The sequence below is a fragment of the Rhineura floridana genome, chromosome 14 (genome assembly GCF_030035675.1).
Source record: "Rhineura floridana isolate rRhiFlo1 chromosome 14, rRhiFlo1.hap2, whole genome shotgun sequence".
NCBI classification, from domain to species: domain Eukaryota; kingdom Metazoa; phylum Chordata; class Lepidosauria; order Squamata; family Rhineuridae; genus Rhineura; species Rhineura floridana.
This window is the reverse complement of record NC_084493.1, coordinates 33,290,115-34,387,443: the sequence shown is the minus strand read 5'-3', so window position 1 is coordinate 34,387,443 and position 1,097,329 is coordinate 33,290,115. Positions and strand designations below refer to the sequence as shown.

Here is a 1,097,329-nt window from a genome sequence, read left to right as displayed (position 1 = left end):
TAATGGGGCTTACTTCCAGGTAAATGGGTACAGGATGGCAGCCTAGGCTTTGGTTTAAGGTTGGCGTTGGGGGAAACCAGGGCACTTGTGCCTTTAAAAGCTGTATGGCAGGCAGAAATTCAATATATCAAGCCTTTTTTAGTATGGAAATACAATTATTGGAAAAGCTTCACCATGATTACTCTCTAATTTTGTTATGCCATGCCCTCTGGCTGCCATTTTGTGTTATGCCATGCCTCCATGGCATCCATTTTGTGATTGGTGCCCACAGCATTCTCCAAATTTGAAATGTGCCCTCTGGTCCAAAAAGGTTGGCAATCCCTGTTCTATGCAGTTTTGCAATTTGTAAAGCCAATGTTTAATACAATGCATTTTTGTACCTGATTTTCACTAATGTATGCATTTTTATTCACACTTTACTCTAGTGTATCAATTTTTGTACACCGCTTGGCTGGAGAACTGCATTGCGAATTTAGGAGAAGTGCAAAGTTTGAAGGTTGGCAGTGTTTTGGTTTGCGTATTGTTTCAAAAAGCGTGATTCAGTCAGTTCGCCTTTAAATAAGAACTGAATCAAATGTCTCCCTCATCCATGTAAATGATATGATTTGCATCTAATCCAGGTGTGTAATGGACTGGATGAGGTCCAATAAGCTGAATCCAGACCCGATGGAGACTCTGTTAGTATGTGGTTCTTCAGTCCAGACAAATGGCGTTTATCCAAGTCTGCACACGGTTATGCCTCCCCTAAAAGATCAGGTATGTTGTTTGGGGGGTTTCTTGGGTCCACTATGGTCACTAGAAGCAGAAGTGGCCTCTGTGGCATGGAGTTCCTTCTATCAGCATCAGCTGGTGACCCAGATATGCCTCTATCTGGATATGAATAAGCTGGCTTCAATGGCCTATGTTCTCATAACCTCACTGTTAGATAACTGCACTGTGCTAGACATGGGGCTGCCTTTGAAGACATGCCAGAAACTGCAGCTGGTGTAGAATTCAGAGGCCAGATGGTTAACCGGGACCATAAAATCATAGCACATTAAATCAGTTCTTGCCCAGCTGCACTGGCTGCCAATACATTACTGGGCCCAATACATTACTGGGCCCAACCTAGAATGCCTTACATGGTTTGCAACCCCAGTACCTTGCAGAACACCTTTGCCATATGAGCCTAACGTCATAATCGGAGCAGAAGTGCAAAGGATGGCTACAAGAGACAAGGTCTTCTCTGCAATGGCTCCCCATTTATAGAATGCTTTTCCCAAGGAGGCTCACCTGGTACCAGCACTGACATCATTTTGACACCAGGCAAAACTGCTGCTTTATTCCCAGGCATTCAAATGCTGATATTTTATTGTTGCTTCCTTGAGGGCTGCTCTAATTGTAGTAGATTAATCCTGTGATCATGTTAAGTTGTTAGGAAGAAGAGGTTGTTTTTTTTTAATGTATTATTATTTATTGGTGTGATCACTGAAGTAGACGGTTTTTATTATGTTTTAAATTTTGGATTTTATGTGATTTCTGTACTTTGGTTAGGGATGGAAACATCTGTCAATTTCATTTGTCAGTTCCAGTCTAAACTTCAATTCTCCACATTTCTGCAGCAATTTGTGATTTTCTAAAAAAATCCTCATGAAAATTCATCAGCATTTTAGTGCGAATTTCTCCCAATAAACACATTTTTGTAGGTTGTTTTGACTAATGTACACATTTTTGCAAGCCATTTCTTGCCATATAACGCATATGTGCATGTTATTTTCACTCATATATTCATTGTTATGCACACTTTACCCTATGTATTTGTGTAAACGTTGTTTGATTGGCCAACTGCATTGCAAAATCTGAATATGTGCAAATTTGAAGGATGGCCCAGTTTCAGTTCTCATATTGTTTCGGAAACTGCAAATTTGATCGATTCAGCTTGAAATGCGAACTGAAATGAAAATTCTTGCCCATCCCCAATTGAGGTATACTGCTTTATACTGTACATCACCTTGAGACAGTTTGTATCAGTTGATTAATAAATAAACTAGCACACTAGCAGGCATGGCCTATGGGCTGGATCCAGTCCCTGAAGCAACTTTCTCTAGCCTTGGCCGACTTGAACCCACAGCATAAAGTGGCAACGCATATACTAGAACGATTAAGGCCTTCTGTGCCAGTCTGCCTCCTGAGAGGATCTTTCAGGGAGCCCCAACTCAGTCCTCAGATCCCACCCCACACAATGAATAACTTGTTCCATCTGAGTGCATGATGCGGCCCAATCTAATGAAACCTCTCATTGCCAGATGATGCCAATTTTATTATAGCTCCTGGCTATTCATAAGAGGGGCAAATGGGTCTGACAAAGCATAGAATGCTTATAACAGGGCAGGTTTTAACACTGTCACCCTGGCTAGCTTTGTTAAATGTTTTTGAGGGCCCTAACCAGGACTTACTCTTTAAGGACTTGATCTTATTTTTGGCTGTGGTGGCCCAATTAGAAAGTGCATACAAATTGCATACTCCCTCAATATAGGGTATAGCTGGGCATAGGCTGTTGATCTGGCCAAAAAACTAATGTATGTCAGCTTAGAATACCTCAAGGTTGCCCAGATTTGGACAAATTCTCAGCTGTATGGTTACCTTTTATTCAGTATACCAATGTGACAAATCAGGAGAGAAAACCACTTTGGTCAGATGGACAACTCTGAAAAGATACAATTCAATAACCGACTTGCTGCCTGGCTGTGCTTCGCCTTTGGCATTCTTAATAAAAGACAACACAGAAATTAACTTTAAAACCCTTTTCTGCTTCCTGTTATATTCCTGTGTTGTATTTGATTACTGTATTGTTTTCAACTTTTGAAATAAAATTACAAAAGGTTTTTTTAAAAAACAACAACAACACCCCAACAAGTTGGCCACCAGAGGCTGAAGTGTGTTTGGTGATGGGATTGTGTCTTCAGCTTCATTCTGGGTGGGCTTGTCTCAAGATGCAGCTCCTTGTTATGGAAGCTGTGAAATAATAATAGTGACTGACTGGATTTGAGCTCTGGAACCCTCCTTCTGAGCTCTGTTAAAGTCATTTTAATGCTGTTGATGTTGGCCTTCTGTTCATCTCCCTCCCAAAATCATGCTCATTTATTTTAATATTTTCCCTTCCTTTTGACTGGACAAAAATTGTATATGCCACCAACCGTGCAGAAACATATTTTAATTTGAAATCCCAAGGGAAGATTAAACAGCCAGGTTTGAAACAAGCAAATTGATCCAGCAAGTTTATATATTCATTTATTGGATCAAACTTTTATCCATCTTGGACCAGGATTTGTCAATCTGGCTTTTACTACCTGGTGTGTACAGGAAATTCTTTGTCTGTACATGAAGGCTGCATTACTCTTTTTGTAATGTCAAGTACTTTATATTATTGAGAGTGTTTTTCTTTTCGTATTTATGACCTGCTCCCGAAACCCTCCAGACTGGAAAGAGTACAAACCAACAAGAAGAGTGAATTTATTTGGGTTTAACTGTGAAGGCTGGGGGGATGTTCTTGCCCAGCTGAGCCTCCATCTCTGCCCAAATCACTCCCCCACCCTCCCCCACTTCTCTCTCTGATTTCTTCCTTTCTGTGCTGCCTGGGGCTGATGGGAGTTGTAGTCCAAACATCTGGAAGGCATCAGGTTGGTAAAGGCTGGTGTAAACAATACCAAGCTACAACGGACCAGTGGTCCGACTCAGTATAAAGAAGCTTGCAACGGATAAGCAAAGTGCAGGGAGGCTCTGGGCATGTTCTCATTCAGGTCTAGGAGCTGAAGGCAATTAACATTCCTGTATTTGTTTTTCAGGGTCTTGTGCTCTGGATGTTCTAGAGGATTCACCTGACCCCCACCTTTTTTTTAAACCTTCCAGAGGCTGCACCTTTATGGTTAAGAATCATTGACTCGGAATGAGTGCAGTTTGCGGGCTTCCCCCAGGCACCTGGTTGGCCACTGTGAGAACAGGATGCTGGACTAGATGGGCCACTGGCCTGATCCAGCAGGCTCTTCTTATGTTCTTATGCTGAGTCCAGCAGGTGCCGTCAAATTGCACGTGCTCATTTTGCAGCTGCCGTGAGGGCCCAATGGCCAGCTGAGGAGGAAGCCCTGAATGTTCATCGGGACCCTGACACTAGCCAATAGCCTTCTGAAACAAGGGCACCATTGTTCTTGAGTGGGGTTGCTGCACGTCCAGAGCAATGCTCAGAGATAGACATTTCAACATTATTCCATGCTATACAAATGCTGAACAAAGCCCCTGAAAATAATAAACTAATGTCATGGATGTGTTTGTTTGTTTTCTTTAAAGTTAGACAATTGTGAATATATATATACATATATATCCAGCAAAATTGATGGTCTGTGGGAACAAATTGGATTTCATTCCTAGTTGCAACAGAAGTGCTCACTCTGATTATTTCATTACTGTTACGCAAAGAAAGAGAATTAAGTTGCAGCTACAATGAACTAGCAGATGTACACTATGCTCATTAATGTGAGTTATTTTTTTATGTTGCTTTTTCCCCCCTTAGTAAGCTTGCTTTGCTTTATGTCCTAGCCCGATCAGGCACGAGAGCTTGAGTTATAATAAGGATATTGTATTGATGTCCAGAGATGGAAGTTTTAATCACTTGTCACGGTTCTCATTTGCGTGCCCCACTCACAGCAGGGTTCCATCAGCTCGGACCTTGTGAACATGTTTTATAATTTGGCTGAATCTTGAGAGATCAAAAAACATGCAGCCTCAGCTTTTTAGGGCTGTAGATATTGTGTACATTTCTACTTGCGGTTGCTGCCTGAGGTCACCCTACCCAGATTAGAACCACATAATATTTAATGCTATATGGAAATTTTTTATTGATTATATGTGTGGGGGAAATAAGATAGGGAATCAACACCAGGTATGGTCATCTTACAGCACTCTAACTTGTATGGCTTGGCAACCTCTCTGATGCAGCCCCATGGCAAGCCTGTCTCACACAGGAAGATTCCTTGCTTGATTCCCAAATTATTCTTTGGAAAGGAAGCCCAAGCCCCTGTTAACGGCACTCTGATGACAATATGCTGAGTGACATGGCATGCTATGCAAGGTGGGCAAATGTTCCCTCCCTCAAATGTGATTGACATGCTCCTATATGAACTGTGCTGAGTTTGGCACTGTGTGCTAGGATAATCCTCTTGTCTCTGCTGCCCCCCAGAAGTCCCAAGGAGCCCTCCCCAGCTGCAGGGGAAGGATGATAGCCTAGGCCCATCATGGAGATAGATACCCAGCTGGAAGCCCCTGGAACTCCCTGCCCACGTTCTTGGCAATCAGCACTGGTGTCCCAAACTGGGCATCGTGGTACAAGAACAATGGCTGAGAGCTCCACAAAATAGATTCTTCTGCTGTTATTCAGCCCCAGGCATTGATCTCATGCCAACAAGCTCACTTACTGCTGGTGAAGATGGCTCAATTGCACAGGTTGTGCACATGTGTATAAAACAGTCCTGTGGTTTTTCCATAGTGAAGACATAAACAAAGTACTTTGTTCTGTCTTGTTTTTATCGTTGGCTTTTACTCCACCCACCTCACTCTTCCTCCTGTAGTTTTTGCTTTTCCTTGATGTCTTTGACTGTTTTATTGTTGCATGGTTCCACCACATTTTTAAATGGAGGTATCCTTAAAGACAGAGCCACACACTCAAGCCTTCACCACTGCCACATCTTGTGTTTTGGAGTGAGGGAGTGAATTTTCGGATCCTAATGCCCCCTTTTGTCCTGAATAGGGACAGAAAGATCAGTTTTGGTTTTTCCCAGTTTCTCATTTTTGCAAACTTAAATTCAGTTCCCCACATTTCTGCAGTCATTGCATTTTTTTTGTAAAAAAAAAACCTCATGAAAATTCTCCAGCATTTTAAGGCGGATTTCTCCTAATAAACACATTTTTGTAGGTAGGTTTGACTCATGTACACGTTTCTGCAAGCAATTACTCATCATATAATGCATTCTTGTATGTTATTTTCACTCATATATTCATTTTTATGCACACTTTCCTCTAACTTACGCATTTTTGTAAACATTGTTTGATTGGCGAACTGCATTGCAAAATCTGAATAAATGCAAATTCTGAAGGATGGTTGTGTTTTGGTTCTCATATTGTTTGGAAAGTGTGGATTTGATAGATTCAGCTTGAAATGTGTACTGAATCACATTTCTTCCCCATCCTTAGTCCTGAATGCATCTTGCGGCTTTTGGGAGGAGGGAAGCATTCTTTACTTACCTCATCCATGTGGCCTGATGGCCCTGGTCAGTCTGGGATGTGCACACCAGACTAGGTTTGCCCTCATCTTGAGTACTGCATCCTGTTCTGGACACCGCCCTTTAAGAAGGATGCAGACAAACTGGAACAGGTTCAGAGGAGGGCCACGAGGATGATCAGGGGACTAGAAACAAAGCCCTATTATTTATTTATTTATTATTTTATTTGTACTCCGCCCTTCCTTCCAGCAGGAGCCCAGGGCGGCAAACAGAAACACTAAAAACACTTCAAAACATCATTAAAAGACCTTAAAATACATTAAAATGAAACAACGTTAAAAACATTTTAAAAAACAAACATTAAAAACATCTTTAAAAAAAGGTTAAAGATATTAAAAGACATATTAAAAGCAATTCTAACACAGACGCAGACTGGGATAGGTCTCAACTTAAAAGGCTTGTTGGAAGAAGAAAGTCTTCAAAAGGCGCCGAAAAGATAGCAGAGATGGCGCCTGCCTAATATTTAAGGGAGGGAGTTCCACACGGTAGGTGCCGCCACACTAAAGGACCATTTCCTATACTGTACAGAACGAACCTCCTGATAAGATGGTATCTGCAGGAGGCCCTCACCTGCAGAGCACAGTGATCTGCTGGGTATATAAGGGGTAAGACGGTCTTTCAGGTATCCTCGTCCTGAGCTGTATAGGGCTTTATACACCAAAGCTAGAACCTTGAACTTGGCCCAGTAGCAAATGGGCAGCCGGTGCAGTTCTTTCAGCAGCGGGGTGACATGTTGGCAATACCCTGCCCCAGTGAGCAGTCTCACCACCGCATTTTGCACCAGCTGCAGCTTCCGGACCAACCTCAAGGGCAGCCCCACATACAGCGCATTACAGTAATCCAGCCTAGAGGTTACCAGTACATGGACAACAGTGGTCAGGCTATCCCGGTCCAGAAATGGCCGCAGCTGTCTTATCAGCTGAAGCTGGTAAAAGGCACTCCTAACCACTGAGGTCACCTGGGCCTCTAGCGACAAAGATGGATCCAGGAGCACCCTCAGACTATGGACATGCTCTTTCAGAGGGAGTACAACCCCATCCAAAGCAGGCAACTGACCAATTATCCAAACTCGGGAACCACCAACCCACAGTGCCTCCATCTTGCTAGGATTCAGGCTCAGTTTATTGGCCCTCATCCAGCCCACCACCGAGTCCAAGCACCGGTCCAGGGCTTGCACGGCCTCTCCCGATTCAGATGTTACGGAGAAATAGAGCTGGGTATCATCAGCATACTGTTGACACCTCGCCCCAAATCTCCTGATGACTGTTCCCAAGGGCTTCATATAGATGTTAAACAGCATGGGGGACAAGATGGTACCCTGCGGCACCCCACAGAACAACCGCCAGGGGGCCAAAAGACAGACACCCAATGTTATTCTCTGAGAACGACCTTGGAGATAGCATCGGAACCACTGTAAAACAATTCCTCCAATACCCATCTCACCAAGTCGGCCCAGAAGGATACCATGGTGAATGGTATCAAAAGCTGCTGAGAGATCAAGTAAGAATAACAGGGTCGCACTCCCCCTATCCTTCTCCCAATAAAGGTCATCCATCGGGACAACCAAGGCTGATTCAGTCCCATAACCAGGCCTGAATCCAGACTGGGATGGGTCAAGATAATCTGTTCCATCCAAGAGTACTTGCAGTTGCTGCACCACAACCCTCTCAATCACCTTCCCTAAAAAGGGAGTATTTGCAGCCGGTTGGTAGTTGTCACAAGCCAATGGGTCCAGGGTGGGCTTTTTCAGGAGTGGTCGGATCACCGCCTCCTTCAAGGCACCCGGAACCACTCCCTCCCACGATGCTGCATTGACCACAGTCTGGATCCACTCGGTCAGCCCCCCTTGGCAAGCTTTAATAAGCCAAGAAGGGCAAGGAGGAGAGACTGAAAGAACTGGGCATGTTTAGCCTTGAGAAAAGAAGACTGAGGGGAGATATGATAGCACTATTCAAGTACATGAAAAGTTGTCACACAGAGGAGGGCCAGGATCTCTTCTCGATCATCCCAGAGTGCAGGACACAGAATAATGGGCTCAAGTTGCAGGAAGCCAGATTGCGACTGGACATCAGGGAAAAAACCTCTTAACTGTACGACAATGGAACCAATGACCTTAGGATGTGGTGGGCTCTCCAACACTAGAGGCATTCAAGAAGCAGCTGGACAGGCACCTGTCTTGGATGCTTTCATTTGGATTCCTGTATTGGGCAGGGGGTTGGCCTTGATGCCCTTGCAGGGCCCCCCAACTCTACCATTCTGTGATTCTATGGAAAAGCAGCTTTGGCCTTACCCTTTACTCTTCCCATAGAAACTGCATCAGGGAGGGCTGAAGGAGGATTTTGCACCATCAAAGCCATCCAGCCATCCCTGCGGCAGCTAGCAGTGAAGGAAATGTGGGCAGCTCAGGCCTTCTGCTCAGGGAATGGGTGTCTGGGGACCGCACTGAGTGGGGTGGGACAGGGTGGAAGTCTCTCCCTCTCCCCCCTTCCTCCCTCCTGCATCAAACGTGACTGGCCATTAGTTAGTAAATAAAGAAAAGATGCACTGAAGCAGCTCCATCAGATCATGAATATACAGTTCAATTCACTGGAGAACCAAGCAATAGATGTTAAATATTTCAACAACAACAAAACCATACCCAGACTCAGAAGTAGCTAGCAGGAGCAACCAGAAAACCATAGCACCAGTTCCTTTAATTTCCAGACGTAGTTAGAATGCGAGGAGTGCAACCCTAAGCCAGTGAACTCCTTAATGGCTACTGTGAACTGGGACACAAAGAAGACCCATGGTGGTGCTCATTGCACCCTCCACTCCTCCCCCCTCAACTCCAATCTTGGCCAAACACCCCCACAGCCATCTGCCTAGCCATAAGCTCTGATGCACAAAGTCTCCATTGTACTCCACATGCAAGTCATACCTATGTATATTTCAGCAGACGTAATGTACTGTGGTAAGTCAATGGGGCAATTACAGGCAATGTGCGCGAAGCAGATCAAAGGGGATGCTTGGATTTCTTTCCCCATGTCTGAAAGAACTGGATTTTGCCTATTTAAAACATTTTAGGACACTGCAAAGTTTCACTTCTTATTACTGTTCTCTGTGTTGCATCTGTCAGGGTTTCAAATGTTTGTTTTGTTTTTTCAGTTGGTTTACATGGGAGAAAAACCAGTCTTCTGTTTTGCTTTGATTGTACTTAATTTCATTTTATTTATTTACTTAGATGACTAGCCCACCCCATCCCTAGGCCTTAGGGCTATATAAACAGACACACACACACACACACACCTAAATCTAACCAAGTGAAATTTAAAACATAAGCCAGTTAAAAACTGCAGCCATGAAAAGTAAGCCCAAATAGAAAGACCTGGCAAAGGCTTGGGGTTTTTGGCCCATTTCCAAGCAGGAAAAAGGTGTTCCATGGCCTTCAAGAACACCAGTGCAGCCAGATCATCTATAATGGGTGGGCAGTGCAACCATATTTATGTGCTTCGTTCTACAAAATTACAACATGCCACAGCCCAATGGAGGGCACTTGTCCAAATGATCATGTTTCAGAGTCCGCAAAAGGTACCAGACATCAGGTTAAAGGAACAGAAGCAAGCGGCATAATCCAGGGTGAGGATGGATCACGCTCCAGAGGCAGCAGTCTGAGGTCAAGGGGCCCAGAGGCAGGTAATGTAGTCCAAGACAGGGAAGAAGTCAAGTTCCAGCGCCAGCAACCGTACATCTGATGGTCCAGAGGCAAGCAGCACAATCAAAGGACAAGGAGGCATGGGGCAGGAGGTCAAGGTCCAAAAGGCAGCATTGCAAGGGAAGAGGGCTAGAGCTGACCCAGACAAGGTTTTGGGTGGGACAAATTGTTCACCTTATGAGACTTCATAAGGTCTAGTGGGCAGGGATTGGACTCCAGGCTGGGTGACTGACTGCCAATCAGGTGACATCTGTACTGCGGCTTAGGAGGCATCAGTCTGACAAACCTGTGGATGACACAAGGGCTGATGTTGCAGGCAGTACAGTGGTGGAGCCTGGCTTCTGGAAACCTCTTGACACTCTCTCTCATGTGTGCATATGTGTGTGTGCGCGGGGATACACACACAAGCACACAGAGACACCTTTCCGAATGTGCAAAAACTTCCCAGTTATTATAGATAAAAAGCAACATGACATTTATCAACATAACCAAGTGTGCCATTGTCATGAGCTGTTGTTATTTTGCATATTAGTTTAGATCAGCTGACATGAGAGAGGCAGACTGGCTTGCTGTTCAACTTGCTTCTGGGCAAATAGCTGATTTGCTTGTTATGTGCTAGTGCCAAGCTATTGTCCGGGAGAATTCCCCAGCCAAATAGCCAAACAGTTTGTTATTGCAAATTATCCTGGCTATTGTGAACCTTTCCAATTTTGACAATTGGCTTAATTACACAATGTCATGTACAACAAGTTACCACTTTGTTTTCCATGGAAACCTATTGCTATATTTGAGACCTATATATAGTAACTACACTATTGCGTAAATCAGAACTATAAACGATTTTTGCGAACATGAAAATCATGGATATTCATTGTGTCCCTACACTATGGTAACATAGTGAAACATAAAGAGTAACCATATATGAAACCATACGCTTGTGAAACATTCCTAAAGTAATCTTTAGTACGTCTATTGTACGTCGCCCAGAGTGTCCATTCAGTCGGACAGATGGGCGTCTGCTAAATAAAATTTTATTATTATTATTATTATTATGGTGACACAGGGGAGAAGATGGTATATAAAACCTAAAGGCTGCCAAGCTGTTTTATAAGGTCAAACCCATGTCATTTTTTTAAAAAATATTGGAAGCAACTTCACAGGCTGAAGACATCAAAGTGATGTATAACAAGATAAAAATGAAATAAAATACCCAAAAAAATGTAAATTCTAAAAAATAATAAAACTGCAAAACAATAAAACCATTTCTAGAAACATCCGCGTTGCAGCTCTTCCGCACAAACAAGGCATGGGTTGTCTCTGGTCACTAGGGAGGGGGAATAAAGTGTGAATTTGAGAACCGAAACACAGCCATCCTTCAAAATTCGCACTTATCCAAACCATTCCTATAAAGTCTAAAAAACAATTGCCCATGGGTCTAGGGACAGTTCATAGTCACCAGCCATGCTGAATATATTCTCGTCTGTGTTTGGGGGCCATATTTAATGCTAACACACAAGGCTCACACTCCAGATTTTGTTGGAGCACAACGTCCTGTAGCTGTCACCACACAGCCCCTTTTGTTTCATCCATTTGGGTAGGAAGTATATGTGTGTCTGTGTGGGAGTCTTTCTGTGAATGAACAAAGTTTTGTTTCAGCAGGAGATAGAATAACAAAATGCCAATGGTCACAATGGCATGGTTAGACAATGCATTTCCACCAATTTTTATTTAGTTGATTCAGTAGCTTAGTATACCAATGCCATTGTCTAAGCCCAGCCCCTCTGTGTTTCTTAAGCAGAAAAAGACAGTGAATAGAAGCAATTATTTTAGGTTCTGGCTTTATTCCACCCAGTTAGCAATTCATAAGTCTTCACTTTCCTTTTTGAAATGTACCCTTGGCTGAAATGCAAATGTACAGTACAAGTTACGCTTTCTCATGCACTGTACTTTTTCCACAAACTGGCCTGTAACTCAGGCTCATATGTGCTCTTCTGGACTAACATCAATACATTTTTTGGCAGATGAGATTTCATTGGCATGTTTGCCAGAGACACAAGCAGACACATACTCACAAATGACGCGTCCCTCTCCAAAGTACGTGTGAGCTGTGTCCTGCACACTGGAAACAGCTTTCTACAAGCACACAAGCTAACTAGGCAGTCTGAAGCAATGTTTATAACACCTGTTTGGTCTCTGTGGAGTGTTGCAGGAAAGATATTACAGCTTTCAATTCGAAATACAAACCATTTGTTAATAGCTTCCAGGGCCATGCTAAAGTCAGCAAGAACCAGACTTGAAAATGCTTCCTGCAAGGTGAGAAAAGTCCAAACTCTTCAAAAGGCAGAGCCCAGCTTTTGAAAGGTCGATCTGGCAGAGTGAGTGGCCATCTCACTTGAGCCACCTCAAAGGGGCATAACAAAGGGAGGCTGCTCTCTTGCATCCACACATAGCTTGTAGATTCTAGTAAAGATGAGAAAAGAGGGCAACATCCGAGGAGTCCTCCTGGACTAGACCCAAAGTCTGTGCACGCCAGCGCCCTGCTTCCCTGTCAGAGTCCAGCCCAACTGAGCTGGGGAGGGTGGGCACCTCCTCTAAGGAAAAAGAGTGGGACTCTGCAGAGACCTCCAGCATCACAAGGAACCTTGGAGAGCCTCCTGTCCTAGTTTAGTGGGCTGAGTTATTCTTGCCTAGGGTTGCCATATTGCCCAGTTAGCTGGGTTTTACCCGGATTCTAGCCATGCAACCCGGTGCCTGCTTAGCCCATTAGGTGGCCCGGATTCCAAGCTTTCCTTCTTTCTTTCTTTTTTTTAAAAAAGCAAGTCTCTAGCCCTTGTGGATCCAGAGATACAAGGCAAAATGTTGAGGCAGTTTTCTGCCATTTTGTGAGAAATCAGCCTCTTCCTGACTTCCATTGTTGTTAGCTAATGAAAGACACCACAGCTGTCCTGGGAAAATCAGGAATTTTAGGGTGCCTTCCTGCTGCATATGGAGAATCTAGCAGTTTAGAAAACTGCACATGCTCACTTGATCAACACATGCAGCTCCGCCCCTTACCCACAGACTTTCTGGTTGAGGCAGCAAGGAGAAGCAACTTTCATCTCAATTGCCTCTGTGTCTCAGGGGCAGAGGTTGGAAGTAATTCGTTACAAGTAACGAATTACTTGTAATTAATTACGTTTTTGAGGAACGAGTGGGTAATTCCTTTACCATTTTGATTGTAATAGAACTAGGAGTAATTTGGTTACTTTTATGGAGTAATTGTAAAGTTTCCAGCATTACTTTTGGGCATTACTTGGGGGGGAGCAGGGGAAGTCTTCTGCTCCTCTGATTTGTGGATGAAAATCATGTGCCTCAAACTGGGCTTCTGTGCAGCATCGCTCTTCCCTCATGCTCTGTGGGTGGGTAGGAGGCAACGAGGGAGGAGGTGGAGAGCGAGATGGGGCGGAGTGGAGAAAACAATTGTTTAAAAAAATAGATGGTGGTGGAGAAGAATGGAGTGGAGGGAAAAAGGAGCTGGAGGGCAAGAACATGGAAAAAGGAGGAGAAGGAGGCAGCAGCAGAATGGAGATAAAGAACTGTGGAGGTGAAAGCTGACATGTGTGTGTATATATATGTGTGTGTGAATACTGTGTTTGCACTTGGCACACAAAGTGGCCTCCACCACCCTCTCTGGCTGCATTTGCAGTATTTTAACCTTTTTGTATCTCATGTTCGCTTGGGTGTGTCCCTTAGTCGGTCCCTTATCTTATGGATAAGAAGAATTTTTCTACTACCTCTGTATGTGTATATTTATTTTTAATGTTGTTTTAGGTTCCTTAGATGTGCAGCAGCCAAGGCCAGCACCCTGTAGGCATTTTTTTAAAAAAGTAACTGAAATGTAATTTTAGTGATTACTTTTGAGAAAAAGTAAAGTAATCAGTTACTTTCAGAGCAATTGTAATTGTAACGGTAATTACTACTTTTTGGGGCCATGTAATTGTAACTGTAATTTATTACTTTTTAAAAGTAATCTTCCAAGCTCTGCTCAGGAGTATGTGTCTTAAATGGTGAATGCAATGGGAGGGTCTGCCTGCCATCATGGAGGATGGAATAAAGGGTCTGAATCCACCAAATGCTCCCTCCCCAAACAAATGCAAATATAAAAGCAATCCTCTCTGTAAAAAAGGCTGACGTATTAGCATTTGCATTTTTGATCCTGTCCTCACTCTGATAATTGGTGCTTACTCCAAAGTAAGGTTGCATTGGAATGTAGCCTCGTTCATCCTGTTGCCCAGCAGAGCCTCTGTTCGGCAATTCAGAAAAGGCTAAAAAGTATTTTTTAAATACATTTCCTTGTTCAAAATGACTGGCAGGCATCTCCCCACCAAAGATCACCCTACTTCATTTCCTGCCCAGGGATGGATGGATGTGTGTGTGTATATATACATACACACAGATTCTAAATATATTCAGTGTGCAGTGAGGGATGCAACCTTTCCCCCCTTAAGACCAATAGGAATGGAACAATTCATCCCACACTCACCAGCTTGCTTACTATGTGGTATATTTTGCTCTTGGTGCTACCTATGTGCCCCCTGGCAGTGGCTGAAATCCCTTCTTCCCAATGCCAAATTAATAGAGGCAAGCTTAGAATTCAGTACTGTAGAATGCACTCAGCACAAATTTAGACGATACATTTTCTTTATGTTTCACATATTCAAACCGCAATTCTTGTTTTTGTTTTTTTTAATAATTTTTTTATTCAAATTTTCATAAAACAAACAAAACAAAATCAAAAACATAACACAATAAAAAAAAAATTGACTTCCGACTTGTCACAGATCAGCTATAAATATATAATATATATCAAACCTGTCCCTTAATACATACAAAATCACTTTTCTCCATAGTATCTTAATTAATCGTCAAATCCCATTATCATCATTTCATTTTTATCTTTCAACAAAAAGTCTAAGAGAGGCTTCCATTCCTTAAGAAATGTATCTGTTGATTTTTCTCTAAGTAAACATGTCAATTTATCCATCTCTACTAAGTCCATTAATTTCAATAGCCATTCTTCCGTTGTTGGTGTTGATTCCATTTTCCACTTTTGTGCATATAATAATCTTGCTGCCGTAATCATATATAATATTATTCTTCCATATTTCTTTTCTATTTGTTTATCCATAAAACCCAATAAAAAAATTCTGGTTTTGACTGTATATTTATCTTTAGAATTTTTTGCATCATCCTACCTATCTGTGCCCAAAATAATTTTGCCTGTTTACACAACCACCACATATGATAAAATGATCCTTCCTGTTGTTTACATTTCCAACGAACATTAGAAACATTACTATACATTTTTGACAACTTTTCTGGAGTCATGTACCAACGATACATCATTTTATAGAAATTTTCTTTAAGATTATAGCATAATGTAAATCTCAGGCCTTTTTTCCACATATTTTCCCATTGATCCATTTGTATATTATAACCAAAGTTTTTTGCCCACTTTACCATACACTCTTTTACTTGTTCTTCTTCCATATCCATTTTCAGCAAGAGTTTATACATTTTCGCAATTATATTTTCATCATTTGTACACAAACCTATTTCAAAATCAGATTTACTTATTTCAAACCCATACATTTTCTTGTCCATTTTATATCTTTCTAACAATTGTAAATAGGCAAACCATTGAGAACTATATCCTTCCTTTACCAGTTGTTCTCTCTCTTTCATTATATATTCTCCATGTACATTTTCTCAAAGTTCTTGATAAATTAACCATTTCTCTTTTCCAGCCATTTCTCTTCTATAAAATGCTTCTTGACTTGAGACACATAATGGTATTTTCGAGTAAAACCTTGGTTTATATCTATTCCATATTTTCAACAGAGGACGTCTTATAAAATGATTATTAAAATCCACATTAACTTTTACTTTATCATACCATAGATATCCATGCCATCCCCACTTCAGGTTGTGGCCCTCCAAATCCAATAATCTTTTATTCCTCAATAGAATCCATTCCTTTATCCAGACTAAACAACAGGCAGCAAAATAAAGTCTCAGATTTGGTAATCCCAGTCCTTCTCTTTCTTTGGCGTCTTGTAATAATTTAAATTTAACTCTTGGTTTTTTTCCCTGCCAAACAAATTTAGAAATATATTTTTGCCATTGTTTAAAAGGTAAATCAGAGGATATTACAATTCTTGTTTTTGCAAGGGCTGGAGAGAATTTCCTTTATTTAAAATTTGAAAGGAAAATTATTTATTTATTTATTTATTAAATTTTTATACCGCCCCACTAGCATAGCTCTCTGGGCGGTGAACAACAAGCAATACAAATAAATACAATAAAATCCAATAATACCATACAGCAAAAGTACAGAGAATGAAAGATCTGAAAAACAATTACAACACACTTTACAACTGAATTAAGTTAGATCAAAAGCTCTGGAAAAGAGGAAGGTTTTAACCTGGCGCCGAAAAGACAGCAGCGTCGGCACCAAGCGCACCTCATCAGGGTGTAGCTATCTCCTTTTATGCAGCCAAATTTCAAACGTTATATATTTTGCTATGTAAGCCACTTTGGGTAGTTTTTGTTGAAAAGCAATATATAAATATTTTTACTACCACTGCTGTTTTTGGCAGGACTCTACATACAGTGTATGCTCAAAATACTCTGAAGTTCAGGCAAACCTTGCTGCACTCCAAGGTTCTCTTCTTTCTGGTGGCATATTAAATACTCTAAAAATAGAATACATCATTCCTGTTTACATGCTGATCTTCAATTTACTACTCAGCATAAGCATAAGTTTGGGGTGTCTTCAGGTGCTTCAGACTTATACAGGAGTATAGTCTGGTGTTGGAAATGATTCTCTGACAGCACTGCTTGCTTTGAAGCTAATTAGATAAGATTATTGACTGAACTGATAATATTGAAATCTTGATTTCTATCTGTGTTACAGGATGTAGCATTCATTTCACATTTCCTAATTGTTGCTAAGACAACCTTTTAGTCACAATATTGCTTTTGACTAATTGTGTATTTTTATTCTTTTTGTTAGCTGCCCTAAGGGCAGGATATAAATCCTCTGAATAAACAAATAAATAAATATTCCAAAGGGTTGGAAACTAGAGTCTAGGCATTTAAGGCTGAAAATGTAAATTAAAAAAAGATTGCTCACATCTTCCCCCAGTTTTTGATGGTCATTGCTCAGCACAAAAACAAAACAACTGGACAATGCAACCATTAATATGCTTAATTTGCACAATTAGCAAATAATTTGCATAATATGGAAATTAGCCTGTCCGGATTTGTGGAACTGGAATATGGCAACCCTACTCTTGCCTACCTGCTGATGACCCCATACATCACACCTGAACCCCCATCTCAACTTCAGAATCTTCTCCCTTCCCCCTATCCTCACAGGAATGGAAGTGACATCTGGCCTGGCAAGGAGTCCTGAGGTGGCAGAGAAGCTCTTGCCAGGCAGCTGGAGGGCTTTGCTACTAGGGTCTCCTTGGGAGTGGGAAGTAGCAATGACTGAACCTGTCAATGTTGACTTCTCTCACATTCTTGTTTTCTCAATCTACATTCAGTTCTCCACATTTCCACAGCAATTTGTGGTTGATTGGTTGGTTGGTTTTTTAAATATCCTCATGGAAATTCTTCAGCATTTTAGTGCAAATTTCTCCTAATAAACACATTTTTGTATGCAGTTTTGACTAATGTGCACATTTTTGCAAGCAATTTCTCCTTATCTAATGCATTTTTGTTAGTTTCGCAAATATATTCATTTTTATGCACACTTTCCCCTTATATATGCCTTTTTGTACACAGTGGTTGGTTGGACAACTGCATCACAAAATTTGGAGAACTGCACGTTTCAAAGGATAGCTGTGTTTTGGTTCATACATTGGTTCAAGAAGAGTGTGAATTTCTCCTCCATCCCTGGTGGGTAGAAGCTAAAGAAGGAGCAGGTTGTACATTTGGGCCCAGCAGCTGACTGGAAAGAAGAGGAGCTGCTTCAGAAAATATACACCTTCCAGTGGGGATGGCCTAATCTATCAGTTTCGATTCACCAAGTTTCTCATTTTTCCAATCTTAAATTCAGTTCTCCACATTTCTGCAACTCTGCAATTTTTTTTTTTTTAAATCCTCATGAAAATTCATCGGCATTGTAGTGTGAATTTCTCCTAATAAACATATTGTAGGCAGTTTTGGCTAATATCCCATATTCCAAGTAATTTTCCTTAATGTAATGTATTTTTGTATGTTATTTTCATTAATATGTGCATTCTTATGCACACTTTACTCTAGTATATGCATTCTTGTACATGTTACTTGACTGGAGAATTGTACTGCAAAATTAGAAGTGTGCATTTTGAAGGATGGCTGCTTCGTTTTGTGTGTTGTTTTGGAAAGTGCAAATTTGATGGGAATGCAAACTGTGTTGGATTTCTCCAGCCATCCTTACCTTCCAGACTGTCTAAGGCTTTTGCTAGGATAATATCTCACTTTGTCACTGGGCTAAAAGCACTGCACTGGCTGCTACTGGGTCTAATGCAAGGGGTTAGTACTAGCATTTAAAGCCCTAAATGACTTGGGACCAAAGTACATAAAAGAGCGCCTTCTCCAGCACCAACCATCTTGGATCCTACCATCGGCAGGTGAAGCCTTGTTGGGGCTTCCCAGATGGTACTTCCTGTGACAGAGCCTTTTCAGTGGTGGCTCCCCATTTGTGGAATGCCCTCCCCAATTATGTGCATCTGTCTCCTACATTAATGACTTCTAGGAGAAATCTGAAAATGTTCCTGCTTACCCAGATATTATGGCTGAAGGAGACTGTTCCTAGCAACCCGGATATCACTGGATGGAAGGATGTTTTTCTCTGCTACTGTTTTTAGAATGTTCTAACTGTTTTTAGAATATTTTTCTTTTTCTTGTTCAGTTGTTTTTGTAGATATGTTTGCCTTCCTGGGTTCTTTAGAGCAGGCGGGCAGGGTATAAATTCAATAAAGAAGAATAAATATTAATAGACAGCACCTGCTTATCCAGGATACAGCTCTCTTCTGCTCCCAGGTATGGGGAAGTGGCAACAGACATTCCCACAGCAGCCAACCACAAGTCTTTATTTATTTATAGTTTGATTTATTATTTATTTATTTATTTATTTATTTATTGGATTTATTAGTCACCCATCTGGGAGGATATCCAACCACTCTGGGCGACGTACAATCAGAAGTATAAAATTACAATGAACAATAGACATAAAGACATTAATACATTAAAATTTATATCCCACCCTTCCTCCCAGCAGGAGCCCAGGGCGTCTTTGAAGCCCAAAGCAGGGTACGAAGGCATTAGGCTTCCCCTACTGTCATCCCCCACCAAATGGTATTTGGAGATATACTGCCTCTGAACTTGGAGGTTTCATAGAGCCATCGTGTGTGATGCAAGATGATATATCTCTTTTACCAGCCTGCTTCCAGGCACAGGCTGGCTTTCTCTGGGTGGGTTATAGGCACAGGCAGGATCCAAATTAAGACCAACTGAAGCGCTTCCAAGAGACTTGCACTAGCTTGGCAGAGTTTTGAGTCTCCCCCTCCCCAAATTCAAAAGCAATTTGCACCAAAAGTTGCTTGACTCACCATAGGCTGAAAAGCCAACGGAGGTTGTCTGCAACGTGCTTATGTGGTAGGCCTCTAGCCCCAGTCAGCAGTTTTTAACAGGGGCCAAATGAAAAAGATTTGGAGGGCACGCTGGTGGGATTCATTCACAGGTAAAGAGACATTTAACCATCTCCTCCCCAGTGTGAGCAGCAAGAGAAGCTCTTCCAGGGTTTCCCTTCCTCGAGGGTGGCCATAGCTCATTGGTAAAGCACCCACTTTGCATGCAGGAAGTTCCCGGTTCCATCTCTGGCATCAAAAGGATCCGTTAGCAGATGATGGGAGAGTTCTCCCTGCCCGAGACTCCGAAAAGCTGCTATCCATCAAGCGTATGGCATCCCATGACAGATGAATCAGTGATCTGAGTCTGTGTGTAGTAGCTGGCTGTGTTCCCTGCAGACCCTGCTGCTCCCTCTCACTTCCCTCTGGGTTGGCTCAGGCCCAGGAGGTGCCTGAGGCTCAGGGTGTGCCTGTCCTTGCTTAGCGTGTGGTCTGGACAGACTGGCTGATCAGAAATGCCTTGTGCAGGAGTCTGGCTGATCCATGAGGTGGCTTGACATTTCACTCATATGCACACGAAATGCTGCAATAGAGACAGGGGGGGGCAGAGTTATGGGGAAAAGTCAACAGCTGCAAAAAAAAAAAAGTTTTTTCCATTCTTGTGGTTACGGTACAGGGTTAGGCAATATTTCATTTCCCAGCAGAAGTGCTCAACATCTCTTTTCTCTCGTAAGTGTCAACACCACAAGAGGAGAGCTTATGTCCAGAATCCTGTTGCAAAACCAAGCGGTTACATTTCTTTTCCCCCTTCTTAAGGTTAATTTATTTTAGACTTTCTTGTGGGGGTGGGGGGACACGCGAGGTGGGGACCACATGGCTGCGATTGGTGGCACTTGCTCAGCACTGAAGGGGTCAGCTCTTGTATCCTGGGAAGAAACTCTGCGAAGAAACTCTGCGCCCACCACTCCACTGGAAATAATGGGGGCTCTGCAAGAATGTCGTGGAGCTTGTCAGTGGAGCTGGTGATGTGGAACTCGCCCAGGAAGCTTGTGGTCAGAAACAGAGGTCTTCTTTCCCCTAGAAGCAAGTTTGATGCAGCCACCAAATATAAATAGCTGGTGCTCATTGACAGAGACATTCTGATAATCTTCTAGAACAGCTGGAAAGATATAGCTTGAGACAGTTGCAGTTTTGCCAATTAAAAAAAGCCAAAAAGGCCACCGAAAAGAAATGGATCTAACAGATCTTTTGTTAATGAGCCAAGAAGTCAGAGTGGAGACCTTTACTTTTTAAATTTTGTTATATTTACATCCTGGCTTTCCTCCAAGAAGCTCAAGGGAGCATACATGGTGCTCTCACCACCACCCCATTTTATCCTCACAACATCCCTGCGAGGTAGGTCAAGCTGAGTGGCCCAAGGTTACCCAGTGAGTTTAGTGACTGAGTAGGGATTTGAACCTGGGTCTCCCCTAGGGATGTGCTAGAATTCTGTCCAATTCGGATTGGGTACCAAATTTCCCATTAATCCAATTATTCTCTACCATTGCAGATTGGATTTTTATGTAGCAATTTTCCACGGCTGTTCTTTCACTGTGAGGGAGGAAAGAAGGATTGGTAAAACCAGTGCCTAGAGGACAAAAATGAATGCGAATCGATACTGAATTGCCTTGAGGGCCCACTGGTTCTTCCTGGCCTGCTGTTGGGGTTCAGCCCTGCCCAGACTTCGGACCCGAGGTCTGCTTGGAGCAGGGAGGCAGGACCCACACACACATTATGCATAAACAGAAAGAAGCGCTCTCTCTCTCTCTCTCACACACACACACACACACACACACACACTCTTCCCCGGGGCCCCAAGAGCAGAAGAGACGGCGAACAAGGCAGCAGCTTCAGAGTTGCCACCAAAGTGCCTGGCGCACTACACATGAGGCTGCTTGGGCAGAGGGGGAAGAATATGGAAGCAGCTGCCCCAGTCAGGGCCTGCCTGAGAGCCACAAATGGGTGGAGCCTCCAGCTCCTGTATATAGAGTTTGGTGGCTCCAATGTCAGTAGGGCAGTGAATCCATTCCGGGTTTTAGACTGAACTTCCAGTGTGGTGTAGTGGTTAAGGTGTTGGACTATGACCTGGGAGACCAGGGTTCAATTCCCCACCCAGCCATGAAGCTCCCTGAGCGACCATGGGCCAGTCACTGCCTCTCAGCCTCAGAGGGAGGCAATGGTAAACCCCCTCTGAATACTGCTTACCATGAAAACCCTATTCATAGGGTCGCCCATAAGTCGGAATCGACTTGAAGGCAGTCCATTTCCATTTTCAAGGACCTGTCCAAGGTGCTTTCAGGCTAAAAGTTCAGACTATAACCCGGAGCGGATTCACTGCCCCACTGGCATTGGGGCCACCAATGTCTGCTGCTCATATATGAGCTCCCAGTCTGAGCTGCTTCAGTGCTGAAGCAACCGCTCCAGCCTTCCTGACTGAGGGATTGGGCACCTGGCCTGACTCCAAATGCTTCTGGGCTTGGTCTAGTTTAGGCCTTGCCACCTCCATCCACACACCCACGTTGCTTCCAGCCTGCCTGGTATCTTGGTACATTGGCTTTGTCCTTTGCCAGCAAACAGCTCAGGTTCCCTTCTGGCTGTCATTATTATGCAAGAAGGATTCAAGCACATACCATACAAATGAGAGTTTGTACAACTAAAGTGGATTACAGGAAAGGGCTCTGTAATTCCAGCACAACATATCCACTTTTTAATAGACATTTTGCAGTTAGGAAAGTAACGGGAGAAAGCGCTGAATGAACAAATGATCAGTGGGAAGATGCATACACACACTCCACGAGGTTGCTTTTAACTCTTTTAATGCTGTATTTTAAAATTATTGTAACTCACCCTGAGGCGTTTGGGTGAAGGGTGGGTAGTAGTAATTGTAATCATCATCAGGATGAATGCAGAACCAACGCTCATTTATTTATTTATTTGATTATTTTATTTATATCCTGCCCTTCCTCCCAGCAGGAGCCCATTTGTTGTACAACTGCCCCAGAAACAAATCAGAATGAATGTTCCATAAAGACCAGACATTGCCAAATCCAAGTGGTCCCCCAACATTCCCCCCCACCCCCGGACCACTTGAAAATTGCTGAGGATCTTGGCAGACCACTTAATGACTTTTCTGCCTGTTGTAGCAATTGTAATGCAGTTGTAATGCAGTAGCTCTGGGCTAGGTGCTGTATGTTTTTTAATTGCAGTTTTGCAGACATGCCACGGACTGCTGGTGGTCTAGGGACCACAGTTTGGGTACCCCTGGGTCTAATCTCGATGTAAGCTTTGTGCAAGCAAATCAGAATGAATGCTGAATAAACAGGTGGCTGCGGGGAGCCCTCCTGATCTGTTTACCCAGCCCTTTCTTGAGTTCTCAGGTTCAGTGATTCCTGGTGCCCCCTAGGAGTGCTGGCCCCTCAACACCACAGGCACTCAAGACTGGCTCGGCCTTGCTGTTTTACAGCGTGGTGCTGACACACCCGATGCATAAAATAATCCCACTGCATTTTCCCATCTGCAGGTTTCCTCCACGCAATGGAGGGGCACCCAAGCAAAGGCTCACCGAGCACTGGACGGAAAGCCTGCAGGAGAGTGACCCGCTAGCAGGGTCTTCCTTCACTGTTTGTTCATTCATTCCCGTGAATAAGTTAAGGTTTTTCAGTTATGCACAATCGGTTTTGTATTAGATTCTCTGGGGCTAATTGTCTGTGCTCAAAATTCCACTATCCTCCCACATGCCCTTTTGACGAAGCAATTAATTAACAGGTTAAAGTGCACATGCCCCCACCTTTGCCCGTAAGCGAACTGTGAAATTCCTCTCCATTCTCCCATTATGTAAGTCAATTATTCCTACCTCTTTTCCCATTTAGCCCCGTGCTGACCCATGAAAGGTGAAAGGCACCCCTTCTTATCAGATTTGCATTCCAGAGAGCCATTGGCGAGTGACTTGGCCGAGGCATGTGTCAGCATAATGAGCCACCTTTTGTCCTTGAGGAGTGTAGGCCGTCCTGGATCCCAGTGCAGCAGCTGCCTCCAGCTGGGTGGGGAACCCTTTTCCGCCTAAGGGCCACTTTCCCTTCTAAGCAACCTTCCAGGGGCCACGTGGAGCCATAACCAAAAGTGGATAGAGCAACAAATTACACTTTACCTTTGTACTGCAGGGTAGCTTCTGTAAACATTCACACACCCCTCTCTGCCCAGACTGGCAAAAGGCATTCGCGGAGTTCAGGAACACAGAACAGGTAGGGAAGGAGGGTGACGCAGGGCCAGTGAGGGGTGTGGCCTGAGGAGAGTTCCAAGGGCCAGACAGAGTCCTGGAGGGCCATATTTGACCCCTGGGCCTTAGGTTCCCTATCCGTGATTGACAGTGTACACCTGAGGGACCTAGAGGCAACCCCGTCTCCTTCCTCATCCTCATCCAACCCTCCAATGATTCCCCAGTGGGCAGCCACACAACTATCTCCTTGCCTGTGTTCCAAGAACACTGTGGGACAAAACTATAGGGAAATGTCTCCTGTGTCACTGCTGGGGAAGCATAATTTAGGCCTGATTTTTGTTAAGGTGTACTGAAAGAAAGCAATGAAGAGAACTGATGGACCTGAGCAGGAACCCCACAACTTTGGTCTGGCCTTTTTAGCCAGTCCAATATGTATGGTCTCCAGGACTCTGCCTGTCTTCTTCCTGCCTGGACACTGCACTTCTGAAACCCAGTGCAGGGTCAGGCACAACCTCCTTCCATGAGGACACCTCCAAAGTGAGCTATGGGAAGGAACAACTCTTCTCTTCACTATCAAGCTTGGATCAAGGACTAGGGCAGGGGATCACCCAGACACTGCCCTGAGCTTTTGAGATGGCTGGAGTACCCTAGAAGTCCAGTCCAATGAGGCAATGCATGCTCACTCCAGAACCCTTGCAGTGGCAAGTGGAATTGTGGATTCCCACAGATGACCTTGTAGGTAGCAGGGCAGTAGCGCAGTAGCAAGTTCAGAAGTGCAGGGTCCCTTCATGAAAGTCATGCCACACCCCCTCACAGCCACACCCCCTCCCTTGCTGGCTTGCTCTCCATCATCTCCACATGCCTCAGTCCTTCCCATGCATGCCTTCTCCCACAACAACAGGTGTCTCTAGGAGCCAATCAGTATGAAAGGGGAGTGTGTTAGGTACTGAAAAGAGTCTTCTCAGTAGCTGACTCACTTCCTTTCACTTGGCTCCAATCAGTAGGAAAGGACAAAGAAGCATGTTAGAAAATTCGTCTCAGTGGCTAACACACTCCCCTTTCATGCTGATTGGCTCGTAGGCTGTTGGAGTCATAGGGACCCTGCTGGGACCCACCTCCCAAACAAGTAAGGTGTTTAAGTCCCCCTGAGACCTCAGATGTCTACACCCCTGTAGCAGGGACATAAGACAACATTATAGAGATGCAGAGCCTCAAGTGTAAAAGTTAAGGGCATTTCTGTGCATGCTTTGTGGTGTCTGTGCAGAATCTCCCATCCCCAGTCACCTGACCATGCACACTGCAGGTGTGTGACATCTTATCCAGGGCTGTGGATGGGTGCCAAGGTCCCTATAGAGCAGCCTTTCCCAACCAGTGTGCCTCCAGATGTTGTTGGACCACAACTCCCATCAGCCTCAGCCAGCATTGCCAATGGTCAGGAAAGATGGGAATTGTGGTCCAACAACATCTGGAGGCACACTGGTTGGGAAAGGCTGGTATAGAGGAAGGAGCTATATCTGTGCAAGAAGAAACCTTGATTTGTAAACCCTTCAGTATGTGTACCGAATTATGTCAAAGGTTGTCTTTTTGTAGTCTTTCAGAAGCAGGCATTATATATACTTACCATAGCTAGAATAATGTTTGCCAAATCCTGGGAAAATAAGTAGAGCCCTAGGAAAACTGAGTTCCTGTCAGAAAGATATGGCAATAGTGAGGAATAATTAAATTAACTGAAGTGCTAACATATCAAGAGTACAGGAAATATTAAACAGGTGACTCCAGAGGTACAGTCTATTAAAATAATTGGAAATGGAAGGTTTTCAAATGTAATATATGATGCTGTAGAATTATTATTTAAGGAACAACAGAGAGAAACGGTAATCTATAAATTGAAACATAACATGCACTTACTTATAGAATTCTTTATAGATGGCCCTTTTGGGAACAGTCTCCTCAAGGCCATTTATGCAACATAAAAACATAAGACACACAAGCAAACGAAACCCTCAATAGCAACAGCACTACCAATCATTTCAAAGCACATGCCACTTAAAACAAATAAAATGACAATATACATTTCCTGCAGTTTTCAAACAACTCTCTAGCAATGAAAGGTTTGTTTATAAGAAGGCGACCCAATATTAATGCTGTTTTAAAAAAACAACCACTTCAACGTTTGCAGTATTGGGGCCAAACATGCATTCATAGCATGGGCGTTCCACAGTCTGGGGTCCACCACAGAAAAGTCACTCTCATGCCTGCTATTTGGGTTGATCTTACAGGCTTCTGAGCAGCACCTCTGAATCGGATCGGAGGTGGAGGAGGCCCATCAAACAGCACAATCTCAAACTGTTCAGATTTTTAAAGGTCAGTGCTAGGGATCTGGGAGAAATTCAATTAAGTTTACATGGAAAGCCAAATCTATCAAATTTGCACTTTCCAAAACAGTATGAGAACTGAAAGTCACCCTTCAAAATTCGCATTTATCTGAATTTTGCAATGCAGTTCTCTAACTAAAGAATGTTTACAAAAATGCATACATTAGAGGAAAGTGTGCATAAAAATGAATATATTAGTGAAAATAAGATACAGAATATGCTATATTAGGAGAAATTGCTTGCAAAAAGTCTGCATACAAAAATGTGTTTATTAGGAGAACTACATGCTAAAATGTTGAAGAAGTTTCATGAGGATTTTAAAAAAAGAAAGTTGTAAATTGCTGCAGAAATGCGGAGACCTGAATTTAAGACTTGAAAAACTAGAAATTGAGAGAACTGAAACCGACAGATCTTTCCATCGCTAGACAGCGCAACAGTACTTTGAATTGAAACTGGATATGCACCAGCAACCAGTTCAAATTGGTACAGAATTGGTGTCCGGTGCTCTGAACACCCCTGCAAACAATCAGGTTGCTGCATTCTGCACAACTTGAAGCTTTCAAACCCTCGTCAAAGGCAGCCCCACACAGAGTACATTTTTGTTGCCTAGCATGGATGTGACCAGTGTATGGATTCCTCTGGCAAGGTCCAATCTCTCTAGATAAAGTTGTAGCTGGCATAGCATCCTAAGCTGATAAAAAGGCTCACATCCTAGCTAGGGATGGGTGAGAAATTTGATTCAGTTTGCATTTCAAGCCGAATCTATCAAATTTGCACTTTCCGAAACAATATGAGAACCGAAACCGGGCCATCCTTCAAACTTCAGACTTACCTGAATTTTGCAGTTCTCCAGACAATGTTTCAGGACCCAAACTGACAGATCCTTCCATCCCGAGTCCCAGCCACAGATACCATCTGCACATCCATAGTCAGCACCGAGTCCAGGAGAACTCTCAAGCTGCAAACTTGGTCTTTCATGGTAGAGATTGTGTAGGTAGCTGAGTCTACATTGTACTTTTTGTATATGTTACATATTGTTTATTTTCATATTTATTATTACATTTATAACACACCAAGAAGCTCAATGTGGCATACAAATATGCTTCTTCCCCTCCCAATTTTATCCTTGCAACAACCATGTTAGGTAGGTTAGGCCAAGAGACAGTGCATGGAAAAGATCCCAGCTTCAATCCCTGGCATCGCTAGATAGGACTCAGAATGTCCCCCATCTGAAAACCAGAAGAGCCGCTGCCAGTCAGTGTAGACAATACTGAGCTAGATGGACCAATGGTGTGATTCCTATAGGCAACTTCCTATGTTGACTGGCCCAAGGTCACCCAGTGAGCTTCACGGCTGGGTGAGGATTTGAGCCCTGGCATCCTAGGTCCCAGTCCAACACTTTCACTACAACTATAATAATGATAATGTAAAGAACTGAACCCTTGGCTCACACAGACCTTCTTCTCCTTGGCCTTGGCTCATGCCCTCGCTACATGTGTGCCCCCCCCCAAAATACATAAACCAGGCCTACAGGTTAGAATGGTGCAGAAAGTGACAGGAAATCATTTTTGCCCCAAGCCTTGCTCTTCCTTAAGGCCACCGCCGGGTGCTACGCTGTGCCTTCAGTGCTTTGCGTAGCCCACGGGATTTTGGCAGGTACATCCTGTCATTCTGATGTGGGGGTGAGAAACATGTCCACAAGTTCCCTGTGTTGTGCATGTAATGTGGAGGCCTGTCTGCTGTTGCATCAGGGCACTCTCAGGCCTGTGGAGTCAAACCCAAGGGCAAAACCAGCCATTCGGGTGAGACTTGGGGGCCTACTGCAGTGGTGGTGAATTCAGCAGAGCCATTTGGGGAAAGAGGTTTCAGTTCAAGTCTTCTGGCTGTGGGCCCCACAAGAGTCTCTGAAAGGCCAGAGGCCAGACTCTTAAAGTCTCCAGGTTTGCAATGCAAAACAGCTGCATGTGGGCTGCCCTTGGCTGAGAGACATGAGCCGTGAGTATGTGGCTGGCGTCAGGAGACCATAGCCCTTTTAAGCCCAGAGCTTTTGGCTGCAGCTGCTGCTGTCCTTAGGTAACCCTGCTGCTGAGTAGCTCCTCCAGACTCCGTGGAGCTATTAATACTCACCAGAAGGGGAGGGCTTGCTCACTGCGAAGCACGCAATGGGCGCTCCCCTCCCAGCTCGGAGATGCAAAGAGCTATCCCTGGCCGGAAAAGCCAGACCTAACCCAGCCCTTTCTGCACAAAACTGCACTGTGAAAAAGCGACTGAGAAATAGATGGCCCAGTGAGAATGTCTGTGGCATTTGTTATTGTTTTATTACTGCTGTTGTATTATTTTATTATGAAATTGTTTTTGTAATTGCTGTTTGCTTTTGTTGTAAGCTATTTTTTGGGTAAGTTGCTTTGAGTTCCATTTTGGGGGGAAAGCAACAAATAAATATCATTAATAAATAAATAAGTAAGTAAATAATTGAAACCCTGAAGAACCACTGCCACTGAGTGTGGGCAATACTGAGCTAGGGGGGCCCTGTGGTGTGACTCTGTGCACGGCAGTTTCTCCCTCCTCCCAAGTGGCCTCAAGTGCACCTAGCCGGGCACTTTGGCTCCTGTCTGGCCTGTGGCTCCCCTGCTGTTGTGGCCCAGGGAAGGATGAGAACTGGCCAGGAATCCAGGAAGCATGTGCAGGGACTCCATTCCTAGGGCAGGGATGCCCAGATCCAGCGGCTCCTCAGGATCATTGGCAGTGGAGATCTGTTGGAGGGTCCTGCTCCACTTCCTCCTCCTCCTCTGAGACCCCTGGTTTGAGGTCTGGGCAGGGCTGAACTCAGACTGGGGTAGAGCATCTGGTTTGCATGCAGACATTCCTCAATTCCCTGCAACTCCAGTAAGGAAAAGAATCGAGTCTCAGCAGGTGATGCAGAGGACCATTCTTTGCTGGAGTCTCTCGAGAGCCCCTGCCTTGACAAGGCTGCGCTGGACGGGCAAAACATTTGACCCTGGCTCCATCTGCACTATACCTTTGAAGCAGTGTCAGATCCCTTTAAACAGTCATGGCTTCCCCAAAAGCAGCCTGGGAACTATGGTTGGTTAAGGGTAACTGAGAGTTGCTAGGAGACCCCCATTCCACTCACAGAGCTACAAATCTCAGAGTAGGGTTGCCAGGTCAATCGCCTGAGACTGATCCTGTATCTTTTAAAGATACTTTTAAAGATACAGAAGACCTCTTGGAGGCTGGGCCTGGCAACCAAGAGGTCTTTAAAAGTTGTGCAGGGGGAAGGGAGAATTCCACCTTGTGGTTTTTCTCATTACAGGGTTGCAAGAACACCTGCACTTGGCTGACTTTCTCTTCTCCTAAAGATACAGGATCAGTCTCAGGCCAAGAACCTGGCAACCCTATCTCAGAGTGGTTTAACAAACAACCCCTCTTCCCAGGGAACTCTGGGAACTGTAGTTAATAAACTACAGAGAATTTCCAGAATTCTTTGGAGGGACCCATGACTGTTTCACATGGCATAATAATGCTGCACGGTACAGATGGGGCCCTGGTATGGGGCAGCGTCCTGTGCTCCTAAAAATTGTATTAAACATCTTTAGTGTGTGCGTGTGCATGTGCGTGTGCGTGTTTTAAAAGTGGGAAAGTGCTTTGACTAGATCACCAAGATACCTGCTTCACTTGACAGATTAATACAGAGCAGAGCTTGGAAAAGTTACTTTTTTGAACTACAACTCCCATCAGCCCCAGCCAGCATGGCCACTGGATTGGGCTGATGGGAGTTATCATTCAAAAAAGTAACTTTTCCAAGCTCTGATACAGAGTAAATGAAAAGAGTGTCCAGAACAGTGGTGGTGGTGAGGGGCACTCAGGCTATTAAACAGATGTGGGGAAGCTTTGGCTCTCTAGATGTTGCTGAACTACAACTCCCATCATCCCTGCCCATTGGCCATATTTGCTGGGGCTGATGGGAGCTGTAGTTCAGCAACATGTATTAACCTTAGTTTGTGAGAGAATTGGAGCATTATAAGTCAACAAGAGTGTCAGAAGTTGGAGGGTGTGGGGCAGTTGTTGGGGCACTGGTGGAATGTGCTCCCAGTGGTCTGGCCCATCGCCATTAGGAGGAGGAGGAGAGCGGCCATGTTCCGCACCGGCTGATCACTGCATGTGAGTAACTGGATTTCTTGCAGGTGTGATACTGCTATCATGGATCATCTGTCACAAACCGTTCTTCCTCTCATCACCTCCGCCAGTTATCTAAGCGTGGGAGGCAAGCAAGAGGGTGCGATAAACTTATCCTGAGTATCCCGTCGCTTAAGCTGATTGTGTGAACTCACCTGGAGGCAGTTCAGCCTGGACTTTGCCAAGCCTGTAGAGTTGGCTTCCAGGCTGTATTATTGACAGCCTTCGCAGAAATGCAATCTAAGGCCACTTCATTCTTTGAGCTGGTTTGGTGTTAGAAAACGAAACTCCACTCCAAAAGGGAGCAGCATGGCCACGCCTCTTCATCCCCCTCCTTTTTCAAAATTAGGGTTAGAATAAATCATAAGCAGACACATGAAACATCATGAGAGGCAATGCTTGTCCCGAACAGGTGCTTCGATCATGACTGTTCCATCCTTTGAAGCCCCATTGTTGACACTCTTTGCAACAAAAGCCGCTCTGCCTAATAGTGTGGTGCGGTGTTTGGAAAGTCCACAGGTCATATTTCACTGTTGCCCAGAACTCACTAAGTCCAGGGACAAACAGTCGTTCACAGGAGAGTTGAAAATGGTATGACTGAGGCAGTCATGCATGCATATTTATTTCTGTAAATAGCACCCTTAGCACTTATACGCTTAGTGCGTATATCGCCCTTCAGAGTAGCCAGTGTGCTTCATGGACATTTTCTCACCACAGGAAGGGACCATGGCTCAGTGGTAAAGCACACACAGGGCCTAAGAATGATTCTGTACCTTTAAGAGAAGAGAAAATTCAGCCACATGCAGGTGTTCTTGCAACACTTTAATGGGAAAAACCCTTCCCCCTGCACAACTTTTAAAGATACAGAAGATCTTTTGGTTGCCAGGCCCAGCCTCCAAGAGGTCTTCTGTATCTTTACAAGTTGTGCAGGGGGAAGGGAGAATTCCACCTTGTGGTTTTTCCCATTACAGGGTTGCAAGAACACCTGCACTTGGCTGAATTTTCTCTTCTCTTAAAGGTACAGAATCATTCTTAGGCCCTGAGCCTGGCAAACCTAGTCTCATCACATGTGAAAAATCCCAGGTTCAGTTCCCAGTGGCTCCATTTAAATGGGATCTGGTAGCAGGTAATGGGGCCTTAAAGAGCGGCTGCAAATTAAAGCAGGCAATGCAGGACTAGATGGACAAGTAGTCTGAACTGGTATAAGCAGTGGAGTCTGGTCTACTGGGGCTACTGCAGCATAGCCCTCCCAATAAGAATGCCAAACAACTTTGAAAAAATTGCCCCCAAGAATCTCAAAGTCCCACACTCTTTCTTATTCCACACACATTTTATATTTCTATTTCAACTCAGAGAATCTTTGCAAACATTTCTGTCGATCTACTGTTCTCTGGCCAATCCGATTCTTGTTCTCTGGCCAATCAGCTCTCTGCACCGCTTAGCCAATCCTAATCCAGAAGAGCTACAATGGCAAAGAGATCCCTCCCCTTGGCCTGCCTGCTCCTCAGCCCTAGTAGCCAGGCTCCTACTCCATTGGTTGTTATAAGGCATATCCAACACAGCCACTACAGCAACAGCCCTGTGTGTTGCTCTGTGCGTATTTGTGTGCTTAATTTTGTTTAAAAGCAACACCACAGCAGCAGAGTAACAGCAGATGTTGAAATGCGAGTGTGCCAGCGTGTGCGTGCGTTTACCTAAAAGAGCAGGCTTTTACCCTGCATCAGCATCACTGAGACTTAGTGAAATAAGAAAAGCTACTTTATTTGTAGAAATACATAGTAGACAGAAAAGCAAACCTAGTTCTAACTAACTGACTAAGTTGGAGACATAAAACCAGGTGTAGGGGTTAGCCTCATGGCTTGGAGAGAGAGCAGAGACAAAGGGATGTCTCCTCTCTCCCGGACAGTCGGAGAAAGAAGAAGGAGTGGAAAGGGCAGAAGGAGGAGGGGCAGGTAAGCTTCCCTAAAGACGTCACAGTTTAGCGACAGAAGGAAGTCAGAGCATCACAGGTAAAGGGAAGCAAGCCTATCCATCTGGAGGACCCCAACTCTATCTCCCTTCTGGAGCATAAACAAAAGAACAAAACAGGAGTTGCTCTTGCCCCACTTCCAACAATTGGGGGGAGGTGGTAGATCCTTGTTCCAGCCCAGTCTTTTTCCCCTTGCTGAGGCTGCAATCCTACTCACATTTACCTGGGAGACGTCCCTTTGGACATACTTCTGAGTAATTATGATTAGGGTTACATTACAAGCCGTTGACTTGCCCAACTAAAAACAGTTGTGCTCTCTTCAGATCTCTGTCTGCATCTATAAAGTTTGCAGTCCAATCCTCTATATAAAAATAAGGCTAAAAGTTGGTAACTGGCCCAAGGCAGGAAGTGAGCAAAAACAATGAGTTAAGTGAATTTAAAATATTAAACTGCACATGCTCAGAGTATCTTTTGTAGCCCTTGAAAGCTGATACCATAATAAGATAGCAGAAGGCTTGTGGTGCCTTATTTCCTGTGTTCCTTTCTAGGAGAGGGTGGCCCTATTTTGGAAACAGCACCAGGGCTTGTTTCCTTTTCTCCGTGTTATCCTCACAACAATCCTAGGGGGTAGGTTAGGCTGAGAGACATTGACTAGCCCTAGGTCACACAGTGAGTTTCATAGTTCACTGGTGATTTTAACCCTGGCCTCCCAGGTTCACTTAATTTCCCTGCATTTCATTCCATATTCTGGAAACTCCTTGAAAGTTCAGACTAAAACCTGGAGTGGATTCCACTGCCCTGCTGACATGGATGTTGCCTCATGTCAGAAAGTTGTGCATGTTTCAGATGTACCTGATATTTCAAAAAAATGCTGATTTCTCTTTCTTTAAACAATTTACTTGTGTTGCTTTCCCCCCCAATCTCATTATCTTCCCTCCATTAGGAGTCCAAAGGATTTACCAGCACTGAAGCATCAAAATGGCATTATTTTTTTATTGGGGGATCACCTTTTACATTCATCTCAAGGCAATTTACAAACATGATTAAAAACAGCCAAAATACTTTAAAAACAGTACCAAAAAAACAACACTAAGGTTAGGTTTAAAAACAATGCAAAATTAACACTTGAGGCAATGACCTTTTCATCTAGCTGGAAAAGCTTGTCAAAATGATAATGTCTTCATTTAAGTACAGATAGTGGGTGCCTGTTATATCTCCAGGGATGCTCTTCTACAGAGGCAAATTCTTTGTGTAATAAATCGCTGTCTTGGACATCCCATTCGTTGGCTTGTGTCTTTCCTCATCTGTCGCCTGGATATCTCCATTTATGTAAGCCAATTCTCTGGCTAGGAGCACCCCCCTTGTTGCCTGTTGTCTTGACATCCACTATCTTTCCATGGCTAATTACAACTGACTTCAGTCATTGGGGCCAATCCGACTGCAGAAACAACCCAAGCCAGTGGCCATGTTTTCTGGGGTGCTGGCGAAGTGGCACCAAGACCTGAGATGCATCCTGTGGTGCTTTACAATTTTGCAAGGAATGCTAGGGCACAGCCACTCACCCCAGCATTTAGGATTGTGTCCTGGAGAACTTAGGGGCTCCTCAGAAGCTTATGAGGTCTTCCTGAATGAGACAGCTGGTAACAGCTGACAAGCTTCCATGAAAGAAACGTAGCAAGCTGCCTTGTATAGAGCCAGACCATCAGTCCATCTAACTTGCACAGCCTAGCAACAGCTCCACGGGTTTCAGATCTCCCCCAGCCATACCTGGAGATTAAATGTGGGACCTTGTGCATGCAAACCAGGTATTCTACCTCTAGAAACTGCCTTACACTTAGCCAGACCTCTGGGCTATCTAGCTCAGTATTGTTGACACTGATTGGCAGCATCTCAGGAGATGGTGGGGACTGAACCTGGAATCGTCTACATGCAAAGCATATGCTCTGCTATGCCAGCCCTTCCCCTAAAACAGCTTGGCAGTCTGTTACCCATCTTCCCCTGCAACCTGGAGCTACAGGGTGTTTGGGGCATGCTCTAGGGTGCCATGGTGAGGCCCAACAATCTGTTCTCTGGGAGAAGCCCCAGAATCCTCTGCATCATGAACACCCATGGACCTTTCTCTTTCTTAAGATCTGCATTAGACACTCTTCTCTGGATGCCCCCGCCAGCTGAGATCAGGGGAGTGGCAACCAGTACAATAGGGTGGTCACTTCCAGATTGCTGAAAAAGAGGAAATGCATCACCAAAAAAGGGGGGGGAGGACAAAAGCAGGTGCAGATTTGCATGAAAATGGCAAATGGCAGTTTGAATATATAGATACAAATTTAAAAATAATTATTATAATTTAAACAGAAATGCAATGCATCTCACCATAGTGGAGGAAAACTGAGACCAAGTGGCCCATGCCTGCTTGGTCGGCTGTCCAAGTGCTAACTGTGGATGGACATCTTCAAGACCTTCCCTGCTCTCCTTGGCTAGGGTTCTTTATGTTTAAACCAGATTTGGACCAGACAGACCTTCAAACAGAGGTCTGTGCTGTATGCCTACCCTACAGAAACAAGGCCTTTTCAGTGGTAGTGCCCCAATGTGTAGTGCTCTCCTTGGGCTGCTTGCTGGGTGCCTAGTGTGGGCAGTTTGGGGTTCTAGGCTGAGATCTTGCCCTTTCATTTGATCTGAGAGCTGTTTTTATACTTTAGTTTTCTTGCTGAGTCTGTTTGTATATGTAGTGTGTGTGTGTGTGTGTGTTTCTGAGTTTATCTTGTAGTGTGTGTGTGTTTCTGAGTTAATCTTGTTTGTAAGCTGCTTTGACAGCTTTTTTAATATATCCATTTAAAAACAGAGCAGAAATCCTAAAATAAATTAAATTCAATATGTAGTGGGCCTTTAGGATTCTCTCCGCAGATGAGTCAAGATGGAATGGAGTCCCTGAAGGTAGTCATGCAGTGCAGTCCTTCAAGGCAGAAAAATGTCGTGGTCTGGTTCTGTTAGCAGAATCCTTCACTTGTCCATGACCACCAAGGGCTGATTCCATTTCTGCTTCTGTCTCTTTTCCTTGTGCTCTTCCTGAAGAGTAGGATGGTCGCTTCCCCCCAAACCCCCCCAATGTGTGCCCCATGTCCTCCTTCTCCACAACAGTGTAAGCCCCACTCATGCTTGACACCAGCAGTATCTCAGATCAGCAAGCGCCACAATGGATGACGTTCATTTAAAATAACACCCTTTCCTGCCTTGCCTAAGCCGGCACAGCAGTGTTAATGCAAAAGGAGCATGAATCACTGAGAACTGGGCGTGTTGCATTCATCTTGTAGTTGACTGGGGGGGAGAGAGATGGATAACATTTTTTTAAAAATCAGTGCTGATATAGATAGCAGACCTGGCTTTTGCCCCTATCCACACACCTTCCATTTGTCCTGCATTCTTGGTGTGTAGCAAATCAGTATGTGGTAGCAACAGTAGTTTATATGAACAGGGCAGAAGTAATCTCCTAAGTGCAGCTACGCCCTCGGCCTGCTGAACTCCCAGTGTCAAAGCAGGAACCTCAAGTGTGCATTTGCAATCTGCTGGCCTTTGCTCTTGGCAGAAGTGATTCAGCCTGAAAAGGCTTTATGAATCCCTGGAGACCATGTTATTCATGCCATGTTATTCTTCCAGAGTGTCCACCGGCAAATTCCCCATGTGTTATAAACAAGGGCTTTCTGTCAAGACCTGTTAGGGCATCATGCAAAGAAGGGGGCTGGTCTTGTAAACAGCTTGATCAGCCCCAGGGAAAAGGGAGGGGCCAGCACAGCCCCACGGTGGGAAGTGGGAGGAGGAAATGGAATTCATCATTTAGGGGAGGCATATACCATAGTTTTATGTTCCATAGCTACATGGAGACAGATGAGGAAGCCATTAAGGGGGGGTTGCGGCACACGTGGGCATCCAGAGCATGCAGGGAGTGTGCTTTTAGCCTGCGAGGTAGAATTTACTAACATGTAATAGTTTGTCTTTGAGCATGTTTGACTAGGAGATCTGATCCCTGAGAACTGCATATTTCAGGGAACACTTCTCCTTTCCAACTAAAGTCTTCTAGGTGCACCCTGCTGAGATACTTCCTATATGGAGGGAGGCAAGGGCATTGGTGAGGACAAACGGAACCTTCTTGGTGGTTGCCCCCAGTATCTGGAATGGTTAACCAGAGGGTCCAGTTATCGCCCCTGCCTCTCGGCTTCTTAGCAAGAAATGCAGAGCTCTCAATATATGGGTGACCATTATAAGACCTGCTTCCCCCTTCACGGTCCTGCTCTGAGTCCTCTCCTGCCACTCTGAGTGGACTGCCCGCTGAAGGCAAGGGCAGTGGGCCGCTCTGAGTCCACCAGAGGCACTGTCCACGGTGCAGCAGGTGGGTTTGAGAGATGGAGCTTTCCCAGCCATGATGGGACTGCCCTGCTAAGGGATACCCATTTCACCCCTGCCTCCTTCCGGCTGGATCCTCCTTATTGAAGGTTGAGCTTTTTGTTAATCAAGGCCAGGGCTGGGCTCTTATCTGACAGCTACTCTTCAGGGCCTCTCCCGTTATCTGCTACATGATCCTTTTATTGGCTTTGGCAGGGCTTGAACCTGGGGCCTTCTGCACACAAAACAGGGCCATCTAACTGAGTGATCTAACTCCCAAAGACTGCAGGGGTCTGTAGGCTGCTGGTGGGCACCTCTCTAGTGCTGATCTATCCTCTGATTACATCTGTTATTGGGGCCATTTGCTGTTTGATTATGAGCAATTGGTTTCCCTCCCATTGCCACCTTTTAAGTGTTGTATGCTGCTTTGCGGGCCTTTTAGATGGAAATTAATTAAGGCTTGCTTGCAATTGACACTCTTCTCCCATAACAACAGATATCCCTAGGAACCGGTCAGCATGAAAGGGGAGTGTGTTGGCCACTGAGAAGAGTGATAAATGCCTCCTTGAGTGAGGGAGTAGTCCCTAGTAGCCTCAAGGAGGCAGTAGTAAGACCTCTTTTAAAGAAACCTTCCTTAGACCCAGATAACTTGAACAACTATAGACCAGTGGCGAATGTCCCCTTTTTGGGCAAGGTTCTGGAGCGGGTGGTTGCCGGTCAGCTCCAGGCGCTCTTGGATGAGACCGATTATCTGGATCCGTTTCAATCCGGTTTTAGGCCTGGTTTTGGCACTGAAACAGCCTTGGTCACCCTGTACGATGACCTTTGTCGGGAGAGGGACAGAGGGAGTGTGACTCTGTTGATTCTCCTTGATCTCTCAGCGGCGTTTGACACCATCGACCATGGTATCCTTCTGGGGAGACTCGCGGAGTTGGGAGTTGGAGGCACTGCCTGGCAGTGGTTCCGCTCCTACTTGGCGGATTGTCGCCAGAAGGTAGTACTTGGGGAACATTGCTCGACACCTTGGACTCTCCATTGTGGAGTCCCTCAGGGGTCGGTTTTGTCCCCCATGCTTTTTAACATCTACATGCAGCCTCTGGGTGCCGTCATCAGGAGTTTTGGAGTGCGTTGCCACCAGTATGCTGATGACACGCAGCTCTATTTCTCCTTTTCATCTTCTACAGGTGAGTCTGTGGATGTGCTGAACCATTGCCTGACCGCAATAATGGACTGGATGAGAGCTAATAAACTGAGACTCAATCCAGACAAGACTGAGACACTGATTGTGAGTGCCTTCCCTGTACAGATGGTGGATGTTTACCCTGTTCTAGATGGGGTTACACTCCCCTTGAAGGAACAGGTTCGTAGTCTGGGGGTGCTTCTCGATCCTTCCCTGTCTCTTGAGGCGCAAGTGGCCTCGGTGGCAAGGAATGCGTTCTACCATCTTCGGTTGGTAGCCCAGCTACGCCCCTATCTAGACAGGGATGACCTCGCCTCAGTTGTTCATGCTCTGGTAACTTCTAGGCTGGATTACTGTAATGCGCTCTACGTAGGGCTGCCCTTGAAGACAGTTCGGAAACTTCAGCTAGTGCAAAATGCAGCAGCCAGACTGCTGACGAGGACCAGCCGGTCAGCACATATAACACCTGTTCTGGCTCATTTGCACTGGCTACCTATCTGTTTCCGAGCCAGATTCAAGGTGCTGGTTATGACCTATAAAGCCTTACACGGCGTGGGACCGCAATATCTTGTGGAACGCCTCTCCCGCTATGAACCTACCCGGTCACTTTGCTCAGCAACTAAGGCCCTTCTCCGGGTATCAACTCATCAGGAAGCCCGGAGGACAGTTACTCGATCTAGGGCCTTTTCTGTAGTGGCCCCCAAATTGTGGAATAGCCTCCCTGAAGAAATACGCCTGGCGCCTACGCTTCTATCTTTTCGGCGCCAGGTTAAGACCTGGCTATGCTCCCAGGCATTTTAATGTGTTTAACTTTTATATTTTTGTTTTCCTTGTTTGTATTTATTATGTTTGGTTGATTTTATTATGATATTTTGTATTTTAATCTTTTTGTACACCGCCCAGAGAGCTATTCACTATGGGCGGTTTAAAAATGAAACAAATAAATAAAATAAATAAATCTCAGTAGCTGACTCACCTCCTTACACTCTGATTGGCTCCAATCAGCAGGAAAGGACAAGGAAGCAAGTTAGAAGACTCTTCTCAGTAGCTAACACACTCCCCTTTTATGCTGATTGGATGCTGGAGACCTAGGGACCCAGATGGGGCCTGCTTCCCCAAAAAATAAAGGCTCTCAGAGCCCCCAAGACCCTGAACGACTACACCCCTGGCTGCCACCACCCTTATTTACTCTTCTTGTTTAGACTGGCTGTTAAAATGCAAACATTACAGCATAGAAGAGGGAACAGGAACAGCAGGGAAACTCTTCCAGACATTCCACCCTGAGCTTTGTCAGTCTGGAGCTTTTTCTTCCAACAGGACAACATTCCGCGAAGACAGGGCTGTTTTCTTTTTCCAACTTCTTCTCCTTTCAGAGATTTCTGCTCTGGGCTTGTTCTATATTCCTCCTTGGCAAATGGAGGTTCTCGAGCTGCCAAAGGCCCATTGAAAAAAACAACAACCCTTAGCTCAGACCTCTTCCTGTGTAGTCAAGAATTTAATTCTCACTCTGGGACTCATTACCCATATTTACTCGGCGTACTACAGAAGGTTCCAATTCCTTAAACACTGTCACTCTAAATAAAGATGTGGAACAGAAATCACCTGTTCTAACTGTACCTTTTGGGGGGGTGATTGTGTTTGCTTCCCCCCTTACAAGCTCCCTGCCAATGTTCCTTTGCAATGTTCCTCCCCCACCCTGTTTGCCACACGCCTCTACAGCAGAACAGAGGAGAGGCTATGAGTCATGTCAGCGCTGCCGCCACCGCAGCCCAGCTTAGCAAAATAGGGCCCCACCCACCACAGCAGGAACAAAGATTTCGATCTGTACAGCACCTGTTGTACAGTAGGGGTGTGTTTATTCTGGGGCTCCAGAACTGAATGCAAATAGGGAAAGTAGGTCAGCCCTCAGGATTTGAATGGAAGAAATGTTGTTTTTGGTCTCGGGCCTCCAAACTGAAATCTGCAGAGACAGATTTTGCATGCAGGCATCCGTTCCTTTCAGGATTACAAACCAGAGGCAAAGAGGGAGGGAGGGAGATGGAGAAAGCATTTGAGCCTCTTGCACAGTTGCCCCTGCCAATTCTTTTTTCTTTTTTTAATATCACTGTTGAAGGGAACGTTTGTAGCCCAACAGGCCTGATGAATGCAGATATGTTTAAGTAGAGAGTTTGCCCGGCCTGAAATTTAAGGCACGGCTGGAGAGTCCTGGAGAATAATTTTGATGGGGTTAGAGCTTTGGAATGCTGGCCTTCCTGGGCTCATATGATGCACCTGTTTTGGACTGCAACATTTCAAAATACAGGCAGGCAAATGTAGGGAAGTCCCCACTCCTCACCCCACATGCCTTTCTTACACGTATGGGGATCAGAATCCCCGTGAACAAATCTCAGTTCCCAGCCATATATAGGGTTGCCAGGCTCAGGGCCCAAGACTGATCCTCTATCTTTAGGAGAAGAGACAATTCAGTCAAGTGCAGGTTTTCTTGCAACATTGTAATGGGAAAGACCACAAGGTGGAATTCTCCCTTCCCCCTGCACAACTTTTAAAGATGCAGAAGACCTCTTGGTTGCCAGGCCCAGCCTCCAAGAGGTCTTTTGTATCTTTAAAAGTTGTGCAGGAGGAAGGGAGAATTCCACCTTGTGGTTTTTCCCATTATACGGTTGCAAGAACACCTGCACTTGGCTGACTTTCTCTTCTCCTAAAGATACAGAATCATTCTCAGCCCCTGAGCCTGGCAACCCTAGCCATATCCCTTAGTGTCCTTGAACTGGGGCCATGTCCACACTGTCTTACCCCTCAAGGTACTGAAGATATTGTCTGTCCTGGGCCAAAATGAGTGTCACTGCCCTCACCAGTGGCCTTGAACAATGTGGAGTTGTTATACTTTTTCCCGTATACTTTTTTGGGAAAAACCATCATTCAGTGGTAAAGCATCTGCTTAGCATGTAGAAGGTCCCAGTTCAATCCCCGTCATCTGCAGGTACGGCTGGTAGTTTTCCCTGTCTAAAAGTCTGGAGAGCTGCTGCCAGTCAGTGTTGACCATACTTAGCTAGATGGACACAATGGTCAAACTCAGTATAAGGCAGCTTCCTATGTGCATTTTTTTTTTAAAAAAGTGTGATCTTGACATTTCAGAGCACTCAAATTTTTACATGCAAATTTCAAAGTAATAACAAAACCACCCTCCGGTATGTTGGCTTTGGAATTCGGTTGAGAAAAGGCTGGAAATGCTGGATCCTCAAAACACAGGTGAAAAAATTTCAGTCCTAAAGATCACAATCAGTGACAAAGCTGAAGCTTCCATTCCAAAACTTAGTCTTGAAACATACATTTTAAATTAAAAGAAAACTAGTTTAAAAGAAAATTAAATTATCCTTCTCCTGTTTGCAATGCCTGTCAGTTGCCATATTCCCATATGTGCCTGGTGCCTGTGCAGGTACATTTATGCACACCTGTACGGTGTCATAAGAAAACATGGCCCTTAGGATGGTGCACCCTGCTATCACCATGAGCTCATGCACAAGACAGTTTGTTTGATTTAGCCCTCGTATGTGTGGTGGAGAACTGCTTTCAAAGCAACCTGACAGGGAGGGAACTTGCACCCTTATCGCTACTTCACAGGGTCCAGTTTCTGCTCTTGGCCCAGTAATATGAGAAGTTCACTAAACAGACTCTGTGAAGTAACGAACTGATAATACAGGGAAATCCTTTAATGATAATAATGTCTGTCTCTAAAACTGGAAAACATTTAGAAACGCAATGACTTGTGCTGCACTCCGGCGGCATCCGGTGGCTGGCCAGCGCCACTGGCTGCTGAGAAAAGGCATGCAGTTAGAGGTGTAACTAAATTTGCTGGATTGTCTGACGGACACAAATGGGGCTTGGAGTTGCTACAGCATTTTTGCCTGCAATGAACTCTTGAGGTGAATTTTTGGAGGTCTCAAAGAGACTTTCAATAACATTTGCAAAATTTCTTGATGGGAGGTATCTGCAAAATAGGACATTTTGTCTTAAAACACTAGCAGTGCCTTGGATTCACCCCCTCTGTCTTTCTCTTTGTAAAAGGCAAACAATTTATACAATCTGAAGAGAGATTAGGCCCTTACAATATGTATAATAAATCTAGGATCGAGAGAGTAGTTTCTGTGTGAAATATTCACTGGTCAATGTAACTATTGCCTTCTAATTGCAAATTCGGGGAAAGCAAACATTACTTAAGCACCACACCCCTTTGCATGTTTACTCAGAAGTAAGTCCCACAACCTGGGAGACCAGGGTTCGAATCCCCACACAGCCATGAAGCTTACTGGATGACCTTGGGCCAGTCACTGGCTCTCAGCCTCAGAGGAAGGCAATGGTGAAACCATCTCTGAATATCAGGGGGTTGCCATAAGTCGGGATCGACTTGAAGGCAGTCCATATTTCCTATTTCCTCTTTCCTCTTTCAACAAACATTTTAGGTTGAGACCTATCCCAGTCTGTGTCTGTGTTAGAATTGCTTAATAAGTTTTTTAAATAATGCTTTTAACCCTTTTTAAAAAGTTTTTAAAATGTTTTTAATGCTGTTTTGCTTTAATGTGTTTTAAGATCTGTTTTATTATATTTTAAAGTGTTTTTAGCACTTTGTTTGCCGCCCTGGGCTCCTGCTGGGAGGAAGGGCAGGATACAAATTAAATAATAAATAAAATCCCTGTGCTGCATCGGAACACAGCAAAATCCAAACATTCGATGTTATTTTGTGTGACAAATAGCATGAGACGCATGCCTCACTTTTGTCATCTGCACAGGTGTGACATTGTGCTGCGTGCTGCACACTTAGTGTACAACATGCATGAAGCCATTGCATATCATGATCTGCTGGCATGTTGCATGTTTTTTCCTACTCAGAATTCCTTTCTGTAAAGGAATTTTGGTACATCTCAAGCAGCTTTGAGAACATATTTTTGAAATCTCACATGTATTGCTTGTGAATGCTAGATTTGTGAATGGGGAGAGAGGTGTTAAATCAAATGTACATGCTGGTCAATGTGGCTGCAGCAAATGTAAATACAATTCTTAGAGTCACTTGTGAAAGTATCTTAACCATGTTGGGGGGGGGGACTCCGCTGGCCCAATCCAGCATGGGTATATATATGCATGGAACGAGGCCTCCACTTGTTTTCCTAGCTGGATTATGTGCTCAAAGAGATGCCCCAGGCAGAACCCTTCAGTCCAGTTCATCAGATGTTGCTATTTGTATGTACCTTCAGTCACATATTCCCAGAGCTTGGCAAAGTTACTTTTTTGAACTACAACTCCCATCAGCCCAATCCAGTGGCCATGCTGGCTGGGGCTGATGGGAGTTGTAGTTTAAAAAAGTGACTTTGCCAAGCTTTGCATATTTCACAGTAGCACCAACAAGGTGGATAGAAAGAAGTGTTGGAATATATGTGGTTCAACTCCAACTTGGGTTGAGGCTGCATGGGGTTAAAAAGTGTAGCTAGAGAGGAGACCTCTTGGTTGCTAGGCTATACCTGCCCTTTGATCTACTGCTCTCTCTTCCTTCCTGCTAGACTGATATGCAGAGGATGTTGATCCCAGTTCCTTTCCTCCTTCCCACTCTTCTTCTTTCTCTCAAAAGGGGAGCAGACATTTTTCCTTTGTCTCTCTCCTCTCCTCCAAGCATGAGGGCAAGCACTGGGCTCAGTGTTTGCTGCTCCAACTTAGCTAGTTAGTTAGATATAGGACTCTTTCCTATCAAGTATGTACTTCCAGAATAAAGTAGTTATTTCTTATTTTAAAGCTTAAAGTCACTGACTGACTAATTTGCAGGGAAGGTGGAATCTTTAGCAAGGATTCAAACACACACACATAAGCTCGCTCAGTACTCTCCGTTCCCAGCGCGACTCTCGCACAGTTCTCCGACAAGAAGAGCCTGGGCGCTTAGGTCTGGGGGAAGAGAGTGGTGGTGAAGTGCTGGAGGACAGAGATGTGTGTGCCATGCTGCCTGCCCTGCACCCCCTAAGGTATGCTGCAGCCCTTGGATACAGTGGAGGATGCTGTCCCACCACCACTGTTGAAGAAGATTCAAGTGCCAGTTTGGTTGTCTCCTGTCCATGGAACTGGAGGTGCTGGGGTGCCATCTTGTCCTTTGACAGCAAACTGTCATGGGGTGGCCCTCCCCAAATGAGATTGTGGTATGCATTCAATGAGAAATGTTGCTTTTTCACTAAAGACACTATGGTGGTTCCTGCACAGTTTCCCACCAAGGCCTTAGAGATTCAGACCTGCTAGGCTTCAAGTGCTGACAGACCAGAGTGTCGTGACGGAATGGAAGGACCTGTCAATTTCAATTTCTAATTTTTCCAATCTTAAATTCAGTTCTACACATTTCTGCAGCAATTTGCAGGGTTTTTTTAATCCTCATGTAAATTCTTCATCATTTTAGTGTGAATTTCTCCTAATAAACACATTTTATATGTAGTTTAGACTGGTGTACATGTTTTTGCAATTAATTTCTTCTAACGTAATATATTTTGTTTCATGAATATATTTGCTTTAATGCACACTTTCCCCTAACGTATGCATTTTGTAAACACTGTTCGGTTGGAGAACTGCATCACAAAATTCAGATAAGTGCAAATTTCGAAGGGTGGCTGTGTTTCAGTTCTTATTGTTTCAGAAAATGTGAATTTGATAGATTTGGCTTTAAATGTGAACTGAATTGAATTTCTGTCCCACCATTCCTAGTTGTGACCAAGTTCAAATCTTACATCTCACATAAACTCCCTGATCAGCCTTAGGCAGCAATCTTCTAGTAGTCTCTGTTCTATATTTGCAATGTGGGAATTTAAATACTGACTAGGGATGAAAAGATCTGTTAATTCTGGTTCTCTCAGTTTCTCATTTTTCCAATCTTAAATTAAGTTATCCACAATTTCTGCAGCAATTTGTGATTTTTTTTAAAAAATCCTCATGAAGATTCTATAGCATTTTAGTGCAAATTTCTGCTAATGTACATATTTTTACAAGCAATTACTTGTCATGTAATGCATTTTGTACATCCACATATTCATTTTCGTGCACGCTTTCCCCTAACATATGCATTTTTTAAACATTGGTTGGTTGGCAAACTTCATTGCAAAATTCAGATAAGTACAAATTTTGATGAATGGCTGGATCATGTTGAATTTGATATATTCTGCTTGAAATGTGAAATGAATCAAATTTCTCACCTATCTCTAATATTGATCTACCTTACAGGACATATGTAATTATGAATGAACCACTTTAGAATGCTCAAAGTACTATATGTATTATTGTTGTTGTTGTTGTTGTTGTTGGAATAAGCAGTCAGATATCTTAAAGGGACATAAAGAAATCATGTTGAAAGATTTCTCTTTCTGTCAATTAAAATTAGTCTAGGTGAGCTTTAGGCAGAATTCTCTCTTGGCAATTTCTTTGTCTTGCTTGGATCCCACCAAGATCAAGTCAGGTCTCTGGTCAAAGAGCAATAGGAGGTTATGCAGGTGAAAGTCAAACCTGTTGTCAGGGTGACAGTCAGCAGATCAGTCAGGAGGAAGTGTCAGAACAGCAAGAAACTTACTTAAGCGCCTGGCAAAGCAAACCAAAAACAAAAGCAACAGCACCCACAGATGTGTGCCACCAGGGCAAATGGCAAGAAACAGGTAAGTGATCAGACGCTAGGGTAGGAGGGAGGGTTTTGTGCAGGCACAATGAAGTAGATGGCAAGGTCATACTGGTGGTCTCGGAGGGAAGGATGAACCCTTCCTTGCAATCAGTTTGTATTTGCATAATTCTAAGCTTTGCGTAACATACCTGTTGAGCCAGACCCAGCCAGAAACCCTTTTGTTTGAATTACTGACAAATCTCATGACAAGCCATGAAAAATGGACTGAAAGCCAGTGCAGATTATGAGCGGCTGGCATGATGTGCTCATATCTCCCAGTAACCAAATCCTGCTGCCCTATTTTAACCCAGGTGGAGTTTCCGGACCATTTTCAAAGGCAGCCCCACATCTAATGCATTACAGTAATCCAGCCAGGAAGTTACCGGAACTGCCAGAGGTTACCTTTAACCAGATTGGGTCATAGTTGGCATTTCAGGTGATAAAAGGTGTGTTGTGTGCCAGTGAGGCCACCTGTGCCTCAAATGACAATGCTGGACCTAGGAGCAACCCCAAAGCACAAAGCTGCTCCTTGTAGGGGAATGCAGTATCCTTCCAAACAATTTGATGGCCACTATGGCTCTAGAGTTCCCCACAGAGAGAGAACTGATAATAAGAAATTATATTTAAGTCAGTAGCATAGCTACCCTCTTTTGTTTCCGCCTTGGCTTCCCTGGAAAATCACGTGTTCACCTTTCCTTTACTAGCCGCTGTGCCTTGCACCAAAGCGAGACTGGAAAAACAGAGAGGAAAGTAAGCAAATGTAGTTGAGCATCTGGAGGAAGATCACTTTGCTGCGGCAAGCTTACAATGAAGCCAGGTTCAACCTATGTCACTGGCTAATCTTAGCATGACCCTATTAGAGCAAGGTCCGGGGCAGGGGAGCAGGGAGGTTGAATCACTATATTATTATTATTATTATTATTATTATTATTATTATTATTGCTTTTCTCATCTCAGTTAGTGAATGTATGTATCTGAAGTGTGTGTGCGTCCTGACATTGACCACATTATCATCTGTAAAAAAACGTAGTGAAAGGCTAGTAACCTCCATCAGTTTGGAGGTTGGCAGAGAAGGAGGTTGCAATAATATGAAACATCATGTGTCCTATGGCTTTACAAGAGTTCTACGTGAGTGGGATGAGCTAGCCAAGCTTCAGTCCAGTGGCTAACGGACCTCTGCCAGGGTACTAGATATAGCCCTGATAGTCAGTGGTGATTTGCACTCTCATTGGAAGTACCATTAGGAAGGTGATGGATTAAAGGGAGGAATGGAACAGGCTGAGCTGAGGCGCAAGGTCAAGGCATTACTGGGCATGATTCTTTCATAGCCAGATCCTATTTGGTCAGCAGGAGAGCTGAGAATTCAGGGCAGTCGCGCATTTTCCCATATATGCAAAGGCATGTTCATGCCTGGCAGAAATAATGTAATTATATATAGCACTTGGCTGGGTGACAAATAACAAGGGTGACAATTCTGCATGATATGAAGTAATAAATGGCACAACTGGAATCAGCCCTGCAAATTCGGTACATATGCTTCCATTGCTATGTTATGATTGCTCAATCACATCTTGCATTTGTGGTGGATTTTGCAGGTATAGGAACATATTTGCACCAGGAAAATAGTAACATTTAAATCAGTAATGCCTAGTCTCATCTGTGGTGAGAACATAATAATTAAGCATTTGTTTTACTATTTTACTGGCAGAGGAGGAAAGATGTGAACTCCCGTGTCCCTTTTAATCTGGCACTGACCCTAGATTCTCAATTCTTTGGGAAGACTGTGAATAGGTCAGTAGACTGCTGTGAGTGTTTGTGTACTATCAGCTTTTAATGGGGTTTTTTTTTTATCAAGTCCTTCTTCAAACAGACCATAGATAGTGGTAGTGGTTGGCCATAGCTCCGTAGTAGAGCCCTTGCTTTGCATATTGAAGGTCCCAGATCCAGTCCCCAGCATCTCCAGTTAAAAGGATCTCATGTCATGGAGCATGGCTGGGAAGGGAGCCTACCTGAGACCTTGGACAGCCGCTGCCCTTTAGAGTAGGCAGCACTGGGCTGGATGAATGCAGTATAAGGAACTTCATTTATTAATGGACCACTGGATTTCAGGAACATTTGGCACTAATATTAGCAAGGTAAATATCAGCTATGGGGAAGGGGGTGTTGTCACAACCATGACTAAGCAGAAAGGGTTAAATGTGATGGGGGGTCTGTTCTGTAGCTGCTGTTTAAAGAATAAAAATTGAGACACGAGATGAGAACACACATTCACATAGCATCTAGTTTCATCCTGGGACAATTGTTTTGACCTTCAACAATTTCCAGTCATTTATCAGAGACTGATCCAGTGGGAAAATACACTATAGAGAAGTGTGTGCATATATCATTTGGGGCTTACAATCTAAGTGAATGAACACATGCAGTGACATTTTATCCAAGAAGAACAGTAAAATTTCAAAATATCCTGTAGATGGCACTGATGGTATTGAAAAGTGTCCTCTGATAAACAAGCAGAAAAACACACACACCAAGACTAGCAATTGCCCTTCTTAAAAGCAGAAAAGATGCATGAGCCGAAATAACGATTACTGATTTATTACTGAAATGTATATCCTGCCCCTCTACCCTAAGGTCTGATAAAAACGTATCTTTTTCTTCTGCTGCCATTACCCAAAGGCTCAACAAAACAAATAATTTTTTCAGCAGGCAATCATAAAGTGAGGTGGCCTGCCTGATCTCATGGAGTAGCTCGTCTGAGAGCTGGGGTGCCACCTCTGAGAAAGACCTGTGTCAGAGCTTGGAAAAGTTACTTTTTTTGAACTACAGCTCCCATCAGCCCCAGCCAGCATGGCCACTGGATTAGGCTGATGGGAGCTGTAGTTCAAAAAAGTAACTGTTCCAAGCTCTACCTGTTCTGGCAAGCTGGATCTCTCCTGCTCATGGAACGACCGACAGCCTCCCAGGCCAACCTTAAGTCTTGAACAGGATGGTATTGGGAGAGGCACTCTGCCAGATAGTTGGGCCCCAAACTGATTAGGCCTTCCCAACCTTAGACATACTTCTTAGCAGTGGTGGCTGGTCTATTAGTGCACATGGGGTAGTGTCCCACCAACTTCAGTCTGCCCTTGGCCAGCCCCCACCACCCTGCCTTCTTACAACCAGTCCAGGAGGTGGCACTGGCTGTGAGCTTCCTGCACTCTCGTTTCTCTGTTGAACTCAGCAGGGAAGAAGATGGGGGACACAACTAGAATTAGTTGACTCTGCCTCCGATTGGCTCTGCCTCCACCGTGTGTTGGGCTCCCTGCTCAGAGCCCTCCCATGTGCCCCCCACAGCCCCCCTACCTGTCTAGTCTTTACCATTGCCCTTAATGAAGATGGCGGCCGCAGTTTCCCTAAGGGGAATGAAGCCTCCACCACCATCTTTGTTGATAGCACATATGCATACTATGCGCGCACATCTCTGCCATCAACTAAGATGGCGGCAGCAGCTTCAGTACCTTAGGGAAGCTGTGGCCGCCATCTTCATTAAGGGCAATGCTAAAAAGCCGGCTGACAGGTAAGTGGGGGGCATGGGGGGGCACGGATCACAAAAGGCGAGCAGAGGGCCCCTCAGGGGCCCCTAGGGGCTCCTGTAGCTCCAGGGCCCTCAGGCCGGTGCCCAACCTGGCCGCCCTTTAGAACCGGCCCTGTCCCTGCTTTCCACCCTACTGCTTGTTAGAAGGGATGGAAGGATCTGTTGGCTGTGGTTCTGTCAGTTAATCTTAAATTCAGTTCTCCATATTTCTACAGTATGTGGGGGTTTTTTTTAATCCTCATGAAAACTCTTCAACATTTTAGTGTGTATACAGTTTTAATACATTTTTGCAAGCAATTTCTCCTAATACATTTTTGTATGTTATTTTTCACAATATATTCATTTTATATGCATTTTCTTTTAATATAGACATTTTTGTAAACTTTATTTGGTTGGGGAACTGCATCGCAACATTCAAATAAGTACAGATTTTGAAGGATAGCTGTGTTTTGGTTCTGATATGGTTTTGGCAAGTGTGAATTCGATAGATTCAGCTTTAAATGCAAACTTAATCAAATTTCTCCCCTACCCTTACTTCTTAACATCTGACTTATTGTTTTATCAATGAGGGGAAGAGTTAGGAGATCATCAAAGGGCTACACCTTCACATGTTTGAAATGAAAGTGCCCCCAATTTGGCTTCATTTGAAGGTGCCCTGGTGACTTTTTTCTTTTTAATGCCCGTTGTGAAACTACAGGAAGACAGGCAACTAGAGATTCTAGCTTTACAAATGTGTGGAAGGGGATTATTTAAAGCAGACACTGGTTCCAACAGAGAATTCAGGGGCAAACTGGTGATTTGTTTCTGCTTCAGAATACAAGTATAACAAACAAATATTATTATATACAGAGCTCTTTCATTAGCTGCCTGAGCCATCAGGATTTGCTTGAAGCCTCCAGTTTTCCTCATTTTTTTTTCTTGGCTGGCATGTAACTACAGCCACCCTCCAACTGCTAACTGCGAACATGTTGTTTTTCTTAAAGTTCTAACTAAATGCCGAAATACCAACACCTTTTAACTACAGTATGTCCAGGTATGAGCACAGGAAGATGCTTTATACCAGGGCAGCCCATTGGTCCATCTTGCTCAGTACTGTCTACTCTGATTGGCAGCAGCTCACCAGCATCATTCCCATCATCGCTACTATTTATTTATTTAAAATATTTCTATCCCGCCCTTCTACCCTATAATAGGGCACTCAGGGCGGACTACAAAAATAACATCAAACATGTACATAATAAAACTGTAAACAGTAAAATCACAAAAACATTAAAATAAATTTAAAATATATAAAATACAATTAAAACACATAAATACTATACACACACACACACACACACACACATATATATATACTCTACCTTCAATCCCTCCCAAAGGCTGTCCGGAACAAGATCATTTTCAGAAGTCTCCGGAAAGCCATCAGGGAGAGAGCACAGCGGACTTCTTGGGGTAGGGTGTTCCAAAGCTCAGGGGCCACAGCTGAAAAAGCTCTCTCCCGCGTGCCTGCCAGTCTAACGTCTTTCATTTCAGGCACGCAGAGGAGACCAGAGGCAGCTGATCTTAAATCCTGGGCAGGTACATATGGGCGTAGGGTCCAAGGCCGTTTAGGGCTTTAAAGGTCAGAACCAGCACTTTGAATTGGGCCTGGAAACAAATTGGGAGCCAGTGGAGTCGATAAAGCACAGGGTTGATATGATCCCTGCGCCGTGCTCCAGTTAACATTCTGGTTAACTACCTGGTTCTTTTTAGCTGGAGATGGCAGGGAGTGAACTGGGGGCCTTCTGCATGCAAAGTAGACGTTCTGCCAATAATCTGGCTTCTCCGACAACACAATGGATGGTCCACGCATAATGCTAAACCAAACTATGGGTTAGCATAAATGAGCAAGTGTACAGGTTCCCAGAGAGGCTGGAGCTGCTCTGCTCCACCCCATTCATTTCGCTGCTGTGCTATGCGGAGCTAAGCCATGGTTTGGCTCGGCATGCCATCTGAACCTGGTCTCATGGTTTAGCTCTCTCCAGACAAACCATGAGCTGTAACCAAGGATTGTCCTATGCTTTACACCTCACAGTTTGTCTGGGAGAGCTAAACCACAAGCCCAGGGCTATGCTACTGTAGACGTTTTCAAAATAAATATACAAAATAAGATTCTCTGTTTTCCTTGTTTTGCCACAGCAATTTTAGTGTCCTTTATTTAACTTTCCTCACAGAACCCTGTGAGGTAGTTTGGGAGGGCAACACTTCAAAATAGTGGCCAGTTTCATGACTGGATGCCTTCCCCCCCCCAATGTTAACAACACTCTGCATGTAGAAAATGGGTCCATTAGGGACAGGCCCTCCCTTAGCATGTTCAGGGCCCGGGGCAAAAGCATAGTTGGGGACCCCCACATTCTTTCTCTCTATATATAGAGGCAGCGGCGGAGGCTTTGTATTTCAGCTGCTAGGAGCTTGTGGCTGCGGCTCCCTTTTTTGCAGCCTTCGTTGGCGGCAGCGGTGGCTTTGTATTTTTCGGCTGCGGCTCCCTTTTTTGCAGCCTTTGTTGTAGACTCGCTCAGCGTTTCTCACGGGGAGGTTTTCTCCTTCCCGGCTCGCTACCCCGGCTGTCAGGAGACCGCCGCTGCACCTCTTTCTCCCAGCTCGTTTCTACGCTCCCCTCAGCTCACTACTGCGGCCATGAGGAGGACGTGGCTGCTGCTTTTATATGCAGATCGCCAAGCGTGGCCCCCCCCAAAGCACAGAGCCTGGGGCAACTGCCCCGCTTCCCGGTGCCTAGGGGTGGCTCTGATTAGGGAGATGGCTTCTAAGCCTGAACTCCTCCTCACCATCATGGTGGCTTCTGTGTACAAGACGCTTGTGAACAATAATGTGATTCCTCCCCTCCTGTGTTCTGCAACACAGCTGTGAGATATTGTGGCAATCTTGTATCAAGAGGACAGATCTTCACACCCTCTGTGGACGTGCAGGCCCTCTTGTGCTGAATCTCCTGCTATCAGAAGCTGTTGGTCGCTTATCTGCTTGAAGGTGCAAAGTCATTATGAGATTAGACCAGGCGTGTCCAATTACCATCTGGCCAGCTATAGGAAAAAGAATTGCAACTGTCTCTCAGGCAATTAAAGATCTTGAGGAAAAGATAAGAGCCACTGGAGGAGCAATCAGACATATGGTGGAAGGTTTGCATTTCGCCATTTGTAGATTGGCCTGTGCTAAATAAAGACCCAGAAAAAAGTATAAATGAGTAGGAGCTTTGCCAGCAGCCTCCCAGGCACTTTCAAATCTCTTCTCGATCATCCCAGAGTGCAGGACACGGAATAATGGGCTCAAGTTGCAGGAAGCCAGATTTCGACTGGACATCAGGAAAAATCTCCTAACTGTTAGAGCCATAAGACAATGGAACCGATTACCTAGAGAGGTAGTGGGGTCTCCGACACTGGAGGCATTCAAGAGGCAGCTGGACAGCCATCTGTCGGGAATGCTTTGATTTGGATTCCTGCATTGAGCAGTGGGTTGGACTTGATGGCCTTATAGGCCCCTTCCGACTCTACAGAGGGTCACATCACTCAAAAATGCTTGGAAGTTGTTTAAAAACACTATATTAGAAGCTCAACTGGAGTGCATACCGCAGATCAGAAAAGGTACCGCCAGGGCCAAGAAGATGCCAGCATGGTTAACGAGCAAAGTCAAGGAAGCTCTTAGAGGCAAAAAGTCTTCCTTCAAAAAATGGAAGTCTTGTCCAAATGAAGAAAATAAAAAAGAACACAAACTCTGGCAAAAGAAATGCAAGAAGACAATAAGGGATGCTAAAAAAGAATTTGAGGAGCACATTGCTAAGAACATAAAAACCAACAACAAAAAATTCTATAAATACATTCAAAGCAGGAGACCATCTAGGGAGACAATTGGACCCTTGGATGATAAGGGAGTCAAAGGTGTACTAAAGAACAATAAGGAGATTGCAGAGAAGCTAAATGAATTCTTTGCACCTGTCTTCACAGTGGAAGATATAGGGCAGATCCCTGAACCTGAACTAACATTTGCAGGAAGGGATTCTGAGGAACTGAGACAAATAGTGGTAATGAGAGAGGAAGTTCTAAGCTTAATGGACAATATAAAAACTGACAAATCACCGGGCCCGGATGGCATCCACCCGAGAGTTCTCAAAGAACTCAAAGGTGAAATTGCTGATCTGCTAACTAAAATATGTAACTTGTCCCTCGGGTCCTCCTCCGTGCCTGAGGACTGGAAAGTGGCAAATGTAATGCCAATCTTCAAAAAGGGATCCAGAGGGGATCCCGGAAATTACAGGCCAGTTATCTTAACTTCTGTCCCTGGAAAACTGGTAGAAAGTATGATTAAAGCTAGATTAACTAAGCACATAGAAGAACAAGCCTTGCTGAAGCAGAGCCAGCATGGCTTCTGCAAGGGAAAGTCCTGTCTCAGTAACCTATTAGAATTCTTTGAGAGTGTCAACAAGCATATAGATAGAGGTGATCCAGTGGACATAGTGTACTTAGACTTTCAAAAAGCGTTTGACAAGGTACCTCACCAAAGGCTTCTGAGGAAGTTTAGCAGTCATGGAATAAGAGGAGAGGTCCTCTTGTGGATAAGAAATTGGTTAAGAAGCAGAAAGCAGAGAGTAGGAATAAACAGACAGTTCTCCCAATGGAGGGCTGTAGAAAGTGGAGTCCCTCAAGGATCGGTATTGGGACCTGTACTTTTCAACTTGTTCATTAATGACCTAGAATTAGGAGTGAGCAGTGAAGTGGCCAAGTTTGCTGATGACACTAAATTGTTCAGGGTTGTTAAAACAAAAAGGGATTGCGAAGAGCTCCAAAAAGACCTCTCCAAACTGAGTGAATGGGCGGAAAAATGGCAAATGCAATTCAATATAAACAAGTGTAAAATTATGCATATTGGAGCAAAAAATCTTAATTTCACATATACGCTCATGGGGTCTGAACTGGCGGTGACCGACCAGGAGAGAGACCTTGGGGTTGTAGTGGACAGCATGATGAAAATGTCGACCCAGTGTGCGGCAGCTGTGAAAAAGGCAAATTCCATGCTAGCGATAATTAGGAAAGGTATTGAAAATAAAACAGCCGATATCATAATGCCATTGTATAAATCTATGGTGCGGCCGCATTTGGAATACTGTGTACAGTTCTGGTCGCCTCATCTCAAAAAGGATATTCTAGAGTTGGAAAAGGTTCAGAAGAGGGCAACCAGAATGATCAAGGGGATGGAGCGACTCCCTTACGAGGAAAGGTTGCAGCATTTGGGGCTTTTTAGTTTAGAGAAAAGGCGGGTCAGAGGAGACATGATAGAAGTGTATAAAATTATGCATGGCATTGAGAAAGTGGATAGAGAAAAGTTCTTCTCCCTCTCTCATAATACTAGAACTCGTGGACATTCAAAGAAGCTGAATGTTGGAAGATTCAGGACAGACAAAAGGAAGTACTTCTTTACTCAGCGCATAGTTAAACTATGGAATTTGCTCCCACAAGATGCAGTAATGGCCACCAATGGCTTGGACGGCTTTAAAAGAAGATTAGACAAATTCATGGAGGACAGGGCTATCAATGGCTACTAGCCGTGATGGCTGTGCTCTGCCACCCTAGTCAGAGGCAGCATGCTTCTGAAAACCAGTTGCCGGAAGCCTCAGGAGGGGAGAGTGTTCTTGCACTCGGGTCCTGCTTGCGGGCTTCCCCCAGGCACCTGGTTGGCCACTGTGAGAACAGGATGCTGGACTAGATGGGCCACTGTCCTGATCCAGCAGGCTCTTCTTATGTTCTTATGTTCTTATGTACTATTCTATGATTGTATGAAACCATCCCCTCAGGCAGCTCACTGCCCTCACCAACTCTCCCTTGCAATTCCCCCCAGTGCCTGCAGGCACTAGTGCGCCTCAGCCTTCCTGGGCCCACTCACACTCCTCGCCAACTTGCCTCGCCTGTTCCTACACTGCTGCAGTCTGCTGCCGCTGCCTCACATCACTGCCTCTGACAAATGCCACCGCCAACCCAGCTAGGTTGCTTATGAGCCTCCCACTTGCCCAGCTGCCCAGGTTGACAATGATGCTGACATCCATCTTAAGTTCCTTCCTGGCCTCAACCCCACAGCCTGGAGCAAAGGATGCCTCACGGTAGTAATGCTAAGACCTCCCATGAAGTGGGCCCGCGGGTTGACTAGGCCACCTCTGCCCACACGCTCTCCCGCTATCTGATCAGTCTCAGCCACCTTCCTTCATCCTCCCCTTCATGAGCCCAGTGTGCCTCGGTCATGCTGTGCAGTTTGCAGCGCCACCTGTCTGTGACACTGCAAACTGCACAGTGTGACAGCATGATGCTTACATTTTTATTATATGTATAGAAAGAAATGTGATCTAAGGCAATAGTCCATATTAATTTGTGCTCTGTTGACTTTTTGTCCTAAACATTTTCAGGGTGAACGTGTGCTTTTGAAGGGCCTGGAATCTCCCACCTCTCCTTCCCCCCAACTTTCTTTTCGCTCCTGTTTGCAATCTGATCTGCCGCTACCTTGGTGTCATGACCCCAGATCCTGAGCCCTTAGAGTCAGAATCTCCAAGCAGTAGTAGCTCCACAGAAGAGATGGACCCACTCCTCAGCTCATCTTGAGTAGACCCACTGGAACCAGATTTTACACCTAGCCCTCCAAACATGAAGATGCCTAGGGACTCTGGGGCATGCAGTACTGATTCTGAGTTCAAGAAAGCCCTACAGGGTATCCATGGACCAAGTCTCCACAGTTCAAAGCCTTACCACCTAGAAAGACCCAACAGCTGCACCAAGGGACACCGGCCCTTTAACTAACAAGCTGCAGCAACCTGAAGACATGACTTTAGTCTAGAGTAACACACACACACACACACACACAGCAACATCAACCTTCCTCAAGCTTGCATCTTGCCAGCCAGCATTCAAACCTCAGTCAGCTTTCTCTTGACTAAATTGAGATTTAAACTGTTTCTTTCTTTACTCTCCTGCAATTCAAGGCCCTTCCACACTAATGTTTGATTGTTGGATTCTGCAACATATTTTTGACACAAAACAATGCATTAGTGGTGGATTTATACTGCTTTAGTTTGTTCTGCGATGCGTCCCCAATGCTACTACATTAATGCTGTCCAGAGGCAACCAAAATAGGACTAAAATAAACCAGAACATTTGTGGTATAAAAAGTTATGGAATTTTAGCCAGAAGTTACGGCATATGACATGACCAGAAATGAAGCAGTGCGACCACCCCAAAACATTTGCAAGCACAAATAGTATTGAAAGTTGGATGGTGTGTGACCATCCCAAGGGCACCATCAGTACAAATAATCATGAATATGCAATGAAAGGGACCTTCACACATCCAGGCACTTCTCGGCACTGCACTCTGGCTAGTGTGAGCTGTATTCCTAGCTCGACTCCAGAAATACCAACTAGGTCACATTAGCACAGTACATTTATTCCACTATTATTCCAGTTTAAACAGTCATGGCTTCCCCCAAAGAATCCTGGGAAGTGTAGTTTGTGAAGGGTCCTGAGAGGCCTCTATTCCCCTCAGAGAGCTACAATTCCTTGAGTGGTTTCACAATCAATCCCTCTTCCCAGAGAACTCTGGGAACTTCAGGTCTGCAAGGGGAATTAGGGTCTCCTAGCAACTCTCAGCACCCTTTGCAAACTACACTTCCCAGGTTTCTTTGGGGAAAGCCATGACTGTTTAAAGTGGAATAATAGTGGAATAAATGTACTGTGTTAATGAAGCCCTAGGCATCAATACCCATTGAACAAGTGCATTCCACTGCCACACTATACAAAAAACATCACAAAGTGGCCCTCTTGTTCACAATTATTTGCCCAGTCACAGTGCCATTTTAGTTAGCTGAGAGCATCACGTGAAAAATTTGCAAACACAAAGGAGACATCATTCAAAGCAAAATAATTCCCTGCCTCTTGGAGGAAGAAGATGGTTGGCGTGAGGTTGGGAGGGAATACTTGTCCACTTTGAATGAAAGCTAAGGGCTTTATACAAGAGCATTTTCCCCAGTACAAGAAAGGAAGCCTAACAACTTTCTGGAGGCTTTGTGTACAAAGCACCTCTATAAGTGAGTAATTGTGCGCTGTTTGAATATCTCCCTACTGGAAAATCAAAATGCACAACTTCTAGGTATTGCTGAAATTATTTTTCCTTCTCAGAATTCAAGGCTATGGGTGGTGGTTTTCTTTATATCTGATAAACAAGGGGGAACTGCAGCCAAATTTTGCAGTGTGGAGCAGGGGTGGGGTAGACATTCCATTCAGTTTGCATTTAAAGGTGCACCTAGCTAATTCACACTTCCTGAAACACAGCTATCCTTCAACCTTTGCATTTTTCTGAATTTTGCAATGCTGTTCTCCAGCCAAGTAATGTGTATTAAAACGCATGTACAAAAGTTATCACATAAATGAAAATATTAAATGAAAATAACTTTCAAAAATGCATTATAGTAGGGAAATTGCTTTGCAATAGTCTGCGTATTATGCAAAAAATATGTGTATTCATACTGATATGCTGGTTAATTTTCATGAAGACTTCAACAGCAACAAAAATCTGAAAACTGATATGGAAGCGTGGAGCCAGTGCTTAAAGCTTCAGACTGGAAAAGACTGGAAAAATGAGAAAGGGAGAGAGACCTAAATGGGTGTATTTGCCCATCCCTAATGTGGGGTGTTTCTCTACAGAGTCTCAGCCACTCCATTCCTGCTCCCCCCAGCTTGCCATCCCCAGCCAGGACCCCATGCTCACTGAGCTTGCTCAGCCATCATTGAGCTGTTTTTGAGGGTCTTTATTTATTCATTGGTAGTTCTGTAAACCTTGAGACGGCTTCAGGCTTGCTGGTGCCTCCGTTTGTGGCACTGGTTTGCTACACTCACTGCCTAAACGGAAATAGAGGGAGTGATAATTTGAGTTTGGCAGTACTTATATACATAGATATGAATATACAGAATCAGATAGGATGGCAGGACTTCAAAAACAGAATCCGCAATTTTCAGAAATAACGAGCTACAAATTGAGAGGGAAAAAAGATTACTGGATTCTGGTGAAAGTAACAGCAGAATGAGAGGAGGTGGAGAAATGAAAAATTTATTTATATTTATTTATTAATTAAATTTATTTATTTATTATTATTATTTATTTATTAAAGAGTAGATTACTGAAGAGTAGATTACTGAAATTAATCCTAATTTCCACACACAGAGAGACAGGTATATTTAGCTCATATGCCCTATCGTATTTGCTGCTATATTCATCTTGTTCCTAAACACTGGCTGCATTGTTTGTGGAGCGTTTGCTCAGTCAGTACTATCCACCGTCATGACCATCATCTGTTCAAGCTGCACACACCCCCATCCCCTGAAACAAATGGGTGTAAATGGTGCACGGACATTACATAGGTATAGGGTTGCCAGGCTCAGGGCCTGACTCTGATCCTGTATCTTTAGGAGAAGAGAAAGTCAGCCAAGTGCAGGTGTTCTTGCAACACTGTAATGGGAAAAACCACAAGGTGGAATTCTCCCTTCCCCCTGCACAACTTTTAAAGACCTCTTGGTTGCCAGGCCCAGCCTCTCAGAGGTCTTCTGTATCTTTAAAAGTTGTGCAGGGGGGAGGAAGAATTCCACCTTGTGGTTTTTCCCATTACACTGTTGCAAGAAAACCTGCACTTGGCTGAATTGTCTCTTCTCCTAAAGATACAGAATCATTCTCAGGCCCTGAACCTGGCAACCCTACTTAGGTACTCTGTACCATGCATTTTTTCACACCTCTCTGATGCACAGGAAGAGATGATTCTTGCCCTGCTAACAATGGCCACAACAAGAAAAACTCCACCTCCTAAACCTTCGTTTGGGGGGGAGAGAGAAGAGGATGCATGGATGTAAAAATAGTTTAGACAGGAGAGAAGTGGTGGACAGCGGGGAAGGGGAGAAATTAAATTAAGTTCACATTTAAAGGGGCATCTACCAAATCTGCACTTTCTGAAACAATGCATGAGATGCACACAGCAATCCTCTGGAATCCGCACTTATCCAAATTTCATGATGCAATTCTAGGTCCAATTTATGTTTACAAAAATGCATATATTAAGAGAAAGCGTGCATGAAAATAAATATATTCATGAAAATAACATACAAAAGGGGAACATATTAGGGGAAAATGCTTGTGAAAATGTGACTAAACTGCACTCAAAAATGTGTTTATTAGGAGAAATTCACACTAAAATGCTGATGAATTTTCATGTGGATTTTTTAAAAACAAAAACAAAAAACTGCAAGAATTGCTCAAATTGCTGCAAGAATGTGGAGAACTGAATTTAAGATTGGAAAAATGAGAAACTGAGAGGACCGAAATGGGCAGATCTTTCCAACCCTAGTTGTGAGTAAAAGAGTAGCCTCATGGCCAGTTGTGAGGATGGTGGTGGCTATTTATTATCATCATCATTAGATTTATTAATCACTTGTTTCATAGAGGTCTCCAAGCAACTTTGTTTTTGTTATATGCCTTCAAGTTGATTATGACTTATGGTGACCCTATGAATCTTTTTCGGATATATTCACAGGGTTTTCATGGTAAGAGGTATTCAGAGGTGGTTTATCAATGCCTTCCTCTAAGCCTACGGCACCCAGTATTCCCAGGCGGTCTCTCATCCAAGTACTAATGAGGCCTGATTCTGCTTAGCTTCTGAGATCAGATGAGATCGGGCATGTTCAGGGTAGTATGGCCATAGTCCAAGCAACTTATAACATATTTAAAAAGATAAACATAAATGCATTACAATATTGTACATTCATCCAAAAACACATGCAATTCATCTTAAAAAATCCAAAACCAGGCTAGGAGGGAAGGAGAACGGGAGAGGGAGAATGAATAGCAGAGACAGTGCTATGGTGAACAACAGAGGACGTGAGGAGATTTTCCCATAGCCCATTGATGGAAGAGGTGAAGAGTTAATTCAATTATCAGTAAAATTGCTCTTATCCACCCTGATCACATGAGATAGGTCAGGGTACAAGTAGATTGATATGTTGGCCATTCTGGGCTCCCTTTGGAAAGAAGGGTGGATGATAACAATAACAATAATAATAATAGTAATAATAATGTTGATGATGTCCTGCTTCTTTATTAGAGCCATATACTGAAATTGTTACTTTCAGATGTAAAAAACAAAACAAAACCTTGAGCATGCAAGCCGTTCCAGACACAATGACTCAGAGAGCAACTTGTTGCACACCCATACTCTTAACTGTCTTCAAATTCCTGTTTTGGAGCCTTTCCTCATTGCCTCCCATCGCTAGCCTCCCCCACCAAGCTTCTAGTCTTTTGCAGGCCATCTGCTCTTTTCCTGTGCCTTGCTACTTGGCAGGCCAGATTGATTTCCATCCATCCATTCCATGCTTTATGTGAATAAAAGCCTTTTTGGGTCTGCTGGTTTCTAAAGCAGATTTACCTTCAATCACCATTTATTAAATCTCCATCCATTAGAAACCATCACTTGCAGGAACTGTGTGCATTAAGCCTGATTATAGCGAAGCTGGGGAGGGAGGGGGAGGGGGGAGGGGGAAAATAGCCGTTTGTGCCAGTCCATTTGTCTGTTTCCCTGCTTGTCTAACCTGGGTCACTCTATTTTCTAACAAGGGAGCACTTCAGACTGAGACAGGCACATCCTGGAGCTTTGACTGTGTCAATACACCTTTCCATATTCTTTCTAGTGTGTTTGGGCTGGCCCTGGGCTTCTGTGGACCATAGCTTGGAACATGCATGAATGAAGTTTGGTCTTGCCTTGGTGTCTGAGGGCTAGGTTGCATATGGGGGGCCTGAGTACCAAAAAGGGGCAAGAGGGAAAGTTCAGCGGCTCCCTCCAGAGGATGAGCGGCTCCTTCAAACGCACGTCGCTGAAGGGCTCAGCATGTGGATCACAGAAGGTAAGCCGGCAAATGTTCTGAGTGAGGGAGAGCAAAGGATTGTCACAATGAACTGACTCAAGCTGGTGGACGGACTTGGCAACAGGTACTGCAGGAGAGGCAGACAAAAATAGGACAATGACGTTGTGTTGTATCATGTCCAGGTTATGATTTGGTTCCATCAAGTGGGTTTTGAAGGTGATGGTGCTTTCTTGGGGCCACGTCTTTGTGTTATGAATCTGTCAGATCGGCAGACCTCCCTCCGTATGTGCTCCGTTGGATATGCCAAGGAGTCCTATGCAAGGAGGCTTCACCATTCATCTCAGTGGCAGAGATAACACCATCAATTTTAAAACTCTAACCCAAAGGACTCAAAGGACCACCTTCTCTCCCAATGAGGCTTCCCAAAAGCTAAGATCTGCTTCAGAGGTCCTTTGAGGTGACAATTGTTATGGAATGTCCTTCCCAGGCAGGTTCAGCTGGAACCAACTCTATTCTCTAAAGCTATTAATGAGTGATTGGTAGAGGCTGATTTTCTTACCTCTCTGTGTTTCTATATTTGTTTAGACTGTGTTTTTCAATTGCTGGTTGTTGTTTTTAAAATTATTTTACTGGATTTTTTTATGTCGCAGCTGTTGCAAACTGTTTTGGATCCATTTTAATAAAATATGAGCACACACACACACACATTACAATGCATATACCCCACTGGACCTATAAAGCTATTCAGTTTATTGAATCAAATGGGGCAATCTCTGCAGATGAGGAATTTTGTGCACACTGAAACTCCCACTCCTGCAAGGAATTAGTGGGCTCGGTGCCATACCAAAGCTGATTGCCATTGTCCATGCCTACAGAGTCTTTCGGCTTTTGCCCCGCCCCTTGCAGCTGCCTACATGACTGAGAGACCGCAGTGAGACCATCCCAGGCTGCGCAGTTGACTTCCTATTTCAGCAAAGAGCATTTGTGCAGGAATATAGATCACCTTCCTCAGGGATTAGGGTTGCCAGGTTGAGGGCCTGAGACTGATCCTGTATCTTTAGAAGAAGAGAAAGTCAGCCAAGTGCAGGTGTTCTTGCAACTCTGTAATGGGAAAAACCACAAGGTGGGATTCTCCCTTCCCCCTGCACAACTTTTAAAGAGACAGAGAACCTCTTGGAGGCTGGGCCTGACAATCAAGAGGTCTAAATATATTTAAAACAGTGAAAAACAATTTAAACATTTAAAAACAATTAAAACATCCAAAAGTACTTGAAAGTATCAAGAACATCTAAAAACATATAAAACAGTCACATACCTTCACAGTTAATAATTCAAGGGTTGCCAGGAACAGTATCTTTCAGCCATCAAATGCCTCGGTGAACAGGAATGTTTAAAAATTCTTCCTGAAAGTTTGTAATGAGAGAGAGAGAGATAGCCACACCTCCCTGGGGAGGGGATTCCAGATGGGGAACCACCACCAAGAAGGCCTTATCATGCTAATCACACTGATATAATCTAGCAGATAAAACATTGTTCAACCGGTTCTTCTATCATAGGCCAAACTTTAAAGAACAGCTGTAGTGGTTATAGCAAGCTTGTTAAAAAAAACCCAGAGATGCGTCCCCTTCTCTAGGCCCGCCACCTTTCAGACTACTGACATTCATGACTTCAGAGTTTCTTCTATGCTTTCTCTTGTGTTTATGCAGCCAAGAAGAAAAAATCAGCAGCATCAGTCAACATGAGTTTTTGGTCATTGGACCATGGAGGACAATATAACCAGGCCACTGACTGATGAACTTGGAAAGTGGTCTGTGAGCTCCTTGTCACCCCATGATTATTCATGATTTGTGTGACCCAGGCATGAAGTGTTGTAGGCTAGGGGGCCAAATGTGGCCCTCCAGGCCTCTCTATCTTGCCCTCAGGACTCTCTGTAGGCCATGTGCTCTCCCCAGGCTCCATATCTCAGTTCTCCCCCTGTGCTCTCGTTGAGTGTGTTTGCCTGGCTGGAATGTGGCTTTGACTTGTAATGAAGCCTCTTGCTTGCCTGAAGGAAGTAGGGTTGATAGGCTCAGGGCCTGAGACTGATTCTGTATCTCTAAGAGAAGAGAAAATTCAGCCCAATGCAGGTGTTCTTGCAACACTATAATGGGAAAAACCACAAGGTGGAATTCTCCCTCCCCCCTGCACAACTTTTAAAGATACAGAAGACCTCTTGGTTGCCAGGTCTAGCACTCCAACAGGTCTTCTGTATCTTTAAAAGTTGTGCAGGGGGGAGGGAGAATTCCACCTTGTGGTTTTTCCCATTACAGTGTTGCAAGAACACCTGCACTTGGCTGACTTTCTCTTCTCCTAAAGATACAGGATCAGTCTCAGGCCCTGAGCCTGGCAACCCTAGAAGGGAGAGATGTGTGGACATAGAAACTACTGGCCTTTGCCTAGCTGAATGTAGCCTAATGCACAAAAGTAAAAGTTGTGCACGTTGCCTTCCCTATCACCCTTGGAAGGTTCTCCATAAGGGAACTTCACCCTCAGGATGAAAATGGTTTTCCACCTGTGGGATAACTGGAAGATTTTATTTACTTGGCATCTGGTTGGCCACTGGGAGGATGCTGGACTAGATGGGCCACTGGCCTGATCCAGCAATAGGGCTCTTCTTAGGTTCTTATGATGAAAGGTGTGGTGGGTGGGTGTAGCCTGTTTAGATTTGAGGAACCCATCAAGAAAGAAAAAAACAGGAGAAAAAATGTTGGACACCCCCCCCCAACTGATTTGGTCCATTTAAAATGTTGCTAAGTTAACTGGACAGTAGCTAATTTCTCGGAACATCCCTTTACTCAACAGTTAGGGACATGAGTACATGAATGGGGAAATTGTCCCTCCCAAATTTGAGTCCTTAAATATAGAGGGAAGCAGAAATGGAAATGGGTTGTTTGGCACTGAGTTCTGATCTTTTGTCATTGATTAACGTTCATTTTAGATGTTGTACAAATTGATCCCTCACTAAGTGTAAATATCCATTTCATAACAGGCTCAGTGAAACACTTTTGTCATCTTGCCTACAGTTTAGATGCAAAGGTTTATGTTTGTACATAGCTGCAAATTCAGGTTAGGGCTTTATTAATATGCATTAATGTCTCTAACTTTATAACTGAGTTTTGTAGCAGACAGGTCTTGGTTCAGCTTAATGTGGGGTTCAGACAATGCCTCCCTGAAATCATTGTTTTAATCAAATGACAGGACCATCCCTCAAAAACATTCACCCAAAAAAACTTTAGAAAAATATGTCCCCCAACAGGCGATGGCAGTATTAGGGAGTTGAGACTGAAACAGTTTGCCTTGTTTGCAGCAGTGGCAACTCTTTTTTCTCTTTTTTTTTTGACCATTTTTAATACATTGATAGCAGCCATTAGCATCACATCTTTGCCAACTTGCAAATGAGATCCTTTAACTGAGGATGCCAGGGATCAAACCTGGCTCCTTCTGTATGCTCAGAATTTGCTCTGCAGCCAACCTATTGCCCCTCCCTGTTTAAGCATGACCCACTGCAAGTTTGGGCAGACAGTACTTGGCTATATGGTCCACTTGTCTCAGTATAAGGACAATCAGATCATCTCGCCAAGTAGCGTCTGCTCAAACTTGCAGCGTGGCTGACCAAGATCTTGGAAGGTGGGGCAGAGGCCTTTCCTAGCCTACTGCCTTTAACTGGAGATGCTGTGAACTGAACCTGGGATCATGTGAATGCAAAGAAGGTACCTGACCATTGTGCTAAGGGCCCTCCCTCTTACATGAATCCCTCACAATTTGCCAAGGTTTCTATCACCTTCATCAAAGAAAAGAAGGGCCATGAAACAGCTGTTTTGCATGCTCCCTTGGAAACAGCACAAAAAGGTAGCCTCTCTGTACAAAAGATTAATCTCTGATAATAGCACAGTAAAAGATGTAACAGCTGGTCTGGATTAATATTCTGAAATATCTGCTGCTTTCATGTGATTAATAGCTGTATGGATAAAAAAAACTTCCACCACCAAACAAGGTTACTAAGCTCTGATCAATTTGCCAGTGAGAATGTTTACTTCGTTCCATCTGCCCACCCCTCCAGTTGCAAACACTGAAATTTTAAATTGCTCTCTCAGTTAGTTCAGATAGATAGGTAGGTAGGTAGGTATCTTTTATTTATTTTTAAATTATTAAGCACTCTACATGAAATGTCTAAAAAATTGGAAACAAATTAAAACACAAAGAATGGATTTTCCAAGTTGCTTCTGATCCAATGAATCAACTGAAATTATGCGATTACAGCCAGAATATCATCTACAGAGGGAGGCAGGGTCTGGTTTTAATAGCAAAGGAGACATATGTGAGGTGCAAGTAGGAATAGATGGATCTGTCAATTGTGAGTTCTCTCTGTTTCTCATTTTTCCAGTCTTAAGTTCAGTTCTCCACATTTCCATATCAGTCTGTGATTTTTTTTTAAAAAGTCCTCATGAAAATCTATTAGCTTATTAGCGCAAAATTCTTCTAACATACACATGTTTGTATGTAATCTTGCCCAATATACACATTTTTGCAAAGCAATTTCCCCTAATATAATCCATTTTTGTATGTTTAGTTTTCACTAAAGTGTGCATTTTTATACTCCAGTATATGCATTTTTGTACACATTACTTGGCCGGAGAATTGCAATGCAAAATTCAGAGAAATGCACATTTTGAAGGATGGTTGTGGTTTGGTTATCATAGTGTTTCAGAAAGTGCACAGTAGGTAGGTTCACCTTTAAGTGCCAACTGAATTGAATTTCTCCCCTGTCCCTAGGACAGATGCATCCCTGCAGATTACCTTTCCCTCACTTTTGTCTTGGAGCACTTTTCTCCTCCATCAAACCACAAACATTATCTCAGCTTGGTGAAAAGTGCTTGAGGAGTCCAAACACTGAAATCTACTTACGAATAGTCGCCGCCGGGATCACATCACACCTGTGTTGTTCGATCTACACTGGCTTCCTGTTGTTTTCCGGGCCCAATTCAAGGTGTTGGTATTAACCTTTAAATCCCTATACGGTTTCGGCCCAGTTTATCTAAAGGAGCGCCTTCAACGCCACCAATTATGCCGCCCGACTCGATCAGCCACACAGGGCCTTCTCTCAATCCCGCCAACAAAAACAGCTAGATTGGCGGGAACTAGAGAGAGGGCTTTCTCAGTGGTGGCCCCCACCTTCTGGAACTCCCTCCCACAAGATCTATGGCACACCTCTTCCCTAAATATCTTCCGAAAAGCCTTAAAGACCTGGCTCTTTCAACAGGCCTTCAGGATTTCCGGGGAGGGCTAAATGCTATGATTAAATGCCTCATGCCCTGTATTATTATTGCTTTTGCTGTCGCACTGTTCTATTTTGTATTTTGTATTATTGTATTGTGTTTTAATTTTTCACATGTAAGTCGCCTAGAGTGGCCATTGGTCAGATAGGCGACGCATAAATTAAATTTATTATTATTAGTAGTATTATTGAAAAGTCAAAGCAATATACTATAAAACAACATTAGTAACTATGCATAGAAAAATCAATACAATATTTAACTCATTGAATACAAAGCAAAGAGCAACAGATAAAAGCACCACAGCCTATTCCCTCATTCCCAGCACAAGATACCAGCAGCCCCAGTAATTCCCAGGTTAGAAATGAAGAGTTTTCAGGGCTTGTCTAAAAGAAATCAAGGAAGGAACCAAACACAACTCTTGGGAAAGGGAGTTCTATCAATGATGTTCTTATAGTGTTAAACCAGAGCTCACACCTGCCTGCCTTATGAGTTTATGCTACGGTTAGGGTTGCCAGGTTCATGGCCTGAGACTGATCCTGTATCTTTAGGAGAAGAGAAAGTCAGCCGAGTGCAGGTGTTCTTGCAACCACAAGGTGGAATTCTCCCTTCCCCCTGCACAACTTTTAAAGATACAGAAGACATTTTGGTTGCCAGGCCCAGCCTCCAAGAGGTCTTCTATATCTTTAAAAGTTGTGCAGGGGGGAGGGAGAATTTCACCTTGTGGTTTTTCCCATTACAGGGTTGCAAGAACACCTGCACTTGGCTGACTTTCTCTTCTCCTAAAGATACAGGATCAGTCTCGGGCCATGGACCTGAAGCTTCTGGAACCAGCACGGGGGGGGGGAGCATATATATATGTTAGCATATATATAACATTTCCTAGGTGTGAAAATGCAGTCTCATTCATTTTGAAGCAGACTTTAAAATCTGACATCAACTACATGTGTCAATACTAGGGTTGCCAGGGTCTGAGACTGATCCTGTATCTATAGGAGAAGTGAAAGTCAGTCAAGTGCAGGTGTTCTTGCAACACTCTAATGGGAAAAACCACAAGGTGGAATTCTCCCTTCCCCCTGCACAACTTGTAAAGATACAGAAGACCTCCTAAAGGCTGGGCCTGGCAACCAAGACATCTTCTGTATCTTTAAAAGTTGTGCAGGGGGAAGGGAGAATTCCACCTTGTGGTTTTTCCCATTACAGGGTTGCAAGAACACCTGCACTTGGCTGACTTTCTCTTCTCCTAAAGATACAGGATCAGTCTCGGGCCATGGACCTGGCAACCCTAGCTACGGTACAGTACTCACTTGGTGGCAGAGCAAATGCTGAGCTTTGGAGAAGGTCCCACGTGCAATCCCAGCTAAAAGATCTCAACTGACAAGCTCACAAAGACATCAGCCTGAGATTCTGGAAAGCCCCAAGCAGTCAGAGAAAACTGGTAGTAGCCTAGACTAGTGGTTCTCAACCTTTTTGGTATGGCAGTCCACAAGTCCAAAGTTGCTTGGTATGGTGACCCATCAATTTATTGTCACATGAATTTTGAAGTACTTTGGCAGCCATCAGTTTCATGCATTTTAACTGCCAGTTTGCCTATTTTATAACCATTACTTGAGTCATCCAGGTAAGAATATACTGAATGCCCATATGAATGTGGAATTTGTTGATACGTTTATAGTACTTACAAAGTTTATGGGGATGTAAGAACACCAATAATCTGATTGCACCTTTGGCACCTGAGCATCAGAGGCAAGCTGTAATAGTCACTCAAAACAACTCCCTGTACAAGTACCTTGTGGTCAACTGTCTCTGGATCTGCTGCCACAGAGCCGCTCCCAAGTGTTAACATGTAAGCCTTTCTGACATTTGGTTATAAGTGTCTCCACCACACAGCGTTATAATATGCCAACAAAACAAAAACTTGTAAGAAATATTCATCATACCAGTTAAGGATTAAAAGCGATAATTGGTTGGGTGTACTTATAATGTGTGACACACTTGCACAGGTTCCACAACCCACTTGAGGATCATGGCCCACAAATTGAGACGCACTGGCCTAGACAGACTAGTTAGTCGTATCTAATACAGTATAATGCAGTTTCATAGCTTTATAAAGCACATTTAGGGTTTACATCAGGGGCACAGAAGTTCTCATTGCCCACACACCCAAGAAGACTCGTGACACAAGTTGGAATAATGTTATATTTATTAAATATAACATTCAGCATCAAATGCAAATAAGCCAATTCATCAGATTAAGTTGCTTCGGGCAGGTGAGGCCTCCTACAAATGTGGGTATATTCCCACGCTTTCTAAAGGCAAATAATTCTCTTCAGACCTTAACTCCATAGCCAAGGACATGGGGGAAAACCTCCCTCCTTGCTGCTGAAGTCAGTTGTGGTTCCCACCTCCGCACCATGGCCCTGCCGTACAGGCATTCACCCTGATGCGCAAGCAGGTCCCACAAGGACACTCCTCAGTTCGCCATGAGGCATTAAGCTTTGATGGTTCCCTGGGGAGTGCCCCTTACCTGTATACTTTAACCGCCTCAAAATAACCCAATATACCTCACCTGCCCGAATTCCATGCCACAAGAGGGGATCAGCTCAAGCTTGGTCCCCTCAACCCAATAAAGAAAACAGACTCCTTAAACCCAACCTCAAATCCTCTAAAAACAAATCACATCCTAACTCAGACAAGTGGACACCGTCGCCCCTATACAATTGAGGGGAATAAAACCTTATCCTATTCTGGGCTATGCACGCCCCCCCCAATGGATAAGATCAAATCCCTGACCTTCCTATTCACCCATTTGCGCGACCTATCAATTTTGTTTGGGTGAAGTGCACCCCTCCATACTCGTCTCACGAGCATATCAGACCACACCAAAATTAAATTAGGATAAGAACACCTAAGCCACATGAGATCACGCCTGACCTTAAGCAGCAAGTCCATACCAGGGCGCTGCACAAGGTCATTCTCCCCCAAATGAATTAACAAAATATGCGGCTGTGCCACTGATGCCATGGTGCGGCACACCAATGGCAACAACGCATCCCATAACATGCCCCTCCGCGCCTCCCAGCTAACTGTCGCTGATGCAGAAAGCTGCAGTTGCGTCCCAGAAAACGACGAAGAGGCCCTCCGATGCGCCCAAAACAAGATGGAATGTCCACACAGAATGATCCGCACCGGGACTGGAAGATTCAAAATACCTAAAGGAAAACAAAATTAAATACAACATTAATACCGGACATAAGACTGGAAGGCTGAGGAACGCCACCTGCCAATTGCCTGGATATCACCAACGCTCATGCCCACGAGGGCAGCGGCCGTGGCCGCTCCAATCCAAAATGAATGCAGCCCATAGACTCCAGCATCGCGACCAGTGGCCAACAAGGCCCGCCGAACAACGGCCCAAAATTGGAACTGAGTCAGGGCAGAACCATCCACATGTATAAACAGATAACGCAGGCCCGCTGGCCTTAGAAGCACGAATTGACGCATGGCAACTACAGGGCATAATTCCAAAATCTGGCAGCTGCGTAAAGACACAAGACTGCCACAGCCCTTCTGATCAGTCTTAGAGACTCGCAGGGAGAACCTAACCATATCAGCACCTAACATGCAATTCCCAGAGCATAAGGCCCTGTAAGACACATCGCGCTTAGAGAGGACTAACACTTCACTAGGGCGAAAGGCACCATAGAACATCGTCAGACTTACTGCGGCAAAAAGGTGCGCCTCATACAGGGATGAGCATAAAGAACGAAACAATGCCAGGATCTGGAGGACGACATCGGGTGTGATTGGCCTCCTCCGGTCAGCGGGCCTGGGAGCGGAACGCGACCAACCCTCAAGGACCTTTCTGACCCTAAAATCTACAGAATGTTCCGGCAGTCCCCGTGCCTTAGAGATAAAAGCCAGCGCAGAGAGGTGCCCAGCGATAGTAGAAACAGAACAGCCTTGCCCTTTCAAGTGCGTCATATACTGTAATAATTGATCCATGGGGATAGGCCACGCCATAGATAAAGCAGCACTGATTCGGAAAGCCTGGAACTTCGCAAAGGCATGCTGATACGCTTTCTGAGTACTGGGAGCAAGAGCAGATGCAATAGCGGCCCCAACTTCTAAACGCCAAGGTTCCATAAGAAAGGCGGGACCGGGACAGGGTCCAGAGCCGCTCCAGGTGCAAGCTCCCGAAAGCGCGCCATCTGTAATCGGGAAAGAGCATCAGCAACGCTGTTTTGTAAACCTGGAACATGCCGAGCAACGAAAAGGATATTAAAACGCAAACATTGCAATACAAATGTGCGCACTAGTCTCATAACTTGTGGAGATTTGGAAGTCTGGGCATTAATAACACACACAGTAGACAGATTATCGCACCAAAAGCGTACTGTACGGTTCTTAAATGCCTGCGGCCAAATATGGACCGCCACAACTATCGGGAAAAATTCCAAAAAGGTCATATCTCCAGTGGTCCCAGAGGCCTGCCATGTATTAGGCCACCTATCAGCGCACCACTGCGACCAGAATATAACACCAAAGCCTATACCCCCGGCAGCATCAGAATGTACCTGTAATTCAGCTTCCAAAAGCAATTCATCACGCCAAAAGGAAAGACCATTAAAGTCCTCCAAAAATGTAAGCCACATACATAAATCAGCCCTCATCCCGGCAGAAACACGAATGAAATAGGATCGAGAGCGCACACCTTTTATGGCGTCACAGAGACGCCTGAGAAATGCACGCCCTGGAGAAATGACTTTAGAGGCAAACACTAAGTGTCCCACAAGTTCCTGTAATTGAGCTAATGTAATCTTTTTTAATACAAGTACAGTCCGGAGACGCTGCCGCAAAGCAAGCAATTTGTCCTGTGGCAAACAGGACGACTGGGCAATCGTATCTAATTTGATACCCAAAAAGGTAAGTGAAGAAGAAGGGCCCTCAGTCTTTTCTGGAGCTAAGGGGACACCCAATTCAGCCGTTAAGGCCTCAAAAGAGTGCATCAAATATAGGCAGTGGGAAGACCCTGCCGGCCCAACAAACAAAAAATCATCGAGATAATGAACTGACAGAGAAGAAAAAGTCCTCCTTCTCAGCGCCCATTCTAAAAATGTGCTAAATGCTTCAAAAGCAGCACAAGACATGGAACAACCCATTGGCATGGCCCTATCAATGTAAAACTGGCCTTGAAATTTGAAACCCAGTAAGTCCACATCATTGGGATGCACTGGTAGGAGACGAAACACAGATTTTATGTCGCATTTCGCTAATAAAGCACCTTTACCAGCTCTGCGAACTACTCGCACAGCCTCATCAAAGGATGTATACCTAACTGATGCAAGACTTGGGGAAATGCCATCATTAACAGAAGCACCTTTGGGAAATGACAAATTGTGTATGAGGCGATATTCGCCTGGCTGTTTCTTAGGAACAATACCCAAAGGAGAAATTCTCAAGTTCTCCAAAGGAGGAGAAGTAAAGGAACCTGAAATCCGGTCAGCACTTATCTCCTTCCTGATTTTGGCCAACACTATAGGGGCCATAGACGTGAGAGAGGGCTGATTCTATGACGAAATCGCAACCCTGGGGCCCTGAAAGGGTATACGAAAACCTTTAGTAAAACCTGCCAGCAAAAAACTAGCAGCAGACCTATTAGGGTAACCTGCCAACAGGTGAGTGAGGGGAATTAATTTAACAGGGCTACTGGCCTTGCGACGTACCGTCGCTGTTGCCAGCCCCACGTTTATGCTGCTGGTGTTCCCCTGTACCATGGCGACCCTGCCGGGCATGCTGACAGGAAGAACTGGGGTGGTTGCCACCACACAGTCCGCAGGCGTGTCAAAACCTACATGGACGCCTGAGGCATTGGCCACTGGTGTTAAACGTCCAACAGACCTGCTGGGATTGAACCCACTGTCCGACCTGACCACAGCCAGCAGCGGAAGTCTGGGCTCATGCTAACAGGTGTCCACTATCTGCCCTATCCCCAGAAGTAGGCCTGGCCGCAGTCATGGATCGAAGCCACAAACCGGCATGCTCCACGTCCCAATGGAGGGTGGGATCCAATGCCGCCCTCTGCCTGAAATTTTCATCGTACCGCAACCACGCGGTACCCAAAAATTCTCGAAAGGCCCGATGAATGATATCCTGGTATTTTATCATAGATAGGGCCCTTGATGGATAAGCCTGCGTCATAACTCCCATATAAATCGTGTAAGCGTTCAGCCAGTTAGGCCATACACGATCAACTCTCTTTTTTGTGACCACCTCACGTTCTTTGCCTTCCTGACCCTCTTTAGTTTTAACCTCGTTCTCATGAAAAAGAAGAGTAAATAAATCAATGTACTCTCCCCGCCAGATTCTTTCCTTCGTTGTGACCAATAAATGGTCACCCAAAGGAAGAGAAGTATCACCCTGAGGATAAACACCCTGAGGGAGAGGCAAGGAAGCAGTAGGAAGACCCGAGGCAGCCACTGATGGCTGCCAAGGGGTCACAGCCGCAGCAGGCCAAGGGAGCTGTGGTTGGTGCAGAACTAAAACTCCCCCCATAAACACCACTGGTGGGGAGCCACTCGGCTGCTGAGAACCAGCTGAAGAGGAATCTAAAGGACTAACACCTGCAACGTTATTCTGTGTAACAGGAAGACGTGATGCGAGTGTCTCACCTGCATAAGCAGCCAGAGAAGCAACAAGCGGCGAAGCCACCAAAGCAGAGGGCTCAGACGACCCGGGCAAGACACTGGACTGTGGAGACTGAGCCTGTCCTTGCAACAACCCATCTACAGCGGGACGTGAAAACACGGGACAGGAGGACGCAAGCGGAACCACAGACGAAGCCACTGCAGATGGGAGAACTGCAGGCTCCTGCGCCGGTGCAGCAGCTTCAAGAACGCCAATCCTAGAAACCAAAGAAGCAAGAATTTTTGACTTAGTGCACTTCTCTGCGAGGCGGGCAGACTTCTTACCTGTAGAGGCAGTACTGGGCCCCGCCCCTGCGTCACAAGGCTGCAAACGCTCCCTTTCCAGCGCATCCACTCGCGCCACCAAAGCACGAATGGTGCCCATATCCTCCTCTTCATCAGACGACTGGTGATGCTGAGTTGAGGGGCGCTTAGAAGCCTGCTTCAATACGCGAACGCCTTTCTTCTGTTGCACCTTCCTAGGCGGCATGTTTCTTGCCAGTATCAGAAATATAACAGCAGGAACAACAATTAACGCTTAACAAGTAACCAAAACCATAAGAAAACAGCGATCAACTTAGCAACTGGATTTATTTTTCTTATTTATTTATTTATTTATTTATTTATTTAAAGGGGGGGTCAGAAATAATTATAAAGGGTGGTAAGGATAAAAGGGATAATATATCTACTGTAATAAAATAAATTTAACAATTAATATATTTCCAAGATATATAAATATTAATATATGTAAACTACTTGATATAATTATTAAAGAACAAATAAAAACCAAAACCTATAAAAAGCTCAACAATGAGCACAACAAACAAATGAACTATAAAACAACAATAAATACCAGTAAGCTAGAAATTAATTTCAAACACTAACGGAATTAGGAACAGTAATGTACGAGGAGATAAAATGCAACTCAATTAAATGTGAACTAAAATTTTTAAAAAAAAATTGGGGGGGGGCTGAACAAACGGAACGATTCCTTAAAGACAAGAAAAATTAACAGCCCCAACTAAACGTTCCCCAAACGTTGAATCACAAAGGAAACTACCCAAGTTATTCAAAGCTAGCACAGAAAGGCAGGCTGCGTGGAGAACGATCAGCTGTGAAGCGGTGAAAAGCCGCCTGTGCTTGAGCAGAAGCCCGCAGCCCAGCTGATTGGCGGGAAATTCAAACCAAACTCAATTACAGAATTAAAGCACAGGATGAGAGCACGCAGCAAGGGCAAACAAACGAAAATGCAATAAGGAAACCAAAAAGCCGCGAAGCGGCAGAAAGCCGCTGGGGACGTGGGCGGACGCCCGCAGCCCAGCAAATCGGCGGGAATCCAAGCCGAGTTAAATAAATTAATTAATTACAAAACGGAAGGAAACAGCAGCAACTAACAAACCAGCCAGTTAAGAAATGGAAACGACCACCACAAGATGCAGGCAGAGCCCCTTGCAAACGCTATGCTCAAAGGTGCAGCGAGGCAAAAAAGGCAAACGCTGAGGGAAGGAGCGGCTTTAAATACTCTGCTCAAACCCAGACCTAATTGGTCCCTTGATCTCACGTGGCACACTTGAAATTTCTCTAGAACATTCCCGAGCCTTCTCAGCATTTTGGGTGTAGGCAAAAACGCCCCTATATAGGAACGACATTGTCTATTAGAATGCCTATTGTCACACCTAGTTTGAGCCTTAATCTCAGATCTTAAGAAGTATCTTAAGAATCACATTCTCTCTCCCCCCCCATGAATTTGCCTGACTTTTGAGTTTCTGACTACTGAGGCCTTTTTTACATGTTCCACCACTGTTTGAAGCATAGCCTTTTTGTGGTGGTGCTGAGACAGTGGAACAGCTGCCAAAGGAAGTTGGCTTGGCCCCATGGCAACTTGCATTTTGGTGGACAGCTAAGGCCCATTTTGTCACTGTTATTGTCAGGTGTCATGTTTTTTAAATCAGGTTTTGACTGCTGCTGTTTCTTGTACTGATTCTGGATTTGTGACTGTAACCCTGTTTGCATGTTATTCACATGTAGGATGATTGTGTATTGATTGGTGATTGGGGTCCCCCTGCTAGCCCTGCCTCAACATCACATCTGTTTCCACAACCACCAAATTCCTGCTTGCGTATAGGGGCTCCACGCAACTGAGACACCCAGTTGTGTGTGCTGATTTTTCTTTACAGACAACTTTGTGGAATGTGCATTTATTCTAGGAAGCAGGCATGAAATGGGGAGGGCTAAAAATGTAGCCCTACTCCACTGTTGCCTGATAACATGAGTAATGTGTGGATAGTGCTTCTATTATAGTTTAATTTTGATTTGACCATTTTTAATATATTGCTTTTAACTTTTGAATGTCTGCTTGCCATCTTTAATGCTTTTATAGAAAGGCCAGGATAGAAATGCTGAAAATAAACTGCATAAGTAGTAATGCCTGCCCTGGAGGCAGAGCACAGGCAAGTCCTTCATCAAGGCAGTCTTTCATGGAGGAAAAGTCTAATTAAAACATGGTAATCCTCTTAAGTGTTCTTGTGTTGCTTCTCTGGCTGGCCTGATTTTGTGGCATGAGTGAAGTATCACTTCTTTTTTTCTTCCTTAAAGAGGAGTGCACAGCTGTAGTCCTTCACAAACCCCCTTCCGAAAGTGCCTCTGGCCACTACAGATGGGTCATAACTCAGGGGCACAGCGTGTGTTTTCCACGGAAAAGATGCCAGGTTCAGGCCCAGGCATCATGAGGTGGGTCTGGAAAAGACCTCTGTTTGCACTCAGTGTAGCCAATGCTGAGCTAGGTGGACCAATGGTCTGACTTGGTAAGAGCCAGCTTCCCATGGCATCGTCCTCCAGCACTGTTGGAAGCAAAGCTAAGAGGTGTTATGGGTTATTGAAACGTTGTCATTGATTGTTGCCTTCTTGGGGCAGGGGACAATGCTGTGGACTCCCTCTGGATTTTTAAAAGTGGGTTCCTGAATATGGCTGCATACACACCATATACATTCAAAGTACATTGCTACTCCCCTCATAAAGCTACAATTCTCAGCATCCTTAACAAACTACAGTTCCCAGGATTCTTTGGGGGAAGTCATGTGCTTTCTCTTTCAGGTGACTTTGGAGCTACTGGCATTTGGAAATGTATGAGTTTTCAATTTGGGAAGGTTGTTGTGTATATGGAGGCGGTTTTATGTATTACAATTTTTCAGTTTTGATGTTTTATTGTAAGGCTCTGTAGGGGGTTGTATCAATTGAAGAATAGATAATAATAATCACTTACTGGTCCTCCAAGGAAGGGACGATGGTGGACATGGTTTTCAACTCCCCATTTGTTTCCTCACAACAACCTTGTGAGTGTCCTACCCAGAGTGCGAGTCATGAAATGGAGGCGAGACTGGAATTAATTCCTGTTTTATTAGAGTAACATCAAAGGCAGTGCATTTCATAGACTTAGCTATACTAACTCACTACAGACCCTAACTAAGCTACCTAGGCATACTCTGCAGTGTGTGAAGAAAGCTGACTCAGCAACCGGATCAGGGGGGCACCGCCTTAAGTAGGGAAGGTCTTCGCCCACAATCTCTGACTCCTTCGAAGTCCCACCTTCTCGTGGCGTCTCGCACAGGGCAAAGGGGGGCAAGCCTTCACCGGCTCATCTGACAGTACAGGCTCGATAGGTGCTGGCTCGGCCTCAGGAGACAGGAAAGCATTTGAAGTGCCAGGCAGGGAATCCTGGAGGGGTGGAGTTGGTGCGTGTGCCCAGCCATCCTCCAACATCTCTGGAGAATGGCCAGAAGGTTTGGGGGCAACACCCAGGGTGAGTTCTGCCACCCTGCCCAGCAATTGACACCACAGGCAAGAGCCTTGCTCTGTCTAATGTAAGGCTGGCCCTGCATTGGATAATTAAACAAGCTTGGTTCTTAAGCAACTTTCATTTTTTCCCCCAGGCTTGTTTATGCATTCCAGAGAAGCTCCATTAAAATAAATTGACATTGCGTGTCCACTGTGGTCTGTGGTGGGAACGGGGTGGGAATATCCAAATGCTCAGCAGCTTTGGATTTTTTTATGTAAAGAAATGGGTACCATAACAGGTCAGATAATTTGGTACAAACCAAAATTAGTCCTTCTATCTTTGTTTATGGATGAATGTAAGGATGTAGTGTGTAAAGACTTAAGGGGGTATCCAATGCTAGTCCTACTCTGAATAGACCCATTGGTGTTAAGGGACATGACCATTGATTGGTGGCAAACGGCACTCATGGAAAAATCAATGAAACAGCTAAAAGCAAAGATTCCAATTATTCTGTTGAACAGCGGCACCACTTTTTTCAATATATTTGAAACAGCAAAAGAACGAAGGTCCCACCAGCACAAAAGGGCAATTATGGGTAGATCAGAAGATAAATATAGGATAAGTTATCTCACAGTATGTGAACATCCAGACAAATATGGAATTGATACCTTAACAGGAGTAACAAGAAATCTAGACACTCAAGGAGGGGGGAAGGACTGGGAAGAAGGGTGTCCCACTTTTATTTATTTATTTATATATCCCACCCTTCTACTCTACAATAGGGCACTCAGGGCGGCTACAATAAAATAGCACACATATATAATAAAATACACAATAAAAACACAAACATTACGGTAAATTAAAATGCATAAAATACATAAAATGCATTATGCATACACATACACACACATACAAACATACATACATGTATATATGCGCAAACACATATAAGAGAGTGAGAATAAAAGAACTTCAAAGATAAAAATAAAAGATACAAAACTTTCAACAGTGTCAGGCTGACCTGTTAGTCCCTCCCAAAGGCTCTCCGGAACAAGATGGTTTTCAAAAGTCTCCAGAACACCTTCAGGGAGGGAGCAGAGTGGGCTTCTTGATATAGTTCAGATGGTCACTTTAAATATGTCTGATTTACTTTGCAATTTTAGTGAAGTCTCCCACAGGAAATCATTGTCTTTTGTTTCGATTTCTGTGAATATGTGAAGTACAGCAACAGTTTGCAAAATTTACACTAAAAAAAACTCCAAAAGTAATTGTGGAATACTGGCACTTACTATTCTGCAGAATAGTCTCCAGTGGACATGAGGAGTGTCTCACTTTGCACAAGATAAAACAGTGGGAGGTGAAATATATTCTAGCAACATTCTAGGTGTGCTCTATGTTTTTAATTGACCATGCCCATCTTGCCTTAAATGAATAGGTTTAAACATAGGGCTCATCCAGACAACTGTATAACATGCGATATGATCGCTTTGTGCATTCATTAATTTTCAGTGGTCCATATGACGTCTTCCATTTTTGCGCATTTTCACGTGGTTAAATCCGCAAAAAATGCTATATGCTTTTTAAAATTGGGAATCATCAGCTGTACCATAAGGCGCTCGGATGCAATACCGCAGACTTTAGAGCTGTGGGTGGTCCATGGGCATTTCCCCGTACCCCTTCCCTCGTTCCCAGCCAATCATGTATTTCCACTTTTGCACATGTGCGCGAATGTCCGGGGAAAGCCCGGGAAAACTGAACCAATCAGAGCAATGGTGTGGTGTTAGGGGGGCTGTGCAACTTCTACTGCACAGCTACAGCCATTTATTTTTAGCCAGCCTGCAAACTGGGTGGCCACTCTGGGTGAGATCTGCAATTGTGGCTGTCTGTAAAGCCCCCCTTTTCCTGGCTGGTCTCGTTCAAATGCGTCTGGTTGGTGCAAGGAGCTTGCTTTGCTGGCGCTTTGCAAACGGCCATGGGAAGGAAAGGGAGAAGGAGGGGGGTGAAGGCAACGGAGCATCAAGTTTTGCCCCAAAGTGGTTGGGAAGCTGGTGGGAAGCCTCTCTCGGTGGCTCTTCCCTGATGCTGACGCCGCCACCTACGCGGAGAGCGAGAGGCAGGCAGAGCAACAGCGAGAGAGAGAATGGGAAGGAGCTGGGAGCCGCCACCGAGCACTGCACTCTAGAAAAGCTTGGGGGTCAGGAACCTTGCAGTGGAGCCAGAGGTCCCAGCTGGCATTCTTGCGTGGTATTCGATTTATTAGACATTGGGAGGGGAATGAAAGGTACAAGGACAACTGGAATCAAGAATGCGCCTGGGTAGGTGTGTGCAAATACACAGAGTCACAAAGCTGCCACGCCACCCCAGGAAATGTTTGTTCTGTAAGAAGGGGGTGCTCCCCATTAAACTCTCAGCCAGAGCTTGGAAGATTACTTTTAAAAAGTAATAAATTACAGTTACAATTACTTGGCCCAAAAAAGTAGTAATTACCGTTACAATTACAATTACTCTGAAAGTAACTGATTACTTTACTTTTTCTCAAAAGTAATCACTACAATTACATTTCAGTTACTTTTTTAAAAAAACTCCTACAAGGTGCTGGCCTTGGCTGCTGCACATCTAAGAAGCCTAAAACAATATTAAAAATAAACACACACACACAGGGGGTAGTAGAATAAAAAAATTTATCCTTAAGATTAACATAATGGCATAACAGAATCTCACATCCCCCCAAGCAATGAAGATACCCCAAGTCTTGAAATCAGATTTTACACTTGAAATGCTTTTATAATATGTTTCTGTTATGTCTCAAAAGAACAAGATGCTCAAAGAGCATGTCAGACAAGGAATGTCTTTTTACAGTCATTACGTTGCCACCAGTACTGAACAGGCGTTCTACTGCGGCGCTTGAAGGCATGCCTGTGTTGTGCTGCAAAAAACACCGCAGCACACGTGGAAAGCCATGGAGTGATGACACTTCCCTGCTGGGAGACCTCAGGTACCTCACCAGTTCCTCCTCAGCAGTGTCCACTGCTGACTTCTTGCCCTGGGGCAGAAAGTTAAAGAAGTCATCTTCTAAGTCATCTCCTTCCTGGTCTTTATCTGAAGACTGATCACTGTCCTCATTAAGTACACCCATCTTTATTTCAGCTTTCAACAAGGCTTCCATTGTGTATCTAAGAAAGAGAGAGGATATGTTAACACATATATGTTAGGAAACCATCATCTGCTCTTCATTTCCTGATGCTTATCATGTCCCCTGGTTCAGGGTCCAGCCTGAGCCTGTGGATGATGACATGGAAGGTAGGAAGGTGACCAAGTCACCACACTCATGGGGCAGCACAGCAGACCCTTAAGGATTACCTGCAGCAACCCAAGGTTGTGATGAGGAGCCGCAGGAAGAAAAGGCCCAGCCCCTGCCTACCACCTTAAGCCCTCTGATGCCTCCCTTGAGACAACATTTCCCTTAGAGTAATCCACCCAAAGGGCTTCCCTAATGTTCTTACTTGTTGGTATGGGTGGTGGCCTGACACGATTCCAGCCGATCTAGTTTGAAGCGAGGGTGTACGCAGGCTGCCAGAAGAAGCAGATCCCTGCCAGATCCCCACCTCTCAAGGGTTGTCTGCTGCTGCTTCAGCATTTTGGGAGGAGGGGTGTCATGCATTGGTTCAGGAAGGCCACGTCTCCTTGCCTTTATTGCTTCTTCAATTGCTCTCAGCTTCTCAGGGTGTGCCCTCTGAGGAAGAAGAACAAAGCATGAATCCAAGAAAAAATGGAAGAGGAACTTCACAATTTAAACATAAATAGACAATGGACACTCTTTGAGGACCAGCATGGCAAAGGCTTACCTCAAAATGTTTCTTCACATTGGATGAGGAGGAAACAGCTGATCTCAGATTTTTGATCCTTGGAAGGCAGTAATTGCATCGTACAACAACATTTTTCCCACTCTAGCTCACAAATGTACAAGCTTTCTCAAAGCCAAACCATGGTACTTGCTGTTCTGCAGATGTGGCTGTGGGCAACTGGCACTGCTTCATGCCCTCCTCCTCCTCGTGCACAGGGCCTCCTTTCTGAACCTCACTTTCTAGTTTTGTCTCCTCAGGATCAACAAGCTGTGACTCAAGTGGCCGCACTAACTGACTGCTGCTCTCAGCAGCAAAACCTGCAACAGGCGTCTCTGTAATAAACAAGAGATAATGCTCCTATGTGGGTGAACTTCAGCTGTGATGTGCCCCCATCTCTTCCCCATGCTGCAAGATGCCCCAGTCAGAGTGGAAGTAAGCAGGTCGATAGCACAATTAAAAGAGATCCTATTTGCATCATTTTTGCTCACTAAATAACCCTGCCTGGGCCAGTCTACCCTACTATCTCACAGGGTTGTTGTGAGAACAAAATGAGACTAGGGTTCAAATCCCAACATAGCCATGAAGCTCACTGAGTGACCTTGGGCCAGTCACTGCCTCTCAGCCTCATGAAAACCCTATTCATAGGGTCACCATAAGTTGGAATCAACTTGAAGGCGGTACATATATTTTTTATTTTGAATATGATGATTATGATAATAAATATGCAGCATTTCAAATTAATTCTGTATGAGAAGCATTCCATGCCAAGCTTGGAAAACCAAGGATGAGGTATAAAATGTAGACAAAAATACTTTTGACAAAATGCCGTTTATCTTTTATATATATGAGCCTGGGTAGGGAACATTTAATCTAGCCTACTTGCTTTCAGCAAGAAGGGTTAAGTGCCTTCAGGCTAGGGCAGTCACCAGAAGGCCACAGCAGAGACAAAGGAGCCTAGTGTTGTGGAGATGTTAGATGGGAGCTTTGGGGAGTAAAGATGGAGGCTCCTGAAGGCTGCAATTCTAAACACACTTACTAAGGGATTAAGCCCCATAGAACTCAACAGGACTGACTTCTAAGTAGATATAGTTTGGACTGTGCTGTTGGTAAACCTTGACTAGGGTTCTTCTGCAAAGACATCCATATCCAAGCAGGGTTGGCAACCCCCTGCCTGGAATACCCTGCCCTTATCTTTTAAAGTGGCTGCTCCAAATGTTTTTACAGATTTGACCCTTTACTTCAGAAAGAGGTCTGAAAAATGAGTAAGAGTAAGAAGTATCTTTTAAAATTGTTCTTTTCAATTCACTCTTGAATGAACATCATACCTAGGGCAGATCCACACCATTCCTTTAAAGCACATTCAACACCCATTTGAAGCACATGAATCCCACCACAGAATCATGGGAACTGCAGTTTGTTAAGAGTGGTGAGAACTATAACTGTGAGGGGGAAATGACACTTCCCAGAATTCTTTAGGGGAAGTCATGCGCTTTAAATGCGAGTTGGATGTGCTTTACACATATTGTGTGAATCCGCTTAATAAATTTTGCCTGCATGTAAATTGTTTTAATTAATTTTTCAAAATGAAAATAAGCTATAAAGTGTAATGGGTGACCATGGGCTACTCACCATTTCTCAGCCTATCTGCCCCTCAGGATGAAAACAATGGAGAACCATGACTACCCCAAGGCATACTTAAAATGTAAAGGAAGTATTGTACAACCATAGTATGCAATTGGATACTTATAGGGACACAGCATGACAAAACTGGGTGGAAGTAAAAGTTCTACACTTAGGAAAAAGAAACCAAATGCACAGTTATAAGATGGGGGATACTTGGCTCAGCAGTACGACATGCAAGAAGGATCTTGGAATTGTTGTTGATCACAAGCTGAATATGAGCCAACAGTGTGATGTGGCTGCAAAAAGGGCAAATGCTATATTAGGCTGCATTAACAGAAGTATAGTTTCCAAATCATGTGAAGTATTAGTTCCCCTCTATTCAGCACTGGTTAGGCCTCATCTTGAGTGCTGTGTCCAGTTCTGGTCTCTGCACTTCAAGAAGGATGCAGACAAACTGGAACAGGTTCAAAAGAGGGCAACAAGGATGATCAGGGGACTGGAAACAACACCCTATGAGGAGAGACTGAAGGAACTGGGCATATTTAACCTGGAGAAGAGAAGACTGAGGGGAGATATGATAGCACTCTTCAAGTACTTGAAAGGTTGCCACACAGAGGAGGGCCGGGATCTCTTCTCAATGATCCCAGAGTGCAGGACACAGAATAATGGGCTCAAGTTGCAAGAAGCCAGATTTCAACTGGACATCAGGAAAAGCTTCCTAACTGTTAGAGCCATACAACAATGGAACTAATTACTAGAGAGGTAGTGGGATCTCCGACACTGGAGGCATTCAAGAGGCAGCTGGACAGCCATCTGTCGGGAATGCTTTGATTTGGATTCCTGCATTGAGCAGGGGGTTGGACTTGATGGCCTTATAGGCCCCTTCCAACTCTACTATTCTATGATTCTATGAAAATATTTATATAAGCATGACTATCAAATATGTTTATTTATATAACCTGTAAAGATATTTATAGTGCAATCCTATGTTTGTTTACTCAGAAGCAAGTCCCAATGTATTCAATGGGGCTTACTCAACCAGGGAAAACTGCAGCCTCAAGTGATAAGGAACTTGTTCTTTTAACAAGTCCTTTAAGTTGAGAGCTTATCCCAGTCTGCGTCTGTGTTGCAATTGTTTTTTAATATGTTTTTAAACTTTTTCTTAAAAAAATGTTTTTAAAGCTTTTAAAAATGTTTTTAAAGATGTTTTGTTTTAATATATTTTAAAGTCTGTTTTTATTATTTTTAAAGTGTTTTTAGTGCTTTTGTTTGCTGCCCTGGGCTCCTACTGGGAGGAAGGGTGGGATATAAATAAAATAATAAAAATAAATAAATAAATTTCATTCATTTTTTTAAAAAATGAGTATTAGTTTCCTACATAATAAAAACTGTGATAAACCCTGCCTAATTTCTTTAAAAATAGGGTTGGAGGGAGAGAGATTTACAACACAAACACAAGTCTGCACTTTACTCACAATCATGAAAGGGCGGGGTTGCAGCCAGAGCTTTGAAAAGTTACTTTAAACTACAACTCCCATCAGACCCAGCCAGCATGGCCACAGGATTGGGCTGATGGGAGTTGTAGCTAGAGCATGATCTGTTTAAAAAAAAGTTGTGCAGGGGGCGTTTACATTTTGGTGTATATCTCGGGAATTAGACCACATAGAAACTTAATTTTTTTTTAAATTGAAGCGGAGAGTCCAGAGAGTAAGGGGTGGTAGCCAGAGAGCCGGCGCCCCCCCCCCAAAACCAGAGACTCCAGCCGAAAACACACACACCGGGGCACACACACACACAAATCATCGTCACTCACCTCCACAGCTCTTCACCATTCTGCTGCAGCCTTCTCAGCCGTTGTTGTTCTTGCCCTGGCTTTTTCCTCCGGCGTCTATTTTTTCCTCTCAGAGTCAGACGCTAGCAGGCTCCCCCTGCCTATTCATCTCTTCCGTCGTGCCTCCTAACACAGATCACGAGGGAAGAGACAGTCTGCGCAGAAGTACAATCAGTGTGAGGCACATGTCTTGTGTTAACCAATCACAGCCAGGAGTTGACTTCCCCTTGTTCCCGCCCCCAAGTAACGTCCAACCTAACGTGGAAACGTTAAAGTTGAAGCTGAAAAGTAGGGAAATTACTATTCGTTCCGTTACTTGCCAAATGTAATGGAATTACCCACTCGTTATTTAAAATTGTAACGAATTAAAAGTAACTCGTTAAAAATAACGAGTTACTTCCAAGCTCTGCTCTCAGCTTTCCTGACATTCTTTACAAAAGAAGCAAGCAGTAGCAGCTCTTCAATAGCCCCCCCTTTCCGTTCTGGAGAAATAAGTGGAATTGCCAGCCGTGTGTATCTCCAGAAACTGCAATATGCATAAAGGCAGAAAAGCATACAGTCGGTTTTGCGAAATATCACAAACACAAGCAAACAAAAACACAGGAATTATTGGCATATAAGTGGTTTGCTAGTGCGTCTCGGGCACCCGCAACCATAGAGACTGGTGGTCTACCTTCCTAGACATGACACATCGTTACTTGCTTGCAGTTCCATGAGAGATAAGTGGAATTGCCAGGTGTGTTTACCCCCAGAAAATTTGATATGGAAAAGGGCAAAACCACATACATTCGGTTTAGCGATATATCGCAAATACAAGCAAACAACAATACTGTACTGGAAGTAATATCATATAAGTGGTTTGCTAGAGTGTCTCGGGCGCCCACAACCATAGAGACTGGTGCTCTACTTTCCTAGACATGACACGTCATTACGTCTTTGCATGAGAAATTGCCAGACGTGTTTACCCCCAGAAAATTTAATATGCAAAAAGGCAAAACCACATACATTCGGTTTAGCGATATATCGCAAATGCAAGCAAGCAACAATACAGCAATTATTGTCAGATAAGTGGTTTGCAGTTCTCTTTTATCAGAGGGAACACTTCAAAGCGGAGAAAGGGGAAAGGATGTTTAGCAGCTCTAACCTCATTCCCCCTGCATGCCTTCCTATTACAAATTGTTCCTGGAGAATATGTCCAGCGCATGTGTGTGTGTGCAAAAGGGGGGAAGGGAGGCCCTGGACTCAGCACCACCACCAGCAGCTGCCAAGAATCAAGGGATCCAGCAGCCACAAGGGGTTCCCTAGCTAGGAAAGCCTGCTGGGGGCTGGGCGGGAGGGGGTGCGAGGGGGTGAGATGGAGATCCCCCTCCCCCAAGCCCTCACTTGTGAACAATGTTGCCATAAGGGAGGAAAATGTAGCTGCCACCGCCACCTCCCACCACGCTGAGCTCGCTACATCATGGCGCTTCCTATCCCGAAGCTTCGCCGGTGCAGCTGCTGTGAAGTAGCCTCCTCCACCACCACCCCTGCATGAGCCGAGGAAGCTCAGCATGGTTCCAGCACTGCTGGGGCTCCTGCTGTTCCTGGGCTCCGGGGTGTAACACAACCCTGTCCATGTGCCCGTTGGGCTCTGGCTGCCCTCAACTGCAGAAGGCAGAAATTTAATAGCTGTAAGTGGAGCTGTACAAGAGCCAAAAACTCCATTACAGCCACTACTACCAAACCAACAGGAAATTCAAACTTTTGCGCTCTTACATTCAAGCGCATGCACATTATTGTGCTTTGGTGCAAAGGGGGAGAGAAGCATACATCATATTTTGCGGACCAATTGGCTGATAAGGGGTGGTGTTTCAGGCGGAGCTGCGTAAAAGCGAAAAGAATGTACGGGTCTTCCCACTGCGTGTGCAGGCGCAAATAAAGCGTATTTTTCAGATTGAAAAAGAGCGAATTTCGGGCAAAGTAGGGACTGTCAGATGACAAAGCGAATATGGAAAACGTGGATTATTGGGGTCAGTATGGACAAGCCCATAGACGGCTGAAAACATGCATCCTCTTTTTTCCAACAGCTAGAGTCATTGCTGAAGTTGCAACGTATTGTAATCAGTCTGATTTTACATCAGACTGCAGTTTCAGATTCAACTGTTAATACACCTAAAATAGAAATAGAACATAACCTCCAATTTGAAACACAAAAGGCTGTCTTCACCATCATATGACACTGACCAATAAAAAGGCTTTGAAATTAATAAAAATAAGTTTGACACAGATTTTTAGGATGAATAACGAGGGAAATAAAATTTTCTAGTTTAGATTCTCTGTAGAAACGATAGTAACACAGGAAAGAAGCACAGTAAGAAGAACACCAACAAACATACAAAAATATAATTCTCCATCTTTGGAGATGGCAGGTGTTGCCACCACTCACCATATGCTCAGAGGCACATGTTACCAAATTCTTCCAAGCTACACAGCAAGTGGATTGGACTATGAAAAACCAACCCAAACGGTGTTTGCATTTTGACAAATTTGTAGGGCAACAGAATATCTCAGAGAGGAGGTCAGGTGTCATGCCCCCCCTCTGAGGACTCATCCGAGGAGGAAGAGGAATGGGAGACCACAGACCCAGGAGAGAGGACAAGCAGGGAAACAGCCCAGGACCCTTCACCAGACTAGAGACAAGCTCCTGAGTGACCCTGCCTGCCAGAATCAAGAAGCAACCAGAAGGCTGCTCCTTCCCCAGCAGAGAGAAGACATCAATAGGTGTTGCAGCAACAAAGGCAATCAGCGCAATTAAGCAGCAGGAGAGCTCGCAAGAACACAGGCTGATTGGAAGCACCTGGGCCAGGATGCAGAGTACAAAAAGCTGGAATAAAAGGGAGATTCCTTGCTAAAGTCAGTGTCAAGCCTTGCTGCAGACATGACTCCAGCTCTTCTGTTAAACCCATGCCTTGAACCCTGCCCTGCCTGATTGGATCTCTTGGTTTCTGGACATTTGGACTCCCTTAAGGACTTCTCTGCCTCTCTTTCAGCACTTCCCAAATGATAAAACATGCTGGCTGACCCCTGGTTCCTCCTGTCCAGTAGATTTATAGTCTGGCCTTATCTGTTCATTAGCTGCATGCCTCTGTGAACCCCTGTGTTTGACATCAGGTCTCCTGCTCCCCTGGTGCATTCACTATAGCTGGCCAATTACCCTGCTTTTTAAAGTTTGATAGAAATTATCTGTGGGCTATAGGTACATTCCTAAACCACAAGGTTTTTTGCCTATTAGTAAATGATAATGTACAACCATAGTGTGAAATCAGATACATGTCAAGACATAGTATGAAGAAATATATATGTAAGCCTGAATGTCAAAGATGTTTATTATTTACACAACCTGTGAAGATATTTCTAGTGCAATCCTATGCATGTTTACTCAGAAACAAGTCCCAATGTATTCAGTGGGGCTTACTCAGACAAGGAAGCATGTACAGGACTGCAATTCAGTGATATAAGAAACTTCACTCACCCAATCCAAAATTCAGAATCATGCCACATTAAACTGTTTTGCAACTATTTTATACTTGTTTTATGGTTATTGGATTTTAAATGGCTTTATTTCTTCTTGTGAGCTGCCTTGGTTTCCAACCCTACCTCACAGGCTTGTTAGAAATATTCCATATACACACACACTGGAGATGTAAAAATGCATAAACCTCATGTAATAATTTATTGTCAAAATCAGTTGACCACTGCAGAACATTTTTTTAAAGTATTAGTTTCCTGCCAAATAAAAGCAGTAACACCTAAATAAGTTCTGCCTAACTGCTTAAAAAAAGATTGGAAGGGTAAAGAGGGATTTACAACACAATCCTTTTCTATGTTCACTCAAAAGTTCGGATATTAAGGTGACTTGCCCAGAGACCCGGAAAGGACTCCCAAAAACCAGAATCTCCGGGTGAAAACCAGTCACCTGGTAACCCTATACTGAATGGGTATGGATTCTCAACGAGTCACATCTAAGATGAGCTCCAGTGTGCCTGTTCCATTGAAGGGGTGGTTCCTTTATTCCTGAATCCACTCCCCCTTTGTTCCCTGAGTCCAAGGCCAGCTGATGTCATTGAATGTTCTTACCTGGAAAGCCAGAGGCCTTGGTTCCCTAGTAAAAGGTGGCAGGTCCAAAGTAATCTTAAAAGTTCTCTTTTCCTCAGAGAAGAAAGGCAGACTGTGTAAAGAATGGCTAGGGGAAGTCTATGCTAGCTGGTCGTCTAAGAAGTGCAAGCAGGTAGCTGTACTATTCCATAAGAAGACCCCTTTCTCAGTTCTGCTTGTGGTAGCAGACCAGGATGACCGGTATCTCATTCACACTGCAAAGGTACAGATGGAATTGTGTGGCCTGGTGAACATGTACAGATCCAACGCAGATGTCCTGATGAGCAAAGACACCAAGAACCATCCCTGAAACCTGTGGCTCCATGCTGCCCTTGATCTTGACTTTGTCCAACCATGATTTACTTTGCTGATCCACCCCCCAGCCCACCCTCTCCCCTGAAAACAACAGGACATGAGTTGTACAATTTCAGTTCATTTTTATTATTTCTTTATTTATTTGATTTATATCTCGCCCTTTCTTTCAGTAGGAGCCCAGGGCAGCAATTTTTACATTTATTGTATACATTTTTATTCAGTTTCAAAAAGATACAAAAACTCATAATGTAATAACTTCACAAATACCCACCTTCACCCTCCCCCAGCACTTGATATCACATGTGAACATCTCCCAGAAAAGGCATCACAGTCTCTCTCCATTATTCTGTAGTCACAGTCGCAATTGTGACATCAAGGCCATTGTTCCTTCTGATGCTCCTTTAGTAGTCCCATTCCCAAAGCCTTAGAAAGGCTGGGGATAACTCTAGGTCCAACTGATGCCACTTGATATACTGTAGAAAATTATACCATGTGGCAGAACAATCTGAGGCAGAGCACATCCCTGGTGGTGCTCGGATGTTAACTTCCCAGGGGCAGCTGGTTGGCCACTGTGAGGACACTGGATTAGATCCAGTAGGTTCTTCTGTGCACCCAGGGTGCTTGGATTTGTTGTGCCCTCTACAGATCTTCTATGATGAGTCCTTCTGGATGGAAGGGAAAAGAAGAAAAGTGATACTTCAGGGAAGAGAAACGATTGCAGGCACTACATCACACTGCAAACAAACTGCACCCTGTCCTGTTGGCTACTATAGAATGCATGTTTCAAGCCTAATTTCAGTGGGGGCAGGGGAGAAGGGAGGAGACCATGTGGACACCAGTGGATGCCTCTGTGGGCGCATGTGTGCCTGGGGGGGGCATACTGGCACCTCCTAACCTAAGTACTGCATCACACTGATGCTCAGAGCTAGGCTTTCACTTCCAAAGGATTGAGGGAAAGTGTGTGGTACCTTCTCTGCAGGCTTCCATGCGTGATGTTGTCTTTATAAATAGTTCTTTATGGCCCGTGTCCACTGGTGATGAGTCTATGGGAAAGGTCAGAAGGAAATCAAAATGAGTATCACCCCCTTCTTCAAGCAAGATACCTCCCAAGTCTCCTGGAATCAGAGACCTGCCTCCTCCTTACCCACTTCTCACTGTCCTCCCAATAACTCCCCTTTGCACAAGACATTTCTCCTCACCTGAACTACTGGAGCCATTTGTTTCCATCCCCTGGACCTCGGCCCTCTCAAAGATGACATGTATTTTGTTCTCCTTTTTGGAGGCCAGGGGATGGACTCTGCAGTGCTGACAGCATTTTGGAAACAAGTGGAATATTCTTTTCAACCTAGGGCAGAAAGTGAGAAACTGGGGTTGTTATTGTGTCTTCGTGCACTGAATCTGAATCTGAGGCATCTGACACATCTGAGCCCCTTGTGGAGCAAGGAGTTAGGCCCTCTGAGAGCATCTTGTCAAAAGACCAACACCTGGAGGTGGCCTTCTTGTAATCAAGCCATTTCTCTTCAAGCATTTAAACTGGCTCTGAGCATCATTCTTTGAGAATAGTGCGGCCATGACTGGGGAGGTATAGTCCCAAGTCGTCACTGATGAGGAGAGAACCAGTAAAAAGAACCTACAAAGAAATCCTGCTTACATTTTCACAGATCCGCCTCTACCTCCCATCCTATCGCCTTACTCCCCACAAAGAGTTGAACTTGCCAAAATTCCGACTTCCAGGAAGGATTGCTTCGCTTGTGCCTGCCTCTGAGACGAGCTCTCGTCTCAGAGGAAGCTTTTTCAGTTTTAAAACCAGTCAAAAGGGTTTTTTTGACTGGTAAAAACTTTCTCCCAGGCAAGGGAGAAACGAAGAGATCATCCACAAGCTTCGTTGTGTTTGTTGGGGGACTTGAATTCATTAGGATCGCCTATGAACGAAGGACCAGCCAGCAACGTCGGACGGAGCCAGGGAATTTCAAGCAAGCTCAAACTGATTAAGCGAGACATTTTTCTTTTCTTCAAAGAAAAACAGATTTTAACAGGCAAGCATTCTTCTGTCTATCCTTATGATTTGGCTTAAATTGTTGCAGTAAAAGAGATTTGTTAAAAGAATCAGCAGTAAAGAATCCCTGGGTGAGTTATAACTTTTCTCTTTTATACACGGAATTAAGGCGGAAGGAAATCGAAATAGCTTATCTTTGTTTTTATTGCAAAAAGCTGGCCTGGAATTGAGCATTATAAAGATACAAACGGATGAGAGACATCTAATCTGAGGAGAAAAAATTTGATTTATATGAACTTTTGAGTATTATATGTCTGGGACTATTTTTTCTGGTCTACTTCATTTTGACGAATCTGCTTGTTCTTTATGCCACTAACTATTTGGATGCTGTGAACTAAATTTGTTTTGCATTCTTGGACACATAAGAGATAAGGCAGTTTGTGCTGTCTACATTATGATGTCATCAGGTTTGGAATATTAACTCCTTTGTTGCTGGAAAAAGAAATAAATTGCTCTTTGCTTGGGAATAGTGCTATATTGGAAATTGAAGGGTTTTTTCTTCTTCTTGGTTTTAAAAATGACAATTAAGAAAGTGGCTGAGACCCTGGATGTAAATATGTTTCAGAAAATAATGGATGAGATTGAGATAACGAAACAAGTACTGAGACATGGCAAACAAGAGATGAAAATTGAATTTGGCAAAATGAAGCAGGAGCTGAAAGAAATAGGGGATTTTATGAGACAGGAGGTTGATGAGATCAAAGATGTAACTAGACAAGCAATAGAAGAAGAAAGAAAAATTAAAGGGAAGATGCAAGTCCTGGAGATTGGAACAGATATATCAAATGTGGAACTGGAAAAAGATTTGGAGTTTATGGACCTTAGAGATAAAGATTACTGTTTGGAATTCAGCGTTGTCCCTGAAGAAATTGATGAAGATATCAGAGATAAAGTTATCAATGTTTCGAAAAAATTTCTGGACTGGAATGATGTGATGGAGCTTGAAATAGAGAAAATTTATAGAATTAATTACAGATATGTGACAATGGAAAAACTCTCAAGAGATGTGCTAGTGCATTTCGTAAAAAAGAGGAATAGAGATATGACTTTACAACAACATTTCAGTAACACATTCAGAATTGATGGCAAGGAAATATTTGTGAGGAAGGAAATTCCCATCAGACTCTTATTATATGACTATGACTATGACAGCAAGATTATTATGGATGCAAGGATGGAAGATGGAAGATGGAATTAACACTGATAATGGAACAATGGCTATTGAAATTACTGGACCTAGTAGACTTGATGAGATGGATTAATCAACATGTTTATTTGGAGAAAAATTGATGGATATATTTCTCAAGGAGTGGAAACCTCTCTTTGACTTTTTCCGGAAAGAATAAAGTGATGTTAATGAGATTTGATGATTAATTAAGATAACTACTGGAGGAAAGTGATTTGGTAATATATTAAGAGACAGGTTTGTTATATATTATAGACCTATAACTGATCTGCGACAATCGGAAGTCAACATTTTATTTTATTGTAATAGTTATTAATTTGTTTTTGTTTTGTTTTGTTTTGTTTTTTGAAACTTTGAATAAAAATTAATGATAAAAAAAAGAACTTGCCAAAGTTCCCAGGTAAGGCATCCAGCTGGGGGACATGTCACAATGGGGGATATGTCAACCTTATTTTACCAACCTTGCTCAACAATGGCCATTGTTCCCCTTTATTATACAACCACAAGAGTAAAGGGGGCTCAGAGGAGACTCCTCTTCCCCTGACAGAGCTCCAGTGGCCAGAGTGGTTTAACAGTCAGCCACTCTGATTAAAGCTCTGTGAGGGAAACAGGGCATCTCCTAGGAACTCTCAGCACCCTTTACTAACTACACTTCCCAGGATTCTTTGGGAGAAGCCATTACTGTCTCAAGTGAAATAAAGGTCTGGTGTGGATGTGGCAGGGGACAGCTTTGATTTAAATTTGGGTGGGAGGCTACATGTGCCTGCTGTAGAATCAAAAGGTGGGGGAAAGAGTGAAAAAGAACGATACTGTTCACAATATTTTCCTTTGGGAAAGGAAAGGGGCTTCCCCTCTGCCCAGTGCCCACCCACCCAATCTCCTCCCCTGCCCTCCTTCTCTACTCCCTGCCCCTCCCCCAGGTCAGTTTCACCCATCCTAAACATGATTGCACAGAAATAAATCCCATTGGACTCAAAAAGTATGCAAATGATCAAACCCACCATCCATTCTCCTCCCTCCTATCCCCTCCCCCTCCCCTTCCAATTCCCTCCTTCCCCCTCCTCATCCTTCCCCTCCCCATGGTCAGTTTTACCTTTCTTAAGCATGATTGCATGGGAGTAATACCACTGAACACAATAAACAGGCAAATGATCAAACCTGCCCTCCCCTCCCCCTTCCTTTACCCCTCCCCTTCCAATCCCCTTCTTACCCCTCCACCTCCTTCCACTCCCCTTGCCCTCCCCCTCATCCTCCCCCATGGTCATTTTTATCTATCCTAACAATGATTCCATAGGAGTAAATCCCATTGGAGTAAATCCCATTGAACTCAATAAGCATGCAAATGATCAGACCTGCCTTTCCCCTCCTTCCCCTCTCCTCTCTCTTCCTCCTCCCCTCTTCCTTCTTCCTTCTCCCCTGCCCACTCCAGCCCTTCCTTCCTCCCTGGTCAGTTTTACCTATGCTAAGCATAATTGCACGGGAGTAAATCCCACTGAACTCAATAAACATGCAAATGATCAAACCTGCCCTTCTCCTCTCCTCCCCTTCTGCCTGCTCCCATCCCCCTCCTCCCCTCTCCCTTCCTCTGCTCCCTCTCCCTCCTCTTCCCCACCCCATCCCCTGTGGTCAGTTTCACCTATCCTAAGCATGATTGTAGAGCAGTAAATCCCACTGAAAATAAGCATGTAAAGGATCGATCCATTCTCAGCAAACTTTAAGAGCATACCTATAGCCCACAGATATTTCTATCAAACTTTCAAAAGCAGGGAAATTGGGCGGCTACAGTGAATGCACCAGGGGAGCACGAGACCTGATCTCCTCTCTGAGATATTGGACTGCCCTACAAATTTGTCAAAATGCAAACCCCATTTGGGCTGGTCTTTCACAGTCTAATCCTCTTCCTGTGTAGCTTGGAAGAATTTGGTAACATGTGCCTCTGAGCATATGGTGAGTGGTGGCAACGCAATCTGCCTAAATAATAGAAACAAGACATGTGCTGTGCTGATCTTGCTTTAGCAGAGAGGACGCAACATTATTAAGACAGTTCATATAGTTCAGATAGTCACATTAAATATGTCTTATTTAGTTTGCCATTTTAGTGAAGTTTTCTATAGTAAATCATTGTCTTTTGCTTGTATTTCTGTGAATATGTAAAGTACAGCAACAGTTTGCAAAATTTACACTAAAAAAACACCAAAAATAATTGTGGAATACTGGCACTTACTATTCTGCAGAATAGTCTCCAATGGACATGAGGAGTGTCTCACTTTGCACAAGATAAAACAGTGGGAGGTGAAAAATATTCTAGCAAAAATTGAAGTGTGCTCTATGTTTTTAATTGACTGTGCCCACCTTTCTTTAAGTGGGGTAGTTTAAGCATAGCAGGCTGAAAACATGCATCTTGGGCAGGCCAAGTTTGTTTTTTCCAACAGCTAGAGTCATTGCTGAAGTAGCAACATATTATAATCAGTCCCATTTTACATCAAATTGCATTTCAGATTCAACTGTTAATGCACCTATAATAGAAATAGAACATAACCTCCAGTTTGAAACACAAAAGGCTGTCTTCAGCATCATATACCTGTGGGCTATAAGTATGTTCTTAAACCACAAGGTTTTTTGCATATTAGTGAATATTAGTCTTTATAGTTTTCAATGTAGTCAGTTATTTTAATTTTTTAAAAATCTGTACAACCCTCCATTCAGTGAATTCCATTGCAGTTTCCAGTCATAAGAATGCAATATAAATCCTCTCCCCCTCCAACCATTCACTGCAAATGTTACAAAAATCTGCCACTGACGGATTGCATACTAGTATTATTCATTTATTCATTACATTTCTATCCCACCTTTCCTCTCAGAAGGAGCCCAGGGCAGCAAACAACAAATGATAAAACACCAAAACATCTTTTGAAATAGTAGGGTTGTGCACCGGATTTGGCCAGGGCCTGAGCCAAATTGGCCCTATCTAGAGGGTTTGGGGCCTCGTCCGATTCAGAGAGCCAGGGATCGCCACAGGTCAGATTGGGAGACCCAGAGGACTGGGGCTGTCAGGGGGTGGGGCATGAGGCAGCTATAAGAGGCACCAATCAGAGGGACAATCAGGGAAAAGGCCAAGACCAGGTAGGCCTCCATGCTGCAGCTCTCCTTCCTGCCTGAGCGTTGCCCTGGGAAGGGGGGCTGGAGTTGGCTTGGGAGGAGGAAGAAGGGGGAAGGGAGGGGAGGGGAGGAAGGAGGAGGAGGGGGAAGAAGGGGAGAGGAAGGAGAGGGGGAGGAAAGAGAGGGGGAGGGGAAAGGCAGGTCTGATCATTTGCCTGCTTATTGAGTTTAATGGGATTTACTCCTGTGCAGGCATGCTTAGGATAGGTAAAACTATGGGGCAGGAGGAGAAGAGTGGAGGGGGGAAGGAGTGGGAGTGGATTGGAAGGGGAGGGGAGGGAGGGACGGGTGAAGGAAGGGACAGGGAAGGGGTAAGAGGGAGGGGATAGGAAGGGAGGGCAGGGTTGATTATTTGCATGCTTTTTGAGTTCAGTGGGATTTACTCCTGTACAATCCTGCTTAGGATAGGTGAAACTGACCTGGGGAAGGGGGGAGGGAGGGGAGGAGATTGGGTGGGTGGGCACTGGGTAGTGGGAAAGCCCCTTTCCTTTCCAAAAGGGAAACATTTGATTCTATAGCAGGCACATGTAGCCTCCCACCCAAATTTAAACTAAAACTGTCCCTGGCCACATCTGCAACAGACCTTTATTCCACTTTAGACAGCCATGGCTTCCCCCAAAGAAACCTGGGAAATGTAGTTTGTGAAGGGTGCCGAGAGTTGCTAGGAGACACCCTGTTCTCCTCACAGAGCTGCATTCTCCAGAAAAGGAGCTAACTGTTAAACCCCACTGACCACTGGAGCTCTGTCAGGGGAATAGGAGTCTCCTAACAACTCTCAGCACCCTTCACAAACTACACTTCCCAGGATTATCTGCTGGAAGCCATGACTGTTTCAAGTGGAATCAGTGTCTGGTTTGGGTGGGCCCCCTGATTAGCCAAGCAGCTGTGGGTCTGGCTTTTAGCGCACTGACGGTTCTTACTCAGCATGCCCGCGCTTGTCATTGACTTCAATGTTAAAATTCTTAAATTTTAACAGTGGTCCACAAGCTTCTTTCAGGTGGTCTGTGGCATGTCTGTAGATTAGTGTTTGAAGACGGGAGACGGCACATTCATCACAGTAAATATTCATGTTGGTTTTTAATTGTATTTTAATTGCTTCTCTTATTTCTTATATCACATTACAATTTGAAGTTTATGGAACACAATAAATTACAATATATAAGAAATAAGAGGAGCGATGAAAATACAATTAAAAAATCATACAGCATCTGGGACGGAACATTACAGTTGCTACAAGAGACAGAAAAAAAATCATTAAGTGGTCTGCCAAGACTGTCAGCAATTTTCAAGTGGTCCATAGCGGGAGGGGAGCTTGGGAACCCCTGGAAGAGAACAAACAGAGGGAAGGAAGGAAGGATGGGGAAGAGCAAAAGAGGAAAGGAAGAATGGCAACTGGAAATGAAGGGAGGGGCAGAGAGAGAGAGAATTCTCCAAGCAGCTGCTTTCCAAGAAGTGGAAGAACTTCAGAGAAATGTGAGATGGCAGGGGTTGTTATTTTAAAACCTTTTTAAAAGCAGTGGTGCATACTCCCAACCTTCCACTTGATATACTCTGGGGGTGGGGGCTTGGCAGGATCAGGTGGAAAAAGAAATGTGTGTAAATTAATCAAACCCTTGGATGAAGCCAGGGAACTGAAGCCAAACGTTTCTGTACGGGGTGGTAACAAATCTTCCTGCAGACATTCAGCCGGCATCCCCGCTACTGACTTTCACGCCTCTCTTGCAGACTTTTTATGCCAACAGACCTATGCAGCTGTTTAAATTTCCTTGACTGGCCAGTCATTTTAATGATTATTTTGCACTGTTTTTATGATGTTTTGTGTTTTATTGTGCTTGTGTGTATTGCTGTACACTTCCTTGATACTTTTAATGAGTTGGTGGCATGTAAAAAATAAATAAGGAAAAATATAATAATCAGGGACTATCTGGAGCGGAAGAGGACACCTGATCACCATACCAAGTGGAGCTGGGAGAGACTCTCATCTGACACTGGAGATGCTGCTATGCAGTGTGGGCCATACTGAGCTCAATGGACAGACCAGTTATCTGGCTCCATGTAAGGCAGCTTTCTATGTGCCTGCAGACCCCTAACTTCGAAGTGCTACTTATCAGTGGGGTAAGAGAGCAAATCCTCCAGAGTTTGTATTTGTTGGCTTTTCATCTTGGTGCTTTACAAAAGAGAGGGGAGGAAAGGTCTACTCTACACTCCTTGAGAAGGCTTCACTGCATAATGAGCTGCTTAGCCTAGTTAAATGCTGGCACTTTTCCACCAACGTTTCATTGTGAATCAAAACAGAGAAGCCAGACTAGCTTGGCAATGACCTAGACATGTCATAAGGACATAAAAAAGATGGATCAAACCAAAGGCCTATTCAGTGCTGTCTGGTGGCTCCATGTCGGTGAAGTCAGCTCCTCATTTTAGTCTGAACTTTCAAGCAACTGTCCAAGGTGCACCATGGACAGTTCCTTGAAAGTTCGGACTAAAGCCCCAGGCAGATTCTACTGTCCCACTGACACTGGGCCTATCTAGTCCTGCCTCCTGTTTTCCCACAGTGGCCAGCCCACGGCCTCCAGGAAGCTCACAAGCAGGGCATGAGAGTAATAGCCGACTCCTGCCGTTGTTCCCCAGGAACTGCTTCTGGTCCTGGAGGTAGCATGACACAGCCAGTCATCATGACTAGTAGCCTTATCCACCATGAATTTTTATTTATTTATTATTTGATTTATCCCCCGCCCTTCCTCCCAGCAGGAGCCCAGGGTGGCAGATTTGTCTGATCCCCTTCTAAAGTTAGCTGAGCCGGTGGCAATTGTCATCGCATCTTCTGGTAGTAAATTCTGTTATCTGTGCTCATGGGAAGAAGGGCTTCCTTTGGTCTGTCCTGATGTCGCTGACCATTCAGTTTCATTGGATGACACCCCTACCCAGGCCTAATATTATGCAAGAAAGAGAAAAGCTCTCTGTCTGCTTTTCCCACACCACGCATGCTTTTATGAACTTCTAAACTCCTCTGCATCTTACAGGGCGTGGTGCAAACAAACCGCATCTGCCCCAGATTATTCTCTGAAAACTGCCATCAGCCATGAGGAATGTACCTTGCTGGTGCTTAAACAGTCGCACTGTCTTGTAATCCATTTCCCAGAACAATTTGAGGTGCTGGCAGTGCCGGTAATGACATTTAAAGCCCTGCGCAGCTTCAGACCAGGGTACCCAAAAGACTGGCTGCTTCCACATCAGCCTGTGGAACCTTTGGCTGCTGGCTGGCATGAAGCTGTCTTTGAGAGCATCTTGTTTGATTTGGGGAAACGGACACTTCTTTTAGAAATTAGTTCTGCCTGCCTGGGCGTTCGCCTCCTCCATCTCACCCATCCCAGTTCTATGCTGTGGATTTGGAAGCAGCAGTGTTGCCAACAAGATTTTTTTCTCCACCAGACTCGCACCCCAAATCCACCAAAATCTGACTTTAACCCACTAGATTCCGCGTCTGATAACATTTTTGCGTCATTGTGAAACCCTGTTATGACGAATTGCTTGACAAGGTGGATAATAGAATTTTAAAAGTCCAAAAATGCTCTGTGTGATGTATTTAAGTTTGGACCTTAAGATACATATATGAGAGTCGTATGGCGGTTTTACATTCCTGGTTTTTCTTAGGTTTAAAAAATGCTGTATGTGTCTGTGTGTGTTTGGTCGGCTACTCTGAGAACAGGATGCTGGACTAGGTGGGCCTTTAGCCTGATCCAGCAGGCTGTTCCTGGGATTATTACAAGATGTACTGTTCATACAAAAGGGTACCTGATGTGGAATTATTAAATACAAACTGAGGTTCCTTATTGGTGAGGCAGGTGCGCTCTGTGTATGCTCATGCCATTTATTTCTGAGGCTTATAGTTCCTAATAATCATGTCTCCTGTTCTCAAATCTGTGGGAGCCAGCTGTGGTTTCTGAGGAGCAGTTGGTGGTGCACACTTTGATTGGGTAGAATATTGCCTGCACATTTTCCTTCTCAGTAAGACAATCTGCAAGAACCTCCTTGTCTGTATACTTTTAAAAAATAAGCACACCAGAGGATCTGGAGACTTAACTTAAAACTCCTCCTCTCTGTCACTGGCTCATTTTCTGGTCTTGGGTACATCCCTCTAGTGTCCTTTCAATCAAAGAGGTAGCAAACTAGCCATGGCTTACAGCAGAAATGAAACAACAGTAAAGTAGCACTTTTAGAGACTGTATACAGGAATAGAAATGCAAACAATGAAAAATACAAGAACATGTCCAAAAGAATTTGGCTAGACAGTTTCATGAAATACTCAATAGAGGGAAAAAATAATGAAGTACAGTATTGCACAGTGGGGAGGAGAGCCTGGCTGGGAGTCCAGAGGCTGGGAGTTCAAATCCCCACTCGTGTCTCCTGGGCGTCAAGGGCCAGCTAAAGATCACCCGCACAGTGAGTGGCTCAGGGTTTACGTGCCCTGCCACCTGTGCAGCTGTGGGCAAGCTGCATAGTCCCAAGCAGCCCAGCTGGCAGTTGCGGGCAACGAAGGGGCTGGCTTGTACAACTGTGGCAAGCTGAGCAGGCCCTAGCCAGCTGGGGAGGACTAGCCTCAGAGGGAGGCAATGGTAAACCCCCTCTGAATACCGCTTACCACGAAAACCCTATTCATAGGGTAGCCATAAGTCAGGATCGACTTGAAGGTAGTCCATTTCCATTTGTAAAAACCACCAGATTCTCACCATAAAATGTTTGGCATCCACTAGATTTCCCACTAGCCGCTAGAAAGAAATATTTGCCACTAGACGTGTGCCTAAAAACACTAGATTTAGTGAGATAATCACTAAATTGGCAACAGTGGAAAACAGTGTTCCCAATCCAACTGTTGCTCTGCTTTGCTGTGAGTGACTAGCAGTCCTGACTGAGGATGTGCATCTCCATTAGAAGCATTCATCTAACTCAGTGGTTCCCAACCTGGGGCTATGATCCCCTGGGAGGCCATGAAGTAATCCAGAGGGGCTGCAAACAGTAAAGATACGATTTTTTAAAAAAAAGTCTTCATTCCTTGGACACTGTCTACTCCCCATTGCCACTGCAGATGACACCTCCCCTTGCTCCAAACAAGAGGGGAGGATTTTTGCTGAAGCGCCAGAACACCTTTCAGGCACACTGAAGGCAGGGATCTGCCTATAAAACACGTGGCAGATGCCAAAGGAGGCTGAGGGTGGAACTACCAGACTGAAGAGGGGATTACTATCACCGACTCCTGTCTCCTCGCAATGCCGTTGCTGAGGACACCCTTACTCAGAACGAGAGGAGAGGGCTTTTCGTGAAGCAAAAAGAAGCAAGGCTGCAAGGAAAGGCTGCTTCCCCCCTTCCTTCCTGGCAGCCGGCCTGCCTGCCTTTCTTGGCTCCTGATTCACTGCCATCTCCTTTTAAAAATTGTTCTTATTTGCGAGGCCGTCCAGATCTCGCCTTCGGCCCAGACAGAGCCAAGGAGCAGTGAGGAAGCTCAGGACTTGCTTGCCCCCCATCTCTGAGGCTGTGTGTGTGCCAGTGTCCCCCCTTTCTTCCACCTACACTCTGCCTCCCCCCATCTCTCTCTCCTCTTCAGGCTTCTCTCCTCACAGTGAAACTGACTCTGGAACTCTCTGCCACTGGGGAGCAGTGGGGAGAGTGTGACAGCACCGCCTAGGAAACATGTAGTTCTATATGTAGCCCACATAAAAAAGTATCAAAAGCAAGGCAGAAAGGCTGCAGATCCTGCTTTCCCTCTTCAGAATCAATTAGAGTAGCACTGCCTGTATTATTTAGCTGTGCAGCGAAGCATGTTGAATTATAGCTCCCTTTAATCTGCCCCTTTTAGCCACCCCACATTCCATAACTCTTGTCTCAGCCCAGCATTCCAGCTCTCGGAAAGCTTTGATCGCACTCCCTTTCTTTTTAGGGGCTGCAGCCTTATGACACGGGAATCACACAGCCTGCATCACAGGACCCCAGCGCTGCAACATGTTTGCAGAGCTTCCAAATCTTTTCTTCCGTCCTTTCTTTTTAGCTAAAAAATAAAACGTGTCATTCACATCCAACATTGTTCATACACAGGGCGACAGAGGGAAGATCACTTCTGTTTTAGCAAAACGTACCAGTAATCAGGGAGAGGGGCTTTTTGAAACATGGCACTACATCCCCCTCCGACCTCTTGTGTGTTAAAGGTGTGCCAGTTCTCCCATGGCCAACAGCCAGCAATCTTTCGTTTGTGCTCCCTGCCAATAACCCTGTAAGTAATTAGAGCCCTCACAGCTAAGTCCAACACTGCTGAGACTATCCAGTTTACCCAATGCTTCCCACCTCAAAGGCAAGACAATCTAGCCAGGCTTCTGTGGGAAATTCTGTCTCCATAGTCAGGTTGGCACCTACCTAGAAAAATAGCCCGGTGCCTGCTCTTGTGTCTTTTAACAACCTCCCCATCTGCAGAACTCAGCAAGGGAGCTTTTCACCTGCTACTGGCTGTTGATCAAACTGCTGTTAACGGCACAAGAGCAGGGGCTAGTTGAAAGGTTGGCAACCCTACCCCAAAGCCCCACAAGGGATTGTGTTTTAGTAAATTGAGTTCCAATGCTCCCCTTACATTTCTTTTAACAGCTTTTTACGTTTCTGTGTTCATTCTTAATTAAAAGTCTCCATGTGAATATTCAGTTGAATAAGGAAACATTCACATGCAAAACTGTAGGCAGGGGAACAGAATTCCATTTATAACACTGGGTAGCTTCACAATGACCTTCCTGCCTCCAAAGTAATTAGAGTCTACTTTTTTGACTACCACAGAAGCTATTTTGCTCCCATTTCATCGTCCCTCCAAATTTCTCTCCACGTATATCAGTTTTTCTGCTGTTGCAGTGCACATTAGGGATGCTTTTCCCATCTATGCTTTGCAGGAACAAGAGCATTTTAAAAGGAACACCTCTAGCCAACTCTTGATGTTCTGGAGGACAAAAGCCTATTCCCAGGATTACTTTCGCTTTCTTTGGAAAGGTAGAACTAGCATTGCATATCACAGAAACTTGCTGGGGTACCATAGGCGGATTATGGTGCTTGTTCTAGACAATAACATATGTCACCACAACCCCCATCAACTTTCTCTGCAAAGAAAACACAGTTCTACTTCTCCGAGACAAGAGAAAATAATCCCAGTAACGGCTTCAGTCCTGGGCCAGGCTCAGGAAAGCAGAATTTTACCCAGTACAGTTTTCCCCATTACAACACAGCTGGTGTGGGAGAAGCCCCATCGGGTAAAATCCTAAATTCAGAAAGGAAACATTTTTTCACAATTGCTAAAACAATAAAAATTCCGTGGCACCTTAAAGGATCATAGATTTATTGTAGAATATAAGTCCATAAGCTTTTGTGGTGCAGTTGATAAAATGGCTTCTGCTCCACAGCAACATCTGCCACAATAAAACTATGGACCTTTGAGGAGTCACAGAGCTCTTTACTGCAACAGACCAACCTGGAACACTTTCTGGGATTTCTCTTTTCACAGGATCTCTGGGCAGGGAGAAATTGCAGCTTCCAGGAACACTCCTGGGCAGGGTGGGTTGGTGGGGAGGGAAGGTGGCAACACCAACTTTGGGTCCTCAGAAACATGCCCAGTTTGAATAAGTAATGTACATAACAGGGGGAAGAATTAAAGAACTTCTCAGAAGCAATCATTTGAATAGAGCTTGAGAGTGGAGACGCTGGTCTGGAAAGTAATAAGACTGACATAAAGGGGAGAGGCTGTGGATGGTTGAAGGAAGCATCATTTTGTGGGGAGGGGGGAAGGAGTGCTGAGAGGGAGGTCAGCTTGGGAAATGAATAAATCAAGCACTTTTCTAAAAGCCAGAGAGAGAAAGAGTGATAGTAGGGAAGTAAGTCGTTGTGAAGCAGACAGATTTTCAAGGGGAAACTTCAGGGGCCAAAATTCAGTCCCAAGTCAATCCTCTTCTGTTGGGGGTGCTTGTCATGAGCTCTCAGGAGCTCCTTTTTAATCTTTGAAAGCCATTCCCTGAAGTCTTTAATAGGGAACACACAGAATTTGCTGCTCATCCAGAGAGCCTAGATGGCAGGCCCAGTTCCCAAGCTGCAAGGGAGAATTGTGGAAACTTGTAGTAAATTAGAATAGGAGCAAGATATCAGAAGAGCAATTGCAAATTATACTTTTTTGGGGGAAAGTAATACATCTTTATTAGTACAAAATGTAAAAGATTAGCCAGATTAAATTGTATGAAAAAATCTTACTATCTGCAAAATTAAAAGAGCTTGTTTTAAAAAAACATTATCCAGTATCTGTAAGTACATACTTCCTGACAGGCTGAGATATTTAACATTTGAATCGCAATGATTGCTGGAGATGTGTTATTTTTAAGAACATTTTGAAAACAATTGTGATAAATCATTTTGGAGGCTAGTTTTAGGAAGCACAAAAGAAATGCGTAGCATAAGAATCCCTCCTATGTCTTATTAAGATGTTGAAAGGCTACCATTGACAAACTGAATTTGGATATTAGCAGAGAGATCTGCTAACAGTGGCCAACATCACTACTGGAATAGGGGCCATTCTTAGCCTTTCAGTTTGGTGGAAGGAATATATAGAATATGGACAACTTCAATGATTTTTTTTTTATGCATGACTCTGAGGGGGTCAATTAACTAAAAATCACTTTGTAGCATACTGGTATTTATTAATAGTAGTTCTGGACTTAAACAATAAATAAAGCAATATTATTGATGTATTTTATTAGACCTTATGTCCAGTAGTGTAGTGGCAAATCCAGAAGTGCAGGGTCCCTTCATGATAGTCATGACACACACCCTCAGCCACGCCCCCTCAGCCACACCTCCTCCCTCTCTCACTTGTTTGCTCTCTATCGTTATCTCCATACTCCTCAGTCCTTCTCGCATGTGCCTTCTCTCACAACAACAGATGTCCCTAGGAGCTAATCAGCATGAAAGGGGGCCTGTGTGTTATCACTGAGAAGAGTCTGCCCAATGGCTCACTCACCTAGTTCCACTCTGATTGGCTCCAATCAGCACAAAAAGACAAGGAAGCAAGTTAGAAGAGTCTTCTCAGTGGCTAACACACTCCCTTTCATGCTGATTGACTCATTGGATGCTGAAGACATAGGGACCCTGCTCCCCAAAAAGTAAAGGGTCTAAGATCCCCCAAGACCCTGGACAACTACACCTCTGCTTATGTCTGAGGCCCCCAATGTGGTACCCATGAGCACTATGGTGTCCTCAGACACCCCTGTGACATCCACCAATGCCCCCCGCCCTTCTAATGTTTTTGTTAATAAGGATGTTTGGTTTTTTTGCTTTTTTGTTGTAGCTTGTTTTGGGGGATTGTTGTCTGCTTTTTTGTCCATGATTTTCTAGTTTGGGGGAGGATATAGGAATTTTGCTGGGGGGGCATTCTCAACATCATCAGTTTTTCTTCTGTGAAATGAGTATTTTGTGATGCCCACTACAGTTTCTTAGATTTCCAAATATACCCCCAGGCCCAAAATACTTCCTTATGTATTATTATTATTTATTGAATTTATATCCCATTCTTCCTCCCAAAGCAACCCAGGGCAGCAGTGTAATATTTTCTTTGTTATAGAACATATTAAAAACTGGGAGCTATCTACCAAGAGCATATGTGCCCAGATATATCATTGTGTACAAATCCTTCCATCCTTTTGGATGGAACAACTATCAGGTGGATCCACAGTTGGCTCCAGAATCGTACTCAAAGAGTGCTTATCAATGGTTCTTTCTCAAGCTGGGTAGAAGTCACGAGTGGGGTACCACAGGGCTTGGTCCTGGGCCCAGTGCTCTTCAGCATTTTTATTAATGACTTGGATGAGGAGGTACAGCATGCTTATCACATTTGCAGATGATGCAAAATTGGGGGGCATAGCTAAAACCGTGGAAGACAGAAAATTCAGAGACCTTGATAGGCTGGAGCATTGGGCTGAAAACAACAGAATGAAATTCAATAGGGATAAATGCAAAGTTCTCCACTTAGGAAAAGGAAACCAAATGCACAGTTATAAGATGCGGGATACTTGGCTCAGCAATACAACATGTGAGAAGGATCTTGGAATTGTCGTTGATCACAGGCTGAATATGTGATGTGGCTGCAGAAAAGGCAAATGCTATATTAAGCTGCATTAACAGAAGTATAGTTTCTAAATCATGTGAAATATTAGTTTCCCTTTATTCAGCACTGGTCAGGCCCCATCCTGAGTACTGCGTCCAGTTCTGGTCTCTGCACTTCAAGAAGGATGCAGACAAACTGGAACAGAGGAGAGCAACAAGGATGATCAGGGGACTGGAAACAAAGCCCTGTGAAAAGAGGCTGAAAGAACTGGGCATGTTTAGCCTGGAGAACAGAAGACTGAGGGGAGATATGATAGCACTCTTCAAGTACATGAAAGGTTGCCACACAGAGGAGGGCCGGGATCTCTTCTCGATCGTCGCAGAGTGCAGGACACGGAATAATGGGCTCAAGTTGCAGGAAGCCAGATTTCAGCTGAACATCAGGAAAAACTTCCTAACTGTTAGAGCCATACGACAATGGAACCAATTACCTAGAGAGGTAGTGGGCTCTCCGACACTGGAGGCATTCAAGAGGCAACTGGACAGCCATCTGTCAGGGATGCTTTGAGTTGGATTCCTGCATTGAGCAGGGGGTTGGACCTGATGGCCTTGATGGCCCTTCCAACTCTACTGTTCTATGATTCTATGAAAATGGGATGGAATGGATTTATGGGAAAGCACACATAAAAGTGACAGAGTCCAGAAATGGAGTGATCTGTCCACCTGTACTGTGGGTTCACTAACTTTTTTCCATGAAAAGCTGCCCTGTGCTATCAACCCTTAGTAGCTAGAGGTGGGATAGAATATGGGGAATCCAAGTTTAGATCCCTAGAAGGGATACACGAATTAATTCCCTTCACTTATGGGTCAGGTCACACAACCTACAAACTTAAAACATCTGCTTGGTTTGGCTTTAATCTTGCTGCCTAGTCTACTCAGATTTTCTTCTGTTGCAGGAGGAGTTGCTGGATTACTATTTCATCTTTTGTATTTTATTGTGTATTATTTTGGGTTTCCAGCTGTGGTAAACCACCTTGAGCCTTAGGGAGTCAATGGGAGAATGAGCACCCCTCCCTCCGATATAAGATAATATGTATTTACTATTATTGTTATGTACTTAGCAGGTTTTTGTATGGTGTGCACATTTTGTGGTGGGACATACTACAGCAACAAATGGATTTTGTTTTCGGCAAGTGTAGATACATTCCTAAATATCTTCCCACCCCAAACATACTGATTGTTACAAGTATGTAAAAACTAAGAAGGAACTCACAAACCTTTGTGCAAGGAAGAAATATAACATGCAATGCACATACACCAAATTCCTGTTTGTTCTCTACCCTTTTTGAAGATGATGAGTTGCAGGGGTTGGACATCTGCATGTGCACTCCATGAGAGAGACATTGGATTCAGTTTGCATTTCGAGGCAAACCTACCTAATCTTCACTGAAACACAGCTGTCCTCTGAAATTCACACTTCGAATTTTGCAATGCAGTTGCAATAGGTAATAGGTACAAAAATACACATGCTAGGATCATGTGTGCATTAAAGTGCATACAAATGGCATATGAAAATGCATTATATAAGGGGAAATTGCTTCACAAAAATGACTTTAATCATGAGGACTTTTTGAAATAATAATGATAATAATAATAATAATTTGACATGGAGAACCAAACTTAAGATTGGAGAAAAGAGAAACTGAAATTGATATTACATTGTCCATCTGCTGTCCCCTCATCCGTACATCCTTGTTAGTTTCCAGATTGCGTAAATGGACTGTCATCCATTCCAATCTTGCACCCAGCTCTCCTTTCAAGCGAGGGAAAGAGCACTTACTCTACGGCTGCTGAGCTGTGCGTAGCAGCATTTATCCCCAGCCGTCCCCTTCAACAAACTCCCAGGCCAGGAGCCCTTCCCACAGTCTTAGTGCAGGCATGTATGACAGTTATCTTCTCTATCACAACAGTTTCCCAGGGAGGCTGGCTTCTTTCCCATTTGCCCTCAGCATTCCTTTCCACTAATGTGAGTGTGCATTTCCCTGATACTGCATCCATTGCTTGTAAATCTGAGGCGATAAAAGGGCACAGCCCACCTGGAACATCTCCTGCCCAAACCCCAGTATCAATGCATGGGAGTTGAGCATGAGCACAGACCGGTATGTGAAGCTGCATGGTCCTGAGTTAGGCCATTGGCCCATCAAGCCCAGCACCATCTAATCTGACTGGCAGCATCTTCCCAAGGTTCATGGCAGAGATCATTCCCAACCCTTTTAGGTGGAGGTGTCAGTGCTTGAACTTGGGGGCGTCTGCATGCAACCTGAGTTTGCTTGCTTTTGTCTTCCCTGCCTATCCCTTTTTCCTTTTGTGTCATGCCTTTTAGACCGTAAGCCAGAGGTCTGAGACTGCCCTTTTTAAAAACTGGTCTGTAAGTAGCTTTGTGGTAAACAAGGCTTTAAAGAAATAAACATGATAAATCAATGCAAAGCAATGTACTTCCGTTCTGCTCTGCCCCCCCATATGATATCTCAGGAGTGTCTGAAACTGCCTTATACAGAGTCAGGCCATTGGTCCAGGACTGCCATCATCTCTCCAATTTTCTCATGCAGATTCTTTTCTCAGCTTTTGCCACCAGAGATCCTTTTAGGAAAGCACTAGCTCAGTGGCGAAGTGTGCAGCCTGCGATGCATTTCGGGTGACAGGGCTGGGGAAGGCCTAAGCCCCTAGAGAGCTGTTTCCAGCCAGAATGGTTAGCAATGGACTAGGTGGTCCAAGTAACTGAGTCAGCCTAAGGAAGTTCCATGTGAACTTGTTCAAAGCCAGTTTTTCTGCCACTGAGCTAGGGGTTTCCTACCCAGGGGGATGCTTTCTTTGCAAGTGAAATTCCCTTTGCTAAGCAAGAGTCTGGGATATTGCTGGTGTGATGTTGAGTGGGAGGGATTGGTGTGTTTAAGGGAAGTGTCATGCAAGGTGAGCATTCTGCCAAACAGCGCCCAGCCTTACTCGAACCCTCTGACCTGTCGGATGTCTGAGGACTTGTGGCAACCAGTGGCTGCTGTTGTCAAAGTCCTGGGCAGCAGGCCCCTGCATGATACTGCCCATGCATTACATTTTCATCTCCCCTTTCCTCTCAGGAGCTCAGGACTATGAGCTTGGTCCTCTTATCCCTATTTCATCCTCACGATAACCCTGCAAGGTATATTGAGGAGCAGGGCTTTCGTGTATGATTAGCTGGACAGATCTTCAGTGAATTTTAGGCTCGTGTAGCTCAGTATATGCATAGGGAGCGGCCATGGCTTTGCTTGCAAATAGTCCCAGCTCCAGTTCTTCAGCATTCCCACTTTAAAAGTAGAAGGCCAAGGAATGATTGGCAATTCTGGGCAAGATAGAAGATCAGTGGCCTGACTCAGTTTAGGGCACAACTGAAGCCGGTACTTTTCTTTTTGTGCCATTCGTTGCGTTAGCAGTTTTCTGGAGTAGCGACAACAAATGCTAACCACAATGACTCTGCTTGCCATTAATGGTTCAAAGGTAAGAGAACACACAGCAGCCATATTCACAATAAAGCCAGTTTAGCCATCATCATCAGTGATGATGCTAGGTTTTGTTTTTGGGGAGCGGGGAGTGTGTGATCATTCCCAGATGTATGGCCTCTTGACTGCTTTTAATGTCTACGTCCAGCCTAAGTTCAATTTGCTCTAAAAAGGATTAGACGTAATTAATGCTGTATGACCTCTTTTTCCTGAAGAATGTTGAGCTGTACGTCTAATGAGGACCCCTGAAAGGGGTCTCAATTATGATTATGTCTCAATTATTGAGACATAATTGTCTCAATTATGCAGATAGTACTGAAATTTCAGCAGAACAGAGAGGGTGTGCTTCAGATTAGAAGTTGTGAGCGCCCAAATCCAGCCGGCCCTTTCTGTTGAGCCAGTATTCTGACAAGTTGCTCTAAGCCACTTATTTGGAAAGAGAAAAGGAGATTTAACAAATTGGAGATTTGGGCGCTTTCAAAGTCAGTGTGTTGTGCCTTATTCCACCATGAGCTGGAACCTCCCTCTGGGCAGGGAGAGGATGGGTCATGGGACAGCAAAAGGATTACCTTCAAAGAGAGTCATGAGATTGATTTGAACAAAGAAGCAACTCACATGCTTATCATATGAGACTCTCTTCTTAATAGTGGGGATTCTCACGGGCTTCAGAGAGACTGGGAGCATTAGCCTGAAGAGGAGATTAAAAAACTGAGCAACCTAAGCAATAAAAAGGTGAGACAAAACCCTGAAGGTTAATTCTGATCATCTCTGTTCTGGGTCTACCATCTTTCCATACTTTGCAGTAAAATGTTCTGGGGAATAACAGGTAAGGCACGCTGGCTTATTTCATATGTCCATGTTATTCTGTGATTGTCATTGAAGCTTATTTATGTGAATTTCACTTTTCAAGGTTTTTTTTTTTAAAGGATGCAGGCTGCAGTGATTTACCTTTAAGTCTGTTGGCATCTGTTGAATCTGGCAGCATTACTTGGAAGATGTTGCAGTAGAGGATGTGAGTGACAGAGCAATACTGAAATACAGAAGCAGGCATACTGAAGATGGCTTCATGGACACATGTGAGAATGCTGGAAAGAAACTTTGGTTTTACAACACCTCACCAAAGCAACAACACCTCTCCAAATCCAGCATCTGGGATTTTGATAACCTTTACCTCATAGGGACATGCAGAGACCACCACCATCACCACATATTGAGATATAGCCCAAGTTTTCCAATCTAAATTCATTTTTATTTTAAATTCTTCAGATGTTTCTCCCAAACAGGTACCTCCAAATGTACCTTAATTTTGCTTTTGGCAAATTTTGCTTTTTGGCTTTTGGCAAAAAATGTATCAGTTGAAAGCTCTAGGTCCAGATCTTCTCACTAAATGGAGCATTTCTACATCAACCCAAAATTCCCAGTAGAATAATCAGTGTAGGTGAGGTGCAGACAACATCCACTGAACTAATTTAACAAGATGCATGGATGCTCTCTGTGAGTCACACATGTGCAGGCACATTCAGGACTTTTCAGAAGAGTCATCAACACTCTGCTTGCTTCCTTTGAAATTTTTCTGAACTTTTTCTTCACCAGGAGATATCCAAATGTGCCGGTAAATATTTGCTTTGGGTGAAAAAGGACACATACCCAAACTTTAAACAATAATCAGTGTATTATTGAAACATTGTATGTTTGTAAAGTGGCTTTCAAAGTCAGCTGCAGAAATATTCTGGCTGCACCATACAATCCAGGTGGATTTTGAAAGAAAAATCCATGACTAGGATTGTGGCTTCAGGTACTTCTTTCTGGATAGGAGCACATTTTGGTGCTAAAAAATTTACATGCTTATATCCAGTTTTGTTTCTCCAAGATGTCTCCAGAATCAGCCACGCATGGTAGCCATTTAAAGAGGGCAAGAGCACAGTCAGTGTCTTCCCATCTTTCTTGCACTATCTAGATCTCTAAGTTCTTTCTTTGCTTTTTAAAATATTTCTACCCTGCCTTTCAGTCAGGCTCCAAGGTGACTTAGATGAGGCATAAAAAAGGAGCCCTGACCAATGGCACCTGGCGGGGTCTGGTGATGGACAGGAGGGAATGCTGCTGCTGGGCATTGACTGAAGGGTGGAACCAACCCCCATATCCTTGCTGTCAGGAGGCATGAGGTGGAGGTGGCCGGAGACCCCAAGTGGTAGGCAGATGGTGTCAGCACCATACAGGTTCTTGAATGCTGACTTGTTTCTCATTCTGGAAAGGAAGAGATGATCTCACATGAGTTTGCTCTTCTGGTCTTAGTACACCACTCAAGCAATGAGTTATTGTATTCATTTATGCTCAGATGCATTCTCTGCTTTGTTCATGGTGCTCACCTGAGGGAACTGCCTTGCCTCGTTGTTGGGCCGCCTCGTTGTTGGGCCGCCTCAGTTTTGCATATTAAAAAAAGCTGGCTAGCAAGAAATACCACACAAGGGATTCTAGTTGCATTCTTTTAGGAACTGCCTAATGATAATAATGCTGACACAAAAGGACAGCCCATTGTTAAGCAGTGACCCAGGATGCACGTTTTGGTGGAAAATGTGGAATCATGGATGATAGTGAACTTTCTGGTTCTGTTCCTCTCCTGTGGAGCATGGTAAGACCCTTGTTTTCTCCAGGCAACACTTAACCTGTTGTTTCAAATGCTGGTGAGTTGCAGTCTCAACTGCAGATTACAGATTGCAGGACAATATTTACCAAATCTAGTACATCTTTAATTAGAGATGTGAAGGCCCGGGGGGGGGGGAGGGAAAAATCAGGCCCAGCCTCCAAGAGGTCTTCTGTCTCTTTAAAAGTTGCGCAGAGGGAAGGGAGGTTTCCACCTTGTGGTTTTTCCCATTACAGTGTTGCAAGAACACCTGCACTTGGCTGACTTCCTCTTCTCCTAAAGATACAGGATCAGTCTCAGGCCCTGAACCTGGCAACCCTACTGCCAGCCCAGGTTGGAATGCACCAGGCTGGCAAGGGCTGATTTGTGGGTTTGTTTTGATTCCAACTGTAGATCAAGAGGGACTGTAGCTTAGCAGTGGACCCCCCCCCATGCTTTCCCAGGTTCAATCCCTGCAACCTCCAGTTAAAATGATCAGACAGCAGGCGATGGGGAAAAACCTGCTCTTCCTAAGACTCAGGAGAGGTGCTGACAATCAGAGTAAATAATACTGGCTTAGATAAACAAATCATGTCACTTGGTATAAGGCCATTTCCTGTATTCCTAGTTGGCTGCTATATACCGGCTACATACTTATCATACCTAAAGCACCACCTTCCCCCATATGTATCTGCCTGGACTCTTGATCTCATCATCTGAGGCCCTTCTGTACTTGCCACCTCTGAGGGAGGTCCAGAGAGTGGTGATGAGAAATCAGGCCTTCTCTGTAGTAGCCCTCCGTTTGTGGAATACTTTCCCCAGCAATGCCCACCTGGTGCCAACCTTGTCATCTTTTAGGTGCTAGGCAAAGATGTTTCCAGGGACCCTGTTCACTTTTTTTTAGTGGGAAGCAATGTATAAACTGAATAAACCTAACTTAAACTAACCTACTACCATGTGTCAGGATGATCATCAAATGGGGTAAGTTTCACATACCCGCACGTGCTGTTTGAGATCACTTTTTATCTATCTCTGGTTAACAGGAAGCAGAGAGAAAGCTACTACAACAGATGCTTTTGAAATGTGCTGCTTGTTTGTAATTTAGTCTTGAAATATATCCAAGAGTTTGCTTCCTTTCAGGTATACATCACTATCTGCCATTTGACAAATAGCAAATTATTTCTCTTCCTCTCTTCTGCAGGGTCAAAGAGCTTGGATAGAGAAAACCTTTTCCAAGAGAGAGTGCATCTATATAATTGCCAACAGCAAAGATGCTACCAGGTGAGGATATAAGAAGGCATCCTTTTCTGTCCCGCCCTATATTCGTCGCATGCAGCACCATTTCCATTCCACTGCTGTTTGACTTCCGCTAAAACCTACATTATTCGTCCTGCTGTCCACTGTGGCAAAATTATATAATTTACGTAATTTTGTTGCTATCACTTTATTCTATCCCATTCATTTCAATGCAAAGTGGGGGGGGGGGGTAATCCGTTACAATATATTTTGTGGGTTGAAAGCAACAACAGCAGCAAATACATTGGAATGACTTCCATTCTGGCCATGGAATGAATATGCCAACATTGGCAGTTTCTGCTTCCATTTCTGTTTTCATCAGAATTCTCCAGCATCCCTACTATCAGGTGACCTGTATTTGGTTTGTATTTGTATTTGGTTTTCACACCAAATGAGTAATCTTTGGTTAGTAGTAATAGCAGGAGCAGCACCTTTGCTGCAAGACCCACTGGAAAAGGGAGCTTTCCATCCCCAGCATCTCTTTGGAGCAGTCATTTCTGCTGCTCAGAGACAGGGTGTCAGCCAGGATTATACAGCCACAAGAGTGGCTGTAGACCAGCCTTTCCCAACCAGTGTGCCTCTAGATGTTGTTTGACCACAATTCCCATCTTTCCTGACCATTGGCAATGCTGGCTGAGGCTGATGGGAGTTGTGGTCCAACAACATCTGGAGGCACGCTGGTTGGGAAAGGCTGCTGTATACTATAGCCAGCATGGATTTTTCACATTCTGCAATGTTAAATTGAAAATACCCCCCATTCCATTCTGATGCTTCCCATAAGCTCATTTCAAAATAAAACCTTACAAAACCTACCCTGTGGAATTCCCTCCCTTTGAATATTAGGCAGGTGCCATCTCTGCTACCTTTCGGTGCCTTTTGAAGACTTTTCTCTTTCAACAAGCCTTTTAAGTTGAGACCTATCCCAGTCTGCATCTGTGTCAGAATTGTTTAATTTGTTTTTTTAATAATGTTTTTAAGCCTTTTTAAGGTTGTTTTTTAAAAAGTTTTTAATGCTGTTTTGTTTTAATGTATTTTAAGATCTGTTTTTATTATGTTTTAAAGTGTTTTAGTGCTTTGTTTGCCGCCCTGGGCTCCTACTGGGAGGAAGGGCAGGATACAAATTAAATAAATACATAAATAATAAAACTTATAGTCCTGAACTCAGAAATGCTTGCTTAACAACCAATTAAATTAGAACTGCAGATGGCAAGCACCACCTTTAAAAAGGCATTCTCTCTCTCTCTCTCTCTCTCTCTCTCTCTCTCTCTCTCTCTCTCTCTCTCTCTCTCTCTCTCTCTCTCTCTCTCTCTCTCTCTCAGGAGGAATGCCTCTTGTAAAACGTTGCAAACTACACTGCACCTATGTGCATCACCTCAAAACAGAGGAAACGTCTTTTGCTTCAGAACTATTGCTTTTACTTGTATGAAAATGTATGAACATTTAATCAGTTATGTAATCTACTAAACCTCCCCTGATCAACTCAGTCCCCAACCCCGCTGCCACCAGGTTAGGGTAACAGCCCTAACCTTAATTTTTGCAAATAAAAAGAGGAGACTTTTCTAAGTCAGATGCTGAGCACAGACTCATAGCTGCTGTCCTGGCTTTCTCCCCCAGGTGCTGCTGTGGCCAGCTTATTACTCAACACATCCCAATTCCTCCAAGTATAACCACGAACAAGAATGAAGAAAGAGCAACAAATCAGGTGGATACTCAGCCTGAGAAATGGTCCATCAGCAAATACACCCAAGCGTTCCCGACTGATGCCTATGGAAATCTTGAGTTCCAAGGCGGAGGGCATACAAATAAGTCTATGGTAAGTGACAACATGTTCTTTCACCAATAGAGACAATGCAGCCTACTGGTGGATTTCTGAGGCTGACATCCTCACAAAATTCCATGGGGGCTGGCGAGGGGAAAATATCTACCTGTCGTTCAGCTAAAGGAAAACTGGAAGCGGTTTTTGGAAAGTGGATTCCTCCTCAGGCAAAACACCTGAGAAATACAGAGGAAAGCCAAAGAGTTAAGACTAATGACATTTCTCAGAGGATGGCAGTGGAGACGGATAGCTCCAATGTCAGTGGGGCAGTGAATACGCTCCAGGTTTTAGTCCAGGTGCTTTGGACAGCTCCTTGAAAGTTCAGATTAAAACCTGGAGCAGATTCACTGCCCCACTGACATTGGAACCACCAGCTTCAACTGGAGGGCGAGGAGGTGTTATGTGAAATATGCCATTCAGTCTGCTAGTGGGGAGGGTTCCCAGTCAAGTGAGGGGAGGGAATAACCTACATATAGCGTGAAAGGAATTCTGATTTCATCTTCTCAGGCATATTATCTTTTGATTTGTTTGGTTTGCAGTGATTGTTAAAATATATTGTTTGCAGTGTGTATCATAAAAGCAGCATATTTGTCTGGATATTCTCCTAAGTTTGTGAAAAGAGGCTGTTGTTTGCGGTTAGCATGTTTCCCGAGTCCATTGTCAGGGTAGCACAGTACTAAAAGAGGAACTAACTACAGAATGCTTCTTTGGAGAAGCTACATATGCTGATTATATATTGAGTGAGGGTTTGAAAAATGTTTTTCTTCAGCTGTTTTTGAGTGTCTTGTATCTTATGTCAAAACATGGGTCAGGAAGGCGTAAAAGCCCTTCTTTCTCTGTATGGATGAAAACAGTTTGAGATGCCTAGGCCAAAAGCCTGCCCTCAGGGGAGGATACCAGGGTAGGGATTGGCACAAAGGGGTCATAAGGTGCAATGTATGTATGATGTGTCAATGCTTATAAAAGTTATGTATTCATGTGGATCGGGAGAGTGTGTGGTTCGAAAGGACCCCCCCTCTCCCATTAGCGCCACTGGCATATCTGTATTATTGATCAATAAAACTCTGTCCTTTGGAGCACAATCTTTGGTCTGGAAAGTCTTTCCTTCAACAATAGTAAATTATATCTCAGGGAAAAGGGTAGGTGAAATATAACAAGATTTATATACTGATTAATCAACAAAAGCCTCTAAGCAGTTTACATAACACAATATAAAATATTCATTAAAATACCAATAAAATCAAACTTTAAAAAACATTTATCAAAATATAAGTAAAATCAGCAGTTTTAAAACAAATGTACCTAATAAAATTACATGTCTGAATAGGCTTGTCTAAGCAAAAAAGTCTCTAGCAGGCGCTGAAAACAGTACAGCAAAGGCACCAGCCTGATGTCAGTGGGCAGGGAGTGCTGGAGTGAAGGGGCTGCCACAATGAAAGATCAGTTCCCTACAAATGTGGAACAAACATTATGTGGCACTTGTAAAAGTGCCAGTTATGCAGATCAAAGCAATTTGCATTCAAGTGGGTGACCCTTCAAACTGGTCCCTGTTGCCCTTGGGCACTGTGGTGCCTGCAAAGGACTCCAGCGGAACCCCAGCAGGTAGCCCAGAATCAGAGCTTTCATTTTTTAAAAAAGTATGTCTCTGGCCCTCTTAGTAATAAAGTTATGGAGCAAAATGTGCAGGTACCCTTCTAAAGCAATTGATGTACCTGTCAGTGATTTTAGCTAACAAGTGAAGTTAGACCTCTGATTGATAAATGAGTTGTTTGGAAACCAGGCAACAGAAATCCCTGGAATCCTAAAAAGCTGCTGTTCCCCCCTCCCTTTTAGTGCACTTTCCCTGCTTCTGTCTTTTTTCCAGTCCTTGGAATCTCTATAGTATGCCCTTCCTTTTTCCTCTAGCAACCAGGAAACATCTTTCCTGTGCTAGGTTGGCCTGAGATCAGGTAATGCCTAGAAATTATTTTCTGCAAATACTGCTACACACTAAGTTCGGGTGAATGTTAAAGAATCCCTCTAACACACACACCCCGCAAATGTGAAAACTTTGCAAAGAAGCGTTAGGCATGTCTCCTACTTTGCAGGAGCTGAAGACTAGAGACTCATTAAGAATCAATTATAGTTAACTTACAGTACAATGGTATGCTTGTCTACTCAGAAGTAAGTCTCATTGTGTTTAATGGGGCTTACTTCCAGGTAAGTGGGTACAGGATGGCAGCCTAGGATTTGGTTTAGAGTTGGCATTGGAGGAAAACAGGGTTCTAGTGCCTGTATGGCAGACAGAAATTCAACAGGTTAGGCCTTTTCTAGTTTGGAAATACAATTATAGAGAAAGCTTCACCATGACTACGCCTTAATTTTGTGTTATGCCACGTTCCATGGCAGCCATTTTGTGACTGATGCCTCTGGCCCTCTCTCAAAATTTGAAATGTGCATTCTGGTCTAAAAAAGGCAGGTGACCCCTGTGTTAAGCTCTTTACGCCCATCTATCTTGCAGTACATCAGAGTGTCATATGACACAAAACCAGACTCCCTGCTCCACCTGATGGTGAAAGACTGGCAGCTGGAGCTCCCCAAGCTCTTGATATCAGTCCACGGGGGGCTTCAGAACTTTGAACTGCAACCCAAACTGAAGCAAGTGTTTGGGAAGGGCCTCATCAAAGCCGCCGTGACTACAGGCGCATGGATCTTCACCGGAGGAGTCAGCACAGGTAAGAAACAAACTAGCAGCAGGGGTAGTTCTGTGTGATGAAAACTATCAGCCTGTTTTCAGCATCATGTTTGGTTGGCAAGGGGTGGGAGATGAGCAGCAATTTAATCCAAGGGTCTGTAACTGTGTTGCATTCAGGCAGAATGAATATGCACTGTGCTCTTAAGGACAACCCAGCCCTCAGAGACTGTCCTCCCCTCTCTTCCCTTAGCCTCCCTAGGAGAAACCCCACTGCAATCCTGTGTTAGGAACTGTGCCTGAGAGTTGTATAAACTGTTTTTTTTTTAAATCTGTTACCAACCCCCTGTGTAGAACTTGCATCCGGTAATCAGGGTTCAACAGGCAACATAGTGAGCAATACATTGTTATAACATTTTCACCTTTGCATGGGACATCCCATGTAAAAAAACAAAACAACAATGATGGCATTCTGTGCTTTTTGTAAGTGAACCTTTGAGGATGTGCATGTGGACCTGTGAACGGGATCCTCATTTTGCCAACTTTTGATTTTTATAAAATACTGGCCCTCTCCAAAACAGACTGGGTAAAAAAACAGGGTGTTGCATACAAAGGATGGAAACATTTAGAAAGTCAGGAAGAGGAATTAAGTCAGAACATGCAGGTTATGGGAAGAGCGTGGCCAAATATGGTGGATTGTGTGTGAAGCCTGACAAAAGTCCTGGCTTCCCAGACTACTAGCACGGGTTGCCTGACAGTATATCATTTAATTGTGTGCCTGTATCAGAGAGAGAGAACTTTAATAAGCTATAAATCTGGCATGCCCCTCCATACACACAACTGAAACAGAATATGACTCAGTCCCAAATAACAAGTTCCATTAATTTCAATGGGAAGGAGTCACTAGTACTAACTTTTGCTGGATTGTGCTTCCTTGTATGTTTTTTAAAGGCTTAAAATACTAAATTCTTTCCTAAGTTTTGGTTGAATAAAACCTCTTAACCAACCCTCCTGAAAACTGTGGAGAATGTGGTCCCAGCACAGTAAAGGCCCAGATCTATATGGCCAACTCTCCACCATTAAAGAAGATACACATTGGTAGTCCTCACTAGAGTATATTAATAAATGGGGAAGGAAGGGGGTGGCCTTACTGGAAAAGGCTTTCTCTCTCTTTCTGAGATGTATGCAGATGCCTCCTAGGGAAAACACTGATGGACTTGAATCCTCGTGTAGGTGTCATTCGCCATGTTGGAGATGCTTTGAAAGACCATTCTTCCAAGTCCAGAGGACGCATCTGTGCCATAGGGATTGCCCCATGGGGCATTGTGGAAAACAAGGAGGATCTGATTGGGAAAGATGTAAGTTGGCATGCTTTCTGTGGATTTTTGCCAGATTATCTTTTTCTCATTGCCCGTTGAGGCAAGGATTCCTTGCTTCTAATCAGTAAATCAGAGTGTGGTAGTGCATTAAAGGGGAGTGTGTGCAGTATTATAGAGCATAACATCCAGCTGTAAGGGCAGGAGTTTTGAGGGAAATGAAAGGATGATAGCTGCCAGTTTTGTGTGTGTGTCTTTATCAGCTGTGTTGCAGGCAGAAATCAATTGCTAGAGCTTTTCCCATCATGGAGATGCAATAACAGGATATGCATCACCACATCGATTTCTACCATCTACATAAAAGGAGGGAATCTTCACAGACCTTCAGAGGCCCTTGGCACAGTCTTACTACCAACACAAGGTTGCTTGGTTGGTTGGAAAAAAGAGAGATGGCCTTTATTGTGGCCTAGATTATGACATGGCATCCCCAGAGAGGTGGGGGGGCTGACCCCTCCATTGCTGCTGCTAGACATGCAATAGAGGCTTCTTGTTTCAGCATATATTTTGTTAAATCCTTGAGGGCTGGTTGCTTTATTCATGCTCCTGTCAGTTTTGCATTGTTTTAGTTAACACCTCTTTTATTGTATTGCTTTTATTGCACTGCATTCTCTTTTAATTCATTTTTAAAATCCTCATGAAAATTCTTCAGCATTCTAGTGTGAATATCCCAATAAAAACTTTTTGTAGGCAGTTTTGACTCATGTATACATTTTTGCAAACAATATATTCTAATACAATGCATTTTGTATGTTATTTTCACAAATCTGTTCCTTTTTATGCACACCTTTACCTAATGTATGTATTTATATAAACATTGATTGATTGCAGAACTACATTGCAAAATTCAGATAAGTGCAAATTTTGAAGAATGGCTGCTGTTTGCGGGGTTTTTGTTCCCATATTGTTTGCAGATTTGATACATTTGACTTTAAATGTGAACTGAATCAAAATTCTTCCCCATGCCAGTTGTGGCACAATTCACTGCTCCAAAATATATCAAAATGCAATTTAATTCACTAATAGGCAAAAAAACCCTTGCAGTTTAAGAACGTACCTATAGCCAACAGATATTTCTATCAAACTTTAAAAAGGAGGGAAATTGGGCAGCTATAGTGAATGCACCAAGGGAGTAGGAGACTAACCTCCTTTCTGAGATATTGTACTGCCCTACAAATTTGTCAAAATGCAAACATCATTTGGGTTGGTCTTTCACAGTCCAATCCACTTCCTGTGTAGCTTGGAAGAATTTGGTAACGTGCCTCTGAGCATATGGTGAGTGGTGGCAACACCAGATTTTTTGGGGAAAGCCATGACTGTCTAAAGTGAAATAAAGGTGTGGTGTGGGTGTGACCACCTGATTAGCCAAGCCAAGCAGCTGTGAGTGTGGTGTTTAGAACACTGACAGTTGGTTCTTACTGAGCATGCCCAGGCTTATCATTGACTCCACTGCAAAATTTCTTAAATTAATTAAAAATCAGCCAGGGATTTTTTTAACTTTTAAACTGCAGACGTTGAAGGTCAGAGTATGGGGCAAGGTCAGTAATAGGATTACAGGTACTCTGTGAACATGGCTGATTTTAAATTAATTTCAACAAATTATGAGACCACTGACAGAAAAAAGTCCAACAGGAGTCTGTTTTTTTCTCTCTTTTTACACTTTGAACTCTCTGACTGTCTTGTGTATCACCAAGAAAACTTAGAGGGTTGTTAAGCAAGTGTTTCTGAGTTCAGGACTGTAAGTTTTATTTTGAAATAAGCTTATGGGAAGCATCGGAGTAGCATGGGGGGTATTTTCAATTTAACATTGTGGAATGCGAAAAATCCATGCTAGCTATAGTATACTCTCGTGGGTGTATAATGTGCATATTGTGAGTTTATTTTTTTTTTAGAAATGTGTATTTTGGGAGAAAATGCATTCCAAAATATATATTCATATGCAAATATTCATGTATTCCTTGGGGGGAGATACAGATTAATGCAGAAATGGAATGAAATTGATTTATGCATGAACAAGTGCAAAAAATGGCATGGCCCAGTAGAATGATGTGTCAATCCCATGTTTAAACTAACCACAGTTCCCCTGCATTCTTTGGGCATAACGGGAAATGCTGCTTAGTTAAAAAGTGGAAGCCGGTGCTTTCCATCTCCTCCTTGCAGCTATGCCCAGGGAGTGGAGGAATAGCATACAAGTCTGAGGATGTTTAGTGCTAAACTACATGAGACTGAAAGAACTGGTCATGTCTAGACTTGAGAAGAGAAGACTGAGGGGAGATATGACAGCCCTCTTCAAGTACTTGAAAGGTTGCCACACAGAGAAAAGCCGGGATCTCTTCTCGATCATTCCAGAGTGCAAGATACCGAACAATGGGCTCAAGTTACAGGAAGCCGGATTTTAACTGAGCATCAGGAAAAACTTCCTAACCATTAGAGCAGTACAACGATGGAGCCAATGACCTTTGGAGGTGGTGGGCTCTCCAACATTGGAGGCATTCAAGAGGCAACTGGACAGCCACCTGTTGGGGATGCTTTGAGTTGGATTCCTGCATTGAGCAGGGGGTTGGACTCGATGGCCTTGTAGGCCCCTTCCAACTCCACTATTCTCTGATTCTATGATCTCAGTGCTTGGGCTCCTTTGCCTTGGATAGCTGTGTGGAAGAGGGGGTTTCAACAGCTGAATCTTTCCTTATGCCTGTATGACAAGTTACAGCTGCCAGAATTCTGCCCCCCTCCCAGGTCCGCTTTGCATCTGGTCATGCTGCCCCAGACAGAATACAGAACGGACAGCTGGCTGAGAACTCTTTGCCTAGACCACGGATATTCTCCTTTATTATTTAAAGACAGAAGCCTTTTATGCTCAGTTGTCTTCCACATCCTGAATGTGGTTTTCTCCAGAGGACAGATCTACACCATAAAAGCATCTCAGTTTTATACAAATTTAACTTTAGACCGATAGTAGCTGAGCTGTGAAATCCTTGGCTTCAATTTTACCTCCCAGGTGAATTCACAAGGTGGCCTTAGGCAAGCTGGAACCTTTCAACCCTCCCTCTACAATAACACTGGCCTACTTTGCAAGCCTGTTGTAAGGACCGCTGAGATAATGTATGTGAAATACTTCAAAGCCTCTATAAAAGGCTACATGAGTGTAGCACATTGCAGAACCAGTGATGGAGTGGTTAGTGTGGGGAGAGCCACAGTCCAATCCACAATCCACAATAAAGCTCACTGGGTCACCTCTCTCTTCCTAACCCACTTCACAGATTTGTTGGGCAGATAATAGAAGAATGGGGACTGCCCTGAGAACTTTGCAGGAAATGGGCAGGATAAAAATTAAGTAAATAAATAATTGTCATAGATTTCCTCAATGGATTCTGGGAATTGTAGTTTGGTGGGGTTGCTAAGAGATCCCTAATTATAGTTCCCAACATTTTCTGGGGGAGATGACATTTTTTTTACTGTTAAACCAGTCAAAGCCTGATCCTCCCAGAGTCCAGATACAGCTGCAGATTTGAATCAGTCTTGATTTCTTTGTATTTTGAAATTAAAAATACGCTTTTCTTTTTGACAGGTGACAAGAGTTTATCAGACCATGTCAAACCCACTAAGCAAATTCTCTGTACTCAACAGTTCCCATACGCACTTCATCCTTGCCGACAACGGCACCCTTGGCAGATATGGGGCAGAAGTGAAACTGAGGCGGCAACTAGAGAAACACATCTCACTCCAAAAAATCAACACACGTAAGTGACTGATAGGGCTCTGCCCCTGCATGCTTCACACACCAGTCCCTTCCCCTCCCCATATGGCCAAGGCACCTCTCCTCTCCCCCTGCTCTCCACCTGGTGGTGCCCACTGTACTTCCTTCCTCCTTCCAGCGATGGTGAGGCCTCCCATGAAGTGGCTCCCTGGGGTGCACAGGGCACTGCTCACCTCTCACCTCCCTTGGCCTTTCCCCCCACCCCCGGCCTTGAGCCCAGCATGGCTAGACCACAGTGCGCCACTTGCCTTCCTTGCTCTTTCTTCCTGTCTGCCATCGTTGAGCCCAGCACGCTCACCTTCTTTCTCCATCTTCACACACACACACACACTGGGCTGCATCCCAGCATCACCAGCTCGCCTTCCTACTGCCCTCCTCCAGCCTTGAGCCCACCGCAGCTGGGTCATGTTGAAGTCTGCAGTACCACCTTCTGTGGCACTGTGAATGGCAGTGTGACACAAATATATTATATAGGAAGAAAAGTGCTTTATTCACAAAATGTTTCACTATCAACTGCAGAATAAAGGAACATATCTAAAGGAATTTCAAGTGAACAGTTCCTCTGCAAGTTTGCAGAGAAATCATGGCGTATTAGACTTTATTAGCAATTCAGATCGTTATGGTAGGATGACTTGCACAATATACATTTACTTCCTAGTCACTGTTATTTAGTTCACATAACTATTCTGCATGTGGAAAATATTGTATTTTAAATTGATTTGCTTTTTGTAAACTTCACAAGTCATAGTTTCTAATTAAAATGCATAAATTGGGATTTATTTTTGTCATTACCTATGAAAACTTTTCTCCCCAGAAACCTCTTTTATAGTGATTGATGCCCCAACCCTCCCCCACCCACAATCTTTGTCTCTGCCCACCCAATGAAAATTGTCTCGCTATACTCCTGTGTGTGTGTGATTTTATTGTGGAGGAGGGCCAATGGTTTTATTACAGAGCTAGAAAGTTTCCTTTCCACTATTTTCAGGTTTTTGGCATTTACATTTTTTTTTTAAAAGGACTTGTCTTGTTCAGGCCTTGTTAAGGGGCTGAATTTGCCCTTGTCTGAATTTTGCAGTGTAGATTTCTATCCAAACAATGTTTATAAGCATGCATATATTACGGGAAAGTGTGCATAAAAATGACTATATTAGTGAAAATAACATACAAAAATGCATTATATTAAGAGAAATTGCTTGCCAATATGTGTGCATTAGTCAAAACTGCATACAAAAATGTGTTTAGTAAGAGAAATTCACACTAAAATGCTGATGAATTTTCATGAGGAAAATGCAGAAATGTGGAGAACTGACATTAAATTGGAAAAATGAGAACTAAAACTGACAGATCTTTCCATCCTTAATCCTAAATATTACAAACCTGCATTTATATAAAGCACACAATTAATGGAAGAATCTCTTTTTCTTTCTCTCTCCCTCTTTCTATGCTTGCATGAAAAATGACCTGAACTGCAAGCACTTTCCATGTGCTTAGAGGCACATGGTCCATGTCAGACAAGCACACTGGTCTGAGAGATGAGACAATTAAGTCTTGAGAGACAAGATATACTGCATAAATAATTGGATCCTTTTTCTTTTCTTTTTTCTCTTTTTAGGTTTGGGTTTGTTTTGTCCTTTGTACACTCTGTAGAACCAGTGGTCTGAATCTGAAAATGTATCAAAACTAAAAGGTCTTTTACTGCCAGGCCTGTATTAAAAAAAACTGTACGTGGAGACAAATTGATGCCCTCATGGACAATCCTGGTGGAGAGAGAGAAGAATCTACTGGGTACATTAGAGACTCAGAACCTGCTCTTAAGCCCAGGGCTCAGTCCCAAAATATGGATAGGGAAGCATTTTTCTCCCTTTCCTGTAATTCTAGAATTGTGGCTTACCCAGTGGCAATGAGAGGCAGTAGTTTTGGGATAGACAAAATGAGGCACTTCTTCATACAAAGCATAAATATGGAATTTGCTGTCACAAGTTGCAATGAACTACAACTCCCATCAGCCCCAGCCAGCATGGTGCTGGCTGGGGCTGATGGGAGTTGTAGTTCAAAAAAGTAACTTTTCCAAGCTCTGGGCTTAGTCACCTTTAAAATGGATAAGAGAACTTCATGGAAGAGGGGGAGAGGTCTGACAGTGGCTACTAGTCATGATGGCTGGCTGGAAACTCCATATTCAAAAACAGTATGATGTTGAACACCTGCATGCCCTGCATGATCCTCAGAAGCTGAACTAGATGGACCTTTGGTCTGAACAAACAGGGCTGTTCTTATAATTCTTATGCTGATTAGTAGGAAAAGTGCCTCTGAGACATGTATAGAGTGCCCGTAGGGATTAAATAAGCATAGTTCACATATCTGACCCAACACAGCTACCAGAGGTCCCTGAGAAGAGGGATTGCTTGTTAAATCACCCCTAATCAGGGGTCTCCTAACAACTCTCAGCACCCTTAACAAACCACAGTCCTAGGATGCTTTGGGGGAAGCCATGACTGTTTAAAGTGGTATGATACTGCTTTGAATCTCATTTTTCCAATTTTTAAATGCAGTTTTCAATAGTTCTGCAACAATTAGCAATTTTTTTAAAACAAATATGAAGTTTCTTTTCAACACATAACAACCAAAAATAAAAATTGATAAACAAGAAGAAAAATCATACAAAACAATACAGATTCCTCCACTGAGCAGGGGGTTGGATTCAATGGCCTTATAGGCCACTTCCAATTCTACTATTCCATGTTTCTATGAAATGTGTAGTGCAAATGGGACCTTAGTTAGGGCTGGCCCTGCCATTAGACAGACAGCAGCCCACTGGCTCTTCCTCTGGAGTCCCTCAGCTGTTCCAGTCTATTGGAAGACAGAGCTCTGTATGCCGTGCAGCCTCTCTGGGTCCCCTATAGATACTTATTGCCAGTACCTCCAGGAACCCCAGCCCCATTTCTTAGGATAGAGACAGGTGAATTGGTTAAAGCTTGGGCCCAAAAGGCAGCACTTCTGTATTATAAGAGGGTTTTGGATATGATAGAAACCGCCTTCCTAAGCTTTGCTTGAGAGAGCAACGGGAAAAAGGTTTGGGCCAAGTTATGCCAAGAGTTGCTGATCTCTAAAAACCTCCCACTGGATATTTTATCATTCTGGGAATTAAAAAAAACTGAGAGATTGGATATACAGGATGGATAATAATTAGGATTTAGATTTAATCAAATCCTCAAATTTTTCTCATTGGTATTGCTTGCTGAAAACAAATGAAAGAGCTCAGTATTTCCAAATGCTAACTTTTCCTTCTTTGAGAACCGCATTCACAGAATTACTTTCAGACCGTGCCCTCAGCTTTTTTGGATGGAAGATAGAGGCGTGTTCCAAGAAACCTACGGCTCTGTATTTGCAGTGGGGGAGAGAAATATTTCACACTACCTACTATACTGTCATTTATATCAATTTCCCAGGAAGAGATTCCTGGGTCAGATTTTGACATCCTTACGGGGTGAGACTACCTTTGTGAAAGTATGTTGGTTACTGTCAGATTGTGATCCATATCATGTCACATACAAAACAGCTTTGTTTGCTAAGGCAGCCAAACATATTCAAGCAATTACTTTCAGTGCTATTGCAGTGGACTGTGCAGGGGATTTGCTAAACTGAACTTTCTATGTCATTATTGTAATATATATTTCCTTATTTGGTTTGTAATGGCTATTAGTCAAATACAATAAAATGATGATTGAGATGGGTCCCCTATAGAGGGTGCTGTCTCATTACTAGTGTTGAAGGAAGATTCAGTTGTCACTCCAATTGGCTTGCATGTGTAGAATAAGAAGGAGGCGACATCTTGTCTTTTGCCTCAGCCAGCATCTGCCTCTGGATTTCCGTAAGGTAAGATCAGGTTCTAGCAAGAGGCATCCCCTGATGCAAGGCCTCCCTGTCTTCTCTTTCAACTGATCTCGAATAATTTCCTCTGACATATCCCCAAAATTACATGTAACAACCAATTCCCTTAAAGCAGCAATTTATTGATCTGGGCTCCTACTGGGGGGAAGGGCGGGATATAAATTTAATCAATCAATCAATCAGTCCCTATTTTCTCCATGCTTCTGTCCCCACCGGCAAAATTTATTGTGTTCTGCCACACTATTCACTCTAGGCACAAAGAAGTTCCTTAAAGCAGTCAAAGCTGTCTCATATTTATCATCCACAGCAGGCAAATTATAGAAGACAAACTGGAACGGGTTCAGAGGAGGGCAACAAGGATGATCAGGGGACTGGAAACAAAGCCCTATGAGGAGAGACTGAAAGAACTGGGCATGTTTAGCCTGGAGAAGAGAAGACTGAGGGGAGATATGATAGCACTCTTCAAGGACTTGAAAGGTTGTCACACAGGGGAGGGCCAAGATCTCTTATCGATCATCCCAGAGTGCAGGACACAGAATAATGAGCTCAAGTTACAGGAAGCCAGATTTCAGCTGAACATCAGGAAAAACTCCCTAACCGTTAGAGCTGTACTAATAAGGCATTAACACATATCCATATAGGATTTCTATATAGCCACATAAACATGTTAGGAAAATATTTTAAGAAGTATAGTGAGTAGGAAACTTAAAACAACAGGCCTGTGGTGTTCTGGAACTTTCAGGCACCCAAAAGTGAGCAAAACCAGGCCTGTATATGATTAACATTTGATAAACGGTTATGTTGCTTAAGGCCATAGATGTGTAGAACATGTTTCAATAACTACAGGGGTACCGGGTAGGCTTGGCCAATCAGAAACAATAGAATATGCTATGTGCTGGGTATGCATGGCAGACCAATCATAATATGATGTTGTGCTGGGTAGTAACTGGTTTCAACTGGCCTCAAAGAACATCAGTCAAGGGGACAGCAGAAATAATGGTAGCATTAGTCCAGTAGACAGAATATTGGAATAGGAAATACGCTTGCATATAATGGAAGCATACCTGTACACGTGCTCATGTACCTCAGATATTACCTGATTGGTTTAGAAATACTGTAGGATGGTGTAACCCTTATGACAGGCTTAAAGGAAATTGTACGATTGGTGAAATGATGTCACATACTGTGCTTAGTACTATATAGAAGATCTATGCAGACCGTGCCACATTGCAGTCTTCACTAGATGTTCTAGGGAGGCTGTCCTTGCGTACACTCGCATAGAATAAAGGCCTTCTTTTGCCTGAAGCCTGTATTTGCTAAATTCTCCAAGGACCTCCGGTCCAAGGACCCAAAATTCCCTCTCATTTCTGGTGTCAGAAGTGGGATGCAATCGGGACACCAGGTGAATGCCAAGACCAGATTGGAGCAAGGGAGACCGAACAGCTGAGGCCTCATCAGTTCGGTAACAGATCCGGTTGAAAATATCATTCCCTGTAGTTTGTTTTCTCCCTGGTCCTCTGGGCTCACATTTCAATGGCAGTAAGAGTCCATCCCTTTGTTATTTTAATACAGGCTTGTGGCAAAACTGTTGTGGGGGTATTGCTGTAATTGGTATTCCTGGTATTGCTTGAGCTCTAATGCAGACCTGAGTGTTGTGTGTGTATGTTGCTGAGTGACTGAAATGTGAATGACCTACATCTTGGAGAGGCTAGGGAAAGGTATTAGCTGCTGTTAAAAGCCCCAGTTCAGCCTCGGATAGACTGGGCCTGAACTAAAATTAAAACAGAAAACAAAACAAAACAAAAAATGGGGGAGAGGAAAAAGAAGAAAAAAGAAAGGGAAAAATGTGTACACATGTTTGAAGTATGAAGTATTTTCCCTGGGAAAAGGAATTGAAAGTGGTGTTAGCGAATGGACCCTTGTGAAGTGAGCGAGTGAGCCCTGAGCTCTTGTGTGCCAAGAAGTACATGGAATCACAGGCTCACCTGGGGTTTGAAGGGAAAGGTGGGGTGGAGACAAAGGCAAAAGCTCCATTCCATCTTTGTCACCAAGCTGTATTTTAAGAAATAAAAAAAGTCAGAGACAAATGCTTGAAGCTTCTTTATTCTAGCAACTCACTCAGCACTGAGACGTCAACTAGACCGCACCCTTTTTCAAATCCTCCAACCTCACCCTTTCTGTTCAGTTTCCCCCAGGTCCTTTTCATGTCTATAACTGCAAATCCCAATACGCACAATATCACAATAATGTACATTAACAGGATGAGGATTTTCTTCTGGTTTTTTTGTCCAGCTTTTACTGCATCTTGAAATTAATCTGTTTATAATTTTGCACGCACATGGACACACAAACCACATTTTGGATTTAAGCACCTGCTGCTGAGTGCACATGATGCTGAGTGTCATATATACAACTGCGGAATTTTCTCCTTTTAGTCCTATAACTTAATGACATGTGACCAAGTCTGCACAGCTCACATGACCTGTGGGCTTCCCTTTGTCATCCTATGCCTGGAGATCACAGCAGGGCAGGGACAGCAAAGGGGTGCTCAGCTGTCGTCTCTAACACCGACCGGCCTAACAATAAAGAGCTTCTAGTGGGCTTTAGGAGAGCCTTTGGGTGGGTGTTATTTTGCAAATGGCATATCTGCACAACAAACTTATGTCCATTTGCAGCCGCCTTAACTGTCGTCGCCTGTACTGAAATTTAAGAGCAGGCTCTGCTCTTCTGCTCTTTAAAAGTACTGTACAATCTCACAGGAGCAATCCCTTTTCTCATATCCTGGTACTGGTATAGCATCCTGGTCAATGGAGCAGCTGAAATTTCCACTCTTTCAGAAGATTTATTTGGTATTTAACAGCCTATCTGGTCTGTTCTACAGGGCTGGGACAGGGAGTTCCTGTGGTTGGATTGATAGTCGAAGGTGGTCCCAATGTGATATCGATTGTCTTGGAATGCCTACGTGAAGAGCCGCCACTCCCCGTTGTGATCTGTGACGGCAGTGGAAGAGCGTCAGACATCTTATCGTTTGCACACAAGTACTCAGAAGAAGGAGGGTAAGAGGTTATGGACATGTTAGGATATCATACCAGGCTGTTTTGGGACCAGCATACCTGGAAGATCATCTCACCCCTTATATACCTAGTCAGTCACTGTTTTCCATCTTATCAGGAGGTCTGTTCTGCACAATATAGGCATGGGGCTTCAGGGTTGTAGCATCTGCCCTTTGGAATTCCCTCCCATTAAATATTAGATAGGCACTATATCTATTATCTTTTTGGCACCTACTGAAGACTTTTCCTCTTCCAACAAGCATTTCAAATAGAGACCTTTATTGCAGTCTGCATATTTTTGGAATTGTTTTTAAGAAGTGTTTTTAAGGGAGGAAGGGCAGGATATAAATTGAAATAACTGAAACAGTAGTAGTAGCAGTCATAGTGCCAAGCCATGCTCTAACTACACAAACAAGTTTTGTGCCTGCACATGCCCTGCTCCCATCATGCGTGCCACTCACTCACCTTATTCCCATGTATGGCCTTGCAAGTCTACAGAGAGAGTATGGGAAATGAGGGAAAGTGGAAAGGGGCCGTGGCTTTGAGCAGGCATGGCTGTGACTGTCATGAAGGGACCCTGCACTTCTGAATTTGCCACAGCACTACTGGGCTTGAGGGCTGAACGTGGCCCTCCAAACCTCTCTGTGCTGCCTTCAGGACTCTCCCAGGCCAGACCCCCTCCCCTGACCATATCCATCACTAGCCCAGTTTCATGCCCAGAGTGGTTTGCCTAGCTAGAATGTGTCCTTGAACTGTGGTAATTCCTTGCCTAGATGGAGGAGGGAGAGATTGGGGTGTACAGAAACCTCTGACTTTGCATCACTGGGTAGGGATGCCAGGTTCATGGCCTGGGACTGATCCTGTATCTTTAGGAGAAGAGAAAGTCAGCCAAGTGCAGGTGTTCTTGCAATGCTGTAATGGAAAAAACCACAAGGTGGAATTCTCCCTTCCCCCTGCACTATTTTTAAAGATACAGAAGACCTCTGGGAGGCCAGGCCTGGCAACCCTACCCAGCGATGACTTTCTCTTCTCCTAAAGATACAGGATCAGTCTCAGGCCCTGAACCTGGCAACCCTATTGCTGGAATGTAGCCCGCTGGACAAACATAACAGTCGTGTCTGTTGCTTTGCCCGCTGTTGCCTCTGGTCACGCTCGCCAGTGGCATGTGGCTTCCAGAAGGTTGTCCCCAAGGAAATAAGGCCCTCAGGTGCAAAAGAGTTCCTTGTCCCTGCTTTTTAGGCACTGTTCAGTTTCAGGCCTGCATCTGCAATTTAATAATGATGACAGCCTTAGGGTTATATCCATTGTTAATCCTACTCAGAGTAGACCCATTCAAATTTATGAACAAAGCTAACTTAGATTCATTCATTTCAGTGGGTCCACTCTGGGTAGGACTTAGTTGGATACAGTCCATGTAAGGATTGTGTCATGAGCCCCACAGAAAGGTTCTGGAGTGATGAAGAAGACGACGAAGCATCTGCCTTGGATGCAGAAGGTCCTGGTTCAATCCTTGGCATCCTCATATGGGGCTGAGACAGGCTCCTGCCTGAAACCCTGGAGAGCTGCTGTCAGTCACTGTAAGAAATACTGAGCTAGATAGACCAATGGTCTGACTCAGTGTCTGGCAGCTTCCTATGATAACCAAGATAATGTAGGTGATGAATTTCAAACATCCTAAGGCATTATATAATTAGATCATTAAGATGAATTAGTAAAATTGGGACTTTTTTTCAACTCCAATATGCTCCAGAGCTGCTGTTCCATTTTTTAATATATTACTCGCCAGCTTAATCACCCTGACGACTTCTTTTAGAGAAAACCAAAGTCCTTTTCTCTCCTGAAAGACTCTTCAAAGTCTTCCTGATTTAACTGCAGGACCTTCTCACTGATCAGTCTCTTCACTCTCTCTGCGTGGGATCTCTCGGGCCCGGTCAGGCAAAGCCCAAAAAGGTTCTCAGGCTAAACAGCTTCCTTGATAGCAAGAACCTTTTGGAACCTCTCGTTTGAGAGTATAATTTCCTGATGACCTTGGAACACAACCTTTTCCCAGCCTCAGTAGGTTCATGGCTCTGAATGAATTGCCTGCCAGTCAAACTGAAATGAGAGGAAATTTGCCAAGGTTTGAGGACTCATCATAGTGCACTCAGGGAGAAATTAGATGGCTTTTGAAATCTTTCCTTTTTTACTCTCATCTGATGTATTAGGAGTAGTTATTAAGAACTAGCAAAATACCTGTTGACCATGTGTGTGTGTGTGTGAGGGCCCGTCCCTACGACTGTATAATCTGCAGTGTTATTGCTTTGTGTCCTCATTAATTCACTGTTGTCCATATGAAGTTGCAGACTACTACGGATTTTTGCATTCACAAATCTACATTAGAAATACCACAGAAAAACTGATATGCTTTCCTAAACTGATAATCAGTCTCATTTTCGTCCGTGCACTTAAGACGCATTGCCGTGGACTTTCCTGCAATAGGTGGTCCACGGGCATTCCTCCATCGTATGCCAAGCCCCTTGTCTCCTTCCCACCCAGTAGCACATCCACAAGTGCATGTGTGGGAATTTTTAAAAAAAGATATACGTTTCTGTGCTCTTCCAAAAAAAGCTTGTGAAAAGCAAATGACCATTATGGACCAAACACTGAAAAGGGATGGACTTAGGGGAGTGGCAAATGCTAAAGCAATTTAGACACACACAAAAGCCCACACATATGGATGCTTGATAATTGGGTTTTCACAATAATCTGATGACAAACAGGACATGTATGGATCTCAAGGCCACCAACCAGATATGGAGAATGAGGATTTTGCAGTTAAATATGGATGGGCCATGACTGTATGTGTGTCTTCAAAGTCCTTTACATACAGCAGGTTTGGGGAGCCATTGGCCCTTCGGATGTCGCTGAACTCCAACTCCCATTGCCTCCAGCCAGCATGGGCAATGGCCAGAGCTGATGGGAGTTGTAGTTCAGCAACATCTGAAGGGCCAGGGGTTCCCCACACCAGACATACAGCACGCCTTACAACAACCTTTTAAGACATTGGTGTTTAGTGGGTCAGTACCCACTATCAGGCCACACCCTGATCTAAGGTGGGTCACAACAGGAGCACTACAACCATACAAATGCATGGTTAAAAAATGATCCTCAAATGCCTGTTTAGGTTAAAGGTGGGTCCTGGCTCTGTAAAAGTTGAAGACTGCTGTTCTCAGGCAAGCCAGTACAAGGGAGAGTATTTCTCAGGCAGCATCACTATTTTTTCCCTTCTGTATACAGTATATACAGTTTCATCTCTTGATTTTAGCATCATAAGTGAGTCTCTGAGGGACCAGCTACTCGTCACCATGCAGAAAACCTTTAACTATAGTCGGAATCAAGCTCATCAGCTGTTTGTTATTCTCATGGAATGTATGAAAAAGAAAGAACTGGTAAGTATCTTAATACTTGGCTTGTAAACAGCATAAGGTATCCAGTCCAAACTGCACATTACATTAAGCACACTTCTTAAATAAAAAGCCCTGGCCACCTTCTTTTTCAAGTAAAAGCAGTTACATGGGAGCTGGTGCAGATCAGGTCCACAGTACATGGGAAGAAGAGGCCCCAGTCCCAGTTTAGATCAGGGCCCTGCATGACTGGTTTTGCTTGGAAAAGCAAGTATCCTGCACTGAGCACGTTTTGGTTTGGTTTCAACCATGCCTAGCATTGCATGTAGTTTGCCCTTCGTTCGTACTGGTTTGACATTGAGGTGAATGCCCCACCCGCCTATCAGTGATCCACAGAATGCAGGGCATGTACAGACTTCAGTTACAGTCCTTCGGTCTCTCCAGGGGCACCTGGAAACTATGAGGTAAAACAGGGTGTTGCCATTAAAAGAAAAGAGCAGAGAAGCCAAAGCCCCCTTCCCCAATCCTGATCCAGCTTCCATGTACACATACCCCACACTAGGGATGTGTTAGAATTCCATCCAATTCGGATTTGGCACTGAATTTTTCATTAGTTTGCTTATTCTCAATCGCTGACGATCAGATTTTAATCTAGCAAATTTCCACAGCAATTTTTGAAAATGGCCTTTTAAAAAAATGCCTGTAAAACATTGATTGTAAGAATGATAATTTATTGATATTTCCTTTTAAAATATTGATATTAATGTCTTTTCTGAGAGGAAAAGAACACACGGTTCCATAAAAGCAGTGGCTAGCAGATACAGAACAAACTCAAATCAATGGTAACCTGTTAGGACAGCAGAATGCTTTTGAACCGGCACCAGCCAATGGATCCCATCCGCACCACACACATGCATGCACTAGCATTTCTTTAAAAGAAATCATCTACTCAAGGGCAAACTACGTGACAACCCACATATCTAGTTTGGCCCCAAGTCTAGACACTCTGCTCAGTGACTCTGTCAAGTATTCTTGGACTGACCCCAGAGGGAGTTCTAGGGAATTCCCATCTTTTATACCAAATATAGTCAGTGTGGTGACCTCCAGATCTTGTTGGACTATAAGACCATAATTCCTGACCTCTGGCTATGCAGGCTGGAGCTAATGGTAGTTGGTCTGACATGATTTTCATTAATACTGATTTGTTGCTGAATCATGATTTTTCTATTGGTGTATTTTTTTACATTTTACAAATAAAATTAAAAAATAAAATGCTTTCTATTATTATGGCTGGGAAAGTCCTCTCTTGGCCTGAGACCTTACAGAGCCACCGCTGGTCAGTGTAAGCAAAATTGAGCTAGATTAGGCTTTCCTAACTTGATGCTCTCCAGATGTTTGAACTACAACTCCCATGGAAGTCTGAACTAGATAGACTAGGTATGGGGAACTTTGATCCCTCCAGAAGTTGCTGAACTACAACTCCCACTAGCCCTGGTCACTGCCATACTTGCTAGGGCTGGTGAAAGTTGCAGTTCAACAACATCTGGAGAGCTGAAGTTTCCCCACTCCTGAGACAGACCAATGGAAAGAGTCAATTTCATGTATTTCCTTGGCTCTGTGTTCTTAAGAGAGATCTGGGCTGAGGGTGTTGTTCATTTGCATTCATACTGGATTGATACCGCTAGAGTGAGGATTGACAGCTGCCTGGTAAGGGGAAATGTTTCTTCCACATTAACTGAATTCAGTTCAGTACCTTTCTTTGGTTAATCAGCATCTGAGGGCTTCGGCCTCAGACTTCGGTATGGATAGGGAACTGCCATCATAGATATTTAGCCAGTCACGTGGCCCCACCATCAGGGCTAGGAGGGAATCCCTTCGGGTTATATAATTTCTCCATCCTTCTTCAAAGCCTCCATCATCGAATGACTTTTCACATCTCCCTCATCCCAAAGTGAATAAAGTAAGCAAATCACAGAATGTATATTTTTCAGCAATAGCTATTAGAGGGCTTTCCCCCTTTTTAAAAAATGTATTTATTATTTTTGAAAGGAAGTTAGAAGACCAATTTGATCAGATTAAATATTAATCCTAGTGTTGCAGTTTGGAAATAAATGGCCACTTTCTCTCCTCTGCCAAATTGAATGACACTCTTTATGGCTTTGCAAATGGACCACAACGGTCATTATTTTTACAACCAAACAAGCCAAGGCTACAAATCCAGTGCTGTGACACAGAAGCCTATAGGACAGCCATTGCCTACTTGGCTGTTCTGACTGGGGCTGATGGGAGTCGTAGTCCAGAACATCTGGGTGGCACCAGGTTGGCAAAGGCTGCTAAAGCAGATGTGGGGAACTTTCATCTCTGCAGATGTTGCTGAACTACAATTCCCATTGTCCCTAGCCATTAGATGTACTTATTTATTTATTTATTAAATATATGGGCACGCAGTATAGGGGAACGCATGATGACTTGGCATGCTTCGTCACCACACCTCATCTATGGAGAACCATCTCCAGGGAAGCCTGCCTAATGCAATATTTGCCTGACTTCCTGCACATGACCAAAACGTGACTTCTTAAAACTGCTTTGCAAGATACTGACCTTGGATGTTATGGGCATCACTGATACATACAAGCTGCATGCAAGCTGTAGAGGTACACTGAAGCGTAGAGAGGACGCAGGAGGGTAATGGAGCTGTTGCTTATGCTTTATCTTCATGTTTTGCTGGACTTTTAGATCACTGTGTTCCGCATGGGCTCTGAGGGTCAACAAGATATTGAGATGTCTATCTTAACAGCTCTACTTAAAGGTGAGTTACCTGAGCAGAAAACTGATGGGGAAAAAAATCACCTCTATTTCATATCTGGCTAACAGCCCAACCTGGTCGTGATTCTCTGAATTAGTAATGTACTAAATGTGAAATGTTTAATCGGGCTCCCTTAGAATATAAAGAATCCTGGCATATAGAGTCCAGAGCTTGGAAAAGTTAATTTTTAAAACTACAACTCCTATTAGCCCCAGCCAGCATGGCCACTGGATTGGGATGATGGAAATTGTAGTTCAGAATAGTAACTTTTCCAAGGTCTGATAGAGTCTAAAGGTTGTATTCAACTAAGAGAAGACCCACTGGGATTAATGTACCTAAGTTAGTCATGTCTATTAACTTCGATGGATCTACTGTGAGTAGGACTAGTGTTGAATACAACCCTAGATCTGCAACTGAATTTTCCATTACATTCTTTTCTCCTGACTGTATAATACCCCCTTGGGGTAATATGTGTTAGAAAATATAGTTTTCTTATAATGCCTCACAGTTAATTCCATGGATTAACAAAATGTTTAAAAAGTGATAGGATGAGAAGTACGTTAATGAAGTCTTTTGATGACATAATATGATTCAGGACAAGGGGAAAAGGAGGGACTCTGCAGTGGGTTTAAAATTTCAGTGTGTTAGGCCCGTAGTCAGTGTCCACCTTCTGCAAACTGAATACACAGTAGGCATGGTACCCTGAAGCCAGACACATTGACTTTCCTCCATGCATCATTTGATGTATTATCTATGGCCTGCTCCACACAGCAGCCTTTGAACCAGTCAGCACATGCACAAGGCCTCTAGGTGACTGTAGCAGCAGATATCTGATTTGTCGTGACCAAACAGCGGAACGGTGGTATTTGTTACAGCCTGTGTCTTCATTATTCACCATGCTTCTCATACTGCAAGACAATCATAATAAATTATAGTCTTGCTCTGTGAGAAGTCTTTCGGTGGTTTGTGCAAGAGTTCACAGGATAGCGTTAATACATTTTCTCCTTCGGCTCACAGTACTTTGGATCCAAGTCATTGTTATTGACAGCAGGTACTGCAGGCACCCGGAGGCCTCTGAATGCATGGTGGCCAATTCACAAACTCCTGGGTGAATGAGACCATTAATGTTGCAAACATGTATACCTCCAAATTCATGTCTCCCATCTCTGATGTGCATATCAAGCATACTAGTGGAGCTAAAAGAGATAAACAGTTCTGCATCAATACCACACATCCAGCTCACTCAGTTTGCCAAATATATGAATAAGGCACATATCATTCATGCCTCCCAGTTGCAAGCACTCCTCTCTTGTGTAGCTTTTGAAACCAACTATTTGATATATCCCTTGTGGGAGAAAATACTTTCATCATGAGTAGGACCAGGATCCTGATCTGTTTTTGTTTGTGTAATTGGTAGAAAGTTGAATTTCCCTGCACCAAGCAATAAATGATTGCTTGTTCGCTTAGGTACCAATGCATCTGCACCAGATCAGCTGAGCTTAGCATTGGCCTGGAACCGTGTGGATATTGCGCGCAGTCAAATCTTTGTCTTTGGACATCGCTGGCCGGTAAATAATTGCTTAGAGAAATTATTTAGTAACTTTGTTAAAGCAAAAAAACTGTCACAACGCTCCCAGTTTTCATGGAAGCAACTTGGCCATAATCTCTGTGTTAAGAGCTTCGTAAGGGAAAGATTGGGTGACTGCCAGAAGGTCAGCAAAGGTTTCTTGCTGCTAATAGTTTAACAATAGCAAGTGAAGTTGCAAGTTGGGCAGGGGTGGGCCTTGCTGTTTCGGGCCTTGTGAGCTAATTGCTTCTCTCTCGGCTTCAGAGTTCCTGATCTGTAAAACAGGAGCTGTGGGAACCTAGGAAGCTTTCTTACACTGAGTCAGAACATCTAGCTCAGTATTGCTTACACTGACTGGCAGAGGCTGTCCAGGGTTTCAGACCAGGGACATTCCCAAGCCTACCTGGAGATGCTGGGCCCTGAACCTGGAATCTTCTGCATGTAAAGCAAATTCTCTATCACTGAGCCGCAGCCCTCTTAATCGATTGCCTTTCACCAGGGCTCTGTGCACCTTTGCTAGCCAGTTGTCTGTTAGAATCCCTGATCTGAACTCACTCAGATGTAGATTTGTATATGTATATGCAGGTTGTAGACCTATGGGACATTATGGGGGGGTACATTGGCTCAACCCCCCTCCCCGAGACACCATTTTGTGTACTGTTGACTAGGGATGGAAGGATCTGTCACTTTTGGTTTTTTCAGTTTCCCATTTCTACAGCAATTTGCAAATTTTGTTTTTAAAAGCCCTCATGAAAATAAGTTAACATTTTAGTGCAAATTTCTCCTTATAACATTTTTGTATGTAGTTTTAATTAATGTACACATTTTTGTAAGCAATTCATCCTTATATGGCATTTTGTATGTTATTTTCACTAATATATCATTTTTATGCACACTTTCCCCCTAATCTATGCAGTTTTGTAAACATCATTTTTTGAAGAACTGCACTGCAAATTCGAATAACTGTGAATTTTGAAGGATGGCTGTGTTTTGGTTCTCACGTTGTTTGGGAAAGTGTGAATTTGATAGGCTTGGCTTTAAATGCAAACTGAATTGGATTTCTCCCCTGTCCCTACCGTTAACTGCAGCCATTGGGAAGCCTTGCAGCTACAGACGGGACAGCTCCAGAAAAGGAGAAGAAATCTCCGGCCCCTCAAACGAAAGCAGTGAGAGGGAAAGGGAAAGGCAAAAAGAAGGGCAGGAAACAGAAAGGAGAGCCAGAGGAAGAAAGTGATCCAAGGAAGCTTGAGCTACTGAACTGGGTGAGATTAAAAATGGTGCCCATCGCTCCAAATGCAGATTGTCTCCACTGGCTCATTTGCTCCTTCCTGCTTTTCCAATTTCATGGTCAATTTCAGACATATCTTTCTGTCAGAGTCAGCATGAGGCTTTTTTGGATCTCAGGCAGTTTGTGCCTACTTCAATGCTTTTTCCTCTACATTTGGTATCAAAAATCCCCTGAAGAACAGCTGTGCCTAAATGCATTGTGGCTTTAGCTGCTCTTTTAGCATAATAGTATTTTAGAGCACCTTTTGGTCATCTTCGTGGTACTGGATTTTGGTGGCTTCACCCTCTTTTTGTGGTTCCCCATCACATATAATTGGTGGCTTCTCCCCATAAAATGCTCTCAAAGAAATGCTGGTCCTCTTTGGACTATCCCTCATGTATAACTTCTTGGCATAACCACCCACATGCACCATGCACAAGTGGTAATATTGCACATGCATGTGTACTTGAGATATAGTCTTCTTCAGATGCAAGAACCCATTTCCTGAAGTGACCCCTCCATATCCTTAGATAATGGATTTACTCCATGGTTGATGGGCTGGCTTTTACAACCCAAAGTTTAGTATAATTCACAGCACTTCAGCCATGCACTTGTGGCTATAAAAACAAGTCATGTTTTGGAAAGTATGCATTTTCCTACATACCATAATGTATATGGCAAAAAAATTGCTTTGTTTACGTGGGCTTTTGGTTTATCCCAGGGGTGAGTAACCTGTGGGCCCTCCAGATATTGTTCGACTACAATGCCCATGCTCTCTGGCCATGATGGCTTTATTAGCCTCACCTCTGGGTCCTTGCCACACCCCTAATCTAAGGGTTGGGGCATCTCCCATCTCCCTGTATCCTTGGACAGTGGGGCCTACAAGTGTTCTGCAGGTGGGGCTGATGGGGGAGCACCCTTGTCTCGTTGTGCCCCTTCCCTCACCCTCTTTTTATTAGCACACTTTCCTTTCCACATCTGATGCAGATCAGCTGTAGGAAGGCCATCTAGGTCAGCTTTTAACACCCCAGCCTCCAATAAATCTGCAAACATTTATCTCCAGTTCACTCTTTCCTTCTGGGGCTGGCTATGTTGTGTTTTTTCCTTCTTTTGCTACTCTAGCCTGAGGCTTGTGTTCATTTTCTCTTTCAATGTCTCCTAGGTGTCCAATCAGGACAACCACCTCTCCCACACTGGACTCTTGTGCAGGCCCCAGTAAAGCTAGCAGAGCCCCACACATGTGGGCTGGCGCCCCTTTCATCAGTCGTGCTCTTATGCCAGCAGTAAACAGCTGAGCTTCAGGTCCCTGGAACCCTGACTGATAAATTCCTGCCTGCATGGCATTACCTCTCAGGTGCTCTGTGGCCTCATCAATATTTCACCATGGGGGCTACTGTTCTTCCCAGTCCATCAGGGCTGGGTACCTCGCCTGAACTGAGGCTATGCACCACTCTAAAAGCATACCCATTGTCCCAGGAGTTGCATTTCTAAGGAACTGGTTAATTAGAGTGTCCCAATCTAGATCCCAATCAGTTAACTCTTCCACATTCCTATGAATGCTGCCAGCACCTTGATCCCATAGTATCACCAGCCATTGGCTCAGCCTCTCCCCCTGGTACTGTCTGGCAGATTTAGCTATTTCTGCCAATTCCTGCTGGGTGAAATCCCTCACAGTTCTAGTCGCCTGAGCGTCTAGAGCAGCCTTTCCCAACCAGTGTGCCTCCAGATGTTGTTGGACCACAACTCCCATCAGCCTCAGCTAGCACTGCCAATGGTCAGGAAGATGGGAGTAGTAGTCCAACAACATCTGAAGGCACACTGGTTGGGAAGGGCTGGTCTAGAGGATTTCCAGGTGGCCCCCTGGATTTATTGGTTATTATTGGGCCTTGGTCACTAAGGGCTTTGCTTCTACCACTGGCTCCCTTTCTTCCTTCCAATCTGTGTCATCTGACCCCTCATCAGAGTCCCACATATCCCCATTCCAGGTTTCTGGATCCCACCCCAGGGATGAGATAAGGGCTCGAACTTTACACGGGTCACTTATACACCTGCGCCTTGCCTGTTTCTTATGCTTCAGTTTAGCAAACCAGACAGCCATCACTGCAGCTCTCGCTTCGGCTTCCTCTCCCCTCCCTTAGGCAGCCTCCAAAACTCCCCTCAGGAGAATCTGCTGAGCCTTTAGTGCAGCAACTTCCTCCACTTGCTCCTGAACCCTCTGCTGACTGGCTTCCAAACTTAAGGGCAGTAAGAAGGACTCATCCTATTCGAGCCACTGCCTGTTCCCTGCATGTCTCACCCACACTCAGGGCCTGTAAACACTTCAACATGGCACTGGGGGTAGGCCCCACTTTTTCTGCCAAGTCAGGCTTCCAATCAACAGGTGGAACTAGCCTATTTAGCACTTGAGCCACCGACCCCTAGACACTGGTGCTGGGCCAACCAGGAATTCTGTGGTTAATTTCTTGCTCATTAGCCTTCCCTTTCTTACACCACCAGGACATGACCCTCTGAAATCCCATCTTCGTCGCCATCTGTATTGTCAAATGCCTGGTCAGGGCAGGCAAGAAACAACTTAGTTCAAAGTTTCAGAAGGCAGTGAACACACTGGTGGTGAAGAGGTTAACTGATTTATTAAAATGAAGCTAAACAGTGTTGACTGGCAGGCTGTAATGATGTTTACATTGAGTTGCAGGTAGTAAAGAAATAAAATGGGGATCAAAGCAGTCTAACTAATGAATGTACCCGCTCTAAACTGCCAAACTACTGGACCTCCCCTCTCTTTCCCTTATGTTTGCCCTGCGAGCTGGAAGCCTTTGAACAGCCAGAGATAGGGATTTCTTCTCTGGCAGGAGTTACAGCTCCTTCTCTATTCAAGCTAGTTTCTCTTCTTTGGAGAATCTTGAGGCTTCACGCCGGTATTGAGGCTTATCTTTCTGATCTAGGGGTCTTCTATTTATACCCAAAAGACCCTCTGAGAGGGGGCACCTTATACCCATGAGATCATTATCTTCCCAGCACCCAGGTTGCTGGGTTCTCACACAGGTGACTTTTGTTTATCTCTTCTGTCCCTGAATTTGCTACAATCTGCGCTGGGAATACAGCTGTGACACTCATTCCCAGCTTTTGCCTGTGCCCTCCCTCCATGGGCATAGCTGCTTTATTTAGATTAACAAGAGTCTTTCTCTGACTGTTATTTACATAAGCAGGGTGAGAACATTTGCAACCCAATTAAGCTCACTGTCCCTTCTCAGCTTGGGAAAGCCATAAACAAGCCCACCTGGGCAAGCAGGAGTGTGAGACAAGCTCATCTTTATTGTTTTGGTTAATTGAACAACTTTTCCCAAGCCCTGCTTTTGAACATATAGGCAGAGTGAAAAACTTCTTTCTCAGCTTATTAGAAACAATGTTTGTTTGTTTATATCCCGCCCTTCCTCCCAGCAGGAGCCCAATGTCAGAAAGCCTGTGCTTTGAGCTCTCCAGACTCCAATACTATGCTATGACAGAGTGCAAAAGAAATAAGTACCCCATAAAGAAGGGATTTGGGGCACGAATTATGGGAAAGGGGGAAATGGGCATTCCATACTAAACCTCCTCAGTTGTACATCAAGATGGCTTCTGAAAATTAGCACTACAAATGGCAGTTCAGCAACACCTGGAGGCCCGCAGGTTCTCCAGCCCTAGTTTATCAGATAGAGAATTTGCTTTATCCAGTGCATCCATTTTATCTTCTGGTTCATCTCTGCATTTTATTTTATTTTATGTTTTTAACTATAATATATTTGTGAAGATTGTGGAGAATAACTTGAGGGCTAGCTCATTCAAGAGGGCAGGGGGTGATGGGGAACTGCTGCTGGGCAGCCCTTATCCGGAAGCAGCGCGAGTGAGAATCACTGTCTTCATATGGGGAGTGTCACTCTATGCACATATGCCATGATTTGCATAATCACAGCCAGAGCTTGGCAAAGTTACTGTTTTGAACTACAACTCCCATCAGCTCAATCCAGTGGCCATGCTGGCTGGGGCTGATGGGAGTTGTAGTTCAAAAAAAGTAACTTTGCCAAGCTCTGATCACAGCAGCTGCCACATGCTCCAAAGGTATGGGGAGGGACAGGCCTCAGTGTAAAATAAATGTAATCTTTCATGGAATGGGTCACCAAGGGTAATGGTGAAAGCTTCTATACATCAGCTTTTGGCAAAGCAGGTTATCCAACATGATATCTTCACGGTATTTCTATTTAGTTGGAATTTTAATTCATAATGCATTACATCCTCTCCCTATGTGTAGGTAAATTCCCTTGAGCAATCGATGCTGGATGCTCTGGTACTGGACCGGGTAGACTTCGTGAAGCTCCTGATTGAAAATGGGGTCAGCATGCAGCGTTTCCTCACCATCCCACGACTAGAAGAGCTTTACAACACTGTGAGTGATCTTTGCAGGAGCCCTGCTGGAATGTGATGGCAGCAGATGTCCTCTTAATGCAAATCTATATTTTCAAATGCTAATGGATTGTAATAGAAACTGCTGGCAGTCTTGATCAAGTGATGGTTGCAGAGGTGATGAACAATCAGGAAGGCCTCTGACTGCCATTGGTTGTGCTGCTCTGATCCTAAGAGACACCAGTTGCCATTGGGAGAGTTGCATTGCTCCTGTGAGCCTTTAACTGTCACAGGCCGGACAGTTCTGACATACTGAGGGGCAGATCTTGCAGAGGAGGTGCTAAGAAAGCAGGTGTAGAAGGTGCAGGGGCCTGGGAAACAAAATTTGGAAGGGGACATGGTTCAGACAGATGAAGACCAAGTCAGGAAGAAGAGCTTGGAGAGAAAAAAATCTGGAAAAGAGAATGGGCAGTGATGAGAGGTGAACATGGCTAGGAGTTGCTATGATTCAGACACATGTTGTAAATCTGCCTTTGCCAACCTGGTGCCCTCCAGATATTTGGACTACAGCTCCCATCAACCCCAGCCAGTATGTTGTAGTCCAAAACATCAGGGTACTAGGTTGGCAAAGGCTGGTATGAGCAATAGGATATGACTTATGAAATATTTCCATATTAAATCTCCTGACAGTGCCTGGCTGTGCATGTTATCTTTTTCAGAGACTGGGTCCGCCAAATACCCTGCACCTGCTGGTCAGAGATGTTAAAAAGGTAATGTTAAAATGTTTTAGGGTGGGAATGGAATCTGGGATGAGTGAACAATTTTTCTCATTTAATTCAGAATACGAGAATATGATGTCATGTGATATTTGCTGGGTCATATGTGGTCTCCAAAATGTTTCTTCAAAAATTCCAACTTTTTCTTTCATGATAAAGTGAGCTTCTGGTTGTGCTCTTCAGGATGCTTATTTGGAATTGCTACAGCAAGACCACTGAATGGCTGGAAAGGAGAAACTAAGGGGGGAAGGCTGTTGATTGATGTGGGGGTGGGGGTTTAAAGGGCAGCTTCTAATAAATCTGTATTTTCCTCAGAGTAGTTAGGCAACTCCTGTTTGTCTTTATATGTCAGACCGCTGGTCCATCCAGCCCACTGGACAGTACTTAGGGATGGACAAATCTGTTGGTTTTTTCTCATTTTTTCAATCTATATTCAATTTTCCACATTTCCACAGCAATTTGTGGTGTTTCTTTTTAAAAATCCTTATCAAATTCTCTCAACATTTTGGTGTGAATTTCTCCTAATCAAAACAGATGTTTGCAAGCGGTTTTCCCTAATACGATGCATCTTTGTATGTTATTTTCACCAATATATGCATTTTTATGCTCACGTTCCCCCCACATAGGCATTTTTCTTCTCATTGGTTGGTTGCAGAGTGGCATCACAGAATTCTAAGTGCAAGCTCCAGAGGACAGCTGTATTTCGGTTTGCATATTGGTTGGAGAAATGTGCATCAGGTTGTTTCTTATAAAAAGCAAACAATCAAGGTTTCTCCTTCATCCTTGTGAATACTGTCTAACTTCCGTGGCAAGGACCTCCAATGTCTCGTTGTTTTCCATTACTGCTTACCTGAGATCCGTTTTAGTTGGAGGTGCCATGGATTGAAACTGGGTTCACCTGTTTGGAAAGCAGGTGCTCTGCCACTGCGCATGACCCTCCTCCAACACACGTGTTGATCAACGACACTCAGACTTCTATATGGTTTAAGTAACAAATATAACTCCATGTAGGATTTTTAGGTTGGAAGGAATACCATTTAGCAACGAGCTGCATTTTAGCAGTAGCAATGTTTAACTGTTTTACAAGTAAAGCTCTTCATTTTAAGACTACTTACAGATTTTATTTTTTAATTTTAATTGTGATTATTGACATTGTGTGAAAGTCATTTCATATCTTAATCTTTTTTGTTTAGTTCTGTTCTGCAATGGTCTTTGGACAAAGCAATAAACATAAACATAGCAGTAGTTCTGAAACAAATCTTTCCAGCAAAGTGCCCTTCAGGGCAGTGGTATGGGAACAGCACAGCCTTTGAAGAGAATGAAACCTTTCTCTCTCTGAGAAGGCGGTATGGCACTTGACTCCGCCTGCTGGTGGAGGACTTAATTATAATGTTCGCTCCTTCTGTCATTACCCTTGCAGAACTGGATAGGAAGGACCACTTTTTATTTTAAATATAATAATAATAATAACAATAATAATAAAAAACAGCAGTGCCCTCTCCCACACACACATATACTTTTCTCTGGATAAGAAACTAGCTTTTCAGTCCCATGAGTATAAAATGTGGTATTGCAATTTGGAAAAGGTGCAGGAAAGGACAACCACATTTAAAAAGGCACTGGAGCACTTTCCCTACAAGGGAAGTTTAAACTTTAGCCACTAAAGCCTTTGGGCTTCTTTCATAAGAAAAAAGATGACTGAGGGGATCAGGGCTCACACAATGAATTGTGGAGAAAGCCAATAAAGAGAGTCCCTCCCTCCTTTCTCACAATACTAGAACTTAGGAATTGATTGGCAGTAGATTCAGGAGAGACAACAGAAATAACTTCTTCTAAGGGTGGGGGAGAAATTTGATTTTGTTTGCATTTCAATGAGAAACTATCTAATTCATATTTCTCAAACCAACCAAAATACAATTATTCTTTGAAATTCGCAGCTCTCCAACTTTTGCAATGTACACAATTTGGGGGGAAATTGCTTGCAAAACTGTGTGTATTTGGAGAAAATAACACTGAAATGCTGACAAATTTTCATGATTTTTTTTTAAAAATCACAAAGTGCTGCAAGAATGTGAATGAATTTAAGATCAGAGAAATGAGAAACTGAGAGAAACCCAAACTTGCATTCATTCTTCAGTGTTCTTCACGTAACACATAACTAACTCATCAGATGTGTGGTGGGGGCCACTAACTTATACAGCTTTTAAAGGCAATCAGACAAATGCACTTAGAATGGGAGTCGTAAAAGGTGTGTTAGCAATGGTAGCTGCATGGAAATATTCAGTGGCAATATACCTCTGCTGGGAACAGGCAAGAGGAGGTGATTAAATTCATGCCTTGCTTCTGAGCCCCCAGAGGTACTGGACTGGCCGCTGCTAGAAACAGAAAGTGAGACTACACTAGCTATGGGCTCCATTTCTGCAATCATTGGATTTGCCATGGGATTAATTATTATTTCTAATATTCTCTATCTTTGTGGAGGGAATGTTAAAGTAGCAACTCTATGCACCTGGTTTCCAATTCATTTTTTAAAAATTTGCTTTGAAATCATTGATAGTATGAGTGATACTTTTATCGATCTACTTTCTATGTCAGCTCTTCAAATTTGTATTCCCTTTCACTAATGTCAGTGAGGTGTTGATTGTATCTGACAGACAGAAAGCAGCAGAGGGGAATGAGGTGTTGATTGTAAGCAGCAGGGGGGAAGACACTGACTTGATTATCTGCCTTAATCTGCTCTGCAATGCACTTTAAAAGGAATGTAAACAGGCAATCATTACAGAGTTCAGAATAAAGATTGATACCAGTGGAGACTCGTGAATAAATAGCAATTATAATATTGATAATTCTCTGCAAAGCAATATCTGGGGATCTGGGTCATAGCAGGTCCCATTCATGATGAACTGTATGCATGTTGTGAGCTCATATCTCATGTTTTATGGCTAACATTTTTCAGTGACATTAACCCACTATTATGTTTCTCCACCTCGTCTCTCTCTCTCTCTCTCTCTCTCTCTCTCTCTCTCTCTCTCTCTCTCTCTCTCTCTCTCTCTCTCCCTCTCTCTCTCTCCCCCATGGCTCATTCTCATTCAGCACCAATCTGGGGGATTTGGAGGGTTAACATGGAGGTGAATGACTTGCTCAGAGTGCTTCATTTTCATCTAAGCCATTGTCTCGTGTTGTTGTAGACTAGACTTCATTGCTGTCTCTCCCACATAAAATACAACCAGATTAAACAGTGAAGCACTGTGTTCAGAACAGAGCTCCAGGGTGTGTGCCAGATTTTTCAATGCAGCTGTCCAATCTTCAGTAATATGACAGCAGAGGCTATGCAACTTACTTGTTTACCAAATCTGAACTGCAGATTAATTAAAAGCTTGTTTACCGCTAAGATGCTGTGAATTGTTGTGAACATGAGTTTGCTGAATGGCACCAGCTGGTCAGATTTCTGCCCACTAAATGGTCAGCCTGATATCCTTTGTGTCTCTCTGATTAATAGAATTTGGGAAGGAGAGAGCAGAGAAGGTATCCTCTTCCAAAACTCAGATGGGGAGCTCAATCTTTCTCAAATTGGGAAGAGGCACCCTGTTTCTCACTCCCCTTGGCCATTAAAAAAAACCTCTGGGTCCTAGTCTGAGAATCTTAATTCCACCCTGATAAGCCTCCCAGCAGGTCCATGAAGAAGTGCCTTCCTTGTTCTTCGTTGTAATGAGAGATACAGCACTACAGGAGGTGGAATGGGTGAAGATTAAAAGTGCTGAGATCTGTGTTGCCTGTAGCTCTTGCATGAACCAGTATCATCCAGAGATGGGTTTAGGCATCCAGAGACTTCTGAACATACAGAGCCATTCACAAACTGCTGTGTGAATTGGCACTGGAGCTGGTAGCAGGAGAGGCTGGTGGCAACATTGACCATATTGGCTCTCAATATGGATTTTCAGCCTGTTGTCCCAGCTGCGTCCTAAAACGGTAGCTGGCTATGTCACTCACACATGGGCTCATACAATCAGTCTACCACTGTAAAGGATCAAGGGCATGATCCCAGGAAGATTTTTTACACAGCTTCTGTTCATTTCAAATAGGGCTTGTGAGGGAGAGTTTCCTTGGGGACTGTACCCATAGTGTGTTGATTTCTCTCTCCCCCTTCGCTCCGTCTGAGAGTCTGGTACAATTGGAAGGTCAGCCAAGGGAAGAAGTGGGGGAAGTTTTTCCCTGGTCTTTTATACAAAGAACCTTGTTTTGAACTGCCCTTAAAGTAACAATGAATTTTTGAATGGATAAAAGCTCCAAATATACAAAAGCTGGTCAGATTAGGCTGAAGATGTAAAGCCCATTCAAAATTCAGAAAGCCATTTTTAATGCTTTCCAAAATGCCATTTTAGGGAGATTTATAAAAACAACAACTAAAGAATGATCTGCTACAGGAAAGAACCGCCCAGAAGATCCACAGTCCTACTAACAGGCTTGGGAATGAAATACTTGTGTTATGAGTAACGAATCTCATTTGCAAAGGATTTTGCATCATAAATATGTATGGCACACACACACAATATTTTTTGAATTTTAAATCATTAGGAGATGGAAGTGAATCTGAGAGCCTCCCAGGACCACAGTACACTGATGTAGTTCTCTTTCGGTTTAACAGGGTGATTACAGACAACCATTTACTGTGTCAAGTTACTGTGGTGCATATATATATCCATGGGGGGAGCTGCTTGTCTGCCGCGTGCCCATCCACAGGGTGTGGAAATTTACCACACCCCCTCTCTGAAGGCTGCATCCAGAGCATGGCTGGGGCATTTGATGGAGGCCATAAGACTACCAGAGAAAGCCTGGCAAGGCAGGGTTACAAATCTATTGAAATAACAGTGAAATCTTAATCCTGATTATTCAGATGTAAGTCCTTCCAATTCAGTAGGATTCACTTCTGAACAGGCCCACATAACATTGCATTTTAAATCCCATTGCATTCAGTGGGACTTGCTTCTAGCCGAGTGTGTTTAGGATTGCAGCTTTAATCTACTATGTATTTTGGAAAAGTTGTTTGCTTGTTCACTATGCATTTGGATACCTTCTAAGATATTGTAAGCAAATTTTGTGTGATGGTTCCTGAGATCAAGGAGCAAGTTTTTGTTTAAATGTGGATAAAATTTGATGCTATTTTGAATCAAGATGGTGGACTGAACCTTTCAAAACTGCATTGATTTTAACTACTGATTTCAAAACTGCACTGTTTTTTGCTTTTTTAGAATTTCCAAGTAATGCCAGATACAATGCTGCTAATCTCTAATAAATGTGTGTCGTCTTGCATCCTAAATAGATGACTTCCATGTTTGCATTTTTCTTCAAAACAATGATTTTGGGGTTTTCTAGGGAAATCTGCCACCAGATTACCACATCAGCCTAATTGACATTGGCCTGGTACTCGAATATCTCATGGGAGGGGCATATCGCTGCAACTATACACGGAAGAGTTTCCGAACCCTGTACAACAACTTATTTGGAGCAAAGAGGGTAGGAATCAGTCACAAGAAGTATGTCTTGTTTTCCCATCTCTTTGATCTGTGCATGTACAGCAAATGCTGACTTTGGCTTGATTCCATCTTCAATATTTTCCTATGAAACTAGATCGGATTTATTGGACGTATATGTTCAGTTGCAGATTTTAAAAGAAAGAAAGAAAATGAGCTTGCAGCTGAAAGAAGAAAATGAAATGTGGCACAGGTTGCTGGTTGGATGTAGGCCAAGGGTGGCCTGCCTTGGTCAGAACGCTTTTGAGGAAGAGAAAAAGAAGGGGGCACCATGAGTCCTTGGACTAGATGGACATTTTGTCTGAACCCAACAACATGCTTCATATGTCCTTCAGAGTAAAGGACCCATAGCTCAATAGGAGATCACATTCTTTGCATGCAATTGGTTCCAGCTTCAGTCCCCGGCATCTGCAGATAACAAGGGGTCTAGTAGCAGGTGATGGGAAAGACTCTTCTCTGCCTGAAACCCTGGAGAGCAGGGGTGGGGAATAGGGTTGCCAGGTTCAGGGCCTGAGACTGATCCTGTATCTTTAGGAGAAGAGAAAGTCAGCCAAGTGCAGGTGTTCTTGCAACACTGTAATGGGAAAAACCACAAGGTGGAATTCTCCCTGCCCCCTGCATAATTTTTAAAGATACAAAAGACCTCTTGGTTGCCAGGCCCAGCCTCCAAGAGGTCTTCTGTATCTTTAAAAGTTGTGCAGGGGGAAGGGAGAATTCCACCTTGTGGTTTTCCCATTACAGTGTTGCAAGAACACCTGCACTTGGCTGACTTTCTCTTCTCCTAAAGATACAGGATCGGGCCATGACCTGGCAACCCTATTGGGGAACCTTTTTCAGCCTGAGGGCCACATGCCAGCCTGCTGAGGGCCGTATGCCAGCGGTGAATGGGGTCAGAGGCAAAAGTGAATGGAGCAATGAATATACATTTTCTCTTTTTACAGTAGGCTAGTTTCTACCCGCATTTGCACACCCCTCTCTGTCCAGGCAAGCAAAGACCATTATCAGGGTTAGGGGACACATTCTAGCCCGGCAGAAACTCTCAGGGAGAGTATGAAGCAGGCCTGGGGGAGGGGTGTGGCATGGGGGGCATCCCGAGGGGAGGGTGGGAGGATCCGTCCATTTGGTTCTCTCCGTTTCTCACTTTTCCAATCTTAAATTCAGTTCTCCACATTTCTTCTGCAATGTGCATTTAAAAAAAATCCTCATAAAAATTCTTCAGCATTTTAGTGTGCATTTCTCCTAAAGCATTTTGGATTAACTAACGTACACATTTTTGCAAGAAATTTATTTTCACTCATATATTCATTTTTATGTACACTTTCCCTTGATATATATATTCTTGTAAACGTTGGTTGGTTGGTGAGCTGCACCACACACACAAAAGTGCAGATTTCAAATGATGGCTCTGTTTTGATTCTCATGTGGTTTTGGAAAGTGCAAATTTGATAGATCCGGCTTTAAACATGAACTAAATCAAATTTCTCCCCCATCCCGACCCAAAGGCCAGATGGAGAGGCTTGGAGGGCCTCATTTGACCCCTGGGCCTGAAGTTCTCCACCCCTGCTAGAGAGCCATTGCCAGCCAGAGAAGGGAATATTGGGCATGGAGGACATACAGATCCGGTTCACATGTAATGCTAAGCCAAACCATGGCTTAGCACAAAGGAACAAATGTGTGGGTTCCTGGAGCAAAGGTTGTGACCAGCAGCGTCACTAGGTGGGTGTGGTGGGTGTGAACTGCACCGGGTGTCACCATCAGAGGGGGTGACACCCAGAGCCGCCACCCCTAGGCACCGGGAAGCGGGGCCATTGGCAACTCCACCTCTTCTCCTCGCCTTTCGCCCGGCTGTTCTTTGCTCCTGCCGTGGCTTCTGCCCGATGCCCAGCGAGCTGGCCCAGCAGGGCCCGGTCTTGGAGAGCTGCAGTGCCTTTGCCCCAGCACACCACTGCCGCCGCCACGGGGAACAACGGTCGGGACAAGGCCAGAGGTCTTCGCAAGGGCTGCCACATGGGATGATAGTGGGGGTGACTGGTGCCCGTTCCTCCCCAGCTCATTTCCCGTAGAAAGAAAACGCCCCGCTGCCCCGTTGTTCTCCCTCCTCACCCTTCGGCTGGACTCTGGACTTCTTCAAAGCGTGCTTTGCGACAGAGTCCGAGCAGTGTTTACTGGGAAGCAAGGCCCGTTGTGTCCCGCGGGCTTGCTCCCAGCCAGGTGAAGTGTGCCTTGGCCTGCACCTGAGATGTGGAGGGCCGTTCGGGCCTCCTGTGTGCTGCAAGCCATGACCTTCAGCGTCAGGCCGACGCCTGGGAGAAAGGGAGCGGGCGGTAGATTGGCTGCGCGAGTGTGGTGGGGAACCTTGGCCCAAAGGCGCCCCGTGCGGGGAGCTGGGGCCAGCCTTGCGGGCGAGCTCTGTGGGAAAGCTACGGAAGGGCCCAGGGCAGCGGCAGAGGGTCTGCAGATGGAGCTGGGAAGAGGCCCCTGCCTGAAATCCTGGAGAGATGCTGCCAGTCTGTGTGCAGCTGGACCTGATGCAAGGGAAGTTCCTATGGGCCGTGTTTGACTAAGGCCTACGCAGTGTCGAGCCATTGACATTAATGACCCTAACTGAGTTAGGTCTGTTAACTTCAATGGGTCTACTCTGAGTAGGAGGTGTGCTCCTATACAAGTAAGCCTTCGGCTGCAGAGCTGTTTAATCTGTTTTTTAACTGATCTGTATAGCAGCTTTTAGCCAGAGCTTGGAAAAGTTACTTTTTTAAACTACAGCTCCCATCAGCCCCAGCCAGCATGGCCACTGGATTGGGCTGATGGGAGTTGTAGTTCAAAAAAGGAGGTCCATGGGGGTGACACCATGAGTTACCGCACTGGGTGACACCAACCCTAGTGACGCCACTGGTTGTGACCACTGCACTCCTCTAGTCTTGCTGCTGCTGCTTTTACATTACCTGGGGTGGGCCATTGTTTGGCTTTGCTTTTTCTCTGAACCCGGGCTTGTGGTTTGCCTCCCCCAGACAAACCACGAGTGGTGAACCAGGAAAAACCTTGGTTCAAGCTTATGGTTGGTCTGAAGTGAGACAAGCCCTAAGCCTGGGTGCGGACATAAGGCTAAACCAAACCATGACATAGCCCCAAGTAGCACAGTTTCAGCATTCATAACCCATCTTTCTTCCATGATGGAACACAAGATAGCACCCATGGGGCTCCTAGCTGGCCCCCTATCCAGGCACTAAGCAAACCTGCTTAGATTGAGCAAGGCAGAGGCCTCATGCACCTTTGAGCCATGCCCATGGAAGGCAGTTTTATTCTCTTCAAACACTCTGGCAGGTCCTTTCAGTGTCTGAATCCAAGGGCTGCCTACTTTGGGGCTGGAGGCCCAGCATGCTAAGTTTTAAGCAAGGCAGGGGATATCATTACAGTGGAGAGGGAGGAGGCTAGCATGGCATGGGGGTATCAGCCACTAGCATGAAAAGTGTGCTTTCTTTGAAACATGCAGCAGTATTTGCAATTTAGATGGACAAATGTAATACTATTTCTTCATAAACTAAAAATGTCCTCTCTTTTTTCTGAAAAAAAAAATCATGCAGCCTAAAGCTCTTAAACTTCTAGGGATGGAGGTAAGTTGTCCTTGCAACGTAAGTTTCTTCTCTAAGTTGGTATGTGTGCATGTGTGTAAATTCATCACGTGGGAAGGGCTTCATTAAAAAATACTGAGAAGGACCTGGTATAAGTGATCGCTGAAATATCTCCTTGGGCTGGAATATGCTGGATCTGGCTTTCACCTTTGGACGTGCAGACTGTCCCTGCATCTCAGTCAAAGGAATCAAGGCCAGCAAAGAAAAGTTGCAGCAGGGAGTGCTCCTTTCCAGGGTTCCATCTATTCCATTTGATTCTCCTTCCCCGATGGTGTGGTTCCCTCTCCAACAATCAGTCAACATTCTGTGAGCACTGAGCATGCTCACAGTCCTCACTGAGCAGTTCTGGGGCATCCCTCCCCCCTTTAAACATTTCCTTTCCTTCAAGATTTCTCCCAAGCCTACTGATTGCTCCCTTTCGTGTGGTGCCCTTTTTGCTACATAAATGATTACACTCACAGCCTGCACATTGGAAATGGAGGGGACAATCATCCTGTTGAGATGGGAAAGTGACATATATGTGGTGGCATCTCCACACCATTATGAAGGGTGTGTCTATAAAAAGAGATAACAGAAGAACATTTATTTGGATTGCTAACCTTGAGGTAAGGGTCTCCTGCATCTTAACTGTATACCATTATCTTGATTGTGAGAAAATTCCAGCATCAGATCTAAAAGTTAAATATCACAAAACATGTTCATTATATTTCAGTGCACAAAACTTGAAGTGTTGGAGAAACAGGATATAGCAGAACATCTTATTGTTGGGAAGCCTCAGCTCCCCAGTGTGGCTGTAGCGACCCTGATCCAGAGATGCTCACACATAAAAAAAAAAAAGTCACATGAGAGCCCTAACTACCCCCAAGACATGTTGGCACTGGAGGTGGAAAATCTAGATGGCATCACTCATACCTAGTCATATACTTTTAAGATGGGGCATGTATTTGCCTGTGCACCCCACTGAATTTATTTGTTATCTTATGTTGTCTTATTTTACAGCCTTTATATAAATCACAGTCTGGTATTAATTTATAAAGCTGATTTAATGAGAGCTGTCAAGGGAACTTCTCCTGTTGATGACCACTGTAACTGTGTGCACCCAATGCAGCCTCATTCCGTTAGGATCCTCTTACAGTATACTTCGGTTTTCTGGGGATTTCAGGCCATCCCAAGCTTTCTGGATGCTCCTCGAGCTAATAAGGATAAAGGGGAGAATGTGGTTGTGCACGAAGTGTGTAAGCCTTTATTCTAAATGAGTACATATTGTTATATCACAGTTACAAATCACATGTAAAATGTATAAATACAAAACAAAGCCAGGCGCTCTGAAAGCCGGTAAACAGCTTTGCTCTGTTCAAAGAAAGCATCGACAATGCTTAATCTTCTTTGACATCTCCTTGGCTTTTCTGGTGGCTGCAAACAAAATGTTCAAGACAGGAGGTGGCTGGGGTTAAAAAGCCTAAAATGGGCCACAATGCCCCAAAACTAGAGATATTCCATGTGCAGCTGGTCAGGCGCTGTTGCAGACAGTGCATATATCCTAGTGCCTTTCCTCCCAGGTGGTGGCTGGCGTGATCACTTTTTGGAATCTTCCAATGCCCATTGCCTGTTCTGAGAGGGGTGGAAGACTGAGTCCAAGCCGTGCTCCCTTGATGCAGAAAGAGGGGGCACTAGATTCTGTTACAGAATTCTGGGATTTCCAGTTCTCTTTGTTACCCACTGAAGAATGTGGAAAACGTTCCCTTCCTAGGTTCTCAGGAAAGTAGTTAGAATTCGGTAGAGCCTGGAAAAGTTACTTTTTTGAACTACAATTCCCATCACCCCAATCCAGTGGCCATGCTGGCTGGGGCTGATGGGAGTTGTAGTTCAAAAAAGTAACTTTTCCAAGCTCTGGAGTATTTTTCCAAACAACTCTAATTATGTTTTCCCCACAGCTGTGGCTCTTTTCAGCCTTTAAGATTCCTGGTCCATTTTCCGTAGCTCACTTCCATTGCTTCTTTCCATGTTGCCTCCCATAATAATGCTCCATTCTCCTTCCCCCTTTAGGAAATGGGATAGTTCTCCCTTCAATGAGATAAGATTTTATGGTCAAAGGTGAATGTTACCTTTAGCCTTCTTAAAGACTCTTTCTCTCTCTCTCTCTCACTCTCTCTCTCTCTCTCTCTGTCACCTTCATTTTTGCATGTGATTTGGCTTGTTCTCTGTACAGCATCTGAAAAACACATTTTGATGTGCTTGTTCTTGCTGTTTTAGAGGATTTGGTCCATGGTTCCCAAACTTCTGATTGTTGATGCACTTTTTGTTGCGTGTGCGTGTATAGGTCATACAAGGATGGAATCCAAGAGTCGCATAGAACAGGAATAAGCCAGGCCAGGCAAGTTTCTTGTAAGAGTCTTTACTAGGCAAAGACATTAGACACAGTTCTCTTCACAGACAGCTTTTCCCCCACACTGAGCTTTTCCAAGCATCCCACCTTATCAGGCTTCCCAGCCAGCTACTGACCTTGGCAAACCTGGCGCTCTGTTCTCACAGCTTAACCCTTCTGCTTCAGGTTTCACTCTCTTTGCTAAAAAACCCTGTCTGTGAGTCTCACAGCATGCTTCACTGACCAACAGCCCCCACCTGAGACTCACAGATTACAAAACTTCATTGTTCATCATTACATTTCTACAATATTAACTTTTTTCATTACAATACATATCAGTACATGGTTTGTTTTCTTACAGTTTCTATTTACATTTTCAGTTCAGTTCTTGTTTCTTTATTTCTTTATTCACACAAGTTTCATGATGTTTTGTTCACTTTTATTTGATAATACATTTTTATTTCATTCCTCAACACAAAACTTCCACATGAGATCCATTGTTTCTTTATCTATTGGTCCTTCTTTTTCCCATTCTACTGGATATTTATCTGTTTCATTATTCTGTTGTGTAACATTAAATGTGAATCTCTGAGGTGGTTGACCTTTCGTTTTTCTTTCTGATCTCCTAACATTATCTATTTCCATTTCTTCCTCACTCTCTATTTTACTTGGACCTGCACCTGTTCCTGCACTGGTACTTGGCATTTCTGTATCTTGCATTGCCATGTCTTCACTTCTCAGCCTTTTTACAGTACGTTTGCCACCGTGTATTAGATCAGTCAATGCAGTTCTTAATGGAATTTGCTGCCCAAAAGGAACATCTGCTGCTTCCTGCTTGCTTGCACTATCTAGGATAACTGTTTGACTGTCTCTCCAAGGTTTATCTATCACCTTTATGCTTCTGCTTAACACTACTTGTTGTTTCTCAGGCAACCAAACTCTATAATATGAATTCTGAAATCCCAAAATGCGTCCTGCCTGAGCTCTTGAGCCTACTTTACCATGCCTTTTCTGTTTTGCAACATGTACCCAGCATTTTGCCCCAAAACGCTCTATGTGTTTCACCCTGGGCTTTCTTCCAGTCAGTTTCTCATAGGGAGACATGCCTATTGTTCTGTGCATGAGACGGTTCTGAATATAAACAGTGTACAGAATACATTCACCCCAATAAGTGTTATTCATATTTGCATCTGCTAGCATGGCTCTCATTGAATCCTGCAATGACCGGTTCCTCCTCTCTGCAGTTCCGTTGGAGGATGGGCTGAAGGGAGCAGTGAGACTCTGTATTATTCCCTTCTTTTCCAAATATGTTTTAAATGAATTACTGGTAAATTCCCCACCTTGATCTGATTTGATATTTTTGATAACAGCCCCATATTGTGTCTCTGTCCTCTGTATAAATGCCTTTAATTTCTCTTCTGCTTCACTTTTCTTTTTCAATAAGAATACATGTGTAAATCTGGAGAAGTCATCCACAATCACTAAATAAAACCTTGCTCCACCTTTTGAGCACTGGAAAGGTCCAGCCAAGTCCACATGTATGAGCTGATAGGGTTCAGTGGTTGTGCTTTCACATCTCTTATTGACAGGAGTCACAGTCATTTTTGTTTTATAGCATACCTCACATTCATCCACATGCTCACAATGTGTTAATTTCAAATCTTGACTATGCTTTGGGGTGTTTTGTACCTTTTCGAAATGTGCGTGTGCTAATTTTCTGTGCCATTCATGTAAACAATTATCATGTTTATCTTTATTAACTCCTATCCAAGCACACGTGGGTTTATCAAGATTGCACTCAACCATAAACATTTGGTTCTGTAATTTCCCTTGCATGCATATTTCACCATCTTTTCTCACAAAACATCTATCCCCTTCAAATGTAATTTTACAACCTATTTGAGCCAATTTTCTTACTGATAGAATGTTATATTTTAAACCAGAAACCAATAATACATCTGTCAATATAGTTCCCAAATTACTCAACCTGAGCGTGCCTTTTCCAATCGCGTCCTGAGTCGATCCGTCAGCCAGATAAAGCTTCTCCTGCGCCGGCTTTGAAGTGTAAAATAAACTAGAGTCTGTGATTAGGCAATTAGACGCTCCACTGTCGAGAAGCCACTTAGAGTTAATGAGTTTATTGTCCTCCTTAGTAACAAAGTTCACGCTTGTTCTCTGACTTCCAAAGTCCCTGTTATTTCTCTTCTTTCAACAATGTCTCTGTATATGTCCACGGGACCCACAAAAATAACATATTTTATTCTCTTGCCTGCTTCTTTGATTTTGTTGTTGTTGTACAGCCACAGTCACTTTTAACTCTGTTTTCTTATTCTCTTGTCTTCTATTCCACTCTTGTTGAAGTTTCTGTTCTACAAAGTCCAAATTCAGATGTCCGTCGGGTAAAGTTTCCAGACTTGAGACCGTGACGTCCCACTTTTGATCAAATGAAGATAACAGTATATAGACCATCTGAATGTCACTATGATGCACTCCTCTATCTTGCAGCTCAGCATTTAATCTACGAAATTCAGCCAGATGCTCTGTCATAGTCACTTCATCTGTAAAACGCATCTGATAAAGTTTCCGTGCTAAACACAGCCTGCTCCCAGCAGTTTGCTGCACATGAGCGGCTCTTAGCTTCTCCCACATCTGATTAGCTGTCGGCTCATTACTCACCAGCAACAGTTGAGAATCAGACAGCCCCAGAGTAATAAAAGCCTTCGCTTTCTCGTCTTTCTTCAACCACGCTGCTGAAGGAGCTGCCGGAGGGGGGTTTTCTACGACATCATTCAAATCTTCTTTAATCAGAACTGCTCTCATTCTCCATTTCCAGCTAGAGTAGTTTACAGCATTCAGCCTCTCCATCGGCATCCCGGATAATAGGTTTACAGCCATGTTGCCCACTCTTACTTGCCTCTTTCTTGCACTTTGTTTCTCTCTGCAACAACGTCACGTCAACAGCTCTCGAACCCGCTACCTTGTATGATAAGCTGGGCCCATAACCCCTGTTGCGTGTGCGTGTATAGGTCATACAAGGATGGAATCCAAGAGTCGCATAGAACAGGAATAAGCCAGGCCAGGCAAGTTTCTTGTAAGAGTCTTTACTAGGCAAAGACATTAGACACAGTTCTCTTCACAGACAGTTTTTCCCCCACACTGAGCTTTTCCAAGCATCCCACCTTATCAGGCTTCCCAGCCAGCTACTGACCTTGGCAAACCTGGCGCTCTGTTCTCACAGCTTAACCCTTCTGCTTCAGGTTTCACTCTCTTTGCTAAAAAACCCTGTCTGTGAGTCTCACAGCATGCTTCACTGACCAACACTTTTGTCCTGAATTAAAAATTGGATACACATTGCCCTTTTACATCAGAAACACCATACTATCCGTGTGTAAGAATTCACCCCTTCCCAACAGAAGAGTCTACACACACACATACACATCCCTGTATTTGTGCGTAAGACACTTGCTTTCTCTGAGGGTCATTAACTCCACCATGCCTCTGAAACAGGAATGATTGCATGTTCTAATCCTACCAAGAATAATCCCTAGCACAGTGAGATTGGAAAGAGACCAAATCAGATCCCAGACTTGTTCAGAGACACAACTAGAAGCCTTCTCTTAAGAACATAAGAAGAGCCTGCTGGATCAGGCCAGTGGCCCATCTAGTCCAGCATCCTGTTCTCACAGTGGCCAACCAGGTGCCTGGGGGAAGCCCGCAAGCAGGACCCGAGTGCAAGAACACTCTCCCCTCCTGAGGCTTCCGGCAACTGGTTTTCAGAAGCATGCTGCCTCTGACTAGGGTGGCACAGCACAGCCATCATGGCTAGTAGCCATTGATAGCCCTGTCCTCCATGAATTTGTCTAATCTTCTTTTAAAGCCGTCCAAGCTGGTGGCCATTACTGCATCTTGTGGGAGCAAATTCCATAGTTTAACTATGTGCTGAGTAAAGAAGTACTTCCTTTTGTCTGTCCTGAATCTTCCAACATTCAGCTTCTTTGAATGTCCACGAGTTCTAGTATTATGAGAGAGGGAGAAGAACTTTTCTCTATCCACTTTCTCAATGCCATGCATAATTTTATACACTTGTATCATGTCTCCTCTGACCCGCCTTTTCTCTAAACTAAAAAGCCCCAAATGCTGCAACCTTTCCTCGTAAGGGAGTCGCTCCATCCCCTTGATCATTCTGGTTGCCCTCTTCTGAACCTTTTCCAACTCTATAATATCCTTTTTGAGATGAGGCGACCAGAACTGTACACAGTATTCCAAATGCGGCCGCACCATAGATTTATACAACGGCATTATGATATCGGCTGTTTTATTTTCAATACCTTTCCTAATTATCGCTAGCATGGAATTTGCCTTTTTCACAGCTGCCGCACACTGGGTCGACATTTTCATCGTGCTGTCCACTACAACCCCGAGGTCTCTCTCCTGGTCGGTCACTGCCAGTTCAGACCCCATGAGCGTATATGTGAAATTAAGATTTTTTGCTCCAATATGCATAATTTTACACTTGTTTATATTGAATTGCATTTGCCATTTTTCTGCCCATTCACTCAGTTTGGAGAGGTCTTTTTGGAGCTCTTCGCAATCCCTTTTTGTTTTAACAACCCTGAACAATTTAGTGTCATCAGCAAACTTGGCCACTTCACTGCTCACTCCTAATTCTAGGTCATTAATGAACAAGTTGAAAAGTACAGGTCCCAATACCGATCCTTGAGGGACTCCACTTTCTACAGCCCTCCATTGGGAGAACTGTCCGTTTATTCCTACTCTCTGCTTTCTGCTTCTTAACCAATTTCTTATCCACAAGAGGACCTCTCCTCTTATTCCATGACTGCTAAGCTTCCTCAGAAGCCTTTGGTGAGGTACCTTGTCAAACGCTTTTTGAAAGTCTAAGTACACTATGTCCACTGGATCACCTCTATCTATATGCTTGTTGACACTCTCAAAGAATTCTAATAGGTTACTGAGACAGGACTTTCCCTTGCAGAAGCCATGCTGGCTCTGCTTCAGCAAGGCTTGTTCTTCTATGTGCTTAGTTAATCTAGCTTTAATCATACTTTCTACCAGTTTTCCAGGGACAGAAGTTAAGCTAACTGGCCTGTAATTTCCGGGATCCCCTCTGGATCCCTTTTTGAAGATTGGCGTTACATTTGCCACTTTCCAGTCCTCAGGCACGGAGGAGGACCCGAGGGACGAGTTACATATTTTAGTTAGCAGATCAGCAATTTCACCTTTGAGTTCTTTGAGAACTCTCGGGTGGATGCCATCCGGGCCCGGTGATTTGTCAGTTTTTATATTGTCCATTAAGCTTAGAACTTCCTCTCTCGTTACCACTATTTGTCTCAGTTCCTCAGAATCCCTTCCTGCAAATGTTAGTTCAGGTTCAGGGATCTGCCCTATATCTTCCGCTGTGAAGACAGATGCAAAGAATTCATTTAGCTTCTCTGCAATCTCCTTATCGTTCTTTAGTACACCTTTGACTCCCTTATCATCCAAGGGTCCAATTGTCTCCCTTGATGGTCTCCTGCTTTGAATGTATTTATAGAAATTTTTGTTACTGGTTTTTATGTTCTTAGCAATGTGCTTCTCAAATTCTTTTTTAGCATCCCTTATTGTCTTCTTGCATTTCTTTTGCCAGAGTTTGTGTTCTTTTTTATTTTCTTCATTTGGACAAGACTTCCATTTTTTGAAGGAAGACTTTTTGCCTCTAAGAGCTTCCTTGACTTTGCTCGTTAACCATGCTGGCATCTTCTTGGCCCTGGCGGTACCTTTTCTGATCTGCGGTATGCACTCCAGTTGAGCTTCTAATATAGTGTTTTTAAACAACTTCCAAGCATTTTCGAGTGATGTGACCCTCTGGACTTTGTTTTTCAGCTTTCTTTTTACCAATCCCCTCATTTTTGTGAAGTTTCCTCTTTTGAAGTCAAATGTGACCGTGTTGGATTTCCTTGGCAATTGGCCAGTTACATGTATGTTTAATTTAATAGCACTGTGGTCACTGCTCCCAATCGGTTCAACAACACTTACATCTTGCACCAGGTCCCGGTCCCCACTGAGGATTAAGTCCAGGGTTGCCGTCCCTCTGGTCGGTTCCATGACCAACTGGTCTAGGGAATCGTCATTTAGAATATCTAGAAACTTTGCTTCTTTGTCATGACTGGAACACATATGCAGCCAGTCTATGTCCGGGTAGTTGAAGTCACCCATTACTATCACATTTCCTAGTTTGGATGCTTCCTCAATTTCATATCTCATCTCAAGGTCTCCCTGAGCATTTTGATCAGGGGGACGATAGATCGTTCCCAGTATTAAGTCCCTCCTGGGGCATGGTATCACCACCCACAACGATTCTGTGGAGGAGTCTGCCTCTTTTGGGCTTTCGAGCTTGCTGGATTCAATGCCTTCTTTCACGTATAGAGCGACTCCGCCACCAATACGTCCTTCCCTGTCCTTCCGATATAGTTTATATCCAGGGATAACCGTATCCCACTGGTTTTCTCCATTCCACCAGGTCTCGGTTATGCTCACTATATCAATGCTCTCCTCTAAGACCAAGCACTCCAGTTCTCCCATCTTGGTTCGCAGGCTCCTAGCATTAGCGTACAGGCACTTGTAAGCAGTGTCTCTCTTCAAGTGTCTTTGGCACTTGTGGTTAGGCCTGTGGTAATTTTGCTCTTCTGAATTTATATCCTGTGCCCCTGCTCTCACAATGCCTACTTCTAGGCCTACCCCTTTTAAAATTTCATCATTTCTTTGGTTTTTATCCCAGGGGGGAGGTTTATTCCGAACCGGACCTTTCTCAGCTCCTGTCGGGTTTCCCCTCTCAGTCAGTTTAAAAGCTGCTCTGCCACCTTTTTAATTTTAAGTGCCAGCAGTCTGGTTCCATTCTGGTTCAAGTGGAGCCCGTCCCTTTTGTACAGGCCCGGCTTGTCCCAAAATGTTCCCCAGTGCCTAACAAATCCAAACCCTTCCACCCGACACCATCGTCTCATCCACGCATTGAGTCTGCGAAGCTGGGCCTGTCTGGCTGGTCCTGCGCGTGAAACCGGTAGCATTTCAGAGAAAGCCACCTTGGAGGTCCTGGCTTTCAGCATCCTACCTAGCAACCTAAATTTTGCTTCCAGGACCTCACGGCTGCATTTCCCCATGTCGTTGGTGCCAACGTGCACCACGACCACTGACTCCTTCCCAGCACTGTCTACCAAACTATCTAAACAACGGGCGATATCCGCAACCTTCGCACCAGGCAGGCAAAACACCTTGCGGTCTACACGCCCATCACACACCCCACTGTCTATGTTCCTAATGATCAAATCACCCACTACAAGGATCCCTCCACCCCCTGGAGATATATAATCGGCACGAGAGGATAGCTGCTCATCCCCCAAGGAATGGGTCCCTTCTAAGGGATCATTTCCCTCTTCCTCAGCTGGATGCTCTCCTTCCCCGAGACCATCGTTGTCCATGATAGCAGGAGAGCTATCATCGTTGGAGTGGGACACAGCTATAACGTCCCTGAAGGCCTCCTCCACACACCTCTCTGCCTCTCTCAGCTTTTCCAGGTCCGCCACCTTGGCCTCAAGGAAATGAAGTCGTTCCCGGAGAGCCAGGAGCTCATTGCACCGAGAGCATACCCACGACTTCTGTCCAACAGGCAGATAGTCGTACATGCTGCAGGCGGTGCAAAACACTGGAAAGCCCCCACACCCCTGCTGGCTTCTTACCTGCATAGTTTTGTTTAAGGTTTATTATGTCAATGGGTTGGAGACTGCGGTTTAGTTGAGGTCAGGGAACAGACGGGCAGAGTGGGGGGCCCTGGCCTCCTCGCCCTGCTGCCGAACTCGCTCTGCTGCTTAACTCGCCTTGACGCTTTGTCTTGCGGCAGATCATTTTGCTGCCTCTCTCTGCACCAAAAGTACCTGTATAACTTAATCAGACTTGATGCAGGGATGCAACAGGATTGCTCATGCCTAGCAGAGGCTGATTAGAAGGGCACCAAAGCAGATCAATGAGACACAATGGGGAGCCACCTCTGAAGGCAAATAGTTGTGTTGCATCTCTGCACTGAGACTGCTTGACTGATCCAGCCATGCTTGATGCTGAGAAGCAACAGGATTACCTTTGTCCAAAAGAGGCTGGCTGGAAGGAGGTAGAAATGGGACAAATTATCATGCAGAGATGCAGTGGGGTAGCCTCTTCTGCAGAGGAGCACCTTGGGCTCATAGGAGCCTATATATATTTAATGAATTAATTTTTCAGATCACTCTAGCAGTTTTCTCATGGCACAACAGTGTAGTTTGGGAATTAGTGGATCGTTTGGAAAACTCATATTCAGAAGATTTTACACATCAAAATGGAAAAAATATGGGGTCCCTTTTCCAATGAATTCATTAGTACTCCAATGTCACATCAAATGGTTTTAAAGGTAGGATGATTAACACACTAATCTGTAAGACCTGTAGGTCAATGCATCTGCACTCATGCAGGCGCGACATTATGCTGTGATGCCTGCAGAATAGCATGTGTTGTGACTTTGCAGCGAAGCTTTGCATGGAAGCATTAACAGTTCACACACGCAATGATTTTATATGCTAGTACTTCTAGCTTTTTTCTGTGCATCTTCAGATGAACAGTGCATGTCCTTTTTCCTTAAGCATTTCACTTTAATCATGGGCATAACCTGCAAGTAAGTGTGGGAATGCTGGTAAAATATACTCTACATTTGAGACTGACTCCATTGCTCCTTCCTAGGATGATGAGCCTCCAACCAAAGGAAAGAAGAAGGAGGAGGAGGAAGTTGACATTGATGTGGATGACCGCTTCCAGTATCCCTTCCATGAGCTAATGGTGTGGGCAGTACTGATGAAGCGGCAAAAGATGGCCCTCTTCCTTTGGCAGCGGGGAGAGGAAACCATGGCCAAAGCTTTGGTGGCCTGCAAACTCTACAAAGCCATGGCCCACGAGTCTTCAGAGAGCGAGCTGGTGGATGACGTCTCTCAAGACCTGGACAACAACTCAAAGTTAGTCAAAGTTAACGGGTGTGGCTGGGCTTTATGGTGTAGTGATTAGATTGGGCCTGAGAGACCAGGATTGAAATCCCCACTTGGCCATGAAGCTCATTTGGGCAACTTCAGGCCTGTTGCTGTCTCTCAGTCTAACCCACCTCACACGGTTTTTAGGAGGATAAAATGGGGAGGGGAAGAACCATATATGCCACCTTGAGCTCCTTGGAGGAAGAATGAGATTATTATTGTTGTTGTTAATGATGATGATGATGATGATAATAATAATAATAATATTTAATTAATTCCCACCCTTCCTCCCAAAGGACCCCAGGATGGCAAATAACAAGCAATAACACAATAAAACATATTTAAAACATCCTGAAAACAATTCCAATACAGATGCAGACTGGGATAAAGGTCCCTACTTAAAAGGCTTGTTGGAAGAGGAAGGTCTTCAATAGGCATTGAAAAGTCAACAGAAATGTCATCTGTCTAATAATTGTCTAATATTTAAGGAGAGAGAATCCCAAAGGACAGGCACCACAACACTAAAGGTTTGATTTCTATATTATGCGGAAGGGACCTCTTGATAAGATGGTCCCTGGTAGGAGGCCATTACCTCTGGAGTGCAGTGATTGAGTGGGTATTTAAGGGGTGAGACAATCTTTCTCCGGTGAGTAAATAATAAAATAAATAAAACAGAAAACCAGTTATTAGAAGGAGCAACATGATCCAAATTGTCCTCTGGAAAAATTACGACAATAGATTCATTTTCCTTAGATTTTTTATGCAAGATTGGCAAAGTAAAACTTTGCAGTCCAAAAAAGTAATAGGTGATGAAGGTAGAAGGAAACTAGGAAACACAACAGGACATACCTCATTGAAGAGGTATTTGCCACTGTGAGGCTTTGGAGCTGCCACTGTGGTTCTGTCTCCTGTGTCAATCGCTGAAATTTGCATGGAGTCAGCCAGTGTTTTTTTTGGTTTTAAAAAAATGAGGTGCAAGTTCTCATATCTTGATAAAAGTGCAGAGGATGCCAACACAAAATGGTTGCTAAGGGATTGAACCTGGCTCCTTCTGCTCTACCACCAGGCCACAACCTTTCCTCGGCTCTTGGTTTGGCTCTTGAGTGTATACCTTCTTAGCATTAAACATGAACCTGCCAAACGTTACAATGATCTACTGGTGCACATTTTTAAATCTCTCAGCTCTCTGAAGTCAAGTAGAGGAACCTTCTCACTTGTGCCTCCCGGGCTCTTGAACGCCTTCCTCAGAGAGCCTCACCTGCTACTAAACTTGATGCCTTTCAGTACCAGCTGAGGATTTGACTTGTTCTGGTCTTCCAATACTGGTTTTGATCAGCAATGTCTAATGGATTTCGCTGACTTTACTGCTTTCGTCTCTTTGCATTGTCCCTGTAATTTGTTTTTGTTACTGCTTTTAATTGGTTGGTAGTCACTAGCTAACCTGGCAACTTTATTTCTCCAGGGAGTTTGGCCAGCTTGCTGTGGAGCTTCTGGATCAATCGTATAAGCACGATGAGCAGGTAGCCATGAAACTTTTGACTTACGAGCTGAAAAACTGGAGCAACTCTACTTGCCTGAAACTTGCAGTGGCGGCAAAGCACAGGGACTTCATCGCACATACCTGCAGCCAGATGTTACTGACAGACATGTGGATGGGGAGGTTGCACATACGGAAAAATCCAGGCCTTAAGGTAGGCACAAACTGCTGTGGCCTGCAGACATATGTGTCTACCATGTAGTGCTTGGTTGTGATAATGGACTGGATGAGGGCCAATAAACTGAAGTTTAATCCAGATAAGACTGAGATGCTATGGATAGGTGGTTCCTTTTACTGGCTGAGTGGTGTACAGCCTGCTCTACATGGGGTCACACTCCCTCTGAAGGAGCAAGTTCGTGTTTGAGGGTTCTCCTGGATCCACTGCTGTTGCTTGAGGCACAGGTGGCCTCAGTGGCACGCAGTGCCTTCTATCAGCTTGGGCTAGTGGCCCAGCTGCGACCCTATCTGGACAGGAATAACCTGGCTACAGTAATCTATGCTCTGGTAACCTCATGGTTGGGTTATTGCAATGCACTTTACGTAGGGCTGCCTCTGAAAACTGTTTGGAAGCCTCAATTAGTGCAGAATGCAGCTGCCCAATTGTTGACTGGTTCAAGGCAAACAGAGCATATAACACCTGTCCTATTCCAATTGCACTGGCTGCCTGTACACTTGCAAGCCCAATTCAAAGTGGTTTTGACCTATAAAGCTTTTTACAGCTCAGGACCACAATATCTTCTGTAGTGCCTCTCCTGATATGAACCTATCCAGACCCTTAGATCTTCATCTGAGGCTCTTCAGGTCCCCCCTCTGAGGGAGGCTTGGAGGGTGGTGACAAGGGAGAGGCCCTTTTCAGTTTTGGCTCCCCTTGTGGAATATGCTCCCCAGTGAGGTCCACCTGGCGCCTTCATTGTCACCTTTCGGCCCCAGGTAAAGTTGTTCCTTTTCTCCCAGGCATCTGATAGATTGAGATGATGTTTTTGTTTTAATACACTACCAAACCTTCCTGTAGCTGCATGGGAGTGGTGTTGCAATTGTTTTGTCGTTGTTTATTGTTATGTTTTATAGTGTGTTTTATTTGTTTTTATTTTAACATTGTGTAAGTTGCTTGGGTGAATGCTGATGAATGTTAAAGAGGAAAGCAAAAAAGCAGGACTACAGCTGAATGTCAAAAAGACTAAAGTAATGACAACAGAAGATTTATGTAATTTTAAAGTTGACAATGAGGACATTGAACTTGTCAAGGATTATCAATACCTTGGCACAGTCATTAACCAAACTGGAGACAATAGTCAAGAAATCAGAAGAAGGCTAGGACTGGGGAGGGCAGCTATGAGAGAACTAGGGAAGGTCCTCAAATGCAAAGATGTATCACTGAACACTAAAGTCAGGATCATTCAGACCATGGTATTCCCGATCTCTATGTATGGATGTGAAAGTTGGACCGTGAAAAAAGCGGATAAGAGAAAAATCAACTCATTTGAAATGTGGTGTTGGAGGAGAGCTTTGCAGATACCATGGACCACGAAAAAGATTAATAATTGGGTGTTAGAACAAATTAAACCAGAACTGTCACTAGAAGCTAAAATGATGAAACTGAGGTTATCATACTTTGGACACATAATGAAAAGACATGATTCACTAGAAAAGTCAATAATGCTGGGAAAAACTGAAGGGAGTAGAAAAAGAGGAAGGCCAAACAAGAGATGGATTGTCGTGTCCAGGACTGGACTCAGTAACCAGACCAGGTTGTGAAAGCAGTTCAGTCTTTATTAACGTAATATCCAAACAGAGGCTGCGCCTTCTCATGAAGGAACACAATACACGTGTCCAGCGACATGCAAGAGAGTTGACAGAACAAAGGGATTCCCGCCCCCCCTTGTCCTTATTAAGGGGGCTTTCTGGCGCGAATTCTCTCACTCTGCCTTAGGGGCCCTTCTTCCCCGCCCCTCCTCTCTCTCCCCCTGGCTCGTTTTTGTTTTCTCCGGGTTCGTGGTGAGGGGGGAAGTTCTGCCCCCTCCTCTTCTGAAGATTCTATCTCTGGTATTGGAGAAAGAGGGGGGTGAACGTCATGCCCCTCAGGTGGGCTTTTCTCTGGCTGAGGAGGGAGTTGAACTCCCCCTCCTTCTTGATCTAACTGCTCTGGCTCCATGAGGGGGGGTGAGCGTGGGAAATTCCTGAGAGGTGTCTGTAACTTTGTCTGCTGGAGTTTCAATGCCTCGGCTGCTGCTGCTGGGCAACACTATCTCTGAGAGTTCTCCCTCCCCCTCTTCACCCAACTCTGGGAAAATTATCTCCTCCTCGTCCTCTGAAGTGCTAGGATCCCAATCCTGCATCCTGACATGGATTGATTCCATAAAGGAAGCCACAGACCTGAACTTAGAAGCTCTGAACAGGGTGGTTCATGACATATGCTCTTGGAGGTCACTGATTCATAGGGTCACCATAAGTCGTAATCAACTTGAAGGCACATAACAACAACAAGTTGCTTGGGGACCTTCGGGTATCAAGCTTCTACTACTAACAATAGCAATAGCAATAATCGGAGGGATAGGGAACCTGCAGCTCTCTAGATGTTGATGGATTCCAACTCCCATCATCCCTGACCACTGGCCATGCTCTAGCTGCGGCTGATGGGACTTGGAGTCCAACAACATCTGGAGAGCCACAAGCTCCCCATCTTTGCTGTACATGACAATGCATACTCTGAACAATTTGCATTTGAATCACACATCAGTGTACCCTTCATCTTGACTGCTGAATTAGCAAAACAAGGCACATGTCATCTGATAACATACAATGGAGGAGGTCCTTCTTGTATTGTGCAACCACCTGATGGCTATGAGGAGAAATGCCTTTTTGGTGGTGGCACTCTTTTTGTAGAATCCTCTCCCAACGCAGCCCCTCAGGCCCAGTCTCCCACATGCCCCCGTGGTTTAGCTAGCCTTTACCAGGGGCCGAGCCTTTATCATAGCACACCCTACTCCATGGAACTCTTTGCCAATAGAGATTCGACAGGAGCCTTCCCTGCTCATTTTTAGGCATCTTCTAAAACCTGTATTATTCAGACAGGCCTTTCAGACCTGAGTTGCTCTGCCAACCAGCTCTTACTGATGTGTTTTCAGTCTGTCTGCTGCCTTGTGATATTTTATGTGAAAGTGCAATTTATAAATATTTAAATGAATTTTTTAAATATTCATTTTTAAGAGATTGGTTAATATTTGGCTATTTCAGGTTTTTGTTGAAACTGGCTAAGGTGTTTGCAGTAAACTTCTGTTTTATAACAGCATAAGAGCAACCCTGCTGGATCAGACCAAAAGCCAATATCTAACCAGTTGCTCCTAGGAACCCCACAAACAAGGCATAAGCACAGCATTATTTTATAATTTTATGAGGTATTTAAAATGTTACATTTATGTTATCAAAATGAATTCTTTGTTTGGATTCTTACATTGTGTTTTAATTGTCTGTTATTGTAATGCTATATTGATGCACATTTTTTTCTGTTGTGCTGTAAGCCGCTTTGGGTGCATTTGTATGGGAAAGCGGCATACAAATTGAATGAATGAATAAATAAATAGCTCTCTCCTGTTGTTGCTCCCCATCAATAGGTATTCAGAGGTAGAGTGCCTCTGAACATGCAGGTTCCATTTAGCCATCATAGCTGATAGATTTCTCTTCCTCCATGAATCTAGCCATTTGTAAAGGCATTTAAGCCAATGGCCATCAGCACAGCTCCTTGTGGCAGTGAATTCCATATGTTAATTATATGTTGCATGAAGTAGTACTTTTCTCTGTCCTACAATCTACTGCCAAGTTCATCAGAATTGAGTATTTTTAATGATTTTATCTGTGTTTTGCTATTTTGACTTTAATGTTTTTATGAGAGGATATTAATCTGTTTTGCACATAGCATTTTATCTTGCAAGCTGACAATTAAATAAATTTATACCCCACCTTCTATATGTTACACAAATAATTATTTACTTTTAAAATATCCAACAGCTATTTGAATTTTATTATTGTTTTGTTCCTTAATTCAAGATACAGGAATACCCCGCTATACGGACCTTCACTTTATGGACACTCGCGAGTATGGACGTATTTACAGTAGCACCATTCCCGTTTACGTACGCTCGCTTCGCAAGAACGGACACTTAACGGCATGACGCCACCGCCCGATCAGTTTCCAACTACAAACTTTTTCTTAAAATAAGGCCTACTGTTTTTATTTTAGTTATAAATGCGTTATTTACATCAGTTACGCCCGTATATGATGATTGCAGTGCAGTATATGCATTGATAAGTGAAAAAAGGTAGTGCTTCACTTTAAGTACAGTTTCGGTTTACGTACTCGCTCTGGACCAATTGCGTACGTTAATGTGGGGTATTCCTGTACAGAGTTTTCATTTGCAGTTCTTAGCATAGAGAAATATCTTGCCTGTATCACATATATTTTACTTATATTCATAACTAACTCTTTGTTGCCTGCTTTCAAACACCTTATGGGGCAAATTGAGGAGACGTTCAAGGTACACAATTAGACCCCGTGTCTCTTGAAAAATGTTTTAAATTTTATTTATAATCAGGGCCGGTGCCCGGCATGCCAGGGCCCTTGGGCACCAGTCTGCCCCAGCCCCCAGCCCACATGTGCACAAACAGTCCACCTACCTATCTTTCCCTTAGTGAATGCTGCCCACGCTGTACGTGCATGCCTGCCATCAACCAAGATGGTGGCCGAGGCTTCCCTAAGGTGCTGATGCCTCTTACACATGTGCATCCCTGCCATCAACCAAGATGGTGGCAGGGGCATTAGCCCCTTAAGGAAACCTCGGCTGCCATCTTGGTTGATGGCAGGCTTGCGCCTGCGGGGCAACCAGCATTTATGTCAAGGGAGAGGTAGGTGAGGCATGCAGGTAGGCGTTGTGGGCCTGCGTGGCAGTAGGCGGGTGCCTGGTTGCTCTCTCTCGCAATCTGCAGCAGGGTCGGGAGCCAACGCTGCTGCGGATCGCAAAAGAGAGTGCTACCTACCCACCCTAAGCAGGGCCCCTTTAGGGGCCCTCGGCCACAGCCCAACCTGGCCACCATCTTGCACCTGTCCTGTGTATAATTTATCAGTTGGCCTCATGCAATGAACTTCAAGGCCAAGGGTGGGGAACCTTTTCCAGCCCCAGGGCTGCATTCCTTCATGGGGCTACATCCCAGTGTTAGGCAGCGCCAGGAACAAAAAGGGGATGGAGCAATGGATGTGACTCTTACCTTTGTACAGTAGGCCACATTCCAACTACGCGCACACACACACTCTCACACCTCTACATACAGGCAAGCAAGAGGCATTATCACAGGTCAGGGATGCATTCCAGGCAGGCCAAAGCCCTCGAGGAGAGTTCAGTGCAGGGCCAGTGAGGGGAAGTGGCCTGGGAGGAGGCGTGGCTTAGCTAGAATCCTGAGGGCCAAACAGAGCTGCCTAGAGGGCCTCCTGCGGCCCCCATCCCGATTTAAGCAGTGTACAATGCCATGTAAAACAAGTATTAAAACACAGCAAAAAAAATCATAATAAATCAAATCAAATTTTATTACAGTCAACAGACCACTGAATCATCAGATAAAAACAGATATTATTACATCCTCATTTAAAAAAATATAAATGGAATACATATGAATAAGTGAAATAATACTTTTTTAAAAATTGCAAAGGACCAAATAGCACACAGTTGGTTTGGAGATGATCAAACAATCCTTAATGGTCTAATACGAATAGCCAAGTTCAAGAATTTGGCCACTTGCTCCATAATTGACTTGCTAGTACCTTGAAGTAATATACAGTAATCATCAGAGATTCGCTAGAATGACCAGAAAAAACTGGACATTAGGGTAGATTAAGTGCTTCCTGGTCCCTTGATAGAACCTGCAATAAAAAAGAACATGCAGGATGGACTCAACCTCTGCACTGTTGCAGGGGCAACACCTAGAATTCATGGGAACTTTATTATATCTGCCATCAAGTAATTTAGAAGAGAGACATTAAACTTTGCAAGGGAGAAGCCTTTCTATATTTTGGGATGGTTAACAATTCATAATAAAGCAAGCCAACAACAGCAAAAAAAAATATGTTATGTATAGTAGACAAAGCATAATTTTCTTACAAAATCTACAACAGAAGCTCTGTGTGTGTGAGAGAGGGGGGGGGAGTTGGATTGGCCTGGGATACTGGTAGAGTTTATCTTTAAAGACCTCTTGACCCACCAAAGCTAGAGACCATTTCTATTAAGGAAAATGGTACCAGAGGAAGGATTAACGCCCCCTCTCCAGAGTCACAGTCCTAATAAAATTCCTATTCCCCCACAACACACAACTGCTTAAAAAAAAAGACAGAGACGGAAAGAGAGAGAGAGGAGATCTGATCACTGATTTCTAGTGGTGACTCTCCAGTGCTTCCTCTTGTTTGGCTCTGAGTTGCATTCTTCACAAATGTGTTTCCAAATCAGAATTGACCCTCCTCATCTTGTGCAGGTTATCCTGGGGATCCTCATACCACCCACCATCCTGTTCCTGGAGTTCCGCACCTATGATGACTATTCCTACCAAACATCAATGGAAAAGGAAATCGGCAAAGAAAAAGAGGAGGAAAATGCGGTCAGTGTTGCCCCTTCCCAGAACAGTCTCTATGGGTCTCTCTATGTGACAAACATGTCTCACCTTTAGGGATGGGGGAGCAAGTCAAATCAGTTCACATTTAAAGCCAAATCTATAATCCTTTCTGAAACAATATGAGAACTGAAGCACACCTATCCTTCGAAATTCGCAGTTATCCGAATTTTGCCATGCAGCTCTCGAACCAACCAATCTTTACAAAACTGCATATATTGAGTAAAAGATTGCAAACAATTAATATATTAATGAAAATAACATGCAAAAATGCAATATATTTGGAGAAATTGCTTGGGAAAATGTGCAAATTAGTCAAAACTGCATACAAAAATGTGTTTATTAAGAGAAATTTGCATTAAAATGCTCAATTTTCATGAGGATTTTTTTTAACAAAAGTGATATTTCTGCAGAAATGTGAAGTAATAAATTTAAGATTGGAAAAATGAGAAACTGAGAGAACCAAAATTGGCAGATCCTTCCATCTCTACCTACTTTTACATTGGTTTCCCCCATTGCAAAGAATCCTGGGAATTGTCACTCAGTGAGGGTGCTGAGGATTTTCTGTTTGGGAGTCCTACTCCTCCTCAGTACCTCAGCAGGTTCCAAGTAGGGATGGATGAATCTGTCAATTTTGGTTTCTCTCTGTTTCTCATTTTCCTAATCTTAAAGTTGTGATTTTTTAAAAAGCATCTTAGTGCAAATTTCTCCTAAAAACACACATTTTATGTTGACTAATATACACAGTTTTGTAACCAATTTTTTTCCTAACGTAATCGTTTTTGTATGTTATTTCACAAGTTTATTCATTTTAATGCACATTTTCCCCTTAGGTATGCATGCACGTACACATTGTTTAATTAGAGAACTTGTACAGCAACATTTTGGGGAAGCATTAATTTTAATGAGAAACTCTAAATTTGCATTCATCAAATCAATACACAAATTGAAAGGATAGATGTTTTGATTTGTGTATTGATTTGATGAGTGCAAATTAGGGGTTTCTCATTAAAAAACAAACAAAAATGAATTTCTCTCCCATGTCGAGTTCCACTCCATACCCACGGCTGCCACCCCACCAACATACATTTATTTATTTGTTTATTATTACATTTATATCCCGCCTTTCTTTTCATGCTAGAAACCCAAGGCAGCTTACATATGGTTTCCAGACAGTCTCCCATCCAGGCTCTGACCAGACCTGACTTTATGTGCCTTCAGACCATAGCTTGAATAAACATATTTATTTACATATTTACTTATTTATTACAAATAAACATCTTTATTTATCATAATTTAATCTGAAGATTTATATCCAGCCTTTCAGTCAAATGAATCTCAAGGCAGCTTACAAGAAATTGTAATAATACCGATCTGTTCCTACCAGAACCACCACCCCAAACCCCTCCTCACTTTACATGTCCAACTCAGCAGTTCTTAGTCCTTTGGCTGATGGAGGAGTGTGGAATCCCGGGGGAAGTGGTAGTTGAGTAGCCAGATGTTTCCTTCTTTGGGCTTCTGCAGCTCCTCCTTCTCTGGGCAATGGATGGGGTCAGGTTGGCCGCCTTCTTGCTGTGGTGTTCTGCCTCGGATGCAGAAGGTACAGCCTCCCTATGGCTGTAAAGCTGCCCCTGGTGTGCATGTCCGTTTCTTTGGTCCCACTGTTATTTCTGGTCAAAAAGGTTTTCCAGGTTTTTGAAGCACTGCAAAATCTGTGCAACCTGTTTGGCTAGAGACAAGTCTGCATACCTTAAGCAATGGAAGTTCTGGTGTGCCTCTTACATTTGACAAATGCTTGCCTGTAGAAAGACAAGGAAACATAGCAGTTGTCTATGTTCCCCCTTAACTCTGAATGGATGGGAGCTCTCCAGAGGGAACAATCTGTGATCGTAAGGTGCCTGTCTTTCAGGGTGTGAATGCTGATACAGGTTCCCGAAAAGGAGATGAAGAAGATGGAAACAAAAAGCAAACGAGTCTTCCCATTGGAACAAAGATCTATGAATTCTATAATGCACCAATTGTGAAGTTTTGGTTTTATACAGTGAGCAAAAGCTATTTCTTTGGGAGCAAAACATTTGCATTTTCGCTCCTTGCTGGTGTAACATGTCACTAACAGATGAGATCAAAGGCCTAGTTTTGCTTCAGCACTTGGAAATTCTCCCAGTCACCACACAGTCAGGTCCCGGGGTGGAGGAATCAGCCTTTCCCAATCTTTGGGCCCCAGATGTTGCTGGACTACAACTCCCACCAGCCCCAGCCAGCATGGCCAATGGCCAGGAATGATGGGAATTGTAGTCCAGCAACATCATCAGGAGACCCAGAGGGTGGACTAGGTTATCCAGCTCTTTCTACAAGCTACTTTTTTTTCTGGGGTGGGGGGAGGATGCAGTGACACATACCTGACTGTTTCAGTGAGAGAAGTGAGGCAGTGGCCTATTCACACGTCACATGAAGCCAAACTGTGGCTTAGCACAAATGCACAAATGTGCCGACTCCCAAGGCTTAGCCAAGGCTTGCCCTATGGTTACAGGTTGTGGTTAAGAAGAGAGAGCTTAACCATGATCCTGGTTTTGGGTGACATACTAAGGCAAACCTTGGCTTAGTTCCATCCTGTGCTGGCCCCAAAAGCCCAGGGAGGAGCAAAGTGGGTGCGAGATCCTTGCTGGGAGCCAGGATATTCATGTAGTTTCAGGAAGCCATACTCAGACTCACCATGATGGGCAAACAAGACCACTGCCTTTGCTTCCTCCTCACCACTAGAATTGTCTCCATCCACAGCCTTTCCCCTGGACTTGTTGCTGCTCATGTGCGGAAGTTTTTTTTAGAGCTTCCACACAAAGTCATCCTCATCGAGATGCTGTTCTATATTATATATACAGTATTATCCCCATTTATTCTTGATTTGTCATTTCTGCAGAGGTGGTTTTTATTTTTTTTTACTTCTCAGATTTTCTGCAGAAATGGTAAAACCAGATTAAATGGGGATATATAATGCAGGACAGCATCTTGGTGAGGGTGCGGTCATGTGAACACTGTGCAAAACTTGCATGCATGAAGAGCACTGAGCCCACGATAAACCGCGGCATGGAAGCAACCACTGAGAGCAAAGGAGACTGGTGGCCCCAGTGTCAGTGGGGCAGTGAATCTGCTCTGGGTTTTAGTCCAAACTTTCAAGGAGCTGTCCAAAGTGCTAGCACCTTTTGGCCACATTTGACACCCCAGGCCTGAGGTCCCCCACCCCTACACCAGAATTTTGCAGCTGCCAGCTACCTCTGATCAACATGGACCCTAAAAGGGGGGAAGAGGGCGGAAATCAGATTTCAAACTTTTTAAAAAATGCATTAACTTGGGTATAAATTTACTTTTTTTATAATAATTTTTTATTATTCAAATTTTTATAAAAACAAATACAAATACAACAAAAACAATACAACAAAAAAAATTAAAAGAAAAAGAAAAACTTGACTTCCGATTTGTTACAGATCAGCTATAAGTATATAATATATATCAAACCTGTCTCCTAGAACATACGAAATTCACTTTTCTCCATAGTCTATCTTAATTAATCGTCAAATCCCATTATCATCATTTCATTTTTTTCTTTCAACAAAAAGTCCAAAAGAGGCTTCCATTTCTTAAGAAATGTATCTGTCGTTTTGTCTCTAATAAGACATGTCAATTTGTCCATCTCAACTAAGTCCATTAATTTCAATAGCCATTCTTCCATTGTTGGTATCGATTCCATTTTCCACTTTTGTGCATATAGTAATCTTGCTGCCGTGATCATATATAATATTATTCTTCCATATTTCTTTTCCTTTTGTTTATCCATAAAACCCAATAAAAAAAATTCTGGTTTTGACTGAATATTTATCTTTAAGATTTTTTGCATCATCCTACCTATCTGTGCCCAAAATAATTTTGCCTGTTTACACGACCACCACATATGATAAAAAGATCCTTCTTGTTGTTTACATTTCCAACATAGATTAGAAACATTACTATACATTTTTGACAACTTTTCTGGAGTCATATACCGATACATCATTTTATAAAAATTTTCTTTAAGATTATAGCATAATGTAAATTTCAAACCTTTTTTCCACATATTTTCCCATTGATCCATTTGTATATTATAACCAAAAATTTTTGCCCACTTAACCATACACTCTTTTACTTCTTCTTCCATGTCCATTTTTAATAAAAAAATTATACATTTTTGCAATTATGCATTCATCATTTGTACACAAACCTATTTCAAAATCAGATTTATTTATTTCAAACCCATACATTTTCTTGTCCATTTTAAATCTTTCTAACAATTGTAAATAGGCAAACCATTGAGAACTATATCCTTCCTTTATTAGTTGTTCTCTCTCTTTCATTATATATTCACCATGCACATTTTCTAATAGTTCTTGGTAAGTTAACCATTTCTCTTTTCCAGCCATTTCTCTTCTATAAAATGCTTCTTGACTTGAAACACATAGTGGTATTTTTGAAAAAAAACCTTATTTTGTATTTATTCCATATTTTCAACAAAGGACGTCTTATAAAATGATTATTAAAATCCACATTAACTTTTACTTTATCATACCATAGATATCCATGCCATCCCCACTTCAGGTTGTGACCCTCCAAATCCAATAATCTTTTATTCCTCAATAGAATCCATTCCTTTATCCAGACTAAGCAACAAGCAGCAAAATAAAGTCTCAAATTTGGTAATCCCAGCCCTCCTCTTTCTTTGGCGTCTTGTAATAATTTAAATTTAACTCTTGGTTTTTTCCCCTGCCAAACAAATTTAGAAATATCTTTTTGCCATTGTTTGAAAGGTAGATCAGAGGATATGACAGGTATTGTTTGAAACAGAAACATCATTCTCGGCAATACATTCATTTTTATTACAGATATTCTACCCATTAATGACAACTGTAATTTATCCCATCTTAACAAATCTTTCTTAATCTCTGTCCATAGTTTTTCATAATTATTATGAAACAACTTTGAATTTTTATTTGTCATAATGATACCTAAATATTTCACCTTTTCTTCTATTTTAAAATCTATCTACTCCATTAACTCTTTTTGATCTCTTAAAGATAAATTTTTCACCAACATCTTCGTTTTTTGATTATTGATCTTAAATCCTGCTAATGGTCCAAATTCTTCTAATTTATCCATCAATACTTTGATTCCTTCCAAGGGATTTTCTAATACAATTATCAAGTCATCAGCAAATGCTCTCAATTTATATTCCTCTTTTTTTATCTTTATTCCCGAAATCCTTTTGTCTTGCCTTATGTCTCTAAGCAGCACTTCTAAAACCAGAATAAATAGAAGGGGGGACAATGGACATCTCTGTCTTGTACCCTTTTGTATTTCACATGAGTCCGTTAAATCCCCATTGACAATTATCTGTGCCTTCTGTGATGTATAAATCGATCTGATCCATTTTATAAAATTATCTCCAAAGTCCATTTGCTCTAGAACCTTAAACATAAATTTCCAATTCAAATTATCAAATGCTTTCTCAGCATCCAAGAAAATCAAAGCAGCTTGTATGTCATTTCGTTGTTCTAGATATTCCAACACATTCAAAACATTCCTGACGTTATCACGTAATTGTCTTTTAGGTAAAAACCCCGCTTGATCTTCCTGAATAAATTGTTGCAATATTATTTTCATTCTTTCAGCCAAAATCATTGTAAAAATTTTATAGTCATTATTCAGTAAAGATATTGGCCGATAATTTTTTGTTTTAGTTAAATCCTGCTCCTCTTTAGGTATTAATGTTATATTGGCATTTTTCCAACTATCCGGTATCTTCCCCTCTTGTAAAATAGAATTCATTGTATACTGTAAAGGTAGTAAAAGTTCCTCCTCCGAGCATTTGTAATACATTGCTGATAGTCCATCCGGTCCTGGCGCCTTTCCTAATTTAATTTTACTTATAGCCTCAGATATTTCTCTTGACGTAATAGGACCATTAATAGCTTGTCTCTGAAGATCTGTAATTTTAGGCAAATTCTGTTTGGATATATACTCTTCTATTTTTTCTGAGGAAATTTCCTGACACTTGTACAAAGTTGAATAATATTGATGGAAAACCCTTTGGATTTTTAAATTGTCTGTCAACATCTCATCTCCTTCTTGTATCTTTAAAATAAGCTTTTTTGTCGTTCTTTTCTTAATTTATATGCTAGCAATTTCCCCGGTTTATTTGCAAATTCAAAAGTCCTTTGTTTAGCAAAATTTAATTTCCTTTCAATTTCTCTAACTGTTAACATTGACACTTGTTTCTGTAACATTTTAATTTGATTTACAGTAGAAGTTTTAGTTGGATTCTTTTTCAATTCTTCCTCTTTTTGTTTTATTTCTTCCAAGATCAATTGCATTTTTTGTTGTTTCTTCTTTTTTAATTCAGAATTACATTTAATAAAATATCCCCTCATAAATGCTTTACTTGTATCCCAAACAATATTTTCATCTGTTTCTTTATGTAAATTGTGTTCAAAAAACTCTTTTAATTTCTTCTTACATTCCTGCACTATTTTATCATTCTGTAATAAAGATTCATTTAGTCTCCATCTAAATCCAAGATTTTTTTTTTTTAAGTCAATATCACTGGATTATGATCCGAAAAGGTTTTTGGTAACACATCTATCTTGGAAATATCTTTCACTAAATTTTTAGACATCCAAATCATATCAATCCTCGAAAATGTTTTATGTCTTTCTGAAAAGTAAGTAAATTCCTTTGCATTGTCATTTATATATCTCCAAGCATCCACCAATTCTAAATTTTCCATCAATTTGAAACAGATCTTCGGCAATTTGCCCTGTGTCTCTTTAATATTTTTCTCAGAAAATCTATCCATTTTTGGTGAAATTACCCCATTCCAATCACCCATGACACACCAATGATCATATGCAAACTCTGATAATTTTTCCATAAGTCCAGTATAAAACCTTGTTTTATCTTCATTAGGAGCATAAATGCCCACTATCAAAATTTTTGTACCCTGAATGGTAATTTCAACTCCCACAAATCTGCCACTATCATCCAATAATATCAATTTAGGAGACAATTGTGAATTAATATAAAGAACCACACCATTTTTTTTGAATCCTGCCGAAATAAATTCTTCACCCAAATTTTTACAAATTAAATATTTAGAATCTTTCTTCTTAATATGAGTTTCTTGTAAACAAATTATATCCAATTTTAATTTTTTCAAATAATGAAATACTTTCTTTCTCTTCTGCGACGAATTGGCTCCATTTATATTCCAAGTTAGATATTTGTAATCCATTTTTAAGCATGTATTTTAGAAAAGTCTGTGCCTGTTGCTCCCTTTGATCCATCATCATCCTTTTCTTCCTCTACCTGTTTCTGTTGACTTTGTTTCCCAGGAATTATATCCATATCTTTGAGTTTATCTTCTTCCATGTCTTTTGAAGCTTTTCTCAAGAAATCCCTTGCTTTTTGAGCAGTATTTAATCGATACTTCTGTTGTCTAAATGTCAAAATCTCTCCCTCTGGAACATCCCATCTAAACTGAATTTTACATTGTTTAAGTTTTTCTGTGAAGAAAGCGTAATCTTTTCTCTTACGTAGAAGCCTAACAGGAATTTCCTTCATCACCTGTATTTCTTTACTGTCAATTTTGAAGACATTGTTAAAATGATGTTGCAAAACCATATCTCTGGTCCTCTTTTTTAAAAAATAAACAAGCACATCTCTTGGGATTTTTTTTATTGTTGCATATCTGGAATTAATTCTATAAACTTTGTCTATTTCAAATTCCATCCGATCTTTGTTCCTGTTGAAGGATTTTGCCAAAACATTAACAATTTTCTCTCTGATATCTTCACCTGTTTCCTCAGGAATTGCACGGAATCTCAAGCAATGTTCTTTATCTCTAAGTTCCATAACAGCAATATAGTCCAATTTTTTTTCCAATTCCATATTTGTAATATCTATTCTATTCTCTAAGGTTTGCACCTTATCTTTAACATTTTTTACATCCTGTGTTAATTGCCCAATGTTATTTTTAATCTCACCCACTTCTGTTTTAATATGATATTGTAAATCTTTAAAATCCTTTTTCATATTGCAAAATTCATCTTTAAGTTGTTGTCTGTCCTGTTTCATCTCTTGTTTCAACTCTTGTTTAAAATCACTAAATCCCTCCATAATTTTCTGGAACATGTCCATCCCTTCCTGTGTATCAATTGAAACTCTTCGCTCCAAAACTTTGGCTGTTTTCCTAGTTGTCATTCTTGAAAAAAAAAAAAACACCTTTTCTATTATTAGCCAATGTAGAGGCAAACAGTTTCTTTTCTCCCAGCAACAAAAAAGTTAATATTCCAGGCCTGTTTAACCAACACAGTTCTTATCTCCAGCACATTCAGTAATGTAAGACAAATCCAGTTCTCAGCATCCAGCAGTTAGTAAGATACACGAACAGCAGATTCGTTCAAAAAAAATTTTTAATCCAGAATAAAAAAAATATTCTCAGATATATTTCCTTCAAATAATCAAATCATCTTATCTAATAAGTTGCCTCTTATCTGTTTAATCTTTGTAATTCCAGCTTTAAGCCAGCTTTTTGTCATAAAAAATAAAGCAGGTTCTTTGAATTGCTCCCTTCTTCCTTAGCTTTGTATAATACGAAAAAAGTGTGAGTCACCCAAGTTTCTGAGTTGCCGATTCGTAAACAAGTCTCTTTTACGATAGTAATTTAAGTTAGTTGATAAGATTTAGACAGAAGGAGGCTAGCTCGTTAAAAACGTTTTTAAAAGAGAAAGAAAAAAACGTCTCGCTTACTTTCAGCACAGCCTGTTGGAAATCCAGACTCTGTCTTCCGCTGCTAGAAATGCCTTCTTATCTCAGGGGGATTCCTGATCAAATCTAGCAATCTACAGCTCGACGGAGTTCCGTGGATAATCTCTTCGGTTCCCCTTTTATCTTGGAGAACATTTACGCCAGTCAAAAATTCCTCTTGACTGGCTTTTAACTGAAATAAGCTTCCTCTGAGATAGAGCTCACTCAGAGACAATCACCAGCCAGCACTCCTTCCGGGAAGTCCACTTGGGTATAAATTTACTGACATCAACAGCCGCTTTTATCAACCCTCTCAGATTGTCTTATTTGTCAGTAAGGAAACCAGTCTAAAGCTGGGGTGAAATAGTAATTTTTCACAAAGTTAAAGGTGGCCTTCATTGTTGTGTATGGTGCCTACCTGCCTTACCCAAAGTTTTGGACTACAGTTCCCATCATTCCTGACCACTGGCCGTGTTGGTTTGGCATGATGGTATCTGTAGTCTAAAGTAGCTAGATGGCACAAAGTTGTGATAGGCTGGCTCTCACTTCTCTCCCCACCCCATCAGGTTTTGGAAACCCTACAAAACCTCGCAGACAGGTTTTTTGCAAACTTGCAAACAAGAGACAAAAACTTGCTTTGGATTTCTAAGATGAAGCATTGTCATGATTGTAATCATCATCCTTGTCACCAAATTATATCTGCAAATTAATGAACACTGCCTGAGATGCAGCATGAGGTCTCTTTACTTCTTTTTCCAGATGTCATACATGGGGTACTTAATGCTGTTCAACTATATAATCTTGGTACGGATGGAACCTTGGCCCTCGGTCCAGGAATGGGTCGTCATCTCATACATTGTGACTCTGGCTTTAGAGAAAGTAAGAGAGGTAATTTCAACCATTCTGGTGATTGTTCTTTCGAAATACTCCGCCAGTTCTGATTTGCCAGGAGAAAGGAGGAAAGCAGTGAGTGATGAAAAAGTTTCCCTGCCCTGCATATTCCCACAATCCACATCTTAACTCAGGTATATGAACAGCAGGGAACCAAAGTAGGAGAGAAGACATAGGGCAGAAAGGAGGGGGGCTGGAGGGAGAAGGAATGTTGACTAATTCCCACTGGTGTGCAGTGCAATCCTATGCAGGTTTATTCAGAAGTATGTCCAACTATGTTGAGCGTAATTTACTCCCAGAAAAGCATGCTTGGAGTTGTGCCATAAAGAAAAAGAGAATGCTGGTGCAGAATATGAGTGCACAGAGCCAACGGTGTGATGATGCAGGCATCAGGGTGGACACAGAGTTTTTCTAATTCACAAATAGGCAAAAAAAAAACTTGTGGTATGAGAACATACCGATAGCCAAGAGATATTTCTATCAAACTTTAAAAAGCAAGGAAATTGGGCAATTATAGTGAATGCACCAGGGGAGCAGGAGACCTGAGCCCCTCTCAGATATTGTACCACCCTATGAATTTATAAAACTGCAAACACAATTTGGGTTGGTCTTTCACAATCCAATCCACTTCCTGTGTAGCTTGGAAGAATTTGATATGTGTAGGGCAGTACAATATCTCAGATCAGGTCTGACGGAGGGGAAGGAGAACTGCAGGAGATGAAGATCACAGTATGGGGCAAGGTCAGTATTAGGATTACAGGTACTCTGTGAACTTGGATGATTTTTAATTAATTTCAACAAATTATGAGAACTCTCAGAGAAAAAAGTCCAACAGGGGTCTGGATTTTTCCCCTCTTGTTTTATACTTTGAACTCTCGATTCTCTCTGACTGTTTTGTGTATGGCCATGAAAATATAGGCACAAAATGGCATGGGGGGTATTTTCAGCTATGACTGTTTCAAGTGAAATAAAGGTCTGGCGTGGGTGTGGCCCCCTGATTAGGCAAGCCCAGCAGCTGTGAGTCTGGCTTTCAGAACACTAACACTTACTGAGCATGCCCAACATTATCATTGAGTTCAGTGTAAAAATTCTTAAATTAATTAAAAATCAGCCAGGCATTTTTTTTTACTTTTAAATTGCAGAAGATAAAGGTCAGAATATGGGGCAAAGTCAGTAACAGGATTACAGGTGCTCAGTGAACATGGCTGATTTTTAATTAATTTCAACAAATTATGAGAACTCTGACAGAAAAAGTCCAAAAGGGGTCTGGGTTTTTCCCTCCTCTCTTTTTAGACTTTGAACTCTCGATTCTCTCTGACTGTTTTGTGTATCTCCATGAAAATTTAGAGGGTTGTTAAGCAAGCGTTCCTGATCTCAGGACTCTAAGTTTTATAAGATTTTGTTTTGAAATGAGCTTATGGGAAGCATCAAAATGGCATGGGGGTATTTTCAATTTAACATTGCGGACTGAGAAAAATCCATGCTGGCTGTATAGTATAGCCAGCCAAAGAGGAAAGAACAGCTGGAGTAGAAGTGGGAAGGACATTCTCATCTGGGTAGGTAAGCTGCTTCCCTGACGAGGATGCTCAGAGCTACTCTGGATAGGTGGGAAAACTCTGCTCAGTATAGGGAGTGCAATTGCATCTCAGTCGTCCCCCCTTTGCTCTGGCCATTCCACAGTTGGTTGTGTCACACCTGATTGTAGCCAACAGCAACAGGTCACAACAGGCTCTTGCGGTGCCAAAGCAGGTCCAGTTTTAGTGCAGATCCTGCAATGAACCCCAGCTTGGAACCATCTGTGGGTATATTTCTTAGCAGGTTTTCCATGACAGAACTGCCTGTCAGAAGCTGTTAAGCCTCTTAAGATTCTTTCTCCTGTTACTTTTGGACTTGGCCACACTTAATTTCTCTCTTTCCTTCCCATACCCCCCTCCCCCCTTTGTTTTCAGATTTTGATGTCAGAGCCAGGTAAACTAAGTCAGAAAATAAAAGTGTGGCTACAAGAATATTGGAACATCACTGATATGGTAGCTATTTATGTGTTCATGATTGGGGCCATTCTCCGTTTGCAAAATCAGCCGTATATGGGCTATGGAAGAGTGATCTACTGTGTGGATATCATTTTCTGGTACATCCGAGTACTGGATATCTTTGGTGTAAATAAGTACCTGGGACCTTATGTCATGATGATTGGAAAGATGGTAGGTAACTGTGTTTTGAAACAGAGGGGACAGGTGACATGGCGGGGATGCAAGAGTGGAGGCATTTTGCAGAGCTGTAACTAGTCCTAAATAAAGAAAATCTAAGAAACTGAATGGAGAACTGGAGCCTCGTTGGAGGATGAGGAGCTGGAGAGAATTGCTACCACCACCAGACTGGCTGTATCCCCAGATTAATCAGGGGACATGTCTGCACAATGTTTTATACATGGCTCCTAGCAAACCTGGTCCTGCAATTCAAGATAAACAAATTGGGTTTAAAATTGGTTTGCTGACAAAGCTTGTAGTAGCCAATCATTAAGGTCATGATCCAGCCAAAGTGATGCTCTTTTAAGATCCATTGAAGACAACCAGAGTGTTAATTATTATTTAAAACATTTCTATTCCAACTTTCAGTTTAAAAAACAATGCACAAGTTGACTCCCAATTTAAATAACATAAACAGCATTATAAGCATCAAAAACACATAGCTAAGAGCAGCAGTGAAAAATAATCAACAACCATTAAAAAGTGGCATGCAAATAAAATGATTTCCTCATGAAAATTCTCCACCATTTTAGTTGGAATTCCTCCAAATTTTTGGAGGCAGTTTTGACAAAGGTACACATTCTTGCAAGCCGATTCTAATCATTTCATGCCTTTTTGCATGTTATTTTCACATATATTCATTTTTATGCACACTTTCCCCTAATATATGCATTTTTGTAAATGTTTGCATCCCAGAATTCTAATAAATGTGAATTTCAAAGGATGGCTGTGTTTAGGTTCTCATATTGTTTCAGAAATTGCAAATTTGATAGATTCTGCTTGAAATGTGAACTGAATCGAAATTCTCACCCATCCCTAAATATATATATGCACACACACTAAATTACAAGTCCAATATAGACACCAACTGATGTAACAATCTGGATCTCTGGGTGCAGATGATCGACATGCTGTACTTTGTGGTGATTATGCTGGTGGTCCTGATGAGTTTTGGTGTTGCCCGCCAAGCCATCCTGCATCCTGACGAGGAGCCATCTTGGAGACTGGCCCGCAACATCTTCTACATGCCCTACTGGATGATCTATGGAGAGGTGTTTGCAGACCAGATAGACCATAAGAGCAGAATTCATAGTAAGATTCTGTTTCCTGTTTCTGAGGCAGATGATCAGATCCAAATTAATCAACATTTAATTTGGAATCAGCATTCCTCTTTCTTCTACTGCTACTGTTCCCTCGTCTTTGTGTTTGTGGCAGAAATGATTGTCTCCCCCAAACCATACCATCACCCTCAGCAGATTCCCTTTGTTTTGCAAGTTAGAAAGAAAGAGAGCCGATATATCCCTGTCTTCCATGTTGTAGAAAACCTCTTTTCTGACTGAAATCCTATACATACTCATCAGGGAATAAGCCCCATTGAAGTTTCATTAAGTTCAATGGGAGTTTCATTAAGCATAAATAAGAATGCACTCTCAGTCTTCTAAACATTGGCCACAATCCCTCATTAAAACCTCAGACAACTTCATGGTAATTGTGGTTGAGGAAGATCTGTGTGGCTTCTATACAGTCAGTAGGGCTTCATTAGATCCAATGTATTGTGACCTTCTAATAAGTAGTGGATTTTCACAATCGTGTAAAGCATGAAATGCATGAGGTTGTATTCAGCTAAGACCTTCTCAGGATAGACCCACTGAAATTAATGAACCCAAGTTAGTCCTGTTTATTAACTGCAATGGGTCTACTCTGAGTAGGACTAGCATTGAATACTATCCATGGTTTTTCCACATCAGTACTATCATAGGTTCAAGCCAGGGCAGGGGGCAAGGGGTTGTTAGGATGTGGCACCGGGGAGGGGGGTTATGCTGGACCCAATATCACCTGGCCCTTTTCCCTTTTTAAAACTTTTTAACCATTTCCCCCTATTTATTATATATCTATTTCCACAAAATTGTGTCCAAAGCAGAGCTTGGAAAAGTTACTTTTTAAAACTACAACTCCCATCAGCCCCAGGCAGCATGGCCACTGGATTGGGCTGATGGGAGTTGTAGTTCAAAAAAGTAACTTTTCCAAGCTCTGTAAAGTGACTCACAATATATCAAATGAATGATAAGTATAGCAATTCAAAACATATTAGAAACAATTATAAACATGATATCAATAAATACAAAAAAGATCAATTCATACCACATTGTGTTAAGCAATATAAATAAGCAAACCTAATTAAACAAAGTTATTTAAACATCATTGCATAAAACAATACAAATAAACTAACATAATTAAATAACTGAAACTGAAGAGGAGGGGGAGTATTGCGAGCATGCCATTTCCCAGCAAAGAAGCCCTACGTTGGCCAGGTGGGGAGATGGAGAGACATGTGTATGGCCTACAAGAGTTAAGAAACAATTGCATATTTTTGCACAATAAAAGATGGGTCAAGAAAGTCACCACAATATTCTTTGCTTCCCCTCCTTCCCAAAAAAACTTGTGTCGCTTGCATTGTTCAAAAACCTCTTGTCTCATATTTTGGGGGAAATATGGAAGGACCAGGGGTGTAGTCATCCAAGGTCACAGGGGGTGGCATGGTGTAGAGCATGGTCCGAGTGCATAAGCATGAAAGGAGAACGTGTTAGCCACTGAGAAGAGTCCTTGTCTTTTTATGCTGATTGGAGCCAATATGAGTGAAAGTGGGTGAGTCAGCCACTGAGAAGACTCTTTTCAGTAGCTAACACATAGTCTCCCCTTTCATGCTGATTGGCTCCTAGAGATATCTGTTACAGTGGAGTGTGGAGAGCAAGGGACACGAGGGAAAGTGGGAAAGGCAGTGGGGCTGTGAGGGGGTGTGTTGTGACTATCGTGAAGGGACCCTGCACTTCTGAATTTGCCATTATACTACTGGGCATTACTGAAAGTGCTAGCCTTCTGCTCCATTTTATTTTATTTTTTTAATTGTGTAGATGCAACAGTGTGCATAATTCAACTTCCAGAGAAATTGAGCTTTTTTAAAATAAATGAAAATCAAGTTTCTAGCCCTCGTGGTTTTACTTTACATGGGCAATGCTTGCTGAAATTTTCCATTGACAGCCATCTCTCCCTCAGTTCTGGACCTAGACCCTGTGGAGCCCCTGAACGTTGCTGAGGCCTGATATTCATTATCTATGAGACCTTAGTCTACAGATCCAGCCCCAGGCGTGTGTTTCCATAGTGCAAAAAGTGTTCCCAAGGTGGCCATGCTGTCCATCATGTGCGTTTTCTTTGTGATGTTTTGTGCTTGTGATGAGAGTCGACCCACGTCATCCTTACATAATTGAAATAGCTTTAATATTTACGTGATCATCTGCCAGCTGCCTTTTGTAGTTCCCATTTTATGGCCATGGATATGCTGCCATACAGAGTGTCTTGGAAAGACAAAGAGAAAAGGAAATTGCAGGGCATTCTGGAGTCCTGACAGAGCCATTGTTTTGGAGCATGTATCTTGCCTGTTAAAATATTTCAGGTCCTTATCTTCCTCTGGCAGCCGAAGAGCTACGATATCGACAGCCGTGTGTTTGACTTGCCTTTCCTATTATTCTTTTGTTCTTTTATTCCCTCTTAAAACTGCGCTTCTAACATTTTTATTCTTTGCTTCCGGAACACTGTGTAGTCTATGCCATGGAAATTAATCGTAAGTCTTTGTGGGGAACTGACAAATCCATTAAATGCTTTTTTGTTGGTGAATTTCCCCTCCACCCCCCTGGATAGTGACCCTTTAATTAGGGTTCAATTTAGCTTTCACACAGCTCCTGCCAAAGTCCTATACATCATGGCCAAGTTCCCAGCTTCACTCCCGCTTGATGCCACTCATAACCCCTTTGTCCTGCCAGCTGAACCCTACCGCTGAAAACACTTGGTGGGCACGTTGAGGGCTAGATGATAAGCAAAACCTGCCTGTGGCCTAGTCCTTTCAAGCAGAAGATCACCATGCGGTGATACTGTTCTTGAATTGTGCCACGTCAGGCTGCAGGTGGGCAATAGGGTGGCTGAGTGCTCCTCTACCAGCAGTGCCTCTAGCCCCATCCCCCAGAGGGAAAAGCCTGAAACCTGGGCTACGGGCTACATGCATCCAATGCTCCCTGTCTGCCAGAGCAAGGGCTCTTACGCTAGCAGACGGGTGAGTTTTAATGTTGCGCACCCCAGAAATCCAGTGCAACAGCTGCACTAGTGGAAACTCATTGCACAACAGATTACACATTCTATTGTGCAACAAAATTAACAGTGTCCTGTTTATGGATTCTCTTGTGCAACAACCTTCCACTGGCGCAAAACATTTCGCCAGCAGAACAAGTCTACCGCTAAGTGACTTTAACTTAGTGCCATGTTGATTACAGCCCTATGACATCAACTCCTTGGGAGCTAAAGCCACTGCCATAAACACCTCCATATATCCCTAATTACATTGTTCCTCTTTGTGGATTTTAATTGTAAGCCTTTTTGGGAGCCAATCTGGGCTGAAAAGCAGGAAAATAAATATCATAAATAATAATAAAAGATGTCAGCAGGGCAGAGGTTTCTATCTAGCTGGCATCTTCTCCCTGATATGTTAGTTTCCTAAGGGCAGTGTTGTTTGTTTGTTGAAACACGCAACCCCTCACTTGCAGTTTGAAGTGTTATTAAACATTATTCTCACAACCAGTTCTTTGTTTAAGTCAGACCTCAGTCAAAAGGCTTGCACTCATGCATGTAACGTGAGGACCCTTGCTGACTAATAGAGCAATTCAGAAGGGTCTGCAGCAGTTCCAAGAGCTGGCTGTGGTCCCATTACTTGGTATCACATCTGCATCAGGAATCTGTGTAGTGTTGGTGATCCCACTGACCTCTTCCGGTGAGGCTCACTCAAGCCCCTACTAGAATTTTATCCTACGCTCCAGACAATGGAAATATGACACCATCAGCTCTCACAAGGATGCCTGGGCCCTTTCCTTCCCCATAAGCCCTTACAAAAGACCACCAAAGGGTACTGTAGGACTACAATTCCCAGGATGCAAGGCAACACACCCATGTGTTATAGCATCCAGGACAGGCTGTGCCTTAGGCCCACTGTCAGAAGAGTCTGACAAGACCCTCATCTCCTCCACACACACACACCGCGTTCCCTTCACTATGGCCTGAAGCATCGAGGTACTGGCACAGCTGAATTGTTTCACCAGTCCATGCCAATAGAGGTTTGAGGTGCAGGGCCTGACCTAGCGGAAGCCCAAATTTCACAACAGATCGGTGCAGCATTCCAAGCAAAAACACAAACAAACGGCATGATTTAGGCCTATGCTGTTCCCATAGCAGTGGTCCAAACCCCCCAGAAGAAGCTTTGAAATATTACCAGTTGCCCAGATGTACCTATGGTTGCTTTTTTAAAAAAATCCAGTATGTTTAATAAAGGAAATGCGTCTGGCTGTGTGACAAGATGTGCCTTTAATGGAGCATGCTTTTCTGAGAGAGGTACTCTGTGTGTGTGTGTGTGTGTGTGTGTGTACGCGTACGCATGCATGCATAGAGTTCCCAACTAGTTCTAGTTCCAGCCAATAAAACTAATGTCAGATAACTGAAAACCCAGTGAACGCCAGTTTATCCCACCTGCCCACAAGCTGACAGGCTCTCCCCAGCCCACCACATTCTGCCCTGCCCTGCTAGATTTCTAGCCTGCCCCTTACCAAAGTTTGCCGTGTGGCCTAGATTGGGGTGCAGGCTGCTATTTTTGAAATCAGACGTGTGCGCGCGAGGGAGGGGGGTTGTTTGCATAAATCCACCTGGGTGTGTTCAGAGGCCAGCCTGCCTAGCGTTAAAGGACCATTACTTAAACACGTGTCCTGGCCCCCACAACAACCTTGAGCCATTCTGATGTGTGTCTTCCCCAATTTATAGGGATTGCTCACTGTACTGCACTGTATTGCAGGTGGTAAAATTAACCCGATTTTGTCCTCAGCTCCTTGTGGGGACAACCGTTATGATGAGGACGGCAAGCGTCTCCCCCCCTGTATCCCTGGTGCATGGCTGACTCCTGCAATCATGGCTTGCTACCTCTTGGTAGCCAACATTCTCCTAGTCAACCTGCTGATTGCCGTCTTTAAGTGAGTGTTTTGCTTGTGAGGGAGCGTCTTGCTCTTGTTTCTATCCACACACGCGCACAAAATGTGATTTATTTGGTGTACCCTGACACAGGCAAGTGAAGGGTTAAGCATTGCCCAAGAGAGCAAGTTATACTCCTCTCAACTCAAAGCCAGGGGGTGAGAGTAGAGAGTTACCTGTTTAGATCAGGGACGGAGAATCTGAGGCCCTCCAAATGGGAGGCCCCATCTCCACTATATCATGCCACTCTAAACAGTTATGGCTTCTTCCCCCAAAGAGTCCTGGGAACTGTCCTATGAAGAAAGGTTGCAGCATTTGGGGTTTTTTAGTTTAGAGAGAAGACGAGTCAGAGGTGACGTGATAGAGGTGTATAAAATTATGCACAGCATGGAGAAAATAGATAGAGAAAAGTTTTCTCCCTCTCTCATCACTAAAACGGACCACAAGGAAGCTGAATGTTGGAAGATTCAGGACAGACAAAAGAAAGCACTTCTTCACACAGCGCATGGTACAACTATGGAATTTGCTTCCACAGGAGGCAGTGATGGCCCCCAACTTGGAGGGATTTAAAAGAGGATCAGACAAATTCATGGAGGAGAAGGCTATCCGTGGCTGCTAGTCCTCATGGCTCTGCTCTGCCTCCATTGTCACAGGCAGTGTCTCTCTCAATTCCAGTTGCTGGAAACTGCAGGAGGGGAGAGTGCTCTTTGCACTCAGGTCCTGCTTGCCGGTTTCCCATGTGCAACTGGTTGGCCTCTGTGAGAACAGGATGCTGGACTAGATGGGCCACTGGCCTGGTCCAGCAGGCTCTTCTGGTGCTCTTAACTGTGGTTTGTTCAGGGTGCTGAGAGTTGTTAGGAGACTCCTGTTTTCCTCACAGAACTACCATTCCTGGAGCCCCCTGGAAATAGGGATTGATTATTAAATAACTCTAGGAATGGTAGTTCTGTGAGGAGAACCGGGGTCTCCTAACAACTCTGTTTCCTTAACAAACTGTAGTTCCCAGGATTCTTTGGGGGAAGCCATGGTAATTTAAAGTGATATATATAGTGCAGGTGGGGCAGGAGTTGTAGTCCTGCCCCATATGCACTAGTCCCCTACCCCTGGTTTAGATTACCACCTCCTAGCATTATGTTTCATCTGCCTGCTTGCCTTCACACACACAAATGGGGAGGGGGGAGATGTTAATATTTACTGCTCAATCACACCATTATCTTTTGCTGCCTGTAGTCCAAATCTAGAGAGCTGGTGGGTGTAGATATGTGCCATTGTCCTGGGCACTGTGCCTGGTTTGAGTGCCATACTCTGAAATCAGCCTTGCTCACAAACCATCTTTTATTTTGCTGTCCACAGCAGAATGTTCAATAGCTGAAAAGGTCATGTATATTAAAAGGAGTCACATGCCAGTCACAGAGCTAAACCTTATAAACAAAATAAGAAGACAGAAAGGGAGAGAGAGAAAGCGATTCTCTTGCATGCACAATGGTGGTTATCTGAAAGGACTGAAAACAAAATCAACATTGTAGGAAGTAGGTCATGCAGTTAACTCATCCTTGCTTGCTAGTAGCTGGGATGGGCCCTGCTCTGTTGCAGTGCAAATGCTCCTCTTCTCCTCCCGAAGTCTTGGGGTACTGTCTCGTGGTTCTTCTGTGTGAGACCCACTGAAATGAAGGGGAACTGTGCAAGGACACTGAAGGTGTCTACTGATTAAAACATGGTCAAACACAGATCACATCCACACCATACATTGAAAGCGCATGGCTTCCCCCGAAGAAGCCTGGGAACTGTAGTTCACCCATCACAGAGCTAAAGTTGCCAGCAACATTACTTATTTATGCATTTATTAAATTTATACCCCGTCCTTCCTCCAAGAAGGAACCCAGAGTGGCAAACAAGTGACAAAGCACTAAAAACATATATAAAATCAAAAATCTTGGACTCTGGAGCAGAAGGAACCTGCTGAACTTCTCAAGCCAGTCTCTTTGTTAAGTTAACGGTCCTAGCCAAGTCTTCAGCATCCTATCTGCATGACTAAGGTTGGCCATATTACCATAGGAACAACTAGCTAATGGTGCCTCAAGAAGGAGGAGGAAGGTCCCCCCACTCCTCACCTAGCTGGAGGCCACATCATTGACATCATTTATGGACAGCCATCTGCTGGGTATGCTTTAAGTTGGATTCCTGCATTGAGCAGGGGGTTGGATTTGATGGCCTTATAGGCCCCTTCCAACTCTACTTTTCTGTGATCCTAGGGCCAGGAATTAACCGTGTTTTTACTCTAGTCTTGAGCAGGAAGCTGGAAAGGCAAAGAGGCTAGACTTGTTCTTTGTGCTGAAACCGCAGCTATGGCTTTGGGGACACACAAACCCCAGGATCCTAATGGGGGAGCAAAATCTAGACTGTTTATTAAATTAGACTGTTAATGCTGTGAGCCCTTCCATCTTATGCTCAGTTTGTTTATATGTGTAAATAAAGACCACACATCCTAAAGACTTTTCTTCCAAGGAAACCGAACTCCGCATAAGCTCTGGAACCCCTGGAGTCTCTCACCACCCGGAGACTGGGAAATGCACAACAATATTTTATCTATGATTTAAAGCAGGGGTTTCCAAATTGTGGTCCGCTACCTTCATTCAGGTGGTCCGTGACATATATGGGGAGAAAGTCAGGAGTTGTCACTGCTTGATTGTTCTTAGAACCCAACAGTCCGCCCCAAAGATGAGCAAGATGGACTGGCAGTGATGGTGGGAGAAGGCACTTGAAAGGAGTGGAGAGGGTTAGCAGCGAAGTTAATAAGAGGATAGAACTGAGAGGTTTAATCTTGATTTATGGAAATCTATTTCTTATATTGCATTTTATTGTACTGCTGTTTGAATTCTATGAGATTCAAATTATAATACAATAAAATACAATAAAAGAAGCAATTGATTGCAATGATAAGGCATACATTACCTAATACAGCACATTGCAATAGCTACAACAGGCAGATCATTTAGTCCACCAAGACCCTCAGCAATTTTCAATTGATTTGTGCATCAATTTGTGGATTTTTCTATTCTTTTTTAAAAAACAAAAGGGCACACAAAATATTATGCATTTTTGTGTGTGTTTCTTCTACCTAACTGATGCAGTTGCCAGATGTATACATTTTTGCCTGATATACCCAACCGTCTTGGGTGCCTTGGCAGCAAGGTGGTATATAAATCCAATAAAATAAATGAAAAATGAAATGGACTGCCTTCAAGTCAATCCCGACTTATGGTGACCCTCTGAGTACGGTTTTCATGGTAAGTGGTATTCAGTGGGGGTTTACCATTGCCTTCCTCTGAGGCTGAGAGGTAGTGACTGGCCCAAGGTCACCCAGTGGGCTTCATGGCTGTGTGGGGATATGAACCCTGGTCTCCCAGGTTGTAGTCCAACACTCTAACCACTACATAATACTGGCTGTCAATAAAATAAATAAATACATATATTTTTGCAAGCAGTTGTCCCAAATACAATGTATGTTTTATTTTCACTAATAGATGCATTTTTGTACACGCTTTTGGAGTAGAGAACTGCATCACAAAATTCAGAGAAGTGTGAATTTCGAAGGATAATTGTGTTTCAGTTTGCTTATTGGTTCAGGAAGTGCAAATTAGGTTTCACTGATGTGAACTGAATTAATCCCCACCCCCACCACTGCTGCTCTCATTCCTGATAAACTCAAGGGAAACTGGTCCCAGTTCTGTTTGATCTGTACTTTCCATTCCCAAATGGATGCAATCATTCAGATGGAGGCAAATAGGAGTCACTCCAGAGTAAGCATGGGATCTTTCAGCCAGTGCTGCTTCAAAAGCAATCCATCAACCTGACTGGCTGTATCAATTCGGTATCTAATGCTTTTGAAAGGTATTTTGAAAGGAAATATTGACATTTTGAAAGGAAAGTCTCTTCACCTCCTCCTCCTCCTCCTCTGTGAGTGAGGCTGGTCAGCTTTCATGTTAGCAGAGACCGGCTATTTTCCTTTTGGAAAGAAAGGAGGAAAGCAGCTTTCTGTGTACCCCCTCATACTCAACTATGTTTGCCCATAAGTCCATTCATCCAACTATCAAGCATCTATCTTTCCCTTCTGCCTGTCTATCCCTCCATTCTCCTACCCACCCACCTAGACCACTTCTCCCTCTCCTTCTGCTCCCTCCATTCCTGGCCTGTATGCTGCCTGGGGTGCATGCCACCTCCAGCTGCAATGCAGCCATTTGCTGCTGCAAACCACTTGCTCTGCCTCCTTCCTGTCAAATGCAGCTCACCCACATGTGCACACACATTCACATACATACTCACTCACATACACACATGGCATTGGGGGGGAGGATATTAGCAAGCCAATACAGGCTGATCAGTTTCAGCCAAGTTCTTCCTTCTCCTAGTAAATTTCAGACTAGTCTGGTAGCAAGCAAACCAGGCTGATCAGTTTAACATATTTAATGTGATAAAAATCTGCTGTTGGGAAAAGCAGCAGAAGTTCGCAGAATTGGTCCACAAAGATAGCAGACTTGCTAATGATCAAGAAGTGTGGTGCCAATTCCAGTTTCATCAAAATCCTCACCCATCCCTACTCGCCTATCTGTGTCAGGCCCCCTTTGGCTACTTTCAACTGGCAACATGGGAAGAGAGGACTGAATGCTACTCTAGCCACTTTTCTTAACCATCTTCTTAATAGCAGATTTGCAGCGAGACGGCTCAACAAAGCTGGCACTGTGTCTCTTGCAGCAACACCTTCTTTGAAGTGAAGTCCATCTCCAACCAAGTCTGGAAGTTCCAGCGGTATCAGCTGATCATGACTTTCCATGACAGGCCGGTGCTTCCCCCACCCATGATCATTTTCAGCCACCTTTACATCATTATCATTCGCCTCTGCTGCCACTGCAAGAAGCTAAGAGAAGGGGACCAAGATGAACACGACCGAGGACTGAGTATGGCTGGGGGGGGGGGATGTCTCTGCACTATGAGCCTGGATTGAATGGGTGCCATAGTTGAGGGAAGAGTTTGGAAAAGTTAGTTTTTTGAACTACAACTCCCATCAGCCCAATCCAGTGGCCATGCTGGCTGGTGCTGATGGGAGTTGTAGTTCAAAAAACTAACTTTTCCAAGCTCTGGTTGGGGGGCAGTCTGGGATTTCAAGGTCCCATCCCTAGACCTGCTGCAAGCAGAAAGCCAGCATAGCAAGGTGCAGGTTGGGCAAGAGCAGGGGTGGGAAACCTCAGGCTTGGGGACCAAATGCAGCCCTCTTAGCCACTGTATCTGGCGCTTGGGACATCTCCAGCCACATCTTCCTTTTGGGCAACACCTTTCACTAGCCCTGCTTTACACCCTCTTTGAGTGCTTTTGCCTGGCTGATAATGACTCTTGCTTGCCTGAATGGAGGGTAGAGAGGGTTGTGTGAATGTGTGTAGAAAAAGCAGCCTATCGGACAAACATAAACTGTACGTTAATTCCTCCACCCACTTTTGTCCCTGCCCACCACTGTGGCCCCCAGAAGGCTTCCCAGATGAGAATGCAGCCCTCAGGCTTGTTTTGACTTGCATGGAGGTGTCTGAAAACGGGGCAGAACTCAGAAACAACATCTCCCATTTGTAGCCACTATATCGTCTCATTCTGGTGCACATGGAGACCAGGTTTGGTTGTACTGAATCAAGAGAAGAGAAGAGGAACCTGTAGTTGGACTACAACTCCCATCATCCCCAACCATTGGCCATGCAAACTGGGGCTGATGGGAGCAGGACATGCTGGAAATGGGCATGGAAGAGGTGCACAGAATGAGAGGGGATATTGAATGGATCATCTGTGTTCCTGACTCAGGTGAACTGGCCTTAAGTGTGCAACCCTGAGCACACTTTCCTGGAAGTAAGTCTCATTGAACATAGTGAGGCTTACTTCTCAGAATAAACATGCACAGGATTGGGCTGCATGTCTCAATGAATGGGATGGGCTTGCTTCGGACTAAGCATGATCAGGATCGAACTGTTGGTGTTTTAGGCTACTGTCCAGTAGTTGAAACGGAGTTTTTCCAACACAGGGCTCCAGATTAAATTTGGTGTCACTGGTAGTCACAAAGCTCCAATAACACAAGGAAGCTTTAAATTTTGATTTCAGCAAGAGAAATGTATGCAACAACCATACTGTGGTGTTTAGCTCTCCCCTGCTTGCCAAATTTTTGCCACGTGGCTACAGGCTATAGTATACAGTGCACGCCTCACCATGTTTACTCAAAAGTAAGCTCTAGTGAATTCAGTGGGGCTTACTCCCAGGTAAGCGGGGTTAGGATTACAGCCACAGGGTCTACTATTTATTCCAAGTAACATGCACCTCAAGATGGGTGTTGTCTCTTCAAAGCCAGGGATTTTGATAGGCAGTGTCAAAGATACATATGTTTTTCCTATCCCACCTCCATTTCTTTCAGAGCTGTTTCTAAACGATGAAGAGTTGAAAAAACTGTATGAATTTGAGGAGCAATGCGTTGAGGACTATTTCCGGGGAAAAGAGGATGAAGAACAGTCATCAAATGATGAGCGCATCAGAGTTACTTCAGAAAGGTACCCAATGAAATCATTGACTTTCCTTGCCAGTAGCAGCGGGCAGAGAGGAAGCAGGAACTCTGGGCATAAGTGCCTTTTTGAGATATTGGAGGAAGAGTAAGGTAAACTGCAATTGAATGAGCTTGTGGTTCCTCTTTAAGATTGTCTAATTTAGGTTACTCACAACACGTTCATTTATATATATATGTCTACTCAGGGCCTGAGACTGATCCTGTATCTTTAGGAGAAGAGAAAGTCAGCCAAGTGCAGGTGTTCTTACAACACTATAATGGGAAAAACCACAAGTTGGAATTCTCCCTTCCCCCTGCATAATTTTTAAAGATAGAAAAGACCTCTTGGTTGCCAGGCCCAGCCTCCAAGAGGTCTTCTGTATCTTTAAATGTTGTGCGGGGGGGGGGGGGGAGAGAGAATTCCACCTTGTGGTTTTTCTCATTACAGTGTTGCAAGAACACCTGCACTTGGCTGACTTTCTCTTCTCCTAAAGATACAAGATCAGTCTCAGGCCCTGAACCTGGCAACCCTAGTGTGTATAGTGCTGCATCCTTAGAGAGTAAACTGGGTTGTTTCCTTTCTTTATGCTACCTCTTTGTTTCCCCCCCGATCCCTTAAGAACACAAGAAGAGTCCTGCTGGATCAGGCTAAACGCCCATCTAGTCTGCCATCTTGGTCTCACAGTGGCCAACCAGATGCCCATTATGGGAAGCTCACAAGCAGGACCTGAGGGCAAGAGCACTCTCCCCTCCTGTGGTTTCCAGCAACTGGTGTTCAGAAGCACATTGCCTACACCTATAATCCAGTCATATAAAGGATGAGGGGGAAACAAGCCCTTGAGATTATATTCTCAAATAAATATTGAGATTAGGGATTGGGAAGTTGTCACCATCCAGATGTTCTTGGACTACACCTACTATTACCCCTGACTGCTGGCCATGCTTGCTGAGGCTGATGGGAATTGGAGTCCAATATCCTTTACTAGAGAGCCACAGGTTGCTCATCCCTAATTTAGGACTTGGGGTTTGCCTGTATACTTTTTGACCACTTGAGGATCTTTGCTCTCCATGCCAGACCACACTTTTATGTTACACACTAAGACAAAAGAGAGGTAAGAGGGAAACAGGCTTAACTTGCTCAACAGTAAGGATGGACAAATCTATCAGTTTTGGGTCTCGAAGTTTCTCATTTTTTCCAGTCTTAAATTCATCATCCACATTTCCACAACAATTTGCTTTTTTTTCTTTTTAAAATCTTCATGAAAATTCATCAGCATTTTAGTGTAAATATCTCCTAATAAATGTATTTTAATATGTCGTTTTGACTAATATACACATTTTGCAAGCAATTTTCCATAATATAATGCATTTATGTTTTCAGTACCATATGCATTTTATGCACACTTCTTAGTATAGGCATTTTTGTGACCCATTACTTGGCTGGAGAACTGCATTGCAAAATTCAGAGAAGTGTGACGTTTGAATCATGGCAGTGTGTTGGTTCACATATTATTTTAGGAAATGTGAATTAGATAGCTTTGCCTTTAAGGGTGAGCTCAATCAAATTCCTCACCATCCCTACAGTGGTAACAGAAGAGTTTGCAGGTACTTGCCCCCCTCCCCCGGGAAGGGGGAGAAATTAACCTGTAACTCTTCTTACTCAGGAGTTGGGATGACTTGGAGGGTGGCACCAGACGTAAGCTGGGTTTTCCCAAGCTGCCCATGCCCCCTTCCCCCAGCAGCTGGGCAGTGTGCATAAGTGCCATCTAAAAATCCTAAATATAACAAAAATGCAACTCATGGAAACAGCAACAGAGGAATGTGAGTCGTCCAGCCAAAATGCTGTTATAATCCTCCTAAGTTATTTTAACACTCTGAGTTTTTTCTTTACTTTCCTGGGTTTTCTCATAATTAACTTTGAACAAATGGCTCGAACAAATAAATAATATTCAAATAATCTACCAATGAACTGATTAAAGCTGGAAGCCCTAATAATATGATAAAACAACTACCTTCCTCTTTATATTGTGGTTCCAGACTAATAATTAGATTGTATGAAAAGGCCAAGCAAGCAAAATCTATGCTGCTTAATGAATCTGTTCTCCACCCCCCCTCCCGAATTCTATAGAGTTGAAAACATGTCTATGAGATTAGAAGAAGTGAATGAAAGAGAACATTTCATGAAAGCCTCCCTTCAGACGGTTGACCTTCAACTTTCTCAGTTGGAAGAACTCTCTGGCAGAATGGCAAATGCTCTGGAAAAATTGGCGGGGATCGACAAAGCTGAGCTGACTCACACACGCTCCTGGGCGTCCTCCGAATGTGATTCTGCTTACCTCCTCTGGCAAAACAGTGTGCACAGTTCCGATGGCTACATGTACAGGTACCATGGCGATGAGCTCACCTATGACAATGTGCCCACCTCAATGTCTCCAGCCTTGGCACTGCGTAAAGCAGATTCAAAGATGCAGCTGCCTCCAGAATGCCAAGGAAGTCTCCGCTCTGCCTCGAGTACAAAATCAGTGGCTTCTACAGATCATAGTAAAAATACTTTAGATGTTACACAGAGTGTTTCTAAACCCCGTTCTGACTCAGTAGACAGACAGGAACACTGCAAGAGTGACGAGACAATATCCCAAGCCTTCAGTCAAATGGTTATGTTTGTGAATGGAACCCGGCCACCACTTCAGAACCCTCACTTAGCATTGGAAAGGACCAAATTAGAAGCCACCATCTCCTATCCCTTGGACAAACCTAGAGCAATGAGGTACTATTCTTCTGAAGCAGTCAATGCTTGTCAAGCAACCAGGATGAAATCAAGGAGCTATATATTTGCACAAGGTGGAAAGATGGCTGGAGGAGTTAACAACTGGGCCATTATGGACCAAGAATACAGGACCATCATGGGCCAAGCGTGCCCTTCTACAATTGAACAATGGACTGCTGAATGGCAGCATGAGGTTCAGCAGAAGCTTGTTAATGAGCCCCCTCCTGAATATCCTGGCATTGTGTCCGAGGCAGAGATGCAAGCTGAGCAGAATCAGCTACTGACTGACACTGAAGAGGACAGTGATGCTGGTGAAGTAGTGGATCTCGATGGCTCCCATCCTTCCTCACCTGTCACCAAAAGGATGGACATGGACAATATGCTCTCAGTGAAATCCGACAAGACTTGTGGCTTTCCCTCCGTACGGTCAAAGAGTTTACACAACCATTCTCGAAAAGCCAAGTCCATTAAGGACAGGCTTAACAGACCAGGGCATGCCAGCAGTGTCAACAGCCTAGTGGTGGCCTGCGGTACTGCAATGGAAGAGCAGAAAGCAAAGCAAGAAAATGCTTCCACAGAAACTGAATGCTAAAATGGCATTTTACTCACCAAGCAAGAGATGAGCATCTGGCTTGTGTGGTTAACTCAGGACCCTGCTGAAAAGATACACACAAACACCCATTCTTTAAAGAGCCAGTTTGCATTTGGTGGTTTGCTGCCTTCATGTTTGGCTTCCTCCTGAAAGTGGTTTCTGCTTCTGTGAAGGAAAGGCATGCTCTCTGAGAGTAATGGCTATCCCAGAAGGGCATGGCCAAAAAAGTCTACAGGGATTCTTTAATTTGTTATCAAGGAGTAACTCTGAATGCAATGCCATTCAGTGTGCTGGAGGCTGGATCCTCCTGACCCATACCCATACAAGCTCCATTCTCTAAAACAGACCTTACTGGCTAACAGGCTGACAACAGCACTCCCTGCAGGCTGCAGAGTCAGAGCGATATCACTAAGAAGCCCCCTTTTAACACACATAAAAAGTGGTGCAATCAGCAGCTCTTCTTGCAAAATTTATTGTGTGTGACAAGTGTGGATTCCCATAGCACATGGGACAAATATTTAGCAAGCCATATGCCCATATATCTATTACTGGAGAGATGGCAGATCCTTTGTGTACACCTGCCTGCCAACCTCCCTACTCTAAGGATCCTTTGGAGACAGCAAAAGGGGGGTTTCTGGGCAGCGGTTCCAGGATATGTGTGCAAGAGAACTCTTTGATTTGGATTCCTGCATTGAGCAGGGGGTTGGACTTGATGGCCTTATAGGCCCCTTCCAACTCTACTATTCTATGATTCTATGATTCTATCCTACTAATGCTGTTTTTTCACCATTTTTTTTGTTCTTGCCATCCAGTTTGGACCATTGGCAATCAGTCCAGGGATTGCCACAGTCCCCGTCTGGAATGTGGGTGTCAAACATACAATAATTAAGAGTACCTGATCCTTACAGAAGCCTCCATCTTGGAAACAACCTAATTTTTCTCATGGTTCCTGATTCACACAACCATTTTTATTTAGTTATAATATTTTCAACCTGGCTTTCAGGCACAGCGCACTCACAAAGCTAGTTATAAGATTCTAAAACACACACAAAAGACTACTATAACAACAACACAAGCACAAAAAACACACCGTCAGCAGCTAAAGTTTCTTTTCAAGGCCAACACAATTCAGACAAATGCCGATTTGAATAAATGTGTCTTCAGAGTTGTTTTTCTTAATAATAATAAAAAAGACCAGCAGTGATGAGACCAAACATATTTCCTTGTGGAAGGAGTTCCAAAGGTGTAGGGGCATCACTGAGAAAACCCTCTCCTTAGTACCCACCAGCCTCATGGCTCTTGCAGGAGGATCAGAGCACAGGGCCTCAGAGTTACTGATGTTACTGCTTAGGCAGGCTCATATAAGTGTAGGTTGTCCTCCAGATAATGTGGTCCTAAACCATTTTTGAGGTGGACATGTCACCACAAGGTAATTTTTTTTCACATGATGAGGTGGTATTGTGGAACTGCAGCCACACAGTTAGATGAAATGCTTGGAAACTTAAAAACTTGAACTTGAAAGCTTGCTCACAAGTATGTGACATTTTGATTGGTCCTAATAAAGGTATTACCCTACTGTGGTTTTGGGTTATTTTCCCTAATGGACCAATCCACCAGCTACTAATGATTTTTGTGTGCTTGAGAACTAGTGGCTTCTAAGACATTTTAAATTGTAATTTTACCCTTTGGGGATGCTTTCTTTTACGGTTATTTCCCTACCTCAAATATTATCATATGAACAGTGCTTAATGTCCTCAGTTTAAGTCTCTGTGTGGGGGGGGGGGAGAGAAAGAGAGAGAAACCCAAGCAAAAGGGGAACAAGAATTATGAGGATCAGAACCTTCTATCGCATCTCAGTCAGGGCGAAACTGAATGTTACACTCAGATGCATGTAATGTTACTCTGGTGACCCTTTTTAATGGGAAAGTAATAGCAGGAGGACAAGACCCTTCCCCAACCTCAAATTGCTCCCATTTCAAATTACATTCCAACTCGTACCCATCCCACTCACATGACTTTTCCAAATGCACTCGCAAATGTACATTACGAAATAGGCATGGTGGGAAAAGGGTTAAGTGCCCCCTTCCTCTGCAACCTTGTCCAAAATCCGGGAGCTGCTTTTTCTGCTCTGAGGGGGACATCAGAGCAACCTTACATGCATCTGCAAGTACATCTGGCTTGGCCTTCACTGCCTTGCAATGTCTGTTTGGCATAGTCCACAGTACTTGCACCTTTCTGAAAATTGTTTGTGTATCTTTCCCGCTCTGTGGTGAGGTGAGGCCCAGTGTGGGAGGACAGGAGGCTCGGCAGGATTCAGAATGGGTGCAAGGCAACGTTCAGGCTTGAAATGCAAGGAAGGGCAGGGCTCAGGCTGGGCTCTAGAAATCCAGGTTGCTGAGACTGAGCCCCACATACTAAGCGTATCTGCACCATACATTTAAAGCAGAATCATACTACTTTAACAGTCATGGTTGTTGGGTGTGTGGCAAGAGCAACTTCTGTGTATTCTCTTTGCATACTTGAAGGGAGATAGAGAGAGGGTCCTCCAGCTGGCTAGGCTTGCCTATCTTTTACCTGTGATCTTCTCTAACTTCCTTCCCTGTTACTCTCAGGGAAGCTGACCTCCCTTCTGACCCTCCTTCTTGACTACCTCTTCTCTGACTGTCCAAGGAGCAGGGGTGTCACTAGGGGTGTGTGGTAGGTGCGGGCCGCACCGGGTGACACCACTAGACGGGGGTGACACCCAGAGCCGCCCCACCAGGCACCGCCCAGGCACCAACGAGAGTCTTCGTGTGGCGCGCCGGCTGCCTTCCTCGGCTGTTAGGAGGTAGAAGCGGCGGCAGACAACGAGGCGGTGGTGTGCTCCCGGGCCTTGTTGTTCGGCCACGCACACTCGGCCGCACGCTCCACCGCACGCTCCGCCGAGCACGCAATCGCTCAGAGTCAGAGAAGGCGCTGCAGGCCGCACCGGGTGACACCAACCCTAGTGATGCCACTGCCAAGGAAAAGACATCTTTGTCTTTGTTCTCTCTCCTGAAGAATGAGGGCACTGTCCAACTTTGGGCATTGCCACTCCAACTTAGTTAGTTAGCTAGAACTAGAATACTTTCCTATCTACTATGTATTTTTATGGTAAAATAGCATTTCTCATTTTTACAAAGGCTCAAGTTTCACTGATTTAAAGCCTGCTTCTTCAGGTAAATACGTACTCATAGGCACATGCAGCTCAGAACATCGAAACTCTGCAAAATATACACAACAATGGCTTCCCCCAAAGAATCCTGGAAACTGTAGTTTAAGGGTGCCGTGTATTGCTGGGAAACCCCTATTCCCCTCACAGAGCTGTAATTCCCAGAGTTCCCTGGGAACAGGGACTGATGGTTAAACCACTCTGAGAACTGTAGTTCTGTGAGGGGAGCAGGGGCCTCCTAACAATGCTCAGCACCCTTAATAAATGACAGTTCCCAAGAGTCTATGAGGGAAGCCATGACTGTTTAAAGTGATATGACACTGTTTTAAATGTATGGTGTGGATGTGGCTGCAGTAGCAGCTGCTGCATCTTAATTGTTAGCCCCACCCACACTGGAAGGTGCCCAGCTGGTGCCTCAACACTTGTCTCTTCCTGCAATGAAGCCTCTAGTCTTAGTGGGACTTCTGCAGCGCAGTCCTCCAAGGATGGCAGTGCCACCTTCTCATCTGGTAGCACCACTTCTGGGTCTGGCCCTGTGTGTTCTTCCCCTTCTAATGCCTGGTCCCTAGATAAAGGAGAGGGCCTTCTCAGTGGTGGTCCCCAAATTATGGAATGATTTTTTTGATGAGGTGCGCCTGGCGCCAACACTGTTATCTTTTCGGTGCCAGGTTAGCATGTGTTTTTAAAAACTGTGTTTTTAAATGTGTATATTTGTTTTTAATGTTTTAATTATTGTAAACCGCCCAGAGAGCTTCAGCTATGTGGCAGTATACAAATGTAATAAATAAATAAATAAATAGTTCCTAGTCTCTCCTGGTCCTTAGTTCTTGATTAAATTATGTTAAACAGGGTGATTGCCTTATGTTTGTGGCATTACGTGGATGGAGCTGCCTTCTGGAAGAACTGTTAACAGACATTATATTTTTTGCTAGGAGGAGAATACAGGGATGGTGTTGTGGTATCTTTGCTTACACTGCAGCAAGGGCTGTTCCAGCACCACCCTGGGTAGGTAGTATCTTTAAGGCAGAATATTTGATGTAAGACTGGCTTCAGGGGCATTTGCACTCAGTGACCGCAGAAGGAGGAAATTAAACTTCCTTTTGAATAGAAACAGAAGTGAGTTATAAGACCTGCTCAAGAAAAAGAGAAACATTATGGCCTGATCTACAAGGCAGCTGTCAGAATCTCCCACAGAAATGCTAGGACCTAGCATAAATGCAAACAGAGTGGTGAGTGTTCTTTTTTCCTTCCTCCTGCATCTTGCTCAGATACCTCCAGCCTATTCACACATTTGACAGTGTGGCAAATGTTTATGCGCTGGAACAGCCAAATTGCATATGCCCCACAAACCTGCTTTTGCAAGCCGAAATTTGTACATGCTGGTAACACACAATCCTTAGGGAGGTTCATATGCGTGGCTTGTCCTGCTCCCTGATGACACAAGACGCTGCCTTATACCATGGGCCCATCTAGCTCAGCACAGTAATACCTCGGTTAACAAAGTAGATGTGTTCCTGGCCATTAGTTCATTAACAGAAACTTTGGTACCAGAGGTAGGAATAACATGGAAAGAATAGGGATAGGTTCCCATGGATGGTGGGGACAGCTTCAACAGGGGCTTTAAAGGGTGCCTACCTGGCACACATCCACTCCCCTCCTTCTCTTTTTCTGAACAGTATTGGATCCCTCCCCAGCACTGGGAGAAAGCAAAATATCTCTTTCATGCAAACACACAGGCATGTCAGTTTCACCCTAGCAAAGCAAAGGCAAAGGCTTGTCAGTTTCACCTTTAAAAAAACCATTAAAAGGATTTCTGAAGGATTCCTTAACTGGGGTAATACAGTATTGTTTACACTGACTGGCAGCAGCTCTCCAGCTTTTCAGTCAAGGAGTCTTTCCCAGACCTACCTGGAGATGCTGAGATTGAACCTTAGACCTTCTGCATGCAAAGCAGCTGCCAGGGATTGAACCTGATACCCCTCTCCTGGTTGTCTTTCTGTTTGACTGGTGTGGAAAAGAGCTCTATATGTGCTGATGTATACATAAAGAACTTCTCTGCCTGAGGAGGGACTTAGGTATCACTCCTTTCTGCCACACTCTGCTTTGGCCCAGTCCTACCCTCACAAACTTGCAAACAAAAATGAAATGCCCATGACCAAAGCAAGAACTGATCATTACAGAGCAAAGCAGAGAAGGTGTTTTAATTAGGTCAAAATGAAATGCCTGGTTTTGGCAGGTAGTGCGCAAATATTCATATCTGAGAAATGATCAAACTGGTTCTTATGGTGCTTCCAAATGAGGGCTGAAAAATGCAAACAGGTCATTCAGAGCAATAGGGTTGTTTTAAAAAAAAACACTTAGAACTGGATTTTTTGTGCAAAAGGCAAATCTGGATTAAACGGCCAGAAATGCAGGCTAGCAATTTGATGTCAACATCATCCATGAGGATGTCAGGACAAACTTGCATGCCTGAGTGGCACCGGTCCCACAATAAACACCTGTCTCAAAGCACCTTTAATTTAGATAGAAAAGTCTCCTTTAATGTACAGTATCTACTAGAGGCACTGATTCCATTTACAGATTAACTGCAGGGCTAACACACTTATATCCTGATTGTTTCATATTAAATTCATTATTTTTAATGGAAACAGCATTTACAATTTTTTAAAAAATTAAACACCAAATTTAAACATCCAATTTATGTTTTTTAAAATATTTTCTTTAAAGAAATGATTTATTTTATCTATTCCTTTTCTAAACACAGCCTGCAGGAGGCAGCTATGACAGAACCATATACATGCACCCTGTAGTCTCATATGCGTCTGCAAGGAAAGTTATGCACTGGGGCTGAGTTGCAAGTGCTCATGCATTGGCTACACAGTTATACATGTATACTAAGTGAAAATGATGCTGCTTTTACTTTAAAAATCCTGGCAATTGACTGAGAATTTTTTTAAAAAGTCCTGGACAGCATTTGTGTTATCTATTGATATATCTATTTACCATATTCAGACTCTGTACAAAGCTACTGATAACAAAATAGGCTTATTAAATAGGGCTATATACAGATCCCTGGAAGGGCTCTTAACACAAACCTACAGCAAGATGTCTCCTAGTCCAAGGGAAAATATTTATTTATTTATTTATTTTATTTCAAAAATTTATATACCGCTCTAGTTCCGAAACTCAGAATTCAAAGCGGTGAACATTAAAAAACAGAGATAATACAAAAACAGCATAATAGAATACCTAAAAACAAATAAGTAAATTAATACTAAAAAGTTCGACAACAATCTCACTTCAAACATTAAAAGCTAGTTGAAACAGGTATGTTTTAATCCGCCGACGGAATTCAATGAGAGACGAGGAACGTCGTATCTCAGATGGTAAATTATTCCAAAGAGTAGGGGCTATGACTGAGAAGGCCTTCCTCCTGGTGTTCATTTGGCGGATCATGATAGTTGAGGGAATAATAAGAGTGCTTTCAGAAATCGATCTCATAGGGCGATAGGTTTTGAATTCAACGAGACGGTTTCTCAAATATACCGGCGCCAGTCCGTGAAGAGCCTTAAACGTTAGAACCAGAATCTTAAACTGATGTCTGGAGCTAATAGGGAGCCAGTGAAGATGGTAAAGAAGAGGTGAAGTATGAACCCGAGGACCAGTTTTAGTGATCATCCTCGCGGCCGCTCTTTGTACCTGCTTGAGCGGTCGAAGTGCTCTAGCAGAAAGGCCAACATATAAAGAATTACAATAGTCCAGTCGAGAGGTTACTAAGGCCTGAGTTACTTTCATTAATTCTGATGTTCCTAAAAATGGGCAGAGTTGATGGACCAGTTTTAGTTTTGCAAATGTGGCTCTAGACACGGCTGCAACCTGGGGTTCAAAGGTTAGGGCTGAGTCCAAGATTATACCTAAACTACGGACTTGAGATTTTAAAGGGAGAAAAACTCCGTCAAGTGAAGGCAGATGTCCAGTTCCTTGGGGGAGATTTTTGCCAATGAGAATCACCTCTGTTTTTTCTGGGTTTAGTTTCAATTTGTTTTTATTCATCCAACTTTGCACTGCTAGGAGACATTGATTAAGGCAGTTGACAGTCTCTACAGTGTTCGGTGGAAAGGAACAATACAGTTGTGTATCATCGGCATATTGGTGATAATGAATCCCAAATTTTCGAATGATTTTTCCTAAAGGGCTTACATAAATATTAAATAACATCGGGGATAAAACAGAGCCCTGTGGAACGCCATATTTTAATGGCCAAGGTTTAGAGCAATGATCCCCAAGGGCAACTCTCTGAAGCCTTTTTTCCAAAAAGGAGCGAAGCCATTTTAGTACTGTACCTCTGAGACCCATTTTAAAGAGACGGTCTAACAGAATGCTGTGATCAATTGTGTCGAATGCGGCAGATAAATCCAATAAAACTAGAAGGGACAGATTGCCTTTGTCATGTTCTAGTCGAAGATCGTCGACTAATGCGACTAGAGCCGTTTCAGTCCCATGATTCGGTCTGAAACCAGATTGGAAGAGGTCATAACAGTCGGAGGTGTCTATAAACTTTTGAAGCTGTGAGGCTACCACTCTCTCAATGATTTTACTCAGAAAAGGTAGATTAGATACCGGTCGATAATTATTTAATATTTTAGGGTCGACAGAGGGTTTTTTTAGTAAAGGTGTAACCATTGCTTCTTTTAGGCATTCCGGTAAGTGGCCTTGTTGAAGAGAAGAATTTACGATTATACTAATCCAGTTTGCTAATTTCAAATTTGATGTTTTTATCAACCAGGAAGGACATGGATCAAGTAAACAGGTTGTTGGATTCATTCCATTTAGAAATCGAGGAATGTCATCTGGAAAGATTAACTGAAAGGTGGCAAAAAGCGCAGGGTAGTCATTTTCTGATCTGATGTTCTTTTCCTCTGCCATTTCAGTATGATCTATATTAAAACGAATCTGATCCACCTTAGCTTCAAAAAATGAGGCGAATTCTTGGCAGCGGGCTTGAGAGCAGATTAAATGAGAGTTTGTTTGTGGTGTTTGAAGGAGATTATTCACTATCCGGAACAGTTCTTTTGGATGATTACTCGATGAGGCAATAGAGGTTGAATAAAAAGATTTTCAGGCTGCCATTCTCATCGAGGCATAGGTTTTTGCACATTTGTTGGCTTGAATCTTATCAAATGAGCTAGTTGACTTTTTCCAGCGCCATTCTAGATGCCGGTAGGAACGTTTCATTTTTAATAGGTCTTACGAGAACCATGGAGCTAATTTCGATCTCATCATTTTCAGTGGGCGGAGAGGGGCCATTTCAACCACTATTTCGGTCATTCTATTATTCCAAGAGTTGGTCAAACTTTCGATTGACTCTCCCATATGGGGGTCAGCATACTCTTGTAGCCTAGATGTGAATATATTTGGGTCTAGTAATCTTTTTGGACGATATAATCTAGAGGAAATATTAGTCTCAGTAGAGAAGGACGGAATTAATAATTTGAATTGGATCAAATAATGATCCGACCATAATAATGGCGAAGTAGCCACATTATCAATTTGAAAATTCTTAGCATCTGGATCTGATTGAAAAATACGGTCGAGAGTGTGGCCCGCCATATGAGTTGGAACACCTACTAATTGTTGAAGTCCTAAGGTGGACATCATGGTCAAGAACTCTTGTACCAACTTAATAGAGGGGGATTCCACGTGAATATTAAAATCTCCTAATACTAACAGTTTTTGGGATTCTAGCCATAATCCTGAGTTTAGGTCAAATAGCTCTGATAAGGATTGATTTAAAATATTGGGGGGGCAGTAAATTAACAAAATAACAATAGGGTCTTGTGAATTAAGCTTAAGGCACAGGGATTCAAAGCTAGAGTACTGTTGACACGATAGTCTAGAAAAAGGAAGTGATTCACGATAAATAATTGCTACACCCCCTCCTCGATTAACAAGTCTGGGTTGATGGAAAGCTGAATAACCTGGGGGGCAGAGACTGTTAAGATTCACTCCCCCTGGTTCTTCCAGCCATGTTTCAGTTATACATGCAAAATCAGCCTGTTCATCTTTAATCAGATCATAAATGATTGCCGTTTTGTTATTCACTGATCTTGCATTAAAGAATAAAACTGAATGATCGGTGGATATTTGTTTTTCCGGGGCGGGTTGATCTATGCTTCGAGGAATACGGATAGGTGTTATAATGTCATAAGATGGATGAAAGCTCTTACGATGACTGCAACTAGTTAACTTGCTATATCTCCCTTTTCCTAATACTGTTAGTATGGGTTTGATCATTCTATTACTATCGGTTATGGAACACTGCTGCTCGGTAATTCAACATGGAAGGTGTTCTTGGGATGATGCTAATCTAGTAGTTGGATGTGTAAGATGAGAATGTTCCAAACATGCCTTTTCCACAATCACGGGGGGTGGTTGTGGCATAATAGTATGTCATTTATCATTAGCATCTGGCTCCAAGTGAGCAGAGGGTTGCTTGTTCTGTACAAGAGTCTTTCCAGCAGCAGCATGTTGTAATTGAGGTGTTAAATAAGTAGTCTGAGTGTCTGAGCTTGAGGAAGTATGTTCATGGACAATGGTCAAAAGGTTAGGTTTAGCCAAGGATAGGGTTGACTGAATAAGATTCCGACTAAGAGCTGTGTACTCTGGGATTAAGGAATAAGGACCGGTTGTGTTGATGAAATGTCTATGAAGCCCTATGCCTAGATCACTAAAACGGTGTTTATTCTTTAGAAGTGTGGTTACTACATCACTAGTTTTGAAAGTAAGAAGAACTGACATGCCACATCCTGTGTTTGACAGCATTTCAGCCTTTGTTAAATCACTGAACCTAAACCAGTTTAAGTTTAGAGTCTGCAAAAGATGTTGAATATGTCTCTTGATGTTGAAAAATTTGTGATTGTCATGATGATATGTTGAATGGTGGTAAGGTACTTGCGATAGAATTAAAGTATTGGTACTAAGTTGTAATTTCCAATTTGTATGGACCTCTGACTAGGGATTAGTTAGCCTGGAGGATGGGCTGACTTAAAGCAATATTTATTTCATGGACTGCAACAGCTCCACTGGCTGCCAGTCTGTTTCCGGACACAATTCAAAGTGCTGGTTATGACCTATAAAGCCCTATACGGCTTAGGTCCAGGCTATTTGTCAGACCGTATCTCGCTATATGAACCTGCCTGGGCCCTGAGATCTTCAGGAGAGTCCCTTCTCACGATCCCAATACCTTCACAAGTGCGACTGGTGGGGACAAGAGACAGGGCCTTTTCGGTGGCTGCCCCTAGGTTCTGGAACTCCCTCCCTAGGGAGGCAAGAATGGCCTCCTCTGTGCAGTCCTTCCGCCGACAGCTAAAGACTTTTTTCTTCCGGCAGGCCTTTGGAACTGAAGGCTTTAAGGGTAGTGATTGAAGAGGGTGCTGTATATTATTGTTTTAATTGTATGCTCCTAAATTGGATTGCAGTATTTTAATTGTATATCTGTTTGGTTTTAACATCATAATAGTTTAATCCTGTTTTAATGCTGATTTTATATGTTTATATGTTTTATATGTTCTTAATGATGTGTACTTATTTTTATCTGGAAGCCGCCTTGAGTTCCAGTTTGGAAAAAGGGCGGGGTATAAATAAAGATAATAATAATAATAATATACCCACCCGCCTGGGAGTAAGTCTCAATGAACTCATGCATAGGATTGCCCTGTTAGTGCTTGTATAAAAAACAGGCCATTTTTTCCTCTTTGGTTACTTACCCTAGTACCCCTCCCCAGTGGTCTTTTGGGAGGGACAATCTAGGCAGCAGGCTCCAAAATGGCAGCAGGCTGGTTTTATATGCTTCCATGTGCTTTTCATTTGTCACACTTTGTGTATTTTACTACTGTTACAGAAGTACAGCCCACACTGGCACTTTAAATGTGTATGGAAGGCTATACAATTTCAACTTTTTTGTACCATTCTCTAAAAAATCTGAAACGACTTCAAGTGAATATTCTGTCTTTAAGCCATTAACAGAATGAGAAACCAAGCTGAAATGGAATAGTTGCTAATGACTATTTCTCCATCACTCAGGCCATTCCAACTTGAGTAGAACAAGCCTATATACTCCTATTATGCTGGGAGGGCCCAGAGATACGCCTCTGTTACACTGGTAGAACAGCCACTGTATCCCATGCCTGCTCAGTCAGAAAGGGAGGTGGGAAACACACAGCTAGAAAATACAGAAACAGTGTAAAAATGACAGATGTGCCCCCCAGCACCCCTGGAAACACTGCCTGTGGCAACCAATCAGGGACTGCATTGGCAATAAGTAGGGTTGCCATATTGCCCGGTTAGCCGGGTTTTACCCGGATTCTATGCATGCCACCCGGCGCCCGGCTGGCCCTTTAGGTGGCCCAGATTCTCAGCTTTAATTTAAAAAAAATTAAGTTTCTAGGTGGTCCGGCTCTCGAGATATACATAAAAACGTCAGCCGCCCCCCCGACTGTTAAATCTTTCTTTAAACAGTACTGTATAGCACTTCGTAGCTTTAACCCCTCCCGTTCAGGATTGCAGCCAATCAGGGATTGTGTTTCAGTTTCATTGACCTGAGGCAGTGTCTAGAAAACAAAATGGTGGTTTCACCCTCTGTTTATCTGAAAATCTCATAAATTGGGTAAGTATATACATTTCAGTTTTTTTTTCTCTTGTGTGCAGGAGTCAGATCTTGGGCAGTGTTTTGAAAACTTTCCCAATGCTTGCTTTTTGTAAAAGCAATGCTAATCCCATATGCCCAGAGTAAATCCCATTGAATTCAATAGGACTTACTTTTGAGTAGACATGGTTATGAATGTGCTGAAAATCAATGGGACTTTGGAGTGAATGTAAAAAGAATTGTGTTTGTGCCCTCCAGTCCTATTTTAAAGCAAGTAGGCAGGGCTTACTTAGGTATTACAGTTTTTATTCTGTAGGAAAGTAATACTGATTTTTTAAAAACTAATACTGATTTTTCTGCAATGACCAACTGGTTTGACAATAAACTATTATATGGGCTGTATGTATTTATACATCTGCAGTGTGTGCGTGTGCGTGTATGGAGTCTTTCCAACACCCCTGTGAGGTAGGGTTGGAAACCAAGGCAGCTCACAACAAGAAATAAAGCCATTTAAAATCCAATAACCATAAAAACAAGTATAAACAGTTGCAAAACAGCATAAAGTGGCATGATTCGGAATTTTGGGTTGTGTGAATGAAGTTGCTTATCACTTGAAGTTGCATTTCTGTCCCTGTTTGAGTAAGCCCCACTGAATACGCTGGGACTTGCTTCTGAATAAATAAACCTAGGATTGCACTATAAATATCTTTACAGTTTGTGTAAATAATAAACATATTTGATAGTCATGCTTTTATATAAATATTTCTTCATTTATCATATTTTTGGTTGTGAGATGCTTGGTTTTCTGCCTTACTCATAGGAATCTTGTTGTGGTTGGTATGGTATTACACTTAGGAAAGTGTTACTGCCTTTTGTGTTGTTTTTTTCCTATTTGCATTTCACTTATCTTTAACCTCACTCCGTTACAGCCATAGAAGCAACAGCAGCATATGCAAGATAATTAACTCCCATTAGTGATAAGAACAAGAATTTATAATTATTATTTCAATTAAAACAAGAGGCTTATCAATACTTTGAAGAGGACCAGATATTTATTTTGTTTCTGAGCCCAGGACTGGGTCTTTCATGATGCCCGGGGGGGGGGGAGCAGGAGAGTAGTCCATAAGACAGACATCCTGGCATTGGTAATCTAATTAGCAAGGTAGGTGTGGGGTTGTTGCACACTTCCAGGCCCAGTTTCATTTTGAGTATGGAGGTGGAACCTGTGTAGATGTGGTTGATCAAAGGGAGAAGAAATTTTGATTTAAGCAAAGCTCTGCTTTTATAAAACCTAAGAAACATACAGATACTTTGAATGTCTGAGTGCCTGCACCAGTGGAATACTGGAGGAACTTGTACAGCTTGCTGCAACAGTATTTACAACTGAGCATGTGGTGTGAAAGACTCCTTTTCCTAACATTTGGCTTCTTGTTTTTCTCCACCCACCACATCTTTGAAATATATCGTATATGGTTAACCGTACTGTTGCCCTGACTTACTTTATGTTTGTTGCTATTTTGTGTTTTTATTGTTTTTCTATTGATTGTGTATTTTTATTGTTTTTATTATATTTGTAAGCTGTGCTGAGCTCTGTTTTTAACAGCAAAAGGGCAGGATATAAATTCTCTTAATCAATCAATAAATACTGTGTTGGAAACTAGAGTCTAGGCATTTAAGGCTAAAAATGTTGCTTTTAAAAAAAGATTTCTCACATCTTTCCCCAGTTTTTGGTGGTAATTCCTAGGCACAAAAACAAAACAACTGGACAATCCAAGTATTAATATGCAAATATTTGCATAATATGCAAATTAACCTGCCCAGATTTGTGGAACTGGAATATGGCAACCCTAGCAATAAGGCCACATTCCACCCTCATACGGAGGCAGCACGAGGCCACCGCACTTCCTGCGTCACCAGTTTACCACACACACAACATGCAAGGCACCACAGTACCCCTGCAGTACCTGCTCCACCAGCCCCAGGTGCCTCAGCCAGCGATGCTCCGGCTTTGGGCAGTTCCCAGTTGCCACATCCTATGCTCTGTCACGGTGATGGAGGCAAGGCGGTCACTGAAGCCAGTGGGAGGACAAGGTCTTGTGCCTAGTCTGGGGGTGGTATAAAGTGCTGTTGATTTGGGGGGTATAGGATTTGGTGTCAGCGTGCTTCTCATGTCCCACCCTTAACTCTGCCCCATTTCAGCCATTCCACTGGAATACCTTTGCTGGCTGAATGGTTCTACTGGTGGAGTGGTCTGCCAGCATATCTGACACAGTAGTGTAGTGCAGAGGTCCCTTCATGGGCTCCTGCTGGAAGGGTGGGATATAAATCAAATAATAAAATAAATAAATAAATAAATGATAGTCACACCACACCCCTTCACAGCCATGTCCCCTTTTCCACTTTCCCTCGTCTCCTTTGCTCTCCCTGTTGTCTCATGAGTCCACAATCCACTACAACAGACATCCCTAGGAGCCAATCAGCATCAAAGGGAATGCTGTATGTTAGCTACTAAAAAGAGTCTTCTCAGTGGCTAACTGACCTGATCAGCTCCAATCAGCATGAAAGGACAAGGAGTCTTCTCCGTGGCTAACATGCTCCCCTTTCATGCTGATTGGACCCTGCTCTTGAAAAACCAATGGGTCTACAACCCCACACAACCCCAAACGACAGCCCTCATCTGAGGTGTTATATTGGCATGGTAGCACCATATCTGACATGACACTGGTGTAGTGGAGCTTCCACTAAATCCTGTAACTTGGGTGTGGGGAACCTTTGGCCCGCTAGATGTTGCTGAACCCCAAGTCCCATCAGCCCCGGCAAGTATGTCCAGAGGCCTGGGAGGATGGGATTTGTAGTTCAGCAACATCTGGAGGGCCAAAGGTTCCCCACTCTTGTTATAACTCCCTCAGCCAGTAGATCTTCAGGATAGGATTGCACACTTACACATTCAAAGGTTAACTCTGTAGCATTACAGCTAAATAACATAACAATTGCTTTCATTTTGTGAATAGCATTCTATTCTGAGGAACTGATGTTCTATCTATTCTTTCCGGAAGGTTGCTTTTTTTTTTTTAACCAAACCAACAAGCAAATATATTACCTAAGTAAGAAAGGATTTCAGCTCTCTGGAATGGAAAAGTTAATTTTTCACAGATTACTGGTGAAAGGTTTATCTTTAACTCCTGTTAGTCCTATTATGTACAATAGAATTAAATGTCTTCCAGCTGGATCCTGAGACGTTTCAGACGTCAGATCCCATTGTGTCGGCTCTCCCCTTCCCATGGACCAAGGTCTGGGGTGTCAGCCAGTTTCTGTGTTCACCCTCCACGTAGCATGTTGAAGCTCCCTTTAGGCTTAGGGAGGCAGAAGTTAATCTGCAAGCACTGCTCCCTTCCCCAGCTGTTTCCTGCTGCTTGGGCCCTGCAGAAAAAGCCAACAGTCAAAGAATGGGAACCAAGACAGATTTATTTATTTATTTATTTATTTGTTAAATTTTTATACCGCCCCACTAGCATAGGTCTCTGGGCGGTGTACAACAAGAATACAAATACATACAATAAAATTCCATAATATAATACAACAAAAACATAAATAAAAATAATAAATCTAAAATCAAGGCATCTCTTGGTCACATTATAAAGCAGTCTCAATTTGGTGCCCTCCAGATGTTCTGGACCACAGCGCCCAGCCTCTCTGATGGGAGTTGTAGTGCAAAACATCTGGAGGGCCCAGGTTGGGGAAGGCTGTTATAGAGTGTGATTAAAATGGAATCCAGCAACTGCCTTCTCTCTCTCTTTCACACATGTCAATGATATATTGATGAAAGGGCTTCATTTGAGACTTCTTTTTAATTATCATCTCAGAATTTATTTGCAACAATTTGATTGCAGCCATAACATGGAATGCAATTTGATAGCATTGCCCTTCAAAGTTTACTACTGTACAAGTTTTATGCAATTATGTGACCATTTGTTTTTGTATGTCTGATTATGCTAATTGTTCTAATATGCAAATGCCTTGCATTGTTTGCCTGTACCCTATCAGCAAATAAACCCCAGCTACAACTGAGGCTGTAAACACACTAGTCGCCAGATCAAAGCGTTTCCATTAGCCACACCTGGAGAGAGAAAGGGTTGATCTGCCCATCAGTTGCAAAATGTCTTTGAAGCTGACTTTTTAAAAATCGCACTCAAGTGGCTCCCACCAGGTTTTACAGTAAAAAGGGGAGGGGTTTGACTAACTCCGTGTGCCCCTGTTTTCAGAAGAGAGAGGTGGAGACCGGCAGAATAGTGAGTGTGTCTCTAATCAAGTTCCCCAGCAAACCAAGGGGTGATAACAGTTGCACCCCCAGAACCATAGAACATTGCATCCTGCTCCTTGTGAAATAATTATGAAGTGATGTATAAACTCAGCCTTTTATTTCCAATCCTTTCTTTCTAGAATTTAAATTATTATCACACGTTAATCCATGAATAATGTGGAACTCTCTTAGAATCATAGAATAGTAGAGTTGGAAGGGGCCTATAAGGCCATCAAGTCCAACCTCCTGCTCAATGCAGGAATCCAAAGCAAAGCATTTCCATGGCACCATTTCTTATCTTTATATTGCTTGACTTTTTTGTGTGAAATTGTAAAACAAAAAAAATTAAGTAAGGATTGTACCTTAAAATGTAATGACATATTCATAAATTCACTTTTCATTTTTTAAAATTTGTCATGAAACATCACAGCTCACTGTGCTTTCTTAACTTCAATGTTGAAAGGGAGGAGAGTGATTGCCAAGCTGTTTAAGCAACAGGCCCATGATTTAAGGTGGTTTCTGACTCTGGGACTAAAGAGAATTATCTTACTGCAATCTTATTCATTTATTTATTACCATATTTGTATAACTGCTTTTCAAGCATAATGGTTCTCAAATCAGTCAATGTTAACAAAAGCAGATTTGGGTCTAGAGCATCAGGCTTAGTTGTTGTTGCTAATTCTCAGTCATTCCCTTGAAGAAGCACTTTTGCTTGAAAAGTGCCATTCAATTTTCTAGTAAAAACTGATCAGCACCAGTTTTGATTTTCTTTCAACTAACAGGACCACCACAGTCATAGGGAAGAGAATATGCATCAGTGTTAATCACTTGATAGTGTAAAACCAGCAGGAGATGGTTGTGGCCTTCATGGTGTGATCTTGGGCTTCCTGGATGCATAGGCACTCCTGGAAACAAAATGCTTGGCTAGAAGATAGAATTCTATATCCAGTCCAATCCAGCCATCAGTTTGAGAGCCAATGCAGCCTAGTGGTTAGCCTAGTTGCACTACAGGTGGGGTGGTTGGGCCTGAATCCTTATTGAGAAGTCTTGAGCCCGTCATTCTCTCTCACCCTAGCCTACCTCAAAGGGTTTTAGTGAGGACAAAACAGGGAGAAAGTGATGACGATGAAGTCGGTTCCTAGTTCCCAGTTCCTTATTTGCTTGAAAGTTCAAAACACTAAAAAAGAAGAAAAGTTGACAGCTACAGCAATTTCAAGCCAAAGTTACCATGTCTCTGAACCGCAAAATATATGTTGGGCTACCCCGTATGACATATTACTGTGATCGGGGGACTCTCCCCATCAAGAATAACAATGAATGTATTCAATCAAAATCATCAGGCTTCTGAAATTGTCATAAATGCATAATGCTGTCATAAAATCATAAAAACTAAGTAACTGGGGGTGCCCACCCCACATTTTGCTGTCAGCCAGGACAAATCATACACCCCAGGAAAGGGGAAGGTGTCCTCTAAGAGATGCCAGGACACTCTCCCCTTTTCTCAGGTAAATGATGTTTCATGGCCCACAGCAGATATTGGAATGGTTACCCCAAATTACATATTTTTCTCTACTTACTCTTCATTATTTTAGTTCTGCAGAGATGCCCTTATGAGTACTCTGCACCAAGCAGAAACTATGGGCCAGGTGGGAAGTACTGGCATCTTGTAAAGGATACCCCCCCTTTCCTGGGATGTATGAATTGTCCTGGCCCAGTGCAGATTTTGGAGTGGGCACCCCCAGTTACTTTTTCTGCTGCATATCTATTTTGGTTGTGCAAATATACTATTATTCGTGCCCTGCACCCAGCAGAAGCTCTGGGCCAGACTGGAAGCACTGGTATCTCATAGAGGACACACTCCCCTTTCCAGGGGTGCATGATTTGTGTTGGCCCAGAGCACACGGTGGAATGGGCATGCCCAGTTACTTATTTTTTTCTGCATGCTTTTTTCTATTTTGGTTTTCTGTAGATGCTGTTATCCATGCCCTAAGCCTAGCAGAAGCTCTGGGCCAGGTGGGAAGCACAGGCAACTCGTAGAGGACACCCTCCCCTTTCCTGGGGTGTATGAGTTGTCCTAGCCCAGAAAAAAATGTGGGGTGGGCACCCTCAGTTACTTATTTTTTTCTGCATGTTTTTCTTTCTATTTTGGTTGTGCATAGATGCCCCCATCCATGCCCTGTGCACAGCAGATGCTCTGGGCCAGGTGGAAAACAGTGGCATCTCATAGAGGACACCCTCCCCTTTCCTGGGGTGTAGGATTTGTCCTGGCCTACAGCAGATTGTAGGGTGGGCACCCCAAGTTACTTATTTCTTCTGGATCTTTTTGCCTGTTTTGGTTGTGCGTAGATGCCCTCATCTGTGCCCTGTGCCCAGCAAGATCTCTGGGCCAGGCGGGATGCACTGGCACCTCGTAGAAAACACCCTCCCCTTTACTGGGCTGTATGGTTTGTCCTGGCCCAGAGCAGAATGTGGGGTGGGCACCCCGTTACTTATTTTATTCTCCATGCTGTTATCTATTTTGGTTGTGCGTAGGTGCCCTCATCCGTACCCTGCGCCCAGCAAGATATCTGGGCCAGGCGGTACGCACTGGCATCTCGTAGAGGACACCCTCCCCTTTCCTGGGGTTAGTATAACTTGTCCTGGCTGAGAGCAAATTGTGGAGTGGGCACCCCCACTTACTTATTTTATTCTGCCTCTTTTTGTCCATTTTGGTTGTGTGTAGATACTCTTATCCGTGCCCTGTGCCCAGCAGATGCCCTGGGCATGGTGGGCAAGGAAGGGAGCCATGTATGCCACCCTCAGTTTCTTGGGTTTATAAATATAAGGAATAAAATGTAAAAACTTGCTCGGCACTAAGACCCACAATGGGAGACTTTCCAAAAAAGACCCTATCTCTTCCACAATAAGGAAAATGGCTCACTCCCAGAACCCTTTGCGGCTCCTCTTGATCAGGCTCAGGAGGGGGCCTGAGGCCTAACATTAAAAACAAAACAACCTCCGTTCTAGCGGAGCTGTCACTTTTGTCCCCTTTGCTCTGCCGTCTGAGGCCACCTTTTTACATTAAACAGGCCTCTCAGTCGTGGTTGCTAGGAAACGAGAGAAGGGAGGAGGAAAGCGGCGGCAGCGGTATTCCACTCCGTCCTCTCTCTCTGCCCCCCCCCCCCGTCAACCTCATGACGCGAGAGAAGGGAGTGCTCAGCTCCACTCCGCACTAGCTCGGCCCTGGCTGTAGCTCCTCCCTTCCCTCAAGAGGGGGCTGGGCCTCCGGTGTCACTCACTCCATCGCACCCGTCCCCTCCTCAGAACGTACTGACGGAGGCGGGGCAGGAGGGAAGGGGAGGAGTCACTGCCGCGGAGAGCGCGAGCGATGAGGGGGCGGGGCGAGTGCGCGTGACGCCAAGGGGGCGGGGCTTTGCTGCCCCCCCCCGCCGTGAGGTGGGGCGACGAACCCATCCCGGAGCTCTGAGGGAGAGCAGGGAGAGGGAGGCCGGCCTGGCTCGGGAGTCGCCGCCGCCGCTGCCTTCGCCGTCATGTTTTCCCTCAAGCCCCCCAAGGCCACCTTCAAGTCGTACCTCTTGCCTCAGGTAAAGTGAGGGGGGAGAGGTCCTTCGAAGTGACTTTGGGCTTACTTGCGAGGAAGCCGCTTCCGGAGCTCCGCGGCTGGAGGCTGAGCTGCTTGGGGAGCGGGAGGCGGCAGGGGCGGGGCCGCGATCCTCCTGCACGTTGGGCTTCCCTGGGCGTAGCCGGGCGGGAGCCTTGCGCAGCCTCGGTTCTTACACGTGGATCTGAACGGGTCAACCCCAACCCCCCTCACGCGTGTTTACTCGGAAGCAAGCCTCGCCGGGTCCCGTGGGGCTTGCTCCCCCGTGTTCCCGCGGCTCCAAGGAAGCACGCGCGGGGATCCCTCCGCAGACGTCCCTTACGCGCGAGGCGCTTCTCTAACTTTGGAGCGATAGCCTCGTCTGAAACGCGCCTAGCGGGTCTGACTTCTGCAGAAGCCGCCGTCCTACTAGCCACGATGGCTACGCCTTGCCGCCACGGCCAGAGGCAGTCTGCTTCTGAACGCCAGTTGCTGGCAACCGCGGGAAGTGAGAGCGCTCTTGTGCCCAGGTGCTGCTTGCGGGCTTCCCCTAATGGGCATCTGGTTGGCCACTGTGAGCAGAGGATGGTGGACTAGATGGGCCGCTGGGCGGTTCCAGTAGCACTGTTATGTTCATAGGATTGTAGCCTTTTGCAGCTGTACCCCTTTGCATGCATGCTTCCTTGGAGTGGGGCTGTCTCATTGCACCTAATACATGCTGGAATTACCAGGTGGTAAGGCCTCTTCTCCCCAGTCTCCCAGAATCGGTGGGTCTAGGGAAAAAAGGGTCTAGAAAAGGGTGTCTAGGGAGCCTGTCTGCAGTCAGATTCACACTTACTTCTGGAGCAGACTGTTGCATGAATGCGCTTAAGATTTCACTGAATTTGAAGGAAGCTTCCTGCAGAGTAAACTGCCAGGCCTAGCAGCTTAATCCTAGGTATGCTTGTTTATGCCCACGTAAATAAGGCTGCTATCCTATAAATTCTTTTAATGGGAATAAGCCCCATTGGGGCTTACTTCTGAGTAGATATGCATAGGATGGCAGTGTGGTTGGTTTACTGTTTGCATTTCCTCAGAACCAAGTCTACTGAGTTCAGTGTGTGAAGACTTGCATGTTATTTTTCTTATTAAGGAGACAGACTGTGTGCCTGAAGGATGGAAGCATCACAGGCTCTCTGCCCCATAAAGGGGGTTGTGAGGATTCTAAGAGCAATTGTGCTAATAGGGTGATACACGATGTTTCTGAAATATATACGGAATGTGATGGATGACCCTTGTTTCAAGCACTGCAGTGCTAAAAGCAAGTCTAATTCAAAAGAAAATGGACTTAATAGTTCTGGGATGTCCCCATAAAAGTGGCAGAACAGTACATTCCTTAAAACTGGATTTTTTCTTTTTTGTCAAGCTCCAACTTTCTCCTGTGGTTAGTGAAATGGTGTAGGAACTATCTCGGATTGCTTCTAGCTGCAGTAAGGGAAGCTATAGGCTGGTAAACAAATTATTCAATGGCTTGTATGTTGCAAGGGTACATTCTACCTCTGCTTATTCCTGCATTCATTCATCTTAAATCAGAGTGAGGGGATGCCCCCACAATTGCTGGCACTGTCACAAGTTTGGGATCTGGGGATATGAACAAACCAGCCCCAAGCCATGTGATCTGGTCACTACTTCTTGTGCCTAATGACACTTTGCACACATTCCTCTCCCCATTATTTGGCAATTAGCTTAAAGTGTAGCCTTCTCATATACTTGGCAAAAATGTGTTACTTCATTGTCATTACAAGAAATATCTTTGGTTCCCCTCTCACCAATCCCATTCCCAAAGCTTTTAAATGTCCAGTTCAAAACTTGAGAAAAGGTTAATGTGTTTTTAGGGATTACTTAGGGTTGCCACTTTTTTAATTAGACATTCTGTGCTGTTAATAGCTGCTTGACAAATAGACTTTCAACAGGTGCACAGTTTTATATCATTGCATCTTGAAGCTGGAGAAAAGTTGCTCCTTTGGGGCTGCTGAAGACACATCTTCTAACAAGACAAATTACATTGACCCTGGGTAGCTAATTTGCTTTAATCTTCAGAATTCTTGCAAAAGTGACTTTCCTCTGTGATGGCTACTATAGTGAGATAAGCACTGTGAAACATTGTTAAGGGTTCAACATTTTGAATGCTGCTTGTTGCATGTGTCTCTATTGGATTTCTGAAATTTTAAATATCCCAGCTGTCTGTTGGAATAAACTAACTTCAGTCCAAACGATGACCCAGCGTAAAGGTGTGGGTGTGTTTTACAAAACTACCTTGATTCAGGTTTTGTTACAGTAGTAGCCATATATGAGAGATCTGAGAATACTATTTGGTACACTTAATTGTGATACAACCAGTTTTTAAACAGTGTTTTAGCACAGGATCCTTTTAACAAAGCCAAATACCCTGCTTTCAAAACTGAGTAGCCATTAAACTTAAAGTTGGCTTCCTAAAGCAAACAAAATGGTGTTTGTTAGATACATTAAAGGGATGGTATACATTTTTCTCCACTGAAACAGAATAAATTGATGAGTAAATTAAAGTCTAAACTTGGATTGGGTATTGCAAGTTTTTAAAAAGGGTGGGTCCTGTTTCATACTAACATGCATGGACACAACCAGAAAATGAATGGTGTCACACATGCCTGTCAAAACTTGCTTACCAACTTTTCCCCCCTTGGTTGAAAACTGTGGTTCCCGCTCTTTAGACTAAATCAGGAATGAACAAAAATCATATACAGGGAGGGGATGTCATCTCCCTTGTTGCTATCGTTTAGAGAGATGAGTGGTGGTGAGCCTCATCTGGCTCTGTCATATAAAAAGAGTCTTGTTGGATCAGACCAAAGGCCTGTCTATTTCCACATCAGTCAATCACATGCCTCTGGGAAGCCCTCAAGGAGACATGAAGACTGTTCCCCAGCAACTGGCATTGAGTGGCACGCTGTCTCTGAATTGCATGTTACATATAGCCATCCCATCTCCAGGAACTCGTGATGCCATCTCTTCTGGGGAGATGACGGTCTTGTGGAAAATTGTATCTAATTTTTAACCATGTGACAGCACCACGTAGCTGTGGCAGAGCTTCTGGTGAGCATTTAGCCTTGGGACCTTCCCCTGAAATGACAAGAATTGGCATTCTTCCAATTACCCATCCCTGGACCAAGGATAACCATCATTACTATTTTTGCCTTTTTTTTGCTGTGACCTGTTTCCTGACAGCCTCCTTTCTCTTTAGCATGTTTTCAAGTTGCTAATCAAAATAAAGCAACAGTTTATTTTCTTTGGGGTCATGCAGTATTTAAAATGTATTGACTTAGATTTTTATTCAGTTCTGACGTTAAGCATTGTAAAGAGAGGTAATATCAATTGGCTCTTTCTGTTAAGAAAAAAAGTCCCTAGAACTGTGGAAGACAATGTAAAGAAAAAGAACATAATATTAAAAGTAACACACAAATCGAACGGCAAAAGTGAGGGTTCACACCCTCTAAAAGCGCCTGAAGAAGATTTTAATATTTTCCCCATGGTCTGCCTTATGCTAAGCAAGGTGTACAGGAGGGTTTCTCCCAGTTGCAGTGTCACCACTGAGAAGATCTTGTCCAGAATACTCCAGTCTGATTTCCTGAATGCCAAGATCAATCATACGACCAGCATGAGAGTGAAATACCAGAATGTGCTGCCTACCTTGCATGTCCCAAGTTAATAAGATTTTTCTTTTTTATGTGAGTTTGCTCGCATAGCTGCCAATTGTCCTAAAATACTGAAAAAAGTTGCCAGCCTTATTGAAAGCTTAATGGTTACACAGCAGTGGCCATGCACTGTATTTGACAGTCTCTGCCACAGCAGACTCAAACTGAGGAATAAAGATAGCTTCATATGTTTCTGTTTTTAGATGAACACTGAAAAATGTAATGTGTACATAACAAACGTGTATATTTAACCGCACCTGTGATTGGGATGAATGTGCTGTTGAGCTGGGATTGGATCTGCCTCTGTACTGCAGTGTGCAAAAATGGGATAAACAGTGCTTCTGTACGCAGCTGATTGGAGGATCAGAGTCCTGCAGTCTTGGAGCAGTGTATCCCCCCCCCCAAATTGTGTATTAGTTAAAAATACATATTTCAGGCTAGGATTCTACAAAAACTATGCAGATTATTTTATGTATTATTACATACGTCTTTTATTGCTACTGTGTTTCAGACTGAAGAAAAGATAACACCAGAGCCCAGGCTTAAGAAACTGGAGCCAGTTCTTTTGCCAGGTAATCATTCTATGTATCTGTTGAAGTAGGCTTTGGCCTACATAGGGTTATGCAGGAACATATTTGTTAGCTTTCACGATATCTCAGGACTTGTTATTTCTTAAGGGCTTGCCTTTATTCAGACATCTTCTCTTCTACTTTAAAACTGAAGCTTTCTGTTTTACTTATATTGAGCTTGCACACTATTAACTTCTTAGTTTTGCTTTGCACTCTGTAACTTTTCAGACATTCTGTGCAAATTATTGTGCTTGCTGCCTTCCCTGTGGGGTTCTCTAATTTTCCTGAGTTGCCCGCTCTTAGGGTTTGAGAAATCAGCTCACCATCACTATAGGCAAGTTCTCCTTCCGCTTCTGGTTGGCATCTATGTTTCCTTCCATCAAGAGCCCTGCTTGTGGGAAACTGCTTCTATTTTTCCTCCTTGGTCCTCTAGGGACATAAGGAAATATAGCCCTCCTCCTGCAAGTTGGGCTTTAAACAAACAACCCTAGCAGCATCTTGCTGCTGCTTTCTACAAACTCCTGACAGGAACAGAGAGAAACCATCCCCCCCTTTCTTCCACGTGGAGGAAACAAGGAACAGTCCTTTTCGTTTCCATTTCAGTTTTTACAGGAAGCAGAAGGGAAACATTATTGCTTTCTCAGAAACATACCTCTCTTTTCCTTCCTCAAGAAAGGAAAGAAATGAAAGATAGTTTTGCTCTGAGTTGGGGCTTTTGCAGAGATCACCAGCCATTCCTTACCGTTCCCTTTTGCCAAAACCCCGGATTCCTCCTCTATTCCCTGTCTTCCAGGCACAAAAGAAGTGGTGGTTTCTTTCCCTTTCTCTCCCCCCCCCCCCCGGAAGTCATGGCTGCCACATTTTACAAAAGCGCAGCTCATGGTGGGGATGAAGGCATCTCTTCTTTCCTTGGTGGGGAAGGAAGGAGAGGTGGCATCGATTCCAAAAGATGTACAGTATTTTTGCAGAAAGTGCCAGTTGTGTGTTGTTGCTTGAACTAGAGTGTGGGGTGGATGACCTCTTCTCTCTACTGAGCATTGGGCAGGAAGAGAGGAATGGCCCAAGAGCCACTGTGTTTAAGTAATGAGAGAGGTTAGGTGTTGTACATGCTTACCTTTCTCTTTGGGTTGCCAGATTTATGTTTTGTAACAAGGCTTTTGAAGGCTGAGCTTTGCACTTATGAAAAGTGGCATGGGCACTGATTTGAATTTTATAAATGGGGCCTTTGATAACTATAGCAGAACCTGTTAGTTCACATCTTAGGTCTTTAACAGTTGCATGCTGTACATTTGTTGCATGTACTCACGTGTTTCATGTGAAGTAGATGAATGTTTATTTCCCAGTATGCTCATTCTGAAACGTCACTTCAGGGACCCATACCCCCAATTTTTCTATTCATTCATATAACTTGATGAGAGATTAAGTGACAAACGATTGTCACACTTCTGTGCTGATAAAGCAAGCAACGAAGCTAGGCTTCAAGTATGGATTGCCCTTTTCACTTGGGTTCCATGCATGAAAGGATGTTGCAGTAGGGTGGAAGGAATGCTGGCTCCACCACTGGCATAATGGTCATATTTGGCGTTCATGTACTGTGTGGGAGGGGCCATAACTCAGTGGTAGAACATCAGCTTGTAAAAGGTCCCAAATTCAATCCTTGGCATCTACACAGAGGGTTGAGAATATCCCTGTCTGAAAACCTGGAACGCTGCTGCCAGTCAGTATGGACAATTCAGAGCTAGATGGACCAGTGGTCTGACTCTGTAGAAGGCAGCTTCCTGTGTTATGTGTGCAGCACCATTGACATGCACTCAGGGAAGGAGTACCACTCATTTGTCCAAAATATTGTCTAAAACATTTAACTATTAAATCTATGGAAGAAAACTGGCAAGCACCCATATGTGGGTATAATAATGTAAACAAAGTAACCATAGCCTTTTAATTTGTCTGATTCTATGCCGAACCTTTGTTTTCAGCCACACTGAAGCTCTTTGTCATAATTGATATAGTCACAAGCTACAGAGGGATGCTGACTTCTCCTGCTCATGCCTTGGCTGCATTCTGTCACAAAGCACATTACACGCAGCTGAGTATTTCACACTTTGTGATTTATTGGTATTTGAGATTTCTCCACACTTGGCAACATGCTCATTGCTTCTAACCCACTTGAGAGGTGGGAGCAGTTGCTGAATTGTGTATTGCAGAGGGCTTAAAGGAATGTCATACCGGAGGAGGTATGCTGTCTCCCAGGGAGTTGCTCTCAGATAATATAATCATGCACTACAAACAGATAAGGAAACCCTGCCTCTAAGTTATCTTATAGGGTTAAAAGTGTCTGAGATTTAAGTTAGCAGAATTCAGTGTTCCTGTTTGAAAGAATGGTGCAACTTTGTGTGTTATCACTGAAGCTTTAACCTATGGAATGCATTTGTGAAACCTTCTATAACTGCAAGCAGCAGTGGGAGGTGGTTGCTGTTGTGGACTGAAAAACGAATCACTGTTAGGGCCAGATGGTCCTGCAAAGTATAGTCTAACTAACAGGGGATTAAAATATTTTGACATGTTGGAAAATGGATAATTTAAGGGGAAAGAAAAAGGCTTTAGATAAAAGATGGTCTCTACCTTGTTAGCTGATAGTCATTTAATGGATATTGGTTACTCCTGCTGTCCTGTCCTATACTCAGGATATTTGTGTATAAAGGTGTGTATTACTTCCCTCAACCGCCACCTCTCTCACAACAGATGTAGGACTACTAACCCTTGCTGCTTTCATAATAATAATAATAATAAAAATAAAAATAAAAAATCACCTAATGGGGTACTTACTGTAATTCAATATATAGGTGCTTATTTTGAGGTTCAGTTGCCTGTGTCCCATGGTAAATCAACGCCGGCCTAAACATTTTGCATTCGGCATCTTAATGGAAGGGCACCAAAAGTATAGCAGAGTACTCCTCCTCTGTCAGAGGAGGAAAAAGGGCTACCCCTCTGCTTCATAGTTCCCTATCCAGTAGAATGCAGCTACAATGGGTAGCTTTGGCCCAACAGGGGTCCTAGTTTGGCCTGCCAGGTCCTTCCTTTGCTGGAGCAAAGCATACTCCCTCTGCCCACCAGCTGGCAATAACCCCCCCCTTCAAGACGGTGATTGGCCTGTTCTCCAGACACAGGAACTATCTATCCACAGAGCCTCTGTCTTCCCAGGGTTCAAACTCAATTTATTAGCCCTCACCCAATCTCATTATATTAGCACTTACCCAGTCAATGATGCCATTCAGGCACTGGTCCAGGGCTTGTACAGCCTGTCCTCATTCAGATGTCATGGAGAAACAGAGCTGCATGTCATCAGCGTACTGAGGACATTGTGCTCCAAAACCTCTAATGACCACTCCTGACAACTTCAGGTAGATGTTAAATAGCATTGGGGACAAAATAGTGACCTGTGGAACCCTCTGCCACGTGCTAGGAGGCTGAGGAGTGCTTCCCTGTGCTGTTCTCTCTGGACTTGACCACACAGGTAGGAAATGAAGACACTGAAATAACAGTGCCTCCAATGCCCATCTGGACAACAGGATACATGGTCGTATCAAAAGCTGATGAAAGTTCGAATAAGAGTAACATCAATAATGTCATCCATCAGGGAAAGACTGATGAGGAGAGACTGAAAGAACTGGGCATGCTTAGCCTTGAGAAGAGAACACTGAGGGGAGATAGGATACCACTCTTCAAGTGTTTGAAAGGTTGCCATACAGAGGAGGGCCGGGATTTCTTCTCAATCATCCCAGAGTGCAGGACATGGAATAATGGGCTCAAGTTACAGGAAGCCAGATTTTGACTGAACATCAGGGAAAAAACTCGCTAATTGTTAGAGCAGTACAACAATGGAACCAATGCCCTAGGGATGTGGTGGGCTCTCCAACACTGGAAGCATTCAAGACAGCCACTTGCCGCATATGCTTTAATTTGGATTCCTGCACTGAGCAGGGAGTTGGACTCGATGGCCAACTCTACTATTCTATGTTTCTAGGGTGCCAGGGCTGATTCAGTCCTGACACCAAGCTTGAACCCAGACTGAAGTGGATCCAGGTAATCGGTGTCACCCAGGAACACTTGCAGTAGCTCCACCACAAAGTGGTATTGGCAGTTGACTGGTAACTATTATACACGGTTGGGTCCAGGGTGGATTTTTTAAGTAGATGTACCACCGCCTCTTAGAGTGGCAGGGATCACCTCATCACTCATTTATGCATTCACAACACCCTGGTTCCACCCAGTCACACTACTCTGGCTAGCTTTAAAAAGTTAAACTGGACAGGGAGGGGTCCAGAGGGCATATGGTCAGATGCATCGCTGCAAGTATCATGTCCACATCGTCATCACAGCAACAAGGTTGGGAGCACTCTGTTCTTGTACAACTATTGGAAGTAATTAGGAGGCTAATTGTCTGAACAGATCTTTTGCTAGCTCTGATTCCTCAGCATGTTGGTATGGCTTCTTGGGCCCAGTTCAGATAATGCAGATTAAGTGTGTGATGCAGCCCTCCTTGCAGTCTGTTGTTTCAAAAATGCAGATGTGGAATTGTGTATTTGAATATGTCCCTTCTGTGTCAAACATTCCTGGCAGGTAGAATGCTAGCATGTGGAAGAAAAGGCTTCTAGAGTTAGAAAATGGGGACAGGTTTAGTGTTGGTCTCTAGTAAAATGTGATGTACCTAGCCATTGCTGATAATGTGAGGCCTCCCACATCTCATACACAGATGGGTAAAACTATAGATTAAGTGTTGGACTAGTACAAATTACTGAATTATCTGAGAATGCCTATGCTCATTTTACTTATACTTGATTTAATTCAGTTGATAGGCTTGTGGAAGATAACTTTGAAAGGGGTCTCTGTCTGGTCACTGTGGAAAATAGAGTGCAGAATTTTTAGATGAACTTTGGTCTGATCCAGAAGCCAGATGAGGGATGAGGGGAATTTACAGGAGGAGAAATTGAGAGCTTTGTGGATGCAATGGAAGGGCCTTTGTAGGTGCCAAACTGAGGAATGGTGTTGAAACTTAAGAGTAAGGTTTTGGTTTATGTACTGTTTCTGGCTTCCTGTGTGTTGTGGAAATTGATTGACTTATCTGGGACAGCAGTCAGTGCTAATAAAAAGTAATTTCTGTGAATTTCTGAAAAGTCCCACTGTTTTGCTCATTTTTTTCTTAATCACTGCACCAGAACAGCTTTTCTCTTATTTGTGTGAATGTTAATAGGCATAGATCCTATTGAACAAAGTTAACTGTTACTCATTTTTGCAATGTCCAATTAATTTGTTTTCCATACTTAATCATAAAAGTGCCTCATTTTGAGCATTTTCCCTGTTTAGTTTGCCATCAATGTCAGCATCTTAATTCACATGGAAGAATATTGAATAAAATGTGAACAGGTGGTAACAGTTAACAAAGCAGTATGCAATTACTTCTAGATCTCTTGTAAGGCCACTAACACATTGCAAGAGCTCATGAAAATTCCCTAAAATGATTTTCAGAAAGCACTTCATGAGCTTAGAAGCAGAATCTCATCAGAATGGTGTCTTTTCCCTTTTGAACTTCAAAATAGCTACTGAGCATGCTGAACAGAAGAGTCATTTAGAAGTGGATTAGAGGAAATTTACATTAAAATGCTCAGTGCATGCTAATAAACCCTTTCTATTTTAATATTCAGCTCTTTAGTAAGGACTTATTTGACTGAAAATGCTGGGAGACTGTAATCTGGTCAAAAAGCAAATTTGTTTGATGCTTGTTCAATTTAATATGCTGGTTTGTTTTCTTGGTATCTGTTTTGAACATGTGTAAACAGTTATGTGGTTGAGATCGACATCCCCCTAAATATACTATAAGTGTATTTGCTGTTGCTACTACTCCTCAAATGTGCTGGGGAGGAATTGTGAGATTTTGCCCAGAGAAGTATTGTGTGGTGGGTAAGTCTACGAACGATGTGCTGGAAGCTCCTGGTTCATTCACTGGTTGGCCTTAGTAAACTACTATTTTTGCCCCTCTTCACTCCCCACCCCACACAAAAAAAAATCTGTATTATGTCGGTAATGGTATATGGGATGATTGTTAAAGATTACTGAATAACGCAGTGAAGTACTCTTGGAAAAAATGGCATAAATACGAAGGGTAGTGGGTGGCTGAGTCTCTTGATTTCAGTTGGAGAGATGTAAGCATGTAATTAGCTCTTCTAGTGAAGCTGATAAGACTTCAGATGTGTGTCACTTGGCCAGGTTATGCCCATAGTTATAAACTGATACATTTTCAAGCTAGTGTACCTTGCTTTCATTGTACAGTTATTTGTTGTTCTGGAGAAGTGGTAGATCATGGTACCTGGCAAAGGATGTGTTTGTAGCAATGTGCATTGGGCTTTCAAAGCATGAAGATATCATAGGGCTCACCTCCAGTTCAAAACTACAACTTCTTATTGTGCCAGGTCCTCATGGGTTGTATTCAGCTGAATCCTACTCATCAAAATAAATGAACCTAAGTCAGTTATGTCTTGTATCTTCAGTGGGTCTACCCTGAATAGGGCTCATGTTGAATACCAATCCATACCTTTTTTCCAGATCATATCCTAGAACGTTTTCCCTAGCAGTTGATTGCATGCATTGGTAAGATCCCTAAAACATACTTGAACAAATGTGTGTTCACATCAGAAAGAATCTCACAGTAGAAATATGGAGTAACTTTTTTTCCTAGTCAAAGATTGTGAAGTATTACAGCAAATATAAGCACAGGCTTATAAACACAGATATTGTTCATATGAGAGGTTAATGATCAGAAGCAAGATGTTTCCTTCAATCTAAAACTCAGAGCAATGAAGAAAAATCTTGATCAGGTTTCAAGAAGATATTTTGAGTCATGTTTGGGAAGCACCTATTGAGTTCAACTCCTGCTTAACTTTCTTGATTACATTTCTCTTTGATATTGATATGGCTCTCTGTTATTGTCACATATTACATAGAGTTATTACATCACAGTGCATTTGCTACCAGTTAATTTTGTTGGCAACTTCCTCAACAAAACCTTGAACACAGAACCCTAAAATATCGGAGTACAATGCAACATAGACATAGGGAAAGGAATCTTCAGGCAGTTTCCTGCTATCGATCATCTCGACTCCCCACTACAAAACAGATTAAGTTTTGAAAGGTGCCCCATTCAGTCAGTCATAGTACAGAATTTAATAAAAAATTTAATAAAAAAGAACACAAACTCTGGCAAAAGAAATGCAAGAAGACAATAAGGGATGCTAAAAAAGAATTTGAGGAGCACATTGCTAAGAACATAAAAACCAACCACAAAAAATTCTATAAATACATTCAAAGCAGGAGACCATCTAGGGAGGCGATTGGACCCTTGGATGATAAGGGAGTCAAAGGTGTACTAAAGAACGATAAGGAGATTGCAGGGAAGCTAAATGAATTCTTTGCATCTGTCTTCACAGTGGAAGATATAGGGCAGATCCCTGAACCTGAACTAACATTTGCAGGAAGGGATTCTGAGGAACTGAGACAAATAGTGGTAACGAGAGAGGAAGTTCTAAGCTTAATGGACAATATAAAAACTGACAAATCACCAGGCCCGGATGGCATCCACCCGAGAGTTCTCAAAGAACTCAAAGGTGAAATTGCTGATCTGCTAACTAAAATATGTAACTTGTCCCTCGGGTCCTCCTCCGTGCCTGAGGACTGGAAAGTGGCAAATGTAACACCAATATTCAAAAAGGGATCCAGAGGGGATCCTGGAAATTACAGGCCAGTTAGCTTAAGTTCTGTCCCTGGAAAACTGGTAGAAAGTATTATTAAAGCTAGATTAACTAAGCACATAGAAGAACAAGCCTTGCTGAAGCAGAGCCAGCATGGCTTCTGCAAGGGAAAGTCCTGTCTCAGTAACCTATTAGAATTCTTTGAGAGTGTCAACAAGCATATAGATAGAGGTGATCCAGTGGACATAGTGTACAGGGTTGTTAAAACCAAAAGGGATTGCGAAGAGCTCCAAAAAGACCTCTCCAAACTGAGTGAATGGGCGGAAAAATGGCAAATGCAATTCAATATAAACAAGTGTAAAATTATGCATATTGGAGCAAAAAATCTTAATTTCACATGTACGCTCATGGGGTCTGAACTGGCAGTGACCGACCAGGAGAGAGACCTCGGGGTTGTAGTGGACAGCACGATGAAAATGTCGACCCAGTGTGCGGCAGCTGTGAAAAAGGCAAATTCCATGCTAGCGATAATTAGGAAAGGTATTGAAAATAAAACAGCCGATATTATAATACCGTTGTATAAATCTATGGTGCGGCCGCATTTGGAATACTGTGTACAGTTCTGGTCGCCTCATCTCAGAAAGGATATTATAGAGTTGGAAAAGGTTCAGAGGAGGGCAACCAGAATGATCAGGGGGATGGAGCGACTCCCTTACGAGGAAAGGTTGCAGCATTTGGGGCTTTTTAGTTTAGAGAAAAGGCGGGTCAGAGGAGACATGATAGAAGTGTATAAAATTATGCATGGCATTGAGAAAGTGGATAGAGAAAAGTTCTTCTCCCTCTCTCATAATACTAGAACTCGTGGACATTCAAAGAAGCTGAATGTTGGAAGATTCAGGACAGACAAAAGGAAGTACTTCTTTACTCAGCTAAACTATGGAATTTGCTTCCACAAGATGCAGTAATGGCCACCAGCTTGGATGGCTTTAAAAGAAGATTAGACAAATTCATGGAGGACAGGGCTATCAATGGCTACTAGTCATGATGGCTGTGCTCTGCCACCCTAGTCAGAGGCAGCATGCTTCTGAAAACCAGTTGCCGGAAGCCTCAGGAGGGGAGAGTGTTCTTGCACTCAGGTCCTACTTGCGGGCTTCCCCCAGGCACCTGGTTGGCCACTGTGAGAACAGGATGCTGGACTAGATGGGCCACTGGCCTGATCCAGCAGGCTCTTCTTATGTTCTTAAGGGTTAGGTATCTTGGACCAGCCTGGCAAATAAGGATGGAGGGTGGACATACTTCCCCCATCCAGTTCTTATTGCCATTTTCTGTTTGGGGGGGGGGAGAGAGCAGGGACAAGAGCCATTTTCCTTTAGCGTAGCAGCAAGCATGGCAAAGTACTTTTGACTGCTTCTGCATATTCTGGTGTAGTCATTAGATTATGTCTGTCCCTGTATTTCTAAGCAAATCTACTGATCTGCTCTTTGAAATTGTTGTCTGCAGATCTGGATTAATTATCTGCCTGTAAATGGTGTGACTGGCTAGGGGGAAGGAGTGATCCCAATGTTGAAAGGCTGGATGGAGTGACTTAAGAATGGTTTTGTGCAAGGATAGGGAACTCTTGTCTTTTTTATTAGCTGTTGTAAATTGCCCTTGAAAGGTGGTATAGACATTTAAATAAACTTTGCAGCATGAGAACAATGCAGTCTAAAATATTTGTAGGGCTCTCAGCATAGGGAAGAGGAGAATGGTTTGTTGTAATTTGAGATGTACTGCTTGAAATCCAGATTTCTAGTCATGTGTTACACTAAATCAGGAGTGGGTAACCTTTGGCCCTCCAGGTGTTGCTGGACTCCATCTCCCATCTTCTCTGACCATTGACCATGCTGTCTGGGGCTGATGGGAGCTGGATTCCAACAACATCTGGAAAAGCCAAAGATTCCCCATACCTGCATCAGATTCTTGGGTACCATGAAACTGTTCATTCTCCAAGTAAGAATTACCTGATCTGCTTAGTACTTGCTTCTTTTTATTGTTAAAGAGCTATGACATGTCAAACAATGCATACATTAAGGTAAAACTTAAAGCACTTCACAAAGTATATTCAGTTTTTGTTTTTTAAAAGACTTTGTTTTCTCTAAATCAACCTTTTAAAGCTACAGGCTTATGGGTGAGAATTTTCTCTTGGCAAGCTTCTGTGATTAAGTCATGAGTGAATATTCACTTAATCAGCTTTTTTTCATTTTTAAAGGTGAAATTGTGGTGAATGAAGTGAATTTTGTGAGGAAATGCATTGCAACAGATACAAGCCAATATGATTTGTGGGGGAAGCTGGTTTGCAGCAACTTCAAGATATCCTTCATTACAGATGATCCTATGCCACTTCAGGTTGGTTTCCTTCTATGCCTGTTGAGTACCATGATATGAGTGTAATCGCCCTTAGCAGTGCTAATTCCTACAAGAGGTTAAGACCCATATACCCATTACCTGCTATCTAGATTGCCTACTGTGGCATCACTTTCCTGAGCTGCTCCGGCTTCCCTACCTTGCACCAAGCTTAATGCTCAGCATTACCTGTCTTAGAGGTGTGTGTGTGTGTGTACACAGGGAGGGGGAGCAGCAGAATAACCACACATAGTGAATGCCCCCCCTTCTGCCCTTAAGACCTATCAGGCTCTACTATCCCACCTGATGTTATCAACTGCCAGATGTTCTACAGGATTCTTCAGGTTACTGCATTGCTATTGCTTGCTTCTGACTTTCATGCAGTTGTAGTGTGGTGTTAAGGGTTTGGGTATTGGACTATGACCTGGGAGACCAGGGTTTGAATCCCACCTCAGCCGCAAAGCTTACTGAGTGACCTTGGGCTAGTCACTGTTTCTCTCTGAGCCTAACCTACCTCACAGGGTTGTTATGAGGGTAAAATGGGGAGGGGAGAAGAGAACCAGGTATGGCACCTTGAGCTCTTTGGAGGAAAAGTGGGATATAAATGTGATAAATAAATAATCTTCTATTATTAATAATGTTCCTCCATAATGAAGCGGTGGTGTTTGTTGAGAAATGGGCCACTGCTCCTTCCTGGCCTTGATGAAGCATGCTTCTGCTCTGACACTTTAATAATAATGATTAGTTTGTCTAACATAAGAAGAGCCCTAGTTCAGACCAAAGGCTTCTCTATAGTCCAGGAACTAATCCTTCAAAAAATTATATATGTATTAACGGATTTGGTGAAGTGGCCCTGAGGGAGGCCGTTCTGGGAGGGGAGGAGCTAGAGTGCCAGTGGCCCCAGTTCTTACAATGCACCATGATCTCAGCATGGTAAGACAGGAAAACTGCCCTATATGGAATTGATAGAGCATCATTCTTTTTCCTACCCTCTTGGAATCTGTAACTCATAGCTAAACAAAGTGCCTGGAATGAAAAGAAAGTGGATGCAATTTGCTCTTGAGGAGTCCATTGCCATGCACTCCAGATATAGTGGCTCCAGTTCATCAGCTCTGTGTGTGCTGGGGCTTCCCCAGTCTTTTGTGTGAGTAGGTGAATGGTTGGTGTACATAAGGGAGGGGGGAATCCCCACATGTGCCCAGAACATTTCCTTTTGTGAAAGAGAACAGGAAACCTTGTGTGGTTCATGGCTTTGGTTATGATGTATAACCCTCATTTAGCAAATACAGTTTGCTTGTTTTATTTATAAACTTGTAAGCAAAAACTGGACTGAGAGAAGCAGCATGTGAATGATGCAGGTCCTGCTGCTTTGTTTTTGTATGTTTTCTGATTTTAGAGGGGGAAATACAATTGTGGTAAATCTAGATTGTCATTTTAGTTTATAAGAGAATGAGGGGTTTATGAAATCCCAATGGTTTATTGGCTCAGTGTAGTGTGAATTATTTCTTGTTCAGGGGCACTACAAATAGTGAATATATGTAGCATAATACTGTGAGAACAATTACGCAGTGTAAGGGTAAAACAAACATTAAAATATCAAAAAAGAAAGGGAAAGGACAGCAAATAACTTAGAAAACCTTTAAAACACTTACTGTATATTGAAAATGTACAAATAAGAACTGGACCACGTTTGAAAACTGCCTAATACAGAGGGAGAGAGGGAGAGGGAGGGGGGAGAGGGGGGAGAGAGGGGGGGGAGAGAGAGAGAGACTGATCTTAAAAAGCACACCACTATGTTCTTATAGCGTTGAGTGCTGCCTTCCTTCTAGTTTCTCTAATGTAGTTTACAGTATAATCTTTATAGCGTAATGTTACACTGAGTAGCCATAAAATCTTGAACCCTCAGTCCTCAAGATCTAACTAAACAAAGCATACATCAGACTTTGTCTGCAAAATTGCTAGACCAAAATAAAAAGCAAGTCATGTTATTTGTCATGAACTTATCTCCTGTATTTCAGAAATTCCATTACAGGAACCTTCTCCTGGGCGAACATGATGTTGCTCTAACATGCATTGAGCAAATAGTCACAGGTATGTATTAAGTAGTTGGGTGTGAAAGATAAGAGTTTTTGCTCTTTTGGGGGGTTGCATTTATGTTTAGGAAAGGAAAACAGAACAGTCAGAATTGCCTTTTTGAATGTCTCCTTAGCCTGTGAAATTATACAGCCACAAGAGTGGCTGTATACTATAGTCAGCATGGATTTTTCGCATTTCACAATGTTAAATTGAAAATACCCCCCATGCCATTCTGATACTTCCCATAAGCTCATTTCAAAACAAAATCTTGCAAAACATATAGTCCTGAACTCAGGAATGCTTGCTTAACAACCCTCTAACTTTTCATGGAGATACACAAAACAGTCAGAGAGAATCGAGAGTTCAAAGTCTAAAAAGAGAGGGGGGGAAACCCAGACTTTGGACTTTTTTCTGTCAGAGTTCTCATAATTTGTTGAAATTAATTAAAAATCAGCCATGTTCACTGAGTACCTGTAATCCTGTTACTGACCTTGCCCCATACTCTGACCTTTATCTTCTGCAGTTTAAAAGTAAAAAAAAAATGCCTGGCTGATTATTAATTAATTTAAGAAATTTTACATTGAACTCAATGATAATGTCGGGCATGCTCAGTAAGAACCAACTGTTAGTGTTCCAAAAGCCAGACTCACAGCTGCTTGCCTAGTCAGGGGGCCACACCCACGCCAGACCTTTATTTCACTTGAAATAGTCATGGCTTCCCTGAAAGTATCCTGGGAAGTATAGTTTGTGAAGGATACTGAGAGGAGACTCCTATTCCTCTGACAGAGTTCCAGTGGCCAGAGTGGTTTAACAGTCAGCCACTTGAAGCTCTGTGAGGGGAACAGGGCCTCTCCTAGCAACTCTCAGTACCCTTCACTAACTACACTTCCCAGGATTCTTTGGGAGAAGCCATGACTATCTAAAGGAAAATAAATGTCTGGTGTGGATGTGGCAAGGGACAGCTTTGGTTTAAATGTGGGTAGGAGGCTACATGTGCCTGCTGTAGAATAAAAAGGTAGGGGAAACACTGAAAAGCAGTGATACTGTTCATAATGTTCCTTTTGGAAATGAAAGGGGCTTCTCCTCTGCCCAGTGCCCACCCACCCAATCTCCTCACCTCCTTCTTCTCCCCAGGTCAGTTTCACCTATCCCAAATATGATTGCACAGAAATAAATGCCACTGGACTCAAAAAGTATGCAAATGATCAAACCCACCCTCCCTTCTCCTCCCTCCTATCCCTCCCTCTTGCCGCTTCCCTCTTGCCCCTTCCCTCTCCCTTCCTTTGCCCCTCCTTCCCCTTTCAAATTCCCTCTCCCCTCCTCCTCCCTCTCCCCATGGTCAGTTTTACCTATCTTAAGCATGATTACATGGGAGTAAATACCATTGAACTCAATAAGTGTGCAAATGATCAAACCTCCCCTTTCCTTTGCTCCTCCCCCTCCTTCCCCCTCCTTCCGTTCCCCTCCCCCCTTTCTCCTTCCCTCTCCCCCACCCCCATGGTCAGTTTTACCTATCCTAACCATGATTGCATAGGAGTAAATCCCATTGAACTCAGTAAAGATGCAAATGATCAGACCTGCCTTTCCCCTCCTTCCCCTCTCCCTTCCTCCTCCCTCCCCTCTTCCTTCTTCCTTCCCTGTCCACTCCAGCCCTTCCTTCCTCCCCCCAGTCAGTTTTACCTATCCTAAGCATGATTGTCTTTCCCTTCTCCCTTCCTCCATCCTTCTTCCTCTCCTCCCTCCTTCCTTCTTCCTCCTTCCTTCTTCCTCCTCCCCTGCCCACTCCAGCCCTCCCTCCTTCCCCCCTCCATGGTCAGTGTTACCTATCCTAAGCATGATTGCATGGGACTAAATCCCACTGAACTCAATAAACATGCAAATGATCAAACCTGCCTTTCTCCTCCCCTCTCCCTCCTGCCTGTTCCTCTCCCTCTCTGCCCTTCCTCCCCTCCCCATCCTCTGTAGTTAGTTTCACCTATCCTAAGCGTGATTGCAGGGGAGTAAATCCCACTGAATTCAATAAGCATGCAAATGATCAATCCATTCTCAGCAAACTTGCACAGGATCCCATTTCTTATCTCCCAGATTAAAAAGCAGAGAAATTCACTAATAGGCCAAAAACCTTGTGGTTTAAGAACATACCTATAGCCCACAGATACTTCTCTCACTCACCATATGCTCAGAGGCACATGTTACCAAATTCTTCCAAGCTACACGGGAACTGGATGGTCTGTCAAAGACCAACCCAAATTGTATTTGAATTTTGACAAATTTGTAGGGCAGTACAATATCTCAGAGAATAGGTCAGGTCTCCTGCTCCCCTGGTGCATTCACTATAGCTGCCCAATTTCCCTGCTTTTTAAAGTTTGATAGAAATATCGGTGGGCTATAGGTACATTCTTAAACTGCAAGGTTTTTTGCCTATCAGTGAATATGTCTACCAGTTAACGAGGCATGCAGATCTTTTCTGTAGGGTTTACTCCCAAGTAAGTGTGCATAGAGTTGCAGCATAAGGCTGGAATCCCATGTGCTCTTTCCTGGCAGTGACTGTCATTCAGCTCAGTGGGACTTCCTTCTGTGGAAGCATTCCTAGGATCAAGCTGTAAGAGCATTAATAACACACGTCTTATAAGAGCCTTTCAAAAGGGATTCTTAGACCATACTAGGATCTTTGTAAAATGTTGCTATCTCCTGTCAATGGACTTGCAATGGTATAACTGAGTAATAGAAATGCATTTGTAACCCTAGCCAACAGTGCAAGAAGTATGTGGTCAATAGTTCCAAATTATGGCTTTCACTTTGCATGCTAGCTCAAGCTCAGAGATGGGTTAGATTGAAAATAGTGCTGCAGTTGTTAGTCTTGGACTTCCCAGAATCATAGAATCGTAGATTTAGAAGGGGCCTATAAGGCCATCAAGTCCAAACCCCTGCTCAGTGCAGGAATCCACCTTAAATCATACCCAACAGGTGGCTGTCCAGCTATCTCTTAAATTCCTTCAGTGTTGGGGAGGCCACCATCTCGCTAGGTAATTGGTTCCATTGTTGCACCGTTCTAATAGTTAGGAATTTTTTCCTGATGTTCAGCCAAAATCTGGCTTCCTGTAACTTGAGCCCATTATTCCATGTACTGCACTCTGAGATGATCAAGAAGAGATCCTGGCCCTCCTCCGTGTACCTTTCAGGTGCTGGAAGAGTGTGATCATATCTCTCCTCAGTTTTCTCTCCTTAAGGTTAAACATGCCCAGTTCTTTCAGTCTCTCCTGGAGTGTCCTTTCCGTCCACTTGGATGGAGGAAGCCCAAATCCACATCCCCACTGAGCTGCATTGTCCACTCAGGCTTCAGGCTGAATGGCAAACCACTGTTTCTCAGGCCGATCATCCCAGGGCTATTGTGAAATAGCTCCCGGGGGGGGGAGTAGATGCAAATAGAATGGTATTATATTGACATTAAGCAGCTTCCCTCACTATGTTTGTTCTAGACACCTGCCAAAACCTTTTATGTTTTGGCAAACCTATCCAGATTTTGGCTATGTTTTACCAACAATTTTTATTTGTACATAACTTGAAGAACTTTTTGGTGAAGCAGTTTATTCATTTTCTAAGCAAGTAAATAAAAATAAGTAGTAAAGGGATTAATGAAGTCTTTAAATGACAGCTGCTGTATGCCATTTTGCTTTTATTTCTTCATTGTCACAAAACGTTATTAGGTTTATTTTCAGCATTCATAACATGGTGGCTTGTATGCTTTTTTTTTTAAGTTGACTTTTTTTGTATCTCTCTTGCAGTGAATGACACAAAGAGGAAACAGAAAGTTCTGGGCCCCAACCAAAAGCTTAAATTTAATCCCACAGAGTTAATAATTTACTGCAAAGACTTCCGTATTGTCAGATTTCGTTTTGATGAAGCAGGACCAGAAAGTGCAAAAAAGGTATTAAAATCATGTCTGATTTTTGTTGTGGATGTTGCCTAGAGTTGAAGCACTTAGCTGGGCATTTAGGGGGGGGATGACTGACATGCTAGATTCTTGAAGTTGCTTGAAGTGTCAATGAAAATGTGTTTTTACAAAGGCCTAGTTTGCATTGTGGTGGTAGACTTGTGTCTGGCCTCTGCACATAGGTGTTTATGTAACTAAATGGTCTTGTGTAAAAATTCCCTCCATGCAGCATGACAGGAGAAGTTAGGCTAGAGCCCTTGGAGGGAATTGGTATGGGGGAGAGTTCAATCTTGCCATTCCCTACCTGTAGTCCAAAGGGATAAAACCCAGACCACAGTGAGAACTAAGTCATAAGGTTCTAGTCCCCGTCACTCACATTTATACACATATGGCTTGTAAGATGAGAACAATAACTCTGATCATAGAGCGCTTCAGAGGATAAGAGGTAGCTTTTTCTAGTCACACATCTGCAAAACTATTTCCAAAGGTATCCCAAATGGCTCATGTGGCAAATATCTTGGTCAGGTCTTAAGGCCATGGTGCTTTGTTCACACACTTAATGTAATGTTATGGCTTATGGCCACATATTTACCTACTTACGTTAGATGTAATTTGCATATATCATTTTCACGGATCCTGAAGGAGCTAAGCCAGTTCAGTAAATCGGAGATGGAAAAGCTGTAAGTTTTTATTTTTTTGTAAATATTTTTTATTGGTTTGATTTTACACATGTTAAAGTTACATTTAAATCTGCATATATATGTAGAGAGATGGAACATAGCAAACCAGCAGATTCTGAAATAATTCAAGCCACTCTCCTTACAGCTGAAGGAAACTGTTTAAAAGGAGTACAATAAAGAGTGAAAAACGAACTAACCCATCCCCACCCCCTCCCTTCATGTCAGTAGCAAAAAAGAATATTTCATAAAAAGCTGTAAGTTTTTCCATAGTGCTTTTAACATGGGCAACATTTGGAAGATCATATCTTGGCTTATTAAGCCAAGATATGCATGTTCCTTTTCTCTGAATACACAGTCCTTTCATCCTCCCTTCATGGTGCATAGCAATCAACTAACAATCTGGGCTTGTTCCAAAATTGGTAACTATAAGAAACCAGTAAACTATGGTTAATTAGAGGCTTCCTGGTTTGATTGCTGTGCACTGCAAAGGGGCTCTGAACATGTGCAAAAGGCTTGTGTATCTCTGTTTAATAAGTAAAGATATGCTCTTCCAAACCAGGCCACTGTATTGTTTCTAACCCTTGAGCAATATTTGTCAACATAGTTTCCAGGCTGCAGGCTCTTTCTGCAGTTTCTGCATTTCTTGCAGTTGCAGAAATGTACTCCTTGACTGTATCTGCGGCAACCAGTCTTCTAAGGCATATTAGTTTTTGTTCCTTCAGTGCTAAATACACACCGGGAAAATGGGGATTCTGTTCTTTTTAATACCACAATCTAAATTAATGTGCACTTGGTGACTCTCAAGTTTGGGGTCTAAAATTGCACTCTTTTCTCTGACATCCAGCCTACCATCTGTTTTGGTGCATGTTTCCCAAACTGCTGAGAGCCAAACTAGATGTAACATTGAGTGGTCTGTGATAGGTTGCCCAACATCTTTTGCTTTGGTTAAAATCAACTGTGTGTGTGTGAAGTGGGAGAGATGGGATTTTAACCTCTTCTCCCCATCCATACCCCACACTGTTTTGGGTTTAACCGTCCTTCCCTGTAACCTTGTTTTAAATTGCTCCCACCCTCCTTTCCCAAGCTGCTGTTTAGACACAGAGCGAAACAGGTACGACATGCATACCTACCTTCCCTCCATTCTCTTTGGCTTATAGCAGCTTTGGGGGCTGAGGCAATTTTTAGTTGGGGGAGATGGTGCAGGGGGGGAAAGTTAACCTTCCAGTCCTGCTTGGAAAGAAAGCAGGAGATCCTGATCACAGGTTTCCTACATTTTGTTTGACCTGTGGTTTAGTGTACTGGTCTTCATCTGGTGGGTCAGGACTAGATTTGTAAAACTTCCAGAAATTTTGAAGCCACAAAAAAAAAACCTGTCTTTTTTCCCCAGGAAAAAACAAAAAATTTTGGAGGGGGGGAAGGAAAAATATGCTATACTTATTTGTTTAGCACTCTGTAGTGATCAAAAGTTACTGTGTTACTTAAGGGACATAAAATGTATTATGTATAACTTGGTTTGCCATTAAATCATTGTGTTCAGTATATTAAAAGTAGTTTCTTGGACAATAATTACAGTGGGTTTTTTTAAAATGTTTTAAAAGATGTTTTGTTTTAATATATTTTAAAGTCTGAGGAGCAGAAAAAAAACAATAACAACAGGAGATGCCATCACCATTATAGTAAGAAAAGAAAATAATGTTGTGTTCTGCAAATGATGTCTCCTCCAGTCCTGCAGAGTGTTAGGCAGACATGAAGCACTCCATGGAAAGAGCTAAGAAAAAGAGGGGAGGGGCAATCCAAAGTGAATACTACACAAAATATAATTAGTCTCATTTTCTGACCTATCACGATCAGTTTCTGCTTCTTCGTATTTGTCATCATATTTACCATGGACTTTGAAAAATGAATGGCTTGCCCAGATTGTAACAAGCTTCTGTACTCTTTAACATGTCATAGCCCAAAGGTTTTTCAGTTTGGGGGTAATACTGAGTTGCAGTTTGATCCAAGGAAGGTCACATCAGCAGCACCATACAAATACATGGTAACAATAATTGTTTGGATTAATGGTGGATGTGGGTCTGAAAAGGTTGTAGACTGCTGGTGTAGCACAATATGCAGGAGCAGGTACAAGCCAAAGTGAGCCTTGGTTTTATGTACACCCCCCTCCCTTCTCCTCCTGCATGGCTGGGAGGAGACGGTTGGAAGCTTCCTCCAGTCTTTGGTCAACCACAGCTTGCTATGTCATCAGGAAATTGAACTGGGTGAACATTAATCATGGTTAGCTTAAACAAGCTCCAGAAACTGTAGTTTGAAGCTGGCTTGTTGTAACCGTAGTTAACATTAGCCACAGTTTTCAGTCCAGCCACACAACGAACTGTGGTTGAGCAGGTGTGTTAAAACCTGCTTTCTAACACAAAAGTTCCCTTGACAGGCAATACAGTTGGCTCAGCTGCTGTGGGCCTTTGACCAGAGGAGAAGAACTGTCTGTGTCCAGCTGTAGTTTGCAGACCTTCTACTCAGGGTTTCAAGGAAGGAAAAACAGGAATTCCCCCCTCTCCACCCCCAGAAACTGCTTGCCTTCTAACGATGGTGGATTGTTCCGAGGCCCAGCTCTTGTGACACTTTCTCCTCCCCCCCCCCGAGATTCCAAGGTAATGTGGGGATTGATGAATCAGATGGTTCATTTTCAGTGCCCTGAGACTTCACAGTCAAGATTTTGTTGGTATTAGAAATGGAAATTGTTCATTGGATGCTGACAACAGTTGTCCTTTAAGCCAACGTTACTCGAAGTTTAGAACGTAAACATTCACATGTAGCTCCTGGAAAGTTGAAGTCAGAGTTTTCTCTGGCAGATGCTTAGCATTCAGTACTTATTTTAAAAAATGCTGGATGAATGTTTAGGCTTGGCTAAAAAGGGAACAAGAAGTCCATTCAGTGTGGCATATACCAATATATTTGCTGTTTTGGTTTTAAATTTCTCATACGGCTATATGAAGAATTAAAGGTATTTTTTTTAAAAAAAAATCAGGTGGAAACTAAATCTCTAACATCCTGAAGCTAATTCTATGGACTGAATCAATCTAGTTTTAAACATGCTTTCTTGTTTAGCAAACTAGATTTTTTTTAAAATGGAAATATGAATTGCTTAAAACACTGGAGAATGTTCCTACATGTGGTGACTAAGAGATCTTTGAATATAATGGACCTAATGGCTCACACTGCATACTGTGATAGTATAGTATTAGCGGGATCTGAAATACATGACTTTGGGTCCAAATTTTGTGCATGTGTCATTGAAGGAGCAACATGACATCATGTAGTCAGATGCAACATGCCCTATCTCCTAACCATAATTAGGAGATTGGGAATGTGCCACAGGCTGACAAACTTTCCCCCACTTAGATGTACCAGTCCCATTCTCCAGCTTGCTTTAATTACAGTGTAGCAGCCAGTGTGGAGTAGTGTGGAGGAGCACATGAAGGCAGTGGTGAACTGCCTCTGAATACTGCTTACCATGAAAACCCTCTTCATAGGGCCGCCATAAGTTGGGATTGACTTGAAGGCAGTCCATTTCTATTTTTCATTATGCTGTTTCAGTGCAAATATGACAGTGTTTTCCCAGATTCTGTTGTACCGAAGGGTTGCAAGATCACTTCCAATCCTTGTTTCAAATTCTGGCCACAACAGCAATCCTAGCTAGTGTTAACCAGCATAGTGGAGGATTTGCACAGAAGGGCGGAAGCGATGCATGCCCACAACCTGTTCTGATATCATCATCATGGCTTAGGGTATCAGGAATGTTAACATCTGCACCAACTGAGTCTTTCATGTCTTGGTTCACCTTGTCTTGCCAGAAAGAAAAAAAGAAAAAGAGGTTGTATGGAATCCAGAGGTGGCAGTCAGTTGATGTTACAATCTTCCTTGGTTGGTTTTGATCAGTTTCTCACTTAACAAGCAACTTTGGGTACTAGCTGTTTCTTTGACTGCTGTCTGCACTGCTGCTTTCATGATAGTACTTCTCTCTAAGCATTTGCAGACTTGAGGTTTAAAATCACTTTCCCGTTTCCTCCTGAAAAGGGAAGAAGCCCCTAGGCCATGGGTGGAGAACCTCCAGCCTCGGGGCCAATCATGGCCCGCAAGAGTTTGGCCTATGAGGCCATTTTCCCCCAAACCACGCCCACCCGACAATCATCTGACATCACTAATGGTGTTTGCTGATGGGCAGGAGGACAAGGCTTAATCTTACATTGGCTGTATGATCCTGTTCACAATAGGGAACAAGATCATGCAGCCAAGACAGCAGGATTTAATCTCCGCTCATCAGCTGAGCAGGATTAAAGCTCTGTGCAAAAGCCTTTTTGAAGTAGCTCTCGTGTGCAAGCTACGTCAAAGGGTCTTTTGCAAAGGCTTTAAGACAGCTCCTGTTAGCCCCTGTGTTCCTGTTTGAGGAAACTTAAAGTGGGAGAGGGGAGACTTTGAAGAGGCTTTTGCAAGTCTCCGCCTTTGTCTTGGCCAACTCTGTTGGATTCAGACTCACTGGTGTGTTTTTCTCAGTTAAGTTTAATGTGGAATTTCAGCTTAGAGTATTTCATCAATCAGCTTACAGGTTACACAGGATTCTGTGTCTCTGCACAGCAGTACAGAGCATGACTAAGGCATTATTGTAGCAACAAGACATGCCCCTCAAGACTGTTTAAGAAGGCTCCAGGTTGGGGAAGGTGTCTCTGAACGGGACTACATTTAGCAAGCGGGCACTCCTACGAACAGAGCAAAAAGTTTGTGCTAATTGGGCCTGCCTGCGCATCTGCTGGCACATCCTTGGTGACGGGAGTGGAGGCAGAGCAGGCAGATCTTCCTTGGACACTCTCTGTGGTCCAGCTCCCCATCCAAGAGGATGCGGCAGTGGCAGCTGGGGCGGCAAGAGAGGGAGAAGAGGGGCCAGCTCCTTGTCAGACAGCAGCGTTGGTTCAGTTGGAAGGGAGACTAAGGGGGCTGAGCCGTCACTGTCTCCAGCGCTGAAGCTTTCTCCTGTTTTATCCTCCTGCCTCTGTAACCCACAGGGCCTCTTCCCCGGGTCCCAGATCTCTTCCTCCTTTTCCGGACCACTTTAGGAACGCTTTGCATAGCCCATTACACCCTTTCCCTTTAAGTCACCAATCTTAGAGACTTCATGGAAGCAAAAGGAATTACCTGTCAGATTTGACCCACAAGGCAGATCCTGATAAGGATCTCTCCCATGGAGCCAAAAAAGTTCCCCACCCCTGCCCTAGGCTCTTCTCTCTTGCAGAGGAATTCCTGACAAGTTTTGTAGTTGTCTACATAAGACTTGTATGGAAATCCAAATTTTTGTAGGCATTGCCAATCTTCTTTAGCCTTTTTTCCCTTTCTGCTGAAAGGTTAACCAGCTTGGTAGGAGGTGCATGTTACAGTCTTTGGGGAGACAGAAGACGAATGCTAATGTTCTTTCTTTTCCTCAAATAATTCTTGAGTGTGTTTGCACACTTGATGCAAATCACCAAAAGTACATCTGATCTTCCGTTGTTTTCTTCCAGAGTTGCTCCTCTGGAATGTCACATAGGGAAGAATCGCCAGCAGTAGTTGCCAAGGCAGAGTTAATGTTCCCAGTCAGTTCATGACTGCTGTGTGTGTGTTGTAGCAGACTGCAGCTCCATCATCTTGTGCCCTTAATGTTAAAACTGCAGCACCTCGCAGCATATTATCTGCATGTCTAACAGAACAAGTAACAATGCTGCATCATATTTTTATTGTCTCCCCACAGCCCTTTTTCAATAAACAAGTTAAAACATGCAGATTTAGCAAATTCCCATGCATCATCTGTGCTGTACTTTTTTGGAATAGACGTTGCCCCACAACATAGGGAACTAAAAAGCTTCCAGCTCCAGTGAATGAGACTGGGTGTTTTACGTTTGCCTGACCATCTGCGCTCATGACATGGGCATAGTAATTGATTTAGCTTGAGTTGTGAGGTGGTGACTAAATGAGGGAAACATGAAACTCTTTGTTGTTTAAATTTGTTGTTGAGCTGTTTTTGCTGTCAAGCTAGATCTGAAAATTCTCCAAAGCAAGATATGTAAGGTGGGTGTGGGAGGAAGTGAAGGGAGGGGAAGTGGAGCATAAGTGGAGGCCATGGAAGAAGTAAATCAGCAACTTTGAAGGAAATGATGTATTTTGAAGTTGCAATCAAAAGCAACACTTTCTTCTGAAATTGGGGAGATGGTTATCTCAGCTTGATGTTGCAGCTAGAATTTCTGAACCTTCACAAGGGCTAGTGGTTAATATATTGGATAACTAGTTTTAAGTTGTTTATCACATGCAGTTTTACTTTCCAGGAGCACATGCAGCTGCTTGGGTTATGCAGATTGCTGTTTAAAAAGAAAAAATAAAGATTGTTCAGCAGCTCACTGCAAAAGTTATCACACACGCTACCCGGAAGCTGTAGTTTTCTTGGCAGTGGCATTTCTCTAGCAGCTGCAGTTTGCCTGAGAAAACTGTGCCTGCCTCAAGCAGGGTGCTCTTTAAAACAAGTAAATAGTGATTGTTAGACAGGATGCTCTTGATCTCTCTCCATTCTCTGATGTGAGTACAGTTGAGGCTAGCGTCCACTTTCCAGCTTCTGGAGGAGGAGCAGAGCATCATTGTGCAGGGGAAATCGTTGGAATGGTTGTCCAAATTAAGCAACATCTGTCTTTGCAATGGAGGGCTTTTCTTTTACTTGCCCCCAAACAAATTGTCAATACAAGACATTAAAGGATTGCACTGAAAGTGGTCATACTGAGAAGAGTTATGACTTGCAAATGTTTTGGCTTGGATCCAAAGTGCACAGAAAGTGTGTGTGTGTGTTCAACTCGGCCGCCTGCATTTTAGCACCCAGGCTGCTTTGCACACAATTCTAAAGAGTTCCTCAACCCTCAGGAATGGCTTTTCATGGGGCTGCTGTAGCAGGAAGAAGCATATAATGTAGGATATATTGTGATGTGGATCAGTAAAAGATAACATCTAGTCAAGTCTCTTGTATGTTTAATATTACATGGTGAAGGTACCTGCTTTTGAAGGGAGGAGGGGCTTTTTTTGTACATGAAAGTTGACTTCAGCACTACATTTGCTCCACTGTGAGCTGATTTCAGGAGAGCATAAACAGAAAGTAGGGATTGGCTGCTTTAGCTTGTGCGTTCTAAAAAATATATTTTTTGCACAGTAAGCACTTCGGCAGGGAGGGTGATGAATTAGAGAAATGTTTTCTCATGGTAGACAGAAAAATGTTGAACTTTCTCCTTTTCCCTCACATTCCATATGAGTTCAAGGAATTAAGAAACTGCTTCCATTAAAGCCCTGGACAATGGCATCACTATGTGCAGTTGCTGTTTTAGGCCAAAATTGCAATACAAAACCAGGCTTTTAGTAGGAAAGCAAATCGGAGTTTCCAGGTATTTGTAGCTTCTGTTGTCAAAACTTCCATGTGATTATCATCTTCAACAAAACATTGGCTTCTGTGGACTGTTTCTGTTCCTTTTTTTTCTTTTTAAAGTGCAAGTAAGGATTTATAGGGGAAGAAAATAACAGAAGGCAGCAGTGTTAGGTTATCATCGTCTGCAGGTTGTTTCAGTCTTGAGGTGAGAATGAAGGAATTTCTTGAAGGTTTAGAACTGTTCCTTGGGAGAAGGTTAGGAATGTGAGGTTTAAAAAGAAAAATGGAAAATATTTCCTGATGCCTACAATGGAAAAATGTTTACATTTGAGGAAAATTTCTTATGAAATATTTCTCTTTCAGAATGAGCAGCATACGTTTAAAGTAGCATTTTAAAATAATACTGTTACACAGCTGCAAATCTAAGATTCAAAGGTGCCAATTTGCATTGCCACTGCATCTAAGTAGGTGCCCCAATTCTGAATAGAAAAATTATGCTAGCATTTTCAAAAGGATATTGTTTACTGGGTTGGAGTACAATATAAAACAAATGAATATGAGATCAGGATAGCTAATCTTGTCTACAGTGACTATAAAATGTGCATGGCAATTCTATATACTTCACTGATTTCAGTGAAGTTTGTTGATGTGTGTGCATTGTTGCGTGAAACAGCATACGTTACGTTGGAGTTAAGTTGCTCAAGAAACTTCTCAGATGCATTAGATCAGGTTAAGAGTCTTTTATTAAGACATTATGGCTTAAGGCTTTAAGATCCCCCCCTCTAGGAGAGAAGTTCTCAGTTCAAAGACATTACACAGAAGACTCAGCTCAACACAGATAGAACTCACCCAGTCTATCTTGATGCTGCCATGACAACGGCCTTGGCTATCCGTTCCCAGACTGGGCAAAGACATAACTTCTCTTAGCTACAGATTTCCACACTTTCAGACTTGATGGAAAAACACTCAGTGACAGTATGGTTCAATGGTCAACAATCCCCCCTTTTTCCCATCATGTCTGTAATTCATTACAACAATTACAATAATACATTTCTACAATACATCTTGCAATACAGCTTACATTTCAGTACAGTTCAGAACATCTCTGTACATTTAGCTAAAACTTTATTCAATCAAACTTTGGCTGTACACATGTCAAATACAAAGTGTCAGGATCCATGTCCACCAGTTTATGCATTCCAGGACTGGTAATTACCCCCACAGTATATCTTTCTGGCGGTTTCCCTATGTTTACTCTTGTAGAACGTCTTAATGGCACTAGGGCTTCTGCTCTCTCTGCCCCCCCCCATCTGTGCTTGTGCTTGGCACAGCCTGCGCAGGAGATTCCATTTCCTCAGCCTTACGTTTCTTTGATCTTCGGTTCCCACAAATGAGCTCATTTAACGCATCTCTGAGAGGAATATGTGTGCCCTCCACCTTTATGTCTGGATTTGGCTTAAATGTTTGTGATTGTGTGTCATCTGACCCTGTAAGAATGACTGTTTCCCTTTGATCCCAAGGCTTTTCTGAGACTTTAATGCTTCTGCTCAGAATTAACTGCTGTGTTTCTGGACACCAAACTCTGAAATATGCATTCTGAAATCCCAAAACAAAACCTTGCTGCGCCCTCGGTGCAAGCTTGCCCCTCCTTTTTCCCTGTGGAATGTGGATCCAGCATCTTGCCCCGAATTTTTGAATGTGTTGTATTTTCGGTTTTCTGCCAGTGATTTTCTCATAAGGAGACATTCCAAGAGCACTGTGTAATACCCTATTGTGAATGTAATTCACATAAAGAATTGCTTCTGTCCAGAAAGAATTCCCTAAACTGCAATCCATTAACATGGCTCTCATTGCTTCCTGCAGCACCCTGTTTTTTCTCTCAGCAGTTCCATTGGAAAACGGGCTGTATGGAGCAGTAAAATTCTGTTTTATTCCCTTACTCTCAAGGAAGTCACTCAATGCTTTACTCGTGAATTCCCCTCCCTGGTCTGAGTGTATCGCTTTCACAGTGACGCCATGTTGTTTCAATTCTCTTAATGAACAGCTTCAGCTTTTGCTCAGCTTCACTTTTATGCTTTAACAGAAAAACATGACAAAATCTTGAAAAATCATCCTCCAGTACCATGAAGAATTTCGCACCTCCACGTGAAGCATTTATTGGCCCTGATAAATCAACATGAACTAGCTGGTAGGGAGCTGTTGTGGTTCTTTCAGCCTCCCGGTTAATTGGTGCAATAGTCATTTTAGCTTTATGACAAGAATCACAATCCATTAACTGTCCACAATCTCTTAAACGCATGTCTTCACTATGCGTTGGGGTTTTCTTAATCGTGTCAAGGTTTGCATGCCCCAGCCTTTGATGCCATTCATGGACGCAGCCCTGATGTACCTGTGCCTCAGCATTTAACACAGCACACCCTGCTTGACTGCTCTTTATTACAAACTGTGAATCAATAAGGCTTCCCTGCAAACACACTTGATCTCCCCTCATTACATAACATTTGTCTTTGTGGAACAATACAGAAAAATCACAACTCACCAGTTTTCTGACTGACAAAATGTTATGAGCTAATTCTGGAACAAACAAACATTCTGAAAGTATTCCCAGTTTATCAAATCTCACCAGTCCTCGGGCTTCCACGCTCTTCTGCGATCCATCCGCAAGTAAAACAAAGTCCTGCTCATTTGTAGACGTGTAAAACAAACTCCTGTCTTTAATTAATATATGGCTTGCCCCGCTGTCAACAATCCAGTTAACAGGTGCTAAATCTTGAGACTTCTGTTTACAAACAAAGTTCACATTTCCCTGCTTCAAGCCTCTGTCCCTGGAGTTTCGCTTGACTGCACAGTCTTTCTGGAGATGCCCACGAGCCCCACAGGCATAACAAGCCTTCAGCCGTTGCTGTTCTTGCTTGTTTTCCTGTCTGCAGCTGCTTTCTTCTTTCAGCTTGGCTCTTTGCTTTTCCTCAGCACTTTTCGCCTCTTGTCTCCGCTTCCATTCCTGGGTCAGCTTTTCCTCAATAAACGCAACGTTCAGACCTCCGTCAGGCATGGCTTCGAAAGCCATGACCATATTATTCCAAGTCCCATCGAGTGAAGCCAAGATCAAATAGGTCTTCTGAAGTTCAGAGTGTTCGACGCCTCGGTCCGTCAGCTCAGCAAACAAATGTCTGAATTCCGTGAGATGCTCACTCATTTCGCACTCACCCGTGAAGCGCATCTGGTAAAGCTTCCGTGCCAAACACAATCTAGATCCCGCAGTCTGTTGCACATTAATGCCTTCCAACACGTCCCACATCTGTTTGGTGTTTGTAACATCTCTCACGTGTAGAAGTTGAGAGTCTGATAGAGCCAGAAGTATAAAAGCTTGCGCCTTCTGATCTCTACGCGTCCAGGCCGCGGTCAGTACCGCCGGAGGGGGTCCATCTATAATGTCCCATAAATCCTCTTTTATCAGCAAAGCCCTCATCCTCGGCTTCCAGCTGCCATAATTCTTTTCCGTCAATCTTTCCATTGGCAAGCCTCCCCCAGACAGGTTTACAGCCATGTTGCTCACCTCTGTCTGGTACAATCAATCAAGCTGCCCTCTGGAACTCCGTCTGCCGTTCAGACCAGCAACTTACTCCCGTGTAATGCGCTGTGGATCTGGGCCCATAACCCCTGTTGACGTGTGTGCGTTGTTGCGTGAAACAGCATAACCTGATCTAATGCATCTGAGAAGTTTCTTGAGCAACTTAACTCCAACGTAACGTATGCTGTTCCACGCAACAACGCACACACGTCAACAGGGGTTATGGGCCCAGATCCACAGCGCATTACACGGGAGTAAGTTGCTGGTCTGAACGGCAGACGGAGTTCCAGAGGGCAGCTTGATTGATTGTATCAGACAGAGGTGAGCAACATGGCTGTAAACCTGTCTGGGGGAGGCTTGCCAATGGAAAGATTGACGGAAAAGAATTATGGCAGCTGGAAGCCGAGGATGCGTTGGAGTTAAGTTGCTCAAGAAACTTCTCAGATGCATTACTCCTGGGTAAGTTCATTGAATTGCAGCTTACTGTCTGTGGAGGCATACATTGAAGTGAATAGCCAAATTTATTGCTGCTACTTAATTCTAGGGAGGCGTGTTTTCTGAACTTTTTCTCTGGGGAAAAAATTAAGAGTTTCTTATGGTACGGTATGATACTGTTGAGGCCCACATATAGTTTCTAAGCTCAGATAACAAAGCCTCTCTCTTGTTTGTTCCACTGTTGATAGCTAGGATGTGGGATGAAAATACAGTTTTCCAGCTAGCAGAAACATAAGATACATCACTACTTTAGTGTACAATTACTGGAACATACAGTAGGGCCCCACTCATATGGCGGGTTACATTCCGGACCCCCACTGAAAAGCAAAAACCACTGAAAAGCGGAACTCATTGAATAGAAAGGCATGTGATGCCCGAAAACCACTGTAAAAGCGGAACAAGCGCCGTATGAGTGGGGCTTTAGTCTAATTGCGTCCAATTGAGACCGCGGCATTAGCGAAGCGCTGTAAAGTGAAGCGCCATAAAGCGGGGCCCTACTGGATTTAACATTGGCTACATTTTATTAGTGTGGCATGCACAAGCTGTAGCGAGCCTCAGGCTTACACACACATGCATGCACACACACCCTGACTCATGTGGCTGGGAGAAGGAGTTTGAAAGCTTGCACCTCCACTTTTAATCAACCCCATTAACTATTAACTATAGTTCATATAAACAAGCCAGCGTTAACCACAGTTTCAGTCCCAGCATGCTGGGATTAATCAAAAGTGGAAGCTTCTGAACTCCTGGCTGTGTATAGGAAGGGAGAGATCATGGAAGTGCTGCCCTTTCTGTGGCTCTTTCTTAATCCTAGTAACACAAAATTATGGTTTAGCATTATGTACAAATGTGGCCGTTTTGTATACTGGTTATTAAATAAAACCTAGAGACAAATAAACTTAAATTTCAGAAATGCACTGAAAGGTACAATTTTATATAAATTATATGTGATACATTTCCTGTTGTTAAAGCAGCACAGTAAATTTATATTGGAAGTATTATGTATATTTACATTATTCCCCCAAATTTCTTCTTTATTTTTTTAAGTGGGAGAAAAGTTTTCCTATTTCAAGCCTATCTGCAGTTTTACATCCCAAGATAGGGTGGCAAGATACATAGAGGAATCACTGGATGAAGAACGAGTGAAACCCTCTTCTGAAAAATGTCAAAGCTAAGAATAAGTCATGGTTGATTCTAGCACTGTTTTAGACTCCCCCCCCCACAATATGTCAGAGAACAAAAGAAAGGGAAAGCATAGTCATATGTCTGTTTAATGAGGTTGGAAATTGGATTTTAGCTGCAAATGCTGGGGTCCAAATATCTGTAGGGTTCAGGCTTTTGTTTTCTCAAACAGCAGTTTATTCTTTGGGATGGATGCTAGTATATGGGCTCCTGATGTGCATTGGGCATGCCACAGTCCTTGAGCACACCTAAAGAGCTCCTTAGGTCACGTTACCAACACTACAAGGCAAACTAGGTGGTGGTACTTAATGGCGTGAGGGCTACGTCTTATATCTTGTTAGACAATGTCACGTATTTTAGTTTGCCTGTTGTAGCATATCATACAGTGTGATACTTTCTAGTAATTGGTGGAGGCAACAGTTTAATGTATTTCAGTTTTTTTCGGTTTCTTCTTTTCAGGTGTGTCTTGCAATAGCTCATTATTCCCAGCCAGCAGATCTTCAGCTCCTGTTTGCATTTGAATACGTGGGCAAGAAATACCACAATCCAGGTAATTGAGATATTCGCATTCCCACATAACTTGGAGGCATTTTCAGCATGGGTGCCAACTTGTATAGGTGCTTTCTGAGGCAATCAGAGGTTTGTTTTGGAGGTTTATCAGCATGGTTTACAATGTATTCATGTGCCTCTACTTACATTTTTCTTCATACATTCATGAGGTTTGTTAAAAAAATATGCAAAAAATATTTCAGATCTATTCATGCCAGTTCCAGTTCCTGAAATCACCTCTTCTTTTATCAAGTCATTGAGCACCTAAATAAACCCCTCCCATCAGGTTTGTTCCCCTGTCCTTCACTTGGCAGTAAGTTTCTCGTCTGGTGGTATTGCAGGGGGATTTGTGCCACTGGGAACACCATACCTCCTTTCCCTAGAGGCTTGCTAGCCAGCCCAAGCTCTTCCCACTCAGACCTCTGGCTACTCCTGCTGAGTTGGAGCACTTCTCTCTGCTCAAGGACACTCCCCAACTGAACCTTGTCAGTTAGGTAAGCTTGCAAGATGCCTTTGGGACTTTTCTAGTGTGATGCTGCAAAGCCTCTGGGTGAGGGATATCCCAGTTCTCAGCATACACAATGTTTGACAGGGATGGGGAAACTTATATATATATTGGGCACTGCATTCCTTTTGGAGAAATCTCTGCAGGGGTGGGGCTGCATACAGGGGGGGCTGGAGTTGGAGGTAGGCAGGGGTAGAGCTAGCAGTGGGACACTTATTTCTTTCCTGGTCCTTCCCCTTTTCTTACAGTCTGTCTTCCGGCCCGCCCACAGCAATAAGGCTTAGAAAAAAAGATAACGTTTGTGCAAATGTGAGCTTTTTTTTTGTAATTGCTGCACACAGGGTGTGTGTAAGGACTAGGGAAGAGGAAGGCTGCAGGCTGGATCCAACGGCAGCACAGGGGGCATCTGGCCACACAGGTCCTTGTTCCTGTCTGAAGGCCTTCAGATTTCATGTTCAGCAATATCTCTTGCTTTTATTAGAAATGAGTAATGTAGAGGGGTGTAACGTTTTTATTGTGGTCAACCAGCCATTAAAAGTATATTCAATTGTATAATACATAATCACAAAATCAAAAGAGCAAAGGTCTTACAAGGGTATAAAGCAGAAGTTGTCAGCTAGATTCTATGTGGAGCTTCAATCTGGTTCCCTGGGCTTAAATTTTCTCTAGAAGGAACTGAGTCCCGTATTGGGTATACCCAAATGGGTTGCTAATGCTGCCTTGAATTTGGAAGCTGGACTGAATTCATCAAGTAGCTTAGCATGGACATACTGTGTTCATCATTGGCTTAGAATATGTTCTTCTGCTTCCGCAGTGTCTCTGGTTTATTAGGTGCTACTTTATTCTTTTAGGTCTGTCTGGAAAAGAGAGCTAATCGGTTGAATGAATACTGTTGGCTTGTCCCCTTCTTATCTATTGTCCTTGGAGCCAGCGCAAGCTAAATCCATTGTTAAGTAGAGTTTAAAAGATATTATGGACAGCCAAGAGCTCTATCCATTATCCAGTGGACCATGTTCACCACACTCACTGGGCCAGGCTTGGTCTGCCTCTAACCAGCGTATGCCGTACTTATACTTTTTAACAATACTTAAATATAGAAGAGCTGTTCTGCTGGCACATTTTCAATATTTTACCTTCAAAATTGTCGGAGGGCAGATTTGCTAAAGTTCCTATCAAGGATAGGTGCTATCTGTGTAAACAACTGAAGCTCGAAACAGTTCCCGACGTGTTTTTTTACTGTATATTTTATCAAGGCATCAGGGAACGTATAATCTACCCCCTTATGAGGCAGTTTTCTGGTCAACCCTTAGAGACTCCTCTGAATATTCTCCTTGGGGTCCAAGAAACTCATTACTGAACAGGTAGCAGTATTTCTGAATGTAGTAATGTACATTCAGTGATTGTTAGCTCTTAATTTTCATCTTTGCGTTCTTCATTGTGTGACTAATGTAGAACATGGAAGATGAGTCTTCCCATTCTCAAAATATTTAAATGAACCAGTGCTTTTAGCCCAATACAAAAGCTGATGCTTCTATGCCAGAGTGGTTCTATTCTGAGGTGGCAGCTCTCAGTTTGTGGAGTTTGGCCACAATGTGTGAGATGGGCAGGCTTGACTTTGGGGCACAACCCGCACTGAAATGAGTGGGAGCTGCGCAAGAGCATTTGGGTTTTAGCAAGAGAACTTCCTGGTGGATTAGAACTCCCTGTTAGATAGTATGTGCTGAGTGGCATTTGGCAGTTCCTTCTCAAGCCCCAAAATGTCTTGGACACACCCTGTTTCTTTTAACATGCTTGTGGTACAGGTGGAAATCAAAGACAACCTGGCTTGTGGATCCTAGAAGGCACATGATAATGCTGCAAACTTGCTGATGCTAAACCAGTCTTGGTCAGATCTGTGCCTAGGCATGTCCCCTTTTTACATACATAACTGGCCATTCATAAAATAACAGTAGTATAAAGCCTTTACCAGTTTTTTTTTTTAAAGGCTTGCCTGTCTTGCATTGCCTCAGACAAAAATGAAGATAGAAACTCCTAATGTGAACTACTTTGATTCAAAATTGCTCGTATGGAAAGTTCCAAGGAATGTTTGCTAGCCCCAACCAATCAGAATGTAGCAGCTGCTAGGAAATTTGGGGAACTCAAGCCTAGATGTCACTGGCGTGGGAAAACAATGTATGGCTCGGAACATTACAGGTGGCAGTTGGAGACTCACAGGATTAAATACTACTACATTTTAAACAACAATAACTTCCCTTCACATTGAAGACTAACATATTGTGGAGAAAGGTAGGCTAGAAGGCTTCTCCCTAACATGCTAGCTTTCTGTGTGCAAGGGTGGGAATGGGGTGGGGAAGCTTCTCACTGTTTTCACAATATCATATGCAAGCATACAAAGATGACATGGGAAGGCAGGAATCCTTCAGGCAGGGCTGTAGCTGGCTTTGCCTCCATGGGGAATTTCCCAGGCTCCTGTTTGTACCTATTAAAGTTCTTAGGAAATAAGAAATACAAGCAAACAATTTTGAATCTCACTTTCATTTTATCTGAAAAACCATTTAAATTCTGCTGTTCCCTGTCAGATGTACATATAAGCAGTCCTCCTTCAATGGTGGTGCATGGTTGAGTGCATTTTTATTATCTGGAGCTGTGGAGGCTGAGCTTCCCTCTCTCCTTGCCATGTGCTGGACTTGCCAGAGGAGAAGCAGGCTGTTCTCCATGGAGTTCTGAGAGCTCTTCTTGCAGTTTCAGAGTTCAGGGTTGTTGCACTGCAAAAGGAGAGGCAGCTTGTGCACCGTGTGAGTGTTGGAGTGGTCCCCTCCCTACCTTTGCAATTTCAGGCCTGGCTCTGCAGTTGCAAGAAGACAGGCAATTGATTTGCAACACCAAGCTCTATTAATGAAACTAGAGAGCCTCTTTCACAGTGTTTTTTCTTTCTCAAAGCAATCTGCAGAGGAAAGCATTTGAAGGGTGCTCATTTAAAGACCATCTCAAGAATGGAATGGCTGAGGCAAGGAATGGCAGTTTTCAATGTGGTGGTTGGCTTGTCCCCAAAATATTGGAAGGCTTATCCGAAACCCATTGAAGCCCATGCAAAGTTTGTATTAATACAGTAGGGCTCCGCTTTTCGGCATTCTGCTAATACGGCAGTTTTCAATTAGAGTAAGGCCCCACTCATACGGCACTTGTTCTGCTTTTTTTCAGGCATCGGGCGCCATTTTATTGATGGAGTTCCGCTTTTCAGCGGGGGGTTGGAATGTAACCCGACATATGAGCGGGGCCCTACTGTACAGGCATTCCTTAAGATGGCATAGCATGTTGTCCCAGATGGATAACACACTTCAAACTAAATTGATGTCTGGTAGTGGCAGGCCAGAACTTCCTGTTTGCTTCACCATTCTGTGCAGGTTCATGTTCATTAAGACATGGCCAGACACACAAGGGAAAATAAGCCTGTTGCCTTGATTGATTGATTGATTGATTGATTTGCTTTATTACAGTCAAAGACCAGCAGAACCCAATATACAATATAAAAATTTGGAGGTGCTCTAGCCCCTACAAAGCTGTATTTGCTGGATTACAGAACAGTTTTCTTTAAAGCAGCATTGGAAGTGGATAGCTCTGCATGTTTCCTGTAAAATATTGTACTTTTGTTTATTTGCATGACACCTCTTGAAAAGCGTTTTTTACATTTTTTTAAACTTCCTTCTAGTGAAAAAAGTGAATGGAATAGATCCTGGAGGTGGTGGCAGCAGCAGTGGCCAGCAGACTCCCTTGTTTGAGACCTACTCTGACTGGGATAGGGAGATCAAGAGGACAGGGGCCTCGGAATGGCGTGTGTGCTCAGTGAACGAAGGCTACATGATATCGACTTGGTACGTTTGCCTTTCTGGCCAAGAAACCACGCTGGGGTTGAGGGGCAGAGTTGGGTGTGGAATGTACATAACTCTGTGAGCCACTGGGCTGGCAAACCTCAGGCTTGTTCAGATGGCGATTGAGATCATGCAATTTAGGTTCCATTTTTTAAAATAAACACAGAAAACACAGTTCGGAGTAATTTGTGTTTATCTTCAGGTTTCTGCAGTTGATTTATTTTTTATCTATAGTTTATTAAGATGTTTACATTACTACAATAAAGCAGTACAGTCCTTTCTTCCCTCCCCCCCTTAGCTCCTCTACCTCCCTCTTATCTCATGCCTTTTGTTTTGTTATAGCATTTTCCTTTCTCATGTCCAGTTGTTTGGTGTGTTACAGTGTTCGAGCTCAGATAAGGGTAAGGATAAATGAGGGTCAATGCTCTGCTAGAGACCCAGATTAAAGAAAGCACTGAAGCTTTGACTCTTGGTTTTAGCATTCAGACAAATGCCGCATTTGATTTTTTTTAAAGTACAGAACTATTTTAAAAAGACAATACTTGTATTGCATTTCCCAAGGAATTATTATCTCTCTTGTCCCCAAGTCTTCCAGAATATTTTGTGGTGCCATCATCTTTGGCAGATCAAGATCTCAAGCTCTACTCCTATTCCTTCACCGGACGACGGATGCCAGTAAGTGTGAAGCTGACTTCGTTCCTTACTGTTGTGCCACTGCTGGTAGAACACACTGTCTGATAAGAAGCCAAACTAGGTTGCACCAAAACATTCTCCCTTAGAAAAATGACATGGAAGTTGTAGCCAACTCCGCTATGCAATAGTGCAAGGGGCAGCTTGTTCCAATGCTGCAAACTGTTCCAAACCCTTGAAGGAACAGACAGTAGTTCCAGGAAAGTATAAGAGTAGCCCTGGTGGATCAGAGCAAGGGCCCAGCACCCTGTTTCTCATTGAGAGGCAACAATCCTACCTTATTGATGGTCATTCAGAAGTACATTGCCTCTGAATATGGAGGTTCCATATAACCATCATGGCTATTAGTTTAGATAGACAAGTTCAAGGAGGAGGAAGTTTATCTGCCTTTTAAAGCCATCCAGGCCAGTGACTATCACCCCATCTTGTGAATTTCATCAACTATTTCTTGGGTTAAGAAGTCTTGTCTTCTATCTGTCTGAATCATCTTATCATCAATTTCATTGAGTGATCCTAAGTTCTGTTGTTATGGAAGATGGAGAATCCCACCCCACCCTGCACCTGAATGAAGTGCAACATTGGGAGGGGAGGTGACAGATGAGGGTATCATGTCTTAAAGACACACACTGTGGCGTAAAGCGAATGCTATTGCACTTATGTTTGTGGGCTTTCCGTAGGCATCTGGTTAGCCACTGTGAGAACAAGATGCTGGACTAGATGGGCTGTTGGCCTGTGCGGCTTATAAGACAGTGAAGGGAGGGAAGCAAAGGAAGTTCTTTAGTGTTGGAGGGCAGGTAATAGCTATGGAAAGAGAGGGAGACAGGGGAAATTGTGCAGAATCTTTAAGCCTTGTGAAGGCTGCACTTCACAATGGTAGTGTGTTTCGGGTGCTTGCTAGAAATCTTTTCCCATGTCTTTGCTGTCTACAAACACCAACTTCTTGTATTTTCCCTGGTTTCTGTATGCTTTCTTTGAAGGTGTTGTTGATGACATTTTCATTTTATTATGAACCACTTTGATGTTTTTGTATGAACAGAGGTATAGAAACGTTTTAACTAAATGCTGAAAGATCATTCTGCTTTCTGGAGCTACAAGCAGCAGCCTTTCCCCCTTTTCCCTATAATTACAAAGATAGCAAACATCTTATATACTTCTAAGGATGGGTCTGATTGAGCGATGTTATAAGCCTGTTCAATATATACAGTCCTCTATATGCCTTGCATTTTGCCTTATATTCACAATGTAAAGGATTCACTTTGTTCTAGATGTGGTGCTGGAATCATGCCAATGGGAGCGCGCTGGTGAGAATGGCCAACATTAAGGATCAATTGCAGCAGCGGAAAATTGACCAACGGTAAAGATAGCAGTATTGTTTGATTGGTGGGCAAGTGCAAATTTGCATGCTTCATTTTTTCAAAATATTCATGTTCTTATGTTCTTTGTGTAGTGTGGAAGCAAATAGGAAATGTATGAAGGTGCAAGTGAAGGGGAGCCTGGCTGTTGATTGTGAGAAGTATCAGTAGGTAGGCAGGGGAAGGGACAGAACCTTTTCCACCCAACAGTGGGACCTTTGTCAAATGTTGCCTGTGATTCTTAGACCATCTCCTTTCTCCACACTGCTGTCATGAGCAGGCTTTTGAAAGCAGGGACCTCCAGGGTTTTGCACTAGTGATCAAATTCTGTGCCACTTGCTATATTAATTATGTGAGATTTTGTTGACGTAGGAGATGACTATCCTTAGAGTTGAGTTAGCTAAGCTAGGCACTCCCAGGGTATTGTTAACTCAAGAGTCCTGCTTTGAGGGTTGTGATCAGATCTCTGTTGGCTGATGAAAGCCACGTGGAGTTAAATGAATTATTTGAAGCCTGTGTTCTGCCTCAAACTTATGGAATGTTTGCAGTCAGCAGTATCTATTTTGAACATACAACCCAGCCCATATGCAGCCAGTCAGTGTGCAGGCTCTGCATGACCAGAGACATCAGGTGCAGGGCATGCCTGCTGCTGCTATGCCTGGCCTGCTGTCTCTTCTCACATTTAGCTCTGGCTGGGTGGGCCCTCATTCATGGGATGCAAGCAGCATGGGCAACTTGTACACACTTGTGCTTCCTGGCCCACATATGTAAGGGCAGCATCATGCCCACTATTACGGTCTTTCTTTCATATGTCGTATTGCCGCAGAACAGGGACAGGATACATGTAGTATGTAGATCTTCAGCACACACCCCTGCAAAGGCCTAGTGTCTCACACAAACTGCCTTTGCTTGTGAAAGCAGCCATTTGCCATTGCACAAAACAGTAGCAACAGTGCCAAGGCAGCTGGTGAAAATGGCCTTATCGTTAGTGGGGGGGGGAGTACTCCCAGGACACTTCCACAAACTTCCCCTTCATGACCAACTTTGCTTCAGTACAATTTCTCTTGCTTTTTTTTTCAATACTAGGATTTGCAACGCTGTCACTAGAAGCCATCCACAGAGAAGTGATGTTTACAAATCTGGTTTGGACAAGAGTCTGCCAAATATCCAAGAAATCCAGGCTGCCTTTCTCAAACTCAAACAACTATGTGTGAATGGTATGTTATCCAAACCTAAAAAAGTGTGTAGTTGCCCTTACGCCTTGTATACCCAGTAGGACACTGCATTCTGCAGGAGAGCTTCTCCTGCCAGTTGCAAAAATATCCGAAGCCTGCTCCACAGTAACTTGAAGCAGGGCTTTCAGTGTGGTTGCCCCTATTCTGTGGAATGGTATTCCTGCTGAATATGACTGGTGTCCACTTTATGCACTTTCCAGAAACAATTTAAGACATTTTTGTTTACTGTTTGGATGAATGGGTCTCTGGCATGGGTGTCTGTTTTCTTTTGTTTTAAATATATCTGCTGTTTTTTGTTTTCGGCTGTTGTTATTGTACGTTGGATAATAGAATGGACCAAGGAATTTCAGAAGAAAATCACCCTGTGCTTTATAGATTACAGCAAAGCCTTTGATTGTGTAGATCATGAAAAACTATGGAATGCCTTAAAAGAAATGGGGGTGACACAGCATCTGATTGTCCTGATGCACAACCTATACAGAGGCTACTGTAAGGACAGAATATGGAGAAACCGATTGGTTCCCAATCGGAAAGGGTGTGAGACAGGGGTGTATTTTATCACCCTACTTGTTTAATCTATACGCAGAACATATCATACGGAAAGCGGGACTGGACAAAGATGAAGTAGGTGTGAAAACTGGAGGAATATCAATAATTTAAGATATGCAGACGATACCATACTGCTAGCAGAAACCAGTAATGATTAGAAATGAATGCTGATGAAAGTTAAAGAGGAAAGCACAAAAGCAGGACTACAGCTGAATGTCAAAAAGACTAAAGTAATGGCAACAGAAGATTTATGTAACTTTAAAGTTAAGAATGAGGACATTGAACTTGTCAATTATCAATACCTTGGCACAGTCATTAACCAAAATGGATTCAGTAGTCAAGAAATCAGAAGAAGGCTAGGACTGGGGAGGGCAGCTATGAGAGAACTAGAAAAGGTTCTCAAATGCAAAGATGTATCACAGTCAGGATCATTCAGATCATGGTATTCCCTATCTCTAGGTATGGATGTGAAAGTTGGACAGTGAAAAAGCGGATAAGAGAAAAATTCACTCATTTGAAATGTGGTGTTGGAGGAGAGCTTTGCAGATACCATGGACTGGGAAAAAGACCAATAATTGGGTGTCAGAACAAATTAAAGTTAAATTGAAGTTTAGACTTTCAGTGACCTTTTCCCTCCGCAAGGGTGGGGGACCTATTAAATTGGTCCGCCCCCGGAGACTAATGAATCCTGAAGGTTTTCAAAGGGCTCTGGGGGATTTTCCGGCTGATAGGACTGGCGCTCCTGTCGAAGCCCTGGCTAACCTGTGGAATGCGGAGATGGCCCGGGCTGTCGACACGATCACTCCTGCGCACCCTCTCCTTTGCAGAGCTCATTCAGCTCCTTGGTATACTCCAGAGTTGAGAGCGATGAAGCAAGATAGGAGGCGGCTTGAGCGGAGATGGAGACGAACTCCCGACAAATGCAATTATACGCTGGTTTGTGCTTCCACCAAGCGGTATGTAGAAGCGGTGAGGGCGGCGAAAAGACAACACTTCGCCACCACTATTAAGGCATCTCTCTCCCGCCCAGCGGAGCTTTTTAGAGTCGTCCGAGGGCTACTCCATCTAGGCCTGCAGGACACTGTAGATACATCGGTGGCCCGCTGCAATGAGTTCGCTGAGCACTTCCAGCATAAGATCTCACGCATTCGTCGGGACCTAGACTCCCATTTTATAGCAGTTAACCCTAGTGAGGTGTCTGGAGCACAGTCTTATCATGTTTTGTTGGATGAGTTTCAGTCGGTTCAGTTCGAGGACGTGGACAAGGTGCTTGGACAGGTACGTGCAACCACTTCGGTACTAGATCCTTGCCCCTCTTGGCTAATAAAAACTAGCAAGGAGGGAACAGTTAGCTGGGCCAAGGAAGTGATAAATGCCTCCTTGCGAGAGGGAGTGGTCCCCGGTTGTCTGAAAGAGGCAGCAGTGAGACCACTCCTGAAAAAGCCTTCCCTGGACCCAGAGGATTTCAGCAGCTACAGACCAGTGGCGAACGTTCCATTCCTGGGCAAGATCTTGGAACGAGTGGTTGCTGACCAGCTCCAGGCACTATTGGATGAAACCGATTATCTAGATCCATTTCAATCGAGTTTCAGGCCTGGTTTTGGCACTGAGACGGCCTTGGTCGCCCTGTTTGATGACCTTTGCCGGGAGAGAGACAGAGGGAGTGTAACTCTGTTGATTCTCCTTGATCTCTCAGTGGCTTTTGATACCATCGACCATGGTATCCTTCTGGAGAGGCTTGCGGAGTTGGGAGTTGGAGGCACTGCGTGGCAGTGGTTCTGCTCCTACTTGGCGGGCCGTCTCCAGAAGATAGTGCTTGGGGAACATTGCTCGACACCGTGGGCACTCCAATGTGGGGTCCCGCAGGGTTCAGTTCTGTCTCCCATGCTTTTTAACATCTATATGAAGCTGTTGGGGGCGGTCATCAGGAGTTTTGGAGTGCGTTGCCACCAGTACGCTGATGACACGCAGCTCTACTTCTCCTTTTCATCTTCTGCAGGTGAGGCGGTCAATGTGCTGAACCGTTGCCTGGACGCGACAATGGACTGGATGAGAACTAACAAACTGAGACTCAATCCCAATAAGGCTGAGATGCTGTTGGTGGATGGTTTCTCCAATCAGATGGTGGATACATATCCTGTCCTGGACGGGGTTACACTCCCCCTAAAGGAACAGGTTCGTAGTCTGGGAGTCGTTCTAGACTCTTCCCTGTCACTTGAGGCTCATGTAGCCTCTGTGGCACGGAATGCATTCTACCAACTTCGGTTGGTAGCCCAGCTACGTCCCTACCTGAGTAAGGAGGATCTTACATCAGTAGTACATGCTCTGATAACCACGTTTGGATTACTGTAATGCGCTGTACGTAGGGCTACCTCTGAAGACGGTTCGGAAGCTCCAGCTGGTGCAAAATGCGGCGGCCAGACTGCTAACAAGAACGAAGCGATCTGACCATATAACACCTGTTCTGGCCCGCTTGCACTGGCTTCCAATACGCTTCCGGGCCAGATTCAAAGTGTTGGTACTAACCTATAAAGCCTTATACGGCGCGGGACCACGATATCTGTCGGAACGCCTCTCCCGTTATGAACCGACTCATACACTACGGTCTGCTACGAAGGCCCTCCTCTGGGTCCCGACCCATAGGGAGGCCCGGAGGGCGGTGACAAGATCAAGGGCCTTCTCAGTAGTGGCCCCCGAACTATGGAATAGTCTCCCCGAGGAGGTGCGCTTGGCGCCGATACTATCATCCTTTCGGCGCCAAGTTAAAACCTTTCTTTTCTCCGAGGCATTTTAATTCTTTGTTAATGATTGTAATGTTTGTAATTTGATCTTAGCTTATCCAGTTTTTTAGATTATGAAATTTGATTTTAGATTGTGATGTTTTTGTATTCTATTGTATTTTATTGTATTTATGTTCACCGCCCAGAGAGCTATTGCTAGTCGGGCAGTATATAAGTTTTAAAAATAAATAAATAAATAAATAAATAAATAAAACTATCACTAGAAGCTAAAATGATGAAACTGAGGTTATCATACTTTGGACACATAATGAGAAGACATGATTCATTAGAAAAGACAATAATGCTGGGGAAAACAGAAGGGAGTAGAAAAAGAGGAAGGCCAAACAAGAGATGGATTGATTCCATAAAGGAAGCCACAGACCTGAACTTACAAGATCTGAACAGGGTGGTTCACGAGAGATGCTCTTGGAGGTTCCTGATTCTTAGGGTTGCCATAAGTTGTAATCGACTTGAAGGCACATAACAACAACATTGTACATTGCCTTGAGACAGCTGTAGAAGGCGATTAATAAATTAAGATCATCATATTCTTATGGGAAAGCTTGTACTATCCTCAGGAAGAGCTTGCCCATCCCTCCCAATGTTTTAATCTGCATTAATAGACATGTGGCATCTATATCATTCTTTTTCTACTCTCCAAAGACAGTATACGCAGTTCGACACAAATATGGTAAATATGATTATTTAGTCTTGTTCTCTTCTGATCACAGAACCTTTTGAAGAAACAGAGGAGAAATGGTTGTCCTTGCTGGATAATTCACGCTGGCTAGAGTGTGTGAGGTATGTCCAGAAATGGTAATTAAAGTAAAGATTGATTTGCGTCCTAGATGTACAGAAAAGAAAATAAGGGGTGAGAGCTGACTTTGAAAGCGAAAGACTCAGATGGATTCTCTGCCTACACATTTTGTAGAAAATGTTCCAGAACATACCTGATTCTGGAGAATTAACTGTCACTAGAGATATAAAATTAGTTTATCTCTGCAAATATTGGCCAATATGCAACTAACCACAGGGGTTCATCCCAAAATAAAGATAACAGTGGGCATTGAGTATTGACTAGTTTTTAATAATTTAAGTAAATTAATGAAGGTATTTTTTTGTCATCTTGGTCTAGACTCTTCCTGAAGCATTCTGCAGAGCTTGTGTACATGTTGGACAATAAGCATGTTTCAGTAATTTTACAAGGTAAGCCAGTTGTGTTTTAGTTTTTGAAGCATGTTGATGATGCTGCAGACATGCCAGCATATGTAGCACATATAGCAGTTAGTGCTGACACCATTATTAAATGTATTCATTTAGTTCTTTCCTGTATGCTGACCCCTGAACTATGGCACAAATGGAAGTCTCCCCTTCTTTTTACCAGTTCCCCAGTGCTTGTCTGATGCACCTGCACTTCATGTCCTAGACGTTATGCCAGATTGATTGCTTATATGAATGATATTCTTGTTGCATATATCATGCAACTGCACACAACTCCCTCCCCCTTGCAATTAGGCTTTTTCTGCCATATTGTTCCTAACAGAGTCTCAGAAGCTTCCAGAGGTGGGTGTCTGTTTCACTAACGGGGGAGCTGGGGGCTTAACTCTTATGCTTTTTGGAAGCTTTACTGTTCAGAGATGGTGTAAAAATGGTAGCCCTTCCCAACTGGCTATCAAGAGGTGGTGTAATTTAGGGGACCCAATACTGACTGATCCCCTCTCTTTGAAACAAGAAACGTTCATGCTGAATCACATCTAAACAAATACAATTCCATTTTATTGTAACATTTTTAATCAATGTTCATTGTTGTGATAACCTCTTGTAAACTTTTTTTTGAGTTCCACCTGAAAAGTGGTATAAACATAAACAAAATACAGGTGCCTACACTGTTTATTTAAATTGCTTATCTTCCTCCCTTCCCCGTTTCTTTTTTTACTTTCCCAGAGGAAGAAGGACGGGACCTGAGCTGCTGTGTGGCTTCCCTTGTTCAAGTGATGCTGGATCCCTATTTTCGGACCATCGCTGGTTTTCAGAGCCTGATTCAGAAGGAGTGGGTCATGGCAGGATACCCGTTTCTAGATAGGTGTAACCACCTGAAGAAGTCTGACAAAGAGGTAATTGAGCTTAAGAATGTACAGTTTGTACTTTCCGAATGGCCTTTCCCAAGGAAATTATAGGATTTGCGGACCTTTGTCAGAGGGCAGGAGGCAAAAAAGTGGTGCATTGGGGGATGTGCTGGGATACACACTTTTCCTTCAGGGCTGTAATCCAGCAAGACTGGGAGCTACCCCACTTCTCTGGACAGCTCCACTGGGGAAGAGGGAGGCAGGGGGAGAACTGGCCTGCTTTTCATCGCATCATGTCAAAAGAACACATAGTAGTGGCTCAGTAAAACAATATTTCCCGAGAGCTTTGAAAACATTTTTAGTTGTATTCAGTAGTACAGAAATAGTCAGTGTGTTGGTGGAAATATATGTGCTATTCCTCATAGAGGGACCAACAACATTTTCTCCTATTTCTTATTATTGAATGCACCAACTTCCTCCCTATATTAAATGTTTAACTCAAGAAGCCAGGAGATGGGGAGAATGCTATCATCCTGTTTATCTTCCTAGCTTGTCTGACGGTGCTTAAAATATCCTTATATACTGGCCCACCCTTGCTTGGAATTTCTGTGGCTTCCCGTATGTGAACCTGAAAGAAAGGGTGAAGCCAAATATGTACTGTGTTTCACAAGCTCCCCATTGTGGTCCATGAATAGGCAGATGCTTTCATGGTGCTATTTTGCTGTTTGTAAAAGAAATTGGCAAGCATTTGGCAAAGTTCTCATAGAAAACCAAGGAGTCCTTGTCTGTGAGCTGGGTACAAAGAGAGGTGGCTTGAACAAGCATTGCTAGTTTGAGATGTGATATACACAATCAGAATTCAGCGGTTCTTACCTTCAGGTTTATATTCTTTCATTTTTATCCAAGATATCCCCTGTTCACACAAACAGATAATTGCAGGAAGTTCTTCTGTTTCTGGCTATCCTGAGTCATGCATAGGCAACTGTGTTTCTCTATGTGACTGCGAACTGCACCCTATGATGGTTGACTTGCTCATTAATCTCAAGATGTCTTATCTTACAGGAGTTGTCAGCTTTTTTTAGCTTACTCCTACATTCCATGAAATTATACACAAATCTGTTTCAGAAGTGGCCATGCACAGATTGTGCAAACAAGTCCTATCAAGAATCAAAATCTCTGAAGGTTTCAGAACTACAAGAGGGATTAGAAGTGTCACTGGGCTAAAAGCATCAAAGGAACAAAGTGGAAGTGGTAGCTAGTTGTAATCTTAGTTGTAGGTAGTCTTAGAACAGCGTGATATTGAGAATAACAAAACAGAATCTAAAGAAAAATGTTGATTGGAACAGTGGTTTAGTATAGGTTGGAAATAAAAACAGACATCGCAGCTAGTTGAAGTCAGAGGAAAGAGTGATTTGAAATAAAGTCTCCTGGAGTCTGACATTGCTCATAGTCTGGACTTCAAAAAGTACTATTATCATCTTTAAAAAAAACCTGTAATCATGACAGACAGAATTTTAATTTTAAGTAATACTGAGGTCCTCAAGAAACTGAATGAAGGTTTGCCTGCCAGGCAGAAAACCACATTCATGATTCCCTACACAGCATACAACTAAGTGATAAACTCCTGTCTCTACTCAGAGGTTCAGCATGTAAGGTAGTTATTTCCATACGTGTTGCTAAATTTCTCCATTTTGTACACTTGCCTGCACCATAATGCCTTTATTATAACATTCTTTGTTCTCAGCATTGATTTAATGGTGTGTAATGTCTCTCCATAATTTCCCCTCATCGCAGTCTCCCTTATTCTTGATGTTCCTGGACTGTGTTTGGCAACTGCTAGAGCAATGCCCTTCAGCCTTTGAATTTTCCGAAGCTTACTTGACGATACTATATGACAGCACACGGATCTCACTGTTTGGCACCTTCCTCTTCAACTCTCCTCATCAGAGAGTAAAGCAAAGCACGGTGGGTGTAAAACATGGTCTGACCTCCGAGTCCCAGCTACAGCACTCAGTTGGGAAGGTGGCAAACCTCCTGTTGTGCTCAAGTTGGAAGCATCTAATCATTGTGCAAACAGGAGTGTTGCTCACACAACTATGAAAAGGAGCAGTCTGTGTGTTGAACACCAAAAGTGGGACATTGCCAATTTCTAATTAGCGTAATTAGTTTTAATTAATAGTGGCAATATTTGATCATCAGCACAGTTGATGGCACATACAGAGGACATACTGCATTTTGGTCCTATGATTTTCTTGCCCTAGAATATTAATCTTCAACTTTAGATAAATCTTCAGCAAAACCATCTGGGGAAAAAACAATTAGATATTTGTTTTTGCAAAAAAAATTAGATTCATGGTCTTAATCATTAGGTTTTTATATAGATAGCAGATCTAGTTGACTTCGTTCCTCACCATTGGTCTGTAAGTCCTCAAGCACAAGTACAAAAACACCTTTTTTTAAAAGGGGGGGGGAGTAGTTTGCGGCAAAAATGTTTTGCCTCCAGTTGGGCTCTGGGGTCTTACGCAGTGGCATCAATATGTCCACAGGGGCCTGCAAGGCGCTCCCTCCCTCATGTTGTCCAGGAGGGTGGGAAATGCAATGGTAGCTGTGCCATTGGGCTGGGGGGAGGTTGGTTGAGGGGCAGGCTGTGACGCTCTTTGGGAAAGACAAGAGAGCAGGAGGAGCATTCCTCACCCGAGAGACGGTTTCTTTGACAACATACCGGGCTGGCTCTGGAGGGAGCCATAGCCTGCTTGTTGGCCTGCCTGCCATTGATTTGAAGGAAGACAAGGTGATAATGGCGAGCTGTTGCTGGTCCCCTCCCTTCTCCTTCCTGGCAGTTACTACCACCACCTCTCCCTTACTGTTGGCAGGTGAGCCTGGTGGTGGCTTGGGCTCACTTGTGGAGGGAATCTAAGGTAAGAGGCACCTGCTTTGCCGTTGTGTAGCAACACTGGGGACTTTGCAGTGTGTTGTGAGGTAGAGCTGTGCAGCGTCCAGGGGCCATGGAGGCTTGCTGTGAGAGACCGGGCTTTGACGAGCAGAGCAGAGGTTCCCAAACTGGCCTGTGGACCCCCAGTCACCCGTGAGCGTCACCCAGGCGGCCCACAACATGTCCTCATTAAATATTTGTACTGATTTCAAACTTTATTGCTTCTATTACTACAATTTGCATTCTGTGGAATGCAAATGGTAATACAATGTAAGAAATAAAAGAAGAAAAAACAAAATTGAAACTCAGTCAGCATCTAGCACAGCACATTGCAATTGCTACAACAGGCAGAAAAACCATTACTTGCTGTGCCAAGACCCTCAGCAGTTTTCAAGTGGCCTGTGAGGAAAAAGAAGTTTGGGAATCACTTGACTAGACTCTCTGAGCTGGGGGAGGGGGTGTGACGGAAGGGGGGCTTTGCCGTGTGTTTGGAGAGCATGCACACCTCCGTCCATTCTCTCCTGGCTTTGCTGCTGGTGTCTCGCAGCATGAGCCTTACTTTCTATTCTCCCCCCGGTTTCTTTCCTGAGGCTAAATGGAATGGAGCAGGGAGTAGCAGAGGGAAAGGGGCTGTTGTGTGACAGGCACAGTCTGCACGGTGGGAGGAGGGGGCGAGATGAAGGAAGGGAAGGGAGATTGATTCCACAGTGATGTGGATGACTGGAACAGACTTCCCAGTTTGGTCTGAAAAGCGTTTTTGCTACTTCTGATAGCTGCATCATATTGATGAGAGCAGAATTAATTGCTGTTGCCCTCTCGTCCTGACAACGTAGCAGTCAGAGATGGGCACCCTCTTCGGGTTCACTGCTAGTAGGCCTTCCCAGATGATGTTCCCTTGCTTGCTTGTTTCCTTCCTTCTGCCACTTTTCCCCCTTCCTCCTCCCTTCCCTTCTTTAATTTCCTTCCCCTTTTCTTTGCAGTCCCTGCCCTGCTATACCCCCAAAGCAGGTATAGCCAGGGTAGTGGGAGTGCAAGAGGTCATGGATACTCTGTGCATGCATGTGGGGTATGAGTGGGATGGACAGAACCAATCCTAGATAGGTCTCCTCAGAGGTATGTCCTGCTGAGTTCAGTGTATATGTATGGCCCATTTGGCCCTTGTTGGAATTAAGCTGGGTTCCCTTGAATTTGCAAGGCTTTTACCAGGGATCCCCTCCCCGAAATGGTCATGTCTGTCTTCATGGACTGACCCACAAGATTCACACTTCCACAGCTATCCTATTCCACCATTATGCAAAAGCATGGATGTCCGAGGTTTTTAAAAGGATGCCACTGTGACAGGTCACCTCTGTGTGCACAGACACCTTCTGTGATTTGATGGTGGTATAGTTGGCATCCTGTTTACAATCGAACAACACTATGTTTTTACAACAGAACCCCATGTTTTTGTGCTGTGATAGTGCTGGCAAGTGCCAAATCTGTGATGTTTACTGGTGTAGTCTTTAATTTGAAAATGGTTGGGGGGAGGATCCTATGTAATAAAAATATTTTTTTCAAATCCATCATGATCCACTTTTTATTTACTATATCTTGCCATTTTGTGACTAGCATGGCAAAATTTTGTGGGGTCTGGTCAAATCCATAAAGCATGCGATTTCTAGTATAGTTCTAAGCCAATTTGTTCAGAGCAGAGATGACAGCAAAGACCCATCACACACTGCTGCTCACATAGTCCACCCTTGAATTAGTTGTGGTAGGGAGGGATGGTCATTTTAATTAATCATAATTAATGCAATTAAGTACAGCTGTAGATATCTGAGACATATTGAGTTGTTGCTGGACTTCTTTTTAAACCAAAATGAAAAATTCAGCTGAGGGTAATACCATAAATTGGAAAGAACATAAGATATTTCAGAGTTGGAGGTGTTCTGTGTGCATTAACCTATTTCAAGAAAACAACAGAAATCAGAAGAATGCAGTTTAATTGCCGCTTTAGTTGTGGTATATACTCTTTGATTCACTTGCCTAGGCTTGCTTAAGTTCTAGAAAAACACTGGGTGGTGGCAGGGGCTACTGCAGAGATTCCACTTGGAAAAAGTCCTAGTCCAGTAATGTCTTCTGATATCTCCCCCTCAGAAACCACATGGGTGGAGATGGATGCTACAGCATTTTGTAGCATCCAACTCTATGTTCTACAACACCATAAAGAGACTTTTTGGGGGGAGGGGTAAATGGGGAGGGTGACATTTTTTTGTTTATTTATTGGTCGGGTTTGTGTGAATTTGCCTGAACTTTATTTCTTTCAGGAATTTGCCATAAGCAAAAACATCCAGCTAGGTGGTGAGAAAGGTCTCAGATTTCCTTCTGTTTGGGATTGGTCTCTTCAGCACACTGTGAGGGATCGCATGCTGTTCCACAACCCCTTGTACATTGGGAAGACTGCACCATGCGCTCACAATGGGGCTGTCAAATTCTTTAAGCGAACAAAGGTAAGAGTCGGCCAGGGATGCAGTCCAGCTGGGGTCATGGTGGTACAGTTTATCTGCAAATATAGTATCTCCTTGCTGTAAGAATTGAACCCTCTTTCAGCACACTGGCCAGCCCAGCAGTGGCCTTATACAGATCCCCTGCTGCTAGTTTGGCTTCAGGAGCATGTAACTGAAGGCAGATTAGCACACTGTTAATGACAGGAGACATCAAAGAAATGAAGGGAGAGCTGTAGACTATCCATTCCAACCCCCTGCCCAGCACAGGAAATCCTGAGCATTTGGCTGTCCAACCTCTGCTTGAAGATATAGCAAGGGAGAGCCTGTCCTCTACATGATCAGTACAAACCAGGGGTGAGGAGCCTGTAGCCCTCCAGATATTGCTGAACTACAACTCCCATCAGCCCCCAGCAAGCATGGCCAATGGCCAGAGATTATGGGAGTTGCAGTTCAGCAACATCCAGGAAGGCCCAGGTTCCCCACCCCTGCTTCAAACTGTCAAGACATTTCTCCTAATGTTCTCTTGTAACGGAAAGTCATTGGCTCCCATCCTGCCTCCTGGGGTAGCAGAGAACAAACCAGTCTTTGCCCTCTTTGGGGTGAGAGCAGCCACAGCATCTTCAGGTAGTCAAGCGGTGCTGCCTGCATTTCTCACTTCCTGCATTTTTCATGTGAACTCTGTGTCAACCCTCCGAGCAAAAAAATTTACTAGTGTGTGGTTTCCCTTTCCCAAACACTGTTCATGGTTTTGAACTGACTACCAAGGAAAGAGAAACGTGTGACTTCCAGTCTCCCCATGAGGGATTATTCAGAATGAATGAATGAAGATCTGTGTGCTAGGTGAGTTAGGGGAACCTGTGCTAAGAGAAAGAACTACATTGGGAAAGGAGACTGAGTGATAGATGGCTTCCCAAAGCATATTGTGCCATTGGTGGGTTGTCTGAAGACATACAGGAGCCTGTGAGCTGAGCAGAGCTGTCTGCTTCCTAGGAACATTTCAGTGATCTTCTAAGGACAGCCTTGCATTTTATGCACTAGTCCAATAGCCACAGGTGCACCAGGCGGGTAACTGTTGTGGTCTTATTTTCAAGGCTGTCTCCGTGTGTGCCAGTATTGAGTGCTACTCCCATTTGTTGCCCAGCTTTTTCTCAAGTCATGGGACAATAGAAAAATAAGGAAGATAAGTTTTAGACAGACTGCTTCGTCAAGTTAACACAAGTCTTCTACAGACATAATAGGACAGCTATTTTTTAGCTTATGTTTTTTTAAAATTCCATTTTTACACAAACTGTGCACAGCACTTCACACTGACCTGTAGGAGGTTACATACTAGTGCAATGACCTTTTAGAACCCCTTACTAGACAAGAGTGTGTGTTGGGTATTGGGGAACAAATAGCACATCCAGTGAAAGTAACTAAAATACCAGCACGGCCTTCCTCTCTGTTTAACTGGGAATTATCCACTCTTTCATTCTGCCTAATCAAACTCTTACTGTAGATGAAGGCTTTCATATGCCATCACTGACAGAAAATTGCCCATTTAAACATGTTGCATTATCTGTCTCATTACCATTCTGGTCCCAGGAAGTACTTCATTATTATCTGGAATTCATTGGCTGCAAATTGTGCTGATTAGTCAAAAGGGGATTTGAAAAATTCATGGAGGGGTAAAAGTGCTTCAGTGGCTGTTAGCTAAATGGCACCTCCATGTTAGGAAACAGCCTACCTCTGATTAGCAGAGCTATTGACTATGTTCTGCTATAAATAACCTAGAAGCAGTCACTGGGGCAGTTCCAGTTCGCCTTTAGTATATCAACTAGATAACCTTTGGCTTTGTCTAACTGGACTTTTCTGTTTGACTGTATTAATAATATCTGGAAGTATTGATTCACCCAGAGGTGGGGGGAGCAGGAGACCTACATAAATGTAACCGGAGCTCCATAGAGACAAAGTTAAACTAAACATATTTTACTAACTTTCACCTTCCCAGAAGAACTACAGCTCAACACTCAGAGGCTTCCCACCATCCATGAAGAATGGGATCATCAGCGAGCAAGACTTTCTTCCAAGAAGAAATTCCCTAATACTAAAACTGACTCCAGATTTCCTTCACCACACGGACAACAACTCCAATGGCAAGGAGCAATATTTCAGAGAGTGGTTTTCCAAGCCAGTTGACCTGCACGGTGTAATCTTACCCTGTCTCTCCGGAACACAAATCAAACTCTGGAAACTCTGCTACTTCCGCTGGGTCCCTGAGGCCCAGATCAACTGTGGTGGCTTCATTACTGCCTTTCATAAAATCTCTTTGTTGGCAGATGAAGTCGATGTGCTGAACCGGAGTCTGCGACAATACAACAGCAGCCCACCTTTGCTAGCTAACACTTCAGAACTGGATCACAGCCGTATGTACTTTAGAGCAAATGGGCTCAATGATTCTTCTGCAACCCCAGAATTCCTCTCTTCTTCTTTCCCATTTTCTCCTGTAGGGAATCTTTGCCGGCGGAGTATTTTGGGAACACCACTGAGCAAATTCTTAAGTGGTGCCAAAATCTGGTTGTCTACAGAGACACTTGCCAATGAAGACTAAAGCCTCCCAGCCGAGAAAGGCGTAAGGGAGGAGAGGCTAACGTGGCGTCTTTATGCAACACTGCTGCTACCTGCAGCACCGGAAACTGTCAGAACTTTATATACAAAAGTTCCCTATGTCTTTGCACAAATAGTTTAAAAGCAAGTGTCATGCTTTCAGATTGCACAACTGTTTTTGGTTTTGGTTTCCTTCAGCGGCCCAGTAGCTAAAGCAGATGCCGTTTGAGGTTGAGTTTCCCCACCCCCACTCCAAGGTCTGTCACGGTGAGTAATTGTGTGTTGGTTATCTCGAAGCTCCTCTCCCCTGTTGCTGGTTGAAGTACATCTCTTGTCAGTGTGGATTAATTAATAGATGAAAACAGACATCATAGGGGAAAAATAGAAGTTGCTGTGTGGGATTTGATTGCTGTTACTGGTGCAAATACGAGAGCAATTATATTTTGTCATGTTTCAAATTCATGCTGAGGGTAGGCACTTTAAAATCCTGTTTGTTTCAATTATACTTTATAAAAGCATCTCTCCCACTGAAATAAATTGGATTTAAAAGTGTTTTATCTTGATTAGCCTAGCTTATGAAACCATGGCATGATCTGGTTTAGTCCCCAAGCCTGTTTTTTTCTCCTCACTTTTAGTTTACAAAATTTGCCTACAGGACAGTGTGTGCTGATGGAACTGCCCCAGTCTCTTAACTGGGCTTTGAAATCCAAGAGCAAGCTACAAGAGGTTACATTCTCTCATGCTTTTACTTATGGTGTTAAGGTGTACATTGGCACCAATGTTAACTTGGTCTAAAGGATTCCCCTTCACCCAGGATCCACAGATCTGGTTTCAAAATAGATTTTGAAATAGGTCAAAAGGAGTCCTAGCTAGCATTAACCATGGAAGGGAGATTTAACTGCCAAGGCTGCCTCCAGCTGTCATTACCATAGATTGGTGCCATTGCAGCTGCACAAGCCCAAAATGCTAACGATAGTTGATTATAGCCTTACAAGTGCCTTTTCTTGCTTTCTGAGTGAGATTTCGCTCTCTCCATCACGGAATTCTATTACTGTAATTTGGTAAGCTAATGGGCTGCCCATTAGTATAACCCATTTTCAAAGTCTCATTCATTCCACAATTTATGGAAAAGTCCAAAAGCCATTATCCTTTGACCATGTGATCAGGAAAAGAAATCTTAATGACAGTACTCTGAAGTATATATGTAATTGGATGGCACAGAATATTAGGTGAAAATCTTAGGCCAAAATTAAGATTGCTCTAAAAGAAAATGTTCATACAGCTATTTAACTTTTTTTTTTAAGTTCAATGGATGCTAATTCTTTGATGGCCAAAACAAAACATTATGCAGGATCTGTGGGATAATGGTGCAGGAAATTTTTAACTAGAAGACCTTGATACAATATTGCTGCTGCTGTTTTATTCCCGTGCCAGGAACACCCAGTGTTACATGAGTACCACACTGCTTCACGTCACACATGTGGTCACGGCAGATGTATAAAGATGGACTAAGATGCACATTCAGAAGTGGGCAGCTAGTTTCTTCAGTATAAGACAGCAGTCAGTTTTTTGTGGCATGTACCAACATCCAGAAGATGACTTGCTTACATGCAAAATCAGCTCCACCAGTAGAGCATAATATCCCTTCTCCATCTCTCTTTCTCCTGCCCTCCGAAAAAAAATATTTTTAAATGTTTTGCATTATGCACATAACAGTCTGGTTAAAAAGCTGCAGTTCCACTGATCAGCTGTTTGACAAGGTTTAGTGATTTGATTATAGTCAGACTGACTCACTCCCTGCTGATCAGAAGGCTTTTGCCCTTATCAAGTGCTGTGTGCGAGAGAGAGACCAACAAGCTTGGGTTGGGCTAGGAAGCTGTGCACACAGTACCATCTGCAGTGTACCCAGTTCCTGATTTAGCACCTGTAGCCCCTAGTTGGGTTGGGGTATCTGCTGAATGCTGTCCCCCCTCTGCACATTTGACCCCCAAGCTTCTAGCCTGTGATGTGGAAGTCGGGCTGGCTGGCTGGCTTCATTGGAAAACTGTCTTGAGGTATGAGCAATTGTGGCCATTAATCACCTGTCTAAGGTGTCTCTTCAGTTTAGTGTCTTGTCAGAATGGACAAGACTTCCTTCCCTTATCTCATCACATGTCCAATTTGTGGCCTGACTCTTTGTACCAGATCACAAGACTTTATCAAGGTGACTTTTTTATTGATCTTTACCTATGTCTAATAGTCAACTACATTCCAGATGTACCAAATTTTGCTAATTAACTGAAAGTTGGATAAATATATTTTGCAACAGTTACTAGGGAAGATGTTTAACTTTTGAGACGTATTATATCTGAACAAAGGCCCTCTCCTTACAGATGTTTTTTTAATTGTGCGTTTTTGTAGCTTTTGGTCCTTTTGATGTTACAGAACTTTGCCTTTACAAGTAGCTACCTATAAAGTGTCCATACCAAATGGAATAGAATGAATGGCTTTAAGACTATAGTAGGTTATGTCATAAGGTTAATTCTAGGCTAACAGTGCCTGGATGACTACCCCGTTAGTACCATAAATGAAAGAGACTGGGTAGGAAAGAAGCACCATTGTACTTAATGGAACTTGACTCTTAAGTAAGCGTGTTTAGCAGGATAGCCTGAATTTTGGGGTGCCGAGTCTGTGGTATTTTTAATTGGGCAAAATGCTGTGAGTGCTATAGTCAGAAATCGGAGGGAAATGTGGAAGGGGATATGTAAGCAATGCACTGTCTTTGATCTCATAGTTATGGTGGAGTTGTAGTCATGAGGTTCATTGAGAAGTCCGTTGTGTGGAGGAAGAAGGGAGTGGCTCCCCGTGTTCCTTGATGCCGCGGTGCAACACGGCAACATGGAAGAGGCAACTGCCAACTTGGTGTGGTCTGGTAGTAGGCAGGGAACAGGCATTAAAACCTTCACAAAACCCCAAGAGATAAATTGCAGGTTCTCCCTTGACATGACACTAAGACCATGATTCCAGAAATCCAGGCTCAGCGGTTGCTTTAAAGGGCTATGAATGGCCTTGCTGCCAGTTTTCAGGCCAACCCCCATATCACCTTCTCCACTCAGTTGAAAAGGGGGCATGCAGGAGATGGGCACAGCCTAATGGGGCTGTGCTTTATAAACACAGGTACCTTTTTAAGGAGGTTTTTTTTAAGTGTAGGAAATGATAGATGCTTATTTTTGTATAGTTTTTCTCCATAGCAACAGGCAAAATGCATTGCTAAGGGGTCTGCAGTTATTAAACAATTTTTTTGTTTTAGAAAAAGTTGATGTATGGAATTGATAACGGTCCAGGTAGAAATCAATGCCTTTTAGCTACTGCAGAGTGGAAGTTGACTATTACGTAACTTATCATGGAAGTGCAATTATATATAACCCTTTGTGCAGGTCATGAACCAAAGAGATGCCACTGAAAAGTGTGTGTTTCGCAATGGTATTTCAATACAGCTTGTTGTTGTGGGTTCTCGCCTTAGTTTTGGCTGTCAGATCTCCAAAGAAAAAGGTGTATATTAAAGCCAAATAGGTCTAACCTCTTTATTTAAAGAAAGGATGAAACTGTTAATCGGAAAAGAGAGGTTAATGACTACTGCAGCAGGCGGAACCCCTCTGGAACTCGGAAGGGGGAAATAACCCCCTTTTCTCTTTTGGAATGGAATCTAAAGCCTTGATGCCTAATGCAATGCCTTACTTGAGTAAAGTAGAGCTGACAGGAATGCATACCAGAAACCCTGTCAGTGGTGTGAATGTGAAGTAAATCAAGCTTCATTAAAAAAAACCCAACCTTTTGGTGTGGAACTTGTCACTTTCTAACTGGTCGGTGTGTGTGTTGATTTGTTATAATACTGTTAACCATCCATATGCACCACATCCACCAAAGCAAGGGGGCACATTTGAATTTTGCTTTCCTGTAGATAAGTACACCACCAGCTTTTAAGAAAATTTCTGCAATGGATTTGTGAAGTGTCACATCAGCTTAACATTCACCACCAGCCTGTTGTTTGCGGAGGTCCCGTTTGCCAGAGGAGCAAGGCCAATAGCCTTTCCTCTCCCCCCAGGGAGGGAATACTGGCAGCCAAAGCTTGACTTCAACAGGGGGAAGAACTGTAACAGCTCTGTTGTGCAACGGCAGTGTGTGCTACTTTGGGGGTTTTTTGGGGGGGGGAGAGAAAGAGAAGAGGGGGGGGGCACTTAGCTCTGCTGCTTGCTGTCTTCTCTGCCTGAACAGAAAAGACATCTTAAGTACCAGCACAGGGGAAGAACAAGCTCGCTCTCTTACACCGTTTAAAATGGTAAGGAAAAACTTAAGGGCTATTTTCAGTCACCTCCTAGAGTTGGATGGAGGCAGGGCTGGCAACCCAGAGGGGCTCCTGAAGGCACCCTCCTTAAGGTGGGAGGGTGGCACTCCCGTGATCCGCAGCAGCGTCACATCCTGCAACCTGGTCCTGCTGCAGAATGCGGAGAGGGAGCTCCCTGACATCCCCCCCCATACAGACAGCATGGGCTTCAATAACCCCACCTGCATGTGCCACCTACCTTTCCTGTCAGTGTGAATCCCATGCATGCTATGCACACATGCCTGAACTACCCCAGATGGCGGTGGGGGCTTCCGTAAGAGGCTGACTCCCCCACTGCCATCTTGATTGACGGCAAGCATGCACATTATCCATGCATGTCATTCACATGAGAAGTAGTTGGGGTGCACAGGTGGGCTTATTAGCTTCACACTGAGGGCCTGGTTATGCCTGGCGCCGGCCCTGGATGGAGGACAAACTTAAGAAAAAGGGATTGTCCAGCACTGCTACCTTTCCCACTTCAGAATTCACCTTCTACACCAAGGCTTCCCAAACTGGTCTGTGGACCACCAGTGGCCCATGGCATGCCCACATTTAATATTCATGCCAGTTTTTAACTGAGTGCAATGAAATCCAATATAAGAAAGAAAAGAAGCAATGACAATACATCTAAAAATCGTAAGTGGCCCACCAAGACCCTGAGCAATTTTCAAGTGGTCCATGGGGGGAAAAAAGTTTGGGCTGCTGCTGCTCCACAGCATAGAGAGCTAACCCATCTTTCCTGAACCTGGTTTTAAAATACCCAAAACACGCCATGCATCTGCTCAAACCAAACCAAACACTACAACGGCAAAAGCAGGATCACTTCAAAGTCCCTTCATGACAAGCTTTTTTTAAAAAAAGTCTGTGTTCTGTTCTTTATAATCTAAATTAAGCAACAGCAAAGGAGAGTTTCTGACCAAGTCATGCTACAATTAGTGACCTTAAACCATGGCTATTAATGTTAATTTCTCTACTCTGTCTTACATAGTGGTTAGGCAGATGCTACCCGAAGTCAGACTGAGAAAAATAATACAGTAATTAACTACCCCCTCAAAGACACACGAGAAAAAGTGGGTTCGACCTGTACTTAAGAAAACATTGCAAAGAAGGTGGTTAAACACATCGACAGAGGCGGTTTCATTTTGCTGGGGCAACTGCAAGAGAGGCCAAAGCACAGTGCAGGCTTTTTCCCTGAGAGGACCCAAGCTCATGGACCAGCACTTTGAATTGAGCTTGGCTGCTCTGTAGCAGCAGTGAAGCTGTTTCCAGACAGGCAACAGAAGCCTGCTGCATTTTCTGCCCCATTTTCAAGAGCAGCTCAGCCTGCTGGGCATCCTGGAAGTCAAAACAACCTGAGACAGAGCAGGCAGTTGGCGCTGTTTAGCTGTGGCAAGAGTTAACATGCCTAATTGTTAGAGGGCTGCTGAAACAAGAAGCATCGGCTAGTATTGCCTCTGACGTCTGTGTAGCAAATGAAACAAGTTAACTTAGCTTGGAGGATTCCCATTAAAATGAGAAATCGCTGTTTCTCAAAACGATCTGAAAATGCTTATTTTTAACAGGTACATGCATGGCAAAGGGTGGAAGGGTAGTAAGTCTTTTTAAAAAAACAACAAAGGGAACCCTGTTAAATGTGTCAAAATTTTATTTTGCACCCCCCCCCGCCATGAGCCCAGCCACCACAATAGACTCGCTTAGCTCAGGCGTTGACTTTTAGATCCAATTGCAGTCACATGGCAAACTTCAACTGCTGCACCCAGCTTCTGCAACTCAGCGAGCCATAGCATCTGCTTGTGAGAAAGGCGATCATTGGGGCCTTTGACTTCCACCAGCTGGAATGTTGATGTAGTAGAGAAAGAAAAGGAAAGTCACTGAAGTTTCTAAACAGGTCACAAAGAACCACCTTCTTAACTATGAAGGTTCTGCATCCTTTGAGCCCTACACCCCATGTCCTGCAGCCTCACCTGCCAAATCCCACACGTGAATCCTGCTGTGTCCATCTCTAGGTCCTAGGCCCAACTCTTTTTAGTTAATTTCCATCCTAAACCGAGGCTGCAAGGTGCAAAAGATTTTTGCAGCCAGTGCCAAATCAAACTAGAGCCAGGCTGGGAAACTTGTGTTCCAGGCTGATGGTTTTCTGGCCTACTGAGGAGTTTGTCATTAGGTCAGCAAAACCCCTTTCTTGGACTTTGTTCGTCATGAAAGGCTGCAGGCTTCTGCCCCAGTTTCCACCTCCTTTGACTTTGTTGGCAGCAAAGCCGTTGCAGCCACCAAAGGAACAGAAACACCTCCCACAAAAGCTTTTAATAGAAAACTTCCCTTTAGAACGATGGTTCTGATGTAATTTTTTTTAGGCATTATCTTTCGGGAGAAATGATGGGAAGATTTCCTTGTCCATGATTTCTGCCACAACTCCGGCAGTGCAGAGAAAAAGCAAGGGGTAGACACAGTCCACTTTTGTTTTTGTTTTTCAAAGAGCAAGTTGCTCACCCCTATGGGTGATATCCAGCAGTTCTACTCAGATCTGCTTTATGAATCAATGGAGTTAAAACATAACAGCTGCCTGATGACGTCAGACTCAGGGAACGTGTCTTGAGTAGCTCTTGTCCTTACCTCAAGATTAGAAAAGAGCAGGAAATTGCACAAAACAAGTGAGCACATTTCTAAATCTGTATATGCTTTGCGGTCTAGAAAAGACTTTTGGGGGAGTGCAGAATTTTTGGGGGGGGATTCTTGGGACTTTTACTTTGTCCAACAGAAATGCCAGTGTAAGAAAAAACAGGATGCAAAATCATTATCCTGCTTATCTTTTATTAGGGCTATGCACATCTGACTTGGGGCCTGATCTGGCACTTCAGAGGCCTTTCAAAGTCATGCAGTCTGGAAGTGGGGGAGGAGACATGCATTCTCCTCCCTCCACTGGTGAATTCAGGTTTAAAACTATGATTTAACATGCAGTCAGGTGGGGCGGATGGAGAAGGAGTTATATACAGGCTGCCTGCCCCTCTTCTTCTGCCCCCACCCTCTTGCCAGCCCTTGATCATTCCAGGTATCCAGTCCAATCTGGGGCTGCCTCAACCCAAACCGGACAAATCCTGGGTTGAGCCGAAGCAACATAAACTCATAGAATCAATAAAAATGTATAAATAAAACCATTCTTTTAAAAAAACTTTTTATAAAAAGCCAGCAGGGAATTGCACCGTGGAGCAGATTAATTCCACAACATTGAGGCAGCCACTGAAGATATTTTGCTACATCCTAGCACTGCTCTTCCTGCCCCCCAGATCTCACATTTGGAAAGACACCACTTGCTCCCAGGCAGCTTAATCACAATCCTAAACAAAGCACAGCCTGGCTCCAGCACCACTTTATTTATTTATTACATTTCTTTTCATGATTGAAACCCAAGGTGGCTTACATACGGCCCCCAGGCAGTCTCCCATCCAGGCACTGACCAGACCTGACCCTGCTTAGCTTCAGCAGGGTGTCGGCCTCATGTGCCCTCAGTCCATAGCCTGGGAATCCACTTCCTGGATTCTGCCTTCCAGCTAACCTGGGGAAGTTGATTTCCACAGCTCTACCAGCCTCATTTCCCGGTATTAAATTACTGAGATGCCATTTACACAGAGGGCTGCAGATGAGGATTTGGGGGCTATGGAACTATTCCTGTTTCATGCATCGCATTGCTGACCTGTAAATGCTGCAGCCTCCACAACAGAGTGGGAGCCATACCTTAAACTGGCAATCTTTGGCTCTCCATACAACGAGATCGGGGAAGCCGCCCCTGCAGTGGCGCAGGTCTCTGCATAGCCGCTGACAAACTCCACTCAGGAAAGGACCCCCAAAGCAACACACCAGGCTCTGCAAGAAAATAAGAAGAGCCCATTTTCAAGCATGGTAAATAAAATTGCGCCTGCAGGGACAGAATGAGTAGGGAACTCCAGCCCACAACCTCCCTTCTCGGCCCCTCTGTACAATGATTAGGATTTTTAAAAGCCTTAATGAACGCTTTTAAAAAAAATGAATTTCCATGCAAGGGGATGCAGCTGGGGATGTAAGGGTTATCCTGTTTCTCCCCATGCGCTATCACAGAATAGTAAGAGTTGGAAGGGGCCTGTAAGGCCATCGAGTCCAACCCCCTGCTCACTGCATACCTGACAGGTGGCTGTCCAGCTGCCTTGTGAATGCCTCCAGTGTTGGAGAGCCCTGCCCCCCTTACGACCCTCCATACCCCTCTCCCCCAAAACCTGCCCCATCCACTGCATACAGCAATTGGGCTTAAAAAAAAAGCTGCTGTGGGGAGAGGAGAGGTGAGGAATGAGCAAGTGGGGGGGGGTCATCACGTGGAGCAGTATATATTACTTTTTTAATCATAGGCAAATCCATGCAGATTTTAAAGAGTTTTAATTATCATGCAGCAGCCGTAGCTGTGACAATGCGTAAGTTGATTTGCATATGCTTAGATGTGAACACTGATTAGACTTCTATACATCCATACTGTCATGTTATTATGTTGCTTGCCAAATTCCACTAAACTCTGCCCCCGTTCCCCAGCGATTCCAGCAGTTCAGAGACTCTCTTCTGCTATAACTCATGCGAGGGCTAAATTTGACAATAAACTCAACGCCTTAAATTCAGCCAAAACGTCCTAAGATGGCCACGTCTCCTTTGCCCACCACAAGGGAGCTGACCCTAAAGGACCCACGGCAGTTCAGAGGGCTCTGGCACTTACCTGGGCCTGCTGGAGAGAAGAGAACCGGTCCCAGTTGACCAGTGCCGCCGCTTTGCCCTCCTGGGCCTTCCACACATCCCCAAGCCGTTCCCTCAGGGTTTCAGGGGAAGCTTCGTGAAGCCACTGAAGCCTGGATTCAATGGCCTCCCTTCGGTTCTCATAGAAGCTGTCAGTGTACAAATCCAGGGGGCCAGCCTGTGGGGAAAAGACCAGCAGGATGGCACATTCCCTGGCCTGGCACTCCCCATGCAAACAAGAGCTTGCCATCTCAAGTTGGCAGGTTGCATTATGCATTACAATTATCGTGACCCTTTGCGCAAGCCACAGGGCAGTTTACAACAACACCAAATTAAGGTAAAAGGAACACATACAATCCATAAAGTAACATAGCACTTAAAAGATACAACAGGACTAATTACGCACTGTATAGCCATTTTCCATTAATAGCACCTAACCCATTCAATCTGCTCAAATCTCTCCTCTTTCAAATGCCTGCAGAAAAAGTTGCCTCTTAACCAGCTGCCTAAAACTATAGAGATGCAGGCTAAGCTCACTTCAGTTAGGGAGGAAGTTCTACATGCAAAGAGCCGCCACTGAAAAGGCCCTTCCTTGGGGGTCCCACATCACATCCTTCATCCAAAATACCCGCTCTGCCTTCTGTTGGCTAAAACACAGTTGACTGGAGAACCTCAAGACTTCCACTTTGTTTTCTCAGCGACTCCTGTCTCAGCTGCAACGACCATGCAACTGAGTGACTGGATACCGTCAACCCAACACCAGGCCAGGTGTAAGTTTTGCACTCAGGAGCCACAACAGTAATTCACACTCCAGGAGCAATTACTGTTGTGGCTCCTGAGAGCAAAACTCAGTTGGCAGTTACAAGAATACCCCGCTATACGGACCTTCACTTTACGGACACTCGCGAGTATGGACATATTTACAGTAGCACCATTCCCGTTTACGTACGCTCGCTTCGCAAGAACGGACACTTAACGGCATGACGCCACCGCCCGATCAGTTTCCAACTACAAACTTTTTCTTAAAATAAGGCCTACTGTGTTTATTTTAGTTATAAATGCGTTATTTACATCAGTTACGCCCGTATATGATGATTGCAGTGCAGTATTTGCATCAATAAGTGAAAAAAGGTAGTGCTTCATTTTAAGTACGTTTTCGGTTTACGTCCTCGCTCTGGACCCATTGCGTACGTTAATGCGGGGTATTCCTGTGTTCTGGTGTGGTGATAAGGAAACCCCAAGTTCAGTGTTTGACTCCACTATGCAAACCACAATGTGTGGGAGCGGGGTGCTTAAGAACATAGGAGGACCAGAGGTCTGTCTGATCCAGCACCCTTTTCCCACAGTGGCCAGCCAGAAGCCCATCCTGGGAAGCCCACAAGCAGGGCGCGAAGTCACTAGCCCACTTGTGCTGGCCCTTCCCAGCTCTTGACTAGCAGCCACTGATTGCTTCATCCTCCATGAATATGAGGATTAAAAGGCATCTAAGTTAGTGGCACCACATCTTGTGGCAGCAGGTTAACTGCACATTTGGAAAAGACATTCTTCCTTTTTGCCCTGAATCTCCCAGCTTCATTAGATGAACCCAAGATCCAGTGGTACGAGAGATGGAGAAACACTTTTCTGTCCCACTTTCTCCACACCCTGCATAACCCTACACACTTCTATCGTGTCCTCCTCTTACTCACCGCCTTTCTTTTTTTAAAAAAAATAAATCTTATGCCACCACGGAACACCATGGAACTCCTTCAAGACAGAGAGGGGGAAGGAAGGATAAAAACAACACACTTTGGGGCAATCTGAGCTGTGCAAAGTAGCCAGCACAACGCCATTGCGTCTGCCCCTACCAACACCTTTCCATAATTGCTCCTCAGAGTTATTTCAACAAGAAAAACAAAAAGACAACTCAAGGCCATCATTCCTAGCCCCAAAGCAACTAGCAAATGCCAGCCCATTGTGCATTGTAGCAAGAGCTACGTGTTCTGCAACAAAATGCCCAAAGTTATTTTTGAAGAGCTTTTCTGGGAAAATTCTGTAACTTTAAAATAAGCTGTTTTGAATGTCCTTTTGTAGCATCACTCCCAAAATGAAAATGCACATCAAAAAAGAAGAGGAAAGCAGCATACCTGGTAAGGACTCCTGAAGACATCAGCAATGCCATCCATGAAAATAATATCCCACATCAGGAGGCCGTGGAGAGTGCTGAATGTAGATCCTTCGCCATGAATCCCTGAGGAACGATTGTAGAGTCACGATTGTGCAAGCCACTGCAGAATTTGTAAGACGCTAGCAAGAAATGACTATGCTACCCAGTTTATCACTAATGCAAAGCAGCACACAGTACCAGCTTAAGATGATCTGAAAATGAGTTAATGATTTTTCAGACTTCTTGGTGATCACATTCTGTGTGAACTGTGTTGGCCACCCTGGGCTCCTTCTGGGAGGAAGGGTGGGATATCAATTTAACAAAAAAATTAATTAATTAAAAACCATCATCTGTTTTCTGGCTCTTATATTCCTTCCTTCTTATTAAAAAACCACAAAGGCCTATCATGACAAAGGATGGGTGGGGAAGCTTTTGAGGAGGGGAACTCTGCAACTCTGGTAAAACAGTTTCAGCAGTTTCTGGACTTGGATAACCTGAGCTCAATTGTTCAGGCTTTGCTAACCTTAAGGTTTGATTACTGCTAACACACTCATTGTGGGGCTGCCCTTAGGCTTGGTCCAGGAGCTGCAGCTCTTGCAAAATGTGGCATGGAGTGGAGCAACCATTGCCAGCCCCCGTGCAGCAGGATCAGCACTGGCTGCCAGACACTAACTGGACCAGGTTTAAGGCTTGATTAGCTACCAAGGTCTGAACAACTTGGGACCAAGTACTTGAGAGATCATCTTACTGCCCACCAGTCACTGGAGTGGTGTGTCTTGTACTGCTGCAGGCCCATGAGGTCTGCTCTGGGGGCGACACACAGCACAGCTTTTGTGAAGCAGCCTCAGGGTCACAGAACTGCCTTCTGGTGGCTATCTAAGCGGCACTGACCTTGCAGGGATTTCAGCACCTATTTATTCCACCAGTCTTTCTCCGAAGGATAGTCCTGGCCCGGTCACCGATAATTTTGGAGCAGTAAAATGTTATTTTAAATTGTTTTTTAACTGATTATTAACATATTGTATCAATTTCTGTTTTGTACAGCACTTTGAGGTTCTTTTGAAGGATTAAACTGATTTAAGCAGCAGCAGATTTAGGACAGACAAAAGAAAATGCTTCTTAATGCAAGGTATAAATGTAAGTTATGGAAGTACAATATTAGGGGGGGGGCGGTTTACTTTTCACTATGGGGCTGAATCCAAGTCCTTCCCTTATAAAAGGTGGAAAGCAAAAAGGGTGGACGTGGGGTCAGCATTGGGGCAAACCTCCTCTTGCCCTCAGGCGAGGTCATCCATATTGCCCAGAGGCCTCCCCAGGCCACACCTGACTGGTCCTGCCCCATACCCAGAGTGCCAAATTTCGACTGGACATCAGGAACAACTTCCTGTTAGAGCCATACGACAATGGAACCAATTACCTAGAGAGGTAGTGGGCTCTCCGACACTGGAGGCATTCAAGAGGCAGCTGGACAGCCATCTGTCGGGAATGCTTTGATTTGGATTCCTGCATTGAGTAGGGGTTGGGTTGGACTTGAAATATGCCATATTCTGAGCATACCTGTCATTGTGGTTTAAACCTGGTTGAAGACCTTGTACATATTATATATTGTCCTTTATATAATGTATTAAGAGAATAATACTTGGTACATTTTTTAAAAGAGGGCGGGATCTCTTCTCAGTCGTCCCAGAGTGCAGGACACAGAATAATGGGCTCAAGTTGCAGGAAGCCAGATTTCGACTGGACATCAGGAAAGGCTTCCTAACTGTTAGAGCCATACGACAATGGAACCAATGACCTAGAGAGGTAGTGGGCTCTCCGACACTGGAGGCATTCAAGAGGCAGCTGGACAGCCACCTGCCGGGAATGCTTTGATTTGGATTCCTGCATTGAGCAGGGGGTTGGACTTGATGGCCTTATAGGCCCCTTCCAACTCTACTATTCTATGATTCTATGATTTTGCTTGGTGGAGTATGCCTCTTGCTTGCTTGGATGATGATACAGAGGTGGGGGTGTAGAAACTAGCCTACTGTACCTTGGCATGCCCCCCCCGAAGGGTACACAGCCCTTGGGCTCACAAAGGTTTCCCAGCCCTTGTATGAACCTCCACCCCTTTGCTGGCCCAGCTTCAACTGTATTGGGGGGGGGTCTCTTTCTTGGTCACATCACAGTGTGATGAAGCACCGGGAGGGTGGGGAAGATCACCGGCTTTTAGCTATAGCAGCGAGCAACAGTTACCTTGGTCGAAGCCATGCTGCTTGTAGTAGGCTAATGCCAGCTCCTCAACAGAACACATGACAGTTGCTGGCTCAAGGTCCTCTCCTGTGTCTTCCACACTGAGGTCTTCCACGATAAACACAGACTTCCCCATGCCAGCTTGCGGGCACAGCTTTCCTTTGATGACAACCTAAGCAGATCAAAGCACCTGGCTGACTAAACAAGACATCAACTGGCAACAGTTCAGATGTGCATCTTTTTATATTTATGGCAGGGACAGGCAGAGTTCATGAGTCTGATTCTACTGGAAGACCTCTAGGTAATTTGTAGTAGACAGGCAATAGTTTCCTACTCCCTTTTTGGGGGATTGAAATGAAGAAGGTTTGAGGGGAAACCAGGAGTAGATTTGTGTGTGGGAGGACTGGAAGCTCTGTCCTGGTACTGAAAACAAATTCCTGGGCAGCTCAGTGTGTGCTCAGAAGCACCCAACTCCTTTACAGGTTGTAGCTGCCCCTGAGCCACTCTTTTGCACCTGGCTCCAGCTGGTCAAACACTGGGTTCTACCAAAAAAAAATGTAGTCAGGGAAGGGGGCACACAAGGGATACACAATCAAACAGCAAATGGTCCATTTGCTACCAGGCCAGGCTCAAGGTTCTTGTGTTAATTCACAAAGCTCTCAACAAAGTGGACTTAAAGTACCGCCGAACTCAATCCTCTGATGGGGCACTTCTGGTAGTTGGCCTTCACCAGGCACGGAGCCTTTAGTGTGGCAGGCCCGGCCCCATGGAACTCATTGCCAACAGAAGTTTGGCAGGACTAATTCCTGCTTTCTTTCAGACATCTTTTAAAAACATGCATTGTTCACACAGGCCTTCGGAGCATGATTTTTTTTAACAAACAACTTTACTGAAACGTGATTGATGTTTTTCCTGTCATCGCTCTAGCACTGTTTTTACGTTGTATGCCACCCCATTTTATTTTCTGTGTAAGTAAATAAATAAATAAATATAAGATAAAAGGGGCAGTAGAAGGGCAATGGGGCAAGAGGGAAATGGTGAAAACTTTACACAGGCCCCAGAGACTGGAAAGACCAGAAGGGGGATGAGGGGGCAAGGAAGAAGAGGGAGAAAGCAAAAATAGATCCCACTCGCGGTATAATGGCTGTAAGGGCCATTGGGGAGAAAGCAGCTTGGAGGGGAGGGAAGACAGGTGGGGAGAGTTGGATATGCCCAGTCAATCACTGTGCTCTGCAGGCGAAGGCCTCCTGCAGGTATCATCCCATCATTCTGCACAGCAAGCCTTTACTGTGGTAGCACCTACCATTTGCAATTCCCTCCCCTTAAATATTAGATAGGTGCCATCTTGGCTGACCCTTCAGCACCAACTGAAGACCTTCTTCCCACAAGCCTTTTCAGTTGAACATCAGGAAAAAACTTCCTAACTGTTAGACAATAATGGAACCAATGCCCTAGGCAGGTGGTTAGAGGCCTTCAAAAGGCAGCTGGGCAGGCACCTGTCAGGTATGCTTTAACTTGGGTTTCCTGCATTGAGCAGGGGGTTGGACTCGATGGCCTTAAAGTCCCCTTCCAACTCTACCATTCTATAAGTAAAGACTTTATCCCAGTCTGCATCTGTATTGGAATTCTTTTTAAGATGTGCATTTTAGTTGCTTTTATTTTTGTATTGCTTGTTGCTTGGTGCCCCAGGCTCCTTTATGGATGAAGGGTGGGATATACATTTAATAAAACAGTAAGTCAAAATGCAGGAAACTGTTATCTGATGTTATTATTATTATATGCCAATAGCAAACTCAGTTCTCCAAGTGTTAGTCCTTATGTGGCAAAACCAGCACCCTCCATCCATAAGGGGAGGGGGGTACCAGCAGGCTTGCGGCAGGGTGGGGGGAGGATCCAAGGTTCACAGAAGGACAAAAAACTTTAGGGAAAAGAAAAGCTTACAGGGAGGTAACAAACACTCAGAAGCAGCCCAATCAGTACTGAGCATGCTCTATAGAACGCTGCGTGACTGGGGTAGGGGAAAGGAATGGAAAACTGGAGGGGGGATGGAATGGAATATCCTGGAAAAGAGTATGGTTGGCTGGCACCATGAACAAGACCACTGCACGCTGCAATGGTTTGATTCAGGTCTCATCTGCAGAACCCTAAATTATTTATTCATTTATTTTATATCCTACCCTTCCTCCCAGCAGGAGCCCAGGGCGGCAAACAAAAGCACTAAAACACTCTAAAACATCATACAAACAGACTTTAAAATATATTGCATCCTTAAAAACATATTAAAACATCTTTAAAAACATTTTTTTAAAAGCTTTAAAAACATTTTAAAAAAAGCTTTAAAAACATTAAAAGCAATTCTAACACACACGCACAGGCCTAATTTATAATGCAATGAGAAAGAGAAAGAGAGAGAGAGAGAGAGACTCCAACGTGAATGGAGTTAACACCAGTTAAGAGGCAAGCTAAAAAATAAAGACACCCAAGCGTTACAGTGCCATCTCCTTGTCAGCAATTTGACTCAATTTGGGGCAGACAAATGGAGCTGCTGTCTGGACTGGAAATTTGTTCTGACCCCACGCATCTCACTGCACATGTAGGAAGGAAGCTCTGTGCTGCTGCAACAGCTCTCGGACGGGGGCGGAGAAGGCGGGAAACAGACTGGAAGGGGTAAGATGCCTCTGAGGCATCTTACGTCAGACGTGGCAAGAGGCAAGCAGAGGCTGGTGTCCAGATGGCAGCTCTTGGAGACAAAGATATGCAGTCGGGCAAAATCTCTTCAGGAAAACAGCAATTCAAGTATCACTTTGCAAAGTATTAGGACTGGGGGAGGAAAAGAGGAGCACAGCAAAAAGGAATTTCAAAGTGGTGTTTTTAAAAAAATAAAATGCACATACCGGTAAAATCTTCAAAAATGTATCACAATTATTATCATAAATAGACAAGCATGCAAATACTAACACACACACACACCCTAAGACCACACAGGTTATATGCAAAACAGTACAATAATTTCCCAGGCTGAAAGCGTAATACTGTGATCAAAGTACGCACAATGTCTGAACAGTCACATGAACATCTGAAGCTGCCTTGATGCTAAGTCAGATAGTTTTGGCTACCTACTTCCTTGATTTTAGCTGAATCACCACAAGGCACTGACTTATACCTTTCCAGTGCTTGCTGCAGCTCAGACACATAGCTCCCATTGTGCCTCGCAGCCAAGAAGTCCAGCTTCCCAACAAATGAGTCTACCTGTCTGCAAATGCTTTGGCCTGGCTAGCTGATGAGCAGCCACAGACCTACATCCATCAGCAACAGAGGCTCCCCCAAGATCTCAGGCAGAGAAAGGTATTTCCCATCACTGGCTACCCAAGATCATCTTAACCGGAAATGTCAAGTACTGAACCTGGGACCTTCTGCATGCAAAGCAGGCGCTCTGCAACTGAGCGATGGCCCCTGATTAATAAAACTGAACATATCAGCTGCTTTATAGACTATCTGTACTGTCTTGTCCGGCCAGCAGTGGCTCTCCAGGGCCCTTTCCTAGCCCACCTGCCCAAACTTCTTTTAACTGCCTATATCAGGGATTATATCGGGAACTTTCTGGATGCTGTACCATCAAGTTATCTGAACTGGGCAATATTGAACATACAAAAGTTCTTCCTCTGAATATGTGTTGATTTATGTCACAAAATTACTACCATCCTTCATTATAGGTATTATGGCAATACAAGCTGAGGAACAGTCAACAAAGAACACTAACCCTGGTTTGTTCAAACAATGGCTTCTTCATCTAGCCACAGTTTGTTTCTCCAAAGCTTGGTTTGTTTTTGTCTCGCGCCTCTATAGCTTGGTGAGTGTCATGGGGTGGCCAAGCAAACCATAGTTAAGCAAGGTTGCTGGGTTTGGACATAATGCCCAGCCATGGTTAAAACAAGGCATGGTTCATAAGCCACCAACAAACCATGCCTTGACACTGTCATTCATTGTCAGAAAACAAACCATGGTTAGTCTGCTGGGCTGGTCCGATATTCTAACAAACCATGCTTTGGCTAAGCAAACCATGGCTTAACGTTATATGTGAACAGGCCAATATATTAAAAGCCAAGACAGAAGAGAAAGGAAACAGCTTGGCATCCTCCCACCTTCCCAAGTTCATAAATATACCCTAAACCGAGAAAGAGGGGCTTCTCCAGATGGGGCATCCAACAGCTACTCACATGGGGAACATCCTCCACAGGAAGGAGAGGCAGATCTTGAAGGAGATGCCTCAGCTTCTTGCAGGCTGAGGACTCTTTCATCCTCTGGGCTCGCTGGGACAGGGAGAGCCGATGGCCTGTGCGAACCAATGGATCCAGGAGACCTTTCCTGATGCATCCGACGGCCTAACAGAAATGCAGCCGATGCAGCGAGATGACCCAATGGACCACTCGGCAAACCAAGGGGGCCCCACTGCTGCAGCCACTTCCCCAGCCACAAGATAAACGTCAGGCGGGAGACCCACCCAAGGCGGAAAACCCAGACAGAAGGTGCTTGTGGGAGAACGGGCAGCTCAGGAGAGGAAAGGAAGGAAGAGACCCCCCCCCCAAAACAGCACCTGACCAAGGGGCAGGGAGGATGGGGGGCGCTTACCATCTCCGTGTCTTTCAAGTGCTGGTGCAAGTTAAGCGCCAGGCGGTCCCACCACCGTCCTCGCCTGTCAGCGCAATAACCCTCCTGGGCCAAAAGGTCCTGCAGCTGCTCTACAGCCTCCTGGAAGAGACACAAGGCCACCATTCGACAGAAGAAGGTCCTCACCGCCTGACAATGTGTTGCCCGGTGGCTAAGAGGCTCAGCTAGGGTACCCAACCTGGCCCATGATGAGGGAAGGTGATGGGAGCTGCAGTCCACCAACATCTGGAGGGCACCACCTTGGCTGTCCCGGGACTTTGCTATGAGTTGGGAGGCTCCTATCTCAACTCCTCGCTTTTGTCAGGAACTCACTAGGTGGCCTCGAGAAAGCTGCATTATGGACATGATCAAACAATACAGGTCTACCTTATAGTAACAGGAAGCACTCTGAAGATTTTAAACTGCAGTACAGAACAGCTAAGCAAAACAGGGGACCTGCAAAAAAAGTGTTGCAGGGTGGGGTGCTTCTCTTCAGGATCCCAGCCCCTCCATTGCTTCCTCCGTTTTCTGTTTGTCCCTGCCCCGCATAGCTTGCTCTGTCCTCACTGAGCTGTCTTTCTAGAACGTGTCCCTGAGGTTTAAGGGGCTTCTTAAATACCTTTTGCAACCCTCAGGCTTCCCCCAAGCCTGTTGATACCTTTCCTGTTGTGTAGAGATGTAAAGGTGTTCCCCCCCAAAAAAAATCTTTCAGTTTGTCTTGGTGGGTCTTCACATCGTTATTCTTGTGCATTGATAAGGCTGCATTGGCTACATAGAAGCAATGACTCACAGAGAGGCTCGGAGGATGGTTACAAGAACCGGGGCCTTCTCAGTGGTGGCCCCCGAATTGTGGAATAGTCTTCCCGTTGAGGTGCGCTTGGCACCGACATTGGTATCTTTTCGGCGCCAAGTTAAAACCTTTCTCTTTGCTCAGGCATTTTAGCTTAATGTGTTCAAATTGGTTTTAGATTTGTGGATTTTTATATATATGTTTTTGTACCGATTTATGTGATTTTATTGTATATACTTTCTGTTGTACACCGCCCAGAGAGCTATGCTAGTGGGGCGGTATAAAAATTTAACAAGTAAATAAATAAATAAATAATGACACTCAAGCCCTCAATGTTAGAAATAGAGGGAATGAATGACTGATTATTTTTATTAATTAATTAAATGTATACCCCGTCTTTCCCTCCAAGGAGCTCAAGGTGGCGTACATGGTTCTTCCCCTCCCCATTTTATGCTCACAACAATCTTGTGAGGTAGGTTAGGCTGAGAGAGAGTGACTGGCCCAAGGCCATAGTCCAACACCCTAACCATTTATTTCACTTTATGCAGACACCATTTCTGGCAAGGCTCAGCTGAACTCAGATGTGCTTCCAGTGGGCTTTACAACTTTCCTACAGAAGTACTAGCTGTCTGGAGTCCCTCACCACCATCTCTCTCTCTCTCTCTCTCTCTCTCACACACACACACACACGCACACACACACAGACACATTAATACCTTGTACATGTGAAGCCTCTGCAATATCTCAACGCCCCACGAGAGGATTCGTGTGTACACCCACCCGACTGTGAAACGCCTCAGGTACTCTGGGAGGGCCGCGTGGTGCCTGTAAGAGGAAAAAAAACCAAAAAGTCTTTGCCATGGAAAGACCCACTTCACGCAGGCTGGAGACAGACCATTGTCTGAGAGTGGTGAAGGCGGTAAGACAGTCGCCAGATTTCCTGCAGTGCTAATGTGATTTTCCTGCTCTTTCTCTGGGAAGGGCTGTAAGCTCAATGGCACAGCGCCTGCTCTGCTTGCCAAAGGTTGCAGGTTCAATCCCTCCATCTGAGACCCTGGAGAGCAACTGCCAGTCAGTAATTAGACCGGGAGCTCCCATGCTCCCCGCCCCCCAACGAACCATTTGAAAATTGCTGATCTTGGTGGGCCACTTACCGATTTTTTCCACCCGTTGTAGCAGTTTTAATGCACTGTGCTAGATGCTGTTTGGTTTTAATTGTATTTTTACAGATGCTCCGTGGACCACCTAAATGATGCTCACGGACCACCTGACAGGGAATTTGGGGGTCCAATGGACCAGGGGTCCTGAAGAAATTGAGAGCACAGGCTTGCAGCAAAAAGGAAACATACAGGTGGTGCTCTCCCACATGGCACTGATGTTCACAATTTTATACCCTCCGTGACAAAGAAATTAGCATCTTCCAATCCAAAAGTTACACATAAGTATTACCTAGACATTATGCTGCTTACATTTAAATCTAGCCAACCAGATAATAGTCAGAATCTCTAATACCAGCCCATCACTTCTCTGACCCAATACATTCTAAAGCTGACCCTTCCTGACCCTTTGGAGACCCTGAGGCTGCTTTAACAAGGTCTTACCCCCTTTCTCTAATTTCCAGGGTCTTCCTGTCCTAGCAAACTGAACATTCCAAGAAGGGACCTTGGAAGGGACCTCAAAGAAACAGAATCAGCAGAGAAGAAGAGGTTTTCAACTTTGATTTACCTATTAACATATTATAACTTCATTATTCCTAAAGAATATATAGTTTATTATGGACCACAGTTTGGAAAGAGCCCCTGGTGTGGCCAGTACGGACTACATGGGCCAGTGGTTTGGCTCAGTACAAAACAGCTTCCCGTGTTTCTACGAAGGGGGCAGAGCTCGGTGGCAGAGCACGCAGAAGACCCCCAGTTCACTCCCCTATGGCATCTCCAGGTAGGCCTGGGAATGTCCCATCTGAAACCTGGGAGAGCAGCCTCCAGTTCGTGTACACAAAACTGAGCATGACGGAGCAGTGGTCTGGCCTGGGCTAAGGCGGGTCAAACAGGGAGTGCAAATTCTTGAAGCACTATAAAAACCAGCAAGGAAAATAAAATACTGGAGAGAGACAATGGCAAGATGAGGGTGTATTCCATAAGCAATTATATTTTTTCTGCACTGCCATAAGAACATAAAAAGATCCCTGCCGGTTCAAGCCACGGGCCCATCTAACCCAGCACTGTTTTCCCAGTGGCCAATCAGATGCCCTGTTGAGCCCCAACTCCCCCAGCAAGAGCAGGGAGAGGAGTCGGTCGAGCCCCAGCTTCCCCAGAGAGATCAGGGAGAGGAGCGAGAAGTGGATGAAGTTTTCGAGGGCACTGAGGGAGGGGGTTTCCTGCCGTTTGCCTCAGAACTATAAGACAAATCCCTTTATTATTCTCTTGTATTTCTGGCACACAGCAGTCGCACACCAAGCTATTCAAGAGTTTTACTGTTGACTATAAATTCTCCTGCAAGCTTTTTTTTCCTGCAGGGAAAAATGAAAACCCACTTCCAATTTTACCTCTGCAGAGCTAGAAAACAAAAACAGAGAACAAATAAACCTCAATGCTTCCTAGAACATCAAAGCTGCAAACAGGCTCTGGTTTATTTATAGCAGAGACTATGAGCCACCTGTCAAAGGCAGGCTGCAGCAGAAACGAGATCACATTCTAGTTCAGCCTTTGCCAACCTGGTACCTCCCAGAGGTTTCGGATGGCAACTCTCATCAGCCCCAGCCAGCACAGTGGTGGTGGGAGTTGCAATCCAAAGCCTCTGGAAGACACCTGGTTAGAAAAGGCTGAACTAGTTAGTTGCAAATCATTGGTCTACCCTCATCCTGTTCCACTCGTCCTTCATACCTCAGAGAAAAGTGGTTTTTGAAGTCCTGCCAGCTCTCTTTGGCCATCTCGTAGAGTCTGTGCGCCTCCTTCCAGTTTCCATTAGCCATAGCCACAGATATGTCATTTGACAAGTGGGCAACACTGGCATATCTAATCAGAAATTAAAAGACAACAATAATAATATAAGATGAAGACCACCATCTGAATCACAGGTCAGATGATGCTATAGTATTTAGTTATTGTTGAACAGATTTATATCCCAGCTTTTAGGGGGGGAAATATTTCAAAGTGGCTCATAACATATTAAGCAAATGTGTAACAATCAAAAACAATCACAACAGAAAAATTAATGCACAGCAGCAACCAGCAATAAAATTAGAACAGTGTTCAGCCTATTAAATCCAGAAAATTACAAAAGAAGTAACACCATGGTAACAGCAGCTTAAGAGCCTTAAAATCAACCTTCCCCCAAGCCTGATGCCCTCCAGGTATTTGGAACTGCAGCTTCCACCAGCCCCAGCTAGCATGGGCTGATCTGCATCTGGGGGGTACCAGTTTGTGGAAGGCAGCTTAAAATTACGGGAAAGCAAAATGGTAAACTGGTACGTTTCTACTGCCCGCTGAAAGGCTTGTAGTGATATAGCTTGTCGCATCCCAGTTGAAACAGAACTCTGTAAATGTGGGCGTTTCCTCCCTCAAGAATCACAATCCAGGATTAATTTGGATCATGCCATAACCCCAAAACCTGTGAGCTGATCCCCCAAACCCATTGTCAGAGGGCCACAGGTTACTCACCTGTGTTAGTGTTTACATTTATATCAGAAGAGGTGTGTGGGTTAAGGGGAGGTGAACACTCCACGCTCCTTTCCTTCCCTACATACCATGACTCCAAATGCTCTTTTGAGCAGCCTGGGTCTCTTCTGCATCAGAGCCAAGGTGAGAGAAGAGAAGCCAATGCCAAAGCAATAAAGGGTGCAAAGGGCCAAGGAGCAGGGAGAGGGTTCAGCTCTCCTCGCCCGCACTCCCCTTTCAACGCAATTATTAGACAAGCACACAAACCAGCCTCTCACTGTACATATTTATTTTATTTATTACATTTCTACCCCGCCTTTCTTCTCATGATAGAAACGCAAGGCGGCTTACATATGGTTCCCAGGCAGACTTCCATCCAGGCACTGACCAGACCTGACGCTGCTTAGCTTCAGCAGGGAGCTGGCCTCATGTGCCTTCAGACCAGAGCCTGGGATGTGATGTTTTACAGTGTCTTTAGCTTTTGTTTGCTGCCCTGGGCTCCTACTGGGAGGAAAGGCGGGATATAAATTTAATACTAATAAAGAATGGAGTGCAGAAACATGGCTGTCCCCGTCACGTCAAGTGAACCCTCAATGGTTTCTTTCCTTCTCTCCTTTTTACGCTGCTTGGGGGAAAGCTCAACGAGAGAGAGGGAGAGGCAGGCAGACGGCCCCTCAGTCCCTGGTGCATCCGCGCTGTGGCCGGCCTGCCTCCCTGTCACCTCACCTTCTCCCTCAGGGAGGCGGGGGGAGGGGAGGTAGGAGGAAGCGGGCAAGAAAGGCCACCACCGGGTGTGGCGAGTGAGGGGAGCTGGTCTCCTCTCACTTGCGAGCTTCTACCTTCAAAACCGAAGACCGTAAGCGCAGCCTTGCTACAGATTAGGCCGAAGGCCCATCTAGTCCACCGCCCTGTGCCACATTCACACCATACGTTTATTCCACTATTATTCCACTTTAAACAGTCATGGCTTCCTTGAAAAAATCCTGGGAAGTGTAGTTTGTGAAGGATGCTGAGAGTTGTTAGGAGGCCTCTATTGCCCCAGATAGTTAAATTCCTTGAGTGGTTTAACAAACAATCCCTCTTTCCAGGGAACTCCGGGAACTGCAGGTCTGTGAGGGGAATTGGGGTCTCTTAACAACTCTCAGCACCCTTCACAAACTACACTTCCAAGGATTCTTTGGGGAAAGCCGTGACTGTTTAAAGTGGAGTAACAGTGGAATAAATGTACAGTGTGAATGCAGCCACTGGCCAAGCAGGCGCTTCTGCGAAGCCTGCAAGCCGGACCTGAGCACAAGAACCCTCTCCTCGCTCGTGATCCACAGCAACTGGCATTCCGAGTATCCTGCCTCCGACAGTGGAAGGAATACAATCCCCTTTTCAAACTGCCCAGGTTGGCGGCCATCACTTGCAGGAGCAAATCCCAGAGATTGAACTCTGTGCCATGCGAAGAAGTCCTTCCTCTTCTCTTCCCTGAATCCAACATTTGGCTTCATTGGATGACCCCAACGAGAGGGGGAGAAAAATTCCTCTCTGCCCACTTTGTCCCACTGAGCTGCCTCAAACAGCAGAGAAGCAGGGCAGCTTTTAGGCAGGTGTTAGATGGCCTCTAGCCTTTGGCACGGCTCCCATTGTGCAGCATTATGAGGCTACGACTCCAATCCTCCCTGGCCGTCGGCCATGCTAGCTTGGGCTGATGGGAGTCTCAAGGAAGGACTGCGTCTCAATGGCAGAGCAGCTGTTTTGCATGCAGAAGGTCCCAAGTTCAGTCCCTAGCAGCTCTGGGGGGGGGGGAAGAGAACCTCTCTCTGAAACCTTGGAGAGCCGCTGACAGTCAGTGTAGGCAATACTGGGCTTGACAAACCATAAGAACAGCGCTTCTGGATCAGGCCATTTGGCCCATCTAGTCCAGCATCCTGTTCTCACAGTGGCCAACCGGATGCCAGTTATGGGAAGCCCACAAGCAGGATCTGAGCACAAGGACACTTTTGTCCCTTCCTGCGGTTTCCAGCAAGTGGGATTCAGAAGCAGACTGTCTCCAGCCCTGGACCAATGGCCTGACTCAGTGTACAGCAGCCTCTTAGGGGTCCCAAAACATCTTCAAGGTCCCAGCACCCTAACATACAGTCTTTCCCCGTTCCCCCTGCCTCTTTCCCCTTCACCTCGTGTCCCCGTGGCCAACTGCAACTGGACCTGTCCTCTTGTACTCTGGAAAGCACCACGATGCAGAGCCAAGGGGTGCAGAGCGGCCTTCCCCCACCTGCAAGCCTCCAGATGTTGTCGGACTCCAAATCCCATCAGCCCCAGCCAGCCCAGCCAATGGGCAGAGATGATGGGAGTTTGGGCCCAACAATATCTAGGGTGGCACAGATACACCATCCCTATCCCACAGAAACTTTGGACAATTTCATGGAGGATAATCGCAACTAGCCGCCACAATGGCTGTGTGTTACCTCCAGTATTTGAGACAGTGTGTCTTTGAATGCCAGTTGCCTGGGAACACAAGTGGAGAGAGGGCTGTTGTGCTCAAGTTCTGCTTGAGGGCTTCCCGTAGCCATCTGGTTGACCACTGTGAGGATGCTGGACTAGCCGGGCAGGGTTCTTCTTGTGTTTTTAAATGGAAAGATGATAGCAATCAGGACAAAACAATTTCCAGGGTTCTCAGCATGCTTTCCTGTTGTTGTTATGCGCCTTCAAGTCGATTACGACTTATGGCGACCCTATGAATCAGCGCCCTCCAATAGCATCTGTTATAAACTACCCTGTTCAGATCTTGTAAGTTCAGGTCTGTGGCTTCCTTTATGGAATCAATCCATCTCTTGTTCTGCTCCCTTCTGTTTTTCCCAGCATCATTGTCTTTTCTAGTGAATCATGTCTTCTCATCGTGTGTCCAAAGTAGGATAACCTCAGTTTCATCATTTTAGCTTCTAGTGATAGTTCTGGTTTAATTTGTTCTAACACCCAATTATTTGTCTTTTTCGCAGTCCATGGTATCTGCAAAGAGCTCCTCCAACAATACATGTCAAATTATTTTTCTCTTACCCACTTTTTCACTGTCCAACTTTCACATCCACACATAGAGATCGGGAAAACCATGGTCTGAATGATCCTGACTTTAGTGTTCAGTGATACATCTTTACATTTGAGGACCTTTTCTAGTTCTCCGATAGCTGCCCTCCCCAATCCTAGCCTTCTTCTGATTTCTTGCCTTCCTACCTAATGAAATCATCTCGATCCTGAAATATCGGGGTTTTCCTGTTGACTGTGTAAGTGGGGAAGGCCAAGCGCCCCATGTTCACCATGAGGACTGTGGAAAGCTGTCCTTGGCCGCCACTTCCTGCGTCTTCATCCTCCACTGGGTCAGTCAGAGAAAAGAGCAGCAGCACGCGAGAGAAGACAGCCCGGGGACCTCTACAAACCCGGATGGATTTGCCAGCCAGATCTTTCGCTCTGGGGACCAAGACAAAAGGAAAAGGAAAAGGAAAAAGTCAACAGCACCATTTTACAGTCTCTGCAACACCAACAGCACAATCGGATGCAGGCATGCTTGGCATGAACTGTGTAGAATGGCGCTTACTCTTTAGGAAGGGTGGATCTTGTGTTTTGTTTTAAAAAAGGATCTCAGCCCCCATCCTATGCTGTGTCTAGCACTGGGAATACCAGTTTAGCTGCAGCTGCTTCTCAAGCAGGTTACCACGCTGCTGGGGCTACTCAAGAGCGCTTTGGCCAGGAGTTGTCAACCTTTCTGAGCTCACAGGCACATTTGCAAATAGGAGAAACTGTCACGGGCACCACACACAAAGCAACCCATTCATTTGGCTGCCCCAGAATGCTTCTCTCAAGCCTAATTTCAGCCAGGGGAGGGCAGGGGAAGAGGAGCCTGTGAGCACACAGGTGCCTGCGGGCGCCATGTTGGCAAACACCAGCTTAGGTGGCGCTTCCTAGCATTTTATTTATTTCACTTCATTTGTAAGTCACTTCCCATAAAACATCCTGAAGCAATTAATAATAAAAACACTGATATTGGTGAGCTGTTCGCTGCAATGCAGGACTGGGGAACACCCAACTCCCATCAGCCCCAGCCAGCAAGCCAAGGATGCTGGAGGCTGGAGTCCAGCAACACCGGCAGGGCCAGCAGATCTTCTGAAACGGGAAACTGCGTGGGCTTAATGTTAGAATTAGAGATCCAACACGCTTCCATGGATAGAGAAACACAGGAAGCTGCATTATACCACATCAGACCCTTTGTCCATCTACCTCAGTATTGACCACACTGACTGGCAGATGCTGTCCAGGCTTTCAGACAGGGCGTCTCTCTCAGTCCTGCCTGGAGATGCTTGGGATTGAACCTAGAGATGGGAAGGCCTGGGGGGAAAAAACAGAAAAAATGGGGGGGGGACGACAGTTTTTCCTGGGTTTTTAATTTATTTTTCAGGGTGGAAACTGAAAAATTTGGGGGGGGAGGCAGTTTTTTCTGAACATGGGACTTCCGCATGCAAAGCAGATGCTCAACTGCTCAGCTATGGGCCTTCCCCCAAAACCATAGTTTGCACTTGGGGGGTGAGAGAGATGCAGAGGAAGATCCCTACTCAATTCCCTCCCTCACCCTGACAGCTCCCCAAAGCCTTGACCTCGCCCTGCCTTTCTGCTAGTGCCACCAAATGTTTCATGGGAACTCTGTGTCCACCCAACCCAGTATTGCCCACTCAGATTGGCAGCATCTCTCCAATTGGCTAATTGACGGGGATGGAGAACCTGTCGGCTTTCAGAGGTTGTGGAACTCTCCCACTTTCATCAGCCCCATCAGGCACCACAGTTGTAGTCCAGCAAGGGGTCCCCACAGAGAAGAATCTCTTGTAGCGCCTGCCGTCTGATCTTTTGTATGGGAGATGCCAGGCACATCGAACCCGGCTCCCTCTGCCGCTGAGATATGATCTCTTTCCAGTCCATAATGCCCTCTGTTAAATGGTAAGCTCTCCTCCAATGGCCAAATTCTCCTGCCCTTAATTGGCTCTTCCTTCCCCCCCCCCCAATTAGCCTTCCAAAACCTGGTGCCCTTCAGATGGTTTGCACTACAGTTGCCATCTGCCCGAGCCAGCAGGACAGCAGGCTGATGGGAGCTGTAGTCCAAATCATCTGGAGGGACCAGGCTGGGGAATGCTGAGCCACCTTCTTCCTCTCCCTTCAACTCCCTGCTCCTCCTCCTCTTCTACAGAGTCTTCATCTTGACCCCTTAAGCCTCCCCCTTGATGAAAGCTGAGCCAAGTCACTACATATTTTTCACGACACCATCCTTTCCCTCGTCTCTTTCTGCTGTTCTCCCTTTCCGCACTGTTGGAATTGAGATCGTATGCCCCTTGCAACCAGGTTCTCTTGGAATGGAAGCGGGCCATTTTTCCAAGGCAAACAGCTTTGGCAACTTTACTCAACCACAACAGAAATCTCAGGAACTGATTTCCCCCTCGCCTTGTGCCTTTGCATTCTCCTTTCACCCCCAAAATGCAATGAAGGTGAAGTGCTCAGATGCTCCTCCAAAACTGCACATACATCACCCAAGATAATTCCTCTGATTAAAAATTTGCATGTAGTTCAAGTGCAAATTACAAAAAGGAGTGTCTCTTGGGAGGTGCCTGCTGTCGTACAGCCGCTCTCAAAAACTGGGTTAGACTGAAGGGGAAAGCACAGCATTTCCTGAAGCAGAAAAAGAGAGGCTGTTAATCAAGACGAACCTGAGCAGCCAAAGAGTTGAAACTTCTGCAAAAAGCAAGCGCCTTTTGGCCTTTGCCCTTCTGCAGGCTTAAAAAGTGTAGGAATATATCACGGTGACATGTAACAGCTGCATGTTCTGCCAAACCTGAGCTGAAATCTCACTTCTTCCTTTTTTTGAAAGCATGTCCCAACCCTACATTTGCAAAGATATGCTGGAAACATCTGGGTACCAAATGGAAACAGACTGCCTTCAAGTCGATCCCAACTTATGGCTACCCTATGAATAGGGTGGTCATGGTAAGCGGTATTCAGAGGGGGTTTCCCATGGCCTCCCTCTGAGGCTAGTCCTCCCCAGCTGGCTAGGGCCTGCTCAGCCTGCCACAGCTGCACAAGCCAGCCCCTTCCTTGTCCGCAACTGCCAGCTGGGGGGCAACTGGACTCCTTGGGACTATGCAGCTTGTCCACGGCTGCACAGGTGGCAGGGCACGTAACCCCTGAGCCACTCCCTGCAGGGGTGATCTTTAGCTGACCCTTGACACCCAGGAGACACGAGTGGGGATTTGAACTCACAGCCTCTGGATTCCCAGCCAGGCTCTCCTCCCCACTGTGCTATACCAGCACATACACCACTGAAATCTCAGAAGCCAGAGCAGCTGTTGAATGAGGATCTCTGCTGCAGTGCTCTATAGCCAGGATCAGATCCTAGTTTGATGCCCTGACTTGTTTACCACCTCTCCCAAGTCTCCCAATTTCAGGCAAAACAGAAAAAAAATGTGGTTTACAACTAATCTTCCTCTTGTGCATGAAGGGGACTACACAAACCCAAAGTTTGTGCCTGTAGCGACAAACCATGGTTTCTTATTATGTGTGAACTGGGCCTACAAAAAGAAGAATAAATCAAACAATGTAGTAAACACTTGCAGAATCAATAATGCACTGAGCAGGGGTTGGACTTGATAGCCTTTTGGCCCTTTCCAACTCTACTCTTCTGTGATTCTATGAAAAGCAATGAGGCAAATGTAGTTAAATTGCATGCTTTACTCAGGTTGCAGAATCTAGTTTTTTCCGAGTGGCTCTGATACAGAATTCTGATTGTTGTCATTCATTTTAGCAGGGAAGCCAATCAAAAGCATGTTACCTTTTCAGAATCACACTTCCAATGCTAGCTGGGTTCCTGCTGAAGACTGAGCGCTGCTTTGCCAGCTGGAGGAAATCTTGCAGGAGTTGCTGTTTCTGAGCATTTGGGTTTGGGAGGTGGAAGGCTTTTCCTAAGGTTTTCAGCTCGGGGGCAGAAAGTAAGTCAAGCACCTCGGACAGGTCTTTTAATTCTGCCTCTGAAAGAGCATAGGGAAAAACAAGAACAATGCCAGTAACTCCCATATATTCTCAAGTCTTTTGCTACATAAAATTACCAAGAATGCCAGTCACTGTGTGAACTGCAATACAGGAGCCGCAAAGCAGAATCCTGTGCTTAAACCCTGAGGTTTTGGTGCCTTTTCAATTAGACATCCTCCCTCCTCCCCATATCACAAACCGTGCTTTGAATACCACCAATTTAAAAAGCAATTTGAAGCCCATGTAGGCAGAGACAGACTCATTTATGAAGAAGAAATCAACCAACAAGTTAGCCTTGACAGATTTTCTTTTGAAAAAGCTACTACATTTATATCCCATCTCGCCGCCATCATGGAACTCAAGGCGGTCTACATTTGGGGGTCAGGAAGGGTCCCAGGTGGTCTCTTATTCAGGCACTGACAACCCCCAGACCGGCTTAGTTTCAGCGACGTTGCTGCATCCTGTGCCCTCAATCCACACCCAAGGGCCTCTGTCCCAAAGCACAGCAGTGTCCACCACCAAGGGGAGGGTGACAGCCCAAGCAAGATGGAGACCAGGAGGCTTGGGGTTCTAGAACAGCCAGGAATGTAAGCAAGGCTAGGACAGGACCTTTTACAAGGGCCAAGGTGATGATTCAGGACCATGGTTAGCGGTCCTGCCATCGAGGCACAAAAATAAGATGTCCCAGCACTGTGCTAAAGCTAATAGCAGAGCTTTATGATCAGGATTAGGGAGTCAATATGATAGATACACACACCCCCGAATGCTGCATCGGGCTGGTTAAAGGGCTACTGCCTTTTCCCATCACTGTTGGCTTCTGCTAGGCGGCAGGGCTTCAAGCTGCAGGAACTGCTTTGGAGGAAACTCTTCAGGTCTTTCCTGAACCTGTGAGGAATCTGTGGTCCAGTCATTGGAGTCTGGTGGCACCTTCTCAGGATTCAGGGCATGAGATGCGGCCTCTGGTGTCAGAAGATCCCAAGTGGAGAGGACAAGGCAGCAGACCCATCTCCACCTCGGGTTTATTGCTACAGAAGGACTGAAGCCAAGAAGGACCCCTTCCCATTCCCAGTTACCTGATCCTTTGACTGGGGGTGCCAGGGGTTGAACCGGAAATGCTCTACATGCATAGTCTGCGCTCTACAACAGTCCCTTCCCCATAATTTAAGCCGCAAACTGGGCATTCTAAATATGTCCATGTCTTTCCCCCCTTGAAGATTTGGAGCAGGTAATAAGACACCAAAGGATGGTGAGGAGAGAAAAGAACACAAAACTGAAGGCTCTTCACATCCCAGGTCTACCACTATCTCTAGTGGAGAGCATGAGGGGTGGGGAAGGCCTGTCAGGAGTTTCTGGACTGTACCACTCCAGAAGATATGCAGGGAGGTTGCCTGTTTGAATGTTGCCCATACTTTACTTTCTTGCAGAAAAATTATGCTCTATCTCTCCCTGAGATACTATTTATTTATATACAAAGATGCTTTGTTTTTCCCTTTTTCATATGGGGCTGCTTTTATATATATATAAAATATATATTTTATATAATCCTGTTAGATCGCCTGGAAGGATTGGGAATAGGAGGCACTGTTTTACAGTGGTTCCGTTCCTTTCTCTCTGACAGGCATCAACAGGTAGAATTGGGGGATGAGGTTTCAGACCCTTGGCCCCTCACTTGTGGAGTGCCACAGGGTTCCATCCTCTCTCCCATGCTATTTAACATCTATATAAAACCGCTGGGAGCTATCATCAGGAGTTTTGGGCTGCGGTGTCACCAATATGCTGATGACACGCAGCTCTATCTCTCATTTAAGTTCTCACCGGAGTTGGCTGTGGAGACCTTGTCCAAGTGCCTGGAATCCGTGAGTGGGTGGATGGGAAGGAACAGGCTGAAGCTCAATCCTGATAAGACCGAGGTGCTACTTGTGGGTGACAGGGGGAGGTTGGGTGTTGTTGACCTGAAGCTTAATGGGGTGAGTTTACCCCTGAAGGATCAGGTCCGCAGCCTCGGGGTTGTTCTTGATTCCAAGCTGTCCATGGAGGCTCAGATTTCGGCAGTGAGCTGGGCAGCTTGGTATCAACTACACCTCATACAGAGGCTGCAACCCTACCTCCCTATTCATCAGCTCCCACTGGTAGTACATGCCCTGGTCACCTCTCGATTAGACTACTGCAATGCGCTCTACGTGGGGTTACCCTTGAAATGTTGATGTGTGAGCGTTGTTGCGTGAACAGCATACGTTACGTTGGAGTTAAGTTGAGCAAGAAACTTCACAGAGGCTTGAGAAAGGTTTAAGAGTCTTTACTAAGACATTACGGCCAAAGGCTTAAGAGAATAGATACAAGTAGAATTCTCCCCCCCCTTCAAGGTTAGAACTGCTTGCTTCAAAAGACACACACAGAAGAAGGAAGAACTAACAGCAGTTACAACTTTCCCAGCTGTTATCTCCCGTTACCATGACAACTACTGTCTGGCCTTGAATGAGCGCTCCCAGGCCAGCACAGCAGATAAGGCTGCTTTCCCATACATCTTGAAACATTTCAGACCTGATGAAAAAAACACATTGGTAGTAAGGCCTAGTAAGCCAACATGAAAACGGTCTGGAAACTACAACTGGTGCAGAATGCGGCAGCTCGGTTGCTTACAAACAGCCGCCGCCGCGATCACATCACACCAGTGTTATTTCATCTACATTGGCTTCCAGTTGTTTTCCGGGCCCAATTCAAGGTGTTGGTGTTAACCTTTAAATTCCTATATGGTCTCGGCCCAGTTTACCTGAAGGAGCACCTCCAGTACCACCAATTAGGCCGCCCGACTAGATCAGCCACACAGGGCCTTCTCTCAGTCCCACCAACGAAAACAGCTAGGTTGGTGGGGACTAGAGAGAGGGCATTTTCAGTGGCGGCCCCCACTCTCTGGAACTCCCTCCCGTTTGATCTCCGCCATGCCCCTTCCCTGGATACATTTCGCCGAGCCTTAAAAACTTAGCTCTTTGGGCAGGCCTTTGGGATCTCCGGGGTGGGCTAATTTTTCTGTGATTGTTTATTGTTTCTGTGATAATTGTTTACTGATTGCCCACATAGTTTTACGGCTGCATTAGTGTTGACTGCATTGTATTTTATTCTGTATTTTATTGAATTTTAATATGTACGTCGCCTAGAGTGGCTTCAGCCAGATACGCGACACAAAAATTAAATTTATTATTATTATTATATGAACATAATTGTGATTAACCAAACAGAGGTTTTTATTATATTAACAAAACGTTTCAGCTTCTGCCTTCATCAGCTGCCAACATACAAATGCTGTTCCCAAGGTGGCAGTTATAGAGCTTTGAGGATGGAATGCTCAGAGGGGCTTCATTTGCAGAAGCTAAGTAGTGGTGGTACTGTCCTCCAGGTTCAGCCCATGTGGTGCCAATGTGTTGAGAGTAAATCCAAAAGTTATAGCATTTCGCCAACTTCCTAATTTGCGCAGACTGTTGGTGAGAGCTGTGCTTAAGCCACCTATCACCAATCCAGGGCCTCATCCTTGTCACTCCAAACGCTGTATCACCTGTGTGTACCTCAGGGAGACAGCCACTTTTACAAGCACTAGGACAGGCAGGACATATTACATCAAACAGAACATCACCTGCAGGTCCTGCAATATAGTTTACATCATCGAGTGCAAAAGACCAGGATGTCATATCCAATACGTAGGAAAGACCACAACTGACCTACGCACGTGCTTCAGGAACCACAAGTAGGCAATTTTGACAAAAATAGTGGAGCAACCAGTTGCAAAGCATTTTAACATCGAGGGTCACAGCCTGTTGGACTTTTCCATTACAGCGATAGAGATGCCAGCAGATCCGGCAGCATTGACCAAAAGGGAGAACTTTTGGATATACTCTCTGGACACATTGGCACCACATGGCCTGAACCTGGAGGACAGTACCACCACTACTTAGCTTCTGCAAATGAAGCCCCTCTGAGCATTCCATCCTCAAAGCTCTATAACTGCCACCTTGGTAACAGCATTTGTATGTTAGCAGCTGATGAAGGCGGAAGCTGAAAAGTTTTGTTAATATAATAAAAACCTCTGTTTGGTTAATCACAATTACGTTTATATATATTTTAGGTGATTAACGGTTCCTTATAGGGATCCAGAGCAAGCCTGAGTGAAGTTCTGTTTGTTGCTTTAAAAACTGTCTTATATAGAGAGAGGGAGAGATATGCTAGGAGATGCCCTATTTCCCTCACAGAGCTACAAGCACCAGAAGAGGGGCTGACTGTTAAACCACTCCAGCCACTGGAGCACTGTCAGGGGAATAGGAGTCTCCTAATAATTTTCAGCACCTGTCAGAAACTACACTTCCCAGTACTCTTTGGGAGAAGCTGTGTCTGTCTAAAGTGAAATAAAGGTCTGGTGTGGGTGTGGCCCTGATTAGCCAAGCCATAAAGCTGTGAGTTTGGGTTTTAGAACACTGATGATTCTTACTGAGCACGCCCAACACTATAATAGACTTCAATGTTAACTTTCTTAAATTAATTAAAAATCAGCCAGGCATTTTTTTTAACTTTTAAACTGCAGAAGATGAAGGTCAAAGTATGGGGCAAGGTCAATAATAGGATCACGAGTACTCTGTGAACATGGCTGATTTTTAATTAATTTCAACACATTACGAGAACTCTGACAGAAAGAAGTCCAAAAGAGGTCTGGGTTTTTTCCTCTTTTTACACTTTGAACTCTCAATTCTCGCTGACTGTTTTTTGTATTGGCATGAAAATTTAGAGTGTTGTTAAGCAAGCATTTATGAGTACAGGACTGTAAGTTTTGTCACGTTTTGTTTTGAAATGAGTTTATGGGAAGCATCAGAATGGCATGTGGGATAATTTTCAATTTAACATTGCAGAATGCAAAAAATCCATGCTGGCTATATAATACCTGAAGTGGTGCAGTCCAGAAAGGAAACAACAACCTTATTTGTTGCCATGCAACCTTTAGTGGACCAACCTGAATGCAGGAATCCTACTCCAACAAGCTCTTTGATGACTGGCGAGAGATCCCCGGCGATCTCCACATATTCTATTTTGCTCATTTTTATCCAGTTCAGTTTGCGTTGGAAAAGCCTGACATATAACTTCTGACCGCTGGCTGCAGTTGGGCGATATACGGGGGGTGGGGGGTAGAAAGAATTCTCAACGTGCTTTCAAAGACCTGGATTGCATGGATGACTGTAACTTGCAAAATAACTGGAGACACATAGAAGCTTCTCTGTTAAACACACATTCAACCGGACATGATTAAAGCCCAAGTAAAATTCAACACATTTAACATATGATAAAACAAGGAAACTGCTCTGCAGGGGCTGAAAACCCTCCTGTGCTTGGGATTTCCAAAAAGTGGGGTTGCGTCACCACCAATCAGCTGATTGACTGCAAAGCCTGATTTCAGCAGGGCTTGGATTTCTGATCTTGAACTTCCAAGAGGAAGCAGAGCTCGCATGTGGCACTGAATTTAAAAGGCACCAATACAAACCCCACTTGCAAAGGAACAATAGAGAAGACACTTTAAGGCTTCAGCCCGGGTTGCAAAGGAAGGAAAACACAGACTGGAGATCCTGATTCTTTCCTCTGAAGTTCAGTCATCTGACACCATAGCAATGACAGTAATTGATAAGTGGGAGGCTCCGCCCACCTGTCAAACTGACTCGCAGAGGGTTGGGGAGCTCAGGATCCAGCCTGCCGGTCAGATCCTGTCCCCCCCCCCCAGTGACTAATATTTAGGCTGTTTTATTCACTGCCACCGGGGGTTTGTTACATCCTCCCATTCTCATATATCTGCTCTTTGGTTTTATATCTGATTGCAAATTTGCAATTTGTTTTTAAAACTGACATTCTATTGCTGCTTCAAAAAAAAATTTCAACTGGGAAGCAGGATAGAAATCTTTGAAATCAGTAAATGATGTGTAGTATTTATTTTGTTTGCACTGCTTGATAGATGCAATTTTTTTTAGGTCAGAGAAAGGCCATTGACCTACTCCCCTCCTGGCTGTATGACTTCCTTCTCTTTTCCTCTCAGGAGTCACAACAAAGAGAATTTCAAGAATCCTCCTATCTACCGGGAGAATAGAGGCCAGGTTGTCACTTCCCCAATAGGGCTGTGGAGCCTTTGAAGTTCTCCCTTTGATGCTTCCCAAGGCAAAACACCAGAAATCATGCTGATTTGACAGATTGTCATCCCTCTCCCTTCCCTTCAGTGATGGTGGATGAATTGGGGGTCGGGGAGAGAGACTATGCATTACTATCCCATTATTTCCTGATATTTTTGCTTGAGCATCACATTCTGCCATAAAAAATTGCTTAATTTTTACCTTGCTGATGTCGACACAGTCTTGCAAGTAAACACACAAAATCCAACAGCAACCCCACTTTTAACAGCCTACAAAACCCACACATAAGAGAGTGCATTAATAAGGGAAAATGTTATTTTCCAGTTTACAAAAGCACCCTGCTGGAGGAGATTCCTACTCATCATAGGAGACCAGATAACTCAGGTTGCCATCAGCGTACACCTTTGCCTGAGAGGAAGACCTACTGCACACGCATAGGACGGCAGCTTGAGCTACAAATCGAGATGCTGCCACTTCATAAGAGCCACCCTGCTGGATCAAACCAAAACTCCATCTAGCCCCACGGCTTGCTTCCCAAAGGGGTCATCCAGATGCCTCTTGGAAGCCTGCTTGAGGAAACTGCCTTATACAGAGACACACCATTGGTCCACCAAGCTCAGCAATATCTACACTATCAGTGGCTCTCCACTACCTAGAGATGCCGGGATTGAACCTTGGACCTCCTGCATGCCAGTCTTGCCTTGGGGTATGATGGCCTTCGATGACCCCCTCCCCCTCCAACTCAGTCCTCCTAATCGATAATGTGGAGAAAATAGTATCTGCATCCCTAATAGTAGTATTGCAAGGATACCGGCTGCTTGGTGAGGCTAGCACAGAAACCTCTCTGCTTAGCAAAGGCTAGGGCTGAAGAGGAAGAAAGGGCTCCTTGAAAAAATAAGTGGAAGCCTATTTACCCAGAATCAATCTCACTCTTTCTCTCTCCTACAGCCAAAAGAGGTCCCTGCGGATCACATAGAAGTCCAGCTTCCCAGCAGCCGAGACTTGCAAAATGGAAATTATTGCTCAAGTGGAGCGATAATGCCCTAGTGCAGCCTCTTTGCCAGGTGCTAATCAACAGCCCAACATCAAAGGTTCAGAGTTGGAAAAATAATATCAGCATCTCAGCAGCAGCCAACCAATTAGGGAGCACATACTTTAGGAAAGAGTTCAGCTACAGGTATTACATGTCTTCTGCATACAGCAAGCAAACAGCAGCAAATTCCTATTTTCTGCTTACTGCCTAAATCCAAACTCCACTAGATGTGCAGGGAACCAAGAGCCCGTGAGAGCCTGCCCATCCTCCCTCCCAGGAAAAACCATTACGGAAAGGGGAGACTAACCCAGCTCCATCCATCAGCCAAGAGCGGAGCAGCTATTCTAATGCTGGCTGGCCTTTTCCCTTTTGTATCGTGCCTATTGGATTGTAAACCTGCAGGAAAGAACTGTCTTGCTTTTTAATATACGTACAGTGCTTAGAAAATTTTAGGTGCTTTTTAAAAATGTGTTAAATAATGTTTATTAATCTACGGCACATATCCAATCCCCCTGCCCAACACTGACTTCAGGATAGTTGCTACCTGTTCCCTCGTTTATGCCAGAGGTTAGCGGCCGTAACCTCCAGCTACCCAAAGGTGGCACGTAGGCCAGATCCAGGAGGCAAGGCCCAATAGTGGCATGCTTAGGACCATCTTATGAGTTTATGGCAGAGGTGATATTTGAACTAGGAACTTCCTGGGGAATTAAATCTCTTAAGAGTCTAAAGACACAGCCTGTTGGCCAGCAGTGGGGAAGCTATTTTGGCCAAGCTGTGCCCCCCTGCCCTAGACCTAACTTCAGATATGACACCAGGTGTGGGGCTGGACTGAAAGGGGGCCTGCACTGGCACAGCCCTGGGCAGCTGATTGGCAGTGCTTGCAAAGCACCATGCCTTTGCCTGCACCGTCTGATTTCAAATTGTAATGTAATGTTAAATTTATTTATACCCCGCCTTTCGGCCAAAGGCCCTCAAGGCGGCTTATGAAGAGAAATAAACACAGATATAAAATACATCAATAAAGGCAAAACAATTTACAAAAATACCATATAATTTACAAAAATTAAAGTAAATAACAGATAACATTAATTAAGAAAAAATAACCAGGAAAGGCTTTGCATGAGCAAAATTGTTCACTGGACATCGTTGTGACATCAAGTGATTGACAGGTGGGCACTTGCCCACCCATCAAATTTGGCTCACAGAGTGCAGGGAAAATAAGGATCTGGACTACCAGCCAGATACAGCTTCTCCACCCCCTTCCCTATGCATACTAGTTCTCAGCTCTGAGAATAAAAGGATAGACAGGGCTGGTCTCTGCCCTGGCAGCTGATCGTCTGTGTCTGACAGCCACATCATGTGCCAGCAAGCATCTCTTATAAGGGGAGTTTTTTGCTCACATTCAGTTTGGCACCATAGTTGCCTTTCCCAGCCTGGTGGCTTCCAGATGCTGCTGGAGTGCAGCTCCCATCATCCTTGGCCATGTTGGCTGGGGTTAATGACAGACGCAGTCCAAAATATCTGGAGGGCACCAGGTTGGCAAAGGTGCTCTACAAAAACAGTGCCCATCGCATTCCTTTTCCCTGTTAGGTGCTCAGACCAACACAAAAGCAACACACCTCTGATCTGCAGATGTCAGAAGTGAAGTCCAAACAGCCACTCAGGCAACCCATAAAAGCCACATAAAACGGGGGATGAACCACTCTTGTGAGCTTTAATTGGCTCTCCAAGGTTTCAGGCAGGAGTCTCTCCCAGCCCTGCCTGGAGTCGCTGAAGACGGAACCTGGCACCACCTGCATGCGAGGCAGGTCCTCTGCCACTGAGCTACAGTCGAGATGACATCACGGAAATTAGTCTCAATGTAAGCATTCTGCTGCGGCCAACAGAACAGGCTGCAGCGTGTGCTTGGCTGCCTTGCGTGTGGGATCCCCAAAAGTTCATCCAGTTCCAATATGCCCACAGGCCCCAAAAGGTTGATGACGCCCCCATGTATAGGGTACCCCCTTCCCCACTTCCTTCAAGCTCCTCTGCAAAGCCCACATTTTCTGCAGGGTCCCCTCTTCCCAACTGCAACCAGGCTTTCGGTTTGTGTAACTGAGCCTGAGCACATTCCTCCCACTCTCTCTTCCGCGGCTACCTCTTTCACTTTCCCTATTGTCTACTTTAGATGGTAAGCTCCTTGCATGCAGGGACCTATTTTGTCCTACGTAACTGCGTTAGATGCCAAGTGCGATGGCATGATACAACAGCAACAGACTATTGCCAGCACATAACTCCAGTGCTCAAAAGCTTGCACTGGCTGCCCATACACTACCAGGCCAGGTTCAAGGTTCTGGTATCCATTTACAAGGCCTGTAACAACTTGGGTCCAGAATACCGCAAGGATTGCCTCATCCCTTATATCCCTGCCTGCTCACTATGGTCTTTAGGGGGAGTCACTATTAGTGCCCCCCATGGCTCAGATGCACAGCTCGTACTGTGCATTCAGTATTGCGGGCCCAGTTTTATGGAACCCCCTCCCAGATGAGGTCAGACAGGTCACCTCCCTGTTAAACTTCCAGCACATACTGAAGACTTTTTTTTTTATTCCAGCGGCATTTTAACTGAAGTCCGATTCTATAGTTTTAGCCAATTTATATTTGCCCTGTAGTGTATTCCTTGTACACTTTAGAGACTATTGTCGTTATATAAATTGTCAAAGCAACCCAGTGGGGTTCTGCAACCAAATGTTGCAGCGTGGAGTGCTTCTGTTCAGGGATTCAGTCACTTCATTTCATCCACCTGGTTTTCTGCGGTCTCCCCATCCCTCTCCCCCAGTGCCCTCTAAGCATATTCAACCCTCATTGAGTTTTTAGAGGGGTAGGGGTCAAAACACTGGCACCCAAACCCAGCTACATTAAAATATTGGATTTCTAGGGGTCTCTCACATCCATCCCTGGGGACATTTAAAAATAGCTTCTCAATGTGAACCAGGAAATGATGTATCCAGACAATGCGGTGATTCCCTCTAGCTTCTTTAATATCTGTGTGGCTCTTTTTCCACCCCCAAGTTACTCCCCAAAACCACCCTTTTGGTTTTCAGGGTCCATTCCCCGCCCCCCGCCCCCATCAAGAATCAGTCAGCATTCTTCAGGCACTGAGCATGCTCAGTCCTCAATGGGCTGTTTGGTGAGGGCCCTCCCAAGTGTTTTTTCCCCCTAAAGGTTTTTTGTACCCCTGCAAACCTTGCTGTTACCTCAGGTCTGCCAAGCCCTCTTACTTGTGCTGTGTGGTGTGGTTTTGACAAACCAAGCAGAAACAGTTGAGGGCTTGACTGAGATCAGTATTCATGTACACAATATGATATTAGGAAATAAGCTACCTGAGAGCTGGTAGAACTTAGCAATGGCTTCCAAATCGTGCTCATCAAACAGCCTCCGATCATCCTCATTCTCCAGCACAGCCTGCAGGACCATCAGAAAATTCCGGAGATAATATGGTTGCCCTTCCGAGTCCATCTCAGGGCTGGGTCCATTGAGGACCGTTTCTAAATTGCTGCTGCTGCTTGGACTCTGAAAACTTACGTCTTCTAAAGGTCCCAAACAAATACCAATCACTTCATTTTTTAACTGTCTATGAACTTCCATGGGAAGTACGTCCTTGTCACCTCCCACAGAAGAGACATTTTGCATTTGATTGCAGGACGTCTCTTCTGCATTAGACAATGGAACCTGCTCACCACAGAACAGATCTCTGGTTTTCAAATCAGCGGCTGAACATACTACAAGCTTGCAGAGGTCGGAAACTGGGTCCTCCTTAGGAGTATTTTGCTCTTTGCTGCCTGCTGTTAGCGGCTCAAGTTCACTCCAAGCACAATGACTGAATGGAAATGACCCTGGAGTAGAACCATCAATTCCAACAGAGAGTGTTCCTGTGTCACATCCCCGCATGAGGCTCAGAGTTTCTTGTTTGCTTGTTACACCTTCTTTTGAACTCTGTTGCTCCTGAAACCTTGAAAAAGGCAAGCAGTTCTCTTTCTGGGAGCCATCCTCAGAAGTGGGGCCTTCTGGGTGCTTCTCTATGGAGCTCACAGGCACATCTTGAGTTGGGCTGGTCACAGCATCCTGAGACAGTAAGTTGTCACCCTCAGCACGGCGTCTCCTGGACAATTTGGTTGACAGACTTCCCAGGGAGATATTCCTAACTACATGAAGCCTCAGCTTGCCATCAGCCAGCGCTGGACCACTGCCCTTCTTAAAATAAGGGCTTGCCTCTCCCCCTACTTCCAGTTTTGTTGCAAAGTTGCCACCTCCTGGCTTCTTCTCTGGAGTGGAAGCATTCTTTGCAAAGTACAGACTGGAACTACCGGGAATGTTTTCAACTGATGGGCCTGCATCCACATCAGCTGCCGAATCATCCAGAATCACATCATCATCGCGGCTCTTTTGACACACTTCATCAATATGCTGATTGATGCCATACCTTGGTACCATCTGCCCACACAAAGGGCAGGCAATTCTGGCAGGGGGAGCATTATTAAAAAATGAAACAATTGAGGAACGGGTGGGAGGCAAAGGCAATGCCTTTACTGCAGCTATTCCAGGCTTCCTACTTGCAGATTTTCTCTTGCTCTTATTGAGGGCTGAGCTTTTCCGAGGCCTTTTATGTCCTGGGAACTCATCTTCTGCCATTGCAGGAACCCAAGGCACGGTGAACAGAAGAGTCACTCATTTATGCAAACAAAAAACCTCTTTGTTTCAGCTTGTCAATCATTTTCCTCTCCCTTGCCTGTAAAAAAGAGTAAGTGACAAGAGAGATGTTTTCCATTTTGCTGTAACAATAAGAAAATTTTCACAGGTGTAGACTTATAAGCTAAAGTGTTTTGCTATCTTATTTATCACATTATTATCCCACCTTTTTTCCTAGGAGCTCAAGGTTACTTGTATTTCTCTCAATTTATCATCACAACATCCCTGTGAGGTAAGTTAGGCTGAGAGCTGGCAGCTGGCCGCAGGTCACCCAGTAAACTTCATGGCTGAGTGGGTATTTGAACCCAGGCCTCCCTAGTCCAACACTCTAAACACCACACTGGCTCTAATGAAGGACATTTAAAATCCAACTAAGTCATACCCAGAGTCCATTGATTTCAACGTGACTTAATATCGGTATCACCTACAATCAATAGAGCCACTGATATTATCATTACGGTACATTAAAGGATTCAGTAATGATGCAAAATTTAAGCTTGGTTGTTAATTTTTCCAGATTTTCATCCAAACTGGACTTAATGTAGAAAATGATCAAGTTAGTAAAATTAAGTAAATTTAGTTAGGTGATACACTGGGACCAATAATTTTAGGTGAGATTATCTTTGTTTGCTAGAGTCAGTTTCCTGTTTTTGTTTCAACCCCTTTGTTCTTTTCTCTTGTTGATACCAAACCAAAAAACACGCAATGTATTCTTACATATTCTTCTACAGCTGCCCTTGGCTTTTTTTCCGATTCGACTCTGCAAACTTTTAGATTCTAAGTACCTCAAGACATGGAATCATATTTTGCTTAGGTTTTGTAAAATGGGATGGGTTGGAGAGAAAACTTCAGACTTGATTGATCTATTTTGCTTTGCAAGAAGACTCTTGAGTTCCATCAACCAGGGCCAGATGCAAAATGGTGGCTCATCCTCAGGCAGACATTTAGAATTCAGGACTCAGGTGCCTCTGAGCACATGCTCAAGCCAAGAATCTGTTTTAGGAGGGATTTTACTGTCCTTTCATGCACAAATCCACTCTAGGCTTTCTCCCAAAGCTTTCTTCCATTTCAGCAACCTAATTAAAGCATCTTTGTTGTTGCTTTTGTTAAACCGCTGGGAGGGAAGATGCACTGACTGACATAATTTTTCAAAAAACAATCCTGATGTCATCAGAGAGGTGAATCCAGTCAGCACTGAGCTTGGCCAGCAAAGACCTTGGTTCAACTGGCTTAACCATGAACCACACTGGATAGCACTAGACAGGGCACCAGGTTCAGCCTAAACTACCTCACAGGGCTCTAGTTGCAAGGATAAAACAGAAGGACAGCTTACAGCCCCCAAATACTTGGAATAGTAAACACTCCAGTTTACAGAGAGAGCAGCTGCTGAGCTGGGCTGGTTCAGGCTCTCCAGTGCATTCAGACAGCAGGCTAAAAATCACAATCAAAATAAATACAAACCTTTGGCACGCATGACGTTTTCCCAACTCTATTAGCATACCTTTTTTTTTTTTTACTTGTAAAATCTGGAAATGGCTGCTACCCAGACCTGAGCCTCACGGTGGATTATGAAAAGCATAACCGCAGGCTGAACAAGAAAGGAAAGCAATCCGCGAAGCCAGAGACGTGGCAAGGGCAGTTTGCAAGAAGAAGCTTGCCTAAGACGCCTGGGCAGGTAAGAGAAGGGACCTGGGCACTTGTCGTCCCCACTTTCTTAAAAAGGGAGCATCAAGGGCCCCAGAGCAGCAACACCCCAATGAGAGCATCCTGACTGCATTGCGCAAAAATTAATCAATAAATAAAGGAGAAAGTGATAGCAGCAGATAGGAGCCTCCGGGGCGGTGCAATAATGCAATTAGTGCAATGCAATAATCTAAATAAAGTGAAAAGGAAAAGGCTGAGAGGCTTAAAGATTTCTTCCCCCCTCCCCTGCACCCGCTCTCCCAAAATGCATTCAAAAATGAGTCTGAGCAAGAGACGCGCAAGCGCAGAAAACCCCAGCGAAGCCCAGGAAGCGCTCGCGCGCGCTTTCTCACACCTGGCCCCCGATTTTTCTCCCGCGCATGCGCTCTCACCCCCCCACGGCCAGGCAGTTGCGATCCGCCCCACTTCAGGCATGTGCGGCCAATATCAGAGCGATCGATCGATGGATTTCCCTCAACTTTGGGATTCCATTCAAGCAAGGATTATCATGTTACGGGGCAGAGACTGAGATCAGCCCTGAAGAAGGCCGTCCTTTTCCACAGAAAAAGATCAGGGGGGAAAAGCTCCCCCTCCCCATTTTCTGTGATGTTGTTGACGTTGTTTTCAACTGTTTTAATTATGTGTTTTAAAATAGTTGTAGCCTGCCCTTGGACCTGTGGGTGAAAGGCAAGTGGTAATAATAATAATAATCCCCCCCCAAAAAATAAAGGCGGTTTTATTCTGAATTTTTTGGGTGTTTTCTGAGGCCTCACATCGCTGAATACATGCCAATAACCTGTTTGAGGTGTATATTTTCACAGAGATGACAGTAAAGGAACAGAGAGGCTGCAGAGTGATGGTTATAGAATAGGCAAGGTGACATAAATAAACTCAGCCTTGCATGAGTTACTTTGGTTTTGTGTTTATTTTGCTAGAATCCCGTTCCAGGTGCAAAACGGGGGAGGGTGCACACAGAATTAAGGCCCATGGTGTCTCTCAGGCAGTAGCACAGTGGCAAATTCAGAAGTGCAGGGTCCCTTCAGGTTAGTCACAGCCACGCCTGCTCCCTCCTTTTGTTTGCTGCTGGGTTGAGAATAAGATCCTTGTTAATGCCTTCTCCAGCAACAGATGAAACCTGTTTGTGGTCAAAATCTGTTTTAATAATAAAATGGGGATTTTCGCGTGACAGAATTATAGGGAAATTTTACTTTGCTTGACGTAATGGGAGTGTTTTGAAGATATTCTGCTTAATTAATATTTACATAATAAATATTGGTATGGGGCAATGTAGAATTAAGTAATAAGAAATCTAAATAGGGATGGGACTTCATTGAGGCGTTCTTCGGATAAGATTGTAAACCCTGCCTCTGGCCAATCAGGAGGCAGGGGAGGGAATCATAGCGTCGGGCTAGGGGATAAAAGTCTGTATCAATGTCATGTTGGGTGTGTCTGCCTTCTGGTAGGACACCCGTCCTTGCAAGTACGAAATAAAAGCTTTTAAAATTGATTCACACTTGTCTCTGTCGTGGGTCTTCCAGAGGAGACCATTTTTGGGGTCTCATAGGGGGTTTTTCCCTTAAGGAAAACCACGTTAAAACTACGTTTCTTACACATGCGAGTCAAGGGTCCCAACCATTACACACATTGTTTAGTTGGGTTTACAATCCTGCCCTGTTACAGACAGAATCATGAATGCTGATGCTTCAGCAGATCAAACCAGGGCTGCAGCTGTAGCAAGACCCTTAGCGCAGCCATTTTCAGACTGTGTAAACTGTGACCTAGGAGTGCCTGCAGTCCCCCGCCTGATTTCAACAGTCTTCAGCAAGGAGGGGTGGAAGAGGGGAAGAGAGAAGCAGAGAAAGGGTTGTTGGGGGGAGAGTGCCCCACCCACTTTCATTTGGGAACATAGAAATCAGCCTTATCCCAAGTCAGACCATTGTCCATCTAGTTCAGCATTGTCAACACTGCAGCAACAGCGAGGGGCTAGGGCCTCCAGGGATTGACCGTAGAGTTGGGGAAGAATTGTTTTGGATGTGGGTGCAGATTCTGCTGCAATTCGATCATTCACACTGTGAGGATCGGATGTCAATATTGTGGCTGCTTGCGGCTTCTGCTGATACCAGTTTTTTAAAAAAAAAAAATCCCAGTGACCTTTATGATATCAACGAACTGAGGCCATTTATAAAGATAGCTTTATTCCACTAACATTAACTTCTGTTTTGCTAATCCAAGCAATGAAATGGATTACACATCTGCTTAATAATCAAAGCTGTTTAGGAGTCTTTAGAAGAGCTTTGATTGTTAAGCAAACCAAGTGAAAAGTCTGAGGACGCTGAGGTGAGGTATGGAAGGGACAGGGGAATGGAAGCAAATAAGTAAAAGAAATGCATCCAGCATTACCACTTTTGGTTCATGAATTTTTTAGAAAAAGAATTACTTGCTTTACTTGAGGAAAAACACACACCCTGTCCTGTCCGTCCATCACTACATTTCATTTTGTCATCATATCATAGAAAAATATAACAAAATTCTGTTCAGTTTTACTTCAATCCCCCTGTGACGAACCCAGGGGTTCCCTAAGGACCTGTACCCTGGCACTCCCTGGCAGTCACTAAGGAGATCAATTTACCTGGGCATCTAAATGCCCCACCTCATAATGGTGTTAAGCCCACAATGGAATAGCCCGAATGGAGAGTGAGCTGTCACCATGTACTGAATGAACATAGAGCAGTAGGACTCTGCTGTGTCTTGGCTAAAAGGACCTAGGCAAGGATGTGGGATGAGGTAATTTAGGTTGTACACAAACTGCATTTAAACAAAACAGTTTAGTTTATTAACAAAATATACAGATCATGGAATTGCAGTAAAATGAGCAATAAAAGCTTGCTTCTAACCTCTAAACTTGCCCTCCTTACTAATATAGGCAGGTAGCATCTTGTCCTGCAGGCCTGGATCAGCCTAAAATCAGTCTATTCAGTAGGTAGTGGCAACTATTACATTGTGGACTTAATATAAGTTTCAAAGGTGGGACATTTAGATGCCCAGGTAAATTGATCTAGTTAACATAGTTTGGATAAATACTGGGACAGTAATAATTTTTAAAATAACATTTTATTTATTTAAAGGTTGCTTTAAACAGGTACAAAAACCTCGTAATATAATGACATCCCAAATATCCAGTTCTCAAATATCCAACACTTAATGCTACATGTGAACATCTTCAAGAAAAGGCTCTGCTATGAGCTCAGTCTCTGCTGTCCAGTATGCATAGTCACAGTCCCAACGGTAAGGCCCAGCTCATTGCTCGCTCTACGGCTTCTGCCCACAAGTTCAGCCGCATGGAAAATGTGGTTTCCTTCTCAGTCCCATTCCCAAAGTCTCAGGAAGGCCAGGGACGATTCAAAGTCCAACTGGGGCCGGTTGGTGTAGAGCAAAAAGCTAGACCACATGGCATAAAAATCCAAGGCAGAGCCCATCCCATGTTGACTGTTCCTCACTGGGGAACTGCATCCATCAGATCCTCTCCAGGCATCTATAAATCTTTTATGAGATCATCTGGATGGAAAAGAAGAAAAGTGATACTTCATTATTTGTATTTATTTATTATTACATTTATATCCCTGCTTTTTTCCAAGGAGCCCAAGGTGGCATACATGCTTCTCCCCACAATGTTATCCTCATCACAACCCTGTGGGGTAGGTTAGGTTAAAAGATAGTAACTGCCCAAGGTCACCCACTCAGGTTTAATAGATGAGTGGGGATTTGAACCCTTGTCTCCCAGGTCCTAGTGCAGTTCCCTGATTCAGGGGCCACCAATCTTTTTGGGCCTGTGGCCACATTAGAAAAAACAGTGAAACTGTCACAGGCTCTACATCACACTGCAACCACATACAAATTGAAATCTATTCTGTTGGCTACAATAGAATGCTTGTTTCTAGGCCAATTTCAGTGTGGTGGTGGGAGGGCACCCTGAGAGCATTAGAGGAGGCCTCTGTGGGGATCTGTTTGCTAACAAGTGGCACCTTGGCACCCTCTAGCCTAACTAATGTAGCTCACTGACTCTCAGGAAGGAAGGTAGTGGTGGTACCTTCTTGCCAGGCTTTACGATGCTGCAAAACTTTCGGAGGTAATTTTCGTTCTTATCTCTTTCATGGGTATATAATTGAGAGAGGCCTGGCCCTGTTCACATGTTAACAGTCAACGAGTGTACAGTCTGTGTACCTGGGTACACAAGTAGTTGGGCTGTACACTCGTACAGTTATTCACATGTAACATTCAAAGAGTGTACAGCTTTCAAAACTGTCTTTATATATATATATATATATATATATATATATAACACAATAAAAACCTCTGTTTGGTTAATCACAATTACGTTATATATTATATATATGACAGTTTTGAAAGTAACAAACAGAACTTCACTCAAGCTTGCTCTGGATCTCTATAAGGATTCCGTTAATCACCTAAAATATATATGAACGTAATTGTAATTAACCAAACAGAGGTTTTTATTATATTAACAAAACGTTTCAGCTTCCGCCTTCATCAGCTGCTAACATTCAAATGCTGTTCCCAAGGTGGCAGTTATAGAGCTTTGAGGATGGAATGCTCAGAGGGGCTTCATTTGCAGAAGCTAAGTAGTGGTGGTACTGTCCTCCAGGTTCAGGCCATGTGGTGCCAATGTGTCCAGAGAGTATATCCAAAAGTTCTCCCTTTCGGTCAATGCTGCTGGATCTGGTGGCATCTCTATCGCTGTAATGGAAAAGTCCAACAGGTTGTGACCCTCGGTGTTATACACACACACACACACATAATTTCTGAGCAATGCGTTACCTAGCCATTAAGTTATTTTATTATTGCTGTTGTGATAGCAGCTATTATTCATTACCTGCACAGGGGGCTTGGAGCAAGTTTTGGAATCTATTTGTGGCACTCTCCTGAAAAGTAGGTGTACTACTCGTAACAAGCAACAATAAGAGTCACATGATGACACATTGAACACTTAACAGACATTATAAATTTTATAATATTTATCGATAAATCACCTAGTATTTAAAGGAAAGGATTGAATTTAGAAGTTAAAGGCTGTAATTCTATATTCCCGTTCACTTCAGGAGTAAGCCCCATTAAACTCAGTGGAACTTACTTCTGAATAAACATGGCTGGGACTGCACTGTAACGTCAGATTCCTAAGTCTTTCTCCCCATCCCGTTAACTAGATTACTGGTACATCCTCCCACCTTCTCTCAAGATAGCAATTTTCACTTGTCTGAGCCCACAGGGGTCACACAAGTTCTGCTTCAGAGTCTTAGGGGGCCCCCACAAGTCTTTTCTCTCTTCATTACCTCTCTGTTGTTCTTTCACCTCTTCCTACGTTCTCAAAGTAATGCTGCAATCCTATCCCAACCCCACTTACTGGGAGTAAGTTCCACTGAGCTCAGTGGGACTCACCTCTGAGTAAACATGGCTAGGACTGGACTGGACTGTGAGCAGACACAGAGGCAAACTCCCCTCCCTTTCTCTGCCCCCCCCCGTTTCTTCTAAGGGGCTGGAATCCTAATCCTTCTTACCTGGGAGTAAGTCCCACCAAAATGAATGGAATTTGCTTTAAAGTAGGCATGGGGTTAAGATCGTACTAGGAATGTAATCAAACTAATTTTGTGAAAATTAACAATGTAAACAGTCCTTGCCTAGCTCTTGCTTCTCTGACAGAACACTTGCTTTTTTAAGGCAATCCTAACTCCACTTACCTGTGAGTAAGCCCCATTGAACTAAGTGAGACTTACTTCTGAGTAGATGTTTTTAGAATTATATTGCGAGCCCGAATCTTTCCCCCTTCTCTCTCTTCACTAACTTTTTGATTACTCCTTCCTTCTGCCCCTCTCAAGATAGCAGTTTTCACTTGTCTGAGCCCACAAGAGGCTTAAACTCCATTTAAGTTTGTAAAACAAACTCTTTTTTAAACCTAGCTCTAGCTTTCTGACAAGTCTCTCTCACATTTTTAGTCACTCCACTTACCTGGGAGTAAGCCCCACTGAACTCAGTGGGATTTACTTCTGAGCAGACATTTTAAAATTCAAATGTGAATTCTCCAAACGTTTCTCCAAATGCTGCATCACCTGTGTGTACCTCAGGGAGACAGCTACTTTTACAAGCACAAGGACAGGCAGGAACTATTACATCAATATACAGCAATATAATTTATGTCATCGAATGCAAAAGACCAGGATGTCATATCCAATACGTAGGTAAAACCACAACTGACCTACGCACACGCTTCAGAAACCACAAATCGGCATTTTTTTTAAAAAAAGTGGAGCAACCAGTTGCAAAACATTTCAACATCGAGGGTCACAGCCTGTTGGACTTTTCCATTACAGCGATAGAGATGCCAGCAGATCCAGCAGCGTTGACCAAAAGGGAGAACTTTTGGATATATTCTCTGGACACATTGGCACCACATGGCCTGAACCTGGAGGACCACCACTACTTAGCTTCTGCCAATGAAGCCCCTCTGAGCATTCCATCCTCAAAGCTCTATAACTGCCACCTTGGTAACAGCATTTGTATGTTGGCAGCTGATGAAGGTGGAAGCTGAAACGTTTTGTTAATACAATAAAAACCTCTGTTTTGTTATGTTATATATAAATGTAATTCTGATTAACAAAACAGATTTTTATTCTATTAACAAAACGTTTCAGCTTCCGCCTTCATCAGCTGCCAACATACAAATGCTGTTACCAAGGTGGCAGTTATAGAGCTTTGAGGATGGATATGTGTGCGTGTGTATGTATCAGGAGAGTCCACATCCCATTGCCCACCAAGCATTTTAGTTCAACCCCCCAGCTGGATTCCTTTGTACATCCCACAAATGTATTTAAAAAATAAAAAAATGGATACCCTATTCCACTTGTTCGTCTGGGGAACAGCCCTCTCCCCCCGAGGATGCCCCTTAGGAAAATGCAGCTACTGGTGTCGGAGAGTGGTTTTGCCTTCCCTAACCTGGAGCTGTATCATCATCATCATCATCATCATCATCATGCCTTCCTCCTAGCTAGCGCTCCCAGAGGTGGTAGTATCCAGTGCCAATGGATGCTGCACCTTGGGTAGCCTTGGAATAATTTTTGTTTGCTCTGTCAGGTGGGGCGGGGCTGGAGTGCTCTTGGCTCCCAATGTATCAGAGGAGGTATTGACCCATCTGCCATATTGGCAGTATGGCAGACTTGGGAGAGGCTGGCAAGGAAACACAGAAGTGGCCCTTATACCCATGAGAGGCACACCATTTGGTGTAACTCTCACCTGAAGATTGCGGGCAGGACTTTCTTGTGGAAGTGTCGGACGGAAGAAAACATGTGCATGCTAGACCAGTTGGTTGGACAGGATGGAGAATTTCTCTTCTTCCTGAGCTTGCAGGAGAGATATGCGCTTCCTAGGCCAGTACATTCAACTGAAATGCCTTATTTGGCCTTGCAGCCCTCAGTATCTCTAGAGTTAAGGGAGGACCTGATCGCCTCACCTGAGCATTACAAGCTGGGCATATACATGCATTGATCACTTCTGGATAAAGGTAAATTTGATTGGCAAGTTCTTAGGGAGTAGAACAGGAATCTAGAAAGGCCCGCAGGCCTGGTGCTAGTGGGAAGCCAGACTGGGCTCTGGCCAAGAGTGCACACGCTCACAAGGGCCCCTCACCAGCCTGAGCCCAACCCTGCCATGCTGGCTGCCATACACCACCACTCACACAGCTGCTTTCTTCCCTGCCAGCTCATCCTTTCCTTCAAGCTCAGCTCTCTTTGTCTCTCCTTGAGGAAATCTGCTGGGCTATGGGTGGGAAGGGCAAAAGACAGGGTCCATCCAGGGCCCATGCCTAGAAGCCGAGTGGCCAAGGTGGAGGAAAGAGCAGCTTCAGGACTGTTAGTTCCCCCCATCCATCTCCTTCACGATATCTTTTCCCTTTGTCTTCCTGTCCAAACATTCCCACACTTCCACTCTTCGTTTTTTCTTTGTCCTCCACGGGCTTTGCCCTTCTGGTCTGAAGGGGTGTGGATGGCTTTTTTCCCTTCCCCCTTGCCCAGTGTGAGCTGCAGCCCCTTCTCCAGGGCAAGAGAGGCAGAAGCGTCAGTGGCCCCTGAAGGGATAGACTGCACACCTCCCCTCAGCCCTCATCCACCTTGCTACAAGATGCTCCCTGGTCACCTGTGCAACCTGCCATGCAGAATCGGCTGGGGAAAAGCAGTATCCATTTGTGCACTTCTGGGAATGTGGAGTTGCTACTCTTCCTCTTAGGGAAGCCCAAGACAACTGTCAAAGAGCAGCAGCAACAGTAGCCTTTCTTCGCTCAAGGTGGGTTTATCCCAGGAGAGAAAAAGGAAACAGCTTTATCTTCAGGTTTCCAGCAAGTGAGGTATATCCTTCTGATTTTGGTTATTGTAGAGTTGGTCTTACTTTAAAAAAAAAGTTGACCTACAAACAATATTAATTTGATTACATGTGAAATATTATGTAATCAAGGAAGAAAAACACACACACCAACTACCTCTGGAAATCAGGTTAACCAGTTTATATCAAACTCTGCTCTCTGTATTAGTGCTGTGTTAATAAAAAGAAAGAAACCCTAACTCTTTCACATGCCAGATGAAATTTGTTATATTAACATTGTCATCATTCCAAGAAGACAATGGTCAAATGCTATTAGCCAAATGGGGTGTTGAAAAGAAGGGAGACTCGTTAAAAATCTGAGGGATCTCATTCCCTCAACACTCCCCCCCTCCCCACAAGTGTCACAACCTTGCTTGGGCAGCAATGGGACTGGGGTGAAGCAGCCTTCCCCACCACCACATCAGGAACCTGCTGCACTCCCCCTCCGCTCAGCTGATCGAAGAAAAAGAAATAATCCCAACAAATGGCATGTCTATTCAAAAGTAAGCCCCACTGAGTTCAATGGGACACACTCCCAGGTAACTGAGAATAAAATTACAGAGCAGGCTATACCTACAAATTATATTGTTCACAAAAAAAGTTAAAAAGGCACCCAGTGAAATTCAAAAGCTTGTATTTTAATTTGTCAAAAGGGGATTTCTGTATTGGTAAAGATTTGTTTTACTTAAAAGGGCTGGAGCCAAGAGGGAGGAGGAGTGTGATTTGAAGGGGAAAGGAATAAAGGGCCCCCAGACTGCTGGAACCAGCCCCGGCAGCTGGTAAGTGAACAACAGTGGAAGGCAGTGCAAGTAATCTCCCAGGACCTCAAATTGCACTTAATCCAACAGAAAACCCTATTCAGAGCATATTGGACCTCCCTGTGACTTTACCAGAAGCAGATTTCAAGTGCAGACAAATGCTGGTGCTGCAGCACATCTCCAACATCTTTAGTACATGTGATAGGGTCCTGCCCAGTGACAACCCCGTTCTGGTCACATAGCAAAATCTTTGACATTCACAGATGCTAACAAAATGTTGAACTATATTCCAGTGTTATGGGACCTCACTGTGGGGCAACAGAACTAGCGCCGATGGTGGTGAAGCAGCTGATGCTACAGTAATGGAAAGAGCATCTCTCACCCCGTATTGTGTAACGGTCAGAGGATTTGTTCACACTGGTAATTTCTCTGACATTTGGTCTGCATACATGGGGTTATTTGCATGCAGTGGAGTTGAGCACAGTTGAGTTGAGTTGCATGAAGTTGAGTTGATGCCTGAACTTTGCCATCGAAGGTGATTTGTCAGATTTGGGGACTAGAGACAAAAACATTCCAGATCTCCACCCTCAGTGTATGCTTTTATGGCTTGTCTAAAAACTATGAACACTGCGTTTCAGGTACTAGCACTGGGTGTGTTTATATTGCTTTGCAATGATATAAGACATTGTTACCTAGTTAGTATCCACGTGAGGACATAGTTTGATTTGATACGTATATTTTATTTAGATACCTGTATGATGTTATCAGGACAAAAGAACTATCACCTGAGGTGCAAGGGAAATATTTTAGTTAGTATACCTTTTAATATTATTTTAAAGTTATAAGTTTTCTTTTTATTTGCTGCTTTAAAGATATGGTCAATTCAGCAACAGTGTATACTTATGAAGAGCATGGTTGTGCTAATTAAGTAGTTATTTTTCTCAGAAAAGTCATGTGTAAGTTTGAACAAGAACTTAAATAAAAAGTTTTGGGGGGAAAGGATTTGGGGGCTAGAGCAACCTTTGCCTTCCCTTTCTCTCTGGTTTATGGATGGATGGTGTATATGAATGTACATCTTTTGGTTGTGATGCATTGGCTCTTTCTTTGTTACATAAAAGTGTTGTTCAATGCTGAATAAAAATTATAAATAAAATAGCAAGCTGGAGTGACTACCTAAAAGTAAATGTACTCATAAGGGCAGGATGGGGGACTTACTTCTAAACAACATGCTTGAGTCTCATAAGCTTTATGTAAAAAGTCCCAATAGCAGGACAAAATAGATAGGGATGAGACAATTCAAAATAAAACAGCAAGGAATGAAATGCAACAAGGAGGCAGGGAAGACGGAACTTGCCAGATTTGTGAGGAACCAGATTTTACTAAGAGGGAATTTAATTGTTGGCTAGGGGTTAGAGTAGCAGCAACAGCAAGGCTAGAAGTCTAATCAAAATAAAAAGATTAGGTATGCAGGGTCACTCAAAGGCATATGGGACGCAACGTGGATGGGCAAGGTTTTAGCAATCAGGAGCTATTTATTTTGTGATGTTTTATTATTTTTATTGCTGTAAGCTACCTTGAATACGATGAAGACAGGCAGAGTACAAATCAATTAATAAAAAGTTAAAGTAAAGCACGTCAGTGCCACTAGGAAAAGGGAAGGCACTGGCATCCTCAACTGAACGGAGTAATCAGTGCCCAACATCTGGAAAGTCAACCGCGCCAGACTTGCCCTGGGATTGCAAAATGCAGACCAGAAAATCTGAAAAGGAGGACTTGATTGCGCAAGATTCCTGACTTCATGGAGCATGTACAACTGAATGGGGGTAGGGACCTTACTGAACCTGCCTCTCTATTATTATTATTATTGACAGATTTATTTGTCATGCCACCCAAAGGTCTCCAAGCAACTCACAACAATGTTAAAAACAAATATATCATACTATAAAAACAAAACAATTAAAACAACACCTTGGGTTCTGTGCTGGATGGGATGATGGTGATCTTGGTGTGGAGGAACTCTCTGTAGTTCCGTTGTCATGGACAGATCACTACCTGGTTGGGTTTAGACTCACTGGGACTCAAAACCTCCGCAGGGGTGGGGGACCGATTAGGATGGTCCGCCCCAGGAGGCTGATGGATCTGGATGGTTTCCTGAGAGCTCTTGGGGGTTTTCCTGTCACCGCGGCAGGTGATTCTGTTGAAGCTCTGGCTGACCTCTGGAATGGGGAAATGGCCAGGGCGGTGGACATGATCGCTCCTGATTACTCCTCTCATGGAATGGAGCCAAACCAGCCCACTGGTTTACCAGGGAGCTGATGGTGATGAAACAAATGAGATGGAGACTAGAGCGACATTGGCAGAAGACTCGGAGCGAGTCTGACCGAACACAGGCTAGAGCCTATCTGAAGGCCTACTCCGTGGCAGTACGGGCAGCAAAGAAATTATTCTTTTCAGCCACCATTGTGTCTGTGGGGAGCTGACCAGCAGAGCTGTTTCGAGTGGTCCGGGGTCTCCTACATTCTGGCCCCCGAGAGAGTAATATAGACCACTCATCAGCCTGCTGTCAAGAATTTGCACGGCACTTCGCAGACAAAATCATTCAGATTCGTTCCGACTTGGATGCTATAGTTGATACAGGCTCAGTGGATGTAACTTTGGCTCCTGCTTGTCCAATAATAATGGATTCTTTTCAACTTGTACAACCCGAGGATGTGGACAGGATCCTTGGAGAGGTGAGGCCCACCACATGTCTGTTAGACCCTTGCCCTGCCTGGCTTATTAAAAGTGCCAGAGGGGGCCTGGCCAAGTGGGTGAAGGAAGTGGTCAATGCCTCCCTACAACAAGGCAGAGTTCCAATGTGCCTAAAGGAGGCAGTTGTAAGGCCTTTTTGCTGAAAAAGAGCTCCCTGGACCCCTCTATTATGGATAATTATCGGCCAGTGTCTAATATCCCATTTCTGGCCAAGGTAATAGAGCATGTGGTGGCCTCCCAACTACAGGGATTCCTGGATGGAACGGATTATCTAGATCCATTTCAGTATGGTTTCAGACCTGGTTATGGGACGGAGACAGCTTTGGTCGCCTTGGTAGATGACTTACGCAGAGAACTGGACAGAGGGAGTGTGTCCCTGTTGGACCTCTCAGCGGCTTTCGATACCATCGACCATGGTATCCTTCTGGGTCGCCTTACCGGGATGGGACTTGGGGGCACCGTCTTACGATGGCTCCGTTCCTTCCTGGAGGGGCGAACCCAGAAGGTGGTGCTGGGGGATTCATGTTCGACTCCTTGGCCATTGGCCTGTGGGGTCCCTCAGGGTTCAGTTTTGTCCCCCAAGCTATTTAATATCTACATGAAACCGCTGGGAGAGGTTGTCCGGAGGTTTGGGGTTTGGTGCCATCAGTATGCAGATGACACCCAACTCTACTTCTCCTTTCCACCTAATTCCAAGGAAACTGTCTCGGTTCTAAACCAGTGTCTGATAGCAGTGGACTGGATGAGGGTGAACAAGCTGAGGCTTAATCCAGACAAGACAGAGGTGCTCTTAGTCAGTTGAAAGGCGGATCAGGGAATAGGGGTTCAGCCTGTGCTGGATGGGGTTACACTCCCCCTGAAGACCCAGGTTTGCAGTTTGGGTGTGCTCTTGGACTCAGCCTTAAACCTGGAGGCCCAGGTTTCTGCGGTGGCCAGGAATGCTTTTCCACAGTTAAGATAAGTGCGCCAACTGCGCCTGTTCCTGGAGTCATCTGATTTGGCTATGGTGACACATGCCTTAGTTACATCCCACTTAGACTACTGTAATGCGCTCTACGTGGGGCTGCCTTTGAAGACTGTTCAGAAACTTCAGTTGGTGCAACGAGCTGCAGCCAGAATGTTAACTGGGCTGGTTACAGGGACCACACAACTCCCCTGCTGCAACAGCTCCACTGGCTGCCAGTCTGTTTCCAGCCACAATTCAAAGTGCTGGTTATGACCTATAAAGCCCTATACGGCTTAGGTCCAGGCTATTTGTCAGACCGTATCTCCTTATATGAACCTGCCCGGGCCCTGAGATCTTCAGGAGAGACCCTTCTCACGATCCCAACACCTTTGCAAGTGCAACTGGTGGGGACACGAGATAGGGCCTTTTCGGTGGCTGCCCCTAGGCTCTGGAACTCCCTCCGTAGGGAGGCAAGAATGGCCTCGTCTGTGCAGTCCTTCCGCCGACAGCTAAAGACTTTTTTCTTCTGGCAGGCCTTTGGAACTGAAGGCTTTAAGGGTAGTGACTGATGAGGATGCTGTATGTTATTGTTTTACTTGTATGCTCCTAAACTGGGTTGCAGTATATATCTGCAGTACTGCAGATACTGGGTTGCAGTATATATAAGTGTATATCTAATTGGTTTTTAACATCTTAATAGTTTAATCCTGTTTTAATGCTGATTTTATATGTTTATGTGTTTTATATTTTTATAGGTTCTTAATGATATGTACTTATTTTTATCTGGAAGCCGCCTTGAGTTCCAGTTTGGAAAAAGGACGGGGTATAAATAAAGATAATAATAATAATAATAACACCCCTACGCAGCCACAGGAAGCTTTGGCAGCATTCTAATAACAAACAGGCTACATTCAAAGACTGGAGGTGGAGCCAGAGGGACACATGATGTCAGGTGTGTAGCCTTCCTCTCCATGTTAAATTAGTTTGCAATTCTATGTAGGAAGGAAAATGCAAACTATAGCTTACCATTTCAAATATAAGAACAAACTATGGTTTGTTAACTGGGACAGAATTATAAAAACGTTAACCCCATTGCTTGTTTGTGTAACGCTAAACCATGGTTTGGAGTTGCATGTTAATAAGACCAGTATCCCCATTAAAAAACTGGTGGACATTTAAAAAGATGCCCACCAGTGGACATGAGCAAAAACAATGATTACCTGTAAGGTTCCGATGCCAGTGCAACCACGGAGCCAACCCTCTGACAACTACCAATGTGTCTGTGCAACTCATGTCCAATTGGCTCTTTTAATTAGGCTTGCTTTGCATGTAGCAGTTCTTTTCAATGTAATTTGCCTTTTAAAACAGCACTGTGCAAAGCAAAGAATAAAAACACAAGCTTAAATTAGAAAAACACAACCCCAACTTTAATTTATACAAAATAGTACATGCATAATATATTACAGCTTCAGCTTCTGGGCAGAGAGTTCTCGTTTCTTTGGTTTCTTCTGGCTTTTCTTTGCATCTTTAATTTGCATTTTCACTTGATCTTGCAACTGTGAAAAGAAGGCTCGGGAGGACTTCAAAGCCTTGTCTTTGCCGTCATCCTGAAACACAGCAACATTTGTTTCATAACAAATGGAAACATACACACACAAAGTAAAAAAAACAAAACAGACCACTATACAGTAGTTCCAGCAGAATAGATGAGAGAAAGACCCCATTTGTATTTCAACTGATAACTAAATGGCAAACAGCAGCTGCTGTGTCATGCAATAGTCTGTCTTCCGGCAGCATAATAAATCCCAAAAGCCAAAGAGACGCTTGGCGCTATCTACACTCTCATGCTTAACGCATGCTAACGAGAGATAAGCATGCAGCACTAGCAGCAGATCTCTTTATAGGCGAGGACTAAGAGCAACAGAGCCCCAGTGGAGTTTTAAAAATTCTTCCTTAAAATCATACAAAGCGTAAGTCCTATGTCCTTAAAAAATGTATAAGATTTCACCAACAAGGCATACCAAAAGGCAGGAAACGCTGCTGGTGGTTTTTTTAATTTCTTTAAAAAACCACCTTTACGTGTGGCAGTGTTTAAGTTGCTTTACAGTCCCCACAGGGCTGAAGATACAGAGAATTATCAGGTCCCTGTCTCTGGACACCATATTCAGAAGATCTAGTTGTGCTAGGAACAGAAACAAAGAAGCCTCCAAAAGGTGAAGGCCATGCCTTCTCTTGCATGGTCTCTACCTGCCTGTTAAGGTCCTGCTCTACCCCCTGCCCAGACCTGAGTTGGCAGGAAAGGGTCTCAGCACTGGAACTGCCCTCCTCAAAAGGCTCCTTTAAGTAAGTTAATTAAAATTGTTTGGTTCAGATGTGCTTTTGATGCTTTCTGATCCCCAGAGTTTACCTATGATGCTGTTTTAAAGTAAGTTAGTCACTTGTGTTTAAATTGATTTCATTGTAAACCGCCCAGAGAGCTTTGGCTACGGGGTGGAATATAAATACAATAAATAAATAAATAAATCATTGTTTTACTGTATTTGTGAGCTGCTCTGGGGGTCCCATACAGCTTCCCCCCCCCAAAAGCATATAAATATTCAGTTAAATAAATATATTTAGCCTCCTCAATCACAGAGAAAGCTGTGGAACATTGCACTGTTTGGAAAAGGCTAATAAGGTAGTGCTCAAGTTGCTGGGAGGTGGTGGGGAGGGGGAACCACAGCCCCCTTGGTTACTCTTTTAGAAGGCCATGGGGGTGGCAGTGGTTTGTCTTTTCTGCACCTGTTCCATGTTAGTGACCTATTGCTGGCAAGAAAACTCAACACAGACCATGGGTGGGGACAAGGTAGATGAGGATCTACTGATAGATGTCCAAATTACTTGGAGATCTGACAGCAAGGATTCCCACTCCCAACAACAGCTACAACAAAAAGTCTTTGAAAAACACCTTCAAACTTAGGCTGCTGAGATGAAGGGAGGAAACCAACCGTGAATTTGACAGAACTGCAAGTTAGTTCTGGTACTGAAAACAAATTCCTGATCTGAGCTGAACGTCTGCTCAGAGGAAATCCTGTTCCTTAATTCTATGTTCTTCTCCCACCCCTCAGCCACTGTTTTATGCTTGGCTCATCGTACAGCTGTGCTGGCTGAGGATGATGGAAGTTGCGGTCAAAAACATCTGGGGGGCACCACACTGGCTTAGGCAAACACCTCACAAGTTCAGGTCCAGAACACATTGAAGCCACATTCACACCACACTTTGTTCCGCTATTATTCCACTTCAAATAGTCCTGGCCTCCCCCCAAAGAATCGTGGGAAGGGTAGTTTGTGGAGGGTGCTGAGAGTTGTTAGGAGACCCCTGCTCCCATCACAGAGCTTCAATTCCCAGAGTGGTTTATCAATCAATCCCTCTTCCCAGGGAACTAGGGGTCTTCTAACAACTCTCAGCACTTTCCACAAACTACACTTCCCAGGATTCTTGAGGGGAAACCAGGGTGGTTTAAAGTGGAATAATAAATGTGTGGTGTGAATGTGGGCTAAGTGAAGCTTCTGCTTTTATACAGAGTTATTTCTCAAGTTGTCCAGTGCTTCTTCAGTGACCTTACCTTGAGCAAAGAGGTTCTGCCTTCCCTGGTTAGCTTTTTTAGCTGCACAGCCGAAGCCTTTTTGCTTAATCGGGTGCTCTGCTCTGAATTTTTCTCCAGGAGTTTTTGCCGTTTCTCCTTCTCCTTCAGCTTCATACGCTTCACAAGCTTCTTTTTCCTCCGCTCCCTTTTCTTGTCTGTGGGGGTCTTTTCGGCATCTGTTTTCACATCCCCGGCTTTGTTCTTCTCCTAAAAACAAGAATAGGCAAAGTGTGGGACCCAAAAGCAAGCAACGAGGGTGGTAAGCATCCAAGATAAAACAGGAGAAAACAGAGGGGGTAGACCCCAAGATGCTGAAAAAAGGGGATTCTTGAAATGAAAATCCAAGTAAGGTTTATTAAAAAGAAAGCCCAACGTGTTTTGGCCACTCAGTGACTTGGCCTTCGTCATGAGATGAGCAGGTCTAAAAAGTGTATCTTCAGACACAATTGTTGGAAGATATACTTTTTAGACCTGCTCATCCCCTGACAAAGCCCAAGTCACTGAGTGACTTGTTCGATAGTTTAATAAAACTTATTTGGATTTTCATTTCAAGAATCCCTTTTTCAGCATCTTGGGGTCTCCCCCCTTTTTTTCTCCTGGGACCCCAAAGCAACCCCCCTCTCCCTCTCCTTTCCTCTCCCTCTCACACAAAATCAAAGTACCAACTTTCAGGCAGGGTATACTGCAGTCTTCACCAACCTCGTGCCCTCCAGATGTTTTGGGGCATGACTGCCATCAGCCCCAGCCAGAACGGCTAGGGCTAACGGGAGCTGGAGTTCAGAACATCTGAAGGGCACCAGGTTGGAGAAGACAACTTCACCGCATGCTAAACTCAGTATTCTGAAACAGGAAAAACTGAACTGGCATAAAAAAAAGTAAACAAATTTGCACATATGCTGAGTTAATTTTGGTTCTGTCAGTCACGAGGAGGGGCACGGGAATCTAAAGAGCACTGAAGTCCCTACCTGGAACCACTGAACATCCCACCAACCCCACCCCACCCATCTTCAGAAATGTCAGCTGGCACTGCCCGTAAAATGTGCTCGACTCACTAAAAACAACGGGAAACACACAGGAGTCCTACTATGCTTTCTCCACAGCTCTTACTCATTCCAATGGGGCAGGTGCAAGATAACTTTCCAGTACTGGATACCGTCCTTAACTAGCTAATCATACAACCTGCACTGGGGACCATGGGGCCCCCCAGATGTGGCTAGACTCCAACTCCCATCAGCCCCGGTCACCAAGGCCAATAGTCCAGGATGCGAGGAGTTGGAGTCTAGCAATATCTAAAGGGTGGCTGGTTCCCCATCCCAGTCTTAGGTCCTCAGCAGTGACTCTGCTCAGCATCTCCCTCCTCCAGCCTTTGAAGATTAGGCGGGCGAGTACACAATCAGGGCTTTTTTCACCATCATGCCCAAACTTTGGAAAAAAACAAACCGTATGTTTCCCTGGCCCCTTGCAAATGGTTTATACATCAGACTAAAAGCCCAGGCAGCAGGAGCAGGGAAGGCACCAGCAGCCCGATCGCCATCAGCTGCATCACCACCATGCACAGACTCTCAAGGAATGGGATGGAAGGGGGACCCAGGCAGGCAGCCCTCATGTGGGCAGCCCACACCAGCAGTTCCTTCTCACCAGTGTGTGATTCTTTGTTGCTTATAGCTACCAGGAAAATGCTTAAATACAAGGCTAGCCTTGTTTTCCAGAGGGCCTTGGGGGGTGGGGGGTTGTTTTATTATGTTCCAGGCTCATTTATTTTGTGATCTGTCACCAATGATCTGGATACTGTTATGATTATTTTTATTGCATTTGGTTAAAAACGCTATTTTTTGTCAGCACTCTGGCTGATAGGGGTTGAGGAGAAAAGCAGGTCATAAATAATTAACACTAAGATTTCATTGAAAAACTGGACAGGGGAAGCACAATAATTTGAGCAAAATCAGCATAAGCCAAATCAACATCATTTGCTTCCTCTGCGACTTCACAGGCCCTGAAAGGGAAAGGAATTCCCAAGGATGCAATATGTTCTCCGTCCAGGAAGTAACTTGCCAAGTAGAAAAATCCTGGGAACGTTCAACCAACATCTTACCTTGACCTCCTCTGGAGCAAGGAGAGCAGCATCGCTCACGCTCACTGGTGCAACTTCTTCCATGGTTATTGCTGGGAGATTGGAGACTATCTTAACCTCTGGTACAGGCTGGGGGAAAGGGAAAAGGCTATACATATTAGAAAATAGCATTAAATGACTAGCACTGCAATCCTATGCACGCTAACCTATGAGTACGCCCCATTATCTGAGCATAGGATTGGACTGAGGGCAAGCTCCTGTCCACACTTACTTGGGGCTTGCTTCTAAGAAAACACACCAAAGGGATTGTGCTCTAAAAGGCTGATCCACAGCTGTCAACCCTGGGATCAGGAACTCCCTCCAGATGGACTACAGTTCCCAACATTCTTGACAACTGGCCATGCCGACTGGGGCTAAGTCCTACAACAGCTGGAGGGCCAGAAGTTCCCCATCCTGGAGTGAAGCATGTCAGTCCTGTTTAGGTCAACAGATCTGACAAGGTTCCCTAGTCTTCACAGTGGTGTAGGGGTTAAGAATATTGGACCAAGGCCTGGGAGATCTAGGTTCAAATCCCCACTCAGTCATGAAACATGAAACTCACAGGGTGACTTGGGGCTGGGTTAAGGACCGGGATTAAACAGGGAAGTGGAGATCCATGTACACCATCTTTAGCTCCTTGCAGGAAAGGGAAGCTATAAATGTAGTAACAGCAGCAGCAGCAACAAGCACCTGGAGCATCCGGCACGCACAAAAACACTCAGAGGATATTTTGTTTTCAACCCTTTCCTATGCAGACATTTTCTTCTTATACACAATCATGCAAACCACGTTACATGACCATACTTACTGGCTTGGGTGTAAAGTGGAAATTGGACAGGGCATCCAGTTTGAGGAAGAGAGAATCCATCATTTTCTGTATTTCTGCATGCTCAGGTTTTTCCTCCTCTTCCATTTTTTTCTGGATTAACAGCAACGGGGGATTAACAAGAGCAATGTACAAACAACCATTTTCACTCAATAGCTTTAAATATTAACCTTGCAAAAGGAAGCAGATGCTGCCTGCAGCCTTTTACAGAAGGCCAGGAAAAAGTGGGTGGTGCTGGTGGAGAGAATTACCAGGCTCATTCACCCTTGGCCAAGCTCAGGTACCGTGCGAGTATTTCACAAAATAATATGTATTTTTTTAAGTCTTGCCCCCCCAAAACTTCCTAATAGCCATATGGTAAGTATTACATGTTCTGGTTCACATTTCACAAATGGATATTACAATAATAATTTCATCAATATAATTTGACTGCAAAGGAAGCCAGAGGCTGGTTCAGCTGGTATCAGCATGGGAAGGGCAGGAAGAAAGTATGAACTGAAATTGCTCTCCTCTGCTTATTCTCATGTCCAAAGTAGTTCTCAGGTGACCTTGCCCATGAGCTAAATGATGCCGTAGGATCTTTCATCAGTGGGATTACCATGGAATATGAATTACAGAAAATGATTTTGTTTTTTTTTTCAATTCCAATTTTTAAAAGCAATTCTTTTAGAAGGGATTGGAAGATGAGAGTTGCGTTGTGCCTTTAGAAGCCGAGAAGGAAGCCATATGCAAATTTATTCTAAAACACTCCCATCACCCCTGACCACTGGCCGCAATGACTAGGGCTGACGGGAGTTGGGAGCCCAAGAACACCTGGAAGTCACCAGGTTCCCCATTCCCTAAAAGCTTCTGCTCCTTTCAGGATTAAGAGAAAATTGGGGCGGAAGCTTTCAAGCACCACAAACTGCAAAAGATGCCAAAGCTCATCACTTTTAGATCTGCTCATTGCCACTGATCAAGTTGGACCATCAGGCATCCTTAACCCTTCAGCACAAGAGCTACTTAGATTTAAGGCACAGCCAAAACAAGCACCTTCAAAACACACCTGGTTAAGTTTCAGATATTCTTGCTCATAAATTTCAGCAAGACTCAGCTTGCTTTTCTCATGATCCAGAGTCAACCGCTTTTTATATTCATAGGGATCTTCTTTTGGTTTTTCTTTACGGATGACATCATCCCAAGCCTAAAACAGAAGATGTAAAAAGAAATACAGCCATATTAAAAATGGCCGGTTTTTTTTAAAAAAATGTCTTGACTGTTTGAAGGAGCCCCTGGCAAAGGCTAGGTTCTTTGGGGAGGGAATTTCATACAACTGAAGGCTTTGCACCTCAATAGGTGAGAGGGGGCCTTCTCTGTGGTAGCCCCTAAGTTGTGGAATTCCTTCCCCACAGAGGTGCCTCTGGCAGCCTAGCTTTCATCATATGGTGAAGACATACCACTTTACCCTGGGTACTGACAATAGAAATATAGGCTTTTAGGACCCCTCCCTATTCTTCTGAAGTTTTAACTAATTTTAATATTGTATTTTTACATTGTTGCAACTTGTCCTGGGACCTTATGGTGAAAGGTGGGTAAGAAATCTAATTAATAACAACATCAACATAATATACATTACTGATGACTCTTCACTTTGAAGAATCAGGTGATCTCCCCAGCAGTGACTTCATATAGATATTCAACATCAAGAGTTACAGCAAGGAACTTCCAGCATATCGCAGGCTAATTCCCACAAGGCAGAAAAGCAGTGTCCTCCGGCCTTTGTCTTAACACTACCCCAAAAGGAATGGTACCACTTTAAGTTGCTTTTCCTCCTTCCCCTCTACCAGTCAAAATTCTGCTCACGATTTAACGGTATAGTGGGGTCAACGATACAAGACGTTTGCCTATTCAGATGTAATGCCAAACCACAGTTCACAAACCAGATCCAATCCATGATTTCAAATTTGGCATCTGCTCATTAACCATGGTTTTTCTGATGTTTAGGCCATCAGTCATGTTAGTTCATACACTTGACTGAAATCTTTAGAGAGCCTTTCTGAAATATTCAAAAATATCAGCCTCTTAAATGAAATGGAGGATACAGAAGGGACACCAAAACAGCACTGTTAAGCAGCATTAATTGCATTTTTCTTCTTTTCCAATCTAAATATTTAATGCAAACTTAAAATCCTGCTGGATTTACCTCCCCATCCTCCCTCATATAGCAATGATGACATGAAAACAGGCCTATTAACCTGATCTTTTATCCTTCTCTTGATGATCTCTTCAAGCTCCAGCGTTGTTTCTTCTGTGATCACAGGAGCTAAGAATACAAAAACAGCAAGTTCAGGATTTTATGTAATGAAATGCATTAGTAATCTTCTCCTGGCCCTGAGCTCATCAGCATCCTCAGCATACTTCCCAGGCCCTTGTATCAGGGGTCACCTGCTGGTGCGAGCCCCACCCTCTTGGAACATTTAAGTAGAAGAACTTCCATAAGTAAAAGGCTTACCCATTTTGACCGCATGGTCAAAGAGAACCATTTCCTCCAGAAGGCTGTTTTCTGGCCTTTTTTGCCCTGTCACTTCACCTCTTAGCTGCCAGGGCTTCTCCATCAGCAGCTCCTCTTCGAGCAATTTAATGTTTTCACTCATCTGCAAGACAACAATCTCTCCTTGATTAATTGTCAGGATACTTTCTTTTCCATGGCTTAGATCCCAAAGTAAGTTTATGTAAGGACATTCACAGAAGGTAAGTTTGCCATCTCCTTCTCCACAGCAGCCAACCCTTAAAAGCCTCTCTAGAGGGTCAGAGGGTGCTCCTAAACAATGTAGGAAGGGCAGGCTGCTAGGAGAAGGAAGGGATGGGAAACTTCTCTTCTGTGAACTTCCTTAAGTTAACTTATCTTAGGATCCAAGACTGATTTTGGGCAACTCCCCAGCTTTCTCCCAACAGCCTCCTGCACCCTTGTCCCACAAGGTTTAGGAGCCCCAATCCTCTAAAGAAGCATTTTAGGAGCATGGGGTCTGCCAGAGACAAGAGGGAACATGAAGCTTTCCTTATGTAAATCTCCTTAAGATAACTTACCTTAGGATCCCCACACATATCTCTTTCTTTTTCTAGATTTTGCAAGTCTGGAGTTCTCATTATTTACTTTAAACAGGCTAGTTGCAAATATCAAGAGACAAATGCATTTGGGTTGTGAGCTGGCACACAACCAAAGATTTACCTTTTCCTGCCGTTTCTCAAAAGATGATTTCATTTCAGGGGAACTGTTTGTCTTTCCCTGGAACATATCTGTGTCTTCCTCCTCTGTGTCACTGTTGCTTGGCAAGGTGAAAGTCACTCTTTTAGAAAGTTCTTTCCTTTTTTCATTCCCTCTTGTCTGTTTGATTTCATCCATTTCCGCAGCTCTGCAGATAAACAACATGACATGAAAAAGGGATCTCGTTCTGATCTTTAGAAGGCTCTCACTAGGTTTCATTCAAAAATACCCATGAGCCCAGCATGCTGGGACATCAGCCAGAGTGCCCTGGTGAAACTATACATTAGGAGTCACAAACCTTTATGGGCACATTTGGAAACCACAGACACTGTCATGGGCACCACACACACACCACAGCCTATTCTATTAGCTACAACAGAAGGCTTCTTTCAAGCCTAATTTCAGTGGGGGTATGAGTGAGAGAAGGGGACCCTTGCGGGCACCAGGGAAGGCATCTGTGGGCACCATGTTGATGAGCGTCTACTATACACGTACAACCTACATTATTATTATTATTATTATTATTGATTTTTATACCGATATGCCAAAATAGCTTCTAAGCCATTTATATCGTATCGCTCTCTGGATGGTGGAGATGCTATTGTACTGACAACACAGCAATATTTCTTTCTTCATTGAAGAAAATTAATCTCTACCCCAAAAAAAGAAGCTTGGGATGCAGTTCTGTGCACACTGACCACATTAAGTACAATGGGACATATTTCTAAGTAAACATGCACTGGTCATTTCCATTTTGCTATCCACTTAGCATTTCCCCAAAATATCAGCCACATACTCATCAACCATGCCATCTTCTTCTTCGTTTTCATTTTCTGTTCCCTCACTCTGGTCATCTTCACCATCTTTGTGTTCACTTGTGAAATCTTCGAGATCATCCACAGGATCAAAGTAGTCCTGATATTTAAGATCACGAGCACTTTTGATCTGCTGGGGGTGAAAGAAAAAACAACAAGAAGCTATGAAAAGACAGCTGAAGTTTCAAATGTAACACTGGGAACAAGGTAAATGAGTACAAGGGCTGTATTAAATAACTTGGCTCATAAAATAAACTGCAGAATTTACAGAATGTCCCTGAAGAAAAGAAGAACAGGTTTGCAAATACGTTGACAACAGTCAGTTCTGTCTTCAAGACCAGCAACCCTGGATGTGGCCAAAGCAATCAATTTTGACTTAATGTTAAAAAGTTATTTCAAAACATTCTGCATAGTAGGGACATGCTCTCATGCATCATTGTTCTTCTTCCTGTTCTGCCTTTAGATTCCCCAGGGAATCAGACACGCCTTCCCAGGGGTGACTGCAGCAGCTGAAGAATAGACTGCCACACTAAAACAAATTGCTGCAGCTGTATCCATCAAGAGTTCAGCTGGCATGTGGCTGTTCTCCATTTAGCACATTCTCAATGGCAGTCAGAACAAACTGTGAATGCTTTTCCTATGTGTAAGCACAGCCCAAAGAGTTAGCCCAACATGAACCACCCTAGGCAATGTGTTTGGAAAATGACTCACAGAAAGGCAGAACCAAAACACACATAGGCAGCATATCTCCCCTTTAAATGGCATCACTGACGGCATTTGCCCCTCAGCTTATGCTGACAATACAGCCTCTGTTGCCAGCTTCAGCTGACACACACTCAGTGTTTTCTTCCCGGTCCTACTTGTGCATCAGGACTCAAGAAATGGATGCTTGAGGTAACTCTGTTTGGAACAGGCACCCCACACCCTATACAGGAAGGGAAGTCCTCCTCTCCCATTTGCTTAAGTCTCTGTTGTGTGTAAAGATGGGATGGGGAAGCCATACATGTTTGTATACATTAGCCTGTTATTTTTTTAAAAGTTACATTATGTAGCCATTCTTAAACCCTTTGAGAGCATGTCAAGGGTTTAAGCTTATGAACATAAGATATTCTACTCAACTGTTTCTTGACTCAGTTACCTTCATTTGGGCTTCTCCAAATTCCACTTCGTCGTCCTCCTCCTCATCTTCAGAAAGAATGTCCTCAAAATAATCTATTCCTTCCTCTTCATCGTGGTCTCTTGCTCTGAATTCTTCTTTCTCTGCTGCATCCAAAACAGCCTCCATCTCGGCCAGTTTGAAAAATCTGTCATCCACTATGGACTTTTCTCCTGTTTTTTTCACGGTGCTCTTTGACATTCGGGTTTGCTGCTCTAACTTATCAATGTCAAAGTCCATATCAGAATCCTCATCACTATATGCACGATCTTCCACTGCTCTGAGCGGATCTCTCTTCTCTTCAAACTCACTTTCTTCTTCAAGATCATCACTGTTGAGATCTGGCTCTTCTTCTATCTGGTCCTCATTACCTGTCTGCTCCTCACTGTCTTCTGTGACAGACTCATCCTCCTGTAAAGCTGGAAGTAGACACAGATCCTCCTCTCCCTCCACATTTCTAGCAACAGCTGTCTTGAAGTAGCCTAGAACTACATTATTCTGCAGTTCCAGTTGTTGCCAAATCTGTTCTTCATCAAAGTTATCTACCACCAGTTCCTTTAAAGGACTTCCAGAAATAATATCAGCTCCAAGCGCTTTGTGGAAATCGTATAATGCTTTTGTTAGAGAGATGAAGTCATCAGCGAGTCCATCCTGAACACTGGAGTCAAAACAAGTTGTAAAACATTATGCATTTTAACAGTCACAATGTTTGCTTCTTTGCAAGAACTGCTCCAGCAGAGAGAAACAACAAAGCAGGGAAAGCATGTGAATATACCATTACTGCTGGAGCAGAATGCAGCTGCCCAAGCGCGAGTGGCATCTCTAACTGGGATCATATTAACATCAATTCTGCATGAACCGCACAGGTTGCCAATACACTACTGGACCCAATTAAAGGTTTTAATGTTAACACAGAAAGGCCTGAACAATATGGGTCCCAATATCTGCCATCTTCTGCTTTGAGATCTGCTGGGGAGGCCCTTCTCATGGTCCAACCAATGGACGTTCTTTGTTGTGAAGTGTCACAGGGCAGGAGCTTCTTGGTGGCAGCACCCTATCTGTGGAACTCCCTCCCTTCCAGAGATACAGCTGTCATACTCATTACTGAATTTTCAACAGCTTTTGATGATGCACCTTTTCACCAGTGATGTGGGTTGAACTGGAAAATTTTCCAATGCCCTAGAGCAGTGGTTCCTCAACTTGCTCTCCCATGGGCCACTTGAAAATTGCTAATGATCTCAGCAGAACACTTAATGATTTGTCTGCCTGTTGTAGCAACTATAAAGCACAGCACTAGGCGCTGTATAATTTTAATTATATTTTATTGCTTCTTTTAGTCCTTATATTGTATTTTACTGTTTATAATTTGCATTCCATAGAATTCAAATTGTAATACAATGCAAAATGAGAAAAAAGCAATATAAATAAAATAAGCAATACATATGCAATTAAATCCATAAGTACATCTAATGCGATTTGCCATGGGTCACCTGAATGAAGCTTGCAGACCACTGGTGGTCCATGGACTAGTTTGGGAACCCCTGCCCTACAGAGTTATATAGTTTAGCATGTCTATTTCACTTAGTAATTGGCATCCATCCATTACTGCTACTGAAACAAAAACCTTTCTACAGAAAATTAAAGCACTGTAAAGATTTCCATCCCACATCATTGCTTTTCATTTAGGTCTTTCAGGTAGCTTGAGATGGTCCAATCCATCTAGTAATGTTATCTGCTGCTGTATCAACTGGAATTTATGAGACAGCATAGTGTTTTTAGTGAAAGATTTTTAAATGTGCTATTATTGAATTTGTAATGTTTTTATGATATTGTAAAGTGCCCAGTTCTCAAATGATGGTCAGGTTAAAAAGCAAAATAATTATTTAAAAAGCTAACTAATTAATTAAGCCTGCTCCTGTTTTAACCCCGTGATAGAGAAGCAGCATAACTGGAACAATTTGTATTAACATCTCTCTTTTATTTTTGTTGTTATATGCCTTCAAGTCGATTACAATTTATGGCGACCCTATGAATCTTTTTTGGATATATCGATAAGGTTTTCATGGTAAGGGGTATTCAGAGGTGGTTTACCATTGCTTTCCTCTAAGCCTACAGCACCCAGTATTCCCAGGCGGTCTCCCATCGAGGTACTAACCAGGCCTGACCCTGCTTAGCTTTCGAGATCAGATGAGATTGGGCATGTTCATAGTATGGCCGTAGTCTCTTTTGTTAGTCGCTGTGATAAATACATGGTTTTTCATAATTAACACCATCCTTCCAAGATCCAAAGCTCCTATTAGCAGTGCCAAGGGTCAGGGATGGTGGGAGTTGTAGTAACGGATGACCACAGCTTCCCCATCCCTGAAAAATTTATTATTATTATTATACCACAGACACACCCAGGGCGATATCCAGGGTTAGTCATGTTCAGAGTAAACCCACTGAAATCAATGGGCTTAACTCCACTGGCTTCAGTGGGTCTACTCTGAGGGTGCCAAACACTGGGAATCACTCAGAGTGTAGATTTCATTTGCGAGTGTGGAGGAGGAGAGGATAACACTCATTTAAAAAAGTAATAGGTACGTGTAGACAGACACACACACGCCCGCTTTACCTGAGGAACCGCTCGGGCTGGGCCCTAGCGGTGCCCAACGTCTCCAAGCAGGCGCCCAGCCTGCCTCCCGAAGGCAGCGCGAATGCCGCGTGGTCCGCCATGCCGCCGCTTCTTCTTCGCTTCGCGTGCTCGCGGAGGCGGCCCGGCCGCCCTCGTCCCACATCCAACCTGCTCCGTCCGGCAAAACGGGCTCCGTAGCGAAAGGTTCCGCCTCATCCTGGACAACAAAAAGGTTCCGCGGGAGATGGATCGTATGAGTGGGAGGCTGCGGCTTAGATGTAGGACTTCCCTGGGTTTCCTTTTAAGTAGAGACCTTATCCCAGTCTGCATCTGTGTTGGAATGGCTTTTAATATGTTTTTAAGTATGCTTTTAAAGATTCCTAACTTTTTAAAAAAGATGTTTTGTTTTTCTTATTTTTAAAAGACGTTTTGCTGGGAGGGAGAGGGATATAAATTTAATAAACAATAATAATCAGAGGTAGACTGACTTTTTAGATGGAGGTTCATTCATAAGCCTATTCTCCACATGAAAAAAGCACCTGAGTAGGGCCTAAGGCTCAGAAGCCGGAGCGGCTTCCATTGGCCAGGGAGAGCCCACCTTGCAGTAAGGTTTGATTCTTTATGCTTCTTGTTTTTTAAAAAAAGACCAGATACTGGCGACGCACTGGGGAGGGATGTTGTTTTCAGGCCTTGCTTGAGAGCTTCTGACAGAACCTGAATCTTTCTTCTCCCTCCCCGCTTTTAAGTCAAATAGGCATATTTTGGAATAGACATAAGAGAAAAGTCTCGCGCTAGGACCGAGCGGAGGTCCCTTCCTGCTGCTCTCCAGGCAAACAACGAGGAAAGCTGTCTGTCGCGTTTTTTTTGCAATCGCTGCTTCGCTTTTCTTGTTTGGGCCTGCTGAGTTGCTGTTGCCAGTGCTCTCCTCGCCTCACTCTTGCTTCAAGGAAGCGGACCCTGCATAGAGTTGCTCGTCTGGCAGTGCCAGGTTTAAAGATGGCGGCCCCCATACGGACGCTGGCCTCAGGTATGTGTTCCCAAGTTCGGTGGGGGAGCTCGACTGCGGCCAAGTGGCGGCGCTCAGAGGTTGACAGCCCCTTTGCACGCCTTGATGGGGCAGAGGAGGGGGCCAGTGAAGACACCTGAAGAGACGCTTTGCATTGCATGTCTTGATTTGTCCCTTTCCCCCTGGTGGAGAACACAAGATGTGTCCCGTGGGGTCAGGCCAAGAGTCCACCTGGTCCCACATCCCGTTTCCAGTATGGCCGCGGCAGAAGCGATGCAGCGAGGACGTGTTTGCTTCCCCTTGTCCCTCATTTTAGCATTCAGAGGTAGACTGCCCCTATACATGGAGGCTCCATTTAACTATCTATGGCTAACTGTGACAGGTAGATTATGGTTTACTCCTACAGATAATGTGGCATACTAGGTTAGAGTGACGGACTAGGACCCGGGAAACCAGGGTTCAAATCTTCACTCTCCATGATGCTTACTGGGTGACTTTGGGCTAGTCACAGTCACTTGGCATAGCATACCTCACAGGGTTGTTATGAGGATAAAATGGAAAGGGAGTGAACTATGTATGCCACCTTGAGTTCCTTGGAGGAAAGGTAGAATATAGATGTAATATAATAATAAAAATTCAGGGCAAACAAACAAAAGGAAAGAACTTCTCACAGTGCATAGTTAACTTATGGAATTTGCTGTCACAAGATGTAGTGATGGCTTCTATCTTAAATGCTTTGAATAGGGGATCAGACCAAATCAAAGAATCTCAGAATCATAGAATAGTGGAGTTGGAAGCAGCCTATGAGGCCATCAAGTCCAACCCCCTGCTCATTGCAAGAATGCAAATTAAAGCATCCCCGACAGATGGCTGTCCAGCTGCCTCTTGAAGGCCTCCAGTGTTGGAGAGCCCACCACCTCCCTAGGTCATTAGTTCCATTGTCATACTGCTCTTACAGTTAGGAAGTTTTTCCTGATGTTCATTTGAAATCTTGCTTCCTGTAACTTGAGGCTATTATTCCATGTCCTGAACTCTGGGATGATCAAGAAGAGAACTGCCAGTTTGTTTCCGGTCACAATTCAAAGTGCTGGTTTTGACCTATAAAGCTCTATATGGCCTAGGTCCAGACTATTTGTCAGACCGTATCTCCCCATATGAGCCTGCCCGGGTGTTGAGATCCTCAGGAGAGGCCCTTCTCTCAGTCCCAACACCTTCGCAAGCGCGATTGGTGGGGACGTGAGATAGGGCCTTCTCGGTGGCTGCCCCCAGGTTCTGGAACTCTCTTCCTAGGGAAGCACGAATGGCCCCTTCCTTGCTATCCTTCTGTCGGCAGGCAAAGACTTTTTTATTCTGACAGGCTTTTGGTCTAGAAGATGTTTTAAGATAGGGCCTCATAAGGTCTGTTGTATTGTTCTATGGTCCTATTCTTAATGTTTTAAATTGTCTTAGTATGTTAAGTGTATGTTTCATGATTTTAATGTCACAAATAATTTAATTCTATTTTAATTGTATATTTTTGTATTTTTTTTACCTATGTGTAGTTTTTATTTGTAAGCTGCCCTGAGTTCCAGTTTTGGAAAAAGGGCGGGGTAAAAATAAAGATTCATTCGGATTCATTCAGATCCCGGCCCTCCTCTGTGTGAGAACCTTTCAAGTACTTGAAGAGGGCTATCATATCTCCCCTCACTGTTCTCTTCTCAAGGCTAAACATGCCCAGTTATTTCAGTCTCTCCTCATAGGGCTTTGTTTCCAGTCCCCTGATCATCCTTGTTGCCCTCCTCTTAACCCGTTCCTGTTTGTCTGCATCCTTCCTGAAGTGTGTTGTCCAGAACTGGACACAGTACACAAGATGAGGCCTAGCCAGTGCTAAATAGAGGGGAACTAGTACTTCACCTGATTTGGAAACAATACTTCTGTTAATGCAGCCTAATATAGCATTTGCCTTTTTTGCAGCCACATCAGACTGTTGGGTCATATTCAAACTTGTGATCAACAACAATTCCAAGATTTAAAGCAGGAGGTGCCAACGTGGTGCCCTCCAAATGTTGCTGGACTAAAACTCCCATTTGCACCAGTCCAGCAGCACTTGGAGGATACCTTATTCACTAACCCTGCCATAAAGACATTTATTATGGCATGAGTTGTGGACTCAAGCCTACTACATGAAGTGAAATTTTAGTTGGTAGGTATACAAAGGAGAAAATTGTAAGGTGGGAGTTAAATGGGAATGAAAGGTGAAAATTACAGCCAGTGATAATTAGAGCTTAGGAGCCCCTCCAGACATGCTTCTCATTGTGCATTCATCATTATTTGTGCTTATGAAGGTATTGGGGTGGTTCAACTTTCAATACTGCTTGTACTCTGTTTCAGAGCAGACATACTGCTTTGTTTCCAATCAGTGCACGTCTCATATCTTCCTACTGGAATCCTGTAGCTTTTTATACCACAAATGTTCTGGGGGTTTTTTTGTATCACTTTTGTTGTGCTGTAGTTCAAGAGTGCCCCTTTGGACGGCAATAATGCAATAACATCTGCGAAGCATTGCAGAAGACTGGATAAAGGGGAAGGATGTGCGGACAGCCTAGTAACAATCCATCACAAATGCATTATTGTTGCAGCAATTACATGTTGCAGCCTATACCCACAAAAAAACCCAAAGACACAAACAAACAAAAAACAACCCAGTCTGGGCAGGGTCCTAACCATATGCTAAATAGCCACACTTTTGCATTTGTTAGTCTTTAAGGTGTCACAAGATTCTTTGATAGTTTTTGCTGCCAGAGACGAATACAGCTGGCTCTCTGGGATTAGGCAAGCTCATGAAGGGGGAGAAATCAGTCAGTGGCTACAAATCATGATAGCTAAATGGAAATTGCTGGGGAGCAGCGGCCAGGATGGGAGCTATTGTCTTCACAGCCTGCCTGGGGCGTCCTGGAGGCATCAGGTTGGCCACTGCAGGGGACAGGATGCTGGGCTGGATGTGTTGTTGTTATGTGCCTTCAAGTCGACTACGACTTGTGGCGACCCTATGAATCAGCAACCTCCAAGAGCATCTGTCACGAACCACCCTGTTCAGAGCTTGTAAGTTCAGGTGACGTCTGTGGCTTCCTTTATGGAATCAATCCATCTCTTGTTTGGCCTTCCTCTTTTTCTACTCCCTTCTGTTTTTCCCAGCATTATTGTTTTTGCTAGTGAATCATGTCTTCTCATCGTGTGTCCAAAGTATGATAACCTTAGTTTCATCATTTTAGCTTCTAGTGATAGTTCTGGTTTAATTTGTTCTAACACCCAATTATTTGTCTTTTTTGCAGTCCATGGTATGTGCAAAGCTCTCCTCCAACACCACATTTCAAATGAGTTGATTTTTCCCTTACCCACTTTTTTCGCTGTCTAACTTTCACATCCATACATAGAGATCAGGAATACCATGGTCTGAATGATCCTGACTTTAGTGTTCAGTGATACATCTTTGCATTTGAGGACCTTTTCTAGTTCTCTCACAGCTGCCTTCCCCAGTCCTAGCCTTCTTCTGATTTCTTGACTATTGTCTCTATTTTGGTTAATGACTGTGCCAAGGTATTGATAATCCTTGACAAGTTCAATGTCCTCATTGTCAACTTTAAAGTTACATAAATCTTCTGTTGTCTGAATGATCCTGACTTTAGTGTTCAATGATACATCTTTGCATTTGAGGACCTTTTCTAGTTCTCTCATAGCTGCCCTCGCCTTAGGCCTGGATGTACCTTAAATCTAATCTGGCAGAATTCTTCTCACCTCTTCCCTTTTCAAGCCCAAAGTTGAGGCCCTTTATACTTTACAGCAGGGATGGGGGAACCTGTGACCCTCCAAATGTTGCTGGACTACAGCTCCCATCATCCCTCACCATTGGTCATGCTGACTGGAACTAATGGGAGTTCATGTAGAACAACCGCTGGAGGGCCACAGTGTCCCCATCCCTGCCTGCTGGACTGCCTTCTCCCAAATCCCCTGCATGGAATTTGATAAAATGCAACATATAAGAGAACTAAGAAACTATAAAAATGCAATTAAAAAATCATACAGCATCTAGCACAGGGTATCTAGCACGGATGAAGATGGGTGACAGAACATCCATTGTATTAGAGTCATAGAATAGTAGAGTAGGAAGAGGCCTATAAGGCCATCAAGTCCAACCCCCTGTTCAATGCAGGAATCCAGCTTAAAGCATCCCTGACAGATGGCTGTCCAGCTGCCTCTTGAATGCCTCCAGTCTCAGAGAGCCCACTGCCTCTCTAGGTAATTGGTTCCATTGTCATATGGCTCTAACAGTTAGGAAGTTTTTCCTGATGTTCAGTCAAAATCTGGCTTCCTGCAACTTGAGCCCATTATTCCATGTCCTGCGCTCTGGGATGATTGAGAAGAGATCCCAGCCCTCCTCTAAGTGACAACCTTTCATGTACTTGAAGAGTGCTATCATATCTCCCCCCAGTCTTCTCTTTTCCAGGCTAAACATGCCCAGTTCTTTCAGTCTCTCCTCACAGGGCTTGGTTTCCACTCCCCTGATCATCCTCATTGCCTTCCTCTGAACCTGTTCCAGTTTGTCTGCATTTAAATGTTCATATTGATTTTTAACTGCATTTTTATTGCTTATTTTCTGTCTTATATTAAACATAGGAAGCTACTTTACACTGAGTCAGACCATTGGCTCATCCAGCTCAATATTGTCTGCACTGACTGGCAGTGGCTCTCCAGGGTTTCAGAGAAGGGGTTTTCCCAGCCCTACCAGGAGATGCTGGCCATTGAACCAGGCCCTTTCTTCATGCCAAGCAGATGCTCTACTACTGAGCTATGGTCTTCCCTGGATTACACGCTGAATTCTATGGAATACAATAAAATGCAACATATAAGAGAAATAAGCTATACAAATGCAATAAAAATCATACACCAGCCAGCACAGGGTATTTTATTTGCTACAACAGGCAAAAAATAATCAAGTGGTCTGCCAAGACCCTCATCAGTTTTCAAGTGGGTGCCCACTGCTCTAGGAGAGATCTGTGAAACTTTTCCCAGTGGTGGCCTCAACTCCATGAACTTGGTTGAGTCCGGTTTAGTTTCATTGCGTGTGTATGTTTGTAAGTGTGTTGCCAGCAGATAGGAAATATTTTTATTTAGGAAGACTTTGCATGTTGATGGCTCGGAGTTCTTGTTTTAATTTTCCTGCTATAAATGGGCCAGACACCGTTTGTCCTGGAATAACTGTTCAAGGTCTTGCAGAGATCCTCTCTTACTTATGAACTAGAACTGTTTTATGTGATTAAAGACATCTCAATCAATTAATCACACAAATTGTAGACTGTTAGTTAACTCATTAGACTTGCATAAGTTTGCATGCAGGGGTGTATTTGTCCCAGGTCTCAGGAGGTCTTAGACCCCTAACTTTTGGGGGAGCAGGGTCCCAGCACCTCCAGCATCCTATGAGCCAAGCAGCATGAAAGGAGAGTGTGTTAGTCACTAAGAAGAGTCTGCTAACATGCTTCCTTGTCCTTTTTTACTGATTGGACCCTCTATTCAGCACTGGTTAGGGCTCATCTTGAGTACTGTGTTCAGTTCTGGTCTCTGCACTTCAAGAAGGATGCAGACAGACTGGAACAGATTCAGAGGAGGGCAATGCGGATGATCAGGGGACTGGAAACAAAGCCCTATGAGGAGAGACTGAAAGAACTGGGCATGTTTAGCCTGGGGAAGAGAAGACTGAGGGGAGATATGATAGCACTCTTCAAGTACATGAAAGGTTGTCACATAGAGGAGGGTGGGATCTCTTCTCGATCGTCGTAGAGTGCAGGACACGGAATAATGGGCTCAAGTTGCAGGAAGCCAGATTTTGACTGGACATCAGGGAAAACTTCCTAACTGTTAAAGCAGTATGACAGTGGAGCCAATGACCTAGAGAGGTAGTGGGCTCTCCGACACTGGAGGCATTCAAGAGGCAGCTGGACAGCCGTCTGTCGGGAATGCTTTGATTTGGATTCCTGCATTTCGCAGGGGGTTGGACTTGATGGCCTTATAGGCCCCTTCCAACTCTACTATTCTATGAGGTGAGGCAGCCACTGAGAAGACTCTCTTCAATAGCTAACACTTTCTCCTTTCATGCTTATTAGCTCCTAGGGATGTCTGTTGCTGTGGCAGAAGGCATTAACAAGGATCTTATTCTCAACCCAGCAGCAGAAAAAGGGGAGAGGAGGGAGGGTTATGGTTGTGACTATCATGAAGGGACCCATCACTTCAGAATTTGCCACTACACTGCTGTTTGCATCTGAGTGATAACAATAGTTCTGAAACAGAAGACGAAGGACAGATGGGACTGTAGAGCTTCTCCAGCAGGTTCCTCCCTCAGCTGTCATCTAGCAGCAGCCGTTCTAGCAGAGGGAAAGAAGGCAAGCAGGCCCATTCCCTCAGCTGTGCTGAGAAACCAGCTGCATTTGACTCCTGCTGTGCTTGACCTTTCCTCCTTTCCCTTGTTCTGCCCTGTGCTGACAGCTCCTGACCCTGCTGGTACCACAGTCTCAGGTGCCACCTGTGCTGAGTAGTGTAGTCTCCTGTACTTTAAGACGGGTCGCCAAACTTTTTTGTGTGCCCATGGGCACATTTGGAGTTTTGAGAAAGTGCTGTGGGCCCCAGTCACAAATGGCTGCTGTGGGGTGTGGCTTATCACAAAAATGATGGCCACATCTAAAAGAAGAGAAAAGAGACAGGACCACAAAATGGTGTGGGCATGCCAACCGATCAGTGGGGAAAAGGGCAGCTCCACCATACCTTCTCACGGAGGATGGGCATCCAATGAAATGTGGGTGTGTTTAAGGGGGGTGCTCCATGTAGGAGAGAGTGAGCCAGAACAAACAGGAACTGAGCAGGAAAAGCAAACATATATCATATATTGTGGGTTTTTGAGGGGATACTTGCTGAGACGTATCATGGGCTCCATAGGAGGTAGGTGATCCCTGTTTCAAGAGTTGCATAGAAGAGAGAATTCCACCAGGTAATCGTTTCCCACCAATGCAATGCTACCCTACTAAAGCTGCGTCTGATGGAATTCTCCCTTCTATATAAGTTCTAATGTTCAGGAACCCTCCTGAGATCATGATAGATCATCTCTTCTTGACCTCTAGAAACCTTGCCCGGATTTTCCTCTAGTTTAATTTCACACAAAAATGCACACAAACACTCAGGCTTTTCTTTACGACCTCATGAGGCTCAATCCAGACAAGACTGAGATGCTGCTAGTGGGTGGTTCTTCTGACCAGATGGTGGATGCCCAACCTGTACTGGATGGGGTTGCATTCCCCCTGAAGGAGCAGGTTCGTAGCTTGGGGGTTCTCCTAGAATCATCTCTGTCACTTGAGGCTCAGGTAGCCTCTGTGGCATGGAGTGCCTTCTACCAACTTCGGTTGGTGGCCCAACTACGTCCCTATCTGGACAGGGATAACCTGGCTTCAGTTGTCCATGCTCTGGTAACCTCCAAATTAGATTACTGCAATGCACTCTATGTGGGGCTGCCTTTGAAGACCGTTCGGAAACTGCAGCTTGTGCAAAATGCAGCAGCCAGATTGGTAACGGACCACACGGTCCGAACATATAAAACCGATTGTGGCCCGCTTGCATTGGCTGCCTGTATGTTTCCGAGCTCAATTCAAGGTGCTGGTTTTGACCTATAAAGCCTTACACGGCTTGGGACCACAATACCTGATGGAACGCCTCTCCCGATACGAACCCACCCGTACACTACGTTCAAGATCAAAGGCCCTCCTCTGGGTTCCTACTCCAAGGGAAGCTCGGAGGGTGGCAACAAGGGAGAGGGCCGCCTCAGTGGTGGCCCCCAAATTATGGAATGATATATTTGACGAGGTGCGCCTGGCGCCAACACTGTTATCTCTTCAGCGCCAGGTCAAGACTTTCCTCTTCTCCCAGGCATTTTAGCATGTGTTTTAAATTGTTTTTATATTGTTTTAAATTTTAAAATTGTGTTTTAAATTGTTTTTAAAATATGTGTTTTAAATTGTATATTTGTTTTAATGTTTTTGATTGCTGTAAACCACCCAGAGAGCTTTGGCTATGGGGCAGTATAGCAGTGCAATCAATCAATCAATCAATCAATCCATAAATGTGCACTAGATATTTGCTGCTGTTTTTATTGCCTTTTTAAAGTTTTGAATTACTTGTTTTAACTGTTTTTATTAATAATTTTAATGTCTCTTGTAAACCGTTTAGTATATAAATTTTGTTGTTAGTAAGTATGTAAGTAAAAAAAATTGCCTCATATTTATAATCAAAGTGATTTTCAGCAAATTTTGTGTTGACTTTTGCACATCATGGCATAAATCATGGGGCCACGAAGTTTTCCAAATTGTCTGAATGTATCCTATTGTCCACCCCTTGGATGTAGCTTTTTCCATATTGCTTAACAGCATGATCCTGTGTATCTTCACTTGGAAATAAGTCTCAATGTGTACAATGGGGCTTACTCACATGTAAGTGTTTTTAGGATTGCAGCCAAAGTAACATCTGTTGCACCACACACACACATGCATTTGAACAGCAGGTGCAACAGTTCTTTCATGCCTGGAGCATAGGTATCTGGTTGCTGGGTTTTGGGGAGATGTTCTTTTTAAAAACCTTTACATTCTGCAGAAGAAATTGAAATGTTATAACACTGCAGAGTTTTCTCAGAAGCCAGGATTTTGGAGCAGGAGTAATAAATAGAGGATTGTTCAAAGTCTCCTCTTTTGGCAGATTTCACACCCAGTATCTATTCCAATGTAATGTTTGGTGATTAATCATCTACAGTTGTTATCTACACAGCTGGTGAATTTTTGGAAGGACGCCAGATCGCTGTGGAAAAGTTGTTTTGGCCCAAATAAGATTTCTAAATATTCTTTCGTGTGTGTGTGTGTGAGTGTGTGTGAGTGCGCATTTGTGCAGTGCACTTAGCCTTTTTGAATTAAATGCATTGTGTTCATCCTTAATCCGTAAATTTAAGCTTTCAAAAACACGATGAGAAGGGACAGAATTATACTGAGCCCAGCAGCGTGATGTGCTGGTTAGGACCTCGGAGCCAGTCCACAGTGAAGTGAGGTGTTTAGATGGCATCCATCTACGTTGGTGGATCTGGTGCATGCCACCATTGTTATGCTGTATAAATATTTTGTAATGCTTTGAAGGTAAACATGCTCAGTTCCTTCACGCCATTGTTGCAGGATCTGCCTTCTACATCCTTTCTCAACTATGTAGATCTCTGAATCCTTTCAGATCTCTGAGACTCTTTTCTTGAACTGTGGTGCACCAAACCTCAGTCTTTGTAGCTTCACACCACCATTCCTTGCAGAAGTAACAGGTATGTAAGGATTCAGACCGGATCAAACCAAGGCCCATCTTAGACCAGCTTTCTGTTGCCAAATAATGGCTAGACAGAAGCCTTGGGGAAGCTCATAACTGTGGTCTATTTCCCCTGTTGCTTGTTCTCTGCATCTGGCATTCAAAGGTATATTGTCTCTATATATGGAGGCTCCATTCTGCAATTATAGGTCTCTTCTCATTGAAAATGTTGCATCCTTTTTAAAGAGCTTTGCGGATACCATGGACTGCAAAAAAGACAAATAATTGGGTGTTAGAACAAATTAAACCACAGCTATCACTAGAAGCTAAAATGATGAAACTGAGGTTATCATACTTTGGACACATCATGAGAAGACCTGATTCACTGGAAAAGGCAATAATGCTGGGAAAAACAGAAGGGAGTTGAAAAAGAGGAAGGCCAAAGAAGAGATGGATTGACTCCATAAAGGAAGCCACAGACCTGAACTTACAAGATCTGAACAGGGTGGCTCATGAGAGATGCTCTTGGAGGTCGCTGATTCATAGGGTCGCCATAAGTCGTAATTGACTTGAAGGCACATAACAACAACAAAAGCTAATGACCATGGCCAAATGTTGCGGCAGAGAGTTCTGTAACTCAGTTGTGCCAAGTTTTGTTGTTGTTATTATCTCCTTTCACATAAGTTTCAAGGCAATTAACAATCATACAATAAAAACAACTTTAACAATAGGATTAAAAATAATACAAAAAACAGCTGAAGGTAGATCAAACAGCACAAATAAACACCGAAGGTAGAAACCTAAAAACCAAAAACCATCCAGCTGGAAACGTTGTTTAACAGTGGGTAGCACCCATAATGCTAAGATCAATTTATAAAAGAATATATAATACAATTATTTACTGATAATACTAATTTATAGTTAATACAATAGTAAGCGTGAAACATGAAATATAATTTATGATATAGTCATTCACTGATAAATACTAAATTATAGTTAATTTATAAAACATGATTTTAAAATACAATGTAGGCTATAATATAGTTTATAATGTTGTATATTATTCACTCCCTGGCCGCAGGTGACGCTGCCCATTTCCTTGCCTGTCCTCCTGGGCCCAAGAGTGGCCATTGGCCAGATAGGCGACACATAAATTAAATTTATTATTTCATTATAATTATTCTCTCTCCCACCGAGAGAGCACAAGCTTGCCAAAGTTCCCATTCTGTCTCTTTGCTTCACTCAAGCAAGGAGGACCAGGGGCCTCCTGAGATCGGCAGGGGGGCCCCAGCGGAGAGTGGGCCTCAGTTGCTGCCTGTTGTGCCAACACCTGGGGCTGGCTCTGCTTACCTGGCTTGAATCCACTGCTGAATTGCCTCAAGTTCCGTTCTTAAAAAAAATGGAGAGAGGGAAGTTTGACTCTCCACACCAATGTATAAACCTCTGACATGTCCCTTTGCTGTCTCTGCATGCTTCCCAATCTCAGAACTCTGGTCTCTATGTCTTTCCTGTTGATCATTTAAATTGTGGTGTTGCAAAAGAGCTCTTACCGCTCTATCACATCCCTGTTAGAAGTGGGGAACCAGACCTGTGCATAGGAATTTATGCTTCGTAAATGTGCCTGTACTATAGACATGCAGAGGAACACTGAAGGGCTTGCCATTTTATATTCTTTTATTTTATTTTACTTATTTATTATCGCCCAGGATGGCAAACAGCAATGCAGCAAACCAATACAATTAAAATAAAATACTGTATGTGTGTAAGCAAATAAGCAGCACACTATTACCTTATTGCTAAGCTAGGTCTTTGGACCAGATTGCATACATGACTCATCTTTTAATGACATTTTTTTCTTCAGTGCTAGCCTCATTGGCCAGGTCAGCACCTGATTATGAAAATCAGAGAGCATAGGCCAGCCACTGAGAAAGGCCCCTTTAAATGGCACATTTTTACAGAAAATTAGTAGACTGTATCAGTACTCTAATATGAAAATTATGTGCCAGTTCGATAATCTATTGAGAGCCAGTGTGGTGTAGTGGTTAGAGTGTTGGACTACAACCTGAGAGACCAGGGTTCGAATCCTCACACAGCCATGAAGCTCCCTGGGTGACCTTGGGCCAGTCACCGCCTCTCAGCTTCAGAGGAAGGCAATGGTAAACCACCTCTGAATACCGCTTACCATAAAAAAACTATTCTTAGGGTCACCATAAGTCGGAATCGACTTGAAGGCAGTCCATTTCCATTTTTTTATAATCTGTTAGATAATCCAGCCCTGGTCAAAACAGCATCAATTTCCACCATTAGTAAAAATAAATCAGGTGCAGGGCTATATATATACACCCTTGACCATTCTGCTACCTTTCCTTGGACCATCTGAATGGAGCTTGCAGACCACTGGTGGTCCATGGACCACAGTCTGAGAACCTCTGAAGCATCTGCACCAAAGGCCCAATACTGCTTTCCTGTTTAGTCTCAACCAGTTCTGACATTATCACTGTATATATGAAGTAGTTTTAAAAAGAAAAAAACAGACCTGCCGGGTTAGATTGTTTGTCTATCTAGCCTAGCATTGGCTACCTGACAGCAGCTCTTCCAAGCCTCTAGCAGAGCTCTTTCACATCACCTGCTGCTTGATCCTTTTTTAACTGGAAATGCTTCAGGGGATTGAAACTGTGATCTTCTGCGTGCAAAGCAAACGCTCCACCATTGAGCTGTGGTCCCTCTCTTTTTTGCCATAAGGTGTGGTCCCTCTCTATTTTGATGTAAGATGCATCACTGCAGTTAAAACTGAATGGCTACTAGTCATGATGGCTGTGTTCTACTTCCACTGTCAGAGGCACTAAGCGTCTGAACACCAGTCGCTGAGAATTGCAAATGGCAAGAGTGCTGTTGCACTCACGTCCTGCTTCTGGGCTTCCCATATGCGTTTGTCTGGTCAAAAGTCAGTCATATTGATTTCAGAGGAGCTTACTCCCAGGTAGGTGGGCATAGAATTGCAGCCTCATTTAGAAAAAGTTGTACAAAGTATATTTTCAGATGTCAGCCACATTCACACCATACATTGAAAGCACTATTATGCAACTTTAAACAATCATGGCTTCCTCCAAAGAATCCTGGGAACTGTAGTTCATGAAGGATGCTAGAAAGCCCCTCAGAGCTGCAGTTCCCAGAGTTCCCTGGAAAGAGGGATTGATTGTTAAACCACTCTGGAACTGTAGCTCTGTGAGGGCAACTGGGCTCTCCTAAAACCTGGTCTCAGGACCTGGACAAACTACAGTTCCCAGGATTCTTTGGGGGAAGCCATGTGTAGAGTGGTATGATACTGCTTCAAATGTATGGTGTGAATGCAGCCCTCATCTGAAAAGGGGAAGAGGGGGTTGGCAGATGCTATTCTTACACTGCAGGCCAAGTTAGGCCTTTCCAATGGATAGCCAACTCTACTCTGCCATTAGGGCAAGATTTCCACTTGTGTGTGTGCGTGCATGTTCTTCACAATTGCACCATCTGTTCCAATGTGCTCCTGCACCCTGTTGCGTCCTGTGTTCTGCCCAGCTTCCTGGATATAAGGAGGGGAATTATTTCGCCTTACATTTCTAATCACAATGGCTGGGAGTGTGTGTGCTGTGTGTGTGTGTGTGGGGAACTAATTGTGTGTGACTACCCTTGGGGAAACTAATGAGTACTGCATCTTCCAGCATTAATTGAGAAAGCTTTCAGCATGCTTTGAGAATGGGACGCAGGGGAACTCATGGGGAAGAAACTCAGCGAAAAACAAAGAATAAACTGCATGCCAACACATTCTAGGTACAGTAGTTGATGCTAGCCCTCTTTCTTTTTGAAGTTTTAATTCCAAATACTTATTTGGAGTAGACAGTTTGCCTGTTTTGTACTATTTTGTACCAGATCACCAATCTCCACATCCCAGCGTACCTTTTCCTCTCTCAGATCTTTTTCTCCTCTTTGATGAGCTTTACTTAAGATCTGGGGCAAGAGGGACCATTGTGCTAAGTAAGTTAAGGAGCCAGAGTCTGCTTCATTTGGGGTGCCTAGGACAAGGATTCAGTGCTGGAATGGGTGGAGTCCTAATTATTTGTTATTATACGAGCTGGTATTAAGGGTCAGGGAATGCCTGGGTACTGATGAAAGCACCCCATAGTTTGTGCTTGCCTGATCTCCAGTTCATAGAATCACAGAATCATAGAGTTGAAAGGGGCTTATAAGGCCATTCAGTCCAAACCTCTGCTCAATGCAGGAATCCAAATTAAAGCATACCTGACAGGTACCTGTCCAGCTTGCCTAGTCTTGAATGCCTCCAGTGTTGGAGAGCCCACTACCTCTCTAGTAATTGGTTCCATTGTCGTATGGCTCTAACAGTTAGGAAGTTTTTCCTGGTGTCCAGTCGAAATCTGGCTTCCTGCAACATGAGCCTATTATTCTGTGTCCTGCACTCTGCGACGATCGAGAAGAGATCCTGGCCGTCCTCTATGTGGCAACCTTTCAAGTACTTGAAGAGTGCTATCATATCTCCCCTCAGTCTTCTCTTCTCAAGGCTAAACATGCCCAGTTCTTTTCGTCTCTCCTCATAGGGCTTTGTTTTCAATTGTGGCCCCCACCCTATGGAACTCCCTTCCAAATTATCTCCGCCAGGCCCTCTCTACAACGAGTTTCCGCCAGGCCGTGAAAACCTGGCTCTTCAGGCAGGCCTTTGGGGTGGGCTAGATTTTATCATTATCGCTTTTAGATTTTAATGTTATTGTATTGGTGTGTCATTCTGTGTCATTTTGTTCATATTGTATGTCACCCAGAGTGGCTGGATGGCCAGCCAGATGGGCGACTAAGAAATCCAATAAATTAAATTAAATTAAATTCTTGTTGCCCTCGTCTGAACCTGTTCCAGTTTGTCTAGTTTATCTCTTAAAGTGATAACAGGAAAGAGAACTTCACCAATATGGAGAATATTCCCATCCTGACTGTCATTTCCAAACAATGAGGTGCAGAAACTGGATTTTTGACCAGGGTATTGCTGCCATCATAGTGTCTCCTCCATGAACCGGTTCAATTCCTTTGCAGAGGCAGTGGCCGTGAATTAACTCATGTAGCTGTGGGTTCCATAAATTTAATTTTTGTTGTTTGAAGAAGTCGTTGCCTATCCTTGAATCTCTTGCCTTTTCTGCCGTGTGGAGGCTTGAGGCTCACAGTGGATGCAGTCAGGTCAGATGGAGACTCCAAGTTGGATCAAGGCAGGAAAAATCAGATCAAGTATCTCAAACAGAGTTCAGGGAATACAGAACAGTGGACAGTGCCTGCTAGCTGGAGCCTTACTACTGCGGCTACGGAAGGATGTTGCCTCAGCTGAGAGAGGTGACCACCTCACGCCTTATGCAGGCTGAGAAGTCCTGATTTTTGGTTGGTCCTGCCTTGCAGGAGGAGCTGACTGTGTGAACTGGAGGTGCTGTTGTGGGCTCGTCTGCTGAGCGCAAGGATGATGGAGGAGGCCACTTCCTTCATCAGGGAGGGAGAAAAGGTACCAAAGGCTCTCCCTTGGGTGGAGCAGCCCTGTCTTGTCCTCTTCTGAATCTTCCTCAGGTGTTGCAGGACTCTGCAGCTGGGGGCTATGGTATCACCCATTTGTTTCACTGGATGACCTTGAGTTGTAGTCTTATGAGAGAGGGAGAAGGATATCTCTTTCTGCATTTTAAAACATTGTAAACTTCATATCCTCTGCATTAGTCACCTCCCTCCGCATCCCGCCAAACTGAAAACATTATAATAATATTTATATAGTGGGAAACTACAGAGATAGAAGTGTTTACGCACTACATGTACATTTTCTCAGTAGTCTTCACAATGACTCTGTAAGCAGGAAGCCACTTATAAGATTTGTTCTTTGTTACTGAGCTCAAAACTGTGTGTATGGTGAAGGTGAACACCCCAAAAACGAGTGGAATGAAAGAAAAACTCTGGTCAAGAGACTCTTGCTTATGACTGAAAGAGGCCTGGATGTTTGTCTTGAGGGTGGAAATATCTTTCTGTCTGGAGTGTGAGAAGCAGAAATGCTGACAAGGCTTTAGTCAAGCTAAGGCGATGCACCGGTGTGAAGAAGAAAACAAGATTTTTTACTCCATGCAGCTAGCAGCACTGGGTTGACCTTTGTCGGTCTTCCTGTATCCTTATAAGGCTTGGGATGACATCAAAAAAATGGAAAACTGTTTCTGCAGGTGTTTGTCACATGACTTGTCCTTTACAAATAGAGAACTGAAGTTTGGTGAGAAAAAGTGGGATGAGAGAGAAAGGCAAATTGAAATGCAGAAAATTTGGGGTATAAGTGAAGGATCAAGAAGCGCCAGAGCTCACTTCTCCTTGGCTTCGTTTTATGTTTATTTAGCTTCACGTTTTACAAATAGATATTTTGCTTGTTCTGTGGCCTCTGGAGCCCAGTTTGACTTTTCCCCTTCAGAGAAGAAGGGATTTCTGGTGTTGAACTTTTCTCTTCTTCAGTTTTGGAGCTGTTTATTTACTGTATTTATTTATTATTTGATTTATATCCCACTCTTCCTCCCAGCAGGAGCCCATTTGTGGCCATTCTTCTCTAAATTTGCAGCTGAAGATTTGGCTCATAAACAATTTAGTAATTTTGCAACTACAACAATTCTGTAGTTTTTATATATATTTTCTTGTTATTTGGTTTTTTGGCTTATTCCAAGGTGAAGTTTATGCTTCACTATTTTATTTTTTCCAACTCTCACTTCATCTGGATTCTTCTGGATCCTACAAAGAAAGAGAAAAAAATACCAAAATGCTGAATCTCTTTTCTTTATGTTTGGACCAGGGAAATTGGGCACATGTTACCAAATCCTTCCAAGCTACACAGGAAATGTGAAAGACCAACCCAAATTGTGTTTGCATTTTGACAAATTTGTAGGGCAGTCCATCTCAGAGAGGAGGTCAGGTATCCTGCTCTCCTTGTGCATTCACTATAGCTGCCCAATTTCCCTGCTTTTTAAAGTTTGATAGCAATATCTGTTGGCTATAGGTACGTTCTTAAACCGCAAGGTTTTTTGCCTGTTAGTGAATAATAGTTAAGTTGCATATTGTTCTTCTGCATGGAGTTTCATTTTAAAGCTAAGTTGCATATTCATATTTTTTTTGTTTTCTATTGCTTTCATATACTGTTCCTTATATTCATCCCTTCTCTGAGACTAATGTTCAGTTGATTTCTCTTTGGTATTATTATGCTCAGATCATTTCTAAACTGAAGTGTATTCTCTGGTCTTCTGCTGTGATGTATTTAAAATATTTTCCTCCAAAACACATTATGTTGCTGTTGTTGTTATGTGCCTTCAAGTCGATTACGACTTATGGCGACCCTATGAATCAGTGACCTCCAAGAGCATCTGTCATGAACCACCCTGTTCAGATCTTGTAAGTTCAGGTCTGTGGCTTCCTTTATGGGATCAATCCATCTCTTGTTTGGCCTTCCTCTTTTTCTACTCCCTTCTGTTTTTCCAGCATTATGGTCTTTTCTAGTGAATCATGTCTTCTCATTATGAAAACACATTATAGCCTCTCATTAAGAACCTCATTTTCATTCCTGTCCAGTTCGCATTGACAGCTTGCAGAGTTACCTGTGCTGTTTCTTTCCACATCACTTCAGGTCCATTTGGGTACAGGAAGCCTGTGGGTGGGACCTGTTGTCCACGTGGACCTTGCCACGTGGTTGTCACCCAGTCTGAAGGCAGAGTGACACTTGGCTGAATTCATTCTAAGCAGAGCCTGGAAAAGTTACTTTTTTGAACTGCAACTCCCATCAGCCCAATCCAGTGGCCATGCTAGCTGGGGCTGATGGGAGTTGTAGTTCAAAAAAAGTAACTTTTCCCAGCTCAGGTTTTAAGATCACAACAATCCTGTAAGTTTTTTGGAGAAGCTGAGGAACAGCTCTGACCTTTGACGTTTCCCCATAGCTCAACATGAATCAGGGAAGGCGCTGCGGCTTCATTTCTGGCAATAAGAAGATTTAGGAAGTGGCATAAGAGTGCAGTGTCATACGTAATTTGGAGATGGAAAAATGCAGAAGCCTATTCATGTTCACAGTCTAACACATTGGGAAACGTGAAAACATCAGAGGTTTTGCAGCATGCTTCACAGCTGGGGAAATAAATGCCAAGGGTTTTCTCCTGTAAAGGGTTAGGCTGGTGTACGACCCTTGGGAATCTCCGACTTTGGTACATGGAGTCTCCAAAGATCTGACGGAATTCTCTTCAAGCTTGCCTAATGTCACATTCATGCAGGCAGTTCCTTCAGTTTAACAAACTGAAAAAACCTTAATAAATATCTTTCCATTATATATTAATAATAATGATAAATATATTTCCTGTATATCATCATAATAGTATTTAACATTTAATACTTTTAACATTCAAAGCACTTCACATGCATTATTTGCTGGATTACAGCTTCCATCATCCCTAACCATTGGCCATGCTAGCTGGAGCTGATGGAAGTTGGAGTCCAAGAATCTCTGGAGGGCCACAGGTTCCCTGTCACTGCTGTATGTAATACATTTGATGTGGCTCACAAGAAATAATGCCTAATAAAACCTACATAAAAGCAATTATGCAACAGAATAAAGACAACTTCATGGAAGGAATTGTCTTAATAATACCAAAGGGCCTGTGCCCCCCGTGAACACCTCTGACACCAAGGGGATTTGAACAAAAATCATCAAAGGCCTGGTTCAAACTAGCACCTTGAATTGAGCACGGAAACAAAGTAGTAGCCAGTGAACCTGATATAAGCAAAATATGGTCTGAGGCTGCCTAAAATTCTCCCAGGCATTTTAGCATATTTTTTTTATTTTTTTTAAAGTGTTTTTAAATTTGTATATTTGTTTTTAATGTTTTTAATTGTTGTAAACCGCCCAGAGAGCTTCAGCTATGGGGCGGTGTACAAATGTAATAACCATAACAAACAACAACAATAATAATAAAACCTGGGGGGCTGAATTCTGGGCCATTTGAAGCTTCTTGACTGTCTTCAAGGGCAGCCCCACGGTCAAGCAGGTTTCACGGCTGTGCACAGGGATTTGATCCCAAGGGAAGTGGGGTTGAAAGACTCCTGGACTGATGCCAGGGAGACACTTCAGGCTCTGCTGGTATTTTATTTCCATGTCTGTGTGTGGCACACAACTGCAATACAGCAGGGGTGGGGAACTTCGGGTCCAGGGACCAAATGTGGCCCTCCAAGCCTCTATCTGGCCCTCGTTGGAACTCTCTCCAGGCCATACCCCCTCCCCCTTGGCCACACTCCTCACTGGCCCTGCTTGACACCCCTAGTGTGAAATGTGCCTTGTGCGTGTCTTGATGGAAGATGGGTCTGAGCAAGTGTGTAGTAGAGACTAGCCTACTGTACAAACTTTACATTCATCGCTCTGCATGCTTTTTTGTCCCACCACTGGCATGTGGCCCTCGGAATGTTGCCCAGAAGGAAATGTGGCCCTTGGGGTGAAAAAGGTTCCCTGCCTCTGCAATGTAGGAACCTTATTCCATCTTCCCGACATTTCTTAATGTTGATATTTGTGTTTTATGTGATTGATCTTTCACATGATGTAAAATCAACTTCGGGAAATCTAGCGGAATCTGGCGGAAGTTTAGCACTCGTTTTTGTGCTAATTGTTTGCAGATCCTGGAAACCTGGAATATTGCGGGAGTTTTACATTGTAGGTTTCATGCAGTTTTCATGGATGACACCCCCACTGCTCGCATAATGAAATTTTGGGTGATATTTTGGCATAGGGTGCTGTGAAACATGGCGGAACAGAAGCGCACATGTGCAGAAAGGGTAGCAACATGTCTGAAGACATCCGTTGTTGTGTCACACCATACCCACTGGTGGGAATGATTGAAATTTAATGTGATGTAGTGGTATATTGATCAAAAAGCCACAGTTCCATACTGTAGTCTAAAATGAACGTTAGAAATTGGGACAGTAGAAATTAACCAGTAAAATTAATGCAATAAACCCCATGTCTGAATGCAGCCATAATCTCTTAATTGTATAAGGTGGGGGAATGCCATTGAAAAGGGGGAAAGACGTGAGTTTGTTGCTTAATGTGAAGGGGTTTTTAATCAGTTCCCCCCCCCTTTCTCAGGACTTCTCTGTGTGTTGCAAAACACAGCTGCTGTTCCAGTGCGAACTTTGTCCAGGTCTGCTTCCTTGGTCCAGAAGACTCCCCGGTCTTTGTGGAAACTCGGTCGGCTCAACCACGTGGCGATTGCGGTGCCCAGTTTGGAAGAAGCCACATCTTTGTACAGGGACGTGTTAGGTGCTCAAGTGAGTGAAATGGTTCCCCTTCCTGAGCATGGGGTCTGCACAGTCTTTGTGGACCTGGGCAACACAAAGCTGGAGCTTCTGCACCCACTGGGGGAGAAAAGCCCAATCGCTGGTTTTCTGCAGAAAAACAAGGCAGGAGGAATGCACCATATCTGCATCGAGGTATTTCCACCCTGGTTTCTTTTTAATTTGGAAGCTTTTTTTTTTTAATCATGTTGAAAAACCGCATGCTTTACATCATAGTAAGACAATGCATTTGACATCCTGAGAATCCCTAGGTTTTCATTCTGATTTCTTAACTTTCCTTTAAGTGGTCAAGTTCCTAGCCTTCATTAAGGTAAGTTTTGAAAAGCTCATAAAAACAATAACTACTTTTTCGAGGTTATAAATCTGACTGCGCTGCTGTAGCCTTACAAAATTATTAAAGAAATGGAACCAATTATGGCATATATTAAAAGGGAGGGAGGCATAAAGGATTTAGGGTTAAACTATCTGCTGCTATAAATTATAAATTATGTGTATAATATATTAATTATTATAAGAATTCAGCTTATTAATTCAATAAAATAATAATTGAAATGTAGTTATAATATGGAATTATATATTTATTTAGGATAATTATAGACTTATGTAAAATGATGAATTAAACAATATCAAAGCATACCAATTAATGACCACATGTATTTTTGAATGATGTAGAAATTTGTTTAATAAATAAATTTATATCTATCTATCTGTCTATCTATCTATCTATCTATCTATCTATCTATCTATCTATCTATCTATCTATCTATCTATCTATCTATCTATCTATCTATATTGGCTGGCGATCACTCGTGACCAAGTAAGATTGTCTTCCAAGATAATTTGGTTGGAAGAGGCCTGTGCGTGAATTTGTTTTATGTGGGGAGATGGGCGCACAATGATCAACACGCAATCTTGACAGAAAAAGGCTTTGATCCAATGGCATGGGTACCATGATGATTGGAAGTCCTTTATCTGCTGCAGCCTTCATCCACCTTCACAGCCGTTGTAACGTACACATTGTTATCCTCCGCCTGTTCTGCTGTTGAGGACTTTCTTGGCTCGTTCTTTGTCTGGATCCTCTCCCTTGACCTTACCGCCATGGGTGACCCTGCTGGGAGCACATGACTCCCGACGGCATACACACACACACACACACACAATTTTTTGTGCATGTGAAATAAAAGGGCAAACAAAATGATTAGGGGGCTGGAGCAACTCTCCTATGTGGAAAGGTTACAAATCAGAAAAAAAGTGAGTAAAGGAGTGACATAATAGAAGCGTATAAAACAGAGGGAGAAAAACATCACTATCCTCTTTCTCCTTTCCTCATAAGACTAGAAGCCACAGGGGTGATCCAACAAATCTGAATGATGGGAGATTTAGGTCAGACAAAAGGAAGTACTTCTCAACTCAGCATATAGTTAAACAATGGAATTCACTGATGGGCAGCAACTTGGATGGCTTTAAAATGGGATTATAGACAAATTCATGGAGGATAATAAAGCTGTCAATGGCTACTTGTTATGATGGCTATCTGCTATGGGTAGAGACACGCTTATTGTTGGGCTGGTTCCAGTGTGCCTCCACCTCTCTTTGACACATGACCGTAGTCAAACTCCTCCCCTTTTTACTCTGAAACCCTGGTTGGAAAATCTTGAGTGCATTTTTTAAAAATTTAGCTTCAAGCAGATTTTGCAACTGATTGGTAGATCAACCACTTGCCCTCCAGGTGCGGCCAATGGAAACATTTTGCAGCAGGCTCAGGCAGAGATAGCAGTTGGCCTAATACTTTGCTGTGGGTTGTCCTGAAAGGCCTGAAGTCAGCAGTGGGGAAGGGAGGTCCAGCTGAGGGCAGAATTGCTTCAGAATGCAGCCAGAAAAACCATTCAGGCTGCTTTTGAAGGGACTAGTGTGGCCATAGCCTAATTCTGCTTCTCTGAGCACCAGTTGCTGGGGATCTCAGGTGAGAGATGCTGTTGCTCTCATGCCTGCTTCCTAGTTTGCAACTGTGGGAGACAGCAGGGTGGACTAAACAGGTCTGATGCAGCAGGGCTATTTGTGTGCTCCTATTTTTTAAAGCACAAAGTGTTTTTCAACCCTTGGATCTTTTGTGTTCATCCAATTTGGTTTTGATGTTCACCATCAGTCTTGTTTCTTCCATATCGTGAAAAATGCTCCAATGAACCTCTTCAGATGCACTTTTCTCCTTTTTAAGGTGGACAGTATTGAAGACGCCATTGCCGAACTGAAGAAGAAGAAGGTTCGTGTATTGAGCGAAAAGCCCCAAATAGGTGCCCATGGGAAGCTGGTGGTTTTTCTCCATCCTAAGGACTGCAACGGAGTCCTGGTGGAACTTGAGCAAGCTTAAGCTGTGAACTTAATGGTGGGAACAATAAATTAATGCCCATACTTATGGGGGTGGGGTGGGGAGCATTTTCTGTGTTCAAAAATTACATCATCTGATTTACTTGTTGGAAGTTTTTTTTTTTAAATGAGGAGCATTAACGATGATGTCATTTCCCATAAGAAGGAAAATGTAAATCTTGAATTACCATTAATTATATATATATTTGTCTAGATCTGGGAAGGTGCATTTTGGTCATTTGAACTTCACTAAAATAAATTTTGCTTTTGGCTGGCTTAGAATTCCTTTGCACAGTAAGCTGGGTGCATATAAAGGTATTTTTTCCCATTGCCTCACAGCTCCTGGGCATAATTTTGCATCCATTTAGTAGATTTCTAGGTCATCCCCCATCACTCCATCTGTGAGCGAGAAATGATGCCAAGGAGAGGAGTATGGTTTTTTTTAGTAATCACTCCAGTATTCCCTTAAGAAAATAGCCAGCAAGGAATCATCTTGTTTTCTGTATTCATCATTCTAAGGACTCTCTGAGAATCCCTTTGATTGGTTCACTCAATAATAAGATGCTTGTGGTCTTGTACAGGTCCCCATTATTGCTAAGCAACTCTTCCTCCCCCTTCCCTCTATAACAATTGTCAATAAGCCCTTTATCTACAACCTGCCATTTTGTTGGTCTTAAAAAATATACATATGTGTAAAAGAGGAATTTGGACATCTTTTGATTACCAATATTTAATGTCACTTGATTGTCAGTACCACCTGCATAATGTATAGTAGTTTATATGCTTTTACATTATTACTGATAAGTAATTAAAAAAATGTTGATTTTGTTTGTTTCATCTGCCTAGTTCCTTCAAGCACATTTTAAAACCAAAATGAGCTATTATTTTTTTCTGCTGTCATTGGCTTATCTACTCAGATGTAAGTCCTGTTGTTTTCAATGAGGCTCTGTGGGTATAAGGTTGCAGCCTTAGTTTACTGAAACAATGGGGACAATCTGAAAGGCTGGACATGGAGTTTGTCACTAAGGAGGAGAGGGCAAATATGTGGGTAGGACTGGAGTGGTAGGTGACAGCCAGGTGCCCGTTGATGAAGAGTTATGACAGGCGTGGGGGACTTTTAGCCCTTGAGGCCATTTCCCCCAAACAATGCCCACCTATCCCGTCCGTGCTTGACATCAGGTACTGGTGTGGCTACGAAGGAACAACCAGGTGCTTAAAGTGAGCTCCTTGGCTGGAGCAAGGTGCACTCACACCACCCATCAGCTGATGGGCAAGGAAAATGTGTGTTGCTTCAATAGCACCAAGCATTTCCGTTGAAACTACTGCTAAAATGGAGGGTTGTAATGGCAAGGCCAGGGGTGGCTATCGACAAGAGAAAAGTAGGTTTTGAGGCTGGAGCAAGGAGAGAAAAGAGGTGTAAACAAAATACAAATCTTTATAGGGTGTATCTTCACCAGGTATAGGCAGATTTTAGGCTGGCAGGATAGACTTTGTTGGCTAACCCAGAGAACTGCCCAGAGCCACCTGGCATATTGCTGCCTGAGGCAAAGGATGAGGTGATTTCCCCTCACAGTTCCATGTACGGACGTTGAGTGGGCTGGTGGTGGAATCTTCTTTACATTTATTTCCCACCTTCCTTCCATCATGGAGCTCAAGGCAACGTATGTGTGGCTCCCAGATGGTCACTCAACCAGGCCCTGACCGGACCGGCTTAGCATCAGTAAAGGGGTGGCGTGGTCTAGGAATTCCGATGAAAACAGAAATGGGAGTGGAAATTGCCAATGTCTGCCTGTTTGTCCAGAATGGAAATCAATCCAGTGAATGCGATTGGTATTCACTGCTGTTGTTGATTTCAGCCTGTAATTGATTCTGGGGGTTTTTCCTCTCTATTTGTATTGTGTTTCCTTTGCATTGCAATGAATGGGATGGAATAACATAATGACAACATAACTTAAGTAATGTACATAATTAATTATGTACATTACATAAGTTATATAATTCTGCCACAGCTGACAGCGAGACAAATAGTTTTTGGCATAAGACAAACTGCATCAAACAGGAAACAGTGCTGCATGAAACCAACAGAGAGCGGAATAGAAAACAATGAAGCATCCTACCTGGGACCAAAAACATACTTCAACACTGGTGATAGCAGAGCATCCTCCCCCACACCTGAGGACAGCAGGCTAGGTTAGGGAGTCCAGGGTGGGCTATGTGGCACACACAGCTCCAGCAGAGGGACTGGGGGGGGGCTTATAAGGAAGAACTGGAGTGATTGCTACTGATGCTACCCACCCACCCCCATCTGTGCAGCCGCCGTGTAAAGTGGCTGCCTCACTTTGCCTAATGGTAGGGCCAGCCCATCCACAAACCAGAGCCAGGTGCAAAACGGTGTGTCTGGAAGCAGTGGAGCCAGATGCAAACTCATGGCTCAGAGGTGGAGCCATCCGTACCTGCATTAATCTACTGTACCCCATGAGCTGCAGCAACCTTCATATATGAGTACAAATCTATGGGTTGTATCCATTGTTAATCCTACTAATTAAGATGAATGAACATGGATAATTTAGGTCCATTAATTTCAGCAGGTCTAACAGAATCCCTGATCAGTCATAACACAAAAGAGCCTTTTTTGCTACTGTTAATTAAGGAAGAGTCAGAAGCTCTTGCTGATCTACTGAAAATCTGCCTTCTGGTCGTCTGCTGATCTACCTCCTCCCTGCCCTGAACCTGCGCTATAGACATGCAATACAGTCCTAATAAGTGCATTTGTCATTTTATCTTCCCCAGAAATCCTGGCTCTAATTCATTGAAAGGGTGGGGTACGGAAAAGTCACTGCTTAAAGTTTGATATTTGTCTTTACCTTAAGCAAGGGGGAAGTGGTTTGAGAACCCACATCCATTGCTTTGAAAACGGATTTCCTGGAACTCAGGAAATGTGTTCTCACACCACATTTTAAACACTGCAGCTGTCTTTAACACAGCTTTCCCCAACCTAGCGCCCTCCAGCTGTTTTGGACTACAGCTCTAGGCCAAGACATCTGTCTGGGTCTGGTGGGAGTTAGTCCAAAACAGCTAGAAGATACCAGTTTGGGGAAGGCTGCCCTGACAGTTCATTTTTAACACCTTGACATTCCTACAGTTCCTATGATATTTTTGGAGAAGCCATAACAAACCAGTCTAAACTGATACAAGTTTTTAGGGTGTCTTCTAGATCAGGGGTTCCCAAACTTCCTCCCCCCATGGACCACTTTGAAACTGTTGAGGGACTTGGCAGACCACTTCATGATTTTTCTGCCTGTTGTAGCAATAGTAATGTGCTGTGCTGGCTGCTGTATGATTTTAATTGGATTTTTATTGCATCTTTTCTTTGTTAGAGCCAGTCCCCCACCGGCCGCTCCGCTTGCCAGCCAGGGTCTCCCAAACACACACATACCCAGGCAACTACCCAAAAGACCCCCCACCCCAAAGCAACTCCCCAAACAGCCCCCCAGGCACTCATTGCCCTGTTTCGGCAGCTTACAGGCCTGCCGCCTGCTCAGGCTGCTGCCACTGCCGCTGCCACTCTACCAATACCACTTGCCTGCCTCCTGCGTTGTGGCTGCTGTCCCTCCCACACCCTTGCCTGCTCACCCCCTGCTCACCCCCACTTGCCCATCTGCTTGCTCACCTGCCCCTGCCTGCCATTGCCCCCACCTGCCACCCTTGCTTCCCCGACTCCCTGGCCTGCCACCCCGCCGCCACACCCTGCCCCCATGCATGACGGCTTACAAAAATATTATATGGTTAGATAAATTAGATAGAAATTGTATAGAATTCAAATGGTAATACAGTAAAATAAATATAACAATTAAAAGAAGCAGTAAAAATATAATTAAAAATCAAGATGGATATTTAATATAGACATGGCACCTGAATGTCCCTCGTGGACCACTGGTGGTCCATGGACAAGTTTGAGAACCACTGAACTAGGAGGACTGGCAACAAAGGTTGCACTGCAGAGTGCTCCTGTTTAGGGTTCCAGCCAGTTGCCCATGCCCTATTCAAAGAAACTCTATTCCATCTGTTTCCTTCCCCTGGCTTCTTTCTCAGCATTCCTTGGCCACTGAGCGTGTTCCGGCCTCATTGGATTGTTTAATGTGGAGGTCCCCCCCCGACATTTCCCACCTAAAAGCTTTCTTTTTTTGTAGTTCCAAAAATTGTGGAATGTCTCCAACCGTCCTGCCACCTCTTCTCTTGCGTGTGCATGGTGCAGTTTCTGCTACATGTGCAGCAACACAACCTGAACATTGGAAATAGACGGAAACAATATCCCTAGAATCTCAGGACATGATCTGGTGGGAAAATCTTATGGGCAAACCACATTGAACAGAACGGGAGCAGCTCCCATTTCTTGCAATGGAGCTTGCGCAGGAGAACTTCCCAATGGATTGTGCCCTTCGTCTTCAAGTATTTGTTTTAAGATGGAGCATGTGTTTGAATTCTGGACACATGGCACACCACATGTAGCATATTTAAAGCCCTTCTTTTGCCTCTGGGAACTCTTTGCTCACTTACTAATAGCATCCAATTGTATGGAATGGAAATTTAAGTAGGTTTTATGGTGTGCTTTCTGTTTGTAAAACATGGCATCTTACTGAGCTGTGAGTCAGATATAATCAGCCCTTTGAAAGCTTGTGTTCCATTCAGGAAACTGGACCTTTATTTTACATCAATTCATCTACACTTCAAGGTGATGATTTCTTGCCCTAATATGAGGATTATTTTTCTTATCATATGCATTTTGAAAAATGAATATTAAAGTCTGCAGATTTGTTCAAGGGCAATATGTTGATTAACTTGGACAAAGAAAAAGTGCAGGGCTAAATAAATTGATGATAAAAAGCCTACCGGTTAAGCATTTGATGGCATGGGATTATGTTGTTTTGTAGTTCACCTGTAAAACATTTTAAGAAAGCCTGCTGGCATGTTCACAGCTTAGTATTAAATGTTTCTTTGGAGAGAACTGGGCAAGTTTGAGAGGATGAGTCATGCAGGTTCCCAAATTGCAATGTATTTTACATCTTTCCCCTTGCAGCTGAGTGCCAGGCTTGAGTTGGTACATGCACATGAAATGCAGAATTATGCTCTGAATATACATACCAAATGCAATCTCCAAAATTGTGGATACCCACATTCTACCCTGTTTTTTCTTCTGCTGTCCACCTCACAAGGGATCTGTCTGTTTCTCTTAGTGCTAAAGACAAATCTCAGTAACTTTTAGATTTTACATTTTCAAAAATAAAGAGGGGCAACCATCATTGTTTCTCTGTCCTAGCATTCCCCAGAGCTAAGTTAAATTAGTTTTGCACCTAGAAGGATCTAATCCCCAGCAAGGTCCACCTGGCACTTTCGTTGACATCTTTTCAGCTCCAGATAAAGACTTACCTTCCCCCAGGCATCTGATAGACTGAGATGATCTTTTGTTATTAGTGTGCTGACAAGGCTTCCTGTGGCTGTTATGGAGGTCATTTGTTCTGTTTTTATGGTATTATGTATTTATGTTTTAATGTGTTGTAATTGTAAGTCACTTGGACACTTTTGGGTAACAAGCAACTAACAAGTAGTAGTAGTAGTAGTAGTAGTAGTAGTAGTAACAACTACTACTACTACTACAGTCTGTCTCGCACTTCAAGCAATTCTGCCATGAGAACTTTACAAACTGCATTTTGGGGCTCCAATATCATGCCCGACTTTCTCTCTCTCCCAGCCAGTGGAGACTGGTGGCCCCAGTGTCAGTGGGGCAGTGGAATCCGCTCTGGAATTTAGTCCAAACTTTCAAGGAGCTGTTCAAGATGCTTCAGAATTCAAAAGTTTGCTTTCTATCTAATGACATTTTGTTGGTCCTAACTTTGGCTTCTGCATTTCCACGATCTCAGGGTCCATTTGAGGCAATGTGTTGCACAACACAAACATATTTATCTCATACCTCTTTTTTTAAACCAGCCCAGCATCTGCCGCAGCACAGGCAGCCCCCCCTCCCAGGGGATAGTCCCCTGCATATATTGCCTGTTCTGGAGTATCTGTACCAGTTGCCAGATTGTTTCTGAGTCCAGGTGCAGGTTCTTGCCTTGGCTACCTGGCAATGTCTCCTCTGTGCCATTATAGACCTTCTGATAAGGCCCTGCTGTGGATTCCACTCAATCCATCCTAAGAAATTTTGCTACCTGAGGCAAGAACAAGATGGTGCCCTCCCCTTCAATTTTGTGGACTAAAGTAAGCTGGACTTGTAGTTGACCCTTACTTCAGCCCTTGTGATTGGTCAACATCATTCACCACACTTGAGGGCAGCAGACTTAGGAGGTGGAGGGCATGCCCTGTAGTACTAGGCATGTAGAAATCTGCAATATTTGGTTCACTCAGTTTCCAGTCTTAAATTCCACATTTCTGCAGCAATTTGAGAATTGTTTTTTTTTAAATCTTCATGAAAATTCACCAGCATTTTAGTGTGAATTTCTCATAATACACATTTTTGTATGCGGTTTTGACAAATATACACATTTTTACAAGTACTTTCCCCTAATATAATGCATTTTATGTTCCTTTCACTAATACTAGGGGTTCCACCCCTGCTTGTGTTGCTCACCAACCCCACCCCTAATCCCTCACCCATCTCTGCACTCTTAGACATCACCAAATCCCCTGACGAACTCATTAAACCAGGGGTGGGGAACCTTTTTTGTTCCCACCTATGGGCCAACTTTAACAAGTGGATGGGGCAACATCAATCACATAGCTAATGACACATGATTGACACCTGTCAAAGTTGGCCCACATGGTGGGAGCAAAAAAAGTTCCCCCCTGCTGGTCTAATGAGTTGTCATCTGGGGTTTAGACCTGACTAAGCCTCCCCCCACTTTCCCTTCCCCTTTAGAGCTGGCTAAGCCTCCCCCCAGAATGTTCCTCTACAGCAGCCTTTTTCAACCAGTGTGCCTCCAGATGTTGTTGGACCACAACTCCCATCAGCTTCAGCCAGCATTGCCAATGGTCAGGAAAGATGGGAGTTGTGGTCCAACAACATCTGGAGGCACACTGGTTGGGAAAGGCTGCGTCTAGAGCTTGCCTGAGCTGCTCCCTGCTGTCTCCTTCCTCTTCCACTGCTGTGATACAGGTCACAGTGCCATCTGTCTGTTGGGCTGCATAATGCAGCAGGACAGATTAAGGACTTACATTTTTATTTCACTAATATATGCATTTATGTGTATACATTATAACATATGCATTTTTGTATATATTACTTGGGTGGAGAACTGCATTGCAAAATTTGAGAAATGCAAATTTTGAAAGAGGCTGTGTTTTAGTTTGTGCATTGTTTTGGAAAGTGTAAATTAGGTAGATTTGCCTTTAAATGCATTGAATTTGTCACCCATCCCTATGGAGAACACACAGTTCTGGTATCTACCTAATGGTAGGGCTGGCCCTAATTCCACCCAGTAGGATGGCATCGCAGCCCTAATGCTATGGAACTCCCTTCCAAGAGAGGTTTGTACCACACCTCCCTGCTGGCTTCTGCAGACAGCTGAAAATCTATATGAGTTGGCTTTTAAGAACAAAAGTTGACTGCTGTGCCTTATCTTCTATTTTGCTATGTCCGCTTACTCTCTCCCCCCACCCCCTTTAGAAGGGTCATGTTTCTGGTTTTAATGAATGATTTTAAATTATCTATTTATTTATTACCCACCCTTCACCCAGAGGTCCCAGGGTGGGTTACAACAACTCTAAACACAGGATTAAAACTGTCAAAAAAACCCTAAACAACATCACAGAAAATAGGGTGGGTCCTGAAAATATACCTCTCAAGTGTCGAAGGCCAGCGTAAGGGGCTGCGTCTTCAGCATTCACCGAAAATGGTACAATGAAGTTGCCAGACACACCTTGGTGGGGAGAGAGTTCCACGGCTTAGGGGGTCGCCACAGAATGCCTTCTCCTGGGCCACCCCCCTGAGCTTCCAGGGATGGTGGAACTACCAAAAGGGCCCCCTTTGCTGATCTCAACACCCGAGAGAGTCAGTAGGGAAGGAGGCGGTCTTTCAGATATTTGAGACCTAAGTCATTTAGGGCTTGTCCAATCACAGTGTAATTAAAAAGCCCCCTAAATTTCCATTCAACCCATATGCCCCCTAGTGGCTGAGTATGGCATTTCCCTATGTTCCAATACATTCTAGCCCCTTACCTGCATTTTAATAGAGTATCAGGTTTATCATAAATTATTCCAGTTCTTTCTCTGCTTTTATGCTTTTGCTTAAGGGGAGCATAAAACACCTCCTTAATAGCACCCCTAATTAAGAACACATTAAGTTCACACATTTTGCATAGCACTTTCCTGAGTAGACAGAGAAAAAAAAGTAAACTTTGATTTCTGCTATAAATTTACCTTCAGACAAAACTGAATAATTCACCACACACAATGTCTAATGTGCGTATGGAACGGGTAATACCTCCAAGTTATAAGATGCTTAATTAAGGCCTGGTTTTGTAAACAGGCAACGTGATCTGAGCAGACCTGCGGAGGATTGCACTGTCAAGTCTGAGAGATGCTGGAGAAGGTCTATCTATTTGAACCCTGAAGAATGACAAGTCTACCCGCTCTCACTATAACAACATCTTATAAATGTTGGGGCCAGAGTTGTTGGGAATATGTCTGGCATTGAAAGAATGCTGCTACCTTCCAGCACATTCCTGAGCTCACTTCAAGGTGCAGCCGCATGGATGAGGGCCCAGGGACATAAAGGGAGTCCTGCTCTCTCACATCAACCTGCTCATGTGTTGCTGTTGCAGGCACCTCCCACTGTTCTCTGTTGGGTGCCCCTGCTGTTGAAGGTGAGATGGGGGGTAGCCGACCAGGAAGGGAGCGTTTTCAACTCTTCTCGCCCCCATCAGTGGGGTCTGTCCAGGGCTGGCCCTAGGATAAATAGTGTTGCTGTATGTGTGTGTGCTAAATTTAGTTTAAAGCACCACAGCAGCAGAGTAACAGCGGTTAGAAATGCGAGTGTGCCAGCATGTGTGTGCGTTTACCTAAGAAAGCAGGCTTTTACCCTGAGACTTCAGACTTAGTAAAATAAGAAAAGCTACTTTATTATAGAAATACATTGTAGCTAGAAAGGCATACCTAGTTCTAGCTAACTAAGTTGGAGGTGCACTGCCCAGGTGTGGGAGTTGACCTCATGGCTAGGAGAGAGAGAGCAGAGACAAAGGAGTCTCCTTCCCCCGGACAGTGGGAGAAGAAAGGAAAGGGCAGAAGGAGGAGGGGCAGGTAAGCTTCCCTAATGACGTAACATTCTGGTAGTCAGAAGGAAGTCAGTCAGAGCATCACAGGTAAAAGTTAAACAAAGCCTATCCATCTGGAGGACCCTAACTCTATCTCCCTTCTGGAACACAAACAAAAGAACAAAACAAGAGTTGTTCTTGCCCCACTTCCAACAAATAGTGCCCTGGGTGAGGAGTGCCTTCAACGGCCCCACTCCCATGGTCACCTTTGCAGGGCCACCCAGAGGGTTTATGGGGTCCAGTGAAGGTGTGATATTGGAGATCCTGCTGCTGCTGCCCCCTACAAGGACCCATGCATGTACAAAGCTGGGGGCTACATGTGAGAATAATTGCATACTGTATGCAATTATTCTCACATGTAGCCTCCAGCTTTGTACATGCATGAGTCCTTGTAGGGGGCGGCAGCAGGACTCTTCCTGGCGCTGGGATCAAGCAGAATGATACTGCAGATGTGCTTCGTTTTTTCCTACATGGGGATAACAGATTAGAACAGGTGGTAGAGCACAGTGGGGAGGAGAGCCTGGGTGGGAGTCCAGAGTTTGTGAATTCAAATCCCCACTCATGTTTCCTGGGTGTTAAGGGCCAGCTAAAGATCACCCCTACAGGAAGTGGCTCAGGGGTTACGTGCCCTGCCACCTGTGCAGCCGTGGGCAAGCTGCACAGTCCCAAAGAGCCCAGTTGCCCCCCAGCTGGCAGTTGCGGACAAGGAAGGGGCTGGCTTGTGCAGCTGTGGCAAGCTGAACAGGCCCTAGCCAGCTGGGGAGGACTAGCCTCAGAGGGAGGCCATGGGAAACCCCCTCTGAATACCGCTTGCCATGACCACCCTATTCATAGGGTCTCCATAAGTCGGGATCGACTTGAAGGCAGTCCATTTCCATTTTCAACAGAACAGAGATCAGATTGTGCTTCTCCTGAGTACCTCCTCCAAAGCCCCTTCAGGCAGAGCTTTTTGCTTCTCGGGGCTCAGTCTCACAGGTCTTCTGGTTCTGGGCTGCTGCTGGCCTTCTCCATTACTCACTCAGGAAGGATTCCTCCCTTAAGGCCTGGCCTCTCACTATTCCTTTCCCTTTCCCTTGATAATTCCCATAGAAGATACTCTTCAGTGGCATCTTGCCTGGACATCTTAGGAGGCATTCACTCACTCACTCACTCACTCCTTGAACTCTTTTCCAGGAGGGTCTGGAGTTCTTTCTGTGACAAGAACAGCTTGTTTGCTCTATGACAGAATCTCTTCTTAAAGCCTTCTCTGTTTCTTCTCTTCTTACCACAAACTCTGTGACTGAGGCTATTTGGCCTGGGCCAATCATAAGCCTGCCTGACTAGTCTTATTTCTAAGAAAGATTTTACCTTACCATGATTGGTTTAGACTTCCTTACAATTGGGCTGCAGACCTAGCTAATAAGCAGGTTCCTCCCTTCTAGCCTCCCAAGGGCACATTTTACAGCTAGCTTAAGCCTCAAATTAGCATATATTCTGTTTCCTCCACAACTATGTAAAATATTTACTTCATCATGGCCAGGGAGAGGCCCCATCATGTCACAAGTACATGTTATTGAGAGTCAGTACATTCTGTTCATGGTGTATAGCAGGTGTTAGAAACCTTCTTTCAGCCCGAGGGCCACACACCCCAATGGACAACCTTCCAAGGGCTGTGTGCCAGTGGCGGGTGTGGCCAGAGCAAAAGTGGGGGGAGCAACAGATGCAATGTACAGTAGACATTATAATAGGCTCTATTCCAGCCTGGGGAGAGTCCTAAGGGCCAGTTAGAGAGCGACAGAGGGCCTCATCTGGCCCCTGAGGGTTGTCATCCTTCGTATATAGGAACAATTGCAGCACATGCAACATAGAGACATGGTCTAATCCAGCCTGAAACCATGTGCTGGGGCAGGAGGCTTCTCCTGCAGAAGAATTCCTAAACTGGATGGGAGCTTCCCCTTTACGCTTGTGGGTGTTACACACACCATTTTCCAGCATGGTCCAAGAACTGAAGAGGCTGTGCAGGCAGAGCCTTTCAAAGTAGATAAACAATTCCTAAGACCTGAGCACCAGCTACTTGAATGTGGATCAGGGTCTGGATTCGCTCCCCTGGTCCTCCCCATTTTCACATGCCCAGTCAAAGAATTGCATGCACATTGATCCAGTCCCACTTGTTTGTAAAAAATGCTGTACAGCCAGGATGGCCAGCCGGCAGCTGGCAGGTTGAATGTGGCCCTCAAGGCAACTTGAGCTGGCCCCTATTCAATTTTAACCAAAGTATGCTCAAAGGTTGGTCCTTAGTCTCATCATTCACATTAAAATAAATGAATGTCAAACCATACAAAAAACTAGAGTATCACTTATCTCTTTTTCCTTGACCATAGACAAAGCCAATCTTTTAGTGTGAGAGAAAGAAGGGATCTCAAGCAAACACTTTGAACGAAGCGTGATTCACAATAGTTCATAGATAATGGGAGAGACCATAGTCCATGAAAGAGTGGACCGTAGCTCAGTGGCAGAGTACCTGCTTTGCTGCAGAAGGACCCAGGTTAGATTCCAGGGATCTCCCATTTACAAAGATCAAGTAGCAGGACACAGGAAAGCTCTCCTTGCCAGAGACCTGCTGCCTTTCAGAGGAGACAATGCCAGGCTAGACAGACAAATGGTCTGACCTAGAAGACAGCAGTGTCCTATGCTCTGGACATAGGGGTCCTGGGTTTAAATCTCCATCCAGCCATAACAGATACTATTGGTGCCTTTTAGCCTCAGTTTTTCCATCTGGAAAAAAGATGGACCCTTTATGCTTCACCTTGATTACTGACATTTGCTGATGAAGCACTTCTAGTGAGGTTTGGTTGGCTTTCACTAGTGACTGGGCCTTTAGTGTGGCAGGCCCTGCCCTATGGAACTCTCTGCCACTAAAGGTTCATCAGAAACCGTTGCTGCCGTCCTTCAGACATCTAATGAAAGATGTAATTCTTTAAACGGGCCTTTGCAATATAAATTCCTCTTTCTAACCAATCGTATTTACTGATGTTTTCTTGATGTTTTAAACTTTTTAAATTATGGATGCTTTTATTGATTTTGTTATATTTTGTATGTTGTATACTGCCTTGATATACTTTCATAAAGGGCGGGTTATAAATATTTCAATAAATAAATAAATGTTATCTCATAGGATTGCGGGAATGCATTGGATAGTGATTGTAATTATTTTGCATAGGCATTTCCAGATAAGTTAGAATGAAAAACAATAGTTGGTTCTGATCTCCTGACAGCCTCAAATTTTAAGTTTTAAGTTACATGGAATTTGTATTTATCTATGTATTGCATTCATATCCCACTTTTCCTCCAAGGAGATCAAGGTGGCATACAAACATGGTTCTCTCCTTCCTGATTTTATCCTCCTAACAACCCTGTGAGGTAGGTTATGCTAACAGACAGCAAGTGGCCTAAGGTTACCCAGTGAACTTCATGCCCGAGTGGGGACTTGAACCCTGGTCTCCCAAGTCCCACTCCAACCGTTACTTGTCATGAAACTGAATTCTTGCACTGTCAAGATCAAGATGGCTAGATCCAGCAAGGGAGATGCATGTGTGGAAGCAGGAAACCCGTTCAAATTTGTATCCCATTCTGGACACCGCACTTTAAGTAGGATGCAGACAAACTGGGACAGGTTCAGAGGAGGGCAACAAGGATGATCAGGGGACTGGAAACAAAGCCTGATGAGGAGAGACTGAAAGAACTGGGCATGTTTAGCCTGGAGAAAAGAAGACTGCGGGGAGATATGATAGCACTCTTCAACTACATGAAAGGACACACAGAGGAGGCCCTGGATCTCTTCTCGATCATCCCAGAGTTCAGGACATGGAATAATGGGCTCAAGTTGCAGGAAGCCAAATTTTGGCTGGACATCAGGAAAAACTTCTTGTTAGAGTGGTACGACAATGGAACCAATGAGCTTAGGAGGTGGTGGGCTCTCCAATACTGGGCAACTGGATTGTCACCTGTCGGGTATGCTTTAATTTGGATTCCTGCGTTGAGCAGGGGGTTGGACTTGATGGCCTTATAGGACCCTTCCACTATTCTATGATTCTATTAAAGTGCTCTTGCATCCCCCCCCCTAATTCTCGAACTTGGTCACCCAAAATAGGGCCATCGTTATTTTTTTTAAAACGCCTTCCTGTATTTTTTTTTATGGAAGTCTGATGTACAAATATCTAAATAAAGAGTAAAAAGAAAACCTCAATCCCCAAGAAGCAGATAACGCAAGGAGTACTTGAGAGGAATCTCACTGGGCAGAGGCAGTCTACCCTCGAATCCCGGCTAGAAGCCAGCTTCCAGAAACCGCGCCCCCGGCTCGGGCGTGTTGGACAGCAGGGATGCAAGGCGACTCCCGCCCTCGCCCGGGTCTCCTGCCCTGCTCCGCTCCGCGAGGCAGCTTCATGCAGGTTCCCGGGCTGGCCGGGCGCTCGATTCGCTCACTCAGCTTCCCGGGTTAATTAGTAGTCTCAGCGTGCGGCGGGGAGCAGGAGAAGCCGCTGCTGGTGCCGCCGCCGCCGCACAAAAGAGCGGGTGCAGCTGCTGCTCGCCTCCTCCCCCCCCCCTCCTCCAGGCACCCCCCCCGCCGCCGCCCGGTCTGCTTCTCCAGGCCGTCTGCAAGGAGGCAGGTTCCTTCCTCGGGGGAGGACGAAGCACCCCAGCGTTGCCAGGTAAGGGATAGGAGGGGTGAGTTGGTGGGAAGGATGTGCGCGCCAGAAAGAGACAAAGCCCTTCAGGGAGGCGGGTAAGTGGTGGGGAGCAATTGCGCCCAGCCGGCCAAGGTCTCCTGGGCATCCTTGGGGGTGCGTTTTGCTTGTGCCTGGATGCAATCCGCTCCTGGGGTCTCCTTCATCTGCCCCTCCCCCTCCGCCTTTTCGAAGTAATGCGAGAGAGCGCCATGGGTGGGTGCAGATAAAATCTTCGCGGTGGAGGCTGCACCCTTGGGATTCTTGGATGCATTGGGAGGAGGGATGCAGGCAGCCAGCTCCCCCCCCCCGGCCTCTTTTTGCATGGGGCTGGTGAGGTCCGGAGACCCAAGGAATAATGCCCCCCTTCGTCCTCTTCTCTGCACGCAAGGGTTGCTGCTGCTTTTGGGAGACACACTGCAAGGAAGTCCCGCACCTTCCTTCTCTGTTCACACCCCCGCCCCCGCTCAACTTTTGCAGGGCAGTGCAGGTGGCTGCTTTCCTTGGGCGCTGCATCCCAATTTACCATCCATCCTTCCTTGCACCCCCTCTTCTCCCCATCACCACATTCCCCCCCCCAAAATAAATCCTCCTCCCACCACTCCAGTTCCCGTCCCTAGTTTGGGGCGGAAATCTGTGCATGTGTGTAGACGAAGTCTTGGCATGAACTCACCAGGTTCCCTTTTTTTAATAAAAGGGGGGGGAGTGATTTGCGGGCAGAAAATGCTCAGTGCATGAGAAACTGGGCATAGATGTCCGGTGGGCGTTTTGGAGATGTGGGAGGGCTCAGATATTATTCACTTTCCATCCCTGCCCCCCCCCCCGTGAAAAGCACAAATTTATGTTGGGGGGAGCAAAGTATAAACCTTGGAGGGAAAGCACGGTGTTTGTGATGCCTTTGAGTGTTTGCTTCGAGTGGTTTAAAAAAAATAGTTTCATGCCAAGCTCTGGATGGTGAGGGCAAGGAAGTTTTTTTTAAAAAAAGCAAGCTTGGCCAATCCGTTGCTATGGTTTGGAGCCAGGAGGGATGAACTCTGTGTGTGTGTGTGTGGAGTGGGATGTTGGGGAGGTTTGGGTCGTGTATGTGTGGTTTGCAGGGAGGCATGGAGACCAAGCTGGGAGATTTTCTCTGCCTGGCACAACAGTAGTGGCATCTTTTTCTTCTCTGCTATTGTGGCCATTGTAGGGAGGGAGGGAGGGATTTGTTAGTCCTTTCCCTGCTGGCTGATCTCGCTCATATTGGGAGCACAGGATAGGGAGTACCCTCTCCATCTGGAAAAGAGGTGATGACAGCAGAACCTTCCTTGAAATCTGCAAGCCTCTTTGCTTTGTTCTGGTTTGACCTGTCTTGGCTGTCATTCCTTGCTGCGATGCACCTTCCATCATATATTTTACTGCACCAATTTTTAAAAATTAACATCTGCTCTGTGATTTAATCCTTGCGACAAAAGTCCTGTGTCACCTGAAAGATTAGCGGACTGATCACAGCCTGAGCTCAAAGACATGTGGTTTCTCCCTGAAGCAGGCAAACCCATCTGCCCTTCTAGGATTTGTGTCTCCAACCCCAATACATGGGTTCTGCAGGTGTAAAATAGAAGAATTTGCTTGTGCAGTGGGGCTATCAGGGCAGGAGGCCAAGGACCCCAGCTGCAGAATGGTGGTGGCAGTAAAACCGTTGAGTCCAGACTCCAAAATTGCCTAACTGGGCACATGAAATGGAGTTCTCCAAATCCTATTCCAACCATATTTGATCTTCTATATGTCTAGCTAGCAAATGTGTGCTTTGACCTTGGTCTTGCTCCCAGGTAGGTGATGCTGGTGGATTGGGAGGGGATTTATTTTAATCAATTGGGAAAATGGGAGACAAAAAGCAGGGAAATTCAGCATCTCATCTTTTTGTCTTCCTCCCTCTTCCTCTCTCTCTCTGAGCTTTGCATATTTTTTTGATTATGCCTCTGGTGTAGCAACTGAATTGAAGCTTTTGATCGAGTTATTTCCTCCCCTCCATAATGAGGTCTGGAGGGAGAAGCTACTCAATTAAAAATTCTCTGCTTCATTTTTCTTGGGGTAAACAGCGTGACAAATTATAACCTGGTTTTCTTCTCTCTCACCCCCCCCTTTATTCTGTCTGGATGATTCTCTCAAATGTTTCCACTGGGAGGGATGGCGGAGAGTGGGTTCCCCACCCTCATCTAGCTCTTAAACGTTAAAATTGAAACAGCCACAGGAATACTTGAGTTGCTGGCAAACTGTGCTGTGCATTGATGAAAATATCATGCTCCTTACTCTCTGGTGGCATTTTGTAGCATGGAAATGGGTCCCTTTGTGTTTCTGTGTCAAGGGAAGGAGGGGGATGCTCTTGTGTGCCCCCAGTGGAAAAAAAGTGTGTCCCTTTAAAAAAAAATTCACTGTTTGCACAGATTGTAGCAATGCTGAATCCTGCGCATGCAGATATGTGCTCAGGAAACCAACTCTCCGTGGGCTGGTTGGCTGCCATGTTCAAGTGTTCAGCCCCGGATCCTGTGGCTGCCACGTGCCCGGTGTGTGTGTGGAGAGGCTCAGGACCCTTTGAGCATGGCGCTTGTGGAAGGCTGAAATGTCTCAGAATTGGATTGCAGAGGGTCAGTGGGGGCTGCTTTTGGCAGTTGTCCAGAGTTGGAATCTGCTTTTGGTCCAGAATGCAACAGTGATTGCTGCTCATGGGCACCAGTGAGGAAGATGGAAGAACTCTTAGGAACAAAGGAGGCCATTGGTCCAGTGAGCTCCATACTGTCTACACTGACTGGCAGCAGCTCTCCCAAGTTTCAGACGGGAGTCTCTCCCAGCCTTACTGAAGATGCCGCCATGGGGAATTAAACTGGGACCTTCTGCCTGCGAGGCAGATGCTCTGCCCCTGAGCTATGGCACTTTCTGTTGGACAGCACTCCTATGCACACTTACCTAGGAGTAAGCCCCCCGGAATATAGTGGGACTTACCTCTGAGTAAGCATGTGTAGGCGTGTGCTGTTCTGTGCAAAGCACACTGGTTATCAGTAAGCACCTCTAAATCAATGTCTTCCTCTTTCCTGTTGTGCTGTGTAGGATTATCTGCCCTGTGTCATGATGTTAGCACAATGTATGCTTTTCCTGCTCTTTCCCCACCCTCCAGCCTCCTTACGTGCCCTCTTAGTGGGAGGAGGTCTGGTGTGTGGACCAATCACTCTTTCATGCCGTCATGCCTCAGAAAGGACGAGGGTCCCGGCTGTTGGGTTATGGAACCCCTGGAGCTGAGTGTCCCACTTAGGCCCAAACTGGGTATTTGGTTCCAAACAGGCAGAGGACAAGTCCCAGAGCAGCAACCAAGGAGAGGGAGCCCTCCCTCAAGTGGCTGAAAATGAAGAGGCCACAGCTTTATAGGGCAATGATTGGCTGACTGATGGATTATTCAAGCAGGTTGGTGCTGCCAGAGTTCACCAGAGGTAAGGCAAAGCTTGACATCTGATTGTTAGGTGCTCAACTTTGCAGACATACACTTCAGTATACTTGGCTGAGGCATGCTAAAAGTGTGTGCCCATATGAAGAAAGGCTGATCCCCCCCACTGCCATAATGGGTGAGGTGGCCGTGATGCTCTTGGTACAGACCAATAGGCCCTTGTTCCCGATGCTGTACCGGCTCACGTGCTTGTGGGAAGGACACCCTAGCACCTTACACAGGAAGCAGCCTTATACTGTCAGACCACTGGCCCATTGAGCTCAGTATTGTCTACGCTGACTGGCAGTGGCTTTCCGGGGTTTCAGGCAGGGGTCTCTCCCAACCCTATCTGGAGACACCGGGGATTCAGCCTGGGAACTTCTGCATGCAAGGCAGATGCTGTGCCACTGAGCTATGGCTTTGGAGTCTTCCGGGTGCAGTGTGCAAAGGACTGCGATGACGGTGGGCCACTTGCCAGTTTTGGGGATCCTGTGAAAATGTGCAGCCTTTGTTGCCTGGACTCGAACCTCTGCTCAGTCAACTTGGAACAGAAGAGAGTCTGGTTGTCCATAAAAGCTGGTAGTCCATACTAAATTTTACCTAGCTGATCTGCCTGCACACATTACACTAGTCATTTAGTTCCTTTACAGGAAAATGATGAAAATATTATTAAACTCCTGGCTTGGTCCCTTGGAGGCAATTCTTACCATAGCCATGCAGGCAAGTGGCTATTTACAAGCCTGTTCTAATGGCCAGTTGTTTAGAGACTGAGCTGTTATCCAAACTTTTGAGGAAAGAATGGAGCAAAGTTTGCCATCCCCAAGATCAAGTGTTTCAGGGATGCTTCATTAATTCTATGTGTAATGTGTACCTGTATCCTTAATCTCAAGTATTTAAAATAGGCTTGCATGCCACAGGGAATGCTTGCTTGGCTGAAGCATACTAAAAATGTGTACCCATATGAAGAAAGGCTGATCCCCCCACCCCCAAGATGGTTGAAGTGGCCGTGATGCTCCTGGCACAGGTCAATAGACCCTGCTTTCCTCTTTATTTAAAGGAGCAGCATGATCGAGCAATGTGTGATTGAGACTTATTCTTTCCTGTTTCCCCTTTTTCCTTCCCTCTTGAACTTTGATGCATTGATTGGTTTCCCTTTGCATCCAAACTGGCAAACTCTCCCTCCAAGTCAGGATTACAAACCTGCTCTGATCCCTGGTTTGCAATCCTAACCTGGAGGGCAGGTGCAAATGTGCCTGCTGTTAGGGCCACCTAGTTATACATTGCTTGTACAAGACGTGGAATAGGGACTTCCTGGTTCCCCATGTTGTACTGGCTCAAATGCTTGTGGGAAGGGCCATGGATAAGACTCTTCTCTGCCGGAGAACTGGACAGTGCTGCCATTCAGAGAAGGCAATACTGGGCTAGGTGGGGAAACTGTTTGACCTGGTATAAGGCAGCTTCCTAAGATTCAAATCTTAAGTCTTCTAATTATGATCATGAACTGCTTGATAAAACAAGTAAAAATAGTTTTTGACAGCATTGATATATTGGCATAGTTATACTTCCTGTAGCATTCCTCTCTGCGATGAGTATTTACATTTTCCAATATATGTTCACCACTTGACAAAACAATTCCCCCTGAAAAACTAGAAGCTGTCTTACCAGCAGTGTAAAGTAATGCGGAATTATCTTAATTTGGCTTGTATTTCTGGAGTGCACTGTACAATCCATTCTCTGGTTTCTTAATGGGAAGTTGATACGTTGATAAGTTGATAAGTGTGCGTGCGCGTGCGCTTGAAATGCTTAGCGCAGTTAAGGGACTTTAGTTGAACCTATTGATTAATTACTTAGCTTGTTTGTGTAGGTCCTTGTTTTAAAGACTTTTGGTCTTGTATCTCTGAAGATAAGAATGCAAGGAGTCAGAACAATGAGGATGGTTGGTGAAAGTAACAAATGGTGCGTCTGATACAGGAACATTGCTAGGTACTTGAAAGGTTTGGTGCATTGGATTATGGTACTGACCATCTTTAAATGCAGCAGGAACACAGGTTGGAAAAAATATGCTAAAGTTGGGTCAAAGGTGGGATACTGCCCCAAGACATCTTTCACACATGTTTCATAATGCTTCTGCTCATTGTTGGAGTGGACGTGCGATCACTGGAATGTATTTTCACTTGTGGTGGGAATGTGGTGGCCTTTTGGGAGCAGGCAGAAGAAGAAATACAGCCAGTAACGAAGCAATCTATACAAAGTTCTTCTCAACTGGCGCAACTTGCTTTGTCTGTCGATGAGCCACAAGACTTAAAGAGTAAATCTTTGATCAGGCACTTGTTAATGGCAGCACACTTAGCCATTGCATGGCACTGGAGGGATTTGTTGGGGCAACAATTAATTACTGATATCAGAAGGTTTAAAAAAAATAACACAAAAGTTAAGGTTATTGAGGGGAGAAAAAAAGCAATGACTTTATTGGGGAATGGTTTGACTTTATTATGTATACCAATATAAGAGAGCACAATTGGACTCCCCCCCCCCCCCCAGTTACGTTCAACTATGGAATATTCCAGCTATGGAATAGAAGGACTGTTGCGTCTTCTGCAAACAGAAGCTAATGTGGTGTTGGCCTTTTTTAACATGTCTATCTTGTCTGGACTGGGATCTTACTAGATTTGAATGTCTTGTTTTGGACTGGAGGTGTTTCAGCGAAAAGACAAAGAAAAAGGAGTAACGTAAAACTCAGTAAATTTATTGAGGGTCTTTACAGTAGCTGGCCTATAGTGTTTAGCTGTTGTTTTCAGTTTATTTTGTACAAAATGTATTTTGATATGGTTGCATCTGGTATTATGTTAATGTGCATACATAAAATGCATATATACATCCCCCACTATTATTTATTAGATTTATTAGTTGCTTGATACCTGAAGGTTCCCAGGCGATATACACAGTGTTAAAATGAAAAAAAAATATAACACACCTTAAAAACATAAAAATAAACAACAACAAAACAATAGCGATACCACGAACCCAGCCGCAGAAAAGTTTGGCAGCATATTAAAAACACTCCTTCTTGGCCCCCATTGCTGAAACAACACTGCTTGTGGGACATCTATGCACTGGAGCGTTCTGTAGTTGTACCAGGGGCCTCTGATGGTGTAAGTGCCCTTGTACTTTCTGGTTTCCCTTTCCACTGGCCTCTTAGGCAAATTAGGATTGCACTCTTAATCTAATTGCCATTTCCCCCTATTAATCTTTCATATTTTCATAATAGACCAAAACACCTTATTCTAAAGAAGACTCTCCACTCACATTTCTTCTTATAACATCCTATCTAGGATTGTTCCTATTAAGCCACCCTCAAATAGTTAACATCAACCACAATGGGAAGGACCATAAGAGCACTTCCTTTGCTTGCAAAAAGGCCCCACATTCTGTCTTGGGTATCTCCAGGAAGGCTGGAAAAGACTCAAAGTCTAAAACCACAGAGAGCCATTGCCAGTGAGTTTAGACCGATGGTAGCCAACATGGTGCCCTCCAGATGTTGGACTGCAACTCTCATCTCTGGCTATTGGCCATGGTAGCTGGGACTGATGGGAGCTGGAGTCTAACAACATCTGGAGGGCATCATGTTGGCTACCCCTGGTGTAAACAATGCTGAGTTTGCTGGACCGATGATCTGGCACTGTATAAGGTAGTGTTTTTTTCAAGATAGCTATTGCTTCCACAGTATTCTATATATTTATTAACACAGCAATGGGAGACTGTGGCCTTCTCAGATGCTGCTGGACTGCAAGGCCCTTCATCCTTGACCCTTTGCTGCGCTGGCTTGGACTGATGGGAGTTGGAATCCAACAACAGCTGGAGGGCCACCGATTCCCCCCATTCCTAACCTAACAGAACCATGTTCTCTACACTGTCACTCTATACAAGACATGGCACTTGTCTGTTAAAGGCTGCCAGCATTTCCTTCCTTCTTTCTCCCAGTTTCTATTCAAATTAAATGAACAACAGATCCTGGACTCGTGCACTTTCTGCCCTTTCTTCTTACCACATGGCGAAGTCAGCTTCTGAATGGAAAGATCTTGCAGTGATCCCTTGACCTTGGATTTTGAGATCATTTCCATTCTCACCATGCAGAGCATTTGGAGAGTTTTGTGTGTGTGTGTAAATTCAAAACAGTCCCTTAGCCTCTATGCATTTATTGACATTTAAGGTTAACTGACTGAGGAGAAAGTTGCATTGTAGAATCTCTCTCTCTCTCTCTCTCTCTCTCGTGTCAGTCAGTCAGTCAATTCAATTTATTGTACTAGCCAAAGGCCATGACAAATTCTCTGTATGAATTCATTCTGCAGGATTTACCTTACTTTTTGCATTCACTACAAAGCGGCAAGCCCAAGGAACTCAGTTGCTTGAAGGTCACCGTCTAGCAATGGTGATGTCACCTTGTTTCATGCATGCTGATTTTTTTGGTGGTTTGTCCCATGTTGGGACTAGTTGCCATGTGGGAAACTCACAGTAGAAATTGTGTCACTGACTCAGTTTCCCATCCCAAAGAAAAAACTAGTGCATAAAATCCACTGGTTGAATAAAAAATCTTCCAGTTCATTGTAGGATTCCACAGTTTAAGTTTTGGGGCAAAATTGCACCATTGGGTGATGCCATGTTTGCTCTTCAGATTTTCCACCTTGGACACAAAATGTTTTGGACTGGCCTTGATCCTAGACTGCAATGATAGATTCTCTTCCCTGTGGAAATAGTTCCAGAAGCACTTCTGTGGAAAGTGCATTTTATACTGGAGATGGATCCTTATCTACAAGAAAGAGCAGTTCCTGAATGCAGATATCAATCTGACTCAGGCATAAATTCAATTTATATTCAGCTTAGATCTTTCCTGGGAAGTCTGCGGCTGTGTACATGCTTACCCATTTGTAGTGCAAAGAATTTATCAATACAGAATTGTGCATACTTTTAATTTTATGTCAACCCTGTGCCGTAACCTACTCTGTCTCTGATTTAAGGGGTGTACAATCTGTGTATCTGTGTTCACAACAGCTGAGGTGTACCCTCGTGCAGTTATTCCCATAACGAGTGTAGAGCCTGGGTACCCAGGACTTGAGCTGCACAAATCAACAAGTGTACACTCTTTCACATCAACACTTGCACACATATAGAGACAGCTTGTACCTGTGTTCGGTTTAATGTGTGAACAAGTAGAAACTGAATATGTTTAGGAAATGTGTCAGTCTGTATGTGAAGAGGAGCATAATCCAAGAAAGCATTTTGTAAGTAGGTAAGTTGTACTTTTGCCCGTTTCCTTAAAAAGCAAAGCTCTGGGTGTCAGCACCCCACCCTCAATTTGATGCGAAGGAGGATGGCATGGTTGTAATGACCTAGCACTGAATGAGGATTACCCAAGCAGGTAGTTTCCTGGCTGATTAAGAAATTGGCATGTTCTGTACCCCCCTTGAATATGGGCATTGGAGGGAAAGGCTGGTGAGGGAGCAGAGATGTGTTGACTGTGCAGAGGGCCATGGTTGACCTATATAGTTGGGCCCCACTCATACGGCAGGTTAGGTTTCAGACCCCTGCTGGAAAGCGAAAACCGCCAAAAAGTGGATCAGCTGTAGCGCGGGGATCTGGAACCTAACTTGCTGATCGCACCAGAGGAGGAGAAGATCAGATGTTCCCCTCCTCGGGCATGATCAGCTCGAGCGGGAGTCTGATCGTGCCAGAAGATATCAGCTGTAGCATGCTACAGCTGAACTTCCCCTCCTCTGGCCCGATCAGCTGGAGTGCGGGGAGCTCCAGACCCCCCTTCAACTGATCACCCCGCTGGCGCCGTATTAGCGGAATGCCGAAAAGCGGGGCACGGAGAAGTGGGGCCCTGCTGTAATGGACTCAGGTAGTGGCGGCTGGTGGCTCCATGTTAGTGGGGCAGTGCAATCCACTCCAGGTTATAGTGGTGCTTTAGCAGACTAAAATCCAGAGTGGATTCCACTGCCCCACTGACATGGAGCCACCAGCCGCCACTGGACTCAGGACATGGTTTAAGGGCACATGATGGAGCATCCTTGTTGCTGGGGGATACTCGCAATACTACATGCGAGAAGGATCTTGGGACTTGTTGATCACAAGCTGAGTATGAACGAACAGTGTGATGTGGCTGCAAAAAAGGCAAATGCTATTTTAGGCTGCTTTAACAAAACTATAGTTTCCAAATCACATGAAGTATTGGTTCCCCTCTATTCAGCACTGGTTAGGCCTCATCTTGAGTATTGCGTCCAGTTCTGGACACCACACTTTAAGAAGGATGCAGACAAACTGGAACGGGTTCAGAGGAGGGCAACAAGGATGATCAGGGGACTAGAAACGAAGCCCTATGAGGAGAGACTGAAAGAACTGGGCATGTTTAGCCTGGAGAAGAGAAGACTGAGGGGAGATATGATAACATTCTTCAAGTACTTGAAACGTCATCACACAGAGGAGGGCCAGGATCTCTTCTCGATCATCCCAGAGTGCAGAACATGGAATAATGGGCTCAAGTTGCAGGAAGCCAGATTTCGACTGAACATCAGGAAAAACTTCCTAACTGTTGGAGCATTATGACAGTGGAACCAATGACCTAGGGAGGTGGTGGGCTCTCCAACACTGGAGGCATTCAAGACTAGGCAGCTGGGCAGGCACCTGTCAGGGATGCTTTAATATGGATTCCTGCGTTGAGCAAGGGGCCTTATAGTCGATGGCCTCATAGGCCCATTCCAGCTCTATGATTCTGTGAAGTGAAGTAGGTCTGGGTCCAGTCAGTGCCTGATTAGAGGCCATCTGGAAACTCGCATCTATGTCTCCTTGAATTCCATGATGCAAGAAAGGTGGAATATAAATGTCTCATTTGATATATGCCTTTGCCAGGTCAGGAACATATACCATCGTGGGTACATCCCTGTCTTGGATCATGAAATGGAACATAGGAAGCTACTGTGTAGCAGGTTTATCTGTCCCAGTATTGTCTACTCTGACTGGCAGCAGCTCTCCAGAGTCTCAGGCAAAGGGAAGCCCTTCCCATCAGCTGCTTTAATAGCAGATGCCAGCAATTGAACCTGGGATCTTCTGCGTGCAACACTGAGTTGTGGCCCTTTCCTGAAGCGGATTCCTGGTTGAATCTTCTGACACCTTGGCGTGTATGAGGGGAGCCCTCCTCAACCACACTGTAATGGCGCAGCTAGGGCTGGAGTGTGGAGCCAACGGCTTGGACCCCACAGCCCAGAGTGCCTCCCCTACAACCTAGAGAGCAGCAGACGATGGGGCCCCCGACGAACAGGCTCCGGGACACAGTGAGGTTGCTGCTGGTTGCCACCACGCCCTTTTTTTTAAAAAACTTGGAAAAAACTGTATAATCCAGGGACAGTAGAGGTTAGTCCATTTGGACCAGTGGGCTAGTCCATTTGGGCCAGCCCCCACCTGCCCGCCTCCTTTCTTACAACCAGCCTGGTGGGTGACAGTGGCTCCCAGCCACCTCCTTTGTCTCAGTGTTGCCTTTGTAGTACTCAGGAGGGAGAAGGAGGAGGAGAACAGCAGAATTAGTTGGCTCTGCCTCTTGTTGCTTTTGCTCTGCCTCCTCTTGGCCTCCTTGCCTCTGCCTCACCAGTCCCAGCCCCCCTCTCTGGGGTGTGTAGCCGGGCATGTACGCGCTTACAGATGCTCATTTTTTTTATTTTCATGTTTCAGATATACAATCCTTTTCTATAGCAAAATGGTGGTTATTCCAAAGTAAATGAGCTTAGCATCAGGGCAGCAGAAAAAAACTCCTTTATGCCAGTAGTGATGATGGTGCTCTGGTTTTCAGTGTGCACATGCCCAGAGTATTTTGGGTTGTTTTTTTGCAGAGTTGGAAAACTTTTTTTCCCTGCTGTCGCTCTGAGCAACAGCCTTTTCCAACTTGACAAACGTGAAACATCAGAACCAGTTGCCTCTGAGCAGCAACGCAGAGGAGGTGATAATATTAAATTAATATTAATTTGATATGAATATTAGGGAAGTATTAAAGATTAATAGAGCAATATGTTAATAGAGAATTACTATGGCAATTTCAACGGAGTAAATTTAAAGTGGCATGATAAAGGATGCTGTACTGTAGACTTGCAGCAGAGCTAGAAACAGGCTCGCTAACTGCCAGTCCTCTGAGCCTATGACAGCCTTCCCCAAGCTGGTGCCTACCAGCAGTTCTGGACTGCAAGTCCCATCAGCTGGAGAGCACCAGCTTCTGCTTCATTCAACCAGCAAATGAAGTGACAACCTATGTCTGGCTCAGAGTACAGGTGTCAGACTGCAGGTGGCGGCTGACTGAATGGTTCTCCAGACAAGAAAAGAATCCCTTCTCATAGAAAATGGGGTGGTCAGGGAGAAAGCTGGAGTAGAACTTTTTGCCTTGATATGCTGCTTTTCTATGGGTAGGGAAATTTAAAGTTTTATTTATAGAGGAACATCTAGTGCCGTCCTGCAGTGATACAGTTGAGGCATAGGCTTAGAGTTGCAGAATACATAGTAAACATTTTTAAAGGCAGCAGTGGCCAAGGAAGGCTCTTTTGGGGCAGTGATGTGAAAAGTTCACTTTCTAGGCCTTGGAACAAAGGGTGCTGACTGTTTTTTTGACCTGAGGACCACATTCACCCTTAGTGAATCTTCTGGGGGCCGCATGCCAGTGGTGGGCATGGCTAAAAAATGGGTATGGCCATCCACACTCTCTCACACACTCTCGTGTGGGTACACGGAGGCACCCAGTGCTCCTCCTTAGCTGATTCCTGCAGGCAGTGGAGGCTGGGGGCTCCGATGTCAGTGGGGCAGTGAATCCACTCTGGGCTTTAGTCTGGACTTTCAAGAAGCTGCCGGAGGTGCTTTCAGACAGCTTGTCCAGAGAGCTAAAAGGTCTGTAGATCACACTTCCCCAGCCTGGTACTCACCAGACAGTGTTGGACTACAATTCCCATCATTCCTGATTGTTGGTCTTCTTGTTGCTACTAATTAAATTTATTATGCCAACATCTCCCAGAAAATTATATTTAAAAACTTAAACATAAATCCATTACACTATTAAAATTAATATTGAACATTTTTCTTGTACAATTCATATTTATACACATGCATGCACCATCAGCCCCCTGACAACTGGGAGTGATGCGAGTTGTAGTCCAGCAACATCTGAAAGGTACCACATTCTGGAAAGTGGTTGTAGATCCTAGCTCTTGAGTGGTGCAGCTAAATAATTTTAGACTCTGGTCTTGGTGTTCTTAAGCACTTGCAAAGGCACAAAGGCTTTGCATGTGCTGAGATTTAGCTGACTGTCAGTGCTTCCAAAGTGCTGTCCTTTTGCCTGCATGGTTTGAGTTCAAATTGTGCGGGCAAAGAAAAATGGATCACCTTATGCTGTTGTGACATCAAGTGATTGACAGATGGCCTTGCCCACCTGTGAAAGTTGGCTTGAGGAGGGGAAGGGAAGTAAGGACCTGGCTGGCCAGCTGGATCCAGTTCCTCTCCCTGGTATAGACAATACTGAGCTAAATGGTCCTATGCTCCTTTGTTTTACAGACTGCAGGCTACTCTGTCTCAAAATCAGAGGTAGTATTTTGGCTTGGCTAATGGAGGTGGATGATAGCAGGTGTGTAGTTTCTCCCCGCCCCCCCAAAAAGCATTTCTTTTCCCCTTCAGGGAGACACAAACTAAGTGCATACACACATGTATGTCATTCAAGATTTCCTCACTCAAATGGCACAAATGGCACTCTTGGAAAAGTAGGGCCTTCTCTGTCATGGCACCCCAGTTGTGGAACTCATTTTCATTAGAAATCCAGTTGGCCCCCCTCATTATAAAACAGTTTGTTGTCTAGTTCTCCAGGCACTTGAAGAGGGATGAGTTGAGATCTTTTTGAGAAATATTTGAGAAGAAAACTCTGTGTGTGGCTAGTTTCACACATGTGAGTTAGCACTGCATGTTGTTCTTGCCTAGTCTGCACATGTGAACTTGCCCTATATTCAGTTTCAGAGGAAGGACAAGTGTTTATTTATTTGAAACAGTGACTGGCCCAAGGACTGGCTGAGTGGGGAGTTGAACCCAGGTGTCCTAGATCATACTCCAGTGCCCTAACCATTACTCCACATTGGCTCTCCTGAACAAGTCTGAATCTTTTCTAGAAGCTGCCTGTGCCTCCATAGGGAAATATCCTTTTTCAAGAACCTGATTAGGATATAATGCTTTCCTCCCCTTTTTTCTTGGCGAAATAAGATTCCGTTATATTTTATGGGGTGATAGAAGCACCACCTGGTGGTCAAAATATATATCTGTCAATCTGTGTTGAATTGCTTGTGACAAAGTCTCATGTTGATTGGTTGAACTGGGAGGAAATGTTTAGGAACATTCTAGCTTCTTAGGAAGCACAAGATATCGGAGAGTTTGCAGCCTATTTTCAGTTAGGGAAAAGACAGTTGTCTGTTTGGCTGGAACTAGGCACAGTTGTAGCTTTGTGGGATAAGCTGAGTTGGAAGGTTAGGGGGTAGGTACAAAAAACAGGTAAAAATGTGGACAGGGCTCCTGCATCTAATGGCTGTGAAGAAGAGGGGATTTCAGGTGCTGTTTCAAGCTGCCCCTGTTGGAATCCCCTCTTCTACACAACAGTCCTTTTCTTCTTTTTTTCTTGCATCTGGCCACTCTGTATTTCAGAAGCAAGACAGAGGAAAGGGAACAATCCAGAGCAGACTGAGAGAGAGGATCCTGAACTGAAGGTAAATGGAGGGAAAAGAGGCTTAACGGAAAGGGCAAATGAGACACGGAATTGAAGAAAGGAGAAAATCACGAACCGGCAAGTAAGCAGGCAACAAGGGACGCTTAGGAGGGCTTGCCACCAGGGAGGAGCGGTCATAGTCTGGGTAGAGTTAGATAGATAGATAGATAGTTTATTTTTATTTTTTTATTTAATTTAATTTATATACCGCCCTAAGCCCAAGGGCTCTCTGGGCAGTGTACATAACAATAAAACAATCAGAAAATATATAAATACAATAATACAATGGAATCAAACCAAACAGACGTAAACAAAAATCAAAACAGCAGCAAAATACATCAATAAATATTAATAGTACACATTAAAATGCCTGGGAATATAAAAAGGTTTTCACCTGGCGCCGAAAAGATAGCAGTGTTGGCGCCAGGCGCACCTCATTGGGGAGACCATTCCACAGTTCGGGGGCCACAACCGAAAAGGCCCTATTTCTAGTCACCACCCTCTGAGCTTCTCGATGGGATGGTACTCGGAGGAGGGCCTTATTTTGCGATCATTGACCCGTCTTATTGTAAGCATAAAATACAAGGGATAAGATAAAACAGCAGTAAAATAAAAATATAAAGATATATAACCTAGGAACTCTTAAGGCGGATTCGTTGTGCTGCATATATAAAATGAGCGACTTTCAATGTAATTCCTCTATTGTTTCCTGTAACAAGGAAACGTACCTTGTTATCAGAGGTCATCAGAGCAATACTTTGTAGTATGTTCGCTAAAAACTTGGAACGTATAAAATCATACATGGGGCAAATTAAGATAACATGAGCAAGTGTTTCAATAGTGTCTTCCCCACATGGGCACAAGCGGTGGTCATAAGGGATCCCCTGGTATCTTCCCATGAGTATTGCTGAATGGAGTAAATTAAATCTGGCCCTAGTGAAAGCTGAGCGAAGAATTGGAACTTCGAGGAAGTCCGAATAGGAAGCATACTTGAAAGGTTCAAATTCCAACTGGAAATGTATGGGTGAACAGAATTTTGTAGCCTCTGTAATGGCTGATTGGGAACTAATATCCTTAAGCCTCGTGCGAATGTGGGTAGAGTTAAGTCTGATGTACCTCGGGTACATTTAGCTCCATATTGTCTGATTCAGATGCGCTCCCTGATGTGGCATGCAGCCACCCCATGGAGAAGCAGCGCCATTATTCTACAAGTGAAGCAAAGCATGGGGATGTGGGGTGGGAACACCGAGACCAGAAGGAGGCCCCTTCTTTAATTAATCCCTATGGAATTAAAGCTGGGATGGGGAATGTGTGGCCCTCCCTCTTTCCTGGCTGCTGGCCGTGCTGGTTGGCCGGCAGCTGGTCCAGCAGCATCTGCAGGGCCCCACAGTCCCCATCCCTGATTCAAAGGACTGATTGCACTATTGCTTTGATGTGAGTCTGGTGGTGACGCGTTTTCTTTTCTGCATTATATGCCATATTTCTTTCTATTGATTGTTCCTATAATGTGTCAGAGAGCCAGTGTGGTGTAGTGGTTTGAGTGTTGGACTACGACCTGGGAGACCAGGGTTTGAATCCCCACATAGCCATGAAGCTCACTGGGTGACCTTGGGCCAGTCACTGCCTCTCAGCCTCATGAAAACCCTCTTCATAGGGTCGCCATAAGTCGGAATCGACTTGAAGGCAGTACATGTACATTTTTTTTATAAATTGCGTCAATTGAATTGCTTCCAGTTAACTATTTATTTTTCCCTTGCATTTTTATCCCGCCTGTCTTCTGCCATGGAACACAAGGTGGCGTATACGTGGTTCCCAAGCGGTCTCTCATCCGGGCACTGACTAGACTCAGACCTGCTTAGCTTCAGCAAGGTGGTGGTTTCATGTGATGTCAGGCTGTACTCTGGAAGTAGGGGTGTTCGGTCAGGTTCAGTCACTGGCATCTCCAGGTAGGGCTGGCAGAGAACCCCATCTGGAACCCTGAACAGCCACTGCCAGTCAGTGCAGACCAGTGCTCTTAAGCCTCAGGTCCCCAGACATTGTTCGACTACAGCTTCCACCATCCCTGACCATTTACTAAGCTAGCCGGGTTGATGGGCATTGTCCTCCAACAACATCTGGGAGCCCAGGTTGAGGAGCATCTGGTGTAGGCGATACCGAACTAGATGGACCAAAGGTCTGTTGGCATTAGGCAGCGTTCTGTGCTCCTACCTACTTTCTTCCAGACTAGTGAATGGATGCCATATTTAGATGGGGGAGAGGTTAGAGTGCTGTGGTTGGAGTCTGTTTTATGAAGAGGTCAAAATGTGTCCCCACCGGTGGTCTGGTCCTCCTTGGCAGGGGTCCTTGCGTGTGTGCTTTGTAAGCAGAATGCACGGAGATGGTCTGTCCCCCCCTCCCCAAGGAGCCTTTGCAATATACAAGCCTTCCCTTCTTGCCGCAACTTCCCGTCACAATGACAGGCAATTTGCTTGTTTTTAAATGGCACCTGATAACTAGTGGCAGACATTTTATTACAGCAACCTTAAGGTCGGATGCAGAAAGTGAATGGAATTCAAATACTCCTCAGCATTGATCTCCATTTATTCCCTGCTTTAATCACAGGGTTGTGTCCATTAATTCACTTAACTGTTCCAAGCAGGAGTTTTCTGTTCGAAACAGCAAGGCTGGCTTGAGAGGATGTTTTGCCCCCACAGGCAGGGAAGGCAGGACTCCTTGATGCTGCAAAACGATTATCTGGCCATCCAGGCCACAGAACTGGGACAAGAACCAAGACTTGTGTGCTGTTTCCTGGCATGGAAAGTGGGCTGAGAATTGTCTCGCTCTGCCCTGCCCCCTGATTAAGCTCTGAGGAGGGCTTTGGCGGTGGTTGCCCTGTTAGGTATAAGACAGCCTGTGCAGTGTGCCAATGAGTGTGAGACTAGGACTGGGTTCAGAACTCCACTCAGCCATGAGACTCACTGGATGACTTTGCATCCGTCACCATCTCTCACCCTAGACTGCCTTGCAGGGTCGTTGAGGGGATAAACTGGGAGAAAAACCCACGCGATAAACAAATGCATCCCTGGAGGATGGGCAGATGAGTGAAACTGTAACAGTTGAGCCGATGGTTTTCTGTATTTTTATTCATGTATTGGTTCAGGGAGTGCAAATTAGGTGCCAAATGAATTTCTCTTCTGTCCCTAAGTGGAAGACACATTTTGATTATAGATATGGTAAGGCTTAAAAATAATATTTCCCCAATGCTGCTGCATGACAGTTAAGTTAGGAACATGGCTTTAATTATGTAGAACAACTTGATGTATTAGGGTCCAAGGGAATAGAACTATGGTATATTAGATGGTAAACAGAATGGGAAGGGATTCTGTTTACGCTGCTGACTGTAAATTCTCCAGTCACTGAAAAGATTTATGGATGGATCAATAAAGCAAAGCTAAATAAATAATTCATTTGTTTTGTTTAGATAAATACTTGAAAGATTCCACGTTTAAATGCTTAACCATCCTGTCTCACAGTGTTAGGTTAGCTTAAACCAATTACACGTTGAAAATCAAACAAATGTAAAACAACAGGACATATACCAAAATACAAAATGTGTTCATAATCCGTCAATGAGAGGCCTTGCCTCCCTCTGAAAGGGTCTTCATGAAAAATGCTGAGTCTTGGACTTTTTGTCTCGGGCAGCTCATGGACAAACAAACCATACATAAAATAAACAATCAACAACAATAAAATCATCATAAAACCAAACAATACCTTAAATATTTATTTAAAATATTTGTGTCTGTATTAATAAACATAGCTGATGAAGTTCACTTTGCCCTTGGAGGCCATTTCCTGGGATAACAACCAGGGATTCTTGGGCAAAGTGTGGAAGAGAGAAACCACAGGGTCCATGGCTTGCCTAGAAGTCTACAGTATAATAAACCATGGTTTGGAATCTAAACTCTGGTTTGCAAACCCATATCTTGTGTGTGAATGAACTTGCTGTGGTGACTTGCACATTGGGTTCTGGCAACTCTCCAGAGAGCTAAAGTGCATAGACAACTTGTAGATCTGAGCATAGATCTGGTGCACAGCTGGGGCTGATGGGAACTGTAGTCCAAAACATCTGGAGGGCACCATGTTGAGGAAGGCTTGCGCAGTTTGTCTCAGAGGCATTCTGAGGAAATACGCATGGCAGGTGAGTTCTGATGTGCCATTTATTAAGCCATAAATGCTGTAACACAGCCTTCCCCAATCTGGTACTGTCCAGATGTTGTAAACGACAACTTCCATCATCCCAAGCCAGCATGGCCTGTGGTCAGGAATGATGGGAATTGTAGTCCACAACATCTGGAGGGTGCCAGGTTGGTGAAGCCAGCTGTAAGAACTTTCGTTAAAATGCAGACTTTATTTTAAACCTGTATCTTTTTTTTTAAAAAAAAAGCTTGATAAAGCTTAAAGTTATAAAAACAAGTCTGTTTATAAATAAAGATCGAAATAAAAATGTGAATTAAGCTGAGAGACATTGATTTTTTAAAAATTCATTTAGCATCCAATGGCTTCCTTGAAGCCTCTTCTGTTATATTTGCTTACAAGGTGGGATGCTTTGGGGGATGGTTTTTAGGTCTTTGGGATTACAGTAAATCTCCATTTAGGATCTATCTTGCACACATGTATTTCAGTTGGTGTTTGTCCCCTGTTTGCTATAACTGGAACCATCTGCTCACAGATGATCTAATTAGAAATAATAATTTCAACCCCAAAAAGCTATTAAGATGATTTGACCCCTGGGAAGAATAACATTGCTTGAGCTGCATTTTGGCATAGAAGGCAGAACTGTGTGTATTTAATTTGTATAGAGGGAGGTCCACCAGAGTGGATGAGGCACTCCTTGCGTGAAAGGGAGGAGAGCATTTTCCTGCCACTACTTCAGAGCTTAGCATGGCAGGATCCTCTTGTAGCCAGACTACTTGTTACGACTGGAGGCTCCACCTCCCAGCTTGCCTTTATGAAGCCTGGTGGGGCTGGCTGGGTCCTTGTGGGGGTCAGGTGACTGATTGATCAGTCAGGTGACAGAGGCTGCTCAGGTGATGCTTCAGAGCGGCGCTTCTAAACCTGCTAGGGTTGTGGCAGGAGCCTGGCCGTGGTGGGTGCAGAAGGGTTAAGGTGGCAGAGCTGGCTGTGGGGAGTCATGGGCTGAGACACTCCAGGACACCTAGTGCTTTTTTATTTATTTATTGAGAAATATCTCTGGAGTGTTATTTTATTTTTTAAAATGGAAATAACAGTAATAAACCCTGCTAAAATTGTGCAATATAGGCAAGCAAACAAAAAACAAACAGGAAAACAGCAACAGCAAAAAACAATATCAAATGAGGTTAAAAACAACAACCCTATCATAGAATAGTAGAGTTGGAAGGGGCCTTTAAGGCCATCAAGTCCAGCCCCCTGCTCAGTGCAGGAATCCAAATCAAAGCATTCCCGACAGATGGCTGTCCAGCTGCCTCTTGAAGGTCTCCAGTGTTGGAGAGCCCACCACCTCCTAAGCTCATTGGTTCCATTGTCCTACCACTCTAACAGTTACGAAGTTTTTCCTGATGTCCAGTTGAAATCTGGCTTCCTGCAACTTGAGCCCATTATTCTGTGTCCTGCACTGTGGGATGATTGAGATGATTGAGATAAATAAAACAGAATTTTCAAAGGTCAATTGAAGCAACCTTAAAAAACAACAACTCCTGACTTCGAAAAGCCAGCGCAGAGGAGGTTGTACAAACTTTTCTTGGACGAGAATTCCACAGCATTGGGGCTGTGACAGAGAAGGCCTCACTCCTGGTGGGAGCTAAGCCACCCTCCCCACAAGATGGAGTCTTGAGCAAAGCCTCCTTGGAAGATCTTGTGTCTCATGGGCGGGGGGGAGAGATGTTCCCTGAGACCCTTAGGACTGAGATGTGGAAGGCTTTAAAAGGTAACTTGTACCCAGTGGCAGTTAATGCCCACTGGACTTGGTGGGGGCTGCTAGGAGGTCATGGGGGTGTGGCCAGTTCTGGTTTCCTCCCCATCTTCCTCCTTCGTAAAGATACTGTGGAGACTTAAGCATTACAGTTTTGCCAACAGCATCTAACTGCAGTTAAAAGTGTCTTTCTTTGGTTCAGAAGGGATTCCTGCTGTCACAGTTGCTTCTCTGCTGGAGAAAGTTTGTGTAGCCCCCACCTGTTCTGGTTCTCTTATCCTCCTCCTTTGCAAAGAAATAGTTGGCACCTAAGTGTCTTACCTTGTACTTGCATCTTGCCATTAGTTTATGAAGAACTGAACCGCATGATCGCTCTCAGCATGTGTAATTGTGGTCAATAAATTTGTGGCCCAGAGCCAAGGCACATTAGGCACAGAGAGCGAGAGAGCATGTGATGGCTTTAGCAGATCCTGAGCTCAGTAAAGACAGGACTTTTGCACATCAGCTACCAGTGCAGGGCTGGCCCAGCCCTATCATTAGACATAAGTGCAGGGCCAGCTTGGCCCTACCATTAGGCAGACTGAGACAGTTACCTGTGGCGGCAGATGCCAGTGGATGTCAGGAACCTGCTGATCATTTCCTCCTGAGTCCCCTAAATTACGCTGATCTGTACCTCTTAAGCTACACTGCTAGCCCTCAAGTGTGACGGAGGAAGTTGTTGTCCCACGGCCTGTGTGGAAATAAAATTTAGTTGTCAGTCCAGCCAGATTCTGTATGTGGAATGGAAGTGCCATCTTGTCCTTTGCCACAGGCAGCAAAATGTCTTGAACTGGCCGTGTGCACGTGGCCAACAGCTTTTGGCTGTGGCTGTGTGCTAAACCCTGATCCATGTTGAGCTCTGTTGGCAACAATTGTACAACCATCTCTGTGTGCATGGTCAGACCTGTGACTCTGCATGTGCTGTGCGTTATTCGCCTCCCAGCATCAGCCACCTGCTGAGAGTGTGCTTGTACGTGTGTCTCATGTGACTCTGCCCTCCATCAAAATGTCTCAAATAGAGCATTGAAGATGGATACATTGTGCCTTCACTGTTGGATTTCAGAGGCTCGGGTTTAGGGAGATTATCTAGACTGCAGAATTTAGTGTCTGCCAGTGCTCTGTTTGCTTGATATCACCAGGGACCAGTTCCATAAATCCTCATCATCAGATGATAAGCTTTCTTTCTTTTTTGGCAGAGAGCTGAATAATAATAATGTCCTCCCAGCCACCTGCAGTTAAAGTTCTTAATGTCATGGATTTTTAATCTAAAATGGTCTGGGGAAGCAAAAGCACATCCATTATACGGTGCATTTAAATGAGACTTTAATTTTTCCTTTTTTCTTCCTCTGCTGAAATGTTAGAAGGGGTCTAGTGGCTTGGCCAGGAGTGACTCTTGGGAATGGCTTCTGCTTCTGATGCTTTGGCAAAAGCAAAATAAAGAAAAATGCAGATTATGGTGGTGTGTTCGTGCAGTGCATTTCTCCTAATATTTTGAAGGCACAGGGGAACTCTTGCCTGCTCACTTCGGTGTTGATGGGGGGGGGGATAATCTGGAAGGGGTTAACCAAAGTTGCTTCTTCTAGTCTCATGTCTTCTAAACCATCCTTCCCCAACGTGGTGCCCTTCAAGGTTCTTGAGACTACGACTCCCATCAGCCCCAGTCAGCATGGCCAGTGATCTGAGATAATGATGGGGATTGTAGACTGCAACATCTGGAGGGCACCACTCCTGTGCTAAACAATGGTTTATCATGACATCATCTCCAATCATTGCCTGTGCCTGGCTGGAGCTGATGGGATTTGTAGTGCCAACAACCTCTGAAAGGCATTTCAAAATTATACAATACATACATATGACATCAACATTTTCAGTCATTCAAATATTCAGTCCACCTCTCCTCCTCCCCCCCCCCCTTTATGGGATTGACAGTACACTGAAAAACTAATCCAGTTTTGATCTCGCCCTAACTCTCTTTCTATCAAAATTCAGCTCAGGTAAATAAAACTAAGCAATAACTTACCTGTTTTCATCTCATTCTAACCTCATTTTTCTTCCAGATGTTTCAGGCAGCACCAGGAGAAGACTAAGATGCTCCTCAAACATACCACATATGTACATAAGCACTTAGGGGTGAATGCTGATTTTCGTCATTGTTAGCAAAATTGATAAAGGGCATCCAAACTCTTATAAAAGTGTCTTCCTTCTTCTGTCTTCTCGCCACCCTCAGATTTTGCGTAGGCTTAATGGGGGAAGGCTGTTCTGTACAGCTGTGTCTGCACCGGAAGTAGCTTCCTGCCGTTACCTTTTTATTAATGTGTGAGTTGCTTTTGTGTTGCAACTGATTTCCAACTGAATGTGCCTCTTAGCGTTAGACATGGCAGTGTTCTCTCGAGCTTGGAACTGAACTTTGGAAGCTCGTAAAAGCCCACCTTCAGTAAGAGTTCCCTAATTTTTCTCTTGCTTTGATAAAAGTCTGTACTGGAGAAGAATTTCCAGCTTCCCTCATACCTGTCTCCATCATCCTCCCAGTCTCTTAAAGCCAGGGAAAGGTACGTCAGAAACGGCCTTATAACAAGTCAGACCATTGGCCTATCTAGCTCAGTAATGTCTGTACTGACTGGCGGTGGCTCTCCAGGAATGCAGGTGGCATTTTCTCCCAGCCCTACCTGGAGACACCAGGAGCTGAACCGGGGACCTTCTGCATGTAGAGCAGATGCCCTACCACTGAGCCACAGAATAGGTATTTTTTCTGAGCTCTCAGTTGGGCTGGAGTTCTTGTTTTAAACAAGCTGTAGTTAAGATTAACCGCAGTTGAGTGGTTTTGCACAACATGACAAGCTGCAGTTATTTTTTTTTCAGCATAGGCAAAATGCCTTTGAGTCTTCAGCTCAGTTCTATTATTATTTATTTATTTATTCAACTTTTATACTGCCCGACTAGCAATAGCTCTCTGGGCGGTGAACACAAGTACAATAAAATCACAAGTACAATAAAATCACACAGTACAATACAACAGAGCATATAAAAACAACACAAACTAAAATCAATTACAACATATTTAAAAGTGAATTAACTTAAATTGAAATTAACTTAAATTGAGATTAAAATGCCTCGGAGAAGAGGAAGGTTTTAACTTGGCGCCGAAAGGATAATAGTGTCTGCGCCAAGCGCACCTCCTCGGGGAGACTATTCCACAGTTCGGGGGCCACCACTGAGAAGGCCCTAGATCTTGTCACCACCCTCCGGGCCTCCTTATAAGTCGGGACCCGGAGGAGGGCCTTCGTATAAGACCGTAGTGTACGGGCCGGTTTGTACCGGGAGAGGCGTTCCGACAGGTATCGTGGTCCCGCACCGTATAGGGCTAGTAGTCATTACCCCTTTACTTCCTCTCTCCCCCCACCTTCTGTTAAATGTTGCTGGCCAGGGTTGTGCACACTGTATTGTTGCTTTCTAATTTTCTTTTAGGTGTCTTGGGTATGTGATGCCTGAGATGAGAATAGTTCATGAAGCATCTTGCATGACACAGAAGCACACTTACCCTGAAGGCATTGTGTTAATTAATATTCCATCCATCGTTGTAGCTACAAACTCGTTTATCATCTTGCCATGCGAAACAAGAGGCTAGGTTATTAATTTAATTATCATGATGCAGGGTGTCCTTGCATGGGTAGTAAACTGATGGGCTTGCAATAACACTGGCAACTTCTTGCAGATGAAGTGGCAGGGAATGGGTTTAGTCTTTTATAGCATGTTAAAAATGCACTAGGGTAGCTGTGTCGATCTATAAGGAAACATATCTCCAAAGTCCACAGTTGGATAATATCTTTATTAGGACCTCCCAAAAAGTAGTTCTCCAGAATTCCTAAGAATGTAGGAAGCTGCTTTATATAGAGTCGGGCCATTGATGCATCTAGGTCAGTATTGTCTACATCAGTGAATCTTGAACTTTTTTCGCCATGGATCACTTGAAAACTGCTTGGTGGGCCACATAATGATTTTTCTGCCTCTTACAGTGATTGTAATGTACTATGATAGATACTGTATGATTTTTCATTGTGTTTTATTGCTTCTTTTATTTCTTGTATATTGTATTTTATTGTATTACAATATAAGAAAAATGCAATTAAAATAAATGCAAATAAAATGCAAATAAATTGCAATTAAATACAAACTACAATATAAGAAAAATGTAATTAAAATAAAAATCCAAATAAAATGCAAATAAATTGTAATTAAATACAAAATACAATATGAGAAAAATGCAATTAAAATAAAAATCCAAATAAAAATGCAATGAAAAATCCATGTGAACATACAACGCAATTCGATGTGCTTTCTCCTGACTCCAACCACAAATCCACAGACATGTCGCAGACTAGGTGAACGAAGCTCTCAGACCACTGGTGATCCAAGGACCACAGTTTGAGTCTGGTCTCTGCTGACTGGCGGTGGCTCTCTTGTCATTTCAGGTAGGAGGACATCTCCAGCTGTACCTGGAGGTGCTGGGGATTGAACACAGGACCTTCATGCAAGCAATTGCTGAGCTACGGGCCTTCCTTAACTTTTTATCAGGCAAGATAGGGAGGGGGGTTTGGGGTAAGAGAAAGTAATGAATTGAAAGCAGGAAAAGTAAGGCTGGATGTTTATAGTCAAGAGGCCAGTTTACTGACTAAGGCTGGGTCTACACTCCTGTTTTCTCTGCATCTAGTGTGCGCCCACCGCTGGTTTGGGAAGTGGTGTACATAGGGTTACCATATTCGAGTCCCACAAATCTTGGCAGGCTAATTTGCATGTTATGCAGATTATTTGCAAATTATGCAAAGTAAGCACATTAATGGTTGCATTATCCAATTACTTTTGTGCCTAGTATAAGGCATCTGCCTATGTTCCTATACTACTCTCACCCCACATTTAGGGGCCTGGGATGCACTCATGTGGACATACCTCTTTACAATTATGAAAAGTGATTCTTAATAATATGTTATCTGCTCTAAGTCTCCAGGCACAAGGTTACATAGGTGTTTATGGACATGACCATAAAGTATTTTGTGAAGTGCACGATCAATATGACATTATTTGGCGCCCTGGGCGCCTGCTGGGAGGAAGGGTGGAATATAAATCAAATAGTAAATAAATAATAAAGATAAAATATTTAGTAAATGTACTTAGGATTGCATTGATGGCATTCCCAAATATGTACTTTCACACAGACTTTGGTTTTCAATAACACAATATTTGTTGAAGCTTCCACACTTGGAGGGGGGCATTATTTGCACCTCCCTTCTATAAGCACATCAAGGTTGGATACAGACCTTGACCAAGACACAGCCAACAGGGCACTCAAAACAAAAAGGTAATTGCAGTAATTACAGTGGTTATACTGACTGGGCAGCCACTGTCCTTCATATTTTACAAAATACTTTTTCCTATAGGGAAAAATGTTTTTCCTATACAAAGATTAAATTTCTATGTATGAAAAAGTAATATCTGAAGTGATCTCAAGTGTGAGAAAAGTAAACAAATGAATGGTGATCCAAATGTTTTTCATGCTCACATGTTATGAAGCTAGCTGCCAGAAGGTGTATCACCTTCCCTGCTCATGCACTTTAGACTGAAAAAACATCACCCAAGCTGCCATTTATATTTATGTGTTCTTTTCAACATGCATCTATGGGTTTCAAAAAGTAATGTGTTACATCGTCCTCAAACACCTTATAATATGCCTCAAACATGGTCCCTTGTTCTACCAGCATGCCTTCACACCATTACTTTGCCAAAACATAAGGATAGGTAAATTGCTTTTAGGGAGGTTCACAATTACAACTATTTAGTATTTATTTAATCTAATTTTTTTTAAAATACATGCAAACAGCCAGGGGAAGATATTAGGGAAATACAAAATAAATACAAATAAAGTGTTGTAGGGGAGAGACCTTAAATGTGTAACAACAACAAAAAGCAAACCAGGAATATTTGGATGATACTTAATTTTAAGCTATACAGTAGTCACTGCCAGGAGTGAGCCAATGTCCAACGAACACAATAGGAAATAGGCAGCGAATAGATTTCATACAGAAAGTGAAAAGCACAGGGCAAAGCTGAACAGAGTTTCCCCCTTTAGCTCACTCTGAGCAGTATAAAGGTCTGGGACATTTTGAACACGAATGCTGCATGCAGCCTCCCAAGCTCTGGCAAGAAGAGGCGGCTACGTCTGCAGGGGCTGGTAGTGTCCAGGCTGGCCAGCAGGCAGGCAAACAGGCAGGTGGGTGAGCGAGTGGGTGGCACTCACCCTCCTCTGTCTTCTTCAGTGCCTCTGTGCATTGCACTCATGCAGTGGCTGCGCATCACCAGGCCGCTGGCTCCAGGGAACAACTGGTTGCTCTTGCCACCGTTTGCCTTTCCTGGGCCTGGAGGAGAGAGGGGACTGCTGTGCTGCCAAGAAGGGAAGGAGCCATGCATGGGCCCACGCCTCTTACCATCCACCCGCCTGCACATCTGCCTGCCTGCTTGGGCACCGCCAGCAACAGTGTGTACACAAAGGTGTGCATAGTGACAGACACGTGCACACTGGTGTGTGCAATCAGGACTGAGGAGGAGGTGAGAAAGAGTGGCCAGCAGGTTGTTTGCAACATGGGGCAGAGATAAGGTGGCTAGAGACTTGCTTTTTAAAAAACCCCAGGAATCTGGGCCACCTAATGAGCTATGTGGGCACCGGATAGCATGGCTAGAATCTGGGCAAAACTTGGCTAACCAGGCAATGTGGCAACCCTAGGTGTACACCCAAAGTTAGCCACAATGCATATCCTGTTGTTTTTTTATGAAATACTGTGTTTTGATGTGGTTTTTCCCCAAATCAGCTTCATTCCAAATTGAGAAAAAGACTGACCTAGCTGTGTTTTAAGCTTGTAATGTGTACAGAGCCTGAGTCTTAAGATGGAAATTGCAGGCTGAGTCCCTCCTAGGTGCTGAGATAATCAGGTTACACATTTGGGGTTCTGTGATGAAAACACACACAATTGCTCCTCCCATTCCTTTGAGAAAACAAAGCCTTGCTTGTAAACCTGTTCTGTCCTGCACCTTAAAGCCCAGGTTCCTGACCATGTAGATAGCAGAAGTAAAGGGTCTTTCTTGGCAAAGCCAGGGTTTAATTTTAGAAGATGCACTAGGTTAAAAAAGTAAATTTAACTTGTAGAATGTAGTATTCTGGAGTGGTTGGAGGGCAATGTAATTCTCCACCTGTGAAGTCCATCTTCAGGTGGACTGAGGTTCTCAAATTGGTCCATGGAAGTTCCATTCAAGTGGTCCAAGGAAAGGTTGCAGAATGGTCAAGTGTGTGTGTGTGTACATAACCCTGCACCTGATTTATTTTTACTAATGCTGGAAACTGAGGTTGTTATGACCAGGGCTGGATTATCTAATAGATTATTGAACTGGCTCATGAATTTCATATTACAGCATTGGTACATTCTACTAGTTTTCTGTAAAAAATGTGCTATTTAAAGGGGCCTTTCTCCGTGGTCTGGCCTGTGCCCTGTTGTTTTCATAATCAGGTGCTGATTTGGATGCTAACACTGAACAATGCTAGTGTTGAAGAGAAAAAATGTCATTAAAAGATGAGTTATGTATGCAATCTGTTCCAAAGACATGGTTTAGCAGTAAGGTTACTTGTGTACTGCTTATTTGCTTACACACATATATCTCCCTCTATCCTGGCTTGTCTTGCCTTATACTAGAGGAAGCCAGTGTGGTTCTCTGCAGATGTTTCTAGACTCCAACTGCCATCAACCCCAACCATTAGCCACGCTTGCTGGGACTGATGAGAGTTACAGTCCAAAATACATTGAAGGCACCAAGTTGGTTGCCCCTGCCTTAAGAACATAAGAAGAGCCTGCTGGATCAGGCCAGTGGCCCATCTAGTCCAGCATCCTGTTCTCACAGTGGCCAACCAGGTGCCTGGGGGAAGCCCGCAAGCAGGACCCGAGTGCAAGAACACTCTCCCCTCCTGAGGCTTCCGGTAACTGGTTTTCAGAAGCATGCCTCTGCCTCTGACTAGGGTGGCTAGTAGCCATTGATAGCCCTGTCCTCCATGAATTTGTCTAATCTTCTTTTAAAGCCATCCAAGCTGGTGGCCATTACTGCATCTTGTGGGAGCAAATTCCATAGTTTAACTATGCGCTGAGTAAAGAAGTACTTCCTTTTGTCTGTCCTGAATCTTCCAACATTCAGCTTCTTTGAATGTCCACGAATTCTAGTATTATGAGAGGGGGAGAAAAACTTTTCTCTATCCACTTTCTCAATGCCATGCATAATTTTATACACTTCTATCATGTCTCCTCTGACCCGCCTTTTCTCTAAACTAAAAAGCCCCAAATACTGCAACCTTTCCTCGTAAGGGAGTCGCTCCATCCCCTTGATCATTCTGGTTGCCCTCTTCTGAACCTTTTCCAACTCTATAATATCCTTTTTGAGATGAGGTGACCAGAACTGTACACAGTATTCCAAATGTGGCTGCACCATAGATTTATACAATGACATTATGATATCGGCTGTTTTATTTTCAATACCTTTCCTAATTATTGCTAGCATGGAATTTGCGTTTTTCACAGCTGCCGCACACTGGGTCGACATTTTCATTGTGCTGTCCACTACAACCCCGAGGTCTCTCTCCTGGTCGGTCACCGCCAGTTCAGACCCCATGAGCGTATATGTGAAATTAAGATTTTTTGCTCCAATATGCATACTTTTACACTTGTTTATATTGAATTGCATTTGCCATTTTTTTGCCCATTCACTCAGTTTGGAGAGGTCTTTTTGGAGCTCTTCGCAATCCCTTTCTGAACAATTTAGTGTCATCAGCAAACTTGGCCACTTCACTGCTCACTCCTAATTCTAGGTCATTAATGAACAAGTTGAAAAGTACAGGTCCCAATACTGATCCTTGAGGGACTCCACTTTCTACAGCCCTCCATTGGGAGAACTGTCCATTTATTCCTACTCTCTGCTTTCTGCTTCTTAACCAATTTCTTATCCAACAAGAGGACCTCTCCTCTTATTCCATGACTAAGCTTCCGCAGAAGTCTTTGGTGAGGTACCTTGTCAAACACTTTTTGAAAGTCTAAGTACACTATGTCCACTGGATCACCTCTATCTATATGCTTGTTGACACTCTCAAAGAATTCTAATAGGTTACTGAGACAGGACTTTCCCTTGCAGAAGCCATGCTGGCTCTGCTTCAGCAAGGCTTGTTCTTCTATGTGCTTAGTTAATGATGCCTTACATCATGTAGTCAAGATGGACACATTGAACTTTCACGTCCAGAGAAGGCATGCCCTTGAATGCCACATGCTGGGGCTGGAACAGCCAAAAAAGAAAAAAGCTGAAGGCTGTTTATCTGTTTTTGGGTTTCCTAGAGGCATCTAGTCATCTGGCTGCTGTGGAAGATGAGATGCTTGACTAGATGGACTTTTGTCCTATCCATCACAGGCCATCCTACATTCTTAGCAGCATTGGATGATTGTTGCAGGCACATGTATTGGGTCTGAATACTGATAGTTGAATTGAGAAGCATTTCTTTTCTAGCTAAAGCTGTGGCTCTCCAGATGTTGCTGAACTACAATTCCCAGCCCCAGTCTATACCACCAGTGGTCTGGCCATTGGTGAAGCTGGTAGGGGCTGATGAGACTTGAATGTCAGCAGTATCTGGAGGGCCACAGCATAGCCACCCTTGATTTCAGTGGACAACTTTTATATGTATATACTTTTTATTGCATTTCAAGAATAAAAGGTGCTTACAGTATAAGGCCTACCAGCCTACAATAGCTTCAGCAATAACACAAAAATTGCAGAAACGCAACAGAAACGTACAACTTAAAATAAACCAACTCCCCAACAATTTAGTCTGGTGGCAAATTTAAGAATGACATAAGGCATATCTTTCAGTGGAGCCTCTCTTAAAAGTGAAAAGTAAAAGAAGGACTGCGTGGAATCGCAAAAGAATGAAAAAAGAAGAAAGTGGTTATTTCAGCCATTCCAAATCCTGGCATAGTCTGGGGAAAGACTTTGGTTATTTTCTGAGTAGTTAACATACACAGTAAAGAGGTACCAAACTGAAAGGAATTTCTCTGTCTTGGAAATGCCATATAACACTCTTTGTTTATGGGTCACTTTCTCCATTAGGGCAATATACCATACCTTCTGGTACCAGTACCGCATCACAGCCCCTTTCAGGTCTCTCCAATGTGAAGTGAAAATCTTTGATAGTCACCTTTAAATGTTATAAACAAAATAGGTCAATGGAATCATTGAAATCCTACTGTGAAGTAAGAAGCCAGTATAAACTCCTAATCAATAAGAAAAAGAAATTAGCGACCCAAGACCTATGGCAGCGCCTTATTTATGCTTCTAAAGAAAAAAATCCTAATCTGTTCTGGAAAATAATAACTAATAATTGGCCAAAATTTTATAATAATTTAGATTGCCAAATTTCCCCTCAGGTATGGGAAAATCATTTCTTAAATTTATATAGAGATGATTTGAATCAGCACTTAAAGCCTGTGGACAAACATCAGAATATTCCGGAATGGGAACCCGTAACAACAGAGGAAGTTCTAGAATTAATAACTAACTTGAAAGCTAATAAGGCCCCGGGTCCAGATAATACCCCAGCAGAAATTTTTAAAGTAAATGCGCCATGGTGGGCACCAGTTCTTGCAATTCTGTTCTTGCATATCGATCATACAGTGAGAGTACCAACTGACTGGGGAAGGGCTATAATTGTCCCAATACATAAAAAAGGCTCAATGTTAAATCCAACTAATTTTAGACCAATAAGCCTATTAAATATTATTGGGAAATTATATGCTGCCCATTTACAAAGTAAATTAAGTTTATGGGTAGAATCAGAAAAAAATTTGGCGCAAGAACAGGCAGGTTTCCGGGTAGGACGCTCGATTTACGATCAGGCCTTGGTACTACACCATTTGTGTGAAAAATATTCAACAAAATCTGGTGGTTCCTTGTATTCGGCATTTATAGATCTAAAAAATGCTTTTGATTCAATATCTAGAAATAAACTTTGGGAAAAACTGCACAATTCTAATATTGATGGTCGCTTGCTGGCCTTAATACGAGGACTTCATGAAAATACACACTTGCAGGTTAGATGTAATAATAAAGGACATTTGACTAAACCTATACCAACCTTTAAGGGTGTAAAGCAAGGATGCATACTAGCACCAATATTGTTTAATATTTATATAAATGAAGTTGCTACAACTTTAGCTTCAGTTTCTTCTCACCCCCCAAGATTAATGGATACCCCAAGATCTATCCTTATGTACGCAGATGACCTGGTACTATTTTCAAGAACCCCTATAGGCCTAAAGCGATTATTGGCTAATTTGGCGATAATATGTACAAAGGAACAACTCATAATAAATAATGAGAAATCAAAAATTATGATTTTTAGATCTAAGAGGAAAAGGTCAAGTCATCTCTGGCGACTCAATGGGCAGTTTATAGAACAAGTTCATGTGTTTAAATATTTGGGGATAACTTTTCAGTCTAATAAATCATGGCAGTCACATACGAAAATGCTAATAACGAACGCAAAGAGAACATCGAAAGCGATATTATCCTTTTTTTATAATAAAGGAGGCCAGCTCATACCAGCAGCTATTAAATTATTTGTAGCTAAAGTTATACCGCAGTTAATATTCGGTACTCAAATTAGCACATGTACAAATTTCACAGCGCTTGAGGTGGTTCAAAACACCTTTATAAGATCGATCTTAGCTGTCCCGTCTTGTGTACCAAACTGCATAATTAGACTAGAAACGGGATTGCCATCCATAGAATCTCGGATCTGGAGCTTAAGAATCTCATATTGGCTAAAGCTAGTTTTCAACCCGGTTGGATTAGCACCCCACACCTTAAAGGATAATTTTGAGTCACCGTGGAAAAAACTAATCATAGAAAAAAATTTAACAATAGGGTTTTCACCAACAACAATATTAGCTATGGGATATGAAAAGGCTAAACAGAGTATTCTTCAGAGAATTAGAGATATTGATTATCAGCATCAATTAATGCTAGTGAAAAAGACAAGATATAATAGTAAACCATTGACATCTATGGCTTATTTATCGAATCTCACCCAACCAAAAAGGCGAAGAGCTTTTACTCTAGCAAGATTTAATGTCCTGCCATCGGCTTCACTTGCTGGCAAATTCAATAAAGTCCCATATCAGGACAGAAAATGCCCATGTGATAAGGAGGAGGTCGAAACAGTTATACATGTTTTATTATATTGCCCATTTTACTCTGATCTTAGACAGCAGATAATTGTTCCCATTATAGATCAAATACCAGGTAGAAAGGATATTTTTTATGCAGAATTTTTACTGGATGATCACTCTCCTGATGTAACCGAAAAAGTTGCGAAATACTGCGATCTAGCCATGTCGCAGGAAACAATGTGTCGACAAAAGGGGTACTCAACCAGTAATTTTAACTTAAAAGAATCTTTTAAAAGTATTTGATGTTGGATTTTGTTAAATATATGTTGTAATACTGTATGTTTTTTATTGGTCAATGACCGCAATAAATTATCTATCTATCTATCTAATGTGAAGTGGACAACTTTTAAACAACCTCTGTTCTTCTTGCTGTCACCTGTTCCTGTGGCATATTCTTTTTCCTTTAATCAAGGTTCCATTAAACCCCTATGAGGAAAGGTTACAACATCTGGGACTTTCTAATTTGTAGAAAAGGGGACATGATAGAGATTTATGCATTTATGCATGGTGTGGAGAAAGTGCGCAGAGATGAATGAATGAATGAGTCTTTATTTTTACGCCACCCTTTTTCCAAAACTGGAACTCAGGGCAGCTTACAAATAAAAACTACTCATAGGTAAAAAACATACAAAAATATACAATTAAAATAGAATTAAACTATTCGTAACATTAAAATCATGAAACATACACTTAAGATACTAAAACAATTTAAAACATTAAGAATAGGACCATAGAACAATACAACAGACCTTATGAGGCCCTCTTAAAACATCTTCTAGACCAAAAGCCTGTCAGAATAAAAAAGTCTTTGCCTGCCGACGGAAGGATAGCAAGGAAGGGGCCATTCGTGCTTCCCTAGGAAGAGAGTTCCAGAACCTGGGGGCAGCCACCGAGAAGGCCCTATCTCGTGTCCCCACCAATCGCGCTTGCGAAGGTGTTAGGACTGAGAGAAGGGCCTCTCCTGAAGATCTCAGGGCCCGGGCAGGCTCATATGGGGAGATACGGTCTGACAAAGAGATGTTTTTCTCTGTCACTAGAACTCGGGGACATCCTGTGAAGCTGGATTTTGGAAGATTCATGGCAGATAAAAGAAAGTACTTCACACAGCACATAGCAATGATATAATTTGCTCCCACAAGAGGCAGTAATAGCCAGCAACTTGGGTGGCTTGATAAGATGATTAGACAAATTTGTGGAGGTTAAGGCTATCCTAATGGCTACTAGTCATGATGGCTTTATTGCCACCAGTGTTGGAGGCTATATGTCTCTGAATGCCAGTTGCTGGGCGCTGCAGGTGAGGAATCATAGAATAGTAGAGTTGGAAGGGGCCTATAAGGCCATCAAGTCCAACCCCCTGCGCAATGCAGGAATCCAAATCAAAGCATTCCCAACAGGTGGCTGTCCAGCTGCCTCTTGAATGCCTCCAGTGTCGGAGAGCCCACTACCTCTCTAGGTAATTGATTCCATTGTCATATGGCTCTAACAGTTAGGAAGTTTTTCCTGATGTCCAGCCGAAATCTGGCTTCCTGCAACTTGAGCCCATTATTCCATGTCCTGCACCCTGGGATGATCGAGAAGAGATCCTGGCCCTCCTCTATGTGACAACCTTTCATCTACTTGAAGAGTGCTAACATATCTCCCCTCAGTCTTCTCCAGGCTAAACATGCCCAGTTCTTTCAGTCTTTCCTCGTAGGGCTTTGTTTCCAGTCCCCTGATCAAGAGAGTGCTCTTGTTCTCTGGTCCTGTTATGAGATTTCCACAGGCATTTAGTAGACCACTATGAGAACAGGATGCTGGACTAGATGGGCCACTGGCCTGATCCAGTGGAGGTCTCATCATCTTATGGAGTTGGAACATGTTCCGTCTGTGTTCTGTTAGAAAGCAGATGTGTGCATTCTGCCTTGTTTTTCTCCATCCTGCCTTGTTTTTCAAATTCATGTGTGAAATTATCACTGCTGTTTGATTTTTAACATGCCTATTCACTTGCATATGTGACAGTACCTCTTTTTAAGAACCTGAAGAGCAGGGGTTGAGTGGGCATGAGAACCAGCCACCCCACCTCTGAGCTGAGAATTGTTATGTTCATCTTCAAATATGGAGAACCACCTTGGAAAGGTATTGTCTCCAGGGTGCTGGTTCAAATAGGTGAATGTTCAGACCATGCTGTGTACAAATGTCTGGTAATCTTGAGAATCCTTCACATCCATCATGCAGTGCAATTAAAATCTGATGCACACTTGTCTCCCTGCACAACTGTGATAAGGCAGCTCAGCTTATTTGCGAGCTGTCCGGGATTCACAAGGACTTAGAATTAGTATGCTTATGATGTAGCTGAACTGTCTGGCAAATTTGGCACCACTGAAATAAGATTTGCTTCGTGCAAAGCGGTGATGATGTTTTTCTTTTGTTTTATTTATATCCAACATGATAAATGTTTGGGAACGGTGGCAATGCGTTCTTTTTAGCACATCACGTTTGTCCTCTCTCTGAACAAGTGACGCTGCCTTGTGCTTTGTCGGATCATCTGCTGTGGCTGATACAGGCTCTGCAATGTCCCACAGCCCGGGGGTGGGAGTGTGTGTCAGGGGAGTCTTGTCCCGGCCCTCCTACCTGAGTTCTTCTTAAACTGGAGATGCCAGGGAGTGAATCTGGGGCTTTTTATATGCAAAGTCTGAGCTATGATGCCTGTCCTAAAAAAGGCTGTGCTAATAAAAGGAACAGGTCCTTCTCTACAAGCTCAACAATCTAAAGTCATGCCGCCCTGGGCTCCTGCTGGGAGGAAGGGTGGAATATAAATCAAATAATAAATAAATAAGATGGAATTTGAGGAGAAGAGAGGGGAAAACTAGCTGGCTGAGACTAAAAGTGTGCCTGCTGGATCAGACCAGAGTTCCATCTACTGTTGAGTTAATGGGTCTTCCATCCATCCGTCTGTCCGTCTCTCTCTCTCTCTCTCTCTCTGACACGCATGTTGCTGTAACTTGGTGATACAGCACCTTTTCTTTGCATGCAGAACATCCCAGGTTGAATTCCCAGATAGGGCTGGGAGAGACCTTTACCTGCAACCGTCAAGAGCCACGGTCAGTCAGCATAGATACAACCTGGTAAATATTTGCACTGAAGTGTGGCATTGGAATAAAGCAATTTTTTTGTGTTAGCCAAGATGGCTGAACAAGAAAAAATATATGAGGAACAATAAACGGAGAAGTTTGTCTGTTTTAGGTCAGGCCTACACAAGGGAAACAACTCCTTCCAGACTATTTTCTCTCCAACTCCATCAGCTGTCAAATCTCAGCAGTCTTTCTCACTGACAGCTGACTCCCAAGTAGGGAGGGAAGGATTGTTCCTTTCGGTCTTTTCAGTTTCTCATTTTTCCAATCTAAAATTCAATTCTCCACATTTCTGCAGTAATATCCATTTTTTATCCTCATGAAAATTCTTTAGTGTGACCTTATCCTAACACACACATTTGTTTGCAGTTTTGACTAATGCATGCAATCTTGTGAGCAATTTCTCCTAATATAATGCGTTTTTGTATGTTATTTTCAGTAACGTATTCATTGTTATGCACTTTCCCATAATATATGCATTTTTGTAAACATGGTTTGATTGGCAAACTGCATCACAAAGTTTGGATAAGTGCTAATTTGGAAGGACGGCTGTGTTTCAGTTCTAGTGTTTCGGAAAGTGCGAATTTGATCGATTCGGCTTTAAATGCAAACTGAACTGAATTTCTCTCCCACCCCTGCTCCCAATCCGTCTTCTGTCAGCCAGGCTAATAACAGAATTAGCCCCTTAAGACACACACTGAATGATCCCTGCTGTTGTACTTCCAACAGTTTAAAGCTTCTTTTCTTAAGAAATCCAGCCTTCTGGCATTGTGTCAGATGTTGCATTCTAGGGTTTTTTTCTAGATTGTTTTGATTTCCAGTTTGTGTGTATATTTAACAGCTTGGGTTGCCTGTTCCAAATGCTTTGGGTAGCCTAGGTAGCTCTTCAGCAGAATAGCTCAGATCTCCCTTCAGACCCCAGTGTTTCCCTCCCTCTCCATCACTCTTTTCCACAGCTTGGAAAAGTTACTTTTTTGAACTACAACTCCCATCAGCCTCAGCCAGCATGGCCACTGGATTGGGCTGATGGGAGTTGTAGTTCAAAAAAGCAACTTTTCCTAGTTTTGCTCTTTTCATAAGCATGTCTAACACTTCTTTCATTCTGTTCAGCAAAAAAAAGGAAAGAAGCCAGCCCTGACTCATCTGAGAATGTGTGTGGCTGCTTGGGGGCATACCCATGACTCACATAGTTGTTCTGGATTTACAGGACTAGGTATTTTGAGGTAAGAGCCCTGGTACTCTGGTACTCCTAAATTTTATATATATGTTTGTTTATTTATTAGACTTCTCACCCGCCCTTTACCATGGGCATCCCAGGGCAGGCTACAACAATAAAATACGCAATTATACAACAAAATAGATACAGCCATAAAACATGAAAAGGGTAAAAACAGTTTCATATATGTAAGAGTGAGAAACAATTCCATATTTAAAAGCCAATGCAAACATTTTAAAACTGTTCCATTTTATAAAAATGGTTAAAAATACTTCCAAAACAGATGCAGGCCAGGGTAAATATCTCTACTTAAAAAGCTTGTTGAAAGAGGAAGGTTTTCAGTAGGTGCCAAAAAGGCAATGGAGACAGCACAGCTTTATTACAGTGGCTATCTTGGGGCCTCTCCATTTTATTTAATCGTGCATTCATAATGATTTGTGCTCATGGTGGTATTGGTGCAGTTAGATGCAACCCTGCTTTTGATTTCTTTTGCACCTCCAAAGGTTTGTGGGCAGTCATGCTGTGTCATTTCCAATTGGTGCAAGTCCTCTGGCTTCCTGTTGAAATCCTGTAGTTCCCCCCCCCCCTTTTTGCACAAATTTAACATTTATCAAATCTTTTGTCATATTCCAGATAGGCCCTTCATCAATGTTACACGAGCAAGGACTGAAATTGGAATATTACTAATGTTATCAGAGACGGAAACAATACATGAAATTGAGCAGCCGTTACAGTGAAGACAGCGCTGTATAAAGAAATATTTGTTAGAAAAAGTTTTGCATCACATTCTTCTTTTGAACCAGCAAATCGTGTTGTTTTATACAATGCTAGTTTCTTCCCCTGTAGAAATGGCACTGTTTGGGCGATATTCTTTGATGGTTGGAGAGGACTGTTTTTAGCTGTGTTGTAGAATGTTTTTGACTGTTTTTCTTCTTTTTGTTAAATGTTTTGCTTCATTTGCTGCCCTGGGTAACAATTAATGTTACATTAATATTTATTAGTATAATAGTTACTTCCTAAGAAGCATCACAAAATAGGTTGGAGAAACTTTTGTGTATCCAGGGGGCAAATGTACTGACAGTCTTTTGATTAGATAAAGGTTGCCTCAGCCAAAAATGGGGTAGAAGGGCAGAGACAGAAGTACAAGACAAAAGCGAATGAGACTTTCACAAATTTTAGCAACATTTTGATGGAAATCAGATGTAAATGCAGTCCACTCTGCCTTTATATAGAGGCTTTGATTCAGCAATCAAATCTTGATTTCTTTATGCAGGCGGTGTACACACCATACATTTAGAGCACATGACTTTCCACAAAGAATCCTGGGAACTGTAGTTTAACGGTGCCAGGAATTGTAGTTTTGTGAGGGGTAAGCCACAATTCCCAGGATTCTTTGAAGGAAGCAATGTGCTTTAAATGTATAATGTGTATGCAGCTGCAGCCTCCGATAAAATACTCTGAAGATGTCTTCTTAAATAACAAACCTATTTTTAGTGATGGAGCTGCTCATAGAAGCAGTGTCAGCACAGGACTGATAACCAATCACTGTCTTTGGAGGACATCCTAACCTTTCCTTGTACATTCTCCTTTTATGTGTAACAGCGTCCCTGTTTTCACATTCTGTAGGCCTTATTGGGTCCCTTTGGCTCTAACATTTTCAACTGTTCCATGCAGATCATTACTGTAACCAGTGGTGCCTGGTGGCTCTATGTCAGTGGGGCAGTGGAATCCACTCTGTGTTTTAGTCCAAACTTGCAAGGAGCTGGATGAAAACCCAGAGCGGATTTCACTGCCCCACTGACATGCAGCCACTAGCTGTATACTCATCAAAGGACTCTCCAGTAAGGCACAGCAATGCTTCTACCCAGAAGCAATCAAAGTCACTTCATTGCTGCGGTTGGTTTATTATTAAATTTATATCCTGCCCTGCTGTTGTGCTCAAGTCCTGCTTGCGGGCATCCCATAATGGGCATCTGGTTGGCCACTGTGAGAACAGGATGCCAGACTACATGGGCCGCTGGCTTGACCCAGAAGCCAGGCTCTTTGTATGTTCTTAGAGTTTTATTGGCATTTGGTAATATTTACAAATATACAGTTAAACATAGATGGAGGCACTTGGCTTAAACTCCAACAGACAGCCACAGTCTACATCTCTTACATCAATTCTAGTAGGATGGGCAGGTGTACTACTTTATAGAGGATATGCGTTTATTTGAAAGCATTCTTTATTTGGAAGGCCATTTGGTTCAAGTCTGGTTTAAAGATGAAAAAAATACCCTAAGAATGGAGAGCAGGTGCTGTGAAGTTGTCCATCAATACTTAACAAAATCTGGATAGCAGACTCACAAGGCACATAGGTCACCTTGTCACAGCCTTTCCTGCTATGGTGAAATGTATTGTATTTCTATTTATGGTATAATAATTATTTCTAAATTTGCATTTTTACATGGTACATGGACATTTAATGCATTTTTTCGGCAATGTGTACGTGGCCACCTTATCTTCTAGAGCAGGGGCGTAGCCTACTTGGTTCCTTCCAAATGTTGCTGAACTACAACTCCCATAATCCCTTTCAACAGGCTGTGCTGGCTGGAGGCTATAGGAGTTATAGTCCAACAACATTTGGAGAGCACCATGTTCTAGAGAGACAGCTATCATCCCAAGATGTTCACAGAGCCCAAATTCAGCTGTTTTTTTCCACTGTGGCCAGTTGCTTGTTTGACATACACCTGGATCACACCATCTCTGTCAGAAGTGGGAAGGGTTGGTGGGAAGACACTCTTTTGGCTAGAGTCTCTGGCTGTCTTCTAGTCATTGCTCTCAATAGCTGGCCTCAACAATCAGCTGCTTTCCCTAACAAAAGAAACTTACTGGGCAACTTTGCCAGGACTGTTAAGGCAGCCAGGCAGCCAGCAGCACACCTGACTCCATTAACCCCCTCTTGTACAAATCCCAGTCTTACAACAATATTTTGAATTGAGCCAGGGTTAGAGGGCCAGCATTACCTTTGCCCACTGGCCCACTCCCACATGTCCTGACTTGCAGCAAGGGCCCCTCCAACTGCTTCCTCCACAGTGTGTACTGGCTTTGGCAGAGTTTCTGCCCTCCTCCTTGGTCCCCAGGGCTATTTATTGCCATTGTTTCTCAGTGTTTTAGCTTGCTTATTGGAGGGGGGGTCAGCAGCAGAAGTCAGGCCCTCTCAGAGGGCAGGAGAACCCCAGGCTGCTTCCAGGTTTTGAGGCTCCTAGCCATAGTACAAAAATGGCAACTCGCAAACCATGGGCTCCTTCAGGAGGAAGGGCAGGATTTCAATTTAGTACAGGCGGGCCCCGCTTATACAGCAGGTTCCGTTCCGGACTGCGGCTGGAAAGCGGAAACCGCCCCAAAGCAGAACCCATTGAAAATAATGGTGCGCGTTGCGCAAAAATGACACAAAAATGGCGCGCGATGAAAAAACCGCTGTAAAAGCAGAACAAGCGCCTTAAAGCAGGGACTTTCCGGAATTGAAAGCCGCCATATTAGCGCAACGCCGAAAGGCGAAACGCCATAAAGCGGGGCCCGCCTGTGAAGTGTACACACAAAAAGAGTGAGACGTATTAGTTAACAAAAAAAGTCTTTTGTCAAAACTCATTGCATATTTGCCAAAATTTGCACCTCTAAGCTGAGTATGTGCCTCACATTTTAGTCTGCTGTACGTAAAAACAAGTTGCAAAACTTATCAAATGCCAAGAAATTAACCAGTGTCTAAATCAGAGCCCCTCTTTGCGCTTGAGACCTGGGCCAAACAAAGCCCCTGTGATTGACCCTGGGCAAGGTGCACGAGAGATGGACTCTTAAAAAGGATCTGTTGCTGTTTTCTGCTGGAGAGGAAGGCGGTTTGAGAGCCATTTGGCTGATGTGTCTCTTGCACTGGGAGAGTTCATAATAAAGAAATGGAGGAGAATAAATAGCTTTTGTCATTGTGATTCTGCCCCTCCCCCAAATGATGAAGTATTTAAATATTCAGTTAGTCAAGTCATTTGCATGAGAGGCAAATTGAAACAGTCTCTTCTCCCTGTCCCCTCCCCCCCTCCCCCAAAAAAGATTTAAAGGAACATCACCTGGTAATCCTATCAGGCTATCATAATATAATTGATTATGTATTCAGAGCTGCTGAGAAAAGAGAATTGCATTATTTTATTTTATATATTTGCTTGCACAGTTTCATTTCTGTTCTAATCTTAAGTTGATGGGACTGAGAGCTGTATTTACTGGTAATAAAGTGCAGAATTGCTAGCGGTGCTGGAAGGGACAGGAAAGTGAAGTCTAAGGGCAGTTTTGCCACTGTAAACCTATACAGTAATAGTTAAGGGATCCTCCTGGAACAAAGCTCTGTTTAAGAAAGGCTTTTTTAAAGGTGAACTGACCAGCCTTGATTTACTATGGATAAACTTGCAAGCCTGTGCCTTTGTTTTAAGGTGAAACTGACCAGCCTGTGTCTTAGCTTTGCCACAAGCCTATGTCTTTGCTTGAAGGTGAAACTGACCAGCCTGTGTGTTTTCTTTGCATTAAAGAGATTTACACCAGCCTGTACAAGAGGTTGTGGTATCACTGCCTCTCACTCCCACGCCGCTGTCTCTGCCCCTTACTATTTAATTGTTTTGCTGCTGGTTTAGTGGGAGCAACGCTAGTAATTTCTCCCTCCCCCTTTCTTCCTTGCTCTGTGGAAGGCCCAAAGGGGTCATTCTTAGAATGAGATTTTGGATGAGGAGGCGCAGCAACATGAATGTGCTGCTGCTTTGCTGTGGTGGTTAGAAATTACATTTAAAAGACTGAAGTTACTTGAGAGTAAACTTTTAAACTAAAGTTACTTAAAGTACTTTGATCTTCGTTTTATTAAATAAGTTTTCTAGCCACCACAGCAAGCCAGCAGCATAGAGGTTCTCCTGGGCCACCTCACCCAGAATGCTTTACTCAAGGAAGGGCCAAGGGGGTCTCTGAGGCAGAGAGGAAGGAGGTGGGGAGCCAGATAGCCCATAGGAGCCTCTTTGGGTTGGTGGCCATGGAAGCAGACAGTAAGGCCAGCAAAAGGTCCAGTAAGGTGCCAATCTGTGATATGAGCCAGTTGCCCCATCTTGCTGTTGGCAATTGCCGGCCAGAGTTTATGTCTATTCTTCCTAAACGACAGTGAGGGGTTAATTGTGTGCAGCTTGCAGCAGGCAGCAGCTATCAGCCGGTGATTAACAGCTCAAGGCCATATAAACCAGGAGCAAGGAACGGCTCAGTGTGGGGGAATGTTACGTTACTGAAGAGAGAAAAGAGGTGTTGACTTGTACTCCATATGCTTGTCTTATGAAGCAATAACGAGCAATTATACCAGTCTGGCAATTGTGGTTATCTGGTTATCTGGGACAAAGCGACTCGTTCACACGCTACGCAACAAGGGTTATGGGCCCAGAGTGCCCAGACTGCCCTGCTTGGCCAGATTGCTGGGCTACCAGGATAGCAAGCAGAACAGCCGTGGTGTGGAGTCGAGGAGAAAACAGGCTGAGGATGGCGGTTTTGCTTTCGGCAGGAATGCCGCTGGAACGCCTGACAGACACAAATTACTCCAGTTGGCGCTTGAGAATGCAGGCTTTTCTAACGAAGGAGGATTTATGGCAGGTGGTGGTAAATGACCCCCCATCTGACCCACTGCCGGCTCCGTGGATTCGATTGGAAGAAAGAGCAAGGTCTTTTCCCATTCTGGCTGTAGACGATGCCCAGTTATTGCACATACAGAATAAGCCGACAGCGAGGCTTATATGGACCACTCTCAATGAGGTGCACGTAAGAAAGACGGCCAGCAGTAAAATCCATATAGCACGTAAGCTTTACCAAATGAGGCTGACTGGTGACGTAACAATGGCAGAATATTTGCTAACCATTAAAAAACACCTCGCAGAGCTGCAAGAACGGGACGTGATTCACACGCAGTTGCAACAAGTCTATATTATTCTGTCTTCACTGAGCGCTTCCTGGGATCCGGTGATCAGTTCGTTGGAAGCCATGCCGGATGACAACCTCACGGTCGAGTATGTATCGGGAAAGCTGCTGCAGGAGTGGGAGAGACGGAAGGAAGCAGAAGAAAGAGAGCATGCAACAGAAACAATAGGAAGAAGAGAAAGAAGATATGAAAAGACTGAGACAAGCACAAGGGTCTTTGGACTGAAGGCCTGTTATATTTGTGGTTCACGACAGCACCTACAAAGGGACTGTGTGAAGAAGAAACAAGGGAGTAAACAGTCGCACGTGCAAGTGGTGCGAGCTGACGAAGGCATAATAGACACAGATCGCACTAGTTTTGTAGTTGACTCAGGTGCAACTCATTGCATGGTGAACAGTAAACATTTGTTCCAAACTGTGCTTCCCACAACAGAGGAGGTGGTGCTAGCTGATGGCACACACAGGAAGGTAATGGGAAGGGGAACGATGGAAATATGTGAGTTAAACACTGTTATAACGAATGTACTATTTGTTCCACAATTGGGAAGTAATATTTTATCTGTAGCTCGGATGAATGCCATGGGATACACTGTAACGTTTGACAAAGGAAAATGCATGATAAGCAAAGGGAACAAGGAATACATTGAGGGGGTGTTAAGGAACTCTTGGTATTATGTGGTGATAGGACCCACCAAGCATGCTAAGATGATAGGCAATCAAAAGCCCCATGATGGGTGTATACATTTATGGCACAGGAAACTAGGACATGCCGGTTTCAGCTCACTAATGAAAACACCCGGTAATAGCAAAGATCTCATATTTAAAGAATGCGCTAAGTACATAGACTGTGAGATCTGTAAAGAAACCAAGGCCACTGTGGCTCCTGAATGTAAGGAAGCGGAGAGCCATACCACTAGGCCATATCAAACAATACATGTGGATCTCGCAGGCCCATTCCAAAGGTCCCAGGGTGGAGCCCGCTATGTCTTGGTCATAGTAGATGAACATACTCGGTTTTGCACCGTGTATTTACTGAAAGCCAAGAATGAAGCAGAAGGAAAGCTGAAGCAATTCATAAACAGGGTTGAAAGACAACACGGTACACGTATAAGACAAATTCATTCTGATCAAGTGGGAGAGTTCACTAGCCAGTCATTTGAGCAGTACTTAAGCACAGTAGGGATAGAACATGCACTAACGGCCCCATTTTCTCCTCACCAAAACGGTTTTGCAGAAAGGAAAAATAGAGCATTGCAGGATGGTACCAGGGCTATGCTGAAAGATGCAAACTTGCCACACTCTTTTTGGGGCAAATGCATGATGTATGCAACATACATACAAAATAGATTATACCATAGGGCCATACAAATGTCACCTTATGAAAAATTGCATGGTGAGAAGCCCAGGCTACAGCACATTCTCAGGTTTGGTGCTCAGTGTTGGGTGCATGTACCAAAGGGAAAACGAACAGGAAAGTTGGTTCCCAGGGCACAAAAGGGAGTCATGCTCGGGTTCCAACATGCATTTTATTGCGTCTGGCTACCAAGTCAAAGAAAAGTGAGGTTAAGCAGGAGTGTGCAAGCCCAGGAACAAGATTGGCAGACCAGTGTACAGGTGGAACTAGGAAACTCACACGATGCAAATATAACAATACCCAAATTAGACGCAAACACTGGTGTAGGGATAGAGGGGATAGGAGGACAGACCCCAGAAATCAAACAAGAGGAAGAGGAGCATAGTGTGCAACCCATAGACGAATCAGAAAAAGAAAAGCCCCAAGGAACAGTCAGAAGGTCTGAAAGGGTAAACAAGGGCAGACCTCCTGAAAGATTCAAAGTATGTAATAACGTGAAGGTACAAGACAACACATGGAGGCCAAACGCCTTTTCTGTTCGGTCCCAAATGAGAGAGGGTGAGACAGTGCAAGACAATGAAGGGGAAACGTTAATCACATGTGTGTAATAACCAAACTCGCTTACGACTGGCTGATGTCATGACCAAACCGAATAGTCGCCATAAATGATATTCCTATGTATAGTCTGTACCGTAATGTATGAAAAACGAAAAGTCTTATAGGAAGAGGTGGGGGCTGTTGGCAATTGCCGGCCAGAGTTTATGTCTATTCTTCCTAAATGACAGTGAGGGGTTAATTGTGTGCAGCTTGCAGCAGGCAGCAGCTGCTGGCTATCAGCCGGTGATTAACAGCTCAAGGCCATATAAACCAGGAGCAAGGAACGGCTCAGTGTGGGGGAATGTTACGTTACTGAAGAGAGAAAAGAGGTGTTGACTTGTACTCCGTATGCTTGTCTTATGAAGCAATAAAGAGCAATTATACCAGTCTGGCAGTTGTGGTTATCTGGTTATCTGGGACAAAGCGACACATTCACACGCTACGCAACACTTGCCTCATAGACATGCTTGTCCTGACAACAGATGATTGTCTAGACTCTGTTTGAACACCTCTAGCATGGGAGAAGCCCATCCACCCTCCTTGGACAATGGGTTCCATTGCCAAACTGCTCTTACCGACAGAAAGTTTCTTGCTACTGTTCAGCCAAAATCTACTGTAACTTAAACCCACTGGATCTAGTCCTGCCCTCTGGATCAGCAACAGAGGGCTTTGCCCTCATCTGTGGGACATTCCTTTAGGCACTTTAGGCACTGTTGTAACCTCCCTCAGTCTTCATAGAATAGTAGAGTTGGAAGGGGCCTATAAGGCCATCAAGTCCAACCCCTGCTCAATGTAGGAATCCAAATCAAAGCATTCCCAACAGATGGCTGTCCAGCTGCCTCTTGAATGTCTCCAGTGTCGGAGAGCCCACTACCTCTCTAGGTAATTGGTTCCATTGTCGTATGGCTCTAACAGTTGGGAAGTTTTTCCTGATGTCCAGTCGAAATCCGGCTTCTTGCAACTGAGCCCATTATTCTGTGTCCTGCACTGTGGGATGATCGAGAAGAGATCCTGTTCCTACTCTGTATGACAACCTTTCATGTACTTGAAGAGTGCTATCATATCTCCTCTCAGTCTTCTCTTCTCAGGGCTAAACATGCCCAGTTCTTTCAGTCTCTCCTCATAGGACTTTGTTTCCAGTCCCCTGATCATCCTTGTCTTCTCTATTGCTGGCTAAACAGGCACAGTTCCATCAGCCTTTCCTCATTCCATTACCTCCCTCTGAAACGATTCCAGTTTGTTATTCAAACCTTCTCCCTCGCCAACAAGTAACTCCTGGAGAGTGGTGTGAGTGGTACTACCCTACTGAGTGGGCCCCTTCACACAGGTGCACCAGGAATTCCTGATTGCATGGAACACGCACAGCTGTAGGGCCTGTTTTCAAACCTCCCTGCCTACACATACGAAAAGGGCTTCTTTGCAGAAGGACCGTAGCTCAGTCACAGAGCATCTTGCATGTAGAAGGTCTCAGGTTCAATCTCCGGCAGAGCTGGGAGAGACTCTTGCCTGAATCCTTGGAGAGCCGTGGTCAGAGCGCGGACTGTGCTGAGCTAGCTGGGCCAATGGTCTGACTCAGTACAAGGGTGCTCCCTATGTTTCCAAAGGTTGGGAGCGGAGCCAGGGTGGTACATCTGGAAAAGTGGGTCAGTGACAGTCTCCCCCACCCTCAGGGTCTCCATGTGCTGTGTGCATGAATAAATTCTGAAAGGATGTTTCCTGGTTCACAATAATATTTTAAAAATAAATAAAAGGAAGGAAGTGAAACGTTTGGAAACCTCCTTGGGCCAGCGCTCACCAGTGCCAGAAAAGGATAGGAAACTCACCTGCTCATTTCTGTGCCAAAAACTCTAAAGTCCTGTTTTTTACACCTTGCCTTTTAGGATATATTTTTAAAACTCCTTGACTTTGGAGATTAGCTGTAAAGTCAAAAGTATAAAATACTTTTATTTTGTAAAATACTCCGCATGGATCTCTCTGTGTAGCAACTGATAAATTCTGGGATGAGTTGAGATTGGCCGTGGGCCTCCTTAAAGTGTACACCAGCTGAAATCTCAAGTTTTCACTGTTCATATAGACTGCTTCTGTGTTCAGAAGCTTTTGTGCCAGAAGAAGGAGTCTCCTAAATCCCTGCTAGCTGATGCTGACTGCTCAGTCAGTTGTAACCAATTGTCAATTCTAATTCCTCCCCTGTCCATGTAGATTTTGCTAGGGATGGTGCTGCCATTGCCTGTCCCTGCACCTGCACTACTGAGACGTTGGAAAGGCCTTTCTGTCCTTCTTCATGCATAATAAACTGAGGCTCAATCCTGACAATACTGAGACGCTGTTGGTGAGTGCCTTCTCTGCCCAGATGGTGGATGTTCAACCTGTTCTAGATGGGGTTACACTCCCCCTGAAGGAACAGGTTCGTAGCTTGGGGGTTCTTTTCGATCCATTCCTATCTCTCGAGGCTCAGGTGGCCTCAGTGGCACGGAATGCGTTCTATCACCTTCGGTTGGTAGCCCAGCTACGTCCCTATCTGGAAAGCGACGACCTCGCCTCAGTTGTGCATGCTCTGGTAACCTCTAGATTGGATTACTGCAATGTGCTCTACGTGGGGCTGCCTTTGAAGACAGTTCGGAAACTACAGCTAGTGCAAAACGCAGCAGCTAGACTGTTGACAAGGACCAGGCGGTCCGCACATATAACACCTGTTCTGGCTCGTTTGCACTGGCTACCTATTTGTTTCCGGGCTAAATTCAAAGTGCTAGTTTTGACTTATAAAGCCTTACACGGCGCGGGACCACAATACCTAGCGGAACGCCTCTCCTGATATGAACCTACCCGGTCATTACGTTCAACATCTAAGGCCCTCCTCCGAGTTCCAACCCACAGAGAAGCTCAGACGGTCGTTACAAGATCTAGGGCCTTTTCAGTGGCTGCCCCCGAATTATGGAACAGTCTTCCTGATGAGGTGCGCCTGGCGCCTACACTTCTATCCTTTCGGCACCAGGTTAAAACCTTTTTATTCTCCCAGGCATTTTAATCTATTATTTTAATCTATTTTTAGCTCTTATTGTATACCAGGTTGTTTAATTGTTTAATATGTATGTTTTTACTGTTTCTTGTGATTCTATTGTATTTTATTCCCTGTTGTGCACCGCCCTGAGAGCCTTTTGGCTGTGGGCGGTATAGAAATCGAATAAAATAATAATAGAGTTAATGGGTGGAGAAATAGAAAGGTATCAAAAATTAAAGCTATAATATGTAGCTTATATATATTATAAGAGAGCCAGTGTGGTGTAGTGGTTAAGGTGCTGGACTACGACCTGGGAGACCAGGGTTCGAATCCCCACACAGCCATGAAGCCCACTGGGTGACCTTGGGCCAGTCACTGCCTCTCAGCCTCAGAGGAAGGCAATGGTAAACCCCTCTGAATACCACCATGAAAACCCTAGTCATAGGGTCGCCATAAGTCCGGTCGACTTGAAGGCAGTCAATTTCATTTCTTATAAATGCAAATCTATGGTGGGACTGCACTCAGAGTGCCATATCCAGTTCTGATTGCCACATATCAAAAAGGATGTTGTAGAGCTGGAAAAGGTTCAGAAAAGGGCAACCAGAATGATCAAGGGGATTGAGGAAAGGTTTATGAGGCTTTGTAGCTTAAACACTAGAACTCGGGGACATCCAATCAAACCAAAAATGGGAAGCTTCACGTCAGACAAAAGGAAGGACTGCTTCACACAGTATGTAGTTTAACTATGGAATTCACTCCCACAACAGCTAAGTGATGGCCACCAACTTGGATGGCTTTAAAAGAGAATTAGACAAATTCATGGAGGATAAGGCTATCAATGGCTACTAGCCTTTGTGCTGGGAATCACAAGTGGGGAGAGGGCTATTGCCCTCATGTCCCACTTGCCGGCTTCCTAAAGGCATCTGCTTGGCCACTGATCCAGCAGCCAGGCTCTTCTCATGTTCCTGTAATTGTGAGTGGTGAAGTTCAGGCACAGACATAGCACCTCAATGGAAATTGGGGCCTCTTGTTGCCAGAGTAACCAGCTGTTTTACTTCATTTTAAAATGAGAAATCTGTTTGGAAATTTCCAATGAGAATGAAGTTAGTAGCTGGCCATGCAGTGATATTTGTGGGAACTTATTACTTTAACAGCATGCTGCCTAAGCACTAGGACATTAAGATGGTCCTAAGGTTCATTGCTTTTATTGATTGTATGCTGCAAATTAGACTTTCCTTTCTGCTAAGCTGCAGAAACGACTTCCTCATGCTGCCACACCAAATTCAGCACAAGGATTTGTGTAAATGTGTTGATGGGCAATAATACATTAATTCATTAATTAATTACCTCTATCCTGCCTTACTAACAATTAAGTATCCAGGGCATCTTGCTATATATTTTTTTAAAAAGACAAAAAATCAATATAGGCTATGGGAAGATATATAACCCCCACTTCCAGCTATGGGTGTCAGTGTTCTGTGGAGTTACTGAAGCTTTCTGTTGCGTATAATGTTTTAATAATGGATATAGCATTTTTATTATGACGGGTGTGTGTGTGTCTGTTGTAAACACCATTGGGTCTTGACAGATGAAGGCCAGAGTAAGAATAAAGCAAATAAATAATACAAAATGTAGCACGAACCTGGAGCAGCATCTTGTCTGGGACTTCCTAGGAGGGTTTGGCAATAATTTAAGCAAGAGACCAGCGAAAGAGCAATAGCAGCATGACATTTGACAGGACAGATAATGGCAAGTGAGGGCAGGATGGAGCCATGGATGGCTACAGATATGGCACCTAGCCAATTATGACAAAGGACCAGGTCCTCTATGTTGTGTGGGTTGAACTTCCTATAAGTAAGAATGGTTCATCAGTGAAACAGACGGCTTTAAGGTGGTGGAGGAGGCATTTAAGGCATTTCCTGGGGGGATTTAAGCAGAGGCTGGCTATCTTTCAGGGATATTGTGGTTGCATCCTGCATTCTAGATCCTCTACTGAGCAGGGGATTGTGCTGGATGACCTCCAAGGTCCTTTCCTCCTCTACGGTTCTGTGATAGTAAATAGCAGCTGGAAGGATTTGGCAAAGCTGAGGAAGAATTCTCCGGGGCTCCTAGAGGGTGCCCAAGCAGAGTGGATTGGGAAGAGGGTGAAGGGTGATAGACCTTCCTTCCGTCCCAAGCTGAGGCCTTAGGTTGCAAGACTGAGCTGGCCAGGCAAAGTGAATACAGATAAAGGCTCTGCATGTCCTGGATCAGGGCTTAGGCACAGTAAAGGACTGCATGACAGTGAATAAATAAAGAGTTGATCCAGACACGAGAGGTTCTTGTTAGTGAGTGGTTTGTCCACCCGAATGAATGGCGTTCAGCCCATCCGGGATGGGGTTGCACTTCCCCTAAAGCATGGATGGGAAACCTGTGGCTCTCCAGATGTTGTTTGATTGCAGCTCCTATCATCCCTGACCATTGGCCATGTTGGCTGGGCCTGATGGGAGTCCTGCAACATCTCTGCCCTGAAGCATCAGGTCCACAGTTCAAGCGGTGCTTATTGATCCAGCACTCTCATGAGAGGCTCAAGGGACCTCTGTGGCTCAAAGCAACTCGTTGTCAGCTTTGGTTGAGAGGCTACTTGCAACCACACTCGGATAGAGACGGTTCGGCCACAATTACCGATTTTACAATTCTGAAAACAGTTGGTCCAAAGCAGGGCCGTAAGATTAACTGAGATTGGGCAGTCTGATTGCATGAGGCCTGACCTTTATCAACTGCTCAGGGTTTCGGTCCATTCCCAGTCACAATTTCAAGAGCTGGTTTCAACCTTTGAAGCCCTTAACAGCTGGAGACCAGGTTACCCAAAAGGCTGCCTTCTCCCATCTATAGCTATCCAATCTTTAAGATCCTAAGCTGAGATCCTGTTTCAAGTGCCTCCACCAACTAAAGTGGGGCAGGTGGCTATTAGGGTGGCTCCCTGGTTGTGGAATAGCCTCCCCAGAGAGGATTGGCCAAAGCCATCTTCAGAATCTTTCAGTGCCTGGTTAAAGGACCTTTTTATTCACTGGACCTTTGAAACAACTTGTTTCTCATCTGGTATTCATCCAGACAGCATATATTACTGAGCAGTCATACAAGTACAGGCTTATATTCAAGTAAGAGCAGACCCATTGAAACTAAGTTAAAAAAATTAAGTGGAGGACATTTTGCTGAAGCTTTGCTTTCTAATCACTCCTCTTATCAGAGGGCACTTTTGGTGTACATCCCACCACCAGGTCGTCAAAGCAGTTAAACGGTCAAATTACCCACAGGTGCAAATCTATTTTAAATTCTAGTGTTTGTTACTCGCCCTTCTTCCATCATAAAACTTAAGCTGATGTCTATAGAATCCTCAGGCAGACTCCCATCTAGACGCTGACCTCCTTGGCTTCAGCAGGGAGGCTGTAGAGGGTGCCTTCGGACCATAGATCTATGACCACCCCTGCAGTTTCACAAAGGGCCTGATTTTAAAATAAGATTGTCTACATCTGGTGTCACAATGACAGCAGTGTCTGTGCCAGCCAAACCTCACTTGGAGGGGCATCCCACAGATATGAAGGTGGAGAGACATGTCAACAATGCAGTGGAGCCAGCTATGTTCATATTCTTTTGTAGGTATTGCAAATGCAGTACATGTACATACATGATTGGCTGGGGGCAGGGAACGTAACATCCATTTTTATTTTATTTATTTATTAAAGCATTTTATTTATTTATTTATTGCACTTGTATACCTCCCCATAGCCGAAGCTCTCTGGGCGTTTTACAGCAATCAAAAACATTAAAACAAATATACAATTTAAAACACATATTTTAAAAACAATTTAAAATACAAGCTTTGCTTTCTAATCACTCGTCTTATCAGAGGGCACTTTTGGTGTACGACCACCAGGTCGTCAAAGCAGTTAAACGGTCAAATTACCCACAGATGCAAATCTATTTTAAATTGAAAAGTTTTAGATTTGCAAGTGACTTGTGCATCCAGTCTGACATTATTTTTTGCCTTACTGCAGAATTATGACTTAAGCACAGCCACAGCTATAGATCAGCTCACTTTCTTAATCAATCAATATGTTTAATCTAAGATGGTGGCTTAAGACAAGCTATGAAGGGATACATTTTTAAATTGTTTTAAATTTTTAAATTGTGTTTTAAATTGTTTTTTAAATATGTGTTTTAAATTGTATATTTGTTTTAATGTTTTTGGTTGCTGTAAACTGCCCAGAGAGCTTCGGCTATGGGGCGGTATACAAGTGCAATAAATAAATAAATACATGTCCTTGCCCTGCAGAGATAATGAACCTGTGGCTCTCAGTGTTGTTGGACTATAACCATTGGCAGATGGTGGCTCCATGTCAGTGGGGTAAGCACCTTGGACAGCTCCTTGAAAGATGGACTAAATCTCAGAGCGGATTCCACTGCCCCAGTGGCATGGGGCCACCAGCCACCACTGACTACAACTCCCATCATCTCTGGAGGGCCACAGGTTCCTCATCTCTGCTGTCAGTTTTGTGGTTTGGGACAAGATCAACACATTACTAAAGTTTTTTTGCTTTTATATTGTGAAAATCTCAACAACTACTGTGCGATCTAAATGGCAAAAGCTGAAATGTTAGCAAAATGATAGACTAATTATTTGCTGTGAAACTTGGAAATCTAGACTAAGAGAGTCTCCACCAAGAGGCATAAAGCCCCAAGCCATGTTTGTTTATGCTATTTATTACCTACTCTGCAACCAAAGCTCTTGGAATGGCTTGCAAAATATTAAAAACTCAGCAAAATACCATTAAAAACAAATAAAAAGAGATCCCAGAAGGGCAGAATAAAAAGAAACTACCAACATGAAACCTCTTCTACAGCTGAAAGGCCTGTGCTAAACAAGGCTTTTACCTGGTGCTGAAAAGGAAACAAGGATGGTGCCAGGCAAACCTCACTGAGTAAGGAATTTCAAAAAAGGGTGTCAAGATAGAAAATGCCTTGTCTCTTGTCATTACTGTCTGTCTCCCAAAAGTGATTGGACATGGGGCAGAGCCTCGAAGGTCACTCTTAACAAGCGGGCAGGTTCATATGGAAATAGACATTTTAGAATGGGTGGACAGTTATTTTGTTCTTGCAGGTTTTGTACTAAAGTGTGTAAATGGAAAGGAGACTGCTCTTTAAGTTGCATTTGTGAATTTTAAAGGCATCCTTTGACACAGTGGACTGGGGTTTGTTGCAAAATAGACTTTTCAGAACCGCACAGGATAAACAAGCTATATTTAGGTACCACCTTAGGTTAAGAACCAGTCCTGCAGGACTGCTAGCAAATAGCCATCTCTGTAGGTTTGGGGTTGTGGTGAGTGAAGCAAGGTTAGATCTTGACTCTTTTCTTCTTCTTCTGCCTCTCCCCCACCCCAAAGTCATAACCAAACCCTGTGACAAAGAAAAAGTACTTTTTTTTCTTTTTTCCAAGGATGCCATCCTTTGGTCTTTTAATTGGACGATGCTGGAAACATTGTTCACAACTCCTGGAATTTTCTGTAGTAGAAATTAACTGTCTATAATAACTTCTCATAAGAAGTTTAGTGGTTGGCTTTGGACATATAATATTGCCTCTCATATGGCAGGGGTGTGAAACCTGCTCCCCCCCCGCAAAGTTTGTTGGACTCCATCTCCCATCAGCTTCAGTCAGTGTGGGCAATGGTCAGGAATGATGGCAATTATAGTCCAGCAAATATCCAGTGGTATAGGTTAGCCAATCCTGGCATATGGTGTAAGACACCTACAAAGTCAAGCAAGTTGCATTCTATCTGTACTCATGGGGCGTTGCTGTCTAGTTCAGTTACCACTTCATACCAAAGGAGCAGTGAATGGCAAGGGCCTCGGAGGCTTCATGATTATCAGCTGAAGACCTCAAGACAGCTGGAAAAAAATCATTTGGATCTCCTTGGCTGAGAATGGAACAATTGGTTTCTAGTGTACTGAAATTCCCAAGGATTAATAGTCAAAAGCCATTTTAAAAACAAACAACTTAAAATCTAAGCCAGCTTCCACAACGTAGTATCTTCCAGACGTTTTGGATTACAACTCTAATCAGCCAGCATGGCCAATGGTCAGGGAAGATAGAAGTTATAGTCCCAGTAACATCTGGAGGGCACCAGGTTGGGGGAGGCTGATCAAAATCATGGCCCAGTTCAGATGCAATGGGAAAGCATGATTGCCCATTGTATGAACATTGGGTTCCCATGCTTCCTCTTGTGCAGTAATGAGGAGGAGACTGGAAGGTTCCACTTTTAAATTAACTACAGTGTCCAGTGGCATTTTGAACTTGGGGAAACTGTAGCTTATTTAACCTCTAAATGATAATGGTGGCATCCAGCTTGGTCATCATCTGAGCAGGCTCATTGAAATCATGGACTTAAGTCCATTAATTTCAATGGGTTTGCTCTGAGTATGACTAACACTGGAAATCACCCAAACCTCTTTGCTGATTTGTCTACCTCCACCCCCAAAAATACAAAATGATCTTCAAATTTTGTTGCTTATGAATGGGGCATTGGAGGGGGGGATTTTGTTGCAGCCTTAATCAGAATAAATTCATATTAAGAGCATTGTGTTTAGACACTAGCCAGATAATCAAAAAAGGTGTTCAAAAGCCACAGTGTTCCGCTTCTGTTGAGCACCTGGGATCTTGCAGCTTAGAATGTGAAAAAATGAAATCATCATTAGATGCGTATAAATTAAGCTTTTTTGATATCCAGAGTTATTCAACAATTTCTTTTGGGGAAAAATCAAAGAGAACTTGATGATGAATCACTTGCTGATGAAGACAAGAAGCAGCTTTAAGGTCCTTGAATATATGTGATGAGACCGAAGACAAGAAGGGGTGTGTGTGAGTGTGTAAATCTGGCTTTGTAGAGATTTTTAATTAAAAATCTCAAATATGCCCCAAAGCATAATTAGTGTGGTGCTAAGCTGACAAAATATCACCCACCCACCTCTCGTTCTCTCATGACTGCTGCAGTTTATGCTAATTAGCATAATTTTTCATAGCTTACGAACATGCATCTTATTTATTTAGCAAATACTGCAAGGCATGGTGTTTAACTTAGGCACAGGGATAGTTTTTAAAGGAGAGGGTGAAGGGATCCTGAAGTGCTCAGAATCTCATCCATTGCCCTATGGAAAAGATTTTTAACTGTACGTCTGTGGTGGGAGACCCATGTGTTCCCCCTCAAGATGTTGGACTCCCAACTCACATCGGCCACGGCCTGAATGGCCAGTGATCAAGAAAGGGTGGAAACTCTAGTCCAGTGCCATCTGGAGGGCCACAGGCTTGTTTCCAGCTGAGTTCTACTCACGGAAATTAATGAACTTCAGTTAGTCATGCCTGTTAACATCAGTGGGTCTACTCTGAGTAGGACTAGTGTTGGATTCAACCCATACATTCCTAGTGTACATGGAGACGTTTCTCGCACCCATTTTCTAGTGCTAGCTTGGAATAATACTGGTATGGTCTGAATGTTATACTTGGAAATATTTTATATGATGTATCCAGGCTGTTAGGCCTAGAGGAGACGGATGTGGAGCGTTGGTTAGCAGGTTGCCAGGGAGGTCAGACCTCCAAGTGGTCTTGTTTCAGGGTGTGCGGAAGGGGAGCATTTAATCGGAGAGGCGAGCCTACTCTGTGTTGGAGATGTTGCTTGGCAACATGCCTTCTGTGTCTCCCTCCTGCATCCATATTCACTTGTGGGCTGATGTGGTGGTGGCAGCAATTTAACGGAATGGCAATTTACACTTTCCACAATGACATAGCATCATGCTGGGGCATTGTGGGAAATCAAGATAGTGCCCACCCATTGGAAGAAATGCTGAGTCATGAGTATCATGGGAAATTTAAAATGGCGGCTCCCTGGCAGGTACCGCCCACCAATCGTATGAGAGTGTCAGTCGAAGGCAAGCCCAGGGCAGGGGTCAGGAGGGGGCCTTCCTAGGGCTCAGACCCCAGCGGAGGATGCCCTGTCCTGATGCTGGCCTTACTGAGAGGCCAAATGGTGAGTAGCACAGTCCTGGGCAGGCACAGGGCAAGTTCCATCAGTGGTAGTCGAAAGACATAATCCAAATCAATCATGCCAGTGGTTTGGTTTCAGAAGAAAGTTGGACAGAGGAAGGGAGTGGGAGTGAGGTGAGGTTGGAGGAAATCGCTGGTGTGATCTACAGCACCAGCTCTGATAATGGGTGGGAGGTGGCACTGCAGTTGGTCAGCCCAAATGGATCAGGGAATCTGGGGCTTCAAGGAGGGTCCTGCTGGTCTGACGGAACTTGCTCCTGTTCCCTTCCTCTATGCCAGGGGTTGGCAAACTGTGGCCCTCACCCTGATTTCATGTGGCCCTCAGCCTAATTTCACATGGGTGCAAAGGAGGGAAAGAGGTGGCAAAGGAGGGGATTTGGCCCTTCACAGAAAAAAGGTTGCACCCCGACCCCTATTATAGTCTCCTTTTGAACCTGATCACTTGCCTTCCTGAACTGGACCAAGCCACCTGTCTCTGTACCTTATTTGAAGAGTTGGTTACCGTCTTGGGAAGGTGACTTCCTGCGCATCTTGGGCTACCCTGTCTGCCTCTCCCCCTTTGCTGGTTTGGGAACTTGACCCCTCCTGTTTGCCTCCGTACCTCCAGGCTGGGAACCAGCACACCTGCAACATCCCTGAATCCAGCTTTGGCAGTGGGGGCTGGCTGCTGAGCCCGGAGAGATGGTCCCCAGAGCCTTACTTTGATGCTCCTGTTTTTTCAAACACCCAGAGGACAGAACTGCCCTGCTGTTGCGTCTTGGGCAGGCTGATCACAGCCTTCCTGAGCTGCACTGTTGTCAGAAGAGCACTTCTTTCCCTTGGAATCCCAAGCAGGGCAACCCTCAGCCTTTCTGGTGTTTTGTTTTATTGTGGTGAGAAAGCAAATCGGGACTCTTCATTCACAGTCTCTGTCCTTGACCCCCTCAGGCACTTTTTGCTGGAGGTTGGCTTGCTTAGGTTGTTCACTGGTGCAGGCATGTCGGGCTTGTGTGCTGGCATTGTGGTACGCCTTGGGACAAAAGCTGCTTGTTCATTCGGAAAGTGTATCTGACTCTTTAGAGTTCAGGTCCCAGAAACTGCTGCAGTATGACAAAGCAGGATGTCAGCTCGTTGCCGTAACTGGCATTTAGCCCTCGGTTTGACTCTCTTCCTCTGCGAGCAGTTTTCTTCCCAGGACTCTTAAAGCCTTTTGTAAGAGACCCTTGGCCTGCTATTCAGCCCTGTTAGAGGAACAGCTCATAAAAAGTGAAGTAGGCCTTGGCAGGGAAGTCCAGGCATTTGCCAAAGGAAGTGTGAGTGACCCTTTCTGACCCCTCCCACTGAGTATGTGAGCATTGATGCTCTCTCTCTCCCCCCCTCCTCCTAGTACAATCTAGGATAGCCACATGTCTGCCTTTACAGAGGACAGTTCTCTACTCAAGGAGTGGTCAGAAGACATTTGCCCTATTTGCAAGCACCCTCCATCTATATACCCAACCGATCACTTGGCTCTGCAGGAAAAGGCCTCCTGCCGCTACCAACTTAACCAGTGGCGCCTGGTGTCTCCATATCAGTGGGGCAGTGGAATCTGCTCTGGGTTTTAGTCCAAACTAAAGGAGCTGTCCTTGAAAATTCCGACTGAAACCTGGAGCGAATTTCACTGCCCCACTGACATGGAGCCACAAACTGGCACTGATCTTAACACAAGGTCTGTTCTGTGTAATGCAGGAATCAGGCCTTTAGTGTGGTGGCACCTACCCCTGGGAACTCCTTCCTAGTACATATCAGGCAAGCACCATCTCTATTGTCTTTTTGGCACCTAATGAAGACCTTCGTTTTTCATCAAGCCTTGTAAGTGGAGATCTTTTATCTGAACCCATATATGAACTTTTAAATTCCACATAAGTGGAATTTTTAAAAATTATTTTTATTGGTGATGTTTTTATTGTAAAATTTCTTTGAGATATTTTATGGGAAGAGATTCACAAATGGATTCAAATAAATAACTAAATAAATATTTGAAGGGTCTATCAGAGGGGAGTCCTCCATTTGAAGGGCTGATCAGTCCAAGTCTGGCTGAAAGATCAAGAACACCAAGAAAGGAGAGAAGCGGGATTGGGCTTTTTGTGTGGAGAGGTGCTTGAAGTTGCCCATCAAGAGTTAGTGCCACCTGGACAGCAGACTGAGCAGGCACCCATAGGCCAGCTGCTGACATGTCTTTCCCCACTATGGTGAGATGTGTTGTATTTCACATCCAGGCAACACATCACATCCTCCCTTCTCGCAAAAATTACACATCTACATAACTTAAGACAGCCCCAGCTCCTGAAGACACTCCTTTTGCCTCCCTTCCTGCTACTTGCCAGGCAGCAGTAGATCACTCCCTCCCTCCTTTTTTCTTCTTCTAAAACCCCAAAGATCCTGAGTTGGTGCCAGCTGCAAAATAGTGGCTGGAGGAACCCCAGAACATGATGGCCCGGGCAGGGGTGAAGTCGTCCAGGCTCCCAGGGGGTCTTAGACCCCTTACTTTTTTGGGAGCAGGGTCCCCGCAGGGTCCCTATTTCTTCAGTGTCCTTTCCTGCTGATTGGAGCCAATCAGAGTGAAAGGAGGTGAGTCAGCCATGGAGAAGACTCTTCTCAGTAGCTTACACACTCCCCTGTGGCTGCGAGGGGGCATGGTGTGACCATCATGAAGGGACCCTGGATATTTTTTAGTCTGGTGTGCAGCTGGGAGCTGGAAGGACACCGAGAGGCTTACTCTCTGTGCTGAACCCAAAGCTCTGGCTTTGGGGTGCCTCCCTGGAAGCCAAATGGGGAAGCACGATCTGTTGGAGTGTTAATGCTGAGAATCCCTCTGTCTTATGCTCAGGTTGTATATATGTGTAAATAAACCATATGCCATAACGACACCACAGTCTCTAGTTACCTTCACTCCAAGGAAACTAAATCCTGGGTGAGTATTGGAACCCTGAAAGTCTCTCACCGCTCGGAGATTGGGGTGCGCACGACACTGAGAGAGTGCATTTACATGCAAGAGGACTGTACTTGTGGCTGGGCTGGCCGTGGATGTGGATTGCTGTGGTTTCCTCTTCCTCCTTTTCTTTTTTACCCCTTAACTGGCTGCTGTTACGAGACTTGTGTAGTTAATAAGAACTGGGAGGCTTGTGACTCTGAAACACTTCCCTTGTTCGTTTAAGGCTTGGCTGATTTGATTTATTTACACTGATGGAAAGGTGAAAGGGGATGGCTCCTGGTTCAGAGAGGGCTGTTTGAAACTGGCAGTGTGCGCCTGACGTCTGCTAAGCACTGTCCTTAATGTATTGATTGCGCTTTAGAAAACCGAAGAATACAATTAGGGGAAAGCAAAAGCCAGCATTTAAAGCCTGGGAACAAGACGTGGGTTCTTCCAGAGCTTGTAGGTCCCTACTTATTAATATTTGCTCCCTACTCCCTTACACTTCTTAATTTGTATTGACCAACCATCCCCAACCTGGTGCCCTCCAGTTGTTTTGATGTGCAGCTTGCATCATTGTCCATGCTGGCTGGGGCTGATGGGAGTTATAGTCCAACAACATCTAGAGGGCACCAGGTTTTATTTATTATACATTTTTATAACATCCCTTTCTTCATTTTATGGTCCCAGAGTGGGGTCCAGACAAGATCAGTATAACAAATATGGCTAATAATGAAGGATAGGTAGAGCTCCCCCCACCCAACTGGGTATAATTCAGACATACAAGACCAGTCTTTCCCAACCTTTGGGTCCCTAGATGTTGCTGGACTACAATTCCCATCAGCCACAGCATGGCTAGTAGTCAGGAATGATGGGAACTGCAGTCCAGCAACATCAGGGGAGGCAAAGGTTGGGAAAGGCTGTTTACCTAGCCACCTTGAGTAAGTCATTTGGGGGGGGGGTTTGGCAGACGGACTCTCCCTTTGAAATTAACTGAAACTTCAGCTGATTGTTGGTGGGCAATTTGCATTTGTCAGTTTGCAAGTTGAGGACATGATATGTTTATTAGGATATTTTGTCTCTGGTGTGCTTCTGTAATCAGGAATGGGGGTATTCATTATGGTTTTTATTTCTAACAATGAACAATAGTGTTTGGATACTAATGTAAGATAGTTTGCCTTATCCCTTTTATACCCAGGAGGTCACTGCTTTCTGCAGCAGACTTTCTTCTGCAAGCGCCAAAGATATCAGAAGCCTGCGCCGCAGTAACTCGGAGCAGTGCCTTCAGTGTGGCTGCCCCTGTTCTGTGGGACAGCATGACTATCTGGAGACAACAGGCGCCCGCTATCTGCACTCTCCAGAAATGACTGCAGCTTTTCCATCTGAATGAATAGGTCTCTGCCATGGCTGTCCATTTTGTATTGTTTTTAAGCTCACCGTTTGTTGTTTTTGTGCTGTTTTGAAACAGTTTTCAGCTGTTTATTTGTTGTACATCGCCTTGGGACACGTGTGGAAGGTGAGTAATAAATCATAATAACACTACAGAGCAGACAGGCACCGTCTGGATCAGCCTGTGCCCACCTGCTGCCATTCAGACGTTTTGGACTCCGACTCCCATCTGTGCAGGCTGGGGTTGGTGGGAGCTGTAGTCCAAAATATCTGGAAGGCAGCAGGTTGACAAAAGCAGGTTTGGAAGGGTGCCCAGGTTAAACAGGAAGAAAATACACAGTTCCAGGATGATGAGCTGTAGAAAATCATATATGCTAAGGCAACTGCAGATGTTGTTCCTCTTCAGTTTTATGTTGTTGGTTGTTGTGTTCATGGGTTACCAGAAAACACAAACACATCATATTTGAAAAGCACTTTACGCTTTTGGGAATATGAAAATAGATTTGATCAGCTAGAAGAGAGATGATTAATCAGCTAAAATACCTTTAATGGGTTGACAGGCGTAAAAATTGCACATTGTCCTGCGCTTGTGATGGTGAAGGCATGCCGTGAATACTGCGTGTGTCAGCTTAGAAGGAGGGGGGGGAGATAGAGAGATGGGGGGGCACTGGCAGCAAGAGAAGGAGTTGACAGAATGAGGGAGAGGTGGGCAATACTAGAGTGTCCCCCAAAGACGGATGGTGCACACAAGACAATGATAGTGGGTGGAAAAGGAGAAGGGTGAGGGCAGGGGAGGGATGAATGAAGAATTTTCTCTCATTCTGTTGATTAGTTGGTGTGGGTTCGAGTTGTATGTATTGGAACCTGGTGTCAAAGACGCTATTTTATTTATGCAAATAAACAGTTAAGCCATGTTGGCCCTTAAAATAAACCCCCCAACTCCACTTTAGGGCGGCCTAGGGCTGCTGACGAGAAAGGAGGCACAACAATCAATCATTTTCAGAGATACACATTCCAGCCGTTACCCAGGCCTTTCCTTGCGTAAGAGCTGGTTTTTAGTTATCTAGAAATGGGGAATCAATCACAGTCTGCTCCATCTTCCCAGCAGTCCTACGTGCTGCCTGAAACCTGCATAGCCCTGAACAGAGCCTGCTGTTTCATCTCGTGTGCCATCTTTAGACTGTGACCAGATGCAGACCCTGTGGCTTCATCGGCCAGCTTTTCCCCTCCCCGGTCTTGCTCAGTTTACTGCCTAGCCCAAGGACAGGCAACATGGTGCCCTCCAGATGTTGTGGTCTACAGCTCTGATCATCTGTGACCACTGACCCTGCTGGCTTGGGCTGATAGGACTTGTCCAAAATGTCTGGATGGTACCTCATTGACTACCCTTGATCTAGCCTGATGAGAAGTGCTGGAGCACTCGAAAGCTTGCACACCATTTTGTGACATGTTGGTTGCCTAATAAAGGTTTTGGCCTAGTAACGTTTGTGGATTTTTAATTTATTTACTACATTTTATATCCTAGGGATCTCGAGAGAGTGTACGAGATCAACAATTCTGTGATAAAAGTTAGACTGATAGAGAGTGATTGGCCCAAGGTCAACCACCATGGCTGACTGGGGATTTTAACCTGACTTGCCCCACTCTAACCACTGTACCACACTGCCTCACAATCAGACTCACTTAGTAGTGGTAGTTTCATTGCAAGAGGAGGGGGCAGGTGAGATCTCTCTTGTGATTGCATGTATTTTGTTGTTGGGTTGTTTTTTTAATCTAAAACCTTTTGTTCTGCCTTATAGTCCAGAAAGGAGCTGTCAAGACTGTGTATAATCTGTAGCCAGTAAGAACACCAGAATAACCCTGCTGGAATTACCAAGAATAACCAAGCCAGAATCCCACGTAGTCCTGCATCCCCAATGGCCGACCAGATGCCCATGGGAAGCTTGCAAGCATGACCGGAGTACTAAAGTACTCTCCTCACTTGTGATTTCCAGCAACTGGTAAACAGAGAGATACTGCCTCCAGTGGTGGAGGGCGAACAAAGCCAGCATGCCTAGGAGCCAGGGATATCCTTATCTTTCATCCTAATTTATCTAATCATCTTTTAAAGCCATCCATGCCAGTGGCCATTGCTACACCTTGTGCGAGTGAGTCCCATAGTTTTAACTATGAACTAATGTGTGAAGCAATTCACGGTGCAAGTTTTCCAAGTTCTGGTCAGGGATGGCTGTTGCCTTTCTGAAACCCCCATTTTTCTCCTATGCTAGTCTTGGGGCTGGATGGGAGCAGTCCTATGCCTTTCTGCCAACACAGATGAGACAGCTATCCAAGACAATGTCAGACGTACACAGTCTCTCACCCTGCTGTTTTTCCCTTAGCAGTGAAACTTATAAGGCTGCTAAGTTGGTCCTGGGCCTCCAGCCATCATTATGGCATCATCAGGAGCCAATGTGGTGTGATGGTTAGAGTGTTGGGACTTGGGAGACCAGGGTTCAAATCCCCACTTAGTTATGAAGCTCACTTGGTGACCTTGGGCCAATTGTCTTCTCTCAGCCTAACCTACCTCAGAGGGTTGTTGTTAGGATATCATGGAAGATCCATATACACCACCTTGAGCTCCTTGTAAATGTAACACTGAAACGAATAATGCTTGTTAATATGAGTAATTTTCTTATTTATGAAAAGCACCTGGCCAGCATATCTCGCTCAGTCTTGTCTCCTCAGACTGGCAGTGATTCTTTAGGCTGTGATCTCAAGCAGGAGATGTCCTTTTTAACTAGAGATACTAGGGATTAAAGCTGCACACAAGCATGTTGTCCTCTGCCACATGAGATGTGGTCCCTGGCATTGCGCAGAAATGAAATGGACAAGTTCTTGCCTGCAGGCTCACAATCTAAAAACATTAGACGAGAACAGAGGGGACTTGCAAAGGATGAAAGGGGGAAACTAGCTGAGGAAGACTACAAGAAAGCCAGAAAAGAGTTGAGAACATAAGAAGAGTCCTCCTGGCTCAGATGAAAAGGCTGTCAAATCCAGCATTTTCATTGGTCAAGCTCCCAGGAAGGCCACAAACATGGCTTGAAGGCAATAGCCCTTCCATGTGGTTGTTCCTCAGCAAAAGGTATTCAGAGATACACTACCTCTGAAACTGGAGGTTCCATTTAGCTCCCATAGCTCTATCGACAGCTATAACCCTTCCTGTTTCTATGAAAGTGTCTAATTTCATTTTTTATTTAATTTTTATTCATTTTATAAAACCACTCATTTACTAAGAAAAGTAACAGGTAAAAAAATCGAGAAATTGAATGCATTCCTTTCATAATTTGGCAGTCATGGCATGTGATGTAGGGCTTCACTGTTGTGCCACCCTCTTGGCTTTGGCAGTGCTGCCACTTACTGGGTCCAGAATGGGGGGGCAGGGCAGTGCTGAGCAGCATCTGCATGTGCCACTGCCAACCTCGTGCTCACCCTGCCTACCTTGCTGCATCCCGGGCAATGGCAGGTGGGGGCTCCATGTCAGGGGCAGTGGAACCTGCTCCAGTCTTTAGTCTGAACTTTCAAGGAGCTCTCCAAGGTGCTCCATTGATTGTTGAGATCACACAATCTCTCTCTGTCTCACACATACATACATTGTGAAGAACTCCAAAAGGAACTCTCCAAAATGAGTGAATGGGCAGTAAAATGACAAATGCAATTTAATGTGAGCAAGTGTAAAGTGATGTATGTTGGGGCAAAAACATCTTAATTTCACATATACGCTCCTGGGGTCTGAACTGGCAATGACTGACCAGGAATGAGACCTTGGGGTCATCGTGGATAGCTCGATGAAGATGTTGACCCAGTGTGCGGCAGCTGTGAAAAAGGCAAATGTCATGCTGTGGATCACTAGGAAAGGTACTGAGAATAAAACAGCCGATATCATAATGCCATTATATAAATCTATAGTGTGACCGCATTTGGAATACTGTGTACAGTTCTGGTTGCCTCACCTCAAAAAGGATATTGTAGAGCTGGAAAAGTTTCAAAAAATGCCAAGAATGAGAAGAATGGCATATGTATGTTTGCCTCATATCTCAGGATCTAAAAATGCTAGAAACGTCCCCTTTTTTAAAAAAAGGAAACTGAGAAGCTGGGCGCACCCAAGAAGGCCTTCACGGGTGCCATGGCAGGCACTGCCTGTGCTAGAGCAAATCCTACCCACCTGTTAACCCAGGGATGGGGGGGGAGCCTATGGGCACTCCAGATAGTCATCATTCCTGACTGTTGGCCTTGCTGGCTTGAGCTGATGGGAGTTTGGGAGTCCAACAGTCTGGAAGACCACAGATTTTCCCACCGCTGTCTAAACCCATGAGTAGGAAAAGTATTCAAGTCACCGAAAACATCAAGAAGGAAATATCTGAGAGAAAGGAAATGAGTGTTTAATAATTTTAAGGGCTGTAGCCGAGTGGTGGAGCATCCGTTTTGCATGCAGAACCTCCACATCTACATTCCACAGGTGGAACGGGGGAATATCCTGCTCTGAAATCCTGGAGACCCACCACCACCACTCACTGTAGAGTCTACTGAGCTAGCTATTCCGATGGGCTCTCAGCATAAGGCAGCTTCTTCTGCGGTGGAACAAACAGCAGGCGAATCTTTCATCTTGAAAAGGAAGAGTCTCTGCCGTAAAGGGTTGTTAGAGAGGGAGAAACAACTCAAGGGACTGGTGTATTAGTTAGAAGGTTAGGGTTTGATGAACAGAGGGACCGAGGAGGAGATGAGAAAGAAAATAGTAAAGGTTGCCAAGAATGGGTGATAAGACTTAAAGGTACGAAGATGTTGAATGTCAGCTATCCCCGGTCTAGGTCATTGTGAGACACCTGCAGTGCTTCATGTGACAAAGAAGATGTTTGTTGTTGGCGAAACCCACCCATTTCCTTAGCAAACTGGACTGCGAGGATAATGCAGGGGACTGTCTAAATTGCCCATGTGAGGCAGTAATTAATTCCCCTTTAAAATTCTGACAGGCTAAAGGTTGCTGAGTGAAGCTGCGCCGTGTCTTTGGCAGGCGGTTGAAAGATTCATCCGTCTTCTTCCCGTGACATTTTACGTGAAGGAGCAAAGGGGAGAAACTGTGCTCGTTTTTCATGGGGCTGAGATGTCCGAGTTTCTAAACGCAGGTCAGCAGCTTGTGAGAGAGGGCAGTAAGTAATTAAACGTAAACCTGTCCTGGTTGAGTTTTGGCAGCTGTTAGGCCGTAAAGTTCCTCCAGCTTGTGTTGATCTGTAATCGTCCACAGGTTTTAAAATTTCAGGACTTGGCTTGTAAGGGTTACAGTATATGAAATCTAGGCCACTTGCTCCAGACTTTTTGCTTGCCCTAAGCAAAAATTAATTCCCCTCCCTGTCCAGAGCTTGGAGGCAGTTGTGTTCTGGCTTGAAAAGTTTCCCTGAGTTTTGGAGAGAGACTTTATCCCTTTTATATGGAATGAGGGAAATGGAGTTGAATTAGCTGAGTCAATGGGATTCTAACACTATAGGCAGCTGCCTAACCTGTTTGATGGATTGGGCTGACCTTGGCTAGGCTTGGACTGTCATGTCTGTCCCATTTGAGGGCTTGGGATCTAACGGCAAGACCTGTAAGGCTGTGACACTTGGCTGCAGCAGAGCCATTGTTTGGGAGAACCTCCATGGCTTCATTGTCTGGTTCCCCCGACTGCTTATTTCTACAACACACAGCAGGAATGAAGAACCTGCAATCTTACAGGAGTTTGACTCCTGTCAGTTCCAGCCTGCACAGCCAGTTGACAGGGATGATGGGAGCTGTAGCCCAGCAACGTAGAGGAGGGCCGGGATCTCTTCTCGATCGTCCCAGAATGCAGGACATGGAATAATGGGCTCAAGTTGCAGGAAGCCAGATTTTGACTGGACATCAGAAAAAACTTCCTAACTGTTAGAGCCATACGACAATGGAACCAATGACCTAGAGAGGTAGTGGGCTCTCCGACACTGGAGGCATTCAAGAGGCAGCTGAACAGCCATCTGTCGGGAATGCTTTGACTCAGATTCCTGCATTGAGCAGGGGGTTGGACTTGATGGGCTTATGGGCCCCTTCCAACTCCACTATTCTATGATTCTAACATCTGGAGGGCCACAAGTTCCATATCCCTGCCTTGGAGAATGCCTTGGTGGAAAAGGAAGCTGGCAGAAGCACAAATCTGCAACTGACATGTTTGAGATAGTGACATGCTGTTGTCTTTTGCCATCTCTGGCCCCAGTGCCAAGATAGTGATTTGTAGCAGGGATGGCCAATTTGAAGGTCCTCTGTGTTCTCCAAACAGTGGTCCAGGGACCAGAAGTGTGTTTGCTGTTTAACCCAATCTCACCAGAGATCAGGCTGCATAATAAAGTTGGCTCCCTCTAGCACTAAGGACTGCCTGATCTATGGAACGGAACACCACATATAATGCTAAACATTTGTATAGCACTTTCAAAGCATGTCACATGCATAGCCTAGTTGTAAACTTTTCAATAACACTGTGAGTCACTATTATTTTCCCACATGTTGTAGACGGGATTGTAGTTGAGAGAGTGGCTTTCCCATGGTAGCCACCAAGCAACTTCATTGCAGGGACTAGATGTGAACTGGGGACTTGCTGATTCATAGCTCAGTCTCTTAGCTACTGTGCAACAGCAGCTCTCTGTACAAAGATGCACTTCTACATAATTGCATCCAGAGTAAACATGAAATTAAAAAGAAACTCCACACTGTAATGATTGCAATGGTTTTCTCAACATTTTCCTTTACAAACCATAATCTTTAGCAAGGAAACTTACCAGTAGCTGAGAATGGAACTGTTGCTGAGCATCTTCAAGAGATAGGAGAATGGAACACTTTACAAATGTTGGTTGCAAGCTTAACCATGTTTATTCAGGAGTAAGTCGCACTGAATTTAATTAGGCTTACTCCCAGGCAAGTGGGGCCAGGATTGCAGCCATTGCCTGTTATATCTTTGCCATATAGTCATGTACAGTGGAGAATGAAAGAAAGGTTATGGTAATACCCACCTAGAATAGATGGCAGTATGTTTTGTATTCCAAGGGTGGTAAAGTGGGTTTCCTCCTCCAAAGGAAATTTGGGAAGATTTGATCTAATTAGGTTAACAACAGAGAGCCATTCCTGATTGGACCAAGTTCTGATCCTGTTTCCACACAATGCAAACTAGATGCTTTTGGGAAGCCCGTGTGCAGAGGAGGAAGGCAATAGCTCCCCTTTCCTTCATAGGGTATTGTTGCAATCACAGTGTGTTAGTGGTGGATTTATACTGGACCATCTACACATCGTTCTGCTTTATTAGTTCTTCTGCAGTGCTTCCCCAATGTTTCCATATTATTACTCTCTGGTGGGGCATTCTTGTACTATTACAGAGCAACAAAAGTAGGACACCCCCACCAATCATAATTTGTGGTATAAAAGTTACAGGGTTTCAACAGGAAGTTACGGGACATGCACTGATTGGAAACAAAGCAGTAAGTATGCACCAAAACTTTTGCAGGTGCAACAGTATTGAAAGCGGGATTGTGTATAGCTGCCCCAATACCACCATGAGCACAAAGGATGTCTGGAGGGACCCATAGCAACTTCTGAAGTTCCACATAGCTATCGTGGTTCATAGACTCAAGTGCCTTGAATTTTTATTTGAATTAAATTGAATGCTGACAGACCCATGACAACCATCCTGAAATTAGATACTAGTGAAAATAATAATAATAATAACAACAACAATAATAACAACAATAACAATAACAACAATAATAATAATAATTTATTACCCACACTTCACGAGCAGGTCCCAGAGCTGGTTACAACAACTTAAAATTCCATATTAAAAACAGCCAAAACAAATTACAGTCACAGGAATAAGGTAGGTCCTGAAAGCACACATCTCAGGTGTCAAAAGGCCAGAATAAAGAAGTTTGCCTTTGGCATTCACCACAACTGTATAGTGAAGATCTCTGTGTGGGGGGAACTCCACAACTTCCACAAATCACCAATGCTTACTTGGGCGGGGGGTGATTAGCCATTTAGAAATCTCGGCTAGGAGGGCTAGTGTGAACCCTATACATGCTTTCAGGTCAACTCATCTGTGTTCTTTGTTGTTGTGTATCTCTGTGCCAAATCGCTCTGTACACATCATAGTGTGTACTTCATTGTGCCTGGGTTTTTTCCTTCATATTGGTCAATATAGCATAAAATGGAAGCATTGATGCAAATTGGAATAGTGGCAGAGCTAACATTTCCAGCCAGACTGCTTTAATCATGGTTTTAGGTGCATTTATGTAAAGCACTGTTTATCCTTACAAACAGTGTCTAGAAGATCCCTTAAAGAGAATGCTGCTTCTTAACTGTGAAATTGCATCTTTTGGGAGTTGTGTCATCTTGAGCTCCTTACGCTAGTCTTTAATACTGCTAGTCTTTAACACGTGGTGTGCGTTAGACAGTGCATTCTTTTGATTTGTCACTCTGATCTGCAAATACCGCTGTAATTGTTTTCATGTTTAAACCATTTACACACTCAGCCTGCTGTACTGTTGTTACTGGCCTATTGGCTCCCCTAAAGATATTGCCACTCTCATTGAGTTGCTTGACCAGTTTTTCTGCCCCCAGAAATCGGAGCCCATTGTTTAAACAGCAATGGCCGGGTTTCCTTCAGAGGAGTCAGCACTGTGCCTGGGCTATCTTCATCTTTGCACGCATGAAACCTTTTCACTGGTTCTGCAAGATACTGCCTGGGAAAGGGCAGTGTCTCAGTGGTAGAGCGTGCGTGGCAGGGCACACGCTTTGCATGCAGAAGGCCTCAAGTTCAACCCCCAGCATCTCTAGGTAGGGCTGGGAGAGACCCCTGTCCCAAACTCTGGAGAGCTGCTGCCCGCTGGAGCAAACAGTCCTGAGCTAGATGGACCAGCGATCTGAGCTCGCTATAAGGCAGCTTCCTGTAGTTATGATGTGGTGTAGATTGGAAAGCCTGATGTACTCTTCCGCACTTGACATGTTGCAAGACATGCCCCAGATTGGGGATGGGGAACCTCCGGCACACGGACCAAACTTGGATGGCCAGGCCTCCTTTTGGGGGAAGCCACACCCTGCACCTGGTGTCATACATGATATCAGGAGTGCAGCAGGTCTCCAAAGGGACAATTGGGAGGTTAAGGTGGGCTCGTGATTGTTCCTTTGCTGGAGCGTGCCTTGCTCAAGGCAGGGGGAACACTTTTCATTCAATGGAAACTGCTCTGCCGTCCCAGTGCTGCTCTTTGAAGCCGCCACACATGGCTACTTTCCACCTTTGTGAGTGCAAAGGAGAAGGTTGGGGCTTTGCCTTCCTCTCCATGCTTCTCCTTCACACCTCTAACAGTGCAGGTGCGGAGGAGAAGTGCAGGGAGGATCACAAAATCCTTTCTCTGTGCATCCCCTCTGATGTCAGGATTTTGACAGGTGGGCAGGGCAACTGACCTGCCAATCATCTGACATAATTATGTCATGAGATTGACAGGTGGGTTGTCCCAACCACCTGTCCAAGTGGGCCTGTGGGGTGAGGCTACTGGGGCCAAAAAGATTCCCCACTGAGATATAACATTTTCTTACTATTTCGGGGTTGCCCTCTAGTACTTGGTTTCTGTTTCATCTTGCAAAAGACATTAAAATGGAAAACGGTGTGCCAGTATGAATGCCGAAAGCAAATGTTCCGCAATCATCGCGTAATACTTGCTGGGGATTGTGGAGTTATAGACCAAAGATGGTGTCTTCCATGTGACCGTGTTTCACTGTCTGTTGAACTGGTGGTTCTAGAATGGGGAACCTTTTTCATTCTGTGCTCAGTCACCTCTTGCGGACAAGCTACACAGCTCTGCAGATTGAAAGGCTTCCAGACTCCAGGATTTTCTTACAGTGACATCATCCACCCAGGTAGCATGTTCATCTCCACTGACCTGGTGGGTCTGTAAAAGCTTTTGATCAAGCTTGGGCCTTGTCTGTCTTCTCCCACCTTCTGGATTCCTTACAGATCCGAGTCCCAGGAATGAGTTGACTGTTTGGGCTGCTTATAACCAAGCATCCCATCGACAAGGAACCTAGTGCATGACACTATAGCTGTTTGGTAGTGCATCTGCAGAGCATGGACAGGTCCCAGGATCAATCCCTGGTGTCTCCAGGTAGGGCTGGGAATGTCCCCTGCCTGAAACCCTGGAGAGGTACTGCCAGTCAGTGTAGACACTACTGAGCTACATGAGTCAGTGCCATAGGAAAGCAGCTTCCTATGTTTCTACACAGAATTCAACACAAGGAGAGAACCATGTCGCCTGCAGCAGCTGGTGGCTCCATGTCAGTGGGGCAGTGGAATCCACTCCGGGGTTTAGTCTGAACTCTCAAGGAGCTGTCCAAAGTGCTTCAGCACCTTGGAAGTTTGTCCTATGACCCAGAGCAGATTCCATTACCCCACTGACATGGAGTCACCACCTGCCATTGCCTGTTACTAGCTCTTATGATTATGGAGAATGTTTTAAAACTGTGTTTGGGTTTCAAGAAGAGTTTGTATTTGTCAGAGGGTCACTGAATGGTACCCTGCACAGATAACCCTTCAATATCCACCCTCTGTGGATATTGATGGCTCTTGGCATACCCTTTCTGGCCAATCCACCTCAATTTTCATGCTTTCTTTTCCCCATTAACTTGGAGCTTTCATCTTCTCTGAAGCTGCAAGCATAAGTTAGTTATTGCGGAAAGTATGATGGCATTAGAAAAGCAGAGGTAGACAAATCCAGTGTACATCTTTGGGATTGAATATTAAAAGGATTTTAGAACTATGAAAGAGAAGAAGGTTGTGCCTTAAGACGTTTCACTCTTTTCTGGATGATGCTTCTCAGAGGGAGGTTGTAGTCAGAGAAAAAGGTGCAGGCGCAGCTGTTTGGTTTTTTTAAACCCTAAAGTCAGAATTGCATATTTTGAGCAGCACGTCTGTGTCCCAAATAAAGCAGCGAGTGTGAACCAGCTGCCGTGGGTTTGTGGGGAAAGAAGTGAACATGTTATGGCCCAGGAACGATCTTGAGTGGTTAAGCCTAGGATTAGGCTACAGCTCAGTGGTAGAGCATGCAGAAAGTCCCAAATTCAACCCCCAGGATCTCCAGGTAGGAATGAGAAAGGCTTCTGCCTGAAGCCCTGGAGAGCTGCTGCCAGTCAGTGTTGACAATACTGAGCTAGATGGACCCATGTTCTGGCTCTGTATAAGTGATGTTCCTATATTCCTATAATGAGAGTGTGGTCTTTTGAGGAACAACCAGACACAATGTGCAACAATAAGTTGGGCACCCCTTTCAGGTAGGGCTCTGCATTTGTTTTGCAAGGAATGAAACATGGAAACAAAGGGGAACCAGTTTGCAGTCTGTTAAAGGAACAGACAGCATAGACAGGAGTAAGTTCCAGCTGACACGTATTCATTCATTTTCATGTGTTTATCCCAGCAGATCAGCTTGAGGGTACTGGTGAGGGTTTTGGGCCAGGATTTCCCCCCCACATGGAACGTGTGCCCACCTGTTGCAATCATCTTACAAAACTTTGCTCTGCCTCCCATTGCCTTCTGAGGTCCAGTTGGCTGGGACACCAGGCAGGGCTTTTTTTGATGTGGCACCCGGATTATGGAACTCCCTCCCTAGAGAGAGAGAGGCCTGCTTGGTCCCTTCTTTGTTGACCTCTTTATGCAAATGGTGAAGAAGTTTTGAGTTTTACTTCCACTGGTTTTTATCTAGTCAAGCCTTGTGGTTTTCATTTAATACTATTAGTATTGTGACTTTAGATTAGACTAAATCTATATTAAATATATTTAATTAGACATGATAATTAGATATATGTGTTTATAGGAGCATCCATCCATATCATATGCATGTACATATATATCTATATATGACTAATAATCTGTTCTTGTAAACCACCTTATTTATTTATTTATTGTATTTATATACCGCCCCATAGCCGAAGCTCTCTGGGTGGTTTACAGTAACTAAAAACATTAAAAACAAATATACAAATTTAAAACACATCTTTTAAAAACAATTTAAAACACAACTTAAAAATTTAAAACAATTTAAAACACATGCTAAAATGCCTGGGAGAAGAGGAAAGTCTTGACCTGGTGTCGGAGGGATAACAGTGTTGGCGCCAGGCTCACCCTGTCAGACAGATCATTCCATAATTTCGGGGCCACCACTGAGAAGGCCCTCTCCCTTGTTGCCAGACTCCCAGCTTCCCTCCGAGTAGGCACCCGGAGGAGGGCCTTTGATGTTGAGTGTAGTGTACGGGTGGGTTTGTATTGGGAGAGGCATTCCATCAGGTATTGTGGTCCTAAGCCATGTAAGGCTTTATAGGTTAAAACCAGCACCTTGAATCGAGGTCAAAAACATACAGGCAGCCAATGCAAGCAGACCAGAATCTGTTTTATAAGTTCGGACTGTCTGGTTCCTGTTACCAATCTGGCCGCTGCATTTTGCACAAGCTGCATTTTCCGAACTGTCTTCAAAGGCAGCCCCATGTACACTGCAGTAATCTAACTTGGAGGTTACCAGAGCATGGACAACTGAAGCCAGGTTATCCCTGTACAGATTAGGGGTGCAGCTGGGCCAACAACCAAAGTTGGTAGAAGGCACTCCGTGCCACTGAGGCTACCTGAGCCTCAAGTGACAGAGGTGATTCTAGGAGAACCCCCAAGCTACGAACCTGCACCTTCAGGGGGAGTGCAACCCCATCCAGGACAGGTTGGACATCCACCATCTGTTCAGAAGAACCACCCACTAGCAGCATCTCAGTTTTGTCTGGATTGAGCCTCAGTTTATTAGCCCTCATCCAGTCCATTGTCGCAGCCAGGCACTGGTTCAGCACATTGACAGCTTCACCTGAAGAAGATGAAAAGGAGAAATAGAGCTGTGTGTCATCAGCATACTGATGGCAACGCACTCCAAAGCTCTGGATGACTGCACCCAGTGGTTTCATGTAGATGTTGAACAGCATGGGGGACAGAACTGACCCCTGCGGAACCCCATACTGGAGAGTCCAGGGTGCCGAGCAATGTTCCCCAAGCACCACCTTCTGGAGCCAACCCACCAAGTAGGAGCAGAACCACCGCCATACAGTCCCTCCCACTCCCAACTCAGCCAGTCTTCCCTGAAGGATACCATGGTCGATGGTACTGAAAGCCACTGAGAGATCAAGAAGAATCAACAGAGTGACACTCCCCCTGTCTCTCCCCGACAAAGGTCATCATACAGGGCGACCAAGGCTGTTTCCGTGCCAAAACCAGGCCTGAAACCTGAAATGGATCCAGATAATCGGTCCCATCCAAGAGTGTCTGGAGCTGGCCCGCAACCTTGAGAGGGATAAAAGGCAGGATGTAAGTGTTCTGAATAAATTATAAAATAGTAAAGAATAGAAAGAACAAGGAAATGATAGTTTACAGTTTCCATATTCCACTCCAACACATTTTAGCAAAAGGGTCCAGCATTTTGATAGGTCATCTGTCCACACAGAACCCCCCCAATAACAGTTGCAAGGGGATGGGTGGGAAGGCCTGTTCTTTGCCTTATGAGAGTCCCTGGAGACTGAGCATTTGCAGGTTCTCCTGTCCTGTTCTTCACCTTCGTACAAAAATGGTTCCCAATCATCTTCCCAATCATCTTGGAGCGATAATAAAATGCACACAAACTTCATATCAGTTGGATGGAACACACAGAAGTTACAGGCAGCAGAAGAGCAGCTGTGTCTTCCATAGAGAATGACAGGAAACTAAAATGTATGTGATTTTAAATAAATTAATTATGAAATTTATCATGTTAATTATGAACATTAATGAAATGATTCCCCCGCCTTACACATCCCTACTTTTAAATGGGAGTGATACATCTTTTATGTTAACCAATAATTTGAAAAAGGTCTAACTGTTGTGAGAATCACATACCCCCTGTGGCATACCTGCAATGCCGATGTTTTGGCAGTCAGAAAGATCTGTGAGTGTAGAAGTTGGGAAGTTTTTGAACATCCCTAACCAGGGACCTTGCAAAAGCAATCTGCTAACAAGCAAGCTCTTCCTGTTAAGCTCTGAAGCCTGGCTTGTGCCATCTGGAACCGGTGCAAGAACAGCACAGGAAATGCAAGGGCTATTTGGTGCTTTTGAAACGCTTTTTCGATTTTTATTGGAGAGGCTTCCCAGCTGCTGGGTATTTTGCTGCTGTTATTTTCTGCTTATTGTAGCCTACTTGGCTGGAAGGGATCCTGGAGGATGCCCAGAGGCTTTCATGAAGGTAGCAGACCACTGAGTGTATCCTGGACTGTCAGGACCAACTGATTAGAAAATGGAGCTTCTGGTGGATGAAGCTGTGATTGTGAATCATTCAAACTCCATGTGGAGAGCCTGATGGTTTATAGCAGAGCTTGGAAAAGTTACTTTTTTGAACTACAACTCCCAGCAGCCCCAGCCAGCATGGCCACTGGATTGGGCTGATGGGAGTTGTAGTTCAAAAAAGTAACTTTTCCAAGCTCTGGTTTATAGTAAACCTGTTTGTGGAAGAGTTTATTCAAAACCTTAAGGAGCTACAGCAATTGTTCACCTTTGTGTATCTTTGTTTTTAAACAAACACACACCTTTTCAGTATACAAAATTTCTGTTACTTATTTCACTTCTTCCTCTAGGAAGCTGAGAGTGAGTGTTCAGATGTCATAAGACGTTTCTGGCTTCTTGTGGTTCATTGAGCAGCAGTGCCGCCACCAGAGCTTGGCATCATTGGGCACCTGTCAAGGCTCATGCTCCTCCAGGGGGCCCACTGGAACCTTTGCCCAGCTGTCCCTTCCTACTCACCTACCTTCTCTGAGCATGCAAGCTGTGAGGAGATACATCAGCATCCTTCAGTTGCCTTGTGCTGCCTCCCTCTGTGGTTGTACAGGTTGGCCTCAGAGGGACAGGACAAGTGAACAGGCAGGAGACAGGGAAGTAGGATCTACTTAGCAAGTGGACCCACAGGGGCCCATGGAGACTCCCAAACCTGGGGCTGGCACTAACAAGCAGTGTGCTAGCTGCCCAATCGCTCACACCAAGCAGACCCAAACACAGAAGATGCAGTTAAGCTTGGCTTCTGACTACGTCTGGCTTTTAGGTTATTCCACCCTAGTAAACCAGGCTTGATAAGCCAACAACAGGATCCATTCAAACCTGACTAGCGTGATCCTGGTTGTTAGGGAAAAGCAAACCATGATCCTAGTTTCAGACTTCATGGGAAGCCATGCTCTTAATTTCAGCGTCCTGGTTTGTTTCTCCCACTCGTGGTGGGGGAGGGGCATACACTAGAATGTTGTTCATGCCCCACCCCCGTGGTGAGAAGCCAGAAACCTTGGCTTACCATGACATCTGAATGCAATCGTGGTTTTCATTTATACTTAAAATGCTTATTAGCTGTTGTTTGGTAGCTCTTTGGAATCAAACAATACAAGTACCTGTGAAACTGTTTCTTGCATAATGTGGTTGTCTTCTGTTTTAGAGGCTGCTTCAGCCAGGAAGTTCAAAGGCTTAGCCCAGGAGATGGAAACTTAAGATGGGGCAGGGAAGAGGCAGAAATAGGTTTAATTTCTAGAGATAGTAGGCCTGAGGTTCCCCACAAAACCTAAATGTCTTGTTCATCTAAAAACCTTCATCCAGTACCACCTCAAGCCCAATTCCCTGACCATCCTACTCTTTATGGGGAGTTGGTTGGGACAGTAACAAAATTAGAGAAAATCAAGGGCTGCTTTAGCTGAGGCAAACAGGAACACTAAAGGCATTCACTTGGGAGTGGGGAGTGATGAGGACCCAAGATAGGCTAAGGTACTTTGCTGAGCCTGTGTTCTCCCAGAGCCAAATCTTAAAAAACACATTAAAAAAGAGCAATAGCATTCTAGGGTGAGGTTGCCAACATGGGCACATTTGGATTTTTGAGCCAGTGCCATGTACCTCCCTCCCATCATTCCTTTCCCTACTCCCCCAGATCATTCCCCCATCCCCAAGACAGGCAAAAGGAGAAAAAAGTGTGTGCACACACTCTTAGTCTTTCCAAGGGGTCTGGTTAAAAGATGGATCCAGTAAAATTACTCTGAGCCTTGAAAACACATAGGGTTGTAGTCAACTAAGTCCTACTCAGAGTAGACCCATTAGAATACATGAACCTAAGTTAGCCGTGTCTAATGGGCCTGTCCTGAGTTAAACTAGCATTGAGTACTGTAATATTTGCAGGATTTGAAATGAACCACAAATGCTGGTTAGAAGGAACAAACTTTACTTCACAGTGTGTTGCTGCATAACCAAAACTCTACTTTCATTTTCCTACTGGTCCCACCCCCAACTGATTCCCCCATACAATTACTTCTAATTCACTTGAGTTCCTACTCACATTACATCTCCCTTTTTTTTAAAAAAAGAAAAAGATAGAAACTACTGTCTATATGGAATTGGTTTTCTGATCACTCTGCCTCTTGATGTAGTAACAGGTAACTCAGAGTCCAAAATCTTTTCTGGTACTTTGTGCTACAGCTGTTCCACTTTTGTTTTCTTGAGACTCTGATAGGTCTACCTCTGATGGAGGTGCAGTTGTAGTCTCATCCATTTTTGGTTCACAACTTGGAGTGCTTTGAAGATCTCTTCTGTTCCGTCTGTAGACAGCTAAATCATCAGTCTGAACCATATATGATCTTGGAGTCATGTTTTGGCCAGACACTCTCGCTGGTTTCCACACTCCATCTTGCCGAACATTAACAGAATCACCAACCTGCAAAGGTGGTAAAGGCTTTGAACCTTTGTCAAAGTAAAGCTTCTGTTTTTCTTGTCTTCTCTTCAGATGTGTCTGTATGTCACATTTTACCTGCTGAGGTAGTAACAATGGTGCTGATGTAGGCAACCTGGTTCTTAAATGTCTCCCCATTAAAAGTTGTGCAGGTGAGGCTGTATCTACTGTAGGCGTATTTCTGTAATCCAATAAACTAAGATAAGGATCTGTGTTATTCAGACTAGATTTCTTAAGAATCCTCTTTACTGTTTGGATCGCTCTTTCTGCCATTGCATTTGATTGAGGAAATAGTGGACTGGATGTTATGTGAACAAAGTCCCAATCTTTGGCAAACATTTTAAAGTCTCTAGAGCAAAACTGAGGGCCATTATCACTGACAACCTCTTCAGGTATACCATGTCTTGCAAATATAGATTTGCAGTGTAAAATTACTGATCTACTTGTAGTGTCTTCAAGCAAACATATTTCCACATATTTTGAATAATAATCAACCAAAAATAGATAGTCCTTTCTTTCAAATTCAAACAAGTCCATTCCTAGCTTCTGCCAAGGTCTTCTTGGAATTTCATGAGGTAACATTGGTTCTTTTTGGTTTTTATTTCTGAAGGTGTGACATGTGGTACATGACAGTACCAATTCTTCAATTTGGGCACACATACCTGGCCAATATACAGCTTCTCGTGCCCGCTTTTTACATAATTCAACACCCAGATGACTCTCATGTATAATATTCAATATCTCTTTCCTCAGATCTTGTGGTACTACGATTCTGTCACTTTTAAAAATGAGTCCATCATGAACACTTAATTCCTCTCTGTAATTCCAATAAACAAGTATACACTCTGGAACTTCTACTCTTCTATCTGGCCACCCCTGCAAAATGGCATTTTTCAGGATTTCCAAAATGCTATCATCTTCAGTAGCCACCTGAAATTCTTTCCATTTTGATTCGGAGATTGGTAAATAAGATAACATGAGGTTAACAGCAACCTCAGCTTCTTCAGAACTTATTCCTTCACCCTGTTCAAGATATGCCCTGGAAAGGGTATCAGCAATTATTAATTCTTTGCCTGGTCTATAGTGCACTTGTAATTGATATTTCTGCAGTGTTAACTGCCATCTTTGGATTCTTGGAGGTGCATTATGCAAAGGTTTTCTGAAAATTGCTTCCAATGGTTTGTGGTCCGTTTCCACAGTTACTTTTTTGCCATAAAGAAATTGATGGAATCTTGTGCATCCAAACACTATTGCCAACATTTCCTTTTCTATTTGAGCATAGTTCTGTTGGGCCGCAGTCATTGCTTTAGAAGCATATGCAACAGGTGCACCTCTTTGCAACAGTACAGCACCTAAGCCTGTAGAACTAGCGTCCACTGACAGAGTTACAGGTTCTTTCACATTATAATATTTCAAAACAGGAGTTTTTGTTAATAGTTCTTTCAACTGTGTGAATGCTGTTTCATGAACTGACATCCAGCAAAATTCAACATCTTGGGCCAACAGCTGTCTTAAAGGGGGTTGTTACTGTTGACAAATTTGGGATAAACTTTGCTAGGTAAGTCACCATTCCTAGAAATCTTTGAAGATCAGCTTTGTTACTTGGACTGGGCATATCAGTGATGGCCTCTATTTTAGATGAATCAGGTTTTAGTCCTTCTTTGGTTAAGATGTGTCCTAGATATTTTATTTCAGTCATGGCAAATTTGCATTTCACTTTGTTCAGTTTCAGATTCCTCTCTCGGCACCTGCCCAGAACTCTCTTCAGTCTCTCATCATGTTCCTGTTTGGTCTTCCCTCAAACCAGGATATCATCTATGTAGCATGTGACCCCATCAATACCCTCAAATGTCTGTTGGATCATCCTCTGATAGACCTCAGGAGCTGAAGAGATACCAAATGGCATTCTTGTAAATTGGTACCTGCCAAAAGGTGTATTAAATGTGCATAGACATCTAGCTGAATTTGCCAGAATCCACTACTGGCATCAAGAGCCGTAAACAATTCTGCTTCTGCTAGCTTACTGGTAATTTCTTCTACAGTAGGCAATTGAAAATGTTCTCTTAAAATTGCTCTGTTCATATCTCTTGGATCTAAACATATTATATCTAGTCCCGGCCAGGCTTGTCTACAACCACAATTGAATTCACCCACTCTGTAGGTTCTTTTACCTTAACTATGACTTTTAATTGCTTCATACGAGTCAGTTCCTTTTGGACTTTATTCCTTAGTGCCACTGGAATCTTCCGAGGTGCATGAATTACAGGTGGAAACTGTGGGTTGATTCTGATGGCGTATTTCTCTGGTAAGCAACCTAAGCCTTCAAATACATCTTTGTATTCAACTGCAACATCCCATTGATCTACTGGAGCTCTTTTCATTAAATTAACTCTTTGCACCAAATTTAAATTAGTCACAGCCCGGAGACCGAGTACAGCTTGGCATCAAAGTCTACTATGTGAAATTCCAACTCAGCTCTTTGATCTTTATATTTGCAATCCAGGTTACATTTACCAGACACATGTAGTCTTTCTCCAGAGTAGGTTATTAATCTGGTATTTGAATGCTGAAGTGGTTCAGCTTGCAAGGCTGTGTATGTTTTAAAGACATTGCATTAGCCTGTGCTCCTGTGTCAATCTTAAAGGTCACATACTTGTGATCATTTATGAGAAGATCCACACACCATTCATCTTCTAGAGCTGTAGAATTCAATGTGCCAATGAAGAAATCATGAGCATTTTTAGCTGTATCTGCTACTGAGAACATTTGTCTGCGTCGAAGTTTTCTATCTCTAGTTTTACACATTTTAGCAAAATGATTAAGTTTGCCTCATCTGCTGCATTCCTTCCCATTTGCAGGACAAGCATTTATGTCATGATGACTGATACCACACTTGTAGCAGGCCTTTGCTGCTTCTACAGGCCTCTGTGGCATTTCCTTTTCTTGGGGCCTGGTAGTAGTGCCAAAGCTCCATTTGCTCTGAGGCTGGCTTACTTTTGGCTTTTCAAAGGTCCTTTTGCCCTGTAAGGCATCCATTTGTTTTTCTGTTGCCCCAAAATCTTTCGTCTGTTTTGCAGCCACTTCTGCCCTGCATATATTCACTGCACACTCAAGGTTAAATACATAGGCAAAGATGCAGTGAAAGGCCTGCGTGGTAATGTATGGAGGGGTAGGGGCGGGAAAGTGGCAAGGAGGGATTAGCTGAGATGATGTCTGGTGTGTAACAGGACTGTAGAATGTGTTGGTAGGCTAGCTCCCATTGTCTCCTCTTGAAGTTTGAGGTGAGGTTGTGCAACCTGTGGTTGATGCAAGTAGTCCAGCAGCCCTGGAAGGCAACCTGAAGAGATTGGGTGTACATCAGAATGGGGAGACCAGGGTTCAGAATTTGAGTGGTAGATTTGATATGAAAGGTTGTTTAATTTATATAATAAATCTTCTTAGTCATCTCCAACATATTTAGAGGCCTCTTACAATGTTAGGCACTAAGCCACGGCTTCTTTGGCTTGTTCCTAAATCCAGCACTGATTTGGGGGCACCAGAGGAAGATCTCAAGGGCACCATTACACCCATGGGTGCCACATTGGCACCCCCTGTTCTAGTGTAATATAAAACTTGGCAAATAGAAAAAACCCACATTGGTTTTCAACTGGTGCCAAAAAGAAAATAAAGAGGGTGCCAAGTGAACCTCCAATGAAAGGGGGATTGGAAAGGCCCAGTCTCCAAATACCTTACTGACCCCACATCTTATCTTCACAGCAACCCTGTAAGGTGGTGTTAAGCACCAGCAGGCTCAGACCAGGGAGTCTCACAGCAAGAAAAAAAAATCCTTCTGGATTCCTTCTGGCATGTACAAGAACTAACAGAACAATTAAAATGAATTTTTTAGACTACCGAGACATCGGCAAAGTGTTTTTTTTTCTTTTTAATGGAAGTTTTAAGCTTCCACCATCTGTTCTGCCCATAATTATGAGGACTAAATGAACACATTTTATAGCTATTTCCATCAGCGTAAAGGCATTAGAGATGCACTCCTATGCTGCATTTACACTGATGCTTCTCGAGAGTTCTCACTCTACCCACACATTCCAGAAAGCAACTGGTTCATATCAGATACTGTTTTTCTCTTCATGACCCTGCCCCAGCTAGCTGGTACATAGTTTCAATTGCAAGTAGTGTTGCCAATCTACCTGTATTATGGAGAGCAATCAGTACATTCAAATGTGCTCAGTCAGATAACTAGCATTCCACATAGCCAGGGATTCCGCAGTCGCCCACCCACAAATCACGGATTCTGTCCTGACTATCTCAAATAAGGTTATCACAGAGCTGGAAAAAGGGCAGAAAAGGACAATCAATATCCTGCTTAGCAAACATACCATCCAGATGTTGTGGCCTCCCAACCCCCATTATCCCCAGCTAGCATGGCCACTGGCCAGGGATGATGGGAGTTGTTATCATTCCACATGTGAAAGGCACCATATTGGCTACCCCTTGCCAAAATGATCACGGTCATCACTGGAGACAGTATGCCCCTGAAGGCCAGTTGCTGGGAATCATGAGGAGGGTGGTCCTGCTAGTGGGCTTCTCATAGATGTGTGGTTGGCCAATATGGGCACAGGATGCTGGACTAGATAGGCCTTTGTCCTTATCTAGTAGACTCTTCTTATGTTTTCCAGGGTTTGGGATGCTGTCCCTATTAAGAAAAGAAAAGAAAAGCTAACAGCCTTTCTCAACCTGGACCTGTTTTGGACTACAACTCTCATCAGCCCCAGCCAGCATGGGAGTTGTAGTGCAAAACAGCTGGAGGGTACTCCTGAGTTGGCAAATATTGCGCTAACACTTTTGAGGGTTGGCAGTTCAGAAAAAAATGGGGACACTCATAATAATCAGCATTTTGACTTGGGTTTGGAAACAATTTGATAAGCCCCTGTCATGGGGGGTAAGGGATGGGCAAAATACTCTTCTGTATTTGTGTATATAAGAATATGACACCGAGGTCTAATGAAGCACAGCAGAGGCACCTTGAGGTCATGGCCCCTTTGGTCATCCCAATGTGTATGTTTTCCCTGAACAGGTTTGCGTCACTTCCTGCTTCCTGTTGAGCTCCCATGTGGTTCCTTGATTCTATTTTAATTAAAGCCCTTTTGTTTCAGTGTGTCTATTAGGCTCTCCTATATTTTTTCTGTCTGTGGGTTGTTTTTTTCAAAAAATTGTTCAAAAGCAGCTTGTTCTTTCCGTCTCGCTGTGTGATTTCATATCGGTAGCTGGGAGCATTCAGCTTGTTAGGAAAAGTAAGAATTAAGTGAGTCATTGGGAGGCAAAAAAAGAAAGCCGTTTTATGCTTGATAATGAATAGGTTGACTTCTCTGTGGGTGTAACGTTGACACACTTCTCTTGAAATCAAGGGCAGTGTGCTGACTGCCAATGGAGAGGCAAAATCCTTGTCAACCACCGAGGGATATGAGACAATTGTCTTGCTCAGCAGTGGCAGTGTGTGTGTGTGTGTGTGTGTGTGTGTGTGTGTGTGTTACATATAGGGATAGAAGATTATGTCAGTTTCAATTCTCTCAGTTTCTCATTTTTCCAATCTCAGATTCGTTCTGCACCTTTCTGCAGCAATTTGCAATGTTTTAAATATAAAAAAATCCACATTAAAATTATCAGATTTTGGTGCACATTTCTCCCAATACACACATTTTTGTGTGCAGTTTTGACTAATGTACAATTTTGCAAGTATTTTCCCTGATATAATGAATTTTTGTATGTTATTTTCACTGTTATATGCATTTATGCGCACACTTTCTCCTAATGCATTAGGGCCCTGCTTTTCGGCAGCCTGCTTTTCGGCGTTCTGCGAATGTGGCAGCTTTCAATTAAAGGCCCCACTCATACGGTGCTTGTTCCACTTTTACGGCGTTTTTCAGGCATCGGGTGCCATTTTATTGACGGAGTTCCGCTTTTCGGCGGGTTTCGCTTTTAGGTGGAGGTCTGGAATGTAACCTGCTGCATGAGTGGGGCCCTATTGTATATGCATTTTTGTAAACATTGGTTGGAGAACTGCATCATAAAATTTAGATAAGTGTGAATTTCAAAAGATGGTTCTGAAATTGCTTCGCCTTTAAATACAAACTGAATCAAATTTCTCTGCCATCCCTAGTTATGTGTGAGACAGAGTGAAAAGGAACCCAAGAGTAGCAACATTTAATGCCATCAAGAGTCTAGATTTCTAGGACTGGGGAGGGCAGCTATGAGAGAACTAGAAAAGGTCCTCAAATACAAAGATGTATCACTGAACACCAAAGTCAGGATCATTCAGGCCATTTATTCCTGATCTGTATGTATGGATGTGAAAGCTGGACAGAGGAAAAAGTGGATAAGAGAAAAATAATTTGAAATGTGGTGTTGAAGGAGAACTTTGCAGATACCATGGACTGCGAAAAAGACAAATAATTGGGTGTTAGAACAAATTAAACCAGAACTATCACTAGAAGCTAAAATGATGAAACTGAGGTTATCATACTTTGGACACATCATGGGAAGACATGATTCACTAGAAAAGACAATAATCCTGGAAAAAACAGAAGAGAGCAGAAAAAGATGAAGGCCAAAGAAGAGATGGACTGATTCCATAAAGGAAGCCACAGACCTGAACTTACAAGATCTGAAAAGGGTGGTTTATAACAAATGCTATTGGAGGTCACTGATTCATAGTGTCGCCATAAGTCGTAATCGACTTGAGGGCACATAACACACACATACCAACCTGGAGATGCCATCCTACATAAAAAGAGCCCGGCTGGTCCAAGGTACCTTAGGGGTCTCCTGAACCGTTATATCTAAGCTCCATCACTAAGATCATCTTTCGAAGCTTTGTTGGTTGTCCTCTGAGTTGGTGAGGCTCATTTGACATAAGACACAATTCAGTTGTCTTCAATGGGGAATAGAGTCTTCAATGGGAAATGCTCTTCCCATAGAGATTCAGCAGGTGCCTTCTGTATTTAACTTTCATACATTTGCTGAAAAATTTTCTTTCGTCGGGCTTATGCAGGTAATTAAGAAAAGCATTTTCTGTTATAGTCCGCTGGTTATCTGTTTGTATTGTATTTTAATTGTTGTAAACCACTTTGATTTTTTTTAAAATGAAATGATATGAAGTGATATTATGCCCCTTTAAATAGCCGTGGCCTCCCCCAAAGAATCCTAGGGTGCTGAGAGTTGTTCTTGTTATGTGCCTTCAAGTCAATTACGACTTATGTCGACCCTAAGCAACCTCCAAGAGCATCTGTCATGAACCACCCGGTTCAGTTCTTGTAAGTTCAGGTCTGTGGCTTCCTTTATGGAATCAATCCATCTCTTGTTTGGTCTTCTTCTTTTTCTACTCCCTTTTGTTTTCCCCAGCATTATTGTCTTTTCTAATGAATCATGTCTTCTCATTATGTGTCCAAAATATGATAACCTCAGTTTCATCATTTTAGCTTCTAGTGATAGTTCTGGTTTAATTTGTTCTAACACCCACTTATTTGTCTTTTTCACAGTCCATGATATGCGTAAAGTTCTCTAGGCAACATCATCACCATCCTTGACATTTTATATAAACTGTGTATGCAGGAGGCAATGGGGTACGGTTGGGGTTTACCTCAATATCTACTAAAAAAGGATTGACAAGCTTATTTAATCTTCTAACTAGCTGTAATAATTGGAGAAAAGTCTATTGGTGCATTATATTATGGCTTCTGGAGATACTCTGAAAAAATCTTTTAAATCTTGTTTTTCATGTGTAGAGATTATGCACTGAGGAACGGGGCACCTGGTACACAATCTGCTGAAGGCTACGGATATTTATAAAGAAATTGTTCTTCACAAAACACAGCGACATGGTTCATTGCTAGCAAAACCCAAAAACGATAACAAAAACAAGCGCTCTTATTGTCTTGAAACACTTACCAGCAAATAAATACATTGTGAAATGCATTTGTTTAAACCATGCTGTTTTACGGATGGTGATTAGGAAAGAACACAAGGAAAATTTTAGGCCTTGCAATTGGGAATAAAATGGTAGGTTGTGATGCTTGTACCATAGCACATTTTCTTTCAAAGATTTATTATTTGAGATGTGTTTTGCAGAAAGCTGCCATAATTTAAAGTGTGTGTGTGTGTGTATCTGGGGGAAAATGTTTTATAATCCTCTCATGTTAATTGGCTGGACTTTCATGATGGATTTTCCTTGATTTGATAGAATTTGGAAGTTTGGGGCATTAAAAAATTTCCTTGTTAATGATCCTGGGGAGGCACCTACTGTCCTAGCTCCCTTTCACCCCTCACAGGAAACAACTGTTGGGGTTTATGGGATAAAACAATTATGTGGATCTATCCCTAGCAGAGTGAAATGACAAAAATGGAATGAGCAATAACCAGTCCTTGTCTCCACCCTTGGTCCTGACTCACACAGTCTAGCAGAATAAAGCAATCATGCTTTCTCCAGTAAAGTATATAAAAACAGTTTGCTCATGAACACTTCACAAGGAGGTTGGACTCGATGGCTTTATGGGCCTCTTCCAATGCTACTATTCTATGTATACAGTGATACAGGCACAGTTTAGGAAATTAGGAATGGAGGTTACTCTCAGTCCATAGTTTTCAGCTTCTGGCAAGCAGTGGCATGACTGCTAGCTCCAAGCAATCATAACATGGCAGCATTAAAACACAACAATCTGGACCAGATAAACTACAATATTAATATAGGTATTAAGAAGACAGAAGCTTGAACTCTAAAAAATAAGTCATAGGAATAAAACAGTTTAAAAGACAGCTGAGTAATTTAAAAGGGCAGTAACAAACCTTAAGAAAAGGACACGCTAAACAAATGATGCTGGACATTTTGGGGGCAAAAGCTGATCTTTTTACTGAGCCAATCTGATTTTGAGCCCAAGTAACTGCCTTATACTGGGTCAGGCCATTGGTCCATCTAGCTTAGTCCTATCCACAGCAGCCTTCCGCAGCCTGTTGTCCTCTGCATGTTCTGGACTACAACTCCCATCAGCCCCAGCCAGCATGGCTGATTGGAGTTGTTATCCAAATCATCTGGAGGGCCCCATGGTGGTGAAAGTTGGTCTACTCTGACTGGCAGTAGCTCTCCAGGACTGCAGATGGGGTTCTTTGTCAGTACTACCTGGAGATGCCAGGGATTGGACATGGGGCCTTGTGCATGGAGAGCAAGGGTCCATTGAGCCACACTCCTTCCCCCAAATCACCCACTCCCATCCTGGTCCCCAAACTTTCTCCTTTCGCTTTTTAAACCATGATTACCAGGCAGGATGGCAACAGTGATTGTCCTCAAAGGACACCAAGAGAAGACTAAGGAGGGTGACTGTATCTACAGTAGGGCCCCGCTTATATGGCGGATTAGGGACCAGGCCCCCGCTGTAAAGCGGAAATCGCCATAAAGTGAAACCCATTGACTACAATGGGCCGCGTTGCGCGAAAATGCCACAAAATGCCGAAAAACTGCAAAATCGGCTTTAAAACGGGGAATTTACCCTAATTGAAAGCCGCCACATCAGCGGAACGCCGGAAAGCAGGACCCTACTGTATTCCTTCTTTTCCTCTCTGGAGCTTTAGGAAGAAAGGCTCCAGTGGCCCTTGGGAATTGGAGTTTTCCAAAGGGCTACTGCAGTGGAATTTTAATCTGTGTTGCAGTTTTGTGAGCCTTGACAATATCCAAGCCAAAATTCAGTGAGCTCCACTGGCACCTATGTTGTTCCTGGACATTCCATTAAAACCTTAATCAAGCCTGAATATTAATGTCTGCTCTTTGCAGGCATAACCTGACTGTTTATAATCGTTGCGACTTTGTTCTGAAATTATGTGTAAAATGCTAAGCAAGTGCACTAGGAAATATGAATTGGCTGTGCAGCATGTTCCTTCTAATTACCTCTATTTACAAATGCAGCCTTTTCCTCACCACGCATAAAATAAACAATAATTTAACAGCATATAATAAGGTGATGATAATAATGAGGTGATAATAACTTTCCATGATTATCTCCGTGTTTACTATATTTCACCAAGGTAAAGCAGTATGCAAACCAAAGTGTCGTGTGTAATAAACTGTGCAAAACTGTGGATTAATCTTTTTGTTTAAAATGAATGCTTTGGTAGCACAGGAGGTGACAAAACAGAACCACTTTCTCCACCAATCAGTGGTGATGGATGAGCCTGTTTGCATATTGGAAATCTGCAGATATGAAAGCTATCATTTGCATAAACAGTAAGGAAACCTAAATTTGAGAATAAAATGTGCCATATCTTATTAACTTGCAGGTGCTGACTTGCACACATGAAATCCTTTCATATAGGTTCAGCCTAACTAGAAGGAAAAGCATTAAATTTATAGATATGGTTTAAATATTTGTAGCCAGCATTGCTACAGAAGGACGAGTGAAATGGAAGTGATGCCATTAAAGTGGTCAGTGATGGGAGGGATATAGTTTAGATAGTGTTTGAATAATTTTAAGTTAGTTATTAAGATTTGTTGTATCAAAGATACGTAAAATCTCAAAATCTAATAAAAAGCATATAAAATGAAGTGGTAAGTGATAACGTATGTTCTTGTGGGGGACAGTTCCTCTTAAATGGCAGATCTGAAGCAAGGCAAAGGCAATCTTTGGCTCCATTTGCACTACACACATCAAGCAGTATCATTCCACTTTAAACAGCTATGGCTTCCCCCAAAGAATGTTGGGAACTCTGGGTTGTTAAGGGTGCTGGGAGTTGTTGGAAGAGCCCTATTCCCCCTAGAGAGCTACAGTTCTCAGTGTTCCCTGGGAAGAGGGATTGGCTGTTAAACCACTCTGGGAATTGGAGCTCTGTGAGGGGAATGGAGGATCTCCTAACAACTCTCAGCACCCTTAACAAACTGCAGTTCCCAGGATGCTTTGGGGGAAGCCATGACTGTTGAAACTGGTATGATACTGCTTTAAATGCATAGTGCAGGTGGGACCTATATGACAGAGAGTGAATGTCAGTAATAACACTGCTTGAGCTGGCCTTGGTATTACTCAACTCCAATTACTCTGTTGTAATTTGCTTTTTGTGGAGTTACCTTCGAAGTCAGTTTGGAAACAACTTGCTCCAGAATACAGCTGGCAGGGTTTTGTTTAGGGCCCTGTGCCTCTATGAACTGCGAAGAGGTCTTCTGTATCTTTAAAAGTTGTGCAGGGGGAAAGGAGAATTCCACCTTGTGGTTTTTCCCATTACAGGGTTGCCAGAACACCTGCACTTGGCTGACTTTCTCTTCTCCTAAAGATACAGGATCAGCCTCAGGCCATGAACCTGGCAACCCTAGTTGGAGCCCATCAACATTTTGAGGGCCACAGGGTTCCCATTCCTGGGCTGGAGCACCTGCTTCTCCCATTCCCCCTGCTTCAGATAACTTTCTGAACAGCAGACCTTGTCTCACCCAGAACTTAATATATTTTGATTTGTAGTCAATCATTCTCTAATAAAAAGATTTATCTTAAAAGCACTATACAAATGGCAGTTGTTTCTAATGCTTTCCCTGTAGCAATTCAAATACTTTAAAAAATAATAATTGTGATAATTCGTCATCATGGCAAGGAAACAGTTTGTTTTGACTAAGACCTGCTCTTCACAAACCTTAAAAAAAGAAGCAGCTATGTAGAATCTAGCATGTTGGGGGATCCACACGTTTATAGCTAGGCTTCAAAGCCAACCATTATTTTCTACCTGGGAAGTCCAATCACACTACAAGACAAACAAGGCCTCCTTCCTAATTTGCAAAGTCATACCACTCCATGCACAAAATTTCTACAACTCTTTTCTGTGATCCCCTAACCCCCCTTTATTTATAGGAAATGTATGAGCAACACCAAGCAATCCAGAGAGGATATTACACTTTAAGAACAATTTTGCTCTTCCTTTAAACAGGAAGAACTTAATCTTTAATTGTATAATGCAAGTTATATATGTTAGTTACTATAATGCAAATTAGGTATAAAGAAAGGCAATAATGAATATGGTTAAAGTGAAGACAGATGTGATGAAGATGTAGTTAGTATTGGATAATTATGAAATTGCTCTGGGGAAAATTTGTTTCTCACTAGTTGGAAAGTGTAATCAATGTGATATTTTGATACTCCATTGTGAAAGAAACAAAAAGAACATTAATGAAATTATCTTGTAAGAATTTTTTTTTTGATGGATCAAGTTGTGATTTGTGGAGTTTGCTGAATATTGACTTCTTAAATGCAGGTGGGAAATAACAACTGGAGTTGTAAGATGACAGCAGAATCCTTAATAGTAAATATCTGTTGATCTGTTGAGACTGAGGTAATAAAGTTTAGATGTACATGTTAGATTTTGAAGAAGTTACTGTCCTGAACAGTAGGTGATTGAATAGTTTGGTGAAAGTTGGATAAATTTATATTCTGTGTGAAAATGGAAATGGACTGCCTTCAAGTCGATTCTGACTTATGGTGACCCTAGCAATAGGGTTTTCATGGTAAGCAGTATTCAGAGGGGGTTTACCATTGCCTCCTTCTGAGGCTGAGAGGCAGCGACTGGCCCAAGGTCACCCATTGAGCTTTATGGCTGGGTGGGGATTTGAACCCTGGTCTCCCCGTTCATAGTCCTAGGCTAGGTAAAACTGACCATGGGGGAGGAGGAGGGGGAGGGGAGAGTAAAGGGAAGGAAGAAGGGGAGAGAGGGGAACAGAAGGAGTGGGAAGGGGAAGGGGGGAATTGAAAGGGGAGGGGGAGGGGTGAAGGAAGGGGGAGGGAAGGGGCAAAAGGGAGGTGATGGGAGGGAGGAGGAGGGAAGGGCGGGATTGATAATTTACATGCTTATTGAGTTCAGTGCGATTTATTCCCATGCAATCATGCTTGAAAATGAGTTGGACTGCCTTCAAGTCAATTCCGACTTATGGCGACCCTATGAATATGGTTTTCATGGTAAGTGGTATTCAGAGGGGGTTTACCATTGCATTCCTCTGAGGCTGAGAGGCAGTGACTGGCCCAAGGTCACCCAATGAGCTTTGTGGCTATGTGGGGAATCGAACCCTGGTCTCCCAGTTTGTAGTCTGACACTGACCACTACGCCACAGTGGCTCTCATATTCTGTGTAATCACATAAAATAAATGTATTTGCATAATTATTTTATTTTAATTTTATTTTTTTTAAAAAAGCTTCTCTCTTCCTATGCTTTGAAAGCCCCTTCAAAGCCTCTTCACCTTCTGGCTTCCATGATCCATTCCAGAATTAATTGACCCATTTCACTGTCCACCAACATTTTTCATAATAGAACTTAAGGTGTCCACTTATCCCTAAAGAAACCAACATGTACCAACTGGTCAGAGTAGGCTGATGGAGCCCAGCACCACAACACCCCAATGGCTGGGCGGATAGACCACCAGCAATTCCATTCTAGAGTTTATGTATCCCATTCCCCAAATCTGCAGGCCTCCCTTCAGGATTTTTATGCTCTCACTGCACCTCTGCAAGATCACACATGATAAGTAGTGTGACCTTCTTCATTGTACTGTATCAGAGATGATGGGTGTGTGCAATCTGCACTAACATCAGGTAGAAAAGGATATCCCTGCCCCCCCAAAAATGGCCAAAACAAGTGTCTTTAGATTTGCAGAGGAAAGCTATTGCAATACAAAAGGGAGCAGATTAAGTATTCTGCTGCTGTCCCTGGAGAAAGCTACAGCTTCCTGTAATAGTTTGCAGCATTATACACAATGTTTTCTGGCTGTCTTCAGATGAGTTGTACGGCACTGTGGAAAGCTTTGGATGCAAATGCCCTCCTTGCAGATCATGGTGATAATGCAAAGAAGTTGAGAAACCCATCCACCTCTTACTAATTTGTATGCCTTTCATGTTGATCTGTTCCAATTTCCTTGAGCAATATTTTATCCAGACAACAAGGTCACCTTCTTCATGAAGTCAGGGGGAAAAAAATGCCAGAATTGCTTCGGAGATCAAGCAACCACAAACCACCGCAAAATTAATTTCCTGTTAAGTAGACCACAGGGAGCTCTATCTCTTTGATCATTTTCAGAAGCTTGTACGATGACAGACTATCTCAAAGCACAGATTGTTTCTTTGCTGGCTCATAGTTTTGGGTGGTTTCCACTGACGGTGCTCTTCATGGTCTGTGGGGATTTTGGCATAGCTGAAGTTGCTACTTTTGGGCCCCTAGAACAATTTGGGCAAGGGCATTTCAGCACATCGCTACTTCAGCAATTGCTTACTTTTGCCATTCAGCATAGGCTAGTGTAATGCTCACTGGAACACAGGAAGCTGCTTTGTATAGGTCAGATTATTTGCATCTAGCTCATTGTGTGTGCTCTGACTGGTAGCAGCTCTCCCAGGTCTCAGGCAGAGACAAGTCTTTCCCATAACCTGTCCCCTGATTATTTCAACTGGAGACTGAACTAGGGACTTTCTGCTCGCAAAGCAGGTGCTCAGCTGCTAAACTGTGGTGCTTCCCCTGTGCTGTTTGTTCATCTAGCTTAGCATTGCCTGCTCTGACTGCCAGCAGCTCTCCAGGTCTGAAGTAAAGAAGAGTATCTCTTATCCTTTTAACTAGAGATGCAGGGCATTGAACCCAGGGCCTTCTGCATGTAAAACACATGCTCTGTCTACTGCTAATATTGGCCCTCTCCTTGATGGCATAAATCCATCATGTGTTGTGGGAAGAAATCCTTCCTTTTGTCTGCCCTCCAGCCTCCTGCCAGACAGTTTTCCTTGGATGACTGACTGGATGCATCCCTGACTCACCTGCAGAATCCAGGGGGCCTAATGTGCCACAACTGAATGCATCCGGGATTCTGGATATCCCCCCATGTCACCACGAGGTCCTCAAGAATAGCAATTACCAGGAGCCTAAATGGAAGCGTGGTCCTGACAGCACAGTGCTCACTTAGCAATATTATGTTATGTTATGTTAATGTTTATTTATACCGGAAGGCCCTCAAGGCGGCTTACAGAAAAAGTAAACACAAATATAAAAATACATCAACAAGGCAACACGTCAAAAAAGCAATGCATCAATAAGCAATACATTGTACAAAAAATTAAATTAAATAGCAAATAACATTATATTAAGGAAAAAAATATCCAGGAAAGGCATTCTGTCTCGCCTGAACTTACAACTTATGAGACATCCCGTGTCAGAGCCCTATTTGGGAGGAGGAATCATAACATTAAGTATGGCCAGGAGTGCAGCCACAGTAATACCTCCATAAGAGTGAGGAGCCCATGGCTCTCCACATGCTGTTTGACTCCCAGCTCCCATCAGCTGCAGCCAGCATGGCCAGTGGTTGGGAATGATGGGAGTTTGGGAGTCCAGCAACATCTGGAAGGCCACAGGTTCCCCCCCTGTGGCTTAAGCTCTCAGTTGCTGCTGATGCAACAGTTTTCATAGACATTCTAGTGTAGAGATCTTCTGGACAGCTCCCCGGCCTGCTGAAGAGGCCAGACCAGAGTTGCTCCTCGAATACAATACAGTGTTCAGCTGGTCAAAATGTGTGAGATTCCTAATCATGGAGGCATGTAGATATTCCTTGTATGTTTCCGTGAGCTCTTTCTGATGAGGGTCTCCAAAATATCCGAAGCAGAGGCATCAGGCACTCTAGTGGTAGCACTGTAACAGAGGAGTGATTATATCCGCCAGCTGTGCCCCAGCAAGCCCCCTGTTTCATGCTTGTTGAATGCAGATGGTGTCGCCAATGTACGCAGTGGAATATGCAGATGGGCATCATCCTTAGGGAAACTGCTGAGGACGCTGTTTCATTGTTTTTCTGTAGATTATAGGTATGAGTGCTAAAGAGTAACATACACACACACCACACATGCACACACAAAACACACTGTATCTATATCTACACGCACACAAAAATAACCGTGTGTGCCTTCATATATGTGGGTTTGGCGGACTGAATCAATAACCATATATTTAGGATAGAATTTTAAGAAGCAATCTGGTCAACATTGCTCAGAAATTAGAACAAGAACACACATTTTTTCAAAGGAACACATGTCCCGTCTCTATTTTGGGTTTGATTGCATTTCTGCCAGAAGAGCCTACAGCAAGTGTCTCACAGGGTTTTGTGCTTCAGCAGAGGCAGTTCAGCATTGAATTGGATGAGGGCTGGCCCTAGACATTTTGCTGCCTGAGGGGAAAGGCCAGATGGTGCCCCTACTTCCATGTACAAAAGTTGGCTAGACTGGCAGTTGAATGCTGGTGATGGAAAAACGTCCTCCACTGCACCTGAAGGAAGCAGACTAGCTTAAGGGAGATACGGCAGGGTGCCACTCCCCACCACCAGCACCTCCTACCTGATGCAACTGCCTCACTTTGCCTAATAGCAGGGCTAGACCTTGGACTGGATGCACTTATTGTTGACAAGATAATGGTTCAGAAACTGCAATTAGTTCAGAATGCAGTTGAGATCAGGAGTGGGGAACATTCTTCATCCCGAGGGCCACATTTCCTCATAGACACAGTGACCCATTGGGGGAGAGAGTGACCTGTTTGGGAGTTCCTGGTTGATGAAAGAAGCGAGCAGGGAAGCAGAGCCCCCCCCCCCCGGTGTGTAAATATATATATTCTCTCTCTCTCTCTGTATATATATACTATATAATATATGATATGTGTGTGTGTGTGTGTTATGTATGTATGTATTTGTGGCTCACACATCACTTTAAACCAGGGTTGGGGGACCTTTTTCAGCCTGAGGGCCACTTTTCCTTCTGGGCAACCTTCTGGGGCCACATCTGCCACTGGTGAAAGGGGCCAGAGGCCAAAGTGGGCGGAGCAATGAGTGTGGGTTTTATCTTTTGCAGTAGGGTAGCTTCCTCATACTCTTGCATCCTTCTCTATCCTTCCTCTAGGCAAGCTAGAAGCATGATCAGAATTCAAGGACACATTTCAGACAAGCAAAAACATTTGGGATGTGAAACAGGGTCGGTAAGGGATGTAGCCTAGGGAGTGAGTGGGTCTGGGCCCTGGGAAAGAGTTCTGTAGGTCAGATAGCGAGGCCTACAGAGCTGCATTTTGCTCCTGGGCCTGAGATCCATCCCATGGGTAGGTTTAAAGGTGAACATGCAGCATGCTGGTGCACACTGCTAAAATCATGGCCACTTTTCTCTTGAGTCCTGCTGCTATCGTCTTACAGAGGGTAAGGCATGGTTTGGCATGGGATTCTGTCCGAACCCAGGCTTCTGGTTTGGCTCCCTCTAAACAAACTACAAGCTGTTACCATGGTTTGTTCTTACAACGTCAGGGCAAAAGGGTTCTTGCCTAGCTTTTCCTTTCATATGCTGGTTTGTAATTGTAGCTGGGAAGCATGCAAAAACAAAAGCTCCACATGTAGCCAGCCCAGGGACATTTTCCCCGCTTGATGGTTTGTCTGGACAGGGCCTAAACAACAAGGAAAGATGAGGACAGACCCAGCCTTTTATTCATAGTTCATCACTCTTATACATTGTCACACAGCTGGAAAGGAAAATCTACTAAGCATTTATGCATTTCTGATGCTAATAAGTAGTAGGCCCTTTCTGCTGAGGCAATGAAACCTGACTGAGCTCCTCATTTCTGTGTCTTAAATTGGACCAAAAGGAATTGTACTGCAAATTATGCATTGATTTCCTTTTGTATTTTGGAAGCACTTGGTGTTACTGATCGATATGAGTTGGCAGTCATTGTTTTTACTTGCTGTGGACTCATTTATTTCAGGGGAGAAAAGTTAACGAGATTCGCCCACCCCTGTTCTTACTTGGTCCCCGTCTGCGCTATACATTTAAAGCAATACCATACCACTTTAAACACTACAGAATCCTGAGAACTGTAGTTTGTTAGGGGTGCTGAGAGTTGATAGGATACCCCTGTTCCCGTCACAGATACAATTCCCAGAGTTTCCTGGGAAGAGGGATTGATTAACTACCCTAGGAACTGTATCTCTGTGAGGGGACGAGGGGTCTCCTAACAACTCTCAGAACCCACAGCAAACTACAGTTTCCAGGATTCCATGAGGGAAGCCATGACTGTTCAAAGTGGTATGCAACTACTTTCCATGAAGAGTGCAGATAGGCCCTTGATAGTGTTTACATTACAGCAATCTGTTTTCATGTTTGTGATGTTTATTCCCAATATTGCATCACCAGAATGAACATGCCTTCTTCTTCCTGCATCAGCAGTATCCTAGGATCCTCTTTCTGTTCAGCACTCTGAGCTTCTGAGCTAGGGCAGGATTAATCATCATGCCATGTAGTCACTAGTGCAATGCCCTGGGTAAATTCGTCACTTTGCAGTAGCTGAATTTATGTTAGAGTTTTCTACTGCAATGATTTGAGGAAGTTGTTTTGTTGAGAAGATCACTCATGCTAGGTGTGGGCAACAGGAGGCTCTTAGCCTAATTTCAAAAGCTCTCTGAAGTTCATCTTGCAAGGGTTATTGGTAATTAAGCTGTATATAAATTAAGGGTGGAAAAAGTTGTCCATCTCAGTTCTCTCGATTTCTAATTTTTCCAGTCTTTTCACCACATTTCTGCAGCAATTTGCATTTTTTATAAAAAAACATTTTCCCATGAAAATTCTCCAGCATTTTAGTGTGGATTTCTCCCAATAAACACAATTCGTAGGCGGTTTTGAGTAATGAATACATTTTTGCCAGCAATTTCTTGTCATTTTATATGTTATTTTCACTCATATATTCATTTTATGCACACTTTCCCCTAACATAGGCATTTTTGTAAACATTATTTGGTTGGTGAACTTCATTGCAAATTCGAATACCTGTGAATTTTGAAGGGTGGCTGTGTTTCAGTTCTCATATTGTTTTGGAAAGTGTGAATTTGATAGATTCAGCTTGAAATGCAAACTGAATTGAATTTCTCATGCATCCCTAAAATAAATACCTTCATTCATTCATTCATTCATTCGTTTGTTCATTCAGTTAATAAATATAACAAAAAATATTAAGAAAAGTCCATTTAATATCAACAAAATATCAGCAAACAATAAAACAAAGCCATCAATTACAACACCCATTAAATAACGACAGGCCTCCAAGACAACATCTGTAAAACTAGACTGCACAAAATGCTGGAGATTATGCAAAAAAGAACCCCGATTATGCAAAAAAGAACCCCTAACAGCCAGGTTGCACCTTCTTCCCTGTAGGACCTGTCCAGCCACAGTGGAGTGGCCATTCCAAAAAACCACTCCCATTCCTGGGATACTTTTGAATTGGCACTGCAGATTTTGGTGCCACAGCATCCTAGACATACTAATTAAAATCACCACTGCACACTTGCAGATGGTAAAGCATCTTAAAGAAGCATTCTCTCATACCTGTTCCATAGGTGGGAATGCCTCTTTTAGAAAGATGCTGGCTATGACACATGCATAAACCATCTAAGAACAAAGAATGATTTATTATGGTCACAGACCAATAGAGAGAAAGTCTGCTTGTCAACTATTGGGTTTATCTGTGCACAGTCGGCTAAGACTTTTTAAGCCAAGTGACAGACCTAAATGTGAGGCCTTTTCCAGTGGCCAGGTAGCTTTGGAAGGCATATCACACATGATGGCAACTAGTAGTCTAATTAGTATTCTCTGTTAGGAAGAGTGTCCAGTTCTTCTCTTTTTAATCACATTTATAGTGATAAATCAATATCACCTGAAAAGGCACTTTTAATTGCTTGATTTAATATGAACACTTACTAACAATCTCATCGTCGCTATGATGGCTGAATGGTTTGTTTCTAGAGCAGTGACATTTCTTGCAACTTCCATTTAATATGCTGTTTTTCCCAAGCTTGTAATGATTATTGTTACTCCCTTTGGCCCTGATTGTCTTTCTGCTTCTTTATGGCCTTCATTACTTTCTGGGCATTAATTCCTTGCGTGCATATTGTGCCTCTGGGACTGGCAGCTTAGTTTTTATTCTCAGGAGACCTGCTGTTGTATGGCTTGATTTTTAGGAAACATGTCTCTTTAGTCTCCATAATTTTTCTTGCGTTTGTTTTTGTGCGTGTGAGTGTTCCCTTTTTAGTTAGATGTGCTTGAACAAATGCCACTGATGAAAAGAAAATAGTGAGCATGGTACTTTTTTAGTGGTTGTACATGCCAGTAAAGAATTGCTATGCCAGGCTTATGCAGACAATTAAGAAAAATAATTTCTTTAATAGTTAGCTGGTGATTTGTGATTTTTATTTTGTGTGTATGTGTGTCTATTGATCTATGTCTGCTGTAAACCCCTTTGAGTATGAAACTGTGGTGTAGAAGTATTTTTATAAATCAATAAATATAATTTGGGGTGAGTTTAGTCTTGGCTGTCACACAAAAGAGTTGAAAGCCTTCTGCTCCAGATAGCTAGGATGTGCTCTGATTACAGGAGGGGAGATTTTGGGTGAATATTAGGAGAAACGTTTTGATGGTCAGAGCAGTTTGAGAATGGAATCAGTTACTTAGCCAGTGTGGTGTAGTGGTTAAGGTGTTTGACTACGACCTGGGAGACCAAGGTTTGAATCCCCACATAACCATGAAGCTCACTGGGTGACTTTGGGCCAGTCACTGCCTCTCAGCCTCATGAAAGCTCTATTCATAGGGTCGCCATAAGTCGGAATTGACGTGAAGGCAATACATTTACATTTTTTTACTTAGCAAGATGATGGGCTGTCCCTTACTGGAGGTTTTCGAGAAGAGACTTGGCAGCCATCTGTTGCAGATGCTCTCCCTCTGGATTTCCTTCATAGAGCACGGGGTTGGAATAGAATTCAGGGGTGAATTCTATTTGGCCCTCCAGATGTTGCTGAACTAGTTCCCATCAGCCCCAACAAGCATGGCCAATGGCTAGGGAACATGGGAGTTGTAGTTAGCAATATCTGGAGGACTAAAGGTTCCCCACACTGGACTAGATAGCGTACAAAGCTCCCTTTAATTCTGTGATTCTATGAGGATGCCCAGATCAGTGGCAGAGTGTTGTATGAAGATGATCCCTGATTCAGTGCCTGGCAACTCCGGTTGTGGATTATCTTGAATAGCAGATGTCAGGAAAAATCTCAGCTTCCTATCTTGGTGAGCCGATGCTAGCTGGACATTAAAGGCGAGACAGGCCAATGGTCTGACTTAGCACAAGGCTGTTGCCTTAATCATTCATTCAATCGTGCAGTGGCAAATATCCCCTTTTTGGGCAAGGTGCTTGAGAAGGTGGTGGTGGCGGTGATCCAGCTTCAGGAATGCTTGGAGGAAATTGATTACTTGAATCCATTCTAGTCTGGCTTCAGGCCTTGCCAGGCACTGAAATGGCCTTGGCTGCCCCGGTTGATGGCATTTGTTGGGAGAGAGATAGGGGGAGTGCAACCCTGCTCGTTCTCTTGGATCTCTCAGTGGCTTTTGATACTGCTGACCACAATATCCTTCTGGAGCATCTCAGGGAAGTGGGGGTTGGGAGCATTGTGTTTCAGTGGTTCCACTCCTACCTCCAGAGCTGCTTCCAGAAAGTAGATATAGGAGGCTACCGTTTGGCACCATGGGAGCTGTCCTGTGGTGTTTTGCAAGGTTCCATCTGCCCTCCATGTTATTTAACATCTATATGAAGCTGCTGAGAGCTGTCATCAGGAAATTTAGTGAGCCATCATCAATATGCAGATGATGCCTAGCTTTGTTCTAACTGAATTGGGAAAGACGGTTGAGGTGTTAGACCGGTGCTTGGAGACTGGATGTGGGCCAACAAATTGATGTTAAATCCTGAAAAGACAGTGGTGTTATGTGTCCCCAGTTCTCATGTCTGGGAGGTAGGGAGATGTCCTGTTCTGGATGGGTTTGCACTCCGCTGGAAGAACAGGTCTGCAGCTTGGGTGTGTTCCTGGATTCAACCCTGTCACTGGAGGCCCAAGTGGTCTCAGTGGCTAGGAGTGCCTTTTTCGCCAGCTATGCCCCCTTTTGGACAGACTTGGCTACTGTACTTCATGCTTTCATAATGGATTTTTTGGATTATTGCCATGTGCTCTATGTGGGACTGCCCTTGAATACGACTTGGAAGCTTCAACTGGTCCAAAATGCAATGGCCAGATTATTGGCTTGAGTTCCATGTAGATCTCATAAAATCCGTGTTTTAAAATAGCTGCATTGTTTGCCAGGTCAAGGTGCTCATTGTTAGTGTTTAAAGCCCTAACTGACTTAGGTCCCAAATATCTGAAAGACTACCTCCTTCCTTACAGACCCTCTCAGGTGCTGAGATCAGCAAAGGGTGCCTTTTGATAGCTCTGCCACCCTCAGAAGCTTGGGGTGGTGGTGGCCTGGGAGATGGCATTCTCTGTGGCAGCCCCTGTGGAACTCCTACCCCTTGAGGTATGTCTAGCAACTTCACTGTACAGTTTTTTGGTGAATGCTGAAGACACACCTCTTTACCCTGCCCTTTAACACATAAGATGTCTATCTATAGGACACACACTTTTTGTGAAGCTGTGATTTTAAGTTATTTTTAATGTGGTATTTTAAATTGTTGTAAACCCCATCCCGGCACCTTGGGGCCCTCTAGATGTTGTGGGATGCCAACCCTGCAACATCTGGAAGGCCACAGGTTTCTCAATTCTGCTGTGCATACATAAGATTCCAGATGCAGTCCTTGACATCTCCAGTTAAAGGATCATGTATGACAAGGAAAGGCGCCAGTTAAGGATAAATAATACATTAAAAAATAATTTTTAAGAATTTTAATGTATCAAACAATAAAAGTAAACTTTAAATACTTATTCCAAAGGCACTTAATGAGACAAATACATATTTTAAAAAAGTGCTTCTCTGGTGTTTTGGCCAGATGTGTTTTGACAACCTGTCTTCCTCGGGGCCAAGCGCATAAAATCCAGGCTTTTGAATAAAAAATCCTTTCAAACTGGAAACAATGTATATCACAGACTAACGTGGGATGCCAAAATCACCTTTACAGTCCAATTCCAGTAAGTAATGAATAAATCTTATAAAGAAGTCATGGGTCATGCTTTGATTGTTTGATATATTGAAATTCTCACATTTATGTGTTATTTATCCTTAACTTTCCCGCCTAAACTTTTGCAGTTAAGGCTAAGTAACTTCCCCCCCCCTGTTTGTTTGCAAAGGAAGACCTGCCTGAGAATTGCTGGGCAGAACTACACCTGACGACATCGCATTGCTCCATTCATCCTTGTATTTTCTACTTTTAAAGGTAGCTTAGCCAATGACCTACCGTGTACAGACATGTGTGAGTGTGGAGGAAATGATGACCTGTGTGGTAATAACATTAGAACAGACCTGTCAGACTCTGATAATGAAAATGATTATGGTGATGACGATGGTGACCATGTTGACTAAAGCCTTTTAGGATATGCAACGTGTGAACAGTTCTGTTCTGTTACAGTAACGACTAACAGCTCCAGTAACAATAGCGAATGACTTTATACAGCTAATAACAGTGCAATTATATTACTATCAACTATTAAACTTATTACCTATTAAAATACCTATTGAAAAAAATGGAAATGAACTGCCTTCAAGCCGATCCCGACTTATGGCGACCCTATGAATAGGGTTTCCATGGTAAGCGGTATTCAGAGGGGGTTTACCATTGCCTCCCTCTGAGGCTGAGAGGCAGTGAACTGGCCCAAGGTCACCCAGCAAGCTTCATGGCTGTGTGGGGATTCGAACCCTGGTCTCCCAGGTCATAGCAAAAGCATAAATTCCAGTAGGATTTTTTTTGTTCTGTCTGTATAACCCCCAAAACTAGTATAGAGATAGGATTGATATTATAAATATGCAAATATCTATAAAACGTATTGATCTTTGAGGGGTTGTATTCGAATAATAAGCCCTACTCAAAGTAGACCCATTGAAATTAATGAACCTGCGTTAGCCATGCCTATTACCTTCATTGAGTCTAACTCTGAGTAGGAGTAGCACTGGAAACACAGGTATTTTAGATGACAGGCCCCGAGAGCCACAGCCAGCATGGCCAGTGTCAGGGATGGTGGTAGTTGTTGTCCAAAACATCTGGAAAGCACCACGTTGTGGAAGCCTGGTGTAGAGCCTACTGAACTAGATGGCCCAGTGATCTGACCTGGTATGACATGGCTTCCGATGGCAGCTGTATCTGATTATCTTCTTTGTCTCTCCCCTTTCTTCTGGCTTTTTAAAAATTCCTTTGCTGAACCAAATCCTTATGCCATCCTCCTTTTCTCAGGAGACCATTAACTTCAGATAATGCAGTGCATGCATTTAAAAATGGCAAGTGACAGGGAGGTGTGGAATCCGCTCCCATAAGATGTAGCGATGGCCCTCAGTGTTAGTGGCTTTAAAAGAGGGTTAGATAAATGCATGAAGGATAAGGCTATGGCTGCTAGCCATCATGACTATGTCCCACCTCTACTGTTGGAGCCAGTATGCTTCTGAATACCAGTTTCTGGGAATTGCAAACAGGAAGAGGGATGTTGTACTCAGGTTGGCATCTGGTTAGCCACTGTGAGAATAGGTTGGTGGTCCGGATGGGCCCTTGGCCTGATCCATCTGAAGCGCTCTTCTTATGGAGAGAATGGGACAAGGTCTGCACTTTCCTGTTGGGGGCTATGTCCGATTGCTAGAAGCCATAGCCAAGTTTTTAAGGCCTTAGGCAACCAGATGCATACAACTATGTGTGTGTGTTGCAGCTCTTTGAGTGCCACACATTAAGGTTTCAAAGGGAAGGGTCCTAAAGCACCTTGAAATGTGTGTGTGCGTGTGGTTGTGTGGTTGGGGTGGGGAAAGAGGGTGAAAAATTGAGGGTGACCAGTGTAGCATATTTAATCAATTCTATCAGCTTCAGGTAATGCATCATTCATAATAAGGAGGATGTCAGAAAGTGTGAACAGGAAAAAATATATTAAATGTGCAACTGCCTAGAGTAGGAAGCTATTCCTAGCCACAGACAATTGCTGGGTTTTAGAATTAATAAACATGCATCTCTTTGGAGCAGGTGGAGTAGAGATGGTTTTATTAAACACAATGCAGGATTCATCTGCATGAAGGAAAATTTGATGCATGTTTAGGCAGGTTTGTTGTGAAATGGATAATTTGGCTTTTTTAATCCAACAGACCAGCCTTCCCCAACCTGGTACCATCCAGATGTAAGACTCCCAACTCCCATCGGTCCCAGCCAGCTTGGTCAATGGTCAGAGATGATGGGAGTTGTCGTCCATCAATATCTGGAGGGCACCCATTTGTGAAAGGCTGCATACACCCTAAAATGCACCCCAAACTCTATGGCAGCTGCAGATTGCAGGAGGAAGATTCACTGTGCAGGACAAGCTCCTTTGTACAGAAGCTCGATTGCCAGTGTTCACCATTCCGCCTGTTGTGCTGAGAAATCCTGATAAGCTCCTAAGGAACCCCAGAGTCCCCTAGAATAGTCCCTGGACTAGACCATTTAAATCTACCTTTCCCCCTATCTGTTACATTGTGAATTATTTAACAGCATTTCAACATAGCACCCGATGTGTCGTTCAGTAAGTGTTTTGGACTAATTTGTCTTGTTTTTTGATGGGATAATTTAGGAGGCCTTTTTTGTGTGCCCCACCTCATCCTGACAGATTTTTCAAATGTCAGTCCCTGTACACCCCCAGTAGCATTGCTGTGCGTCCCCAGTGCTGACCTTTTGATGAAATGATAATTGTTGGTGGTGTTTCTTTTCTCCTTTTGGACTCTTTCCTGCAGCCATTCCTTAGAAATGATTGTCATGTAAGTCGTCAGCCATGGCGAACAGGAAATGTCAAAGCACTACAGCTGGCATGCTGGATCACCGGGCAAGAGCTTGTCCTATCTCGTCTCATGGCAGGGAGGCTGAAAGTGAGGAAAATCACTTGCCCGTGGAAGACTATGTGGCAAAGGTGGTGGAGGTGATACCTCCCAGGCAAGGCAGCCCTCCTCTAGCAGAGCACGAGTGCAATGATAACAGCGGAGATGGGGATGGAGACTCGAGTTCCGATTATGTCAACAACACTTCTGAAGAGGAGGATTATGATGAGGGCCTCCCAGAGGAAGAAGAAGGGATTACCTACTACATCCGATACTGCCCAGAGGACGATGGTTACCTGGAAGGAATGGACTGCAGCGGGGAAGAGTACATCCCCCGTGAAGAACTTCCGGTTGAGACGGATGAGTGTCAAGAAGCTGTAGAGGAAGCGGAATGGGCCGAAACAAAAATACAGCACCAGGATGAATGTGAAGCTACAGAAGCTGCAGGCTACCATGATGGTTGCATTCAGATATTGGGAGGTGAGGTGTCATGTCTGGAGATCCAAGACCAAGAGGAAAACATCCAGTATTGCCATCAAAGCGAAGAGGTCTGCCAGGGTTACTGCTCTCCCGAAGCCAATGGAAATTCCCACGGGGTGTCTCCTTACCATTCTGGGAAGGAAGAGGCTGAGCTAGAAGAGCAGGAGGAAGATATCGACCAGATTGTAGCTGAGATTAAAATGAGTATGAGCATGAGCAGCATCAACAGCGCATCGGAAATGAGCCCAGAGCACGATGGGACTGAAAACGTGCCAAATGACTATGCAGAGACTTGTCCAAAAGGAGACTCTGGCCATGGCTCCAACAGGCATCCAGGAAGGCCAAAGTCACTGAACATCCCCCCTGCATCGAAGCAAGCGGGAGATGTACCCAGAGGCTTCAAAACCAAGTCGAGAACTCCAGAGGAAAGGCAGACGTGGCCACAAGAACAGGTACGTTGTTGACACTGTTTTTTTTGCTAAGGGGCAATATGAGGATGCCTTACACATGTGTAAGTCTGTCTGTCTGTCTGTCGCTCTTGCTCTCCACCTTCTCCTCTCAAAGTACTGAGCCAGAGCGGTGGGAGAGGCATTGTTGGAAAGCTGATAAAGTTGTAAAGTTAATAGGCTGTGGTTGGGGAACTTGCACATGTTAACCTGAGAGAGAACCCCTTCAGATGCCCCTTCTGCCCCTAGAAACTGTATGGGGTAACAACACTTAGGGGAGCCATTAGTGCCTTTGTCATATCAGTATCCATTGCACCAATCCCCAACTTCATGTTGTCCCTATTTGCATGCCCAGCAACCAATGGTGGAAGACCACCATGCTTAGGAGGCTTGGAATCAAAGGGCTAGGAGCGAATATAGGCACTCACCTGCCTGTTATGCATTTATTTATTTATATTATTTGTTTCCAATGCTTTTCACTTCACATGGTCCCAAAGGAGTTTACACAGCAATCAATAAAGCAATCCATTCATCAAAATTGCAGGCCTATGCAGTTGTTTAATTTTTTCTTGAGGAGCCGGTCATTTTCATGATAGTTTTGTATTGCTTGTAATGGTTTTTTAATCTTTTAAATATTGGCATACATTGCCCTGATGTTTTATGAGAGGGCGGTATATAAATGCTTTTGCAAATCAAGAAATACAATAATACCATGTTGGTGCTGCAGTTGCCAGGAGTTTGATATGCAGCAAACCAAGAGACAGAGTTCTTGAAACAGGCACTCTTGTGATGCAACTCCTGATGATGCTGACTCTTGAGCTTTTGGTGGCAACTGAAGACTTACCTGTTCACCCAGGAATTTGGTTGAAGGTGGGTCACCCCACTGTTAAAATAGGTCTGCTGCCTCTGTTTGTGTTGGTGCCTTTCACTGACACTGTACCCCACTTTGGGATTGCTAGTAGTGAAAAGCTTGTAACAAAATTTATAAATAGATAAAATAAAATGAAGAAGCACAAGTGAGTTCAGGAAATAGGCTCAGTCCTACAGCAACAACACAGTTCTCTGATCCAGAGCAAGTCCACTGCAGGCCCGGGTGGCTGACGCTGGCGATGGAAGTTCATCAAAGAGGTCACCATCTGTGCCTCCATGGGAAGGGAGGTTTCAGCATTTGGTTGGCATTAGTGAATGTACCCCTCAAAGCTATAATAATTTCGGGTTGAAGAAGCAAACAGTGCTGCATCCAGTTCTGTGTCTAATGGATACAGTACTGCAAAGGAGATCAGCACATGAACTGGAAAAGAGTTCTCAGTTTGACTGTGAATGCAGGCTTGTGACTATTATTGCGTGTGCTTAAAAATGTTGGCAAAACTCCCTTTGAGCAAACAGTGCCTCAGCAAAGTTGGTAGTGCCATTAGTTCTACGAAGGACTGAGCCATTTAGGCTCCGATCTTAGGTCGACCTACCTTGGAGTAAGCCCTGTTGAACTACAACCCTAATCATGCCTACCTTGAAGTCAGTCCCAGGAAAGTAAGGTTAGTATTTTTTAAAAAAATGTTTTTAATGCTGTTTTGTTTTAATGTATTTTAAGATCTGTTTTATTATGTTTTAGAGTGTTTTAGTGCTTTGTCTGCTGCCCTGGGCTCCTGCTGGGAGGAAGGGCGGGTTACAAAATAAATAAATAAATAAACAAACATTGCAGCCTTACTTCTGATTAAATGTCAGTGGGATTGCGCTATCAGAGTCGATATACCACAAAGTTGGGGAACCTGTGGCCTTCCACATGTTGCTGGGCTACAACTCCCATCATCCCTGACCATTGGCCATGATGGCTGGGGTGCATGGTAGTTGGTGCCCAACACCACCTCTGGAGGGCCACAGGTTGCCTATCCCAGCTATACCAGATAGTGCTGGGGCTTCCTCGTATTGAGTCCAGGGCAACCTCATGCCTGATTTCAGCCACTTTTTCACCACAGGCCCTGCCTATCCTGAGTCCTGATGGCAGCACGTTCTGTAAAATGTATTTATGTATGTATTTGTTTATTTGTTAAATTTATATCCCATCCTTCCTCCCAGTAGGAGCCCAGGGCGGCAAACAAACACAAAAAAACACTCTAAAACCTCATAAAAACAGACTTTAAAATATATGAAAACAAAACATCTTTAAAAACATATTAAAACAAATGTTGCACTGGACACCTCACTGAAGATTACAGTAGATGTGGATGGGGCATCAAGATTGCTATGGAGGCAAGCAACTTTACCCTCAAAGTGCCTTGCAAACAATTCATTGTGGCCCTTGGAAGGGTCTAAATCTCCATTTCCTAGAGTTGATGTCAACAGACTCCTGACAATACGAAAAAGCTCCACTGGACGGCTACTTGAGGATGCAATGGAGGCAGAGAAGTGTGCTTTCTTCGCCGCCCTCACCACCACACAGTTATGATGTTTAACTCATTCCTGAATACCCTCACAGCACGTCTTTTGCCACTTGCGCTCTAGCCATCATCTATCCTGTTTTATTGCTCTTAGTTCACTGGTGTACCAAGGTGCAAACTGGGCTCCACAATGCCGGAGAGGGCGCTCAGGGGCTGCAGTGTTAAGAGCTGAATGTGTCTTGTTGTTCCACAGTGTGACAAGGGCTTCAACAGGATCACCTGCTCTATCTACTGGAAAGTCCCTCAGGGCTTTCAGGAATCCAGTGGATTTCATTAGTCTCCAGGGACAGACCAACTTAATCTGTCCACCACCCCTGCAGAGGAGGATTGGAGCTGTAAGTCTAAACTTCACCAGGAAGTGGTCTGACCATGCCAATCGGGTAACATCCACCCTCCCTATACTATACTAGTCTCTCTCTCTCTCTTCCTCCAAGAATAATTGACATTTTTTCTTGTATAGACTTATTGGGGGCTGTTGGGATGAGCCTCTGCACTTCAAAATTTGCCACTATACCAGTGCTCACCCAGCACTGAAACCAAATAAAAATAAACAGATTAAAAAAAAGAAAAAAGCTGTGGCAATATCCCAGGAGCAAAGTCCAGTACTGATAATATATCTGCCAGTCATAAGCTGCATAATCAATACCTAACAAAGGTGTAAATCTGGTTAACGGTGGATATTGGGTCAACAGGCTAGTGATCAATACAGAGAGATTATTAAAACTTCAAAAATCTGTATAGACTTTAATGTGGCCATAAACCCTTCCAGCTTGGAAGCGGCTGAGAAGCCAGAGTGTATACAGCTTGTCAGTTGTACGCAGATGGCATTGGCCTCTGTGCATCAGCCAAATGGGAAGGTTCACTCAAGATTTTGGACTCTGCTAGGGCTGTGCTGACGGGCTGATGGCAGTTATAGTCCAAAACATCTTGAGGGCACCAGTTTGGCAAAGGCTGGATTAAAGCAGGCTTAGTTGATTAAATCATATCTCTCTCAAATCAATTGGCTAACATATACAAATATGCATTTTTTTTCAAAATGTCTCAGAATCAAGGCTCTTTATTGAGATACTGGGGGAACAAGTAAGAGAGCTTTTGCCTGTTCAGTTGCAGGGTGCCCCTCTGTTAAAAAGAAAGGTGGCCTTTAATCATTTTCCTAGGGACAGGTGTCCCCAAGCAGTCTCTCAAAATTTGAAATAGGTCCTCTAACCTTTATGCAACGTACAGTTAATTTAGTCAAATATCTTAGCTACCGAGAAATATTTCTAATTCACAGACATTCATGGCAAATTATTTTAATTTGACAAAATAATATTTTTAACACATATTTCAATGTGTTTAAATTGCTGAGCACTGTGTCACAACATTTATAAAAGTGAAAAATCTAAGTTCTGATCAGTACATTAATCCAAGAGGTGTAGATCAGGGTGTTTTTTTATAGCAGCAGCAGCCCTCCAGATGTTGCTGAACTACAACTCCCATCAGCCCCAGCAAGCATAGCCATTGGCCAGAGATATTGGGAGTTATGGTCCAGCAACATCTGGCGGGCCAAAGGTTCCCCACTCCAGTTGCACAGGAATTCACAAATACAGTATCTGTATAAAATCGATGCTACAAAAATACCCAGAGTTTTTTTGCTAAAAAATGAGGTGCTGGTACTTGTATCTTGATAAAAGTGCTGTGGGTGCCAGCACACAATGGTTGCCATGGGCAACAGCCAGCGAGTGCTGTCACACACACACAGTGCTGCAAATACCTTTATAGTTTTTCCCCACAAAGCATCCATAGCTGTTACCCTCTTAAAGAGATCTTACCTGGTTATTCAAATTCATTTTAAAGGATTAATTGGTTCCAAATTTGCATAAATTGGCATATGAATCAAATGGGCATCTTTGGAGGGAAAATACGTCTTTTTGGGTTCCTAGCTGGCACAGGCATGGGTATATTTATTTATTTATTTTATTACACTTGTATACCGCCCCATAGCCGAAGCTCTCTGGGCGGTTTACAGTAACTAAAAACATGAAAACAAATACAATTTAAAACAGATCTTACAAACACAATTTAAAAATTTAAATAGTATAAAACACATGCTAAAATGCCTGGGGGAAGAGGAAAGTCTTGACCTGGCACCGAAAAGATAACAGTGTTGGCACCAGGCGCACCTCGTCAGGCGCACCTGTGTTGCAGCTGGTGCCATCAGAAGAGAGGCATTCTGTCCTGTGTGCGAGTGACGACGGGGTGCCTCAGGTGGTGCTTCCCCCCCACAGTATTTAAAGCAGGAGTGGGCAGACTTCAGGCTTGTGGATCTACTTTGGTTTGTATTAGAACTCTCTGAGGTCTACCAGCCAGAGTCAAGCGCAAATCGTGGCCCTGGCAGGCAGACATACGTTAAGAAAGGCCGTAGCTCCGTGGTAGAGCATCTGCCTTGCTTGCGGAAGGTCCCAGGTTCAATCCCCAGTGGCATCTGCAGGTAGGGCTGGGAATGCCCCCACCTGAAATCCTGGAGAGCCGCTGCCAGTCAGTGTAGACAATACTGAGCTAGATGGACCTGTGGGTCTGACTTGGTTTAAGGCAGCTACCCATATTCTTAAGAATGAATGGGCAGAGTGCTCTGGAGCATAAGCTCAGTCCAGGAATTTGGGAGCAATATGAAAGAAGCTCACAAGTCTTTTCACACAAAAATCTAGTGCCATGTTCCCCCACAGTGTTTCTTCCAGTAACCTAATTTAAGCTGGTCTGGTTGAAGAGAAGCTTCCTAGTTGTTGCTATTGTGAAGTGACTGGGAGGCAGAAACTCTTGTGGATCTACTGCAAATCACCCAGAGATCTGCCAGCCCTGGTTTATAGTTCTTGTATTAAAACTAGTTAGATTTCTTTAGTGTTGCTCAATTTACTGGGAATGCTTTTTGAAGTTTCTAGTTCTAACCCTGAGAAAGAGGTGGATCAGCCTTTCTCCAACCTGGTTCCCTCTAGATATTTTGGAACACAGATCCCATCAGCTTCAGCCACTGTAGTCCAAAACATCTGGAAAGCACCAGGTTGAGGAAAGGCTGATCTAGAAGGTCAGCCATGTTCCAGGATGAATGCTAAATTATTACTGAATTTTAATAAAACATATTTCTTGTGAGCATTAATGTCTGTCTAAAGCGGACCTTTAGAGTAGTGTCACCTGCCCTTTGGAATTCCCTCCCCTTAAATATTAGACAGGCACCTACTGAAGACCTTCCTCTTTCAACAAGCCTTTTAAATAGACACTTTATCCCAGTCTGCATCTGTGTTGGAACTGCTTTTTAATATGCTTTTAAAGCTTTTTTTTTTAAGATGTTTTTAAAGATGTTTTGTTTTAATATATTTTAAAGTCTGTTTTTATGATGTTTTAGTGGGGAGGAGAGCCTGTCTGGGAGTCCAGAGTCTGTGAGTTCAAATCCCCACTTTTGTCTCCTGGGTGTCAAGGGCCAGCTAAAGATCACCCCCACAGTGAGTGGCTCAGGGGTTAAGCACCCTGCCACCTGTGCAGCCGTGGACAAGCTGCATAGTCCCAAGGAGCCCAGTTGCCGCCCAGCTGGCAGTTGTGGACAAGGAAGGGGCTGGCTTGTGCAGCTGTGGCAAGCTGAGCAGGCCCTAGCCAGCTGGGGAGGACTGGCCTCGGAGGCAGTGGGAAACCCCCTCTGAATACCGCTTACCATGAAAATCCTCTTCATATGTTAGCCATTAGTCGGGATCTACTTGAAGGCAGTTCATTTAATTTCAGAGTGCTTTTAGTGTTTTTGTTTGCCATCCTGGACTCCTATTTGGAGGAAGGGGTGGATAATCATCATCATCGTCGTCGTCATCATCATCGTCATCATCATAGTTATTGGGAGATGCAACCTGAGCCAGTGGTACATTGCCTGTTTAATCTTGCCAACCTGGAGCTTATTAGTTGAAACAGCTCAGTGTACATCTGCCATTTGATGTGATAGACATGGTATTGCTGGGCTGCAGAATCTGTTCCTGTCTCCTGCTTTGACAGCAAATATTTTAGTTACATCTAGGTGTCATTTTTTCTGTAAATTCATTAGCCTTTAAGTAGGAGGAAGAAAACAATCTAGGAGAGTCGTTGCCAGCCTGGGGTCCTCCATATGTTTTGGTCTGAGTTACCATGACCTGAGTTGAAGTCCATATATGGAGAGCATGAGGCTGGTGAAGGCTGATCTAGGACAACACAGTACAATCAAATGGATCATTTACAGTCATTTACAAGGGTCAGTTCTCATATTTTCCCACTGTCCTTAAACTTTTGAAGAGACTTTGGCAAAAAAATACAAAATCGTCTAAAAATTATAGTGTAGTGCTTTAGGAGTGTTGGACTGGGGCCTTGGGAGACAGGGTTCAAATCCCCGCTTGGCCATGAAGCTTACTGGGTGACCTTGGCCAGTCACTGTCTCTCCGCTTAACCTACCTCACAGGGATGTTGTGAGGATAAAATCAGGAGGAGGAAGACCATGTTTGTACATTACCTTGAGCTCCTTGAAGGAAAGGTGGAATATAAATGTAATAATAAAGAAATAAGTAGTATGAACTGCCAAGGGCCATAGTGCAGTGGTAGAACATCTGCTTTGCATGTAGATGGTGCCAGGTTCAATCCCCTGCATCTCCAGGTGGGATTGGGAAATACTCTGTAGAGCTGCTGTCAATCATGTAGACTAGGGGTTCCCAAACTGTGATCCATGGACCACCAGTGGTCTGTGAGCTTCATTTAGGTGGTCTGTGGAGTATCTGTAAAAATATAATAAAAATCATACAGCATCGAGCACAGCACATTACAGTTGCTACAATAGGCAGAAAAATCATTAAGTGGTCCACCAAGACCATCAGCAATTTTCAAGAGATTGGGGGGGTGGATTGGAGAATCACTGATGTAAGCAACACTGAGCTAGATGGACTGTTGGTCTAACTCATTACAAGAACAGGCATCCTCTCTTTCTTTGTTTCTAGAGGTTTTTTTATGTAGATTGCACCTTGACTGTAGTGTAGAGTCATAAATGCACATACATGAAGATGGTGTGTAGACCTCATACTACCCATGCGCATGGTGGTGAGCCTGGCTTGTTGGCTGACGTGAGTGCCCTATTATAGGGTAGAAGGGCGGGATAGAAATATTTTCAATAAATAAATAAAATGTTAGGAGTGCATTCCAGTGAATCAGATGCTGGATCCACCCCAGCCTTGACTCTCCTTCTATGGTTCAGATGGGCTGTCATTTTTTTTTTAAAAAAACTAGGGGCTGTGCCCCTGCTCGCTTTGCTTGCTGACCCACAATAATAATAATAATTTAACCCCCCCACACACATAATATATGGGTGCGCGGGCACCACGGGGGACACTTAAGCAACTCCAGCCACTTCCTTGCTGCTCCCCATGGCCAAGGCCCAGGCCTCTCAGCCGAGCTCCCGCAGCTACCTGACATGAATCACCAACAGCAGCAGCAGCAGCACAGCAGCTGAGTGAACCCGAGGATATGGAGATGGAAAAGTTAGGAAATATAGGATATGTCGGTGTCGGCAGCCTCCTCCTGCTCCTCCTTGGGCCCGGTGTCGGCACTGCCTCTGGTGTTGGCGCGTCTTTGGAACAACGGCCTGGAGTTTGTGATGTGGCGGGCGGTGGTGACGATGGGCCACGGCTCCTCGCAGGACTCGGTAGAGTTCAACATGGACCACGCCAGCTTCATCTTGCACCACCACCTGGAGCTCACTTTTTGCGCCCGGCACTTCTACCTACGCTGCCCCTGCAGGAAATGGCACCCTTGTCAGCGGTGCCTTCCAGCGCAGGGGCGGCCCGGACCTCCAGCTGCCCCCTGCATACTTCTGTTTGCCATTTTTGGGATCCCCTGGGAAGCTTGTGAGACTTTGGGGGTGATTTGTGTGTGTTGGACCCTGGGTGAGAGCCAGGGTGGATGGGTGGAGCCAGGAGATTGAGATATGTTGAGTGGTGAAGTGCAAGTCCATTGTTTTAATATTTATGTGTTAATTTGTATTATGTATGCGTTTGTATTGTGGCTTTATTGTATATTTTTATAATATTTGCTGTTGTTTTATACCACTTAGAGATTTTTATATATATTAAGCGGTATAGAAAAGGCTTAAATAAACCTGACCTACCCTCATGATTCATCAAACTTCCCCTACCCCTCACCAACCCACATTTCCCCCATGGTAACCCCTTGGCCCTTCCCCTTTCACCTCCTGCAACTGCTGAGGCCTTCTAAACCATCCCCTCCCAAGGCATTCTCAAGCCATCCCCCTCCCAAGAACTGGCAACCCCCCTGGAACTTTCAAACTGCCCCCCAGGCACACTCAAAGTGTCCCCCCTCCTAGGCACACTCACAAACCTTCCCCCCATCCTCTCAGGCATACTCAGAAGTGGTTCCAGGCTGCCTCTCCAGTTGCCTCCTGGCCGCTTACCTGCTTGCTCCATAGCTGCCCATTCACCTTGCTCACTTGCTCCACAGCCTCTCACCTGGCTCATCTGCCCCAGAGCTGCTCACCTCGTCCATCTAACCCGCAGCAGCTCACCTTGTTCATCCACTCAGCTGATCGCTGCTCTCGTATCACTTGTCTGCCCGACAGCTGCTTGTCTATCCCACAACCTCTTGCCTTGCTTGTCCACCCCTTGTCTGTCTGCCCTACAACCACTTGCCTGATTCATCCACTCCACATCTGCTTGCCTCGCTCGCCCTTCACCACCACAGCCACTTGCCTCGCCTGTCCACCCAATAGCAGCCTGACCGCCTTGCTCCTGTGCCAGCCATCTTTGTTTGCTGGATGCCTCGCTTGCTTCCTGTGCTCCACACATGCCCCCGATGTCACGCAATGTCACGTCATTACGCCGTGATGATGTAACGTCTTACATTTTTATTAAATAGGAAGAAATGACGTGCTACAGTATGTAAACAGATTTGGATTTATATGTTTCTTTGTTGCCTAACTTTGAAAAAAATTTTGTTTCTTCCTTCATGGAGGGATTGAGGAGGCAGAAGAATTCTTGGTGATAGCATGCATGGCCAGCCAGGCAGGACTCTGCACAGCCAACTTTTGTGTAAAACATGCAAGACCATATTTTTTCAGATCCAGACCATGGAGAGGAATCAGAAAAATTGGACTGAATGCAGAGATAGGTGGCAGTGTGGATATATGAAGAGAATAAGCACCCCTACAGATAAATGACCCCCCGCACATACACAATGGCTTGACCCTTGTGGTTCCTTGAATAAAAGGCATTTTTAACATACAAATTCTGACTGAACCATTAACTGCTTGAATGTTAACTCTAGTAAAATCACCTTCTTTATATTTTGCATGGAGCATCAAAAGTGACCCTACCTCTTAAGAATTTTATGTGTAGATCATCTGGCTTTTGACCTTAGCCTTATTCTGGCATTGTGCTCATAAGTCAAGCATCTATGCAAGTAGGAAGAGTGGAGAAGAGCATGCTAAGCACCCCCCATCACCCTCCCATTCAGGGAGGATGAAGGTGTGCCAACCTCCATCACCCTCTGTGGCCCTCCCCATCACCCCCCAACTTGTGGAGGGTGAAGGTCTGAAGCAAGGAGCCTCCTTTACTTATGGAGGTTCCCTGTGTGATTTAGAATCCTGTACAAGTGAGGTGGAGAACCTCCGCGGGTAGTGGAGTCCCCCTCTCCAGCTTCAGATCTATGAGTTAGAGCAGCCTTTCCCAACCAGTGTGCCTCCAGATGTTGTTGGACCACAACTCCCATCAGCCTCAGCCAGCATTGCCAATGGTCAGGAAGATGGGAGTTGTAGTCCAACATCTGGAGGCACACTGGTTGGGAAAGGCTGAGTTAGAGGGAAGCTTAGTGCATTGTTTGTGGGTATTATTATTATTGCTGCTGCTGTTGTTTAGATTTATATCCCGCCCTTCCTCCCAGTAGGAGGCCAGGGAGTATGCTTTGCAGAATGCCTGAATAGGGCTCTTGTCTTGCAGTACAAATTCCAGGTTTGGGGGGCATAGACAAAGTGCCCTTGTCCTCCCCCTTCTCTGTGGGCCCCCTTCATTCCAAGCCCCTGCCCTCTTCCTGTGCCCAGGGCTGACAACCACCCAGAGGAAATGCAGAAGGGAAATAGAGGACATTACTCTGTCTCTTTACTCTCATCTTTGCTTGCAGTTAACCTCCCCCCACACACACACTTCAGCAACAAGATTATGTCTCACTATCTTTGAGACCAGTTCTCTGCAGAGGCATTAATTTTTGATTGGAACAAACAGCAACAAAGAAACACAAAGAACCCCCTAGGTGCCTGGTTTGCAAATAGAGCCATTTATGGCCAGCTTGTATATGGGGTTTTTACAGTGTGACATTGTCAGCTGGTAATGATGTTCTGAGAACACTGGTGACCTTTCCATATGCAAAAACAAAGAGAGAATTAGGCCTATTTTTAAAAGTAAATGGGGTGGGTGGGTGTTGGCATTGAAATGGTGCATATTAAGGAGCCCTGGTTTATAACAATCACATTACATCTTAAGGTTCACGTGTGTTGAAGAAGGGCTGTAGGTCACTGACAGAGCACGTGCTTTGCATGCAGTCGGTCCCATGTTCAACTGGTATTTCCTGTGGGACTTAAAGTAGGTTTCTTCCCCAACCTGGCATCCAGTAATGTTAAATTCAGCCTTTCCCAACCTGCCATCTTCCAGATGTTTTGGGCTACAGCTCCCATCAGCCCCAGCCAGCATGTTCGGTGGTCACGGATGATAGGAGTTGTCGTCCAAAACATTTGGAGCGCACCAGATTGAGGAAGACTGCCCTAGAAAGTCAATGCCAGTCAGTGTAGACTATTGTTCTTCAACCTTGGGTCCCCAGATGTTGTCGGACTACAACCCCATCAGCCCCAGCCAGTTTTGCCAATGGCCAAGGATGGTGGGAGTTGTAGTCCAACAACATCTGGGAACTCAAGGTTGAAGAACAGTGTTGTAGACAATACTGTGTGTCTGTGACCAGCCCCTGGTGTGGGAGCTGGAACTGGAGTCAGCTCTGTAGCTGAGCCAGAGAGTTCTAGATTGAAGTTAGATATTTAATGAGTTTGCAAGGGAGCTGTTAACTCAGCAAGAATCCAGAAGAGATAGAGAGATTTATATATACTTTGTGACAGACCCTCCTCTCCCTGGTCTTCTGCTGGATCATTGCTTGCAGCTCTGTCACCCCCACCTCCTAAGGAGACCCTTCCTCTTGATTCCAATGGTCAGGGATGATGGATGCTGTAATTCAGCAGGATATGAAGGACACAGGTTAGTCACCAGTGTGATAAATCTATAAATGCTAAATAATTACTGTTGAGAGAATCAAGCCCATTTGTTAACCATATCTGAAACATGCTGTTTAAATCTGGTGTCGTTCTAACTCAGTTTGTATGTGTGAATGTTTGGTCTGTGGTTGCATTTCTTGTGTTACCAAATGAATTGTAATCAGATCTGACAAGGCCTTTGAAGAATGGAAGAAGCTGTGCCTCTGCCGTTGCGCATCACAGGCCAAGTATCCATGCTGTCACTTCTGCTTGCAAATCATTTTCTACCCCTACATCTATCCTGCTTATGTGCGAAGCCTTTCTGATTTAATCCAGGCAGTTCCTGAAATAATTTATATGCCATTTGGCAGTGTTTCAGCCTTCTACATATTGGTTCCCTTAAACTAATATATGTATTATTATTTTTTGCTGTATGTCAGCGCATGTCACACACTTAATTTAATGGTGCAATGTGATTGGATTTTCCCCAACTGTGATTTATAGGCCTTAAAGGAATTCTGAAGATGGCTTGCTGCTCAGGCCATCTGCTGTGGTGGCCTTTCCAACTTGACAGAATCCTAAACTAACAGAATCAGATTTGTTGTTAAATTCTACTCCAACAGTTTTGTGATGAAGCCTCCTTTGTTGAAGAATGGCTAAAAGTTCTTTGTTGAAGAACTAGAGGTTGCATGCAACTAATTTTTACTCAGAGCGGATCCACTGAAATTGATTGACTTAAGTTAGTCATGTCCATTAATTTCTGCTCTCGAGTGAAACTTGGTTGGATGCAACCTTAGAAATCTAGGTTGCCCGGCAGGAATTCAGGACCTTAGACAGAGCACAGGGGAGTTATTGTCCATGCCAAGGCTAGCAAGAAGGTAGCTTAGAGCAGGGCAGATGGTTGATTGGGAGCTACTGGGAGATCAATTGCAATAGATAAACAAGGGTTTCTAACTCACAGATATTTAAGAGCAGCAGCATTAAAATGCCTTTTCTCTTCTAAATTAGGCTGTTAGAAGCTTTGATCTGTATTAATTTGGAAGGGCCTGTAGCTCAGTGAGAGAGAACATGCTCTGCATGCAAAAGATCCCAGATTCAGTCTGTGGCATCTCTAGGTAGGACTGGGAAAAGACTCCTAAGAGCCACTGCCAGTCAGTGTAGATATACTAAGACTGCGAGATGGACCAAAGAGTCTAACTTGGTACAGTATATGGCAGTTTCTTAGCATTCCACAAAGAGGGAATTGTGCATATTTCCTAGTCAATGTACATAATCTCCAACAGACCTTTGGAAATGTGCATATCTTGGCTGAATTTTGTACATTCTTCAGTCATTATGTATGGCAGGTTCCATTCCAGGCCCCCGCCGAAAAGCAAAAACTGCCAGAAAGTGGGCCCCTACAGCTGACAGCGATCAGCTGGAGTGTGAGAGCTCTCCAACCTACAGCTGATTGCACACTACAGCTGACAGCTGGAGTGCGGTGGCTGGAGCTCCCCGTACTACAGGTGATTGCCCCACTGGTGGCACCGTATTAGCGGAATACCGACAAGTGGGGTGCCGACAAGTGGGGCCCTACTGTAATCTCTAACAGATGTTGGTGAATGTGCATATATCTCCTGAATCTGGTACATTCTCAGGCTATTCTGCATAATCCCCACCAGGATTTGAGGAATATGCATGTCTTGGCTAAATTTTGTACATTCTCTGACCATTCTACATAATCCCTAAGAAGCTTTGGGGAATGTACATACCTTGACTGCATTTTGTACATTCTCCAGGCAATACGTGCATTCTCTGGTCAGTGTTCATAGTCTCCAAAAAATATACCTCCCTGATTTCAGATGTGTATGATCTATGACCCCCAGGCTGCATCTCGTCCACTGCCTAATCTTACTTGTCCCACAGTGTACCCTCCCATTGATCAGCAAAGCAGCAATAAAGTGTGTGTTGGCGGTGCTCCAGATAAAGAGTAACGATTAACAATAGCGGCATGGGGTCAATCATCATGAGAATCTCTGGGGAGCGAAAATTTAATTAGCTGAGGTAGGGTTACCCAGCACGGAAAAGAGGACGGGAAGAGAAAGGGTGTGACGTACCTCTGATCCTGCTCACTGCCATTTCTTGTTCCACACACTGCTGGCAAAAATTGCCCATTTTTAATTCCCTGTTTTGAGATGGAAGTGTGTAGGATCTTAGCAATTTTCTCATACTGACTGGAAGATGAATTCACATTCTTTGCGGAGGACACTGGGTTGTATTCCACTAAGTCCTTTGCAGAGTCAACCCACTGAAATTAACAAACCAAATTTGTCTGTTTACTTCAGTGGGCCCACTCTGAGTAGGGCTAGCATGCAATACCACCCTATGCCTCTGGCCTGTGTCATTTCTTGACCTGGCATTCCAAACTGTGGCTGGGGAGCAGCAAGGGTTAACGGAGCGGCAGGGCCACCACTGCATCTGCAGACCCGATGCTCATGCCAGCCAGGGCAAGAGGTGGCAGTGGGGGGGGATTGCTTCAGGGGTGGGGCGGAGCCAACCCCACTGCTGTCGTATAATGGTATCAGGCCCGATTTGTAGCATTTGTAATGCCCTGTTGCTGGATGCTATATGATTTTAAGTGTATTTTTATTGCTTCCTTTATTTCTTACATATTGCATTTTATTGTATTCCATAATACAATAAAATAGAATATAAGAATAAAAGAAGGCATTAAAATGTAATTCAAAATCAATGCAAATATTTAATGTGATGGAGGTGCCATCTTCTGTCTTCAACCACAAACCCACAGACATGCCAAGAACCACCTGAATGAAGGTTGCGAACCACTGGTGGTCCATGGGCCACAGTTTGGAAATTCCTGTGATAGTCTAGTGTTTTGCTGTGCACACTTTCACAGTAATAATGAGATTTGTTACTACTTCCAAATCATCATTTAATAATGAGTGTTTTTGGTATCCTAATAATAACTTTTGGTTCCACTGCTAGTAAATATCCAGTCATTTCCTACGTTTTATCTCAAATTAATGTCCGAAATGTTTAATTATTAAACAGCACCAAAATATATGCACAAAGCATGCTCATGAGGTTTTGTGTCTTTCTATAATTTAATGATTTCTTTAATTTATTTAAAACGTTTCTGTAGTGAAAGCGGGGAGCTCTTCCCCGTCTGCTCTCACTGTCCTAGGAGTCAATCCCCAGCCTTGGGCAATTGATCCCAGCAAATCCTGGTTTGCCAAGGTTGTGCACGTCAACACCAACCCTGCAAGGTAGTACTGCCACCACCCTTCAACTGGTTAGCTACTCTGGAGCAAAGGGAACCCCAGAGCCCACTTAAAAAACACCTGAGCCTCTCAGGACCAGAGTCTAGATACACTCTTGGCCCCTTCTGAAGTCTTAGGTAAAAATGTTTCTCTGTTACACGGTAGTTGTGGTCAAATGTCTGAATTTAGGAACTGACCCCTTTCTTTGGAATAAACACACGTTGGTTTAAAGTAATTAAAGTTTATTAAAAATAAAATAAGAAAAGCATAAAAAAGGTTACAAAAAGCAAAAAGGTACACACAAATAATTTGTAGCAGCAATTGAATCCTAAATTCATACACCCAAACGGGTAAAGTATTTAGTAAAAAAGGTAAAGGAAAATTTATTGGCACAAATCAAAATAACAAAGCTGTTTGCCTAGCTATACTTACAAGAGCATAGGATCTCTCATTGAATAGCTTTCTTCCCCTCAGGGAGTTGCAAGTCTAGATCCATTTCAATCGGGTTTTAGGCCCGGTTTTGGCACTGAGACAGCCTTGGTCGCCCTGTACGATGACCTATGTCGGGAAAGAGACAGAGGGAGTGTAACTCTGTTGATTCTCCTTGATCTCTCAGCGGCTTTTGATACCATCGACCATGGTATCCTTCTGGAGAGGCTCGCGGAGTTGGGAGTTGGAGGTACTGCTTGGCAGTGGTTCCGCTCCTACTTGGCGGGTCGTCTCCAGAAGGTAGTGCTTGGGGAACATTGCTCGACACCGCGGGCTCTCCAATATGGGGTCCCGCAGGGGTCAGTTTTGTCCCCCCTGCTTTTTAATATCTACATGAAGCCGTTGGGAGAGGTCATCAGGAGTTTTGGAGTGCGTTGTCATCAGTATGCTGATGACACGCAGCTCTACTTCTCCTTTTCATCTTCTTTTTTTTTTTTTTTTTCAATAATTTTTATTCAGATTTTCATAAAACATACAAGACGAAATCATAAAACATTCAAAGACAAAAAACAAAATCAAAAATAGTTAAACAAAAAGAAAAAAAGAAAAAAAAACAAAAATAAAAAATAAAGAGTAAAATATTGACTTCCCATTTGTCAAAGATCAAATCAGTTATAAGTCTATAATATATAACAATCCTGTCTCTTAAGTCATATTATAAAATCACTTTCCTCCAGTAGTTATCTTACTTAATCATCAAATCTCATAAACATTACTTTATTCTTTCCACAAAAAGTCAGAGAGAGGTTTCAATTCTTTAAGAAATATATCTATCAATTTTTTTTTTCAGATAAGCATATCGATTAATCCATCTCATTACTAATTATGATAATCTTATTGTCATAACCATAGTCAAAATAAACATTTCAATTAATCCATCACATCAGAATCTGTTAGGTTCAGTAATTTCAGTAGCCATTGTTCTATTATCCCTATTAGTTCCATTTTCCATCTTCCATCTTCAGTAGTCTTGTTAAGTCCAGTAATTTCAGTATCCAATCTTCCATTATCAGTATTCCATAATAATCTTGCTGTCAAAGCCATAGTCATATAGTAAGAGTCTGATGGGAATTACCTCTATCCCAAATATTTTCTTGCCATCCATTCTGAATAGGTTGCTGAAATACTGCTGTAAAATCATATCTCTGTTCTTTTTTTCAAAATACACTGGGTCATCTCTTGAAAGTTTTTCCATTGTCACATGGCTGCAGTTAATTCCATAGATTTTCTCTATATTGGGCTCCATCACATCATTCCAGTCCAGAAGATTATCCATGCCATTGATAACTTTATCTCTAGAATCTTCATTAATTTCTTCAGAGATAACATTGAGTTCCAAACAATAGATTTTATTTCTAAAGTCCATAGACTCCAAATCTTGTTCCTGTTCCACGTTTGTTCCAATCTCCGGGATCTCCTCTCTCACAGGGACCCCTGTTCCAGTCTCCAGGGTCTCCTCTCTCACAGGGACCCCTGTTCCAGTCTCCAGGGTCTCCTCTCTCACAAGGACCCCTATGTCTTTAATCTCCTGTGTCTCCAAACAATAGATTTTGTTTCTAAAGTCCATAGACTCCAAATCTTTTTCCTGTTCCACGTTTGTTCCAATCTCCAGGGTCACCTCTCTCACAGGGACCCCTATATCTTTAATCTCCTGCTTCATTTTACTCAATTCAATTTTCAGCTCCTTACAACCCTGTCGCAGGTTTTGTTTCGTTATCTCAATCTCATCCATTATTTTCTGAAACATAGTTATTTCCAGATTCTCAGCCACTTTCTTAATTGCCATTTTAAAAGAAAAATATAGGAAAACCACTTCTTATTTCAGCAACAATTGGGTTAATACTCCAAACTTGGTGACATCACAATATAAACAGAGCAGACAGCCTTATCTCTCCATGCTTAAGTAAACAAAATGCAGTTCCCAGGATCGAAACAATTAATGGCGGTCGTCAGGAAACAGATTCGTCAAAATAAAATAGACCAAAAAGAGAGTAGTCTCAGACAATATAATATTCTTCAAAATAAAAATCTGGAATAGAAATCCCTCTTCTGTGTATATCTTTAGAATGCAAATCCAGGACAGCTTTTTGCAACAAAAACAGAGATAAGCTATTAATTAGTGAGTAGCAGAGAGAAGTTATGGCTCCCCAGTGAGATGTCAAAAACCGATCAATCTGGCAAATCTCTTTTAAATAGCAACAATTTAAGTCAAGTAAAAGAAAAATATAGAAAGAAGGGTGCTTGCCTGTTAGTGCGTTCTCTCTTAGAAGATAAGATGAACGTTCGCTTTATCAGATAGAGCTTGTTGTTGAAAATCCGTCCCACCTTCGTCGGCTGGACCTCGTCCCATAAATTAATGAGATCTGGTCGTCCCAACAAAAATAGGCTTTGAGGTTAATCTCTTCGTTTCTCCCTACCCGGGAGAAGTTTAATCAGTCAAAAAAAAAAAAAATCTGACTGATATATCTGAATAAGCTTCTTTTGAGGCAGGAGCCCGTCTCAAAAGCAGGCACAGGCTAAGTCACCCTTCCCGGAAGTCTCCTTTTCATCTTCTTCAGGTGAGGCTGTCGATTTGCTGAACCGTTGCCTGGCCTCGACAATGGACTGGATGAGAGTTAACAAACTGAAGCTCAATCCAGACAAGACTGAGATGCTGTTGGTGGACGGGTTCTCTGATCAGATGGTGGATATATACCCTGTCCTGGACGGGGTTACACTCCCCCTAAAGGACCGGGTTCGTAGTCTGGGAGTCTTTTTAGACTCTTCCCTCTCACTTGAGGCTCAAGTAGCCTCGGTGGTTAGGAATGCGTTTTACCAACTTCGGTTGGTAGCCCAGCTACGTCCCTATTTGAGTAAAGAGGACCTTACATCAGTGGTACATGCTCTGGTAACCTCACGTTTGGACTACTGTAATGCGCTTTACGTAGGGCTACCTTTGAAGACAGTTCGGAAGCTACAACTAGTGCAAAATGCGGCGGCCAGATTGCTGACAAGGACCAAGCGGTCCGAGCATATAACACCTGTTCTGGCCAGCTTGCACTGGTTGCCAATATGTTTCCGGGCTAGATTCAAAGTGTTGGTATTAACCTATAAAGCCTTATACGGTGCGGGACCACGATACCTTGCGGAACGCCTCTTCCGATATGAACCGGCCCGTGCACTACGTTCTGCTACGAAGGCCCTCCTCCAGGTTCCAACTCACAGGGAGGCCCGGAGGGTGATGACAAGATCTAGGGCCTTCTCAGTGGTGGCCCCCGAACTATGGAACAGTCTCCCCGAGGAAGTACGCCTGGCGCCGACTCTGCTCTCCTTCCGGCGCCAGGTCAAAACCTTCCTATTCTCTGAAGCATTTTAAGTTATACTGATTTAATTTTAAAAATGTTTACTGTGTTGGATTGTTGCTTGTATTTTAGTATTGTTTTGTTATTTATTGTATTTTTATGTTTTATGTTCACCGCCCAGAGAGCTATTGCTAGTCGGGCGGTATATAAATTTAATAAATAAATAAATAAATAATAAATAATGTAAATGGAGCCACAACAGAACATCACTATAGGCAAGGTGGTGCTCCGAAGTGGGACACAAACCCAGAGTTCTGAGCCTCCTCTTATGGAGGAAAATTCCCTCCCATCCGGAGACAATTAACCAATTAACATTTTCATCAAAGGATGAAAAACGATGTTCCCACAGCACCTGGCGCCTCCTCTTGGTTTCCCATAACAAAGCAAGGAGTTTTACGGCCTTGACAGAACCAGGCCCCTTCCACTGATAAGAAGGTGCAAAATTACTGTAAGCTGGTACAGCTGTGTTATAAAAATTACCAAGTCACAGTGATGAAAGAACATCAAAGATTTAACTGCTTGCTAGCAAGCTAACAAGGAAGATGTCAAGGGGAAGAATTCCCCATAAGGCTTTGGGAGTTAGCCATTTTAACTGCAGGCCAGGGTAAGGCTGGCAAGCTGGCATGACAGTTTCTAGCCTGCCCTTAATTGTAGATGGTCCCAGGGCAGGTTACAATAAAACAATATAATCCTAAAACAAAGGCCAATAAACACCATATATAATGACAACCTTAAAACTGGCCAACGTAGCATTCCCAAAGTGCTTGAGCAAATAGATTCATTTAAGTTGGCACCACAATGAAACGAGTTGGAGCCAACCGTACTTCAGAGAGGACGGTATTCCATCAACAGTACTACCACAAAGAATGCCCTTTCCTGTGTTACTGCATAAGATATCTCTCCCAGTCGTGGAACGCCAAGAAGGGTCTCCACTGAGCGTCTTGAAGCATAAGCTGGCTGATATAGGAGGAGACACTTCTTCAGGTGTCTAGGTCCCAAGTCCTTTGATGATGTTTGAATGCAGTAGGTCCCAGGTTCAATCCATGGCAGCTCCAGTTCAAGAGTTTTGGTTAGTAGTCTGGGAAAGATTTCTGCTTGAGATGTTGGAGAGCTGCTGGACGGTATTAGCACAGATGGACCAGTAGTAAAAGCAGCTTCGTTAAAAGCTTTTGTAGTGTTGTCATTGCACGTCTGGTACATGTATTTATTTGTGATCTCCATCCTTGTTTCATTCACCCCACCCAACAAAGCCCTGGGCTCCTTCTGGGAGGAAGGGCGGGATATAAATCAAATAAAAAATAAATTAAAAGTCTGTGGGTGAGTTTGTTGTTGTTATGTCCATTCAAGTCGATCACGACTTATGGTGACCCTATGAATCAGTGACCTCCAATAGCATCTATCATGAACCACCCTGTTCAGATCTTGTAAATTCAGGTCTGTGGCTTCTTTTATGGGATCAATCCATCTCTTGTTTGGCCTTCCTCTTTTTCTACTCCCTTCTGTTTTTCCCAGCATTATTGTCTTTTCTAGTGAATCATGTCTGCTCATCTAGAGTATGCCCTGCTACATGTGTTGGGCCAATGGCATATTGGGACAGTCCCATGGTTGTCATGGAGACCATGAAATCCTGAGCCGCCCCAGATAAGGTGGCCTCGGCATGGATGTTGACATCCCCCAGAACCAACAGTCTGGGGGAGCTCAACAGTACACCCGAGACCACCTCAGCTCAGCTAGGGAGTCTGTTGGGCAGCAGGGTGGGCTGTACACCAACAGAATCCCCAGTCTGTCCTGCTGACCCAACATAAGGTGCAAACACTCCAGACCAGTAGTCACATGGACAGGGTGCTTGCAGAGGAAGATGGAGCTCCTACAGACCACAGTAACCCCCCTCCCCAACCCTCAGGTCTACCCTGATGCTGGACCAGGTACCCTGGTGGACATAGCTGGGAGAGACTGACTCCCCCCTGCTCACCCACCCAGGTCTCGGTTATACATGCCAGATCGGCTGGCTCATCCACAATTATATCGTGAATGAGGGAGATCTTATTATGCATCGATCTGGCATTTAGCTGCAGCATCCGGAGGCCTGAGAGCTGGCTGATAGGGCAACCAGCAAACCTGCGGGTGTGGGGAGGACCGGAACAAGGCACAGCCATTAACTGCCTGGGCCGCGTTCTCTTACCTGGCAAGTCCTCACAACGCCATATCTCCCTCTCCCCGTTGCTACACTAATTGGGCCCCCCTCAAATCTCCCCACTTGGCTCCAAGTTCTCACTCCCAGGCACATAACTGCAGATCCAGAAAAAGGCAGACAAAGCAGGAGTCACCTCAGCCAGCCGGCTTATGTATCCCCTCCAGGGAAGGGACAGGTGGAAAAAAATCAGCCACAGCTGGCTGAGTACCTGGGGCCTGGTCCTGCAAGGCGTGACCCCCTCAGAGCAATGTCTTGCCTTTCCTCTGTTCCAGGTGGTGTACATAGTTCTTCCCCTCTCCATTTTATCCTCACAACAACCCTGTGAGGTAGGTTAGACTGAGAGGCAGTAAGTGGCCCAAGATCACCAGATAAGCGTCATGGCAAAGTGAGGATCTGAACCCTGCTCTCAAGGTCATAGTCTAACACTCTAACCACTTTGCCACACAATCCCATGTAAGAATCCTTGCCTCCCCCGCAGTCCTGAAATTGTCAGCTATTGTTTGCAGGTGGGAGCCATGGATTTTGCTTCTACTACCTTATTTTCCCCCAGGACCACTGCACGTATGCCAAAATTGGTGGAAAATAGTGTATGGCTCATAGGCCACATCCACATGAGACATTTAAAGCACAGTGATACCCCTTTAAACAGTCATGGCTCCTGGAATCCTGGAAACTAGTTTAAAGCTGATGAGTGCAGTTAGGAGCTCCCTATTTCCCTCAGAGAGCTACAATTCCCAGAGTTCTGGGGAAGAGGGATTGATTGTTAAACCACTCAGACCACTCTGGTTTCTCAGATTAACTGCATTACTAAACTACCCAATCTGCTGTAGGAAATTGCAGCAGACATTGTCCAAGTGCTTCAAAAAATATCTTCACAGCCATAAGGGACTAGAAACTTTGGAAGAAAAGTTTTTAGATTTGCAAGTGACTTGTGTATCCAGTCTGACATTATTTTTTGCCTTACTGCAGAATTATGACTTAAGCACAGCCACAGCTATAGATCAGCTCACTTTCTTAATCAATATATTTAAGATGGTGGCTTAAGACAAGCTATGAAGGGATACATTTTTAAATTGTTTTAAATTTTTAAATTGTGTTTTAAATTGTTTTTAAAATATGTGTTTTAAATTGTATATTTGTTTTAATGTTTTTGGTTGCTGTAAACCGCCCAGAGAGCTTCGGCTATGGGGAGGTATACAAGTGCAATAAATAAATAAATAAATAAATAAATAATGTGTCCAACCTCAGTTTGATCATTTTAGCTTCTAGTGATAGTTCTGGTTTAATTTGTTCTAACACCCAATTATTTGTCTTTTTCGCAGTCCATGGTATCTGCAAAGCTCTCCTCCAACACCACATTTCAAATGAGCCCATTTTTCTCTTATCGGCTTTTTTCACTGTCCAACTTTCACATCCATACAGAGAGATCGGGAATACCATGGTCTGAATGATCCTGACTTTGGTACTCAGTGATACATTTTTGCATTTGAGGCCCTTTTCTAGTTCTCTCATAGCTGCCCTCCCCAGTCCTAGCCGCCTTCTGATTTCTTGACTATTGTCTCCATTTTGGTTAATGACTGTGCTGAGGTGTTGATAATCCTTGACAAGTTCAATGTCCTCATTATCGACTTTAAAGTTGCATAAATCTTCTGTTGTCATTACTTTAGTCTTTTTGACATTCAGCTGTAGTCCTGCTTTTGTGCTTTCCTCTTGAACTTTCATCAGCATTCGTTTCAAATCATTACTGGTTTCTGCTAGCAGTATGGTATCGTCTGCATATCTTAAATTATTGATATTTCTCCCTCCAATTTTCACATCTTTATCTTGGTCCAATCCCGCTTTCCGTATGATCTGTGCATAGATTAAACAAATAGGGTGATAAAATACACCCTTGTCTCACACCCTTTTCTATTGGGAACCAATCGGTTTCTCCATATTCTGTCCTTACAGTAGCCTCTTGTCCAGAGTATAGGTTGCACATCAGGACAATCAGATGCTGTGTCACCCCCATTTCTTTTAAGGCATTCTATAGTTTTTCATGATCTACACAGTCAAAGGCTTTGCTGTAATCTATAAAGCACAGGGTGATTTTCTTCTGAAATTCTTTAGTCCGTTCCAATGTATGCTTGCAATATGATCTCTGGTGCCTCTTCCTTTTCTAAATCCAGCTTGGACATCTGGCATTTCTTGCTACATATATGATAAAGGCCTTTGTTGAAGAATCTTGAGTATTACTTTATTTGCATGGGATATTATGGCAATAGTTAAATAATTACTGCATTCCCTGGGATTCCCTTTCATTGGAATTGGGATGTATATTGAACACTTCCAGTATGTGGGCCATTGTTTAGTTTTCCATATTTCTTGATAAATTTTTGTCAAAATTTGGACAGATTCAGTCTCAGTAGCTTGTAGCAGCTCTATTGGTATGCCATCCGTTCCTGGTGATTTGTTTCTTCCAAATATTTTAACAGCAGCTTTTACCTCACATTCTAAAATTTCTGGTTCTTCATCATATGGTTCCTCCATTAATGAATCTGTCATCCTTGCATCTCTTTTATAGAGTTCTTCAGTGTATTGCTTCCATCTTCTTTTTATTTCATCTTGGTCAGTCAGTGTGTTCCCCTATTGATTATTCAACATCCTACTCGTGGTTTAAATTTTCCTTTCATTTCTCTAATCTTTTGGAACAGGGCTCTTGTTCTACCCTTTTTGTTGCCCTCTTCTATTTCTATACAATAACTATTGTAATAGTTCTCTTTGTCCCTAAGTACTAGTCGCTGTATTGTTGCATTTAGGGTTCTGACCATGTTTCTATTGCATTTTGCTTTTGCTTTCCTTCTCTCTTTAACCATTTTAAGAGTTTCTTCAGTCATCCATTGAGGTCTTTCTCTCTTTTTAACTAGAGGTATTGTCTTTTTGCATTCTTCCCTGATAATGTCTCTTGCTTCACTCCATAGTTCTTCTGGTTCTCTGTCAACTAACTTTAAAGCCTCAAGTCTGTTCCTCATTTGATCTTTATATTCTTCTGGGATGTTATTTAAATTGTATTTTGGCATTATGGGTGCTTTGTTCTTCTTCTTTAGCTTTACTCTGATTTCCAATACGACCAGTTCATGATCTGTACCGCAGTCTGCTCCTGGTCCTGTTTTTGCAGAAAGAATGGAACTTCTCCATCTTCTGTTTCCAATTATATAATCAATTTGATTCCTATATTGACCATTTGGTTATGTCCACGTGTACAGTCTTCTTTTCGGTTGTTCAAAAAATGTGTTTTCAAGAGACAAATTATAGGCTTCACAGAATTCAATAAGTCTTTCTCCTGCTTCATTTCTGTCTCCTAGGCCCCATTTCCCCACAATTCCTAATTCTTCTCTGTTCCCTACTTTTGCATTCCAATCCCCCATGATTATCAGCACATCTTGTTTTGGTGTGTGATCAATTTCCTCCTGTACTTCTGCGTAAAATCTCTCCAATTCCTCTTCTGCGTTTGCCGTTGGAGCATAGACTTGGATGATGGTTATGTTAATGGGTTTCCCATTTAATCTCATTGATATCACTCACTCAGACCTTGCGTTGTAGCTCCTAATTGCTTTTGCTACATCACTTCTTACTATTAAAGCAACCCCATTTCTTCTTAATTTCTCATTTCCTGCATAAAATATTTTGTAGTTGCCTGATTGAAAATGTCCCTTTCCAGACCATTTTAATTCACTGACGCCAAGTATTGTCATGGAGGACAGGGCTATCAATGGCTACTAGCCATGATGGCTGTGCTCTGCCACCCTAGTCAGAGGCAGCATGCTTCTGAAAACCAGTTGCCGGAAGCCTCAGGAGGGGAGAGTGTTCTTGCACTCGGGTCCTGCTTGCGGGCTTCCCCCAGGCACCTGGTTGGCCATTGTGAGAACAGGATGCTGGACTAGATGGGCCACTGGCTTGAACCAGCAGGCTCTTCTTATGTTCTTATTGTAATGTTGATACATTCCATTTCTTGCTTGACAATTTCTAACTTTCCCTGGTTCATGCTTCTCACATTCCATGTTCCTATTGTATGCGTCATACAACTCTGGACTCTCCTTTCGCATCTGTGCGCATCAGCCTCTGGGCTTCCTTTCAGCTTTGACCCAGCTGTGTCATTAGTCACAGTGCTACTCGTACTTGTCCTTTGTTCTTCCCCAGTAGCTTGGTGAGTGTGCCTTCTGACCGGGGGGTCTCATCTTCCAGCACTATCTCGTGTTGCATTTTGGATACTCTATTCATAGGATTTTCATGGTAAGAGGTATTCAGAGGTGGTTTACCATTGCCTTCCTCTGAGTCTGGATGCATCTTAGTCTGGTGTCTCAACTTCAACCATTCTGCCTTGGATGCCCCTGCTAGGAGTGTAGCCTCTTGGTCTAGACTCCTGATGGCATTGCTCTCAGCTTCTTCGACACTCTCAAACCCCCTCACCACATTAAGGTGTGCATCCTAGATGTGGGTGGGTGAGTTAGGTTGACATATAATCAGCTTGTTTAGTCACTGTCTAAAAATCCTCTTTGCACAGTGCAGGAGTGGTTCTGAATCTCTTCCCACCCCCCATCTCACGTACTATGGCGGCCCCTAAGTGGTGGAATTCCCTTCCCACAGAGGTGTGCCTGGTACCTTCACTGTACAGATTTCATTGTATGCTGGAGCTACATATATGTATGTAGGACCCTCTCTAGTTGTGTGATCTCTTTTAAACTGTTTTTGATATAGTGTTTTACATTGTTGTGACCTGCTCTGGGACTGTCTGGTGAAGATTGGGTAATACATTTAATAATAATAACAACAATATTTATAAAATCTCTTCCCCCCCCTTTTTGATGGGGGAGAAATCCATAGATTGGGTCTTTTTCCACACAGCTGTCTGCACAAAGCACCCCCACTTTCTATCGCCTTAGGCGGGTGGCAGAACGCACCTGTTTTTTCACCACCCGAAGAGGACTCTTGGCTGTGAGGTCAAGCAGAACCTGCGATTTAAATCCAGCACAAACCACCAATCAATACTGGCTCTCAAGAAAGGTTTATCTCTTCTTTTGTATGCGCTCACAGTTAATGGATAGATCAGCTCTTATTTCCACAGGAGTAGCAATAAAAGTTATGGGTGAGAGGCAGAGATAAATGATGCTGGCAGGGACCTCCTTCCCCCTAAGGTATTGATCATTATGGTCTCTCTCTCTGTCGCTCTGCTTCTTTTACAGGTGTGCAATGGGTTAGATCAGCCTCGGAAGCAGCAGCGTTCAGATCTCAATGGACCTATGGACAACAACAATATGCCAGAGGCAAGTTTTGGAACCTAAACTGCTCTCTTTGTTTTTATTGTCCCTTTCTATTTTGGATCACACACCACTATTCTCACTTCCAAACCAGTGAAGCATTACATTGAGAAAGACATTTAGGATGCTCTGGTAACTTCTAGATTGGATTACTGTAATGCGCTCTACGCAGGGCTGCCCTTGAAGACAGTCCGGAAACTTCAGCTAGTGCAAAACGCGGCAGCCAGGTTGTTGACGAGGACCGATCAGTCCACGCATATAACACCTGTCCTGGCCCGTTTGCACTGGCTACCTATTTGTTTCCGAGCCAGATTCAAGGTGCTGGTGTTGACCTATAAAGCCTTACACGGCGTGGGACCGCAATATCTTGTGGAACACCTCTCCCGCTATGAACCTACCCGTGTGCTTCGTTCAGTATCTAAGGCCCTCCTCCGGGTACCAACCCATCTAGATGCCCGGAGGACTGTTACTAGATCTAGGGCCTTTTCTGTAGTGGCCCCCGAATTGTGGAACAGCCTACCTGAAGAGATCCGCCTGGCGCCTACAGTACTTTCCTTTAGGCGCCAGGTTAAGACCTGGCTATGCTCCCAGGCATTTTAATGTTTATGTTTAATGTTTTAGCTTAAATTTTGCTGATACTTGTTATTGATTTTATTGTAACATTGTATTTTAACTCTGTTGTACACCGCCCAGAGAGCTATTAGCTATGGGCAGTTTATAAATTAAATGAAATAAATAAATAAATAAATAAATAATCACCAGAAGTTGGTGTTAGGGCTGAACTATTTTTCTTCCCATCTGTCATTCATATATTTAATCAAGAAGGCTAGCAACAATTTGGGTTGATAAATATATGCAATAAAATAATAATTGAAAGGCCATGCTTAAAATCAAGTAAAAAAAAGCCTTTAGTAGCCAAAAACAGCAGGCGCTGAGTCTAACTTGAATGTAGTATCTTGGGAAGAATTGCTGAAATAAAACTGCTGTTGCTGCTTGCTGAAAGGTGAGCAGTGATGGGGTTAGGCTGGTTTCTTTTGGGGAAGCTCTTCCAATTTATGGGTTCTACCACTGAAAAAGCCCTGCTTTTTGCATCCACCCGCCTTGCATCTGATGGCAGAGGGAGCCAGAGAAGGGCTGGGAGTGTAGCACCTAGGCAGACTCAGAGGAAGGGAGGTGATTCTTAATACGCTGGAAGGGAACTATTCACTGATGCCATTCTAGTTAGTAGGATATTGTCCCTCTTCTCCAGTACACATGGAAAGATAACATAATACTACACCTCAGTTTGATTATTTTTTCCAAAGTCAAGTGAGTTTGTTGGATTAACGAGCTTTATATCGAATTAGGTTTTAAACTGAGCTTCTTATCAAAATGTAAATGCCCAGGAGTACCTACAATCCCTCTTAAAGACAATTACTTCACCATAAACAAAAGATATATTATTGTATTGATATTGTTTTGTCTTTAGCAGCAGAAATTAGATTAAATCTCCAATATCTCTTTACAAGACTTCATTTCACTCACTTAACAGAATGTTAACAAGGCAAGGAGTGCTTTGCTGGCTGTTGATGGAGCTGCATCATTCCTGTGGCTTTTCAGTAGGAAGGTTTGGACAGAAAAATTAAAATCATTAGCTATTGAACAGGCACAGCGATGACAGCCAAGGGCTGTTTGAACGTTGCTTTTATTCCTTTGCATCTGGGCTGGAATAAAAATAAGCACAGTGCTCAATGTGAGAATATTTTCATTTGGGAGAAAGCTGAATTTTATCGCTTCTGGAAAGATTACAGTTCTGTACATAATTTAGCTTCCAAAAGGGAAAAGAACATTTTATGTAAATAGGCAGTCTTTGAACATTTTTACCAGTTATATTTATTTAGAATTTAGCTTGTCCTGTCCCCAAATCCAGGAAACAAGATTGGGGTTAAAAGCAAGGTTTTAGAGTGAGCTGAGGGTTACCACAACTGAGTTGAAGAATATGTGAAGCAGTAAAAGAAAGAGGGCATCTGACCATATACAGATTTCGTTGTCCTTGAGTATCACAGCACATTGGGGATTAGGGATAATAGCCTCCCACTTAATTATCTCAGCCTGGTAAACCTTGGAATGTGTATGAATTTACTTGGACATATACTACTATTTAAAATAGTTATATCCCTGTACTCAAAGTGTTGGTAGCCATGAGTTAATCGCCTAATCAACCTTGCTTGTAACCAAACTTCAGTTCCTCCCATCTGTTCCAAGTCTAAATGTGCCCCCTCTTCCTGGTACATTAGAGTTGTTTCTTCTTTTGCAATTGTTCCACTGCCTTTTTTGTCCCTAATACAACCCTGTTACCATCTGGATATCTTAGGGCTCACCTCTACCTGAATGTACGTCCCCTATCACTCAGATTAATATCAAAGGACCTCCCCTGTGTTCCTTTCCAAAGGTGGACTGGATGACTTTGAGGGATAGGGTCTTTTCAGTTGTGGCACCTGTGTTATAGAGTGACTTCCCAAAGGAGGCCCACCTAACCTCTGCTTTTTTGTAGTTTTCCCCATTTGGTGAAAACATGGCAAATTGGCAGTTTGATTATGAGTGGGCTTCATGACTGCCCTTTCCCTACTATCTTGCTTTGGGTGTGTGTGGAAAGGGTGGATTGTGATGTTGTTCTGGTGGGTTTTTTAAACAATTATTTGTCTGATACAGTATATTTGTGTTAATTTAACTTTTGTTAGCCACCTTGGATTTCTTTGTGAATGGGGTGGGTGGGATATACATTTTAAATAAATAAATGTTTTCCAGGACAAGAAGAAGTCTTACAAGTGTTGGGCAATAGCAGATCTCCCAAGCAGGGCCAGCTCAATGCAATAAGTGATAGAGGTGACTGATGAGGGTGTGAGAATTTAAGAGGCATTCTGAAAACCTTCCTCAGGGGAAGCACAGTTGAATCCTCAACCCAGAACCTTGGAACAAGAGGATCTAGCGTAGCAGACACGTGTGTGTGTGCACGCTACTGTCTCCCACCACCCAATTTTCTTTGTGCTGGTGGGAGTGGTGGTGATGGAAGCAGTGACAGAACCCAGTTTATGGTACTTCTCTGCCTTACTGAGAACTAGCACCCACATCAAATGTTCCATTTTTGTACAGCAGGGGTGGCTAACCTGTGGTCCTCCAGATGTTGTTGGATTAGCCCCAGCCAGCATTGCCAATGGTCAGGGATGATGGGAACTGTAGTCCATCATCATCTGGAGGGCTACAGGCTAGGCATCCCTGGCTTATAGGCTGACATCTAGGGTAACATATCTAGGGTTAGAGACTGTTATCTCAGAAGCATGTAGTTCTGTCAGTTGTGTGATACGGCAGGTTAGGTTCCAGACCCCCGCTGGAAAGTGAAAACCACCAAAAAGCGAATCAGCTGTAGTGCGGGGATCTGGAGCCTAACCTGCTGATCGCACCAGAGGAGGAGAAGATCAGATATTCCCCTCCGGTGCGATCAGCTGGAGTGCGGGAGTCTGACCGCCCTGAGGAGATCAGCTGTAGCATGCTACAGCTGATCTTCCCATCCTCCGGCACAATCAGCTGGAGTGCAGGGAGCTCCAGGCCCCCCTCCAGCTGATCGCCCTGCTGGCGCCATATTAATGGAACGCCGAAAAGCGGGGCGCCAAGAAGCGGGGCCCTATTGTACTCTCTCTCTCTCTCTCTCTCTCTCTCTCTCTGTCTCTCACACACACACACACACACACACATACACACACACATACGCACACACACACACACACACACACACACACACACACACAGAGTCTGTCCACTTAACACTAAGTGTATTAATTCTAATTTGTGATAATATATGCAGTGCTCTCAGACAAGATTTGAGACTGTGCCAGGTTATTTAAAAGGACTGGCAGTTTGGGTTTCTTATGCAGATGAGATTTTTCAAAAGTATGCTCTTTTGAGCTGTATGCATGCAAGGAAAATGATGACACTTCCAAAAAACAGTGCTTACATCAGAAAAAAAAGATCAAGATTAATCTGAGTGTGGAGTTGAGCCACATTCAATAACACAGAGATGACTTGTTCTTGTTTTTAACTCGGATTATACAATTGTTCTATTGCCAGACCCTTAAAACTGCCTAATGTTTTACCACAATCATGCCTAAGAGGACTCTTTTACTCTTTTCCGCTTGCACGTAGAGGATGCAAACCACGATTTCTGGCTTAGAATGACATCTAACCCTGGGATTGTGCTGTGTTTCACTCCCAACAAACTGCAGGCAGTAAGCTGAGAACAAACCTTGGCTACAAATCACAGTTTGCTGGGAGTTAAACAAACCATGGTCCCTGGTTTGGATGTAATGTTAAGTGAGGGATCGCGGTGTACTCACTACACTGGGGGTTGAGGGAGTAAAACAGCCACAAAAGCATGTTAATGGCAAACCATGAACGATTATTTACTGTGATGTGAGAATCAGACCAATTTAATGTATCCACATAAAATTAGATACGGTGAAGAATTTTTTAAAACGGAAGAAGCTTCCATTCCCCCCACCGACACCTCCTGTCAATATGCTTTTCATAACAAATTTCTTATCTGGTATGACATTTATTTTCCTGTTGCTATAGAGTTTCACAGCTCATTATTTTTATGTCCACACAGACAAAGAAAGTGTCTTCCTTCCCAAGTTTTGTTGATGGTAAGTGCGCTTTCATTGGGCTCATGATTTTTATAGCATTAAAACTGCGGGGGGGGGGGATTCTGGCCAACTCAGAGATGAAATTAGAGTAAGCTTGTTACATGCCATGAAATTCATGAGTCTTGGGGGCAAGGCTGTGTCTACTCTCTGAGCCAACTTTGTGTTCAGCAGCAAGGTTAGGGCAGGGATGGGGAACCTGTATCAGCCTGAGAGCCACGTTTCTGGATGTGTGACCTTCCAGGAGCCTCATGCCAGTGGTCAGCAGGGCCAGAGGCAAAACTGGGCAGAGCAAGAGATGTGATGTTTGCATGGCTGGAATATAGCAGATGGTTCAAAGTTTAGAGGTTTCTACACATGCATGCCCAACTCTCCGTCCAGACTAGCAAGAGGCATTATCGAAGTTCAAGGGCACATTTTCACTGGGTAAAAATTCTCTAGGAGGGTGCAGAGCAAGGCCGGTGAAGGATGTGGCCTGGAAAGAATCCAGAGGGACAGAAGAGAGGCCTGCTGGGCCCATTTGGTCCTCAGGCCTGAGACCCACCCCACTTCTGCTGATGTCTGTGTGTTTGACCTGCATGAAGGGAATCTATTTACATACTGAGATACCTATGTAGATCTCCTTCCTGTGAGTGGGGGGCGGGGAAGGCTTGTATAGTGGGGCTCCATATACCCCTTCACACCCCAGGCAAAGGCTTAGATGCTGGGTGTGTGGCTGCTGCATGTGTTGGGGGCAGGCTACCCTTTGCAGCCGTTTGGCCCCCCTCACATTTTCTTTCGACACATGGGGGGGTAATCAGAGCCTCTTTCATGGCGGGAATGTTAAAAGAAAAATCTCCTAAATCCATTTTCTGCCACAGTCTCTCCTCTCTTGGGAATGCCTGACATCAAGAACACAGGACTGAGACAAATCTTTCCTTTAGCCTTGATGATGCTGACATTTAGTCTGACCTGGCTGGCCTTCAAGTTCAACAATTCCTAGAGTTCCTTGGGAAGAAGGATTGACTATTCAGCCACTCTGAGAACTGTAGCTCTGGGAGGGGAATAGGGGTCTTTTAGCAACTCTCAGCACCCTTCACAAACTGCGGTCCCCAGGATTCTTTGGGAAAGCCATGACTGCTTCAAGTGGTCTCATAGTGCTTTAAATGTATGAGGCAGATAGGGGCTTTGGCTGGCTAAAGCCTAATTTCTTGGGGGGGAAGACTGGGGGACGGTGCCAGGGAAACCCCATGCTGGCACAAGCGCAGGTGTCACATTGGCAGCTCAGGAAGGAAATTGTAGTGGGTCAGAAACTAAATTCTAAGGTGCTGCATTTTCCTCTCCCATGTTTTGTACTGCCTGAGCATCAGAAGGCAAGACACAGGAAAGCAGAGGCTGGATGCGTCTCAATTTCATTCAGAAATGTAACCTTCTGTTAATTGGGAAGGGCAGAAGAATTACTTGCTATGTTGCATATATTGGCTGCAGCTAAAACTGGAGAGGACCAGAGATCATTTATCCTGATTCGCGGATATTTAATCTTTTCTCTCTAACAAACGAAGATGATTTCGTATGGCTGCCTTACTGTTCAATGACCGCTGCTAATGTTACTGAAATTGATTTGTATTGACTCTGTTTTATTATGGTGTTTTTTTCTGCCAACTTTATGTTTTTGCAATGCCAACGCCTAATAGCAAGAAAGCTAACTTGAGAAACTATTATGTTTGAATCCCAGCTGACCTCCAAGGACCTCAGCTCAGCATAAGTGCTGTTATCCTGTTTGTTTTTCATCACAACAACTCTATGAGATAGTTTAGACTGAGAGATACTGGTTGGCTAAAGCATGAAGGAGCAGGGAGGTTAGTACTCTTACACCATGCTGCCTCTCAAAAGAGCATAATTGATATCTAATGATATAATATTTTTGTTAAAGTTATGCTGCAGTTCACTTGGCCACAGGCAGGTGGTGTTGCGAGCAACAGCGTGATGACTATAACAAGCTGCTGCAAGGCCTCCCTATCCTCCAGACCATGTGGTAGTGAGGGCAAGTGGGTGGGTGAAACTGGGTGGAGAGCGGGAGAGTGAGAAGGCAGCTGCCTGGGTGAGCCATGGAGCCAGTTCATGGGAGGTCTTAGTGTTGCTACTGTGAGGTTTCCTTCAGCCATGGGGGAGAGACCAGGTGGAGTGCAGGAGAGTGAGCGGACAGTGGTGGCTGGCGGCTGGGCAAGTCACGGAGCCAGTTCATGGGAAGCTTCACCGTTGCTACTGTGAGGCCTCCTTTTCTGTGATGGGAGGGGAAAAGAGGATGGGCGAGACCAGGCGGAGAGTGAGCGAGTGGGGAAAAGCCTGAATAAGCCATAGCGCGACATGCCAGGGCTGCTCCGCAGCAAATGTCCTGCTTTGCTGCCACCACCTACTTCACCAATGGAGGGCAAGGAGGAGGGACGCATCAGGAGAGCAGGATGGATCTTGCAAAGCTGCTCAGCCCTCTGTTGCCTGTCCTTCCTGTGTGGTTTGCCTCCGCCTCCCTCCTCTGCTTCCCTTCTCCTCCATGGGAGAAGTTCTCAGGATGGATGTGCCTTGGTGACCTGGTGGAGAGGGAGGGTCCTGGGGGAAGGGGCCAGTGTGAGAAGAGTGAGACAGTGGCAGCCATGTAACATCTGGAGCCACTGTGTGCTTTGGCATGGTGGGTGCCTGAGGTTCCCATTCCTGGGGTTAGGTGGTGGGGTTGGTGTGCAAAGCATGCCAGGGGGGAGCCCCTAGTTACAGAAAAGTACATAATTGAGGTTCACTCTGACATGGCTGGAGGATGTATGGGGAAAGACCATAGCTCAGTGGAAGAACACATACTTTCCATACAGTAGGACTCAAGTTCAATCCTTGGCATCTCCAGTTAATCCCAGGATCAGGCAGCAAGTGATAGGGAGGATCCTCTGTTGGAGACCTTACAGAGCGATTGCCAGTGAGAGTGGACAGTTCTGGGCTAGATGCAGCAATGACCTCAGTCTGTATAAGGGAGCTTCCTGTGTTTGCTTAATCTAGGGATGGGGAACCGGTTGGACTCAACTCACACCAGCCAGCTTGGCCAATGGTCAGGGATGATGGGTGTTGATTGGAGTTGTAGTCCAACATCTGGAGGGCCAGTTGTGCTTTCCCCATCCCTGGGTTGATCCTATTGTGCCTGTATCAAGCCCCCAAAACATGCTTGACTTTTCCATCCTGACTTAGGTGTTTGAAATGAACTCTTCATATCCTGAGGAAGGTTGTTCACGGATGATTTCCCTGTATGACTTAGTACACTGCTGTGAAACTATTCATATGTAATTTGTCGATGGAGTTTCTTTTTTGCTTCCAGTCGCTTTTTAGGGTCTACAGATTAAAGAGAGTTCCATTAACAGCAACCGGCGCTTGAAGTAGCTACAGGCTAAATAAACTGGCATTTGGAAGTCTCCCACTGCAAGGCATTTTATCCCGACCTATTTGCATGGTTACAGCACCCCTCTGACTTTCGGGGTTTTCATTATTACTTTAATAACCGGCGCTGATGACTGGCTTAATGAAATTAAATTTCTGTCTGAGATTGATTTTCACTGGGAATCTTGTTGACAGCAGAGGGTGCAAGGTTCACTTAGCTGCATCTCATTCGCCCTTTTCTGAGGCAGACATTATGGATGCCTTTTGTCTTCCATGAAACCTGACTGTGAGGAAAGCCAGCTTTTTCTGATAGGCTTTGCTTGCAAAACCAGGCAAAACTGTCACAGAAGAGAGAGCCTTACAGTGGCATCCTATATTTGTCTACTCAGAAGTAAGCCCTGTTGAATTTAGTGGGACTTACTCCAAGTTAAGCATGTGTAGAATTGCAGCCTTTCTGTGTGGTTTTTTCCCACATGCTCCCACTCCCCCAGCTAACACAGAGTTTAATTATGACAAGTTTAGTTATGATAAGACCGAAGTGTCCCTCCTGTGTTTCTCCTAATGGGGCTAGTCCGTAAGAGCAAGGTGCTGCAATGCTTAATAGATTAATCCTATTGCACGTCTGTACAGCAAGAAGCCCAAGTGAATTCATGGAATCACAGAATAGTAGAGCTGGAAGGGGCCTATAAGGCCATTGAGTCCAACTCCCCTGCTCAGTGCAGGAATCCGACTTAAGTCAGACTTACCAGGTAGTGAGCCTGCACAAGATTGTAGCCTTATGTGACTTTAGAAGTTTCAGACGAAAACCTGGAATCATCAGCTGCCATTGTAGATTACTCTATTGTGTTTTTCTTCTTCTTCAAAGAAACTAGTCTGATCTGGTTGGGTTCTTTTATACTTATGATCATCTATACCATATGTTGCTAGAGATCCATTCTCATTGGGAATGTAGATATCTTGAATCAAGCAGCTGAAACCCCGCAAAAGACCAGCTCCCAGTCCTTTTTTGTCAGTGCTGGAGCAGATGCTTTGTGTGCAGAAGGTCCCAGTGCTGTTGTTTGCACTACCCGCAACAGCCAGTTAGTAGAGGGGAAAATCTCTGTCTGAGACCCTAGAGCAGCCTTTCCCAACCAGTGTGCCTCCAGATGTTGCTGGACTACAATTCCCATCTTTCCTGACCATTAGCAATGCTGGCTGAGGCTGATGGGAATTGTGGTCCAACAACATCTGGAGGCACACTGGTTGGGAAAGGCTGCCCTAGAGAGCTGCTACCAGTCAGAGAACACCAGGCCAGCAATGTGATGCCCTTCAGATGTCGTTGAACTGCAGCTTCCCTCATACTTGACCATTTTCTATGCTACTTGGGAGCTGGAGTCCAACAACATATGGAGGGCATCACGTTGGCTACCGCTGGGGTAGATAATCCTGGGCTCATTGGACAAATAATCTGAGTTGGCACAAGGCAGCTTCCTGTGATCCTTGATTGCCTCAGAAATCCATCAAAGGTAGAGTTCCACGGCTGAGCCTAGCTCATTTCCACATGTTCCAGCTGTGCTCTCCAGCATTACTTGCCTAAAGCAACAGGTTCCTCTTTGTTCTGCCTTTTCCCCTGAGAAGCCAAGCAAATGACAAGTTCAGAGCCTGCCCTCACTCACGGAGGGCAGCAGCCAAAGGAAACTGGCTAATGAGTCCCAACTTGAAGGCCAACCAGATCTGCTTCCTACGAAATGTAAAGATCAAGGAAGAGCAGAGCCACTTGGGAATACAGCACAGGCCAACGTATGATGTGGCCAAAGAAAAATAAGGGAGAGCGGAACCTGTAGGGACTTGAGTCTGGCTCCAAGCCTTCTTTAAAGATTAAGAGCCCTAAGAAGGGAGGCTATGGGGTGGGGGACCTTCAAAGTGCCCATCAGCAACTAACACCTGGACAGCAGACTGAGCAGACCCAGAGGTCACCTAGTCACTGTCCTTTCCCGCTATGGTGAGATGTACTGTGTTTCTATTTAAATGATAGTAATCATGTCTACATTTGCATCTATGCCTTTGTATTAGTATATGCAAATGTTATGCAAACCTGCATCCTCTTTAACGGTGGTACATAAGCGGCCAGTCATCCTAGAGCCAACTCTTTGTTCGCAAAGAGTTGCCGAGTCCTTCAGATATTAATTCCTCCCTCCCTTCATCTATTCTGCTGGGCTGGGAGGAAGGGCGGGATATAAATAAATAAATAAATAAAATATTCCCTTCCCTGCTTCTCATGGTGCTAACTGAACCCAATTGCTTCACCCAGCTGCATGACAGGGCTGCCTTTGCATGTTGCCTGCAAGACGTTGGGTGTTGTATGATTTTTTCTCCTCCTTTTGAATTTTAGAGTACCATTTAGTGAAGATGTTTGAAAATGAGAGTATAGTAGAGTTTGGGAGAATGCAACTAATGTAATGCAACCCTTCTCATTTTGAGGAGGTTTTTAAACATCTTTTTAAAAGTTTCAAAATATATTTTATGACTGCTTTAGAATAGTGATTATCAAATCATGTTCCAGGGAAACCTCACATGTTATCTGAAAGCTTTCCAGGAGCTCCTCAGTTAAGAGTTCTAAGCATTATTGATAAAATAAAAACGGACAAGTCTCTGGGTCTGGGTGGCATCCATCCGAGAGTTCTTAAAGAACTCAAATATGAAATAGCTGATTGTTCATGACAAAAATATGTAATTTGTCCCGAAGATCAGCCTTCATTGGAAAATAGCCGATGTAACACCAATTTGGAAAAAAAGGAGTGAGGGGAGATCCTGGGAATTACAGGCCAGTTAGCTGGTCTGTTCTGGCAAGACTGGTGGAAGGCATTGTTAAAGACAGCATTACCAAGCATATAGAAGAGCGAGCTGTGCTGAAGCAGAACCAGCCTGGCTTCTGCAAGGGAAAGTCCTGTCTCACTATCCTATTAGTTCTTTATTTATTTATTTATTTAGTTTAATTTATATACCGCCGTAAGCCCAGGGGCTCTCTGGGCGGTGTACATAACAATAAAACATCAAGAAATATATAAATACAATAATACAATAAAATCAAACCAAACAGACGTAAGCAAAAATTATCAAAGCAGCAGCAAAATGCATCAATAAATATTAATAGTACACATTAAAATGCCTGGGAATATAAAAAGGTTTTTACCTGGCGCCGAAAAGATAGCGTCGGCGCCAGGCGTACCTCATCGGGGAGACCATTCCACAATTCGGGAGCCACAACCGAAAAGGCCCTATTTCTAGTCACCATCCTCCGAGCTTCTCGATGGGATGGTACTCGGAGGAGGGCCTTAGATGTTGAGCGTAGTGTACGGGTAGGTTCATATTGGGAGAGGCGCTCCACCAGGTATTGCGGTCCCATGCCATGTAAGGCTTTATAGGTCAAAACCAGCACTTTGAATTTAGCCCAGAAACAAATAGGAAGCCAGTGCAGACGGGCCAGAACAGGTGTTATATGAGCGGACCTTCTGGTCCGCGTCAACAATCTGGCCGCTGCATTCTGGACTAACTGTAGTTTCCGAACTGTCTTCAAGGGCAGCCTAACGTAGAGCGCATTGCAGTAGTCCAATCTAGAAGTTACCAGAGCATGAACAACTGAGGCAAGGTCGTCACTGTCCAGATAGGGACGTAGCTGGGCTACCAATCGAAGATGGTAGAAAGCGTTCCGTGCCACTGAGGCTACCTGAGCCTCAAGAGACAGGGAAGGGTCGAAAAGAACTCCCAAGCTACGAACCTGTTCTTTCAAGGGGAGTGTAACCCCATCCAGAACAGGGTGAACATCCACCATCTGGGCAGAGAAGGCACTTACTAACAGCGTCTCGGTCTTGTCTGGATTAAGCTTCAGTCTGTTAGCTCCCATCCAATCCATTATCGTGGCCAGGCAACGGTTTAGTACGTTAACAGCCTCACCTGAGGAAGATGCAAAGGAGAAATAGAGTTGCGTGTCATCAGCGTACTGGTGACAACGCACTCCAAAACTCCTGATGACCGCACCCAGTGGCTTCATATAGATGTTGAAAAGCATGGGGGACAGTACCGATCCCTGTGGAGAGTCCAGGATGTCAAGCAGTGTTCCCCAAGCACTATCTTCTGTTGACGACCCACCAAGTAGGAGCGGAGCCAGTGCCAAGCATTACCCCCAACTCCCAACTCCGTGAGCCTTCCCCGAAGGATACCATGGTCGATGGTATCAAAAGCAGCTGAGAGATCAAGGAGAATCAACAGGGTCACACTCCCCCTGTCCCTCTCCCTACAAAGGTCATCATACAGGGCGACCAAGGCTGTTTCGGTACCAAACCCAGGCCTAAAACCGGATTGAAACGGATTGAGATAATCAGTGTCATCCAAGAACCCCTGGAGCTGGCCGGCCACCACCCATTCCAGAACCTTGCCCAGGAGTATCTTTGAGAACCTTTGAGAGTATCAACAAGCATATAGATAGAGGTGATCTAGTTGACATATTGTACTTGGACTTCTAAAAAGCTTTTGACAAAGTACCGCACCAAAGACTCCTGAGTAAGCTTAGCAGTCATGGAATAAGAGGAGAGGTCTTCTTGTGGACCAGGAGTTAGCTAAGAAACAGGAGTAGGAATTAATGGGCAGTTCTCCTAATGGAGGAGAGTCCCCCAAGGATCAGTATTGGGACCTGTGCTTTTTAACTTGTTCAAAAACGATCTAGAGTTAGGGGTGAGCAGTTAGGTGGCCAAGTTTGCTGATGATACTAAATTGTTCAGGGTGGTTAAAATAAAAAGGAATCAAAGAGCTCCAAAAAGACTGCTCCAGAATGAGTGAATAGGCGGTAAAAAGGCAAATGCAGTTCAATGTAAACAATGTAAAGTGATGCACATTGGAGGAAAAAGTCCTGATTTCATATATACACTGATGGGGTCTGAATTAGCATTGATTGACCAGGAATTAGACCTTGGGGACAACTGGACAACTCAATGAAGATGTCAACCCACAGTGTGGCAGCTGTGAAAAAGGCAAATTCCATGCTAGGGATCATCAGGAAAGGAACTGGAAAAAAAAACTTTGCTGATATAATGTCATTATGCAAATCTATGGTGTGACCACATTTGGAGTACTGTGTACAGTTGTGGCTGCCTCACCTTAGAAAGGATCTTGTAAATCTGGAAAAGGTTCAGAAAAGGACAACCAAAATGATCAAGGGGGTGAAGCAACTCCTCTATGAGGAAAGGTTACAACCTTGGGGGCTTCTTAGTTTGAAAAAAAGGTAAGCAAGAGACAATGGAATAGTAGTTTATAAAATTATGCGTGGCATGAAGAGAGTGAGTAGAGAAAAGTTTTTTTCCCTCTCTCGTAACAGTAGGACCCATGGACATCCAAGGAAGCTGAATGCTGGAAGATTCAGGACAGATAAAAGAAAGTAGCTCTTCATGCAGGGCGTAGTTAAGCTATGGAACTTACCTCCACATGAGTCAGTGATGGCCACCTTTAAAAGAGGATTAGACAAATTCATGGAGGATAAAACATGGAAAGAGGGCCCTCTGCTTCTAATACTGGGTCAATTCTTGCACTTGTCTTGGCTTTCAGGGAGGAGAGACTGGGTTTTATTGGCCATCCTTGGCCTTAGAGGCTCTGGCTGGAAGGGTGTCTCTTAGTTTGCCACATACAGCTTGACTGCTGATTTATTCTCTGCAGTTTTTCCTTCCCTCCTCAGAATAGCCCATGGCTCCAGCTGCAGCAAACATGTCTGGAGCTTCTGTTTCTGTCTTTCTATTGCTATAGGGGGAAAATTCATTCTGTGACACTTGCTGTGACATAGCAACAGTGGGCTGTGATCTGGAAGCTGCGGAGATTGCAAGTGACACATGTTTCTGTACATATCTCAGTGCGCAACAAATGTTCCACATCTCAGCTCTGCATACCCTCCATTTGAAGATGGCCTCAATGACCTTTTGTTAATTAATCAGTGTGGTCAGGAGCCAGAAATTCTGTTGTGCCGTAAACAAATATATAATTAAAGTGTGATAATAAAAAAGCTAAAATACACATCATCTAATGTTAAGTCTGGGTTGTATCCTGTGCTAGGCATAGTCGGAGTAGACCCATTGAAATGAATGGACGTGACTAATTTAGGTCTATTAATTTCAATGGGTCCACTCTGGGTAGAGCTTAGGTCAATACAAGCCTCTGGTTTTAAAGATTTTTATGATATAAGATTGCATTATAATAAAACCTAAACAAGTGCAAGTGCAATGTGTCTGTAATCCCAGTTTCTTTGTACCCATTTAGCTGGGAATATGGATGGTGGGGAGCACATTTTCAGAAGGCTGAGGGAAGCGCAGAAAAGAACACTGAAAATATTCAAGGAATTGTAGCACCTTCCCAATGAGCAAAGGCAAAAAGCCTTGGTAAAGCAGGGAACGTTTTAAACAAATGAGCAAAACTAAAAGGTAGCTTGTATACACATAGGGCCTCTTCAGCTATTTCTCATAACAGTCCCCAGATACAGAGGTTTATTTGTGCTGCACTAGCCCGTTCCCCCCTCTGTTTTCTAGGATTGCAGGTCTCCTGGCCCTACAGAGAAGCCCACAGAACAAGGCAAGTCAGTTGTCTCAGCACCATGGAGAGCTCCTAGTGAGCAGCTTGTTCAGAGAAGGGTTGGAATGAACTGAGGTGTTTTGAAGCTCTGTCTCCAGCCCATCTTAGGCTCTGCCCTCATTTTGGGGAGCTAGAGTCGCATTAAAGGTGAATCCTTTTGTCTGAAGATGAACACTTCTCCTGTGCTCCATGGCCTCCCTTCTGTTGTACTCCCACACCATTGGACTGGCAGGGTAGCGTGGGAGCACTCAGATCCTGGGGAAGGCACCTGCGAGGTTCATAAATCTGGTTTTATAGATTCTGGTACTATGGGATCTGTTCCAGTAGGCTCCAGACTGACAGTCTTGGGTTCAGTTGTCTCTGATCACCAACACCAGGCTCAGAGCCAGGAATGGTCCTTAGCTGGTGGGTGACACTGTAGCTTCTAACTTGGTGTCCTGGTCACACTGGACTTTGGGTCATGACAGTAGAGGTATTTCTGGAGCATCATTGAGAGAGTATCTACGACACACCTGTTCATAAAATCAACACAGAGTGTTGGGGAAATTAGTTTTATGAAGTGACTTGTAGTGTATTGGTTACAGGGTTAGACTATGACCTGGGAGACCAGGGTTCAAATCCCCACCCAGCCATGAAGCTCACTGGGTGACCTTGGGCCAGTCACTGCCTCTCAGCCTAACCTTCCCCACAGGGTTATTGTGAAGCTAAAATGGGAAGGGGGAGTACCTTGAGCCCCTTGGAGGAAAGGTGAGATATACATGTAATAATCAAATAAATAATAAAGAGTTGGTTCAGATGTAACACTGAACCCCAGTCTCGTATGTTCCCTCCTCTCCTCATGTGCAGCTGTTTCTTCTCCCTTTCTTTATTTGAGGCAAACCATCCTTCCTGAACCTGAATTGCAGAATGTGTGCAAACCATAGTTTGATGGCTCAAGTAAAGTGGGAAGCTATGCTTTGCCCCAGACCTGGCAAGGAATTGCTGTATGAGAGCAATGCAAGCCGTGGAATCCAGCCAGGCAAGGTTATGTAGTCATGAATTATGTAGTATGAATTACTCCTGGATGGCTAACTTTCTCTACAATCATTTATTCACTTTGCATCTGTTTAACTGTCATGAACATGGGGCATGTAGTTGGCAAATTTGCAGTTGGCAAATTTTAGGACATTTTGATTATTTTTCTAAGGGGCAATTTCCCCCCAAATTATACGTGGGGCAGGCTTTGGCACTGGCAGAACATTGACTATAGTCTTGTATTACTTCCCTTCTCCCCTGGTGCTGTGCCATTAATGTGTGTGCACGTGGTGGACACTGTTATTTCCCCCCCGCCAAAATGCCCCAGAACACTGCACCTGGGCCATTCTGGGGGAAAGGGTGAGCTTTTCAGCCATCACCAGGGGCATTGCTAGGGACTTAACGACTCAAGGCACAGGTCAATGGCACAGATTTGTATGAAATTTGCACATGCTCATTTATAAGTAGAGTTGCAAATTTAAGCTGGCTGTCAGAGGGGAAAAAACAAATGTGGCTGTCAAGGCTTGACTGATGGGGTGCCAGCAAGATTTTCGGGGCCCAGAACACTCTGTGTCATGGACTAGTCTCTCAGCTCCACTTACAGCCTGTTGTCAAGGAGTGCTATTTATGCACATACAAAAACTAAAATCAGTCCCTCTGAGCAAGTTAAGATGGCAGATGGTTGGGGTTTCACTACCACTGCGTTTGGTAGTGTGCCCAGTTGCTTTGTAAGTAATTTTTAAAGATTTCAAAAAGGGGGAAAGGCAGGAGAGTTGGGGTGCAGTGCAGAAGACCTGGGGCCTACCACCTGCCCCCCAATGCCTCTGGCTAGTGCTAATGACTTCCCCCAGTAGAGCTTCAACCCCTGCACATCCTTTTTGTCCTTCTTGAAAATATCTCCTGGTTTTAGGAGTCCCACATTTCTTTCCTTCTGCCACCTCCAAATTCAAGTCCAGAGCTTTTAATTCAGCCTTAGGTTGGTGAGGATGGTGAAAAAAATTTCTCTTTCTCTGGGGAGAAAGAATTGCCATGAAAATGGTTAAGTCTGCATTGTTAGATTTTTCAACTAAGTTCTTCTGTGTTGCAGCAACCTTCTAATTTTAACACTGCATATTTGCTTCCTAGTTCCCTGACCCATAAGTACATGAACCAAATGCTGTGTTTAAATATTTGCTGCTGTGGTTGTGCTGTTCTCTTTGCAATTAGATTGCCATTTAACAGAAAAAAAGAGACCCTTTTAAAGGTAGCTTGTGGAAGTACGGAGTGCTCTTCCTTCCCACTTCTTGCCTTCCCCCTTAGGAAAGAAATAATTGCCTGCCTTCTGGCTTTTAGTTCCAGGGCCTTGTGAACCCGAAGACCTCATTGATGGCATCATCTTTGCAGCCAATTACTTGGGCTCCACGCAGCTGCTCTCAGAGCGCAACCCCTCCAAAAACATCCGAATGATGCAAGCCCAGGAAGCGGTGAGCCGCGTCAAGGTAGGAGATGTTTTTGATCCATGGATGATAACTTGTGATCCCTCGATGACTGAACTCGGAAGAGTCTGAAACATCTGCTCCTCTGCATTCACAGGGGGGTATTCTCACGCGACTGTAGCAAAACCCTGCCTGCTCCCAAAGCCATGTTAATTTTTTTTCAAACTGTATGTGTAGCCGCAGAGGAGCAGAATATAAATAATGTACGGGGTTTTCTTTGAAGTGCCTTTAAATGAGAGTAATGGCTGGGTGCAACATTCCAGGCTTGCGATGCGTTTTTTTCAAAAATAAATGCATATATATTCCACTCAAATAGGTTTCCCAAAACAATTTTTTTCTTTCTTCACTGTGTACACCTGCATGCATGCGTGGCTGTAGATTTACACACCAAAGTTCCATGAATAGGAGTGCCAATTATCATACCAAGCAGTACAAAAGCATCCTCATATATATTGAATATTGTCATAGAATCATAGAATAGTAGAGTTGGAGGGGGCCTATAAGGCCATCAAGTCCAACCCCCTGCTCAATGCAGGAATCCAAATCAAAGCATTCCTGACAGATGGCTGTTCAGCTGGCTCTTGAATGCCTCCAGTGTTGGAGAGCCCACTATCTCTCTAGGTAATTGGTTCCATTGTCTTATGGCTCTAACAGTTAGGAAGTTTTTCCTGATGTCCAGTTGAAATCTGGCTTCCTGCAACTTGAGCCCATTATTCCATGTCCTGCATTCTGGGAGGATCGAGAAGAGATCCCAGCCCAGATTTAAAAACACAGTTGAAAATCCTGGGTGATAGTCTGCATTTCCTCGCTCTCCTTGAGGTCATTGGCTCTTGGCGATGGGAAGTGGGAGAAATGTGGGACGCTCTGGCAGAGTGCATGACATCTCTTAGGCATTGTGGACTAGAGACTAAATACCTGTTGCCATTTCTGTGGCAGTTGTGCATTTCTAGTTACTTCTCATTTGCTCTTTTCTGCCATGAGTCCCCATTTGAATATTGCAGAGGAATTGAGGGCATTGGTGCACACACAGCTCATCTGTGCATGTGCGCACACATGCACAACTCTGCAAGGCCTGTTGGACCTCACCTTGTCCTCCATGAACTCAGAGTGCTCTGCAGAATGTGCCCACCCGTCTCCTGCAGCTACACATTGTGAAAGAAGATCAGTAGTGGCAAGCAAGGGCTTGTCTAAGAAGGGCGTCCTCCATTATGATCTTCTCTTAGAGATATATGTGATATGCTCCCTACTGGATTCCTTAAAAGCTACTTGCTTACGGATGCAAAACTGGCTGGGCCAGCAACGTCCCTCCACTCCCCGTACTGCAGCCCTATTCACAGGCTATTATATTATGAAGCCATCTTAGTTTTTTTGGGGGGGAGATATGCAAATTGAGAGGGGCACTGTTTTTTTTAATCAGCTGCCATCACACACACACACCCTGCAAGCACCCCTTGCAATGTGGCATTTTGGGTAACAAAGAAGGTGGTCTCCAGCCAAGAGAGTTATAGTAAATTTCAGCTCCCTTCACAATCCCCCCTGCAAAATATGCAAACGAAGGAAAGTTGTTTTTGCTTCCAAACCACCTGTCCTAAAGTTTGGTGGCTCTGATGTTTAACCTAGCCTTATTGCAAACTGGCAATAGCTGAGGTGGTTAAATAAATTCTATTTGGGGGGAAAAGCCACTTAATGCTGGGTTAGGTCACATAATTGTGTGGTGGTGGAAACTGCAGATAGGTCAAAATGTCCATTCCTGTTACCACTAGAAGCAAGTCTAAAACCCTCATATCTAAGCACTGCCATTCCCGCCCCCTAGAATACTTGCTCATTAGGAGGTTTGTATGAAATGAGAACTTGCTTTATTAGAAGCCTAATGTGGTGTGTAGTGGATATGATATTCTTCTAAAAACCAGAGGAACCTGTTGAGGGTTGGCATATACTGTAAATCAAACATAAAATCTTGTCACAGCCAGGTTGTACACTAGTGTCCTCAGAGGAGGCCATAGATATGAGAGAAGGAGCTGTCCATTGTTGCTTGGATAAGAAGTCATCCTGTGAATAGCCAACAATGGCTGTATGTGCAGATATCTCTACTTGTATTGGGTTGGTAATGAATGTGGCAATAAATACAGCTCATGCAAATATGTGCAGAGACTGGATATGTTTGTGGTCATGGTACATTGTTCAACCCCATCTCACTAAATCTTAATGCTAAAGGATAGGTTAAAAATGTCATCTCTTATTCCCATTAGACAACAGCATTTTTTCCTTTTAATCTGTTTGATTTGCTGTGATCTGCATTTGGGGCTGCAGTGTATACTGCAAGAGAAAATCCTGACCAGTACTTAACTATGGAACATAGAAAGGTTGACATATCTCCACCCCTGCCCTTATGAGTTGTTTGGCAAGAGCCTTTTTTTGGCAGGTCCCGAGTTTTCAAGAGATAATTTGGGAAACTGGGAGCCACAACAGGCTGGTTTGTGTCATGCCAAAGTTACAGTTTTGTACATTGGCATTGATGTTGCACTCTTAGGTAGCATGTACTTGGTGGACAGTCTCAGAAGACATTTCACTGTTGCTATTTTTAATAGCTGTTAGATGCTGCAGACAACTCATTAGAAGGGGGCAGGGAAAGTGAGTGTTGTTTTTTTAATTAAGCAGAATTGGAATTTCTGCCTAATCTTAGCCCTCTTTTCTTGCAAGGGGGGGTTATATATCTGTGTTTATTAGATAACCTGTTGATTTCTTCAAGCAATCTATCCTGTCCAATCTTTGTTAATGGCAAACTGCAAACTGCAGACAATAAGAACATAAGAATATTCTGACTGCTGGATCAGCCCAATGGCTGTGGTCTCTTTGACCACAGTGGTCAACCAGATGCTTCTGGGAAGCCCCCGGCTGTTGCCTTCAAGCCCTGATCACGAGCTCCTGGAAGCATCTGGCTGACCACCATTTTAAATAGGATGCTAGACTAGTCGGATCTTTCATCTGGTTTTGTGATGTTCTAGTGTCCTTTAGCGTTGAGCAAAAGTACCCTTCTCATATCCTTCCTAGGGAGCAAATGTCGGAGATGCTTTTTGTTCTTTGCAATGACAGAGCTCGCCACCCTTCCTCTAAATTCCTCCCAAGCTGCTGACCATCTTACTTATTTCTTTGGGATGCTCAGGCTTATACTGGGCGTTCTGGAAAAATAAACATGGCGGCTGCTGGCCTTGAAGGAGGTAAGGGGAGCACATGAGTTTACTGCCCTCTGAAATTTGCACCCTATACCCCAAAATGCAAAAGAAGAAAGACCGTTCCCTCTCCCCTCTTTCGCTTTGAATCCCCTGCCACATAAGGGCCGGACCTTCTCAATGGAAAATGTTTGTCAAGCCCTAGAACTCCTATCTTGCAGCCCCTGTCAACATTAACTATGGTGTTGCATCACTTGTTTAATTTATTTGATAAAAATGTTTATACTATATATTGGCCTGATTCCAATATACCTAGGTAGCTTTCATATGTTCATATAACCAACCTGGAGAAAGTTGGTTGATTTTGCTTGAATCCTTTGATATTTGCACAACTTTTTTGATCAGGTAGGGGGATCTTGGAGTTTTGTGTTCATATTTTGTTCTTGCCAAAGTTGGAGGAAAAGAGGCTGAAAAAGGAAGGTTTGCAGGAAACTAAGTCTGTATGGACAGATAGAAAAGGAAGTGGCGTTCAGTTTTACTCAATTTCACTCAATGAAGAGTTTAAATCTTGAGCAGAAACGGTTGGCAAATTGTAAAGAGTTTGATACTATCAGGACTAGCAACTTGATTCCTGACAAAACTGTGTGAAGTTTTGACAGGCGTTCATAAGCTCCTCCTGCTTTCACACATTAAGCCTGAGTTATATTCACCTGTTGACATCATTGGGCCACTGTGTGGATGGGGCTACAGCAACATTGGAATGATAGCGCCTGAGTGATGAATTTCATGTCCTCACCCCCAAGAGTTTGGGTTCTATGTTTGTAAGTGGGAGGGTGGGGAATGTTGGGGTCCACTGGCATGGGATGCATATGTAGCAGGGAAATATAATCTGTGGCTAAGCACAAGAAAATTATGCAGCATTTTCTGTAATCAATTGGCAATCCTTATGTACACATTAAAGCCTGTTTCTCTCTATATACAGGGACCAGGAGAAACCTTGTTTGCTTCCTTCCTCTCTCTGCAGATGATAGGCTTGAGAATCTGTTGATGAAAGGTTTCCCCGACTTCACATAATGTCTCTTTCTCTCCTTTTTCTTTTCTTTTTTGTGCGTTTGTCTGTTTCCCTTTTTATTTACTTATTTTTTAAAATGCTTCTCCCCAGAGGATGCAAAAGGCAGCTAAAATCAAGAAAAAAGCGGTGTGTAGACTGTTTTTCTTGGATGCTAATGTTTGTTTTACGTTCTTTTTTTTTTTTTTTTGTCGTCTTTGGAGTGTCATGTCTCTCATTGTGGATCTCCGTAAAGCTGTAATTTTTTGAGTTTTGTATGTATTAAAGTGTAGGTGACTGGATGGAGTGGGAGAAGATGGTTCCCTTTCTTTGGAGCTGCTTGGTTTCATTGGAGAGCTTATTTATTTATTTCATTTGTATCCCACCTTTCCTCCAAGGACCTCAAGGTGGTGTACAGATATGGCAACTCTGCATTTCCCTCTGTGGCTAAACATCTCAAAGAACTGTGTTTTGTTGTTGTTTTTTGTGGGTGGGGGGGAGGAGTTGTTTTTTTTGCTCTGCCCAGATAAACGCCACATTTTCCTCTTGCAAAAGTTTATTTCTATCTTAACATCTGTGCTTGCTTTATGAGAAGAAGCAGCCAAGATCGATGTTGTAACTCAGTATTTATTACTATTTATTATTTATTTGACCTATTTTTATACAGCTTAATCACCAGGATTTCTGTGCTGTATATAAAAATATCAAAAAAGCATACAGTGGCTAAAATCAATATTAATCCCAAAAACATACAATGGCTAAAATCAATTAAATTAATAATATAAACGGAGAACTTCGCTCAAATGTCTACTGAAATAGACAAGTCTTTGTCAAGGTCAAGCGCCTGAATGCCAAGAGGGAGGAAGCCTACCTGGGAACAGGGTTCAAGACCTTGGGCAGCTCCTTGAGAGTCTGGACTAAAGCCCAGAGTGGATTCCGCTCCTCCACTGACAGAGAGCCTCCAGCTGCCACTGGTGGGATGGCATGCAAAGTGAAATTGCAACATTGCAGAAAATGTTGGTGGACAACTCTTAGAACAAAAGCCAGTTGCAGTGGTTGCCCCTTGAGATACAGTTCGATAAGCAATTGCCTCACTGAGGCTTAAAGAACCTCAGAGAGAACGGTCACAGCACAGTAGCAGAGCACCTGTTTTGCATGCAGAAGGTCCCAGGTTCAGCTTTGGCATCTCCAGTTAAAGAGTCTTGGGGAGTGAGGAAGGACCTCCAAGTGAGACTTCAGAGAACAGCTGCCAGTCAAGAGTAGTCCATACTGAGCAAGACAGGGCAATGCTCTGATACCCAGTAGAAGATAGCTTCATCTCTGTTTAACCAGCAAACGACTGGGCAGACAATCCTATCAAGCCAAGATAGGGGCCACACCTGCACCTTACATTTCAAGCACCATGGTACCACTTTGACAGACACAGATTCCCCCAAAGACTCTTGGGAGTTGCCAGGAAGCTCCTATTCCCCTCACAGAAGCACAGTTCCCAAAGTGGTTTATTAATCCCTCTTCCCAGGAACTCTGGGAATTGTACCTCTGCTAGGGGAATAAAAGTCTCCTAACAGCACCCTTAACAAACTACAATTCCCACGATCCTTTGGGGAAGCCATGACTGTTTAAAGTGCTATGATACTGCTTTAAATATAAGGTGCAAATGGTTGCGTGTGTGGCCCCTGTTCTCTTCCCTTTGTGCATGAAGTCTTCCACTGAGTATAGTTTCTTGTAATTGTGCAAAAAAAAAATCCTTTGACTGGATATTCAAATGGATGTTGGAAGAGAGAAAGGAGTGGAGACTATTGGGAAAAAGGCATCCAAGACTTACATTCCTGAAGCTGTGACAGTTCAGTGCAGTTATTGGAACATCAGGCATTTACACACCTAAAGTATGGGCGCATTCATATTATGCATACTCCCCTGCCACAACTAGGTAGTTTCTGTCATAGTTTCTGTAACTGGGTTTCAAATGTGCCCAAGAGCTATGCTGAGCTTTTGAAATGCTGAGAGTTCAATCAGATTTGGCAGAGGGGGTGTTATGAAAGAGATGTTGAAACTGCCTCTCCTTGTATATTTTGGAGGCTGGGGCATGGTTGGGGGTTTTTTTGGTGGTGGGGAGTTACTGGAGTTCTTCAGCACTCTGACTGACTCTTGCCCACCATGTTAGATTTCCCAGAATGCCCTGTTCTGAAGTGCATGCGGGGAGGCAGGATGGTGCTTGCCAGAGGGAGCTGCCACTTTTTGGTGGCACTTGCCACCTGTCCTCCACCCCAATGCCGTTATTTATTTATTTATTCTATTTCTATGCCGCCTTTTGGCCAAAAGGCCCTCAAGGCGGCTCCCAAAAAATAAACACAAATACAAAATACACATCAAAAAAGAATACAGTGCACAAAGATTTATATAACAAAATATTAACATTGTTAAGAAAAACAAGGTTCTTTACGGGCCTGGAGATAATCTGTCCTTAAAATGTAGTACTGCCACTTCAAGAATTTTAGTCCTTTCAGTACAGGACATTCTGGAGAACTGAAAATGGTCCTCCTTGGCTTGACAGGGTATTGCAGTGCTCCAGTAAATTCTGCCCACCCTTTAAAAAAATGCCGAAATGCCTCCAATAACATGCAACAAATGGGAATGTGAAATGGGGGCGTTGTGTCTAGCCCTAACATGTTCATTGTGAGCAAGCAGCAATTATTCAGTTTTTTGCTGGGGCATACTATCATGCTACAAGAGAATGGCTAATATTCTCTGAGAAATGAAATAATAGAATAGAATAGTGGAATTGGAAGGGGCCTATAAAGCCATCGAGTCCAACCCCCTGCTCAGTGCATACCTGACAGGTGGCTGTCTAGCTGCCTCTTGAATGCCTCCAGTGTCAGAGAGCCCACTGCCTCTCTAGGTAATTGGTTCCATTGTCGTATGGCTCTAACAGTGAGGAAGTTTTTCTTGATGCTCAGCCAAAATCTGGCTTCCTGTAACTTGAGCCCATTATTCCATGTCCTGCACTCAGGGATGATCGAGACGAGATCCTGGCCCTCCTCAGTGTGGCAACCTTCCAAGTACTTAAGGAACGCTGGCATGTCTCCCTTCAGTCTTCACTTCTCAAATAATTAAAGTGAGCCCAAAGTGCCCATTCATAGGAGAGGGAGCTCCACTGCTTCTCTGTATGATTGGCTGCTCTGGGCTTGTCCCTTTTGCCAACCAAATTTCATAGGAGGAGTAACTCTGTTGTGCTTCTGTGTCTGGTGCCATTGGATCATTCACTCACTTCCAATGAAGAGTCAGAGGAGAATTATCCACAATTGAATGAGTTTTCCTGTTGCATTTCTGTATGAGTCTCTGACCTGGACTTGTTTTTTCCAAATGGGGGCACTCCAGAATAGGCAATTGTACAGGAAAAGGGGGGGAGGGTCGGTTCTCCTCTGAGTGCAGATAATTCTTTCATACACACTTTTAAAGCTTTTTGAGGTCCCTTACGTTTTAATTCAGAAAAATGGTATTTGCTAAGGAAGCTTTGTGCCTGTGATCTAAGACAGGAGTGGACAGAAGGTTGGCTGGGTTTCCATTGGTAGATCTCTGGACTATCAGCAGTAGGTCAGCCAAAGTTTGACTCCCAGTTGTTTAGCAACTAAAAGCAATCTCCACCCCCAAATTAGGCTGCGGAAATGAAGAAAGATTGGCATGGGGTAGAAAAACCAGGAGTGGATTTTTGTGTGAAAGGACTGGGAGGTGCAGCTCAGGTACTGAGAGCAAATTCCCATGCTGAGAGGCATCCTGTCTCTAATTGTTGATATATCTCTGTCCTTTGAGCTGCCATTTTGCATCTGCCTCTGGTTGGTGGACTTTGGAGTTCTAGGGGAAAAAACCCAACAGACTCTGCAAACCCGAAGTCAGTCCACCTCTGATCTAATGAACAAAGAGAGCAAAAACTCTTGTGGCACCTTAAAAGACCAACAAATCGATTATGGCATCTGCTTTACCAGATGCATAATAAATATGTTAATCTGCAAGGTGTATTCTTGCTGCAATGCAGTACTGCAACTACCCCTCCACAAATTGTTTTTAAGGACTGACAACTCTTAAACTTAAGAGTCTCTGTTGCCAAGAGAATTGGTCTTCTGTTCCCTCTCTGGCCTAATCTGAGATGTCAACTTGAGGAATTCTCATTTGAGGACTTCCCAAGTGAACTCGGCCCTAAGAATGCTCTTGTCTGAGGTGACGTCTGTGCATGTATTTTGGAAGTGGTTTGTTCTGAGTATCTGTTCTGTGTTGCAGTAACTTGTTCAGTTTGGTGATTGTACATCCCATCATGTCTGACGTAGCTGGTCAAGGAAGGCATTGTTCTCAAGAGGAAACTTCACGTTCTGTCTGTGATCTTGCTGTGGCCTCCTTCTTCTTTTCTCTTTTAGAGCTCCGAGGGAGATTCCCAGGCTTTGACAGAAGTGGATCTGTTCATCTCTACCCAGAGGATCAAAGTCCTGAATGCAGATACACAGGTAACAAGCATACGGTTGAGAGGCAGCAGAATGAGTGTTCAGAGCAGCCATCACCAACGTGGTGCCCTCCAGATGTTTTGGACCACTATATTTTAATCTTTTACTTTTAATCTGTATTAACTGTAAGTCTCTTTGAGTGAACATAATTGTGTAGAAAAGTGACTAACAAATTTAATGAAATAAATAAAAATAAACTCCCATTGGCCCCAGTCAGCAATTACGCTGGTCCTGCCCACCACTGGCATGTGGACCCTGGAAGGCTGCCCATGAGGGAATGCGGCCCTCGGGTTGAAAAATGTTCCCCACACCTGCCTTATAAGAACTCTGTGATTCAAAGTGAGTTGAAGGGGTTTTTTAAAACTGGGCGGGGGCAAATCTAAGACACAAACAGACCGACTGACCCCCCCTTCATTATTATTATTTTTTAAAATAGATCTTGCAGCTAAGTTCAAGAGGGGTGATGTGGCAATTGAGTGGATCCCTCTAACATTAATAGTTTTAGTTACTTTTGTTATGCATTTTGTCTCTTTCAGGTGGTCAGCCTGCAGGTCAGGCAGTGGCATGTGGTGGCTCCATGTCAGTGTGGCAGTGGAATCCTCCTGAAATGTTCAAAGTTCAGACTAAAATCTGGAGCAGATTCCACTGCCCCACTGACATGGAGCCACCAGCCGCCATTGGGGTTGGGGCTGCCATTTTTAATCTCTCTAGTCTGGTCTTTTTTTTACAAAAGGATGCTTGCAGGTCTGTGAAGAGAGCTACCCATACCAGCTGCCCATATCCTTCTTTCCTCTTGTCGATATTTTCTCTGAGGCAGTTGTCCGGATCCTTGTTAAAAGCCCTTGCCATGATTGCTGCGCAGCCTCAGGCCCACTGTCCACGCTTAAGAAAATGACAAATGGTAATGGGATCTGCTAGCCGCTGTAAGGAATGCATTCCATAGTTGTATTTCACTGCTGCACATAAATAATAAAAGACAATTTGAGGTCGGGGTGGGGGGAGGAATGGGAATTGTCTCCTTTCTGTCTGAGCATTAATAGCCGAAAGCTAGACAAAGATGGTACTCGACAAATTAATTTGTTCCCCATTGAATGGGCTGGGATTGCTCTCAATGGACGTTCCTTGGCTCATTTGGTCGTTGCTTTGAGGCTTGCAGCGCTTTCTCAGTGAGAGCTTGCAAACAGCCAAACTAGGCCAGGACAAGGAGTCTCTATTCAGCCTTGTCTCCGACAGTGTTCAAGTGGTGTGTGGTGTGTGTGTCCGTCCGCGCCTGTGGGTAAGCATGTCATACTCCCAATGCAGTTTGGATGGCGCATCCAGCTGAATGCAGCTATTTGGCAGCTAGTCCCTGACAAATAGGCCTTCTGGGATAGAGCAGCTCCTGTTACCTGCATCCTGGTCTTGCCACCAAAACAATGGATTTGAGACGGAAGCTGGAGGTGAGGCGTATCTGTTAACTTTGTCTCCCCTTCTCCCCCTCTCTGTTTGTAGGCTGACCCATTTTGGGTCTGGGGCACCTTTTATCAGCCCAAGGGCCACATTCCCTCATGGGCAGCCTTCTGGGGGCCACATGCCAGTGGGGCCACAGGCAGAAGTAGATAAGGCGCAGGGTGTGATTCTTACCTTCGTATAGTCGGCTCCATTCCAGCCACACAAAAGCTGAAGGGTTTTGTGTGCAAGCGCATGCATGGGCGCGCACACACAAACAAGCACACATCCATCCATCCAGATAAGCCAGAGTCATGGTTGTGCTTCAAGGACACCTTCTAGCCAGGCAAAAGCAATTGACATGGGCGTGACATAGGGCCAGTGTGGCCTAGGGGGGGCTGAAAAAAGGCACGTGGAGGGCCACAGGTTCTGCAGCCCTGCTGTATAACTTTGTGTTGATTCTTCACCTTTGATGCTTGATGTATGAGGCAACCATTTCCCCCCCGTACTGTAGCACAAGCTCATAGCAGTGGAGGAGTGCTCACGGCCCGTTGTGCGACAGCCCAGCATCCATGCAGGGCCCCAGCGGCCTGCAATCCTGCACTCCTTCAAGGAGCCAGAAAGGAGCCGTCATGCTGAGGTTCAAAGTGGGGGACACGGGGAGATGAGAGGGAACAGGGATCCCAGGTCCATTGTCATAGGCCAGGTGTCAGGAACCTTTGGCTCTCCAGATGTTGCTGAATTACAACTCCCATCATCTCTGGCCATTGGCCAGGCTTGCCAGGGCTGATGGGAGATGTAGTTCAGTAGCATGTGGAGGGTTCCCCCCCCCCCGCCATAAGCTGCCCTCTCAGATACACTGAGTGGAGGTTGAAATAGGAGGTTGATGCCCAAGGTGGCCTTTCTCTCATGGAAAGGCTGCTTAAACATCTTGTATGACAGCAGCCTTTGCCAACCTGGTGCCCTTTTTTTCTTTTGAATTGCCACTCTCATCAGTCCCAAGCATTTGCAGATTAGTTTTTGTGGCTAAATTTGCCTTCTGCACACAGTTCTTTGGATGCACCCAATATTTGCTTGATCAGGATTGACTGTGACGAACAGGAATTGAGTCTTTTCTGAAGACTTGCATTTAATGTGCTGTCCTCTGAACTCTCATCCTTGAATTATGTTGGCTTGTTTTAAGTGTCCCTGCAGTAGCAACCTTTCATTTCTTGCCAGAGGAGATTTATTCCCACAGACCCTGTCCCGGCGCTTGCATTCACCTTCTTCTCTGCTGATTTTAAATATTACCTCTTCAGTAATGCCTGTTATCTCCCTTAGTTAATTAATCTCAAAATGGCTCTTGTTCCTTAAGTTTGCATGAATATCAGTGACGTTGATTTGAGCCATTTAGCCAACCCATTTGTTTTATTTGTCAGGGATTTTTCAATCCCTGTCATTTTGAAACTAAAGAGACTCTTTGCACAGTGTAATCCTTTTCATATGAATACTGCATTCTGTCTAATTTAACAGCAGAGGATTTTAAAGCACCACATTGAATTAAACGCACAAACTAAATGGCTTTAGAGTGTGCTGCATTCATTGTCTCTAAATTTCTATTAAATTAATTGAGATGTCACAAACTTTTGGCTGCATATTTGTAATGGCGATTTGATTTGCCTCTGCCGTTTTAGCAGTGTCAAGGACTAAGAAACCAATAATACTTCCTATATATATCAGTAATGGCAAGATTTTGCTGGAGTTTAACAGACTCTAAAATGACCTATAGTAACTGGGTAAAATATCAATACATTTGTTTTTCAGTGAGAGTTCAATAGGAGCTGATCTGTACATGACACAGAAAGAGGTGATAGAATTCTGGACTGTTCTTCTGCAGACTGTTGGTGCAGGATTGCAGTGAATCAGGGACCTTTACGATGCAGAACATAAGAGCATCAGAGGAGCTCTGATGGATCAGACCAAAGGCCTGTCTAGTCTGGCACCCTATTCCCCAACCAGACGCTCCTGGGAAACCCACAAGCAGAACAGGAGGGAAATAGCCCTCTCCACTGTTGCTGCCAGTCACTGCTATTCAGAAGCATACTGCCTCTGAACCTGGATGAAGCATGTAGACCAGGGATGGAGAACCTGGTCCTCTCCAGATGTGGTTGGCCTACAGCTCCCATCAGGTCCTGCCAGCATGGCCACTAGTCAGGGATGATGGGAGTTGTAGCCCAATCTGACTAGTATCCTTCATGACGTTGTATAACCCCTTTAAGCCTTCTGAGCTTGTGGCCATCACCACATCTCATGTCAGTGAATTCCACGAGGTCTTGTTATGTGAAGCAGTACTTTCTACAGTGGTAGAGCATGCCCTCCTCTAAATTAAGTTTTAAAGCAGCCTTATCCCAAGCTGGTCCCCTCCAGATGCTGCTGGACTACAACTCCCATAATCTCTGAGTGTTGGCCTTGCTGGCTGAGGCTGATGGGAGTAGTAGTCCAGCAACCTCTGGAGGACACCAGGTTGTGAAAGGCTGCTTTCAAAGCATAGCCCTGCTTGCATCTTGAGCAAAGTTTGTAGCAGGAATTTCAGTTGGCCAACCACAGCGATACAAGGCAGGTAGGGGACTGGCTGTGTTGCTCAGGACAGAAGATACACAGAATAAACAGTATAGTTAGGGTAGGTCTTTTTCATAGACCAGTGGAAAGCTAAAACTAATGTGGCACCATGAATATCACAGGATCCTTCTTGACAGCTTGCATTGTTTGTGGCACCCAGCAATTGCAGTTTGGAATAAATGAACCGACTTCACAGAAACCTTGAAGCACTTTAATGAGATTCTCCTCAGTTCAGGGCAAAATACGAATGCTGTTGCATTCATCTCTAGCCAAAGTTCCTAGAAAGCCTTTTCTCTCTCTCTCTTCTCATAAAATATTAACAAATATGGAGGAAAATGCATCATTTTTTAAAGTGGCGGGGGCACATATTGATGGTTTTGGTTTATCAATTGATCCTAGGAAACCATGATGGACCATGCGCTGCGCACAATCTCCTACATTGCCGATATAGGTAATATTGTTGTTTTGATGGCAAGGCGCCGAATGCCCCGGTCGGCTTCGCAGGACTGTATTGAAACGACTCCCGGGGCACAGGAAGGAAAGAAACAATACAAGATGATCTGCCACGTCTTCGAATCAGAGGACGTAAGTAAACAGTATTTGGAGAAATGCATGATTTAGAGATTGTGCATGACTGAAGCTTTTGCTTGGTTAAGCCGTTCAAAGATGTACAGGGCCAACTTCCTTGCTGCCCTGCCATTTCTGGGAAGCTTCCTTTCTTACTCCGCTTGCAATGCCCCACTCATCCTTTCCCCCAAAACACACATTCACACTTTATTACCCTTCTCTTCAAATGCTTGAATGTTTAATAATTGAGCTTGCTTTTAAAAGGTTTTAAAATGACGTTTGTGCTTTCAGGATGGTCCATTCATGAACATAGGAAACTGCCTTCTGACCTAAAAATGGACCATTTAGCTTAGTGTTGTATTCTATGACTGGCAGACGCTCTCCAGGGTCCCAGGCAAAGAAAGGTCTTTCTGGTCACCTGCTACTTGATACTTTCATTTGGAGATGATGTGGATTGAAATTGAGCTCTTCTGCATGCAAAACCAAAGTCATGGAGCTGTAGTCCTCCTACATCATAAGAACATAAAGAAGCGTCTGCTGGATCAGGCCAGTGGTCCATCTAGTCCAGAGTCCTGTTCTCACTATGCCCGACCAGTTGCCTATGGGAAGCTTGCAAGCAGGACCTAAGTGCAACTCCTCATTTGTGATTCCCAGCAGCTGGTATTCATAGATTATGCTGCATTATCCATATATTTGTCTAATCTTTTAAAGCCATCCAGGTTGGTGGCCATCGCTGCCTCCTGTGGGACTGAATCCCATAGTTTAACTCTGTGTGCCACTGTATGAAGGAGTTCTTTCTTTTGTCTGTCCTGCTTGTTGATGCTGTCAAAGAAAGCTAATAGATTAGTGACACAGGACTTACCCTTGCAGAGGCCATACTAGTTCTGCTTCAGCAAGACATGGTCTTCTACATGTTTGGTTATTATATCTTTAACAATACTTTCCACCAGTTTTCTCAGAACAGATGTTAAGCTAACTGGCCTGTAGTTTCCAGGATCCCTCCAGATTCCTATTTAAAAATTGGTATTACATTGGCCACTTTCCAGTCCTCACGTATGGAGGCGGATCTGAGTGACATGTTACATATTTTTGTTAGGAGATCAGCAATTTCACATTTGAGTTCTATGAGAACTCTCGGATGAATGCCATCTGGACCCAGTGATTTGTCAGTTTTTATTTTGTGTATTAAGCCTAGAACTTAATCTCTCGTCAACACTATCTGCCTGTATTCTCTGACTCCCTTCCTGCAAAGGTTAGTTCAGGATCTGCCCTATATCTTCCACTGTATAGTCAGATGCAAAGAATTCATTTAGCTTCTCTGCAATTTCCTTATCCTGCGTTAGCACACCTTTCACTCCAACTGCCTCCCTAGATGGTCTCCTGCTACTAATGTATTTAAAGACTAGGGGCTCCACCCTTGCTTGCATAGCTCTCCAACCCTGCCTGCAGCCCTGCCCCACCCCCAACCCCTCACCAATCCTTCTACCCTTAGAACCCACATGTCAATCACATGATGTAATTGTGATGTCACATTTGACAGGAGGGTTGCCCCACCCACCTATCAAAATCGTCCCACAGGGTGGGAGCAAAAAAGGTTCTCCACTCCTGATCTAAAGAGTTAATGTGGGAAAGTTAGACCTGGTTAAGCCTCCCCCACGTTCTCCCCTCCCATTTAGAGCTGGCTGAACCTCCCTCCCCCCAATGCTAAACAGGATTGCCCTCCAACCCCTTAACTGCTTAGCACTGGGTTTGGGTGCACAAGCAAGATCCCTGCAGGGACCTCTCGTGCATTCAAGCAAAGCAGGATTGCCCTGCCTTCACATCAGCCAATGTAGGGGTGGAAGGACAATTTTGTTGAGCGCTGGGTTTGGGTGCTTGAGAGAGATCCCTGCAGGGACCTCTCTGGTGCACCCAAACAAGTGCTAAGGAGGGTTAGACCTTCTCCAGCCAGGAGGAGGGAAGCGAGGCAGGAAGATGGAGGCAGAAGGCCCAGGCAAGTCACAGGAAAAACTCAGGGCAGGCCAGGGCAGCTCCTCCTGCTGCCGCTTCCTTCCTCGTCCTTCGCTGCTAAGCCTGAAACAGTGTTGCTGGTGAGGCAGGCAGTGGTGGCGCAACAGAGCAGGACAGTTGCTGTGGAGCTGCCCCGGCCCGTCACGAGTGTTTGCCTGCGCCATCCCCTGCCCCCTCCCTTATCTACTGCTGTGATGAGCCAGCGAAGCTTACCTTTGGGGGGAGGGCTGCATGGGTGCCCCAGGCTCAGTCCCAGCACCACGACACAGCCTGGAGGAAAGGGAGTCCTCACAGTAACAGCGCCAAGGCCTCCCATGAACCAGCCTGCTTGAGCTGAGTGCGGCTCGGTCCCTGCTCTCTGCTCGCCCTGCTTCGTCCATCGGTGACGCACTTTGTCCAGATGCTATAATTGGTGTGGAGGCTATGGAGGTTCCCTGATGGGGGAGGCGGCTTCCCTTCACCCTTCCCTATTTGTGCTTGGAGGCCTGGTGTTACAATCATTGAGGCCTGCCCCATCTTGTGCGAGGCCACATCACGGCTCCTTAGGGTAGTCACACTGTAGTTCACAGCGTTACCTGTCTGTGGCCAAGCAAACTGTAGCTTGATGCCTACAAATATACATTCAATCAATCAATTCATTTATTATGGTCACAGACCAGCAGAGTTAATATAAAACATATAAAAGATAGTTAAAAGGTGACATGAGAGGAATAGAGTTTTGTAGAATTCCTTCTCTCACGAGGATAGCAACATTTCCCCCTAATTTGCCTTGAGGTCATAAAAAACTTAGAAACTCTTTCAGTGACACAAGAGGACACATCCCTTAAACAAATCAGTACCAAAGATGTGGAATTACTTCCAGAAAAGGCTGTTAATAATGGAAAAATCAGCTTCTTTCTGCATTCCTTATACATGTTGCAATACAAGAGAACATGTTCAACAGATTCTGTTGTTCCAGCACCACAGGGACATATCCGTTCCTTAACCAGAATCTTACTAAATCGTCCTTCTAATAGTGCTGATGGCAACACATTAAAGCGAGCAAGGGTAAATGCTCTTCTGTACTTTGGAATGGTTAACGTATGCAGATACAAAGCTGCAGTAAGTCCATAGTTATTAAAATCAGTATAGAGTAACGGAGAACAAGATTTGTTAGCAGCAGTTCTTAAATGCTGTAGGCTAAGTCTATTAGTCTTTGAACAACAAGAAGTTGAGCCTTCTGAAGCCCATAGTTGCCCACAGCTTCCACAGAGAAGCCTAGCCTAAGTAATTTCTTCTCCATCTCTCTCATCCAATGAGTGACATAGGAATCTGAAATAATAATGAGAGATAACTACTGGGAACTGCCAGGAATGTAGCTATAGCCACCATTTGAAGGCATCAATCTGTGTCTTGAATTCGACTGATCAAATACCCACTTTTAGATAAATACCTACACAGGAAGGCAGGCCCAGTAATTTCTAAAAAATACAGACTGGACTCTTTCAATTTGGCCATTAAATCCTAATATCCAAATAGGAATACCATAAGTAAGTTGGGCCAGAGTCTTAGCTTTATAAATTTGAATTGCAGAAGGGATAAACTGACTACCTTGCATAAAAAAAAATCTTTGGATCAGCTGCTGACTAAGATTTGCTGAATCAATTGCCTGCCTTTTTTGTTCAGACCAAAATCCAGTGTTCTGCATTTGTATGCCTAAATATTTTATATGGGCAATTTAAAGTCCATTTAAATTTCTTCCAAGCTTTAGAAAACACCGGAACTTCAGACTTGCTGTAATTGATAGTCGTGCTATTCTCAGAGGTCCCAAATGCAGACATTAATCGGTTTAGCCCAATTCTAGAGAGTGATAACAGTACAGCATCATCAGCATACAAAAGTAAAGGTATCTTAGTGTTGGACAGTTTGGGAGCGTGGGAATCGATACTGCAAAGGTAAGAAGCCAGATAATTTAAAAATAAATTAAGAAGAAAAGGGACCAAAATACAGCTCTGTCTTACACCTCTTCTAGCAGGGACTGAGTTGGAAACTTGTCCCTGTTGCCCACATCTCACTTGACTAGAGGTCTGGTTATACAGGCATCTGATGAGAAACAGTAGGAACTTGTCAATATAACTTTTATGTAACTTAGACCATTACAGGTCCCTCAAGAGTAAGACAAAGGCAGACTTAAGGTCAATAAAGGCAGTCAAAAGCTTATGATCAGGAACTGAAGTATATTTCTCTGCCAAGTGAGCTAGCACACAACAGTGATCTAAGTCTGAGCAGACAGCTTTAAACCCATTCTGTTCCTCACATATTATTATCCTCTATCCAAGTTACAAGCTTACATTTTAAATACCTGGCACAAAGTTTCCCAACAACTGAGAGAAGGCTGATAGGACGATAATTATCTGGATTGGACCGGTCACCCTTCTTAAAAATAGGAACTATAATCGCTTTACTCCAAATATCTGGAATCTTTCCAGAGTTATTAATAGAAGTCAATAGAGCTGCTAATAGGAGAGCCCATCATTCTGGATTAGATTTTAAGAGATCAGGGGGTGATCTGGGCCTGGAGTGTTGCCAGATTTAAGTCCAGTAATCAAATCAATAATTTCACTGAGAGTAACAGATTGCCACTCTGGGGCATCAGGGGACAATTGGAAACTACCCAATAAGAAATTATTTGGATCCTGAAGGATTGCAGAAAAGTATCTTTCCCACTCATAACTGGAAATCCTTCTTTTGTGTGGCATATAGTAGCTGATTCCATTTCCCTCTCTCTTTAGCTCTTTTCTTTTGAATGATGCTTTGTATTCTGGTTTCATTTTATACTTCAGGCAGACATTTATCGCCTCTATTACGATATATGGAATAAACCTGGCTAATCTGATTCTTAAGCAACATACAATCACAGTCAAACCCTTGTTCCTATGATATTTAGCACCAGCCAGAGAGCTATCTGTCCCTAGATTCCTTTGGATATCAAAAATGGGTGCCTCATAATGATACAGCTTCAAATGTATTTACAGTAGTTAGATACAGGGCTGGTGCCAGACATGACTGGGCGCTTGGACACAAGCCTGCATCAGGCTCACGGCACCGTAGCCCAACCCCCCACCATACAGGACTAATAAGCCCACCCATGCACCCCACCTACCTCCCGTGTTGTGTGAATGATGTGCATCCATATAGCGCGCATGCCTGTCATCAACCAAGATGGGGGGGCATCAGCTCCTTAGGGAAGCCCTCGCTACCGTCTTGGGTGATGGCAGACATGCACACACTGTGCATACGGCATTCACACTGAAGGGGGAGGTGGTGGGGCTTGCAGGTAGAGTTACTGAAGTCTGCGCTGCCTGTATTGCAGGGGTGCCTGGGAGCTCCCTCTCCACGATCTGAGGCAGGGTCAGGTTGCAGGATCTGATACTGCCGTGGATCAGAGAATGGGAGCACCACTCCCCTGCCCTAAGAAGGGGCCCTTCAGGGGCCCTCGGCCAGGGCCCAACTTAGCTGCCTTCTGGCACCGGCCCTGGTTAGATATGTTAATTGCTGAACTCTTATATTTTTAGCAGAGTCCTCAAATTCTTTTTAGCATCCCTTATTGTCTACTTGCATTTCCTTTGCCAAATTTTGTGTTCTTTTTTTGTTCTTCATTTTTTGACGGAAGCCTTCTTGCTGCTAATAGCATCTTTGACTCTGCTTGCTAACCACGTTGGCATCCTTTTGGCCCTGGAGGCACCTTTCCTGATGTGCAGCATACACTCCACTTAAGCTTCTATTATTGTGTTTTTAAACAACTTTTTGGAGTGATTTGACTTTGCCTTTCTGCTTCCTTTTTATCAGTCCCCTCATTTTGGGGAAGTTTTTCTTTTTTTGAAGTAAAATGCAAAGTGTTGGATTTTCTTGGCAATTGGCCATTTCCGTGTATGTTGAATAACACTGTGCTCACTGCTCCCAATAGGTTCGACAATACCTTGCACCAGCTGTTGGGCACCACTCAGTATTAACTCCAGAGTCGCTGCCCCTCTGGTTAGTTCCATGACCAACTGTTCTAGGTTACAGTCATTTAGGATATCTGGAAACATTACCTCTTTGTCATGACTGGAACACATATATAGCCAATCTATGTGAGGGTAGTTGAAGTCATTCATAGTAATGGGCAACTTCAACTACCCTAACATAGACTGGCTACACATATTGTAGTAATATTTCCTCTTTTGGATGCTTGGTTGATTTCATTCTTCATCTCAACATCTGCCTGAGCATTTTGATCAGGGGGACGATAGCATGTCCCCAATATTAAATAACTCTTGGGGCCCAGTATCACCACCCACAATGATTCTGTGGAGGTGTCTGCTCCTTTGAGGTTTTTTAGCTTGCTGGACATAATGCCCTGTTTGACGTATAGAGAAACACCACCTCCAGTCGGTCCTTCCCCATCCTGCCTATAGAGTTTATATCCAAAGATAACCGTGTCACGCTGGTTCTCTCCATTCCCTCAGGTTTCCATTATGTCCACTATATCAACACTGCCCTGTAAGACCAAGCACTCCACTTCTTCCATATTGGCTCGGAGACTTCTGGCATTAGCATATAAACACTTGTATACAGTGTCTCTCTTTGAGCATCTTTGGTACTTGTGTTTTGGCCTGTGGTACCTTGACCCTCTCTGGATACCTATCCTGTGCCGCTGCGCTCATAATGTCTGGTTCCGTGCCTCTGCCATTTAAATTTTCATCATTTCTTTTCATCCTCATCCCAGGGAGGAGATTTGTTCCAAACAGGTCCCTCCTTAGTCTCTGTTGGCTTTCTTCCCTTCCCCTGCAGTCGATTTTTAAGTGCCAGCAGTCTGGTTCAAGTGGAGCACGTCCCTTTTGAATACCCCCTTTTTACCCTGGAAAATTGTGCCATCCACACAATTCTTATAACTTGGCACTGGGATGGTTCTTGTTTCATTTATTTAAAATGTATTTTATTTGAACCTTTTTTATATATACCACCGTCGTTCTGGACTTGAGTCCAGTTTTGCACCAGAAAAAAAGCAAGACTCTGCTTGGGGATGCTGGCAGCTTTTGTGGTGTGGAAGGGTTAGCGTCACCTGCCAGAAGGATGAGAAATGGGTTGCATACAGACCCTGCAGATCTTTTCCACCACTTTTCTTTTGCAGGCTCAGCTGATAGCCCAGTCAATTGGCCAAGCCTTCAGCGTGGCATACCAGGAGTTCCTCAGGGCCAACGGCATAAACCCGGAGGACCTTAGCCAGAAGGAGTACAGTGACATCATCAACACCCAGGAGATGTATAATGACGATCTGATCCATTTCTCCAACTCGGAGAACTGCAAAGAGGTGAATTTTCCCTATTTATAAAATAAAAGCATATATTTTCTCTGCTAGTACACGCTGGGAACTCACATAGAGTTTTAAGAATATATTTGCAATTTTTAAAAATCATATAATACAGTAGAATAAAATTAAATCTACTGAGCTGGGTTTTTTGTTGCTGCTGCTGCTGAATAAAGTTAATTTGGACTTTTTTTCAGCCAGCCCTTTTACTCCTTCATCCATGTCAAGCTTTCTCACACCTCCCATCACAGTCCCTCCTTGTGATGAAAGCCTAACATTCTAGTTACCAGGCATACAAAAACATCATACACTCCTACACAGGCAGATATGCATGTACAAGAAACAATTGTACAGGGGAAAGAGGGAAGTGACAGAAGGGGCGGTGAGTGAAGGTAAGTGAGGGCTAAACTAATTGTTTTTTTCTTCAACCAATAGCCAGAGCAGGGGAAGAGAGCCAGATCAGGGCTATGGCAGGGGAGAGGGGGTTTAACCCTTTGCTCCTGCCATGGTCCAGATTGCTGTCTTTACCCCTAAATACACACCTACTTTTTTTAAAAAAAATGTTGTTTATTAATATTTTCCACAGTAGCAAACAATAAAATTGAAACTTAACAGGTGAAAACAAAACAAGCTCACACACAGCATAGACATTTTTTATTTCCTATTTACATTGTGAGGTTGTGGGCCTTCATCATGGAGCTGAGTAAGAAGGCACTGAGATATTTATTTATTTACATTTATACACTGCCTTTCTTTCACCATAGTAGCCCAAGATGGTCACAAGTGGCTCCCAGGCAGTCTCTCATCCAGGCACTGACCAAACCCAGACTTGCTTAGCTTCAGCAAGGTGGTTGGCTCATGTGCCTTCAGATCTTCCCATTATCACTTAAATATCAGGGTCGTTTTTCACAAAGGGAGGAAAGCTGACTTTGATGCTAATGGGACCTTCCTTCCCATTGCAAATAGCAGGCATGGGGGACAGGAATTTGATTAGGACTGCAGTGAGGACAAGGGGTTAAAGCACTCACTCCACTGTACTGATCTGGCTGCTCCCCAATCCCTGACACCAGCTGTTGGTTAAAAGAAAAAGCAACCATGCAACCTCAAACTATATGACAAATGTCATGTGTGTTTTGGGCCCTCAGTTATGCAGGTACAATTTCATTTCTAGAATGTTTGTCTCTCTTTTTTTTCATCTTGGAGACTTAATTGTATTTTGACTTGATGTACATGGGGCCCCAGGATTACTTTCTGCAGGTTGGTGACTCTTTTTTAAAATCAGAAAGGTTGATATACCCAAGGGGGATGGGCTTTAGGTTTAGCAAATCTATGAATAAGTAATAATTCGTACCAAATTTGAAAAATTGGCATTTTATTAATAAAAAAGAGTTACAGTTCTGATTCTGATGTTAACTCATCATCCCCACATCACTCCTTTGTGTCTTGAGCTTGCATATCGATACAAGAGCTGGAAAAGTGCTTTTTTTTTGTGATGTCTGAACAGTCAGATGCAGACTTGGTCCGTGGTCCAGCTTCAATCTAGTTTTTGGGTGCATCCGACCATTCAGATTTTGGTTAACTAAAACCATTTCAGGTGTTCAAAATGCTCTGTGTTTATAACTCAGTAATCCTTATCAACAAGTCTTACAAGCTGGAGCGTTATTGTGTGTCATTATACCCATTTTAAGATGGGAGGCAGACTGAGGCTTTCGCCTGAGGCCACCTAACAAGTTTTGTGACTCGGATGAGATTGGAACCCGGGGCTTTCCAGCTTACCGTTGCAATCACTATGCTGCTTATAACAATCTTGCAAGTAGAGGAAAAATATTGTCAGAATCATCCCTAAGGTCAGAAGGGTTATTTCACCTGTCTCCTTGAAACTGGGATGGGGAACCTGCAGCTCTGGAGAGTTGTGCACAGAGCAATGCATCCTTGCTTCTAGCATTTGGAGCTCCCAACAGTGCATGCAGAAGGCCCCATAATCTCTGAAGGCTGACCTTCCAACAGTCTTCAGGGACTCCTCCTCCCAATCCTCCACTGCTAGGAGGTTTTATTCTGACACCCCCAACTGCCACCTGCATGCATGGTGTTTGTCCTGCTTTCTGGGGTTCGGCTAGCTCAGTCTGGCTGGGCTGATGAGAGCTGCAGTCCAAACATCTGGAGGGTGCTAGAGTCGAAGGAACCAGACTGAGGCGGGGTTTGTTCTATTTCTCATTTTATTAGTGTGATGGTCACATCCAAAGCGGTGCACTTCATAAACCTGTCTACCCTGACTCACTGCTTTCCCTAACTATTCTACCTAAACAGTCTCTGCGGCGTGTGGGGAGTTGACTGAGCACTAGAGTCTGGGAAGGCACCTGCTTAAGTAGGGGTCTTTGCGCATAAACGACAGCTCTGCCAAAGTTCCACCCTCTGAATTCTCTCTTCTTGCGCCTCCTCATGCGGGGCAAGGGGGGGGCGGGCCTCTGACGGCCCATCCGACAGCGGGGCTTCGCTGGGTGATGGCGTGACCTCAGGAGGCGGGAAGCTGGTTGGCAGGGAAGCGTTTGAAGTGCCAGGCGGGGATTCCGGTGCGGGTGGGGTTGGCGTGTGTGAGGGGTTGCTTCCCAACAGCTCAGGCGGGGAACTTGCAGGCAGAGCTGGCCCTGCCTCGATTGGGGTGCCGGCCGAGGAAGTCTGCGGGCTGGCAGAGTCCCCCCCCTCCTCCAACGCCCCCAGGGACATTGTCCTCGTCTGACTCCTCTCCCTGATCCAACTCCCCCTGTGCCTGGGGCGCAACAGGTGTCAGGTTGGGGAAGGCTGAGCTAGTTTATTGCTTTCAGTTGTCCCCCCCACACACACACTCATAGCCTTGATGAGTAGCTCCTCTCTGTCTTCTCTTTCGCACACTTTTAAATATTAGTAAGTGATAAACACCTCTTACATAGGAAGCTGCCTCATGCAAAGTCTGACCATTGGGTCGCGTTAGTGACTCTTCAGGATGTCAAAGGGGGAACATCCCCAGGCCTACCTGGAGATGCAATTGGGGACTGAACCACCTGGGACCTTCTAAGTGCAAAGTAGCTGCTCTACCACTGAGCTATGCCCCTTTCCCTGCAATTCTTCCAACACCAATAATTGTTCCCCCCCTAAACGAACCGTGTTCTTCTCGTATAATGCACTGCCGTCTTTATTGCTCTGCTTGTGAATTTGCCATAGGCCTGTTTATTTCTTTATTTCTGCATCTTTCCTAAAGTGTGATAGATTGAGAGTAGATAGGGGCATCAAGCTGTGGGCTAATCAGTGCCGCACAGAGTGGGCCTATTGCCTGCTGTTCCTTCACAGAGAAGATACATCTCCCACGGCCAGTCTTCTGCATTTTTAAAATTATTTTTTTACATAGTGGAGCTGACTCTGTATGTTGCTAAAAGGGCTTTATCGTTTCTCCAACTGAGATCCGGCTTCATGAGTATATCATCCCCATATTTGCTGTGTTGCCATTAAGGGACTCTTTCTATCAATCATTCTGATGCCTGCTTGTTCCGTCTAAGATGTGGAGGAAAACTTTTTCCCCAAGGTTATCCTTGCCTTGGAGTTTTCCTCATTCCCTTGGCAAGCTCCTAATAATTAGAAACAGACAGGCAACAGGAAGCACAGGGATCTAACCCAAAATTGTGAAGTTTTACTCAAGCTTGCAGGATTTGGCTTCTCATAATTCGTGCATGTATGCAAGACTCTTGGAAATCAAGAGTGCCAGATTTCATTTATTTCTAATTCAAATGAAGCTTCTAGTTTTAGTGGGTGAAAGAAAAACCTGTTTGAGAGATGAGATGTATCAGTCACCAGTCTGGAGTGCTGGATAGCTGGGAGTCCCTCCCTTATATATAAGTCAGAATGAGGACAGTGTAGAGTATTGTGTGTGTCATGACCATTATGTGCATATGGCTGGCTGTACCCTTGGGAAATGTTGGTATGACAATGGAACCAATGTCCTAGGGAGGTGGTGGGCTGTCCAGCACTGGAGGCATTCAAGAGGCAGCTGGACAGCCACTGTTGTGTATGCTTTAATTTGGATTCCTGCACTGAACAGGGGGTTGGAATCGATGGCCTTATAAGCCCCTTCCAACTCTGCTATTTTATGATTCTGTGATTCTTTCTAGCACAGGTTTGTGGTACTTGTGAACCCCCAGAGGTTGCTGTACTACAACTCCCATGATCCCTGACCATTGCCTATGCCGGCTGGGCCTGATGGGGAGATGGAATCCGACAGGAGCTGAAGGGGCACATGCTTCCCACTCTGTTTTAGCATATCTCTATGGGTTGTAGGGACTAGAAATTTGATTAATTTGATTTTTATGTTCACCGCCCAGAGAGCTATTGCTAGTCGGGCGGTATATAAATTTAATTAAATAAAATAAATAAATAAATAAAATTAAAAAGCAAACAAACTCGAAAGCTAAGCTTCTGCATCCAGTGCCACATTCTGTGCTTTTTCTGGGATCTCAGAACATTTTCATGTGTACACCTTTGGTTGCAGGCATAAAATGTCATGAGCGAACACCAGAACCTGCCTCATGCCAGGTCAGACCATTTGCCCATCTAGACCAGTGTTGTTTACTCAGATGGTCAGTCTGCAAAGTTACGGGAGAAAACGGCCTTTCCCATCACTGCTGCCTGGTCTTTTAAAATTGGAGCTGCCAAGGATTGAACCCAGGACCTTCTGCATGCAAAGCAAGTGTCCTACCACTGGGCTACGGCCTCTCCTCCCCCTTCCCAGTTGCATGTCTGTCCCCCTCCAAAACCTCCATGCAGGAATGGCTCATTAAACCCATTTGCTCTGGAGCAAGAGCATGAAGCATAGCCTGCAATGGCCAGGTTGCTGCTAGGTTTTTGGGAATGAATACCCCTTGCTGTCCTGTTCAAAGCTGTTGGGAATGCTGGGCATTTGGAATGTTGTCCTGGAGGTGAGAACTCTAAATGAGAAGTAAATGTCATACCACTAGATGGGAGACAAGTGATTTTTATCTCCCTAGCCATTTTGGCAGCTTATAAGCTGAATGCTTAGAGGTGACAGGCAGCCAAGGTGAAGGAAAGGGAAGCCAAAAACCAACATGCTGAGTGGAAATTGGATTTTAAATCTGCACTGGGGAAAGTGGAAATAAATTGTAATCTACTGAGCTGCAGGATGTGTGGGGGGGAAGTGTGCAGAAGTGCACGCACATAATGCATTTTGAAAGCAACAGCTACTGATGTCGGAGAGTGTTGCTTCCCAGAGTCACGTGTGCTGTTGGCGGATGTGTATAACAAAACAAGATCTGCTTTAAGATTGTCACTTTGAGAATGGCAAAGGGGAATGAATCAGGGGAGGAAACGTCCTGGGTGGGGGCATTACCTTCCTTCGGAGCATCGTTTTCTGGCTCATCTGAGGTGGTTGAGCATGACCCCCCTGCCCCTTTATCAAGGGCTTGGAAGGAAGAGGTGAGGTCAGTAGCCCCAGCCATTGGGAATGGGTGCTCCGGGGGGGAGGTACCAAAATAAGGAGGATTGGTCGCTCTTTTGCTGGGTCTTGCTCATTCCACTTAGCAACCCTTGCCACTGAAGGCAAGGTGAAAAGTGAAACATCCACAAAAGAGCCCTGGAGGTTGAGGAAGGTTTCCACTGTCCGTGCCAGAGAAATTCCTAATTTTTCCGGTGAAAGTGTAAGATTTCTGGAGCAGAGGGCCTCACATCCTCCCCCTTTTATGTGTGCAGTGCACCGCTACTGTCTTAATGACGTCTTCTTCCTGTTCTTCGTCCAAGGAACTCCGAACAGTATCGGTAACCCCTCCTGTACACTTTTGCAACAACCCTGTGAGGCAGACTAGGCTGAGAGACAGTGACTGGCCCAAGATCCCCAAGTTAGCTTCAGAGCCGAATGGGAGTTTAAGTCCAGGTCTCCCCAGCCTCAGTCCAACACTCTAACTGCTCCGTTATGCCAGCTTGCGCTGGAAAGTCCCCAGTTTGAATTCTGCATCAGCCTTGAGCAAGCATCTGGGTTTTGGCTATCTGCAAATACATCAACACCAGCCTACCTTACAAGATTGCTGTATAGATCCCTGCCCTGATGTAGATGAAGCGCTTTGAACATTCTACAAAACATCCTATATATCAATTTGTATCAATATTTTATGGCAGGAAGAAAGTTCCCTCCAGTAATTAGGCTAAAATTGGAGTCATTGTGGAATGGATCCCAACCCTCAGGTAACAAATGGTCTCCTGCCCCACCCACCCCTCAAAAGCCAAGATCCATTTTAGGAAGGAAGTTGCTTCATCCCAGGTGAGACTGTTTGCCAACTAACCCAGTATTGTCTGCTCTGAACGGCAGCAGCTTCCCAGGATCTCAGGAAGAGAAAGGTCTTTCCCATTGCCTGCTACCTGCTCATTTTTAATAGGAAATGCCGGGGACTGAGCCTGGCCCCTTCTGCACGCAAAGCAAGTGCCGTCCCACTGGGCTGAGAACATCCCATTTTCTTTTCTTCACCAGCCTGCCACAGATCATCCTAACATGATTGGAGACCACAGTGTCCCACAAGGAGAGTCAAGGCCCACATACTTACCTGGCAGGGGAGACACCATGATCGCGCCAAAGTGTTTGCAGAGGAAATCTGGGTTTTGTTAAATGGAGATAGCGCAGCTTAATTTCTCTAGAATTCCCACAAGCCTCTTTCCAATTTGTTTTCTCCTACAGCTGCAGATAGCCAAGCAGAAGGGTGAGATTCTCGGAGTGGTAATTGTGGAGTCTGGCTGGGGGTCCATTTTGCCCACGGTGATCCTGGCCAACATGATGAATGGGGCCCCGGCAGCTCGCTCGGGGAAGCTCAGCATCGGGGACCAGATTATGTCCATTAACGGGACCAGCCTTGTTGGGCTTCCCCTGGCAACGTGTCAAGGAATCATCAAGGTACCATTTGCATTAGCTTCTTAGTTTAGATGCTGCATGTGCATTGGAAGGAGGGATCCCCCTCTCCAGAAAATATTCCGTTAGCAAAGTTTGATCTTGCCAGTGCTATGGGTTTTACTAACAGTGAATAGAGACGGTGGAAGGCTTAATTATCAGAAGCCTCTAGTAAAGCTTGTAAAGTCCCAGGGTGTACTCTGAAGGGACCTGATGCCTCCACCTTGCTGAAACTAAGCAGGACTTGGTCTGGTCAGTACCTGAATGTGAGACTGCAGGGAATCAGATGTACACAAAACGTAAGGGGATTTTTCTGAATAATAAAAAATACTCTTTAGTTGATGCCCTCTATGTCTAATTGGTAGGTAATTTAGGAATTGTGAAACATCAAGTGGGGGAAAGGAACTCTTTTTAGCCTCAAAGTCAGAGGTTTTGACAGACACAGGTAAGCAAGAGGCATTTATCACAGTTCAAGGACATGTTTGTGTGCAGGACAAGAGTGTACAATCCAGCCAAGCAAAAGTCAGAGCTCTCTCACTCTCATATGCACACGCATGCGCCCCTCCATTCAGGCAGCCAAGACACCCACTGTTCAAGTTCCAGGATACAAGTTCAAGGACACATATCCTGCCAGGCAGAAGCACTCAAGTAAGGTGCAGAGCAGTGTCACTGAGCAGTGTGGCCTGCAGAGAGAGTCCCAAGGGCCAGATATAGAGAGGGCTGGAAGGTCACATTCAACTTCTGAGATTGAAGCCCCATGTCCCTGTAATAAGATAAAATACATAGATTAAAGGCACAAGTTACTTACGTCAAATTAGCTCCAGTGCAACAAGCTACAGCAGTCCCTTGGGTACTCAAAACTGGGTCAAAATGAAAATATTTTGCGAGAAGTTGCTGTTAATGGTTGTATCGAATGACGGGTTTATATTATCAGAAAACATGTGGTCAGTCCCCCTACCTGCTGCAGTCCTCTGTGCTATGATAACCCATTCTGTTCTGGAGGGTCCCCCAACCGTCAGGAGCAGCTTTTTGGGATGTGTGGGTTAAACGGGTTAGGGAGATGGGTGAGAATTGGGTGCACTGATGTGTGTGAGCAAAAACATTTTCCAGGAAGGCAGAACTACCCTTCGATACAATGAAATATAAATAGCTGACGCTGGAAACTGCTTTGCCTCATTTGTAGTAAATGTCTGTTGATAAGGACTTTGCTGACTTTGAGAATATTTTGCAGGGTCTCAAGAATCAGACACAAGTGAAGCTGAACATTGTCAGCTGTCCTCCAGTCACCACCGTCCTTATAAAGCGTCCCGACTTGAAATACCAGTTGGGCTTCAGTGTGCAGAACGGAATTGTAAGTTCACTTTTCCTTTTAGTCTCGGTGCAGTGGTTGGGCTGGAAAACTGTTTTTCTTGCACAAAAAAGCAGGATAGAGAAGCACAATCATTCTTTTCTCTTGCCTTCCAGCACTTTGAGAATGCAGCATTTGGTTTTGAAGGAAGAATAAATGGAACAAATAACTGGGGACGGGAGGGGGAGGGGGATGACAGAAGTGTATAAAATTCTACATGATGAGGAGGAAGTTGGTAGAGACTAGTTTTTCTCCCTCTCATATCATGCTGGAACCCAAGGCAATCCCATGAAGCTGAGCGTTGGAAGATCCTGGACAGACAAAAGTACTTCTTCAGTGCATAATAAAATGGTAGAATATGCTCCCATAGGATGCAGTAATGGCCCTCAACTTGAACGGCTTTAAAAGGGATCAAGACGAATTCATGGAAAATAAAGCTATCCATGGCTACTAGTCACAATGGCTATGTTATCTGCAGTATTGGAGGCAGTATTGCTGGGAAGGACAATAGAGAGTGCAGGCTATTGCATCTGGTTGGCCACTGTAAGAACACGATGCCGGATGAGAACAACAGCATGAAATTTAACAGGGATAAGTGCAAGGTTCTACATCTAGGAAAAAGAAAATAAATGCACAGTTATAAGATGGGGGATACTTGGCTCAGCAATACTACATGCGAGAAGGATCTTGGGATTGTTGTTGATCACAAGCTGAATATGAGCCAACAGTGTGATGTGACTGCAAAAAAGGCAAATGCTATTTTAGGTTGCTTTAACAGTATAGCTTCCAAATGGTATGAAGTATTGGTTCCCTTCTATTCAACACTGGTTAAGCCTCATTTTGAGTACTGTGCCTGTGACGATCCCACCTTTGGCTCCCCCTGTCAGGTTCCCACCTGCTTGTGGCTACTGCCTTTCACTAGGCACCACCTCAGGACACCACCACCAGTCAGGATCATCATTTTTATTTTTCCTCACTCCGCTCTAGCACAGATCCCTCAAGATCCCACTGCTAGGCAGCACCACTAGTCACTCCATGTAAACAATACTGCTGGAGACTTTGCCTGAGTCTCCCTATGACTTATTGTTACTTTGTGTCTGGGTGCCCTTGTTGTCCACAACCCCCCTGTATCCTTCTCTATAAAGCATACAATCCTGGGTTACTCTGGATACTTGACGATGTTACACTTTCTTCCTTCACCGCTGCCACCATTAGACACAGTTTCCCTTCAGCCTTGGTAATTACCCTGCCCTCCCTTCTGGTCTGTATATCCCCAGCCAAGGATCAGGCTTTTGGTAAACCAATAAAAGTATTTATTTGATAACACCAGGAAATAACAAGATTACTTTGGGAATGTTTAACAAGCGTATGGTTTTATATAGTGTCACTCTTTATGTTTCTGGTCATATATATACTGTCTAAATATCAGCCAAATATAATCCAACCCTCCCTCAGAACTCTGCCAACCAACCCATCCAAATGACTCTCCAACCACTCTCACCAACCGACCTCCTCTCAACTGTCATCCTCCCATTTATACCTTCAGCCATTCAAACACTCAGCCAATCATCATCCAGCATTCTCCAGCCTTCCAACCCATGCTCTTCCCCCTGTCATTCAATTCACTTACCATATATCCCTTAAATAAATCCGCACTTACCATATTTACAGGTTTTAACATATAAGGACATCACAGTGCCCAGTTCTGTACACCACACTTTAAGAAGGATGCAGACAAACTGGAACGGGTTCAGAGGAGGGCAACAAGGATGATCAGAGGACTGGAAACAAAGCCCTATGAGGAGAGACTGAAACAACTGGGCATGTTGAGCCTTGAGAAGGAAAGACTGAGGGGAGATATGATAGCACTCTTCAAGTACTTAAAAGGTTGTCACATAGAGGAGGGCCAGGATCTCTTCTCGATCGTCCCAGAGTACAGGACATGGAATAATGGGCTCAAGATGCAGGAAGCCAGATTTCAGCTGAATTTCAGGGGAAACTTCCTAACTGTTAGAGCCATACGACAGTGGAACCAATCACCTAGAGAGGTAGTGGGCTCTCCGACACTGGAGGCATTCAAGAGACAGCTGGACAGCCACCTGTCCGCTATGCTTTAATATGGATTCCTGCATTGAGCAGGGGTTGGACTCGATGGCCTTATAGACCCCTTCCAACTCTGATTCTATGAGATTGATTGATTGATTTTTGCATTTATATCCCTCTTTTCCTCCAAGGAGCTCAAAGTGGCATACGTGGTTCTCCCCTTCCTAATTTTATCCCCACAACAATCCTGTGAGGTAGGTTAAGCTGAGAGACAGTGACTGGCCCAAGGTCACCCAGTGTGCTTCATGGCTGAATGGGGATTTAAACCCTGGTCTCCCAGGTCCTAGTCCAAGACTCTAATCACTACACCACATTTGCTCTCCAAGATGGGCCTTGGCTTGATCCAGCCGGGTTCTTCTTATGTTCTTGTGATGACTTGTGTGTCTAAATCAGCCTTTCCCAACTAGTGGGCCACCAGATGTTGTTGGGCGACAACTCCGATCAGCCTCAGCCAGCATTGCCAATGGTCAGGAAAGATGGGAATTGTGGTCCAACAACATCTGGAGGCACACTGGTTGGGAAAGGCTGGTCTAAATGGACCTGGATCTGGGATGGCTGCTAGCCATAATATGGCCAAGTCAAATCTCCCTGTTCAAAGGTAGGTTGCCCCTGAAAACGAGTTGCTGGAGGAGCAACAGCAGGTGAGGATTGTTGCCTTCATATATCACCTTGTAGGCTTCTGGCTGGTCATTGTGGAAAACAGGAAGCTGAAAAAGATGCACCAACCCTGAACTCAAACAAGTTCACGCCAGGAATTATTTCTGGGAGTTAGCTGTCTGGAGCAAGATCTGCACTAGCTCAGAGAAAGGCAGAATTCCTTCAGTGAGTAGAACCCTGAGATCCAATTCTTCGTGTCAAGGCCTTTAAAAAACTCTCTCACTCTCTCTCGTCCATATCGTTGCAGAAATGAAGTCAAGTATTCCTAGCATCGTTTTCTGCACACAGTATGTTGTGCTCCCAGATTGCTTCTGAATTGCTTTCCCATAAAGCTGTACCATTTTAACGAGTTTAGTACCATCTAGTGGCTGTTGGGAGTATTTCCAACTGGGCAAAGAGCCATAATGTGCTGCGTGAACATCTAATGCAGGACATGTTGAGGACTACTGCCTTCCAGAATAGCAAAAGCAAAACAGTAGAACCCTTGGCCTAAGGAGCGTTGCCTTGAGGAGTAGAAAGATTTCTGAAGGGTGAAGGCTGGGGTACTAGAATGTTCTCAGGCTGAAATCCTTTTCTTATTAAGAGGAACACACGTTACATTTTGTGATTTCCACACTTAAATTTCTGTCTTTCAACCACTCTGGATTTTATTTTTCACGGCTTATATTTTACTTCAGATTGCTGAAGTTGTATATATAGTCTAATGGAAGATATGGTACTCATATCTTGATAAAAGTGCTGTGGGTGCCAGCACAAAATAGCTACTGTGGGCAAGTGATGGTACTCTGTACCTTTGAGGACACAAAAAAAGCACTGGCCTCATGCAGGGATGGAGAACGTTGGTCATGGTAGCTGGGTTCCAGGAGGGCCACATGTTTCTGCACCCTGCTCGAATATATTTTTTAAATGTGTGTGTGTGTGTCGCATGTTAAACTTTGAATTGTGAGCCAGCCTGGTGACGATGAGGGGTATAAATAAAATAAAGGCATACTTGAAGGTGTGAGTGTACCCCACAGTGACGTGTGCATATATATAGTTACAGATGCTGCAACGCAGACGTATCAGACTTGCAACAGTTCACTTTCTGACTGGCCGAAACCTGCTACTTTTCTGCCTCTTAGACTCTGCTGTTGGCTCTGCCCTGGGTTCCATCTTTTGTCTCTGAGCGTTCAGCCGACAGACCCTGACCTCACTATCAGTATCATGCCCTAGCCCTCCCTTTCAGAATGTTGGGGGACAGCTGCCTTAGAATACCCTCCTCCAAATGTTTTGGATTACAGCTCCCATCAGCCTCAGCCCTGACAGACTTAGAGCCAAAGCAGCACTCTAGGCAGATAAGAATCCGTGAGGTTCAGCTGCGCAGGAGGAGACTGGGCATTAGATGGAGTGAAGGAGAATTAACGACTGCGGGGAGTGAAGCTTAGTCAGTAGGAGGGAATCAGCAATGTAAGGAGCTAACATCTTTTTTTGCTGCGCCTTCATGCCTGCCGTCACCCAAGATGGCGGAAGAGGCATCCCTACGGGGTTGATGCCCCATCATCATCTCAGTGCGCTAGCATGCTGATACAGCAATATGGGAGGTGGGAGGGATGGGCCTATTTAAGGCTGCACCGCCTGTATTGGGAGGATTTTGGGGGGGGGAGCATGATGACCCGGGCCCGGGACAGTCTGGTGCCCAAGGGCCCAGTTATGCCTGGTGCTAGCCCTGCTAGGTATTCTTTCCAGGCGACCACCACCCTGCTCCAGCCCGGCCTAGCACTCTCTGTGACTTTTTCCTGGCTTAAATGTGTCTGTGAACTCTGATAATGGCTCTTGCTTCCCTGGATGAAGGTCTCAAAGGGCGCGTACAAAGGTAAAATTTGTATTGATTGCTCTGCCCACTTTTGCCTCTAGCCTGCCTACCCAGAAGGGAATGAGGCCCTTGGGCTGAAAAAGGCTCTCCATCCCTGGCAAAGGGTCTTCCTGTGATTTAAAACTCTAAATCACAGGGGGAGCCTATTTGCATAAAGCAGCCCTCCCCCTCGCAGATATGCCACTCCCAGGGCATAGATGGCACCCCCTCTGCCTGCCCTGTAAAGTCTGAAGGAGATTTCTTCCAGTTTATTTGCCTGCATGAGAGCATGTCAAGAGTTATTTCAAGAGTGTGCATGCCGCAGTGCCTCTTGGGTTAGGGAAATGGGTGGCACAGTTCTTTGGATCCTGGCCCTTGAGTGCATGCCCATGGCGCAGTCCTGATTAGCACCCTCTCCTCTGACGTCAGGCTGGGGTTGCTCTCTGTGCATAGTGAAATTTTTCATTTTCAATTTCAATTTGTATACCACCTTTCTGTATTACTGTGCTCACGGTGGTTTGCAACCATAGAAATGACAAAACAGATGTTAAAAAATCACACTGTCATGCTATAAGAATTCAAACTATAACTAAAAATAAACAACTAGCAAAACTCAAGAATCCATTTCACATATTACCATATTGACAAAATATCCACCAATGACAATAAAGCATAAATACCTCCATCAATTACAATAAGTCATTAAGGCTGCAATCCACTCTATCCCCTTGCACCAGGCTGTAGCATCCCTCCTATGGCTTCAGCCAGCCACCTGCTGCCAACAGAGTGACACATCACTCCACTGTAGCAGAGCTCCTCCATCCCCCCACCAAATGGGCGGACGGGAGGCTTGCCAGTGATATCCCCACCAGTGTAGCATGGTGAGAGCCCCCAAAATAGGTGTTCTGAGGGAGGGGCTGAGCAACAGCAAGGGGTTGCTCTCTTTTGTGCATGTTGTCTCTTGCGCGGCCTTACCTTGTGGGTATTGATAGCAGTCTCAGATGCACGGATGGTGGGATGGTCACCCACTCCATCCTATCAATCACTGTATTGGCCTACAGCCTAGTTCTTCATAAAAAACTGAAACGTGTTGCTTGCATAAGTATTCAACACCCCTCCACACACATTCATATTTGGTAGAGCCACCTTTCTCTGCAATAACAGCTTTAAGTCTTGCTGGGTAGGTATGTACCAGCTTTGCACACAGGGATTTTGGCCCATTCTTCTTGGCAGATTCACTCCAAGTCGTTCAGGTTGGTTGGACATCCCTTGTGGACCGCAATTTTCAAAGAGCGCCACAGATTCTCAATGGGATTGAGATCAGGACTTTGACTGGGCCACTGTAAGACAGTCACCTTTTTGTTCTTGAGCCACTCCAGTGTTGCTTTGGCCTTACGCTTGGGATCATTGTCCTGCTGAAAAGTGAATTTTCTCCCAAGCTTCAGTTTTTTAGTGGACTGAAGCAGGGTCTCTTGCAGTATTTCTGTATTTTGCTCCATCCATTCTTTGTTCATTTTTAACAAGATGCCCAGTCCCTGCTGATGAGAAGCATCCCCACAGCATGACACTGCCACCACCATACTTCACTGTAGGGATGGTGTGTCTTGAGGCATGGGCAGTGTTAGGTTTGCACCACACATAGCACTTTGAGTTTTGGCCAGAAAGCTCTATTTTGGTCTCATCTGACCACAAAACCTTTTCCCACATCGCAGCTGGGGCACTCTCATGCTTTCTGGCAAACTCCACACGTGCTTTCAGATGGTACTTTTTGAGTAACGGCTTCTTTCTTGCCACCTTCCCAGATAGGCCAGTCAGCTCTTGATGTGGTTGACTGGTGCACCATTACTCCACTCCCAGCCACTGAACTCTGTAGCTCCTTCCAAGTGATTGTTGGCCTCTCTGTGGCTTCTCTCACAAGTCTCCTTCTTGTCTGAGCACTGAGTTTTGAGGGATGGCCTTTTCTTGGCAGTGCCTGGGTGGTGTGATGCAGCTTCCACTTCCTGATTATTGACCCAGCTGTGCTCACTGGGGTATCCAAACACTTGGATGTTAGTTTGCACCTTTTTCCTAATCTATGCATTTGTATTACATTATGTCTCACTTCTGTAGAATGCTCTTTGGTCTTCATTTTCCTTCAGATCACAGCCATTTTGTACACAAGTCGGTTGTCATCTCCTTGAAGCCTGTGATGGGAATTTTTAACTTGCAGCCCAGCAGCTGGGGCACGGAGAGAGAAATATCATTGTGAAAGCTCGGGGCAGTCCTGCTAGCTGTGTTCATCTTACTACTGTGAAGCACAGTTGGATCTCATTTCCTCGGGCTTGAATTGATGATTTGGTACTTGTCGTCTCCAACTGCTGCTTTTGTGCTGTTACCTCTAGTTGGCCTGGAAATAACTCAGGACTGCTAGTGCCTGTTCTAAAGAAAGGGGCTGTCCCAATGCACAAGTTTTCTGCACGCTGTCCCCACCTATCAACTGTGTTGTCTTGCATTGCAAAGGTTTAAACCTAGGAGTCAGAAAGATATTCTGGGCACCAACCTGAAAGGGGGGGGAGAGAGAGAGAGACTATATTTAGACATAATAGCAAGCCATAGTTTGACTTTATGAGAGCAAGCAGCCTTGAGCTTCCATGCTCCCTTTGGACCAAGATGGCAAGCTATGGCGTGCTATAATCTAGAAGTGGAAATTTCTATTATTCCCTTGTGCAGGGAGAATGGAGGAAGTATGGAAGGGAGTGCACAAGCCTGAGGCTGATTGTGCCTGTAACGGCAAACCACGGTGCATCTGAATGTACTCAGCAACTGGTGTGCAGAGGTACGTCACCGGCCACTGTCCCTCCTCGCTCACTTGCTCCATGTTCTGTATAGGTGGTGCTTAATTTACAGCAGCTAGATTTCAAGCTTATTCTGGAAGACTGGCCTTAGGCCGGCCTCCATGCTCTGATAACCTCCCATTTAGACTATTACAATGCGCTGTACATGGGGCTGCCCTTGAAAATGATCCAGAAGCTGCAGCTGGTGCAGAATGTGGCTACTCAGCGGAGCTGCCAGAGGAGAGCACATCACTCCCATTTTGAGAGCTTCATTTTAATGCCTGCATAACTGATAATTGTTTTATTTGATTGTATGTTGTTAACTGCTTCAGGGAGAAAGGGTGGGATATAAATTCAACTAATAAATCAATAAGCCATCACCCTCTGGGAATTTAGGGAGTGAATGTTGCTTGTGGTTGCTCAGTGAGGAGGAATGGCACTTTGTGTATGCAGGAGGGCGGACCCTAGAGGAGGGTCTGTAGCTCAGTAGCAGAGTGCATGCTTTGCATGCAGAAGGTCCCAGGTTCAGTCCCCAGCATCTCCAGTTCAAAAAGGATGAGGTAGCAGGTGATATGAAAGATTTTTGCCTCAGTCCCTGGAAGGCTGCTGCCAGTCAGAGGAGACAACAGTGGGCTCGATCAGGGATGGGGAACCTGTGGCTCTGCAGATGTTGCTGGACTCCAACTCCCACCGTTCCTGATCCTTGGCCATGCGGACTGGGGCTGCCAGGAGTTGGAGTCCAGCAATATCTGGAGAGCCACAGCCGCGCCTGCCTTGAAGGACAATTACTCTGGGCTGGTATAAGACACTTTCCAGTTCAGTTACACTTCTGATGGGCCTTCTGTCCTTGTGGGCAACCATTTAGGCCAGATGTGGGGAACCTTTGGCCCTCCAGATGTTGCTGAACTACAATTCCCACCATCCCTTTAAGGACAACCCCTCAAGTTGTTCCTTGCTTTTTTCCTCCCCCCCGTCTCCTTTTCCTTCTGTGTCGTGTCGGTTACGATTCCAAACTTGGGGGCAGGAACTGCTGTACTATTGGTCACATAAGCTATTCTGAGAGCCATTTTGGCTAACGAGTGGGGTAAAAATGCTTTAAATAAATGAATAAAGAACCTTAGCAGGCATGTTGTCCAATGTCTATGCTTTCTTTGTGTGAGGGTTGCTCTTGCTATCTTGGCTTTATGAAACCTCCCAAATGATGGTGTGGAATTAATACGACTTTTGATGTGGATATTGGGTTGTATGAAGTCAAAATTTCCCCAAGATTTTGAGCAGGACATCGAGGGACAGGGGAGGAATCTGGCAAATTTGCTTTCTGAAGCAGATTTGTTTGACCTGCTTTACCCAGATCAACGTGCACATCAGGTCAGGGTCCACTCTGGAATCCATACATTGCAGGATTCTCTAGTTGCCTTAGAGATTGCACACAAGGTGGTCACCCATGGGGGGGGGGAAGCCATGCTTGTTCCATACATGTTTCCTCCTGAGAATGATGGCAAGTCATCAAGTCCCGTTGCTCTCGGGGTGGTGGTGGTTCCTGCTACTATGTTGTTTTCAACATGTCCAGCAGCTGTGCTCTCTTGCCCCATGCTCTGTGTAGGGTGGTGCTAAGACACTCGTAGGAAGCTGTAATTAATACCACCCCATTAAGCAAAGCAGAAGCCAGTGTAGTGTAGGGGTTAAGGTGTTGGACTATGGCCTGGGAGACCAGGGTTCAAATCCCCACACTGGGCGACCTTGGGCCAGTCATTGCCTCTCAGCCTCAGAGGAATGCAATGGTAAACCCCCTCTGAATACGGCTTACCATGAAAACCCTATTCATAGGGTCACCATAAGTCGGAATTGACTTGAAGGCAGTCCATTTCCATTTTCAAGCAAAGCACTCAGACCTTGAACTACCTTGTTTTTGGTTTTGTTTTGCTTTGTTTTTAAAAAAACTTTTACAACATCTGTGCGGGTTTTTTTTGTTTTTAGGATTTGTACAGATTTCTGCTAAAATAATGCACACAGGAACAGGATAGGTTAGATTTGCTTTGGGGTGCATTCCTAAGGCAGCTTTCCCTATCTAGGTGGCCCTCCAGAGATCAATGGGCTATCACACCCATCTTCCCTGGCCATTGGCCAGATTTCTGGGCTGCAGCATGTGGAATTTTATTCTTTCCATAAGTTCACCTCTAAAGAACATCTCTCCGCAAAATGGGTTTACCTCATCTGTCACATACAAGTTGTCTTTAAGAATGTACTTGCTGGAGACAGGAATACGTGTGTGGGTAAGGTTTTTTTTATATATATACAGAGAGAGAGAGACAGGATGGTTAAAGTGTGTGTGTCCAGAGATCTATTCCCATAGCAAACATTTGTTTCCAATTCTCCAGCTGGTGCTCTCTAAGGTACCAAAGTCACATGGGGAATTGTCACTGTTGGGTGAAGGTAGGAATCATGAAAGAGTAGTGGGGGGAGTGGCACCTACACTGTGTGCAGTCCAAATGTACTTCTCTTCCCCCCTGCCTTTCCCTCTCTTAAGGACGTAAGAATATAAGAAGAGCATGTTGGATCAGGCCAATGGCTCATCTGCTCCAGCATCCTGTGGATCATAGAATAGTAGAGTTGGAAGGGGCCTATAAGGCGATCAAGTCCAACCCCCTGCGCAATGCAGGAATCCAAATCAAAGCATTCCCAACAGATGGCTGTCCAGCTGCCTCTTGAATGCCTCCAGTGTCGGAGAGCACACTACCTCTCTAGGTAATTGGTTCAATTGTCGTATGGCTTTAACAGTTAGGAAGTTTTTCCTGATGTCCAGTCGAAATCTGGCTTGCTGCAACTTGAGCCCATTATTCCGTGTCCTGCACTCTGGGATGATCGAGAAGAGATCCCGACCCTCCTCTATGTGACAACCTTTCATGTAGAGTTGGAAGGGGCCTATAAGGCCATCAAGTCCAACCCCCTGCTCAATGCAGGAATCCAAATCAAAGCATTCCCGACAGATGGCTGTCCAGCTGCCAAGTCTTGGAGGCCTCCGGTGTCGGAGGATGCCCCAATGAGAAGCCTGCAAGCACGACCTGAGTGCAAACAGCGCTTTCCCCTCGTGCTGTTTCCAGCAACTGGTATTTGGAAGCATACCTCCTCTGCTTTAGGAGGCAGAGCACAGCCGTCATAGCTAGTAGCCATTGACAGCCGCCTCCTCTGTGAATTTGTCTAATCCTCTTTTAAATCCCTCCAAGCTGGTGGCCATCACTGCCTCTTGTGGGAGCAAATTCCTTTGTTTAACTATGCACTGTGTGAATGAGGGCTTTCTTTTGCCTGTCCTGAATCTTCCAACATTCAGCTTCATGGGATGTCCCTAATTTCTCGTGTTATGAGAGAGAGAAAAACTTTTCTCTATCCACTTTCTCCACGCCATGCATAATGTTACACACTTATTATTTATTTATTTATTTATCTATCATGTCGCCTCTTTCTTGCCTTTTCTCTAAACTAAAAAGCCCCAAATGTTGCAGCCTTTTCTTATAGGGAAGTCACTCCATCCGTTTGATTAATCTAGTTGCCCTTTTCTGAACCTTTTCCAGTTCTATAGCATCCTTTGTGAGGTGAGGTGACCAGAATGGTACACAATATTCCAAATGTGGCCACACCATAGATTTGTATAACAGCATTATGATATCGGCAGTTTAATTTTCAATGCCTTTCCTAATGGTCCCTAGCATGCAATTTGCCTAATTTCTGTTTGAAAAAAAGCTCACGTTCTCCCTGTGTTAACAGCAAGCCTATGGCAATTTTTTACAGCAATTAGGCACTGTGTATGGACTGGGGTAGCTGTTCAGCCCCTTATTAAGTGTGAGCTTCACTGACAATTCCTCAGATTTAGTACCCAACAGAGTGTCCCCCCTCCTCCCCAGGGAACAATAAAAAACATCCACACTAAATAGCAAGGTTGGGACACCGTTAGACAGAGTGAGACTGCCACCTCAGACAGCTGATTTGGGGTGTCATAAAAGGGCAGCAAATTGTTAGACAGACAAGGTGATATCCAATGGTCGTCCTACTCAGGGTAGACCCATTGAAATTAACAGACACAACCTGCTTAGGCTTATTTAACTTCAGCTGGTCTATTCTGAGTAGGACTTAACTGGATACAACCCACAATTTATCAGTATTGGATTTTTGCTTCCCTCTATTCAGTTCTTTCTGCAGCCTTTGATATGTTGATCATGGTCTTTTGTTGGTCTCTCTTTGTGATCTGGGGTTTTGTGATTCTGTTCTTAGTCGGTTTGTGTCTTATTTGTCAGGCCGTACATTGAATGTGTTGGCTGGAAGTTGTGCATCACCCTCTTCCCACCCCCTCGGTTGGGGTACGACAGGGCTCAGTTTTAGAACTCCTGCTGTTTTCCCTTTATGTCCTACCCTTGGGCAGCCTTATTTGATCTCATGACCTTCAGCATCATTTGTATGCTGATGATACACAGTTATATTTGTCAACCCCAGAACTCTCTTCTGATGTCCAGCATCGTATTATGGCATGTCTTTCGGACCTTTCAGCACGGATGCTTCATCGGCGCCTGAAACTTAGTATGGAGAAGACAGAGTTGCTCATCTTTCCTCCTAAGCCCTCTTCGCAATACACATTTTCCATCACTCTTAACAGTGTCCCTCTGTAGCCTGTGGAGGAAGGACGTAGTCTTGGGTTTACTTTAGACTTTCTTTTGTTCCCCACGTTAAGGCTATAGCAGTCATTTTTTCCTCTATAATATTGCTAGAAACAGACCTTTTTTGTCTGTCTCATCTGCAAAGATGTTAGTCCGTGCTTTTGTTATTTTTCGCCTTTTCTGTTGCAATCTTCTTTTGACTGGTCTTCCACAAACTCTCGTCAGTCCCTTGGCTTCTGTTCAACACTCCACTGCCAAGGTCATTTATTTGGCCATGTTACTCCACTTTTGAAGTCCCTTCACTGGCTCCCTATTTATTTCAGGATTCAGTACAAGCCTCTTGTTTTAACTTTAAAGCTTTCCGCGATCTGGCTGGTCCTTATCTGTCAGTCCTTATTTCTCAGCATAGCCCTGCTCGGGATGTCTCCTCCTCATACTCTGTGTTTCTGACCCATCCTAGGGTTGTGTTCGTTTTAGCTCGGCTTCGTCCATTTTCTCTTGCTGCTCCCTATTCCTGGAATTGTCTTCCAGAGCTCTTGCGGACTCCTCCCTCAATTTCTGAAAACCTCCCTTTCCCCCCCAAAGCTTTTGGAATGTCAGCTTAGGTCTTTTATTTTTTTGTAATTTGTGTACCTACAATATGTGCATTTGCAGTCCTTACTCTATTTATTTTCCCTGCATTCCTTTGTTGTCCTTATTTATTTTATTTAGATTGTATGCTTTTTGGGCTGGGACTGGTTTCTTTAGTTTTATTTTATGTCTAGCTCCATCTGCATCTGATGGCACTGTATAAATAAATAAATAGATGATGATGATGATAATATTACCTAGGCCGCCCTGGTTGTCGTGCATCTTAAATGGGGGAGGGGAATATTTGCTGTTCTGCCTCAAGCAGCAAACTGTCTTAGGATGACCCTGGTAAAAAGAAGTCTAGGATGAGAGCAATTAGAGTGTTGTTGTTGTTGTTGTTAATAATAATAATAATAAAATAATAATAATAATAATAATAATGTAGTGGTGTAGTGGTTAAGGTATCCTGACTGTAGCAGGTTGCCTTAACAGAGCTCCTAAACTCATTCCCATCCAACTACTCTCCACTCTCTTCCCTCTTGCTCTTCCGAATGTCACCTTCAGCTCCCCCCTCCCACTCATACCTTAACACTCCACACTCCAGGTGACCTCTTCCCCCCCTCCCCTTCAAACACCAACACCAATACATGGCTCATTACAGTTTTGCATAGCGATACCACAACATCTCTAAGTGAGCAGCCCAGGAGCAAAAACCTCATGGCCTTCCTGCTATTTCCACTGCACACCTGGCAGAATCTTACCTTTTTGCTTAATAGAATGTGAATCTCTACCTCTCGACAGATCTGCAGCCTGATGCGAGGTGGGATAGCAGAGAGAGGCGGCGTCAGGGTTGGTCATCGCATCATTGAGATCAACGGTCAGAGTGTCGTTGCCACTGCTCATGAGAAGATTGTACAAGCTTTGTCAAACTCTGTGGGAGAGGTGAGCCTTCCTGAATGGAATCTTTCATCTGCAATAAGGGACTGTAATAGATTTTAACTACTCCTCACTGGAGGAAGTGGAAGGAAAAAGAATTTGTGCTTTAGGAAACCAACAGTAGCTAAATCCAAGATGGCAGTCTTGCTTGTTTTGCATCCAGAGTTCCCTAGAAAGATTGTGTGTTTAGATGTTGGGTATGTACATTATTTGATTTCTGTGTTAGGGGAGAAAATTAATCAAGTATTGGAAATCAGTGCATTCAAGCATGAAAAGCAGAACCGTCGTTTGTCTTCATACTTTGTGCTGATTTGATAAATTGGCATTGATCATAGTTGTTTGAAGAGAACAGGCTTTTCAAATAGGCACGCAACACATAAAGCTCATTTGTCAACATCTAGAGAGAAATAAGAACGTGATAATTTCAAGGTGGAGAGGAGGAATTTATTTAATCTGGCGTCAATATCCACATTCCTAGTTTGAATGTAAAAAGGCCGAAAGAGTTTTGATCATACAAACCTTAGAGGCTACATCTGTCTCTTTGTACCATCTCAGTGTCTAATTTAAAAGGAATGCCATTCTAAGTATAATATCTATACATCATCCTCGTTGTAATCTGCAGGAAAAAAGGAAGTATGTTAGGGAGAGGACAGTGCTTGATTTCCCCTGGCATCAAGATTTCTGTGTGCAGGAATCTTTTTTTGTATTCAGACGTGAGCCTTGAGCTGATGTGGTTCAGTCAAGGCAACAGGTTTGCCACATCAAAGAGAACTACAGCCCTAGAGAGGCAGCATTCTTAGGGAGAGCGGGGTTCCTTCTCTAGAGTTCTTTTTATCTTGAGTGTATTGTTATTCATTTGATTTATATGGCTGCCCATCAATAAATATTCCTGGGATGGCTTACAACAACATATTAAAAACACAATATACAATCATAGTTTAAAAACAATTATAGCTGACTAAACTTAAGCCCTGAGCCATTTCCAAAAACAACATATTCTTCCCTCCACACCCCTGCCAGTTTGGACAAGCACTGAAAGCTTAGTCAGACAGCAGTTTGTTATCTGTGTCATACATTTTCTGCTCATGGAAAGCTTGTGTGTCAGGGAGAATACTTGCTTTCCATGTGCACGGAGACTGGGATGCCAAACTATTTTCAAACAAGTGAGCTGACCACTCCCACTCCAAGTGCATTCTGAGTTGGTACTACTGAGCTCATTAAGGCAGGGCTGCACTGCTTCGCCCACCCAAATGTTTGAGATGCTCCCCAGTGGTCAGAGGTAAGAACTGAATCTGTTGATTTTCTACCTTCACTGTTAGATATACCAGTTGCTGGAAATTACAAGCGGGAAGAGTGATGTTGCACTCAGATCTGGCTTATTTATTTATTCATCAAGAATTATATGCTGCTGAATACTAATAAAAAAAGAACAGTCTCGAAGCGGGTTACTTAAAGCTTGCAGCTTCCCATAGGTATCTGGTTGACCTTATTCAACAGAGCTCTTCTTCTGTCTCGTCCATTTTTGATGTCTTTTAATTTCGTGTCTTGTAAGCTATGACAAGGGACCCAACAGGAGGCCCCCATGTCATTTTGCAATCTGCTTTTGAAGGACTTCTGTTTTTCAGATCTAGTTTGCTATACAGTGAGAGGGGTGAGCGCCGCTGTTGGAGAAACAAAAGTCCAGAGAAGCCTTGTTTTTATGCGCTAATGCTCACTAGCAACTATCTTTGTAGTAACTCTGCTTTTTCATGCTGTTACCCAGCTTGAACCTTTGCAGATGGGGTATGCAATAAATCTAAATGAATACACAAATAACTAATCAAAATCTAATAAAACTAATAAAAATCATAGCTGGTCGAAGAGCCATCTACAAGGATCACTTTGTTCAGAAAAGTATTCCCCTTGCTTCCCATTTGTCAGGGTTGAACAGCCATTTTTGGCAATCTTCTCGCACTGCAGATGTGTGTTGTGTTCCATTGTGCTTCTTAGTGGCAGCATCTTCTTCCTTTGCCCTCACTGCCCTCAGCCTCACTTACCCAAGTTGTCATAAAATCCTATTGGCAGTTGTGACTGCTGTGATTTTGTGGATGATGTTGTGAAAACTGTAAACTCACATGGTGCACCACAGCCAAACAGCATCAAAACAAGGAGGATGGTGAGGCATTCTCCCCCCACTGCCCTTGGCTGCCAATAATTTGTTCGGCTGTGTTGAAAGTGCTGCTTTCAAAATGCATATTGAAATTGCAAACTATTTGACACAGCCCTGCCCCGACCCCCTGGTTGTTTTGCTGTTGTTTGATTCCTGCCTGTTCCCCTTTTGGCAGCTGCTTCTTAGTGGGCACCTTCCTTCTTCACCTTCACTGTCCTTGCCTATATTTGCCCATACTGGCTGGTGTTCAGCCCTAGTGGCTAGAGTGTACCATGTGATTTTGTTTATAGACATCCATGATATCAACAACACAATCACAAGGGTCACTACAGCCAATAGGATTTTCTGGCAGCATGGTTAAGTGAAGCCGAGGGCAGTGAGGGCAAAGGAAGTGGAAGATCCTGGCACATTCAACACACCTGATCTTAATTGTGGCCAATTCTCTCTTCCCGTGCTTGACAGATTCATATGAAGACTATGCCTGCAGCAATGTTCCGGTTGCTAACTGGACAAGAGACACCACTGTATATCTAACAGGAGGATGCTTCTCTCATCAAAAGAACTGAACAATCCCACTCATACGAGAACCTTCAAGAGGAATTTTGTATTTTGTAGGAATAGAAAGGGTTTGAACTGATTCCTGGATATATTCTGGAAATTCAATGGATGCAACTTCTTTGCCTTTTTTTCTTTAGTCTCTCTCTCTCTCTCTCTCTCTATGTTGCCAAAAGGTGAATCTGTTACTTATGGAACAATAACCACTGACACCACCTTTCTAATACATGGAAGTATTTTGCAACATCGTCTACAAAGCCCTTTCCCCATTGAGGTTGATGAGGATAGGGTGACATCCACCACAAATGTCTCCTGTGCAAACCCTACTAACATGTTGTCTGGGACACAGGTGCAGCCGTGTGGCCTGCGCAGTCTCCCTTGCTGGCGGATCGTGCTTGTAATATTTATTTAAACATTGATTGTGGCATGTCCATCATGTGTATACATGTCTGCCATGTTTAAACAACATGGCAAAGGTGAATATGTCTGCAGAAACAGAACCCTTTAAAATAATGGTTGCCTAAAATTCACGTCTGACTGCAAAATGTGGAACGGTGAGTGAGGGCAAAGCAGTTTTGAAATGACCAAGAATGTATGCAGTTCTAATTGGGGCTTGAAGTGGGGGAGTGTTTGATGCTAATCAAAAGAAAAGCTACTGTTGTCTTTGGTATTCTTATTGACAAGTGTAACGTGTTAACGAGTTTTGACGAGATGTGACTTTAAATGTGAAACCGGAACAAGGGGATTTGGCGTGGGTGGGGGTGATGGGGAGGAGAAAGTTCTTTTTTTAAAAAAAAAAATAATAATCCAAAAATACACAAAATAAAAAGAATTGCCACAATATGAATGCTGAATATTTATTTAGATGAAGTACATTTATGGTTTGGAGACTGAAGATTTTTTAATGACTGAAATTGTCCCTGCAGATTTGTGTTCAGGGAGAACTGTACATGGGAATCCTAGTTTTAACATCCCACGACCTTTGGTTGTTCTTGAGTTTACTTCAGGAAAGCCATGCTTAAATAATTTTTAAGTCTAATCTTTGGGGCTTTTCCCCCCGAGCCAACATGTGGTCTGAATAAGAACAGGAGCTGCAAGTGGAGAGTCCTTGCCATCAACAGTATTAGAATTTGTGGAGATGATAAACCAAGTAAAGAGTAATGTTGTGTTTCTTACGAGATAAATGTCAACTCCTGTGACTTTTTTGTCTTGATTTCTGTCCCTCTTTCGCTCTTCCCTTTTGGCCAAGGCCTTGAAGCAAAACACACTGTGACTACAGAAGCCTTACCACGCAGTAACAAAAAGCTTTAGGGTTACTGTACTTCAAGGAGTAATGCCGTAGATCTCTTGTTGCATGCAAGTGAACCTAGGAGAGAATTAATCTAGACTCACTAATAAATTTGGAGTAATAAAGCACTGTGGTTTCTTTTGTTTTTGCAGTCTCCTTAGCGCAGGGATGGAAGACCTCCAGCCTGGAGGCCAAATCCGGCCTGCCACGCCTTTCAGTACGGCCCCCTGCACTCTGTCCCCCAACTATGCCCGTTCCCCCTCACCAACTTGTCTACTTTGGGGGAGTTAGCCCTACCCACTGTGGGGTTATGACTTCTCCCAGGTTTCTCCCAGGGTTATTTGACTGAAAAAAGGTTCCCAACCCCTGCCTTAGCAAATATGGTGGGACCAGGCCCATTGAGTGCTGCTGTTCTGCAGCCTCTTGTCTTTTTCAAGGGGGTTGCTGCAAGATTGCTATGCCACATTTCCAAACTTGTTTGCAACAGAGGCTATAGCAGTAGCAGTGCTTAGGTAGATTGCAGGCTGCAGCCACCCAAGCTTGATCTTGAACTGACATTGCAGAGAACTTAACTGCTCATTATTTATCCTACCATCCAGGAAATGGTGTGGCAGATTTATAGGGCATGTGAATAAAATCTTCTACGCTGTTTGGTTTCCACTGGAGGGCACTGTAGCTTCACACTAACAGAATTGAAAAGCATTTCCTGAAGCTTTTGCCGTCGCTGCTGGTCTTCCCTACAAATCCTTGGGGCCCTGCTGTTGAGTACATGGCAAAGGGGCCATGAAACAAGGGGTGCCAACTAAGGTGCAGTCTTCTACTGATTGAGCAACTCTTGCAACAACTTAGGAGAGTGCAAGTGTTCCAGTTCCTTAGATGATTAATTCTTTGTCAGCTGCATGAAAAAGTACTGAAATGCGCACACAAACATTTTTGCTTTCTGGGACTATCCAAAGCCCTTCAGGACAGCTCTGCAATGAGCAGTGGCTCCAGTTTGGTCCAGAGCTGTGAAATGAAACCAGCTTGGGCTTAATGCACCCCACAATGCAGTTGGCTTTCCCCAAGAATCCAGCCTATATGTTATAGGGATGGGGAACTTGCGTTCCTCCAGTTGTTGCTGGACTCCACCTCCCATCCGTATGGCTGACCTGGTCAATGGTCAGGGATGATGGGAGTTGGAGTCCAGTAGCATCCGGTCAGCCATGGATTTCCCACTCCTGTCCTAGGTGCTTTCCTAGAACTGTCCGTATCAACGAAGCAGAATCCTCTTAAAAGGGAAAGTAACAAATTCCAAACATGAACACCATTCAGTTAGTAAAAAGAAAAAGGGGGACATAAGTACAGCACTTCCCCCTCCCCCCTGCTCCAAAGAAACGCAGCAGAAAATCCAGAAAATCAATTCTGGAAGATGCAATGTCCAGAAATACTTTTTATTATTAAAACACTGTTCAGAATTAGTTAAAACACTTTTGAGGTACAGCAAATAAAATACAACTTCTAAGTTGTAGAGAATGGTCATTACGACTTTGACAACAGAGGGGTTCCCTCCCTCCCCAAGCATATCCATCAAAAAAACCTGAAAGCAAATTCTTTAGAATGGGAAAAAGTGTGTGTTAACATCTCTGTGTTTCTTTGTCAAATAACAGTCTTTCGCAAAAGCTGCTGCTTGAATACGCATTCACGAAAACTGGGGTGTTCTGCCACTGAAACGTAAGATCCAAAGCTGGACCTCAAAAGGAAGACTCTTTCAGGGGTGTTCATTTTGCCTTGTAAAGCCATCCATCTGTGCGAGTCCCCACAAGTTGCCTGGGCCTTCAAGGCGTCATCTTCAGTGGAGTTCATCCAACCCTTAGTGGAGCCACACACAGCTCACTGTCAAAGGATGGTTTCTCGACATACTCCAATTAAACTGTGAGGCCTTCCCCTCTCTAAGCTGTGGGTGATGTGGGCTCTGCGTAAGAAGGCAACAGGAGAGCTCAGAGCCCCACAGCTCTGGAGGTGGAGATCTTCCTGAAGTCGCTTTCTTGAGGTATCCACATTCTGCTGGGAGCTCGTAATCACCTGCAGAAAAAGAGGAACAGCGCAGACTGATGGCAAGGAGGAAAGCTGGGTGGAGAACACTTTAAGGCAGAGGTGGGCAGACTGCAGGCTCCTGGGATCAAATCTTTTTTTAAAAAAACAGAACAAAGCAAAACTAGAACCCACAAGGCCCACTGAAAACATAGGTGCAAAACAGTGGTTGGTTGGGGAACCTGAAGCTAGATGCAAAATGGCAGCTCTAGCGGTCGAGCCACTTAACCTGCTTGCACCACATGAGCCTTACAGTGGGATGACCGGCATCTACAAGTGCAAATCTACCTGAGTTGCTACAAATTACAGGTTCTAACAAAATCCAAATCTTTATGACTTAGCCAAGGGCCATCACAAAATCATACAATCTACTTTGAGGGGGGAATTACTTGGATCCATGCTGAATTTGATGCCACAATTGGTTCAGGCTTGTTGGAAGTCCCTGGAGCACCATCAAATTGCAGCTTCTGGGATCAGTTTCAGTTGTTGCAGCCTAAAGATCTAGACAGGATGCTTGCAGTGGTGAGACAGACTACATGCCCTCGCGCTCTCTGCCCATCATGGTTGGTAAAATCAAGTAGAAGGGGATTGACTGGATGGGTCCAGAGAGTGGTCAGTGCCTTACTACAGGAAGGTGTTTCGCTCACTGCCTTGAAAGGGGCGGTGGTGTGGCTCCCTAACCACTTCAGTTCACAACCATTATATTGACTGCACTGCAATACTATACATGGCAGAGTTTCCAATGCTGGTTGTTTGCAATGACATATTCAACTTGTGATCCACAGCAATTCCTAGATCCTTCTCATATGTAGTTTTGCTAAGCCAAGTATCCTCCATCTTATAACTGTGCACTTGGTTTCTTTTTCCTAGGTGCAAAACTTTGCACTTATCCCTGTTAAATTTCATTAATTCCAGTGGATCTAATGCAAGTGATTGGGCTAATGTAAATTATGTTTTGTTCTACATAATCACTGTCCCAACCACTTTGGAGAGCAAGTTTCTCCTCTTTGCATTCCTCTCAGTGACTTGGAACACAGAAGTCATTGTATAAACTAAAAACTAAGATTTTAAAAGCTTATTGTTTTAGAATCAGCAGCAAACACAAACAACTCTGCCTCAGTCTGTCTACTGAGTGTATGGTTGTGGTTACCTTTGCACCCAGGACCCAATGCCCTTGCTCTTAGCTATGACCCAATGCTGTCTCTGTACTCATTCATAGCTTTGGCTCACGGCAAAGGAGTTTGCAACTTCCCAGTAGATTGTCTCACTTGAAAACAAGAATTTGGTATTTGGGGCAGAGTCAAACCCAGCAATGGAGTTTGGAGGAAATGTGTGTAATCCCCCAAAATTGAGGGGAAGGAATTTTATAACTAAACGTTTGATGTAAACACAGCCCCTCCTGCAAAAGAGGATCTCTGAAGCAGCTTTGAATTTTTGGTGGCCAGCGATGAAGACTTGACTAAAAGTGCAACTTACTCTAAAATTGCTCCTTTGGTGCAAGGCAGCAGCAGGACTCCTAGGATCTCTAGGAGGGAGGAGACATTCTTTCAGTTCATATTTTAAAGTGAACAAACTCAGTTCACTGGTTTTTGGCTTGTATGTGGATGGGGACACAGCAATCAATCAGCTCACACATTTCTCTGAATTTTGCAAGGCAGTTTTGGTTCACAAAAAGACACACAAATGTGTATTTTGTGAAAAATATGCAGACAAACTTGTATTTGGGGGGAAAAGCACTGAAAAGCATACAAAAGTGTAGAGGAAGAATGTGTACAAACTGTACAATTTAAATGCAACTCTTTCATGCATTTCTTTCTGAATCTTCCCAAAATGAGACAGAACAGACCTATGACAGAGTGCATGAGAAACTGACATAGTACAGAATCTGCCTATCATTCCTGTATTGGAGTCACTTTAAAAAAAAAAAAAAAAACACCGCACCATGATGAGTTTCTAGTTGAGATTTTCTGAACAGAGGTGTAGTGAATTCACTGACAACATCTTGGCAAGATGTGACTCTCCATTAACAGAGATCAGGGATTTCTACAGTTTTGGAGCTAGCGAGCTGCAGGGAAGCAATATATATGCAGGCAGCAATAGATCCTTATATCTTCAGAGACAACTGGATTGTTTTTCTTCTGTTACTGCAACCAACAGAGACATCTGCCAGTAGACAGCAGCCTTGAGCAAAATAGCCATTCCAGGTCTGCAAGGAATGAGATAGCTTGGCAAGTGTGTGGTCCCAAGTACGCCTTTGCCACGGTGACAGTAATGCAAAGGCTGGGGGGGTCACATACAATTAGTGTTTGGTATTTTAAAAATATAAAATGAAATAGGAACTAAGTTTCATGGTCCTATTTCTTAGCAGAGATATAAACGCAAGCAGCAGAGTGAGAATATAAACCAGCCCAGCTTTTCCTAGGCACAAATAAAAGCAGACACACAACCTTTCATATGTTCAGGAAACATAGGCTCTAGCTTAGATGAAAGAAAAAGTAGACGTCTTTGTCCATTTTAGTCTTTGGCAGTGATGCTCTCAGGAGAGCATCTGCCGTGCGGCCTCTCCCAGAGGTAAAAAGCACAGTAATGGAGATTATGCAGGAATCCCCAGGACAAAGGAGAAGGAAGCCAGGTAACTAATCCCACCCATTAGGAAGTTACATCATGGTAAACAGGTACATGGGATATTTCCCCAAATATCCCTTAAAGGGAACATCTCCCTTTTACAAGGGAACATGCAAGTTTGCCTATTCCAACAATTAGGAGGGAGACTTGCTTAAGCCAGGGGTGGGTATCCCATAGCCCTCCAGATGATGTTGGGCCCCAACCCCCATCATGTTATGTCAGTTTGAAAATCCACATGGCATTTTTGAAGAGGAGCCGTGAGCACAAAGTCAACAGGAAAATGCCTTTCTGCTTATGGTCCTTTGCTGGAGAGCCCGTGCCCCTTCAGCTGGGCTCCAACTGCCATCAGCTCCAGCCAGCACAGCCAATAGACTGGATAGTGGGAGTTGGAATCCAGTAAGGGAGGACCACAGGTTCCTCATCCCAGTAATGGCACATTCATACTGTTGTTCCCCAGGGACTGAACAAGGAGATTGCAGCATGACCATTGTTTCTGGCATCACCCAACGTTTCTTTGTACATCTCCCCTGTCCCCCAAATGAAAACTTTAACAGAGCCCACCTGGTCGATGATGTTTGCACTGAAGATGGCCTCTTCCATGTGTCGTTCATCGGACTTGATGACTGACCGGATGCTGTTCACCACATGTCGCACCTCCGGGGAGAGGCTGCAGTTTGAATGTTCCAAAAATTTGGCCACCAGGATCTTCGTGTCCTTATAGGCCTGCAGGTCCACCAAAGAGTGGGGCCGCTCTTTGCAGACGGCCTGGAAAGCCTTTGGCTTCTGGGAAAATTCAGACTTTTTGGGATCCCTCGGTTTCCCAGGTTGCTGGAGATGGTTTCCGGAGTCCTGGCAAGCAGAAGCAGCCATGTGAGGGCCAGAGGCAGGAACTAAAGAAAAACAGGAAGGAGACAATAAAGAGGAGGGGAGAAACAGAGCATCACAAAGGCCAGCTAATCCAGATGTCAACAAAGTGAAACTCACACTGAGTTCAGCTATTTAACATCATCGCCACTGGGGCTGCAAAAATTATTTTGTTCTGATTGTTCAGTGCCCACCCTTACCGTACAAACTCAGCACAGCTTGAATATTATCACACACCTCTCTAGCCCCTTTCACGTGTTACTCATGTGAAGAGGGCTCCACACGGTGAAAAAGCAATGGGACTCTGCCACTGGTCCAGACATCCCTCATAGCATTCCAAGCCTTGGCTCTAACAGCTATGCGTTGAATGCTGTGGACATAATATATCTCGACTTCAGCAAAGCTTTTGACAAAGTGCCCCATGATATTCTGATTAGCAAACTAGCTGAATGTGGGCTAGATGGAACAACTATCAGGTGGATCTAAAGTTGGCTACAGAATCATACTCAAAGAGTGCTTATCAATGGTTCCTTCTCAAACTGGGGGGAGGTAACAAGCGAGGTACCGCAGGGCTCAGTCCTGGGCCCAGTGCTCTCAACATTTTTATTAATGACTTGGATGAGGAGGTGCAGGGAATGCTTATCAAATCTGCAGATGATATAAAATTGGGGGGATAGCTAATACTTTGGAAGACAGAAACAAAATTCAAAGAGATCTTGATAAGCTGGAGCACTGGGCTGAAAACAACAGAATGAAATTTAGGAGGAATAAGTGCAAAGTTCTACACCTAGGAAACATAAACCAAATGCACAATTATAAGATGGGGGATACTTGGCTCAGCAATACTATATGCAAGAAGGATCTTGGGATTGTCATTGATCACAAGCGGAATATGAGCCAACAGTGTGATGTGGCTGCAAAAAAGGCAAACGTTATTTTAGGATGCATTAACAGAAGGATAGTTTCCAAATTGTGTGAAGCACTAGTTCCCCTCTATTTAGCACTGGTCAGGCCTCATCTTGAGTACTGCGCCCAGTTCTGGACACCACACTGTAAGAAGGATGCAGAGAAACTGGAACTGGTTCAGAGGAAGGCCATGAGGATGATCAGGGGACTGGAAACAAAGCCCTATAAGGATAGACTGAAAGAACTGGGCATGTTTAGCCTTGAGAAAAGAAGACTGAGGGGAGATATGGTAGCATTCTTCAAGCACTTGAAAAGTTGCCACACAGAGAAGGGCCAGGATCTCTTCTCGATCATTCCAGAGTGCAGGACACGGAATAATGGGCTCAAGTTACAGGAAGCCAGATTTCAGCTTAACATTAGGAAAAAACACTGACTGTTAGAGTGGTACAACAATGGAACCAATGACGTGGGAGCAGTGGGCTCTCCAACACTGGAGGCATTCAAGAGGCAGTTGGACAGGCACCTGTCCGGGATGCTTTAACTTGGATTCTTGCATTCAGCAAGTGGTTGGACTCAATGCCCTTATAGGCCCCTTCGAACTCTATGATTGTATGAATTCTATGAAGGTGGGTCTCTGCAAAAGGAAAGCCTATGTGTGTAGGCCAGGGCTGGGGAACCTTTGTCCCTCCAGATGTTGCTGGACTACAACTCCCATCATCCCTGACAGCTGCCCATGCTGGCTGGGGCAGATGGGTGTGGGGAGTCCAGCTAGGTATGGGGGGAAAAATTGGTTCAGTTTCCATTTGAATCTAAATTTACCTAATTTGCACTTCCCAAAACAACAGATGAACTGAAATGCAGGTATCTAGGAAATGTACATCCTCCAAATGTTGTGATGCAGTTCTCCAACAAAGGAAGTCTGCAAAAATGTACGTATTAGGGGGAAATGTGCACATATTCGTGAAATTGCACATATTATTAAAAAGGACATATTTTTGGAAAAAAATTACCTGAATACATAAACTTAGGGGAGATTGCTCAAAAAATGTGTTTATTAGGCAAAATTGCATGCAGAAATACATATATTAAGAGCAATGCACACTAAAATGCTGACAAATTTTCGTGAGGCCTTTTTTTTAAAAAAAAAAAAGCCAGCTGATTCAGAAAAACTGATTGCAAATCAAACTTTAGATGGGGAAAATGGGAAACAGGCAGAGCCCCACATTGACAGATATGTCCACTCTTGAGTCTAACAACATAGAGAGGGCCATAGGTTCCTCACTGCTGGTGTGAACACATAATGCATCACATTGGAAATGTGTTGACCCATTTCTCAAACAAAGTTCACCCTTTGCTATTCAGCTACACTTACTTTCTGTAGTAGACAAACATGACAGAGGGTCACTAGTGGATCGGACTATTTTGGAAATCCTGGCTCTCCTCGTGTGCTGTTGGGCCGTCCTCTCCAGGCAGCTGTGGGGCAAACTGTTTACAGGCACTGAACAGTGGGCTCGGTGAGTCTGTGGTGCACTGAAGACCCCACAACACATTTTCCGCTGCTTTGGAGGGGGCCTGGCTTTGTATTCTCTGACTGAGCTGTGTGAGTCTCTCTCAGAGGTGCCAAAGTTCTCCGAGGAACACCCTGAGGAGCGGCTCCTAGAGCAAGTCTCGAACTCCAGGCCACGAGGCCCATCCGCTGAGGTCTGGCTGACTTCCTCTTCTGGGGAACACTGGGAATGAGTCCTGTCTAGCCGGCAGCGAATGCTGTAGTCCAAACTGGAGCAACTCCTGTTTGTAGTTCCTTTGTGGGTTGCATTGTATGAAGATAAGTCTGTGGAAAGGAGAGTCTCCTGGACTTCCAGAGAGCAAAGGTCCTCTGAGGAGTAGCTGAGATGATCCGGGCTCTCCACAGCTTCAGAAGCTATCTGGGAAGTGCTGTTCACCAAGGCTGCAAAACAGAGTATAATCAAGAACTGTTGGAGGGCCATTATTGAACACAGTCCTGCTTGGTTTTATTATGCAACCAAAAATGCTAATGCTGAATGAAACAATTGCAGAGAACTAGTGCCGTAAGTAGGCATTTTCCAGTACCACAATGGCACTAGCCCTCTTTCACTGGTGCTCCCAGCAGTGGGTATTTAGAGCAGCCTTTCCCAACCAGTGTGCCCCCAGATGTTGATGGACCACAACTCCCAACTTTCCTGACCATTGGCAATGCTGGCTGAGTCTGATGGAATTTGTGGTCCAACAACATCTGGAGGCACACTGGTTGGGAAAGGCTGATTTAGAGGTACACAACCCCTGAACACGGAGGCTCATTAGAGCCACTAATATCCTCTAATTTGTCTGATCTAAAGCCAACACAAAATTAATTCTGTGTTACAGGAGGAAGTTCTTTCTTCTGCCTGTCCTCAACCTACTCTGATCCATTTCCAGATGACACCAAGCTGTAGTATTCTGACAGGGGGAGAAAAAAACACCCCTCTCCAATTTCTCCACACCATACAGGTTTTTTTTAAAAAAAACTTACCATGTCTCTCCCTTAGGGTACAGCTGGTCAAAGGCTGTCTCAGGGATCTTAGGAAGTGAAGAGGGTGATCCACCAGGGGACAACACCTATGCCACTGGAGCCCACCACCCATACATATATGGAATGCTCCAGTGGTGGTGGTCAACAGAGGGCATGTGGATCCATGGAACCCAAAGCTCCCTCTACTCCCAGGACACATCCACAGACTGGTCCAAATCTACACCAGCCCTGAGAATGGCCTAGATGTATCTCTCAGTGGGGTCAATGCAAATGAAGAATTCTGCCCCCTCCAACTTGGGCCCCAGTGGCAAAACTATTGATGTGGGAGTTGCTCCAGCACAAAATCTCCCCCACTTCAAGGATAGGATTGCAGCGCCTGCTGTCTCTCTCTCTCCCCTCCCCTCCATTTCTTCTATTCTTTCCCCATTTTATACATGGACATGAAATTTATTTCTAATTTGAGATTCACAACCCAGTTCTAGAGTATCTCCCTTTGACTAAAGAGCTTGCACCACAGGCACCCGTCTTTTATTTTTCCTTCTTCAATATCCTGCAGGGGCACTCTTGTGTTGTTAGATGACCGGGTGGGCAGCCTGGTGCCCTGCAGATGTTTTTGGGCTTCCACCAGCCCCAGACAGGGCAGCCAATGGTCAGGCAAGATGGGAAGCCCTCACTGTCCCAAGATGCACACTTTATCTTACAGCAGGGATGGGGCTGATGGAAGTTGGAGCCCAGCAACATCCAGTGAGCCACAGGTTCCCCAGCCCCTGTGTTAGATCACAAAATGGCAAGCAATATTTCAGAGGAAGATTTGGTGCTGCCTTTTGATGCCTCCCATAAGTGGCTAAACATCTCTAACAATTCCTTTCAAGGAAATCCCTTCCCATAACAGAAAGTGTATGGAAAGGACAAGGGTGGAGCTCAATAGTGGAGAGCCTGCTTTACATGCAGAAGCTCCCAGGTGCAATCCCTGGCATCTCCAGGTAGGGCTGGGCAAGACTTCTGTCTGAAACGGGAGAGCAGTTGCCAGTCAACACAGACAGTGCTAAGCGAGATGAGTCAATGGCCTTGCACAGTATAAAGCAGCATTCTGCGCTTGATAAAAACATTTCCTCCTGCCAGCACAAGGAGAAGCAGTGAGTTGAACAGATACTTAGCAAGGAAAGTTACTAAGAAAGATTACTAGGAGCCAACATGGATTTATGAAGAACAAATCCTGCCAAACTAATCTTATCTCATTTTTTGATCGGGTAACCTAACTTGTAGACTGTGGGAATGCTGTGGACATAATATATCTCGACTACAGCAAAGCTTTTGACAAAGTGCCCCATAATTTGATTAGCAAGCTAGCTAAATGTGGGCTGGATGGAACAACTATTAGGTGGATCCACAGTTGGCTCCAGAATTGTACTCAAAGAGTGCTTATCAATGGTTCCTTCTCAAACTGGGGGAGGTAATGAGTGGGGTACTGCAGGGCCCAGAGTGCAGGACACAGAATCATGGGCTCAAGTTACAGGAAGCCAGATTTGGACTGAACATCAGAAAAAACGTCCTAACTGTTATAGCGGTATGACAATGGAACCAATTAGCTAGGGCAGTGGTGGGCTCTCCAACACTGAAGGCATCCAAGAGGCAGCTGGACAGCCATCTGTCGTGCATGGTTTAATTTGGAGTACTGCATTGAGCAGGGGATTGGACTCGATGACCTTATAGGACCCTTTTAACTCTATGATTCTAGGATTTAAAGCTTAGTCAGGGTTTTATGCCTGTCAGTACAAAGGAGTCCAGATGTATCCCAACTTTAAATAGGTGTTTGAAAGAGGTACAAAAGAGACTCTGGCCTCCTCATGGAGTCGAAGGATATGAACCCACAACCATGATCGTATAGTGGTCAGTACTCTGAGGTCCTTTGCAAAAACTTTCCCCACAAGCCACCCTTATCCCTCCCAGACAAACCACCATGCACATATCCATCAGAAAGACTTTTGTGTACAATGTTTAGATTAAAAAAATGAAAAGCTCCAAGGTGATGGTGGGGAGGGACCCTGTCTTGCAACCATGTTCATGTCAAGCTATCTCTTCCATAGACGTACATGCGTTTTGTTATCAGCTTTCGATGACTGTATTCTACTCCCAGCACCAATCCCTCATTGGTGGAAATTGTTTTTCAGAGAGCAGAAATGGGGGGGGGGAATCCCTCCAAACCCTTTGATCCTTTTATGGGGTGGGGAGGGGGACTCCAGAAACTGCTTTGTTCTTTTTATACTGAAAATGCAGGCTGTGCATTGAAAAAAAGAAAAGTGTACGGAAAAATGAAATGAAGCCCTTGGAAAGGGCATAGGCCTGCAATCCTTAACCACATGTTCTCTTTTGGAACCAATGGCTGCATGTTTGGAATTTCAAGCTGGCTTTTATGTCAAGGGCCCGTGGCCCTCCAGATGCTGTTGGTCTCCAGCTCCCCCACTATGGCCAATGGTCAGGAAAGAGAATAGATGGTGACCAACCAAACCTGAAGGGCCACAGACTCCTCCTTGCTGCCTTATACTATCAACAATTACTACTAACATATCTCGGAAGAAAATAATTCCCCCACCTGCACCCAGGGACCAATTCTCAAAACAAAAGGCTGCCTTGTGGTAGTCCGGTCTCAGAGTAACGGGCTGCTGTGTCCTCTTTGGGTACCAGCGGGACTTCCTGTCAGGGGCCAATGCTGCAACTTAAATTTCCAGGGACAGCGGTGGATCTAGAAGTACTTCCATTCTGTGCACTTGAGTGATGGGCAAGGGAAACCCATTTTTGTTTGACTTCATAGACAAGGTGTTGACCAAAAGGCTTGCTGGAATGACAGGGTTTGCCAACATGTCACTCTTGGGAGCCAGTGGGGCCACCAGTACACCCTATGATGCTCCATAAATATCTTGTCAAAAATCCAAATGCATGAGAGGATGATTGCTCTTCCTCCTCAGTTCCTGTTTGCATTAGCTCAGTCTCTCCCACACTGAACATGCCCCTTTAAACAAACCCACATTTCAGCAGATGCCAGGATTGGACATCTGCCCTCTCCTCTGTCCTCAATGAGGAAAAGGTACAAAGAGCTTACTCTCTGTGATCAGGTGTGGGTGATGTAGGTCCCCTTTTTATAATTGATGGGATAGCTGATGGCTATGCCCACAGCATTTTGCAGTCTTGTCTCTTTGTCTGCTTTTTTAGCTGTAGCAGCCATTTTGTGTTACGCCACACCCCATGGCAACCATTTTGTGGCATGTCACAGCCCCAAGGCAGCCATTTTGTGACTGGTGCCCACAGCTCTTTCTCAAAATTCCAAATGTGGCTGCTGCAACCCTAGCCTTAAGAAATACTATGCTAAAATGAATGTCTCTGTAATGAGGTACTCATTTTAGTAATAAGAAGGACAAAAAGTGGGGGGAGGCAAATCTGGACAGAATGCAATATTAATTTGTCGAAGGTGTTAGTGGTAGTTTTCCTCCTACCAACAACTTTCTCTGTCCCCATCTAGGAGGGAAAGAAACTGGAAGCTTAGAACAAATTTCCCAGCTGCTTGGCACATCCATGCTCATCCTTTGATGCGTGCAACATACATCAATCAATCAATCTGTCAGACAGGTGAATGGGCTGTTGCAGATACTATACAGCATTGGACCTCTGTACACTCCTCTGATGCAGGGCTTTCCAGTGCAATCAGATAAAATCTTCAGGTGCCAGCCACTGCGGTCACATGTACAGGGATCAAAGTGGGAATCAGCCCTAACCCAATGAACGGGCAGTGTATAGATCACCTTGGCTGCTGAAACCTGCTGTGGTGTTCCTCTCACCCAGGATGGACTCTGTGTTGCGCTGGTCCACAGCAGTGACCTGTAAACAAAGTAAAAACAAGTGCTAGATCACCCTTCAGCAGTAGAAGATCAGGAGCAGAAGCAAATGTAACCAAGACTGGAAGCACAGGATCTTCCTATCAGGGCAGTTGCTTGATCAAAGACACCATATGAGTTTTAGTTGCTTACAGCCAGTGGCGGCTGGGGCACCATGTCAGTGAGGCAATGGAATATGCTCTGGGTTTTAAAGTTTGGACTAAAACCCGGAGCGGATTCTACTGCCCCACTGACGTGGGCCACCAGCTGTCACTGCTTACAGCACAATCTTGTGAATGTTTATTTGGAAGTAGGAATGAGAGAGAAATTCAGTTAACATTTAAAGGTGAGCTTACCAGATGTGCACTTTCTGAAATAATATGCAAACCAAAATGCAACCATCCTTTGAAATTCACACTTTTCCAAAGTTTGCAATGCCAAGCAATGTGTACAAAAATACATGTATCAAGGTAAATGTATGTTAATGAAGATAACTTACGGAAGTACCAGAGGCTACAGCGATCCCCTCGTATGTGACCCAGTGCCCTAGTAATGGACTGTGCGGCCGACTGCCTCCAGAATGTGTGTCTTGTAAAAAAAACTATTCCTGCATCTACGGGAAAACAACTGCCATTGAATGTGAAACCAAATCCCAGGTCCACTGTGTTGTAAGTAGAACATAGTCATTTGTAATATGTGAATCTTGTGGAAATACTACACCTTACTTGTTTGAAGGAGAAAAATGTATAAATATGTAATTGTCTAGATAGTCTGTTCAGGAGATGTTGGATATAGATGAATAAGGTGATATTATTATTATTAATTGAGTTTATATCCTGCCCTTCCTCCTTTGGGTTCATGGAATCCATGGCGGCAAACAAATGAAACAATTTAACAAGAAAAAAAAAGCCTCCTGAAACAGTAAAACATTCCAAGACACCATTACAATTAAAAATATTTTAAAACAGGAAAAAACATTCTTAGTGATCTTTGGGTTGCCAGGAACAGTTGCCTTCCTATCAGATGGGTCAAAAGGAATTATTGCAAATTCCTCCTTGAAAGTCAGTAATAATGGCAACAAACGCACCTCACTGGGGAGAGCATTCCACAAATGGGGAGCCACCACTGAAAAGGCCCCGTTATGGGTCAGCGCCAACCTGCAACACTTGGTGGGTCCAGAGTTTACATGTTAGCTGGGACTGGTAACCTTTATTCATGGCATTTATATCCTGCCCTTCCTTCCAGAAGGAGCCCATTCCATAGTTTAATTATAGAGTCTGCAGTGATCCCTTACAACATTGCATATTGTAATGTATATAAATAAGTGCATGTTTTTAAAAAATACATGTCCTGTTTTATGCACACTTTAATTTATTTATACATTTCATTTCTGAATCGCTTCCTGTGAAACACCCTGAAGTGATTTAGCACTAAAATACATGTAAATACAATTTCTAATCCAATGCAGATAAAGGCTGGGATAAAAATCTCCACTTAACAGGCTTGTTGGAAGAGGAAGGTTGTTAGCGGATGCTGAAAAATTAATATGAATGACCTGATACATAACGGGAGGGAGTGTAAAAGGCTAGGTGCTGCCATACTAAAGGTCTGATTCCTGCACTGTAGAGAACAGACCTCATTATGAGATGGTATTTGCAGAAGGCCTTCTTCTACAGCAGCCTTTCCCAACCAGTGTGCCTCCAGATGTTGTTGGACCACAATTCCCATCTTTCCTGACCATTGGCAATGCTGGCTGAGGCTGATGGGAGTTGTGGTCCAACAACATCTGGAGGCACAGACAGAATGGCCTCGGTGGCACGGAATGCGTTCTACCACCTTCGGTTGGTAGCCCAGCTACGTCCCTATCTGGAAAGCGACGACCTCGCCTCAGTTGTGCATGCTCTGGTAACCTCTAGACTGGATTACTGCAATGCGCTCTACGTGGGGCTGCCTTTGAAGACAGTCCGGAAACTTCAGCTAGTGCAAAACGCTGCAGCCAGACTGCTGACGAAGACCAGGCGGTCCGCGCATATTACACCTGTTCTGGCGCGTTTGCACTGGCTGCCTATTTGTTTCCGGGCTAGATTCAAAGTGCTAGTTTTGACTTATAAAGCCTTACACGGTGCGGGACCACAGTACCTGGCGGAACGCCTCTCCCGATACGAACCTACCCGCTCACTACGTTCAACATCTAAGGCCCTGCTCCGAGTTCCGAATTACAGAGAGGCTCGGAGGGTCGTAACAAGATCTAGGGCCTTTTCAGTGGCTGCCCCCACATTATGGAACAGTCTCCCCGATGAGGTCCGCCTGGCACCTACACTTCTATCTTTTCGGCGCCAGGTGAAAACCTTTTTATTCTCCCAGGCATTTTAATCTACCTTTTAAGCTTTTAATGTATATGAGGTTATTTATTGTTTATATTTATGTTCTATTGTTCTTGTGATGTTACTGTATTTTATCCTATGCTGTACACCGCCCTGAGAGCCTTCGGGCTGTGGGCGGTATATAAATTAAACAAAATAAATAAATAAATAAACTACAACAAACTAGAAAAGGTCCTCAAATGCAAAGATGTATCACTGAACACTAAAGTCAGGATCATTCAGACCATGGTATTGCCAATCTATATGTATGGATGTGGAAGTTGGACAGTGAAAAAAGCAGATAAAAGAAAAATAAACTCATTTGAAAAGTGGTGCTGGAGGAGAGCTTTGCGCATACCATGGACTGCAAATAAGACAAATAATTGGGTGTTAGCCAAATTAAACCAGAACTATCATTGGAAGCTAAAATGATGAAACTGAGGTTATCATATTTTGGACACATCATGAGAAGACATGATTCACTAGAAAAGACAATAATGCTGGGGAAAACAGAAGGGAGTAGAAAAAGAGGAAGGCCAAACAAGCAATGGATTGATTCCATAAAGGAAGCCACAGACCTGAACTTACAAGATCTGAACAGGGTGCTTTATGCTATTGGAGGTTGCTGATTCACAGGGTCTCCATAAATTGTAATTGACTTGAAGGCACATAACAACAACCACCTTTTTATAATTTGCTCTGAGACTCTTTTGTTATAAAAAGCAACTAATAAAAAAACTTTATTAAAAAACCACACACATTGTTAAAAGTTTTTAAAAGGATTAATCTAATTGATTAGGAAAATATTGCAAACCTATTTTAAATAAATTAACCAATTAATCATCCAAATCTCGCAGTCCCATTTTTCATACTGAATATGTTAGTTTTTTAATTTTTGTGGTTTTTTTCATGTTCTTAAAAAAAGGGGGGGGGAAAGGGAGAGACCAAGATTATTTCTGAGAAAGAAACACATCATGGGTAGTCCTGGGCGCCGAGAGACAAAGCTCATCTTTAGCAGAAAATATTAATTCTGCTCCTCGTTTAAGCAGGAGATCGTCTCAATGGTTGGCAGAGCCCAGGATTAATAATCAGCCACGAGGTTCATTGCTATTTGAGCCTCTATAAAATCAAATGTTCCCGCACCAAAGCTGTTAAGGAAAGAGCACTGAGGGCAACTGGCATCGCAGATTAAAACATAGATCTTACTGGAAAGGGAATACAAATAAGATTCCCCCCTCCCATATATGATTGAGCGGGGGGGGGAGAGGAAAAGAAGGCAGATTTATAAAAAACAGTTGGTGACTATGAAGCCCACATGAAATGCAAAGCAAGAAATATTGCCACAGCTCAAAAACTCTACCAAAAAACACAGAATAATATTTAAAATGGTAGGACTCTGCCAGTCACATAAAGAGTTCATCATGGATGAAAACAGTTTAATATGCACCCTCTCTCCTTTCCCAGGAAATCCTGGGAACTGTGGCTCAGGCGCCCACTTTCCACAGAGGGGAAAAAGGAGGAACTGTGTGACTAAAAGGGGAAATGCATTTTAAGAAAAGAGGACACGGACTTGCATAACATTTGCAGGTACCAGTTCTGATGTATAGATGCAAATGTAGATGTAATTACTTGAAGCAGAAATGCACCACATCTCACCCTACTGTGGGAAGACTGCAACTCAGTCCGCTGTCCAGGTGGTTCTACAGTAACTGCCCCTCCCCCCCCAACTCTCCCATCTTAGGGAGCAAAATCAGAATTGGCCCAGACAGCCCTTCAAATAAAGGATTCCTTTGGAGGATGTTCCTCTGTAAGGCCAGGCACATGATGGCCACTCTCAGTTGTAGCTCTGGAAGGGGAGCAAGGAAGAAATGGCTGAGAGGATGAGCAAAAAATCAGGACATGTCTCAGGTTCAAAAGTTGCTTCTGCCATGAAATTATTAGATGGTCGTATCGTCAAACACCAGCCATGATAATATAAGCAGGAGAAGTTGCCTCCCCCCCTTTTTGTTGTTAAGAGGGGCAATGGCATGCAGGGATGGGTGGGTGGAGTTCCCTCTTTCTTCTCCTGCCGTAGCCCCAAATTGAAATTGCTGCCCCCAAGCAGTTCTTAAGCCCTGGGGTATTCTCATTAGCTCCAATAGGTAGCTATGTTTCTTGTTCCTTATTTTGAGGAACTGCTCCTTTCATTAGAAATATTTGAGAAGAAGGAACTGTTCCTGGGACTAAGGGACAAATGGCAAGGCTATGGCTGGGGCTAACTGCAGTTTCAGGGGCCTCCCTGTGAGCAACACATGCAACTTCAAGTGATGTTCCTATTTGTGCCATGGTCCTTAGGCAAGATACTGTGTGTGTTCAGAGGCAAGATACTGTATGTGTTCGGATAACAGAAACAAAAGTCAGACTCACATCCCCCATCCTCCTCCATGTGCATGCCATGATTAGCAACTTCCAATGGCAGTTTGCTGCAAACCATAGTTTACTTTTCTCTCTTATCTGAACACCCAAACAGTGGTTTACTGTTGCCTGCAAACCAGAATTCGACTCTGGCTTGCAGTTTGTAAGGAGGTGGGAGGCACCCAAAGAAAGGCTTCACCAAGTAACTTTAGTGAATGGAGAGGCTCATACTGGAACAGGTGGCCCACTGGGCCCCGGCCTAGCTCTCATACAACTCACTGTGTGTTCCCAAGAATCATAGAATTGGAAGGGACCTGTAAGGACTTCAAGTCCAACACCCTGCATCAGAGCGGCCTGTGCCTCATGGGTCAGATCCCATGGGTCGCTCACTCTGCAACCAATAATGGCACCCAGCATGGCTAATGGGTAAGGATGTGTCAAAATCTGGCCTTTGACACTCCTCCAAAAGAGCAGCATGTGGCAGAAATGCAACAACTCTTTGTTCGCATACTCTCAGAAATGCTAGCGGCACGGAAAAAGAGGCATCAAGCTCTTGTAAGAGCTCGCCGGAAGGTTCAGGAAAAGGAGACACCTCCAAGGTCATGCTTTTAGCAACACTGAACAACTATTTCCTGTTGGCGCCATTGTGCCAATCTTCCCAAAGGGGAGTAAGAGGAGAGCATGACAGAGGTGTGTAAGATGGTGCATGGCATGGAGAATGTAGACTGGGAGACATTCTTCCACTTGAACCCAGTGGGGATCATCCACTGAAGCTGAGTGTTAGAAGAAGTCAGGACAGGCAAAAGAAAGTTCTTCACACAGCACATCATTATAAACTATGGAATTTGCTCCCACAAGATGCAATAATGGACACCAGCTTAGATGGGTTTAAAAATTCATGGAGGTTAAGGCCATTAATGGCGTCAAGCCATGATGGTTATGTTTTACCTCCACTGTCAGAGACAGTATGCATCTGAATACCAGTTGCAGGGGAGCACAAGTGGGAAGAGTGCTGTTGTGCCTATGGCTTGCTTGCGAGCTTCCTGAAAGGGTCTGGTGGGTCACTGTGAGAACAGGATGTTGGCCGAGATGTGCCCCCTTTTGGCCTGATCCTCTTATGTTCTTAAGAAACTGCTTTTGCCAATGGTGATGTTTCCTGTACTGATTGTAACAGCTGTGTTCCACTGTTGGGAAAGTGTTCAGATTGGCACAAATATAAACAGCCACTTCTTGCCAGAAGCATTAACAAGGCCCTGTAAATTGGATAATGGCTCCCACCAGCTCTTACGCAGCCCTGTAATTGCCACTATTGAAAAGCCAAGTGTCCTTTCTTAACAGCCTGCAACCTTTTTCCTTCTTTTATTCCTATTTCAGCAACTAGTGGGCTGGCAGGGCAGTCTCAGGCAGAATAGAGACGTAACAGTTCAAGCTACTCTCCTTCCTCAACCTCTCTTATTCAGTTCTCCCCAAAGGCTTGTTCACATCTTACACTGAACACAGGTCCAAGCTCTTTCTAGACATGTGCAAGTGTTTGTATGAAAGCATGCGTGCTTGTTGATGTGTACAGCTAACTATTGCATTCACAGGCGGTACACTTGTTGAACATGATGTGTGAAGGGAAAGGATGGGAAGTCTCATCCTGCCAACCCATCTTTTTGGGGAGGGGAGGGAGGATTTGGTTTTTTGATACTAATAACTAGGGAAGGTTCGTTAGGATTGCTACACATCCAAGGCTTTGTTGTTGGGGGATGGGGGGTGGAAAGTGTGTGTAAAATGTATTTTATTTATTCAAACATTTACATCAAAAACTTGGATCCTGGGTGGCTAATAATCAACATAAATCCATTTAAATAACATTAAGACAACAAAACGACAATGAGCAAAGAGAAGAAATTGGCCAAACTATCCACAGAGCTACATCAGAGCCCTAAGAACTTGAGCCTGAGTTTCCTTACTCCCTCCTCCTTCCACAATCCATGTTCCTTTTCGTATTATGTCTTTTTAGATAGTAATGAGGGCACGCACTGTCATCCCAGTGACATTTGCAAACCACTCTGGGGGCCTTTTTTGGCTGAAGAGCAGGATTTGAAAATGGCTTTAAGCGAACAATGCATTCATTCATTCAATTCAGTTCATAAAATGCAACTGTAAACAATATTGTCATGGCCTGGTATTTAAACATAGAGAGGAAGGAGGTTAGCTTGGGTCTCATTGGACAAGGACTTCCATAGCCTGGGTGCCACAAATGAGAAGGCCCTGTCCTTGGCTTCCAACTGCCTTAACTCAGACAGCAATGGGAAGGTCCTTGTCGCACAGTGCTCATTCAGATATTCAAGTTCCAAAACACTGAAGTCTTTAAAGGACCAAAATTTTGTGTCAGAAAAAAATAAAAGTCAGGAGGCAAAGCAGTTCATTTGTATAATATTGGAGTTATATAAGCCCATATCATCAGCAGTCTGTTGCATTTTTCACTAACTGTAGGTATCTTGACATTATGAAATGGCTGCATCTCTATTAGGATTGTGCATGTACTCCCTGATCTGATTTGTGGCTCTGATTTGCAGACAGATCAGGCTCAGTCTGGTCTAGAGGGATTCAGACCCAAACCAACCCAATTCAGATCCAAAGCCAAGTCACAGCATTACTAATCTCTGGAAATCCCACTGACTTACATTGCAAAACCAAAATGGCCATAACTTTCCTGTTTTTTGACACACAAAATTTGGAGATATAGTAGCTGCTATATAAGGGCTTAAACTCAACAAGTTGCAGGCGGATATTTTCAGGGATTTTCATGTTAGCTACCTTTAAAGTTTAAAATGTTTTTAAAAGGAAAAAACAGGGTTTTTTTTCATACAGAGACACAATATTTGGTGAGATGGTAGCCTCTACAGAGGGAATTAACTGTGCCAAATTTCAGGTGGGTAGCTCTCGAGATTTTAGTGCTAACCACCTTTAAAGTTTGTTTTTTCCGATTTTTTTTTAAAACACTGAGCTAGCTAATAATAATAATTTTTAAAATGTGTAACCACATAAGCTGGCTAATTCTTATTCCTTGTGGGTAGCAATTGGATGATGATGATGATGATGATGGCGGCGACGACAATAATAATAATAATAATAATAATAATGCTGAATTTAGAAAGCTGTGGCTATAATAATTCTTAGCAATGAGAATTGAATAAAATGAAAAAGAACACAGACAACAAACATTTTTAAAAAATGTAAAGGATGGGACTGGGATTGATTGGGAATGAACAGAAAACATACACAAGCTGAACAAATGTCACCCAACCCCCACCAAACATTTCTAAGAGAGAGAACTTACAAAAGATTTCTGCATTTGAACACTCCACCTCTTCCAGGCACTGTGACTGGAGAGTGCTGGATGGAGTGACAGCATTCTAGGCTTCCTCCCTCTCTCCCCACCCTGGTGTTCTCCTTTATGGTCTTGTAATTGCTTCATTTCAGAGATACTCTGTTTGGACTCATTAGAGACTGTTTTGAGCTATAGATCTGTACAAATCTCTACAAATCGATTCAGGACTGGCCAATCTGCTGTGAAGAGATTTGTAGCTGCTTCAGTCCAATCAGGACAGGATACAAATTGGCCCAAATCAGCCCTATTTGGTTTGTGATTTGTACAAATACAGTGCACAGCCCTATCTATATAGTTACTCAGTGGTGAAATACATGAATTTATTCATTTAAGAAATTTCTAGCCTGCTTTTCTACTTTAAAAGCTCATAAAGGTAAAAGTGTCCCCGCACTTATAGTGCGAGTCGTTTCCGACTCTTAGGGTGATGTCTTGTGACGTTTTACTAGGCAGACCGTATATATGGGGTGGGATTGCCAGTTCCTTCCCCAGCCTTTCTTTACCCCCCAGCATATGCCAGGTACTCATTTTACCGACCACGGATGGATGGAAGGCTGAGTGGACCTCAACCCCTTTTACCGGAGATTCGACTTCCTCCTTCCGTTGGAATCAAACTCCGGCCATGAGCAGAGCTTCAGCTGCGTTACCACCACTTACCACTCTGCGCCACGGAGGATCTTCCTTAAACGCTCATACAATGACGTTAAAAATCTATATAAAATAGCAAACACTGACTAAAAAGGCAGTCACTATAAAGTTCTTAAAAGTTATTAAAATCTGGGGCAAATAGGATGGACTTGGTCTGGCACTTGAAAGACAGCAATGATGGCACAGGGTGATGTGTCTAGAGACAGAATTCTATTGAGCCACCACAGGAAAAGCCTCTTGCTGGTAGGGCAAACAAATCAAACAATTACAGTTTCTCTCAGTTTCTCATTTTTTCAACCTGTTCTGTTCACCCTATTTCCACATACAATGTGTGCGTGTGTATTTAAAAATGCATAAGCTGTAGGTTGTTTTAAAGTCTGCATGAAAATTTGCACGCATTTTCAATCAACTTCCTTGTGCATTTCTCCTTTTTGTACACAATTTTGCCTAGCATATGCATTTTTCAAGCAAATTTCTCCTAACAAAATGCATTTTATATGTTCTTTTTTTACTAATGTCAGCATATTTGCATGCAATTGTTTTGTGCATTTTTCACTAATACACATTTTTGTATGCATTCTTTAGTTGGACAAATGCATCATAACATTCAGAGAACTACAAATTTCAAAGTAGAGCTGTGCTCTGCTTTGTGTATTGGTTCAGGAAGAGCAAATCTGGTAGGTTTTCATTAAAATGAGAACTGAACTCATTTCTTCTTATCCCTAGTTGCTGGTAGTTACCTGCCTAACCCGTGAAAGCAACATCAGCTGGAGAACTGCTGCAGATGAAGATCTCAACTGATCTCAACTGAAGATCTCAACATGCAGGTATGGAAGAAAGAGATCTTTCAGATAACCAGTTTCCATAAATACATTCGGTTCCTGCTCAAGGGTGCTTTCATGTCTCACTCCCTCTAACAGCCAACTCAGGTGATGAGTGCCAACAGAAATCGAACCAAAAGAGGCCTCTGAGAAATAAGAGGGAGGTGTCACACTTCAAGGGACTCCAACGTTTGCAGAACTACAACCCCCCAAAACCCTTCTAAAAAAAGGCTAAGAGGGATGTTTTTTAAACAGGCCTAAAGGGGAGTAAGCATTCTGAATGGCCACAGAATGTTGAATGTCAGGAGGGATGGACAAATCTGGCAATTGTGATTCTCCTCTTTTTTCCAAGCTTAAATTCAGTTCTCCACATTTTAAAAACAATTTGCATTGGTTTTCTTTTTTAAAATCCTCATGAAAATTCACCAGCATTTTAGAGCGTATTTTTCTATGCATTTTTGACTAATATATACATTTTTGCTAGCAATTTTCCCCAATATGATGCATTTTTGTATGTTATTTCCACTAATCTATGCATTCTTATGCACACTTTACTTGAGTTTCTGCAGTATCAGAGAAATGCAAATTTCAAAGGATGGTTGTATTTTGATTAGAGATGTGCTAGACTTCCATCCAATTCAGATTTGGTACCAAATTTTCCATTAATTCACTTATTTTCTGTCATTGCAGATCAGATTTTTATGTAGCGATTTTTTGAAAATGGAGGTTTTTAAAAAATAAATCCACCTCTAAAGTATCAATATGAACAATGATAATTTTATTGATAATGCTAGGGAAAAAACAGATCAGTAAAAGCAGACAAAGAGGCCAAAGAATGAGGTTGAATCAATACTGGCCTGTTAGGTCAATGGAATGCTTCTGAACTGACACTAGCCAACGGATCCCATCCCTACTTTCAGTTCACATATTGTTTCAAAAAGTGCAGATTTGGTAGGTTCATCTTTGAATGCTTACTGAAAAACAATTCTCCCCCATTGCTAAGTGTCAGAAAAGAAAAATGGAAAACTGAGGAAGGTAAGTGAGGGAAAGTGAAATGTCCTGGTTGGAGAGAAAGAGCTGGAGCCCTGAAAAAGATGCACTCCTTTTAAGAGGTAAAGATGCACTGCAACATTTTGTTGCAGGCCCCACTAGTGTTTACCCTACTCTAGAATTAAAACTTGGTATTGAAAACAATGTGAGCCTTGGCACAAATTCATACGGGAGACTCCCATAAGGCGTCCAGTAGGGTACACGATGCTCATGCCCCTAGCTCAGGAGGGGCACTGCCTCATTCAGCTCACAATGAGTTCCAGTTTTGGAAAAATGGTGGGGTATAAATAAAGTTAATAATAGTAATAATAACCCTTCCCACTGGTCGGTCAGCAGGACCACAGGTGCCTTTGGTTCACACCCCACTTGGGTCTAAAGCGGGCCAACTCCCAAGGGTAGTTCCCGACTGCTTGTTGGTTGACTCAGCTTTCCTCCAGCATGGACTGCCACAATGAAGCAGATCCCTGTCCTACTACTATGCCAACCCCGCTTTACTTGCTCTAATCAATAAAGTTGTGGCCCTACTTCACCCATAAACCTGTGTCTGGCTGTGTTATTCCCATTGCTGAAGGGGGCGCAACATGCTCATACCACACAATTTACCCTACTCTAGAATTAAAACTTGAGCCTTGGCACAAATTAAACTCTATGGCTTTTGGAACAGTTCCCAATTCTTTGAGGAACAAACGTCCACAGAAACATCCACAGAAAAAACAACTGTATATCCTGGAACTGAAAAGCCACTGAGGTTCTACAGCAAAGATCCATAAGTAGGCATTTTCCTTCTAAGATTGCTCTCCTTCGAGTATCAAGCAATTAATAAATCTGTGTTTGTGTTATGTGCCTTCAAGTCAGTTATGAGTTATGGTGACCCTATGAATCAACGACCTCCAACAGCATCTGTTATAAAGCACCCTGATCAGATCTTGTAAGTTCAGGTCTGTGGCTTCCTTTATGGAATCAATCCATCTCTTGTTAGGTCTTCCTCTTTTTCTGCTCCCTTCTGCTTTCCCCAGCATTATTGTCTTTTCTAGTGAATCATGTCTTCTCATTATGTATCCAAAGCATGATAACGTCAGTTTCATCATTTTAGCTTCTAGTGATAGTTTTGGTTTAATTTGTTCTAATACCCATTTATTTGTATTTTTTGCAGTCCATGGTATCCACAAAGCTCTTCTCCAACACCACATTTCAAATGAGTTGATTTTTCTCTTATCGGCTTTTTTCACTGTCCAACTTTCACATCCATACATAGAGATCAGGAATACCATGGTCTGAATGATCCTGACTTTAATGTTCAGTGATCCATCTTTGCATTTGAGGACCTTTTCTAGTTCTGTCATAGCTGCCCTCCCCAGTCCTAGCCTTCTTCTGATTACTTGACTATTGTCTCCATTTTGGTCAATGACTGTGCCAAGTATTGATAATCCTTGACAAGTTCAATGTCCTCATTGTCAAGTTTAAAGTTACATAAATCTTCTGTTGTCGTTACTTTAGTCTTTTTGACGTTCGGCTGCAGTCCTGCTTTTGTGCTTTCCTCTTTAACTTTCATCAGCATTCGTTTCAAATCATTACTGGTTTCTGCTAGTAGTATGGTATCGTCTGCATATCTTAAATTATTGATGTTTCTCCCTCCAATTTTCACACCTCCTTCATCTTGATCCAATCCCGCTTTCCATATATGTTCTGCATATAGTTTAAACAAATGGGGTGATAAAATACACCCCTGTCTCACACCCTTTCCAAATTATTATTATTATTATTATTATTATTATTCTGACATAATATTTTCTACGCAAACATTCTGTGTTGCAAAGTGTGATGTTGAGGGACTGTCCATTAATTGCATTACAGTTCATCCCAGTTTGCCTCAGGGTAAGATGGCTAGAGGCTCATGTTTCAAGATCCTTTAGGAACAACCTTTGGCTGCATATGCTGTTGCTTTTTAATTAACAGTGAAATACTAAGTGTGCCTATTAAGAAATAAGAGAAATAAGACTCTGTGTGGAGCAACAATGTCCAGAGTGGTTTAACAATCAACAATCAATCTCTCTTCCCACAGAACTCTGGGAATTGTAGCTCTGTGAGGGGAATAGGGTTTTCCTTTCAGCACCCTGAACAAATGAGAGGTCCCAGGATTTTTTGGGGGGAAGCCATGTGTGTTAATGGAACTTCTTTTCCCCTTGCTTGCTTCTGCAGTCCCAGGGCAAGGGGCCCTTTCAGGCCCAGAGGGGGGAAGTGAGCTCCTTGCCGCTGCTCCTTCTTTGGGTGATGGGTGAGGTCGCTCCCTTCCCTTGATGTTATTTCTGGGAGGCTGAGGGGGCAGCCTCCCAGTGACCCTTCATCCTCGGGCCAAAGGCAGAGGTTAAAGTGTGCTGCCCTTCAGCTCTGCATTCCCAGGGCAGCTTCGCTTGTGGCCAACTCACAGTTAGAAGAAAAGCCTATGTCAAATATTTTATGTTTCAATTGCTATGACAGAAACCGAGCAAAACACCCTTAAGGTGTGTGTGTGTTTTAAGTCCTCTTAAGATCTTGGCCTCACTGCTTAAAACTGGCTCCCCTTTCCATTGAAACTTCACTAATGAAGCTTTTGACTGATTAAATTGATTAAGAGGTTCAGCCATAAAAATCAGCATTTTTAAAAATAACAGTAATCCACAAGAAGGAAATGGAATGTTAACTGTAACTTTATGATTCTTACATAAAATGCCATTTTAAAAAAAAAAGAAAAGAAAAGATGTAATGTATTGCAATCTGCCGTTGCTGGCTGCTTGCTCAGTCATAGTCAAGGACTACATCGGTTTCCAGAGATTCTAGGACCAGATCCTTTATACTCCAAAACATTATGAAATAATCCAAAGTCTTTAAAGTTTATTAGTATCCAGCCTGTTCTGCTTGATTTTTAAGCAGCCTCTGTTGCTTTTATTTATGATGAAGCAGTGGCGGATGGTGGCTCCATGTCAGTCAGGCTGTGGAATCCGCTCTGGATTTCAGTCTGAATCCAGAGCGGATTCCACAGGCCCACTGACATGGGGCCACCAGCCGCCACCGTGATGAAGTTTTGTCCTTAGTGGCATTATGCTGGATTTGGTTTAGTTTTCTTTAACTTTGTATGCTGAGCTGGTAACTCAGCATATGAAGGGTGTTCTAGAAGCATTTTCAAGCAATCGATAATAAAGATCAGCCTCAAAAGACCTTCTCTCCATCCCACCAGTTAAAACAGCCAGACTGGTGAGGACTAGGGACAGGGCTTTTTCAGTTGTGGCCCCCACCCTCTGCAACTCCCTCCCAAATGATCTCTGCCATGCCCCTTCCATGATGAGTTTCTGCCAAGTCTTGAAGACCTGGCTCTTCAGGCAGGCTTTTGGGGTGGGCTAGATTGTACTATTATTGCTTCAGATTTTTAATGTTTAATGTATTTGTACGTTTTATTTTGTACGTCACCCAGAGTGGCTGGATAACCAGCCAGATGGGCGACTAATACATTTAATAATAATAATAACAATAACAACAACAATAATAATAATAATAATAATAATTATAATTATAAACAAACAAACAAACAAATAAATAAATAAATAAATACAGTAGGGCCCCACTCATATGGCGGGTTATGTTCCAGACCCCCGCCTAAAAGCAAAACCCGCCTAAAAGCAGAACTCATTCAATAGAATGGCGCCCGATGCCTGAAAAACGACATAAAAGCGGAACAAGCGCAGTATCAGTGGGGCCTTACTCTGATTGAAAGCTGCCGTATTAGCGGGCCGCCGCACAGCGCGTCCCTACTGTAACAGCGATTTTACAAGCTATGTGTATGGCTGGTATAGCAAGTCAAACCTAACCAGGCAAACATGACTTGCTTGTTGGCTTGCTTATTTATCTATATTGTTTGAAGTACTTCTGTGCTGCCTTTCAGGGCAAAACGCTGCCAGGGCAGCTCGCAAAAGAGAACTGTCTTCATATGCCTAGCAGGACAGGCCAGCATAACCCACAGCCTGCCTTGTGAGAAGAAGGGAGGCAAGGAAGTCAGCCAAGCCAACCTCTCCTTCTTCTTAACTCCACATCTGCCACCAGGTGAATATCTTTATTTTTCTCTGGCTGCCTCAACTACATAGCCCTTTCACTGTCTGGCCCAACTTACTCCCTAGATGTCTCGGCATGGGGTGAATCGCAAGGCCTCCGTCTATATTTCTTCAAAACAAGCTATGCTTTTACTTAAGGGTATTCGGTATGAGAAAAAGTGAAACAGTTGCTGATAAAATGATTTTAGAAAAAAAGTTAATATTACAGTTTGAGTAGTTATCCATAAAAGCAAAGTTTAAAAAAAATTAAAAGAGAGATACATGCATCCAACTATGCTTGCTCTAGATTGTCTCCCTAACCATGCCAATGTTTTAGAGCCCCTGACTTCAACTCTGAGAGCGCAGTATTGGCTGGTGTTGAACTACTCGGCCTAATTCAAGGTCAGCACTAGCTTACAAAGCCCTAAATGACCTGAGACCCTTGTATTTGAAGGGATGCCTTCCTCCATATAACCCCAACATGCAGTTTATGACCAGAGCAAGAGGTCCAACTCGCTGTACCACCATCATGAATGGCTAGGAAGGCAATGGGAAACCCCCTCTGAATACCGCTTACCATGAAAACCCTATTCATAGGGTCGCCATAAGTTGGAATCGTCTTGAAGGCAGTCCATTTCCATTTTTTCATAAACATTTGAATAAAATAAAGTAAAATATGATAGGCAGAAGATCTGTTATCAATCTGCAGCGTCATTCCAAGATTCCTGGCTGGAACTAATTGTCACCTTAACACCTGATTCCCCCTGCAGAGGAGGATTCCATTTCAGTATAAAAATTATTTACTCTGTTGGTCCTTCCCCCACACTCCTCCAGGCCCAGCAATAGCCCAAAATTCTTTGACGTTGTGTGTGACCTTTACTAAAATGCTATGATGCAACCGAGTGCCCAAACAGAACTTGGAATCCAGGAGAATCCAGGTTTCTAGGTTAAAATCCCAAGATACAGTTTGGAAAGGGTAGACAAGAAGTGCTCAGAGCTGAAGATTTTTTATATTTTTCTTTCTGCCCAAAGTTATTGTCTTATATTGCTATTCCACTTACATTTTTTAGTTCACCACAACATTGGGGGGGGGGGAACTATCCCTGAGCACTGCTTCTTCCACCTCCAAACCTAAGGGTCAGAGTCTAACTCATCTGATCCAGGCAGTGATTTAGAGTTTGTCATGAGTAGTGCAGGGGTGGCTAACCTGTGGCCTGTTGTTGGACTCCATCACCCCTGACCATTGGACCATGACGTATGAAGCTGGTGGGAGCTGGAGTCCTCTGGGAGCAACAAAATCTGGAGAGCCATAGTGGCATGGATGTTACTTCCCGCATGCCGTGACCCCTTATATCAGTGAAGTTTGCTGTGAATGAAATTATGTAAGAACCGAAAAAGAACTTTGGGTTCATCGAATCCAGCATCCTGCTTCACACAGTAGCCAGCCAATTTATTTATTTATTATACTTGTATGCCGCCCCATAGCCGAAGCTCTCTGGGCGGTTTACAGTAACGAAAAACAAATACAATTTAAAATACATCTTTTAAAAAACAATTTAAAACACAATTGCCTCTGGGAAGCCCACAAACTGGGCTTAAAGGCAATAGCTCTCTCCTGCTGTCGCTCTCCAGCAAGGGCTTATGCATTGCCATCCTGCCTTTGAACATGGTCCAAGGCTGTGATCAAGTGAGAAAGATGCAAGTGATTGGCTCTCTGCATGTGGTTTATAATGCTCCTCAGTAGCACAGGATTACATCAGCCTTCCTCAGTCTGTTTCCTACAAGATGTTTTGGACCCAGAATCGCATAATTCCCTGACCATTGGCCATGCTGGCTGAGGCTGATGGGAACTGGACTCCAGCAATATTTGGAGTGAATCAGGTTGGGGACAGCTGGATTACATCAGGGGAAATGGAAGCTATGAATAATGTAGCATTCAACAGTTTCTAAGTGATCATATCCAAAGAGGTATAGAAGTGTTACCAGGCGCAAGAATCAAATCCACCACCACTACTTGGAGAAGCAGTCACAGAATAACAGAATCATAGAACAGTAGAGTTGGAAGGGGCCTATAAGGCCATCAAGTCCAACCCCCTGCTCAATACAGGAATTCAAGTTAAAGAACACCCAACAGGTGGCTATCTAGCTACCTCTTGAATGTTTCCAGTGTTGGAGAGCCCACCACCTCCCTAGGCCATTGGTCCCATTCAAACAGCTAGGAAGTTTTTCCTGATGTTCAGCCGAAATCTGACTTCCTGCAGCTTGAGCCCATTATTCCATGTCCTGCACTCTGGGATGATTGAGAAGAGATCCCGGCCCTCCTCTGTGTGGCAACCTTTCAAGTACTTGAACAGTATTGTATCTCCTCTCAGTCTTTTCTTCTCAAGGCTAAACATGCCCAGTTCTTTCAGTCTCTCCTCATAGGGCTTTGTTTTGCATGTCTAACCACCCTTAAAGTTCTGCCTGTGCTATTCCAGCCTCTCCCTGCCTTCACCCTCCCTCACCAGTGCTCTCTTACCTGATTGGCTGGGCTTTGTCCAATGACTGCTTCATATGGAGGGGGCAGCTCAGCTGGATAGAGCATTCCTGGGCTGTTGATGGCAACCTCATATAAAGCACCGAAGGGCGAGTGAGGAAAGTCCAGATGGAGCCCTCTAAAAAACAAAACAATAACAATAATAAACAGCTACAGATAAAGCCATGAATAACTAGGACTTTAATGTTTGATCAAGAAATCAGTCCAATCAGTTAAAATAACGTTTTTCTCAAATGAAAAAGATGCCCTGATTCAATTAAGCAATGTATCTTCCCCCCCCCCAAGTGCCCTGATTTGATTAACTGGGCAGATTTTTTTTTTTTTATGATTCTTATTTTTAAGGTGACTGGTTATAAAAAGTACAGGTGGCAAGCAACATCTTAGCAGAGGCAATCCCGTTTTGCTTACTTGTAGGAGGGAATGTCTCTTGGAAGATGACTCCTGCTTTGGTGCATACGTGCTGCCTAAAAACAAAGAAGAAGGCCTGCTCCTTCCTTTATTATTTTAACCGATATGCAAATGCATACACATTTAAATCATACCTAGAATTTAATCAGCTAAGACTTCTTTCAAATCAAGTGACAGCCACATTCAGAACAAATACATTGCATAAATGAAAACGCTGCACGTCGGAACTACCTGGAAACCTGTGACTCACAAGAGTACATTGCTATCGTTAAAGGCCACATAACCAGCAGCTCTGTCAGAGGACCTCTCTGCTATTCAGGGTCTGGAACAGGTCAGTAGACCGAGAGACTGTGGCTAAGTGCTGGCTCATTCATGCCTCTCATATGAGCAGTTATGCACAGGCTGAAGAAATCATTCACCTTTGTGCTTCTATCACAGGAGTGCACGTGTACTCGGGTGGGTAGTAGGGAGGAGGTGGGATTGGAGGGATGAACTCGTCAAAATCCAAGGTCTGATGCAGGATGGTCCCATGGGGTGTCATACAGTCAGGGTTTGCGGAATGAGACCTCTGTGGCAGGAACTGTGTGGTATAAACAGGAGAGATCGAAGAAGCATTAGGAATAGTGGCCAGTAGATTTTCAGATGTTCAAGCAGCAGAAGAAAACACATGTTTGCTCACCACACTTGGCCAGCCTTGGCGCTGCAAGGGGCTATCACCACAAGTGTACAGGGATCCCTACCCCCTCCCCATCTTCAAAGCTGGGAGGCAGGGTGAGAGTTGTTTCATTGCTTCCTTGCTAAGGTGTCCAGGGCACCAAGGCCAAAGAGCAACCAAACTCGCAAGCAACATGCTGCTTTTCCTGCAGGAAAGGCTGATAGGTACTGATATGGAAGGACAGAAACCAGGCTGGCATAGCCACAAGTTTTGGCTTGGCTAGCAAAGCCTGGCAAAAACTGAGGACCCTGCTATTGCTCCAAGAAAGTGTGTGTGTGTGTGTGTGTGTGTGTGTTGTTTGGGTGGGCAGAGTCACCATGGGAGGACATCATGGCCCAAGGGCAGGGGTTCCCAAACTGGTCCATGGACCACCAGTAGTCCACAAGCTTCATTCAGGTCATCCACAGAGTGTCTGTAAAAATACAATCAGAAATCATACAGTATCTAGCAGAGTGCATTACAATTGCTACAACAAGCAGAAAAATCATTAAGTGGTCCACCAAGACCCTTAACCACTTTCAAGTGACCAGTAGGAAGTAAAGTTTGGGAATCACTACCCTAGGGGTTTTTCAATGTGCAGCCCTGAGTTCCCCACAAGGGGCAGGACAGCCAAGGTCCAAATCCCCCCTGTTGGCTCCTGACATCCACTCCCTGCTCCCTAGACAGCCCACCCAATTCCTGGCCCCGGCTCTCCTTGCCTCTTGTTCTTCCTTAATCCTGGTTGTGCGTTCAGACCATTTGCCTGCTTACAATTTTAGCTACCACTCCCACCCTCGACTCTTCTCCTCTCCAGCATTTGTCATCCTGACTCCTTACCTGACTCCGCGGCTTGCCTCGCAACTGAGTCTACCTCTGTATTTGCCCCAGATAGCCCTACAGTTTTGGCCCCTATCCTGCTGGGACTTTCTCTTCCCAGGCCCTCTGCTGACTTATCATCTAGCACAGACAATCCCCTTATCTCAAGGCTCCATGACGTTAGCACAGAGTCTGTAAATTATTCCAAGGCAAGAGCACCAGATGATTAAAAATGGAGTTGTATGTGGTCACTGTTACCTTCCTTCTGGGAGAAAAATTACATGTGGCTGTTAAAACAGAAAGTATTTCATAAGATTACACGGGAGGAAGTGAGAACAACTTTCATCCTGCACCCTAAGATTGCATTCCTATTTCTAGAGCTGTGACATTAAATCCTATGAAAGTATTAGAAGAATTATAAGCCCTCCACATTTTGGTGCACTGAGAGTCTCTGGGTCCCTAATATAGATATAGATAGTCTGAATTAAAAACAACAACAGTTCAACAAGGAGAAGCCCAGTTTTCGTGGGTATTATTAAGCGACTGAACAGTGTAGATTATTTATTTATTAAATTTATATCCTGCCCCTCCTCCCAGCAGGAGCCCAGGGTGGCAAATGAAAACACTAAAAGCCACTCTAAAACATCTTAAGGACAAAAGACTTTAAAAACATATTAAAACAAAACATCTTTAAAAACATATTGCTGAACTCTGACTATTGATTTCTGTCTAATATCGGTATCAGTAACGCAACCAATTTTTGGACAAGGTTATACACAGTTTTCTGGTAGGGCTCCTAACACAAGCCTGCAGCAGGGTTTTGCCTGGGCCTTAGTAAGAGAGGAAGGGGGGGACTTTGAGTTGCCTTTGAATAGACAATGCACAGGCAATTCCTATGTGCGCAGATACAACACAGAACCATGGATTTAACAGAAATGCAGCATAGCTGGGAGAAAGTTTTTTCGGCCCAACGGCCACCTTCCTTTCTGACCAGTTCTTCCATGGGCAGCATGAGAGAGGTGGGCAGGGACAGAGGCAGCAGTGGGCACAGCAATGAATATCCATTTTATGTTGGTACAGGAGGATAGTTTCTAAACACACACATGTACCCCTCTCTATCCTCCATCAGGCAAGCAAGGTGCAAGGAGACATGCCAGCCAGGCAGAAAGACTCAAGGAGGGTGTGATGCAGGGCCAGTGAGGGGTGTGGCCTGAGGAAAAGGGGTGTGGCTGGGGAGAGTCCCAGTGGCCAGGTGGAGAGACCTGGAGAGCCACATTTGGCCCCCAAGCCTGAGGCTACCTACTTGTGCAATATAGGAAACAATAAGAGCTAAACAGAATTCTTGCAAGTTTTAATTTTTATTTCAAGAAGTGCATGTCTGACAGAGGGCTGTGCAACCCCCTTCAGTTGATCCACACAGCTTGGGGAAATGAAGCCAGCAAGGCAAACTCCCTCTGTTTATATACATCCCAAGCCAGCATTTCCCAACTTTTGGTTTCCACAGAAGTTGCTGGACTACAATTCCCCTTATTCCTGACCACTGGCCATGCTGGCTGGGGCTGGTGGGAGTTGTAGTCCAGCAGCATCTGGGGACCCAAAGGCTGCCTAAGCAAAATGTCTTCTCCCACAGAGCCCTAGGCCTGGCTCTGTTCACATCCCCCCCCCCGCCCTCAGATTGAGGACATTCAGTCTTAGGCAGGCAGGCAGTAGGATAGCCTGACCAAATGGGTTCCTACAATGGTGCAATTTTAATGTGCATGGAATCAATCAGCCTGTGCAAAGGAAGGTGACAGCAGCACATGTCGCATGAGTCCGCCATGGGTTCACAAAACAATAATCGAGCTGAAGGAGGCCATCCATGCAGCCTTTCACATGCCTGGTTCAAAAGGGCCTCCCCTCCCTGCAACTGTCTGCATCTCCTGTACTTGTAGGAATAACAACAAGGATGAGCAAATCACCATTTCAGAACTGCTTTCAAAGAAGTGCAAGTTTCAAGAAACTACTCAGAAATACTGCAGTGATGATAATTAGTTTGGAAGCTGCAAATGTGTTCATGTTAGAGCTGATAGACACGACAAATGAAGACAGGAAAAAACTCTGGATAAGGAAATTCCCCTGGAATTCTCTTGTATTAAGCAGTTCTTTTGTGTAGCTGTCATTTAGACATTTTTAACTGTTAATAAAGCCATCAATCTTCTACAGTCTTTATCATGAGGCGCTTCTCTACATTTGGGGGTGGGGGTGGGGAAGGATGGAGAGGAAGAGTTGTTCCCTGCATCGTAACCATGGAAAGTGGAAGGCTAGCACCTCTGTTAGTTGGCAACACTCTGATTTAGGCCTGGGGGCAAGAAGGCAAAAAAGGAGAGCAGGCCTGTGTGGTTCACCCGTGGTGCCTCCCCATAACAGCAAGCCTTGCCATAGGACAGTACATGGGAACATAGGAAGCTGCCTTATACGAGTCAGACTGTTGGTCCATCGAGCTCAGCCTTGTCCACACTGGCTGGCAGCGGCTCTCCAGGATGTCAGACTGGTTTTTCTCCCATCCCTACCTCCAGATTTCAGGGATTGAACCTGGACCTTCTACCACTGGGCGACAGCCCTTCCCCTAAAGCAGCTGGAGTGAAGAGAGCGGTGTAGGGGCCAGAGGAAGAACTGTGAGTGGAGAGGTATCCTGTTTGCCACCCTTTGGATCTCCTGGGAAACTCACCAGACCCAGCCTGCTGTAGCCTGGAACTGAGTGTGTGAAGAACAGCTGATTTGAGTGCTGAATGGGACCCAGCAGAGGAAGCTCCATCCACCTTGGTGCCTGCCCATAAAAGCAAGCCTTAGAGCACATAGATAGGTTGGTGTCTGCAGGTTCCAGGAACCAACATGGTTGCGAGATTTCTTTTTTGGGGGGGGGTAGGGTGACCTGCTAGTTTGTTTGGGCCCTGGATGAGAGACAGGGTGGATGGGTGGAGTCCTGGGTTAGAGCCAGAAGGCTTGAGAGGTGTTGAATACGGAGATACATCAGAAGAAGATGGAAATGCTATCTGTATATATTTATTAGAAATTTGTATTAATGGTTTTATTGTGTCATTTTGTAACATTGTTTTTAGTTTTCCGTACAGATATTTTTATATATTTAGCAGTATAGAGACAGTATAATAAACAAACAAACAAATAAAATTAATTCATTCAGGGAAATTTTCAGGCCCGGTACCAATATGCAGCATTTTCAAGGAGCAGCTGCAGTCCTAACCAGAGCTTGGAAAAGTTACTTTTTTGGACTACAACTCCCATCAGCATGGGATGCCTCTTTACCATCACAGCCATCAGGGAGACTGCAAAGCCCTTGCTCTCCATTGGCTCAGCCAATGTCCTTTTTTGGCTCCTCCTTTCCTTGAACTCTTTCTACTCCAGCTCTTCTTCATTACAAGAATTATTTTACTAAGAACTGGGGCCTCAGTTTGCTTCCCCCCAATCTGTTTTCCTTTTGTGTTGTGTCTTTTAGAGTGTGAGCCTGGGGATAAGGGATTGATCATGGTTTGTTTCACTTCAACAAACCACAGTCTTTAAGACAACCATAAACCTTGGCTACAGATCATGGTTTGTTGAGAGTAAAACAAGCCACAGTCCCTGGTTCAGCTGTAACACTAAGCCAGGGACTGTGGTTTGTTTCTTCCCAGTGTAAGCGCGGAGGAACAAAGTGGCCAAGATCGATGTGTACACAGTAAGTCATTAACTATGGTTTACTGTGATGTGCCAATGGGGTCATTGTGTGAAATAATACTTGCTTTTGTCAATTTCAAACCAATCCTGCCATGCAAGAATCATAGCATTATGATAAAGCTGCATTTACTTATTTAATATGTGAACATCACCATTGTACGATGTAGTAGTTAATATGTGGCTTTCTTGACATGTTTATACAAAGCATCCTAGCATCCAGCATTGATGCATATGGACACAATTTCACTGCTGTTCCATAAATGTTTAATTGGATACCTTTAAAAAAACCCGTAACCCTCCCATAAAAAGGTTACAAAGAGCCTTGACAGTTCTACGCTAAGAGTTTGTGGTACATAGAATTAAAATAGAAGATCATCTCAATCTTGCTAATAGAGTGCTAGAAGAATATGCTAGAAACCCGTGGCAGCACTTTCCAGTTTCTTTGAGGGGGGAACCCAGTCACTCTGAAGCATATTAGGTCAGACAGTGGCTCCATCTAGACCAGTACAGTATTATCACCTGTGACTGGCAACTGTAGTCCGGGATCTCAGGCCAGGAGAGGCCTTTGCCAATGCCTGCCACTTCACCCTTCTAACTGGAGATCTCAGGGACTGACACCAGGACCTTCTGCATGCAAAGAATGTGCTCTGTCACTGAACTATGGCCCTCTCCATTGGAAGATCTGATGACAAATGTATTCAAAACTAGTTAAGCAAGAGAGGCTGTTCAATGAAATATAGCCTAACAAGATCCACACTGACAAGAGCAGCAATTACATGATACAGTGCCTGCATACCATCATTTAAGTTCTTACATTTGCTGATGGGTACTATTGCTTGAACTTTTATGAGGGGTAATGCGTCAGAGTGCTTTCAGTCAGAGGGAGGCCAAAATGGTCACAACATATAGGCTAGCATTGTTATAGTCAACGGTAACCTCATAATCCAAACATCCATCATAGACCTTTAAATCTTCTGAAGTGGGAGAGAATCTAGCTGTGCCCCCACCACCCAACCTCTCTGTGGTCCTGTCACCTGCCCTTCATTTCCAGTGGTGAACTGCAGTGAACCAGAGGCAGGTGTGTGTGTGAGAGAGAGGCAAGACTATGGAGGCAATGGGACACTCTTCTTCAACCTTGGGTCCCCAGCTGTTGTTGGACTACAAGGACGATGGGAGTTGTAGTCTGACAACTGGAGACCCAAGGTTGAAGAACACTGGAATGGGAGTAAGAATCTATAACTATTCTGTCTCCTATTGTGCTGTAAGAAGTAAAGAGGGAAAGAGAACCTTTTTGTGCCTGTCACATTCTGTCATGGGCAACAGTCTTTTCTTTGTACAGGAATGTATGCCACTCATGCAAAAACCAACACACACATTTCTCCAGCCTCCTTTCAGGCAAGCAGGAGGCATTGCCACAGTTCAAAAACTGTTCCAGCCAGGCAAAAGCACTCAAGGAAGGGGTGTGGCCTGGAGAGAGTCCCAGTGGCCAAACAGAGATGTCTGGAGGGCTATATTTGGCCCTTGGGGCTGAGGTTCCCCACCCCTTATGTAAAGAGCCACAGCTGGTGTCCATATTGTGCGATTAGGTCCTATTAGGGTAGCCATCTACTCACAGCTAGGGTTTAGCTGATGAACCAGCTTTCATAAAAAGCAACAAATGATACCATTTGTAAGGGCCCAGCTCGGAAAAACTCTAAACCATGGTTTAGCACTGTATCAGCATTCACCATCTTAGTGCCCTCCATATGCTTTGGACTACCACTCCAATCAGCCCCAGCCAGCATGGCCATATGCCTGGGAATGATGGGAATTGTCGTCCAAACTATATGGACACCACCAGGTTGGTGAGGCTGCACTACACAAATGAATCTGTTTGAGCCTCAGACTCAAGCACTTCCAGACCTTTTCTCTTCTTGGTGTGTACCAGAGAACTAGAAGTATCCACTTCCTTTAGTAAACTAACCACTGTTTTGTTATTACATCTGAACCAGGAACTGTAGCTAATTTAAACTACAGTTTATTGAAACAAGGCAGGATGAGAAACCATTGTTTGATCTTGATTTCTTTCAATAAAAAAGTTTCAGAGTTCACACTAATCACAGTTCCTGATTCAGATGTAACAAGAAGAAAGTGGATGTTTCCAATCTCCAGCTCACATCTGTGCTATGTGGGTATGGGTGGGGGTGGGGAGAAGCCTGACGGTTATTCAGGCTCATTTGCATAGTGCTAAACTATAGTTTATCATTAAGTCTAATCAGGCCAATGAGGAATACATTCCAGAATACATAAAGATTAAAGTACCCTGGCCACCCTGGGCTCCTACTGGGAGAAAGGGCGGAATATAAATCTAATTAACAACAACAATAAATCCATAAAAAACACAACAACTTCAGTGGCACAAGATTAACCTCTGGGGAATTTCCAAAAAACTATGTCTCATATATATAACAAAATATCAGAGTAAGCACTCACATCATATATCTTATTTTACAAAGCAAACAAACCCCGAAAGCCCACTATTTGGCTTTCAATATTGCCTTGTTTAAACTTGCTACTCCAAAGTAATAAATCATTTAAAACTAGTTAATACAAACCCATGGCTGGCAGTCCCCATCACATAGAAGAGGCATTCTGTCTTTGCTCTTCCTTTCTCAGACAGGAGGGAATGCCTCTTCTAAGGTGGGACCTCCTATAATAAGTAAAGCATGCATCCTTCTTTTAAAGAAGAAGTTTAAGTTCCTTTCAGAACTTTTTCCTGAATATGCTATGGAAAAATACAAAAATGAAAGGGGGTAACCTCTCCACTCCCAGCCCAAGCAGCCCAATGAAGACGCTCAATGGCCTGCAGGAGTTAGGGAATGCTGAGTGGCAGCTGGAAAACATGGAAAGGGAAGCGGGGTGGAGGATGGCCTGCTTGAGCCTCTAATATCCTGAGGAAGGGCTGGCTGGCACCCTGAACTGGATATGCAAGCTTCCCCTAACCTGGTGCCCCCCTGGATCGTGTTGGACTACAACTCCCATAATTCCTGAGTTTGGCCATGCTGCTAATGGGAGTTGCAGTCCAACAACATCTGAAGGGCTCCAGGCTGGGGGATGCTGGGATATATAGCAATATTTTATCGCATGCCCACTTGTTAATTTCTACATGTCAAGATACGTTGACCAAGATTACCATTCCAGAGCGTGAATATAGTTCGAGTGAGAGCTACTGTCAGAAGAATTACTATTTCTCCCTTGAGGCTTGAAAAGTAAATTTAAAACAATCTCACTTCCAATTCTGTGGTAAATTTATGCCAAGGTTAGCCAACAATGTGATTTCTGGTTCAGTTCCTGTCTTCAATTCAGAAGGATGTCTAAACAACCGACCCAGTATATCAGAAGTGCCGCACGTAATTTAAGAATTCCCCTGACGCAGAATGAGCTCTGAGTGGATTACTGAGTGTCCAGGTCATAAAGACAGAAGGTGACTCATGAGGCATGGAAACAGATTGGATGGACGTGATAATATATGCAGGTTTCATGTTGCGAAGGAGTGAAACTGCTGGTGGAGAAAGAAGGGGTAGCATTCACAAGGGATACCGTGAATCACTACGGCAAAGATGTCCCATCAGGTGGTGACGGCAGATATATGAAACTGGGGCAAAGTCCCACTCTTGGGCAGGAAATCACTTGGAAAGTTGACCAAAAGGTTTCAGGAGAATTATGCTTAGGGATAGGCGAGTCTGTCCATTTTGGTTTCTCGTTTTTCCACTCTGAAATTCATTTCTTCGCACATCCACATCAGCTGGCATTTTAAAAAAAAGTCCTCATGAAAATTCATTAGCATTTTAGTGACAATTACTTCCATACACTTGTATGCAAATTTGCCTAATATACATTTTTGCAAGCAATGTTCCCTAATATAATGCGTTTTTGTATGTTATTTATTTATTTATTTATATAAAATATTTATACCCCACCCTATTTCCAAAGAACTCAGGGTGGCTTACAGATAAAAACCATTATCAGTTAAACAAGTAATATACAATTTAAAACAGTTAAAAATGGATTAAATCAACAATAAGTTAAAAAATATGACTATATTAGTTAAAAGCCCGTCTAAATAAAATAGTCTTCACCTGGGCACGAAAGGATGAAAGTGAGGCAGCCAGTCGAACCTCGCTAGGGAGGGAATTCCACAGTCTAGGGGCAGCCACTGAAAAGGCCCTATTCTGTGTTTTTACAAAGCAAGCTTGTGAGAAAGATGGAATAGTGAGTAGGGCCTCACCAGATGATCTCAAAGCTCGGACAGGGTCATAGAGGGAGATAGGATCTAACAGATACCCTGGACCTAAGCCGTATACGGCTTTATAGGTTAAAACCAGCACTTTGAATTGTGCTCGGAAACAGATTGGAAGCCAATGGAGCTGGTACAACAGCGGGGTTGTATGTTCTCTGAGCCCAGCTCCAGTTAACATCCTGGCTGCGGCTCTTTGAACCAGTTTAAGTTTCCAAGCAGTCTTCAAGGGCAGCCCTATGTAGAGCGCATTACAGTAGTCCAATCGGGATGTAACTAAGGCATGTGTCACCGTAGTCAAGTCTGACAGGTCAAGGAACGGGCGCAGTTGGCGTACCAATCTTAGTTGAGCAAAGGCACTCCCGGCCACAGCAGAGACCTGTGCCTCCAGGTTCAAGGCCGAGTCCAGGAGAACTCCCAAACTGCGAACCTGTGATTTCAGGGGGAGCGTAACCCCGTCCAGCACAAGTTGGATCCCTATTCCCTGATCCGCCCTTTGACAAGGAGCACCTCTGTCTTGTCAGGATTTAATTTCAGCTTGTTCGCTCCCATCCAATCCATCACTGATACCAGGCAACGGTTCAGAACCTTGACGGCTTCCTTGGTTTCGTTAATGCATTTTTATGTGCACGTTTCCCATATGGTACACATTTCTTGACTGAAGAACTGCACAACACCTTGTTTGTGGGATTTGCACTGGCTGCCTATTGGCTACTGGGCCAAGTTCAAGGTTTTGGAACTAACATATAACGACCTATACTTGAGAGTCCACTTTATTATCCCTTATACAGACGATAGGCCAGTGTGGTCTGCAGGAAGCTTCACCTTCAAGTTCCACAGATATGAGAAGCCCACTCCAGAGCAGCACTTTCAGTGTGGCTGCCCCTGTTCTGTGAAATAACATTCCTGTCGACGTAAGATAGGTGCCCACTACCTCAACTTTTCAGAAACAATGGCTTTTGGTAAATATTTTTATTTAATTTTAAATGTAAAACATATTAATTTTATTATTTGTTTAGTTATTAAATGTATATCCCACCCTTCCTCCTAGCAGGAGCCCAGGGCGGCAAACAAAAACAATAAAAACACTCTAAAATATCATAAAAACAGATTTTAAAATATATTAAAACAAAACATCGTCAAAAACATGTTAAAACAAAGCATCTTTAAAAATGTGTTTTTAAAAAAAACATTTAAAAGCATCTTAAAAAACGATTCCAACACAGATGCAGACTGATCTTCAGTGGGCGCTGAAAAGATAACAGAGCCTGTCTAATATTTAAGGGGAGGGGTAACACAACAATTAAGCTGTATATTAAAATCTACAACACTACAAAATGTGACATAGAGTGGTGTAATATAGACTTAAGTATGAAGTGCAGACCCATTTATGCAGAACAACAAATACAGTTAAGCACAACAAAAAACAGAAAAACTGTCATTCATCCTTTCAAGGAAAAATTGCCTCATCAGAGTGTGCCGTGTGGGGAAGGAGGCTGAGATCCCCCTCCCCTTGATTCACATGACTTGTAACAGGAAACAAGGTGCTATCAAACTGATCGTGCCTTGAAATACCCCGCACCACGCCCCTATATTGTGAGATGCTCCAATAAAGCCATCTCCCATTTACAGAAACAATTGAAGACATTTTTGTTCCAACAACCTTTCCTAGTGGGATGAATGGGTCTCTGCCACAGGTGTCCACTTTGTCTTGTTTTTAAATTAACCTTTTGCTATCTTTTGTTCTGTTTTTAACTTCTTTTAGTTGTTTTGCTATATTTTGTACATTGCCTTGGGACATATGTGGAAGGTGATTAATAAATAACCATAACAATTCAAAGAAATGAACAACAAAACCAGAAAAAATAGTAGCCCAATGTCAAAGGGTGTGTGTGTTCTCATATATCCTGACTATAATGCTGAAGAGCATGGAAGAAAAAATCCCCACTCTCCCCCCCCCCCCAAGAAGGGCAAGTTGTTACAATGACAGATGCATGCTGAAGAGAGCAACAAAAATGGCATTGGAGCCACTTCCTTACTAGGAAAAACTAAATCATTTGGGGCTTTTTCATTCAGAAGACAACTATGCCGGGACATGATGTAGGTTTCTAAAAGTATAATGGGTGTGTAGAAGATGAACAAAGACAAGTTTTTCTCCTGCATTAACAAAATTGCCCAAATGGAGATTCAGGATGGACAAAAAAGGACTTCACACAACACAACATTGGTTTGTGAAAGTTGTGAAGCAGACTTGTCAGAAGGCACATGAGGCCACCGTCTTGCTGAAGCTCTGTGGTCTGGTCAGTGCCTGGATGGGTAGCCACCTGGAAACCACATGGAAACTTCCATGACAGAAGAAATGTGGGAGTAAATGCAAAAAGGTAACCAACCTGGTACCCTCCCAATGCTAGTGGACTACAACTCCCATCATCCCTGACCACTGGCTATGTTAGCTGGGACTGATGGGAGTTAGGAGTCCAGCAATATCTGGACGACACCACCTTTGAGGAAGGTTGTTGTAAATCCCTATGCACACTAACTGTGCAATATGTGTGGTGAAGTGGTTAAGGTGTTGGACTACAACCTGGGAGACCAGGGTTCGAATCCCCACACAACCATGAAGCTCCCTGGGTGACCTTGGGCCAGTCCCTGCCTCTCAGCCTCAGAGGGAGGCAATGGTAAACCCCCTCTGAATACCGCTTACCATGAAAACCCTATTCATAGGGTCGCCATAAGTCAGGATTGGCTTGAAGGCAGTCCATTTCCATTTCACTAAATTATTAAGATGCCATCTTAAACTTTGGACTACCTCACATACATTGGCAGAGAGGGGTGCGTAAATGAAGTAAACAAAGACATAAATAATTGGGATAATAATATTTGGGATCAGACAGCTTTCTGGGGCCAGGATACTATAGGGGTTTTTTTTGGGGGGAGGGGGTATCATGTGGCTGGCCTGGATGTGTGTGTGCAGCATAGCACCAAGCACTCAGTTTGCTCTTGTTTTGGATGGGCCACTCAGAAAAAAGGAGTCTAAAGAAAGAGGAAATATCGACCAAACGTTTAGAGAAAGGGAAAATGTATTCTCTTTGGGCTCACCTGTGAAAGGAAGAACAAAAGGGAGACTTTAAAATTCTAGGGGAGGCACTGATTTCTTATAAAAAATGCTTTTGACTTACATGAAAGGGCTCTGGTGTTCAGTTGCCCTGAATATTCATGGCTGATGTTTGATGCTAACATCAACTAAGCAGGCTGGCCCTTATTATGCCAGGATCAGCACCAGTGACCATTTCTTCCACTGAAGCAAGATGAAAAAATGCATTTGTGATTGGGATCTAGACTTATCAGGCATCTTACAGCCATCATCTATTTGCAGGGGAAGGAGACCACAAGAGAGACAACAAACATTTATCTTCATTTGTCTACCACCTACTAAAGTGAACTTGTGCATTTTGTTTAATGCATGGAAACAAAGCTGGGTAACAGTTAAGGATGGAAGGATCTGTCCATTTCAGTGCTCTCTGTTTCTCATTTTTTCCAATCTTAAATTCAGTTCTCCACATTTCTGCAGCAATTTGCGGATTTTTTTTAAAAAAATCCTCATGAAAATTCTTTAGCATTTTAGTGCACATTTATCCTTAAAAAAGTGGTTTTTCCATACAGTTTTGAATAATCAGCTGGTATAGCACAGTGGGGACGAGAGCTGGGAGTCCAGAGTCTGTGAGTACAAATCTCCTGGGTGTCAAGGGCCAGCTAAAGATCACCCCTACAGTGAGTGGCTCAGGAATTACGTGCCCTGCCACCTGTGCAGCCGTGGGCAAGCTGCACAGTCCCAAAGAGCCCAGTTGCCCCCCAGCTGGCAGTTGCGGACAAGGAAGGGGTGGCTTGTGCAGCTGTGGCAAGCTGAACAGGCCCTAGCCAGCTGGAGAGGACTAGCCTCAGAGGGAGGCAATGGTAAACCCCCTCTGAATACCCTTTACCAGGAACACCCTACTCATAGGGTAGCCATAAGTCGGAATCGACTTGAAGGCAGTCCATTTCCATTTATGCATTTTTGCAAACAATTTCCCCTACTATAATGCCTTTTTGTATATTATTTTCACTAATATGTTCATTTGTATGTACATTTCTCCCTAATACATGCATTTGTGTCATCATTCTTCATTGGTGATCACTCGTGGCCAAGTAAGATTGTCTTCCAAGATAAGGTCTTTAACAGTGGGTCCATTAAGTGACTGTGGAGGCCAATTCTGGATCCACACAGCCTCCCACAGTGAGGACACAGGTTTCCAGATGGATTTGCTTGGAAGACGCCTGTGTGTGAATTTGTTTTATGTGGGGAGATCGGCGCACGATGATCAACACACACTCTTGCATTGAGCAGGGGGTTGGACTCGATGGCCTTATAGGCCCCTTCCAACTCTACTATTCTATGATTCTTGACAGAAAAAGGCTTCGATCCAATGGCATGGGATACCATGACGATTGGAAGTCTTTTATCTGCTGCAGCCTTCATCCGCCTTCACAGCCTTTGTAACGTACACATTGTTATCCTCTGCCTGTTCTGCCATTGTGGACTTTCTTGAATCATTCTTTGTCTGGTTCCTCTCCCTTGACCTTACCGCCATGGGTGACCCTGCTGGGAGTACATGACTCCCAATGGCATCGCTCACAGGGTTTATTGGAACATGCAAGCCCACTCACCACTACAAAGTGATGATCCAGCGAGGGGGCATTTTTGTAAACATGGTTGGAGAACTGCGTCACAAAATTTGGATAAATGCAAGTTTCAAAGGATGGCTATGTTTCAGTTCACATATTATTTCTGTGCTAGTCTGACCATAGTATCTACACACTAAGACAGGGGTTGGGTCAGGGTATCTCCCTCTCACGAGATGAAACTTTTATTTGAACGGTACCACTGCTTTTCCACTCTATGTTGTTGAACTGGGTTTTATTGTAATATGATCTCTTTGTTAATATCTATTTTGTATCTTCCTTTTATATCTGTTTAATTGTGGTAGCCTATAGCTTTGATCAATAAAGACTTCATTCATTCATTCATTCATTCATTCTTTCTTTCTGAAAATGCGGATTTGATAGATCAGGCTTTAAATGCAAACTGAATCAAATTTCTCCCCCATCCCTAGTAATAGCTGGATTTTATATTTCTAAAGAGGATGGGGTCAACCACTGCATATTCCTTCTTCCCAGCAGACCTTGGGACAACCTGTAACCTGCATTGCCCCTAACAGACCTCATTTGAATGTCTGTCCTCTTCTCCCGTATTTCATCTAAAGACTGTGACCAGATGCAGACTTCATCCATGGCTTCACCACCAGGCAACTTTTCCCCTCTCCCACCTGCTTTGTTTACCATCTACCCCAGCCTTTCCCAACCAGTGTGCCTCCAGATGTTGTTAGACCACAACTCCCATCAGCCTCAGCCAGCATTGCCAATGGTCAGGAAAGATGGGAATTGTGGTCCAACAACATCTGGTGGCACACTGGTTGGGAAAGGCTGATCTAGCCTGATAAAGAGTTTTGGAGGTCAAAAGTTCACACATTATTATTTTGTAACATTTTGGTTTGCTGATTAAAGATATTGTCCCTAATAGCGATAACAAAGTCCTGTAGGGCTATCCATGCAACACAGAGCTTTTTCAGATAAATGTTTAGGCCACAGGGGTTCCCAAACTGTGATCAGTGGACCACCAGTGGTCCATGAATTTCATTCAGGTGGTCCGTGCCATGTCTTTGGATTTGTGCTTGAAGAAGGGACATGGCACACCTGTCACATTAAATATTTTTCTTCTTTCTTTTATGTCTTTCATATTTTTGTTTTGTAATTTGAACAACTATCAGGTAGATCCACAGTTGGCTACAGAATCGTACCCAAAGAGTGCTTACCAATGGCTCCTTCTCAAACTGCGAGGAGGTAACGAGCGGGTCCCATAGGGCTCAATCCTGGGCCCAATGCTCTTCAACATATTTATTAATGACTTGGATGAGGCATTCAAGAGGCATCTGAACAGCCACCTATCAGGTATGCTTTAACATGGATTCCTGCACTGAGCAGCGGTTTGGACTCAGTTTGCTTATAGGCCCCTTTCAACTCTACTATTCTATGATTCTATGAATTTCACGGAACTCAAATTGTAATACAATAAAATTCAGTATGTAAGAAATAAAAGAAGCAACAAAAACACAATTAAAAATCATAAACTGAGGCTCAATCCAGACAAGACTGAGATGCTGCTGGTGGGCGGTTCCCCTGACCAGATGGTGGATGTCCAACCTGTCCTGGATGGGGTTGCACTCCCCCTGAAGGAGCAGGTTCATAGCTTGGGGGTTCTCCTAGAACCATCTCTGTCACTTGAGGCTCAGGTAACCTTGATGGCACGGAGTGCCTTCTACCAACTTCGGTTGGTGGCCCAGCTACGCCCCTATCTGGACAGGGATAACCTGGCTTCAGTTGTCCATGCTCTGGTAACCTCCAAATTAGATTACTGCAATGCACTCTACGTGGGGCTGCCTTTGAAGACGGTTCGGAAACTGCAGCTTGTGCAAAATGCAGCAGCCAGATTGGTAACAGGGACCAGACGGTCCAAACATATAAAACCAATTCTGGCCCACTTGCACTGGCTGCCTGTATGTTTCCGAGCTCGATTCAAGGTGCTGGTTTTGACCTATAAAGCCTTACACGGCTTAGGACCACAATACCTGATGCAACGCCTCTCCCGACACAAACCGACCCATACACTACGTTCAAGATCAAAGGCCCTCCTCCGGGTGCCTACTCCAAGGGAAGCTCGGAGGGTGGCAACAAGGGAGAGGGCCTTCTCAGTGGTGGCCCCCAAATTATGGAATGAGGTTTGTGACGAGGTGCGCCTGGCGCCAACACTGTTATCTTTCCGGCGCCAGGTCAAGACTTTCCTCTTCTCCCAGGCATTTTAGCATGTGTTTTAAATGGTTTTTTTAAGATCTGTTTTAAATTGTATTTCTTTTAATGTTTTTAGTTACTGTAAACCGCCCAGAGCGCTTCGGCTAAGGGGCGGTATACAAGTATAATAAAATAAATAAATACAGCACCTAGTACAGCACATCATAGTTGCTGCAACAGGCAGAAATATCATCAAGTGGTCCACCGAGACCCTCATCAGTTTTCGAGTGGTACATGGGGGGAAGGTTTGTGAATCTGTGGTTTAAGGCACAATGGATCATCTGTTGAAGTGAGGGATGTAAGAAGGCATTGATTTCTGTTCCAACCCATGTTCATACATGTTTCCAATCCATAGCAGTTTAGCTTCTGTCAAAAACTACATCATTCATCTCACTGTCTGCTGTGGTGGAATTTTACATAATTAATTACATTATAATTAAGTTATTCCACACTATTCATTTCAATGCCAAGACCATTCATTTCAGAAGAAAACACGATGCAAATGGGGGGGGAAGTCATCAATTACATATTGTTTTCAGACTGAAACAACAACAGTGAATACTGCTTGTATTCGCTGGACTGATTTCCACTCTGGATTTGGGACAAGTAAGTAAACATTTGCAGTTTCCACTCCCATTTCTGTTGGAATCTTCCGCCATTCAAGCTCATATACTCCAAGAAGGTTTATTTATAAGACCTGATTTATAAGACCTCTTGCACGAGGTGAGTTTTGCGTATCAACTCAAATGCATGTTTCAATTGAACATAAGGTGAGGCAGTCATCTGTTTGCTTCACTGCAGGCTAGGGATGAGATCCATTGGCCAGTGCCACTTTGAAAGCATTCCATCGATCTAACTGGTGGTATCGATTCGAGTTTATTCTTTGTCCGGTATCTGCTGGTCCAATTACTGGCCCAATTTGTTTCCTCTCCCCCCAAATATTGAAATTAATATCAATATTAATCAATATCAAACTTTGAAAGAAAATACTGATAAAGGAAAGGAAAGCAGCTTTGCCACCTTCTTCTCCTCCTCCCCATGACTGAGGCTGCTCAGTTTTGACGTTAGCAAGCAGAGACTGGCTGTTTTCCTTTTGGAAAGGAAAGGAGAAAAGCAGCTTTCAGTGCCTGCCCCACTTTTTCATCAACAAGCCCTAAGTCTTTAATGTGGCCAAGACTTGACTTCTTTCCTTGAAGTTTGGATTATTTCAAGGGGGGGGTGGCAGAGAGAGAGAAACAGAGAGAGAAATCTGTACTGCTGTGCTGGGAGTAAACTCAATTAAAGAACAATATATTCAAGGGAATATTCAAGGGGGGGGAATCTAGTGCCCCAACTCTTAAGCGCTCACAGCCACTTCATAGACACTCCCTGCTTCTCTCTAGCATTGCAGAAGTGGCAGAGCGGACGCTTGGAGCATCTCTTTGTCATGACAGGGAAGGGCCTGGAACGACATGTTCCACTATCCCTGACAGAAAATGACATTCTTTGCTAAATGTTTTGCATACGCTTCCTTGGAGCATGCACAAAGGACCAGGCCCCTTTCTGGAGAAATTGAGAGATGCTCATGCATCCATATCTCTTTTATAAGCACTTTTTAGCATATGACACAGAAGTGATACAGATGGAAACCTAGAAAAACATGTATAAATAAAGTAACTGTACTTGATCCAACATCCACTCCTAATGCTCAGCGTATTCATTAAAAATACATATATTTCAGAACTTTACCCACTCTCACTCCCTTCAGTGATTAAAATGAACCTTGAAAAGCACATCAGTAACTGCAGAGAAAGTAGAAATGGGCTGTAAATAGGCAATCACCAAGTAATTTCCTTCCTTCCTTAACTGATTTACACTTCTGCTGTTCTTTGGTATGCGCGACACAGGCTATGAGGGTGTAGAGAATTCGTCATCAACTGGTGGGTTGGAACCCACTACAGGGAAACAGCCTGATCTAATATGAGTTGCAATGATTGTATACCACCATAGAAATATATGGTAAAAAAAAAAGTAAGAGATGGATCCCCAAATGCACATTTGGGATTAAGTTGGGTCCCAAGTCTGAAAAGGTTGAAGATGACTGGTGTGGAGCAAGGATAGCCAACTGATGCCCTGCAGATGCTTTTTTATTATTTTTATTTATTTATTATTTAATTTGTATCCCGCCCTTCCTCCCAGCAGGAGCCCAGGGCGGCAAACAAAACGCTAAAAACACTTTAAAACATCATAAAAACAGATCTTAAAATACATTAAAACAAAACAGTATTAAAAACATTAAAAAAACAACTTTAAAAAAGGGTTAAAACATTATTAAAAAACATATTGAGTAATTCTAACACAGACGCCAAGCTGGCTGAGGCTGATGGGAGTTGGAGTCCAACAACATCTGGAAGGTACCAGGTGGGCCTCTTTGGGGAGAGCATCCCATAAAGGGGGGGAACTTAGGGATGGGTGAGAATTTTTATTCAGTTCGCATTCCAAGCATATAATCTATTAAATTCACCCTTTCCAAAACAATATGAGAACAGAGACACAGCCATCCTTTGAAATTCACACTTATCCGAATTTTGCAGTGGAGTTTGCCAAGCAATGTTTACAAAAAAGCATATATTAGGGGAAAGTGTGCATAACAATTAAAGTATGAGTGAAAACAACACACACAAATACATTATATGACAAGAAATTGCTTGCAAATATGTGTACATTAGTCAAAACTGCCTGCAAAAATGTGTTTATTAGGAGAAACTTGCACTAATATGCTACAGAATTTTCATGAGGATTTAAAAAAAAAAAACTGCAAATTGCTGCAGAAATGTGGAGAACTGAATTTAAGACGGGAAAAATTAGAAATTGGGAGATTCTAAGTTGGCGGATCCTTGGGCAACTACAGAGAAGGTCCGCTAGTGTGTGCTCTACCAGTGATTCCCTGGAGATTTTAATCTTTCCCATCATTTGCTACCTGATCCTTTCCGCTAGAGACACTGAGGATTGCACCTGGAATCTTTGGCATGCAAAGCAAAGCAGGAACTCTCTCACTGAGCTATGGACCCTCCCCAACTTTACGGAAGGCCAGTTGGACCTTGGAGTTTTGGAACATGCAAATAAGAGAGAGAGGGCAGCGGGAGAAGATTTGTCTTCCAGCTGCTGATGTCACATAGGCTCTTCATGGCATGAGTAGAGCTTCCTCCATATTGATGGCTGGAGTATGTTGGGTCTACTGCTGGTACAGCACAGTGGGAAGGACAGCCTGGCTGGGAGTCCAGAGTCTGTGAGTTCAAATCCCCACTCATGTTTCCTGGGTGTAAAGGGCCAGCTAAAGATCACCCCTACAGTGAGTGGCTCAGGGGTTACGTGGCCTGCCACCTGTGCAGCCGTGGGCAAGCTGCATAGTCCCAAGGAGCCCAGTTGCCCCCCAGTTGGCAGTTGCAGACAAGGAAGGGGCTGGTTTGTGCAGCTGTGGCAGGCTGAGCAGGTCCTAGCCAGCTGGGGAGGACTAGCCTCAGAGGGAGGCAATGGTAGACCCCCTATGAATACCCCTTACTGGGTAGCCATAAGTCAGGATCGACTTGAAGGCAGTCAACAGGTTTCCTCATTGCACTTTCCCCTCACTGTCAGTTTTTTGTTTGTTTCTTCCCAGCCCGGCCTGATGAATGGTTATAGAGAAGGAGGGAAACAGACACACTCGCTCACAGCCACTTGGGACTTTATTATTGAAGAGATTGTTGCCTCCTACATTGCAAGACCTAAGCCCTAGAAAAAAGAGAAGCCAGGCCGATCCTTGGTGAGCCCTGTCAATATTGTACGGATACACTGAGGCAGGGGAAGATGATATATAATTGCACATTCGCTCATTGGAATTCACTCACCATTTGCAGAACATCGGAGGAGAGCATCTGCATGCAGCACATCGCAGTTGCCAGAGCACAGACAATAGTGGAGATGATATTGAGAGCACACACACTGAACAACAGGTCCTGCATTGGGGGGGTGGGGGTGGAGGAAAGACACATGGGAAAATGTCACTCCTTATCGCAGCAAGACAGATGATGGGCGCTGAAAACATTTTTAGCAGATTGGATAATAAATGCTGTCAGAGGTTATCTGCTTCATGTGGGTCTTTATTAGGCCTGTCCAATTTACCCTGCATGTCACCCTTTCTTCCTCAGAAACGAATGCAAAACCATCATAGAAGAATGAGAAGTATAAACCTCTTTTTTAAAAAAAGAAGAAAATGCATCTGCTTGTATTAGGGTCAGAAAAAATATATTCCAGCAAGGTCTCTTATTAGAATTTTTCCTCCCCTACTTATATTAGTTTATGAAATTCTGCAGACGGAGATCTGCAACATTTCTGGCTACTGCTCGGCTGGTTCAGTTGCGCAGGACCCACAGCACAGATGGCTGGTGCCTGTTGAGACTGACAGGGGGAAGGCAGGGGGCCCGATGGTAGGTGGAACCACAGCCAATAACAGGTGGAGCCTGAGCTAATGACAGGTAGAGCCAATTAATTCTGGTTTTGTCCCCATCTTCCCCCCATTGAGACTAAGGAGGAGGAAGCTGAGAGGCAGGGCCACCCCCACCCCCAGCTTGGTTGTAAGTAAGAAGGCAGGTGGAGGGGTTGGGTGAGGTTGGTGGGGCAGTGCCCCATTGGCCAATGGCCAAGGGCCAAAGCCCCTGGGAGGCTGCTCCCCCCCACCTCCCAAGAAGAACATTGTGGCAAGGATGGCCCCATCCATTGGTCAGAGAAGAAGCAGCTGCAGGGATCTTGCTCCCACCTACCCCCCCCCCAGTCCCTTCCAGAAAGAATGCACTTTCCTTGGGACTGCAGAAGCAAGACAGCAAGGAGAAAAAGATGCTCTGGCCCTCCCTGTCTAGCAAAGGAAAAATAGCCACCAATTGTTAAGCAAACAAGAACACCAGCAACACAAGATTGGCCTGGCCTCAACAGGACATCAATGCCTACACATCCCTGCGTTCTGGCCTCGAAGAGCTGACCTCCCACCTCTACTTTTCCCTCCACTCTTCCTTCCCATGTGTGTTTCTGAAAGTTAGATAGCAGTGCTCTCCCTCTCCCCTTAATTGAGGAGAGCCACTTTGGCAGACAATTATGGCCTGCAAAGTGGGACAAAACTATAGGAAATGCTAGGGGGGTTCTGCCTCCGTGCTTGCTTTTCTTGCCAACCAGGGGCTCCCAAACACACACACATACACACACGACTCCCAACGCACCTCTCCTGTGAAGAGGAGGGGAGGCAGCTGATTGAGGCGAGGGACACAGGAGCAGTGGGGAGTGGCCGGGCGCTACCTCAGCAGCTGTCCCGTTCTCCTGCCAATTACCTCCTTCGGCCGCTGAGGCTTTTGGTGAAGTGAGGTGGCAGCACCAGCAGAGCAGGGCAGTTGATAAGGAGTTATCCTGGGCTATCCTGACTGTTCCTCCGTGACTCGCCCAGGCCACCTGGCTCTGCCACCTTGCTTGTTTGCTTGCCTCATGCCTGCCTCAGTGACCCACTGGTCTGCTATCCTCGCTTGCCTTATACTTGCGCCCACTGCCCCCCCACCCCATGGAATGCTGTCATCAGACTGTGTGATGGCTTACAAAAATACTCTATGTATAGAAATACATTCAAGTGTGGGAAGGGGAGCAATGGAACGTGCACAGCTGAACATTCCATCCCACATCTTGTTTTGCTAACTGTGTGCCAAAGGGCTGCCCCTGAACTTTTTTTCCAGAGGGACGGTCCTGTTCAGTCTCCCACAGCAAAAACAACTTTTAAGTCTCATCTGCAAGTCTTGCGGCACCTTTAAGTCTAACAAATTTATTAAGGCATAAGCTTTTGTGGACTCAAGCTCACTTTGTCCAGTGCATGATGTGAAATCTTAGCTGACAGGTACACAAAGGAGAAAATTGTAAGGTGGGAGTTGAATGGCAATGAGATGCAAAAATTACAGCCAGCAATAAATAAGAGCTTAAACATATATAAATAGGCATACCTTTCACAACAGTTTATGCTGTAATACATTAGTATTTTAAGCTGCCACAAGACTTTTTGACAGCCCAAAACACCTTACTTTAAACAAGACTGTCCACTTATATTTCTTCTTATAACAATGTAATATCTGGGGCCATTCCAATTAAGCCACTCACAAACAGCTGATATGACAAAAACTTCCAAGAGAAGATTTTTCTCCTCTTGTCTGATACCGACATCACTATAACCTATTTTGTTGTTGTTATGTGCCTTCCAGTCGATTACAACTTATGGCAACTCTATCAATCAGCGACCTTCAATAGCATCTGTTATAAAGCACCCTGTTCAGATCTTGTAAGTTCATGTCTGTGGCTTCCTTTATGGAATCTGTCCATCTCTTGTTTCATCTTCCTCTTTTTCTACTCCCTTCTGTTTTCCCCAGCATTATTGTCTTTTCTAGTGAGTCATGTCTTCTCATTATGTGTCCAAAGTATGATAACCTCAGTTTCATTATTTTAGCTTCTATAACCTATAGGGTCTCACTTTTTGCTTTGGCGGCATCAAACACTGCTGCCCTGGGCTTCTGCTGGGAGGAAGGGCAGGATATAAATCAAATAAATAAGTAAGTAAGTAAGTAAGTAAGTAAGTAAGTAAGTAAACAAACAAACAAACAAACATTCATGAAACATTTATCACTGATAATGCAGTCCAGGGATGCCTTGATTTAACATTTTTTGCTAAATGCTCTGATTTTACATTATAACTTATTTTAATCTTATTATACAGCCACAAGAGTGGCTGTACTATAGCCAGCATGGATTTTTCACATTCCACAATGTTAAATTGAAAATACCCCCATGCCATTCTGATGCTTCCCATAAGCTCATTTCAAAACAAAACCTTACAAAACTTATAGTCTTGAACGCAGAAACGCTTGCTTAACAACCCTCTCAATTTTCATGGCGATACACAAGACAGTTACCACATGTTACCAAATTCTTCCAAGCTACACAGGAAGTGGATTGGACTGTGAAAGACCAACCCAAATGGTGTTTGCATTTTGACCAATTTGTAGGGCAGTACAATATCTCAGAGAGGTGGTCAGATCTCCTGCTCCCCTGGTGCATTCACTATAGCTGTCCAATTTCCCTGCTTTTTAAAGTTTGGTAGAAATATCTGTGGGCTATAGGTACATTCTTAAACCGCAAGGTTTTTTGCCTATTAATGAATAAGTGATCAAATTCCCTGTTAATTTTATTTATTTAGATTCCTCATTTTATATGTTATATCTGCTGTAAATAGCTATGTTTTAATTCTATTAATCCTTTTGTTTGTATCTGCAATGGCCTTTGGCCCAAGCAGTAATCATAATAAACTGAAACTGACAAAAATTACAATAGGAAGGGCCATAAGAGCACATCCCACATTTAGTCCCTTGTATCTCCACATACGGCTGGAAAAGACTCGTGTCTAAAACCATGGAGACCACTGCTAGTCAGTGCAGACCCATGGTAGCCAACATGATGCCCTCCAGATGCTGTTGGACTACAACTCCCATCATCCCTGACCATTGGCCATGCTGGCTGGGGCTGATGGGAGCTACAGTCCAGCAATATGTGGAGGGCACCACATTGGCTATCCCTGGTGTAAACAATACCAAGTTCACTCAACCAATGGTCTGGTTCAGTATAAGGCACCTTTCTATGTTCCAGTCCAACTTTTTTCAAAATTGCTATTCCATCTATAATATGCAATATATTTATCTAGCACGGGGGGGGGAGACCTGATGCCCTCCAGATGCTGTTGGACTACAGCTCCCATAATCCCTGACCATTGGCCATGTTGGTTGGGGCTGATGGGAGTTGGAGTCCACCAACCTCTGAAGAACCCTGATTTGTTAATCTTTAAGGTGCTACAAGACTCTTTGTTGCCCTGAGCTTTTTGCCTGTTTATTTTACTGCAGCAATTAACAGTCATGAAGGACTTTTGATTATGAAGATGTAAAGACGTCCAACTTCCCTGGCAGTCAGGATGCTGTGGACTATGTCAAGCACCAAATTTCAACTTTGTAGGTACTCCAAAATGTTGGAGAAGTACTTTAAATATTTTTGAGGTATCCTTTTATCCTTGAAGAAGGTGAGGAAGACAAATACCCAAGGTTCAGAATCCCCCACCCCCATTAATTGGACTGTCCTTGGACTACATGTGCCCTGAATTTCAGCTCTCTCAATCAGTGGCTTTGCCACTCATGTGAGCGAGTCATTTAGTGAAAATGAGTGTTAAATTCCTGACATCTCCAGTTAGAAGGATCACAGGAGGCTGGGATGGGAGAGACCCTTCCTTGCCTGAGACTCTGCAGAGCTGCCCTCAGTCAGAGAAGACAGTCCTGAGCTAAATGGAACAACGACCCGGTGTATTCAAATTGCTTTTGAAACTAGAGGGCATTTCAAAAGCAGTTAACTCACACATTCTTCACTACCTCAAACAGGCAAATATCCAGCTTTAGTCAAGATGCAAATGTATTTAAATTTAATCAGTCTAGTAATTGGTTCAACAGCAGATGATTAGTCAACTAAACAAAATTCATTAATTGGTTGACAGCTCCTTCCAGTCACCTAACATAGATTGGCCGCTCTCCCCTCCAGTGTGAGACAATGCTGATTCTTTAATTTTTTGGCAATTACCCCTCAATTTGGAAAAAAAAATATGACTTGAGTTATCCTTCTCAATTTTGCACCAGCTGGTGAGCAGAGGTATCCTCAGAGGGTCTCCCTTGCTCCAACCTCAGTGAAGCTTGCCAACAGTTAAGGAGGCAAGGCACAATCTACGTTTACAGGAAATACTTACAAAATGTTATGTTCACAAACAGTGAATGCAAGACCTCACAGAAAAAGAAATCTAAGTAGAATTTCAGCCTTTATCTTAACGATGGAGGCAGCTTCTTCTGTTTCTTCCAGTTAGTGGAATGACTTCCACCGTGGGCCAACCCACCCACTGACTTGTTGGCTTGGCAAACCATAGGAGCCAAGGAGGTGGAATGGACAGGGAGGACATTGTTCATGTCCACCTGAACGTGTGCTTCGCATTTGAGTATGGAAACCTGCCAATTATCAAGACGCAGGCTCAGCCCAGAGAATGGGTCATCCAGGTGCCAGCCATTGAACAGGATACAACAAGCCAGAGCGACTTTTATATATTTATATTTATTTATTTGCACATTTATGCCCTGGCTTTTAGAAATCCAATTTCTTGCCAAGCATCTTATGAATAATTTCCATAAAACAATATAATGAAAACACAGCTCTGCAGAACTCTCTGCCCAGTCGCTCCCTCAGCTGGGCTTGCCCTGTTCATTTGCCTCAAGCACCTGAAGCTGCTATGAGACTTGTGTGTGCAAACTCTTATCGGGCACCGCATGCCCCCATCCCCACCCTCCCTGGCCTATTCTGTCATCCCCAGATGTCAGCTGGGAAGGCAACAAGACATGCAGCTACCAAGACACTGATGGGAGTAAGTTGGCCAACTCATATAGCACCGATCTTGTTCCATTATCAGTTTGCCACCTACTTGCACATGTGTAGGAAATTGAGAGCATTAATGAAATACAGGATGGAAACACATGGCAAAAAATGTGTGTCGTAAAATCAACTGTAAATGTGTTTTGTTTTTAGTTATGGAAGGCAGCATTTTAAAATCCACAAGCATCTTCTTGGCTCCAGGATCTTATCTGAATTACATTTCCTCATCATGTACTGGGATCCTCTGTAGAGAGAGAGAGAGAGAGAGAGAGAGAGAGAGTGTGTGTGTGTGTGGGGGGGCTGTCTAGAAAACCAGGGAAGAGAAAAGAGGGCCTCTGCAATGGTCCCTCTCCATTCTCAGGTGGCAAATTTGGTTGTTTCCTGGAGAGAGGCAAAGGTTTTGGGGTCTATCAGGCTAAATTAAGTCTATTGATTTCAATGTGTCTGTTCTAAGTAGGACTTAGTTGGATGCAACCCATAGTTTCTAAATATGGAAAAAGGGTTATTTCCCCTTTTTCTGCAGTGGCACAAAAGTTCTTTCCTACCAAAATGCCCCAGAATGACTCTTTGTCCTAACACAGCCTTACCCTAAGGTGTACCCTGGGGCTGGCCCACATTTTCTTCTAAGTATTGGCATCCGAAATAAGTTTGTTCCCTTTGTCCAATCTTTCCATTCCCATTTTTAGTATTACTCTAAGGCCACCCACACACTGGAAGCGTACTCCTAAGAAGTGCTCTCATCATGATTTCTCAGGACTTGTGGGCAAAATTCTTGATATATTATACCCCCGGCATGCAAGCAGAACCACCCCCTTCTTGTACGTAATGGCCACTGTACCTAATTAAAGGACGCTGCTCCTAAAATTAAGTGGCACAAGATGGGAAAGAGAAACATTTGGAAAATTAAAGCCATAAATTACATTTTCTCCGCCTTCTCCTCCTCTGGCTAACAAATTTTAATTAACACTCATCTCTTTTTCAAGTTCTTGGAATGAGGGCAAGGATCTTGTGTTCCTCAAAGCCTGAGCAATGGAAATAATGCTTTGCTTCAACAATATGGCAAATGTCAGCCTTAGTGTGAAAGAAAAGAAAAAATCACAAACCTGAACCAGTTTAGCCTCACCTGGCAAAACCCACCACAGACCTCTGGGAATATCCTTCACATGCAAATGTGCTCTGCTTCAAGCAAAGCATGTGTCTATGCCCCGAAAAACAACAGCAGTGAATTCTGCTGCCTTGTATTTTTTAAATTCTTATATTTTTAAATTTTAAATTCTTGTACTTTTATATTTTGATTTGGTTACATTTATATCCCACCTTTCCTCCAAGGAGCTCAAAGTGGTGTACGAGGTTCTTCCCTTTCCCATTTTATCTTTGCAACAGACCAGTGAGGTGACAGGTTAGGCTAAGAGGCCCCAGGTCATGCAGTGAACTTCATGGCTGAGTGGGGATTTGAACTCTGGTCTCCCAGGTCATAATCCAACAACCTAACCATTACACCATACAGGCGATCCTGCATACTATGGAAAATGGAAATGGATTGCCTTCAAGTCGATTCTGACTTATGGCGACCCTACAAATAGGATTTTCATGGTAAGCGGTATTCAGAGGGGGTTTACCATTGCCCTCCTCTGAGGCTGAGAGGCAGTGACTGGCCCAAGATCACCCAGTGAGCTTCATGGCTGTGTGGGGATTCGAACCCTGGTCTCCCAGGTCATAGTCCAACTTTCTAACCACTACGCCACACTGGCTCTCTATACCACACTGGCATACTATATCACATGATATTTTGCATGCTACTTCACATCATTAATTCTCATTTTGCCTGGTAATGGCTAGGAGCTAGACAGGGCATCAGCCCATAGAAATCTTATTGGAATCTTATTTAGCTGGAATGGGGCTGAGCATTTGAGTGGTCAAAAACTAGATGATCATTCATATATGGAGGCATTTAGGAGGCAGCTGGACAACCACCAGTTGGGGATGCTCTACGTTGGATTCCTGCACTGAGCAGGGGGTTGGACTCAATGCTTTATAGGCCCCTTCCAACTCTACTATTCTATGATTCTATGTATTGCATTTTGTGTGGGGTTGTTCCTGCTCCAGTTTCTGTCTCTTTTCCAATTAAAAAGCCCACCAAAATTAATTTAAAAAGATGAAAAGAACCGCCCATTTTTATTTTTATTTGCACATTTAAAACAAAACAAACATTTATTTAAAACAGCAGCAACAACTTATACCCCCCGCCCCCAGTTGGTGAATTTGCTTTTGCTATTGTGAGGATGAATGCTGAAATCCAGAATTCCTGACATAATTAAGACAGAGCAGAACTTCAGAGGTATTAGAATAGGGGCATAGGAGCATATTGAACACAGGAAGCTGCCTTATACCAGGTCTGGCTAGTTAGCCCAGTAGTGTCTACCAGTTCCATGTCTGGTAGTTCCATGTCTGTGTGGCAGTGGAATTTGCTCTGGATATTAGTCTGAACTTCCAAGGAGCTGTCCAAGGTGCTCCAGCTGAAAGCTCCTTGAAAGTTCAGACTAAAACCCAGAGTGAATTCCACTGCACCACTGACATGGAGCCACCAGCCACCACTGGTTTGAGGCACAGAGGTCACTTTCCCACCACCTGCTCCCTGGTCCTTGTTTAAAGTGGAGATGCCAGGGATCAAATTTGGGACTTTATTCCCGTGAACCAACCATTCTACCTGAGATAGGGCATCTCCCCTAACAGAGCAAACCTGAAGGAATCCATTTATCCCTACTAATCTTCCCTTCACCGCTGACAACAGGCAGCTTGGCGGTCACTGCAGTGAACTCCAGGGGGAAGGTCTCCCTTCATTCCCCCTCTTGAGCATCATAATGATAGGCACTGTGCTAGAATCACATGAAAGATGCCACTTCATAACCACAAGCGGTCTTCTTGTCCCCTCTCCAAAGAACAAGTTTCCATGTTATGTCTCCACACGTAAACTTCAGTTGAGATCAAGAGGAACAGTCCTGAACTATGTCCAAATAAGGTATAAGATTAGACGAAGCATCTGTGGGCAACACTAATTAAGGTCCCCCCCAACTCTACAAAGATATTGTCTCTGACACTGTATGAGTCATCATTGCCTTTCCTGGCACACCAAGACACAATCAAAATCAGTCCAAAGTCCAAGTCTACAGAAAGGGCTTCTCCAAATAATTCTGAGATGGGGGAACCTTTGGCTCTCTAGATGCCGCTAGACTGCAACCAGCATCATTCCTCATCATTGCCCATGCTGGGTGAGGTTGATGGGATCAGGAGTCTAGCAACATCTGGGGGGCCACCACAGGACCCCACTGCTGTCCTAATTCATAATTAACATAACGGAATGTGGTGTGCAATCAGTAGCAATGGTCACCAGCTTAGACGGCACTAAAAAATGAACTGGAAAAAAATAATGGAGGAAGAAGTCTAAAGCTATTAGCCATGATGACTACATGGAACCTCCATGTTCAGAAGCAGGATACCTCTGAATACCAGTTTCTAGGGGTCAACACTGAGAGAGAGTGTCCTGTTTGTGGGCTTCCCATAAGCACCTGGTTGGCCACTATGGGACCAGCAATGCTGTACTAGATAGACCCTTGGCCTGATCCAGCCAGGATCTTCTTGTTGAGATAACTAGCCCCATAGTGTTAGCAGAGCGGGTCCGATGCTGAACAGAACTGTTCATACTTTCACAAAGCTGCAAGCCCTTTTGTAGCCTGTGGGCAGCCCGGCGCTGCCTTCAACTGCAGCTCTGACGCTCAACAGAGGTTTGCATGCAGAAGATGCAAAAGAAGTGCTTTCCTCCTGTACCAGCCTTGCCACAGGGCTGGAGGATTTTTCAACACAGCTGTGGCTCAGGTCACACTCATTTGTGTTGGCGTATTCCCCTCGGGCACAAAGTTCTCTTCTCCTTTGCAAGCTGTGCCACAGCCCAGTAAGGGATTGTGCCCTTGGCTTGCAAAGTTCTTTTGGCAGCTGGTTTCATGCTCTCGCCTCTGTGCACTTCATGTGTTGTTGTCAATGTGCTTTGTTGAGACAATGCATCAACTAGGAGCTAGCTAAAAAGGAGAGCCCACTCTCTTTTGCTGGCACTCAGAAAACCTCAAGTATGAAAATTAAGCTGTTGCTCCATACAGTTGGTGGCTCCTTGCACTGTTGAGGAGTGCTACATAAATGATTTTTAAACATTTCTGTTCAAGTAGAATTAAATCAATGCATTATTTGAGCAGACAGCAAAGTTTGAAAACCGGGTAGGTCAGGGAACTTGGTTTCTCCATTCTGGTGGCAAGGAAGCAACAACTACCTAAGACATGTGTGGGGAACTTTTGGCCCTTCCAGATGTTGCAGAACTACAACTCCCATCAGCTCCAGCAAGTGTGGCCAATTGCCAGGGATGATGGGACTTGTAGTTCGGCAACCTCTGGAGGGCCAAAAGTTCCCCACCACAACGTGATCTAAGGTAATCACAACAATAATATCTGTAACCTCTAAATCAGGGGTGGGGAAACTTTTTCAGCCTAAGGGCCACATATGCTTGTGGACAAACTTCCGGGGGGGGGCGCATGCCAGTGGTGGGTGGGGCCAGAGGTGAAAGTGGGCAGGGCAATGGATGTTACTCTTATCTTTGCATAGTAGGCTATATTCCAGACACAAAAAAGTCTGAGATTCCTACACACATATCTTCATCCTCCGTTCATGCAAGCAAGGAGCATTATCCTGCAAGATGCATGCTAATCAGGCAAAAGCACTTGAGGAAGGTGCTGGCTGGGGCTGCTGGAAGCAATGGGGCTTGGTGGCTCCAATGACAGTGGGGCAGTGAATCTGCTCAGGGTTTTATCTGAACTTTCAAGGAGCTCTCCAAGGTGCCTTCCTTTGCACCTTGGGCAGCTCCTTGGAAGTTCAGACTAAAACCCGGAGTGGATTCACTGCCCCAGGGGCATTGGAGCCACCAGCCTCCACTGGTTGGACATTATAGTCTGAAACATCTGGAGGGCACCAAGTTTCCTGCCCCCCCCCAAGCAGAGCTGGGAAATTCTACGTGTGAGGCCAAAAATTCACCTTTTATTTCTCTGCATGTTGCTAGGGAGAGGGGAAAGCAGTGACTGCTTCTACCAGGAGTAACTGCTTCTACCAGCAGTAACTCTCTCTTGTCCTTGGACCCAGTGTAAGCTAAACCCATTGTTAAACGGAGATTAAAAGATATGGATGGCCAAGAACTTTATGCTTTAGCCAGTGGGACATAATCACCACACTCATTGGGCCTGACTTGGTCTGCCTCTAACCAATGTATGCCATACTTACATTTTCTAACAAAGGCTAAGTACAGAAGAGCTGTTCTGCTTCCAGGTTTCAACATTTTACCATCAAAGATGTTAGAGGGCAGGTTTGCTACAGCTCCTATCAAGGATAGATGCTGTCTGTGTAATCACCTGAAACTCAAAACAGTTTCCCACGCGTGTGTTTTTTACGCTAGATTTTATCAAGGAGTCAGAGAAGGTATAATCTACCCCCTTATGAGGCAGTTTTCGGTTGACTCTTCTGAGTATTCTCCTTAGAGAGTCCAATAAACTCATTACTGAACAGGTAACAATATTTTTGAATGTAGTAATATCTCTTAGACATCAGTGACTGTTACCCCTTAATCCTCACATTTGCTCTTTTGCTCTTTTGATTATGTATTTATACAGTTGTGTATTCTTTTATCTGTTGGCTGACCGTAGTAAAAATGCTGTTATAGAGCAGGGATCAGCACTGGTAGGCAGCTGCCAAGGACACAATGCCAACCCTTGACCTTCCCACAGGATCCATCACTACCACTTGCCACAGGGAGCAGCCACAGGACTGAGTCAGTTTTGCTGGCTGAGGTGGAGCAGCACATCATTCCCCCTCCCCAGTCAAGGTCCTAAGGTCCCAAGACCACCCAATTTGCTTTGGCATCTGAGGAGGAAAGTGCCTCTAGCACCTATTTGTCTCCCTAGGAGTAATAAATTAACTGCTTGAGATTGCTGGCTCGCTCTGATTAATGCCGGTGGAAATGGTCTCTCTGTCTTTGAACGGAGGCAGTAAATATACCTGTAAGTGGAAATGGGTCACTGTCCTCCCCACTGCACCAACTGCCACCCATCCTCTATCTAGTTCAGCCTTCCCCAACCTGGTGCCCTCCAGATGTTGATGGGTTCCACCTTCCATCAGCTCCAGCCAACATGGCCCAATGGTCAGGAATGTTGAGAGTTGGAATCCGACAATGTCTGGAAGCCACCACCAGATTGAGGCAGGCTGATCTATGAGGAGGGGGAAAGGAAGAGGAGGAGGACTGGTGCACCTAATGGGAAGGGCCCTCTTTGCTGAATTTGCAGTTGATTCTCACAGGAGTCATGCATTTCTCTTCCCATTAGTGGGAGATGGGAAGTGGCCTGTTCGATTTTGTTTGTTGCAGGTTTGATTGACATTCCTGGCATATCTAGTATGACTGATTCATAATTTGTGATTTATACTGCTTTGATTCATTAATTGTATTTATTGTACCTTTATTGTTTTGATACATTTATGGTACTTATTGCATCTTTATTTTGTGTGTATGTGTGTAAGTATGTAGGTATGTATATATTCTGTTTTTATTTGTTAATGCTTTATTGTTGTGAGCTCAGCTTGGTTGTTTGAAAGCAACATATAAATATTAAATCAAATTTTAAAAAACTCATTTTGACTTATCCGTTTGTAAGGCTATTACGTAAAGCAGCCAATGGAGTCTCATAAGCTGGCTAAAAAAGGGGCCTAGAAGTTTTATCGACCAAGAAATGCATAAAGCATATTGTCATCTCTTTCTGACACCCCCCCCCCCCGGCCTTCCTTCGGTGTTTCCTCTCCACCAGCAGATACTTGGGGGAGGAGGATGGGTGAAATGTGCAAAATGTCATTATGCAGTTGCTGCAGTTATTCCCAGGGGTTCTGCAAAAAAAGGCAGCATCAGTCTGGTAGATTTGTAGTCTTATGAAAGGTCTTGGCGGGAGCATTGCCTGAAATCCAAGGGGCTTTCTAAGAGCAAAGAACGAGCATAATTCTTTGGATGAAGAGGAAATCCTGGGGCAAAGACATTGATAAGGTGATGATTCCCCATAAATTTACCTGTTAAAAAAAACCAGGCAAGTAGGATAAAAAAAGTGTGGGGGGGAGGAAGGCCAGGAGAGAACTTCATCCTGCATGAGCAAAAGGCAAATGACGGGATGCTATCCATCAGCCAGCCTCCCTTCAGGTCTAATCCCCAGATCTCAACATTGACTCTTGACTTCTGCTTTTCCCTAATATACCAAGCAGAGAGTTAAAAAGGGATCTGTTTTGTTCATTGGCTTGGGGAATCTGTGACCCTTGGGCTCTCAGCTCCCACCGGCCCTAGCCTGCATGGCCAATGGTCAGGGATGATGGGAGTCTGGCTACACTGGAGGGCTTCAGGCTCCCCACCTCTGAATTACAGGGTGAAGTTGTCTCACACATGTCTGAAAGAGGCCAGAAAGCCTGAGGAGCCAATCTACATTGTGACAAACATTATTGTTGCTGAACAGCAGCCTTTCCCAGCTTGATGCCCTCCAGCTGTTTTGACCTATAACTCCCATCAACCCCAGCCAGGCTGATGGTCTGATTGGGGCTGATGGGAGTCTGTAGTCCAAAAGAGCTGGAGAGCTCCAGGTTGTGGAAGTCTGCTCTGCAACATGCCTGAACTCAGCACGCAGCATCCTTGGGAAGGGGATCCAATACTGACACCTGCACTGAGACCCCTTTGAAAAAGGCAGTGGGATCTGAGAGATGCCATCTTAATATTCCACAATCCCTTGGAGCTATGCTACATCAGGGGCATTCTGGCAAATTTAATGTCCATGAGCAGCACTTAGTGGGGGAGCTGGAGTCGGAGCTGAGCCAGAGGGAGTTTAAGCAGAGCTCAATGGGGGAACAGTTAACCTAGGAAAGGTCCAGAGCTGAATGCTCACTGCTGGCCAAAGATCCATCAACTTCTGTTCTCTCGGTTTCTCATTTTTCCAGTCTGAAATTCAGATCTCCACATTTCTGCTGCATTTTGCTTTGAAAAAAAAATCCTCAGGAAAACTCTTCAGCATTTTAGTGCAAATTTCTCCTAATAAACAGTTTTGACTAATGTTCACCATTTTGCAAGCAACTTCCGCTTATACGATGCATTTTTGTATGTTCTTTTCACTAATGTAAATATTCATTTTTATGAACACTTTCCTCCAATGTATGCATTTTTTGTAAAAATTGTTTGGGCGGAAAACTGCATCGGAAAATTTGGATAAGTGTGAATTTCGAAGGGCGGCTGTGTTTCGGCTGTCAGAATGTGCAAATTGGATAGATCTGGCTTTAAATGCAAACTGAATCAAATTTCTTCCCTGCTTCCTGCTGCCTCCTGCTTGCAGATGGATTTTTCTCCTTCCTCCTGAGTTGACCCCTGGCGATAGAGCAGGGCTGGCTAACCTTTTCCAGAGGCCACATACCAGCAGTGTGTGTGGCTGAAAGTGTGTGTGGCCATCGTCCCCTTCTCTCTCACTCACACACATAGGCCCACAGATTATCTTTGCAGATCAGACAAGGAAGGGGGTTATTGCTCCCCCTCTTCTCAAATGATTGACCCAATGACTGGGGAGGGGGTGATTTGCATCCCCATCAGGGCAGGGCACTGGGTTCCATCCACTCCTGTGCTATGTCTACTTTAATTTTTTTTTTCATTGTCACTGCAGCTCCAGTGGGGTCTTGGGGAAAGGAGAAACATTTTCTGGAGGATGGGCTGATTAGGCCGCTGAATTGGAGGTCAGACACCCCACCCAAATAGGTGGGGACTCTGGGCTTCCCTCTTCCACTTTCTCTCTTGAGGCCCGGGGGGCAAGGAGGGAGAATCAAGGATCAAGGTAGAGCTTGAGGAATGATTGAAGGGATCCAGGTGAGATATCCACGAGACAAAGCTTTTCAACCTGCCTTTGGGGGTCCTTCCAGTCCTCAGTTGTAATGGGGTTTTCCACATGGTGCCAACCCATTCCCCTCAAGAGGACTCTCCAGGTTCTGGGATGGATGGGACCCTGCCATTTAAATGTGGGCTCCCAGTCACCATCACAGGATAAACCAGCCAAGGCCCATTGAGATAGGAGATATTTTTTCCTGAGCACCATCAGCCCCCTCAAACCTAGAGCCAGCCCAGTGCCCAGTTCAGCAAACTGACATCAATAACAACAACAACAACAACAACAATATTGTTACATCTCTCATGTTCACCCCCCCTTTAGAGAACTTGGTAGAGAAATGTGATCAGAAGAATAAGGATGGTTGCTGATATTTTGGATCAGTTTTATGGCTGCATTCAGACATCGGGTTTATTGCATTAATTTAATGATTAAAATGGTAGCGCTTCTGTCCCAATTTCTAAAATTCCTTTCACACTGCATACCCATTGCATTAAGGAACTGTGGCTTTTTCAGCCGATACATTGGCATTTCATGCAAGTGTATTTCATACTTCTGCAACAAACGTTGCCTTGTTTTTGTCCCTCACCCATTATACACATGCAGTTCCCCCGCACTGTAGTTCCCCCATAATTCACTGATTGACACTGGTATGGGTGTGGGAAAAGGTGGAAGGGGAAAAGGCCTATAGCTGGGGGGGGGGGAAATGGGGGCACCACACCCCTAGAGCTGTGCTTCACCCCCCCCAGTTTTTTTGGGAAACTATCTTCTTGTTCATTTGTGACATGACAGACAATGATAACCAGCATTTAAAGCACAGGAGCAATTTGAGAGTAGAACCCTCTGAAAAAATAAGTGAATAAGGCAAGGAGAGTGCTCATCAAAAGCCTCATCTAGAAGAGCCCCCCAAAGTCTGTTCACTCAAGACTTTTCCTGACTGAACAGTGATTTTTCATGATCACAATTATCCTATAATTACATAAGTGATCCTTTAAAAAATGGCCTGTATAGTAGCATGACCCTTGGAGAGTTAAGTATTATTTTGTATTATACATAATAATTTGTATCATGGACTAGAGTTAGACTCCACCCCTTGGACTTTCCATTGCTATGGTTTTCAGTTTCAGTTTATGTTGTGCTGTCTACCAAGCCAGCAAAAAAAGAAGCATGTTTGTTTGCCTGCAGTAAGAAATAAGAGTGTGTTTTGCAGTTGTTATAATGAGTAGAGCAGGATTCGGTGATTATTGCTAAAGGGTGAAATAAAGAGATTAAAATGATATGAAAAAATGGTTACCCCTTACTCTTTTAAAGCACTTGCTATATTCATCATAGTGGCTATTTTTTTTTCTTTATTACTTGATGGCAAAGGATGAAAACAGCTCTAGAGGGATAGAAATATTGCTGTGTACGCTACAGTTAGCTGGTTGGTTGGCTGGACACCTAGGCTGTAACTCAGGTTTAATTTCTGATTTTCCCAATATATGCAGCTCAGCATGAGGCATTTTCAGGGTTTCTGGCTAGAAAAATCAACCCAGCAATCAGGAAAACAAATTCCAATTGCTATCCCTAATTAGTTTCCAACACCTCAGTTAGTCTTTTATATCACAGCTAGTTTAAAAGTTTTCCCTTGATTGCCCAATAGGAAGGAAAATCTAATGTATGCTTTAATTGGATTCCTGCATTGAGCAGGAGGTTGGACTCGATGGCCTTATAGGCCCCTTCCAACGCTACAATTGTCTGATTCTATAAAGGCCAGGGATGAGACTAGAAGGACAGACTCTCAAGGAGGAGTTAACCAACACACCCCATAGTATTTATTTTCTCTCTGCCCATCCCTAAACTGATAGTATAGACAAGTTTGCTTTTTCAGGTGGAATCTAAAACTAAGATACCTAATGCAGCTCAGGAGCTCACTGTCTTTACCAGTAGTTCAGTTCATGAAGAATCAGACTCAGACCCAGAACACAGGTGAAGGAGACTGCGGCTCTAGGCAAAGTCAAGCTTTTGAGTTTGGCATTCCTCGGCATCCCTCAAAAAAGGGTGAGATAATTCAACAGATTAAGTCGTTTAAATTAACACACTCTCTGGATGGAGGAGGAGGAGTGAGGGGGAAGGTCCCTGCTTTTCTCTTCCCCTGGCCTGGCTGCCACATCCTTTCCACCAGTGAGGGGGGCAGACTTGGCTGGCACTGTGCACCTCTCCCCCTCAAATGCCCCACAAGGAAGGCTGGCTACAGGGCTGAAGGGAAAGCAGCTACCTCCACCTACGCCTGGAATATCAGCACAATTTTCATCAGGCAACAAAAATGGGCATGTCTAAAGGGCAGGAATGCACTGCCTGCCGGATGCCTGTCAGGTGAGCTGCTGCAGCTAGCACAAGACTCCTGCGCTCGTCCAGGTTCCCAAGCTTGCAAACGGATTATTTCTGGTATTATTTATCATGAAAATGTGCTAAACGTCCACAATATTCCACTAGATTTCTGGAACTATATTTTACGTCATGTGAAAGGTCAAATATAATGTGCAAATTACCAGGTAAGAATAACAGAATAAAGTGCAGTGTGAAAGCAGCCTGCGCCTACTTGTTTTAATGGTTGATTTTATCAGTAGTTTTATTGTTTTACTCAAACCATAATGAGGATTTTGTTGATTAAGCAGTACATATAGCTTGTTAAATAAGTAAAAAATCTTCCTCCACCACCAAAGACACAAACACATGTTTTGCCACACAGTTCAGGAAATACAGCTTGATGCATTGGCCAAGCTCTGCTGTCAGCTCTGCTGAGAGTCCTTCCCTGGATGCAGGGCTCTGTGTGGAAGGTGTAGGAGTGGAACCCTACAAAAAGAAAGCTAAAATAAGCTTGCAGTTCTGAGAGGTTAAATGCTTTGGAGAAGGGCCTTAGTAAGCTATAATTTCAAAATCCCAAAGATATATTTTTTCAGCCCCGCAAATTTAAACAGACGGAAGCCACGTTTTCTTTTTTTGCATTGCTGTGTTCCATCAAGTGCAGCCCACGGTTAATCCAAATCAATCACATGCTAACAACTCATCTGCAGAAAAATGACAGCTTAATATGGTGTATACCTTTCCCTCGCCCCCCATGGCCCTTATACCTGACCCTGTTTAAAAACACATGTGAATGCACAAAAACAGTGCTAGCTTCTCTGGGCATCTTACATCAAATCTGATCGTTCAAAACATGTTTACTTCTCTTCAAAGCAATCCCTTTCAAGACTTCAGTGGATGAACATCCTCTATAATCTTGAAAAATTACAGTAATTTGCAAACATCCTTATTCTTCTGACAGCATTTCTCTACCAAGTTCTGAAAGGGTGTGTGTGTAGAAATACTGATATATACTTTATATTCAGGAAACACTCATGTTTATATCCAAAGGTCAGTTTACAAAATTACAGGTCCTGCTTTCTAACGGCAAATGCCCCCCCCCCTTCAAATCTTTGCTTCCAATTTATACATCAAAGTCGTGATTGAAACTTGTACTTTGGGAGAGTTTCTTTGCAAAAGCACAGGCTGCAGGGAGGCAGAGTAGGTTGGAGGGCAGGGCCATAGCTCAGTGGCAGAGCACATGCTTTGTGTGCAGGACGTCTCAGGTTAAATCCCTGGCATCTCCAGGTAACCCTGTGAAAGACTTCCTGTCTGAAACCGTGGAGATCAAGTATCGACAATACTGAGCTAGACAGATCAACGGCCTGACTCTCTTTAAGCAGCTAACTCATTTTTCCTATGAGGTGTTTGGAGGGTGCACACTAAGGGACTGCTCTGCAATCCTCCCTTCTGGTTTGCCTTTCAGTCCTGACTTGGTTGTCAAGTGCAGACTACTGGCCACTGGCGGCTGGTGGGTCCATGTCAGTGGGGCTCTGGGTTTTAGCCCAAACTTTCAAGGAGCTGATTCCACTACCCCACTGACATGGAGCCACCAGCCGCCATTGCTACTGGCGGTGTCCTGTGGTTGTGGGCCTTGGCTGACCACGGACTGCTGTCCTCAGCCCAGACCTGACAATGTGTGAGAACCCAAACTTTGGAATTTAACGGAAAAGCAACCACATTCCCCCAAATTGGACTGTGGCAGACTGTGGACTGGGGGAGGCTTCTCAAAACCTGTGCTGTTCCAATTTGCAGAGTGCCTGGTTGCATCTCATTAAAAGTAAAAATTAGGAACCTGCCTTATGCTGAATCAAATCATTGGTCCATCTACTTTAATTATACAGCCACCAGAGTGGCTATATACTATAGCCAGCATGGATTTTTCGCATTCCGCAATGTTAAATTGGAAATACCCCCATGCCATTCTGATGCTTCCCATAAGCTCATTTCAAAACAAAGCCTTACAAAGCTTATAGTCCTGAACTCAGAAAGACTTCTTTACAGGCCCTCTAAATTTTCATGGAGATACATAAAACAGTCAGAGAGAATAGAGAGCTCAAAATGTAAAAAGAGAGAGAGAAACAACCAGACCCCTGTTGGACATTTTTCTGTCAGAGTTCTCATAATTTGTTGAAATTAATTAAAAATCAGCTATGGTCACAGAGTACCTGTAATCCTATTACTGACCTTGCCCCATACTAGGACCTTCATCTTCTGCAGTTTAAAAGTTGAAAAAATGCCTGGCTGATTTTTAATTAATTTAATAAATTTTGCATTGAACTGAATGATAATGTCGGGCATGCTCAGTATGAACCAACTGTCAGTGTTCTAAAAGCCAGACTCACAGCTGCTTGGCTAATCGGGGGCCACACCCACACCAGACTTTGATTTCACTTGAGACAGTCATGGCTTCCCCCAAATAATCCTGGGAAGTGTAGTTTGTGAAGGGTGCTAAGAGGAGACTCCTATTACTCTGACAGAGCTCCAGTGGCCAGAGTGGTTTAACAGTCAGCCACTCTCACTGAAGGTCTGTGAGGGGAACAGGGCATCTCCAAGCAACTCTCAGCACCTTTCACTAGCTACACTTCCCAGGATTCTTTGGGAGAAGCCATGACTATCTAAAGGGAAATAAAGGTCTGGTTTGGATATGGCCAGGGACAGCTTTGGTTTAAATTTGGGTGGGAGACTACATGTGCCTGCTGTAGAATAAAAAGGTGGGGGAAACCCTGAAAAGCAATGATACTGTTCACAGTGTTTTCCTTTTGGAAAGGAAAGGGGCTTTCCCTCTGCCCAGTGCCCATCCACCCAATCTCCTTCTCTCCTCCTCCACCTTCCTCCCTTCCCCACACCTTCCTGCCCTCCTTCTCCCCTCCCTCCCTCTTCTCCCCTCCCTGCCACTCCACCAGGTCAGTTTCACCTATCCTAAGCATGATTGCACAGGAGAAAATCCCATTGAACTCAGTAAGTATGCAAATGATCAAACCTGCCCTCCCCATCCCCTTCCAATCCCGTCCTTCCCCCTCCCCCTACTTCTGATCCCCTCACCCCTCCCTTCCTCATTCCCTCTCCTCTCCCCTCAGACTCCTCTGCCCCCATGGTCAGTTTTTACCTATTCTAACCATGATTGCATAGGAGTAAATACCATTGAACTCAATAAGCATGCAAATGATCAGAGCTGCCTTTCCCCTCCTTCCCCTCTCCTCTCCCTTCCTCCTCCCTTCTTCCTCCCTTCCCCTCTTCCTTCTTCCTCGTTCCCTGCCCACTCCAGCCCTTCCTCCCTCTCCTCCTCCTCCCCCTGGTCAGTTTTACATATGCTAAGCATGATTGCATGGGAGAAAATCCCACGGAATTCAATAAGCATGCAAATGATCAAACCTGCCCTCCTCCTCCTCCCCCCCTCCTGCCTGCTCCCCTCCCCCTCCTCCCCATCCTCTGTGGTCAAGCTCACCTATCCTAAGCATGATTGCATGGGAGTAAATCCCACTGAACTCAGCAAGCATGCAAATGATCAATCCATTCTCAGCAAACTTGGACAGGATCCCATTTCTTACCTCCCGGATTAAAAAGCAGAGAAATTCACTCATAGGCAAAAAAAAACCCTTGCTGTTTAAGAACGTACCTACAGCCAACAGATATTTCTATCAAATTTTAAAAAGCAGGGAAATTGGGCAGCTATAGCAAAGGCACCAGGGGAGCAGGAGACCTGACCTCCTCTCTGAGATATTGTACTGCCCTACAAATTTGTCAAAATGCAAAGACAATTTGGGTTGGTCTTTCACAGTTCACTTATTGTGTAGCTTGGAAGAATTTGATAACAACACTCTTTCTCAAAGCATGTCACAAACTGATACAAAGAATTCTTATTAAGTCTACCACCTCTGCAAAGTGAAAGCAGAGCTTGGAAAAGTTACTTTTTTGAACTATAACTCCCATCAGCCCAATCCAGTGGCCATGCTGGCTGGGGCTGATGGGAGTTGTAGTTTTAAAAAATTAACTTTTCCAAGCTCTGAGTGAAAGCCAGTGTGATGTAGAAGGTTGAGGGTTGGACTACCACTGGCTACATAAGAACATAAGAGCCCGGCTGGATCAGACCAAAGGCCTACCTAGTCCAACATCCTTTTCTCACTGTGGCCAACCAGAAGCTTCTGGGAAGCCCACAAGCAGGTCATGAGCACACTAGCCCTTTCTCACCTGTCTTCCTAGCGGCTTGTATTCAGGGGCATCCTGCTCCTGATGCTGGAGGAAATACACAGCCATCATGATAAGCAGCTGCTGAAGCCTCATCCTCCATTCATTTCTCTAACTTAGGGGTTCCCAAGCTGTGCTCCACAGGCTTCATTCGGGTGGTCTATGGTCTGCCTGTGGGTTTCTGGTGGACGATGGGAGATGGCACCTCCACCTCATTAAATATTCACATCAATTTTAATTGAATTTTATTGCTTCTTTCATTTCTTATGGAATGCAAATTGGAATACAATAAAATACAATATATCAGAAAGAAAAGAAGCAATAAAAATCCAATTAAAATCATACAGCATCGAGCCCAGGGCATTACAATGGCTGCAACAGGCAGACAAATCATTAAGTGGGCCACCAAGACCCTCAGCAATTTTCAAGTGGTCCAGGAGGGAAAAAAGTTTGGGAACTCCTGATCTGACCCCTTTGAAAGCCATCCAAGCTGGGGGGCCATCACTACACCCTGTGGCAATCGATTTCACAGTTTAAGCGTGCACTCTGCTTAGCCCTGGAGCTCTCTTCAGAGCAGGATACAACGTAAAACAAAAGAAAGAAAGAAAGAAAGAAAGAAAGAAAGAAAGAAAGAAAGAAAGAAAGAAAGAAAGAAAGAAAGAGAAAGAAAGAAAAAGAAAGAAAGAAAGAAAGAAAGAAAGAAAGAAAGAAAGAAAGAAAGAAAAAGAAAGAAAGAAAGAAAGAAAGAAAGAAAGAAAGAGAAAGAAAGAAAAAGAAAGAAAGAAAGAAAGAAAGAAAGAAAGAAAAAGAAAGAAAGAAAAAGAAAGAAAGAAAGAAAGAAAGAAAGAAAGAAAGAAAGAAAGAAAGAAAGAAAGAAAGAAAGAAAGAAAGAAAGAAAGAAAGAAAGAAAGAAAGTGAAGAGAAGTGAAGTGAAGTGAAGTGAAAAGTACTTTTAGTGGCTTATCATTCCCTGTACCTCTGATATTCAGGCAGTGTGCGTCCTTGCTCACAACAGCACCATCCATGCACCAGATAGAGGCAGCAGAAATTGAACTCTCCAATAAAACCAACAGGTTCTTGTATGGGGGTGTGGAGATGGGGTGTGTAATAGAAAATCAAGGAGGGGACCTGGAATGGATTGGCTGAAATCCCAGAGAACATTTCGTTGTGGGTCCCCTTCTCCTCTTAATGCCAATTTCCAATGAAGCTGATGGGCAGTGCCTTCAAGTCAGATGAAAGGAATTAGGATTTATTTGTAGACTTTCCTGCTACAAGATATGGTGAAGGTCACTGTTGTGGATGACTCTAAAAAGGGAATCTGACAAATCCTAAGAGTTCTCTCAGTTGCTGTTAAGGATGGGGGGGGGATTTTGATTCATTTCATATTTAAAACTGAATTTATCAAATTTGTATTTTCCAAAACAATATAAGAGCAGCATCACATCTGTCCTTCAAAATCTGCACCTACCCAAATTTTGCAATGCGGTTCTCCAATCAGTGTTTGCAAAAATGCATATATTAGGGGGAAATTGTCCATAAAAATGAATATATTAGTGAAAATAACAACAAAAATGCATTATGTTATGATACATTGCTTCCACAAATATGTACATGGGTAATACGGCATACAAAAATGTGTGTGTTAGCAAATGTTTGCACTAAAATGCTGAAGAATTTTCAGGATTATTATTTTTTCAAGAAAAATTAGCAAATATCTGTAGAAATGTGGAGAACCAAAATAGACAGACCCTTCCACCTCCTAGTGGCTATTAGCCTTTATAGCTATACAGACCCTCTAAATTCTTAATAGAGAACAAGATACGGATGAGTACAACCAATGAACCTAGACTTGGTGAAGCAATGATGGTTAGTAGATCTTATGACTGTGGGATATAAGGGCATACGTAAGTGATGACCTATTGTGGGATCCAATTTCCTTGGGTACCAAGTTTTAAATCTTAGATCAGGTGTGGGAAAACTCCAGCCAATGGGCCAAATGCATTAAGGGGCATAGCCTAGGGAGAGTCCTGAGGGACACATTTGGCCCATGAGCTGGAAGTTCTGTACCTCTGCCATAGTATTGTTGATAAGGCTGACCCAAAGAAAATGCTGTTGTCACAGCAGGAGAGTCTCCCACTCAACTTCCATGCATAACTGATTGGCTGCCTATGGGGAGATAAGATTCATAGCTCTTCCCTGAAGCTCTCCTAATTCCCTCAAACTTCAGGAGGCTCATTCTACAAACATGGAAAGGGCAAAATTAGCGTGTCCAGATATCGAAAGGCACTCTTGTAATCAATAACCTGTAAGGCAACAGCCTAACATCATTACAGACTTAAGGCCTGCAAATGAGCCCAGTTTGGCAATGCTGTAAAGAAGACTTCTTTTACTCTTGATTGACTTCAATTAATGGCTTCGTTGCTTATATACCCACAATAACCTGAAAAGAGATAATGAGCAGTAAAGCTTTTTCACCCATGAAATTGCTCTCCATGTTCTACTCCTTTTACTTGGGAAACTCAAGGACAGGGGTGGGAGTGTGTTTTTTAAAAAGTAACTTTTTATTTTAGATTATAAATGATGGTGGCCTAACTCACTCATGCTGAAGAAACCAAGGATGCTCACCTATAGGTGAAACTGATGTGTGTTTGATACAGTCACACACCTGAGTGGTAGGTTAGATATGTTGGGCGCTTGCTATGGAACCCTTTCAAAAGCCCTGCCAAGAGCTTTCAAAGGTCTTGGTACACAGACAATAAGGTAGGGATGGAAACCTGCAACCCTCCAGATGTTGTTGGACTCCCAATTTCCATCAGCCCAGCCAGCACAGTCAATGGTCAGGAATCATGGGAGTTGTAGTCCAACAATGTCAAGAGGACCACAGAGATTCCCCACTTTTGCTATAAAGATAGGTAACTGGCTACATTGTCATACCGCTCTAACAGTTAGGACGTTTTTCCTGACGTTCAGTCTAAATCTGGCTTCCTGTAACTTGAGCCCATTATTCTGTGTCCTGCACTCTGGAATGATCGAGAAGAGATCCCGTCCCTCTTCTGTGTGACAATCTTTCAAGCACTTGAAGAGTGCTATCATATCTCTCCTCAATCTCTTCTCAAGGCAGAATGAGTTCAACACTTGAAAGATGCCTTCTAGGGTGCAATACCAGCATTCCTGAGTATTCCATCAGCTGACCACCCCAAGAGCCAATTCCACCACACTAGGCCTTTTATAAAAGCCCCAGCCTCAGAGCTTGCTCTTCGGCCTCAGCTACACATCTCTGAAGTGAAGATGTTGCCTACGCACCTGCTTCCTCTCCCCAATTGCTACATTGGATCTCCACCCCTTCTTGGAGTTGGCCATCCACCTAACTCTGGGCTCTCAGACCCCTGCCTGATGTTTTAGCACTTGATCCCTACCAGTTTTAGTTCATGGATCCATTTCTGGCTCAGTTATTTACTACTTATTTGTTAACCAAAGTTATAATTCCCCTTCATTACAGGGTAATCATGGGGGGTTTTTTTCCAACATAATATCCAAAAAATATTACAGATAAATCAAACTATATAGTGCTCATAAATTAAAATTCATTATGAAGCAATTACAGTTAACAGCGGCAGGTCAGAAAGACTAACACCTTAGGCATCACTTAAAACCAAAGTAACTTAAGCACCTCTAAAGGCCTGCGAGATAACTCAGTTTTAACTAGACACTAGCAGCTTAATAACATTATAATAACCCGTGCCTCACGGGAAAGTGAGGTCCACAGCCAGGGCGCCACTACAGAGAAGGCTATGCCACACCTGCCAGCGGAACAGCACGAAGGGCCAACCACGCCAATTTCAGGTCCCAGGCCAGTCAAAATAGGAAGAGGCACTCCTTCTAGCACATGGATCTCAGCTTTATAAGTCAAAATGAACACGAGTTGGGCTCAGTAACATACGGGCATCTGCGGCCGAATGGGTTTTGCATGACTTTTGCACAAGTGACACCATTTTGCAGTAGCCACAGTTCCTGGACTTCATTCAAGGGAAGTCCCATAGAAAGCACATTACAGTAATCAATATGTGAGGTTACCAGAACTCACAGTACTGTGGCAAGGCTATGCGGAACCAGAACCTTGGGCTGACAGTGACCACTCCCAATATCCAAAACATATTGTTGTTTTCTCCCATCGTCTTGTCTGCCCATCGAAGTGGGGGAATGAGTTAGCTTTGTTCTCAACTTGCTTAACATTTTCTGCCCTCAAATTAATCCTTGGAAAGAGCTGCAGCAGCAACACGCAAAGGGCAAGAGAAAGAAGAGACAGCAATTGGATTTGCATGTCACAATAAGCCAGACTTTCTGACTTATTACTGTTTACTGAGAATGACCAGCATGCTCATACATGTGCTACTTTGCTCCTCCTCTGACACAGGCAGTTTTGGCTTTCCATTATGTCCAAACCAGGAATAATGGTTTGTTGCCCTCTAACAAGCCATGATCAGCAAGCCAACAACAGACCGTGGCTTCAGGTTGTGTAGGCAGACAGCTTGTTAGGGAGAAACATATCACAATTCTTGGTTGGGATGTAATGCAAAGCCAAAGCTCCTGCTCGATCAATTGCAGGAGGTAAACAGAAGCAACCACAGAGTGTGCACCAGCATGCTCCTAGTTCTCAGTAAAGTACAATAAATTTGGATAAAAAGTATGCCATTTGGATGGTGTCCATGATAATAAATCTGCAAGTATTTCAGTGCAGACTCCCTTACAACTTGACAATATGGTTCCCCTACCCTTTAAAATTTGGTACTGTAACCTGAAGCCAGATGAAACTGCTTCGGGAGCCCCCAATTTGTCCCCTGTGGCATCAGTTGACCATCTCTAGTTTACAGCAATTCCAGAGTGAGATAATTTTGCAATCATTTATAGTGGGAGAAAAACTGCAGTTCTCAATTGATATGTAGGAGGTTTTGGAGCCATTTCGTAATCTAATCTTGATGCAATGCTTTTGTAGTTACTCTGGGGATCACTTTAGTTTTAATAAAACTTTTAAACCGGGGGGGGGGCATTTTAGTTCAGTGCCTAATGAAGTAAAAAGTATCTCTTAGGAATAGGCAAAGTTAACTTTTTTTTTTCATGGCTCCAAAGCAACAAATCTATGTTTATTGTGTTGTTTTTAATAAGTGTGAGAGCTGGAGGGAAAAGAAATGCCATTTATTTTACTGTAATGAGCTCTCTAGTAAACTTTGCTTGTAACAAGGAAAGGGATAAAGGACAGAACCTAGTGGAAAGCTGGACAGCACATGCCTGGTATGTGGCAGGGCTGAAGTTCAATCCCTGGCACTTCTAGGTAGGGATGGGATTGTAAGGCCTGGAGAGCAGCTGCCAGTCAGTGTAGAACAGGTTTCCTCAACCAGGGGCACTCCCAATGCTTTGGAATATTAACTCCCAACATCCATAACCATTGGTCAGGCTGGCTGGGGCTGATGGGAGTTGTAGTCCCAGATTGGGGAAGGGTGTTGTAGGGCACTACATGGACCATTAGATTTAAGTGGGGATGTGGGAGAAATTCAATTCAGTTTGCATTTCAAGGCGTATTGATCAAATCCACACTTCCCAAAGCAATAAGAGAACTGAAACATGGCCATGCTTGGAAAGTCACACTTAGCCAAATTTTGTGATGCAGTTGGCCAACCAAACAACTTTTATAAAAATGCAGATTAGATAAAAGTGTGTAAAAAAGAGGGGCATATTAGTGAAAATAACAGACAAAACTGTATTATATTAGCAGGTACTGCTTGCAAAAGGTATACATGAGCCAAAGCATCATACAAATGTATTTATTAGGAAAAATTCACACCAAAATGCTGATGAATTTTCATGAGGATTTTTTGTAAGTTACTGCAGAAATGTGGAGAACTGAATTTGGAGACCAGAAAAATGGGAAACGGAGAGAATAGAAATTCATAGAATCATACCATCATAGAATAGTAGAGTTGGAAGGGGCCTATAAGGCCATCAAGTCCAACCCCCTGCTCAATGCAGGAATCCAAATCAAAGCATTCCCGACAGATGGCTGTCCAGCTGCCTCTTGAATGCCTCCAGTGTCGGAGAGCCCATTACCTCTCTAGGTAATTGTTCCATTGTCGTATGGCTCTAACAGTTAGGAAGTTTTTCCTGCTGTCCAGTCGAAATCCGGCTTCCTGCAACTTGAGCCCATTATTCCGCGTCCTGTACTCTGGGACGATTGAGAAGAGATCCTGGCCCTCCTCTATGTGACCACCTTTCATGTACTTGAAGAGTGCTATCATATCTCCCCTCAGTCTTCTCCAGGCTAAACATGCCCAGATCTTTCAGTCTCTCCTCATAGGGCTTTGTTTCCAGTCCCCTGATCATCGTTGTTGCCCTCCTCTGAACCTGTTATTATTTTATTATTATTATTATTTTATTCAGTTTCTATACCGCCCACAGCCAACGGCTCTCTAGGCGGTGAACAACATAAATATAAAAATACAATAAGATAAAATCACATAATAATTACCACATGCATAATAACAATTCTCAAAGCTAAAAACATATTACACAATTAATTTAGTATACCAGAGTGTTATAAATATACTAAAATATATTAAAATGCCTGGGAAAAGAGGTACGTTTTAACCTGGCGCCGAAAAGAAAGCAATGTTGGCGCCAGGCGCACCTCATCAGAAACACTGTTCCATAGTTTGGGTGCCACCACTGAGAAGGCCCTAGATCTTGTCGTCATCCTCCGAGCCTCTCTATGAGTCGGGACCCGGAGGAGGGCCTTCGATGTTGCACGCAGTGTACGGGTAGGTTCATATCGGGAGAGGCATTCCATCAGGTATTGGGGACCCTGTTCCAGTTTGTCTGCATCCTTCTTGAAGTGCGGTGACCAGAACTGGACGCAGTACTCAAGATGAGGCCTAACCAATACTGAATAGAGGGGAACTAATACTTCACGCGATTTGGAAACTATACTTCTATTAATGCAGCCTAATATATCATTTGCCTTTTTTGCAGCCACATCACACTGTTGGCTCATATTCAGCTTGTGATCAACGACAATTCCAAGATCCTTCTCACATGTCGTACTGCTGAGCCAAGTATCCCCCATCTTATAACCGTGCATTTGGTTTCTTCTTCCTAAGTGTTGAACTTTGCATTTATCCCTGTTCAATTTCATCCTGTTGTTTTCAGCCCAATGCTCCAGCCTATCAAGGTCCATTTGAATTTTGTTTCTGTTTTTCACAGTATTAGCTGTGCCCCCCAATTTTGTATCATCTGCAAATTTGATAAGCATGCTCTGTACCTCCTCATCCAAATCGTGAATAAAAATGTTGAAGAGCACTGGGCCCAGGACCGAGCCCTGTGGTACCCCACTCATTACTTCCGCCCAGTTTGAGAAGGAACCATTGATAAGCACTCTTTGAGTACGATTCTGGAGCCAACTGCGGATCTACCTGATAGTTGTTCCATTCAGCCCACATTTAGCTAGTTTGCTAATCAGAATATCATGGGGCACTTTGTTAAAAGCTTTGCTGAAGTCAAGATATATTATGTCTGCAGCATTCCCACAGTCTACAGGGGAGGTTACCCGATCAAAAACATGAGATAAGATTAGTTTGGCAGGATTTGTTCTTCATAAATCCATGTTGGCTCCTAGTAATCATTGCATTCTTTTCAAGGTGCTTACAGATTGACTGCTTTATAATCTGCTCCAGAGTTTTTCCAGGGATTGATGTTAGGCTGACTGGTCTGTAGTTCCCCGGTTCCTCCTTTGTGCCCTTTTTGAAGATAGGGACAACATTAGCTCTCCTCCAGTCATCCAGCACTTCACCAGTCCTCCATGATTTCACAAAGATAATAGACAGCAGTTCTGAGAGTTCTTCAGCCAGTTCCTTCAATACTCTAGGATGCAGTTTATTGGGCCCTGCCGATTTGAACTCGTTCAAAGTGATTAGATATTCCTTGACCATTTGTCTATCAATCTTAAGCTCCAATCCTGCCCCTTCTACTTCACGTTTTCCGAGAGGGTCCCTTTTTTGAGAGAAGACTGAGCCAAAGTAGGAACTGAGCACTTCTGCCTTTTCTTTGTCATCTGTTATCATTTTGCCATCCTCATTGAGTAGCTGTGCCACCATTTCTCTGTCTTTTACTATGGATGTACCTAAAGAAAGCTTTTTTGTTGCTTTTAGCATCCCTCGCTAGCCTCAGCTCATTCTCCGCTTTAGCCTTCCTGATGCCATCCCGGCAATTCTGTGATACCTGCCTGTACTCTTCCTTTGTGGTCTGGCCTTCTTTCCACCTTCCAGTATGTGTCTTTTTTTGTTTTCAGGTCATCGCGAAGCTTTTTGTGAAGCCACATTGGCTTCTTTTGCTGTTTTCCCCCTTTTTTTCCTTGTTGGAATTGTTTGCCATTGAGCTTTTAGAATTTTCTTTTTTATATACTCCCACCCATCTTGGACTCCTTTTCTCATTAGGGTCATTTGCCATGGAACCGTACTTGCAATTGTTCTGAGTTTATTAAAATCAGCTTTCCTGAAGTCCAGGCTGCACGTATGGCTACTCTCAGCTTTTGCTTCTGTTAAAAGCAAGAATTCAAGTATGGTGTGGTCACTTTCCCCCACAGTTCCTGTAACTGCCACTTCATCTACCAAATCATCTCTATCGGGTAGAATTAAGTCCAGGATAGCTGATCCTCTGGTTGCTTCCTCCACTTTCTGTAGGAGAAAGTTATATCCAACACAAGTCAGAAATTTCTTGGAGGGGCCGTGTTTGGCAGAATTTGTCTCCCAACAGATATTGGGATAATTGAAGTCCCCCATTACTACTACATCATGCCTCCTCAAAACAGTGGCAATTTGCTTTTCAAAAGTTACATTCTCGTCTTCTCCTTGATTGGGTGGTCGGTAGTAGACTCCAAGCACCACATTCCTTTTATTACTTGCCCCATTAATTTTAATCCAGATACTCTCGGTGGAACTACCAAGCTCATCTTCCTGTATTTCTGTGCAGGGATATATATTTTTAACATATAGCGTGACTCCACCTCCCTTTTTATTCCTTCTGTTCTTTTTGAACAAGTTATATCTTTCAATTGCTGTATTCTAGTCATGGGAGTCTTCCCACCAAGTTTCAGCTATACCTATCAAGTCGTAATTACCCTCCTGTATTAAGAGTTCAAGTTCGTCCTGCTAGTTTCCCATGCTCTGTGCATTAGTATACAGACATCGAAGACCATGTGATTGATCAATCCTTCCATCCCTAGATATAAGGCAGTGTCCTGTGTTTCTTTGATGACCTCCAAGGTCCCCTCCAGCTCTCAAATTATTCCACCATTCCATCTGCTCATTAAGGAACCCCCAGAAGTTCTTCAGAGGAACCCTTTTGCTCTCTATTTACTCTCTATTTTTCATGTCTTTTTTGCTTGTAACTTTTATAGGGAAGAATGTACTAGATTCCTTAGTCCTATTATAGAACATTTTCCTGGTAGATCTTTGGACTGGTATTTGAAACATCTTTTGGCTGATACCAACAAGTTGGCCACAGAGCTAGTAGCTAAGTTCCTTTTTTCAGTTCAAAGAATACGTAAGATTGTCCTCTCTTTCAACCTGTAATGTTCCATTTTAAAGTTATATTTATATTTATATTTTATTGTATATTTTAAATGTTTTATAGACTGTCTTCTTTTATCTGATGATTTGTCATATTGGGTCTGTAACCGTACAATAAATTGAAATTGAAACAGAAAATATTTACTGGAGATATGGTAAATCTCCTCCCGCCCACCCCACGCAAATTCAACTCAGTGCCAACTCAAAAGCTTGCATATTTTTGACCAACAGAAAAGAGTTGGCTTAATATTAAAAAAGAATAAACCAGCTGGATCAGCTCTTCTGTACTGGGTGACCCAGGTGGCAAGCATTTAAGTAGTGCCTCTATTTGATGCTGTGGCCAAGGTTTTCATACACTGGGCCTTGTCAGTTGTTTAAATGTCAAGTTCTCTGAAGGCCAATTAATTGTGAGATAAGACACTCTATAAATCGATAAAACAAATACAGAACTGCCCTCAGCAATAGCTTAATGATCCCTCTTACATACTCCCCAGTCATGGACTTATGCCATTTGCTTTCATGTAAGATAATCTGTTTTTTCCACACACCCTTCCCCATTGAAAAAAATCATATAAAAGAATAATTCTGTTATTAAAGCATTTGAGAAATGGAGAAGGGAACGAGGGGAGAACAGGAAGCCTTTGTTCGAGATATGCAAGTCCTTTGAGACCTGGAAGTAGAGTACTCATACTCTACGTATGAGTAGCTCTCATGAGCTAATTATTGTGCATATTTGCTGCTAGATTTCCTGGCATATAGTCACAGTGTGGCTTGGATTGTTTGTGATGGATGTGGATAAACACAAATGCACCATCACTCAAGAAGTGTGTGTGTGTGTGTGTGTGTGTGTGAGGGAGAGAGAGAGAGAGAGAGAGATGTAATGTGATATGAACGGCTCAGGAGTCAGAAGGTTCACTCTGGTCTTCAAGGCTACCTATTTTGTTTTCGTGCTCTCTGCACCCCCAAGCAGGCATCATCACAAAGAGGACCGTACTCTAATACATAATAAGTATGAGGGCTAATACAGCCTTCACAATTGCCTTTTTTCAAAGTAGGGATGGCAGAGGAATTCCATTCAGTTCCCATTTAAAGCCAAATCTATCAAATTCACACTTTTGGAAGCAATGTGAGAAACAAAACACTCGAAATTCACACTTACCCAAATGGTCCAGCGCAGTTTTCAAACCAAGCAATGTTTACAAAAATGCATAGATTAGGGTAAAGTGTACCTAAATGTGAATATATTAGTGAAAACAGCATACAAAAATGCGCTGCATTAGGAGAAATTGCTTGCAAAAATGTGTAGTCAAAACTGTATATAAAAATGTGTTTATTGGGAGAAATTCACACTGAAATGCTGAAGAATTTTCATGGGAATTTTTTAAAAAAGAAAATGCAAATCACTGCAGAAATGTGGAGAACTGAATTTAAAATTGGAGAAAATGAGAAACGGACAGAACTGCAATGGACAGATCCTTCCATCCCTTCATGAAAGTGCAGCAAGCTAGTATGGTATGGTGGTTAGAGTGTTGGACGAAGACCTGCGAGATCAGCGTTCAAGTCCCCTCTCAGTTATGAAGCTCAGTGAGTGAACTTGCAGCCTAACCTACCTCACAAGGCTGTTGTAAGGATAAAATGGAGTGGGGGTGGGGGCAGAACATTGAGCTCTTGGGAGGAAAGGTGGGATGTAAATGCAATGAATAAAGGATTGAAAGCTGATATTTGAACCTGTGTCTCCTGGCCCAGCAATGTTTTCCTAAGCACAAGCAGGCAATGTGTTAATTAATTAATCATACATTAACATGTTAATTAATGTGTTAATTAAGACTTGGACAGTTTTTAGAGGATAGCTCTTGTGTTGTGGGATTTTTTTTTGTCTGTGGCACTTGCCCTCATCTAAACATGTTTTCATATTTACTGTTTGATTTTTTTACATGAACATTTTGTACTTTTAATTTCTTGTAAACTGCCCTGAGCATTGCTATCGCAGTTGAAGAGTGGAGTATAAATTATCCTAATAAATAGATAAATAAATAAACAAGTTGCCCCCAACATAATGCTGAGTGTGCGCTGTCTGGTGAATCTAGACTATTGAATTTAGGCCCTTGCATGTATTGATAACCGGCAGGCTCAGCACCGGTGGGTGGCCAGGCTGGGCACTGGCCAAGGTCCCCGCTGCTGGGGCTGGGAGGCTCTGCAATCCCCGCCAGCATCAGGTCATGGGTCGTGATTGCAAATTGCGACTGGATGGTGGCGTGGAGCTGGAGCTCTGCTCTCCCAGGTGACACAATTCCCATACGCACGTGCAGCTGGCGTATGCTTAAACGCATGCCACCACTTACATGGATGCATCAGTGCGCTGTGCATGCATACCTATCATCAACACCCCACTACCAATTTAGATGATGGCGGCATGATGGGGTTCATGTGCGCATAGGGGGAGCAAGGGCCTGCTGCGGTCTGGTGCCAGCCTTGGTAACTGGCTTGTTAACAGGGGTTTCTACTTCTCCCTGCCAGGGCTCCTAACACAGGCCTCCAGCAGGGGTTCTTCTAATCCAGGGAGAAGGATTCTAAATCATGCAGGGAGTGACCATGCAGACAGCAGGCTCCCCATTTCAAACCTTCTAATCAAATGTGTGGACAGAGATTGGGGCTGGGCGATCGGGACATGACAAGAGGGGGCAGGGCTCAGTGCGTGCAGCCCCACTCTCCCACTCAGTAGCAGCCTGTGCGGCAGCGTGGATCAGGCGCCATCGCTCTCCTGGCTTCTGAACATGGGGGTTGTGGCGCTGACTGAGAGAGAGAGGGGAGGGGCGATGTGTGGAGCATCAGATGGGCACTGCTGCAGCATGCTGCACTGCACTGAGCTCTCTGCCCCTTGCACCTCCCCTCTCGGTCAGTGGCAGGGGCCTGCCGTGCTCAGAATCCGGACAGCAATGGTGCACTACCTGCCGCTACTGTGCAACCTCATACTAATTGTGTGGGGTAATGAATGCTCACACAGGGCAACAGATTTACACTCTGCTTCTGTGCAGGTGAAGCCGCATCTGGAGCCCTGGGGAGATGTTTTAAGAAGGGCATTGACAAACTGGAGATTGTCCAGAGGATAGCAGCTGGGATGGTGCAGAGGAGTCTGGAAGCCCAGCCCTGTTAGGAACACTTGAAAGCACTGGCAAAAGAAGGAGAAGGAAAAACACGATAGCTGCCTTTGAAGATCTCAAGGGCCACCAGGCAGAAAATGGAGCAATCTGAGTCTCTGTTGCTCTAGAAGGCGGGACTAGAAAAAGTGGGTGGAAATGGCAAGGAAGCAGATTTAGGCTTAATGTTTGGAGAAACTTGTAAATGGTTAGAGCTGTTGGACAGTGGAACAGATTGCCTCAGGAAGTGATGGGCTCTCTTTTGCTGCACGTTTTTAAGTTGCAGAGGCTGGAGGTCCATCTGTCAGGGATGCTCTAATTGCATCCTGAATTGCAGCTACTGCCTTGAGCAGGTGGGTTGGATTAGATGACCTCCAGGATACCCCCCAACTCTCAAAATTCTACAAGCCTATGAATTTGTCTAACCCCCCTTTTAAACCTACTGGCTCTACACAATACTCATACATCTGCCATGTTCTTGCTTGTCTTTGTCACTTTCTTTTGTCAAGCAAATGGCCACATCAAACCCAGTGTGCTTAACAGCTGTTTTCATTCGCAGCAGCCTGTAGCAATTACTAATCATAATTACAGAAGGTGAACGTTATCACTGTCAGTGTTTACCCGATTAGCTGTAATTTCTCCACAAGCCTAGCAAGACGTCTCCGACAGGGAGAGTTAGAGAGAGCTGAAAAGCAACACCACTATATAAAAAATGCGAAATTCAAAAACAACAGGGCTTTATCTTTAAGAAATAGGTTTCACTGATCTCCTCATCTGCTCTGTTAGAAGGAGGTTGGGTGAAAGCTGCATATTACACCATAGTTCTCATTTGCACAGAGAATGGGCACACGCGGCTGTTGAGGAGTTCTCTTGAACCATCAGACGGAGCTAAGGCTGGCCTACTGACTGATCAGAAAATCCAGGGTCAGCCAGCAGGTCACATAATAGTTTAGTATTTTAAGGCATTGATTTAGCAGAACAGAAGGTCAAACTTGATGATACATCAAATGCAACAGATTCAATGCAATCAATGAAATGGAGGGATGGGCTTAACGTGTGTTTTTCATTATTTTTTTTAAAAAAATAGCCACTGCAGTTGGGGTAGCAGACAATCAGGGCACTCTCCCAACTAAAATTGACACTCACAAACACAGAGAGAAGGGAAGCCAAGTTCCCCGGGGCTCCAACAGATGACATCATCACTCCTGCTGTGAAAAAAGGCCTGGAGTTATGTGCCTCTGCATTCCCCCTCCACTACACCACTGCCAACAGAAAGGCCGAAACCACCAGGGACTAATTGTATAGCTGCATTGTGTGCCCAAATCCTTTGTGTGTTTACTCTAAAGCAGTGGAGACTGATGGCTCCAATGTCAGTGGGGCACGAGGTATCCAAGGTTATTTCAGCACCTCGGACAACTCCTAGAGTGGACACCTTGGACAACTCCAGCTAAAACCTAGAGTGGGTTCACTGCCCCGCTGACATCAGAGCCACCAGTCTTCACTGCTTGGAAGCATGTCCCACTGAGTTTAATAGAACTAGATTCACAGCATAGTATGCACACGCAGGATGATAGGCCGAGTCCCTCTGATTTTGGCTGGTTTCCAACACACCTTAGTTTTTCTGCAGTGCATCTTCCATTTCCAGAGGTTTTTGTTTTGCCACAAGAAACTTAGCAAAAGAAGAGGAGAGAACCTCTCCGAATTTCACCTTTAGGGTCAACCTGACGAAGTTGCATTCTTGTAAAGGGTTCAATTTCAGCATCTCGCCAAGGCTGCAGCCTGAGGGCTGGTGCTGTAGCTCACAGCAAACACAAACACTGTCGCTGTCAAATTTAATCTGAGAAAGGAAAAGAAGAAGAAAGTTTATTAGATTTTTCAGACAGGCCAAAGTTTTAGTGGATTAAAAAAAAACCTACAGAGCATTCAGGAACATGTCTTGATTTGGTCAACTAAGGTACAAAGTGCTAAAACAGAGTTTTTGAGAATCTAAGAATATATGAAGAGCCCTACAGGAGAAGACCAGTGCTGGGATGTAAGGAGGCAGTGATTTCCACCCCATCCTAGGTTTGTTGCAATCAGCACTGTGTCTGTTCTGCTACAGTTCAGCTTCCGCTAACACAAAATTTTATTTGTTTCACTATCCACATTGCTCAAAACTTACATCATCAATTACATAACTAATTAATTAATTAATTAATTGCAGATGAAAAAGCAATGGTAGCAAATACTGTTCGTATTTGCTTGCATGCCATTCCTGACCTCAGACAAACTGCAGGAATATCAGCACTGCTGATATTTCCCTGTTGTCTCACTGGCCCCATTTTGGCTTCATTTCTATTATCACATGCCATAGCATGCTAAAAGCACCTTGGGCAACTCCTTGAAAGTTTGGAATAAAACCCAGAGCAGATTCACTGCCCTGCTGACATCGGAATCGCCAGCCTCCACTGGCTGGACTCCAACTCCCATCAGCCCCAGCCAACACAACCAACGTTTAGGGATAAGGGGAGCTGGAGTTCAACATCATCAGGAGGCCCATACATTGCCCAGCTCTCTCCTACAAACCCTCCCCCAATTCTTTGATCATGTCCAGAGTTCCGTAGAATTCTGCCTCCATCCACCTGTAACCTGACCCAGCTTCTCAGGTTTGGTCTTGAAAAGTCTGCAGCAAACTTGCAAACCATCCAGCCAAGTTGGATAAGTACAGTACCACGAGTTGAGATTTTTAACATTTCTTTCTTTCTTGCCTGCTTTCCTGGCTGAGTGAGTTCTGTGTCACTCAAAAGCTCACTTTGAGCATCAAATCATCTTTTGTTAACCTTCTGGGGTAGAGGCAAAACACTTTCCTCCTCACAAGATGATTTGGGGCCATCCTCTCATTGCAATGATTGCTGGCAGCTTCACGGTAGGTGCCCTCAATGACTCATGCCCTCCTCCAGCTGATCTGATGGCACAGAAAGTAAATTAGATGAAAAGAATCCCAGGAAGCTGGAGGCTGAGTTGGGAGACTGAGCCTAGAGGAAGAGGAAGGTCTCTTCCATTTGGGATGCATACCATTTATTTGTTTGTTAAGGGGTATACAGTTGCTTTCCCACAGGCTCAACAGTGGATCGAATATCACTTCACATGACAAAGCCAAACCCTCAAAACAATTAAAGCATTTAAGACATTATACCAAACCACATTTGACATCAACATCCACTGGTTTCCAGCTAGTACAAGAATACCCCGCTATACGGACCTTCACTTTATGGACTCTCACGCGTACGGACGTATTTACAGTAGCACCATTCCCGTTTACGTACGCTCGCTTCGCAAGAACGGACACTTAACGGCATGACGCCACCGCCCGATCAGTTTCCAACTACAAACTTTTTCTTAAAATAAGGCCTACTGTTTTTATTTTAGTTATAAATGCGTTATTTACATCAGTTACGCCCGTATATGATGATTGCAGTGCAGTATATGCATTGATAAGTGAAAAAAGGTAGTGCTTCACTTTAAGTACATTTTTGGTTTACGTACTCGCTCTGGACCCATTGCGTACGATAATGTGGGGTATTCCGAATCTGTCCTCCAGTTTCTCAAAAGTTTTCTTCTTCTACAAAAGAGGCTCCTGTTTTTTTGCCTCATTCAAATCTTCTAGAATTTCTGTGGGTTCAGGGTAAGGATGGGGGGGAATTGAATTTAGTTTGCCTTTAAAGGTGAACGTACCTAATTCACACTTTCCAAACAGTACACAAATTAAGCTAACCTTTGAAAATTGCACTTCAAATTTTGCAATGCAATTCTCCAGAAATGTGTACAAAAATGCATATCTATCTATCTATCTATCTATCTATCTATCTATCTATCTATCTATCTATCTATCTATCTATCTATCTATCTATCTATCTATCTATCTATCTATCTATCTATCTATCTATCTATCTATCTATCTATCTACCAGTGAAAATATCACACAAAAATGCATTATAGAGAAAATGGCTTTGGAAAAAGGGGTATATTAGGCAAAATTGCATTAAAATGTGTATATTTGGAGAAATTTGCACAAAATACTGATGACTTTTTAAAAAAATCACAAACTGATGTGGAAATTTGGAGAGCTGAAACTGAGAGAAACTTAAAATGACAGATTTGCCCATCCTTAGTGCAGGATTTTGAGTTTATCGTTGAGAGGCGGCCAGAAGTGATGTGTGTTTCCCCCCCCCTTTCCTGCAGCTTCCCTGCAGTCTCCAGGCCTGCCCGCATTTCCTGATCTGAAAAAGCCCCATGGAAGGAGTGACGTCATGATGTCATCTCCTAGGTGTTAACTGGGCACACCTAAGAAGGTTGCAGTGTGCAGCCTTTGATGAGATGATCTGCAGAATGAAAGCAAGGAAACTCCTCTGCCATCTTGAAAGTATAGCAAGCACAATAAAACCCTGCACCTGACCCATGAGAAATTTCACCAACATTTCTCTCCCTGTTTATAATTTTAAATTAATTGATGGAGAATGGTTGAAAAAATATCAGGAGAAATCCATGGCAGAGCACTACTTCCAAGTCGCCCAGTTGAGTACACAGCCCTTAACCAATGTGTTGGCTTCCTGGCATTGTTGGTCAACAGTTTCCATCATCCCTGACCATTGGCCTTACTGCCTGGGGCTGCTGGGAGTCAGAGTCCAGCAATCTCTGGAGGGCACCAGGTTGGGGACGTTTGCCCCAGAGTTCATTTCTAGTGTGGGGCTGTGGCTTATGGGAGCTGTGACCCAGCACATCTGGAGTTCACGAGGGTGCCAAAGGCTGCTATAGAACATTTGAATGAACTTTACACTTTGCCTTCAGGGCCTTGTCAAATGCAGTGGCTGCTTACAAGTCTATAGCACACCTGATTTTAGCAGGAGGGTGTACATCAAAATCGATACATGCTTCAGCTGGAGGAGGAAGGGGGAAGATCTCTCCCCCCCCATACCTGGCAAAGAAACTGCAGTTCAGACAAAGCTGCTGAGATCAAGAACAGTCGGCCTGTCATTTGCGTTGCTTCAGATCAGCCAAAGACAGCCACCTAGAGGTGATGTACTGGCTTGTATTTGACAACCTTAGTGTGAAATATCGATCCAAGGTCCACTTTAATCCCACCTGAGGAGAAGGGCTCACAGAAATGAGGCCTCAAAACAAAACAAAACTACGACAGCATCTAATGAGACCTAGGCCCCACCAAAGGAAAGCAACTCTGTCCACTCTGAAGTTCAAGAGGCGGCATATTTGCAACATGCAGATTCGGCTTTGGTGTCAACTTGACTGGATTTTAGTGGTGACAGGAAAGGCTGACTTGCCTTGCTAGCAGGCCATTTATGTCTTGGGACCAGGGCACCTGACGCCTCACCTGTGCTTGTCTGTACATTAGAAGACCTTCTTCAGCTTTCTCCACCATCGGAGGTATGGGGGAGGGCGGTTAAAGTGACTTCTCAGAGGTGGTGCTTGAATTGTGGAATGTCCTCTCCAAGGAGGCTTGCTTGATGCCTATTTTGATGTCAGGCACCAAGCAAAGACTTAAAAAAATAAATAAATCCCAAAGCCTCATAATTTCATTTAATTTGATCTTGTTTATCACTTCCTGGTATCTTGTTTGTTCTGTTTTTACATGCTCTCTTTTAGATTGTCCTGCTTGTAGTGTATTTTTCTAGATACGTATTTTTGTTTGGAAAATCTCATAAGCTGCAGTGGGAATCTGCTTGAAGGGCAGAGTATAAACCCCTGAAAGGGCTGGCAGGAAGGGCCGGCATGGCCTGGCATCTGCTGAGGGCTCACACCCTGGCTGGGGGCTCACGGACAAGAGCTCTCTTCCAGAAGTTCCAGTTCTGGTGAATTATGGATAAAAAAAAGTTGCCATAAAAACCATGATCTCCTCCATTTTTGGGGTGGGGAGAGTAGGGGAGTGGTCATGGTTTTGTACCCAGTGGAGGATGGTGGCTCTGATGTCAGTTGGGCAGTGAATCCACTCTGGGTTGTAGTCCAAACTTTTCAGGAGCTGGCCAACATTCAGACTGAAAGTTCAGACTAAAACCTAGAGTAGATTCACTGCCCCACTGACACTGCAGCCATCAGCCTCCACTGTTTTTACCCCTAGTGTGCTAGAAGTGGAACTTCCAATGTACTGCATTTTAGGAAAATAAAGAAGGCAGCCATAGCCATGGCCACAAAGGGGACCATGGTGGAATGCTCAGGCAGGCATTACCAGTATTACAGGCCCTGGCATCTGGCTGATCATGCCATCTGGTGGTGCCAGGCCTAGAAGCAACCCCCACACCTCACACCCGGCGTGAGGGGCCCAGGGATTGGGTTATGTGCAATATTTGTTCAGAGAAAAGCTACTTTTTATCGTATCAGAAGCACAGTGGAAAGAAATGGATGCTAGACTCCCAATCGAGTCTTCACAATTAGAATGAAAACCTTGCAGTAGCCATTCTATAACAGGTTGATGAGGCATTGCTCAGCTACAACGCAAACAACATGAAGAACATCTCATATATACAAATCTCTAGCACAAACTAGGGAGTGGGACTTCTCAGGCGTGTGGAATGATGCATGGCCTTAAGCTCTGAGAAGGCGTCTTATTAGCCATATTCCTGGACTGAAATGAATGAATCTCATCCCTATTTGTAAAAATGGTCCTTGCATTCTTATTTATCATAAAGAAGATTTACTATTATTTAAAGCCACCCATATGTATTTCAGGACAGCAGCACCTGAAAACCCCTTTTGGAAACATTTAGCAGCTTTTTGAAAACTCCTTGTAAAAATGAATAAACCTGACAGAAATATGTCAAGTATAGATGGGTGCTTATTTGATTTGTGTATTGAGACCGTAGCTCCTGCCAGCATTTATGAACAACAAAATGAGATTTGGCTTATTGGCTTGGCTTGTTTTATTTCCATGGCTTCTATTTTAAGAAGCTGCACACAGAAGGGATTGTGCTTGGATGTGTTTATCAGATTTTTCACTTGGCAGTTTTAAAAGACATAATTCACACACACACTGCCCACGCGTAAGGCTCATTTCCATCACTGGAGAGGTAGGGCCATAGCTCGGTGGCACAAGATCTATTTTGCATGCAAAAGGTCCCAGGTTCAAATTCTGGCACCTCCAGGTAGGGCTGGAAAAAAACTGCTTTCTGAAACCCTGGAAAGCCACTACAAGTCAGTGTAGACAGTTGCGAGCTCTGTTGTTACATGCCTTCAAATCGATTAGAACTTACGGAGACCCTATGAGCCAGTGACCTCCAATAGCATCTGTTACAAACCACCCTGTTCAGATCTTTGTAAGTTCAGGTCTGTGGCTTCCTTTATGGAATCAATCCATCTGTTGTTTGGTCTTCCTCTTTTTCTACTCCCTTTTGTTTTTCCCAGCATTATTGTCTTTTCTAGTTAATCATGTGCTTGACAATTTCTAACTTTCCCTAGTTCTTGCTTCTCACGTTCCATGTTCCTATTGTGTACATCGTACAACTCCGGACTTTTCTTTTGGATCTGGGCACATCAGCCTCTGGGCTTCCTTTCGGCTTTGACCCAGCTGCGTCATTAGTCACAGCACTACTCGTACTTGTCCTTTGTTCTTCCCCAGTAGCTCGCTGAGTGCCTTCTGACCTGGGGGTCTCATCTTCCAGCACTATCTCGTGTTGCATTTGGATACTCTGTTCATAGAGTTTTCGTGGTAAGAGGTATTCAGAGGTGGTTTACCATTGCCTTCCTCTGAGTTTGGATGCATCTTAGTCTGGTGTCTCAGCTTTGACCATTCTGCCTTGGGTGCCCTGCTAGGAGTCTAGCCTCTTGGTCTAGACACCTGGCAGCATTGCTCTCAGCTTCTTCGACACTCTCAACACCCCTCACCACATAGTTGTGAGCTACACTGACCAATATTTTGACTTGGCATAAGGCCATTTCCAATTGCAATCAGAACCATGAGCACTGGAATCTTATCTCAGTGGTTAGAGCACATGTTTTGCATGCAGAAGGTCCCAGGTTCAATCAGCCGGGTAGGGCTGGGAGAGATCCTTGGAGAGCCACCACCCATCAGAGTTGACAGTACTGAGCTAAGTGGACCAATGTTCTTATGGAGTCATGGCAAGCTGGGAATAGAGCTGAGCTGTGATGCCTCCCGTCCTCCAAGTTGCATCCTAGGCTTTGGAGAGACCATACTTTCCAGCCCAGCCATTGGAAATGGAAGCAAGAGATGCCACCAGGGAAGGGCATTGGGGCACAAGCCAAGGGCCCAACTCAACAGAATGAGCAGAAGGGCCTCCAAATATAGCAGGGCTGGCTTATCACATTTCAAGGCAACACACACTCCTCTCCTCTATGACTGTTCTGAAGGCAGAAGGGCTGTAGCTCACTGGCACAGCAACTGCTTTGCATGCAGAATTCCAGGTTCGATCCCTGGAGTCTCCAGGTACAGCTGGGGAAGACTCCTGTCTGAAATCCTGGAGAGCCACTGCCAGTCAGTGTGGCTCAGCCTTCCCCAGCCTAGTGCCCTCCAGGTGTTGCTGACTGCAACTCCCATCATGCTTGACCATTGGCCATTCTGGCTCAGATTGATGGGAGATGGAGTCCATCAGCATATGGAGGGCACCAGGTTGGGGAAGGCTGGGCTACAGCATGAGTGGAGAATCCTTGGCCCTCCAGATGTTGTTGAACTCCAACTCTCACCACCCCAAGCATTGACCAGGCTGGCTGGGGTTGACTGGTCGTAGTCCAGCAGCATTTGGTTGGGGAAGGCTGACCCTATGTGGGATGGGCCAATGGCATAAGGCCTTGGTATAAGGCAGCTCCCTAGGGTCCTACTGCAGAGTCAAGCATTACCCAACTGCACTACTGCAGAGGCCCCAATCCCTGGAGTGACATAGGAGATCCCCATGATCACAGGGGCAAAAAGAGGAAAGTATATTTTATTTATTTATTTATTTAATTTAATTTATATACCGCCCTAAGCCCGAAGGCTCTCTGGGCGGTGTACATAAAAGGTAAAAGCAAGGACAATATATAAATACAATAAATACCATAACTCAAAAAACAAAAACATACAAACAATACAAGAACCAAATAACATTCTGAATACAACATAGTAATAAAATACTATAAAAATACACTTTAAAATGCCTGGGAGTATAAAAAGGTTTTCACCTGGCGCCGAAAAGATAGCAGCGTCGGCGCCAGGCGCACCTCATCGGGGAGACCATTCCACAGTTCGGGAGCCACAACCGAAAAGGCCCTATTTCTAGTCACCATCCTCCGAGCTTCTCGATGGGATGGTACTCGGAGGAGGGCCTTAGATGTTGAGCGTAGTGTACGGGTAGGTTCATATTGGGAGAGGCGCTCCACCAGGTATTGCGGTCCCATGCCATGTAAGGCTTTATAGGTCAAAACCAGCACTTTGAATTTAGCCCAGAAACAAATAGGAAGCCAGTGCAGACGGGCCAGAACAGGTGTTATATGAGCGGACCTTCTGGTCCGCGTCAACAATCTGGCCGCTGCATTCTGGACTAACTGTAGTTTCCGAACTGTCTTCAAGGGCAGCCTAACGTAGAGCGCATTGCAGTAGTCCAATCTAGAAGTTACCAGAGCATGAACAACTGAGGCAAGGTCGTCACTGTCCAGATAGGGACGTAGCTGGGCTACCAATCGAAGATGGTAGAAAGCGTTCCGTGCCACTGAGGCTACCTGAGCCTCAAGAGACAGGGAAGGGTCGAAAAGAACTCCCAAGCTACGAACCTGTTCTTTCAAGGGGAGTGTAACCCCATCCAGAACAGGGTGAACATCCACCATCTGGGCAGAGAAGGCACTCACTAACAGCGTCTCGGTCTTGTCTGGATTAAGTTTCAGTCTGTTAGCTCCCATCCAATCCATTATCGCGGCCAGGCAACGGTTTAGTACGTTAACAGCCTCACCTGAGGAAGATGCAAAGGAGAAATAGAGTTGCGTGTCATCAGCGTACTGGTGACAACGCACTCCAAAACTCCTGATGACCGCACCCAGCGGCTTCATATAGATGTTAAAAAGCATGGGGGACAGTACCGATCCCTGTGGGACTCCACAATGGAGAGTCCAGGGTGTCGAGCAGTGTTCCTCAAGCACTACCTTCTGTTGACGACCCACCAAGTAGGAGCGGAGCCACTGCCAAGCAATACCCCCAACTCCCAACTCCGTGAGCCTTCCCAGAAGGATACCATGGTCGATGGTATCAAAAGCAGCTGAGAGATCAAGGAGAATCAACAGGGTCACACTCCCCCTGTCCCTCTCCCGACAAAGGTCATCATACAGGCTGCCTTATACTGTCAAGCCCATAATGGCTACTCAAGCTGGCCATTATTATTATTATTATTATTATTATTATTATTATTATTATTATTATTATTATTATTATGAATAAATAAATAGCCATGTGTTTTCATGGCCTCAGTCAGACACCCCTTCTGCTTGAGCCCCTTGTAAACCTGGAGGGCCCGGGGACTGAACCTGTGGCCTTCTGCATGCAAAGCAGATACTCTGCCCCTCTGAACTGAAGGGCCTGATCGGCATGCAGAGCAGAGGGGACGAGACCATTGTGACAGGGGCACAGAAACAACCCTGATGGAAGAGGAGCCTCTGGGGCCGTTGTGTGTTAACAGAGCATAGGCCAAATGCCTGCACTCAACCAGGTGTTTCATTGGGGGCCTAGAGAGGCCATGCATTTGGTGTTACGAAGGCACCAGCTCCCCCAGGCTAGGCCCAGAATGACAGAGCAGGGCTTTTTCTAATTTAAAAAGCCAGAGCAGAAAGCACCAGGCCAATGGCATCCGCTGCCTGGGAGCTGCCCAGGGAATGAGGCACTTGGCCTGGCTGCTGAAAGTATGGGCAGGGCAGAGTGTGCAGGGAAGCTCTCTCCCTCTGTTTCCCCATCTATGTGCCCCCTCTCAGTCCTCAACCTTCCTGCGTTGCAGAGGGAAGGTCTGGATGGGCTTTTACTCATATTAGTCTGAATGCAAGTAGAACCCACTGCTCAATTGGGGATCCTGCTTTATCAGGATCAGGGCCTCTGACTGGGCAGAGGCTTCTATGGATGTTCACTTGAGTTTGGGTAGAAGCCCCATGGAGACCTGCCCCATGCAATATGGGAAGGTCAGGCGAGGATGGACTGCCCAAAGATGTTATCACCCCCATAAACTCCTAAAAACAGTCGCTAAGACAGGGATGGGGGCCCTATGGCCCCCCAGGTATTGCTGGCCATCAGTTCCCATCAGTCCCAGCTGGGACAGCTTGGTTGCCAATATTCCATGTAGACAACCACTTTGCCTGTACTTGCAAAGCAACCTGCAGATTTGTTAGGCTCACCAGGCCTCCCCATTTCACCCATGAGGCTGCTTAGGCCAGGCGAGGCCAGGCCCACCTGTTGTTCACCTGAGGGGGAGAGAGAGGAATCTAAAACAACAACAACCCACAAACCACTGAGGATATTTCTTTCATGTTTTTAATTCTTTCATGTCAGCAAGTCATCCAGCTATGTAAAAAAAAAAATGGATTTTATGATTTGCAAGAAACACATTGAAAGCCAAATAAATGTGAGGAAACCACCAGAACAGGATATTATTTAGCCATTCAAATTAAACAACACACACTATGAAATGTTTTTCCCTTCTACAATAAGAGAGAGGGGTGCCATCTATGGCTACAATATAAATGTGTCAAAGAAATAGATATTATTCACTGGTATTGCCCTGTTATCTTGGAAACTGAAAGCCAATTGCTCCAAGAACGACCTTTAATGGGTCGTATCAAAAGAATAAATAATGCAGACTGTCAAAAGGATATTAACTTGCTGAGAATGTCCATCCTTCACAGAATAAAGGGAGAGGGGGAAAACATAATTTGAAGATTAAACTAAGTCACAAAGTAAACTAGAGCTCATTTGCAAATTAATTTAGCAGTACTCGTCCTCCCCCACAGAGTCTCTCATAAATCAGGGTTGGTGGCACCCACAGAGTGGAAAGGAGAGAGATGCTGACAGGAACAATTTCAGACCAAGGAGGGGTTGGTGGGAAGGTATGCCAGATGCGACTAGAAATGCAAAAGGACTGATAAATAATGGTCTTTATTACCTAAAGATTGGAGATTTCCACACAGATATTGAAATGTTTTCAAGTGTAAAAGGAGGCACAGGGAAAGCCTAGACCAGCCTTTCCCAACTAGTGTGCCACCAGATGTTGCTGGACCACAACTCCCATCAGCCTCAGCCAGCATTGCTAATGGTCAGGAAAGATGGGAATTGTGGTCCAACAACATCTGGTGGCCCACTAGTTGGGAAACGCTGGCCTAGGGCAAAAAGAGAGGGGCAGGCTCAAGCAATCAGGAGAACAAATGGTCCTTTGGCCATTTTCAAGCAAACAGGTCCTTCAGTTTAAAGTCATCAGCACTCTTTTGGGAGCAACCCTAGAACTGTTTACCTGAAAGCAGGTCCCACTACTGTGTCCAGTGGGCCTGACTCCCAGGGAAGTGTGCACAAGACTGCAATCTTTAGTGCAGGGGAGAGATGGGAGACATTTCATTCAGTTCTTATTGAAAGGGGAACCTACCTAATTTGCACTTTCCAAAACAATTCGCGAACTGAAACGCAGCCGTCTACAGACCCTAGTCCCTGCTGGCCCCAATGTAGCAGAATTCCAACTCTCCATACTCTTAAGGGTCCATTACAAGAGGCAAGGGCCCAAGACCCCTCTGTCCCCCCCCCCAATTGGAGGCCTGGCTTCAACCTAGTCTCTCTTCATGTCAAGGATGCAGCATGAGCTGTTGTGTCGAGCAGTCATAGCATGGAAAACCTTCCACATCACTGTGTCATACTCCTCTGAGGCAGAGGCCGGGGAAGAGAGAGCGAGCACAGTGTAATGTTCATATGGTCAAGCCAGATCAGGGCATTTTTAAAGGAACTGTTTCTGGATGGCCATTTGTGCACTCAGATTGCTTGCATGTGGAAGCCTCTCTACCATGTGGAAGCCCTGATGTTTGGAGGGAGGCAAAAGTGGCTCAGACTAAACAACAAGCAAATAGGGAATGGATACAGCATTGCAAATGCATTTACACAAGTTGCTAGCCTAGCAAAATTCTTACTAGCCTGACCATCCACTATTATATACATGCATTTAAAAGGAAATTAAGATTAAAAACTGCTTATGATCCATGCCCTGCTATAGCAGAATTCTTATTTTAAAAAAGAACGAAGATGCAGGGAACCAGACATCACGGGGTACAAGGAGAGAGATTTTGTTAATAAGTTTTTCAGAAAGAATTGTGTAGTGTGTCCCTGTGTCCTACTGTGTCTATTCCATTTCACTTACATTTCAGCCCTCAAGCACTTCCAATCTGAATTTGTGTTCTTAGTTCATTTATTAAATTTTGTGTGTCCATTTGTGTCCACTGGGTGTCCAAAAGCTAGGACTTGGTGTCCATTTGGACATACAACTATGCCTTGAGTCAGATGGTCAAGAAAATGCTGAATTGTCATGCAGGACAGCTCCTTGAAAGTTTGGATTAAAACCCGGAGCGGATTCACTGCCCCTCTGATATCTAAGCCACCAAGTCTCCACTGCTTATTTCTAATTTCCAAAATCTGCAGCCTCCAGACACGCTGAAGAAATAATAATATCGATGCACAACAGGAAAAGACATCACTGTGTGCCTCTCTGCAAAGATAGCAGCCTTTATTCTGCCCTTCCCCTACCAGTCATCTGCTCCTGAATGTTTTAATGAGCTTATGATTCCGGGACCATTTAGATGGCTTGGGGCGATAGCATACGAGTTATCTGCTAGCTCCATGTGCACCCCCAAACCCTCTCCCTTCGTTATGCATTTACATGGAACCTGCCTTTTTATCTGTGTACAGACATGATGGGACAAACAAAGAGGGAACCCAATCTCATTTCCCACCCTATCCATTTTAATGAAAATGGCCTTTATCTATGTTAATTCCTTGATTTCAAAATGTGACAATGCTTGAGACAGGAGGTGGAGGAAGAAGAGGAATGACTCAGTTTTGCAAATGCATCTTTACTGCATTATTCTTACCAGGCAACTGCACAAGAACGTCTCCCTCCGTCTGTCTTTATTGGACTGTCTGGGAACTGTAAGAAGTGTGGTGAAAAGAGCTCCATTTTGTGTCCAATGACAAAAAGGGTAGTTGTTGCAAATATTATGAATATTATAATTATGTGTTACATTTATTCATTGCTTTCTCCAAAAGAAAAGTCTCAAAGCAACTTACAAATATCTAAAATGCCAAACAGCTTGACACTAATTTGAAACCACGTACACTGAAAAAATATGAGAGAAGAAAAAATCCTAAAGGTGCTCATCCAACAACAAGAAAAAAAGGAGGAATCCTACTCCACCCCACCCCGCTCCTCTAATAGATGAACATTACAAACAGGCCATAAATCATACCACAGATCCAAGTTAAAGAGCAAAGGTCTGGGCAACTAGACATCTTAGGCTGGTGCCTGAAACAGACAATGTTGGTGCCACATCCTGACCCGACCCTCCCCCAGCTGATGTCATGTCTGATGTCAGGTGTGGAGCAGGTGGAGGTGGTTTGGGGACACAGCCTCACAGGATACCACATGGGGACCTGCGCTGGGCCTCATTAGGCTCCCCATCCCAGCTCTAGAGCAGTGAGATTACTTACTGCCTTAGTACATTTATATCCTGCTGTTCTTCCATTGTGGAACTCAAGGTGGCAAGGGTGGCTGGTGACTCCTTGTCACTGGGGCAGTGGGATCCGCTCTGGGTTTTAGTCAGAACCTGAAGCAGATTCCACTGCCCCACTGATATGAAGCCAACATCCACCACTGCAAGGTGGCATACATGTGGCGTTCCCAAGAGGTCCACCATCCAGGTACTGAGCAGACCCAGACCTGCTTAGCTTGAGAAAGGTGGCTGCATTGTCTGTCCTCAGACCCTGCTCCCGGACTTTATTCCTGTAGCATCATCAATGTGCGTGTGCCTTTGCAGAGTACAAAAGGACAGGCCCCTGCCCCAAGGATGTTACAATCTAAAATTCAACACAGAGCAAATGACAGAGAAAGTTGCTGAATATCAGTTGTAGGGAGAGCACAGTTGTGCCTAGGTCCTGGTTGTGAGCTTTCCATTGGGGCACCTGATTGGCCACTGTGAAAACAGAGTGTTGGACTAGATGGACCTCTGGCCTGATCCAGCAGGGCTCTTGCTATGTTTTAAAGGAAAGAAGAGGTGGGAATAAACAGGGAAGTACTTAGACTTGGGTACAGGCTTAGTTGCAGTAGGGCATTACAACTGGGGACTGAGCCAAAGGCTTCAGGGAAAAGGTGAGCTTTGAGGAGAAATCTGAAGGAGTGATATTGTGCACGTGTCCTGGGAGGCATTTCCAAGCATTCAAGGCAGCAAGTTTGGTAAGTTTCAGGTTTTTTTTAAAAAGGGGCCATATTAGAACACAGGGATTAGCAACATACAGCACCGTTTAAAAGGGTTTCCAGTTGTTATGGTTGCAAAAATAACACTTGACCAAAAAAAAGTGTGAGTGCTATCAACTGAAAGCTGCAACACTGAGAAAATAATTTTTAATAAGCCACCCCCTAAGCTGTCTTCCTTGCCATCACACAGCAAAGCTGATAAAAAAAAAAGTAATTAGGAGCGCCAAGGATCCTATAGAAGTGACAGGCAGAATAAACCATCGTAATTCGTTCTGCAAGGATGACTGACATGGGCCATGTTGCAATGTGATCAGCTGCCTCGTGCCAAAATCCTCTATGGCAAAACACACCCTGCACGTGTGCAAAAAGGACATGATAGTAGTGCCTTACACAATTATGGAGCAGGAGAGGAAGAAGGTTTTCTCCTTTTTGCTGATGCAAGAGCTCAGGGTTCACCCAAACAAGTGGCAGAAAGTTCAGGGGCTGATTTAAGGAAGCCCTTCTTCACACACCATAAAATCCTACAGGAAGATGACATGACGGGTTCATTTATAAAGAGATGTCTGTCAACACCACATTGATACCTAAAATGGAGCTTCTAGTGTTTGGATGCAGTAAAGTAGGCATGGGGAGACTGTGGCCCTCCACAAGTTATCGAGATACAGCTCCCATCATCCCTAACCATTGGCTATGGTGGCTGGGGCTGATGGGAGTTGGAGCACCACAACATCTGGCACAGGGAACTCAGCCCAGCAGTAAAAGCGGCCTTCCATCCAAGACTAACAGGAGGGGGAGATTTTCATGAGGATTATGGTGGAAAGGATGGATGAATCTGTTAATTTTGGTTCCTCTTAGTATCTCATTTTTCCAGTTTTAAGTTCAGTTCACCATATTTCCCCATCAGTTTGTCATTTCCCCCCACAATAATTTGTCAGCATTTTAGTGTATATTCCGCCTAATATACACATTTTGTACACAATTTTGTCTAATCTAATGTAGCCTTCTGTTATTTTCACTAATAAATACTTTTCTATGCACACTTTCCCCTGATATGTGCATCTTGGTACACATTTGTTTGATTAGAGAACTGCATTGCAAAATTCAGAGACGAGCGAATTCTGAAGGACTGCTGCGTTTTGGCTCATGTACAGTTTCAGGAAGTGTCAGGCAGTTTCACATCAAAATGGAAACCGAACTGAATTTGTTCCCCATCTATATATGGTGGCGTGGAAAGGATGAATCCCCCTGACCTGTGTGCCATGGTCCCAATCTGGATCGCCCCCTCCCATGGCTGTTATTTAGAAGAAGAAAAAGCAAACACGCTAAATGTGATTATGTATTTAACATTATGACTGCTTTGGCCAACCTTGTACGCATGCACTTGGAAATACGGAGTCAGACCATTAGTCCATCAAGCTCAGTATCATCCACACTGATTGGCAGTGGCTGTCCAGGGTTTCAGACAGGGTCCCTCCCAGGAGATGCCGGGGACTGAACCTGGGACCCTCTGCAGGCCAACCCAATGCTCTAACCACTGAGCATGGCCCTTCACCTTTAATTGATCTCCTCATACTTACACCCCATCCTTCCTCCCAATGGGTTCTGGGTATGTGTTACAATAAAGTAACACATACCCAGCACAACAATAAAAAAATACATTAATAGCACCGCAACAACATGGACAAAGCTGCAGTGTCAGCAAGAAGATGAGTCCATTTCAAACCAGTGGAGGCTGGTCCATTAGGGCAAGTGGGGCACTGCCCTACCAACCTCAATCTGCCCTCACCCAGCTGCCACTTGTCTGCCTTCTTACAACCGGTCCAGGCTATGGTGGCACAATAGGGTTGCTAGGTTCATGGCCTGAGACTGATCCTATATCTTTAGGAGAAGAGAAAGTCAGCCAAGTGCAGGTGTTCTTGCAACGCTGTAATGGGAAAAACCACAAGGTGGAATTCTCCCTTCCCCCCGCACAACTTTTAAAGATACAGAAGACCTCTGGGAGAAGGCAACCCTACGGCACACTCTGTCCATTTCATTTTCCTTAGTCTCACTGCTGCCATTGTAGAACTCAGTAGGGAGGAGGATAGGGCAAAATTAGAATCAGTTGGCTCTGTCTATCATTGGCTCAAGCTCTGCCTACTGTTTTGGGCTCTGCCTCGCCCCACCAGTCCCAAGAGAGGTTTTCACCTTTCACCTGAATGCGGCCAACTTGTGGCCAACTTGTGGGGGGGACACAGCTGAATGTCATTTGGAAAGGAGTTCCATAACCAAGGGACCACCACTGAAAATGTCCTGTTTTACATCATTGCCCACCCAATAGATGGGATTCCATAGGAAAATTTAGGATTATGGTCTCATTCTCACATGTTGAGAGCCAGTGTGGCGTAGTGGTTAGAGTGTTGTACTAGGACCTGGAAGACCAGGGTTCAAATCCTGACTCAGCCATGAAGCTTGCTGGGCGACCTTGGGCCAGTCACTGCCTCTCAGACTAATCTACCTCACAGGGTTGTTGTGAGGATAAAATGGAGAGGCAGGAGAACCATGTATGCCACCTTGAGCTCCTTGGGGGAAAGGTGGGATATAAATGTAATAATAAATAAATAATAAATAATGTCTGTGAGGTATGAGATCACTCTTTCCATATTATCAACAGAAGATGAAGACCCAAATCTGATGTCTAATTTGAATCAAGGTCACTTCAACATAATATTGTGTTTCTAACCAAGAGGATCTGGATGGGGTTTTTTGGGGTGGGGGAACTCTGATTGCCTCTGGATCCCATATTCAGCATAGTCCCAGATATGTGCCTTTTCTTTAAAAATTCCACTGAATTTTAGCAGATAATTATATTTTGAGCAAAAATCCATTTTGGTGTTTATGAAGGGAATGAGCTAAAAAAGCATTGCAGCTATAAGCACCGACCATCTGCCTGGCTAATTAACGAGGAGGTGGTGACAGCAAGGAAAGATTAAAAAATAGATATACCTACTTTCTCCGTTGAGCCTCACAGCATATGGAAAGCACAAATATATGACTTCCGGGAAGGGTGACTTAGCCTGTGCCTGCTTTTGAGACGGGCTCCTGCCTCAAAAGAAGCTTATTCAGATATATCAGTCAGTTTTTTCTTTTTTTTTTGACTGATTAAACTTCTCCCGGGTAGGGAGAAACGAAGAGATTAACCTCAAAGCCTATTTTTGTTGGGACGACCAGATCTCATTAATTTATGGGACGAGGTCCAGCCGACGAAGGTGGGACGGATTTTCAACAGCAAGCTCTATCTGTTAAAGCGAACGTTCACCTTATCTTCTAAGAGAGAACGCACTAACAGGCAAGCACCCTTCTTTCTATATTTTTCTTTTACTTGACTTAAATTGTTGCTGTTTAAAAGAGATTTGCCAGATTGATCGGTTTTTGACATCTCACTGGGGAGCCATAACTTCTCTCTGCTACGCACTAATTAATAGCTTATCTCTGTTTTTGTTGCAAAAAGCTGTCCTGGATTTGCATTCTAAAGATATACACAGAAGAGGGATTTCTATTCCAGATTTTTATTTTGAAAAATATTATACTGTTTTGAGACTACTCTCTTTTTGGTCTATTTTATTTTGACGAATCTGTTTCTTGACGATTGCCATTAATTGTTTCGATCCTGGGAACTGCATTTTGTTTACTTAACTATTGGAGAGATAAGGCTGTCTGCACTGTTTATACTGTGATGTCACCAAGTTTGGAGTATTAACCCAATTGTTGCTGAAATAAGAAGTGGTTTTCCTATATTTTTCTTTTAAAATGGCAATTAAGAAAGTGGCTGAAAATCTGGAAATAACTATGTTTCAGAAAATAATGGATGAGATTGAGATAACGAAAATTGAATTGAGTAAAATGAAGCAGGAGATTAAAGATATAAGGGTCCCTGTGAGAGAGGTGACCCTGGAAGGGGTCCCTGTGAGAGAGGAGACCCCGGAGATTGGAACAGGGGTCCCTGTGAGAGAGGAGACCCTGGAGACTGGAATAGGGGTCCCTGTGAGAGAGGAGATCCCGGAGATTGGAACCAACGTGGAACAGGAACAAGATTTGGAGTCTATGGACTTTAGAAATAAAATCTATTGTTTGGAACTCAATGTTATCTCTGAAGAAATGAATGAAGATTCTAGAGATAAAGTTATCAATGGCATGGATAATCTTCTGGACTGGAATGATGTGATGGAGCCCAATATAGAGAAAATCTATGGAATTAACTGCAGCCATGTGACAATGGAAAAACTTTTAAGAGATGACCCAGTGCATTTTGAAAAAAAGAACAGAGATATGATTTTACAGCAGTATTTCAGCAACCTATTCAGAATGGATGGCAAGAAAATATTGGGGATAGAGGTAATTCCCATCAGACTCTTATTATATGACTATGGCTTTGACAGCAAGATTATTATGGAATACTGATAATGGAAGATTGGATATTGAAATTACTGGACTTAACAAGACTACTGAAGATGGAAGATGGAAAATGGAACTAATAGAGATAATAGAACAATGGCTACTGAAATTATTGAACCTAACAGATTCTGATGTGATGGATTAATTGAAATGTTTATTTTGACTATGGTTATGACAATAAGATTATCATAATTAGTAATGAGATGGATTAATCGATATGCTTATCTGGAAAAAAAAATTGATAGATATATTTCTTAAAGAATTGAAACCTCTCTTTGACTTTTTGTGGAAAGAATAAAGTAATGTTTATGAGATTTGATGATTAAGTAAGATAACTACTGGAGGAAAGTGATTTTATAATATGACTTAAGAGACAGGATTGTTATATATTATAGACTTATAACTGATTTGATCTTTGACAAATGGGAAGTCAATATTTTACTCTTTATTTTTTATTTTTGTTTTTTTTTTTTCTTTTTTTCTTTTTGTTTAACTATTTTTGATTTTGTTTTTTGTCTTTGAATGTTTTATGATTTTGTCTTGTATGTTTTATGAAAATCTGAATAAAAATTATTGAAAAAAAAAAAAAAAAAAAAAAAAGAAAGCACAAATATGTAGCACCATGACAGAACCAGGGACCTTATGCTCAGATGCATGCTAAGTTCTGACATGTAGATCTGCAGAATTACAAAGATGTGGAGCCCTCTAAAGACAGGGGCACACTCCGACGTTTGTCTGTCTCTATCATGGCTTCCTTGTGAGCTTGTGCTGGAGTTAGGGTTGCCAGGCTCAGGGCCTGAGACTGATCCTGTATCTTTAGGAGAAGAGAAAGTCAGCCAAGTGCAGGTGTTCTGGCAACCCTGTAATGGGAAAAACCACAAGGTGGAATTCTCCCTTCCCCCTGCACAACTTTTAAAGAGACAGAAGACCTCTGGGAGGCCGGGCCTGGCAACCCTAGCTGGAGTCCATGGTACACATCCAAGAGATGTCAGCCGAGTCAAGCACAGTAGCTCTCGCTGTCACTCTTGACACCCTCCACAAGCAACTGTCCAAAGCAGGGAGGCCTCTGCACTTGTGGAACTTCTGCACATGTTTCAGATCTATGATTTTTTTTCAGGGTTCTAAAATCCACAGGGAGCCTCCACAAGATGCCCCCCACTCACGTTTTTACGATATACCAGTGATTCCCAACCTGGGGGTTGGGACCCCCCACAAGGGTTGTGAAGTCATCCAAGGGCAGGTCACAAAGAGCCAAAATAATTATTTATAATTTAAAAATGATTAATGGCTGGTCTGTGTACCACCAATTTGTGAGCCTGCACTGCATGCGCACACAGCCGCTTCTGCCTCCCCTTCCTTCCTTCCAGTCAGCACAGTCAGTTGAGCTGAGCAGCACAGCGCAACAGACGAGCAAGTGCATCAAGAGAAGGGGCCAGCTGGGCTTATTGAAACTCCAGTGCCTCTCCCCCCTCTCTTCTGTCAGCGACAGTGAGGGATTGACTCTGGCTATAGAGACAGAGGGACCCTGGGAGGGGGCTGTCTGCCAAAATAACAGGACGGAGTCCCAGAGCATTCCCCCACAAATACATATCTGGGCACTCCTTAAAAATTCACTGTGTAATTAACTTCTAGTACAATGTATACATGTCTACTCAAAAATAAGTCTCTTCAAATTTAATGGGGCTTACTCCCAGGTAAATCAAATTGCAATGATCAACCAGACTAAGATTTTGCTGAAGCTTTGAAGCTGTACTACGGGGGGGGGGGCATGGGGCTTTAGCATACAAAGATGCATCATTCTGGTTAAAGGAAATAAAAAAAATATGCCAATAATACAAGGACTTAGGCTGCAGTCCTAACCAAGTCTACTCAGAAGTAAGTCCTACAGAATTCAATGGAGCAACAGCCATATGAGGTAGGTTAGGCTGAGAGTTAGTGTCTGATCCCAAGCGGTAAGTGAGCAAAAAAAAAGATGGGTAAAGTAAGTTTGAAAAATGTGAAACTGCACCTGCTCAGTGTATTTTTGTTGCTCTTTATTAAGGCTTTGAGTGTGTTTTTATACAGTTGTATATGTTCATTTTAAATGCATTTAAATATATTTTAAATATTTTAAAATATGTTAAGTTGCCCAAATTTTGTCCTTGAGTTCTTTGCATGGTTTAGGGTTGGCAGTGGAAGATAGCAGGGCCTTTAACAGCTGTGTGGCAGGCAGAAATTAAACAGAAATTAAATCAAGCCTTTTCTAGTATGGAAATACAATTATAGGGAAAACTTCACCTGTTGACATTCTGTCTGTTAGACATTATTATTGTCATATGGAGCTTCCTGAGCCGAGTGCTGAAGAGGAGGCATCGCTGTATACAGTTGGAACACCTAAAACAAGAGTCCAAGTTCCCTGGCATCAACCAGGCTCTCTTCACGCTGGGTGGTTTACTTTTATCTCCTTCCTTTCATTTCATTCAAAATTTGTTAAAAGTTGTTTATATTGCTGTAACCTGCCCTGGGACCTTCTAGTGAAGGGCAGGCAACAAATATCATCATCATCATCACATTATTTAATGCGACATTATGGAGTTTTTCAATTAACAGAGACTTAAATTACAACAATTAGCATGTGGGGGTTGCAAACATTTTTGAGGTTACAAAGGGGGACCTGTACTCATAAAGGTTGGGAACCACTGCTATGCACAGTGACAGGATGCTTAAAGACGGTGTTAGTAGGGTTGCCAGGCTCAGGGCCTGAGAATGGTGTGGGACCTCAATACCTTGTGGAACGCCTCTCCCGCTATGAACCTACCTGTTCACTTCGTTCAGTATCTAAGGCCCTCCTCCGGGTACCATCTCATCAGGACGCCCGGAGGATTGTTACTAGATCTAGGGCCTTTTCTGTAGTGGCCCCTGAATTGTGGAACAGCTTACCTGAAGAGATACGCCTGGTGCCTACGGTACTTTCATTTAGGCGCCAGGCATTTTAATTTTAATTTTAATGTTAATGTTTTATGTCTAATGTTTTTCGTTTTAAATTGTGTTGATATGTGTTATTGATTTTATTGTAATATTGTATTTTAATCTGTTTTGTACACCGCCCAGAGAGCTACTAGCTATGGGCGGTCTATAAATAAAAATAAATAAATAAATAAATAAATAATGATTCTGTATTTTTAAGAGAAGGGAAATTCAGCCAAGTTCATGTGTTCTTGCAACACTGCAATGGGAAAAACCACAAGGTGGAATTCTCCCTTCCCCCTGCACAACTTGTAAAGATACAGAAGACCTCTTGGAGGCCAGGCCTGGCAACAAAAAAATTGGGAAAGGCTGCACTGGATCACCTCTCTTGTTGCTTGTTGACACTTTCAAAGAACTCTTGATTCTCTTTTAGCTATAAGTATGAATGGTTTTAATATTGGAATTAGTTTAATTTTATTTTAATCTAGACTCTGTATGTTTTAATTATATGTGTTTTTATCTGTAAGCCGCCGTGAGTTCCAGTTTTGGAACGATAATAATAATAATAACTCTAATAAGTGAGATAGGACTTGTCCTTGCAGAAACCATGCTGGTTCTGCTTCAGCAAGGCTCATTCTTCTATATGCTTGGTTATCTTATCTTTACCAATACTTTCTACCAGTTTTCCTGGGACAGACATTAAGCTAACTGTAATTTCTGGGATTCCCCCCCACCCATCTCTTTTTAGAGATTGGTGTTATGTTGGCCACTTTCCAGGCCTCAGGCATGGAGGTGGATCTGAGGAACAAGTTACATATTTTTGTTAGGAGATCAGCAATCTCACAATTGATTTTTTTGAGATCTCTCATCTGGATGGCATCCAGACCTGGTGATATGTCCATTTTTATTTTGTCTATTAAGCCTAAAACTTCATCTCTTATCACCACTGTTTGCCTCAGTCCCTCAGACTCCCTTCCTTATTCAGGCACAGGGATCTGCCCTATATCCTCCACTGTGAAGACAGATGCAAAGAATTCATTTAGCTTCTCTGCAATCTCCTTATCCTGCTATAGCCCACCTTTGACTCCCTTGTCATCCAAGGGTCCAACCACCTCCCTAGACAGTCTCCTGCTTTGAATGTATTTAAATATGTTTGTTTCTTTTTATGTTTTCAGCAACGCACGTCTCAAATTCTTTTTTAAAATCATCTCTTACTGTCTTCTTGCATTTCTTCTGCCAGAGTTGTGTTCCTTTTTATTTTCCTCATTTGGATAAGGCTTCCATTTTTTGGAGGAGGCCTTCTTGCCTCTAATAGCACCTTTGACTCTGCTTGTTAACCACAATGACATCCTCTTGGCCCTGGTGGTACTTTTCCTGATCTGCTGTATACACTCCTCTTGACCTTCTAATACTGTGTTTTTAAAACAAATCCCAAGCATTTTAGAGCGATTTGACCCTCCTGACTTCACCTTTCATCTTTCCTTTTAGCAGTCACCTCATTTTGGGGAAGTTCCCTCTTTTGAAGTCAAATGTAACCTTGTTGGATTTCCTTGGCAATTGGCCATTTACATGAATGTTTAATTGAATAACGCTATGGTTACTGCTCCCAATCACTTTGAAAACACTTGCATCTCACAGCAGGTCCTGGGTGCCACTTAAGATTAAGTCCAGGGTTGCCATCCCTCTGGTCGGTTCCATGACCAACTGTTCTGTGGTACAGTTATTTAGGATATCTAGAGATTTTACCTTTTTGTCGTGATTGGAACATACATGTAGCTGGTCTATGTCAGGATATTTGAAGTCACCCATTACTACAACACTTCCTAGTCTGGATGCTTTCTTGATTTCATTTTTCACCTCAGGGTCTCCCTGAGCATTTTGATCAGGCAGACAATAGCATGTCCCCAGAACTAAATTACTCTTGGGGCCTGGTATCATAACCCACAACAAATCTGTGGAGAAGTCTGCCTCCACAGATTCTTTGGATTCCTGCACTGAGCAGGGGGATGGACTCGATGGTCTTCCAACTCTACTATTCTGTGATTCCATTCTTTTGGGGTTTCTAGCTTGCTGGATTCAATGCTATAATTAAGAACATAAGAACATAAGAAGAGCCTGCTGGATCAGGCCAGTGGCCCATCTAGTCCAGCATCCTGTTCTCACAGTGGCCTACCAGGTACCTGGGGGAAGCCCGCAAGCAGGACCTGAGTGCAAGAACACTCTCCCCTCCTGAGGCTTCCGGCAACTGGTTTTCAGAAGCATGCTGCCTCTGACTAGGGTGGCAGAGCACAGCCATCATGGCTAGTAGCCATTGATAGCCCTGTCCTCCATGAATTTGTCTAATCTTCTTTTAAAGCCATCCAAGCTGGTGGCCATTACTGCATCTTGCGGGAGCAAATTCCATAGTTTAACTATGCGCTGAGTAAAGAAGTACTTCTTTTTGTCTGTCCTGAATCTTCCAACATTCAGCTTCTTTGAATGTCCACGAGTTCTAGTATTATGAGAGAGGGAGAAGAACTTTTCTCTATCCACTTTCTCAATGCCATGCATAATTTTATACACTTCTATCATGTCTCCTCTGACCCGCCTTTTCTCTAAACTAAAAAGCCCAAAATGCTGCAACCTTTCCTCGTAAGGGAGTCGCTCCATCCCCTTGATCATTCTGGTTGCCCTCTTCTGAACCTTTTCCAACTCTATAATATCCTTTTTGAGATGAGGCAACCAGAACTGTACACAGTATTCCAGATGCGGCCGCACCATAGATTTATACAACGGCATTATGATATCGGCTGTTTTATTTTCAATACCTTTCCTAATTATTGCTAGCATGGAATTTGCCTTTTTCACAGCTGCCGCACACTGGGTCGACATTTTCATCGTGCTGTCCCCGAGGTCTCTCTCCTGGTCGGTCACCACCAGTTCAGACCCCATGAGCGTATATGTGAAATTCAGATTTTTTGCTCCAATATGCATAATTTTACACTTGTTTATATTGAATTGCATTTGCCATTTTTCCGCCCATTCACTCAGTTTGGAGAGATCTTTTTGGAGCTCTTTGCAATCCCTTTTTGTTTTAACAACCCTGAACAATTTAGTGTCGTCAGCAAACTTGGCCACTTCACTGCTCACTCCTAATTCTAGGTCATTAATGAACAAGTTGAAAAGTACAGGTCCCAATACCGATCCTTGAGGGACTCCACTTTCTACAGCCCTCCATTGGGAGAACTGTCCGTTTATTCCTACTCTCTGCTTTCTGCTTCTTAACCAATTCCTTATCCACAAGAGGACCTCTCCTCTTATTCCATGACTGCTAAGCTTCCTCAGAAGCCTTTGGTGAGGTACCTTGTCAAACGCTTTTTGAAAGTCTAAGTACACTATGTCCACTGGATCACCTCTATCTATATGCTTGTTGACACTCTCAAAGAATTCTAATAGGTTACTGAGACAGGACTTTCCCTTGCAGAAGCCATGCTGGCTCTGCTTCAGCGAGGCTTGTTCTTCTATGTGCTTAGTTAATCTAGCTTTAATAATACTTTATACCAGTTTTCCAGGGACAGAAGTTAAGCTAACTGGCCTGTAATTTCCGGGATCCCCTCTGGATCCCTTTTTGAAGATTGGCGTTACATTTGCCACTTTCCAGCCCTCAGGCACGGAGGAGGACCCGAGGGACAAGTTATACATTTTAGTTAGCAGATAGCAATTTCACCTTTGAGTTCTTTGAGAACTCTCGGGTGCATGCCATCCGGGCCTGGTGATTTGTCAGTTTTTATATTGTCCATTAAGCTTAGAACTTCCTCTCTCGTTACCACTATTTGTCTTAGTTCCTCAGAATCCCTTCCTGCAAATGTTAGTTCAGGTTCAGGGATCTGCCCTATATCTTCCACTGTGAAGACAGATGCAAAGAATTCATTTAGCTTCTCTGCAATCTCCTTATCGTTCTTTAGTACACCTTTGACTCCCTTATCATCCAAGGGTCCAATTGTTTCCCTAGATGGTCTCCTGCTTTGAATGTATTTATAGAATTTTTTGTTGTTGGTTTTTATGTTCTTAGCAATGTGCTCCTCAAATTCTTTTTTAGCATCCCTTATTGTCTTCTTGCATTTCTTTTGCCAGAGTTTGTGTTCTTTTTTATTTTCTTCATTTGGACAAGACTTCCATTTTCTGAAGGAAGACTTTTTGCCTCTAAGAGCTTCCTTGACTTTGCTCGTTAACCATGCTGGCATCTTCTTGGCCCTGGCGGTACCTTTTCTGATCTGCGGTATGCACTCCAGTTGAGCTTCTAATATAGTGTTTTTAAACAACTTCCAAGCATTTTCGAGTGATGTGACCCTCTGGACTTTGCTTTTCAGCTTTCTTTTTACCAATCCCCTCATTTTTGTGAAGTTTCCTCTTCTGAAGTCAAATGTGACCGTGTTGGATTTTCGTGGCAATTGGCCAGTTACATGTATGTTTAATTTAATAGCACTGTGGTCACTGCTCCCAATCGGTTCAACAACACTTACATCTCGCACCAGGTCCCGGTCCCCACTGAGGATTAAGTCCAGGGTTGCCGTCCCTCTGGTCAGTTCCATGACCAACTGATCTAGGGAATAGTCATTTAGAATATCTAGAAACTTTGCTTCTTTGTCATGACTGGAACACATATGCAGCCAGTCTATGTCCGGGTAGTTGAAGTCACCCATTACTACCACATTTCCTAGTTTGGATGCTTCCTCAATTTCATATCTCATCTCAAGGTCTCCCTGAGCATTTTGATCAGGGGGACGATAGATCGTTCCCAGTATTAAGTCCCTCCTGGGGCACGGTATCACCACCCACAACGATTCTGTGGAGGAGTCTGCCTCTTTTGGGGTTTCGAGCTTGCTGGATTCAATGCCCTCTTTCACGTATAGAGCGACTCCACCACCAATACGTCCTTCCCTGTCCTTCCGATATAGTTTATATCCAGGGATAACCGTATCCCACTGGTTTTCTCCATTCCACCAGGTCTCCGTTATGCTCACTATATCAATGCTCTTCTCTAAGACCAAGCACTCCAGTTCTCCCATCTTGGTTCGCAGGCTCCTAGCATTAGCGTACAGGCACTTGTAAGCAGTGTCTCTCTTCAAGTGTCTTTGGCACTTGTGGTTAGGCCTGTGGTAATTTTGCTCTTCTGAATTTATATCCTGTGCCCCTGCTCTCACAATGCCTACTTCTAGGCCTACCCCTTTTAAAATTTCATCATTTCTTTGGTTTTTATCCCAGGGGGGAGGTTTATTCCGAACCGGACCTTTCTCAGCTCCTGTCGGGTTTCCCCCCTCAGTCAGTTTAAAAGCTGCTCTGCTACCTTTTTAATTTTAAGTGCCAGCAGTCTGGTTCCATTCTGGTTCAAGAGAAGCCCGTCCCTTTTGTACAGGCCCGGCTTGTCCCAAAATGTTCCCCAGTGCCTAACAAATCCGAACCCTTCCACCCGACACCATCGTCTCATCCACGCATTGAGACTGCGAAGCTGGGCCTGTCTGGCTGGTCCTGCGCGTGGAACTGGTAGCATTTCAGAGAAAGCCACCTTGGAGGTCCTGGCTTTCAGCATCCTACCTAGCAACCTAAATTTTGCTTCCAGGACCTCACGGCTGCATTTCCCCATGTCGTTGGTGCCAATGTGCACCACAACCACTGACTCCTTCCCAGCACTGTCTACCAAACTATCTAAACGATGGGCGATATCCGCAACCTTCGCACCAGGCAGGCAAAACACCTTGCGGTCTACACGCCCATCACACACCCCACTGTCTATGTTCCTAATGATCGAATCACCCACTACAAGGATCCCTCCACCCCCTGGAGATATATCCTCCGCACGAGAGGATAGCTGCTCATCCCCCAAGGAATGGGTCCCTTCTACGGGATCGTTTCCCTCTTCCTCGGCTGGATGCTCTCCTTCCCCGAGACCATCGTTCTCCATGATAGCAGGAGAGCTATCATCGTTGGAGTGGGACACAGCTATAACGTCCCTGAAGGCCTCCTCCACACACCTCTCTGCCTCTCTCAGCTTTTCCAGGTCCGCCACCTTGGCCTCAAGGAAATGAAGTCGTTCCCGGAGAGCCAGGAGCTCATTGCACCGAGAGCACACCCACGACTTCTGTCCAACAGGCAGATAGTCGTACATGCTGCAGGCGGTGCAAAACACTGGTGCAAAACAAAATTGTGTCCTACTGGCTTTCTCTGTTCCACCAGGTTTCAGTTATGCTCACTATAAAAATGCTGTCCTCTAAGACCAACCACTCCAGTTCTCCCATCTTGGCCCAGAAGCTTCTAGTATTAGCATTTAGACGCTTATATACACTGTCTCTTTTCAAGTGTCTTTGGCACTTTTAGTTTGGCCTGTGGCAATTTGACCTCTCTGAAATGCTACCCTGTGCTCCTGCACTCACAGTGCCACGTTCTAGGCCTACCCCATTTAAATTTTCATCATTTTTATGACTTGATTCCCAGGGAGGAGACTTGTTCCAAACCTGATCATCTTCAGCTCCTGTTGGCTTCCCCCCCTCAATCAGTTTAAAAGCTGCTCTGCCACCTTTTTGATTTTAAATGCCAGCAGTCTGGTTGCATCCCGGTTCAAGTGGAGCCTGTCCCTTTTGTACAGCCCTGGCTTGTTCCAAAATGTTCCCTGGTGCCCAAGAAATCCAAACTCCTCATGCTGACACTATAGTCTCATCCACACATTGAGACTGCAGAGCTGTGCTGTGTGACTGGACCTGTGTGTGGAACCAGTAGCACTTCAGAGACAGCTATCTTGGAGGCCCTGGCTTTCAGCATCCTACCTAGCAATCTACATTTTGCTTCCAGGACCTCACAAATGTATTTTCCCATGTCATTGGTGCCAATGTGCACTACGACTACTGACTCCTCCCCAGCACCATCTACCAAGCTACCTAAACAAAGGGCGACATCTGCAACCTTTGCACCAGGCAGGCAAATCACCCTGTAGTCTGTGTGCCTATCACATACCCCACTGTCTATGTTCCTAATGATTGAATCACCCACTACTAGGATCCCACTGCCCCCAGAGAAGTAGCACAAGAGGATATCTGCTTGTCCCCCAAGAATGGGTCCCTTCTAAGGGATAGTTTCTCTTTTCCTTGGATGGATGCCCTCCTTCTCCATGATAGCAGGAGAACTATCATGCTGGGAGTGGGACACAGCTATAATGTCCCTGATAAGGCTTGTTATTGTGCTGGACTTTAACTGGATGTTGTTATTTGGGTACTGCAATTTTTTCTTTTTCTAGTTAGCCACCTTGGTGTTTTTCCCCTCAGAAAGAATGGCAGGATGTAATTCTTGGAATAAATAGTATCTATATTACAAAGTATAGGTCTTTCTGGACTATATCACTTCTGAATGCAGACAGGGGAACTGCAAATTTGAATGTTCTCCTATGTTTCTAAAAAAATTCCAAGCCCAGGTCTTCATACACAGGGCCGGTTCTAAAGGGCGGCCAGGTGGGGCACTGGCCGAGGGCCCCTGGGGCATCAGGGCCCCCTGTGGGGTTCCTGCGCTTCTCTTCTGCAATCTGCAGCAGCAATCCTGCCACGGATAGCAGGGCAGGAGTTTCAGAGCCGCCGCCATTCCCCCGTTTCACCTGCCTTTCTCTCTGTTGTTTTTTGCGGCTGCACGCGCAGGTTTGCCATCAATCAAGATGGCGGTCGAGATTTCCATAAGGGCCTGAAGCTTCTGCCGCCATCTTGGTTGATGGCAGCAATGCGTGCATGCAGCATGCATGCGTGCCATCAACCAAGATGGCGGCAGAGGCTTCAGCCCCTTATGGAAATCTCGACCGCCATCTTGATTGATGGCAAACCTGCGTCTGCAGTGCGCGCCACCAAAAAAACAGCACAAATAAAGGTAAGTAGAACAGGGGAATGGCGGGCGGCATGGGATCTCCTGCCCTGCGATCTGCTGTACCAATCCTGCCACGAATCGCAGAAGGGGAGTTCCGGGGCCCGGGGCAGGCTGGTGCCCAAGGGCCCTGGCATGCCTGGGGCCGGCCCTGCTCATACATAGAAAAGCAGAGAGAAAGCCAGGATGTCTCTTTTTCATGGTAGTTTGCCAGAGGTTCAGAGTCTCCACTACAAGGAAGGATTGAATCAGGAAGCGTCCCCATGGACAGTCCAAAGTGGCACCTTCTAGGAAGATCACCACGTAATATTTCTGCATGGCTTTAAACATTTGTATTTGGGCTGGCTTACTTTTTGGCCAGGTTAAGGGGGTGGGAGGCAGGATAGGATTTTAAAGAATGTGTATTTGTCATCTTTTATCAGCTTGAGGTGGCTATTTTCTACTTTTTAAAATGCAGTTACCCTTGGAAACATTTGGGATCAAACAACCAGAAGTCTAATGTTGCAACTGCCGCAAAGTCACATACAAGAATACATGTTTACTAACTTCCAGTCTAGGCAGGGGAAACCATTGTCCTTTATCTTTCATATTCATTTCAGAAGAGATGCATGCAGAAGACTAGCAAACGAATTGTCTAACTGAAATGCAAAATGTAAAGAGAAATATTAGGCAGCACCAGTCTCCTGGTTCAGATTATTAGAGCTTAACCAGCTGCATTCAGACTATTAGAAGGTCTTAAATAGATGCAGAGCTGATTGCTATGGCTGAATACTATGCATCTCAATGAGACACACAGCTTTAGTCTGGGGAGGGTTAGGGAATGGCATCAACACTCAGTGAGAAAAAATATGTTAGTCACCGTAAATAGAAAGCAGACAAATGCAAGTGCAGAAATGCTGTAAGGGAGTCAACTTTTAATTAACATTATAAATAGAGGAAAATGGAAAAGGTATAACCAGATTTCATAGCATAAAGGAACTAACATTTCCTAGGGCTTAATATTCCTAATTTCCCACTTATGGCTAAAAGGAGGCATACATTGTATTTTGGGTTGCCATTGTTAAGCCTGAATCAATAAAACGACCCTCCAAAGCTAGTTTTTACCCCTTTGGGTCTAGAAAAGAAGCCCTTAACACAATCGGTGTGATTTATTTTTCAATTTCCTTGCTGCTTTTTCCTCTTCAGAGTTTCCTCTGCTGGATTGCATTTCCAAAGCCTTCATCCTACCAATTTATACATCTCATTACATTTAAAGACCAAGCAGACCCCTGATTAAACTGCAACCATCTTTGTAACATCTCTTTAAGCACCTGCATGCTTTTGCCTACAACTGGGTGTCTCCGTTGCCGCTGGAATGATAAATAATGTTGTTTCCTCAATCTTCCTGACCCCCTAAGTTAAATTTAAAAGTTGGCCTGTAAAGAGATATGAACTACTAAAAGCCTGCAGTCTTGGCCCTGGAGGATTAGTTCATATCCGTATGGGAAATTCAGCTCTCGCCCCCATTCCCGGGTCTGGAAACCAAGTCCTATACATCAGAAGAAACTTCCTAATGTAACGTGCTGTTCAACAGTGGAACACCCTGTCTTGGGAGGTAGTGGGCTCTACTTTTCTGGAGGTATTTCAGCGGAAGCTGGATGGCCATCTGTTGAGGATTCTGTAATAGTTGTGTCCTGCATTGCAGAACCTGCCTAGAGCAGGGAGTCGGGCTAGATCAGGGGCAGCAAATGTGGTACCCTTCAAATCTTTGGGGCTCCAAGTTCCATCAATGTGGCCAATAATCAGGGATGACTGGAGTTATAGTATCTGGAGGGCACCATGTTGGCTGTCCTGGCCTAGATGACCTCCAAGATTCCTTCCAGCTCTGCATTTCTTGGTCCTTGTTGCCTAGCTGGGGTTGCTAGATACCCTCAGAGTTCTCTCACTATTGTCAAGGTTTGTCATTTCTTGGAGTGGTAGTCTATAAAAATTAAACCAGACAATAGAGATGGGGAAGAAATTCTATTCAGTACACATTTAAAGGTGATCTTACCTAATTCATGTTAAAAAACAACATGTGAGCCGAAACACAGCTGTCCTTCAAAATTCACACTTTGCAGGACATTTCTCCAGCCAAGTACTGTGTACAAAAAGGCTTATTTATTTATTTAACATAAATATTTATTTATTTAACAAAATTTACATACCGCCTGATTGCAACAAAGCATCAGGCAGAGCTATCCAACTGATGGGAATCCAGCAGAATGGGGGGCTGGCGGATAAGGGGCTGGCAGGACACTCTGCAGCATCCCCTTGCCTTTTGGGAGCTGCTGGGCTGACTGCACACAAGCTCAGTCAGGAGCTGCGCATGGGGGCTGGGATGTAAAAGCTGGCTCTGATGAATACTCCTACTGGGGAGTAAGTGCTCTCCAGTGACTACCATTGTAATGATTTACCTACGCTGACCTTTTTGCCAGTGGAAGTTTTGGCTGGTTCAGGACCCATGGGAGTGCTCCAAAGGGGAGTTGGATATAGCAGAAGTCAACTCCCCTCGGCTCCACCTCTGCCACGCCCCCGGAATGCCCCATTTTGGGGCCTTCCACCGGCTCCTTGGTGGTGGTGTGGGTCAGTCGGGATGAGGGGCTTCTGCTGGTGGAGTGACATCCAACTCCCTCCAGCCTGGCACAAATACAAGTTGGATTGCGCCCTAAGTGGTTTACAAGAAACACTGAAATTATCAATAAAAACTGTTAAATAAAAAATTAAAAACATTTAAAAAAAACAATTAAAACAGTAGTCGACCAAAAAGAAATTAAACCACAACAACATCAAGAAACACAACAAAAGAAATTCAAATGCAACATCATCTATGTGCCTGGATAGGCTTGCCTAAACAAAAATGTTTTAAACGGGCGCCAAAAAGAATACCGCAAAGGACTTCCAAAGCGTAGGTGCTGCCACAAGACAAAAAGATTTCTTACAAGCGCAGAATGAATATTATTGTGGCACCCTTGATAGTTCCATAGATCAAAGCAGTCAAGTGGGCACCCATTAGGTAAGGGAGCCCCACAAGTAAACTGGTCCTAAGCTATTAAGGACTTTGAGCTTTGTCTATCAATAGTAACACCATGACCTTGGCCTGGTAACAGATTAGTAAGCAGTGCAGATCTTTGAGAAGACGTGTTATACACTGACAGGGTCTCACTCCTTGCTGCAGCATTCTGCATTAGCTGCAGCTTCCATGTCAAGCACAAGTGAAGCCCCACACAGGATATATTGCTGTACCCCAGTCTTGAAGTCACCAGTGGCCAAACTGGTATGGTCAACCTCTCCTGGTCCAGGAATGGTTGTAGCTGTTGTACCAGGCATAGCTGATAAAAGACACTTCTGGTCACTGAGGCTACCGTGGCCTCTAGATAGGGCCTTTTTGGTGGCTGCCCCTAGGCTCTAGAATTCCCTGCCTAGGGAGGCAAGAATGGCCACCTCTTTGCCATTCTTCTGTCGGCAAGGTAAAGACTTGTTTATTCCAACAGGCCTTTGGAGCTGACGGTTGCTAAGGTCATGGCTTGAAGAGGGTGCTGCGTTGTTATTGTTTACTTGTACTATTTTAAATGGAGGTGATTTATTAAGTGTATGTTTGAACGGTTTTAATATTGCAAATAGTTTAATTCTATTTATTTTAGACTATTGTATGTTCTTAATTATATGTATTTTTATCTGGAAGCCGCCTTGAGTTCCAGTTTGGAAAACAGGGAGGGAAAAAATAAAGATATAATAATAATAATAATAATAATAATAATTAATAATAATAATAATAGTGACAACGATGGGTCTAAAAGCAACCCCAGACCATGTACCTGTGCCTTCAAGGGACAGGAAATTGTCCAACGTTTTGGACACGGGAACCACTCACCCCCAGTGCCTCTGTCTTGACTCTGTCTGTCAAGCTCAGCATATTTTCCCTCATCCATCCTACCACTGCATCCAGGCACCAGTCCAGGGCCTGCATGGCCTCTCCTGATTTAGATATTATGGAGAAATAGATCTGAGTGTCATCAGGGTACAGATAACACCTTGCCCCCAAAGTCCTAATAAAAGCTCCCAGTGGCTTCATACAGACAGAGATATTAAATAGCCTTGGGGATAAAATAGTGCCCTGCAACACCCCATAGCATAAATGCCAGGGGGCCAAAAAGCACTCTTCCAATACTACTCTCTGGACTCAGCCGGTAGGAAGGACCAGGACCACCCCAACATAATGTCCCAATTTCCCATTCCAAGGAGCCAGGCCAGGAGGATACTGTGATCAGTGGTTTCAAAAGCTGCAGAGAGATCAAGAAGGAGGTACAAGTAACTTCCAAAAGAGTGACAGGGCTGAAACAGGGGGCGGGGACCAAATAGTGTCGGTATAAAAATGCATACATTAGTGAAAATGACATTAAAATGCTTTATATTGTGGGGAAATGCTTTGCATATTATGGAAAAGGTTCATTTTAAAATGTTATGTCTATATTGTTAAGGCCTTTGGCTACAAAGTTATATTCGACTACATTCGCATTCAAAAATGTGTATATTAGGAAAAATTCACACTAAAACGCTGATGAATTTTTATGAGGACTTTTTTTTTTAATTGCAAACTAATGTGGAATTGTGGATTACCAAACTTAAGTCTGGAAAAATGAAAAAATGAAAGAAGCTGAAATGGACTGATTTGCCCTTCCTTACCTGACACCCACAAGCCAACTGGACTTCTTGAGGTAGAGAGCTTCAGAGTCTGGGTGCTGGAACCAAAAGGGGCCTGTTAGGTATCCCCACTAGCTGAAGCTCTGACAGTAGTGGGTTGTGGAGTAAGACCTTTGATGACAAATATAGTGGGAGGCCAGACTCATGCAGAAGAAGGTTGTCCTTCACAGAACCTGGGCCCAAACATATTTATGGCTTATGAAATATTAGATATTGAAGAATGATGATTGGAGGTTCATATGTCAATGAAGAAGGAGAAGGAGGCTTCTAGCTGGGCAGAGGTGGGGGATGGAGGAGAGGTCTGGAGACTCACAGGGTTGATGAGGAGATGGTCCCATCATGTTCTCAGATTGACCTTTCAATTTGACCTTCTGTGCAAATTGGCACAGAATGTCAATTTCCCAGTTTTGGGTGGGAGGAAAGGGGTATGTCACCTGCCACAAGCTGCAATAAAGAAGATGGCATGCACATTTTCCCTGCAAGCATCCAAAGCAACTGCCATGAGAGGTGCTACGGTGTAATAATAAACTCTTGAGATGTAAAGAATCCACCCTCAAGTTTTGAAAAATGCACCCCAATAAACTAGCGGCAGGTTTTGCATTTTTAAGCCTCGAATGTATAAATAAGGCAATTGAAGACTGGTTGTAGTCAGATGAAACACAAATAAACATTAATTGTACGTAAGCATAAAAACCTAACAAATACAACATACAGCAATAAAACATACACAAGAAACAATATCTTAAATACTGAGACTGGCCACATATATTTATCTGAGTAGCCTTCACTGAGAATTTAGCTATATTGAACATTGCAAATCTGTCCAAACTGAACAACAAATATTTGATCTTGTCCATATCACTGAGGGTAGGAAGCACCGCTGATAGTTTCACAAAACTCTTCACTTCAGAAGTAGATACTGGAGGCCAGACAGGTGTATTGTTAATGTTAGGAAGTCGGATGGGTGAGAGAGTTCTCGTCCTCAGACATGGATCAGGATTAAAACTAAACACTTGTTTAAAGTGACTATCCCACAACTTTGGCACAATATGTGCAGCCAAGTTGTATTTGGTTTCCTTAAGCTTACAGGCCACGAGATTCCATAATGTCTTAGAGCCTTGCATTTTTAAAAATTTATCCTTGAGATTTTTATTCTGTTTGTTCTAAAATTAAATTAATAATCATTTTAAAAGAAAAGATGACATGACTTTTCATTACTCACCAGCTGACACCCTTCCAAGGAGTTGACCAGCTGAGCATTCTGACAGGAGAGGATGGAACCGGCCAAGTTGAGCATCACGCAGACGGCCGACAACAGCATGAAAAAGGTGATCTGGAGAAAAAAGACAGGGAGCAGCCTATTGGTTATATGTTGCAGGATTTGACAAGGGTCTCAGGCACCTGACATGGTTATTTGTCCTGAGAATCCAGAACGCAGAAACCAAATAACAACAGCTGGCACAATCCGGAGATTCATGAACTCTCTTTGTCCATTTCCTCCTTCCCAGCTATGGGGATGGTAAGCATTTCCAGACTCTGTGCATTCATGCCTGTATGAGGATCCAGGCCATCTGGGTGAGGAATGAGACCTCTTGTGTGCAACTATATGAAAATGCAAAGTTGCTCAGCATGACATGCGCACTTGGGCAGTGCTGTAGCTGCTCCCATATTCTCCAGCTTTCCATTTATACCCAGAACACTCTCTATTTTTGGACAAATCACTGTTCCTGTTTTGTCCTCTTGTGTGTTTCTCCCCTCCCGCTGTCCCAAATATAAAATTGGCTTGGAAGCAAACTGAGCCATTTCCCAACATTTTGGTGAATTGCCAAAATAAACTGAGTTTGCTAAATTCTCCTTGGGCACCTCTTCAAAGCAGACTCTGTATATCAGAACTTCAAGCTGAGGTCTCCTCAGAGGAGGAGTATGGGTAATCATAGAATCCTAGAATAGTAGAGTTCTTGTTCTAACGGGCATCTGTCAATCGACCAACTCGATATTGCCCTTTTTCTGCCAAAACCCACTATCTTGGTTTTTGAGTGGTTGATGGATAAATGCTGCTCCTTGTAATAGGAGCTCAAATGGTTTGACATCCTTTTAAGTCCAGTTTTATTTAAAGATAATAGGGCCAGGTCATCGGCGTAAAGCAAGAGAGAAACCTTACGAGAACCAACTGAAGGGGGGGGAAAGGCCGGGGAAGACAACGCAGGGATAATATCATTTATAAAAAGGTTAAATAGAAAAGGGGCCAGTATACAACCTTGCTTCACTCCTTTTCCCACCTGAATATCGTGGGTGAGAAGACCCTGCAACCCTAGACGCACTTGCAATGTGTTGTCCTGGTGGAGAACACGAATTAAGTAAAGCAGTCTTTTGTCAATATCGGACCGGGCCATTTTTTGCCAGAGTAGATCCCTATCTATAAGATCAAAGGCAGCTGTGAAGTTTGTTAAGAAGGTATTTCCCATACAGTTTAGAAACGGTATCGAGAAGACTTATTGGTCTATAGTTACGTGGGTCCGCCACGTCGCCTTTCTTGAATATTGGAACCACTATACTAGATCGTCATCCTGAAGGGATTTCACCGGTATTGTTAATATGTGTGAAAAGGGAAGCGAGAACCGGCGCCCACCAGTTTGGGTCAGAAAGGAAAACTTCGGGGGGGATCATGTCCTCGCCCGGGGCTTTGTCGGCTTTTAGTTGGGAGATCAGGTCCAAAATTTCCACTGGGGATACCGGATGCCAAGGTGGAAAAATTGAAATATTCCCCTTTGGTGTTTGGGGGATACTAACACCGGTTCCAAATATGCTGGCAAAGTGGGAGACCCAGGCTTCAGGGGAGATTGGCGGATCTACCCGATAAAGAGAGCTTCTTAACCCATTTTGTACCAGTTCCCAAAACTGGGGGCATATTATTCTCGTTTACGGCCCTATACAAAGCTTTCCAGCTATCCTCGTAAAGGCCTTTTTTTTTTGTCTTATGATGGTTTTATAGTCTCTTCGGCATTGTTGAAAAAGGAGTAGAGCCTCGTTCGAGCCCTTACAAGAAAGGGCTCTGGTAAGTTGGCGGAGTTCCTTTTTCTTATCCCTGCAGTCCTTATCGTACCAAGATCGAAAGTTGTTCGATTTTTTACCAGACAAAACCAACAGTCGTATTTCATCTATTATATCCTGGTACGTCCCCAGGATGGCATCGTGGGATTCAACTGCTAGGGATCGAAGGGCCAAAAGCTTAGTGGAACTCAAGGTCTGGCCTATCTCTAAACCAATGTCTTGGGACCATTTAAGGCGCCTTACCCCTTGCAAGTGACCTAACATCCTAGAGTCGGACAGAACCGTAGGACAGAGATTTGTAGGATGGAATTGGAGTCTTAAAGGCCGGTGGTCGCTCTCTGAATAGTAGAGTTGGAAGGGGCCAATAAGGCCATCAAGTTCAACCTCCTGCTCAATGCAGGAATCCAACTTAAAGCAATCCAAGGAAACAGGACCCTCCAGCAGGTCTCCATAATGCCAGAGGAACTATCAGAGCTGGACATCCCTGGCACAGGACTGGAGCCCCTGCCCCCCCAACTAGCTTCCTGGGTTCGACTCGACTCTCAGTCCCCATCTAACTCCATATCCCCAGAGCAGGGGAAATGGCAAGTCAGGAGGCACCTCACAAGTGCCACCAGAGTGCCCAGTTAGCTCTCTGTGAAGCTATTTGGGAGGAGCAAGAGGTGATACATGGAAACACCTGCTTGGATTGGGTCTGACTGAGAGCCAGGAAAGGGCAGAGCTTCCAGCTCCTATACAGGTCCCAGTCTGATCTGCTTTACTGCTGAAGCAACAGCTCTCACCATAGCTCCAGCCTTCCTGGGGGAATGGGCTCAGGCTTTGCTAGAGGGCTGGCAGGCAAAAGCGAACAGTTGCTTCTGGTTGCTTGGTAGTTAGTATAAGAAGCCGCAATTGAATGATCTTCAGGCTGCAATCCAATGCACACTGACCCAGCAGTAAGTGGCTTAATTCAGAATAGACATGCACAGGATTGTAACAGTAGCAACATCCCTCCCCTCCTAATGTCTCCCCTGTGTGAAGGAGGCCTTCCTTTTGCCTTTCCTGAATTGCCCAATGTTCATCTTCACTGAGTGGCCTTAGTGGGTTCTAGAACTGAGAGAGAAGAAAGACTTATCTTTTTCCACACCAGGAATAATTTTCTACCCTCTGTCATGTCAAGGAAAACAAATTCGTGCAATGCAGCATGTAATCGCTTAACATAATTGCAATCCGGGTGCTTTAAACTAAGCCCCGGAACATTCTTTTTCTCCAGCAGCATGACGGCTTGGAACTGAGGCTTTCCACAAAGCCAAATGGAAGAGCTTCCAGCAAGAATGAACTGCCCATTTTATACGGAAATGCCTTTCCAACAGAAACTCAGGAGAAGATGTGTAAGTCCATCAGCTGCTTATGACACTGGTGCACTGGTCTTTCCATGGCAATGGCTAATATGCTCCCCATGCAGCTGACATATGTCATGTGCTTAGTTCTTTGTGCTAGACTATCAAGGGACCCTCAAGGGCAGCCAAAAGAATACACAGAAGCAAAGACTAAACGGCCACCCCCAAGATTCTGTACAGGCACCTGCTTCATTTTCTGAGTTTATTTATTTGTTGTATGCTGGCGGTCTCCCATGTGCTCACTTGCGTACTATCAGAAAGGGAGGAAGAGAGACATCTGCTTGTACAATCACAGTTGTTTCCTGCAGTGGAATCTCCCCTTCATGCTGACAACGACAAGTTGAAAAACATAGCTCCTTTGTCCAAAACCACTGAAAACGGGGAGCAGAACAGTCCATCTGCACAACATTTTTGCTAACAGAGAAATAAAAAGTATTTCTAAAACACAGAAGTCTTGTTGAACTACTCCCAATTTATCTTTGGGTGACAACTGAACAAATGTTATTAATTTGTCAGCGGAACTTGTGGAGGCTAGCTTTCCTAAGGGAATTATCCAGCTACAGATGGAGCACGAATATCCAGATTCCTTAGTCATAATGACTTTCACCACTAGCTATCCATCTAGCTGGCTTTTGGTCCTCATTATTTTGCTTGAACAAAACTAATTTAACAGCCATTTCTTCATGTCTTAATGCAGGTGTGGGGAACCTTTGGCCTTCCAGATGTTGCTGAACTACAACTCCCATCAGCAGGATTGCTGGGACTGAAGGGGTTGTAGATGTAATGCAGCAACATCTGGAGGTCCAAAGATTCCCCACACCCATCTTAATGTCTTGAACCTTCAGAATGAAACCAGGAGCAGGAGGTTATGTTCCCTGACTTGACTCTGGCATCTTCTAAGCAGGAAGGAACGGGGAAGCATTGAAGAAAAAGCAGAAATTGTTGCTAAGTGGGTTGAATGGCCTTCATTCTTTATGCAGCTCCCTGACAGAGGAAATGCACACACACCCCACTTTGGATCTTGAAAACAGGAAGATGAAAGGAGGGGGAGAGGGCACTGAGAGTCAACATGAATTACAACCAGAGGGTGCTCTGTCTGGAGTGATTGCCTCAGCAGTACAGGAGTTCAGGTTTGGGCAAACAGGGCAAGGCACTTAGGGAGTCAGCTGGACACCGGGCTCAGGCCGGACCTTCTGTAAGAGCAGAGCTCAAATGCTATTTCACCAGCAGTTGAGGCTATAGGAAAGGCTCTCGGAGCACCGCCTACTGGCTATAGTGTTACTGCACCTCACACTCATTCATAAAGCCTTGTATCCCTCAGAAACTTCCACAAAGTCTCTACCGCTAAACCCCAAATATTTTTGTCCTGAAGGACAGCCCCCCCCAAAGCCAAATGCCCAAGGCATTAAGTTTACAAAGGACAGGCCACTCTCTTTCATCCCTATACCTCAAACAATCCCATATTAGGGATCAGCTGTTTCCTTCACCATCACCAAGATTCTCCCGACCTTAAACAAATTACTCAGAAGGGCACAATGTCCAGTCAAAATCTTAAACAGACTGACTTGTTCTAGCCACCTTCATGATGGCCAAAAGGGAAGAGCCTTCCTTCCATTGAGATGTATTTCCCATCGTCTTTGCCATTCAGCTCATCAGTTTTTGCTTAACCCCAACTTTTTACTTCCAGGGAGGAAAATGGCAGCACAATAGCAATATCCTTATGTCCCAAATCTCCCTTTTGCAGCCTGATCGGCAATCTTGTTGCCAACAATTGTCATATGGGCTAGAATCCAACCAAATCAAATGGCCCTGCAGTTCAAACACCATATTTAATTCACCAAGTGACATTTGCATCCCATGTTAGCACCAGTCGGTCTCAGACTGAGGCTTATACAGAAGCTGCAGCTCTATCTGAGTTGCTGGCACTGACTTCTGTGAAAGGGACCCTCTTCATTTAAAAGGGGCCCAGCCTGCTTTATTAGTCATCAGCTCCAACTGAGCATGGTGGAGACTACTGAGTCCAGCAGGGCACTGGAGATGAAGCCAGAGGAAGGCCACATGACCTTTTCAGGCCAGAGAGCTACTGGCACAATGGGCTCCCCTTGCACAAGAGTGTTTCTGCATTAGTAGGGACATCTGGGACTGGCCCTGAGGACAATTCCTTTTCCCACTCCAAATCCTCAGCTTCATCCACCAAAGATGGGGAGTCCAACCCCAGGGTCATGGCACCGGGAGCCCTTTCTTCTGTGCCTGTAAGGGAACAGTGTTCAATTTGCCCAGCAGCACTGGCTAACTGAACATTTGGAAACACAGCAAAATGCCTTGTTATGACGTGAGACTATTTCTCCATTTAGTCCAGTATTGTCTACTCTGACTGGCAGCAACTCAGCAGAGCTTCTGGCAGAAAGAGGCCTGTCCCATCACCTACTCCCTTAACTAGAGAAGCCAGATATCTAGCCTGGGACCTTTTGCACATAAAGCAGCGAATTCATCCATTGAGCTATAATCCTACTTTTTTATTGAGCACCTAGAACAACCCAAGCAGACAAGCAGACAAGACTTTCTCTACCCACAAACCATTCTGTTGTATTCCCTGAAATGAAGGGAGCTAAAAGGAGGATGGGGGCATAAATCCCAGCACTACGTTGCTTTTCATCCTCTCCTTCAATGTGCAATTACTCTATTGTGTGAGAACAGGTAAGACACATTTTCAGGTAGGACCTAGACATTGCCCTAAGGGCTGTAATATATGTCTTTTACAGCACTGGAGAGAAATGCAACACAACACCATTTCTGAATATGCTCTCCAGCCTGTGGGGGAAAAGAAAGTTACAGCAAGAGAATTACAAACACCCAGCACAACCCTAGCCTCACCCACACCTGAATGGCCAATTCGAGGAAAAATGGACCACCAGCAAGAAGAAATGTCATTGCCACCCAGTTTTATTTTCCTGAATCTCTACAGGACAATGAGCTGGAAAGGGCCCTTTTTGTTCTGCTGTGATAGCCTCTGGTAACATGAAGAGAGAGACAGAGAGAGCCTTTCTGCAATTCAGCTTCTCCCAAGTGTTGGGGAAAGAAATAGCTCATCAGTCAGGGCCTACTCAGTATCTCTTTTCCAACCTGGTGCCCTCCAGATGTTGTTGGACTACAACACCCATCATCCCTGCCCATATTGGCTGGAGTCGATGGGAGTTGGGAGTCGCACAATATCTAGATCAGTGTAATACCAAGACCCAGTGGATGAACTGGAAATACAGGTGCTTCAATAGCTTTACTGAAGCTACGCAAGTGTGGACCTAATCAGCACGCTAGATGGGAGACCACTGGACATAATAGAATAAATAAAAGAGAATGCTTAAAAACTCGATGTCAGAGCAGCAACATTATACATTTGAATGTTTGACGGTGGCAGTGGGTCAGTATGGACAATAGAGAATCGCACTTTCTGAAACAATATGAAAACTGAAACACAGCCATCCTTTGAAATTTGCACTTACCAGAATTTTACAATAGAGTTTTCTAACCAACCAATGTTTACAAAAATGCATGTAGGGGAAAGTATTCATAAAAATGAACATATGACTGAGAGTAACATGCAACAATGCATTATATGACAAGAAATGGCTTGGAAAAAAGACTCGTGACAAAAATGTATTAGGAGAAATTCACATTAAAATGCTGGAGAATTTTCATGAGGATTTAAAATAAACAAATAAAATAGCAAACTGCTGCAGAAATTTCCAGAAAGACTCTGCTTGACAGGAGGAAGGTCACGTGGCTCGAATTGAGGCCGCTCTAATTGGAGCAGGGGTGTTTGCATATTTGAGCACTCCCATTTCGATTAATCGACCTGTTTGAACCTTGGTCAAAGCTAATACCAACATAAGCCTTAACCAGGCTGAGGCCAGGACAGAAGAGGAAGCAGATTTGTACTGGAAAGCAGGGAATGCCCAGTCCCATGGCTTGCTCCGACAGCTGGTGCTGCATTCCTCCCAAAGAACAAGATGGGTTGGGGAACTTGTGGCTCTCCCAATGTTTCTGGACTACAACTGTCATCATCCCTGACTACCAGCCACACTGGTTGGGGCTGATGGGAATTGGAGGCCAACAATGTTGGGGGGGACATGGGGGTCCTCTCCCCCCAATAAGAGATGCTAAAATGGCCAAGACTGAAGATACATTAAGGTCCTTTTTTGGTTCAGCTGCAGTGAAGTGCTCATGTTCACACAGAATGCCGCTACTGTATAATATGAATGATGCAATTCACCTCTACCTACCAGAAGCTGGCCATATGAACAGGCAAAGAAGATGTAATGCTTGTTTCTGATCTCTCATGTTTTATAACAAAAGTGGGGGGGGGTTTCACCTGTTTCCTGACCAATATGCTAGTGTATTTTCTTCTCTAGTGTTACGGCTGCTACTCAGAATAGACACTATGATCCATCATGCCAGATGCCAGGTAGCGCTCAGATGAAAGCAGCATGCACCACTTTCAAATATTTCAATTACATTAGTAAGTTGTCAAATGCTAGCCCACAAGCCTCGGGATGCTGGAAGTTGTTGTGAAGCCAGCCACAGTGCAGACTTTTCTCTCCCTCCCCCAAGAGAGCCTGGTTTAATTTTGATCATTGCTTCTAATCAGGAAAATGCAGTAACAACATTTGCTTAAGTTTCTGGATTGCTAATATAGTTCCCTGCGGAATTGCTGAAAATGCAAAAAAGAATCCTTCTACTGCTCTGTCAATTTGATTTCCTCTGTAATCACTTTATTTAGGATAGGGTGGGCCAAGCCTGCCGTATTAACTTTGCCTAGGGGCAAGCTTCCTCAGGGGTAAACGCCTGCCTCCATCAAGCCTAACTCCACCCTGACTCTTTCTACTGGCATAGTCCTGATCCTGGAAGTACTTATATCAAGGGTATCACACTCTTGAAAAGTGCCAGTAAACGTATTTTCAAAATGTGAGGCCCATTTTCATGTTGGAATTTGACCCTCCATAACCGGTTTTAATTGCGTAAGTCTCTGTGTTACAAAGTCCCAAAAGCCTTTTTCATTTTTATCAATTACAACTTGGCCGAGATCTTTCCAGAAAATGTTGTTCTCTTTTTTTCTTTCTTAAAAGATTCTGATACTCACTTCGTTGGGCTGAAAAGCTCCCCCTTTGTTTCTTTGATTTATTTGACCTTAAAATATCTGTTTTTACTAGGGACCATTTACTTTTCCTACACTCTACATCAGCCTTTCCCAACCTTTGGGTCCCCAGATGTTGCTGGACTACAATTCCCATCATCTCTGACCATTGGCCATGCTGACTAGGGCTAATGGGAGTAGTAGTCCAATGACATCTGGGCACCCAAAGGTTGGGAAAGGTTGCTCTACGTTAAACCATGTATTAACTTTGCCTCCATACCAGCCCCTTCAGGGTTCAACTCCTGCCTCCCTCATGCCTCCATGCTCCACAATGACTCTTACAACTGACATGGTCCTGATTCTGGAAGCACTTATATCAGGGGTAGGAAACCTTTTTCAGCCCAAGGGCCACATTCACTTCTAGGCAACCTTCCAGTGGCCATGTGCCACTGGTGGGCGGTGCCAGAGGAAAAGTGGGTGGAACAACAAATGTAAATGTGACCTTTGTACAGTATTTATTTATTTATTAAATTTATATTCCTAGAAGGAGCCCAAACAAAAACACAAAAAACACTCTAAAATGTCTTAAAAACAAAAGACTTTAAAATATATTAAAACAAAACATCCTTGAAAACATGTTTTTAAAAAAGCTTTAAAAACACCTAAAAAGCAGTTCCAACACTGATGCAGACTGGGTAAAGTCTCTACTTAAAAGGCTTATTGAAAGAGGAAGGTCTTCAGTAGACACCAAAAAGATTAATAGAGATGGTGCCTGTTTAATATTTGAGTACAGTACGTTAACAGTAGGTTACTCTGCCATCCAGACAAGCCAGCGGCGTGATCAGAATTCAAGGATACATTTCCAGCCAGGCAAAAGCACTCAATATGGGTGCAAGGCAGGGCCAGTGAGGGGTGTGGCTGAGGGTGTGCAGCCTGGAGAGAGCCTAAGGGCCACAGAGAGACACTTGGAGGGCCGCATTCAGCCCCTGGGCCTGAGGTTCCTCACTCCTGACCTATATAAAGGTCTTATCCTTAGAAGCAAATTTTGGTGAAGGGAAACTCTGGGTTGCCAGGAAAGCCCTCTGCATCACCACTATCACCATCACCATCATCATTTCTATCCTCCTCTTCCTCCCAAAGGAGCCCAGGGCATCAGACAACACAGTAGTAAGGTAATGCAATGGTGGCTTCTGACTGACATCTTTGTTCTTGGAGTCCAGAAGATGATTGTGATGGACTGTTCTATGGCAAAGTGAGAGCTCAAACATATAGCAGGAGGACTGTTTCCAAGTGTCTGGCTTGGGCAAGGTCCAAGGAGCAAGTTCTCCTTTATAGCAGTTCTCTCTTAGGAGAGGCCATTCTTCCTGGCCCCAGAAATGTGTGAAACCCTGGTGAGAATTGAGGGTTCTCCTTTTTTTCCAGCAAATCTCATCCAATGGTCTTTGAGAGATGGCAGGTTACAATAAGTGGCTTGATGATTGCAAGGCTGGCATCAGAGGTAAGTGTCGTTGGACACCCCTCAAGGCCCACAGTCCTGCGGGGGGGGCTCTACCATGCTCTGGGGTCTCCTGTTCCTCAGCCTCTTTGCTGTCGCTGCCTGTGTTCACTTCCAATCTCAGAGCCTGCCAGCAATTACAAGAATGAGGAGAGATGCAGCAACACTCTCTGCCTGCCTTGTGCTCTCCCTCTGGGTGGCTTTATGGATTGGACCTTAAGCTACAGGGCAGGAGAGTAGGCAGGGAGTGAGAGGAGGAGGGGGCCCCACTGAGGTCACCTTGCCCAAAGGTCCCTCTAAGGATAAAGCTTCATTTTTTGTGAATCCCAACCTAAGAGAAAAAAGTTGAAAGTAGATGAGTCCATGAAGAGTGGCAGATGGCCCTCGAATGGAGAAAAGAAAGCAAAGCTTTTATCCATAAATCAGTGGGTTCAAGTCCAGATTAGCCAAGTCCAGTATGGAAGTTTGAGTCCTTATCAAATGGCCCATCCTGGAACAAACTGAGCATTTCCTAATCACTGCTATGAGCCTAATTCAAGGCTTTCTGGTCCATTTTTTGCAGCTGGACACATTTATGAAAGCAGAACTGCAAACAGTCAATACCACAGTCCATTTTTCAGCACCAGGGAGAGTTCCATGCTACTTCCATCAACTATGGAGCCCAACCAAGGCCTGATGCTTGCGCAAGCCCTGGTCCTAAACAGACAGTTGGATGGATTTAAAAGAGCATTGTTATCACTCATTTATTTATTTATTTATTAAATTTATTAGTTGCCCATCTGGCTGGCTGTCCAGCCACTCTGGGCGACGTACAAAATAAAAACATACAAATACATTAAAACATTAAAAATCTCAACAATAATAAAACCTAACCCACCCCAAAAGCCTGCCTGAAGAGCCAGGTCTTCAAGGCCCGGCGGAAGCTCATCATAGAGGGAGCATGGCGGAGATCATTTGGGAGGGAATTCCACAAAGTGGGGGCCACAATTGTAAAAGCCCGCTCCCTAGTTCTCACCAGTCTAGCTGTTTTAACTGGTGGGATAGAGATAAGGTCTCTTGAGGCTGATCTTGTTGAGCGGCATCCCTGATGATGTTGGAGGCACTCCTTCAGATAGACTGGGCCGAAACTGTATAGGGTTTTAAAGGTCAGAACCAACACCCTGAATTGGGCCCGGAAAACAACCGGTAACCAGTGCAACTCCTTCAGCACTGGAGTGATGTGATCTCACCGGCGGCTGCCTTTAATCAGGCAAGCTGCCGCATTCTGTACCAGTTGCAGCTTCCGGACCATTTTCAAGGGTAACACCACGTACATTGCATTACCGTAGTCTAGGTGAGAGGAGACCAAGGCATGTACCACCGATGGGAGCAGATGGTTGGGAAGGTAGGGGCGCAGCCTCCGTATCAGATGGAGTTGATACAGCGCTGCCCGGCTCACACCAGAGACTTGAGCCTCCATGGACAGCTGGGAGTCGAGAATGACCCCCAGGCTGTGGACCTGGTCTTTCAGGGGCAATTGTACCCCATTGAGCACCAGGTCAACATCCTCCAACCTTCCCTTATCTCCCACAAACAGTACCTCGGTTTTGTCAGCGTTCGGCTTCAGCTTATTCCTTCCCATCCAGCCACTCACCAACTCCAGGCACTTGGACAGGGTTTCTACAGCCAACCTCGGTTGGCACCTTGCACTTGTACACTCCCTACTGCTCAGCAAAAGCCTGGGTTCATCCAGCCCAGTCTTGCCTATGCTGTCTGGCAGTGCCATTCCTGAGTCTTGGGAAGGGAGTTTTCCCCCCAGCCCTTCTACTCAAGATCTTCATAACTGACATTAGAGAGCTAAACCTGGGACTTTCTTCATCCACAATTTTGCATTGGAGAGGGGCTATAATCAAGGGTCATTCCTTGGTTTGTGATCTCCTCTGCTGTGGCTCCCTGGTCCTCGCATTTCTCAGCAAGTAGAGATCTCCTCAGTTGGCAACATTCCCCATCCAGAAGGCCCTTTCCATCTGGCTTCATTCCCAGGTTGCTTCTGGGGGAGGGAGAGAAGAGTTCTTGCCACCACAACCCCCCATTTAATCTGCAGTTCATCCACACACCCCACATCCTCAAAATGTTTTGCCAGCCACCCATGGTCACTGGTCCAGGGTCTGAATGTGCCACTGAGGCTCTTCCCCACATGCCCCTCGGAGCTTTTTGTGCTCAGAGTGGGCTTTGGCCAATTGTTGAGCCTCCAGAACATTTGAATCTGTGTTGATAGAAGCCTCCAGATCACTACATGGGGCCAGTGACACACTCAAGCTCCCTCCACAGAGCCAGATTGGGCTGGGGGAAGTTTCATGCCGCAAAATAAATTACACACTTCACGTGCCATTAGAGACAACATCCTCCCTGATCACTGCTGAAGTTCTGTCATCTGCGTTTCAATCATTTCTTCTTGAGCAATAAATCAAGGGGAACTAATTTCAGGTTGGTTCTCCAGTTGTTCAGAGAAGTGCTGCTACGTTGCTTGACATTAGCACCGAGAATAAATCAGTGTCAAAACGTCTGTCATTTGAGTCATATCCCAAAAGAAAAACACCGATGGTTCCACCATCTGCACTGTGCTTTTGATGTGTTCTTTTATACACACTTAATGCACACAGAGCATGTACATGCCTATTCTAAATTCCTTAGGTCAAAAGAGTTACACTCCCATCCCCAACTCATCATAACCCATTTATGAATACTCGGACTGATTCACACATATTTACTACAGGGAATGGAAGTGACTTCTCTGTAGGAAATTACATGAATAGCATATGGAGAGTATGACATGTGATAAATGCATCCATCCATTTAGATGAAGCGGGAGCTCTACATTTCCAACTGGTATATCATGGGCCCCAAGGAGAACCTTTGGCAAGATTAGGAGGGAATGTCTCTGGATGCCTCTGGGCCTGCTAATGGAATGGTTGAGAGAAGCTCAGAAACTCCCACTCCCTTCACCTGAACCAGACTCTTCACTGGCACCCAGCCCAGATCTAGCTTTGGAACAGACAGACTTCAGTGAAAAGTCTAAAGAAAATAATGATAAATTACACTCGCAAATGTTGCATAGACTAGATATGAGAGGCTTGCAACTTCAGTTATAGTAAATGTTCTCTGCTTCCAGAAGAAGCGTCCATCTTGTAAAGCAGGCTAGAAACAGCCAGAATTAATCCGTATAATACAAGTGTCCATTCCCTTTCTGATATAAAGGGGTAGTGAAGCCTGTTTAGACTTGTTGCAACCATGTCTGTTGTTGCTTCACCTTGCCTAGTTGTTCCTAAGAAATATCTAGTCTGTTATTGTTTTTGTATGTTGCAATATACCTAGTTTGCTTCAGGTTTTGTATCCTGATTCAAGCCTAGAGTCCGATGCTGTGTTCCTGTACTGACTACTGGAATAAAGCTTCATAAAACCAAGTCTTCGAGTCCTGAGTCTGCTTCTTGGTTGGGAGCCAGGACACAGTGTCAGAGCTGAGCTGTATGGCAGGTGTCTAGCAGGAGCCACATGCTGGGGTCAAAAGCTGGCAGTCAGAGCTGATTAGAGCCATTGTGGCTCTGGCAATGTTTCAACCTGCAGAGGAAGCTTTTATAGTTCTTTCTGATGAGGCAAGCCAATGGTTAACAATGGGGGGCAGAATAACAGCCCAAGAACCCTTTTATGACCAGGGAACACTTCAGTGGAGACTGGTCCATTAGGGCAAATGGGGCACTGCCCCACCAATCTCAAGCTGACCTGCCTCCTTACTTACAACCAGTCCAGAGTGGGGGCCAAGCTTTCTGTTTCCCTCCTGCTTAGTCTCAAAGTTGTCCTTATAGAACTCAGCACAGAGGAAGATAGGACAAAACTAGAATAAGTCAGCTCTGCCTCTCATTGGCTCTGGTGCCACCTGCTGTTGGGCTCCCTGCCTTCCACCCCACCAGTCCCGATCATCACCAGCCACCACTGGATCACTTCAAGTCTTTATGACTCACCATATGGGCCATCTTTTTCCAGATCCCTGGTTCTAGTCCCAGCAGCTTCTAACAGTTGTTCTATGTTCACATGGTAAAAAAGACACATCTGTCTTTGCCTTCTGTGATCAATCCTACACTGTTCTGGATTGTGCCTTCTGCAATGAGTTTAATAGCTCCAGCATCTATTTGCATTGGTAAGAACCTAGAACAGGATTTGCACAGTTCACATGCGGTTTGGGAACATCTACTGATATGCTTACTCCTTATTTACTGGTTAATAGCTCTAGGGATGAAGAAAATGGTCCAAGAAGCATTGGTAGCTTGGTCAAATATCCTGCAATCTAAACTTGGATGGCTTTAAAAGAGGGTTAGACAAATTCATGGAAGATAAGGCTCTCGATGCCTCCTAGCCACAATGCCCAAGTTCTACCTCTATTGTTGGAGGCTGTTTGCCTCTGAATGCCAGTTACTGGGAATTAAAAATGGGAAGAGTGCTCTTGTGCAGGCTCCCCATCAGCATCTGGTTGGCCACTGTGAGAATAAGATGCTGGATGTATCTTAAGAAGAACATAACAAGAGGGATCTTCTTATGTTCTTAAGCTGTTCTCTGTGGTGACTAAACTAGGAAAACAATAACCAAATAAATGACCTCAGCCAAACTGAGTTGTTCCATAATTTGGGGCTTCCTGGCCACTTTCCCAAACCTTCATTGTGGTTTCCATCTGATCTTGTTTGTAAAGCAGCACCAATGCACTGGCTAATCACCATTCTTCCATGTTTTATTTCCGAGTATGTTCAGTTAGCAGCAATTTTCAGCAACCCTGCCCCCATTGCTGGTTACTAATGCACAGGAGTAGATAAAAGGGAATTGTGATGTAGTCACGCACTCCCATCCAAACGCACACCAAGGCTGTGTGCACTGTGATTTAACCAATGTGCATGTGTGTGTGCTGATTATGCACAGTACACATCCTGATGCAATGGTGATTGCATCAACATTCCCTTTCATGCGGTGTTCTGATTAAGATGCTTCTGCAGGGAACCTCTAAGAAAAGAAAAAGGCGGGGAACTGAAAACTGCATCAAGCTGCACATGTATGACAATGTTAGGATTTCTCTCAGTTAAACAAAAGACAGGCAGTGTGGGACATGGGGCACAACCAACCCATGAAACAATATTGGAATGGAATGGGAGATAGCCGTTCCTCCCTAGCAATACAAAAAAAGGGTTTTCTTCTTTTCCTATTGAATTCCTGTAGTTTTTTCCCCATTCTAAGCATCTGATCTTTCACTTTTATCTCATGCTTCACCAGTTGCTAAGTGACCCAGACAACAGCAATGTCAGCCCCGTAACTGCTTAGCATTCCCTCGGCTCGCTTTACTCTCCTTATTATTTCTACTGTTGCTTGGGCTTATTATCTGCTGTAGCTCTCAAGATCTGGACGTGGGCTGGAGTGTAATAAAAATTCCACTTTCCCTGCAGTCTACATGCGCAATTGAGACAGCCAGTCGCCTATACGGCTCTCTCAGCACAGCAGTTGTGTGGAATCAGAGTTTTCACCCTATTTGTGAGGGGTTTTTTTGGGGGGGGGGAGGGTTGGCATCCTGGCAAAATTATTCATATTCTCAACACAAAATTAATTTGTGTGTGTCCTGATTACCAATTAGCTTTTCTCTGCATTGTACATTTCATTATTCTCTAATTGCAGATGCAACTGCACATCATTCTTTTGATCTTCCCCAGTCCCCATTATTTCCACTGATGCTACAAAACGACGGATGAGATTTACAGAAGTTGCTATATCACTTCCATTTATCTTGGCGTCGCCCTCCTCTTGTGATATGTGTGTGCCCTCCCTTCCCTTCCACAATTTGCCTCTAGCAATTCCTCATTTCTTTCTGTCATCTTGCTTGCTTTTGCTTTCATCACATTTCTCACAGGCTCACAAGACCAGTATTATCAAGAATGACCAAATCTCTCTAGTACCTGTCACAGATCTTTACTTTTCATGAATATATGTATTTCCCCATATGCTCTCTGCAAATGTTCATCTGCCCAAATGCTTCAAGAACACCTGAAGAACTTCTGAACTAGGTTTGGCTCATACATGTATGGACATTGTTACCCTTTTTCTCTCTTTCCACCTGATGACCTGCAGTTGAAGATATCGACTGATTGCCCATCAACAGCATTGCATTTGAAAAAACAATGTTACTTGTGGAAAGCTGGCTTTCACTTTTTAACTAATGACAGGAACAGTAAAACACCACCCACAACAGATCTACTCTATGCATTTAAGATTACTTCACTAATTGGTACATTCACACATTATACAATACTTGAACTATGGAATTTGCTACAACAAAATGTAGTGATGGCCACCAATCTGAACAGCTTTAAAGGGTGATTAGGCAAATTCATGGAAAATAAATTTGTCAATGACTGTCAGTTGCTTTGTTGGATAATGATAATGAAACAACCCTTCACCATGAGTCCTGGGGTGGGTTACAACAATTTAACAACACAATATTAAAAAGTTAAAACAGACTGCAAGTAAGAGAACAGGATGAGTCCTAAAATATAGAAGGCCAGGGTAAAGGAGTGCATCTTCAGCATTCTCCAAAAACTGTACAGTGAAGGTACCAGACACACCTCTGTGGGGAGGGAATTCCATAACTTATGGGCAGCCACAGAAAATCCTTTCTCTTAGACCCACCCCACCCCCACACACACACTGAGCCTGAGGGTGGCGGAACTACCAAGAAGGCCCCCTGTTCTGATCTTAACACACATGAGGGTCTGTAGAGAAGGAGGCATCTGTGGCCTAATTCATTTGGGACTTTAAACACTAATGTGAATTGGGCTCAGAAACAAACTGGCAACCAATGCAGCTGTTTTAAAACAAGGGTTATGTGAGTTCTAAATGGAACCCCAGCCGCTAATCTGGTCATTGCAGTTTGGATCAATTGAAGTTTCCAATTCATCTTCAAGGGCAGCCCCTCATAGAGGGTACTGCAATAATCCAGTCTGGAAGTTACCAGAGAATGAAGTACAGTGGCCAGATCAACTCTGTCCCAAAGGGGCTATAGCTGGCAAGCTAGATAGAGATGGGAATAGACACTCCTAGCCACTGAAGCCTTCGGTGACAGTGTTGGATCCAGGAGCATCCTCAAGCTATGGAGCTGCCCCTTCCGGGAAGTGTAACCCCATCCAGACCAGGGCTTCTCCCCACCTCTCAGACACAAGAACCTAGAATGCAGAACACCTCTGTTTTCAGGAATCACCTTCAATTTATTGGCCCGCATCCAGCCCATCATGGCCTCAAGCATCGTAGTCACCTCTCCTGAGTCAGATGGAACAGAGAGATAAGAGCTGGATGTCATCTGCATATTGGTGATGATGACCATATATTGCCACCAAGATCACAGCATGCCTCTGAATACCAGTTGCTGGGGTTCATGAGCAGGAGATGGCTATTGCGCTCATATCCTGCTTCTGGACTTCCAGAGGCATCTAGTTGGTCACTGTGGGAACAGAATGCTGGATTAGTTAAGCCTTTGGTGTTATCTAGCAGGGCTCTTATGTAGGCAAGTACTATGCCTGTTAATGCTGGGCTATCACAGGATCACTACTGTTTTTGTTCCTGGGTTCTAAGGGGTGAAGGGGGAGCTACAAGGCTAATGTGGGAAACAGGATGCTAGACTAGATAGGCATTTTGTCTGATCTAGCAGGGCTATTGTTGTTGTTAATAAGAAGGAGGTCACCCAGGGAGCTTCATCACCAGGCAGAGATTTGAACCCTGATGTCCCAGGTCCCAATCAAACACTCTGACCACTGCAACACACTGGCTCTCTTATTTTCTTATGGGGCTCTGTGGCACATGGGAGCTTGTCATGGGACAAGGGTTGGGTAGATGAATCCCTGGATTTGCCAGGGATCCAAAGACTGCGCATCATCTATTGTTGGTGCATTAGAGTCCCCATTAGAGGGTATTCTCCTCTTGACTCCAGCATGTACTAAGGTATGTGAGGCAGGCTCCTTCTTTTTCATTGAAGAATCCCCATATGACTCCAAATCTGGAAGCTGGGAGGTCCTGACAGTTACACTTAATATAGGGCCCTGTAGGCTACAATCCTATAATCAATTTCCTGACAGTAAGTGCCATAGAACCCAATGGGACTTACTTTTGAATAGACATAAGTTCTTGAGGTCATGATGGGTAGCTCAATGAAAATGCAGGTCCAGTGTGCAGCAGCCAGTGGCTGTGAAAAAGGTGAGTTCTATGCTAGGAATGATTAGGAAAGGGATTCATAATAAAACTGCCAATATCATAATGCCATTATACAAATCAATGGCAGGCCACACTTGGAATTCTGTGTCCATTTCTGGTTGCCATCCCCTGAAAGGGATATTTTAGAGCTCAAAAAGGTGGAGAAACGGGCAACCAAAATGATCAAAGGGCTGAAGCAACTCTTCTGCAAGGAAAGGTTACAACATTTGGAGCCTTTACATTCAGGAAAAAAAGGAAGTATGGAAGACAGGATAAAGGTGTGTAAAAGTATGCCTGGTGTGGAGAAAATGAATACAGAGAAGCCTTTTTCCCACTCTCATAATACTAAAACCCAGTGGGGTCATCTACTGAAGCTAAATAGTGGAAGATTCAGAGCAGACACTTCTTCACACAATGTATAGTTTCTTGAACTATTGAATTTGCTGCCACTGGATGGAGTGATGGTCACCAACTTGGACAGCTTTGAAAGGGGATTGGACAAATTCATGAGGATACCTCTGAATACCAAGCGGGGTATTCAGAGCCCAAGTGGGAAGAGTTGCTGTTGGGCTCAAGTCCTGCTTGTGGGCTTCCACAGAGATATCTGGTTGGCCACTGTGAGAACCAGATGCTGGACTAGATGGGCTGATCCAGCAGCCAGGCTCTTCTTCTGTTCTTATGACTTACACCTTGTAAAGAAAAGAGAGCATCTTCATTACAAGCAAAAACTACAACTCACCTTGCTGTTGTCACCTTGATTGAAATTTGGAATGGCTGTTGGGAGGAACAGCAGATTAATGTGCTTTGTAAGTTGGCCCTGGCTCACAGGCCGCTAGCTTGCCAGCTGTGCTCTGCAGCCCGTCTATTAACAATGGCCAAATAAACAGGCGCTGTTATTTGAAGCCATATAACTGGGGGAAAAAATTCTTCAAAATGAAGGGCATGTCAGGAACAACTGAAACAAAAAACAAACAAAACATTGCCTGGAAATTAAAAATGGGCAAGCAATAACCCTTGTAGAAAGGGAATCAAAAGTGAGATGGATGGATGTATTTCCCTGGCCTATCTAAACACGCTTCCTAATACAAGAGCTAATTGAAAGGTCACAAAGCAAATAACAGAATGCTCTGCAGCGACAAGCTTCCCACACACTTCAAAATAAAATAAAAAAATGAGTTGCATATAACATGAACAAACTGCCTTTCAAATATTTTGTTCAGAACCAGAGAAAACCTTATTTCTGTTTCTTGTTTTGCTCTCAGTTGCAAAACAGTTCACACCTCTGCAGAGCTGAAAGGGTGACTGCACTCGCTTGTCACTCTCTTCTAACCAACTGCAGCTTGAGAAAGGGCACTTTTCTAAATTCTTGGCCCATTGCTTTGCAAAGGTTCACCACCCCGTCTACAGTTTAAGGTGTGGTTGTAACACTTTTTAAAATTCCTCCTCAGACCCCCCTATTTTATAATTTTAAAAGCACTGAATCATCAGAAAACATCCCCTTCTAACTGCACAGCCGGTTATGTTTTTATTTATTTATTGCATTTTAAACATACCCTCCTCCCCACCAAGACCTCAGGGCAAAACAAACATGGTTCTTTAGCTCCATGTTCATCTTCACAACAACCCTGTAAGGTACGTTACCCTGAGGGATGTGGAAGTAAGCTGAGGCTGGAATGGAGGAAAGTCTCTGCTTAAAGAGCAAAAGGAGGGACTTCAGTAACTACAAGAGAAAAGAGCCTGAATGAACAGAGAAGAGGAGTTGCAGACTCACAGGATGACACTTCTGTTCTGGTCCTTCAAAGAAACCCACAGAGTAATGGGCTGGTTGTTTCAGCACCAAGGAGAGCTCCAAGTGAGCAATTTGCTCTGAGGTGGTGAACCTGGGCTGTTTGAGCCTCTGCCTCCAGTCCACCTCTCCTAGGGCCTGTCCTCTTTTGGAGAACTAGTCTCTTAAAGGACCATCCCTCTGGCCTGAAGATAGGCACTTCTGAGCCTGACACACACCTTGCACTGTTGGTCTGGAGAAGCAGTAGGAAGGTGGGCACTCAGCCTTTCAGGTTCATAGGATAGTGCCTGTGAGAATTCTGGCTCTGATTCCATGTCTGCCAATCTCAAGTTCGGTGGTCAACAGGAACACAGGAAGCTGCCTTATAAGAAATCAGACCATTGGTCCATCTAGCTCGGTATTGTCTGCAGTGGCTGGCAGCAGCTCTCTAGGGTTTCAGGCAGGGGGCATTCCCAGTCCTATCTGTAGATGCTGGGGACTGAGCCAGGGACCTTCTGCATGCAACGTGGATGCTCCACCACTGAGCTATGGCCTTTCCCTAATCATGAGCATCAGGCTCAGAGCCAGGAACCTTGTCCAGCTTCTCAACCAGTGACACTATTGCTTCCCAATTGGTGTCTTGGTTACTGCTGGAATCCAGGGTAACAATTCTGCGACTGAGAGGGGGCTGCTCATAAATGAACCAGGTCAGAATGGAAGGGGTGAGAAGAGATCTAATGACATAAAAGAGGTGATGTGTAATCTTGGGAGTGGAGGTAGAGAATCACAGAATGATAGAATTGTAGAGTTGGAAGAGGCCTTTAAGGCCATCGACTACACCCCCCTGCTCAATGCAGGAATCCAAGTTAAAGCATACCCAACAGATGGCTGTCCAGCTGCCTAGTCTTGAAGGCCCCCAGTGTTGGAGAGCCCATCACCTCCCTATGTAATTGGTTCCATTGTCATACTGCTTTAACAGCTAGGAGGTTTTTCCTGATGTTCAGTTGAAATCTGGCTTCCTGTAACTGGAACCCATTATTCCGTACCTTGAATAATATTTAGAGAGGTTTAAGCTTAAGGACTACACAGAAAGAGAGAGCTGGCATAAAGACTTCTTATACCAGCCTTCCCCCACCTGGTGCATTTGGATGTTTTGGACTACAACTCCCAGCAATGGGCTCCGTTTCTGCAATAATTGGATTTGCCACTGGATTAATTATTATTTCTGATATTTTCTATCTTTGCAGAGAGAATGTTGAAGTAGTCAAAAGAATGTTAAAGTAGCAACTCTTCGTGCCTGGTTTCCGATTCATTCTTCTTCTTTTTTAATTTGTTTTTTTTAAAATTGCTTTGAAATCATCGATAGTGTGAATGATACTTTTATCGATCTACTTTCTATGTGAGCTCTTCAAATGTGTATTCGCTTTCACTGATGTCAATGAAATGTTTATTTTATTTATTTATTCATTATGTGATTTATATCCCGCCATTCCTCCCAGCAGGAGTCCAGGGCTGCAAACAAAAGCACTAAAAACACTTTAAAACAGCGTAAAACAGACTTAAAATACATTAAAACAAAACCTCCTTAAAAAACATTTTTTAAAAGCTTTGAAGACATCTTAAAAAATAAAAAAGAGAAAAAAAGGTTTAAAACATATTGTGTGTGGTTTTTTTAAGTTTTACAAACATATTAAAAAGCAATTCCAACATAGACACAGACTGGGATAGGTCTCAACTTAAAAGGTTTGTTGGAAGAGGAAGGTCTTCAATAGGCACCAAAAAGATAACACAGATGGCGCCTGTCTAATATTCAAGGGGAGGGAATTCTACAGGGTAGGTGCCACCACACTAAAGGTCCGTTTCCTGTATTGTGCAGAATGAACCTCCTGATAAGATGGTATCTGCAGGAGGCCCTCACCTGCAGAGCGCAGTGATCGACTGGGTATATAAGGGGTAAGACGGTCTTTCAGGTATCCTGGTCCCAACATGTATAGGGCTTTGTACACCAAAAACTAGAAACTTGCATTTGGCCCGGTAGCAAATGGGCAGCCAGTGCAATTCTTTCAGCAGTGGGGTGACATGTTGGTGATACCCTGCTCCAGTGAGCAGTCTCACCACCGCATTTTGCACCAGCTGCAGCTTCCGGACCAACCTCAAGGGCAGCCCCACATACAGTGCATTACAATAATCCAGCCTGGAGGTTACCAATACATAGACAACAGTGGTCAGGCTATCCTGGTCCAGAAACGGCTGCAGCTGTCTTACCAGCCGAAGCTGGTAAAAGGCACTCCTAGCCACGGAGGTCACCTGGGCCTCTAGCGACAAAGATGGATTCAGGAGCACCCCCAGATTATGGACCTGCTCTTTCAGAGGGAGTACGACCCCATCCAAAACAGGCAATTGACCAATTATCTGAACCCGGGAACCACCAACCCTCAGTGCCTCCATCTTGCTAGTTTATCGGCCCTCATCCAGCCCACAGTTGAGTCCAGGCACCAGTCCAGGGCTTGCACGGCCTCTCCCAATTCAGATGTTACAGAGAAATACAGCTGGGTATCATCAGCATATTGCTGACACCCCACCCCAAATCTCCTGATGACCGCTCCCAAAGGCTTCATATAGATGTTAAACAGCATGCGGGACAAGATGGTACCCTGCGGCATCCCACAGCACAACTGCCAGGGGGCCAAAAGACAATCACCCAACGCTATTCTCTTAAAACGACCTTGGAGATAGGCTCGGAACCACTGTAAAACAGTGCCTCCAATACCAATCTCACCAAGTCGGCCCAGAAGGATACCATGGTGAATGGTATCAAAAGCCGCTGAAGAGATCAAGTAAGAAAAACAGGGTCGCACTCCCCCTGTCCTTCTCCCGATAAAGGTCATTCATCAGGGCAACCAAGGCTGATTCAGTCCCATAACCAGGCCTGAACCCAGACTGGGATGGGTCAAGATAATCTGTTTCATCCAAGAGTACTTGCAATTGCTGTGCCACAACCCTCTCAATCACCTTCCCTAAAAAGGGCGTATTTGCAACTGGTCGGTAGTTGTCACAAACCAATGGGTCCAGGATGGGCTTTTTCAGGAGCGGTCGGATCACCTCCTCTTTCAAGGCACCTGGAACCACTCCCTCCCACAATGATGCATTGACCACAACCTGGATCCACTCAGTCAACCGCCCTTGGCAAACTTTATTAAGCCAAGAAGGGCAAGGGTCGAGAAGACACGTTGCTGGATGCATCATCGCAAACACCTTGTCTACATCATCAGGCCGCATCAACTGAAACCATTCCCAAGAAGTTGCAGCAGACATTGCACTGGACACCTCTTAGCTAAATCTTAGCTAAATGAGGGTGTTTCCAGGTCCAGTTGAAGTGACAGGATTATTCCTTCATATCTGCTTAGAGAGCCTGGGTAAGGAACATTTCATAGAATCATAGATAGTAGAGTTGGAGGGTGCCTATAAGGCCATCAAGTCCAACCTCCTGCTCAATGCAGGAATCCATATCAAAGCATTCCCAACAGATGGCTGTCCAGCTGCCTCTTGAATGTCTCCAGGGTCGCCCACTACCCCCTCAGAAAGCTTTAATAAGCCAAGAAGGGCAAGGGTCGAGAGGACAAGTTGCTGGCCGCATCATTGCAAGCACCTTGTCTATGTCATCAGGCCGCATCAACCACAACCATTCCCAAGAAGTTGCATCAGACGTTGCACTGGACACCATAAATCTATTGACACACAAAAGCCCATGGCCTAAATGAAAAAGGTTACAAAGAGCTCCTCGTACCCTTCATTGGCTTGCTGAAATATTTGATCATCCCTGGCAGCCAGGGACTCATCCTCCAAGGGAAAAGAGTTCTTTCATTCCAGATACCTGCACAGAAATGGTCTTTTTCTCAAAGGGAAAAGACTTCCATGTTGACTCAAAGGGTCTTTAGACATCTTATAATAAAAGAGATCTCTTTCATTACAATCCAGGAAAGGAAAAACAAACCACGCCTCTGTAATTGACTGGGATAAAATTGGTTTGCCTTCTGAATGGGGCTGTAATGAGGCTCCATGAATGAGACAGAATCAATCTTTTTGAAACCGTATTACCTAGCAAGACCTATGAACTTCATATTTATGTGCTGTATTTTCAAACTAGCCTTAGATACAATTGTAAGGATTTTTTTTAAAAAAAGATCAGAGATTTGTATACAATATATGCTTTTTCAAACATGTTCTAATGGGGTTACTATTCTTGGCCAGTTGAAAAAGAAGAGTGGGCTGGTACACTTTTAATAGTTTTTGCAGAAGAGGGCATTTCAGCTTATCATGCAAGCTACACCTGGTGTAATCATGTAATTCCATGCAACTATTAAGGGTGCAGGAACCCTGCTTCTTATTTATCTGTTTATTGCTTTCAATGGGACAGGGTCACAACTAAAGGAGTGGATTGGGGCCGTGGGTCCTTAAAGCTAGCATGCAAATGGCCAGTGGCACTCTGGCAAAATGTTACAATTAGCCCTTTTATGGCTATACAACCCCAACCACAGAAATTTCTTCCACACTTGGATGTATGTTTCCAGAGGGGGAGCCATGCTGGCCTATTTCAGCAGACAACAACAGAGTGTCTTGTGGTGCCTATAAGCAGACATAAACATGGCATGAGACATGGCAACATTTGAAACACCGAGGGAACATTTCAGCCTCCCAAAACACTCTGCCACTGGATTTAGGGTGACTATTCTCGAACAAAGGAACTTGCAGTGTGAATGGCTGATTTGCAATTTGCCAAGAAGCTCAATCCTATCACCTGTTGCTTGAATTGAGATATTGGGCTTTTATCACGCTAATTCAGAGCTTGGAAAAGTTACTTTTTTGAACTACAACTCCCATCAGCCCTAGGCAACATGGCCACTGGATTAGGCTGATGGGAGCTGTAGTTCAAAAAAGTAACTTTTCCAAGCTCTGCGCTAGATCTGTTAATTAGCTTACCAATGCCAGGATATTGACATTATGGAACCAATTACCAATACTGCGTTGTTGATGGACATTGTTAATCAAGTAATTGTTACTGTCTGTATCTCTTGCATTTCATTTCCCTCTGACCTCACTGGTTACAGTGCAATCCCCAACCTCTCTCAACCCCCTATTTATAGCCGCCTGCCAATTTGGGATTACCTTCCACGCATCTAAGGAAGTGCAAGAGTAGCCTTGAAGGTGCTGTGTTGTTTTTGAATGACAACTCTTGAGACAGACATTGGGTTTAAACTGCTTCTTGCAAGATTCCTGAACCCAGCTACATTTCATGAAAGGATATGGAAAGATGTTGCTATGAAAACGAGACACTTACAAGGGTAAAGATTTTTTTCCTCCCTGAAACACCAAGAGGAAAATGAAAGTCAAGTCAAATTGCAATGGCACAGAAACTGCACTAGCATTTGAAGGTGGGAGACTTGGGTCATAACGACAGTTATGGACTGTGATGATGGAGGTGCGATGTGATTTCTTACTCTTTTCTACAATCCAGTGAATAACATTTTAAACTTCATTTGTGATATTTATAGAAGAGAGGAAGATGGTAATGCAGATTTCTCCTCAGTCCTCTGGTTCCAAAACAGCAGTTAGCAATCGCAACAGATTGGGAAAAGGTTTTAATTATTATTGAGAGTATGATTGGCTATTCTCAACCAAGAAATCTCGTTAGTTCTCCTAGGATGTATGAAATCAGAAGTACAGACAGATAACAGAATTTTAGTTGGAGATTTAATCTTAACTGCAAATGATATTGGCTACAAGGTGAAAAAACTGAGGTGTTACTGTCTATGTACCAGGTTCTCGAATCCAGGAGGTAGGAAGGCAGCCTGTTCTGGAAGGGATTGCACTCCCCTGGAAGGAGCAGATTCATAGCTTATGGGCACTCCTGGATCCAACATTGTCACTTGAGGTGCAGGTGGCCTCTGTGACAAGGAGCACCTATTTCCAGCTCTGGTTGGTTCACCAATTACAACCACTTTTGGAGAGAGATGACTTGGCCACTTGGCTACTTCTCACCAATAGTCAAGGAGGGGGTCAGCCATGTTGGGACTGAGATTGAAATTGAGATTGAAAGTGGGGGCCCATATGATGGAACTTCTCCCCCCCCCATATTATGAGAATTATCCCTCCCACACAGAAAACGAGCATGTCACTTGCCTGGCCTAGTTTCCTATGTGCAGGGATTTATTTATTTTTTAAGCATAGAAGCAAATTTAAGTAAATGAGCCCCACCTGTAGTCTGAAGTGGTATAGCCAAGGCTTATTTTTGTGATGGTACTCACCGGCACCTCTTTTTTGGCTGCCCATGGCAACCATTGAGGGCTGGCACCCACTGCACTTTCATCAAGGTATGAATACCAGCACTTCATTTTGTACCAAAAAAAGCACTGGCTAGAGCCCAACAAGACCCAAAATTACCCCTCCTTGGCTGCTTATGAGAACTAGGCTCTGACACAAATGGTGAACCATAACTGAGCAGCCCAGCTCCAGCTCAGCTGGCAGGCTTCCCTTCTACAGCCAAAACTTTTTCCTACACAACCAGAGGCCAGACCTTTAACTGTTTAGCTAATGAAGCAAACCATTTTTATCATAGTCTGACTTGTACAAGGGGTACTTCTCTACATTATACATTAGATTGTCTATTGTATTTAATTTGCATGAATATTCCCTACTTTGAAGGACTATTTTGTTATATGGACTAATGAGTACAACAGTTTTCATTGTACTGAAATTGACATTTAACAGGTACCAAAGTGGATTTAACATCCTGTGTATCATCCCTTAAGGCTTAACGCCTGAAGCAAACCTACACTGCATAACTAAGCCAGTTTAACTGCCATGGCTTCTCTTTCCTCACCCTGTCCCCTAAAAACCTGGGAATTGAAATTTTGTGATCCAGACTATCTGGGGGCTGCATGTGGAAAGGGAATATTTTCTAACAGAACTCTCAAGAACTATAGAAAAATAACTTGTTTCTGATGAAAGCTGTCCTTCCTTCTAATATCAAACTTGGGTGACGAGTGCCAGCAGGATTGTAATCAAAGTGAGCCACAGAGAAAGAGGAGAGTGGTTTCAGCATGCTGGTGGAGAGGGGATCCCAAGACTGGCAGAAGAACAAAAACATCTTTGGTGGGGAAACGAAATCTAAGAAAGGAAGCCCACCCCTCAAAACTAACTGCCCAATGAGAACTGATTATGCTCAGTGGCCACATAATGCTGAGAGTGTCTGTTGGAAGGGTGAATAGAAAATTTTGATTTTTTTATTGTTAGCTGCGCTGAATTTTCTTGTAAAATAAAAAGGAGATCATAGAATCATAGAATAGTAGAGTTGGAAGGGCCATCAAGGCCATCAAGTCCAACACCCTGCTCAATGCAGGAATCCAAATCTAAGCATTCCCGACAGATGGCTGTCCAGCTGCCTCTTGAATGCCTCCAGTGAGGGAGAGCCCACTACCTCTCTAGGTAATTGATTCCATTGTCGTATGGCTCTAACAGTTAGGAAGTTTTTCCTGATGTCCAGTCAAAATCTGGCTTCCTGCAACTGAATCCATTATTCCGTGTCCTGCACTCTGGGACGATCGAGAAGCGATCCTGGCCCTCCTCTGTGTGACAACCTTTCATGTACTTGAAGAGTGCTATCATATCTCCCCTCAGTCTTCTTACAGAATCATAGATACACATACATAAATAAAAATGTAACCTCCCCCAAAATGAAAATGGAAATGGACTGCCTTCAAGTCGATTCTGACTTATGGCAACCCTACAAATAGAGTTTTCATGGTAAGCTGGTCTTCCGGGTCATAGTCCAACACCTTAACCACTACACCACACTGGCTCCCCCCCCAAGTGGCTGCATTTGGCACTGGTATGGGCTGCATATTGTAGCCTCCTCCAAGCAGTCTGGAACTCCAGCTGATCAGGATTCCAGACTCTGTGGTGGAGGGCTATGTATGTACATCTGTATGCACACTGGACACCTTTCACACAAGTGTGTGGGACATTATCAGTGGATACACTGGTTGCTTTGGGTATGATCAAGAGCCAGAGTCTCATTCCTTCCCATCGTTTTTCGTATTCATGGGGACAGTGAACACTTGCACACACCTAGAGAGGTGGCTGAATGAGGTTTTCCATGGTTAGGGAGGAGCTACAATGCCCTTTCCCCATCCCATGATTCAAAACCGGAATAAATTATGCCATGCAAAACAAATTATGTAAAATAAGAGCAAAGATGTGTGCCAGAATGTGCATAATTTATGCAGATAGCAAAATCCAGCTTTTCTGTTCACAGAATTTGGGTTGCCTTAATGAAGAATTTTAATCTTTAAAGTTAGAATTTTAACTATCTAGTACAGGATACCTAGAGGCCTGATTAAGGGTTGGCTTATGCAGCCCAGGTGCTTTTACATTTTTCATAAAATGCCCACAAAAGTAAGAATAGTGGTCTCATTTAATTCACCCATTTCATATTAATTATAAGCTTGTTTTGAGTAGAGATGGGTGAAATGGTCATATTTTGACACACGGATGAAGTCTACTTATCTTACCCTTTCAAGTGTTGTTGTTCTGGGCAACTGTTCTATTTGTTTTTTTAAATTGCAAGTGACAGCCGGTGTGTACAAAGGATCATTTGTCACACAGCCACATCATATGAGATAACAGCTTTGCTAATTTGAGGTGAGATTCTATAAAACAAATTCATAGCAACAGAAAACTTATCTTTCAAAGTTTTCTTCAGGAAACCATTTTAGATAAGAGCTTCTGTTCTGGTCTGACACTAGAACTTGCAGGTCAGCAGCTGCAGCACCATGGAGAGGACCGAGTGAGCAACAAAGGCCAAAAGCACACTAAGTATCCAGAGTGCCTCTCGCAAACTCCTCCTCCCTTGAAGAGACCCTCGCTTCTTAGAGGGCCAACCCTCTGGCCTGAAGAGGGCTCCTCCTCCTAGGATCCATGGCCTCCAAGGAGCTGGGCATGTCCCTGCATTGCTGGGCCAGTGAGTGACTGCAGGAGGCATTTGGTTCGGCAAGCTTAGGGGAAGGTGCTCTCAAAGGTCCTGGCTCTGACTCTCCAGGTCTTGGTGCTATCGGAGGTTGTTCTATGGACTCCTGTCTGTCAGCATCAGGCTCAACGGTGTGCTCTCCAGCAGCAGGCTCAGAGTCCTGGCCTTGGCCTGGCTCCTTAAAAGGAGACTCTATGCAGCCTCTGATTCTGCACTGTGATCACTGCTGGACTCTGCCACGATAGCAGCAAAGGAGAGGCACCGGGCACATATATGGTACAGGCAAAAGAGGGTTTATTTATCATTTATTTACTTGTAAAAAGGGCCCCCAATGTGGCTTCTAACCTCAACAGCACAATCCTATATGTCTGTTCAGAAGTACTCAGCAACAATACTTTAGATTGCATTCTTACATCCACTTTCCTGGGAGTAACTCCATTGAACTCCATAGGTATAGGACTGCAACCTGAAGTGTTGTGTTCTCTCTTCAGGGAATGATGAAAAATGTATTTCTGGGAAGGAGGAGTGTCTAGGAATCCAACAGATAATTCTTAGCTACCTCACCAAGCTATACAGGAGTCACTGGGAGGTAGGGGCAGCCATGAGGAAAGGGAGAAGGGAAGAGATTGGGTGGGTGGGCACTGGGCAGAGGGGAAGCCCCTTTTCTTTCTGAAAGGAAAACATTGTGAACAGTATCATTCTGTTTCAGGGTTTCCCCCACCTTTTTATTCTACAGCAGGCACATGTAGCCTCCCACCCACATTTAAACCAAAGCTGTCCCTTGTCACATCCACACCATACCTTTATTTCACTTTAGACTGTCATGGCGTCTCCCAAAGAATCCTGGGAAATGTAGTTAGTGAAGGGTGCTGAGAGTTGCTAGGAGAGGCCCTGTTCCCCTCACAGAGCTTCAGTCAGAGCAGCTGACTGTTAAACCATTCTGGCCACTGGAGCTCTGTCAGGGGAATAGGAGTCTCCTCTTAGCACGCTTCACAAACTACACTTCCCAGGGTTCTTTGGGGGAAGCCAAGACTGTCTAAAGTGAAATAAAGGTATGGTGTGGATGTGGCCCCCTGATTAGCCAAGTCAAACAGCTGTGAGTCTGGCTTTTAGAACACTGACAGTTGGTTCTTACTGAGGCTGCTTTCACACATGGGGCTAACAGCGCTAGTTTAACGGATTAATAATCTAGCGCTTTGTTCCGGCTTTCAAAAATCCCTTTCACACTGCAGTACCAATTTAGTGGCATTTCGCACAATAGTCTTTCACACAGCACTCTCACCTACCGTGGCCGTTAGAAAACTGCTTATTTTCCCGCCTTTTCTATTCAAAAGCTCTGCTTGTTCCTTCTGCGTGGGGGGGGGTTTGAAAGAGGCGTGATTGTGATCAGCTGAGAGGTGCGGCAGCGCAGCAGCAGAGGCTCTGGTTGAGCACAAGCAGCAGCAGCACAGGCTGCTCTCAGGAGCAACTGGGATTGGCTGGGAGGCGCAGTGGTGGCAGCGCAGCAGCGTGCGAAGGCTGCATGCTGGGACGGCTGTTGGTAAGGGCGGGAACGCACTGCATGCTGGGATGGCTGTCACATGAGCAGCGGCAGCTAGCGCAAAACTCCCGCAATCTTCCAGGTTCCCAGTCTGCTATCAGAATTTTTCTGGTATCATTTATTGTGGAAATTAGCGCTAAACTTCCACTACATTCCACCAGAATTCCGGAGCTACCCATTATGTGAAAGCTCAAATTTTATGCGCAACTTAACAGGAAATAAATCGTCAGAATAACGGAATAAAGTGCAATGTGAAAGCACCCTGAGTATGCGCAGCCTTATCATTAACTTCATTTAACTTTTAAACTGCAGAAGATGAAGGTCAGAGTATGGTCAGTAGTGGGATTACAGGTACTCTGTGAACAAGGCTGATTTTTAATTAATTTCAACAAATTATAAAAACTCTGACAGAAAAAAGTCCAACAGAGGTCTAGTTTCTCTCTCTCTTTACACTTTGAACTCTGGATTCTCTCTGACTGTTTTGTGTATCACCATGAAAACTTAGAGGGTTGTTAAGCAAGTGTTTCTGAATTCAGGACTATAAGTTTTGAAAGGTTTTGTCTTGAAATGAGCTTATGGGAAGCATCAGAATGGCATGGGGGCATTTTCAATGAGTATCATTCCTATCATCACTGTCTGGGGCTAGTGGGAGTTGGGTCCAAGCAACATCTGGAGGGACTGAGGTTCCCCAGCCTTGCTTCAGGATGCACCACTATTCTGACCAGTTTCTCAAATCTGAACAAGCAACGGAAGTCTACTCTGGGCATATCCACATTACAAACCTAGATTGGTTTTATGTGCATTGAACTCTTCTCTCCAAATGAATCCTGTGAGTTGTAGACTGGTGAAGGGGTTAAATAATTCCGTTAGGAAACGCTGGGGTCCGCTCCCCTCCTCTTCAGGGAGCAACAGTTTCCAGAGTTCCCAAGGAAGAGGGAATGGTTGGGGGTTAGTTGGGTGGGGGGAGGGTTGATGGTTAAAATTACACAGCCCAACTTTCATGGCAACAAAACTGGCAGAAGAGGCTCCCATCCAACTGATTAAATTCAACACGCTGCCTTGTTTTCTGCTGTTGACATCACCTTAGATTAAGATTTATATTGAGTAATTTATTGGTTCCTTGATAGTGCATTAGATCAGCGTTGCTTTGCAGTTTGTCAGCAGGCTGTACAGTAAAGGGGAACAGGTGGCCTGAGTTAGTAATGAAGACCAGGTGCTCCCAGCAGAAGAACTTCAGACAAGTAGCCATTCATCAGAGCTACCAATGTCAACATCTCAATCATTTTTCTGGTTTGATAAACTGTTGCAGCAGTGAGTTAATGAGACTCTTAGAACTATGTGAGAAAACCACAAAAGGCTTAGTAGGAATCAAGACAAGGATATTTGCTAGTATATTCCAGCAGTATCCTGTATGTATGAACACACACACATCACCCTCCGAGAGTAAACAAAATTATAACACAACATGTTGCAGCACAGACTGCCAAGGGACTGAGAACAATTGTTGCAATTATATGGAGATGAAATTAAGCAGCCAAGATGTTATTGTGGAACTATAATAAGGCTTTTGTGGATTTTTTTTTAAAAAAAACCCAAAAATAACAAAGCACCAACAAATATTTTTCCTAGAAAGTGGCTTAATTATAGATTAATGGTTACAGTGGGGGCCCCAGCTGCTGTCACTTCAGGTGCAAACTGGAAGACCTCCAACACTTTACTCTTTGGGATGGCATTCAGTCTCATTGGCAAAGCAGGAGGACCATAATTCCAGCCACCCTGAGCCCAGAAAGCCTTGTAAGGAGGAGGTTGCAGGAATGAGACACTAACAGGGGCCACTAAGGAGATCTGGGAGGGGGCAGGGCTCCGTGGCAGAGCAACTGCTTTGCATGCAGAATGTCCCCAGTTCAATCTCCAGCATCTCCAAGTACAGCTGGGAAGACCCGTCTGAAATCCTGGGGAGCCATTGTCAGCCATAGATAATGCTTAGCTAGGTGGGCCAATCATTTGACTCAGTGTAACTCAGTATAAGTAGACATTCCTACGAGAGATGGGGGGAGAAATTGAATTCTGCTTGCTTTTTAATGGGAAGCAATATTCACACTTCTTGCATTCTGAATTTTGTGACACAGTTCTCCAATTAAGCCATGTGTACAAAAATGCATAAGAGATGTTGTGCATAAAATACATATATTAGTGAAAATGACATACATATTGCAGGGACAGCCAATGTGGTGCTCTCCTGATGTTGCTGGACTACAACTCCCATAATCCCTGGACACTGTCTGGGGCTGACTAGAGTTGAAATCCAACCACATCTGGAGGGGCATCACGTTGGCTACCCCAGCATATTATATATGGGAAAACTCCTTGCAAAAATGTGTCCATATAAAAAGATGTTTATTAGGAGAAATCACTCTAAAATGCTGATAAATTTTCATGGGAATTAAAACAAAAATGCCCAAATTGCGGCGGAAAAGTGGGGGACTGAATTTAAGATTGGAAAAAATAGAAACAGAGAAACTGATTGATAGATTTGCCCAACCCCAATTCCTACGAAGACCAGCAGATGGGCCAAAGATGAATCTCCAGTGACTCTGAAGTTTGCATCTGGTCACAATCTTAAAATGGGAGGAGGCAGCAATCATTCAAACAAGTCCCTTAACAGATCATCTACTGAATATCTGCTACTTACTCCATGAAGACTCCATGGCTTCCCCAACATATCCCCTCCCAACCCTTGCACTGATTATCACCTAGGTTGGAGAATGCAAACACTTGCACGTGCTGTCTGTGAGATTTTAGTTGGCCTGATACAGGCACTGCCCTAATACAGATTTCAGAGGTGGCGGAGATTCTTATGGGCCAACACAGCCAGCTCCCCTGACTTTTGGTGCGAACTGTATATTGCGATATACAGCAAACTAAAGTCTTACATTCTTTTTGATAATCAAGTGAACTGATTTGTTTTCCATTACAGGCTGTCTCTTCCCTCCCCCTCCCCCATGACACCACAGTTGAAAGAAAGCAGAAACCACAAAGAAAGCAATCAAAACTAATTAAAAGAAACTTCTGGATTAATATTTCAGAAATGCCTGTAAGTATTGCAGCCCGCCTGGATTTCTATGATAAGGTTCCTTTCCACATAATCTTTAGTTATCTCTTTTCTTTCCAGGTGTCAGCACCATCCTCTTGTGATGCCTTTCCTTTCCGACAAGAGGAGGCCTGGAGCCTCAAAGCTCTCTGTGTAAACGAGGCTTCAGCTGTAGCCAAACACCTTGAGGAAACAGAAAGTGTACGTTGTTCATACCCTTCCCACACACCTCTAATGTAGTATTTGACAAGGACAGGTACCCAAGGATTGCATAAGTAGACCACATCTGGACTCTCCTGGGAGCTAGCAAAAATCAGACAGAGGCGGGCATCATTGTCATATCTGCATCCGCACCTCTCCCCAGAATATGATTCGCAATTAGTAAAGCAACACTAATCTCTTTGTGATCTCCCAAGACAGATGATTACTCTGAAATCATCAAATCTTTGCCACAGAGAGAGAGAGAAAACTGCCTCTAGGGTTGACACTGGCATAGTTTCTATGATGATCCTAGTTAGGGGGATGCATACATACATTTTCATAGCAAAAGAATCTCTCTCTCTCTCTCTCTCTCTCTCACACACACACACACACACACAGAGAGAGAGAGAGAGAGAGACAGAGAGAGAGAGAGAAGGGGGGCAGGGCCCAAAAGAATACCTGCAAGTTCCATTCCCAGGAAATCTAATTAGTCTGAAACACATTTGGTAAGCTGGGAGCCCAGTCACCTGTAAACAGATATGTTTTTAATGACACCTTTAATTACAGCAGTGCTGCCTTGGCAGAACCCCCCCCCCTCTTGTAATGTTGAGCTCCAAGACCATGGAGCCCAAATCTCTTTGAAAAAAATGGATCAGTGAAGAGGAAAAAGGTATGATCAGAAAAAAAAAGTTTATCAAAGAATAACAAAAACTAGAAATGGTTTTTTTTACATGGACCCTCATCACAAACCTCCATGCATCCCATAATTCCATTCTATTTTAGCACATTCTGGGCCCTTGCAGACATACCATGTGTAGACAATCCCTAGGCAATCTGAATGACATTGTACTAGATCATCTGCACCCGTGGTCACAAGTCACCATTTTTGGGAAGGTGACTGTGCTTTTCTCTGTCCTCGCCAATGACATGGGATGTCTTCAGATTGGTCTCAGTTTAAATTGGTTTCAGCCAGAATTAGAGAGGCTATGTTAAAATTAAGCCATTGTTGGCAACTTACCCCTGTGAAACTACATTAATGGGGCTTTCTCACCTTGCTGTTGGAGAGGCTGCTAATGCAGGGTGCGCTGTACCACCTCTGGTGGGAATGTGCTAAGGCTAACTCCTTTTTGGGATACTGGTTTGTTTTTTAACAATAAGTAACATTGTTCAGCAGCCATTGCAGTCTCATCTGGTCTTGGCATTATTAACTTTGGGGAAGGGGCAGAGACTGACAAAACCATGACCTACACGCTTACATACAGACATACCACCCATTATCATGATTGGGCATTTGCTAGGGAAAATATAAGAATAGGATATTTAGCTCCTCCCCTTGACCCTTTGGCCCCAGACTGCCTTTGCCCTTACAACTGGTTTGCCAATTCTCCGGATGTAAAACAAGCAAGAAAATGGCGGGGGAGCCTTTGGGGGGATCTGGGATTCAGCCTTTGGGAACAGCCGGAAGGATGACAGCCAGCGAAGGGGAAGTCAGTATAACTCGCTGTGTGAGAGAGATGGCATGTCACCTGGGACAGGTATGAGCAACCTCAAGGCTAGGGGCCAAATGTGTATCTCCACACTTCTTTATCTGGCCCTGGGACTCTTTTATTTATTGAATTTATTAGTCGCCCATCTGGCTAGCTGTCCAGCCACTCTGGGCGACGTACAAAATAGGCATACAATACCTAGACATTAAAAATCTAAAAACAATGAAGATAAAATCTAACCCACCCAAAAGCCTGCCTGAAGAGCCAGGTCTTCAAGGCCCGGCGGAAACTCATCATGGAAGGGGAATGGCAGAGATCATTTGGGAGGGAGTTCCACAGGGTGGGGGCCACAATTGAAAAAGCCCTCTCTCTAGACCTCACCAGTTTGGCTGTTTTGACTGATGGGATGGAGAGAAGGTCTCTTGAGGCTGATCTTGTTGGGCAGCATAACTGATAATGCTGGAGGCGCTCCTTTAGATAGACTGGGCCAAAACCGTATAGTGATTTAAAGGTCAAAACCAACACCTTGAATTGGGCCCGGCAAGCAACTGGTAACCAGTGCAACTCTTTTAGCACTGGAGTGATATGATCTCGCCGGCGGCTGCCTTTAATCAGGCGCGCTGCCGCGTTCCATACCAGTTACAGCTTCCCGACCGTTTTCAAGGGTAGCCCCACGTACAGCGCATTACAGTAGTCTAGGCGAGAGGAGACCAGGGCATGTACCACTGATGGGAGCAGATGATTGGGAAGGTAGGGGCATAGCCTCTGTATCAGACGGAGTTGATATAGCACTGCCCGGCTCACAGCCGAAACCTGAGCTTCCATGGACAGTTGGGAGTAGAGGATGACCCCGAGGCTATGGACCTGGTCTTTCAGGGGCAATTGTACCCCATTGAGCACCAGGTCCAAATCCCCTAACAGTACCTTGGTTTTGTCAAGGTTCAGCTTCAGCTTATTGCTTCCCATCCAGCCACTCACTGACTCCAGACACTTGGATAGGGTTTCTACAGCAAACCTCGGTGAAGATTTAAATGAGAGATAGAGCTGTGTCTCATCCACATATTAGTGACACTGCAGCCCAAATCTTCTGATGATAGTCCCCAGCGGCTTTATATAGATGTTAAATAGCATCGGGGAGAGGATGGAACCCTGTGGCACCCCACAAGTGAGAGGCCAAGGGTCCGAAACCTCATCCCCCAATGCTACTCTTTGGTGCCTATCAGAGAGGAAGGAATGGAACCACTGCAATACAGTGCCCTCTACGCCTAACCCCTCCAGGCAATCCAGAAGGATACCATGGTCAACGGTATCAAAAGCCGCTGAGAGGTCCAGGAGGATGAGGAAGGTGCACTCACCCCTATCCAACGCTCTCCTCATATCATCCACCAAGGCGACCAAGGCTGTTTCAGTCCCATATCCAGGCCTGAAACCTGATTGAAATGGATCCAGATAATCTGCTTCCTCCAATTGCACTTGCAACTGCTTCACCACCACCTGCTCAACCGCCTTGCCCAAGAATGGTAAGTTTGAGATTGGGCAAAAGTTGTTCAAATCTCTTCCCTGGCCACCCCTCCACCCTAGCTACCACCCCTCTCTACCCCGCTTCCCACACTCTGTGAGTCTTGTTGCCTGGCTGTAATGTTCCCTTCAACTCTGACAATGGCCCTGGCTTGCCTGGATGGAGGACAGAGAGGGATGTGTGTCAAAACTAGCTTGCTGTGCAAAAGGTAAAACTCACCTTTGTTGGCTCTATTCACTTTTGCTAGTGGCCGGTGGAGACCATTGGCTTTCAGCACCTTGGACAGCTCCTTGTCGGCTTAAAACCCAGAGCAGATGCACTGCCCCGCTGACATCGGAGCCAGCAGTCTCCACTGCTTATGACCCCACGCACAACTGGTATGTGCCCCCCCCAAATTCCCCAGGAGAAATAGTGGCCCTCTGTTGGAATCAGTTTCCCTATCCCTGTTAGGGGGGCAGTTGTAGCTTTTAAGTTCACTGAGGGAGGATCCCTAGGTAAGCAAGCAAATGGCCAGTGGGAAATATAAGGCAGCCTCAATGGGCCTCCACAAAGGGGAATGCAAGATGAGCCCTGCTGAAACAGAGAAGGAGCCCATCCATTCCAGCATCTTGTTTCCTACATTGGTCATCCATGTGCCCTCCACAAGCAAGACATGAGGGCAATAGCCCTCTCCTCTTTTTGCCCCCAGCATCTGGTATTTGAGGAGGGCATTAGATAGGGGAGAATTCTCCTTTCTTGTCCTCCTCGATCTCTCAGCGGCTTTTGATACTGTTGACCACAGTATTCTTTTACATCGCCTGGAGGGATTGGGAATTGGAGGCACTGTATTACAGTGGTTCCGTTCCTTTCTCTCCGATAGGCATCAACAGGTAGCATTGGGGGAGGAGGTTTCAGACCCTTGGCCTCTCAGTTGTGGTGTGCCACAGGGTTCTATCCTCTCTCCCATGCTATTTAACATTTATATGAAGCCGCTGGGGACAATCATTAGGAGATTTGGGCTGCAGTGTCACCAATATGAAGATGACACTCAGCTCTATCTCTTGTTTAAATCTTCACCAGAGTCGGCTGTGGAGACCTTGTCCAAGTGCCTGGAATCCGTGAGTGGATGGATGGGAAGGAACAAGCTGAAACTGAACCCCGATAAGACCGAGGTGCTGCTTGTGGGGGACAAAAGAAGGTTGGGAGATGTTGACTTGAAGTTCAATGGGGTGACTTTACCCCTGAAGGACCAGGTCCGCAGCCTTGGGGTTGTACTTGATTCCAGGCTGTCCATGGAGGCTCAGATTTCGGCAGTGAGCCGGGCAGCCTGGTACCAACTACACCTCATACGAAGGCTGCAACCCTACCTTCCTGTTCATCAGCTCCCACTGGTAGTACACACCCTGGTCACCTCTCGTTTGGATTACTGTAATGTGCTCTATGTGGGGTTACCCTTGAAAACGGTCCGGAAACTACAACTGATACAAAATGCGGCGGCTCGACTACTTATGAACAGTCGCCGCCGGGATCACATCACACCAGTGTTGTTCGATCTACACTGGCTACCAGTTGTTTTCCGGGCCCAATTCAAGGTGTTGGTATTAACCTTTAAATCCCTATACGGTATCGGCCCAGTTTATCTTACGGAGCACCTTCAACGCCACCAATTATGCCGCCCGACAAGATCAGCCACACAGGGCCTTCTCTCAATCCCGCCGACAAAAACAGCTAGATTGGCGGGTACTAGAGAGACGGCATTCTCAGTGGCGGCCCCCACCCTCTGGAACTCCCTCCCACAAGATCTACGGCACGCCTCTTCCCTAAATACATTTCGTAAAGCTTTAAAGACCTGGCTCTTTCAACAGGCCTTTGGGATTTCCGGGGAGGATTAATTACTGAGATTGAAATGCCTCCTACCCTGTTTTAATGTTATTGTCTGCTGCTGTATTGTTTTTTATACTGTTTTTATATTGTACCATTGTATTTTATCATATTGTGTTTTAACTGCTTTGTACGTCGCCTAGAGTGGCCATTGGCCAGATAGGCGACACAGAAATTAAATGTATTATTATTTATTATTATTATTTATTATTATTCAGTGGTATACTGCCTCTGAACAGGCAGTTTCCACCTAGCCATCATGAGAAGTTGACCCAGCAACTATGAATTTGTCCAAACCCATTTAAAGACATTTAAGCTAGTGGTGGATGGCAAATCCTATCTAGAGATGTGAAGGTCAGAAAAAAAAACACATGAAAAAATGTGGGGAATGAATGTCCCCCCCATTTTTCTGTTTTTTCCCCACAAAAAAATGGGGGGAAACCCCAGACCTTCACACCTCTAATCCCATCAGTTATGGATTGCATGAAGGTGTCCTTTTTTTTTGTCTGCACTGGATATGCCCAGAGATCAATCTCATTGTGCATCTGAGTTCTGGCATTGTGAGTGTTCTGTCTTCATTTTGTCTACACCATGCAGAATTTTATAAATCTCTATCGCATTCTCTTCTTAGTGGTTTTTCTTCTACAATAACAATGGGAGAGGCCTGCCAACTCCAAGCCTCACTCCCTTGCTTCAAGGATTGTGGTGGGAACACCTGGAAGGAAAAGGTCTGTGGGCAGGAGATGCTGTCTGTATAATCCTGGCTCCATACGGGCACTGTGCTATTTCTGTTCCCATACTAGATCTGACTTTTTTAAAAAGAGAACATTTCCTCAGTCTCTTTGGGAACCTTTCAGGGCTATAAAGTGGGATATAAGTATTCTAAACAAGATAAATAAATAGAAGCCAAGACACAAAGGTCCAGATGTTCAAAAGAAGTATGAATGGGGCAAAACATCACAAGTCACTCATAGCCCTGGTTTATATAACTTTGCTTTCACCATGATGATCTGTGGATTTATGAATCTGCTGTATTCATTTTTTCATTACATTACATTACATCTTTCCTCCGAGGAGCTCAAGGTGGCAAACATGGCTCTCCTCCTCTCCATTTTATCCTCACAACAATCCTGTAAAGTAGATTAGGCTGAGAGACAGTGACTGGCCCACGGTCACCCAGTGATGACTTGAACCCTGGCCTTCCAGGTCCTAGCCCAATACTCTAACCATTACACCACACTGGTTTAGGACAACACTGGTACCCAAGTCTGTTGTCAGAATTTATACATTTTGGTAGATTACTTTTTCAAACAATCCAGCAGCAACAGAATGTGGAAAATACGCTATTAATTTATTAACTGCTTGCGTCCTCCGTGGCGCAGAGAGGTAAGTGACGGTAACGCAGCCGAAGCTCTGCTCATGGCCGGAGTTCAATTCCAACGGAAGGAGGAAGTCGAATCTCCGGTAAAAGGGGTCGAGAACCACTCAGCCTTCCATCCATCCGTGGTCAGTAAAATGAGTACCCGGCATATGCTGGGGGGTAAAGAAAGGCCGGGGAAGGAACTAGCAATCCCACCCCATATATACGGTCTGCCTAGTAAACGTCGCAAGACATCACCCTAAGAGTCGGAAACGACTCACACTGTAAGTGCGGGGACACCTTTACCTTGTTAGGCCTTCAGCAGGCATAACCTTGTGCTCCTCAGTCTTTTCTTTCTGGTTCAACATTGACAGTAAGCAAATTGCCTAATTTGATTAGGCAATTCATCTGTAGACTATATAAGTGTATTAGGAGAACTCTAAAATCTTCAGTACTTCAATACACCTTCCCCTCAGTGTTTTCAGAATGTTGAGTCGGCATTTTCTTCCTTATTTAGGAATACTGGAGACTATAGAGGGACCAGCTCCAAACTTTTGCTACTACCTTATCCATCTTCCACAAATCAGGTTAGTTATAGTAGAAAACTGAACATATACGTTTAAAAAGAGTGTATGCATGATCGTTTGATATTTGGAGCCACTCCACACAAGCACGTCTTACCCCAGCCTTTCCCAGCCTGGAGCTCTCCAGATGTTTGGGACTACAACTACAATCAAGCCCAGCTGATGCAGCCATTCTGGCTGTGGCTGATGGGCCTTGCAGTTGAAAACATCTGGAAGGCTGCAGGTTGGCGAAGGCTGTTTTACATGATGAATTGCCAAGTAATTAATTGTAATGTTAACTGTTTATTGTGTGTCTATTGTGGTGGTTCCCAGCCTGGTTCCATTCAGATGTTGCTAGATAACAACTCCTGCCATTCCTGGCTATTGGCCATGCAGGCTGGGAAGCATGGGAGTCAGAAACCAAAACATCTGGAGGGTACCAAGTTGGGGAAGGCTGGCTTGTGGGGACATATGATCACTGTCCGCCACATCCTTGAAAAGCTTCAAGGAAGTGGACTTGGTATGCATTAACACATACATGTACAGATGCTCAGTGATTGCCACTTCAAGTCATGACTTTCATGAATGCTTGAATCAAGTATCACAGATTATGGAGAACACAGAGCGCTATTGCATCACCTCAAAGAGTGGCAGCTCACAGTTACAGCTGTAAGTCATGAGTTATTGGGCAATGCACACCATACAGACACCTGTATTGATATCTTTGACCACGCAGCATTCAATATATTTGACCATCAGTTATTGCTGCTGCAGTTGGCATCTTTGGGAATTAGGGGCAGCGCTTTATCTTGGTTTGGTTCTTTTTCATCTAATCATTCCTTTTCTGTTTCATTTCGGAGCTCAATTTCAAAGACTTTTCCACTGATAGTGGGAGTTCCACAAGGATCAGTCTTGGATCCTCTGTTGTTCTCTCTTTCTACCCTCCCTCGTGGTTTTCTGATTTTGGATCTGGGATTTCAGTACCACATTTATGCAGATGACATTCAGATTTTCTGGAGTTTTAAATTTATTGATGCCAATGTCAGGAAATCTGTGATGGACTGCCTCTTAGATGTTCCTCGTGGATGACTGCACATCATCTGAAACTGAACATGGGGAAAACTGAGATTCTTGTGTTTCAACCCAATTGTCCTTCTGTTCCTCCTTCCTGTCCTTTGCTGTGTCTCCAGGGCCGTATGGTGGCCCTGTATGGGCTGTCAGGAACCTTGGAGTTCTGCGGGATGAACATTTGTCTCTATGTCCCTTTACTGGGGTGACAGCAAAGGCATGCAATTTTCACCTTCAAGAGGTGAAAATCCATAGGAACTGCATTTGCTTGTTCAGGCTGTGATTACCTCACATCTGGATTATTGCAATACTCTTCTGGTGGGTTTGCCCTCTTCCTCTCTTTGTCCTGTGGTTTTGATCCAGAACAGCTCTTGTTGGGTCATTTTGGAACTTCCCCACAACTCCCATGCCACCTTTTCTCACAGGGCCCTTCACCGGTTGCCTGTTCAGGCTAGAGCCAGATACAAACTTCTGGTCCTTGCCTTTAGGTCCCTGCGCTCCAGTCTTCCCCATTATCTGGCATCCCAGCTGGCATGGCACTTTCCAGCCAGGGATACAAGATCTGCAGGCCAGGGGTTGTTGGTTATTCCACTGACATGAACCACCCTGTTAAGGTCGTGACCCTTTCAGGATTTGGTTCCATATCCGTGGAAGGGCTTTCCTGCAGCGCTTTGGCTGGAGAAGGATTTTACCCATTTTCGGAGGGTTTGAAAACCTTCCTGTTTGATTTACCAGAGTAAACAAATGGGCTAACTGATTGTGGTTTATTATTTATTATTTATTATTTCAATTTATATACCGCCCTTAGCAGAATAGCTCTCAGGGCGGTGAACAAACAAGGTAAAATACAATATATCATAATAAAAATCATAAAAACATATGCAAACAAACAACAAAAAAACACTACAAAAACACAATACGACAAAAATTAAAAAATACGGATTAAAAGATTAAAATGGTTAAGAAAATTTAAAATGCCTGGGAGCATAAAAAGGTCTTTACCTGGCGCTGAAAAGATAGAAGTGTAGGCGCCAGGCGTACCTCTTCGGGGAGGCTGTTCCACAACTCAGGGGCCACCACAGAAAAGGCCCTAGATCTAGTAACCACCCTCCGGGCTTCCCGATGGGTTGGTACCCGGAGGAGGGCCTTAGATTCTGAACGAAGTGAACGGGTAGGTTCATAGCGAGAGAGGCGTTCCACAAGGTATTGAGGTCCCACGCCGTGTAAGGCTTTATAGGTAAGAACCAGCACCTTGAATCTTGCCCGGAAGCAAATAGGAAGCCAGTGCAGACGCGCCAAGACAGGTGTTATATGCGAAGACCGATTGGTCCTCGTCAGTAGTCTGGCAGCTGCGTTCTGCACCAGCTGAAGCTTCCGAATTGTCTTCAATTGAGTTGAGAGGGCTTGGGGTGGGGACTTGGTTTGCAGGAGAATACATGACTTGGTTTTGATGATGGCGTTAGCTGCTTTTTACAACAACTGATATTAAGAGTTACGTTAATTTATGTATTGTTGTTATTTTAATTGCATATGTTTGGTGTGCCACCCTTGGGTGGAAGGGGAGTTATAAACATTATTGTTGTTGTTGTTGCTGCTACTGCTATTGTTATTATTTTTGTTGTTGGTGAATTAGAACCAATGTACATGTTCAGTAAAATCATATTGTAAATTCTCAGGTTGTGACACTTCAGGCTGCAGGGAATGGGAACCATATTTTTGGTTTGTTGGGCCCCCAAACCTTTTTCTTCACATAGAAAATCCATCAGGGTGCAGGTTTCCCTTACATGCTAGTTTTGTATGGGCATGGAAGGAATTTTAAAGATGGGGAGCACTAAAACATACAGCTCCCTCCACTTACCTGGAGTGGTTGAGGGGCCAAAAGCTCAGTGGTACAACATTTCCTTTGCGTGCAAAAGGTCCCAGGTTCAATCCTTAGCATCTCCAGTTAAAAAAACATCCACACAGCAGGTGATGGGAAAGAGCTCTCCCTGGGACTCTGAAAAGCTACTGCCAGTCACGGTAGACAATACTGGGCTGGATGGACATATGCTCTAACCTGGAAGGAGGTGGCTTCCTATGTCCTTGCAGGGCCAGCCCTATCATTAGGCAGAGTGAGGTGGCCACCTCAGAAGGTGGATGCTGGCAAGTGTGTTGGGGGAGAGCTGTGGCAGCCCTCTCAGCTGACTCCCTAAGCTAGGCTGCTGCCCTCTGGTGCAATGGCGGACACTGTGCCATCACCAGAGTTGAAATAAATTTTTACCACCCGTCTGGTTGGCTCCTGTTTGTGCAATGGAGGGAGGACGCCATCTTGCTCTTCATCTCAGGAAGCAAAATGGTTTGGGCCGGCCCTGTTCCTATGTTGCCACCTGATTCTGCAAAATGTATGATAGATCCTTAATCTAAAGCAAAAGCATGCTGTGCTTTTACACTCTTCCGGTAACTCATCAAGAGTTGCTGCACACTCTGGGAAGATAGGCTTCACTCTATGGCATGAGACATTTCTGTACCTACAGATGATCTCTCCAAGGCCACAGTGATGATATGAAAACCTGATTCACCTCGCAACATTTTACTTTGCTCTGCAAAACTCTCTTGAAAATTGGCTATGGCAGCAAAGTCCCTGGCCTCTTTCTTTCTGCACACCACCCTCTCCCCCCTGACTAAAATTAGCCTCTATTATTCCTCTCCCAGTCCTTAAATAGGTCATTTGCACCTTTCTTTGATATGAAAAACTGCAACAGAATATGAAATAATAAAAACACTTAAAATGTACTGTAATTTTACTGTCACTCTTGCAGCCATTCTTTTCCTAGCTCCAGCCCCCAAGACTTCCTTTAATTTCCATTCACAATCTACCTAACATTGTGTTCTGAATGAATGAACGAATGAATGGCCTTATTTCCACAGTCACCTTCCCCAGAGCTCTTACTGGGCTGTGTTACACTTTGTTTTTATTATTATTATTATTATTATTATTACAACAGTGTTGAATGACTAGACTTCTGCTTAATAATAATAATAATAATAATCATGCAGATTTATATATACAGTCATAGACTATTATAACATGCAACTGGGTCCAACCCTCTGGAGTAGATCTTCAGGGTGTGCAGCGGGCTGGAGGGGGAAGGAGAGGAGAGGAGAGGAGAAGCAAATCCCGCTGCAGGAACAGAAGTCTGTTCCACTCCCCAATGGCAGCACTGGATACAACTCATTATTATTAATAATCATAATGGTGATGATGATTTGGAATCTGCCACTCTGATGGCATCTGTTCTTTCTGAAAAAAGTAGCTTTACAGAAGATTATAAAGAGGTCTGTTAACTGTTCCCCCGCCCATGCAGGGTCATAGAGTTCTAGAATAGTAGAGTTGGAAGGGGCCTCTTCAAGTCCAATTCCCTGCTCAGTGTAGGAATCCAGCCTAAAGCATCCCCAACAGAAGGCTGTCCATCTGCCTCTTGAATGCTTCCAGTGTTGGAGAACCCACCACCTCCCTAGGTAAAGTCCAGCATTGATGTTACCGGTCCTGGGTATTGTTAACTGACCTACTGGCCTGTTGTATACTCATTTTAAAACTCTCAATATGCTATCAATTAACCTTCACCAACTTGGTGCCTTTCAGATGTTTTATACTACAACTCCCATCAACTTCAGCCGGCATGTCCAATGACCAGGGGTTATCAGAACTGTAGTTCAAAAGCCCTAGAGAGGACCAGGATGGGTGAGGTTGCTTCAAATGAAATTTTAATGATTGAACTTCTAACCATTGTGACTTCCAACCAACTTTCTTCTTTGTAAAAATCAGGCTTTTAGTGTGGCAGTGCATACACTTTGGAACTCCCTGCTAATGACATCAGGCAGGCACCTTCATTGTACTCTTTTCAAAGCCTGCTCAAAGCATTTTTGTTTAGGCAAGCCTACCCAGACATGCAGACATTACGTGTTAAATCTGTTTTTATCTTATTGTTCATTTAATTGGTTTTTGAAAGTTTTTAATACCTGTTTTTAGCTGTCTTTTATTGATAATCTTAATGTTTTTTAAATTTTTTGTAAACTGATTTGAGATTTTAAACAAAGGGGTGTGCAGATGCCAGGCTTGTAGCATTGAGTTTTCTGGGTTTTTTTTACTAGAGACCATCAATCAGACCTTGGTGCAAAAGATGTACACTCAGAATGAAAGGCTTCTGAGCCCAATAATCTGTTGAGTTCCAGAATGGAACAGAGCCAATAGTCTTTCCATTCAAATATTCATTCCGGGACACTCCTTCCCCTCTTTTTTTTAAATTTCTGGATATTTTGGGTAGGTGGGAAGGAAGTCATTTTGTTGCTGTCATTGATAAACACTTTGGAGTCAGAACAAAAAAAAATACTGTGATCCCTTAAAAATAAAAATAAAAATTACAGCATAAGCCTCCATGGAATACAGTCTACTCCATCAGATGTATGAAGCATCTACATCAGCAATCAGCAGTTGTACATCAGTAATACTACATGTGTGAAGGATCTTGGAACTGATGATGATCACACGTTGACTATGTGGCAACAGTGTGATGAGGCTGCAAAAAAGGCAAATGCTATTTTAGGCTGCATTAACAGTAATTTCCAAATCGCATAAAATACTAGTTCCCCTCTATTTGGCACTGGTTAGGCCTCATCTTGAGTACTGTGTCCAATTCTGGACACTGCACTTTAAATAGGATATAGACAAACTGGAACAGGTTCAGAGGAGGTCAACAAGGATGATCAGGGGACTGGAAACAAAGCCCTATGAGGACTGAAAGAACTGGGCATGTTTAGCCTTGAGAAGAGAACAGTGAGGGGAGATATGATAGCACTCTTCAAGTACATGAAAGGTTGTCACATAGAGGAGGGCTAGGATCTCTTCTCAATCATCCCAGAGTGCAGGACACAGAACAATGGGTTCAAGTTACAGGAAGCTAGATTTCAACTGAACATCAGGAAAAACTTCCTAACTTTTAGAGTGGCACGACAATGGAACCAATGACCTAGGGTGGTGTTGGGCTCTCTGACACTGGAGGCATTCAAGAGGCATCTGGACAGCCACTTGTTGGGGATGCTTTAATCTGGATTCCTGCATTGAGCAGTGGGCTGGACTTGATGGCCATATAGGCCCTTCCCACTCTACTATTCTGTGGTTCTATGATTACTTTGAGTTATAGCAATATATACACATAGCTGGGTGGAGTAGGGGAGCAAATGGTAAACAATGAGGACAGAAGGAAATTAAATGCAGAAAGTACAGAGGGTGATAATTACGTTACTAACACTGGCCATTCACACACACAAAAAGCAGTTGTAGTTGATACCATATACATCCTGGTGTTGGTAAGCCAATTAACACATATAAACAGTCTTTATTCATAATATAATTATCACTGTTTGTACCTTCTGCATTTCATTTCCATCTGACCTCATTGCTTACAAACACCACCGCTGTCTGCAAACCAAGTGTAGATATACCAGCAACCCCAGGTAACACTTCATGCATCTGACAAAGAAAATAGTCTTTAACCTGCCACAAAACTCTTTGTTGATGTTGCTCCATATCAGTTTCTCTCAATTTCTCATTTTACCAATCTTAAGTTCAGATCTCCACATCAGTTTGTGATTTTTTAAAAAAGGTCCTCGTGAAAATTCATCAGCACTGCAGTTTAAATTTCTCCTACTGTACATAGTTGTATGCAGTTTTACCTAATATACAAATTTTTGCAAAGCAATTTCCCCTAACAGTATGCATTTTTGTAAATTATTTTCACAAATATATACATTGCTATTCACACTTAAACCTGGTATGTGCATTTTTGTACACATTAATTGGCTGGAGAGCTGCACTGAAAATTTAGGAGAAATACGAATTTTGAAGGATAGCTGTGTTTCAGTTTGCAAATTGTTTTGGAGAGCACATGTGGTAGGTCCACCTTTAAATGCAAACTGAATCAAATTACTCCCTCATCCCTAGCTGCAACAGACCAATGCATTGCCCCCTCAAAAATTAGAAGTCAGAAGTCCTTGCTGACTTATCCTTCAAATCACCCAAAGATCTAGGAGCAGATTTCAATCTACCTTCTGTACACCAGAGACAAGGTTCCCCTGCTTCACAGGTTAGGCCTGAATCATAAGAATGGGAGCATGAACTGTCAAGAATAGCTAACTTTGGTCAAGCTGAAATGGGTCAACCAGAGAGAAATCTGGGAGCCCGTGATTACCTAGGACTCCCTGCTGGGGGAGATCTGCAGCTTAGTGTCAGACAGGCAATTTGCAACCCGCAAGGGGATGCAACTGATCCTTAGCTGTTATCCCTTATCGGCTTCCTGGGATTAGAAGTCAGGAAGAAGGGGTGTTGTAGATCGGAACCCCTGGGTGATGCTGTCTAGCCCCCTTATCTTCAAAGTCTTCAAAGGAGTAGATCCCTGCAGGGGCGGGATGTGACTATTTGCTTTCCCCCCTCCTTGTTGACTGTTAAACCCCATAAAAAAGGGAGGATAATCTTCCAAGTTCAGTTCCCTCTTTCCATCTACCAGGACTCGCTGAAATGTGACAGAGGAAGCCTTTTGGGAACCAGGGCAACTCTGCAGTAAGTATAGGATCTTAGCTTAGATAAGACTTTTGTTGTATTCCTTTGTCTGTATTGAACCTCTCCCCTTTGTCATGCCAATGTACCTTGTGTAACCCGTCTGAGGGTGATTAGCTTTAAGGAAACAACCCTTTGCTCTCTTTGTAAATACCACTCATTTATTTTTAAATAAACTATCTTGTTATAAATGGTGTGTATTGGCTTGGAACTAAAGATTCTAAATCTAGTCCTTGATCGCTGAACGCTACTAACCACCATTGTTTAATGAGGGTTAATCCCTTCAGAGCCGCATAGATCTCTGAGATCCCTTCGCTCAGAGAAAGGAATCAGCCGGAGGAAGGGTGGTGGCAGTGCTACTAATTAATTACTCCTGAAGGAGGGAAAATTTTTGCCTGAGGAGCAGAGACCCAGGGAAGTGGGACTGTTCTCGGAAGCAAAGGACCCCCCTTGGGGCGCTGAGGGCAAGGGACCCCAGGGGGACAAGTCTTTGACATGAACTACTCATCGTTAGGATTTTTTTTTACAAAGGAGGGGTTGGCTATCGATGAATTTCATGTATACATATCTCAGTGAGTTTTTGCAGAACGTTATTTTAAGCCATCTTCTATGCTCCTCCCACCTTTCAGTTTTTTCCCAATTCAATTCAAAAATATTTATTGTACTAGCCAAAGGCCATGACAAATACCTTTCAGTTTATTTACTACATTGAGATCCCACCTTTCATCAAAGGATCTCAAGGTGGTATATATGGTGCTTCTCCCGCTCCCCATTTTATCCTCATAACTACCCTGTGAGGTGGGTTAAATTGAAAAAGATGACTGACTGTGAACTCTATGGCTGAGCAGGGGAAGATATGAACCTCGGTCTTATCTACTAGATTTTTACCAGATTTTAAAAGTCCTGTTTAGTTTATTGGGTGGATTTGCAGATTTTTAAACTGTTTTTATGATTCTGTATTTCTTTTATTTTGAGTGCAAGCCGGCTTGAATATCTGTTAGAAAGGTATAAATGCTGAAAATGAATAACATATACACATATATGCATACAATGAATGCAAATGTGAGCATCCCTCCTTCATGTTAAAAATGAATAAATACATTTTAAGTGCTGCTCTATGGATTAAGATGGGGAGCGATGATGATGCCATTGCTGATGCTAGCCAACAGGTGCCCAATCACAGCAGAAACATAATCAGAGGAAGCCCTTCCCTAGTTCTCATTGAAAACCTCCTGATTGGTTTATCGAGCTCCTGCTAGGACCAGAAGACGAGGGGGAGAGGGAGAGAAATCCAAAGAGCCACACAAGAAAATAGACACTAACACTCTTTTGCAAGAGGCTCTGAAGGCATTTTCAAGCAGTATAAGAGGCAGGTTCTACAGAAGTCTCAAGCTTCCACTTGTGCGAGAGCTTGCACAGACTCTTGTGCGAACAAAGCATATCAAACTGAGTTTCATTTTAGCAGGGCAAGCAGTGTACCACCCTCCACATGATGTTGGCCTGAGCTCCCATCGTCCATGGCCATTGGCCATGCTGGCTGATGGGAGCCAAGAGTCCTAATCCTAACCCTAACCCTAACATGCCTTCTCCACATGGAAGACATTTCACATTCGGCTCTGACTCCATGGATGTTATTGATGGCAGCAAAGGCACCATCAAAACAGACCCTTACTATTTTCAGAATGTAACGTTTGCCTCTCCTCCCCCACAAGTACCAAAATAAAAACTATTCAATGTAATCATCCGATTTTTAAAATTGTCACTTTTGCTTTATCTGGTATGCACTGCTCAGCCTACATTTAAAATAACACTGTGTTCATCATAAAATTACTCATTGACAAAATGAAGATAATGGGTTGGGTAAAAATTGTGTATGTTATTTTTTAAAACACACACACACCATTAAAGCAAAGCAAGAGTAAGTAAGTAAGTAAGTAAAATTTAATTTTTGTGTCGCCTATCTGGCCGAAGCCACTCTAGGAGACGTACACATTGAAATTGATAAAATACAATATAAATACAGAATAAAATGCAATGCAGTCAACCATAACCATTTTAAATAGCAGCAGTATAGAACAATGTAGGGCAATCAATAAACAATTTAAAACAACCATAGAAAAATTAGCCCACCCCGGGGATCCCGAAGGCCTGTCCAAAGAGCCAGGTTTTTAAGGCTCGACGAAATGTATCCAGGGAAGGGGCATGGTGGAGATCAAACGGGAGGGAGTTCCAGAGAGTGGGGGCCGCCACTGAGAATGCCCTCTCTCTAGTCCCCACCAACCTAGCTGTTTTCGTTGGTGGGACTGAGAGAAGGCCCTGTGTGGCTGATCTAAATATCTTGGGAGTGCAGGGCTGTGGGTTTTTTGCATGCTTCAAACAAAATCATTACCTGCTAGTGGGAATAAACAGTAACATGTCAAGTATGTGTCAAGTTTCCCTTTAGTTTCTGTTGCCTTCACGTTTCTGTTTCCATCAATAACTTGAGTCAAGAGATACAGGTCTTTCCATGAGGATTTGCATAGATATTCCCCAACTGTTCAAAACAATGAGTACCAAATAAGCTATCAAGAACATGACTAATTAATCCCAAGGGCGCTCCAGAGCGCCGTGTGCCAGCAGATGTCTGAAAACATCATCTGTGTAACCAAGGACAACCAAGGATCATCTTCCAATTTTGCACGTTATCTCAGAGAGAGGGAGACCCCTTGCTACTGTGACATTACACAAGTGTAACTCCCATGAGTGTTACTCTAAGCTAACCAGGTGTGTCATGTTTTCCAACACAGGCCAGCATAATACTTGGTACTGTGCATAAAAAAGCACTTGTCTACCATAAAAATCTGTACAGTGCCTTTCAGACATCAGTGCACCTTAGAAAGCACATTGAAAGTTCCGACTAAAACCTGGAGCGGACTCCACTGCCCCACTGACATGGAGCCATCAGCTGCCACTGAGTGATGTTCAAAGCAGCCCTCAGCTAGTTCATATGATGAGCTTCAAAAATATAGTTTGGAATAGTGAATGGTTCCTTGGTACTGGAGAAACTCTGCCTACCCAGGCTAGCCAGTGGCACACTTTAACAGGAAGGATTATCAAGGCTTCCCGTTGGGGTTGGGACTTTGCCTATGGAACAGTGGTCTTTCCTAGCTCTGATTCTTGGCACTCATCCCCATTTCTTCACCCTCTGGGTGCAATTCCCATTCTCAGATTATTAAGGTTTCCCCACAAATTCTTTTAACTTACACCAGTTTCCTCTTCAGCCCCTAATTCCCGCCGCTCTTCCGCAACAGCCAAATACACCTCTACAGCTGCAATTCAACAGAAATATTCCAAAAGCAGACCATTAAAAGAAAGGGGATGGAGCGACTCCCTTACGAGGAAAGGTTGCAGCATTTGGGGCTTTTTAGTTTAGAGAAAAGGCGGGTCAGAGGAGACATGATAGAAGTGTATAAAATTATGCATGGCATTGAGAAAGTGGATAGAGAAAAGTTCTTCTCCCTCTCTCATAATACTAGAACTCGTGGACATTCAAAGAAGCTGAATGTTGGAAGATTCAGGACAGACAAAAGGAAGTACTTCTTTACTCAGCGCATAGTTAAACTATGGAATTTGCTCCCACAAGATGCAGTAATGGCCACCAGCTTGGACGGCTTTAAAAGAAGATTAGACAAATTCATGGAGGACAGGGCTATCAATGGCTACTAGCCATGATGGCTGTGCTCTGCCACCCTAGTCAGAGGCAGCATGCTTCTGAAAACCAGTTGCCGGAAGCCTCAGGAGGGGAGAGTGTTCTTGCACTCGGGTCCTGCTTGCGGGCTTCCCCCAGGCACCTGGTTGGCCACTGTGAGAACAGGATGCTGGACTAGATGGGCCACTGGCCTGATCCAGCAGGCTCTTCTTATGTTCTTATGTTCTTAAAGCCAAATAGGTAAATAGCTAAATGAATAAAGTAAATAAATACATAGGAAAGTGTTCCACTCTGTGTTGTGAACACTCTGGGAGACTTTCCTGTAGACAGAGCAGGTGATCCAGTCAAGGCTCTCGTCTCACTGTGGAGTGGTGAGATGCAGAGGGCTACTGAGTGCCCTCTCACTCCTGAGTGCCGTCTCTGGCACTGCACTGCCCCCTGGGAATCTAGAGAGTTGCGTGTGATGCTACAGGCTGGACGACAGCTAGAGCGGCAGTGGCACAGATCTCGCTCAGATGCTGACCAAGCACTGGCTGGAGTGCATTAATCGCAACCACCATGTGACAATAAGGGGAGCGAATAAGTCCTACTATGTTTCCTCTATTGCATACTCATGTAATCATTCAGCAGAGCTTTTCCGGATTGTCCAGAGCAGAGCTTGGAAGATTACTTTGAAAACAGAATAAATTACAATTACTGTTACATGGCCCCAAAAAGGAATAAATTACCATTACAATTACAATCGTTCTGAAAGGAATTGATTACCATTACAATTATATTTGTTACTTTAAAAAAAACTAGAGTGCTTACAAGGTGCTGGCCTTGGCTGCTGCACACCTAAGTTGCCTGAAACAACATTAAAAATAAACACACCCAGAGAGGGTAGTAGCATAATTCTTTTCATCCATAAGGTACCAATGGTGGTCTCTCCACTGGTAAGGGAGATGGGAAGGGAAGCAGAGGCCACTGCTCAGATCTTTGCATGTCACACCAAGTGCAACTCCCCCCCCATTACAATCAATATGTAAAGGAATTACCCACTTGTTCCTCAGAAAAGTAATGAATTACAAGTAATTCGTTTTTTGTAACTAATTACTTCCAAGCTCTGGTCCAGAGTTTGGCCTCTGGAGGCAATGGAGGCCTGCTGTGACCTAATGGATTGTAACAACTATCTCCCAGTCATAAATACTTCCTTCCTGGGGAAGGGGATTGAGAGGGTTGTGGCAGAACAATTGCAGACATTCCTGGCTGAGACTGATTATCTGGATATATACCAGTATGGGTTCGAACCTGGCCATTCACACTGAATCAGCTTTGGTCGCCCTGATTGATGACTTTTATAGACAGAAGGACAGGGGAAGTGCAACCGTCCTCCTTCTGCTTGATCTCTCTGTGGCTTTCAATACCATTCACCACAGGATCCTTCTGGACTGATTCTGAGGGATGGGTATTGGTGGCACTGTGTTGCTCATACCTGCAGGGTCATGTCCAGAAAGTAGCTTTGGGAGAGTACCCTTTGGCCCCCTTGTATTTACACTATGGCATGCCACAGGTCACTATTTTGTTCCCAATGCTATTCGACATCTATATGAAGACAATGAGAACAGTCACTAGGAGTTTGGGAGCCCAACTCTTTCTCCATTACATCTGAATCAGAGAAGCTGTGCGAGGCCTGAACCAGTGCCTGGTGGACTGCATGAGGATCAGTCAACTGAGCTTGAATCCTGGGAAGATGGAGGCCTTGTAGGTGGGTAGGTGGGTGGGCCCTGTGTCTGGGAGATAGGTCAATTGCCTGTTCTGGAGAGGTTGAACCCTCTGGAGCAGACATGCAGTCTGGAGATATTCCTTGATCCTTGATCCATCAGTGTCACTAGAGGCCCAAGTGACCTCTGCAGCCAGGAGTACTTTCTACTAACTCCGGCTGGCATGCCAACTATGACAGCTCCTGGTCCACAACAGCCTGACCACAATGGTCCATGCACTGGTAACCTCAAAACTGTAATGTGCTTTATGTGGGGCTGCCCTCGTATCTGGTCCAGAGGCTTCCACTAGTGCAGAATGCAGTGGCCAGACTGCTCACAGGAGCAAATTAATGGCCACATGACACTCTGCTGCTGAAAGAACTACACTGGTTGCTGATTCACCACCCAGACCATCTAATTTTTTATGTTCCACCTCGACCATTGAAATCTTCTGACAGGGCACTCTTGGTGGTTCCCTGCCCTCCTGAGGTTCATTTTGCCTTCACTAGGGTCAGAGCCTTTAGTATGGAAGGCCCTGTCCTGTGGAACTCCCTGCCGGTAGAAGTTCAGCAGGAACCATCCCACCCTTCTTGCAGACATCTTGTGAAAACTGTATTTAGACAGACCTGTATAATTTGATTTTTTTTATTTGTATTAAATGATGTTTTACAGATGTTTTATTGATGTTTTTAAATGATAGTTTTATGGTTGTTTTTACTGATTTTATTTTTATATTTTGTACTTCACCTTGATATATTCTTATGAAAGTTTGGATTATAAATATGTATGTAAATAAACAGAAGGAGGCACCCTCGGTGGGAAGGAGACCATCCTGTGCCAGACTTCAGGCTGAAGGAAGAATGGAGGATGTAGGAGGAAGAGGGATAGTGAAAGTCCAGAGAACGGCTGGAATAGCTAGAACTCTAAGGGAGGGTCCTCCACCAAAAAAAAGGAGGCTTGGCCCTTGTTCCCCTGTCAAGGGACACCTGCAGCCCCTCTCCCTAAACCCCGCTGGGTGGGGCCAAAAACAGCATTTCAGGTTTGCCCAGCTCCCTTCCTCCACAGGAAGGCCTTGGAGTCCTGGACTTTCCAGAACGACAGGAGGCTTACAGAAGGACTGTACTAATTGTTGAGATTAACCTGGGACATGGTAGAAGCTGGCCTGTGAAGCAACAGGTCTGAAACGAAGCCATACTGGCAGCAGACCAAGATGTGAGTCAGTGCCTTCTTTGACCCCTAGTCCAGTGTGGGCCCATTCCACATTTTACGAAATCTGCATTTTGCTGATCAGGACCTGCTCAAGAGCCACCACCTTCATGAGATTGTGCACCCACCCTTCAATATGTGGCATAGGATCTCCACTGCTATCAGAATGGCCCTACAGAACCACCTCTATCAACTTCCACTAGACTGGCATATGACCTTTTATCAATTAATAAATAAAGTCAAGGTTTATTAGACCTGTAATAAACATAATACATTTCTATCACATAGGTTTATAAAAATGTAGAGACTTTACAAAAATAGGTCTATGGCAGCATATGTAAATAAATATTAATATTTGTACGACATTTTTAGTCAGCACAGCTAACTATTTCAGCACATATGACACACTGAGTTTGCATTGCTATGTTCTAAAGCCACATAAGATTACTTAGTCAGTATCATAAATTCTATTGGCTATCAGCCATAGACCTATATTTGGTAAAGTTTTTACATTTTTATACATCTATGAGAAAGAAATACTGTATGTTATGCTTATTAGACCTTGACTTTATTCATTCATTGGTTTCTATTGTTTGGTCAGGGATGCTTTTTCTCTCCGGAGAGTACAATGGCAAGGAACATGGAAATATAACGTATTACAGCATGGGAACTTTTTATTTATTTATTTATTTATTGTACTTTTAGACCGCCCTTTAGCGACAAGCTCTCAGGGCGGTGTACAGCAGAATAAAACCACATTAAAATACAGGTGAGCGTGGGAACAATACAACTATAAAAACATTTTAAAAGCAAGATAAAGACAAAGATTAAAATAAGATTACAATTAAAATAAAATTAAGATTAAAATTAAAATTAAAGTTAAAATGCCTATCTCCCATGGACCAAATGAATTCTTGTTTGGACCTTCTTCCAAAAAGGTGCAATGATTGGACACTTCCAAAGATGTGCTAAGCTTGTCTGCAGCTCCTTGCATCTCAAGCATTTGTGTGCTTATGTTTGCTTATCTTACTCCAATATCTAAAGTGGCTGATTTAATATTACACAAGGCTGCTTTGCAGTGTGCAGACAATAATTTAACTTTTCATTCTGTTCCACCCGATTCTGACTGGGTCCAGATTAGGAGCTAACGTTTCACATACTGACCACTGTCCAATGGCTCAAGACCAGACATCAGTTCAGGCGTAAATCAGAACAAGATCGATGCTTCCGACCATAGTTTAGATGCTTCCAAACATGAAATAGGTAAGACATGGCAATGAAGTGCTGCTTGTCTGCTTTTGTATACCACCCACAAAGCACTTTGATTCTTAAATTTACTTCCATCTCCATGATGCAGCAGCCTCTAAGAATGGAGTGATGGTCAGAACTAGACTTCTCATTTTGTGCCAAACCACAGTTAGCAGAAACCATAATCTGCAAGCACATTTCAAACCATATTTTCTGTTTCTGACTTGTGGGGCAATTGAAAAGCATGATTTGTCAACTCAGATATCAGGCCAAACCATAGTTAAGCTCCCTTAACCGTGGTTTGGCCTGATGTCTACACTGAGTGATCAAATCAGCATGTGATAGGCTATGTTTCTTCTCTTGTTTTGCTTCCTTTTCTGTATTTAAGCAACTACTTAAAACAACAAAAGCATTTATGATTAGTTTGTTAACTTCCCATAACTTATTGTAGTTTCAATAAAAATAGAAATTGCAACAGAAAAACACATTCATCTTCCTAATGGCTTTGCAAGTGCCTATTTAGAAACAATAATGCCACTAATAGATGCCATCACTTATTTACTGTCAAGAATCAAGGGTAGAAGCCGCTTCCATGCATTCAATTCATTCAAGAGGGAGTGAGCCAAAGCCATTCCCAAAGGCTGCTGTAGTTGGAGGAACAGGGAGTGGTTGTTCCTAATTGCTTTGCTTTCATCAAAACCTAAACGAATTCTGAGTCATGCCTTGATGTCACTGTTGATGAAAAACCAATAAGCACAGCCCTTCCTGTAATAAATTTGGTACCCTGTTGATCCTGACCCTGAAAATGTTTTAAGAGCCAGAAGCTCTACTCACGAGTCATTTGCATTCATTTTCAACATACCACACCATAAATATTAACCACACACACTAATTCAATCAAAATGTAGAGAGGAGAGAATTCGTGGTAGTATGAATTATAAAATCTGGCGGTGAGGATTTTTAAAAAGAAAAAAAATAACAAGGGGAGGGGGCTCCCTTTGCATCCATTGTTTAAGAACTTTCTCTCCACCTCCCTACTTCTTTGATGTTCTGACAGAGTTTTTAAATAATGAAAATGGAGAGACTGTCACATTTATCCCAATGTATGTGTGTAACTGGACACATGCCAGCAAAATATTACACAAATACGCCATGCACATCTTATGAAAGACAAGGCTATTTTTAATGGCTGGCTCCTTCTGCTTCAAAAGCGAGAGTGTAGTGTGCTCTGGCCTTAATGGCCATGATTAGGGAATAGCAAAAGACCCAAACCAGCTCATTTAAAGAACCGTGCTTGCTCCAGCATACGACAAATACTCTTGTTATACATTCTCGCATCTCGCTGGGGTGAAGAATCTTTTATTATGCTGAACACATGACCAACACAGAAAACTCCCTTCATGATCTCCTCCTCTTATGTAAGTTGGAGAGACAAATGAAAACAGGATGCCTGGGATTGAAAAACAGGAGGAAAGCAAGAAAGCACCAGTCAGAGGGAAAAGGAAGGAACTGTCCAAGAGTTGTCCATGGGGCTCATAACAGGAATGTGACCTCCAGGTGCAGAACAGACTTTTTAAAAACAAGTTTGTATCAAATAGAGGCCTTCTACATGGGTGCTCTTGAACAACCAACTTCATTCCTAGTCTCTAGAATTATTTTGCTACATGTGTTTGCACATAATGTTACACCTTGGTATGCTTTAACCATGGTTTGTTCAACAAACCACAACTTGTCCTCTACAGACAAACAAACAAGCTTTTTCCAAAGCTCAGTTTACTTTACAGCTACTCTTCCCTTATGTCTCCATAGCTTGCCAAGCATCTGGGATGAGGTGGTCAAACCGTGGTTAAGCAAGGTTGTTTGAACCCAATAGCCTGTTGTTAATAATATCATTTCTTTTTCTCTATTTTTTAACTTCTGTACCTTTAATATTTATTTTATTTCACTGTCGTTTTTTGCTATCCTTTCATTTATAACTTTGCAAATAAATTATTAACCACCACCACCACAACAACTACTCCAAGCTATATAAGCCATCATTCATAAGCCAACAAACCATGGCTTCTCACTGTGGTTTGAAACCAGAAAACAAACCATGGTTAGTCTGCTGGACTAGATTCAGATGTTCAAACAAACCATATTTTGACAAAATAAACCATGGCATACTAGGACTGAAAGTGGGTGTTCTATGAATGAGCTCGAGGAAGATGTCCATGTGACAAGAAGTCTGATTCCTTTCCTTTCCCAAAGATGGTATGTACCCAAGGACTTGGGGGTACAGTGTGGGACCTTTTCTACTTAGAAACATAAGAAGATGCCTTATACCAAAGTCAAACCATTGGTCCATCCAGCTCAGTATTGTCTACACTTACTGGCAGGGGCTCTCCAGGGTTTCAGGAAGGGGATATTCCAAATCCTACCTGGATATGCCAGGGACTGAATCCGGGATCTTCTGCATGCAAAACAAGTGTTCTACCACTGAGCTACAGCCTTCTGCATACTTTAGGAGGCAAGTTTTTAAAAAACCCATTTTTTGTGCAAAGGCATTTGAATTTAATTGTGTTGAACCGGATTTTTTTTTTTTAAGAGACTGGCATCTATATCGATAGTTTTAATAGTGACATTTTTGTAACATAAGATTAAGTTTGTGTTCTTTTTGGCTGATGTGGGTTTGAGTGGTGGGGTAGAAGTCAAAATATAAATAGCAGTCTCCACTTCCTTTAATGCTTTGGGCTTGAATTATATCGATTGTGATGGATGACAGCTACGTGGGCTCCCTGATGGCCTGTCAGGGACCAAACTGGGGGGCAAGCAGCGACTCCTGGCTACCTACATGCCAGGGTTACTGCCCAGAGGAGCTGAGTGGGCACTGTGGGCAACAGCCCCAAATCTTTTATTTTTGTTTATTTAACAAAATGTACATATCGCTTGATTTTAATAGAACTTCAAAGCGGTTTCCGAAATTAAAATTAAATAAAACTAAGCATTAAAATTGTCTGTAAAAACAGTTACTGGGGAGGAAGCAGTATTTAAAACATTTAAAAACTATTTGAAATAAAAAAATAAATTAAAAACAGAGTAAAATACATGTAACTTCTACATGTCTGGATGGAGATGGAAATGGACTGCCTTCAAGTCGATCCCAACTTATGGCAACCCTATTAATAGGGTTTTCAGGGTAAGCAGTATTCAGTGGGGGTTTACCATTGCCTCCCTCTGAGGCTGAGAGGCAGTGACTGGCCCAAGGTCACCCAGGGAGCTTCATGGCTGTGTGGGGATTCGAACTCTGGATAGGCTTGCCTAAACAAAAATGTTTTAAGCAGGCATCGGAAAGAGGACAGCAAAGGCACCTGCCTGATGTCAACAGGCAGGGAGTTCCAAAGGGTCGCTGGTAAACCATCCTGGGCACTACCAGGTGACTTTGCTGATGAGCCAATCCCTTTCCAGTGCTGACTACAATGTACCCAAGTTGGGCTAAGGAACCCTTTTCAGCCTGAGGGCCACATTCCCTCACAGACAACCTTCTGGGGGCCACCTGCCAGTGGGGAGCAGGGTAATGGATGTGGCTCTTACTTTTTTACTCCAGACCAGATGTTTGTATGCACGCACACCCTCCAGCCAGGCAAGCAAGAGGCATTATCACAGTTCAAGGGCATATTCCAGCCAGGCAAAAGGAAAGAGCAGAGCTGATGAGGGGCACAGCCTGGGCAGAGTCCAGAGGACTGAACAGAGAAGCCTGGGGGGGGCATGGGGAGCTTCACCCCCTCCCTGCATCTGCAATCTTCTACATGTCCTCAGTCTGGGGAAGCTGCCTTAACCCAGGTGAGACCATCGCCCCTCCAGTCGTTTTTTTAAACTAATATACTGCTTCGTATTTCAACAGAAGTCAACCAGAAGTTGCTTTAGCCTGGTAATGTCTACTCTGACTGGCAGCAGCTCTCCAGGATCTCAAGACAGAGAAGGGTCTTTTTCATCACCTGTTACCTGTTCCATTTTTTTTAAAAAAATTGAGATGCCAGAGGTTAACATTGGGACCTTCTGTATACAAAGAACATGCTCTGCAACGGAGCTCTGGAACTTCCCTTATCATAGAATCATAGAGTTGGAAGGGGCCTCTAAGGCCATCGAGTCCAACCCCCTGCTCAATGCAGGAATCCAAATTAAACCATACTGGACAGGTGGCTGTCCAGTTGCCTAGCCTTGAATGCCTGCAGTGTTGAAGAGTCCACCACCTCCCTAGGTCATTGCTTCCATTGTCGTACTGCCCTAACAGTTAGGAAGTTTTTCCTGATATTCAGTCGAAATCTGGCTTCCTGTAACTTGAGCCCACTATTTCATGTCCTGCACTCTGGGATGATCGAGAAGAGATCCTGGTCCTCCTCAGTGTGGCAACCTTTCAAGTCCTTGAAGAGTGCTATCATGTCTCTGCTCAGTCTTCTCTTCTCAAGGCTCAACATGCCCAGTTCTTTCTGCCTCTCCTCATAGGACTTTGTTTCCAGTCCTTAAAGGAAGTCTGCTGCTCCTTGCTCCCAAGAGGCCAACAGACAGCTCTGCATAGCTGCCATCAGTCAGAAACAAGTGCTTGATGTAAATCAAGCCTGCAGCATGAAAGGAATCGGTAGACATCCTAACTGCCAGCATCCTCACTTTCTGTAGAGCCGCAAGTCTTATTTAATAAGGCCTATTTTCTATCACCATCAAATGAAGGAAAAACTACAGTAGCAGCAAAATAGAGCTATTATTAAAAACTATCATCTACTGGGAACTTTCAGCAATAACGATGTTTTATTCCCCCCCTCCTTTTCTTCCAAAGGGGAAGGAATCATGAATTGAAACTCAGACCGGTAGCAGGGCTTGTCAGAAAAGTAGAGGCTGAATTATGGCTGCACTCCCTAATAAATATAAACCCTCTCAAATTAAAGTGTCATTTTGAATATTGATTTTTATGGGGAGGAAGCATCAGAGGCTGCAGTAATAGATTTTTAAGAAATGATGGAGATATAGATATAGATATTCTTATGGACCTTATATATACACTTAAGACTCTCCGTGGCGCAGAGTGGTAAGTGGCGGTAACGCAGCCAAAGCTCTGCTCACGGCCAGAGTTCAATTCCAACGGAAGGAGGAAGTCAAATCTCCGGTAAAAGGGGTCAAGGTTCACTCAGCCTTCCATCCATCCATGGTCGGTAAAATGAGTACCCAGCATATGCTGGTGGGTAAAAGAAAGGCCGGGGACGGAACTGGCAATCCCACCCCATATATACGGTCTGCCTAGTAAACGTCGCAAGATATCACCCTAAGAGTTGGAAACGACTCACACTGTAAGTGCAGGGACACCTTTACCTTTACACTTATGGAAATAATAACTTCTGCCTGGATCTCTCAAAGTGTGCCAAATTAAGTTCTCCATTTGGAGCTACTCTGCTGAGGTGGTGCATTTTTATGCTGATGCTTTGTACCCAGGTTGTTCCTTTTTGTTCCCTCAATGCGCTTTCCTGATCATTACAACCTCTGTACTTGCATATGAACATGTAAAGCTGCCTTATACCCAAACCAGTACATCTAGCTTGCAGTCTGCCCTCCTTTGAACCCTTCCCGGTTCTGCTCTCTTGAGATTCCTTAACTGGAGAAGCCAGGGACTGAACCTGGGAGCTTCGCCGTGCAAAGCACATGCCCGCTACTGAGCCACTGCCCTGTCCAAGGAGAGGAATAAATGCTCTGGCATCAAAGTCAAGCAGGGATGCACTTTTATTAAATACAAAGGATTATGCGCACATTACCCAAACACGACGGGGTGGTGGGGTCAGAAATATCTGGGAGGAAAATGAGGAAGATAATCCATGTGAACAAATTTTACCTGCTGCAAATATCTATTGGAGGGAAGATGACACTCAACGTAAAACGTTCATTAAGAAACGGGGCTCCATTTATTCCACACTGGAATTGGTACAGACTTTGAGCATTAGCAGCAATGGGCCTTATAACTATGCACTACAACAGACCTAGCTGGAATTTGAGCTCTAGGATTTATTTGCATTTTTTTCAGCCATCATGGTTATATTTATTATCATAGAATCATAGAATCATAGAATAGTGGAGTTGGAAGGGGCCTATGAGGCCAATGAGTCCAACCCCCTGCTCAATGCAGGAATCCAAATCAAATTATGTTTTCTTCTCTTTTTTCTTCTGGTCTCAGCAACTTCAAAAATGGGAAAAGGCGAGAGAGCAGTCAGAGACTCTGGGGCCTCAATGGCAACCTCTGGTGTTGAGGCTGGCGCCTGCCCTAAAGAACTACTGTGGACTGCTAAACAAAGAGGGCAGCAAGCAGACGGCCATGACAGAGATACATAAAATGATGCAGGGTTTGGAGAAAGTGGACAGAGACTCTCTCTCTCTCTCTCTCTCTCTCTCTCTCTCTCTCTCTCTCTCTCTCTCTCTCTCTCTCTCTCTCTCTCTCATAATACTAGAACACAAGGGGGCCATGCAAAGAAACTGAATGATGGGAGATTCAGGACAGATAAAAGGAAGTACTTCTTCATCCTGCGCATAGTTATACTGTGGAACTTGCTCCCACAAGATGTAGTGATGGCTACCAGCATGGACATCCTCAAAAGAGGATTAGACAAATCCGTGAAGGATTAAGGCCATCGTGATGGCTATCTCCAGTGTCAGAGCTGGTATGCCTCTGAGTACCAGCTGTTGGGGATCACAAGCAGGTCCTGCCTTGTGGACTTCCCAGAGGCATCTGGTTGCCCACTCTGAGAACAGGATGCTGGACTAGATGGGCTTTTCATCTGATCTAGCAGGGCTCTTTTAATTTTCTTTAAACAGTCACACAGACAGGTTCTCTTCACCTATTCCTAGCTAGATGAGGAATCCTCTGCTCTGTACATAGGCCCTCTTCCTGATCCAGGGGTTGAGGTTGCACATTCAGCTCCTTCAGTAAAAATCAGTATGTTCAGAAGGTTGAGCATAAGTGAATGCACTGGACATTTACACCCCATAATTACAACCAGGTTTGGCTGCAAACTTTACTGACGTTTCTGAGGTATGCCACCTTTATCACCAGCCACTCTTCAAGCCTACCAGCTGCAGTGCTCTCAACTCCTTTGCTACCCAAGGAAGCGCCTGGAAGCAATTGCCAGGAGCCAGAAGACTAAGCAGATCAGCAGAAATGATGCTTCTTTGAGTCATTGTCTTGGCTAGAAGCCAGACCCTGGTTCCACCTTCCAGTAGTTCACTTTCCTTCCTCTAGAGGGAAAAGCCTAGATTGTGGCATTGACATTCAAAGTCCAGAAGACCACAGAACTCCCCCGCAGCACCTCACATGTATCATAGAATCATAGAACTGTAGTTAGAAGAGGCCTCTAAGGCCATCAAATCCAACCCCCTGCTCAGTGAAGGAATCCAAATGAAAGCATTCGTGACAGGTGGCTGTCCAGCTGCCTCTTGGATGCCTCCCATGTTGGAAAGCCCACTACCTCTCTCGGTCATTGGTTCCATTGTCGTACCATTCAAACAGGAAATTTTTCCTGATGTTCAGCTGAAATCTGGCTTCCTGCAACTTGAGCCCATTATTCCATGTCCTGCACTCTGGGACGATCGAGCAGAGATCCCGGCCCTCCTCTATGTGACAACCTTTCATGTACTTGAAGAGTGCTATCATATCTCCCCTCAGTCTTCTCTTCTCCAGGCTAAACATGCCCAGTTCTTTCCGTCTCTCCTCATAGGGCTTTGTTTCCAGTCCCCTGATCATCCTTGTTACCCTCTGAACCTGTTCCAGTTTGTCTGCATCCTCCTTAAAGTGCAGTGTCCAGAACTGGACACAGTACTCAAGGTGAGGCCTAACCAGTGCCAAACAGAGGGGAGCCAATACTTCACACGATTTGGAAACTATACTTCTGTTAATGAAGCCTAAAATAGCATTTGCCTTTTTTGCAGCCACATCGCACTGTTCGCTCATATGTAGCTTGTGGTCAACAACAATTCCAAGATCCTTCTCACATGTCGTATTGCTGAGCCAAGTATTCCCCATCTTATAACTGTGCATTTGGTTTCTTTTTCCTAAGTGGAGAACTTTGCATTTATCCCTATTGAATTTCATTATGTTGTTTTCAGCCCAACGCTCCAGCCTATCAAGGTCCCTTTGAATTTTGTTTCTGTCTTCCAAGGTATTAGCTATCCCTCCCAATTTTGCATCATCCACAAATTTGATAAGCATTCCCTGCACCTCCTCACCCAGTCGTTAATAAAAATGTGGAAGAGCACTGGGCCCAGGACCGAGCCCTGTGGTACCCCGCTCATTACCTCCCCCCAGTTTGAGAAGGAATCATTGATAAGCACTCTTTGATTCTGAATCCTATTTTTAACTGTACCTTGTATGCATTTTAATCATAAGCAATTTGGGAAGTCAATCTTGGCTGAAAACCAGGGTATAATAAACACACACACATCAAATCAACCTTCCCCAACCTGGTGCCTTTCAGATGTTTTGGACTACAACTCTCATGAGCCCCAGGCAGCATGGCCATTGGTTAGGGATGATAGCAGCTGTAGTCCAAAACATCTGGATGTCACCAGGTTGAGGAACACTGTCTTAAATTCTGTTTTGTAATCCTTTTGCTCTTATGTTAGGAGACATGTTGTGGTAGAGTCAGATGGGTGTATGTGAGCTGGAGGGATCTCAGTTCAAAAAAATGAAAGTTTTTAGGTCAGGGAAGGGGAACCTGTGGCCCTCCAGATTTTATTAGACTCTGTTTATCATCAGCTCCAGTCAGATGGCTAGAGATGATGGGAGTTTTAGTCCAGCAATATCTGGAGGTTTGCAAATTTACCATCCTTGTTTTGGATGGCAAAGCAGAGATGGTCTGTTTGTGTTTTTTTGTTTTGTTTTGCTAATAAGATGCTATAAAACAACAAAGAAAAGTAATGCAGAAGAGAGGAAGAAAAAGAAGACTGCAGCAGAAGTAAAACAAATATTTATGTAATGCTTCTGGCCTCAAAGGGATGCAAAACAAACAAGAGGAAAGAAAGTGAAAGACCATTGTGAAACCAGTTTAATTTATTTGCTACTGCATTCTCTAGCGGTGCAAGACAGATGCCAGTGACAGAGCATTAATTTCCTAGGGAGGAAGAAGAAATACTCAAGGAAGCTTCTCTTGCTCCAGGAAAGGCGTTTTAGAAATTAGAGTGTGCAAAGGCTGCCAGAACTAAAAGCACCAGATGGGGCAGGCTTGTAATCCCCCAAAGCAGGAGCACGTGAAATGGAAAAGCAATGCATAGATATATTCAGAAGGTGCTGGAGAATTGGTAAATGACGGGAGAGAGGCAAATGTAACACATTTCAAAACCTTTCAGGAGCCGCCGCAGCAAATCGGCAGGGTTGCTTCAGCTTCCATGTTGTGCCCTGTTACCATTCAGGGTTACCATGGTGACCTGATGCAATAGGAACACAGGAAAGAGCATCCTGGTTGGTTGAAGGGTAATTAAGACATGCTTGTTCAGGAAGGGATGATTGTAACACTCTAGTGGGCCTCTTCGCCTCTGCTTCATATAAATAGCTGTCTGTAGCCTTTGGAAATTCCAGCCAACAAGACTAGATGATCAGCAGGTGGTCATGGCAGGCCAAGGGGGAGATGGAGAGAAGAGGTGGAGGTGGAACAAGAAATGCAAGACAAACAGCCTGCAGCTTTGGAAGGAAAGAATACAATGGGAGGAAAGACGGATCATGACCCAAAGCAGCCTGGGCAAACATAGCAACAGAAAGCCAAACATGCATACACACGAAAGGCTTTCCCTTGTGCAAGAGCATCTATCATGAAGCAGCACTTAACCCACTTGGGGAGGCTACCTGTATGTATATTTAATAACCAAGCAGACACAAACCTACAACTGCAAAGAATACAACATGATATGGTTCGGACATCTAAGCAATTGAGATTCTTAATTTGCTGCCTCAGTTTACGGGGTACAGCAATTTCCAATTGTTTCACTGCAATAAGCAAAATGGAAATGGAAATGGTCTGCCTTCAAGTTGATTCTGACTTATGGTGACCCTATGAATAGGGTTTTCATGGTAAGTGGTCTTCAGAGGTGGTTTACCATTGCCTTCCCCTGAGGCTGAGAGGTAGTGACTGGACCAAGGTCACCCAGTGAGCTTCATGGTTGTGTGGGGATTCGAACCCTGGTCTTCCAGATCGTAGTCCAATACTCTAACCATTATGCTACACTGGCTCTCGCAATAAGGAAAAGGAGGGCTGAAAGGTCACAAACATTTCAATCAAACAAACTCACATCACTAACTTGCAAACTTCTGCCCAACACCTTGGAAAGCCATCACAAGACAAAGAGACCGTCTGACTCAGTAGGACGTTTCACAAACCATAGTGGTGCAACCACAAGTTTAGCCACAGTCTAGCATGTTGCCCAAGCCCTAAACTGTGGTTAATCTTAACTATGGTTGGTTGAAACAAGCTAGTGTTTATGAAGGTGGCTTGTTTCAACTAATCATAATTAAGACTAACCAGTTTGCCAGCATTCAGATGATACAGCAAACTGCAGTTAATCTAAAATAGAAGTAAAAGGTTCTGAACTCCTCCTTGTGGTAATGCCACAGGAGAAGAGGGGAGGCTGCAAGCACAAGACTCACTGAGGCTCACAGCTTAGCATTACATCCAAACCAACCCACTATATGGCAGCTTCATATATTCAAACAGTATAACTGTAGCATATTTTGATTCCTGAGTTCTAACTGGCTCTGCTACTACTGATGAAAACACAATCCTCTCATTTTGAAGAGTTTCCTTTACACATATCCACACACGCTCCTCCACCTCTTCCCTGAGCTGCCAGCAACAAACTTTGGCACCAGCACTGAAAACCAGGCGTGGCCCTATAAAATCTAGATCCCAAAACTGCATTCCAGCAGACATGCTTGTGGCCCGTGAAACAGTTCATGACAATACTGAGCAGCTGCAGTTCCATCAGTCCACATGCAGAGACTTCGGGAAGGTGCAATGTCTTTAGGACAGTGGTTCCCATACTTTCCCCCCATACAGACCACTTGAAAATTGCTGATGGTCTTGGTGAACCACTTGATGATTTTATGCCTGTTGTAGCAACTGTAATGTGCTGTGCTAAATGGTGTATCATTTTGAACTGTATTTTTATTGCGTCTTCTATTTTTTTATATTGTAGCATAATGTATTACAATTTGAATTCAATTGCATTACTATAAAATGCATCATAAGAAATCAAAGAAGCAATAAAATACCATTTAAAGTCAATATGGATATTTAATGAGGACATGCCATGGAATACCTGGATGAAGTTCATGGATCACAAGTTTGGGAACTGCTGCTTTGGACATTCAGATTCTCAGCTACTGGGGAGAAGAGTTACATAGATCAAATTACATCAGAATCAGGACCAATGTTATACACACAAAAACAGGGTTGGAAGGTTCCAAACTGAGTCATTATTCTTCTTAGCAAAATTCTGAGGGAAAGTCATCTGACAATTGGGCTATATCTACCCTATAGATCTAACTTCAGTGGCGGGAAGCTCTGATGTTTGCTTTCTATGATGACATGGTCTCACATTCAACAGAATAGCTACTTCTTTATCAACATGATTTAGCAAAATTATCTAGGGTAAAGAAATAGGCATGTTATCAACAAGGGAAAATTGATTTTAAAAGGTATTGGTGAGTGTAGGTCAAAGACCTGGAATATCTTGGACCCAAGGCAACCTAAGCATTTCTTCTTTATGCAAATTCAGATCTTTTTTTCTGAGCAACATAACAAGACACATTAAATAATCAAGAAGTAACTGGAACATTGTTTTCTTATTGCTTATTTTCATTTTTGTTCATTTTCTTTGCTTTCATCCCTTTAATCCTGTATTAAAGTTAGTACTGTATTAAAGTTCAGCTAATGAAAATCAGAATGTTCTATCCGGGCCAACTTCAAACAAAGAAAGACGCTGAAAGCTTATTTTTATTGTATAATCTTAGAAGGGGGGTATGGCATGACTCATGAAGGGATCTTGCACTTCTAAATTTGCAAGTACACTACTGTCTAACTTAGTTGGTCATTTCCCTCTCTCCAGTGAATGCCAAAAACTGTAGCTCTGTATGGAGGTCATCTTCTCCAAACTAGAGTTTCCAGGACCCTTTGAGGGGAAGCCTTGACAGTTACTGGTTTAAATCCTCTGTGTAGACATGACCTTTAAGAGCTAAATAGGATGTCCATCTGCTCTCCTTTACAGAAGACAGCCCTCTATTTGAACGTGTCTTCTATTTGAAGAACTGTATTGTTAAAAGTCCAGTTTAAAGACCAAGAACCATAAGAAGAGAGACCAGGAGGGGTCATGAAGTTGCTCATCAGCAGTGAGAGCCTGGACAGCAGGCTGAGCAGGCACAGAGGTGGCCCAATCACATAGTCTTTCCCACTGTGGTGAGATGGATCATAACTGCCATATGAGAAGTGTTGTCCATTTTGCATGGTATTCAATGCTAGTCCTACTTAGAGTAGACTTATTGAAGTTAACAGACATGACTAACTTGATTGATTTCAATGGATGTACTAGCTGAATACAACCCTATGTGTTTTAGACGTCTCATGAAGACATCTTCTTGCTTGAGCTTTTCCTGGTTCTTAGTGCTTGACCGTCTATCTTCTGCATAATTTTTGCTGCTTTTATTGTTGACTCTTATTTTGCTCCATAGCACTGTGACATTGCATCAATAGTTAGTGGTCTAGGATTTTTGTTTCTAAATAAAAAAAATAAATAGTAGTAATTGCTTCAAAATCTGCACCTATTTGTACACATTAGCACAAATTTTTTGCACACCGCCCAGAGAGCTACTCGCTATGGGCGGTTTATAAATGAAACAAACAAACAAATAAAAAATCTTATGCAAATCAGTGCCCCCCTTTAATGATATATTTCCCCCTTTTGGGCCATCTTGGAGGCAGACGCTCATCCCAGCACCTTCCTTTTATCACAATCACAAGCAGTCATGAGGGTGGATAAAAAAAAAAAAAAAAAACAGAACAAAATTGCACGGCTTTGCAAGCTGTGGTTTTAATAAAAACATTGAGTGCCGGAAGAATGGTTAGACTGCATAAGCTGGCAGAAGTGATTACATTTGGCCTTCCTGAAGTCTCCCTGAAATTAACCAGTATACACATGCACACACACAGAACTCTGGAAAAAGACAGACACATTCTGTAAACCTCACACGAGGCATGAAAACAACCACCTTGGACTGTTCCTTGCCAGAAGTAATGAGTTCCAGCCTCCTGCTCATTCGTAGGTGCAGAGTTGTGAGAATTAATGAAAGATTTACAATCTATCCTGCATCTACATTCATTCATTCATTCATTTTCTAAAAAGAGTGCTCCCAACATTTGTTATTTGCTCTTTTCTACACCAGCAGTTCTTGTCAACCTGAATTAGGAATGCGAAAACAGAATAAAATAAAACGTTGAGCAAATATTCCTGCCAGATTTAAATCCAACAAACAAACCCTCCACGCAAGTATCTTGGTTTTAGAGCACCATAAACCGTAAAATGATAATTTGCAATATGAAATGAAATGTTTATTAACATCACCTAAAGTCAGCGGAATGGCTGCACACGTGGCAATAATTCATTTAGGGAAAAAGTAATTTGATCGGAAATGGTTCTTGCGGCGTATATGCATTTCAAGGAAGTCTGTGTTGGATCTGGATTAAAATAAGACATGCAGATGAGGAATTATGAGAGGACAGGGGGAAGGCATACAAGCCAGAAGAGACTGAGGAAATGAGGACAGCTGCCACAGCAAGATACCAGAATACTAAATTATCAAGTCTTATGTACCAAAAGATTCACGCCACCTCTATGTCCCATCATAATCTTGGAATCTGCCAAATGCACCCTCCAGCTATCTATGAACTAAGCCCATATGAAAAAGCCATGAAGAAAATAATTTGCAGTAGAAGCCTCCTCCTGCCCCAAGAATCACCCTAACCTGGGTCACATCCACACCATACATTTGAAGCACCTTTGTAGCACTTTAGCAGTCATGGATTCCGCAAAAGAATGCCAGGAACTGTAGTTTGCCCCTCAGAGAGCTACAATTCCCAGCACCTTTAACAAACTACAGTTCCCAGGATTCTTTGGGGGGGCATCACTGTTAAAGAGTGCTTTAAATGTATGGTGCAGATGTGACCTTAAACATCATGTCATAGCAGCTTCTGTTTTAGACTGCCTTGGCAATTGGCAAAGTGGATGCTGGGTCATTTTAGGCAACAACAGGTTCAGTTAAGCCAGAATTACTGGCTTATCCTGATTTATTGTGCACAAGTGGCCTGCTAGCGGTGCCTCCTTGAAAGTTCAGACTAAACCCAGAGTGGATTCCACTGCCCCACTGATATGGGAGCCACCAGTTGCCACTGGCTGCTGGTCCACTCTGCCCAATTGTTCCCATTTCATTCCTCCCCAATCACAAGCAGGAGAAATAAACCAAGGACCTGGGATCAGTGTTGTGGGGTTTGCAGGAAATATTAATTGAAATATTTATACTTTCATAAAGTATATCAAACATAATTAAAAACATCAAGAAAACATCAGTAGATACTGGTTGGTTAAAAAGAGAAATTCATAATGTGAAGGCCTATCTAAACAATATTCTAAACAATTTTCAGAAGGCATCTAAAAGAAAGCAGTTCCTGACAAACCTCTGCTGGTAGGGAGTTCCACAGGGCAGGGCCTGCCACACTAAAGGCTCAATCCCTAGTGAAGGCCAACCAACCCTCAGGGGCCATGTGGTGAACCACCAGAAGTGCCCTATCTGCAGATCTCACCAATCAAGGTGGATAATAAGGGAACCCACCGTCCTTAAGGTTCTCTGGGCCCAAGTTGTTTAGGGCTTTGCAAAGTAACACAAGAACCTTGAACTCGATCCGGTAGCAAATTGGCAACCAGTGCAGCTCTGTCAGCAGTGGAGTAACAGGCCGCCAGTAATTTGCTCCGGTGAGCAGGGCTGACCCTAGGATAAACAATTCCCTGGAAAGGAGCGCTTCAGCACACACACACACCCCATGGTCAGCTTTGCAGGGCCATCCAGGGGGTTTATGGGGCCTGGTGCAGGGGTGATGTTGGGGCCCCTGGTACTGCCCCCTACAAAGACCCATGCAAGTGTGTACAAAGTTGGGGGCCACATGTCAGATTGTTGCATGCACCTCCTCCTTGCCCTGGAATCAAGCAGCGTATGGATCTACTTTATTATTATTTAAATAGTGCTTCTAGCGTTTACAGTATTTGAAGTGCTAAGTGCTTGGTAACATTGCCTCAAAGTAAAACTGTGTTCCACTGATGTTTACCTAGCACAAATAACATCAAAGTGGAAAGTTAAAAAGAAGCATACTTATAACTAACTGAAGAATGATCGTTTTTATATTTGACACCCAAACAACCTGTACAGCCTTGAAAAAAGAGTTACAAACACTTGCTTTTTGCCACCCTAGCTCACTGCAGACAGTGCATTCTGAAAACATAGCCAATGAACTCAGCTCAGCGCTCTCCTCCCCCAGCACCTCAGGCACCCATGCAAGCTCACCTACCCCTAAGGCCACCCCTTCCTGTGAGCAGTCTGGCCGCTGCATTCTGCACTAGTTGCAGCTTCCGGACCAGGTACAAGGGCAGCCTCACATAACAGCATTACAGTAATCAAGGTTACCAATGCATAGACCAATGTGGTCAGCCTGTCACAGTCCAGGAATGGTTGCAACTGGCACACCAGCCGGAGCTGGTTAAAAACACTCCTGGCCATACAGGCCATGTGGGCATCTAGTGACAAAGAAGGCTCAAGGAGTACATCCAGACGGCATACCTGCACCTTCAGAGGGAGTGCAACCATATTCAAAATAGGCAACTGACCTATCTTCTGGACTTGGTAACCACCCACGGCTTCTACCTTTCCAGGATTCAAGCTCAATTTATTGACCCTCATCCAGTCTACCACTACATCCAGACACTGGTCCAGGGCTTGCACAGCCTCTTCTGATTCAGATGGATTGCAGAAAGAGAGTTTGGTATCATCAGTGTACTGATGAAACCTCACTCCCAAACTCCTAATGACTGGTCCCAATGGCTTCATATAGATGTTGAATAGCACTGGGGACAAAATAGTGTCCTGTGGCATCCTATAGCATAAATAGTAGGGGGCCAAAGTCTCCCAGTGCTACTGTCTGGACACAACCCTGCAGGAAGGAGTGGAGCCGCCACAACACAGTGCTACCGATACCCATCCTGCAGAATCAGTCCAGAAGGATACTGTAGTCAGTGATACTGAAAGCTGCTAAGAGATTGAGCAGAAGGAATAGGGTTGTACTTCCCCTGTCCTTCTGTCTGTGAAGGTCACCCATCAGGGCGACCAAGGCTGATCTGGTCCCGAGCCCAGGCCTGACATGAGACTGGCGTGGATCCAGATAATCAGTCTCAGCCAGGCCTGTATGCAGTTGTTCTGCTGCAACCCTCTCAATCACCTTTCCCAGAAAGGAAGTATTTATGACCAGGCAATAGTTGTTACAGTCCATTGGATCCAGAGCTGGCTTTCTCTGTAGTGGCTGCACCACTGCATCTTTTAAGGCAGCAGACACCATCCCTTCATACAAGGAAGCATTCACCACTTCCTGGACGCATCCGATCAACCCTCCCTACCTCGATTTCATGAGCCATCATAGGCAGGGATCGAGAGGGCATGTAGCTGGATGCATCCCTGCAAGCACCCTGTCCACATCATCAGGTCTCATCAACTGAAATTAATCCCACAAAGTCAGAGAAAGCAAAGTATTGGACACCTCATCTGGAACCATCACCATAATAGTATATTTAAATCACTGCAGTCAAGTGCTTTTACCCTCAAAATGATGGTCAAACAGTCACAGCAGGCCTCTCTTACCTTCAGAGGTCCATCCCCACCAGCAGGTAAGACTGATTCCAGATGACCTGGAAACTCTGCAGGACAATTACTTGAGGATGCAACAGAGGCCCTGAAGTAAGATTTCTTTGCTGCCCTTATTGCCACATAGTAGGTACGATTATGTGCTCTAACGGCTTAGGCTTAGGTCCAGGCTATCTGTTAGACCGTGTCTCCCTCTATGAACCTGTCTGGATTTTAAGATCATCCGGTGAGGCCCTCCTTACTATTCCATCTTTCTCGCAAGTTCTTCTTGCCGAGACACAGAATAGGGCCTTTTCGATGGCTGCCCCTAGATTGTGGAATTCCCTCCCTAGCGAGGTTCGGTTGGCTTCCTCGCTATCATCCTTTCGTGCCCAGGTGAAGACTGTTTTATTTAGGCGGGCTTTTAACTGAAAATGTTATAGTTTTAATCTATTTTGATTTAATCTATTTTTAATTGTTTTTAACATGCATATTGGTTGTTCTGATTGTTTATTGTTTTAATTGTGAGCCGCCCTGAGTTCCTTGGAAGAAGGGCGGGGTATAAGTATTTTAAATCAATAAATCAATAAATAAATAACCAGTGCTCAGTTGGTCTCAGAACGAAACCTACGCCACCAGTGCTCTAGCGATCATCCAGCCTGTTTCACTGCACAGAGCTCCAGGGAGCATTGTGGGATCCACAGCACTAGAGAGGGTGGTCAGGGGTGATCACATCAATAGCACTCCATGTCTCACAATTCTACAGTGAGATGAGAGCCTCAGCAGAATCACCTGCTCTACCCACTGGAAAGTCCCACTGAGAATTTGGGAATCCATCAGGATCCATAAGTCTCCATGGGTGGACCACCTTCATCGGTCCCCAATCCTTGCAGAGGGGGATAGCTGCCACAGGTTCATACTCCACCAAGAAGTGTTCTGACCATGACAACAGAGTCACAGAGGAAACACTCCCCTCAATTTGCAGACCATCCTTCTCCACACTTGGAGCAAAGACGAAGTCATGAGTATGTCCTGCTCTTGTATCAGTCCAATAACAACCTGAGACAATCCTATGGTTGCCATGGAGACCATGGAACCCCAAGCCGGTCCAATGGCAGCCTTGACATGGATGTTGAAGTCACCCAGAATTATTGGCCAACTCAAGTTAGGGAGGCTGTTGGGCAGCTGGGTGGGCAGCATAGCAACAGCATCCGTAATCTGTCTCTAGACCTAACATCAGATGCAGGTCCTTTAGTCCCTCTCCAAGACACAGAGGTTTCCCAGTGAGGGAGAATGAATTCTGGTGACCCACAGCAACCTCACCTCCTGGGTTCATCTCCCTCTTTCTTTACGCCTTCATACCCTCATTTTTGCAAAGACAATCTAGAAGTCACTAATAGAATAAATACTGTGCTACTCTAATAATAAAGCATGCAGGAAAGCCTGATGGTAAAGAAGATGATGTAAACAAGTACAGGCATTTTAGCAATGGCCTTCAGTTTCTACCTTGGCCATGGCACACTACAGATGCTGACATTTCCAGTCCAGCGCTACAGTTATTCTCATTGACTTGCATGGCAAGCGCCTCACACTGCTTTGGCATCAATTGGAGATGCCAAAGTTGACCTTGGCAAGAAAAGTTCAAGGGCAGACTATGACAGCAGACGTTTGTCAGACTTTTGATGCACAGAAGATTCTTTCTGCACGGCCTGGTCTTGCATTGTACTACGTAAGAACAGCCTTGCTAGATCAGACCAAAAGCCCATCTTGTCCAGCATCCTGTTCTCCCCGATGCCAACCAGATGCCGATCAGGAGTTCGCAAGTAGGATAGCAAGTAGGATAGCAACAGTAGCACTTTCCCACTCTGCTGGTGATCTTCAGCAACTGGTATTCAGCAACATGGTGCCTCTGATACTGGAGGTAATACAGCCTTCATGAATAGTAGCCATACATACCCTTATCTCCATAATCCCAGGCCATATTCTTCGCTACATGGTCAGTTCAGGTGGAGCATTAGCCCAGTCTGTACAAGGTGGCTTAATGTGCACTTAAAATCACATTTCTTTTCTTATGGAGAAAAAAAGTCATAGTTTTTTTCCTCTAGTTTGAGGAAGAGTTCAGTTTAACTCAGACATCTGTATACTACATTGCTAACATTGGTCCTTTTTTAAAAAAAAGTTCCTACTTTATTGACCAAGTTAATTTTGTTATTATACAGCCATTAGATTGGCTGTATGGATTTTTCTCATTCTGCAATGTTAAATTGAAAATACCTCACATACCATTCTGATGCTTCCCATAAGCTCATTTCAAAACAAAAACTTATAAAACTTATAGTCCTGAACTTAGAAACGCTTGCTTAACAACCTTCTAAATGTTCATGGTGATACACAAAACAGTCAGAGAGAATCGAGAGTACAAAGTGTAAAAAGAGAGAGAGAAAAAACAGACTCCTTTTGGACTTTTTTCTGTCAGAGTTTTCATAATCTGTTGAAATTAACTAAAAATCAGACACGTTAACAGAGTACCTGTAATCCTGTTACTGACCTTGCCCCATACTCTGACCTTCATCTTCTGCAGTTTAAACGTTTAAAAAAGGGCTGGCTGATTTCTAATTAATTTAAGAAATTTTGCATTGAACTCAAGGATACCGTTGGGCATGATCATTAAGAACCAATTGTCAGTGTTCTAAAAGCCAGACTCACAGCTGCTGGGCTTGTCTAATCAGGGGGCCACACCCACACCAGACCTTTATTTCACTTCAGATACACTGGCTTCCCACAAAGAATCCTGGGAAGTGGCGTTTGTGAAGGGTGCTGAGAGGAGATTCCTATTCCCCTGACAGAGCTTTAGTGGCCAGAGTGGCTTAACAGTCAGCTGCTCTGATTGAAGCTGTGTGAGGGGAACAGGGCATCTCCTAGCAACTCTCAGCACCCTTCACTAACTACACTTCCCAGGATTCTTTGGGAGAAGCCATGACTATCTAAAGGGAAATAAAGGTCTGGTGTGGATGTGGCCTGGGGCAGCTTTGGTTTAAATTTGGGCAGGAGGCTACATGTGCCTGCTGTAGAATGAAAAGGTAAGGGAAACCCTGAAAAAGAATACTGTTCAAAATGTTTTCCTTTTGGAAAGGAAAGGGCTTCCCCTCTGCCCAGTGCCCACCCATCCAATTTCCTCCCCTCCCTGCCCCTCCCCCTCCCCTTCTTGCTCTCCTCCTCCCCCTGCCCCTCTCCCAGGTCAGTTTCACCTGTCTTAAGCATTATTGCACAGGAGTAAATCCCACTGAAGTCAAAAAGCATGCAAATGATCAAACCTGTGTTGGCATGAGGCCTAGTAGTTTTCCATCAAGTCTGCAAAACTGTAACTAGGGGGGAGTTATGTCTTAGCCCAGTCTGGGAACGGACTGTCAAGGCTGTTGCTATGGTAACCATCTGATAGACTGGGAAAGTTCTAACAGAGTCTGTAAGTTGTATCTTCTGAATATTGCCTCTGAACTGAGAGGTTGTCTTTTGTGTTTACCTTTGGAGAGAGATGTACCAGAGGGGCGGATGACTGAAGAAACTCTACATGTTTTTTACTCTTAAGCCTTAAGCCATAATGTCTTAATAAAAGACTCTTAACATGCTCTAATGCTCTGAAGAAGTTTCTTGCTCAACTTAACTCCAACGTAATGTATGCTGTTTCACGCAACAACGCACACACGCCAACAGGGGTTATGGGCCCAGATCCACAGCACATTACACAGGAGTAAGTTGCTGGTCTGAACGGCAGACGGAGTTCCAGAGAGGGCAGCTTGATTGATTGTACCAGACGGAGGTGAGCAACATGGCTGTAAACCTGTCTGGGGGAGGCTTGCCGATGGAACGGCTTAATGAAAAGAATTATGGCAGCTGGAAGCCGAGGATGCGGGCTTTGCTAGTAAAAGAAGATTTATGGGAAGCTATTGAAGGTACACCCCCTGCACCCCTTTCAGCGGCTTGGACTAGGAACGATGAGCGAGCTCAAGCTTTTATACTTCTGGCTCTATCAGACTCTCAACTGCTACATGTGAGGGATGTTACAAACGCAAAACAGATGTGGGACACGTTGCAGGATTTGTCCCAGGAATGGCAGCAGAGACAGGAGGCGAAAAGAGCCGAGTCGATGGAAGCTGTCAGGAGGCAAGAGGTGAAAAATGCCGTGCCGAAGGATAATAAACAGGAGCAGCAACAGAGGCTGAAGGCTTGTTTTATTTGCGGAGATCGACGGCATCTACAGCGGGAATGTCCAGTCAAGCGAAACTCCAGGGACGGAGGCTTGAAGCAAGGCAGTGTGAACTTTGTTTGTAAACAGAAGTCTCAAGATTTAGCACCTGTCAACTGGATTGTCGACAGCGGGGCAAGCCATATATTAATTAAAGACAGAAGTTTGTTTTACGTTTCAGAAAAAGTGCAGGATTTTGTGCAACTTGCTGATCGATCGCGTAAAAGGGTGGAAGCCCGTGGACTGGTGAGATTTGATAAACTTGGGATAATGTCAGAATGTTTGTTTGTTCCGGAATTGGCTCATAATATTTTATCAGTTAGAAAACTGGTGAGTTGTAATTATTCAATTTTGTTTCACAAAGACCAATGTTTTGTAATGAGGGGAGATCAAGTGTGCATGCAGGGAAGCCTGAATGATTCACAGTTTGTAATAAAGAGCAGTCAAGCAGGGTGTGCTGTGTTAAATGCTGAGGCACAGGTACATCAGGGCTGCGTCCATGAATGGCATCAAAGGCTGGGGCATGCAAACCTTGACACGATAAAGAAAACCCCTTTGCACAGTGAAAACATGCGTTTAAAGGATTGTGGACAGTTAATGGATTGTGATGCATGTAATAAAGCTAAAATGACTATTGCACCAATAAACCGGGAGGCTGAGAGAACCACAACAGCTCCCTACCAGCTAGTTCATGTTGATTTATCAGGGCCAATAAATGCTTCACGAGGAGGTGCGAAATTCTTCATGGTACTGGTAGATGATTTTTCAAGATTTTGTCATGTTTTTCTGTTAAAGCATAAAAGTGAAGCTGAGCAGAAGCTGAAACTGTTCATTAAGAGAATCGAAACTCAACACGGCGTCACGGTGGGGGCTATACACTCAGATCAAGGGGGGGAATTCACAAGCAAAGCGTTAAGTGACTTCCTTGAGAGTAAGGGAATAAACCAGAATTTCACTGCTCCATTTAGCCCGTTTTCCAATGGAACTGCTGAGAGAAAAAATAGGGTGCTGCAGGAAGCAATGAGAGCCATGCTGATGGATTGCAGTTTAGGGAATTCCTTCTGGGCAGAAGCAATTCTTTATGCGAATTACATTCACAATAGGGTATTACACAGTGCACTTGGAATGTCTCCTTATGAGAAACTTACTGGCAGAAAGCCTAAAATAGAACACATTCAAAAATTCGGGGCAGGGTGCTGGATCCACATTCCACAGGGAAAAAGGAGGGGCAAGCTTGCGCCCAGAGCACAGCAAGGTTTTGTTTTGGGATTTCAGAATGCATATTTCAGAGTTTGGTGTCCAGAAACACAGCAGTTAATTCTGAGCAGAAGCATTAAAGTCTCAGAAAAGCCTTGGGATCAAAGGCAGACAGTTATTCTTACAGGAACAGATGACACACAAACACGAACACAATCACAGACATTTAAGCCAAACCTTGACATTAAAGTGGAAGGTACACAAATTCCTCTCAGAGATGCATTAAATGAGCTCATTTGTGGGAAACGCAGATCAAAGAAACGAAAAGCTGAGGAAATGGAAGATCCTGGGCACGCGGTGCCAAGCACAAGCACATGTACAAGCACAAATGGGGGGGGGGCAGAGAGAGCCGAAGCTCTGGTTCTTTTAAGACGCTCTACAAGAGCAAATTTAGGCAAACCGCCTGAAAGATTTACTGTGGGATTAATAACAAGTCCTGGAATGAATAAAGTTGTAGAAATGGATCCTGAGACACTTTATTTGACATGTGTTCAACCAAAGTTTGAGTGAATAAAGTTTTGAACTGTACTGAGATGTAATTTTGAACTGTACTGAACTGAACTGAAAATGTATGATGCAATGTACTGAAATGTATTGCAAGAGGTATTGTAGAAATGTATTACTGTATGACTATGTATTGTGGAGATGTATTGTTGAGATTTTTTTGTAATTGACAGACATGATGGGGAAAAGGGGGGCTTGTTGGCATGAAGCCTAGTAGTTTTCCATCAAGTCTGCAAAACTGTAACTAGGGGGGAGTTATGTCCTAGCCCAGTCTGGGAACGGACTGTCAAGGCCGTTGCTATGGTAACCATCTGATAGACTGGGAAAGTTCTAACAGAGTCTGTAAGTTGTGTCTTCTGAATATTGCCTCTGAACTGAGAGGTTGTCTTTTGTGTTTACCTTTGGAGAGAGATGTACCAGAGGGGGGGATGACTGAAGAAACTCTACATGTTTTTTACTCTTAAGCCTTAAGCCATAATGTCTTAATAAAAGACTCTTAACATGCTCTAATGCTCTGAAGAAGTTTCTTGCTCAACTTAACTCCAACGTAATGTATGCTGTTTCACGCAACAACGCACTCACGCCAACAACCTGCCCCCCTCCTCCCCCCTCCTATCCCTTCCCTCTTGCCCCTCCCCTCCCCCTTCCTTCCCTTCCCCCTTCCCCTCCCCCTCCAATCCCCTCCTTCCCCCTCTTCCTCCTTCCCCTCCCCGTCCCCTTCCTCCTCCATGGTCAGTTTTATCTATCCTAGGACTATGACCTGAGAGACCAGGTTTCGAATCCCCACACAGCCATGAAGCTCACTAGGTGACCTTGGGCCAGTCACTGCCTCTCAGCCTCAGAGGAAGGCAATGGTAACCCCCCTCTGAACACCGCTTACCATGAAAACCCTATTCACAGGGTCGCCATAAGTCAGAATTGACTTGAAGGCAGTCCATTTCATTTTCAAGCATGATTGCATGGGAGTAAATCCCATTGAACTCAATAAGCATGAAAATGATCAATCCTGCCCTCCCCTCCTCCTCCCTCCCATCACCTCCCTTTCCCCCCTTCCCTCCCACTTCCTTCTCCCTCCCCCTTCTTCTGCTCTCCTCTCCCTCTTCTTCCTTCCCTCTACTCTCCCTTCCCCCTCCTTCTCCTCCATGGCCAGTTTTACGTATCCTAGCCATGATTACACAGGAGTAAATCCCATTGAACTCAATAAGCATGCAAATGATCAGACCTGCCTTTCTCCTCCTTCTCCTTGCCTTTCCCTTCCTCCTTCCTCCCCTCCCCTCTTCCTCCTCCACTGCCCACTCCAGGCTTCCCTCCCCATGGTCAGTTTTCCTATCCTAAGCATGATTGCATGGCAGTAAATCCCATTGAACTCAATAAGCATCCAAATGATTGATCCATTCTCAGCAAGCTTGCACAGGATCCCATTTCTTACCTCCCAGAAAAAGCAGAGAAATTCACTACTAGGCAAAAAAAACCTTGTGGTTTAAGAACGTACCTATACCCAACAGATATTTCTATCAAACTTTAAAAGCAGGGAAATTGGGCAGCTATAGTGAATGTACCAGGGGAGCAGGAGACCTGACCTCCACTCTGAGATATTGTACCACCCTATAAATTTGTCAAACTACAAACACAATTTGGGTTGGTCTTTCACAGTCCAATCGTCTTCCTGTGTAGCTTGGAAGAATTTGGTAACATGTGCCTCTGGGCATATGGTGAGTGGTGGCAACACCTGCAATCAGCCCAAATAACAGAAACAAGGCATGTGCTGTGCTGATCTTGTTGCAGCAGGGAGGAAGCAACAATATTAAAACAGTTGATATAGTTCAGATAGTCACTTTAAATATGTTTGATTTACTTTGCAATTTTAGTGAAGTTTCCTATAGTAAATCATTTTCTTTTGCTTCTGTTTCTGTGAATATGTGAAGTACAGCAACACTGCAACACTGGGGGAAAAAAAGCTCCAAAAACAATTGTGGAACAATGACACTGACTGTTCTGCAGAATAGTTTCCAATGGATATGAGGGGTGTCTCAGTTTGCACAAGATAAAACAGTGGGAGGTGAAATATATTCTAGCAAAATCATAGGTGTGCTCTATGTTTTTAATTGACCATGCCCACCTTTCCTTAAGTGGAGTAGTTTAAGTATAGCAGGATGAAAACATGCATCTTGAGTAGGCCAAGTTTGTTTTTTCCAACAGCTAGACTCATTGCTTAAGTAGCAACATATTGTAAGCAATCTGATTTTACATCAAACTGCTGTTTCAGATTCACCTGTCAATGCGCCCAAAATAAAAATAGGCCACCTTCACCATCATATCACATTGACCAATAAAAAGGCTTTGAAATTAATAAAAATGAATTTGAAACAATTTCTAGGATGAATTATGAGAGAAATAGAATTTTCTAGGTTATATTCTCTGTAGAAACAGTAGTAACAGAGAAAAGAAGCAAAGTAAGAACACCAACAAACATACAAAAATGTATTTCTCCATCTTTGGAGATTACAGGTGTTGCCACCATTCACCAGAGGTACGTTACCAAATTCTTCCAAGCTACACAGGAAATGGATTGGACTGTGAAAGACAAACCCGAATTTTGTTTGCATTTTGACAAATGTGTAGGGCAGTACAATATCTCAGAGAGGAGGTCAGGTCTCCGGCTCCCCTGGTGCATTCACTATAGCTGCCCAATTTCACTCCTTTTGAAAGTTTGATAGAAATATCTGTTGGCTACAGGTCCGTTCTTAAACTGCAAGGTGTTTTTTTTTGCCTAGTAGTGAATTATTTATTAGTTTCCTTTCCCACTCTTCTCACCATGAGGTTCCAAAGTAGGTTACAACAATTCAAAAATACAGTATCAAAATCAGTTTAAAACAAATGATAGTCAAGAGAATACTGTGGGTTCTAAAAGGTGTCAAAAGCCATAGTAAAGAGGTGCGTCTTCAGCAGATGATGGAAATTACGTAAAGAAGGCACTAGGTGTACCTCTGTAGGAGGGAATTCCACAACTTAGGGGCTCCACAGAGAATGCCCTCTCCCAAACTACCACTTCCCCCAAAAAACATTTGAGTCCAATAAACCAACATGGCTACCTGGGCTGTGATATGCATGGCTAGGTGAATAAGTAAATAAATAAATAACAATATGGGCCAAGATAAATAACATGAAGTGTGATCAAGATAGGCTCTTTTCCCTAGAGAAACAGCTTTGCTTGAAGGCAAACAACTGACGCCCCTAAAACGGAGGAAAGAACTAAACCAGTTACTGAACTTGGAAGAAACAAGCTGTCACTTTTCACAGCTTGTGCATAAAATTTATGCATATATAATAAAAGCTAGAGGCCCATAAAAAAGATGATTGATAACACATGATAAATTACAAACAGATCCAGCTTGGCACAGAACCCCAAACTGTAGATATAGGATTTTTTTTGTCTCCCTTTTTTATTTTACTTTGGTTTAGTGTCAAAGATATGCTCTTGTATGGAAAATGTTGACATTTTGTGATGGCTTAAAAACTGTTAGTGGCAAAAAAAGGGGGGAAACCTTGCCATATTTCATGCTTGCTAAGCTGCACTTCCTTTCCTATCAACTTGTTTTGACATTAGGGGAAAATAAACCCCACCACAGTTTGGGAAAAGATGGAAATTGAAACAATTAAAATCTAGACAAGATGAAATGCATGCAAAGAAAAAGATACACAATTGGGCTGTAATCTTACACTTCAGTTATGCAAACTCAACAGTATAACTGAAGCTTGAAGTGGATACCCACTGCAGATCTCATGGCCCCAAAGGGCTGCCAAAAGATCTAAAACACTGAGGGAAATTCACAGGAATTCAGAAAGCTGTCTTACACCTGGCCGGACTATTTCCTCACTCAGATCAATATGGTCTTCTCTGACTTGCAGTGGCTCATTAGAGTCTAAGGCAGAGAAGGGTCCCTACCATCAATAAACATCATATGACCACACAAAAGGCCTATCGAAACCAGTGTGTGTCATCAGTAATGGATTGGATGAGGGCAAACAAATTGAAGCTTAATCCAAATAAGACAGAGGTGTTCCTGCTCAGTCAGAAGGCAGATCAGGGACTAGAGAGTCAACCTGTTCTGAAGACACAGGGTCATAGTTTGGGGGTACTCCTGGACTCAGCCCTGAGCCTGGATGCTCAGGTTTCGGCAGTGGCCAGGACTACTGGAGCAACTGCGCCCATTCCTGGAGATATCTGATCTGACTACAGTGACACATGCCTTAGTCACATCCCATTTGGATTATTGTAACACACTCTACGTAAGGCTGCCTTTGAAGAATGTTTGGAAACTTCATTTGGTCCAAAGAGCTGGATTGTTAACTGGGGCTGGTTACAGGGAGGACACAACTCCCTTGTTACAACATCTCCACTGGCTACTGGTCTGTTTGCAAGCACAATTCAATGTGCTGGTTATGTTATACGGCTCGGATCCAGGCTCTCCGAAGGACTGTATCTTCCCATATGAGCCTGTCCGAACCCTGAGATCATTGGGGGAGGCCCTTCTATTGGTCCCGCCACCCTCACAGGAACTCCTGAGGGGAACATGGGAAAGAGCTTTCTTGGTGGCTGCCCCCAAGCTCTAGAACTCCCTTCTTAGGGAGGTTCAGCTGGCTCCCTCCCTGCTGCCCTTCCGTTAGCAGGTGAAGACTTTTCTGTTCTGACAGTCTTCTGAGAACTGACTGCCAGGGATATTAAACAGGGTGTTGTTTTTACTGATTTGTATCTTTTTATTCCTTTGTTTTAATTGGTTTTAATTTTATAGGGACACGGTAGAACCGTCTGAGGCCCACTGTAACGAATTTGCTAAGCACTTCCAGAAAAAGATCATTTGCATCCGCCAGGACTTGGACTCCAATGTTATTGCTGTTGAATACAGGAGGTATCCAGAGCACAGCCTTGTCCTGATTGTTTGGATGAGTTTCAGTTGGTGCAGCTCGAGGACATTGACAAGGTGCTTGGACAGGTGCGCGCGACCACTTCTGCTCTGGACCCTTGCCCCTCATGGCTAATAAAAGCTAGCAGGGATGGAACAGCCGGTTGGGCCAGGGAGGTGATTAATGCCTCACTGCGAGAGGGAGTGGTCCCTGGCTGCCTAAAAGAGGCGGTAGTGAGACCACTTCTGAAAAAATCTTCCCTAGAGCCAGAAGATTTTAATAACTATAGACCGGTGGCAAATGTCCCATTCCTGGGCAAGGTTCTGGAATGAGTGGTTGCTAGCCAGCTCCAGACACTCTTGGATGAGACCGATTATCTGGATCCATTTCAGTCGGGTTTCAGGCCTGGTTTTGGCACGGAGACAGCCTTGGTCGCCCTGTATGATGACCTTTGTCGGGAGAAAGACAGGGGGAGTGTGACTCTGTTGATTCTCCTTGACCTCTCAGCGGCTTTTGATACCATCGACCATGGTATCCTTCTGGGGAGACTCGCTGATCTGGGAGTAGGAGGCACTGCTTGGTGGTGGTTCTGCTCCTACTTGGCGGGTCGCCTCCAGAAGGTAGTGCTTCGGGAACATTGTTCGGCACCCTGGGTTCTCCAGTATGGAGTGCCGCAGGGGTCAGTTCTGTCCCCCATGCTTTTTAACATCTACATGAAGCCGTTGGGTACGGTCATCAGGAGCTTTGGAGTGCGTTGCCATCAGTATGCTGATGACACGCAGCTCTATTTCTCCTCTTCATCTTCTTCAGGTGAGGCTGTCAATGTGCTGAACCGTTGCCTGGCTGCGACAATGGACTGGATGAGAGCTAATAAACTGAGGCTTAATCCAGACAAGACTGAGATGCTGCTAGTAGGAGGTTCTTCTGACCGGATGGTGGATGTTCAACCTGTTCTGGATGGGGTCGCACTCCCCCTGAAGGAGCAGGTTCGCAGCCTGGGAGTTGTTCTTGATTCATCCCTGTCACTTGAGGCTCAGGTAGCCTCGGTGGCCCGGAATGCTTTCTATCAACTTCGGTTGGTGGCCCAGCTGCGCCCCTATCTGGACAGGGAAAATCTCGCTGCAGTTGTCCATGCTCTGGTAACCTCCAAATTAGATTACTGCAATGCGCTCTACGTGGGGCTGCCTTTGAAGACGGTTCGGAAATTGCAGCTCGTGCAAAATGCAGCGGCCAGACTATTGACACAGACAAGGCGGTCCGAACACATAACACCGATTCTGGCCCGCTTGCATTGGCTGCCTATATGTTTCCGGGCTCGATTCAAAGTGCTGGTTTTAACCTATAAAGCCTTACACGCCTTGGGACCACACTACCTGATGGAACGCCTCTCCCGATATGAACCTACCCGTACACTGCACTCAACATCGAAGGCCCTCCTCCGGGTGCCTCCTCAGAGGGAGGCTCGGAGGATGACAACAAGAAAGAGAGCCTTCTCAGTGGTGGCCCCCGAATTGTGGAATGATCTTCCTGACAAGGCACGCCTGGCGCCAACATTACTATACTTTCGGCGCCAGGTTAAAACTTTCCTCTTTTCCCAGGCATTTTAGTATTTTAGTATTTTAATATGTGTTTTTGTCTGTCTTAAAATGTTTACAGTTTTGAAATTTGGATGTAGTTTTAAAATTGTTTAAATATGTGCTTTAATTGTAGATGGAAGTTTTAGTTTGTACACCGCCCAGAGAGCTTTGGCTATGGGGCGGTATAGAAATTTAATAAAATAAATAAATAAATAAATAGTTAGTTTAAATACATTTTAATTAACTTCTGTATGTTTTATTATATAGCCAGAGTGGCTGTATACTATAGGCAGCATGGGTTTTTCACATTCCACAATGCTAAATTGAAAATACCCCCATGCCAGTCTGATGCTTCCCATAAGCTCATGTCAATATTAATATTAATAATAATTAATATTAATGTAATTGAAGCATCCTGGGAAGTGTAGCTTGTGATGGGTACTGAGAGTTGTTAGGAGACCTCTATTCTTCTCACAAAACTATATTTTTCAGTGTGGTTTAACAAAAAAACCCTCTTCCCAGGGAATCCTGGGAATTGTAGCTCTGTCAGGGATCTCCTGACAAGACTCAGGACCCTTAAACCGCAGGTCCCAGGATTCTATAAAGTGGTATAAAGTGGTATAATAGTGCTTTAAATGCATAGTGCAGATGGGACCTTAGCATCAGGGATCATCTCTGCCCAGATCTCCAACCTGGAGTCTCCTCAGATGAGGAGCAAGAGGAGCTGGGCCCTCCAGGAGATCTTCACACTGCTAATGATCCTGAGGAGCCATGACACCTAGACATTCCTACTCAAAGACTGGAGATGTCATGACCACGGTATCCAGCAGTGATCTGGAGATGGAACTGGAGACTGCAGGGGTATCAGATGAGGAGCTGTCCCAGGGTCAGAGCTCACAGCTGATTGCTGAACATAGGAAAACCATTACACCTGAGGCTAGTGGATGGGAACTCTCAGAGGAACCTGAGAGACCACCACGGCTATAGGGCCAGAGCCTGGACCCTCATGAGCACTTTCCCCTGAGCCTGAAGAACCAGATGCCTCCCACAACACCATCATTCCGTTGGCACAGGAAGTGCACCAGGAGGGAAGCAACGGGACAGAGGAGTGCCCATCTTCAGGCCAGAGGGCTGGCCCCTTAAGGCTCTGGAGTTCTCTACAAGGGGATGGAGCCAGGAGGAGATAGACTGGAGGAAGAGGCTCAAAAGGCTTCCACCTGCTCCCAACTCTTGTTGGAGCAAGGGGCTCACTGGGAGCTATCCATGGTCCTGGCAGCCCAGCCTACAGCCTTTCTCCACAGTCAGACCAGAACACAACAGGAGGTACCCACACCAGCTCCTAAATGCAGTAATTAGTTTGGGCTGGGAAAGGATTAAGCACACTTTCCGCCCTGCTGATTTCCCACTCTAAATCACCTTTTTCAAAGTTGCTTGACAGGAAAGAAGCATGTTTGGATTTTCTTAGGAAACCTTTGCATGGAACATGCATTTGAACCCTCAAAGGCTAAATATGTGATCCAACGTACATTTCCTTAAAAGGAAACCCCACAGGACACAGTTGGCTTTATTTCTGAACAAACATCTACAGGACTGCACTGTTTGTCAACTAAAGTGACCCTTAGCTCACTTGACTAGGCTGCAGGGGCCCTTCATAATTTGTCCTTCCTTTGCTTAGCATGGAGATTCCTTACTATAGTCCCCTTTTAGGTAGTTTGGTGCTTTCTTTCTATGTGTGTTGGTCTTGATACTGGCTATTGTCCTTCCTAAAGTACACTAAACGTAATATTTGGAAAAAGTGAGACAAGGAATTACAAGTGGAAGAGTGGGGTGGCCCATCAGAGCCCGCTCAAACCTGAAAAGGCAGGGCTCCTGATCTCGAGGAGGCCTGTAAACACTTTCAGCTGAACGTACTTGCAAGCCCCCTTCCATCCTTTGCAAAGCAGCAGCTAACCCAGTGAATTCCAACACATGCAGAAATGCATTTCCATGAGCAACTCCCATCCACTAGATGCAGATTTATGCAACCAAACCGGGTTGGTGTTTCCTTGCAATTTTCCGATCCTGTTCTTTCAAGTCAGGAGTGGAGGGGGCAGACCAGTACGCAAAGGATGTTTTTGGGGCATGGATGGAATGCACGTCCCTGACCCCTTGCACACGTTTTGCCCTCGCATGGTCAGGCTGATGCCTGAAGTGTGCTACAGCTACATCCAACATTAAATGACCTGCAGCCACTTCTATTTTGGTCTAGCTCAGGCAGCGGATGGGGAGGTATAAGTGACCCCTCTGTCCAGAGAAACTAATCTATTTTATCTTCTTGTTGTGAGATTGCGGTTTGAACAAGAGAGGGCTAATGGAGCCAGAAATACTTCTGGAGACTCCCTGAAAAGTCTGTGACACTGGCCAGACACATCCTTTGCCAAGAAGATTCTTGGCTGTGCTGTCAATGACTGGTTCTTAAAGGTCTTCTGAATGTGGCAAAAACAGACCTTCCCCATCCCCCAACCAAGGACGATGTAACCTGGTTGTGTGTGTGTTTTGGGCAGGCGGGGGATATGCTGCAGTTTCTGGGAGAGAGCAAGAGAGTGAGTTTTGAGGAGCTCTGTAAACTCACCACATACGGGGATGCAGGCACGACTCTCTCTGGAGGCCTGATGTGGGTCTTTCTGGGGCTTTGGTTATCGGAAGAAAATAAGGAGAGCCTGCTGTATCTAGCCCAGCATCCTGTCTCTCACAGCACCCAACCACATACGTCTGCAAAGCCCACAAGCAGGACCCGAGTACAACAGCACTCTCACTACTCATGATCCTCAGCAAACTATTCTAAGGCTTGCTGCCTCTTGACAGTGAAGGGAGAACTTAGCCATAATGGCTAGTAGCCATTGATAGCCATATCCACTATGAATCTGTCTGATCCTCTTTTAAAGTCACCCAAGTAGCTATCACTACATCCTATGAGAGCGAGTTCCATAGTTTAACCATGCACTGTGTGAAGACGTCCTTTCTTTTGTCTGTCCTGAATCTTCTAACATTCAGCTTCACTGGATGGCCCCAAGTTCTAGAATTATAAAAAGTGGGGGGGAGAGACTTTATCTACTTTCCCCACACTATGAGTAAGTACAAAGTGCCAAACAGATGTCTGCTTGGAAGCCTACAAGCAAGTGATGAGCATAAAAGACCTCTACTGTGAGTGTTTTAGCTCTGCCTCCACCTATGTTCAACCTGTCTATTTGTACAGTACAAGAAGGGAAAATAAGAAAAATATTGCCCACCTGCTTGAATATTTATTTACTGTATGAGCAACTCAGAGACGATGAAACACATTAGCATGCAGATGGCCCTTTGTGTCAAGAGATTATAGGGTTTGTCAAACATTAGAATGAGTTTTGAAAAGAATAATCACAAGGCAGACATGCAAGTCCATCAGCAATGCAATATTTGCAACTCAGTCAGGGGGAAACGAACATACACACAGTTGCAAACCAATCAATTAGCACTGCTTTTTTCGTTGCTCTACTCAGAGTGGCAACTCTTTATTTTATTTTATGACTGATTATTGCACAACAGGAACTAACAGAGAACAAAGCCAAACAGAAATGTGTCTGGAGGCCAGAGAGCAGCTTCACACACAGCATTTGTAGGTGTACAGCTGAGATGATTTCATTTCGGTGTAAATGTACACCTTACAAGGGCAACAAATGGATGAGACAAATGCATGTTTGGAAACACCCAACAGAGAGCCAGGATTCACTGCAATGCCCTGCTGAGTGGACACTCAGCAGACCCATGTCGGCTGCCATGTAATGTATGGCATTGTCCAACCTCATGGAAACAAAGGCCTGATTCACACATGCATGAGATACACAAGGGATGAGAAACCCTTTTCAGGCCAAGGGATGCATTCCGCATAGGCATTTCTGAATAGACATATACAGGATAAGGTTGTATCTACACCTGCAGCAGAAAAGGATCAGTAATGTGGACAGTACCACTTCAAGATGAAGTGCAGGGAGAGGGGGAGGAGAACTGTGCTTTTGAGTGCAAAGAGGTTTTTCTTACATGAGGGGAAGCATACAAAAACTGCCCTTCCCCCGGCAATCTGAACTGCTACTGCATTTTGCTGCCATGTGAAAATCTGATTTGGGAGAGGATGGCCCTTGCTCAAGTCATCTCAGGAGCCCAAGAGTAGATTACCTTGATGTACAGCTGCTCTTCCAGATTTCGCCAGTTGTCATATATCAGGAGCCTCTGCTTGCTTTAATGTGACATTGCTGACTACTTATCATTTCTTAGTCAAAGACACATCCAAAACAGACACTTCTCATTTGCTGGACTGCTCTTTTTCATTTGCATGCCAAATAGCCCCCATGAGGACTGCCGCGGGCTGTGCCAATTATATGCATGTCGACATCATGTTGACCTCACTTCCCAATGATACTCAGCAGCCGCTTCTCTCTTCTGACAACACCATGCCATCCATCCAGTCGAGGACACCAATATACATGCACATTTATTTATTTACACTTACCCCTTACAATGTAGCTTTTTAAACTCAAAAGGAATAAACACATCGCAATTGGGAAAATCAAGAATGAAGTGTCAATGTAAACAAAAATAACATAAAACAGCAGGACTAAAACATAAGAAGAGCCTGCTTGGATCAGGCCAATGATCTATCTAGACCAGCATCCTGTTCTCACAGTGGCCAGTCAGATGCCTATGAGATACCCACAAGCAGGACCTGAGTACAAGAGCAGTCTTCCCTCCTGCAGTTTCCAGCAAACTGGTTTTTAGAAACTCACTGCTTCCCCCTATGGAGGCAGAGAATAGCCATAATGGCTAGTAGCCACTGGTAACCTTTTCCTCCATGCAATTGTCTAATCCTCTTTGAAAGCCATCCAAGTGGGTGGCCATCACTGCCTACTTTGGGAGCAAATTCCATAGTTTAACCATGGGCTGCATGAAGAAGTACTTTCTTTTGTCTGTCCTGAATCTTCCAGCACGTGTCCATGAGTTCTAGTGTCATGAGAGAGGGAGAAAAACCTTTATCTGTCCACTTTCTCCATGCTATGCATAATTCTATAGACTTCTACCATGTCACCTCTTACTCACCTTTTCTCTAAACTAAAAACTAAACTAAAAAGGCCTTCTTAAGTATCATGCCAAGCCACACAGATGAAAACTGACCATAAAAGGCCCTCCTAGACAAAAGACCTGCTATGTAGATTTGCCCATGGTATCAATTTACTTATTAAAACAATCCTTCCCCTCCCTCCTTTCTCTCTCTCTCACACACACGCAGATACACACCTCCACTCCACTCCTATTTTGCCTCTGCTCCTGTAGTAGAACGTTTGCCAGCTTCCAGCTGTTTTGGACTACAATTCCCATCAGATCATAGCCTAAAATAGTTGGAAGGCACCAGTTGGCAAAGGCTGCTATAGTCAAACAGAATCCTCTTGTATGCTCTGATGACACACACACCTCATCTGTTAGCTCTCTTTTTCAGCATCATGTAGAGAGGACCATATTCTCTCTACAGTAACCTCTGCCACGGCTTTTAACAATTCCATCGAGGGTTTTTCTCTGCCCTCAAAGTTTTTTCTTTGCAAAACCCAAACGCACATTTCTCATGCATGTTAGCAAAAAAATCTGGGCAAGTCAGAAGTTAATGCAATTAGCATTAAAACATGCCGGTGCTCATAACTGCTTCAGAAAATTCATTTTCCAATCCACCTTGAGGATGCAGTTCTATCCTCAGGACCATGACCTCTATCCAAATGATCTGGCACTTGCTGATTAGAGACCTCGGCTCTTCTAAGAGTGAAGAGGATATGAACAAAAATGCAGATGCATTTAATTTCTCTTTTGCCCAAAAAGAAATCTTATGTATTTTATTTATAACCTGCCCTTCTTCCCAAAAGGAGTCAAGGGCAGCAAAGAACAAGTAACAGAACAATAAAGACATCTTACACATATCTTAAAAACAAATGCAATACAGATACAGACTGGGATAAAGGCTTGTTGGAAGAGGAAAGTCTTCAGAAGGCACCAAAAGGGCAACAGAGACCTGTCTACTATTTAAGGGGAGGGAATTCCAAAGTGTAGGTGCCAAAATGCTAAAGGCCTGATTCTTGTATTGTGCAGAATGGACCTCCTGCTAAATCTTGACTGTTTAAAAAAGAAAGGCTGAGCTTTATGTGATTCACAGAAATTTATCTTATAACAGGTTTTTAATCTAAGAAAGGCTCACAAGAGGGGATCTGCAGGGTTTTCAACTTACTTTTCCTGTGCTCACAGCAGCTGCCTACATTGGGGAAGGGGGGGATCCTGCAGGTGCCATATGATATTCCTAACCATCACGCTGTTGCAATAGGGAAAGCCCCATTTCTCTCACTCCTTCCTGCTACACATTAAAACACCAGGACTCCTGCTGGCCACAGGACTCGGTGTGAACCCTGTGTGGACTTTCATTTATTTATTTAACAAAATTTATATACCCTTTGATTGTGACAAAACCTCTAAGCAGTTTACTTTTAAAAAACAAATTAAAAATAAGTAATCAAAAGACATTTAAAAGATAATTACAATTAAGAGTGAGCTAAAAAGATTAGATCCATGCTCTAGCCAGATCAACAAGAGGGTGGCCAGCCAAATCTGCAAGATCAAACACTCTGAGCAAGCAATTTCTGTCCTACCAAGCGAAAACACAGCCCACCACCTACAAAGAATAGTCCATCAGGGATTCTACGCACATCCTGAAATGTTCCTTACCCTGGCTCTCTAAGCAGGTATGAAGGAATGATCCTGTCACTTCAGCTGGACCTGGAAACACCTTCATTTAGCTAAGATTTCTATCTTAATTTCCAATCAGATAATTTTTGTTTGTTTGAGTGATATGCTTCAAGCAACTGTGGTTGATGCTTAATGTATCATGCTTATGACATCACTAGGGCCTGCCCCTATGATATCACTAGGGCCCATCCCTATGATATAACTGGGGCCCACCCCAATGACATCTTTAAGACCTCCCCATGATATCACTAGGGCCCGCCCGTGAAATCTCAGGGTTTGGGAATACTTCTGACCTGGCAACCCTAATCAGCCCAGGGGGAGTTCAAGGAATAACCTGCAGGATAAAACCAAAGACCAGTATAGTATTGCCTCTGCTTCCAACAGCGGCAAGTTAGATGCCTCTGGGAGCATCAAGCAGGGCAATAGCTCCCCAGCAACTGGTATTCTGATGTATCTGCTCCTGATCCTGTTAAGAGAGAAAGAGAGAGAGAGAGAGAGAGAGAGAGAGAGAGAGGCAACCCAAACATAGCTGCTGATCCAGCAGCTGTATACCACAGCTGGGTGTGTAAAAGTTTCTTCACTCACTTCAATGGAAAGAGGAAGTTTCAGACATGAAAAGGTACACACGGACAAGCTGGACCACCGCTGAAAATAATGCAAATGGCTTGCTCAGAATATAGAAGTAGTTATTGCAGCAGCAGCAACAGCAGCGTGCACTCCTTGCTGAAATGTAAGAGGCCAGATCTATATTGGCATTCTGCTGGCTTTTGAAGACACATTTGACCTGAGTCTTCTGCTTTAATTCCTGTGGTGTTTTAGTGGGATTGCTTTATTGCATACTTTAATTATGAATGTTTAGTTGTTGATGTTTTAATAGGGTTTTATTGTGTGCTTTAATTATGAATTTCTTTTAAATATTTGTGCAATGGGTTTCTAAATTTGTAAACTACTTAGAAATCTTTTTTAGCATTAAACAGTAAATAAATATATAATAACATTTGCATAGTGAATATTTCTTTATTTTCTACATTATATTATATTGAATTACTTCATGGGCATGGGAGTGACCCTTCGGTTAAGGAAAATTACAAAAAATATTTGCCATTATCAGGTCTCAAAAGTCTGTTTCAAAAAACAGAAACAAAAAGAGAGCAACATAGGCGTCTTTGCTGGCCCCAGGCGCTCTGTACTCCCCATCCCAATATGGATTCTCTCCCTGACCCCCTGACCCTGCTCTTTGCTCCAGGAGGAGAGTCCCCATTGGTGGAACAAAGGGTTAAAAACCCACCACCACAGTCCTGATCTGGATTATTTCCCCTCCCCTCAAAAAATGCACACATGCAACTGCTACATGGTTATAGTTATGCCTAGTTTTGCCCAGAACTTTGTCCACAATGCATCTAAGTGCCAAACAAAACAAAAATCCATTAAGAGCAGAGTTAAGTTATAAAGTTAAGATCACTTTAATGCCCAAAATAAAGGAAATTAAAAATGGAGGGATTCCTCCCCTCAAGAGGCAGCACCTCAACTTTTTCAACAAGAACACTGTGCTTTTTGGCCAGCTCCAAAGACCATTCATTAACTGGAAACTGCATTTAAGGGTTTGCAAGTAATTAAATAAGATTGTAGCAGAAAGCATACTTTTTCTTTCCCGTGCTTTGCCAAGGGGCTTTAATGAAAGGCAAACCAGCTATCTTTTACATTTTATTGTAACTTTTTGGAAAAACTATGGGCTTCGCCCCTGCATACTTTGTGCACCAACCCCACATACATACATATATACACACACAATGGACTGCCACACACAGAGCACACACACACAGAGGGACTCCAAAACACACACACACAACTCCCCAAACATCCTTCCCCCACCTCCCAGGCAACTCCCAAAAGGCCTCCCAGGCTCTTGCCACAGTTTAGGCCACTCACTGGCCTACCGCCTGGCCAGGCTACTGCCCTGCCTCAACAGCTTACCTGCCTCTTGTATTGTCACTGCCGCCTGCTCCCCCCGATGCCTGCCCGCTCTCCCTGATGCCAGCCTTCTCCCAATGCTCAGTTGCCTCTCCTCTCACTCATCCTTGATGCTGCCCCTGACACTCACTCACTCCCCCACCTGTCATCCTTGCTTTGCTCACTCACCTCCCGCCAACCCCCTTGTCCTCTTGCCACCCCCCAGGCACCCATAGTCCCCACCCCAACTCACTAGCCTCAGCTTACCAAAGTCCCTGGTAAACAGCCACTCAGCTCATCCCACCTCTTCTCCTTGTCATGACAACCATCCTCCCCCAAATGCCCTGGCATCCATTCCTGGACCCCATGCCATCTGATCACCTCCATCATAGTATACCTACTTTAATTGCCATATTGCAGTCTCTCCCTCAGGACTACTCCTTGTGAGTAAGTCCACTGAGAATTTAAGTTCTAAGATAATATCATCTGCAAAGCACCTACAGAACTAGGCACTGTGCAAAGGCCATAATTATTTGATCTGTTGGTTTTAAAATGTTTTATTATGATAATTACGTTTTATTATCATTGCCATAAGCTACCCTGTGCTCCAGTTTGGAGGACAGGTGGGATATAAAACTATCAAATAACAAAATAAAAGTAAAAATAAAATAAAAATAAATAACAAGAGCCAGATGCTGTACAAAATGCATGCACAAACAGAACGTGTTTAACAGGCTTGCAGTCTAATTGAAATTCCCCCCACCCCGCAGCAAGATAAAAATCTAACTAAAAATAAGCTAAACACCAGAGGAGGTCAAACATAAGTAGATATAGGCCAGCTGAAATAAATGAGTGAATAACAACAACAACAATATAGAAAATAAGAAGGGATTTTACATTATACTTTGCCAGAGGATTGGTCCATCTAGCCCAGTAGTCAACACTGGCTCTCCAATAGCTTGGGCTGATAGAGGAATGAAGGCTTTTCCAGTAGGGGTGGGAAGAAATTAAATTCAGCTGACATTTAAGGTGACCTCCTCAATTTGCACCTTCCAAAACAACAAGCGAACCGAAGCCCCTCCATCCTACGACATTCACATTTTTCCAAATTTTGCAATGCAGTTCTCCAGCCAAGTAATGTGTACAAAAACGCACATACTGTGGTAGAAGTACACATAAAAATGTGTATTATTAGTAAAAACACTAATATGTATTGTATTAGGGAAAATTGCCTTGCAAAAATGTGTATATTAGGGAAAACTGCCAGTGTCCAATTGTCTGGATACTGCACTTTAAGAAGGACGCAGAGAACAGGTTCAGAGAAGGGCAACAAGGAAGATCAGGGGACTGGAAACAAAGCCCTATGAGGAGAGAAACTGAGGGGAGATACGATAGCACTCTTTAAGTACTTGAAAGGTTGCTGCACAGAGGAGGGCCGGGGTCTCTTCTCGATCGTCCCAGAGTGCAGGACACAGAATAATGGGCTCACATTATAGGAAGCCAGATTTCAACTGAACCTCAGGAAAAACTTCCTATGACCTAGGGAGATGGTGGGCTCTCCAACCCTGGAGGCATTCAAGACTAGGCAGCTGGACAGCCTCCTGTTGAGGATGCTTCAAGTTGGATTCCTGCACTAGCGGTGTGTGTGGACTCGAGGGTCTTTCAAATGTACTACTCTATGATTCTATGAAATTCACACTAAAATGCTGATGAATTTTCATGAGGCCTTTTTTGGGGGAAATCACAAGCTGATGTGGAGAACTGAAGGTTGGAAAAAAGAGAAACTGGGAAAAACAAAATGGACAGATTTTCCCTTTTCCTAGCCTCACCAGGCACTGCAGCTGAACTCTTATATGCAAAGCATGTGCTCTACCACTCCAATTCTATTAAACAAATATCAGCTCATAAAAGATTTCCAAGTGGCCTCAGACCAGCATGCGCAAAAAGTGCATTGCCCATTAGTTCTCTCTATGGATGTTGACGTATCTCTGGGAGGCCCTTCTCCTACATGCTTCCTTCTTCTGAAATTCAGAGATGGTTGCATGTCAAACAGGGCCTACTTTGTGGTGACACCCCTCTGGTGGAACTCTTTGCCTAGCGAGGCTGCCAACCTCACCTACATGGCATCTTTTGAAGGCCATCTAAGACCTGCCTTTGGTTGACTGTTGCTGTCGTTTCCAATTCTGTCTGATGGGCTGTCTGACTTGACTGCCCTCTATTGTTTTCAAAGTTTGTAAATGGTTGTATTTTACACTGTGCTTTCAGATGTATTGCCAGCCTCCTCATGAGCCCTTGTCGGATCAGCAGGGGAGCCATAAAACTTTTAGGAAAAAAGCCTTCAGCCACAATTGTGCGTTTGCTTACTTGCCCTTCTAATCTTGCCAAAATCAATGAGACTGATGTACAACTCACTGCATTATTGAAATTTTAAGATTTTGTGACAAATCAGTTCAGACCCAGCAAGTACAAAAATGCTGACTGGGCTGATTAAAAAAGACCCTGGCATGCTACTTTAATTCCTAGGTGCGCACAGTAGATTGTATTCTGCCAGAGAGCACAGTGGAAAGTAATGGCACTAGAGCTCAATTGCTATGGAAAGAAAATAAGCTGTTTCTAACTTCACATGAATCATAAAGGCAGTTTTCGTATTAATAAAACATACCACGTGTAAAATTAATAGTAAAAAAGGGTTGCTGTTGTATCGGCAGAAATCACACACACAGGCTGAGGAAAAGTTTAAGACACATTGTAAATTTATTGCTGGCCCAAGTCCCAGAGCAACCCATGAATATAAACAGCTCCAGATGTTCAGAGCGCTTCATGAATCAGTTTACAGATTATACAGGGTTCAGCTTCATTACTAGGAAAAACTAGGCATGACTACAGTGTGCTAAGACACTGCTGCAGCAACTAGACACACCTCCTTACCAACTTTAAACAAGGATGGGCAGGCACCCTTCTTGCGTGGACTGAGTGACACTGCGGAGAGTATGCACGCAGACGAGCACTCCTTTTCAGAGGGACCGTGAGAGCCCATTGCGCTTGCTGCACCATCTCCTACAAATCCATGGAGAGGGCAGCTGGACCACCCCAGTGAGGTCCTCCTCCACAGGAGGAGGGGGGGCTGTGCGGGGGCGGCAGCGGAGTGGGCAAAGGAAGGGGGCTGAAAGGTAGGCAGAGAAACATATTCCTGACTGGGATAGGCATCCTCACTGGTAACTGGATCTATAGGGGCGGAACTGTGGCTGGCTGCAGCATGAGAGCTCACAGATGCCAGCGTGCCTGAAGACACTTCGCTGGTGTCATCTTCCTGCTCAAAGTCCGATGACTCCTCTTCGTTCTCGCTGCCCCATGCCTGTTCCGCAGGGCTCATGACACTCCTAAAAACAATCAGAACTGCTCTTCAGTTTATCCTGCATACAGACCCTTTGAGCTGGGAGGGGGGCACCTTTTCCAGCACAACAGCTGCTTCCCCTTCGGGCAACCTGCCAGGGGTCACATGCCACTGGTGGGTGGGGCTAGAGGCAAAAGGAAGGAAAAGCAATGAATGTGAATTTTACCTTTAATGTAGAAACTAGCCTGCTACTGCACATCCACACCTCCCTTTCTATCCTTCAGGCAGGCAAGCAAACAGCATTAGCAGAGTCCGAGGATGAGGCAAAAGCACTCAAGGTGGGTGCAAAGTGGTGCTTGTGAGGAGTGTGGTATGTGGCTTGTGGAGAGCCCCGAGTGTTTTAATAGTGCTTTCTTTGCTGAGAGAAGACAGAAACCTGCTTGCTATAACTAAAGCTTTATTATGAGAACGCTTACAGGATCTACCATGCTTGCTCAGGCTCCTCCCACCAGACCTTCACCCTAGAGCTCAGCCTCCAGATCTCCATGGCAGTCTCCCTGCAGTTCCCCCTGCTCGATGGAAATGCTACCTATTATAACACTGAGGGCCACATAAGGCCTGAGGTTCCCTATCTTTGCTCTGTTTTTCTTGATGTTACAGCTAAACTAGGGATGGATGGATCTGTCTATGTCTGCTGTCTCTCTTTTGCACATTCTTACCCGTAACTCCATTCAGCTCCTGAAAACATAGTTTCCAGAAACAGCACAAAGAATATTTAAAATATAAGGGTGGTATTCGACACAAGAAAACCCACTGAACTTCGTGGAAATGACTAACTTAGGTTCAGTTATTTCAGTGGGTCTACACTGAGTAGGACTTAGTTGAATACAAGCCTGAGTTTTTAAACAGTTCCCACGTGGTCTTACCGGATATGTATGTATGTCTACGTTCCAAGTATTCTCATAACATGCTTCTGAGAAATCAGGCCTCCCCCTCTTAACTCCAGTTCCCCTCACTCTGATTCTTCAAGTAGCCAATTAATGGACCAGCATCACCTTTGGTTCCTCTCTCCTTTGAGCAAATAACTGCACAGCAGCCAGAACCTGCTCAACAAGCTGAAACAAGATAAATTATTCAGCAGAGGCTATTGCCTGCTTCAGATTAAGTGAAAACTACTAAATGGTTTTTGAACTCCTCAGCAGAGCAGGCTCCAAAGTGAATGCCATTAACAATTGTCTGGATCCATCAGCATTTGAGTGCAGGGCAAAAACTATCACAAACCCTTAGCAGAACACAAAGGTGGCTGGAGAGTACAGAGAAGGTACACAGACAATTTAGAGAAAACAAAAAGAATACCTTGCTGAAAAGCACTTTGTTTTTTCCTTTGCAAGAAAATTAGTTTTCAAAATATCCTTCTTCCTCTTTAGCTCACTAATGAATAGCATACATTTCAATTAACATTGCAGTCTTGGTATATAAACACCTTGGCAGAGATATTCCTCACAGAACCATTTCATTAACGTCTGTAAATTTGTACCAAATTAATTGTGTGAAAGACAAGGGCCCCTTCCCCTTATCTTTTCATTGGCTGTTTAATGAACATGCTTAACAAGAAGCATTTAGTTCTTAATTGGCATCTTGTGTAACAAAGGTGGTTTCAGAAAGATGCCAGCAGACAGCTAATGAAACCACCAAAAAAGGAGGATTTCACTGGATCTTCTCTGGTTTCCTTCCAAAATAAACTAAAATAGTCCAAAGGTGGGGTCAAACCTTGATTTAAAAAGATTGCCAATATTCAGATAGAGTGATTCAGAACACATATTAAGAACACTGCTGAATCAGACCACAGGTGCATCTTGCCTGGCACCCTCGTTCTCACAGTGACCAACCAAAGAAAGGCAATAGCCCTCTCCCAGGGTTGCTGTCCTGTAACTGGAATTTAGTGACATTCTGCCTCTGAATATTTATTTATTAAATTTCAATACCGCCCCATAGCCGAAGCTCTCTGGGCGGTTTACAAAAATCAATATACAATATATAATACACAATTAAAAGGAAAAATGTATCACATTTTAAATAAACGTAAGTAAGCCATAAATCTCAACTATGTACATAATGTAACAGAATAAAACAAACCGAACATAACAATTATAAAAATATCTAAGAATATTCTCCAATGTCCCATTGTGCTTCTCCCCACCTAACCCCATCTTCCATAACCAATAGCACTATAAACATTTCTTCCATTGTCTTTTCTCCAAGACAACCCTAAGACGACGCCAAGTGCGACGCTAAGTGAACACTCTTAGAACACTCTTCAAATTCCTGAAGGGCTCTCATCACACAGAAGGGGGCAAAGACTTGTTCTCTGCTGTTCCAGAGGGCAGAATTAGATCTAACTGGCTTAAGATACAGGAGGGTAGAATTTAATAGGAATATTGAACAGTAGAAAGTTCTTGTTCGTAAGAGCAAGTCAACAATGGAATCAATTACCTAGAGCCAGGATGGAGAACTTGAGGCCTTCCAGATGTTGTTGGACTCCATCAGCCACAGCCGGCATGGCCAATGATTAGGGATGATGGGAGTTACACACCAACGACATCTGGTGGGCTGCAGGCTCCATGTCCCTTACCTAGAGGGGTGGCGGGCTCTCCCTCACTGAATGGAAATGGAATTGGACTGCCTTCAAGTCGATTCCGACTTATGGTGACCCTATGAATAGGGTTTTCAAGGTAACCGGCATTCAGAGGTGGTTTTACCATTGCCTTCCTCTGAGGCTGAGATGCAGTGACTGGCCCAAGATCAACCAGTGGGTTTCACGGCTGTGTGGGGATTCAAACCCTGGTCTCCCAGGTTGTAGTCCAACACCTTAACCACTACCCCACACTGGCTCTCATATCTTCAAGCAAAGGCTGAAGAGCCATCTGTTGGGGATGTTTTAGCTCTGGATTTCCTGTACCAGCCTTTCCCAACTAGTGGGCCACCAGGTCTTTCCTGACCATTGGCAATGCTGGCTGAGGCTGATGGGAGTTGTGGTCCAACATCATCTGGTGGCCCACTAGTTGGGAAATGCTGTCCTATACCATGCATGGACTAGGTGGCCTACAAGGTTCCCTCTAGCTCAGGGGTGGGGCACCAGTGGCCCTCCAAATATTGCTAAGCTACAATTTGCATCAGCCCAAGCCAACATGGCCAAAGGTCAAGGATAATGGGAGATGGAATCCAGCAACATCTGGAGGGTCACAGATTCCCCACCACCTCATTCAGCTATTGTGGCAAATAGCCGCTGACAGACCCATCTGGATTATCCTCCATGAATTTGTCTAATCTCCTTTTAAATAACAACAACTATTATTATTAGTATTATTTGCTGCCCTTCCTCCCAGTAGGATCATTTCATGGGATTGTGAATGCAAAGATGGAAGGTGTCCTTTCTTTTGACTGTACAAACAAGTTCTTACTTACCACAAGGGAAAGGGGTCTTTTCCATGAGACAACTCCAATCAGTCCCGATAGCAGCACCTGAAATCAAGTCAAAAGGGTCAACAGAAAGGTATAAGGCATATTTATCATTCAAATCAGCAATAGCATCTGGTCCATTCAAGAGGCATGTTTTCACTGTCATTCAAAAAAAAAAAAAGAGGAGAGGAACCAGTGACAAGTTAGGGTCAAACTACACATTACGACACGGGGAGCCTATATGATGTCCTCCAAATGTTGTTGGATTATAATGCCCATCATTCCTGCCCACTGGCCATGCTGGCAGGGGTTGATGGGAGTTGGGGGAACAACAATGGCTACCCTCACGTTACAATAATTTGCTTTTGGAAAAGTGTACTTAAATTTGTCAAGAAAAAGCAACCACAGGACTCCAATCTGGAACATGCTCCTGAACTGACGCAGGGCTCCTTGCCTTTCCCCCACTTGCTGTTTCCCCACCCCAGGGTGCTGTTTCCTGAGAACAGCACCTCTGAAAGCAAAGAGCAGCAGGAAGTCAGAATGTGGGCCTCAATTGAGACCAAGAGCACGTTCTGACTTGAGAACCTACACCGTTTCAAATTGAAGAAGTTCAGCTAAAGCACATTTTTTAAAAAAAACATTTTTTGTGATAATGTATAGTATCTGCCACCTCCCAGCAATATTTTTCACCAGATGGCCCAACCAAACCAATTATTTGAAATAAACAGTTGGGTTTTAAGTCCAATAACTAGAAACTGTTTTTTGTGCATCATAAAAAATAACAGTCTGTGCCTGCTGTAAAACATGATGAAGAATGATGATAGATTGCACATACATGAGCCAGGATCAAAAGTGTGAATGGAGGCCCTGTTTTAATCATATGGGACACGCAGGCTCAACTCTCCTCAAGCATGTCCACAGGTGCAGGTCAGCTGACATCCTGCTCTGGGTCCTTCTACTTGTGGTAGTTCAGCAGGGGGATGAATGGGGGAATGGGCTATTTTCCACCATTGCTTTGGAGCTTCCTCCATTCAGGAGGTCCATTTGGCACACCTATTCTTCTGTTAAAGACCTGTTTCAGAGTTTTTGGGGTTGAGGGCTGGTGTTTTTGTCAGCTCTCTTCCCACCTACTGGAGGATTCTCTTGCTTGATTTATTTTTTCTGCCTTGTTGGTAATGTATATTTATCACTTTTTCCCTTTTATCCCTCTGCTGGATTGTTTTATCTTCAGTTTTGAAACCGTGTGAGTCACTTTGGGATATGATTTTTCCTAACTTAAAAACAAGCTATAAACATTTTACAATTCATTTACTTTTGACACGCAGAATGCAATGTACAGTTCTTTGGATCCTGGTCACTTTTGCTTTCTTTTGCAATTTTCTCTTTTCTCTTTCTCTTTGCAAAATTGATAGATACTACATTGAAAGGGGCATAAACATATCACAGGGCAAAGTGCTTGAATACCAGTTGCTGGGGATCACAAACAAGAGAGTGCTATTGAGCTCCTATCCTGCTTGTGGGCTTCCTAGTGGTATGTGGTTGGCTACTGTGAGAACAGGATGTTGGACTAGATGGACTATTGGTCTGGCTCCCGCCCAAAGTACAACAGCAGAGGTACTTACTTTTGAGTAACAGAAAGACCTTTATTAAAGCAAAGTATGAGACAGGTGCAGCAGTGGGCAAGAGCTAACTCAGTCCCAGAGTGCCTACGAATGGGATGGAGGAGTTAACCAAGCCTAGGAGCAAAGCCAGGAGTCTAGAATCCAAGAGGAGGGCACAAATTTCAAAGATGAACGAGAGCAACAACCTTGTCCCAGCAAGTGCTCACTTCCACCTGGCCAGCTTTATGGCCAAGGTGGGGAACACTCTCTACTCGCAAGAATTAGCCTTGTGAGAACGTCTAGCCTGCAGGCACACCCTCTGCCAAGGCGAGCACATCTGTCCCCACTGGCAAAGGCATCACCTGGCCTTGGGTGACCACCCCAGACCTATCTCCTCCTCTGAATCTTGTTCAGCCACCCCGGGCAGGAGCTCTGAGCTCTCCCCAGTCTTCAGCAGCGCTCCTTCCCTCGCAAGGAGGGAAGGGGAAACTTGAACTCCTGCATCAGAATAACCATCTGACAAGGGATGGCTTTCCCTAGGTAGGCTCTGCTCTGCTATCTCAGCCCCCCATCCCCATTCCTCTTCATCTCCTCCTTTAGCTTTCTCCAGAGCTTGCAATCTCAGGTCTGGAAGGTGCTGAGTGACTTGTGACAGGCCACTGGCCGGATCCTGCAGGGGCCTTTTGATGTTCTCATGTTCCCACTGGAAGCCTGCTGGGAGGGAAAATGATGACTGGGTAGGAAAGACTCATCCGACTGGCCCCAACCACATAATTAGGAACATGCAAAGCTGCCTTATACCAATATACCTCCATAATGGTCTATCTAGGTCCATAATGGCTGTCAACAGTTTCAGGCCCAGAGTCTCTCCCAGCTCCACCTGGAGATGCTGGGGATTGAATGTGGGGCCTTCCGCATGCAAAAGAGGTGCTCTACCACTCACCTATGACACCAACGTGATCCACCCATGTGTGAGTTCTCTTTTACACACACCCCTGTAAAGTCCTCTGCATCATACTAAAGTGGCTCCCACATAATTGTGTGTGCACTTCTGTGTGTCTGAGAGACCTAACAAAGGTATCATAGGAGAATTTGAACAGTGTAGCAAGTGCCTACCTAAAACCTAAAGAGTAAAAATGTCTTCTAGAATTGTTTTGTAATTACCTAAGCAGCTGGCTAAATTAAACAGGGCAGGTATCATTAATGACAACCAACTAAAAGTAAACACATGCCTGGGAGCCCTTGATGCAGAAAAGCATGTCGAGATTTTTTTAAAAAAAGGTATATGTCATATCAAAATGTTTACAGACTTATTGGAGAGTTTTCTGACCAGCAAAGGATTAGCTTTCATGCTCTGGGGCCTGCAAATTCTACCACTTCAGCAATCGTGGGGAAGGGCCTTAGTTCAGTAGGAGACCGTCTGCCTTGCATGCAGAAGGCCCCAGGTTCAATCCCCAGCATCTCCAGGTGGGGCTGAGAAAGGCTCCTACCCTGAACCGTGGAGAGCCACTGCCAGTCAGTGTAGACGGTATTGAGCTGGATGGGCCAGTGGTCTGATATAAGGCAGTTTACTATGTTCCTACTACACTGGAAAACATTTATGGCTTTCAGCCAAGACAATGCATGTAAGAAAACTCACTTCCCTATTTATTTCCTAACACTTCTCCATTCATAAATTTCTAGCAGCTTTTCTAGTAATAGACGAGGACTGGCAAACTAAGCAAAGATTTGGACTCAGAGGGAAAGAGTTGAAGCACAGACAAAAAGTATTAAAATTCACCCCACCAATGCCACCACCAAGATGAAAAACTATTCAGTGCATGCTTGTCCATAAACTTGTGCTTTGCAGTGCCTGCCTGCATCTTATGCACTAGCGCTCCCTTATTACTGAAACGTTACCACATTAATGTAGATTTCTGGATGACAGCCAAGTGAGAGAAGAGCAGAGAATTTCTCTTTGCAGTTAATTAAATTTGCTCACATAGCTAGGAGAGCCTGTTATTACTGTTACGATAACGGTCCCAGGGCTGATAATCCTGTAACGCAGCATTGCTTTCAGGAAGGTGAAATGACAGGGTGAGGCAGTTCAAGAGAAGGCATGACAGCTACATACTCTCAATTAAATAAGTGATCTGGCTGAAAGTGTAAGGTCATACTTAAAAAGAAACCTGAGCAAGATAACAGGGTATTATAGTGTTGCAAATAATTCTGGTGTGTGTGTGTGTGTGTCCTTCCCCACCTCTAATTCCTACACAACACCGAAGAGATGCTAAGCAAATAACTCACTTTCCAACCCCAGGCACAACATTGGCCTACCTTGAAGGTTGTTGAACACAAATTGTACATTCTCTCGTTTTCATGGTTAGCTGGTATTTTAACAGCCCTGTGACACATCCAGAGCAGCCTTTTATCCTGCTCTGCAGTAGCCATAGCTCTTTGGAAGAAGAAGTGCTTTGCATGCAGACGGTCTCATGTCCCTGCTTCTCCTCCTTCACCAGAGTGGACTTGCTGGTTAACTGTCTGATCAAATATTTTCAACTGGCCGTGGTCAAATACTGTATGAAGCTATAATACATGAAGAATTGGCTGGCTGCCTAGACAGCACAGCTGTTTTCAAACACTGATGTAAGTGTTTATTTTTAATGCTACTTTTTCAATGTTACTTTTTTACTGTTGCTTTGCTTTATTTCTATTTCAATCTAATTTAAAAAAGGCATCACAAACCCTGGTGCTTCAGGAGAATCCTTTGCCGGTATGCAACCATACCGAACTTAACTTTGTTAAAACTTATAATAAATTCATTATGGTTCACATCCAATTAAGACATACTATAATCAATGAACATGATTAACTTGAGTCCACTGAATGCACTTTATTTATTTAAGAAACCTTATTAACAGTGTAATCAAAACATCTCTCAATGGTGTACAAAAATAGTAAAATAATTATCAATAATTTATTTATTTATTTATTATTTGATTTATATTCTGCCCTTCCTCCCAGTAGGAGCCCAGGGCGGCAATTTACAGATAAAAATCAACAGAATTTAAAAACAAGTATGCTTAAGTGAATTTTGTGTCTGGTGGCCTTACTGGAATTAAAAAAAAGTGATAGGTCTAATCTGAGTATAATTTGGGCTGCAATCCAACGCACGTCTACTCAGAAATAAGATCAATTGGGTTCAATGGGACTTATTCCCAGGTAACTGTGCACTGGATTGCAGCCTTAGTTGAAAACAACTTTCTAGGTTGTATTAGTCTTACTCAGAGTACGCCCATTAAAATTAATGGACAATTTAGGCCCATTAATTTCAATTGATATACCTTGAGTAGCTTAGCTGACTACAAATTCAACCATATATATTTTTTAAAAACTCTGTATTTCACAATATTGGTTCACTGCTCTGTTTTTCTAATTAACATAAATATAAAATATGTTGATCATCAAAGTTCCCCCCCTTGTTCTGACAAAGTTAATGCTTTAAGAATACTTTACCATCATTTGTCCAATACTTGACTGTCTAATTAACCAATTTTTTCCGGACAAAATGCCCAATCCTGTCCTTCACAAATCTTTCCTGGAAAATTAATGTGAACTTTTAATTAGGGATGGAGAAGAAATTGGTTTGATCGTATTTCAAAGTGAACTGAATTAATTTGTCAGACTGATGGGAACGCAACTGATCGGAATGCAGCTATCAATTGGATTATGCAGTTCTCTGACTTTTGCCATATCGTTTCAGTTCCAAAAAATGTGTATTTTATATTAAAAAAGTACAACAATGTGTATTTTAGGGGGAAATTCATTGAAAAGAATACAAAAATGCATATCTTAGAGGATCAATGCGTTCAAAATGTGAACTTTAGGGGAAAGTGAAGGGTATGAGATGCCTTTCTCACACTTTAAAAAACAACAACAACAACGGAACAAAACAAGCTTATGACTGATTACACACATAACTGACACCAAATGGGAATAGCCTGATCCATTCATCTCTACTTTCAATTCATATGAAACATTTCCTACACAATATCATACTGCAGGAAGGCACCCTTGTCTACAACAAAATTGCACTGACATCTAACCTTTGAAACATATCCAAGGAGTCAGCAGTTCAAGACAAAGGATGGAATTCTTAAATTAATGGGCTTTAGCATCACTGCTGACAGCAATTATGGCAGAGCAGCAGTGAAACCGTAGTCTCTTAGGACAGTGATCCGAGCTCCCATTAGCAGACTCTCAAACAGCCTCATGGAAAATCAACACTTAAATTCCACTTTCACTCCATAGCTGGCTGTACTCCTGAGGCCTCTGTTAACCCTAAGGCCATTCATCGCTTACTGCACTCAAGTTTCCAAGAGGGTCTGAAAAAGTGGATGGCGCCACTTAGCTGTTCTGAACTTGCAGCGAGTGAGAAGCAAGTCCGACTGCTTTTCATGGGACATATTTCTTCAGACACACAGTTCAGTTTGCAGCCTAAATGTTACATCAGCCTTCCCCAACCTGGTGCCCTCCAGATGCTGTTGAACTATAACTCCCATCATACCTGGCTCTTGGCCATGCTGGGTGTGAGTTCCTGGAAGCTGGAGTCCAACAGCATCTGGAGGGCACCAGGTTGTGTCCTTCAACTGTAGTAATGCATCTTGCTTGCCTGGATGAAGGCTAGAGAGATGTATGTGGGTATAGAAACCTCGAACTTTGGCGTGGCTGGAATGTAGCCTACTGTACAAAACTAAGAGTTTCATCAATTGCTCAACCCACTATTGCCTCTGGTCCCACCCACTTTTTGCCTCTGGCCCTAAACACAACTGGAAGGTTGCCCATCAAGGAATGTAGCCTTATGGGTATCATGGCCCCGTCAGAGGACTCCTCAGATGAGGACGACTCGGGAATAACAGCAGCAGACCCAGGAGCAGCAGGAGACACGGAGGAGCCTCCTGAGAATCCAGCTCCTTCTGCCCCTCAGCTGCAGAGCACCCCAGGGACAGGAGAGGCCCTGCAGCCAGACACAGACAGTGAACAGGATACTCCCCCCTCACCTGCAGAACGTAGACAGCAGAAGGTCAGGCAGAAGAGAGGCAGGCCTGTCTCCTTAAGGCCCAAACGCTGAGGGCTCACACCTGCTGTCCATCCTGCTCTTTATAAGGCACACCCTGGCTGCAGCCTGTTGCTGACTGCAACGTCAGGCGTGGCTTTGTGTAGACCTAGTTTCCCTGCAGCATCTCTTTGACTGACCTCCTTGGCAATTGATCCCGGACCTCCACTGACCTCGCTTCTAGACTTCTGACTCGGCAAGTACGCTTCGGATAGGCCTGGCAGATTTACAACCCGACTGCTGGCTAAGGACTTTCCTTCCCTGCCAAAGACCCAGGAATTTCCAGCCCCCCCTGACACTGCTGATGCAGTGTAGAGCTGACAATGGTAAATAAGGTCCCTCTTCCTCCCAACAGAGAGGAAGGCACCCCAATGCTCAGATGGCAGCTGGGACATGTAGTCTTAGTCACTTCCTGGACTTGCTGGTCATGCAGATAGAAGCTTCTGCGTCCCTGGACAGGAGCATCCAGAGAAAAATCTCTGAAGATTCTATCAGTGGGCAGGTTTGGGTAAAAGCCGTTGGCTATCTAGATTAGGAATGGGGAGAAATTCAATTTGGTTCACATTTAAAGCTGAATTTATCAAATTCGCTCTTTCCAAAACAATATGAGAACTGAAACATAGCCATCCTTCAAACTTCATCATTCTTCGAATTCTATGGTGCAGTTCCCCAACCAATGTTTACAAAAATGCATATATTAAGGGAAAGTGTAAATATATGTGAAAATAACATACAAAATTAGGAGAAATTACTTGCAAAAATGTACACGCTAGTCAAAACTGCATACAAAAATGTGTTTAGCGGGGATACTGGCACTAAAATGCTGGGGAATTTTCAGGAGGATTTTTGCTGCAGAAACAAATTTAACATTGGAAAAATGGGAAACGGAGAGAATCAAAACGGACAGCTCTCTTCATCCCAACCACGCCCTCCTGGTATATTTAAGGATTTGGCCATTTGACAAGCCTCTGCTATGTCTCTCTCTTATGTTTTCCTAAACTACCCTTTAGCTATCTTTCTTTTTTAAAAAAAGAAAAAGACTAAAACCTGCCACCCCTCTACAGTTGATCTAGGTACATTTCCAAGGGCTGAAAGGGCAGCAAAACAATTCAGTCCTTCGCCATAACCACTGAGAGCACGCTGCTTTCCTCCCAAAATCCATTTTGGCCTCATCTGCTATATACATAATAGGGCACCATCTTCTCCTCTTTCCCCTGCCTTTTCTATGATTTCTCTTTCGGCTAAAAAAACCTCCACACATGCACCCCCCAAAAAAGTATTTGTTTTTACAGAACATTAATTCTATTATGTGCACATCAAATTAATGAAAAAGCTATCAGATTATAATTATGCAAACTCATTTGCGGAACTCCATGCACTCAAAAGCATCATGAATCGCAATGTAAATTAGCAAAAGTATATATATATATGTGTGTGTCTGCAGTCTGCACACAGATGCACACAGAGAGACATAGTCTGCTCCTGACTCCCACACAGATGTGAAATATTAACACACACACAGCTTGATCAATTTTAAAGACAATTCAGACTCTACTATGCTGTTTTGGCAGATCAAGATAATTGCCATATAACACTACAATGTGACAACAGCCACACAGATTGTGTTTGGTTTAGACTGAAGGGGTACGCTCCAAGGAGTAAAATTGTTAATGGCTTCTGAAGAAAGAACCGTGTGGTAAAACTGTGGTAGAGGAGGAAAAATGGCAGGCTTTGAGTTGAGGCTGAGTCACAGGCACCTATCCAAGAAGATCCAAGAGCCAGGAAGGAGGAGTTCTGCCAGGGAGTAAAAGTCAAGGGATGGAGCTGGAAGTCAGAGGCTCGATCTGCACTATACATTTAAAGCAGTGTCATGCTACTTTAAACAGGCATGGCTTCCCCCCAAGAATCCTGGGAACTGTAGTTTGTTAAGAGTGCTAAGCATTGTCATGAGACCCCTATTCCCCTCACAGAACTACAACTCCCAGAGTCCCATGGGAAGAGAGATTAATTGTTCAACCTCTCTGAAAGCTGTAGCTCTATTAGGTGAATATAGGTCTCCTAACAATGCTCAGCACCTTTAACAGTTCCCAGGATTCTTTGAGGAATCCATTACTGTTTAAAGTGCTATTCACGGATAGGCAAAAAGCCTTGCGTTTTAAGAACGTACCTATAGCCCACAGATATTTCTATCAAACTTTAAAAAGCAGGGAAATTGGGCAGCAATAGTGAATGCACCAGGGGAGCAGGAGACCTGACCTCCTCTCTGAGATATTGGACTGCCCTAGAAATTTGTCCAAATGCAAACACCATTTGGGTTGCCCAAATGCTCAGAGGCACATGTCACCAAATTCTTCCAAACTACACAGGAAGTGGATTGGACTGTGAAAGATCAACCCAAATTGTCTTTGCATTTTGACAAATTTGTAGGATAGTACAATATCTCAGAGAGAAAGTCAGGTTTCCTGCTCCCCTGGTGCATTCACTATACCTGCCAAATTTCCCTGCTTTTTAAAGTTTGATAGATGAGAAGACATGATACACTAGAAAAGACAATAATGCTGGGAAAAACAGAAGGGAGTAGAAAAAGAGGAAGGCCAAACATCAGACGGATTTATTCCATAAAGGAAGCCACAGACCTGAACTTACAAGATCTGAACAGGGTGGTTCTCAACAGATGCTCTTGGAGGGCGCTGATTCATAGGGTCGCCATAAGTCGTAATCAAATTGAAGGCACATAACAATAACAACAATAGGTACATTCTTAAACTGCAAGGTTTTTTTGCCTGTTAGTGAATTTCTCTGCTTTTTAATCTGGGAGGTAAGAAATGGAATCCTGTGCAAGTTTGCTGAGAACAGACTATCATTTGCATGCTTATTGAGTTCAATGGGATTTACTCCTGTGCAATCATGCTTAGGATAGGTAAAACTGACCATGGGGAGGGAGGCCTGGAGTGGGCAGTGGAGGAGGAAAAAGGAAGAGGGGAGGGGAGGGAGAAGGGAGGAGGAAGGGAGAGGAGAGGGGAAGCATGGGAAAGGCAGGTCTGATCATTTGCATGTTTACTGTGTAGTGGGATTTACTCCCATGCAATCATGCTTAGAATAGATAAAACTGACCATGAGGAGGCAGGCATGGAGTATGCAGGAGACAAGGAAAAAGGAAGAGGGGAGGAGAGGAGGAAGGGGGAGGAGAGGGGAAGAAGGGGAAAGGCAGATCTGATCATTTGCACGCTTATTGAGTTCAGTGGGATTTGCTCCCGTGCAATTATGGCTAGGATAGGTAAAGCTGACCATGGGAGAGGAGAGGGAAGGAGGAAGGGGAGAGGGGGAGCAGAATGGGGGGGAGAGGGAAGGAGGGGATTGGAAGAACGGGGAGGGATGAAGGAAGGGGAGGGAAGGGGCGAAATGGAGGTGATGGAAGGGAGGAGGAGGGGAGGGCAGGTTTGATCATTTGCATACTTATTGAGTTCAATGGAATTTACACTTGTGCAATCATGCTTAGGATAGGTAAAACTGACCATGTGGGAGGGGGAAGGAGAGGATTGGAAGGGGATGGGGGAGGAGAGGGGAGGGGTGAAGTGTTATGGAAATTTGTATATATATGCAAAGTGTTTCAGCAGTCTGAGCTGTGTGTGTATCAGTGTGTGTATTTACCTAAGCAGGAAGCTTTTACCCTACATTTAGATCACTGAGAAGAGTTAGTAAAATAAGAAAAGCTACTTTATTTATAGAAATAGCAGAAGATAGGAACGGCACATCTGGTTCTAACTAACTAATTTGGAGGTGCAATGTCCAGACTTGGGTATTGTCCTCCTGGCTCAGGAAAGACAGAGATGTGTCCTCTCTCCTCGGACAGTCAAAGAAAAACAAAACAAAGGAAGGAGGGGCAGATAAGCTTCCCTGAACATATCAGTTTACAACGGAAGGAAGTTAGACAGAGCACAGGTAAAGGTAGGAAAGCCTAGCCAGCTGAAGGACACTAACTCTATCTTCTCTTTGGAATGCAAGTAGAAGAACCCAAACAGGAGTTGCTCTTGCCCCACTTCCAGCATGAAGGAAGGGGAAGGGAAGGGGCAAGAGGGAGGGGATAGAAGGGAGGGGAGGGCAAGTTTGATGATTTGCATGCTTTTTGAGTTCAGTGGGATTTACTCTTGAGCAATCATGCTTAGGATAGGTGGAACTGGCCTGGGGGAGGGGCAAGGAGGGGAGGAGACTGGATGGGTGGGCACTGGGCAGAGCAAGAGCGGGAATTCTTACTGAGCATGCCCGACACTATCATTCAGTTCAATGCAAACTTTCTTAAATTAATTAAAAATCATCCAGGCATTTTTTTTAACTTTAAAAATGCAAAAGATGAAGGTCCGAGTATGGGGCAAGGTCAGTAATAGGATTACAGGTACTCTGTGAACATGGCTGATTTTTAATTAATTTCAACAAATTATGAGAACTCTGACAGAAAAATGTCCAACAGGAGTCTGTTTTCCCCCCTCTCTTTTTACACTTTGAACTCTCTATTCTCTCAGACTGTTTTGTGTATCTCCATGAAAATTTAGAGGGCTGTTAAGCAAGCGTTTCTGAGTTCAGGACTATAAGCTTTGTAAGGCTCTGTTTTGAAATGAGCTTATGGGAAGCATCAGAATGGCATGTGGGTATTTTCAATTTAACATTGTGGAATGCGAAAAATCCATGCTGACTATAGTAACAGCCACTCTCATGGCTGTATCATAATATGCTTGGCTGTTGATGGGAGTTGTAATCCAAAACATCTGGAGACCACCAGCTTGGCGAAGACTACTCTAGTGCCAGGAAGACCACTATTCAAGTAAAGTCTTGGCCCAAACAGGAATCCTGTCAAGGAAGACCCTATGTCCATCCAGGGTGGATGGAGAGTCCAAAGCCTGAGAGTACTTCACTGCTCCAGGAGATACTCCAAACCTCAGCTTTGTTGGCTCATTCCCTTGGCCTAGGAGAAACCCTGCTGCAGGCCTATGCTTAAAACCCTGCCAGGGAGTCATAATGAAGCCGTTTAATAAAGCTGTTTGTTATCAACACCTTTGTTGAATCGTAATATAGCAGTCTAGTTTCAACAGTTCATATCAAGCCCCTTGTGCACTGGGGAGGTTGGGGTTATGTGTTTAATTAAAGTCACAGTTGCCAGGAGGAATGGAGTAGAATTTTGTTTGGGCTGCATTTTAAAACAAACTGAATTTAAAATTCCATTTTATTTTTTGAACAAGTTCTATTTTATTTTGCTGCACTCCAATGAGATGGGAACATTTGCTACTCTTTGGGGGTTTTACTGCTAGGAAACATGCTTTGGTGCCTGTAGTAACAGTGGGAGCAGGGCAATTATATTATATTGCAAAAAAACAAAAAGTGATGTTGCTGTTTCATAAATTACACAAGCTGAGGTTTTGTTTACCAGCCCATTCTCTGAATATTTGAATTGAAAATATACTAGCGTTATTTTAAATGCAATATTTTTAATAGGTGGCATGGTTTGCATTCTTTTTTTCTTTCTTTCAAGAGTGCAAAGGAATAGAAATTTTAGTATAGCTTCTCCAAAACCTGGCAACTATTCATTCTTCTCTGCCATCATGTAGATTGAAAAATATATATGTGTTCTGAACCAAATTCTCTGAATTAGCTCAAGCAGAAAGATCACTGCTCATTTAGGTGGTATTAAGAAGAGACTGGATGGCCATCTATCAGGAATGCTGCAGTTGTAAAGGTGTGAAAAAATGGGAAATGGGGGGGCAGTATTTCCCATTTCCACCATTTTTTCTGTTTTTTTTAACAGAAAAAATAGGAAAACAGAAAAATTGGTTTTCCCTTGAATTTTCCAGTCCGTGCCCCCCCCCCGGTCTTCACATCTCTATGTAGTTGTGAGATCCTTGCACTGATTGAAGATGTTGGATTCCATCCGCACAAGCCAGCACAAACAGCAGTCTGGGATGATGGAAGTTTTAGTCTGTCACCATCTGGAAGCCCAAAGGAGAGCAGCTCCTGGAGTTAGGGAACTGAACTAGTTAATTGCTAAGGTCTCTTCCAACTCTAAATTGTATGATTCAGACGATTTCTTGCATGCTGGAAGTCCCATATTCAATCCATGGTGGTTACAGTTGATAAAATCATAACACTGGATGGCACCTCAAAGATCACAGAATTGTAGAGTTGGAAGGGGCCTGTAAGGCCATCAAGTCCAATCCTCTGTTCAGTGCAGGAATCCAAATTAAAAGCATACCTGACTGATGCCTGTCCACCCGCCTCTTGAATGCCTCTAGTGTTGGAGAGCCCAACACCTTCCTAGGTCATTGGTTCCATTGCCGTACTGGTCTAATGCTTAGGAAGCTTTTCCTGATGTTCAGCCAAAATCTGGCTTCCTCCAACCTGAGCCCATTATTCCATGTTCTGCACTCTGGGATGATTGAGAAAAGACCCTGGCCATCCTCTTGAGGAGTGCTATCATATCTCCCCTCAGTCTTCTCTTCTCAAGGCTAAACATGCCCAGTTCTTTCAGTCTCTCCTCACAGGGCTTTGTTTCCAGTCCCCTGATCATCCTCGTTGCCCTCCTCTGAACCTGTCCCAGTTTGTTCTGAAGTGTGATGTCCAGAACTGGACGCAGTACTCAAGATGAGACCTAACCAGTACTGAATAGAGGGGAACCAATACTTCATGCGATTTGGAAACTATACTTCTGTTAATACAGCCTAATATAGCATTTGCCTTTTTTTGCAGCCACATCACACTGTTGGCTCATATTCAGCTTGTGATCAACAACAATCCCAAGATCCTTCTCGCATGTTGTATTGCTGAGCCAAGTATACCCAATCTTATAACTGTGCATTTGGTTTCTTTTTACTAGGTGTAGAACTTTGCACGTATCCCTGTTGCTTTCAGCCCAATGCTCCAGCCTATCAAGATCTCTTTGTATTTTGTTTCTGACTTCCAGGGTATTCTCCCAATTTAGTATCATCTGCAAATTTGATAAGCATTCCCTGCACCTCCTAATTGAAGTCATTAATAAAAATGGTGAAGAGCACGGGGCCCAGGACTGTGCCTTGCAGTATCCCCCTCATTACCTCCCCCCAGTTTGAGAAGGAACCATTGATAAGCATTCTTTGAGTACGATTCTGTAGCCAGCTGTGGATCCACCTGATAGTTGTTCCATCCAGCCCACATTCAGCTAGCTTGCTAATCAGTATATTATGGGGCACTTTGTCAAAAACTTTGCTAAAGTCAAGATATATTATGTCCACAGCATTCCCACAGTCTATGAGGGAGGTTACCCAATGAAAAAATGAGATAAGATTAGTCTGGCAGGATTTGTTCTTAACAAATCCATGTTGGCTGTTAGTAATCACTGCATTGTTTTCAAGGTACTTTTAGATTGGGTGCTTTATAATCTGCTCCATACTGCTGGTCTAGATCACCTAGTCCAACCCAATACAGGAAGTCCACTGTACCCCTGAGAAGCAGCCATCCAGCCTCTGCTTTAACAATCTCGAACGAAGAGGAATCCACACTTTCTGGGGCCGTTTGTTCCACTGGCACTTATACACAGTCAGGAAGTTCTTCCCAATGCCTAGTCCAGGGGTAGCCAGTGTGGTGTCCTCCTGATGTTGTTGGCCCAGAACTCCCATCTTCCCTGACCACTGACCATGCTGACTTGGGCTGATGGGAGTTGGAATCTACCAAAATCTGGAGGACACTGCACTGGCTACCCCTGGCTCAGTCTAAATCCTTTTGCTTGTAATTTGAGCCCATTGGTCCAGATCTTGACCTCTGGAGCAACAGAAAATGAAGGTGCTTCAGCATCTGGAAAGGGCCTTTGATCCCAAATAGTTTTCTGAAGAAGATCCACAAGCAGATCTCCCACCATGCGGGAGAAGATATAGATCTGTAGTAGAGCAGATGCTTGGCATGAAGAAAGTCCCAAATTCAGCCCCTAGCCATATCCAGTTAAAAGGAGGTGGGAAAGAGCTCCCACTGCCTGAGACTTGGAACAGCTGCTGCCAAACAAACCAGCCAACATTGGGCTTGGTGGGCAAATTGTTTTACTTGGTATAAGGCAGCAGCTTATGTCCATCCAGTCTACTCCTCTTTCCAGCAGCAGCCATGCATGGGTCAGATGCCCCCTCCCTCTTGTTTATGCTCAGGATTCAGTATTTAGAGGTATAAGAGGACCTGTAACAAAATGGTGCAGCACAGAGTGCTTCTGTTCAGAGTTTCAGGTTGCCAGACACACTCTCTTCCAGGATATTCCATTCCATTTGCCCCACCCCCCACAGTTTCCCCTCTCCTTCTCAATAGCAAACACTGTGCTGTTTGGAGCCCCCTGGGTTTTTTGGGGTTTTTTACACTTCAGCAAAACATAAGGTTCCCCCAAACCAAAATGGCACACACATGCACACACACATATGTGGGCATGGATGGTGCCATTTTGGCTACCTAAGCAATTGCATCCAGAGAACTGAAATTGCAATTTGTTCAGCTTCTGCCCACCTACCTTCATTGTCCATCCAGCACCCTCCATTCCTGATTATATACTTCGCCACGTAATCTAGCTAGGGATGGGCCGATCTGTCAACGTCAGTTTCTCATTCTTTTGACCTTAAGTTCTGTTCTCCAGGTTTCCACATCAATTTGCCAATTCATAAAAGAAAAAAAGTCCTCATGAAATTCATCATCACTTTAGTGTGAACTTCTCCTAATATACACATTTTTGTATGCAATTTTGCCCTCATATGCACATTTTTCCAAAGCAATTTCCCCAATATAATGCATGTCTGTATTTCATTTTCATTACTATATGCACATTTTAATGCACACTCTACCCTAGTATATGCATTTTTGTGCAAATTACTTGTCTAGAGTACTACATTGCAAAGTTTAGAGAAGTGCAAATGTCAAAGGATGGCTTTGTTTTGTTTTGCGTATTGTTTCAGAAAGTGCAAGTTAGGTAGGTTCGCCTTTAAATCTGAACTGAACCTAGCACAGGAGCCTTGAACCCCTCCAGACTTAGGATCTATCTTGAATACCAAGTTATAATATGGGAACCAGTTTTAATTCACCTTCTCTATTATCTCAACCTCTATCCATCCATCTCTCCCTTCCTCCCCAAAGGATAAATGTAGCAGTACTTCCACACAACGCACTTGCCCAAAGGCCCATTGACCCACAAGAAAAGTGAATCAGGGGATGTAGTCAGTGAATGGAGTCAGAATTGATGGTGGGTGGAGCTAGAGCCAAAGCTAGGAGGAGTCTGAGGCACTACAGGATTGTATGCCTCTCTTTTTCTCTGTCTTTGATGCTACCCCACCAACTCTTGCTTTCTCTCTCTCTGCCACCTTGTCTCTGTAGCTGAGGGGTGTAGTCATCCTGGATCTCGAGGGGTCATAGACCCCTTATTCTTTTGAGAGCCAGGTCCCAGGAGGACCCTATATTTCCACCATCCTACAAGCCAATCAGCATGAAAGGGGAGTGTGTGAGCCAACGAGAAGAGTCCAATGAGTGTCAATAGCAAGTATGTCTTTGTTAGTTCCTTCTTCAAAAAGCCAAGCCAAGTTGTGGCGAGTGAGGGAGAATTCTGTAACTGCAGAAGAAAAGACAGTGAGTCCTGATGATAGCATCCCATCTACTTCATCAAGCAGTTTTATAGTAGCAGGAGATAAACATTTAGACATTGAGTTCAGTAATTCAAGCACTATCTCTGACAGCGAGTGACTATCATCAAAGGGTGACAGTGGCAGAGAATCAGAAAGGGCCAGATTTTTCTATAATTTTAAAAGGTTGTATAACTTTAGAAGGAGAGTGGCTGTGAGGGAGTGTGGTTGTGACTGTCATGAAGGGACCCTGCACTTCTGAATCTGCCACTACACTACTGCTGTAGCATGCATGGAATTAGGACCACTTGAAATTAGGCCAAGGACCCCAAGTGCCCCACCTCAGTACTAACTGAAAATTACCTGTAGCAGAAACATCCCAGGAAGAGGCAGGTATGTCCACCCCCGCTGGGACACTCCCATGTTCAGAGTAGGAATAAAACAGGATATGCTGCCTTTTCAGCACCATGTAGCCCCTTGCACAGCTTTTATTGAAGGGCTCAGGAAATGTAAGTAATCTCAAAAATTAGAGCCATCTAGATGTGCTCTGAAAATAATTATGGGTGGAGGGAGGTTGCCACAATTCTACACAGAAAAATCATCTACCAATATTATACCTATTTTACAGATGGGAAGCAGATAGCAGCCCAACATGAAAAAAATAAACAGGATGTGAACTCACGTCTCCCAGATCCCATTGAAAACACTCAAGCAGTCATGCATTTCTCATGAGATACCTTAAGGTCTCAAATTGCAAGCACAGCATTCACCTTTATACTCCAAAACTGAAAGAAAAGAGACACCCTTGAAGCAGGAAGCAATACCTCATCACAATCAGTGCTGAAACAGCCTCCTTGCTACAATCAGTGGCATGTAATTAGAACTCATCATTCTTGCCACGCACACAAAATCTCGTTGTGCAACTGTACCCTTCAGAGCGGCTGCTTCTTTAAAAAATGTACTCAGAAAAGTTTTTTGTTTTTTTTTAAAGAACATTTGGATTCAAAAACATTTAACAAGCTGAAATAATCTATGCCTCTAAGGCCACTGTCACAATGCAATTCCTTTTTAATTTGGAGCATGAAAGTGGGGGAGGGGGGCCAGGTGAACCTCAGTCTTCCTCACCTCTACAGCTTTTATTTCCAAGATCTCTGCCCTGGTTTTCCTCTCCCTCTCAGATTCCTTCCTCCATGCCAAGATTCAGCCCTGCCCAGTTACAGTACCTGGGGTCTCCTAAAAGAAATAACAGGAACACTTCATCTCCCTCCCTTGTGCCTGCCCTGGTCCTATGTAGAATCTGAGCAGCTCAACCAATGGCAGCCAAAGACCCTCCTGCCTGTTCTATCTTTTGTGACATCAGGGAAGCTCAGCCAATCAGAGGCTTTACTACCACTGCCACCACCACAAAATTCCCAGTGCACTGTAGTCTACAGCACCCTTATTCAGCCTTGGGTTCCCAGAAGTTGTTGGACTACAACTCCCATCATCCCTGACCACTGGCTAAACTGGCTGTGGATGATTATAGTCTAACAATATCTACAGCTCTATTTCTCCCCTAATCCTCATGAAGCACTACAGTTCAACTTTGTTTACAGTGCAAATGTTCTTCATTCACAACAAAAAGGAAACTTTAAAAATAAAATCCCACCAGCAGCTTTTAAAATCTTCGACTATGACCTTGTACTCCAACATTATTTTCTGGTTTGGAAAAGCCACACTCCTGTTTATTCAGGTGAAACGTACAGATATAACACAAAGAGGCCTTTCAGAAAGCCAAATGCCCAGGCTTTGATCTAAAAATCTTTAGAGGACAAAAGGCAAAGAGCAGGAGAGAACAATCTCTTTGGATGAGATGAGAATCAGCAGGTACACTACCTAGAAGCAAATCAAGAGACTTCAGCTTAAAGGACTCTTATCTTGGGGTGAAATACCATTTAAGGACACCAACAGGAGAGAGAGAAAAAAAGCAAGAAATGCTGTTTCATCCAACAGAAACAACACTAAGGTCTAGCAAAGCTTGCAAGGTGGCCAACTGTGCCAGGAAAACTAGGGTGTTTTTTTTTACAAGTGACATAGAAAATGTTTTTTGCATCCAAGTAGATGATTTGATCAGCAGAAATTAGCAAGCAAAGAATTCTATGGCATGTTGTTTAAATGTTAGGCCTGACTTCAACATGCACTATCCATGGCTGCCCTGGCTAGTGGCATCTGCCCTGGGCCACCCTTTAAACCAGGGGAAGCCAACATGGTGCCAGATCGTGTTGGACTCCAACTACCTATGCTTCTGAAAACCAGTTGCTAGAAGCCACAGGAGGGGGTGCTCTTGCACTCAGGCCCTGCTTGCAGGATTCCCATGGGCATCTGGTTGGCCACTGTGAGAACAGGAGGGTGGACTAGATGGGCCAGCAGGCTCTTCTTATGTTCTTATGGACTAGAAAGGCAAGACACTTGGGCAAGCTGGCCCCATCCACCAGCTGTGCTCATGCATGGAAGATAGGCATCCTGCAAGAATGAGATATAAACAACTTCCAAGTTAGACTATAATACTACTGCACTCTATATAAGGCAGCCCGTGAAGGTGGTTTGGATATTTCAATTGGTCCAAAATGAACATAAGAACATAAGAAGAGCCTGCTGGATCAGGCCAGTGGCCCATCTAGTCCAGCATCCTGTTCTCACAGTGGCCAACCAGGTGCCTGGGGGAAGCCCGCAAGCAGGACCCGAGTGCAAGAACACTCTCCCCTCCTGAGGCTTCCGGCAACTGGTTTTCAGAAGCATGCTGCCCCTGACTAGGGTGGCAGAGCACAGCCATCATGGCTAGTAGCCATTGATAGCCTTGTCCTCCATGAATTTGTCTAATCTTCTTTTCAAGCCGTCCAAGCTGGTGGCCATTACTGCATCTTGTGGGAGCAAATTCCATAGTTTAACTATGCGCTGAGTAAAGAAGTACTTCCTTTTGTCTGTCCTGAATCTTCCAACATTCAGCTTCTTTGAATGTCCACGAGTTCTAGTATTATGAGAGAGGGAGAAGAACTTTTCTCTATCCACTTTCTCAATGCCATGCATAATTTTATACACTTCTATCATGTCTCCTCTGACCCGCCTTTTCTCTAAACTAAAAAGCCCCAAATGCTGCAACCTTTCCTCGTAAGGGAGTCGCTCCATCCCCTTGATCATTCTGGTTGCCCTCTTCTGAACCTTTTCCAACTCTAGAATATCCTTTTTGAGATGAGGTGACCAGAACTGTACACAGTATTCCAAATGCGGCCGCACCATAGATTTATACAACGGCATTATGATATAGGCTGTTTTCTTTTGAATACCTTTCCTAATTATTGCTAGCATGGAATTTGCCTTTTTCACAGCTGCCGCACACTGGGTCGACATTTTCATCGTGCTGTCCACTACAACCCCGAGGTCTCTCTCCTGGTCGGTCACCGCCAGTTCAGACCCCATGAGCGTATATGTGAAATTCAGATTTTTTGCTCCAATATGCATAATTTTACACTTGTTTATATTGAATTGCATTTGCCATTTTTCCGCCCATTCACTCAGTTTGGAGAGGTCTTTTTGGAGCTCTTCGCAATCCCTTTTTGTTTTAACAACCCTGAACAATTTAGTGTCGTCAGCAAACTTGGCCACTTCACTGCTCACTCCTAATTCTAGGTCATTAATGAACAAGTTGAAAAGTACAGGTCCCAATACCGATCCTTGAGGGACTCCACTTTCTACAGCCCTCCATTGGGAGAACTGTCCGTTTATTCCTACTCTCTGCTTTCTGCTTCTTAACCAATTTCTTATCCACAAAAGGACCTCTCCTCTTATTCCATGACTGCTAAGCTTCCTCAGAAGCCTTTGGTGAGGTACCTTGTCAAACGCTTTTTGAAAGTCTAAGTACACTATGTCCACTGGATCACCTCTATCTATATGCTTCTTGACACTCTCAAAGAATTCTAATAGGTTACTGAGACAGGACTTTCCCTTGCAGAAGCCATGCTGGCTCTGCTTCAGCAAGGCTTGTTCTTCTATGTGCTTAGTTAATCTAGCTTTAATAATACTTTCTACCAGTTTTCCAGGGACAGAAGTTAAGCTAACTGGCCTGTAATTTCCGGGATCCCCTCTGGATCCCTTTTTGAAGATTGGCGTTACCTTTGCCACTTTCCAGTCCTCAGGCACGGAGGAGGACCCGAGGGACAAGTTACATATTTTAGTTAGCAGATCAGCAATTTCACATTTGAGTTCTTTGAGAACTCTCGGGTGGATGCCATCCGGGCCCGGTGATTTGTCAGTTTTTATATTGCCCATTAAGCTTAGAACTTCCTCTCTCATTACCACTATTTGTCTCAGTTCCTCAGAATCCCTTCCTGCAAATGTTAGTTTAGGTTCAGGGATCTGCCCTATATCTTCCACTGTGAAGACAGATGCAAAGAATTCATTTAGCTTCTCTGCAATCTCCTTATCGTTCTTTAGTACACCTTTGACTTCCTTATCATCCAAGGGTCCAATTGTCTCCCTAGATGGTCTCCTGCTTTGAATGTATTTATAGAATTTTTTGTTGTTGGTTTTTATGTTCTTAGCAATGTGCTCCTCAAATTCTTTTTTAGCATCCCTTATTATCTTCTTGCATTTCTTTTGCCAGAGTTTGTGTTCTTTTTTATTTTCTTCATTTGGACAAGACTTCCATTTTTTGAAGGAAGACTTTTTGCCTCTAAGAGCTTCCTTGACTTTGCTCGTTAACCATGCTGGCATCTTCTTGGCCCTGGCGGTACCTTTTCTGATCTGCGGTATGCACTCCAGTTGAGCTTCTAATATAGTGTTTTTAAACAACTTCCAAGCATTTTCGAGTGATGTGACCCTCTGGACTTTGTTTTTCAGCTTTCTTTTTACCAATCCCCTCATTTTTGTGAAGTTTCCTCTTTTGAAGTCAAATGTGACCGTGTTGGATTTTCTTGGCAATTGGCCAGTTACATGTATGTTTAATTTAATAGCACTGTGGTCACTGCTCCCAATCGGTTCAACAACACTTACATCTCGCACCAGGTCCCGGTCCCCACTGAGGATTAAGTCCAGGGTTGCCGTCCCTCTGGTCAGTTCCATGACCAACTGGTCTAGGGAATAGTCATTTAGAATATCTAGAAACTTTGCTTCTTTGTCATGACTGGAACACATATGCAGCCAGTCTATGTCCGGGTAGTTGAAGTCACCCATTACTATCACATTTCCTAGTTTGGATGCTTCCTCAATTTCATATCTCATCTCAAGGTCTCCCTGAGCATTTTGATCAGGGGGACGATAGATCGTTCCCAGTATTAAGTCCCTCCTGGGGCATGGTATCACCACCCACAACGATTCTGTGGAGGAGTCTGCCTCTTTTGGGCTTTCGAGCTTGCTGGATTCAATGCCTTCTTTCACGTATAGAGCGACTCCGCCACCAATACGTCCTTCCCTGTCCTTCCGATATAGTTTATATCCAGGGATAACCGTATCCCACTGGTTTTCTCCATTCCACCAGGTCTCGGTTATGCTCACTATATCAATGCTCTCCTCTAAGACCAAGCACTCCAGTTCTCCCATCTTGGTTCGCAGGCTCCTAGCATTAGCGTACAGGCACTTGTAAGCAGTGTCTCTCTTCAAGTGTCTTTGGCACTTGCGGTTAGGCCTGTGGTAATTTTGCTCTTCTGAATTTATATCCTGTGCCCCTGCTCTCACAATGCCTACTTCTAGGCCTACCCCTTTTAAAATTTCATCATTTCTTTGGTTTTTATCCCGGGGGGAGGTTTATTCCGAACCGGACCTTTCTCAGCTCCTGTCGGGTTTCCCCCCTCAGTCAGTTTAAAAGCTGCTCTGCCACCTTTTTAATTTTAAGTGCCAGCAGTCTGGTTCCATTCTGGTTCAAGTGGAGCCCGTCCCTTTTGTACAGGCCCGGCTTGTCCCAAAATGTTCCCCAGTGCCTAACAAATCCGAACCCTTCCACCCGACACCATCGTCTCAGCCCCAGGGATTGGGCTCGTGGGAGTTGTAGTTCAAAAAAGTAACTTTTCCAAGCTCTGGATTCACGTGGTGGTGATGAAATGCCTTGTGCTACCATTTTACTACAGTAAATTTGTTATTACTAGTTAATATACATTTGCCATTTATGAAGGAGTCGGAGTCAGAGTTGGAGTTGGACAGTAGAAAAATAGAGGAGTCGGAGTCGAAGGTCTGGCGTACCGACTCCACAGCCCTGGACAAAAGGGAGCAATAGTTGTAGATCAAAGGCTTGCCTTGCATGAGATGGCACTGCCAAATGTCACTTAAATCAGCCTTCCCCAACCTGGTGCCCTCCAGGTGTTGCCGGGTCCAGCTCCCATCAGCCCCAGCCAGCATGACCAATGGTCAGGGGTGATGGGAACTGTAGTCCACAACTCCTAGAGGGCACCAGCTTGAGGAAAACAGCTTTAAAATTATGCAGAGAATTTGCCAACGATATACAAGGCACCAGCAAGATAGTAATATTTAAACATATAACATCTGGAGGGCAAGAGGCTCAGTTAATGAATTCCACTAATGCACAACCTTTACTGTTTGGAGAAATGCCCAGCATGGCATCTAAATTTGGATTGACTCTCTGACCTTTATTGTTAATGGAATTCTGTTTTTTCCCCAGAAGTACTAACAGCCTGTCTCTAACATTGAACTCAGACTATCATCTAGCATTAAGCCAAAGAGCAGAAAATGTTGCAGCTGAATCGGCTGGTGTGAGAGGGCAAGGCTGCATTTTCTGATTTGTTGCTCATGTAAACAGAGAGTGTTGTTTGGGGATAACAATCTTGAGATGGCAACATATGAAGCCATGTCAAATAAGGAATATAAGACAAGACAAATATTTATACTGATCTCACAATTCAGCTTTCCATGGGAAAAAATCTGAATGAAGTTTTTTGGGAGTGGGGTGGAATATGTATGTACAGCATCTAATTAAGAAGTTTTGATAAATCTTTAGAAAGAGATATTCTTTCAAAAGAATATATAGTGACAAAAAGCTTACCCAAGGACTACAGAAATTTCAGATGACTGTGTTGTGCTTTATCTATTGATTAGCAGCACACTCCTTTACAAGTCTACTCAAAAGGAATTATCATTGAATTCATTTACTCTCAGGTAAAGGGTTATACGACTGCAGCCAAAGTCAATCTTGATCAATCTAGATACTCAACACATAGGACAATCCATTATCACTGTTAATACAATTCTACAGTTCCACTTTATTTCTACCACACAATAAAATTTCACTTGTCTGTCACAGTTGATTTCCTTAAATTCTCCACTAGACATGAACAACTGCACTCATAAAGGCATCCAGATCAAAATACTAGGCTATTCCAGCAACCCATGCAATAGCTGTACCTTATTACTATGAATAATACTTTAAGTTTACTTTTTTTATTTGAAACAAAAATTAGCTAAAGCCTATCCCATTTAATACATTTTAAAATATTACTATCTTGTTAGTGCCTTGTAAACCGTTGGCAAATTCTCTGCAAAATTTAAAGTTGTTTTCCTCAAGCTGGTGCCCTCTAACAGTTGTGGACTACTGTTCCCATCACCCCTGACCATTGGCCATTCTGCATGGGGCAGATGTGAATTTTGAGTCCAAAATATCTGAAGGGCACCAGGTTGGGGAAAGTTAACTTTTATTTAGTCAGCTTTTCCCTGATCAGTTAGGTGTATTATACAAAGCCAAACCACTCAGTATTGTCTACAATAGGGATGGAAGGATCTGTCAACTTAGGTTCTTTCAGTTTCTCATTTTTAAAATCTTAAATTCAGTTCTGTAGCAATTCGTGATTTTTTTAAAAAAAAAATCCTCCAGCATTTTCACGCAAATTTGTCCTAACACACACATTTTTGTATGCAGTTCTGACTAGTAAACACATTTTATCAAGCAATTTGTCCTAATGCATTTTTGTTATGTTACTTTCACTAATATATTAATTTATATATTATCTATAATTTATCAAATTTGCACTTTCCAAAATATGGAAACTGAAATGCAGGCATTCTTCAAAATCTGCACTTATCCAAATTTTGCTATAAAGTTCTCCAACCAACCAATGTGTACCAAAATGCATATATTAGGGACAAGTGTACATGAAACTGGATATATCACGGGGGGGGGGGAAGCCATACACAAATGCATAATACAACTGCTTGCAAAAATGTGTTTGTTGTTGTTATATGCCTTCCAGTCGATTACAACTTATGGCAACCCTATGAACCAGCAACCTCCAATAGCATCTGTCATGAACCACCCTGTTCAGATCTTGTAAGTTTTGTGGCTTCCTTTATGGAATCAATCCATCTCTTGTTTGGCCTTCCTCTTTTTCTACTCCCTTCTGTTTTGCCCACAATTATTGTCTTTTCTAGTGAATCATATATTTTCATTATGTGTCCAAAGTATGATAACCTCAGTTTCATCATTTTAGCTTCTAGTGACAGTTCTGGTTTAATTTGTTCTAACACCCAATTATTAATCTTTTTCACGGTCCATGGTATCTGCAAAGCTCTCCTCCAACACCACAATTCAAATGAGTTGATTTTTCTCTTATCCGCTTTTTTCACGGTCCAACTTTCACATCCATACATAGAGATCGGGAATACCGTGGTCTGAATGATCCTGACTTTAGTGTTCAGTGATACATCTTTGCATTTGAGGACCTTTTCTAGTTCTCTCATAGCTGCCCTCCCCAGTCCTAGCCTTCTTCTGATTACTTGACTATTGTCTCCATTTTGGTTAAGGACTGTGCCAAGGTATTGATAATCCTTGACAAGTTCAATGTCCTCATTGCCAACTTTGAAGTTACATAAATCTTCCACAGTCATGGGCTGGGAAAGACTCCACACCTGAAATCCTGAAGAGCAGCTGCCAGTCAGTGTAGACAATACTGAGCTCAGTATAAGAAGTTCCAGTTCACTTCCAGATTCACAAAGATCAAATTTCTCTGCCATCCCTACTATGAACTCATGTTGTACAAAGAGAAAGTGAATCTGTACATTTTCCCTTTTCTACTGTAGGGGCAGCAGTAGTTACATTTACCTTGACTCCCTACCAAAATGCCCAGGGCTGCTAACTATATTTCTGTCTCCCAGCATTTAGCCAGTGATGCAGAATGGAACATTTCCCAAAACAGTTTTTTTCCCCTGTGCCTCATTCTTCTGCAGAAAATTTCCCATTTAATAACATCATTAGAAACAATGGATACCAATCGCAACTGCAATATTAGGCAACCTTGACAGTTTCAAAAGTAACATAAGTTTCTAAATTAGATCACACTCCAGGGCATCATAACAGTTTCCGATGCAAACTGAAAGTTTTCCGTTGCTAATTACCCTGTGCAAATCACCCTAATTTGCACAGGAGAATTTTCCAATTTACCAGAAAACTCACACCACTGCATTTAGCTAGTTCTCTCAGAGGTACAACCCTCTAATCCTGGCAGGGCTGAGCCTTTGGCCACGGCCTGAGATGAGCCAGGAGCCAGTACCTGCACCAAGGAATCCAAAGTCGGGACCGAAGGACAGTTTGGGGGAAGGACCAAAAACCAATCAAAGGATACAGGAACACCCCAAAGTTCAGGAGAACCACGTGGCTCAGACAAAGCTTAACTTGAACAAGAAGACTTCTTACAGCCCTTCCTGCCCAGGAAGATCCAATGGCCAGCCTGGGTGGGTGAAACCAGCCCAGGGCCCAAGGGCACTAAGCTGCCTACACAGAGGCTGAAACATGCAATTCAGCAGCTCACCACATGGGGCATGTGCATACAGATCCAAAGACTATCAGTTCTGAGTCCCAGGAGCACCCGGCAAATAAGTACATGAAACCAATTTCTGAGATGTCAAGGCAGCATGATAAAGTAGGGTTTCAAATGACGTACGCCATCACAAGACTCACTTCAACAGTCCAGTCTCCTTGTGAAAGTGTGTGAAGCACCGCAGTTATTTTGTGCAAGGACAGTAACAGGGATAGCTAACACTCTATTTTGCTTCTATCAAACCAAGTTAATAACAATTAAGAGTGCAGAGAAGCCATTTCACATACTTTAAAATTTCATAATGGTAGCATCTGTCATGCTATTAAATCAGAAGAGCCAAGGAAACAGGCCAGAAGACAGCTGTCGAGAAGCACCCATGCCCTTACAAAACAGGAATTAGGGAAGAGTTTGGTGTCAGTCATGCTTAACAATTGTTCTAGGAATATGCACAGGGGACACAGTTAATAATAACCCAATCTACTTTCTCTGAAAGTACACTCCTCCCCATATGCACCTTCAGATTAAGACAAGTTCTGTGTTATGTGTGGAGCTCTCCGGGTCAAGATGCTAGGGGTTGAACCTGGAGCCTTCTCCTTGCAGAGCAGGCGCTGTAGCTGTTAGCAGAGTGACTGGAAGGAAGGAGACCAGGTCCAGAGAGAAAAGAAATGGATAATACTTTACAAGTATTATAACTGAACAAGAACAGAATATAACTTGAGGAGAAATAAACAGAGAGTTTTGTCTTTCTTAGGTCAGGCCTGGTTCAGAGCACAAAGATATTCACCAACTAGCATGAGGGGGGAACTCCCACAGAACTACACAATCACAGCACAAGTTTTCTCAGCAAGGATCATACCATTCTGAATAGTTGCTAGGCAACACCTCTGCCTGTCCTCCTCTTCGCTAGTTGAACTTTAACACTAACAGAATTAACCCTTACTAACGGAATGATCCCTGCTGTTGTATTTCCAGTACTACCACTGAGCTACAGCTCCTTTCCTGAATTAAAAGCATATAAAACAACCTTACAACAAGTCACCACAACAGTTCCATCAATCTATTTTCTAGATTTCTAGCCCAATACCTTCTTCTCTGGCTAGCAATGGCTCTCTGAGGTCTTAGAAGGAGATTGTTGCCTGCTATCTGAGATCCTTTTTATTGGACATACCAGGGACTGAACCTGGGGCCTGCTGCATGTAACATACATGCTGTGCCATGGAACAATAGGTCCTCTCCACAATCACAGGAGAGGGATGCAAGCCTTTAGCCTGGCTTGCTATCTTCAGTTATAGAACTGAGAAAGAGGGTGCGTGTAAAAAGAGAGACCCAATCCAAAGCCAGCGCCAAGGGTCGGCATGCTTGGGTATTTGCTAAGAGTTCACATCCAGTCAACAGGCCCACTGAGAAAAGCTCCATTTGACCTGCTCCTCCTCTTCAGCACTGCAACCTACCTGCCTGCTTGTTCACCTGCCTCTTGCTCTGGCCCAGGCAATGGTGGTGGTGAGAAGGAGCAGCAAATGCCACTGTCTGCTTGCTCATGGGATCTTTGCCTGGCAAGCGAGCAGGTGGTAGCGAAGACATAAGGAAGAAAAGGGGCAGCAGTTTGAGACTAAGGTGGAGAGGACCCCACGAAGGGTGTCTTACCCAACAGCCCTCCAAAACCTGGAGCCAATCCAATCTCTCCTGCCAGCAGCACCACCCAAGGGTGCCATTTTAAAATGACCATACGAGGAGGTAGATAATGCCCCGTACAAAGGGGCAAGATTCAAGGCCTGCTGTTGTCCTGCCCAGAGTGCGAGTCATGAAATGGAGGCGAGACTGGAATTAATTCCTGTTTTATTAGAGTAACATCAAAGGCCGTGCATTTCATAGACTTAGCTATACTAACTCACTACAGACCCTAACTAAGCTACCTAGGCATACTCTGCAGTGCGTGAAGAAAGCTGACTCAGCAACCGGATCAGGGGGGGCACCGCCTTAAGTAGGGAAGGTCTTCGCCCGCAATCTCTGACTCCTTCGAAGTCCCACCTTCTCGTGGCGTCTCGCACAGGGCAAAGGGGGGCAAGCCTTCACCGGCTCATCTGACAGTACAGGCTTGACAGATGCCTCAGGAGGCGGGAAAGCGTCTGAAGTGCCAGGGAGGGAATCCTGGAGGGGTGGAGTTGGTGCGTGTGCCCAGCCATCCCCTAACGGCTCTGTTGGGGCATCTGTAGGTGGAGCAAGCTCTGCTTCAGCGGGAGAACTGTCTGTGGGAACTGGCAGGCTGTCAACTACTCCCCCTCCCTCATTGTCCTCGAAGGTCTCCTCTACCTTTGATTCCTCCCCCTGCTCTATCTGAGGAGGCTGGGGCTCGGCGAACTCCCCAACCTGATCCCCCTGGGAGAACTGGGGCTCAACAGCTGTTGAATTAAAAGTGTTAAAAAGTCACATCGTTGAAGTGCATTTGCTGCGGTTATATTTTTATAATTCATATGAACAATTTGCAATGTCAGCAGCCCCCTTCATTGCTTTTAATGAAGAATGCTAAACACGTTATTTGGTGAGAGATACAAGGGATGCTGGAGAAGAAGGTGACGGGGTGTGTGGTGGGGAGGCAGAAAGTCCCCATCTCTGCTCTGAATTTCTGAGCGTGCTAAAATCAGGCTTTGGATCCAAACCCTGAGAACCAAAATTTGCTTGTTTCCATTCAGATCATTTCCCAAACCGAAACACATTCTGTATTTAAAAGTATAGGCATGCAAAAACAAAACACGTCTTTCCACGGTTTAAAGCTCACAATAGAGACTTTCAGCTGGAGGAAATGCTGAAAGATAAATATACTTCCAAAGACTGGAGCAACAGGATGCAGCAACCCATCAAAAATTTGGAACATTTTTTTTAAAAGGCATCAGGCTCAATATGTCCCAGCCGAACAAACAGAGCATCATCCAGGTTCAGCTTTCTCTCATTTACCAACTACAAGCGGTCCGAGCATATAACACCTGTTCTGGCCAGCTTGCACTGGTTGCCAATATGTTTCCGGGCTAGATTCAAAGTGTTGGTATTAACCTATAAAGCCTTATACGGTGCGGGACCACGATACCTTGCGGAACGCCTCTTCCGATATGAACCGGCCCGTGCACTACGTTCTGCTACGAAGGCCCTCCTCCGGGTTCCAACTCACAGGGAGGCCCGGAGGGTGATGACAAGATCTAGGGCCTTCTCAGTGGTGGCCCCCGAACTATGGAACAGTCTCCCTGAGGAAGTACGCCTGGCGCCAACTCTGCTCTCCTTCCGGCGCCAGGTCAAAACCTTCCTATTCTCTGAAGCATTTTAAGTTACACTGATTTACTTTTAAAAATGTTTATTGTATTGGATTGATGATTGTATTTTAGTATTATTTTGTTATTCATTGTATTTTTATGCTATTTTATGTTCACCGCCCAGAGAGCTATTGCTAGTCGGGCGGTATATAAATTTAATAAATAAATAAATAAATACAGACCTGAAAACTAATCTCATCCTAATTGCCATGGAAACAGATGCATAGACACGAAGTCCCTGGGCGCTCCTCACGAACAGGACAGTTGAATTACCTGCACGTTCTCACAGCTGCCAGAGTTTATTAACAGTCTGCAGTTGGGGGGGGGGATCTCATTTTAACTCCATCATTACTTTTGCCTTTACCCTCCAAGACAATAAGCCAGGAGAATTTGAAGAAAGCCGTGTGCTTTGAGATGGAGCTTTGCAAACACTGCAATGCAATGAACTACACAGGGAAGCAAGCAAGTTTGCAGAGTAACTTGACGCTACCTGTTTCGAGGCAAAAATAGGCTTATTACTCTCCCCAGGTATACGAAGGTCACACTCATGCAGTGGGACAGTGGTAAATTGTGGAGTGCTGGGGCTCATGATGACAGCCCTCACAGTCATGCCCACGAGGACAGTCAAAAATTGCAGGCAGCTTTGTTACTTATTCACACTAGGGATGGGTGAGAAATTAAATTCAGTTTGCATTTCAAGCCAAATCTATCAAATTTGTACTTTCTGAAACAATATGAGAATCGAAACACAGCCATCCTTCAATATTCGCACTTATCCAAATTTTACAATGCCGTTCACCAACCAATGTTTGCAAAAGTTCATATGTTAAGGGAAAGTATGCATAAAAATGAATATATGCATGAAAATAACATACAAAAATGTGTTATAGTAGGAGAGATTGCTTGCAAAAACATGTATATTAGTCAAAACTGCCTACAAAAATGTGTTTATTAGGAGAAATTTGCACTAAGATGCTAGAGAATTTTCCTGAGGATTTTTTAAAATTGCAGATTGCTGTATTGCTCCACATCCATGGAAGACTGCGTTTAACATTGTAAAAATGAGAAACTGAGTGAACCAAAATTGACAGATCTTTCCATCCCTAATATACACACAGCCCAATTTATTAGGCTCAGCATGGCTGCAATCCTATGTCAGGAAATACAACCAACACGTCCTGTAGGAACTCCAACCTGATATCAGGCTGTGATTTGTCAGACTCCCAGGAACCATCCAATAGTGGACGGCATGGTGGGGCAGAGGCCCTTACCTGACTTCCTCCCAATAGCTGAGTCACTGCTGCTTGCTGGGAAGAGGAGGGACCAGACAGCAGCATGGTTGGCGCAGTGCAAACGCAATCCAGTGCTCCTGCTGGTGTGATTACACTGCACCACCCTCCCTGCTGCTTCACCTCTCCCAGAAAGTAGCAGCAAGTTGCTAGCCAGGAGGTCAGGTACATGCCTCCACCCCGCCATGACATCTGCTACTGGAACCATCTGGAAAGGAGGCTATGAGCTGCCCAACCCTATCTAGAAACCAGGTCTGGAGGAATCCCCTCATCTCTCATCCCTCTTTTTCAGTAAGTGGTCTTACTGTCTAGCAGACAGCCAGTATGAAATGGGAAACAGGGATATTGCATTGAGATGGGGGAGGGTGAAGGGTCCTATGTTCTAAGGCTGTGTTACCCATGAACTCATGGGACCATCTTTAAAAACAACAACACTTCTTTCAGGAGCTTGGCTTCTTCCAATCTTGCAAACAAAGTTTTACCAGTCCCCCGCCATTTTGTTGTTGTTATGTGCCTTCAAGTTGATGACGACTTATGGCGACCCTATGAATCAGCGACCTCCAAGAGCATCTCTCGTGAATCACCCTGTTCAGGTCTTGTAAGTTCAGGTCTGTGGCTTCCTTTATGGAATCGATCCATCTCTTGTTTGGCCTTCCTCTTTTTCTACTCCCTTCTGTTTTTCCCAGCATCATTGTCTTTTCTAGTGAATCATGTCTTCTCATTATGTGTTCAAAGTATGATAACCTCAGTTTCATCATTTTAGCTTCTAATGATGGTTCTGGTTTAATTTGTTCTAACTCCCAGTTATTTGTCTTTTTCGAGGTCCATGGTATCCGCAAAGCTCTCCTCCATTACCACATTTCAAATGAGTTGATTTTTCTCTTATCCTCGCCATTGGAGAAGTGAATTTGCAGGAGCCTGCTGAAGGTGATGACTCAAAGGACTCCATCCCTGCCCCCGCTGCCAATGCAAAGAGGCCTGCTGGGTCAGGTCATAAGCTGTTCTTGCGCAGCATTCTGTTTACACAGAGACATGCTGCCTCTGCTCATGGAGGAAATGTAGCGATCATAACAAGTAGCCTCTCCTCTCTTGTGAGTCCCAACAACAGACATATTCAGAGCCATACCACCACCAATACACAGTAGTACAGATGTAGTCCACAGAAGTAGTACACAGCCATCACCAGGGATAGCCATCTCTTCTATGAATTTGTCTAATCCTCTTTTAAGAGCCATCCAAGTCAGTGGTCATCTCGTGGCACTGAATTCCACAGCTTATGTATGTGCAATGTTGCAAAGTACTTTCTCTTGTCTGTCCTGTTATTTGTTGACAGATGGGGATCAATATGCTACATATAAGGTCTCCGTTTTCACTTTAGCAGCTCAATGGATCAGACAGTATTTCACTGTACAACATGGGGTCCTATCTGCTGGGGATCACCTGTGCTAATCTGTACCCTTTGTATTTTTGTGATGACCAATGGTTTATAACAAATAAATTGACTGACTGACTGTCCTGTACATCAGTGAACTGCAGTCCACAAAAAGCTTATATCATAATCAGTTTGCTAGTATATATGGTGCTGCAAGACTCTTTGCTGGTTTTGCTGCAAAAGCTTAGCTTGACTAATCCTCTGGAAACTGATCTTTTTTGTTACCCCTTTCTGCACCTTTTCCAGTTCTACAATACTGTTTTTGAGATGCAGCAACTAGAACTGTTTCCAGTTCTATGGTCATACCATACATTTCAGCAAACGCACAATAATATAGGCAGTTTTATTTTCAAACCCTAATATGGATTTCAGAGCTGTTGCGTACTGGGTCAACATCTCCATTGAGCTATTCACTATGACTCCAAGATGTTTTTCCTAGTCATTCACCACCAGTTCAGACCCCATAAGCGTATATGCAAAGTTAGGATTTGTTGCTTCAATGGTCATCACTTTACACCTTCTTACATTGAGTCACATTTGCCATTTTAATGCCCGTTCACCTACTTTGGGAAACAATCCTTTTGGAGATCCTCACAATCCCATTTTGGTTTGGTTTTGGTCTTGAATGCCCCCCAGCTCCAGATCAGTTATGAACAAATTAAAAAACCCCACCAAGCTCAGTACAGATCTTCAGGGCACCCTTACATCCCTCCACTGTGAGAACTTATTCCGACTCCCTGCTTCCTATTCTTAATCAGTTACAGATCCATAAGTGGACCTGTACTCTTATCCCATGACTACTCAAGAAAGACTCAAAGATATTATAGATCAGGAAATTAGATCTTGGAAGCATCTGCCAGATACTGAAACAAGGTGGAAGCAATGCTTTCCAAAGAACAGGGGATAATTCTGACCCCAGACTAAGCAAAGGGCACTTAGAGACCATTCATCTCATCCAGGAGTGGGGAACTTTCAGGCCTCAGAGACTGACCTGCCAGACTATTTTGGGCATCGCACGGCCGCCTTTCCTGTGCCTGATGTTAAGGTGCAGGAGACTTCAGGCTACAGCTAAAATGAAGAATTGGGAGCACAGTCTAACTGTACTCCCAATTCTTCCTCTGAATCTCCGGCTTCAGTTCAAGCTGGCAATGCAAATGTTCTTCCTCTGCTGGCACAGCTTGAGCTATTCTCCCCAAAGGGAAAATGTTCATTTTGGTGGCCCTCTCCACCTGTCAAAATGGCCTGCAGGGGTTAGGGAAACCCAGGAACCAGCCCCACAGCCAGAGCCTGGTTTCCTACCCTGATACAATCAAAGCTAAGCTACAACCACAACGTGTGACAAAAGAAACAGGCAGTGGAAAAATAACTACCAAAAGGAATTCGGCAAAGCATAAGGTTCAATTTCTGTTGCTGTCAGAGCATGCAACAGGGAAGCCTACACTGCAGGAGACAGCCGAAATGGATGAGCCGGCAACAGAAAAAGTATCCAACCCCCCCTCCCCCAAAATGAGACCCCGAGTAGGGATTTTGAACTCTGTCATCCAACATATTTAAACCCCTAGGATTAAGCTAAAAATGTCAAGTGTAGAGCATTATGGACAAATGGTGTATATTGCAACCTAAATTCTAATCTGATTTTGATTTGATTTGATTTGGGGTGCATGAATTGCTAGCACAGAGCTGCAAACCAAGCAGTTCAGAATCCACTTACCTCTTTCATCTGTTTTAATAACCAATTTAATAACCAATTTAATTGCCATCACAACAGGTCAGAGAATGGCAGCCATTTGTTTATGCTAACATTAGTATTCAGAAGGGCAAAGCCTCAACATCTCTTGCAGCCAAAGTAATCACCATTAAAACCTATTCCAGTCAAGGAGCCTATTTACAGCCAAGTGTGCATATATGGATGTTTTTCAGAAACTAGTTGTGTGTTCTGTCTGTCGTATGTGTGTTGGTTTTAATAGGCGGAGAGAATAAAGTTAGTTTTAAAAGAACATAAACCAAGGTGGGAAATAGCTAGCGAAATGAGGGCAGGGAAAAGGTTATGGGTTATGGTTAAGGATGGGAGACCAAGGTTTGGAGAGGAGAGGTGCTTTCATGGTGCCTATCAATCATGGAAATAGTGGGGAGGGATCACAGGTCAGTGGTAGAGCCCCTGCTCTGCATGAAGAATGCCTCAGGTTTAATCTATGGCAGTCTTCTCCAACCTGATGCCCCCAAAATATTTTGGACTGCAGCTCCCTTCATCCTAGTGATGGGAGAGAAATTCATGTAAGTTCACATTTAATGGTGAACCTACCCTAATTCACTAATAGGCAAAAACCTTGCGGTTTAAGAACGTACCTATAGCCAACAAATATTTCTATCAACCTTTAAAAAGCAGGGAAATTGGGCAGCAATAGTAAATGCACCAGGGCAGCAGGAGAACTGACCTCCTCTCTGAGATATCGTACTGCCCTACACATTTGTCAAAATGCAAACGCAATTTGAGTTGGTCTTTCACAGTCCAATCCACTTCCTGGAGAGGAAGCGTGGAGGGGGAGGAGGGGGAGGAGGGGGAGGGGGAAGGAAGGGATTGGAAAGGGATGGGGAGGGGAAGGGAGGGGTGAAGGGAGGGAGAGGGAAGGGCAAGAGGGAGGTGATAGGAGGGAGGAGGAGGGGAGGGCAGGTTTGATCATTTTCATGCTTATTGAGTTCAATGGGATTTACTCCCATGCAATCATGCTTGAAAATGAAATGGACTGCCTTCAAGTCAATTCTGACTTATGGCGACCCTATGAGTAGGGTTTTCATGGTAAGCGGTGTTCAGAGGGGGTTTACCATTGCCTTCCTCTGAGGCTGAGAGGCAGTGACTGGCCCAAGGTCACCCAGTGAGCTTCATGGCTGTGTGGGGATTCGAAACCTGGTCTCTCAGGTCATAGTCCTAGGATAGGTAAAACTGACCATGGAGGAGGAAGGGGACGGGGAGGGGAAGGAGGAAGAGGGGGAAGGAGGGGATTGGAGGGGGAGGGGAAGGGGGAAGGGAAGGAAGGGGGAGGGGAGGGGCAAGAGGGAAGGGATAGGAGGGGGGAGGAGGGGAGGGCAGGTTTGATCATTTGCATGCTTTTTGACTTCAGTGGGATTTGCTCCTGTGCAATCATGCTTAAGATAGGTGAAACTGACCTGGGGGAGGGGCAGGGAGGGGAGGAGGAGAGCAGGAAGGGGAAGGGGAGGCAGGAAGGGGGAGGGGAGGAGATTGGATGGGTGGACACTGGGCAGAGGGGAAGCCCCTTTCCTTTCCAAAAGGAAAACATTGTGAACAGTATCATTTTTTTCAGCATTTTCCCCACCTTTTTATTCTAGAGCAGGCACCTATAGTCTCCCACCCAAATTTAAACCAAAGCTGTGCCTGGCCACATCCGCACCAGTTCAAACAGTTTCACTTTATACAGACATGGCTTCTCCCAAGAAATCCTGGGAACTGAGGTTAGTGAAGGGTGCTGAGTTGCTAGGGGATGCCCTCTTCCTCTCACAGAGCTTCAATCACAGTGGCTGACTGTTAAACCTCTCTGGCCACTGGAGCTCTCTCAGGGGAATAAGAGTCTCCTCTCAGCGCCCTTCACAAACTACACTTCCCAGGATTCTTTGGGGGAAGCCATGACTGTCTAAAGTGAAATATATAGGAGGCTGGGCCCAATGTCCTGTAGGACCCTGCAGAGTTGCATAGCAGAATGGAGTTTTGAGCGAGCTTATGTGTGCGTGTTTGAATCTTTGCTAAGATTCTACCTTCCCTGCAAATTAGTCAGAGAGAGGCTTTAAGCTTTAAAATAAGAAACAACTACTTTATTCTGGAAGTACATGTTTGATAGGAAAGAGTCCTATATCTAGCTAACCAGCTAAGTCGAAGCAACGAGCACTGCACCCAGTACTTGCCCTCATGCTGGGTGAGAGGGAGAGACAAAGGAAAGATGTCTGCTCCTCTCTCAAGAAAGAAGACTGGGAAGGAGGGAAGGAACTGGGATCAACATCCTTTGCATATCAGTCTAGCAGGAAGGGAAGAGACAGCAAGAGATCAAAGGACAGGTATAGCCTAGCAACCAAGAGGTCTCTAGCTACCCTTTTTAACCCCATGCAGCCTCAACCCACAAGTTGGAGTTGAACCTCATACATTCCAACAAAATAAAGGTCTGGTGTGGGTGTGGCCCCCTGATTAGGCAAGCCAAGCAGCTCTGAGTCTGGCTTTTAGAACACTGACAGTTGGTTCTTACTGATCATGCCAGACGTTATCATTGGGTTCAATGCAAAATTTCTTAAATTAATTAAAAATCAGCCAGGCATTTTTTAAACTTTTAAACTACAGAAGATGAAGGTCAGAGTATTGGGCCAAAGTCAGTAATAGGATTACAGGTACTCTGTGAACATGACTGATTTTTAATTAATTTCAACCAATTTTTAGACCACTGACAGAAAAAAGTCCAAAAGGGGTTTGGATTTTTTCTCTCTTGTTTTAGACTTTGAACTCTAGATTTTGTCTGAGTTTTTCTTGTATCACCATGAGAATTTACAGGGTTATTAAGCAAGCATTTCTGAATTCAGAACTATAAGTTTTGTAAGATTTTGTTTTGAAATGAACTTATGGGAAGCAGCAGAATGGCATGGAGGTATTTTCAATTTAATATGGCGGAATGTGAAAAATCCATGCTGCCTACAGTATACAGCCACCAAAAGACAGAGCCTTCAAAGTTCACGCTTCTCTCAATTTTGCAGCACACTTCTGCAGCCAGGTTATGTGTACAACAATGCATATACTAGAGTAGAGTGTGTTTAAAGTGCATATATAGTGAAAATAGCATATACAAATGCATTGTATTAGGAAGAATTACTTTGCAAAAATGAGTATATTAGACAAGATTGCACACATTAGAAGAAAATTAGAAGAATTTTTGGGAGGATTTCTTTTTTCAAAAAGATTTGCAAAGTGATGTGGAAATGTGGAGAACTGAACTTAAGACTGGAAAAGACACTCCCTGGACCCAGAAAATCTTAATAACTATAGGCTGGTAGCAAATGTTCCATTCCTGGGCAAGGTCCTGGAACGAGTGGTTGCGGGCCAGCTCCAGACACTCTTGGATGAGACCGATTATCTGGATCCATTTCAGTTGGGTTTCAGGCCTGGTTTTGGCACGGAAACAGCCTTGGTCGCCCTGTATGATGACCTCTGTCGGGAGACAGACAGGGGGAGTGTGACTCTGTTGATTCTCCTTGATCTCTCAGCGGCTTTCGATACCATCTACCATGGTATCCTTCTGGGGAGACTGGCTGAGTTGGGAGTGGGAGGTACTGCATTGCAGTAGTTCCGCTCCTACTTGGCAGGTCGGCTCCAGAAGGTAGTGCTTGGGGAACATTGCTCGGCACCCTGGACTCTCCAGTATGGGGTTCCGCAGGGGTCAGTTCTGTCCCCCATGCTGTTCAACATCTACATGAAAACGTTGGGTGCGGTCATCCGGAGCTTTGGAGTGCGCTGCCATCAGTATGCTGATGACATGCAGCTCTATTTCTCCTTTTCATCTTCTTCAGGTGAGGCTGTCAATGTGCTGAACCGGTGCCTGGCTGCGACAATGGACTGGATGAGGGCTAATAAACTGAGGCTCAATCCAGACAAGACTGAGATGCTGCTAGTGGGTGGTTCTTCTGACCAGATGGTGAATATCCAACCTGTTCTGGATGGGGTTGCACTCCCCCTGAAGGAGCAGGTTTGTAGCTTGGGGGTTCTCCTAGAACCGTCTCTGTCATTTGAGGCTCAGGTAGCCTCGGTGGCATGGAGTGCCTTCTACCAACTTCGGTTGGTGTCTCAACTACGTCCCTATCTGGACAGGGATAACCTGGCTTCAGTTGTCCATGCTCTGGTAACCTCCAAATTAGATTACTGCAATGCACTGTACGTGGGGCTGCCTTTGAAGACGGTTCGGAAAATGCAGCTTGTGCAAAATGCAGCGGCCAGATTGGTAACAGGGACCAGACGGTCCAAACATATAAAACCAATTCTGGCCCGCTTGCATTGGCTGCCTGTATGTTTCCAAGCTCGATTCAAGGTGCTGGTTTTGACCTATAAAGCCTTACACGGCTTAGGACCACAATACCTGATGGAATGTCTCTCCTGATACGAACCCACCCGTACACTACGTTCAAGATCAAAGGACCTCCTCCGGGTGCCTACTCCGAGGGAAGCTCAGAGGGTGGCAACAAGGGAGAGGGCCTTCTCAGTGGTGGCCCCCAAATTATGGAATGATCTGCTTGACAAGGTGCGCCTGGCGCCAACACTGTTATCTTTTCGGTGCCAGATCAAGACTTTCCTCTTCTCCCAGGCATTTTAGCTTGTGTTTTAAATTGTTTTTATATTGTTTTAAATTTTAAAATAGTGTTTTACATTGTATATTTGTTTTAATGTTTTTGATTGCTGTAAACTGCCCAGAGAGCTTCGGCTATGGGGCAGTATACAAGTGCAATAAATAAATAAATAAAATGAGAAACTGACAGAATCGAAATGCAAATCCATCCATCTTTGTTTCTTTACCATGCAGACTGGTACTGCAAAACATACGGAGGGCACTCGATTGGGGAATGATGATCTATGGCATCTAACCAGGAAAAGGATTGGGTAGTAGGTATGCTGGGAGAATCTCTTCCTAAGACCTTGGAGGGCTACTTCCTGTCAGAGTAGATAATACTGGGCAAATATGGATCAAATGGTGGCAAATTTTGAAAGGCAGGTCCAAAAATGCAGGCAAATCCATTATTTTACACACACACACACAGAGAGAGAGAGAGAGAGAGAGAGGGAGAGAGAGGGAAAGAGAGAGAGAAAAGGACAACAGTACATTGCACCATACCCAATTTATTAGGATCAGTGTGACTATATGAATAGTTTCCTACGAGTAAGCTCCATTGATCTCTGGTGCTTTCTGACTGTCTAGGCTAGTTTATTTATTAATTAAATTGCTGTCCATGACCAAAGTCCAGATGTAATGTACAGAACAAGAAGCAAATAATACAGATAATACGATATGTAACCAGGTCTTCATTAAAACACTAACATTAAACCAATTAAAACCATCTATTAAAACAAGGAACAACAAGTAAAAGACATTGACCTTTAGTAAAAGAAATTCAGCCAGCTGAAATGCAGCCGTTAGCTTTTAATTAGAAACACAAACAACATTGCAAAGAAAGTATTGCCATTTCAAGAGCTAACACGTAGTAAGAACTCCATAGAAGAGATGGAAAAGAAAAGGCATATCTGGCTTCTGCTTTCCTCATTCAATGACTTCCTCTAAGCTAGGTGCTCCCAAAGTACCCAACAGTACCTTCCATGGCACCAGCAAAAAGCCTCAGTAAATATCCCATCAAAAACCAACAAGACACAACAGACTGCTTAGTTCTTAGTTCTTGTTTGCACTGGCTCAGCCTCTTTTATATCGAATACACCTCCATTTCATAGGAGGCTAGGACTGGGCACACATCTTTGCATCTGTTCTGCATAGAGGAGTACAAGGAGCTTCTCTATGTGAGCCTGGTGGCGGCTGCTGTAGGTACCTTTTTTCTCCATTGATGTGGGGCTGGGATGCTCCATTTTTGGCCCTGTCTCTTTTTCTGCTTGTTTAGATGTGGCAGCCAATTTGTGACTGGCCCTCACAGCACTTTCTCAAAACACCAAATAGGCCCACTGGACCATAAAGGTTGTCAACCCCTGCTCTACGCTAACATGCCGCAAAGATCACTGTATTCACTTGCCAGATCAAGGAGGTGTCCTGGCCAGCTCCACTGTAGTCGGACTCAGACCCACTGTTATGTTTAATGTGAATCTTCCGTCTAGATCGCTTCGTGGATCAGCTTACAGGTTACACAGGATTCTGCATCTCTACACAACATAACTAGGCATGACTACTCAAGGCTAAGATGTTATCACAGCAATCAAACACACACCCCTGCAACTCTTAAGTAGGTTTGGGATGGGCTCTTTCTACTTGCATGGGGAAAGTGTCACAAAACAGGAATGTAAAAGCGGGGGGCCTACTGAGCTGTCCGCGCATCCGGGGCAACAGCTGCACCTCATCAAGATTCTCCTCCTCTACAAGAGGTATGTGTAGTTAAGGATGGTGACTTGGGCAAAGTGGCGGCAGAAGGGAGGGAAAGAGGCTGGCTCCTGGTCAGCCAGCATTCCCTCTGTTGTAACTGCAGCTAAGGAGGAGCAGCTGTCACTGTCAAAAGTTGCACGCCACCGGGCCCCTCTCTTGAGTCCCAGTCTACCTCCTCCTCCTCTTCCTGATTACTCCAGGAATGCTCCACAGGGCTCATGACAGGACAGTTCTTTAATTAGCCTGGCACTCCTGCGTCCCTCGCCTGTTCCTCTGCAGCTTGCCTGGGGCATCCCCCCACTGCCTTGCCTAGCCCCCCTGCCAACTCATCTAGCCCTCTCCTGCCTCACCTAGCTCGCCATACTGTGCCTCCTACCCTTGCTGCCTCACCTAGCCTAGCTTTGCTCACTTGCTGGCCTCCCTTCCTCCCTCACCTGCTTGCTGGCCTGCCACTTTGACCCCACAGCATTTAGAAGGCTGTCATCACATGATTACAGTACGAAGAAGGCAGCCTAAGAAAAAATTTATATGTATAGATAACCTGCACTAACCACCAAACAATGGCCCACAGACTGGAAGCGTTCAATATACATCCCAATTCCAAAGAAAGGGGATCCCAGGGAATGCAGTAATTATCGAACTATTGCCTTAATATCCCATGCAAGTAAAGTAATGCTCAAGATTCTACAGCAAAGGCTCTTACCATGTATGGAGCGAGAAATGCCAGACATCCAAGTGGATTTAGAAAGGGAAGAGGCACCAGAGATCATATTGCAAGGATACGTTGGATAATTGAATGGAACAAGGAATTTCAGAAACAAATCACCCTGGGCTTTATAGATTACAGCAAAGCCTTTGACTGTGTAGATCATGAAAAACTATGGAATGCTTTAAAAGAAATGGGGGTGCCACAGCATCTGATTGTCCTGATGTGCAACCTATACTCTGGACAAGAGGCTACCGTAAGGACAGAATATGGATAAACCAATTGGTTCCCCATCGGAAAGGGTGTGAGACAGGGGTGTATTTTATCACCCTATTTGTTTAATCTATATACAGAACATACACGGAAAGCGGAATTGGACCAAGATGAAGGAGGTGTGAAAATTGGAGGGAGAAATATCAATTAAGATATGCAGATGATACCATACTACTAGCAGAATGATTTAAAAAGAATGCTGATGAAAGTTAAAGAGGAAAGCACAAAAGCAGGACTACAGCTGAACGTCAAAAAGACTAAAGTAATGGCAACAGAAGATTTATGTAACTTTACAGTTGACAATGAGGACATTGAACTTGTCAAGGATTATCAATATCTTGGCACAGTCATTAACCAAAATGGGGACAATAGTCAAGAAATCAGAAGAAGGCTAGGACTGGGAAGGGCAGCTGTGAGAGAACTAGAAAAGGTCCTCAAATGCAAAGATGTATCACTAAACACGAAAGTCAGGATCATTCAGACCACGGTATTCCCGATCTCTATGTATGGATGTGAAAGTTGGACAGTGAAAAAAGCAGATAAGAGAAAAATCCACTCATTCGAAATGTGGTGTTGGAGGACAGCTTTGCGCATACCATGGACTGCAAAAAAGACAAATAATTCGGTGTTAGAACAAAGTAAACCAGAACTACCATGAGAAGCTCAAATGATGAAACTGAGGATATCATACTTTGGACACATCATGAGAAGACATGATTCACTAGAAAAGACAATAATGCTGGGGAAAAACAGAAGGGAGTAGAAAAAGAGGAAGGCCAAACAAGAGATGGATTGAGGAAGCCACAGACCTGAACTTACAAGATCTGAACAGGGTGGTTCACGACAGATGCTGTTGAAGATCGCTGATTCATAGGGTCGCCATAAGTTGTAATCAACTTGAAGGCACATAACAACAACAACCTGCACCACATTGTTTAATGTGGAACTGAATTCTCCTTTCCCACCCCACTGTAATAAATGTACTGTAATATTACATTCCATTATTCAACCTAAGCTTTTGGGGTGTGTGAATTCTTGGGTTTTGTACTTCTTTAGATGCATTCTCCGGGTCAACCCATGTAAAAGATCCACCTGTCTCACAAGTGAGGTTATGGGTCATGTACGAAGTGCATGTACACAAATTCTGAGGGACACATATAATACCAGTTCATTCCTAAATGATCTTTTAAAAAACACTCGCTCTTTCAGGGATCACCAACATGGCACCTTTGGATGCACATGTGCCTGTAGAGGCTTGTAGCCTATGGAATAGGTTGCAGTGTGTGCTTGGTTGCTGTGCCCCTGTAGTGACCATACCAATTTCTCCAGTCTGCAACTGCAAATTTGCCCATCAGCCCCCAAACATTAGTGAACCCTGTCTTATACTCTTCTGTTGTTTTATGGCCAACTACCACAAACTCAAGCTGTTAGCAGAACACTTAACATCTATTCAGTTTTACATTTTAGACAGGTCACCGAAAAGAGGATGGGGGGAGGACACTCATTCTGCAGCAATGACAATAGAAAAAATTCTGTTTGGCATGATGCTCAATCTCCTCCTATGCCAACCTCAAAATCCCATCATCAGGTCTATGCACAGCATTACTCCAGGAAAGTTCTGTTTCCAGATACTGTTAGGGAGTCTCTAATCAGGTTTTGTTGCTGGCCGTTTGCCATAATTATAGGAATGAGGGGCTGGAAATTGCATTAGATAATTGAAATGAGACAATGGCGCTTTCAATTACCAAAGCATCAGTTTCTCAAAGGATGGATCTTGCAGCTCTCAGCAATGAAATCTAAGCAACTCCAAAGACAATATTTCATTCAACATCATCAACAACTAATGAGAAGGTAGGATTGATAATGTTTTCCACAGGAAACCTAGTTTTTGTGTTGGAACAAAGCATTTTCAATGCCATGTTTGAACATGGCAAACAAGCACTGTTATTATGTTTTTGTGGTCAGGTTGGGTCAAACCTTTATTGCTTATGGCGACAGGCCTTTGCAATCTAAAAAAATGGTGAAAAAAACCCTCCACAACAACTCTTGCTGTGAATTATAACAAACATTGAGGCCACAGAGCCATTTTGGGCTGAAATGGTTCTGTCAAACTATTTTGGCCCGGGCTTACCTGTTTCTCCCTTCTTCAGCTTAGAGATGGGGGGGGGAAGTAAAGTTTTGTTCACATTTTAATGCAAACCTCCCTAATTTATACTTCCCAAAACAATACCTGAACTGAAAAGCAGCTACCCTTCAAAATTTGCACTTCTCCAGATTTTGTGATCCTGTTCTCCAACCCAAAAATATGTACAAAATGTAGTTGACATATCAGTGAACATAACATACAAAAATGCACCATCCAAGGAAAACTGCTTTCAGGAAAGTTTGCGTGTGGAAAATTGGCATTCAAAAATGTGTCCAGCAAGAGAAATTGGCACTAAAGTTTGATGGATTTTTGTGAGGCTTTTTTAAAAAAAACCCAATTTGCAAACTGATATGGAAATGTGGCAAAATTGCAAAAAATGTTTGTTATTTAGAAAATGTTTGTTATTTAATCAAGTGTCTGGTAGGAAACCTAACCTTTGACTATTTCCCCCCAAATTCAAGTGTTTAGGAAAACTGAGAAACTGAGAGAAACCAAAATTTACCAACCCTGACTTCAGACAGTCACCTTCCATGTGTTAGAAGGCAATGACAATGGAAAGGAAAAGGGGGAGGCTAGCATCCACATTCCCATTGCCCTCTACCCTACCCTCATGTGTTTATTTAGCCCAATGGCAACACCTGAGGAAGGCTGGAGTCTTCAAGTGACCTTGCAATGAATGCTCAGTGTCAGGGCTGGCCCCAGACATGCCTGCCCCAGGCCCTGGCACTCCCCTTCTGCGATTCACGGCAGGATCGCTGCTTTGGATCGCACAGTGAGAGCTTCAGAGCCCCCACCATTCCCTTGCTTAACCTACCTTTCTCGGCTGTTCTGCAGTTGCATGAGCAATGCTGCCCTTAACCAAGATGGCAGCCAAGGTTCCCCTAAGGGGTTGAAGCCTCTGCTGCCATCTTGGCTGATGGCACGCATGCATTCAGCCCCTTAGGGAAACCTTGGCCGCCATCTTGGTTAAGGGCAGCACTGTGCGTGCAACTACAGAACAGCCGAGAAAGGTAGGTTAAGCAAGGGAATGGCGGGGGCTCCGAAGCTCTCGCCATGTGATCTGCGGCAGCAATCCTGCAGCAAATCGCGAGAGGGGAGCGGAGGGGCCCCTCAGCCAGGGCCCCACCTGGCCGCCCTTTGGAACCAGCCCTGCTCAGTGTCCCTGCATGCATGCAAAGATGCACAAACATAAATACTCCATTTCACAATTACTCCTTTAGACAATGCAGTGCAAAAGGCCTGTGAACTACACAGCCAGAGATTTTGGATTATGCTTCTAGGGAGCATAAAGACTTTAGTTTGCAAACATGTTTGATTGATTATAACAACCTATAAGTACTCATGTTTGTTCAAGTAAATATTTGAATGAGAAATCTGGCAGCATTTTTTGAAATCAGCCCTTTTCCATTGTTACCTGAAATATTTTTAAAATCACACACTTACATTAGTCAAACATATATATACATTTTGATTAGTGGGGCTGATGTATGTGATAAGTGCCCCTAAATTTGCTTATGAATTTGAAAAATTATGTTTGCATTGTTCTTTTATGCTGTATTTTATATTATTGGAATGTACTGAATAACAATTAAAAATAATAATTAATGTACATTCAGATGCGTAGTCTGGTTATTTGACTTACAGCAGATGGTGGTATTATTTATTAATTTATTTCATCGTATGTTTATCCTGTCATTCCTCCCAAAGGAAGCACAGAGTGGATAACAATACTGGATTGCTTACATGGCACAACCATTTTTTAAAAAAAGTTAATAACATTATAACACTATACACAAAGTAGCAGTGTCAGCAAGAAAGATGATTACCTTCCAGGGCACTAGGTAAACAAAAAGGGTTTCACTTTGCACCTAAATTGGGGGGGGGGGCAAATGGCATTTGGCAAAGAGTTGCATAACTGAGAGGCTACCACTGAAAATGCCCTGTCTCACATCAGTGCCTGCCCTGTAGAAGCTAAACTTGGAACAACAAATGAGGCATCTCCAGCAGACGTTACATGGGTAGGGCAGTACTAGGGAAGATGCACTCTCAGGTACTTGGATCCCAAGCTTTATATGCAAATACCACCCTGAACTGGGTCGGGAGGTTCACAGGCAATTAGTGTAGGGATTTGGCTTCCCCTTCTTCTGCTTAAAAGAACACTCTTGTTAAAAAGCCAGCTCAACTCTCCCAAGTGGTTCTGTTCAACAGATGTGCTCTGTGCAAGCTAATATCCTGTTGCAAAATGGTGTTACGCAACATTTTCAGGAGATCAGTTAAAATGTCAGCACATGTTTTGAAACCAAAAACAAAATAGTTGGGTAAAACTGTTGGTTTTGGAATCATGCCACCTTTGGTCTCTTTCTGCTGCCATAGGGGCAAGTTACACAAGCCTCCTTTACTAGGAAAAAAAAACATTCACTACTCGTAAGCATCCAAGGAATTGGGCTTCAGTTGCCCATTCCTGCTTTGTTTTTGTTTTCTTAAAAGAAATATAGACTCTGACAGACAGTTACCCTTGGGCATCAATCATCCAAAAAAACGATGCTTCATATAAACAACATAGGGCAGAAAATAGATTTCGGATTCCTAGGAACAGAGATGGAGAAACATATTTCCCCCTATTTGAAGGTGAATCTATCAAATTCTTATTTTTCAAAACACGTTGAAAACTGAAACACAGCGATCCTTCAAAATTCACTTATCCAAATTTTGCAATGCAGTTCTCCAACCAACCAGCATTTACAAAAATACATATAACAGGGAAATGTGCCTAAAAAGAATATATTGGTGCAAATACCATAAAAATGCATTACATTAGGAGAAATCGCTTGCAAAAATGTCTTTATTAGGAGAAATTTGCACTAGAATGCTTAAGCATTTTCATGAGGAATTTTCTTAAGTAAATTGCTGCAGAAATATGGGGAACTGAATCTAAGATTGGGAAAATGAGAAACCAGGAGAACTGAAACTGACATCCTTTCATCCCTACCCAAGAATCCATCTGAACTTATTGGGGCCAAATGTCATGCGTTTAAAGCATAATTTGCAAATCTGTAATAAACGCCCACAATATTACTTTGATTGTTAGGCGAGAGTTCGCTCCCAAGTACAGTGTTCCAATATTACTCAAGGAACGACGAAACGACTTTAAAAAGCAAAACCAAGTTTTATTGAAACACTTGCGCAAGTGGAGAAACGAACCAAGCCGAGTCTGCCACTTCCTGGACGCAGCCAGGCTTTATACCTTTTGCACCACATGTCTCATGCATACATTATCTATTTAGCCAGCCCATTTCCTCATTCCCAAACTTTTCCATATAAGGCTTGTTTGGCACTTTTCCACCCTTCTCCCTTCGGGCGTTGTCTCCTTGCCCAGCGCCATTTTATGACCTGTAAAACCAGTTTAACAGGCAAAGTCAGCCTACACAAGTAGCGAGGTAATGTTTAACAGGAAGGCATTGATTGTTTTTATTGCTCACAAATCTGTATATGCACTTGTGGGGAGGCCTTGATTCTCCAGTTGCCCATGATGCAGAAATGGATCTTGCTGCACCAGTTGACCCCACTCATGAATGGCAAGGCCCAGTGCCGGATTTAGGCATAATCTAAACAAGCTACAGCTTAGGGCCTCACAATCTTCAGGGGCCTCAAAAAAATTCAGAATTTTTTGGAGGGGGCTTTTAAAATTTTATGTGTACTGAATATATATATATATATGGTGTAATTTTTTAACAAAGGGCCTCCAAGCTTTATATAGCTGAGGGCCTCACCAAGTCTAAATCCGGCACTGGCAAGGCCTCATCAGAAAGTTGGCACATAGTAAAAAGGATTTCAAGGTTCTGGAGAATATGCACTCATGGATAGCACTATATAGAAACTGGGGGATCTGCAGCCAATGTTACACTTCATTAGGGGTGCATATTGATTTTTTAAAACCACATGAATGAACCCTATTTATTTTAGTTATAAAAACAAATGGGAACTTCAACAAATGAGTTCCAAATGAAAAAGGCATATATTTCTCATTATTTTCTGGTGGGGTAAAAATCTGAACAAAAAAATCTGGAATAAGCCTGTATAATGAAAAGGTTACAAGGAGGAAAGGAAGAGAGGGAACACTCAGGTAAGGGATGTGCTAGAAATCCGCCCAATTCAGATTTGGTACAGAATTTTCCATTAAATCATTTCTTCTCTGTCGCTAAGGATCAGATTTGAATGTAGCGAATTTGCACTGCTAATTTTGAAAATGGACTTTAAAAAAAAATCACTTCTAAAATACTGATTTTAAGAATGATAATTTATTGTTATTTCCTTTAAAATATTTCCTTCAAAATATCTATATTAATATCTAAATTTTCCGAGCAAAAAAATACAACATGGATCAGTAAAAGCAGGAGCTAGTGGATAAAGACCAAACTCCAATTGATGTCAGCTTGTAAGTTGATGGAATGCTTTTGAACCAATGGATCCCATCCCTACACTCAGGCAATGTCTATGTGTCATTTAAAACTGCTTGTAAAAGTGGTGACTCTTCACTCTATCAATGACATTTGGCAACTCTGATCCTTTGAAATGGTAGCGGAATGCCTGAAAATTTCATGTCAACTGGATTGGGAGGGGGAAGGAAATACAGAAACTACAAGCACTAAAAGCAATTAGAAACTTAAATGACATGTAGCTTATTAATTGACTGTAAAAGGGGACCCTTTTTCCAAATGATCATATATTTTTAAGATATGGTGCCTTGCAGAATTAGTAAGGCACCTGAAATTGTCATGCTATCTGCACGGAACACACCAGAGTTACAGGCAACAGAAGACTATCTGAGTCTTCCATTGAAAACGGAATGAAAACAAACAGAAATAACAAAAACGCATGGACTAGTTAAGAGCAGAGCTTGGAAAAGTTACTTTTTTGAACTACAATTCCCATCAGCCCCAGCCAGCATGGTGCTGGCTGGGGCTGATGGGAGTTGTAGTTCAAAAAAAGTAACTTTTCCAAGCTCTGGTTAAGAGTCAGTTATGGAAATGAATGATAAGCCGACAAATGAACGAACAAGTGTATGGAAATTTTAATAATTAAAGTGAAGGGCTTAACTAAACAGGAAAGAAAATGTTCAGGCACTCCCCTACACTTGAACACTCACAACTTCAACTGTGAGAACCTCCTGGTGAAGGGTGGCTAATACATTTCATCATCATCATCATCATCATCATCATCTCAGGATATGGTCTGAAGACACACATGTGATTTCAGATCATATCCTGAGCTGTTCTCACAGTCCACACCCAAACCTGCTTACCTTCAGCAAGGTCAATTGCCTGGAAGAGCACCACATGTACACCACTTCACAGACAAAAGATAGGATATAACTGAAATGGAGTAATTCTATTTGCATCTCTCCCTTGCACTTTCTTCAATGCATGCTCCCCAGGATCTTTTCCCTGTCTCTAAGCACATCCACACCACAAGCATAAATCACTTGCAAAGCACTTACACTGTTCTGGCTTACAGGAAAGAACCTCGGGCTTTGCAGCTTTATTGAGAGAGTTTAAATTTTTCTGTGAAGAAACCCCCCCTGCCCCCTTTCCAAGATTACAGTCCCTAAGGTTTAAGCTTATGGTGTGCATACACCCTCTCTCTCTTTCACTCATACTACAAAAGAGGCTAGTGGCCCTGATCCCTGGGTTTACTTGGACTAAGTCTTGCTGAGTTCATCAATGCTTTAGATTTGCCCTTGATTTTTTCACTTTCACCCTCCTAAGTGCTCGGTCTGGAAGGGAAAAGAAAGCAATGCTGCTAGAGCACCAGTGCACTCTGCTGTTCCTCCTCTCCTCTGGTCTTCCATAGTTTAGGCTCTCGTTGCAAAGAAGCTTCTTTGTTGTTGCTCCAGCAGGCAGCCACCTTGAGAGCAGCTGCTGTCAGAGCAAAGAACAAACAGCTTCTTTGCAGAGATAACAAGAACAGCTGAGGACCAGGCAGACTCACTGTGGGGAAGACAGAGCAGTGGTTTCTCCCTTTTCCCTCCTGGAGAGGGAAGCATGAAAGCAGGCAGAAGTTGTGCATGTATATGATATATGGCTATGTCCTGTTGAATGCAATGGGACTTGCTTCCGATTAAAAATGCATAGGATAAGAATGCGACTGAGCTTCATCGCCAGGGACGGAAAGAGCTATCCATTTCCGTTCACTCAGTTTCTCACTTTTCCAATCTTAAATTCAGTTCTCCACATTCGTGCAGCAATTCACTATTATTATTTTTTTAAAGGTCCTCATGAAAATTCTCCGGCATTTTAGTGCAAACTTCTTCTAATAAACACATTTTTGACTAAGGTACACATTTTTGCCAGCCATTTCTCATCTTATAATGCATTTTTGTATGGTGTTTTCATTCATATATTCATTTTCATACACACTTTACCCTAATACATGCATTTTTGTAAACACTGGTTGGAGAACTGCATTGCAAAATTTGATTAAGTACGAATTTCAAAGGATGGCTGTGTTTCAGTTCGCAGGTTGTTTCAGAAAGTGCGGATTTGATAGATTCAACTTGAAATGCAAGCTGAATCAAAATCCTCACCCATCGCTATGCCTAAAGCTCTCTGCCTTCCTCCTCCCAGGCTGACACATGGGTGGCTGTTCTTGGCAAGGCTTCACTGCCATAAGCAAAATACTAGAAATGCACATATTTGCATACATGTTATTATGTAACACACCCATGAGAATGTAAGAGAGCCCCTGCTGGTCCAGGCTAAAGTACATCACCCTGTTCTCACAGTGGCCGACCAAACGTCCCAATGGGAAGCCCGCAAGCAGGATGTTAGCACTCTCCCCACATGTGATTCCCAGCAACTGGTATCCAGAACAGGGGTGATAAAAATCAATTATTTAAAAAAAATACATAAATAAATGGTTTAAATAGGATTTTAAAAAATTAAATTAGATTTCAAATTTTTCTTAAAATAATTAGTAAAAAAAGAGCCTAGGTGCAGAGAACATGAATACTAATTACAGAAGTTCTAATTACATTCTATTAATATGTTAACAGCCAGGGCCGGCTCCAGGAATGCCGGGGCCCTTGGGCATCAGCTTGCCCTGGGCCTGGAGTGTATGTGCGCATGCACACGCATGCGGGGCCCCCACGCCCCCCCACCTGTCTGCTGTCTTTTACCATTGCCCTTAATGAAGATGGAGGCCATGGTTTCCCTAAGGGGATGATGCCTCCCCCGCCATCTTTGTTGATGGCACACGTGCGTGCTATGCGTGCGCATCTCTGCCATCAACTAAGATGGCAGCAGGGGCTTCAGTACCTTAGGGAAACCGCGGTCGCCATCTTCATTAAGGGCAATGGTAAAAGACAGCAGACAGGTAGGTGGGGGTGTGGGGGCGTGGGGGGCCATGGATCGCAGAAGGGGAGCGGAAGGGCAGCTGAGGGGCCCCCTGTAGCTCCAGCGGCCATCGGGCCAGTGCCCCACCTGGCCACCCTTTAGAACTGGCCCTGTCAACAGCAGTTTATGGAGATGGGAGATAACCTGGGCCGCATTCACATTGTATATTTATTCCACTATCATTCCACTTTAAACAGTCATGGCTTTCCCCAAGAAACCTGAGAAGTGTAGTTTGTGAAGAGTGCTGAGAGTTGTTAGGAGACCCTTGTTCCCCTCATAGAGCCACAATTCCCAGAGTTCCCTGGGACGAGGGACTGACTGTTAAGCTACTCTGAGAATTGTAGCTCTGTGATCATTGAGCTGGAGAATATATGTCCTCTTCCTGAAATTTGAAAAACTTTTTTCTCTTTAACATTGTGGAGATAGACTTCCCAGGAGGAATCGCTCCGCCTGTGCTGCCTCTGGGACGGGCTCCCGTCTTGGTGGAAACTTTTTCAGTTTAAAAACCAGTCAGAAGGGCTTTTTGACTGGGGAAGATTTCTTCCGGATAAGGAAGAAACGTAGAGATTGTCCACAGAGCTTTGTTGTGTTTTGTTGGAGGCTGGAATTCTGTGAAAGAAGGTCTTCCAGCAGCTCAGACGGAGCTAGGATTTCCAACAAGGTCAACTGATTAAGTGAGCCGTTTTTTTTCTTCAAAGAAAAACGGATTAAAAGGCAAGCATTCTCCTGTCTTTTCTCATTATTTTGTTATCAATACAGCTAAAGAGATTTGTCAAAGAATCAGCAATTAAGAAATCCTGGGTGAGTCATAGCTTTCTCTTTTATTCATGGAGCTAAGGGGAAGAAAATAGAAATAGTTTATCTTTATTTTTATTTTTATTGCAAAAAGCTGGCATGGAATTCAGCATTATAAAGATTACAAACGGCTGAGGGGTTTCTAATTTAAAGAGACAAATTTTTTTTTGATTTATAAGACTTTTGAGTAATATACGTCTGGGACTATTTTTCCGGTTTACTTTTTTTTTTTTTTGACGAATCTGCTCATTCTTCCTGCTACTAATTATTTGGATGCTGTGAATTAAAGTTGTTTTGGCACTTTTGGACATACAAGAGATAAGGCAGTTCATCTTGTCTAGAGGGTGACGTCAGCTGGCTTGAAAGATTAACTCCTTTGCAACTGGATAAAGAAATAAACTGTTCTTTGCTTGGGACATTGGAAATTGAAGGGATTGTGGGTTTTTTTGGTTTTAAGAATGACAATCAAGAAGGTGGTTGAGATCATGGATGTACAAGAAGGGACTTTCTCTTTAGATATGTTTCAGAAAATAATGAATGAGATTAAGCTAATAAAACAAGAACTCAGAGATAACAGACAAGTGATGATAAGTGGATTTGGCGAAATGAGACAGGAGCTGAAAGAAATTCAGGATTCTATGAGAAAGGAGAACAAAGATAAATTTGGGAAATTAAAAAAGGATGAAAGAAAAATTAAAGGGAAGGTTCAAGCCCTGAAGATTAGATCAAATATGGTCTTGGAAAAAGATTTGGATTTCCTGGCTGTGATGGATCCTGGAGACAAATATTACTGTTTGGAATTCAGCGCTGTCCCTGAAGGAATTGGCGAAGAGATTGGAGATAAAGATATAATCGGTTTGAAAAAATTCATGGACTGGAAGGATTTGATGGAACTTGAAATGGAGAAAGTTTACAGAATTAATTCCTGTTTTGTGACAATGAAAAACCCTTCAAGAGATGTGCTAGTGCATTCTGTAAAAAAGAGGAACAGAGATGCGGTTCTGCAACAATACTTCAGTGATACGTTCGGAAATGATGGCAAGAAAATATTTGTGATGACGGAAATCCCTATTAGACTCTTATTATATGACTATGACAGCAAGATTATTGGGTGCGTAAAGATGGAAGATGGAATCAACACGGATAAAGGAAGAAGAGCGATTTGAAATTACTGGATTTAATAGACTTGAAGAGTTGGATTAATTGACACGTTTATCTAGAAAAAAATTGATGGACATATATCTCTGTATTGGAAACTTCTCTTTGACTTTTTGTAGAAGAATAAAATGATATGATGTTAATGAGATTTGATACCAACTAAGATAACTGCTGGAGGAAGGTGATTTTATAATTTATCAAGAGACAGGTCTGTTATATATTATAGACCTATAGCTGAACTACGACAAATCGGAAGTCAATAGTTTTTCTTTTTTTCTTCTTCTTCTTCTTATTGTACTAGTTTTAATTTGTGTTTTTCTTTTTGTATTGTCTTCATTTTGAAAATTTGAATAAAAATTAATTGAAAAAAAAAAACATTGTGGAGATACATTTTATGCTATGTTAAATTTGGTAAGGCAATAATTAACCACATAAAATTGCTGGGGGAGGCAGCTGCATTCAGCTTGGCCGCTCCTGATTTAGACAGATTTCTACACTAAGTAAATATGTACATTCCTAAGCAGTAATCTTTAGGAAGCTAGGTATATATCAGAGACATTTGTGATTTTTCTAACTCAGTGACAACTTAAGAAACATAGTTCATTGGCAACTGAGCAGCTCTGTAACCTCCTCCTTTAACATAAAGCAAGTTGTACAAAATGACCATTTCTATGCAAATAGTTCAGGCAATAAATAAACAAGAATTCTAGTGTATCCTCCATATGAACCAAACCATGCACTCAGGTCATCAAAGGCTGTGAAACACTTATCCATCTTTTTAAATCCACTTCACAAGAAGCACTGCTCAGAGAGACAGGGCCTTCTCAGTATTGGGGCCACAGCTGTGGTTTACTGTTATGGTTTTAAATTTTAATGCTTTAATGTATTGTTTTATCTTGTATGTCGCCCAGAGTGGCTGGACAACCAGCCAGATGGGCGACTAATAAATTAAATAAATAATAATAATAAATAATAATAACGATCTCCCCAGAGATGCTCAGCTGTCACTGACTTTGCTATGTTTCCAGTCCCAAAGACATTCCTGAGCACAAAACCTGGTTTTATGTTGCTGCTGTGTTTTATCATTGCTGATTTGTAATGTTATTTTATCGCTGACATTTCTCCTTATATTGCAGTTTTATTGTTAATGGTGATTTTTACTTTTACTTAAACTGTTGCATCTTGTTTTATTATTTATCAGCAGCCTTGGAAGCCTCTGAATGAAAGCAGATCTAAAAACCTATTTTTACAGCCACAAGAGTGGCTGTATTCTATAGCCAGCATGGATTTTTCACATTCCACAATGTTAAATGGAAAATACCACCCCATGCCATTCTGATGCTTCCCATAAGCTCATAACAGAATCTTACAAAACGTATAGTCCTGAACTCAGAAACACTTGTTTAACAACCCTCTAAGTTTATTCATGGCGATACACAAAACACTCAGAAAGAATTTAGAGATAAAACTGTAAAACAAGAGAAAAAAATCCAGACTCCTGTTGGACTTTTTTCTGTCAGTGGTCTCATAATTTGCTGAAATTCATTAAAAATCAGCGACGTTCACAGAGTACCTGTAATCCTATCACTGACCTTCTCTCATACTCTGACCTTCATCCTCTGCAGTTTAAAACTTAAAAAAGATGCCTGGCTGATTTTTAAATAATTTAAGAAATTTAACAATGGAGTCTATGATAGTGCAGGCATGCTGAGTAAGAACCCATTGTCAGTGTTCTAAAAGCCAGACTCACCGCTGTTTGGCTTGGCTAATCAGGGGCCACACCCACACCAGACCTTTATTTCACTTTAGACAGTCCTAGCGTCCCCCAGAGAATCCTGGGAAGTGTAGTTTGTGAAGGGGGCTAAGAGTCGATAGGAGACTTTTATTCCCCTGACAGACCTCCAGTGGCCAGAATGGTTTAACAATCAGCTCCTCTTCTGGGGACTGCAGCTGTGTGAGGGTAATAGGGTGTCTCCTAACACCTCACAGCACCCTTCACAAATTATACTTCCCAGGATTCTTTGGGGGAAACCATTACTGTTTAAAGTGGAATAAATGTCTGTTGTAGATGTTGCCAGGGCTCAAATTTGGGTGGAAGACTACATGTGTCTGTTGTAGAATAAGAAGGTGGGGGACAACCCCCAAAATAATGATACTGTTAACAATATTTTCCTTTTGGAAAGGAAAGGGGCTTTCCCTCTGCCCACTGCCACCCACCCAATATTCCATACAAAAAATTTAATTCTCCATCTTTGGAGATGCAGTCCTGATTGCAGTTGTTGCCACCACTCACCATATGCTCAGAGGCACATGTTACCAAATTCTTCCAAGCTACACAGGAAGTGGATTGGACTGTGAAAGACCAACCCAAATTGTGTTTGCATTTTGATAAATTGATAAAGGGCAGTACAATATGTCAGAGAGGAGGTCAGGTCTCCTGCTCCCCTGGTGCATTCACTATTACTGCCCAATTTCCCTGCTTTTAAAAGTTTGATAGAAATATCTGTGGGTTATAGGTACCTTCTTAAACCGCAAAGGGTTTTTGCCTATTAGTGAATTATTAAACACATTTCTGTTCTTAGAATATACACAAAGGCATTGCATGAATGGTATATAACACCTAAAAGATGTAATAGGATCAACTCACAGGCTTCACCACTATGTTGGAGGAGGTGGCTCCACTGGAACTATGTACCACATGTAGCGGACCTGCAGTACAGTCTACAGTATTTAATGAGCTTGATGACACAACAGAATGCCCAGTGTACTCTGCAGTTGGCTCTATTAACAATCTTCATGGGCGACCAATGGGACCTTTTGTACAATAAATTAAACACCTTTCTGCTAGTAGCTGCCAGACAATTGGTTGCTCAAACCTGGAACAGGATGGACAATTACGCCTAAATGCTTGGCAGCAGAAGGCATGGACAGTTGGCTCTTATGGAGAAGCTGACAAAACAATTAAAAGCTTTAAATGGACAACAATTGCAACTTTAAAACATAAATGTTTGTGAACAAACAGGACTTGTATCCTCCAACTTCACACAACCAATTGTGGCATAATTGGATAGTTCTTGTAAACTGTTCCCATGATGGGGTGTGGAGGAGGGGAATTTCAATTGTGTGGCATTGTGTTTTTTCTCCTAATATATATATAAAAACATTGATTTAAAAATGTACCAAGAGGGATGAATCCAACTAAGCCATCCCCAGAGTGAAATCAATGGACTTGAGTTAGTCAGAGCCATCGATCTCAAGGTGCCTCCACTGGGTATGGTTTAGTTGGATACAACCCAAGCTGTACAAAAAAGAGAAAGACGCCCTCTTAAACAATCCGACAGAAGTGTTCAGTGTTGTTTGCTAATATTTGTTCTCGTTTACATCATGCTCTTCCTCGGAGGATCTCCAAATGGCTTACATGTGGCTGCCAGCAGGGCTGGCGCCAAAAGGCAGCCAGATTGGGCCCTGGCTGAGGGCCCTTGCAGTCCAAAGGGGCTCCTCAAGGGCCACTCCTTAGGGTATAGGGATAGCGCTCCCTTTCCGCGATCCTTGGCAGGGTTGACTCCTGACCCTGCCACAGATCACAGGGAGGAGCTCCCAGCCCCCTCCCACAGACTGTGTGGTCCTGCACGGCCTGCAGGAGGGGCTGGGAGCAGGGAGGCCAGGGCAGGCTGGGCCCAAGGGCCCAGTCACACCTGGTGCTGGCGCTGGCTGCCAGGATATCACCCTCTCCAGGCACTGTTCCTGGGTCAGACCCCCCTTTGGCAGCTGAGTCTCAGTGTGCATCCTTTAGCCTCTTCTCCAGTCTCACATTCACATGGACATCACCTTGCTTCTTGACTCAAAACACTTGTCCTGACATCCCTTTGCCAATTTGTTTCGTATTTATCTCTGCCAAGACAGCTCGTGAGGCTTGCCAAAGATGAATCCTCTGACACCCCTACTGGGGAGACCAGTGTCCCATTGAAATCAGATCCAGGAGATTAACACTCCATGCAATTTACTACAGCGCCTAACAAGTTAGGAACAGAGGCTGGTTAATGCCAGCCACAACCCAAGCACAGCCAGCTACTTCTGTCATCTCCTTTCCTGCGTATCAAGAAATAAAAGTACTCCCAGCTGGGGGCAGGGGAGTCTTTTGTTCTCAATTCTTCTGCAGTTTTAGAAACAGTCTGTTTATTCCCCCCCCCATTCCAAATTTTATTGTTTCTGGATCAAAATATTCACCTTATTTCTATTGGGTTCTGCTAAAAATGTTCTGAAGCAAAAGAGGACTTCAGGCTTGCAGGATCTACAACATCAGGCTTGCAGAAGCAACAATTAATCAACTGGACAACTAATATTTTCCAATTATTATTCATTATTAATGCAGGATTAAGTGATCAACTTCAGGCTTGTAGGAATGCTTTTTCTCTGATGGTAATCATTGGTACAGAGTACTGGCACCTCTGTTTTTTTGGCTGCCCATGGCAACCATTCGGTCTTGGCACACACAGCACTTTTATCAAGGTATGAATACCAGCACCTCGTGTTTTTTTAATACCAAAAAAAGCTCTTTCTCTCTCAACTCAGGTACAAAAGATACACATTGGAATTAAAGAATTCTGAGGCCAGGAAATTGTTTGCTGGATTGTTTTGGGCTTTTTAATAGCAGAACTGAATAGATCTCAAAATCCTCCCACACACAAATCCACTCCTGGTTATCCTCTCCCTTTCTCCACCCCACCCCACCCAGCATTCATCATTTCAACAGTGTAATTTAGAGGGGGGGGATGTTATTTTGTTACTGCTATTCTTAAGCAATCAGGAGAGAAACCCTCACCAATCTAGTGCAATCGCCTTCTTTATTTTTTTAATTATTATTATTTGTTAGATTTTTATACCGCCCCACTAGCATAGCTCTCTGGGCGGTGTACAACAGAGAGTATATACAATAAAATCACATAAATCGGTACAAAAACATATATATAAAAATCCACAAATCTAAAACCAAAATGAACATATTAAACTAAAATGCCTGAGCAAAGAGAAAGGTTTTAACTTGGCGCCGAAAAGATAGTGATTTGGGGTGGAAATTTTTCTAGTACATTGTTTTTTGGCAGAAAAAAATCCACTTCATACATTCATTAGTAATAACTAATGGCTGCCAACTGCAAAAACAATATTAAGCAAGTCTGCAATTTCAAAAGCTTTTAGCTTTGTTTATTACAAAGAAGTAAAATAAACATGCTAAATTAGATCACGGAGTCAGAAAATGTTCTGATGCAAACCTCCTTACACAACTTGTCCCAATTTGCATTGGAGAAACTTCCAGTTCAAAATCATCCAGAAAAACTCATACCACTCCCCTTCTGCCCACCTGTTCTAAAGGCTCTTTTCCTCACTGCTGTTCAGCAGATTTCCTACCACCAGCACTTTCCTTTCTGCAGTACTCTTGGGACACTTGCAGTCTAGAGTGGCTTTCAGCCTCGCATCTTATTTCACATTTCCTTTTAAAGTAGGTTTACTGGAAACAGGTTCGCTATTTATATTTCAGGTTCCCATAACTTTATTTCAAACATGCATGGGTTTTGTTGTTTTAAAATTTCTTCCTCGCTTTTTAAAAACATGAAAAAACAAAACAAAGACACCCTTCCTCTGTGTTTGTTTCTTTTTTTTTTCTTTTTAAACATTTAGTAAGTATCTACTGCATTGTCAGGCCAAAAGTGCATGTGGCGACAACAGGCTTGTGTCTTTAAAGGCAAGTGTGTCCCTGCCTTTAAGAAGGAAACACAGGTGGCCAGGGAGAAGATACTAAAGCCCAATCTGCACTGTACATTTAAAACAGTATTATGCCACTTTAAACAGTTATGGCTTCCCCTAAAGAATATTGGGCACTGTTGTTTTGTAAGGGTGCTGAGAGTTCTTAGGAGACCCCTATTCCCCTCACAGAGCTACAATTCCTAGAGCAGCTTAACAATCAATCCCTCTTCCCAGAGAACTCTACATTCATACTCTCCCCATAGAAACAGCTCTCTAGCATTCTACCTCTCACTTGAAAGCCAGGTTAGCTCACATCCCCCAGTAGCTCCAATCTCAAATCTAGTAGCAAGCCTAGCCATAGTCAGTCACCCAAGGGAGTGTCCTCATCCTTGATCACATCTTGAAGGAGTGACCCAAAGGGGGCGCCTGCTCTTTGGTGCTGACCCCTTCGGGGCCATCCCACCACAGCTGGCCTGCCAGTGGTGACCACTACCAACGGCAAGCTCCAAATAAACAGACTTCCCCCTGGAAACCAGCCACAGATGTGGTGAGCTCTTGTTCTTCATGAGTGGAACTAGCTGGCCAAATCCAACCCATCATTTTATTCTGACATCCACTTTTCTCTGAAATAGGTTCACTTCTGGGACTGGAGTCCAGATGCAAGGGAAGTGGCCTCAAGAGACTGGCTGTGGTGGTGGTGGTGTACTAGAAGTTGCTGCACCCACAACTCAAGTGGGTGAGCCTACCTCCCCCCATGAAACATTATTGCCAATCTGCATTTATTTGCAGATGAATGGAAATTGAACTGAAGGTTGAACTGAAGGTGATGCATTCCACTGAAGTTCCGATTCATCTCAAAACAAATCTAGATTCTAGCACTTCACCTTGCTGCGTGTATAGACCGGGCCCAAGTTAGACACTGCTCCTTGGCTGTGTGCATGAATGCAAATTAAATTTCATCTCTGTAGAACAGCTGTCTTGTGTCATAAATGCTCGTTCATTAAGGTGCAAAGATCAGCCTGTGCATCAAAAGATATTCATCTCGGTGAATGGCAGGTAAGCATCACAAGTAATTGGGAATCTAAAAATGCTGACTGATGAAACACATACCACACAAGATACCAGCAGGTAGCTGGATTGGCAACAGCTTGACGTGTATCATCCATTTCATCCGATTTATGCCAGGGAAGGCTTGTTAAGAGCTATTTAATGTTAATAATGTGCAAATCAAATAGTTGAAAGGAAGGGGAAGGAAAAATGAGCACAAACACAAAAAGTATTCCCCCCTGCAAAAAAAATTATATATACATGCAGTGACGCTATTTTACTGAATGCCTACAATCAGATGATAGTGGCTGCCATCCATCCCCTGCTCAAAGCAATGACAAAGTTTACTTTGTGCACTCAGTAAAGAAGCTTGGCTTCTACAGACCAGGACTGAAGCAAGTTTCTAATACCTTTTGGGGTTCATTGGGTTCAACAGATGAAGGAAGTTTCTGGCCAAGTGGGAGCATGAACCTAGCCTATCAAACCTTCCCTCTTGTTTCTGTTTTTCCACTAATCGTATGCTATCTCAAAATTTAAAACTGCAGTATGGACAACACATTCTCAGAGAGGTACTCCTTGTGACAACACTGAACCAAACACCCATTTTTATTTCCATTCTTTGGCAAAACCTTTGCAAGTTGGTTTGTTCTGCTCCCCACAAACTTGAGAGATGTACCTTCCACTGTCCAGGTTGGATGATGTCCCTTTCTGCCTGAAGATGATACAAAATGGCCAATAGTCATACTTCTCTGGCAGTCAATATAGAGAATAAAGCAATATATTAGCAAATAACCCAGTTGGAATGGCGTGAGAGGATGACAAAAATGGTGCTCAGTGGTATAGACAGCAAATCCTACGAGGAAAGGCTGAAGGAACTGGGCATGCTTAGCCTGGAGAACAAGACTAAATTGAATGGGCTTAAGGTAGGATAAATTTTGGTTGAACAGGGGAAATTTCTTGATGGTGGTAAGGTCTTTAAGCAGATGTTGGACGGGCATCTCCTGGAGATGCTGTGGCTCTGGATCTCCTGTGACGAACTGGGCTGAATGGGCAATGAGGCCCCCCACTCCAACTCTATGTTTCCATGGGTGGCAATCTATGCTATTCCTACTCAGACATGACCAACTTATGTTTATTTATTTCAACAGGCTTACTACGAGCAGGACTTGGTTGAATACAACCTTGTGTTTCCTAAATATGATTTTCCCCCTGGTTAATATAAATGCCCCCCTCTAGGATGCACACCTTAACGTGGTGAGGGGGCTTCAGAGTGTTGAAGAAGCTAAGAGCAAGCTACTAGCAGAAACCAGTAATGATTTGAAACGAATGCTGATGAAAGTTAAAGAGGAAAGCACAAAAGCAGGACTACAGCTGAACATCAAGAAGATTAAAGTAATGACAACAGGAGATTTATGGAACTTTACAATTGACAATGAGGATGTTGAACTTGTCAAGGATTATCAATACCTTGGCACAGTCATTAACCAAAATGGAGACAATAGTCAAGAAATGAGAAGAAGGCTAGGACTAGGGAGAGCAGCTGTGAGAGAACTAGAAAAGGTCCTCAAATGCAAAGATGTATCACTGAACACTAAAGTCAGGATCATTCAGACCATGATATTCCTGATTCTATGTATGGATGAGAAAGTTGGACAGTGAAAAAAGCGGATAAGAGAAAAATCAACATTTGAAATGTGGTGTTGGAGGAGAGCTTTGCAGATACCATGGACTGCAAAAAAGGCCAGTGATTGGGTGTTAGAACAAATTAAACCAGAACTATCACTAGAAGCTAAAATGATGAAACTGAGGTTATCCTACTTTGGACACATCATGAGAAGACATGATTCATTAGAAAAGACAATAATGCTGGGAAAACCAGAAGGGAGTAGAAAAAGAGGAAGGCCAAAGAAGAGATGGATTGATTCCATAAAGGAAGCCACAGACCTGAACTTCCAAGATCTGAACAGGGTGGTTCATGACAGATGCTCTTGGAGGTCACTGATTCATAGGGTCGCCATAAGTCGCAGTCGACTTGGAGGCACATAACAACAACAATATAAATGCAGCAACAATGGGTGGGGGTGCATGGAAGGGTTGATGGACAAGTAATCCTTCCTGTCTCTGATAGGTCTTCATAGCTGAGCATCTTCAAATTACGATAATCAAAGGTTGGCAAAAACTGCCCTAAAAGATAAAAAGTCACCAGGGAAACACACCTAGGGACAGAGATTCATGGCTTGGGTGCCACCACAGCGAAGGCTATTTTTTTCAGTGACCATCTACCCAGCCCCAGGAGGTGGATGGGGGTTCATGGAGAAGACCTTCTGACAAAGATCTCAATTGATGAGTAGGTTCTATGTGGACGAAAACTGCCTTTTATATTTAAGCAGCCCCCCTTTTGTGGCGTCACACCTGTTGAAAATCAATGGCAATGAAGCAGATAGTTAACTCCAGTCTATTTTGGTTCAGCCAGCACCAATTTTGATATGAAAAGCTCCAGCAATTTATTTATTTTATTTATTAATTGCTTTATTTTTATATTCCACCCTTCTTCGCAAAAGAGCCCAAGGCAGCAGACACACAAACCATAAGATATCTAAAAACAATTCTACCATAGATGCAGATTGGGAAGGATCTCTATTTAAAAAGCTGATTGGAAGAGGAAGATCTTCAGGAGGTGATCAAAGACAGAGATGGCGCCTGCCTAATATTTAATGGGATGTAGAAAAACACTTTTTTCAGTATAGCCTTGGCCAAGCTTAGAGACAGCAGTTTCTTTCCGATCAGCAATCCAGGACAGAATGCTGTTTTCAGGACCAGTGTTAGGATTGAGGGGATCTTGGGCTGCCCCCTCAAGCACCACAGAGACCTTGTCAGCAGAGCCTAGCACAGAGAGGCATAGCTGGAGCAGAGCAGTAAGAGCAGCACTGCTGAGACCAGCAGGGTCTGACGGTGAGAACAATCCTCTCAGCACCCTCCAGTGCTAAGAGGATTATTGTACCATGTGGCTGGAGCTGTCACTATCTCCACCCAGAATGCCTCTGGGCCGGAACATATAGTCACAGAGCGACATCATAATAAGGGCAGGGCCCAGTGGCATTCTGGATGGGCTAAGATGGCATGTGCTGTAACCACACACAGCCTGGTGCTCCTCCTCTTAGCACTGGGCCCTAAAAAGAAAAAAAGAGAGCATAAAATAAAATAATGAGGAACTGGAATCAGCCACTGTAGGCCCTCTGAAGGACTTGGGCCTCAGTGCTTGCCTGACAATTCCGAGTGATAACGCCAGGCCTGGCTATTTTGACAGATGTGCATTTTTTCAAGAGAGTAAAATGAGACTAAAATAAGTGGCTTCCCATTAAAAAAAAAAGTCACCCAGGAATTGCCTTTGGAATGTACTTTTCCTTCCCTCCTAGGGTTGCCAGGTCAGAAGCATCCCAAAACCTGAGATTTAAGGGGCGGGCCCTAGTGATGCCACGGGGTGGGCCCTAGTGATGTCATGGGGCGGGCCCTAGTGATGTCATTAAGCATGATACATTAAGCATCATTCACAGTTGCTTGGAGCGTACAATTAAAAAAAATATCTGACTGGAAATTAAGCTAGATATCTTAGCTAAAAGATGGAGCCTGGGTAGGGAACATTTAATCTAGCCTACTTGCTTTCAGCAAGAAGGGTTAAGTGCCTTCAGGCCAGGGCAGTCACCAGAAGGCCACTGCAGAGACAAAGGAGCCTAGTGTTGTGGAGATGTTAGATGGGAGCTTTGGGGAGTAAAGATGGAGGCTCCTGAAGGCTGCAATTCTAAACACACTTACTAAGGGATTAAGCCCCATAGAACTCAATAGGACTGACTTCTAAGTAGATATAGTTTGGACTGTGCTGTTGGTAAACCTTGACCAGGGTTCTTCTGCAAAGACATCCATATCCAAGCAGGGTTAGCAACCCCCTGCCTGGAATACCCTGCCCTTATCTTTTAACGTGGCTGCTCCAAACGTCTTTACAGATTTGACCCTTCATTTCAGAAAGAGGTCTGAAAAATGAGTAAGAGTAAGAAGTATCTTTTAAAATTGTTCTTTTCATTTCACTCTTGAATGAACATCATACCTGGGGCAGATCCACACCATTCATTTAAAGCACATTCAACACCCATTTGAAGCACATGAATCCCACCACAGAATCATGGGAACTGCAGTTGGTTAAGAGTGGTGAGAACTATAACTGTGAGGGGGAAATGACACTTCCCAGAATTCTTTAGGGGAATTCATGTGCTTTAAATGCGAGTTGGATGTGCTTTACACATATTGTGTGAATCCACTTAATAAATTTTGCCTGCATGTAAATTGTTTTAATTAATTTTTCAAAATGGAAATGAGCTATAAACTGTAGTGGGTGACCATGGGCTACTCACCATCTCTCAGCCTATCCGCCCCTCAAGATGAAAACAATGGAGAACCATGACCACCCCAAGGCATACTTAAAATGTAAAGGAGGTATTGTACAACCATAGTGTGAAATCGGATACTTATAGGGACACAGCATGACAAAACTGGGTGGAAGTAACGAGTGGGGTACCATACGGCTCGGTCCTGGGCCCAGTGCTCTTCCACATTTTTATTAACTACTTGGATGAGGAGGTACAGAGCATGTTTATCAAATTTGCAGATGATACAAAATTGGGGGGGCATAGCTAATACCATGGAAGACAGAAAGAAAATTCAAAGGGACCTTGATAGGCTGGAGCATTGGGCTGAAAACAACAGAATGAAATTCAACAGGGATAAATGCAAAGTTCTATACTTAGGAAAAAGAAACCAAATGCACAGTTATAAGATGGGGGATACTTGGCTCAGCAGTACGACATGCGAGAAGGATCTTGGAATTGTCGTTGATCACAAGCTGAATATGAGCCAACAGTGTGATGTGGCTGCAAAAAAGGCAAATGCTATATCAGGCTGCATTAACAGAAGTATAGTTTCCAAATTGTGTGAAGTATTAGTTCCCCTCTATTCAGCACTGGTTAGGCCTCATCTTGAGTACTGCATCCATTTCTGGTCTCCGCACTTCAAGAAGGATGCAGACAAACTGGAACAGGTTCAAAGGAGGGCAACAAGGATGACCAGGGGACTGGAAACAAAGCCCTATGAGGAGAGATTGAAGGAACTGGGCATGTTTAACCTGGAGAAGAGAAGACTGAGGGGAGATATGATAGCACTCTTCAAGTACTTGAAAGGTTGCCACACAGAGGAGGGCCGGGATCTCTTCTCGATGGTCCCAGAGTGCAGGACACAGAATAATGGGCTCAAGTTGCAGGAAGCCAGATTTCGACTGGACACCAGGAAAAACTTCCTAACTGTTAGAGCCATACGACAATGGAACCAATTACTAGAGAGGTAGTGGGCTCTCCAACACTGGAGGCATTCAAGAGGCAGCTGGACAGCCATCTGTCGGGAATGCTTTGATTTGGATTCCTGCATTGAGCAGGGGGTTAGACTTGATGGCCTTATAGGCCCCTTCCAACTCTACTATTCTATGATTCTATGAAAATATTTATATAAGCATGACTATCTAATATGTTTATTATTTATACAACCTGTAAAGATATTTATAGTGCAATCCTACGTTTGTTTACTCAGAAGCAAGTCCCAATGTATTCAATGGGGCTTACTCAACCAAGGAAAACTGTACCCTGAAGTGATAAGGAACTTGTTCTTTTAACTAGTCTTTTAAGTTGAGACCTTATCCCAGTCTGCGTCTGTGTTGGAATTGCTTTTTAATATGTTTTTAAACCTTTTCTTAAAAAAAAAGTTTTTAAAGCTTTTAAAAATGTTTTTAAAGATGTTTTGTTTTAATATATTTTAAAGTCTGTTTTATTATTTTTAAAGTGTTTTTAGTGCTTTTGTTTGCCGCCCTGGGCTCCTACTGGGAGGAAGGGCGGGATATAAATCAAATAATAAATAAATAAAAATAAATAAATAAACTTCATTCATTTTTTAAAAAATCAGTATTAGTTTCTGCGGTGGCCAGGAGTGCTTTTGCACAATTAAGATTAGTGCGCCAACTGTGCCCGTTCCTTGAGCCGTCTGATCTGGCCACGGTGACACATGCCTTAGTTACATCCTGTTTAGATTACTGTAACGCGCTCTACATGGGACTGCCTCTGAAGACTGTTCGGAAACTTCAGTTGGTGCAACGTGCTGCAGCCAGAATGTTAACTGGGGCTGGTTACAGGGACCATACGACTCCCCTGTTACAAAAGCTCCACTGGTTGCCACTCTGTTTCCGGACACAATTCAAAGTGCTGGTGATGACCTATAAAGGCTTAGGTCCAGGCTATCTGTCAGACCGTATCTCCCTATATGAGCCTGCCCGGGCCCTGAGATCCTCAGGAGAGGCCCTTCTCTCAATACCCACGTCCTCACAAGCACGACTATAATAAATAATAATAAATTTTATTTCTAAGTCGCCTATCTGGCCGTATGAACGGCCACTCTAGGCGACGTACAAAAGAATAAAATAACATATATTTACAAATGAACAGCAACTCTACATAATCAAAACCCACCCACATCTTTACAGAATAAAACGAGATTACCCAAAAGTCCCATAGGCCCGCCGAAACAGCCAGGTTTTCAATTCTCGGCGGAAACCTGCCAGGGAGGAGGCATGGCGGACGTCATAGGGCAGAGAATTCCAGAGGGTGGGGGCCACAATCGAAAATGCCCTCTCTCTGGTCCGCACCAGCCTAGCTGTTTTAACTGGTGGGACCGAGAGAAGGTCTTGTGAGGCTGATCTCGTCAGGCGGCATATTTGATGATGCTGGAAGCGCTCCTTTAGATAAACTGGACCGAAACCGTGCAGGGCTTTAAAGGTTAATACCAACACCTTGAATTGGGCCCGGTAAACAACTGGTAACCAGTGCAGATCTTCTAGCACTGGAGTGATATGATCACGACAGCGGCTGTTCTTAATCAAACGTGCCGCCGCATTCTGAACCAGCTGTAGTTTCCGGACTGTCTTCAAGGGTAACCCAACGTAGAGCTCATTACAGTAGTCTAAGCGAGAGGAGACCAGGGCATGTACCACCCGTGGGAGCAGATGGACAGGAAGGTAGGGTCGCAGCCTCTGTATTAGATGTAATTGATACCAAGCTGCCCGGCTCACTGCCAAAACCTGAGCCTCCATGGACAGCTGGGAGTCAAGAATGACCCCGAGGCTGCGAACCTGGTCCTTCAGGGGCAATCTTACCCCATTCAACACCAGGTCAATATCTCCCAACCTTCTCTTGTCTCCCACAAGCAGTACCTCGGTCTTGTCGGGGTTCAGTTTCAGCCTATTGCCTCCCATCCATTCACTTACGGACTCCAGGCACTTGGAAATGGTATCCACAGCCATCTCTGGTGAGGACTTAAATGAGAGATAGAGCTGAGTGTCATCCGCATATTGGTGGCACTGCAACCCAAATCTCTTGATGATGGCCCCCAGCGGCTTTACATAGATGTTAAATAGCATGGGAAAGAGGATAGAACCCTGTGGCACACCACAATTGAGAGGCCAAGGGTCTGAAACCTCATCTCCCAATGCCACCCGTTGGTGCCTGTCCGAGAGATAGGAACGGAACCACCGTAAAACAATGCCCCCTATTCCCATCCCCTCCAGGCGATCCAAGAGGATACCGTGGTCAACGGTATCGAAAGCCGCTGAGAGATCCAGGAGGACGAGGAATGCATGTTCTCCTCTATCCAACGCCCTCCTCAAATCATCCACCAAAGCGACCAAGGCTGTTTCAGTTCCATGTCCAGTCCTGAAGCCTGATTGGAATGGATCTAAATCATCTGCTTCCTCCAAGTGTGTCTGTAACTGTGTGGCCACCACTCACTTGATCACCTTGCCCAAAAATGGTAGATCAGAGACTGGGCGAAAGTTGTTCAACTCTTGGGGATCCAAGGAGGACTTTTTCAGAATGGGCTTTATTACCGCCTCCTTAAGGGCTAATGGCATTGCACCCTCTTCCAAGGAAGCATTTACCACTGGCTTGATCCCTTCGCTCAGTCTCTCTAGTGGGGATGCGAGATAGGGCCTTTTCGGTGGCTGCCCCAAGGCTTTGGAATTCCCTTCCTAGGGAAGCAAGAATGGCCCCCTCCTTGCAGTCCTTCCGTCGGCGAGCAAAGACTTTTTTATTTCAACCAGCCTTTGGAACTGAAAGCTGTTAAGGACAGGTCTTGAAGGGTGCCTGCATTGCTGTTGCCTAACTGTATTATTTTAAACTGAGTTTGAATTATTTTAACTGTATGTACGAATGGTTTTAATACTGTGAATTGTTTAACTGGATTTTAATCTAGACTTTTGTATGTTTTTAATTATATGTGTGCTTTTATCTGGAAGCCGCCGTGAGTTCCAGTTTTGGAAAAAGGGCGGGGTAAAAATAATGGTAATAAATAAATAAATAAATAGTTTCCTACATAATAAAAACTGTGATAAACCCTGCCTAATTTTTTAAAAATAGGGTTGGAGGGAGAGAGAAAGATTTACAACACAAACACAAGTCTGGGTTATGTTTACTCACAAGTCCCATTAATTTACAGCACAATCCTAACCATGTCTACTCAAAAGTAAGTCCTAATGGAGTTCCATGGGGTTTACTCCAGGTACATGCTTTACTCCCAGAAAATGCTTTACTCCCAGAAAAGCAGATATTGGATTAAATACTTTCATATTCCATAGCCCAGGGTCTGACTCTTGGACAGAAGAGGAAAAAAAAACATTAAGCCATATTACTTACGCAAACGGCAAAAATCTTAAAGCCACCATTTTCTGACGTTCAGCCTAGGCATGCCTGGATCAACAAGTCACAACTCTGGCTTCATTGGCTACAATCCTGAAAGGGCGGGGTTACAGCCAGAGCTTTGAAAAGTTACTTTTTTAAACTACAACTCCCATCAGCCCCAGCCAGCATGGCCACTGTATTGGGCTGATGGGAGTTGTAGCTAGAGCAAGGATCTGTAAAAAAAAGTCGCACGGGGAGGCGGTTGACGTTTTGGTGTATATCTCGGGAACTAGACCACCTAGAAACTTACTTTTTTAAAAAAATTGAAGCTGAGAGACTGGAGAGTAAGGACTGCTAGCCAGAGAGCCAGAGGCCACCCCCAAAATCGGAGACCCCAGCCAAAAACCGGAGATTATACAACATGGAGGCAATTCTGGCTGGAGGTGAGGAAGGCAAGGGCAGGGCCAGAGACTCCGGCCATTTGCCGGAGATCTGGCAACCCTATTCCCTCCCCATTGAGTTTCTACCCTTTGCATCTCTCTATCACATGGTGTGCATCCCCCATTCAGTTAGAGTTCATTTTGGAAGACAACGTTCCTATTGTACTACCTGTTATATGAAGGCCTGAAAAGCAGTTGTTGCAGCCCTTTGCTCAGTTTTCAGGTTTTGTTAAGAATTGTTCCTTGTTATCAGATCAAGATAAATCTGTCACATAGAGAACATCTCCATTTGCTGTTGAGGCTTATAAAATTCAGCATACATTTGCCCTTCAAGTAGGATTTCTGGAGCCGGTGATCAACGGATTGATCTGCTATGCTTGAAGCGGATACTTTATATTACTACTACTACTACTACTACACCCAAATGATTGTGTTTTCATTTGAATATTTATTTGCTTTACATACTGTAGACAAGCAAAAGGTGTCGCACACCCCGGGTTCAGTCAAACTGAGGCACTTGTGCCCCAAATGATTAGGACAACACAGGTTTTTCCAAGCTGAATACAGAAATCCCATCACAATCAGGAATCACCTGCAGCCCCAAACATTGACAGACAAAATTCAGGACAGACAAAAGAAAAGACTTCTCCATATAGCATTGTTAAACTATGGGCTTTGCACCAATAAAATGTAGTGATAGCCCTCAACTTGGATGGCTTTTAAAACGGATGAGACAAATGTATGGAGAATATGGCTATCAGTGGCTACTAGCCATGATCACTATGTTCTACCTCCACTGCCTCTGAGTACCAGTTGCTGTGAATTGCAGCCGGAGATAGTGCTGTTGCATTCAGGTTCCGCTTGTGGGTTGCCCATCGCCAGCTAGTTGGCCACAGTGAAAACAGGATGGGCCCTTGCCCTGATGCAGCTGCAGGGCATTTATTTTGTAACTCACTTTACTTCCCCCTTCAATGACTTGGCCTGGGAGCAGCTGCAAGAGAAAACTGGACGTCTGAAAGGCCTCACATGTCCTTGCATAAGACACCAAGAGAGGCCTGGATTCAGGGCCCCCTACCAGACAACCTTCAGAACCTTTCCACCCACACTCTGAGCCTTCAACCAGCCAGTCTAGGTGCTGACTGAAGGCCAAGGTGCCCTCTAGACTACAGTAGTGGCCTGGCACTGTAGCCCAGCCCTCAGCCTGAAGACACACTGCTGACCTCCCAAATCAAACAAGAGGCACAGGTTCCACTGAGCCTTGCTTTCTAGGCTGGTCCACTAGCCTGGGCGACTCTTCTCATGCACTCTGTCTTGCCTCACCTTGCCCTATACCTGCCCTGTCTTGCTTCACCTCTCCAATACAGGGTTTGACCTCCAGCTAGTCTCTGACTGTTCCTTGTGCCTCTAGCCTTTCTGATGGTGTTTACCTGCTGTCACACCTGACTTGCCAGCCTGCCTACAACCACACCTCCTGCCTGAGGACCCAGAACTTGTGGCAGCCCGTGGCAAGCTTGGACCCACCCTTTATACCCTGGGACCTTAAATGTCTGGATCCTAGGGATGGGAGGACCGGTCCATTTCAGTTATCTCTGTTTCTCATCTTTCCTTTCTTAAATTCAGTTCACCACATTTCTGCAGCAATTTGTGATTATTAATTTTTTTACAAAAAAAATTGTCATGAAACTTCTTTGGCATTTTCATTTTCATGCAAATTTCCCCTAATTTCCCCATTTTGTATGCGGTACACATATTTTTGCAAGCACCTTCTCCTAATATAATGCATTTTTGTATGTTGTTTTCACTAATATGTTCATTTTTATAGACACTCTCCCCTAATATATGCATTTTTGTAAACACTGGTTGGACAACTGCATTGCAAAATTCAGAAGTTTGAATTCTGAAGGACGGCTGTGTTTCGGTTCACACATTGTTTTGGAAAGCACAAATTTAATAATTTTGGCTTTAAATGTGAACTAAATCAAATTTCTCCCCCATCCCGACTAGGGACCAGGGAAGTTGTGGCTCCTGGAACAGCACATTGAAGGCATTAGGAATGAGAGAGGAAGCCCCCCCCCCACAGCCCTCCAGACCTATAGATCTCTCTCCTCTGCCATTGGAGTTGTAGATGTTGTCCACAAGCTGGCCAAGTCAAAACATGCAGAGCAGCAGTGTTAGGAATTACGATCCAAACAAAAGACAAACTCAGACTACTGTGTTCAGCTCGGGACACAACTGAGCATTCTGAGCTCAGGAAATTCACATTCTGACCCAAACACCCGCCCAAACTCTCTTGTAATGTTATGATTTCTTTCATCCAATGTTACGATGACCTCTGTATGTAGACAATAAATCTCAGCTTGAGGTTCTTCAAGGGAAAATACAAGTCTTGCCCACATTGACATTTAACTCACTGTGTTCACCCACTAATCAAAACATTATTGAGACCTGGCCAACATGTGCATCTCCAGCCTCAAAGAACTGAAACTGTAAGCTGGAAAATGGCTGCAAATCAAGATGCAGAAACCGCATACTCAGGTTGCGGGGGGGAGGGGAGTGGGAGAGCTAAGAGAGAGGCTGATCTGGGAGTTTGTTTTTATTTAAAAGTGGTGCTAGGCAGCTTTGAAATGTTGCACCTTTCCTTTCTGCCTGCCTTGCCTTGCCTTGCCTTAATGGAGTGAAATGTGGTTCATAATAGCATGCTTCAGATGGACCTCTGCATAAACACCCATCCATCTTTGTAAGAAAGGCTCATTGTTACAGAGAAAGTTCCACTGTACAAAGTTATCATTTCAGGAATCAAAGCTGTATTTTTAACTCAAGGATGCCGAGGACAATAATCTTCCAAAATGCCAACACTCTGAGCTGCAAATAATAGCAATTCCTTTGTGCATTCCGTTTTACAATCGCGGATCAACAAGATGGATGCCTTGACATGTGTTTATAAGTTCCAAGGGCACTCACCACAAAAAGACTGACATTTCCTAACAAATTTTGATCACTATACAGCTTACCCATGGTTTGGGAACTGAAAGCATGGTCTTGACTAATCTTGAGCCAGCAATTGTCCTTGCCAGAAACAGATAAAATTGTAGACTACAGCACAGATTATCAATGGGCATATTTTTATCAAGCTTGGCTGTTCTTGAATGCACTAGAGTGTCTATACTGATGATTTGTTCAATTTTATATTTTCATTTTATTGTTCTTCTGTAGAGCCCATTTCTGACTTCTGTTGAAATCCCATTTCCAGGACTCTGCATAGGATACAACACTACGCAGAAAAACTACGTAATATTGTATTGCATGCAGAATTACCATTTTCATTTCCAGTCCTTATTGCTGTGAAGTTAATACTTTAAAACACTTGGCAATAATTGATGACACCTCCAGAAGCCAGAAATGATGCCTCACTCGCCGCGCAGCTGACAAGCGGGGCATGGTTGCAGATGGGGGGCGAAGCTGCAGCCTCCATCTTTGTTTGGGGCAACGTCACGCGTCGCACCTATTGGGTGCGTGCAATGTGCAGTGTGGAGGGGCGGGGCTTTTGGGCTTATATAAGTCCAGCCGCCCCTCCTACCTTCCTCTTTGCCAGCGTTACGTTGAAGGATGACGAGGGCCGAAGCAGAGCAAGGAGAAGAGCGGCAGCGGCCATTCTGGCTTGGCCGCGTGGTCGGCACCATTTCGGAGGCGCTTGTTTGCAGCAGCACAGGCCGCGTTTACGGGCCAGTTAGGCCATGTTTGTGGGCCAATTAGGCCTCAGTTATTTTCCTCGGTGGGGGTAGTTTGAGCAGGCAGGCGGTCATGAGCCTGGAGGAGTGGCGGCGGCTGTAGCAGTTTTTTTATTAAGGGCTTGCTGGGCCGGATGCTGTGGAAACCCCCTCCCCCTTGGCTGGGGGGGGTAGGCACTCAGTGTCCTCCAGCAGCGCCGCCTTAGGGCTATTGCTAGCCAGTTAAACAAGATCACACACACATTTAATATTGTATAAGAGCAGCGATATAATATAAAGTAATTGGAATAAATCAGTAACTAAAATAAATTAGAGCAAAAGAGCTGCAGGGTTTTGAATAAAAGGATCAGACCTTGCAGACAGTGACTTACTACAGTTAGTAGCTTACAATACTGGTATTTGTGCTGGCGTTTCTGCAGTTGGTGGCTTATAATAATAATAATTATTATTATAATTGGTCTCATAATTCTTATTATAGGCCAGCGAGGATTTAAGTAGTCATGCCAACCAAGCAAGGAAAAGAGGTGTGTGTGAAAGGTCCCCTCATAAAATGCAGGCCTTTGGGCAATTTTAAACCACCACCACCCCATACGCATGGGATAGGTTTTGATAGTGGTTGAGCTGTTTGGACTGCGATCCGGGAGATTGGGGTTCAAATCTCCCCAACACCCATGGGCTGCAGGCTCAGAACTAATTACGGGACAGGAGGCTGCACAAGCCTTTCGAGTATCAACAGGCCCTATTTACCCCCCTTTGGTTGCCAAGGCTGGGTGTGAGTTCAGCCTAGGTAGGGGGCACAATTATTTTTACTATATTATATTATATTTATTAGTCGCCCATCTGGCTGGTTGACCAGCCACTCTGGGCAACGTACAAGATAAAATACATTGAACATTAAAAATTGAAATTTAAGAACCCAACAGTAAAACTTAACCCATTCCAAAGGCATTCCGTGCATGCCAAGTCTTCAAAGTCTGGCGGAAGCTCATCATAGAAGGGGCATGGCGGAGATCATTTGGGAGAGAATTCCATAGGGTGGGGGCCACTATTGAAAAGGCCCTCCCTCTGGTCCTCACCAGCCTAGCTGTTTTAACCGGTGGGATTGAGAGAAGGTCTTCTGAGGCTGATCTTGTTGAGCGGCATTCCTGACGATGCTGGAGGCGCTCCTTCAGATAGACTGGTCCAAAACCGTATAGGGATTTAAAGGTTAAAACCAACACCTTGAATTGGGCTCGGTAAGCAACCGGTATCCAGTGCAACTCCATTAACACTGGAGTGATATGGTCCTGCCGGCGGCTGCCTTTGATCAGACGAGCCGTTGCATTCTGTACCAGTTGCAACTTCTGGACCGTTTTCAAGGGTAACCCCACGTAGAGCGCATTACAGTAGTCTAGGCGAGAGGTGACCAGGGCATGTACTACTGGTGGGAGCAGATGGTTGGGAAGGTAGGGGCGCAGCCTCCGTATCAGGTGGAGTTGATACAGCGCCGCCCAGCTCACAGCCGAAACCTGAGCCTCCATGGACAGCTGGGAATCAAGGATGACCCCCAGGCTGCGGACCTGGTCTTTTAGGGGCAAACAAACCCCATTAAGCACCGGGTCTATATCCCCCAACCTTCCCTTGTCTCCCACAAACAGTACCTCGGTTTTGTTTGGATTCAGTTTCAGCTTATTCCTCCCCATCCAGCCACTCACCGACTGCAGGCACTTGGACAGGGTTTCTACAGCCAACCTTGGTGAAGATTTAAATGAGAGATAGAGCTGCGTGTCATCCGCATACTGATGACACTGCAGCCCAAATCTCCTGATGATCGCCCCCAGCAGCTTAATATAGATGTTAAACAACATCGGAGAGAGGATGGAACCCTGTGGCACCCCACAAGTGAGAGGCCAAGGGTCCGAAACCTCCTCCTCCAATGCTACTCTTTGGTACCTACCGGAGAGGAAGGAATGGAACCACTGTAATACAGTGCCCCCCATGCCTAACCTCTTCAGGCGGTCCAGGAGGATAACGTGGTCAACGGTATTGAAAGCCGCTGAGAGATCAAGGAGGACAAGGAAGGTGCATTCGCCCCTATCCCACGTCCTCCTCATATCATCTACCAAGGCGACCAAGGCTGTTTCAGTCCCATGTCCAGGCCTGAAGCCCGATTGAAATGGATCCAGATAATCCGCTTCCTCCAAGTGCGCTTGCAACTGCTTTGCCACCACCCACTCAATTGCCTTGCCTAAGAATGGCAAGTTTGAAACTGGGTGGAAGTTATTCAAGTCTCGAGGGTCCAAGGAGGACTTCTTTAAGAATGGTTTTATTATTGCCTCCTTGAGCGCTGATGGCATTACTCCCTGTTCAAGTGAAGCATTTACCACCAGCTTAATCCCCTCGCCCAGTCTATCTTTACAGCTCATAATGAGCCATGATGGGCAAGGATCAAGTAAGCAGGTGGTTGGCTTTAAGGTTGAAAGCACCTTGTCCACTTCATCAGAAGGAAGAAGCTGGAACCGATCCCACACCACCAGAGCAGCACTGGTCACAAGACAGTGAAGGATGTGGGTGAGGCCTTGGCAGCCTCTCTTGGCCGTTGTGAAGGGTTCTTTGGTTAGGCTTGCGGCCTTTGCTTGACTCGGGCCTATATTAGGTTCAAGGTACTTTATTCTATTAATTTTATTACATTGTGGTTGCTTGGGGGGGTGGAGCTCTTTGGTTAGGCTTCTGACTTCCTGCTAGGAATATAGTAGGTTGAGGTAGTTAATTCTATTATATTACATGTGGCCTTTGAGGGGCCAGGTGAGCCTTTTGGGCCTTTCATATTTGGATACTAATGGTGTGCACAGATGACAGGGTTTGCTGGGAAATGTCTAAATCACAACCACTACTTAGGTGACAGTGATCCTTTTCCAAGTGTCAGTTACACGTTCCTTGTTAACTCTGAGACAGAAGTTGCATTTATTTGAATTTGGTCTCATATCAAAAACAAAGCTTATGGCATTTGTTATATTTACAGAAGGACATGCAAACTTCTGCAGAGAATTGCAGGTCTCGCAGATGATAGTGTGGCTGGATGGGTGGATAGCAATAATGAGGAAAGACAGATCACTTATCAGGATCTTATCCTCATTTCCAAGATCTTGGACTTTACTGAAACAAGGGCTGCCTTGATGCAAGCTTAGACTCTGTTTTTGACACAGAGGCTGCATTTTAAGATCCAGGCAGACTCTTCACCCTTTCCTGATGACTTTACAACAATAACAAAACCTTTCTTTGTTGGGATTTTTGATAACAATTACCTGAAGTCTCTGCTTTAAGGGAACTGGGTTAGCTGCAATGAACTAGTAGTTGGTAAAGTGTACTTGCTCATAAATGATTTCCTTCCCTTTTGCAGAAGAATATATGCAACAGTGAGATAGGAGGCAAGAGCCCTTCAAAGGGGTAAGAAGAAGCCCCCAGCATAAGCTGCTCAAGGACATGTGTCCCTCCCCGGTTAGATTCAAGGTACTACGAACTTTGCTTGCTGGCTACCCAGTTTAAGGGAAGGTTTGTCTGTGTTATGGTGTTTTCCTTTTGGTTTCCTAGTCCCATACTCCAACTCCCGACAGGCCTTCATGGCCTCCAACTCCAGGCTGGCCTTCATGGCCTACAATCTTTGATCTGTTTTCGTTATGGCAGTAATTTGCCAGGAACAGAGTGTAAAGATGCAAATTACACCTGATTCACCACCAGTCTTATTGAAGGGGTTCGGCTGTAAGTGGTTCATACCTGATAGTCTAGGTACCATGCGCTACACTTCATTTAACCTGGTGCGCGCATGTGGCAGAGGTGCCTTATGCATTTATGCGGCAGAACATTGCCTATGGACTGCTATATTTCTTACATGGAGTGCTTCAGATTCTTCTGGGAGGGAGCAATCAGGAGACATGTGGGCCCAGAAGTAGTGGGGCACTATCTGTGTGATTGGCTGTTCAGGGGTATGGCAGATTTTGGGATGCATGTTAGCACCTGAGGTCACAGCTTATAGTATGGCTATGTACCTGGGGATTCCCTTGACAGATGGGAGTAGGGAGGATCTGCCCCAATCGGAGATGGCCATAAGCCTATCCATTGCCCTAGTGTGATCACCAGCTATCGGAATGCTGAAAGGGCTGTAAGGGCTGTGCAAAGATGGCCTATTCTTGTGAACTACGCGCTGGACTTCCCGTAGATTCCATTGCCCCCAGCATGCTCGCCAGCTACCACAGTACAGGTAGGGCGATTCAGGAATTCTGGGCCGGCAAGGGCTATGTGCCAGAATGGCCTTTTCCATTGTGTCACCTGCTGAAATTCCCAGTGGATGGCAGGAGTAGGGGCCTGTTAGTCCAAGCACTTCAAGGTAAGCTGGCAGGACTTTCCTTCATAGCTAGGCTGGTGGTTTTTTCCCTATCCCCGTCGCCCTTTCTCACTGGACATTTTATTGGGTATGGTGAGCCAGTGGGAATACAATATGCTCCTCCGGCTATGAAGCCAGACTTTCCAGGCAGTAGCCCTTATGCTGGGCTTTTTTGGAGCTTTTGGGATAGGTAAGGTGATGGCTGGATCCAAGTGAGACCTGTCTCGACGTGCCCTCCAGCTATCAGATGTCTCCGTGGATGGGGGGGTTGTGCCCATATACAATTGTGAAGGTCTCAGACGGACCAGAGATGTATGGGGCAGACCGTACATTGGCCAGGGGGATCTGGAGAAGGATATTTATTCCCCAATGCAAGCAAGGACCCCCTCACAAAATACCACTTTTGGGTGCTCACAAAGTGGGCTTTTACAGCTGCTTCTACAGCAGCAGGTCTTGGGTTTTCCCAGGCAAAGGTGCAGGCTGTTGGACGCTGGTCCTCAGGTTTATAAGGGCTATATTCACCCCTGTTAGAGGGCCTGGGAATTCGGAAGCCTAACAAGTTATAATTATTTTGACAGGCTGCTGGACGGGGACGGAGCAGACGTGCATCCTAATAGGCGGCCACAGCATGGTCTTCTGGGCAGCCAGGAGGGCCTCGAAATCAAGCATGGGCTCACAGTTGGGCTGCAATACAGTGGCTTGGCCAGAGAGGAATGCGTTTGGATAGGCTCCTACCCACTTTGTTCCAGCATAATTCAGTACAGACAGTTTCACAAGTGGCGGTCCTTCCCCCGGGTGGGAATGACCTCAGTTGCTTGAGGCAAGACCCACAGATCGCTGGCAGGTGACGACATGCAGTTTGAGAGGCTACGACAGCCTCTGTTATTTAAGGGCAAGGCCCTCAGTTGGCTGGCATGCGTGACATGCAGCGGAGAGGCTGTGACGGCCTCAGTTACTTAAGAGCAAGAACCTCAGTTGGCAAGCATGTGTGACAAGCAGTGGAGAGGCTGCGACGGCCTCAGTTACTTAAAGCCAAGTCCCTCAGTTGGCAAGCATGTGTGACATGCAGCAGAGAGGCTGCGACGGCCTCAGTTACTTAAAGCCAAGTCCCTCAGTTGGCAAGCATGTGTGACATGCAGCGGAGAGGCTGCGACGGCCTCAGTTACTTAAAGCCAAGTCCCTCAGTTGGCAAGCATGTGTGACATGCAGCGGAGAGGCTGCGACGGCCTCAGTTACTTAAAGCCAAGTCCCTCAGTTGGCAAGCATGTGTGACATGCAGCGGAGAGGCTACGATGGCCTCGGTTGCACAGGGCAAGGCCCTCAGTTGGCAGGCATGTGTGACATGCAGCGGAAAGGCTACGACGGCCTCAGTTACTCAGGGCAAGGCACTCAGTTGGCAGGCATGTGTGACATGAAGCGGAGAGGCTACGATGGCCTCGGTTACTCAGGGCAAGACCCTCAGTTGGCAAGCATGTGTGACATGCAGCAGAGAGGCTACGATGGCCTCAGTTACTTAAGGGCATGCTCCCATGCTGGGTTTGGCGAACGAAGGCTAATCGGCAGATTCAGTTGGCTGTTCTTGGGCATGGGGGGTTAGCCATTCCGCATCCCCACATTCAGCATTAGAAGGGTGAACGATACAGGGCTGATGGCGTTCACCTGTCAGATGCAGGTAACAACATATTTGGGAGACCTGCAGAGGTGTCTGCGAGAGGTGCTTCTCGGCAGTGGGGTAAAGGGGGACTAAATAGAGATTTGTCCCCCTTTTGTGGCGGGAAGGTGCGGGAAGGGAAATAGGTAAGGACAGCTAGGTGGCCCCCTTAGGCACCTTTGGAGGTGATTGGCGGTTCCGGAGGCCTGTCTGTCAGGGCTTTACGGCTCGAGGGCAGGATATGGGCTGCTTCTGGGGCCAACTTATCCTCATCTACCCAGGGGTTATACGGCCCCAGGTGGGGATGATGTGGGAAGGCCCCCCTACTCACCTACAAGGTGTGGCCGGGGTAAAGGGTAAGCAGATGGGCTTGCCCTTGCCCCAGCAGGGGCTGGTCGCCCGAGAGCTGTGTGGCAAGCTACTTGCTTTCCCGCACCTAGGTTTCCCTCTGCAGGTCACTTTAAATTGGGTTTTGTTTGCTGTAATTTAATAAAGTGGCCCTTGTTCAACCCAAGCTGATGTCTCTGTGTCTTATTTCGCCCCTCGACTGCAATGGTGGCTAGACAAGACCTCAAGGAATTGAGGGAGGGGGCTTCAACATAGCCATTTGCTCCATTTCAAAACAAATTATTTGTAAAACATATTATTTGCAAAACACTAAGAATGAAAAGGACCATGTGCAAATTTGATATATGAAGGCATGAATGAATGAATGAATGAATGAATAAAATTTATTTCGGTCATAGACCAGCCAAGTTTGTATAAATACCATACAGAAATTACATTTTACAAAAAGAAACCACAAGATAATAACATATGAAAGCATTTCAGTTTATATGATGAATGCAGGTTGTAGGATTAAGCCTTCCTTGACAGGGAATTTGGGTCACAGAATTCAATTTTATTTTAGCATGGAACATATAGAGCCCTGCCCATTACACTAACATTGCAGTCCTGGTGCATGTTTACTTGGAAGTAGGAATGGGATCCATTGACTAGTGCCAGTTTGAAAGCATTCCGCCGACCTAACAGGCTTGATTCAAGTTCGTTCTTTGTCCACTAGCTGATGCTTTTACCAATTCATGTTTCCCCTTGCAAAAAAAATAATATTTAATCAATATTTTGAAAGGAAATAATAATAAAATTATAGTTCTTAATATCAATATTTTAGATGTGGATTTTTTTTTTAAAAAAAACCAATGTTGAAAATAGTCACGGAAAATCACTACATAAAAATCCAATCAATAATGATAGAAAACAAGCAAATTAATGGAAAATTTGGTCCCAGATCCAATTAGGACAGAATTCTAGCACATCCCTACTTGGTAGCAAGCCCCACAATGGAGCTTAGCCCAGTCCATGTAGGGTTTCAGCCTAATATTTGAGAAAACAACTTTTCAATATCTGGACAGCTGACATAACCAGCTCATTAGAGAAGTAACTTTGCCCCAAAGAATAAATCTGTCTCTTACATACTGTCACCCTCCCTTATGCTATCTAAAGCAATAGGAGCCCTTAAATGCACCCTGTGAAACTGACTGGCATTTTAATGTTTACACAATTCCGAAGTAATTCATAGAATTAATTGGCACAAAATATAATGGGTACTGGCCCAGGTGGGTTAGAAAACAGACACATGCACATACCATGTACTGAAGGAATGGCTGAGGGGGGGGCATGTGAGCTAGCCCCACCCTTAGCTGGCCATGCATTCAGGGCATCTCTGAAGGACGTGTGTGTGGAAATCCTGCACATGGGTTATCCTAGCCTAATCAGTATTACACACACAAACACACACGGAGTTCTACACAATCAAAGGGATGCACATAGATTCCTCTCTGATACATTCTGAAAATGAGGTCATCAAGGAAACACAGCCATTAGGTATGGGTTGCCGAAGTGTATGTGTGTGTGCATCATCTGAACCCCCTAAATTTCATGGAGGAAAAGCCTAATAGTGTTTGTTATGCAAGCTTTCCATATTTATATATGTCTGTATTGATGATACTTTAATTGTATATTTTGGTTGTTTGAAATCATGTTCAATTGTGTTATTTACTAAATTTACATTAAAATTATATTAATCATTCCAATAACTCAAGCTAACATACCACTTAGCCCAGTTTTGTAATTCAACAGAGAAGCATGGTCATCAGGTGTGGTTTGCCAAAGTGTGTGTGTGTAGCATGTGAACCCCCTAAATTTCATGGAGGAAAAGCCTACCAATGGCTAAGAGACATGACAGCTAAAAAACAGAATCCCCATAGCTAATGGCAGTATACCTTATTAAATACTAGGGATGATCAATACAGAATAGCTTGCTCTGTCATGCCATGTCCTGGAACAACCTGGCCAGTCAGTGACAGAGATTGGTTTCCAAACTGGCAACTCTTTCTGTTCCAAGGGGAACTATAGAGGCAGCTAACATGTCTTTCTAGAGCAGCCTTCGACAACCTGGTGCCCTCCAGATTGTTTCAGGCTACAACTCCCATCTGCCCCAGCCAGCACTGGAGGTGACAGAAGCTGTAGTCCAAAACAATCTAGAGGGCACCAGGTTGAGGAGGGCTGCTATAGAGACCGGTCAGACACAGAACAAGTGAAGCAACACACGGTTCCGGCAAGATGTTCACTTCATCCACACAGCAGGCCCAGAGCATGGAGGATGCTTTAGTAGCTTTCTGGGGGAGACTTGCAAGGTGCAGCTGAGGATGTAACCTTCTAGACAACAATGCTCTGGGAATGGATTTGTAATACACGCAGCAGTATAAAATAAACATTGTGCGGCTGAGTACAAAGGGAATGGATAACTGCGACCGTTTGACAGATGACAAAACAGAGGAAAGGTGGAGCTTTGTCACAGAAAAGAAAGCAAAGACAATGTGGAGAAGACATCAAAGGGATGGAGATGTGATGGAATGAGCCAATGTGGGAGGTCGAGTTGATGAACTGGCTAAGGTAGATACAACCATGCATGCAGCGCATGTAGCTATGTGAAAGGGACACTCAGATGCAGGAACTGGAAATCACACATTACATTTCATTTAACTTTGGAGGCAAACACATACCTACAAGATTAGAGCCGACGGAGGATTCAGAAAGAAAATCATCACCTGCCTAATTTCCAGTCACTGACAGGGGTTTTGGAAAGGCAACAAACCTCTCCAGCACAGCTAAGAACATGTTTATTGCTTTGTCACACTGTTCTAGAGCAAAGCTTTCTTCTTCATATGCCCGAGTGCTCAAGATGGGTGTTTAGGCCACATGAACAAAGGATGAGGCCCAAATAAACACAGTGGGACTTACTTCTGAGTAAATAAGCAGAGGACTATGCTGTTAATCAAAGAAATATCTGCAAAATTACAGCAGACCTGATTTCAAATCTGAGCTCTGCCATAAAGCTTACTGGATGACCTTGAGTGAATCACAGTCTAGCCTACCCTTGTAGGATTGCTCTGAAGATACCTGCTAAAGAACTATTTATTCTCCCAGGTGTTTGGCTGGCTAGCATATTCTGATTCACACTAACTCGGTACTTGTGGATTGTTTTATTTCATTTCAATAAATGTATTTAACAGCAGCAGCATTGTGAACTTAGAGATGTGAAGGCCCAGAAAAAAAACAGAAAAATTGGGGGGGGGACTTTCCCCCCCATTTTTCCATTTTTTTTAACTTTTTCAGAAAAAAATGGGAAAATTTGGGCAGAGGGGAACAAGAAAAAACATTTTTCCCTAAAAAAGTTTCAGGCTTTCACATCTCTGTGTGACTTGCTTTGAGATTTTTTTAAATGAAAGGCGGTAAAGAAATATTTTAAATAAGTTAAGTAAGCAGGAACCATATCCACCCTCTTGAGCTCTTTCGGGGAGGGTTAAAATAAAAATCTGGCCTGCTGTGATGATGAAGAGAACAGACAACAACATCATCAACAGATTTCCCAGTTTCACCCTCTGCCCTTTGTTACCCCTCTCAGGATTCAGTGATTCCTCCCCCCTCCAATTTCCCCCAAGCCGATTGGACTAAATGTCCTAGTGCCCTCTAGATGATGTCCAACTTCAGCTTCCAGTAGCCCCACCCAGAATGGCCAAAGGTTAGGGATCATGAGAGTTGTAGTTTGGGGCAATTGCAAAAAAGGCCCTGTTCTGAGTCAGTATCACTGAGTCTTCTCATAATATAAATTGATAATCTGTTGGTGTTTAACACCAGCTCAGTTTAAGAGGATGTTTTCTGTGACATTCAAATACTGGAAATGCAAGACCCTTCAGGCTGATCTTTTTCATTTGTGATACAGTTGCTGGTTCACACAGAATTACTAGAGGCAAATAGAGATAAAGTGGATCACAATTTTGCTTTTGACCTATTCCTGGTAGTATTTAATGTTATTAAAGTAATATTTCTAATATACATAAAGCATTAACAATAAATATATTGATTGCAGACATTGCGAGGCATTGTGGGGGATGGGGGGATTCGCCTTCCATCCAGAAATGGTTGTTAAACTGGAACTCAGCCGAAATGGATAAGAAAACAGAAGCAATTCACAGCAGAACTGAAACACAATAGACAATTAATGTCATTGATAAATGGACTCGTTCCACTGTTTACTGGAACAGGCTCTGCAGAGATATTAGGTTGGACAGAAGCCTGCTTCTGTGACCATAAAAAATGGGTGATATCCAACAGTGTGGCAGTGGACTTCCACTCATGCTGTCGGACTTTCCTTGTAGCTCCTGCTTGCTACAGCCTCCTATGCTCCCCCAAATGTGGATCAGAGGTTCCTCCAACTCTCGCAGAGCTTGAGGACTCCAGAGTCCCACTGCACAAGTGGAAGTCTGTTATGCTGGTGGGCATGTGATGCATTTGAAGTCACCTGATATATCTAATTTTTAAAAAACATTTTTAAAAAGCACACACATAGCCCAAATAGCTTCCTTTGCCATCCACATTGACAACCAAGGCCAATGTTACTATTCAGACAGGTTAACCTAATTTCAAGAACCACAGTCAAATCAGAGCTTGGAAGATGACTGTTAAAAGTAATAAATTACAGTTACAATTACATGGCCCAAAACAGTAGCAATTACCGTTACAATTACAATTGCTCTGAAGGTAACTGATTACTTTTCCTCAAAAGTAATCACTACAATTACATTTCAGTTACTTTAAAAAAAAACGCCTACAAGGTACTGGCCTTGGCTGCTGCACATCTAAGTAGCCTAAAACAACATTAAAAATAAACACACACATACAGAGGTAGTAGAAAAAATCTTTTTATCCATGATAGCAATGGTGGTCTCTCCGCTGGTAAGGGAGGTGGGGAGGGAGGCAGAGGCCACTACGCAGATCTTTGCACATCAAACCAAGTGCACACACCCCCAGCCAGCAAGCGTAATCTCTCTCATTTCACCACCTTCCGGACCCTGCCCTGCCACCAACTAAGGGACACTCACCCAAGCAAACATTTTCCCCTGAGATGCAAAAAAGTTAAAATACTGCAAATGCACCCCAGTAGCCAGGGAGGGTGGTGGAGGCCACTTTGCGTGCCAAGTGCAAACACAGTATTCACACACACACGTTGTCATCTTTCACCTCCACAGTTCTTTATCTCCATTCTGCTGCTGCCTCCTTCTCCTCCTTTATCCATGTTCTTGCCCTCCAACTCCTTTCTCCCACCACCCCATTCGTCACCACCACCATCCATTTTTCAAACAATTGTTTTCTCCACTCCACCCCGTCTCGCTCTCCACCTCCTCCCTCGTTTCCTCCTACCCACCCACAGAGCATGAGGGAAGAGCGATGCTGCACAGAAGCCCAGTTTGAGGCACATGATTTTCATCCACAAAGCAGAGGAGCAGAAGATTTCCCCTGCTTCCTCCCCCCACGTAATGCTGGGAACATTACAATTTCTCCACAAAAGTAATAAAATTACTCCTAGTTCTATTACAATCAAAATGTAAAGGAATTACCCACTCGTTCCTCAAAAATGTAATGAATTACAAGTAATTACTTGTAACGAATTACTTCCAAGCTCTGAGTCAAATACACAACACAGTACGCTTCTGTCTTGGGAAGGAAAGCTAAAGTATCCTACACAAACATAGTAAACAATGCACCTTAAAACCATTTTCAGACACTGGCAACAGCACACAGGACTCCAGGTCAAAGACAGATATTTAAAGTTTCAAAAGCAATTGATAGGCCAGATATCTGCACATCAATAACGCTTAAAAGAGAGCTGAAGTTCTGGGTTTGGCCCATTTCCAATACATGATGCATGCATGCACACTTATCTAAAACTGGAGCCTGAAACCTCTGGCTTTACCACTGAACTCTTAAGTAGTCCCATAAGGCTTTTTAAAAAAATGCAGCAGCAGTTTGCCATCTGAAATGAGTTGCTCAAAATGCTAGCCATACAACACTCCGCTGAAGGGTGGCAAAAGTTGTACTTGTACCTGAAACTATTCCATTCCTTCACCAGGCAATCTGCATGCAAACGGAGGCTGCCTCTGGAGATTCCAGCTCTCAAAAGAACAATGGGTGGTTCTCTTTTGAAAATGGATATAAAGAATCTAAAAGAAACATTTTCCCCTTCTAAAAGCAGTAATCTTAATGCGTGCATAAAGGAAAACCATCAAGTAAAGGAAGTTAGATATGGAAAAGGTTTTCCTTACAGGGCCATTTCCCTTAATATCTCTACAATCATAGGAGTATAAGAAGAAGAAGAAGAAGAATAAACAGAAACTGCCCTGATTATTATTGTTGTTGTTGTTGTTGTTATATACCACTTATATACCAAAAATGACTTCTAAGCACTTTACAACTATAAAATCAACACAGCATACAGCAGTAAACCTGGCTTTGCCACTGACAGTGTAATCAACAGGAAGTCTCAGGTAGTTCCAAGACGAGAGCTTGCAAACACATATGTGTCACGTTCACAGTTGTTTCATTTCTTTAAACATTTGTTTCCCATCTTTTGGTCCCAAAGGCAACAAATAATAATATAAAACAGCTATTCATTAAGTAATAAACTTACTTTATACATCTGTATATGTTGTAAGTGGGGGTCATGATTTGTATTCGCTAATAGGCAAAAAAAAATTTATACAGGTTTCTAGGACGGATAATGAGAGAAATGTTCTAGATTAGATTCTCTGTAGAAACAACAGTAACACAGGAATGAAGCAAAGTAAGAACACCAACAGACATACAAAAATGTAATTCTCCATCTTTGGAGATGGCAGGTATTGCCACCACTCACCATATGCTCAGAGGCACATGTTACCAAATTCTTCCAATCTACAGGAAGTGGATTGGACTGTGAAAGACCAACCCAAATGGTGTTTGCATTTTGACCAATTTGTAGGGCAGTACAATATCTCAGAGAGGAGTTCAGGTCTCCTGCTCCCCTGGTGCATTCACTATAGCTGTCCAATTTCCCTACTTTTTAAAGTTTGATAGAAATATCTGTGGGCTATAGGTACGCTCTTAAACCGCAAGGTTTTTTGCCTATTAGTGAATTTCTCTGCTTTTTAATCTGGGAGATAAGAAATGGGATCCTGTGCAAGCTTGCTGAGAATGGATTGATCACTTGCATGTTTATTGAGTTCAGTGGGATTTACTCCCCTGCAATCATGCTTAGGATAGGTGAAACTGACCACAGGGGAGGAGGGGGAGGGGAGGAGAAGGACAGGTTTGATCATTTGCATGTTTAGTGAGTTCAGTGGGATTTACTCCTGTGCAATCATGAGGAAGAAGGAAGAGGGATGCGGAATAGGACAGGAGAGGAGGGTGAAGGAAGGGAAAGCCAGGTCTGATCATTTGCATACTTATTGAGTTCAATGGGATTTACTCCTATGTAATCATGGTTAGGATAGGTAAAACTGACCATGGTGGACAAGCAGAGGGAGGGGAGAGGGAAGAAGAAAGGGAGGTGAGAGGGGAGCAGAAGGAGGGGGATGGGGAAGGAGGGAATTGGAGGGGAGGGGCAAAGGAAGGGGAAGGGGAGGACAGGTTTGATTTTTTTGCATGTTTATTGAGTTCAGTGGTATTTACTCCCATGCAGTCATGCTTAAGATAGGTAAAACTGACCATGGGAAGGAGTGGGAGAGTGAAAGGAGGGGATTGGAGGGGGAGGGGAATGGAGGGGAAGGAAGGGGCAAGAGGGAGGAGTTAGGAAGGAGGAGAAGGGAGGGTGGGTTTGATCAGTTGCATACTTTTTGAGTTCAATGGGATTGATTTCTGTGCAATCATGTTTGAAAATGGAAATGGACTGCCTTCAAGTCAACCGGACTTATGGCGAGTGACCCTTTGAATAGGGTTTTCTTGGTAAACGGTACTCAGAGGTGGTTTTACCATTGCCTTCCTCTGAGGCTGAGAGGCAGTGGCTGGCCCAAGGTCACAGCTTCATGGATATGTGGGGATTCAAACCCTGGTCTCCCAGGTTGTAGTCCAACACTAAACTGGGGGAGGGGCAGGGAGGGTAAGAGGAGGGGGAGGAGAGGAGGTTGGGTGGGTGGGCACTGGGCAGAGGGGAAGCCCCTTTCCTTTCCAAAAGGAAAACACTGTAAACAGTATCATTGTTTTTCAGGGTTTCCTCCACCTTTTTATTCTACAGTAGGCACATGTAGCCTCCTACCCAAATTTAAACCAAAACTGTCCCTGGCCACATCCACACCAGACCTTTATTTCACTTTGGACAGTCATGACTTCTCTCAAAGAATCCTAGGAAATGTAGTTAGTGAAGGGTGCTGAGAGTTGCTAGGAGACACCCTGTTCCCCTCACAGACCTTCCGTTAAACCACTCTGGCCACTGAAGCCCCCTCTGGGGAATAGGAGTCTCCTCTCAGCACCCTTCACAAACTACACTTCCCAGGATTCTTTGGCGGAAGCCATGACTGTCTCAAGTGAAATCAAAGTCTAGTGTGGGTGTGGCCCCCTGATTAGGCAAGCCCAGCAGCTCTGAGTCTGGGTTTTAGAACACTGACAGTTGGTTCTTACTGAGCATGCCCAACACTATCATTCAGTTCAATGCTAAATTTCTTAAATTAATTAAAAATCAGCCATGCATTTTTTTTAACTTTTAAACGGCAGAAGATGAAGGTCGGCATATGGGGCATGGTCAGTAATGGGATTACAGGTACTCTGTGAACATGACTGAGTCTTAATTAATTTCAACAGATTATGAGAATTCTGAGACAAAAAAGCCCCAAAGGGGTCTGTTTTTCTCTCTCTCTCTCTTTATACTTTGAACTCTCGATTCTCTCTGACTGTTTTGTGTATCACCATGAAAATTTAGAGGGTTGTTAAGCAAGCGTTTCTGAGTTCAGGACTACAAGTTTTGAAAGGTTTTGTTTTGAAATGAGCTTATGGGAAGGATCAGAACGGCTTGGGCGGTATTTTCAATTTAACATTGCAGAATGTGAAAAATCTATGCTGGCTATAGTATAAAGCCACTCTCATGGTTGTATAATATACAAGTAGCGTGCTGAAGTGAGTTTAGGAGGAAAATATGAGTTATTCTGCTAGTTCATATGTTAATTGTTTTAATTAATTAGTGTATGCAAAAAAATCACATCATAGAATCATAGAACAGTAGAGTTGGAAGGGGCCTATAAGGCCGTCGAGTCCAACCCCCTGCTCAATGCAGGAATCCAAATCAAAGCATCCCTGACAGATGGCTGTCCAGCTGCCTCTTGAATACCTCCAGTGTCGGAGATCCCACTATCTCTCAAGGTAATTGGTTCCATTGTCGTATGGCTCTAACAATTAGGAAGCTTTTCCTGATGTTCAGTCGAAATCTGGCTTCCTGCAACTTGAGCCCATTATTCTGGGACGATCGAGAAGAGATCCCAGCCCTCCTCTATGTGACAACCTTTTATGCACTTGAAGAGTGCTATCACTTTAAGGTATTTTCCAAGTTACCTCAAGTTGCTGTAATGTGAAAGTATTATCTTTGTATTGTTTTCTATCCATCCTATAGCACCATTAAGTTTATGTAAACAATGTAAGTTTCAATTACTGTTTTATTTTGTTCCCTCATTTCTGATGCATCACGGTTATTCATTACAAAATCTGATTCTTATGAATTTCACACCTCTAATAAAGCAGTGCCTTCGTTTCAGTTATTTTTGGAATTTGTGTTTTCTCTCTGTTCCACTGAGTTGCTGTTAAGCAAATAGGGTAAGGAATCCAAGGAAAACTGATGCATGGGCCACAGTGTATGCCCCTTGATTGGATCCACTAACTGACATTTAGAACCTAATTTTCATAAGGCATCTTCCTACACTCCTGAAATAGGAGGAAAAACAGGGAAGACAGGAGGGCAACAGCTGCCTCCTCAATGCCCACTTTCCTCCCTGCTGCGAGCCTAGCAAGGCTCTGGCTTTGGTGTCTCCCTCTTCTACCCCATTAGGATTCTTCTGCTATCCTCCTTATTTACAAGGTTATTCCAGGGCAAATATTTCTATGCCACTGCACTAACCAGAAAACTTTCCCTCGCTTTCAAATTCTTACTTCATCTGATCTTGTATTTTTTAAAAACTCAGGCTGCACACAAACCCTCAAGAGCCGGCATATACAAACAAGACATCCACTTAAAGCTTCTCTGCACTGGGTATATGAAGCTCCTAAAGAGAAGAACTACAAAGTCGGCTTCCAAATGCACGCTCCCAAACTCTTCACTGCCTGCAGCCATTTCTATCCTGCTAACTGCTTGAAAAATAAAAGTTGGAGGCGGGGAGAGAGACATGAACATTCTTCAAAGCAATAGGTAAAGCAGCCTAACTCTGTTGGGGCTGAAGGCAAATATGCCACAAATCCACAATTTAGCATTCAGACATTAACACCAAACCACGGCTTACAAACTCAAACCATTTTTCACAATCTCTGGACCAACATCCAACAAACCATGCTTTGAAACTGGTTTGCAAACCACACAATTCGGCTGAATTGCAGCTTGCATCCAATCCAGTAAACAAACGGATGCTGGTTTGCCCTCAGAGGTATTTGGAAAAGGATCTAGAGATTCTCAGGAAAGGCAGAGAAGAAGAAAAACATGCAAGCTATGGTTTGGACAAATTATGATTAGTATAAACCATGGTTTGCCTTTACACATCTGTCTAACATCGGATGCAATAGGAAACCATGGTTTCCCATTACAAGAATGTGCTGTGGCAAGCCTCGGCCTCTTGTGCCTCCCCCCCATGTGTGAAAAAATTAAGCTTGAAGTTTCTGTTTGTAGTTTGGAATGACCTTTAGTTTCATCTTATGCCAAAGTATGACAAATCATCCTTAGAACACATCAGGTCGTGAAACCATGGCTCGAGTCATATACTTACCTGGATGTGCAACAGCATACCACAAAAAGGTGTAAGAAATCTTGAAAACGGATTTATTTATTCACAGCTTTTTCTTTAGGAGTTGAAAATAGTTCACAAACTAATAGAACAGCCTAAAAATACAGTACATCATAATACACAACTGCATCCAGCTAATCACATTTAAAGTTTTCATTCCTGAAAATCCTATAAAATATATTGAATTATACGGACACAACTGTACCAAGTGATTCTATATAATATAGAATGGAAGATTACATAAGAGCCTAGCCAACAGTTGTAAGTTTTTCATTAATGTTACTGGCAAGGAAAACAGAACACCCTTCCTCAGTGAATTTTCAGCCCTCCCTGCAATAATCTTACTCGCTTACATTTCCTCTCAATTGACTTTGCTGGCCCTCAGTGACATCACCAACCCCATAGCCCAACCTGATTGGCTTTGGAATAGTGTATTATCAGTCTGCTCCCTGTTCATGACTGGGTAGCATATCCCATGTCACCAATGCAGGAAAGAAAAGCAGCCAGGGAAATGATTTTATTTTATTTATGTAACAAAATTTATATACCACTTGATTGTAATAAAACTTCTAAGCGGCTTCCAAAAAATATTAAAATTATCAATGATGATACTTAACATGACTGAAGAAAGAGGAATATTCACATAATTTAAATATAATCCCCCCCCAAAAATCTACTCCATCAAAATGGCTAATTGCACCTAAAAAATAAACCTTGGGAATATTCAGCCTAGTTCTAAATTTCAGATTCATGTTTATGTTGCATGATTTTAAAAAATAGCAAATTTGTACATATGTTCCTTCCTTCTCTTTCATCCTATACTTTACCTTGTTTCCTCAGTCTAGCCCAGCCTTCCCCAACCTGGTGCCCTCCAGATGTTACTGGACTAAAATTCCCACCATCATCCCTGACCATTGGCCATGCTGGCTGTGACTGTTGGGAGCTGTAGTCCAGTAACATCTGGAGGGCAATTGACTAGGGTGGCTAGTCTAGTCCCACCTTGAGCCTGTGCAACAGGACGGCTGCAAATTAACACCACCCATTTCTTTTTATACTATACAGACCATGAAAATGCAATGCCCCCTCTCCCCGTAAGAGATGAGGTTTGAGTCAGACAAAACGACGGGACATTTTGCTCCCTGTCTACATTTATTTATCCAATCCCTGGGAAAATAATCTTGATGCAGACTGGAAGTGACAACTCTCAGGCATTCCAGCTCACCACTTTTTATTACAAGCCTCCACTTTGCTTTTCTTTAGCAGTTTGAAGTTTATGGTCCACGGGAAATGCAAAAAGATCCCCATTTAAATCTATGTGATGGATGGTGCTAGCCTAATAAAAAGCAATGTCCCCGTGTTTTCAACTTTATAGGAGTGGTGTTTTGTTCAACTGGAAAAAAGCAATTGCTAAGCAACCACAGAGTTATTTTCCTCCTTCATTAAATCAAAAGTCGTGGTTAAACCAAACTGAATTCTTCCCCACCCCCCTGCCAGTTTGGGATCATCCCCACTGAGAGCCAACCCTTCTGCTCACCTCCTCCTCTTCTCCAACAAGATATATCTAAAACAGCCCAAGCTCGTGCCCTCCAGATGCTGTTGGAGTGCAACTCCCATGGTCCCTGACTGCGGGCCATGCAATTGGAGCCCAACAACATCTGGAGGGCACCAGGTTGGAGAATGCAACAAACAGGGGAGGAAAACCCTCTCTGTTGACTTTACACTTCCAAAAATGCTCAAATACATCATTTCTCTCTCTCTCTCTCTCTCTCTCTCTCACACACACACACACACACACACACACATACACACACACATATATGGGGGGGAGGTGAGGAACAAGAACAGCAGAGGCTGGTGGGTCTGATGTCAGTGGGTGCACCTTGGACAGCTCCTCAACGTTTGGAGTAAAACCTGGAGTGGATTCACTGCCTCACCTGACACTGGAGCCATCAGCCTCTAATGGATAAGAACAAATGCTGCCTAGGATAGTCAGTTTTGAAACTACCCAGTTTGACTGGCTTTGTATCCTTCTATTATGCTTCATTATTCCATCAAAGAAAGCAGTATTCTTTTAGACGTATTTTTTTCCTTGGAACAATATAGTATATTTTTTCTCCTGTAGGATTTCCCACTTCACCTTACTGGAAGACAATCGGGATTCAAGGCAATCGGGAGTGCATGGCTCAGGACTTTAAGGACTGCCTGCCTCCATATGTACCTGCCCTCAAGGTAGCCAACCAAAATATGTGGACCATAACTCCACCATCCATGACCCCTGGCCATGCTGGCTGGGGCTGATGGGAGCTGGATTCCAACAACATCTGGAGGACACTAGGTTGGCTACCCTTGACCTACCCAGACATTCAGATCCTCAGTAGAGGGCCCCCACCATCTGAGGTGCGGCAGCAGCCCTGAGGTTGCCCATCGACAGCACCACCTGGACAGCAAACTGAGCAGGCACACAGGGCTCCTGGCCACAGTCTACCCTAGAATGTGGGTGAGATATACCTTTAAATTTGCAGCGTTAGCAAATGCAAAGGTTATCCAAATCGGCCTCCTTTCTTTGTGTGCGAACTTGGCAGGTGGCCTGTGCCAAACGTGTCTCCTGAGGCTTGCTGCTTGTGCCTCAGTGACTTGCCATGACTAAGCCCTTTGAATGAACATGCAAAAGACCCAAAATAAACTCCTGTGCAGATACAAGTCTGGTTATAGTGTAGAACGAGCCCCGAGTGTTTGGTAAAATCAGGAACAAAGCAAAGCCAATCCAAATGACAGAAATAAGCACCTGCCAGCTTCAGCTTGCGGCCCTTCTGCAGTGAGCCAGTTCATAGCACCCACATGCCACAACAGGCAGCCTGAAAGGTAAAGACGGAAATCTAAAAATTGCAACCAGAGAGGAAGTTACACACCTTCCCCTCATTAGAGCTGGAAAGGGTTTTATCTCAAGCAAGTAATAAAGGCTGCATAATGGTAAACGCCAGGAGCTCCCTCCATGTGACCCCATTAAATGCATTATTTCCTGAACCCAAAGCAATTAACTGCACTGTGAGGCATCTTACAAAATAGCTCACCTTCATGCCAACCTGTGAGCTGCTGTTAAAACAGTGTCTGATGAGGTGTCCCGTGCACTCTCTTGTTCTATTTTATGAGATTAGTTTTGATTTTGAGGATGTGGAGATGCTTGCAATAAGGTCCTTTGCATTCCTCAGAGGAGGCGCTGCTGGCCATACCATAGCCCAGTCTTTCCCAACCAGTGTGCCTCCAGATGTTGTTGGACCACAACTCCCACAGCCTCAGCCAGCATTGCCAATGGCTGAGGGTGATAGGAGTTGTGGTCCAACAACATCTGGAGGCACACCGGTTGGGAAAGGCTGCCATAGCCACTGGCTTGTCATCTGGAAATCTCAGGAAACAAGCACTGATTCCTCTGGAATACCCTCCCAAACTCCACTGGTTGGATGTTTTAAATATCTGTTAAAAACCTACTGTTTCCCTAGGCCTTTTCCAGTATTTAGGAGGATTATCCTGTTCAGCGGCCAGTTGTGTTGTTTTTATGTGCCAGGGTTTTTTGGAACATATTTATTATTTTTCTGATCTTTATTCATAATATTTTATGATACTTGTAAACCACTTATTTTTTCCCTAAGAATGTTAAGCGGTATATACATTAACTAAGTAACTAAATAATATATTGTAGAGAAAACAACCGAGAATTAAGTCTTGTGAGCTTGTATATTATTTAATTTATCTCTCTTTTTTCTTCCTTACAACATATTGTTGTGTAATCCAGTCAGTCTGCTATATGAATTTCACCCAAATTAAGGCACTGGGCTGTTGAGAAGATTGATGCTCCCCAGCACAAATGTGATCCATCAGAACTCTTTCACAGATGTTTCCCTTCCCACTCCAAGCTGCTAATCAAACAGCCCCTACACCAGCCTTTCCCAACTAGTGGGCCACCAGATGTTGTTGGACCACAATTCCCATCTGTTTATTGTTCTTAATAAGAATATATTGTTGTTGTTATGTGCCTACAAGTCGATTACGACTTATGGTGACCTCCAATAGCATCTGTCATGAACTACCCTGTTCAGATCTTGGAAGTTCAGGTCTGTGGCTTCCTTTATGGAATCAACCCATCTCTTGTTTGACCTTCCTCTTTTTCTACTCCCTTCTGTTTTTCCCAGCATTATTGTCTTTTCTAGTGAATCATGTCTTCTCATGATGTGTCCAAAGTAGGATAACCTCAGTTTCATCATTTTAGCTTCTAGTGACAGTTCTGATTTAATTTGTTCTAACACCCAATTATATGTCTTTTTTGCAGTCCAGGGTATGCGCAAAGCTCTCCTCCAACACCACATTTCAAATGAGTGGATTTTTTTTTCTTATCCGCTTTTTTCACTGTCCAACTTTCACATCTGTACATAGAGATCAGGAATACCATGGTCTGAATGATCCTGACTTTGGTGCTCACTGATACATCTTTGCATTTGAGGACCTTTTCTAGTTCTCTCATAGCTGCCCTCCCCAGTCCTAACCTTCTTCTGATTTCTATTGTCTCCATTTTGGTTAATGACTGTGTCAAGGTAAATCCTTGGCAAGTTCAGTTAGCTAGCTTGAGGGACAAATAGTCCAAACTGGAATATGGCAGCTTGCTGTGTTTGGGGAAGTGCCAAAAACTCAATGATAGAGCACCTGCTTTGCATGTAGAAAGTCCCAGGTTCAATCCCTGATGTTTCCAGGTAGGGCTGGGAAACACTCAGAGACCCCAGAAAGCCACCGCCAGTCAGTGTAGGTAACACCGTAGTGGATGGCCCAATGGTCTGACTTAGTATAAGGCACGTCCCTCTGTTCCTCCTTACAGACAGACGCTCAGAATATCAGAGCTCCATCCAAATAAGCGCCAGAACCACCAAGAAGGATAAAGACAGCAATAACAAATGGCTGTTTTATTGCACACTTATTTATGGGCAAAAGGGTTATTAATCTGCAAGAACCGAGAGATGTATCCAACCAAGTTCTACTCAAAGTAGACCCACTGAAATTAATGGAACTAAAATAGCCATGTCATAGAATCACAGAATAGCAGAGTTGGAAGAGGCTTACAAGGCCATCCAGTCCAACCCCCTGCTCAATGCAAATCAAAGCATTCCTGACAGATGGCTGTCCAGCTGCCTCTTGAATTGATTTCAATGAGCTTGTAGGGATGGAAGGATCTCTCATTTCGATCCTGTCAGTTTCTCATTTTTCCAATCAAATTCAGTTCTGCAGTTTCTCAAAAAAAATGTATTTTTTTTTAAAAAAAACCTTATGAAAATTCTTCAGCATTTTAGTGTGAATTTCTCCTAAAAACACATTTTTGTATGCAATTTTGACTAATTACACATTTTTTTGCAAGTTATTTTTACAGATACATTCATTTTATACACACTGTCCCCTAATATATACATTTTTGCAAGCATTGGTTTGTTGGAAAAATGCATTGCAAAATTTGGAGAAGTGCTAATTTTAAAGGATGGCTGTATTTCAGTTCTCATACTGCTATGGAAAGTGCAATTTTGATACATTTGCCTTTAAATGCAAACTGACTCAAATGTCTCTCCCATCCCTAGCTGTCGCTCATTAAAAAATGGCGGCGCAGGAGGATGCTGTGATCAGAGCTATGATGAGAGCTCTGCCGCATATCTTATTTTAACATCTTTCAACACCTCTCCACCTTTGTTTGGACCTAATTTGGACCTAATTGGTTGCTCACCCTTCTCTACATCTTTTGCAAGCTACCGAGGTACTGGCAATAAGAACGTTGTGGTGACTTCAGCCGGGAAGCGAGTGTGGCCTACTTACCTCTCTGCCGCGGTGGCGGCGCTGCTGGGGTCGGCGTTGGTGTGGAGGACGTGCGGGCGAGCGTTCGTGTCCGCGGTGTAGCCTGACATGGCACGTCTTTTTGTGACTTATGACATTGGTTGCATGGCCCGACGTGCCCTTTTTGGTCAGTGATATTGGCTACACGACACGACGCGTCTTCTCCAGCCAGCGATATCAAGTGTGGGACTGTGTTGATGGGTATGACTGGTGGGTTCTGAATGAAGGTTGGAGTGCATATGTGACTGTGCTTGGTGTGAGTGCGCATGTGTGTTGTATATAGTTTTTATTATGTGTCTGGGAAAGAGGCTTTTCCATCCAACGGGGGGACTAGAAGGGGCCCCAATTAGTGTAGTGATGGGCAGAGGGAGGTATGGCGTTGGGCGAAGGACGTGCCAGGTAAGGGGAACGCGGACCAGACATGTTGTGGCTGTCCCTCATTCCGGTTCTTCGCACACCCGCAGGGTTGCTGGTTGTCCTGTCAGCCAACTCTCGGATCTCCAGCTGCTGCTGTTAAATGCCAGATCGGTACACAATAAAACCTCCCTCGTCCATGATTTGATTGTGGATGAGGCGGCCGATCTGGCATGTATAACCGAGACCTGGGTGGGTGAACAGGGAGGAGTCAGTCTTTCCCAGCTCTGCCCACCGGGGTACTTGGTTCAGCATCATGGTAGATCTGAGGGTCGGGGTGGTGGGGTCGCTGTGGTCTATAAGAGTTCCATCTCACTCATCAAGCACCATGTCCATGTAGCTACTGGCCTGGAGTGTTTGCACCTCGTGTTGGGTCAGAGGGACAGATTGGGAATCTTGTTGGTGTACCGCCCACCTTGCTGCCCAACAGCTTCTCTAACTGAGCTGACGGAAGTGGTCTCCGAGGTATTGCTGAGATCCCCCAGACTATTGGTACTGGGAGATGTCAACATCCATGCTGAGGCCACTTTATCCGGGGCGGCTCAGGACTTCATGGCATCCATGACAACCATGGGGCTGTCCCAATACGTTACTGGCCCAACACATGTGTTGGGGCACACTCTAGCCCTTGTTTTTGCCACTGGACATGGGGATGGTGATCTGGATGTGGGAAGTTTTACATCTCTCCCGTTGTCATGGACAGATCACCGCTTGCTGAAGTTTAGACTCACAGCGGCTTTTCCCCTTTGCAAGGGTGGGGGACCCATTAAAGTGGTCCGCCCCCGGAGACTAATGAATCCTGAAGGTTTTCAGAGGGCTCTGGGGGATTTTCCGGCTGAGTTGAGAGCGATGAAACAAGATAGGAGGCGACTAGAGCGGAGGTGGAGACGAACTCCCGACGGATGCAATTATGCGCTGGTAAGTGCTTCTGCCAACCAAGCTGTACTTAGGAGCGGTGAGGGTGGCGAAGAAACAACATTTTGCTGCCACCATTAAGTCATCTCTCTGCCGCCCAACGGAGCTTTTTAGAGTTGTCCGAGGGTTGCTCCATTCTGGCCCTCAGGACATGGTAGGGTCATCGGTGGCCCGTTGTAATGAGTTTGCTGGACACTTCCAGAATAAGATCTTATGCATCCGCCGGGACCTAGACTCTCAGTTTACAGCAGTTGATCCTAATGAGGTGTCTAGAGCTCAGTCTTGTCATGTTTTATTGGATGAGTTTCAGTTGGTTCAGCTCGAGGACGTGGACAAGGTGCTTGGACAGGTGCGTGCTACCACTTCGGTACTAGATCCTTGCCCCTCTTGGCTAATAAAAACTAGCAGGGATGGAACAGCTAGCTGGGCCAGGGAAGTGATAAATGCTTCTTTACGAGAGGGAGTGGTTCCTGTCTGCCTGAAAGAGGCGGCAGTGAGACCGCTTCTGAAAAAACCTTCCTTGGACCCAGAAAATTTTAACAGCTATAGACCAGTGGCGAATGTTCCATTCCTGGGCAAGATCTTGGAACGAGTGGTTGCTGGCCAGCTCCAGGCGCTATTGGATGAAACCGATTATCTAGATCCATTTCAATCGGGTTTTAGGCCCGGTTTTGGCGCTGAGACAGCCTTGGTCGCCCTGTATGATGACCTATGTTGGGAGAGGGACGGAGGGAGTGTAACTCTGTTGATTCTCCTTGATCTCTCAGCGGCTTTTGATACCATCGACCATGGTATCCTTCTGGAGAGGCTCGCAGAGTTGGGAGTTGGTGGTACTGCTTGGCAGTGGTTCTGCTCCTACTTGGCAGGTCGTCTTCAGAAGGTAGTGCTTGGGGAACACTGCTCGACACCATGGGCTCTCCAATGTGGAGTCCCGCAGGGATCAGTTCTGTTCCCCATGCTTTTCAACATCTATATGAAGCCATTGGGTGCGGTCATCAGGAGGTTTGGAGTGTGTTGCCATCAGTACACTGATGACACGCAGCTCTACTTCTCCTTTTCATCTTCTTCAGGTGAGGCTGTCAATGTGCTGAACCGTTGCCTGGCTGCGATAATGGACTGGATGGGAGCTAACAAACTGAGGCTCAATCCAGACAAGACTGAGATGCTGCTTGTGGGTGGTTTCTCTGACCAGATAGTGGATATATATCCTGTCCTGGACGGGGTTACACTCCCCCTAAAGGAACAGGTTCGTAGTTTCGTAGTTGTTTTAGATCCTTCCTTGTCACTTGAGGCTCAAGGAGCCTCGGTGGCACGGAATGCGTTCTACCAACTTCGATTGGTAGCCCAGCTACTTCCCTATCTGAGCAGGGAAGACCTAACATCAGTGGTACATGCTCTGGTAACCTCGCGATTGGATTACTGCAATGCGCTCTACGTAGGGCTACCTTTGAAGACAGTTCGGAAGCTGCAGCTCGTGCAAAACGCAGCGGCAAGACTGATAACGAAGACCAAGCGGTCCAAACACATAACACCTGTTCTGGCTCGCTTGCACTGGCTGCCAATATGCTTCCGGGCCAGATTCAAAGTGTTGGTTTTGACTTATAAAGCCTTACACGGTGCGGGACCACAATACCTGCTGGAACGCCTCTCCCGATACAAACCCGTTCGTACACTACACGCCACATCGAAGGCCCTCCTCCGAGTTCCGACTCAGAGAGAGGCTCGGAGGGTGGTAACAAGAACTAGAGCCTTCTCGGTGGTGGCCCCTGAACTGTGGAATAGTCTCCCCGATGAGGTGCGCTTGGCGCCGACTTTGCTATCTTTTCGGCGCCAAGTTAAAACCTTCCTCTTTTCTAAGGCATTTTAATCTAATTTTAATCTTAATTTAGTTTTAAACTTGTTATAACTGATTTTAGATTTTCATTTTTTCCCATATGTGTTCTTGTTTTATTATGATGGGTTTTATTGTATGTATTTGCATTTTTGCTGTACACTGCCCAGAGAGCTATGCTAGTCGGGCGGTATAAAAATCTAACAAATAAATAAATAAATAAATAAAACTGGCAAGAGTCCAGGGGGTGATGCTTGTGGATTTTGTTAAAAGGCCCCCTTTCTATTTTTAGCATTGGATGATGCATCCCATCCTCAAAGTCTTGGGTGCTCCCTTCATCAGGAGCTCTCTTGAATCCCAGACTTTCCCAAGATTTCTCCCTCGTCTCCATGTGTTCATTCCAGAGACAAAATAAAACCGGGGGGGGGAGGGGAAGGGAGAACCAAAATCAGCAAGAACAAGGACAAGAATACAAGCATGGGAAGTGAAAAAATAATTGCAGCGTGGAAATAAAACATGCATACACTCGTTTTGTGTCATACTTTCCATTGCCACAGGATCTAACTTCATGGCCACAGAGTAGGCTAAGCCCCTTAGGTCACAGGGTGCAAAAGGTGGAGGCATTCAAACAAATCAGCAATAAAGCAAAAGAAACCACAGCAAAGTCTCTTGTTTGAACGGCATTTACAAGACAGCCTGGACAGAAAGGCCCTCCAGTCATCTCTCTGAGCCTCTCTGATTGTTGACTTGGCAAGCAGGAGAAGGGCGGCAGCTCAGTGGCAGAGCATCTGTTTTGCATGTAAAAGGTCCCAGGTTCAACCCTGGCAGCTGCAGGTAGGGCTGGGAAAGACTCCTCCCTGGGATCCTGGAGAGTCACTACCGGTCAGCAGAGACGATACAGATGATCTGACTAGTCTAGTTCAGTGCAATGGCAATGCCTTGCAATGAAGCTAGCAGGCTTCTCCCCCGGGCCACCTTAAAACTCCTGCCTTCAAATAATAGGAATGGTATGTTTGTTGGCTATCCAAAGGGGGGTTACAAAACCTTTTAAAAAATCCACTGGCAAAAGAACTTGCCATGGTTCCATGATCTGAGGATACTACAGTGTCTGAGGATACTATTGATTTGGATTCCTGCATTGCACAGGGAGTTGGACTTGATGGCCTTATAGGCCCCTTCCAACTCTACTGTTCTATGATTCTACAGGAAATGGTTTGTGTAGCATGAATGCTGAATGGAAAAGTGGAAGGGAAAAATCTATGGATTCCTTTAACCTTTGCCCATCTCTGCCCACACAGGTATAATTTGCATTTTAGAACCAGGGGCGTCACTAGGGCGGTGCGGCGGCTGCGGGCCACACCGGGTGACAACACGAGACGGGGGTGACACCACGAGCCGCCGCCCCCCGCCCTAGGCACCGCTGCTGGGAAGCAGCAGGCGCAGCCAAGGAGGAGAAAGAGAGAGAGATCAGGAGCGAGCACGGCGACTGCCCTCTTCCCTCAGCGCCCGCCTTGCCACCTCACAGGCTGACTCCTTCACACTCCCTCGAGCTAGATTTGCTCTCAAACTGAGTGACGAATGTGAGAGGAAGCGGCTCCTCCGGTGGAGGAAAAGGTCAACGGAACTCTAATGGTTAATGGGCCAAAGGGGTAGGGTGGTCCTTAGACTCCGAAACACTTCTGGTTCCCAAACGAGAGCAGCAATGCGGAAGGGTGCCGGTCCAAAGAAACACAAGGAGGGGGGATGAAAGAGGTATGATGGCAATGAAACCAGTTCCAGCCTCCGAATGAGGACCGGAAGGCTTCATGTCTTCCACCGCTTTTCTGAGTCTCTGGTCGTTGCACCTCCCTGCTTCGGCCTGCTCAGTTTCCTTCGCAAAGAAGGTGGGGAAAGCGGGGACGGAGGAAGAGGGGAATAAACTCCCAGGCTCCACCCCTTTTAAGAACCTGAGGGCTTCTCTGTGCAATCAACTCCAATCCAATGTCATGCAAAACAGAGCCCAAACTCCATTGCTTCCATTGCCTCGTTTTCTTGCAACCTCCAGATTTGGGGGGGGGGGGCTGTCCTGGTGCAGAGTAAGCCGCCTTGCATGGGGCAGGTGGGAACAGTGGCTGCACTTTGGGATGCCAAAGAGGGTTGGACTTGATGGCCTTACAGGCCCCTTCCAACTCTACTATTCTATGATTCTATGCCCGCCAACTTGGATGGCTTTCAAAGCGGGTTGCACACGTTTCTAGAGGCTCAATGGCTGCTGACCACAATGGCTCTGTTGCTCCCTCCGCTGTCGGAGGCAGGAAATGTCTCTGAATACCAGTTGCTGGGAATGTCATTTGGGGGTGAGTGTTGCTGTTGCCCTCGAGGCCTGCTTTCAGGCTTCCCAGTCGGGCCTCTGGTTGGCCACGGAGGGCACAATGCTGGACTCTTGGCCTGACCCAGCAGCCAGGCTCCTCTGATGTTATGAGAGGGGTTGGTCTAGGGCCTGCACCAGACTTTTGGGGGGCTGTGAGCCCAGGGCCAGTAACGGCCCCCACAAACACCTGCCTCCAACAAGGCCAAGGCCCGCCCTTTCTCTGTCCCTGCTTTGACATCGAGGCTGCTCACCACCTTCCACCCCCTGGATACACTTCATCAGTGGACAGGTGGTGGCTCTTTTGAATGGGGACTCACCATCTGGGGAACGAAACAAAGCTCATTAGAAGAGCACCTCCTTGGATGCAGAAGGGCCCAGGTTCGATCACCGACATTTCTGGGAAAGACCCCCTGAAATCTTGGAGAGCTGCTGCCAATCAGGGCAGACAATACTGAACTAGATGAGCCAATGATCTTCAGTCTAAAGCAGCTTCCTGCGTTTCAAGGTTTTTGTTGTTATGTGCCTTCAAGTCGATTATGACTTATGGCAACCCTATGAATAAGCAACCTCCAGTAACATCTGTTGTAAACCGCCCTGTTTAGATCTTGTAAGTTCAGGTCTGTGGCTTCCTTTATGGAATCAATCCATCTCTTGTCTGGCTTTCCTCTTTTTCTACTCCCTTCTGTTTTTCCCTGCATTATTGTCTTTTCTAGTGAATCATGTCTTCTCATGATGTGTCCAAAGTATGATAACCTCAGTTTCATCATTTTAGCTTCTAGTGATAGTTCTGGTTTAATTTGTTCTAACACCCAATTATTTGTCTTTTTCGCAGTCCATGGTATGCGCAAAGTTCTCCAACACCACATTTCAAATAAGCTGATTTTTCTCTTATCCATTTTTTTCACTGTTCAACTTTCACATCCATACATAGAGATGGGGAATACCATGGTCTGAACGATCCTGACTTTAGTGTTTAGTGATACATATTTGCATGTGAGTTCTCCAATAGCTGCCCTCCCCAGTCCTAGCCTAATTTCTTGACTATTGTCTTCATTTTGGTTAATGACTGTGCCAAGGTATTGATGATCCTTGACAAATTCAGTGTCCTCATTGTCAACTTTAAAGTAGGGAAGGGCTACGCTGGGGTTGAGGGAGGGGGGATTTGCTGCTCCCCCCCACCTTGCAATCCTGTGCATGTTTACTCAGAAGTAAATCCCACCCTGTTGAATGGGGCTTACCCACTAGGACTGGCATCAGTTTTGCTGAGACAGCACCTTGGCACTGCACCTGCACTCTTTGCCCACTCACTTCTCCCTGCCTGTCGTATCCAGGTTGGGACTCAGGAACCAGACCAGTTGGTGAAAGCAATTCAGTTTTTATTAAAGTAATATCCAGACAAAGGCTACGCCTTCTCATGAAGTTTCACTACAAAACATAACCTGCGACTTGAAAGAGAGTTGACAGAAGAAGAAACCACTATTCCTCCTATCCCTTAAGAAGGGGGCAATCGAGCGCGAATTCTCTCACTCCGCCTCAAAGTGCTCTTATCCACACCCCTCCTCTCCTCCTTCTTTTGCTGCCTCTTTTGCTGTCGTCTTGTGCGTGGCGAAGGGGGTGCTACTGCCCCCTCCCCTTCTGAGGACTCTGACTCAGGTATGGGGGAAAGCGGGGGGGCAATGCTTAAAGCATCTGGCTGCTTCTCCTTGTTTTTCTCTGGATCAGGAGGGGGTTGGATTCCCCCTTGTCCTCCCTCCTTCTCCAACTGCTCTGAGCTCGAAGGGGGAGAAGGCGTGGGAAGCTCACGGGAAGAATCTGTGTCTGTTGGACTTTCAAGGTCTTCGCCGCCAGACAGTTCTATCTCTTTGATTCCCTCCCCCTCTTCTGCTTCTGCTTCACACGGCTCTGGCCAAATGACCCCCTCCCTCTCCTCATCTTCTGAAACCTCAGGGCCCCAATCCTGCATCCTGACACTGCCTCCCATCACATCTGTGGTTCCCACTGGCCCTCAGAATTATCCCCAGGCCAGCAGAACAGTGAGTGCTTTTCTACCCTATATCTCAGTGGTAGGCTGAGCATGTGCTTTGCATGCAGAAGGTCCTGGGTTCAATCTTTTGCACGTCCTTGTGAAAGGGAAAAAATGTTCTAGGTTGTTTGTGTGACGATCCCACAGCTGGCTCTGTGTGTGTGTGTGTGTGTGCTATTACATTCAGTGATATACGGGAATTACAATTTACGAGTAACATTAGTACAAAAAACATTACTAAGGATTCTGTATGGTCTTGTATGGGAGGAGGTCCATGGGGGTGACACCATGAGTTACTGCACTGGGTGACACCAACCCTAGTGGCGCCACTGGGTATAACCTATGGGGACAGTACAATCTCTGTTGTATTTTGCTTGGGGCCACAAAGCTTCAACACTGATTGGCGAAGGCACAGACTGTCCAAAAACATTCTGGCATTTTTGCTTCCTGAGCAGTAGGTGTGTTTGCAGTCCAGTATCTATGAGGATAAGAGAGTAAAGCAGTCAGCTGGTCAATGGCTGGTGAGGAAACAGAACTGAAGAAATGAGGAGCTAAGGAGAAAATAATACAGAAATGTCACATAAGATCTATGGAGAGCAGCTGTAGGAAGGACACAGGCGGGCAAGGATGGTTTGAAGGGCTGAAGATTAAAGCCAGTGAACCACCAGATCACAGGGTTTCTACTAGGGCTAGAGGGGCTCCTGGACATTTAAGAATATCAGAAAAGGAAGAACGTTTGGTTTCTATTGCTCTAGCATTCTGATCCATCCACTCCTAAAAGGGCAATGATGGCAGAAAGCCAAAGGATTTTGAACTTGAATGTCACATATTGGTTTGAACCAATCAGCTAATTCCATAGCTACAAGCTTCTACAGAAAAGCCAGCATGGTGCAGTGGTTTGATTAGGACTGAGAAGACTCAAGTTGAAATTCCCACTCAACCATGAAGCTCACTAGGTGACCATCATTACCAATCTCTGAACCTAACCTATCTTCCAGACTTGCTGTGAGGATAGAGAGAGGTGAAGATTGATTGCATGTACTCACACAGGGACAGAAACTTAGCTCATTTAAAGAAAGGTGGGATAAAAATATAAGTAAAGAGCACAACTTTTCTATCTGCATTTTCACTGATCTGACAAAAGACATTCTGAAGAAGACAGGACCTTTTGTTTTTTAAAAGGAAAATGACAATGTGTGAAAAATTTGGAGCCTCCTGCTGAAGCTTGATGGTGGCCTTAAGGAGAAAAAAGGCACAAAGGGTTAAAATTTATCTTCATTGTTTTTAGATTTTTAATTTCTATGTATTGTATGCCTATGTTGTACGTCGCCCGGAGTGCCTGGACAGCCAGCCAGATGGGCGACTAATAAATTCTATTTTTTAAAAAAATGGTATTTATCTCATAACTCACTCAGAATGGCCTGGGATACTCTGGGGGTAAAATGTTCCATTGAATCAGGCACTATTCTCCAAGTAGGGATGGAGGGATCTGTCTGTTTTCATTCACTCAGTTTCTCATTTTTCTAATCTTAAATTCAGTTCTCCACATTTCTGCAGCAATTTGAAATTTTTTTAAAAAAGAATCCACATAAAATCTTCAGCATTTTAATGCAAATTTCTAATACATTTTTATATACAGTTTTGACAAATGAAAACTGTGATGTTCCTGCTTATATTGTAAATATGGTAAGTGCTGGTTATATAGAAGATATATGGTAAGTGGAGTGAAAGAGGAGGGGGGAGTATATGAGCAGTAGAATGCTGAAGGATTGGCTGAGCGTTTGAATGGCTGGGAGTATAAATGGAAGAATAACAGTTGAATCTGGGGGGAGGTTTGGTGGTGAATTGAGGTGGTGGCTGTGAGGTGGTGTTTGGAGGTTGTTGTTGTTGAAAGTGAGTCGGAGTTCTGAGGCAATTAGTAAGAAGTCAAGTACATAACAGAATATAGATGAAACCATACGCTTGTGAAACATTCCTTAAGTAATCTTGTTATTTCTAATTCTTAATAAATATTTCTTGGTTAAACAAAAGCCTGATTCCTTCAGCTGGGAAACACAAACCAGGGGGGGATAGCAAGTAACCAAGGCTGAACAGTTTGTATCGAATGGTGGCAGTGGCGGATCGGAGGAAAGTGTCTCCAGTCCCACAGAGAAACCCAGGGCTGTATGCTACAGAGTCAAGGGGCTGCAGGGCAGTTTACAAATTACCTATACCCATTGACACAAGGTATCTGAATAGCCAGGCAGAGACTAGGCACAGTCTATTGGCTAAAAGGGTTACAGAGTGTTGGGTGGTGCTGCCTAGCAGTGGGATCTTTTGAGATCGGTGCTAGTGCTGTAAAGGGTAAGAATAAACCTGACGTTCCTGTTTGCTGGTAGCCACAAAGTGAGAGCTTCACAGGTGGTGCCAGGGAAGGACGTCACAAAAACTTTTTTGCAAACAATTTCTCCTAATATAATGCATTTTTGTATGTTATTTTCACTAATATTTTCATTTTTATGCACACTTTCCTCTGATATATGCATAGTTTGGTTGGAGAACTGCACTGCAAAATTCAGATAAGTTCAAATTTTGAAGAGTGGCTGTGTTTTGGTTCTCATATTATTTTGGAAAGTGCTAATTTGATCGATTGGGCTTTAAATGCAAACTGAAACAAATTTCTCCCACATCCCTACGTGCTCCAAGACACACTAAAATTGAGCCCCCCCCCCTTATCATAGATTGCAATTTTATTAACCAAGCAATTTTCAAACCCTAATAAAATGAGGAAAGGTGGTGGCTGTACGCATCCATCAGCAACCAAAAAGGATAGATACAATGCTCTATTTTGATGAGGCTCCATATCTCAGAAGCACATGAAACAGACAGGTGAAAACCCCAAGCATATGTCAAAGAGATTTCCTCCCCCCACACACACCTTTGAAAACAAGAACACAGGGAGAAAAAAATCTGGATGTGACATGTCGGCATCTTAACCTCCAGTTTCCACCCCTGTGCAGAGATTTTGTCAATCGTTAACTCTTCCCTTCTCCCATCACAGACTGCAACTTGCTGCAAATTCCATGGGAGCCATTCTGCAACATTAGCTTATCTGATCTCAAAACAAAATCTCTGGAGGGTGAAGAAGGCAACTGTGAATATAAAATTGCTGCATCTCCTAGCATTTTCTCTTGGGATAGCATTCAGGGGCAAACACCAGTGGAACAGAATAAACAGCTTTGGGAAATTTATCATGTTGGCACAAATGTTCCCTACCAAGACAAAATGTGAGTTTTCACAAATCAAAACATGCAGATGTGTAAAAGGTTACACTGACATTACACTTCAAATGGTCCACTGCATCAAAGCTCTATGCATAAAATAACATTTCTCACCATTTAACAAAGAGAAGCTTAGAATGGAGGCAGGGAGGGGAGAAAGAGCGCTCTTAGGACAAATTAATTGAAAAACACGTTCACTTCACCGCTGTTTGGCCACACCACCAGACATTTATTCCACTTTAGACAGTCATGGCTTCCCCCAAAGAATCCTGGGAAGTGTATACTGTGAAGGGTACTGAGAGTTGTTAGGAGACTCCTATTCCCCTGAAAGAGCTCCAGTGGCCAGAGTGGTTTAACAGTTAGCCCCACTTCTGGGGACTGAAGCTCTGTGAGGGGAACAGGGCCTCTCCTAGCAACTCTCAGCACTCTTTACAAATTACACTTCCCAGGATTCTTTGGAGGAAGACATGACTGTCTAAAGTGGAATAAAGGTCTGGTGTGGATGTGGCCAGGAACAACTTTAGTTTAAATTTGGGTGGGAGACTACATGTGTCTGCTGTAGAAGATAAAAACGTGGGGGAAACTCCAAAAAATAATGATACTGTAAACAATGTTTACCTTTTAGAAAGGAAAGTGGCTTTCCCTCAGCCCAGTGCCCACCCACCCAACCTCTTCCCCTCCCCTCCTCTCCCCCTTCCTCTCTCCCTTTCCCCTTCCTGCCCTCGTCCTCCCCTCCCTGTCCCTCCCCCAGGTCAGATTCACCAATCCTAAGCATGATTGCACAGGAGTAAATCCCACTAAGCATTCAAATGATCAAACCTCCACTACCCTCATCCTCCCTCCTATCACCCTCCTGAACCTCCCCTCCCCCTCCCTTCCCCCCTCCAGCCTCCTCATTCCCTCTCCTTCCAATCCCCTCCCCCTCTCCCCTCCTTTCCTCCTGCCCTCTCCCCTCCTCTTTTGCCGTGGTCTGTTTCACAATTGCACAGGAGTAAATCCCACTGAATTCAATAAGAATGCAAATGATCAGACCTGTCATTCCCCTCCCCTTCTTTCCCCTCCCCTCCTTCCCCCTCTCTCCTTCCCTTCCCTTCCCCCTCTCCTCTTCCCTTCTCCTCCCTTCTTCCTCTCCTCCTCCTCTCCTCACTCCAGCCCTCCCTCCCCCTTCCCCTCCTCCTTCCCCACTGTCAGTTTCACCAATAACTGTAAGCATAACTGTATGGGAGTAAATCCCACTAGACTCAATAAGCATGTAAACAATCAAACCTGTCCTCATCCTCCCCCCTGCTCCCATCCACTCCTCCCCTCACTCTTCCTCCTCCCCTCCCCCTCACTCCTCCTCCCCCATGGTCAGTTTCACCTTTCCTAAGCATGACTGCATGGGAGTAAATCTCATTGAACTCAATAAGCATGCAGATGATCAATCCATTCCCAGCAAACTTTCACAGGATCCGATTTCTTACCTCCCGGATTAAAAAGCAGAGAAATTCACTAAATAGGCAAAAAAACCCTTGAAGATTAAAAATGTACCTACAGCCAACAGATATTTCTGTCAAACTTTAAAAAGCAGGGAAATTGGGCAGCTATAGTGAATGCTCCAGGGGAGCAGGAGACCTGACCTCCTATCTGAAATACTGTACTACCCTACATATGTGCAAAAATGCAAACACAATTTGGGATGATCTTTCACAGTCCAATCCACTTTCTGTGTAGCTTGGAAGAACTTAGTAACATGTGCCTCTCAGCATATGGTGAGTGGAGGCAACACCTGCAATTATGACTGCATCTCCAAAGATGGGGAATTACATTTTTGTATGTTTCTTGGTGTTCTTACTTTGCTTCTTTCCTGTGTTTCTACAGAGCATCTAACCTAGAAAAATATATTTCTCTCATTATTCATCCTAGAAATCTGTGTCAAATTTATTTTTATTAATTTCAAAGCCTTTTTATTGATCATTGTCATATGATGGTGAAGACAGCCTTTTGTGTTTCAAACTGTTCTATTTCTATTTTAGGTGCATTAACAGTTGGATCTGCAACTGTAGTTTGATGTAAAATTAGACTGATTACAATGTGTTGCTACTTAAGCAATGAATCTAGCTGTAGGAAAAAACAAACTTGGCCTGCCCAAGATGCATGTGTTCAGCCTGCTATACTTAAACCACTCCACTTAAGGAATTGTTGGCATGGTCAATTAAAAACATACAGCGACCTAGAAATTTGCTAGAACATAGTTCACCTCCCACTGTTTTATCTTGTGCAAGCTGAGACAGTCCTCATGAAAACTGGAGACTATTTTGCAGAATAGTCAGTGCCATTATTCCACAATTGTTTTTTGGAGGATTTTTAGTGTAAATTATGCAAAGTGTTGCTATACTGCACATATTCACAGAAACAGAAGCAAAAGAAAATAATTTACTATAGGAAACATTTTTTCACTAAAATTGCAAAGGAAATAAATCATTTCAAGTGACTAACTGAACTATTATTTATTTATTATTTTATTTATACTCTGCCCTTCCTTCCAGCAGGAGCCCAGGGCGGCAAACAGAAACACTAAAAACACTTTAAAACATCGTAAAAAGATCTTAAAATACATTAAAACAAAACAACGTTAAAAACATTTTAAAAAAATTAAAAACATCTTTTTTAAAAAGGGTTAAAGATATTTAAAGACATATTAAAAGCAATTCTAACACAGATGCAGACTATATCAAGTGTCTTAATATTGTTGCTTCCTCCTTGCTAAAACAAAATCAGCACAGCACGTGTCTCGTTTCTGTTATTTGGGCTGATTGCAGGTGTTGCCATCCCTCTCCATATGCTCAGAGGCACATGTTACCAAATTCTTCCAAACTACACGTGAAATGGATTGGACTGTGAAAGACCAACCCAAACAGTGTTTGTATTTTTACAGATTTGTAGGGTAGTACAATATCTCAGAGAGGAGGTCAGGTCTCCTGCTCCTCTGATTCATTCACAATAGCCACCCAATTTCCTTGCTTTCACATTTGATAGAAATTTGTTGGCTATAAGTATGTTCTTAAGAACATAAGAACATAAGAAGAGCCTGCTGGATCAGGCCAGTGGCCCATCTAGTCCAGCATCCTGTTCTCACAGTGGCCAACCAGGTGCCTGGGGGAAGCCCGCAAGCAGGACCCGAGTGCAAGAACACTCTCCCCTCCTGAGGCTTCCGGCAACTGGTTTTCAGAAGCATGCTGCCTCTGACTAGGGGGGCAGAGCACAGCCATCATGGCTAGTAGCCATTGATAGCCCTGTCCTCCATGAATTTGTCTAATCTTCTTTTAAAGCCATCCAAGAGTTTTTTCCTGTTAGTGAATTAACTATGCACTGTGTGAAGAAGTACCTCCTTTGGTCTATCCTGAATCTCCCAACATTCAGATTCATTCGATGGCCCCCATTGGGTTCTACGTGCACAAAGGGGATGGGATATCTATTCCCAGGCCATGCAAAACAAGCAGACTAGGCAGATTCATTCTTTTGCACAGCACACAAGAGTTAGAAAACTAAGAGCTATAGCCAACTAAATTGAAATTAATAGGCCTAAGTTAGTAATGTTCATTAACTTCAATGGGTTTTCTCTGAGTAGGACTAGGATTGGGTGCAACCCCTAAATCTAGGCTCTGCGTGCTCGCCAATTCCTCTTCGGAGGGAAAATGAGTTAAAAAACAAACAAACAGGCACTGTTTTGCCTCATCAAGCAGAAGCAATGTGGCCAGAGATGGCCCAGCAGAGATATCACTTCAAACACAGAGCTGACTTTAACAACATGATCACACCAAAAACAGCTGCAGTCTGCAAATTGGGGTCCCCTGCTGGGTCATTTGTACAGAAGGCACACAGTTGTCCATTAACACACTTACAGGACATAAAATCTGGCTGGGTATCGATGCAGTAAGATTGCTGTCCAAAGATCTTGATGATGTGGGGGTGGGCAGGGAGAGGTGAACTATGAATCCCACGGGCAGCTATGACCACATTTGGAATGCTGTGCACAGTTGAGGTGGCCCCATCCAAGGACACCCAAAACAAAAAGGTCCAGAAAAGAGCAACCAAAGCCTCGAAGGGTTGCAGCACCTTTACTTGGGGGCTGTTATTTTAGAAAAGGGTGATGTGATGGGGGTTTATTAAACTGGATGGTGTGCAGCAAGCAGAGAGGAAGTTTTCCTCCTCTACTCTCAACATCAGAACTTAAGGAAATCCAATGAAACTGACGGGCAGTAGAGCCAGGACAGACAAAATGAAGCATTTCTTTACACAGTGGAAGCTTTTTAAAAGTGGAATTTACTGCCACAAGATTCAGTGATGGCCTCTAGCCTAGATGGCATTTATGGCAGGTAGGTCTATCAATGGCTATTGGTCAGGGGGCCTGTACAGAACCACCATGTTAAAAGGCACCTCTCTGAATATCCATGGGAGGGGTGAAAAGCAGAGGAGGGCTGTTGCCTTAGAATCAGAGAGTTGGAAGGGACCTCAAAGGCCATCTAGTTCAACCCAGGTCAATGAAGGCAATCCATAGCATCCTCAATAGGTAGCCCATCCAGACTCTGCTTAAAAAAAACTTTAGCAAAGGAGAAACCAGTACCTTTCAAGGGCAGACTGCTCCACAAACAGCTTGTGCCATCCAAAAGTCTGGTTATTATTTATATACTGCTTTTCAGCCCAAAGACCCCCAAAGCAAGTAACGGCATATTTAGTACAGTAAAGTACAATACAATGCCATAAATCAAACCAAAACAATAAGACATTTAAATCACACTGTAGGAGCACCAAAATAAAGCCTTTCTAAACCAGAGAATTAAAGAATTGCCATCAATGCTACAAGCCGAACCCTTAAGGACTAGAAACCTGAAGCAGCTAAGAGCAATACTAAAAATAGCTCACTCAAACTACAAGAATTAAGGGTGTTCTTCATAACATTCTTTCTAATGGAAGGTATCTGATTGGATGCTGGACTAGTTGGGCTCTTGGCCTGATCCAGCTGACCTCTTTTTCCATTATGAAGCTATGCAAGACTCTGTGCGCTCAGATGCTCAGAGCCTTCTCCAGGCAATGAACAAAAACTGTGACATGCACCTACAGATTGACCAGGGTTAGATATACTGAAAGCCTGGCCTCTGCCTTGTCAACAAAGCAGAACCTGCAGTACTACCAAGCTACGGTCCACCCAGAAGTTTCTTGCAAAAAAGGGGGAGGGTTCTGGACTGCTATAACTTGCAATTCACCACAGAAAAAAAAGTGGGGGCACTTTCATCAGAAAGAGCCTTCTCAGTGGCTGCCCCAAGGTTCTGCAACTCCCATCCTAGGGAGGTTAGACTGGCTTCTTCCCTGCTGTACTTCCATCAGTAGGTGAAGACTCTTGGGAACTGACTGCAAGGAATATTAAATATGGTGCTGTTTTTACTGATTTGTATTTTGGTTTTTTTAATGGCTACATTTTAATTGGCTTTAATTTTATAGCTAGTTTAATTATATTTTAATTAACTTCTGTAAGTTTTATTTATATGTTTTCAACTGTATTTGTTTTAATTTTTGTAAGCTGCCTTGAGTCCGAGTTCTGGGGGAAAGGAAGGATATAAATGAATAGAAGAAGAAGAAGAAGAAGAAGAAGAAGAAGAAGAAGAAGAAGAAGAAGAAGAAGAAGAAGAAGAAGAAGAAGAAGACCCCTGAACAGTGAAAGCTGCCTTGTCATCAGCCTTGAAAAAAAGGAACAGAAATTTTGGGCCAGGCCCAAAGCTCCCAAACCTGTGTGTCCTAATTTTTGGTATCCTTGCTGCACTGATCCCAAAGAATGATGCACAAAATAAGGCAAGGTGACAGAATTTTAGATTTATTCAAAATTGACACAATTCAACCATCCTATAAAACACTTGGGAATCTCTGCAATATAAATCACATTCTGGAATTGGTATCCATAGGAAGCTAATTTTTGATTTGGCTATCATCACTACAGTAGCGTGCTTGCAAGTTTTATCTTGTGTCTGCTGTTTTGACAAGACCTTAGAGTTCTCCCCTGTGTAACAGTGGGTTGTCTGAAAGCCAGAAGTGAGAGAGAGATGGATGTATGGTCAGCAGATGGCAGATAACATCTTGTGGCGATAAGTAACCATTCCAAGCGTGCAGCTAGATATTTTGATCCAGCTAGACGTTCACTCCTTGTCTAATCAAAATAATAAAAGCACTGCCAGCCATTAAGGAGAAGAAAATTATTTGCTTTGATGTTAGAGTCATCTGAGGAAGGAAGCAATTGGTATTCTGTTGAAGCCCAGCATTCACTGGAGGAGCCAATGGCTCTTTAAAACGTGCATCTCTATCATGCCAAATTGAGAAATGGATCCCCCTGAATGCTACATTCTCCATATTTGAAGTTGCCTTGAAATGATACCCATCTATGAGAGATGCCAAGTCCATATTTTTATAATTCCAGTTGGTAATGGTCCCGTTTTTAAGGCTACCACATGAAAGCATTAAAAACTCCAATGCTCTTCAACGCTCTGTCAACGAACAAGGTTGATTAATTGATCAAAGGCATTTTGATAGACTAAACATGTGTCCTGGATTAATCAGACAGCATATTTTTTAGTTATAAAAACTAAAACTTTTCAATGCAAGAACAGTTAAATGTCTGCATGTGCCAAGCACCATTTTAGGAATGTAGCAAGTGTTACCAAGAAACTCAGTTCAGTCAGAACTCTGCATGTGCCTTGAGGCTATGTAGTAACTATTGTACCTTGTTAAAGCTATTACACCTTCACTTTAGGCAATGAGTGTGGGACCATTGCAAAGTAACAGAGGAAGCAAACTTTGGCTTAAGGTAGCTGACTGCCCTAGGCATGGGACTGAGTGGCAACATCAGTTCCAATGTACAGTAAGTATAATTAGTCCCTGGAACCTTTGCCACATGTAATGAAAACACATGCCTCTTTTGGATCGTTATTCTTTGCAAAAATAACAGACCTATTGCTTAAGTCTTCTTTTGCATTCCCTGGGAAGAACATGCGGGACACCTTGGTAACCTGTTACAATCGGGCCAGGAACACCTCATGACCACTCAGCAGGAACTCTGGATTGCCATGCCTGCTGACAACTCCCTACCTGCAGCTATTGTCATTTCATGCCCCTTTTGTCAAGCTTTGCCCCCAGCAAAATCATCATTCGTGCTAGAACGAACCCTTGCCAGGAAGCTCCTTCCCTACTACTAGGCATCCCTCAGGCCCCCAAATTGTTCAGCTTTTTTTATTCTCCTACAGGCTGCTCCGCACTGCTCTTTTTCTTTAAGCCTGCTTTACCCTTCTGGATGCCTGCAGGAGCAGACCTCTTCCGCCTTAGAGGGACTTTTTTTTCCCCTTCACTCCCTGTCTCCGTGCCTCTCTACCCTGTTTCATTATTTTCTTTGAATTAACGAGGACCTTTGCTGGAAGCAGATGCTGGCATTATCCCTTAAGGGTTTTCTACTTTGAATGCTATTGGAAGGGTTCTGAAGAACCCAGAGTGGTGGTTGCCCTTTGGTCCAAGGGACACCCCATCACTGCCTGAACCTGGTGGTCCTTTGGTGAGAGAGAGGGACAGCTTATTGGCGGCTTCTCCAAGTGGACCAGCCACCAAATAATTCAGGTTAAGCCTCTGCTGCACTCCCGGTATATAGTTGCGTAGAACAATATTCTTCTTTCCTGCCTTCCTCAGGGCAGGTGATGATTGGTGCTCCATTTCATCTCCGCCCTTGTCATTTCTGAAACCTCACTGTCTTTCTGCCTTTGTGTTGTTTAAACCTGCATCTACATTCCTTGGGAGATTCCGGGCTCCTGCTGCATCTCTGCCAGATTCCCAATAAGGCAACTCTTCCCCCTTTGCCTCTTATAGTAACAGTTTAAGTATAAGAGACTGGTCCAAGCAACCTGTGCATTACCTTGCATTTAACTAACCACTGCACTATTCCGTATCACGGCATTTTGTCACTGCCAACCGCAAAGCATTTTGCTCACTGCCCACCAGTTTGACTGGCTGTCATCAGCAACCACCCAGAGAGCTTTGGCTATGAGGCAGTATATAAATGTATTAATTAATTAATTAATTAATTACCATTCCATCAAGCTATAAGAGAGGGAGAGAGATGAAGTATTAGTTCCCCTCTATTCAGCACTGGTTAGGCCTCATCTTGAATACTGCGTCCAGTTCTGGTCTTCGCACTTCAAGAAGGATGCAGACAAACTGGAACAGGTTCAGAGGAGGGCAACAAGGATGATCATGGGACTGGAAACAAAGCCCTATGAGGAGAGACTGAAAGAACTGGGCATGTTGAGCCTGGAGAAGAGAAGACTGAGGGGAGATATGATAGCACTCTTCAAGTACATGAAAGGTTGTCACACAGAGGGCTGGGATCTCTTCTCGATCGTCCCAGAGTGCAGGACACGGAATAATGGGCTCAAGTTGCAGGATTTCAACTGGACATCAGGAAAAACTTCCGAACTGTTAGAGCCATACAACAATGGAACCAATTACCTAGAGAGGTAGTGGGCTCTCCGACACTGGAGGGATTCAAGAGGCAGCTGGACAGCCATCTGTCGGGAATGCTTTGATTTGGATTCCTGCATTGAGCAGGGGGTTGGACTTGATGGCCTTATAGGCCCCTTCCAACTCTACTATTCTATGATTCTATGGGACTGCAATGCCTTTCTAGGAGGCTACCCACTTTTGGCTCTGGCCCTGCTAGGGACAGGCAAGAATTTTGATTCAGTTTGGTATTTCAAGCTGAATCTATCAAATTTTCACTTTCCAAAACAATATGAGAACCAAAACATAGATGACTTTTGAAATTCAGACTTATTCAAAGTTTGCAGTTAATAAAAATGCATATATTAGGGGAAAGTGTGCCTAAACATGGATACATGTGAAAATAACATACAAAAATGCATTAGATAAGGAGAAATTGCTTGGGAAAATATGTACATTAGTCAAAACTGTTTACAAAAATGTGTTTATCAGGAGAAATTTGTAGTAAAATGCTAGAGAATTTTCATGGGGATTTTGTTTTTTTAAAAAATCATAAATTGCTGCAGAAATGGGGAGGAATGAATTTAAGATTGGAAAAATAAGAAAGTGAGAGAACCAAAACTGTCAGTCTTTACACCTCTAGGCCCTGCTCATCATCATCATGTGCGCCATAATATTACTCCAAAGCTGCCCTTGATGGAAAAAAGGCTGCCAACCTTGCTGGGGGCGGGTGCCACTTAGATGATGCGTGCATCTTCCAAAAAGTGAACAAAGTATACATTCTCTGTAGAACTGTTATTGTTTGTGTATACAAATTAATTCAGATTAATTATTAAAACACATATAGTTAATCAGCCAATATTTCTTTCGTTAAGTGACAGCTGTAGTTGCTTGAGATTAAAAAGGAAGAAGCGACTTCAGCAGAGTTGTCAACGGAGTGGGGGGGGATATATCTTTACGCACGTGTTCTTCCTACAAAGAAAAGCTGAACAGGCTTGGCAGAGCCTTAACCCAACAACCAGGATATTGTCAAATGGATACACTGTTTGCTGGTGCAGATCTTAAATTGTTTTACGTGCTTAGCTCTTTAATGCACAGCACTCTGCCATTTATTTACCAATTTTTTTTACAGTGAATTTGTTTCTGTTTTTTAAAATGTTGGGGGGGGGACAAAAAACACACACACCAGTCTTAACCTGAGGTGTTCCTACTAACATGGCGGCCTGCAGAAACTGAAGCCTTATTCAACTTGCTTTCACCTCCCAGGCTGCTGTCTTTCATCACTTCCTTTAACCAGACATATTCAGTCTGACTTTATCGCCAGAGGCCACCAGTTCAGGGCAAATTCAACAGAAAACAGCTATTTCTTTAGACAGCTGCACAGGTGAGAACTCTACATTTTGCTCACCTACATTAAACCTGACTATGGATTGTATTCAACTAACTTTTACTCAGAGTAGTCCCATTGAAATGAATCGCTATGGCTAATTTAGGCCCATTAATTTCAGTGGGCCTACTCTGAGTAAACATTGATGGAATACCACCCTGTGTTTAGATCTGCACTTTGAGGTGTATCCAATTAAGCTCTGCTCAGAGTAGACCCAGTGCAATTAATAGACTGCAGTCAGTCAGGTCCATTACTTTCAATGGGTCTACTCTGAGTATGCTCTAAACATAAACATTGATGCAACCTATAAATAACCATTTGAAAACTAGTAATTAGACAACTTTTCTCCCCATGAGAACAGACCTGCTGAGTCCTATTTCCCACAGTGGCCTCCCCTTTGGGAAGGGGCCTAGCTCAGCAGGAGAGCATCCGCCTGCATGCAGAAGGCCCAGGTTCAATCCCCAGCATCTCCAGGGAGGGCTGGGAGAGGCTCCTGCCTGAAGCCCAGGAGAGCGCTGCCAGTCAGTGCAGGCAATACTGAACTAGATGGGCCAGTGGTCTGACCCAGTATAAGGCAGCTTCCAGTCACATCCATCGCTCTGCCCACTTCCTGCTCCTGGACCCCACCACCACCGTTGGCGTGTGGGCCCCACAAGGTTGTGCTCGGGGGAATGTGGCCCTCAGGCTGAAAAAGCGTCCCTGCCCCAATGCAGAAGGTAGGCAAGAGTCCCCTCCACACGCGACTCACAGGGAAGGCATCATGTGCAGACGAAGGCGCAAGGCCCCACCATCTGCCTACTGATAAGAGATGGCTGCAGAGGAGCTTTGTTTATGAGCACCTGCGCATGCAGAGGAGCTCCACACAATGAGGAGCGCTGATCATGAAGCTCTGTACACGAGCAGCTGATCGCACCTGCACTATACATTTAAAAGCAGTATTGTATCCCTTTAAACAGTCATGGCTTTCCCCAAAGAATCCTGGGAACTGTAGTTTGTCAAAGACGCTGAGAGTTGTTAGGAGACCCCTGCTCCCTTCACAGAGCTACAATCCCCTAGGAAGAGGGATTGATTTTTTAAGCCACTCTGGGAATTGGCAACAAAATGAAATATAGACATATAAAATCAATTAAAAGCCAAATTTAAAATGGCTTGCAACACAGAACTCCTAAAATGTGCATACAACAGTACCCTAAGGATAACAGATAAGGATACAGCAGCGGCTGACTTAACCTCCAAAAACCTAGGTAAACAAAAATGTCTTAGCCTGGTGCCTAAAAACTGATAATGATGGTGCCAGGGATGTTTGCCTGGGGAGAGCATTCCACCAACTGGAGGGGAGCCACCACTGAAAAGGTTTGTTCTCATGTGGCCACCCTCCGCACCTCTCCCTTGGGTCAGTCACATTGAGAAGGGTCTCTGATGAAGACTGCAGGGTCTGGCCTGGTTCATGTGGAGAGAGGTGGCCCTTGAAGTCTTAGGGTCCTGAGCCACATAAGGCTTTATAGGTCAAAAACAGCACTTTCAACTGAGTTTGAAAACTAACTGATAGCCAGTGAAGTCAGGCCAGAAACAGCATAATATACTCAGTCCTTCTGGTCCCAGATAGTAATCTGGCTGCTGGATTCTGCAGTAGCTGTTCCTTCCTTGTTACTCGCAAGGTGGGCTCCATCTAACAATCCACATCAATGACATATGGACATTTCTCAGCAACACATTCAAGAAGAGCATCTTCACCAAGACAGCATTCAGATAGTGAAGAGCATTCCAGGATCCTCCAGGGGTCATTGTCAAAAATGTGCTGTCTTTGCACTGCCGCAGCCCTTCAGGGTGCTTTCAAGCAAAGAGTCGAGCATTCTTGGCATTCTACAAGGACGAGCAACATGTCCTCCAAGATTGCTAAGCTGTTGCTGTCTTCAAGATGCCTTTATTACGAGAGGGCTAAGCTCTGCCCGCCCCCCTTGCACGCTCTGCACTGTAAGCCATATGATACAATTAGGCAAACAGCACTTAATAAAGACACCCTCTTAACAAAACAAAACCCTCTTGTAAATATCAGCTTCAAGCCACTAGGGAAACCCTTCTGATAAGTTGCTCTGCATTTTAATATGTTGTTCAGTTGCTTTGAGATATTTTGTAAAAAGCAATGAACAAATATAACAACTCTCCCTTGCCACCAGCACAGCCCCGCAATGATCTCTCATTCTTTTCATTAATCTTCTCTAGTTTTCATCCTGAATTTAATACCACTGAACACAGGGCCAGAGTGTCATGACTTCAGCATCCAGCAGAGTCATCAGCTAAGGAACCCAACTAGGTCCAGGCTCTGAGTCTGCTGCTGGAGATCAGGAGGCAACTGAGCCTGAGGCTGACAGGCAGGAGTCTACAGAACAACCACCTAATGCACCAGCATCTGGAGAGCCAGAGCCCGGACCCCCACAGAAGCTTTCCCCTGAGCCTGAGGAACAGCTGCAGCACTAGGGGGCTGAAGAAGACCTGCCCTGGGAGTGAGTATCTGCACATCTGGGTGCTTGCTGCTTGCTCCTTTGGGTTGCTGTCTTTTGAGACAGCAGAAGTCCCTGATAAATGCTGCAAGGACTGGGACCCCCTGCCTGACCCTGGCTCCAGAGAGAGGCTGCAGTTAATCTCCTGGCTGGGTCAGGAGGCATAAGAGCCCAGCTGCCCTTGGGTGAAGGGTCTACTGCTGGCAGGGTCACCACCAAAAGGGCAACACCAAAGGGACTCGCCCCTTGGGGAGCCCTTAGGGATCCCGAGGGTGAGGGTGCTACCCTCTTCTATTTCTTTCTTTTTTCTAACCAATCTAGAGGAGATTGGTAGTGGGGAGGGCGTATGGCTCATGTGTAGATCCTGTGCATGGTGAGAGCCTGTGCAGTGAACTGAATGATAGGAGAAAGTCACCAGATGCCTTCAGAGTGAGAGTCTGCAACTGGCAGAACGCTGGGCCTCCCTGGGTATGAGATGGGGGGAGTAGATGTCCCCGTGTGAAAAATATTGAGTGGACCTGACTGTTGCCAATTCTCGCAGAGGCCTACTAGGATAATTCGCTCAGGTAGGTTTTTTTGGTGGGCTCTTGTCGGGTCCATATCAGGTGTTTAGGAGGTGTCTTAGTATGGAGGAACTTGGGTGAAGCCACCCCAATTTCAGTGATCATGGATAGAGAGAGGTATAGCCATGGGGAGGTGGTGAGTTACCACAGAAAACGAGGGCAAGGCTATCTGCGCCTTGTTCCTTGCTGCCACTCCTCTCATGGATGGGTTCCTCGTTGCTCATCTGCTGTGCCCACTGGACTATGCGTGCTGTTGTTTAACACCAAATCGGTACACAATAAGACCAATCTCATTCATGATTGGATCATGGATGAAGGTGCTGATTTGGTGTGCATTACCGAGACCTGGGTGGGTGAGCTGGGAGGAGTTGATCTGACCCAGCATTGCCCATCTGGATACTCGGTGCAACACCAGCACAGGCTGCAGGAATCGGTGCGGGGAGGAGCTGTTGTGGTCTACAGAACTTCCATCTCTGTCACCAGGAAACCATTCTGTCTTAGAGCTGGCTGTGAGGACCTGCACCTGGTGTTGGGCCAAAGAGACAGGAAACTAGGGCTGCTGGTGGTGTACCGTCCACCCTGCTATCCAGCAGCTTCTCTGACTGAGCTGAAGGAGACCATCTCAGCTGTGGTATTGGAGGAGTCCAGAACGATAGTCCTGGGTAATTTAAATGTCCACACTGAGGCTGCCCCTAGTGTTCCAGCTTGGGACTTCATGGCCTCCATGACGACCATGGGACTATCTCAAATTGTCACCGGCCAGAAACATGGGGCAGGGCACATCCTCAACTTGGTTTTTGCTCTAGATGGAGGAAGGTGGTCTGGAGATGGGGGGATGAATGTCACCCCATTCTCATGGTCAGACCACTTCCTGGTGAAGTTTAGACTTACGGCTCCAATCCTTTCCTGCAGGGGGGGTGGACAGATTAAGATGGTCTGCCCCTGCAGACTAATGTAACGCACAGGATTCCTGAATGCCCTGGGGGAGTTCCCAGTAGATAGAGCAGGTGACCCTGTTGAAGCCCTTGTCATGCTGTGGAACAGTGAGGTATGTCAGGCTCTTGACACTGTTGCCCCGGAGTGCCCTCTCTGGCACTGTGGAACCCGGTTTGCACCTTGGTACACCAGTGAGCTAAGGGCAATGAAACAGGCTGGACGACGGCTAGAGCGCAAGTGGCGAAAGACGTGCTGTGAGGCTGATCAAGCACAAGTAAAACATCATAACCGTGCCTACTGTGTGGCGGTGAGGGCGGCGAAGAAGGGTCACTTCTCTGCCTCCATTGCATCTTCAAGAAGCCATCCAGTGGAGCTTTTCCATATTGTCAGGGGTCTGTTGATATCAACTCCAGGAAATGGAGTTTTAGACCCATCGGAGGCCCACTGTGAATTGTTTGCAAGGCACTTTGAGGGTAAAGTTGCTCGCCTCCATAGCAGTCTTGATGCCTCATCCATATCTACTGTAGTCCCCAATGAGGTGTCCAGCGCAACATCTGCTACAACTTCTTGGGAACGGTTTCAGTTGATGTGGCCTGATGACGTAGACAAGGTGCTAGTGATGATGTGGCCAGCAACGTGTTCTCTCGACCCTTGCCCTTCTTGGCTTATTAAAGCTAGCCGAGGTGGTTTGACCGAGTGGATCCAGGGTGTGGTCAATGCATCATTGTGGGAGGGAGTGGTTCCAGCTGCCCTGAAAGAGGCAGTGATCTGACCCCTCCTGAAAAAGCCTACCCTGGACCCATTGGTCTGCAACAATTACTGACCAGTTGCAAATACCCCTTTTAGGGAAGGTGATTGAGAGGATTGTGGTGCAGCAATTGCAAGTACTCTTGGATGAAACAGATTATCTTGACCCATCCCAGTCTGGATTCAGGCCTGGTTATGGGACTGAATCGGCCTTGGTCGCCCTGATGGATGGCCTTTATTGGGAGAAGAACAGGGGAAGTGAGACCCTGTTATTCTTACTTGATCTTTCAGCGGCTTTTCATACCATTGACCATGGTATCCTTCTGGGCTGACATGGTGAGATGGGTATTGGAGGAACTGTTTTACAGTGGTTCCAATCCTAACTTCAAGGTCGTTTTCAGAGAACAGTATTGGGTGATTGTCTTTCAGACCCCTAGCAGTTGCGCTGTGGGGTGCTGCAGGGTACCATCTTGTCCCCCATGCTGTTTAACATCTATATGAAACCCTTGGGAGTGGTCATCAGGAGATTTGGGGTGAGGTGTCAGCTGTATGCTGACAATACCCAGCTCTATTTTTCTGTAACATCTGAATTGGGAGAGGCCGTGCAAGCCCTAGACCGCTGCCTGGACTCAGTGGTGGGCTGGATGAGGACCAATAAACTGAGTCTGAATCCTAGCAAGACAGAGGCACTGTGGGTTAGTGGTTCCCTAGTTCAGATAATTGGTCAGTTGCCTGCTTTGGATGTGGTTGTAGTCCCTCTGAAAGAGCAGGTCATAGAATCATAGAATAGTAGAGTTGGAAGGGGCCTGTAAGACCATCAAGTCCAACTTCCTGCTCAATGCAGGAATCCAAATCAAAGCATTCCCGACAGATGCCAGCTGCCTCGTGAATGTCCCTAGTGTCAGACAGCCCACTACCTCTCTAGGTAATTGGTTCCATTGTCATATGGCTCTAACAGTGACGGGTAATGGGAGGTATGGCGTTGTGAGGAGGACATGCCAGTTTAGGGGAACTCGGCCCAGACAACTGGTGGCTGTGCCGTGTTCCGGTCCTCCCCACACCCACAGGATTGCTGGTAGTTCTATCAGCCAACTCTCGGATCTCCAGTTGCTGCTTCTTAATGCCAGATCGGTAAATAATAAAACCTCCCTCATCCATGATTTAATTGTGGATGAGGCGGCCAATCTGGTGTTTATTACCGAGACCTGGGTGAGCGATCTGGGAGGCATTAATCTCTCCCAGCTGTGCCCACCTGTGTACTCGGTTCAGCATCTGGGTAGATCCGAGGGTCGGGGAGGGGGAATCGCTGTGGTCTATAGAAGTTCGATCCCTCTTGTTAGGCACCCTATCCAGGTGACTAATGGTCTGGAGTGTCTTCATATTGCGTTGGGTCAGCGAGACAGACTGGGAATACTGTTGGTGTACCGTCCTCCCTGCTGCCCAACAGCTTCCCTAACTGAGCTGACGGAGGTGGTCGCGGGTTTGGTGTTGCGATCCCCCAAATTTTTGCTATTGGGGGATCTCAACATTCATGCCGAGACCGCTTTGTCTGGGGCGGCTCAGGACTTCATGGCATCCATGACAGCCATGGGGCTGTCTCAATTTGCTACTGGCCCTATGCACATTTTGGGGCACACTCTAGACTTGATTTTTGCCACTGGACTGGGGGATGGTGATCTGGGAGTGAGGGATTTTACATCTATTCCTTTGTCATGGACAGATCACCGCCTCTTGAGGTTTAGACTCACAATGTTTTCTTCCCTCTCCAAGGGTGGAGGACCAATTAAGATGGTCCGCCCCTGGAGACTAATGAATCCTGAGGGTTTTCAGAAGGGGGAGTTTTCCGGCTGATAAAACTGACGCTCCTGTCAAAACCCTGGTCAATCTGTGGAATACAGAAATGACCCGGGCAGCTGACACGATCGCCCCAGTGCGCCCTCTCCTTTGCAGAGCTCAAGTGGCTCCGTGGTTTACCCCGGAGCTAAGAGTGATGAAGCAAAAAAGGAGACGGCTTGAGTGCAAATGGAGATGAACTCCCGACGGATGTAATCTTGCACTTGTGAGGGCCTCTACCAAGCTCTATGTGAAAGCGGTGAGGGCAGCGAAGAAGCAGTACTTTGCTGCCTCCATTCAGTCATCTTCTAACCACCCAGCGGAACTTTATAAAGTTGTTCGGGGACTTTTACACTCTGGTCCTCAGAACGCAATAATACCATCAATAGCCCGCTGTAATGAGTTTGCAAGACATTTCCAAGACAAGATCATGAACATCCACCGGGACCTTGACTCCAATATTGTAACAGTTGAACCTAATGAGGTGTCCAGAGCACAGTCTTGTCCTGTTTTATTGGATGAATTTCAGTTGGTACAGCTCGAGGATGTGGACAAGGTGCTTGGACAGGTGCGGGGAACCACTTCTGCTCTGGACCCTTGCCCCTCGTGGCTAATAAAAGCTAGCAGGAATGGAACAGCCGGATGGGCCAAGGAGGTGATCAATGCCTCTTTACGAGAGGGAGTGGTACCACCCTGCCTGAAACAGGCGGTGGTGAGACCGCTCCTAAAAAAATCCTCCTTGGACCCTGAAAACCTTGACAACTATAGACCGGTAGCAAATGTTCCATTCCTGGGCAAGGTTTTAGAGCGTGTGTTTTGCACTGCCTGCAGCATGTACGACTATCTCCCTGTTGGACAGAAGTCGTGGGTGTGCTCTCGGTGCAATGAGCTCCTGGCTCTCCGGGAACAACTTCATTTCCTTGAGGCCAAGGTGGCGGACCTGGAAAAGCTGAGAGAGGCAGAGAGGTGTGTGGAGGAGGCCTTCAGGGACGTTATAGCTGTGTCCCACTCCAACGATGACAGCTCTCCTCCTATCATGGACAACGATGGTCTCGGGGAAGGAGAGCATCCAGCTGAGGAAGAGGGAAATAATCCCTTAGAAGGGACCCATTCCTTGGGGGATGAGCAGCTATCCTCTCGTGCCGAGGATATATCTCCAGGGGGTGGAGGGATCCTTGTAGTGGGTGATTCGATCATTAGGAACATAGACAGTGGGATGTGTGATGGGCGTGTAGACCGCAAGGTGTTTTGCCTGCCTGGTGCGAAGGTTGCGGATATCGCCCGTCGTTTAGATAGTTTGGTAGACAGTGCTGGGAAGGAGTCAGTGGTCGTGGTGCACGTTGGCACCAACGACATGGGGAAATGCAGCCGTGAGGTCCTGGAAGCAAAATTTAGGTTGCTAGGTAGGATGCTGAAAGCCAGGACCTCCAAGGTGGCTTTCTCTGAAATGCTACCGGTTCCACGCGCAGGACCAGCCAGACAGGCCCAGCTTCGCAGTCTCAATGCGTGGATGAGACGATGGTGTCGGGTGGAAGGGTTCGGATTTGTTAGGCACTGGGGAACATTTTGGGACAAGCCGGGCCTGTACAAAAGGGACGGGCTCCACTTGAACCAGAATGGAACCAGACTGCTGGCACTTAAAATTAAATAGGTAGCAGAGCAGCTTTTAAACTGACTGAGGGGGGAAACCTGACAGGAGCTGAGAAAGGTCCGGTTCGGAATAAACCTCCCCCCTGGGATAAAAACCAAAGAAATGATGAAATTTTAAAAGGGGTAGGCCTAGAAGTAGGCATTGTGAGAGCAGGCGCACAGGATATAAATTCAGAAGAGCAAAATTACCACAGGCCTAACCACAAGTGCCAAAGACACTTGAAGAGAGACACTGCTTACAAGTGCCTGTACGCTAATGCTAGGAGCCTCCGAACCAAGATGGGAGAACTGGAGTGCTTGGTCTTAGAGAAGAGCATTGATATAGTGAGCATAACCGAGACCTGGTGGAATGGAGAAAACCAGTGGGATACGGTTATCCCTGGATATAAACTATATCGGAAGGACAGGGAAGGACGTATTGGTGGCGGAGTCACTCTATACGTGAAAGAAGGCATTGAATCCAGCAAGCTCGAAACCCCAAAAGAGGCAGACTCCTCCACAGAATCGTTGTGGGTGGTGATACCGTGCCCCAGGAGGGACTTAATACTGGGAACGATCTATCGTCCCCCTGATCAAAATGCTCAGGGAGACCTTGAGATGAGATATGAAATTGAGGAAGCATCCAAACTAGGAAATGTGGTAGTAATGGGTGACTTCAACTACCCGGACATAGACTGGCTGCATATGTGTTCCAGTCATGACAAAGAAGCAAAGTTTCTAGATATTCTTTTTTTTTTACAATAATTTTTATTCAAATTTTCATAAAACATACAAAACAAAATCATAAAACATTCAAAGACAAAAAACAAAACAAAACAAAAATGATTAAACAAAAAATAAAATATTGACTTCCCATTTGTCACAGATCAAATCAGTTATAGGTCTACAATATATAACAATCCTGTCTCTTAAATTATATTATAAAATCACTTTCCTCCAGTAGTTATCTTAATTAATCATCAAATCTCATAAACATTACTTTATTCTTTCCACAAAAAGTCAAAGAGAGGTTTCAATTCTTTAAGAAATATATCTATCAATTTTTCTCCAAATAAACATTTCGATTAATCCATCTCATCAAAATCTGTTAGGTCCAATAATTTCAATAGCCATTATTCCATTATCCCTATTAATTTCATCTTCCATCTTCAATAGTCCTGTTAAGTCGAGTAATTTCAGTGTCCAATCTTCCATTATCAGTATTCCATAATAATCTTGCTGTCATAGCCATAGTCATATAATAAGAGTCTGATGGGAATTTCCTCTATCCCAAATATTTTCTTGCCATCCATTCTGAATAAGTTGCTGAAGTACTGTTGTAAAGTCATATCTCTGTTCTTCTTTTTTACAAAATGCACTGGCTCATCTCTTGAGAGTTTTTCCATTGTCACATGGCTGCAGTTAATTCCATAGATTTTCACTATATCAAACTCCATCACGTCATTCCAGTCCAGAAGATTATCCAAGCCATTGATAACTTTATCTCTAATATCTTCATTAATTTCTTCAGAGATAACGTTAAATTCCAAACAGTAGATTTTATTTCTAATATCCATAAACTCCAGATCTTTTTCCAATTCCACATTTGTTCCAATCTCCAGGGCTTGTATCTTCCCTTTATTTTTTCTTTTCTCATCTCTGATCTCATTCTCCTCTCTCACAGGATCCCCTATTTCTTTAAGCTCCTGCGTCATTTTGCTCAGTTCAATTTTCAGCTCCTTACTGCCCTGTCGCAGGGTTTGTTTCGTTATCTTAATCTCATCCATTATTTTCTGAAACATAATTACTTCCAGATTCTCAGCCACTTTCTTGATTGCCATTTTTAAAACCACGAAAACAAAGCAAAACAGAAATAAAGAAGAACCACTTCTTATTTCAGCAACAATTGGGTTAATATTCCAGGCTTGATGACATCACAGTATAAACAGAGCAGCCTGCCTTATCTCTCTATGTTCAAGAATACAAAACAAATTTGGTTCCCAGCATCAAAACAGTTAGTGGCGTCGTGAAGAAGCAGATTCGTCGAAATAAAATAGACCAAAAAGAGAATAGTCCCAGACAATATAACATTCCTCGGAATAGAAATCCCTCTTCTGTTTATATCTTTAGGATGCACTTCCAGGACAGCTTTTTGCAACAGAAACAGAGATAACCTGTTAATTTCGTGAATAACAGAGAAGAGTTATAGCTCACCCAGGAGTACTTCAAAGCCGATCAATCTGACAAATCTCCTTTTGCTGCAACAATTTTAAACCAAGTAAGAAAAATAATAGAAAGAAGGGTGCTTGCCTGTTAGTCGGTTTTCTCTTTGAAGAAAAGATAAACGTATCGCATTAAACAGATAGAGCAAAAGTTTGGAAGTCCGTCCGGCATTGTTGGCTGGACCTTTTCTCATAAATTAATGAAATCCAGTCCTCCCAACAAAAACAGGCTTTTGAGGTTGATCTCTACGTTTCTCCCTGCCCGGGAGAAATTTCATCAGTCAAAAAAAAAATGTTCTGACTGATTTATATCTGAATAAGCTTCTTTTGAGGCGGGAGCCCGTCTCAAAAGCAGGCACAAGCGAAGTCACCCTTCCCGGAAGTCAAAGTTTCTAGATATTCTAAATGACGATTCCCTAGATCAGTTGGTCATGGAACCGACCAGAGGGACGGCAACCCTAGACTTAATCCTCAGTGGGGACCGGGACCTGGTGCGAGATGTAAGTGTTGTTGAACCGATTGGGAGCAGTGACCACAGTGCTATTAAATTAAACATACATGTAACTGGCCAATTGCCAAGAAAATCCAACACGGTCACATTTGACTTCAAAAGAGGAAACTTCACAAAAATGAGGGGATTGATAAAAAGAAAGCTGAAAAACAAAGTCCAGAGGGTCACATCACTCGAAAATGCTTGGAAGTTGTTTAAAAACACTCTATTAGAAGCTCAACTGGAGTGCATACCGCAGATCAGAAAAGGTACCGCCAGGGCCAAGAAGATGCCAGCATGGTTAACGAGCAAAGTCAAGGAAGCTCTTAGAGGCAAAAAGTCTTCCTTCAGAAAATGGAAGTCTTGTCCGAATGAAGAAAATAAAAAAGAACACAAACTCTGGCAAAAGAAATGCAAGAAGACAATAAGGGATGCTAAAAAAGAATTTGAGGAGCACATTGCTAAGAACATAAAAACCAACAACAAAAAATTCTATAAATACATTCAAAGCAGGAGACCATCTAGGGAGACAATTGGACCCTTGGATGATAAGGGAGTCAAAGGTGTACTAAAGAACGATAAGGAGATTGCAGAGAAGCTAAATGAATTCTTTGCATCTGTCTTCACAGTGGAAGATATAGGGCAGATCCCTGAACCTGAACTAACATTTGCAGGAAGGGATTCTGAGGAACTAAGACAAATAGTGGTAATGAGAGAGGAAGTTCTAAGCTTAATGGACAATATAAAAACTGACAAATCACCGGGCCCGGATGGCATCCACCCGAGAGTTCTCAAAGAACTCAAAGGTGAAATTGCTGATCTGCTAACTAAAATATGTAACTTGTCCCTCGGGTCCTCCTCCGTGCCTGAGGACTGGAAAGTGGCAAATGTAACACCAATCTTCAAAAAGGGATCCAGAGGGGATCCCGGAAATTACAGGCCAGTTAGCTTAACTTCTGTCCCTGGAAAACTGGTAGAAAGTATTATTAAAGCTAGATTAACCAAGCACATAGAAGAACAAGCCTTGCTGAAGCAGAGCCAGCATGGCTTCTGCAAGGGAAAGTCCTGTCTCAGTAACCTATTAGAATTCTTTGAGAGTGTCAACAAGCATATAGATAGAGGTGATCCAGTGGACATAGTGTACTTAGACTTTCAAAAAGCGTTTGACAAGGTACCTCACCAAAGGCTTCTGAGGAAGCTTAGCAGTCATGGAATAAGAGGAGAGGTCCTCTTGTGGATAAGGAATTGGTTAAGAAGCAGAAAGCAGAGAGTAGGAATAAACGGACAGTTCTCCCAATGGAGGGCTGTAGAAAGTGGAGTCCCTCAAGGATCGGTATTGGGACCTGTACTTTTCAACTTGTTCATTAATGACCTAGAATTAGGAGTGAGCAGTGAAGTGGCCAAGTTTGCTGACGACACTAAATTGTTCAGGGTTGTTAAAACAAAAAGGGATTGTGAAGAGCTCCAAAAAGACCTCTCCAAACTGAGTGAATGGGCGGAAAAATGGCAAATGCAATTCAATATAAACAAGTGTAAAATTATGCATATTGGAGCAAAAAATCTGAATTTCACATATACGCTCATGGGGTCTGAACTGGCGGTGACTGACCAGGAGAGAGACCTCGGGGTTGTAGTGGACAGCACGATGAAAATGTCGACCCAGTGTGCGGCAGCTGTGAAAAAGGCAAATTCCATGCTAGCGATAATTAGGAAAGGTATTGAAAATAAAACAGCCGATATCATAATGCCGTTGTATAAATCTATGGTGCGGCCGCATTTGGAATACTGTGTACAGTTCTGGTCGCCTCATCTCAAAAAGGATATTATAGAGTTGGAAAAGGTTCAGAAGAGGGCAACCAGAATGATCAAGGGGATGGAGCGACTCCCTTACGAGGAAAGGTTGCAGCATTTGGGGCTTTTTAGTTTAGAGAAAAGGCGGGTCAGAGGAGACATGATAGAAGTGTATAAAATTATGCATGGCATTGAGAAAGTGGATAGAGAAAAGTTCTTCTCCCTCTCTCATAATACTAGAACTCGTGCACATTCAAAGAAGCTGAATGTTGGAAGATTCAGGACAGACAAAAGGGAGTACTTCTTTACTCAGGGCATAGTTAAACTATGGAATTTGCTCCCACAAGATGCAGTAATGGCCACCAGCTTGGACGGCTTTAAAAGAAGATTAGACCAATTCATGGAGGACAGGGCTATCAATGGCTACTAGCCGTGATGGCTGTGCTGTGCCACCCTAGTCAGAGGCAGCATGCTTCTGAAAACCAGTTGCCGGAAGCCTCAGGAGGGGAGAGTGTTCTTGCACTCGGGTCCTGCTTGCGGGCTTCCCACAGGCACCTGGTTGGCCACTGTGAGAACAGGATGCTGGACTAGATGGGCCACTGGCCTGATCCAGCAGGCTCTTCTTATGTTCTTATGTTCTTGTTCTTATGTGTGGTCGCTCGCCAGCTCCAGGCTCTCTTGGATGAAACTGATTATCTAGATCCATTTCAATCGGACTTTCGGCCGGGGTTTGGTACAGAAACAGCCTTGGTCGCCCTGTATGATGACCTGTGCCGGGAGAAAGACAAAGGGAGTGTAACTCTGTTGGTTCTCCTGGATCTCTCAGCGGCTTTTGATACCATCGACCATGGTATCCTTCTGGGGCGTCTTGCGGATTTGGGAGTTGGAGGCACTGCTTGGCAGTGGCTGCGCTCCTATCTCAAGAATCGTCTCCAGAAGTTGGTGCTTGGGGAGCATTACTCGAATCCCTGGGTACTCCAATATGGGGTCCCGCAGGGTTCAGTTCTGTCCCCCATGCTCTTTAATATCTATATGAAGCCGCTGGGTGAGGTCATAAGGAGATTTGGAGTGCGTTTCCAGCAATATGCTGATTATACGCAACTCTACTTCTCCTTTTCATCTTCTTCAGGTGAGGCTGTTGATGTACTAAACCGCTGCCTGGCCGCGATAATGGACTGGATGAGAGCTAACAAACTGAGACTCAATCCTGACAAGACTGAGATGCTGTTGGTGGAGGGGCTCTCTGCCCAGATGGTTGATGTCCGACCTGCCCTAGACGGGGTTACACTCCCCCTAAAGGAGCAGGTCCGTAGTTTGGGGGTCTTATTAGATCCGCTCCTGTCACTGGAGGCTCAGGTAGCCTCGATGGCACGGAATGCGTTCTACCAGCTTCGGCTGGTGGCCCAACTACGACCCTACCTGGACAGGGAGAACCTCGCCACAGTTATCCATGCTCTGGTAACCTCTAGATTGGATTACTGTAATGCACTCTACGTAGGGCTACCTTTGAAGACGGTTCGGAAACTTCAGCTGGTGCAGAATGCTGCGGCCAGAGTTCTTACTGGGACAAAGATATTTGACCATATAACACCTATTCTGGCCCAACTGCACTGGCTACCAATATGTTTCCGGGCCAGATGCAAAGTGTTGGTTCTTACCTATAAAGCCCTTAATGGCATCGGACCGCAATACCTGGCAGAACGCCTCTCCCGCTATGTATCTACCCGCTCGCTGCGCTTGACGTCGAAGGCCCTTCTCCGGGTTCCAACGCATAGCGAGGCCCGGAGAGCAATAACTAGAACTAGGGCCTTCTCAGTAGTGGCCCTCAAATTATGGAACGCCCTCCCTGACGAGATACGCCTGGCGCCTTCTTTGTTATCTTTTCGGCGCCAGGTAAAGACCTACCTCTTTGCCCAGGCTTTTTAAATTTAAATTTTAAATTTCAAATGTTAATTTTATTTTTTTTTGTTGCAATCTTGTTTTCACATATGTTTTATAGTGCATTTTATTTATACTCACTTGTATTTTAACCTGTTTTTATTGTTGTGCACCGCCCTAAGAGCTTATTGCTAAAGGGCGGTATAGAAGCACAATTAATAAATAAAATAAAAATAAATAAATAAATAACAGTTCAGAGGTTTTTTCTGATGTCTGTAGTCTGTAATCTGGTCTGTAGTCTGGGGGTGCCCCTGGATCCATCTTTGTCACTAGAGGCCCAGGTGACCTCAGTGGCTAGAAGTGCCTTTTAGCAGCTTTGGCTGGTAAGACAGCTGCGGCCGTTTCTGGACTGGGATAGCCTGACCACTGTTGTCCATGCACTGATAACCTCCAGGCTGGATTACTGTAATGCGCTCTATGTGGGGCTGCCCTTGAGGTTGGTCCGGAAGCTGCAGCTGGTGCAAAATGCAGCGACAAGACTGCTCATTGGGGCAGGGTATTGCCAACACGTCACCCCACTGCTGAAATAACTTCACTTGCTACCGGGCCAAGTTCAAGGTTCTGGTCTTTGTGTACAAAGCCCTATACGGCTTGAGACCAGGATACCGTCTTATCCTTATATACCCAGTCGATCACTGGGCTATGCAGGTGAGGGCCTTCTGCAGATACCATGTTATCAGGAGGTCTGTTCTGCACAAAATAGGAAACGGACCTTTAGCGTGGTGGCACCTACTCTGTGGAATTCCCTCCCCTTAAATATTAGACAGGCACCAGCTCTGTTATCTTTTTGGCGCCTACAGAAGACCTTCTTCTTTCAACAAGCCTTTTAAGTTGAGACCTTATCCGAGTCTGCATCTGTGTTGGAATTGCTTTTTAATATGTTTTTAAACCTTTTTAAAAAAAAGTTCTTAAAATGTTTTTAAAGATGCTTTGTTTTAATGATGTTTTAAAGTGTTTTTGGTGCTTTTGTTTGCCGCCCTCAGACCCTGCTGGGAGGAAGGGTGGGATATAAATCTAATAATAAATAAATAAATATCACTCCCACAGTACCACTCTAGTCTAGCAGCACAGGAGGCCATGAAACATAGGAGCATGCCTGTCTTCATGCCAGAGAGTTGCCCTTTAAGAAGTCAAGCGGAAGGACCCTGGGAGAGGCACTCGGTGGGGTAGAGGCTTTAAAAAGGCTCAGTTTGCTTTCTGTCTTTGTTGGAGCAAGTTGCTCACACGGAGCTGTCTGTGGTTCTGCAACTCCTGACCAGCCTTGCTCTGCGGGCTCCTTCAGCAGACCAGACCAGACCACAGAGGTTGCTTCCTCCAAGCTGCTGCATCCTGGGGAATGGCCAGGTGGTGAGTCATGAAGGAATTTACTCATCTCTGGCCATTAGAGGAGTTTATCTGCAGGAATCTGAATGCAGGTGCAAAATATACAAAGCATCCCTACAATTCTTAAGTTTCAAGATGTTCATGTTTCATTGTGGTCTATTGTTAAAGGCGTCGGATGAGAGGTGCTTGAAGAATCCAACCCTTGTGAATTCTGATACGAATTAACCTGATCTGCACCTCTCGGAGTTTGCAAATGGAAACTTCACTATCCACTGGATCCCACCATTCTCCAAATGTTGCAATACAGTCCATGACAGTTTAAATGCATCAAAATATTTTAAAACGCACCACTTGATAGGAAAAATGCTTAGAATAGATACGTAAATGAGGAATGGGGCAAATTCTATGAGTAAACATGTTTGAAAGTGACACAGACAGGAAAGAGACTGTTATCACGAGTCGCTAGTTAGTGTGTGTGTGTGAGAGAGGGGGGGTAGGGAGGGAGGGAGGGAGGGAGGGAGGGAGGGAGAGAGAGGGAGGGAGGGAGGGAGGGAGGGAGAAGGGGCTCCAAACAATGAAAGGGGAGTGGGGTCAAGCTGCTCATCCCACAACTGACGCAGACCCATCCATCTCTACATTTGGAGGCACCTCCACACTATGAAGTTTCTCAGTTGCCTGCAGCTCCAGACTGCACAGAGCAGGGGTGGGGAAGATCCATGGAGCTCTTTTTGTGGCACATGCAACTCTCCCCAGGCCACACGCCTCACTGGGCCTGCTTCACCCCTCAAATGTTTTTGCCTGGCTGAAGTGTGCTCTTGAAGTCGGCCAATGCCTCTTGCTCACTAGAGGATACAGCAGGATGTGCGTAGAAAGCAGCCTACAGTACAAAGATGAAATGTACATTTGTTGCTCCACTTTTTTACCACTGGCATGTTGCCCTTAGAAAGTTGTCCAGAACAGAATGTGGCTCTCGGGCTGAAAAAGGTTCCTCACCCCTGGTGTAGCGGAAGATTTGTTGTTGTTGTTGTTGTGTTTGTTTGTTTGTTTGTTTGTTTACAGAATTTATAAACCGCCTTTCTGCCAAGACACTCAAGGTGGTTTACAATTTTAAAATACTACAAGAAATGATATGCAATGTAAAGTTATCTCTCTTGCGAGGAGCAGTCCAGCTGAAGAAAGTCTCCTCCACTCTCTCCCTCCCAAAACATGCTTATTAGAAAATTAACTCCATCAAAATCAATACGATTTCCTACAGAGAAAATTCGTTTAGGATGAAACTAACACACCCGTATGAAATATTCTGTTACTTCTTTTTCAGAAGGTAACAGAAAAAACCTCCCTGGCCCAGCCCACCTCAAAAAATGCACTAAACCGTTTTTTGTCCTCTTTCTTAAAAAAAAAACATTCTGGTGCTGCCACCAAGTTGAGGATAACATCTTGGGCTGACTAATATAGAAAGCTTACATTGTTATAGGGATATATTTTGATGTACCTTTTTTTAAAAGTGCAGTTACATGTGAAGTGTCATGCCGTGTAAACACTTAATTTCCTTAAAAAGGTTTTTAGCTTTCCTTTTTAATTACCTTTGGTGCCTGGAGCTTTTTCACACTCCATCCAGCTATGTTACTGCTTTAGCAAATATGGTACTAAGAGTTTGGGGATCCCCGTAATTTTGGGGGTTCCTTTCAGTTGGACGTTGCAATGCAGAGCTTAGCCATTATGTTGCTATTCCAACTATATTGCTATTTATTGAATTTTTATCCCGCCCTTTCCCCTGAAGGAGCCCAACTGTAGGTGTCACTGCCCCTGAACTGTGGCAGACAGCTATCCTGCTATCCTGGACGGTCCTTAACAATAAAGTGGTGGTGGTTGTGTTAGACATCCATGTTGCCCAGAAGTCTATGCCTTAAACCGGGGTGGGGGACCTGTTGCCCTCCCATTACCCCTGGCCACTCTCACCGATGACTGACAGGGCTGGCACCAGCCTGCTGCGGGCCCCCACTTCCCCACGTGTGTGCGCACATGCACGGACTGAAATACACCTGGTTGTGCCACCTCATGTGTCAGCACACATGCCTGCCATCACTCAAGAAGAAGGCGGCGGCATGTTGATGCCCCTGCCGCCATCTTGGGTGATAGAAGGCATGTGTATCGCATTGACGTCTGAGGTGGCATAATTGGGATATTTAAGCACGTGCGCTGGAGTGATGTTGGCTGGGAGAATGGAGCTCCCGCTCTGCAATCCTTGCCACCGTCCGCGGAGTTGCAGGCCGCAACCCCATACTGTTCAGGATCGCGGAGTGGGAGCTCCACCCTCCCAGCTGCAGGGGCCCTCAGCCAGTGCCCAACCTGGTCACCCACTGGCACCAAGCCTGGTTATTGATCTAATTTTAATAATGTTTATTGTATTGTTGATTGTATTTTAATATTATTTTGTTATTCATTGTATTTTTATACTATTTTATGTTCACCGCCCAGAGAGCTATCGCTAGTCGGGCGGTATATAAATTTAATAAATAATAAATAAATAATAATAATAATAATTGATAGGAGTTGGAGTCCAACAACATCTGGAAGGCTATAGGTTCCCCATCCATGCCTCAAACGTTACAAGAATTACCTGCCGTAGCACAGTTTTCAGACCCAGAAAGACTGGAAGGAATGATTTGCTCATTTCTGCATAGCAACAAAGCTTCACAAGACAACAGGAGAAGTGCATGTCAGACCCTTCATCTATGCGGAAGGTAGATCAGGATCTACTGCTAGATGTTGTCTGTGATGTCGCAGTAGATTAGCAACACCCTACTGGCTACTGCTGCTCAGTTCGCATCACTGACGCTCTGAGGTTTTTCTAAATTTAAGAAGCTGCCTTAAACAGAGTCAGACCACTGGTCCATCTAACTCAGTCTTCTCCACAATGTCTGGGAGTGGCTCTTCAGGTAGGAGACCTCCTCAGACCTCTCTGGAGATGCCAGGGATCGAGCCTGGGACCTTCTGCATGAAAAGCAGATGCATTACCAGTGAGCTATGGTCCTTTGCTACATTTGTATATATGTATTTATTTATTACACGTTATGTCCCACCTTGGTCCTTCATCCTCATTTTGTCATATGTACACACTGGCTTTCACTCCAGCATCGCAGCTTTTGAAGTGTATAATCACCCCACAATCTGTTTTACTATTTTCTGGCCCTCTCTTACAATGAGTATGTTGAGGGGTTGGTGCAACCTGGGATTCAAGCACCAAGCACGGAACAGTGTCCTGAATGTCCCAGATTTCAGTCGGATCTCTCAGCGTCCGAGAGAGTTATCATGCTAACAAAGGAAACAGAATACCAAACGGGAAAGTTAAACAAGAGTCCTCCCTTCTCTAAACCAATTAGTGCCACTGCATTCATTAAACATAAAAACCAAGAGATGTTATGGCAACAATTATAGATTTCGCATTGCATTTTAAGTATAATGTGAGCACACTGGATTGCTAGAATTTTTACTGCAGCAATTACAAGCAAGGTTTGTGATTACCTTTACACAAATAATTCTCTTCACATTGTTTAGTTCAGGAAGCTGATTTCAGCACCCAACACCACATTCTGGCTTTCCGACACACTCCAGAGAATCGCAGGAGCACAGAGACCTCCCTTGAGCCCCTCGGAGGAAAGGAGGGACATACATGTAATAATAAATATTAAAATAACACACCGTCTCTGCATTACGTTGGCTTGGCTTGGAACATAAGGCAAGCTATTCCCCCTTCCTGCCCCCATCCAACTGAAACTTTAGAAGTTGCCCATGACTTTGGGTGCTGCCCCTGTGCTGGGGAAGGATGATGGGGCTCTGGCATTTTCACATCTCCTATGAGGCAGGCACTATAGGACCACAACCCTTGAGTCCAGTCCCAAGCCGGCATGCTGGCTTACCTTCTTACTGGCTTGCTCCATTTTCCCCAGTCTCTCACTGCAAGAACCTCACTATCAGAATATGGTCATATAGCTGTTGGGGTGGCTATTCCTTTGTGTCTGGTCAGCTGATGTCACATCACCGGCAGCAAACGGTCAAAAGATGGACTCCTGACAGCTGGGGATCTCTCTGTGCTTTTTGAATGAGATGCCTATCAGAGCTTAAGAAGACAGGAACAGCCCTCCTGCTCAGATTTATGTAGTTGCCAACCAAATGCTTCTAGGGAACCCACAAGCAGGGCATAAATGCAATAGCACTTTCCCACTATTAAGAACATAGGAAGCTGCCTGATACAAGTGAGACACATTGCTCCACCTAGTACTGTCTACACTGACTGGCAGTGGCTCCCCAGAGTTCAGGCAGGGAGTATCTCCCAGCCCTACCTTTTAGATGCCAGGGATTGAACCGGGGACCTTCTGCATGCAAAGCACATGCTCTACCACTGAGCTATGGCCCTTCCCTCCAGCAACGCCCTACCACTGACTCCAGATGTTCAGTGGAGCCATAACTACTACAGTAGGGCCCCATTCATATGGCGGGTTACGTTCCGGACCCCCGCTGTAAAGCAAAAACCGCTGTAAAGCAGAACTCATTGAATAGAATGGCGCGCAATGCCCAAAAACTGCCGAAAAAGCAGAACAAGCGTCGTATGAGTGGGGCTTTAGTCTAATTGTGTCTAACTGAGACTGCTGTATTAGCGAATGGCCGTAAAGCGAAGCACTGTAATAATAATCATAATAAAATTTTATTTTGAGGCCGCCTATCTGGCCGAATGAACAGCCACTCTAGGCGGCGTACATAATTAAAAATACAACATATAATACAGTTTTAACATATAAAACAATTATAATCCACCAACTTACATCTATACACTGTAAACTAAAATTATCTAGGAGACTTGTATGCCCGCTGAAACAACCAAGTCTTCAATCCTTGGCGGAAACCTACCAGGGAGGGGGCATGGCGAAGGTCGTATGGCAGAGAGTTCCAGAGGGTGGGGGCCACAACTGAGAATGCCCTCCCTCTGGTCCGCACCAGCCTAGCTGTCTTAACTGGTGGGACCGAGAGAAGGTCTTGTGAGGCTGATCTCGTCAGGCGGCATATTTGGTGATGCTGGAGGCGCTCCTTTAGATAAACTGGACCGACACCGTATAGGGCTTTAAAGGTTAACACCAACACCTTGAATTGGGCTCGGTACACAACTGGTAGCCAGTGCAGATCTTCCAGCACTGGGGTGATATGATCCCGGCGGCGGCTGTTTTTAATCAACCATGCTGCCGCATTCTGTACCAGTTGTAATTTCCGGACCGTCTTCAAGGGTAGCCCCACATAGAGCGCATTACAGTAGTCTAAGCGAGAGGAGACCAGGGCATGCACCACCCGTGGGAGCAGATGGACCGGAAGGTAGGGTCGCAGCCTCTGTATCAGACGTAATTGATACCAAGCTGCCCGGCTCACCGCTGACACCTGAGCCTCCATGGACAGCTGGGAGTCAAGAATGACCCCAAGGCTGCGAACCTGGTCCTTCAGGGGCAATCTAACCCCGTTCAGCGTCAGGTCAATATCTCCTATCCTTCTCTTATCTTCCACAAGCAGTACCTTGGTCTTGTCAGGGTTCAGTTTCAGCCTGTTTCCTCCCATCCATTCACTTACAGACTCCAGGCACTTGGAAATAGTCTCCACAGCCAACTCCGGTGAGAACTTAAATGAGAGATAGAGCTGAGTGTCATCCGCACATTGGTGACACTGCAACCCAAATCTCCTGATGATAGCTCCCAGCGGCTTTACATAGATGTTAAACAGCATGGGAGAGAGGATAGAACCCTGTGGCACACCACAATTGAGAGGCCAAGGGTCTGCAACCTCCTCTCCCAATGCCACCCTCTGGTGCCTGTCAGAGAGATAGGAATGGAACCACCGTAAAACAGTGCCCCCAATTCCCATTCCCTCCAGGCGATCCAGGAGGATACCATGGTCAACGGTATCAAAAGCCGCTGAGAGATCCAGGAGGACGAGGAAGGAGTGTTCTCCCCTATCCAACGCCCTCCTTAAATCATCCACCAGAGCGACCAAGGCTGTTTCAGTTCCATATCCAGTCCTGAAGCCCGATTGGAATGGATCTAAGTAATCTGTTTCCTCCAAGTGTGTCTGTAGCTGTTTGGCCACCACACGTTCGATCACCTTGCCCAAGAATGGTAAATTGGAGACTGGGCGAAAGTTGTTTAAATCTTGGGAATCCAAGGAGGGTTTTTTCAAGATGGGCTTTATTACCACCTCCTTGAGGGCGGATGGCAATGCACCCTCTTCCAAGGAAGCATTTACCACCGCCATGATCCCTTCGCTCAGTCTCTCTTTGCAGCCCACAATGAGCCACGTGGGGCAAGGGTCAAACAAACAAGTGGTCGGTCTCACAGTAGAGAGCACCTTGTCCACTTCCTCAGAGAGGCTGAAACCGATCCCACCGGACCGGATCGCAACTGATCGCCTCTGGCCCGCTTCCTGTGTCCACGGCATGCGGAATTACGTTCTTCAGGCGATCGATTTTATCAGCAAAATGTTTTGCAAATGCATCACAGGAGGCTTTAGAGTCCTCCATGGGTTCCTGGGCAGCTGGACCGACCAGGCTTCGGACCACTTGGAACAACCTCCTGGGACAACATTCTGCAGATGCAATAGAGGCAGCAAAGAAGCCCTTCTTTGCTGCCTTTGTTGCCACTTGGTAGGCTGCTATTGCTGCTCTAACCAGTGTCTGATCGTCCTCGGAGCGAGACTTCCACCACCGGCGTTCTAGCCGTCTCACCTCCTGCCTCAAACCCCGCAACCGTGGTGTATACCATGGTGCGGTCTGAGTTCTATTCAGGGGGAGAGGACGTTTCGGAGCCACCCAGTCTATTGCCCCGGTGAGCTCCCTATTCCACTCTGTCACCAAGGTTTCGACTGGGTGGCCTTCAGACAGCTCCAAATCTCCCAGCGCATTCAGGAATCCAGTTGGCTCCATCAGGCGTCTGGGGCGGACCATCCGAATCGGTCCATGTCCCCTGCGGAGGGTGTGTGGCAATAAGAGGTCCATTTTCACCAGATAGTGATCTGACCATGACACGGGGTTCGAAGAAATAGCCCCCATTTTCAGAGCACTACCACCCCCTCCAGAGACAAATACAAGGTCGAGAGCATGACCAGCTACATGGGTGGGCCCACAATTACTAAGGTGCAGTTCCCAGGAAGTCATGGTTTCCATGAAATCCCGAGGGGCTCCTATGAGATCCGTCTCGGCATGCAGGTTAAAATCCCCCAGAACCAAAAGGTTGGGGGAGAGAACACGCACAGCCGAGATAACCTCCAGCACCTCGGTCAGGGAGTCAGCTGTGCAGCGGGGTGGGCGGCACACAAGAAGAATCCCTAAACTGCCCTTAGGGCGCAACCTCCAGTACATGCAATCAACAAACTTGGTCTCGTGGAGAGGGGGTCTGGCAAAAATCAAGGACCCCCGATAGATAACTGCCACTCCCCCTCCCTGCCTACCAATCCTCGGCTGCTGCGCGTACTGGAAACCGGCTGGACACATGGCCCCAAGCACAGGAGCTGAGGCCTCGTCCAGCCATGTCTCCGTAATGCATATCAGGTCTGCGTTCTCATCCATGATCATGTCATGGATGAGAGATGTTTTCTGTACTACAGACCTGGCATTACACAACAGCAGTCGAAGACTGTAAAGTGGGGCCCTACTGTACTCGCTATTAAGAGACTGATCCTCCATGGATTTATCTAACCCCCCTTTTAAAACCATCTCTGCTAGCAGACACTCCACGAATTACTGGCACATTGCATGAAGAGGCGCTTTCTTTTGTCTGCCCTACTGTAATATTATGAGATAGGGAGGAAAGGGGATTTTCAAGGCAGGAATCATTCAGAAAGGGATGGAAAATAAAACTGCCCATTTCATATTGCTTTTATACAAATCCATGGTGCAACTGCACTTGACGTGCTGTGTTCAGTTCTGGTCACTGCGCCTCAAAAAGGGTATTTTACAACTGGAAAGGGGTTCAGAAAAGAGCAGCCAAAATGATACATGGAGCTACTTCCCTATGAGAGAAAGTTCCATAATGAGAAGCTTTCTAAGTTTAGAAAAAAAAGGTGAGTAAGCAGGGACATGCTAGAGGTGTCCACGATTATCTACGATGTGCAGAAAGTGGACAGAGAAAAGGTTTTCTCCCTCATAATACGAGAGCCGAGCGCGGTCATCCACCAAAGCAGAATGTGGGAGGATTCAGGACAGACAAAAGGAAGTAATTCTTTACATAGCACATAGCTGAGCTGTGGAATTCACTCCCACAAAAGGCACTGATAACCGCCAACCTGAGGTCATCAGTGCCTCCGAGAGGACAAGACAAATTCATGGAGGATACAGCTATCAACAGCTACTAGCCACGATAGCAATGTTCTGCCTTCACTATCGGAGGCAGCCTGCCTCTGGATACCAGTTGCTGGGAATCCCAAGTGCGGAGGAAGCATTTGCACCCAAGTCCTGCTTGTGGGCTTCCCGTACTCATCTGGTGGGCCACCGTGAGAACAGGATGTTGGACTAGAAGGGCGCCCTTCGGCCTGATGCAGCTGTAGGGCTCTTGTTATGCTCTTAAAAAAAAAACTTGCCCCATCCATTTTCTCCACACCACATGTACTTTTATAAGTCTCTATGTTACCTTTTTTTAAAAAAAACCGGAAAAGCCCCAAATGTTGCTGTCTCCCCTTGCATGCAACGGCCTCCAGCTTAAGAGAGGAAGCAGATAGCAGGATCAGCAGCTTGAGCGACACAGGCAGGGAGTTGAACATGAGCTGGAAATGAGGGTCCAAGGCCACATCGGAGGTTGCTGGGTCAGGCACCTACCAAGGCCCAAGTAGGACCCCACTGTCAATCCCTGGAGCCCCCGGTCCTCTTGCTCCTGCTGCCTATTCCAAGCAAGCAGGGAGAGGAGAACGCCTGAAAGGCCAATTACTTTGACGTGGCTCGTCCCTTCTGGAAGGTGGTGCAGATTGGGCCTAGAAGGAGAAGCAAGGGACTGAGCCAGCCGTCACCAACCTGGTATCCTCCAGATGTTCCAAACTACTACTCCCATCAGCCCTGGTTAGAACTGCTAAGAAACTTGGCAGTGCTGTCCAGGGCTGATGGGAGTTGCAGTCCAAAACATCTGGAGGACCCCAAGTTGGCAAAGACTAGAATAAGCAATGGCAAAGGTGGGCATAGTTGAAAGCACCTTCCTCAAGCCAGGAAATTATACCAGCTGCAGCAGTTGCTGCCTGAGGGGCCTACCTTACAAAGAGTGCCTCCTTGCCCATTATATGCCATGATCCTATGATTGCAAGTATTACAAAGAACCCATAAGTCTCCCATGCATTCTCTCCCATCCAACGGAGACTTAGCCCGGTGGCAAAGTCCCTGAAGTCCCTAACTGCTCAAGGACGTGGAAAGCATTCAACAGCGGAAAACCAGAGCAAGGGGACTTGCAGAGATAAGTCTTGATTGCCCAGATGATCAGTCTGTAAAATAGCCTGAGCTGAAATCCCCCAAAGGGTGATCAAATCTCCTTCTTCGGAGGAAAGAGTAAATTGGCTCCAGTTATCTGTAAAAAGTATATATTTATACATATATAAACACAGAAAGAGAGAGAGATAACAGAAATCAATAAAGTGGGGGAAATGGCCAGTGCTTCCTTGCTCTGAGTATCTGATTTCATAAGCAAGGTAATCTCACCCTTAAGTCTAAAAGATACAGATCTCATCCAGCCCTGGACACAATACAGATTTTTATTATCGGATGTTCAGGCTGCATCTAACCCCTTTGGATTGTTTTATTGATCTGAACACAAGCCACACTGCAAAACGCCACATCAACTCAACAGAGCTTACCAAAAAATGTCATTTATGGCAATGCACAGAAGAATCCCTCCTCCCTCCCCAACCCTTGCTTACATCCTCAAGGCTGTGCTGTCTGGTAAGAATGTGTGTTTTCACGCTAAATAAAAGGAATCTTAACGCAGGGTTAATATTTTCCAGGTCACATTTACTCTTTATCAACTTCTTCAAAAGACAAACACTTTTTACCTATCCACTATGTGTGTGTGTGTTATTTCATTCAACCAATTTATTTATTATTTATTAAATTTGTATCTCACCCTTCTCCCCTCCCAAACAAGCCCAGGGCGGCAATGCCCTCAAACTGTTTTATAAAAGGGATGTTGTTCTAAATAAAATACTATCCATGTTACATCCCACAGGGGAAGGTATCTGCTGTGATCACAGGAAGTAAGCTGGTATTATATAGCAGTTAGAGTGTCAGACTAGGATCACAGAGACCAGGGCTCAAATCTACTAGTATTTCTTGTTATGCATAGGAACATTCAGAACCAGTGTGGTGTAGAGGTTAGAGTTTTGGACTAGGACCTGGGAGACCAGGGCTCAAATCCCCACTCAGCCATGAAGCTCACTGGGTGACCTTGGGCCAGTCACCACCTTTCAGCCTAACCTACCTCACAGGGTTGTTGAGAGGATAAAATGGAAGGAGGGAAAACCATGTATGCTGTCTTGAGCTCAATGGAGGAAAGGTGGGATATAAATGTACTAGGAGCAAAAGCAAAAAAGAATGGGGTAGACAAGAAATAGATTTATTGATACAACCCATTCCTGACCCTACTGGTCCTTCCGTAGGGAAATTCAGAGAATACTGATTCAAGATGCAGATGTGCTACCTCTTCTATTTTTTATATAAATGCAGCAAGTAAATAACAGGGACCCTTCCTTTTGCCGACACCCTCTGTATCCTCCATCTTTTGCCATCTGGCATTGGAAACATCCCTCCTATAAGCATTTCCAGGGGGGTAATCATTTTGGTCTCTGCCAGCAAATACAAGCAAGAGTCTTGTGGCACCTTAAAGACTCACACGTTTATTTTGCCGTAAGCATTTGGAGACTCAGTCTGATGACTCAGTCTGTTGGGCCATCTGGTTGGCCACTGTGAGAACAGGATGCTGGACAAGATGAGTCACTGGCCTGATGTAGCAGAAAGGCTCTTCTTATGTTCTCATGAAGCATCTGATGAAGTGGGCTTGATTTCATAAAAGCTTGTACCATAACCAATTTGCCAGACTCCTTTTTGCTCCTATAAGTAGTAAGGGCGTATCTGCTTCACAGATGATCCGTTCAGACCTTCGTCTTGATGTGTACAGCAAAGATATAGAAGGAGTAGGAAATGTTTATTTATATGTATAAATAATGCCTGCTTTCCTCTTCCCTCCTGATTCCTTTGTCCTTTCGTATCTTTCAATATATGTACAGTGCTTGGCAAACTTTAGCCACTAACATTTATAAGCCAACTTTTTGGGCAAACCCTTCCAAGGTGGCTTCCAACAATAAATTTTAAATCAGAAAAAATCACAATAAATTAACAAGCAGCAGGGATGAGCAATAAAATGTGCCCCCCCTTTTAAACCATGAAATCAAAACGGCAGTTTATTAAAGATTGGACAACACCCTAAGTTTGCCAAACCCACCGAAAGGCCTGCAGTGACTGGGAGAAAGCTGTTAGCACTGCCCCCAAATGGCCTACTTCCTCTCCCCAATGGTCACACACTTGGCATAGTGTGAATGGGGTCTGTGCACATACAGATTTATCCCACACACAAGCAGGAAGCCTGCCCAAACAGGTTTCCACCTGCAAGGAGGTGGTCTGTGGATGTGTATCCATATATGCATGGGCCCCATTTACACGAACACCACATGCTCATCCATTATAGAGCACGGCCAGTGAACACATCAACCACAATGCTGCTTGAGAAGTATCACAAAGAAGAGGTCACACAGAGGATGCACAAACAAAACCAACTTTAACATGAACTACTTATGGAGGGGAAACCCCTGCAGCAGGCTTCAGCTTGTGATGTAGAACATGAACTAAAAGCACACTGCCTGAGAGCTGACTAGGACAGATCGGTATGGCAAGCTGGAAGGGCCAGTACACTACACCTCTCACCTTCACTGAATGTGTGGGAGGGGATTGTTCTTAACACCCTCCCTCAGCGAAAACAGTATCAGGACAGACAAAAGAAAGCACTCCTTCACACAGTGTTTAGTTAAACTATGGAATCTGCTCCCATGAGAGACAGCAATGGCCACCAACCTGGATGGCTTTAAAAGAGAATTAGACAGATTCATAGAGGATAAGGCTAGCAACAGAGCTTGGAAAAGTTACTTTTTTAAAACTACAACTCCCATCAGCCCCAGCCAGCATGGCCACTGGATTGGGCTGATGGGAGTTGTAGTTCAAAAAAGTAACTTTTCCAAGCTCTGGCTATCAATGGGAGCTAACCACAATGGCTATGTTCTTCCTCCACTGTTGGAGATAGTAAGCTCTGAATGCCAGTTGCTGGGGATCATAAGTGGGGAGAGGGCTGTGGCACTCAGGTCCTGCTTGCAGGCTGCTCATAGGCATTTGGCTGGCTACCATTTTGAGAAGAGAATGCTAGACGATGGGCCATTGGCCTGATCCAGTAGAGCTCTTTCATAAGTTCTTAGTGGCGTCTACAGAACCTCTTCCCTTCAGCAAATCCAAGGGGACGCTTCTCAGTGCGCCCACTTGCTGGGGTGTGGGTCTTTGACAGATGCCCAAACATGCCAACCCTTGGCACCAGCCTTCATCTAGTTCAAGCTCCTGCCCAGGTTAAGAATCAGTAACAGTGCAGCTGTTGTAGGGTTGCCATATTGCCCGGATAGCCGGGTTTTACCTGGATTCTATGCATGCCACCCGGCGCCCAGCTAGCCCCTTACGTGGCCCGGATTCTCAGCTTTAATTTAAAAAAAAATTAAGTTTCTAGGTGGTCCGGTTCTCGAGATATACATAAAAACGTCAGCCACCCCCCTCAACTGTTAAATCTTTCTTTAAACAGTACTGTACTATTGCACTTTGTAGCTTTAACCCCGCCCGTTCAGCATTGCAGCCAATCAGGGATTGTGTTTCAGTTTCATTCACCTGAGGCAGTGTCTAGAAAACAAAATGGTGGTTTCACCCACCCACCCCCGTTTATCTGAAAATCTCATAAATTGGGTAAGTATATACATTTCAGTTTTTTTTCCTCTTGTGTGCAGGAGTCAGAGCTTGGGCAGTGTTTTGAAAACCTTCCCAAAACTTGCTTTTTGTAAAAGCAATGCTAATCCCATATGCCCAAAGTAAATCCCATTTAATTCAATAGGACTTACTTTGAGTAGACATGGTTATGAATGTGCTGAAAATCAATGGGACTTTTGAGTGAATGTAAAAAACAATTATGTTTGTGTTCAAACTCTTTCTGTCTCCAGTCCAATTTTAAAGCAAGCAGGCAGGGCTTACTTAGGTATTACAGTTTTTATTCTGTAGGAAAGTAATACTGATTTTTTTAAAACTAATACTGGTTTTTCTGCAATGACCAACTGGTTTGACAATAAACAATTATATGGGCTGTATGTATTTGTACATCTGCTGTGTGTGCGTGTGCGTGTATGGAGTCTTTCCAACACCCCTGTGAGGTAGGGTTGGAAACCAAGGCAGCTCACAACAAGAAATAAAGCCATTTAAAATCCAATGACCATAAAACAAGTATAAACAGTTGCAAAACAGCGTAAAGTGGCATGATTCGGAATTTTGGGTTGTGTGAATGAAGTTGCTTATCACTTGAGGTTGCAGTTCTGTCCCTGTTTGAGTAAGCCCCACTGAATATGCTGGGACTTGCTTCTGAATAAATAAACTTAGGATTGCACTATAAATATCTTTACAGTTTGTGTAAATAATAAATATATTTGATAGTCATGCTTATATACATATTTCTTCATTTATCATATTTTTGGTTTTTGGTTAGGAATCCTGGCTGGTTGTGAGATGCTTAGTTTTCTGCCTTACTCATAGGAATCTTGTTGTGGTTGGTATGGTATTACATTTAGGAAAGTGTTACTGCCTTCTGTTTTTTTTTTTCCTATTTGCATTTCACTTATCTTTAACCTCACTCCGTTACAGCCATAGAAGCAACAGCAGCATATGCAAGATAATTAACTCCCATTAGTGATAAGAACAAGAATTTATAATTATTATTTCAATTAAAACAAGAGGCTTATCAATACTTTGAAGAGGACCAGATATTTATTTTCTTTCTGAACCCAGGACTGGGTCTTTCATGATGCCTGGGGGGGGGAGCAGGAGAGTAGTCGATAAGACAGACATCCTGGCATTGGTAATCTAATTAGCAAGGTATGTGTGGGGTTGTTGCACACTTCCAGGCCCAGTTTCATTTTGAGTATGGAGGTGGAACCTGTGTAGATGTGGTTGAGAAATTTTGAGTTAAGCAAAGCTCTGCTTTTATAAAACCTAAGAAACATACAGATACTTTGAATGTCTGAGTGCCTGCACCAGTGGAATACTGGAGGAACTTGTAAAACTTGCCGCAACAGTATTTAGAACTGAGCATGTGGTATGAAAGACTCCTTTTCCTAACATTTTGGCTTGTTTTTCTCCACCCACCACATCTCTGAAATATATTGTTTATGTTATGGTTAACCGTGCTGCTGCCCTGACTTACTTTATGTTTGTTGCTATTTTGTGTTTTTATTATGTTTTTATATTGATTGTGTATTTTTATTGTTTTTATTATATTTGTAAGCTGTGCTGAGCTCTGTTTTTAACAGCAAAAGGGCAGGATATAAATTCTCTTAATCAATCAATAAATACTCCATAGTGTTGGAAACTAGAGTCTAGGCATTTAAGGCTGAAAATGTTGCTTTAAAAAAAAAGATTTCTCACATCTTTCCCCAGTTTTTGGTGGTAATTCCTAGGCACAAAAACAAAACAACTGGACAATCCAAATATTAATATGCAAATATTCGCACAATATGCAAATAATATGCAAATAATTTGCATAATATGCAAATTAACCTGCCCGGATTTGTGGAACTGGAATATGGCAACCCTAAGCTGTTGGGACTTAGGCCTGACAGCTTTTTGGTTCTGTGGGCAGCTGCCTCATGTAACGAGCTGTCAGAACAGAAGCTTAGAAGATCTTTGTGGCCCGGAAGGCTTGGGACTGGCCTCACCCACCCAGGCTGGCCACTGGAGCCTCCCAGACAAGAAGGGCTATAACAGGCTTTCTATTTGTGTAGGACTTTTGCCTGAGCGTGTTTCTCAGCTTTGACTCCCTTCCCAAACTCCTAATCACCCCTGGGAATGGCCTACAGCTCTGCCTGCAATTGCTCTAACACAGGTATCCTACTTCTTGCAGCCCCAGGGCTGCTGGCCACCGGAGGAAAGTATAGTCAATTTAAGGTGGGATAACACCACCTGGACCTCTGAAATTAGGTGATTCCAGAGAACCAATCCCATAAGATGTTGGAATAGGCAAATATTGCATGTTCACTTTAAGGGATGTTTGGGGAAATATCCCATGTACCTGTTTACCATGATGAAACTTCCTAATGGGTGGGATTAGTTACCTGGCTTCCTCCTCCTCTGTCCTGGAGATTTTGCATATTCTCCATTGCTGATCCTTTCACCTCTGGGAGAGGCCGCATGGACTGAGACTTCTATTTTTCTTTCATCTAAGCTAGAGCCTATGCTTGTGAACATATGAAGGTCGTGAGTAAATATTCTTTATCTTTTACCTAAGAACATTGTGTCTGTTGTTATTCGTGCCTAGGGAAAGCTGGGCTGGTTTACATTCTCACTCTGCTGCTTGTATTTTTATATCTCTGCTAAGAAATAGGACCACCAAACTTAGTTCCTATTTCACTTTATATTTTTAAAATACCAAACATAAGATTCCCTGATAGAAAACTCCTATTTGTGCTGCTGCTCTCTCTCAGACCAGGCAGCTTCACCCCGAGGGAGACCTACCAGGATATCCCACTACTGCACACACCACCTGCATCTTTCAGTGCCCTGTCACATGCTTGTTGACCCCAAACCAACCCTTGAACCCAAGCACCCAACAAACAGAACCCTGCACACTGCAGTTCTCTAAGGGAGGGAGGGCTTGGATCTCTAACAGAATTCATTACCTCCCCCCAAACTCCAGACCCCACCATTCTTTGCAGCCTTGGCCAACCTTCAGATGTTTTGGGCTACACCATCCGTACATCCTTAACCAATGGCCATGCTAGCTGGGGCTGGTGGGAAATGCAGGTCAAAAACATCGAGGGCACCACATTAAGGAAGACTGCTTCATTCCCCATATTGTTTGCACTTTTAAATTGCTGTGCACCATCCTGATATTTTGTGAGAGGGCGGTACAGAAATATTTTGATACAGTGGCGGATAGCGGCTCCATGTCAGTGGGGCAGTGGAATCCGCTCCAGATTTTAGTCTGAACTTTCAAGGAGCTATCCAAAAGTTCAGACTCAAACCCAGAGCAGATTCCACTGCCCCAATGACATGGAGCCACCAGCCACCGCTGCTTACACAGACAGACAGGTAAATAATATTGGCTGTGCAGGAAGCTGCCTTATGTCAGCTATTTCCCACCTAATCTAGTACTGTCTGTTCTGACAGCAGCGGCTTTCCAGAGTCTCAAGCAGGGGTGTTTTCATCGCTGGCTACCTTTTCTTTTTAAGGTGCTTGGGGTAGGCCCTTCCTCCTGTCCCACAAACAGCTGAAGCACATTTGGTAAGAACACGATAGGGATGGCCTTTTCAGTGGCTGCTCTCAGGCTAGGAACACCTTGCCAAAGTAGGCCCAGCTAGGCCCATCTTTGGTGAATCAGGCAGACTTATTTTTATTTAGATGGGCCCCAAAATGGGCAGCTGACTTGCAAGTATGTGGTAATTGGTTTTAACTGTTTGTAATGATCTTATCGATAGTTTACTTACTTTGTTCTAATAAGTTTTGCATTCGATTTTATTGCCATTGTATTTTATAATATTTGAATTATTGCTGTTACCTGCCTTGAGCACCATGCAGTGGAAAGGCAAGGATACAAATTTAACAAATAAAGTAACAGCTAGAGATGCCAGAAACTGGACTTGGGGACTAACACTAAGTTATGCAGCCCCTCTCCCTGGGCATGGTATATGATATGGTGCCTGGGATTTTTGAGCACACATGCTTTACAAACCTCCTGTTTGTTTCCACAGGGCTCACACCAAAGAGACTCCAGGCAGGTTGTTCCTAAGATATGCAAGAGTCAGATAATAACCCATTAAGCAATTCCCATCATGTACATGGTAGCTGAATACTCAAATAAAAAGCCTTTATATTTTCTAAACGCCTTGTCAAAGTGTCAAGCGGCTCTAAGTGGTAGGTGAATGGTTGAAAATTTGACAAGAACACTTATTAACCATGATATTCTAAATAGGCCATATTCAAAACATAGCAAATGTTTGCAAAAAAGAAAAAAACTTAGAAAATCGGATGATTACAATATGATCTTGGGTGCATTTCATTAGATTGTCCCCATCTTATTATCTGTGTATGAAGTCAAATGAAGTCAACTTGGCAACACTCACAATAATTGCACAGATTCATTACTTTGGAGTCATCTTTGGTTTCCTCTAATAGCTGGATAACAGAGGGCTTATTTTTGTAATTGTCATGAGACAGCTATCCCTTAATTCACATCAATCTACAATTTATTCAGAGGGAGAATAAGGCGCTGAGAGTATCTATAAATCACAGGAAAATTGGGGGCTCCTGACTCAATACTCAATCATCTGAAGGTGGAATCTCATGAAACCAATGGCATTATGGTTTGCTTCCACTGGGTAAAGTTCACATTTCCAGAAAAAAAAGCTGTAACTCATGAAGGACATGGTGTAAGGTGGCTTCCTATATTCCTGAGTCAGACCACTGGGTCATCTAGATCAGTACTGTTTATATTAGATCCCTTCCAGATGTCACTGGACTGCATTTTCCATTACTCCTAACCATTGACCATGAAGACTGGGGATGATGGAGTCCAACAATATACAGGCCACAAGTTCAGGGTGGCAGAACACCTGCTTTATATGCAGAAGGTCTCAGGTTCAAGCCCTGACACCCTCAGGCTGAGATTCTGGACTGCTGCTGACAAGTCAGAGCAGAACAGGGATGAGGAACCTGCAGCCTTTCAGATGTTTGGTGGACTCCACCTCCCAGCCCCATCCAGCATAGCCAATGGTTAGAGAAGATAAAAGATGCAGTCCAGCCATCATCTGGAGGACCACAGGCTCTCCATCTCTAGAGTAAGGAGTGGGAGGTTCTGTGCAGGTCTTCCCTCAAGAAAGCAACTTAGGGATTTTGAGTAGGAAAACTTGTGCACTCTCTTCCCAGTCACCTGCAGTTCTGCATCTCTGACTCTGCAGCATGGCTCCAGTTCATGCTGCCGTGGTGAACATATATCTGTGTGTAGGTGGAGGCTGGATTATCCATAGCTGTGCAACATTTTGCACACTGTTTCAAACTTGTGTAGGGCAAAAGTAGGACATAGAGGTTGGAGGCAGACAATTGTTTGCATCCAATGTTAGTCCTACTCAGAATAAACCCATTGAAAGTGGATATGATGACCTTAGATCCATTAATTTCAATGGGTCTACACTGAGTAAAATGTAGTTGGTTATGACCCTATAGGGTTTTTTTTCCTCCCCAGAACGGTGAAGTGAAACAAGATATGAGCTCTACATAAAAGATGTTCTCTGTGTTAGATTCAAAAATGTGCTGTGCCTCTTAGAAGGGCAACAGGTCACTAGATAGAGCACCTGCTTTGCATGCAAAAGTCCCAAGTTCAAGCCCTGGCATCTTAATGCAGAGCTGGGAAAGACTCCCTCTCTGAAATCTTGGAGAGCCGCTGTCTGTCAGCATGCACAACCTGATGTTTTAGACTACAATTCCCATAATCCACAGCCAGCACAGCTAATGGTTAGGGATTACAACAGTTGTAGTCCAACCACATCTGGGGACCCAAAGGTGGGGTAGACAGGTGTAGACCAGGGTTTCCCACCAATGATCCATGAGCTTCATTCAGAGATTCCGACCAATTATGCATGAGCTTCATTCAGAGATTCCGACCAATTATGCATGAGCTTCACTCAGGTAGTCCATGGCGTGGATTCATAGTTGAAGAGGGGAGATGTCACATCCATTGCATTAAATATTCAAATTGATATTAATTGTATACATATTGCTTTGTAGCAAGCAACTTGCTATGTTCCTGAACAGAGAACACATCGGAACCCTAGAAATTGGTGTGTGGACAAAGGACACATTACCTCTACCATATTATTACCACGATGCCACGAAGTATCATGCATGCTCATCAATTCTGGAATTTTTCTTATGGGCCAACACAGCTATCTTTAAGTTTTCCATCATTGCCACTTTCAGTTCTCTGGAAAACCATCTCCAGAACAAGGCACAGAAGTCTCTGAGTAAGTAATGTCCCCAAGTTACCAAAAACTGGTGCTATCATCTAAACACACCAACATTTTGGGAGAAAAAAATGGGAATCCAACAATAAACAACTGCATTGCTCTAGTCCAGCCTTCCTCAACCTGGTGCCCACCAGATGTTTTGTAGGCATCTCCCATCAGCTTCAGCCAGGATGGCCAATGGTCAGGGATGCTGGGAGCTGTAGTTCAACAAACATGTGAAGAGCCCTGGGTTGGGAAAGGCCGTTCTGACTTCATTCTTGTACAATGGGAATTGTGCAGATCAGCTTCATGCTGGACCGCCCAATAAGTGGCCTGGCTTTTTTTTTTTAAAAAAAGGTAGTGGGGAGATCAGCCATCACACCCAGCCTTGATACTAATCTTCTCCAACAGCAAGCAATAAAACAATCTCCGCCCCGAAAGCAGGGCTGTGGAGTCGGTATGCCAATCCTCCGACTCCTCTATTTTTCTACTGTCCGACTCCGACTCCACCCAAAATTGCTTCCAACTTCACAGCCCTGGAAAGGGCTGTAAATGTCTTTTTAAATTGGAAGCTCTCATAGGAGCATTTTTATCACTGCCTGAATATGCGCTGATCTTGGCATCACAGCATTTGTCTTCGTCTGGGTCCTGTGTCATACACTGACACACAAAATGTTTTCCATCTTGAGTTATGGTGAAATGCTCAACTACAGCTGACTTCATGGGAAGCTTCTTTGACATTTTGAATTTATATTTTAAAAAATTTGTCAATCAAAATTTATTTTGAAGCTGGAGTCAGACTCGGTACATTTCTACCGACTCCGACTCCACCCAAAATTGCTTCCGACTCCGACTCTGACTCCATGACTCCGACTCCACAGCCCTGCCCGAAAGTTGGACACAGATCGTTCTATTCTCTCCAAAGAGCAGCACTTAACTTTGAAGTACTCTTAAAGCTGGTTCAAAGGAAAATCTGCCAGAGACTACTGCTGGCTCCAGCTGAGACAGTCTGTTCGCAATTGGCCAACAGAGCCCAAATCCAAGCAGGAATGGAAAGAAGATAAATTGTCACTTGGGAAGAAGGAGAGAAGATGGGGATGGTGCTAATCTGCACAGTAACACATGGAAATCAAAACTTCTTTATGTATTTTGAAAGACTTGCTGCGCGGACGTGGAGAGAGAGAGAACAGAAGTTTTTCATCTCCTAATTTTTTAATCATGAGTCACTTCAGACAGCTTGAGCCACTGATATTTTTTAAGTGGTCCCTTCCTCTTGACAAAGGAGAAATCATCAAATGTGCCTATTAGCCAACATCATGGACCCATCTGTCCTGTTCCTGTCTCATCTCAACAATTTCCCCAAGAGACTGCCTTTTAATTCAAAGTACATTCATCCGTCTCCTCAACATTGTAATTAGCATGTTTATTAGGCAATCTGATTCCCAAAAAGCGGGGACAAGAAAGACGTGCAAGCAGAGGCAGCTGGTGGCTCCGTGTCAGTGGGGCAGTGGAATCTGCTCTGGGTTTTAGTCTGAAGTTTTGAGGAGCTGAAGCACCTTGGACAGCTCCTTGAAAGTTCAGGCTAAAACTCAGAGCGGATTCCACTGCCCCACTGACATGGAGTAGCCAGCCGCTACTGGATGCAAGGCAACCAGTGCTCTTACTTGGAAGGATTTGTGCATGATTAACTGACAGAATTCACTGCTGTTATTTTAATCAGTGCCACGTGAATGTACAAAGCTGCCTTGTGCCTGCTCAGACAGACAGCATACTCTGACAGGTCTATGACCTCAAGGAGCTTACAATCTGCAGTGCAGAAGGAAAGTGGGGTACACAGGAAGCAGGCTAGGAAACTATTCCCCACTCTGGCTGGTGGCAGTTCTTTGGGGTCTTCACCAGCCATGCTGCGTGAGATATCTTTTTTATACCGAGGGTTAAACCCAGAACCTTTGGATTCAAGGGATGTGCTCTAACATTGACTGATGGTCCCTCTTCAATATAGAAAAATAGTAGTACAGAGAGCTGTCTTACACCAGGTCAGACTATTTGTCCACTTAGCCTAGTATATCTACACTGACTGGCAGCAGCTCTCCATCGTTTCAGGCAATAGTATATCCCATCAGCTGCGAAAAAACCTTTAAACTAGAAACATGCATTTTATTTTATTTTTTGCTTATGAAATTTATTAAAGAACAAATACACAGGTCTCTGACCCCAAGAAGCTTACAATCTGAAATGGAGAAGGAAAACACAGGGAAGATGCCCATACAAGACTCGGGAGCAACAGGCACTTGAGATCGATTGCAGCTGGAAATGAGGATTAAAGGGTTTAAAGGGTAAAGCCAAAGGATGGCTATTGAGGAGGGACTGGAAGGAAGGTGAGGCCAGGGAGAGGCCGTAAGGAAGGTTCTAGTTTCAGTCCCCAGCATCACTAGTTTAAAAAGAACAGGTAGGAGGTGATGGGACCAACCCCTTACCGGGGGTGTAGTCGTCCAGGGACTCGGAGGGTCTTAGACCCCTTACTTTTTTGGGAGCAGGGTCCCAGCACGGTTTCCATGTCTCCAGCATCCTATGAGCCAAGCAGCATGAAAGGGGAGAGTGTTAGCCACTAATACGAGTCTTCCAACATGCTTCCTTGCTCTTTCCGGCTGTTTGGAGCCAATCAGAGTGAAAGGAGGCGAATCAGCCACTGACTCTTATCAGTAGCTAACATGCTCCTCTTTCATGTTCATTGGCTCTAAGGAACATCTCCTGTGATGGGGGAAGGCATTAACAAGGAGCTCATTTTCAACCCAGCAGCAAAAAAAGGAGCAGGAGGGGAGAGGGTGTGGTGTGGCTGTGACTGTCATGAAGGGACCCTGCACTTCTGCATCTGCGACTACACTACTGCCCCTCACTGCCTGAAATCCTGGAGAGCAGCTACCCATCAGAGTAGACAGTTCTGAGCTAGGAGGACCAAAGGTCTGACTTAATGTGAGTCAGTTTCATACGCCAATTTGCAAATATTATATTGGAGAGAGGCCGTGGCTCAGTGACAGAGCCCACAATGTGCATGCACAAGGTTCCAGGTTCGATTCCCACCATCTCCAGGCACGGGGAACCTCAGGCCCAAGAGCCCAATGCAGCCCCTCCAGACTTCTCACCGAGCCACGCACTGCACCAGCCCGGCTCTGTGCCCTCCTAGAGTGCCTTTGCCTGGCTAGCATGCGTCCTTGAACTGCGCTAATGCCTCTTGCACGCCTGGATGGAGATGCGTAAGTGTGTGAGGGATTAGAATCCTCTGACCTTTGCAAAGCGGCAGTAAATTCATTGTGCAAAGGTAAGAGTCAGATCCACTGCTCCACACACTTTTTGCCTCTGGGCCCACCCTCCATTGGCATTCGGATCCCAGAGGGAGGTCCATGAGCAGAGGCAGCTGCTGTCTCCAAGTCAGTGGGACAGTGGAATCCGCTCTGGGTTTGAGTTCAAACTTACAAAGAGGTGAAGCACCATGGGCAGCTCCTTGAAAGTTCAGACTAAAATCCGGAGTGGATTCCACTGCCCCACTGACTTGGAGCCCCCAGCTGCCACTGTCCATGAGAGAATGTGGCAGAAACAAAATGGAAAAGCACCATGCAATGGACAGAAAAGAGAGGCAGGCTCTGGTGCTTGGTAGGTTTATTAAGGCTCAACGCGTTTCGGAGTAATCCTCCCTCAGGAGCAATGGAGACCTGTTTCCTTTTCTCTGCCTACACAGTTCAAATTCTTTACCCAGCTCTATACAAATCGAACACCACAGACCGAATTCTGATGCTGCTGTTACCGTAGGTAGGCAGTTGAGCCTTAATAAACCTACCAAGCACCAGAGCCTGCCTCTCTTTTCTGTCCACGAGAGAATGTGACCATTGGGCTAGAAAAGGTTCCTCAGCTCCAAGTAGAAGAGTTCAAGTAAGCAGTTGATAAGAAAGACCTTTGGCTGAGGCCCTAGAGAGCGGCTTCCAGTTTGAGAAGATGGAACTCGACAGCAGGGGTGGGTAGAATTCAGGCTTGTCCAAAGTAGAACCCCAAGATCTAAGAGGTTAAAATGAAATAACAGGATGCCTCTGTCTCTGAGCCCATTATGAGCCTGGGAATTTGTTTTCAGTACCAGAACTGTACTGAAGACAGAGTCCTTTCACACAACAGCCTACTCCCTGGTTATCTTTCCTCATGTCATCAGCCTAACTTAGGTGGGAATCACCGGCTGCTGCTTTTGTTAAACAGTAGTGAGTCCAGAACCTTTGCACATCTACTTGAAATCACCCAGACATCTCCCAGGAGATCTTGATCTGTCCACACCTGGTCTGGACCAACAGTCCAGCTCAGTGGAGTACACCTTCACATGTTCCGATTTCAACGTGCTCACAGAACAAGCTCCTTAAGACTATTCACTTAAGTGAGCCAAATCACGTGCCAAACTGCTTCAAGAGCTACAGGAGGCTCTTGGGCTGCATTTTAGCCACCCGTAGTTTTCCAGGCCATGTGCTGCTAGAAACACAAAGCCTTTTGGACAGAGGGAGCTATAAGAAAAATGAAATTGATGTCTGGCGTTTCTAGGAACTATGCCAGACAGCTTGAATATTCAGCTGGCTGTATACAATTTCAGTAAGCATCTCCCCATAACTACACATACAGATGCACACACACACACACAAATTTCCCCCAATGAACTGAAAATAAAAATCGACAGGGAATGTGAGTAATGATGAGCATTGATTTTCAAAGAGCCTTCCCTGGGGTAAAGTGCGTTATAATGCATTACAGCAGTTACTATTGGGTTGTTTATTTCTTATCACAGATTTGTATCCCTCGAGATTGAGATAATTTACTGAAGCAGAGTGCTGGAAATACACGATTTGTTCTGCAGAGAGAGAACAGCAGTCCAACATCTGGAGAGATTTACACAGCATTCATCACAATGGCTCACTGATCAAACAAATTATAATGGTATAATATACGAAGGAGAAGGAGAATGGATATTCTAATAACTATACATGCATCCTAGCTATAGATGTGAAGGTCCAGAAAACAACAGAAAAAATTGGGAGGTGGGAATCCTTTTTTTCCATTTTCCCCATTTTTTCTAATTTTTGGGAAAAAAACTTGGACGATCATTTAAAAAAATTCCTCCCCCCCCCAAAAAAAAAAATTGCCCCAGGTTTCTTCCTAGGCCTTTACATCTCTAATCCTAGCTACTGCTGCAAATCCCCTCTGCACCAGTTTACAGACTATGAAAGTAGGCGAAAGAAGCTGGGAGCAGGGAGAATTCCCTTCTTTCTGGCTTTCAGAGTTCCCAAATTCCATTCCAACCCTATGCTGGCTCAAGCATTCAAAGCAGTAGCAGAAGGCATGATGGTATGGTGGCACTCAGCTGACCTCTGATGGGTCACACTGGTGCTGCTTACCATAAGTAGAGGGGGAGGGGGGGAGGGATCACTGGTAAGCAGCAGCGATGCAACCAACCAGAGGTCAGGTGAGTATTGCCACCTCACCATGCCATCCACTACTGGTGTAAAGAGGAAACACCTATTCATCCCATTCCATTCCATGCATGGTTTGGTCGATCTCCATCATCTGCTCCTATGGAGGTAGGCTTCAGAACACACATTTTTGAGTGAGAAGTGTAGAAGTGTCTCAAAATGGATAAAGTATTTCCTTACCAAGTTAGAGGAAATCCAAGGTAAAATGTAAATGTACTGCCTTCAAGTCCATTCTGACTTATGGCGACCCTATGAACAGGGTTTTCATGGTAAGCAGTATTCAGAGGGGGTTTACCATTGCCTTCCTCTGAGGCTGAGAGGCAGCGACTGGCCCAAGGTCACCCAGTGAGCTTCATGGCTGTGTGGGGAGTTTAACCATGGTCTCCCTGGTCGTAGTCCAACACCTTAACCACTACACCACAAAGTACACGATCATTAATTACTAGAGAAAGGCAAGGAAAGAGGAACATTTGCACATCGGCTCCTTAAAACTGGAGACATGAATCCTATCCCTATCAAAATGATTAAGGTGCTTCCAAGTCACTCACAAAGATGAAATATTGCAGACATACGTCAAGACACTCTCATTGCTACCAAGGGTGAAGTGGTAAAGTTTGAAGCGAAGGGACTCATCATGGCAGTCCCCGTAGCAATGCCCCATTGTTTTACATATATACGTAACACCCACACAGCAGCTACATAGCATAATACCCAGTTTATTGGAATCAGCATGCCTGCAATCCTAGGCTTAGTCTCCTGGGAGTACACTCCACTGAACTAACTAACTGCAACAAGGTCATCCTTTTGCAGGAACATCAACCTGACCTCAAAGAATCACAGTTCTTACAATACTAGAACTTGGGACCATCCCATGAAGCGGAATGTTGGAAGATTCAGGACTGGAAAAAAAAAGTATTTCTTCACACAGCACATAGTTACTGGAATCCATTATCACAAAATACAGGGAAGGCCACCAACCTGAATGACTTTAAAAGGGGATTAGACATATTCGTGGTTGCTGGGCCTGGTCTCCAAGAGGTCTTCTGTATCTTTACAAGTTGTGCAGGGGGAAGGGGGAATTCCACCTTGTGGTTTTTCCCATTACAGCGTTGCAAGAACACCTGCACTTGGCTGACTTTCTCTTCTCCTAAAGATACAGGATCAGTCTCAGGCCAGGAACCTGGCAACCCTATCACGGAGGGTCAGGCTCTCAATGGCTACTGCTAGTGATGATGGCTGTGCATGACCTCCAGCACTGGAGGCAATCTGCCTCCGAATACCCATTGCTGGGAATTGCAAGTGGTGAGGACGCTGTTGCACGCAGGTTCTGCTTGTGGGCATCTGCATTAGACACTGTGAGAACAGAATGCTGGACTAGATGGCCTTTGGCCGGAGCCAACAGTTAGGCTCTTCCTATGGAACAAGGTGGCTTTGATTGAGAACCTGAACTTTGAGAAGGCTTCTCCCTAGAATATGTCTGTCTCTCACCAAAGAGTAGTGATATATTAATTCTGCCCCAAAGACCCCACTGCAGCCATTTACACCAAAACAAAACAGCTGTGCTCATTATCCTGTACAGCAACTGCCAAATTTGCTGATTGGCTTAATAGCTCATTTTGTTTTAGTTTTTTTAAAAAAAATTGTAATAAGACACCATATTTCTCAGCCAAGCTCTTTATCTTCAGAAGCCAAGAACATTCTCCATAAAATAAAAGCATGGAAGTTCAATTTAAATGCTAAAATGCAGTTCCCATTAAAGAGAAGGGGGAGCACTTTTATTTTAAAATGCTGGTTGCAGCATCACAAAAGAATGAGCAATTCTGAACTTCCTCCTGAAGTGGAGTGTCTCTGCAGGAGCTCTGACTAGGAGAGATCATCATATTTGTTCAGAACAACTCACACACACTTAACTACTTGAAGGAACAAAATCTACTTTGCCAAAGAGCCAAACCCCAGAGGGTCCAATTGCTCCTGGCGTTCTGTTTCTTTGTCAACAATGGCTACCTAGGACAGACAGTGCAACAAATGGAGCACCTGTAATTCAAGGCCCTGGCTTGAAAGGCCATCCAGAACTCTCTCACTCTCACTCACTCACTCACTCCTCTCTCTCTCACTCCTCTCTCTCTCACTCCTCTCTCTCTCTCACTCCTCTCACTCCTCTCACTCCTCTCTCCTCTCTCCTCTCTCTCTCTCTCTGTGTGTGTGTGTGTTTCCTCTGAGACCACAGACTCATAAAAAGGGGGAAAGCTTTTCAACCACATATCCAACTTCCATTTTCCCTGCACATATTTTGCAAACTGTCCTAACTCTTAAAAGCTGCAAGGAAACAAACACCACCACAAGAGCTTCCCTTGAGTCAGTGCTTCAAAAGGAAGGATTTTTGAGGCAAAACCCAACACACTCAGGTAAGTCAGAGGTGGGGAAACCTGCAGCCCCTCAGATGTTGTTAAACTACAACTCCCATCAGCTAGCATAGCCAACAGCCATGGATAATTACTCCAGCAACATCTGGCTCTTCACCCCTGTGGCAAAAATGGTACATAAAGCTCATGCATATGGATATAGGTGAAAATCTGGAACACAAAAAAAAGGTTTAAATCCAGGTTGGCACAGGACAGGAGTGGCTAATCTGTGGCCCTCCAGATGTTGCTGGACCCCAACTCTCATCACCCTCAGCCTGCATGGCCAATGGTCAGGGATGATGAGAGATGTAATTCAGCAACATCTGGAGAGACCACCTCCAGCATAGGACTAGAAAGAGAGCCTTGCTGGATCAGACCAACGGTCGTATTTCTATAGCCCCGGTTATGAAAGCAACCTGTGCTTATAGAACAGAGAACTTAGGATTCTTGCTAAATTAGACCAAAGCAAGATCCATTTTCCAACAATAGCCAAAGAGATGTTTCTGGGAAGCCTTAAGGCAGCAACAGCCAATGTGCTGCCCTCTGGATGGTTGTTGGACTACAACGCCCATAAGCCCCAGCCAGCATGGCCAATGGTGAAGGAAGATGTCCAACAACATCTGAAGGACACTACACTGGCTACCCTCCCTTAAGAAGTCAATAGCCTCACATGCTGTTGCTCTATATCAACTGGAATTAAATAGTATGTTGCCATGTAGCCTATATAGCTGGTAAGAGCAGCCCTGCTACATTTAAGAAAGAAAGTCCACTGAGTTTTAGTACCCTCCATTCCACAGTGGCCAACCAGATGTCCTAGAAGGCCAGGGCATGAAGAACAGCCTTCTCCCCAGAGACAAGAATCTGGTAACATATTGCATCTGAAAATGGAGATTCAATCATGCTACCATGACAAATAGCCACTGAAAGATCCTACCTCATTCATAAATTATGTCCAATCCCCATTTATATATATATAAAAATGTAACAACACATCTATCCCAGTGGCCATCACCATGTCTTGTACATTCCATAAGTCACATGTGGTGTGAGGAAGGGTTTTCTCTTGACTGTCTTGAGGCACTGCCAGAGTGAGTCAAGACACTGTAAGGCAACAGAAGGATCCAAACATGGAACCAGTTTTGTCTAGAGATGTTTGCTCCGTATTTTGAGAAGAAAAGAGGGTCACTCATTAACTATGGAATGAGATGTGAAGCCATGCAGAGGCATACAAAAGGCAGCAAACAGTGGTGAAATGAAGCCAGAGGCCTTTGCTAGAGCTCGTGGCAAGGCAGGGACTCACCTAGGTACAAAGAGGTGCAGGACTTGGACAGCTCCCAGTCAGACGTCTTCCAACACAACCTTCAGACAGACCAGAGCCTTATGCAGAAGCTGTAGTTTCTGCGATCAACCTTAATAGCTTCCTTCCTAAGAGAGGAATTTCTCTTAGGAGGATGAACTCTGGCACTCTGCCATTTTGGTGGGCTTTGCTTGGCATCTGGTGCAAGGAAGAAGACCATGGGGCCATGGACAATTGCTGGCTTCCTCGGATGGCTGGTACTGGCCACACAGGTGGCCAGGGCTGGACGTTTCTGAGTTCCAACCAGACAGGAAGGCTCTTCCTGGACTGGAGTACATAATCTGGTCATCCCTAGGTGGATTTCAGATGTCCTCAAGCCATACAAGATTTCAACCTACATCTTCCAGTTCTGTATCCAGGTCACTCCCAGGGCAAAGGAACTAGTAAAAACTATCTCTCTCTCTCTCTCTCTCTCTCTCTCTCTCTCTCTCTCTCTCTGTCTCTTTCCCTCAGACAGTACTTTGATCATTGGTTGGAGCTATGAGTGTAACAGACGCATTTCAGAATTGGAACTCCCCTCATTTCTTGGCTAAGATGTAGTGTAGAATTAGGGTTCCCACACAGGATACATGTCCAGTTCAGAAATTCTATTAAAATACATATAAAATGCGGAGGATTGTATTCAGCTAAGTCCTACTCAAAGTAGACCCATTGAAATTATTGAACCTTTATTAACCATGTCAATTAACTTCAATGGGTTTTCTCTGAGTAGGACCAGCAATGAATACCACCAGGAATTTCTAAAATAAAATACATCTATCTGGGAGTACATAGGTTCCGTTATCCCCTCCCTCCCTCCCCCCTCCTTCCCTCACACACACACACACACACCAGGACCCAAGGATGACAGTCAGTTTGTCTGGAATGATCAATATATTGTCAAGAACAGCTACTTCCCAACAGAAAAAAAAGTAAGCAGTCCCATGCTTTTGGAGTCCCCTTTTTCTGCCAGTTGCTAAAGGTCATTCTTTGATGTGTACAGTGCATAGAACAAGGATTACCACTCTGGCAAAGCAGAAGTCTTGAGAGGCAGCACACAACTGCACAGAGGCATCTTGCCACCAAGAACCACAAGCAAAGGCCTCTCTCTAAGGCGGCAGTGGTAGGGGGACTTGTGGTCCTTCAGATGTTGCTGGACTCCAACTCCCAGCAGCCCTGGCCATAGGCCAACTGGACAGGGACTCATAGGAACTTAAGTCCAACCCAGAGCTTGGAAAAGTTACTTTTTTGAACTACAACTCCCATCAGCCCCAGCCAGCATGGCCACTGGATTGGGTTGATGGGAGTTGTAGTTTAAAAAAGTAACTTTTCCAAGCTCTGGTCCAACCACGCTCAAAAAGCCACAGGTTCTCCACCTCTGATTCTAAGAGCTGCTTCATATAGTTCGTGAGTCTCAAGCTCATAATATTTGTACAGCCCCAAGTAGGAAGGGAACGGGTGTGTAGAAACAGAGAACTTAGTAAAATAAGAAAACAGACAGAGCCTGGTCAGATCAGTGGCCAGCCAGATTCTTCTGAGAAGTCCATAAGCAGGGAATGGCTCTCTCCTGCTGTTGAAGTAAATTGCCTCTGAACCCCTGCCTCATGGGGAACCTATGGCCCTCCAGATGTTGCTGGACTCCACCTCCCATCAGCCACGGCCAGCATGGCCAACCATCAGGGATGATGGGAGTTACAGTCCAACAGCATCTGGAGGGCCACAGGTTCCCCATGTCTGTTTTAGCCAATATGACTAATAGCCATTGGTGGGCTTTTCCTCCATCTACGTGCCTAGTCCCCTTGAAAGCCAGTGGCCACAACTCACGTCTTCTGACAGTAAATGCCACAAGTTAATTCCGTAAGTTAATTTTGTGCTGGGTAACAAAGTACTTTCTTTTGTCCGCCTTGAATCTCCTGCCACTAAGCTTCATCAGATGTCCCAGAGTTCTAGTATTATATAATGGCAGAAGAGCAGAGCGTCTCTCAGCTCAGTTTGTAGGACCTGCTTAAAACATGGGAAGGGAGGGACACCAGTGGATTTCCCCCGGGAGGATATTCCATAATTTTGGTGCCAGCACAGAAAAAGCCCAACCTCTTGTAGTTTCCCACTGTGCGCCTACTGCTGATGGGGTGTAGGGCAACAGCCCCCAAAGCCAATCTTAGGATCTAAGCAGGTTTTGCAGGAGAGAAAAGGGGAATCTGTGAAGCAGATCTATTTTACAGCAAATGTCTTCCTAGATAGGTTTGAAAAATCTCCTGGTAAATTGTTGACTGATTTTCTGAGCAAGTCAATCCCATCAAGGGGTTGAAGCAACTCCCCTATGAGAAAATGCTGCAGCATTTGGGGCTTTTTCATTTGGGGGGGGAAAGAGTTGAGGCAGAGGACGTGATTAAAGTGTGTAAGATTATATATGGTGTAGAGAAAGTGGACAGGGGGAAGTTTTTCTCCCTCTCTCCTGAAACCCAGTGGGGTCATCCACTGAAGCTGAATGTTGGAAGGTTCAGGGCAGACAAACCCAAGTCCTCCTTCTCACAGCACATAGTTAAACTATGGAATTTGCTCCCACCGGAGACAGTGATGGCCACCAACTTGGACGGCTTTAAAAGAGGATTAGACACATTCATGGAGATTAAGGCTATCAGTGGCTACGAACCTCAAAGGCTGTGTTCTACCTTCACTGCCAGACCCAGTCTGTCTCTGAGTGCCAGAGGCAAATCACAAGTGACATCTGGCTGGGCACTGGGGGAAGAGGATGCTGTACTAGATGGGCCTTTCTTCCCTCGTTCATACTTGCAACTTGTCCCATTTCCCATCTGAGAGGGAGAACAATGGTTCTATTTTCAGTCCTAAAGGAGGATTCGGAAGATGTGGCATTAAACATTCCAAATTACGCAGTGCTTACCCACCCAGCCACCCTTCCCCACTCACTGATTAACCAAGCATAGCTGGAGTATACCAAAATGTCTTTTCTAATTAGAAAAGTCTCTCAAAAGCACACTAACAAAAGAAACAGAGCCTTTTTCTTCTCAGAAGGCTTTATAAAGAGAATTTATCTGAGAAGACAAAAGGGGAAAAAAACACTCTAGGAAGAGAAAATGAGCTACATTTACAACTGGCTGCTTTACAGAAGGAAATCTGGATTCTACATACGTGTCATAATTCCAATGGCATCTGAATAAGGAGTTGAAATACAAAGCCCCCTGGAATGTTTGTGAGAGCTCAGGTGGTGGCGGTGGAACACTCTGAAACTACCCTTTCATTTAGGGGAAAACCCCATCAAGCTGCTAGTCCTCATCACAAGGAACATGGAAAGCTGCCTTGTACCAGACGAGTATCCATCAAGCCTAGTACTGTCTGCTCTGACTGGCAGAAGCTCTCCAGGATTTCAGGCACAGAAAGGTCTTAAAATATTTATGAACTGCACTTTCATGCAAAACATCACAAGGCAGTATACAGACTAAAAACACAGTCCTACAATAAAAACATCAAACCAGGGACTGGTAGCGGGGATTGAACCTGGGACCTACAGGTTCTCTACCACTGAGCTATGACTCCTTCCCTGACGTTTCAGGACAACTGTATGGCAGAATCCAGGGCAAGAGGTTCGCCTAGAATTATCTGGCATCTGCTGCTCACTCAAAATACACAGCTTACTGCCAAAAAGCTGCAGACATCATGATACATTCTGCCAATACTGCTATTTTTGCACAATTTATCCTGCAACTTTTACTAATTTTGCATCATGTATTCTGATTGTGCCACACAGGGAGGGGCGACTCAAGACTCTGAAGCCCCCCCCCCACTTTCTGAATGCTGGAATTATTCAACCCCCACTCCAGCTTCCCAGATTTGAGCAGCTATTGCCCACACAGGGAAGGATCATAACTCAGTGCTAGAACACATGCTCTGCATATAGAAGGCTCCGGGTTCAATCCCTGGCTTCCCCAGTGAAAAAGGGATCGGAGAGCAGGAGAACACTACGCTGCCTGAAACCCTGGAGAGCCACTGCCAGTCAGAGTAGGCAATGTTGAGCTAAATGGGCAACTAACCTTATGTGGTATAAAGAAGGGTCATGTGTTCCTCAGTTCCAAGAATAACCACGGGGGCTAGAAGCTTGTTTTTTAAAAAGAAAAGCTGAGATTCTTAGGAAGTTGAATTGAAGGACCCAGTACTACATTCTGCACTTTCTCTGCAGAATCACAGCATGTATGCAGCCTGACCACAGCTCTTTGGCTCACCACTGGCGTTCTCAATGAGCTTATCCATTTTCCTGCTACATTTACTTCTATGGGCAATTCTGATCAAACACAAAGACGGAAATTGTGGAAATTATCAGTATTATTTTCCAAGTAAAAAGACTCCTAATAAACCTCTTTTCAGGCAACAATCTCACCCAGCTCTCAGCATCCACACAGAATCTAGATACCAGCTTTTTTTTCCCTACAGAGAAAACCTTTGTTTATCACTTTTAAAAAGAAAGACATAAGCAATTTTCCAGGACACCTATTTTACGCTGCAAAATGAAACAGCCTTTCAAGGGGGGGGGGAGGCTTCAGCAATTCAAGATGAAATTGACCTTGGCGTGGGAGATCTACACAAATTCTATTTCTTTGGGGGGGGGGAGGTGTATTTATGCCACCTGCCCACAGCATCAAAAGACTACATGAGCTTCTTAAACATGGAAGCTGGGCAAAACACTCTTGTCCTGGCATTGTTTGTACTTTTGATACAATGAAACCAAATCTACCAAAGGAAGGGGGGAGCTTTTGTATAAGCAACAAAATCTTGCCGCTTGGGGCCCTTTTCCTGTAACTAATCTCATCCCAGGGAATGAAGTTAGTGTGGTGTAACGGATAAAGTGCAAAGACCTGAGTTCAAATCCCTTCCAGCCAAGACTCTCACTTCTGATTTAGAAGGAAAAACCCCACTAAGTTAAGCCAGCATTCCTGGGAATGTCCAAAAGTTCGCAAATGCCACAAACAGATAATATGAAGATGAGGGTTAACATACAGGCTGAAACCCAGCCAGAGTCCCTGGGAGCAACTGAAATCCATCATTTCTATTTGTGGCATTTGAGATGAAGATTAACATAGAGGCTGGTACCTGGAGGTTCAGCATTATAATTTGGACTTCTTGGTGTCCGCAATAAGAGACCAGAAAAGAGTCTCCTTCTGTTGCCTTTATAAGAAAAAAAAGATGTAATGTTATTTTGCTGTTGAACTGTTTACAGTACCATAAACAGCAAACTTTACAATATGAAACTATAAACAGCAAGCTTTCTTAATTAAAAAAAAAATTCACAAATGCCAAAACCACAAGGTCTTGTAGGCTGAAAAGGTCCAGCTATCTCCACTGCCCTGCTTCTCCCCCATAACGAAACTTTAAATCCTAACAGATATGAAGAAATTACAGAAAGGAGTTCTCATTTTCACTGAATACCATTACAGAATATTCAATGAAACCTTCCCCACCCCATCCGTAACTGCTTACCTCTGCACTGGGTGAGTTGGATGCTCCAGCTTTTTGGAAGAGGCTAAACCGAATGCACTTTTACATCCCAACTGTCCCCATTTCCTGGAGACAGTCCCTAATCCCACATACTTCTCTTGGAAAATTGCTCTCCCTACTTTTGGGGCTGGGAAGCGGCCTCATACTGAGCAAGACCACCATTCCACCTGGCTCAGTACTGTTGACCCTGGGTGCCAGTGGTTCTCCAGAACATCAGGCAGGAATCATTCCAAACCCAAACCGAGTTTGGACAGACCATTTCCAACAGATTGGACCCATGGAGTAGGCCAGGTGAAGCCAACAGGGTGCCCTCCAAATGTTGTTGGGCTCACATCCCCATTAACCCCACTAGCATGGACAATGGTTTGGGATGATGGCAGTTGCCCAACAAGGTATTATGGGGGACACCACACTGGCTTCCCCCTGGCCTAGGCTCTGACCCACATCTTCTCAACATACTCTGTATGAGATCACCTCTCCTTACCTCATGGTAAGGACACCTCTGACTTTGTTGTTGTTGTAATATGCCTTCAAATCGATTACAACTTATGGCAACCCTATGAATCAGCAACCTCCAAGAGCATCTGTCATGAACCACCCTGTTCAGATCTTGTAAGTTCAGGTCTGGGGCTTCCTTTATGGAATCAATCCACCTCTTGTTTGGCCCTCCTCTTTTTCTACTCCCTTCTGGTTTTCCCAGCATTATTGTCTTTTCTAATGAATCATGCATTCTCATGATGTGTCCAAAGTATGATAACCTCAGCTTCATCATTTTAGCTTCTAGTGATAGTTCTGGTTCAATTTGTTCTAACACCCAATTATTTGTCTTTTTTGCAGTCCATGGTATCCGCAAAGCTCTCCTCCAACACCACATTTCAAATGAGTTCTCTTATCTGCTTTTTTCACTACACTTGTGCTTTTTAGCATTATGATGGAACTTTGGCTGGGACAGACAGTACACAGAGATCAGGAATACCATGGTCTGAATGATCCTGACTTTAGTGTTCAGTGATACATCTTTACATTTGAGGACCTTTTCTAGTTCTCTCATAGCTGCCCTCCCCTGGTCCTAGCCTTCTTCTCATTTCTTGACTATTGTTTCCATTTTGGTTAATGACTGTGCCAAGGTATTGATAATCCTTAACAAGTTCAATCTCCTCATTGTCAACTTTAAAGTAACAGAAATCTTCTGTTGTCATTACTTGAGTCTTGACGTTCAGCTGTAGTCCTGCTTTCGTGCTTTCCACTTTAACGTTCATCAGCATTTGTTTTAAATCATTACTGGTTTCTGCTAGTAGTATGGTATCATCTGCATATCTTAAATTATTGATATTTCTCCCTCCAATTTTCACACCTCCTTCATCTTGGTCCAATCCAGCTTTCCATATGATATATTCTGCATTAAACAAATAAGGTGATAAAATTTGATTCCTGTATTCACCATTTGCTGATGTTCATGTGTACAGTCGTCTTTTTGATTGCTCAAATATGTGTTTGCAAAAAAACAAATGATTGGCTTCACAGAATTCAATAAGTCTTTCTCCTGCTTCATTTCTATCTCCCAAGCCCCATTTCCCCACAATTCCTAGTTCTTCTTTGTTCCCTACTTTTGCATTCCAGTCCCCCATGAATATCAGCACATCTTGTTTTGGTGTGTGATCAATTTCTTCCTGTACTTCTGCATAAAATCTCTCCGACATGTACTTAAAAAAAACAACACCATACACATATGCATATGCCATCCCTACAAACAAAGCAAGTTCAAACTCATTTTCATTACCTGCAAAGCAGGATTATCAAGAAGCATGCTGGCAGTCCTCTGTGGTTCTGAATAGCAGCTAACCTTTTCCTCCCTAATGACAGCTAAATTGCACTGGGTACTTTGCAAACTTCTAAGCCACCTGTCGTCTGCTACTGCAACTTCTTTGTAAAGTAGGGTGCCTGCAATTTTTCATTTTTCAGCAATCAGCAAGGCGGGAGCAGAGTGCCAAAGAATGGAGGGAGGTAACAGATTTCAAAAGAGCTGATAGTAACATCATTGTCATTGTGCATATTTACTTACACATATGCCCACCCACACTTAGTTTGTCCTTGGTCAAGTGGGTAGGGTGGGCAGAAGATAGACTGGGAATTGATCCACTGTTAGATCTCTGAGTGACTTGCAAGTAGCTCAGCAAGGATTCAGGCTCCCAACTGTGCAACAATAGCAATGACATAAAGGTTTCTTTTCCTTGTAAATCAGGCTGCTGAGATGAAGGACGTGTAGGAGGAAAACCAGGGGTGGATTTTGGGTAGTAGGACTGAGCTCAGTTCTGGTACAGATCAAAAATCCTTGGGCTGAACATGTGTTCAGATGCACCCTGTTCCTTCATTCCAACAGTGGAATGTGGTCCCACTGAGCCACTCTTTTGCACCTGGCTCCAGTTAGTGGGTCTCAGGTTTCTAGTAAAACAGCAGCAACAACGAAGAAGATGGCACAAGCCTGAAGTCTGCCCACTCCCACAGAAGATATGACTACTCCACCTGCAGAATGTCTCAGGCATACTGCTTTCAACACTTGGAGGGTTCACACATTACATTTTTTAGGTGGACACCGGACATGTTGTGTTTCCACCACGACCCAAAGGTAAACCTAGAAATATGATGTCTGAATGAGAGAAACACCTGAGTGCATTTTACAGGCCCACTCAGAAAATCCAGGTTGGCTACAGATTCCTGTCACATCCACGCTTGGCTGCAAAAGCAGGGTTTCCTAACAGGCAAGGTGTAAAATGATCCTACAAACAAACAAAGGCCCCCATCTGCCTCCAGGCTAAGTGTCAAATGTTATCATTTCCTTTCATTTTGCCTACCATTTACTTTGCCTTTCTCTATTCATCCCCTGAGGGAGATGAAGATAAGTGAATGCTTAAAGCAGCCTTAATCTGCTACTGCCAGGTATAATCTCTGGGGAATTCGCTTCCCAATGGCTCTGCTGATATTTATGTTTGCGGCTGCCTCCTTCACAGCTGAGGTTACAGGACACAAGCGCAAAGTCCTTTACGGACAACAGAACACAGCTTTTATGCTAATCACCCCGATTTGTCTGTGGACCTGCTTCTGGTGCAAATGCTCTCTCATCTTTCTTGGCTGAAGGCTCTTTCTCACCCTGAGGAATAAAAAATCCCTTATGTGCCTAACACACCTGCTGAAGCAGGGATTACAGAACCACAAGAACAGGGAGATTTATTTCAAACCCTGGAGAGCGAGCCAAGAAATAACTTGCTACACCAACCTAGTTAGGAAGAAATTCCCAAAATGACCACTGCTATCTTAGGAACATAGGAAATCTGTCTAGCTCATACCATCTAGCTCAGTATTGTCTACACTGGCTGGCAGCAGCTCTCCAGGATTTCAAGTAAAAGTCATCCCTAGCCCTACTTGGAAATGCTGGGGATTTGACCTGGAAACTTCTGCATGCAAAGCAGAGACTCTGCCACTGACTTAATGGTCTGTCCTAACTACAGTTCTTAATATTACAGACAGACAGCAGTGAAGGTAGTGATTTTGTTATTAAAAGGGGGGGAGTGCAAAACCTCCAGCTCATGGACCAGACTTGGCCTGCCAGGAGTTCAAGTTTTACCCATGAGGCTGTTTTCCCCAAGCCATGCCCATCTGCCCCACACCTAACCTCATATATGACATCTGGTGTGGGCAGGTAGAGATGTGGCTGGGGGTGCACCACCAAGAGCCTTAACATCTGCTTCCAGTTGTGCATTGGCAGGAGAAAGCAGGCTTTGGCTTGGCCACCCATCAGCACTAAGGAGTTCCCCAAGAAGAACTTGCTCACACAGCAGATGCCTGCAGGAAACAGACTGCGGTTCCACTGCCCACCAGCTGATAGGCGGTGAGGCGGAAGCCTCCAGCACTTTAAAGCACTGCACAAGGCTCTTTGCCAGCCCTGTGTGGACAAAGCACCCAGTCACCTAACATCATTGTGACATCAGGTGGCTGACAGATGGGCAGCCTGTCAAAATGACTGAGGCTCCAAATGTTTGAGAAACCACCTCCTTCTCCTGCAGAGCCTCTCAGCTGTTCAGATCAGCAGAGAGGGCCTTCTTGGTAGTTCCATCACCCTCAGAAGTTCCGGAGATGGCATTTTCTGTGACAGCCCCTAAGTTCTGGAATTCCCTCCCCGCAGAGGTACATCTGGCACCTTTCTTGTACAGTTTTTGGGGCATGCTAAAGACTCACCTCATTACCCTCTCCAGCACTGAAGGCATTCAAGAGGCAGCTGGACAGCCACCTGTCGGGTATGCTTTTAACATGAATTCCTGCACTGAGCTGGGGGGTGGAGCTGATGGCCTTATAGACCCCTTCCAACTCTACTATTCTATGATACCCTGGCCTTTGGCACTTGAGATGTGTGTTTTCAGGAACCACCTTATTCCCATGACTGTAAACCAGAACTATCACTAGAACCTAAAATGATGAAATTGAAGTTATCATACTTTGGACACATATACATCTAATAAATAAATAAATAATGAGAAGACATGATTCACTAGAAAAGACAATAATGCTGGGAAAAATAGTAGGGAGTAGAAAAAGAGGAAGGCCAAACAAGAGATAGATTGATTCCGTAAAGGAAGCCACAGACCTGAACTTACAAGATCTGAACAGGGTGGTTTATAACAGATGCTATTGGAGGTCACTAATTCATAGGGTCACCATAAGTCATAATCGACTTGAAGGCACCATAACACACACAATATTGACATTTGAATGCTATAATCCATCCTGGGACCTGCTGGTGAAAGATGGGTAATAATTAATTTATTATTAGGCCTGCAAGGCTAGGATTTTTTATTTGTTTTATTTATTATTTGATTTATATCCTGCCCTTCCTCCCAGCAGGAGCCCAGGGCGGCAAAGGATCTGTCCTGCATAAGGATCTGACCTGCAGAGCCAAACAGGTTTCCCACCCCTGACTTATGTATGCATGTAGTTACAGGGTGGTCCTAAAAGCCTGGCTCTCTGCCTCTTGCTCTAAAATTGTAATTACAGCTGCCTCCATGAGCAACTGGCTGGCACACAGGCCTCCCATCCATGGGGGCAGCCATATTTCTCCATAGTGATGGGGTGTCATTCCTGTGCTGCTTTGAACATGCACAGCAGCAGGACCTTTGGGCATTGGCTACCCGCTCTTCTAGTACAATTTTAAAGGAAACAGACCAAGAGGCAACTCTCAGACCATGTTGTATTTGCATATTTTTCCTAGGTGTGTTCTGTACTGGGTTTAAACGATTGTTCCTTTAAAAACATGGCATGGAAACAGCTTCAGTTCAGTCCTGTGCAGAACCAGGATGCAATGGACTCGGGGCAATAGAGTGTATTCAACTAACTTTGAATAAAAGTTAGACCCTTTGAAATTAATGATTGCAACTAACTCAAGGCCATTAATTTCAATAGGTCTGAGCAAACTGAATACAGCCCAATGTGTTCATCCCTGTTCCCTGCTCTAATTCATACGTAATGTCACAACATTGCTTCTCTGTCCCATCACATCTGAAATAAGCATTATTCTTTAACGATGCAGAAACTCCCACTTTCAGCAATGCATAATGACTCTGAGCCGGGCGCACAGCTGTCACGGACATAACTCTGCCTTATAATTTTTGTTCCCTCTCCAGAAGTCTAGTTTTCCCTAGGGTAAGTCTTGACATTTCCAAATAAAAGCATCAGAGGAGGAATGCAGCAAAGGGAAAATAGTTGTGAAAAAAATGGCTCACAGGTCACATTGCAGATACTCTGCAAAGTATTTTTCAGACAATCTGTACAGAAAACAATAGAAGAGTTTTAATTTTAAAACTCTTGAGGAGAAATACAGAGGTAACGGAAGTGAAGTTCTTTGATCTCCTGAAAGCAGAGCTGAACAGGAAGAGGGAGGGGAGCTTTCTACAAAAAGGTTCACCAGTGAGGAAAAGCATATCCCTTTTCAGCAATTTTTCTGGGGTTGCTCCAAAAAGAAGCAAACCTGATTGCCCATTCAGAGAAACAGCAATGCTGAGAAAGACCCTCATTCATGATTGGCTTTATTGGCCTTCAGTGGCATCATTATATAGCCAAACCTGGCTGGTTACACAGTACTGTGACATGATCATTTTCACTACATGATCCTTGATTGGATAAGATTGTGGAGCATAGGAGAGAGAGGAACTAACCAGCAAAAAATTGGCAAGGTTATTTCTCTTTCTTGACTCATACTTAGTTCTTACATTAGTAACCCACACTCTAACCATTACCCTGTATTAGCTCTCTTCTGACCTATTTGATCATCTCACAAATAAAAGAGATGAGTGCTGAATGTGAAAGATGCCCTTGCGTTTGGAGAGAGGACCACAACATAATTTGGCTTTGGGTCTCTTCAGATTTTAAATGCAAGAGAGAACTCCAAGCCTTCAATATAGTAATTGCTCTGGCCAGCTTCCAGAACTGCCCTTTGCTTCCCTGAATTTCATCTCCACACCAGTGCCACCCTTTAAATATATAACAATCTTGGATGCACCACACATTTAAAATGTTATTAAGAGAACAGCAACTCTTACCCCTGAGGCACACGCATGAAGCATCTCAATTCCAAACCTTGTGCACATTCAGGGATTCAGACTCACAGCATCATATGCACATACTGATTGTCCAGGTGTGACTGAAATCACCAGAAAATGAGAGTTATGGGCCCCTCCAGACATCTTTATTATTGTGCATTCATGATTATCTATGCTCTTGATAGTAATGGAGGGGTGATATGCGATCCCACTTTCAGTAGTGTTTGTGCCTTGCAAAGGCTTCAGGGCAAACATCCTGCTTTATTGCCAACCAGGGCATGCACTGTCACTTCATCCTGAAATCCTGTAACTTTTCACTTCATCCTGAAATCCTGTAACTTTTCACTTCATCCTGAAATCCTGTAACTTTTCACTTCATCCTGAAATCCTGTAACTTTTCATATGACAAATGTTCCAGGTGGGTTTTCCTGTCCCACTGTTGTTGCACTACAGCAAAAGGGTGTTCCTCTGGATGGCAATAATGCAACAATCCTGGGTAAGCATTGCAGAACAACTAATAATGTGGACTGATGAGTGGTTGGTCTATTATAAATGCACCACTGTTCTTGCATCAGTGACATGTTGCAGAATGCACCCACAAAAAGACACCAGTCCAGAGGGGCCCTTAAGCTGATTTATTATTTATTAATTTATTATTTGATTTATATCCCTCCCTTCCTCCCAGCAGGAGCCCAGGGAGGCAACTGTTAACAGTTAAGCCTCTCTTCCAAGAGAACCCTTCGGTTGTGGGATGATGGCTAGGGATTCTGTATGCCCCAAACTATAATCCCCAGAATTGTTTGAGGAAAACCAGGACAGTGTAAATTTGTGGAGTTGACATGATACCCCCACTGTCTGTCCCAGCCAAAGTTCCATCATAATGCTAAAAAGCACAAGTGTAGTGAAAAAAGCAGATAAGAGAACTCATTTGAAATGTGGTGTTGGAGGAGAGCTTTGCGGATACCATGGACTGCAAAAAAGACAAATAATTGGGTGTTAGAACAAATTGAACCAGAACTATCACTAGAAGCTAAAATGATAAAACTGAGGTTATCATACTTTAGACACATCTTGAGAAGACATGATTCACTAGAAAAGATAGTAAGGCTGGGAAAAACAGAAGGGAGTAGAAAAAGAGGAAGGCCAAACAAGAGATGGATTGATTCCATAAAGGAAGCCCCAGACCTGAACTTACAAGATCTGAACAGGGAGGTTCATGACAGATGCTCTTGGAGGTTGCTGATTCATAGGGTCGCCATGAGTCGTAGTCAACTTGGAGGCACACAACAACAACAAGTGGATCGTAAGTGCAAGGAACCTCAGCTCTGGGACTTTTTCAGCGCAGGGGAAATGATGTCATCTGCAGGAGCACCTGAGCTCAAGAGTGGCATATCTGGTAAAGTGGGGCATCCCACTTTACCATCACAATAACAACGGCCCTGTGAGATGGACTAGGCTCAGACTGGTCCACGGTCATTCAGTGAAATTTATGGGTGATGATCAGGGATGAAAACCCATCTCTCTGCTGACTGCTGCAGGGGTGAGACTGCATGCTTCTCTGCCTGCTTTGCCCCCTCACCCCTGCTCTTAGTGACATTTTTCTGGGGACTGCCCTTTACCAGGAAGATGAATGCTTTTTTTTTTTAGCTTTATAAAAATGCTAGGATTTTGTTGGCTTGAATTTTTGTAAATTGTATTGCTTTTATTTGTAACTTATATTTGTGTTTTTCTATTTGTGTGTAAGCCACTTTGGGGGCCTTTTGGCCAAATGACGGCCTAGAAATAAACCCTAACATAGCATCTCTCCACAGCCCAAAGCCAGCATGCTGACCATTACACCACCCTTTGCCAGCTTACTATTCCATGATGGTCAGCAGATCCTAATAAATTGGGATGATGCTCTGCACTGCTGCCATTTGGGGAGTACGTATATCATCTCCTTGGGCTTTCCTTAGGGGCATGGCTATCTGGCTGTCATACTGAATACCTGTGCTTCAAAAATTTGCCATTACACCCAGGAGAGACTGGCGGCAGCTGCATAGCAGTGGAGAATGGTGGCTCCAATGTCAGCAGGGCAGTGAATCCGCTCTGGGTTTTAGTCCAAACTTTCAAGCTGTCCAAGGTGCTCCTTGAAAGTTCAGACTAAAACCTGGCGTGGATTCACTGCCTCGCTGACATTGGAGCGACCATTCTCCACTGCTATGCAGCGGCCTGGAAATGCATTACCCAAAGTCCTCTATTTAAAAGAATGATATGAGAGAGTAAATAATAAGCCTCTACTTTAGGGAAGATTAAGATGTATCTCCCCAACGACAGGAGATTGGCTGCAACCTTCAAGCCGCTCTCTCCAAGTCAATGTGACTACCCTGAAGTAAGTGGCTGAAGGGCTGCATTGAATACATTATTCATCTTAAGTAATGGGCAAGAAGGTTGCAACCGGTTGAACAGATGCCCATTAGAAGCCGTCCTAATGGAGGGCGAAACCCATTAAGAGCAAACTGGCAGGAAAGAAATAGCGGTGATGTCCCAATGCACAGAGGCCTTTCCTGCACAGTGACTGCAAATGCTGGCTGAGAGGCTAGACACCTTTCCAGACAACAGGTTGGTCCTGAACCTCTTCCAGCTCACTGAGTCGAACCAGTCTCCGTTGTGATGCTGCCATTTCCTTAAGACAAGGGACACCATCTTGGATTTGGGACTACAAAGAAGCCAGATTCTGCTCATCCTGGACCCCCCTGGGCCAGACATCACCTCTCACCCAAAACTACCTCACAGGGTTAGATGTATGGATAAAATATCCAGGCTGAGATCTCCAGAGGATAATTTGTTTGTTAACGGCTTTTTTTGTCATCCTCCATACATGGGCCCCTGCTTTTATCCTCACACCAATCCTGTGAGGCAGGCTAGGCCAAGAGTCCAAGGTCACCCAGTGAGTTTCATGGCTAATGGAAAAGTAACCCCGGGACTCCCTGGCCCTTCATCCAAGGCTCTTAACCACTACATTGGCTCTCAATAATAAAACCCTCAAATGGGGTACTTGTGTGGGTTGGCCATCAGCCCTTCTCCTCCTGCAGCCCCTCCTGCTGTCCCCCCTTGGGCAGATGAGCCTCAAACTTCAACCACACCTCCAACTGCCAGAATGTGGAAGAGACTACCACTGTCACCTTCAACACATCCCTATACTGGATTTTTTAAACACTGAATTTAGTTGTAAGCGGCTTTGGGTTTGACTAAAAATGTAAGGTATAAATATTAAAAACCTGCATAAAAATAAGCGTGCATATCAGTATTTGCAAAGGCCCACGGGAAGGGCCTTTACAATGGCGGCTCCTCATATGTGCAACTCCCTGTCACCCAAGGTGTAAATTGCCCCATCTCTTTATCATTTGAGGTAGCCGGCTAAGATGCTCCTTTTTCAGCAAGCGTTTGGAGGAGAGACCTAGCTGGATAAATGGATTAGCTGCTCCTGCTGCTGGTAATTGGCATTCAGTGATTTATTATGAGCTGTTGCACTGTTATTTTATGTTATAGATTTTGTGTTATTTTATAGATTTTGTGTATTCTCTGTATCTTATTTGTTGCAAACCACCCTGTGGCTCATGCAAAGGGTGATATATAAATCATCTAAACAAACAACACAGAAATCATTGGGAATCTGCATTTGACAAATTGTGCAAAGGGGCATATAGCTTTTCCATACAGCCTCTCAGAAACAGATACACACACACAACAGCAAAGACTGAACTGCTGCATTGGCAGAGGCGTAAAACTGCTGACATGGCAGCTGCCCAAGCGAGTGTGGGAATCTTGACACACAGCACAGACTGGCAGATCAGGACAATCAATAAAGGGCAGCCTGGAGATCAAGGGTTCAATATATGGGGTTCAGCTGAACCAGCCATTTCAGATTTTTTGGGGGGGGAGAAAAAGGTATAATTCTCAGTTGTGAAATGAGCACAAGGTCTTATAACAAACCACTTTCCATGATATTTGTTGGCTTACTATATTTATTTTGAATTTATTGATTTACTCTTTTATACCACACATCCAGCTGTGCTCTCTGGGCGGTTCACAACCTATAAACACTCAAAATTCATCCAAAGTAATATTTTTGAACCAGTTTGTGGATCTCACTGCAGCCCAGAGACGTTGCCTCACTCTCCTGGCCAGATCTTTGTACAAACACACACCAACCACATACTCTCCCTAAGAAATACTTTATGTTGGAAGCATTCTTTTTGGATATACAAAATAATCTCCCAATACATTGTCACATTTTATTAGCTGAAGGGGCTTGCTTAATGTCCTTTTATGGCTGCTAGCTGCTAGAATACACTACATATGCCCATTCAGTTACACCTGAAGAAAAACCACCTTGCAGCTGGAATATAGCCAGTGACATAGAAAAAAGACGACTGTTGGCTTCTGGGGGACTGATACTGCCTTATGGATAAGCACTGCCTAGAAACTTGTAAATAAACAGATTTCAGTCTCTAGCAGTCTCTTTTCAAAAGGCAACTGACTCCTAAACAAGCTGCCCCTGAAATTTCCTACCAACTTGGGAAATGGGGAAAACAAAGCAATACTGAAGCTTCCAAAAATGTCAGAATTCAGTACCTGCTAACAAAGTTGCAACATAAAGGTCCCAATTTAGACCATCTGCTGCTATCTAGAAAGACGCAGCCTCCAGTAAGTATCTCATGCTAGCAGCCTGATGTATAGGAAGAAAACAGGTATAAAACGTAATTAACTAGCATCTCAGGGACTAAGACTGCACTGCAATGGATGCTAACTTTGAAACAGGCCTATTGAACATGATGATTATGAATTTGCAGTAACACAGACTTTTGAACTGGTAGCACCAGCGTTGTGGAATGTTCTCCCCGCTGCAATACAGGAGACCCCCATCAGAATAGTATTGGCATTCCAATGGCTCTTGAAGACACACCTGTTTAGACAAGCATCCCCCAACCTTCTGTTCAAATTGCTATTATAGCTGGTTTAATTGTTGTGCTTTTTTAATGGGATCATTGTATTGTACATTTTAATTGGGGATGTTTATTTTAATGTTTTTGATTATATTTTTATTGTGTAATTATGTGTGATTTTAATTTTAATTATGTGTGGTTTCTGTAATTGGTTTTACACTTGTAAACTGCTTAGAGGCCACCATGGCAATTAAGCAGCATATAATTAATAAATAATAATAATAATATCTCTGTGAGACTTGCTTCTGAATGAAGATGCATAGGATTGCGTATTGAACCCAGTTGTGGTTGGGAATAGTCTACCCTGAGCAAAAGAGCGTTACATATTTTCCCAAGGCAAGCAGAATTTTGAGGCCCACATTATGACAATCTAAGTGCATTTGCACATTCCTGCTTAAAGCTCACCAGCAACCATGTTATAAGATGTTTTAGTAAACACCTGCACCTGAAATGCAGTAAAATTCTCCTTCAAGCCCTAGAGTAGTTTGGTCACCTGTGCAGTTCCAAAGAGGTGTGAGCAACAAAACAGAAAGTCAGTTCGCAGTAGAGATGGGTGAGAAATTCAATTCAGTTTGCATTTCAGTTCGGTATTTCAAATCTATCAAATCTGCACTTTCCAAAACAATATGAGAACCAAAACACAGCCATCCTTCGAAAATCGCACATAACTGAATTTTGTGATGCAATTCTCCAACCAAGCAATGTTTACACAAATGCATATATTAGGGGAAAGCGTCCACAAAATGAATATATTGGTGAAAATAACCTACAAAAATCCATTGCATTAGGATCAATTGATTGTAAAAATGCATACAAAAATGTATTTATTAGGAGAAATTTGCACTAAATGCTGAAGATTTTTTTTTAAAAAAGCAAATTGCTGGAGAAATATGGAGAACTGAATTTAAGACTGGAAAAAATGAGAAACAGAGAAAACCGAAATTGGCAGCTCTATCCTCTCTAGTCCTCAGGCTATGGGAAGTCCAGCCAAGGGCTGGCATGGACCATTGCCTACAGTTGCTTGAGTGTGGGCGGCCCAGACAGCTGGCCTTCCATCAGTCCAATCACTCAACTGTGGTCAAGTAGCAAAATCCAGACATTTTAAAAGGGGCTGGCTAAAGACTAACATGCCAGGAAAAGGAAACAACACTATTTTTCAGGAAATTGCTCTGAGGTAGCCACATGTGGTTGGGAAGTTGCTATCAGAGCCAGGCGCACTCTGTACAATAAGATTCTCCAACTTGTTGATTTCTGCAAAGTTTCTCATTTTCCATACTTGAGTCTGCCCCCATTTACTGCTTGCACCAATTATATTTGCTCCGATAGTCGAGATGAGGGACAGATAACCACACAGGGCATGGAAATCGCAGGAGCCACTGGGTCTCTGCATCCATGAGAGCTAGAAACATGCTTCTTGTTGTTGTTAAATAAAAGCTGAGATTCACATAAAGCTGTATCCTTCTTTGTTCCATGGCCTATGTGCGTAGCCCTGATTATTACCAGGTCAGGAAATAACTGAGAGAGTCAGCTTCAATGTAACTGTTTGCCTTTCTGCTTAAATTGGTTTTACATACCATCTCTCATGAGCGTGGGCATGGAGAAGGGGTCAAGACACAGACCAGGCAGTTAAAATTAAGGCAAAATGAAAATACTATAATTCAACAGTCTAGTTCATGCACTGCGCAAAAGACCATCAGAAATCTCGGTGGAACACCCACTCCAAAGCACAACGTGGATATAGTTCTGTTGTCTCCACTACAGCTGCCTATAAAAATCAGGAGAACTTGGCAATGCATGTAATTTTACAACCTGACTGGGATGCTGAACCCAATGCATTCCTTGACCAGAACACCACCCACATTGCACCACAGCAGGTTTGTATATCAACCTCCACAACCCCTTTGCACTCCTCTGAGGCTCAGACTGAGGGAGATGTTTGGGAAGAGAATCTGAGGTGCCTCCATTAAGAAATCCAGTTGACTTCCATCATACCGACCTAAACATCAGAAATCAACAATCAAGGTTCAAATTGGCTGTGGCTTTCTTTACAGATAAAGCACCGCTGATGTCTCACTGAAGATTTGGAGGGGTGACATCCACGGCTTATTTTTAGAGTTTCCATATGTGCAATTCAGCTTTATCTTTGCGGGCGACAGATTTCCACTCTAAGGGCTGATCTTGGTTCCCATCACGGTGTGAATCTTTTGTTCATGTTCGCTCTGAATGAGCTGCATTTAAAGCAGGAGTGGGGAACCTCAAACTCGGAGGCCCAAAAGGGCCGCATCTGGCCCCTATCTGGCCCTCAGGATCATACCCTTTATCAGCTCTGCTCCACGCCCTCCTAGACTGTTTTTCCCTGGCTGGAATGTCTGCCCATACTGTGATCATGTCTGTTGCTTTATAAAGCAAGGCTGGAAGGATAGACACCCACCATCCACCACTCGGGATCTGAAGGTCTCACTGCTCGTTTTGTGTTTGAACTTGTATCTTAGAAGTGGCCAATGCCATTTGGACATACAGACTGCTTATCTTAATGAATATGTTTAATGATTAAAAATCATCAATCGCATTGAGCTATTTTTTCTCTTTTTGTTATATCTGCAAAGTAATAAAGAACATTTAAAAAAATCATGCCTGTTGCTCTGCTGGATGGAGAGACTTGGGTGGCTGTGGGTGGTTAAAATCATCTTGACTTTTAAGGCTGAAATGTCAGCTACTGGGCAAAGATCAAAGGCATCTCTCTCACTCATTCACTTTTGCCTCTGGCCCAGCCCACCACTGGCATGCAGCCCCCAAAAGGTTGCCCATGGTGGGAATGTAGCCCTCGGGCTGAAAAATGTTCCCCACCCATTGTGTCTTCACTGAGACTTCATAAGCATGACTGGCAATCAGGTGAAGCAAAACAGCCTCTGCAAGAACTGGGTTGCAAGCTCAGAAGCAGAGCACCTTGCCAGAGCTGAAGTGCTTCTGGCCGAAGCAACTTACCTCACAGGGACATAGGAAGCTGCCTTATATTGAGTGAGACCATGGATCCATCTAGCTCAGTATTGTCCACACTGACTGGCAGCAGCTGTCCAGGCTTTCAGGCAGGAGTCTCTCCCAGCTACACCTAGAGATGCTGGGGATTGAACCCAGGGCCTTCTGCATGAAAAACAGAAGCTCGGCCACTGAGCTACGGCCCTTCCCCAAGTTCATGAACACATATAAGCAGGAGGATAAGCTGTGGATTGTTTCTGATTATTATTGCTGTGTTCCATGTTGTTACGTCGTGCACTGGCCTGCGCTCTGTAAGAGGTAGGACAGTATATCAATAAAACAGCAGTTTTTCTACCAGGGCTCTGCTCCTGCACTTTCAACAGCCGTCTTCATCAGCCGCTAATCATGTTAGCAAGTGATTGTTGCTAACTTGGTGCCACCTGCAATTTTCTGCAGATCCAGCTGGTGTTGAAAAGCACTTCACCTACAAGACTCGCCCGTTCTGTGAATCTGTGACACCCCAAGTCCCCGTACGTCACAGTATTTTTTTATTATTTATTAAATGTGTTCATCGCTTTTCTACATACACACACACTCAAAGTGACTTACAGTTAACAAAAAATTAAAATAAAAAAGAAGTAGATTAAATATATATATATATATAAAGTTAAAAACAAAAACAGTCATTAGGTGGTGGAATAGCCCTTCTTACAAAGGCAACACAAGAGAAGCCCTCCAAAAGCCTTCCAAAGTTAAGAACCAAATGCCTGAGAGAAGAGAAATGTTTTCGCCTGACACCTAAAGATGGATAATGATGGCGCCAGGCCCACCTGCCTGGGAAGAGCATTCCACAAATGGAGGGCCACCACTGAGAAGGCCTGTTCTCGTGTTTTCACTCTCCACACCGCCTTTGGAGGGGGCACACGAAGAAGAGCCTCCAATACAGAGCGCTGATAAGTACATATAGGGAGAGGCAGGAGCCAAGCACAAGTACATATAAATGAAACAATTGCATATTCTTCCTCTGTGTAGCCTGGCCTTCCTCTACCATGTCATTTTTTAAACTGTAAGCCCCTCGGGACAGAGACCTCTCCCCCTTGTACTCTGTAAACACTGGTCGCTTTATATAAGTAATAAAAACAATCAAACAGTGAGCCAAACTGGGCAGCTGGCAATCCTATCCCCATGATTTCAGGGTTACTAAAAATATGAGGCAAGGGAGAGGGGAGTAAAAATAATCCCATCTGTTTTCCACCTTCTGTGCCTGCAGTGTTTACAAGGCAATTAGGGGCACAGCAAGGGGATCCTGCTGCTTAGAAACTGTGAAATGGGTTAACGCATAATGGGTAGCAGCAGATTAAGAAAGCAAAGTCAAGAGACGTGCTCCAAGAGAGGCACCCTCAGGATAGATGCCATTCATGGTTGCCTGTCCCTTTGTGGACATCCAGACTCTTTTTTCTGAGGGTCTTTTTTAATGGTGCCTGTGAAATTGACACCAGGAGCCCCTGTCTGTTGACAGTAAGAATGAGGGGACAAAGAGAGACGCCAGGCTGGTGAAGGGAACCATCTTGAGGGTTGACTCCTGAACAAAGCCCGTTATGTTCCTCCAGACAGAGCCAAACACCAAGCGCACGCTTGCTTCTCTCCGGACTTAAGAGTGAAACAAGCCTCCTTGGTTAACAACTGTTAATGTGGCCCTTCAGCTCTCTCTATTTGGCCCTTGAGACTCTCAGCAAGCCATGCTTCTCACTGGCCCTGTTCCATGTGCTTTTGCCTGGCTGAAATGAATCCTTGAACTGTGATAGTGCCTTTCGCTTGACTGGATGGAAAAGGGGTGTGGGGGGGTACATCCATTGCTCCATCACCTGTTGCCTCTTGCCCTGCTCACCACTGGCATGTGGCTCCCAGAAGGTTTGCCACAAGGGAATGAGGCCCTCAGGCCGACAAAGGTTCCCCAACCATACAGATCCTAAAGGACAGGAATGTAGGAAGCTGCCTTATCAGACCAGATCTGACTCCTGGGTGGTGTGTTCCAGATGTTGTGGATGACAACTCTGATCAGCGCCAGCCAACAGGACTAATGGTCAGAGATGATGGGAGTTGTAGTCCAAAAAACATAGGAGGGCACTAGGTTGGCTACCCCCTGAGCTAGCTCAGGACTGTCACATCAGATTGGCAGCAGCTCAAGAGAAAGATGGGACATTTTTCCAGCAGAGATACAACAGGCACCCTCACTTTTGACCCTTCTCTTGAAGAACTTTTTATGCCAACAGACCTTTGCAGAAGTTTCATTTTATTTTCTGATTAATGATTATGGGAGTCTTTGGTTTTTTAGCTGGTTTTCTATGTTTTAACATTGTACACCACCTTATGATATGGCAGTATGGAAATACTTCTCTAAATTACATAAAGGTCTTTAATATCAGCTTCTCCCCAAACACTTCTTAACTGCAGATGCTGGGGACTGAACCAGGAAGGGGGGGCAGGAAATCTGTTGCATGCAAAAGATGTGCTCTACCCCTGAGGGAAGGGCCCTCTCCTGTTATACAGCAGGCTACACAAGAAGATCAATCTCACACATAAACCATCCCATCAATTATGTCCCTCACCGCTATGGTCTTATGAACATATTGCTCAGGATAAGTGAATGCATTTTGGCTGCACCCACCATAAACAACATCTATGCAACATCTATGCATTGTGTCACATCACACAATAAAGTACAGTTAATAGTCTAAGCTAGTGGAAAGAAAGCAAGGCACAAAGGAAGGTATACAACATCCCTCTTCTTTAGCCACATTTTATACACATTAGACTCCTCTTCCTGGCAATTCCCTGCCAGTTTGATATACTTTCTACTCATATATACTGACAGGCTTTCAAGCAGGAAACTGATGGGGTGGGGAACATAAGGATATAAAACCACCACCACCCAATTTCTTACAGTGACCATCCAGGAAACCTACAAGCAGGGCTTGAAGCACGGGCACTGTGTCAGGGCCCCACTCAGCAGAATGTGCAGGAATGCCCCAGAGTGCAAAAGCAGGCCTGGCTTCTCACATTTTAAAGCAGGGATGGGAAACCTTTTTCTGCCCGAGAGCTGCAATTCAACCTCCCAAAGGCCACTAGCCGGCGTTGGACAAAGGCTGGCAGAGCAACTAATGTATATTTTACCTTTGTACGGTACGCTAGTTTCTACATATGCTCATAATCCCCTTTCTGTCCTCCTTCAGTAGGACACACTCATGTTAGGCAGAAACACTCGGGGTGGGAGTGAGGAGAGTGGCCTGGGGGTAGTTCTGGGGGCTCAGACAGAGAGGCCTGGAGTGCTTAAGGTACCCCAACCCTATTTTAAAGTAAGTGAAGTAATACACATTACCATCTAAGACGGAGGCCTACCTCCATAAGACAACTAACTCCAGAGTTTAAAGCAGTATTCTTTAATGTTGGGTCCCCAGATGTTGATGCTCTACAAATCCCAACATGTAGTGGATTGGTAGGAATTCTGAACAGTAGAGTTCCACACTGCAACGTTTTGTTGCAGTTCTCCTTGCTTCTTTGGAAAACCTGTTGAACTCAAGCACTGCATGAAAGTGTCAGCCCTTAATGGCTTCATCAAGACACAACTGCTGCTAGGAGGCTGAAATCCTGTTCCTCAACAGGGGCCAAGTTGCTAAGTATGAACCAGCCAAAGGAGTTATTCTGTAGCATAAATGACCGTTCCGCAAGAAAATTCTGCAGTTACACAACATGCACACAACTGAAGATTCCTACATTCAGCATCTGATAGGGGGTTGCACTATTAATACCTGCACAAAAGTTGATGCCAAGAGCAGCTTCTCCTGTGATATTATTACAGTATTTAAGGGTAGAACGTTTTCCTTTTTATGAAACTATTAAAAGGCACAGATGCAACAACAAATAATCATCAAACCCCAAATAATAATAAACCCTGGTATAGCATGTCAGTGTCTCCAAAGTACTTTGCAAGGTGGCGGCGGCTGATTTCAGCCCTTTCAACAGCCCTCACCAACCAGGTACCCCCAAAGGTTTGTATTCAACTAACATTTATTCAGGGTAGACCCATTAAAGTTAATCATCATGACTAATTTGGGCCCATTAATTTTAATAGGTCTACTCTGTGTAAAAGCTAGTTGATGACAACCCCAGATGGTTTGTGCTGACTGGGCCTGATGGCAGTTGTGGCCCCAAAACATCTGGAGGGCGCCAGGCTGGGAAACGCTGCTTTACAACAAGCCAGACCAGACCATTTTGCAGAGGACTGAGGCTGAGAGAGTGTGGCTTCTTTCAGACCACACGAGTTCATGGCTGGGACAAGAAGCAAAGATCTCTGAATCACTGTGCTACAACCAGACCTAAGCAAGCCAAATAGGCTTACTTAATAACCTGAGGGCTGACATGAGCATCAAAGCTGTCAATCCTGCATATAAGTTTCACTCCAAGAGTGACAACTTTTCCAAGAAAGCATGCACAGAACATGTGCCCCTTCTGCATTGACTCACAAACTGTACTATGTGATAATGCAGGTGTGGGGAACCTTTGGTCCTCCAGATGTTGCTGAACTACAATTCCCATCATCGCTGGCCATTCGCCATGCATGCAGAGTCTGATGGGAGTTGTAGTTCAGCAACATCTGCAATAATCCATCAAAGCACAGTGCATAATCACGTTATTTATAAAACTTTTTGATATTGCCTTTCAGATCTAGACAGTATCTCCAAGGCAGTTTAGACTAATAATATACCAATAGAGAGCATTCAGAATCAAACTAAAGCAGACAAAGAACATCATACCTAGATAAAATTTAAAACGCATTAAAAGCCTAGCAAAACAAAAATAATGATATTTATATCACACCTTTCCTCCAAAGAGCTCAAGGGGGCATCCATGCTTCTCCCACTCAAATATTATCCTCACAACAAGCCTGTTGACCCAGTTATTCAGCCTAAGGTCAACCAGGGAGCTTCATGGCTGAGGGTGGATTTGAATCCTGGCCTCCTAGGTCCTAGTCCAACATTCTAACTACTACACCATACTGACTCTCCATCTCTCTTAAGTTGTCTTAACCACCCCTGTAAAGGGCTACAGAGAAGGGGCATGTCTAATTTCCTAGAGAACAGGACCTCAGAAGATGACCACAGTTGTTGGGCAGTTCCATGTAGGAAGAAGCAGTCCACCAAACCTATAAACACAGACTTAGCAGATTCTCAAAGGCAAAGGCTGTAAACCGCCCAGAGAGCTTTGGCTATGGGGCGGTATATTAATGTAATAAATAAATAAATAATGACACAGAGGTTAGAAGCCATCCTAGAGATGCTGCACAAAGCCTCAAGGATAGTCTGTTCCCATCCAATGAACACAGAAGAAGAAAAGATGCTGTGTAAAACAAGAATCCTATGATATTATAGCATCCAGGGGACCTCAGTGTTCCTAGGAAGCTTATTTACACATTATGATTAATGCAATTTATAAGCCTGCCCTTCATCAAACAATCCCAGGGCAGGTTACACATAAAACAATAAAATAACTAAACATAACATATAAAACATAAGGATAAAAATCATAAAACAAGTTGATAACAGATAAACAGCAAGTGATAACATCAATAGCAATTGGCATATTAACTCACTTCCTGGTCAAAGAGCTGGGTCTTCAACCACTGCCAAAAGATAAGCAATGTCAGCAGCAGTTGCACTTCAAAGGGAGGTCATTCTAGACTAAGATTGGGTGCCAATACCAAGAAGGCCCATATCATGCACCACCACCCAACATACTTCACCTATTCATAGGGGAATAAAGGCCTCCTTGCTAGTCTTAATACACAAACAAGCAAATACAGGGAGAGGCATTCTTTTAGATATCCAAATATAATAATTATCTATCTATCTAATCTAAAATATTTTTGTAAGCCATCAGGTATGGGGGCAGGGCAGGGCAGCAGGATGGCAGGCAAGCTAGGCGAGGGTGTAAGGGAAGCAAGAAGGGAGGGGGCGAGCAACTGCGGGCAGCAGCAATAACACAGAAGGTGGGTAAGTGGGTAAGGCAGGATGACAGGAGCCTGGGCAGATGAGAGGCCAGTAAGCTGCCTACACGGGGTGGCAGCGAGTGCCTGGGGGGCCATTTTGGGAGTTGCCTGGAGGTGGGGGGTGATTGGGAGTCCGTGTGTGTGTGTGTGTCCTGGGGGGGTTGTCATGTGCAGCACGCATGGGCAAAGCTCCTAGTACTTTATATATTATCACTTTTACCATTATCATGATCAATGACGTTTGTGCAGCGCTTTCAAGTGCTCAAAGCACTACACACACAGTGGCCTCGTTTGCACATCACTTTAAAATTACAGTTCAGCTTTATCCAGAAATCCTAAAACAATTCTTTTGTGCTTATTTCATGAAGAAATTATTAATGTAGATTTTCAATTAGTAGCTACTTTGCTCACAGTGGCAAAAATATGTATCGTGCAAAAATGGAAGAATAACAAATGCCCAACATTGATGAATTGGTTGGAAAAAACTTGGGAGACGGTATTAATGATAAAAATGACTTATTTATTTATTTATTTATTTATTTATTTATTTATTTATTTATTTATTTATTTATATACCGCCCGACTAGCAATAGCTCTCTGGGTGGTGAACATAAAATAGCATAAAAATACAATGAATAACAAAATAATACTAAAATACAATCATCAATCCAATACAATAAACATTTTTAAAATTAAATCAGTGTAACTTAAAATGCTTCAGAGAATAGGAAGGTTTTGACCTGGCGCCGGAAGGAGAGCAGAGTCGGCGCCAGGTGTACTTCCTCGGGGACACTGTTCCATAGTTTGGGGGCCACCACTGAGAAGGCCCTAGATCTTGTCATCACCCTCCGGGCCTCCCTGTGAGTTGGAACCCGGAGGAGGGCCTTCGTAGCAGAACGTAGTGCACGGGCCGGTTCATATCGGAAGAGGCGTTCCGCAAGGTATCGTGGTCCCGCACCGTATAAGGCTTTATAGGTTAATACCAACACTTTGAATCTAGCCCGGAAACATATTGGCAACCAGTGCAAGCTGGCCAGAACAGGTGTTATATGCTCGGACCGCTTGGTCCTTGTCAGCAATCTGGCTGCCGCATTTTGCACTAGTTGTAGCTTCCGAACTGTCGTCAAAGGTAGCCCTACATAAAGCGCATTACAGTAATCCAAACGTGAGGTTACCAGAGCATGTACCACTGATGTAAGGTCCTCTTTACTCAAATAGGGACGTAGCTGGGCTACCAACCGAAGTTGGTAAAACGCATTCCTAACCACCAAGGCTATTTGAGCCTCAAGTGAGAGGGAAGAGTCTAAAAAGACTCCCAGACTACGAACCCAGTCCTTTAGGGGGAGTGTAACCCCGTCCAGGACAGGGTATATATCCACCATCCGATCAGAGAACCCGTCCACCAACAGCATCTCAGTCTTGTCTGGATTGAGCTTCAGTTTGTTAACTCTCATCCAGTCCATTGTCGCGGCCAGGCAACGGTTCAGCAAATCGACAGCCTCACCTGAAGAAGATGAAAAGGAGAAGTAGAGCTGCGTGTCATCAGCATACTGATGACAACGCACTCCAAAACTCCTGATGACCTCTCCCAACGGCTTCATGTAGATATTAAAAAGCAGGGGGGACAAAACTGACCCCTGCGGGACCCCATATTGGAGAGCCCGCGGTGTCGAGCAATGTTCCCCAAGCACTACCTTCTGGAGACGACCCGCCAAGTAGGAGCGGAACCACTGCCAAGCAGTACCTCCAACTCCCAACTCCGCGAGCCTCTCCAGAAGGATACCATGGTCGATGGTATCAAAAGCCGCTGAGAGATCAAGGAGAATCAACAGAGTTACACTCCCTCTGTCTCTTTCCCGACATAGGTCATCGTACAGGGCGACCAAGGCTGTCTCAGCGCCAAAACCGGGCCTAAAACCCGATTGAAATGGATCTAGATAATCAGTTTCATCCAATAGCGCCTGGAGCTGGCCAGCAACCACCCGTTCCAAGACCTTGCCCAGGAATGGAACATTCGCCACTGGCCTGTAGCTGTTAAAATTGTCTGGGTCCAAGGAAGGCTTTTTCAGGAGTGGTCTCACCACTGCCTCTTTCAGACAGCCCGGAACTTATAACAGAAATGCGATGAATTATAACCATCAAAATAAATTTGTAGAGAAATGGGCTTTATTTATACAATTCTGGAATGATAAAGTGATAGATGAAATAGCTCCATTTAATTTATTTACCTCAATATAGGAAACTGTTGTATTATATTATTACGCTTAAAGATGAAGGGGTAAGAAGTTAACCTTAATAATTACCTATTATTACTTTTGTTCATTTCATATTTTGTTTTTGCTGTTGTTGCTTTATTTTATAATGCTTCTATGTAATCGAATTGGAACATTTTGCACTCTTACTTTATCTTGAATAATTTTTTTTTTAAAAATTACAGTTCAGCTTAACTATGGTGTACAGGTGAATGAGAAGTGTGCTGGTGCATGGAGAGAAAAGTGTGGCCACTTTGTGCCTCCCCCACTCCTGCTGCTACCAGGCACTAAGCCACAGTTTGGCTTAATGTCACACCCAAATCCAAGCCGAGAACAAACGTAGCCTACAGTTCAGGGTTTGTTTGACAAAACTATACCGTCACTTCAGCAGCACAGAAGCAAGGGAGAAGTGAAGCAGCCACAATTTTCTCCCCATGTACCAGTACACTGCACATTCGCCTTTCAGCAGTGGTTAAGCTGAAGTGTGGTTTAAAGTAACCAGGTCACTGGTTAGCTGTAATCCTTACAAAGTTAGTCAGTATTATTAACCCCGCCCCTTATTGCAGTTGACAGGGGCTGAGGCTGAGATCGGCTTGTCTAAGGTCACCATGGGAATTCATGGCAGAAGCAAGATTCAAACTGGGAACTGCCTAAGAGCTCAGTCTCTTAGGCACAATGCTACACCAACTCCTCGTATGACGAGTAGTTCCAGGCCTCCTGAAGGTCAAAGTGTAAAACAATTTCCACTCAAATATTTCAGTTTAAATGGGTGATGATGGGTCATGATTGCGCATCAGACCTGTAAGCCCTCCTCCTGCCTTCAACTACATGCACTTATTTTTCTGCATCAGAGGCTGAATAATGGAGATTATTCAGTCTACTACCACCCAGTGAGCACAAGCTCACTTCTTTTTCTCAATTCACATCAAAGCTGCTGTGGGAGGAAATGCATCAAAGTGCAGTATTTTATTAGGAACAACAGGACAGATGTGGATTGTGGCTAATACAAGTACAGGGCTTCCCAAACCAGTGATGGAAGTGCACTGGACGCAGAGTAAAAAGGCGTGTGTACACAGCCATAGAAAGATTGGAGGTTGGGGGACAGAGAAAGAAATAGAATTAATACAGGAGGAAATCAGAATAAGCACAAAACTTGATTTGCAAATAGTCATTATTCTAAAATCCATACATTTTGATTTCACTTAATGATGTTTGCCTTTGCCCACCAAATTCACTGGGTGCAAATTTAAATAAAATATCAGAACAAGACCTATCAAATGCTTGCAATAATTAGGTAATGAAATGAAGCACACACACAGCCCTTGGGGGGTTTGTGAAGCCCTTGTCATTAGGAAAATTTTTAAAACAGACTGGGTTAAAACCTCTGGAGTGCCAGGTATAGAGGGCAAGATGCAAGGAAAGAGACGGTCCTTTCAAGCAATCCTCCAAATACTGGTTTAAACAGTCTACCTTCACTTTACCAAAGCTGCCTTCTGTCTGTAGAAGAGAGAACAAAAGCAAAGCAGTGCTGGGCAACTTTTTGCTCTGATGCAGAAATTGCAACGCAAGTCATGCCCACAGCTTAGAAGACAAACAATTCACTCCAGGCATTTCATTTTGCAAACCTTTTCAAACTACTTCAGCCCCTCCACAGTAGAACCGAAGCAATACTCCATTCTATTCCCAGCACAGTTTGTATCACATCCTATGGATATTTGTTACCTGAAATCAGTACATCAGATTTTTATTTTATTTTAGAAAAACACCCTCCAGGGTCCTAATGCAAGCAATCTGAAAAAGGGAAGCTAGGAATTCTCTCCAGAGAATGCCCATGCAGAGCAAGTTCTATGAATTCAATGGGATTTACTTCCAGCAAAATGAGATGAGGATTGCAGCCTAACACATTAACACTTTTTACAGACAAGAGTCCACTTCATCAGATGCAGGAAGGGTTATTCTGAGTTGACAGGTATATAGACGTAAAGCAATTTAGAAGGATTGTAAAAGACTGGAGCTAAATGGTAATGAAATGCAAAAAAAAGTGCATGTTATGACTGGCAATTCCATTAAAGTTTCTATATGCAAAATCAGCACAGTGGCCACTCACAAGGGTGGCAATAAGTGATAATACAGTCATTTTATAATGATTGAATCCCTGACACTGGTAGAACCTGGAGCCTCTCCAGAGCTGAGTTAAAACCGGCGTAACAGCCCTACTCAATTAAGTTGAACCGTTTGGACTTAAACATCTGTTCAAGTTGCTTTCAAAGTACTTTCAGCTAAGCTGGGATGCACAGTGAGGCTCTTGAGATGCAACATTTTTGGAATTGTTTCCTAAGGTGGTGTATGTAGTTCAGAGTCTTACCCTAGGAAGGAAACAGGCAGATCCCTTAGCATGGGGAGTACAGGGCACTTTATTGAGAGTAATATAATGCCAACAATTTTTCTTTTTCTTTAGACCAGCGAGGATTTTACACCACTGAAGCCCAACTCTTGGCACTTAAATAAATGAAACTCAAGGAAAACAGAATAGGACAAAGAGAAGCTAGCTAGCACCCTGATCCAATGCGTGGAAATAAAACCACCATATTTCAGTCAGACTTACAGCCACATTGTTTTATACTATAACTGCAAAAACACAATGTCTTTGGCAATTTCTGAAGAGATGTGCAATATTGCTGCTCCCTAATTGTCCCAAATAAGTGTGGGGGATGCAGCACAATGGGGGGGGGAACAAGCTGGGAAAGATATAAAAAGGATCCCCAGATTGCTCAGAGAATACCATTTAAATTGGACCATCTGTGTCACAAGGCGAAAGGTAGCAAGGTTTTGAGTTACACCAAGCCCTTCTTCAGAAAGCAACAGCAACATCACCACCCTTCAGAACCCAGGATTCTCCACACAACTTGTTTCACATAACAACCTCAGAAATGCTTTCTAGATCAGACCAAGGGTCCACCTAGTCAAACATCCCAGTTTCCACAATGATCAACCAGACGCCCCCAAGAAGCAGGCATCAAGACAATCGCCATGCCCTCTTGTTTCCTCCCCAACACCTGATAGTCACAGATATACTGTCCCTGAACATGGGAGCTTGCATTTATCTCTCCCAGCAAACGTCTGCTAGGAGAGCTACCTAATAACAAAAGGAGCACCTTTCTAGATCACACCAGCAGTCCAACTTCCAGAAGAAACTGGCAAGCAGCACAGGGCAGGTGAACATCCCTCCCCCGTGTCGCTTGTCCCTAGCTTTCAGTACTCAGGGGTAGACTGCGTCTGCCTCTGGAGATTCCAATCACCTATGGTGGCCAACAGACGGATCCCAGCATCCTCCTGAGCTAGAAACCCCGAGTGGGAAAGCAAACTTATCCGCCTGGCATCCGGCGCGTTGCTGGGGCCGGCTCCTGCGGCCACTCTCTGACTCCCGGGGACAGGCACTGACCAGGCGCCGCCGAGTCGGGCAGACTTACCGAGAAGCCTGCCCAGAAGGGGCAGGAGTGGCGGACGCGGGCCGAGGTGGTGAGCGCCAGGGCGGCGAAGCTGACGGCCACGATGAGGCAGCCGAGAACCATCTGGGTGACGCCGAGGGCCAGCATGATCCGGGAGCGGGTGCGGTACTCGCGCAGGCGGGACAGGCTGCGGGACAGGCTGGCGGGGCTCAGCGAGCGCGCTCCCCCGACGGGCATCATCATCAAGGTGGTGGCGGCAGCGGCGCTGCGCCCGGCCAGCGGCATCTTCCCGGCGAGGCGAGAGCTTCTCCCGCCCCTGCCCGCTGAAGCAGCAGCGCGAAGCAGCGCGGCAGGAGCAGCGGGGCTCACCCCAGCCCGCGACGCCGGGCAGGAGCGCAGAGCGCGGCGGAGCCGGGCCAGTGCCAGGGCCACCAGCGCCGTCGTCGTCGCCACCGTCGCCCGCCGCCCTCTGCCATAGTCGCCCTGCGCCCTCAACGCGCGCTCGGCCGCGGCCGCAGCCCTCCTCGGCGCGGGTGCGCCGGCTCCTAAGACGGCATGGCTGGACGCTGCTCTGCGTTGCTTAACCTAGCCGGCTTCTCCGCCGCTGCCGCTGCAGGAGCAGCGGCTCTTACTGGCGGCGCTGCCGCTAGCGCCGCCTCCTCAGCCGCCTCAAGCACCTCCTCCCCTCCAGGCGCTGTTGTGCGCGCTGGAGCGGCTCTTACGGACCGACGGACGGTCAGGTGCTGCTAAGCTGCGCCCTCCCCTTCTCCGCCCTCCGCCTCTTCTCCTCGCCTTTCGCCCGGCTGTTCTTTGCTCCTGCAGTGGTTTCTCCCCGATGCCCAGCGAGCTGGCCCGGCAGGGCCTGGTCTTAGAGAGCTACGGTGCTTTTGCCCCGGCGCGCCGCCGCCGCCGCCGCGGGGAAGAGCGGTCGGGACGAGGCCAGCGGTCTTCGCAAGGGCTGCCGCGCTGCGGAGGATGCCGCGTGGGATGATAGTGCGGCCACAGCGGCTGCCTGCGAACGCAGCCACGGATCGGGGTGGGGGTGACTGGCGCCCGTTCCTCCCAAGCTCATCTCCCGTAAAGAAAACGCCCCCCGCCCCGTTGTTCTCCCTCCTCGCCCTTCGGCTGGACTCTGGACTTCTCCAAAGCGCGCTTTGCGACGGAGTCCGAGCCGTGTTTACTGGGAAGCAAGGCCCGTTGTGTCCCGCGCGGGCTTGCTCCCAGCCAGGCGAAGTGTGCCTTGGCCTGCACCTGAGACGCGGAGGGCCGTTCGGGCCTCCTGTGTGCTGCAAGCCACGACCTTCAGTGTCAGGGCGACGCCTGGGAGAAAGGGAGCGGGCGATAGATTGGCCGTGCGAGTGTGGCGGGGAACCTTGGCCCAAAGGCGCCCCGTGCGGGGAGCTGGGGCCAGCCTTGCGGGCGAGCTCTGTGGGAAAGCTACGGAAGGGTCCAGGGTAGCGGCAGAGGGTCTGCAGATGGAGCTGGGAAGAGGCCCCTGCCTGAAATCTTGGAGAGATGCTGCCAGTCTCTGTGCAGCTGGACCTGATACAAGGCAAGTTCCTACGGGCCGTGTTTGACTAAGGCCTATGCAGAGTCGAGCCATTGACATTAATGACCCTAACTGAGTTAGGTCTGTTAACTTCAATGGGTCTACTCTGAGTAGGAGGTGTGCTCCTATACAAGTAAGCCCTGCTGTATTCAGTGGGACTCATCTTCTGCCAGCAGGGAACACCTGTAATGTGATGTTTTGCAGAGGATGCGCCTTGCACATGCTCAGCACTCTCCTGTGGCTGCACTTTTGCAAAGAGAAGGCCCATGGGGAGGGGCAGACAAGATCTCTTCAGGAGACAGCTCTGGCCACCATGCTTGATCTTAGGAAGCTAGTTTGGAAACATGCACAGTGGGCACGAAATAAATATTCAATACCTGTTCTGAGTTGCTCTTAAGACAGGAAATGGAACTGACTAAGCGCTGGGTTTAATTTTTTTTTTAAGGGAGATCAGCTGTTAGTTGTTTGCTTGTTCCAGCAGCCCTCTATGGGTGCAGCCTGAGATCTACATAGCGCCTAACAGAGCCAATGAAAACTCCTCTTTCCTCCTTTGGGCTCTGACTAAATGGAGCCTGTTTGGCTTCAGAATCAACACAGGAATCTGCCGTCTTCCGAATCAGACCATTGATCTATCCAGTTCAGTATCGGCTACAGTGACCGGCGGTGGTTCTCACAGTGGTCTCTGACAAAGTTCTTCCCCAGACCTGCCTGGAGGCACCATTGGGGATTGAACCCGGAGCCTTCTGTATGCAAAGCAAATGCTCGAGCCACTGAGCAGGGGCCCTTCCCCTCACCCCCCCCAAACCGGAAGCCGCCTTATACCAAGTCAGACCCATCTGGCTCAGTGTTGTCTACATTGACTGTAGGATAAGGACCGATGTCAGCAGCAGCTCCAGTAATGGTAATTCAGTCCCCGTTATGACATGTCTCCTTAGAAGCCCAGAGAAAAAGACAAACAGGTAAAGCAGTGGCTCCAATGACAGTGCTGAGGCTATCTTGGAATGGAAATGCCTTCAAGTCGATCCCGACTTATGGCGACCCTACGAATAGGGTTTTCATGGTAAGCGGTATTCAGAAGGGGTTTACCATTGCCTCCCCCTGAGGCTGAGGGGCAGTGACTGGCCCAAGGTCACCCAGTGAGCTTCATGGCTGTGTGGGGATTTGAACCCTGGTCTCCCAGGTCATAGTCCAGCACCTTAACCACTACACCACACGGGCTCTACGCCTCAGAAATAGCTGTTACAAACTGAGGCACAAACTGTTCTAATTTTTATTTTATTTTAGCATCAGACATTTAGACGTTGCGGTGCAGAAATGAAAAGATGGCAATGTATCAAGGTTGATAAAAATCAATGGGTTTTTTTTTAAATCGGTTTTGTAAATTTAAATCAGGTTTGAATATTTTCTTAAAACAATTAGTAAAAAAAGAGCCTAAGTCAAAGCTATCATCATGAATAGCAGTTCTACAACTTCTAATTATATTCTATGAATATTTTAACACGTTTATGCAGATGGGAGATCACCTACAGAATAGGACTGATCAGGCTGTGTACATGAAGTGTTCTCGCTCTCCCAGTCTTGACTCTCTCAGTGCAAAGATAGAGAAGGTCAATGAACAGAGAATTTGGGGAGATGGAGTAGATCTGAATGAGGAGAACCACTGAAGTGGCAATCCAGCTCTTAACAGCAGGAGCCTCTTGTGCAGGTGTGGAGATAATGTTTTCTTCCTTTTTAGACTAATTCGTTCTAAAGTGAGAAATAACAGAGCAGTCCAAGTGCCGGGAAGCCTGCAGGGGAAGGGGGTGGCAGAGAAGGAGATGGCGGAGAGCTCCACGGGATCCTCATCCCACTCGGGAGCCGCCACCCCAACTGAATGCTGGCTCTGTTGAGCTGCGCAACAAGTTGGCAGGGAAGCGCTGGCTCTGACAAACGGGCCTCCCAGGGAGGGAGTGTGCCCCATAGGCCTCAATGGGAGTTTTACATTTCTTTTTTTACTGCACTGGCCTTTGGATCGGGACCCAGAGGAGGGGTCTGAACGAGAGGAGGATCTTGCATAAGTCCCACCCCCACAGCTCCGCCATGCCATGCCTCCAGAACTCAATTTTCAGAGCTTCCACCGGCCCTCCATCCACTGGGCTGGCCATCCCCGGCAAACCCTCCTTGCAGAGCCGCATCTCTGCGCTCTGCGGCATCCAACTCACCAAGCCTGGCGAAAAGTGAGTTGGATTGTGCCCTAAATTAGGAACTGAAAAGGCAGGAAAGCTTGTATTTCTTTTCCATACAGTAAACGAGGAAGATGGAGGTGAAGATGACTGTTAACTGTACCATCCAATATTTTAAGTTCCTCATATTGACTTGGTTGAAATTGCCTAAATTGTATTTTTTAAACAAATTTACTTTTATCTTAAAACTGAAACAGTTTGTTCAAAAAAACATGTGCATGTTTTGTTAATGTTGTTTGCTGAAGAAGAACACTAACCAGAAGAATAAACAATCTTATTAGCACAATTTAAAAGCCGGTTTGGTGGTGGTAATTCTGGCACATCAAAACAAGGATATTGTGATTAATTGAACATTTAGAGCCGGTACGTCTCCTGAATGACTTCACAAGTTCATTTTGCGTTAGTACTAAAATGACCAAATTATCATCCCATTTTTTGATAAAAATTTAAGTGAAAACAATTCAGAATAATTGCTTAGTGTGTACCTACCTTCAAATGAAACCTACATCTCTGGATATGTATTAAGATTGTATTAAACAGTTACGTACTTCTAGTAAAAAATGATGATTTAGTCATCCTCACTAGTGATTTAAATTGTGATTTAAATCATTAAAATTGAGTCCTTCAGAGAAGCATTTTAAATCATGATTTAAATGAAATCAACCCTGCAATGTATTATTTTTTATAAAACATTTTATTTGTTTAATAGCAACAAAATAAGGAACAAAATCAACAGTACATAAAAGAAAAAAAACACAAACCAGGAATATTTCACATCAATAATCAGTAAACATATTTTATTTATTTATTTATTTGATTTATATCCGGCCCTTCCTCCCAGCAGGAGCCCAGGGCGGCAATTTTCTTCCAGCAATATATTAATGTCTATACTGCAATTTGCTAAGAGATATTGTGATAGTGAAGTTTGATTGGTTAAGTTGCTGTTATGTCACAGGGGTGGATTACAAAAAAGGAAATCTGGATACCATTGGCTGAGCTGCTCAGGCACTGCAGGAAGCAGGGGTAAAGGTGTGTGTGTGCGTGTGTGCATAGCTCAGTGGTAGTGTACATACTCTGAGTAGGGTTGGCTAATATCCAGGGCCAGCCCAAGACATTTTGCTGCCTGAAGCAAAGGACTACTCTATGGTTCTCCCCCACAAGCTGTGGTGTGCAGGACAGGGTATAACTCATAGAATCATAGAATAGTAGAGTTGGAAGGGGCCTATTAGGCCATCAAGTACAACCCCCTGCTCAATGCAGGAATCCAACTCAAAGCATACCTGACAGGTGGCTGTCCAGCTGCCTCTTGAAGGCCTCCAGTGTCGGAGAGCCCACTACCTCTCTAGGTAATTGGTTCCATTGTCGTATGGCTCTAACACTTAGGAAGTTTTTCCTGATGTCCAGTTGAAATCTGGCTTCGTGCAACTTGAGCCCATTATTCCGTGTCCTGCACTCTGGGACGATCGAGAAGAGATCCCGGTCCTCCTCTAAGTGACAACCTTTCATGTACTTGAAGAGTGCTATCATATCTCCCCTCAGTCTTCTCCAGGCGTGCCCAGTTCATTCAAGTGCGGAGACCAGAACTGGACGCAGTACTCAAGATGGGTCCTAACCAGTGCTGAATAGAGGGGAACTTATACTTTACACAATTTGGAAACTATACTTCTGTTAATACAGCCTAATATAGCATTTGCCTTTTTTGCAGCCACATCACACTGTTGGCTCATTTTCAGCTTGTGATCAATGACAATTCCAAGATCCTTCTCACATGGCATATTGCTGAGCCAAGTATTCCCCATCTTATAACTGTGCATTTGGTTTTTTTTTTCCTAAACGTAGAACTTTGCACTTATCCCTGTTGAATTTTATTCTGTTGTTTTCATCCCAATGCTCCAGCCTATCAAGGTCCCTTTGAATTTTGTTTCTGTCTTCCACGGTATTAGCTGTGCCCCCCAATTTTGTATCATCTGCAAATTTGATAAGCATGCTCTGTACCTCCTCATCCAAGTCGTTAATAAAAATGTTGAAGAGCACTGGGCCCAGGATTGAGCCCTGTGGTACCCCACTTGTTACTTCCACCCAGTTTGAGAACCATTGATAAGCTCTCTTTGAGTACGATTCTGGAGCCAACTGTGGATCCACCTGATAGTTGTTCCATCCAGCCCACATTTAGCTAGCTTGCTAATCAATATCATGGGACACTTTGTCAAAAGCTTTGCTGAAGTCGAGATATATTATGTCCACAGTATTCCCACAGTCTGCAAGGGAGGTTACCAGATCAAAAAATAAGATTAGTTTGGCAGGATTTGTTCTTCATAAATCCGTGTTGGCTCCTAGTAATCATTGCATTGCTTTCAAGGTACTTACAAATTGGCTGCTTTATAATCTGCTCCAGAGTTTTCCCAGGGATTAATGTTGGGCTGACTGGTCTGTAGTTCCCCGGTTCCTCTTTTTTTGCCCTTTTTGAAGATAGGGACAACATTAGCTCTCCTCCAGTCATCCAGCACTTCACCGGTCCTCCATGATTTCGCAGATTAAATAGCGATAATAGACAACTGACACAACTCTGTCCTTGAACACCTCCCTGCCACTCACTCTCTGCTCTGTCTCATGCCCGTTTCCTGCTTGCTGAAGTAAATATTTCAGCGCAGTAGTGGCGGTGCACGCATGCCTCAGGTAAGCACAGCATTGCATGCATGTGTGCAATGCCTGCTGGAGTGTGTGGCCTGGGCTGGCTGCCTCTCGCTCACCCAGTCGGGCCTTTCCCACCAGCATGGCCTGTGATGCAGTGGGGGGGGGGATGCCAGGCAGCGAGCCAAGCCCAACAGCAAACAAATATTGCTGCCACCAGCGCACTGGAGGGTGAGAATGGCTGGGTGGAGCTCAAGGCATGGGCAGCTGTTCCTGCCCTCCCAGCATCCTCCACCTCAGGCAGGCCCCTCACTTGGCCGAATGGTAGGGGCTGACCACTGCTGGACAATGCAGAGCAGGACTGGGGAACTGTTTCCACCTGGTGGGCCAGATGCTAATGTTTCCGAAACTCGGTGGACCACACAGACAGATGGGCAGGCTGTCACCTTTCTGTCAGGTGCAGTGTTTTCCTTTGCAGTCAACCCGCATGGGCAAAGGCACAGAAGCTGTCAAATCAGCCGATTGGCAGTGCTTGCAAATGCAGCTTCCTTTGCCTGCAGGGTTTAAAAACAAAACAGGTTTTCAGGTGTCCTGCAAACCCTACTTTCATCTTTACTTATTCCTAGAGACTGAAGGATCTGTGGGGTTTGCTTTTCTCCATTTCTCATTTTCCAGTCTTAAATTCAGTTCTCCATACATCTGCAGCAGTTTGCAGCTTTTTTTTAAAAAATTGCATGAAATTCCTCCAGCATTCTTGTGTTTATTTCCCCTGATACATAGGAATCTGCCTTACACCAAGTCAGACCATTGGTCCATCTACCTCAATATTGTCTGCACTGACTGGCAGTGGGCTGTCCAGGGTTTCAGGCATGAGTCTCTCCCACCCCTACCTGGAGATGCTGGGGACTGAACCTGGGACCTTCTGAATGCAAGGCAGACGCTCTACTACTGAGCTATACAATTGTACGCACATAGATGAAAAGCACATTTTTATATGCGGTTTTGACTGATGTACACATTTTTGCAAACAATGTGTCCTAATATAATGAATTTTTGTAGGTTATTTTCATGAATATATCCATTTTTATGCACACTGTCCCCTAACAGATGCATTTTTGTAAACACTGGTTGATTGGAGGAGTGCACTGCAAAATTTGGATAAGTGGAAATTTCAAAGGACAGCTGTGTTTCAGTTGTCATATTCAGAAAGTGCAAAATCGATAGATTCACCTTTAAATGCAAACTGAATCAAATTTTTCCACATTGTTTAGTTTTATTGTTTAGCCTTTTGAAGTCTTACATTGTTTATATTGTTATTGTTTTTGTACGTCGCTCAGAGTGGCTGGGTGTCCGGCCAGATGGGCGACAAATAAATTGAATAATAAAATAAAATAAAATACATGACCTCAGGTGTGGGGTAGGTGACATGGGAAGAACACCCTCAGGCCAGGTTAGGCTCCCATGGGGCCCAGTGAGGGTCGCTGGCTGGACTTTGCCCACTATGGATGCAGACCTTTCTGAGCTAGATAGACAATTCTGAGTTGGTCTAAGTCAGCTTCCCCTGAGGAAGGCCAACAGTCTTGTATCAATTTGAAACAGCCAGCCAAATCTTTGGCTGCAGCTCTCTTGTTCCGGGGGGGGGGGGGGAGAGAGATCACTTTCATGAGTCAATGCTCACCAGCATAACTTTCTTTAAACGCTGTACATTTTAGCCCTCTAGCTATTGTCCAAGGCAAGGTGACATTGCTCCTGCTTCTATCTGTGCTTTCTGATGACTCAGTTACAGATTTTTTTTAAAAAAATATACACATTCAGTACCAAAAAATGCTATTTGTAAAGATGTAGGATAAGAAGTTAACCCATCCTTATTAAATTCAGCTATGAGAAAGTGTGCAAAAGTTTCCCTCACCGTTGCCAATTTACATCTTTTCCTTTTTCTGTTGAAAATGAGAGATTTGATTCTGTGTGTTTTGCAAAGAGGACCCTAAAGACTCAACCATTCAATGCTGTGAATACTCAGAAGAAAGCCCCCTTTGCCACTGCCCACGTACTTGCAAGTTAGTTCCATTTCACAAAGTGGAGTGTATCACCAGTGGCAAATTCAGAAGTGCAGGGTCCCTTCATGATAGTCACTCCACATCTCCTCACAGCCACGGTCTCTTCTGCAATTACAGAATTGTAGAACCAAATTAAAACTGCTATGTGCATAGGCCTCCACCACCAGCACCACCAAAAAATCTCCCTCTTTCTCTCAGGACTAAATGTTGCCAGAGTGCTGAAACGAAACCAAGTGTGGGACTAGGATTTAAGAGACCAAAGTACTTTGCCATGAAGCTCACTTCTCGCTTATCCTAGCAGCCAATCAGCACGGAAGGGGAGGCATGTGTTAGCTGCCGAGAAGAGTCAGAAGACTCGCCACCTTTCATTCTAATTGGCTCCAATAGCATTAAAGGCAAGGAGGTATGCGGTTAGCCAACTGAGAAGACTTTGCTCCCCTTTCATGCTGACTGGCTTGTACATAGACACCCTCCTTCCCAAAATCTAAGGGGTCTATGACCCCCACATGACCCTAGATGACTACATCCCTGTGTATAACACAATTCTATACATGCTTGCTTGCGAAAAAAATGTCTTCCTGAATTTACTGATGTAATGAACTCCCAAGGTCAACCCCCAACTCCAGGGCAATTAATCCTGGCCAGGTACAACCCATGCCTCCTTTACCAGGGCTCAGTTAAGCCCAACACCAACCCTGTGAAGTAGGTAGACTGCCACCACCCCTTTAACCTGGTCACCCACTCTGGGCCAACGGGAAACCCAACGCACCAGAAATAGACCTACCAAAGGTTCCAGAAGACAAAAGACAAAGGTGTACTCCTTGTCTTGGAGACTTAAGGCAAAAATACCTAGTTATGCAGTAGCGTGTGGTTAAATGGCCAAGGTGGTGGATTCAGAGCCAAAATTCACCCTGCAATGAACACACATCGGTAAATCAGTGGTAGTCTTTATTAAGATAAATTTAGAAGTGCAAAAATACAGCAGCAAAGTAATTCTTTAAACCAAAAGTGCAGAGAGTTTAATCACAGGACAAAATAACAAAACGTAGCCTGTTTTATATTCACAAATTATAGGAAGACAGGCAGAGTAACCTCATGGTTCTACATCTCTGAGATGTGTTGCCTGGTTAGCATTAGGAAGATGGAACCCCAACATCAGAGAACATTGGGCAACAGCATCAAGCACTGAAACTTGAGCATTAGCATCAAGCCAAAATCTGATCTCTAGTTTTTTGAGAAAAAGCCTGGCAACAGCTAGGAATTAATTAGCCAATCAGAGGGCTTTCTGATGATGAAATCTTCTAGAGCTTTCACACAGTTGCAGTTTCTCCAACCTTCCCAGGTACCAGTCTGAAGCTGTGATTCAGCTGTGAGAACTGACAGTCTCACGGCCTGCTAGAGGCCCTCATTCAGGCAAGATGTTTCCCACACAATTCCTTGCCACAGAACCATCTTTTTTTAGCAAAACCAGGCCTTTTTTTCCCCAACTGGGACTTAGTCACAGGGCCAGGCTGACTATTAGGCAGAGTGAGTCAGCTACCTCAGGCAGCAGATGCTGGGGGCGAGAGGTGGTGGCAAGGTGTTGGAGGCAGAGCTATGTGTGCCATTCATGGCTCGCTCTGCACCCCCGACGTGAGCCTGCTGCCCTCAGGCAGAGATGATGCTATCTCAGGGGTTGCCAACGTAGCACCCGGCGTGCCTGCTAGTACCTCCTAGGGTGCCTGCAAAAGGTCTCAGCAAACACCCCCTCAAAAATCCACAATGCAGGAGAGTCTGTTTCCTCTTCCTGTTTGCACTGGCTCTGCCTGGAAAATGCCCCCATAACCCAGCCCAATTTCATCAGGTGCCAGGATTGGGCACCCACCCTCCCATCTGTTCTGAGCAGAGGAGAGGTACAAAGACCTTGCAGTGTGAGCGAATCCAGCAGTGGCTGATGTACGTGCCTTTTATTTCTCTGTTGATGGGGGGGGGGAATACCCACACCATTTTTGTTGCCTTGTCTCCTCTGCTTTTATAGATGTGGCAGCCATTCTATGTAGTGCCACACCTGCATGATAGCCACGTTGGGACTGGCACCCATGGCACTTTCTCAAAATTCCAAATGTGCCCATTGGCCCCAAAGGGTTGGAGATCACTTTTCCCTCTACCGGGCCCTTGTGAGCCTCCTGTCTTTGCAGAAGTGACAAGGGGCCAGCAGATTCCAACTAGGTTGCAGGAGTCCCCACCTGCAAGATCAAAAACTTCCAGCTGCATTACAACCGCTTTCAGCAAAGACTGGAGTAACATGGCATCTTCACATAATATATATTGATGAATCACATTTTGATTAATTCTAGGTGGAAAGAGGAAACTATGGGGTCTAACAGAAAACATAAACCTGACATAGACTCATCGCTTCAAGCAGATAGAGCTCACAGAATGAAGCAGAAATAAAACTTAACACATAGAGAATGCTTAGATGAGATTTTAAAACATAGGATTGAAGAACACAGGTCTTCAGCAGCAAATATGCCCAGGTTGCAGATTTCAGTATTAATATGCTTAGCTCAAGGATGTTTGGTAGGAACAAGTCTGACAAATGTCTGGATTAAAAATTTTAAGAGTCAAAATTTTAGCAATATTGGGGGTACTGGTTTGGGAGAACAAAATTACTTAGCTTGTCTGGAATGGAGAGGGCAAGAAACGGGGGGGAGGTGGTAATTGATGGTGGGAAGATATCTAGGGAGCCAATCAGAAAGGGACACCCCACTTTGAATGGAGACAGCAAAGGGGATAAAAGATGGCAGCGGGGAGGGGGACAGGGAGGAACTAGCTAGAGAGTAACTAAGAGTACAACAGTGGAGCCAATGTCCCAGGGAGGTGGTGGGCTCTCCAACGCTGGAGGCATTCAAGAGGCAGTTGGACCGCCACCTGTCGGGGATGCTTTAAGTTGGATTCCTGCACTGAGCAGTGGGTTGGACTGGATGACCTTATAGGACCCTTTCCAGCTCTACGATTCTAAGTAAGCTCAGGAAGAAAGGGTACTTTGGGAGCTGCCTTATGCTGAATCAGACCATTGTCTGCACTGACTGGCAGCAACTCTTGTCATGAGCCAAGCAGAGAGTGGGCACGAAACCGCACACGGAGGTGTTAGAGGTGGGAAGTTCAACAGACTAAGCTGAGAAGCAGCCTTCGTTTGCGTGCGAGATCCAAACCTACCTAAGGGGGCGGGGGGGGGAACCAATTGTTGAGTCAACGTCTTAGAGTCGCGAGGTCATGCTTAGTCAGAGTTAGAGCAGTGGTAAGTTCCTAGAAAGAGTAGTTAGGTTAATTAGGCAAACTGCTTTGGAGATATCTATTGCTTTAATAAAAAGAAAAAGCCACAGCTGAGTCTGAGCCTGGTTTCCTCACCTTCGGGCAGGACAACCTTCCAGATTTCAGACAAAGTTCTCTCCCAATCCTACGTGGAGATTGATTGATTGATTTAATATACCACCCTTCCTCCCAGAAGGAGCCCAGGGATGCCATTGGGGATTGAACCTGGGACCGTCTGCATGCAGAAGCTACGGCCCTTCCTCGGCACAAAGGGGCCGAAGGAAGACCTGGAGCCAGGATGAGACCTGCAGCTGGAGGCAATGGGAGGTCTCATGTGTTTGCAAGCTCAGAGGCCATTGTGCATATGAACCCACAGCTCTGTATGTGTTGCTTTTTCTTTTGTATGTGTGTGTTTGTGTTGTCATAATAGTTGTAGCTTAATAAAACTTTAAAATTATTTGAATTTGCCTCATCTGTCACTGCTTGGCTTAGATGGTGGGAGAAACTCCTATGGACCATCCAAACATACACTTTAAAGCAGGGGGTCAGGATCTCTATTGGGGAGCTACTATATAATAGCTCACATAAATCCCCACATTGGTCATCTCAACCTGAAGAACAAAGTGTACATGCTTTGAATGAAGACCAAGTACTCAATAGAATCATAGAGTTGGAAGGGGCCTCTAAGGCTATCGAGTCCAACCCCCTGCTCAATGCAGGAATGCAAATTAAAGCACCCCTGACAGGTGGCTGTCCAGCTGCCTCTTGGATGCCTCCAGTGTCGGAGAGCCCACTACCTCTCTAGGTAATTGGCTCCATTGTCATACTACTTTAACAGTTAGGAAGCTTTTCCTGATGTTCAGTCGAAATCTGGCTTCCTGCAACTTGAGCCCATTATTCCGCGTCCTGTACTCTGGGACGATTGAGAAGAGATCCTGGCCCTCCTCTATGTGGCAACCTTTCAAGTACTTGAAGAGTGCTATCATATCTCTCCTCAGTCTTCTCTTCTCCAGGCTAAACATGCCCAGTTCTTTCAGTCTCTCCTCATAGGGCTTTGTTTCCAGTCCCCTGATCATCCTTGTTGCCCTCCTCTGAACCTGTTCCAGTTTGTCTGCATCCTTCTTGAAGTGCAGTGTCCAGAACTGGATGCAGTACTCAAGATAAGGCCTGCCCAGTGCTGAATAGAGGGGAACCAACACTTTATATGTTGTATGAACTCGTTATATACAATATCCCTGAAGGCCCGGGGGGGGAGCATAGCAAGGGGGAATGGAAAACAGAGGACTGTGAATGATGGGTGTTTAATCCTTTCCCTCACATGCTGTGTCTGCAGTTGCTTCCCCCCCCCGTGCCATTTCCTCTTGTAAAAGGGCAAGGGGCTTCTAGGCTAGCATTACAAGCAGTTGGCATGAAATATGTAGTGAGGTGCTTTACTTCCAAGTAATTATGCATAGGATCAGGCTGAATCTTAGAACCATAACCCACTAGTGGCATATCATCATCATAATGTGACAGTGTAATGATACAGAATCTTCTTACCGCCCTTAAGTGTTGCTCTGGTTCAGGTGTTACAATATGGATCCATCCCCCTTCCCTGTCCCTTTCACCAAAAAACCCTTTGAACAGAAGTGGGGAGAGACTGCAGAAGCAATGTAGCCATAAACAAAGTAAATGGCAGAGCTGAGTATATGACTGCTGATAGGTCCTGACTGTAAATAGTTATCTTCCAATCGGCTACTTTTGGAAGAGATAAAATTGGCTTCATCAGCAGCTGGAACAATGCCTGTTTTCCCAAAGGATGGATTATAAGAAAATTAGATTGCATCTGACTGATCGCAAGCTAATGAAAATTTGGTATCATGAAGAACCGCTCATTCCATTTGTGTCATGCATTTTTCTTTTGTACACTTGATATCTCTGGATTTCCCCCCTCCCCATTATTTTTGTTTGTTCCATTCTGGTCTGTTGTTTCCCAAGCAGAGTGAGCTCAAGCAGCCAAACATTCAGAATGAAAATTAATAGGATCCATCCAAGATAAGTAACAGCGTAGTATATCAATATCCCTCAAAGCAGCATATCTAGTTACATAGCTCCCTTAACTGGAGACTGTGCTCTCAGCATTTACTGGTATTCATTTTTGCTTTTCTTCACTGAAGGAAAGTTAAACTCCCACTCCTACTTTAATAGAAATAAGCAAATTGTATTATTTTTTGTAGCCAAAGAAAACATTTCTCTCTCAATCAGGCCTATGCAGTCAATGGTCTTAGAATCTTCTATGCCAGCCTTTGTCAACCTTGTTCTTTCCAGATGTTTTGAACTACAACTCCCATCAGCCCCAGCCAGCATAGGCTGATGGGAGTTTTAGTCCACAACAACTGGAGGGCACAAGGTTGGTGAAGGCTGATGTGGAAGATACAAGCTAGTACATATTAATAGGTGTGTCATGGGGAAAGTTTTCCTGAAATGTTCAGCTTTCTTTTCTTTTTTTAAAAGTAAGCTTCTAGTCCTTATGAGGTATAAGGAAAAGTGTTCAACAGGAATTCTAGCCAGCTGGTCTATAAGAAAGAAATTGATTATCAGTTTGCCAAAGTTCTGGTGAATGGATCAGCACTTACCTTTATATTTTACACAACCAGCTTTTAAAAAATATTTTAAGTAAGTAACACTAAATAATATTAAGCTGCCTCTGAGCTCTGGCTATTCTCCCTTGATTTCTGGAGTCACTACGGTGTTAAGGCGCTAGGGCACCATTTATTAGGATAAATTCACACTAAATGCTGTAGAATTTTCATGGGGATTTTTTAAAGCAAATTGCTGCAGAAATGCAGAGAACTGAATTTAGGAATGGAAAAATGAGAAACTGAGAGAACCAAAATGGACAGATCATAATCAATCTTTATTTACAGTCAACTGACCACAAATATAAAACATAATGCTGGGAGTTATAAGACTACAGAGTAACACAGGGTACAACGAGCAACAAACTGGATTATATAAACAACTCAAGTTATTTAATTACCGTTGACAGTCATACAGGGTCTAGTCCGGATGGCCAAGTTCAGGAATTTTGCCGCTTGCTCAGTAATTGCCTTATCTGAACCCTCAAGTAAAACAGTCAAAAGGGACTCAACAGAACGGCCTGGAAAAGACTGCATAATAGGGTATATTAGGCCTTTTCTGGCCCCTTCGTAATAGCTACAATTAAACAGGACGTGTGAAATAGACTCCACTTCGTCATCACAGGGGCAGCATCTGTTGTTTCTTGGAGTTTTTTTTATTGACAGATCTTTTAATTCCTATTGTAGAGATTGGTCCCAATTTGTAATATTCTACTGCTATTATGGAAAGCAGGACAGGTCTCTGAATTATGGTCCGGAAAGTTTGCTAACAGATATGTCCAAATTTAATCTTTATGTTTGCTATAAATGTGGAAAATGAAAACAAAAATAAAATCACATCTCTTTTAACTGGCTAACTTTATAGCCTGTGAATGCTCAAAATCACATATTGAACTCCCCTGATACAAGCCACCATGCCCAGACAACCAATATTTTGTGTACTGGATGTCATCAGTTCTTACACATGTTTTCTGCTTTGGATTATTGCCACCATTTCCAATTCCAGATGATCTAGAGATGCATTTAAAAAGTTTCAGAAAAGTATAGAGAGAGCAACAGGGATCACTTGTCATTGCGTGCACCTTTGTATACAGAATGTGAATCTCTGGCCTTGTTCAGTGACTCTGCGACTCAGAGACATTACATATGAATCTCTCTCTCTCTCTCTCTCTCTCTGTCACACAGACAAATGTTCAGATTTTGCTAAACAAGTATGATATTCTAATTTGTAAATTCCTTTCAAAGCAACTACTTTTTACACTGCAGTTGATCTTTTGAGGTTGCAACTAGGGATGTGGGAGACATTCAATTCATTTTGTATTTAAAAATGAATCTATTTCATTTGCACTTTCCAAAACCATACACAAATGGAAATACAGCCATCCTTTGAAATTTACACTTCTCCGGATATTGCAATGCTCTTCTCCAGTCAAATAATGTATAAAAATGCATATACTAGGGTAAAGTGTGCATACAAATGCATATATTCATGAAAAATAGCATACAAAAATGCATTGTATTAGGGGAAACTGCTTTGCAAGAATGAGTATATCAGGCAAAATGGCATACAAAAATGTGTCTGAGGAGAAATTCACACTAAAATGCTGATGAATTTTCATGAGGACTTCTTTCAACAAAAATTGCCAACTGATATGGAAACACAGAGAACTGAATTTAAGACTGGAAAAACAGGAAGCTGAGAGAAACCAAAATGGACCAATTTGCTTATTGCCAGTTGCAATCCTAACCCTCCAGATCAACCTGAACCCCGAGGACCTTCTCTGTGTGCCTCCTCCAAGAGATGTTCAGAGAGTGGAAATGAGAGAGGCTTTCCTATGGTAGCCCCTCCCCCTCAGTTTTTGAATGCTTTCCCCAGGGAAGCTCGCCAGGCGCCAACTCCGTCATCTTTTCAACACCAGGCAAACAGTGCTTCTTGTCCCAGATATTTGGACAGTATTCATTGTTTACTGGTTAGCAATTGTTTCTGGTGTGTGTTCTTGTGTTGGATGGGGGGTGGATATTCTGCGTTTCGGGTGATTTTTGGATGAACACTTGGATGTTTTATTATCTAATGATGTCTTATACTTCTCTTGTAAATTACATTGAGACTACATTTGGTTGTTTGAGGTGATGAATACATTTCCTAAAGGAAAGGAAACACTTGCTGTGGAAGTAAGGCCCATTGCATATGATGGGGTTTACTTCTGTCAATAGGCACAGAGTTACACTGTCAAATCTTTTCCGTTTGTTCCATTTACGGCAAGCATCGAAGAAAAGGACATAGGAAGCTGCATTGCACAGAGTGAGACCAGTGATCCATCTAGCTCAGTATTGCCTACTCTGACTGGCAGCAGCTCTCCAGGGCTTCAGGCAGGGAGTCTCTCCCAGCCTTCCCTGGAGATGCCAGGGATTGAGCCTGGGCCTTCTGCAGGCAAAGCAGGCGCTCTACCCCTGAGCTGTGGCCTTCCCCCTAGTATTTGTTGGAATAGGCAAAACTGCATGTTCCCTTGTAAAAGGCAGATGTTCCCTTTAAGGGATATTTGGGGAAATATCCCATGTACCTGTTTACCATGATGTAAATTCCTAATGGGTGGGGTTAGTTACCTGGCTTCGTCCTCCTTTGTCCTCCTTTGTCCTGAGGATTCCTGTATAATCTCCGTTACTGATTTTTTTACCTCTGGGAGAGGCCGCATGGCAGATGCTCTCCTGAGAGCATCACTACCAAAGACTAAAATGGACTAAGACTTCTACCTTTCTTTCATCCAAGCCAGAGCCTATGTTTCCTGAACATATGAAAGGTCATGAGTAAATATTCTTTATCTTTTAGCTAAGAAGATTGTGTCTGCTGTTATTTGTGCTTAGGGAAAGGCAGTCTGGTTTATATTCTCACTCTGCTGCTTGTGTTTATATCTCTGCTAAGAAATAGGACCACGAGATTTAGTTGCTATTTCATTTTATATTTTTTAAAATACCAAACAGTATTAGCAGCAGCAAATGAAAAACAGAAGGTAGTCATAAATCTTCTGCAGACACAGCTCCAGGGCAAAAGAAGACAGCTGCCTCAGGAAGCAGATAGTGGGTGGGTGGGGGCAGCAGAGTCACTGAGGCCGCTCTTGGCTGGGCATCCTGAGCCCACTAGCCCTTCCCCTCTGTTGGAAGAGAGCACTGTCAGCCCGGCCTGCACCCTGAAATGAGCCTGCTGCCCTGAACCTGGGGTGAGGAGAATGCTGTGCTGTCGGTTTTGCCACACCAGCCTGGCCGGCTTCAACATGTTGAAGCGCAGGTATGCTCTCCTTTGCCTCTCAGGCAGCCAGCCCTGGTCAACTCACTGCCCCGTGGGGAGAGAGAAGAGCAAGGAACCGCAACAAGCTCCCGGTACAGGCTGAGGCCCAGAGGGGGTGATGATGACATGGGCTTATTACCTACATCCGGGCAGCCATTCCTTATTTTATTTATTCATTTATACCATAAATTTATACCATTTGTATGGTGGTAATCCACTCTATTCCAGTGACCGTAATTTGTTTTAACTGTTTTTAATACTAGGTTTTATATTGTTATAACCTGCCCTGGGATCTGCTGGTGAAGGGCAAGTGGTTAATTAATCATCATCATCATCATCTGAGACAGCTTCCTCAGAGGTCTTCTGGAACAAGAATGCCCCCTTCCATGTCAGAGTCTTTTAGCCGCCACTTAAAACGCTAGGTTGTGCTCCCTTTGCCTTTTAAAAAATTCCCTTTGTGTTAGAGAAATAAGATGATAGGATCACTCCATCAGTTATCGGTCATCAGGTTTCATTTGAGTGCCTGAGGAACAGGAGGCTTCGAAGGCCGACCTTCAGCTCTTATTGATCCTGCCTCATTCGCTCTAATTCTATATTGTGTGCCCTGTAGAATTCCATTCAAAGCTCCTTTCAATTGACCCTGCCCAGAATTGGACTCTGAATGGGTTGCTGCCACCTGCTTTTAAAGGCATTCAAGGGACCCAGAGTTAATAACAAAATCCATCTGAAAGGTGCCACGCTAGGACCTCTGACCTCCAGGCTGATAGTAGGAGATGCAAGCAATTGCCAGATGCCCCAATTATCCGGTGCATGCTTTTCATTGCCAATAATTTGAGAACACAAAAGGTGCCACCAGGGAGGGCTAGGAACAGAGTTTCTTAAATGCATAGACAGTACCTTTTTTCACATGTTCAGGGATCACATTGAGAGGAAGGTGGGGCAGCTGACCAAGCAGCCACCTGGGGTGCCCAGGCATGGGGGAGGCACGAGGTTCAGGGGGCATTTTTCTGAGGCGATCTACTTGGTCATCCAGTCGAATTATACAGCTGAAACAAGATGTATAAACAATTCACCTTGACTTGCAAAGCTGGCAGCAGTAACTGGCACGGCCACTGACATTTGATTTTTATCTGTGGGAAAATGTACCGCATCAGCACCTGTTCAATAGTGTCCATGTGAGCGACTGGGATCAGATCCATCGAGAGCAAATTTATTGTCTCAAGGGACAGAGATAAATCCGTCACCTCAAAAAGGATCTTGCAGAGTTGGAAAAGGTTCAGAAAAGGCACAACCAAAATGATCACGGGAATGGAGCAACTCCCCTATGAGGAAAGGTTGCAGCATTTGGGGCTTTTTAGTTTAGAGAAAAGGCGAGTCAGAGGTGACATGATAGAAGTGTATAAAATTATGCATGGTGTGGAGAAAGCAGACAGAGAAAAGGTTTTATCCCTCTCCCATAACTGTAGAACTCGTGGACATTCAATGAAGCTGAATGTTAGAAGATTCAGGACAGATAAAAGAAAGTAGTTTTTCATGCAGTTCATATTTAAACTGTGGAATTTGCTCCCATAACAGGCAGTGATGGCCACCAACTTGGATGGCTTTAAAAGAGGATCAGACAAATTCACAGAGAAGGCTATCCATGGCTACTAGCCATGATGGCTATGCTCTGTGTCCCCTGCTGGAGGTGGTATGCTTCTGAATACCAGTTGCTGGAAACCGCAGAAGTGGAGAGTGCTCTTGTGCTCATGTCCTTCTCACATCTGGTGAGCCGCTGTGAGAACAGGATGCTAGACTAGGTGGACCATGTTCACACTGAGAATTGAAGTGCAGCACATGCCAGCCTCTGCCATTGGCCAGGGACCACTGGGAAGCTGTCATCCCCCTCCCTTCCAAGGAAAAACATCATGGCAAGGTGGAGGCCAACCTGGCCCTGTCCATTGGTCAAAGAAGGATTAGCCACAGGGTAGCTTGCTTCCCCACTCACTGACAGAAACAACATTTATGGGAACTTTGTAACAATGGGTTGTATTCAGCTGACATTAATTGACCTAAGTTAGTTGTGACTATTAATGTCAATGCTCTAAGTAAAAATTAGTTAAATGCAACCCCAAAAACTGGTGCCTGAGTTTGCTTTTTTCCTTCTCTCTACCAACCCTTTTTTCCTGTTTTGCCACGACTTTTAGATTGTTAGCCTGAGGGCAGAGACCATCTTATTAATGAAAGAGGGGGATTTTAAAAATAAATTCAATAAAATGGTGCATCAAAGGCATGAAAGAGGTGAAAATAACATTTCCAAATAAGGTATTCAAAAATTAAAAGGAAAATGTGCCAAACTAATCCTTACGTGGTGTGTCATTTGGTCCATGGATGGGCCGAGCGAAGGGAATAGGGATTGGGTCCACTGTTACAATTCCCAACCTCCACACATTCAGCAGAAGGTCTGACCAGAGCCTCAGCCTATGTGTATATAGGATGGAGCCATCTCTCTTGGGCCTAGTCTAAATCTCTGCCACTATCCCAGAGTGGGGAACTTTTTTCAGTCTGAGAGCCACAGCTTCTCATGGGTAACATTCTGGGGGCCACATGTCAGTGGTGAGCAGGGCCAGAGGCAAAAGGGGTAGAGCCAAAAGTAAAAGTGGGTGGAGCAATAGATGTGATTCTTACCTGCGTACAGTCGGTCAAATTCCATCCACACAAACAGCAAAGGCGTCTACACCTCCCTCCCTCCAGAGGCATTCAGTTCAAGGCATATTTTTCAAGGGAAGCATCTATTTTGAATGCAGCAGTCCCAGGTAGGGATGAAAAGATCTGTCTGTTCCGGTTCTCTCAGTTTCTCACTTTTACAATGTTAAATTCACTTCTCTACATTTCTGCAGCAATCTGCGAATTTTTTTTAAAATCCTCATGGAAATTCAACATTTTAGTATGAATTTCTCCAAATAAACACATTTTGTAGGCAGTTTTGACAAAGGTACATATTTTTGCAAGTCATTTCTCATCATTTCATGGCTTTTTGCATGTTTTCACTCATGTATTCATTTTTATGCACACTTTCCCCTAATATATGCATTTTTGTAAATGTTGTTTAGTTGGCCAACTGCATCCGGAAATTCTAATAAATGTGCATTTTGAAGGATGGCTGTGTTTTGGTTCACATATTGTTTCAGAAAGTGTGAATTTGATACATTCTGCTTGAAATGTGAACTGAATCAAAATTCTCACCCACCCCTAGTCCCCGGTTTGATCCCTAGCACCTTCCGGCAGAGCTGAGAATGCCCTCTGCCTGAAACCATGGAGGGCTCCTGCCACTCAGTGTAGACAATACTGAGCTAGATGGACCAATGGCCTGCCTTACTATAAGGCAGCAGCTTTCTATGTTTCACCCACAGATCATGTGGGAGAGAGCCACACTCTGCTACCCCACCTTCTACTGGCAAGCACAGGTGCAGATGATGACCCAGCGGCTCCTGGTGTGTACTGCTATTCCTCTGTCGTTTCTTCTTTTTCCTTTTAGGAATGCCTTGTTAAAATTTAGTTTGTGCTTCCCGAACCAATACAGGAACCAAAACATAGCTATCCTTCAAAATTTTGATATCTTCAAGTGTCATGATGCAGTCCTTCGACAACAAAAAGTGCACACAGAACATTTATATTAAGGAAAAGTTCACAGAAAAATGCATATATTGAAAACATGCAAAAATGCATTATATTAGGGGAAATTGCTTGCAATGATGCATGCATATCAGGCAAAATTGCACACATGAGGGGAAATGTGCATAAAATGAGCACAAATGTTCATGTTGGGTTTTGTTCTGTTTTTAAATCACAAACTGACATGGGATTTGGTGAACTAAACAAGATCAGAAAAATCTGAGACTCATAGAAACTGAAACGGGCAGATTTGTCCATCCCTGGATGAACAAATGTCTATCAAGTTTCATCCTTCAAGGTGGTGCATCCTTCCCCAGGGATTGTAGAAGTTACATCTTCTAACAGGGTGCTGATATGTCACCTCTCTAGTGTCAACACACTAAGGCACCCTTTATGTATTTCCTTGCATTGATACCCCACCTTTCCTAAATGGTCTCCCATCCATGCGCTGTCCAGGCCTAGACATGCTTAGCTTCAGCAAGGTGGTGCTCTTGTATGCCCTCAAGACATTCTGAGCATAACCATTTCACACAGACTGCAGCCACTGGGCTATAATTTGAACTGCTGCAAGAGACAGTCATGTTTTTTCTAGAAATTTATTTCTGGTACTTAATGATTATTATTATTATGCTTTTTATTTTACTAGCTAAATGTTTTGGTTTCCGCCTTCATCAGCTGCTAACATACAAATGCTGCCACCAAGGTGGCAGTTCTAGACCTTTGAGGATGGAATGCTCCGAGGGGCTTCATTTGCAGAAGATAAGTGATGTTTGTACTGTCCTCCAGGTTCAGGCCATGTAGTGCCAATGTGTCCAGGGAGTATATCCAGAAGTTCTCCCTTAGTCAATGCTGTTGTATCTGTTAGCATCTGTATAGCTGTTATAGATAAGACCAACAGGCTGTAGCCCTCAGTGTTAAAATGTTTTGCAACTGGTTGCTCCACTTTTTAGTCAAGATTGCCGATTTATAGTTTCTGAAGCACATACGTAGGTCAGTTGTAGTTTCCCTTCTGTATTGGATGACGTCCTATTTTTTTTGCATTCAATGACATAAATTACATTGCAGGACCTGCAGGTAATGTTCTGTTTGATGTCATATGTGCTGTCCACCCTAGTGGTTTTGAAGGTAGTTGTCTCCATGAGGGACACACGGGTGATGCAGCATTTGGAGGGACAAGGATGAGATCCAGGATTACAGATATATGGCTTAAGCACAGCTCGCACTCATAGTTTGTGCAAGGAGTGGAATCTGTATCAGCTCATAGCTGTATGGGACTGCTGACCTCTTTTCGGAGAGTCAAGGCTGGCCCAAGATGGTGCCCTCTCCCATTCATCTGCAGAAGCTGACCAAACTGAAAGCTGACTCTTGACTTCGGTGGTGCATTGACTTTGGTGGTAGCCCATACAGCTTTGTCCTCCAATATCTCACTGCCATTCCCCACCCTTTAGCATCTGCCGCCTGATGCAATTGCCACACTCTGCCTAGTGATAAGGCTGGCTCTGGTCAGAGTCATTGAAAAACAGGGGAGATGGGGAGTATTCTTAGGAAACAACTTCTCCAGATTGCCCACCACTCTCTCTCAATGTCAGGGGGGAGAAAGCACAGTTGCTGTTATCATCCCCTTTCCAGGATTGTTAGTGAAGTGATGGAAACTTATCAGTAAAGTAGGTGAGACCCAGAGTGTTCAAGGGGAGGATAAATTGGGGGCCATCGTCATTGTCTCTTCGAAGGCTCAAATATTTCTCACAAAGGGATCTGTCCTTGGACCATCAAAAATGGAATTGCAACTGTCGCAGTAGAAGCAATTTCACTCACACATCCCATTTTCTGTTAGAGGCATGGAATATAATTCTTGTTTGGTAGCAGATGAAAAGCATATCATTCCAGAAACGACCTAAGGACTGCACATCTGTCTGCTTCACAGAGTCTCAGACAGGTTTCCTAAAAATAGAAAAGCCAGTTTGCTGGAACTTGGGGTGTAGAATCAGAAAGCATATTTCAACCTGTGCAATGAAGAGAGTGTGCCTCTGTTGCTCATATGCCATCCATCCATCCGTTCATATCATTCTCATGGGGGTGGGGTGGGGAAGAGACTTTTCTTCTCCATTTCCTCTTTCCTGTTTGTGGAGAATATATTTCAAATGTATCAACCCAGTTACTTGCCGTACTCTCTTCAGAGCAGGCAGGATTAGATCTAACACGGGTGGAAAACCTGTGGCCCTCTAGATGTTGTTAGATTCCTGCTCTTGTCATCCCTGACCATTGGCCATACTGGCTGGGGCAGATGGGAGATGGAGCCCAACAAAATTTGGAGGGCCACAGACTAGCCACATCCAAAACCTTCCCAATTGCAAGTGCTCTTACTAGATCCAGTGTGCACATGCATAGCTCTGAGAGGTACAGCTATCTTTTGGTGGGGATCTTGCGCTACTCTGATGGTCACTGTAAAGGAGAGACAAACTGTATTCAACATTTCTCCCATATGAATCTGCCTGAGCTTCAAGATCATCTTCTGTGTCCTGTCACCATTAGGGATATGTCTCATCCATTAGGGCAAATGGAGCACTGCCTCACCAGCCTCAGTCTGCCCTTAGCCATCCCCCACTTGCCTGTCTTCCTACTTACAATCTGTTGTTGTAACTCAGACTCCCTCAGCAGGGAGGAGGATGGGAACCAAACTACAGTTAGTTGGCTCTACCTCTGCCTACTGTTGGTCTCTCTGCCTTCCACCCTACCAGTCTCAATGGGCACCAGCCACCACTGGGTACGACAGCTGGCACAACAGACAGGACCTTCTTTGCAGTGGCCCTAGGATTATGGAATACCTACTCTGGAGAGATATACCATGCTCCTTTTCTTCTGGAATTTAGGTAACCATTTCAACAGACTTCTGAGTTTTCATGGTTCTCCCAACTGATTTATTGGTGCTGCTTTTGAATCTATTATCATCTTAATTCCCCCCCCCCTATGATTTATGAGATTTTATTTTTATTTATTTTTAAAATTTAAATATATATGATTATTGTTCTTAATAAGAATATATTGTTGTTGTTATGTGCCTTCAAGTCAATTACGACTTATGGCGACCCTATGAATCAGAGACCTCCAAGAGCATCTGTCATGAACCACCCTATTCAGATCTTGTACGTTCAGGTCTGTGGCTTCCTTTATGGAATCAATCCATCTCTTGTTTGGCCTTCCTCTTTTTCTACTCCCTTCGTTTTTCCCAACATTATTATCTTTTCTAGTGAATCATTGTCTTCTCATTATGTATCCAAAGTATGATAACCTCAGTTTCATCATTTTATATATATATAATATATAGAAATGTTTAATACAATACAACACAACAATGCATGGTTATATTCAATATTATACAGATACAAATTTGGATTTTTTTAAAATTGCAAATACAATTTTAATATAACATTTCTATTAAATAGTCACATCATTGCTCATACTAATTTTTAAAGATGTCTGTGTTTTTTATGGGTTTCTTTTTACCAGACTCTTAGCAGAAAATGTATGAATATATACTAGGACATAATTAAAATAAACCAATTCTGATGAGTAAGGGAAGACAGGTACAGCTGGAACCTCCCTCAGCTATAAAAAGTGCAAATTGGCTCTTTGATTCAAAGCACTGGACTGTCAAGAGATGTCAAGCCTCAAGATTTTTTGCATCTACAGCAGCCATTAATCCAGCCTTCGCCAACCTGGTGCCCTCCAGATGTTTTGGACTACAACTCTCATCAAACCCAGCCAGTTGTAGTCCAAAATATCTGGAGGGCACCAGGAAAGTGAAGGTTGCATTCAACGCCTATCCTCCTCTTCCAAGCCATGCTTTAAGCTGCAGCTCCTGTCCTCCTCCTGCCGGTTTCATCTGCAATCCCATAAATCCAGAAGCACCTTGCAATCAAATAAACCGCAGTGTCTTTTCCAGGAGTTCATTTCTAGCCTCCCACAATTCTTCCAGAGAAGGAGCTCAGAGGATAACTTAGTTTCCTCCCCTGGGCTCATGAGGATTTTATGGCTTGCTTTCTGCCGAAGTGTTGCTCCCTCAACATTTGTTCTTCTAGTACATCACTTTGGCATCCAGCACTTTTGTTGCACTTTCCAACCCTGGGATTAACTATGGAGTGAAACCTATTACACAGATGGGAAAGGGCCAGGAATTAAAACAGGTGGGCTGTGCAGGGAAGGAAGCAGAGTGCGCCTGGGTGCTCTGTACAGAGAGACAGATATATGTGCCCTCTCTGTAGAACTGTTGTTGTCCGTGAGTGCTGCAATGCCAGTTATCAATGGGGGCGGGGGGGGTTGGCCTGCCTTGCAATCTGGGTTTCTAATGCAATCTTTATTTATATATTGAACAAGTATATGAATGAATATTATATGGGAAGAAAGGAAAGGGGTTCAGCTGGGAACACTAATTGGGAACAGTGTAGCCAGTGTGGCATAGTGGTTAAGGTGCTGGACTACGACCTGGGAGACCAGGGTTCGAATCCCCATACAGCCATGAAGCTCACTGGGTGACCTTGGGCCAGTCACTGCCTCTCAGCCTCAGAGGAAGGCAATGGTAAACCACCTCTGAATACTGTTTACCATGAAAACCTTATTCATAGGGTCGCCATAAGTCGGAATCGACTTGAAGGTAGTCCATTTCCATTTCCTAGCCCAGCTGCAAGGTCCTTCCCTCCCTCTCTACTGAGGGTTGTATCCTTTGCTAGCTCTACTCAGAATAAACCGATTGAAGTTAATGGATATGACTTACCTAGGTTCATTCATTTCAGTGGGTCTACTCCGAGTAGGACTTAGCTGGATACAACCTTACGTCTTTTTAAATACAACATGGTTATTTGATTTCCAAGAAGACAATGAAAAAGATACATTATTTGATTTCCAAGAAAACAATGAAGAAGAATACTATTTAAGAGATAAAGGGGAATGAATAAGTAAATATAGGAACAAGAAGCAGCTCTTCGCTGATAACAGTCCTTAGTACATAATGGGTGGACTTGCAGGACAGATAAGAGCAAAGCAGCAGGAAGAGAGAGAATCACTATCCAGAGAGTTTGGAAGCATAAGCTATATAGTCAAGCTATAGTCACAAATGTGCATCTGCACTCTCTGTCTCTTCCTCTGCATAACTCTGCTTGGTTTATGTTTCCTGATCACACTAGATTGCAGATAATTGGCTTTTTTTTTAAGATGAGAGAGAGAGAGAGAGAGAGAGAGAGACCGCACCCCTATATATATCCTTTTCATTGTGGATTTATGATGATTTGTACTTATGATGGTATCAGGGTGGATGTACACAATCCCGCTTTCAATACTGAAACTTTTATGGCTGCAAAAGTTTCAGGGTGGAGATACTGCTTTGTTTCCAATCAGTACATGTCTCTGAACTTGGGATGGCTCTGTCCATTTCAGTGCTCTCATTTTCTCACTTTTCCAACCTTAAATTCAGTTCTCCACATTTCCGCAGCAATTTGTGATTTTTTTAAAAAAAAACCTCAAGAAAATTCTCCAGCGTATTAGTGCTAATTTCTCCTAATACACATTTTTGTAGACAGTTTTCACTGATGTGCATTTCAGTCCAGATCAGCTCCCAATGTGGCTTTCAACAATTAATACATATCACAATATAATTAGGGATCTATTAAGGTGTGAGTTGGGAGGCAATCTCTTCTGATCCTTGTGGTACATGATACAGTTCAGCCTCCAGGCTCCCCTTCAGAAGGAGGAATTAGAAAGTGGTGCAGATGTACCCAGGGCTAGCCAATGGCTAAGATTCCAAGCCACAAGCAGCTCTTCTGATGATCTGCAGAGTCTTCTGGCCCTTGGCACATGGCTGTATCCTCCAGGTTCCAGGTTCTTCCATTCCTGGAGAGCAGGAGTGGAGAACCTGTGGCCACGCCAATTCCCATCAGTGCCAATCACCATGGCCGATTGTCAGGGATTTATTTATTTAGTATATTTGTATGCCACTTTTCATCACCAGGTGACCTCAAAGTGGCTTCCATAGTAAGAACAAAACAATATAATATTGATGGGAGTTGTAGTCCAGCAATATCTGGAGGGCAAACAGTTCCCCACTCCCACTGTAGAGGTAACAGAAGGCTCTGTAAGTGGACACAGTCCAATCCCCTGCTAAGTGCAAGATCTGCAATAGAGGGTGCAAATATAGCATCCCTGACAGATGGCCATCTAACCTTTGCTTACTACCTCCAGTGAAGATGAGCCCAACATCCAGTGGTGACTGGTGGCTCCAAGTCAGTTCAGGAAAGTTCAGACTAAAACCCAGAGCAGATTCCACTGTCCCACTGACATGGAGTCACCAGCCACCACTGCCAATACCTCCCGAGGCAGCCAGTCTCTAAAGAGCTGTTTCTTGTAATGCTGAGCCAAATTGGCTTCCCTGCAATTTCTGCCCATTGGTTCTAGTCCTACCCTCTGGAACAACAGAGAGGAAGCCTACTCCATTTTCTTCGTGACAGCTCTCCAGAGTGCCAGAGCAAGATGTCCATTGCTGTCTTGCCCCTCACAGTTGGTCTTGTAACCCAGGGGCAGGGAACCTGTGCCCCAGCTGTACGTTGCTGAACTGCAACTCCCATCAGCCCCAGCCAGCATGGCTAAGGGTGAAGGCTGATGGAGGTTGTAGTCCAACAACATCTGCAGAGCCAAAGGTTCCCCACTCCTGTTGTAACCCAAACATTTGTGGAGCTGAGGTCACATCCACAGCATACATTTAAAGCACAGAGTTACAATTCCCAGCACCCTTAACAAACTACACTTCCCAAGGTTCTTTGGGGGAAGCCATGTGCTTTAAATGTATGGTATGGATGTAACCTGAGCCAGTTTTTTCACCTCTGATACATAATCTCAGTACTTTCAATGGTGTCTGCCTCTTTTACTCATAACCAGAGAGGGTCTCTCGCAAAAGCATTTTCATATCAGGGCTAAGAATTAAAAGAAAGGCTTGAATGTATTCAGTGATGGTTATCAAGCTAAAAAAAAAATCAATACATCCATTGCATTCATTCTGTAACTTAATCAACTAAGGAGACAGGCAGGGAGGGAGGGAGAAGAGCTGCCATCAGTTTAAAAGAGGCTGGAATAATTTACAGTCCAGAGAGTCACTGGGCTTTGCCTTTTACATCCTGAGGATAAAAGGGCTCTTTGACTTATTACTATATTGAAATGAGACATTTGGGGCTATCACTACAGCAAAGGTCCCCATGGATGCGATTAGCCTGAATCAGCACTGTACTATTTGCTCCATAACCATAATAGATGAGAGGGAAGGACTGGTCCCTGGGTACCAACTGGGCAATAATCATCCAAGTGTGTGTTTATTAATGAGTCAGCCAATCAGGTATGGGCCAAGAGATTCTCTCCAAAGCAACAACAAGAATCTCAGCAAAGAAGAGAGACGGAATCCATTAAAAGAGCAGAGGATGTCTTACAGCAAGAGCAAATGGTTATCCAGCAAATGGCAGTCAATCTGTAAGCACCTTGAAATAATGCAGTAATTACTAGGAGCCAACATGGATTTATGAAGAACAAATCCTGCCAAACTAATCTCATCTCATTTTTGATTGGGTAACCTCCCTCGTAGACTGTGGGAATGCTGTGGACATAATACATCTCAACTTCAGCAAAGTTTTTGACAAAGTGCCCCATGATATTCTGATTAGCAAGCTAGCTAAATGTGGGCTGGACGGAACAACTATCAGATGGATCCACAGTTGGCTCCAGAACTGTACTCAAAGAGTGCTTATCAATGGTTCCTTCTCAAACTGGGCAGAAGTAACAAGTGGGGTACCACAGGGCTCGGTCTTGGGCCAAGTGCTCTTCAACATTTTTATTAACGACTTGGATGAGGAGGTACAGAGCATGCTTATCAAATTTGCAGATGATACAAAATTGGGGAGCATAGCTAATACCGTGGAAGGCGGAAACAAAATTCAAAGGGATATTCAAGAGGCAGCTGAATAGCCATCTGTCAGGAATGCTTTGATTTGGATTCCTGCATTGAGCAGGGGGTTGGACTTGATGGCCTTATAGGCCCCTCCAACTCTACTATTCTATGATTCTATGATGTAGCGTGTAGATCTTTTTCTCATTTCCAGGACTTCCTGACAGCCAGCTCTCAGAGAATTTGCTTGGTTCTCAGGAACGCTTATCCGGGTTGCATTACACAAACACAGACTGCTAGGCATAATATTAATTTATTTCAGGTCATTCTTTTTCAACACCTGTTTCTCTCACAGGTATGCAAAACTCAACATGATGCAAAACAAACAAATAAGGCATTTGGGGTATAAATGGAAAACTTTAACTCTCTTCTGCTGCATGTAGGCTCTTGGTGTCAGGGTGACCCATCACTGACCAGGACATTAAATCAGAAGCTGAAGAATCAGACTGGGCTCCTGACTTTGAGACTGATGTGGCTGGTCAGGGGCCCACTGAATCTCTGGCTGGCTGACTGATTTGCTGGCTGGCACCCACTGAACCAAACCCCACAGCCAGTGCCTGTAGATCCAGAGCCAGGACTCTCATAGGGACCTTGCCCAGGGCCCAAGAAACCAATGGCCTCCCAACCTACCTTGATGGTTCAATAGTGTAAGGAGCACACCATGCAGGAGGCCAAGGAATGCAGAAGAAGTGCCCATCTGCGGGCAAGAGGGTTGGCCCTTTAAGGACTGTAATGCTCAACAAGGGGGTGGAGCCTAAGAAAAGTGAATGAGAAATACAGGCTCAAAAAGGTCTAGCTTGGGATGGAAGGATCTGTCAATTTCAGTTTTCTCAGTTTCTCATTTTTCCATTCTTCACCAGGTGTGTGTTTGCAATGGGACGCCTTGGGACGTAGTCTCATTACTTTTTTTTTGCAAGCGTCCCCCTCCTAGAGTCCCTCTGTCTCTACAGCCAATCAAGTTGCACAATTCCCAAGTGCCGAGCATGCACATTTAAAAGCTACCCTCTTTCCTGGCTGCCTTGGGAGAGATGGCCCTTGAATCTATCAAGGTGAGCAGTCGCTACAGCCAATAAGCAGTCAGCATGGATTCCTCTTGCACACTGATTAGTTCCCACCGTTTGTTGTTGTGGGGAAGAGAGAGTCAGGAGGACCTGAGAGACAGAACTTAACAGAGAGGGGAGGGTGGACAGGCCAGCCCAAGTACATACTTGCAGTACAATAGTACAGTAGTATACTAGTACAGGTAATGGTATAGTGCATTTTTGTATGTAATTTTCATTGATATATTTGTTTTTATGCATGCTTTTACCTAATATATGCACTTTTGTAAATAGTGGTTGGAGAACTACTTCGCAAAATTCAGATAAGTGCAAATCATAGAATCTTAGAGTCCAGCCCCCTGCTCAATGCAGGAATCCAGATTAAAGCATACTGGACAGGTGGCTGTCCAGCTGCCTCGTCCTGAATGCCTCCAGTGCTGGAGAGCTCACCACCTCCCTGGGATTTCAAAGGATGGCTGTATTTTGGCACGCATATTGTTTCAGAAAGTGCAGATTTGATAGATTTGGCTTTAAATGCAAATGGAATTGAATTTCTTCTCCAGCCCTTGTGGGAACAAGTTGGAAAAAGTGGCTCACTTGGAGCTCTCTGTGGTGCTGTGACAACCAACCTGCTTTGCTCTGTGGGCACTGGAACAGGACACTGGAGTTTCATTAAGAAAAGCCCTGCTAGATCAGACCAAAGGCTTGTCTAGTTGAGCATCCTGCTTCCACAGCGACCAACAAGACGCCAACAACTTCTGCAAATGAACTTGGCATTAGAGAAGGTGGGGGCACTCTTAGGGTACATCCCAACGCCAAACGTATGTCAGCCTTACACTAGCTTCACCATCATGGCTTTCTCAAACGATTCCTGAGAATCACAGGGCTCCTCCAGATGACCTGTTCATTGAGCATTCATCCTGATTTGCTTGCACAAATCTTATGCAGAGGTTAGACTATGTCTGGTGTTTATTGAACATTCGTTCTCATTTGTTTGAGTAGTGCTTATACATTAGCCCATTAAACATTTGTTTATCCCACATTTTTCAGTGCATTTTCCCATACCTTTCCAAACTGCAAAAATTTTGTTTTTTGTTTTTAAAAAAGTGGATTTGTTGCACTAGGGCGAGAGATCACTTTAATTGCACAAGTTTTAGCCGTGTCTATTGTCTTTTTGGCTCCTACTGAAGACCTTCCTCTTTCAAGAAGCCTTTTAAGTATAGAGTTTATCCCAGTTTGATCTGTATTGGAATTGTTTTTAATATTTTTTTAAAATCTAGAACCCTAATCCTCCAGGGTTCTTAATCACAAAGAAAGCCTATTCAAGTGGAGTAGGTTCCCCACTGGTGACATTCAGCTCCTAACACATGGCAGACCCATGTACACGATGTGTGAGGGGGAGGCACCAATGGGCCCATAATTGCATAGTGGCAGAGAGAGGAAACAAGTAAACAAGGCTTCAGTTTGATTGCATTCATCCTAGTTTGCTTCAGTTTACTGCAACAGTTTTAATTATTACTCAAATGCTCTGTTGTGAACCCTGAGTAACTGTTAGTGAAACCCATGCTTAAAATAGTTTAAATACCTACCTCAATACCTAAGCCTTCATACAACACCGTGAGCATGGTATGTCATTGACACAAGGTACATTATCCAAATAAGATCATCAGTAGCTTCATGTCTGCTCCAACAGTAATATATTCATATTTTCTATGAGATCATACTTGGTCAATATCCCAGCATGATTTATCCTAAGAAGGAAAACATGACATACTAAATTCACTTGTGTGCAGAGATAGAAACTACCCAAATTCCACCAGTTTTAAGGACATCCATCATGAAAACCAGACAGCACTTTTAGAAAGGCCAATAATAATAATGGTTATTATGGGACAATGAATAAATTGTTCACATTTCCCCAATGAAATAATTATTCTAATCCATTTGATGACAAATGCACATTGTTAATGAGCGGGTCATTAACCACAACAATGTCAAAGTGTTCTCTCTACCCAATTCAGCTAAAATTACTGTCTAAGATAATGGCTGAGCATGCATTTCGCATAAAGAATCTTCCACAATATCATTGCATCCTAACAAATGCTGCAATCCACTCATTAATTGTACACTGTTTAACTGGGGGAGAGCGGGAGGGAGGAGAGAAAAGCTTATAATTATAGACCAGAAGAAAAAATAGGAGATGGCAAAAGTATAGGCCCCCTTTCCTAATAAAATCCATGTCGCGTACCATAATTGCTTATCGTCTTTCATGGATAAATGCTGAAAAGGAGACATCTTGCTTGCACATTGGTGCTGCGTTTGAATAGTCATAGAAAATGCTTGGTCCATAACTTGCAAAGTCTAAATCAGCAGGAGGAGGGAATGTCAACCCTGGTGGGCAGAGCATGGCCCTCCAGGCCTCCCTTGCGACTTTCTTCAGGCCAGGTCCCATCCTCAGGTCACCCCCTCATCTGCTCTGCTGCACCCCCCCATGGGCTTTTGTTTGGCAGGAATGTGCCCTTGAACTGTTCATGGTGCGTCTAGCTTGCCTGCATGGAGAAGGGAGCGTGGGCAGAAGCCTCTGGCATTGGCATGGCTAGAACGCTCCCTACTGAAAAAGGCGAGGGGTGGGGAAGCCTGTGCCCCTCCAGATGGTGATCAGCTCCCAGCCAGCATGGCCAATGGTCAAGAGTGATGGGAGTTGTAGTCCTGCAATCTGGAGGGACACAAACATTCATCCCTGGTGCAAAGGTCAGAGCCATGGTGCCCTTTGCTCTGTCAACGTTTGTATCTGGGCCCCACCCACTTTTACGCCTGGCTCTACAGACCATTGGCATCCAGTCGGCATACACGCCTCTGCCCCCTCTCCTTAGCTCTTGTCCTGCGCAAGCATGTTGGAATCAGACTCAGGCCCACTGGTGTATTTTTCTCCAGTATGTTTAATTAAAAACTTCAGCTTAGACTGCTTCATGGATCAGCTTACAGGTCACATAAGATTCTGCATCTCTACACAGCATAACTAGCTAAGACGTTGTTGCAGCAATTAGACCCCCCCCCTTATGACCCTTAAGTAGGTTTGGGCAGGCTCTTTCTACTTGCGTGAGGAAGGTGTCACAGAATGGAAATGGGCGCACATGCGAGCACTCCTCCTAGCTGGAAAAGTGGAGGCCGGCTGAGCCTGCCGGTACAGCTGTCTGCATGTCTGGGGCGACAGCAGCGGCGACACCTCATTGAGATCCCCCTCCACTAGAGGAGGTGTGCACGGCAGTTGCGGCTCAGGCAAGGGGGGGGTGGAGATGAAGAAAAGGGGCTGACCCTTGATCAGCCAGTGGGAGGTAAGGGGGTGGAGCTGTCACTGTCATCACTCCAGGAACAGTCAATGGGGCTCATGACAGCTCTGGGTGGATTGATAACCTTTTCCAAGGTCTGATTGCTACTTCTAGCCATCTCCTAACTGTTAGCTCTCATTGAGAAAACATCTACCTTGGACCAAAGACAAGCTGCCTTGGGCTATTAACAGAGGAAAAGCAGCTAGTACCCAGGGCAGAATCAAAGTAGTTTTGAAGCAAATGAAATATTTGCCATTTTCTGTTTGCACAGACGGGTCCCAGGCTCTGTGTGGGGCTCCAATCAGGAGCTCTCTATGGGTCAGATGTGGACCCCTTGTTCATTGCACCATGCGGCCTGCTGATTGGAAGAAGAAGTGTAGGCAGTTCAGATCTGGACACTAGCAACACAAACAAGAACCATCCCATCCTGGGAATCAGATGGACCAAGGCAGCCAGTCCTGGGCCGCTCCCTCCTACACAGAGGCTGACCCTCCAGAGTGCTACCTATCAACTTCAGCCGCTTGCCCCAGCGGGTGGACCTGAGCATGTGACATCACACAACAACTTCCCCAGTTATTGCTATGTAATTTACTTTGCAGGCTTTGGGTACTACTTTTAATGGTTCTCAAAGCAAGGATAAAAGTCAGATTTCTAGATGGAGGATACTGCCAAGACAGTGGCTGATCCTAGAAAATAGCATTGGGGAACCTCAAATCTCTCTCTCTCTCTCTGTTTAGCTCCCGGGACTCAGCCCAGGCCACACCCCTCACTAGCCAAACCCCTTATTCCCCAGGCCACACCCAAAAGCCCTTGTGTATTGTGACTTGGGCTCCAGTAGCATAGTGGCAAATTCAGAAGTGCAGGATGTCTTTGTGATAGTCACAGCCACACCTCTTTTTTTGCTGCTAGGTTAAGAATGAGATCCTTGTTAATGCCTTCTCCCACAACAACAGATTATCCCTACGAACCAATAAGCATGAGAGAGTGTTAGCTACTGAAAAGAGTCTTTTCAGTGGCTGATTCACCTCTTTTCACTCTGATTGGCTCCAGTCAGCAGGAAAGGACAATGAAGCATGTTAGAAGACTCTTCTCAGTGGCTAACACACTCCTTTCATGCTGATTAATAGGATGCTGGAGACATAGGGACCCTGCTGGGACTCTGCTCCCAAAAAAGTAAGGGGTCTAAGACCCCCTGAGACTCTGGATGACTACACCACTGCTGGGCTCCCTTGGGGAGAAAGGGCAGGATATAAATTTAAACCCTCGTCATCGTCATTATTTGTGAACTCTGATCATGCTTCTTGCTTGCTTGTACAAAGGGTAGAGAGGGATGTGTGAGTATAAAGAAGCTGAGTACAGGTAAAAATTAGCATTCCTTGCTCCACCCACTTGTGCCTCTGGCCCTGCCCACCACTGGCATGTGATCCCCGGAATGTTCCCAAGAAGGGAATGTGGCCTTTGGGCTGAAAAATGTCCTCCACCGCTGTCATAAAGTGTATCTAGGTATTAGAGAAGATGTTTTGAAATGCCTTTATCCTGCTGAACTGAGAGAACGTCTGAAGCAATAAAATTGGGCTTCTCTTCTTTAAGCTCTACATCTTAGACATACCAGGTGTAAGAAATATTCAACAGCGAGACAAATTGCTTCAAGAGGGGGTGGGCTCTCCTTTACTAGAGGCATTTAAGCAGAGGCTGGATGGCCACCTGTCAAAGATGCTGTACCTGCAACATGTCTGCAATGAGCAGGGTGTTGGGCTAGATGACCTTGAAGATACCTCCCAATGGAAACATTTGTTTATTTTTAAAACACATATTCTGCCCTTCATCAAAGGACCCAAGGGCAGCTTGCAACAATAAAATAGATCCCCCCCCCAAAACATCAATAAAATATTAAAACTATTCTTAATAAAACCAGACATCTGTCCAGAGTATCAACTCTGTAGTCTAAGCATCACTTATATTATTTAAAAGCCTGTCAGAAAAAAACATGCTCTCAGTTGGCATCTACAACTGGTGCCAACCCATCCTTGGGGAGGGTGAGGAATTGCTGAGGAAGCCTTCTAAGGACAAAGCACACAGTTCCTCTTAGGCTCAGCTGCCACTGCTGGCCAGGTGGTGCTGGTGTCCCCCAGCCTTTAGACTGAGACTTTGATGAAGGGCCACTGCTCAGTGGTGGAGCATCTGCTTTGTGTGTAGAAGGTCCCAGGTTCAGTCCCTGGCATCTTCAGGTAAGGCAGGGAATGTCCCCAACCTGAAATCCTATAGAAATCCTCAGCTCAAGGGACCACTGGTCTGACTTGGTACAGGACGGCTTCCCATGTAACTCTGTGGCAGTGGCTCTTGAAGCCACTGGGAAGGGAAACAGCCGTGCATGATGTTGTCTTTCCAGCTGGTGTTGCTGCCTCAGCAGAACCTTTGCAGTGGCTGCAGGGAACTACCCCCACCGCTGAAAGATGGCCGCCAGGCTTATGCTTAGCAGTCAGAGAGTGCCATGGGTGGTGAATTCAGGGCTTATTCACCCGGGCTGATGTCCAACTGCTACGAGAGACCCTCGGGCGAGTGCTTGGGAGATGTTCTTCAGCATCCTTTCCTTTGTCCAGCAGTTGTTCTTGCAGTCAGGTCGTACTGCTCTGGGCAGATGCCATCAAAAGCGCCTGCTTGTGTACAAATCGCTCTAGCTTTACAGCCCCAATGGCTCCTGGGATTGTAATATCCTGCCCCCCCCATTTCCTCTGCTGCAGCCAGGTGGGATGGGCCTTTAACTTGACTATAGGTGTTTACATCTGCAAGCAAACAAGCAATGCATCCTTCATGCCAAGGCTTTCATTGCATGTACAACTTGCCAAGTCATTGGGATGTGGCCAAAACACCATTCAGGTATTCTCTTCTATCTCAACTTTCCAGAGGGGGAGAGAGAGAGAGAGAGAGAGAGAGAGAGAGAGAGAGAGAGAGAGAGAGAGAGAGAGAGAGAGAGAGATGATCTGGCTAAAGCAGAGTGACTGATAATTTTCCCAAGGCAGCAACAGAATGCACAAAAGATCACTGCACTTCCATGCATCTTTGTGACAGCAAGTGCTGACTGATTCCCTCTGCAGGACGTTTGCATCCTTCTCCACTCCTTTCCCCTGCAGCATGAAATCTTGATTGCCTAATGAAGTCTGGCATTCAGGAGGCATGTGATACCTGTCCTAGCACATCAAGTGAGCATTTGACTGATGCCTGCAAGAGAGCAGGAAAGTGGGAGCTCCCCCTTGGCAATGCTATCTATACACATAGATGCTTTCTCACCTGCAACATTGAGGTTGAATTCAACAGCCCTGGAGCCACTTGAGAAATTACAGTATCTCCCAGCCTTTGCCAGCTTGGTGAACTCCAGATGTTTTGGACTCCAACTCCCATCAACCCCAGCCAGCATGGCTAATGATCAGGGATGATGCTCCACTTCATCATCATCTAGAGGGCACCTGGTTGGGGAAGGGTGAACTCTGTCCATAGCCAAATACCTATGAGCTGTCACTTGATGCAAGAAACCAGATGTCAATTAATTGTAGATATTTACCAGGAAGATGAATGCTTTTGGATAGCTGTTGGTGCTTTTTAGAAATGCTATAATTTTGTTAGTTTGATTTTTTGTAAACTGTATTGTTTTTATTTGTGTTTTTATCTGTGTGTAAGCCACCTTGGGGGCCTTTTTTGGCCAAAACGCAGCCTAAAATAAAACATAACATAAGATATTTTAAAGCAGTTTAATCAAGCAATGCAATTCTTTGCATTACTTTTGTTAAATAAAATAAAATAAATAAAATGTTTATTGTGAGAAGTAAGACCTGCTGTGTCCAAGGCTTACTGCCTAATAAGGGTATTTCAGGTAATCATGGCATAAGTCTTCATGAAACTGCATATTCATAAACAAACCCAGTCATTCTGAATGGTGCCAACTCCAGTTTTTGGAAGGCCTTTGGGCAAGATATTCTCCTTGAGCTTCCTCCATTGATGAGTCTGCTATGTGAAGATGCATGGAAGGCACATCACCATCTGCTCCTCCTCCTCCTCACTGCTCCCACCTGCTTGCTTGCCAGGCAAGGAGCCAAAAATGAGCAAGCAGGCAGTAGTGTCTTCACCATGACTACCATTTTCCTGGACTAAAGCAAGATTTGGGTGAACAAGCAGGTTGCAATGGTGGAAAAGAGGAGCAGGTCTAGGAGGGCTCTTGTGGGCTTCCCAAACATGCTGACCCTTGATGCTGGCCCTGGTTCTGAAACAAAAGTGTGTCCTCCTTAGTTTTTCAGGATGATGTACATATGGTTGTAGCAGATGCCATCTTACAAGGGGCAGTAACAAGTCACTGCCAGCATTGAGGCTTGTAGTGATGCCAGGCTACACACAATATGGAAACTTGCAAGATGTCTATGAGGATTAATAGATGTGGGAAGTAAGCTCTGCTCATGTGTCCATCTGTTTAAAAATGAATGCATGAGTGTGTGTGTGTGGGGAGTCATGCCCACTGGCCCAACCTCAGCCTCCATGCATGTAAAGGTCCCAGGGTCCTGTGCCTGTATACACCTCTGTTGGTGCAATCCACACCTTCCTTTTTTTTTTTTTTTTTTGAGGATGGACTATGCATACAGAAGCTTACACATGGTTTGGTATCTGTGCATTGCCTTCTGCACCAACTGCAATCTCACAAAGGATCAAGCCCAATCTCACAAAGAAAGAGCATCAACAACAGCCATAGAAAACTGCAAGGGAAAAAATGACTGCTGCATAATAATTGTAGTTCCCAATGTGCTTTAATGGAATTCATTATCAAGGGAAATGTTTAATGCAGAGATGGAAAAGCTGTGGCCCTCCAGACTCCAGCTCCAGTCAGCATGGCCAATGATCAAGGATAACAGGAGATGTGGTCCAGCAACATCTGGAGGGCCACACCTTCTCCATCCTTGGTTTAAGGGTTCTTGCTCAAAACTGCTCGAGAAAACATTGCACTTCAACTCATCTAACTAGAGTGGAGTTTCCTTGAAACGTGGGGAACTGCACTTATTGTGCAGTTGTCTTTTTGGTTTGTTCTCAGATTTCTCCATAGCTGTTATTGACTGTCTCCATTTGTGTGTCTGCCTAGGTGAGTTGATGTGAATAGCTGTCCCAAGCAGTTTTGATCAAGCAGCATTAAACATCCCCTTGATAGTTTCCTCCCAATCCAAGCCTACACCAAAACCTCTTAACACCCTGATCTCATCACAGTTTCCCTCCCTCGCATTGTATAGCCTTTCCCCTTAATTTTTCCCTCACTTGAAGTCCAAAAACAACGGAAGGGCACCAGATCAGAGAAGGCTGCTCTAATTGCTGCACAACTCTCTCGTTGCTATTGTATTTCCTACAGGAAGATAAGCATTTTGAAGACACTAATTGTTACATATGACCAGAGACATATGCCTAGAGCTGGATCAGTTTCTTATCTGAGAAATGGGGCCAATTAATAACCTACCTAATAAGGTTGTCATGAGGATGAGTGAGAATGAAATGCTACCTGCCTTGAACTGTGAAGACAAGAGAGCTGAGGTTTATAACTCTTAATGAAAATTAACATTCTATTGTTCAACTGTAAAATGTTCTGTAACACCCATTTAGAGGTCCAGTCATCTTAATTTTAATTAATCAGATTGGGGTTTTACCCAGTTTCGGGCTCTGGTAAATGAGCCTTACCCAGTTCAGACCTCTGTTAATTTGATGACAAAACTGGGGAGGTGCCAAGAACATGTCTTGAAAAACATGCACATACAGCTAAGACCCTAAAACAGATACATTATCCACATGTCCAACTGCTATCTTTGTTTATCAAGATGCAGCATCACTAGCCCTATGAAAGCTCCTGGTGGAAAGACCCACCAAGGAACATGCAAATGATATTAGGCAGGAGGACATTGAACTTGTCAAGGATTATCAATACCTTGGCACAACCAAAATGGAGACAATAGTCAAGAAATCAGAAGAAGGCTAGGACTGGGGAGGGCAGCTATGAGAGAACTAGAAAAGGTCCTCAAATGCAAAGATGTATCACTGAACACTAAAGTCAGGATCATTCAGACCATGGCATTTCCAATCTCTAAGTATGGATGTGAAAGTTGGACAGTGAAAAAAGCCGATAAGAGAAAAATCAACTCGTTTGAAATGTGGTGCTGGAGGAGAGCTTTGCGGATACCATGGATTATGAAAAAGACAAATAACTGGGTGTTAGAACAAATGGTAAGCTGTGGTAATGCAGCCAAAGCTCTGCTCATGGCCGGAGTTCGATTCCAACGAAAGGAGGAAGTCGAATCTCCAGTAAAAGGGGTCGAGGTCCACTCAGCCTTCCATCCATCCGTGGTCGATAAAATGGGTACCCGGCATATGCTGGGGGGTAAAGAAAGGCCGGGGACTGAACTGGCAATCCCACCCCATATATATGGTCTGCCTAGTAAATGTCACAAGACGTCACCCTAAGAGTCGGAAACGATTCACACTACAAGTGCGGGGACACCTTTACCTTTTTATCATTAGAAGCTAAAATGATGAAATGAGGTTATCATACTTTGGATACATAATGAGAAGACATGATTCACTAGAAAATATAATAATGCTGGGAAAAACAGAAGGGAGTAGAAAAAGAGGAAGGCCAAACAAGAGACGGATTGATTCCGTAAAGGAAGCCACAGACTTGAACTTACAAGATCTGAGCAGGGTGGTTCATGACAGATGCTCTTGGAGGTCACTGATTCATAGGGTCGCCATAAGTTGTAATCGACTTGAAGGCACATAACAACAACAAAAACTTTTCTCTTTAGGCAGATATGTAAAGTTGGCATGTATTATAATATGTGATTTTATTTTATATTTTTAACTGTCGATTTTACTTATATTTTGATTTTTTTTAAGCTTAACTTGTTTTTAACTCTGACTTTTATTGGTAATTATGATGTCCACCCCCTTGTCTCTCTGGGATTCTACCTCCTGATACCCCATGTGTGTATCAGGAAATCCCGTACAGAACATCTGCTTCAACCTGTGTCAGATATACCCTCTGAACCATAAACATCAGCCCATCACCTTTCTCCTCAAAAGGTGATCACTGGTGTACACTGATAGCAGGATTGGTATAGGTATAGGTATGGTATGGAATTGGACCCTGTTGTGGTGGCATATGTGACCAACCTGACATGAAGGATTTTGAACAAACAAAATAAGCTTTACTAATTACAAGATGTTAAATATTAGAAATAGTGTTGTTATAGTCCCTATTCAGCCTACCTACTCTACCCCTCTAATCCTAATAAAATCCTCCCTCAACATCCTCCCAATCCTATCCCTCCAAAAGCATACTGTAACTCTTCAAGATCTAATCCCTGTCTCTCCTAACTGACAAAACAACCCGCTTTCTATTCAAAACTTGCTAGGAACTCTCACTCACACACCCTCCCACCTGGCAGCCTTACATCATCCACACCTCCTAGTATTCCATTAACTATTTTATAACAGAACACACAAGGTTAAACAGATGGTTTTGTACAATAATCTTAATGAATATTTTACTTTATGTAAAGTACTTAGAAGTTTTTATGATTAAGCAGCATACAAATTGTGTTTAAATAAAGAGCAGAATGTAGACTATAACGATACTTATGATGGCATAACAAACACATAAGCTTTCATGGGCTGCCATCCACTCCATTTGATGTGTGATTAATTTTAACAAGCTCCTTCACAAGCCACAGATGTAATACACAGAGAAAGACCAACATTAAGAAGGATCAGAACTGATGCCCAAGATATGGATTGTTGGAGGCCAGAAACAATCCACCGCTTACATAATAACATAGAAAGAGCCGTTCTGAATCAAAGCAAATGCCCATCTAGGCTGGCATCCTGTTTCCCACCATGGCTAAAGGAAAATATGAATCAGATCTGTTGATATTTATGGTATTTATGTTTTATAAATCAGATACTGTTGGTGCCTTCAGAGAGCAGTTTAATCCATTTTCCTGATGGTTCCTTACCTCATAATTTATTTATTTTTTGGTCTTTCACACAACGTTGAAGCCAGTTCTAGGAATCTAATGGAATATAGTGGAAGTTTAGTGCTTACTTCCATGATAAATGATTCCAGAAATATTCCATTTGCAAGCTCTAAAATCTGGTAAATCAAGGGAGTTTTGCACTGTCACTTTCTTGTGATCATCCTACCACCACTCACATGACCATGCAGTATCCCAGCATGCAGTTCACTCCCACCTTTTTTTTTAACCTCATGAAAATTGTGCCCATATTCAAGCATAGGTATGGGTAGCAGTTCCCCACACACACACTTCTCACAAAAATGTCAGAAGCGAAAGGAAGAGGGGTTCCATGGAGACATGGCATGATACACTCAAGCAGTGAATTATGGGGGAACTATAGTGCACATGTGTATAACAGGTGAGTGATGGAAACAAGTTGTTGTTTGTTGCAGCAGTGTGAAAGAGATTTACCCCATAGAAAGAAGGGTGAGCAAATGTAATGGCAGTAATAGGAAAATGGATCCTATTTATTTTGTTTTCCAGACTTTCCACAGGTTGATCACTGTACAAGTTAAGGGGTTTGTTGTCCCCCAATTTAGACTATGAACTTTTTGGATTATAAAGCAAATTGCTAATAAATTTACGCTTCTCCGCCTCTGAAAGCTCCATCTAAATCCAAGGTCTATTTTTTTCTTCACTCAAAAATTGTAATTTTGATATGCTATCATAGTTCTTCATTAAATTCAGCTCCCCACATCCTCCCTGATTACTCCCTTTCTATACAAGCCCTCTACTAAGCTTCTGGATCCTTCTGGAGAGGCTCGCGGAGTTGGGAGTTGGAGGTACTGCTTGGCAGTGGTTCCGCTCCTACTTGGCGGGTCGTCTCCAGAAGGTAGTGCTTGGGGAACATTGCTCGACACCGCGGGCTCTCCAATATGGGGTCCCGCAGGGGTCAGTTTTGTCCCCCCTGCTTTTTAATATCTACATGAAGCCGTTGGGAGAGGTCATCAGGAGTTTTGGAGTGCGTTGTCATCAGTATGCTGATGACACGCAGCTCTACTTCTCCTTTTCATCTTCTTCAGGTGAGGCTGTCGATTTGCTGAACCGTTGCCTGGCCTCGACAATGGACTGGATGAGAGTTAACAAACTGAAGCTCAATCCAGACAAGACTGAGATGCTGTTGGTGGACGGGTTCTCTGATCGGATGGTGGATATATACCCTGTCCTGGACGGGGTTACACTCCCCCTAAAGGACCGGGTTCGTAGTCTGGGAGTCTTTTTAGACTCTTCCCTCTCACTTGAGGCTCAAGTAGCCTCGGTGGTTAGGAATGCGTTTTACCAACTTCGGTTGGTAGCCCAGCTACGTCCCTATTTGAGTAAAGAGGACCTTACATCAGTGGTACATGCTCTGGTAACCTCACGTTTGGATTACTGTAATGCACTTTACATAGGGCTACCTTTGAAGACAGTTCGGAAGCTACAACTAGTGCAAAATGCGGCGGCCAGATTGCTGACAAGGACCAAGCGGTCCGAGCATATAACACCTGTTCTGGCCAGCTTGCACTGGTTGCCAATATGTTTCCGGGCTAGATTCAAAGTGTTGGTATTAACCTATAAAGCCTTATACGGTGCGGGACCACGATACCTTGCGGAACGCCTCTTCCGATATGAACCGGCCCGTGCACTACGTTCTGCTACGAAGGCCCTCCTCCGGGTTCCAACTCACAGGGAGGCCCGGAGGGTGATGACAAGATCTAGGGCCTTCTCAGTGGTGGCCCCCGAACTATGGAACAGTCTCCCTGAGGAAGTACGCCTGGCGCCGACTCTGCTCTCCTTCCAGCGCCAGGTCAAAACCTTCCTATTCTCTGAAGCATTTTAAGTTACATTGATCTAATTTTAAAAATGTTTATTGTATTGTTGATTGTATTTTAATATTATTTTGTTATTCATTGTATTTTTATACTATTTTATGTTCACCGCCCAGAGAGCTATCGCTAGTCGGGCGGTATATAAATTTAATAAATAAATAATAAATAAATAAATAAAGGTTGTATTCAACTCCTACTCAGAGTGGACCCACTGAAATTAATGAACCTGAGTGACTCATATCTATTAACTTCTACTGGATCTACTCTGAGCAGGACCAGCCCTGAATATCACCCTAGGTCTCTTGCCTACATGAATGAAGCCCATGACCATTTTTTGCCAAACTGCCATTGTTTTCATAGAGGTCACTTTTGGGAGGGTCTAAAAGAAGACATTTAATCTTTGGAAGTTACTATGAACAGGGCCGGCTCCAGACATGCCGGGGCCCTTGGGCACCAGCTTGCCCTGGGTCTGGCACACATGTGCGCATGCACACATACATGCGTGTGCGAGCCCAGGGCCTGCCCCAGACTCACTGGAGCCCTTGGGCAAAAGCCTGCCCCAGTACTCCCCTTCCGCGATTCGTGCACGGTGAGAGCTTCAGGACTCCTCCATTCCCTTGCTTAACTTACCTTGTTCTGCGGTTGCGCACGCAGCGGTGCCCTTAAGAAAGATGGCAGCTGACGTTTCCCTAAGGAGCTAAAGCTTCTGCCGCCATCTTGGTTCATGGCAGGGATGTGAGCGCGCAGCACGCATGCGTGCCATCAGCCAAGATGTGGTATAGTGGTTAAGGTGTTGGACTATGACCTGGGAGACCAGGGTTTGAATCCCCACACAGCCATGAAGCACCTTGGGCCAGTCATTGCCTCTCAGCCTCATGAAAACCCTCTTCATAGGGTCGCCATAAGTCAGAATCGACTTGAAGGCAGTACATGTACATTTAGTGAATTATAATGGTAGTTTGCGGAATTAAGCATGTAGAGTAAACACTAAGCAGTAGCTACATACACTTCAGCTTGGTAGAAATTGCACTGAGAGTCTGGTATAAGAAAAATGACAAACTAAGTTTATTGTAGGAAATACATTTAGATAGAAAAGACCTACATCTGACTAACTAGATAGGAGATACTGCAGAAGAGATGTCTGCTGCATATGTGCTCCTCCTCAGGGAGCCATGCTAACAAGAAGAACAAAGGAAGACTGAGATCAGAGAAGGAGCAGGAGGGGAGATTTGTTTCCTCTGATGATATCAATTTACACCTGGAAGGAAAGGTGAGCTTAGGTGAGAATGGACAGGACAGTCTAGGAATGTAGGAGGGCTTGTCTCTACCTCTCTACTTCCCATGTAGTATGCAATCCTTTCCCAGGCTTCAAGCTGAGTTGCACTGTCACATTTCCTACAATTTTATCCCCACAACAACCTTATGAGGTACGCTAGGCTGAGAGACAGTAACTGGTGTGTAAGGTCACCCGGTGAACTTCATGACTGTGTGGGGATTTGAACCCTGGTATCCCAGGTTCTAGTCCAACACTCTAACCACTACATCAAACTGGTACTCAAACCCAGGATGTGGGTTTTTCAACAGGGCTTGTGTGGGAGAATTTTGAAGTGGATTGTCATCAGAAGCCAATGGCAAACTGGTCATCAATTTCCAGAAGGGCAACTTATGGGTAAAAATATTTAACTTGGATGACTGCCCTGAAGCAAGTGTCTGTCTTCTCTGTCCTGAGATTATATAGCAGAAATAGAAGAAAATTCACTTTTGGAAATAAACTGGCCCAGCTCTCTGGCACCCTAGTGGGGATTTCTAGCTGCAAGAGAGCTTGACCTAGATAAATGATTCTGAACAGCATGTTCCAACCAAGCGGCCCTTTTCTAAAAGTTTACTGCAATTAAGGGTGACACAAAGGTCCTTTATACCTCGACACCTAAAGTTCAACAGAAGGTAACCTTGCATCAATGGAGAGTTCTGATCTAATGAGAACTTGTGGCAAAGCTCAAAAGGAGCTTGATGAATGACTGGGGATAGGGTGGTGCAGAATCTGAAGCATCTGAGGCAGAAAATCTAGACTGCACCCACCTCTGCAATGCTTGTGCACAACTCCTGCTCATTTCAGCAATCCTTGTGCATAGGATTTGCCAATGAATTGTGTTCCATAGAATGGATCTGTCTCTTCTGTTTCCCCTCCAAATATATACCCTGTCTACTTCAAAAGCCATCTAAACCATAACATAAGAGCCTGCTGGGTCAGGCCAGTGGCCCATCTAGTCCAGTATCCTGTTCTCACAGTGGCCAACCAGTTGCCTCTGGGAAGCCCATAAGCAGGCCTGACCCCAAGAGCAGTCTCCCCTCCTGCAGTTTCCAGCAACTGGTATTTGGAAGCTTACTGCCTCCAGCCCTGCAGCTAGAGTATAGCCATCATGGCTAGTAGCCATTGATAGCCTTATCCTCCATGAATTTGTCTAATCCTCTTTCAAAGCCATCGAAGTTGGTGGCCACGGATGTCATGGTGAGATGCTGCTTAGATGAGAGGTGGTTTAAGTCCTGCCAGCCATGGGCCCCTACCATACAAATCTCATTAGGTATGTGATGTAGGAGCAAGTAGCTGCCCTACCATCTTCAGATATTGTTCATTCATTAGCAAGAGCAAAGCATTCATATTGATACCTGTCATTTCCCACAAAGACAGAATACTGGAAGGCTTTTACCTGATGGAAGCTGGTACTCTCATTTAGACTAAGGAAAAGGGGAATACCACGAAGCAATTTAAACTGGACAACATTTATTTATTATTTACTACATTAGGAAGCGGACCTTTAGCGCTGTGGCATCGACACTTTGGAATTCCCTCCCCTTAAATATTAGAGAGGCGCTATCTCTGTTATCTTTTCGGCGCCTACTGAAGACAGTAGGCTCTTTCAACAAGCCTTTTAAGAAGAGACCTTATCCCAATCTGCATCTGTGTGGGAACTGCTTTTTAAGATGTTTTTTAAAGATGTTTTTAAGAGTTTTTTTTTTAATTGTCTTTTGTTTTTAAGATGTTTTAAAGTACTTTTAGTGTTTTTGTTTGCCGCCCTGGGCTCCTTCTGGGAGGAAGGGTGGGATATAAATAAAATAAATAAATAAAGGACAAAATGTAATCCAGAAGTAAGGTCCAGAAACAGTCCAAGGTCAATACCACAGAGTATTCCACAAACTACAGCACAGCAAGAAGGAATAACTGAAAGATCGTCTTACCCCTTATATACTCAGTCGATCACTGTGCTCAGTAGGTGAGGGGCTCCTGCAGATACCATCTTCTCAGGAGATCTCTTCTGCACAACATAGGAAGTGGACCTTTAGTGTAATGGCACCTACCCTTTGAAATTCCCTCCCCTTAAATATTAAACAGGGACCATCTCTGTTATCTTTTTGGCGCCTACTGAAGACCTTCCTCTTTCAACAAGCCTTTTAAGTAAACACCTTATGCCAGTCTGCCTCTGTTTTGGAATTGCTTTGTAAGATATTTTCATTTTTTTAAAAAAGATGTTTTATTTTAAAGTTTTTTAAAAAGATGTTTAAAGCTGGTTTTGGAGGTTTGTCCCTTGCTTGCCATCCTGGGATCCTTCTGGGAGGAAGGGTGGAACAGAAATTTAATAAGCAATAATAATAACAACTAGAATTGGGAGCAAGGCTATAAGAAGCCAAAGACCTGTGTTGTTCCAGCAACTGGAAGGCTCGCAAAGGAGGTCTTATGTACTCTGGTCTCCTAAACCACACTCTAACCACAGCTGCTGGCAGCTGTCAATGATTATCAGTAAGCACTCACAAGTAGACCCCCTTGCCCACAAGTAGACTACTACTCAGTAAGCACTCACAAGTAGACACAGCCTGGACCCGAAACATCTGTCACTGGTGCTCTCGAGGACTGGAGTGGTGGTGGCTCCGGCTCCTCCTCTTCTGACATTTCCAGCAGTTCTCCCTCAGGAGCCAACCAATCAAGGGGATCCTCTTCACTGAATTCAGGGGAACCTGCCTGCTCCTCAAGTTCCCTGACCTGTGTGTGGAGTGTTTTGTCTGTCTGCTGAACACTCGGGGTCTGGCACCAGGGACAGAGCTAGCCGTAACATTTTATTTTAATGTTTAATTTTGAGGTTTTTTAGCAAAAACAAATGCAAAATTTTGTTTTATATATACTTTTATGTGGAGTTTAGATGTATTTACTGTTGTTCTTTTCAGGCTAATTCAGTGAAATTCTGTTCTGTTCTATTCTACACACGTCGTGTATAGAGCTACCAGGAGAACTTCTTCTGCAGATCTTAAAAACTTGAGCAGGTTGGTATGGGAGGAGGTGGCTTTTTAAAGGGAATTATTCTGTGTTATTGTTTACCTATCATCTCGTTTAGGAATCCCTGAGGAATTCTGGGGTTACTTAGGACTGAGAATGAGAGAGAAATTTGGTGCAGTTCAAATTAAAGGTGAACCCTTGTAATTCACACTTTCCAAAACAATATGAACAATATGTTAACCACACCATTCAAAGGACATTCTCTGTGGCAGCCCCTACGTTGTTGAACTCCCTCCCCACAGAGGTGTGACTGGCTCTGACACCTTCAATATAGAGTTTTCAGTCAATGCTGAAGATGCACCTCTCTTTACCCTGGCCTTTGACACCTGAGACCTACTCTAGTTATGTTACTGTAATTTGTTAAATTAATAATAATCCTTCAAAATTCACAATTTCCCAAATTTTGCAATGCAGTTCTGCAGCTGAGTATTGTGCACAAAAATGCATATACTATGTGCAGGGGAAAATGCATATATTAGTGAAGAAAACATTAAAATGTGTTGTATCAGGAAGAATTGCTTTGAAAAAATGTGCATATGAGGAGGGAAATCACAAGAAGAATTTTCATGAGGGCTTCTTAAAAAATAAAAAAGTAAGATGAAATCAAACTAATGTAGAAATCTGGAGAACTGAACTGACAAGCGGAAGAATGAGGAACAGAGAAACCAAAACTAGCAGATTTGCCCATCTCTACTTTTAGGACACAATCAGACAGCTTAGCAAGAGTGGAGGCCACAGAGTCCTTTCACCAGACAGCAGAATGGCAGAGTGTCAAGGGCGCCTTTCACCTTTCAGAATTTTGGCAGGAGAAGAGAAATGCAACAGACATTTCCTCATCAATAACCAAGCAGCATTTGCAGGACGTCACTCCTCTAAAAAGGGTGGCTTTTAATTAATTCTCCGAATGTCATCAAAGTGCAGGCCCATCGTCTTGGCGTCTTGGGTTCAGAAAAAAAAAAGAATCTAAAAATATCCCCCTTTTTTTTTCAGTTCTCCTTGAAAGGCTGGTGGGAGCCAAGCCAGGATCTCATTCGAGGGGAATGTAAGGACTAGTTCATGAATGCAAAAGCATATATTGATTTTTCTACAAAAAGAGAATATTTCTCTACAAGGAATACAGGGTGATGTAAATGTTCTCTCTCCCCCCCCCTCGCTTTTATCCTGTGAGGTAGGTTAGACTGAAAGAATGACCAGTCTCAGTTTTCTGGATAAGTGGGGATTTGAATCTGCACCCCCCCCCAAGTGTTAGTCAAACACTCTAGCCTCTACACTGATCGCTCCGTCATCATATCATGTGATGACGTGCATGTATGAATGGATAAGCCACTACAGATAAACAAGTTTTCACAATACTTTTCACAAATATTTTCCGGTAGAGGCTGTTCTCACCTGTAGCTGCCGGTAAGTCAGGTACATAAAAACAAAGTGATTTTTAAAAGGCATATGTGAATAAGGTCTTGATGACCGGCCTCTTAATGTGTGAACTGTCAAAAAACTATTATACAGAGCTTGGAAGATTACTTTTAAAAAGTAATAAATTACAGTTACAGTTACATGGCCCCCCAATTTGAAGCACATGATTTTTATTCACAAATCAGAAGAGCAGAAGACTTCCCCTGCTCCCCCCCCCAAGTAATGCGCAAAAGTAACGCTGGAAACATTACAATTGCTCCTCAAAAGTAATGAAGTTACTACTTGTTCTATTACCAGCAAAATGTAATGAAGTTACCCACTCGTTACTCAAAAAAGTAATAAATTACAAGTAATTTGTTACTTATAACTAGTTACTTCCAAGCTCTGCTATTATATCTGAGGCAATGTTTGATCCAAGATGTTACACATCCTCTACAGACACCAACCCCTTGAGGACTACAGTCGCTGTATGCTTTTTCTTTGGTTTGCTTTTTTGTTGTTGTTTAAGGTTTGTGAAAATGGAAAGGTTGATTTGCTTTCCAGTCGTTTTAGTCCTTTATAAACTAGTTGCAACATTATATTCTATGATTTGGTTTTGTAATATTTCTTCCTTTTGTACACTACCTCCAGCTATTAATTAGGGCAGCAGAGTAAACATCAGAAACCCTGGTGGGTCAGGCCAGTGGCCCATCCAGCTCTGCATCCTGTTCTCACAGTGGCCAACCAGATGTCTGAAAGGCAAGTCCACAAGCAGGACACTGTCCCCACTTGTAATTCCTATCAACTGGCAGTCGGAGGCAAACTACCTCTGAAAGCAGAAGAAGAACACAGCCTTCTCTTCTATGAAAATCCAGAGATCCTAGAAGGGGGTCAGAGGGTCTCAAAGTGGTCAGGACATGATGAATGTTGCCTACTCTGTAGAAACATTTTTTAAACTTTTGCTCCTTTAATGGACAAGTAATAAAAGTTAGCAACTCTCTCATTCAATGTAGTAAAAATGAGTTCATCACAATCCTATGTACAGTTGAATGAATAAAGAAAGAAATCTAAGACCTAGTAATTGATCAATGTAATATTAAAGACTGAGTATAGTAGCAGTCTTTATTGCCTGATCAATTTTATTATTTATTTATGTCCCACCTTTCTTCCAAAGAGCTCAAGGTGGCCTGCACTGTTCTGGTTCTCTCTCTCACCCCCCTCCTTATAACCATCCTGTTAGGATGAGAGACAATGACCATCCCAGAGTCATCCTGTCAGCTTCATGGCTAAGTCAGGATTTGAACTCTGATCTCCCAGGTTCTAGTCCAGCACACTAACCACTACACCATGCTGTTTCCAGCTCCTTCTCCCCACCCAAGCACTTCCACTTTTGATGTGAAGATCCGCTGGTAAATTGCAGAGATTTAATTTTACATTGAGTTATTCACAAAGGTCGCACATCCTAATTCTGAGAGAAACGAATTCTGAATTAGGTTGCCACCTCTATCTTGTCTTTAGCATCGGCACTTCATGTTAAAATTTTATTGACTTCTTGGGAGGGATCCTTAAGATCACATAATACAGAAATAATCCCAATTTAGCTGAACCATTGTTCCATTCATGCAATCTAGGTGATTAACAAACCAAACCAAGAACTACCATCTGTTAGCAGACACTGTGCCTGGTTGTAGCAGAGCAGAGGGAAAGGTGCCACCTCTCAGTTCACCTGGAACCAGCTGTTCCTGCCCTCACACAACCATCTCCCTTTCCCTTCCTACCAGCAAGTTATTAAACATGCACCTCAATTTGCTTGTTGCCCCAACCCCTCCCATCCTTTTTTAAAATTTATTTATTTGATTGCAAGCCTGTAAGAACATAAGAACATAAGAACATAAGAAGAGCCTGCTGGATCAGGCCAGTGGCCCATCTAGTCCAGCATCCTGTTCTCACAGTGGCCAACCAGGTGCCTGGGGGAAGCCCGCAAGCAGGACCCGAGTGCAAGAACACTCTCCCCTCCTGAGGCTTCCGGCAACTGGTTTTCAGAAGCATGCTGCCCCTGACTAGGGTGGCAGAGCACAGCAATCATGGCTAGTAGTCATTGATAGCCCTGTCCTCCATGAATTTGTCTAATCCTCTTTTAAAGCCGTCCAAGCTGGTGGCCATTACTGCATCTTGTGGGAGCAAATTCCATAGTTTAACTATGCGCTGAGTAAAGAAGTACTTCCTTTTGTCTGTCCTGAATCTTCCAACATTCAGCTTCTTTGAATGTCCACGAGTTCTAGTATTATGAGAGAGGAAGAAGAACTTTTCTCCATCCACTTTCTCAATGCCATGCATAATTTTATACACTTCTATCATGTCTCCTCTGACCCGCCTTTTCTCTAAACTAAAAAGCCCCAAATGCTGCAACCTTTCCTCGTAAGGGAGTCGCTCCATCCCCTTGATCATTCTGGTTGCCCTCTTCTGAACCTTTTCCAACTCTATAATATCCTTTTTGAGATGAGGCGACCAGAACTGTACACAGTATTCCAAATGCGGCCGCACCATAGATTTATACAACGGCATTATGATATCGGCTGTTTTATTTTCAATACCTTTCCTAATTATTGCTAGCATGGAATTTGCCTTTTTCACAGCTGCCGCACACTGGGTCGACATTTCCATCGTGCTGTCCACTACAACCCCGAGGTCTCTCTCCTGGTCGGTCACCGCCAGTTCAGACCCCATGAGCGTATATGTGAAATTCAGATTTTTTGCTCCAATATGCATAATTTTACACTTGTTTATATTGAATTGCATTTGCCATTTTTCCGCCCATTCACTCAGTTTGGAGAGGTCTTTTTGGAGCTCTTCGCAATCCCTTTTTGTTTTAACAACCCTGAACAATTTAGTGTCATCAGCAAACTTGGCCACTTCACTGCTCACTCCTAATTCTAGGTCATTAATGAACAAGTTGAAAAGTACAGGTCCCAATACCGATCCTTGAGGGACTCCACTTTCTACAGCCCTCCATTGGGAGAACTGTCCGTTTATTCCTACTCTCTGCTTTCTGCTTCTTAACCAATTCCTTATCCACAAGAGGACCTCTCCTCTTATTCCATGACTGCTAAGCTTCCTCAGAAGCCTTTGGTGAGGTACCTTGTCAAACGCTTTTTGAAAGTCTAGGTACACTATGTCCACTGGATCACCTCTATCTATATGCTTGTTGACACTCTCAAAGAATTCTAATAGGTTACTGAGACAGGACTTTCCCTTGCAGAAGCCATGCTGGCTCTGCTTCAGCAAGGCTTGTTCTTCTATGTGCTTGGTTAATCTAGCTTTAATAATACTTTCTACCAGTTTTCCAGGGACAGAAGTTAAGCTAACTGGCCTGTAATTTCCGGGATCCCCTCTGGATCCCTTTTTGAAGATTGGTGTTACATTTGCCACTTTCCAGTCCTCAGGCACGGAGGAGGACCCGAGGGACAAGTTACATATTTTAGTTAGCAGATCAGCAATTTCACATTTGAGTTCTTTGAGAACTCTCGGGTGGATGCCATCCGGGCCCGGTGATTTGTCAGTTTTTATATTGTCCATTAAGCTTAGAACTTCCTCTCTCGTTACCACTATTTGTCTTAGTTCCTCAGAATCCCTTCCTGCAAATGTTAGTTCAGGTTCAGGGATCTGCCCTATATCTTCCACTGTGAAGACAGATGCAAAGAATTCATTTAGCTTCTCTGCAATCTCCTTATCGTTCTTTAGTACACCTTTGACTCCCTTATCATCCAAGGGTCCAATTGTCTCCCTAGATGGTCTCCTGCTTTGAATGTATTTATAGAATTTTTTGTTGTTGGTTTTTATGTTCTTAGCAATGTGCTCCTCAAATTCTTTTTTAGCATCCCTTATTGTCTTCTTGCATTTCTTTTGCCAGAGTTCGTGTTCTTTTTTATTTTCTTCATTCGGACAAGACTTCCATTTTCTGAAGGAAGACTTTTTGCCTCTAAGAGCTTCCTTGACTTTGCTCGTTAACCATGCTGGCATCTTCTTGGCCCTGGCGGTACCTTTTCTGATCTGCGGTATGCACTCCAGTTGAGCTTCTAATAGAGTGTTTTTAAACAACTTCCAAGCATTTTCGAGTGATGTGACCCTCTGGACTTTGTTTTTCAGCTTTCTTTTTATCAATCCCCTCATTTTTGTGAAGTTTCCTCTTTTGAAGTCAAATGTGACCGTGTTGGATTTTCGTGGCAATTGGCCAGTTACATGTATGTTTAATTTAATAGCACTGTGGTCACTGCTCCCAATCAGTTCAACAACACTTACATCTCGCACCAGGTCCCGGTCCCCACTGAGGATTAAGTCCAGGGTTGCCGTCCCTCTGGTCGGTTCCATGACCAACTGATCTAGGCAATAGTCATTTAGAATATCTAGAAACTTTGCTTCTTTGTCATGACTGGAACACATATGCAGCCAGTCTATGCCCGGGTAGTTGAAGTCACCCATTACTACCACATTTCCTAGTTTGGATGCTTCCTCAATTTCATATCTCATCTCAAGGTCTCCCTGAGCATTTTGATCAGGGGGACGATAGATCGTTCCCAGTATTAAGTGCCTCCTGGGGCACGGTATCACCACCCACAACGATTCTGTGGAGGAGTCTGCCTCTTTTGGGGTTTCGAGCTTGCTGGATTCAATGCCTTCTTTCACGTATAGAGCGACTCCGTAGGCAAGGATAATCCTTTGCACAGCACTTAATAAACTTGTGCATCATCATTATAATTAAGTGCACTCAAAATTGTGCATCAAATCCAGCAACACTTGGCTATGCCTCTGAATGCCACTTGCTGGAAACTGCAGGAGGGGAGAGTGCTCCAGTGCTTGGGTCCTGCTTATGGGCAGTGGCGTCACTAGGGTTGGTGTCACCTGGTGCGGTAACTCATGGTGTCACCCCCCATGGACCTCCTCCCGTACCAGACCTAGGGTGCCTAGGGGCGGGGCGGCTCTGGGTTAGGGTTGCCATATTGCAGTTCCACAAATCCGGGCAGGCTAATTTGCATATTATGCAAAATATTTGCATATCATGCAAATATTTGCATATTAATATTTGGATTGTCCAGTTGTTTTGTTTTTGTGCCTAGGAATTATCACCAAAAACTGGGGAAAGATGTGAGAAATCTTTTTTTAAAAAAACTTAACATTTTCAGCCTTAAATGCCTAGACTCTAGTTTCCAACACTATGGAATATTTATTGATTGATTAAGAGGATTTATATCCTGCCCTTCTGCTGTTAAGAACAGAGCTCAGCACAGCTTACAAATATAATAAAAACAATAAAATACACAATCAATGTAAAAACATAATAAAAACACAAAATAGCAACAAACATAAAGTCAGTCAGGGCACCAGTCCGCTTAACCATTACATATACGATATATTTCAGAGATGTGGTGGGTGGAGAAAAACAAGCCAAAATGTTAGGAAAAGGAGTCTTTCATGCCACATGCTCAGTTCTAAATACTGTTGCAGCAAGTTTTACAAGTTCCTCCAGTATTCCACTGGTGCAGGCACTCAGACATTCAAAGTATCTGTATGTTTCTTAGGTTTTATAAAAGCAGAGCTTTGCTTAACTCAAAATTTCTTCTCCCTTTGATCAACCACATCTACACAGGGTCCACCTCCATACTCAAAATGAAACTGGGCCTGGAAGTGTACAACAACCACACACATACCTTGCTAATTAGATTACCAATGCCAGGATGTCTGTCTTATCAACTACTCTCCTGCTCCCCCCCCCCACCGGGCATCATGAAAGACCCAGTCCTCAGAAAGAAAATAAATATCTGGTCCTCTTCAAAGTACTGATAAGCCTCTTGTTTTAATTAAAATAATAATTATAAGTTCTTGCTCTTATCACTAATGGGAGTTAATTATCTTGCATATGCTGCTTCTATGGCTGTAACGGAGTGAGGTTAAAGATAAGTGAAATGCAAATAGGAAAAAAAAACACAGAAGGCAGTAACACTTTCCTAAATGTAATACCATACCAACCACAACAAGATTCCTATGAGTAAGGCAGAAAACTAAGCATCTCACAACCAGTCAGGATTCATAACCAAAAACCCAAACTAAAAATATAAATAATAAATGTTGTAAATAAAAATACATAAATAAATGTTGACATCACTGTGGCCCTTGAGTCTCTTCCCACTTTTAGGAGCCAAGGAATCTGCCTTATACTGATTCAGGCCATTTCCTACCATGATTTCTTAAATGCAATACCATACCAACCACAACAAGATTCCTATGAGAAAGGCAGAAAACTAAGCATCTTACAACCAGTCAGGATTCCTAACCAAAAACCAAAAATATGATAAATGAAGAAATATTTATATAAGCATGACTATCAAATATATTTATTATTTGCACAAACTGTAAAGATATTTATAGTGCAATCCTAGGTTTATTTATTCAGAAGTAAGTCCCAGTGTATTCAGTGGAACTTACTCAAACAGGGACAGACATGCAACCTCAAGTGATAAGCAACTTCATTCACACAACCCAAAATTCTGAATCATGCCACTTTACGCTGTTTTGCAACTGTTTATACTTGTTTTTATGGTTATTGGATTTTAATGACTGAATTGCCTCTTACCCTGTATTAGTATTGTTATCATAGCTGTACTGTTTTATATTGTATTATTATATTTTATCGTATTGTATTTTAACTGTTCACATGTACGTCACCTAGAGTGGCCACCGGCCAGATAGGCGACACATAAATTAAATTTATTATTATTATTATTATTATTATTATTATTATTATTATTATTATTATTATTATTATTATTATTAAATGGCTTTATTTCTTGTTGTGAGCTGCCTTGGTTTCCAACCCTACCTCACAGGGTTGTTGGAAAGACTACACACACACACACACACACTGCAGATGTATAAATACATACAGCCCATATAATAGTTTATTGTCAAACCAGTTGGTCATTGCAGAAAAATCAGTATTAGTTTTAAAAAAATCAGTATTAGTTTCCTATAGAATAAAAACTGTAATACCTAAGTAAGCCCTGCCTACTTGCTTTAAAATAGGACTGGAGGGGGGGGGACAGAAAGAGAACACAAACACAATTCTTTTGTACATTCACTCCAAAGTCCCATTGATTTTCAGCACATTCATAACCATGTCCACTCAAAAGTAAATCCTATTGAATTCAATGGGATTTACTCTGGACATATGGGATCAGCAATGTTTTTACGCCCACAAAAGCAAGTATTGGGAAGGTTTTCAAAACACTGCCCAGGATCTGACTCCTACACACAAGAGGGGAAAAAACTGAAATGTATATACTTACCCAATTTATGAGATTTTCAGATAAACGGGGGGGAAACCACCATTTTCTGGCCTTGCAATGAGGTTTTCTAGACACTGCCACAGGTCAACCAAACACTTCACTGATTGGCTGCAATCCTGAACGGGTGGGGTTAAAGCTACAAAGTGCTATACAGTAGTTTAAAAAAAGATTTAACGGGGAGGGGCTGATGTTTTTACGTATATCTTAAGAACCGGACCACCTGGAAACTTAATTTTTTTAAAATAAAAGCTGAGAATCCGGGCCAGCTAAGGGGCTAAACGGGCGCTGGGTGGCATGCAAAGAATCCGGGTAAAACCCAGCTAACCAGGCAATATGGCAACCCTACTCTGGGTGACACCCCCCTCTCATGGTGTCACCCTGGTGCGGTCCGCACTCCCTGCACCCTGCTAGTGATACCGCTGCTAGTGATACCCACTGGGGCATATGGTTGACCACTGTAAAATCAGGGTGCTGTGCTACATGGACCATTGGCCTGACCCAGCAGGCTCTTGGTAAGTTCTTATCACTTTCTTTAGAATGCTTTTAGACTTCCTAGCTTCCTCCTTTTGCAACATGCATCTTTCTGAAATCTTTAATTCCTATCTTATCAAAGTGTCTGAGGCAATATCTCCCCACTGTTATGGAAATATGTATGCAGAGTAATTAAATGGTCTGAGATGCGTGTGTGCCAGTGTGTATTTACCTAAGAAGCAGGCTTTTACCCTGCATTTAGATCACTGAGACTTAAGACTTAGGGCTGATTCACACGGGAGCTGAACTTCATATTAAAGACAAAGCTTTTGCCATCGTGTTAGAGTTGCAAGGTTCACACTTCCTACCTTCCAATCGCTGTTTTCCATTCACACTGAAGGGAAAGAATCAATCACGCAGTTTCCTAATGACCATGACCTCTTAAGGTCAAAATACTACGCCCTTTGGTTATCTTGGCTACCGAGCATGCTCAGTTTGTTCCAGAGTAAGTTTTATTTAAAAAAAACAACCCTGAAGTGTGATTATTTGTATTTTCAGTGCTACAATCCAGCTGAAATACAAATATTTATTTGAATAGTGTTATGCTTTTTTGCACAAGTTAGGGGGAGAAAGAAAAATAAAGCACCGTTTGCAGCAGGCTTGCAGAACAGGAGCTAGCAGGAGGAGAGGGAGTAGGCGTGGAGAGGGGAGATGATTGACACACCCACCTAAAAGCATTGGAGCCCAGTGTTTGCAAGCACTAGCCATACGAAGTGGAGACTTTTTTTCCTTCCCTTTTCAAATTATAATTGGATTGGGTTGATAACGGATTTAAAGGAGGAAACTGTGTTGTAGCTGCTGATTGCCTGCAACATCATGTGAACCATGAGGATTCAAAGGGGCTGTGAGTAGCACCAGACTCACACTAAACCTCTGTGTGAATCAGCCCTTTGTAAAATAAGAAAAGCTACTTTACTTATAGAAATACATAGTAGATAGGAAAGGTATACCTAGTTCTACCTAACTAACTAAGTTGGAGAGGCAATGCCTAGGCTTCGGTGTTGCCCTCATGGCTCAGGAGAGAGAGCAAAGACAGAGATGTCTCCTCTCTCATCTCTCCTCAGACAGTCGAAGAAAAAGAGAAAGGAAGGAGGAGCAGATAAGCTTGCCTGAGCATATCAGTTTACAACGGAAGGAAGTTAGGTAAAGAACAGCACAGATAAAGGTAGGCAAGCCTAGCCAGCTGGAGGACTTTAACGTTTTCTTCCTTCTGGAACATAAACAAAAGAACCCAAATAGGAGTTGCTGTTGCCCCACTTCCAACCTCCCCAGGGTCATTGGATATGAGGAGGGTGAGTGTGTCAACGTTTGAGGGTGAGAAAAGATCCTTATTGCCCTCCTTCTCTCAACAGCAGGAGGCTACATCACAGCCAAGTTACTTTATTTAAAACATTTCTATTCTGCCTCTCAACGATATTTCCGGGGTGGTTCACAACAACCGAATACAATTCCAAAAAACCCCCAACGCTAGGGTTGCCAGGTGTCTGGTTTTCACCCAGAGACTCTGGATTTTTGGGGTGCTCTCCAGGTCTCCGGGTGAGTCACCTTAATCTCTGGACTCTCTGCTTTCATTTGTTTAAAAATTAAGTTCCTAGGTGGTCTCGTTCCCAAGATATACACCAAAATGTCAGCTGCCCCTCCCCACAACTTCAGTTAAATGAGCTCATAGCTGGCTGCTCCCTGCCCTTTCAGGTTTGTAGCCAATAAATGAAGTCAGGGTTGTGATTGACAAGGCAGGAACTAGAGTCATTTGCAAGTCAGAAAACTTGTTTTTTCCTGCTTTTCTGAAAATCTCATCAATTGAGTAAGTATATAGCTTTCAGTCTTTTTCTCTGTTGTGTGCAGGAGTCAAACAAGTTTAAATTTTCCTGGGCTGTTGAAGAGGGCACAGTTCTGAAAACCTCCCCAATATGAAGCTTTAATCCAGTAGTTGCTTTTTTGGGAGTAAAGCTGCAATGCAAATCCCACATATCCACAGTAAACCCCATTGAATTCAATAGGACTTACTTTTGAGTAGACATGGCTAGGATTGTGCTATAAATTAGTGGGAGTTTGAGTGAAGATAGCAAAGAATTGTGTTTGTGTTGTAAATCTTTCTCTCCCTCTCCAATCCTATTTTGTAAAGCAATTAGGCAGGGCTTACATAGGTAATACTGCTTGTATTATGTAGGAAGCTAATACTGATTTTATTTTTGTTCTGCAATGACCAACTGGTTTTGACAATAAACTATGATATGGGGTGTGTGTATATTTACATCTCCAGTGTGTGTGGTGGGGGAGTCTTTTCAGTAACCCTGTGAGGTAGGGTTGCAGACTGGAAACCAAGGCAGCTCACAATAAGAAATAAATCCCTTTAAAATCCAATAACCATAAAAACAAGTATAAACAGTTGCAAAGCAGCTTAAAGTGGCACGAATCTGAATTTTGGGTTGGGTGAATGAAGTTCCTTATCGCTTGAGCTTGCAGTTCTCTTCACTCTTCCCTGTTTGAGTAAGCCCCACTGAAAACATTGGGACTTCCTTCTGAGTAAACAAACATAGGATTGCACTATAAATATCTTTACAGGTTGTGTAAATAATAAAAATATTTGATAGTCATGCTTATATAAATATTTCTTCATACTATGTCCCGATAAGTATCTGATTTCACACTATGGTTGTACAGTATTACTTCCTCTGCATTTTAATTGTACCCTTCTTCCTTGGGGTGTTCATGGTTCCCCTCTTTTGTTTTCATCCTGAGGGACAGATTAGGCTGAGAGATGGGGAGTAGCCCATGGCCACCCAGTAAACGTTATAGTTCATTTCCATTTTAAAAAATTAAAAATGATTTACATGTAGGCAAAGTTTATTAAGTAGATCCACACAATACGTTTAAAGCACATCCAACTTGCATTTAAAGCACATGACTTCTCCTAAAGAATCCTGGGAAGTGTAGTTTCCCCCTCACAGTTACAGTTTCCACCACCCTTAACAAACTATAGTTCCCATGATTCTGTGATGGGATTCATGTACTTCAAGTGTGTGTTGAATGCGCTTTAAATTAATGGTGTGGATCTGCACTAGGTATGATGTGCATTCATTAGTGAAAAGAACAATTCTAAAAGATTTTTTTTAAAAAAAACCAAGGAAATTATTATAGCTCAGTGGTAGGGTATATGTTTTGCATCCAAAGGTCCAAAATTCAATTTCTGAAAAAGACTATTGCCTGGAATCCTGGAGAGCCATTGCTAGTCCATGTCATCAGTACTGAGCTAGATAATAATAACAATAAATAATAAATTTAATTTCTTCGTCGCTTATCTGGCCAATGGCCACTCTAAGCGACTTACAAAATGTTAAAATACAATTAATAGAATACAGTAATAGAATATAAAACAATACATCTGCAGCAACAGTATTAAAACTGGGCAGGAGGCATTACAGTTATAACAATTAACCCTCCCCGGATACCCCGAAGGCCTGCTGAAAGAGCCAGGTCTTTAAGGCTTTCCGAAACACATTTAGGGAAGAGGCATGCCGGAGATCTTGTGGGAGGGAGTTCCAAAGAGTGGGGGCTGCCACTGAGAATGCCCTCTCTCTTGTATCCGCCAATCTGGCTGTTTTTGTTGGCAGGATTGAGAGAAGGCCCTGTGTGGCCGATCTTGTCGGGCGGCATAATTGGTGGCGTTGAAGGCGCTCCGTAAGATAAACTGGGCCGAAACCGTGTAGGGATTTAAAGGTCAATACCAACACCTTGAATTGGGCTCGGAAAACAACTGGTAACCAGTGTAGGTCGAACAACACTGGTGTGATGTGATCTCGGCGGCGACTATTCGTAAGTAGTCGAGCCGCCGCATTTTGTATCAGTTGTAATTTCCGGACCGTTTTCAAGGGTAACCCCACGTAGAGCGCATTACAGTAGTCCGAACGAGAGGTGACCAGGGCATGTACCACTAGATGGTATCAAATGGCCTGAGTTGGTATAAGGTAGATTCTTTTGTTCCTAAAAGTGGAAAGAAACTCAAGGGCCACAGTGACTCCAAAATTTATTTATGTATTTTAATTACAACATTTATATACTGCTTTGTTGTAAAATGTCTCAAAGCAATTTAGAGAAAGAATTAAAACAATAAAATTATTGGCAAAAACAAAGATAGGTATTTAAAAATATTCAAAATAATAAAACCAATAATGAGTTAAAAATAGATAAAAACATAATAGCTTCTACATGCCTGGGTAGGCTTGCCTAAACAAAAATGTTTTAGCAGGTGTGAAAAAGAGTACAATGAAGGCACCTGCTAATGTCAATAGGCAAGGAGTTCCAAAGCATAGGTGCTGGCACACTAAAGGACTGATTTCTTACAAGAGCAGAATTAGTACTATGTGGCACCTGCAACATGGAAAGCACACCTTGAACTTGGCCTGGTAGCAAATCAGCAACCAGTGCAGATTTCAGAGCAGAGGTATTATATGCTGATAGGGTCTCACTATTGTCAGCAATTGTGCCAAAGCATTCTGCACTAACTGCAGCCTCTGGGTCAGATTGTGCTACATGTGGATTTCTGTGACCATGGCTAACTGGCTGCCAGGATTTTTTTAGTTTTAGTATTTGGTTAGGAATCCTGACTGGTTGTGGGATGCTGAGTTTTCTGCATTACTCACAGGAAACATTTTCTGGTTGGTATGGTATTGCATTTAGGAAATCATCACTGAAGGAAGGAAGATGGCGACTGAGTCAGACGCTCGTTTCTAGAGCTCCGCATTTTATCCTGTAACTCAGTCTTTTAATTGTTTTTAACAATTAAAGCAACCCCGTTTCTTCTTGATTTCTCATTTCCTGCATAAAATATTTTGTAGTTGCCTGATTGAAAATGTCCCATTCCAGTCCATTTTAATTCACTCATGCCAAGTATTGTAATGTTGATACGTGCCATTTCTTGCTTGACAATTTCTAACTTTCCCTGGTTCATGCTTCTCACATTCCATGTTCCTATTGTGTGTGTCATACAACTCCGGACTCTCCTTTCACATCTGTGCACATCAGCCTCTGGGCTTCCTTTCGGCTTTGACCCAGCTGCGTCATTAGTCACAGCGCTACTCGTACATGTCCTTTGTTCTTCCCCAGTAGCTCGGTGAGTGCCATCTGACCTGGGGGTCTCATCTTCCAGCATTATCTCGTGTTGCATTTTGGATACTCTGTTCATAGGGTTTTCGTGGTAAGAGATATTCAGAGGTGGTTTACCATTGCCTTCCTCTGAGTTTGGATGCATCTTAGTCTGGTGTCTCAGCTTTGACCATTCCGCCATGGGTGCCCCTGCTAGGAGTCTAGCCTTTTGGTCTAGACTCCTGACGGCATTGCTCTCAGCTTCTTCAACACTCTCAAACCCCCTCACCACGTTAAGGTGTGCATCCTAAAGGGGGCAGAGAGACCTGCCTGGTGCCAAATTTGTCACTGCTTCAGTGCCAGGCAAAGACATTTTTACTTTCCTGGGCATTTTCCAGTGATTGGGTGTTTTCATTCCAACCATGATATTCATATCTTTATGCATTTTAATTATTGTATTTCACTCTTTTTGTAAATCACTTTGAGACTTTTTGTTGTGGGAAGCAATGCATAAATGCAATAAGCCTACACCAAGTTCAAATATTTTGAGTGAGTGTGCTGTAATCCTGCCTGGCCCCAAGCTCTTTTGTTAACTCTCCTCCAACCTCAGTCTCTCCCTCTCTCTCTCCACCCCCTTCTGTCCCCCAATTAAGTCCTTCCTTTTGCAGCACAGGCCAACTGATCAAAGATAATACCTATACCTTAGTTTGTGTGGCACTGCCTGGCCGCTGTGTCCCTTGCGTATGCTCCAGATGCTGCCATTGCAAACTGCTTCCAAGGCCATCCAAGTTTATCAGCTTCGTTTCACAGTCCTTGGCCAGCCTGTTCCTTGCTTTTCCTTTTACTGCTAATTGATATGCTGCTCCTGTAAGGGGTTGGGGAGGAGGGTGAGGAAATCGTGCCTTTCAACTCCATTACCTTTTATACTTCCACATTGAAGGAAAATGTCAGGGGCTGCTGATGTACAAATTGAAAGGCCATTAGATCCAGATGCTAGTGCCACTGCACTGCTGAGGCTGCTGCACAGACAAGTGCATAAGTGTTGGGCCTCAGCTCCTCCGCGGGGGCCAGGAAGGGGGAAGGCATGAGTTTCAGGGTCACCAGCTGTCAGAAGGAGCGGTAGATCCAGGAGTTGTTGAGTCTCCGCAGGATAGGGGATGTGGGAGTGAGTTGGAGCCAGGGTCAGTTCCCATGGATGGCGCTCTCTCTGAAGAAGGGCGTGCCCCACCCCCAGACCAAGATGAAAAGCCGTTGGAAGTTGCTCCGGAGGGCACGCTCCCTCCCCCTCTGCCTAGTGGTTCTCGGGAGGCACCAGGAGAGCAACCTCCCTCTGACATCGAGCCTGTTGCCGAGGCCCTTTCAGATGAGCCATTGGACGCCCGCCCCCGTCACCCCGCGTTCGTCGTCGCAAGAAACGGACGGGTCAGAGGCAGGACTTGAGAAGGAGTCAGAGATTAAGATCAACGACTTTCCCTACTTAAACCTGCAGCTCCATGGGAGGAGCTGCTGAGTCAACTTCCTTTATACGTTACAGAGCATGTCTAGAGTGCAGCTAGGGAATTCTAGTGAGTTAGTTTAGTGCTCTCTATGAAACATACTGCCTTTGATGTATCCATTACTCTAATAAAACAAGAATTAATTGCGTCTCAGCCTCGTGGATCCCACTCTGAACGGGACAATAAGGTGATCAGTGGCTACTAGCCATTATGGCCATGTTCTCCCCCCGCTGTCAGAGACAGCATGCCTCTGAACAGCAGAGAATCCCAAGCAGGGAGAACGGTTTTGCATTCAGGACCTGTTTGTAGGCTTATCATAATGAGCATCTGTCTGGCCACTGTAAGAGCAGGTTGTTGGACTAGATGGCCCCCTTTGGCCTGATCTGACCAGGCAGGGTCTTCTGAAGTTCTTGGCAGGTAGATAGATACATCAGTGGTACATGCTCTGGTAACCTCACGTTTGGATTACTGTAATGCGCTTTACGTAGGGCTACCTTTGAAGACAGTTCAGAAGCTACAACTAGTGCAAAATGCGGCGGCCAGATTGCTGACAAGGACCAAGTGGTCCGAGCATATAACACCTGTTCTGGCCAGCTTGCACTGGTTGCCAATATGTTTCTGGGCTAGATTCAAAGTGTTGGTATTAACCTATAAAGCCTTATACGGTGCGGGACCACGATACCTTGCGGAACGCCTCTTCCGATATGAACCGGCCCGTGCACTACGTTCTGCTACGAAGGCCCTCCTCCGGGTTCCAACTCACAGGGAGGCCCGGAGGGTGATGACAAGATCTAGGGCCTTCTCAGTGGTGGCCCCCGAACTATGGAACAGTCTCCCTGAGGAAGTACGCCTGGCGCCGACTCTGCTCTCCTTCCGGCGCCAGGTCAAAACCTTCCTATTCTCTGAAGCATTTTAAGTTACACTGATTTAATTTTAAAAATGTTTATTGTGTTGGATTGTTGCTTGTATTTTAGTATTGTTTTGTTATTTATTGTATTTTTATGCTGTTTTATGTTCACCGCCCAGAGAGCTATTGCTAGTCGGGCGGTATATAAATTTAATAAATAAAATAAATAAATAAATAAATTTTTAAAACCCTGGAGGGCTGTGCCCTTCCCTCATTCCGGACAACATGTCAGAACAGGCCAACAGATCAGCTTTTGGCACCCGCCTGTCCATGTAACTTTGGGCACTTCTGCATGAGGTGTACATGAGGTGAAGACTACTTTTTAATTTTTTTTTGTTTTTAAGAAGTGAGTTGATTTTCTTTTGTCTAATCTACCATGTTTAAAAATAAAGTTGATATTTTTTAGCTTGATTTTTATTATTTTTTTCTTGAAGCCTAGGGCATAGTTTGTTCAGTTTACTAGGTTTGCTGTGATTTTTTTCTTTATTTTTTGTAGTTCATTTTTATATGCAGTGTTGATACTAAAGAGGACAATCTGTTCAGTTATTAATGGTATTTTATAGAATGTGTAGTGTGTGTTTTATTTGCAGTTTAAGATGTTTTAATTTATGTGGTACACTGCATAGAGTTGTATTTAAATATAAGCGGTATATAAATTGTCTAAATAATAAATAAATAAATACTGTAGAATTGTTGATCTTTATTCACTCACTTTTTTATTAGGCATCTGCATGAACCTGTCATCAGACCTGAGGAAGGAATAATGGTGTTGACACTGCATTCTTTCTGATGCCAGCTTAAGACCTTTTTTTCCCCACCAAAGATTTTTAAATGTATTGCGTTGTCTTAGCTGGTTGAATACTATTTGGTTTATTATTATTTCTGAGATTTCACGATGTTGTTTTGATTTTTTTTAATTGTTGTGCAATTTTTAAAAAATTGTTGTGCACACTGGCACCCACACTTTGGGCAAAATATTTCAAGGCAGGCATTATTCCCTGTTTCACTGATCTTGGACACATTCATTTTGGGGGGATACCACTTAGGGATGGATGACTATCCATTTCAGTTTTTCTCTGTATCTCAGTTTTTCTATCTTAAATTCAGTGGCAACAATTTGTGATTTTTTAAAGCCTAATGAAACTTCAGGAGCATTAGTGCAACATTTCTCCTTATATCTAAGTTTGTATGCAGTTTTGACTAACATACATATTTTTGCAAGCAATTTTCCCTAATATAATGCATTTTGTATCTTTTTTTCACATATGGATTTGTATGCATACATTTCCCTAACAGACTCATTTTGTACACATTGTTTCACTGTAGAGCTGCAGCACTGCAACATCTGAAGAGTAACGGCATGGGAGGGGTGTTTCCAGCTATCCCACCACCACCCCACCTTTGGAAGATTTGCAAGAAGCTGCTGCAGGAGAGGGACTTAGAGTGCCATCCTGGGAGGGCAGCTTTTAGGACCAAAGTGAAACTATAAAACTTCCTCCTGATTTTTGCAGTTGCCAGGAAATGTAATGTTGCCTGCCAGGAGATGAAATGCTACATTTATAGTGTTGAAAAGCTTTTTGTTTGTTTGTTTCCTGTTATATTTGCTGTTATGTTGCTGCGTTATTTATTCTTGTTATGAAATTGTTCTTGCAATTGGTGATTTTGAGATGTGTTGCTGTTCTCTCTTTGTTGTAAGCCACTTTGAGCACAGTTGTTTTGTGGGAAAGCGGCACACAAATAAGATGGTGACGATGTGAAGATTTCAAAATACAGCTGAATTTCAGTTCATGTGTTGGTTGAAGAAGTGTAAATTAGGTATCTTCTCACTGAAATGGAATGGAATTTCTTCCCCAATGTAATATCTGTCAGATGGACTCCAGTTCCCATCAGCCCCTGCTTGCATGGCCAATGGTCAGTGATTATGGGGTTTGTAGCCCAACAACATCTGGCAGGCCCCGTGATGGTTATCACTGCTGTTGGATATTTAACATCAATGTTTTCTGGGTATATGTGTGTGACACTATTGTCAGAAAGAACCATCTTTTTCCCCCCAGAAAGCTGCCATTGAGATGTGGCCGCACAGGAAGAATCTTTGCTGTCATGCGCAGATACATGGGACTCCTAATGCAGAAACACTGTGATAATCTTGTCTGCGGGATGCAACACATGTCGGTTCCTCTTGCAACATTTGTGCAGAAGTAATGTCTCCAGGGTCTTCTTAGTCATAAGCAATAACTGAATGTGAAGAGAAGCAAAACAATCAATGCGCTCATTTCGCTGACAATTAAATACAGCACACCAAATTAAAATAATTGCCTTTGGATACCAAAAGAAAAAGGAGGGAGATCCAATCACCGTCAGTTTCAGAAGCTGCTCATATGAAACTAGTTTCTCTTTCACAAAATAGCTGTGCTCACGATCTGGTTTGTCCTGTTCTTGGTACACTAAATAATGTATAGCTTTTGTAAGCATTAAGATTGCAAAAGGGGGGGTGGCAGGAAAGGGGGCTCGATGATGACGGTTCTCCATTTAGTTACATTATCACATTGCGGCTTTGGAATGTCAAGAGGAAGCTCCAGGCAGATGGAACTATTATGTGACATTTCCATAAATCATGAGAGCCGTTTGCTTCATTAAGGCCTCTTTCTAATGGTGCAGGCAGAGAAATAGAAAATAATGGTATTGGTGTGGGAGGATGAACACAGCAGGGAGCCATGCCTCTCATCCCTTACAATTCATCCCATAAAAAAGAAAAAAAAGCAGATGTTCTCCAACAATATCCATCTTGCTGGCCCTGAGAATTACAGCGGGAAAATTTGTGCTTGTGTCCAAGATTCTTCAGCCTGTCCAGACCAGGGGTTGGCAATCTTTTCTCTGTTGAGAGCCACATTTCTTCAGGGTTAAGAGGGCCAAATGCTGGCAAGTGAGTGGATCCACAGGCGAAAAAGAGACAAGAGAGTTCTGGATTACTAAAAGATATGTAGATTGTAGAGATGTTTTCCCTTCCATATGTATGTAAGGGATTTTGCTATTCGAGTAGTGGTGTAGTACTTATTTGGTTAGGTGGTCAATGAAACAATTTAAGGAAATGTGGAATGGATGACGTTTTTAAAACATTTTTGCAATTTCTAATGTTTGGTGTTAAATTAAGATACCTATGAATATTACTAAGAACATAAAAGTCCTGCTGGATCTGACCAAAAGCCCATTGTCCAGTACACTCCAAGTGCCAGCCAGATGCCCATTACGGGAAGCCTGAAAGTAGGACCTGAGCACAACACGCTCTCTCCCCATTTTTGATTCCCAGCCACTGTTATTCAGAGGCAAATTTCCTCCTGCAGAGGAAGTAGAACATCATAGCTAACAATCACTGATAGCCTTATTCTCCATGCATTTGTCTAACCCCTTTTAAAGTCTTCCAGACTGGTGGCCACCAACATTCATTCAGTCATTCATTAGATCTATATCCCGCCCTTCGTCCCAGTAGGAGCCTAGGGCACAATACATCTTGTGGGACCAAATGTCATAATTTAACTATGCACTGTGTTCCATGAGCCACGTGGAGAATTCTTGGTAGAACTGGTCTGAAGAAGAGGAGGACTGGGATCCAGGGGAGGGGCCCAGCGGGTCAAATCAGGCAGCCAGCAAGATTGGGGGTGGGACTGACAGCCCCTCTCCAAAGATGCTGGTTACCAAGGATGTGGGAGAGTCTCTAGTAATCTGTCCCTTTACTCCGCCTCATCCAACCCCGGTTCTGCCTCCTGTGGATGACATACCCTCAGAGCAGGAGTGATCAGAGGTACAGCCCAGGAGTGGACTGGCCGAGGCGTCTCCATCTCCATTGCCAAGGATGTGCCAGCATCTGCACAGACACAAGCAAATCAAGCCCACCCTAACCCTACATAAAGGGGTCTTTGGGGGGGTGTCAAACATTGCAACAATGTCTTTACGTGAGTAGCCATGCCTAGTAGAGAACTGTAGTCTGATCTATGTATCACTCATGTGGTACCTGCTGCATTAAAGCCTGCAGCAAAAACCAATTTGGTAGTCCTACATCTGATTCCATGAGGTTTAGCCCAGACATGTGTGAAGAAGTATGTTCTTCGGTTTGCCCTGAACCTTTATATGGCTAGTCTTCTGGAGAGCAAGTGAAAACATCACCTTTCTGACATTGGTGTGCTATGCATACACATGTGGCAGAACCCTACCAATTTGTAGTGAAAAGGCTGAGAAAGAGCTTCTTTTCTCCAAATCATGCAACCGGGATATTTTTTTAAAACAACAACAACAATTATTTTATTAAATAAAATACCACCTCTGCCAATTGTTCTTAAACTGTTGCAACAACATGGGCATCTAAAATCAAAGAAAACATGCATCAGTTAAAACTCACCTGATTAGCTAACTTAAAGATTTCTTTCAGTGAAGTGACACCCTTAAAATAAAAATAGAAAAACCTGACATCTTGAGACAAGCACGCCGCGCAGCTTCCAGGAAAAAATATATATCTGTGAATCACAAAATTTTCCCAGCGCTATATAAGAGGTTGTATCAATTATGTTTGTTTCTTTAAGTATTTATAAGCCCCAGTTTTCATAAAAGTACATCACGGTGGCTTACAACTTCCCAAGCATGATAAAATTAAAAACCAATAAAACATAATTTAAAAAAAATAATGAAAGCATCAGCAAACACTGCATTGGTTGGAAGTGTGTGTGTGGGGGAAATCATGTTAAAAGGCCTGTCTAAAAAGTTTGGTTGCATTTTGAAACTCTGTTTTGATGTTTTGTATATGATTTGTTTTTGTGGTTCTTATTTATTTTCCTTATGTACTTAGATATATTGCTTTCAGATAGGGATGGGATCCCCATGTTGGTGCTGCTTTGATTTTCACTCTGAACTTCCTTCTGGTACCACTTTGTTTAGGATCAATGTTCGCTATTTGTGATAAATAATAATTTGTGTTTTTTCCTGCAAACATCAATATCAATATTGACATTTTTAAAAATATCATTTTTTTCAGAGATTTTTGAAGAAATTGATATTTCCCTCAAAATATCAGTTTTGATAGTTTAAGGGAAATATCAATATTAATATTAATATTCTGAGGGTTTTTTAAAAAAAAAATCCATTTCAGCTGCAGAAAACCACTAGAAGAAAAACCAATCAGCAAGGACAAAAAAAGCAAAAAAATTAGGAAATCCGGTGTCAAATTTGAATTTTGTGAAATTTGAGCACATCCCTACTTTGAGATGTATATTGTTGCTTAATTATGTTACTTAAAATGTATAATAATAATAATAATAATAATAAGTAGTAGTAGTACTAGTAGTAGTAGTAGTAGCGAGAGCCAGTGTGGTGTAGTGGTTAAGGTGTTGGACTACGACCTAGGGGACCAGGGTTTGAATCCCCACATAGCCATGAAGCTCACTGGGTGACCTTAGGCCAGTCATTGCCTCTCAGCCAGAGCTTGGAAGTAATTAGTTACAAGTAACAAATTACTTGTAATTCCTTACTTTTTTGAGGAACGAGTGGGTAATTTCTTTACATTTTGATTGTAATAGAACTAGGAGTAATTTTATTACTTTTGTGGAGTAATTGTAATGTTTCCAGCATTCCTTTTGGGCATTACTTGGGGGGGGAAGCAGGGGAAGTCTTCTGCTCCTCTGATTTGTGGATGAAATCATGTGCCTCAAACTGGGCTTCTGTGCAGCATCGCTCTTCCTTCATGCTCTGTGGGTGGGTAGGAGGCGACGAGGGAGGAGGTGGAGAGCAAGTCGGGGTGGAGTGGAGAAAACAATTGTTTAAAAAATGGATGGTGGTGGTAAAGAATGGGGTGGTGGGAGAAAGGAGTTGGAGGGCAAGAACATGGATAAGAGAGGAGAAGGAGGCAGCAGCAGAATGGAGATAAAGAACTGTGGAGGTGAAAGATGACAACGTGTGTGTGTGAATACTGTGTTTGCACTTGGCACGCAAAGTGGCCTCCACCACCCTCCCTGGCTACTGGGCTGCATTTGCAGTATTTTAACTTTTTTGCATCTCAGGGGAAAATGTTTGCTTGGGTGAGTGTCCCTTAGTTGGTGGCAGGGCAGGGTTCAGGAGGCGGTTAAGTGAGAGAGATAATGCTTGCTGGCTGAGTGGGGGGGGTTGCACTTGGTTTGACATGCAAAGATCTGAGTAGTGGCCTCTGCCTCCCTCTCCACCTCCCTTACCAGCGAAGAGACCACCTTTGTTATCTTATGGATAAAAATAATTATTCTACTACCTCCGTGTGTGTGTGTTTATTTTTAATGTTGTGTTAGGCTACTTAGATGTGCAGCAGCCAAGGCCAGCACCTTGTAGGTGTTTTTTTAAAGTAATTGAAATGTAATTGTAGTGATTACTCCTGAGAAAAAGTAAAGTAATCAGTTACTTTCAGAGCAATTGTAACGGTGATTACTACTTTTGGGGGCCATGAAATTGTAACTGTAATTCATTACTTTTTAAAAGTCATCTTCCAAGCTCTGCTCTCAGCCTTATGAAAACCCTATTCATAGGGTCGCCATAAGTCGGAATCAAATTGAAGGCAGTACATTTACATTTAGCAGCAGCAGCAGCAACAGCAACAACTGTATTTTTTTAGTATTAAATGTGGAATTCGTACTGCATTTTTTAATTGATTTTTGTCTGTGTGTGGTGGTGGTGAGATATGTAACCACTTAACGATTTCTGTTGAAATGTGAATGGTATTTGTTATTTCTGTAAACAGCTTAAAAGCTGTCTTGGTATAAACCGAGTATAAGCACTGGTGGGTACGGCCCCTGCATGCTTTGTGTGCCAACCCCACCACCTAATCCCAGGAATGGCAGACCCAGGTACCACCAACCCCCCCTCCCAGTGCCACCAGGCATTGCCATGCAGCCACCACCACTGCTTCACTCGCCTGATGCCGGCCTGCCTCATGGCTCTTACACTGGCCGATCAGTCGGTCCCCTGCTTGCCTGTCTCCCTCACTCACCACACACCTGTCTCACTCGCTTGCTTGCTCCTTGCCTCGTCCACTCTCATCTCTTCTCATCACGCTGTAACCCACAAGCAAACTGCACCGTGATGACTTTTTACATTTTTGTGTATATAGGAAGATGTGAAATAATAATAATAATAACAACAACAACAATAATATGTGGTGGTTATGTAAAATGGAGAGAGAAGGCATGATCTAATTAAGGACTAAACTGATTTGACATTGTGTCTGAATTTAATGTGTACATGTTAAAAAATGCTAACAGTTTCCACTGGCCAGGGTGGTGGTAGGGATTACCATTACTGGGAAAGCGGCAGGCAGGAAGAGGGAGTTTAACCCTTTCTTCCCAGCTGTGGTCCTGATGAAACTCACTCTTTCCCAAAGCTACGATTTGTTTTGAGAGGAAAGCTCACTTTAGCCTCTGGAGAAAGAGTCTACATCAGTGAAGGGGAACCGGTGTTGTTGGACTACAACTCTCATCATCCCTGACCATTGGCCATGCTGGCTGGGGCTGCTGGGTGCTGGAGTTCAACAGCATCTGGAGAACATCCTTGGCTGACACAGGGAAGTCCTAAGCTTCAAGAAGGGATTTCCATATGAGCACTAATTTATACCCAGCTGGGGGAGAGGAGGGAGGAGAATCCAAACTTCATCACAAATATACTTTCCATAACATCATACTGGGAAGAGCTATTTCTCAGAACAAGCTTCCCAATGGCAGCTAGAAAGGATTATTCTGGCTGAAATCTCTGAATCCATATGGTGATATCAAGGATAAAAGCTAATGTCTCTCACACAGCCTCCTCCTTTCTCACCCAAAGAGAGAAAAGGGTTCCCATCCGTGTTCTGGTAGAAGCGTGGAGGGGGTTTTTTGGCTTCAAGGCTTTTCGGTTAACAGTTTAGCACCGTGGATGGCTGCCCACGCAAAGGGGTGAGACAATCCATTTGGAACAAGTTTCATATAGATGTGGATTTTGAGTGGATACCTATTTGGACATCTGGAGGGCTTATATTAACTTGTATGCTTAACTCAAGATGCATGTACAGACTGTTATTTTATCAGCAATGGTTTATTGTTGTTATGATTAGTATTCATATAATATTACTTTTTCTTTATTTTTTATTTTTGTACCTTGAATTTTGTTTCATTTCATTCATTTTCCCCTTCCACTGTTAAATTTGCAAATTAAGGCTGCAATCATAACCTCACTTGTCTAGGAGTAAGCTCCAAGTGAATTCAATCGGACTTACTTCTCAGTAGACATGGTGAGGACTGCAGCCTAAATCAGAGGATCGTATACACAATAACATTGTATGAATGGAACAAATATCATAGAATCATAGAATAGTAGAGTTGGAAGGGGCCTATAAGGCCATCAAGTCCAACCCCTTGCTCAATGCAGGAATCCAGTTTAAAGCATACCCAACTGTGGCATTTGATTGCCAAATATCTGTGGCTTCTGATTGCCAAAGCAAAAATAAATAAATCCATATTTGAACCACTGGATAGGAAACACAGGATATTACCTCAGAGAGATTCTGTATATCAACCCATCTAGGCCACTATTTGGCAACTCTGGATAGCAGCAACTTTCCAGGGGTCTCAGGCAGAAACTTTTCCCTCTCTGTTACTAACATATCCTTATTGGAGATGCTGGGAACTGAACCTGGGATCTTCTTCTGCACGCAAAGCAAGTGTTCTACCACTGAGCAGTGGTCTCTCCCATACCAGTACTTAGTCATTTATTCAGATAATTTATTCAGAGTCTATAGCCAGCAACAGATTTCCCAAGAGTTCTTGCAGATCTATTGCTTCCTCCCAAAGGAGAACAAGTGGGGAGCTGTGAACCTTTGCACAGAATGAAGGGGTTGGTAACCAGTTCAGTCTTTTGAGAAATAACAGTGCACCAGCCTCAAAAGAGGTGAAGAAGGAATGAACATTTTATACACTGCCATGAAGGGGTAAAACTCTGCCAAAGCAGCATGCCATCCAAATACAACGTGGCAGCCTTCCCTAACCTGGTACCCTCCGAATCATAGAATCATAGAGTTGGAAGGGGCCTTGTAGGCCATCGAGTCCAACCCCTTGCTCACAGCAGGAAATCCACAGCTAGAGCATCTCCCGCAGACAGCTGTCCAGCCTCTGCTTGAAGGCATCCAGCAAAGGGGATCCCACCACCTCCCTAGGCAGTCGGTTCCATTGCCGAACTGCCCTTACTGTCAAGAAGTTCCTTCTAATGTCCAATCTGAATCTACGCTCCTGCAACTTAAAACCATTAGACCTAGTCCTACCCTCTGGGGCAGCAGAGAACAAATCTGTACCCTCCTCTATGTGACAGCCCTTCAGGTACTTAAAGAGTGCAATCATGTCACCCCTCAGCCTTCTCTTCACCAGACTGAACATGCCAAGTTCCTTCAACCTTTCCTCATAAGACTTGTTCTCCATACCGGTTATCATCCTCGTCGCCCTCTTCTGAACCCGCTCTAACTTGTCTATATCTTCCTTAAAATGAGGCGCCCAGAACTGAACGCAGTATTCCAGATGAGGCCTGACCAATGCAGAATATAGTGGGACTATTACTTCCCTCGACCTGGAAACTATAGTTCTGTTTATGCAGCCGAAAACTGTGTTTGCCTTTTTTGGCACAGCATCACACTGCTGGGTCATGTTCAACTTACGATCCACTACAATTCCAAGGTCCTTCTCACACGCACTACTGCTAAGCCGGGTATTTCCCATCCTGTACCCGTGCATTTTGTTTTTGTGGCCTAAATGCAGAATCCTGCATTTGTCTTTATTGAACGTCATTTTATTAATTTCAGCCCAATTTTCTAGTCTATCCAGGTCCCTTTGGATTTTATTCCTGTCTTCCATTGTGTTAGCTATCCCTCCCAGTTTCGTATCATCCGCAAACTTCATAAGGCTTCCCTCCACCCCATCATCTAAGTCATTGATAAAAATGTTGAAGAGTATCAGCCCCAGGACAGAACCCTGTGGCATTCCACTCGAGACCTCCTTCCAGTCCGAAGCAGAGCCACCGACGACCACTCTTTGAGTACGGTTTTCCAACCAGTTGTGAATCCACCTGACAGTATTTCCATGTAGTCCGCATTTGACTAGTTTGGGGGATGTTTTGGACTACAACTCCCATCAGCCCTGCCAAGGGCTAGGAAAAACCCAGTGCTTGCAAAAAGATATCTGCAGAAGTGAATTCACATCCTGAAGATGCAGTATCACTTTTTTGTGGGGGAGGGGGTAGAAAGGTGGAGATGTCTATGGAAATAACAGAGCAGGTTTTGTATGCACAAGCTTCCTTTGTTATGATGCAAAAAGCAATGTAAGAGCAGGAATCATAGCGACAGAGTCAGAGAGGGTCACGTAGAGCATCTAGTTCAAGGGTCACCAACGTGATGCCCTCCAGATGCCCCATCATCCTTGACAATGGGCCATATTAACTGGGGCTAATGCAATTTGCAGCCCAACAAGATGGGGAAGGTGCCACATCACCTATGCCTGATCCATTCCAAGCACTCAATGCAGGAAATCCAGTTCGAGCATCCTCTGCCGATGGCTGCCCAGCCTCTGCGTGAAGATGTCCAATGAGGAGAGTTTCCTCACCCGGGTAATTGGTACCATTGTCCAACTGCTCTCATCATTCAGAAGTTTGACTAACTCAGCATTATAGTGGCAACTTCAGAAAAACAGAGTCCTTTCATGGTAGTCACAGCCGCCAACACTGCCCCCCTTTTTGCTGCTGGATTGAGAATAAGAACCTTGTTACTGCCTTCTTCCACAACAGACATCCCTAGGAGACAATCAGCATCAAAGGGGAGAGTGTTTCCTATTGAAAAGAGTCTTCTCAGAAGCATGTTTATTTATTTAGAAGCTATTTATTTTAAAAGGGAACCAATGAGGTTTAGTGATAAGGGCCATAGCTCAGTGGCGGAGCATCTGCTTTGCATCCAGAAGGCCCCTGATTCAATCCCTAGCATTTCCTGGTAGGGCTGGGATAGAACCTTGCTTGAAACCCTGGAGAACTGCTGACAGTCAGTGTACGCTGTACTGAGTTTGATGGGCCAATGGTCTGACTCGGTATAAGGCAGCTTCCTACAAAAGGAAAAGGCTGTAGCTCCGTGGGGAACATCTTCCTGGCATGCAGAAGGTCCCAGATTCAGTCCCTGGCATCTCCAGGCAGAGGTGGGAATGATTCCTGTCTGAAACCCTGAAAAGCTGCTGCCCGTCAGTGCAAACAGTACTGAGCGAGATGGATCAGGGGTTCCTAATCCAGTAGCAGTAGAAGGCAAGAGTGGATGGTTCAAAGTTCTTGGCACCAGCTTATCGATGTTGGGGAAGCTGCTTTCAAGGCTCATCATGTATTCCTGTTTGGATATCTATAGCCTGCTTTTCTATTAAAAATAATTAAAGCGGCTGATAATAGAATGCAAACTATCATAAAGCCACCCACTGAAATTACATTTTCAAAGAAAGAATACCAATAAGCCCAAAAAATAAAAGCAGCAATCTCCAGTAAAACCACCAGTCACTTCTTGAAAGTTAGCGTAACAAGAAACGGGTTGCATCCAAAGGCAATATTAGCCCTACTCAGAATAGACTCATTGAATTAATAGATGTGATTAACATTGGTTCATTAATTTCAACAGATCTGAGTAAAACTTAGTTGGATACAACCCAATGTTTTCATCTGTTGGCGAAACACAGAGTGGGGCCCTCACACGCCTCCACCAGAAGAGATTTCCATTATAGTAGGGCCACCACTGAGAAGGCCTTGTCTCTTGATCCAACAGAACAGAGAGCAAGGCTTTTGTAGCCAGTCTTCAAGGCAGGGCAGGTTGATATGGGCCCAGGCAATCTCTGACAGAACCTGGTATTCAAGCCTAGTCTTCATGCAGCTCAGGACATTTTATTACAGAGGAGTATGGTACAATGCAAGACCAACAATTCAGTCCCACCCCACAACATCACAAAATGGCCATCTGAGCCTTTAGTGCAGGAGTGGGGCTTTTTTTCCAACTAGAGAGCCATACCCCCTTCTGGGCAGCCTTCAAAGGGCCATATGTCAGTGGTGTGCATAATCACAGGCAAAAGTGGGCGGAACAATACTTGTTCATTTTACCTATGGACAGGTGACTAGTTTCTACACGCACTCACAGACCTTTCTCTATCCTCCGTTCAGGCAAGAAAGCAGCATTATCAGAATTCACGGGCACATTCCATGCCCTTGAAGGAGGGCATGAAGCAGGCCTATGGAGAGGGGCTGGGAAGGGTCCCGAGGGCCGGATAGAGAGGCCTGGCAGGCCACATTCAGCTGCTGGGCCCCTGGTTCCTCCCCTGCTCCCTCTGTAGGGGGACAATCCAGCCTATGTTAAACAAAGCTATGGCAGACTGCAATTCACTTTCTGTGGATTGCAAAATTAGGATTTTCGCAACTGACTTTGTAGCATGTAATTTTGGCCTAGCTGTGCCCAAGGGAAGAGGATACAGGCCGTTAATCTGCAGGGATCCATCTCACCTTGTCTCTGTGAAGATTTTGACTAATCATTACTGTTCCTTTTACCTCTAAAACACATAGGACAACTCCTTGTCTTGAACTACATATATTTGCAGCTTTAAAAAAAAAAGATACAATTGTGATTTTCTGGATTGTCCTTAAAAGTCCAAGACAGTTGTAAATCCCAATTCAAGGTCTATTCCACACTTACTTTTCCAAGTGTCTCCCTTGTGGTGAAATCCGCCCTGTGTTCATCACATGCCACGTTGATTCCATTCCACTGCAGTTCGTCTTCTGCCAAAACTGACATTATTCATCTCATTGTGGTGAAATTACATGTATTACGTATGGATGTATTTCATAAATTGGTAATTTATGCAAATTACATTACCATGGCGTTATTCCACCCCATACATTTCAATGCAAAGGAAATACAATGCAAATGAGTCGAAGTAATCAATTACATTTGTGGACTGAAAGCAATAACAGTGAATACTGATTGTATTCACTGGATTGATTTCAGTTCCAGACATGGGACGAACAAGCTAATATTGGTAATTTCTGCTTCCATTTCCACTTTCATAGAAATTCTCCAACATCCCTATTTCCTTGTCACTCATTGCCTTCCCTTCCCAACTGGGAAAGGATCATATGAGGGAAAATCAAGCAATTCCTTCTTATGCATACTTTACTCTCATTCCAAGTTCCACAGTATCCTAGGAGCCTCTGATGGGAAGAAGGCACAATGAAGTCTCTGTCCATGTGGTCAGAGCTGATCCTGGGATTATGTGCCATGCTACCAACGCCCAAAGCCATTGGGTGTGAGTGTCTAGTCTCAGACATCTCACATGATCTGTCTTAACTAGGGACGGTGGAGAAATTCAGTTTAGTTTGCACTGAAAGGGGAACCTACCAAATTTGCATTCTCTGAAACAATATAAGAACCAAAACACAGCCATCATAGAATCATAGATTTGGAGTGGGCCTATAAGGCCATCCATACCCAACAGATAGTTTTCTCTGAATTTTGCAATGCAGCCAGTGTGTGTGTGTGTGTGTGTGTGTGTGTGTGTGTGTGTGTGTGTGTGTGTGTGTGTGTGTGTGTATGTGAGAGTAAAGTGCACATAAAAATGCACATATTAGTGAAAACATATAAAAATGCATTATATTGGGGGAAACTGTTTTGCAAAAATGTCTTTTGTTGTTATGTGCCTCCAAGTTGATTACGACTTATGGCGACCTATGAATCAGTGACCTCCAAGAGCATCTGTCATAAACCACCCTGTTCAGGTCTGTGGCTTCCTTTATGGAATCAATCCGTCTCTTGTTTATTTATTTATTTAACTTGTATACCGCCCCATAGCCGAAGCTCTCTGGGCAGTTTACAGTAACTAAAAACATATACAATTTAAAAATACATCTTTTAAAAAACAATTTAAAACACAATTTAAAAATTTAAAATAATATAAGACACATGCTAAAATGCCTGGGAGAAGAGGAAAGTCTTGACCTGGCGCCAAAAAGATAACAGTGTTGGCATCAGGCGCACCTCGTCAAAGCAATCATTCCATAATTTGGGGGCCACCACTGAGAAGGCCCTCTCCCTTGTTGCCATACACCGAGCTTCCCTTGGAGTAGGCACCCGGAGGAGGGCCTTTGATCTTGAACATAGTGTACGGGTGGGTTTGTGTCGGGAGAGGCATTCTATCAGGTATTGTGCTCCCAAGCCGTGTAAGGCATTATAGGTTAAAACCAGCACCTTGAATCGAGCTCGGAAACATACAGGCAGCCAGTGCAAGTGGGCCAGAATTGGCTTTATATGTTTGGACCGTCTGGTCCCTGTTACCAATCTGGCCGCTGCATTTTGCACAAGCTGCAGTTTCTGAACCATCTTCAAAGGCAGCCCCATGTAGAGTGCATTGCAGTAATCTAATTTAGAGGTTACCAGAGCATGGACAACTGAAGCCAGGTTATCCCTGTCCAGATAGGGACATAGTTGGGACACCAACCAAAGTTGGTAGAAGGCACTCCGTGCCACTGAGGCTACCTGAGCCTCAAGTGACAGAGATTATTCTAGGAGAACCCCCAAGCTATGAACCTGCTCCTTCAGGGGGAGTGCAACCCCATCCAGGACAGGTTGGACATCTACCATCTGGTCGGAAGAACCACCCACTAGCAGCATCTCAGTCTTGTCTGGATTGAGCCTCAGTTTATTAGCCCTCATCCAGTCCATTGTCGCAGCCAGGCACCGGTTCAGCACATTGACAGCCTCACCTGAAGAGAATGAAAAGGAGAAATAGAGCTGTGTGTCATCAGCATACTGATGGCAACGCACTCCAAAGCTCCGGATGACCGCACCCAACGTTTTCATGTAGATGTTGAACAGCATGGGGGACAGAACTGACCCCTGCAGAACCCCATACTGGAGAGTCCAGGGTGCCGAGCAATGTTCCCCAAGCACCACCTTCTGGAGCCGACCTGCCAAGTAGGAGCGGAACTACTGCAATGCAGTACCTCCCACTCCCAACTCAGCCAGTCTCCCCAGAAGGATACCATGGTAGATGGTATCGAAAGCCGCTGAGAGATCAAGGAGAATCAACAGAGTCACACTCCCCCTGTGTCTCTCCTGACAAACGTCATCATACAGGGCGACCAAGGCTGTTTCTGTGCCAAAACCAGGCCTGAAACCCAACTGAAATGGATCCAGATAATCGGTCTCATCCAAGAGTGTCTGGAGCTGGCCCGCAACCACTCGTTCAAGGACCTTGCCCAGGACCTTGTTTGGCCTTCCTCTTTTTCTACTCCCTTCTGTTTTTCCCAGCATTATTGTCTTTTCTAGTGAATCAGGTCTTCTCATGATGTGTCCAAAGTATGATAACCTTAGTTTCATCATTTTAGCTTCTAGTGATAGATCTGGTTTAATTTGTTCTAACACCAAATTATTTGTCTTTTTTGCAGTCCATGGTATCCGCAAAGCTCTCCTCCAACACCACAGTTCAAATGAGTTTATTTTTCTCTTATCTGCTTTTTTCACTGTCCAACTTTCACATCCATACACAGAGATCGGGAATACCCTGTCTTTAGTGTTCAGTGATACATCTTTGCATTTGAGGACTTTTTCTAGTTATCTCACAGCTGCCCTCCCCAGTCCTAGCCTTCTTCTGATTTCTTGACTATTGTCTCCATTTTGGTTAAGGACTGTGCCAAGGTATTGATAATCCTTGACAAGTTCAATGTCCTCATTGTCAAGTTTAAAGTAACAGAAATCTTCTGTTGTCATTACTTGAGTCTTGACGTTCAGCTGTAGTGCTGCTTTTGTGCTTTCCTCCTGAACCTTTAACAGCATTTGTTTCAAATCATTACTGGTTTCTGCTAAGAGTACGGTATCGTCTGCATATCTTAAATTATTGATGTTTCTTCCTCCAATTTTCACACCTCCTTCATCTTGGGTCCAATCTCGCTTTCCGTATGAGCAAAAATGTGTAGATTAGGCAAAATTGCAGACAGAAATGTGTTTATTAGAAGATATTTGTGCTCAAATGCTGACTGATTTTCATGAGGGTTTTTTTTAAAAAAAAATGCAAATTGCTATTGAAATTTGAATTTAAGTTTCAAAAAATGTGAGAGAACCGAAACAGACAGATCCATCGATCCCTCGTTCTAACCACACGAACAGAGGATACAGATCAGGGATGGAAAACCTGTGAGCTTCCAGATGTTGTTGGACTGCTGCTCCCATAATTCCTGGCCATTGCCCATGCTGGCTGGGGCTGGTGGGAGTTGGAGTCCAGCAACATCTGGAAAGCCACAGAGTCCCTATGCCTGATGTAGGCAACAGGAGGAACCATGTTGTGCCAGGTAATCTGTAAACAGACCAAGCCAATGCACAGTGACAAGAATGCTAGCACACAATTTCCCACAAGTATAAGACGTTTCCATCCTTGCTGCCTCAATTTTTAATGCATCTGTGCAGAATTAATCAGTTGACTATGTTCAGCTTACTGGGATGCAGATGAGCTCAGCCAGAATGCAGCAACCATAAATGGAGCGTTCAGGACTAACGCGGACGTGTCTCTATCATCTCCACTATTTAAAAATAAAATAAAATCTTGATTTATATCCAGCCCTATCCCATACACTTTTGATGGATAAAAGCAGCATAAGGAAAATACACAATTATCATGCTCCCCCAGGACCCGCAATGTACGTAATTGACTTAAGCAGCAAAAGGTTCCTGGGAAATAAAAGCAAGCCAGTTATAATACATGTATCTTGCAAAGAATCTATGATTCTATGAAAGAGTAAAATAGATTAGTTGACAAGCTTTAGTCTTTTTCTTCACATTTGCTTAACAATAATTCTCTCACACACACACTCACACCCTATCTCTTTACATTGTCTTGTAGCCAGTTTATACTCTTATATGCATCACATCACACACAGGGCACACACACATGCACACATACACATGTACATTCAGACACTTTAGATTAGTTTTACTGTTTTATGCTACAATCCTTTTTTCCTTGTTATAGAATTTTATTTTGAAATTAAGTTAAAAGAATAAAGGCAACAAAAAGTAAGAATACAGCAAAATCACTAATTAAGGGAACTAAACTCCCTTGTTATAGCCATTCATTAGAAGGACTGTCACCATTGGGAAGGGCCTTGTGTTAGTACGGTGTTGCCACCGGACTACAAAAAACCCAAAGAAGCACTCTTCAGCGCCTGCCACTGGCCAGGGCCCCAAGGGCAACTAGGAGGCTGTTCCCTGTGCTTCCCAGGGAGATCTCCATGGCAAGGGGAGACCATCCCGGCCCCATCCACCAGCCAGTGAAGGAACAGCTGTTCCAGTGCTTGGTTTCCTTTCCCCTCCTCATTCATTTTTCCTTTTGTGTCATGACTATTGGATTGTGTGTGAGTAGGGGGCTGTTTTGTCTTTTAGTATATGTACAAGATTTAGAAAATGCTAGGCAATAAATAATGATGATGATGATGAGTTGTGCTAAAATATGAAATGATGCTAATGGCATAAAAGCAGTGCAAAATTCCTCTAGCATGGAAGAAACCCAGATCTTGTTTACCAGGTGAGTAACCTTACTGTAAGTAGGTCATTTTCCCATATTTTTGTGGGGATGTGAGACAAATCAGCTTTTTACAGGAAGAGCCGTAACTTGGTAGAAGAGCACCTGATTTGCATGGAAAAGGTCCCAGATTCATTCTGGGCAGGGCTAGGGAAGACTCCCTGCCAGGAACCCCAGAGAGCATCTGCCAGTCAGCGCAGATCAGGGGCCGACAATGTGGGGCTGGCGGGGGCCAGCAGTACCTCCTATGGCTCCCATGCAAGGCCGCGGTAAAGATCCCTTCCAAGATCAACAATACGCAGGCTCAGCCTCTCCTACACTGAACACCCCCTAAAATATACCTCCATTTCACTGGACATCGTGAATGGACCCCCCCACCCCCCATCTGGTCTGAACAGAAGAGAAGTACATAGATGTTCTCCCCGTGAGCGGGAACTGCAGTGGCTGATATTGGAGCCTTTTCCTCCATTGATGGAGGCGCATGCTGTGATGTTCCTATATTAATGTATATATGGTAAGTGTTGTTGTTTCAGAAGATACATGGTAAGTGGAGCGAAAGAGGAGGGGGAGTGAATGGGCAGTAGAATGCGAGATGATTGGCTGAGTGTTTAAAATGGCTGAATGTATAAAAGGAAGAGTGAGAGTCGAATCGGGGGGGGGAGAAGAGAAAGAGTGGATTGCTTGGTGGGGTTTAGAGAGTTGTTTACCAGGAGGGAGGTGGAGTTCGGATTAGTATTGAGTAAAACCATATGCTTATGTGCCTTAAGAAGAAATCTTGTTAATCTTGTTAGCTTTGTTATCTGTAATAAATACTTAATTTGGTTTACCAAAGGCCTGATCCTTGGCTGGGGTTTCACAGACCAGAAGGGAGGGTAAGGTAATGACCAAGGCTGAAGGGGAACTGTAACAAATGGTGGCAGCGGTGAAGAGAATAACAATACCAGTATTCAGAGTCTCTGGGAATACTAGTATTGGGACGTTACTGGTGGTTGCCTAGCAGGGGGATCTGTTGAGATCTGTGCTAGAGCGGGGAGAGAAATCATAAGAGAGAGCGGTCCGGACTGGTGGAGTCCCTGGTGGTGCCTAGAGACAGGCAGTAACCACGAGCAGGTAGGAACCTGACAGGAAGAGCCAGGGAAGGACGCATCACACATGCCCACACCAGATTGTGATCCTGTCCCTTTTCTTGCTCTTTCAGATATGGCATCCATTACACCAGCAATGTAGTGGCAAATTCGGAAGTGAAGGGTCCCTTCGCGTTAGTCACAGCCACGCCCCCTCCCCCCTTTTTTTGCTGCAGGGTTGAGAATGAGATCCTTGTGAATGTCTTTTCCCACAACAACAGACACTCCTAGGAGCCAATAAGCAGGAAAGAGGAGAGTGTTAGCTACTGAGTAGAGTCTTCTCGGTGGGTGACCCACCTCCTTTCATTCTGATTGGCTCCAATCAGCAGGAAAAAAGAAGAAAGCATGTTAAAAGACTCTTCTCAGTGGCTAACACACTCCCCTTTCTGCTGATTGGCTCATACCATGCTGGAGCTATAGGGACCCTGCTGGATGAGACAATGCCTATTTCTGAAGCTTTTATTTGTTTAGTTAGTTTATGTAAGTAAATTAAAGGGTCCCCATTTGGGTGGCCAACTGAGGACTACAGAGGACAGAACATCTGGTGTTTCTGAGGAACTGCTCAAGTGGGAAAAAAAGAAACACAACAGCAGGAACATTGCAAGAAATGCCACAGTCCCCTCAACCTTGAACTGACATGGAGAACATCTGGATATCCCCCTGATTCATGATGTGTCGTCTGTTTTTCTCTGAAGGAAGCATGAATCTGTCTCTGCTCAGTCTTGCTCTAGCCAGAAAAATGTAGCAATTTGAAGACGCAGGAAGACAATGCAGAGTTTTCAGCATCACATGGCTGGATGAGACGCTTCCTCGGTTCACCCCGCCAAAAAAAGGTGGGGGGAGCCAAGAGCAAAGACTTTGTAGAAACAAATGGGACACCATGCTAAATGTGTCATTAGCAGGTAGGTCATGGGCTTTTAATAGTTAAGGCTTGGTGGTACGCCTGTGAGTCACTTTTCATGGGGACTGCCACACACAAGGAGCAGACGTCTAACCCTTTCCAAAACAATACACACATTTTTGGATTTAGAAAATGAGGTGCTAATGTAACCCCCATGGATGATCTGCCTGGCCCAGTGGGTGGGGAAACCTTACCAAAGGCTCTGCACTTGGGAGTTGTAGTTCAGAAAGAGAGAGAGTGTTGGAAAGGCAAGCATCTGCTAATACCACGAGCACGAATTAGGCCCTGGTCACCTTGAATGAGGTCGGGGGGTTAATTTGTGTGTGTAGGAGGGAATGGAGGAGTAACTTCCTTTTAGTGTCTTTATGTATTTGCACATATTTTGTATTTTATTCAGGGTATAAAGGTTTTGTCTATGAGAACGCCTGAGCTCCACATCTTGGGGACTTTTCTGAAAACAACTCCTGTGCTGGGGCCTGGTTGGACACCTAGAACTTTGGGAGTTATTCTGTTCTGAAGATGCATTGTGTTGGAATATACTGTATTGTAGTTGCTATTTTTGGTACCCAATTCAAAATTGTAATTGTGTTTGTATTATTCGTTTATCAAGTAGCCCCATAGAACCCCAGAGATTGGTATTCTGGTACTCATATCTTGATAAAAGTGCTGTGGGTGCCAGCACACAATGGTTGCCATGGGCAGAAAAAAAGAGAGGAGGCAGTTCTTCATACCAGTGAGTACCATCACAAATACAAAGAGAGAGAGAGAGAGAGAGAGAATGGGGAGAGATTCATATATATATAGTTATTAATTTATATACCACTGAATGCCAAAATAGGCTTCTAAGCAATTTACAAAGCAATGTAAACAATGTAGAGATTTCTACTGAAATATAAAGCAGGGTATCAACTCATTTTTTAAAAGATCTAATTCCTCTCTAGCTGCAGCCCCAATGAAAATGGCAGCGCATGGCTGCGATTCACAAAAGTAGGGGAAGTGGACCCTTCTATGGGCACTAAAGGGAGCATTTTCTTATTGCAACAAGGGGGAGAGAAATTTTCATCTGGATTGCGGTTTAGAAAGGAAAGATTAAACCTTCCCTCCCACTGCAGTCCTGATGAAAACTGCCCCATGCATTTGGAATTTAGACCATAAGATGGTCAAAGACCCACCCATTCCAGCACCTTGGTCTTACAGTAGACAACCAGAATATTTATTTAAGTATTGATAAGATATACTCTCACAAAAGTATATCAAGGCTGCTTACAGCATACAAAAACATTATAAAATTAAAATCCAATAAATACTACTTTTGCTGCATTGCAAGGCATGCCACACTGAAAGTTCAGTCCCTGGTGAAGGCCGACCGGCCCTCGGAGGTGAGGGCCCCATCAGAAGATCTCCATGATTGAGATGGACCCTAGGGAGTCAGGTGCTCCTTAAGGTACTTTGGGCCCAAGTTGTTCAGGGCTTTGTGAATTGACACGAGTACCTTGAACTAGATGCCTCTGGGAAGCCCATAAGCAGAACATGAGTGCAAGAGCACTCTCTTGAATTAATTACTTTTATGCAATGACCAACAGTGCATTTAACTGTTACAACAACTTCGTATCAGTTTTATGCCAGCGCTCTAGGAACTGTAGCTTGGTGAGGGGTCTAAGATGTGTTCTTACTTCCCCCCATGCAGAACTACAGTTCCCAGGAGCCCCTAGGGAGAGGAACAATGGTCAGACCAGCTCAAGGCTCCTTTGGGAGGAAGGGCGGGATACAAATTTAATTAATAAATAAATGTGTCGCATGGATTATGATCTCACAACAGTAAAAAAGAAGAAGTGGAGACAGGTGGCTCTGATGACAGTGGGACAGTGAATCCAAGGTGCTTTCCTTGAAAGTTCAGACTAAAACTCGGAGTGGATTCACTGCCCCGCTGGCATCGGCGCCACCATTCTCCACTGGTGGATCAGACCAACCCTTCCCCTAATCCAGCTTTCCATAGTATTATTATTAATAATAATTACACTTATATCCTGCCCTTTCTCCCAGTAGGAGCCAAGGGAGTCAAACAAAAACACTAAAACACTCTAAAACCTCATAAAAACCAACTTTAAAATATATTAAAACATCTTTAAAAACATGTTAAAACAAAGCTTCTTTAAAAAAAAAGTTTAAAAATATCTTAAAAGGCATTTCCAACACAGACGCAGACTAGGATAAGATCTCTACTTAAAAGCCTTGTTGAAATTGGAAGGTCTTCAGTAGTAGCCAACCAGATGCTTTCAGTAAGCCCACAGGGAAGGCAGGGAGGCAGTAGCCCACTCCTCGAGCAACACACATTGGGTTGCACATTTGGACTCTGGACTTGGTGGATCCATGTAGCCATGGAGAGACCACACATGCCGGCCTTACACCAGGTTGGGCTATTGGTCCATCCAGTCCAGTACTAATTGCTCTGACTTGCAGTGGCTCTCCAGGGTCCCAGGCAGGGAAGGGGCTCTCTCATCAACCGATAGCCAGTGTGGTGTAGTGGTTAAGGTGTTGGACTACAACCTGGGAGACCAGGGTTCAAATCCTCACATAGCCATGAAGCTCACTGGGTGACCTTGGGCCAGTCACTGCCTCTCAGCCTCATGAAAACCCTATTCATAGGGTCGCCATAAGTCAGAATCGACTTGAAGGCAGTACATACACACACAGTCCTCAGAGTGCGGGATTGGACCTGGGAGACCAGGGTTCAAATCCCCTGTCGGCCATTAAGGTCACTGGGTGACCTTGGGTCAGCTGCTGTCTCTCAGCCTAAACTACCTCAGAGGGTTGTGTGAAGACGAAATCAGGAGGGGGAGAACTGAGCTCCTTGGAAGAAAGGTGGGATATAACTGTAATAATCCTGTAATCCTTTAAATGATCGTTTTTAACTGGAGATGTTTCTGGGGGTTGAACCTGGGACGTTCTATGTGCAAAGCAAGTACTCTACCACTGATCTGTGGCACTTTCCCTAAAGAGGGTGGAAGCCTGCGCTATGCAATGGTCCCTCCCCAACCCCCATATCCCCTGCCCCTCTTTCTGGTGCGAGTTGATTTACAAGTTGCGGAACTTGCTCCTTCAGAGCTGCTGAGAACGGTTTCCCTTTCCCAAAGGCCACTCTTAGGACAGCCATCCCTTCTTTGCAAGCTGCTTCTTGTGAGCTGAAGCAAACTGAAATCTTCCTAGCCTGGATGTGACAGATGGTAATATGAGCGGGATATTAGTCAACTCCAGAAAAATTGGGTAGGAGACAGAAGGGGGGACGACAATGTTTTCTCCAACTAAAAATGCACATAGTCCTTTTTGAATTCAATTAATCACCAATAATGTGTCCAGAATTCTTTGGGGGGGAGGAAATATTTTTTACCACCTAATGTGGAGTAAGTGGCATAGTGAAGCATATGGCTACACAGTGTCCCCTGGTGGATCTTGCTGGTTAAATATGCACAATGAATTCTGTGCAAAATGTCAAAGACTCTGCGTTGCAGGACGGTCCGTTGCCCCGGGGAAGAGGCACCCCACCTGCCTGGCTCAAATCAAGCATGCAAATCACTGATTTTCCCACACCTTGTACAAACAGATGCTATATTGCTTACTGGCAATGCCAGTGTGGTTTAGCGGGTAGAGTGATGAACTAGGCCCTGGGATTCCAATCCCCACTTAGTCATGAAACTCATTGGGTGATCTTGGGCCAACGAATGCCTCTCAGCCTAACCTACCTTACAGGGTTGGTGGGAGGATAAAATGAAGAGGAAGTACATCATCTGGAGCTCCTTGGAGGAACAGCAAGATATAAGTGAAATAATAATAAAATAGGGTATGAATTGGGAAAAAATGCATGTATCAGTCAAAACATTCAAAAATGCTTGGGAAATTTTCTTGCAAAAATGCTGTGAGGCAAAACATGCAGGAAAATGCAAACACATTTTCATGCAGATTATATATACATAGCAAACTGATGTGGATATGGAGAGAACCGAACTTAAAAATGGAGAAACAAGACGCAGAGAGAAGCCAGAAAGGGCACTCCAAGGAGGTTTCCCTGGAATTTTAATTTAATGACCTTTTAAAACTGGGGAAAGACAATTTTACTGATAAGATCATTTTTATTTTGTCTTTCAGCCCCACTTGGAGCCCCCAAATGTCTCCAAATTGCAAGTGTAAAAACTACAGTAAAATAAGATGAAACGGAGTTAAAACTCAGAGCCAACAAAAACAGCTCATAGCAGGAGAGTGAGGTGGGGGTGGGGAGACCAAACTACAATCAGCCCCAAGGTTTGGCAGGAGAAGTGTGAAAATAATGTTGTCTCAACCCCCGGACCCTCCAGGTGGGCTGGGAGCCCCGTGCGGCCTGTCAGCACATAGACAATAATGAGCTGGAGAGACCAATTTTTTTTAAGGAGGGGATCGCTGAGCCTCCTGAAAGAGAGTTGTACAATCTGGCCACACTCCGTCCTTCATCCCAGTCAATGGGATGGCAAGATGAGGTCAAACAAGGCCTCAGATGAAGAACGCAGTGGAGGGACAAGCCTATTTGGGAGCCAAGGGGCCTGGAAAGACTCTCTTCTCAAACTGTTTAGGGCATTATCCAGCTGTTTGAGTTGTGCCTAGAAATAAATTGGCAACTGGTGCATATTGAGTTATATACTCCAAAAAGCAAGCTAGCAGCTGTATTTTGCTTAGCTAAACTGTCTTCACAGAGAGAAAGCTGCACATAGTATGTGGCAGTCATCTATTTTGGATGTGACCGAGGCACACACAACAGTGGCCTGGTCCGCTTTAGCCAGAAAAGAGTGCAGCAGGCATAGCACCAATTGTGCAACATTCCTGGCCACAGCTGCCCATCCAGGAGTAAAACCAGGTGCAGAAACCCCCCTAAACTATAGGCCTATCTCGTTCTGCTGCACATGTAGATCAGGCCTACCCCAAGGAAGCTATTGTGACAAAGTAGTTAGAACAATGGACTAGGTCTGCATACACAAGACATTTTATTCTAGACTGAATGAGTTCTGGAGTTTTTTTCCTTGCCTAGTCCACACACAATCTAGACCTATTACATATGTCTGCCCCTGAAAAGCACTTCTTGACAAACTGGTTCATTCCAAAATTAAAAATTCATTGCAGACTGATTCTGCATTACCCCCAAAGTGTATCTATTTGAAAACAGATGGAGGCAGGCCCAGCAATAGGGGAAGTAACCACACCTCCCCAATGAGGTCATGGGTGGATGTATACCAAGATTGCAAGGGGAGGATTTTTAAATGTGTCATCTAATCAAGGGGAGTATTTTGAAAAACATATCAGGTAACCACACCCACCCATCTGGATGGCAGAATCTACAATTAATTTAGATTTAAAGCAGGATGTTGAGGATGAGCATGAACGATTTCTGATTGAGTACTTTTTAGTACTACAAATGGATAAGTGGTTTTATACACCCCCTCTGAACAGAGACCTGGGTTCACTCAGCTGCAAAGCTGATTGGGTGACTTTGAGCCAGTTGTGCTGTCTCTCAGCCTAACCTACCTCACAAGAGTTGTTGTGAGGATAAAGGAGGGGGAGACTGTATGGTAGGTCAAGCTTCCTAGAGGAAAAGTGGAATCATCTTAATCTCCTTTTCTTCGGCTCATGATCATTGCCCCTCACAGATCTTGCTACCACCTCCTCCTCTCCCAGAGATGCTTTGTGGTTGCCTAGAGACCACAATAGCAGAGAAAAGTTGGAAAAGGTCAGGCACACTGCCTTTTACAAAACACACATGCAGACAGACAGAGAGAGAGAAACAAATATATACAAAAGGCTGCTAAAGCCTTTTGGCACAAATAAACACAGATCAGGGAAAAGCTGGAAGGAGTTTGTTTTGTCAGCAATGATGGAAGAGATAGAAATAAAGAATACAAGAGTTATTGCCAGGTTCCGTAGGCTCTTCAGAGCATAAATTTCGACCTTTTGCTAGAAAAGGCATAGAAGGGCTCTGTGATGTACAAACACAGTCTCTTCCCTAGTGGCTGAAGGGTTGGATAACTGCAGACAAAGATCACTCTCTCTCTCTCTCTCTCTCTCTCTGTGTATATATATATATATATATATAAACAAACAGTTTATCATGCATCACAAGGCAGGAATTGTTTGTAAGCTTTGATAGCTAAGCTTCTCTCCAGAGATCAAAATATTCCTGCTTAAAAGTCCTGGATAGTGAAGCAAGGTGGTGATGGTCTTACTTAACCTCTCTGAGATGATGCACAGGCTCAGATTCTCAGCCACAGCCTGCTCGCTTTCAGCCGCAGGGTAGCAGCAGCAGCATGGCGCTAGATGGGTTGGCACGCCCCACGACCCAGAAGGAAGAGGCTTGCAGCTTGGAGGTGCTCCTTGATCCTCCTTTGTCACTAGAATTCTGAACAAATTACATCTATAGCACAAAGTGGGTTTGATCAGCGGAAGTACACCAGCTGCAACACCACGTAGACAGAAAAAACAAGTGGCATCAGTGATCTATGCTCTGGTAACCTCCAGGTTAGATTACAGTAATGCACTCTAGCACGTGTGGGGAACCTTTTTGTTGAACTCCAACTCCCACCAGCCCCAGCAAGCACGGCCAATGGCCAGGGATGATTGGACTTGTAGTTGAGCAACATCTGGAGGGCCAAAGGTTCCTCACAGCTGCACTGTGGCCTGGTTTGCGTATAACACTAAGCAACTGAAGTGTGGTTTGTTACAATGTCCAACCCAACCCAGCCTCACCAAGTAGCAATCCACACTGTGAAGCCATGGACTGTTGTTGGCTTGTATGGTTTGGCATTATCAATAGCCTTGCTTAACCATAGTTCCGCCACCCAACCCTACACATTTCTAAGCTACAGAGACATGAGGCAACATCAGCTAATTAACAAACCAAGCTGCGGCATCTTTCCTCATCTGTGAGATGCCTCATGATTTGTTAAAACCAGAGGTGTAGTTGTTCAGGCTCTCGGGGGGGGGGGGTCTTAGACGCTTTACTTTTTTGGTCCCTATGTCTTCAGCATGAAAGGGGAGTTGCGTTAGCCACTGAGAAGAGTCTTCTAACATGCTTCCTTGTCCTTTCCTGCTGATTGGAGCCAATCAGAGTGAAACAAGGTGAGTCATGCTTATTGGCTGCTAGGGAGATTTGTTGTTGTGGGAGAAGTCATTAACTGTTTGGTTTAAATGAAATAGGAACAATTTGTAGTCCTATTTCTTAGCAAAAGTATATTTAGCAACAGCGGATTTGAGAATAACCAGTCCCACCTCATGAACACTAGCTAAATAAAGAACAGAGACAGTCTTATTAAGTAAAAAGTATAAAGAAGGTTTACTCACAACCCTTCATATGTTTAGGAAACATAGGCTCTAGTTTAGATAGAAAAAGTAGAAGTCTTAGTCCATGGTAATGGTCATCACATGCTTCTCACTCCCTCAAGCTTAATGGAGAATATGCAAAAAGGATCAATATCCCTTAACAAAGGAAAGAGGAAGAGAAGGTAAATAACCCCACCCTTTAGGAAGTTACATCATGGTAAATAAGCATAGAAATGTCCTCCAATTCTAGCTAGAGGGGACATCTCCCTATCAAAGGGGGCAGCATGCAAGCTTGCTTAAACTCAACCTCCTCAAGCTGGCATGTAAGAACCCAAGAGTCCCATCTTGACCCGAAGTCTCTGGAAACAGTCTCCTGGCAATGGTTCTGTCAAGATGTCTGCTGTAATCTCTGTAGTTGGATAGTAGTTCATCTTGATGAATCCTTTCTCTGTCAGTTCATGCACAATGTGGTACTTAATCCGTATATGCTTAGTGTGTGGTGTGATTCTCTCAGTCTGAGAAAGTCTAATACAATTCTGGTTGTCTTCCATCATCTGAATTGGCCTTTGTACTCTTATTCCAAAGTCTTTTAGCAATCTGTTAAGCCAAATGGTTTCTTTGCATGCTTCTGCAGCAGCTATGTATTCAGTGGAATAAAATGCTATTATATCTTGCTTGTGACTAGCCCAGGAGACAGGTCCATCTCCATACGTAAACAAGAAGCCACTAGTTGATTTGGAGTCTGAACTTTCTCCAGCGCAGTCTGCATCAGTGTAACATACAAGTTATGGATCACTATTAGCGGGCAATCTCAGTCCATAGTCCCTTTCAAGTATCTGACCACCCTTTTGACAGCAATCCAGTCCTTTTGTGTGGGTGTGCTAGTTTTCCTACTTAAAATTCCTACTGCACCTGCTATGTTGGGTCCAGTGTTTATTATTGTTGTTGTTGTTGTTGTTATGTGCCTCCAAATCTACTACGACTTATGGTGACCCTATGAATCAGAGACCTCCAAGAGCATCTGTCATGAACCACCCTGTTCAGATCTTGTAAGTTCAGGTCTGTGGCTTCCTTTATGGAATCAATCCATCTCTTGTTTGGCCTTCCTCTTTTTCTACTCCCTTCTGTTTTTCCCAGCATTATTGTCTTTTCTAGTGAATCATGTCTTCTCATGATGTGTCCAAAGTATGACAACCTCAGCTTCATCATTTTAGCTTCTAGTGACAGTTTTGGTTTAACTTGTGCTAACACCCAATTATTTATCTTTTTCGCGGTCCATGGTATCTGCAAAGCTCTCCTCCAACACCACATTTCAAATGAGTGGATTTTTCTCTTATCCACTTTCACATCCATACATAGAGATCAGGAATACCATGGTCTGAATGATCCTGACTTTAGTGTTCAGTGATACATCTTTACATTTGAGGACCTTTTCTAGTTCTCTCACAGCTGCCCTCCCCAGTCCTAGCCTTCTTCTGATTTCTTGACTATTGTCTCCATTTTGGTTAATAATTGTGCCAAGATATTGATAATTCTTGACAAGTTCAACATCCTCATTGTCAACTGTAAAGTTACATAAATCTTCTGTTGCCGTTACTTTAGTCTTCTTGACGTTCAGCTGTAGTCCGTCTTTTGTGCTTTCCTCTTTAACTTTCATCAGCATTCGTTTCAAATCATTACTGGTTTCTGCTAGTAGCATGGTATCGTCTGCATATCTTAAATTATTGATATTTCTCCCTCCAATTTTCACACCTCCTTCTTCTTGGTCCAATCCTGCTTTCTGTATGATATGTTCTGTGCATGGATTAAATAAATAGGGTGATAAAATACAACCCTGTCTCACACCCTTTCCGATGGGGAACCAAGCGGTTTCTCCATTTTCTGTCCTTACAGTAGACTCTTGTCCAGAGTATAGGTTGCGTATCAGGACAATCAGATGCTGTGGCACCCCTATTTCTTTTAAAGCATTCCATAGTTTTTCATGATCTACACAGTCAGAGGCTTTGCTGTAATCTATAAAGCACAGGGTGATTTTCTTCTGAAATTCCTTGGTCCGTTCCATTATCCAACGTATGTTTGCGATATGATCTCTGGTACCTCTTCCCTTTCTAAATCCAGTTTGGACATCTGGCATTTCTCACTCCATATATAGTAAGAGCCTTTGTTGTAGAATCTTGAGCATTACTTTACTTGCATGGGATATTAAGGCAATAGTTTGGTAATTACTGCATTCTCTGGGATCCCCTTTCTTTGGATTTGGGATATATATTGAACGCTTCCAGTCTGTGGGCCATTGTTTAGTTATCCATATTTCTTGACAATTTTTTGTCAAAATTTGGACAGATTCAGTCTCAGTAGCTTGTAGTAACTCTATTGGTATGCCATCTGTTCCTGGTGATTTGTCTCTTCCAAGTATTTTAACAGCAGCTTTCACCTCAAATTCTAAAATTTTTGGTTCTTCATCATACGGTTCCTCCGTGAATGAATCTGTCATCCTGGCATCTCTTTTATAGAGTTCTTCAGTGTATTGCTTCCATCTTCCTTTTATTTCATCTCGATCACTCAGTGTGTTCCCCTGTTGATTATTCAACATCCCTACTCATGGTTTAAATTTCCCTTTCATTTCTCTAATATTTTGGAATATAGCTCTTGTTCTTCCCTTTTTGTTGCCCTCTTCTATTTCTATACAATAACCATTGTAATAGTTCTCTTTGTCCCTAAGTACTAGTCGCTGTATTGTTGCATTTAGGGTTCTAACTGTGTTTCTATCTCCTTTTGCTTTTGCTTTCCTTCTCTCTTTAACCATTTTAAGAGTTTCTTCGGTCATCCATTGAGGTCTTTCTCTCTTTTTAACTAGAAGTATTGTCTTTTTGCGTTCTTCCCTGATAATGTATCTGACTTCACTCCATAGTTCTTCTGGTTCTCTGTCAACTAAGTTTAAAGCCTCAAACCTGTTCCTTATTTGATCTTTATATGCTTCTGGGATGTTATTTAAATTGTATTTTGGCATTATTTTATTTATTTATTTATTAAATTTATTAGTTGCCCATCTGGCTGGTTGTCCAGCCACTCTGGGCGACGTACAAGATAAAAAATAATACATTAAAACATTAAAATTTAAAACCATAACAGTAAAAACCTAACCCACCCCAAAAGCCTGCCTGAAGAGCCAGGTCTTCAAGGCCCGGCGGAAGCTCATCATAGAAGGGGCATGGCGGATATCATTTGGGAGAGAGTTCCACAGGGTGGGGGCCACTATTGAAAAAGCCCTCTCTCTAGTCCTCACCAGTCTAGCTGTTTTAACCGGCGGGATCGAGAGAAGGTCTTCTGAGGCTGATCTTGTTGAGTGGCATCCCTGACGATGCTGGAGGCGCTCCTTCAGATAGACTGGGCTAAAACCGTGTAGGGTTTTAAAGGTCAAAACCAACACCTTGAATTGGGCCCGGTAAACAACCAGTAGCCAGTGCAACTCCTTCAGCACTGGAGTGATGTGGTCTTGCCGGCGGCTGCCTTTAATCAGACGAGCCGCTGCATTCTGTACCAGTTGCAGCTTCCGGACCGTTTTCAAGGGTAACCCCACGTAGAGCGCATTACAGTAGTCTAGGCGAGAGGTGACCAGGGCATGTACCACTGGTGGGAGCAGATGGTTGGGAAGGTAGGTGCGCAGCCTCTGTATCAGATGGAGTTGATACAGCGCCGCCCGGCTCACAGCTGAGACTTGAGCCTCCATGGACAGCTGGGAGTCAAGAATGACCCCCAGGCTGCGGACCTGGTCTTTCAGGGGCAATCGTACCCCATTGAGCACCAGGTCCACATCCCCCAGCCTTCCCTTGTCTCCCACAAACAGTACCTTGGTTGTGTCAGGGTTCAGCTTCAGCTTATTCCTTCCCATCCAGCCACTCACTGACTCCAGGCACTTGGACAGGGTTTCTACAGCCAACCTCGGTGAAGATTTAAATGAGAGGTAGAGCTGCGTGTCATCCGCATACTGATGACATTGCAGCCCAAATCTCCTGATGATTGCCCCCAGTGGCTTTATATAGATGTTGAACAGCATCGGGGAGAGGATGGAACCCTGTGGCACCCCACAAGTGAGAGGCCAAGGATCTGAGACCTCCTCCTCCAATGCCACTCTTTGGTACCTACCGGAGAGGAAGGAATGGAACCACTGTAATACAGTACCCCTATGCCTAACCTCTGCAGGCGGTCCAAGAGGATAGTGTGGTCAACGGTATCAAAAGCCGCTGAGAGATCAAGGAGGACAAGGAAGGTGCCTTCGCCCCTATCCCATGCCCTCCTCATATCATTGTACACCGCCCTGAGAGCTTGTTGCTATAGGGCAGTTTAAAAATGCAAATAAATAAATAAATAAATAAATAAATAATCCACCAAGGCGACCAAGGCTGTTTCAGTCCCATGTCCAGGCCTGAAGCCCGACTGAAATGGATCCAGATAATCCGCTTCCTCCAATTGCACTTGCAACTGCTTCGCCACCACCCGCTCCACCGCCTTGCCCAAGAATGGTAAGTTTGAGATTGGGCGAAAGTTGTTCAGATCTTGGGGATCCAAGGAGGGCTTCTTTAAGATTGGTTTTATTACTGCCTCCTTGAGGGCTGATGGCATTACTCCCTCTTCCAGGGACGTATTTACCACCACCTTGATCCCCTCGCCCAGTCTGTCCTTGCAGCTCATAATGAGCCACGACGGGCAAGGGTCAAGTAAGCAAGTGGTTGGCTCTAAGGTTGAAAGCACCTTGTCCACTTCATCAGATGGAAGAAGCTGGAACCGATCCCACACCACCAGAGCACCACTGGTCACCTCTGGCTCGCTCACTGTGTCCACAGCACACAGAATAGCACTCTTAATACGATCGATTTTCTCCGCAAAGTGTTTAGCAAACTCGTCACAGGAGGCCTTAGTATGTTCCATTGGTTCCAGAGCAACTGGACCGACCAGGCTCCAGACTACTTGGAACAGTCTCCTGGGACAGCACTCTGCAGATGCAATAGAGGCAGCATAAAAATCTGTTTTTGCGGCCCTTATTGCCACATGATAGGCTGCCGCAGCCGCTCTGACATGTGTCTGATCGTCGTCAGAGCGAGATTTCCGCCACCGGCGCTCTAGCCGTCTCACCTCCCGCCTCAGAATTCGCAACTGTGGGGTGAACCACGGTGCCGTCTGAGCTCTATTCAGGGGGAGAGGGCATTTCGGAGCCACCCGGTCTAATGCCCCAGCGATTGCGGCATTCCACCCCTCCACCAGGGTCTCAGCCGAGTGGCTGTGTGCATGCTCCAGAGAGTCCCCAAGCGCATTCAGGAATCCATCAGGATCCATCAGACGCCTGGGGCGGACCATCTTAATAGGTCCTCCACCCCCATGGAGGGTTTGTGGCACCGAAAAGTCCATCCTCACCAAGTAGTGGTCTGACCATGACAAGGGGGTGATGGATGTACCCCCAATTTTCAGATCACTCCCCTCCTCTCCCGAGACAAACACAAGGTCGAGTGCATGACCGGCTACATGGGTGGGCCCCATTGTAATAAGGTGCAGCTCCCAGGGAGCCATGGTTTCCATGAAGTCCCGAGGCGCCCCAGTAAGGATGGCCTCAGAATGTACATTAAAGTCCCCCAATACCAGCAGGTTTGGGGACTGTACACACACAGCCGAGACCACCTCCAGCACCTCGGCCAGGGAGTCCGTCGTGCAGCGGGGTGGACGGTACACGAGCAGAATCCCTAGACTGCCCTTTGGGCCCAACCTCCAGTACATGCAGTCTGCCACCTTGGTCTCACAGAGAGGAGGTCTAGTGAGAACCAGGGACCTTTGGTAAATAACCGCCACTCCCCCTCCCTGACTACCGACCCTCGGCTGCTGTGCATACGAGAACCCAGCTGGACACATGGCCGCGAGGATAGGAGCAGCAGCCTCATCCAGCCAGGTTTCCGTAATGCATGCCAGGTCCGCGCCCTCATCCAATATCATATCATGGATGAGGGATGTTTTTTGGGCAACAGACCTGGCATTGCACAGCAGGAGTCGAAGGCCAGAGTGTGGAGTCAAGCATCCCCCAGCTGTCTGTTGGCTCTGGACAGGCCCGGAACAGGGGACAGATATTATGCATCTCTCCCTAGTTCCTCTTACCTGACGTGACCTGCTCCTAGCTTTCCACCAGCATCTGCCGCCCAGCCTCGTTATACATTGGCCTCCCACCCTTCCCCCATCACTCCCCTGTGATTGACACATGCCCCGATGTAGGCTTCCACCACTCAGGCAGGCACCCAACCTTAAAACAACCCCCCCAAAAGAAAAAAGAAAAGAAAAGGGGGGAAAAAAAAGGATGACCCACAACCAGCACACAAAAAAACCCAGGCCACCTCAGCCAGCCGGCTTATGTATCCCTCCAAAGAGGGACAGGTGGTGGAAATCAGTCACAGCTGGCTGGGTACCTGGGGCTTGGTCCTGCAAGATGCACGTCTGCCAGGCAGAAGTGCCACAGGGAAGGGTGGTGGAGGTGGTGATCCAACAGCAGCAGCAGGCTCTCCTTCCCTGGGCGGCGATGTTCTCCTCTTCCTGCAGGCACTGGGTCTTATGATTGCTTTGTTCTTCTTCTTTAGCTTTACTCTGATTTTCGATACGATCAGTTCATGATGTGTACCACACTCTGCACCTGGTCTTGTTTTCGCAGAAAGTATGGAACTTCTCCATCTTCTGTTACCAATTATATAATCATTTTGATTCCTATATTGACTATTTGGTGATATCCACGTATACAGTTGTCTTTTCGGTTGCTCAAAAAAAGTGTTCGCAGGAAACAAATTATTGGCTTCACAGAATTCAGTAAGTCTTTCTCCTGCTTCATTTCTATCTCCTAAGCCCCATTTCCCCACAATTCCTAATTCTTCTCTGTTCCCTACTTTTGCATTCCAATCCCCCATGATTATCAGCACATCTTGTTTTGGTGCGTGATCAATTTCCTCCTGTACTTCTGCGTAAAATCTCTCCAATTCCTCTTCTGCGTTTGCCGTTGGAGCATAGACTTGGATGATGGTTATGTTAATGGGTTTCCCATTTAATCTCATTGATATCACTCGCTCAGACCTGCGTTGTAGCTCCTAATTGCTTTTGCTACATCACTTCTCAGTATTAAAGCAACCCCGTTTCTTCTTGATTTCTCATTTCTAGAGAGAGGGCATTCTCAGTGGCGGCCCCCACTCTTTGGAACTCCCTCCCACAAGATCTCTGGCACGCCTCTTCCCTAAATGTATTTCGGAAAGCCTTAAAGACCTGGCTCTTTCAACAGACCTTCGGGGTTTCTGGGGAGGGTTAACTGCTATAACTGTAATGCCTCCTGCCCTCTTTTAATACTGTTGTTGCAGATTTATTGATTTTACACTGTTTTATATTGTATCACTGTATTTTATTAATTGTATTTTAATGATTTTGTATGTCGCCTAGAGTGGCCATTGGCCAGATAGGCGACACAGAAATTAAATTTATTATTATTTATTATTTATTATTGTAGTTGCCTGATAGAAAATGTCCCACTACAGTCCATTTTAATTCACTCACGCCAAGTATTGTAATGTTGATACGTGCCATTTCTTGCTTGACAATTTCTAACTTTCCCTGGTTCATGCTTCTCACATTCCATGTTCCTATTGTGTACATCGTACAACTCCGGACTTTTCTTTTGGATCTGGGCACATCAGCCTCTGGGCTTCCTTTCGGCTTTGACCCAGCTGCGTCATTAGTCACAGCGCTACTCGTACTTGTCCTTTTTTCTTCCCCAGTAGCTCACTGAGTGCCTTCTGACCTGGGGGTCTCATCTTCCAGCACTATCTCACGTTGCATTTTGGATACTCTGTTCATAGGGTTCTCGTGGTAAGAGATATTCAGAGGTGGTTTACCATTGCCTTCCTCTGAGTCTGGATGCATCTTAGTCTTAGTTGATAGTTAAGGGGACTTAATTTTGGCAACCTTCTGGTAAAGGCTTTATTGTCTTGCAAATACATTCTTTATTGCTGGTTGGTTTGCAAATTGACTCAGAAAACACACAGCAGCCAAAAAAATCTGTTTTAAAACTGGTGTCTGATACAGAGCAAAGGGGGAAACAAATACGATAAAAATGCACAAAATAAAAAGCAGCAAAAAAAGGGGTGGTGTGACTGTGACTAACATGAAGAGACCTTTCACTTCTGAATTAGGCACTATACTGCTGGTATATACTACAAATGATGGCAAAGCACTATGGGCAAAAGCAGTTTAGAAGTGAGGCTCTAAATTGCAGTTAGTTCCGAGCATGGCAGCTAAATTACTAACTGGGACCAGTCCATTTGTAGGTTCAATTCAAAGTGCTGGTTTAGATCCCGGATACTTGAAGGGCCACCTGTCTGTCTCTGCATGTGCTTGCCATACATTTAGCTCTCTTACTGAGAGCCTTCTGAGAAGAGGTGGATGGATGGCTCCCAGAAAGAGGATCTTCCCAGGGATGGCACCCCAGCTAAAGAATCCTGGTCCCAGAGGTCCTCTTGGGGCCTGCTTTGTCATCGTTTCAGCATCAGGCAAGTCTTTTTAATTTTCCAGAGTCTTTTAGACTTAAGTTTAGCCCTGTCAGTTGTTTTAATATGGTTTGTAAAGATCTTGCTGTCTTTTATCATCTACCTTTTAAATTGTTTTCATAACCCATCCTGGGAATATTTTACTGAAGAACGGTAGAAAAAAAATGCATCCAACGGATCCCTTGAAATTAACGGACCTAGGTTAGTCATGCCCATTAATTTCAATACTCTGAGTAGGACTGAGCATTGGATACAAACCATTGTATGCTGTGTTTTTAATACTTTGTTGTAAGCTGCCCAGGGAATATTTATGAATGAGTGTCTATATAAATCTAATAAAATTTATCATCTCAATTTATACCAGATTGCCAGCTACAACCCTAACAAAGAACTTCAAGTTTTAGCCTCTGAGTGAAATCCACCTTAAGTTGGGATGGACCCAGCTGTAGGTGAGCTTGTTAAAAAGCAATGATAATGTTTGTATTGAGATTTCCATCTTTTTGTCTTCCAAGCAAGGCTTTAACAACAAATTTCCTCTGCCACTGCTTCCCATCTCACTGCATTCCCTGTTGAATTTCTGTCCTGGAGCACATCTCACAAAAACATAGCAACCATTCTCTGTTCAGTTGCACCTCTCTCAGCAGCACTTCACAGATGTAGACCCCCCCCATCTTAATTCCAAAAGCTGTACAGTAACAGTCATAATGCCTGGAGTTGTGATCTGTCACACAATACTCCCATTTGAAAGATGGGAAAACAAAAGTCAAGAAGAATCATAGAATACTAGAGTTGGAAGGGGCCTATAAGCTCATCACGTTCAACCCCCTGCCATGAAGCTCACTGTGGGACCTTGGGCCAGTCACTGCCTTTCAGCCTAACCTAACTCAGAGTGTTATTGCGGGGATTCAATGAGGAAGGGGAGAACCATGTATGCTACCCTGAGCTCCTTGGAGAAAAAGGTGGGATATAAATGCAATAAACAAAGAAACAAACCAACAGCTCTGTATGCTTTAACTGCAAGTAAACTCCGAGAAAAAAGAACTAGTGAAGCCTACCAGGTCATGTCCAAGAGTTTTAAGAGTGAACTCAGTTAATCTTAGGTTAAATTGGGTTTTCTGTATTGCATCAGAGGTTTTATATAATCATGTTGTATTTTAATTTTATTACCGTATTATCCACCTTTAATCTACTGTATACATCACAATGTATTTTAACATTGTCAAGGCCAATGGCTCGTACAATAAATTCGATGACCTGAGAATTGAGAACTAGATTCTCTCAACAACATTGGGGGCTCCATTCAATGCTGTCCAAATGAAAGACTGTTAGTACAGCAGCCCCTGAAACACAGCCTGCATGGGTGAGATCTCCAGTCAATCACTGATGTGTGCAGCTTGACTAAATGAGCAACATATGCCTACAATTTGACAGATTAGTGGGTAATTAATGTTAAATTATGGAGACACAGAGGAAATGAGTAAGGAAGCCAGTTGCTGCAGGCTACAATCTTGCCGAGTTGTGCTCCCTAAAATGCCTTTGGCCAGTCCACAGAAGCGGCTGCTGTAACTCAGTGGGCAAGCCTCTCCCTTGCATGCAGAAGGCCCCAGGTTCAACCCCCAGCATCTCCAGGTTGGGCTGGGAAAGATTCTATCTGAAATCCTGAAGAGCTGCTGCCAGTCAGTGTAGACAGTACTAAGTCTTCAATGGAGCAACTATCTGACTCAGTATAAGCCAGCTTCAAGGTTCTTGAAAAAGAGTATTTCAATTAGGCAGTTGCTTGGGGAGGGAACTGGAGTGTACAGACTGGAAGTTAAGGAGGGAATAAGGACACAGAATTGTGGGAAATGGTTTCCGTTAAATGCTTTGCTCACCACTTACAAAAGCTCAATTAATTTGCCACATAGATGGGGTCAAAGCTTGCATTTCTTCCCAAGAAGGTTAGCTTCTTCAAAGGGGCTGTGGCAGTGTGGCAGAAATTGCTTTGCAGGCAAAAGATATCACGTTCAGTGTCCAGCATGTCTAGCTAAACGGATCTTAGGCAGCCAGCCTAAGAGAGGCCACACGCTGAGACTGTCAGAGAAGGTCATGATGCACTAGATAGACTGAATCAGTGTAAGGCCAGTGTGGTGTACTAGGACCTGAGAGACCAGAGTTCAAATCCCCACACAGCCAGGAGGCTCACTAGGGGACCTTGGGCCAATCACTGTATGTCAGCCACATCTACCTCACAGGGTTTTTGGAAAGATAACATGGGGGAAGGGTACACCACCTTGAGCTCCTTGGGGGAAAGGTGGTATGATGATAATGTAAAATAATGCAATCATCTGAAACTTTTCAGGCATGCAAAGGAAAATGTGAAACTTGTTCTACAAATTCTAATTGAAAGCCAACCTTGTATCCTAGACTAACCAAGTATAAACAATATTCTGTTGATCAGTTGTTGACTTTTGAGTAGAGAAAAGACACTCTTGGTTCACTCTGATCCAGTCAACAGATTAGCGTTCTATGGCTTCAGAAAGTTATCCCAGTGGATCTTTCAAAGCAGTCACGTTTGCTGCTTCAAGCATCAAGTGACAAAATGGACCAAAGGTGTTAGGTTCTGCCTGGAACTTTTTTCATCTCCATGGGTCAGATCCTTATCAGGATTGGCTTTGTGGGCCCAATTTGACAGGTGGGTAGGACATGTGCAAAATGCTTTGAAGTCCCAATGTTGGGAATTCAAAGCACCTTGCAAGGCACTGCTAAATGGGTGGTTTCCCCCCATTGTTTTAGTAGGGGATCCCATGCAGGCTTGTTTAGGATCCCCTGAATAAATGATGTGGAACATGTCCCTTGTTGCAGGAGATTCTGATGAACATCCTTTCCTGATTCAGGCACAGATGACACTCCAGTGCAGGAATACAGGAAAATATTTTCTGTGTGTGTGTGTGCACTCTGCAGAGAAGTTATGACCTGCTCATATGTGTCACAGCTGGGCAATGGCAAATAAGGCTCCAGGGTTCCTTGCCCGGACAGCTCTACTGCGTCAGACCAAAGGTCTAGGTATAGTGCAGGACCTTCGTCAAGCAGCAACTTCTGGGAAGTCACCAAACAGGGCAGGAGAGCTGTAGCACTCTGCTGTGCTCTTGCTCCCCCAGCAAGTGATGTTCCAAGGTAGACTACCCCTGAACATGGATCCTATATTGTGGCTAATAACTATCGTTGGAGATACCTCTCTGCTTTCTTGAAAGTGTCCAGTGGCATCTAGGGTAGTGACCACATCCTCTTGTCCATAAATACAAAAATATTTGTAAATTGTGTGTTATGTAAAGTCCTCTAATCTGCTCCAAATTGCCTGTCAATTTGTTTCATTGGCTGACCCCCCCCCCAAACTGAGTTCTATTATTATGTGAGAGGGAGAAAAAACCTCTTAACCCACTTTCTCCATGCCCTGCATTAATTTGATAAGGCATAACTGCACCTTTTAGTGTACGAAAGCCCTGGATTATATTCCTTTTAAATCATTTTGTGTGCAACTTGTAATAATGGGTGTCTATTCTAAGAAAACATATAATTTAACATTATACTGTAAAAAAAAATGCACCAAAGCCCTAAGCAAGGCTACAGCTGCCATGCTGCAAACTCATCCACTCACAGTTCCAACTCTTTCCTCACATATTGTGGCCAGCAGGGCTTTGAGCTCTGCTGATCACAGCAGAAAGGCATATATATATGCTTGAGAGCCGGACAGTGTAGCATAGTGATTAGAGTAGGACTAGCAAAAACGGTGCCTTCCAGATGTTGCTAGACTCCAACATTCATCAGCCCCAGCCAGCATGGGCAATGGTCAAAGTTGATGAGTTTTAGACCAAGAACATCTGGAAGTTATCATGTTGGCTACCCCTGGATTAGAGGCAGAGTAGGACTAAGGATTCAAAACCGCATGCAGCCATGAAGCTCCTTGGCCGACTCTGAGCTATGGCCATTTCCTGCCTGTGAGCTTCCCAGAGGCATCTGGGTGGGTTGATATCTGGCTGCCTTGAGCTGAAATGTAGCTGTTGGAACAACAGATGCAGCCTCAGTCAATGTATTAACTTTAAAGGTGTTGGCCTCACTTCCAAGTGAGACACTGGCAGGCCTACCTGTCAACAACAGGTAGGCATGAATGTAGGAACTGATGGCCAACTGCAGGAGCCAAAGGACGGAGAATAAATGCCCAGATGCTGTAGCTCAGTGGCAGAGCACCTGCTGTGTATGCCGAAGGCCTTCGCTTTAGTCCATAGAAATACACATGCCTGAAGTCTTGGAGAGCTGCTATGAGTTGGTGCTGATAATCCTGGCCTAGAGAGATGAATGGTTTGACTGTTTGAGGCAACATCTTTTGTTCCTACATTTCAAATTTGGTTGACTCTTCCCTGCGTCCATCTCCCGCAACCCCTTGGGAATCCATTTTGGATAATCTGAAAGGGATTGGTATGCACCTCCCTCCCCTAACCACCTGCCCAGTGCTGTGTAATTTGAAGCTGTTAACCTGCACTAACCGTCTGTGGCCATGTCATCCCACTCCTCCCTAGTCCAAGAGCACCACCTCCAACTCACCTGTTAAGCTTGATGGTGAGAATCACACCAGCGTGGACACTTGTACAATCCTGTTCAGTGGTGAGTATTTCCGCTTTGTTACATGTTAATACTTCTTTGCAACTTTGAATTTGATAGCAGAGGCTGTGCAATTCATTTATGCCTCTGAAAAGACGCAAGTGTTTAAAACTGGATTGAACGCCTTTATTTTTCTAAAGTCATCCTACAAACACAAAATATGAGCAGCAATTCAGAGGGGCAGCAGGAAGCAGCTTTTCTTGCTACGGTTTTGACTGGATACAACTCAAAACAGGGAAGTGCCCAGCCCAAGGCAAAGAATAAAAAATGGCAAGGCTCCATGCAACTCACTGGGCCACAGTTTCTTAACCTGAAGGTCCATGGATGGGCTTCAGAGGGTCTGTGAACCAGGCACAAAAAAAATCCATTTTAAATGCACTAAAATAAATGGTATGCAAAATGTTGGAAATGTGTGTATATGTGCATTTTTCTGGGGAAGGGGTCCACAGCTTTCATAAGATTCTCAAAGGGGTCCATGACCGAAAGGTTAAGAACCATTGCATTAGGTGGTTTCTCCACCACAACCCCCCTGAAATTAACAGGAGCTGCACCAAAACACTATAGAACTCTTGCTTCGTGTGTCACCTCCCATTCTGCCATGCTTGAAGAAAGGCACCCCAAACCTGTTTGGAAGCTTGTGTTTGATGCATAACCTGTGTACATGCGGCATGTGTATTTCTATGCAAGAGCATATAAAGATCAGCTTGCAAGGCCCTTTTCCTGGTGCTCCTGCTGTCAGAGGCCAAGTGGGCAGCAACCCAAGAAAAGGGCCTAGTGATGGCAATTCTATCCCATAAGAAACTCGCTTGGCATTGAATCTTAAATTCACTAATAGGCAAAAAACCTTGCGGTTTAAGAACGTACCTATAGCCCACAGATATTTCTATCAAACTTTAAAAAGCAGGGAAATTGGGCAGCTATATTGAATGCACCAGGGGAGCAGGAGACCTGACCTCCTCTCTGAGATATTGGACTGCCCTACAAATTGGTCAAAATGCAAAGACAATTTGGGTTGGTCTTTCACAGTCCAATCCACTTCCTGTGTAGCTTGGAAGAATTTGGCAACATGTGCCTCTGAGCATATGGTGAGTGGTGGCAACACCTGCCTTCTCCAAAGATGGAGAATTAAATTTGTGTATGTTGGTTGGTGTTACTGTTACC

At 44.1% G+C, this 1,097,329-nt stretch overlaps 7 protein-coding genes and 2 pseudogenes across 21 annotated transcripts; 4 read left to right on the top strand and 5 right to left on the bottom strand.

Moving 5' to 3' along the window:
• Positions 1-59,886: 59,886 nt before the first annotated feature.
• On the bottom strand, positions 59,887-60,005 carry LOC133370080 (5S ribosomal RNA; annotated as a pseudogene).
• A 49,768-nt stretch (positions 60,006-109,773) lies between these two features.
• Positions 109,774-200,086, top strand: TRPM1 (transient receptor potential cation channel subfamily M member 1). Its single transcript, XM_061595120.1, has 27 exons — positions 109,774-109,797; positions 112,543-112,622; positions 114,252-114,450; positions 116,954-117,167; positions 118,358-118,482; positions 122,066-122,237; positions 129,024-129,198; positions 132,500-132,623; positions 135,315-135,387; positions 136,852-136,952; positions 138,040-138,213; positions 142,504-142,638; positions 143,315-143,365; positions 148,745-148,885; positions 152,484-152,513; positions 163,654-163,922; positions 165,397-165,625; positions 171,985-172,107; positions 174,029-174,160; positions 181,708-181,836; positions 183,789-184,040; positions 184,985-185,177; positions 187,684-187,704; positions 190,000-190,144; positions 194,895-195,097; positions 196,585-196,717; positions 198,839-200,086. The coding sequence occupies exons 1-27, from the start codon at positions 109,780-109,782 to the stop codon at positions 200,067-200,069; spliced, it is 4,872 nt and encodes a 1,623-aa protein (XP_061451104.1). The 5' UTR covers positions 109,774-109,779; the 3' UTR covers positions 200,070-200,086.
• Positions 200,087-219,556: 19,470 nt separating this feature from the next.
• On the top strand, positions 219,557-286,618 carry MTMR10 (myotubularin related protein 10). 3 transcript variants are annotated; one of them, XR_009759061.1, is made up of 17 exons: positions 219,557-219,787; positions 224,002-224,062; positions 234,050-234,186; positions 236,202-236,274; positions 240,045-240,187; positions 254,004-254,094; positions 258,308-258,470; positions 259,055-259,142; positions 260,423-260,511; positions 261,596-261,726; positions 265,805-265,874; positions 266,209-266,279; positions 267,018-267,187; positions 268,934-269,104; positions 272,378-272,560; positions 274,548-275,410; positions 286,329-286,618. XR_009759061.1 is itself a non-coding variant. In XM_061596008.1 (16 exons), the coding sequence occupies exons 1-16, from the start codon at positions 219,734-219,736 to the stop codon at positions 275,145-275,147; spliced, it is 2,295 nt and encodes a 764-aa protein (XP_061451992.1). In that variant the 5' UTR covers positions 219,557-219,733; the 3' UTR covers positions 275,148-278,982. The 3 variants fall into 3 exon arrangements, 2 of the variants coding, with proteins under 2 accessions (XP_061451992.1, XP_061451993.1); XM_061596008.1 differs by lacking the exon at positions 286,329-286,618 and having other exon boundaries at positions 274,548-278,982; XM_061596009.1 differs by lacking the exons at positions 224,002-224,062; positions 286,329-286,618 and having other exon boundaries at positions 219,674-219,787; positions 274,548-278,982.
• FAN1 (FANCD2 and FANCI associated nuclease 1) lies at positions 281,134-318,724 on the bottom strand. 4 transcript variants are annotated; one of them, XM_061596003.1, is made up of 14 exons: positions 318,141-318,724; positions 315,314-316,719; positions 309,761-309,901; positions 304,571-304,766; positions 300,940-301,173; positions 296,953-297,084; positions 294,787-294,895; positions 293,263-293,382; positions 292,851-293,015; positions 288,637-288,805; positions 286,382-286,485; positions 284,239-284,433; positions 283,239-283,367; positions 281,134-281,338 (listed from the first exon to the last, which is right to left on the bottom strand). In XM_061596003.1, the coding sequence occupies exons 2-14, from the start codon at positions 316,620-316,622 to the stop codon at positions 281,201-281,203; spliced, it is 3,141 nt and encodes a 1,046-aa protein (XP_061451987.1). In that variant the 5' UTR covers positions 316,623-316,719; positions 318,141-318,724; the 3' UTR covers positions 281,134-281,200. The 4 variants fall into 4 exon arrangements, with proteins under 4 accessions (XP_061451987.1, XP_061451988.1, XP_061451990.1 ...); XM_061596004.1 differs by having other exon boundaries at positions 318,181-318,724; XM_061596006.1 differs by lacking the exon at positions 292,851-293,015.
• Positions 318,725-332,638: 13,914 nt separating this feature from the next.
• On the bottom strand, positions 332,639-345,842 carry MPHOSPH10 (M-phase phosphoprotein 10). Of its 2 annotated transcripts, none has more exons than XM_061595492.1 (11): positions 345,630-345,842; positions 342,998-343,673; positions 341,841-341,992; positions 341,009-341,192; positions 340,292-340,433; positions 340,035-340,102; positions 338,846-338,983; positions 337,783-337,893; positions 336,957-337,064; positions 334,844-335,071; positions 332,639-332,845 (listed from the first exon to the last, which is right to left on the bottom strand). In XM_061595492.1, exons 1-11 carry the CDS (start codon positions 345,728-345,730, stop codon positions 332,699-332,701), a joined length of 2,055 nt encoding a protein of 684 aa, XP_061451476.1. In that variant the 5' UTR covers positions 345,731-345,842; the 3' UTR covers positions 332,639-332,698. The 2 variants fall into 2 exon arrangements, with proteins under 2 accessions (XP_061451476.1, XP_061451477.1); XM_061595493.1 differs by having other exon boundaries at positions 341,841-341,989.
• LOC133370089 (5S ribosomal RNA) lies at positions 345,122-345,237 on the bottom strand (annotated as a pseudogene).
• On the top strand, positions 345,765-369,541 carry MCEE (methylmalonyl-CoA epimerase). Of its 3 annotated transcripts, XM_061595496.1 has the most exons (4): positions 345,765-345,907; positions 346,376-346,656; positions 366,134-366,477; positions 368,558-369,541. In XM_061595496.1, exons 2-4 carry the CDS (start codon positions 346,626-346,628, stop codon positions 368,708-368,710), a joined length of 528 nt encoding a protein of 175 aa, XP_061451480.1. In that variant the 5' UTR covers positions 345,765-345,907; positions 346,376-346,625; the 3' UTR covers positions 368,711-369,541. The 3 variants fall into 3 exon arrangements, with proteins under 3 accessions (XP_061451480.1, XP_061451479.1, XP_061451478.1); XM_061595495.1 differs by lacking the exon at positions 345,765-345,907 and having other exon boundaries at positions 346,265-346,656; XM_061595494.1 differs by lacking the exons at positions 345,765-345,907; positions 346,376-346,656 and adding an exon at positions 362,025-362,204.
• Positions 369,542-382,608: 13,067 nt separating this feature from the next.
• APBA2 (amyloid beta precursor protein binding family A member 2) lies at positions 382,609-576,374 on the top strand. 2 transcript variants are annotated; one of them, XM_061595508.1, is made up of 13 exons: positions 382,622-382,699; positions 396,873-396,934; positions 485,407-486,419; positions 512,632-512,712; positions 517,349-517,385; positions 529,710-529,855; positions 538,480-538,566; positions 542,989-543,174; positions 550,319-550,498; positions 557,202-557,414; positions 558,640-558,759; positions 572,178-572,318; positions 574,924-576,374. In XM_061595508.1, the coding sequence occupies exons 3-13, from the start codon at positions 485,445-485,447 to the stop codon at positions 574,993-574,995; spliced, it is 2,238 nt and encodes a 745-aa protein (XP_061451492.1). In that variant the 5' UTR covers positions 382,622-382,699; positions 396,873-396,934; positions 485,407-485,444; the 3' UTR covers positions 574,996-576,374. The 2 variants fall into 2 exon arrangements, with proteins under 2 accessions (XP_061451493.1, XP_061451492.1); XM_061595509.1 differs by lacking the exon at positions 396,873-396,934 and having other exon boundaries at positions 382,609-382,699.
• Positions 576,375-577,728: 1,354 nt separating this feature from the next.
• Positions 577,729-991,767, bottom strand: ENTREP2 (endosomal transmembrane epsin interactor 2). Of its 6 annotated transcripts, XM_061595021.1 has the most exons (12): positions 866,958-866,995; positions 858,857-858,892; positions 798,700-798,756; positions 697,701-697,811; positions 662,758-662,886; positions 627,131-627,238; positions 607,245-607,405; positions 606,400-606,535; positions 589,097-589,172; positions 584,142-584,717; positions 581,561-581,889; positions 577,729-578,365 (listed from the first exon to the last, which is right to left on the bottom strand). In XM_061595021.1, the coding sequence occupies exons 4-12, from the start codon at positions 697,797-697,799 to the stop codon at positions 578,180-578,182; spliced, it is 1,800 nt and encodes a 599-aa protein (XP_061451005.1). In that variant the 5' UTR covers positions 697,800-697,811; positions 798,700-798,756; positions 858,857-858,892; positions 866,958-866,995; the 3' UTR covers positions 577,729-578,179. The 6 variants fall into 6 exon arrangements, with proteins under 6 accessions (XP_061451005.1, XP_061451000.1, XP_061451002.1 ...); XM_061595016.1 differs by lacking the exons at positions 858,857-858,892; positions 866,958-866,995 and adding an exon at positions 991,409-991,767; XM_061595018.1 differs by lacking the exons at positions 858,857-858,892; positions 866,958-866,995 and adding an exon at positions 813,896-813,988.
• Between the last annotated feature and the right edge of the window lie 105,562 nt (positions 991,768-1,097,329).

What these genes read in the sequence shown, in the direction of transcription:
- TRPM1 (XM_061595120.1), top strand. An exon ending in GTATGAAAAAGAAAGAACTG is followed by an intron (nt 132,624 to 135,314) that starts GTAAGTATCTTA and finishes CTGGACTTTTAG; the next exon opens with ATCACTGTGTTCCGCATGGG. An exon ending in GACCTGGACAACAACTCAAA is followed by an intron (nt 163,923 to 165,396) that starts GTTAGTCAAAGT and finishes TTATTTCTCCAG; the next exon opens with GGAGTTTGGCCAGCTTGCTG.
- MTMR10 (XM_061596008.1), top strand. Translation starts at nt 219,734, where the DNA reads ATGTTTTCCCTCAAGCCCCCCAAGGCCACCTTCAAGTCGTACCTCTTG. An exon ending in ATGATCCTATGCCACTTCAG is followed by an intron (nt 234,187 to 236,201) that starts GTTGGTTTCCTT and finishes CCTGTATTTCAG; the next exon opens with AAATTCCATTACAGGAACCT. An exon ending in GGCTACATGATATCGACTTG is followed by an intron (nt 258,471 to 259,054) that starts GTACGTTTGCCT and finishes CTTGTCCCCAAG; the next exon opens with TCTTCCAGAATATTTTGTGG.
- FAN1 (XM_061596003.1), bottom strand. Translation starts at nt 316,622, where the DNA reads ATGGCAGAAGATGAGTTCCCAGGACATAAAAGGCCTCGGAAAAGCTCA. An exon ending in GGAAGTGTGATTCTGAAAAG is followed by an intron (nt 301,174 to 304,570) that starts GTAACATGCTTT and finishes CTTGGTCCCCAG; the next exon opens with AGCGAAAGATCTGGCTGGCA. An exon ending in CCAAAGATTGCCAGTTTAAG is followed by an intron (nt 281,339 to 283,238) that starts GTATGGCTCCCA and finishes TCAACATTCCAG; the next exon opens with CTGGTGGAAGTCAAAGGCCC.
- MPHOSPH10 (XM_061595492.1), bottom strand. Translation starts at nt 345,730, where the DNA reads ATGGCGGACCACGCGGCATTCGCGCTGCCTTCGGGAGGCAGGCTGGGC. An exon ending in AGAGAAGGATAAAAGATCAG is followed by an intron (nt 338,984 to 340,034) that starts GTTAATAGGCCT and finishes CTTCTGTTTTAG; the next exon opens with GCTTGGGATGATGTCATCCG. An exon ending in TTGCTCCAGAGGAGGTCAAG is followed by an intron (nt 335,072 to 336,956) that starts GTAAGATGTTGG and finishes TCTTGTTTTTAG; the next exon opens with GAGAAGAACAAAGCCGGGGA.
- MCEE (XM_061595494.1), top strand. Translation starts at nt 362,171, where the DNA reads ATGACATCAAAAAAATGGAAAACTGTTTCTGCAG. An exon ending in ATGGAAAACTGTTTCTGCAG is followed by an intron (nt 362,205 to 366,133) that starts GTGTTTGTCACA and finishes CCCCTTTCTCAG; the next exon opens with GACTTCTCTGTGTGTTGCAA. An exon ending in TGCACCATATCTGCATCGAG is followed by an intron (nt 366,478 to 368,557) that starts GTATTTCCACCC and finishes CTCCTTTTTAAG; the next exon opens with GTGGACAGTATTGAAGACGC.
- APBA2 (XM_061595509.1), top strand. Translation starts at nt 485,445, where the DNA reads ATGGCGAACAGGAAATGTCAAAGCACTACAGCTGGCATGCTGGATCAC. An exon ending in TCAGTGTGCAGAACGGAATT is followed by an intron (nt 558,760 to 572,177) that starts GTAAGTTCACTT and finishes ACCTCTCGACAG; the next exon opens with ATCTGCAGCCTGATGCGAGG. An exon ending in TGTCAAACTCTGTGGGAGAG is followed by an intron (nt 572,319 to 574,923) that starts GTGAGCCTTCCT and finishes CGTGCTTGACAG; the next exon opens with ATTCATATGAAGACTATGCC.
- ENTREP2 (XM_061595016.1), bottom strand. Translation starts at nt 991,672, where the DNA reads ATGCCGCTGGCCGGGCGCAGCGCCGCTGCCGCCACCACCTTGATGATG. An exon ending in CCTTGGAAGGGTGTCAGCTG is followed by an intron (nt 662,887 to 697,700) that starts GTGAGTAATGAA and finishes TTCCTTTCTCAG; the next exon opens with ATTAAATTTGACAGCGACAG. An exon ending in TCGTCAGGTTGACCCTAAAG is followed by an intron (nt 627,239 to 662,757) that starts GTGAAATTCGGA and finishes CCCCCAATGCAG; the next exon opens with GACCTGTTGTTCAGTGTGTG.